Here is a 1,108,515-nt window from a genome sequence, read left to right on the forward strand (position 1 = left end):
CACCCGCCTCCCAGGACGGCCGCGAAGGTGGGCGGCGGGCGGCTGCCGTCGGGGGGGCGCCCTCGGTTTCTCAGGAAAACGTCAAACGTCACGGGGAGAAGGGCCCAAGCGCCCCGCGCCGCGGGGACGGCTCCTGCCGGCCGTGTCGTTCCCCCCGCCCCGCCACACACACTGGGGTATTTCCCACCAAACTGCAGACGCGAAGAAAGCGATTTTACGCTTTCAAAATGGAACGATATAATCCTCCGTTATCTTCGTTCTGACCTGTGGCTTGTGGCGCGGGGGAGGGCGGCCTTCAGTCACCCCGGGGAGGGCGAGGCAGGGGCCCGGCGCGGCCCAGCAAGCTCGTGGGTCCCGAACCGGCCTCCCCGGACCCCTCCCCACCCCAGGGCCTACCCCGTTCTCAGTCGTCTTTGAAGCAGCTTGAGATATGACACCTCAAAAATCAAATAGTCGTGGTCTCTTCCCAACTCTGAGAAAAAGCCACGTCAATGGACGGAATTCTCGGCTCCGAGTTCTCGCACGTATTTCCTCGCACCCGCGGTCTCTGCGCCCACTCGTCTGCAGCTGGGTGCTGGCAGGCCACGGAGTGAAGGCATAAATGGCAAAGACAGATGAGCGCACCCCAGCCCTCCGGCGCCACCCCCAGCACCCGCGTCCCCGACGGCTGCTCTGGCTGCAGACGCGGCCGGGGCGACACCCGGCCCGCGCAGAGCAGGAAGAATCCGCGGGACTCCCCGGCCCGGCGCCCGGCAGGCGACAGGAGGGCCGCGGAGGGGCAGGGAACGCAGGAGGCAGGCTTTCTGCTTCCTTCCTGGGATAGACACGGAAATGAAACCAAGCAGAAAAGTAATTCTCATAAAGGAATCCCCGCAAATAATTCCTGACTGCGCATAAGGCCCGAGACCAGTACCCACGGGGGCGTGACCACCATTTCGCAGCGCGGGGTCTCGCCTCCCTGTCCTCTTGGCGCTGCCCCGTCCGCGGGCCGGCACGGCCGCACACCCCGCTCGAGCCTGGTCCCGGGTCCGAGCACAGCCCTCTCAGGGCGGGATGTCCGCGACAACTGCCTCTAAGCTCCGGAGACACGAGACCGCCATGGAGAACCTGGCTCCGCCTCGGGGTGTGAAGGAACCGGGCGCTGGGTGGCCGTGAGAGGCGCTGAGGGGGCTGCACCCCGGGGATCCAGGGCGAGGGGAGGGGGCCACGCTCCCGCGACCACCCTCCGGCCGGGGACCAGACGCGGGCCTGGCCCGCTCTCCTCGCACCCGCTGGCCCGGGCGGCCCGGGCTCTCGGTCCCGCCGCTGGGGTTGACCTCGCGGGGCCCACCGGCTGCTCCTGCCTCTCTAGCATTTAAGGACACTCTCGCCCGGATGATCGAGGGTGAGACTCAAAGGACACAGCACATCATTTTTAAATAACTTTATAATTTCCTGATGGATTTAGTTTGTGAATAAAAAAGAAAAAATGAACAAAGTGTTTACAGTAATTGTCAAGGCCAAGTAGAATATAACACAATTTCTTGGTACCGGCACCCTGTCGGTGGCGCGGCTGCGGCGGGGACGCACGCACAGCTGAAGGCAGCGGCGCCTTCGCGTCAGGAACTCAAGCTACGTGCGGGCAGGACCCCGCGCTTCTCTCCCGCAGCCCAGGCACGGGACGTGCGGGGCAGATCCGGGGCCGGGCCGAGCTGCGCCGCGGACGCGCCGTGCTGGTGTGGCCTGGAAAGGAGGTGGGACCCAGAGGGCTGGCTCTGGCCCGCGGGCAGATTCTCTGGCTTCAGCAGGGTTCACATCCCTTCCTGACCGTGGCATCTCTGGGGCCCGGGCCTGGGAGACCTGAGGTGCAAAAAGCTCACCGGGCAACACTCTAGGGCCTGAAGCCAGAAGGAACTGGATGGGAGGACGCGCCGTCCCACCTGGACTGCAGGCTCCAGGCTGGCCGCGCTTGGCCCATCCTGGACGGGCCCCGGGAGGGTATAGCACCAAGTGGGCAGGAGGGAGGCCCCGCGGCCTGCCAGGTGTGGGCTTTGGGTTCAAGCCCAGGTTACCACAGAGTACTAGGCACACTGAGCCGGGACCGATGTGGGTGAGGGTGGTTCTAGGGTCACAAACTGTGAAACCTCCACCGACAGGTCCTGAGGATGGATAGGAAAATCCTGGCACAACTGAGTCTCTGGCCCCCAGATTCGCGTTCCTTTTACTCGGAAGCCGTCTCTCCCCCAGGCAGTCACCTGCCCATAGTGTGGTCGCTGTGTTTCCACCTCCGCCAGCTTGGGAGGAGGGCGAGGAGCCTGGCTGCCCCATAGCTTGAATTCCTTGGCTAACATGACACTGGTTTGCATTTTTAAAACACAGCTCTTTAACTTTTCAGTTCTACAACTACTTTTTAATATTTTAATAATCTCAATAATGGACACAACATAACTGCCCCAGTTCTCTGAATAACACAGACAATATCGACAAGCAGAGAGACAGAAGAGGAGGTGGGATGGGATGAAAACCCGCTCCCCCAAATCAATCCCTAAACCACTTCTCCCCCGAGTCAGGAGGAGAAATAACTACGACAGGGTCACAGCACTCGCCAAACACAATGGGGAAAATCAGGAGACACTTGGTTACAGTTTTGACACTAAAAAGTTTGGAAACAGTTTTTGCTTAAAAAGAGCAGGTAAAGACAGCCATTTTGTTCAGAAGGATTTCCACGTCACGTGTTTCTTGCCTATGTATTCCCTTGGTTCACCTGGGGGGCTCCAGGTTCTCTTTGAAGCTTTGAACAGTTCGAGTCCCTTCCCGAGAACCCGGGGGGTGGGCCCTGCAGGCTCCGCAGTCTGTCTCTGCTTGTCCCTCTCCCACAGCTCTGGACTCCTGCAGGTGGACACGAGGTTGGGGGCAGACAGGACAGTCTCTGGTGCTGCTGAGGCTGGGTCCACTGGCACGCAGGAAATGCCACCGAGGGCTGACTCTCCAGGAGATGTGGTCCTTGTGTGGCTCTTCCTGCAAAGACCTGAGGGTGGCCAGTGGATGGCCTGTGCTTCAGTAAGGTGGCCCGGCGGGGCGGGAGGGCTCCCGGAGGAGCAGGACTCTCTAGCGGCAAAGCCAAATGCAGACAGATGGGGTGCTTAGAAAGTTGTATTTTGCAGTGACATATTCTGGTTTCCTCCACAACCCTGACCATTAACAGGGGAGGGACGACCTCAGCAGCTGACAAGGACTTTGTGATGACTTCTCCTTCCTCTTCTCTCACTCTGGGGAGAGGGTGAGCCATGAGCTCCTCACGGAAAGCCAAACAGACTTTAACTGACCAAAAGTGGCACATGGCACTGCCACCATCGACACTGACGGTGGTCCTGGGCCCAGTCTGCTTGACTAGTATTTCTAAAGCCCGAGGGTGAGGAAGAGAGGAATGACTTAGATCTTGATTGTAGGGTGAAAGGACAATGGTTAGAGCTGAGATGAATTTGGGGATTCCCATTCATATTTCTTAATATGTTAAAGCCCATTTAAAATCTTTTGCATTTCAAAAGGTATCCAAGTCCTTGAAAATTTCAATTCAGATACTTCATCAGGAACTCAATGGGCACCTGGGATAGAGGTATATGAGAGATGAGAAACTTACACTGTACCTCCTCAGTCACGGGCCCCAGGCTGGGTCACACACACTCTTCTCGCTCTGTTTATGATGACCTTGATTTGGGGTGTTTCTTGAGGTGCTAAAGGGCAAGGAGACTTGCCAGTGGAACGGAGGAGTTTGGCAGGGGTTATAGGCACCCAGCAGTGAGTTTTCAAGGCTTCCTACTGTCAGTAGCAGCTAAGTGACCTTGTGAAACCGTGAATACCAGAAGAGGGTCATGGAATGACAAGCCCTAGTGTGATCAGGGTTGTGCTCTATGAACGGTCCAGATTAAATAAGATACTCTGAATGTGAGAAACTGTATTGACTTTGCTCCTGCAACACAAAGGCAGGACATGTTTACCATTAAACTGTAGCCGAATAGTCCCCGAATCATTTCAGATGCCAGATCAGAGCCCAAGAAGGATCAAGGAGGTTCCCTGCTGCTCACAGAGCCCAGAGACGTCTGTCCCAGGAATTTTCCTTCTCAGAAGCACTTGTCACAAAGGGCTTCCATAAGTTTTCTGGAGTGGAAGTAACGGGGAGGGTGAAACGAGAGAAGGAAGGAGGCGCAGTGACGGTCACACGCTGCATGGGTGAGGGCGCAGGTGCTGTGCCTGACAACCAGGGCCAGGTGGGGGGTGGGGAGACCAGTCTGACGTCGTCCCCACCAGACCAGCAGCAGGACAGCCAGCCCGCTCCTTCAGGCACGGCCTCCCCTGCTCTCTGCTCTGCCGATTCCTGGGAAGCTGTCGTCACACCTCAGTTCTTTATATTATGGTGGGCACAGTGAGATCCTAATACCCCGGCCCCGCAGTACTTGGGGCTTCTATCCTACTTATGGGCAGTGCAATAAATGCACAGACTTTAGCTCATTAACCACAAGTGACCACTGCTTACCACTCGCCCCTGCCCCCTCCGGCCAGCCTGGCTATGAGGAAGCATCTCAGTGGGAGGTTTACGAGCACAGTCCATCTGGACCTTTGGTAAGGAGCACCCATAGCCTCTCACGGGGAGAGGGGCTGCTTTACAGCAGGGGACAGGGGGGCAGGAGAGCTGACCACACAGATTAACTGGACCATCTAGGCCTGGTGGCGGGAAGGCCCTGCACCGATGGCTGTGCTGACCTTACAGGCAGCACGAAATTCTCTGAGTAACTGGGGAAGGACAGAGGGGAGACTGTGAGACAGAACATGGAGCCCAGCAACTCCCCTCAGAAGATGTGAGTGTCTGGTGGGCTACTGCTGGCAGAGGTGGTTGAAGGGCTAGATGTGGGTTAGGTGGTCTAGTTCTTGGAACCTGATTATTTGAGATGGCCACTGTCTATGCTTGGGAAAAATGCCCCTCAAAGTGCCAACACCTTCAACTGGATTTGCAACTTCAGGGTCAATGTTCTGATTTGAAACGGGGAGCTGCTGAGCCCTCGAGGCACGTGCAGATGGGCAGAGAGTGGCCACCCACAGCCCCTCAGGGTAACAACAGCGAACAGCAAAAATCCTCAATTGCCAAATGGTACCCCGCAGGCGACAAGGCGACTGGGCCCCTCAAACCTATCAATTCCCTTATCATGAGCGATGAGAAATACTGACTTATGAAAGACTTTTCTATTAAGATGGGGAGGGGAGTAATGTGCTTTTCGCTGCTCTGACGCAACCAGGCACACCTCGTGGAACCCACGACACCGCTCCCTCACTGAAGAGAGACTTTCAACACGGTGACTTGTGCACAGCAGGCATTTCACAAATATCCTCGGGATCAAAGAATGGAGAAATGAATGCATGGGATAAGAAACCTTCACTTGCGCCAGAAGAAGGTTCCAGGCATGCACGAGGCTGGTTCTGAGAGGGCGAGTCAAGAGCAAGCTGAAAGGGCACGACATGGATCTTCAACCTCAGCCCCCACTGCCTGCAGGGGCACAGGCCTGGGTGCCGGCAGGGCAGGCGGCATCCCAGAGACATTTGGGGGAAACCAGCCTGAGCCTGAGGAACCTTCTAGAGGGGCAAAGCTGCAGGCAGGGATGACAGGGCCTCGTGTGTCAAACCTCTCTTCTCTTTCCATTGACATTTTATTTAACAACTAGTTATGGTGAGGTCAAAGGTCTTACACAGAGAGCCTGCGGTCACTGCTCCCGCCATCCTCCTGACAGCTGGCTGAGGGCAGAGTGGAGCCGGGCGGAGGCTCGGACTGGAGGGAGGGGAGTGGGGAGGTCTCTGCCCGGCTCCCCATACAAACGTCACACGTGGGAAGGAAGCAGAGAGACAGCGAGAGGAGTTGGTTTCTCTTTGTCCCTGTTCACTCTTTCCCCACTCTCCCTTTTTCTAATACTCTTTCTGAGATTTTTTTTTTCCCTTTAGGAGAAAGCACCTGTTGTGATATTGGAACACTCAGCTCTCGGTCTGGCGTGAGGCATTCTCTCAACCTGTTCAACTCCGAGGAGATTCCAGGCTTTGTTCTCACAACAAAGGACAGGAGGAGAGAGGGCTCTCTGCCGAAGCCCCTGTAGGGCACAGCCACCAGCTTCCGGTTCCCACTGTCAGTGACCGGATGGCAGTTCTTCAGAGAGACTCAGCTGTTGACCCACCCTGGACATGCGGAAAATTAGTGTAGAGACCACATCCAAAGCAGAAAGGCGGAGGCAGATGACAGATGAGAAACGGTGCTGGAATCACACTTCCTCAAGTGAGCAATACAGGACGTGGTGCATAGTGGTTGGTGCCAAGAAGGCTCTGGGGGCCTGTTCCTCGCAGTTCTCCCTTCCTGGCTCCTTGGCTGCCCACCTCGGGCTTCTCCGTGCAGCAGGGTCAGGAGGACTCTTCCAGCGCGTTGACCACCTGCTCCAGGATGTCGGGGCAGTGGTCTGCTATCTGCTGGAGAATGGCGTTGGCAAACTCCTGCAGTTCTGCATTGTCCCGCTCACCTTTTTCTAGCTCATTCTGAAGCTGAAAGGGAAAGGAGAGATGGATTTCAGGTAAAACAAAGCAATTCTATTTGTACTGAGTTAAGAATTATTGTTCATCAGTAAAGAAATGACACAGAGAAGTACTATCTATGTGAAATCTTGCATCAAAATTAACCACAAGAAAAATGTACAGGAAATATCAAATGTTTCTTCATGAAAATGGGGCCCAAAGAAGTTAGTGGCTAGTCCAAGGCCCAAAGCCAATCATTCGCAGAGTGGGGACCTCGGCCCCAGCCCCTTACTCTAGTGGAAAGTTCCGTCCACCGGACGCCAGGCTCACAGCACGCTGGGAGAGGGCGTGGTGATCCCAGGTAGACTCTGAACCCGCAGAGGGTGCTGGCGCTGGGAACCCGGGTTTAAAGGGCTTCTCCTACGCGCCACTTTCATTCAGTACATTAGACCACCCCTATCTTAGGCCTGCTAAGTTAGCTAAAGAGATTACTTTGAGAAACATAAAACAGTCCCTTTTTTAGGAGTAAGTATGTTTCTAATTTCATGTTGTTTTTAACACCCTCTTTAACATTCCTTCAGGCATTTTAACCAACATTTATTGAGTGCTACCATGTGTGAGGTGCTGAAAGATGAATGGGTTTGGTCCTTGTCCTGAAGGCGCATTTAGGTTAACTGAGGCAACATATGGAAACAGATAAATGACACCCAGCATAGCTACGGGGGAGACATAAGAATGACTGTTTCATCGCGGACGAGTCCGAGAAGAGGTTACTGGAGGTGCTCTGGGTCTTGACAGCTGAACAGGAGTCTGTCTGAGACACACACAGAGAAGAGGTTTTGAGCAGAAGAGACCAGCGCAGGTGCGTGGGGCCGGGACAGGCCTGGCACGGACCTCAGGAAGAAGGGAGCGCTCAGGACAGCTGTAGCAGGGAGGGGACTGGGTGGAGAATGACAAGAAACGGAGCTGAAAAATCGCAATAGGACCAGACTGTGTATTTAAAGCCTGGGATCTCAGATTTAATCTGGTTCAAAAACCAAAACCTAAAATAAAACAACAACAAAAAAAGAAGTCCAGGAGTTTTTAAACAGTACGGTGGCTCAATCACCTTCCCTTTCTTAGAAGATACGGAAAACTGGTTAGACTGCGTGGAAGGAAGAATACCTCAAAGGAGGGTACTGTTCCCAGCCCAGGTGGGAGTCAGGGAGGGCGAAGACCAAGGAAGGGCCAAGGGAGGGTGGGGACAACACATGCGTCTGAGACTTCTCAAAAGCAAGAGTGACAAGAGGTGGAGTTAAGTGAGGGATAATTTTTGACAATTCTAGCTGGAGAAATTGGACAAATAAGACTGAAAATACAGGAACCAGAGCAGGTTTTAAGGAATAAAGGAGGAAAATTAAAAACTGAGTGCAGTATTTTTAAAAATTAAAAATATTTAAGAACATAGGCTGTGGAGTTAGGCAGCTTGGGTTTCAATGTCAGCTCTGCCAATTATTAGTTTATGTGACCTTGACCTCCTGGGCCTTGGTTTCCTCGTCTGTAAAATGGGGCAATAACAACACTTATAGAGTTGTTTCAGGGATTTAATGAGATAGTCATATAGAGTATGGTGCCATGCCTGACACATGGAAAAACCTTGATAAATGTTAGATGTTATAATTTTTGTTACTCATGTTATTAAATGGATAAGATCACCCAGAGAGAGCATACGATTGAAAAGCAAAGAGAATCAAGTTTTGATTCCACTGCTGTTAGCATCTAGATGCTCTGAGCCAAGAATTAGCATGGTGTTTCTTTGAATATATTGAAGAGTTAGAAATAGGCCTAGCAATCTCCCTTCTGCTAAATGTTGACTAAAAGATCAGGACATTCAGGGGCTAGATTTAGGCCATGCTGAGTCCTGGTGCATCTCAAGGTCTGGCTGTGTCACTCGAATAAGAATCTCTTCAGCGGGGAAAGCCGGGAGGCCAGGTGCCTCATAAACCTGCTGCACAGAAAACCCAGGATGCTGCTAAGTCAAAAGGCTCCAAACCCTCAAGTCTCTGTAGTGGAACCGCAGTCAACCATGCAAAGACGGAAGGCTGTGGGCTGGGTTGCTTCAACGTCCCATCTCAGTCTTCCCCAGGAATATTCTAGATAACTGGGTTTATACTCTGAGCCAGGTCTCTGCACTTCACTCTCTACAAGTCACATATTATTTCCCACAAAATATTTTTTATTCTCATTTGTCTTCTGTTATATTAAGGAGATGATCATGAGGTTACTAACGGATACACATGTTAGTTTAATAACATTTTGTCAGGATTTGTCCCTGATTTAAAAAGTGCTATAAAAATAATGTAAAAAATTGGAAAAGAAAGAAAAGCACCAAGAAAAAAAAATCGCCTATAATATTGCCATCGTCTAGAGATAAGCACTGCTATATATTTTGCCATATATTCTTTGGGACTTTGTTTTTATATATACACATACATTCTAGAAACAAAATGGCCATGATATTATATAGATTATTTGTAAACCAATTTTTTTTCACCTAAAAGTCTACTGTAAATACATTTCCAAACCAAATCCCAAAGGCTGTTTTAGAATTTGATAATTGATTCCAGAATTTGTCCTGAAGTATAAATATATAAGACGAGCCAGAAAAATACCTTAAAAGAAGAAGAATCATGTGAGACTTGCTCTACCAGATAGTAAAACATACTATAAAAGTATACCAATTAGAAGAGGATTGTATTGATAACACTAATCAGTGGGATTTAGAATATCCTCAGGAAGCGTTGAACTGTATTAGGTCAACTGGGCCCATCTATGGTTGGATTCCTGCTCATAACATACATGAACATAAATTTTAAACTGGTTAAAGATTTAAATTAAAAAACTATACTTTGAAAGTATTAGAAGTAAGTTTCAGAGCATATTTTTATAATCTTGGGCTAGGGAACAGGTAAGTGCTTTTTATTTTTGGGAGAGGGAGAGGATAAATGCTTTTAAATTCAGAAGTCATTAAAAAAAAGGCAAACCTACACAGAAATTTAAAACATCTGCGTGGAGACAGAGAACTAGAAATTAAATTAAGGCTGGGCATGGTGGCTCACACCTGTAATCCTAGCACTCTGGGAGGCCAATGGGGGAGGATCGCTTGAGGTCAGGAGTTTGAGGTTGCAGTGAGCTGTGATGACACCACTGCACTCTAGTTGGGGCGACAGAGTGAGATAAGGAAGGAAGGAAAAAAAGGAAGACAGAAAAATTAAATTAAAATACAAGTGATGGCTTGGAAAACAAGAGAAGAAACAAAAAGACAAACGACAGACATCAGAATAGTACGAAGTGGTGCTCTGAGCCTAAATACCTAACAGAAAAACAGACAGAAGACATGAACAAAAAACTCACAGAGGAAATACAAATGGCTAAGCACATAAAAGATACTCAACCTCATTAATAATTAAGAAAATACAAATTAAACAAGATAGGTTTATTTTTTCCCCCATCCCATTGGCAAAACTTTCAAAGACTGTGGACAACCATTGTTGGGAAGGGATTAAGGAAGTGGGTGCTCTTCAACAGCACTGGTGGGAATATAGGTTGGTGAACAATTTGGTCTCATCAACCAAATTTAATTGAATATATCCTTTGACCATGTTTACTAAGGCAATTTGTAAGAGCAAAAATTTATTAACGACCTCAGTGTCCAACAAGAGGCCAAGAGAGAGCTATATATTCGGACCTAAAAAGATTTTAAAATACATACACACACATACACACACACAAATAAATATAATGTATGGAAGGAGAAACAAAACTATTAAGAGTGGTTAATTTGAGTGGACAGAAGGGGTTTCACTTTTACTCCATATGCTTCCGTACTGTTTGATTTAACACCACAAGCAACATTGGTTTTGCAGTAAAAAATATAAATACAAATATGTAATGCAAATATCCTTCAAAGCTGCGTGCATTTTTAAAGGCATAATTCTGATATTCTAAAACCTTGAGAAGGGCCAAATAGAAGTACATAGAATATCCACTCAAAAAGTATTAACTGACTGGCCAGTAAAAAGGAATGCGGCTCTGGTGCATGTACATCACGTAACGTGAAACGTTGTGCTAAGTGAAAGACGCCAGTCCCTAAAGACCACATGCCGTGTGGTTCTGTCCTTATGAAATCTCAGACTGGGCAAATGCAGAGTCGGAAAGTAGTTAGCAGTGGGCTGGGGCTGGGGTGGGCTGGGGTGACTGGCAGTGACTGCTGATGGGTAGGAGTTTCTTTTTGGGGTGATAAAAATGTTGGAAAATTGATTATGGTGATGGTTGCACAACTCTGAGAACACTCTACTGAACTGTACACTTTAGATGAGTAAATTCTATGGTGTGTGCACCGCATCTCTATACAACTGTGAAAAGAACTGGCTGAGCACTCCATGCAGAGCCCGCCCAGAGACGCCCACGCAGAAGGGGACGCAGACGCCGCTGCCCTCTGTTCGGGCGGGGGGGGGGCGCTTCTGGAAGAACGTGGCGGCTGACAGTAGAGGACAGAAAAAGGGTCATTTCACACGGAAAAGCAGTAAAAGCTGAGGAACGGGGTGGGAGTGCGCCGGGCCGTTCTCCACGGCTCAGGAACCCGGGAGCCGCCGGATCGGGGCGACAGGCGGCCGGGCCGGGCGTGGGCGACCCTCGGAGGCCCCACTGCATCACCCCGTCTCGGCCACGCCGAGGGCACCGCGCTCCGGTTCAGACACCTCCTTACCAGGAAAACGGAGACAAACCGGAGTGAGTGCAAAGGGCAACGGCGGGCGCGACGGAGACGCGAGGCAGGGCCGGAGCACTAAGCACGTGGGGCGGCGCTAGGTGCGCGCCGGGGCGGGACGCGGCTGTCGCCTGCCAGCGTCAGGCGGCGCAGACCACAGGGGAGACAGTCGGCGCCCGCGGAGGACAGAGCGGCGCTGGAAGCCGTGGAGCAAGACGAGGGGGCAGAGCAGGACTACAAGGCACGCTTTCCCAAGGGGCAGGGGCTGGGCCGGCGGGGAAAAGGTGTCTAGGAATAGAGGGGTCGGGAAATCAACACGTTTGGCGAAGGGAGCGTCCCCTCCTCCGCGGGAGCCGCCCTCCCAGTAGGGCTGTTCTCCAGGCGCATGCGCGCTCGCCTTACACGTGGGCGGGGCTGAGCAGGGAGAGATGGCACTGGCACTTACTCGATCCATTATAGGCCAAAATTTCTTGAAAAAAATCTCAAAGATCAACCTCTCTTGTGAAACTGCAATTACTTTTAAAACAAGGATTTCTATTTTGCTGACTTTGATTGCAAAGGTCTATTCAAAAGAGTACAAGAATTTGTTGTTAAAACTTTTCGATCACTTAGGGGCAATGTGAAGTGACCAAACGAAAAATTTAGACATACGTGTTATACAGCAACGGTGTGAAAACAAATCTCGAAATGGATTAGTACCTCATTATTTTAAAATAAAGTAGTCCCCTCTTATCTGCAGTTTTGCTTTCCATGGTTTCAGTTACCCGCAGTCAACCATAGTCTGAAAATATTAAATAGAAAATTCCAGAAATAAACAATTCATAAATATTAAATTGCATGCCATTCTGAGTATTATTACAATTGTTCTATTTTATTATTAGTTATTGTTAATTTCTTACTGTGCCCGATTTATAAATTAAACTTTACCATAGGTTATGTATGCATAGGGAAAAACTTAGTATATACAGAGTTCGGTACCAGCTGTGGTTTTGGGCATTCACCCCACAATAAGGGGGGCTGCTGTGTGTCTTCAGCACAAGCAGCACACGTAAGACAGGAAGTTTTTGTGCGGCTCTGCAATGCTGAGGGTTCTGTGGGGAAGTTGGGAAAGGTGTGTTCCAGCTTCTGAAACTCAGCAGATTTCACTCCAGGTGGTCTTGCTCCCTCCTAACCCTGCCCAATGCCCGCCCACCCCTTAACCCCTTCTTCCTCTCACCTTCTCTTCAGGAAAGGCCCCTTTAGGCTTAAAACCAGAAAAGAATTTCCCAAAGAGTATAAACAGGTAATATTTGGGATTTAATGAAAATACTTATCACATCCTAGTTACAATGAATTAATTCCTTCTCTCTCCCTCTTTCCTTTCCTTAAGGCTACAAATCCAAATTTAGTGGATGTAAGACGGAGTAATCCAAGAAGATTTTCCATTTCCTATTCTCCTTTCTAATATTAGCAGGCTAATTCCACCACTGCAAGTACAACAGTGGAAAATACTGTTGCCTTGTTTACTTTGTTAGAAACACCATAATTGTAGGCAGCGCATAAGTTTACATGATCACCTCTCTAGATATAAAGATGCAATTTTCTGTGTATGTCTTGAAAGCTTTGCATCTAAAGACAAACAACAAAACACCTAAAACACTTCCACAGTAAAACAATTTTCACTAAACTGGGAAACAACTTTGTTCCCATAAATCCTGCTAGCCCTTTCTAGAGCTTAAGCGTGAATCACACATCTCAGCTCCTAGTTTCCTCCATATAGAAAATATCTACCACAAAACATTCCTGGAGCCTCTTGTGCACCTCAAGATTTTGTGAAAAGGTCCCTTTCCACCAAAGCTTAATGTAACTAAGATACTCCGGAGGAAGGGACTGTTGGAACGACAAACATGCAGGCACGTACCTCCAGGAGAGGTAATGTATTACAGAGTCACGTGCTCTGCTAAAGGAAGAGGCACTTGGACACGTGGATTGGGACGGCCACGAGTCTTGCTGCTTCAGACACCCTGCACGTGGGGTCCGCTGCTCTCGCTGGCAAAGGGCACCACGTCACAGCGGTTCAGCTCTGTTTAACGTGGGGGCAACCAGGGAGTCTGAGGAAACTCACTGAGGTGACACCATCCAGGAAACATCCTGTCTCCAAAGGACCCCACGATGCTCCCAGCTCCTTCCTCTCCTCCAGGCTAGCACAGCTCCCTGCCCAGACGCTGCAGCCACCTCGCCACGTCCCTGTCCCTTCAGCGAACTCAGTTTCCAACCACTCCCCTCCCCTGGCCTTTCACAAAGGCTTCTGAGGACACTCGAACACTGCCCCTCCTGAAAAGGCTTTTTGAATCTGCATCTCCCTCAAGCTAGTAGCAATTTTTCTCTTCCTTTCACCAAACTTCTCAAAAGAAATAGTCTACATTTGCTACCTGTTTCTCGTTTCCCTCCTCAGTACCTAAGAACTTAGTTTTTGCTATCTTACTGAAATTGCTCTCTCAGAAGATCACTAAGGAAAGACCTCTACATTGAAAAGTATAAAATATGAGAGAAATTAACGATAACTTAAATGGAGGGATATAACATGAATCAAGGATTGGAAGACTCAATATTGTAAATGTGTTAATTCTGCCCACACTAATCTACAGAGTCCATGCAATCCAAAGCCAAGACTTGGCAGCTGTACGTGGAAACTGACAAGCTGACCCCAAAGTGTAAGTGGCAATGGAAAGAGCCAAGAAGAGCCAAACTGATCTTGAAGAATGAAGTTATAAGACTGTTGCTGTCTGGAAGAAGACTATTACTGTAAAGCGATGGTCATTAACACACATGCTACTGGTATGAGAGCAGACATGCAGACCAATGAACCAGAAAAGGGAATCCAGAAAAAACTACACATGTGGCCGCTTGATTTATGGCAAAGAGGGTACAACTGTGCAGTGGGGAAAGGATGGTCTCTCTGATAAATGGTGGGGCCATATGCAAAAAACATTGATCTCTACCTCACACCATACACAAAAATGAATTCGTAAGGAATAACAGATAGAAATGTGAATAGTAAAAGTATTTAAAAGGAAACAGAGAATCTTTAGGAAATGCAAAGATTTCTTAAACAGAACACAAAAAGCACTAACCACAAGGGGGAAAAATTGATAAATTGGACCTATATTAAAATTAAGGATGTTTTTCTCTTAAAAGATACCATGAAGAGAGTGAAAGGCAGCTCACGGATGAGAGAAGATACTTGCAATGCATATATCTGATGAAGGACTCATATCCAGAATGTATGAAAAACTCCTATAAATCAGTAACAACCATAAAAATTAACAATAAAAATGGGCAAGAGACTTAAATAGATACTTGCAGAAAAGTATGTTGAAATGGCTAACAAACACATAAAAAGGTGTACAACCTCATTAGCCACACCCAGCAGAATGGCTAAAATTTAAAAAGACAGACAACACCAAGTGCTGGCAAGGAAGTGGAACCACTTAACCTCTCCTACATTCCTAGTGGGAATATAAATTGGCATAAGCACTTTGGAAAAATATTTAGCAGTATCTACTGAAGTTGAACATATGTATACCCTATGACTGAAATTTTAGGTGTCTGTAAATTCACCAGAAGACACAGACAAGAGTATCTATGGCAGCACTATTTGAACAACCCAAACGTCCATCAGTAACTGAATGATAAACTGTGGCATGTTCATGCAATGGAATATCATGCAGCATGAGAATGATGAACTATACGCATAACAAAACAGATGCAGTTCATCAACATGATGTGGAGTGACAGGAGCCACACACAAAGGAGCCCATGTGGGATGACTCCAGGTACGTAAAGTCCACAATCAGGCAGAACTAATCAGAGGGGTTTGAAGTCAGGTGACCCTGGAGGACGGGGAGTGACTGGAAGGAGGATGGAAGGAGCTTCTAAGGTGCTGGTGGTGTCCTGCTTCTCCTTCCAGGTATTTGCTACATGAGTGTGTAAAGATTCACTGAGCTGTAGTTATGATTTGTGTCCTTTTCTGTATGCAGGGTGAATTTTGAAACTTAAAAAAAAAACCACCCCAAAACACCAATCCCCCCAATATCACATAACTACATGATCTAAGGGTCCTTACTTGTGTCTGGCCCTGACAACACCTCCTTCTAAACTCTCTCCCCCTCTGAGGCTACACCACCCACATTCTGTGGGCTCTTCTCCGCCTGTCCCAACACTGCTTCCCTGTGCTGGGGTCACTCCTCCTCCGGCTCCCTCCCACACACGCAGCTCCACAGAGGCTGCCCACTCTTCTTCCTCTCAGATCCTCAGCCTGGGTAACCTTGTCTACCTCTAGCTATAAAGGGAGGTAATAATAATAGCAGCTAACTTATTGGTTAGTTTCTTTCTAATTTATTTCTTTTGAGGTAGGTATTTGTTCTTTGAAAAAAAAACTTTATCACAGAAAATCTCAAACATACATCAAAGAAAATAGTACAATAACCTTTCCATGCCCATCATCTAAATGGAACCATTTTGAAGCCAGGTCACACAGTTATTAACTGTAGCTCCCTCTCTCTGCTGAGTTTCAGACTCCCATTTTTCAAGAGCCTGATAAACATCTCTTTGTGAATGCCTGATTACACATCAAATCATACTGTTCATACTATGTAATAAACTGTTCTTTCACCTAATAATTACTAGTTGCAATTTTTCATGTGATTAAATATTCTTCTAAAGCAATTTTAATGGGCTGCATTATAATCCATTTTATTTATATATCATTTATTTAACGAATGCCATTAGAAATTTAGTTTTTCAAGTTTTCATTACTGTAAATATTAACACTGAATTTTCTTGTATATAAATTTTTGCACGTCTATGATTGTTTTCTTAAAATTACTGGGCCAAAGGGTATGACATGTGACCAAACCATTCTAGAATAGTTGTACTAATTTTCAGCCTGTAAGCAACACAGAAGGGTGCCTACTTCCCCACTCTCTCAATATACTGAAGACACAAACAAACAAACCTCAACCTTCCAAAAATGACAGGGCTGTTTTCATTTGCAGTTCTTTGTAGTTCTTTTCATTTGTAGTGAAGCCACAAATCAAAGCAAAACATTTAAAAACATATTGATTGGCCACTTCTTCTGGGAATTTCCTATTAATGCTCTTCCCAGATTACATTTCTTCTGATTTACTTTCTCATTTCTGATCTCCTGGTCACAACCCTAATAAAAGCTATCACATCCTAGCATCTTTTCCTTATTGCAATAGTCTCAGACCACTTCAACCTGGTCTGAGAGTGATCTTTCTAAAACATGCTAGGGTGGATTCCCACCTCCTTTTCCAATGTCTTCAGTGATTTCCTACCTACAGAATAGAGTCTGTACTTTTTGACAAGGCAGCCACTGTTCCAATCTCATCTCCTGGCATATACTTGTCATTCCCTGTCTTTGCTTTTCCTTTGATGTGGTTCCCTCAACCCAGAATGTGGGCAAGCTCACCTCCCACACCTTTCTTCTCCATCTTTCTCGTCCTTCACGGCTGATTCAATCGCCCCTTTTCTCTGTGAGGCCACCCCTGGTCAGAGGTGAACATTGCTACAGTATTCATTTTGTCTCCTGTTTTAAGAGTTGGTCATATGTTTAATTCCCCAAATGTCCTGCAAACTCCTTGATGAATTCTTTTTTATATACCAATGCCACCTAATAAATGAAATGCACATAGCAGACTTTCTGAAAGTGACTGGTGAGTGAAGTAAAGGAAAGATACTAATCTTGGGGGAAAGCCTTGATCACTTTCCAATGAGCTTGTTAAGATCAAATTTGAAGCATCTTTAAATCAAAACAGCCTGAAGATACAGGCCTTGGGCAGACAGCAGGCACGTAAACCACGCAGTGTAGCACCCCCTCTGCTTACAGTTTTCAAAAGATGGAATATGGGGCAAGTATAAGATACAAAGGTGGCCTCTGGCAGAAATTTTCTGGCTTTTGTCAGCTGAATGTTATACTGTATTCTAGCCGTTCCAGCCCTCCTTGAACTCAGAGTAGTACTACGACTTCTAGAGGGACTGTAGCCAAGAATCACAAACTCGACAGCAAGTCAACCAGAATGGAAGTGCGCGCAGCAGAGGGAAGGAGAGAATGGCGCAGCCTCCGCCACTGCCCCGGGAGAAACAGACAGAAGAGGCGCACAGAGAAAACTGAGGCATTTCAGTGAGGAGGCTCCACAACCTCACACCAAATGAAAGCACTGTTATGAAGGGCTGGCTCTAGGGGAAACCACCTGAGCCCGCTTCCTGCTTTGGATGTTAGGATAACTGTCAGAAAACAGAGCTGATAGCATAAAGAATAAGGAGGCCAGATGTGGCGGCTCATGCCTTTGGGAGCCCAAGGTAGGAAGACTGCTTGAGGCCAGGAGTTTGAGACCACCCTGGGCAATATTGTGAGACCCCCATCTCTACAAAAAATAGAAAAATTTGGTGCGTGTGGTGGCATGTGCCTGTAGCCCCAGCTGCTAGGAGGCTTGAGGCAGAAGGATCATCCGAGAACAGGAGTTGGAGGCTGCAGTGACTTACAATCGTGCAAGTGCACTCCAGCCTCGGCAGCAGAGTGAGACCCTTTTGTAACAACAAAAAAGTATAAGGAATTAACTGGGTTGAATGGAAGAATATTGGTACAGCTGAGGGATGGGCTGGTTGATGCAGGCAAATTGCCCCAGAAAATTTACTGCTCAGCACAAGTCATGATTTTAGAATAGGTACTGTATCTCCTTTCCACAGCCAAGTAAAGACAGTAGGGAGAGCGCCTAGAAATCCATGAAATAAGAAATTCTTAAAACAGAGAACAGCTTAGAATTCTGTAGACTTGGCTAGACTTCAAGGTAAACAACTCTGTATTCACAGTCACAAAGGATGAGGTGAAGGAGAAGATGTACTGGTGGGCACAGGGGGGATGCTTACAGCGGAGGTCACTGCACCAATCCCGTTGTGGCTGGCAGTGACTCAGATTAATTCCTCTCTGCAGATGGTCTGGTGGTGGGCAGGGGATGATACAAAAATTCCTAGTTTGGTTTAAGCAGACAAGAATCTGGACTTGAGGTTTTAATAGCTAGGTCCCAGGCTACACAGGCCAGGAGGTCTGAGCAGTAAGCTGGCCTGACCATCGGAGCCTTCTGGAGGGGACGGACCAAGCGGAAACGGTGCCCTGTCCTGGTGACCTGAATCAGCAGGCTGCTGGGGAGATATGGAGACATAAAATAACTCCCCAGTTAGGGGTTTCAAACAACTGGAAAAACCGGAAGTGTATTTTGCCATAATATCTGTTGAACTAAACATAAAGCTTTATCTGGTTAGAGGAATCTGAAAGCATGATGGATATTCTTTGCCCAGGTAGTTCTTTTTCTACAGTCATTTGGTCACTTTTTTACTTTGTGGAATCTCTCTAGGACTCAGCACCAGGACAAGCTAAAGTTGCTCTCAAAGGATTTGTCCTAAGACTATTTCCCACAGATTAAAACTAACTCCAAAGTCCTCCCTTCCTTGATATTTCAAGTCCGCACTTGCAGCTTGAATCCTTCAGCCTTCCTTCTGGAGTCCCCACTGCCCCCCGCTGCCGTGGGGCAGAGCCTGATGCAAGTGCCCCACAGAGCTGTTGTGGGCCTTCCCCTTCTCCCCTCTCTGCTCTGTGTTTGACTCCTTTGCCAGACAACGTCTGAATTTGTTTTTATAGGAAGGAAAGGCTGTTGCTTAGGCCAAAAGTAAATAAAATGTTACTGCTCTCCCATGACTAACCTTGAACAAAATGTCATCATAAAAACAAGAGTTTAGCTCTGCTGGAGTCTGTACACCCAAAGTCAAAGTTCCACTGCCAAACAGTATGATGTTCCACAGGGATCTCCTCGAGACCCACGTGATACTAAGGAACTTCCTCCTTTCCTTCCCTTATGATAGAAGCATCAAAGTAGGAGGAAAGCCCAAGCACTTTAAGCCTTGAAGCATGAAAATAATGTCATTACTTCAACAGTATCAACAACACTTTATCTCTAACACATAGCAGGTACTCATTAAATATTTATTGAGTGAATATTATTAGCCATATGCCTTAGGGCAGTTAGATTTTTCAATGTTAAATCATCATATATTTTTACCATTAGTTTTCAAAGGTTAAATACAAATCAAGAGCTTCTCTGTTCCCAGCTATGGCACTGAAAACGATGCAGCTGACACTGGTGGTCCCCAGCCCATAAAGAAACAAAACAGTTAAGATTCCTAGTGAATCTGTACAAATACAGAGCTCACCGTTTACTTTTCCACACTGGTCCCCCACTCGGCCTAGGCAACATCCAACAGTGGAATACCGGCCTGCAAGTGCGGGATCCAAAGCAGGCCAGTTCCGGAATTCAGACTCACCAGCCTGGAAGGGAGCTACGAGAACTAGCAGTTCATTCTCTAACCTTACGAGTAAGACAGCCGAGGCCTAAAGAGGTATGAGTCTGGGCACATGGGTTAGACTGGCAAGACGCGTTTGCTTCAGGAAGACCTACTATGTAGTGTTCATCAACCAATGGTGAGGACCAAACTCTACTGTCTGCAGATGCACAAACTCTCCACAGAGAAAAGAGGAAGTCTCCTCTTCCTAGAGGAAAGTTTTACAAGGAATCTGATCTTGTTAGCTATCAGACCTCGTAGAGTTGTCACATTACTCACTGTCACTTATCGTTCTTTTGGAGGTTAGAGTAAGTCGTTATTTCATGAAAGTCAACAACTGAGAGGCAAAGTGCCCAAAACACACGATGCTGACACCTTACTTCCCAGTGTTCTCGTCACGTACAGCAGGAGCTGGGACCAAGCAGTACAACAGACGAAAGGATTCAGTTTTAAACAGTTATCTGGGGATAAACCACCACACTTTTGCTTTCTGATGATTCTATTTTGTATTTGCAGATGTCACTAACAAACTGATATCTTAATTTCTAACCTGCTTATATCTAGATGCTTCTAAGATGCTGGCTGTGGCTGGGCGTGGTGGGTCTGTCTGAAAGCATTCTTTCCTAGCTGAGATAACTTGGCTTTTTTCCTATGTGATATTCTGTGCCTATAACAACTTCCCAGGTTATTATTCTCTTTCCTGAAGGATTATATCTTTTTTTAAAATAATTTTTTTAATTTTTTTTTAATTTTTAGAGATGGTGTCTTGCTATGTTGCCCAGGCTGGCACTCTTGGGCTCAAGTGATCCTTCTGCCTCAGTCTCCAAAGTAGCTAGGACTACAGCCACATGCCACCATGCCCAGCAGGTTCTATTGTGATCTATGTGTCATGCCCTCTCCGGTGGAGTGAAGAAAGGGGTGGATAGAGGAGGAGTGTGACAGGAAAACAGAACACATAAAAATAAAAGTGGGAACAGGGAAGAAAGCTACAAAACTCAATAGGACGTTTACATGGGTTTCATTGGCCACTGTATGCTAAATTTCAAGAGCCAGGAGATGTCCCTGGAACATCACAGGAACTGAGAGTTGGTATCCTACTCCAGGAACAAGCCAGCCACCCCTTGGGCTGGAATGCTTAGATAAAGCCAGTCCTGAGGCAAGAGGTCCGTGAGACGGTCTCTAGGAGGCTTCAGCAGTCCAAAGATTGCTGGTGCAGGCTGGACAAAGTGTGGAGTGTTCTAAACAACGAACCAGATTTCCCAGCTAGACAGAATTTTAATACGGTTGTCTAAGCTGATTTGATAATATCTCACATTATCTTTTGCAAATCTGTTAACTGAAGTGAACAGAGACATTCAAATTAAGAGCTCGTCATCATCAAAAGGGAGAAAACTGTCCCTGCTTGCCAAGGAGACCCCTCAGAACAGCAGCGGGTTCTGGGAACTGCAGACGCGGCCAGGTCAGCCGGCCAGCCAGTGTGTTTGGCTTGGCTCTCAGAAATGAAAAGTGTCAAAAGAGAGAGGATGAAAAAAAAGAAAAAAACAACAAAAAACCCCAAACCCAAACAACTAATAGGAAAGCTAACGCCGCAACTGTCGGGGCGGTAAGAACAAGGCTGTGTCGCAGCTGGGGTTTAAGCACTAACCCAGCGCAAAGGCCGATCCACGTGCAGCCGACCTCTGGCGAGGCGGGCAAAGAGCAGGAAGTCGCCCGGCCACAGCGGCACGTGCTCAGTGCCCCCATGTGCAGCTCTGCTGTGCCCACACGGCACCTGACACCGGGCCCGTGGGACGCGGAGACCGGAGAGGCTCCCACAGAGACCTGTGGGTTTTGGCGGACTTCCTTTTTCTAGCACAAACCTGATACATGCTCCGGGTGTCGTCTCCTGACTCCCGGGTGAGTTGACAAAATGACCCTTTAATGTGATGCAAACTTCCAGCCAGTAACTTGGAAGCGCCATGGAAGGGGTTCCACTGCTGCCCAAGGCTCTGGGGTCACGTGGGCCTGAGCGACCCCTGGGTCCTGGCGGCCAGCTCACGGCATGGGTCGGTGACACAGCAAGTTGTGTCTGTTTGGCGACGGGGAGGAGGGTGGGGGTGGGCCGGGCCTGGAGTTGCGCGTTACTCGTCTTGGAATCCTGAAGGCAAGAAAGCGGGTGACGTGATTTGAAAGCTCTCGGGGAGGAGTGGGGTTGAAAGAACAATAGCCCCGCAGCCCCCTGAAGCTTCGAGAACGCCGTGAGTGCTCGGGTCGGTGAAGAAGGCGAGAACGAGACTCCGGGCCGTTTCCGGCCCAGCCCGGCTCCGCTTCCACGCGGGGCCCGCCCGGCGCCAGACGGCCCTCGGAGTTCGAGAAGCTTCGCCGGGTCTTCCGCGTCTCCCTGTCTCGGAAGCAGCTGGCGAGGGGGGCGGGCCGGGAGGCGAGTCCCCGCACCGCCCTGGCTGCTCTCGGACCTGGCTCCGTCCCCTCGTCCGCCCGGGAGGGACAGCGGACGCGAGAGCAGGCTGCGCGGCCGGGGCGGAGGCGCTGGACAGAGCCGGGAGCCCTGCGGGAGCTGCGGCCGCAGCAGGTTAAAGAAACTTTGGGACAGATATTCTTTTTTTTTTTTTTTTTTTTTGAGACAGAGTGTGGCTCTGTTGCCTGGGCTAGAGTGAGTGCCGTGGCGTCAGCCTCGCTCACAGCAACCTCAAACTCCTGGGCTTCAGTGATCCTCCTGCCTCAGCCTCCCGAGTAGCTGGGACTACAGGCATGCGCTGCCATGCCCGGCTAATTTTTTCTATATATATTTTTAGTTGGCCAGATAATTTCTTTCTATTTTTAGTAGAGACGGGGTCTCGCTCTTGCTCAGGCTGGTCTCCAACTCCTGACCTCGAGCGATCCACCCGCCTCGGCCTCCCAGAGTGCTAGGATTACAGGCGTGAGCCACCACACCCGGCCTGGGACAGATATTCTTAATTAGCTACTACTCACTTTCCCCCCCAGAGGCACCCGCCGAACTCGGTCACGTGCCATGCCCGGTGCAGACGCACGTCTGTCTGCCGGAGTCCGTGACAGAAACGTTCTGCGGGAGGGGCAGGCGACAGGGCCAGCGCCCTTGCGGGGCCTGCGGGACAGTTACCATCCGTGAAGGAGGCCGGCGGGACCCTCCTCCCAGGGCTGCACGTGAAGGAGTGGGCAAAGGTCTGAAACGGAAAGGGAAGGTCCAGTACTAATTCCACCACTTATTTTTATCACCTTGGGTGAAGTCACTTCACCTCTCTGGTCATAGCTTCCTTAAGTGTAGAATGAAAAGGGGAGATTCGATGATCTCTAAATTCTTTCCAGATTTAGTAATCTAGGACTAAATACAGCTCATCCCCTGGTTTGCCTTGCAAAATAGCAGTAGAGCAGCGATGCCCACTGGGAGCCCACGGCTGTTTGTAGTTGGAGGAGCTTTTTGCTGCGATGAAGGCTCCCCACGTTCTCCTGTTTCATCACCTGGTGCCGGAGGAAATGCATTAGTCCCTACCTTCCTGTTAGCTGTATTCTGACATTCATCTGTGGTACACAGACTTTTAGGAGTAAGTATCTACTGACTCGAATTAGGCTAATGCCTTGCAAAAGGTTGATGTGATTTCCCACATACTCTAGACGTGTCAAGTAGCCTAAAGTCAGAGAATCCTAAAAGCGATGATGCTTGGTCACCAGGCCTGAGCCACAGTGAAGAGGTTAATCAGGCTGTTGTGTCCTTTTCCGAACTCTTCTTTCCCAGTCATTGCCCGCGTCATGCTAGTCTCCCTGGGCATGTTAAGGTGACCCCAACAGCGTGCTACCCTTTCTAGAAGACCTGCACTTCAAAGGCAGCGCCTTGGAGAGATGCTGAATTCGAAGGGATAAATTGAACCAGTGAAATTTCAGGCATGCAGGCAGGAAAGAAGAAGTCAGGCACGAGTCTTGCTGACTATCCCATCACCCTAGTTTTAAGCTATTATCATATCATGCTTTTCTGTTAAATTGGCAATTAGATGTTAGGGTTTGAAGTTTGGCTTAGGGTTTACATTCGAAAAGAATAAGATTTATTACCACTTATTACCATTTATTAAATACTACTATTACCTTTAACAAGAACCCCATGAAAAACCCCATGAATCACAACCTGATTTTTAGGGCTATTAAGCATCAAGGCAATTTACAGCAAGATTCGTTATCTTCAGTATTCAAATTAAAGGCTCCCTTTCACCAAGATAGCATCTACTAGGTAGGGGCATTTTCTTTTGTGCCTAGGTGGTCTTTTGTATATAAAGAGGCAAACAAAGCAGTAAGACAGCATTTATACAGTGTAGAAGAATACTCCAGTCTTATCTCCAGAAAATTCCCGATTTCACTGATTCGCTGAACAAGCATGTGCTTCACGTTTATGACTTTGTGTCTGTTACACAGCTCTTTCAGAAGGGTCCAGTTGCTAAGTATTTTCATACAGCATTCTGGAGTCAGTCACCTGCAGGCTCTGCGTCCCCCCAAAGGGAGTATTCTGTCATCAGTGGAGGGGACATGGCAGATTCTGTAGGACCCCTACCTTTCTGACAGGCAGGGCCCCAAGGTTTATTTGGAAGGCAATTTCCAGAGTTTGTCTGGAAATCAGTTGTTTGAAATCCTTAACAATTACCTCAGTAGTTATACGCTGAAATAGTCCCCACGAATCTATTTCACCCATAATGTTTGTTATGGACTGAGCTGTGCCCCCTAAAATTCATAGGTTGAAGCCTTAATCCCCAGAACTTTAGAATGTGACCATATTTGGAGAGAAGGTCTTTAGAGAGGTGATTAAGTTAAAATGAGGCCTTTAGGGTGGGCACTAATCCAATATGACTAGTGTCCTTACAAGAAGAGGAAGTTCAGATGCATACAAAGACACCAGGATGCACAGGAATGGAGAAGGGGCATGTGAGGGCACACGGGGAAGGCAAGTCTGCAGGCCAGGAAGGGCTCAGAAGCAGTCCATCCTGCCCACACCCTTCCTCTTGGACTCCTAGCCACTAGCGCCAGGAGAAAATAAATTTCTGTCGTTTAAGCCACCCAGCCTGTGGTATTTTGTTACGAACCCTCTAGCAAACTAATGCGATGTTGCTGGTGTACAGTGCCACAGGACCTGCCACCATTTCATACCAGTTTACATACTGAAAGATGCCTTCTGAGTGTTAACTCCAGACATCTGACTGCGTTCTGGTCTCATCTTCCCTACTTAGCACTGGACGGGGGTCAGGGACAAAAACGCCATTTCGGCGGCAGTGGCCCCAGCAGCAGCGCGTTCTCCTAAGGGGCGCAGGAAGCAGCAGCTGCCGGAATGCTCACCAGTGCCGGCGTGGAGCGCCGGGGGAACTCAGGTGGGTGGGCCTCTTGGGACCACGGAATGCTGTGGGAAGGGAGCGTGTGGCAGTACTGCCCCCGAGCCTCTGGTGGCAGCAGGGCTGTGAGTTACGGGCACAGAGGAGTCCCGTGGAGAATGGCAGCACGGTCTGTCTGTGCGTCGACGGGGAACTGTTACATTCCCGGGATTTTACACCTGGAAGTCACGCCCGGCCGGGAAATGGGTGTGGTCCTACACCTTTTTCTTTGTTTAAATTTACATCGGTTTTCTAGAGCATTACCGTGGCACACAGCCACCGTCACCACAGGAGCAGAAACGTGGCGGAGTCCCCAGCACACATCCTCGTAGGTACCAACTATACAAAATTTGTGTTATTTTACTTGCAGACTGCCCTGGTAAGATTGGTACCACCAAACCTTTTTGTGAAGAATAATTAAAATGTGTGGAATAACACATTTATTTCAAATGCTGTGACTGGACTGAAAAACAGTCATTTCCGAAGTTTCCAAGTCCCACGGGCTTTCAGGCTGCCGTGCCTTCTCTGGCACTCACAAGGGTCCCCCTCCCCTCTGCCTGCCCGGGGTGGGGGCCGTTATCTCTGGAGGATGACACTGGAGATGACAGACCCATGTTTAATGTCCTGGATTGTAGTAATTATTGAGACTCATTAAAATTCCAAGATGGTAAATAATTGCTCCTGTAGGAGCTCCCCAGACTCAGGAGGGATAACCTTCTTCTCCCACGGTAATACTTTAAACACAAACGGAAAAAAGCAACTAGGGCAGCTAAAAAACGTTAAGAGCTCTAAAAATGCAGAGCTTTGTAATGTTTAAAATATTCCATATTCATATTTTAGAACTCTTAAGAGTCCAGTGCAAGGCCAAGCTAATAAAAAGTAGAATAAAAAAAGGCTCTTGCATTCTTTGCTGCAAAGCTGAATGCACACGGGACCTGAATTCACAATAGGTGTTTTTATGTTCAGTTTAGTTTAGACCCGGTGAGTTTGGGGTGAGAACCAGTAATGAGGATCAGGAACTGCCCCAGTCAAGACATGGACGGAAAGGCCTGGTAGACACAGCGAGGAAAACAGGATCTTTTGTATCAGAAAAGTTTTGGTCCGTATAGGTCTCCTAAGTATTTTTTTTTCTCTCTCTGTCTCCACAAACAAACACAAAGCTTGTAGTTTTGCGCCTAAGTATCTCCTTGCATGTATACACCGGAACACCAAGAGGCTGTTCTCACACAGGAGTTGCAAATAACACTTAATATCTGTGTAATTTCAACTATGTAAAAGAGTTCCTTATCTCCTCTACATGCAAATCTCATTTCGTCTTCCTTTTCCGAATGTAGTTGGCGGGGGGATATTTTATCAGAAGTAAGGCAGCAGTTTTGGGTCCTAGGGTCTAACTTAGCTCCCAGCCAGCCTGACTGTCTCTTGCTGTGGGTCTGCCCAGCCCTTCCCCACGTTCCCCTTCTCCTTTTTTTTTTTCCCCCTTTAAACAAGGTTTTCTTTGCCAGAGATTTCAACATCCAATTGGCAAGATGCCCTAGTCTTTGCATTAAAAGGTTAATGGCAGCTGTCAGAGGAAGAAGAAAGTGCCAGACTGTGTGAGAGCAGAGAGGAGAGAAAAAGTGAGTCTATTCCACAGCGTTTCTTGTAAATTTGTCGAGACACACACACACACACCCTGTTCTCAAGCCCAGTCCTGATACGGATGCACATTCATCTTCACGGCTCCGCAATTCTTTCTGCTGGTTTGCTGGTCTTGCCTCCCACAGCCTCGCACACAGTGCTGCTTTTAGTTTTTTGGAAAAGAGCTCGGCATCTGAGCTGAGGAAACAAGTTCAAACATCACAAAAAGAAGAAAACCAGATAGGAAACATTCAGGCTGGGAACCAGAACAAAAAGTCTGTTGCCCTACAAAGAATCATTCTTTCTTCCTTTCTTCTTTTCTCTCCCTGCCTCCCCTCTGTGCTGCCCCCCAACAGCTCGGACACCCACTGGTTGCTGGTGCAGTACAGCAATCTGTGCAGTCGCATTCGAGAGAGAAGAATGAACTGTCATGTCTGTGACGGTGACTGATGCACTCCCTGAGTGAGGGAGGCGACTTCTAGGTTCTGCACCCGCCTAAACACCCCCTAATCCACCACCTTGAAAAGAGAGGGTGCATGCCAAAGAGCAAGTGGTCAACACTGAGGAAACAAATGGAAAAAGGAATCCAAGGAGAAGACAGGTCTGAGCCAAGCTTTGGAACAATACTTCCTGAAAATTAAAAATGGGACTAAGTGCTGGGAAAGGGATGTGGAATCCAAAGCTCAACGACCCACAGAGTGGGCTGGCTGATACAAGTTCATTCCAGTGCGGTCCAGCCCGATGGGAGGCTGGCATTTACAGTGGAAAAAAAAAATAATCAGTACTCCAGGGAAAAATTCCATTTTTAGCTTTTTAGCAGAATCTGCCTATTAGTTGAATTGCTCTAAACAGTTTAAAAGAAGATTGGAGGTGGGGTATGATCTTTTGGATTGTTTTAAATTACATTAACACTGACATATAGCAAAATGCACAGATCCTCAAGTGTATAGTTTGATGAATTTTAATAAACATACCTACTTACATGACCATCTCCCCAGTTAAAATATAGACTATTTCCACCAACCCAGAAGGTTTCCTTGGACCCGCTTCCAGTCAGTTCCTACAGCTAATCACTGTCCTAATTTTTACCATCATAGATTAATTTATCCTGTTCTTGAATGTCATATAAATGAAATCACGCATTATGTTTTTTTGTATGTGGCTTCTTTTGCTCAACACAGTGTTTTTGAGATTCATTCATAAAGTTGCTTGTATTAGTAGCTTATTTTTTTTATTCTTGAGTAGTATCGATTATATATTATATTTTTTAAAACTCTATTCTCCTATTTGTGGACATTCAGGTTGTTTCCAGCTTTGGGCTTATATAATACAAATAAAGCTGCTATGAACAATCTTGTACAAGTCTTTTTGTACACATGTTTTCAATTCTTCTTAAGTAAATAACTAAGAATGGACTTCTTGGGTATAGGATACATATATATCTAATTTAATAAGAAACTGCCTAGTACTAAGTTTTCCAAAATATGATACCATTTTACACTATTGTCAGCAAGGTATCAGAGTTCCAGTTGCTCCATGCCCTCACCAATGTTTGGCATTGTCAGTCCTGTTAATTTTAGCCATTTTAGTGAGATTGCAGCACTACCTCTTTGTGGCTTTCACGTGCTCACTTTGTATATTTTCTTTTGTAAAGAGTCTGTGCAAATCTTCTGTCCAGGCCTCTCGATACAACAGGGAATCATCTGTGGTGAATGTATCTTGTTCTTGCTTTGTAAACCTACTTGCCCTTACTCAATAAACCTTGATTTCATGCTTAAAAAAAATATCTTCTGCCCATTTAAAAAATTATGTTGTTTTGTCTTTTGTTACTGATTTTTAAAATATGTTCTTGATACAAGTCGTTTAACAAATACACACACACACACACACACACACACACACACACACACACACATATATAGAGTGAATATTTTCTCACAGTGCTTTGATGAATAGAAATTTAAAGTTTGATGACGTCTTTTTTTTTTTTTTGAGACAGAGGTCACCTGGGTTAGAGTGCAGTGGTGTCTTCATAGCTCACAGCAACTTCAAACTCCTGGGCTCAAGTGATCCTCCTGCTTCAGCCTCCTGAATAGCTGGGACTACAAGCACATGCTACCACACTTGACTAATTTTTCTACTTTTTATAGAGACTGGGTCTTTCTATGTTGCTCAGGCTGGTCTCAACCTCAAGGGATCCTCCCATCTTGGCCTCCCAGAATGTTCAGATTACAGGCATGAGCCACCATGCCCAGCCATTTTGTTCTCTTAAGTTTAGTGTTTTATGCCTACTGAATCAGGATAGTTTTAGCAATATGTGTGCCTATTGGCTAATATCTGGAATCAAAACACATTTCTTTATTAAGGCTTTTTAAAACAAGATTACTCATTGTAATCTTTGCTTACAAAGGCTCAGTTTTAGAATCAAAAGCATTGGCTTTACCTAAAATTCCCGGGTTACTAAGGTTTTAAAAATGAAAGCTATAGAGGGGATGGGTGGGGAAAAAAAAGAAAATAAAAATGAAAGCTGCACTTTCAAAAATATTCAGTCATTCAAAATACAGACCACGTGTTCTGCATTCATATATATCCACGGGATTGATTAGATGATCTATACCAAATGGGCACAATATTGACAAGTATGGTGGGGTCAGGGCACTAAGTGTTTGAGACACCACCTCAGTTTTAAAAACTCTACAGAAGGAAATTCTACAATATTCTTTTGAAATTTGCTCCATGTTTCATAACTCTAAAGTCAGATAGTTCTTCTCTACATTTAACTGAAATATTTCTTTTTGTAATTTAATATACTCTCTCATTCTATCCTCAGTAGAAACAGAAAAATGGAGGAAAAAGGGCCTCCTCACCATTTAGGTAAAAGCCTTTATCCTATGTAAACTTCCCTTTCTAAATAATTGTTTGTTTTTCATTACTCCTATCTCTCCCTTTTTAAGTCTTTTACCTAATTTTTTTTTAATGGAGTTTGAGGTAGAATATCACATTCAAATACAGTCCTAAAAAGTTTTTTGTGGACTATTTTACATTTCCTTTACACTGTAATAATAGACAACCAGGGTTGGAAAAATCTGACTCCAATCATCTTGTAGGCCAGGTGTGGTGGCTCACACCTGTAATCCTAGCACTGTGGGAGGCTGAGGCGGGACTGAGCTCAGGAGTTTGAGAACAGCCTGAGCAAGAGTGAGACCCCATCTCTACAAAAATAGAAAAATTAGCTGGGCATGGTGGTGGGCACCTATAGTCCCAGCTAATTGGGAGGCTGAGGCAGGAGGATCGCTTGAGCCCAGGAGTTTGAGGTTGCTGTGAGCTATGATGACGCCACTGTACTCTAGGCCTGGGTGACAGAGTGAGACCTTGTCTCAAAAACAAAAAAAGGATCTTGTAATCCTGAATCCTCTCTATAACCCAACTGAGTAGCTTGTCCTCCAGTGAAAAAGAATATTTCATATATGGCTGCCTATTCTTTTTAGGGACAGTTCTAGGAAGTTTTTCTTTCTGTTAAACTAAAACTTGCCTTCTTACAACATCTATCCATTGGTCTTGGGGCAACACTGAAGCAGTGTATACACACAAAGGTCATTTCTTCACCTGTAACTGTCCTATTTTTCTGCTGCCTGCAGAGACTAGCTTGGGGTCTTCTATTTAGGCTAATACAGTGTTAGTATTCTCAATACTCTTAGACACCTAGATTTTCTAAAGAGGATGAAAATCTTAACTCCAGTTTACTGACTTAAATTTTTACAAACTTTTGATTTTGGAAAATTTCAAAGATAGAAGAGTTGCAAGAGTTTTACAAAGAACATCGTATACTGGAATGTAAGGAAGTTTTCCAAGAGGCATGGGGAAAATGTATTGGAGAATTTGAGCATCAAATAATAAGAACAGATTACAACCCAGTGAATAAAATAGATATCTATGAGTCTACAGTGGCAAAGACTTCACTGGATTCCTTAAATTGCCAACATTTCACTCCATTTGCCTTATTGTTCATTCATTTACTCGTTCTCTCTCTCGACGGATATACCTATGTGTACAATCTGTATGTATCTGTATGCATATCTGTGTCTATATCACTCTATACATGTTTCCTAATCATTAAACTCGGGTTATATATTGTTTGGCAGGAACACCCACCTGTGTTTTTCTCAGTGCATATTATCAGGAAGCACATAATGTTGGTTTGTCCCATTACTGGTGATGCTAACTGTAATCACTTGGTTTAGATGGTGTCTGTCAGGTTTTTCCAATGTAAATTAATTAAAAGTATTTTGGGCTAATTAATTGAAATACATTTTTTTGTGAGGAGATAGTTTCAGTATATGCAAATATCCTGTTCCTTAACAAAACTTTACCTAGTAGTTTTCATATTCTTTGATGTTACTGGCTCAAATAATTTATTAGTGTGATGGGTACCAAAATAGTGATTCCCTAATTCCACCATTCTATCTACATTTAGCTGGCATTCTACTACAGGACAGAGTTATTCTTTCTCCCCTATTTATTTGTTTATGCATTCATTTATTTCTTTATGCCAGTATAGAATCATAGATTTCTATTTTATTTGATGGGTTATAATCTATTATCACATTTATTTTGATGCTCAAATTCTCCAAAGTTTTCCACATGACGTTCCAATATATCCCCAATTACTCTTGGGAAACTTCCTCACTTTCTGGTATAAGATGTCCTGGAATCACCCATTTCTCCAAAGAGCCCTTGTTCCTTTTGGTGGAAAGGGCACCTAGAAACCAACTTTTGTGTGCTAAGTGAGCTCCCTGTTATTGGGTGTCACTGCTTCCAGGCCTTCTCAGCAGACAAGATCAGAAAGTGTGTGTGTGTGTGTGTGTGTGTGTGTGTGTGTGTGTGTGTGTGTGTGTGTGTAGAAAGAGATAAACACACACAGAGAAATCTAAATCCATTTGTCTGTTAAAAACTATGAGTTCATATCATACCTCCAACAACAATTCAACACCACAGGGTTTATCTTTACTCTTTCTATATTTGTTACTCTCTTCTCCTATAACGACAAACACGTTATCCCTGATATATTATCTCTAATATATTTTACTCATCTGCTCAATCTCCCAGTATGTAACCCATCTCCCAACCATGCGGGCCACCTTCCTGGCCCTGGCTTACTATTTCCTGGCTTAGCTGAATCCTCAGTCCTGGCCTGCCAAAAACACTGGTCACATGGGTTGAATTCTTGGTCCTAGCCTGACAAACACACCAGCTGTGCTGGCAGAATCTCTGGTCCTGCCAGATGCAGAGGCCCCAGTCCTTAGATACCCCAACTCTGCAGTCATACCGTTCCAATCCTTTGCCTCTGTCCTGCAGGTCATTTTGGCTGTACCAGCCGTGTCCTTCCCCAGCCCCACTCACCATGCCAGCAGATTCCTCAGCCACGACAAAGGGCAAGGGGCAGATTGACTTTAAACTGTATGTCTCTGCATTTAAAAGGAGCACTGAATATCTATGTTCTGATATCTGTCAAAAACTAGATCCTTAAACTTATTGCTGCTTAATAGATTTAAAAAATTGGTTGAAACTACTAACATTTAGAGAGTCTTTCCAAAGATTTGAAAATTTATTTCTTACATTAAATAATACATTAGATATCTGAGTACATGGGCAGTAATATTTAGGGTCTCCTAGAGAATGGTTGTTATTGAAATGAACTCTGGTGTTACAATATTGCTGAGATGTTGCTTATATTTGGTTCTTTATGAGGACCCATGGGCGAGAAATTTCTTTCAGATCTCAGAACTAATGTTTTCGCTAAACTACTGGTTTGTTTGTTATCTTTTGGGATACTATACCTGCATAACTATAGTCACGTGCCACTTAACGACAGTGCTGCATTCTGAGAAATGTGTCGTCAGGCGATTTCATCCTTGTGCAAACACCACGGGGCGGACCCGGGCGGTGTGGCCTCCCACGTCCCTAGGCTTAACGGCACGGCCTAGGGCTGCGAACCTGCACAGTGTGCTACTGTGCTGAACACTGGCAACTGGAACACAATGGTACGTATTCGTGTATCCAAACACATCTAACCATAGGAGAGGCACAGTGAAACTATGGGATCATAATCCTAGCGGAGCACCGCTGCACGTAGGGCCGTTGTTACGCGGTGTCATCAAATTTTTCTCTTGACAGCGCCTGAGAGTTCACTCCTGGCTTCACCTTATTTTTTCTGACTCTCATTTTCTCTTCACTTATTAGAGTCACGGGGATGGGAATGCAGCAGAAGCAAGAAATTTCTTCAGCGATTCTGACGGGCTGCCCTCTCCAAGAAGCACTGCTCCAGGACCGCTGGCCCAGTCCGGACTACTGGAAGGTGCAGAACCGGGTTACTTACCTCTCATTCTAACACATGCCCCCTTAACCTTAAAGCTGGACTAATATTATATTGTGAATGTAACTTCTAACGTTATAGGGTTGGAAGGAATTTAAAAAATGTGAAGGAGACAAAAAAATTATCCCAAAGAGATAAAATAATGGCTGTTCTTTCATATATACAAGATATTTAGAAACAATATTTTCTTAGCCATAAGTGTCTAAAATTTGACCTGGTACAAGCATACTTAGCTGCTGGAACTTGACAAGATTGCAGCTCGAGGTAAAGTGGCCCTGAATTCATTATCTGAACAATATATATTTGGTAGCGTCTGGAGACAGAAAGCCAAAGACCTAGGAACCAAATGCTTAAGTCTTCAAAAAATACCTGCAATGCAAAATACTTACAGTGCATACAACCAACTACACACAGGTAGCCAAGATCAAACCCACCGAGTCAGACTAACTCTGGCCAGCATGTGTAAAATCATAATACATAAAATTTCTTCAAACTAGGACACTTTTACCCAAGATCAATATTATGCCCTAAATTATCTGTTACCACATTCACTTTATAACTACATGAGCCACTGCACTGGTGACAAGCTGAAAGGCTGAAGTTTATTGTTGCAGGGAAATGGTGTTTCACAGCACAGTGGTGTACGAGTGTGACAGCCGTAGGAGACTCATAAATGTTTCCTCACCTCGTTGCAAAGCTGAACACAGTCCCTTGCGGCTATGAGAAAGATCACACACACGAATGTGGTCTTTCCATACCTGCACCTGTGGCTACCTGGCGTTGTCCACCCTGGTACATCTTTCTGAAACTGAGGAATTGATGTGTAGCATATGTTCAGTACAACCTTTAAAAAATATATACAATGTTTATGTTAAACCTACCGTACCCCTCCCAAACACATCAGGACCCAAATCCTTGGGCTTTATGAAAAAGTTTGACATTTTAAAACTCAGAACTGTTTGCATTTATATTCAAGGGAAAAGCTATTTGTCAAAAAGGTTTTAGTTGAAAATTTTCCACAATTTTCATGGAGTGTTGTAATACTCAATCTAAGAACCACTAACTCTACTCCTTGAGTAGATGTTAGTTCTTTGTTAGCTAGTGTCAATGCTGGATTCATGGATACATGAACAAAGTTTCCGACCCAACAGATGTCAGTAGGGCTTGGTGAAGAAATGAAGGCATCTCATATATGAGGAGTAGTTCTCAGTGCAGTGTGGAGAACCTGGCCCTGGAATTTCAATTATGAGCTGTAATTCTGAAAGCTGACAGTGGTCAAATATGGGAGTGTCCTAAAATAAATGTAATCCACTCCATGAACCATATATATGTTTTATATATATATATATATATATATAATCCTCTCTCTTAACTACTTGACCCTCTGAGTTGTTTCCCAGAAATGATGGACTCGAACTCCTGGCCTCAGCCTCCCAAAGTGCTGGGATTACAGGTGTGAGACACCTGGTCTGAAATGATGGATTTTCTACAAGACAAAGGAGAGGCCCTTCCAGATGCCACGATTCACCACCCCCCACAACCTGTCCCCACAGCACACAGCCCCTGGGCACTGCACCACAACCTGCCCCAAGGCACGTGGCCCCTCCTTTAAAAGCCCACGATCTCCTTTAGTTGAGAGACAGATCTGAGGCAGCTTCTCCTGTTCTCCTGGAAAGATGTCTGTCCATTAAAAAATTCCTTTCTTTCCTGGCAATTCTCGTTGTCTTAATAATTGGATCCTTGTGCCATGAGCAATTGGACCTAGACTGAAACCCCCTTGTGGTTTCGACAACAGAATGATTACAGGGCCTATGTTTAATAAGTATGAAGAACAGAAAGACAGCCTAAGTATGATACCATATATTTTGAATTTATATCACACTAAACAAGACTGCATATTATTTATGGAAACATATGTATGTATTAAAAAGGTAAAAATGTGGATTGTAAAAATGCACACCAATTTTGGACAGTGGTTGCCACTGCAGAGCAAAATAGAAAAATACAGTTGAGAAGGGGCACAAAGAAGACGGTAGCTATGCTCAGGGAAAACCGAAGTGTTCTTCCTCCTCTCACACGTTCAACACAGTACTTCTGACACCAGACCCCCCAGCAGAAACAAGTGGGTATCCTGTAATTTAATTCAATTCTGATACTATCTACTTGGAGACAATGTCAGATCCTATAGGCGAGGGGCTCAATCCACAAGATTTCCTGTCCACCCCCAACTTCAGAGGCCAGTCACAAGCTCCAGACTGTGAACTGGGCGTCTGATGGATGGGCTACAAAGTAAGGTTCCCACACTCCCCTCACGTTAGGTTAGTTTGGTACAATGGCTTACAGAACTCAGGGAAATACTTTACAGATGTTCACCCATTTATTACAAAGGATATTTTAAAGGATACCAATGAATAGCCAGAAGAGATACACAGGGCAAGGGATGTGGGAAAGGGGTGCGGAGCTCCATGCCCTCTCCAAGCATGCCACCCTCCAGGCACTCCCGCACGTTCAGATATCTGGAACCCCATCTGGACACTGTCCTTTTGGGTTTTTATGGAGGCTTTGATAAGTGAGCATGCTTGATTACATCATTGGCCAGGGGTGAGCAACTCAACCCTCAGCCCCCTTCCCCTCCCCAGAGGTTAGGATGTAGGACTGAAGCCCCAACCCTCTAATCACTAGGTTGGTTCCCCTGGCAACCAGCCTCCATCCTAAAGCCATCCAGGAGCCCCCAGCCCCCAGCCACCTCATTAGCATACAAAAGACACTCTTATCACTCCAGAGAGTCCAAGCATTTTAAGGCTCTGTGTAAGAAACCAGGGCTGGAGACCAAATAGATATTTTCAATCTATCACAATATCACACTATATTTAGCATTAAAAAAAAGACCTGAAGCAGATATGACAAAGTAATATTTGTTAATTCTAGGTACAAAGGTAATGTTATATTAATCTCTACACTTTTCTGAATGCTTGAAGTATTTCCTTAAAATTAATTTGATACAACCACACACAAAAGAGAAAAGAGCCTGGGGGCAAAAGTTGGAATTTTAAATATATGTGTGTGTGTGTGTATACAAAATGGAAAAAATGGCAAGCTTTTCACAGAGGAAACCTTATTCTAGAATCCTCTGCAAATAATTTTTGTGACTCCTAAAAATATATATATATATTTAAGACTGCTCTGTTGGATCACAAATGGACATACAAGGACAGTCAGCTTAAAGTTAAGAAAGCCCAGATATGGCTAGATGTAAGGTCAGAATTTTCCATGCTCAAGATTCTAGAAGACGGACAATTTCAAGGTTAATGAGGGGCTCATCAGGCCGCTTTTTAGGAAAATATTTACTGAAAATAATGATGAGGATAAAAGCAATAACCACCACCATCTATAAGCACTTATAATTCTCACAAGAACATCATGTCCATTGCAAGGTGAAGGAACAGTGTAAGAGCAAAGGTAACTCCATGACAGGCTAGGCTTCCTGGAATAGGCCTAAGTTTCAGTTTCCCAGGCGCCAGCCCTCCCCTTCCCCGAAATGACACCGAACACCACTGGAGGATCCCGAGACTTGGAGCTGACCAATCAGGAGTTAACGCGACCATGGAACTGACCAATCAGGAGCTGACACGGTCAGCCAGTCTTGAAGGAACAAATGAACTGGAGAGGGAGGGGGATGGTGTGCCCAGCGTATGTAACCTACTGAAAAGTATAAAAGCTTAGTTTTACCCCAGGACGGGGTCCTGGTTCCTGGAGAGGCCATTGTGTTGGTGCTCTGGGACTTGGACCCTAGCTCGAGCTAGCCAGTAAACTCCTTTGCCTTTTGTAGCCTCGGTGACTCTGCCTCTCTCTTCCTAGGGCCAGGGGAAACCGGTTCTAATATTTTGGGGGCTCGTCTGGGATCCCGAAACCCAGAATGGAATCCAGACCCGAGGAGGAGTTGGAACTCTGAAAATCCATACGGTGCAGGTAACTAGGCCCTGGGAAGTGACCGGCAGAAGGCCTAGGTAGACGCGCTGGAGGGTCGCTGGTCGGGAGCAGAGGGAGACGTCCCTCGCCCCCTCGGTAGGTTTCCGGCGTGGGCCCGATAGGGTCTGTTTGGGAGGGAAACCAAGTTGGCCACAGGGCCAAGAATCAAGGATTTGTGAAACGTCTTGTCGTCATTGTTGACCCGTATTATTGTCTTGTTGCCATCGTCGTTCATATTTGAGTTTTTGGTGTCAGTCTGTCGCTCGCCTCGTCGCCCATGTTTTATGTTTCTTCTTCATTCATAGGACTGCGAACGAACTTGATTTGATGTGCAGAGAGACGATTCCCAGTCCCGAAAATTCCTTGGTTGACAAAGGAGTTAGCTGTCCCTATTGTCGTAGAGGGAGCAAAGAAGGGTGGACTAAGTCCCCTTGCCCAGTAACTTTTTCTTTTCCTCCGCAGCCTACTACGTCGCCCAATCCTCAGCCTGCGACTTCACCAGGCCCCGGAACCCTGTCCCCTAAGGCCACTTCCTCGCCCTTCTGATATTTCTATCTCCTTTTATACTTGCAGACTTGCAGGAATGGGACAGACTCAGACGATGCCTCTGTCTATCCTCGTAGACCATTTTAAAGAAGTCGGGGACCGGGCTCATGATCTCTCTTTAGAAATCAGGAAAGGCAAATTTATTAAGTTTTGTGAGACCGAGTGGCCAACCTTCAAGGTTGGGTGGCCCCGGGATGGAACATTTGATCTTGGTATTATTTGTGAGGTGAAAGAGATTGTTTTCAATAAAGGGTCCCATGGCTGCCCTGACCAGATCCCATACATCATTGTCTGGCAGGACTTAGTCCAGGACCCCCCACCCTGGTTGAGGAAGATCCTGCCCCCAATAGGACACAGCAAGATCATGGTAGTGAAGGGGACCAGGAAAGAGGGAGAGTCCAAATCAGGACCCACAAATGGTGCTCCTTCGGACTCGCCCCCTGTTCTTCCGGATTCCACTCCATATCCTGACCTAATAGACCAGGAGTGGAATCCGCGCCCTCCTTATAACCCCGCTGTGGCCCCAGCCCCAGCTGCTGCAGCTCCTCTGGTGGATGGCCCGGCGTACGGGACCCGGCAGCGGCCCGCTAGGACGCCAGACCCAGAACCAGTGATGGCTCTGCCCCTGCGTGCAATAGGCCCCCGGGAGCAGATGGGGAGCAGGCTTACCAATATTGGCCATCCTCGACTAGTGATCTCTATAACTAGAAGTCTCAAAATGCCAACTTCTCGGAGAACCCTAAAGATCTGATTAACCTCTTAGATTCTGTTCTGTTCACTCACCAGCCCACCTGGGACAATTGTCAGCAACTACTAAAAGTTCTCTTCACCACTGAAGAGAGGGAAAGAATACAGGGGAAGCACGGAAACTGGTTCCAGGAGATGACGGCAGACCCACCGCTAACCCAGGGATCACAGACCGAGCGTTTCCACTCGAACGACCCCCCAGGACTACAACGAGGCTGAAGGTGGGGAGCGTCTCCGGGTCTACTGCCAGACTCTAATGGCCGGTTTCCAAGCGGCGGCACGAAAGCCAAGCCGACGAATTTGGCTAAGGTAGGAGATGTTCACCAGGGGCCAGAGGAGAGCCCGGCGGCCTATATAGAAAGGCTAATGGAAGCTTTTAGGCAGTATATGGCTATGGATCCCACTGCGGATGAGAGCAAGGCAGCAGTAATGATGCCTTTGTAAACCAGGCAGCCCCTGATATAAGGAGGAAAGCACAGAAGATAGAGAGGTTATGTGAGAAGACACTGCAGGATCTATTAGAGGTGGCTGAGAAGGTCTACAATAATAGGGAGACCCCGGAAGAAAAGCTAGAAAGAATCAGACAAGAGGATAGAAAATTCCAAGCTGGGGAAACTAGAAAAGCCAGCAAACAGATGGCCAAAATTCTTCTGGCGGCTACAGGGAGCACGTTAGGGAGAAAAGAGTTCAGCGAGGAAGGAAATGGCTGCCCCCGTAGGGGAAGGCTAGAGAAGGATCAGTGTGCATATTGCAAGGAAAGGGGGCAATGGGCTAGAGAATGCCCCAAGAAAAAGGGGGGCCCAGGGAGGAGAGCATCGCCTAAGAGAGTCTTACTAGCAGGGCAAGGGGAAGACGGGGTTTGGATCCCCTCCCCGAGCTCAGGGTAACCTTAGATGCGGAGGGGAGCCCAGTCAGTTTCCTGGTAGACACAGGGGCAGAACATTCGGTAATTACTGAAACCACTGGAAAATTGTCCAACAAGACTAGTTGGGTGCAGGGGGCAACTAGAACCAGACTCTACTGGTGGAAAGTTAGACCTGAGCTCAGGGCAAGTGAGCCATGCCTTTATGGTCATTCTGGAATGCCCCACCCCCTTGGTAGGAAGAGACCTACTCACAAAGCTAAGAGCCCGTATCTATTTTGAAGAGGAAGGAATAATAGTAACCGATGGTAAGGGGAACCTTATCAGCAGCCCTCAGGTTACTCAAGTCCTGACCCTGGCCCAGGCGGATGAATACCGGCTGTATCAGCCAGTGGGGATCCATCAGGAAGGAGAGCTGGGCCACTGGCTTCGAGAGTTTCCTAGAGCCTGGGCTGAGACAGGGGGAGCAGGATGGGCGAAACGTCGGCCTCCTCTCTACACTGAGCTGAAACCAGGAGCTGAACCAGCCCGAGTCAGGCAGTACCCCATGCCCCAAGAAGCTAGAGTGGGAATAACGCCCCACATTCGAAGGCTCCTAGATGCCGGGATTCTCCGGAGGTGCCAGTCAGCCTGGAATACTCCCTTGCTGCCAGTGAGGAAACCAGGTGGAAAGGATTATCGGCCCATGCAGGACCTCAGGGAGGTCAACGCACGTGTCCTAGACATCCACCCTACGGTTCCCAACCCCTACACCCTGCTAAGCTCCCTTCCTCCGACACAAACCTGGTATACTGTCCTGGATTTATTACGGTTCCCACCCCCTACACCCTGCTAAGCTCCCTTCCTCTGACACAAACCTGGTATACTGTCCTGGATTTATTACGGTTCCCAACCCCTACACCCTGCTAAGCTCCCTTCCTCTGACACAAACCTGGTATATGGACCTGGATTTAAAGGATGCTTTTTTCAGCTTGGCAGTGGCCCCGCGCAGCCAGGAGATATTTGCCTTTGAGTGGCAGGATGAGGAGAGCAGAATCCAGGGGCAGTTGACATGGACAAGGCTACCCCAGGGGTTTAAGAACTCACCCACCTTGTTCAACGAGGCCCTCCACGACTTGGGTGAGTACCGTGCCAGCCATCGGGAGGTGACCCTGTTACAGTATGTAGATGACCTGCTACTAGCTGCTCCAACCCCACAGACCTGCTTAGAGAGCACCAGGGACCTACTCGGGGTGCTGGGCGAGGTGGGGTACCGAGCTAGTGCTAAAAAGGCCCATATCTGCAAGGAAGAAGTCACTTATCTAGGATATAAAATAAAAGGAGGTCAAAGATGGCTAACTGAGGCAATGAAACAGACTGTGTTAGGGATACCTACTCTGACCTCATGTCGAGAAGTACGGGAGTTCCTGGGATCAGTGGGGTACTGCCGCCTCTGGATCCCGGGGTTTGCAGAGAAGGCTCGACCCTTGTACGAAGGATGCAAGGCAGGGCAGGCTTGGGAATGGACTATGCAAATGGACAGCGCCTTCCGAGCCCTGAGAACAGGCATGTTAGAGGCCCCAGCCCTAGCGCTCCCTGACCCCACAAAGGAGTTCCACCTGTTTATAGATGAGAAAAAGGGACTAGCCAAGGGGGTGCTCACACAGACGCTGGGACCTTGGAGGCGGCCGGTGACGTACCTGTCCAAGAAGCTAGACCCGGTGGCAGCAGGGTGGCCTGCGTGCCTGTGGATCATCGCAGCTCCGCTTTGCTGGTCAAAGACGCCGACAAGCTCACCCTGGGCCAGTGTCTGCACATCACCACCCCTCACGCCATAGAGGGGATCTTGAAGCAGCCGCCGGGACGATGGATCACAAACGCGAGGCTGACTCACTACCAGGGACTTCTGTTAGACGCCCCTCGCATCGAGTTCCGGACTCCTGCCATCCTGAACCCGGCCACGCTCCTGCCAGATCCTGAGCCGGCAACGCCCAAACATAGCTGCCTTGAGATCCTGGCCGAGACCCAGACGGCCCGGAGTGACCTGCGAGACCGCCCCCTTGCGAACAGCGACCTGACCTGGTTCACGGAGGGGAGCAGCTTCGCCCGGGACGGACACAGGTATGCAGGGGCAGCCATAGTAGATGAGCAAGGCAGGCTTATCTGGGCCACGCGCCTTCCCCAGGGGACCTCGGCCCAGAAGGCTGAGCTGGTCGCATTGACAGAAGCCCTTCGCCGGGCCCAGGGGAAGAGGCTGACAGTGTATACAGACAGCCGCTATGCCTTCGGGACAGTGCATATACACGGAGCCCTCTATAAGGAAAGGGGCTTCATCATGGCAGAGGGCAAAGAAATCAAGCATAAGCCTGAAATACTTCATTTGCTAGAAGCCATCCTGTTACCGAAGGCAGTGGCTGTAGTCCACACGCCGGGACACCAGAAGGGGGACTCCCTAGAAGCTTGAGGCAACCGGGCCACAGATGCCGAGGCCAAGAGGGTGACAGAAGGACCTACACTGACAGATGTCCTGCACTTGAGCCTGCCGCCCCGGGGATGGGAGAGATACCCCCTCAACCGGACTATTCCAGTGCGGACATGAACTGGGCCAGAGAAGAACTGCGGGCGACGCAGGGGAAGGATGGCTGGTTCCAGGATGGAGAGCACTGCCTAGTAGTTCCCGAAGCCTTGGGGAGCCACCTGCTGGGACACTTGCACCAGACAACGCAGCTCAGCAAGAAGATGTTACAGCTGCTGGACCCTGCACAACTCTGGTTCCAATCACAAGGAAAGACAGCAGAAAGCATCGCCAAGAACTGCCGTGTCTGCCAGGTCATGCTGCCGGGGAAGATCAGAGGGACCCATGCAGGTACCAGGGAGCAGGGGAAGCGGCCAAGATTATTTTGGGAAATAGATTTTATGGAGGTAAGGCCAGGGAAGTATGGGTACAAGTACTTGCTGGTCATGGTAGATACCTTCTCAGGGTGGGTAGAGGCTTTTCCTACTAAAGGAGAAACTGCTTCAATAGTGGCAAAGAAAATGTTAGAAGAAATAGTTCCCAGGTATGGGCTGCCAGAGAGCATAGGGTCTGACAACGGGCCAGCCTTCACAAGTCAGGTTAGTCAAGGGCTAGCCCGGGCTCTGGGGGCAGATTGGAAATTACATTGTGCATATAATCCCCAGAGCTCAGGGTAGGTTGAAAGAATGAACAGAACCCTGAAGGAGACTTTGACTAAATTGGTTCTGGAGACTGGCGGGGACTGGGTGACCCTCCTTCCCTTCGCCCTGTTCTGACCCCGGAACACCCCCTACCATTTAGGCCTAACCCCCTTTGAGATAGTATACGGCGCTCCTCCACCTGTAATACCAAAAATGAAATCTGGAGCTCTTCCTGAAAACCCTAAAGGAGTGCTGCAGGCTGTACAGGCCCTGCAACGAGTTCAGAGCCAGGTCTGGCCTGCCCCCCGAGCCTTTTATCAGGCCACCCGACAGGAGGGAGAAAAGGTTAATGGACATCCCCACCAGCTGGGAGATTGGGTATGGGTAAAACGGCATAATAGCAAAACCCTGGAGCCCAGGTGGAAGGGGCCTTTTCAGATTATTCTTGTGACCCCCACTGCCCTAAAGGTTGATGGAGTGGTGACCTGGGTACACCACTCCCATGTAAGACCTGCCAACAAGGACGAGCAGGAGCAGCAGCCAGCTCAGCCTCGGCAGATCCAGAGAATCCACTGAAGACCACACTGACTCGCGTGACAACCTAACCACCACAGGACCAGTGATGAAGACACACAGGATAAAAATGCATGTGGTGACTGTTATATTCATAACACTTATGGGGAAATCAATGACTGACCCAAATCCCCACATGCCCCATAACCCCACCTGGGAAATCTCTAACTTAGAAACCCATGAAGTTTATAACAGAACCTTTGGAACTGCCCCTCTTAACACCTGGTGGCCAGACCTGTACTTCAATTTAGAACAAATAGCCCCGATTCCCCAAGACCATGAATTCATGGGACCGGGGCGGGACGGGTGGAATAATAACCCATATGGGGGAGGTGGCAGTAGCATGAGGGAACGGAGAGTATCCATGAGTAGAAATGGGTTTTATGCATGTCCTGGGTTTAGGACAGGGGAAATGAGATGCACATGCGGGGGAATTGAGTTGTTTTACTGTGCAGCCTGGGGGTGTGTGACCACCAATGACGGGGAATGGAGATGGCAGATATCGCCGCTTTTTATCGAAATGTCTTGTCTGGCCATGCTCACAAACCAGGTATGCCTCTGACTGTAATCTGATACGTGTAAGGTTCACAGATGAAGGAAAATGGGACAGACGGTGGGTCTCAGGACTATGTTGGGGCGTTTTACTCTATCAGCGCCCATATTTTGGCACTGTGATACAGCCTGAACTAAGGGTCACTCCCATCTCAAGCATTGTGGGACCCAATCTGGTGCTGGGGTAGACGCTAGGGGGACAACAAAACGGCCCCCGCCGGACTGTTGCCCCACTTTCACTTTCAACAACCCCCGATGACAGAGGCGGGAGCTCAAGTAGCCCCCAGAGCAGATGAGTCAGGAGATCCTCCATGGAAAATGCTGACAGCAGCTTATGAGGCATCAAATCAATCCGACCCCAGTGCTACGGAAGCCTGTTGGTTATGCTACGATATCAGATCCCCTTTCTATGAAGCAGTAGGAGTGGATGCCCCTGTCCACTGTTCGGGAGAAGAGGTCCCTGGGTCCTGCGTGTGGGATAGCGAAGGCACGGGGCTGACACTAAAGGCGGTCACAGGGAAGGGAACCTGCGTAGGAAAGGTGCCCCCTAGCCATGCACAGTTTTGTGCCAGAGTCCACCGTCTGTAGACTGGACTGGAGGAACAAAATGGGTGGTTTTGGCGCTCAGTGGATGGTGGATTTGTTCTAAAACAGGTCTGATTCCATGGCTCAGCCTGTTGGTCCTTGAGGAGTTAGAGGAATTCTGCATCATGGTGCTAGTATTCCCTAAGGTTATCTACCACCAAGAAAATATAATATATGATGCATGGACGAAGGGCACAGAGAGGTATCTCATCCTTAGCGGGGCAGCATAGGGGGCTTGACAGTCTCACGGCCGCTGTAGATGAAGCTATAGCCAGAATCGAGGAGTCCATCTCCCATTTAGAAAAGTCGCTAACCTCACTATCTGAAGTGGTGCTGCAGAACCGGAGGGGACTAGACCTAGTATTCCTCCAACAGGGGGGTCTACGTGCAGCCCTAGGGGAAGAGTGCTGCTTCTACGCTGACCACCATACCGGGGTAGTAAGAGAATCCATGGCTAAAGTTAGGGAAGGACTGGCAAAGCGAAAAAGAGAACGTGAACAAACAGAAGGATGGTTTGAGTCATGGTTCAATAGCTCCCCTTGGCTGACCACTTTGCTTTCCACTTTATTAGGACCCCTAATTGTGCTTCTGCTCATCCTCACTTTCGGACCGTGTATTCTGAATAGATTAGTGACCTTTGTAAAAGAGCGAGTCAATACCGTGCAATTGATGGTACTGCGGCAACAGTACCAACAGCTGAGTCGTGACTCCTGCCTAGAAATGGGGGAAATACGGGACCCCATGTACGAGCAAGAATGCTCGTAAGAACAAGAAAAAGGGGGGAATGTAAGAGCAAAGGTGACTCCATGACAGGCTAGGCTTCCTGGAATAGGCCTAAGTTTCGGTTTCCCGGAGCGGGCCCTCCCCTTGCCTGATGACCACCGGAGGATCCTGAGACTTGGAGCCGACCAATCAGGAGTTAACGCGACCATGGAACTGACCAATCAGGAGCTGACACGGTCAGCCAGTCTTGAAGGAGCAAATGAACTGAGGGAGGGAGGGGGATGGTGTGCCCAGCGTATGTAACCTACTGAAAAGTATAAAAGCTTAATTTTTACCCCAGGGCGGGGTCCTGGTTTGTGGAGAGGCCACTGCGTTGGTGCTCTGGGACTTGGACCCTGGCTCGAGCTAGCCAGTAAACTCCTTTGCCTTTTGCAGCCTCGGTGACTCTGCCTCTCTGTTCCTGCGGCCGAGGGAAACCGGTTCTAACAACAGGTGTAGAGATGCTAAGAAAACTAAAACCACATAGACAGGAAGGGAAGGGGAACCATATGAATCCGAGTCTGCCTGACTCTGAAGTCTGTGCCAGTAACTTCCGCAGTACACTGAGGCTGCCACCAGTAGCATGTGGCACTAATGTACGTGTATGTCTGCCTGTCCTCCGTGTACCCATGTGCCCAACTGTCCAATTCAATCCAAACGAATATATCATACCCAAAGGAAACTCCATAGAGTATAAAATTGGGGGGCAGACTTATAAAACTCAAAAACGAAAAGTCACTGCTATGAATAGATTCAAGGCAGAGCCCAGAAAGGAATTCATCACATTCTACCATCCAGCTATCCTATAATTATCATTAAACCACTACAGGAAGTCTGGTAGGTTGAAAAAAAATTAATAGTTCTATAGGTCTAAATAATCTTCTAATTTTTGAAATGGAACGTTTTACTTGGAGTAAATCAATGCCAGCTCGATTTTATAGCAACAGGAAACAATACCATCAATCATCATCATTCCTGAATAGCCCATTATGGAATCTGACACAGTGGCAGGACTTCATTTCCAAATTCCTTCCCAAGCTCTGCCTTCCATTTATTCATAGCCGTGATTTTTAATTTTTCAGTTTGTAACTCTGCCCAAAAATTTTATATTCTCATCTCTGGATTTTTTTTAAAAGATAAGACTTATTCATCTTTCCAATCTATCTGAAATTTTTATGATGTAATACTATGGGTTGTACAAGTACCAAACGTGCAACTTTCTTAAAAAGAAAAAAGAAAGCTTATGGAGTTGCGAAAGCTTAGCTAGCCTGTCCAGAGGACCTCTGACAAAGCCATTCACGACTGAACGTAGGGCCTGGCATTCACCACAGAGGGTTTCTCGTGGCTATGCAGGTAACGTTACCCCATCAACTCTACAGCAGTCCTGAGGGGCAAGTACTCTCACCCCTATTCTACTGTTGAAGAAACTGGGGCTCAGAAAGGTTAAGAGCTGCTTTATGTCCCAAGGCTGGAAAGTGACAGAGCCAGACTTGGGACCCAGATCTGACTCCAGTGTCATTATTTTTCCTACTCTGCCACTCTGTGTATATGCGTGTGTATGTGTGTGTATGTGAGTATATGTGTGTGTGTTAAGATTTGGGGGCCATTCCCTTAAATATATTCCTTGGGTTTTATTTCTACTTGGTCAAAAGAGATTTTCCAAATTGGGTTAGCAGAAGGAACATCTTGTGTCGCTTCTGATTTTCAAGCTCTCATTCTTTAAGGATACAGGAAGTTACCTTGTTCTCCCTCTGGCTCTTCAAATAGTCCATATCCCCTACCCAGGTAAGCACAAATTAAAGTACCAGTTACCTATCAGCACTCAAAAAGCTTAAGAAGGCATATGCAATGAGCTGTTTTCATCATCTCTCATTACATGTATTCTGTACAGAAAGGTACAGTAAAAACATTGGTGCATAAGCTTAACAGACCACAGCTGCCCAAGTAAGCAGCTTGAGCTTTGTGTAAACGTGTAAACTCTGTGTAAGGACTAGGAGATACCAGAAGCCTTAAAAGTAATATCCTTTGTGCATTTTCTTCTTTTATCTTGCAAACTGACAATGATGCAAGTTTGTAAGGAGTTCCACTTCTGCTTAGCATGCAGAAAACCCTAAGAGAATATTGCTCCCACATAACAACAAGAAAAGGCTGGACAATCTATAAAATCATAATTTTTTTAAGGCCTATCAAAAGTGGAGGTCCCAAGGTAAATAGGTGAACTGAATTCAAGGATGACAAGCCCATCTGAGGGCAGACGGGACACATTTCTGGCAGAGCACAGGAGGAAGTGGCAGCCACCAAAATGGGTAGGGAGAAAGCAACTATTAAAACAATTTAAACAAATCCTCAAACTCAGATGTGGAGCCAAAGACACAAGGAGTCCACACCCACTCTCCACTCGTCCACTGGCCTCCACTGAGTGTTTTGTTGGAAAGATCGGGCCCAGAGCAGGAAATCCGAGAGGCGCTCAATAGCACAGGTATGTGGGGCCTGCCAACAGTGAGCGTAGAGCAGGAGGACCCGAGAAATCTCCCCATGCTCTAGGCCTGTGTGAGCACAGGTGGTGATGGCTGCCGGGACGGGACAGGCACACAGGCCCACCTGCACCCTGGACTGTTCTCTGATATGAAGCAAAAACCATGTGCCTCAGAAGAGCAAGAAACCCCTCAGTGCCTGGAGCCTGGCCCGGCTTTGACAGGAAAAGCCGTGTGCTGCTGGGGCAGCAGGCAGCCCGCATGGCCCCTGTTCACAGGCAAAGATTGGCTGCCACCAAAGAAGGAGCAGAAAGTCTACTCTACGGGCTCTTGTACTGACTCTAGGCAAAAGCAAACTGTCACCAGGAAAGAGACAGAAAGTCCACTAGGCCCTCAGATTATGAACTGATTCAAGGCAGAAGCCTGCTGCTAGAGGGGAAGGGGCAAGAAATCAGCCTACAGTCCAGACCCTGCCCTGAGGGGTAGGGAGATGCTGCCTGTCACTATGGGTGGGGCAGGAACACTGAGACAGGGGCTGGCGCAGGAGAATGAAGAAACCACTGCTGTCCCCCCATGCAGCTTGCACTGAGTAACGAGAGAAGCCTACCGCTCGAAGAAGAGCCCTCTGTGGTGCAGCACACAGGGCCTGCTGAAAGCGGAGAGCGAAGCAGGAAACAGAAACATCAGCGCTCCAGACCGCATGTCCACACTGCATACGGCAGTGGCAATGGACCACTGGGAAATTTAAAACTTCTGGTGCCCTGAAGGTAACTATAGCAAAAACAAACCCAAACCCAACTCAATTAGTGACTTAGTCCCTAATGCTAATGGTTTGACATAAGAAGAGGAATGCCTATTTCCAAAATAAATGCTATTTACTTCAGTTTCTACTATTCTTTTTACTTAGAATATTTGACATTTAATAAAAAATTATGAGACACACAAAAAAGAAAGTGGGCTTCAAGATAGATCAATAGGAATTATCTAAAATAAAAGGAATCTCCAAACATAATGAGAAAAAAAATAGAAAGCAAAATAAAATAAAACAGAAGACATCCAAGAGATGTAGAATAATAACAAATGACCTAACAAATATTTAATTGTAGTTACAGAAGAAGAAGAGATAAAGGGGCAGAAGACATATTTGAAGAGATAATGGCCAAGAATTTTCCAAAATTAATGAAAGACAAGAAAACAGATCTATGGGGCTCAGAGAATCCAAAACAGGATAAATATAAAGAAAAACACAATTAGGCACATTATCATCAAATGCTTGAAAACCAAAGATAAAGAGAATATCTTCACAGCAGCCAGAGAAAAAAGAAACACAGCATACAAAAAAAACCCAGAAAATAAACCAAAAAAAAACCACCCCAAACCAAAACTGTATGAATATAGCAGACTTCAAAAGAAACCATGTAAACTAAAAGAAAATGGAACAGCATCCTTAAAGTATTAAAAAAAAAAAAAAAAAAAAAAGGGAAAAAACCCTTCTTGTCAACCAAGAAATCTATACCCAGAGAAAGAACATCTTTCAAAACAAAGGTATATTAGTTTGCTAGGGCTGCCATAACAAAACACCACGGTCAGGCCAGGTGCCCACGCCTGTAATCCTAGCACTTTGAAAGGCAGAGGCAGGAAGATCGCTTGAGGCCAGGAGTTCCAGCCTGGGTGATGAAGTGAGATCCTGTCTCTTTAAAAGCAAAACAAAACAAAAAAACAAAAACAAGAACAAAAAAACAAAAAGAAAGCCCACGGCCTGGGTGGCTTAAACAACAGAAATTTATTTTCCCTCAGTTCTGGAAGCTAGAAGTCCAAGATCAAAGTATTACCATTAGCAGGTTTCATTTCTTCCGAGGCCTCTCTCCTTGGCGTACAGATGGCAGCCTTCTTGCTGCACCTACATGGTATTTGCTCTTTGTGTACACCCTGGGGTATCTCTTACAAGACCACCAGTCACACTGGGTTACGGCCCAGCCTAATGGCCTCATTTTAACTTAATTATCTCTTTAAAGGCTTTATCTCCAAATACAGTCACATTCTGAGGTACTGAAGTACACCTAAAAATGGTTAAGAGGCTAAATTTTATTTTATGTATATTTTAACACAATAAAAAAATTGAAAAAAAAGATAACTGAAGCAAAAACAGTAACAATATAGTATGGGCTTAATAACATGGAGGAGTAAAATGTATGACAACAATAGCATCAAGTTTGGGGGACAGGAAATAGAAGCACACTATCGAAAGATTCCCATGCTGTACTTGAAGTCATACACTATTTCTTCTTTAACTGTGGTAAGTTACAGCTGTGCACCGTAAACCAGAGCAACCACTTATAAAAAGGACAGGCGGTTTGAGCTTATAAACCACTAGTGGAAATAAAATAATAAAAAATAACTCAAAAGAAAGCAGGGAAAGAGGACAAAAGGGAAAAATAAGAAATGAAACAGAGAATAGAAAGATGATAGATTAAATTCAACTATTAATATATCAATAATTACATCAAATGCAAATATTCTAAACACTTCAATTAGAAGACAATGACTGAATGTATGCTCTCTACAAGAAACCTATTTAAACATAAAGAAAGATAGCTTACAAGCAAATATAAGGAAAAGGTTTGCCATGCACGTACACTAATCTAAAGATACCTGGAACACTTACATTAATATCAAACAGAGCTTTGATATCAGACAAAGCAATTTCAGAGCTTTGAATATGGACATTACATAATGATAAGAGTCAGTTCATGAAGAAGATGTAACAATCCTTAACATGTATGTACTGGGTAACAGAGCTTCAAGAGACACAGAGCAAAACTGAGAAGGTAAGGAAAATAAACAAATCCCCAGGTTTAGTTGGTGTGGTAGCCCGCCTCTAAGAGGGCAAAGAAAACAAAACAATTCTGGGAAATCTTCAGACGTGAGGTTTTATTTTTAGGCTCCTCTAGGCCAGGCAGTTGCAGATTATGCAGCCAAGACTCAGGGTGAAGTCTGACTGGTTTCTCACATCAGCAGTCAGACTATCCAAAGCTGTTAAGTGGCACTGAGGAAACCTTTTTGGGGTGCCAAACAAATAATCAGCTACAGATATACTAAGCATTTTTCACATGCATTGTACTGTGCTAGACGTTGCAGAAATATAAGACATGCATGGTCCTGGCAGTGAAGAAACTTACAATCTAGTTGCAGAAATAAGAATCACAAATATGAAATACAAAATAATAAACTATGCAGAACTCACTAGAATTCACTCATTTAAGTTAATGAGCACATACCATGCACCCTGAGGTGGTGCTAATTTTAAGATGAAAATGATATAGTTCCTGCTTTCGGCAGGCAGACAGGCCAGGATGGGAAGGCGGGTATGAAATAATTGTTAGAGGTACTACAGAGGCCCTGAGCAGAAAGGGACACATTCTGCCTGGGGTTTCAGGAAAGAATACACAGAAGAAACGACGTCTGAGCTGAGTTTGTAAACAGTCCTATTTTGGTATTCCCTAGGGAGGGCATACCTGGCAGAAGGATGAGAATGAGCAAAAGGACTCATGAAACAGTGCCACTCTTTTAAAAAACTCTAAGAAGTTTGGTATGCTTCAAGGATAGGTAACAAGTATACATTTAGTAGTTAGGCCACAGGAAAGAAAGCCTTGTATGATATGAAAGGAGTGTAGACTTGACCTTCTGCTTGTCCCCCACCCCCACCCCCTTACTCATTCAACAACCACTAAGGAGCTATGAAATCCTAGTCATTGTTCTTGGTACAGAGGATACAGCACTGGAAAAGACAGACAAAGCTCTTATCCTGTCCTCATGGGGGTGGTGCTGGGGGAGAACGGCGGCAGCAAAGCGCACAGCAGATACAGGGGTGACGGGCACAGAGTCAGGAGCATGGGCTCCCCATCACAGAAACAAAACTGTAATAATAAACAGCACACACAAAAGAAACCAATATGTATATTTGGCAGTGACTCCTATCTTTTGTTTCTTGGCCTTCAAAACTCTAGTGGAACCTTGATCACAATGCTTTCACAGGCAAGTCAGTTTGTCTGCATTATTTTCTTAAATTCTTACTTGGGGTAAGAAGGCAGAAAATTGGCTGGTTTCTCCACAAATCTTTAGTGGCTATGGAGAAGCTTACAGAAGGAGATGTTAGTTGTTGTATTCCTTTATAGATGACCTGAGTCTCCTGTTTCCCAGGGAATACTGCAGAAGATACAATCTCACACACCTCAAACACTAACGTCAGTAACTGAAGCACATTCTCAGTCAAGGGCAAACATGGCAACATTAAGAGGATTCATGTGTGTGAGCAAAATTGTTTTGATGACTGCAGGAACGTGCAATGGTAAGTTTATTAATGAATTTCTGGTTTCATTCACTGGAAACTTTCTGATAAATTCTTAGTTTGAAATTTTCTATCTCGGTCTCACCCTGAAGATATCTTTTTCCCTTGGAAAGCTTGAGTTAAGTCCATCCAGGCATATTTGAAGTACAGGACTGAGTGAAAACACTTTTTCCATTTCAAAGACAAGCTGTTTTACAAAGCTATAATTTAATGCCAGTTAAAGTTTGATACATCACTATGTTAGCATTTTAAGAAGCATTGTTTTTCTACAAAATTTTGAAACAAAAATCTTTAAAATACACTAGCCATGTGCCCTGTTTCCAGTTGCATTTTTACTACATGGTTATTAATATCAAAAAGAGCTATGAAGAATTTAATTTAATACTGTCCTTTAATTTTTTTTTCTTCTTTCAAGAAATAAAGTAATTAAAATTCCTATGGCAACCTGCTAAATTTGAGAAGCAGGCCTTACCCTTTTCGCATCAAACAAGAGAGGCATCCTGGATGACTAGTTAGGTTGTTAAACATGTCTATGCATTATCAGGCACCATCCACAATAAGGGGAAGTAGGTGCAGCCCTAAGGCTCTCCAGTTTGCATTTCTTTTTCCTTTTTTTATGGAAAAAAAGATTTATTTTTTTCTAATTACAAAAGTAATACATTCATAATGCAGGAACCTCAGAAAATACAGAAAAGTACAAAGAAAAAGAAACTCACAGATAATCCCACCATCCACAGATGACCATTTTATCATTTCACCACTTTGGTGTACATGGATCCAACTTCATTTACTGATAGAATTTAATATATTTCATATATACACACACACAATTTTTTTTAACAAAAATGATGGTATTCTCTGAACACTGCTATGAAACCTGTTATTTTTCACTTAGCAATAGATCATAAACATTTTTCACTGTCAAGAAATGCATTTCTACTGCAGCATGATTTTTTTTTGTTGTTTTTTTTGAGACAGAGTCTCACTTTGTTGCCCGGGCTAGAGTGAGTGCTGTGGTGTCAGCCTAGTTCACAGCAACCTCAAACTCCTGGGCTCAAGCGATCCTCCTGCCTCAGCCTCCCGAGTAGCTGGGACTACAGACATGCGCCATCATGCCCGGCTAATTTTTTCTATATATATTTTTAGTTGGCCAGATAATTTCTTTCTATTTTTAGTAGAGACGGGGTCTCGCTCTCGCTGAGGCTGCTCTCGAACTCCTGACCTTGAGCGATCCGCCCACCTCGGCCTCCCAGAGTGCTAGGATTACAGGCGTGAGCCACCGCGCCAGGCCTGCAGCATGATTTTTAATAGCCACATAGTATTCCATCCACAGACCTGTTCTTTAGTATCTCTATGAAAGGCTCTGGCTTGAGGAAAGAAGCTTGCCGCACAGAGACACATCCTCACTGGTCCTCCTGGCTGTGCCTAGCTCCAGTGAGCGCCAAGTACAAGATGCTCAACTCCATATCCTGCATTTTACTTTCTACTAAATCAGAGCATGAGACTCGGGCACTGTTTTTACTAGGCTTTAGAATGGCTTTACTGACATAGCCACAAGCTCACTGATTAATTTTCAATTAATAATAAAAATGCCCAGTGGTATTAAAAAAGTTAATAATTACTGACAATCTTCCACTAATGATATGTAGCCAAAATAGCTTGTACTTATTTTCATACATATCTACTACCTAATGCTAGATTAACTGGCACACATCTTAATATCCTCGTTATTGGAAATTCTAAGCATCCCTGACAGCACACATGTGGTAGAAACACCAGCTAAGGAAGTATGAGACCTGGGTTTTAGTCACAGACTTGCTTCTCACTAGGAATGTGATCTCCGACATATTTCTAGGCCTCTATGAGCATCCATTCAAATGGGGGCTAGACTAGACAATTCATAAGGCCCCTTCTGGCTCTAACACACTTTAGTCTAATAAAAATACGACTAGTGGCAGCATCATGAGTGAGCATTGCATATTTAACATACACCCCCAACTCAAGACTAAAAAGTGAACTTTAGAACATTGAAGAACACTGAAAGGGTAGCGTCAGTTCTCCTGATTTTCTGTGGGGCCTCAAGAATGTTGTAGAGCCTCACTGATCCTCCACTGTCATCTTCCACACTGTGAAATGTTACAACTTCAGGTTAACAGCCCGGTCTGTAGAAATCGCCCTGATTCCCACTTTCTGCACACACGTGCTCATCCCAGTACGTGATGGGTGCCAGAAACAGGGAGATACAACCCTGGCGATTTCGCACTTGTCATAAGAGGACTCACTGCGATGAGCAGGCTGTTTCATCTGCCTTCACCTTCCCAGTGCCTCACTGCCTGCGCAGTGCGAGTACGGGAGGCTCACCCTCCCAGGTGCCCTGCCTGCGAGATGTCATATCCCAGGAATACAAATGTTCCCGGGACTACATGCTATGCTGTCATATGGTCTTTTCATCATCTGCTGGTTTTATAACTGGAAAGTGAAAATGAAAAGCAATGCAATTTATTTAAGAAGCTTTATTATAAACTTGCTAAATACACGTGTTTCCTCCAAGACTGGATGTTGCAAATCCATTATTTCCACACAGTCGTTCCTCCCCATGACTGGCATCGATCACATGATCATACGGGATGGCATAAGCCTCTTTGCCTCTGGAAGGGCAGAATCACAGCTGGTGGCCTTTTCTCTGTCTTTGTCCATTTCTTCAGGTTTCTTTAAAACTAATTGGGAGAGCCAATAAACACGCCGCCAATGCCCTTAAGGCACTGGGGGGCAGCTCACCGTGCCCTTCAGACCTGCTCTTGCTCTGTTTCGCCAGGTACTCCCTTACCTGCCTTGGTCAACTGGCCTTCGCGACACGTTCATCACAACTTCTCCAAGTGTCAAATTTTCCTCTTTTCATTGCCTTTAGCTTGTGGTTTTCCTTCCTTCACTCCACTTCGGAGAGAAATATCTGGGTCTGGAGATTGTAAAGTCACCTCTGCTGGTGCTGGAATGGCTCTGTCTGCACACCGGGGTGCACAGCGAGCTGTCACGGCAGATTCCTGCTGCAGTGGGGTCTCCCTGGAGGGGCAGCCCAGTCGGCCACTGCTGCCCTGCTGGCTGGCAGCGGGGTCGGGGGCTGCCGGAGCTGACTCGTGTTTTTTCCCAATATAGATGGCTCGAGTTTCTTGACTTGTGGGTTGTCACTGCCATCACTAACCTCACACCACAGTAGGTTTTATATTCAACCCAATTTTCCTTCACATACTATGAGTAAACAAACAATGTTTAACAAATAGGAAGTACTTAGCTGGAACAGTGCATACCTACCAAATCCTGATGAAGAGTTTTAGTAAATTTACAACATCTGTGCATTTCTTTAGTCTTTTGGTTGGTATGCCTATAACCTGTAAGGGGGTAAGGGATATCACCCACTTCTATCTGTAAACTAGGAGCAAAAGGAGCTCTGAGTTAATATTTTAAGCCCTGCTCTTTTTCTCTTTCTCTTTCTCAGAGTTCATCCAATTTTTCTTTCCTTCACTTTCCGTGTCTACTTGCTATCCCTATCCTCATCCTGTTCGCTCTTTTTTATTCACAATTTTTGTCTCCAAGCTAGCCGTATCATGTCATTATTGAACAAAAAATCATAACATGTAAAAAAAAAAAGAAATTACTGGATTTTTACAGGCGACAGTAAACAGAAAATGTAACATAGACCTCCTATGCTACATTTGTTTGTGCCCCACCCCAATTCCTAAATTGAAATCCTAACCCCTAACGTGACGGCATTAGGAGGCAGGGCCTTCAGGAAGCCATCAGGCCATGAGATCGGCAGTCTGCAACCCGGAAGGGAGCCCTCACCAGAAACCAACCATGCTGGCACCCTGATTTGGGACTTCCGGCCTCCAGAACTGTGAGAAATAGATGTCTACTTTTTGTAAGCCATGCACTCCCTGGTATTTTGTTATAGCAGCCCGAATGGACTGAGACTTTGGGTTAAACCTACACTAATTCATCTAATGGTTTTTTTACTTAAAAACTCAAGGCTATATTGTAACCTACAGTTCCCTAGAAACAACTTAAGATACAACTAAACACACATGCTATTGACTTGTCAAAAATCCCTATCCTGCCGGGTGCAATGGCTCATGCCTGTAATCCTTGTACTTTGGGAGGCTGAGGTGGGAGGATTGCTTGAGGCCAGGAGTTCAAGACAACCCTGGCAACATAGCAACACTTTATCTCTAAAAAAATGAAAAAAGAATTAGTGGGGGAGGTGGCTTGCTACTTGGGAGGCTGAGGCAGGAGGATTGCTTGAGTCTAGGAGTTCGAGGCTGCAGTGAGCTGTGATTGTACTACTGCACTCCAGCCTGGACAACAGAGTGAGACTGTCTCTTAAAAGAAAAATGTCTTATGCAAACATCCTTAACTCAGACTTCCCTTCAGTGGTCACCACATCTATGTAATAACCTATGGCATGTGAACAGATTATCCTTAACACTCTTCCTTAAAAATCAGCCCTTTCTGATAACTGAGTAAGTCATACTGATGCAAGAATCAAGTGGCACTTTCTTCAAAAGGTAATCCTAAATATCTGCTGAAGACTATTCATTACCAATAATCTTGAATCTAAGAAGAGAATGGTGGTTACCAGTAGTGGCGGTGGAGGAGATGTTGGTCAAAGGGTACAAAGTTTCAGTAAGATCGGGGAATAAGTTCAAGAAATCTATGTATTGTACAAAATGCTGACTATAGTCAATAACAATGTATTTTATTCTTGAAAATTGCGAAGAGAGATTTTGTGTTCTCACCATAAAAAAATTAGGTAATGCATATTTAATTAGCTTGATTTAGTCATTCCACAATGTACACGTATTTCAAAACAGTATGTTGTGCATGATAAACACACGTTTTTAAATTTCTCAAGTAGAAAAATAAACTAAAAAAATAAAATAGAAATCAGTACAAAAATCTGGAACCCCCCCACCAGAAAATCTTGGATCCAAATACTGAATTCCCCAAGGTAGTTCTCACTGCATTAACCTAAACAGCAGCTGAACTTGAACAGGCTCTTGCCGAAGCCCCGGCGGGAGGCTTACCTGCTCCTGGGTCATCTTCTGCAGCTCGTTCTCCCAAGCTGCCTGGTCATCGTCCAGGTTATAGGAAGCTGGTGGAGTGAGTCCACGAAGGATCAGGGGGTCTCGGTCATGGCAGAGGGCTGTCAGGTGTCCAATATACAACTTTAGTTTGCTTCTATTTTGGTCAAGTTCTAAGAGGGGCTGGATGATCTGAGGTGAAAAAAATAAGGGAAGTCAGGGTCAATCTGAAATGAAAAGTTCAAATATTCCTTATGCCTCCCAAATCAAAGACAACTGACCAAAGACTAAAGCTCTTCTGGTCGTTACTGAAATCTTCAGGATTATGAAAAGAAGTGCCTCCACATGCAGCTGCACGTTTACACCGTCACACCCAGCCACCATGCTGGCCCAGTGTGGCCACACCAGAGGAGAGCTCTGTACGCAGCCAGGGGGTTAAGCACAGGACAACTTGTTTTTACAGAGATGATATTCCTGACGCAGAAAAACTCAAGTTACCTCACAATTTCTCTTTTCACTTATTTACGAATAGGTTAGGAAAAACAGCTAGTGAAAACTGCTCATCTGAAAGCCTGGACTGTATATACTTCAAGTGTTCCTCCATCTCTTGGAATGGAAGAAAAATTCTGTCTCTGGAGAAGGTGCATGTTCTTCTTGGCCGAGAGATGTGATGAGAGAACTCACTGCTAAATCTGCCTCATCCTGGCTTAAGCTCCCACTTTCATTTCAGAGGCTATCCAATATTCTTTTCAAACAGTGACTGATAAGTCCTTACATAATACCAACACTGCACTCATAGCCAGGGACTCTCTAAAATTCTTACTTGTAACACTGGTTCTGTGTTTTTCTTAAATAACAGACCTGCTCTAACCTTTTCTTTTCTATTCCCTGTACCCTGGATGAACAACTATTCCTTTGACCGCCCCCCAACCCCTGCAGCTGGAAGCTCATTAACTGACTGATGACTCCCGTGCCAGGACTTCGTTTGACAGCCCCTGCGACCATACTCTGGGCAGGTGTTTGGTAGTGGGAGCTCAGGAAGAGAGTCGGGCTAGATCTCCTGTCACAGAACACCAACCCTTAGTGCAGCACCTGCCTGATACCCCGCAGCTGTGGGAGCTGCAAAGCACTGCGAATGCTGGCAACTCTCAGCCTGTTCCCAGGCCCACACAGCAGAGCTCTGTACCTGTCACATGTCACCAGGCTGGCAATTTTCATCAGCAGGGCACCTCTGACCGAACTAAAGAATAAGGAGCTCAATAATCCTCAAGTCAACAGAAGTAGGGCCTGGTATTAATTTGACAGCAACACTGATTCCTCCTTGGCCCCCTCGGAGGGCTGCTCCAGCTACTTTCCTTTATTTCTTTTTAAGAGTTTTTAAAAATGAATAAAGTTTTATGTTTTTTTATTATGAAAACAATATACATTTTACTCTGAAAAATCTGGAAAAAAAAGAACAGTATAAAGAAAACAATAAAATTGCATATACTTGTATAGGTATTCCATCAAGAAGTAATCATTTGCAATATTTTGGTGATTTTCTGCCAAGTCTTTTTATAAACTTATATAAATCAATTTTAACAGTTTCATACCTCACATTTTGCTTCATACACTGTTTATCTATTTGACATTAGATTATGCATACTATTCACGACATTATGTATTACTGGAAAATATTTTTTAATTGTTACATAAAAATATAGCTCATTTCCTTTATTTCTAATACTATTTCCAGTAAATAATTATAAGAAAGTGAAGAGCCAGGGCTTAGTGGCTAAAACAATCTTTAGCTTACTAAAAATACCAGAGTTCTGAGTTTAGACTACACAGTATACTATGACACAGAAGCTGGAGCCTGGCTGGACAGACCAGAGAAAGTGAATCAATTTAGAATCACTTTAATTTTTTTAAACACCCAATTCTATAAGGACAAAGGTTAAACACTAAAGTGCTGTGTGGAAGGCTCCTGGGCTCTGCCTGCGATCCCTCATCAGCAGGCTCTGGTCCCAGCTCTGAGCTGGGATTTCCCGCCCCCGACTGGCACATGAACCCCGCCAGACACAGAAGGAAAACAGTGTTTCAATCAAGCCCTGCGGAAGAGTGGGGAAGTTGGATAGTTTTTACAAACAACACCAACCTCTCAAAAAGAATTGTATTTTATTTCTAACCACAAATGCATGCTCACTGTAGAAAGTTCAAAAAGAATTCCCAAGTGTAGTCTCTGAAGGTAATTAAAAGGCAGTATTACTTCAAAGGCGTGCACACGTTGAGTGTCAATGACGAAACTCTTTAGTCATGTTTCTATCATCACGTTCCCCATAACTCCAAGCAATGCATCCCTGTTTCATTTCCCATTTTTTAAAGCTTAGGTTTCTGTATCTCCTTTCACAGATACACTGGTAAAAAAAAAAAAAATCCCTTTTTGGACTTTCACTGGGTTTGTGAAATTTATTCCCACTCCCTGTGTGTGTGTAGAGGCGTCATCACAAAAAAAGCCACATCAAGCCTGCAAGGCTGACAGAGCTGATATCTGAAGTGAATGCCATTTTGCATTGCCAAGTTGGCATAAAAAAGTATGACCACTGAAAAATGGGAGGATGAGATAAATGGTCATAACGGAACATTGTTTGGAAGAGGCAAAGGTGTTTATAGTAGAATGGGATTTAGAAGGATACTATCTCACTACCATGGCTACGACTGGGGATGCTGACTTTTAGGGTTCTTGTTCTCCATCAAAAATGAATCTCAAACTCATTTAAGTGCATTTCAAACTTAAGTGCTAATTGATTAAATATACAACATGATAGTATTTTTGCACACTGAAATTTTTCAAAGTCCAACTGAAATCTTATAAAATAATGGCATTTGAAATTTTTTCCAGGATAAAAATTCATTCTACAAAGAAAAGATAAATGTTTGAAGTGATAGATATCTCAATTACTTAGATTTGGTCATTACACATTGTATAAAGGTATCAAAATATCACATGTACTCCCAAAATATGTAAACTATGGTATATCAATTAAAAAAACCAAAAACCACCCCTCCAAAAAAATTTTTAAAAACCCCACCTAATTCTATCTAATGACCAGAGTGTCTATCCTTTCTTGTGATCAAAGGAAATGCCTGTTTTGTTTTTTTTGAACTATCGAGCTTACTATGTGAAAGTATACAAAACAGCCTAGCATAGTCCTCCAGCATAGTCCCCAAATCCATCCATTAAAAAATTTCTTTGGCCTCTCTGATCATATGAGCCATGTCAGTCATGTGAGAATTGACTTTATCTCTTTCTTCTTCTCCTATCTAATTTGAGCAGGCCACTGAGAAAAGAAAATGGGTTTCCCAGAAGGTAGAACTGCCACTGCCTGATCTCAAGAGGGGTGAGGGACACTTGCCAAGTAGAAAGAGAATGTCTTCTAGGATCTGTAAGTTGTGTCTCTTGTCCACATACGACCTCGGTCCATTGGCAAACAGTCCTACTAAAAATCACCAGAAATGTGGTCAGGCCAAATTGGTTGTATGCAGAGCTATAGTTATGTATCTTTTTTTGCACTGGGAAAAAATAAGCTGAAAAATGAACTTGTCAAGATAACCTTTGCGCATACCAAATATACCACCCAAACGTCAATATTCCCCCAATCCTACATTTAACAAATTGTTAAGGAAAATAATTTAAATTATAAAAAAGGATGAGGAAATTTTGGTTGAAGTACTGACAGCTTTGTTTCTTCTAAGGATTTATTTATGTATCAGATTCTTCATTAGGGTTCTGAGGCCAGCATTTGACAGCACAGGGTGACAGGGGGCTGGTGGTCTTCTGGAGGTGTATATTTCAACCGCATTTCCACTTAAGTGAGGTTAGATGACTAACAGCCACTTGGAGGACAGATGAGTTGTTCCTGTATAGTTCAATATAAATAGTAACCGAAGATTCTACAGTATTCCACTTCTGCAATTCATTTATCTATGAGATCTGAACACATTTTCCTAGACCATTTGGCTTCAATACCAGGATGGAATGTGCACAGCAGAAGGCCTGCCCAACGAGCTAACGAGAGTGCCTGCTTTTCTCTTTCCACTGTAATGTTTCTGTGCCACATATTTACTCTAACTATAGATTAGTTCTAGGAACTCATTTCAAGAAGTATGGTAGATTCTTTTCACAAAGACTGGATGATAAGTACTGAATATTATTTGGGACTTGAGGTGTTTGCCTTTAGGGTACTAACATTTTGTTGTTTGGAAGATGCAGTTCTTTTTCTTCTTTTTTTTTGAGACAGGGTCTTACTCTGTTGCCCAGGCTAGAGTGCAGTGGTGTGATCATATCTCACTGCAGCCTCTAACTCCTAGGCTCAAGTGATCCTCCTGCCTCAGCCTCCCAAGTAGCTGAGACTACAGATGCATGCCACTATTCCTGGCTGTTTTTTTAAAAAATTTTTGTAGAGATGGGGTCTCACTATGTTGCTTAGGCTGGTCTTGAACTCCTGGCCTCAAGTGATGCTCCCACCTTGGCCTCCCGATATGCTAGGATTACAGGAGTGAGCTACCGCACCCAGCCAGATGCCATTCTTTAAGGCTAACATTATTGATCACTTACTGTCTTCCCGGCAAACTACTTTTATATTTAACATGATTATTATGTGGCTAACTCACAGCCCTGAAGTGGCTGTAGAATATTTTTGTTCTTTTTACCTACTGAAGTCGTCAGAAGCAGGTTCAACTGTCCATATGTTAACTGCATACATGTTAGTGGTAGTTTTGATCTCCTGTTGGACTACCATTACACTGCTGCCTCTCAGTGTAGCGTACATTAAGAAAGCCCAGAATAACTAACCAATTAACTTCCCAGAAACAGGACTGTCTTTGAATGGCATTCCTGTCCAGAGGCCCCAGCAGAGGGCTAAACTCTGCAAGTAAAAAAAGGAGGCAAGCAAATAAAATCCATTAATCCTTTTCAGAGTCTCTTCCCTCAATAACTAAGCTATCTTCTTGGTCAATAATGTACTTCAGGGTCAGGGAGAGGAAGGAGAGTGTGTCAAGCCTCTTTGCAAAGGTTTGGAGCTATGTGTTATGTTCTTACTTAAATGCAGTGAATTTGTGAACGAACAGAATTAAAAAAATCATAATTCAGTTAACAAGCATTTACTGAATGTCTCTGTACCATGCCATATCTAGTTTTAGCTAATGGGAATATTAACAATAAGATGAAGTCCTACTCTACGTTTAAAAAAAAATCACAAATTAGTATAATTAATGTATTGGGTACGTGTAAGAATTAAAATGTGTAAATTCATGATTTACCTTTGTTTTAACTTTAATTTTGACATTTACTTCAGGGAAACCCTTAAATTGCTAAATAAATCCCTTTGCCTTGATTTGAAGCTTAGGTGACTTAGTCTTCAAATATATAGTTGTGAAATTCAACACTTTTTAAATTTTTAATGGCCTCTGAGATCCTACCTCTTAATCAATTAGCCTTCCCAGCTGAAGCACAAACAGAAGAATAATGAATGGATTCCCTAAATGTTTTTGGTGTTATGGTCCTTACTCAGCTTTGATTCTAACAAACAAACAAAATATACATTCTAGAATAGCCCTTACTATACTTTTCCTGCAGGAAATACACTGGACAAAAACATACCGAGCAGGTCTGTACCTAGGATAGTTTATAAGATACACGTATATAATCCCCATCAAAAAACAAACCTTATTGTTAGCACTGGAATCTGGAAAGTTTCAGCAGTTTTATACTAAGTTTGTGCTTACCTGGAGGGTACAGTCATGGAGAAAAAAGGAGTCTGTTATAACACAGCTGCCTTTCTTTTAGTTGTTAGTTAAGAAAACTCTAAAATTTTAGGAAGAATTAAAAGACAGGCTTCTTAAAGTTAAAGGCAAGAAACTCCAGAGCTCCAAATCCTAACTCCACCTCACAACCATTTTTCATGTATGTCTATTTGACTCCCTCACACAGATTTTATAGACTGTGACTGTCTTACATTCATCTTCTAAAACAAAAACAAAAAATCATGACAAAACAAGCAAAAACTTCAGAATAATATTATCCAAAATATAAATATTTTCTAAATACTTAGAGTATTAGCTCTACACTAAGCAGATCCCTTTCCTCAGCATCCCTTATAAATGATTACTATTATTACTTGTTTAAATGGACCAAGGAATCACTTATGCTCAATAACTTTCTCATTCCCCTAATCTATACAGTGGGTTCAGGAGAGGACTAGTAAATACTCAGTTGCTACCAGCAGTTCAGGTCCAGGGACCACCAGGTCACTGAGATGAACAAATGTTTGTCAGGAATCTTACTACTAATAGAAATCTAGTTCTAGAAGTAAAAACTCTCTCCAAAGACTTCAGATTTAAAAGGGCTTTATGGTTTGTTAAAGTATAAGTATGCCTATGAAAACTGCAAAAGATGACAGGTTTTGAAATGTGAAGAGACATGAGGATAATTTTTGAAAATAATAAGTAATCATTTCCTCTTAGTTTTATGGCCCAGAAATCTGTTGCCAATTTTTAATGATGCATTACCCCACTCCAGCAAAGCAAAACAAAACATCTCCTATTTCTAGACTCAGATACAGAGGAAAAACATTCTGTCCTCAAAGCTATAAGGAGAATCGGGCACGATGGCTCACGCCTGTAATCCTAGTACTCTGGGAGGCCGAGGCGGGAGGATCACTTGAGCTCAGGAATTCAAGACCAGCTTGAGCAAGAGCAAGACCCCATCTCTATTAAAAATATAAAAATTAGCTGGGCATCATGGTGCACGCCTGTAGACCCAGCTACTCCGGAGGCTGAGGCAGGAGGACCCCTTGAGCCCAGGAGTTTGAGGTTGCAGTGAGCTATGATGATGCCACTGCACTCTAGCCCAGGTGACAGAGTGAGACTATGTCTCAAAAAAAAAAAAAAAGCTGTAAAGAGATACAAAACAGGATTTATAATGCTACTCAAATGAAATCTAAGTGATGTATATAGAGGGCAAATGGTTAGCGGCTTGTCCCCAGTGAGGGAAGGGAATCTGCTGAGCGCATAGATATCTATTTATGTCCTTAAAAAGGATGTCAAAGCTGTAGGTATCTCAAGCGCTTGCTTTAATCCTCGGAAACTTGTAACATACATGAATCTAAGGCCACGTATGTTACAGATGAAAACAGTGCGTACAAATGGGGCACTAAATGAAGAGAATGCTCCCGTGAGGCACAGAAGTTATCACAAGTTACCCATCAAGGGGGCACACAGTCTGCACCCTGAAGGGGTGGTCTAAGGAGAGAGAGTAAGATAACGAGAAGCAAGAAATCAAGAAAGCCTCCCACTCTGCTGTAGTCAGAAACACCAGGAATAGAGATGTGGTCCAAAATTCTTCTTTCTTACTGTTAAGAGCTAATAAAGATGAGAAAACATTTTCAATTTAGTTCTTGGCTTGCAGCTTGCTTCTCCACAATAAATCATTTATTGTGTTTTAGCAAAAAAATGGAGGAATTAAATACTAGTGCAGATATATATCTATACATATGCATCTTTCTCTCTATATATTATCTGTATCTGAATGACTTCTCTACTGTAAAGTTCCAGAGCTACATATTTATGAATGAGAAATCAGGGGTAAACTCTAGGCCTGGGGGAAAAATAAAGCAGAAAAGGGAGAAGAAAGGCCATACTTTTTAAGCAGGCCAAATGAGGGCTAATGATGGATTTAAAAGGAAAAATTAGGCAGGCAGTTGGCCACAGGCAAAAAGGGTGGCCTTCAACTCTATGCACCTCTATGCACACCTGTACAAGCACGCTGGGACTGAAATCTGTAACTGCCAGTCCATTCTCGACCTTGGAGGCCTGGTGCCTAATGTACCCCTGCCATAACTGTTTGCTGAAGTCAAGCACAACAACACTTCTTGGCATTATAACATGTCTGCTAGACATATGGGTCTGAAAAACAGCAACATGCTTGCTGCCTGCTGGGTAAAACACAATCATCTTGTCACCACATTCCATTTTCTTCTTTCTCTAACATATCAATTGCATTGGGAGTGGAGTTGCCCAGTGTAAACAAAAGGAACCTCCTGACCTTGACAGTATCTCAATAAACAAGGAATAACTTAACAAAGGAGGTGAATGTAGATTATAAGGAACACATCCACTGGCCCCTTCTCAGTCTATCCAGACTACAGTGCCACAAAGAAGAAAAGAGCCAAGTTCGATTACCCAGGAACTAAGAGATTCGATAGCTTATCCGGTCGAGGGCTCCCCAGCAGAGCCCAGCCTCTGGAGGAGACTCTCTTGTGAGTGGCAGTTATTTCAAGGTCAGTTTAAGAGGGGGTGTGTGTGTGTGTGTGTTTGTGCTGGAGTTGGAGGAGCTGGAACAGTAGGCAGAGACAATTTGCCGTTAGGCACGCTATTATTTCAACTCCTGCGTCAAATCAAACACAACAGACTATCCAGGTATTTAGACATCTACTGCTGAATGCTAATGGACAGGCTGTGACACTGAGGGTCTCACTGTATCTGAAGCCTTTGGCAGACACAGCTCCTCATTAAACAGTGCTTAATAAGAACTTGGCCTAAGAGGGTGCAGGTAAGAGGGAAGAAGAGCTGAGCTATGACCTGGAATCCAAGGGAAAACACAGATGCATCCATAGCTGCGTGTAAGTATCAGAAACGGGTATCTTTCCATTTGGAGAAAGACAAGACATATACAGGAATTTGATCTCTTAATGCTACAGTAAAAAACAGCCAGGAAACAAACTGTGATTTGGTGTGTAAGAATGCATATGTATATGCCTGTGCTGACAAGAGTGCCCGAGGACGGGCACAAGGACAAGATGGGAGGAAAAAGCTGAGCAAAAGGCCCTCAGCCAATACCTTCAGCTTTAGTGTAGCTTAGTTGTCTCTGAAAATAGGCCACAAGAACTTTGTGCAACCAAGAGGATAAGGGAATGTTTCTGAATATGTGAATGAGCACTTCAAGAACAGAAACCAGTACCAGGGCAGGAGGCACATGGGAGTCTCCCCAATTTCTTCCTCTCATATAAACAGAAATAAAGCCAGGTTCTCAGGGAGACAGCAGCTAATTCCCAGAAAGCCCTGCCTATGCCCCACCCCGCCCTGGCAGCTTTGCTGTGTTGGCACATACTGTTATTCTCTTCCTTTCCCTCTACCTCTTTCCTCTCCTGCCCCCCCACGGGAACAGTCTTTATTTCTACTCCACACCCCCTGCCCCCAAATCCCATACGTCTGAGCCGATAAGAGGGATCCTGGCTGCTCCAACAGAGTTGTCCTTCCTGGATTTATGTCTGCTATAGTCAATCAGGAAATCATATTTAAAAGGCAAATTCTTTCTGAAAATTTTATACACCATGAGCAAATCCCATGGATTAACGATTTCCAGACATCACCCCTTTCACCTTGGGAGTAATCCAGGCCTCGGATGGAAAAAAAGATTTGAGAAAAACAAACACGAGCAAGACTGTTTTCTCTACCAATTTCCTTTATCTGAGAATAAAATCTCCCATGTATTCATTGAACTGATAGCTCTCTCTCTTGCGCACGCACGCGCAAAGCATTTAAATTGCTTAGCATAACATAAACTCTGATGGACATCACCGCTTCAACATTACTAGTTACTGACACTTAAACAAAGCTTTATTATTTGAAGATATAAAACTGACTATGACAACAGAGGCTCAGCACCGTAAATACCAGAAATCCTACGAGTGGTGGCTGCTGTTACAGGTTATGAGTGAACAGCCAGGGGAACTGAAGATTGAGTCACCTGGGGCACGACCCGCCTTCTGACCTCCAGTCAGAGGAGCCTTTGTGTGCGTACAGCCCCACCTTTGGGAGACAGACCCACGTACCCTGGTCTCCTCTGCTCCAAACACAGGACCGTCAAGTGACGAGTGAGGATTGATTCTGAAGTGCGGTGGCAGAGTGCAACAGCTCCACTGGACCATGAGGCACACAGGCAGGAAGGGCAAACCCTAGCATTTGACAGAGCTAACAGATGCTCAGAGCAAAACAGCAGAGTACCAGCAGGTGAAACAATGGGTGCAGGCAGGCCACAGCCTGAGGAATGGGGGCACATCTGGATGGGAGGACACACACACGTGCGTGCGTGTGTGCGTGTGTGTGTGTGTGTGTGTGTTTTAGAGACAGGATCTTGCTCTGTTGCCCAGGCTGGAGTGCAGTGGCATGATCACAGCTCACAGCAGCCTTGAACTCCTGGGCTTAAGTGATCCTCCTGCCTCAGCCTCCCGAGTAGCTGGGACTACAGGTGTGCACCACCATGCCCGGCTGAGATGTTTTTTTATATAATCAAGGTACCCAATATATGATGGGTATTTGGAAAATAGGAAACAGAATGAAATAGTGAAATAAACTTCAACTCTAGAGATCAAACAAAGAAGAAAAGGGACAATAGAATGCAGAATACACTTTTTCTTTATTATGTTAATCTGTTCTTGTTATTAGTTGCTTTTCCTTGGTTCTCTTACCAGGGAGTAGCAACTAAACAGGAAGAATCGCTCTCTACATGGTTTAAGCAATCTGCCCAAGTGTAAGAACCACATAATTTCGAGGGATTCTTCATACACAGCTGCCTTGTGCACATCAGCAGCTATGGGATCCTACTGCTAGCAGGAAATAGAAAGCCTTTCTTGGATCATCCACAGGGAGCAAAGCCTCTGCCACCTTGTTCATTCAAGCAATATGAACTCATGCCACTTGGTCTGATACACTTCTGTCATTCCTCTAGCTAATAAATCATCACACATAATTTCCCAGATGTAGCATTTCAAAGAAGACTGCAGCGCCATTCAGAGGCTGCCTTGTGTGTCTCCAACTACCTCATGAGTTCGGGGCTGTGCATTCCATGTACCTGAAGGTTTCAGCTTCCCCCGGTTTTGTCAGCATGCTCTATCTTAATCATCTTATATTTCTGTGCGTGAGACTAAAGCATCTGGGTCATGTATTACTTAAAACAACACAGGCACGGGCACGTGAAATGTGGAGAGGCTAGAGCCAGGCCTCTCTGAACTCGGACTCCTGCACGCGGGCATCTCCTGGAGCAATTACAACTTGCACCTTCCAGGAAAGCACAGCTGCTTGCCTGGCTGCTTGCCCTTGTCTGCTCTCATGTCAGCTACTCCCCTCATGAAATCTGTTTTATTAGTTAGCCTGGAATTAAATTAACTTAGGTGGTCCTCTGTGTCTTATGATCTTAACTAAGAATTGCATCCATTGGAACATTTCTCTGGCAAAAGCTTCTGTGGCTTCTCTGCCCCGCACAGCACATCTGACGCAGACGCAGCGGCCTCCACTCTCCAGCGCCAGGGAGGGCAACGCGGCTGCTGTAGCTGCAGCCAGAAATAGGACCTGTTCAAACACCGCAGCCAGAAGAATGCAGGCCCTTGGCTGGTGACATCATGTTAATCACTGGGTATCTAGTTTCAGAGACTGTGGTGAAAACAGTTGTTATTATTATTTTTTTTAACCCAGAGGCTGCCCTCACCAGAGACAGATTTGTATCACTTATGCCATGTGCCATGATGTCTTGGCACTGTGTTGACCGCCCTGTGAAGCTGTACAGGACTAGGGCACGCTGGTGCGGGCCGAGAGCATGGGCTCCAGCGACAGACCGCCTGGCTTCACTCCAGGGTCTGCTACATTCCAGCTAGAATACGTTGCTCTGGCAACAGTGTATCTCATGGGTTTGTGATAATCCACGGGCCTGCCACATAGTAAGCTTCTTCAATAGTTACTGACTACTAATATTTCTAAGGATCTGTTTCATCATCTGTACAATGGGGATAACAATGCCCAACCTTGTGAAGATTTTAGTACATGTAAAATACAAGCTATTATTGATGATTCTACCTGACATTCTGACCCTGATGGCATCTGAATGTCACTATTTGTGCTTGGCCTCACCAAGGACTGTAGACGGATAGGTAAGGTGCGTAAAGTGATGAGCAGCTCAGAGATGAGGAGAGACGCAACCCAAGACCAGGAGGTGGCCAATTACAGTCCACTGACCAAATCCAGCACGCCGCCTGCCTTTGTACAGCCCATCGTCCAGCGAATGGTTTTTATATGAAAGTCAAATTTCACTGCTCATAAATAAAATTTTGTTAGTTAATAGCCACATTCATTTCTTTACATATTATCTATGGCTGCTTTCACATTATAACAGCAGAGTTGGATAGTTTTGACAGAAAGTGTATAGTTTGTAAAGCATAAAACATTTACTATCTGTACCTTTAAAAAGAGTTTGCCAATCCCTGCAACAGTCCAATCCCAGATAATAGGGTAACATTAATATTAAAGAGGAAATTCTTATCAGTTTCTCACAGACTAGTTAAGAAATAAATAATAATTGCTGTTTCTAAAAAAATCCATCAATAATGAATATTACTGGTATCAACAGTAATATCAACACAAAATAAAACATTGCCTAAATGGAAAATTGAATTTAGCAATAGGCATAAAAGGAAAACTGACAGTTGCAGAAAGTTATAATTAGTAAAATCTGATATGTACAAAAACTCTGACTGATAAATAAAATCATTGTACAATTTAAATATGGAAAAGAACTGATACTAATTAAAATGATTCCATAAAGTTAGAGAATTTAAAACACTGGACATTTTCAATTACATGTATAGAGAATTAACCAAGAAATTAAATTGGATTAACTTAGCTTTAGCGCCAGAAAATGCTCAGTGAAAATTCCTTGATGTTGGTATAACCTGCATTAAATATTTGTGAACAGGTTAAACATTTCTATTGAGTCAAACATTCTCAAGGATAGACAAGCTTAAAACACTAACTGAATCAGAACAGCACCTGTACTCATTCGGAGTACGGAGCATAAAGGATGGAAGGAATTTTAGAGGTCACTGAGGTCACACAGGCCCCCTTGCCTAACTTTCTATGTGGAAAGTTCAAGACGAAGGAGGCAGCTGCCCTGCAAGGACGGCCAGGGGCCGAGGTGCCCAGGTGGCATCCGTGCATCGCAGCTGGAGGCCCTCCCCATGCCGATCACACCACGCGCAGGCTTTTATCTCCAGAGTTCCTGTGGGCAAGTTCACTTTCTGAACTGTAACCCCGCTTTCAGGTTGTATTCTCTAGTTTCTAAGCCAAGAAGACGGAAACAATCTGGGACATTTCTTGGAAGAACCAAAGCTTCTTGAGAATGAACACATTCTCACTTCTCAAACTCCCATCACTCCCCAGGGCGGGGCAGGGGGCTCCTCACTGGCCTTCCTGTTCCCGGTGTTTCCTGCCCTCTGTCCATCCTTGACAGGCTGCGGTGGCAGCGAAGGTCTTCACAGTCCCCCTGCTGCTGACTGTGCCGCCTCATGGCCTGCCCCTCTTTGACGCCCTCTAGTGATTTAAAAATAAGCCCACAAATTCTTTGGCATTCCTCCCTTCAAAAGTCGTGCCTAACCCCCCCTGCACCACTAACTGTGGGATGGTCTTAGTGACTCGCTAAGGAATAGAAGGTGGTAGAAGTGATGGTGTGTAACTTCTGGTTCTAGGTTATAAAAGGCATGGTGGCTTCCTTCTTGCTCTCATCTCTTAGGTCATTCATTTTGGGGGAAGCCAGCCACCCTGTCATAGTGACACTCCCTCAGCCCTATGGAAAGTTCCATATAGCGAGGAACTGAAGGTTCTTGCCAGTAGTCAACAGGAACTGTGGGCGAGCCATCTTGTAATTGGACGCACCGTCTCCAGTCAAGGTTTTGGATAACTGCAGTCCCAAATGACATTTTAACTGCAATCTCATGAGAGACCCCAGGTAAGAATTACCCAGCTAAGCTGCTCCTAATTCTTGACCCATAGGAACAATTGAGATAACAAATATTTATGCTGCCAAGTTCTGGGGATAATTAATATACCCCAAGCACTATCTACAGTGAACTACTAAGAGTACATTAAATTTGTCATGCTGTTTTTGCTTCTATACCTTTGCAAATGTTATGTCCTTGTCCAAAATTATATCTGCCTGGCAAATGCCTATTACTACCTTAAGAGTCTGCTCAAGTGTCACTGTCTCTGTAAATCCTTGAGTCTCTTGTGGATACCTGAGTCTTCCTATTGCATCTTGTATAATTTTTTTCTGTTAAAGAAAATCTGTTGTTTAGTATTTGTTTCAAGGTCTTGAAACATGTAATTTTTTTTCCATGTACCTAGTGCAGTGTAGACACATGGTAGATGCCTAAAAAATATTTTTGAATTAATCTTATTCTCATTTCTGTCAGTTTTAAATCAAAATAATAAAAGCTTCAAACCACATTTATGGAATTATCTATGTGAACTGGAGGACCCAGATGTAAATGATAAGGGAGTGTGGAGAATGTGCTTTTCAGTCTGTTAAAACAGGAAGTCAGGGGTAAACATCCTGGTTCAATCCTGGAAGATGGAACAACATGAATACTAGATTTTTAAATAGTGACCCACCAATAAATGACTATGTGACCAAATTTTTCATTTGCTATCCAGAATGCCAAAAGCAAAATTTTAATTACTTATTTCATATTCACATGAAAAGGAACCCAGACAGTCTAAGACCTTTCTAGGATTGCCAAATCTCTCCTCATGTAAAAAACTGGTGATTCTAGTCCTGAAATTCAAGAAGAAACAGTGTCAGTGGTGACTATCTTTCAAAGAAGAGAAATGGAGTCTTGCTAACAAGTGTTTTGCCTTAAAACCTGAATTTTTACCAAAAAGAACAAGCCATCTGTTTTGAATATTTTGTAGACTAAGCCTCTGTTTGTGCTCTGCTTTGATCTCCTAGCACAATAGGAAGCCAGAGATGCAGTCCAGCCACACCTCAATCAAGTGTGCTCACTTAATCTATCCCAGAAATGCCGATGCCAGATCCAGCTGGAAACCTTAGGCTTGTCGTCCTAGGATCAGGAAGAAGAAGGAAGACACATCAAGGGAGAATAGCTCTTTTGTTTTGGTTGATAATGCAGTTTTGTGTCCAAGAAAATATTCCTCTAACCCAAAACAAACAGTAATCCTAAGACAGAATGTATAGAAAATAACAAATGAGTGGGGAGTGGAGGACATGGAAATGAAAGCAGAACTGCAGAATCCTATTATAACAAGTCTGCGGTTCAGTATTTCAGATAAAAGGTAAGTCAACTCATATCCTCCACAACATTACTCTGTAAAATAAAAATGTGATATAATAGGCAAGTGTTAGGCCTGTCTCCCAAAACTGGTATTAAAAAGCGGTCCCATCACAGGTTAACTGAGGCAGATGGGTAATGAACTTAATGATATAATATTCTAGAAGGTACGATAGGTATTAACTGGAGCTAAGCTCAGCCTGGGTCACTGATACACATAAATGGTGTCAGATTATAGGGAGACTTGTTAGAGTGAGGGAGAAACGAAGATTAAAAATAGCTTCTACTAATGCATAAAACTATAAATAAAATATATGCAACTTTTCTTTAGAGTAAAAACTCGTCAATTTTTTTTCATTCAATAAATATTGATTGAGCTCTGAGGGTCCCTGAATTTTCAGATGACTATGTGAAAAACAAGTAAGATATGAAGAATTTTATTTTGCCAAAAGTGAAAGATATTTTGTTGTCCAGGAAGAATGTCTAAATCACAAATAATACCACAAACAGGAGGAAGATAGCTCCTCCTCATTTAGTCAAATGCTCATAATCACTAAAATATGAACCCATGGACCTCAGAGCACATGTTCCTTAAAACACTTTTGTAATTTTCAGTCTAAGAAATAAATCAAGTAGTCACAGGACAATGTCACCTTAAATCACTCAGCAGAAAACCACAAAAATGCAGGATGTACCTGTGGAACACTATAAATGATGTCTTAAATATACATTAAAAGTTCTCTAACCCAAATTACTTACAATGCACTCATGTGGTCTAAAGAGGTCTCTGCCTCAGTGTCTTTCTCATTGTCATCTACTGTGCACACCCTCTGCCGGGCAAAGGGCCACGTGCACACACTGAATGCATTCTTACGCTGAATCCTCACAATAACCTTTGGCACAGGTTTTATTACTGCCATTTACCAAATCAGGAACCCGCTGCTTAGAGAAGAGGTTAAGTGATCTGTGGGAAGTTATATAGCTACCACACTGGGTTCAAACTAGATCTAAAGGCAAAGCATAGTCTTTACCACTAAGCTAAAAGGCCATAAAAATAATATAACTGTCCTATAAGGAAAGCAAAAGAAAATATATTTTGTCAGTTTTATTGGTGGGATGTAATACTACATTAAAAAAATAGAAACCTACAGGCGCACTGTTGTGCCTGTATTGCAATTCTGACACCACCATACGAGAAACACAGCGACACTGGACTGCGCTGCGTCAAAGTATTAGCTGAGACTGCAGCGGGTGGTAGCAGCGCGGGCGAGTCTTTGTCTCTTCTCTTTTCCAAGTTAAGTGGTCAGTGACTGTTAGTGTTGACTACACACCCTTCTCCTCTCCACCTGACTTCCCCATGTGCACGTTCCGATATGCACCTAGGCCTCACACAAGGAAGCCCCCATGTAGTCATTTCCACAGTCCGTATGGTTTCTGCAGGCAGAGAGGAGACACGGCAAGGCCTACTCCACTGCTGTCTGCTACTGGAATGGAAAATGGGACTGGGTATGCTTCTGTCTTGATGGTCATCCAGTTCTGGAGGGATCTCTCTGGGACTTAAGAAAAAAAAGAATAGGTGAAAGAAGGTTTGAGATATTTCTAGGTGGGTGGCCAGTTATCAGAGAAATCCTAATTGGGAATAGAATAGGTAAATTTGCCTGGAGTGCCCCTGTGTTGCAGCTTCTGGGGCCTATATGACTGTTCCCTCCACTAGGAGGAGGGAACAGGCACCCATTTTGAAGGAATTCCAACAGTTACAACACTTGCATAGCATAAAAATGCTTTATAAGAAGAAAGTAGAAGACAGAATCTGGCCCAGTCACAAACCATTTTAAATCATGAAGAGAAAAAGAATGATAATTAAATTTTGAAGTACAAAGGTAGACAGAACATAGTGAGAAAAATTGGGGCAAGATGTTTTAGACATGATTATAATTAGGAAATAAAAGTATTCCATGTCTATGATAATTGAGAGAGCTTTCAAATCTGAACTAGTATTCATTACTATATCTTATTATAAACTATTTATTGTAGTCTACAAAGCATATAATATAGTTGTAGTCTAAATTTGGCAAAAGCTGTAGCCTAAAGCCAAGATCCTAGAATTCTGCAAGTTATCCAGAAGCATCTGGGTTCTAGTGAACGTCGATGTTTAGGAAGAGAGACTAACCTTAAATACACAGAAATATACAGACAATCCTAAATGTACAGACACCAATGCTGGTGTCTTCCACCCACGTTGGCAAATGACCACACTCTGCTCCCATCCACATGCCTCTGACTTACTTGTAAAGAATGTTCTAAAGACTAAGACTCCCGGTGTTAAACTTCAGAAACCACGCAAAAATCACGTAGAAGTGAATGTTGGTTACATGTAGGTTAGCAAATAACATCTTTTATTTGTATAGCAAACTATGGATTTACAAACTATTTTCACATTTGGTGTATCAGTGCCTCAAGAAAAGTAGGATAGTTATCAGCACACCCATTTTAGAGATAAATTAGCTAAGGTTCCAAGAGGTTAATGAATTACTTAAAGTCTTTGACTTTTATGCAATGCTTTTTACACTGTTACATTAAAGAGGTATCTACATTTTTTTTGATAATTCATGTTAAACAGAAAAATAGACATATCTGAACCTTGAGGAATTTCATAGCTCAGTGCATCAGGGCCAGAAAAATGAGAGCTGATTCTAATACTAAGTCTATCAGAAAAAAACCAACTTTGGCAGTTGAAATGTTGTGCTAAAATTCTGCCGAAGTCATGTAAACTGATCAACATGGTCCCACAGTCATTCTGTAAAGCCAAAAACACATGAAGGAGGAATGATATGCATGAGACCTGTGTTCACAGAAGAATGATTATTTTTGTAATCACTTCCTTTTCTGTCCCATCCCTCACTACGAGGTAAAGCAGGACAGGTAAATGACCGGCATGTCTTCTCAGCGGAGTCAGAGACTCAGGAATTTGGGCTGGTGAGAATGCTGGTATAGAAAGTTTATTTCTCTGCTCTGTTTATCAAGACCTTCTATAAGTTTGGGGGCAAAGAGAGGAAAGCAGACAGTAGAAGAGGATGCCACTGCAGGAAAATACTACTGTCCCCACAGGAAAGGTGGCTACATCGTCATACTAAAAAGTGCTCTCACTCCCAACTATTAAACACAATCCAGCACACGTGCCTTACTAAAATTATGCACGTAGTCTACATTCCATGGAGTAGATAATTTTCTTCAGACAACAGAAACATACATTTAAAAGGAATTCTAGTCGTGTTCTGGTCTGAGCAATAGCATGCTATTGCAAAGCACCCCAGCCCACACCAAAGCCACGGCCCCAACTGAACAGTAAAAGAAAAAAAAAGTCTCTTAGGTTTTAAAGATTTAAAGAACAACTTCTCGAGGCCCCAAGCGACTCTGACATGTGCCTGGCTACGAGTCAGTGAGTTACTGACGGCCCGTGGAATATATATTTATTTCCAGCTCTCCTCAAGACACCCTATTTCAACAGACGGCTGGGTAAGGAGAATCACAGGGGATTACCTCAGTGTTTACTTTATTTCTCTTTAAAATGACCAGTTTTAGTTTGTTTACTTCTAGGGATAAAGAAATAAGCAAGCAAAATGGGAAGATTACAGTGAGCTTCCTTTAGGCTGCGTGGGTCTCTCCAATTTTTCTGCCTAAGACACCCCAGACAGATGGTCTCTCACTGCCTTGAGGGTCTTTATTTAGAATGAGGAGCAATGACTCTTTTGAAACCCTGATAAGAATAAACCATTTTGTTTAAACAAATAAAGAAGAACATAACAGAATTATTATTATTATTTTTTTTTTGAGACAGAGTCTCACTCTGTTGCCGGGGCTAGAGTGCCGTGGCATCAGCCTAGCTCACAGCAACCTCAAACTCCTGGGCTCAAGCAATCCTCCTGCCTCAGCCTCCCGAGTAGCTGGGACCACAGGCATGTGCCACCATGCCCGGCTAATTTTTTTCTATATATATTTTTAGTTGTCCAGATAATTTATTTCTATTTTTAGTAGAGACGGGGTCTCGCTCAGGCTGGTCTTGAACTCCTGACCTCAAGCGATCCACCCGCCTCGGCCTCCCAGAGTGCTAGGATTACAGGCGTGAGCCACCGCGCCCGGCCCATAACAGAATTATTGTACTTGATGCTCTAAAAGGGTATTGGTATATAGAGAATGAGCTTTGGTTTAAATAAATATCAGGAAAGTAGTAAAAATGTAGCTGAGAGTTGTTAAAGTCATGTATTCATGAAGCTGTCCTTCACGACCTACTCCAATTCTTCTATTACCTCTCTAACGAAAACACCTTACCTGGTAGGTGCCATGATTATTTTTTTCTCTCAAGATTTAACCTAATTGCTTCTCAGCCTTTGGCTAAGAGCGAGTGAAGATTTAACCTACAGTGCCAATTCACTCACTCGTTATGTCATTGTGAGGTTCTTCTTCTTTCAATATTAAATATTAGAAGGCTAAGACCAATCCTCAATTTGGGAGGTAACCAACTTCTTGAAGTAAATACTGTTTTGTTTTATCCATAGTAGCTCAGCCACTCTGAGATTTTGAAAATAAGATCATTAAAAAGGAACACACACACACACACACACACACACACAGAGGAAATCATATCATCTGGCAATTAATTTGCCACCCGGAAAACACCAAAAGTCAAATACTGAGTTGGGTTTTGGTTTGTTTATACAGGGACTCAGGAAACTGGAGCCACCTCAGCCTAATGGCCTCTCAATTTTTTTTTCCCTCAGAGACAGGGTCTCACTCTGTCATCTAGGCTGGAATGCAGTGGCATGATCACAGCTCACTGCAGTCTCCAATTCCTGAGCTGAAGCAATCCTCCTACCTCCGCCTCACGAGTAGTTAGGACTACAGGTATGCACCAACAGACCCAACTAATTTTTCTTATTTGTGTAAAGATGCGGGTCTCACTATATTGCCCAGGCAGATCTCAAAGTCCTAGCCTCCCAAAGTGCTGGGATTACAGGCATGAGGTACCACGCCAGGCCCTAATTTGTTTTTCTAACACTAGAAATCAATAACAGTAAGATATTTAGGAAAAAATTCAAATTTTGAAACTAGACATTTTTTGAGCAAACTTTGCCCATCAAGAGGAAAGAATTAATATTTGATGAATAAATGAATGTTCATAGCAGCTAAACACTCTCATCCTACCATCAAAACACGGGGATTCCAAGAGGATATGAAAAAATGCTCAGTATCACTAATAATCAGGGAAATGCAAATCAAAACCACAATGAGGTATCATCTCATCCCAGTTAGAATGGCTGTTATCAAAAAGACAAAAAAATAACAAATGCTGGTGAGGATGCGGAGGAAGGGGAACTCTTATATACTACTGGGGCTCAGAAAACAATACCCCAAAAGGAAGGCCTCAGAAGCAACCTCAGAAGTAGAAGTTTTTCTCTGACCTTCCCATCCTCCTGTCTCTCAGTCCCATTCTCTCACAAAGCTAGGCATAGAAACAAAATCCCTCTTCTCCAAGGCAGGTCAGAGAAACCAGAACCCCTTTCCCCCAAAACCAGCCACAAAACCTAAAAATATCACTCTAACTTTCCCTCTGCCTTTCTGTGTAAAAACTGGCCATAAAGAAATTATCTGATCTACTTTGTAGGTCATAAGACCCCCATCCCAGAGAGGGTCCTGCCCCACACCCAGAAGGAAAGACGCCTGCTCAGAGAGGTAGGAAGAATCTAGACAGACGGCCTTGCTGGGTTTCCCCATTTAGTCTATTACCATTAGATCATACCCTTTTTGTCCAATCCTATTTCTACATGGCTGTCCATACTCTGTTGACCCTAAGTATGAAAATGGACAATTTCCCGTGTATCTTCATCCTCAAGGCTCCCATGTATGTATGTTGAATACATTTGCATGCCTTTTCTCCAATTAATTAATCTGCCTTTTGTGAAGTGATTTTTCAGTGAAACTTCAGAAGGCAAAGAAGGAGAACTTTCCCCTTGACCCCTACAGTGGGAATATAAATTAGTACAGCCACTATGTAAAGCAGTGTGGAGATTTTTCAAAAAACTAAATATAGAACTGTCATGTGATACAGCAATTCCTCCACAGGGCAGATGTCCAAAGGAAAGGAAATCAGCATGCTGAAGAGCTGTCTGCACTCCCATGTCACTGCAGCACTGTTCACAACAGCCGGGCTACGGAATCAGCCTAAGTGTTCCTTAGCAGACGAATGGATGAAGAGACTGTGGTACATATACACAATGGAATACTACCTAGCAATAAAAGAGAATGAAATTCTGTCATTTGCAGCAACATGAATGAGCTTGGAGGACATTATGTTAAGTGAAATAAGCCAGGCAGAGGAAGATAAATACTGCATGATCTCACTCATATGTGGACGCTAAAAAATTTGATCTCATAAAAGTAGAGAGTAGAACAGTGGTTACTAGAGGCTGGGAAGGGTAGGGAGAAGAGGAGAAAGTCAGAGGTTAGTTAACAAAAGTACGGCTAGATAGGAGAAATAAGTTCACTACAAGGTGACTATGGTTAACAACAATTTATCGTATGTTTTCAAATAGCTAGAAGAGTGGATTTTAAATGTTCCCAAAGAGATGATAAATTTTGAGGTGATGGATATGTGATGAATGTTACACAGTATATACATGTATCAAAATATCACAGTGCACACCATAAATATGTGTAATTATTAGGTGTCAATTAAAAATAATAAAAAGACAGAGATTTTTAATCCAGTAACAAAAAAATGCTCTACAATTAAAAAGTCCCCTCTAAAAACTCCAAAATGCAAACAAACAAAAAAACACTAGGCCTGAGGAAAGTGAACCAATAATGCACATCCTTGCACTCTAGGCACTGTCTTCCCACCAGCAGGACTTACACCTGTTTTGCAAAGCAGTCCAGATGTAACACAGAGAACAGCCTGAAAAAGGGTACCCAACTCTTTCTGGGAATTAAGCTGCATCCCTGCCTGGGGCCGTGATCGCAGGGCAGGGGAGTGTTCTCTGCACCACGAGAGGTGGCTCAGCAGAACTGTCCAGGTGTCCAGGCAGAGGTCACAAGATTGTGTTCCCCCAGACGTGCTGTGGTTAAACAGCAACAGCCTGAAGCTGAAAACTCCTTTTAAAATCTCTGTATTTCTCCTTAAAGGGAGGAAAGTGGTACTTTAAAATGAGAGATTTGTTTCTTGGCAAATTAATACATTTCTCTTTCCTTCTCCTCAAACCACTTGTCCTCATTCTTTGTTCAGTGGTGGAGACAAGTACTGAACTTTCGGGAACACAGATAACTCTTTCCCTAAGAGTTTTCCTTAAAACTAATCTCAAAAACAAAGCAGAACAAAAAATGTTAAAAGATCTACAGGGTGTGGTGGCACATGCCTGTAGTTCCAGCTACTTGGGAGGCTAAGGCAAAATGATCTCTTAAGCCCAGGAGTTTGAGTCCACCCTTGGCAACATAGCAGGAACTTGTCTCAAATAAGTAAATAAATAAATAAAAGAGAAAAGATCCCATTGTACTGAAGCTAGAAAATTATTTAAAAGTTAGTCCCGTGTTCATAGTATTTGTCTGGATCCTATTTCTAAAAGGTAGTCCCCAAACTTATATTCCTATTGCAAAGTGTTTCAATTCATTTAGGTTATGTAAATATATAAGCCTTTGCAACAAGTATAGGCATGTACCTTTTTTTAAAGGAAACCTTGAATGTGAACATATTTAAAAACAATAAATTATACAAATGCTTCTTTTAAAGACTCCTAAGCAGTTCAAATTAAGAAAGCCCAAAAGGCATAAATCCTCTAATATGCTAATAGAGTAACCAGTTAAATAAAGAAATAGCCCAGTTCCCAAGCAGAGAATAATAGGCTAAACAAAAGCCTCAATAGTAATTTTTTTCCATTTCAAAACCTTGGAATATTAACCTAGGATGGAGGAAGGTGCCTCTTTTTCCTAAGAAAAATATTTCAAATAATATTCAGCGTATCTTTGAATACATTTTTTAGTCAGAAAACCTTTACTTTTTAAAATTAAAATAATTTTAAATTGTAGTAAAATACACATAACAAAATTTACTGGGTTTTTTTTTGTTTTTTTTTTTTTGAGACAAAGTCTCACTCTGTTGCCTGGGCTAGAGTGAGTGCCGTGGCGTCAGCCTAGCTCACAGCAATCTCACACTCCTGGGCTCAAGCGATCCTCCTGCCTCAGCCTCCGGAGTAGCTGGGACTACAGGTGTGCGCCACCATGCCCAGCTAATTTTTTCTATATATATATTTTTAGCTGTCCATATAAATTCTTTCTATTTTTAGTAGAGACGGGGTCTCGCTCTTGCTCAGGCTGGTCTTGAACTCCTGAGCTCAAACAATCCACCCGCCTTGGCCTCCCAGAGTGCTAGGATTAAAGGCGTAAGCCACCGCGCCTGGCCCAAAATTTACTGTTTTAACCATTTCTAAGTATACAGTTCAATAGCGCTAAGTACATTCACACTGTTGTGCAACCGCTCTTCAGAACTTTTTTCCTCTTGCAAAACTAAAATTCTATATTCTTCAAACCTACTATTTCTGTTTTTTTTTTTTTTTTTTTACAAGGTTTTATGCCTTTCATGAAATGATTAAAAACAAGGCTTCTGGCCGGGCGCGGTGGTTCACGCCTGTAATCCTAGCCCTCTGGGAGGCCGAGGCGGGTGGATCGCTCGAGGTCAGGAGTTCGAGACCAGCCTGAGCGAGACCCCGTCTCTACTAAAAATAGAAATAAAAATTATCTGGACAACTAAAAATATATATAGAAAAAATTAGCTGGGCATGGTGGCGCATGCCTGTAGTCCCAGCTACTCGGGAGGCTGAGGCAGGAGGATCGCTTGAGCCCAGGAGTCTGAGGTTGCTGTGAGCTAGGCTGACGCCACGGCACTCACTCTAGCCCGGGCAACAAAGTGAGACTCTGTCTCAAAAAAAACCAAAAAAAAAACCCAAAAAAAAACAAGGCTTCTATTTTGGTATAAAAAATTAAGGAGAAAAATGAATTTTAATGTAGAAATTTATCTTTTAGTCAACTTTTTTTTCCTTCTCAGGAACAGAATTTGAAACAAGACTTACTAAACGGAATAAAGGACTTCCAAAGACCATGGTATTGGAGTCTTCTTATACTGCTTGTTATGGATATTTGAAGCAAGAAAAGTATGTCATATTGTAAACTAAAATAAAATCCCACCCCCCCCAACAGTCTAAAAAGACCCCCTCTTGCCAAGTGGACCCCAGAAAAACCTATAAACTGAGTTCCTGGCCATGAAAGGAAGAGAGGTCAGACAGGCCTCCCTTTTGGAGTTTAGACACAACAATTGACCAGTCTTAATCTTAAAACAGAGATCACGAGACTGATGAAACAGACTCTTTGTGATAATAAGATACTAAATTACTAACAAGACCTAAGGACATGTAGAGCAAAAGTTAAATCACCCTGCAGGCCATCAATTTGCTTCAGAGATCACTTGAGTAGGTATATTATAGCTTGTCTCTGATTAACAGGTCTCCTTATTTTAAAACATTCCAAGCCTCTAGACAAGGATTTATATCTTTAACCAGTTACAAATAAAAGAATCTTTGAACCCACCTATAACCTGCAACCCCCCTTTCGACCTGCTTTGAGATGTCCCACTTACCAGGCCAAATCAATATACACCTTCCATGTATTGATTTACGATTTTACTGCAGTTCCTACCTTCCTAAAATGCTTAGAACCAAACTGTAACCCAACAGCCCTGGGACCACTTGCTCATGACCTCTTAGGCGTGGCTTCTCAGGCATGGTCACACACACTGACTCAGAATAAACCTCTTTAAATTATTTTATAGAGTTTGGTTTTTGTTTGTTTGTTTGTTTTTCATTAGAAGTAGCCTCATAAAGAAATGTATCCAGGACTTGTGATCCTGGAGGAAAAGTGCATCTGTAGTTTACTAGCCCTAAAATGCATTATCAGAAAGATTAAGTAAGGCAAACACTTAGGAGAATAGTTACAAATTAGTCCAACATACATACATTGCCACCATAGGGTCCCTTTCTATTTAGCTAGGTTTTAAGAGGAGTTTCTTACGGATATTCTTCACTATTTTTTAAATTGGATATTCTTACAGGAATATTCTTAGGGGAGAAAAGATTTCTTTTCTCATCAATTGGTAGGTTCATGGCTGAGACTCCTATAACAAACGAGATTAACAAGAGAAAAGAATACCAATTAATTTACTGTGCGTTTTATGTGACAAGTGAGCCTTCAGCAATGAAGATCCTCCCAAACAGGCAAATCTATATATTTTTATGCTATGTTTGGTGAAGAGTGGAGAGTTGTGGAGAAATATGATTTGAGGACAAAAGGGTGTGACCTAATGGTAATAAACTGGGGGGAATTTAGCAAAACCTGTCTGTTTTTCTGTGTTCCTCTGTCTTCAGAGATAAGGACATTCTTTTCCTCCAGATATAAGGTGGCCACTTCTGGAATGATGGTTTTATGATCTATTTTACAGGAAGGTCAGATAATTCTTTTATGGTCTGCTTCAGAGGAGAAGGGCAAAGGGAAGGTCAGAGAGACCTTCCTGCTTCTGCTGTTTTTTCAAATGCTGAAGTGCCATATTTTGGGGTAGCCTGTCCTGAACCTCATTACTTACTCTCCTCTCTCTTGTTATCAGAATGAGCCTAAGGGCATAATAATCTCTTTTAAAAACGTTTCTAACGGCTGGGTGCAGTTGTTCACATCTGTCTGTAATCCTAGCACTTTGGGAGGCTGAGACAGGAGGATTGCTTGAGGCCAGGAGTTCGAGACCAGCCCGGGCAACATAGTGAGATCTCATCTCTACAAAAAAAAATAATAATAAAAAAAATTAGTCAGGTATGGTGGCATGAACCTATAGTCCCAGCTACTTGAGAGGCTGAGGCAGGAGGATCGCTTGAGGGGGAGTGTGAAGTTGCAGTGAGCTATGATGATGCCACTGCACTCTACCCTGGAGGACAAAGTGAGGCCCTGCCTCTTAAAAAAAATACTTCTAGCTATGTTTCCTTATTGGAAGTGAGTCAAGCTGTGGCTTACTTATACATATCTGGGTTCAAATCTAGCTTCTACTACTACCTACTGACTATCTGAACAAGGATAAGTTAGCTAACTTCTCTGTGGTTCAGTTTCCTCAGATGTAAAATAATGAGAACAGTGTGTATCTCCTAGGATTGTTGCATTGGCTTGAATGACAACATGCTTACAATGTGCGTATAGACTTACAACTCAGTGTTTGGCACTTAGTAGGTATTCTTTAAATGGTAACTATTATTACCCATTATTTAGTCTCTATTCCCCAATGTCCTGTCAAAAATAACTCTCTTTCCCAAAATCATTTTTGATTTGACATAAATTCAAGCTGCTTGGGACTAGGGGAAAAAAATGAAGCTGCATCTAAACTACTTACGGGTTACAGTACATGATAATGATAAGAGATGATGGCTTGGAGAGGGGGCCCTACAGAGGGGCTTGAATATGGTATGCAGAGTGGGCTGGAGGAAAGCTGGGCCTGGTAACAGCAGAAGGCAGAGTTTTGAGACAGCTAGCAAGGATCTAGGACAAAAGGATTAGGAGTAAAGGGAGTAGAACACTCTAGAAAATCACGAAAAATAGGAATGAATATTTTACACTTATTTTTGGGGGAGGTGGGGGAAGGAGAAGGAGAAACCTGAAAAGTAGAAAGTGGGTTGTGTGCCGAGAACAAAGAAGAAACTAGTTAAAGACATTTCTGAGAGTATACAGGAAATGCTATTTAACTGGAGTTCAGGTGGTACAAGGATAGTTTGAATGGAGAGCTGAAGATTAAGGAACTCTTACCCAATCCTCCTGCTGTTTAAAGAGAGCCAAGAGGAAGATACGGAGAAAGTAAGGGAGGGAGAGAGAAAAGGGGGACAGGTACCTATTAATACTATAAATGTCAGCTTGTGTCTTCAGGTTAAAGGCATTTAATAGCTAACATTAATTGAGCAACCATGATATGCAAATGCACCATTCTAAGGGCTTTATATTACCTCATTCAGTCATGGAACAGCCCTATGAGGTAGGTATGTTATCATCCTGATTTTACAGATGCAGAAAGTGAAGTCCACAGAGGTTTGGAACCTGGTAACGTGGCTCAAAGCCCACATTCTGACTAGGACCCCAAAGCATCAGAACTAGATAAGGGAGTAACGAACTTAGAAGACGGATTCATACGACATCCAAGGGAAGCTGATTATTATTTTAATCCTCTGTAAAGCTCAATATGTAACAGTTCTTGTGGACCTCTGACATCTGTAGTTTGTCTATTTGAATCATGGGTGCCCTACAGTAAAACAGAAGCGTGGGTAGGACATAGCCATGGCATAATGAAAGGACAGGCAGCTTTTGTTTCAGTCAGGCTCGTTTCCCTTACTGGAAACCACATCCTCGTTCTTAGGTTGGATCCTCTTTTAAACTGCTTCCTATCTAAAATACTTTTCTTTTCTTGTTCCACCCACTCAAACTTTACCAGATCTTTAAGGCCCACTTCTCCTATGGTTCCTCACTAGATTTTTGGGTAGCTGCATTTATGAAAAGTATCAGTGAAGTCAGAAACCGCTTAGGCTTTTTAGTAACGGGCTATCTTGGGTTACCTTCAGAAATTCCTTACTGGTAAAGGCAATTTTGTTATTTCCCCAAATAGGAATATAATTCAATTCAGCATGCTTGAACTCAGTGTTTCCTGTGCCCAAGGAACTAGACTGAGAAGTGGAAGATTCCTTCTCTTTTCAATATGCTGGAGTGGTAAGAGCATGGTGTCTGGAGACTGTTCTGGGTTTAAATATCTGCCATTCTTTAGCTGCATAATTTTGGAAAATATTTAACTTCTAGGAGCTCTGTTTCTTCTTTTAAAGAAGTGGGGAAAACAACATGTTCTTCTTAGGGTGGCTATGAAAATTAAATATGAGATAAGACATATGAAAGTGTCTGGCCCATAGTATGTACTTAATAAGTGTTCCGTTTATCCCTCCCATTTCTCTACGGCTAAGATCCTCCTCCCTCCTGAATTCTACTAGCTTTTCCAAGCTTTTCAGGAGAGAAGCTTCTTGCTAAAACCTCTGATCTATTTCTGAAAATACAGGTTCAAATACTTCCTTCTTTTTTATGTAAAAATCAGTCCTAGTATTGGTCACAATTGGTTTTTGGACCACCTGTTTTCTCTATACTTACAAAATATTCCAATTCATTGCACCGTTCAATTCTGCAAGAGGATTTAAAGCCTCATTTATACAGACATATTCTCTACAGATTTAAGAGAATCTATTTAAATCTACTTAAGTGCTACTTCCATTGTAGCACTATTACAATGAGAATAATTTTAGGGTGTTTAAACTGGTAAGGACATTGACAATTCAAATACGACAAAAAAAAAAAAGCCAAAAGAGAAAGGGTCATTTACGTTGAAATACCTGTCTTAAATGCTTATTTACATCATCTCTAACTAAAAAAGAAAAGTCAGAGTACAGGCAAGATGGTGGACGAGAAAAACCACCAGCCAGAGTGTCTCTGCAAAAAAGATAGACTGTAGATAAAAGTGAAAAAAACAAACAGGAAGACCAACACAGATCGGATAAGGGTCAGAAGCAAGGGTGCCTGAAACTACAGGAGACTCCACGGGAAGAGGTTGCGGAGCAGAACCGGAAGGAGAAAGCCATTAGCAGGGTCTAAACTCTGAGAGGCTTGGAGACCAGTGACAAGGGCCTGTTAAATTTCCCCGCCCTTGCATCTCAGACTGCTGGTGGGCTCCTGAGCTGCTGGAGAGACCTGCGCACACCAGCCCAGAGACGGCTGCCACCAGTCAGCTGTGAGCCTCTTGCGGACAGGAAGGCTCCCAGTGCGATCGGGCACCTCCCGGACTGCAGACCCGAGCCACTGGCAGGCGCCATATCGCCTCATTCCCTCCCCCATGCCCACACCCCTGCCCACGGCTGCCGAGAGAGACAGTTTAGCCACTACCCGGAGGCACCCACGGGGAACGGGACCTTCCCTTTTGGGGCCCTGCAACAGTGAGGGGTACTAGGACTGTGAGCCCCTCAACTGCCGGCCCTCCCAGGTGCTGCTTGCCCAGTGACTCCAGCACAGCGGAGCAAATCTCCAGGCGGAGAGACATTGATCAAGCTTGGGCACCCTGTGGGTGATTTGACACCAGCACTCTTCTCCCTGGCAGGGTCAGGGATTGACCTCTGGGTCCTGGAAACAGGCCTGCAGGCCAGATCCCACACACCCAGGTCTCCATCGCACTGTCCAGGGGCACAGAAGGGATATTTGTGAACTAGTCTACTGAGGTGCGTGTACCTTCAGGGGCAGATAAGTGTGATTCAGGGGCAACCCTCCTCCTTCTGGAGAGCCACGTTCCCAGCTCAGGCTGCAATCCTGGGCAGGGAACCTCCCAGCTCCCATCACAGTCCGGGGAGATCCAATGGCTTGAGGTCCTACCTGCAGGCAGAGGCCGGAGAGAAACTGCGGAATAGGGGAGGGTGGAAAGGGGCGAGGCCTGCTCCAGACTGCACGTCTGAGACAGCCCCAACTGAGTGGGGCCATTTCAGCTCCTCCCTGGCTGCTTTGCCCAGAAGCAAAGAACAGACCTTTGACCCCTGCTAACAGCATTTGTGGAGCTTCAGGGCAGGCTCACCCAATGCCGCCTGACCCAGCCCCACTCCCCCACCTGCCTGTGCTGATGAGGAGAATAAAGACTCACCTGAAGTCCCAGGGCAGGATCCACCACCTGGGGCATTAGAGTGCCTCTCCAGAGGAAGGAGAGATGGTTACAGGACCCAAAAACAACACTGCAGCTTGTACCTCCCAGCAAGCACCATCTACTGACAGGGAGGTGAATGTGCACACCCTTTTACTGCATTTACTAACTCATCATACAAAGTGTGTTTGAATCACACCCACAAACACCACCTACTGGCTCAGGGACTAAACTGGGTGTGTCATTATTCAAATAGAAATCTACAGGTAAGAAATAACAGCTGATCCAGATGGGAAGGAATCCACAAAAGAACTCTGAAATTCGGAAAGTATGAAGGATCAAACTGAAAGCACACCCGCCCAAAGGGGAACACCAGCTCTCTAGCAATGGACATCAATGAAATGCAGAACACTAAAATGACAGAAGAAGAATTTTGAACATGGATTGTAAGAAAACTCAATGCTATGCAAGAGAAAATGGATACCCACAAAACAAACAAACAAACAAACAAATAAACAAAAACTCCAGGACTTGGAAGAAACATTCAATAAAGAAATTGAAATATTAAAGAAAAATCAAACAGAACTTCTGGAATGAAGAATTTATTCAAGGAACTACAAAACACAGTGGAAAGCCTCAAGAACAGGGCAGATCAAAGAGAAGAAAGAATCTCAGGGATTGAAGATAATACCTTTCAATTAAATAAGTCAGTTGCAGAGATAGAGCAGAGAAATAAGAGAAAAGAGCAAAGTCTGCAAGAAATGTGGGATTATGTGAAGAGGCCTAAGCCTAACACGACAATTATAGGCATCCCTGAAGGTGACGAAGAAAATACACAAGGGTTAGATAAACTATTGGATGATATAATGGAGGAAAATTTCCGTGGCCTTGCTAAAAATCTAGATATCCAGGTACTAGAAGATCAAAGGATTCCTGGGAGATCCATTGCAAACAGGAACACACCACAACACATAATCATCAGACTGGCCAAAATAAACATGAAAGAGGCCCTCCTGTGAACTGTAAGGTGAAAGAAGCAGGTAACGTACAAAGGAAAACGCATCAGACTAACTGCAGACTTCTCAACTGAGACCTCACAAGCCAGAAGAGACTGGGGTCCCATTCTCACTCTTCTCAAACAGAATAATGCCCAGCCTAGACTATTGTACCCTACAAAACTAAATTTCTTATATGAAGGAGAAATAAAGGCCTTCTCAGACAAGCGAAGACTGAGGGAATTCATCAAGACAAGACCTAGCCTCCAGGAAGTACTTAAAATAGTGTTACACACGAATCAGCAGAATAAACACTCACCAGGGTAAAATCATCCAAAAGCTAAAGGCCAAAGGCCAGATACCACAATGGCTCAGGAGAGAAACAAAGTTCAACTCAACAGGATGAACAGAAAGCTACCCCACTCATTAGTTCTTTCAATAAATGTGAATGCCTTGAACTGCCCATTAAAGAGACACAGGCTGACCAAACGGATAATAAACAAAATCCAAGTATCTTCTTTTTTCAGGAAACACATCTAACCTACAAAGATGCATTCAGACTCAAGGTGAAGGGATGGAAAACACTATCCCATGCAAACGGAAGCCAAAAACAGGTGGCATAGCAGTTCTGATTTCAAATAACTTAGTCTTCAAATCAACAAAGGTAACGAAAGACAGAGATGGTCACTATATAACGGTGAAGGGTACAATTCAATAAGAAAACATAACAATTCTAAATATTTATGCATCTTACTCAGGTGCACCAAGATGCATAAAGCAAATCCTACTTGATCTAAACAAATGATGAACAGCAACAGCACAGTAGCCAGGGACTTCAACACCCCTCTGACAGACCAGGACAGATCCTCCAAACAGAAAATAAACAAAGAAACAATGTATTTAAACAGAACTCTAGAACAAATGGGCCTGACATTTACAGAACATTCGACCCCAAATCCACTGAATATATGTTCTTCTCATCAGCTGATGGGACATTCTCTAAGATTGACCATATCCTAGGCCACAGAGCATGTCTCAGTGAATTTTAAAAAATAATAGAAATTACACCATGCATCTTGTCAGACCACAGAGGAATAAAATGAAAAATCAATTCCAACAGAAACTTTCATTTCTACATTAAGTCACAGAAATTAAACAACCTTCTGCTGAATGACTATTGTGTTAAGGAGGAAATAAAGATGGAAATCAAAAGATTCTTTGAACTAAATGATAAAGGAGACACAAGTTACCAAAATCTGTGGGACAAAGCTAAAGCAGTCCTGAGAGGAAAATTTACATTCATAAATGCCTACGGGCAAAAGACAGAAAGGTCACAAATCAACAATCTAATAAATCATCTCAAAGAACTGGAAAGAGAGGAGCAAACCGACCCCAAACCCAGCACAAGAAAGGAAATAACAAAGATCAGAGCTGAACTAAATGAAATTGATAATAAAAAAACTATATAGAAGAGTAATAAAACAAAAAATTGGTTCTTTGAAAAAATAAACAAAATTGACACACTTCTTGCTAGATTAATGAGGGGCAGAAAAGAAAGGACTCTAAAAGCTCAATCAGGAATGAAAAAGAAGAAATTACCAATGATACCAAGGAAATACAAAATATCACCTATGAATACTATAAAAGCCTCTGTGCACATAGGTTGAAAATGTGGAGGAAACAGACAAATTTTTGGAGACACACAGCCTCCCTAGGCTCAATCAGGAAGAAACAGAATTTCTCAACAGACCAGTATCAACTACTGAAATTGTAGCAGCAATTTAAAAAAAAAAAAAAAAAAAAAAAACCTTCATAAAAAGAAAGTTCCAAACCAGATGGTTTCACACCCCAATTTTACCAGACTTACAAAGATCTGGTGCCCATCCTGCAGAAATTATTTCACAACATCAAGAAGGAAGGAATCCTCCCGAACACGTTTTATGAAGCCAACATCACCCTGATACCAAAAACAGGAAAGGATGCAACAAAAAAAGAAAACTACAGACCAATATCCCTTATGAATATAGATGAAAAAATTCTCAACAAAATTCTAGCAAACCAAATTCAGTTGCTCATTGAAAAAATAATCCAGCCGGGCGTGGTGGCTCATGCCTGTAATCCTAGCACTCTGGGAGGCCGAGGTGGGTGGATCGCTCGAGGTCAGGAGTTCGAGACCAGCCTGAGCAAGAGTGAGACCCCGTCTCTACTAAAAATAGAAAGAAATTATCTGGCCAACTAAAAATATATATAGAAAAAAATTAGCCGGGCATGGTGGCACATACCTGTAGTCCCAGCTACTCGGGAGGCTGAGGCAGTAGGATCGCTTAAGCCCAGGAGTTTGAGGTTGCTGTGAGCTAGGCTGACGCCACGGCACTCACTCCAACCCGGGCAACAGAGCAAGACTCTGTCTCAAAAAAAAAAAAAAGAAAAAAGAAAAAATAATCCATCACGACCAAGTGGGCTTTATCCCAGAGATGCAGGTATATTCAGCATATGCAAATCTATAAATGTGATTTACCACATAAATAGAAGCAGAAACAAAGACCATATGATCCTCTCAATAGACGCAGAAAAAGCATTCGACAAAATTTAGCACCCTTTTATCATAAGAAAGCTTAAAAAAATGGGCATGGACAGGACTTACCTAAAAATGATAAAAGCCATATATGACAAACCATAGCCAACATCATACTTAATGGGGTAAAAACTGAAAACATTCCTGCTTAGAACTGGAACCAGACAAGTTTGCTCTCTATCACTGCTCCTATTCAACATAGTGCTGGAAGTTCAAGCCAGAGTAATCAGACAAGAGAAGGAAATCAAGGGCATCCAAATGGGGGCAGAAGAGGTCAAACTATCACTGTTTGCTAAGGATATGATCTTATATCTAGAAAACCCCAAAGATTTTGCCATGAGACTACTGGAATTGATAAACAAATTCATCAATGTCTCAGATTACAAAATCAATGTACAGAAATCAGTAGCATTCCTGTACGCCAACAACAGTCAAACTGAGAACCAAATCAAAGACTCTATACCCTTCACAATAGCAACAAAGAAAACAAAATACCTAGGAATATATTTAACTAAGGAGGTAAAGGACCTCTACAGGGAGAACTATGAACCAGTGAGGAAGGAAATAGCAGAGGACGTAAACAGGTGGCAAACCATACCATGCTCAAGGGTCAGCAGAATCAACATTGTTAAAATGTCCATACTACCCAAAGTGATCTACAGATTCAATGCATTCCCTATGAAAATACCAACATCATTTTTTATAGATCCAGAAAAATATAATTCTATGCTTCCTATGGAATCAGAGAAGACCCCGTACAGCAAAAGCAATGTTAAGGAAAAAGAACAAATTGGAAGGCATCAATTTACCAGACTTCAAGCTATACTACAAGGCTATCGTAGCTAAAACAGCATGGTACTGGCACAAGAACAGAGACATAGACCAATGGAACAGAACTGAGAACCCAGATATAAAACCATCCTCATGTAGCCATCCAATCTTTGACAAAACAGACAAAAACATACGCTGGAGAAAAGAATAAATGGTGCCAGGAAAACTGGATAGCCACATGTAGAAGACTGAAACAGGATGCGCACCCCACACCTTTCACAAAAGTCAACTCACGGTGGATAACAGACTTAAACCTAAGGCATGAAACTAAGAATTCTAGAAGAAAATGTTGGAAAAACTCTTAGAGACATTGGCCTAGGGAAAAAATTTATGAATAAGACTCCCAAGGCAATGACAGCAACAACAAAAATAAATAAATGGGACCTATCAAATTAAAAGGCTTCTGCACAGCCATGGAAACTATCATGAAAGCAAACAGACAACCTACAGAATGGGAGGAAATATTTGCATGCTACACATTCAATAAAAGGCTGATAACTAGAATCTATATAGAACTCAGGACAATTAGCAAGAAAAAAATAAAACAACCCCATCAAAAAGTTAGCAAAGGACATGAACAGAAACTTTTCAAAAGAATATAGACTAATGATCAACAAACATATGAAAAAACGTTCAACATCTCTAATCCTCAGGGAAATGCAAATCAAAACCATAATGAGATATCACCAATCTCCAGCAAGAATGGCCTTCATCAAACGTCCCAAAACAAAAAATGTTGGCATGGATGCGGAGAGATAGGAACACTCATACACCGCTGGTGGGACTGCAAACTAGTACAACCTCTGTGGAAGGTAATATAGAGATACCTCAAAGAGCTACAAGTAAGAACTACCATTTGATCCAGCAATCCCATTACTGGGCATCTACCCCAAAGAAAAAAAGACATTCTATTAAAAAGACATTTGCACTAGAATGTTCATAGCAGCACAATTCACCATTGCAAAGATGTGGAAAGAACCCAAGTGCCCATCAATACATGAGTGGATTAATAAAATGTGGTATATGTACACCATGGAGTTCTACTCAAGCACAAAAAACAATGGTGCTCTAGCACCTCTTGTATTATCCTGGATAGAGCTGGAGCCGGTTCTGCTAAGTGAAGTATCCCAAGAATGGAAAAACAAGCACCACATGTACTCACCATCAAATCAGTATTAACTGATCAACACTTAAGCGCACATACAGTAGTAACATTCATCAGCTGTTGGGCAGGTAGGAGGGGGGAGGAGGGGAAGGTATATTCACACCTTATGTGTGTGGTGCCCACTGTGTGTGGGGGGATGGATACGCTTGAAGCTCTGATTTGGGTGGTGAAAAGGCAATATATGTAACCTAAATATTTGTACCCTCGTAACATGCTGGAGGCGGGGGGGGGAAGAAAAGTCCTATAACATTCTGGTCCGAATTCTGTTTTGGGATGCTACAGTGCTGATCTAATAGGCATGCCACCCATTTCCAGACTTTAGTCAGTGGAATGTTCTTATACCAAGACCATTTCTAAGCCCCGCGGGGTAAGCAATCCTTTACCCGACAGGAATGGCACCAGTTCCCACACATTGCTTTCCCAGCATGAAGTCCAGAAAGAACACAGGGCTGCTCGTCTTGATGGCTATGAACCACAGGTTACTAGAAGAAAGGTTTCTAACCAAGGGATGCTCAGTTAGCAAATAGAAAACATTTCTGAATTATACTCTCAACTCCGTTTTACTTAGCAGGAAGTTCTAGGAGGTAGACTTTAGGACTTCATTATGATTTTCCTTTCAATTTTCAAAGTCTGTCTAAAGTTCTTTTGTTTCTATATACTTTTCCTATCTCCATTTTCTTTTTTTTTTTTTGAGACAGAGTCTCACTTTGTTGCCCGGGCTAGAGTGAGTGCCGTGGCGTCAGCCTTGCTCACAGCAACCTCCAACTCCTGGACTTAAGTGATCCTCCTGCCTCAGCCTCCCGAGTAGCTGGGACTACAGGCATGCGCCACCACGCCCAGCTAATTTTTTTTTTCTATATAGATTTTTAGCTGTCCAAATCATTTCTTTCTATTTTTGGTAGAGACGGGGTCTCACTCTTGCTCAGGCTGGTCTCGAACTCCTAACCTCGAGCAATCCACCCGTCTCAGCCTCCCAGAGTGCTAGGATTACAGGCATGAGCCACCGCGCCCGGCCTCCTATCTCCATTTTCTAAACTTCCATTTCTTGTACTAGAAATGCAGATATTAAAACTAAACAGCCAATTCTATGGTTTCAATGTAAATTTTTTCTTCGTTTCAATGTAAACTTTTTCTTCCCAGGATTTCATGAATGTAGAAGTTAATAAAAATTAAAAAATATAAATATATATTTTTACTAAGGACCTACTCTATACTAGGCATTGTTCTAGATGGCAGGAATACAAAAGTAAACATATTAAAGTCTTTGTCCTCATGGGGCCTACATTCTAGTGTAAGGGAAGAAGAAGAAAAAGAAGAAAGAAGAAAAATTAAAGTAAGATAGAGAGTGGCATGCATAAGTTAACAAGGGCAGGCAATCTGTCCTCTGGAGCTCCCTGTTGGTTTGGCTGAGACTTTGTCAGACTTGCATGACTGTCTGAGGTACTATGAACCAGCAGCAATGCCACTGCTATGGACTGAATGTTTGTGTCCCTCCTCCCCCAGATTCATATGTTGAAACCCCTATTCTCCAGTGGGAGGGTCTTTGGAGATGAGGCCTTTGGGGAGGTTACTAGGTCATGGGAGTGGAGCCCGCATGATGGAATTAGTGCCTTTACAAGAGGAGACATGACAGAGCTTGCTTCCTCTCTCTGCCATGTGAAGACACAGCGAGAAGACAGCTGCCTGGGCACCAGTAGGAGGGCCCTCACCAAGAACCTGACCATGCTGGCACCCTGTCAGACGTTCAGCCTCTAGAACTGTGAGAAACACATGCCTGTTGTTTAAGCCACCCAGTCTATGGTATTTACTGTATAATGGTAGCCTAAGACAGCCATTTAATAAGACTTGATAGCAATGCAATTTAAACATATTATAATATAGAAATTTATTCAAGTGATTTACTAACTAGTCATATAACCATTATCAAATCATGCTCAAATTCTATTTAGTTATTGGACTGAAAACATCTAACACAAATGTCTGAAAAGAGCAAAAGGAAACGTGAGAGAGAAAACAGATTTACATTTCAAATGGATTTTCTGTATAGGCAGAGAGGAGAGGGAAGAGACATTGTCATTTTTTCCAAGTGGAGGTAGCCCTTGTTCCAGTCTGTGTGTGTTAGGAGGGCTGCTTGGCAGCTAATTTTTTCAAAGAAAATCTCACTGACTAAATGTCTTTTTTTAGGGAATTTCTGCAAAAATTCAATTCACCTTGAATTTTATGAAAAGAAAAATTCCTCAAGATGCAGCAGATAGCACTTGGGGTAAAGAGGGAGTTGTCACCATCAATACGTCTTGACTATCTCTTGTCAGCTACGGGTCCCTCTTTCCAGACCACAGAAATGCCTGGAGAACGTAAGTCATAACTTTCAAATGTTTGTTTGCATCCTTACCTATAAAATGAGGGCATTGGATATCATATTAATTATAGTAGTAACTAACATTTATTGAAAATTTAACTGTTTCCTGGTGATGGATCTAAGTGAAGGATCACAACAGGAAAAACAAAAACTGTAACAGCACGCACAGTATTTGCTGGTGTAAGGAGCTGTTCAAAGCAGTTTATGTATATTAACTTATTAATCTACCTAACAACCCTAGGAAATAGGCACTATTAGTAAACTTACTTTTACAGATAAAGAAACTGGGGTCCAGAGAATGTGAGCTACTTTCCCAAGGTCAGAGCGGAGGTGGGAGAGTCTATGTAGTCTGGCTAGAGTGCGTGTGGCTCCCACTCATGTAATCCTCACAACACCTCCATCTTAAAGACGAAGAAATCAGGTACAGAGAGATGACATACCTTGTCCAAAGTCACAGGGTAAGAAGGGTGGCGCTAGCATTTGGACAGAGGCATTCTGCTCTAAAGCCGACGCGCTCAGCCGCGGGGTCTGCCACCTCTCCTGGCAAGGCTGACCCAAGCCCTGTTGGCTGGCACTGCTGAGAGTCTCGCCACCCCCCGTGCTACCCATGTGTACGAAGGCTCATACTTTGCCAGTCTATACTGGCGTCCTATATGTTTCAGATGCAAAACATTATGTTCTTAAGTTTGGTAAGGTAAATCATCAATTCCAAAAGTCTGAAATTTTGTTAAGAAGATCTGTTCTCTGTAGAATTAGCAAGGAAACAAGTCAGTCAGTCAAAAGTTTTGCAGTGTTTTAGGGGTCACTCATGCATTGCTTCAGGTAAAATCCTTTATATAATGATGTTTGTAGCACATTTTAGAAAGTTTGAAACACCATATCATAGGAATTCCAGTTATGTTCCAAAACTTCTGAAGGCGCCACAAAAGAAAATAAAAAAATAACAGAAAAAAAGAAACTTCAGTATGGCCAGCTAATTGCATCTGTATGGTGTTAAACCGATGGCAGTTAATATTTTAGTGCCGTGAGCACAATAGTACAATAATTGGAAAAACCAAAATCAACAGCATTTGAACTCTTGCTAGCAGTTATTATGGTAGAAGAGAATAGAAAATGGAGACTTCAGGAATAAGTCTATGGGATGGTTTGTTCATTTTTCAGTTTCCTGGTGCAGTTCACTACAGGCCTATTTCCCAGAACACTAACATGTTTCTTCAGATTGGCTAGAAAAAGCGTTTGCAACCGAAATACAACCCTGCTCCTGTATTCGGGGGAGGAGCCCCTGCTGCGGCCAGCCGGGAGGCTCCTAGGTTCTGCCAAAGCAGATAAGGCAGAACCCACGACCGTGTGACCCCCACGTGCCTTCTGGTGACACGTGTCTGCCCTGTGCAGTACAGACAGAATTAGCACACTGCTTTTCTCAGCTTTAGCTCTCTCTGACATACAGCGTTTCAACCCAAAGGGCTTTGCTGTGCATTTCACTTTCCTTCTCACCCTCAGGCTAACGCCGTCTGGAAGGCGTCCACTGTGCACTACGTATGGCCCCTTTCCATAACTTACCTCTCCATCCTTCCTGGCTGCGCTCAACAGTACGAGGTCTACACATGTCCTCCTCATTTTAAGCAGTTTAACACCAAGACAGAGACATTTCAGGGAGAAGTGACTCCAAAAGAGTGAGATCACCAATAAGCATGGGCGGTGAATCCAAGGAGTGCAAGGCCACCAATATGTGTGAACTTATTAATCATAATTATTGCTTTTTCTAAGAAAGGGATTTCCTTAGTCAAACCTCAAGGGCATCAGATCAAAGAGGCATAGTGACACAGCTGGATTATATTTTCCAGCCAATTGGCCTCCAAAGGAGAATCTAGACAGTGTCCTGGCAACTGCTTAACACAGCAACAATCCATGAAAAGAGAAGGAAAAGAATTCTTAGACCGAATTCTGAAATAAAGTCTTGCTTTACTTCTTTGTTCCTCCCATTTTGGGAGGGATAGTTTGAGAGGACCGTCAAGGCCCTAAGCATGTCCTTGGTACTGACCCTGAGAATTCTGGACATTCTATAGATAGAAATAAAAGGAGGTTTTAGTTCAGAGTGTAAGTTTTTTTTAAAAACCATGTATTTACAATGAATTATCATAAAAAAAATATCTCAAACCTAGACAAATGGCAGAGTATTTGATCAATTTTCTACTGCCAGTTTGATGTAAGTCACTATAAGCCTGCCCAGGACACTGTAAAATCACCCTCCATAGGGTAGTAAAATCATAACTGGAGAAATTTAGTTATATGCCCTGGAAGTTCTCCCAAAATATATGTAAAAAGAAATTATAAGAGTGACTATTAACACACAACAAAAAAGCCACAAAATCCAAATTGCACTAAGCCAGAAAAACAGCAACACACACAAGAATCATGTGAAAATGAAAAATACAGAAGCACACCAAGGATTTCACAAATTATAGAGAAATGAGATGTGAGAGTGATTGTGTGAAAAGAAAAATGAAAACAAAGACCACGTCTACAGTTAAGGAAAGGTGTTTCTCACCGTTCTGAACAAAATGGCTGAACTAAGAGCCTCTGACTGGCTATGCCCATATACCCTCCTCCTCGTCCTAGGGGAGAGAGGTGACAGAGGGGCCACACCCAGAGCAGCATGGGAACGAAAAAGAGTTGGTTAGTATTTAAAACAGACACATAAGCACAATGTAGTAGAAGAGAATTTCTTTACTCTTTTTATGTTAGTCTCTAATTTTCTAGATTATCAAAATTAGTAATTATAGTTGACCCTCCACATCCATGGGTTCCACATCTGCAGATTCAAACAACCAAGGATTGAAAATATTTGGGGAAAACGAACAAACAAAAATTACGAAGCATTTATACTGTATTAGGTATTATAAGTAATCCAGAAATGATTTAAGGTACAGCGGATGATGCATGTAGGTTATATGAAAATGCTACACCATCTTATATAAAGGACTTGAGCATCCTTGGATTTTGGTATCTGCATGGGACAGAAGTGTCCTAGAACCAGTCCCCCCTAGATACGGAGGAACAACCGTAGTTTGTCATTACACTTCTATTCCTCCTGCCTTTCCAAGATGCCATCACTATCTCAGAGCTGAATCTAGACAAAATTATCAAGTTGGAAGCTTTTATGTTTTACCTTTTTCTCCACCTCTGTTTGCTTCCTCCTACCCCAAGCATCCAATTCCCTCTATCTATTATCAAATCCTATTTCCAGGAATGGATCTAACATGTAGCTAACAGACACGCATAAGTTTAAATGCAGGTATCAGGAAGCAGGTGGAGAAAGCAAAGTGACTTCTTGGTAGGGAAGGACTGCTGACACCAGGCCTACGTTGGAGACTGATACTTTTTCCCTCTAAAATATAAGGCTCGCCTCAACTGGCTTAGTAAATGTCATCATACTAGGACTATACCTTCTCAATCTCAGAAATAACAGCAATCTAAATATTATTGCTGCTTTTATCTGTCCTATTTCTGCTACTGCTCCTTAGACAATGCCATAGCTGTTATTTAGTGGAGATGTTTAGTGGGGGAAGTTTTCCTTGACTCTTTAGTCATATGGATATAATTACCTATTATTTTTTTCCCTTAGCTATATATTTTAAGACTGGGTGTGATGGAGATATTGAAATCTGATTTTTGGCAATGGGATATGAGGTAATCTGTTCACCACTCTCCCCATCCATCACTTTCAAAATCTTGGGAGAGTTCCCCTCTTCCAAAAAACTAGAATTGAATATGTCTCTTTTGCATTGATGAGAAGTTGAAAGCAACACTTTTCCTTGAGAATGACATGCTGGAGGGCTCTACAAGAAAAGGGAGTGAAGAAAACTAAGTTTAAATCTTCCCTTTTAAGAGGTGATGAGCACAGGTTTCATAATTTGCAATTAAACAGAAGTAACCTGTACAGTGAGTTGTGCCTCACTCAGCTGGCAAGAAAGGTGTTTTTTTTCTTCTAATAAAGTACTGTTTCTTTAAAAAAGAAAGGCCACATAGTTACAAATTAGCATGTATCTCTGAGAAGCTTAAATTTTTTTCTCAACCTAATTCAAGGATTCTTTACCATTCTCAAATATTTCAAGTATTTGCTCTTAAAATATTCAGAATCATCAACTTCCTGTCTGTCCTCAGAAACTGAGTCTGTATTCAAAAAAAAAAAAAGAATGAAGGCGTTTTCAGAAACTGACTTATTAATAGCTATTTTGTATTCTTCTAACTTATATCCCAGAATTTGCAATATGCGTGTAAAAAATACATCAAAATATAAGTGCACCTTTTTTTTTTTAAATAAAACATTTAAGAACAATCTTACCTGGTCTGGGGAGGGCTTATGATTTGTTTGATTGGAATGGGAAGATTTGAAGTGGTCATCCTCATAGTTGTCAGCCATTAGCTTCATTCGGTTTTGTGTCTAAGAAAAAGTTATTCATAAGGTTAAATTCAGATAACATTTCTATGACACACTGTAAAGTACTTTAACAATTTCTTAGGAAAGGATAAAACTAATCCTGTCTGCAAAAAAATAAATTAAACAGGATTTCTGAGGATATTGGCAAGAGTTTAAACACTGCTATAGACTGAATTGTGTACCCTCCAAAATTCATATGTAGAAGCCCTAACCCCCAATGTCACTGTATCTGGAGACAGGGTATTCAGGAGGTAATTAAGGTTAAATGAGATCCTAAGGGTGGGACCCTAATCTGGTAGGACTGTGGCTTTGTAAGACAAGGAAGAAAGAGTGAGCTCTACTTCTCTGTCGTATGATAAGCCAGCAAGAAGGCGGCCTCTGCAAGGCAGGCAGAGAGCCCTCAGCAGGAACTGAACTGGCCAGCACCTTGATCTTGGACTTCCCGGCCTCACAGCTCCCAGACTATGAGAAAGGTTAAGCTACTCAGTCTGTGGCATTTGGTTATGCCTATTCCAGCTAAGACAGCCACGTAAACTGATACAGGAATTTTGGGGGGACAGGCAATATGCCGCAACCAAGCACTTCATGCTGTGTTTATTTTTATATTTTTAAATAAAGATTGGATTATACTACACATGGGACTCTGTGACTTTATTCTTTCACTTTATGATATATAAGGCCCATCTTCCTATGTTACTATTATACGAGTTTACTGATCCTTTTAAACAACTGTTCCATTATTTTGGATGTTATACAACATACAGACAATAAATATTAGAAGAAAAAGTTATCATTATTTGGAAATAGAATGATTATAGATCTAGCAAATTCAAGAGAATCAACTGAAAAAACATAATTTATTACAGAGTTCAGTAAAATGATTAGACAGAAGCCACAGATATAATATTCAATAGCTTATCTTTATCCTATTAACAAACAATTTAGATTGTGAAAATAAGCAAAAGGTAAGATATACAACTATATGTACTCATAATAATTAAAAAATAAAATAAGAAAAGAAAAGAAGTACAAGGTTCTGAAATCCTTGTCCTCAACCCTAAGCCAGAAGAGGATTATTATCCCATTGTCTTTTCTCTGTCTTTACCAAAAATGAGCACTGGATTGGTGATTCTGTGTGGTTGGTTAATTTAAGCCCTGAATAAATGAATAATATATTGAACATTTTTTGAGAATTCACTCCGGAGAGTAAGCAATTCATAAAATTAAGGGTACAGTAGGTATAAAATCAAACAGCAATATATATTACACTAATAAAATATTATTAAAATCTGAAGTTTTAAAGCATTAAAAATAAACTTGCTCAAATTGTATGATTTTAAAATGTTCACTGTAGATAATCTGAAGAACAAAGTATGAAAAAAAAAAAGAAAAATCATCTGTAATCCCTGTTTTAGTGACAATCACTCTTAATATTTAGGTGTATCCATTCAGTCCCCTCCCTGGGAACACAAAAAGTGGCATGCTCTCCTGATTTATTCTATTTCTTCTCTATTTCAGTCACACTGTGGTATTTTAAAAATTACTATATCTTACAGTATATTTTCATATCCATCCAGTAGGACATGCTGTCTTTTCTCTCTACCAATTTGTCAAAATTTGATTGGTATCTTTAGCACATTTTCTTTTCTAGATGAATTAAAAATATTTTGTATAATTCCATAAAAAATTTACAAATGGGAGGCAGAGGTGGGAGGATCGCTTGAGGTCAGAAGTTCAAGACCACCCTGAGCAAGAGCGAGACCCTGTCTCTAGAAAAAATAAAAAAAAATTAGCTGGGCGTGTTGCCGTGCGCCTGTAGTCCCAGCTACTTGGGAGGCTGAGGCAGGAGGATTGCTTGAACCCAAGGAGTTCAAGGTTGCAGTGAGCTATGATGACACCACTGCACTCCAGCCCGGGGTGACAGAGCAAGACTGTATGGGGGCCAGGGGCAGGGAGAAAAAAAATTTACAGAGATATGCAATGAGGCCTAAGCAAGGGCTTTAGAGCCAAATGGCCTGGGCCTGAATTCTGGCCCTGCCTCTCACTTGCTATCTAACTTCGGGCAAGCTACTTAAATGTTCTGAGCCTCAGTTTCCTCACCTTTAAAATGGGGAAAACAACAGTTTCTACCCCATCAGGCTGCTGTGGGATTAACCAGGTCACACAAGGAAGGCACTTAGACTAGTACCTGGCATAGAATCAACATCCAATACATTTTAGCTTTTTAACTATTATCATCATCATCATCACAATGACCTTTTTTTTCATGTCATTTAATAGTATTTTAAAATCTTATTTTTATTTATCTATTTATTTATTTAGACAGAGTCTTACTCTGTTGCCTGGGCTAGAGTGCTATGGTATCAGCCTAGCTCACAGCAACCTCCAACTCCTGGGCTTAAATGATGGTCCTACCTCAGGCCCCCGAGTAGCTGGGACTACAGGCATGCACCATCAGGCCCAGCTAGTTTTTTCTATTTTTAGTTGTGTGGCTAATTTCTTTCTTTTCTTTTTTTTTTTCAGTAGAGACAGGGTCTTGGTCTTGCTCAGGCTGGTCTCAAACTCCTGACCTCAAGTGATCCACCTGCCTCAGCCTCCCAGAGTGCTAGGATTACAGGCGTGAGCCACTGTGCCCAGCCTAAAATCTAATTTGAATTGGCTGCATAGAGCTCAATTGAACAGATATTTATTTACTGAGTCCCATATTGTTGACCATTTATCTTCTTTATATTTTCACTAATATACACACATTTTTGAGCCAGTTCTTCCCTTCATTGTATAATGATAGCAAAGAAAACACTTAATAAATTACGCATAGTTCTAATTTCTCTTTTCTGGGATGAACCCCAGTGACCTTTGCTATATTCTGCGTTTTTTTTTTTTTTCTTTTTTCTACCCTATTCCCCTGTTCTGAGTGTTTGTATCCCACCAAAACTCACATGTTGAAACCTAACTCCCAGTGTGGTGGTACTATGAGGTGGGGCCTTTAGTAGACGATTAGGTCATGAGGGGCTCTCAAGAATGGTATTAATACCCTTCTACAAGAGGCCTGAGGGAGTGTCTGCCCTTCTGCCATGTAAGGACACAAGAAGGTGCCACCTATGCTGAGCACAAGTCCTCACCAGACACTGAATCTGCTGCGGCCTTGATCTTGGACTTACCAGTTTCCAGAAGTGTGAGCAATAAATTTCTATCGTTTATAAATTACCCAGTCTAAGATGTTGCGTTACAGCAGCCCCAACGGACTAAGACAATCTTGAAAACATGTAAGGTAATTTCTCCTATGTCCTGTGGTATCGCATGACAAATAGAAAGGCTTCGGCAATGCAGCTCTCAGGAGAGCGGGAAGCACAGAGGAAGAGACAGAGGCCTATGCAGAAAGTGAGGAGAACGTCTGTATCATGCCATTCACTTGGTTAAGAAACCTTTCCATGGTGACTTTAACAGGAATGTGGGCAAAAGTATACTTGACCTATTTTCTTAGAACATAAGACACTTAATTCAAATCTTTAATATCTGATACCTAGCGTAAGTTAAAAACTTAAAAAGTAATCCTAATAAAATACACACAAATCCATTTTCAAGACAGAATATGTTTCACGTACTTCTTAGGAACGAGTGTGTGTGCCTGCCTAAAGGAATTGATCACACTGAACAGGTAAGACCAAAGGTTACTTACTGAATCCACATTAGTGAATGAAAAAATTATTCTAAGAACTTACTTCTCTATTTCTAAAAGACATGAAGATAATCAAAGTTTAGTGCCTCTAGGTCTAGTATTTGGAAACTTGGTGTGAAGTCTGTTCCCCGCATAGTCATGATGTTGAGCACTAAATGCCTGACAGCTCACAGAGCATGAGATGTTACACAGATCATATAAATGACGCTCTGCTCTTAAGGAGCTCTCATACTATGCTCTGCTCAAGATAAGACCAAAAAGCAAAAGGAGTAAGTCCTTCACGTTTTACTGACATGAAAGGTACTTCATATCCAAATGTTTTCCCTCTTGAACCATGCCAGGTGCATGTGCAGATAGCTGAAAGCCCCTGGTCCCGATGACATAAACAATAAGATGACTTGAAGGAAGGAAGGAAAAAGAAAGGAAAGGAAGGAAAGAGGAAGAAACTTGCTGAAATAAACTTTGTTAGCTATCAATGCATATTTGTGAATTCAGGTATACACACCCTCCTAGAGGAAAGAAAGTTAACTGTTTATTCTGCTAATCTTTTCTTCTAAAATGAAAATGTCCCATGCCCAAATAAGGTGTTACAGAAACTATATTTCATAGAAAAATACTTAAGCTAAGAAGCAGGATAGGTTAGTTATCTAAATCCAGGTATTAAAATAAAAGATCTGAATTCTAATCAAATTTATATTCTCATTACTGATAAAACATCTGACAGTTACAGCTGTAGGGTCTGTTTGCCAGACTGAAAAAGGTAATTAATTCTTTAGTACAGGCATGAAGGGACTCTTACAATGATTTTAAATCACCATTAAAATTATTATACTTGTGGCAAATAGGAATATGACACAAATAGTTTGTGAGTCTCCCTATGAATGAGAAGTGGGTCTTCTAAACTGTTTTACTTTTTTCTTTACCTCGTTGCTTCTCATGAGAGTCACAACTCTGTAATGAAGAGATGCACAGAGGATGGAATTAAGTCAAATAGCTTAAAACATATTTCTGTGCAAAAAATTGTCCACAAATGTTCATAGCAGCATAGTTAAAGAAGAGAAACAACCAAAATATCTAACAACTTATGAATGGATTAGTAAAATGTGGCATATCCACAAAATTAAATATTATTCAGCCATAAAAAGGAATAAAGTACTGTTACGTGCTACAAATATGGATGAATCTTGAAAACATTACGCTAAGTGAAAGAAGTCATACAAAGGCAACATATTACATGATTTCACTTATATGAAACCTCCAGAATAGGCAAGTCCACAGAGACAGAAAGTAGCTTAGTGGTCGCCAGGCCTGGGGGAAAGGGACAACAGCTAAATACGAACAATTTGAGCAACAAGATCAATAATGCGTTTCATTTATTAAAACTTAATATACAAAAAGCTATGACACTGAATGATACTAAAAAAAAAGATACTTAAAATATAGGAGACTGTGGTGATGGTTGCATATCCCTGTAATATACTAAAAAACATGAGATTGTACACTTTAAATGGGTAAATTGTATGGGATGTGAATTATATCTCAATAAAAGTATTTAAAATAAATAACCAAAAAAAAAAAAAACCCAATGTGCAGTCGTGTGAGTAAATAACGTTTGTTTTTGTTCTTAAAAAATAGTAAGAGAAAAGAAAATAATTTGTCATCACTAAAGCTTGCTAGGGAATCAGCGAATTAAATAAACAAATGAATGATGCCAGCGCTCCTGCCCTCCGGAGGGTGCAGCAACAAGGTACCCCCTCGGGAGCAGAAAGCAGCCCTCAACAGGAAGCCGAATGTGCTGGTGCCTGGAACTTGGACTTGTTAGCCTCCAACTGTGAGAAAATAAACTTCTGTTCTGTATAAATTGCTTAGTCTAAGGTCTTTTGTTACAGCAGCATAAACAGACTAAGACAGTGGGAAACCGCAATCCGGGTGCTGGGTGCTTACTACTATTGAGTTATCACAGCTTCTAGGCTGCAGTAAGACATAGGAAATACTTTTATTTTTTTTTAGATAGGGGAAAAATTATGAGCTAACAGTATTATTTTAAATTCAGATTTAACATTACAGATCTTAATCTTTTTTTTTTTTTTTTTTTTGAGACAGAGTCTCTGTTGCCTGGGCTAGAGTGAGTGCCGTGGCATCAGCCTAGCTCACAGCAACCTCAAACTCCTGGGCTTAAGCGATCCTACTGCCTCAGCCTCCTGAGTAGCTGGGACTACAGGCATGCGCCACCATGCCCAGCTAATTTTTTCTATATATATTTTAGTTGGCCAGATAATTTCTTTCTATTTTTAGTAGAGATGGGGTCTCGCTCTTGCTCAGGCTGGTCTCGAACTCCTGACCTCGAACGATCCACCCGCCTCGGCCTCCCAGAGTGCTAGGATTACAGGCGTGAGCGACCGCGCCCGGCCTACAGATCTTAATCTTGAAGACTAGGTTTTTACTTAACTTCTTTGAGTCTATACTTTTTATCTTTTTACCCTTATGCTGAAAAACCTTGGTTCCTAACAATAACATAATTACTTGTTATTTGTCTTATCTGTCAATACAATGCTTTTAAAATACTAAAACCAATACAATTACTATCAGTATGCCTTCAGGATGAACTTTAAAATTTCTTTGTATTCTTTTCCTTCTAGGTGGACTTTACCTCCCTAGCGATGTACAGAGAAAAATCTGTATTATAAGGTTAGCTGAAATAATTCTTTGCTCTGTGTGATATGTCAACAATTTAACATATGGATTCATTTATTTCAGTTTGTTTTCAAATTGCAAAGATTGCTTCTCCTCCTATTGTGATCTAATTTTATTTTGGATTATGTGATACATTCATTTGATTCTAGAGTCAAAACCACATAACTAGGTACATTCAGAGAAGACTTGCTGCCATCCCTGTCTCCTCTAGCTGTTTCTTCCTTTTATAGGTAATTTTTTTATTTATCCTTCAATCGTTTCTTCTTGCAATTACAGGCAAACACACAATTATGCAGGTTATCCCCTTTTCTTACATAAACAGTGTATTAAATATACTACTCTATGTCTTGCTTAATTTAACAGTATATTCTGGAAATCATTCCTATCCATGGAGAGCTTTCTCACGTCTTTCCACAGCTGCATGGTACTCCACTCTGTTGGATATACTCTAATTGACAACAAATATCCCAATCTATTGCTATTACAAATATTATAGCAATGAACTATCTTGTATATATGTTATTTTGTATTTTTAAAGATGTATCTTTGGGATGAATTCCTACAAGTGATGCTTCTTGGTCAAAAAGTCAATGCACAGACAAGTAATTTTACTAGATACTGCCAAATTCCCTCTATAGGAGGTTGACATTCTGCATTTCCACCTGTAGAGTACTGGAGTCCCCAGTGTTGCACCTTTGTCAACCAAGTATGTTATTAAACTCTTGATTTTGGCCAAATAGCATCTTAGTTTGCTTTATCTTATTATGAAGGAGGCTAAGCATCTTTTCACATATTTAAGGACCATCTACATTTCTTTTCCTGTGATCCTCTCAGGTAGGAACTTCCCACACCAAGTAGTAATATAAATCTGTAATCTAAACCTGAAGAAGGTACAGGCTTCAGAATTTTGGTTTCTTAGAGCAGACTGTGGGTTCCTTCCCAGAGACACAACAGAGAAAAGCTTCTTTCTCATCTCCTAGTGGTAGAAGGTTGACTGAATTAGTCTTGCTTTCTTTCCTCTATATTGCAACCCTCAACTGTCCTATCTTTAGCAAGGTTCAGTTCCAACTGCCCATCCATGTGAGCCTGACACCTCACCTCCTTTCTGGGTATAGGCAGTAAAAGCCAACCTCCTGCTCATACTGGGTCTCACAGCTCACATAGCTCACCTCTGTCTTTCAACCCCCTCCGAAGGCTCTCCTTTCTCTCACAAGAGCTCAACCACACAGGACAGATTTTGAGAGGTGGTTAAAGCCTATCCAGCATCTTGAGGTTTGGAACAAAAGAGTTTTCAGTTCCCAGGGCAACCTCTCTGGCAGGTTCTAGTAACTTGTTTTACATCTTTTCTTCCAACAGATTGTGGGTTTAGGAGGGCTGGGACAGTCTATTTCACCTTTCTATCAACTTCAGTACCTAGCAAGATTGCCAGCACAGATAACATCCTTATTGTTTGTTGAATTCAAGAATCAATTTTCCATGGTTGGTACAAAATGATGATAGGTTCATAGTTCCCATCTTTCCTACCATTAAGGAATATATTTTATTATTTTTCCAGCAACGAGCTTCATATTTTGAAAGCTTTTTGCATCAAACTTCCTTTATTAAATAATTCACTTTTATATTTATATTAATTAAAAATAGCTGTACTATTTTTAGAGAATGTGTTAATCTTAATGGTCAATCCCAATTACCATGTATATTTATTAGCACTTTCCCATATGCCTTGCAGACTTTAACTTTGAACTCTGGAGGAAAGCAGCCTACATTTACTTTCTTCAAATACTTATTAACAAGAGGATAAAGACATTCAGCATTTTTAAATTGAAAAAAAAATTCACAACAATTTCTATGCCACTCCTAATTTTTGAGAGCTGTCTGTCCTATTTTCCGGCAAGGCTGTGGTCCATAAGTGCAGTACACCCCGGTGAAGAAGTCAGAGTCAGATCCACAAAGCCATTCCTAACATTAGGTCATGAACTTAAGTTCCAGGACTGAAATATCTCGTAGGCCAATTTGCCTATACTGACTCAATGCAGTATCTGAAATAAGAATGTTCAAAACCAAAGTGTGATTGAAAATATATTGCTGATCACTCCCACACCTTTAAGTAGTACATACTTCCCCATCTCCTTGTAATAAACTTCAAGTAATCCAATTCTACTTTCAATGTCATAAATATCATTTCTCCCAGCTGTATCTGTTCTCAAAGGAACCAGAATATTTAAGGGGAATATTAGCTGGATCCAATGAGACACACCACTCTATCTAAAGAAAATAAGAAAATGTAGCCAAGTGTTTTCTGTTATTCTAGAAATCAGCAAACAAGGGCCAGAATCTGAGAGCATCTGTAACAGTTTGTGGCTCGGACTCTATGAGTGACTGAGTATACAGTAAAACTTTACAGATACAGAGGTCATGAAAAAAAGGAGTAACACTAAATTTCTTCACACCTAACAGAAAAGACAGACAAATATTTTTGTGATCTTAAATGGTGTTAGATGCAAGTTAAAAAATTATTTTCTTAAGGACAGTGGCACAAATTGCACCCCAATCCAACTATTTAGTATCGCAAGGTAGAAGAGTTTACTATTTGCCCTTCAAATAAAAGTATGACTGTTTGCTTAGTAAACATTCAGAAATTAAATTCTTTAATGCTTTTCATTGAAAAAAAAGTTCTCCTGCTTGAGGAAAAGCTAAGCAGGCAGAAGGGTGATCTTCAAGAATTCTAAGCACTTTAACCACACTTCTCCCCAAATATATACATGTGCTCTCTATAAAGGAAAAAAAACCACTTTAGATCATAAAGATAAAAGTTCTTAAAAGAAAAGTTCTGAGGGAATTATACCTTTTCTTTTTACAAAATCATGGTTCACGTGTGGGAAAGAATAGAATAGAATTGACTAAAAATATAACCTGATTATAAACTGTACATTCACACGCATATACACTGAAGTAGGTTGAAATAAACCCAGGGGATATGAAAGCATTCAGATTCTTACTGTAAACCATTCAAACTGAAAGCAATTGACAAAAGGCCAAAAGACTCTGTAATACCAGCTTTTCCTTCTGTTCGACAATTCATTATGAAAGGATTTCTCTGCATATACGTGTTTGCACAAACTTATATATGTGGTAACTGTTAAAATTTTCACACAATGACCAGTGCATTCTTTTTGTAGAACTGAGCAAAATGGTTTTTAGTCTTTTGTGTAGAAGTAAAAAAAAAACCTCTGCCATTTATTAAAATCAGGCCTTTTTTTAAAAAAGCTTAAATTATAGAAAAGTGCCCTAAATGATCTCATCTATTCATGGTTGCTGAAATAATTCCACTCATCATTTGATAAATCCAAGTATTTGAAAAACTTTGATTTCTAGAAATATATATGTATCAGGTATACAGGTACTTCTGACTTTCCTTCCAGTTTTTGGTTTCAGAAAAAGTCCTTCTTTGTCCTACGTATATCTCCTTTCTATTTAGATAAAAGATTATAAATGTTAATTTTATTAATATTAACTCAGTAATTAATTTTTACTTTTATCAATTTGAAAAATTAAACTAATTTTTAGATTTACTGATTTATTATTCAATATTAATAGACAGTTGTTATTTACTGTATCATCGATTTAAAAACAAAATTCTTAATTTATGTCACTGTGGATTACACTGTCCTAGAAATATACAGCACTGGCTAATGATATCAAGAGACAGGTTTATTATTAAACAGGCTGACTTATCTCTGTTGAGATGTTTGTTGTAAGCTAATTACTAATCATAACATACCAATATTTACTACTATTATTAGAAGGAAATAATTTACCAAAGAAAACAAAGTTTTAAACCAAATGTCTACTGGTATTTTGAAGTATAATTTACCACCCAAATATATAAAGATCTATTCATGAAATAAATGTGGCGCTTAAAATGGAGAGGTTAACCTACCCAAGAGTTTTTAAAAATTTCTTTAAAGGCACTACGTATTTTTACTAAGAATGCAGAAAGGATAGAAAATTTAAGATGCTTTTAAGGAAAACAGACAAAATAACTTTAAATTGATAGGATTTAGACAGAATTCTTTTCTTTAATGAATGTTTCCTGGGCTTACATTTATTTTACCTCTTCAGAGTATTAGTGTAGCATTTATACTTCCCATCATTCTTGTTTCCAGGAACAGAGCTTTATTAGTGTATATGCCAAAACAGTAAAATGGCTATGCGGTACATAACATCACAATCACCTGTGATATATTGTGCCATAAATGCTTAAAGCATTTTCAACACACGTAAGATGTGGAAAAAAGGTTTTAAAAGCCCAGAACCTCATAAAAGCTTCTAGCAAATCATATCCAGTAGAGCCAATTCTGAAATCAGTTAATAAACAGGCTGTACAGAGGGCATATACTCGTTGAGTTATATTCTATAAGGATGAAAAGAATGGTGCATGTTAATATTTTAATATAATTGTCAAAAAGCAGTAAAAAGTAAATATAACTTGACCATACTCTCTCGGGTAAGCTATTCATTTTCACGGTTTTAACCACCACTTCTGTTCTGATGACTCCAAAATGAACATTTCTAGTTTTCACCTTTATCTGGTGTATCGTAATTCTCCAGCAACTGCCTTGACGTTATCTACCTGGGTATATACCACAGATACCTCAAATTCATCTCTACTAAAAAGGAATATGCTATCTATTCTCTTCCACATATAGTCTTCTTTCTGGATTACTCATTTTAATGAGTGAGACCACTTCCACTTCCTCACTCAAACCAGACATCTGATTCTGGCCAGTGGCCCGTGGGTAGCGTGACCTCAGGGCCCAGGCATGGAAGAAACAGCACTACACCCTCTGGCTATTTCCTTCTGTGCCAGGTGGCCAACAAGGCCTGGGACTGAAAGAGGTCGACCAGGTCTTAGGCAGAGCTGGTCGCTGATGCTGCGTGGAGGGCGGCCGCCTCCGGGAGTCGCAAGAGCGCGGGGGTGTCGCAGCGCGGGACGCGGCGTTGGCAGAGCTGAGCGTCAGGCTCGTCGCCCCTGCACTGCTCGGTGCGCCTGTCCTCGTCACTTCGTATTTGGATAAGCCTCCTTGTTTGTAATCTTAACACCCTCCTTTCAGTCCAGGGCCCTCAAACTTTCCTCCATTAACGGCTGAGGGATTTATCTATAAAAGAAAACTCTGAAACACCCGTGGGACTAACAGCCTCTCCGTGGCTCGGCACTGCGCCCAGGACGGCCCAGGACGGCCCAGGATGGAAGCCGGGCGAGGCCCAGCCCCGCGGTGCCGGCTCCCCCGAGCCGCACGCCCGCCCCGCTCCCGGTCGGCCCCCTGGCCTAAACAGGCTGCTTTTCTAGCTTTTCCATGAGGCTAACTCTCAGCAGTCTTTTAGTCGTCCCCTTTCTCAGAAAATATTATTTGACCTCTTCTGCCCCCAGGCAGTCTTAACGCCTTCTTTGCATACATCTGTCAACAAATGCTCATCATTACACAGAAATAATTTATCCACCTTTCTCCTTCAAATAAAGGGGAAACCTCATACACTCAAGGGCACCAAGTCTGTCATATTCATCTTTGTATTTCTACATCTAGAAAAATGCTTGGCACAAAATAAAATGTTAGTTAAACTGAATTCCTGCCCCATTCGCAGAAGAAACCAGAGGCAAAATAAAATTCAGAGTATAGGTATTAACAATAATATGCTTTTTAACCTGTTCTAATTACATATTACTGAACCCTAAATATACAGGAGAGTGAAGTGGTTAATGAGGACTGAAGAAGCTGTACCAGCTACCCCGTATGTTAGTTTCCTATAGCTAGCTGCCTTCACAAATTATCACAAACTTGGTGGCTTAAACAACAAACACAACATAAATTTCTTATCACAGTTCTGGAGGCCCAAAGTCCAAAAGTGAGGTGTTGGCAAGGCCACCTTCCCCATGGAAACCCTAGCGGAGGAGCCTTCCTGCCTCCTTCTGCTCTGGGGGCTGTGGACATCCCAGCTCATTCCGCACACTCCCCTCTCTGCCTCTGCTTCACACCGCCTTGCCCTGTCTCCTCCTCTCTGTCTCTCGTAGGGACTTGTCACTGGGTTTAGGGCCCACCTAGATAATCCAGAAGGATCTCCTCTTGAGATCCTTAATTTAATTCCATCTGCAGACCCCCTTTTCCCAAATAAGGTCATATTCACAGGTTCTAGGGATTTGGAAGTGGACATATGTTTTCAGGGGCCACCATTCAACCCACTACAGTCTGCCTTCTAGTCCCCTCAAGTTCCTGTCTGTCCTATATGCAAAATATATTCACTTCATCCCAATATCCCCAAAGTTTTAATCCATTACAGCATCAACTCTAAGTCTAAAATCTTATCTAAATGTCATCAGCTCAAAAGTCCCAAATTTCATCATCTAATTCATCTGAATCAGGTATGAGGGAGAATAGGTACGATCCCCCTGGGGCAAAATTCCTCCCCATCTGTAGATATTGAAACTGGAAAACAAGTTATCAGCTTCTAAAATACAATGATGGGACAGGTATATGATATACATTCCCATTCCAAAAGGGAGAAATTGGAAGGAATAAAGGGGCCATCAGTGCCAAACAAGTCTAAAATCCAGCAGAGTAAATTCCACTGGGTGCCAAGGCCTGAGAATGATCCTCTGCCACTCAAGGCTCTGCCCTCTGCCTGTGGTGGCTCCCCTGGCCTCTGCCTTGTGGCCTCAATGGCTGTTTGCATATAACCTTAAATGTAAAGTCTTCATTTTAAGATAAAACTAACCCCTACTCTTAGAATCCAGGGCAGTAGTTACTCTTGCAGGAATAAACAGGGGTGAAGAGGGAGCATGAAGCATTGGCGATAATCTGCTTCTTGGATGCGGATGCTGGTGACGAGGTATGTTCCCTTGCGAATTTCACTGACACATATACTTACGGTATGTATACTTTTCTATGTGTACGTTATATTTCAATAAAAAATTTTTTTAAAAGGCTGTATCACAAGAAGCTTTAAGCAATAGAGGAAATGATCTCTGAACAAAGATAGTCATTTCCTCCAATTATGGCTCCTGTTTTTTTCTTTTCCTATAGTTATAATATTATGGTGATGAAAAGGAGGCTGTTTACATTATGGCTGATCTTACCAGTTGACAGAAAAGTGAGAGACCCAGACTTAGTCTCATATTAAAAGATGTGTTAGAAGAAATAGGCATTTCAGTACACAGCCATAAGAACAGCTGTGAGTCCTTTGCTGGTAATTTCATCTGCCATTCAGGACGACAATCCAGGGTTAGGAAATACTGCTGTGACCACTGTCTTGATGGCTAAATACAAACAGAGTTCTAGATGACAATCAGCTAACCTAGAACCAGCCTTAAAAACTGGTTTTCTACAGCATCTAGTTCTTCCCGGCTACTGTTTCTGAATAATAAGGAAGATAGGGAGGCAATTGTGAGGAAAACTATTGCAAAAGATACGTTGGATTTAAGAATCTTCCATTTAGCAGAGATTGTTGGACTCTATAGACTAGAGAGATGATGCAACTGTGTCCTTTCACTGGATTCAGGCCAGTGACTGAGAACCAATGACGAGTCAGCTAGGCTTCTCAGTGTATTTGACAGCGTGGGTCTTACTAGACAGTTGGTATTGGGTTTGGGCCTGCAATTTGGGCATGCTTGTAAAGTGCACATGTATATTTAAAAATAGAACTATCCACTTAATCTCTTGTGTATGTCTGATAAATCAGCTAGTTAAAAGCAAAGTAGTCCCAGAATGTACATGTTCAAAGTTATTTTCAGAGAACCCACAATTCTAGATTTGACCATTAGGCTGCAATTTTATACAAGTCCAAGAAAAATATCACATCCAATTTAGAATGCTCTATACAGGAACAAGGTTGGCAATATCATAAACTTTATTTTAAGCATTCTCTACCTTGAAAACCAACTACCACAAATACTGTTTTAGTATTAAAGTGCAATGATTTATTGATCTATTTAAATTCTTAACTTTTGAGACACAAGGGGAAAAAATCTTGAGCCTCAAGGCATGACAGATGTTCCTTGACAGTCAATATTTTCTAGAAACTTTTCAACAGCTTTCCAATCTTTCATTTCAATGAACTTTTCTTAAGAATGCAAATTAATTGATTCTTTAAAAAAAATGCTGGTAGCCAAAGCTATTTTAATAAATGCTGTGTAATATTTTGGGACCAGATTTATATATATCTGTCTCTATATGTCAGTAATAGTATTTTAGTAACAGAATTATTTCTGATGGTAATTTAGGGTTACTAGCACGTGGATTTTCAAACTTAGCTGCTTAAAAATCAGCTCATCATTTTACCCTCTACTCTGACACAGAGCTGTTCATTAATCTAGTCAATAATTTCTAAGATAATTGTTGAAATAAGACATCTTTTGATAAAAGATTTGGAAGAGATTTTTACCTGTCAATATTCTGAATTAATTTAAAAAAACTGGGGGCAGTCCTTTATAGCAATGTATATATTTTCACTATATTTAAAATAAGGGTAGATTAAATTTATTACAACAGAGTATTATAGGGTCATTATAATATGGGTGAAGGCTACTAAAATCTCTTACCAAAAGCACGTACCATAATGATGGTAGTAACACAGTTTGGTATAGTGATTAGGAGTGTCAGCTCTGGAGTGGTATGATTTGTTCTGAATCCTAGCTAAGGTCATTTACTAGCAATGTGACTTAGCGCAAATCACTTAATCTCTCTACCTCAGCATCTCCTCTGTAAAATGAGGATGACTACTTCACAGGGTTGTAGTGAGGATTAAATGAGTTAATTCACATAAAGCACTCAAAACGGGTTGGCTGAACAGGGGTTAAATATTATTATCTTTGAAATGACTAATGGCATGAATGCTGTTTTCTAGAAAGCCATGTGCTAGTACAGATGATTCGATTTGGTGATGTGTAATAAATTACAGCATTTGTAAAGGGCATGTGTTAATAGCTAATATTCTAGTTTATTTAACATCACTCTTGTCCTTGAATGCAGACATCATTTAATTCCAAATTCACTTTAAATAAGTATCTGCATTAGTTCAAAAGAGACTGAAAGAGGCAGTAGGAATTGATTTTTGGAATATATTGGTCTGACTGATTCCCACCAAGAGAAGTTTAGTGGGGGAGGGAACCACCCTCAAGCTAATATTTCCAGTTTTACTCAGGCTTAACGAGATCCTCAGACCAAGGTCAATGGCACAGGAAAGGCAGCTATAAATCACGCACCTGACAGACACAGAAGAAACAGGGATAGGAGGGCACTAGCATGCTGGCAGGAAACCTAGGTTGATTTATTTGCACTGAGACAATTCAAGAGGGAGCAGGAAACGCAGAAGATTCATAAATTAATTCCCTGTGGTATCATAAAAGGCAGCAGTTTGACAATAGGAAGGGAGAGTTAGATTTGACACTAGAAAGGAAGGAAAGAAAGAGTCTTATCAAGTTGTTGTGAAGAATTTTCCTACATCTGGAACTGATGACAAAAAATGCCACAGATGGATGAAAGCAGACTGGGAGGAAGCCAGATCCCGCCCTCGCCCCTCTGGACTTAACTGCAATCAAGCAGAATCCATCAAAATATGATCTATTTCTTCGTAGGATTAAAAAAACAACCCAGGATTTTTTCAACTTCAAAATGTATTACTTTTTAATGAAAGTAATATTTTCATAAAATAAGCAAATTTCCATAGACAGAGTCAAACAATCCTTACATATGTTCTTATGCATATGACTGCTTCTTTGTAAATGATTTCTCATGTCAGCCACCAGCAGATGATACAGACACAGGTAAATATGTTGATTCGTCAAAATATAGAAAATAAACAATGTTAGACTTCAAAATTCGTTTAATCTATCCTTCCAATTGTAGATGAGGATGATAAAAAGCCCAGAGAGGCAAGTTACGCAGCTTGTGGCCTTATCTATATAAAAACAAATAATACTAAATCAGGTTTGTGGCCTGATTTATGTAAAAACAAAAAATAAATTAATTGCCAACACTTAGACATCAAGAGATTTATCTAAAACTCTGAATTCTCTGGGAAAAAATGGATGCTTGGATAACACAGGGCCCACATCTTGCATGGTCAGAAGCTGGAATTAAAAGTGGCTGCCTCTTTAGACAAAGCATGTGGCTCCCAGTTTATCACAGTTCTACCTCTCCTATTGCCTTACATCACTTCACTCTCTTCTTTCACTTTTATCTGCCTGGCCCACATAGCGTCGGGTTAGGTGCTGTTGGGTATCTGACTCGTACTTGGCAAACTGTAAAGTGCTGTATATTAGTTGATGGTGTTATTACTGCTCAAGATCATACACTTAGTTATCAACAGAGCCAGAGCTCGGGCTCAGGTCTCCTGGCACTCAGTTTAGTGCTATTTCTACCACACCGTGCTGCTTCATACGCACAAGGAAACAAGACAGCAATAGTTACAGCATGGGAATTCTTAACATTTGAAAAAATAACCATGACAATGAAAATAACTTGGCTTAGCATAAAGAATAAATACAATTAATGACTGTAGTACAAGTGAATAGTTTTTCTTTTTCTTTCTCCCTGCTCCCTCCTTTTCTCCCCTCCTCTCATTTGTTTAAACTTAAGCCCAAGGGAGGATGAATATGTGAATGAAAAAAGGCATAGAATGGCTTTGCTAAAGATTAGGAGAAATACAGACTTTGTGGCTAGGGAATTCCAAACTACAAAGACCAGTCCTGAAGCACAGATTCAAATGGAGATTAAGGCTGGTCTGAAGGCAGTGAGGTACCTCACTCCATTGTTCACAGTCAGTTACAGACTGAGCTCCTTGTTCTACTACTTTCCCCCTCCTCACTACTGCACTTGACTAGTTTAAAAAAAAACAAACTGGATATTAAGCGGAGGAAGTAGAAGGCAATTCCAGAAGTGAGGACAGTGGATGGAAATGCTTTGCATCTAATTCCTTTCACATAAACAAGGACGCCGTCGGCAGGAATAATCTAGTTGGTCTTAATGTCCGTAGTGGTTTAGAAGAAGAAGTATATATATATATATTGAACGCTTAATATACAAAAATCTAGAATCGAAAGGATATAGAATAATTTTTAAAAGATTAACATTTTTGTCTGACCAAGTCAATAAGGACTATTGAATCATTAAATACAGATTGAATTGTAATCTTCTATCAGCTTCTGAATACCACATACTCTGAATCCTGTCCATTTTCCTTCCCACAAACAGCTTCTGTAGCACTCCAGTTGCTTGCACACTTGCTATTTAATTTTCCCTTTATTCACTAACAACTCAGGAGCTCTCTATAGCTTTACTCCACCACTGCTTTCCAGAATGTAAAATAGTTTTAATAGTATGATGAGTGGGTTTTTCCAGTTGTTTCAGAATTGGTGACCAAGGTCCAAAGCTGGTGACAAAAAAGAACAAAGCAACACACATTATAGAGACAGCTTACTAAGAAGTAGCTGAGCTGGGTGCGGTGGCTCACGCCTGTAATCTTAGCACTCTGGGAGGCTGAGGCAGGAGGATCGCTTGCAGTCAGGAGTTCGAGACCAGCCTGAGCAACATAGTGACCTGTCAACTGCAACCTCAAACTAGGCTGCACTCTAGTCCAGGTTACAGAGCGAGGCCCTATCTCAAAAAAAAAAAAAAGGTAGCCAAGCAGCCACCACTGTTACCAGTCCAATGCCTCAGCACATGCCTTGGTCTGTCCATGTAAGACTGATGTGAGGATGGTGCTAAGCCTGGCAGAAGGGCCCATCCTAGGAGGAGTATATACTTATTCTTAAGAGGGTCCCAGTAGCCTAAGCTAAGTGAGTGGGGCTGAAAGAGAACCACTCTCAAAGATTGGGTGTGAGTACAAGAAAGGAGATAGGCATCTCATCCCTTTGGAATCTATTTAGGCATCTGACTTGTTGATTTACCTTGTGCTTAGAAGGAGGAAAGAACTAGAGACAGATGACAGATGGACAGAGAAGTATTTTAATACCATGGCAGCCCACATATTGTCACTATTTGGCATGGCAAGGATGTATGAGTTTCCTGTTGGTCAAGTGATGTCACAGAAAGCAGCCAGGTTTGTATCTTTTGGCTGCTGTTCCACCTCAGGGGCTGGCCAGAGAAGCAGGGTCAGAAGACCCTAAAACCAGAGGAGGAAGAGAGAACAGGAATGACAGAGAATGGCACTTGACCCTTTCCCACTGCAAGCCCCTCAAGTGACCCGAGGAGGGGAAGAGAAGATGAAGCAAGTTCTACTTTGTTCCTCTGACCTGCTTTCTTACACCACAGATTAAAATAATCTTTTCTAGGGCTTAATACAAATATGGAATCATATGCTATGGACTCTTCTGTCTCAATTCTTTTGCTCAGTGTGTTTTTGAGATTCATCTGCATTGTTTTGTGTGTTGTAGTTCATTGCGTGAGCATAGCACAATTTGTTTATTCACTCACTTGTGGGAGCCAGACTCAGGCTGGCCTGCAAAGACCCCTGCATCCAGCTATTCACACCACTGTGTTGTCCCCTCCCATACTGTACAAGGGTCACTATGTGTGATCCACAGAATAAGGCAGAAGTGATGGTACGCCACTTCTGAGCACAGGTTGTGAAAGACATTGCAAATTTCACCTTGGTTGCTCTCTTCCTCTCTCTTGGGTCATTTGCTCAGGAGAAAAAGGCAGCTGCCAGGTCCCAGGTAACTCTGTGGAGGAGCCCATATGGTGAAGAGCCAAAAGCCACATGAGTGAATTTGGAAGTGGATTCTTCAGCCTCAGCCAAGTCTTCAGATGAGTGTAGACCCAGCCAAAAGCCTGACTGCAAACTCATAAGGGACCCTGAGTCAGAACCACCTGCTACGCTGCTCCCAGATTCTTGACCTTCAGAAACTGTGTGATAATATATAATTATTGCTTTAAGCCACTAAATTTAGGGTAATTTTTAGGGAATACTGGATAACTAATAGATTTTGGTAACTGGGAATGGAGTAGTGCTGGAACAAAAACTTAAAATGTGGGCCTGGCTTTGGAGCTGGGCAGCGGGCAGAGCCAGGAGACCTGGAAAGATTCTGAGGAGAGCGTTAGTGAAAATCTGAAGTCCCCTTAATCAACTGCTAGCTGAAATATGGGCTTTTAAGGAGGCTGCCAATGGATCTCCAACGGAAACGAGGAATATGTTACTGGGAACCTTGTTAGCAGTAACAGAACGTTAGCAGTGCTGCCACCTGCAGTTAGTGGGCAGCAGACAAGGGGCCTAAGGGCCTGAGTGAGCTAGCTAAGGAGACTTCCAGCCAAAGTGCCGGAGTGTGGCCTGCTTTCTTCCTGCTGCCTAGGGTAAAACGTGAGAGAAATGTACCAGCGTGGTCACCGCCAAACCAGCTTAGCTTGGTCCTTTTCTGTGTTTATGGGAATTTACAAACACAGCCTGAATCTAAAATATGAAGTTTTTAAAAACCTTCCTGTGTATAGTACAACAGCAATATTGAAAATGAAAAATTAGACAAAATACCACACAATATATTCCCTAAATTCGTCAATACTTGGCCTGAAAATAACCATTCTTTGCGATGTACTTCCCTTTGATAGTGTATTTGTCAAAACCATGACAAAAGTCCTCAATGGGAATCACAGGTGCAGAATACACCACTACGCAGTGTGTTTCAGGATGCCATCCGAAGGTCCGGGCGCGACAACACAGCAGTCAACAAGGCGCGTTCTGCCCTTGTATGCCTTTACTTCTGGGAGTCTGAAGCTCCTGCCTCCACAGAAAGTGGGGCAGAGAAAAAGAAGGGAGGACTGCTGCAGGAAGCGGCTCAAGAAACTGACGAGATATGTGTCTTTCTCCAGCTCACGATTAGGACGCAGAATAATGGCAACTCGAGATTGCACATCCTGTGTGTGGCTTTCAAGGCTGATTCTCATTATTCTTATTGGCAACAAACTTCCATCAAGGATTTCATTCATAAGGAACAGGCTTTAAATCAGTAAGTAGCCCACAGAAATGTCTGTTTTCTTAGCTAGTTAGAAGAATTTTTCATACAACAATTTCTTCTTCACAGAGGAAGAGAATGATAAATCCAAAACAGTGACTTTTATGAAACTGGGATCACACTATTTCAGCTTGTTCAGAAACAACCTGCGTATACTACAGAGAGCCAACAATAAGTTTGACAGTTAGAATCCAATTATTGATTGTGCTCCAACATGGTGGCCCTAAATGTTGCTCCAATAGGTGGGGTCCAGGGCTAAGAATTTAAAAACCAAATTTGAGCTTTCTTTTAAAGAACATGTGTGACCCCTACTTTTATTCTTTAGAATAATGTTAAGCCAGTTCTTCCCAAAACTTAGTAAATTAGAACAAATCACATTTTTCATATATAAAAGAATAGATTTGTATTTTTTACTCAAAACTTAGAGATAGGTAAAGGAAGACAAGTAAAATGATTTGAGCTTGGCTATAGAAAAATATTAAAACTACATTTTCTCTCATAGAAGCTATGATCAAAAAACATGTGCACCAATATTGGAGTTGGAACAAATGATGATATTTTGTTGTTGTCATAACCCTAAGTTCCAAGGAGAATTTACTGAACTTCCAGAAAAGTATTCTTTGTACTATAAATAAGCATCAGAAATTTTTGCCCAAACAATGATTTGAAAAGTTCCAAGTGCCTAGAGTGATTACGACAAAAGTGCCTTTTCAACCGTAACTTTGTAATTAGTGCACCACGCTACCGTGATAGACAGCAGCCTCCAATGCTACAAGGAGAAAAAGACAGATGCTATATACGTGTTTATAGGTGAGCCAAGGCCAGCCCTATAACATGTGAGAAAAAAGGCCTAAAGTCAAAATAAGAAAGACATTAACCTATACACACTTCTATTATCTAACAACAAAGGAGTAAAAGAACCCAAATAAAGGAATCGAAAGAGCATTATTAGTCCCCATTATAGGACTGACAAATTGTTTCTGAGTGGTGTATGCAGACAGAGCACTGAAATGTCATGACGGCAACCAGTACTCTAACAGGGATGAGGCATTCTGAAAGCACGTACGATGTGGGTTTGCAGATGAGTTGACGTGTGCTAGACATCTGCTAGATTGTGGAAGTGCTCATCCAAAGAATAGGTGGGTTGCCCCAACCTAATCAGCAATTGTCAGAGCACTGAGCTTGACCCGATGAAGCAATAAGTAAGAGTATGGTATCACACAAGGTATCATTGTGTCACGTGCAGCTCCTCCAGAGACTAAAAATTGTCAGCTTAATAACAGACAACTCTTAAAATATTATTCACTTGATTCAGATATTTTGTCATATCATACCTATTGAAAATACTTGTGGCAACAGTGAAATACTCCCTTTCTAATCAACTTAGCGATTAGAGAAATAAAGTGGTCTTGGGAGGGTTAAATAAGTAAAACAGGCTTGGGATGGTGGCTCACGGCTCACACCTATAATCCCAGCACTTTGGGAGATCGAGGCGGGAGGACTGCTTGAGCCCAAGAGTTTGAGACCAGCCTATTGAGACCCTGTCTCTGCAAAAAATTTAAAAATTCACTGAGTGTGGTGGTGCGTGCCTGCAGTGTCAGCTGCTCAGGAGGCTGAGACAGGAGAATCACTTGAGCCCAGGAGTTGGAGGCTGCAGTGAGCTATGATCGCTCTTCCACACTCTAGCCTGGGCAACAGGGTGAGACCCTATCTCTCAAAAAACTCCACAAAAACCAAAACCAAGTAAAATACACACAACACAATAGAAATCTAAGAAAACATATGGAAATGCTTGGCCGAAGACTGTGGGATCACCGCCAGGGCCAATCGGGATTATAGGCATAACCTCCAGGAAGTAGAACCAGGACAACTGAAAAAAGACGAGTGCACAGAAAGGTGACGCTCAGGCTGGAACAGCGACGAAGACCCGGGAGACCAGGGAGCAGGCTCTGTCAACCGAGCATGACGCGGACAGGAAGTCTTGGTGTTAGTCTCTGTCTGACTATTAGCTAGATTCCCACGGGACTGACAGCTTCCGCACCACACGCACCGGGAGTTCCTAACACAACCCACAGCTTCGCACACATACACGGCTCTTCTCCAGAAGGCCTTGGTTCTCTTTGAAGAAACCATCCAATTCATCTTCAAATTTCCCTCATAGGAATAGGACAGAGATAATGTTCTTTCTATAGTTGAGGTAAACAAAGCATAAACGTACAGTGATTCTCTAAGTTTTTTCCAAACAGTGGGTGTGGACACATTTATGATTCTTCAGGCCTACTTAGACGGCTTACCTATCCTTAATCCATTTATAATTCTTTTAGTGAGCATACTGTAAACCGACAATTTGTTCAGAAAACATGAAATACAGACAAATTAAAATTAGTTCAGCTTTTAAAATGAGACAGACTGAGTAATCTGAGATTGTGTGACAAATTATTAAGTACACCTTTTTGGGTCAGTTTTCTTGTATAATGTGAAGGAAGTATAGCTTCTTTGTCAGACTAAATGACCTGAAAACCTGTGTGACAAAATACCTAGAAATGCTGGATAAAAGAGTCGAGCCTGCAATAAAGGGAAGTCCTCCGGGTCCACGTTTGTTCTGCTCACCCCACTATTACCAGCTGCCAGGAGAGGGCCTGGTATACAGTAAGCGCCAGATAATAACTGGTGAATGCTGCTAAATGAATATAAAAGAGAGTCTGGAAGGATCTGTTAACAGTAAAAGGTACGGGTTACGGAGGAAGAGGTCCCCAGACAGTAGAAGCAGCGCTAAGAAGTCTGAGTCTAGAACTAGCAGCCCCAGAGCCCCAGTCAGCAACACTGACACAGCAGGGTGGGCAATGCGAAGTGCAGATCTACTCTTTTTATAAACCTCTGATACTTACAGCCAGTTTGCGCTTAGTCAATTAGTGCCTTGATTTTACCTTCTGTGAAATGGACCTATAGTAGTCCCCCCTTATTTGCAGGGGATATACTGCAAAACCCCCAGTGCATGCCTGAAACTATGGATAGTACCTAACCCTACATCTGTTATGTTTTCCTATACATACAAACCCATGATAATATTCAATTTATAAATAAATTAGGCACAATAAGAGAATAACAATAATAAAGTAGAACAATTATAACAACATACTGTAATAAAAGTTATATAGATGTGGTCTCTTTCTCTCTCTCAAAAAATACCTTACTGTATTGTATTAACCCTTCTTGTGATGAGGTGTGGTGATAAAATGCCCCCTGAGGAGATGGCGTGAGGTGAATGATACAGCCACTGTGACGTAGCATTAGGCTACTCCTGACCTTCCGACAATCCGTCAGGAGGGTCACCTGCTTTAGGTAACCCTGGACCATCAAGTGGTGATGACATTAATGACTGATGGGCAGGCAGTACAGACAGTGTGAATACACTGGACAAAGGGATGATTCACATCCTGGGGGGGCACGTGTAAGATTTCATCATGACACTCAGAATGGTGTGCATTTAAAACTTATAAGTTATTTCTGGAATTTTCCATTTAATTTTTGTGGACCATGATTGACAGCAGGTAACTGAAACCACAGAAAGTGAAACCAAAGATCAGGGGACTACTGCCTACTATTAATAATCTGTTTTCCTATCAGGAGATCTTATTAGAAAATGATGACAAAATTTTGCAAATAACAAAGAGGGCAAATAAATGCTCAACATCACAGGTAGCCAAGTGTCAGTGCGTAATTAAAAGATGTGAGGCCATCGTGGCTTTATAAAGTTTTTTTAATTTTTTAACTCAACTGAATTCTTAAAGTCAGTATCACCCTAGAGTACAATTCTTGGCAGTTGTCTTGCTACCTCACCTCAATGAGAATAGTTCAGGTCCTGGAGGAGAATTAGAGTACACAGGGTATAAGGAATTAATGCTGATGATAATTTTCATAATAAATTATGAATCTGAGAAATTCATATTTGAGAAGAAAAGGTTACAGCCTAAAACATTTTATGTGATGTTATTTAGAAGGAGCTATTGATTAAAAGAAAAAATTAACCAATCAAATTTTTATTTCTCATTATGAGCAAATTGATCTAACTATCTTTTTTGAACCTAATTTAGCATTATTCTATTAAAGAAAGTAGAGCATATTTGCCTATGGAACTAAAGAGTTCAAAAGTTCACAGTTAAAGCTAAGTTTCTAGAGTAATTATAAATTATGAAAAATTAATATTTTTGAGTCAGTTATTTCAGATTATTTTGAAAAATATAGTGGTGTTCTAGTTGTTTTCTCTAAAAAGCAACTCATCCTGAAAGGTAACCAAATTAATGGAGTCTGAATCTCAAGGGGGTGGTCAGCTAAGCAGCCTTTAAGAACAATAATTTTGAACCTGTAGGACCCTGAAATGACTATTCCGACCGGCTGCCCTCAGAAGGAGACTGGAATGGCCCCTTCTTCAATGGATGTCATGTACATAGGAGACAAAGGTTCAGGGTGCCAGAGTCTGAGGGTATGATTCTTTGATCCCCGGGCAGAGGTCAGACAGACTGGCCACACAGGCTACCTTCTGAACACTTATGGGGTTTGAGTAGTCTTTACTACCCATAGGTCAGGGATCTAGGGGACCAACACTCTTCGCTATAATCACTCTGAATTGGAAAAGCATCCATACACCCCGGGTGGTCAATGAGTTAAAGGACAGCTTTGGGGAGGGCGGCTGGTTTGCAGACTGCTCAAGGCAAGTGAGTGTGAAGCACTCCTGGGACTTACTCTCAGAACCACAGCACACACTCTTTTTCCTGCAGCAGCAGGGGGGCTGATCCTCATTTGTGTGTATGTATCGTGCTCTGTAGACCTGTATCTTGCTCTTGCCCTGTAATCCTATTGTAATCCCATCTTGCTCCCCCTAAATAAATTTCACCTCATGCTTGCCTTAAAAAAAAAAAAAAGAACCACAGCTTGTTTAGTCCTGATCTGGTACTGCCTTCTCTGAAGACACAAAAGAAGCAGAATTATACTTTGCTATTATTTTGTAGCTTCAGGTTTTCCGGTTCACACTGCCTCTCTTAGTAATTTATAAGTCAGGACAAATCATATCATTTCTTTTTTGTTTCAGGTTCTTTATAGACAGAGAGGGGAGGGGTTGGAATATAAATAATATCCTCTTCTATCTCTCAGGGGAATAAATGTGTGTCACAAAAACGTGAAATAGCGTTGTTTGTATCATTCTAATTCTAATGCAGTCTTCCTAATTACCAACTGTCTGAAATTTCTAGATAAGATGGTAAGAGTAAGGCCAGGCTCATGCCTGTAAGCCCAGCACTGTGGGAGGCTGAGGCAGGAGGAAGGCCTGAGCCCAGGAGTCTGAGACCAGCCTGGGCAGTGCAGGGAGACCCTGACTCCACAGGCAAACTAGCTGGGCAGGGCAGAGCCCAGGGGTTTGGGGCTGCTGTGGGCTACAATCAGGCCACTACTGTACTCCAGCTCAGCCGGGACGACAGAGCAAGACTCTGTCTCTAAAAAAACAAACAACAACAAAAAAACAAAACAAAAAAGACGGTAAGAGTAAGAAGAGAATAGTTCTAATTCTGGCTCAATGCTCCATCACCTAGTCTTTGTGGAAATTTAGCCAAGAATTGTAACCTTTTTGGGTCTTAGGTGCTTCATCATATAACAAAGACAATCCCCTCCGGAGCATGGGGAAGGGCAGGTGTACACGATGCAACCGTGCCCCGCACAATACAGTTAGTTGACAAGTGGTAGCCGTTATTATCATTATGCCATTTTCACGTAATTCTGAAAAGTGACGCTGGCCAGGGATGTAAGGAGCAGGCAGGTAACAAGTGGAAAATTACAGAACCAGAAAGTGAGTGAGAGGGAGTGTGTGTCTGGGATTTGTCACTTTCCTAACATGGAGAACTTCAGGCAGACGAGCATTTAAATTATGTTCCTCAGTAATGAAAATGTAAGATTTAAGAAAGACTTGAAAATTATTCTTAAAATTTTTATATTATAATCATATCATTAAAAAGAACAGGTAGAAGAAAGGAAAGATGAAAAGTCCCACTATCTCTGTATCCTAGCTGCTCTGAGAAACGTGTCCTTCCTCTACACCATGTGCTGCCTGCACAATTCTGAACACTGTCATCAGATGGAGCATTAAATAAAGTCATTAGGGATGCCCGAGAATGAGACGTGGTCACTGAACGCCCCTTCCACCAAGACAACATGGGTCACCAATGGTATAGTTCTCACTGTGGAACAGGGGTCTTTGAAAGGCAATGGAAGTGTGGATTCTAAGCACTGTGGGTTTGCTATTTTATTTAATTTCACACCAACTCTGTGGGGTAGGTAATGCTATCCCGATTTTGTAGATGAATAACATCAATCTTAGAGAAGTAATCTGTCCAACTGGTAAACGGAGCAGCCAGAGTTACAACCTAGATCTTATTAGCTCTCCACTAGGCTGTTATTAGGAAGAAAAACATTTGTTTTCCATTAATATAATATTTGGCACATAGTAGATGCTCAATGAATCTGAAATGAATGGGCAAATAAATCATGTAATGTTTGGATGATTGCTAAAGCTGTCAGTACAAAAAGATGGCAAGGCCAGGACTACCTTCTACAGAACGATTCTGCTAAATGTCTAGAACCAGTGTTTTAGGCACTAGACTATAAGGTTCTTTAGGACAAATACTGTGCCTTCATAGCCCTCGTGTCTAGAAAATTCTGGAATAAAAGAATACATAGACGATTAATTTTAATATAAAGGATCAGAAATTATAGTTGTAAATGAGATTATCTAGATTCAAAACACATCAGTTTAAGTTTGTAGCCTTTTCTCTTACACTGATGTAGTTGACTTTTAAAAACCGAACAAAAATCCTAGCCTGTCTTGAGAAGCCCAACCAGCCTATGACTCGTCTGTATACAGCACACAGGGACAAAGCCAGACTTCACACTAGTGGCAAACACAGTCTGGAGACTGTAAAATTCTGGAAGTGAAAAGAAGAAAATAACGCTGAGAGGAAGGCCACCTCGTGACAGCCGCTGCGGCTGAACAGAGCGTGTTAATGCTCTCCAGGGCTCTATCCGCGTTTATGCTAACTCTCGTGCAGGGGCCTGGCCGTCACCGTGGGGGCTTCTTCATGACTTACGATCCGAACACACGGGTTGGCACCCACCACAGCACATCTGGAGTTTGTTAGACGACCTTTAGTTTGTATTTTTTTCATCAGCCCTGGCCCCTTCCTCTGAGGCAGCCTCTCCATGTACTGCTTTGCCATGAGTGAGTCAAGGAGACAAGTTAGCCTGGGGGGTGAGTAAATTGGGACCATATTAGACAGTGCCCCCGAATCTGTGCATCCCTCACTGCTTCACCGCTTTCTGAAGCCAGGAATCCACGTGGATGCCGAGGGCCTACCAGGCAAGCATAGCCCCACCCCCGGCAAAGCCTGGCTTGAGTTGCCTGCTCCCCTGTTAGGAAATGGCCTTTAGATTGAGGCACATTCCAGCAATTCAAGGACTAGAAGCTTTAAATTAAAACAACACTGATGCCATATCCTCTTTCCAAAAGGCCTCTCCCTTGTCCAAAAGTTAGTACACACACTTAGAGGAATTAAAGAACCAAATGTCTCTGGCAAGGCCCCTTCCTTCTTGCTCACAGCATCCCAGACACATCTTGAGAGGTCAGGAGCGTGAACCTTCACATGAAAGGGAGACAGAAGGAGACTGTAGAAAGGATCCTAAGAACTGCAGTATTTTTCTCTTTACATAGGACACATCAGTACAGAATATTCAAAGCATATAGTTAGATATAAAGACACTGAGAATTTTTAGCTACTCCTTTCTGAGGTTATAAGCTCACAAACTAATTAATTTCCTTAATTTTCACCTAACAGAAACCTATAGTCTTGAGAGCCAGGTAACCAAAACCCACTGTGAATGAGATGCAGTATTCTGGTCTGCTAGACATTCTATTCTATGTGGTGTCACAAGGTGAAGGACTATAAGCTACTTAAATCAGGTGCCTATATATTAGACCTATATATTCAGGTATAACTACTTAAGAGAACTGATATTGCTAAATACATATACTTACAAGCCAGGGCACTCTTTTCTTCAGTAATACCCTCCTATTTTACACTATCAGTTTTGATAAGCCAAATTTCAGTTTTCAACTACTGGAGAGATGTCTTTAATAATAAGCACATTCTTCCTATTTTATATAACACACATTCAAATATTAGATGATGTTCTCTTTTTGCTAAAAATTATTTTAGGACATTAGAAAAGTTTCTTCTCACTTGTAAGTGAGCAATGGGTTACTTTTAGCTGATTAATGATCTATCCTGTAGAAAAGGAGCATCTTCTGGCATTTTCTCAGCAAAATCAGCCACATAAATAAATGGAACATCTGTTTCTAAGCAGTTTTAATATTGATCTACAGAGAAAGTATCTAGTGTTTAAATATTGGTTATTGTTAATGTGAACATTAAATATTATATCAAAATACTATCAACTGATGACAGATTCCCCTAAAATAGAAAAAAAAATGCTTCACTTAAAAAGCTCTTTCTCAGTCTCATTACCTGAGGTGAAAGCACCTGGGCAGCCCAAATGCACAGAAAGCGTGAAGAGAAGGCAGGGCATGACAATGACAGGAGCAGTCAGGGACAAGCACTAAAGTTCAAGCAGGGGCCTCAGATTTAAAAATTCAGCTTTCTCCTTATTTTCAAAAAGGAAAATTTTTTCCCATTTTTTTATTGTGGTAAAATATTCATAACACATTTTACCATTTTAATGATTTTAAAGTATTCGGTTCCGCCTATGAAGCACATTCACACTGCTGTGCAACCATGAGAGGGGAAAGTTCACGTTTATATTTTCACAGATAAAAGCCCTTACAGGAATACTAAGCATTAAACTGTCTGAGGGTTTAGGTTGGGGGAAAAGAGGCAAACTTTGTTCTTACCCAACCATGAATAACTGGAAATCTTCTAAGGAAAAATCCTCAGCACCTGCTGTATTAGGACTCTGACTGGATTTAAAAAGAAAGCCTTTTTCATTTCAAATGGGCTGATTTCACTAATTTCTACTATCCATTGTACAAAGTTAAAAACATTCTCATAGAAGACTTGTGACATCTTCTAAAACAGCCCTCTCACCAAGAATACTCTGCATTTCCTAGACAGCCATAGATTTGTGAAGATCGAAGTCTCCAGTCATGGAAATTAGGAACAATTATCAAATGTCTAATATGAAACATGAGACTGTAAAACACAAGCTGGCCAAGACATGTGCAGAGTGGTGTGAGAGCTGGACCCTCCCCCGTGGGACCCTCTCCGGCATTCAACGACACCTGCTGCTTGAGCTGCTGCACCAGACGGTCCTTCTCACGCTTTAGCGCAGCCACTTCTTCTTGGGTCTTTTTCTTAGAAGATGAAAGCTCCAAAAGAGCTATATTGGCATCTTTTTCACTAATGGCAGCCAGAAGAGCTTCCTGCCTGCAAAAGAGAGAAAGTGCCAACAGTTTGATTTACCCCTCTTAACAATTCTTTAAAGTTATTATTATTATTACTCCCATTTTGTGGGTGATAAGACCAAGGCTTTTAGAAAATTTACAAAGCTTGCCCAAGTTCACACTTGGAGTAAATGGTACAGCCAGGAATCCCATGCAGGTTGTTCTGACTCTAAACGTCTTTATCATGTTGTTATATTGCTGTCTTAATAAAGTTCCCCTGTATTATGCTAAGGGAAATAAGCCAGTCATAGAAGGACAAATACTGCATGATGCCACTTACATGGGACATCTAAAATAGTCAAACTCACAGAAGCAGGGAGTAGAAGGGTGGTTGCCAGGCGCTGGGGGAAGGGCAGATGGGCATAAAGTCTCAATTACACAAGATGAATTAGTTCTAGAGTTCTGCTGTGCAACATTGTCCCTATAGTTAACAATACTGTATTACACTTAAAAACTTGGTTAAGGGCGTAGATCTCATGTTAAGTGTTCTTACCACAATCAAATAAAATTTAAAAAATATATTTAACCTTTCAAAAATTATATTAATAACAACTTAGTACTTCATTTTATAGTTTAAAAAAAGAGTTCTTAAACATAGTTGCAGTTAAACTTGAAAAGTAAACAGAGTTAGTGACTTTGTTTTTAGTAAGAATAATCCTGTTACCCACGCACTTCATCCATTTAACTCATTCCTTTGACAAGTATTCTGTAGCTTCTTGGCAAATTGAGGCATTACTAACACTGAAAACATTTCATGTATAGAGTGTACAACAAATTGCCAATTTTAGTAAATTGGATTTGGAAACACAGCCACCCATTCCTGGGGCATTCTGAATATCAATCATTCCTTTTATATCATCAATGCAAATAAGTTTGCAGTTGTGGCTTTACTGGCAATGATCTGCACACTTTGAAACAATAATTTAAACTTTACAGATTCCTGTGGTTTAGCTAATAACTACTTTATGGTTGATGTCCAGAAGGAAAAGAAGGTGCATTTAGTAGGGAGGTGGACATAAGAAATTTACAAAATAATTGGAATGAAGTTGGAAAACAATTAGTCTCATGGTCCAAAATGCATTCCTCAGTAGCTCATCTTTTATGTAAGAAGACAGATTTGATTTACAGCAACTATATAAATGGCCTGAGCTTTTGACCTGAGGAAATGCTGAATTTGAGAATGCATTGCCCCAGTTTAACCTTGCTTCTGTCTTTTGTTAAGATAATTGAGCTTCAAGGGCAGTCACAGGGAAGAGTTTTGGTGTAGCTACAAACTGGAAGACTATATCCGATGAATATTCTGATGGACATTCTTCATTCCAGATGAGTAGGTACACTGAACTCTGAACAAGTAATACTGACAAACGAGGGGTGTAGATTAGTTTACATCATGGAAATGAAGATTTGTTTAACTAGCCGGAAGAAAAGAAGACTCTCACTGACTTCACTATCACTTTCCACTGTCCCCACACTATGAAATTCTAAGAAATGCCAGATGACTTACACCATGAGGCTCCAGTCAACACCAAAGGGACAATGACAGTCTAAATATATCCACTGACCACTTGAAAAAAATATGTTAAGTGGTGAAACGAGCTTAAAGGTGAAGGAGTTCAAGATGGTCTAACTCTGCAGAGTTTCCAACAGGAAGCCTGCTGTCACCCATTCCCCTGTGGGAAGCTTTAAGTCTGACAAAGCTGGAATGAGAATCGCGCTTTCTCAACGAGGGTGCTGCATTTCTGTGCGCCAATAGTCAGAACCACATGGTTAGTAGCAGGCAAACAGCAGCAGATGAATGAAAGATAAATTATTCTATCTAATTAGATGGAAACATTAGCACCTTTGCCGAACGCAATATAGAAAGGTGATGGGATTTGAGTTCTTTTTTTTTTTTTTTTAAATAACAAATTTATTTTCTCATGGTTCTAGAGGATGGAAGTCTAAGATCAAGGTGCTGGCAAGGTTCAATTTCTGGCAAGGTCTCTCCTCCTGGCTTGTAGATGGCCCCTTCTTGCTATACCCTCACATGTTATTTCCCTGTTGCATGCATGTGGAGAGCAGGATTTGAGTTCTATTCTGTGCTTGAGGAAAGCATTATAATATGATATAGTAAAAATTATTCTATAATGTTGAGCCATCTTAACTATATTCCAAATTCTCTCATAAGTGGTACACTTGGCCAGCTAGTGTGGCACAGTTAATCTCTGCAGTAATATGTCAAATTCCCAAATAGCAACATGATATAACAGGCGACAGTTTAGATTTCAAATTTCAAAATTTTAAAGAATGTAGTATTGGAGTCTGAGCCATTGGAATAATGTCTTTTTAATAAGATATATAATTTGAAGTCTTTTTAAAAATGCAATTCAAATAGAAATTTTATTAGTGCTAGCTAGTATTTACTAAGCAATGATAATATGCTATGAACTGCACAGAATCAAACTTGCTCTCCCATACCCCTGGCTCTCATCCCCTAAAAATTCCCTAACAGATTATCATAGCCTTGTCCTTTCCATCTGAAAAGTATATTCTTGATATCGATTTCTACATGTGTATGTACCTAAGAAGGGCAATTCACAGTCAAGAGAATAAAATGTTTTGATTATATATTATACATATAATCAAATAAATTCTGAGTAATGTCAACATTTTTGTACAGGCATATGAGCTTTTCGGCTTTTCTTTAATTTTTGGAAAGGGACAGAGATAGTATTGTTCAATTTTGCTAAATTTGAAATGGATGTTATGTGGAAGAAAAACCTCTTGAAAAAAATTTCGAGGATGGGCAAGAGCATGGAAGCTAGCAAACAGTAACAGCCATGACTTTTTGGGAATAAGAAAAATTGTTGTCCCCCCAATACATCTGATAGGAAAGACCACATAGCACAGTTGAACTCACATAGTTAAGTTTTACATAGTACACTTGAGTGTCTAAACTTAAAATTTTGTTAAAAACACTCTGCTTTTCAGAGGGAATGGACTTCAGAATGGGGGAAAAAAAGCAAATTGCAAAAAGAATCTTATTTTAGTAGCTGCCTACTCAATATAATTGATTTTTAGCAAAAAAGATATTTTCTATAAAAGTAGTATACATTCATTGGAGAAAAACTGAAAGATCCAGAAAACTATAAAGAAGAAAATAAAAATTACCAGAAATAATTCCTTTTTAATAATTTCTTTTAATCTGAGTTGATGCTTTAAGATCTAGAAGTCACCTCTTCTAATACTGATATGGATATTTTAAAGAAATGGAACCTTTTAAGGAGATTACTCCCTGGCTTTGAGAGCTTTACTAACTACAGACTCTGCACGGCAAGGGAGCCCTGCCAGTGCAGCACACTCTGACTCGGTTTCCCGTGGGCCCCTAGGGAGCAATACAAGCACATAAAATGTGAAAGGTAACATATGTGTACCACAAGCCCAGAGCAAAGCTCTTCCTGTCAAATTACTCTCCTTGTTCTAATCGTGTCTTTTCCTCAGTTAAAAAAAAAAAAAAAGGAAAATGTGGACACAAAACCTTTCAAAGTGATGAGTGACCCCCATGGCATGACTAACATGCCTGCTACTAGCGCAGCGAATAGGTGGCAGCAGAAATCCAACTTTAGGTCGGCACCGTGGTCTATTCACTCTACTCCTGCTGCTTGAACTGCCAAGGCCAGCTGAACCTGCCCTTTGACCTGCAGACTCTAATAGAATCAAGATGTCTCCAAAAGTCCTCTGCTGTGGCATCTGAGCTTCAGGAAGAAGTAAGTCCCCTGTCCTCTTCCCCCATCTGGGCAAATTTCAGAAACTGGAGGCAAATATCAAAGGCAAATGGAGCTCAAAATTCTTTTGATAATTCCTGAATCCTACCGAACATACAGCATTAGCCTTCTGTCACCAATAGATAAGAGATTATAATCGGTGCTGGAATGACGGTGGCTGGAAAGTCTGAGTTACTCCTGAGTATCTGTGCACACTTAACAGAAATGCAAGACAGGAAAGGGAGCATGAACGAAGGGATGTTACCAAGGTTTATTATTCCCTCTTCCTCCCAGTATTTCAAATTGAATGAGTGTATAATCCTGTTCCATAAATTCTATAATCCAGAAAACATCACAGAAAATACTGGATGAAAGCGAGAAAAAGATTAGTAGCTTTGGACAATTTGCTGTCATGAGCATGGACGCATAGCTTGATTTACTCCAATTTCAAGAAAAATCTGAAACCTAGATTCTCTTATTGGTAGTTTAAATAAACCTTTGATTCTGCTGCCTTCTTTGTTATACAACCAATTAACTACACAGAGTGAGTAGTAAACTACCATATCTCATCTACTCTTCTATCACATTTCCTAAAGAAATCCTTCTGATTACTATTTTCTCTAAATTCCCTTGCAGAGGTTTTAGAGTATGGTAGATATACTACCTCAATTAAGCTCTGTGAAAACCACAGTCCTTGGCTGAGCCTCTGTGGACAAACCTCACTGAAATGTCTGATCTTTCAAACTTTGATCCCTGTACATCTTATTAGGACCTCTCCAGGCTGGCTTTATTTAGGTACCCAGAAATATCATTAATGTAAAATGTCAAAGGTAAATCAACTTTTCCTTCCACCATAACAAATGTCCTTTTCAATGTTAATAGAGTCACCATATTTCTGGGTCCACAGGCTGACAACATTTAAATAATCTGATTTCTTCTTTGCTCCCAATGGCTCATATTCAACTTTTGCTAATTCCTCTTTTCTAGTAGTTTTTAATAAACCTACTATTTTGAATCTGCATGATCACGATCAACATTACGACCATCCTTTTATTGTGGGCCTCCACTATTCTTAAAGCCTCTTCTCTGATTTCCCCATCATTCTGCACTGTCCTTTTCTACTGTGATCATTCTCATTAGGTCTCTTACCATATCAAATGCTCTGGCCTAATATTCAGAACCATCTATAATTTTTCAACTCATTTCTTCCTCATTGTCTTCCAAGGCCCCTGAGTCATAGATTTTCTACTTGTTTTCACTTAGGTTTATGTTATGCTCTCTACCTGAAATGCCTGTAGCTTTCTCTCCTTCAAAAGTCTGGCTCCTCACCGGAATGCTATTAATAATTTCTCCCTGTTCAACATCTCCTTTCAGCACTTCCACAGTTTGGATTATATTAACAGGCATTTGCTCTGTAAATGTCTTTCAATTCTACATGTGCAGGGTCTGCTTCCTTAACTATAGTATGTTTGTGGTATATCTCTTTAAAATTTTTTAATGTTTCTAGAAGTTTATGGGTCTTTCAACTTATTAGCTCATTAATTTTAAAAATTTTTATCTTTTAGATTTAAAATTTTTTAACTGTGGTAAAACATACATAAAATTTACCATCTTAACCATTTATAAATAAACAGATCAGCAGTATTAAGGACATTCAGCTTGCTGTGCAACCCATCTCCAGAACTCTCTTCATCTTGCAAAACTGAAACTGTACCTATTAAACAATAATCCCCCTTTCTCCCCTCCCCCAGCCCCTGGTATCATCATTTACTTTCTGTCTTTATGAATTTGACTACTCATATAAGTGGAATCATATAGTATTTGTCTTTTTGTGACTAGCTTACTTCACTTAGCATGTGTCAGAATTTCCTTTTTCAAGGTTGTATAAATTGCATTGCATATCTACACCACATTTTGTTTATTTATCCATCATTGACACTTGGGTTGCCTCTACCTTTTAGTTACTGTGAATATTGCTACCTTTAAATTTTTAAAATATTTTCCTTCTAGAGTCTTTGTTCATGGATCTGACAACCAGAAGCTTTCAAATATCATTAATTTTCTGCATTGCATGTGCCTAAACCGCTTATATCTTTTTGTTTTCCTTTATTTAGGGCTGTAGTTACTCTACATACTCTGATATCATTTGCCAGCCAGTCCTCACTGTTTGCCCACAGCCTGTGCTCAGAAACAGCTGAATACAAACTCCAGGAAGGCAGGATCTTTGTCTGTTCTGTTCAGTAATGTGTCCCAAGTGCCAGGAAAAGTTCAATAAAGACATCTTGGACCTACAGTTCCTCCAATTCTGACCTCACTTCTGTCTCTCGTGGTGTCTTCCCCGCTGTTGAGTGTTTTCATTTATTTTAAAGCTGTGTTTCACTGTAGTTTTAAGGCTTCCCGCCCCCCCCAGTCCAATAGCATGTAAGGCAAGTGAGCAGAGAGTTAGTGTAAGGAATATCAAGTTTTAAAACATGAAAGAAACCAAGACTAGAAAGAAACCACAAGCTTTGGCCAACTAACATTTCATTTAACGAAAAAAAGTTACATTTTGCATTTTTCTCTAACTAGATGATGATTGGAACACTAGGTTCAATTCTATATGCCATAATTTAAGAGACAGTGCAGTCGTAGAGGGTATCCAAAGGAAGATGACAGGGTGGAATTATAAAAGAGCATGTTAATCCAAAAAGATTTACTAACATAGCCTGAAAATTGCTATCAAAATTTTTAAGGTGGGTTTTGCAAAAACAGAACATTGAATCTGTGTTTCTCTAGAAGGCACAAATGAAACCAAGGGGGGGGAGTCACAAAGACAAAGATTTCAGTTTATAAAACAAACATCTAATGTATCTACGCTTGTTAACAAGCAGAATTGGAAAGCCCAAAAAATTAAGCAGCTTCCCATGACCGGGTGTTTAAAGAGATTATCAGAGATACTGCATAAGTGACTTTGTTTTGAGTGGTAAATCTGTCCTTTCTACCTCTAAGATTTTGATGTAACTAATGAGGTGATACAATTAATGATAAGTGCCAATAAACTGTATGTGCAGTAAGTGCCGACATAATGCAGACACAGCTATGACAGAGAAATCACCCTGGGCTAAGGACACAGGAATTGAGATGGGCCCTATTTTGACAGAGGAATAAGACAGACAGACTGGCAAGTATAAAAGCACCAACCACATGTGAAGACACATGGTAAAACTGGATGACGGCTTTCTACAGGGAAAGGAGACAGCAAAGAGAGAAGCTGAAAAGGTAGCTCCGCATAAGAGTACAGATGGTTTGGAATGGGGGCCCAAGGAATAAACACAGATTGTGAAATCCTTAAGGGATCTAACCAGAATCTGGCAGACAGAGGGTATACAAAAATGCTGAATGAGTGATTTGATTTTAAGAATAATATAGAAGCATTAAGAGTTCTATAGTAGTAAAGCAAGGTTTTAGAAATACCAAGCTGAAGGCAAAAAGGAGAGGTTAGATGATTCTGGAAAGAGAAAGGCCAAGATGCTACAGCTAGAGACGTATTATGAGTAAAAACGTTATATTACAAAAATTATTTCTAAAGAACGAAGAATAAAATGCTGCTATCTGACTCTCAGATTCAAGAGTCACAGGTAGGACTCATAAAAACTGCTATATACTCTTTGATGAGTATGCAACACAAAGTCAGTATCGTTTATGCTGGACAGGAACTTTCAAAGGTCACCCAATATAGACTAGGGCACTGTTCCCACAGCGCATGCTGGGGTCCTGCGACCTACAACCTCCCTGCAGCATCAGTGGCTCGTCCCTGCAGAGCACAGCTTCTGAATCCTCTCATGTCACTCTACCTCCTGAAACTAGGGACAGGACCTGATCTACGTTAAGAAATATAATGACAAGACAATGGGTAGAGAAATTATGGACTGATTTTCATTTATCAGAAGTCCTTGAAAAGGATCAGAATTAACATAATAAAGGCCGAAACTTCTGGCAATTACAGCTGAACAAAATTTTATGTGGAAAACTTGTATTTCACTTTTTCCTTCACTTTTTCTGAAAAATGAATATGTTAACACATGTAGCCCACTATATATTATGGCAAGTTTGGAAAACTTAGTTTTAAAGTGATATTGGTACTTCTCCTGTTAGGAATCTTCTACCTGCTTCTCAGACTGGCAAAAACTTGACATTTGTATCTTCATTTGTTAACAACACAAAAGTTTATATCTTCTCCATTTGTTTAAAAAATACATAAATTAATTGTAATCTAATCCACAAAGATAGAAGGCAAATCAATTGTCGTCAGGTGTAGGGGTGTGAAATGGAGAATGACTGGAAAGGGACACAGAGAACCTTCTGGAAATGCACTGTAGCTTGATGATGGTGTAGGTGGCTATGGCTGTCAAAACTCATCACACTATGTGCAGAAAATGTATGCACTGTAAGTATATTATACAGCAATCAAGTTATTTTAGAAATCACAAAAATTTTCTGAATGAGGAATGTTTTTACACAGCAAAGGTGACAACTTTAAGCACAATATTTTTATCGTTGTAAAATATATGTAACATAAAATCTACCATTTTAACCACTTTTAAGTGTATACGTAGCTCAGAGGCATCAGTACATTCACGCTGCTGTGTGACCATCACCACCGTTCGCCTCAAGAGCTTCCCCTCAAATCGCAACTCTGTGCCTGCGAAACACTCACTCCCTCTCCCACCCGCCCGCAGCCCTGGCAGTTCCCCTTCTCCGGTCTCTCTGCATGAACCTGACTGCTCTGGGTGCCGCACATCAGTGGAATCATGCAGTATTTGTCCCTTTGTACCTGGTTTATTGCATTCAGCATAATGTCTTCAAGCACCATGTATCTTTATGCTTCCAAACCTAAGTGACCTTGAAGACACAAATCACCCTATGAGTATTTTTTTCCCTCAAGTCTTCTTTTTAAACTCTTTTCTTTACTATATTCTCCAAAAAAAGAAAACAGATTTCTGAAGCTCTGTGGTTCTTACCTAGCCATCACTGGACTAAGAAGGCAGTGGGAAGAGCGCAGAGCAGACAAAGTAGATGAGGACAGGCTTAGGGTAGAAGCACCAACAGGACTCAGTGAGTGAAGGCAGCTTCTTTGGGACCCTGTTTTCCTTCCTTATTAAGTATAGTTCAAAAATATAACATACAACCGCAGCTTCAGTGCCAGTATACTGGAAATAATGCAGAATCTCTCTGAATGGTTTTTTTGGCCACTTAATGTTAAATATCATTTACAGTGATACTGAAAATCTGTTCAAGAAACTTAAGATATTTATAGGAGTTCCAATACATGACTAAAATTCCAGCATACAATTGTCCAGTCTTCTCTAGGGCTGTGGGACAATGACACCTTAAGACGCATTAGCAACAGAATAAAGCAACTTGTAGATAAAAGGTCTTAAAGAAAGAAAGAACTTCATGGAAATACAGAATGCCTTTTTTAAAAAACAGCATTGGAATCCAGATCCTCTTTCATGAATATTTCAAATAAAATTCGGCTCCCTGGCTCTGAAGAAGGTCCCAGTAAGCTCTGGACAGTCTTTCTACTTTCTCCCACCATATTCCACACAGAGTCAGGTGCCAGTTTCATCTCAAACTATAGATTAGTTGACAATACGTACATACCTTTCAAAAACCACATTCTCAGCTTTTTAATGAATAATGATGATCTTATAAATGCTGTACAATGTGGCCAAAAGTTCCAGAGTTTTGCTTTCCCGGAGGTACTTTCATGAAAACCAACTTCATGAGAGATTTTCATTCCATATTCATGACTGTGGAATGTGAATTTAAGCGAGGTTTTTAGAGCTAAGTCTTGCTTTTAGTGCTCACGATTAAGAAGGTAACAGCTAACATTTATGCACAGTTTTAGCTTCCCCTAAGAGAAGGTGAGGGTGGTATCCAAAATTCATTTGACTGAATCACAGATTTCTATGAATTGTTTATTAGTTTAATACAAACAGGCAATTTTTTTCCTTCAGGCCAGAGACTGAAACAACATATCCTCAATTTAATGAGTCTACCTTTGAGTTCCCTCCACTCACCCTCTACACTCACTTTTTAAAGTCTACATTTACCTCCTTAATAAAGCCTTCTCAAGCTACTCTACTTCTGGCATTTCTCACTTGTCTAATCACATATAACTTTACTAACTATACCATATATTGTTTTGGAAGAGACACTGCTTGCAGATTGAGAAATTTTTCTTTAAGAGAAACTATTCATTTACTAAAATCTTGAGTACTCATCTAGGGTCTAAGTTGCTTGAGTATAGGGACCATGTCTTAACTTCACTGTATCTTCCACATGTAAGTTCTTTACATAGCAGGCACTCAGCAAATTTCAGCCAGTTAACTAAAAACTAATCTACTCCAGAACTAAAAATCCTTCTTGGTCTGTTGTCTCTGAACCAAGGTTTGGAAAGCCCATTTATCTGAACAGAAGAGAAGTGAAACAAGTTAAATGATTAATTGTTAGCATTAACCATTCTACATCCAACAAAGTAGACTTTCCAATAATCAAATACAATTTTCTCAATGCTTAAATCATTACTTGATCACAGAAAGCAAATACCTGTCTGCACTATAAGCTCATCTAGAGTCATTGTTATGTTCATTCTTCTTTATGTTGATCTTTTAAAAAGGAACTTTCTTGAGATAGTCCCTGTATCAGTTTTTAAGAATCACATAAGAAATATGCCATTCATATTCAATATTGTCTTAACAAACAGAAAAAAACTTTAAGAAAATGCATACAAAAGGCCAGGTGCAGTGGCTCATCTTAGCACTTTGGGAGGCCATGGTGGAAGGATCACTTGAGGCTGGGAGTTTGAGACCAACCTAAAGCAACATAGCGAGACCCTGTCTCTACAAAAAATTAAAAAATTAGCTGGGTGTGGTGGTATGTGCCTGTAGTCCCAGCTACTTGGGAGGATGAGGCAGGAGAATTGTTTGAGCCCAGGAGTTTGAGGTTGCTGTGAGAAATGATGACGCCACTGCACTTTAGCCTGGGCAACAGAGTGAGACTTTGTCAAAAAAAAAAAAAAAAAAAGCATACAACAAAATGAAAGAACAAGGAAGCAAATGTTTTAGTTACTTCATATATGGTAGTATTGTACTATAGCAGTGGAATCTCACAGAGCAACATGAGAAGCTTTAAAAAATTATATAAGTCACAAAGCCAGCTATTGGGAAAAGTAATTTAATAATTTTGCTAGTTCATTTTTAAGGAATATTTAGTGCTGAGTTGTAGGTCTACAGCATGAACTGCTTTACAAACTCACTAGCCTATGACCTGACACTTACAAGCCTAGCATCACAAACAAAACAAGATACAAGTTACCAATTACCAGTGTTAACTTCACAGAACTTAGTCTATTACAGAAGCTAGACAAAATTATGCCCATAACTAAATAATTTTAAAGATTTTCTCTTTGTTCTTTAATGTTAGATATCACACAACAAACTTTAATAAGTTCTTTTTAGTTTTACTGACAATATCTGTGCCAAAAACATTAGAGAATTCCTTCTGTATTAAATACAAACAAAACAAACCAACAAAAATTTTAGCCAAAGTCTGGGGCACCCACTTTAAATTTCATATGTAGACAATGTAAAGATTGACTTTATTAGTAAGATTACAACAAATGTTGAGGCATTTGCAAAATGCAGTAATCCACATGGGAATAATAAATATGGCATAATCTATATTCCATGATTAAACTTGCTTGTCCCAAAGTAAATGGACTCAATTCTAAGAGGTTCCTTGGGATTACTGAAAGTTTAAACTTACAAATATGCAAAGATCCTTCTTATCCTGCATTTCCTTAGAAGTTATTTTAGCAAAAGGTATCTAGTTGTTTCCTGGTATATACCTGGATTTATTCTTCAAACGAAAGATAAGTTCTTCAGAGAATTAATTTTGGCAAGTTATACAAAATTTATTCTAATGACGCTGCTGAATTTCTCTTGGCTTCAAAGTTTATTGCATTATTTACATATTTGGAATTATGACAAATATCCTTTTTATTAAACTGAATTTTAATTTTGATACCAAGGCTGGTACACAGACAATGATTCAGGGTGATGTGTTTTTTGGACCACAGTGAGGTGTAAGTACATATTTATTCTGGGGGGCACTTTGTAAACTGGCTCTGAAAGCAATTCCCAAGAAAGAGATTACGAGTATATTTTAGCAATGCCAGAACCAATAGAGAAAGTGTAAAATCATCTAGGTGACTATTTTGAGTCCCTGTTGGATCCTAAATTCTAACAATATTATTTATTTATTTTTTTTGAGACAGAGTCTCACTTTGTTGCCTGGGCTAGAGTGAGTGCCGTGGCGTCAGCCTAGCTCACAGCAACCTCAGACTCCTGGGCTTAAGCGATCCTCCTGCCTCAGCCTCCCGAGTAGCTGGGACTACAGGCATGTGCCACCATGCCCGGCTAATTTTTTCTATATATATTTTTAGTTGGCCAGATAATTTCTTTCTATTTTTAGTAGAGATGGGGTCTCGCTCTTGCTCAGGCTGGTCTCGAACTCCTGACCTCGAGTGATCCACCCGCCTCAGCCTCCCAGAGTGCTAGGATTACAGGCGTGAGCCACCGCGCCCGGCCTACAATTTTATTTTTTGATAGAAATATTCTTACTACTTCATACCCAAGCCTCATATTCTTCATGACTAAATTAGGACAAGATAATCTCCCGTATATAATGCTACATTTAGAGAGTCCCTTCTGCTGATTATGATATCCAGATTCTTGTTTTTGATATTCTAAGCTTCTTTACTTTTGAATTATATTTCATAAAAGTAGCTTATTGGTCATGTAGTTAGTGTGCCCTCCTGCCCTCCCCTTCCTGCTGGCAGGGGTGCAATGTGTTAGTGAGCCGTCTTGGGTCACGTGGATAATACCCCAGGGATGGCCAAGCAATGGGACAAGATGACTCTGAACCCCCAACAACTTCACAGAGTCACTATACCAGTTTAGATTCTCACATGAAAGAGACATAAATATATATATAATTTAGTCCCTGTTATTTCTGTCAAAGCAGCTGAACATATATCCTAACTACTTTTAATGAAGTGTTTTAGATCTGCTTAGCACACATGCTTAGCATGCATACATGAGCCGAAGTCTATAAATAGACAATGTAACTGAAATCGAAAAATTAGAAGAGAAATTAAGAGATCAGAATAAGCTCAGTATGCATTCTCAAAAAAAAGGGGGGGGAAGATGCCATTTGGTTATTGACTAGAATAAGATCCACTAAAAATTTATAGGATTTATATTAATTTGTAAAATAATGGCACACAGTACCTTTCTTTAAAAAAGTCTACATCTACAGAATTAGTCAACTATCAAATTGTACATAAAATGTACCTATATATTTGCCATGTTACAAGATTCTAACGATGATGTAACTCTTTTGTGATATACAAATACATAGAGAACAAGAGTCTCTTCAATATAATATGCAGGGAACCACACTCTTGGTGAAACATCGTAACAGAAAGGAAAACACCATCAATTCGTTAGAGTTTGCTATGGTTTGAACATCCCCTTGCAAACTCCTGCTGAAATTTAATTGCCATTCTAACAGTATTAAGAGGTGGGACCTTTAAAATGTGATTAGGCCATGAGGGTTCTGCCCTCATGACTGGATTAATGGCATCCACTATCACGGGAATGGGTCTGTTCTCAAGGGAGTGGGTTTCTCAGAAAAGGGTTGTTTGGCTCCTTTTGCCTGTCCCCCCCCTTTCTCCTGCCCTCTCTTTGCCCTCCACCATGGAAAGACACAGCAAGAAGGTCCTTGCCAGATGCCAGCCCCTTGATCTTGGACTTCCTAGCTTCCACAATCATGAGCCAATAAATTTCTGTTCATTATAAATTACCCAGTATGTGATATTCTGTTACAGCAGCACAAAATGCACTAAGACAGTCTTAGACTTTGTTCTCTATGGTCATAGTTCTAGTGAATTGTCTCTATCTCTGTTGAGTGTAGAAGTGATTCCTGGATTCTACTTAATGTTCACCTATTTCAAGAGAACTCATAAAAATTAAGAAAATGTATTTTATTTGACCTAAAATGATTGACTATTGACACCCTCACTATTACAGATGTTCACCCTAAAAAGGAGAAAGCTTCTATTGACCCTGCTTTTCCCTAAAGCTGCCATGCTTTCTTTTTTCTCCTCTTGGTCAGAATTTTTAGCACTCCAATATAGTACTGCTGACAATTTTGTATCCCTGGTTTCAAGATGGCAGAGCAAAGACCTGTCAGCTCCCTTTGCCTCTAGAAAATCACTCGCAAACACCAAGACAACAAAAAACAGAATCAAACTTTATCTTTGTCAATATAAGAAGATGTATGTTATACCAAACTATAACGTATAAAGAGAAAATGGATAACAAAATTCTACATGACTTAGCCCAGGAAAATCAATCCAGAGTGCCTACAGAGGGAAATATGCATGAAAGGGAAGTAGATTTACCCTGCAGAACCCAAGAAGGGCTTGAGAATAATTAGGTCAATAGCTGTGGAAAGTTGTATAGCTTATTTCATGGTATCAGGTTTGCTTTACAATGGTGGTTCTCAAACATGAAAAAATTATTCAAAATGCAAAACTGTACTTTCCTCCTGCCCTACTGAATTTGAATTTCTAGGATGAACATCTATAGTTGAGACCCAATACTTTATAGAAAGATGAACTAATTTAAAAGACTAACAAACAGGAAGCTATTAGGTAGCCCTGATTCCAACCACATCCTTGCCAAGACTAGATTTTCAGCATTTATATTTATTTTTCCTAATTTAGTAAGTATGTAAAAAAATCTCCCAATTCCACAGTAAAAATGATGAAAGCTATTTTCAACTCAAATTTAAATGATATTGCAGGCACTCATAATACTGACTGTTATTGGACTTAGAAATATTAAGCAGAGATTACGTAAATGGTTTGGTTCTACATAACAGATTATGTAAAAGAAAGTTTAGGAGGGCATCTTTCTTTTTTTCTTTTCTTTTCTTTTCTTTTCTTTTTTTTTTTTTTAAAGAGATGAGGTACGAGGTCTTGCTATGTTGTCCTGGCTGGAGTACAATAGCTATTCACAAGTGTTATCATAGCTCACTGCAGCCTCGAACTCCTGAGCTTAAGTGATCCTCCTGCCTCAACCTTCCAAGTAACTGGGACTACAGGCATGTGCCACGAGAACATCTTACAATGCATTCTTGAGCAAATTTCCCCCTATTTTCGCAGGCGAGGGCTATCATAAGACAGATGAATTTAGGATCTTCTGCTTTTTACATACCTGCCTTTAAAAAGAGCTGGCAAGCCAAGGGAGTTTCTGTTGAAGATTTACTAAAATCCTATCAAAATCTCTAGTGAATTACATCTTAGACCCGCTGGTCTGTGCTGGAGATCTGGGGATGGGGTGGAGGAGGGAAGCTCAGCCTGAGCCTCAGGAGATGAAACTAAGGAGCAGGTTCACAGTAACATCTGGAGATGGTCCGATAAAGAGATTTATACTGGCCTTTTTGTTCACTTTGTTTTAACCATTTTACAATGGTATGTCCTTTCTGCCTCCTGTTTGATAGTGTAAAATGAACAGAAAATTTCAGAATACAATATTCCCACATGAAGATGTAGTCCCTTCAAAATAAGGTATACCTGCTTTATATGCCCACTTCTGGGCTACACCATTATTCTTGTCCTCTTTCCTTAGGAAGTCTCTGTTTCCAAAAGAAAACAAGGTCTTACATTGTTACTCAGAACTCAAACCTAAGAATGCCTCCATTTATTTAGATGTCTGTTTTAAGAATTATTGAACGTTTTCAGCAATTAATCCCTGCACTTTGTCACTGTCCCACTGTTTACTCAACCTTTCCCAGTTTCAGATGGATAACATGTCCGTACCAGCTGTCCACACTGTGCTACTAAGGGGGCTCACTTGCCTTTCTTTAGCCTGCATTGCATTCCAAGTCTGTTTGCCATGACGTTTGCTAGAAGAATGCCAGCGATGTCATGGCACTCAGTTCTCCACCTCGAGCACAATCAAGAGCCAATTGTGTCTTGATCTCACAAACAGCCAACAGTACATAGAACATCTAATCTTTAGGTTTGTAGTATACTGCCTGAAAAAAAAAGTAGGAACTGCTCCAATGCGTAAATATCCAAGACATTCTCCAAGCTGTATCGGAAAGCTCATGAAAGCTGTGGGGGACATACCCAAGTGACTACGGGGGTACTGAGAGAGGACTGAAGGCACTGGGGCTGCTGAGAGCTTGGGAGGTTCCATAAAACCCTTGCTGGCCAAATGGATGAAAACAAACCCTGTAATTTATTATCTTCCTGTATTAATGACTCAATAATTCCGTTATTCACCAGCTATCAATTTGTTGGCAAAAATGGTAAGAACACCTTCTCTCCTACACAGGTTTGGATTGAGACACCTGGTGTGAAAATTCTGTGGGGATGGGCAAGTGACTGTGCCTGCATTAGGTAGAGAGGAGTTGTTACGAACACCGGGATGGTCCCACCTTCTCTGCCTCCTCCTATAGGTGCTAGCTGCTTGCCAAAAGCCAGATGTAGTTTAGACAGACTGCTTACTACATCTATTTTTCCTTTCCATAAATATAAAGTGCACATGGTTAAAGTAGGCATAAAAAATGGAAAATGCAGAATCTTTTGATAAAACTATTCTTAATTTGAAATTTTTCTGCTTAGCAATGGCATTATTTTTATTAGGGGAAAATATGCTCAAAAATAGTAAAGCAATAAACTTTCCTGCCTACTGTGTCATCACATATTTACTTCTCAAAGACACAAAATATTATTTTAAAAGAAGTTTTAGAAATTTACTATATGTAAACTAGACTTCCTTTAAAATTTTTTTTTTTTTTTTTTTTTGAGACAGAGTCTCTCTCTGTTGCCCAGGCTAGACTGAGTGCCGTGGCGTCAGCCTAGCTCACAGCAACCTCAAACTCCTGGGCTGAAGCGATCCTACTGCCTCAGCCTCCCGAGTAGCTGGGACTACAGGCATGCGCCACCATGCCCGGCTAATTTTTTTTTATATATATATTTTAGTTGTCCAGATCATTTCTTTCTATTTTTAGTAGAGACGGGGTCTTGCTCTTGCTCAGGCTGGTCTTGAACTCCTGACCTTGAGCAATCCACCCGCCTCGGCCTCCCAGAGTACTAGGATTACAGGTGTGAGCCACCGCGCCCGGCCTAAAACAGTTTTTAAACTGGCTGGACTTGGTAGTTCACACCTGTAATCCCAGCACTCTGGGCTGAGGTGGGAGGATCGCTTGAGCTCAGGAATTCGAGACCAGCCTCAGCAAGAGTCAGACCATGTCACTACTATAAATAGAAAAGATCAGCCAGGTGTGGTGGTACACACCTGTAGTCCTAGCTACTCGGGAGGCTGAGGCAGGAGAATCGCTTGAGCCCAGGAGTTGGAGGTTACAGTGAGCTACGATGATGCCACTGCAGTCTACCCAGGGTGACAGAGTGAGATTCTGTCTCAAAAAAGAAAAAAAATGTTTTAAACTTTTGCTTATTTTTTAGCCAGGGCAGTAAGATTTAAAAGCAACAGAAATTGATAGCTATTCCTGCTTATATTTTGTATATGGCCTCTGGATCTCTTCTTCCTCCTGACTGAGTATTTTATCTCACTGAGAGCACCTCTATTTTATCTCATAGCCACGTCTGAGGCTGGCTGATGGCACGGACTTCATCGTGTCCATCTTCAATTCAGCCAGTCTTTGACTCAGTCATAGTAGCTCGCTGGTGCCTTCCTCGCAGGGCTCATTCAATCTTCCAACAGGTGATTCTGCCTGCGACCAGTTAGCTCAGCTGATCGGAGCAAGAGTAATGAAGAGAAGATGCTTCCTCGTTACCTCCAGTCTGCTCCACAGCACCAACGTCACCCCTGCACACGCAGCTGTTTTCCAGGTCAGCATTTCTCAAGAGTCACTCCACAGACGTATGGCAAGGGCTAGTGACAAATAACCACGAAATCAGGATTTCCATGGTCAAGTACATGTGAGGACCGCTGGTGCTAATGGTGCTGCTGCAGAACTCAGAAGAGCTTTCTGTGGTGGAGGTTTCACATCTTCGGGCGGAGGCTGTTTCGAAGCGGCAGTCAGCAAGCTGCTTCTCACGGCCAAGTCCGGCCCACACCTTTTTATATACAGCCCATGTGTGAAGAATGATTTTTACATTTTTAAATGGTTGAAAAAAAAGAAAATATGAATACTTTTCTGAAACAAAATAATATGTAATATTTTGTGAAAATTAGGTGAAATTCAAATTTGAGTGTCCATAAATAACATTTTAATGGAACACAAACATGCTGATTTGTTTATATATTTCCTGTGGCTGCTTTCATGCTACAAGAGATTTGAGTGGTGTGACAGAGACTGAATGGCCCACAAAGCCTGATAAATTTACAATCTGGCTCTTTAGTGAAAAAGTTTGCCAACTCTACTATGACGCATTTTCCAAACTTAATTGACCACGGACCCCCTACCTCCTCCTTTTTCTGGGTGGAACACCAATTAACACCTTGAGGGGTACTAGTAATCTAAGACACAGTTTGAAAAGTGGCGATTTAAGGCTAAGTCAATGGTTCCTCAAGAGTACGACTGAACTGGGTTAAAATTCACTATGATTAACGTTGCCAGCATGATTACTATAGAGAGCCAGATACTCTACTAGGCACTTTACATGGATTAAGTAATTTAATCCTCATGACAACCCCACGCATCTCAGAGAGGAGATACGCAGCAGGCAGTTGTGTTGGTGGGCCTGCAGTCAGGGTCTGACTTAAAGATGTGTGAATGATCAACTAGAAGGTAACTGAAATCTCAGGTGTGCACGAGACCACCAAGGAAAGAGGAGGGGCATACAGCACTGGTTGAAGAAAAGTCTATAAAGAACTGAGGGAGAGTAGTCTTAAAGATAAAAGAAAATAAGGAGAAAGTGCCAAAGAAAATTTCAAGAAATATGAAGAAATCAAACACTTCAAGGTGTTTACAAACAGGTTAAAACAAAGAATATAAAATTTCCGTTGGATTTAGCTTTTAGAAAGTTACCAGTTATTTTGTAAAGCAGTTTCAGTGCTGAGCAGAAGCTATACTGAAAAGGGCTGAGGAGTAAGCAGCCATGAAGAAGTGGAAAGAGATCATAAATCAGTCTTTTAAGATCACACAGGACAAAACTAGAATCACAGAATCTTTGGATAAAAAGGGATCTTACAGATCTAATCCATTCACGAAAATCACTGCTTGATTTTGTTCTACTACATTCTTGCCAACGGGCCCTCCAGCCTATGTGCACACACATTTCATGAGAGGGAGCTCCAGCTGCCCCAAAGCAGCCTGTATGAGCTTTGATAAGCTAACTCTTAGCAAATTACTTTCTACAATTGATCCTAAAAGCTTTCTCTTTGTTATCTCCTTAGTTCTATCCCTTCAGGCCACATAAAAGAAATTTAATCACTCTTCTAACTGATAATCCTTAAAATATTTGGAAATGCTCTTCTGTCTCCTTAGTACTAAACAATTATTTGTCAAAAATTTGATCAAGGTACTGTGGCTTAACTTAGCTCTTCCCTAAGCCTAAGTACACTGAATAAAAGTCTTAAAGAGCCAGGTGTCCTGTATGAACTGGCAATTGATGGGCCAATTTGCTGACGAATTTCAAAGATAGGCAAGTATGCCTACATATCTTATTTAAAACAATTATAAGCTGTATCATGTGTATAGTGTATTCTTAAAATCTCCGTTAAACAAAGAGTCAATACATGTTGGACCTCCTGCCTTGATTATTTTGGAGAACAAAGCCTTAAAAAATTAGTACAAAGAGTAACAAACAATAAATATGGATCTTTAAAGGCTCTTTCATGATTAGAATGATTTTTTTTTTTTCCTTTGGAGACAGAGCCTTGCTCGTTGCCCGGGCTAGAGTGCTGTGGTGTTATTGTAGCTCACTGCAACCTCTGACTCCTGGGCTCCAGCAATCCTCCTGCCTCAGCCTCCCGAGTAGCTGGGACCACAGGTGTGCACCACCATCCCTGGCTAATTTTTTGTATTTTTAGTAGAAATGGGGTCTCGCTCTTGCTTAGGCTGGTCTCGAACTCTTAAGCTCAAGCAGTCCTCCTGCCTCAGCCTCCTACAGTGCTAGGATTACAGGTGTGAGCGACCATACCTGGCCAATTAGACTGATTTTAAGAAATCTTACAGAGATTAAACCATCATATCATCTCAATTAATAAAGTTCATTATTTTTCTTGTCTAAACACATTTCTGGGTAAGAAGACTTGATTGCTTCTCATACCCTAGAATTTTATCAAAATGAAAACTAAGAGATCTGATTGAATACACACGCTTAAATCACATTAAGACTACATTTTACATTTTTATTTTTTCAGAGACAGGGTCTCACTCTGTTGGCCAGGCTGGAGTACAGTGGCATGATCAAGGCTCACTGCAGCCTTGAACTCCTGGGCTCAAGTGATACTCACACCTCAGCCTCCTGAGTAGCTGGGACTGCAGGCATGAGCCACGGTGCCTGGCTAAGAGTACATTCTAAAAAGAAAAAAGATACTTCAAACTTAAAGTAGTCCGATTCAAGAGTAAATACACATTGTCTTATACAAGAGATAATGAATATATATTTGTATGTACTTTGAAAGAAATAAAAAGAGAAAAAGCAACAGAAAGAATAGATAAAATTAAAATGTATTACAGTCTCCAAAACCTCCCCCAGATAGTCTCTAGCTAAACATACTGTTTTTATTCCCTCGGGTCTCCGCAGTCACTGTGCGCATGTGCAAGTGTGGTGGCAGACACCTGCATTAAGCGCAGACGGAAGGTATAAGAACAAATTATCCGGGGGTCTACTGACAGATCTCAGCTGGATGTTTTCTGAAATAAAAAGATGAATTCTAAGAACATTCTAGCTATAAAAATTTACATTCTACAGAAAAGATAAGTATATACAAAATACATAAACTACACATGATGACATTCAAGCCACTTGCAGTTTGGCTCCAACCTACATTTTCCAGCCCGATGCTCCAGTCATTTAGAAATTTCTCATGTTCTCCAAATATATGCTGCCTTTTCCTTTCCCAGTACCTTTTTAATCCTTTTCACTTAAAATGGAGTGGGTCAGGCCTGAGGCCTTCTAAAGCTTTGGGGAAAACAGAGAATTTCAGTATGTTGTGTTGGGTCAAGATGGAGGCCTAATGGATCTCTGTGCCCTTCAAAGCAGTATATACTAATTAGAGATTTACTTATCAACTGTTTAACCATTAGTATAAATAATGTAGCATTACTTCATAAATAATATCCATTTAAATATTCAAATATCAAGAGAATGAGAAGATAAGCCACAGAATGGGAGAAAATATCTGCAAAAGATATATTTGACAGAAGACTGTTATACAAATTATGCAAAAGATTCTTAAAATTGAACAATAAGAAAATGAACCTGATTAAAAATGGGCCTCCCTATACACTGTATTTATCAAAATATCACTATATACCATAAATATGTACAATAGTTATATGTCAATTAAAAAATTGAAAATATTACAAAAAAGAAAAATTTTTTAAAAAGGGCCAAAGATCTTAACAGATACCTTACCAAAGAATGTATGCAGATGGCAAATTATATGATATATATGACATCATATGTCACCAGGAAATGCAAATTAAAATAAGATACCACCACACATTGATTAGAATAGCCAAAATCCAGAACACTGACAACACCAAATGATGACAAGAATGTGAATCAATGGGAACTCTCATTAACTGCTGGTGGGAATGCAAAATGGTACAGCCACTTTGGAAGACAGCTTGGCAGTTTTGTACAAAACTAAATATACTTTTACCGTAAGATCCAGCAATTGCATTCCTTGGTATTTTAACCCAAAGGAGTTGAAAACGTAAGTCCACACAAAAACCTGCACATGATATTTACAGAAGATTTATTCAAAATTGCCAAAACTTGGAAGCAAGATGTCTTTTAGTAGGTGAATGGAAAAATACACTGTAGTACATCTAGACAATAGAATGTTATTCTGTGCAAAAAAGAAATGAGTGATCAAGCTATGAGAAGACACAGAGAAACATTTAAATGCAAATTACTAAGTGAAAAGCCAATCACAAAAGGCCACCTACTGTATGATTCTAACTATGTGACATTCTGGAAAAGGCAAAGCTATGAAGACAGTAAAAATATTAGTGGTTTCCAGGGGTTCTGAGGGTGGAGGAAGGGATGAATCAGCAGAGCACAGATTCTTCAGACAGTGAAACCATGATGTGTGACACTATAATGGTCGATACGCACCTTTACATATTTGTCAGAACCCCTAGACTGTAACCCTAATGTAAACCGTAGACTTTGGGTGATTACAACATGTTAACACAGGTTCACTGATTATTACAAACCTACCACTCTGGTGATAGATGTGGATAGTGTGAGGCTGCCTGTGTGTGTGGGGGGGGGATATATGGGAATTCTCTGTATTTTCTGCTCAATTTTTATGTGAATCTAAAACTGAACTAAAATTAAGTTTATTAATCAAAAAATTTTTTAAATGACTGAAGTAACATTTAGTTAAGACTATTGAGGGGATGAAAAGATAAGATACAGACTCAGAGAAAATATTTGCAAACCACACAGATGACAAAGGACTAGCATCTAGAATATATAAAGAATTCTCAAAACTTAATAGTTAAAAAAAATTCAGTTAGAAAATGAGCAAAAGACATGAAAAGATATTTCACTGAAAAGGAAACACAGATAACAAACAAGCACATGAAAAGATGTCTGACATCATTCCTCATTAGGGAAATGCAAACTAACACCACACTGAGATGTCACTATTAGAATGGCTACAACAAAAATAGTGACACCACCAAATGACAGTGAGGATGCGGAAAAACAGGATCACTCTTACATCGCTGATGGCAGTGTAATATGGCATAGCCACTCTATAAGAGAGTCTGGCAGTGTCTTAAAAAATTAAACATGCAACTACAATATGATCCAGCAGTTGCACACCTGGGCATTTCTTCCAAAAAACATGAAAACTTAAGTTCACACAAAGATCTGTATATAAATGTTTATAGCAGTTTTATATATAATAGTCAAAAATGGAAAGCAACCCAGACATCCTTCAACAGGTGAATGATTAAGCCGAGAAACATCTATACCATATAATATCACTCAACAATAAAAACGAACGAACTACTGATAGATATAACGATCTGGGTGGACCTCCGGAGAATTATGCAGTGAAAAAAGCCAGTCTCCAAAGATTACACACTCCATGATTCCATTCACATAACATTCTTGAAAGAGGAAAGTGGGTGTGGCTACAAAGGGGGATCTTTGTGGTGACAGAAATGTTCTGTATCTTGACTATATCAATGTCAGTATCCTGGTTGTGATATATATAATTGTAGATTCACACGTAGTTATAAGAAATAATACAGAGAAGTCCCATGTACCCTTTAGCCAGACTCCCTCGATGGTAACACCTTGCAAAACCAAGATGTGACGTTATATATAATACATAATATACCATTACATAATGTATAACACATATGTCATATAATATCACATCTTGGTTTTGCAAGATGTTGCCATCAGGGACATGTTGGCTAAAGGGTACATGGGATTCTCTGTATTACTTCTTACAACTACATGTGTATCTACAATTATCTCAAAATAAAGTTTAATTAAAACATTATTTTATTCAGGTTAAAATGAAATATTAATTTATTATGTTGTCAGTTTAGGCTCAAAATTTGACTACCTCATATAAATCCTAAGTGCAATTCTAACAGCATCTCTTTATTAGTACTGAGGAATCAAACAAAGTTCAAAGAGACGGGTAGAATTCCTATCTTACTGCAGTACTGGCAATTCTAAGCTTAGACACAAAAGATGATGACTCATCATTAGCTTAGCAGTCCAATGTAGTATTTTCCAAAACATAAAAATTGCTAGAAAAACATGGGCAACACTTTATAGAAATAAATTCAAGAGAAAATATTAGTGGCAATAGTACTACACCACATTTCAGAGCTATTGTTTAGATTTGTAAGCAGTGAAATCAAAGACCGGATTGACTAAAACATAGCACACACAAAGCCCAAGGATACCACTATGGTTTGGATATGGTTTGTCCCCACCAAAACTCGTGATGCAATTTGATCCCAGTGTGACGGTGCTGAGAGGTATCTGGGTTGTGGGGGAGTGGATCTCTCAGGAATGGTATTGAGCTCCTACTCTCTGGATTAGTTCTCACAGGAATGGATTAGTTCCTGCAAGACTGGGTTGTTACAAAGCCAGGACGCCCCTCAGGTTTTCCTCTTCCTTGCAGGTGTTTGCTTCCCCTTTGACCTTCTCTGACACTTTGTGATGCAGCATGAAAGCCCTCACCAGAAGCCAGAGCCATCAGAGCCACGCCCTTGAACTTCTCAGCCTGCCGCACCTAAAGCTAAATAAACCTCTTTACTTTATAAATCACTCAGCCCCAAGTATTCTGGGGCTACACAAAATGGACTAGGACAGATACATTTCAAGAAGGGCTGGACTTAACCATCTCTAGAACTGCAAGTCCCTACAGAACAGGGAGCGTTCTCGTGGACATGACATGGGCTGCTGCGGGCTTCTGTCCTATCTCACTTTATGAATTTACGGTAGTTTCCCAGCTAAAGGCCCATCCCAGAGGCCATGTGTGACTTACATATTTGCCATTCCTACTGTGCTATGGCATAAATAAATCACGGGGCTTGGGTCAGCACAGCCAGCCTGTAAAGTGATTCATGGAGCTGAAGTACCATCCCCTAGGACTGTGTACTTTATTACAGTAAACCTCAGAACAAGATACAATTTCCTGACTTAAGAGGCAGCCTTTAAATCAGGACACCTGGACAGCCTTGGAACCACTTAAAAAATACAATAGGTCTCAACCCACCACTGTTCTCAGTGCTGGCCTGCACTTGGCCCAAGCCTGTTCCTTTTAATACAAAATATGAATTCAAAATGAGTCCTTTCTGCGTGAACTATGTAGAACTATAGAATAAATTTAATGTACCCCATCCTCTTATCTCCACTGTCTTCTGTTTTTCCCTGACTTTATTTACCTACTCGAGAAAATGATATTCCCCATGTCAAATTTCCCTCTCAGTCCTTTTCTTATCCTTTCTATCATTAACCAAGAAGAATCCCTTTTGGTGCCAAAATGAGAAAGCAAGGGACTGTCAACCTGGTTTCCCTCTAGGTCACTCGACAAGGAGCACTAGTTAGAGTGGTCGTGGGGACAAAGTTGCCAGGGCATTCTCTGGGCTTAGGGACTTGCACTGCACTCAGTGCTATTTATGTAGATTGTACATACTTTAAACCAATATTGGCAATAGCACCATACTCTTGTTTAGGAAAACTGGAAATATAATCAGCCGTAAAGGTTATGTGTTTGTTGAATTTCTAAAAGCTTTTTACTTTAAGCTCTAAGCGTGATCACTAAGCTATCTTTTATGTTCTCAACTCTTTGAATAAAATGCTTAAAGCAGCTAGAACAAATAAAACCACATTCCTAGGTATCAAAAAGAACTCCTTTTAAGCCAAGATCCCAAAGAGTTTTTAGCTAGACAAAAAGCTATTAATCCTAATCAATCTCACTTTATGGATTTACTGAAGCCTCTACACCAAAGGCCAGTCACATACCAACACTGTTTTATGCTTCTTCTTGTGGAAGCCCTGGAGAAAAAAAAAGTGTTGGGACTCTATTATAATAAACCCTGAAACTGACTTCCAGGGTACAACTAAGACAAGTTTATGTTTACTCAGTAAGGACCTATTTGATGCATATGTTTTGGAGACACACAGCCAACAATAGATACAAAAAAAGCCACAGTGTGTAACTATGTTCCTCTACAGTAAGAAAATAGAACCAGAAAAAATATGCAGTCTAGTTCGCTGGCCTCTTTATCCCTTGCCAAGTCACGGAAATGACGGGGCTGTGTGCATGCACGAGGTGTGGGAAAATCTGAGCATGACAGTGGGATGTCAAGGTAAATTGTAATAATCAAATCATAGACATTTTAAAGCCCAAAGTTTTCCTGTGAATCATAAAGGAGAGGAAAGAAATGAAAGAATTCTCAGCAATTACCAAAAACCTACATTTTGATGACAATGTAATCTCCTTTGATGACAATGTATGTATCTTAAAGGACACAGGTCTTTGTAAGTCCTAAGCAGGAAATCTTGTTGTATTATATTGTGAGACATCATATATATTTTTTACCTTAAGCTTTACTCTTCATCACTGATCATGGAGTCCAATAAGTTTCCTAAAAAGAATTCAGTAACTAAAGTCCTTTAATGAATAAATATTAAAACTTCTGGAAACAGGAGTGGCAGACATGTTCCTTCTTCACGACCTCTGGCTCACTTCTTGTATCTGTATCTTGCTAAACTAGACATCCAAACCAGGAGGCAGCCCTGGCAGATCATTTACATCGGCCACAGAGTTGCACCTCACTAGGAAATACCACCAATCTTTGTAGCCTGCCAGACAGTGTAAATAAACACTACAGATAACACACTGTAAAACAAATCACACTCCAGAGAATCAACTAAGTAGAGAGAAATGTGAGAAACCTGTGTTCATTTCTCTAAGTCTTGAATTCTTAACCTCCGAACAAAAAGGATAGTTTATGTGGCTAAAGTGAAAACGGATACCAATCACAAAATTTATATAGTATTCTGTAGAAAATATATCTTAAGAACCATCAAAATAGACATGCTTGAGTTTTATAGAATTTCTCTATATGGAAAGGACTACAACTTGAAAATTGCTGAGAGTAGATTTTAAGTGCTATCACTATGAAAAATAAGTACGTGAGGTAATGCATATACTAATTAGCTTGATTTAACAATTTCACAATGTGTACATTTTCCGAAACATTATGTTATACACAATACATACAATTTTTGTCAATTAACAAATGCATTTAAAAAAGAAAGAAATTGCTGTACTACATTATTTCAACTTCCCTTTTCAAAGCAGTTAATTTTGATTTGGGTACATTTTAAATTTACTAATAAGTTAAGCACACTTTGAAAAAATAAAAAAAGCAGCTGGCACTAAAATATGTACTAGTATTTCAATGACACATTTCAAGAAGGTACATTTGAAGACTGCCAACAGTGAGTCTCGACAAAGATACATAGCTGAGTTTGTTTCAATTCTACTACTCTTTAAAGACCTCTCACCTTCTCTGGACTATAAAATATCATCATCAAATGATTCCATACCTTCCCCCCAAATCAAACAAAACCAAAACCGAAAAACAAACAAACCAAAACCTCCAACCCATCTATCTCTTTTTTTTTTTTTTTTTGAGACAGAGTCTTGCTTTGTTGCCCGGGGTAGAGTGAGTGCCATGGCATCAGCCTAGCTCACAGCAACCTCAAACTCCTGAGCTTAAGCGATCCTCCTGCCTCAGCTTCCCGAGTAGCTGGGACTATAGGCATGCGCCACCATGCCCGGCTAATTTTTTTGAATATTATTTCAGTTGTTTGGCTAATTTCTTTCTATTTTTAAGTAGAGACGGGTCTCGCTCTTGCTCAGGCTGGTCTCGAACTCCTGAGCTCAAACAATCCTCCCGCCTGGGCCTCCCAGAGTGCTAGGATTACAGGCGTGAGCCACCGCGCCCGGCCTATCTCTTAAATGTCACAACACACTCTGCTTCCTTCACACTTGAGGTCCGTCCCCCCACCCCGCCTAGGAACCCGGCTGCACATCACTGCCCGAGCTCTGCCTCCCCTCCCACTCTCACCCCCCGCCCTGCAGAAAAATTGTCTTCCATGAAACGGGAACCGGGCTGAGCAGGAGGTGAGCGGCAGGCGAGTGAGTGAAGCTTTATCCACATTTACAGCCGCTCCCCCATGCTCCCAACACCACCTGAGCTACATTGACCCCCCTGCCCCACCCCCATCCCTGGAAAAATTGTCTTCCATGAAACCAGTCCCTGGTGGCAGAAAGGTTGGGGACTGCTGCTTTACACTATAGTACAATAACTGACTGATAGAATCTACTTACTCTATTAGGGTCCGTCAGTGGTTCTCCCAGAAATGAAAGTAGTCAGTTTTTTGAGTTGGGCCATAGTTGACTACATTTTTAAACTAACACATGAAGATTCTTCATGTCATTAAAGACTATGATCCCTTTTAAAGTTTATCAAAACTTTTTTCCCTTCAGTTTTCTCCTCTGTAAAACAGAAGGACCTGTATCAAATAGACTATGAAGATTAATAAATATTTGTAAACAGCCCTGAAGAAATGCAAAGTAATAAAATGTGAAAAAAGAGCAGGTTTTTGTCTATGGAAAACCCTTTGGATATTCTTCCCAGCATTAGTGATTTCAATAGTTCTATCTACTGCTAGAAAGGAAAACAAACTTACCATAGCCAACTTCTTACCCAGGCCGCTCACTGTTACAGGTTTTGCCACCAAGATAAACTGGCATTATATAAAATTTAAGGCTTTTAGATATATATGCAAAGAGAGAACGTAAAAAGTTTTATGTATAACTTGAGCATTGGCTTATTAGAAATGATATTTTTCAAAATTACATGAAGGAAAAGATTAAAATCATTTAAGGCTTAATGACAAAAATATGTATTTTTCCTAATTTAGAGTTTTATGTAAAATCAATATTTTCTTTCTAATCTTGTGATCTTTAGACATCATAGAGTAATTGTTCCTCTTGATTTGCATTAAACATTCATTAAATATTAAACAAACAAACCCACTATGAAAATAATCATACAAGTAAAAAAGGAAGATTCAAATTCTTAATTTTGTTTGGCTATACGGAACTTCTCTGTATTTTCAATAAAATAGCTGTAAGTATTGGACACTACAGATACAAGTTGCAAAGGATACAATCTTTGCACTCAGGAGGGTGTATTTATAAGTCCCAGTGTGGAAAACTACAGCCCATAGGCAATAGTCACTCTACTGCCTTTCTGTGACTTTTTTTGTGTTAAAGTTTCTTTTGTTTTAAAACATTATTTATTATATAGTTTAAAATTGTCATTAAATATGCAGAACATAAAGGAATTAACAGGTATTAACAATATTACCTTGGAAAAATTATTCATATATTTTGCTTTCTCACTGGGGTTCGCGTCACCATGCTAATTCACTATATTAAGGCATTTAAGTTTAGCTTTCTAAACTATATTCAGAACTTCACTGAGCGTTACATTTTACAATTATAGGTTAATGACAGTTCCTCCCTCAGCTTCTTTGAAATCACACTTTCTTATCTATTCCCTTTTGTTTGAGCTCCAAACCTACAGACAGGCCCATTGTCTACTGGCTAGTTTCTAAATGCTCTGCATCTTAGTGGAACACATCCACCTAACTTCTCAACACAGTCAATCTAACAGTCATCCTTAAATGCTCTACTTCCTACCCTATCTCATGAAATCAATGACCAATAAATTATGTCTTTTCTGTCTCTTAAAAGTTTCTCAAAAATCTCTTCAACACCTCATTAGCACTGCTTTAGTTCAGGATCTCAGCAACTCTAGGCTACTGCAGTGTTTCCCTGACTGCAATCTTCCACTCCATACCTCATTCTCCACGCTGTCTCCAGAGCCACATATTTGGAATGCAAAGATCTATATCATTTATACACTCAAAACATTTAACACTCTTATCATTTGTGGATGGGGAAGCCAACCTCCAAGATGACCCCAATGGTCCCCACAGTCTGGTATTTACACTATTTTGTACACCCTTCCTCCATTATATCAGTGTTGTGTGTGTGACAATGGAATACGGCAGATCTCTCTTCCAAGATCAGGTTATCAAGACACCGTGGCTTCTGTCTTAGTGCCCTCGCACTCCTGGATCACATGCTCTGTGCGAAGCCCCACAGAGAGGCTCCTGCAGCAGGAAATGGGGCTTCCCACAAACAGCCAGTGAGGAAGTGAGGATGCTTCCGACAGCCATGTGAGCGAGCAACACTGGACAAGGCTACTAAAGCCACTGTCAAGCTTCAGACTTCTCCAGCGTGAGCTGACATCTTAGCAGTAGCCTCATGAGAGGTCCTGGGCCAGAAGCACACAGTTACACGGTTTTTGAATTCCTGACCCTCAGAAACTGTCAGATAACATAGGTTATGAAGTTATTAAGTATGAAATATCTGATTTCCTTAAGCACTAAGTTTGACAGTTGATATCTCTGACATTTCACTTTGACACTTCTTATTTTATTTTTATTGTCAAGGTGCATCCTCAGTCTTTCAAACGCACGTTTTGGCTTGTGATTGTCTTTCAAATTTTTTTTAACCGCAATTTTTGTGAAACCATGGATAAGTCAAAAATTTATGTTACTTTCAAATATGAGTTCCATCGTAGAACCAATGCAGTGCAGACAACTCGAAATATCAACCAAGTGTTTGGGAAAGATGTGGCTAATGAACGCACAGTATGTAGACGGTTTGAGAAGTTCAGTTCTGGTGATTTTTTTTTTTTTTTGAGACAGAGTCTCACTTTGTTGCCCGGGCTAGAGTGAGTGCCATGACGTCAGCCTAGCTCACAGCAACCTCAAACTCCTGGGCTTAAGCGATCCTCCTGCCTCAGCCTCCCGAGTAGCTGGGACTACAGGCATGCGCCCCCATGCCCGGCTAATTTTTTCTGTGTATATTTTTAGCTGTCCAGATAATTTTTATTTCTATTTTTAGTAGAGATGAGGTCTCGCTCAGGCTGGTCTCGAACTCCTGACCTCGAGCGATCCACCTGCCTTGGTCTCCCAGAGGGCTAGGAGTTCTGGTGATTTTAATCTTGAAAATGAGCCATGTGGGTGACCTGAGATAATCATGAGCTGAAAGCTGTAGTGGAAGCGAAGCCATCTCAACCTACAGTTAGCAGCAAGGTTTGATGTTACTATTACAGCAATATTGGACCATTTGAAACAAACTAGCAAAGAAGCTGGATAGATGGGTTCTGCATAAATTAAATGAGCCTCAGAAGAGAAATCATCTGGAAGCTTGACTTTCTTTGCTGTCACAACATAAAGGCAAACCATTTCTACACCGTATTGTTACATGTGATGAAAAATGTATTCTCTTTGACAATCTGAAGTGTCAACACAATGGTTGGATAAAGATGAAGTGCTGAAACACAGTCCAAAACCAAATATTCATTTAAAAAAAGCTAATGGTGTCTGTTTAGTGGTCCAGTGCTGGTATCATCCACTGTAGCTTCATGAAACCTGGTCAATCCATTACAGTTGATGTCTTCTGCAATCAGCTGGACGAAATGATGAGGCTGCTTGTGATTAAGCAGCCAGGATTGGTCAATAGAGACAGGCCACTCCTCTTGCAAGACACCACTCGACCACATGTCACACAAACAACGCTGCTCAAACTTTGGCAGCTGGACTTGAAAACTCTCTGTCATTCACCATATTCACCAGACCTTGCACCAACTGACTACCACTTCTTCCAGGCTTTGGACCACTTCTCACAAGGAAAAATATTCAATTCTCAACAAGCTGTGGAAAATGCCTTTTGCAATTTCATTGCCACTCGATCTGCAGGCTTCTCTGCTGCTGGTATAAACAAGCTACCGTTAAGATGGCAAAACTGTGTTGATAGTTTAGGCACATACTTTGATTAATTGTACTGCTTCTTGGCCGGGTGCGGTGGCTCATGCCTGTAATCCTGGCCCTCTGGGAGGCCAAGGTGGGTGGATCGCTCGAGGTCAGGAGTTCAAGACCAGCCTGAGTGAGACCCCGTCTCTACTAAAAAAATAGAAAGAAATTATCTGGACAACTAAAAATATATATAGAAAAAAAATTAGCTGGAGGCTGAGGCAGGAGGATCGCTTAAGCCCAGGAGTTTGAGGTTGCCGTGAGCTAGGCTGACACCACGGCACTCACTCTAGCCCGGGCAACAAAGTAAGACTCTGTCTCAAAAAAAAAAAAAAAAAAAATTGTACTGCTTCTTGTTTGAGATATAATGAGCTACACTTTTGATTTGAAATTGGGCATTCTTATTTAATGACCTTAATTGTTTTTTTAAGCTACTAAGTTCGGGGTAATTTGTTACATAGCAATAGATAATTAATAATAGGATAAAGGCTAAGTTCCTTAGCAGGGCACATTAAGGCCCTTCATAAGGTATGATTATTCCTCTCTAGTCTTAAATTCTGCCATTATCAATTCTAATTTATGCTCCAATATTACTGAATGACTTGTGACTCTGTGTCTTATCAACTGCTATTCAGCTTTAAAAATACTTTTCTGGTATTATACCCTCCTAGAAGGTGACCTTTATGTCTTTTGTCATCCATTCCTACCTTATTTAAAGTCTCAAATAATTTGACCGTTGCCAGAATTCTGTGTCGCCTCTACACACAGCACTGGCAGAGCTCGCTGCACATCACAACGCGAGTCCACAGGCGAATAGTACAGTGTGGTCAGACGTAGGAGCTCTACGGATTTGCTCCCATGTTTGAACTTCATCATGCTTTAATATATTTGTTTATATGTCCCTTCTTAGCACCTAAAATAGGTATTCAGTAAACACTTGTACTAAATCTTCAATATAATCATGTTACACAAACACTTAAAATATACAACTTTAAGAAACAAGAATTGTGCAGAACCAGCAATTATAATTCTCAACTCCTATTTTTAATTATTCTAACTCCAGACACAAACTTTTCTCCCCTAAAAAAGGAATAGGTACATAAATGTAGAGAATGTATACTGGGCAATCCATGACCAAAATAAATTTTATTAAAACAACAAACCTCTGGATTTTATGTCCTGGAATTTAGATTAATGTTTCTGAACACTTTTCACATCACAGAACACATAAAAAATGATAATATCTGTATGGCAAATTGAGATAAAAAGATAAGCCTGCTTTTGGCCCACATCTGAAACCTATTTGTGACATAGCAGTAGGCTATAGCACCCTGCATCACAAATATAGCATAAACTTTTAGATTGCCTTTAAAATTAAATACGGCAATTTTACCTAAAGGTGGCGGATTTCAGAATTTCCTCCCCAATACATAGAAGAAATAATTAAAACAGTGCAAAAGCCTGCAAAATATTCATCTACAGCAACCAAACCAGAAAAAGGACACAATCTCAACTTCAGTTACAGATAAGAAAATGAAACAAAAATTTTGGTGAAGAATGGTGAAGCTCTGCAGCCTATTCTAAGCCCCAAAATAACACCATGATCAGAGTGAGATGATGAAATTGTGAGAATTCCCAGTAATACCCCCAAATTTGGAGAAAAACAGACTGAAGGGTGAATTAATGGTTTAAGAAATGAAAGTCAGGAGAAAATGCTTCTTTATAGCAACCCCAGTACAGGCAAGAAAAATTACCAGAATATGTTGTTTTCTAGCAATCACCAAAGAATTTTGCAAATGATCTGAACCCTACTCACCCTGAGTAGGATGAATACATGACATTTATCAAAATTTCAGGAAAAAAAAAACGAGTCCAGTCTCTCTCACAAAGACTGCGCATGGCCCTAGCTGAGCAATGTCCCTGGCTCCCCACATGCCCAGGCTACAGAAAAGCAGACTGTGGTCAATGCTCAGAAGGGGACAGAAGGTCCCAGATAAGGCAGGGGTCGGCAGAGGAATATTTATCCATTCTGCATTAGAAGAAGCACACCAGCTTATTCTTCAAGTTCAATGGCAAATAAACATGCAAAAACAAAAAATGAAAAGCAGAATTCAGCATCAGTTTTTCCTGAAAAAGTCAGTTAAAAATAAAATTCAATAAACAAAAAGACAAATCAAAGCAAAAAATCCAGAGACAGAGAAAATGTGGCAAAAGGTGATAAGCACTGAATTTTAAATATAGAACCTAGACTAAGTAAATTTGGGAATTATAAAATAAGATGTAAATGTTATAAACCTTAGTAAGCAGAAATAAAGATTATATCTTTAAAAACTGGTAAGGAGGTCGGGCACAGTAGCTCATGCCTGTAATCCCAGCAGTTTGGGAGGCCAAGGCAGGAGAATCGCTTAAGGTCACGAGTTTGAGAACAGGCTAGGCAATACATCGAGACCCTGTCTCCACGAAAAAAAAAAAAAAAAAAATTAGCCAGGTATGGTGGTGCATGCCTACTGTCCCAGCTACTTGGGAGGCTGAAGCAAGAGGATGGCTTGAGCACAGGAGTTTGAGATTGCAGTGAGCTATGATCATGCCACTGCACTCCAGCCCTGGCAACAGAGTGAGAATCTCTCCTTAAAGAAAGAAAAACAAACTAGTGAGTAGAAGAGCTAATTTCTTTATCTTTTAGAGCATGGGGTGAATTAATACTGGTTAAAATAAAAGATGCTGTTATAGAGCATGACCCCAAGCTCTTAAAATTAATATCTTTTTAACCTTGGAAGGATGGCTTAGGAATTCCTCTCCTTTACAGTAGAGAAATATTGTACTAAAATTCCCTTTGTTTAATCTGCTAAAGTAAAATTAAATTCAATTTTTATTTTCAAAGGCATGTTGTTATGATCCTGTTAATTTCCCCCCTATTTTTCCTTCTTTATATGTACATAGGAATAGGACAGTAATTCTGCTTACCTACTACAATTAACGATTTTCCTAGGCAGGAATTTTCCTAGGCTTTTTATTTTATTTTATTTTATTTATTTATTTTTGCTTGTTTCTTCTTTCTGTCTTTTGCTACTGCTTAAATTTATAAAAGATTAATTAATAAATAAGTAAATGAAAACTGACTTGAGGAGCACTGTGAGACAAAAAAAAAAGCATGTGCTTTAGACTTCAATGTTGCCATTTCCTGTAATAGCTGTGGGATCCTAGACAAGCAGCTTTCTGAACTTCATTGCTCTCATCTATAAAATGGTAATACAAATGTGTACACTCATCAGAGTCATTACTAAGATTGTGATAGTTTAAAATAATACATCTCTACTTCAGATATGAATCTGGCACATGGGAAGCACTTAACAAATGTTAGTTTTCCTAAAGAGCTCAGGTTCTAACAACTGAAAGAGAAAGAAGAAACTGAATTATACTCTGAGTTTTAGATTTCTCTCCAATTGTAGCTCTTAAGCTTTAGTCAAGAGTCAAATGGATACAAGTTTTAGTTCCCAAGATCAGTGCGGCTAAGGACAGTAGCTTTATTAAAGCATGATGACCAAAGTGTACTGGTAAGGGGTTTTACGGCATAAACTTTCACAGGGTTCCAAAGTCCTTCCTTTCCTCCTCAGAGAGATCAACATCTTCCTGAAGAGAATATTATATTCAAATTGTATTAAACCCCTTTTGCCCCCACTGAGATGCTGCCTGACTCTACTGCACAAAGTAAAGGTCATGATTAGCAAAGAAAAATAACCATCATAGAACTGGATCAGGTACCCTCTAAGAATAAATAAATAAATGCGTGACCCCCCCAACAGACCGTCCCCCCACTTCTTTGAGTTCCATAAAAGTATTTAAGCATAATCAGATGCCTTATTTATAAACAAAGATGAAAATGTTTTTATGTATGAAATCCATAATTTAAAAAATAAGCCTCAGAATATACTTTGTTTCAGCATATTGGGATGTAATTTAGAAGCATCAAAGGAAAGCCCTGAAGTAACTGGAATTGTACAATGTGTTAATCTTTCCTAATAATGTAAAGAATGAAATAAAAGCATCTGAGACTTGGGTGAGAAAGGAGGAGGTAAAGCAAATGCACCACACAGATATTCAGAAAGGGTAGTTAAGTGAATCAGTGATGACAGCACTGAGCTAATAAAAGCCACAAAACTCCCTAAAAAATAACTCAATATCAATACGAAGATAACTAATCTCTCAAGTTACAAGATAACCTTCTTCAAGGAAGAACAGGCATGTAGTTTTTGTGTTAGATACAGCATTCCTGGTGTAGCTCATAGGAACTTTTAAATTAAAAGCAGCGTGATGACTGAATGGGATGTTTTCACGCCAAAGTAACGAGCAGCAGAGCTCTGAAGCTGCGAAGCATAAAGGATAACACCAAAGCAGCTGTAACCTGAATGTTCTGTGAAGTATCTTAGCATCAGTGATACGGGGAAAAGGGAAATACTAGCTGCGACAAATGGCACTCTCTTTTGAGGGATGGCGTCTATAATGGAAAAAAACGGTCACTTGCTTAGGAAGCTTGTTGGCATAGGGCTGATCTCATGGCGCCCGCCCCAGAGACCCCCAGAAGAGCTGTGAAGGCTGCTTTCAGTCCAGGTGCTCTAGCGCCTGTCTGTCAAAACAGGGCTATTTTCTTAACAAACATTTCAAAGCTGCCTCATGCCAGGACTAATTAGTTTAGGGGCTAGAAGGAGTTGTGGGGACAGCATTAGTGACAGGCAAAGAAGACAGATAACACAGCTATTGGTATTTATCTCATTAATGTTCTATGGAGCATGCTTAATTCATAAATTTCTACAGAGTCCCTGTCTGCATTCATGCAATGGATTCCTTACCTCTGCTCTAGTCCCTCCTACTCCAATCTATCCTTAAGAGGGCCAACACTATCTTCCTGCAACATGGATTGGATTGTGTCACTTCCCTGCTCCCTATGCCTATGGAATAAAAATTTAAATTAGTGGCAAGGCATGCAAAGCCCTTCTAGCTTTATCCCTCATAATTTTCTTCAAATGGTCTTTGCTCCAGCAGTACCAAATTTCTTATAGCTCCTCAAATACACCTTGATACTTCATACCTCTGTGACTTTTCAGATGCTGTTTTCTCAATTTCTCAATTAAGAACACTTGCAATGCTCTCTTCCCAGGCTTCTCTTCCAAGAGCTCGCTAAGGACTATGAAGGCTGCCTTTACATCCCTGCCCTCTCCACGGCCTCTCACCGAAACTGTTCATGCATCCTTCATAGCTATTGCCACAGTATATCATGAGTTCTCCACAGCAGACCAGGAAAGGTAAAAACCAGGCCCTTTCATCTATGAATTCCCAAACAGAGCAGTGACAGGCACAGATTGTTTACCATTCAGTGAAATATAAGAAGACATTCTTCACAAAGTGATTCAGAACAAAACGATCAACAGAATTTACCTGAAGTGTGCCAGGCTGAATTTAAAGCTGCAAACTCCTTGCCTATTAAAAACCATAAATCCTGTCTCATGCCACGACATGGATGAGCCTTGAAGACATTATGCTAAGTGAAATAAGTGAGTCACAAAAAAGACAAATACTGTATGATTCCACTTATATGAGGTATCTATAGTAGTCAAATTCATCTAGACAGAAAGTAGAAGGGTAGTTACCAGGAGCTGGGGGAGGGAGGAAAGAAGAGTTGTTTAAGGTACAGAGGTTCAGTTTTGCAAGATGAAAAGGTTCTGGAGATCTGTTTCACAACAATGAAAACGTACAAACCACTACTGACCGTATATTTAAAAATGGTCAGGATGGTATATTTTATGTTTTTTCTAACATAAAAATTTGAATTAAAAAAGATAATTGTAGGCCGTGCGCAGTGGCTCACCCTGGTAATCCTAGCATTCTGGGAGGCCAAGGCGGGAGGATGGCTCGAGGTCAGGAGTTCGAGATCAGCCTGAGCAAGACTGAGACCCCGTCTCTACTAAAAATAGAAAGAAGTTATATGGACATCTAAAAATATATAGAGAAAAAAATTAGCCAGGCATGGTGGCACATGCCTGTAGTCCCAGCTACTTGGGAGGCTGAGGCAGGAGGACTGCTTGAGCCCAGGGGTTTGAGGTTGCTGTGAGCTAGGCTGACGCCAAGGCACTCTAGCCCGGGCAACAGAGCAAGACTCTGTCTCAAAAAAAAAAAGATAATTGTAAGTTTCATATATATATATATATATATATATATATATATATATATATATGTAAATGCTTATGAAAGTCTATCCTAGAGCAATGCCTGACACATAGTGGAAACGTAATAGTTTTAATAAGTGAATATGTTGAATGTCTGAATTTCTCTAGTAGGTAATTTGTAATTCTGGGACACATTTTATATCTCAGGGAATTTTCTCCAAATCCTGCCACATATTTCCTACAGTACAGAATGAATGGACATTGAGGGAAAATAGAAATGTTAATATTCTTATGTTTTAAACTGATACATATTTGTCCCTGTGGAAGAATAACAGTGAAGACAGTGGTAGAAAAAAGTGGCAATACACCACTTCAGAGTTAAAATATGGCTCATGCCTGTAATCCTAGCACTTTGGGAGGCCGAGGTGGGAGGACTGCTTGAGCTCAGGAGTTCAAGACCAGTGTGAGCAAGAGTGAGATCCTGTCTCTACAAAAAATATAAAAATTAGCAGGGCGGAGTGGAGGTGACCTCCTGGATTTGTGCTCCCGGAGAGGAAGGCGTGGATCTCCACCTGCCACAACACTGGAGGATTGCTCCTCCACAGGAAGGGTGAGGTGAACCCACGGAGAATCACCGTGGGACACGGGGAACAGGAAAAAACAGAGGCGAGTGGGAAATCAGACCGAGATAATTTGGAGAGTGCGGGACGGAAAACAGACAGCGGAGTGCGGGACGGCCGTACCTGCCTCACCGGACAGTGGGGCGGGTTCAGCCCCACAGCAAAGCGGCTTGATCTCCCCACTGACCCCCACATCCACTCTGTCAAGGATCTGACTGAAATCGGTGCAGAATCACCACGGGAGACCTGGAGCTCCGAGGACAGGTGACATAGGCGGGCGAGAGCTTGGACTCTGGCGGCTCTCCGGCGCCCTATCTCTTAAAGGGACAGACGCGGGCCTGCGCCGAGGCCAGGGGCCGCGAGCGTGAAATATTAAAGCGGGACTTTTTTTGCTTTTTTCTGCCCCCACGGCAGCTCTCCGGCTGGGGAGCTACTGTGGGCCCTGGCGCCTGCCGAGCTCTGAACGCTCTCCCCGGGCGCCTGCAACCGGCGCATGCGCGGTCGCCATCTTGGTTCCCACAGCTAAGCCTCTGGCGGCGCTCCGGCGCCCTATCTCTTAAAGGGACAGACGCGGGCCTGCGCCGAGGCGAGGGGCCGCGAGTGTGAAATATTAAAGCGAGATTTTTTCTTTCTTTTTTATTTTATTTTATTTTATTTTATTTTATTTTATTTTATTTTATTTTATTTTATTTTATTTCTCTCTTTCTTTCTTTCTTTCTCTTTTCTTTCTTGTTTTCTCTTTATTCTCCTTGTTATTCATATTGTTTCTCTCTCTCTCTTTTTTTTTTTTTCTTTTTCTTTTTTTTCTTTTTTCCTTTCCGATGGCCCTCCAGCCCAAGAGCTACTGTATACTCCTGAGTGCTCCAGACCCCCAGGTCTGATTCCTATTGGTCCCTGAATATTGCCCCCCAGTACCAGTGAACTGCGGGTGGGCAGCAGCAATTGTGAGGGCCAAGGTCTAACTGCTGCAGAGCCATAGGGTGCCAGGCGGCTCCCCAGGAGGCTCCATCCCCTGATCCATAGACCCTCTCCAGGTCCCCTTCCCAGGTGTGAACACTGAGTGCTTCCCCAGACGCAAGAGTGTGGAGCCTGGACCTTGGGAACACTGGGACAGTGTAGACCCTTGCCCGTGGGAGCTGCAGCAGCTGGGGCACTGAGGGAGTGAGGGCACTGCCTCCTCTGCCTAGCCAGTGTCTTTCCTGCAGAAAGAGACAGAAACCACACATCCAGAGGAAGAACCAAAAGTCAGGGGGGGAAGAAGAAGGAAGAGGAAGAGAGAGGAAGGGAAGAAAGAGGAAAGAGGGAGAGGAAAAAAAAGAAAAAGAAGAAGGAAGGGAAAGAAAAAGAGAGGGAGAAGAGGCTTTCTGCTTGCAAATAGTGTGAATCCTGCCTACTAACTGAAAGTCCACAACACAGTGATTTAACTTGCCAAACTGGTCTTAGGTCAAGCCAACCCTCTGGGGGTGGACCCATCAGAAGCAGTCCCCCAACTGAGATAGAAAAAAGAAACTCTAAACAGCACACAACAGTCTCCCCCTATAGATAAAGGAAGCAACATTCCTAGACTGTTCCACAGCCTAAGAACAGAGTACAAGATGTGCTGTTAACTAGACTAAAGCTGTGAGAAAAGATCTAACGATAGAGCCAGATGGGAAGGGCTCAGCGGAAAAATATGGGGAGCACAAAAAACCAAACGGAAACCTCGCCCCCAAAGAGAAATACCAACTCTCCTCCAATTGGCACAAGCCAGTTTCAGAATACCAACATGTTACCAGAAGAATTTCAGTCTTGGGTTATAAATAAGCTGAATGATATACAAGAAAAAATTGATATCCACCGCAAAGAAACCGCAAAAAAATTCCAGGATTTGGAAGAAAAATTCACTAAAGAAATAGACGTATTGAAAAAAAACCAAACTGAACTCCTAGAAATGAGGGATTTATTCAGGGAGCTACAAAACACAGTGGAAAGTCTCAAGAACAGGGTAGATCAAATAGAAGACAGAATCTCAGAAATCGAAGATAACTCTTTCCAATTAAATAAGACAGTCACAGAGATAGAGCAAAGAAATAAGAAAAAAGATCAGAGTCTTCAAGAAATGTGGGATTATGTGAAGAAACCTAACGTGAGAGTTATAGGCATCCCTGAAGGTGAAGAAGATAATAAGCAAGGGCTGGATAAACTATTTGAAGACATAATAGAAGAAAATTTCCCAGGCCTTGCTAAAACTTTAGATATACAGGTTCAAGAAGCTCAAAGAACCCCTGGTAGATTCATAGCAAATAGGAAAACACCACGCCACGTAGTCGTCAGACTGACCAAAATATCCACTAAAGAGACCCTTCTTCGAGCTGTAAGGAGAAAGAAACAAGTAACATACAAAGGGAGACCCATTAGAATTACGCCAGATTTCTCAAATGAAACTTTACAAGCAAGAAGAAGTTGGGGCCCCATTCTCACTCTTCTGAAACAGAATAATGCCCAGCCTAGAATCTTGTACCCAGCTAAGCTAAGCTTTCTATATGAAGGAGAAATTAAGACATTCTCAGATAAACAAGGACTGAGGGAATTCACCAAGACAAGACCACCCCTCCAAGAAGTACTCAAAAGAGAGTTACACACGGATCATCACAACAAAGGCCCACGAATGTAAAACCACCCAAGAACTAAAGATCAAATTCTAGCCACCACAATGGCTCAAGAGAGAAAACATAGAAAAGAAGTTCTACCCAATAAGATAAACAGAAATCTGTCCCAATTATCAGTTCTCTCACTAAATGTCAATGGCCTGAATTCCCCACTCAAGAGACATAGACTGGGCCAATGGATAAAAAAACACAAACCAAGTATCTGCTGCCTTCAGGAAACACACTTAACCGGCAAAGATGCATTTAGACTGAAAATAAAAGGATGGAACTTGATATTTCAAGCAAATGGTAGCCAAAAGAAAGCTGGTGTGGCAGTTTTAATTTCCAATAACTTAGTCTTTAAACCAACAAAAGTAATAAAAGACAAAGACGGTTACTACATACTGGTGAAAGGCACAATTCAACAAGAAGACATAACCATACTTAATATATATACACCCAATCTAGGTGCACCCAGATTCATAAAGCAAATCCTACTCGATCTAAACCAAATGATAGACAACAACACTTTAATAGTTGGAGACTTTAACACCCCACTGACAGCACAGGACAGATCCTCCAAGCAGAAAATAAGCAAAGACATAGTAGACTTAAACAGAAGGCTAGAACAAATGGGCCTGACTGACATCTACAGGACATTCTACCCTAAATCCACTGAATATACATTCTTCTCATCGGCTCACGGAACATTCTCTAAGATTGACCATATCCTAGGCCATAAAGCAAGTCTTAAAAAAATTAAAAAAACAGAAATCATACCCTGCATCTTCTCAGATCACAATGGAATAAAAGTAATAATGAACCCTAACAGGAACTCTCATTCCTACTCAAGGTCATGGAAGCTAAACAACCTTCTTCTGAATAACAATTTTGTAAAGGAAGAAATTAAGTCAGAAATCAAAACATTCTTTGAATTAAACGACAAAGGTGACACAACTTATCAAAATCTATGGGATGCAGCTAAAGCAGTCCTGAGAGGAAAATTCATTTCCATAAATGCCTATTTCAAAAAGACAGACAACTTACAAACAGACAACTTAATGAATAGACTCAAAGAGCTGGAGAAAGAAGAACAGACTGACCCCAAACCCAGCAGAAGGCGAGAAATTGTTAAGATCAAATCAGAATTAAATGAAAAAGACAACAAAAATACTATAAGGGAAATTAATAAAACAAAAAGTTGGTTCTTTGAAAAGATAAATAAAATAGACACACCACTGGCTAGACTAACCAAGAGCAGAAAAGAAAAATCTTTAATAACTTCCATCAGGAACATGAAAGGAGAAATCACAACCGAAGCCACAGAGATACATGACATTATCTATGAATATTACAAAAATCTTTATGCACACAAATTGGAAAATGAGGAGGAAATGGACAAATTTTTAGAAACACACAGCCTTCCCAAGCTCAATCAGGAAGAAATAGAATTCCTGAATAGACCAATATCAAGAACTGAAATTGAAACAGCAATAAAAAACCTTCCCAAAAAGAAAAGCCCTGGTCCAGATGGGTTCACACCTGAATTTTACCATACATACAAAGATGAACTGGTGCCCATCCTACATAAACTATTCTTCAATATTGAGAAGGATGGAATTCTCCCCAACACATTCTACCAAGCCAATATAACATTGATACCAAAACCAGGAAAGGATGCAACAAAAAAAGAAAACTACAGACCAATTTCTCTCATGAACGTAGATGCAAAAATTCTCAATAAAATCCTAGCAAATCGTATCCAAGTGCTGATTAAAAAAATAATTCATCACGACCAAGTAGGCTTCATCCCAGAGATGCAGGGGTGGTTCAACATACGAAAATCTATAAATGTAATTAACCACATAAATAGAAGCAAAAATAAAGACCATATGATCCTCTCAATAGATGCAGAAAAAGCATTTGACAAAATTCAACACCCTTTTATGATAAAAACACTTAACAACATAGGCATAAATGGGACCTACCTAAAAATAATACAAGCCATATATGACAAACCCACAGCCAACATCATACTGAATGGGGAAAAATTGAAAGCATTCCCACTCAGAACTGGAACCAGACAAGGCTGCCCACTGTCCCCATTACTTTTCAACATTGTATTGGAAGTCCTTGCAAGAGCTATCAGACAAGAGAGCAGAATCAAAGGTGTCCAAATAGGGACAGAAGAGATCAAACTCTCACTCTTCGCTGATGATATGATGTTGTATCTGGAAAACCCCAAGGACTCAACCAAGAGACTCCTGGAATTAATTAACGAATTCAGTAATGTCTCAGGTTACAAAGTCAATACACACAAATCAGAGGCATTCATATATGCCAATACCATTCAATTGGAGAACCAAATTAAGGACTCAATACCTTTCAAAATAGCAACAAAGAAAATAAAATATCTAGGAATATATTTAACTAAAGAGGTAAAGGACCTCTATAAAGAGAACTATGAAACGCTAAGGAAGGAAATTGCAGAACACGTAAATAAGTGGAAATCCATACCATGCTCATGGATTGGAAGAATTAACATCGTTAAAATGTCTATACTACCCAAAGTAATCTATAGATTCAATGCAATTCCTATTAAATTACCAACATCATTTTTCACAGATTTAGAAAAAATAATTATACACTTTGTATGGAAACAGAGAAGACCCCGTATAGCAAAAGCAATCTTAAGCAATAAAAACAAAATGGGAGGTATTGATTTGCCAGACTTCAAACTATACTACAAAGCTGTGGTGCTTAAAACTGCTTGGTATTGGCACAAGGGCAGGGACACAGACCAGTGGAACAGAACAGAAAACCCAAATATAAAACCATCCTCATATAACCATCTAATCTTTGACAAAATAGACAAAAACATACTCTGGGGACAAGAGTCCCTATTCAATAAATGGTGCTGGGAAAACTGGATAGCCACATGTAGAAGACTGAAACAGGACCCACAGATTTCACCTCTCACAAAAATCAAATCACGGTGGATAACAGATTTAAACCTTAAATGGGAAACGATTAGAATTCTAGAAGAAAATGTAGGAAAGACTCTTACAGACGTTGGTCTAGGCAAAGAATTTATGAAGAAAACCCCTAAGGCAATTGCAGCAACAACAAAAATAAACGAATGGGACCTGATTAAATTAAAAAGCTTCTGCACAGCCAAAGAAACAGTCACGAAAATAAACAGACAGCCTACAGAATGGGAAAAAATTTTCGCATACTACACATCAGATAAAAGACTGATAACAAGAATCTATTTAGAACTCAGGAAAATCAGCAAGAAAAAATCAAACAATCCTATCAAAAAATGGGCAAAGGACATGAATAGAAATTTTTCAAAAGAAGACATAAGAATGGCCAAAAAACGTATCAAAAAATGCTCAACATCCCTAATCATCAGGGAAATGCAAATCAAAACCACAATGAGATACCACTTAACTCCGGTGAGAATGGCCTTTATTAAAAAATCCCAAAACAACACGTGTTGGCGTGGATGCGGAGAGACAGGAACACTCATACACTGCTGGTGGGAATGCAAACTAGTGCAACCCCTATGGAAAGCAATATGGAGATACCTTAAACAGATTCAAGTAGACCTACCATTTGATCCAGCAATTCCATTATTGGGCATATACCCAGAAGAACAAAAGTCATTCTTTAACAAAGACACCTGTACCCGAATGTTTATAGCAGCACAATTCACAATCGCAAAGATGTGGAAACAACCCAAGTGCCCATCAATCCACGAATGGATTAGTAAACTGTGGTATATGTATACCATGGAGTACTACTCAGCTATAAGAAATAACGATGATACGACATCTCTTTGGTTCTCCTGGAGAGAGCTGGAACCCATTATACTAAGTGAAGTATCCAAAGAATGGAAAAACAAGCATCACATGTACTCACCAGAAAACTGGTTTCCCTGATCATCACCTAAATGTACATCAGGGAAGGATACCAATTGGATATCAGACTGGGATGGGGGGGTGGGGGGAGGGGATGGGTGTATGCCTACATGACGAGTGCATTGCGCACCCTCTGGGGAATGGTCATGCTTGAGGGTGCAGACCCGGGGAGGTGGGGGGGGAGGGGATCGAGGTATGAATACATGGCAAGTGCCAGGCGCACTGTCTGGAGAGTGGGAGCGGACGCGCTTGGGACTCTGACTCGGGGGGATGGGCGGGGCAGGGACAATGTATATGACCTGAACTTATGTACCCCCATGATGAGCTGAAATAAAAAAAAAAAAAAATTAGCAGGGCATGGTGGCACGTGCCTGTAGCCCCAGCTACCTGGGAGGCTGGGGCAGGAGGATCACTCGAGCCCAGGAGTTGGAGGTTGCAGTGAGCTATGATGATGCACTGCACTCCAGCGTGGGAGACAGAGTGAGACTCTGTTTAAAAAAAAAACAAAACAACAAGTTAAAATAACAAAAACTGGAAAAATATCAGATCTTTAACAAAAGAGGACAGATTAATAATACAGTAGTCCCCCCTTATCCAAGGGTGATATGTTCCAAAACCCCAGTGGATGCCTGAAACTGTGGATAGTACCAAACCCTATATATACTATGTTTTTTCCTATACATACATACGATGAAGTTTAATTTATAAATTAGGCACAGTAACAGATTAACCACAATAACTAACAAGACAGAACAGTTATAACAATATACCAGCATCACTGCTCCTGAGCTTTGGGACCATTGTTAAGTAAAATAAGGCTTCCTTAAACACAAACACTGATTCTGAAACCGAAGATCTGATAACCAACACGGCCACGACGTGACTAAGGCACAAGTCAGTGTCTACAGTGTGGATACTCCAGACACAGGGATGACTCACATCCTGGGTGGGATGAAGCAGGATGGTGCTAGATTTCATCATGATACTCAGAACAGCAGGAATTTAAAAACTTACAAATTGTTTATTTCTGGAATTTTCCATTTAATATTTTCAGGCTGGGGTTGGCTGCAGGTAATGGAAACTGTGAAAAGCTAAACTGTGGATAAGGGGGGACCACTGTGTATCACTCACTGGACTATTATGGTAGCATTAAAATAATGATATAGACTGGCATTAGCTGATTTAGAAAGATTTTCATATTTATTGCTAAGTAGGAAAAAAACTTTATATAAATATAAAAACAAAATAAAGTCTGTACAGTCATACACCAAATAAGATACTCAATTAGCTTTAGGTAGGATTACAAGTGATTTTCATTTACCTCTTTAAATACTTATGAAATGTCTGAATTTAAAAAGTAAGCAGTATTTTTATAACAAGGAAAAAATCAGTAAGTCTTTCCATTTTAAAAAATAAATGTCTCTTCCCCAGCCAGAGGAGAACTATAGAAAAGATTAGTGAGATACCAGAAATTGCTTCCTGAGGGCTGAATTTCACTCATGCAAGTGCCCCATTTGTCTGCATGGCATTTTGTTTTGTTTTTAAATGAACTTGAATGCCTTTAGACCTCAATAATTTATATTATCTGCTTGGCCCTTGAATATATCTGTATTTGCTATTCCTGGCTTACAGGATTGAAAACTAGACCAAGCAACCATGGCAGAATCTGCTCATTTATGCGGACTGAAGAGTGCACTCCTTACATTCAGGTAGCTGCTTAAAAATTGAGAGTTATCTCATAAATTCAAAAGCATCAGCAGTTGGTGAGAGAGGACTGGTTCCAGCACAGCATACTGACAAGCCTGGAAGTCCTTCTGATTTTATCCATCCTGGCTATGGGGAACAAATGTGTGAGCATTTGAGTGTAAACTAGGAATCCTGGAACCTAAGCAGGCTCACCACTGTGGCTCACACAGCAACCTGGGCCAGCAAGGGCACATCACCACGGCAGAGCGAAGCATCCGGGGCACTACGCAGGAGCAACTATTCGAGTCAAAACAAACACGCCCTCCCTGATGCCTCCATTTCTTTCACCCCTACATCTGATCCATCAGAATGCCAAAGGCTCAGCCTACCAAATATGTTCTATTAATAGATCTTTAAAAACGTCAATATGATCATGTCACTACCCTTGTGAAAATTCTCTAACGGCATCCCATTATACTTAGAGCAAAATTCATTCTCCTTTAAGTCCTCATGCAACCTGTGGTCTTGCCTGCTTTTTTTGACTCATTTCCTACAAATCCCCTCATTTACTTTTACTCACTGGTCTTGCTTCTGTTTTTCAAACAGGCCAAGCTCAATCCTGCTTCAGGCTCTTTCTATTTGTACCATCTTCTGCTTGGAACGCTCTTCCTCCAGATAGTCACGTAGACACCCTTTTCTCATCATAAAGGAGGTAACGCTTGAGCAAGATCTAAAACAAGCATTCTTGGACCTCCTTGTCTAGAATTTTTCCCACCACTCCATCAAAATCCCCTAGCACTCACTTTCTATCGCAGAACTCTCATATTTTCTTCATGTCACTTTAATCACTATCTAAAAGCATCCTATTTGTTTACTTATTTTATGTTCATTTCCCCCCACTAAAATGTAAACCCCATAAAGGCAGGAACTTTATATGTCTTTGTCACCATTTATCTCTAAAAATTAGATTACTTTGCAGCACATAAGAGATATTTAAGAAATATTTGCTGAATGAATTAATTAATCAGTTTTCAATAACTGGACCATTTGGCAGCAGTGATCTGAACTTCCCAATTATTCCTTTTGGCTTGGTGCCTAGAAGCTCTTCCAGTTCACTGGGAATCCCATTACAATGATACTAAAGGAATACAAATTGGAAATATACCCATAACAGTGATGTCAATGGGAACAGCGTCAATAGCAGATGAGAGAATTCAACAAATTTCTAGAAGGAAAAAAATATAAAAATAAGTATGCTGACAGATGAACAGATCAAAGCAAACTGTAATACAGGACACATGCAGAATGGGCTAATGCAGAGAAGCGAGATGTTACCCTGGAAAAAACTCCAAAGGGATTCAGGACTCAAAACCAGCATGTGTGGAGGGTAGGAATAAGAAACCAGAAACAAGGGGTTTAACTGAAAGTCTACCTTTTGAATAGCTGTAAGAGTTGCCCCTCCTCACTTCTTCATCCTCTTATATAGGACAAATAGCTGATTATTTTCCCTGTCTATGACTGACAAGCAAGCAAGGAACAGAGAAACCTGAAGGGATCTTCTCTATGACATTTTACAAACTACTTGGGGGAGACCTAGAGCTGGAAGGTGAGGATGGTCAAAATGAAGGAAAGAAAATGGCCAAAGAAGGAAAGAAGGAAGGAAGGAAGGAAAAAAGAAGTCACAGATAATACTCCCAAATCCAGGAGTCTTCAGATTCAAAGAAATATTTCTGGTCAAGACAGTTCAGTAGATTCATGCTTTGAGGTCTAAAATACGTAGCAATGACTGATAAAGAGAGATCTAGAAAGCCACAGCTGTGCTCAATACAACTTAGACTTATGTGTGGACCACACATGAACAGAGCTGAAAAGCAATACACAGGGCTGAAGCCACGACCCAAGAGAATCTGGATCTGAGAGCAGGCTGGGGGGCTAGGAATTTGATTCCTTCTGGATGATGAGGACTAAGTGTACATTATAGAAGATACAGGCTCATTGCTCAAAACCAAAAGCTATAATTCCATACTCATCCCCTGTCCCAATTGCTAATTATTCTTTAGGACTGGGGAATAGAGAATCGAGAAGACAGCCTCAAGAACAGAAACAGAATCAAGACATCTACTGGCTCTGTGACTGTGTCTCTGTGACAGCCTCACTATCACCCTGGGTCAAGAACCACTACTGTACTGGAAATGTTCATGGTGCCACTATTTGTAAGAGCCCCAAAACAAATAATCCATTTCTCCAGCAACAGTGAGTAAATAAATAGATAACTGCCAGATTAAATACTATATATTCACACAACGTAATACCATATAGAATGAGACTGGAAAAACTATTGGCTACATGCAATAACATGAATAAAATTCACAATGTAGAGTGAAAGAACACAAACAAAAAAGAGCACTTATTTCATAATTCCATTTATATATAATACAAAAACAAGCAAAATTAAAACATGCATTCAGAAGTCAGGAGAGTGGTTTCAGCCTTTTAACTAAGATCAAGTGTAAAGTTTCAAGTGAAGAAATCTCAAAAAGAATAATTCACTCTAGGAAGTGGGACTGGGGGCAGAAAAGGTAGGGGTATTGTTGCTTTTCCTTATAGGTCTTTCTTTACTATTTGATCTTTCACCATTGTCATGCATTATGTTGCTTATATATTTCACAAAAGAAAATAATATAAATATAATAAGAAAATCATATAAAATGTTGGTCCTATAAAAGGTGAAGTTGCTATTCCTAGTTACATAACAGACGATATTGGTTCTTATGAAACAAAGGATACTGCTTAAAACTTCAGGGTTGAATCCACTACTGCTGGCTCTGGGGTTTAAATGTCCCCATCACAGCTTTTATAATTTACTTCCATTGGGAATTGTTAAACTATTCTCCAGAATCTCTTTAAAGGTAAAACCAAGCATACTACAGAACTGAGGTCAAAAGTCCTGGGAGCTTTTAGCTTAAATCATCTTTAACTCCTCCCTTTCCTTCAAATTCCACATATCCCTTTGTCATTAAATCTTCTGTTCATTCTACCTCCTCAGTATTTCTTCATCCTCTACCTCTGACATGACCCTAACTCATTATTTCTTGCCTGAATTACTTTAACATCCACTTTTAAAATATCTTATTCACATTTTCCCCTTCCACAACTAGGTAAGATCTAAAGAGCAGCATTACATGGCAAAAGGAAGCCAAAGTCATTGATCTGTTCCTTTCCATTTATTGGGATAATTGGGATAATTACTCAAGTTATTACAGCCTCCGTTTCCTCAACTATAAAACAAGGATAATGAAAGCATCTTTCTCACAGGCTGCTGTGAGGCTTCCATAAATGAACACAATATATACTTGGAAAATGTAAAACAACATAAAAATTTATTATTATTATTATATTTACTGCATCGTTTTGCATTCCAAATAGGATTTCATTTATAGAAGACCATCACTAATATACGTGTGGTTGATTTTTTCAGGCTACTGTAAAATTATTTTTGATATTAGACGAATCTATATTGAAAAATTGAGAAAAAATACAACCTTTTTAAGATTTAAAAAAACTAAGTTTCAAATAGACATTTATTCATTTGTCAAATAAGTTCTAAGGAGTTACAAGAATGAAAAAGACAAGAACTCTCCCTTCCTCTTTGAGAGGAGAAGCTCTGTCTTCTTCCTAGACTGCCAGGAGGCAGAACAGTGCCTAACACTGAAATAGGTACTCCTGATTCAACAGTTAAAGAAAACAAGTACACAGATAGTTTTAATTCGTGGCTAAAAAAAAAAAAAAAAGAAGTGAAAGAGAGATTCAGACTCTCTTTTGCAAGCTCAGCAAAAAGAATGACTTTCTGCTGTACCGTCCTTCTTCAGGGAAGCAGCAGCATCTCAACTGACAAGGGAAGCGAAGAGAAGGGGGAGAGAGGGTGAAGGACTAAGGGGAAGCGGGGAGAAGGGAGAAAGAGAAGGAGGAAGAAGTGAGGAAGGACAGTGAAAGGATCAAAGTGGGGAGCTGAGGACTGGGGAATGTTGAACAATGGGGAGGAGGTCCCAGATTAAAAGAATCTCCAAGGCCATGCTGAGGAGACTGAAAGGAACAAGTAGCCTTTGGAAAATTTTAAGGGGAAATAATATGACCATATATGTGTTTTTAAAAGTATTAACCTGGAAGAAGCAGAAGAAAAGAACTGGCAAAGGACAAAACTAGTTTGAGAGAAATTAATTAACATGCTGTTATAAAAAAACAAAAGTGACAAAAATATTAGAAAAATTCCTAAGGGAGAGAAACAAAATGATGTGGAGATCTACGGGAGATCTGTTTCAAATGTTGAATCAACAGAATACACGACTGGAAAAATTGAGGGAGACAAGAGAAAAAAAGTTGGTAGGAACAATCTAATTATTAATAGTTTCTGACTTGAACAACTGAGTGAATGGATTACATTTATTGATACTATAAATACTGAGGAGCATGTTTGTAAAAGAAAATGATGAGCATAATTTTAGATATGTTGAGATTGTTTCTGGAACATTCCAGAGTCAGGTATAGAGGCCCAGAGCTTGGAAGAGAGATGTGGGCTGGAGTAAACTATGCAGGTATGTGTTTATTTGTACTTGGAAATCCTCAACACTTACAGACCGTAGTTGATGCAGGTGAATAGATAAAATTTCTTGGGGAGAAAATACAGGGGGAGAAAGTACACAAGGAGCAGAGAAGAGAAGGGAACTGAAAATGGACTCACGGGGACATTAATCTTAAGGGAGAGAAAAGGAGACTTTAAAGGAATGGCTAATGACACAGAAGGAAAACCAAGATGAGTACTTAAAGGAACCAGAGATCAACTGTCATGGTCAAGCAATGTGAAGAACTTCCCAGAGAAGAATTTGTTTAGGGGCTGGATATCATTCCATGCCATATAATCATGGGGTAAAAGACTTCTAAATGCTACTCTAAGTAACTCTAAAATACTGGTGTAAGTATATATTTATTCTGCTAAAAGCCAGTTTATAAGAACTTTATTGTTAGAACATAAAGATATAAAAAATGACTCTTGGTCCACAGATACATACGAAAGTCATTCTTGTTACTTTAATAGAAATGTCTTATATTTTTCTTCTCCAAAGTAACTGGTCCTCAAATCATAAAGATTTTATAAATTTGAATTATTGTAGCAATTAGTAACTCAGGACACAGATTCAGAACGAAAACCAGGCCATTAAGACAGGAGATGAAATAACTTTAAATTGTGTCGATCTTCAGTATTAGATATAAAAACAGTTAAATTAAAAAAAAAAACAACCAGCAATTATGGACCAATGACTATTAACGAGGTAACATGGTAGGACATACACTTATCACCAACTGAAATATTTTAGTTCTAGTAGGATGTAGGTCAACTTATTATACATTATCCACAGACTTTTGACATTATTTAAGAAAAAAACATAGTATTTGTCTAAAATTGAGCCTGGAATAATGTCATACTCTGTATTTCAGAGAAAGACATGAAAGGGACAAGTTCTGCTTTCTGCTTGCGATATATGACCTTTCCAAGAGGGAGAGATAATGAATTTAAAATGGCTGACATTACCCTATAAACTATTCATAAGCAGAGAAACTTAAAAAACACTGTTTTCAACCTAAAACATTTGTCCTTATAAACGGTTCCTATCAAAACTCAAGGGAGACTGGGTGCAGTGGCTCATGCCAGTAAACTGAACACTCTGGGAGGCTGAGGCAGGAGGACCACCTAGGAACTGGAGGTTACTATGAGCTATGATCACACCACTGCACTCCAGCCTGGGCAAGAGAGCGACACCCTGCCTCGAAAACAAAACACAAACACAAAACCCCCAAAAACCTCAAGGGAGACTTCCTTTTCTATGTCTAAAACATTACCTTTCAAATACAAAGAATTACGGTACCTAGTCTGTTTCAAGTTCTTTTTGCATGTACTCTTTCTGGCTTTTATAAAAAATGTTTAACAAAGTATAAATTGGAAATGGTACTATCAGGCAGGATCAAAAGTTAGTTTGCTTCCCTTTTTTGACCACAGGTGAATTGCTTTTTGCTTCAAAGGGTGGGCTTTTGTTATGAATGCCTTCAGTATTACAGATTCAGGATTATCCCAGTCTGACTAGAAGTTATCACATGATAGACAATTTAGATGAAACAATGGGATTTAATGCTGTTAATAATTCAATCTAATTTGAGAGGTCTAAGGACTGTTGGTTAGGCCAGACTCTGACTTACCCCCTTTCAGTTAGTGGGCTTTGAGTGAAATATCTTGATTCCAACCTTGTTCACTTGGCCAGAGGATGCAAATCAACATAGTGAGCATTTTTCTATCTTACTTTCAGAAAATAAGGATTCACAGATGAACAAGATGTTTTGGAATCATGATTATTAAAGTAGAAGATTGGTAGTTTCACATAACACACAGGTCTCTGAAACCAACAAGGTTTATCTGACTTCAATAAGAGTCTGTATATTATTGAACCAAAAGCAAATATGAGACTGAAGTGACCATATACAGTGGTAACAAGTAATGACCATATAAAGAAATGAGACACAACTAAAGAAGCAAGCAGGGTTGGACTCCAGTGCAGAGGAATGGATAGACAAATTGGTACATATCTTGTATTAAGAAAGAGATAAAAGATAAGCTACAGTCATGAAAGAAGAAACGCTGATTCAAAACTATAATCCTTAGGTTATTCTTTAATGTCTATGCACTTTTGTATATTTAGTTTTTTTCTCAAGAAAGAAGAATAAGTGATTGGTATCAAAGTTAAAAAATATGTAATATTCTCTTTACTGAACTGTCTTCTCTAATTTCTGTCCTTCCAATACTGAATTTACAGAGCTTTGTGAAACATGCCCTCATTTATATGTTTACCAATAAAATCAGTTGTCTTGGCTTCTAAGGATGGTTTTCATATGGCAGAGAAAATGCTGGTTAAATAAAGAACAAGGCCAAACTCAATGGTTACTTGGCAGAATTAGCAACTTTAACCAAAGCTCTGGACACAGACTCTTAGCATTGTTCAACCTCTTATCTAGTTAAAAACAGCACAGTACGGGTTCCTTTCAACTTATCAAGGGAAGCTAAACAAGAAATGTTCTGGCAGTTTGACAACACTCATCAACATAGACTCCCAAAACAGTGGTACGTGCTGCTTTTATTCTTAATGCTTTCTTGTTAAAAATGTGGTTTTTCTGCTTTTTCCTTATTAAACATCCTAAACTGCTAGACCACTACTGTAGTTTAAAGACAAAGGGAAACCTGGATGGGAATAATGATAGAATTTTTAAAAACTTCCCAAAGTTCACATTCTGCCTACAATTGAAAAAGGGAAGCTGAAGAGCTTCTTCATGAACACCGAAAGATAAGTCTTTATAAAAGGAACACTGAGCAATAGAGTTTCCATTACAACAACAATATTTACATTTTTACTACATAAAATTGATTATTTTTAAAGTTCACAGACTTTCCAAACCCACCCACATTCCATATTCAGCACACTTCCAGTGATTAATCCAAAAAAATTTTGTACATTCACATTAAGATGCTCCCTGTGTGGGCTACAGAATGTCGTGGCTGAGGGGCCACTACCGACGGGCCTTGTGCCGTGGGGACGGGTGGGCCTGCGAACACTGCCCCACTGAAGGAAAGGAAACTGAGTTTGGAATAACAGGAGACTCACCAACATTGGTAACTAAAAACAAAATTGGAAGAAATGTAGCATTGTTTCCAATTAAGTCTGAGATTGTTAGAAAACATTCTATAAATCAAATAAACAGTGGTAAATAATTCTGGAATGTTTAATTTGGCATACTATATGTATCAGGTAATTATTTTAATGGAAAGAAAGAAATTAAAAAAAAAAAAGAACTTTATATTCGAGCTCTGCTTCCAATGCTTCCTCTCCGCCTGGATTACCCAGATGACGGGGACTGAGACTTTGACTTGCCGTGTTGAGAGTAATACAACACACATCCTTCTTCGGTATCCATGAATGGTTAAGTCACACTTCTGACATGTATCCAGGAAAGTCTACCTCTTAACCCCTCCTTGAAACGAACTGTAGTAAAAAGCAAAAATCTTGGCAGGCCGGTCCAGGGTGAAGCATGCCTCCTGCAGTCTGCGTTCCTTTCCCACCCAGCTCACAGGGCAGATTTTGAGTTCATTATCACCTCATCAGTAGTCTGTGAGCTGCCCATGATGAGAGAGGACTAAGCTGCTCACTAACGCCTGGCCTTTTTGCCTTGTCCAAAGCAAAAAGCAAATCCAGAACAGATGGATACTTTTTAAACCCACTATATTCACTTGCCCATTTTAATGTATCAGATCAATGAACTCAGAAGAGGAAGTGACTGACACTAAATATTCCACTCAACTACCCTACTGTCAGGACGACGAGCAGGAAAGTCAAGATATGTACTGGGGGGAAACGCGAGCACTGACCCACCTCTGACGCCCTGCTAACACCTGCGGTTCAGCCTGACAGGGGGCCTGTGCTCACAGGCGCAGGAAGCCGCACACGGGAAAGCCTGGCAGAGGGGCGGGGCATGCAGCTCACGGCAACAAGCAGTTTCATGTTGCACATTTAAAATAAGGACTAGAAAAGACAAAAGAAAGAGCAATCATTCCTTTTAAGCAAAATATTTTCCCAATGCCTTTTCTATTGTGGAATGTGTATTCGGCTTTTGAATTCTTACGGGGTAAAATGTGGTCACAGTCAATTCTCTGCAACGAATTTGCTACACTTTCTATCTACCCACACCCGAGAGAACACTGAGACCATACACGTAAAAGAATGTATTCTAGGTATGATTATGATTTCCTCATGTGAACATCGCATTTGATTCTCAATATTCACAACACTCACAGAATAATAACCTTCGAGGCCTTTTTCAAATGGGGTAGCAGTAGAAGAATTAGATAGAAAGAACGTTTCTTTACTCTGAAATATAATTTCATTATATATACACGATGCATATAAAAGTGCTTTGAAAAACTGCAATATGTAAATGTAAGGAGTTGTTATTTTCAAAGTTAACTAATATCTTACACTGGCTAACGGGAAAGCTAATATTCCAAACGAAGGCTGAACACATTGCGTGTAATTATAACATGATACCTTTGGCTGCAAGCTTTCTTTTTTCTATTGCCAGCCTCATAATTCAACTCACCAAGTAGGTGTGTTGACATTACAATTAGAATTATTTGGGTTTTAGACACTGCACACGTATATCTAATATTATTTGTTAAAAGCTGAATATTTACCTCGTTCCCCATAAAATATATACTATACACCAAATTGGACCCTCTTTATTAAGACACGAGATTACTTTACAAATGTAATTTTTCCTACTGTGGTGATGAAGCAGCTTGGCAACAAGAGGAAAGATGGAACAGAAAGTAGGTTTCTCAATTCCTGGGCCAGAGTTTTCTTTATATTAACCCAATGTTGGGGCATATAAACTCTTATTCATCTTTAACCGACAAGACTAAGGAAAATCAGACGTGGAAAAGGAAGTCAGAGATAATTGAATGAATCCAGCAAAATCAAGGATATTTTGGCTGTTCTAAAAATGGACAAATTAAGATCAGCAAGCTGGAAAACCCACTTAAAGTGTAAGTCTAAAAAAGATAAGCATGCTCAAAATGGATAAATGACTATTAGGGCAAATTACAGCAGATTTCATTAAGAATAAAGAGCTCAGAATTGGATTTTTTTTTTTTTTAAGACAGAGTCTCACTCTGTCACCCTGGCTACAGTGCAGTGGCATCAGCCTAGCTCACAGCAACCCCTCAAACTCTTGAGCTCAAGCGATTCTCCTGCCTTGCCTCCCAAGTACCTGGGACTACAGGTGTGCACTATAATGCCCTGCCAATCTTTCTATTTTTAGTAAAGATGGGGGTCTCACTCTTGCTCAGGCTGGTCTCAAACTCCTGCTCTCAAGTGATCCTCCAGTCTCCACTTCCCAGAGTGCAGGCATTACAGGTGTGAGCCATCGCACCTGGCCAGAATTGGAAAATTTTTATCAGTTGAGAAGAAGTAAATCTAGAAGAAACTGCTGATAATTGTGGAATTATCATTACTGAAGATGTTTATACTGGAACTCAACACCCACCTCTCTGGAATGGGTGTAGTGTAATAAATACTTAATTCTTAGTAATTTCTATAAGTACTAGACATTACTAAGGCAGAAAAAAGATGAACCAATAGTTTCTGCTCATTTTTTCCTCACTGAAAACTGTAGAAATTGTACAAATATGGATGTTGCTTGGTATAGTAGAAAAGAATCTAGTCGTAATCAAAGTCATGGATCTGGTCCCAGTCCCATCACTAAACTGGCCTTTTGACTGTGTGCAAATTACATAGACATTCTGAATACTAATTTCCTTAAATGTAAAAACTAAGAGATGGCAAGGATGAATGAAAACCACATGCACTGAAAGCCTACCATGTACTATGCACTCTTAGTTATTTTCACGTTATTAAAAATAACATTCATTTTATGCTTAAACATTCTTATGAATTAGTTATTATGATGCTCATTTTTGTAAGTGATAAAATATGTTTCAAAAAGACTAATTTTGGAACAGAACAGAAAATCCAGATATAAAACCATCCTCATATAGCCATCTGATCTTTGACAAAGCAGACAAATACATACACTGGGGAAAAGAATCCTTATTCAATAAATGGTGCTGGGAAAACTGGATAGCCACATGTAGCAGACTGAAACAGGACCCACACCTTTCACCTCTCACAAAAATCAAATCATGGTGGATAACAGACTTAAACCTTAGGTGTGAAACTATTAGAATTCTAAAAGAAAATGTGGGAAAGACTCTTATAGACATTGGCCTAGGCAAAGAATTTATGAAGAAGACCCCAAAGGCAATCACAGCAACAACAAAAATAAATAAATGGAACCTGATTAAATTAAAAAGCTTCTGCACAGCCAAAGAAACAGTCACGAGAGCAAACAAACAATCTACAGAATGGGAAAAACTTTTCACATGCTACACATCCAATAAAGGACTGATAATTAGAATCTATTTAGAACTCAGGAAAATCAGCAAGAAAAAATCAAACCACCCTATAAAAAAGTGGGCAAAGGCCGGGCGCGGTGGCTCACGCCTGTAATCCTAGCACTCTGGGAGGCCGAGGCAGGTGGATCGTTTGAGCTCAGGAGTTCAAGACCAGCCTGAGCAACAGTGAGAACCCGTCTCTACTAAAAATAGAAAGAAATTATATGGACAACAAAAAATATATATAGAAAAAATTAGCCGGGCATGGTGGCACATGCCTGTAGTCCCAGCTACTCAGGAGGCTGAGGCAGGAGGATTGCTTGAGCCCAGGAGTTTGAGGTTGCTGTGAGCTAGGCTGACGTCACGGCATTCTAGCCTGGGCAACAGAGTGAGACTCTGTTTCAAAAAAAAAAAAAAAGTGGGCAAAGGACATGAATAGAAATTTTTCAAAAGAAGATAGAAGAATGGCCAACATATGAAAAAATGCTCAACATCTCTAATCATCAGGGAAATGCAAATCAAAACCACAATGAATATCACTTAACTCCAGTGAGAATGGCCTTTATCAAAAAGTCCCAAAACAATAAATGTTGGTGTGGATGAGGAGAGACAGGAACACTCATACACTGCTGGTGGGACTGCAAACTAGGGTAACCCCTGTGGAAAGCAATGTGGAGATAGCTTAAACAGATACAAGCAGACCTACCATTTGATCCAGAAATCCCATTATTGGGCATCTACCCAAAAGAACAAAAGACATTCTATAAAAAAGACATCTGCACCCGAATGTTTATAGCAGCACAATTCACAATCACAAAGATGTGGAAACAACCCAAGTGCCCAACAATACATGAGTGGATTAGCAAAATGTGGTATATGTATACCATGGAGTACTACTCAGCTATAAGAAATAACGATGATATAGAATGTCTTATATTCCTCTGGAGGGAGTTGGAACCCATTCTACTAAGTGAAGGATCCCAAGAACGGAAAAATAAGTACCACAGGTACTCACCAGCAAATTGGTTTCCCTGATCATCAGCTAAGTGCACATTTGGGAATAACACTTATCGGGTGTCAGGCAGATGTGGGGAGGGGATGGGTGTATACATACACAATGAGTGCGATGTGCCCTGTCTGGGGAATGGACACGCTTGAAGCTCTGACTTGGGGGGGGGGGTATGGGCAATATACATAACCTAAACTTTTGTACCCCCATAATATGCTGAAAAAAAAAACAAAGAAAAACCTTCAGAAGATTAAAAAAAAAAAAAAAGACTAATTTGCCCAAGATCACACCTTTATGTTAGGCAGCTGAACTAGGCTTTGTGTCCAGCTCTATTTAACTCTGAATTCCATAATTTTAATAAAATGTTAATTGCCTCTCTACAGCCCCCAAAGGTGCCAGTGACTTAACTCTCTGTGGTGCTGCTGGTCAGAGCCCTGCCATCCTGGTGCTGCCGGCTTCGCAGGACCCTCTGGCTACTGCACCGGCGCTCTCACCGTGTCTCCCACCCAGTCTCTAGTCTCCCATTTACTTCCCAGATTGCTACCAGGGATACTCCTAAGACATACAAACATGTTACTTTCACATGCTTGTGTTAGGAATCTAAAGATGGAGAAAATGCCCAAGCCTCTGGAAGCACATGTGAACGTCTTCATAGTCTGCTTCCAACTTTCCCTCATACTGTGTCACTCCAGCCACCACCACCTCCTTGCTACTGCCCACCACATCTACACCTTTGGGAAGGCTGATGTCTGGCCTAGAACACACTTTTTCATCCACACAGAAAAAAATGTCCTCAGCCTTTAAGTGTAGTCTGTTTTTTACCAAGTACTGTAACTTTCTCCACGTGGTTACCATGCTGACTAGTACAGACTGATTTCCTCCTCTTCTCTGTTGGCAAAATCTTAATCTTTAAAAGGCAATTCAATTTTCACCTACTGTGTGACTCTTCCCATCAAACTCTCACTGAGTGGATTCTTCCTTTGGGCTTCCATTTAGCACCTCATGCATACCTTTATGAGATACTATACTAATTTTTGAGCCTATCTTCTCTACTGTGACCTCTCAGGGTTTTATTTATCTTTGTGTTATTGTCCCTCTCTTGTCACCCATCAGTGTCTAATAAATAAGAGTTATTTAATTTCGTTTGTTAAATGAATTCATAAATCTGGAAAGCGTAATGTTCCATCATCAGTGAATACCATTACTTCCTCACTGATACTGTGCTGGCTCTATTTCCAGCAAGACATATCAGACTCTAAGAGGTGAAAAATCGTGTTTGGGATGTCTATGTAGATGGTGCAAGAGTAAGGGGAGGGAGAGGGGGAGCTAGAAAGATAGGCTAGAGGACCGAACTGTGCAGGGCCTTACAAGGAGTTGAGACTTTATCCTGTAGGAGATGGAGTGTTACTGAAAGAATCTTTAAGTTGAGAAATGACATTGTGATTATTTACTCTGTGGAAAGATGTTTAGCAGCAAAAAAAAAAATTATGAATTAAAAGGTAAAAATAGTCTGAAGGCAGAGGAATCTGGAGGCAATTTAAACAGCAACGGTGATGAGGGGCCTGCAGCAAGGTTGTCGGGAGAGAGAAGAGATGAACTTCAGGGGCAAAGAGAGGTGGGAAGGAGGGGGAGTCAAGGTGGTTTTTTTGTTTTGTTTTTTTTGAGATGGGGGTCTCACTCTATTGCCCAGGCTGGAGTGCAGTGGCACGATCATAGCTCACTGAAACCTCAAACTCCTGGCCTCAAGTGGTCCTCCTATCTTAGCCTCCCAAAGTGCTGGGATTACAGGTGTGAGCCGCCATACCCAGCCTCCTCCCCTTTCTATTAGTTTCTAGAGCTATTTTCTGGAAATCTTATGTTTATGATCTTTACAACAATGTGTACAGACTCTCATATTATTTTTGGGGGGTGGGGGACAGGGTCTCATTGTGTTGCATGGGGTAGGGTGCAATGGTATGATCATTGCTCACTGCACCCTCAAACTCCTGGGCTTGAGCAATCCTCCTGCCCCAGCTTCCTGAGTAGCTGGGACTACTGAATGTGCCACCCATGCGTAGCTAACTTTGAATTTTTTGTAGAGATGGGTGGGGGGGGGGGTCTCACTATGTTGATCAGGCTGGTCTTGAACTCCTGGCCTCAAGCGATCCTCATGCCTCAGCCTCCCAAAGTGCTGGAATTACAGGTGTGAGCCCCTGGCCAGAATCAAGGTCTTAAACTTTAGGGAAACGGGTGCCATCATTTAAGGAAGGAAATGTAGAAGGCAGGATAGTTGCACAGGTATAAATAATGAGTTAAGCTGTCGCTTAAAATTCCTGTAGGACTGATTTAAAAATGCCAAATGGCCATATGAAAACATAAGTCCAGAAAACTTCCAGATAAAAGGTCTGGAAGTCAAAGATACATAGTTGGCAGGTGAGGCTGAAAAAGAAAAAAATGAGCATTATTACCTGACATTTATTGTTTTCTATACACCAGGCACTGTTATAAAAGCATATGTGTGTCAATTCATTACATCTTTACAATATAGAAAGGAGTTTCTATTACCTCCATTTTAAAAATAAGAGAATTGACACTAAAAGATTGTAAGTACTATCTCACCAAACTTTCACGGTTAGAAACTGGCGGATCTGGGACCTGAACCCAGGCAGTCTGGTTTCCGAGCTCTCCCTCTAACGTAACCTCTTGGTAATATAACAGAGGAAAGATGGCACAGTGACCCTGCACACGGGAGACGAGCGAGCTCAGGCTGGAAGGGCGCACCAACACTGAGAGAGCGGAAATAGTTTACCTCCACAAACATTCACTGAGCATCTACTATATAGCAATCAGTATGTGCTAGGTATTCAGAGATACAAAGATAGATAAGAAAGACTTCACAGTCAAGCAGGGAAAATAATTAACTAAAATATAATGACGGTTCAGGAAAAAGGGGCCTAATGACAGTAAGGGGCCTAAGTTCTGCTGTTTCCTCACCTGCATCAGCTAGGTACATAAGTACATAATCCTATACGAACATAAGGACATTTATTCAACCTACTACCACAAACTTATAAACAGATGACTACTTCTCAAAGCACTCAAACAGGGAGACTGCTTTGATTAGTGGTTCTAAAAGGATTACCACTGCTGAACACGGTAAGGAAAGAAGTGTTTTTCCAGGAACATGCTATTAACTCAGGAGTTAACTGTCTTTTACGTCATTTTATTAGCACAAAAGGAGAGACATGCTGCACACTGCAAAGCTTGGTACAGTGAATTTAATACTTATGGAAGAGAAGTAGGAAATGGTTAAGAAAGCCAAACATTCGTTACATTGAACACCCAGGTATTATGAATATTTATAAAGCTTTCTAACACAACTGCATGCTCTCCTAGTACATCACCCAAAGCCATGGGTAAGATACTCTATTAGAAGCACCTACAGAGAACACTCATTGAGAAAAGAACAAGTTTTAGAGGTCTCAAGTTTCTAGGAGTGAAGCCATTTTGACTTTAAATCATACTCAGAAGTAAAACAGATAATTCAAAACAGAAGCTGCATTTTCTATGCTGAAAACTCAATGTGTAATTGATTAAATGGAAGCATCATTGACAATCAGGCTCCGCAGTGTACGCACACAACAGGCAGCTGCTACTTTTAGAAGAGATACCTGTGCCACATACGACAGCTGGGGATATACAGAGAAAGAGATTTAAGCTGGAGAGAACAGGACTCTGAGAAAATAAGAATAAATCTAACTTGATAATACCAGAGGTAAAAGGCAATCGATGCTTCTTATTCACAATGGTTCAGCTATATAAAGGAGCTGTGAACAGTGAATCAGCAAATACTGAACCACTGACCCGAGGGGAAATACAGGATTAGGGTCCTGGAAACCTCTGGCCACAACATTTTTGTCAACCGATCAATGCATAACCTTGTTTTACGTGTACTTCTCTTTAAAGGCATCTTATTATATACATAGTTCATTCATTAACATTGAACTCACAGCCCCACAGCACTGTAACTCATGCCTGAAAGAGGCTTACCTAATGCAACTATTTTCTCTGTAAAGACAAATCACAGCCATCTTGTGCTTAGGAACAGCAGACTGGGGGCCTTGCTAGGTTGCACTTCAGCACTATGCTTGGGGGCCATTTTAAACACAGAAATCACCAACAAAAAGTACAAAAATGTAAAAAATGTGGTGCTAAACAGACCATGAAAAGGAGATTTGTTTACAGCATAAGAACAGAAACAAGAAGGCAGAGCATCACCTGGTTTGACTTCAAGTGGAAACATGAACGTTGAGTGACTCAAAACTTTCTGCTGCTCTGCCCGTTTCTGCAAACTGGGCTGAATATTGACTTTGAGGTTACAAACAAACCTGAGCAAGAAGGCGAATTCACAAATACAGAATCCACAGATAATGAGGATTGACTGCACTTGTTTCTAAAATGTATTCAATGAAAACAAACTTTAATTTTATTTTCCATCCCATTAATCAACACTGCCTTCTATTAGAGTGACTGACTCCATAGGGCCACTGTCTCTTTTTGCTTATGTTTTTGTGTCTAGTTTAGAAAGAAGCAATGCAGCTGCATATGAAGAAACTAAATTTAAATTAAGCCCAGGACAAAATATCTGAGGAATCTACTATGCTTCAATCACATTATAAATTCTTGAGTAAGAACATGTAAAGGAAATTGTGGATGAGTAAAGTCTGAGTTTATAAACAGATCTGAACAAGAAATTAGAATTCATAAATCTTTATTCCCTCAGGCTACAGTTTGCATGATAATGATTGTCCTTTGCCAACTCTAAGCTAAATTTCACTCCTAGTGGATAGTTGAGGTAGAAAGCTTTAGAAAGATAAAGGTCTGATTCCAGTTATCAGTATTCTTCCAGCAACTATAATAGTTTAATTTTATATGTGAAAACTCTACCATTGATTTCACGTAACCAACTTTGTTTCTAAGTTAGAAATAAACACATGCGCAACGGTCATAAGGATGGGAAAATTTAGTTGAGATATGGAAAAGCTGCTGTTTAACAAATACCTACTGTTCACTACATTGATACAAGGAGTTCACTTTTCCATTACAAAGGCCTATGAACGAGCACAACTGAAGTCAGGAGCCTGAGAAACACAGGACAGGCTTTTTAAATTAGCATTCTAAGAATGCAGTGGGTGCTGTCTAGTCTGTGTTGTAACACTAGATAACGTTTCTCCTCTTTCCCTCTCTTCTTTCAAAAACACTTTTATGCCATGTAATGCACTAGAAATCAAAGTTACAAAGATAAAAAGAATATGCCTTCAATAAACTCAGAATATGCTGGAAGATACTATAAGAGGCAAACAAATATAAGGTGATCTATTTGCAATACTGGAAACAATTCGAATTTCTACTTATGGTTGAATGAATAAATTGTGGTGTAGTCGCAGAATGGAATACTATACAGCAATGAGGACAAATGAACTGTTATTACACACAGGGGTGGCAGAAAGCAGGGGACAGCTCATAAAGAGCTACAGATACTAGACTAAGAAAAATATGTATTTTGTTTGGTGAGAGATATGAGGGGAAGGGTTGGGGACATTGAAGAATTTTAAATGAAGGATTCAGTACATCTGAATTTTATACCAATCTTTCAGGCAGGTAACATGAAGAATGTATTACAATGGGACAAGATGACCAGTTAGAAAGCAATCAAGGAAATTCAAGCTAGAATCATCATGAAGGTATGAATTATGGTAGTGACAGCAGGAATAAGAAGAGGACAGCAGAAATCAAGTAGACAGAATCAATAGGACTTGGTGCCACAATGACTGTGAGCAGAGAGAGGAGTCGCAGAGGAGCCACAGAATTATTCTGGAAGGAGTGGGAGGCATTTTCTTCTTCATAATATTTTTTGTAATTTTTTTTTTAAGAGACGGGGTCTCACTCTGTTGTCCCAGGCTGGAGTGCAGAGGTGTGATCCCAGCTCACTGCAACCTCCAACTCTTGTACTCCCCCTGCCCCAGCCTCCCGAGCAGCTGGGACCATAGGCACACACCACGCCCAGATAATTTTTTAAAAAAATTTTTTGTAGAGACAGCATCAAGCAACGCTTTTACCTCAGCCTCCCAAAGCACTGGGATTACAGGTATGAGCCACCACACCCAGCCTATGTTTTTATAATATTAAAAGACTCTTTAAGGGTTAGCTTAGCTTTGCAGCCACAGAAAAAATTCTAAAATAGAAATTATAAAGTTACCAAAAAAGTATTTTTGAATGTTCTATAAATTGGATAGTTCTTCTATATCATACAGAACAGACATAGGCAGAATGGGATGTAAAAAGAAACTGCATGTTTGCTGCACAATTATGTATGCTGCAGCCCACATGCAGAAACTATAATATTTACAGGTAAACCAACTCATATACAGTCTGACCTTACAGGGAAAATACTTGAAAACTACTGAAGAGTTACATCTTTTAAGAGTTACTAAGATTAGAAACGCTGGTGACCAGAATTTGTGATAAACAAAGTAAAGAACATGGTAGTATCCATTAATTCAGTGCTATTCTAACTATATTAAAACAAGTGAAACAATATCAAATAGCTGAATGCTCTGCATGTAGAAAGAAGTATTATTTTTATAAAACATTTTCCAGTAATATAGAATGTAGGGTGCATATGTACTATTACATGTTTAGATGTTTTACTGAATTTGAATAAAGGCCATCCAAAAATTTATAGGAAAAGTAGATACCATATTAACTTTAGAATAAGTTACAGTGTTTGTATTGTTTCTGAATATGAATTCTTGTCATTTCAAAGGAAGATCTACAGAACAATCAGATTAATAATCCATCAAGTCAATTTAATTATGGCACTTAAAATCACCTTACCTCTGTTCTTTTAGACAATAAATATTAAAAAAGGGACTTTCAGAACTACACACTTATTTGCATCAGTAAATAATTTATCTCTTACAAATGCTAACCATCTGAAGTGACAAAAAGTTATCAGGTAAGAGGAGACCGGATAATCTGAAGCACAGCCAAGCAAACTGATGCAGAGAAAAAAAATAAAAATTAGTATAAACAATGCAAAATTTTAGCAAGCACATAAATGCAAAAAGAAAGAGAAGAATTGCACTTAGGATCTCTTCAATTTTTTAGAGTTGATGATTATGCTCAAGGGCAGCTTGGATGTCAATAAAAGACTAGGAATAAACTTTCCACCAGTCTTTTCTAATTTGACATCCTTGCCAAGAAAAGTTTTATCAAGTCTTTAAGATTCAAATGATTTGTAAGGGAAAACTGAAGGAGTGACCTTGGAAGGAACACCAGATTTTTTTTTTTTTTTTTTTTTTGGAGACAGAGTCTCACTCTGTTGCCTGGGCCAGAGTGCTGTGGCGTCAGCCTAGCTCACAGCAACGTGAAACACCGGGGCTCAAGCGATCCTCCTGCCTCAGCCTCCTGAGTAGCAGGGACTACAGGTACATGCCACCGTGCCCGGCTAATTTTTTCTATTTTTAGTAGAGATGGGGTCTTGCTCTCGCTCAAGCTAGCCTCGAACTCCTGAGATCAAGGGATCCTCCTGCCTCGGCCTCGCAGAGTGCTAGGATTATAGGCGTGCACCACCACGCCTGGCCAAATACCAGACATTTTAAAACACTGTGATAATATGTACTTGTTATTTTAAAAAGTTGAGGCTGGGCATGGTGGCTCATGCCTGTAATCCTAGCTCGCTGGGGGCTAAGGCAGAAGGATCGATTGTCGAGTTCGAGACCAGCCTGAGCAACATAGTGAAATGCCCATCTCTATAAGAAATAGAAAAAATTAGCCAGGCATGGTGGCACATGTCTGTAATCCCAGCTACTCGGGAGGCTGAGGCAGAAGGATCGCTTGAACCCAGGAGTTGGAGGTTGCAGTGAGCTGTGATGACACCAATGCACTCTGGCAGGGGAGACAGAGTGAGACACTGTCCGGAAAAAAAAAAAAAAGTTGATACTCCCGTACGATAGAAATGTATTTCTATAGCAATTACCCAGAAGCTATCACTACCTAAGCTGTCCTGGCTTATGAGCAGATCCACTTCACACACACACACACACACACACACACACACACACACACACACACACTTACACACATTTGTGCTACAATGCAAGAGTGTACACACACACCTGATAACATACATGGCTTAAGGATTGCTTATGGCAGTCCCAGCTTCCGAACAAGCGTTTTCCTCGCTGGAGCACTACGCTATAGGGCTCTGCTCTACACTCACTGTTAGACATATCAGTTTCCCGCTAATGCTCATTTTCCCACTGTCTGGTATACAATCATTTTTATGACTTCTTTTAAAGTCACTGTCAAAATCAAGCCAGGGGTAATGGCCTCCTTTCTAACAAAACAAATGGTTCACTTCTGCCTCCGTATTCACATCTAAAGAGAGAGGAATAGATAACAGACATTCTGTGGCTAAATTTTCTCTCTCTAAATATAACCTCTTGGCATTTCATATTACAGAAATAACTTTGGCAGAATAAAAGGACTTACTATTTACTACATGCATCGTGTGCTGGCCATTGTGGTACATAATTCCACATGCAACTTCTCATTTAATTCTCACAACTCTACAGACAGGCATTTACTAGTGTAATTTACATATATGTGGAAACTGAGGCTCAGAGTAAATTAAGTGTGTATGTCCTGCTGTGACCTAAGTCACAGAGTGGACACTTAAATTTAGCTCCAACTTGAAATCTCATGCTTTTACAACTACATTAAATAAATATTTAACATATTATATAGGTAATATATTCCCATGAAGAATAAAAAAGTAAAAAAGATACACATACACACACACAAAGTGAAGAATGTCGCTCTCACCCTTGTCCTTCATGTCCCCCCACGCATCATGGTAATAACATATAAGTACGTGTTTGTCTGCTGTCTGCACATGCACATTCTTATTCTTCCCCATTTAAACAAATGGTAGTGTATTATGCACACTGTTTTCTGTCTTGCTTATTTAAATTTAACATTAGAATTACAAAAGCATATGCCCTCTGACCCTGCAGTTCTACTTCTTGGACTTTGTCCTATAGACATGCTTGCATACATATGAAATTACTTTTGTATAAGGTTATTCTTATATTTATGAAAATTTTATATTACTACAAATTTGTTATTCTTTTGTAGCATTATTGTTATAGCAAAGTGTTAGAAGTAACTTAAATGTGCATTAATGGAAGAAAAATTAAATAGAACAGATCTTTATGTTGACATTAAAAAATAAGCACAAATATTCTTCTGTTAAAATATAAATTGCAGAACAATATATCTAACATTTCATTTATATAAAATCAGAGAAACAAGAAAAACGTAAAATAAAGTTAAATAAGAACCCCCTCACACATAAACACACACAAAAGTATTCTATATGCTTTCTCATTTCTGCTGTAGCTTTAGCTACTTTGAAAATTAAACCTAATTAAAGGTAAATAAAAAAATACAGGATTTAAGTATGCCAAGTACATTTCTCTGATGGCTTAAATTATGAAAACAATTATCAAAATTCTGAGGCCTTTATTTTCTAATGATGAACTCTACTCATAAATTTGTCTCAGTAACAATACCAAACGTAATATATAAGAACTTAAACGGAAAGACAAAATCTGAAATAATACATCATTGCCATGAAATGGTGCTTATAGAAAGACCCATGTGGTATATTTAGTAACGTTAAGTTTATGGGACTGAACGGCTTTGCCTAGACATTAGTTATTAAGTTACTTGAAGAAAGGAACATACATCCGACATAGGACCTAATGGTGTTTTGCATACACAGAGGGCTTAGTCCAGAAACAGTAAAAAGCAATGTAAGAAACAGAAATTCTGTAATACAGAAACTTGAAATGAGTCATGTGGTGACAGGCAATCGCCTGCTTTGAAGCTTTCAAATCAGTTACTAAATTAGAGATGGGATGAGTGAGAATTTCTAGTATATGAGGCAAAGCAGAATGCTAACAAATAGAGGCAAATACTACCCTTAAAGTACACATTAAAAAACATACATATAACATAAACCATGGGGGGATGAATTAAACATCAAAATTGATTCGTGAAGTTATAATCTTAGCATAACTGGATAGTATCACTGTCAACTTTTAAAAATAGGCAATAAAACTGACATTGACTCGAGACTAATGGATGCAAAATAAAGTAAATGATCACTGTGGAATATAAAATCACAGAAATAATAAGACAGCTATCATAAAGCAAGCATCAGTAAGTTCAGAAGTCAGGAACACGAAAGAAATATGGAATGAAATTTTTGTTCTTTGCGAACCTCCCCCTGCCCTTGCTGGGGATGACATTTTCCAATGCTCAATTATTCCCACAGAGGAAATGCTTTCCTATAACTACTCCTTCAAAATCACAGAGCTGAGAATTACACAGTAAATTTTTGGCAGTTAACTTGCAAAGACTGTTGCTTGGAGCTACTACACCCAAACACTGAGCTTCTTAGCAAACAGGGCCTGCTGCAGCCCATAAAGTAATCTCTGGGGAGGGCCCCACTGAGAGCCCCACATGTTCTCTAGCTCAGTGCCAACACCCCTTTCAATACTCCAAAGGTTCACTTGCAACTCTGCATAAATTGCTAGTTTCTCTTGGCTCTAGAGACAGCTTCACCTGCAGGGTTTCATTTTTCTGTTTGACACCTTACTGTTATTTTCCTACATACCACAAAAGAGTCCTCTCCAGTGCTTCTCACACAATTACACAATCGCTCTATTGTAACTCAGAAGAGGATTAATGATTGGGTTTTATTTGATTGTAGTTTTGATTAATCCTGACTTTGTTTAATTTGTGACCTTTGCTGGAATCCCAAGGGCTGGGAATTAGAAAATGCACACCATACTACTGTACTCTGAGCAGTTTGCGCTTGCCAATTTATTTCATGCCTCATTAGCCACAAAAGCTATAAAATTTTAGTCCAAAAACAGCTCCACATTTTTTCAGGGTATGGGTACAAAATTTTATATGAGGTTTTCATTTTGATTTAAATATAGTAAGCCAATAATTAAGTCTATCCTGGTTATGCTCATAGGGTTCTAATTCCAGTTGGCAGGTATCTCAGTAAAAGTCATATCACAATGCAGCTGCCCTGATTTCCCTGGGTTCAGAATTAGTTTTTGTGACAGGTAAAAAAAAAAAAAAAATCTGAGTTTTAGAAATCCCCCCAAATTACAATATCCTTTGGTGAATTTTTCTTTGGAATCAAAACCAAATCCATACCAATTCATTTAATTTAGTTTGTGTCAAATCTTAAAGGTATCACACCATGAAAAAGGTGCGTTAATTTTTAGTTACTTACTACTTGAGAATTAGGTCTTTACAACATTTTTATAATTTACAATATATGCATGCTATAAAAAGCTTTATCTTTTAGAGTTCTTGGAATCAACAAATTATTTACGAGACACTATAGAAGAAGTCCTGTTATGTGATACTCAAGTTTGCTAGCTGAGTAACTACAAAGTCCCTTAAAGAATCAAAACTTTATACATATAAATGTATACCGCTTTGCTGATTTTTTAAGTAGGTAAGGTCCAAAGCTCACTGTATGATCCGATAACTTGTGTTCTGCACTGTATCTTTCATATCCTTTCCAGTTCTGGTTTTGTGAAAGTGGGGCCAGCTAGTACTTAAAGATATATATAAGCAATTCCAGTTTAAAACACTTTTAGATTTAAAAAATTCCCTCAATTCCAGTTTAAAACACTTTTAGATTTAAAAAATTCCCTCAATATTCAACAACTATCTTACTTTTACCTAATTCAACAATAGCATTTTTTAATGACTTACCTGTGTCCTTTTCCCAAGACATTCAGCTTATTAAAGTTTCACAGAAATATTTTGTTCATGTCATTGGTGTCATATAACAGTAAAAATACGTAATTAAAATATCAAGAATAACTGGGATAAACAAGTTTAAGAACAAACATAACTAGCTTTTAGCAATAATACAACTCAACAGGTTATCTAAGCCATGCATGGCATATTGGAGAGTAATGCAAGAGCTGTTCCGGCAGGCTCTGGGCATCAATTGGCATAGTTAACAGAGAGAAAAGAAAGTCTCAATTAATCTGGCAAAAAGGTTATGGGGAGGTTTGTCAAAAAAGCTTCTTATATATTTAATAGTGGTCAGTGCTCAGTTAGCCCAAATGTTCCCCATTAGCTTTAAAAAGATATTTATCATTTCAAAATGTGGTTTCATGCTTCTAGAGATGATATGATTGTTGTCAGTTTTAAAAAGTGATTAGAGTTGGGACTCATGATTCACTTTACCGTCTTTCTGTAAATTCAATTACACCATCTGTCTCATCTCTTCTCTCTTCTCCCCCTCATCTTCCCCTCCCCACAACGTACCAAGTCCAAGTCTAGAATGTAAATGAATAGAATATTTTATGGGTAGAACAGCACTAGGAAAGAAATAAGTCCGAGGATAAACTGGGGAAGGAGCCAGCTTCAATGGTTTAAAATATTGCAGAAAACTTCTGAGTATGGTGTTTACTGACTAAAATCCAATGACAAGATAAAAGATAAAAGCAAAAGTCCTCATGGCCCTAGACCATTAGACAAGCTTCATTTGGAAATATTGTACTGAAGTTTCACTGTAGCTAAAATAGACAAGACCAAAATGGACAGATTCAAGCAAAAATAAAGATATGAACAAAGAAACTCACAATTTTACTTTAAAAAGCTACATATTTGTATCTATTTAAAAAATATTGTATTGTATCAAATACAATGTGAAAAAAATATACTAAATGTTCATGGCTTAGATTTTCTTTAAATAAAAAAGGTTTGATAGTAAATTATAAATTTATTTCTTAAAAAGCACCATGCAATTTAATTATTATAGGAAAGGAAAAAACTGGAGTTTAAAATACCTTATGTCCATTTACCAGGTCAATCATTATGCACTTATCTAAAATTTCAGTAGGAAAAGTTCCTTGAAGTAGGATTGCAGGGTCAAAAATCTGTTCATATTTAAAGCTTTTGATAAATACACCCAATTGCCCTGGTATTTGTGAATGAGAGTACTTGTTTCCTTATATTCTTACTGGCACTGGGTATTATATCTCTGCTACTATGTTAGATTTTAGAAAAGTATGTTTTACTTAAATTTAATTTTCTTTTGTCATAGTGAGGCTTAATATTTTCTTATAGTTTTATTGGTTATCTGCATGTACATTTTTATGAATTGCTTATTTATGTTGTTTGCCCACTTTTCTATTAGGGTCAACGTTCTCATTTTATAGATAAAAAAACACAGGGCTAGAGAGGTTAAATAACTTCCTTCTGGCTCTGCAGTGAATGAACATCCTCCTTCATGGAGTTCAAGTTTAGGCATCCTTCTCATCTTTCTAGCAGGTTGTGGAGGAAGCACTGCTGAAGGAGAGAGGGAGTGGGTAGCATGTCAGCAAGGCAGACTCACTAAACCCCCCAGCTCACCACCACCACCACAAAAAATGAGGAAGAAAAGATTTTAGGAAGCATATTTGATATTTTTGGAAAGATACTGAAACACTCATGGGAAAAATCAGAATGTTTCTGGTCTTTACCTATACTTTGTTCAATTTTTTATAAAGTTCGACTTACACATGAGAGGTGATTAGCCTCTTTTCAATGGTTAGTGCCTCCAAAGGTCTGATTCTGGTCTTGCAATTCTATATAGGCTGAAGAGCCTAATATGTTAGGCAGTATGAAGTCATAACATGTTTTCAAACAGGGAAGTTGCAGCAGACACTGCTAGTTGCCTGTTCAATAGACATTCCACCATCCTTTACTATTGGAATCTTGATTTTGCATTGCATAGTCACTGCCCAACTAAAATGTGATTTTCCAGGCTCCCTTGTAGCTGGTGTGTGTCTTGGGGTTGGGAGAATGCTGCACAGTTCTGGCCAATAAGGAGAGGAAATCTAGAGGCTGAATCTTTGATATGACTACTGTTGTTTTGATAAAAGAGTTAGACTCAGTTGGCACATACATTTTCCCCCTTCTCTTTCTTCATAGTCTGAACCTACATGCACAGCCATATTGCAAGTGGGAGGAGGAAAGCCATAGATCAAGGACAGTGGAAAAGAAAGAGCCCAGACCCCTTAGGGATCTTGGGGCCACTGTAGCAGCCCCAGATTGCCTAAATCTATGCTTCCTGTTAGGAGAGAAAAATAAACCCTTATTCTATTGATATTTTCTTTACTGTTATTGCAATAGAAACATCTTCTGAATTTCATTAAAAACGAGCAAATACTGAGGTAACCTATCAAAAGTTATGATTGAGACAAATCATTTTAGCATTTATATGTCAACAGCTCAGAGTTGAGAGAAGAGTTAGGAAGACTGGTTGCAGTTATCCAGGGATAACATGATAAGTGTTAAAAGTGGCCGCAGTAGAAGCAGATAGGGACTTTGAAAGTAAGATGTTTAAAAACAAACTCAACTTGTGAAAGAATCAACCAACTCATAAATGTGGTGGATAATGAAGCCTAAACATAAATGTAATTTAACACACAGAATTATTTTAGAAGTGAGGAAAGAATCAACCTAAGTCAATATATTATTATAAATATTTATAAATCAAATAACTGCTCTACTTCTTTGAGAAACAAATACATTGTCACCATCAGTGGGTTAGGAGGACATAAGCAAACATAACACCTTCTTTTGCCTCTGGCAACTTTCTCTTTAGCATGCTCAGGTGGGGAACCTGCACCTTGGGGTCTTCTGGATCCTTGAGTGCCACCTTTTGACTGAATCCAGGACAAATCATTTTAATAAAGAGATTTGTTCTGTGAAGTTTGGATTTGGTCGACGGGCTACACTTGGGGATCTGGAGGGACACATGTGGCCTTGAGGCCTCAGGTTCCCCACCAAAAGAGAAAATGATGTTGTTGGGAGTATAGTTTTCAACTGAGTACCGAATTGTTAGGCCATTAATATTTAAACTGTACAGATCTAAGTACTGTTAAGAACCATTAGGTATTTATTTTGGCATAAGGGTCATGAAAAATTTACTGACTGTGCTGGAACCAAGAAAGGTTGGGAACCTCTGCCCTACTATAAAGAAATGGATTTCCTCTAGGAAAGTTAGAACATGAAGTCTACCATTTAAGTTTGAAGAAATTTCAAGTACTCTTTCATTTTGTGTATGTGGAAAAACATAAATTGCTTTTGTTTTTTATTAATTTTTTTTTTTTGTAAGACAGGGACTTGTTCTGTCACCCAGGCTGGAGTACGATGGCGCAACCACAGCTCACTGCTGCCTCAAACTCCTGGTCTCCAGTGAACCTCCTGCCTCAGCCTCCCGAGTAGCTGGGACCACAGGCACGTGCCACCATACCTGGCTACTTGTTTTTTGTTTTGTTTTGTTTTGTTTTCATTTTTTTGTAGAGACAAAAGTCCTTCGTCTTTTGTAGAGACAGACGAATCCTCTTGCTTCAGCCCCTAAAGTGCTGGGATTACAGGCATGAGCCACCGCACCTGGCCAAAATTTTCTTATTTTAATATAGTTGAATATAGTTCTTTTTTTCATTATCTCAGGTCTTTATTTAATACTAATCAGCTGCAATACTCTGAGACTCAAGGGAAATTTGCCTATGGAGTAATTGTTACCATTCATGCAAAAAACTTTAAGAAGAAACAGAACCTCAACTACAAAAATATTACAATTCAGCAGCCACCGACTCTCATCTTACCTCTATCCCTGTCAGAGGCTAGGACAATGCCCTACCTTAAGAGCAATATTGCTATTTTTTAAAATAATGAAATAATGTCTTATACATGCACAATGACCACTGACACAAATGTGACCTTTGGGATTTATCTCCTGATATTTTGAACCATGTTGTCAGTGTTCAGATGGGATTTACAATGAATCAAAGCTACCACTGTTCACACTACATTACTTCTACAATGGAGTGCAACGAGATACCATAATATTTTCATTTGGTACTTTTTATTAGCCTACAGTTCAGTTCAGTTCAGTTCTAGTCAATGAAACACACAGTACTTTCTAAGTTGAAAGCCTTTATTTATAATATGCTTTAAAAGGCTGAGATGGAGGAGGAATACCACAAAGGACATGGGTCTTCTGACCTAAAAATCAAGTTAAAAATGCTCAATTTTAAATAAGAAATCTTGAGCAGCATAAAGGAATCATCAACTTACCTAACTAATTACTGGTGACTAACTAAAGGGAAGCTCTGATATTAATTTAAAATAAAAACCAAACACAGCTCTGGAACCTCCTTATGCTTTAAAGGTGAAAACAGAGATACAATTATTAGCAGTATGCCACAGGAATGCAACCAAAGCAGCTACAGCAAAGGAACTCTTTGAAACTGATGACACACCAGCGTTAACTGTACCAAGAAGTCACTCATTCAAAATTCAATGCACAACTTCTACTCAATCCCAATTACTAAAAAACAACAAACACCTTATCTAACATAATTACAGGGCCTGTGGACCCATTAAAGTATTCTATACAACACCACAAAGCAGGGAGCAGAGAATTCAAAAGAAGATACATGCTGACTCAACCCAGGGTCAAACTGCAAAGCACTTATTTTATGCAACTCTTATCAAACTCAACTGTTCTTTTATTTATTAGTCCAAAATTAAGTGACCTGATTAGTTATCTACAGAAAAATACACAATTGATTTATGTTTCTCTTTGAGACAATCGATCCACAGAACCTGACAACAGCTGAGATTTGCTAAAATAGCTATCTTCTTAGTGATCAAAGAGAGGGGACACTGAGGAGCACCGGATGTCACGGGTGGTCTCTAGGGCTGCTCTTCCTCTGGAGACCATCGGCACTGCCCAGAATGGTGCCTGCTCACAATGTCCCCATGTGAAACCTCCCAACTACAACCACACCAAAATATTTCTATTGTGACATATACATAAAAGTTTATGCATGTTTTGCAATTCTTTGGGTACTTCCTAACAGAATTAACAATAAAAGGAGTAACTAACATACTCTTAATTCGCAGAGACCCGTTGGAACAAGAAAGTTTCTGGTCAAGAAACTTTCTGATTTTCCTTTTCCACATCTACAAATTATTGACAGCTTTATGCCACATTATTTCATCACAATAGAGCTTCATCCCTAGCAAGAAGAGCTGTAGGACCTACTTAATAATATAACAATTTAATCCATCTCCTGGTGTCTTAGAATTGAAGCACTGAGGGGGTTAGCTACATTAAGCCTACCAATAAAATAAAAATAAAACAAACAAAAAATCAGACCTAGAAGTAAAAAGAAACGTCCTCTGGTACAATTTTACGTGGACAGAAGGAAATACACAAGCATAGTGTGGCTGTCTTAATCACTCCAGGAAATTAGCAGCCAAACAAGGTTTAACCCTCCAGTTTCTACTTCAATATTAGTGGGTTGAGCATTACCGCATGGAACAAGCCCTTTTAATGCCACCTGGTCTACTTCCCAGCAGTAAGTTCTACTCCCAGGCCTGTCACGGCCCATTTAAATAGTATAGTGCGCTCCCTCTATAAACCTGCTCCTAGGGCTCAGAGAGTTAAGATATAATGAGATACGAAGGTGTTTATCATAAGGCAGGAGGGAACTCTGAGTCAAAACTACAGGAGCTGGATATCATGACAGGCTGGGAACAGAAAGGTTTTTTTTTTCTTTAAAGTATACTGGAAAAATAAACAATACCGTAAAATGATACCATAATAAAAGATACCATAAATGATACGTAAAGTCTGGGTAAAGGCAAAAGTTTTAAGCAAAAGTAACTCTTACGGAAACTTAGAGAACAAAACAAGATTTCAGAAACAGAGATGAGGAGTGGGAAGTACATCTTTCATCGCTGCCTTTTGCTGCCTCCTTTCCATGTACAATTGTGGTTTAACAGAGTTGTAATTTACCCCATCCCATAAGCAGTGGCAAAAATTTTGCAACAGAAACTCGTCTAAAAAGCAGCAATTAAAATCCATGTGATGGATTTTGAAGACTTCTGGAAGGAAAAGTATGTATATAAAAGTAACAGCGGACAAAAATTAAGAGAGGAGAGAAGGAGACAAAAGACTAACAGACTGAAAATAAATTTAGTTTAAATTGGAATTTATACTTCTGATAAATATTGAACTGACCTAACACAAAAGGACACCCCCCCCATTGCTCCAAACTCATAAAAACAGTACATAAAAAGAAAATAACAATTAGGTCTCAAGCATTAGGTAAACCAGGAGAAGTGCCAACAATGAAGAAAACTCAGAGCACTGACTTTAAGTGGAAAAGGCTTGGGGCAGGCGGGTCGTAGTGGTAAAAACTAGGTTATAAGCCTTAATAGGTACAGACTGCGGAGGAGATTCCAGGATTCAGGCTCAGGGGGAGGTGAAACTAACCTCTCCATATAAAGAAAATTAAAGGAAGTCACAAAGGTTGGCTCCGTCTGTATAAATGAAGACCTTTAGAAACTCTGCCTACCAGCCCAATGAAGCAGTGGAGGGTTATGGGTGGGAAAAGAATCACTCGTGAGAAATCACTGGTCCATGAGAGACACACAGAATCCCAAGCACAGAAATTAATATAAAAACTGGTCCAGAAACAGTGAATGTGTAGGGTTCCCACAGAGACAAACTCGAAGCTGATCTAAAGAAACAGGACTCCCAAGGAAAGTAGCTCCACAGAAGAAGAGTTCGCAACCAGAGATCACTAACCATATGGAAAAACAAATCCATGAAGGAAAGTTAAGGGTTACAACAAACAGGAGATTTCACCTTGCAAAAACTAGAAAAAATAGAGCTGTGTGAAAAGGCCTTTAAATAAGTATAACAGAAGTTCTCCTAACAGAAGGCCAAGTATCAAATTCTCCAGATTAACCAATGTCTTTTCTCTCTTCTGATAAACTTGCTGAGCATACTGAAAGCATCCTGAAAGATCGCAGCTAGCAGGCAACTGAGGAAGACTCCACTGGCTGCTCAACCAACATCCATACTCCCACTTCCTATCTTTTTCCTTCTAGCTTTTTTTCATGTATCCACCTCTCCACAGCGTGACACAAAGATAAAGACTCTATCTTTAGACCTCAGAGGTAGATACTGATTAGTCTAAGTCAAAAAAGGTAATCCCACTTTTCGTTCCCAATGATGTGGCATGTGACTCAGTCTGGCCAAGCACATGTTGGGTAGAAGGAAGCCACTGACAAAAGAAGGTGGAGACAAGCGCTCTAGGCAAGACTTTCTTATGCTTGAGAAAGAGACCTAGGAGCACCTGGAAATTATGGCATGATCCTGGTAATAGCCTGAGGATAAAATCAACACAGATTAACGCTAGAACACCTGGTCAGTGGATGATTTAAAAAATCTTCACTGTAGTTGTATTCATGCCTTCTGTGCTTTCCTTTTATACATTATGTTTCCTCACCACAAGGCAATAATACTGTGAAATCAACAATGAGTACCTCTCTACTGCCCCCCCAGTTTTATGAAATGAAACCACCACACCCCAGATAACACATAAGTTAAAAAGAAAAGCCCAGAAACCAAAACACTTTTATCATACATAAGAAAAAAATCCATACATATATATATATATATATATATATATATATATATATATATATATATATCAAACTTGGACATAGCTAATGTAATTCTTAGAAAAATTTTTAGCTATTATAACTGAAAACATTCAACTCAAGTAACTTGAAAACAAAAGCATGGTAAATGTAAAGAAAATAAGAAAATAATAATAGAACAATCCAAAGGAGTTAAAAATAAATACAAAACAGAGAATCAACAAATTAAAATCTGGCTCCTTAAAAAAATATATAAAGTAGACAAACCTCCAGCAACACTGAACAATAAGATAAAAAGCACAAAGTATAGGAATGAAAAAATGGCATAAATATAGTACAGATTTAAAAAAGCACTCACCAATTAGAAATAATAGCATTGGACTGTTATGTTAGTGGGAAATAAAATTCTACTATAATAAGCCACTGAAAATTTGGGATGGGTTTTTTATAGCAGCTTGTGCTACTCTAACTAATAAAGGTGTAATAGAGTATACAATAGCAAATTTTTAAAAATAGCCTTTTTAAATGCCAGCAACAAAAAATTAGAAAATTTAACAGAAAAAATATCATTTGTAATAGGAGCAAATGAGGTATCTAGGAATAAATCTAACATAGATATGTAAGAACTTTATTGACAAAATGCACAAGACATTAGTGGAAGTCATAAAGGAGAACTTAAGTGAACAGAGAAATAGGTCACATTAATGGATGGAAAAAATGTTATAAAAATAACAAATTTTGCCTGAACTAGTGTATAAAATCAATGCAAATTCCTATCAAAGTCCCAAAAGGATTTCTTTAAAAGAACTAGTCAATGTCCTTATAAAATTTCATATAAAAGAGTAAAGGTTACAGATGTTTCTGACAAAGAACATTGAGGAGAGATTTGTTCTACTATATACCAGAATTATAAAAAGAACAGTAAATAAAACAGTAATGAACTAGCACAGCAATAAGAAAAAGGTGTATGGAAAACCGTACAGAACCTAGAAACAGACTCAAGTACCTACGGGGCCTTGTTATATTACATAGGTCGTGCTACAACTGGCCTTCCACAGGCAAAAACCAAAATAAAAAGCTCTGCTCATGCCAAACATTGCAGATACGTTAAAAACCTATATGTGAAAATAAAACTTCAGCATTTACAGAAACAACTCTAGTAAATGTGTTATCTCCTTCAGGATGTTTTATCGCAAGACGCAGCCCACTTGTACTGGCTGTTCACGCTTCTATTCATCCACAGAACCTTATGCTTTGCTCTATAAGCATTTGTCAGAAAACGTGTGTAAGTCTGTGAGATCCGTGACAGTAGAAAACATACCATCTCGATGAGTATTTTGTCCACATTCCCTAGCATAGTTTTGGAGCATGTAGCAAGTCCAAGAAACAAAGCATCAATAGTTTAAAATACTCTAAAAACTAAAATGAAACAAAACAAAACACAGAGCTGAGTGACAAGGGACTAGTGTTGACTGAAAGGTCTGGGGAGATTCCGTCACAGGCAGTGTCATTTGGTGGGGGCCGTGACAAAAGGGTGGAACTGTAAAACGCAAAGCTATGAAAAAAGTATTTATGACAGAACAGTTTTAGCAGAAGCATGAAGGAGGGAAGATATAAGGTAAGTATGAATAGTTAGAACTTTCTGGAGAATGGAGGTAGTAAGTACGCAGGGAGATAAAGCCAGAAATGCAACTGGCAACAGGAACAAAATTATGGAGGGTGGAACGAAACATGAAGCATCTGAGGGTTTCTAAATGTAAGAGTAACATACTTAGATTTATGTTCCTAATGAAAGTAGGAAACATTTCCACTGAGCAACTTGTTAGGGAACAAAACGTTCTGAATACACACCTACGTGTTAGAAAGGTCATCGCTGTCCACATTCCAGTTCACATTCAATTTAGTGATGGGGATTCCACTGCTCTCCCCAGACATGAGAAAAGAGAATGAAAATAATGAAAACAGTAACATAAGACTTTATCATATTTCATGCTATAGGAGAGGAAACCATAGTATGAAATGAATGTATCTAATATCTGCCTTTTACCAAAAGAAAAATAGAGATCTTTGTTCTTTTTTTTAAAAAGTTAATAAATAGTATCCATACACATATCTGAACAATTGTACTTTTCTGAGCCAGGCGCGGTGGCTCACACCTGTTATCCTAGTACTTTGGGAGGCCGAGGTGGGAGGATCTGAGGCCAGAAGTTTGAGACCAGCCTGGACAACATAGTAAGGCCTGGTCTCTACAAAAAATAGAAAAATTAGGTGGGCGTGGTGAGGCACACGCCTGTAGTCCCAGCTACTCGGGAGGCTGAGGCAGGAGGATCACTTGAGCCCAGGAGTTTGAGGTTGCTGTGAGAGCTATGATGACTGCACTCTAGCCCAGGCAAAAGAACGAGACCCTGTCTCAATAAATAAATAAAATTTATATATATATAATATATATATATATATATATATATAAACACTTTTACTGAGAAAAGAGAACTATCCTATTTTTGCTGTTTCTCATTTCTTTTACAATTTTAACTCCCAACTCCAGCTTTTGACCATTGGATAAAAGCAATTTGGCAATCTTGAGGATTACAAACATTTTATAAATGAGCTAAGAAACACAAACATAAAGAAAATATAAATAGGAAAGACAGTAAGGTAAAAACAAGACATAAGGAAAGAAAAGGAAGGTATACAATGCAGATATAGCCAAAGACAAAGCAAGACCAAGGGGGCTAATACCCTGTGGACACTCTGAGCTAGAAAGAGAACACCAAACACAATGCCAGGGCCCCAAACAGGCAGATGCACTCTTGTAGGTACTCTCCAAATGTGCGCACAGCCACCTGTGAAACTCAAGCTTAATTTCAAGATCAAGAGTATTTGCTATCCCTGCTAACTAGTAATTACCTTAGTCTAAAAAGTAACAGTAAAACGCAAAGCTATGAAAAAAGTATTTAAGACAGAACAGTTTTAGCAGAAGCATGAAGGAGGGAAGATATAAGGTAAGTATGAATAGTTAGAACTTCTGGAGAATGGAGGTAGTAAGTACGCAGGGAGATAAAGCCAGAAATGCAACTGGCAACAGGAACAAAATTATGGAGGGTGGAACGAAACATGAAGCATCTGAGGGTTTCTAAATGTAAGAGTAAGCAATCCTACTGCCTCAGCCTCCCGAGTAGCTGGGACTACAGGCATGCGCCACCACGCCCGGCTAATTTTTTTCTATGTAGATATTTTAGTTGTTCTTTAGTTTCTCAGTAATGTTTTGTAGTTTTCAGTGTGGAGATCTTATACAAATTTCGTTTATTCTTAAGTAGTTCATGCATTCTGATACTATTGAAAATGATATTTTCTAAAGTTTTGGTCTCTGTTTGTTGCTAGTATATGAAATACACGGAGGTTTTACATCCAGGCAGACCTCATTTTATCGTGCTTCGCTTTATTGTGCTTCACAGATACTGCACTTTTTACAAATTGAAGGTTGCGGCAACCGTGGGTGAGCATGGCTATTGGCATTAATTTTTCAATAGCATGTGCTCAGTTGGTGTCTCTGTGTCACATTGTGGTAATTCTCACAGTATTTCAAGCTTTACATCACCACAAATTACACTCGTATAAGATGGCAAACTTAATCAGTGAACGTATGTGTTCTGACTACTCTGTCCCTCTCCCTCTCCTCAGGCCTCTCTGAGACACAACAATATTGAAGTTAGGCCAATTAATAACCCTATAGTGGCCTCTAAATGTTCAAATGAAAGGAAGAGTCACACATCTCTTACCTTACATCTAAAGCTAGAAATGATTAAGTTTACTGAGGAAGGCATGTCAAAAGCCAAGATAGGCTGAAAGCTACTAGGTCTCTTGTGTCAAACTGTTAGCCAAGTGGTAAATACAAAGGAAAAGTTCTTGAAGGAAATTAAAAGTGCTACTCCAGTGAATGCATGAATGATAAGAAAACAAAACAGCCTTACTGCTGATATGCAGAAAGTTTTAGTGGTCTGGAGAGATCAAACCAGGCATGGCACTTCCTTGAGCCAAAGCCTAATCCAGGGCAAGGCCCTAACTATGTTCAATTCTGTGAAGGCTGAAAAAAGGTGAGGAAGCTGCAGAAGAAATGTTGGAAGCTAGAAGAGTTTGGTTCATGAAGTTTAAGGAAAGAAGCTGTCTCCATAACTCAGAAGTGCAAGGTGAAGCAGCAAAGATCCAGAAGATCTAGCTAAGATCCTCGATAAAGGTGGTTACACTAAACAACACATTTTCAACAGAAACAGCCTTTTATTGGAAGAAGATGCCATGTAGGACTTTCATAGCTAGAGAGAAGTCACTGCCTGGCTTCAGTGATTCACAGGACAGGCTGATTCTCTCGTTAGGGGCCAGTGCAGTTGGTGATTTTATGCTGAAGTGAATGCTCATTTATCATTCTGAAAATCTAAAGGTCCTTAAGAATTATGCTGAATCTACTCCGCTCGTGCTCTGTAAGTGGAACAGCAAAACCTAGACGACAGCACATCAGTTTACAGCATGGATTACAGAGTATTTTAAGCCCACTGTGGAGACCTGATTTTCAGGAAAAAAGATTCCTTTCAAAATATTACTGCTCATTGATAATGCACCTGGTCATACAAGAGCTCCGATGGAGATGTATAAAGAGATGAATGTTGTTTTCATGCCTGCTATAACATTATCCATTCTCCAGCCCATGGATCAAGGAGTCCTTTCAACTCTCAAGTCATATTATTTATGAAATACATTTTGTAAGGCTATTAATAGCCATAGATGGTGAGTACTCTGACGGATCTGGGCAAAATAAATTGAAAACCTTCTGGAAAGGATTCACCATTCTAGATGCCATTAAGAATATTCATGATTCACGGGAGAAGGTCAAAATATTAATATCAGCATTAACGGGAGTTTGGAAGAAGGTAACTCCAGCCTCATGGATGACTTTGAGGGGCTCAAGACTTCAGTGGAGGAAGGAGCCACAGATGTGGTGGAAACTTCGAGAGAAGTAGAATTAGAAATGGAGCCTGGAGACGTGACTGAACTGTTGCAACCTTAGGATGAAACTTGAATGGATGAGGAGCTGCTTCTTCTGGATGAGCAAAGAAAGTGCTTTCCTGAGATAGAATCTACTCCTGGTGAAAATGCTGTGAACACTGTTGAAATGATAACACGCAAACTTAGCTGATAAAGCAGCAGCAGGGGTTGTGAGGACTGACTCCGAAAGAAGTTTTAGTATGGGTAACATGCTATCAAATGGCATCGCATGCTACAGAGAAATCTTTTTTGAAAGGAAGAGTCAATTGATGCAGCAAACTTTGTTATCTTATTTTAAGAAATTGCCACAGCCACCCTAAACTTCAGCAACCATCACCCTGATTAATCAGCAGCAGTTAACATTGAGGCAAGACCCTCCACCAGCCAAAAGATTACAATTTGCTGAAGGCACAGGTGATTGTTAGCATGTTTTAGCAATAAAGTATTTTTAAATTAAAGTGTGCACATTGATTTTTAGACACAACGCTGCTGCACTCTTACTAGTATAAACAAACTTTTATATGCACTAGGAAACCCCCAAACTCATGTGACTCACTTTACTGCAATATTCACTTTATTGCGGTGGTCTGGAAGCAAACCCTCCATATCTCCAAGATATTGCCCTACTTAGACAACCATGTTGTCCATGATTAATGATAGTTCTAGTACTTCCTTTTGAATTTTATCCTCCTTCCCTCCTTGCATGATTAAGATCTCCAATATAATATTGAATAAGAGGAGAAGAAGTGGACATCTTTGTAATCTCAGGGGAAGAACGTTCAGCTTTCAACATTAGGCATAGTGTTAGTTATAAAATTTTCATAGATGCTGTTTATGGAGCTGAAGAAATTTGCCTTCAATTTCTAGTTGGCTAAGAGTTTTTATCGTGAATGGGTGTCACTTTTTCTGAATGTGATTATGTGATTTTTTTTCTTTATTCTGTTAATGTAATGAATTTAATTAACTCATTTTTGAATACTGAACAAGTATTGAATTCCGGAAATAAGCCCAACTTGGCTTCCCCAACATTATCTCCATCCTTCCTCCATTTTCTTAATGACTTTGGGACCTGATTCACTTTTTTCCCCAACTCTATCTCCCACCATGTTCTGGGAATGGTGTCCAGACCTCTTCAATCTAATGATTTTACTCTCTATCACCAAAGAATCACCTCTACTACTCCACCTCAAAATAGCAAGCTTTAAATTTTGCCTTCACTGACAAAAAAGCCTATCTTATACCTCTTTCACTAACTTGCTCCTAACAAGCATATGTGCAAGCTTTTTTGTCACGGTGATACTCGCAACTCTAACGTCTCTCTTCTCCCAGTATATCAACCTATTTGTGCCTTCACTTACTCATTCCTTCCAAGAGCTTAGCATCCGTAACATTTTTCTAAAAGGTTAGAATCTCTTAACGTTCCATTGTGTTCTCACAACCCACAACTACAGGTGACACCCCAGCATTTGCTTCCTCAACTCTCACGCTGCTGTCACAGTATCACAATAATCAAGTCCCATGAAAACTCATGCTAAGGTATCACGGCAAGATCCTCTGCTACTCTATTATTCAGGTATTCAAAATTTTTTGAAGTAGCAGAAGAGGTGATGTCAGCTTAAAGTGCTAGTTCGGTTGAAAAAATTTGTTTATTTTAGGCCAAAGGAAGACCGCGTATTTTGCAGAGAAGAAGGAACTAATAAAAAGTGAGAAAGGATTATGAGAGAGAAAATTACTGACAGAGGAAGACTACAGGAGGGGATCACTGCTTAAAATCTGTGATAGGGGTAAGAAGCCGGCCTTATGAAGGAGAAACTATCTTCTCTGAGACAAAAGTGAAGACAACAAGCGTATAGATAACTGCTGACACAATAAAGGTAACTGAGGAATCTCAGGATAGACTTGGTTTCAGCAAAATAAGAATAGGGCCTTTAGGTAAGGGAAAGGGTTAGGAATGGTCAATGAGAGAGTACTATTGAATTTTCAAAAGAGACGTACTTGTTCTAAACAGCAGGTCACAGAGAAGAAAAAGAAGCATGTACTATGTACTATGCATACATGCTTCACAAAAGATTATAGTCTCAGGAATCCTCAAGATATGGGACAAACAGGAAAATGTCATACAGCAAACTTTTGCTAAAAATTTTGTAAAAATTGGCTTCCAATGTGGCAAAATGTTAATTGTTGAATCTGGGGGATAGGCACATGGGAGTTTATTATACTCTTCTCTCTACCTTGCGTACCTTTGGAAATGTTTGGAATAAAAAATGTTTTAAAAAATTGCCTAGTCATCATACGACCTCAGAAGCAACTGTCCTCTTCCCCAGTAAGCTCACCAATTTGTCTGAACTTTCCAGAAGAGTTTAGGAATTTCAAAGAGGCAATTAGACACAGATAAATACATTCCAGAGGACTTTAAAATTTACTAAAGAGGAGGTAAAAATAATTCTATTTGACGAGAATTTGTTCCACATTTGACCAAATTTATTCTAGAGAGTGGGAAATACAAATCAGCATTAAAAAAAAAAGGACATGAACAGAAACTTTTCAAAAGAAGATAGACTAATGGCCAACAAACATATGAAAAAATGTTCAACATCTCTAATCATCAGAGAAATGCAAACCAAAACCACAATGAGATATCACTTATCTCCACTGAGAATGGCCTTTATCAAAAAGTCCCAAAACAATAAATGCTGGCATGGATGTGGAGAGATAGGAATACTCGTACACTGCTGGTGGGACTGCAAACTAGTGCAACCTCTGTGGAAAGCAATATGGAGAAACCTCAGAGAGCTACAAGTAGAACTACCATTTGATCCAGCAATCCCATTACTGGGCATCTACCCAGAGGAAAAAAAGACATCTATAAAAAAGACATCTGCACTAGAATGTTTGTAGCAGCACAATTCACAATTCCAAAGAAGTGGAAAGATCCAAGTGACCATCAATACGTGAGTGGATTAATAAAATGTGGTATATGTATACCATGGAGTTCTACTCAGCCACAAAAAACAAAGGTGATCTAGCACCTCTTGTATTATCCTGGATAGAGCTGGAGCCCGTTCTACTAAGTGAAGTATCCCAAGAATGGAAAAACAAGCACCACGTGTACTCACCATCAAATCAGTATTAACTAATCAACACCTAAGTGCACATACAGTAGTAACATTCATCGGGTGTCGGGCAGGTGGGAGGGGGAGGAGGAGATGGGTATATTCACACCTAATGGGTGTGGTGTGCACCATCTGGGAAATGGACACGCTTGAAGCTCTGACTTGGGTGGGGCAAAGGCCATATACGTAACCTAAACATTTGTACCCCCGTAACATGCTGAAATAAAGAAAATTATAAAAAAAAAATTGGGCTAAGCATGTTAGAGGTAATGAACCGAGCCTTAAGATGAAAACCATGACGAAAAGTACTTCTACTGAGCATGAGGAATAAGATTACTAACACCTACTTCATCTCCAGAACTTCCTCTAGGTGTTTCCTCCTCTCTGCCCGAAGATTGGTCAAATGCGTTTCCTTTTCTGCCAGAGACTGCTGGGTGGAGGACAACTTCGCTTTCATGGATTCGAGTTCCTGCTTTACCTTCTCCATAGCCATCAGTAACTCCTCCACCTATGATAAATGTGAAAAGGACAAAAACAGAACATAGTGGTCAATTATCGTCAGAGGAGCTGGGCAACAGACAACTCCTGGATCCACAATATGGAAGATACACAAGAACACATAAAAAACTTTGTATTCTTTCTGGATCATACATACATATTAAGAAGATACAGCAGAAAAGAATACCCCTACACTGTAATTCTTTTCAGTTTAGGTCAGAAAGAACTTAATTTTTTTTTTGATACATGCAAGGGCACATATAAATCATCAGTTTAAGAAGTCACATGTTGCCATAGACAATTTCTTTTAAGGACATTTTCTGGAAATTGTTCACAAATTTCTATGGAAATAATATAACACAAGTAAAAATATAAAGAGCAAAATCATATATAGAAGAATTTTAGAAAATAAGATATAAACTTGACTAATAACAGATTCAGCATTTACATAGATGAGTAATTTTTACTCATCTAAACTAATTTTCCTGTTTAGCCATTAAAAAGTTTCTTTTTAATGAAACAGCTAGAATTTAATCAGATAATTTTTTGCTCTAAAGGCACGTAGGTAGGGTTTTATTTTTAAGGAAGGCAGGAAAAAAAGTGTATATATGTGTATGTATGTGTACGAGTATGTGTAAAACACAGATAAAAAGGAGACAGACTGCTTTAAAAAGACCTTAAAAAAACGCCTTGCTAGAAACAGACCTGTGAACAAATAAACAAATAAAAAACTTCCCAAGAGCAGACAGACTACTAAAAGACAATGAAAAGAAACCAAGAGAGCAAAGCATGTACTTTATCAGTCATTTCTGCTTACTCTGGGTGGTTATCAAATCAGAATTATTTAAATAAACAGGTTCATTTTAATTCGGAAGCAAACTATATGCTGACAAACACATATGCTATTACCAAAAGTAACCTCATTCAGGTAAGCAAACAGCCAGCTACAACAGTAATGAGAGTTTATGTCAGGTTGCTGCTTGCCAAGAAATAATCTTGGTGACAACAACTCTTTTCAGAGAGAGAGAGCGGCAGGCAGGAGGGGTGGGTAGTAGAGGCACCTGCCATTCAATGACTACTACGTTCTCCCAATTTATGTGATGCTAAAACTGAGAGAATTCTGAAGACAAAACTGCAGAATGACAAACCAGAGTTGTTCACAGACGCCTGATATCTAAACAAAGTCTCTATGTCGACTAGGAACAGCTGCTAAACACTGATAGTAAGCAGATGCATTTAGTTTTTTGGCATTATTTAATCTTTTAGGAAGTGATCAAGGTAATGTCCTCAGCCAATAGCATCTCCACAGTCTCAGTTGCCATGGAAAGATATGGTTATACAGATCTCCTGGGATATGTATTCAGATATCTGCAAGCTTTACATGAACATATATATCACTGATTACATTTTATCAGTTTAATTTACGTAAAATCTTACCTAAAATTGGGCACAAATGATACACCAACCTATGTTCTTATGATAACACAAAATCAGTAATGGATAAGCATAGGAGCTCTAAAGCATAAAGCACAGGATGTATCTATCTTTTATGAACTTACTTTAAACATCTCAACAAGTCGCCCTCCCATCCTGTCTTTTGACACCCTAGATAACCAATGGTATCAGTTTCTTACATAACTTGGAGATATTTTACACATGTACAGGTAAGCATGTATAAACAATCTATTCTTCCTTTTTCTACACTATATACTACTGTTATGTATTTAAACTTTTTAGTAAACTTTTTATTAAAATACAATGTAAATACAGAAAAATACACAAATAAATGTACAGCTTGAACAATTTTCTCCAAGTGACCACATCTATGTAATTAACACACAGATCAATAAATAAAACGTTACCAGCACCCAGAAATTACCTTCATATCTCCTTTCCAGATAAAGAGTAACCAGTATTCTGTGTTTTAACACTCTAGGTTAGTTTTGCCTACTTGTTTTAACTTTATACAAATGGAATTATATAGTATATAATTTTACAAATTTTTAAATTCAGTGCTGTTATCTGTGAGATTCATCTATGTTGCTGGGCATAATCGTAATTCTGTAATTTTCATAACTGTATGAAAATGCCAAAATTTATTTACAGCACTTTTGATAATGAAAAGTTTTTAATTTTAATGACATTTAATCAATTTTTTCTTTTATATTTCTTCTATGTTGACAGCTTTTTGTATGGTGAATAAGTCATGAGGATACTCTCAAAGTCATGAGGATACTCTTCTGTCCCTTCTCGTAAATTCTGTATCGTTTCATGTTTAGATCTACCATATAAGTGTAACTGATATTTGTATATGTTGTAATGGTCAAAATTCATTTTTTTATCAATAGGAATATCCAATTGACTCAGCACTATAAACAGCAGAAGGACTTCAACAGTCCTGGTTAGAAAGAATTTTCCATCTATTTTGCAGAAAAAAAATTACTTAAAGACTACTTATAAATTATAAGAAAAAATGATTTAACAATGCTTTACATTGCACACAACCACCTTTAAATTTTGTAAATGAACAATGTGAAATGCATGCAAGAAAAAAGGGACCACCATATGCATATCTTCAGAATCAAGAGGAATGCACACATCTATATACTTACCACCCAGGAGCTTTGTAAGTGCAGTTATCCAACCATATCCCCCTAAATTCCCTATGAAAGGTAATCAGCATTCTTAATTTGTGTTACTTATTCCCTTACATTTTTTTTAACCTCTAATGCATATATTCCAAAATAAATTACTGTTTGTTTTTATCAGTTCATGAACTTTGTATAAATGGAATCCTCTGACTTTATTTCACCCAACGTTATGCTTTATGATGCATATTTTTTTAAAAAAGGCTCACCATATGTGTATATTCTAGAACCAAGAGCAAAACACACACCTATGTACTCACAACCCAGGAGCTAGCTGGAAGCAACGACAGCTCAGTAGCATTAACTATGATGGCAGCACACGGATTATGGTTTCCCACTAAACTGGATAGGCTCCTTGGAACGATGCCTGATTCTAGATTTGGGGCAATAAATGTATAAGACAAACTTTGTACATCTTTTGCTAGAAAGTAAGAGAAATAATAATCATGGCAAAAGAACACAGAAACTCTGATATCAAAACCAGCTAAAGATATTGGAAGAAAGGAAGAAAAAGAAAGAACTACAGAGGAATATCCCCTGTGAATACAGATGCAAAAATCCTCAACAAAATACTAGAAAACCAAACCCAGCAACACATAAAAATTGTGATTTGTCCCAGGACTACAAGGTTGGTTTAACATATAAAAATCAATCAATGTAGTTGCTGTGGTTTGGACATTTGTCCCCTCCAAACCTCATGTTGAAATAAGATCCTCAATGTTGGCAGTGGGGCCTAGTGGGAGGTGCTTGGGTCATGGGGCAGATCTCTCATGAATAAATTAATGCCCTCCCTTGGGGGTGAGTTTCCATTCTATTAGTTACCTGAGAGGAAAAGCTGTTTGTTAAAAGAACCTGGCACTCTCCGCCCCTGACTCCTCTCTCCCCACATGATCTCCATACACGCCGGCTCTCCTTTGCCCTCTGCCCTGGCGGAAGCAGCCTGAAGCCCTCACCAGACGCAGATGCTCAATCTTGAACTTTCCAGCCACCCAGAATCAGGAACCAAATAAATATTTTTTCTTTATAAATTACCCAGCCTCAGGTATTTCTTTATAGCAACACTGAGCAGATTAAGACAGTAATACACCATATTACTAGGATACAGGACAAAAACCATATGATCACCTCAATAGATACAGAAAAAGCATTTGACAATTTCTAGTACTGTTTCATGATAAAAGTACTCAAAAAACTAAAAATTGAACTTCCTCAACTGATAAAGGGCATCTATGAAACACCTACAGCTAACATTACCCTTAATGATGAAAGATGAATGCTTTACCTCTAAGACTAGGACCAAGAACAAGACCAGAATGTCTGCTGTTCTCATCACTTCTATTTAACACTGTACTGGATGCGGTAGCCAGAAAAATTAGGCCACACAAAAAATTAAAAGGTGTCCTCCTCAGACAGGAAGACATAGACTATATAGTTAAAGATGGCATGCTTTTGTACAGAGAATAATCCTAAGAAAACCACTAAAAATCAATGACAATAAATGAGTATATGAAGGTTGCCAGACACAAGATCAATATAGAAAACTCAGCAGTATATCCATACACAGCAATGAAAATGAAATTAAGAAAATAATTCTATTTAAAATAGCATCAAAAATGAAATACCTAGGTATAGATTTAACAAGAAAAATATAAGACATATATACTGAAAATGATAAAGCATTATTGAAAAAATTAAAGAAAATGTAAACAAATGGAAAGACATCCGTGTTCATGGATTGAAAGATTTAATATTGTTAGGATGGCAGTATTCTCCAAATTGATCTACTGGTTCAACATAATCCCTATGAAAACCCAGCTGTCTTTTTTTGCGGAAATTGACCAGCTGATCCTCAAATTCATATGGAAATAAAAGGTAGCCAGAATAGCCAAAATCGTCTTGAAAAGGATAAGAAATATTGGAGTACTACTTGTACTTTTAAACTACAAAACTTACTACAAAGTTTCAGGGCTGGTACTGGTTTAACGGGGGACAAACAGATCAATGGAGAACCGACAATCTATATATACCCTAATGTTCTGAGTCAAGGGTTTGACAAGGGGACCAACACAATTCAATGGGAACAAATGACTCTTGGACAAATGCCCCAGTCCTTCACATTTTTAATTTCTCAATGCCATTAACTGCTTGATGAAACTGGGTCATTGTGCTGTAGAACAGACCATATTCTGAATTCAGTTGACTATTTCTTTATAGTGCCATTTAATCTGTTCCTCTTGTCCTCATGTATCTTGTAAACTAAAAGATCTAAAGGCTTCATTAGATTTGGGTTTGGTTTTTTTGTCTTTTAGACAATAATCCTTCATAAGTAAGGCTGTGCAGTTCATATTGTATCACATCAGGAGACAAAGAATGGTTGTGTGTTTCACTTTTAGCAGTAACACTGATTAGTGGTTCAGATGGCAACGGTCTAATTTCATTATAAATTTTTCAATTAATCTTTTATCAAATTCATTTATCATCCTAATAATAATCAGTGAGGTTAAACATGCTTTATTTGTTTAGGGAACATGCTTTATTTTCTCTTTCCTTGAAATTACCAGTCATATCTATGCCCCATACCACAATTCACTGTTTTTCTTATTCTTGTTGATTTAAAGGAGTTACAAACACGTTAACGAACATATTTTCTAGATACCAACTTTTTATCAATTACATATGTAGCAAATCTCTTACCCTAGTTTATGGCTTATCCTTTTCTTTCATTATAGTATCTTTTAATAATCAGAAATATAGTCATGTGCTGCATAACATTTCAGTCAACAATGGACCACATATACAATGGTGTCCAGTAAGACTATAAAGGAGCTGAAAAATTCCTATAGCCAAGTGATGTCGTAGCCATCATGACAGCACAGCACCAGGCATTACTCACATGTCTGGGCTGATGCTGGTGTAAAGAAACTTACGATGCTGTCAGTTGTATAAAAGTACAGCACATATAATTATGTACACTATATAATACTTGATAATGATAATAAACTACTATGTTACTGGTTTATGTATTTTATTGTTATTTTTAGTCTACTCCTTCTATTTATTAAAAACAAAAGTTAACTGTACAATAGCCTCAGGAGGGCCCTTCAGGAGATATCCAGAAGAAGGCATTGTTACAAGAGACGACAGCTCCATGTGTGTTCCTGTCCCTGAAGACCTTCCAGTGGGACAAGATGTGGAGGAGGGATGATCCTGACCTGTGTAGGCCTAGGCTAAAGTGTGTGTGTCTTAGTTTTTATCAAAAAAGTTTAAAAAGTAAAAAAAAAAAAAAAAAAAAAAATCTTATTTTTAAAATATAAAATGTAAAGAAAGAAAATATTTTTGTATAGCAGTACAACGTTTGTGTTTTAAGATAAGTGTTATTACAAAAAAGTCAAAAAGTTAAAAATTAGGTGGTTTATAAAGTTAAAAAGTTATAGCAAGCTAATGTTAATTCATTATTCAAGAAAGAAAAATATTTTTATAAATTTAGTATAGCCTGAGGGTCCAGTGTTTATAAAGTCTACAGTACTGCACAGGGATGCCCTGGGCCTTCACACTCACTCACCGCTCACTGACTCACCCACAGCAACTTCCAGTTCTGCAAGCTCCATTCATGGTCAGTGCCCTCTACAAGTGTACCGTTTTTCATCTTTATTACCACATTTTTGTTGTACCTTTTCTATGTTTAGATATGTTTTGATATACAAATACTTACCATTGTATTACAACTGTCTACAGTACTCAGTACAGTAACATGCCGTAATAAGGTTCACAGCCTAGGAGCAACAGGCTATGGGTATGTAGTAGACTGTGCCATTTAGGTTTGTGTAAGTTACACTCTGATACTCATACAGTTACAAAATTACCTAAGAACACATTTCTCACACATAATTCAAGTACCTGTTAAGTGAAGCATGACTGTATCTTATATTACTATAATTGAATTTATCAAGCATTTATCTTAGGATTTGTGGCTTTTACATTCTGGTTAACAAACTTTCCCTTATACCCAAAGTCACATTTCCTACTTTTATTTTTTATTTTTTTCTTAATTTTTTGAAAAAATAGAGATGAGGTCTCGCTCTTGCTCAGGCTGGTCTCAAACTCCTGAGCTCAAGCGATCCTCCCGCCTTGGCCCCCCAGAGTGCTAGGATTACAGCCGTGAGCCACCTCGCACAGCCATTTCCTACTTTTATAGTGGCTTCATTGGTAGTTTGAATTGGTGGCCCCGATTATTCATTCCTCTATAGTAACAGCAAGCATCCACACCCTTGCTGTGGCCTCATGGTGGGCAGAGTACCTTGATTTTGGCTAGGCTATATGACTTGCTTTGGTCAATGGGATGTTAGCACATCTGACACAAGCTGAGGCTTATAATCTATGTGGTTGGGTTGTGACAATCTCTGCCACTGTCAAGAGAACAACATACTAAGTAGCTGCTGTCCCTCAGCTGGGTCCTATAAAGAGCCACACAGAGCAGAGCCACCCCAGTCAAGACCTAATACAGAGCCACCATGCTCAGCCCCCCAGTCTATGTGAGTGAGAAATAAATGCTTGTTATTATATGCATATTAGTCAGGTTTCTCCAGAGAAACAGAACCAATAGGACATGTGTCAAATACAGTATATAGATATAGATATTTGTGTGTGTGTGCATAAAGACTTATCATAAAGAATTGGCTCATAAGATGGAAGAGGTAGAACTCCAATCTCATTTTCCCCCATCTGAATATTCAATGTCTCAGTACCATTTATTGAAAAATCCCCTTTCCTCACTTTTGATACGTATCTTCAAAAACATCGATATCTTTCTGTGTTTCCTACTATGATCCAATACTTGGCCTATTATTGCACCAATACCACATTATATTAATTATTATAAGCTTGATATCTAATAAAACAAGTCTTGTCATCTTGCTCTTTTTCGAGAGCATCTTAGCTATTCCTGAACTTCTGTAAAAAATATTTATTGTTTATCATGTCAAGTACTGTTCTAGAATAGATAATAAAAGAGATATATATTTAGAACTTTAGTATCTTTCAAAAAGTTTTATAATTTTTCCCATAAAGATCTTGAACATGCTAATGACATTTATTCCTAGGTATTTCATATGTTTCTTAATGTTATAGCAAATAGTATTTTTTTATAAAATGTAATTTTCTATTCAGTATTATAGAAGTACAATTGATTTTTACATATTGATTCTTTGATCTAGCAGTCTTCTTAAATGCTTTTATCTATTGATTTTCAAATTTACTAGTAGATCAAACATATCAGAGTGACAGTTTTCTTTCTTTCCTCCCAATCCTTATAATATTCATTTCTTTCATTTGCCTTGTTACACCATCTAGAATGTCTACTACAATGTATTACAGATGTGATGACAGCATGCACTCTATCTTTAAAAGGAATGCTTTATAAGTTTTATTTGTAAGTAAGTAGTATAATTTTTAATAGATATCCTTTATTAAGTTAAGGAAATTCCCTTCTATTGCTAGGTAGTTAAGAATTTTTTAAAACTATAAATTAATATATACTTTTTGCATTTCTTATCTCATACTTCATTTTGTCATCTTTTATTGTAGTGGATTATAATAATTAGTTTTCTAATGTTAAGCCCCAACCTTGAACTCCTGTAATAAAACTAACTTTTTCATGCATATTTTTCTTTCTTATGTAAAATAATTGCTGTATTAACTTTGTCAAGTTTTGACATGAAATCCTGCTAACCTTATTAAATATGCTATTGATTGACTGCTCCTTCTTTTTCATTTTTCAGAACTATTTCTGTAAGATTGAAATTATTTGTTCTTTGTACGTTTGCTAAAAGTCACTAATATAAATCTCTGGGGTACAAATTTACAGGAAAAATTTTTATTACTGACTCATTTTTTCAGATTTTCTTTTCATATTTAGCTGTCTTTACTAAGTTCCATTTTTCTTGGCATTTGGTCATTTAGTCTAAATTTTCAAAAGTACTGGCAAAGATATCCTTGAATCTTTTTAACACCTGCAGGACTAGCAGTTATGAACCTTTTGTCATTCTAAACATTGTTCATGTGCTGTCTTTCTTTTTCTCTTTTAGTCTTACCAAATCCCAATTTTCTTAATGTTTTCAAAGAACCAATTCTGGGATTTGTGGCTCCTTTTCACAAAAGGAGGAGAGGGATTGGGCTGCCTGTTGACTCTCCTCCTTGGGCTGCCCTGGGCCTTTTCTGCTATCCTCCCAGAACACAAAACCCAGTGCATCTCTTCAACAGCTCACCAAGTACCTGTCTTTGAACCCCTGCCTATTCACTCCCTGAGAATTTCTTACTGTTTTGCTGACTTATGAATGCATATTTTATCAATCATCTTCAATTTTTTCTATGAAAGTTATTTCCCCAGCATCCAGTCTGCCGTGTTTAGAGATATGCTTTACCTTTCATTCAAAACTTTTTACTTCCAAAAAAAACCCAATCTGATTAAAAATGGGCAAAACATCTGAACAGACATTTCTCAAAAGAAGATATACAAATGGCCAACAGGTACATGAAAAAATGCTCAACATCACTAATCATCAGAGAAATGCAAATCAAAACCACAATAAGATCTCATCTCACCCCAGTTAAAATGGCTATTATCAAAAAGACAGAAAATAACAAATGATGGTAAGGAAGCAAAGAAAGGGGGATGCTTGTATACTGTTGCAGGAATGTAAATTAGTACAGTTTAGAGGTTTCTCAAAAAACTAGACATGGAACAAAATACTAGACATGATTTCCAAAGAAAGGAAATCAGTGTATCAGAAAGGTATCTGTACTTTCATGTTCATTGTAGCACTATTCCCAATAGCCAAGATATGGAATCAACCTAAGTGCCCATCAATGGATAAATGGATAAAGAAAATGTCATATATACATATAATAGAATATTATTCCACCAGAAAAAAGAATGAAATCGTGTCATTTGCAGGAACATGGGTGGAACTGAAGGACATTATGCTAAGTGAAAGAAGCCAGGAACAGAAAGACAAACATTGCATGTGCTTACTCATATGTAAGAGCTAAAAGAAATTTGATCTCATAGAGGTAGGAAGTAAACTGATGGTTACAAGAGGCTGGGAAGGGCAGGGAGGAGGAGAGGGGGAAAAGAGGTTAACTAATGAGTACAAACACATACTTAGAAGGAACAAGATCTAGTTTTTGGTAGCACAGTGGGGCGACTACAGTTAACAAGAATTTACAGTATATTTCAAAGTAGCTAGAAGAGAAGATTTGGAATGTTTCCAACACAAAGAAATGATAAATGCTCGAGGTGATCGAAATCCCAATTAGCCAAATGTGATCATTACACATTGTATACATGTATCAAAACATCACATGTACATCATAAATTTGTACAATTAGGTATCAATAAAAAATTTTAAAAATTTAAAACCCTTTTACTTCCAGAATTTTGTGCTAATAAAATATAGTTTTTTAAAAGTTTGCCTAATTTTCCCACACATGTGAGTGCTAGAGCCTCAAGGTGTTTCTGCCTCGGATCACACACATCCAAGTAAGTTTTAAATTATTGTTGTATTCAAGGCAAGAACGGTACCATAAACCAGGATTTCAACCAATCATCTCATTTGTTCTCTGGCTCCAAGCCAGGAAAACAGTTTCAAAGTCAAATTGAATTACTTCATTTTCTGTTACTTCTCCACAATCCAAGAGAACACATTCAGCTAGAACCACTTGGACGTCTGCTCCATAACACGCCTGCCACACAGCGGTTGTGTGACATTGGGTATAGTCATTGAGAAATGAAGGTCACAAAAGCTAAGTAAAAGAAAAGAAGAGATAAATCCCACACTAAACAATGAAGAAACTCTCCACAATTTTAAAATATGCTCCAGGTCACAGAACAATTTCAAAAGCAGTTTTAAGACACAAAAAACGCCCAGGCCAGAGCTGGGATTCAAATATGTAACTTAACTGCCTCCAGTAACATATTAAGGAGAAAACACAGGGCTTGACAGTGTGCGGTGCCAACAGGACCAGATGGTTTGTTTAAATCACAAGCTAATAAACTTTTGCTCCAGTAAGAAGGGAACAAATCATGACTTTCCCACAGGCCTATTCTACTTAGGAAAGCAAAGCAGTGGGGCGCTGCAGAGGCCGGCAAAGCCTGCAGCTTCGAGTCACCCACCTTCTTCTGTTCCACAACTGAGAGGAAAATACTTTTTGTAGTCTCCAAGATACTTACGGAAAATCTTATTATAGCTTCTTGGGAGAGTAAAAGGCATACAAATCCAAAGAAAGAAAACAATTAGAAGAAAAAGGGAGTGGTATGAAAAGAAGATTATCTAGAGGTTAAGCAGTCATCATGTAAGCCAGATTGTCCCTTGAGAATCCTACTAGATTTTTTTTTTTTTTTTTGAGACAGAGTCTCGCTCTGTTGCCCTGGCTAGAGTGCCGTGGCATCAGCCTAGCTCACAGCAACCTCAGACTCCTGGGCTTCAGCGATCCTACTGCCTCAGCCTCCCGAGTAGCTGGGACTACAGACATGCACCACCATGCCCGGCTAATTTTTTCTATATATATTTTCAACTGTCCAAATCATTTCTTTCTATTTTTTTTAGTAGAGACGGCGTCTCGCTCTTGCTCAGGCTGGCCTCAAACTCCTGACCTCGAACGATCCACCCGCCTCGGCCTCCCAGAGTGCTAGGATTACAGGCATAAGCCACCGCGCCTGGCCTAGATTTCTTAACTTGAACAAAATTCTAGATTAAGTCCTACTCTGTTTTACAATTATGAAAAAAAAGTTACCAAGCTGTTGGGTTGAGAAGTCTTTTTGAAGTATTAGTGAGAACATATATATATATATATATATATATACATATATATATACCTACATACATAAATTCTATCAACCTCTCTTAAACCCTTTAGGTTTCTCACAATCACTGCTAATGAGAACTTCAAATACATTTCCTAACAGAGGTTTAGGTTTAACATTTATAATAGAATCTCTTTTTTCCAATGCATTCATTTTGCCAATGCATGGTAATTCTTTGATAAGATAAACACCAATAGTACAGTATTTTATGGATATGGAAGTTATTATTATTGCAGTAATAACAGATTATTTGACTACTCTGTTCAGGTGCTTTACATGTATCGTCTCATTAAAACCTCATCATGGTCCTATAAGGTAGGCGTTAGGTATTAATATCCTTATTTCTAGGGAAGAGGAAACAGTTTAGAGCAGTGGTCCCCAACCTTTTTAGCACCAGGGACTGGGGTGAGGCAGATGGTTTCAGGATGATTCAAGTGCATTACATTTACTGTGCAGTCAAACCTCTCTGCTAACGATAATAAGTATTTGCAGCCACTCCCCAGTGCTAGCATCACTGCCTCAGTTCCACTGAAGATCATCAGACATTAGATTCTCATAAGGAGCACAACCTAGATCCCTTGCATGTGCAACTTACAGGAGGGGTCATGTTCCTATGAGAATCTAATGCCATGGCTGATCTGACAGGAGGTGGAGCTTATGGGGAGCGAGCGATGGGGAGCAGCTGTAAATACAGATGAAGCTTCGCTTGTTTACCGCTCACCTCCTGCTGTGCAACCTGGTTCCAAGCAGGCCACGAACCGGTACCTGTCCATGGCCCACGGGTTGGGGATTTCCGTTTTAGAGAGTTTATGCCTTGCCCAAGGCCACACAATCAGAGGAAGAAAAGCTAAGATTTCAACCTAGGCAGTCTGACTCCTTATTAATCACAGTTAATGCTGCTTTGCTACAATGTATCAGTGTTCACCAAAAACATCCTAAAGCAGCTTTCTACAATTGTACTAATGAGTTACTGTAGGGAGTATTCCCATGCTCACTCTTGCATCTTTCCATCCTTCCTTTCTCTTCCACTCCTCAAAATACAGAATGTCTACCATATGCTAAGTACTATGTGCTACATGTTGAGGGCATAATGGAAAACAAAACAGACATGTTTCTCTAGCCTTCTTAAGAATCCACACAGTCTCCTTGCTTAGATATAGTAATTCATTAATAAAATCTATAAATATATAATTATAAATATGTTATGTAAAAAGTACAGGGTACCAGGAAGAGTACTTAATGTGAGGACTTGATCTATGTCCTGGGGGGGCCTAGAAAAAGTTTCCTCAAGACAGTCTAGGAGCAGCTGGGGAAGAAAAGGGCGTTTCCGCCTAGGGGCCCACATGTACAGCAGCCCTGAAGTGGGCACACTTACCTACAAAATAAGATCAAAAGATCAAAATATCATAAGCCCTAAGAACAAAAGGCCTAAGAGTACAAATGTGGCAGGAGAGGGATAAAAGGGATGAAGAAGGATCTCGTAGGCCATTAGGAAAGTTGGCTTTTATCCCAAAAGCAATAGGAATGTACCAAAAGAGATCTGATTAAACAGAGGAGCAAGAAGATTTAGAATGGTAAAATTAGAATTGCTAACCTAATAGAAAGGGGAATCTAAGCAGAATAGGGAGAGAAGCAAAGACAGGGCTGATGGATTAGAATAAAGCAAAAGGAGACACTGGGCTAGAGGTTCAATGATGTGGAAAGATAGTTATAGTGTGAATATTTGAACAAGAAAGCTAAAATGACTAGAGAGGAAGTTGCTTTAATGAGCAAATTTAGAGGCAGACTAGATTACAGCAAGGTCTAGGATGCCTGAGATGGAATGAAGAATGTCTCAGGAAACAAAGGCCATTGGCCAAGAAACTGAGTGGACAAACTAGCAAACAGTCATCCATGTAGACACTTCTCACTCATGGAATCAGTGAGATCACAAGTCTTCAGTGAAAAGCTTCAATGCTACAACTCAATGGCATGAGCCTTGAAGAAGCAGGGGTTCTTATAAGAACGTGGGTAATGGTCTGAAGATATAAGGGAAAATACAAAGTATAAGTCCCATATTTAACTCCTAATAAACTCTTTTTCATCACCAGAAAGGGTTGGTGGGAGTAGTCAGTAGATAGATAAGATTACATTGCAGGCAAAGAAGGTGAAAGGAGGTTCAAGAAAAAGATTAGCAATGTTATATGCCAGAGCCTGGCACAGAATACATACTCAATAAATACCTGCTGAACGAGTGAATGAATGAAAACAGATGAACTTGTGAATTTTGGTGATTTAGTGGGGAGCAGTACGAGGAATCAGAGAAGGCGGGGGTTGGGTTAAGGCAAGAAAGTACAGAAAAATACAGGGATGACAGTGCAGTGGGTGTGTATATACGGTTTGGACAACGCCTAATGAAACCCAGGAGGAGAGGCCCAGTGAAATTAGGTCCACTAGTTTCTCTGAAGAGAATGGGCACTGGTCCCAATGGACCGTAACTTCAAAATAAATCAGATGCCACTTGAAATTTTTATTTTTTTCCTTTGGTCCCCAATTAAATGCATATGATTTATATAAATGGTGTTGATGACATTTTCTATTCATTCACTGAAAACAAGAAATTCTAAGTGAATCTTGATATAACTTAATGGTAACAGATACCACTGAATTCAGTATTTTATTAAATTTAGGATTGTCAGACACTATTGCCATCTTTGACTACTGACTGTAGGAAGGACCCAAGTGTAAGCAAGAGTAGCAGATCCAACTCTGAAGAATAAACCACATTTCCACAATTCAACTCTGGGTTTTACCAGATTTCTTGACTTCTTATATATCATTCCATTTTTCCATTAAATCGACACTGCTAAAGGTTTGTGAGAATGAAAACCAATCAGCACATGTTTTATCAGCTCTCACAACGCGGCTCCCATTCCTGCAGGACACGTAGCAGCGCAGCCTTCCCTGCAAAAGCACACGGGCTGCAAGTGTGCACGCGGGGAAGACCGCAGGGCAGGGAGGTCGGTTCACACCGCCTCGCGTGCTCTTCACTGACAGCTGCTTTTAACTTTCCAGGAATATTGCGTGTGGTAACAAATTTTCTGCAACTGAAGATAAATTTAAAACAATAATGGAAACATGTCAGTGTGAAAGAAATGCTTCTTTTAAAAGCCATCTTAATTTTCCTCTTCTTTTTAAAAAATCAACTAAAAGGGCTTAGGTAGATAAATTCTATAATAAGCACTCCTCACTCCTAAGTGGAGCTTGAAAAATTAGACATCAATAAAACATGAGTGCACATTTTTAAAGCAAATGTCACCATGCTGCTATGACTCTCACAGTCTTATGTCACTGGGGTTGGAAAGAGGCTTTAAGAATGGCCAATGTTTCATCACTACCTATTCTATTTAGGTGACTTTTTGGCAACACAGTATCAAAACTAAAAAGTAAAAAATCTACATGAATGCACTCAAACAAACCATTTTTTATCATAATGTTATTTGATTATCTCTCATCATTTGCTTATTTCCACAATAAAAAGGTTGTGCCAGAATTAGGTAAAACAAAATATTAATAATTTCCTGGGTCCACATGAGCTCCATGGCTTTTCTGTACTCCTGGAAGAAAGACAGAAACAGTCTAAATAACAGATCACATTTTCTTCTCCAGCGGCAGTAACAAAGGTGTGACAACCATTATTTTACACTTTCTTCTGCATCTGAGTCTATTTATATTTCGTTAGGGTTTGTGACAAATGAGTAATTCAGGAAAAGAAATACAAATAGAGGTATAAGATAGGGCCTTCCCTTGAACTTCAAGCTCTGATAAGTTCTCTTCTGGAAAAAACAAAAATTTTTTTTATCCCATTTGCTAGGAAGTTAAGACAATGGGATGAAGTAAGTATTGAATGGCTTTACAAATTGTCTAGGTTTTGGAAAGAAATTTCCTTCTCAGTTAAAGTGATTTGGTCATTTCAAATGGAGAAAATATTAATTGCATTTTACTAAGGAAAACAGCAATCCCCTCACTAGCATAAAGTCACCAACACAGAACATAGAACATTTAGGGCGTGAGCCCTTCTTCTAAGATTAAGTGAAATAATTTGAGTAAAACCGCTTCATTCCATTTCCTTAAGTTTTCAACAATAAGAATTTATTGGCGTTGTAATATGAAATTTTAATCCTTATTTGAAATACTGAAAAGAATCAAACTACCACCTAGAAATAAACAAAATTGACATTAATTAGAGACATATTTTGTAGAGAAAATGCATTATTTCAATGTAACTCTGGACAGTTGTTAGAAACAGAATGTTGGCAAATTAAATAGAAGTTATTTGACCTTATCAAATGTTTACTATTAGCCAAAGGAGAAAAGTACAAGGATGAGATTTAATGTCTGTCAACCCAAGGATACCAAGAGGGAACCCCCAAAGCAACATGTGTGTATATGACGCATGTGTATATCATTCTGGCCATAATAATAAGGCTCACCATTTGGACGCTGCCTTTATAGGCTACTAACACATGTGCAAATACTTATTGCAATGTGAGGCAGTGAGTGGATGCTTGTGGGGGTAATAATTTCTTCCATCTAGATGAGCCAACAGATACTTGGAGAGATTATGGGACTTACCCTCAATCACAGCTAGTAAATAGAACAAGGAATAGAATCCACATCACTCAACTTCTAATCCAATGTACTTTACACTAACCTTTATTACATCTTTATACATTTATCAAAAAGGGTGGAGATAAGAGGAAGGGACAACTGAATGCCAAAACAGAGTTTGGGACATGCCACACACAAAAACTATCTGTTGAGTAGGATAAATCCCACTGCACACATTTCTCTAGAAAAAATATCTTTCATTGAAACATCCAGGAAGATGCAGCCAAGGAGAACATAAACTGCATGTTAAAATCAGTGGGAAGCCATCTAGCTCCTACGGCTTCAACTCCAGCCGTTACCTTGGAGGACTGCTTCTATGGTCAATAACTTGGTTTATCAAACTTCTCAGTAGGAGATAACAGAATAAGGGCCAAACAATCTGAGAACTAATTACAAGAAAACTACCATTTGTTATGGATCGGCCACATAGTTTCCAAAAGTGCTTCGTAGTTGCAGCTGTTACACAGTTTAGACAGAAGTATAAAAACACGTCTACTTTGAAAGCCATTATCTGCAGACTTTGGGCAATCAGCTCTAGGGTTCATTTTTGGCATGTGCCAAAGTTTTGTTTCCACGACAGTTAATCTTTTCGTTTGGTTATAACTTTTGAAAACATAGATGTGGCCCTTTTACTGAATAAAACCCAAGCCTAAATTTAAAGGCATGGATATTTCGTGAACTATAGGACAATATAATCATGCACTTCTTTATCAAAAATTTTTCAAGAGGAAGAAACTATAAAAAAAACACAAATCCAAATGCATTATTTTAAGAACTACTGTTATGAATCACTCATGTTGCTAGAGATTTTTTTTTTTTGGTCATATCATGTCATGTGGTTATTTCCTGGGGGCTGTAGTTTTCTGTTTCAGCATTTCTTTAGTAGTTGTCTACTGACCCCATCTGGCAAAATTATAAAGGAACTTATAGAGGCTAAAGCTTCTGCCAATTCATTTTTTAAAAATTTTACATAAAGAGAAATTTTAAGAGAAATAAAAAATTGGAAAATCAGGGCAAAAAAATCTCAGGATTCTTAGCTTTATCCTATAATACACAAGATAAGAGAGAGAACACGTAAGTAAGAAAAGATCACACCAGTGACTTATAAGGATTTCAGATTCCAACTAATCCATACTCCCACTTCACACCACATACAGTATGTCCGTACTTTACTGCCATAGAATTTATAAAGTTTTCTATTTTCTTTTTCAAGTATACTAGACATGATTCCATCAGAGGGATATCTTTTAGGAATATCAGTATTCTAAAAAAAGAATTCATGTTGCTGCCCTTTGATAGTCTCAAAGATGCTTGTTAGTATTTTGATGTTTTATTAAAAAATGAGTTTTTAAACTCTGAGATATTTTTCTCTTGTTTGATATAAAGATGAGGTAATTATTTCAAAATTGCATCCAGCATAACAGGATGAATATGATTTTAAATACAGTGCAGGGTAGTTTCACATAGTTACTAAAAGTGGAGAAATGCCAGTTTAAACTAGGCAAATTTGCTTTGAGATTAACAATTTGTGTTGTCTGCCATTCTATCAACATTCAGGATCTGGTTCTACTAAAGGGGATAAAAATTAGATGGAGAATTAGAAGGGAAGTTTTAAAAATATATTGAGAGTCTCATTTTATTTTCCATCTTACTTATTCTCCATTTTTAAAGGTAACTACAATAGTACTATGGAGTTTCAACTCTTCTTCTGAATGTTCTCTGACATACTGAATTTTTAGACTTGCTCCTATTAGAAGCTATCTGGGTAATTTCCATTAATAAATGGATTGAAATGCAGAATCATATTGGGTTGCCATTACTGCAGACTACATCATCCCTCTAAGTTAAGGCCATTTCATACATCTTTCTAAGACCATACGAAGGAGAAGTCTGAACACGGAGATTTCTGCTATGGCAGGATACAGCCGTTTAACAACTGCTTTCAACAAGCCAGAGATGGCAGAATTCTCTTTGAAGTGGCAGCCCCATTGGCCTTTGAAGTCCCTTGTCAATTGTAGAATGGCTCTGGTGGGGTTTGTTTTGTAGCCAGCTGTCACCATGAAGGCAGACATGACGTATTTCCACCAGTCTCACTTCAGGGTCTGTCAAGTGACTGATTTCATAACCAGTCGCCATAACAAAGGAGATTCAAACTCCTTGACATTAGAGCAAGAGTCTACAATAAAACTTACTAGGTTCCTCTAGACAAAGCTTGATTTAAATACTGAACTGATTACACAATGGGAAAGAGAAAATGATCGTGAACGTAATTGTCACATCTCTTCAGATCCCTGGAACATTAAAAATATACTTTCTGTATGTTTATCAATAATGTTTCATAATAACATCTTATGTTTTTAAAATAAAATCTCTTTGAACAACAATATCTACATCTACACATTGACCAAAAATGATGACTTCTCCAGAAACCAGTAAACTGCTTTACAAGCACAGTTTATGTTGCTAATTTAACATTGTGTTTTCTTGTAAGACTGAATGATCCTACACAGTTCTGAGAAACATGTTTGTATCTGTAATACTTTAAACTGCTCAGCCACCCGCCTCAAGCATCTCCACCATTACTGTCGCAGAGAGCAGTTTAAGACTTACAAGTGTAAGTAAAGAAAAGGAATCTATGCTAAGAAACTTCTATAAACTATTAAATGTAGTCCATCATAGCACTATATAAAAGGAGCCGGTCTTAATAATATTATAAACCTATTTTCAAGGCAGGGAAAGATGAGACAAATCTTGAAAAACCTAATGTCAAATTTACCAATGATGATCAGAAGTATCAGTCCCACTAAAAGGAAATAAAGGATCAAAAAGATTTTCAAACTAATTTGAAAACTTTTTACCTACTCTGTCCAATATTTAATTATTACATGTTTTCATGAACGTGGCTACCTGCTATTTCAGAGTTGAAGACTACCTGCTACATCAGACTTTCAGCTAGCTCCTACCAGCCAAAAGATCAACAGCAGCAGGGCTAGAATTTTGCACACTCACTCTCTGAGAGATACAAGTCCTCTGTTTTCCCACTGAAGGACAGGTCAGGGGTAGTAACGATGTCTAAATTTTATTATTCCATTCTGGCTACAATGCTTTAAAATCAAGCACTAAAAAATTTAAGTTACTTTCAAATAAATAACATCTATTCTAATTCTTTAAATCTACAATTTTGAAATCTTTTGAATTTTTCTGTTCAGATGACAAAGTAATTTAACCAAATCCAGTGGAAAAGCAGTTACAACAAAGGATAAAAACATTTCAAAATGTTGTTTGAGTAACTACCATAAAAAATTATAAAATTACCATTAAACCCTAAATTGTTTAGTAAATACAGTGATGCTGCTGTTCTTAGGGGTACAAATATTCAGGAAGTCAGAATAAAATTTCATTCATTCACTCATTAATTCACTCAATAAATATTCACTGAAGGCCATTATGTACCAGGCACAATGGCAGGCATCAAGGACACAGCAGCAAACAAGACAGGGCTCCTGCCCTCGAGGAGCCTTCGTTCTATCAGACTAAGTGGAGACAGTCTCCTAGTAGTGACAACACAGGGTTTTATCCCCCTCCAAACCTCACCTTGAAATCTGATGCCCGTTGTTGGAGGTGGGGCCTGGTGGGAGGCATCTGGGTTGTAGGGGCAGGTCCTCATGAATACATTAAGGCGTCATTGTGGAAGGGAAGTAAGTTCTCACTGTTAGTTCCCCTGAGAACTAGTTGTTAAAAAGAGCCTGGTCCCTTCCTCCCACCCCCCGTTTCCTCTCTCTCACCGTGTGGTCTCTGTGCAGTAGTGGCTCCCTTTGCCTTCCACCACGAGTGGAAGGAGCCTGAGGCCCTCTCCAGAAGCAGATGCTGCTGCCATGTTTCTTGCACAGTCTGCAGGACCATTAGTCAAATAAACCTCTCTCTCTCTTTTTTTTTTTTAAATAAATTGCCCAGCCTCAGCTTTACTTTATAGCAACAATAAATGGATTCAGACAACCATCCACTTAGATCCTCATGCGAGAAAGCGTGGGGATCCACCTTGCTGCCTCCCTCTCCCTCAGCTTCCGCATGCAACTCATCAGCAATCTTGTTGAATCTACGTCCAAAGAGACCTCTACCTCTCCATTGCCATCACCCCATCATGCCCCTGGATTCCCATCTTCCTAACAGGTCCTCAGCCCTTTCTATCCTTGCTCTCCTATTTATTCTTCATATAATTGCCAGAATAATCTTTTAAAAACAGGAAATGGATCTTACCATTCTTTGGCTTAAAATGACTTAGAGGCTAACTAACCATTGCAGTTAAGATAAAACCTGAAATCATTAACATGACCACCTACATAACTTGGTTTCTGCCTACTTCTCCAGTTTCATGCCAAGCCATCTGTTCTTTCACTCATTTATTCACTCACTCAGTCACCTACCTGCCCATAAGAAATACTGACTCACTTCGACTTAGCATTCTCCATGAACTCGGGTTTTCTTTTGGTTCCCTGACTACACCAAGCTGTTTGCATTAAGGTCCCCAAGCATTCTGTTCCCACTGAAGTAAATTACTTGCCATTCTTAATCTAATTCCTACTTACTTTTCAAGTCTCAACTTAAATATCCATGTCTTAGAGATGCCCTCCCTGACCATTCACTCTAAATAAGGTCCCCTTGTTATACTCTTTTATAAAATACTATACTTTTATTTATTTGCATGTGTCAAATTTTAAAGTATGTTTATTTATGCATTCACTGGATTTATCTCCCCCAATAACATAAGCTCCATGAGGAAAAAGACCATGTTCATCTGCTTCACTGATGTATTCCCAGTTTCTAGCACAAATAAACATTAACTGAACGAATAATGAAATAAATGTAGTCATTAAACCTGTAACAATGCTGGGGTGGCACATTTCTCACTATGGACATCTAATGTCGAAGACCCTAATTTTTGTAACTATTCTCCTTTTTCCTGCACTGATTCTATCACTCCTGTTAGAAATTTAAGTGTTTAGTAGTACATGAATATGGAGTAAAATGTACACACACAATTATCATCATCTCTTGAAAGTAAGCTAGCTCTTTACTAACCTAGTCTTTCACCATTATTTCTTAAAGGAAAAATTACTTTTGACAAACCTGTTTTTAGACCACCAATGTTTTTCCTAAAACAAAAATTAAAAAAATGACCACCTATATCAGAAAGGGTTTCTATTTGCATATTCCAGTACTACAACTCTGTTAGGCTCAAGAGGAGAAACTAATTAGTACCTGCCAAGTGTGTATGTGTATATGTCGGGATCCATTCATCCATCCACCCAACACACTACAGAGCTAAGCTCCAATACATTAGCCACTGGCCAGATGTGGCCATTTAAATTTATTTAAAATTAAAGTAAAAACTCAGTTTTTAAAGTATTCTAGCCACATTTTAAATGTTCAATAGAAACATGTGGCTAGAGGCTACCATCTTGGTACAAACATTTTCTTTGTCTTAGAAAGTTCTATTCCACAGTGCTGCTATAAAGACTACAAAAGCTTCAGAAACCAATAAGCACTTGTGAAGAAAAATGCATATTTAAAGTATTCACTTTATGCCAAAGGGGGAAAAAAAAACCTTCTGTTTGGAATTCAAGTCCTTGTAACAGGCAATAGTATTTAGAGACCACATTTGAGCACTAGGAGGGAGCACTGCTATTGAGAGGACCATTGTCTTCTATGTATTTTCAGTACATGGGAAATGTATGTGTTTCTATCTGTGTGTGTGTGTTTAAGAGAAAAAGTCATAAATTCAAATAGATATTTCCAATTCCAACTTAAGATCACAAAAATCAAACCCTTAAAAAAATCTTCACAACCTTAAATTTCCTCTATCTTCTTACTTCTAGGAATAAGACCTAAGGACAATGTTCTGAAACCAATATTTTGTTTTAAATAGTGCTAAGAAAATATTTCCCCCCTCCCTCTCTTCTTTCAGCAAACTATAGAATACATGGCTTAGTAAACTGGAAAGCATTTGGATTAGATTTCACAGCATATATTTCTAGCCATTTACTAAACTACCCAAGCTATTTTTTATGAGGAAAACCTAAAAGTAAAAAGGGAAATAATGTACAGATTAAGATACTGCATTGACCCAAGAGAGACACTCAGAGACCAAATAATCCAGTGATAGGAACAACGCCCATGGGATGTGTTATTCTCACTTGATATAAATACTACAAATTCTAGGATATAGGGCTGGGCAGAGGAAGGAGAATTAAAACTTGATACGTGAAAATCAGAAATTTTAACAATAAGTATTTCACCACTGGTGCTGACTCAACCAGGTAGATTCTATAGACACTACGTTTCTCCTGGGCCTTAGATTGGCTGGTCAGAGCAACCCCTCCCGTTGGAACTATGGAGGGCAGTGGCAGTGACAACAGAAGTACCAACAGTGGTGAATGTTACTGAGGGCTTACCATGTGCCAGAATAAATGCTTCATGTACACATATATCTCATCACCGTAATGTGGCAGATACACTTATCTATTTTCTTACAGTTCAGGATACAGACACAGAAGTAATCTGCCTGAGACTACAATTTATAAGTGGTGGAACCATGATTCCAACCAAGGCTTCTAACTCCAGAGGCACTTGCTCAGTCATTATGGAATACAGCTTCCCTAAGGTTCTGGAATGACCTTCTGAACAGGAGAACCGTAGTATAAAAATCTCTGTACCTAACCTAACACTCACTATGTCTAATTTCGGTTTTGTAGAACTAGACGGATGAGATGAAAAAGCCTGAGGGAAAACTGGTTTGAAGGTAGGAATCAAGAATTCAGATTTGGACAGTTTCTCACAAGATGTCAGTCAAATACTGGAGCAGATTTCTGTCTACTTCATTAGTTTGGATCTCAGAAGAAAAAACTGGGCTAAAAATATCTCACACGCCTGTAGTCCCAGCGACTCAAAGCTGAGGCGGGAGGATCGCTTGAGGCCAAGAGTTCAAGGCTACAGTGCACGATGATCATGCCTGTGAATGGCCACTCCACTCCAGCCTGGGCAACCAGCTGGACCCATCTCTAAAAAATAAGTAAATAAAAATACAAATCTGATGTGGTAACAATTCTGCTATTACTGATAATGTAACTAACATTTTTTTTTTAGCACAATGTCTTGATTCTTATCCTCAAACAAATTTTTCCTTTTTGTGAATACATGCAATTCACCAAACCTTTTTAGCTCTATTTGCAAAAGACGTTTAAAATCTACCCACTTCTCTCCATCTCCGCTGCCACGCGGAATCTCATCAGCACTGCCTAAGCTGTCCAGCCTACGGCCTACAGCAGGAGTCTGGCATTTTTGCTTGTGTACCTCCTACAACAGTTTACACAACTGTGATTTTAATGTACTATTCAAACTTTTTTACATCATAGGTTTATGGAGTTGTAAAGAATGTAATTTCTTGGGTATTAAAATTTGCTTTTTTAAAAAATAAAGTATTACTCTTTTTTAAAAAAGAAAAGTATCCAGTGAAATATAGATACCATAGTGACTTGATATCCATCACCTATTTAAAAACTGTAAGGACAACTTGTTCTTTATGTTCTCCTTTTTCTCTTTGATCTTGTGTTTCCATTCCATTCTCTCTACAATTTTATACTAATGTAATTTACTTTAAGTTAGAGTGATTGCCTGGATCCCCTCTCATATTTTTCTCAACAAAAATATGTATATAAATTTAAATTTGATATTTTAAAAATTCCCTATGTTCATAACTCTCAAAAATTCTTGTGGACTGTGTTACTATTACAATCACTAATAATATACAATCAATCAAAAACAATATAAATATCCTAAGAATAATTATTAAACACAGAAGAAATTTTTATTAAAATGTATCTTATCATTAAACATATTTATCTTAATGGGATTAATGGAACTTTTATGCTTTTATTAGTTTAGATATCCCTTGATTAATATTACTTATTATTAGAAAGATAAGAGTTTAGCATCATTCTACTGGTGGGTCTCATTTTTATAGGTATACGCCCTAAGGACCTTCTTCATAGAAATGACTAGATAGGAATGGAAGGAGTTTTGTTACAGCAGTATAACTCAATTCTTTGCACTCCTTCAGAATTCCATGTCTCAAATCACATAGTAACCTGTCATCAAAAATTATTTCTCATAATCTATCAGCTGGCAACCTGATTAAGTTCTTTCAATTCTGTTGAAATCAAAGAATTGGAAACAACCTGACAGACTCATCCATTTTCTGAACACCAATACGGTGACCCGTCCCTTTGTCATTGTTCCAGAGTGTCCCCTCCCGGCGGGAGGCAGGGCAGCGGACTTGGGGGGGGCCCGCTGGGAACGGAGACGAGGAGGAGACTGCAGGCCTCGGGCGCCTCTGGAGCCACGCCAGGGAGGAGCATTTGGAGGCTGAGCGGCTGGTGCGACCTCAGCCGGGGCAGCGACCTCAGCCGCCCGCCTGGCCCTGGCCGCTCCGAGGAGCGTCCGAGCGTCCTCCCCGCGGACTCCGCTCCGTTCGTGCGGCCACACGAATGCCGCCCTCCCCTCTCACAGCAGGGACCTCTCGCCGTGGCCTGCAGTTGGCCCTGCGCCCTTGCGTTGCTCCTCCCGTCAGTCCTAACAGTCTTCCTCAAACTTTCCCGCTCTTTCCTACCTTTTTACCATCACGATTGCTGATTCCTCCCTACTTTTGGCAGGGCAAACTTCTTCCTGTCCTGCAGGGCTCAGGTTAAATGTTACTTTCTCAGAGGGCCTTCTCTACCTAAAATAGTTTCTAACCCTCTCAGCTTCCACCAAACACTGTCTATTGCTGAAAACCTACTCTTTTTCTTTACAGTACTTTGTAATAAGTTGTAATCAAATGTTATCTGTTAGGTTAGTATCTGTGTCCTCTCCAAACTACAAGGTCTCTTAGGGGAAAAGCCACCACCACTTTGTTCCTCACTCTGTATGCTCCAGGACTACCACGGCACCCACCGACTGACAGGAACGAGCTGCTGCATGAGTGAACGAGCAAGTAAACTAATAACAAATACCGTTCTGTGCTTAAAATGCTCCAATAGTTCTCTACTGCTTGCCTTGAATTATAAAAGTTCCTGAATATAACAGAGGACTGAACATGCTTGTGTAAATGACCTCTCTCTCTCTCTCATATCTTTTGCTCTTCCTCACATAGTTCTTGCTATTCATATCTACCCTGAACTGTGGCTACTAATCACCAATTAGTTGCCTAGATGCTTCTAGATTTTACCTATATTCTTCTCCCTAATGGAATATGTTGAACATCCTTCATTTCTTTGTCTAATTCCTTCTTTCTAAGACTCAACTCCCACACAGCCACCTTGTCCAGGAAGCCTTCTATGGACTTCGACACTATGGAGTACACACTTGCACCTCCACCTCTATTCTTACAGCACTCTGTTAAGACTTCTACCATGATACTTATCAAACTAAACCATAATTATAAGTTTATTCTTCAGTCTTTCCCAATAAACTATGAGATTCTTGAAGGCAGAGGCAATATCTATTACCTTTTCATTTTTGTAGCATCTGGAAAAATATAAGATATTAAAGAAAAAGTCTGTAGAAGAGGCAGAAGTATCATTTTATTTTCAGAGCATTACTGCCATATAAAAAACAAAGAGGGAAATACAACTTATAAGGATTCAGACCAGTAAAGGATTAAGTTTATAAAACCAAAGACTAAACGGTACATTCGTGGGATACGTGGCAGTGACAGGCAGTAAGAAGAACTGGGGAGTACAGTTACGGTTCCGTGGGCACACATCGCCTTCGGCAGGCTGCCCGCCCAGTGCTGCCTCCACAGCCACAGCTGTTCCATCTGAAGGTGCACTTGGGTATTATGGCGGTAACTGTTGCATAAATGACTGAGTAGATCTGCAGCCAATGAAGAACTTAATAAATCTTAAAAAAAAGGATATAATTCTTAAAAACGCTCTTAACCTATAATTATCTAGCAAACCATAGATAAAATCTTATTATCTTGAAGGTCAAAAATTTGTACTAAACATACAACCCAAATGTCAAAATGGCAATTTGAAAAAATGAGTTATCACTATTAAAAAATGGGCTTTTAAAATAAATATAAGAACTCATATGTGCAAATGTTAGTATTTTTAGAGAATATGCCTTTGTCATTGCACAAAATATTAAAATTAAAAAATATTCTTTAGGAGCATATATAAATCCAACTCAATGAGCCACACACACAAAAAGTCTTATTACTATATAGGCATTTTTAAAAATCTTTAGTAAGCAGACTGGGTTGCAAATGACTCCTTCTAAAAATAAATAATTTACCCTGAAAGAATACCAGTGAAGATATTTAAAACATTCTTTTCAAGTGTTAAAGAGAAAAAGCATTTCAAAAATTTTAAGTTCATAATAGCATGGCTGAACTAAGCATATTGCTCCTTAGCCCCTGGCAATTCTGAGCCTTGTTTAGAACTTGTTTATGCTCATTTTAAGAAAACAGACTTTCACATTCAAGAAAACAAAAAACCTGCCAAAAGTTGAGCAGGGAGAGGTTTCAGAAAAAGAATCCCCCTGTGGAAAGGGACGACAGGAAAGTGCAGGTGTCCTTGGATTTGCCCTTTTGGGGAGCATTCGCTTCCATCTCTCTGTTAGCCAGCACAGGTTAGAGGGCACCTTCGTTCATCAGGTCATTACACAAGGTCTCTCCATTTCTAGTATGGGCTCAATGCAGAACAGCATTATTAGGGATAAATAAAGAAACTGTGACCAGATCCGGTAAGAATATAGGAAAGGCATCAAGGAATGTTTTCCTTTGGGAGTTTTTTCCCAGCTCACACTTTAGAAAGTTCTCTGTCTTATTTTAATAAGAACTATGGTTCCCACATAGTTTTTCTTTGCTCTTGGAGGAATCAAGAGATGCAGATATCCTCCCTCTATCGGAGGGAGTCTTTTCTTCTCAGAGGCTAAATTTTAGCAAGAAATAGATAACTTTTGGACCTGAGTAAGAAAATAAGAATAATGTCCTTAGACAAAAAAAGCTTCATCCACTTAAGGCATTTCAAAAGAATACCTGTAGATTACCTCCATGCATACAAATAATACACATAAGTAAAATTAACAGTGGAGTTAAAAGACAGAAAAAGATAAAAAATAAGAACAAAAATGGGGGAGAAGAGGACAGTGGATGAGGATTGTAAGGCTTCAGAAGTATAAAAGCAGTTTCTTCGTACCTTGAACCACTTAAAGCCCAAATGACTGGTCTCATGCAATATTTCACTCAACAGCTTCAGATAGGCAGTAAGTAGCAGAACGGTGGAAAACAAGACAAGCAGGAAAGAGAGAAGGAAAAAAGCATGCAATTAAAAGCAAAATTTATACAGCCACTTTGGAAGACAGTTTGGCAGTTTCTTACAAAGCTAAATATTGTCTTACCATATGATCTTACCATGCGATCCAGCAATCACACTCCTAGGTATTCACCTAAATGAGCTGAAAATTTATGTCTACTCAAAAACCTGCACATGAATGTTTATGGCAGCTTTATTCATAATTGCCAAAAGTTGGAAAGAACCAAGATGTCTTTCAACAGGTGGAGGAATGAACAAACAGTGGCATATCCAGACAATGGAATATAAATCACAGATAAAGAGAAACGAGCTATCAAGCTACAAAAAGACATGAAAGAACCATAAATGCAAAGGCTAAGTGAAAGAAGCCAGTCTGAAAAGGCTACATACTGTCTTATTCCAACTATCAGTAAATGAAAAGGCAAAACTATAGACAAAGTAAAAAGAAAAATCAGGGTTTGGGGAGGTGGGAGAAGAATCAATAGGTAGAGCACCGATTTTTCAGGGCAGTGAAACTACTCTGTATGACACTGTAAATGGTGGATACACGTCATCATACATCTGGCAAAACCCATGGAACGACACATAGCAAAGAATGAACCACAGACTGACTATGCAGCTAGCAATAATTTATCATCATCAGTTCATCAATTTTAACAAGTATACCACACAATGCAAGATTTTAGTAACAGGGGACAATGAGGTAGAGAAAGCAGTAAATAGAAACTCCTTGTACCTTCTGCTCGATTTTTCTATAAACTTAAAAACCGCTCTAAAATAGTTTATTAATTATAAACAAATAAAACATATGAAAAAAGTTCATTATATTCAGTTCACAAAATAGCTTAAAAAATATATAAAACAGAAGTCTAAATACCATAATGACATGATCTATTATTAATTGCCAAAATTTTTGCATGATCTCTGATGTTTAATACTTGTCAATAAATAATTATGCCAAAGCATTACAGAAAAACAATCTTTATGAGGGGCATTTGAAAAATAAAGGAGAGAATGTAAAAAGGGTGAAATTAAGATAAAAGAAAATCCCTTCCCACCCTGGAACAACGGCTGTTGCCATCCCCTCTCTGAAGCTCTCCACTATGGCAGCTCTATTTGACTGAGCGTTAGAAAGATATTCAAAGAGAACATGGACAAGGCATTCATCTAGGAACAAGGTACTAAAAAATGCTCATTCTGTGAAAAGTTCAATTTCCCCTCAGCTTTGCTAAGAAAGGTCTTTCTTTCTATACCTGATACAAAAGAAACCATATTCTTATATTTAACATGGCCATGAAGGGACTCCTTGAGGTTCGTACTACAATATGTCTGCCTTGAAAATATACCCTCTTCTTAACTGTTCAACTACCTTAATGCACAGTAACACAGTGGTCTGATCAAGAGGGTCCCCAAAAGATTCATGTCATCCTCTCACTGAACTTGTTTTTTTTTTTTTAACCTGTTTAGCATTTACATTTCTCCCACAAAGAAATGGAAAAGATACAATTACTGCAAAATTAAATGTCATAAACCTCTGTGTGAGGTAGATTCAAAACCATCATTCTCACAATGGGAACTGAGATTATAGACTTCACTTGTTAAAACTATTTCTTCCATCCAAACTTCCCATCTTTAGTTATTCTTCCTAATAAAAAGTCAAAAGCAAGAAGATTTAAAAAGATGTGGAAAATATATAAACAAACATCACAAACAACAACAGTAGAAATCTTCACAAGTCACCTTGTGGCTGAGACATGCTAATCTGGGACTCAAGTGCCATGATATCTAAGTCCCTCATACTCGCTATTAATCTTAACTTGTCATAACCTTAACTGCTCTTTCAAACAAGGCAGGGTATAAAATAAACAAACTCTTTGCTATTTGAAATTAACAGCTTTGAGTCAGAAATGTTTGTGTTTTCTCATTCAATTTAAAAGCCAGGGTTGTGCCCAGTCTTGCAGCAAACAGACGAGTTCCATTTCATCTCATCTGATATATTAGCATATACTACATAAATATATGTGAAATCAGTCCTAAGTTATTAATGTAAAGTCCTCTGCATTAACATGAGCCAATTCTTATACAACTATATTTCAATTTTTATTTAAGTCTAAATACTTATGCTTGATGTAGTGTTTTTGAAACCCTATGAACATCTAATATTTATAGTTTACCTAAACTATACCAATTGGGTTTTACCTTTTGTTTAACCAGCAGCATTGCTAATAACCGTATAAAGTCTCAGACCTGTTTTTCAGCACTGGTCCTGGCTGATTCCTCTTGTGCTAGCACCATTTCTCGCTCTGCAGTTATCTGTACACTTTCTCTTAGTGCTTCCTCCAGCTCTTCAATCCTGTCATCCTTCTTACGGAGACTGTCCTGGAAAACGATGGAAGACTAGGTGAAGTAGATTAATTAGTTAATCTAAGGAGAGCCTATTTATCAAGAAAGGGCTATTGGCTTATTAAATGTTCTTCACTTCAGAAGCAAATCCCGGCCAAAAAGATATTTTCATAGAGGAAATAATAAAACAAGGGAAGAAACGAAGTAAAGGAAGTTGCAGAAGTATATTATTCAGAGCACAGTATCAAGTTAGTTAAGCAAGACAAAGATGATGAATTTGCTCTCTGCAACAGAGAGAATAAAACTATGTTAGCATAAGTAGCAAGGGCTTGGTTATTTAAAATCACAAAGCTGTTTTTGAAGTATTCTCTAAATGGAGCTTAAAGCCAGCTTTGATGAAGTCTAAGTAATTAGACTGAATACCAAAATATTCTTTTCCCCTGCAAAGTTAAACCTATAAGAAAAAGTAAACAGAATGATCTTTCAGATTATGTTCTTCATATAGATAATTATTGGCAAAATTTTTAAAAAGAAATAAAAAGAAGGCAATACTTCCTAACATTTCAAGAACGCGCAGTTTTCTCTCAATCTTATAAGAGAAAACCAAAAGTGACAACTGGATACAAGGAACTGCTCTGGCTAAGAATGGGTAATTTAGTCAGCCAAGTCACTGCTACCAGCCCTGACAGCCTAGAGAAATTTAAAACATAACTTTTAGAGAGGTGAATATAGATCTATCAGAAAGACAAACAAAATCCGATAGGACTTTAAGTTCATGTAAGATAGGAGGGATCTTGACATAAGAAGGATAAATGAACAAGAATTCAAGTAGGATGGAGAACTGGATTCATCAGGTTATTATAAACATTTTCTCTTTAAATTCTTATAGAACCAGAAGATTATGAAGAAAAGTGCTGCCTTTTATTAGTATTATAGCAAAAGAACAAGATTTGCTACTCCAACTTTGAGTACTCACATGAGGAAAAGATATGAAAGAATTTTGTCTTTAAGCAATTCTCATTTAATTATACTGAAGTTCACTTTTATAAGTAAAAGTTACAAAAAAGTACTTTTTGGCAACTTTGCCTTCAGAAATTCAGAACTTGAAATCTGTCAAAGATAAGTCAGATTTTTCTCCCCACTTTGGAAGAACAGCATCTTATTATTTAACATTCTTTCTAATAAAAAGGTGATAAATATTTTGTTCTCTCTCATTTTTCTAAATTTAAAAAAATGAGATTTGGAAAAAAGAATATTCATATTTTGGTGATGTATGTCATATGTCATGTTCATTTTAAGAAAAAGTTTTCATTCTTCTCAAAGATGTTATAAAATACTGTGATCTATTCCCATTAATAAGGTTCTGTTTTACATAAGGCAGGTTAGCTATACCAAAAAATGCTTTGTCAAAATCTTAACATTTCCCATTGGCCTGCCAGGAACAGCAGAGCACAGTGAGGGTTTCTAAAATGGAGCCACACAGAGGAGACAAGGACTGGTGCCAGCCAGAAGGAAGGCCAAGATGGTCTCTTCAGAATCAAAGACAATTAAACGTAAGAGAAGGATCATGAGGTAAGGAATGGCTGCAATGATTAGTTCCGTCTTCTCAAATCTTCTAATGAATAAGAATAATTATATGTGTAGTAACATGGGATTATGAAATAAAGATAGTTGTAAGTAGAAATACACACTAATGCTTCCCCTTATCAATTTGTTGTGCAAAACCAGTCTTATGTTTTTGTCCAGTCTACCCTATCCTGCTCTTAAACTATTTTTTGGAGGTCTCCTGAGAAGCTTCTGTTATCCTCACCTAAATGGAGGTTGAAACAGTTATTCCAAGTAACTTCCCAGGAATCAACTTCAAGCAAACAGCTTTACTTGTACACCTGCATTGCATAAGAAATAGCTTTGAGGCTGTATCAGTAAAAATTTTTAAGAGGGAAGATGATTAATAATTTGTCATAATGCAGAGGATCGGTGAAGGTTTCATAATGTAAGTTTCCTCAAATTCAGTGGTGAAACCAGAGTCTACCAGATGATCTCAGAGTGCAAGGCCATTTATTTAAGAAAAGTCTTCTGGACTTATTGGCAAAGGCTGTTTCAAAATCATTCTCAATAGTAAGGATGAAGAACAAAAGCCAAGTGAAACTACAAATAAAGCAGAGGACTGTTAAATAATATTTATGGGATATTATTAATATAAGTCATGTAACAGCTAAGTATGGAATCATTTGCTCTAAGGAAACTGTATTAAACCAGGGCAGCAGCAAGAGAATGAAGATAGTAAATATCTACCTCATCTTCATTAACGAAATCCATAACTACTTAATCTATCTAGTGAGTAAAATCTGGCTTCAGTTTTACTTTTGGAATCATAACAGGTATCTGCTAAGGCAAACCAAGGACGTTTCCTTTGTGTTGAACCACATCTTGAATCTATTTAATTTAATGAAATAATGAGCCAATGCAAGCAATGAACAGGAAAACCTTTTAGTCCTACAAATACTGGAGTATCAACCACACTGCTAAATCTTATTAGTATTTATTAATATTAATATTCTTATTTGTCCTCACTCTATTAAGAAGACTAAATATTGGCCTAGGCAAAGAATTTATGAAGAAGACCCCAAAAGCAATCATAGCAACAACAAAAATAAACGGGACCTGTTCAAATAAAAAAGCTTCTGCCCAGCCAAGGGCACAATCAAAACAGCAAATAGACAACTTATAGAATGGGAGAAAATATTCGCATGCTACACATCTGATAAAAGGCTGATAACTAGACTCTACAAAATACTCAAACATATCAGCAAGAAAAAAATCAAACAACCCCTCGCCGGGTACAGTGGCTCACACCTGTAATCCTAGCACTCTGGAAGGCCGAGGCAGGTGGATTGTTTGAGCTCAGGAGTTCGAGACCAGCCTGAGCAAGAGCGAGACTCCCGTCTCTACTAAAAAAAAAAAAAAAATAGAAAGAAATTATCTGGACAACTAAAAATATATATATATATTGAAAAAATTAGCCGGGCATGGTGGCGCATGCCTATAGTCCCAGCTACTCAAGAGGCTGAGGAAGGAGGATTGCTTGAGCCCAGGAGTTTGAGGTCGCTGTGAGCTAGGCTGACGCCACAGCACTCTAGCCTGGGCAACAGAGTGAGACTCTGTCTCAAAAAAAAAAAAAAAAAAAAAAAAAAATCAAACAACCCCATTACAGAGTGGGCAAAAGATATGAACAGAAACTTTTCAAATGAAGATAGACTAATGGCTAAAAAACACATGAAAAAATGCTCAACATCTCTAATCATCAGGGAAATGCAAATCAAAACCACAATGAGATATCACTTAACTCCAGTAAGAATGGCCTTTATCAAAAAGTTCCAAAACAACAGATGCTGGTATGGATGTGGAGAGAAAGGTACACTTATACACTGTTGGTGGGACTGCAAACTAGCACAACCTCTATGGAAAGTAGTATGGAGATACCTCAAAGAACTGAAAGTAGACCTACCATTTGATCCAGCAATCCCACTACTAGATACTTACCCAAAGGCAAAAAAGACATTTTATAAAAAAGACACTTGCACTCAAATGTTTACAGCAGCACGGTTCACAATTGCAAAGATGTGAAAACAACCCAAGTGCCCACCAATACATGAGTGGATTAATAAAATGTGGTGATGTATATACCATGGAGTACTACTCAGCCATAACAAAAAATGGTGATCTAGTATCTTTTGTAACAACCTGGATGGCACTGAAGACTATTCTTCTAAGTGAAGTATTACAAGCATGGGGAAAAAAAAACACCACATGAACTCAATACTAAGTTGGAACTAATCAATCAAAACTATGTACACATATGGAAGTAAAACTCAACGGAAATAAAGCCGGTGGGAGGGGCAAAGAAGGGATAGGCAAATTCACAACTAATGGGTACAATGCACACTATCTGGGTGAAGGGCACACCTATAACTCTGATTCAAACTGTATAAAAGCAAACTATGTAACCAAAACATGTGTACCCCTATGATATTCTGAAATTAAAAAAAAATCTGCTTCTATCATGTCATAGGAAACAATTGCATAACCATATCTCCATGTCAAAAACAATGATTTTAAAAGACTAAATTACTGCATTGCAATTCTTTTATATAAGTAGAACATGATTAATTTTAAAAGACCTATTGTCAGGTATGTATAAACTCACTTTTAATAATATATGTGAACAACTTGTAATTAGTACATTCACTACTTTCATGTAATGATAATTTTGAATAAAAGGATATAATTTTCCAAAGAAAAAAAAGATTAAATTCATTTTTCTGTACTTAGATTAATTATAACATGGCTACTCTTTTTTATAAAAGTTTAGAATACTAGAGAAAATAAAAGATCTTAAAAACTTTTAAGGCCAGGCGTGGTGGCTCACGCCTGTAATCCTAGCCCTCTGGGAGGCCAAGGTGGGTGGATCACTCGAGGTCAGGAGTTCGAGACCAGCCTGAGCGAGACCCCCGTCTCTACTAAAAAAAAAATAGAAAGAAATTATCTGGACAACTAAAAATATATAGAGAAAAAATTAGCCGGGCATGGTGGCACATGCCTGTAGTCCCAGCTACTCAGGAGGCTGAGGCAGTAGGATCGCTTGAGCCCAGGAGTTTGAGATTGCTGTGAGCTAGGCTGACGCCACGGCACTCACTCTAGCCCGGGCAACACAGCGAGACTCTGTCTCAAAAACAAAACAAAACAAAAAAAAACAACCTTTTAAAAGGGCCAAAAATGATCACCTATAAAGGATCAAAAAATCAGAACGTGTGTCCCCGTAACATGCTGAAATAAAAAAAATTTTTTTTAAAAAGAGTCTGTAAAGACAGGACAAATATAATTTATAAAAGATTTAAAAAAATCAGAAGACATTGGACTTGTTAATAACAACACAGGAACCTAGAAGACAACTAAGTAATGCCTTCAAAACTCTAAGGGAAAAAATGATTTCCAATCTAGAATTCTGTACCCAAATTTCAAATATGAGGGTAGAAAGCAAAGTCTCAAAAAATGTACCTCAATCACAGACTTTCTCAGGAAGCTACTAGGGTGTGCTCTATTCAAATTGAAGAGGTAAATCTGGAAAGAGGAAGACGTGGAATCCAGAGAAAGGGGGATCTAGCACAGGTGAGTGGCGAAGGGGCCTCCAAGATGACAGGGAGCCTAAGGAGCAAGTGCAGACTAGAGCAGAGGGAGAAACCTGACGTTTCCTAGAAAAACAGCCAATGTATGGATTACCTGAGAATAATTGATAAGGGATGATATACTTTACAGTCCTTACAATACTGGGGGGAATTTTATAGTTCTAGCAAGAAATTTGGGAATAAATAGGTGATATATACACAAATAACTAATCAAACAAATAAAACATCCAAGACTAGAAAAACTAAAGTACACCAGGAAAAACTAAAATGCAAATCATAACATATTATGTGCTTCAGATACAATAATGTAAACCTTGATATAACTATATTGGAAGGATGGAAAATGGAAGTATGTGTGGTGGTTTGTATAAAAATGCTAATTCCTCACCATGCAGAGATAAGGCCCAAATAATAATGGAAGAACGATGTAAGAATGTCATTTGGAAACGTGAAAATAAACAGGAGAAGAAACAACCAAAAGAGGTAAAAGCGGATGTCTCAGAGGAACAGGGATCAGGTTTAGACAAGAATGAGATAGCTGACTATTATTATAAGCCATGTAGTGTTATTTCACTTTATAAATAATATACATATTAGTCTGATAAAAAATCAAAAGCAAATTGAAAGATATGTTAAAAAGATAACATGCACTTCAAATAAATTAAGGATATAAAGAACTTCTGGAAATAGTTACAAGTGTGGCTGTTTATATAATCATACTCTAAATACACAGGTTAACTACTGTGAAAGAGAAAAGTATACTGGACAAATATAACTCCAGACAGTGCTACTGAGCAAAAGAAAGTTAAAGAGGACAAACACACATGAATTAAAGTCATTGTGCTCTTACAGCTATTTATTCAAAAGTCCTATGAATTTCTTCATGGTAGTAATTTGCACAAGTGGGTCAAAATTATGGTGAGAAATTCCTCTGAAGTCTTTTAGTAACTGTGGGATGTTCCAAGTAAGAACAATTTTTAAAGGGACACTAATATTGCAATAACTTCTGCTGTTATACTGAAGATTCTGAAGATATCTAAAACTTTGTTATCTTATAGCAGATGTCTAAGACACAGCAGAGAACCAAGAGGTAGTTTCCCCATCCAATTTTCTGTGGAAATAGCTTCCCTTTTATTTGTACCTACAAAAATAGTAGTGAGTAGATTTTTGTGATAGAGTTTGACACAGAATTTTAGTGACAAACTGCTCATCTACACTATACTTAATGGTGGATGCTGGTTTGAAGGAAAAGAAAAGCCTCTCACTGTTCAATGCCTGAACTTTGAGTAGAAGATCACCAGCTTCCTCTGGATCCTTGAGTGTGGACTTTTGGCTGAATCCAAATTTTTAACTGCATTGGACAGTACGAGTAGTATATAAGCTGAAGAAGTTGAGAAGACTTTTCTAAGCCTGCTGCAAATTAAGAATGCATGTAAACAACAGGAATGATTTTCTCAAACTTAAATGTGGTGTGTCCTACCTTAACTTTAATCTCTAGCTACATTTCCTTTATTAAAAAGGATTTGTTCTGTGAAGTTTGGATTTGGTCAAGGGGTCACACTTGGGGATCTGGAGGACCACATGTGGCCTTGAGGCCACAGGCCAGAGGTTCCCTGCCGCTAAGATGTCAGTTGGTAAAGATGTCCTCCTGGACTTTAGAAAGTCTAAGATGCAACAAACTCCACGTACTTCTGCTCTGAGGCCCACATTCAAGGAAGTAAGGGAACATGCTGGAACCCCCAAGAAGTGCTTACTGGTGGCTCAAATAGTGAGAGTGATTATACCAGGTACAGGCTATGTGCTTTACATTCTCTACATCTTCTCTTTCAAAAAGTCCACATGATAAACTATAAGGCAGTCAGGCCCTTCTGAGTCTGTAATGTTGAAGAAATCTACATATAACCTCTGATACCCTTAATTCCTTCTGTCCCTAGGATGTTCCTCAGGTTTGAAGGATCTAAAGCATCTGGAAATTAGGAGGTTGACTTACTAGAACTAAATGTAGCTAGAGATTAAAGTTAAGGTAGGACACACCACATTTAAGTTTGAGAAAATCATTCCTGTTGTTTACATGCGTTCTTAATTTGCAGCAGGCTTAGAAAAGTCTTCCCAACTTCTTCAGCTAAATATACTACTCGTACTGTCCAGTGCAGTAGCCACTAGCAAGAAATGTCTACCAAGCACTTAAAATGTGATAGTCCAAGTTAAGATTTGCTATAAATACTAAATTTCAAAGACTTAATATTAAAAAATACTGCCACTGGTCACACAGACCAATCCTGACACAGTGTGGAAGAGGACTATACAAGGGCATGAATACCAGAAGATAAAGAGGATTTGGAATCATTTTAGAGGATGGTTATCACAGCATATCGTAACTCCAATACAACAAAACTGGATTATGAATGAAGTCAAAATTTCTTCTAAGAGAAAAATGCCTGTTAGGCTAACAGAACTTTTACTACAAAGACATAGCCTTTAGTATGAGACTATATTCAAATGGAACCTAAACATACCTAAAATATAAAAGGCAGACATTAAGGAGACTACAAAATTGGGATATGGATCAGCATATCACTGGATGTGATATCAGCAATATATGCATTACGGCAGGAATTATTCAGAATAAAATCTGCAACCAGATTAAATTCTAATGAGAGATGTTTCCTTGTGATGACGATAAAAGTAGAGTAACTCAATTTATTAATCGTTCAGTACTAAGAATACTCAATGATATGCCAATCATCAAAGTTCAACTGAAAAATATTATTAGGCAAATGTTTAAAGAGATATACAGTGGAGGTTTCTTAATAAGTTTAGTCATCACATTGACTCCTCATAGTTGATTGTTTTGGGAATCAGCCCATTTTTTGAGAATGAAATGCTCAGCGTCTTCAGTGAGCAAAGACCCTTTTTAAACTCCTGTTCCCTCATGAACTTTTCTGATAACTGATTCTACTCTGAAAGCAGACAAGAGGAAAAGTAAAAAAATAAAAATAAAAAAAATTTTAAAAAGCCAAAACCAGAGTCTAATTCAAAATTACATATTGTGTATTTCAAAATTGCTTTTTAAAAAAAGTAGATTTTAAATGTTCTCACACCACAAGGAAATAATAAGTATGTGAGGTAATGGATATGTTCATTAGCCTGATTTGATCATTCCATAACCTATACATGCATTGAGACATCACACTGTACCCCATAAATATATATAATTATTTGTCAATTAAAAATACAATAAAAAGTTTTAAACACTACAATTAGAGGACATGTGTGTACTGTTTGCAGTTAATCAGTTTTACAGTATTCACTATTTAGGAAAAAAAAGTATTTAATTGGCAGCCTTCGGAAACAAGTAGAGAGAGAGAGAGAGAGAGAGAGAGAGAGAGAGTTTTATTTCATTTAGTGGCCCTAACTTGGATATTTGACTCTGTTTAAACAATTCAGGCAACACTCGAAATTTAGAAATGTACTATGTGCCCCAGATATCTCACTACACAGCTATCTAGAAATAGTAAAGGAGGCCGGGCGCGGTGGCTCACGCCTGTAATCCTAGCACTCTGGGAGGCCAAGGCAGATGGATTGTTTGAGTTCAGGACTTCGAGACCAGCCTGAGCAAGAGTGAGACCCCGTCTCTACTAAAAAAATAGAAAGAAATTATCTATCCAACTAAAATATATATAGAAAAAATTAGCCGGGCATGGTGGCGCATGTCTGTAGTCCCAGCTACTCAGGAGGCTGAGGCAGAAGGATCGCTTGAGCCCAGGAGTTTGAGGTTACTGTGAGCTAGGCTGACACCATGGCCCTCTAGCCCGGGCAACAGAGTGAGACTCTGTCTCAAAAAAAAAAAAAAAAAAAAGAGATAGTACAGGAACATGCTTTTCCATTTTAAATAGTTCATATTGCCTAAAATGAAAGCAATTATCTTTAGAGTTTTACCTCAACTGCTATTAATCACACTTGGACTCACCAAAACAAACACAGACCATTTTTCCTATGACTGGATTAAGTAACTGAAGCCTACCTCTGCCAACCACACTTACTAGCTGAGGTCGAATGAGAACACTTCACTCACAGGTTCAAGGCAGGAGGTTTACGTGACTGCTTTTGGGAGTCTGGAAGAGGGAGAGGAAGGGGAAAACTACCAAAGAACTCCTCACTCCTTAAATAAGCAGACTCCTGCAGTCAGATGAGACTGGGGCAGAAGCTGGGACAGCCACAACTATGACTTCACTCCGGCAAATCAAGGAGGCTGCACCCTTTAGCGACTCCTGTGATACCACCCCCAATACATCCCTCAGAACTTTGCTTCTTGATGTCAGCTCTGTCAACATCAAGCCACATATCACTGTGGCTGTAAGACTCTGGCCTCCAATGGCTTTCTTTCAAATAGATACCAACGCTAACCGCTGTCCACCAGCCCTAACGTGAAGAGACAGTGATTCTTTACTGCCCGCAGCCCCTGCTGACCCTGCCGCTCTCTCCCCATGCCCCAAACATACGATTTCATCACAATCATTCAACATGTCAGAATTCATTTACCAACTTCTCAGATACTTTGTGGGGGGAAAAAAAAAGTGAAGCCAGAAGTCAGATGAAGTCAATTTTTAAGAAAAGAAAGCTAGCCTAACACAGAGATAGAATTTGGTTACACTACACACCAACTACTTTTTATTTTAAGGTAATGCTTTAAATAAATTTATTAAATACAATAAATTAAATAAAAATATTCACTTTCCTCCTCTCTTAAAAATCCCTCAAATATCTCCCCTCAGAGTAGAGCTCTGATAGAACCTCAATTGTTAAAAACCAAACTCAAAACAAAAGCAGATGTATTTCATTAAAGAAATAGAAAAATGAACATACAAGATGCTGCTTTATATAAATAACTTTTATGGAGCATCTAGTACAAATATCCCGTATAGATTGGGCAGGTAATCTCATCTTAAAAATTCTGGTAGTTGGGTATGAGAAACTTGGGCAAGGACATGGGGTTTACCTAATCTTAGGACATTACCAAAAAATCCCAAAGATAACCTTTTACTTAAAATAACAAACAACTGATATGGTCCATAAGAGGTTGACCCTTGCCTTTGAGGTCTTGGAAAATGGACCACATGCGTGTCTGCTTCTGTTCCCTTAAAAATAAAAGGAATCTTATTGGAGACCACCTTCCAAATGCAAACCAAGAAAAGCCCCCCCAGTAACACAAAGGAAAGGAGCCAACCATTCATTTCACTCAAGTGAAAACACAGCCATCCACTTATAAGAATTTTAGTACCAAATATAACTTTACTCATCCTTCTATGGAAAGCATTCTTTTAATAAGCTCAAAGGATGTGCTAAATGTCCCCACCAAACAGGACTAAATTTAACTGAAGGGAAGGGTCCCATAGGCTGTAGTCTCATCAGTAAACATTTTCAGTAAGTTTCATTAGTTATCAAATGGAACTGAATTCTGGCCAGAGGGAAGATTTACTACAGAGTCAATTTCAAACACTGTAGAGTTTTTGAAAATAATTTTAAGGCTTTGTTTTTGTTTTTTCTCTAAATGGGAAAAAGTGGCACAGTTTGAGATGGGAGCTTTAAAGCGTTGTATATATAACCAGCAATTTGAGTACGCGCTTCACCTGCAGGAAAAAAGAATTTTCATGTGTAATTTCAGCAGCTATCCATGAGGTTGTAAAAACAGATGCCAATTTGTACATACACTTTCCCAGTACAATCCCTTACTCCATTTAATATTGGTTAAGAACACCACAGAAACTCACCTATGACCATTCCATATAGAAAAAACTCCCTACTTTGCTAAGAAAAAAATTGAATTAAAAAGGATGATATAGGATTAAACATTTAAACAGGTGAAGGAGAAGTTCTGGAAAGAAAAAAAGAAAATTTATTTTTATTAAAAACAAGAAGAATGTTAATATATTAGACATATCCAGCATGTGACACAACACCACACAGTATTTCTAGAAAGAGTATTTCTAGAAAGATGTCAGACAATCTTAATTTTTTAAAAGGTTTTGTTAAATAATTCTCCCCATGGCCAATCTGAAAATGAAGGATAAGTGGTCTTCACTTCAGAAAAAAAAATTCCCCTATCAAAATGGAAGAAACTTTTTGTGGAGGTAGAGCAAATCAAATCAAATTTCAGATAAAAACACAAATGTTTCACCAACCATGTATCTCAGAAGAGAACATGCTTAAATGCATGTAAAGCTGATTCTCCCCATATCCATTTCTATTGCTTTCACTTTCTTTGAACTTTATTCTTAACATCCACAGGTCTCAGGAGAGCAGACGCACAAGAGCCACAGCTTTCTTTCGGCAGCCCCATCAGTCTCTCTGACAGCACCTCTCTCAAGGTTAATTCAGACACTTATCTTTGTTACAAATAAAAACAAAGCTCCAAAGCACGGCTGATACGAGCCTCCCTTTCAGTCCACTCTACTCTGCATTATTAGAATGTGGCTAAAACTTTCTTAAAACTAAAAGCTTTGTCAAAAGATGTACTTGAATGTTACTGCTCAAAGAATAAAAATATATAAGGTAAATGTTCTCAACTAAGGGAAGATGGCATTTCTTCTGTTAAAATATGCAAGGCCCTTAAAGGGTAACCTATGGAAATTTAGAAAATATTTATTAGAGTGCTGAACCGAATATCATTCAAGGTTTCAAAACAATTTTATAACTAAATTTTTGGATTTTATTTTTATTATTTATAACTCAATAATTATAGCTATAATTATTGAACCTATGTAAAACATTGTTTCAGAAAGGCTAAAATTTTAAAAGTAACCCTTCACATATAGCAGATATAACCTAGTTGAAAAGGAAAAAGAAAATTAGTTAAATCATACAAGGGCAATTATAAAACAATGTGTTGAAAGGTATAAAAACAATAAAGCATAATTAAACACACAGGGTAAGAAACAACAGATAAGACAATAACATGAACAGTGTAGAGTTCATCAACAAAGGATAATTTTAAGGCAGAAACTTCCTGTGCTAAGAAGGAAATCCACAGGAAAAAAATTCTGCATAAAGAGAAGAGCACAGATTAGGAAATCAAAAAATTAACACCAGCATTATCAGCTTGTCCACAACACAGTAGCCACGCTCATGACCATCTTACCTAAAGATGAGGTTAAAAACATTTAGAGGGTTCGGTTAACAGGAGACTCCAAATGCCAAGTGCTATGGTCTGAATGTCTGTGTCCCCCCCCCAAATTCATATGTTGAAATCTAGTCTCCAATGTGACAGTATTAGGAGGTGGGGCCTTTGGGAGGCCACTAGGTCATGAGAGCACAGCCCTCAAGAAAGGGATTAACGAATGCCCCTATAAAAGAAGCCCCCAAAAGCTACTCTGGTCCCTTCCATCATGTGAGGACACAGCAAGAAGACACCATCCACAAACCAGAAAGCGGGCCTCACAGACACCAAATCTGCTGGTTTCTTGATCATGGACTTCTTAAGCTCCAGAACTGTGAGAAATAAATTTCTGTTTTTTATAAGCTAGCCAGTTTATGGTATTTTGTTATAGCAGCCCAAAGAAACTAAGACTCCAGGCTAAAATGCATGTGACTGCAAGTTCTTGACATCTATAGATACAATTAAAATCAATAAACATTTATGGAGTACTAACTATATGCAAAGTACCAAGACATGGTTCCCAAACTGAATTATTAATATATGGGAGAACCAAATAAATATCCAGAAATTTGAAAAACAAAAAAATTCAGGTAAGAATTTTTAAAATAAGAAAGCCCAATTAATTGCTATTCCTCTATTCTCTGAGACACCAAAAATATAGCTAAAGTCATTCAGTTACAACTGTGTGACAAATAAGGCCACATGTATTATAGTTTTCCAAAGTTAATCATGAAAACTTCATCCATAGTTATACCCTGAATAAAGAACTGGTGTTCAAGGTGTTTCTAAATCAGAGTTTTTAAACCTCAGCACTATTCACAGTTTCGGCTGAATAAATCTTTGCTGTGGTGGCTGTCCTGCACATTACAGGACATTTAACAGCATCCTTGCCCTCTACCCACTAGATCCCAGTAGCATCTCTCAAGTGGTGATAACTAAAAATATCTCCAGAAATTGCCAAATATCTCTTCAGGCCAAAATAGGCCCTGATTGAGAACTACTGCTTTAAATACAGCAACATGAGACAAATTTATCCCATAATTCTATCAGGAAAAAAAATGTTTTCTCCTAACGAAATGGGTGCCTCCTTTCATAAGATAATTATACAATCTCTCATGTTTCCCTCGCTACATCACCACAGTAGTCCCTCAGTATCTGCTGGGGACTGGTTCCAGGACCCCCTATGGATTCTAAAATCCACGGGTGCTCAAGTCCCTTATGTAAAATGGTGTAGCATTTGCATATAACCTATGCACATCTTCCCATATACTTCAAATCATCTCTAGATTACTTATAATACTTAATACAGTGTAAACATTATACAAGTAGCTGTATTGCATTGCTTTCTATTTTTTTGGTAGTTTTCTTATTGTTTATTGTCTTTTTCCTAAATATTTTCGATCTGCGGTGGGCTGAATCTGAGGAGGCAGAACCGCAAATGCAGAGTGCTGCCTCTACCTGGTACATTACTACTGCATAGTCCAACCCTGTTAACATCTGCTGTGATAGATGCTTTTACACATACCATTTCATCAATCCTTACCACCTGCTGAGACAGGAGCTCTATAAGGAATTTGTCTCAGTTTTCATACAGAGAAATATTACCGTCATTTTACAGGTGAATATACTACAGTATATTTGCTAATTTTTTCATACTTTTTATGGTTTGAAATTTCATTTAATTTTCTCTTCTCTGCGATCTACCAAATATCTGTAGTAATTTAATTGTAATGTGGATATGCGATTTCTTTACAAATATTTTATTCCGGGCAGTCAATTCTTCTTTAATATGATAAATAATAAATGTAGATATGAATAAAAAGAGAAATAAATTTAGCTCCTGACTGGAGATGACTGAATAAACTACAAGTGATAATAATCTTTAAATTACTAGTATAATTCAACAAAGTAAAGAGTCTCAAGGGATATATTTCAAAAGTTCTTAAAAAAACTTAAAAATTTACCTAGGGAAAAAAGTTTTCAGATATCATTATGAGGTTGAAGATGACCTACCAACTATGTAAATATATCTCCAAACACTGTATGCACAAAATTGGATTAAAGCCAAAACAATGAATCTAGAACCTAAAACTAAATGGAAACTTGCATAATATTTAGCATATGATTAGCCAGACAGAAAAAAAAAATTTAAAGAGTATCTATTTACTAAATGCTACTAGGAGAACTAGGTATCAGAGTAAAGAAAAAACACTTTAAATCTATGTTTCATAAGGTACATCAAAATAAATTCCACGTGGATTAAAGAGATGAACACTTACAAATAAACACACACACATATCTATGCATAGCTAAATAACTAAAAGGAAGTAATATATTTAACCCTATTATAAATGGGAGATAAATGAAAAAATAGCCTTGGACGGACAAGGTAGGCAAATTATAAGTTTTTTTTTAAAAAGAGTTTAAACAACAAAATATAATAAATCAGTTTCAAGATAAAAATGACAGGGAAAAAATATTGACAAGCATCATTCCTCAACTTAATAGATAACATATCAATTTAAAGTAAGTATCATACCCTGATTAATGATCGGAAGCAGATGTAATTAAAATTTGACACAGAAATTTCAGATAATAAATTGTTGTATGGGAAAAAGGTACAATTTCATTAAAAAAAAGAAACATGAAACAAATAAGGATATCATCATCTGTCTATAAAATGAGCAAAACATTAAATAGAACCAAGGTGGCTATGGGAAAAACAGAATGCCTACAAACTGCCAAGGGTATTATAAATTAGCTCAACCTTTGTGGATAGAAATTTGGGAAAAGCCACAACACCTCATATACTTTGAGCAAGTTAAGTTTGCTCTGAGAAATGCCTAAAGAAAACCACCCAATTGGGTAAAACTTATCTATACAAATTTGTTCAGTGAAAACTGAAATTAAAAAAATGTCCAGCAAAAGAGGAATTTGTATAAAGCTACTGAACGTTGGATTCAACTGAAAATAAGTATAAAGTATAAGCATCATTATGAAGACACAATTCATGGAAATGTATAAATGACATAGCATAACTTTTTAAAAAGTAAGATACATAATAGTATGTGCATATAATTATTATTACAAATGAGTAAAATTAGAGTTTAGAAGAAAATTTGGAAGGATGTAAGCAAACTTAAATATTATTGACTAATTTTTCTAGTATGTTAATTAAAACTGTAATTTTTTTTTCTTTTTGCGACAGAGTCTTGCTCTGTTGCCTGGGCTAGAGTGAGTGCCGTGGCGTCAGCCTAGCTCACAGCAACCTCAAACTCCTGGGATCAAGCGATCCTTCTGCCTCAGCCTCCCAAGTAGCTGGGACTACAGGCATGTGCCACCATGCCCGGCTAATTTTTTCTATATATATTTTTAGTTGTCCAGATAATTTCTTTCTATTTTTGGTAGAGACGGGGTCTCACTCTTGCTCAGGCTGGTCTCAAAGTCCTGAGCTCAAACAATCCATCTGCCTTGGCCTCCCAGAGTGCTAGGATTACAGGCATAAGCCACCACACCTGGCCTAAAACTGTAATTTTAAACAATAAAAACAAATGTATATGACCTGAGTTTAAAAATTGAATAAACCAACTTTCAGAAAAGCAAAAATATGAAATAAAATGTTACTTGGAAAATATAAAAAGTATTTTTCAAGGAAAGGAGGGAAACACAAATAAGGAGTGTGGCCAAGAAACCAAGCCAGAGTCCAGGACTCTGTTCCGGGCTGTGTAAACATGTTTTAATGGGCTCGCTTAGAACTGAAAGACACACTGAAGTCCTAACAGGAAAGTCAAGTCCTGACTGTCTTAGGACTCATTTTAGAGATATGAAAACAGTTTCAGGAGGTTAAGTGATACCTGTGTTTTTTGGCATCTTATTAGGGAAATTTTCAAACATACACAAAAGTATAGAGAGAATTCTATAATGAACCCCACGTCACCATCATTCAGCTTCAATAATTATCCAGAAAATGGCCAGTGTTTCCCCTACTACCATTGGAATGGAAAAAATAAATAAATAAACCCCAGCGCTAGTGCTGTGGTGTCCTAGGAATCTCCAAATTATTTTCATAGTCTCATCATGAAACTTTTGGATTTAAAAATACTTGATTTGTATTAAGCCACTGTAGTCATTAGTCCTTTTTATGCTCACACAGTCCATCTGAAGCCAATAGCCCCTTCATTCTTGTTCCTCTGTCCTCCTTAAATGACCCCAATAGTCTTTGACAGCTTCTTAATTTCTGATATGAAATGATGCTATAGTGCAGCGCTTTTCAAAGTGTGGTCCCTGAACCAGGAATGTCATCAACACTTGGGAACTATTAGAAATGCACATCCTTGGGGCTTACCCCAAACTTACTGAATCAGAAACTCTAGGGACAGGGGCGAGCAATCAATTTTTTGAAAAGTCCTCCCGGTGACTCTAGTACATACTGAAGTTTGAGAACCACTAATCTAGGTTTACCTTGTTTACTTCCTTCTCTAATCCTGGAATCAGCCATTTCTTCAAGAAATCCCAAGCTTCTTTCAGTGGTGACCACACAAAGATCACAGTCTCGGTGCTAGGGACACTCACTACCACTAGGCTGTTGTTTGCAGTAACGTGATTCAGAAACATGCTTCATTACTAATAACAGAGTAGTCAGTGGAAGAACCGAGATCAGATCCTAAGTGTCCTAATTTGCAGTCCAGTGTTCTCTTCACTATATTTGAATGAATTACATCCATGGGTAACTTGCACACGGCCATTCGCTATCATTTTTTATAATTTTGATATCTATCATTTACTGAGGCACCTTGGAAAAATCAGTTACCCACTCTATATGTAAAATATAAATAAATAATGTCTCTTATCTTATATATAAACAGGAAATAAGAGATTACATATGAAAGAACTTTTGGTTTTATTAGAACAACTGACAGACGATTAGAAGAGTATCTTTTGTTCACAAAGATAGCCTGGTAACAGAAAACATTAAATGTGGCGGATGGGGGATAGAGAAGATAAAAGAAACAGGTAAGGGGCCAATAAACAACAGGCTTGCTGTACCATAAAATAATTATTTTCTACAATTAAAAAACAATATGATCATCATTAAAGAAGGGAGGTTAAATTGAAACCCTAAAAACAGTCAAATTATTAACAAATTTCATAAAATATAAAGATGCCACTTCAAACTTCTGGAAGATGAAATAACTGACTATAAACACTCTAGTGAAATTGTTAGCTATAAGGAAGAAATATCGTCACCACACAAAATACCCTAAAATAAATTAAAAGGTAAAGGTGAAAAATAAAAGCACAGAACTTAAAAATACTTACAGGTAAATATACAGTCTCAAAATGGGAATAAACTAAGCAAAAAATCCATGGGAGGAAGCTAACATGGAAGGGACAGAGATCTCAATTACATTAAGAAACAAATGAAAATTCAAGACCTGAAAAAACACGCAATGTCAATGATCATCAGAGACATATAAATTAAAACAAAAATGAAATATTTTCTACCCATCAGACTTGCACTTTCTTTAAAAAGGAAGAACAGCATGAAAAAGAGAAAACTGCCAATATTAACTGTTGTTGGCAAGGGTGAGGGAAAATTGGTATATGCTGCTTTTTCCAAAAGTTGGTGCATTTGAGGAAATTTATACTTTTTCTATAAGGAGTATAATCAGTAAAAGTTATATAAAAGAGGAATAAAAAAAGTAAAAAGCAGAGTCCTCATGTCTTAAATGAATTTTTTGCAAAGCCTAAAAATGGCTTCTAGATAACTCTTCCAAATCTCTCCAGTAAAGACTATAATTATGCAACTGTGGCATACACACTCTATCATATCCAAATAGAAAATGCAACTAGAGAAAAACAATCTGGTAGTGCCTTAGTAGTCTTAACTATAAACTTTCAGCAAGTTTATGATATTCTTCTCTAAAATCTAAACCTTAATTCTGAAGCATTGTGGTCAAGACAAATAGGGCTGGGCACAGTGGCTCATGCCTGTAATCCCAGCACTTTGGGAGACCGAGGAGGGAGGATCACTTGAAGCCAGGAGTTCAAGACTAGTCTGAGCAAGAGCAAGGCCCCATCTCTAGAAAAAATAGAAAAATTAGCTAGGTGCAGCGGTGTGCACCTGTAGTCCCACCCAGCTACTTGGGAGGCTGAGGCAGGAGAATCCCTTGAGCCCAGGAGTTTGAGGTTGCAGTGAGCTATGATGCGCCACTGCACTCTAGCCCAGGTGACAGACTAAGAGTCTGCCTCAATCAATCAATCAATCAATAAGTAAATAAATAGAGACAAACAAGACAGGCTACAGATCAAGAAAGTCCCAGTTAAAAGCATGGCTGAGGCCGGGCGTGGTGGCTCACGCCTGTAATCCTAGCACTCTGGGAGGCCGAGGTGGGCGGATCGTTTGAGCTGAGGAGTTCGAGACCAGCCTGAGCAAGAGCGAGACCTCATCTCTACCAAAAATAGAAAGAAATTATATGGACAACTAAAAATATATATAGAAAAAATTAGCCAGGCATGGTGGCACATGCCTGTAGTCCCAGCTACTTGGGAGGCTGAGGCAAGAGGATCACTTAAGCCCAGGAGTCTGAGGTTGCTGTGAGCTAGGCTGACGCCATGGCACTCTAGCCTAGGTAACAGAGTAAGACTGTCTCAAAAAAAAAAAAAAAAAAAAAAAAGCATGGCTGAACCACTTATAAAGCTTAGTAATGCAATGTCTCTGAGATTATTTCCTCATCTGCAAAATGTGCGCCTGCGCCACTGGATTACTGAGAAGGTTAGAAAAAAATGAATGACCAGCGCCTAGATTTAAATACTGGGAAGCTAATTGGCACTTATAATATGGTAGTTGCTGCTACAATTATTTAGCCTGGTTTAATTAATCTGTGAATAATTAGGTTTATACTTCAATTATCACTCCATTGAAGTAAAAAAATATAGTTTATATGTCCTGTATGATGATATTCTCTCTAAATTGAATTTTTAAAAGAGGAAAGGAAGGAAAGATTAAGGAAAGAAAAGGAAAGAAAGGTAGAAAGGAAAGAGAAAGAAGAATGGAAAAAAGGAAGAAAGATACAAATCAAGATTAGCAATGCATTTTAATGAATAGAATTAGCAGTTATAATGACAGCCCTGAAGCTTAATATAACTCACTCATTAAACTGTCGTTGAACTTACCAATTAAGGGTGATCAACTTGAAGCAAGATGAACTTTCTCCTATGCTGAGGTGTCCTCACAAAGCTGTGGAATAAAACTTGCATTTTCTATTTAAAGCCATTCCTTTATTGCTAACAGTTGCTCTGAGAGGAAGGCAGCAAGCAGGGTTAGAAAGAGAAAAAAGAGGAGGATAAAGATGAAGAGAAAAACAACATGCGATTATGCCTCAATCTCTTCACCCGATCCTTTCAGATTCTCTTGTGTTCTAACCTGCAGTTGCTGGGAGCTGTCATTGAGATTGTCCTCCCTTCGTCGCGCCTCCTCTAGCATCTGTGCGCTCTTCTTTTTTTCCACCTGTTCCTTGTGCTTCAGATTTGCTACCTTCTTATTCTGGTCTTTCACTTGCCTAATGACAGGGGGAGAAAAATCAAGTCTTGCATACGTATGCATAGAAAAGAATATGTTTACTTACAGACTTACACCAGTGGCATCAAGGTATAGCTGAAAACCAATAAAGAATTCTTGCTGCAAAATTTTTTCTACAATTCCAAACTCTTTTGTACCAATGGTAGCAAATTGTTTACAAAAATTTTCTGTAAAGAACATGTATTTCAGCATGTAGCTTACAAAGCACAATGAAATCATAAAACAAAAGAAAGGCATGGGATAATTTTAAATGACAAAAAAAGAAACCAAGTCAGAGATTTAGATTGGAAAAATAGAAGCAGTCTCCTGAAAACAATGCACTGAAATATTAGGATGGCTATAAGAAATATTCTGTAGTATCACTCTAACTTTACCATTTTTAAATATTTCAAACACTCAGAAGGCTATACATTATGTATATGTATGTGAAAACAGTGATATGAAGATGTAGGAACCCAGCTTAAGAAAGAGAACAGTATACCTACTTCTGAAGCTCCCCACGGGCCTCTCCTTATACCATTCCACTGCCTATTAGTCTATCCTCCACTGATAAGAGTAACCTATACCTGAAAATTCGTGTTTAAACCCCCCCAGCTTTTTATTATGGTTTTGCTACATTTACATATAGACCCTTCATTTATAGTCTGCATGTTTTTGAACTTTATAAAGTTTACTAATAAGCTATTTTTCCTTTCAATATATAATATGTTTTGAGACTCAGACTAATCAGAGTGTAATGTAGCTTTTTATCTGCTCTATTTTCACTGCAGTATGAAATGATATATGGTAATATTTTAACTTGGTCTCAAATGGATGGGCAATTGTGTTGCTTCCATTTTTTCCTATTATAAACAATGCTGCTAGGTACCTTCTGTCATACCTGTGCAAGAGTTTCTCCAAGGCAGTATAGGCCTAGAAACTGAATTGCTAGGCCATATAAAAGGTATACCTTATTTTATTTTCCAAGAAGTTATATTTATACTCTCAAAAGTAGTACATAACAATGCCCATTACACTTCACCACATCTACTAACACTTGGTACTATCTGACTTTCTAAATTTTGCCAATCTGGTAGATATAAAATAGTATCTCATTATCGTTGTAAGATGCATGTTTCTGACTACTTACACTGAATATCTTTTCATATGGTATTTAGGCATTCCTCTTTCCATTTCCTTGAAACAGCTATTCATGTCTCTGCCCATTTTTAAACTACAATATCTTTTTCTTATTGACTTAGAGGTATTCTTTATATGTTATAGATAATAATACTTTATTTGCTATATGTTATTTAATATTTTCTTCAAATCTACGAATTCTTTGATTACTTTATGGTATCTTTTCATTTATAGAATTTAAAAATTTAAATTGTTTCAAATTTACCCAGTCCTCTCCTTGATGGTCTGCAATTTGGTGATGTTTTTCAACAAAATTTTGTCCATCCCAAGTTCATAAAGATACTCCCCTAAAAATGTTATAACTTTTGTCTTTCACACTGAAATCATTAATCCACCAGAAACTGATGTTGTGTATGATATGAGGTAAAGGCATAATTTCATTTTGGGGGGATGGTATGAGATAAGAATAAAATTTCATTTTTTACATGTACTAATAACTAATTGTCCCAGCAATACTTACATGCATTGCCAATTCTAGCATATACAAAGTTACTACATACATGTGTGTCTGTTTTGTGGCTCTCTAGTTCGGTATGTTATGATATTTCAGTGCCAGATCTACACAACTTTAATTACTGTACCTTTACAAGAAGCCTCAGCAACTGGTAAGGCAAGCCTCCCTACCTTTATGCTTTTTGTACAAATTTCAGAACTAGCCTGTCAAGGTCCACCAAACCAACCAAGCAACTACAGCAACAAAAACTACACAGTAGCCTTTGGTATTCTCACTCAGGTTGCAAGAAATGACACCTTCATGATCTTGAATCTTTTAATTACTTAACATAGCGTAGATGCTTCTCAACTTACAATGGGGTTACATCCCAATAAATCCATTTATAAGCTGAAAATATTGTAAGTCCAAAATGCACTTAATACACTCAACCTGTAAAGTATCAGTTGTTTACCCTTGTGACTGCACGGCTGACTGGGATCTGTGGCTCACTGCTGCTGCCCAGCATCACAACAGAGTATCGTACCACATATGGCTGGCCCAGGAAAAGATCAAAATTCAAAATTTGAAGTACGATTTCCACTGAATGCATATTACTTTCATACCATTGTGAAGTCAAAAAATTGCAAGTGGAACCATCATAAGTAGGGGACTATTTGCATATCTCTCCATTTATTTAGGTCTCCTTAAAAGGCTTCTAAAAAAACATTATACTTTCCTCCATAAAAGAAATTGCATCCATTTTATTCCTATGAACATCGTGGTTTTCTGTCATGTTAAATTCCATACGTAATTCCATTACACCCCTACACATGCTTCCTTATGCATCTCCAAAAAGGGGCATTTTTCAATAATGTAAATATTAACAAAATTAATAATTCCTTGGTATCATATAATATATACTCCATATTCAAATTTCCCCAGTCATCTCAAAAAGTTATTATTTTTAAAACTGATTTGTTTGAATCAGAATGAAAAAAAAAACCCATATTGTGCTTGTTTGTTAGATCCTTCAAGTCTCCATTAAACTAGAGAAAAGTCTCTTATGTGCTTCTCTGTCCCTTTTTTTAATGCCAGTGACTTTTCAAAAGAAACAGTCAGTTGTTCCATAAAATGACTCACATTCTGGATTGTATATTTGCTGCTTCATGGTGAAATTTAACTTGTTTCTCTATTTCCTGTTTTTTTGTTTGTTTATTTGTTTTTCTTGGTACTGAATGTTAGCCATAAAGACATGAATACATTCAGTGTCAATGTTTTAGGTAAGTGTTCTATACTTGATACTACCTTACATCTGAAAGTATATAATGTCTGGTTTTCTGACCCTGAATAAAGCCAAGATTCATCAGTGACTTAAGGCAGTTACAGGTGATCTCTTCTATGTATGAAGTTTGCCATTTATCAACATTCCATCTAATGGGTCCATGCAGTAATGAACTGCTCCTGAATAAATTATTTTAGTGTCTTCTTTCAAATTACATTTTCTAATGGCTTTTTGCAGGCATATAAACACGCACATGATTTCTATACATGGGTTTTATATCTGGCAAACTTGGTAAATGCTCCTGCTAATTCTAATTATGTTTCTGTAGATTCTTTTGGGTTTTCCATGTAGATAATTACATAATACACCACCAAAGAAAACCAATAAAGCTCCTATAGCTGATCCAAAAGAAATAGAGATCTATGAACTGACTAAGAAGTCAAAATAATCATCTTAAAGAAGCTCAATGAGCTTCAAGAAAACATAGACAAGTAAACAAAAATCAGGAAAACAATGCATGAACAAAATGAGTAGTTTAATAAAGAAATGTAAATCATAAAGAAGAACCAAACAGAAATCCTGAAGCTGAAGAATACAGTGACAGAACTGAAAAATTCAACAGAGAGCCTCAACAGGAAATTCAATCACGCAGAAGAAAAAAGTCAGTGAACTAAAAGGCCATTTGAAATAAGCCCGAAGAGAAACAAAAAGAAAAAAGAATAAAAAAAGAGACAAAATCACATGGGATCTCAAATAAGTGAATATGTGCATTATGGGAGTTCCAAAAGAAGAACAGAGAAAGATACAGTCAGAAAGCTTATTTAAATAAATGGTGCCTGAAAATGTCCAAAATTTGAGAGGGATTTGGAAATCTAAAGGTCAAAGGCTCAACTCAATAAAGATTACAATGAAAAACATTATAATCAAATTGTGAAAAGTCAAAGGCAAAGAGGGAAGTTTGAAAGTAGCAACAGAAAAGCAACTTGTCAAATACAAGGGACCCCCTTCTCATCCTCACCCCATCCCACCATCACCATCACCATCACCATCACCAATAAGGCTATCAGCAGATTTCTCAGCAGGAACCTTGCAGATCAGCAGGGAATGGGATGATATATGGAAAGCACTAAAAGATTAAACAAAACAACAACAAAAAAACTGTAAGCCAAGAATACTATACCTGGCAAAACTGTCTTTCAGAAATGAAGATGAGATAAAGATATTTCCAGACAAACAAAAGCTGAAGGAGTTCATCACACTAGACCTGCCTTATAAGAAAGGCTAAAGGAAGTTCTTCAAGTTAAAAATAAAGGACACTAAGTATAAACATGAAAACATATTAAAGTATAAAACTCACTGGTAAAGGTAAATATATAGTCAAATTCAGAATACTGTAACACTGTAATCATGGTACAAATCACTTTTAACTCTAGTATAAAAGTTAACAGAAAAAAAGTATTAAAATAACTACAGCTACAATAATTTGTTAATGGTGCACAATATAAAAAGATGTAAAGTGTGACATCAATAGCATAAACTGTGGAGCAAAGTGAAACAGAAGTGTAGAGGTTTTGTATCTGATTGAAGTTTAGTTAGTATAACCTTAAAATAGACTGTTATAACTATAACATATTTTATGTAACCTTCATGGTGACCAAAGAAAAGCAGCCTTAGTAATACATAAAAAATAGAAGGGAATCAACATACACTACCACAGAAAACCATCAAATCAGAAAATAAGACAGAAAGAGAGGAAGAAAAGAAACAAAGGATCTCCAAAATAGCAAGAAAACAACAAAACGGCCTTACCTATCAATAATTACTTTAAATGTAAATGGATTAAATTCTCCAATCAAAAGATATAGAGTGGCTAAATGATTTTTTTTTTTTTAAAGATCCAACAATATGTTGCCTACAAGAAACTCACAGTAGCTGTAAGGATACACATAAGCTGAAAGTAAAAATGTAAAAGGATGAAAAAAGATATTCCAGGCAAATTGTAATCAGAAAGGAATAGAAGTGGCCTTACCTATATGAGACGCAATAGACTTTAAGTCAAGATCTGTCACAAGAGACAAAAAAGGTTACCATACAAGGATAAATTAGTCAATTCATCAAGAGAATATAATAAGCTTATATGTATAAGGTTAACCTTAAATATATATGCACCTAACATTGGAGCACCTAAATATACAAAGCAAATACTAATAGAACTGAAGCTCCCAGCAATACAGTAGTAATAGAGGACTTCACTAACCCACTTTTAACAATGGACAGATCATCCAAATAGAATATCAATATGGAAATATCAGACATGAATAACACCATAGACCAAATGAACCTAACAGACTATACAGAACATTCCATCAACAGCAGAATACATATCAAATGCACACAGAACATTCCCCAGGAGAGATCATATGTTAGGCTACAAAACAATTCTAAAAACTAGGAAAGTAAAATCATATCAACAGGAATGAAGGCTTTAGTCACTCTACCAGGTAAAGGACCAAGAACTGAAGTGCCTGCTGAAGGCAAAGGGAATACAAAATAGGTAATAGAAGACAGTAGTTATCAATACCAACTAAGAGCACATGACCAGTTACAGAAACAAGGACTACAATTGTCATGAGTATTTCTACCTTATATTTTTATAAATAAAAGTAAAAAAAAAAAAATCATGTCAAGTATCTTTTCTGACCAAAATGGTATGAAACTAGAAATCAATAACAGCAAGAAAATTGAAAAATTCAAAAATCTATAAACAGGAGGAAAAAATTGAAAAGTTCACAAAATAAACAACAGACTCCCAAAAAAACAATGGGTCAAAGAAGAAATTAAAACAAAAACAACAAACCAAAACCTAGAGGATATACTAAAAGCAGTTCTAAGAGGAGAGTTTATGGCAATAAACATCTACATTAAGAAAAAAAAAATCTCAAATAAACAACCTAATTTTACACTGCAAAGAAATAGTAAAAAGAATGAATTAAGCTCAAAGTTAGCAGAAGGAAGAAATAATAAAAAACAGAAATAAATGAAATAGAGACTAGAAAGACAACTGAAAAGATCAACAAAACTAAGTTGTTTTTTTCAAAAGATAAACAAACTGACAAACCTTTAACTAGACTAACCAAGAAAAAAAAATAAAGATAATTCAAATAAAATCAGAGTTGAAAAGAGACATTACAACTGATACCACAGAAATAGGGACTATGATGAAAAATTATATACCAATAAATGGGATAACTTAGAAAAATGGATAAATTCCTAGAAACACACAACTTACTGAGTCATGAAGAAGTAATAAAGAAATAGCAATAGCTGAACAGACCAATAAGAAATAAGGAGGCTAAAGCAGTAATCAGATGGCTTTATGAGTGAATTCTACCAAACATTTAAAGAAGAACTAATACCAATCATTGTCAAACTTCCAAAAACCTGAAGAGGGAACACTTCCAAACTCATTTTAAGAGGCCAGCATTGCTCTCATACTGAAGCAAAATAAGGATACTACAAAAAAAGAAAATTAAGGCCAATATCCTTGATGAAACTAGATGCGAAAATCCTCAACAAAATACTAGGAAACTGAATTCAACAGTATTTAAGAAGGATCATTCAACATGATCAAGTGGGATTTACCCCTGGAATGCAAGGATGCAAATTAATAAATCTGATACCCCACATTAACAGAATGAAAGGATAAAAATTATATGATCATCTGAATAGAGGCAGAAAAAAAATTGACAAAATTAAATATCCTTTCATGATAAAAATTCTCAATGAATTAGGTATAGAAGAAATGTACCTCAGTATAATAAAGGCCACATATGACAAGCCCACAATTGACATCATACCCAATGGTGAAAAGCTAAAAATTCTTCCCCTAAGATTAGTAAGTAACAAGACAAGGGTGCCCATTCTTACCACTTCTATTCAACACAATATTCAACACAATACTGGATGTTGTAGCCAATTAGGCAAAAAAAAAAAAAAAAAGATATAAAAAGCATACAAATCAGAAAGGAAGAGGAAGAAGTTAAACTGTCTCTGTTTATAATGATGACATGTTTATAATTACATGATTTCATATATAAAAAATCCTAACAACTGCACCAAAAAAAACCCTCTTAAAACTAATAAACAAACTCAGTAAAATTGCTGAACACAAAATCAATAAGCAAAAGTTAGTTGTATTTCTATATACTAACAATGAACTAACCAAAAGGGAAATTTAAACAAAAAAACTCATTTACAATAGCATGAAAAGTAATACTTAGGAATAAATTTGACCAAAGAGGTGAAAGGTCTGTACACTGAAAACTGTAAGACAAAAAAACTGAAAAAGATACAAACAAATGGAAAGATAACCTATGTTCATGGATTGCTACAATTAATACTGTTAAAATATCCATAATAACCAAAGTATTCTAAAGATTCAATGCAATCTCTATCAAAACATCAATGGTATTTTTCATAGAAATAGAAAAAATAATCCTAAAGTTCCTATGGAACCATAAAGGACCTGGAACATCCACTCTTATGCAAGAAAAACAAGCAGGAGGCATCACACTTCTTCATTTCAAACTATATTACAGACCTACAGTAATTAACATATTATGATACTAGCATAAAAACACACACTTACACCAATGAAACAGAATAGAAAGCCCAGAAATAAATCCATACATTTACATCAGTTGATCTTTGACAAAGGTGTCGAGAACACATAATGGGGATAGGATAATCTCTTCAGCAAATGGTGTTAGAGAAAGTGGATATCCACATGCAGAAGAATGAAACTGAACCCTTATTTCACACCATATACAAAAATCAGCACAAAATGGATTTATCTTAAACATAAGACCTGAAAATATAAATCTACTCTTTAATAGAAGAAAACTGGGGGAAAAAGCTTTTTAACACTGGTCTAGATAATGATTTTTGGATAGGACCCCAAGTCCAGTTAAGAGCACAACAAAAGCAAAAGTAGACAAATGGGACTGCATCAAACTAAAAAGCTCCTGCACAGAAGAGCAAACACTCGGGCCAGGCGCGGTGGCTCACGCCTATAATCCTAGCACTTGGGAGGCCAAGGCGGGTGGATTGTTTGAGCTCAGGAGTTCAAAACCAGCCTGAGCAGGAGCAAGACCCCGTCTCTACTAAAAAAAATAGAAAGAAATTACCTGGACAACTAAAAATATATAGAAAAAATTAGCCAGGCATGGTGGCACATGCCTGTAGTCCCAGCTACTTGGGAGGCTGAGGCAGTAGGATCGCTTCAGCCCAGGAGTTTGAGGTTGCTGTGAGCTAGGCTGACGCCACGGCACTCTAGCCCGGGCGACAGAGCGAGACTCTGTCTCAAAAAAAAAAAAAAAAAAAAAAAGAAAGAAAGAAAAAGAAAAGCAAACACTCAGCAGAGAAAGGGAAGAGATAACCTACAGAATGGGAGAAAAATATCTGCAAAATATACACCCAATATGGAGCTAATATCCAAAATATAAAAGGAACTCAACTCAATAGCAAGAAAACAAATAATCTGATTAAAAAATGGGCAAAGAACCTGAACAGACATTTCTTAAAAGAAGACATATAAATGGCCAATACAAAAAAAAAGGCTCAGCAGACTAAAGGATATCTTTTTATTTTCCATGCCTTTTTTTTTTTTTTTTTTTGAGACAGAGTCTTACTCTGTTGCCCTGAGTAGAGTGCGGTGGCATCAGCCCAGCTCAGAGCAACCTCAAACTCCTGGGCTCAAACAAACCTCCAGATTAAAGGATAACTAAATATGAAAATATGCTCAACATCATGGGGAAATGCAAATCAATCAATACCACAATGAGCTATCACTTCACACCTGTTCGAATGGCTATTATCAAAAATGTATTCCATACCTACAGTTCTCAAAACAAACAAAAAGATAAGTGTTGGTGAGGATGTGGTAAAAAGAGAATCCTGGTACACTGTGGGTGGGAACGTAATGGTATAGCCATTAGGGAAAAGAGAGCATGAAGGTACCTCAGAAAATCAAAAACAGAACTACCATATGACCCAATGATCCCACTTCTGGTATATATCCAAAAGAACTGAAATCAGGATCCCAAAAAGATATCTGTACTCACCTGTTCACTGCAGTATTATTCACTACTGCCAAGGTACGAAAACAACCTAGGTGTCTGTAGGATGAATGGATAAAGGAAATGTGCACACATACACAATAAAATACTTGTCAGCCACAAAACAACAAGGAAGTCCTACCATTTGAGACAACATGGATGAACCTAAAAATGTTGAATTCAGAACTCACAGAGAGGACAAGTTGTCAACGGCTGGAGGGAGGGGAGCAGGGGAGATGTAAGTCACAGGGCACAAACATTCAGTACAAGATGAATAAGTTCTAGGGCTTTAACACACAGCATGGTGACTATAATTAATAATACTGTATTGTATACTTGAAATTTGCTAGGAGAGATTTTAAGTGTTCTAACCATACAGAACAAAATGGTAACTAGGTAAGGTGATGGATGTGTTAAATAGCTTGACTGTGGTAATCCTTCACTATACATGTATTTCAAATCATTGCGTTGTACACTTTAAATATACACAATTTTTATTCATCGATTATACCTCAGTAAAATGAGAAAAATTATTCAAGATGAAATGGTGAATTAATGATACAGATGGTACAACGAAAAATTCTCCAGTGGAAACGCACACTAGCAAGCTCTTCAAAAGTCACACTTCAGATCTCCACATTTTGCCATAATTGAGTATCCACAGAAGGAGTCAACCACAGACAATAAAACCAGTTACCTTTAGAAGAAATAAAAAGAGAAGTAGTGTTTATATTTGATTCTCCTCATTCCATAATTTTCTATGCTAATATTTCTCATTTTAATAATCTGACATTAATCGTATCAACTAATGGGAAAAAGAGATTGGAATCTGCTGAAAAGACAAAGAAATGGAGCAAAATTCTGTTTTCATAAATCAAACTGCTCTTTCTCAAAATTAAGTTCCTTATAACATCCATTTATTAGATGTAAAAATTTTGCTCTCTGTTTCAAGGAGGAAAGAAAATTTAATGGTACGTAAATTCCTTTCACCTTGCATCTGTGAGTTATCCCAGACGGTCCTGGCAACTACTAACGCCTGTAGTAGTGGCCTGGTTATTTGGGGCATTTTGACACATGGAGTAAAGAACCTAATTAAAACCACTAGACTATTTGGTTCTACTGGTTAGAAGACAGATATCATAGGCTAAAACTTTTGATCCAATCAAAGCCAGTGTCATTCCTCAGCATTTTTTATCATAATTATATCTAAGAGTAAGTGATTTTTTTATCCTAACTTTGCCCCCAAACCATAGAACTAGGTCATGGTGATTTTACCTATGTTTCAGAAAAAAAGAATTCAAGAAATTCATTGCCCCTATCTCACTTTACCCAGCACCCCCGTTTGTGTTTGTGTGTGTTTAAAAGTTTATTTTGATCTTCAAACAGTAGTCCCCCCTTTATCTATGGGGGATATGTTTCAAGACCCCCAGTGGATGCCTGAAACCAAGGATAGCACCAAATCTTGTATGTATTATGTTTTTTCCTATATATATTAATACATACCTATGATAAAGTTTAATTTATAAATTAAGCACAGTAAGAGAATAACTAATAATAAAATAGAACAATTATGACAATAGGCTATCACCACTCCCTTGTGCTGTGGAGCCATTATTAAATAAAATAAGGTTACCTGAACACAAGCACTGTGATAACACAACTTCGAGCTGATAACCATGACAGCCACTAAGTGACTAATGGTAACATCTATGGGATATGCTGGACAAAGGGATGATTCATATCCCAGGTAGGATGGAGTGGGAGTGGTGAGATTTCATCATAATACTCAGAATGGCACACAATTTAAAACTTATGACTTGTTTATTTCTGCAATTTTCCATTTAATATTTTTGGGCCATGGTTGACCACAAGAAACTGAACTGTGGATAAGGGTGGACTACTATACTGCGCATACAATTTTAATGACTATCCCCACCAGCTCCAAAAAGACATGATAAAATGCCAAGTAAATATAGAGCATGACCCTAAATATATGTGTACACACGTATAATAAAGAAAAAAATATTAAGAAGGAAAAATTTTCACTATTTTAATTTTTTTCTTTATGGTTTTCTATAGCTTCTAAATTCTCTACAATAGACATAAAATATTTTAAAATTTTCTTTAAAAAGCTATGTTTTTATAAATGAGATATGGTTGCATCTCAAAATAGGGTCTTCACCCGTACCAGACTACCTAGAAAGCAGTGCAGTATGGCACATTAGGGCTTCCCTTATTTTTTTTGGTCTTTGATTTTCCTAATCCATTTTCTATTCATATTTTAAATCTCCCTTCTTTACCTTAGTTTTACAGCTATTATTTCTACATTTTTACTCTACATACTAAAGGATAACTAAATATCAACACAAAATGATTTTATCTATGTCAGGCTGCCAAGAAAATTACAGAATGAGAGGACTAAATTGATTCCTCTCCTGTTACTTCTTTCCTGTCCCATCTTCTTCACATGTGCATGCGTGTGTGTGCGTGTATACACACATGAGCATGAATGCATAGTTCTGAATTCACAAATTAACTAAAATGGATGAAAATACACAACAACTCTGTTGCCTCACTAATATCTTTTTCAATACCATTTTTCTGGGAAGGGATGCAAAAGGGAACCATCTAAATATATGTTAAAAGCAAAAGGAAAGGCATTTCTCGAATGCATATTAGGAACAAATAACTCTGAGACATAACAGAATCTGTGAAATGAAGAATTTCCCTCTCTCAAAGCAATATATAATTTGATTTAAATCTGAATTCACAAGAAAAGCCAAATGTTAGTAAATTCATACCAAAAGGTGCTACTGGAAAGAAAAGGATTTAACGGCTTAGAAAACTCTCATACTGCTGTTTCATCTGAACTAATTTGAATTAAATGCAAAGTGGACTTGCATCTTTTATCCTTCTTCAAGCAGGAAGAGTTATTAGAGCGATTCATAAATGAATTAATGCTTTAAAATCAGATTTATGATTGACAAGTTCCCAACTATTATAACCATGAAAAGATGAATAACAGATTTAACTCTCTCTACTATCACACAGATGTAAGCAGATGCAAGTGTAAGAAGAGAGAAAAACAAAGATGGAAAAGGAAATAGTAGTTGAACCTCTACTGGTCTCTTCCACCAGAAATTTTATAAGATGTGGTCCACCATCTTGCTATTTAGAGTGTGATCCAGGAACATACATCATCAGCATCATCTTAGAGCTTGGTAGAAATGCAGACTCTCAGGTTCACTCCAAACCTATTAAATCAGAATCTGCATTCAACAAGATTCCCAGGGGATATGAATGCACAGCTAAAGTTTAAGAAGCACTGGTTTGCACAGGCTCTGCCCCTATTTATTTTATTATTACTGCCCTAAGCTTCTGTCTCTTAAAATCCAAACACAAATTTAGGTAAATCTATTAGATCATAACTACTACCGACCCTCCTAACTCCCACACCATTTTAAATGAATATATTTTAATTTAATTCAGTTAATTTGTTCTCCGTATTAGGGTGGTCTATGTACACGTCTTATTATACCTATGAAAATGCTTTTCTAGAGTTTAAGGTCCACATCTATTTTCATTTTCAAAATTCCTAGCGGTTCCTTGTGGTGTACAGGTAGGTGCTCATTAAACATTTGTAGAACAAATGCATAAAAAGGAAACTAAGCACATCTTCTCTATTGACAAAGCCCAAAACAAAAGTCTGAGGGGAAATATAGTTTGTTTAAAGTTCCAAACAATGTAAGCACCGAAAATTAAACACCTTCCTTAAATCTAGCAAAATTAATTGGGAAAGGAATTATTATTGCTTTATTTCTTCAAAACTTACTCCTATTAAGAAACTATGAACATTAGTCAGAAACTACACTTCTACTGGACGTTTTGCTTTACCGAAAAGAGAGATACATAAGGCTAATGCAATATGTTACCGTATCATAAAAATCTCCCACATGAATTGAAGAAAAACCAGATTGCTTCCACTGTCACGTTAAAAAAATATACTAACAATCAAATTCCACTCAGATATTTGTCCTTTCACTGGAGAACAGAAGCTTAAGCTAGATAAAGGGCTTAAAAATACCCTACAGGTAAAATGACATTGCTAAAGTATTATATATATTATATACAAATATCTACATCATATATAAAATGTTACTTATAGAGAATATATAGTCACGTGCCACATACATGGTTCAGTTAACGACGGACCACAAAGATGGAATATAACATTCATATACAAGGTGGCCCCCTAAGATGAAAATACCATAATTTCACTGCACCTTTTTTATGTTTACATATGTTCAGATACTTACTTACCATGGTGTTACAGTTGCCTACAGTATTCAGGACTGTAACATGCTGTACAGGTTTGCAGCCTAGGAGCGAAAGGCTGTACCAGACAGCCCAGGTGTGTGGCAGGCCACACCGTCTAGGTTTGTGCACGTGCACTCTGTGATGTGCACACCATGAAGAACTCACCTAACAACGCATTTCTCAGAATGTACCCCCACGGTTAAGCGAAACATCACTACTGTGTATTAATATACTGCATTCGCATGTATGTGTACACACAGTCTTTCTCCCCTCTCATTTTACCTTCCCAAAAATAGCTCTACTCACATCCAGTTAATAAAAAGTTATTATATAAAATTATAAAACTTAATAACATTACCTAAGTACCTAACCTTTGCCTAAAAATAAGAATTTCATATTATACCTGCCCAAAAAGTATCCAAGAAGCTAAAATTATTAATAAATAAGTTTTACTTGTTCTTTCTCTAATTAAGATGTTTTTGATTATTTCAAAGCCATTTTAAATAAGGATTTTATTTTTCTGGAACTGTACCCCTAACCATCTGAAGAAAATAAGCCGTAATGAAAAGGAAAACATACGGACACCGAATGTAAAATCATTAATAACTTGGGATTTTAGATGAACACTTTTCACTTCTATAAGAACATTTTAAATGACCAATTCAACATTTTTCAATCTGCAAGGAACCTGCATAATTAGTCTCATCTCACATTTAATCTCATTCATTTCCATGTTTGTTCTTACTGCCACGCTGATCTCTTTGAGGGTAAGGACCTATTTATACCTCTCATGGATCTCAGCTGAGGCCTGTCTTACAGCAGTCAATGTTTACTGAGATGTTCTGACAGAAGTTCTTTTCTAACATTAGTTCTTGGAATGACTCTATTACCATTAATTCAACAAATATTTAATGGCCAGGTACTATCTTTGGGAATAGGGCAGTGAAAGATAAAAGACAAGTCTCAGCCCTCACTGAGTTTATTGTCTACTAAAAAGACAGAGAACACAAGTAAAATAAACAGTGTGTCAGATGGTGATAAATCCAACAGAAACAAATAAAAGAGGAAAGGAGATACGGCATGTAGGAATGGGTGGTAGGACTGGAATTTAAAGAAAGTGCTCAGGAAAGGTCACTCCATGAGGGTAACATTTCAGCAAAGAGGTGAGGGCAGTGTGGGAGTGAGCCACGGCCACGCGTGTGTCGAGGAAAGAGCGTCCCACACCGCAGACACAGCAAATCGAAGATCCTGAGGTCAGAGTGGGGCAAGCAGGAGCCACGATGGCCTGAGCAGGGCCCTGGTGGATGAGGTCAGGCAGGTGCTGAGGGCCACATACTCCAGCAAAGGCCAGCAAACTGTTTTCGTAAAGGGCCAGATAGGAAACACGCTACATTTTGTGATCCATATACAATCTGCCTCCCAAATTTTTCTTTTTTTTCCAACTCTTTAAAAATGCAAAACGCATTCTTAGCTTGCAGGCTATACAAAAACAGGTCATGGCGTTGGAGTGGGGGTTGTAGTTTGCCAATCCTGTTGAAGAGCTTTGTAGGTCACTGAAAAGTCTTTTGTGTCAGGAAGCAATTTCTTGGTATCATGAAGTACAAAGGAATAGCTTTTAAAAACTAATAAAAATAAGAGTAACCTAATAAACATTCAAGTTTCTCTCAACTGAGAGGCCACACATTTGTCTATGATTTAAAGCCAGGATGTACTCTCAACTCAATTGTCAACTTTTTTAGAAAAGAGATGGTCTTCACTTATCCATTCAGCAAATATTCACTGATTGCCTACCAAGAGTTACATACATCCAAGGAAGAGAACGGGATACAGTGTCCACGCCCTCACTAAACTTATTTTCAAAAGGAAGAGGTAAACAACATAAACAAGCATCTCATAGCACAGGGACATGTGCTAGGAAAAAATAAAAACAGGCAATGTCATAGGGACACTGAATGTGACACAACAATATATATTTCAGCTACAATGGTCAGAAAAGAGCCAAGTAAAGAAAGACCTGGAAGAGAGGTAGGGGGAATCATAAATACAAAGGCTTGGAGGATAGAAAGAGTTTAGTTTGTTTAACAAAAACAAAGCCGATACAGTGGAGCACATGGCAGGGGACACAGTGGTGGAGCCACAGAGGTGGCAGGAGCCTTCTAAGCTATGGTGAGGAGTCTGGCTTTTCTTCTGAGTGTGAGGGGAGAACATAGCAAGGGTTGAAGCAGGGCGTGAGAACTTCTACTTTACGTGTTCAGAGCTCAGTCCAGCAGCTCTGGAGATGGGACTGGAGGAGGAGCAAGGTGCAGAAGCAAAGACCTCAGTCAGAAAACGACTGCAGTGTTCTGGGAGAGAGCCGGAGGCTCAGAGAAGGCTGGAGTGGACTGACGGACACACAGGTGCAGTTTTGAGGTGTGAAAGGACTTCCTGACAGATTTAATGTGGGGCATGGGAGGAGACAAGAATCAAAGATTACCTGGTGATTTACTGCCTGCTCACCAAGTGAATGGAGATCTCATTTATTGAGGTCGGGGGAAAACTTCGGAATAAGAGGTTCTGAAAAGGGTGGGCAAGATCAAGAGATCTCTTCTGGGTAAAACTAAATCTGATATTTAATTAAAGACATTGTGTAGGTAATTATTATATTCACTGTATATATTAATTTGAGAACTATCAATATGTCATTGAAACTGCAAGTCATAAGGCTTGAAGACATCTTCTGAGCAGGTATATATAAAAGAGAGAACTGGGCTGAGAACAGAGCCCTTGGGGTCTAGGGGAATGCAGTGGAACCAGAAATGGTAGTAGAAAAGGAAGTGAAGGAGGGAGAAATAAGGAGAATCTAGTGTCAGAGACACCAAAGGAAAATTGCATTTCAAGAAAGGCAGTGTACAGAATGATGCTGGAAGGTTAAGCAAGATGGGGACAGGGGAGGGATTCCGGGATCAGGCAATGTGGGTATTACTGATAACCCTGCCAAGGGCAGTTTCGCAGGAATGATAAAAATAGAAACCTGATCAGATGAACTTGAAGAAAGGTAAGGAAATGCAGATAGCAATTACAGTCAATTTTTTTTAACAGGATCTGCTGAGAAGGAAAAGAGGGAAGAAATGGGGTGGCAACTAGACGGGGATGTCACATCAAGCGAAGGAGTTTTAAAGATGGAAGGGGGATCCCTTAAGGCAGGTCAGTACGCTTGTGATAACAAACCAGGAGAGAGCACAACCTTGACAATAAAAGGGAAGGGCAACTGGGGGAGCAGCATCTTGAGGTTGAGGGACTGGGACAGGATCAAGAGGGACAGCAATAAGAGAAAAAGTGGCAGAGTCAAATTTAAGAACAATGGCAATTTTGTAAAAGAACAGGCAAAAGACACAGGTACAGATGCAAGCAGGCCGGTAGATTTAATGATGGGAGGACACACGGATAGCATCTGACTATTTTAATTTTCTCAATGTAATATAAAGTCAGCAACTATAAGTGGGGAGGGGAGGGATTTTGCAAATTTGACAAGAGAAGAGTGAGTATGATACAGTCATTTCTGAGAATGAGAAATCAAATTTACTAGTCATTTTTATGAGGATTGCCTGAAGAATTAGGAGTACATTTAGATCTGTGACCATAAACTCAACATATGACAAGTCAGCACAGTTGTGTGATTTTTCTCCCCCAGTAATATGCAGCTGCTCAATGAAGAGGCAATATAGGTAGGTACTTGTTTTATTAGATAAATCAGGATAGAGGTTTTGCAAGCAAAGCAAGAATGACAAAAGCAAGTAAGTCCAGGGTGTTTAGAAGGGAGTGACTGTCACGCTGGAGTATGAAATTTGAGCCAGATAAGGAAAGAAACGTAAGGACATAAGAGGCTAAAAACAAAAAAGTAGCAGGTTGCTGTATAAAAGTGCCAACTAGGTGGAAGAATTGCTGGGGTGGACAGTAGAATGAGTGAACTGGGAGGAGAGCAGGTGGTGGCCAGAGCTGCACTGTATTTTTCAGCATCATGAATTCAAGGTGGAGAATTTTGACAGGTAACAATCTATTCCACTTACTTAAATACACAGGAAAGAAAAGAGCAGGTTTACTCCAGCCAGAACAGCTACACAATCCCCTAAATTAGAGAAATGGCAATGCCTAGGAATGGCAGCAGACCAAAGGAGAAGAAAAGCAGAGAGCCTACTCACATACCACAGTATAATTTGTAGAGGTGTTTTTCTAAAACAGTCATTGTCCATTTCTCAAATTGTGTGATGATAAGGATCTAGCACTGCTGGTATAGTCAAAGTCAATTTATAAAGTCTGAAAAAACAGACTAAGGATATGACACAATGCTATGACTATATGTGCCAAGAAATCCAAAGATGTGGTAGAGAAACAGAGAAGCCAAGAAACCCCTACCTTAAAGCACTGATTTGGCTTTTTGGACCCATGACAGAATAAATATATTGTCAACTTTTTCTCCTTTTTAAAAAAGGGGGGTCGGGGGTGGGATGCTGCTCTATGTTCACTTCTGGATTTCTGACTTAATGATAATGGCAGAAGGAAGTATCAAGCATTTTTATGGAAGAGAGCATCCATTTATTTTAAGCATTATCTTAATTTCTATCACTGTGTAAAACAGGACATGCAACCTGAGACTTTTGAGTAAAATGTTCACAGTAAGAGAAATAAACATATATAACCTCTTCCCCCACCTCTATTATTTTTTCCCTTAATTTTATTACTTTTTTTTTTTTCTGTTTGTATGCCCCAGGGCTCACAGAATCAACCTGGGCCTCAAACTGTCTTGGCAGAAGTCAGACCGAGGGAGGTTGCTGGCCCCATGACCTAGGAAAAGTAAGGTACTAGGATGAACAGACAATAAGGCTTTTTATTTCCTGCTATCTTGTTTCGCCTTTCCCACCTGCAAAGTGCTTTGTAGATATCACTCCTGTTACTTTTCCCTTCAAGGCTGTATCAATAATGACAGCTAGCTGTGAATGCTCTGGTTTAGTCTCACTGCACAGTAGCATATGAAAACGCATATGCATTATAGCATGCCATCCGTATTTTTTTACCTGGCGATTTCACAAGGCTCAGTGTAAAAATGAATTTAAGCTGAACATTTCACTGTAATGTGTATACTGTAGAGTTAATAGCTGGAGGCTAAATGTGGGAATCCAGGCATTAATAAAATCATTAATAAAAGCAGATGCGTTAAGTAGATATGGGTAACAGCTTCTTTTCTGGTACAAATAAATGCTAGTGACCAGAAAATCTTGTAAGTGGCTTTCTTCATAAATGTTGGTTAAAATACAATGAAAATCATTAAATCAATTAGGCAGAAGACTATTAATCACTAAAGTATCCCATCAAGATGGAAAGGGAGAATAAAGTTATAAGTTTCAGATTTTGTTAATAAAGGATGGGCCTAGAGGAAGGCAAGAAGGAAAGGAGGGACCGAAGGAAGAAGGGAGAGACGGAGGCAAAAAATTATAATTTACAAATCTGAAATTTATAGGCAACTTTCATTACAGAAAAAGTTACATTCCACTTTCAAAGGGTCCTTAACCAATAGGGTTCTGATTTTATGTAAAACATGATTTAATTTACAAAAATTCAGTATGCACACAATCAAATTATAAAAGTTCAGTTTACAGTCCCTGTTTTTTGTTTTTGTTGGTGTCATACTGACTACATAATAAAATTCAAATTCCCTTAATTAGCACAAAAGATCCTTAACAACCATCTGTATTTCTACTATTCCCTCATGCAGTGTTTTCTGTTTTTCGTTTTTTGCCTTTTCAGATATCTTAATGTCCTTACTTTTGCCTTTGCCCTATCTTTACCGAGCATAAGGGCGTTCCTATGAATCATAAGAAGATCCAGAAATTTTCTTTGTCGAATTGCTAAAAAAAAGTTAGTTTGCTTCAACAGAATGAATGACAAAAACCATATGATCATTTCAATAGATGCCAAAAAAGCATTCAAGAAAATTCAACGTCATTTCATGATAAAAACTCTAAACTAGGTATAGAAAAAACATACCTCAACACAGTAAAAGCCATATACAACAAACCAACACCTAGAATTATACTGAATGGGGAAAAACTGAAAGACTTTCTTCTAAGATATGGAACAAGACAAGGATGCTCACTTTCAACACTTTTATTCAAAATAGTACTAGGAGTCCTAGACAGAGTAATTGGAAAAGAGAAAGAAATGAGGGCATCCAAGATGCAAAGGAAGAGGTCAAATATTTATAAAAACCTAAAGATTCCACCAAAAAACTATTAGAACTGATAAACAAATTCAGTAAAGTTGACGGATACAAAAATCGACATATAAAAATCAGTAGCATTTCTATATGCTGACAGCAAACAATCTGAAAAAGAAACCAAGAAAGTAATCCCATTTACAACAGCTACAAATAAAATAAAATGTCTAGGAATAAACTTAACCAAAGTGAAAAATCTCTAAAATGAAAACTATAAAACACTGATGAAATAAATGGAACACTGATGAAAACTATAAAACATTGAAAGAATTGAAGAAAGAATTGAAGAAACTGAAGAAAAATGGAAAGATAGTCTATGCTCATGGATTGGAAGAATCAATACTGTTAAAATGTCCATACTACCTAAAGCAATCTACAGATTCAATGCAAATCCTATCAAGATAACCAAAGGCATTCTTCATAGAAATAGAAAAATAATCCTAAAATGTATATGGAACCAAAAAAGACTCAGAATAGCCAAAACAATCCTGAGCAAAAGAACAAAGCTGGAGGAATCACATTACCTGACTTCAAATTATACTATAAAGCTACTGTAACCAAAGCAGTATGGTACTGGCATATAAAATAGACACATAGACCAATAGAACAGAATAGAGAACCCAGAAATAAATCCACAAATTTATTATAGTCAACTCATTTTCGAAAAAGGTGCCAAGAATATACATTAGGGAATGAACAGTCTTTCAAGAAATGATGCTGGAAAAACTGGATATCCACATGCACAAAAATGAAACTAGACCCCTATCTCTAACCATATACAAAAATCAAATTAAAATGGATTAAAGACTTAAGTCTAAGACTTGAAATTGAAACTACTAGAAGAAAACATTGGGGAAACCCTATAGGACACTGGTCTAGGCACAGATTTCTTAAGACCTCAAAAGCACAAGCAACTAAAGCAAAAAATAGACACATGGAATCACATCAAGCTAAAAAGCTTCTGCACAGGAAGGGAAACAATCAACAAAGTAAAAAGACAACCCACAGAATGGGAGAAAATATTTGCAAACTATTTAGCTAACAAGGGACTAATAACCAGAATATATTATTTAAGGAGCTCAAACAACTCAATAGGAAAAAATAAATAATCCAATTTCAAAATGGGCAAAGGGTCTGAATAGACATTTCTCAAAAGATGACACACAAATGAAAAAAGTGCTCAACATCACTAATCATGAGGGAAGTGCAAATCAAAACCACAATGAAATATCATCTCATCACAGTTAAGATGGTTATTATCAATAAGACAGAAAAGAACAAATCATGGTGAGAATGCAGAGAAAGGAGAACCCTCATACACGGTTGGTAGGAATGTAAATTAGTACAGCCACTATGGAAAACGGTACGGAGATTCCTCAAAAAACCAGAAATGGAACTACCATATTATCCAGCAGTTGCACTACTGGGTACATATCCAAAAGAAAGGAAATCAATATTTCTCATGTTTACTATAGCATTATTCACAATAGCCAAGATATGGAATCAACCTAAGTACCCATCAATGGATGAATGGATAAAGACAAAGAGGTATATATACATGATAGAATATTATTCAGCCAGAAAAAAAGAATGAAAAAAAATCCTATCATTTGCAACAACATGGATGGAACTAGAGGACATTATGTTAAATGAAATAAGCCAGGCACAGAAAGACAAATATTGCATGTTCTTACTCATTATTTGGAAGCTAAAAAAAACTTAGCTCATAGAGAGCAGAATGATGGTTACCAGTGGCTGAGATGGGGGGATTAAGAGGAAATGACTAATGCATACAAAAATACAGATAGAATGAATAAGATCCAGTATTCGGTAGCACAATAGAGTGACTATAGTTAATAATAATTTATTGTATATTTTTAAACAACCAGAATAGTGGAATGGGAATGTTCCTGATACAAGGAATTGATAAATGTTCGAGATGATGGATATTCCAATTACACTGATTTGATCATTACACATGTATGACTGTATCAAAACATCTCATGTACCCCACAGATACGTACCACTATTATGTATCCAAAATGAAAAATTTTTTAAAGTTTGCTTCATACAGTGTATTATAATATCACTCGAATTTTGCTTGGTATGAAAGCAGCATTATGTATTAGGGCCACCACTCCTCTTTCTTTATTGGCCCATGACAATTACAGTAACACTTAAAGACAATGAGATCATAACCATAAATATGGATGAAGCTACATATGGCATTTAGTTTTAAGATATTCATCCAGATGATCCAGAATATGTACATAAAATTTTGTGACTGTCATTGAAATGAAAATACAAAATCAGAAAATTTTCACGGTAAACTTGTAAATCTCAGAATATGTCCAAGGTTCTCCAGGGATGTGAGGACACCTGATAGGAAGACAATGCTAGAGAGGCTAAAAGCAAAGGCTGTAAGGGTTGGATGGGGAGCTCTGGATTAAATATTGGCTTACTATTCATTAGCTACATGCTCTTTAGCCTCTCTGAGCTTCAGAATTATTTTTTTTAAGTCTATGATATGGGAATAATGTCCATTTCTTATAGAGTTATGAGGAGTAGATTAAAAAATGCATGGAAAATGCTTAGTATAAGATTTGACACATTGAAAGTGGTTAGTAACATATCCTTTCTCTCTTCCCCCCAAACACACACATATATACACATATTTATTTTTTATATTTTAATATACAAATTTAAATATCTAATTCTCCCATGCATTAAGATCCAAAGAATTGTGGAATATGCTGCTTCTGCACTTTTTTTTTTTTTAAAGACAGAATCTCACTTTGTTGCCTGGGCTAGAGTGCAGTGGCATCATAGAGCTCACTATGAACTCAAACTCCTGGGCTGAAGCAATCATCCCTCTTTTGGCTCCTGAGTACTGGGACTATAGGCATGCGCTATCATAACTGGATACTTTTTTAATTTTTTGTAGAGATGGGGTCTCACCATATTGCTTAGGCTGGTCTTAAACTCCCAGGCTCAAGCTATCCTCCTGCCCTGGCCTCCCAGAGCGCTGGGATGACAGGAGTAAGCAACCACGCCCAGCCCTTCTTCACTTTTCCAGTAGCGGGGAAGGATGCTATTGAATGTGTTACATGTTTATATCTAAATCTAGCACTATGTTAAAAATAATGTTATAATAACCCTTATAAGTACTCTTCATATACCTAGCACCTTAATGTTTATCATACCATATCATCAATTCATGTCATTTATCATCTTGTTCAAAATATTCTTATAGGCTTCATTAACTTCACTTTATAGACCAAAAGACCAAACCTTCAACAAAATTTAGTAATTAGCCCAAAATTACGGTTTTAGATATCACAGAACTGGTACTCAAACCCAGGTCGGTCTGTACCATACTCTTAACCTCTCTACTACAGTAATTATGAGCAAAATCTGTTGACTTGGGAAGATCTTTGACATCAAATATTGAATGAAGATGGTTTACACAGTACCTAAAATAAATTAGAAGGTAGAAACCCATTGCTTTATAGAGTTGTTATCTTACCAGGATTTCATTAACATGGTTAATTGCATATCTTCCTTCATTATTAAAAAAATTTCATCTTTCAGTGTTTTTTTTTTTTTTTTCTTTCCAAAAGGGCAACACATCCAATGATGTAAGTCTCCTGGCATTCTCATAATTCATTTCATTGTTTTCAACTGAACCCTACTGAAAATGAGCTTCAACTCCAAAGTTAGTAGCACTTCCATGCTACTTTGCCTTTTAAAAGCTACCACATTCTCTCCACTTGAAATGATGAGTATAACAGAATAAGCCCTTAGTTTTCCATAGAATTTATTTCTTCATTTACATTAGATGGTGAATGTGAAAGTACATTGTAAGCTATTAAATGCTAAATGAAGGTAAGACAATTTTTTTTTTTCACTTTCTGTAGATAGCCGAAAAAAAAGCCTAAGGTTTTAGGCAGGAGGAGTCAGAAAATAATTTTACATCTAGAAGAAATTACCTCAAAGTCAGAAACCAGACAAAATGCTAGGTTACAGGCAAAGAGGGCTAATCCCACCAACGGGCAGAATCAGGATTATCAACCAACTAGAAAATATGCCTAAGGCGCTCCTGGGAGAAAATGGACTCTGGGGTGTAAGAGGATCTACAATTGTTTAAGCTTTGACAGACTGCTAAATTTTTTACATATTCATTATTCATTAAATAGACAAATATTTGGTTAAGGACTACTATTATGTATCAAACACTGGGGATATAATTCCATGAATAAAATAGTTCCTGCTCTCAAATACCTCCCAGGCATCCAAGCAAATACAGGATATAATAAGTGCCATAAGAATGGACAGGAAATGGCCCTAACCTAGTCTGGAGGGGCTGGGAGTAGGGGGGCAGTAATGATCAGGAAAGGGTTCCTGGAAAAGTGACATCTAAACTCTCCTAAGGGTTGCCGGGTGCGGTGGCTCACGCCTGTAATCCTAGCACTCTGGGAGGCCGAGGCGGGTGGATCGCTCAAAGCCAGGAGTTCGAGGCCAGCCTGAGCAAGAGTGAGACCCCGTCTCTACTAAAAATAGAAAGAAATTATCTGGCCAACTAAAAATATATATACAAAAAAATTAGCCGGGCATGGTGGTGCATGCCTGTAGTCCCAGCTACTCGGGAGGCTGAGGCAGAAGGATTGCTTGAGCCCAGGAGTTTGAGGTTGCTGTGAGCTAGGCTGACGCCACGGCACTCTAGCCCAGGCAACAGAGCGAGACTCTGTCTCCAAAAAAAAAAAAATAAACTCTCCTAAGGGCTAAGTCCAAGTTACAGGCAGGCGATATAGTACTAGGCAGAGAGAACACTATAAACAATGACTTGAAGAAAAGGAGACACTGTCATTTTGGGGAAAACCTCACAGTTCAGAATGACTACAATTTAACGCTGGAGGAGCACAGGAGAGAAAAAGGAAGCCAAAGGTAAGCAAAACCAAGTAATTATATGCTAAGCAAGAAATCTATAGTTTATCCAAAGTATGTAAGATGTATATCTTACATAGGGAAGTGATATAATCAGATTTCCCAAACTTTGGAAACCAAAGTGAATCATAATTGGTGCAGGGGTTGGGGGTGGAATAGCTGTTGCATTAATACAGGAACGAATCAATTTATTCCACAGTTGCATTAGTAAACTTACAGTTACTTCCCCAAACCAATTATTCCATCCTTCTAGTTCTCTTGGAAAATCATCTACAAAGAACTTTCCTTTTAACAACTCCATTTTAAAAATCACATTTGAAGGGAATCATTTTTCACTACCACTTTCAAAATAGTTAAGTTTAACACGCATAAGTGATTTTTGAATTTGGAAACGCATAATAACTAACACTGAAATTTGTAATAGCTAAACAGCTAGCTACATAATTTTTAAAATGTCTTTTGTAACAGAGGTCAAGTTCCTGAATCCCATGACACTTGTGTCTTAAATGAAATCTGTTTGCAAAAAGAAATAAACTACTTTAGTGACCTTTGCTATCATACTGAAAAATGTGACAAGCTTGATAAGAGGTGGATGGTTAAAACATTAATAAAAGAATATAACTTTATCAACAAAGGCAATGCGAACAGTAGATAAATACTCTAGCTTAAAAAAAACAAAACCCTTTTTAAAAAAAGATCAATACCAATGTGTATGCAAATAAACTAATGCTCTTATAGATATGCTAGCTGCCAGTTAAAATCACTGATTTCCTCATCTGTTTTTCCCAATGTACAATCTCAAATTCTGAGACCTCACATCCATTACATGACAAGAGAAACTGGAGGCTGGAAGGAAGGTTTCTGTCAACATATAACCCATACCTGAGCAGCCAACTGAATTGTTCTGAAGTTTGTGACTCTCTCCTCTCCCCTTGCCTCATCCTCAATTTCTTGTCACTTTGTTTTACTGCTCAACATGTTTTCATACATTTAAGTAACAAGGCAACAGGTGCCAATGAAAACAGTGCTTTTGCTCTAACATCCTGAAATTTTAACTTGCTTCTTGTGCCCGTGCCAATAGGAAACCTCAGAGGACCTTTAACAGAGGCAAAGGGTCACCTTGGTATCCTGAAACCAAGGAAAAGTAGATTTTTATAACGAGTTCAAATATGAGCTAGTATATGAAAATCAACAGGGATATTGTTAAATGTGTGTGAATTTTGAAAAGACAAAGGAGTAAAATCTATTCCAAAAATGTCACTTCGCTAGCCGCCTTGCAAGTCAAAACATGCTAACAGATCCGCAGTATCAGTATCAACTGGGAGCTCTTAGAAATGCAGAAACTCAGGCCCCAAGCAAACCCATCAAATAAGAACTGCACTTCTACAGCCTCCCATTCTCATTGTATGACATTAAAGTTTGAGAAGCACTGTTCTAAACCATCTTACCAAATAATCACATTACCCAATACATAAAATACAAGTTGTGTTGCAAAGCAAGGCTGAAAATGTTGATAAATAAACAGGACAACACATACAAATGATCTAGTCAGTACTAAAGGAACATCTCATACAACAGGCTATAAATGGTGAAAGACTAGCAATTCTCACCTAAGAATTAGGGCAAAAAGAAAAACATGCTACAAAAAATTTCTCAAACTTTGCTACATGAAACTACAATTTTTTTAAAGTGTGTAAATTCCACATATATTGATAATCATATGGAGCAATGCATATCAATAGCCCCCTTGAAAATAAACCCATCGTGAGACTGCTTTAAAGCAGTTTCTAACTGCTGATTACAGTATCATGATTTTATTTAGTATTAATCAATTTACTGCACAAAATAGTCCCAGTACATAATTATCAAAAGAAGGTACAATTAGAACACCAGTTATCAATGGTTGTCAAGTAAGAGGTAAAGCTGCACATGGTTTCCACTCCAAGACCATACACTCTGCTTCTTTGGATTCTATACAAACCAAATAACATGATTAATCCGATCGTCCACCCCCATACTCCACGGATCTAAAAAATACATGTTTATTAATAAAAAGGTATAGCCTACATATTGTTTCTGGACTTCACAAAGCCATAACAGAACAAGAAATAAAGGAAAATAAAGTATGTAGTAAACCTGAAATCAGAGACACTGGAATTGTACCCTAGAGTATGCCACTTAGTGGCTATGACCCCAAGTATATCCTCCAATCTTTCTGAACCCCAATTTTCTGATCTGTGAAATGGGAAAATCATCTACTTCATACAGCTGATGTGTGATCAGGAATGTGATAGCGAGCTCTCCTGCCCTGCTGTGGCGGTATGAGCCAGGCTTGGCTCACCGCGTGCCGAGTTGGCCGAGCGATCTGACAAGGAGGTGAAGTACTACACCCTGGAAGAGATTCAGAAGCACAACCACAGCAAAAGCATCCGGCTGATCCTGCACCACAAGGTATACGATTTGACCAAGTTTTTGGAAGAACGTCCTGGTGGGGAAGAAGTCTTAAGGGAACAAGCTGGAGGTGACGCTACTGAAAACTTTGAGGATGTCGGGCACTCTACGGTTGCTCAGGAATTGCCCAAAACATACATCATCGGGGAGCTTCATCCAGATGACAGACTAAAGTTAAGCAAGCCTTTGGAAACTCTTATTACTACTGTTGATTCTAATTCCAGCTGGTGGACCATCTGGGTGATCCGAGCCATCTCAGCACTGGCCGCGGCCCTGATGCATCACTTGTACATGGTGGAAGACTGAATACCTTCTGAGACGCCAAAACAAGAAAGGATTGCTTTGTTCAAGAAGAAAAGCCAATGTTAACTACTTCAACTGACAGAAACCTTCACCTGAAAAAATAATTTTAATATGTCTGTTAACCTTTCCTCCTGCACTAAAAACAAAAAGAACTGTCCTATTCTTTCCACTTGAACTTCTCAAGTGTGCCTTTTTATTCATCAACTTTATTTTGATGTTTCCCCACTATGTAATTTACTTATAAGCATGACCTTTGAAAAATATATCTGGATTCTAAAATAGAAAAAAAAAAAGAATGTGATAGCATTTTTAACAGCGTAAAGCTCTAGTTAGAAATCAGACATGTGTTTCAGTGGTTTTATTGAGATGGGGGGACAGAAACTGGCCTGTCAAATAAAATATACAACACCCAGAAAAAATTTATATTTCAGATAAACCCCAAATAATATTTTAGTATAAGTATGTATGTCCCAATATTTACAAGATATATTTATACCAAAAGATTATCCATTGTTTATCTGAAATTCAAATTAAACTGGGAATCCCTCCTCCTCATCTTTTTTTGCTGAATCTGGCAACTTTACTAGGTGGTCATCTACAAATGCTACCTAGAAAAACAATGTTTATCACTCTCAATGCATAAAACAGCATGGCACTTTTCAGTACAAGAGTTAGGTATTATAGATCAGCACAAGTCTGTATTCACACATTTTTTTCCTACCAATGAATCATTCTAAACTAGACACTATTATTTCAGGAGATGTTAGTTAACAGAAGATATGCTACACTTGCTTGTGTGGGCTATTACAAAAACACTAGGCAATATTATTATTTAAAAGGAAAATAAATAAGAAAACATGCTCTTTAACAATAAAGTTGCTTAAGAAAGCCAAAGGAATAAAAAGTGGAAGCTAAAAATGAAAGCAATAACAAACCATTCTCCTAGCTCATTATACTCTTGCCCATAAGTCAAACTCCTCATAAACAGATTTTACAGGCACAAAAATGCTCTAGGAACTATAAAGTCATGAATATTTTAGCTAAACAATAAGAAAATAACTCAGCCCTTCAAAATACAATTAAACCTTTTTTTGTGAATGACATCTCATGAGGTTTTAGTGACTACTGCCTTTTCTTCGTGAAATCAGTCAGAAATATAAAAAAAGATTTCTAAAATGTACAGAGAAGCCGGGCAAGGTGGCTCACGCCTGTAATCCTAGCACTCTGGGAGGCAGAGGCGGGTGGATCGCTCGAGGTCAGGAGTTCGAGACCAGCCTGAGCAAGAGTGAGACCTCGTCTCTACTAAAAAAATAGACAGAAATTATCTGGCCAACTAAAAATATTTATAGAAAAAATTAGCCGGGCATGGTGGCGCATGCCTGTAGTCCCAGCTACTGGGGAGGCTGAGGCAGTAGGATCGCTTAAGCCCAGGAGTTTGAGGTTGCTGTGAGCTAGGCTGACGCCACGGCACTCACTCTAGCCCGGGCAACAGAGTGAGACTCTGTCTCAAAAAAATAAAATAAAATAAAAAATAAAATGTACAGAGAAATGACTATTTGACCAAGTTAGATTTTAGAAATCAACATGGAACTCTTTATCAAATTATATAAAAGAGACAGTAATAATGGAAATGGGGAATGTTTTTGAGCAAGATATATAAAGTTTTTAACTTTTACTACATAACGAGACTCTGGTCTTAATGAAGTTGGTAGGAACTAGCACACAGATTCTAAACATTTGTTTTGAAAGTAAGTATGCAACAGTCACCACTAATTAAAACACAGGTAATAATAATATTGAGCTCAATATTTTTAGACCTAAGTGTTAAAAAGTGTTAAGAGATGACATTTATAGCCCTCACCTCTGAATATTCTTTAGCCAAAGGATGAATTCTGAACCAAATTGTATATTTCATCTATATATGGAATTATTTCTTTACATTCATTCACTGGTGCTAATGTCATTGATTAGAAATAAAAAGATGCCTATGCCTGAAGAAAGAAAGTGTGAATCTTCAGTCACCACCACTCTAAATAAAATCCCTCTGCTCTGTACCCAATGGAAAGGGGGACAAAGGAGGGAAGGGGAGGAGAAGGAAGGAGCAAAGGAACAAAAATAAATCTACCAAAAATGCAAATGCTTAGTGGAGACACTAAAACACAAATGCTACAGAGTTCAGCAACACTATTAACACAGAACAAGTGCTGAAAAGAAATGGGGGGGGGGGGTTAAGTATCTTGCCCAAGGTCATATAATGAAGTCACACAATCCTATCTCAAAGCATCAGTAAATTATTCTCTCTTAATGACCTACTCAATTGGACTTGACAAAACCAATAACTAAAATGGTAAAATGTTTCTATATAGAAAAAAATACTGCACTAAATTCTAATCCGGAATGAAGAGAGACTTTAAACTTTTACATACTACAGCTAAGATGATCTTTGCCACTGGAAAAACAAAACCTATTTTATTTTGTATTCCTGTTAAAACAAACTTATTTAGAAATAAGTATAATTTAATGGCATTTGCTGTTGGGTAAAAGTTACAGTAAACCAGCTAACAATATTATAATTCACGTAACTTATAACAGAGAATGATGTCTACACCAATGGCTTCAAGGACAGATTCTTCTGGAGCTTTTCACGGCGTTTCATTTAGAGACACTGAGACCAAAACCAGCCATGCAAACAACAAAATATAGGACAAATGATGAAACTTACCACTAAAATATAAGTCGGCTTGAAACTTAAGTTAGAGATGAAAGTTCTCCAAACACAAGCAAAAGACCTAATGATATTTTTCTACTTTAGAAAAAGCTCAACTGCTTTCAGATTTCACCATAATTGGAATTACTCAAGTGGTACCCATACTGCTTTACTATAACATATGGAGAAAATGTTCAAAGTAGACAACAGGAAAATCATTTTAAAAATCAGTATTTGTGCTTTCTATTTTTATTGCAAATATTGTAAGATTTCTTCTGTAATTAATGCAGTTTATTCAAAATGGGGGTTCCACAAAAATTTATACAAAACAAAATAAATCTAAGAACTCCTTGGTGGTAACAAGGCAGAGTAGGTGAAAAAAGGAACTTAAAAAAAAACAACACTAGAAACACTAAGAGTTGAGAACCATCTAAAAGAAGAAAAGCAAAATACAGTCAAGGATGTAGTAAGAGAGTGAGCAGAAAACACTGTCATATAAAGCACAAAAGAAGAGTTCTAGAAGGCAGGGGGACAGTCAATGATATCAAACAGCCCAGAAAGGCCAAGGAGATCCAAGACAAGGTCACTGTATTAGGCAACTACTAAGTACACCACTGAAGAAGAATCCTGATTAGACTGGTTTGGAAATAAACGGGAAGAGTGAACGTGGAGGCAGCAAGCATCAACAATCCTTTCAAGAACTGTGCAAGTGGAAGAAAAAAATGAAAGCAAGTAAAAGGTAAAAGTAAGATACTGGTGGATTAAAGCCGAAGAAATGGCTCCAGGAAGGACTATTTAAATATTTTTAAGGCTGGGGGAAACCAGTACATGATTTAACTTTGCAGGAGTCAGTGGAAAGGGAGACAATGGAAATAAGAGAATTAGGGAGACAGGTTTTGAGAGCGAGCAAGAGAGGAGGCCTGAAAAGGACAGGAAGACTTAGCCTTGGGAAAGAACTGGGAGGCCACTTTCTCTGAAACAAAAGTAAGGTAAAGATGAGTACAGCTGCAAATGCTGAGACTGGTAACACCTTTAAGGCTCCATTTACTTGGTAAAGTAGGCGAGTCTGTTGGCTAAGGGAGAAGGAAGAGGGCAGTGTAAATCAGGCTGAAGAACCCTCTTTAGGAATTAGATTAGCATAAGCAATTCATAAAAGAAGGGTTTTTATTTATTTATTGTTTTTTAATTTTTTAATTATTATTTATTTATTGTTTGTATTTTTAACATACTTACACCCCAAATTGCTTATTTTTAAAAGGTAAGGAAACCCTTTCAGAAGTAACATTTAAGTCCTCAACTTAAACACTAAGAAGAAATTTCAGGAGTAGAAATGGGGAAGAGAATCTCTTTCCCACAAAGCCTCAACTTCATCTTTCCACCTATAATACAAATTTTTGTACCCCAAAAGGGAAGTGGAGTCCTAAAATATCATTGCAGACGAAATATGTCTTCTTTTGTCATTTTCTACACATATACAACTTTGCATTGGGAATCTAATTTGCACTTTGTATTAATACTGGTATGAATCAATAAGAATAATACCGTGTTTTAAAGAACCCAAAATGGATGAATGACATCATGCCATCATAAAATGTGTCAAATAGCACTCCATTAAAAAGGCAAAAGGAGTAATCATAATAGCTGCATTTATTGATTGCTTACCCTGTGCCTTACACTATTTCAAGTGCTATTCTGTATTAGCTCTCTCAAACTTCACTTCACTTTAGATAATTATCCCAGTTTTACAGATTAGAAAACTATAAATGAGAAATCTAAGAAAATCCAAACAATCTGGGGCTCCACAGCTCATCCTGTACTTCCTAGGCTAGACTGCGTATAACATAGAGACCCCTGAGGTTAACATGAGCAGATCTGGCTTCAAATCTAAGTGTCATTATTTGGTTGGCTGACCCTGAGGAAATCATGTTTCCTAATCTTAGCCCTCATCAGAATAATAATCTGCCCTGTGTAAACTATATGCTAGCTGTGATTATCAAAGATGTTTTTATAAACAGCAAATATGTATGATGTCATTAATATTAGAAGATAGCGTTAGGTAAAACACTCATGGTCTTAACAAGCTTCTTTTCTGAACCCTATCAGAAATCCTAACACTTTAATTTACATTGCTATGGCTCATATGCAAAACAAATAGCTTTAAAAATACAGGTTTCTGATTATTTTGTGCAGCTTCTCTTACTATTTACTAACAATGAAGATGAGCTAGTTACTTAACGGACTCTGAACTTGTGTTTTCCACCTAAAAAATGGAAATAATAAATCTCTCTTCATAACTGCTGAGGTCAATTAAAATAAAATATGTAAATCTTCTGACAGAGCACCTCTGGCACATGTAAACAGTAGCAGTGGTTACTGGTTTTGTTAACACTAGTTCTACCACTCAGTAGAATCACAAAATGAATCCCAAATTTAAAGGGTATGTGTGTGTAAAGATTTGTATAGGTGAAATAATTCAAAGGCTCTTATATAATTCTATAGACTGTGGCACGTTTCCCTCCAGCATTCTTACTGCCCTTTACCCTGCTGAGGAGCCAGAATGTCTCTGATGAAATAGTAATTAAATTAAAACAACTTCTCACCTCCATTGTCTCTCAGTCAAAACCTGGTCAATCTGGTTCTTGCTCTCTGAGACTCCCACTATCTTTCAAAGCACAAATATCTGAATCAGCTCTTCTGGTACACCTAATATCCCTGACATTTTTTGCATTCTTAACTAGATTTCTAGACATCTCTCTCTTGGAACATGTTTTATCATTTCAGTTCCCTATTGGAATCCAAGATAATGTTAGTATATACAATGCTCAATTACATTATCTTTGTTTTAATGCAAGCATACTGACCTTGAGGTGAGACTGAAGGAAACAGCAAATCCAGGAAGAAAACGTGAAAGAGAAAGTTAGAAAGAATTAGTAAGGACAATATTCAGAAATAATATTATTCATGGATATAGACAAAACATGAAGTGCAAGAACAGGGAAGAAGACAGGGTAACACAGTTTCTGCACAGGCACTAAAAATTAGTAATTTCAGATTTTCAACTTTCAACAGGTATATTTTCTTATTAGATTACACCATTATACTTTAATGAAAGTTTCCAAAGAAAAAATTTTGTCCAAAATTTACCATTTCCTGGCACAGGAAAAAAACCAATTTCTTAAACACCAAGCAAAAGAACAGAAGGTTAGTCACACACACACCCCTTCCACCCCCTTCTCATTTAAGTAGCTAGAACTGGCACTAAATGATTTCACACCTTTAGTCAGCTTAGCTTCATATACGCCCACCTTATAATTGACTACACCTTTATCCACCCTACTCCATTAAGAGGATCCAGATTATCCAGAACCAAAAGCAGAAAAACACTGACAGCTTCAGTTATTCTGCAGAATACAGAATTGTAATATTCTTATAATAACTTGAAATAACAAATGTTAAAACATAATAATTTTTCTAATCACAATCAATTATTTCTGAATCCAAATCTACCAAAATCCTCAAATGGTGCAATCTAAAAGCAATAATGAACAAGAATACACAGCTCTGTAAACATCAATGCATTCCCAATGTCGCTTGGCAATCAGAGATGTAAAGCAGCCATGCTTCATATTCCTACATAGCATGAAGCCCCTATGGTTCATTATTGCCTTTTATAATAAGAGGCAGTTTTCTCTTTTTAAAACTTAGTCAATTTCACTGAAATCAGTATTCTCCTACCAATAGTTAAGACTTCTAATGGCTAATGCCATCTGGACTGTCTTCATGGTCTAAGTTTTACTTTAAGAATCTATAACAAAAGATGTACTTCTTGAATGCAGGCACTATTTCAATTTGTACTTTAATGTTTTCTAAACTTAGTGATGTGTTGCAAAAGTCTAATTCAGTACTTAAAGCCAAAGTTTTCAAAAGTCATTGTGAGAATAAAAAAAGGTAAAGCAGGTAAGATTTATTATCTCCATTATATAAGATAAAGAGATTAAGAAACAGAGAAACAAAATAACTTGCTCACAGTTGCACAGTGGGTAAGTGGCACATGCAGAATAATAAGGCAGGTCTGCTGACATCTCACCTGGGCACACTTTGTTCTATGACGCTTCTTTAGGAATCTATAAAAATCCATGGACCTTTACCATATATAAAAAAATTTAAAATGTAGACAACGTTCTAAGGAAAAAAGAGGCCAATCTCTAAATGATTGTTCCCCATGATCTTTTTTATTTTTGTTGGTTATGACATACGAAGTCAGAATAATTTAAAATCAACAATGACATGAACTGAAATCTACAGGCGCAAAGCTTTATATAAGACATGGGTAAATCTATGAAAAAAAACTGAGCTTATTCCTGCCAACAGAAAGCAACTTTAATTATCTTTTTATTATTTTATTGTTCATGCATCATATATCACTTTAGCATCAAATTATAGCATTTGGGGAACAAATTTAGGAGGAGAAAATCTGTACATACAATTGTGATTTACACTTTTAAATAAAACATTAAGGCAGCCACTCAGCACAAACTCTTAAAAAAGCATAGTCACAAATTATGAGGTGCTATGCCACAAGAAAATTTGGAAAGATGGCCTAATAGAATTGACTATGTAAAGCTATGTAATTTATTCTCCTTTTAAGTGAAATCAGTGAAATTGACAAAGGAGGAAGAAGAAAGAAACAGGCAGGTCCCCCAGAGAGCAAGCTGAAGCAAGCAGAATCAGATAAAGAACCAGTCAACTTCAGTTCTAATACTTCGGTAATCTGTCTTTCCTTTTTTGTCATTTCGTTTTTTGTATCAACCAAGCTTCAGGCAATATTGTTCCAATTTTTTTTTAATTTCAGCTTATTATGGGGTTATAAAAGTTCAGGTTATATATATTGCCCATGTCCCCCCATCCCCCTGAGTCTGAACTTCAAACGTGTCCATTCCCCAGACAGTGCCATTTTTTAAACACAGACCATTCTCCCTCAAGCAAGAACACACATTCTATAATTCCTCACAGCCACCAGCAGCCCCAGTCATCTCCCTTCCACTCCAGCCACACGAAGAGATGCTGTACTTCTTGGACCGAAGATGCAAACCCAGACACTTAGAACTAAGGAACTCCTTCTCTCAGCAACCATTCTCCTCCTGAATTATATAGCAGCTTATGTCAAAGCTACATACAGCTTAATTTCTATATGGCAGAGCTCTGAAGACATTAAGCTGAGTATCAATTCAGGATTTCTTTAAGAAAAATATTTACAAATGTGAGGACTAAATATCAAGTGGCATAGTGTAACATTTTTAGGTTACACTATGCCATAGGTATCTCAATATGTGACAGTAACATAAAAGAAAGCCATTTTCCCAATGAAAAGATGAAAAAAAAACCTTTTTAGGTCAACCTAAATAAACTCAGGATGTAGGTAAAACAGTCAAATAACTATAAATAGTAATAGATTCATTTGGTTACATACACATTTAAAATGGAGTATATGAAAAATAATGCTAAATTAGAGATACTACTTTCTTCTACTACCACACTCAAGAAAATGATTTTATTCATTCTCTTTGAATGCATCCTCAACATCAATTCACCAAGGCTAGATGATGCACCATTACTTTACATATCACTAACAAAGAAAATTATACCATGCCACTACTTGTACATGTATCCAAATTTCAGAGATGTTATAATGTAAAAATAAAGTTAGAATTGGCATTTCATGTAACGAATAGAGGAAAGAGAAAGTTACCTATACTTTTGTTTAATCTACAGATCTAAAAGTAATTCTACTGAATTACAGTAAATTGTATAAGAATACTTTATGCATATTTCATGCACGTGAATTTACTTATACTTTTACATAAGGAAAAGAATGTATAAACATATTATGTACATATATACATGTATAAAATTATGAACATATAAAAGAAATGAATATAAAAATATTTTCGATATAACTACCAAGTTATAAGAAACTACTGAATCTCCATCTCTTTAATTTCTGAAGGGTCTTCAGAAATAGGTCATGAGAAGATAAGGAGATATGGGATGATTAGATAGTGGAATGAGAAAAAAGCACTATCTTTTTTTTTCACACACACACATACTTATACATATATAGGTCCTTCAATAATGTATAGTTACAGGACAGAATATGACAGGTACTATAGGAAAAGCACAAATAAAGGGATGAGAGGTTACTACCAAAAAGTCAAGTTGTTTTTTTTTTTTCCAAAAAGGTAACATTTAAAAGGGGTCAGATTCACACAAATAAATGTAAAGAAAATTTTAGTTAAAAAGAAAAGAACAAAAGGCCGATAAGGAAAAAGCATTGCTCTCCTAATTTTGACTTCTCTTTTCAAAGAAAACAGTTAATTCTTCTAACACCATCAAACCAAAAATTGGAAATACCATTCCATAAACTAGTTAAAGTTTGCCAAAACATTTTAGGAGAAATGTGAAAATAAAAATATCTCCATTTTCATTACATAAAATTTTAGGCACTAGCAAAGTCTTTAAAAGAAAACAGGCCAGGTACACTGGCTCATGCCTGTAATCCTAGCACTTTGGGAGGCAGAGGTAGGACGACTGCTCGAGGCCAGGAGTTCAAAACCAGCCTGAGCAACACAGTGAGACCCCATCCCTACAAAAAATAGAAAAATTAGCTGGGTGTGGTGGTGAGCACCTGTAGTCCTAGCTACTCGGGAGGCTAAGGCAGGAGGATCGCTTAAACCCAGGCATTCAAAATTGTAGTGAGTGATGACGACGCCACTCTAGCCCAGGCAAAAAAAAAAAAAAAGAAAGAAAAAAAAAAAAGAAAAAGAAAATAAGGGACTCAAAAGGCCATAACTGGCCGGGCACAGTGGCTCACGCCTGTAATCCTAGCACTCTGGGAGGCTGAGGTGGGCGGATCATTTGAGCTCAGGAGTTTGAGACCAGCCTGAGCAAAAGTGAGACTTCATCTCTACTAAAAAAAAAAAATAGAAAGAAATTAGCTGGACAACTAAAAAAAACAAAACAAACAAACAAAAAATATATATATATAAAAATTAGCCAGGCATGGTGGCGCATGCCTGTCGTCCCAGCTACCCAGGAGGCTGAGGCAGGAAGATTGCTTGAGTCCAGGAGTTTGAGGTTGCTGTGAGCTAGGCTGATGCCACGGCACTCTAGCCCAGGCAACATAGTGAGACTCTGTCTCAAAAAAAAAAAAAAAAAAAAAAAGGCCATAATCTTAAGGTTATGTTAAGTTGAAGCCACACAACTAACTTCCCTAATTTTGCAAAATGCCACCAGAAAAGTTCTCGTTCTCTTACACATACACACATGCAAATAACACTCCCAGATTAAAAATCACTATTTAGCATGATAGGAAATGACTCCATTCTTTGTGTCCAAGCTAAGTTCAGTATGTTGGTCAGTATGTTGATCTTCAGAAGTATGGATATCTCTCACAAAGGTAAAGTTAAAAGTTACTGCTTTAGCAGTTCAGACAGTTAATTCAGGGGCTAACTACCTTGGGTCTAAGTTCTGAGCAAATTGGGAACATCTTTGCTTTAAAAAAATCACCTAAAATAGCCCAAATCTTATGAATAGATCATATCCATTTTTTAAACAAAGCCAACTGTTTATAAGTCAGAATGTAGTTCCTTTAAAAACATTATAAATACAGGTTAGGTTTTCTTGCTAATCTATAAAATTCAAGTTTAATTGGGATATAAAAGCCTAGAACTAATAGTTCTAGATGAGGTCTGGAAAAGATGGTTAAAAAGTAGATAAAATTAATACCACAAAGTAGTAAAACAAAGTTTCCTCCATTATAACTACTCAAAGGTTGGTCCAAGAATTTTATATATGTAAGAATGACAAAACTGATCTCTAGTTCTCCTGTCTTCCTCAGAACAGTCATGGCAGTCAAACATCCTGGCTATCCTTCTCCATTCTGTATCTCTACCTACCCTAGATTTCAAGGACCTGAAATTAGCAGTCTAAAATCCAAAATCACTTCTACCCAAACAATCTCCCATGCTACTATCATTTAATATTGGCTTCAGAAATTAAAAGACTAAAGACTTAAGAGTCCAAAGGTCAACAAGTCCCTTCTCTATGATACTCCCGTATCCTGTGGCGCATATTAATTGGGATGGCCAGCCCCTGTGGTACGTTAAGTGTTACCTTCCAGGAGAGCTCAGCCAGACCTTATGGAGTTGAAACCCCATCACTGAAATTTCCAGCTATTGGACAAGTTGTGGAAGAATGCCAGTGCTAGCATCATCTATAAAAGAAACTACAATAGCTGCTGTATTGCTGGAGTCTTAGTCTCCTGGGGCCAGAAGCATCCCTTTAATTGAGTTCAGACTGACAGAAGTACTAAGAGTCACACATGGAAAAACTGGCACCTGGCTGCAAAGCAACCCACACGCCAGTTACAAAGTACCCGTCCTATAAGAGGACATTCCAGCATGTAGGAAAACTTTAGCCTCAGCCAGACTCCCACGTGAACTGCCGCTCAATCATCTAGCTGTCTATATCCTCCCCTTCTAGGAGGTGGGGTCATTAATGAAAAATGAACACAGAAGGTTCGTAAGGAGAAATGGAAGAAGAGACAGAATTGTTAGGCACAACTCTGTTACCATCTACTTATATGATACAGGACGAGTCATTTAACCTCTCTGGGCCTAAGCCTCCTAATGTGTATAACAAAAATCTATAAAAGAACCCTTTCCAAAAATAAACAACAAAAAAAGTATGATGTAAGAAATGGTAGCTAAAATTAACAAATATAACTATTAAACAAATCACATTAAAATTTTTGGATATCTTTCTCATAAAGACAATTATCTACCTGATTCAAAATATATCCCCCTTTAAACTCGTTGCCTGTTTGGGGGCAGAAATCTGCTCTTTGTGCCTATTCCGAAAGATGAAGGGGTAAGATTTATTCCAGGCATTTGGGTAAAGGTTGGGCTAAGGGCAGAGACGAAGACGAAGAGGATGAAAACAAAGGAAACACAGAACTGAAACCTGTGTGGACATATCTGAAAATAATGGCATAGTAGAATCATCTATGACTGGTTTAACTGGTACACTCAAATTACTGCCTTATTTGCAAAGAACAAAAATGGGCATAAGTGAGGAAATCATTCCTGGTTTGGGGAAGTAATTAAAACAGCAGGGAAATTATTTTTTGATTTGGAAAGTATTAGGTAGACAAAGGGACCTCAACTTTGGTCAGGGTCCCTATGTTGCTTCTGCTTTTAGTAGCTTTGATCCTTCTCTGACTTATCAAAAACATTTAACTCTTTTCAAAATGATTGCTTCTACTATAGGAAAAAAAGAGGAAGAAATATGTAATGAGCCCTATCCATTTCAATGCATTTGGCTCAAAATAAAAGAAAATCCTGATTCAAACTGGTTTAAACGGTAAGAAATCATACTACCTCACATAACAAGAAGTCTAGAGGTAGTTTCAGGAATAGCCTATTTGGGTTCTAGTTCTGATTTTCTAGGGTTTTCTTGACTCTGTCACCCTCTGGATGCTGGCTTCATCTTAGTCTGGCAGAAAGTGGCTGCAATAATTCTGGGCATCATATCAGACATGAAAATGTCCAGGAGAAAGGGGTCACCTATCTTCTCACAAGTCTTTCTCTTAAGAAAATCATTTCCAGAAGCCTCCCTGTGGTCTTTCCCTCAAACCACTCACACATTATATGCTCAATGCATAACTAGTCACTGGAAAAGAGAATGCTATTATCCTGACTGGCTTAAATGAACCAGAATCTTCTGGAGCTGGGGATGTAGGGAATTACACACACTCAGGGTTGTGCTAGAATACAAGGGAAAATGGCCGTTTGGCTAGCACAATCTATTCTATTCTGAACTTCAAACAAAAAAGGAAAGCAGAAAACTAAATGCTAAGGCAAAAGGAGGGAGCTGAAGCACAATGTACAAAATTAATTTAAAAAGTGGTTCTCAGATCTGTGCTGCCTGGGGCTAGGGATGGGAAGAGATTCGCTGCAAAGGAACCAGAGGGATCTTTTGTGGGTGAAGGAAATGATCTATATCTTGATTGTGGTGATGGTTACACAGGTGTATGCATTTATTAAATCTCAAACAATAAGCTTAAAATGGGTGTATCTTATTTTATGCAAATTATACCTTAATAAAGCTGTTGGGTTTCAGGTGCTTTAAGGACTTCTGCGGATTCCTTACAGAGAACCTCCTTCCAAGTGTCTGCTCAAACATCACTGTATGAAAGGGGTCTGAAAGGGGTCTTTTCTGACTACCCCATAAATTATCCCTCTGCTAAATTTCAAAATACACCTCAAAATAAACTCTGTATCCATTAAAATCTCAGTTCTTATATTCCCCCAAATCAGGAAATGTAGTAAATTCACATTTTCTATTAATTCTTTAGCTTACACAATAATAGACTCTATTATTCTTTAGATCATTAACAATTCCTAACTTTGATAAACCAAAGGCAATCCTTGATATCTAACTCATATGAAAATTAGAAGACGGTTGCCATTCTCTAAATATAAAAATTTCTGAATAGCATGCTGAATCTAATCAAAATAAATCTCATATTAGAGTAAAACTGAGAATTTCTGCTGCAAACACTAAACTCTGAATTCATTCCTCATTTTGGTATTAGAAAAAAGGTAATAAAGCAAATAAAAAACAACAAAATTATAAGGCATAATATAATATGCGGCAGGGAGGACAATGCTCCCAGTGTCGTGCCACAGCATGGGTGTTTAGCCGAGAGGCACAGCGTGAGGGAAAGAGCAGCCAATAAACAATTCTTTCTGGAGTCTGAAAAAATACTATTAGGATTCTATCAGTCTCCAGTATTCTTCTCTTTAAATATTTTAAACACTATGCCAAAGAAAAGCCTAATCATTATTAATCTAAACAGAAACTCTAATATGCTCACGTTAGGAGAGAGATTCTCAATTACCTTCAGGGCTCCTGAGGCTAATCTATCTACTTATATAAAGACATTTCCAGTCTGGTTTGGTTGTTTGTCTTATCTAGACTCTCCAGAACTGCCAGATGACGCCTTTCTTGAAGTATTAACTTGGCTAGGTATTCAGTCAAACTCTAATCTAGATGTTGCTGTGAAGGTATTTTGCTGATATAATTAAAGCCTCTAATCAGTCTGAGTAAGGGAGTTTACCCTAGATAATCGGAGTAGGCATAACTGAATCTTTTGGAAGTTCTTTAAAAAGGGCTAAGAAAGGAAATTCTCCCTGTGGCTCACAGCTTTGGCTGGTGCCCGAAGCAGTTCCCTTCTGCTCAGGCCCCTTCCTGACAGCCTGCCATGAGGATCTCAGGCTGGCCAAGCCGGCCCACAGTCACGCGAGACATTCCTTGTAAAAAGTCTCTTAATGTATATACATACATTTGTCTCTGTGTGTATAATATATCTCCTTCTAGTTCTGCTTCTCTCACTGAATTCTAACTGACATGCACCACAGTATGGAATATGAATTTAGAAGTAGCAGTTCTTAGATTTAGTTAGGAAAACATTTTATATTTGCAGATGTATAGGTTGGCTTACCTAATCCTCCTTTTAAAATTGCCGTAGGTTAAGAGAGTAGTGTAACACTAAATCATCTTTTGACAGGAACTACTATTTTCTGTAAGAGCCAACATGGGAAGGGACTATTTGTTTATTTCTCTAGACCACAAAGAGTAGGTCTGGGAACCCTTCATGTTACAACCTAAACCTTTTAAAATTGAAGATCCTCACATAAGAAATACTATGAAACGCAAAGAATACTGTGCATTTTCTTGAGTTCAATTATTTTAACCATCTGCTTTTATTTTTGCACTTAGAAGGTTACTGAACACCCGTAAGAAATGAATTCTATGTGCTGAATTACAGTATGGCACCACAGTTACATCAGTTAAGGGGCTGCTTGAAGGGCATTCTAGCCTAAGAACCAGCACATAAAAGACGGACTAAAGCAAAGACTAAAACAATGACAACTAGCAATATCAGAACTTCACCAGAGTGAACACAGAGTGATTTTATCCGAAAGCCTGGTACCCAAGAGGGACAGTTCCACTTGACATATAACTGGCTGTACTTTAATTCTGATCAAGCAAAATTCCCAGCAAGCCCCAGCAGCAGCAGAACAGCAATAGCAATTCACTCCAGCACAAGACTGTAGCCTTACATAACACTCACTTTCCCAGGAAGTCCCAAACAAACCCCCCTGATGGTACAGGGACAGAAACCTGGCATGGAGGGTGCAATCTTTGAGAGACTGGCTTTCTGAGAAACAGCATGGCCAAGGGGCACAGGGAATACACATGTATGAACACACAGACACCAAAAATGCCAATGGAACAGGACCATGATAAGACAAAAAGCAAGGTGACAAAACTCAAATAATAAATTAGACAGAGACAGACACCCACACATAGGAAATAGGGGAATGGCAACAGAAGAAGCAAATGGTTAGTAAGAAACACAGCAGTCACATGCATGCAAATCAGTACTAAATCTGGGGGGAAAAGGTATAATATAACCCCTACGATCTTTGACATAGAATATACTGATTATCTCCTAGAATAAGCAGAGCAGAATAAAGCAGAGCTTTCAAGAGCATAAGTAAAACTAAAATCTATCTTAGTTTCTAAGTAAGCCATAATACTAAAGATAGCCACTTCTGCTTAAGACACTGGGTCAATATAGGACAAAAAAATAAATTACATTGGAGTAGGAAACATTCAAATAACAGTTGCCAGTAAATCTAAAAAGAACATAACTAGCCTTGGCGGAACAGAAAGAAAACAGTTGGAATTTAAAAACCCAATGCTCTTAGCCTCGGCTCAGCCACTGTGTAACTTCAAGAATAACTCCTCCAGCTCTTGGTTTCCTCTCCCATAAAATGCCACAGTCAATCTCTTTCACAAATTCTATGATGCTGCCGTTTATTCAGTATCTTAAACTATGTTGCTGAGTAACAAATTACAAAGCTGGTAGCAAAAACTGAGTTACGAAAGCTGTTTCTTTAATTTCAGTAGCCAAGAAACTGTGTCAAATCCCTGCAGGACCAGAGGACAGAACCCATAGTGCTTTCTCCAGCTTGTAAGAGTTACATTCTGTGGAAAGAGTAGATCATTTACAACTCTTTGTCAAAACGTGAGAAATACAGTGGTTAATAAAAGCTGCTATTTGGTGCACTTTGGATATCAAATATAGACTTTGTCCTATTTCTTACTCCCCTTCAATTCACATCCATTTCCCAAAATCAGTATGGGAGCCAAAAATAAATCAAAAACATTTTTCAAGCAAGCTGCCTGGAATAGCAAGCAATAATTTCACATGCAGATTTCTAATACAAGAAATCAAACCATAGGCTGCTCTCTGTGCCGCCTTTGGCAGGGAAGAGGGCAGTCGCTGGCCAGCTAATAAAGACTAAATTAAAAGAAAAAGAAAAGAAATCAAACCATAAACTGAACTTTCTCAAGGAATTTCTTTTCTGAAATATACTTAGTGGGAAGTCATTAATCAAAAGTATTGTATTTTAACATCTATGCGGTATTGCTGCTGATTTCAGCTGCTGGTTTCAGGCCCGAACAAAAGCAAAGAGAGGTGCGTGTATTCGTGTATGGAAGGGGTGCATATGTGTGCGTGCGTGCGTGCGTGTGTGTGTGTGTGTGTGTTGAAGGGAAGTGTGTGGTGTAAAGAAAAAGACATACAAAAACACACATAAGCTAATCTTGAGGCCTGGTAATTTTTAAATTCTCATTTAAAGAATTATATTCATTTGTCTTGTCCAGAATTAAAGAAACTAAATAGAGTTAATATCAAAACAAGAGCAAACAAGTGAGCAGGTAATGAGCCCATGTTATTTACACTTTCAATACAGCAAAAGAAAACTGTGAGGGACGGACTTTGTTGTTTTGGTTTCTTGAAAATTAAAATTCTATGGGTATAGAATAGGAGAAAATAATAACTTCAGAGGAAAATATCAAGTCTACCAATAGCCCAAAAAATGTAACTTAGTAACAATTTACAGAAGTAATCTAATTCTCAGCCTGTAAGAGCATGAAAGTAAATTATTCCTAAGGATCAGTCCCAAAGGGGCCACATGGATTAGTGACTTCATGGTGTCAGTGTCACTCTTTCTGGCTGTTCAGAAGAATATGGGTAATTAACGAAGTTGTACTGGAAGAGCTGTTTCTATACACTTGTGAATTTATGTTAAATATATGGTATAAAAGATGAAGTCAAGAAACATATGCTTGATGCTTAGAATAAAATATTCTAATGAGAAAAAAAAAAAACCAAAGTTCTAAGAGTTTTCTGGTTGGATCTGCTAAAACACAGCATATTTTGAAGAATTCAAAGTCAGAGCTCCATAAAAATCACATCCAAGTCTCCTAAATTATTCTCAATGTCCCTCCTTCTTCTGATTTTGATCTACGCATTGATGTAATAGCTTGCTTTTCAACAATATAAACTATGAAAAGTCTAAAAATTCATAGCCCAAAGGAGCATCAGCTCAAGAAAAAAGGTCTAAACCAATGATAAAAGACTAACTCCTTACACTTGAGGATCACTTCCTCATTGTTAGAGAAAAAATAATAAAAAGCAAATATCTATTTGTACTCTCTTGATTAGCCAGTAAAAAACTTCAATTTCTTAATGAATACTTCCTTTTTTTTTTTTTTTTGAGACAGAGTCTCGGTCTGTTGCCCGGGCTAGAGTGAGTGCCGTGGCATCAGCCTAGCTCACAGCAACCTCAAACTCCTGGGCTTAAGTGATCCTACTGCCTCAGCCTCCCAGGTAGCTGGGACTACAGGCATGCGCCACCATGCCCGGCTAATTTTTTCTATATATATTTTTAGTTGGCCAGATAATTTCTTTCTATTTTTAGTAGAGACGGGGTCTCGCTCTTGCTCAGGCTGGTCTCGAACTCCTGACCTCAAGCGATCATCCCGCCTCGGCCTCCCAGAGTGCTAGGATTACAGGAGTGAGCCACCACGCCCGGCCAGTACTTCCTTTTTTGCCAATCAATGATGTTGAAGTCCATAGCTTCCCAATTTATTCCTATTCCATGTTGCCTTTTATTAATAGATACTGCAACAAAGAATTTACACTGACTTAGAACAAAAAGTAGATAATAAAGAAATATCAAGCACTCAGGAACCTAAATCCAGAGGCAGCTATATCGAAAAAGTATACCCCCCCAAAGTACACAGTTTTACTTTTTTAACCTTGCAAGTCCCATTCAGCTTTCCTCTCCTTACCTTTCCAACTCAGCTATCTTCTTGTCTTTGTCATTCTTCTCATTTTCCACCTCCTTCAAGATTTCCAAGAGGCGGTCAACTTCTGCCTGGGCCTTGCCAGATTCATCTTTGTAGCTGGCGATCTCTCTCTCCAATTGCTGTATTCGGTCACTCATTTCTGGACTGGCTCTGGCTTCCAATGTTGCCTCATGTGCCTACAAAGAAAAATGTTCCAATTCCATCAGATATACATAGAGCAGCAATGGGCAAACAACGTCCCAAAGAACTATTTATATTCCAATTTAAATAGAGTATTATCAAATATCTAACAGCCAGTCTTCAATTTATAAGGTTTTATCTGCTTAAGTACTACGTAAATAAAAGATTAGTAATAAATGGAGAATTATATTAGAGTCCAAATGGATTCGTTTTTTAAACCAAAATATCTCTAGATATTTATCATTAGGCCAAAAATCATTGCTTCTCAGCCTTTTGGCTAAGATCAAGAGTATGACAAAAACCATTATAACCCAAGAGATGCTCCAGAGTTTACTGAGACATACTAACAAGCCACTGGACTGCGACTGATCTCTCCAAGATAATATCAAAGGCACCTCCCGGGACTCACTGCTGATCTCCTACAGCCAGCACGGGTGCCGAGACCCAGTTCCACTAGACCCCGACTTCCATTTCCGTCTCCTGTACTGCTGCTTTGCCAAACGTGTGACGCCTGCAGCCCTGAGTATCTAGAGTCCCACAGACACTGCAATGGGATGCCATAAGCTAGCTTAAGAAAATGGCTACCACCACTTATAAGGCAATATGAGACAGACAAATGAAGTCAGAAATCAGGAACCACACTTAGAACTGAGAAAAGAATTTTTTTATTCAGGATCTTGTTATAAAAGTGAACTAATATCATCAATGCATTTTGGAATACAAAGCAGTTCTTTCAATAATTAAAAACCAATTTTCAAGTCCTTCATTTTCCTCCTGAATCTCTAAAGCCATTCATGTATTGCTGAGCCTAAGAATACTGAGTTATAGAAATGCCCCCTGTATTTTTGGAGACAAGATTTGATTTCAGAAGTCAAATAAGGCTTTGCCTTAAAGAAAAAATAAATGTGTTAGTTCAAAAGCTGCCTCGCCTCAGGAAGGCGTCTCATTGGTCAGTAACAGCTGCACTTCAAAGAGACAGCTGTAAACTGGGTCTATGGTTCTCACCTGTTTTGAAAGACAAGACAGGCTTAACCTAGGGCCATAGGTTGCCAGAGCTGACCAAGAAAGACCCCCGGAGATGAGAGCTGATCAAATAGATATGCTAATGCCCAAGCCGAGCCCAGACGGAACCATGCGGTTAAACTAATTAACACAAAGCACAGCTCATGTTGACTTCTGAGATCCTCTCTGTCTCCAAGAACACAATCACCGGAGCTAAGATGTCTCTGTTTTTTGCTAAAGTAATAGCCTTATCATAAAACTTAGAAGTTTTCCCTAAGAAGATTTTGTAACTCATTGTTCACCTAGATAGAGTTAGTTGAAGGATCTGCAGTAGCCTTTTAGAAGACTGTGACCCTAAACCAAACTGCCTGTTAGTATGTGAACGTGAGCCTGTCATCTACCCTATAAAATACCTGTGTGGAGTTTCAGTCTTTGATATATTTCCACGGGAAGAAATATATCCAACCGGACACCCTCCTTTTATCTATTTTCATAAACCTTTACTTTATAAACTATATCTTTGGCTCTGCGTATTATTATTATTATTCTTTTATTTCTGTTTCCTACTATTTTTTCATCCTTTGCGATGACCCCGCCTGAGAGACCTGATCGGAAGAGAAAACCTCTTTGCTGGGAGCGTAGCTGACTCCCCGCCATGTATAATATATTTAATGAGAAGGCAAAGGCCAAGATGTTTTTTCTTATTCAACAGATAAGAGAAAATATTTAGTCCCTGAAAATGGTTTGAAAAAATATTAAAGGGGCAAACACATATTCTCAGGAAACATTAACACTTTGGAAAGCTCTGAAGCAAAGTACCTCAAGTAAATAAATGGGAAATGTTTATGTAAACTGAGCTAAAGGCTTTGTGAAAGTGACAGCTATACTTTTAAGATAAGTCCTTTACCAAGTTCATTTGTGTTGAAATTTTCACATGTGGTGAAAATTATTTTATCTGTCTTAGCTACTGGCTTCCTCAACCTTTAACTTTGACATACTTGTGAAGTGTATTTTCAGAAACAAAAACTATACAAGTTTGGAAGGTAAAAAGAGATCACTGTTCTTCATTAAGTGTTGTCCAATGTCTAAAATCAGTTGTTTCACATTGTTTTGTCACTTTCTGACTTAGTAAGGGTAGGACGGAAATTCCTGTAGCAGTTAATTCTTCAAAGGCAGGAAAATGGGATACTTTTTTTCTTTTTTTAGAGACAGGGTCTCACTCTGTCACCCAGGCTGGAACGCAGTGGTGTGATCACAGCTCACTGCAGCCTTGAACTCCTGGGCTCAAGTAATCTTCCTGCCAGAGTGTCCCAAATAGCTGGGGCTACAGGCACATGCCACTGTACCCAGCTATAAATGCTTTTAAAATAAAATATATCTAACAGGGAGAGAGGAAAGAGGAGAGTATGAGAAGTTTCAAGATCAGGAGATATTTTATAGAAAGCTGACCACATTTATACACAAAGAGGGAGGAAAACAGCAAAGAAGAAGAGACTGAAGATGCAATCACAAGCAGGAGTAACTGAGAAACTTCCCAGTATCCACAAAGAAAGGAGGTGATGAAATAGGCAACAGCAGTGGACTTGGACTGGGCACACAGAAGATGACTGTGTAAACAAACTTGAAGGCCAGCTGATATTCAGTGTTCTTGAGATAACTCTGATTTCTAATAATTTATTATAAATATATTACTTATAATGCCATAAATACAACTACTGCATGTTAGTGTTCTGGGTCTCACACATGCTGGTGAGTCCTTACTTTGAGGTCTCAGCTCTTCATGACTCTGACTGAGATTAGTTTTCTTTGACTTGAGCGTCCGTCACACTCTGTGATTGGCTATAATTACCTGCTTGAGCCTCTATGTTCCCTAACAAACACTATAAATTCTATGAGGCCAAGGGACAGGTCTGTCTTGTCCACCACTATATCCTCAGTACCCAGAACGGTAACTGACATAAAGTAGAAACTCAATTATTTGTTGAAAAAATGAGTATGCACAAAGCACAGGGCTAGTTTCTGTTTGATTTTAAATAGCCCATAGGCCATAGTAGGAAAAGAAGAATGACTGGGAAGAAGAGAAAATAATCAGTAATTAAATATAAGCCCAAGGTTAAATGTAGCCCACAGGATGATCAAGAATATTGAATGATGCAGGTGCAGTGGCTCAGACCTGTAATCCTAGCACTTTGGGAGACTTAGGTGGGAGGATCGCTTGAGGCCATGAGTTCAAGACCAGTAAGACATAGTGAGACCTTGTCTCTACAAAAAAACGAAAAAATTAGCTGGACATGGTGGCATGCACCTGTAGTCCCAGCTACTCAGAAGGCTGAGGCAGGGGGATCGCTTGAGTCCAGGAGTTTGAGGTTGCAGTGAGCTATGATCACACCACTGCACCCCAGCCTGGGTGACAGAGTGAGACCCTGTCTCTTAAAAAAACTCAATAAATAAAATAACAATCTTTTAAGATAAGATAAATCTAACTCCTAAGTTAGGAGGAAAAAAAAAATCAAAGATATCATGTGTCTTCCCTTACTACATATAACAAATTCTGTATCAGAGTAGTTTAAATCTAAACTCTTGCTAAGTTAATTTGGGATTTAAAATGAAATTCTAAGAATACTAAACCACTTTAAAGACCTTTGCAACTTCATAAAAACTAATATAAACTCTAAAAGAAAAGTTACTTTTCAAATCAGTGTTATAACCATTTCTTTAAAATAGATTTCTAAGTTGTGGAATATCACATTTAATTCAAGATGTAAACATGTCTTGTGTCCATAGAATTACCTGTCACAGTATCAGTATGACAGATATTTTCAGGATTAAGGTGTTAAATTTCATGGCTTCATTCTCCTCTCCTCTTTTCTACTCCTTAAATTCTAATTGTCCATCAACCTGTATTTTAAAAATGTAGATATTTTATACACTTTGCTTTTAGAATATAAGGAGGTCAAGACCATTCACAAGCAAAAGCTACAAACTTTAGTGAAATAACAAAATTTGTATAAAATGTCACCTTTGGCCAAGAAAAGTTGACTTAACAATGAACAACCTCCTTAAAGTATTTTAGCCAAAGGTTAAGCTCTTCATCCTCAGGCACTATTCTACTAGAAATGGCCTTTTACATTATTAAAATCTCAGTGTGCATACACTGGAGGCAAAGATTCTGTTCTTTTGCATTTTATACATGTCACACTAAAACATGTATGATTACAGAATGATGCACATAACCATATCCTTGTAGAAACCAACATTTTCACAGTATAATCTATTTAATGAGAAGGTAAAGGCCTTATTCAATAAACAATAAAATATATTTAGTTCCTTAAAATGGTTTGAACAAAATATTAAACGGGGAGTCAGGTGTGCTGGCTCATGCCTACAACCCTAGAACTTGGGGAAGCCAAGGCAGGAGGATCACTTGAAGCCAGGAGTTTTGAACCAGCCTGCAAAAACATAGTGAGACTCCCATCTCCACAAATAATATAAAAATTAGCCAGGTATGGTGGCGTGCACTGTAGTCCCAGCTACTTGGGAGGCTGAGGGAGGAGGATTGCTTGAGCCCAGGAGTTTGAGGTTGCTGTGAGCTAGGCTGACGCTATGACACTCTAGCCCGGGCAACAGAGCAAGACTCTGTCTCCAAAAAAAAAGTCACAACATGGGCCAGGCACGGTGGCTGACATCTGTAATCCTAGCACTCTGGGAGGCCGACGCAGGTGGATCATTTGAGCTCAGAAGCAGAAATCAGACTGAGCAAGAGTGAGACACTGTCTCTACTAAAAATAGAAATAACTTAGCTGGACAACTAAAAATATATGTAGAAAAAATTAGCCGGGCATGGTGGCACATGCCTATAATCCTAGCATTCTGGGAGGCAGAGGTGGGAGGATCACTTGAGGTCAGGAGTTCGAGACCAGCCTGAGCAAAAATGAGACCCTTGTCTCTACTAAAAAAATAGAAAGAAATTATATGGACAACTAAAAACATATAGAGAAAAATTAGCCGGGCATGGTGGCGCATGCCTGTAGTCCCAGCTACTGGGGAGGCTGAGGCAGGAGGATCGCTTAAGCCCAGGAGTTTGAGGTTGCTGTGAGCTAGGCTGACACCATGGCACTCTAGCCCGGGCAACAGAGTGAGACTCTGTCTCAAAAAAAAAGAAAAAGTCACAACATGGTAGAAACAAAGGGAAAGAGCAGCAACCCTGAAGGAATTAACCCACTAAGAATAACACAAAGCAAAAACAACAGAAATGCAAACCTCTCCCAAAGTTTGGGGGAGAATTTTGTCATACAAAAACCTTTCTACTTTGCATTCACCCCAATATACATCAGAAAGGAATCACCTAAAAATGAAAAGCTGGAGGTCCTATTTGAGGAAGGGAAACATGAGAAGGTTAAGTGTTTCACTCTTCCACAGGGTAGTGAAAAGTCATTCATGCAAAATACGGAAAAAACTATTAGCCAGGACTTCGGAGCAACACCATGTCAGGCCAGTCAGAGGCGTGGGGGAGTGGCTCGACACTATTTCAGGATGCCAAAGGGAGAGAGAAGGGGAAGGGAGAAAGCAAGAAAGAAAAGTAGATGAAACAGTTTACGAGTAGGATAATCGCAAGAAAAAGAAAAGTTAACAATTTAAAGATATGGTTTAAAAAAAGCTTCAATTAAAAAAATCAGAATCTAGAAATAAATATTTTATTTCAAACAAAAAAGAATTTAGCATTTAAAATAATTCTGATAACTCAGAAGTTGAGTTTCAACTCTATCTGATGCTGAAGACATAGAATACCAAAATTCAGTATAGAATATAAATTCTTAAGTTATAAATAGATAAAAAATGACATAAATTATCATTACCTCAAGACCAGTCATTTCCCACTCTAAACAAAACAGAGAAGAAATTTACTTTGAAAATTTGAATGAAAACCACAGCCTTTTGAATAAATATAAATTAGAACACTAATATTACACCAGTCATGGTGTTCAGTGTTAGGTTTGCTCAGGGTGGAAACCTGGAAAGTATGTACAGGATAGAAGGCGGTTAATGGAAAACTTAGACAGTGATCATAAGGCCCATGAAACATCAGCCGCAGGAATCAGGAGAGTCCAGAGGTTGTAACTCTAACTGACCACAGACAGTTGTATCGACACAGGGGTCCCAAGAAACCGGTTGTTTGAAAAGGATTTATTACAGCGGCTGTTCTGGCCCAGTTGCTTACTGCCCCTGGCAAAACCCTCTGTAAAACCCAAGGCTCTCGCCTTCCTCAGGGTGGATGCTCTTTTTGGCCTCCACGCATTTGCACCCAGATGCTCAAATAAATAGCATTTTGCTACACCTGAGGCTTCGTGTGTCTCCCTCTTGGCTCCAGACCTACCTAACATTCAGGAAGAAGAAAATATGCCAAATAGTACTTCATGTAAATCTACAAACAAGGTACAAAGCACTAAAAGACTGCTAATACAAAAGGTGAAGATAATAAAATTCTAGGCATAATAAGTTGCTAAGAAGAATTAAAAAGTAAATTAGCATGGCACAGTGGCTCACACCTGTAATCCCAGCACTTTGGGAGGCCAAGGTGGGAGAATCACTGAGGTCATGAGTTTGAGACCAGCCTGCACACCACAGCAAGACCTAGAATTCCCTAGAATGACACAGAATATGAAATAGGATATTTAACAGTTGTTCTGAGTCTCACATTTTATTATCTTTTATATCAACCTTAAATTAGAAAACATGCTCTCATTTATTCTAAGAAAAACCTTTTATAAAGCAAAGTTGTTTCCTTCTTTCCAACAGAGGCAATTTCCAATAAAATTCCAATAGAAATACTGAGTTTAGAAACACTTTTATAACATGGTAAAATATTCAAGTTCATTTGACCTATAGCTGAACTGAGAAAGCTGTACAAGACAGATGTATTGTTAATTCATAGACCTCTAATGATCCATTCTCAAATTCCTAGGGTTAACTTCATTTCATAAATATTTACGTGTTAATTAAGAAAACTAAATCTGATTCGTAAATAAAAACCATTTTTATTTTATTATTACTTTGGATTTTATTCCAAATGGCAAAATTCATGTAAATATCTTTCTAAAATAATAATGAGTAGGTACGACTCATTCAGTTCTAACATGCAGAGATTAGAAGTCATCACTCCTTTCCTTACAACAAGAAAAAGCTAAACAAACTGAAAACCAAGTGTGGGGGAAAAAAGGTGATAAATTCCTGTGAATATCACAGCCAGGGATAGGAGCTTGTAAAAGACTGAGATAATCATAAGATTATAGAACTCTCACCCTCCCCTCCACGTTACCACCACACCAAAAGGCTCCAGCATAGTAACAGTGGATTACAGCTGAAAGAGCTGCAAGACAGACTCTCTGTGAAGAGGGAAGCCCAGAGTCAAAAGGAGAGACAATGACACCAGAAGAATGTGAAGTCTCTGGCACCTACAGCAAACAATAAATACCACCCAACTTCTAGCCAGGTTACCAAAACAAACAAACAAAATCTTACAATATAGTCCTTTTTATCTCAGTTCCTATTCTCTGATATATCATGTTCAGCTTTCAACAAAAAATTACAAGGCATGCTAAGAAGCAAGAAAAAAATATAGCGTGAAGAGATGGAACAAGTCTTAGAACGAGACTCATACTTGCCATAGATGTTGGAACTATTAGCCTGGGAATTTAAAATAACTGTGATTAATATGTTAAGGGCTCTAACGTTAAAAGTATACAGCATCCAAGAATAGTGGGGTAATGAAAGCAGAGAGGTGGAATCTCTAATAAAGAATCAAAAGGAAATGCTATAAATCAAAAACACATAAAAAAATGAAGAATGCATTTGATGAGCCCATCAGTAGATTGGACACAGGTAAAGAATTAGTGAGCTTGAACACAGGTCAATAGAAAATTATCAAACTGAAATGCAAAGGAAAAAAAGAAAGAAAAACACAGCACAGAACATTCAAGAATTGTGAGGTAATTTCAAAAGATGCAACATACACAACTGGGATACCAGAAGGAAAAGAGAGGAGCAGAAGAAATATTTCACATCATAATGGCTGAGAATTTTCCAAAATTGATGGCACACATTGTACCAGGAGACACAGAACATCAAGCAGGATAAATAGCAAAAAAATCTGCACTTAGGCACGTCATATTCAAACTACAAGAAGACAAAAGACATCTTACCTAGAGAGGAACAATGTTAAGAATTACAAGTGACTTCTCATCAGAAACCACATGAGCAAAGAGAGAATAGAGCGAAATATTACAGTGTTGGGGGTCAGTGACATCACCCGGAATTCTAGATCTAGCGTAATTATCCTTCAATACTAAAGGAGAAATAAAGGCTTCTCCAGACAAACAAAAACTGAGTAATTCACTGCCAGGAGACGAACCCAGCAAAAAATGTTAGAAGTTTTTCAAGGAGAAGGGAAATGATACAGGTTAGAAACTCAGAGATATATATATATATAAAGAAAGGAAGAAAATTGGACAAGGAATAAATGAAGCTAAAAGTCCATCTTTCATTTCTCTTAGTCTTAAATAATCTAAAAGATAACCATTCAAGTAACAATAGTAACACTGTATTGGGCAATAATAGCATTTGGGTAAATGAAATGAATGATAACAATGTCATAAAGGAAGAAAAGAAGGAATTGCAAATACTCTGTTGGTACCTGGACCCGATGTGAAGTGGGATGGTGTTATTTGAAGCAGGACTTAGATTAGCTAAAATGTATGTTGCAAACCCTAGGACAACCACTTAAAATTTTTTTAATAAGTACAATTGATTTGCTAAAACAGGAGAGAAAATGGAATCAAACTAAATGCTCAGTTAAAACCAGAGAAGGCAGAAAAGGAGGGAAAAAAACAATAAAGAACAAATGCAACAAAGAGAAAACTATGACAACCTCCTTCTTGGAGTAGGGCACCGTGGAAGCAGTATAATAGGAAAATACCAGTAACGAATTAAAATGAAAAGGAACAACTTTCCAGAATGAAACATAGGAAAATACGAAAGGAAAAACAGCCATGGGTAGAAAAAAGGTACTAATCAAAGGAGAAGAAAGCTGCCTACCTCCTCTCCCCAAAGAGAACTTTTTCTCATAACTCTCTATATAAAGCCTAAAATATTCCAGACCACATAAATGACCAACTACGAAGTATCAAGATAGATCCAAAATAAAAAGAAAATGTGAGATTGTCATAAATGGGAGTTTAGAATATTAAGGACTAACATTGCTCTTGATCAGTACCACTTGGTTTTGTAACTATAAACACATATAACTTCATGTTTAATATTTAGATGTTAAATGAAAAATCACCTCCACCCTTTGAATGAGAAACAAAAGCCAACTATCAAATCTGAATTGGTTAGAACTGGAATCCTTCATCTCAAAAAAAAAAAGTACTTTCCTATTTATTCAAAAGTAACTTTAAGATACTAGATTTTTTTCCTTTCCTTAGCTTCAAAATATGATTTAAATTTTGGCATTTCCTAAATAAAGGTATCATTTGAAATACACCCAACATATGGAAAGAGAACAAAACTGGAAGTTTCAAGATAGGCTATACCCGTCTGTATTCATTAGTAATCATACAACCTGGATCCAGTTAGTGGAACTCAAAAGTTGCAGTTCCAATTCTCACAGCATTGATAGCTCAGAGGTAATAAATATGAAAGCACTCAGGAAACTAGAAACTGCTATATAAATATTACAGAGGTATAAATCAAAGAAACAGACCGCAAATATCTGCTCCATGTCCTAATATTCACCAATGCAGGTGACTAGCACTGTTACATTATCTCTTTCTAGGAAGTCTGATAATGGAAGAAAAACATCAGGTAATTAAGATTTTTACATTGGGGTCTCATATCTCACCACAGGGAGTTGCATATTTTAATCTTCCTCTAAACTGCCACTTTTCTGCAAGTTTAGGGATTCTCATGAATAAAATAAAGTAGGGTGAGAAAGCAAAGAGAATTAATCGAGTATTATACATGGTATTTGAACTATGGGGGATTATGATTCCACAGTAAGTTATTCCCTATAAACATCCTAGAGTTAGCTACTATGTTCTTATTGAAGGCAAAGCAAGAATATGTGAAAATTTTTCTTTAACCTTTTTCAACTGTGATTCCATTTTCAGACACTCTTCCTTCTTCTGCTCCAAAGCAATTTCTAGTGTCTTAAGCCGTGAGTCCTTTTTCAGTCCTGAGGAAGCCAGGGAAGAAGCATGCTCTTTCAGGTCCAAGAGTGAGGCCTAAAAGAAGCAACACGCACCTAGAATAAATACGAACTATCAACAAAATGGAGCTTTACATTTTTTAATTGATTATCATGGTGGCTTGCAATTTCTTTCCATTACCAAATACTGACATATTTCCATTTCGGTAGTATTCATGAAATATAACACAATATTAGTTCCTAACTAAATAGGATGAATGCCTAAGAAATACCAACTGAACAGAGATTTAAAGAATGCTATCAAAACATACTCATTTTCACAAAATAAATGAAAGCAGATTAAGCTCTGTGACTGTAAGTAGTTAACCTTAGTAGCTATATTAACTTAACTATAAAACATTTTTCCCTTTTAGAAGAGAAACTCTATTAGGAACTTAAATGTCCATAAAAATTCCTGAAGATAACAGAAATCCAGAGAAAGACCCTGAAGCTCACACTTTATCATCTGACCACAGGGCATTAGGCATTTTTGCTGTTTAGGTCCCATTAACAGGACTCCCCAAAAGCAAGATTAAAGTATATTAAAGTCACCTAATTTAATAGCCGTTATGTACTTCAATTGTTGTTATAAGTAAATTTACCTCCTTTTGCATACTCCTTTTGGCTATCACTTTTCTTACCTTTAACATAGTATTTATCCAAATGTAACTGGGCTTCTTAGGACATGAATGACTTAATCTACTATGTCTCTGCAAAGCTTTCTGAAATATCCCTTAAGGTATTTACAAAAATCCTGCTATAAGAATATTTAGAAAATCTTCCAGCAAATGCTTTTTTACATGTGTTATGTAAATACCAACAACATGTACACACAATACAATAATTAAGCAAACAAAATAATTCCACTTTGGTGATATAACCTCTTTCTCTGAGAGGTCGCCTTGTAACAGGCTGACTTTTTCTTTCAAGTCTTTAAGATCTTTTTTGTAGTTATCAATTTCTTCTTGCTTCTCTCGCTCATCTCTGTCCCGCTGCTCCTTTAAGCGCTCAATTGTCCGCTCCTGAAAAGAGAGCACATCAACACATGAGGAAATTCCTTTTCATACTTACATCATAGGACTGTAATTCTGCTTTCAGTTGATAAAATCTCATACTTCTATCCTCTGTTCAAAAGACAATGATAGTTTTTAAAGAATTCATCCTTCCTACCCATCTTCCTGTAACAAGGACCTGGGTTTGTTCTTTGGAACCCCAAGGGTTCTTTTGCCGTAATCTCAACTAGTATTAGATATTGCCAAAATATTCTTTTAGAATATTTCCATTTATTCAATTCCTAAGTAACTAAAAACTTACATAAGTTAACAACTTAACTTTAAAAACTTAAATAACAAATATTTCTTCTTTCTATATAATTTACATGTTGCTTATAAGGCAATGCAAACAGCTCACAACTCATATACCAACAAAAAGGAGAGGGAGGAGATTTGGGTAATGCCTAAAGGAGGGTAAAGAAAAGAGAACATTAAAACTTCTTTCTGTCAACAGATACTCAAAGAGTTTGAAAATTGAGGCAAGTTAAGTATATTTCTGGTACTATTTCTAAATACATTCTGGGATCAAGCCTTGATCCTGACAGGCAGCCTGAAGGATTCTGTGGCTAAGAGACTTACAGAACCGTGACCCTATCACTTTTTTAAAAATCCAATTAAAATGTCCCAAGGAGATTCCCTAAAGCTTCTCTGAAGACAGTAACACTCATCAGGGGTTGGGCCACTTCTTTAGTCAACCACTCCTCAAAAACTAAGTTTGATCATAAAGGCAAAATGAAGCATCAAGGCCAAGACTAGAAAAGTAGAAAGCACATTATATGAATAACTAAAATGCATGGGTGCACCAGGTACCAAAGCAGGACAGTAAAGAAAGACATTATGCATTGCTTCCTGATGGCCGTGCCTGGTATTCCCACATCCCCAAATTCTAGCTGACCATATAAATAAAAAGGAATTTTCTTTTTCTTCAGATGATAGTAAATGTGGAACATATGGCTAATTCTTTAGGAAATTCAGCCACTGCCCTGTAGCATGAAATCCACCTTGCCTAGCAGCAAATGCTTAAATTGGCAACAACCAAATGGATTTTCTTTCTCCTTTACACTATGTATGTCAGCAACAGCACAGAAGGGCTCTTTTCCCTTCTGCCCACAGGGATTTCTTCTGCACGGTACACCCAGCTTCAGATTAAGGAGAAAGCAGGACTGTGCCTGCGACGCATCTGGCCGGTCACGCACCTTCTCTGCAAGGGCCTCCTCCAGAGTCGTCAAGGCAGTGTCAGTGTTGGTCGTGTCGGCCTGCAAGGATTTGACTCGTTCTTTCAAGCTGCTCATCTGCTTTTCCTTATCTCTAAGTTGTTCTTGAAGATTTTCAATCTAAGTGTGCAAAAACATTGAAGAAAAAAAGACATGAAGAAAAATACAATAAGCAAAATTAAAAATCATTTTAAGTTGGAAACAGATAGGTCATGGTTGTCTGTATGTTCTGTAGAAGTAATTTAATCCTAAGAGTTTCAGGACTACATGCAAAACCTTAAACCCAGAATTGACAGCCAGAACAGAGAAAAGGCACACACGGGTACGGAAACACATATACACAAATCTCTAACACAATAAGGAAAGTATTAAGAGTTAGGAGAAAAGACCCAATACCAAGAAGGGAGTGGAGAGCGGGATATAGAACGGAAAGCCACGAGAAGTAGGCTTCCTTCTTAAATGACACTGCAAATGCCAAGGGGATTCCTTTATGAAGAATCGATGGAGGACAAGGGATAGAATGATTAGACAGTGAGAAAGACAATCAGCTGTCTAAAGAAAAAAAACCTGTTCTTAAATGCTAGTGTTAAGTTAGATTTTTATATCATCTTTTACTTAACAGCAAACATTTTCAATGAAATCTCTTATTGTACCCATTCCTTCATACACACTTACATGCAGTCATTTACTCAGAAAAATTTGCTCAGTTTTGTAGTATGTGCCAGGCATTAGTGATACAAAGAAAAATGAATAGGCCCATTTTTATTATATTATGAGATAGTAAGAGACAACCCATTACACAGCTGAAGCCAAGCTGCAGGTGGGCTTCTGTGCCATCCTAAGCAGCACAGACTTTATTCTAGAAAGACGGAAACCATCAGAGATTTATAAGCACAGAAATGGTCTAGCCAGTTCTGTATTTTACATATATAATTCTAATGGCTATAAAACAGAAGTTTAAGGGGACTTGCATACAGACATGGAAAATAATTAGGAGGCTGTATCAGTTCATGTAAGAGATTATGGGGACTAAACAAAGAGGCTAGGCTCAGTGGCTCATGCCGCTAATCCTAGCACTCTGGGAGGCTGAGGCAGGAAGATCGCTTGAGGTCAGGAGTTCGAGACCAGCCTCAGCAAGAGTGAGACCTCCATTCTCTACTTAAAAAAAAAAAAAGAAAAGAAAAGAAATAGAAATTAGCCAGACAAGTAAAAATAGAAAAAATTAGCTGGGCATGGTGGCACACACCTGTAGTCCCAGCTACTCAGGAGGCTGAGGCAGTAGGATCGCTTGAGCCCAGGAGTTTGAGGTTGCTGTGAGCTAGGCTGACGCCACAGCACTCTAGCCCGGGCAACAGAGAGAGACTGTCTCAATAAAAAACAGGAGGGGAGGGGAGGGGAAGGGTAGGAGAAGGGGAGAGGGAGAGGGATGGACAAACTAAGGGATATAGAAAATAGGAGATATATTTGAGAAACATTGTGGAAATAGCATGTTATCACTAGGGAGATTTAAGTACACATAATAAAAAATATTAAGTAAAACTATGAGGAAATTCTAAGGAGATATTCTTAATAAGCTAAAGGAAAATTATGAAAAAGCCAACTATTCTAGAATTCACAAAGTTCATTCCTTCACTATATATAATCCATATTTGAGTTCAAGTTCCTGCTATTATTACGCACTTTCCCAGGTGTCCAGGATACAGAGTAATCAAAACAGACCAAAATCCCTGCCTTCACAGAGCTTATATTCTAGTATGGCAGACAAAGGAAGGAAGGAAGGAACAAACGAACAAGTGAGTGAATGAATACAGTACGCAAGACAGTGATAAATTCTATGGAGAAAAACGAAACAGGAAGATGCAATCATAGCCTCTTCTTGAAGTACCTGGTTTATTTTACGTGGGTTTCAAAATGCAACATAAATGTTATCTCTTTTGTGAAGACTTTCTTGTTCTTTCCCTCATGAGAGTAATGTGATCATTGTCTGTACTCCATCAATACATACACACGTATATATTATTAATATATACAAGTACACACACCTCCACTCTTCCACCTAGCTAAACATGTATCACACTTATCTCCACTCTTTCATCCAGTAATACATTATAGCACTAATCTCCAACCATATGTAATTATTTGTTCTATATATGTCTCTACAGTAGACAGGGATCCTGCCCCTCCACCCAGGTTTGTACCTTCATATCTGGCACATATCAGGTCTTAAGTAAAGATTAATCAATAAATGAATAAAATAAAACTTTGAACTTTATTATAAACTGTATTTAGGCATACACATAAACTCCTGCTAAGAAGGGAAGTACAAAAGAAGCCTGGATCCAATCTCCAGGTAGTTTCTTACATTAACAAGTTTAGTACAAACTCTTTAAGGGCTCCCTTCATTCTATAGGGAAAGGAAAAAAAAGTCCCCTTCTGGGTCAATAAAAGAACTCCACAGGCACAACAAACAAGCTGAGCAAAGAGAGTTGGTAAATTTAGAATAGGGTACCAAGAATATGCTATGGCTTGAATTTTCATTCTTTAACAAAGAAATAATCATACAGGTGGAACCACTAAAGTGTCTGAAATGGGCTCCAGTCACTTCAGTGTGACTAAGAGGCCAAAGCCTACTGTGAAAGAAGAGTTCACCACACATAAAAAGCATTAGTCTTCCTGTGATTTAATCAGACACTACTATTGAAATCTCGTATACACTGACATTTAGGTATACTCACAACCTCTGCAGTATTTCTGTTATTATTATATCTGTCGTGGTGATCTGTGATCAGTTATTTTTGATGTTACTATGGTAACTGATTGGGGGCACTATGAACCTCACCCATATGAGACAGTGAACTTAATCAATACATGTTGTGAGTATTCTGACTGCTCCACTGACTGGCTTTTCCCCTTTTCTCTCCCTCTGCTAGGGCTTCCCTATTCCCTGAGAGACAAGAATATTGAAATTAGACCAATTAATAACCCTACAATGGCCTCTAAATATCCAAATGAATGGAAGAGTCATACATCTCTCATTTTAAATCAAAAGCTAAACATGATTAAGTTTAATGAGAAAGGCAAGTCAAAAGCCTCTTGCACCAAACAGTAACCCAAGTGGTGATGCAAAGGAAAAAATCTTGAAGGAAATTAGAAGTCCTTCTCCAGTGAACACTCAAATACCAAGAAAGTGAAACAGCCATATTATTCATACGGAGAAAGTAAGAGTGGTCCAGAGAGAAGATCAAACCAGCCACAACAAGCTAGAGCAAGGCCCTAATTCTCTTCAGTTCTCTTAGGTCATTAAATATGAAAGGACCAATTTCCAATCAAATTATATCTCAAACAAGAAACAACACAATTTAAAAAAGTATGCACCTTAATTATCAACACAGTTTTGAGGTAGCTTGTTTACGCCAGCAGTGAAGAAGCTTGGAGAGTGAGTGGCAATGAAATCTTGAAAGGCGTTTTCCACAGCGTGTTAGAGAACTGAATATTTTTCCTTGCAAGAAGAAGTGGTCCAAAGCCTGGAAGAAGTGGTAGTCAGTCAGTGCAAGGGCTGGTGAATACAGAAGAAAACAGAGAGTTTGCAAGGCCAGCAGCCATAGTTTGAGCAGTGTTGTTTGTGCAACATGTGGTTGAATGTTGTCTTGCAAGAGGATTGGCCTGTCTCTAGTAATCGATCTCGGCTGCTTACTCGCAAGCATCCTCATCATTTCATCCAATTGGCTGCAGTGGACATCCGCTGTAATCGACTGACCAGGTTTCAGGAAGCTGTAGCGGATAATACCAGTGCTGGACCATCAAACAGATATCATCACCTTTTCTTGATGAATATTCAGTTTTAGACTGTGTTTTGGCACTTCATCTTTATCCTACCATTGTGCTGAATGCTTGTGATCATCAAAAAGAATCCATTTTTCATCACACATAATAATGTAGTGTAGAAATGGCTCGCCTTTATGTCCTGACAGCAAAGAAAGGCAAGCTTTGAGAGGGTTTCTCTGCTGACGCTCATTTAATTCATGCAGAACACCCATCTATCCAGCTTCTTTACCCTGCCAGTGTGCTTCAAATGGTACAATATTGTTCGAATGGTAACATCAAGCCTTGCTGCTAATTCGCATGTAGGTTGAGACGATTTGCTTCTACGGCAGCTTTTAGCGCATCATTATCCACCTTGGTCTCAGGTCATCCACGTGGCTCATTTTCAAGATTAAAATCACCAGAACAGAACTTCTCAAACCATCAATGTACTACTGTGCGTTCATTAGCCACATCCTTCCCAAACACTTTGATGATATTTTGAGCTGTCTGTGCTGCATTGGTTCCACAATGGAACTCACATTTGAAAATAACATGAATTTTTTTACTTATCCATGGTTTTACAAAAATTGCTTTAAAACAAAATTTGAAAGCTAATCACAAGCCAAACTGTGCATTTGAAAGACTGAGTATGTACCTTCACAATAATAATAAAACAAGAAGTGTCAAAGTGAAATGTCAGAGATAACAAGTGTCAAAATTAGTACTTAAGGAAATCAGACATTCATACTTAATAACCTAATACAAAGGTTGAGGAGAGGTGAAGAAGCTGCAGAAGAAAAGCTGGAAGCCAGCAGAGGTATGGTTTAAGGGAAGAAGCCATCTCCACAACAGAAGTGCAAAGAGAAGCAGCAAGCGCTGACGGAGAAGCTGCAGCAAGTCCATCCAGAGATCTAGCTAAGATCATTGATGAAGGTGACGACACTGAACAATAGATTTTCAATGTAAACGAAACAGCCTTCTACTGGGAAAAGATACCATGTGGGACTTTCATAGCTAGAGAGAAGTCACTGCCTGGCTTGAATGCTTCAACATTTTATTAGGCATTAATGCAGCTGGTGACTTTAAGGTGAAGTCAAGGTTCATTTGCCATTCTGAAACTCCTAGGACCCTTAAAAATGATGCTAAATCTATTCTGCCTGTGCTCTGTAAAAAGAACAAAGCCTGGAAGACAGCACATCTGTTTACAGCATGGTTTATTGAATCTTTTAAGCCCACTGTGGAGACCTACTCCTCAGAAAATAAAATTTCTTTCAAAAGTACTGCTCATTGACAATGTACCTGGTCATTCAAGAACCCTGATGAAAAGTAAACTGAAAACCTTCTGGAAAGGATTCACCATTCTAGATGCCATTAAGAACATTCATGACCCATGGGAGGAGGTCAAAATAACAACATTAACAGGAACCAGGAAGAAGTTGATTCCAACCCTCATGGATGACTTTTAGGGATTCAAGACTTCAGTAGAGGAAGGAACTGCATATATGGTGAAAACTGCAAGAGAACTAGAATTAGAAATGGAGCCTAAAGATGGGACTGAACTGCTGCAATCTCATGATAAAACTATACGGACGAGGAGCTGATTTTTATGGATGAGCAAAGAAAGTGGTTCCCTGAGACAGGTTCTACTCCTGGTGAAGATGCTGTGAATACTGTTGAAATAACAACAAAGGATTTAGAATATGACATGAACTTATTCAATAAAGTAGTGCCAGGGGTTGAGAGGACTGATTCCAATTTCAAAAGAAGTTCTACTGTGGGTAAAATGCTGTGTAACAGCATCACATGCTACAGAGAAATCTTTCATGAAAGGATGAGTCAATTGAAGTGGCAGACTTCACTGACTCATTTTAAGAAACTGCCACAGCCACTCCAACATTTAGCAATCACCAATCTGATCATAGTCAGCAGCCACTAACATCAAGGCACAAAGATCATCAGCAAAAAGATTATGACTCACTGAAGGCTCAGAAGATCGTTAGCATATTTTAGCAGTACAGTATTTTAAAATTAAGGTATGTACATTTTTTAGACAATGCTATGCACACTTAATAGATGACAGTATGATGTGTAAACATAACTTTTATATGCACTAGGAAACTAAAACATTTGTATGACTCACTTTATTGTGATATTTACTTTATTGCAGTGGTCTGTAACTGAATCTGCAGTATATATACAGAACACAATGCCCTGTGGTTTACAAGTTTAACCAGCTGTGCACGTCATTCCACTTACTAATGTACAGACCTTATACAAGAAAACATATGGTCATGCTGCTGATTAGATCTTCTTGTCAAAAAACGGCAGTACAAAAACCATTATTTAAAATGAAATTTCAGGCTGGGTGCAGTGGCTCAACAACTGTAAGTAATCCCAGCACTTTCATAGGCCAAGGCAGGAGGACTGCTTGAACCCAGGAGTTTGAGACCAGCCTGGGCAATAGCAAGACCCTGTCTCTATAAAAAAAATTTAAAAATTAGCTGGGCATGGTGGTGCACACCTGTAGTCCCAGCTACTCTGGAGGCTGAGGCAGGAGGATCACATAAGCCCAGGAGTTGGAGGCTGCAGTGAGCTATGATGATACCACTGCACTCCAGCCTGGGCAACAGAGCAAGACTCTGTCTCCCACCCCCCGCCCCACAAAAGAAAAGCATAATAGGATAATACCCTTCTTTCTCTTCCATCATCCTCATCTAGGAAGAAATTAAGAAATTAAAATGTTAACAGTTGTACTTTTATAATCCATATGTAGTTAAACTATTAAAGGAATCCATTATTCTCTGCTGGTAAAAACTTCTGCTGATAGTTTAGCAGAAGCTGCTAAACAAGGTAAAAACCCCATAAGCAAGTTCTGCCTAAGCTACTTTCTTTTTCAATTACCCAGGTGTCTAGACAGACTGACTGCTGAGTTGGAGGGGAGAAAAAGGATGACTATTTTAGACTCTTATTTACTTCTAAAGAGGAAAAACAAACATTCCATAGTGAAAGGATCTCACAAAACACAAAAAGAACAGTGGACCCTAAGATGGCCTCCTTTGGGCAAGTTGCTGTCAGTGAGGGACGCCTGAAATAGACACAGATGTGTGCAAACCAGCTGTGTAAGCACTCAACCAACCCAAAAGATGCTATGTGTGGGGCGGGGGGGTGTGAGATGGGATGTGTGCCTACAAAAATAGTTCTCTTCTCATTTAACCAGCATCATGACGGGTAACAATTGAGCCCCAGTGAAGGTACATTTTGGTTGTCATTCAAAATTGTGCTTTTTTGATCAAGAACCTCTCTCTGGATTTATATGTGTCACTAACCAGCTGGTATATGAATATTACCACATTATTATTCTTGTAATTTTTCTCTTTTTCACTACCTAATGTTGAGCTTATAAAAACTGTTTACCCTGATAGTCCCATATCATATTATTTTAGTATTTACTATGATATTTCCATAAAATATGTGGCAGAGATCCTATTCTATACTAAGTTCAATTATCCACAGGATCTGAAGTATCTGATTTACAAAAAGCTTTGAATATAAGAACCAAGAGAAAAACTCAATCCATTATGCACATATTTGAATATAAAGATAAAAATGACTGTTTAGAATTGTGGTTAGTGGAAAAATACTCCTTTTAAATATGCTTAGAATTTAAAAAAAAAAACTCTCCATTGTATAGAAGCGGAAACCACGGACTTACTAAAATAATATCAACAATATAACAATAACAACAACAATAATGGTGGTCGTAGTGATGACAACAGCAGCTAGGACTTAAAAACAGCACATTATGTACCTGCCAGACATACACATGTGCTGTTTATATTTAAATATATTTAAAGCATCACTACAAGACAACAAGCTCTAGCTCCAGAATCCTACTCTTAATCACTATGCTATAAATAATACATTCTGTGGTGAAAAAAAAGAAAAAAATAATCACGAAAAAACCATCTAAGTGATTCCTTATTACTACAGTGTTTGTTAATAAATATATTATTACTATGATCATGTATTAAAAATGTATTCCCTACTGAAGCTATGAATGAAGGATTCCCCCAAAGAATAAGGTACCAGATCACTACACCTGCACAAGCACTCCTTTCATGGGAAGAACGTGTATACCCAGCCACAACATACTAAGGCTGGTGGGCAGAGCCAAAATTACTTGATATAAGATTTCAGGGCATGACATTATTAGAATCTAGTTTATTTACAGACGTGAACAAAGGAGCACTTGACAATGAAATACCTAAAGTTTTTCTTTTCTTACTTATTTTAATATTAAAAATTAATAAAATGATTGTTGCAGAAAATCATTCATTTTATAATCCCATGGGCTTTTTTCTACATTATACATACTCTCTCTGATATGGAAAGAAATCATTAAGTATCTATTAGCATGTATTCAATTTCTGTATGAGTAAAATTTTGTAGAGATCAAAGGAAATGGTGTTTATTCTATATATCTGTGTCCTCAATGATAAATAGGAAAGGGAGGTGATATCAATAAGGTTTATACATACAGTTTATTATCATAGAGAAGATCTAACAGTGGCGAATTCAAGAAAAATATTTTTAAATTAACTATTTGGAGAAAGAAGACACAAGGAATAACATAACTTCTCTCATCATTGTATAGTTCTATTTAATGGGTTGGAATGAAAATAGAAATAAAATAGTTACTATATCACATAGAGGCTTTCTTTTCTTCATACAATTTTTAGTTTATGAAGAGAGAGAAAAACTGATGAAAACAAAAGAATTCTAATGCACAATGTAATGCTACATAGTGAATTCATCAAATCTGCACACCAATTTCACATTGGCACAGATTTATTGACATCTTTTGTTTTGGTTTTTATCAGCATTGCCCAGTTGTCAGGAGCTATCGTGTTTCAATGTGGGTGATTTATTTCTAGTCAAATGGAACTGATTATTCTGCCTTTGAGGCCCTAATCACGGAGTTAAGGTAGAAGAGACTTCCTCTAGGAAACAATTCTAAGGACAAGAAATCGCAAAACACTTCTTGCAATCACCTGGCTCACGTTAAACATCATTTAAAAGAAAGGAACTTTTTTGATGATGCCTCCACAGTTGTTCTATGTAGCCAGTTATTCAGAAAGGCTTTGACCTTTAACTTCCTGGTTACCAATACCTTTCAGTATCAGCGGTAGAAATACAGTCTGGATGAACTGGCCCATAATCACCTGACAAAGAGGGCTACTGTAATTATATAGTAATTAATAATGAATTTTCTCTTTTTAGAGTCTAAGTCCCCTGATTTCTAGTCAGCTGTTTGTCCACCATCCCACACTCTGACAAAATGTACTATTAATAATAAGGCATAACTATAATCTATCAAAAAAAGGTTTTGCCCAGACTATTTATACTGGTGTCTAAATTTTGCTTAACCAATCGTGTGTTGCCATGATTAGAAGACATAACTGTAACAAAATCATGAGAAACTCTAAGCAATGTTTTAAACCCAATCTGAGTTTTTAAAAGCCTCTGTATCAGTATTCTCAATTACGGTTTATGGTCCTTAATAACCACAGCAAAGATTTTGGTCAACAACTAATTATTTCTTTGGTTGGGTTTTCCTCTCAATTGTGCTGTTCTCTCATAGAATAGGTTATGGAGTAGATTACTTTAATAAATGAATAGTAGCTATGTGACACTGAGTAATTTGCTTAATCTTTCTAATCACTTTAACTGCAAAACAAGAGAAAAGGCCATTAGTATCTCTTTCAACTCTAAATATAACTATATTCATATGATGGGGAGGATGAGAACATTTAAAAAGTAATAAACTACAGGCTGGGCATGGTGGCTCACACCTGTACTCCTAGCACTTTGGGAGGCCACGGCTCAAGGATTGCTTGAGGCCAAGAGTGCAAGACCAGCCCGAGCAAGAGTGAGACCCCATCTCTACAAAAAAATAGAAACATTAGCTGGGTGTGGTGGCACAAGCCTATACTCTCAGCTTCTTGGGGGACTGAAGCAGGAGAATTGCTTGAGCCCAGGAGCTGGAGGTTGCAGTGAGCCATGATCTAGCCCAGGCAACAAAGCAAGACCCTGTCTCAGAAAAAACAAAAAACAAAAAAAGTAATGAACTTCATCAGAATACTACTTATATTTTATCTTAAAAACTATTCAAAGTTAGTTGCACAAGAAGTATATAGGTATTGCCCTTAGGAAAACACACTCAGAATCTATCTATGGCTCCAGACAGATTTTAATAATTACTAAGAGGGATGTAAGTTCCTTAACATACTTTCTCATGGTACCAATAATGGAACTAAGGGCTTGTTGTACTAAAACAACTGGATAAAATGACGCAAAAACTGGTGAGACCAAGGTATGCCTGGTAGACAATTCTGGAAATAGCTCAAATCCTTCTTTTTATGTCTGGTAGGCATATATAAAAAATGGAGACCTTCTTGTGCTAAAATTACTCAAAAGACAAAGAGGACACACAAATCCATAATGGCAATCCCTCTGAGGCAGCAGCAATGGTGAAACTGCACTTAGGACCTGAATTCACATCATTTCTGTGAATGGCATCCCTTGAAGGTGCACAAATACAATGGCTACCTAGATGGAACAGGCTCAGATCTAATAGTGCACAACGTTTTCAGTGATGAGAGAACCCAGTATGGTTTAAAACACTAAAGCAGACTTAATTTAATTAGATTTAATTGGGCTTAATTTCAAAAAGTATTCACTGTATTACTTGTAACAATAACAAAGTTTGGAAAAATTAAACATAATAATAGGAGGCTGGCTAAATTAAATGTGGTCTCTCCATGGGGTAGAAGGAATATTATACAACCACTGCAATTCGTATTCTTGAGGATTAAGAACGTGGAAACCTGTTTATTATACACTATTACATTAAAAACAAAGGTCATCAAAGAGTGCATACAATATTATCCCAATTTGAAGGAAAAGTTTATTTGTACATAGATTCTTCCTCTTTACAGCTTTTCCATACTTTACAAATATTTAGAATGGACATCTACAAAAATTTTAATGATAATGACAAAAGCAAACGTTTCCCGAATGCTATCCATGGAATCTTAGGAAAGAAAGATTTTCTTATCATATGTACTTATCAATATGGAAAATCTCTAGGGGTTTCCGTGGGGCATGTAAGCAACTCTTCAATTAACATGTACTTTCCATAGGTTTGTACTGTGTGACCAAACAAATCAAGCTTTCAAGGTATTGGGGAGTTTTCTGCAATGCGGAAGAAAGACTGGGAGACAGAAATGAATTCAAGTTCATCTCACTAAATTTTTATTTCATCCAGGTCTACTTTTATGGTTGAAAGATGCTAACTTGTCTGGGCACAGTGGCTCACGCCTGTAATCATAGCTCTCTGGGAAGCTGAGGTGGGAGGATCACTTGAGGTCAGGAGTTCAAAACTAGCCTGAGCAAGAGCGAGACACCATCTCTACTAAAAATAGAAAAAAAATTAGCTGGACGTGGTGGCTGGGACACACCTGCAGTCCCAGTTACTTGGGAGGCTGAGGCAGGAAAATAACTTGAGCCCAGGAATTTGAGGTTGCCGTGAGGTAGGCTGACTCCACGGCACTGTAACCTGGACAACAGAGCAAGACTCTGTCTCACAAAGAAAGGAAAGAAGAAGGAAAGGGAAAGGAGAAGGGGAAGGGGAGGGGGGAAGGAAGGGGGGAAGGAGAAGGGCAATGGGGAAATGGAAAAGGAAAAGGAAAAGGAAAGGAAGATGCTAACTTAGGTACTAATATTTTATCCTAGATTCTACCCAAGGCTGACTTTCCCAGCAAGCAGATTCTGAGACAGATATTACTGTGCAGCATATTTATTAGAGGGTGCTCCTGGGATCAACATCAGTAGAAAGGAAGAAAAGAAATCAGGATTGTACAGAGGGAGAATTCAGCTGCCATGAAGTCCCAAAGGATTCAGACAACCTCATGACGAGCTCTGAAGCTGCTGTTCCAAGTGGGGGTAAGGGGTTTAGCCCTTGTATCTGATAAGGATCAGTCATCACTGGATGTCCATGGGAATGGGCATGCCTCGGGCAAGGTGGCTCTTCAGCCAAGATAATCTCCACAGGGACTGACAACTGAGGGCTTTCTGTCAGCAGGACTTGGAGAAAAGTGCTCTAGCACCTGGAGAAAAAGGCCATCAACCTTCATGAGGGATCTGGGTCACCAGTCACAGCATCTATCATACCCAGCAGCTATACTCTTTCTGGTTAAATCATAGTTAACATGCAATTGTAGTTGCTCTCAATTTCTGTTGTATTTGAACCATATACATATTTTATGGTTTTATAAAATCTAGAGACCCTTGTATCCCAACTTGATTGTTCCATAAGTGGTAGGTGTTTTTAATCAGAAGTTTATGGATGACTTTAAAGTGTGTATGACATCCCAGTTCACATAAGTGAGCTATGTGCACTTTTACATGGAGAAAGCCCAGCTTCCAACAGATTATCAAAAGGGTAAGAGAAGTTCAAAATCACTGACCAGTGGCCATCTTTTCAAGTATCCAGAATGTTTCCAATGGCCAGCCAAGTCCCTTAAAGTTGCTTGCTTAGCTGCTTTATAAAAACACCAAATTTGCTGTACATACAAGCAGAGTTTGGCCCAGGTAGGACGCAGAGAGAACACGTCCAAACGCCAGTTCCTTACCTACATACAATGGATGTAAGAAGCTCAAAGACCTTATAGAATTTAGTAAATTTTCCTCTGTAAAAATGGGTGATTTTTCTAATCTGAAAAACTCTTCTCGGAAAAGAATGCTTGGAGGAGAAAGTGAGGAAGTCTGGCAGTTATAGGAAGATAAAACAGATAAAGAGAACAAAATACATGTCTGATGTTTCAAGCTACTTTCTGGCTAAGATATACATACTGGTGTGGCAGAAAGAAGGAAGAACACAAAAAGCTGCTTCATCAGAGTTTGATTTAATAACTTCTTGAGGTGGTTAATTACTTCAACTTCTCAACTAGAGTTGACAGGTACCTGGGCATCTATTCAAACAACCATTCCCACAGATAAGAATACAATGCAAGATAATTCATGTCAAGTTATAAGCAGTTTTTAAGCAGAAGAAAATATTGACTGTGCTTCAAAACTTTGATCAAGCACTTTTTCCCAAATCCTTTGTTCCTTTCTAGATACTTATCTATGTTTTTATTAATATTACTCTGACAAGCTCCTGCTACAGGGTCTCCTGAGACCTAAGAACCACCTTTGTCACAAGAGGGATCTGACCCTTTCATATTGACTTGGTTTTTTTGTTGTTGTTGTTATTTTTTTTTTTTTTTTTGAGACAGAGTCTCACTGTGTTGCCTGGGCTAGAGTGCCGTGGCGTCAGCCTAGCTCACAGCAACCTCAAACTCCTGGGCTCAAGCAATCCTCCTGCCTCAGCCTCCCGAGTAGCTGAGACTACAGGCATGCACCACTATGCCCGGCTAATTTTTTTTTTCTATATATATTTTTTTAGTTGTCCAGATAATTTCTTTCTATTTTTTAGTAGAAACGGGGTCTCGCTCTTGCTCAGGCTCGTCTCGAACTCCTGACCTCAAGCGATCCTCCAGTGTCAGCCTCCCAGAGTGTCAGGATTACAGGCGTGAGCCACCGCACCCAGCCCATATTGACTTGTTAATTACAGTTTTTCAAGTTTAAAATGTGAACTCAGTCAAAACATAGGTCAGGGCACTCTGAACTAGAACTTGCAAGACTCTGATAATATTAATATAGCATACTATCAATAGATAGAAAAAGGAGGACACAGATATGCATAAATCCTCAAATTATTCACTAAGTTACTTAAAAGTCCAAAGAAATTATGTTTTGATAAGGGTCAAAATTATTTCCATGTAGTAAAAAGTATTACAACATAAGCCTTTGAACAGTTCTCATTTATATTACACCTTAGCACTTGAAAATTAAGCATTGACCCAAAGGCTATATTCTCTCAGGTCTATTCCTATTGCCTCCACAATGTTGGTAGAACAATTTTCTACATTCCCCGAGCTGAAAAACACAAATATTTTTAAAAACACACATATCTTTATCCCAGGAATCCAAGGTTAGTTTCAACATACAAAAATCAATCAATATAACACACCACATTAACAGAAAGAAGGATAAAAACCACATGCTCATCTCAAAAGATAGAGAAAAAGCATTTTATAAAATCCAACATCCTTTTATGATACAAACACTCAACAAATTGGGAATAGAAGGAAACAACTCCCTTGACAAAGGGCATCTATGAAAAACCTCCAGTTAACATCATACTTAATAGCGAAGACTGAAAGCCTTCCCTCTAAGAAACAGACAAGGATATCTGCTCTCACCACTTCTATTCATCATTGAACTAGAGATCCTAACCAGGGCAATTAGGAAAGAAAAAGAAATAAGAGATAGCTATGTAAGAAAAGGAATAAATATAACCATCTCTATTTGCAGTTGGCATAATCTTATATATATGGAAAATAATAAAGAATCCACTAAAATACTATTAGAACTAATAAACAAGTTCAGCAAAGTTGTAGAACACATCAATACACAAGAATCAGCTGTATATCTGTACACAAACAATGAATAATCTGAAAATGAAACAATTCCATTAGCATTAAAAAGAACAAAATATTTAGCAATAAATTTTGCCAAAGAAGTGCAAGACTTACAAACTTAAAACTACAAAACATCAGTGAAATGAATTAAAGACAACCTACATAAATTGAAACACATCCCACATTCATCAACTGGAGGATTTGATGTTAGGATGGAAATAGTCCCCAAAATGATGTACAGATGCAAATCAAAATTCCATCTGCCTATTTTACAAAAATGGAAATGACAATCTCAAAATTAATATGGAATTACAAAGGACCCCAAAAAGCCAAAACAACCTTGAAAACAAACAGAAGTAAAGGATACATAGCTCCCAAGATCAAAATTCACTACAAAAGCTATAGTAATCAAGACACTGTGGTATGGCATTTGGATAGACACAGATTAATGGAATAGAATTAAGAGTCCAATGTGGGCTGGGCTCGGTGGCTCATGCCTATAATCCTAGCACTCTGGGAGGCCAAAGAGGGTGGACTGTTTGAGCTCAGGAGTTCAAGACCAGCCTGAGCAAGAGCGAGAACCCATCTCTACTGAAAAAATAGAAAGAAATTAGCTGGACAACTAAAAATATATAGAAAAAAATTAGCCAGGCATGGTGGCGCATGACTGTAGTCCCAGCTACTTGGGAGGCTGAGGCAGGAGGATCGCTTGAGCCCAGGAGTTTGAGGTTGCTGTGAGCTAGGCTGATGCCACGGCACTCTAGCCTGGGCAACAGAGCAAGACTCTGTCTCAAAAAATAAAAAATAAAAAAGAGTCCAATATGTCTATATGTCTGTGGCCAGTTGATTTTCAGCAAGTGGGCCAACATGGATGAAGAATAGTCTCGTCAACAAATGGTGCTTGGACAGCTGGATATTGTTGTACAAAATAATGAAGCTGGATCCTTACCTCACACCATATATAAAAATTAACTTAGAATGAATCAGACCTAAATGTGAAAGCTAAAACTATAAAACTCATAGAAGAAAACATAGGAGGAAATTTTTGTGACCTTCAATTAGGCAATAGTTTCTTAGATGACACCAAAAGCATAAGCAACCAAAGAAAAAAATACAGAAATTGGACTTCATCAAAATTAAAAACATTTGTGCATCAAAGGACACAAGAAAGTGAAGAGACAACCCACAGAGTAAGAGAAATATTTGCAAATTATGTATCTGATATGGGTCAAATCCCCAGAATATATAAAGACTTTTTAGAGCTCAACAATACAAAGAAACCCAATTTTAAAATGGGCAAAGGACTTGAATAGACATTTTTTCAAAAAAGATATTCAAGTGGCCAAGAATCGCATAAAAAGATGCTCAACATCATTAGTCATTATGGAATTGCAAATCAAAACCATGAACTACTACTGTGCACACATTGGAATGGCTATTTTTTTAAAAAGGGAAAGAGCAAGTGTTGGTGAAGATGTGTAGAAACCGGAATCTTTGTACCTTACTGGTGGAATGGTAAAATGGCGCAGCCACTTGGGAAACAGTTTGGCAGTTCCTCAGAAAGTTAAACATGGAGTTAACATATAACCTAGCAATCCCATTACTAGAAGAGAAATGAAAACATTTTCATACAAATACCTATACATTCATTTTACTGCCAAAAGTAGAAATAACCCAAATGTCCATCACCTGATGAATGGATAAATGAAATGTAGTACATACATTTCAACAGAATATTATTTAGCCATAAAACGTAATGAAGTACTGATACCTGCTATAACATGGATAGACCTTGAAAACCTGCTAAATGAAAGAAGCCAGGCACAAAGGCTGCATATTGTATGATTATACTTATACAAAATTTCCAGTATAGGCAAATCAGAACAGACAACAAGGAGGATAGCAGTTGCCAGAGGATGAGGGGTTGTGACTGCTGTCATATGGGTTCCTTTCTGCAGTGATGAAAATGTTCTGAAACTGCACAGTGGTGATGGCTGCACAACAACGTAAATATACTAAAAACCACTGAATCATACAGTTTAAAATGGTAAATTTTATGACATGTGAATTCTATCTCAGTTGAAATATTAATAATAATCCCTCCAATTAACCCCTTAGTGCTAGTTTAAAGCAATATCCATCAGTGAAGTGTGAAACCACTGTAAGCCTAAGATGTATCCTGCTTTATTTCCCAAATAACACAATTTAGCCAAGTTTATCTGTTCTTAATGGACTTAAAAATTCTTCTCCATTCTGTGTATCATCTACATACATATTCAGTATGATTATCTTCTAAAAGGCAATCTTGTAGAAGGCAGACTCAATCTTCTTTGTTAGATAGCAAATATATAAGAGTTTTTAATCTAGACAGTTGTGCTTCTCACCTAGAATCTCCCAAATAAACAAATAGCATTAATTCACCTTCTCCTATTAGTCCTCTTCCTTTCCACACACTTTACTCCTCTGTACTTTTTTCCTATCAATTATTTTTATATCCTGCGGTAATTCCTGAATTGGGTAAAACAACTTTAAATTGTTTAGAATTCTTTCTGGTTTGGAGTGGCTTCTTTTGGAAACAATGGATGATGGTAGAAACCCTAAAATTAATAGATTAAAACACTGAATAGGCCAGGCGCGGTGGCTCACGCCTGTAATCCTAGCACTCTGGGAGGCCAAGGCGGGTGGATCGCTCAAGGTCAGGAGTTCGAGACCAGCCTGAGCAAGAGCGAGACCCCTTCTCTACTAAAAATAGAAACAAATTAGCTGGCCAACTAAAAATATATATATGGAAAAATTAGCCGGGCATAGTGGTGCATGCCTGTAGTCCCAGCTACTCAGGAGGCTGAGGTAAGAGGATCGCTTAAGCCCAGGAGTTTGAGGTTGCTGTGAGCTCGGCTGACGCCATGGCACTCACTCTAGCCCGGGCAACAGAGCAAGACTCTGTCTCAAAGAAAAAAACACTGAGTAGTTTTCAGTCTACATAATTCCGAAAAAAAAAAAAAAAAAAAAAAAAACACTGTGTAAAACATGGAAACAAGAAAAAAATCCTCTTCCCTTCTGCCCAGTAAGGCTGTAATATCATAAGATTACAGAAAAGGGAATAAGAACTTTATCACCATATCACATAAAAAATCTCACCTCTTTATTTTTAATCACTTATCCAAAATTTTCTTTCAACAATAAATATTTTCCAAAAATGGTCACAACAATCTCCCATTTCACATGCTCTTCTGCAGTATGACTTTTCCCTCTCCCACGAAGAGGTGGAGTCCATTCGTGACCTCTTCCCCCAAATCATGGCAGGTCCTGTGACTGCCATTATCAACAGCACACAGCAGAAGTGACCCTCTGCTACTTCCAAGCCACTTCTAAGAGCCTTAACTGGTCAAGCAGCTTCTGCTTCTAACATCTCTGACTCTGGAAGCCGGCTTCCACATTAGAAGTGTGGCTATTCTCCCATGCTGTGAGGAGCCCAGGGCATTTGCTGAAGCTGGGGCAAAGGACACTACATAGACAGAGGCCAACAAACACCAAGGTAGAATATCTCCAGGTGAATAAGCCATCTTGGTAGCAGATCATCCAATCTCAGGCATCTCCAGGTAACATCATGCAAATTAGGAACAAACTACTAAAGTGAGACCTTCCTGGATTCCTGACTCAAAAGAGAGCAAAATAAAATGGTTGTTTATGCCACTAAGTTTTAGGAATAGTTATTATGCAGCAACAGAGTTTGATCTACTTATCATAAAACAATGCTATTTTTATTGCTGTTGTAATCACTTATATCCAAAGCTTACTGTTTCTAGATTACTAGGATGCAGGGACAAGGGGTGTTTTGTTTTATTTTTCTATTTTTGGAGATGAGTGTACTGGAAGTAGAAAGGATGGTGCTAAGAAACATAATTAAAAGATTTACAACAAGGTAAAATAATATCCTCCCTTTTTTAGGGAATAATTCTTCAATCGTTATAAAGTGTCATTTATATAAGATCAGCATCATTTAAAACCAGTAACCCAATGACATATTGGAAGTTAAGTCAGACTTTGCAAGTTAAACTTTTTCCCTCCTTAAGGTTCACTTTTTTGAAAAGGGAGGGGGCGTTGTAAGAAGCAAAGTAAATTCACATTCTCTTTGGCTACCAGTAAAAAGATCATCATCAATCAGACTTTATTTACTATGCATTTTTTAGTAAAATGGTATTGCAATAATTTGACTATACATAATCTTCATCCTCAAAAAACTTTAAAGTGAGTTCTATTAAACAATTATAAGTATTAATGAAAGAGACAGAAAAAATTCTAACAGCTAAGTAAACTATGTTTCAGACTAAAAATTCAAGTAGGGCCTGACATGGTGTTCTTTTAACTTAGCTTGGTCAATAGCTGGGTTAAGACTTAAAAATAACAACATTTAGAAAATATAGGAATTAACACTTTACTAAAAATAAAATGGCACAACTTTAAAAATAAGATATTTTCTCAGAATATATTAGTAAATATTGTCTTCAAGGAAAAAAAACCTATTCTTTCCATTTTATGATATGGAAAAAAAGCAAAGTAACTAGCAACTAACCGCCTTACCCAAGACTCCACAGGAAACAAAGAGAATATACAAAGAACCTATTCTTTCTGACTTCCTACCCGAAACAAAATAACAAAAGAGACTTAACAAACCAACCTAGGATAAAATACCCTTTCTAATTCTATATATCAATCAGCTTTCGGCTGCTGTTAAATCTAAAACTCTAAACCTCAAAACCCATGAAACTGGAGATGCAAAGCACGGTAAAATAAACAGAAGTTACAGAAGCATGGAAGGGGATGTTGATAGCATCTGTGTAAGCAAATTAAACTCCAAGCTACATTATCATTTATAATCAATCAAGCAAGAAGTTGTACAATTTTAACACAGATTTTGAATGCAGCTCAGATTCAAATGCCCAATTACATTTTCCAGGTCAGTGATTTATTATAAAGGTAAGAAATTTACTGTGACACAAAACTACTTTAAACCATAGGGGAGAACTCTGGGAAGGAGGATCCCAGTACTAATCCCATTGTACAGCACGGTCGGCCATCTGCTATTGTCTCATTTCATTCTCTGGGCACAGGGTTACCCCAGTGTATACAAATACATACACTACCTAGAAAGTTAGAAGGCTATGGGTGGGCAGTGGTGGCGCAGATGGAGCCAAAGACAGTCCAGAGTATGTGACTCACAACCCAGCCCATACCATAGCTGCCACTGTGCTCAGAAAAAAATAATTTTAAGAAAGCATACCTAGATGGATGCCAGAGTAACATATTGCTTCTCAGTATTCTTCCCTAAATAATAGTTAAATATTACTTAAATATATAAGTATTTATGAAAGAAATAGTTAGCAAATGCAGATACCAAAGAACAAGGAAAGGATGAAAACAGTTATTGTATCTTTCTTTCCTAAGGACTAAGCATCTGAATCAAGAAGCAAAATAGATCTGAGCAAGAGCAAGACCCCATCTTTGCCAAAAATAGAAACGCATAGCAGGGCACAGTGGTGTGCACCTGTAGTCCCAGTTACTCAGAAGGCTGAGGCAGGAGGATTGCTTGAGCCCAGGGGTTTGAGGTTGCTGTGAGCTATGATGACACCACTGCACTCTACCCAGGGCGACAAAGCAAGACCCTGTCTCCAAAAAACAAAAAGCAGGAGCAGCAGCAAAGTAGGTTAACTGTTGTACAGAATTAAGGCATCTCTCCAGGAATACCTACCCTGAAAATCTTCAGGGACAGAGGGAAAAAAATTGTATTTGTTTCTTAAATAAACTAGGACAATAAAGATGACAATACATAAGAATTGGGTAAAACTTTCCCAGAGATCAGGTAATTTCAGAGTTCCTCATAAGAAAGAAAAGGCATTCTCGGGCAGAGTTCTACTAGCAATTTTTAAGAGTGTACATTACAAAATGATTGAAAAACAGAAGTGAAATTCCAGGGCAAGACACACTGGAAAAGAACATGCTCCTCATTTTTATTCACACTGCTCTCAGCTTAGATGCCTCCTTCCTCATCTGCCTAGCAAACTTTAATTCATCGTTCGAGACTCAGCTTCTAAGACTTCCTTAGACTCCTTTCACACAAGGCCAAATCTAAAACTCCTTCCTTTTCCCCACTGTACACCACTGATACCATAACTTCTTTAACTTCCACAATTCTGGGACTCTTGAAAGCAGAAACTATAGCCATTTGTCTTTGCACTTAGCAAAGTGCCCAACATATGGTGGAAGGTACTATGCTGAATAACGACAATTTAGAAAGACTGGGGAGACTGGGAAACCCACAAGAACATAATTTTGACTATGCAACTATAAAGGAACTTAGTTGGGGGAAAAAAGGAGAAAAGGCAAAGGCTATCCCAGTGCATACAAACATATACATCGCTTAGAAAGCTAGAAAAATATGTGTGGTGGTCCTGAAAAAGCCAAAAACAGTTGAGCATATCACATAGTTCAATATCCTGGCATCATTATTAGAAGGAACTTTACAAGGTGGTCTTAGATTTTTAAGACAGATTTATAAGGGTTTCATTGAGGAACAGAGATGAAAGACAGATAGAAACATGGATTTATAAAAATGTTAGACCTGCAAACAAAGTGAGTTTATAAAAAGAAATTCTACGGACAACAAAAAAAGCTTTTAGTATTGTTTTAATAAATATATCAACCCAACCATCTCTCTTACAATTAGATCCAAAATTCTAACTGGAAAAGCAAAATATGGAAGAAAAATGAGTTTAGACACATAGCAGCCATCAGAAAAAATAACCAGGGCAAATAACAACGAGAGGAATAAAAATATTTTCACCTAAGAAAATAAGATTTGGAGGCTGCCAAATAGTAAGCTCCAAATATCTAAAAAGCTATTATGCAGAAGAAAGATTAGACTTCTTCAACATGGCTCCAAAATAATCTTAATCAGCAAACTCTAAGGAGTCAGATTCTGGTTTATGAAAAGAGGATCAAAACTGTCCAAAACTGATACAGGAGACTGGGAGAAAATTAATTCATTCAGCATAATTGGACATATTTGACCATTAGCTGAGTCAATCTAGTTGCCAAAAACTTTATTTTAAAAAATTAAGGAAATGGATGACTGGTCTTTATAAAATGAGACTACATCTGTACTAGGCACTGCTTCAAAACGTACAAATGAAGGTCTAGGGAAAGGTGGTTCTACTTTTAGGATTATACTGTAGAAAAATTATTTTTCAATGAACATAGACAGATATGTAGAGTAGTTTTTTCTAACCATTTTTATTATGAATATCCAAACAAAAGGAAAAATATAAAGTATACAATAAATACCCATGTCCCAACCACACAAATTTAACAAAAGTTAAATCTGCCTTGATTTTTAAGTACATTATGTAATATTTGATCCATACATACTAAAATCTGTACGTTATAACAATTAAATATGCAATCCTATGACCCAGCTTAGGAATGAGAACATTACCTAAACTACTTAAGGTACCTGTATATACCTCTTTACCCCATCTTTCTGACTTCCCTACCTCCAGAGGAAATGACTTTCCTGAATTCTTATCCTATTTCCTTGTCTTAAAAAAGAAATGTTCCATTTTATAAATCTAACACAATTTATTTTTATTTTTATTTTTTTTTTTGAGACAGAATCTCGCTGTGTTGCCCGGGCTAGAGTGAGTGCCGTGGCATCAGCCTAGCTCACAGCAACCTCAAACTCCTGGGCTCAAGCAATCCTCCTCCCTCAGCCTCCCAAGTAGCTGGGACTACAGGCATGCGCCACCATACCCGGCTAATTTTTTCTGTATATATATTTTAGTTGGCCAGATAATTTCTTTCTATTTTTAGTAGAGACGGGGTCTCGCTCTTGCTGAGGCTGGTCTCCAACTCCTGACTTCGAGCAATCCACCCGCCTCGGCCTCCCAGAGTGCTAGGATTACAGGCGTGAGCCACCGCGCCCGGCCTAACACAATTTACTTATCCATTCTTCTGTCAGTGAACATTTGCACAGTGTTTCCACAGTTTGGGGGGTTTTTGTTTACTTGTTTGTTTTGTTTTTTAATACAAACAAGGTTACTATGAGCTAGACATCTCCTAAAGTTTTTCTAATATATACATCTATCTATCTATACATGCATAGATCTGTCTCTACATTTCTCTATGTCGGAGTGAAAATGATACATCAGAGGGTATACTTTAATAAGATAAGTGCTTTCCAAAGAGTTGTACCAATGTGAATACAAACAGCACTGTGTGAGAAATTCAGTTGCCATATTTACTAGCACTTGGTATTATCAGACTTTTAAATTTTTGTCAATATAGTATAATATAGTAGTAACATGATATCTTAATATGGCTTTATTTTACATTCCCCTGGTCACAGTGAGGATAAACATAGTGGGCAAAGTTTACAGTACATAAATTTCTCATATTTATTTGCCATGTGTATTTCCTCTTATTTTATGTGTTTTATGAAAACATACATATGTTGTATTAAGTATGAAAATATGCATCCTGACTTAAGGTAGGATATGCATAAACACCAAAATCAAGTATTTCTCTCTGGAATAGAACAGAAGGGAATACTATCAAGGAAAGATATGCAAGGAACTTCAACTATATTTGAAATTTATACTTAAGTTGAGTAATTACACTTATGTTACTCTCTATGCTTTTTTGTATCTGAGATAACTAAGTTTTAAAATATAAAAAGATAATACAAACACATGGTCAACAAACAAAGACTTGGGAAATATAGTACCCATGACCCTTCTTAAAAAACTATTCCAAGAAATTTTTGGACAATCACAAATTAAATAAAAGTTTAAACCTTGGGAATAGTTAAGCTGTGATTCTAAATGACTAGTGATGAGCATTAAGTCCCCTGAAATGCAGAAATAAAGGCTAAGTAATATGAATCATAATTACAGAAAAGAATCTTTTTCCCCTTTAAAAACCAACACAATGTAAAACCGAAAAGTACTATAGATTCAACAAAGCTTACCAACAAAAGTCAAGAAGGAGAAGGGGCAACATAAATGAACTATTTTTCATAGAAAGTAGTCAGTAAGTATGGCTTCATTTTTAAATTTGTTAAATCAAGACAAAAAAATTAAATATACTATTTAAAGTAATAGAGAGATAATCACAGGAGAACTAGGTATAAATTACGAACTTTCCCACTCCATGTAACTATCATAACCAAGGTTACTAATGATCTTTACTTTATTAAATCTGATGATCAATTCTCATTTTACTTAACTCATCAACAATATTTGACAAAGCTGATTTATTCCCTCTTCTTTGAAACACTTTCTTCACTTGACTTCTGAAATATCACACCCTATCAAAATAGTAACAAAATTATTTTTTGGAAGAGGGGAATTTGACAATATGATACTAAAGTTCACTTGAAAATATAAACAAGTGGACAGTCAGAAATTCTTCCAAAAAGAAAATTATTAGAACAGAAAATCCTACTAATTATTAAATATAGTAATAATAATTGAAACAGTTTGGTACTGACAAAGAAATATAGGCAGATAAATGGAATAGAATCTAGAAACAGGTCCAAGTTTATATGATAATTCATTGTGGCATTTCAAGTCAGAAGAGAAAGATAGATTATTTATTAAATATTACAGCTGAATCATTACAGCAATATGCAAATTTTATAAACCAATTTTTAGGTGTAAAGAAAAAAGAAACTTTAAAAGTACCAGAAGAAAGCAAGTGTTAATTATTTAATAATCTTGGCATGTACAAGGACTTTCTAAGCATGACCTAAAATTGACAAGATTTCAAGAAAAGGACTATTAAATGTGGCACCTAAATCCCAAAACAAATACCATAAATGAAGTAAAAAAAATGACAAATAAGAAAATATATTTATAAATCATGAGAGGAAAGAGACCAATTTATCTAATAGAGAAAGAATTCCTATAAATACACACACACAAAAACACTTAATAGAAAAATGTGGAAATGAAACGAATATGTGGCTCTCAAAACAAAAACCTACGAAAAGTTTATTTAAACTCAACTTTAAATAAAAACTAAGCAAGAAAATGAAATTTTTTTTTTTTTTTTTTTTGAGACAGAGTGTCGCTTTGTTGCCCAGGCTAGAGTGAGTGCCGTGGCGTCAGCCTAGCTCACAGCAACCTCAAACTCCTGGGCTTAAGCGATCCTACTGCCTCAGCCTCCCGAGTAGCTGGGACTACGGGCATGAGCCACCATGCCCGGCTAATTTTTTCTATATATATTTTAGTTGGATAGATAATTTCTTTCTATTTTTAGTAGAGATGGGGTCTCGCTCTTGCTCAGGCTGGTCTCGAACTTCTGACCTCGAGCGATCCACCCGCCTCAGCCTCCCAGAGTGCTAGGATTAGAGGTGTGAGCCACCACGCCCGGCCGAAAATGAATATTTTACCCTTATGAACATAGATGTAAAAATCCTCAACAAAATACTAGCAAACTGAATTCAACAACACATCAAAAGGGTAATTCACTCAGGGACGCAAGGATGGTTTAACATATGCCAATCAATAAACATAATTCACCACATTTATGAAGCAAAAACAAAAACCACATGATCATCTCAATAGATGTAGAAAAAGCATTCGATAAAATCCAGCATCTTTTCTTGATAAAAACCATCAACAAACTAGGCATAGAAGGAACATACCTCATAATTATTAATATAAAAGCCACACATGACAAACCCACAGCCAACATCACAGTTGAATGGGGAAAAGTTGAAGGCATCCCCTTAAGAATTGGAAGGAGACAAAGGTACCCACCGCCAGCACTTCTATTCAGCACAGCTCTGGAAGTCCAAGCCAGAGCAATTAGGCAAGAGAAAGAGACAGAGAGTATCCAAATCAGGAAAGAGGAGGTAAAACTATCCCTGTTCACTGACCATATGCTCCTGTATCTAGAAAACCCTGAAGACTCCACCACAAGACTCCCAGAACTGATGAATAAATTCAGCAAAGTCTCAGGTTACAAAATCACTGTACACAAATCAGTAGCCAACATGCTATTATGCCTAGTAAGAAGTAAATACATGAGAAGCAAAATAGGAGAAAAAGACAGAATAATCAAGTGTATCAGAAATTAAAAAATAGTTTGGAATTATGAAGTCTATTATTTATATGTCATCATATTAAAAAAATCACACATACACACACACACAAAACTCAACCCACTTTCATGGCTGCCAAAAAGATATGTGTGATAAAATTTAACATCCATAACAGTATCCATCTTTGATTAAAACTCATTTTATTGGCTGGGCACAGTGGCTCACGCCTGTAATCCCAGCACTCTGGGAGGCCAAGGCGGGTGGATCGTTTGAGCTCAGGAGTTTGAGACCAGCCTGAGCAAGAGTGAGACTTCGTCTCTACTAAAAATAGAAAAAAATTATATGGACCACTAAAAATATATACAGAAAAAATTAGCCGGGCATGGTGGCACATGCCTGTAGTCCCAGCTACTTGGGAGGCTGAAGCGGGGGATTGTTTGAGTCCAGGAGTCTGAGGTTGCTGTGAGCTAGGCTGACACCACGGCACTCTAGCCCGGGCAAAAAAGCGAAACTCTGTCTCAAAAAAAAAAAAAAAAAACAAACTCATTTTATTTAGATGGATATTTTCTTAACATATCTATCAGTTCTAACCCAAAAGCAAGCATCATACTTTGGTGGGAGAAAACTGAAAGCATTCTCCTTCAGATCAGGTATGAGACAAAGATGTCTATTATCACCCATATCATTTAGTATGGTTTCAGATGCACTGGTAGAAAAGAGAAAAAAATGAGGTACATACATTAAAATTGAAGACTTTAAAATAATTATTGCTTGAAAATATCACTGCATATTTATTTGGAAAAGCCAAAGAAATCAACTAAAAAATCAACCCAAACATTAAGAGAATTCAGTATGGTGAGTAAACACAAAACTAATATACAGAAATCACAAGTTTTCATATACATAAAAAACAAGCAGTCAGAAGATATAATAAAAAATATAACACTGTTTATAACAGAAAACCTAGGAATAAACGTAATAAATGTACAATATCTATATGAAGAAAATATTAAAACACTTCAGAGGAGCACAAAACTTGAATTCACAGACACCCATACCACATTTTTGTCGATGCTCCCTGAATTAATAAGTTCTACTAATTTTATGCAATTCCAATAAAAAACACAACAGAAAGAATTAAAGGCAGAGGATGACAAAAGCTGAGTCTGAATTTCAAATGCAAAAACAGGCAAGAAAAAATAGCTAGAATATTCTGAAAAAGAAAAGTACCATGTAAAGAATTAGCTATTAACATATATCACAAAACCACAAAAATTAAAATAGTGGAACTGAATACAAAGACAGATCAATAGAAGAGAAGAGACATTCTAAAAGAGAACTTTTGAAGTATGTCACAAAATCCAGTAGCCTTAAAACATTCACTTTATAAATATAAAAAAAGGTCTGATTACCAGACACAGACCACACACACAAAGACACAGAGTGAAGGGCCAAACAGAGCTGGGCATGGTGGCACGTGCCTGTAGTCCCAGCTACTCTAGAGGCAAAGGCAGGAGGATCCCTTGAGCCCAGGAATTTGAGGCCAGCCAGAGCAACATAGTGAGACCCTCCCTACCCAAAAAAAAAAGCCAAACAGGAAAAAATATTTGAAACTCACATCAGACTAAAAGAGTTCATTTTTCAATTGGGAAAGAACTACAAATCAATTTTTTTAAAAGGAAAGAACTCAAAATAAAAATGGGTAAAGCATATGAACAGATAACTTACAGAAAAGAAAACACACGGGACTTTAAACATATAAGAATATGTTCAGCCTTACTTATAAAAGAACAGCAACTACACTGACAGATCGTTTTCTCACCTATCAGACTGGCAAAAAGTCAGAAAGTTTATTATCAAACACACTCATAGACAAGTACGTGGGAGGAACAGCACTTTCATCCACTGATAGTGGAAACAAAAGTTGGTTACAACCTCTCTAAGGCTACTTGGCTACCCAAATTATAAATGCATATCCTTTCACCCAGAAATTCTACTTCTAGGAAATTATCCTAGAAATATACTTACATATGTATAAACTAAATATGTACAACATTTTTACTACAGCATTATTTTATGTAAAAGTAGAAATTTTGAGCAAACTAAATGTCCATCAGTAGAGACTTTGCTAAATAAATTATTATCCATCTATACAATGCCATTAGTAATAACAATGTGTAAGCCCTTGAAAATAGTTCCAAAATATATTAACTGAAGGGAAAGAAGTAGTAAAGAATGCTAAGATTTGTGTTGAAACACATGCACACACACACATTTTTGCTTGTATATGTATTCTGCATGTGTCTGGAAGAATACAAGAAAAGAGGTAAACATAAAAAAGAGAATACGTATTTCCTTGTATATATCATATGTAGACTATTTCTGGAAGAATATATAAGAAACAGGCAAACAAAAGTGAGCAGTAGAGGGAAGAATGAGGATATACATATTTTTAAAAATTTAAAACACCCACCAACAAGATACAGGCAACCAACTTTTAGAGTGATGAAATTTTTATGATTACTTACTGAAAGCAAATAAAAGCCAAACTAACATAAACTACAAATATAGGACATGATACTCTGTATATAACAGTAATAATAAAAACCTGCTAAATTTGAAGTATAACAGAGATTTTTTATTTGTTTTTATTTCAGCCTATTATGGGGGTACAAATGTTTAGGTTACATATATTGCCTTTACCCCACCTGAGTCAGAGTTTCAAGCGTGCCCATCCCCCAGATGGTGCACACCACACCCATCAGGTGTGTCTATACCCATCGCCTCCTCCCCCTCCCACCTGCCCAACACCCGATGAATGTTATTACTATATGTGCATTTAAGAGTTGATCGGTTAATACCATTTTGATGATGAGTACATATGGTGCTTGTTTTTCCATTCTTGTGATACTTCACTTAGTAGAATGGGCTCCAGCTCTACCCAGGATAATATAAGAGGTGCTAGATCACCATTGTTTTTTGTGGCTAAGTAGAACCTCATGACAGAGATTTTTATTCCTTGGCTATTATTAGATGTTAAAAATAAAATGGGACCATGTCAATTATTTCTACCCTATTATTTCAAAAGAGATGAACAATAAATACAGCATCTCTTATAACTGTTATCTCAAGGCCATTCCTTACTTTCACTAAAAAAAGGGGGGGCAATTATCAGTACTTTTTTTATTTATTCCAGAGTTAGCCTCTTTCCAATGTTTAAGGTACAAGAGAAAAATAAATTTTCCTTTCCTTGACACATGTACATTATACGTTCATTATAGTAGCATATTTCTCAATTCAAAATTATCACCTTATTTATCACATAAATGGAACTGCACCATCCCAAGTCCACATAGTATACTCATTCATTACAATTCCAATAAAAGACAGCAGAGGCAAAAGAATACCAGTTCAAACACATTGGCAATTTATGAGGCACTTTTCAGAGACAGCATGAAAAAGCACTACTGAAAGATACTAACAGTGTTTACTCAAAATTTTAAAAACTAAATATGCAGAACAGTTTTAACAATCTACCTACTGGCAACAATAACTAAATGCAAAAATACAAACTGAGGAATGAGAAACTTTGACAGCATCTGGGCATAGCTTACTGGTAGGAATGAGGACATATGTGAGAAGAGGCCTCAGAACGCAGAACACCTGCACCTTACCTTCTTCTGAAGAACATTAACCTTCCGCTCCTTCACATCCAGCATGTCCTTGAGGTCATGTATCTCTCCCGCTTGTGTCCCCTTCTCCTCAGCCATATCTTGAATTTGTTTTGTCTTTTTATTCAGCATGGTTTCCTTCTCTTCCAAACGCAAACGGAGAGCATCCACCTAAGAACATAAGATTTTAAAAGTGATTAATTACGTTCCTTACAAATAGATGTGTATTGAAGAGGTTATAAAGAGTTTTGTTATTTCTACTAAAGTAGTATAATCTACAACTATTTTTCTCAAAATTTATGTGCATCAGGATCACTGGGAGGGTTAAAGGAGATTGCCAGGCCCCATCACCAGTTTCTGATTCAGCAGGGTTGGGGAATCAAAATTAGTATTTCTAACAAGTTCTCAAATGAAGTTACATTGCTTTAGAAAATCTAAAATTAGGAGGACGAAAAAACAAAACCAAAAGCATCACCAAGCACAACATAACATTTGTTGTATCAGATAATACAATCTACCCATAGGCTGTGATGCTCTTAAGACAAACAACCCATAATGCACTTAGATATTCACACAAGGCAAAAGCAAAGGGCTACTGTTAGCCACCAAGACTAGCCAGCTAAAATCTGGTATCCAGTTACTTTTATCCCTGAAGTTGAGGAGCTTTTGTTAGATATAACTTTAAAAAAAAAAAAAACAAAAACAAGAAATTTAAGGATATTTATTTTAAAATCCATTCACCATAAATTTCATTAAGCTCTTGGCACCCCACAGATATTCACACAACATTTTTTGTTTTTTGCTTTTCTACCAAGGACTAATAATTCATCAAATCATTAAACATATAATTAAATAATAGCAAAACAGGAAGGTAGATTTCTTTCACCTAAGACAGTGCTCTTCAACAAGAATATAAGTCATATTTGCAAGCCACATATGGAACTTTTAATTACCACATTAAAAAGTAAAAAAGAAACAGATAAAGTTAATTTAAATAACATTTTTTCAAACAATAGAGATGGGGATCTCACAAAGTCACCCAAGCTAGAGTACAATGGTGAAGTCACAGCTCACTGCAACCTTGAACTCCAGGGCTCGAGCAATCCTCCTGCCTCAACCTCCCAAGTAGCTGGGACTACAGGTGTACACCACTATTCCTGGCTATTTTTTCTCATTTTTTATAAAGATGGGGGTCTCACTATGTTGTCCAGGCTAGTCTCGAACTCCTGGCTTCAAGCAATCCTCCCACCTTGACTTCCCAATGTGCTGGAATTATAGGTGTAAGCCACTGCGCCCAGCCTTAAATAACATTTTAATCTAATGTATCTGCAATATTGTCATTTCAAGCATATAATACATATTAAAAAATATTAATGAGCTATGTTACATTCACATTTTTCATACTCAGTCTTCAAAGTCCAATGTATATTTCACACCTCAATTTGGGCTAGCCACATTTCAAGGGCTTAATAGTCACATATGACTGGTGGCTGCCACACTGGACAGTGTAAATCTAAGAAATAAACTGTGTTTTTCTATAAAACATCTCTCATCTTTAACTTATCCTATATTATTTTTCCTATATGACTGTGGATTAATCCACACAGAAAAAAAGATAATATGAGTAATGTTTCATATTTAGAGTACATCAAAGCCCTCAGGAAGATCTAATACAGGTTGAGCATCCCAAAGCCAAAAATCTGAAACCCAAAATGCTCCAAAATCCAAAACTTTTTGAACATTGACAAGATGCTCAAATGAAATGCTTATTGGAACATTCTGGATTTTTGGATTACAGATGCTCAACCAGTAAGTATAACACAAATATTCCAAAATCCGAAAAAATCTGAAATCTAAAACACTTCTGGGTCCCAAGCATTTTAGGTAAGGAATACTCAATCTGTATTGTAACCTAATTTAGATACAAGGTATCTGAGAATCAACACTGTGTGCGAATGGTGGTACTTATTGCTCAGTAATTGTTATGGAAGATTTCTTAGGAGACTAGCCTCATTTGAGATTCCTATAGTTGTTATTAAGTGCTTACAAATTATGTTGGAGTATGCTAGAAAGGAAAAACATGTATTAATATTAATAGATAAACTGTATTTCACTGTGCTACACTCCATTTCTACTAACCAGTTCCATGCCACTGGTCTCACCAAGTCAGAAACTGGGGAAGCAATCTTTTTAGGTCCCCTTTATAATTCTTCACCACAAGTTCTACCATGACCACTCAATAAACACTTTCATTTCTAATTTACCTCTATTCTACTTGAAAAAAGGATACATAGTTAACTTTTATTATAGTCTGGAAAGATCCAACTAAGAACTTTCAAACTCTGAAAATCTTTTTTCTGAATCACAAACACTATTTATTCTTTTCTTTCTCCTATACCTACTAAATCTATTCTTTGTCCATAGCTCAACCTCTATCCCCCTATCTTTTTCATCATTCACCTCTGTTCTGATTTTATTTGTTTTTTCCCCCAGCCTAAGTAATCATTTTCAACACATCATCTCATTTTATTAACCATATCTATTTTACTTTACTTCTTCTGTATTAAAGTTTCCTTCATTCTACCCCCAGACTTCTGAATCTATGTGAGGATACATACGTTCTGTGTGAGGATACATACATACATTTATCTGTGATAAAGTTTAATTTATAAATTAGGCACAGTAAGAGGTTAACCACAACAATTAACAATAAAATAGAATTATAACAATATGCCAGTATCACTACTCTTGTGCTTTGGGGACATTATTAAGCAGAATAAGGGTTACTGGAGCACAAGCACTATAATACCAAGACAGCTGTTCTGGTGGCTACTAAGCAACTAATGGGGCAGGTAGCATATACAACATGGATACACTGGACAAAGGGAGGATTCACGTCCTAGGTGGGATGAAGAGGAATGGTGTGAGATTTCACACTACACAGAACAGTGCACAATTTAAAACTTATGAATTATTTCTGGAATTTTCCATTTAATATTTTTGGACCGCAATAGATTACAGATAACAAGAAACTGCAGAAAGTGAAACCACAGATAAAGGCGGACTACTGTATGCAACACATTAAAAAATCCTCAAGGTTCTAGCCTCAGGTGTCATATTTTCTTCGCTTGCATTCTCCCTCTGGAAAATTTCACACTCTCCCATGGCTATGTGGGAAACTGGGACTAAGAGTAGGTGGCAGACCCAAGACTTCACAGCTACAAATAAGTGATAGAGCAGGGATTTAGCTACAAATAAGTGATAGAGCAGGGATTTAAGATTAACTGCTCTGTCTCCAGATCCTACACTCTTACTACTAATTCTGTGATACACCCCTCCCCCCAGATTCCACAGCACAGAATTCAGAGCCCTCCAGGATCTGACAGTCCCAATCTACCACCACTGCCTCATCTTCGCCATACACCTCCCCACCCCACTTCCAGAGGCTCCCCATTCTAGCACCACAGCCATTCTCAGAAAAGTACTATGCTTTCTGTCTTCCTTATCATTGTTCACATATTGTCCTATACTTATAATATCCTTAACCACTACCATTTAAAAAAAAAATTCTGCCTATTGAACACATCTCTCAAGGGGCTCTTCCTATGCTACCATTTTAATAAATATTTTCCAAATCCTCAACAGACAACTATTAAATACAATCTCCTTGCTCTGTTCCCATAGTACTTTATTATAGAACTTACCATTTCTTTCCAATCATATATCTCTATTACCATATAGAACTCACCCTATTTCTGTACTTCTTAAGGAAAGAACCGTATTTTGCTGACATTTTTATACTAAGTAATCCTATCTCACTTAAAACACATAACACTGCAAAGTAGCTAATATTATCCATATTTTAAAGATAATAAAACTGGGACTTAGAGGTGTTAATTTATACCATATTACAGAACTAGCAAGTAAAAGAACTGAAATGCTAAAACTAGATATGACCCAAAAGATTATAATCTTTTATCATATATGAAAGGATACCAGCATAAAAGGAACAGAGGTGATACAGAGGATGGGATAGCTCTCCGCTGACCAACACGTCAAAGGAGTCAGGAAAGGTGTCTAAAAGAAATAATGTCTGAACTGGGTTCTGAATGATGACGAGGACATCACTAGATATAAAAGGGACAGCAGAGAGAAAGGCACAGATGTTCTAGGGAGAGGAAATGGAATGTTTAAAAATATAGAAACATGAAAGAACATGATATGCTTGTAAATTCAGTTAGTATTGCTTAACATAAAGTAAAAGAAGAAAGACAAGAGATGGTCTGAAAAGATAGTAGATCATAAAGACCTTGACTGCCAAAATAAAGTGCTTGAATTTTATACTGCTTACAAATGGAAGTCACCAAAGACTTAAGCAGGGGACAGTCACGGTCACATTTGTACTCCACGAAGATCATACTGGGTTGGTCATTGGAGATGCAAAGATAATTAAGACACTCCCTGTCTTCTGTAGAAGTTACGATCTGATAGAGAAGATAGATGCATACATAAATCACATAAATACATTAATATTACAGGAACTGCTGCACTGCACTAGAGGTAGAGAGAGGGTTTAAGTACAGAAAAGAAGCATTAACTTAACTCAGCTGCTGGTCTGCAACGGATGCTGGAGAAGCCGGGACAAAGTAGGGCAACATGAGCAGATGGTGGGTGGCTGGTAAGAAAGATAATGGGAGGACTCTTTGAGCAGAGATATCACAAATAACAAAGTCTAGAAAGGGGGCTCCCTTCGCAGACAGCTGCCAGCAGAGAAGCGCTAGAGCACAGCGCAGGTGGCGCAGTGTGTGCAGCACAGCTGAAGGCAGGGCGCCAGTCACGGAAAGCCGTCAGCGTCTCAGTGGCTGGGCAGAAGGGACAAAAGGGAGAAAGCATCAACAATGGCTTCCCAGGTTTCTGATGGAGATGACCAGATAGGTTTTAGCTTTTGATAGAGAATAAGAACCTCATTTTGGGTGTGTGATTTCTGACATGAAATGTATCTTAAAAGCCTCCCTGATGATACCTAAAACAACTGATAATGACCTGAAAAATACCTGATAATGACCAGAAAACGGGTCAGCAATCCTGAAAAATCCAACTGTTTTAGTTTCTTAGGCCTGCCATAACAAAGTACCACAAACCAGGTAGCTTAAAACAACAGAAATGTTTTTTCCTCACGATTCTGGAGGTTAGAGGTCTGAAAGCAAGGTGTCGGCAGGGCCGTGCTCCCTCTGCGGGCTCTCAGGAAGAATCCTTCCTGCCTCTTCCTATCTGCTAGCCTCTCCTGGCAGCCCTTGGCTTGCAGATGCACCACTCCAATCTCTGCTTCCCTCACTTTCCCTCTTCTCCGTGTCTCTGTGTGTCCTCTCCTCTTCCACAATGACACCAGTCATTGGATTTAGGGCCCACCCCATCCAGTATGATCTCATCTCAATCCTTAAATAATTGTATCTGCAAAGACCCCCTTTCCAAATATGGTCATATTCTGAGGTTTGGGTAGACATGAACTTATGGAGGACACTAATCAACCCACCACACCTACTGCTACGAAATACCCAAACACGCTAAAGTACAACAAACTTCTCTTTAAGTTCACAAATGAGTGTGCATATGCACATGTACAAATGAGTGCACACACAAAAAGACACAAATCACTAAATGTCAAAAACAAAGACCAGAAACCCAAACTGGTAGTTTACAGCAGAGGTGATACCTGTCCACTTGCTTTTTCTTTTACTTATTTCTGTGACCTAGAGGACTGGGCTTGGAAGAAGCCTCAGGAGACAGCAAACAAGATCTCAGGGCAATACAAAGTGAGGTGGGAATAGAAAAATTCCAAGTCCACTATGGGCAACTGTTTTGCATTTGGAGAAGTCTCAGGCATCTGAATGTTCTAGATGTTCCCTTACAGCACCCATTCTCAAACTTTTTGGTCTCAAGACTCCTCAACACTCTAAAAAATCACTGAAGACTCCAAATTATTGAGCTTTTGTTTACATTAAGTTATATCTACCAGTATTTACCATACTCAAAATTAGAACTAAATAGTTTTAAATATTTATTTAAAATAATAAGTCCATTATGTTAATTAAAATAACATATTTCTATGAAAAAAAACCTATATTTTCTTCTCCCAAAATAGTAAGAAGAATATGACTGTTTTAAATTTTTGTAAACCTCTTAAATACTTGGCCTACAAGGGAGGGGGTATGCGGGTTAACCAGAGACTAAATGCAGTTTTGGTACCATCTAACAGAGCTTAAAAGAGAGACCCAAAAGAATAAAACTGCTTCCAAGTAATTTATACACATTACAAAACAAAGTTAAATAATATTTACAGGAATACAAAAATGTCCAGCATCGAACAAGGTAAAATTCACAATGCCTGGTATCTATTCCAAACTTACTAGACATGCAAAGAAGCAGGAAAATACAACCTATAACAAGGAAAAAAATCATTCACTGAAAGCTGAAACCAAAAATAACACAAGTGACAGTATTATCTCATTTACATGTAGAATCTAAAAAAGTTGAACTCACAGAAACAGAGAGTAGAATGGTGGTTACCAAGGGCTGGGTATGTGGGCAGGGAGAGGAACGAGGTATCAGTCAAAAGGTCTAAACTTTCACTTATAAGATAAATAAGTTTTAGGGATCTAATGGTGACTATAATTAAGAATGCTATATTATATACGTGAAGATTGCTAAGAGAGTAGATTGGAAATGTTCTCACAAAAAAGGTAACTACGTGAGGTGACAGACGTGTTAACTATCTTGGTTGTAGTAATCATTTCACTGTATATACACATATATATGCACACATAGATCAAAGTACCATGTATGACTTTAAAATAGAAATTTTTTTTTTGCCAATTATACCTCAATAAAGCTAGAGGAAATGAAGAAGCTAGAGTAAGGACTGAACATACAAAGCTTAAAAATATTTAAAAGACCCAAATTGAATTACAAAATGGAAACCACACGTCTGAGGTAAAAAATACACTAAATGAGATTAACGACAGATAAGACATTCTAGTAGAAACCTTAATGAACTTGAAAACACAGCAATGGAAATTATCCACAATAAAACGCAAAGAGAAAAGGAACAAAACAGACTAACCCTACAAAATAGCAAGACATTATAAAACTATTAAAAAATAAGAGAACAGTATTGGTATAGTAATAAACCAATAGATCACTGCAGCAGAGCCCAGAAACTAACCCACACCTGTAGGAAAATTTGAAACCCTAACATATTCAGTAACACTTATTTTCTAATATACCATATATGTTAATGAAAAGCCATAGATGGGTGGAAAATATTTACAAATCATATATTTGGATTAGGGAGGGGAGGGGTAAAAAAAAAACAAAAAAAGAAAAAAAATTTTTTTAAAAATCATATATATGATAAAGGACTTGTATCTGTAATAGATAAAGAACTTTCAAAATTCATTTTTTTAAATGGACAAAAGATATAAACAGGCATTTCACTATAGAAGAAACAGAGATGGCAAGTGAGCACACGAAAAGAGAACATGAAATAACACTACACATTAAAATGGCTAAAATTTAAAAGACTGACCATAGCAACTATCAACATGTGGAAAATCAAACTTTCAAACGCTGGCAGTAAGGATCCAAAATAGAACAATCACTTTGAAATACAGTTTAGCAGTTCCTTAAAAGTTAAATACAAACACACCTACTATATGATCCAACCATTTCACGACTAGAGAGTGAAGAAAAGCATATATCCATACAAAGATTTATACACAATGTTCACCACAGCTTCATTTCTAGTAGTCAAAAATTGGGAACAACCCAAATGTCCATCAATAGGTGAATGCTTAAACAAACTGTTATATATTCATAAAATGGAACACAATTTAGCAATAAAAAGAAATGACCTATTGATGCACACTATAACATGGATAAATCTCCAAATGAAGTACTGATACATGCTACAACATGGATTACTCATAAAATAATAATCATGCTGAGTGAAAGAAGCTAAATGAAAGAGTATATACCACATGATTTCATACACGTAAAATTCTGGAAAATGCAAGTTAATTATAGTAATTGAAAGCAGATCAGTGGTTGCCTGGGAATGAGAGGGAAATGGGAAGTAAATGGAGAACATTAGGGTGACACAGTAGGAAAGCATTACAAAAAGGTAAAACAAAACTTTTGAGAGTAATGGAAAATGTTCATTATCTTGACTGTGCTGCTGATTTCACAGGTGTTTATGTCAAAATTTACCAAATTGTACATTTTAAATACATAAGTTTATAAAGCTTTTTTAAAAAAAGCAAAATTAGAAAACATGGTATTGGTGTAGGAATAAACCAACACTTTTGTAACAAAAACGGGAGCCCACTAAGAGACCCACGCATACAGGTACTGCTAACTGTTTGAATGTGTCCCCTTCAAAATTCAGGTGCTGCCAGGTATGACTGTACTAAGAGGCAGGGGCTTCAGAGGTGATTAAGCCATGAGGGCTCCTCCCTCTGAATGGGATTAAGGCCCTTATAAAAGAGGCTTCACCCAGCATTCGGTATTTGGTTTGCGTCCCTTTCCGCCTTCCGCCTTCCTCCGTGTGAGGACACAGCGCCCCCTCTCTCCAGAGGATGCAGCACCGAGATACCATCTTGGAAAGAGAGCAGCTCTCACCAGACACCTAAACAGCACCTTGATCCTGAACTTTCCGGACCCCAGAACGGTGAGAAAATAAATTTCTGCTCTTTAGAAATTACCCAGACTATGGTATTTTGTTACAGCAGCACACATAGATTAAGACATGTATCAATCAATAAATATATAAAACAGAGGTGACATTGTAATTAGTGAGAAAAGAAGAAAATATTCAATAAATCATTTTCAGACAACTAGTTACTCATATTGGGGAAGGGGAGAAGATCTCTAACTCAGAGTATACACAAAAATGAATTCTGAGTGAATTAAAGATTTATATAGGACAAGCAAATCTTTAAAACTTTTAGAAGGAAATATAGAAAAATAGTTTAAGGCATTGCGGCATGAAAGGATTTTTTTAAAGATACACAAAGGATATAGCATAAACAAAAAATACTGGTAAACCCAACTATGTTAAAATTTAAAACTTTTGCACATCATGATGTCATTTGAAAGTGTTTTATTATCTTATCTATATTCTTATATACCTAAAATATTTCTTATTAAGAATAAGCTGGGCATAGTGGCATGAGCCTGTAGTCTCAGCTACTTGGGAAGCTGAGGCAGGAGGATTACTTGAGCTCACGAGTTTGAAGCTACAGTGAGCTGTGATCACACCTGTGAACAGCCACTGTACTCTAGCCTGGGGAACACAACGAGACCCCTGTCTCAAAAAAAAAAGAAAAAGAAAAATGAAGAATACTACTAAGGTAAATAGAGGCATACTTCTATTTGCTTTAAAAATATGAATATTTTGTGAACTGGCCAAAATTAAATGACTCATTATTGAACTTGCATTTTCAAAATTTATGATCATTTACAACCACTCCAAAAAAATTAAATACTTAAGTACAAATCTAACAAAACATGTACAGGATCTGTATGCTGAAAATTACAAAATGATAGCGAAAGAAATCAAATAAGATCTAAATGAGTACCTTCCTTGAATTCTACATGAAATGTAAACTGAGAGTTAATATGTGTCAAGATGATCAGCCTACTCAATATTTTCTTCAGGGACAAGGAAAAATAAAAGCTTCTTTAGCCATGATCTAAAAATATGTTTTACTGACAAACATCAAAACTACAATAAGTCAAGCCTTGTGAGTCTAAGAGATGCTACAATAAAATTTCCCAGTTTGGGGCTGGGCGCGGTGGCTCATGCCTGTAATCCTAGCACTCTGGGAGGCCGAGGCGGGTGGAGTGCTCGAGGTCAGGAGTTCGAGACCAACCTGAGCAAGAGCGAGACCTCGTCTCTACTAAAAATAGCAAGAAAATTATATGGACAACTAAAAATATATACAGAAAAAATTAGCTGGGCATGGTGGCACATGCCTGTAGTCCCAGCTACTGTGGAGGCTGAGGCAGGAGGATCGCTTGAGCCCAGGAGTTTGAGGTTGCTGTGAGCTAGGCTGACACCATGGCACTCACTCTAGCCCGGGCAACAGAGCGAGACTCTGTCTCAAAAGAAAAAAAAAATTCCCCATTTGGGTGCCCGGATCCAGCACTGAAGACCTGAGGGCAAGCATTAAAATACAATGCAAAACAAAGATGAATTACATGATCACCACTCAGTTCTCTAACGGTACATTCTAAGGTACAAGACAGCAAAAGTCTTTAAGTTTCCCTTTGTCTTTCCTCATCTATTAAAAATCAGATCTTACAGTATAATGTTTAGAGGAAAAAAAAATAAAAAAATCAGAAACACTCTACTACACAAAAAGGTCAAAAAAAATATCAGACGGAATATTGATTCAGTCGAGAAGGAAGGACTGCCACCACAGAGCAAAGACCTTTGTGGAGTATGACATTCAACAACCAGATGCTCAAGATGCCACAAGAACCCACTGACCCTGTCCATGTGGCATTCAGGCACAGCTCGAGCCAGCCTGTGTCACTACTGATCCTATCTGACAGTATCAAATTTGGTTCCTAATAGCAGAGTCCATTGAAGGACATCAGCCACAGTGAGCAAAGAGGGTACTCATTGAATCTGTTGACCCTTCTGCACAGTTAAGGAGGCCAAAGCCTTAGAAAAGTAAACATGTCAGAAATTTTAAAAATAAGTAAATCACATACTCATTTGTACCTCATTTCTACAGTCTAGTCTGTTCTATATATAATATGAATATTCCTCTTCTAACATGTCTAACCAATAACCACAAGCAAAAAACAAAGCAACTCATCTAAAAAATATGTCCTAAATACACTATTACATTCTTACCATAGAGGCAAAAAGCCCCAACATTTAACCCTGTAGAGAAGTCTGAATTGCCTAATTTGCTTGTCTCCCAGTTCTAATAAGCATTAATTTCAGAGAAACACAGGCTTTCCATCTGCAGGTCAGGGATCACAATACAACGGGAAAACATCCCTCATCACTCCTAAATGTTTCTCATTCTGATGGTTCAGTATCTCATGGGACCCCCACATTGCTGCTCCTTTACCAAAGGTACCTGGATGCCCCGGCTGTACTTTTACATTAGATCTGTGACTCAGTTAAGCCACCTGGAAATGTGCCAGTGCTGACCAGTCATAAATACCTGCAAGCCATTTTGAGAGAATGTCAAGTATGAGATCCACAGGAATGGGTGAGTGAAAAGGGTAAAGAATAAGAACCCTTGTTATAAGCATACAACCTTTGGTGTAAGTGTGGCTAATGTAGGCTTTGATATCAAAAATATTGCATTTTCTAAATGTTAGGCACAGAAATTGCCCAAGTCCATAGCCCTAATGATTAAATGACCTTTTCTTTACTAAGTATCCAATTCAAATCACCTGTGTACACTTTTCTAGTACGCTTTTTTGTGCAATGCAGAATTTAAATATGCTGGTCTGGAGATTCAAGATAAAAACCACCACGAAAACCACTTTGCTACTACTAGATTAATTGCTCTGAATTCTAAACTGATCTTTTGGTTTGGATTGAACTAAATTTGTAGTATAATTTTGCGTGAGGTCCATATTTTTCAAACCACAAAAAACATATTTAGGAAAACCCTTCAAAGACTAGCAGGACACATAGTCATCACCCTAACACCACTCCTGGCAGGAGGAATAAGACCTTGTTTATTCACCTTAACTGAGCCGGAGGAACAGCATTCACCTAGCTTGCCAAGCATTAAGGTCTGTGGCAAACAGTTTATGCCAACTTCAATAAAAACAGAAGCGTTTTCCCTACAAGTTTTTCTCTGCCAATGAAACTGAACAAAAAAATGGCTACCCTGCTGTTTTGTTTGGCCTCTTAATTTTATTAAAAAACTATTAATTATCTTAACCTTCCTTTGTTTTACATCAGTAAATAGATCTATCTAAATGTACATTAGTAGTTGACAATAAATTGCATGGGAAAAAATGGCTTGTTTCCTATCATTTTTCCCTCAGCTTTGCCAACATGACATTCTCCCTTTCTAACTCTGACCACGTGTTCAGTTCTCTCCACTCCTTGTCATTTCCCCTTCCCACCTCACTGTACATAACTTCCTCTGGAGACAACAATCTAATCCCTTTATTCCTAGCCCCAACTAGTTCTAAAAATCTCACATTCTAACAATATTTTTCATTTAAACCACATCTTCCATTGACTAGTATAGATTTCTTTTTTTTTTTTAAGGACTTTTTCTTTTAAAGGACCTTTAATGATCACCTAATGTGGTCAACGTATGTATGTTAAATCTAGGACCAGGTGTGGTGGCTCACGCCTATAATCCCAGCACTCTGGAAGGCCAAGGCAGGAGGATCGCTTGAGGCCAGGAGTTTGAGATCAGCCTGGGCAACATAGCAAGACCTTGTCTCTACAAAAAATTTAAAAAATTAGCCAGGCATGGTGGCACACACCTGTAGTCCCAGTTACTTGGGACTCAGAGGCTGAGGCAAGAGAATTGCTTGAGCCCAGGAGTTTGAGGTTACAGTGAGCTATATTCATGCCACAGCACTCCGGCCTGGGCAGTGGAGCAAGACCTTTTCTCTTAAAAAAAAAAAAAAAAAAAAAACAAATATATACGCTAAATCTAACTGATATTTTCTGCATTTTTCTGTAGTATTTCATAAATTTTTTTAAAGTTAAATCATCTAATTTAAACTGCTAATCTTAAAGCTGAGAAAAATCAAGGCACAAACTAATTAAGTGACCTGGACAAGATCACTAAACATAATTTCCTCTTACCACATTTCCCATTGCTCCCATCTAGAAGGGAGGCTGAGCGATGGGCACCAGGCCAGGGAATGCCCGCATACAGTCTACACACAAGTAAACCTTTAAAAAGGCTATTTCAACAAACTGCATGGAGCCCTGTTGGAGGCCTCCTACCTGACAAAAGATGAAGCGCTGAGAGGAACATCAAAATAGCCGGGGTAGAGACAAGCCACTCCATAGTACTTAGTTTATCTGTACTTTGTTTACCAAAAAGGAAAGGAGTGGGAGAGGAGGGAATAAGTTTTGCAAATTTACAATCTAAAAAATTAATGTTGAAATCCTCTCCACTCACTTTCCCTTGAAAATTAATAGCAAAGCAGACACAGTAATGGCTACACAAAGTATACTGCAGCAAGTGATATTCAGCTATGCAGCTCCAATAGAAATGTTCCTACTGTTGGTTTCTGCAAACCTGATAAAGTAAGGCAGTTAGCCAACCTACCTTGACCCCGCTAAGTAAACACATACGTAATACTTCTTCATTCTGGTGTCAGAACTAAGATCCACTACGTCTTACAACTCTACATGAAAACTCTTAGCATCACAGGAAGGGAGAATTCCAGCACTGAAAGGACCCTTAACAGTCACCCAGTTCAATCTCTCATCCAAAGCTTGGATCTCCTAATGCAATATGCCTTTTACACCGACATCTCTAGTATGTGAACACCTCCAGTAATAACCAGGAACACAATTCCTCTCCAGAGGCTGCCTACACTCTGCTTTTGATAGGTATAGTAAAAAGGTATCTCTTATCCTGAAGTTAAAAAATAAATATTTTAAAATGTTTTTCTCTGGTTTTACACAATCAGCCTAGTTCTACCCTTAGGCCACACTCTCTTTTACATTAACAGCCATTCAAATAACATGCAGGCTATCATGTTCTGCCAAGAGCATTTCTTTTCCAAGCTACACTTCAGTTGTTCCTTAATAGGCTGTGGTTTCAGACTCTGCACTTAAACATGCTTAAACGTGTGGTCTGATCACCTCCTTCTTATTCTAGACACTTCTAAAATAACCTAAGATTGCATAAGGTTTATGGGGCGGTGGGAGGGAGGTAATTCGTTGGCAGCTGCTCTACAGACATCGAGCGGTTACTTAAGCAGACTGTTTTGCTTTTTGGGGTGCTTGTGTGGGGATAGGTAGGTGGGTGTGTTTGCAAGGGAAGAATGACAAATAAATATTTTTACACTCATCCTGTTAAATTTTATCCTGCTGGATTTAGCCCTATTTTGGAATGCTGAATTTCTTATTCATGGACATTATCCACCCATGCTCATATTTTTTTTCCCATCCAGTTCATTAATGAAGGAAGAGTCAAGTTTAGAGAGGTACAGAATTCTACCAAAAATTTATATGTAGTTTAACATACATCATTAAATACCACCTTTAGGGAAAAGTCATGTTACAGTCATGAAGACACCTAACTATAATCTTACCCAGCTTACATTCCTCCACTTTAATTACATTGTTTTGAGAGTGCCTTATGTAAGTATAGATCTACTGTATCTCCCATATATTGCTGATCTTCCGGTCTAGAAATGCTACCAAAAAAGAATATAAAATTAGTCTGAGATGACCCAGTTTTAATGTTGGCTCTTAGTAATCACTGCCTCTACTTCAAAGTCCTCACAAAACTTTCCTCCAATATTCCAGTCTAAAATTGCGCATAGGAAAAAGATTAGGTTGTACACAAATGTGACAATCCTCTTTCTTCCCTGTTTGAAGAGCAAAATGACATTTTGCTCAGAAAGCCAATCTCAGAAACCTCGCTTATTTTTACGACTTCTCAGTAATGATCAACAGCAGATCAGTAATTTCATTTGTACCTGGAATTTAAAATGTCTTAGCCAAAAGACAATTTATAGCACTTCTCAAACTGTGAAACCTGCTAAAATGCAGACTCTGATTTAGTAGGCCTGAAGTGGGCTCAAGATTCTTTGTTTCTAAAAAGCTCTTAGGTGAGTCAACAATGATGGTCTTTGGACCACACTTTGAGTAGCAAGGTTATAGATCTCTTTATGTTTTCTTATAATTTTCCTTTTCACACACCTTGGGCTTTCTTTTCATGTTACCACTGTTGCCACTGTTGAAACATATAATCCACCCTTTTCAGTCCTAAGACCTTCTTCACAGGAAGACAGAAACAATCTAAATGCAGAATTTCATGTTCTCTATCATCTACCAACATTATACCAACAAGCAGAAGCAACAGATAAGCTCTTCTTTTTACGATCTTTCTCTGAAATTCTTCATCTTTATTGAGTAAAACTCCATTGATTTGGAATTTTGGCTTTAATGACACTATTACTGTAAGGTCTGTGCCAAACTCTCATATTGATATTTGATTATTTTTTCCTATTTGTTGCATTAATGTCTTTTCATCTATTATTCCTAGTTCTATTACTCCTATCTCACTCCTTCCTTCTGGATATAATTTCCTTTTTTCTAATGTACATCTTTTAGCAGTTCTTTCCATAGAGATTCATGCGTAGTAAGTTTGTGTTAGTCTGAAAAAATTGTCTTTATTCTAACTTTCACTGAAGAATGGTGATAGTTTAGCTGGGTACAGAATTCTGAGTTGCCAAGGGTTTTCACTAAACTTTGAAGATTTTATTCTACCATATTCCAATTACTGTTGCTGATATTGAAAAGACTGATGTTGGCCTAATTGTTAATCCTTTGTAGGTAGTCTATCTTTTCTCTCTGGCAGCTTTTAAGATCAGTTTATCTATGGTTTCATTATGATGTATGTAAATGTGTGTATTTTTTTGCTCAAGAATAATTTGCTCCAAAATTGAAGGATCCATTCCTATCATCAAATCAGAAAAAAACTCTCAGCAATTATCTTTTAAAATTGCCCCCCCATTATCTCTATCCTCTCCTTCTGAAACTCTCGTAAATAGAAATTAGACTCTATTTCCGTAGCACTCTTTTTAATAATTTCTATCTTTTTATCTTTCCCATAGCCTTGTCAGTAATCTATGTTCCAATTCACTAATTGTCCCTGCAGCTCTCTCCTAATCTATAGTTAAACTAACATACTGAATTTTTCATTTTAGTGACTATATACGTCATGTCTAAAATCCTACTTTGGTCTTTTAAAAACTGTGGTATTATTTATAGCATCTTGCTTTTTGTCCATGTTTTAAATCCTTCTTTCATGCATTTAATAGTTAATATTTACTAAATGTTACTATACAGAGATATTAACTCATTTAATTCTTACAGTACTCTATGAAGTAATGCCAATATTTTTGAGGTACAAAAATTATACACTTACATAGCACTAAGTGGCAATGCCAAGATTCAAAGACACTATACTAAACAGCTAGTGCTACCTTTGCTACACTGCATCATCGGCTTTTATCATCGGTAGTCCTGAAACAAGGTCCCACCAAATTTCATCTGATCATCAATTCTGGAGAGTGCTCCCATGCTTACTAGTTCATCCTTTATATTAATTATTTAGTTTATAGTCTCATTCTATTATCCAGTGTTCTTTTTTTTGAGACAGTGTGTCACTTTGTTGCCCTGGCTAGAGTGAGTGCCGTGGCGTCAGCCTAGCTCTCAGCAACCTCAAACTCCTGGGCTTAAGCAATCCTCCTGCCTCAGCCTCCCGAGTAGCTGGGACTACAGGCATGTGCCACCATGCCCAGCTAATTTTTTCTATATATATTTTAGTTGGCCAGATAATTTCTTTCTATTTTTAGTAGAGACGGGGTCTCGCTGTTGCTCAGGCTGGTCTCGAACTCCTGACCTCGAGCGATCCACCTGCCTCGGCCTCCCAGAGTGCTGGGATTACAGGCGTGAGCCACCGCGCTCGGCCCTTATCCAGTGTTCTTAAGAGACTCTAATCACTCTATTTGCTCTTACTCCTGATACTGGCTCACAGTAGATTATAATCCACAAGCGATTAAGTAATTTGGATTTATGAATTCATTATAAGCAGGGTTTTTATCTGTGGGAATCTGTGCATACTAGGTTGAAAGTATGGCCCTTGAGAGCAGTTACGTCTATTCGAACTCAAATCTGCATGAGAGAGACCTTTTTCCCCACAGGTCAAAGGCCAGGTGAACAAGTCAGTCTCTCATACTGTCAATACTAGTAGGAGGAATTTTTTCTAGTCCAGCCTTTTTCAGGAAAGTCCTGGATTTATGCCAGGGTCTCGGCTTCAAATCTCTGCCTCACTTAGGACCAAGATTTACCTGCTGTCCACATGTCACCATTAAAATCTAAGCTTCTTGGTTACCAAAACTAACACCCCTCAGAACATCCCCAGTGCAGGGTCCTTGTTAACAGGTACTCATTCTTGGAAGGGAGGAGAAAAAACAGCGTCATGACAGAGCAATGATCTGCCTAGAATAGTGAGAAAGAGAAACATTCACCGAAAAAGATTCCAAACCCTATCTCTGTTAGTGGTACCCAGTTCTCTTTTATTCCGAGCAGCTATTTACAGAGATACAGATAAATACAGATATAGATCAGCAGCAGCCTTAGTTTTATTCACCACTGTGTCCCCAGTGCTTAGAAAAGTCCTCAGCAGGTATCCACAAATAAGTGTTGAATGAATGAAGAAAGCAATCGATAAATCTTTCTCTTCTTTCTTACTCTCATGTCATGAAAGATGCCTATCTCTTTCTGAAGCTATATAATTCTTTCATCCTAAACTCTTTTCTCATCTCTACTACCATGAATTGCTTCCTCTTCTCCCCATGTTTCTTTGTGGCTAGTCCCCAACCTATCAATCAAGCTAGAGTCATGGTCTCTATGGCATATCATAATTAGCAGAGTCAGAAAAGATGAAATCTAATTCCAAAAGTAACACCAAAGTAGTTGTGTAGGCCCTCAGCATGTGACTTACCCTCTGTGCAGAGAGAGGATTTGTAGCATTATGACTAAGAACATAAGTTTTGGAGTTTTAATTGATCAATTTCTGAATCCCAGGTAGTAAGGCAATAAGTTATGTAAACCTCAATCTCTCTGAGCTTCAGCATGCCCATATGTAAAATGTTACAACAATTCTTATTTCCTAGAAAGTTACTGTAAAGATGAACTGAGAATATGAATGAAAGTACACACATCTTGCACTGTACACAGAAAGTACTCAATGTTAGATATTATCATACACATTTTTTAAATTATGGAAAGACTAGATGATCTCCAAAAATGCCCTCTAGTTCTAAGAATGTTTTACTAAGTCTAAGTATGCTGAGGAAGTCAGAACTCTAACCCAAAGAGGCCCCGCACTGGGGCACTGGGGGGACTGCAAGCAAAAGTGCATGTCAAGAGCATCCTAGCTGCAGGACCCAGCAGCCAGCTAGGGCAGTTCTTTACACCGTGCTGGATGCTGGATTTTGTCACCTCTGACAAAAGAACCACTTCCTCTTACTGCTATAAGATATGGATGACACTGCTCACCTTTATAAACAATTCTAAAACACGATTTTCAGCAGAAGTAAGAAAAAAAAAGTACTACTTTGAGGCACTAAGGTCTACATTATTTTAGTTTATTGATAAAATCAGCTCCACTCTGTACACTGAGAACTCATCCAGAAAATAAATTCAATAGGAGGTCCCTGGTATAGCATCAAGACTCAAGAATATGAAAGGAGACATCAAATAGAAAAGTTCCTGAGACTACTGTAACTGGTATCAAAAGTTCCAGGGTTACTAGTGAGACCAGCCCCAAAGTAGTATGCTAATAAGCACTTCCTAACATTCTCAATACAAAAGACAATACTTATGCTGCCTAACCTACACCATTACTATGCAGAGCAAGTAAAACCATAAATATCAAATCAAATCAAAGTGCTACAGACTATAAGGTGTTTCAAAAATTTTTTAACCCACTGAGTTTATTCAGATGAAAACTACATAATTAAACACCTATTATAGCCTATAAGATCCTTAGGAAGTTGGTATTATTAATATCATTATCGTCATTGTATAGATGAGGAAATGGAGGCCTAAGACAGGAAAAGTAACTCCTCAACGGTCACACAAGGAGTAAACATAAAGGGTTGGTTTTCAAGCCTACATCTCACTCAAAGGCCCATGCCTGTAACCACTGTACTACTACATCCAGACCATCTCTGTGAGGCTCAGCAGATTAAAAGAGATGTCCATGTGACAGGAACAATTCCACGTACATTGTATACTGCACAACACCAGAGGGCCACATTCCATGTACCCCGAACAGGAAAAACATCAGATCATTTCCCACATCACTCCTTTCCTTGAAGAATTAAAAAATTTTTTTAAATTCCATGATCCATGTTTTTTTTCACACATACTTAACTTAGTGATTTGAGTGTTAGATTGAAGTCTAGGATAGCTGCAAAGAACTCGATGAAGAGCAAATTATGGAAATACAGAGAGCTGGCACAAACTGCCTTTCATTGAGCTCTAACACGGGAAAGTCACTTTGGAAAAAGTGACCCTTGTCAAGTGTCACCAGAGTAATTTTTTTAAAAAGTAAATGCTAATACATGGGCATATTACATTCTTAAAATCATCCCAAATTCAAAAGGAAGTTAACTTTCATACACCTTTTAGGATGGATGGTTATATTTGAGTGGTTATTTGAAAAACATATAGGAGTAATCACTGAGACTCAGCTACTCCCACAGTGGCTAAAAACAAATATAAAAACCATTCAAGAATGACAACAAATACAGTCTTTATTCTCTATAGTACAAGAAACCAGTCGCAACCATCTGTGTGAGACCTAGCTAATAGGAACATTATTTGAGAGGGGTACAAAGAGAAGGATGGATTGCCAAGGGGGAAAAGTCATTTATTAAACTGTGACAAGCTTTTATATGTTTGCATTACCACTGACCAACTGCTTAGTTCTCTGGTGTGCACACCTGCCACCTCCATCCAAAGCTGTTACAGCAGCTGACCTGGTTTAGGGCCCACCTCTAACACACCAGCACCCTCTTCTGACCCTTCTGCAGTACTGCATGCACTCAAGTTACTGAAGTGAAAAATGCTTACTAATAAAGCCATAAATTAATAACTCTGCAGGTAACATTTTCCTGATAATTTTATATTTGTAATTCCCTGAATAAACTTAAATTAAGCTTAATAAAAATAGGAAAGATCAGATCTTCTAAATGAAACTTATGCCAATGAAAGAAAACGAACTATGTTCTCTTAATATCTTAAAGCTTTATATACATTAGCTGATTTCATTACAAGAATTATAATAATGAAGACAATGACTAATGTAAAAAATCCTTACTATGTGCCAGGCACTAGGCATGAATAAACTAGTTTAATTTTAACAACACAAACTTATGAGTCAAGCACTAGTATTCTCTTCATCTCACAGACGTGACAAGTGAGGCATAATGAGGTTAAACATGTGCCCTGAGTCACACACCTGGCAATTAATGGTGAAGCTGGTGTCCGAACACAGTAAACATGCCTCTACAGCCAGAGCCTGAACCACTAACTGCATCTCGTGAGTTTAGACCCAAAAAGTCTCTGTGAGGTGGAATGGGGCCGATATGATAAAATGAAACATAATTAAAATACAAAAACTGTAAGTTATAAGAAAAATGACAAATACGTCACTTGAATCTCTCATTTTCAACAAAGCCCCAAAATTGTACAGATAAAAATAATACATAAAACAGTTTTGGTCCTTTCCCCATTCCTCCTCACTTGAAGATTCTGGTCTTTTAGGAATATGATGTTTTTATTCTTTTTTTTTTTTCTCTTCATTCCTTTCTTCCATAAAATTATGCTTTTATCTACTATCTGGTTCTTTAAAACAAAAAAGAACTAATCTACATCATATGCATTATTTTTCTTCTATAAAGCAGAACTACTTACCCATTCCTACCTAAATTACCTACTTCACTAACATCTTTAAAAAATGTTTATATTAAGACAGCAAATCCAAATACTATCATCAATTCCTTCTCTTTGATCATTGAAAATAAGATGGATAAGAATCTATCAGTGATTATTTAGTGTATTTCTACTTGAAGTCACAGCCACAGACAGGATAACCTTCTTAGATTTCTAAAAATACTAATTTTGTTTTCAAGCAGGATGTGAACACATTGTCTAATGATCTGTGGTTCAAAATGAGATCTAGAACTTTTATAGATTCCAGAAGTTTGCATAAGTTAATAATATCAAAAAATTAAGAATACTGGCCGGGCGCGGTGGCTCACGCCTGTAATCCTAGCACTCTGGGAGGCTGAGGCGGGTGGATCGCTCGAGGTCAGGAGTTCGAGACCAGCCTGAGCAAAAGCGAGACCCCGTCTCTACTAAAAATAGAAAGAAATTATCTGGACAACTAAAATATATATAGAAAAAATTAGCCGGGAATGGTGGCGCATGCCTGTAGTCCCAGCTACTGGGGAGGGTGAGGCAGTAGGATCGCTTAAGCCCAGGAGTTGGAGGTTGATGTGAGCTAGGTTGACGCCACGGCACTCACTCTAGCCAGGGCAACAAAGTGACACTCTGTCTCAAAAAAAAAAAAAAAAAATTAAGAATACTTAAATGTAATCCAAATACAGAATAACCAAGCTCATTGTCATTCATGACCAGAAAATTTACCATGGGTGAGAATTAAAGCTTCTAAATCAATGATTTCTTTTTTACAATTATCCTTTCATTTTAAATAGTGTTAGCTTAGAGTACACTTTGAAGTACAGACTTGGTGAAAGTTTAAAATATTAAAAACATACATAAACTGTACCGGTTTTAATTTGTTAGACCTAAGAACAATTAAAACAAGATGCTTATATTTTAGTACAAATAACTGATCACATTGCTAAAGAATTAATCACAACATTATTCATATTTTCCAACTCTAAACCTAACAAAAACAGCACAGGAAAAGGTGCCAAGGAATCAGCTCCCCACAAAACCCAGAATTCTTTTTACCTCGGTCTGTAGGATAGCAGCCCTCTGTTCCTTAGCAGTCAAGGACTCCTTCAGCACTTCGATGTGCTGCTTACTGTCTGAGAACTGGTTTGTGAGTGTTTCTAGCTTTGTCTGCAGGGCTAGCAGTTCTGTGTCTTTCCTGGACAGCTCCTGTTTCACCTGGCCAATCTAGAAAAGAAAGTAAAACACAGTTTAAAAAAAAAAATGAAACAACCACCTTCCATCTGGATCTCTGATAGATCTGAGTCATAAGATATGAAACTAAATGCAGCATTAATTGTGTGATAGGACACACTCATCTTTTCGCATTGTCCAATCTTTGATACCACCCCCCATCCCCCACTCCCCAAAAAACTAAGCTTATTCAACAAATAGTTTTCATTTATCGTGTCTTCTAAATAGTCTCTGAAACCCTTTAGAAAGGGAATGGAGGGGAAGGAAATTCCAATTCAATTAGATGACTATGAGATAGCAGTAAGCAACTGAGCACCACTGTGCTGATGAAACAGCTTTCATTCTTTTAAGTCAAACCTCTTCAGAACATGAATGGAATGCAGGATTAATGTAGATATAGCACAGAAGGAGAAAAAGAAACCTCCTAGTACTATGTAAAGTAAATTGAAAAGCTGCTGCTATTGTGTTTATTTTTTCATTAAGTTATATTTTTCATTCTCAAAGAAAAGCCTGCATAAAATCCTTATCTTAAAAAGCTACTTTTAGTGCTTTTGAAAACTCCTGTAATTTTGATACGTGTACTAACTTAAAAAAAAAGATTCTACCCTCAAAGTTCTATCTCCTACAACATTCATACCAACTAAATGGATAAAAGTATGTAACCTAAAGAAAGAGTGCATAAAACTTCATTCTGTAAGAATCTACATGTGTAATTTCAAATTCATTACTCTGAAAGGGTAATCTACAAATCAAATGGGTGCCATTCATCCTCCCAAAATTTCTCTCTTAACACAGAAACTTTTCTTCCAAACATCTCCTTTACATTCCTACTGTTTCTAATAATTTTAAAAACAGTCTTTTACTCTAAATGTAAGCCAAAGAAACAGAAATCAGACCTGCTTTTACATTATGTCTACCACCTAGCAAGAAACTAAAAAATAGATTATTTTAAATATAAATTTGACAAGGAGTCAGTAATTTCAGTACCACTGATGAAACAAAGAATGCTTTTTTAGTGTTTAAAAACTAAACGTATGTGAAGTATTTTAATTATAATAATCTTAGATATAAGGGATAGAGCTTTGGGAACAATTTCCCATGAAGAAATAAATTTTACTTTAATTAAAATTAGATTTTTAAGGAGCACCAAAAATAAATTTCCAATTTAGTCTTCTGTTTCAACAAAAAGATAAGCATTTGTCTCATATGAATGAAATCTCTTATTCATAGATATAGTTATTCATTCATTCAACAAATATTTCTGTATGTTTATTGTATGTAAAGTACTTTGAGGATACTAAGAACATCAGGGGAAGATAATTTTAAGTGGCAGCTATTTTCATCCTGTGAAATAGCCATGTGCCCAGGAGTGCCCACATACTGTAATGTCTTTCCTGATATCCCTTTACCAATAAAACATGCACATCAGTATTACTCTATCCCTAACACACAGACTGGACTAAAAACACATCTGCGGTATGAATGAATGTTCAGGAAAAATGTTCAAAGTGTTGCCACTGTCTCTGCTAAAGAAATATGGCTTAATGATTATTCAAACTTCCAGCTACCTCCAATCATATAATCAAAAATAAATATATCTGTTTCCTCAACATCTACATCATTAAATAAGCTTCAAATAATGTTATATTGACCTTAAAGACTGAGAAAGCGAAGAAAATATTTTAAATGTAAAGTAGATTTAGAAGCACAAATTTTCCTTAAAGACTGAGAAGGGGAGAAAATATTATAAATGGGAAGCAGCTTAGGAGCCACAGTGTAGCAGTCAATCGCGTATTAGGCTGAGCTAGCTATGTGTCTCTGAGCAATCACTTTACCTCGCTAAACCTTGGTTTCGAGATCAGTAATATGGAGAAATTATACCAATGGGGGATTCAAAAAATAAAATATGAAACGTGCTTAGCCTGTTGTCTAACACAACACAGAAATAAATAAGGATAGCTATGAGAAAAAGGAAGTTGTAGATCAACTTCTCTAGACAATACATGGTTCACACAAACCAAATTAGACCCTTTCCACCAAGATATTTCACTTTTTTTCTATACTATAAAGTGGACCATAAATTGAAAACACACCAAGTTAGCATAAGTTTGGGGGTTTTTTAAATACTGCATTCCAGTCTTAGCCCACAATTATTTTGAGAAGCAGTTTTTCCTGACACTTTGACAAATGTGTACACAGCCTAATATAGGGCAGTGTAGTGAAGAGCTTATGAGCACACTTTCTGGAATGAGAATGTCTGTGTAAAATCAAACCCTGCCTCTCACTAGCTGTGTTTTCCTGGGTACCATTCTGTTACCTCAGTTTCCTTACCTATAGTTTGGGGTTGATAATATACCTAACTCAGCAGGTTATAAAATGCTAATAGTAAGTATACAAGTGTTAGCTATTTTATTATTACAGTAGTTCCTCGGTATCCATGTGGGATTGGCTCCAGGACCCTCCTTGGATACCAAAATTCATGGATGCTCAAGTCCCCAATATAAAATGGTATAGTAATTACATATAACCTATTCACATCATCCCGTACACTTTAAATCATCTCTAGACTACTTATAATACCTAATATAATGCAAGTACTAAAAAGTCTGTACATGTTCAGTACAGACACAACCATCCATTTTTTTTTTTTTTTTGCCCCTTCAAATAAAAAACATTTGGTTGAATCCATGGATGTGCAACCCACAGACATGCAAGGCTAACTATATTTATTATCTTATTATTAGATTTTGAAATGGAATTTTAAGTTCATCACAAGATTTAGATACTTGAAATAAGTCTCTTACTATTTTTAATTTACTAGGTAACTCTAAATACTTTCTATACATCTGTCCCAAAGAAAGTAACATTTGTGGGAAAATCACCCACTGGGGGACTTAACGTCTATATAAGAAGGTAAAGCACTACACTCAAAAACTTCAAATTAAAATAAACTGTAGGCAATGGGGCTAGAACATCTGCATATTTCTGTACCTAAGAAGAAAAAAAAGACCACCATTCACATAAATCAACAATCTAACAATAAGGGGTTGGAAAAAAACAAGCTTTGAAATACCATCCATAGAGTGACAAAAGGAACAATAAAGAACCAGGCATAGGGCTTCTAGAACACGTGAAGGCTCACTGCACACAAAGTGACATATGCGTCAAACTGGTGAACAGGAGTCGGTTAAACAGCAGAGCAGGCTGGTTAGTGCTAGTAATGGGCAGAGCTGCCAACCACAGAGAATGAAAGTGTAAGCCACCCAGAAGCCAGAGCTGGCAGGGTCCCACTGTGGGATCACTGCACACAAAGAGGTAAATCTTACGGCAAAGACCTCGGCCTGAAGACCAGCCGCTCTCTTTTTCAGCTCCTCCCCTTGAGCCTCTTTCGAACTTAGTTCCTCCTTCAGTTGCTCTACCTGTCACGACATTGTTATTCTTTTTCACTTAAATGTCAGCTTAGGTCTTCTTATTATCTGCTTTTGAGCCAGAGCGGTAACTGGAAATAACAATAACTTATGTAACACAATCAAATCTGTTCCCCTAATGCCCTCTTCAAAGAGCCATAAATGATCATTCTTTTTTTCCAAAAAAAAAAAAAAAGAGCCAGAGATGGTTTCTATATTTTCACAGTGTTTTTTATAAAATGGACTGGAATGTGCTAATAAACAAATGGGAAGCATAAACATAGATTTTATGTTGCCGTATATTTTGTTCTCAAATTAGGATGAAAAATCCAAACTATAGAAAGTTGGGTATATGAATCTTTAACTTCCAAAATTAACAGGAAATTAGTAGAAATCATTGATAACAGATTCTTAACGTAGTAGAGGAATATTCTATGGACTTATATGCCAGGTCTGGGTACCACAGCAAGAAGGCAGACACTGGAGAGGGAGTTCAGATTCTCATTCCTTTATACTATCAGGAATGTTTCAGTTTTCAGTTCTAAGAAACTGGAGAATATGATTGGGAAATAATGGGGGAAACACTTATTTTCTGGCTAAAATTTTATAATTGCAATCACGATTTTTAACTAAACTACAACAAAACTGATAAACTGGTAACTGTAATAAACTAAATCCTCCAATTTGCCTTTATAGAATCAAATTAAATGACTCTGGATCCAAGGGAGGAACGTGTGACTGACTCCGCACACACAGACTGCTAGGTCTCGGTGGTGTCTTACCACGTACGTGCCTGAAGGGCACATGGGCAGCAGTAAGCCTGGGAGCACATGGACGTCCCCAGGGGACAATGCAAAGGGCTCTCCTTCATGGAACTGTATCTGAAAGGGAACCATGATTTTATTCAGCCCATTTTGGAAAATGGGGGGGGGGGCGGGGAAGGGGCTGGATTCAGCCTCCTAGAAAACCCTAGGACTTTTAAAATCCTTATAAGAGGTAAAGAACCTGATGTCCCATGTAGTGAGAGAAACTCATCTGGCTATAATTCTATTAAATGACCTCAGAAGTAGAGAGATATGAAAAGCTAAACTGTGACAATATATATGTAGCTTCATACAGGCAATTCTCCTTCAGTAAAAATTTATAACAACTATCTGATGTCAGTAATTCTGACTAATTTTGAGAACGTTCCATTTGAAAGAACTGTGCTGGAAGTATTCTTCCCTGAAGTCTGACAAAACACTGTAAGTAGATCTTTATTATCACTAAGGATGTAAAAAGTATGCATCACTTTTTTCACACCCCTTTTAAGAATTAAAGAACCGCACACCATTACCTTATTTTTCATAAATTTAGAATGGCTCCGATACACCTCCATTTGCTTCATTTCTTCCTCCCGTTCTTCAGTACTCAATGCCCCATTTGATTTTAGCATCTGAATTTCCTCTTCCAGGTCTCGGAGCCCACGCTCCATAGAGGAAATTTTTGAATCCTGAGGACAATGGAAGATTTAGTGATTAAAGTAGTCATAAAAACCCAGAGAAGTAAAATAACTTAATCTTTAAAGATGTTAAATTTAACAAAGATAAACAAATATACAGAAAAATTGCTGCCTTGCTTCTAAAACACGTTTTACAGCCATGTGGGTGGGAGGAGGACTCATACCTACAATTTGGTTTTCCCTCTCCCTCTGCCTCCAGTTATTCATCTTTCAATTAAAGCTGAAATAATCAACTAAAGAAGTAGAAGTAATAGAAAACCGATTGTAGTTTTCTTTGCACCAGAAACTACAAACTTCTAGTGAAAAAAGGCTTTTCTAGTTCTAATATTTTATCATATTGCTTGGTAACCCCTAAAGGGCATATTTCTGCCCCCCAAGAGGGGGAAAGAGCAAGAGGGTTTCAAATATTTGTATACAATGTACGCAGCTATATTTACAATAAAAATTATATAATATCCCATTACATAAAAACAAAGAAATGAATAATTATATTAATAGTTACTTTTTATCATATTAGAAATCTTATTCTCCATACTTCTCCATGCATTTAAAATAATAATTTTTTTAAATCACTGTTCTTATAAGTCATTATTACCACAAATACCACCTTCTAGTAGAACATTCTTCCATATTCAATTTCTTGATTTTGTTTGTCACAGTATCTAGTGTATCCCCAGACTGTTTTAGATGTCATTATTCCTATATGGAATGAATAGTTTTATATATCTGCAGTTGCATATGTTTATTCACCTAAGAAACAGAGACCTTAAAGAGCATAAATTCAATATGGCTTTATTTTACTTGGAGTTTTAGAGAAACCATTCCTTTGGGAGGCAATGTTGACATTGACTTCCTTTTCTACCTTCCCTCAAGGATTTCTTGATTGACTTTCCTTGCTATCATAATGAAGCATGAAGATGAAAGAATTTAAGGATTCATCACGAGAAAACTTCACCCAGCCATTTTCAGGACCAGGGGAGGGGAGAAGGAGGGGATGTCCTCTGTCTTGCTCATCACGTTATCTTTAAAAATATCACAACAAAAATTTCCCTTTACAAACCTATTCAAATTAAACTTACATTTTGTTCAAAATCAAATATACTGAAATAATACCACCAGAGACATTCTAAAACTTAATCAGGATTTTGATTTACTCATTTAAAATTAGTATGCCTCATGCCATCTACTGACCCATAAAGAGTACTACTTCAATTGCATTACCTGAAAATCTTAAAATATTGCTATAAATTTATCTGGAAATATCCCTTAAAAATGACTAAAATACCAAGCATATGCACGTGACTAACCTGCACATGGAAGAACACAAAATGCAGGTTTTCCTCTGATAACCGCCTAGGTGGTAATGAACGGGACCAGATGAATGGATGAAGCAGGGGCTCCCCGCAAGGCAATATAGCCCTCAGTTATGAACTCCAGCTCTGCACGTCATGTGGCAGCCTCTACCTATACAGAGCCTCTATAAACCCTCCTCGAGGGCCTTGCCAAAAAAGTATTATCCATCTTCTCTCCACCCTCAACACAGATAAAGGCAGCACTTGACTAATCAGCACCCTCACTACCAAATCATGCACCATAAAAGCTTCTCCCCAAAAAGGTATCATGACTGAAGCTCTGAACACCAGGAAGCAGGCTCTGACTGCCCAGAAAAAGAACCAACCAAGCTACTCTCTGAAATCAGACCAGAAAAATGAATGCTTCATACTCTCAACTAATTCTAGCATCAGCCCAACTGGCACCAAGGGCTGAATTTAAGAACAGTCGTTCCAACCAGGTCTCTTACTCCCAGAATGTGTAATAATGAAATAAATCAATTCCTTTTCACCTTACGACTGTGTACTTCTCCACCCCTAGCTCTCCCATCATTGATCAACCAATCCTACTGGGCTTACTGAAATTCTCTGCTCCCTGTTAAATCCCCCAAATCCTCAACCTTTTTTGAAAGATCATCTGCTGCCCGGAGTAAACCTGGCTTTCCTATACGTGAATTCTCCCCAGCGAAGGCCAGTAATCCCCCAGCACCACAAAGGAGCAGGGAAAGGGGAGGAGTTCTCCTGCTTCCTCAATGCTGCGCCCCTTATGGAAAGCTCACACTCCCTTGCACTCCACCCTCCTCACATCTGCCATCTAGGGACTTCTCAATCACTCCTGCCCACTTTTTTAAGTCTTTGGCACCTGGCTCACAATTGCCAGTCTTGCCATCATCCTCGGATTTCAATGTCAGAATTCCTTGATGTCCTTAATCCCAGTGACCTCATCCTCCAGTCCTTTTCAGCTATCCTGTTTACAGGACTGTACTATGGATCCCATCATCACTCAGGAATCTCTTCCAGGCCTGTCACACCCTCAATCTGATTATCGCCTGTTCTTCAACCTCACTTCCCTGACATTTACATTTTCTCCCAACCTGTCAGTCCATCTGAATTTTCTTTCTTCCATACCCAGGTACATTGCAATACTGAATGTCCAAACTACTCTGCCATCACCCTCAATTCATTTGCATCCCAATCATTCTATCTACCCAGCAAAATGCTAGTCCTACAGCAGTACAGTCATTCTTCCCTGCTCCTCAACTGCTAAAGGAAAAACAAAAATAAGCAGAGAAGGAGGAGGAGAAGAAAGAGGGAAAGAGTGGCAGAGAGAGAAAGGATGGAGGAGGGGAAGGTGGTAGGAGAAAGGACAAGGAGGAGGAAGAGGAGAGAGAAAAGAAAACTGTATAACCGTGAAGATTACGAGGCTCTTTCATTGTCTATCAATCATCCTCTTCCCATTTCCCCAAAGACTATTCTTAACCTTCACATGTCTCTCAAGCTCATGCCACATTCTCAGCACCTCAGCTATTTCAGTTGTGTCGTCAGCATAACATCCACCTGAGTCTACTGGGCCACCAGAATCTCTTGTTTCTTTGCAGAAAAGCTTAAGGTTAACACCACTTAAAATAGATCCACTGTCGGCCGGGCGCGGTGGCTCACACCTGTAATCCTAGCACTCTGGGAGGCCGAGGCGGGTGGATCGCTCGAGGTCAGGAGTTCAAGACCAGCCTGAGCAAGAGCGAGACCCCGTCTCTACTAAAAATAGAAAGAAATTATCTGGACAACTAAAAAACATATATAGAAAAAATTAGCCGGGCATGGTGGCGCATGCCTGTAGTCCCAGCTACTGGGGAGGCTGAGGCAGTAGGATCGCTTAAGCCCAGGAGTTTGAGGTTGCTGTGAGCTAGGCTGACGCCACGGCACTCACTCTAGCCTGGGCAACAGAGTGAGACTCTGTCTCAAAAAAAAAAATAGATCCACTGCCAATTAATGCCATTACACTCCCCCATTCTGTTAAAAACTGAATGCAGAAATAATTTTGTGAACATGGGTACATCATTCATATGTTTTATTCTTCAGTATCAACAGGGATCAGGAAATAACACATACAAATAAACTTGTGGTGAGCGTGAATAAAGTAAAACTATGCAATTAAACCATTCTAAAGGCCCTTTCCAAGATTATATTCATGATTACTAATTAACCACAAAGAACCGAGAATCCACTAATTTGGAATTTGTATATCCCCAAGGATATACAATATAAACAAAGCTTTAAGAGGAAACCATCCAAATTAAGAGAACAGTTTTCATAACTATTTGAGAAGCACCTATTTATATTATTTATATATCAATAACTAACTAAATATTCTTGTCATATCAGCAAATATTAAATGAAAGCCCACAATGCAAAACACAGTGCCAAGCTTTTTAAGGCTATACAGAAGTTGTGGGGGACCCTATTTATAAGAGCTTTTATAAGAAAGAAAATGTTAATTAAAATAATAATAATAGCAACAGCTAATATGGATTGAATGTTTACTATGCACCAGGTCCTGTTCAAAGTGCTTTACATGTTTTAAGTAATTTAAACCTCAAAACAACCCACTGGGTGGGTATTATTATCACCATTTATCAATAAAGAAATTGAGGCATAAGGCGGTTAGGTAACTTGCTCAATGACACACAAAAGTGAAGCCAGATTTTGAAGCCAGGGAGTTTAACTTAGAAAACAAGCTCTTTAATCACCATATTGTACATCGTAAAGATTCCTAACCATTCATTAACTTAACACAGAGGAGTTCATGGAACCCTGGGGGTCCCCTAGACCCTTTCACAAAGTCTGCATGGTCAAAATTATTTTCATAATAACACCAGGATATCATTTGACTTTTCTACTGCTTCAACAGTTGCACTAAAAGCAAGGGTGGACAAAACTGCCAGTACCTTAACACAAACCAAGGCAATGGCAAAGAACTATACTAGCAGTCATACTCTTCAGTGTCAGCCCTTAGAGTGAAAAAAATGAAAAATAAATATTTAATAAGAAAAGTCTTTTTCAAAGACTGCTTCACTTAAGAATTCCTTGAGGAAGTAGTAAAAATTTATTATTTTTAATAAATCTCAACCCTCAAGTACACATCTTTTTAATATTTTGTGTGACGAAATGGGAAGGAGGTAGGCATGAAGCACATCTGCTGCATACTGAAGTATGATGGTTGTCCCTGGGAACAGCATTTGCATGTTGCTTTGGGTTGCAAGCTGAATCTGATACTATTTCATGGAACACTATTTTTACTTGGGAGAATAACTATCGTTACTCAGATTTGGTATTTGGCAGACATTTATTTTCTTAAAAATGAAGGAAGTGAGCATGTTACTTTAAGAGAGTAAAGGGGTCCTGAGATTAAGAAGTTTGAGAACAGCCGATTTAAAGAAATTCTGGACAACCCTTTTTGGTCCAATTTGAATTATGGTCATTAAAAGGAAATTAAATTGAAATTATTTTAAGATGTCATTTTCATTAAGTCTTACTCTTACCCTCAGTCTCCAAACTGAGTGAAATATTATTACATACCATTTTCTAAAACTCGCACATGAAAGTGTTTAATCACTTAAAAGTGTAAAGTGATTCATAAGATTCTTTATAGATTCTCACTTACCTTCATCTCAATAACAGTTTGCAGAGCTTTTGTTTTGGCAGAATCAGGGGCATTCTCAAATCTCCGATGCATTTCCTACAGAAGAAAAGCAGAAAGAGAGTAAGTGCCCTCCTCACCCTCATTTTTTTAAAAGGGGAGGGGAGGGGAGGGGCAGTAGTCATATGCAAAAGGTAATTACTCCAGCTTTGTGAGATATTCTGACCCCTTTCTGTGTGACCAACCTTTCCCCGTCGATCAGGGAATCCACGGACTGCATTTGGGCTAATTCAACCATGTACTCGTAGGAGGGTCCCTGCCTCTGAACACCTACTTATTTAAAATCAGTCACACGGATGCCCAGCTACTACAACAGCTGGAACTACAGCCCATCCCCAGGTTGGTGTGTCAACCTTTCACACGACTCCAAGACATATCAGAACTCCAAATGGTCTAAAAAGGGGATCAGAAATGCTTCCTTTTTAAAAGGAGAAATAAAAGCCATCACAATCAGTCTGCGCTGCACAAAGCTATTGAAAGCATGTGTACTGACAACATCCTTTCCACAGCATTCACCCCCATAGGAACAACCAACCACCTGGTTACCTAGGATAAAAATCTCTCTCCAGTGGAGCCACAGGTAGAAAAAGATGAGACTGTTGAACAAGTTTTCTAAGTACTTTAGGTTTAGACAATGTCAGAAAAACAAAGCTCTTTTTTTTTTTTTTAAACCCAAAATCTAGTGAGTTCAGGATAGGAAAGGAAGGAGATGTTATCCTGAAGTTACCAGACCACCTCAAGCAATGCTTTTGTTTTGTTTTGTTTTTTTCCAGAATATTACAGAGGTACATACGTTTTTGGTTATATAATTTGCTTTTGTATAGTTTGAATCAAAGTTGTAAGTGTGCCCTTCACCCAGATAGTGGGCATTGTACCTGTTCGGTATGAATTTACCCATCCCCACCTCCCTTCCCCACCTACTTGATTTCCATTGAGTTTTACTTCCATATATGCACATAAGTGTTATGGATTAGTTCTGCAAATGTCTCTGAGTAAATCAGTCAGCACTTCTGAAGTGCCCTGGGGACAGGTTCTAGTGACCCAAGGGAATGCAAAGATAAATACTTTCCATCTGAACAATGCTTTAGCATAATAAAAGGAATATATAACACAATACTTTAGTTATACTATTCCTTTCACCGTATTTATTTGTTCTTGCCTGACCAAGAAGCATGGTTTGAGAGAAATAGAATACGTAACTACAAACTTAATGAGTTGTCTTTTCTTCAAAGAGCAGTCCTAATGAACTGTCAGAGTTCTAAATTACAAACAGTGAACAGTTGAAATATCAGTAATTTCAGAACATCCACACTCCCTATCTGGCTGCTAATACCACAGCACAAACCATTAATACACACTTCTCTTTCTGCTACCTCTCTCCCTACCTCTAGCCTTAACTATCCAACTAGGTATCCCACTTATACATCCAACAAACACTGCAAACTCTACATGGGCATGAAAAGGCCACTCCCAAAGATCAGAGCAGTCATATACCCCAGCAGGGGGGGCCAGAGTCTACCACAGGGACAACTGATTACCTCAATAACCAGCTCTGCCACACAAACTACAATCAACAACAGAGTATAACCCCACAGCTAAACATACTGCCCTCCATCTGAAGCTATTGGGGAGCAGTGGATTCATACCCACAAGCACAATCCACCAGCTTGGAGCTTAAACTGGGGGACCAAACTCACTAATCTCCATCGGCAAAAGGCAAAGACATCAGGTCAACTTGCTAAAACACCCCTAAGGCAATACAGGACCAGCGCTCCTCTCCCCAGCACTGTCAAGGAACGAGCCTTGGGGACTTGGAGATAGAGCCATAAACCACGCCTAGCACCGCTGCCAGTTCTCCACCAAGAAGCCGGATTGAGAAAGAATCAGTGAAAGAATTCAGAAAACATGAAGAATCAGAGTGAACAGTCACCCCCAAAAGAAATAATTAACTCCTCAGCAACGGATACCAACTTAAATGAAATGGTTCAAATGACAGAGAAAGAACTGTGAATATGGATTGTAAGAAAGCTCAATGGTATTGAAGAGAAAATAGAAACCCAATAGATGCCACAAGAACAATACAGGAAATGAATGAAAAATTCTCTAAAGAAATTGAAGTATTACAAAAGAACCAAACAGAAACACTGGAAATGAAAGAGACATTCAAAGAACTTCAATACACAGTGGAAAGCCTTAAGAATAGGCTGGATCACCTAAGGAAAGAATCTCAGAGCTTGAAGATAACACCTATGTGCTAAACAAATCAGATGAAGAGAAAGAACGCAGAAGCAAGAGACATGAACAAAACATACAAGAAATGTGGGATTATGTAAAGAGACCAAACATAAGAATTACAGACATCCCTGAGAGCAAAGAAGAAAATACACAAGGGCTGGAAAATCTATTTCTTAGAATGGAGGAAAACTTACCTGGCCTAGCCAGAAATCTAAATATCCAGGTACAAGGAGCACACAGAACTCCTGTGAGACTGAATGTGAAAAGGCAATCACCACATCACATAGTTATTAGGCTGGCCAAAGTAAACACCAAAGAGGCAGTCCTTCAAGCAGTAATGCGAAAACAGCAGGTAACTTACAAAGAAAAACCTATCAGACTAACTGCAATTTTCTCAACTGAAACCTTATATGCCAGAAGGAACTGAGGACCCACCCTCAGTCTTCTAAAACAGAATCATGGCCAACCTAGAATTCTTTATCCTACAAAAACTAAGCTGCTTATATCAGGGAGAAATAAAGACTTTCCCAGACAAGCAATCACTGATGGAATTTGCAAAGACCAGACCTGGCCTGCAGGAAGTACTCAGACCTGCATTACACACTGAACAGCACAAGAGACACTCACCAGTGTAAAATCACCCAAAGTTAAAGTCCAGAACCCTGATTCCACAATGGCTCAAAAGATACAACAAAATAATAAGAATCTATCCAACAGTATAAAAAGAAATCTACCCCAAATATCAATTCTCTCAATAAATTTGAACAGCCGAATTGTCTACTGAAGAAACATAGGCTGGCTGAGTGGATTAAAAAAACACAAGCCAAGTATCTGCTGTCTCCAGGATATGCATCTTACCCATAAGGACACATTAAAACTCAAGGTAAAGGTATAGAAAACAAATTTCCAGGCAAACGGAAACAAAAAGAAAGCTAGGGTAGCCATTCTTATAGCAGGTAACATAAACTTTAAAGCAACAAAAATAAAGAAAGACAAAGATGGTCACTACATAGTGGTGGAGGGAAAAATCCAACAAGAAGACTTAACAATTCTAAATATTTATGCACCTAACAGATACATAAAGCAAACCCTGACCGATCTAAATAACATGATAAACAGTAATGCCATAGTAGCTGGGGATATCCACACTCCATTGAAAGAACTGTACAAATCCTCTAAGCAGAAAATAAGCAAAGAAACAATGGACTTAAACAGATCTCTAGAACAAATGGGTCTAACAAACATCTACAGAACATTCCACCCAAACAACACTGAATATACATACACTCTTCTCATCAGCTCATGGAACCTTCTCTAAAATTGACCACATCCTAGGCCACAAACAGATCACAACAAATTTAAAAAAATAGAAATTATACCATGCATCTTCTCAGACCACAGTGGAATAAAATTAGACATCAATTCCAACAGAAACACTCACCTTTTCATAAAGTCATGGAAATTAAACAATCTACTCCTGAATTACGGTTGGGTCAAGGAGGAGATCCAGATGGAAATCAAAAGATTCTTTGAACTAAATTACAGGGACACAAGTTATTAAAATCTGTGGGATACAGCAAAAGCATTTCTGAGAGGAAAACTAATAGCATTAAATGCTCACATCCAAAAGACAGAAAGATCACAAATCAACAAACTAATGAACCATCTCAAGGAACTGGAGAAGGAAGAGCAAACCAATCCCAAACCCAGCAGAAGAAATAACTAAGATCAGAGCAGAACTAAATGAAATTGAGAATAAAAGAACTACACAGGAGATTAATAAAACAAAAAGTTGGTTCTTTCAAAAGACAAACAAAATTGACAGCCTTCTTGCTAGATTGACAAGAAGTAGAAAGGAAATGACTCCAATAAGCCCAATTAGAAATGGAAAAGGAGAGGTCACAAAAGACATCATGGAAATACAAAACATCATCTTTGAATACTAGAAAAATCTCTATGCCCCAAAACTTCAAAACATGGAGGAAATGGAAAAATTCTTAGAAACATACAGCCTCATCTATGCTCAATCAGGAAGAAACATAATTCCTGAACAGACCCATATAAATCACAGAAATTGAAGTAGCAATAAAAAAATCTTCCAATAAAAAAAAAGTCCCAGACCAGACGGGTTCACATCTGAATTTTACCAAACCTACAAACAAGAACTGATACCTATACTGCAGAAATCATTCCACAACATTGAGAAGAATGGAATCCTCCCCAACTCATTCTACGAAGCCAATATCACCTTGATACCAAAGCCAGAAAAGGATACAACAAAAAAAGAAAACTACAGACCAATATCCCTCATGAATACAGATGCAAGAATTCTCAAGAAAATCTTAGCAAACCAAATTCAACAGCACATCGAAAAAATAAATCATCACAACCAAGTGGGCTTTATCCCAGAGATGCAAGGATGATTCAACATATGCAAATCTATAAATGTAATACAGCATATAAGTAAAAGCAACAACAAAGACCATATGAACCTATCAATAGATGCACAAAAAGCATTTGACAAAATTCAGCACACATTTATGATAAAAACTCTTAATAAAATAGGCATAGATGGGTCACACCTCAAAATCATTAAAGCCATATACGATAAACCCACAGCCAACATCATACTGAACGGGGGAAAATTGAAAGCATTCCTGCTTAGAACTGGAACCAGATGAGGTTGCCCACTATCTCCATTTCTATTCAACATAGTGATGGAAGTCTTTGCCAGAGCAATCAAATAAGAACGAGGAATCAAGGGTGTCCAAATGGAGGCATAAGTCAAACTCTCACTCTTTGCTGATGATATGATATTATATCTAGAAAGCCCCAAGGATTCAACCAAGAGACTCCTGGAATTGATAAATGAATTCGGTAAAGTCTCAGAATACAAAATCAACACATGCAAATCAGTGCTTTCATATATACCAGTAACAGTCAACCTAAAAATCAAATCAAAGACACAATACCTTTCACAATAGCATCAAAGAAAATTAAATATTTAGGAATATATTTAGCTAAGGAGATGAGATACCTATATAGAGAGAACTACAAAACACTGAGAAAAGAAGTTGTAAAGGATGTAAACAGATGGAAAACCCTACCATGGACTGGCAGAATCAATATTGTTAAAACGTCCATACTACCTAAAGTGATCTACAGAATCAATGCAATCCCTATCAAAATACCATCATCATTTTTCACAGATCTAGAAAAAATAATTCTATGCTTCGTATGGAACCAGAAAAGACCTTGTATAGCCACACCAATCTTAAGCAAAAAGAACAAATTGGGAGGCATCAGCCTACCAGACTTCAAGCTATACTATAAGACTATAGTAACCAAAACAGCATGGTACTGGCACAAGAACAGAGATATAAACCTTCGGAACAGGACTGAGAACCCACATATAAAACCATCCTCATAGTGTCATCTAATCTTTGACAAAGCAGACAAAAATATACACTGGGGAAAAGAATCCCTATTCAATAAATGGTGCTGGGAAAATTGGATAGCGACATGTAGAAGATTGAAACTGGATACGCACCTCTTACCTCTCACAAAAATCAACTCACGATGGATAACAGACTTAAACCTAAGGCATGAAACCTTAAGAATTCTAGAAGAAAATGTTGGAAAAACTCTTATACACATCAGCCTAGGCAAAGAATTTATGAGGAAGATCCCCAAAAGCAAGCACAACAAAAATAAACAAATGGGACCTGATCAAACTAAAAAGCTTCTGCACAGCCAAGAAAACTATCATTAGAGTGAACAGACAATCTACAGAATGGGAGAATATATTTGCATGCTACACATCTGATAAAAGGCTGATAACAAGAATCTGCACTGAACTTAAGAAAATTAACAACAAAAATCAAACAATCCCATTAAAAAGTGGGCAAAGGACATGAACAGAAACTTTCCAAAAGAAGACAGAATGGCCAGCAACACATTAAAAAGTGCTCAACATCTCTAATCATCAGGGAAATGCAAATCAAAACCACAATGAGATACCACTTAACTCCTTTATCAGAAAGTCCGAAAACAACAAATGCTGGCAAGCATGTGGAAAGACAGGAACACTGTTACACTTCTGGTGGGACTGAAAATTAGTACAATCCCTGTGGAGAGTAATTTGAAGATATCCCAAAGACCTAAAAATAGAACTGCCATTTGATCCAGCAATCCCACTACTAGGCATCTACACAGAGGAAAAAAGGCATTCTATAATAAAGACATCTGCACTCAAATGTTTATGGCAGCACAATGTATAATTGCAAAGATGTGGAAACAACCCAAGTGCCCATCAATATATGAGTAGATTAATAAAATGTGATATATGTATACCACAGAATACTACTCAACCATAAAAAACAATGGTGAACTAGCACCTCTTATATTATCCTGCGTATTATCCTAGAGCACATTCTTTAAAGTGAAGTATCACAAGAATGGAAAAACAAGCACCACATGTACTTGCCATCAAATTGGTACTAACTGATCAACACTTAGGTGCTCACACGAAGAATGCTGGGTAGGTGGGAAGGGGGTGGGGGGAATGGAAAACTCATAATTAATGGGTACAGAGCAAACTGTCTGGGGGATGCGCACGCTTACAGCTCTGGCTTGGGTGATGCAAAGGCAATATATGTGACCAAAATGTTTGTATCCCCATAATATCCTAAAATTAAAAAAAAGAAAATTAATTAATTAAAAAAAAAAGACTCTACAGCTCAGACAATGAGCTACTAGGAAAGAACAACTATCAGAGGGCTATGAGTTAAGCAACTACCTGAACTCTCATGGGGCTGGGAAAAATTCAAGGTCCAAACAGCCAAAATGGAGAGAACAGCAGAGGCATTTAGTGGAGACACCAGAAAAGCCAACCCTTCGGAGTAGAGCCAATTTAGCCCTAGAGGGAGGGCAATTCTAAACCAGCCCTAACAGAGTTTAAAAGGTAGTTTTGAAAGGATCAAGTTAATCCACAAGTAAATCAACTCTTGCAAGATAAAACAACACTTCATTAAGGAAGATATCAAAATCCAGACACTCAATAACCTCGTATCCATCATGTCCATCATACAGTAACAAATTACCATACAAAGCAGGAAAATATGAGCCATAACCCAGAGACAAGTCGAACTGAAATGAAAACAGAAATTACAAACATGATGGAATTATCATTCCAGCTAATAAACTAAGAAATGGTTGAACTGCAAGAAGAAAAAAGGAAAAATTAATGGGAAATCTATAATTAAGAGATTTAAAGCACATTTTTAAAAAATAGACAAAACAAAGCCACAATATTTAGGGCTGATACTTAGGAGTGATATTAATATATAATATAACAAGCATTATATATCCCTAATATAATATTGGAGATATAGATATGATACATACAACAAAAAGCAAAAGCATGACTACCATAAAAGCCAGGATAGTGGTTACTTTTAGAGGGAAGGGAGAGAGTTCTGACTGGGATCCTACACCTGGAGGATTTCTGGGTGGCTGTTAGAGCTCTATATCTAGACCTAGGTGGTATTCTCCATGCTGTAAACAAGGTGCTCATTGGGTACACACGAGATATTTAATAATATTTGTTCAGTAAGTGACTATAAAACTTTACAATGTATAAATAAAAATAAAATGAAGCCTACTAATTATAAACAATCTTTATTAATAAAATCTTATAACATATTTCACAAAATTTCTTATTTGGTATTTCTATATCTACTTGAAAATGTTAACACTGCATATTTTTAAAATACCTTACAATTCAGATTTTCAACTAATTTTATCTGATTTCTCCTTTTCCTCATTACCTATTTCTAAATGCTTTACTTTAAGGTGAAACTATAATAATTTCACTTTTAAACCCTAGCAAGCATACAAGCAAAATATAAAGAAAACAGAAATTCATTTGAATAAGAAATCCTTCTCTGCATACAATAAAGAACTAAGATGTGTTTTAAACCATTCGTGAACAGAAAGCTTTCCTATTAAGACATTTTAAAACCCATCACTCATAACAAATTTCCACCCAGAAGTCTGCACATTAAAGTTCATTATGAACACATCTTGCAGTCAGCGAGCTGATAAACTCCCATTCCCACTGCATACATCAAGCCTCTGACTCATGCATCGTTAATAAAGAGAGGAAACTCTGGAAATAGAAATGAATATACTATTCAAACAAGTATAAGAATATGCTATTTGCTCACTTTATTTCATTCCTTTTGACTTGAAAAAATTTCATTCAAAAAAAATTGAAGTAGAGGAAGAATTATCTGGATCTTGTGATACTGTCAACTGTGGCAGACAGTTAGGAAATGTGTTCACTTTCTCTCACTCATTTACTAAAGAATAGTATCTAATCTAGAGTTAGAAAACAAACAAGTTAGCAATAAAATTTCATGATTCTCCTCTTCTTTGGCTGTTTCGCTTTAAAAGTAAGTCAGCTGGGCCGGCGCGGTGGCTCACGCCTGTAATCCTAGCACTCTGGGAGGCCGAGGCGGGTGGAGTGCTCGAGGTCAGGAGTTCGAGATCAGCCTGAGCAAGAGCGAGACCCCGTCTCTACTAAAAATAGAAAGAAATTATATGGACAGCTAAAAATATATACAGAAAAATTAGCCGGGCATGGTGGCACATGCCTGTAGTCCCAGCTATTTGGGAGGCTGCGGCAGAAGGATTGCTTGAGCCCAGGAGTTTGAGGTTGCTGTGAGCTAGGCTGACGCCACAGCACTCTAGCCCGGGCAACAGAGTGAGACTCTGTCTCAAAAAAAAAAAAAAAAAAAAAAGATAAAGTAAGTCAACTGGGCCAGGCGCGGTGGCTCACACCTGCAATCCTAGCACTCCGGGAGGCCGAGGCAGGTGGATCGTTTGAGTTCAGGAGTTCGAGACCAGCCTGAGCAAGAGCGAGACCCGTCTCTACTAAAAATAGAAAGAAATTATACAGACAACTAAAAATATATACAGAAAAAATTAGTCGGGCATGGTGGTGCATGCCTGTAGTCCCAGCTACTCGGGAGGCTGAGACAGGAGGATCACTTGAACCCAGGAGTTTGAGGTTGCTGTGAGCTAGGCTGACGCTATGACACTCTAGCCGGGGCAACAGAGCGAGACTCTGTCAATCAATCAATCAATCAATAAATAAATAAATAAAGTCAACTTTTACTTACAAACCTAACAAAAAGGACCATTTGTGACTAAAAAGTCTGCATGTCTGAAATTTCTTCCCTCCCTCCAAGTTTCAGATTGTAGCCTTTAGTGCCCTTGGATCAAGGATAAAAGCTCCAAATTGTTCATCAAGTCCCTCACAGATTCAATCTTCCACACAAGTTCTGGGTTTACTGTACTCGCAACATAGAGGAGACGGAATTAAGGAAGGAGAGGGAAAGTGAAAAGAACCTCACTCCTTTTTCAGTATATTCACCAATGGCCTGCAGCATTGCACTTTAACCCTTACCATCTCTGGTACTGGTATTATGCTGAGAAAAAGTTATGCTGTCAAAATGGAAATGAAGGACAAATGACACAACAAAAAGGAGAGGAGGAATAACCTAAATAAATAAGGTATGAAGTAAAACAGCAATTCAAAGTACTGTTAAAAAAAATTTTTCTAAATAAGCTATGACACTAGTCTCATTTTCCAAAAATCACTACAGAAGATCAAACTGAGAACCTCTTTAATTCCTCCTATTGTCTATTTTTTCTCTATGTATCTGTTTCCTTTTTCCTCAATCTTCCCTGCTTAAACTTTTCATCTGCCAACAACACTGATAGGCATTCATCAGATGTGCTAGTTAGATAACAGAATTCCTAGCCTAGAACCTAGTAAAATATTAGCACTTTTAACCTCAAACATTTCTGCAAACCCTAACATGATAACAGTTATACTAAAAGGGTTTGTTGACATGACAAAAAAAACTGTCAGACTGCAATAATGTTTTCAAACAAAGTTATATTTTATTCATCACAAGAGCATCTACCTACATTAAAAAAAATAGGAGCATACATTGAAATATATTATTTAGTTGGCCAATAGACAATGCTTGGTATGCACATGCATTAAGATCCCAAAATTCCATGACCAACTTAGGTATTCTCTGCCAAGAAACTGAGAACCAAAGTTTGGGCATGAAATTTTCATGTGTTAATATAACAGGATCACCTGTAAAGCTGGTTGAAACTCCATATGCCCAAGCCCCAAGTACAAACCAAGTCTGGCCTGTAATTCAGCACTTGTCCAATAGATGTCCTCACTCTTCTATCAATCAAAGGAAAGGGACTACAGCAAAACACAAAATCTAACACACAACAATGTAATTTCAATACAAACAGAAAATAACAATGCTTAATAGAAATTTTACTTTTTCCTCTTTGTCTTTTTTTAGGGGCAATTATTTACCTGTTATCTACAGAATCATGTTCATACATAAAATAAAAAACTAATCATAAATGTCACTGGATACAAATGCTATTTTAATGTTACCCTATTTCAACAAATCTAAGATGCCAGTGATTGGAAGACACACCACCGTTCGATGTGCTGGAAAGAAATGATGGGAAATACCTCCAAATAAATCATAACACGAAAGTTTATCATTTAAAATTCTATTTAATATTGATTGCAAGAGTTCTTTTTCTTTTTACTTATTAAAACAGTTTAATCACATTAATCATTTATCATTATAAACTGTTTTCACTACTTTCTCCATACTCAGTAACTTCATTTTAATGCTGATTCACAGAATATTTCTGACGACATACCAAACAATAATTAAAGTTAACATGAGAAATACTAACAATGCTTATACCTCAACTGAAGTGCTGACAAAATGAACAGCCTTGATTGTATTTGTGAATACACAGGCAAACAAATAGATCAAGGCTGCTGCTTTGCTGACAGATTGTAAGATGGCATTAAGTATAAGATTTCACTCAATTTCATGTTGTTAAAATGGAGAAAATTGTGAGTCTCAGAATTAATGAAATACCGATTTTTAAAAAGATGGACAAAAATCCAATAAATAATAAAATCTATGATATCCAAGTATTGCCAATCCAAAATTCTTTTTGCCTTCCTTGATACACTAGTAATATTATGTACACCTCCAACAGTTATTTCAAGTCACCCTTCACCTAACCTAGATTAGCAGTTAAATTCCTTATTAGACCCCTTATTCACTCTCGTCTCTCTGCCAATTTATTCTCAACACAACCAGAGTAAATTTTAAAAGCTAAATCAGATCGAGTCACCCCCTTGATTAAACAGCGGAATGGTTTTCTCTAGCACTTTGAATAAAATTGTTGGAAGGCAGGTACTTTGTCTCCTAGGGGACATGGATTTTGTTTTATTCATTGCTATATCTTTAGGGCTTTGCACATGGTTGGTGTCCAGTAAATAGCTGATGGGTAGAATGAGTGAATCTTACTCTTGCTACCTCTCCAACTTCTCATCTCATAAAGACTTCCCTTCACACCGTACACCTTGCCTTCTAGCCTCCTTCCTGTTCCCTCAAATCTCCTTCCTATCAGGCCTTTGGAACTGTCCTTCATGAAATGACTTCACCCAAATGCTCAGCAAGGCTGGCTGTTTCTCTTTTTTCAGATCTCCATTACAGGAGCCTCCTCAAAGACACTTAACTGGTTTATAAAAATTGCCTTTCCCAACATAATTAACACTCCACTCAATTCATTTATTTCATCTCATAAGTTTACCATCTCCCACTAGATTTTTAAGTTCTAGGAGGACACAGACCACATGCTCTGATATGAAAATGAATACCCAGTGCCTATCCCAGGATCAAATACATATTAAAGGCTCAATAAAAATAATTGTTGAATACATGAGAAACGAAAGGCTGTACCAAGTGCCTCTAGCATCTTACTGCTTTAGAAACAATCTTTATGTATTAGCCTAGACACATATGTTACAAAACTTTACCTCAAATTATCATTTTAACTTTTTTACTTATATTTTCTAACATATGAGGGCCAAGGAAGAACTAGATTTCTTCCTACGTACAAATATGTGAGACTTGATATTTGTAGAGCTTCTTCTTATTTGAAAATCAGTTTTACATTCATGGATTTTTCCCATTACTTTTCCAAATTCACCATATTTCTGATTGCTCACTGCCAGAATTAACACTGTGCCTTTCTGCAAGTCTTAGTTATTCAGTATTTATTAACTGTAAAACTTAAAGAATTGGCATAGATTGAAATATCCGGAACAACCGAAGCAGCACAAGTTCTGACAGAGAAAGATACTTAAGATAAATTATTAAGTAAGACATAGCTGCTCTAACACAGTAGCCACTAACTACATGTATATACCTAAATTTAATTTAATTTTAAATTAGTTATATTTAAAGAAATTTAAAAATCAGGCCAGGCCCAGTGGCTCACGCCTGTAATCCTAGCACTCTGTGAGGCCGAGGCGGGAGGATCACTCGAGGTCAGGAGTTCAAAACCAGCCTGAGCAAGAACGAGACCCCATCTCCACTAAAAAATAGAAAGAAATTAGCTGGACAACTAAAAATATATAGGAAAAAAAAAATTAGCCGGGCATGGTGGTGCATGCCTGTAGTCCCAGCTACTCCGGAGGCTGAGGCAGGAGGATCGCTTGAGCCCAGGAGTTTGAGGTTGCTGTGAGCTGGGCTAATGCCACAGCACTCTAGCCTGGGTGACAGAGCTGGACTCTGCCTCAAAAAAAAAAAAAAAAAAATCAGTTCCTAGTCACGATAAACACATTTCAATTGCTCGGCAGCCACATGTGGCTAGTGGTTATTATATTTGACAGAGCAGATACAGAACATTTCCCACATCACAGAAAGTTATATTGAACATGGTGATGTATAGTATTCTACCTTTGTTGAAAAAGAAACAGAAATAATGAAAAAAAAGTATAAATAATAAGAATGACTAGAAGCATATATATGACAAAAGTTAACAATTATCACTAGGTAATAATATCTTGGGTTTTAAGTTTTTGCTAATCTATTTCTAATTTTTCTAATCAAGTACAATGGATTTCTTGCGAAATAAAATCATGTTTTTAAAAAACAATTACATTCTCCTTCAAAAACAAAAATGTCCTCACTCTAAATAAACATTTCACATTTTTTACAAAAGGAGAAATTATGGAACAAACTACAAATTTAAAAGTATTTTTTAAAATTACGATTTTGCTGCTTTGGGACTATGCCAGTTTTTTAACCTCTTTCCTCACATTTCATCTAAAAAGGAATTATTCAGACTCCTACTAATACAGTTTGGGGATTTTTTTTGCCTTATCCAAATGTAAAGATTAAGTCTGGCCATAAATAGAAAAGCTATTATAGCTGTTAATTTTTTTAATTCAATGTAAGATGAACTCTTCCTTTATGCCTTCTTTAAATGAAGCATTACCTAGCAAAGTAAAACATCGTCAATATTCACTGAGGTCAGCTAAAGCTTAAATTTCCTCTCTAAAAAATAAATAACAGTATGTCTCTATATCAATCTTCTAGCTATGCCTCCATGGCAGCAAATGATTTTTATCCCGTATCTTTTATAGCAAGGCAACAGTTTCCATGGAAACCACAGGGCAAACATCCATTACTGTTGCCAAGAACTTTATAGGCACACATAAACTGAGATAACCACTTACTTTCTCTTATTAATATTTTAAAATTGAATAATAGGTAGCTACTCAGCTTCTGGTTTTGTTGTGTTATCTCTATGAACAAATCTAAAGATGAGTAAGAAACCAAAAAAATTCTGTGCCCCTCTAGCAACAAATGAGCCTCTGGAAATCAGGGGGTGGGGGAAGAAAAGACCCAGAAAGTTATCAAGCCAGTATACATACCAGAAGATGAAGTCAACCCATACAAGAGAGCAAATCACAACAGCAATCAGTGACACACTTACATACAAAACACAATTTCCTTCCACTAGCCCAGCAGAGCACACAAATTTATCTAGGTCACCATGCTGACTAATAAGGAAAAAGAAGATGATAAATGTTAACAACTAAAAAAGTGGTCACTCACCTCCCTCAACATATTGTTCTCTTTTTCCTTCTGCTCCAAAAGGCTTTCTAGGTGGTGGACGTGCATCTCTGCCTCTGCCAGCCGTCTTGTTCTCTCATGGTCTTCCTCAGTAGCCTTAGCAGAAAGGCCTTTACTCTGCAACATCTCCAGAAGCTTCTTGATGGATTCATCCCTAGCATTTAAGGTCTGCTTCTGAGTCTCAATACGCAGCTCCATTTCCTCCAGGGTCTTTCGAAGAAGGAACAGCTCTTTGGCCTGCCGCTCATGCTCAGCATGTAACCTCTGAAAGTTCTCCTCCGTTAGCTCTGCCACACAAGGTTCGCCAGGCCTACTGCTACTGTCTTGCTGAAACAGCTGATTTAGGTCTCTCTGGATCCGCAATTCATCCTGAAGAGCCTGGATCGTCATCTGCATGTGCTAGAACCAAGACAAAAAAGAAAACCCCAAATCAGCTTTCCTCCTCAAGTAGCAAAAACAGAGCAGATTGTGGTGAGTCAAAAATAGCTACAAGGGCTCTCAGAAATCTGAATCCAGCAAATTAGGATTCACCTTGTTCTATTTCACGGTTTCCTAAAAAATGATGTAGATGCAACCTGCAAAATGTCAGTAATTTAACAAGAAGCATGAAAAGTATGGCAGCTCCTCACTTTGCATAAGACATGATAAAAAAAGACATTGGTCAAAACTAATAGAAGGCATTACATAGGAACTAAAGTTGAAGGAGGGAAGAAACGAGAAATCTATATGGGAAATAAATATGAACACATTCATTCAAAAAATCTCACCAAAAAATACAAAGGATATCAAAACACAAAATGACTTTTAAATATTACAAACATTAAATAATAAATACTAACATTTAATGAGTGGTTTATATATACCAGATTGTGCCAAGCACTTCTTATATGTTAATTCAGTTCATCTTCATTATGACACATGTACTATTTATTTTATTGTGATAAAAACACTTACCATGAGATCTACCCTCCTAACAAATTTTAAGTATACATTATTGTTGACTATAGGCACAATGTTGTACAGCAGATCTCTAGACCTCATTCATCTTGCTTAACTGAAAATTTATGCCCATAAATTAGTAACTCTCCGTTCCTTTCCCTCCCCGCAGCCCCTGGCAACCACCATTACACTGGTGATGTGATCCTGTGAATCTGACTATTTTAGATACCCAACCCATGTACTATTATTTCAATTGTATTGATGAGGGCACCAGGCTTAGAGAGGTTTAAGTAACTTGTCCAAGATTACACAGAAAGGGATAGAGCTGGCACTCAAACCAAAGCAATCCTTGCATCCCACTAAAGTCAGTCAGTACTACCCAAAGGTAACAATATAACAAAGTTTTTTAAAAACTGAGATTATGTGAGCTTTTCACAGAGGAAGATAACTATATGGGTGAGTAATTAAATGAAGATGCTAGTGTAGATCAACAACTAAACGGTTTGAGAGGGTATATCTTTAGCTTATATCCCTAATGAAGGTATATGAACCTTTAATCTGAATGGATAAGTAAATTCCAGCATATTATACAATGAATTCCAACAGGCTGTTACACTAAGAATCTTATTTTTAGGAATTTAGAAGCAACAAGAAAAGATCATTCCCTGTGTTCGAGGCTTGGCAGTGTGCCAGGGAGGGAAGAGCACGAAACCATGATGAGAAGACATGAGTCTTAGTTCCAGCTCTTATACTGACTAGCTATGAAATTTGGACACATCACCATCTTTCTGGGTTTCAGAGTTCTCACATTTTAAATGAGGGTATAAATACCTGTATTATCCATTCAGAAAATAATTTTTTTAAAAGATGCTTACCAATGATTTTTGGCCTTAAAAAGGAAAGAAATTCTGACACATGCTACAGCAGGATGAACCTTAAGGATATAGTACTAAGGGAAATAAGCCAATCACAAAAAGACAAATACCATATGATTCTACTTATATGAAGTTATCTAGAGTAGTCGAATTTATAAAGACAGAAAGTAGAACCATGTTTGCCCGGGACTAGGAGGAGGAGAGAATGAGGAGTTACTGTCTAATGCATATGGAGTTTCAATTTTGCGAGATGAAGGGTTTTGGAGACAAACAGTAGTGATGATTTCACAACATGAATGTACTTAATGCCACTAAACTATACACTCGAAAATGATTATGATGGTAAATTTTACATTGTATGTATTTTTTTTCTCTGAAACGGCTTTTTATTAAACAGCAAAGCAGAACTGCAACACAGTTTAAATGTATGTAAATTAGGTCACAAAAGGGATGCAAAATGTTTGCAGTGTGACTATTGTATATTCATACAGCTAAAGTCATTCAACTCTTACACCAATATATAAGATTATTCTATGATTAAAAGTAGCCCAAGTCTAATAACCATAAGCTATATTAGTGGATCTCTTTTCCTATTATAATATTTTAGCATTACTTCTGATAATGATTCCCTTACCAAATGGAATCTACAAACTAAACTTTTAAAAATTGTTACAGGATGACTATTTTAACACAATAAAAAAATTCGGTGGAGGCCTGACACAGTGACTCATGTCTGTAATCCTAACACGTTGGGAAGCCAAGGTGGGAGGATCGCTTGAGCCCAGGAGTTCAAGACCAGCCTGGGCAACACAGTAGGATCCCAGCTCTCCAAAAAATTTAAAAATTAGCTGGGCATGGTGGTGCATGCCTATAGTCCCAGCTACTTGAGAGGCTGGGGCAGGAGGATCACTTGAGCCAAGGAATTTGAGGCTGCAGTGATCGTGCCACTGCACTCCAGTCTGGGCAACAGAGTGAGACCCTGTGTCAAAAATAAATGGATAAATAACCCTTTGTAAGAAATAAAAAAAGAATTTAAAAAAAAAAACAAAAAATAAATAAAAAATAAATAAATAAATTGGGTGGAGGGAAGACATCTGCCATAGAATTTCACTTATGGATATTAAATAATTTATTTGTAACTACTGATAAATATTAGATTGGCTCTCATTTTCCATTAGTATAAGAGGCACTTTCATATATATATCTATAAACATGAATCCAAATTTTTCTTGGGAATAAATGCTCAAAGATGGAATTGATGGACCATAAAGAATACACAGTTACAATTTTGATACATATTACATATGTATAGTCTCACATACACTATCACCTACATGACTAAATCTAGCATGGCAATTACTATTCAGTGAAGAAATAAAATGCACCTACCAATGCGTTTATATCTTCAGCTCTGCTCACACCAACTTTACTATGGTATAGAACTAAAGCAATGCTCTGACTGGGAGCCTAGAAATCTACACAGCAATTTTCTCCACTGAAATATAAATCAATATTCCCTCTTTAAACTACAACCAGGCAGGCTTTACTTTATAAAAATTCCTGCCAACTCCCCTAGAAGAAGAAAAAAAAAGCAGGCCACAAGCCAGACTACTCTTCCTCTAGCATATTCACACAGAAGATAAAATGAGCACATGCACACATCTCACGGACATTTATAATGATGAACCAGAAACAGACACGTTGAGTTTAACAGAAAGATCTCAGTTGTAAGATATTACTGGAATTTCTATTTGGGAATTCTGCTGCTGACACTCTGCAAAATGATCTCACACTGCAAATTTTATTAGCAACACCCACTAGTCTGCTTTTCACTCGAACACTCAGCTTGATCAGGAAAGGCTGAAAAAGTAGTTACCTAAAATTTACTCTAATGGTTGTACTATTATTACACTGTAGAACAGGACTGAAACAATATTTTAGTTAATTCTGTGATGGCTTGCTTAACTTATAGCTAACAGCCAAAGTCTGCTTTTGTATACAAGGCTTGCTTGCTTAACTTATAGCTAACAGCCAAAGTCCACTTTTGTATACAAGGCTTGCTTGCTTAACGCTTGGTTGCGATAGAGAGCTAAAAAAAAATGCTCCAATGTAGTTAGAGAAAAACAACCACGAATAGCTTACTGATAAGGGGGCCAAGGCCTGATCAATACGTAAATAAGCTTATGAGGGGCGTATGTCCCCTTGTCAGAGGTAACTGGCTGTAACAAATTCCAGCAAAAAAAATATATAAAAGACCTGTACTCCCGCTGCGCGGGGTTCCTGCCCATGGAAAGAGACCACTGCGTTGGTGCTTGGGGCTTGGACCCTAGTTCGAACTAGTCAATAAACTCCTTTGCCTTTTATAGCCTCAGTGACTCTGTCATTCTGTTCCCGGGGCCAAGGGAATCCGGTTCTAACACCACCAAGCCATAACTCAATGAAGTGGGAGGAAACTGTGAACAATAGTAATAAAAATTCATAAACATCTGACAGGGACTGACTTTTACTAGAAAAATAATACGTCTAAAAAAACAACAAAAGATCACAACAACACTTCATACTTTTTAGATAAATACCAGAAACTCTTCTGAGGCAGAACTTCCAACAAATAAACTATCATTAGTTTCTTGGAACAAGAGAACACTTTGATCCAGTTTATCCCAATTCCTAAAATAACAGAATTATGTAGCCTACAGATATTTTTAGTTAGAGAAAAAGAGTATTATAGACACATGCAAATGGTCACCATTACAAACAATGTTATCACAGAGAAATCAAGGCACCATTTATTAAGATGAACAAAGTCAGAGAAAATACCAGTTGACACCCTATTATAAATGTTAAATTAAGATCAATTTTTTCTGAAATATGTAAATATATAAATTAAACTTTATTAATGCAAGATGCAAAAGAGTTTAAAATAATTCTTACTTAAGTCATCAAGCCAAGCTTTCATCTTCCCTGGGCTATTTGATGTTCTTATCTGTGCTGCTCAGCACTGTATGCATACCCCTAGAATAGCAATTACCAGACTGATCTGCAATTTATTTCTTTGTATTTGTCTTCAGTAAATTTTCTAGGCCTTAGGAGTGCCATCTTTTTACCCTAAACACAGCACAGTACTTGGCATAAGTGCTCAATAAATTTCTGATGAAAAATTGACAAAAACAAATTTGAGAAATTAATTTGAAAGCAAATGGCTACTGTATAGCAGATGCAATTCAAATATCTAGAAAGTTATATCTTTTTCTTAATAATACAGTGAATTACTCTTATTCTGTAAAAAATTAGTTTTACACCAACCAATACAAATAATTCTATCTTAAATCCAAACTGGCCAAAATACGAAACACAATCCTAATAAAAATGTTAATTATATACTCTAGGTTTATTCAATGTTTGACCTGAAAGAAAAAGAAGCATTTTCAGATAAATAACAGTCAATAAGAATCTTTCATCGTTTTAGTACTATACAAAGTACACAAAAAGTACAGGTCAGAGTTCTTGTCCAAAAATAAAGGTCACAGGTTGGTAAAACACAACAGTTATACACACACACTCACCAGCACTATACCCGATTGCAAATTTTCAATTAACAATATACAAGAAAGAGAAAGGGGACACATATGAAGCATTTATTTTACATGCAATATATTCAAATGAATTTAGAACCTATAAGATCACTATGAATGGACTCATAAATCTTTACAATATCTCTATGAAAGAAAGTATTCTAATTTCTTTCATTTTAGAAGAGGAAACTAAGTAACTACTTTAATGAGTCTGAACCTCAGAAAGTGAGACAGAGGAAGAGCTTCTAAGGTAATTCATTGCTCCTGGTCATTAGCCCAGTGTTCTTTCAGTTGATGACAGGCATTTATTTTCTGTACAGCAGAGCACACTGCAAGCTCTCAAATATTAAACCAAAACAAAGTTCTCAGAATGATCTAAATGCCAGCAAGAGACACACTAAAATGAAGAAAAAGCCATACCAGAACTCAAAAGGCTGGATTAAACTGTTTAGCATTCTTACCCTTTGCTTTGAGCTTACTGAGGAAAGTTATTCTCCCATAGAAAAGATGTCAGGGTCAAGAAAATGAACAAGTAATCATACTAGAATTCTAACAACTACTCTCCACAACTGAATCAAGGAAAAATAAGAGCATCTATGTTCATGCTCTGAGAACCCTGCACATAAATCTCTTGTAAGTGGCAAGATAACCCTGGGGAACATCCAAATTTGGACACCAGGTTTATATCAGCAAGAGATATAATCCTTCCCTACTCTAGCACATCCCAGAAAGCTAAAAAATAAATGAAAATGGTATTGAAATGGGGAAGTCCTAATGTCATAAATACATTTTATATACTGTCATGTACCATGTAACAATGTTTCAGCCAACAGACCACATATACAATGGTGGTCCCATAAGATTACAATGAAGCTAAAAAATTATCACCTAGTGACATCATAGCTGTGGTGACATCATAGCTGTGGTAACATCATAGCACAACACATTACTCACATGTTTGTGGTGATGCCCGTGCAAACAAACCTACTGTGCTGCCAGTCATATAAAAGTACAGCATATACAATTATGTACAGTACATAACAGTTAATAATGATAAATGGCCATGTTATTGGTTTATGTATTTATCATACTTTTTACTGGGTTTTTTTTTAATTTATTTTTTTGAGACAGGGTTTCACTTTGTCACCCAAGCTAGAATGAGTGGCATGATCATAGGTCACTGAAGCCTTGAATTCCTGGGCTCAAGTGATTCTCCCGCCTCAGCCTCTCGAGCAGCTAAGACTACAAGCATGCGCCACCACACCCAACTAATTTTTTTATTTTTTTGTAGAAATGGGGTCTCGCTATGTTGCCTAGGCTGTTCTCAAACTCTTGGCCTCAAGCAATCCTCTCACTGTGGCCTCCCGAAATGCCAGGAAAGTGGCAGAAATACATTTTGTGGTGGGATATGGTGGCTGATGCCTGTAATCCCAGCACTTTGAGAGGCCAAAGTGGAAGGATCACTTGAGGCCAGGAGGAGTTCAAGGCTGCAGTGAACTGTGCTCATGCCACTGCACTCCAGCCTGGTGACAGAGTGAGACCTCATCTCTAAAATAAAGAAATAAGAAAGGAAGGAAGGGAGGAAGGGAGGGAGGGAAGGAAGAGAAGGAAAGGAAGGAAGGAAAAGAAAGGAAAGACATTTAAACATCATATAGTCCTGTTAGTATAGGGATAAATGAGAAAGAAAGGCAGAAATAGGAAGAAATTGATGGAGGAAGGAAAGTACAGAAACAAGAAAAGATAATATTACCAAACACAAATCACAATAGTAAAAATACCATATTAAGCAATGTCAGGATTAAAGAGATTCATTTCATTAAAAATAACATCAAAATTACTTTTTAAAAAAATCTAAAAAGTGAACTTGACCAGCAGAAGGACCCTGTAACAACCAGTTCTTTAGTAATTAGCTTGAGAACGCTTGGCAGTAACAAGCAATGGCAGAACCTACAAGGGACTCCAAAGACACTGTTCGTTCCATCAACATTTTATTGCTTCACTCTCTATAACCTAAAAGTTTCAAGCAGCTGCAACAGAGGTAGATGAGATGTACAAGATTTCCAAATGAGGTCACTGAAAAATAATAGTATATGAATCAACAAGAAAGGATGAAGAAGAGTCAGGTGATAAGAATCAGCTATGAAAGCGTTAACAGCTAATCTTGGCAGCGCTGTAACTGGGAATGGATTCTGCTGAATGAACACGCAGTGGAGGGAGAAGCTTGGCTCTCTGAGAGGAGGCCTTGCTGACATTCTACTGCAGCACACATTGTAAAGCCGACAGGGGCCGATGTCTATGTGGAGCGGGGCTGCATCAACACTGAACTCACATGTTTTCAAAGCTTATCAGAAGCTATGGAATTTTTTTTCTTTTTTTCCTCCAGAGAAAAGGAAGAGGTGAGGAAGAGTGAGGAAAGGTACAAAGAGACCATGGACCTCGCAGTCTTATAGAAAAGAACTCACGCACATGCTATTATTTAAGGTGCTTTCACATAAACTATCACAAAAAAAAATTTAAAGTACGATGAAGCCAAACAAAATTATTTATATAAATAATTTTCTCTGGGAAAGAATCTATTATAGCATAAAGGATATACAGAGAACACCAGTAAAGCAAAATAAGCTGACCAAAATTATTTACAACTTTTTTTCAAGAGTTAACATTTTTAACAATGTGCTTTCCTATAAAAATCAAATGTAGCTATTAAGCAAATCAGAATGAATGTGACCACACTAGATAACTGACAAAGTGCAACAGGTAACCCACTACAGAAGGTTAACTGATTCCAGATCAGCACGACATATTTCACAGGTGTGGTTTCAATGTATTGCACTGCATGAGTCTCTATGACATCAGTAAAATATAGGCAGCCTAATAAGCACACAAAATAAAATTCCAGCTAGTTCTTCTAATGTTGTAAGTCTAGTGTGAATAATAGGAGGTTTATCAGTATACATGAAAAGTTTTACAAAATTTTTCCAAAGTACACTTTCATTAAAAGTACTGTATACAGCCAGGCACGGTGGCTCACACCTGTAATCCCAGCCACTCAGGAGGCTGAGGCTGGAGGATGGCCTGAACCGGGGAGTTTGAGGTTGTAGTGAGCTGTGATCATGGCACTGCACTCCAGCCTGGGCAACAGAGCTAGACTCTATCTCTTTATTTAAAAAAAAAAAAAGGTGTTTTTTTATAAACCAATAAAACAACCTCATTCAACAACCACAGAGATGGCATCCATGTGCCCTACTCCTCAGGAAGTCATCCTACTCCAACCAAAGTTCTCTACTTTTAAACTGAATTTCTCACCGTTAAAAACCATGCTTAACAGAGCAGATCCCGCTGATAACACTACTGAACTCACAGCACTTTCTACTGCTCCAACCATTCACTGTTAAACCCATCTTTAAGTGCTTTCTTATCCTATTTTACCTTGTTACCTCCCTGTTAGTAATAAAGATATTTTCAGATGTAGGATGTTATAGGAGTAATATTCTTTTCACACCTCCACAGCATCTACCTACATCCTTTAATATGTAGCCTGTCCTTTACCTTGCATCAACAAGGCTTTAGGTTGGTTAGGTCTCCCCCACTGAATTGGTTTCCAGGAATTTTATTACACTGAACTCATTCATTCATAGTTCTCTTACTTCATAAGAAACTACATGCATTTGCATGTCTGGACATAAAGTTAAAGGTACAACTTCTGTGTAAAACCGGTACATATAAGTGATGATGAAACCCAAGATGCTGCCTTCATTTAAACCAAGGTCTACTCAACTATAATCAAATCATGCCTCCTGGTATAGATGACTAATGATGAGCTACCTTAAGAAAATCACTTGGCCTCCCAGGACTGGCTGTTTATCTATAAAAAGAAGAGGCTAGATCCAGTGTTCGTCAAACTATGCTCAGAACTTAGTAGATATCCACCAACCTCCACCCTTTGCTCCAAGCAGAGCAGAACCCCTTTTATTGGTTTTATAGATTTCACTCAAACTAGTGATTCTCAACCCTAGTTACATTATTAGAATAATCTGGAAATGTGAGACATTCCAAAACCCAGACACCATTTGCCAGAGACTCTAATTTCATTGGTCTTGGGTTGACTTAGTAAAGGATTTGTTTTTTATTTAAAACAAAGAGTTCATATTTTAAAACTCAGAAAAATACTAGACTATAATTCTTAATGCTGCTCTAATGTTCTATGAATCTGTAACCACCTTAGCCTAGATTCTAAAACAGGTCCAAATTCTCAAAACCAAAAAGGTCTAAAAGCTTCAAGTTTTTTGTAAACATTGGAAAACCTAAACTCACTAGAAAAGCAAGAGACTATTTTTAGTTATTTATCCTAGTGAGAATATTTATATATGTCATTGCAGAAAACATACAAAAGAGAACAAACCATAGGATTCCATTTATTATATAAAGTTCCAAATAATGCAAACTTTATGGTGTTAAATATCAGGATGGTGGTAGAGGTAGTGACTAGAAGAGATGACAATGTCACAAGGGAGTGCTTTTGGGATCTGGCAATAAGATATTTTTTGATCTGAGTGTTAAATACCAGAGTATATTCACTTTGTGAGAATTCATCACACTCTATGCAGGCATACCTCACAGATACTGTGGGATCAGTTCCAGACCACTGCAGTAAAGTAAATATTGAAATAAAGCAAGTCACATGAATTTTTTGGTTTCCCAGTACATATAAAAGTTGTTTACACTATACTGTGGTCTATGAAGTATACAACAGCAACATGTCTTAAAAAACATTGTACATATCTTAATTGTTAAATACTTTATTGCTAAAAAATGCTACCAATCATCTGAGCCTTCAGTAAGTCTTAATCTTTTTGCTGGTGGAGGGTTTTGCCTCAATGTTGATGACTGCTCACTTGTGAGGACAGTGGTTGTTGAAGGCTGGGGTGGCTGTCACAATTTTTTAAAAACAACACAATAATAAAGTTTGCCACATTGATCGGCTCTTCTTTTCATGAAAGATTTCTCTGTAGCATGTCATGCTGTTTGACAGCATTCTACCCAGAGTAGAACTTCTTTCAAAATCAGAGTCAGAGTCAGGCACAATGGTACACACCTGCAGTCCCAGCTACTTGGGAGGCTGAAGTGGGAGGATCACCTGAGGACAGGAGCTCAAGGCTGCAGTACAATATATCACACCTGTGAACCACTGCATTCCAGTATAAGCAACATTATGTCTCATGTCTCCCTGTGTCTCATTTAAAAAAAAAAAAAGGACCAATCTTCTCAAACCTGCTACTGCTTTATCAATTAAGTTTATGTAATATTCTAAACTCATGGTTGTCATTTCAACAATGTTCACAGCATCTTCACCAGGAGTAGATTCCATATCAAGAAACGACTTTTAGGCCGGGCGGGCGCGGTGGCTCACGCCTGTAATCCTAGCACTCTGGGAGGCCGAGGCGGGTGGATCGCTCAAGGTCAGGAGTTCGAGACCCCGTTTCTACTAAAAAAATAAAAAGAAATTAGCTGGACAACTAAAATATATATAGAAAAAATTAGCCAGGCATGGTGGCACATGCCTGTAGTCCCAGCTACTCGGGAGGCTGAGGCAGGAGGATCGCTTAAGCCCAGGAGTCTGAGGTTGCTGTGAGCTAGGCTGATGCCACAGCACTCACTCTAGCCCGGGCAACAAAGCGAGACTCTGTCTCAAAAAAAAAAAAAAAAAGAAAGAAACCACTTTTTTTGCTCATCTATAAAAAGCAACTTGTCATCCGTTCAAGTTTTACATGGAGATTTCAGCAATTCAGTAACTCTTCAGGCTCCACTCCTAATTCTAGTTTTCTTGATATTTACCTCACATCTGCAGTTCCTTCCTCCACTGAAGTCTTGAACCCATCAAAGTCACCCATGGGGGTTGGAATCAACTTCTTCCAAACGTCTATTAATGTTGACACTTTTACCTCTTCCCATGAACCATGAATGTTCTTAATGGCATCTAGAACGGAGAATCCTTTCCAGAGGGTTTAAATTTCCTTTGCTCAGATCCATCAGAGAAATCACTATCTATGGTATCTACAGCCTTACAAAATGTCTTTCCTTTCTTTTCCTTCCTTCCTTTCCTTCTCTTCCTTCCCTCCCTCCCTTCCTCCCTTCCTTCCTTTCTTCCTTTCTTTCTTATTTCTTTATTTTAGAGATGAGGTCTCACTCTGTCACCAGGCTGGAGTGCAGTGGCATGAGTACAGTTCACTGCAGCCTTGAACTCCTCCTGGCCTCAAGTGATCCTTCCACTTTGGCCTCTCAAAGTGCTGGGATTACAGGCATCAGCCACCATATCCCACCACAAAATGTATTTCTTAAATAATAAGACCTGAAGGTCGAAATGACTCCTTGATCCATGAGTTCCAGAATGGAGGCTGTGTTAGCAGGCATGAAAACAACATTCATCTCCTTATACATCTCCATTAGAGCTCTTCGGCGACCAAATGCATTGTCAATGAGCAATAATATTTTGAAAAGAATCCTTTTATTCTGAGCAGTAGGTCTCCACGGTAGGCTTAAAGGATTCAGTAAACCATATTGTAAACAGATGTTCTGACATCTAGGCCTTGTTGCGTCATTTATAGAGCACAAGTAAATTTAGCACAATCCTTAAGGGTCTTATACTTTTGGGAATAGTATATGAGCACAGACTTCACTTAAAATCATCAGCTGCATTAGCCCCTAATAAGAAAGTCAGCCTATCCTCTGGAGCCAGGCACTGACTTCCCTCCAGCCACACGAGTCCTAGATGGCGTCTTTTTCCAATAGCATTCCAATAGAATTTCATCTACATTGAAAATCTGTTTAGTATAATCACCTTCATCAATTATCTTCTGGATAACTTGCTGAAATTTCTGTATCAGCACTTGCTGCTTCACCTTGCATTTTTAAATTATAGAGATGGCTTCTTTCCTTAAACCTCATGAACCAACCTCTGCTAGTTTTCAGCTTTTCTTCTGCAACTTCCTCACCTCTCTCAGCCTTTATAGAACTGAAGTTAGAGCCTTGCTCTGGATTAGACTTTGGCTCAAGGGAATGTTGTAGCTGGTTTGAGCCTCTATCCAGACCAGTAAATTTTCTCCATATCAGCAACAAGGTTGTTTCACTTCTGTATCATTCATGTGTTCACTGGAGTAGTACTTTAAATTTCCTTTGAGAACTTTTCTTTTGCATTCACAACTTGGCTAACTAGCACACAAGAGGCCTAGCTTTTGACCTACCTCAGCTTTCAACATGCCCTCCTCACTAAGCCTAATCATGTCTAGCTTTTGACTTAAATTGAAGGCTGGGAGCAGTGGTTCATGTCTGTAATCCCACAACTTTGGGAGGCCGAAGCAGGAGGATTGTTTGAGGCCAGGCGTTCAAGACTAGACCGAGCAATATAGCGAGACTACGTCTCTATAAAAAAACTTAAAAATTAGCCAGGAGTGGTTTTGAGGGCCTGTAGTCCCAACTACTCCAGAGGCTGAAGGGAAGGATCACTTGAGTCCAGGAGTTTGAGGTTGTAGTGAGCTGTGATTATGTCACTGTACTCTAGCCCAGGCAAAAGAGTGAGACCCTTTCTCAATCAATCAATCAAATGATTTAAACTGAGAGATGTAGGACTCTTCCTTTCACTTGAACACTTAGAGGCCATTGTAGGGTTATTCATTGGCCTACGTTCAATATTGTTATGTCTGAGGGAACAGAGAAGCCCAAGGAGAGAGAGAGAAGTGCAGGAACGGCTGGCCAGCGGAGGAGTCAGAATATACACATTTATAGATTAAGTTCATCATCCCACATGGGAGTAGTTCATGACTTCCCAAAACAATTATCATAGTAACATCAAAGATCACTGATAGGCCACCACAGTTGCTCACACCTACAATGCCAGCACTTTGGGGGGGCCAAGGCAGGAGGATAGCTTGAGACCAGGAGTTCAAGACCAGCCTGGGCAACATAATGAGCCAGAACTGGTAGCATGCGCATACAGTCCTAGCTCCTTGGGAGGCTGAGGTGGAAGGATCACTTGAGCCCAGAATTTCAAGGTTACAGTAAGGTATGATCCTATCATTGCACCCCAGCCTGGATGATGGTGCCGCCTGCCTCCAGAAAACAAAAAAAAATCAGTGATCACAGATCACTGTAACAGATAAAATAACAATGGAAAAGTCTGAAATATTGAGAGAATTACCAAAATGGGACACAGAGGCACAAGCTGAGCACATGGTGTTGGAAAATTGGTGCTGATAGACTTGTTTGATGCAAAGTTGCCAAAAACCTTCGATTTGTTAAAACACAATAAAGCTAAGTGCAATAAAACACGGTATCCCTGTACATTTAAATATGTGTGCTTTTGATATTTGTTATGTTATATTTTAAGATAAATTTTACTTTAAAAATTATGGCTAGGCACGGTGGCTCACACCTATAATCCCAGCACTTTGGGAGGCCAAGGTGCAAGGATCACTTGAGACAAGGAGTTCAAGACCAGCCTGGGCAACATAGCAAAACCTTGTCTATATCCAAAAAAAAAAAAAATTGTATGATAGCACATTTGTAAAAATAAATTGCTTCTTTGATTTGAAATTCAGCTTCAGTTATTGGCATATATGAATGCCTCTGGTTTGTGTGTATTGATTTTGTATCCTGAGACTTTACTGAATTCATTTATCAAGTCTAGGAGTCTCTTGGTTGAGTCTTTGGGGTTTTCTAGATATAATATCATATCATCGGCAAACAGCAAGAGTTTGATCTCATCTGGCCCCATCTGGATGCCCTTAATACCCCTCTATCTTGTCTAATTGCTCTAGCATGGACTTCCAACACTATGTTGACTAGAAGAGGAGATAGTGGGCAACCTTGTCTGGTTCCGGTTCTAAGTGGGAATGGTTTCAATTTTTCCCCATTCAATATGATATTGGCCGTAGGTTTGTCAAAAATGGATTTGATAATTTTAAGGTATGACCCGTCTATGCCTATTTTGTTAAGAGTTTTTATCATAAACATGTGGTAGACTTTGTCAAATGCTTTTTCTGCATCTATTGAGAGAATCATATGGTCTTCGTTCTTGCTTTTATTTATGAGGCAAATTGCATTGATAGATTTGTGTATGTTGAACCAGTCTTGCATCCCTGGAATAAAGCCCACCTGGTTATGGTGAATTATTTTTTTTGATGTGCTGCTGAATTCGATTTGCTAAAATGTTGCTGAGGATTTTTGCATCTATATTCATAAGGGATATTGGTCTGTAGTTTTCTTTTTTTGTTGTGTCCTTTCCTGGCTTTGGTATCAAGGTGATATTGGCTTCGTAGAATGAGTTAGGAAGGATACCATCTTTCTCAATGTTGTGGAATGATTTCTGTAGTATAGGTATGAGTTCTTTGTATGTTTAGTAAAGTGTAGCCATCTGGTCCGAGACTTTTTCGTTTTGGGAGGTTTTTAATTGCTGCCCCAATTTCCGAACTTGAGATTGGTCTATTCAGAAATTCTGAAACCTCCTGGGTGAACTTAGGCAGGTTGTATGTTTCCAGGAATTTGTCCACTTCCTCCTCATTATGTAGTTTTTGGGCATATAGGTTTTTATAGTAATCAAAAATAATGTTTTACATTTCTGTGGTATCTGTTGTGACCTCTCCTTTTTCATTTCTAATTGAGTTTATTAAAGTCCTTTCCCTTTGAATTCTTGTCAATCTGGCAAAAGGGCTGTCAATTTTCTTTATCTTTTCGAAAAACCAGCTTTTGGTTTTGTTGCTCTTTCGTATAACTCTCTTATTCTCAATTTCATTTAGTTCTGCTTTGATTTTAGTTATTTCTTTTCTTCTACCAGGTATGGAATTGGTTTGCTCTTCCTTTTCCAATTCCTTGAGACTGGTTGTTAGATTGTCAATTTTTGAGCTTTCTGTTTTTTGGATATGAGCATTTATTGCTATTAGTTTTCCTCTCAGGTATGCTTTTGCTGTATCCCACAGGTTTTGATAACTTGTGTCTCCATTATCATTTAGTTTGAAGAAACTCTTGATTTCCTTCTGTATTTCCTCTTTGACTCAAAAGTTATTCAACAATAGATTATTTAATTTCCATGACTTTGTGATCAAAAACATAATACCTTTTACAATAGCCTCAAAGAAAATTAAATATCTAGGAATATATTTAATGAAAGATGTGAGAGACATATACAGGGAGAACTACGAAACACTAAGAAAAGAAATTATAGAAGATGTAAACAGATGGAAAAATCTACCTTGCTCATGGATTGGTAGAATCAATATCGTTAAAATGTCCATACTACCTAAAGTGATCTACAGAATTAATGCAATCCCTATCAAAGTACCATCTAGATTGTTTACAGATCTAGAAAAAATAATTCTACACTTGGTATGGAACCAGAGAAGACTTCGTATAGCCAAAGCAATCTTAAGTAAAAAGAACAAACTAGGAGGTATCAGTCTACCAGACTTCAAGCTGTCCTACAAGGCTATAGTAACTAAACAGCATGGTACTGGCACAAGAATAGAGACATAGACCTTTGGAACAGGACTGAGAATCCAGAGATGAAACCATCCACATATGGTAATCTAATCTTTGACAAAGCAGACAAAAATATACACTGGAGAAAAGAATCTCTTTTCAATAAATGGTGCTGGGAAAACTGTATAGCTACATGCAGAAGATTGAAACTGGATCCCCATCTCTCACCCCTCACAAAAATCAATTCAAAATGGATAACAGACTTAAACCTAAGGCATGAAACCTTAAGAATTCTAGAAGAAGTTGGGAAGACCCTTTCAGACATCGGCCTAGGCAAAGAATTTTTGAAGAAGACCTCCAAAGCTATTACAGCAGCAACAAAAATAAATAAATGGGATTTGATCACATTAAAAAGCTTTTGCACAGCCAAGGAAATTATCATTACAGTGAATAGACAGCCTACAGAATGAGAGAAAATATTTGCTCTCTACACATCCAATAAAGGGCTGATAACAAGAATCTATACAGAACTTTAAAAAATCAACAAGAAAAAAATCAAACAACCCCATCAATAAATGGGCAAAGGAAATGAACAGAAACTTCTCAAAAGAAGACAGAATAATGGCCAGCAAACAAATAAAAAAATGCTCAACATCTCTAATCATTAGAGAAATGCAAATCAAAGCCACAATGAGATATCACCTAACCCCAGTAAGACTGGCCTCTATCAAAAAAATCCCAAAACAACAAATGCTGGGGAGGACATGGAGAAACGAGAACACTCTGACACTGCTGGTCGGACTGCAAATTGGTACAACCTCTGTGGAAAAGAATCTGGAGATACTTTAAAGAGCTAAAAATAGAAATACCGTTCGATCCAGCAATAGCACTATTAGGCACCTACCCAAAAGAGCAAAAGACATTCTATAATAAAGACATCTGCACTCAAATGTTTATGGCAGCACAATTCACTATTGCAAGAATGTGGATACAACCCAAGTGCCCATCAATGCATGAGTGGATTACCAAAATTTGGTATATGTATATAATGGAATATTACTCAATTATAAGAAATGACAGTGATCTAGCACCTCTTATATTTTCCTGGATTGAGCTTGAGCCCATTATCCGCAGTGAGGTATCAGAAGATCGGAGGAATGGCCTGCACATGTACTCGTCATCAAATTGGTACTAACTGATCAACACTATAGTGCTCACACGGTAGTGATATTCTCCAGGGATTAGGGGGTTTGGGGGAGTAAACTCACAACTAATGGTTACAGACACTGTGAGCATTGTAGAGGGGAAGGGCATGCCTCTAAACCTCACTTGGGTGAGGCAAAGGTATAAAATGTAACCAGAAGATATTTGCACTTCAATGTTTATTGAAGCATTATTCACAATGGCTAAAATGTGGAATCAGCTTAAGTGTTTATCAAGGGACGAATGGATAAAAAAGATGTGGTGTAGGTACACAATGGAATATTATTTAGCCCTGAAAAAGAAGGAAATTTTGTCATTTGCAGAAACATGGATGGATCTGGAGGACATTATTTTAAGTGAAATAAACCAGGCACAGAAAGACAAATATTGCATTTTCACACTCATAGATGGGACCTAAAAAAAATTGATCTCAAGGAGGTAGTGAATAGAATGGTGGCTACTAGAGATTGGTAAGGATGGTGGGAAGGGGTAATGAAGAGGTGTTGGTGAAGGGGCAATTCTGTTTAATAGAAGGACAAGTTCTAGTGTTCAATAATGTAATAGGGCAACCATAGTTAACAATAATTTATATTTCAGAATAGCTAGAAGTTTTCAAATGTTCTCAACATAAAGCAATGACAAATGTTTCAGGTGAATCATGTCCCAATTACCCTGATTTCATCATTATATGTTATATGCATGTACCAAAATATAACATGTACTCCATGAATATGGACAATTATTATGTATCAATAAAAATTTTTTTTAAAAAGGCAAAAATAAATAAATAAATTACTTCTTTGTCTGTCTCTATTTTTTTCTGTAACCTCAATCTATCCCTATGTATCTCTGACTCTAGCTATGTCCATCCTCATCTACTTTTCTCTACCACCTCTTTCTAATTGGTACATATATTAAATAGATTAAAAAAAAGATCTGAATGATATAAGCCAAAATGTTATAGCAATTATCCATAGTTAATGAGAAACTGGGTGCTTTTTATCTTATTCTTTGTACTTTTCTGTGATGTTTGAATTTTCATAATGAGCTTACCACTAGTTTCATAAGAAAGAATAAAGCAAATCAACTTTTGAAACTGTTTTAAGAAATACTATCACTAATTTATGGCAATTAATTTGAAAACTTAAAGAAATGGATAAATTCCTAGAAAAATCTAATTTACCAAAAGTAACTAAAGAAAACATAGCAAATATACACTCCCTGAAAATTGAATTAGGAGTTAAAGTCTTTCCAAGTAGAGAACACCAGGACCAGGCAACTTTTCTGGCAAGTGCTACCATACATTCAAGCAATATGTAATTCCAAATTAATATAAACACTTCAAGTGCATAGGAGGGAACATCCCCACCAGATTTTATGAGGCGATGTTAACTCTGATACCAAAACAGAAAGGTAAAGTAGGAGAGAACCAGGTACATACCAATGTCACTCATGAACATATGCAAATGAGGAACAAAATACTAACAAAATCCAACAATGGTTTAAAAAAATGCATCCTGACATTAGACTTCTTCCTAAGGTACAAAGCTTACTTTATCATGTTTGCAAAATTAAAAGAGGAAAACTACATGGCTATCTCAACACAGGAAAATGGAGGGAAAAAATTCAACACTCATTTATGATTTAAAATAAAAAAAACTCTCCAAATAGGACAATAAGGGAAGTTCACTAACCTAATAAAGAGTATCTCCCAAGAACTTGCATTAGTGTTGAAATATCAGAAAAATACCTTTTATAATCAGGTACAAGCCAAGGGTATCTGCTACCACCATTAAGCTGAACATTTTCCTACAGGTACTAACCAGTGTAGTATGACAAGAAAAGAAATAAAAGGTATAAGAATTAGAAAGGAAGAAATACACAACCATTATACAGAGATAACAGGATGAAAACTCAGGCAAAATTATGGACAAAATACCCACATCATTAAGAATTCAGAAAGACTAGTGAATGTAAGATCAACATGTAAAATTCAACTGCATTTCTCTACACAGGAACAAATCCTTTAAAAGTATAATTCAAAAGAGAGAGAAAGAGAACCTTGATAAGAACAGAAATAACCTGGGAATAAAAACAATTAACAAAAAAGTCAAAGGTTGAAAAGAGAAAATTATAAATTTTTCTTAAAAAGAATTATGAACATAATATAAACATAAATATTTGTATATAACCTCTTAATATTTTCCATGGCAACCATCAAATAAGATGTGTCTGAGACTCTTTTGCACATATTTTTGTAAAACACGAAGATAAAAACATAAATAAAAGAGCTCTTCAAAAAAATTAACGAAGGCTGGGTGCAGTGGCTCACATCTGTGATCCTAGCCCTCTGGGAGGCCAAGGCAGAAGGATCACTTGAGCTCAGGAGTTTGAGACCAGCCTGAGCAAGAGCAAGACTCCGTATCTACTAAAAATAGAAAAACAGCCAGGTGTGGTGGGTGCATCCAAGACCCATCTACTCAGTAGCCTGAGGCAGGAGGATCACTTGAGCCCAGGAATTTGAGGTTGCAGTGAGCTATGATGACACCACTGCATTCTAGCCCAGGCAACAGAGCAACACTCTGTCTCAAAAAAAAAAATGTTTTCTTAATTAATGAAGAAAATTTTTGAAAAATTAATGAAGAAACAGAAGCAAATCAATTTAGATAGTAAATGGTACAAAATATTGCTTTATGTTTTACCAGTATTGTTGAGTATAGATAAAAATACCATATGAAATCTTCATGGGGTATTTAAAATAAAAATTAATTTGCTTTCCTGACTCTCTGCCATTTCTATCACATAAACCCCAATAAACACATTTGCTACCATTATTTTTAAATAGACATTAACTTCTGCATCCATATTGCAGAGATTTGATTTACCACATTATATTTGCAGTTTGAATGTTTAGGTCTATGATCACAAAACCTTTCATCATCACTTCAGCTAATTGCATACTTTGAAGGAAAAGATATTTGGATAGATATATTAGAAAGCACTGATGATAAAATTTTAAATTTACAAATTAGACTTCATCAAAATTTTAAATTTCTGCTTATCAAAAGATACCATAATATCACATGGAAAGAGAGATGGGAAAAAATTGGAAAAAAAACAGAAAAGAAAACATAGAAAGAGACCACTATAAAAACAAACTGGCAGGCCACAAACTGGAAGAAATAATTGTCAAGGAACTTGTAAGCAGAATATATAAACTACTTCTATAATACAGCTCAATAATAAAAACAAATAACCCTGCATTCTTAAGGTAAAAGAGAAAGTTTAAAAGCAGAAGCTTGGATTTAACTCATTCAAACATACAACGAAGTAAGGAAATTACCACCAACAATTTGCTCCTTGTTTGCTTCAGATGGATCTCTCTCTCCCTGTCTCTCACTATTGCCTATTTAAAATTCACATAAATGGTGTCATTTGCACAAGATTATCTTTGTAACTTACTTTTGTTACTCAATATAATGAGATTTATCCACATTGATACATGTAGCTCTATTTCATTCATTTCAGGAACTGTATAATACAGGTTCACAATTCTTGAACCAAAAATCTAAAATCCAAAAAGCTCTAAAATTTTTCCGTAACTTCTTTAATTGAAAACTTAACTAACCAACTGCTATGAGGCTATTTACCATCTACTTATCCCATGTAATACGAATATTCGTAAGTTTTGCTACAGAAAAATTAATGCTTGATTACTAGGTATCGCCCAGATCCCAATGGGAGTGTTACACAATAAGCAGCGTATATACTGGATTATCTTTCAAAGACTGAAAAATTCTAAAGTCCAAAATACATCTGCCTAAGTATTCTGGAGGATGGGACTGTGTACTTGTGTTCCAGTATAGGAATATATATCAATTCATCCATTCACCTACTGAGGAGTAGTTAGGCATTTTTCCACTTATTCACTATATCTAGCTACCTCCTTGAGCACATGTGTAAATGTTTCTCTCAAGAAGAAATGAAACTGCTATACCAGAATGTGTCTTCAACTTTAACCATCATTTAAACTTGCTTTTTAAAATGTGAAATACAACTAGGTACATAATATGAATAATAAAAAGGATTAGATATCCAGACTGGAACTTTTATATCTAAAGAACCATTAATCACACAGCACTAACTTTTAGTAGAAATGGATCAAGTTACTACTTCATTAAAAAAAAAAAAAAAGCCAAATGATCACACATTCAATCCCATCAATAAAGAATAATGCCAGGCCAGGCACAGTGGCTTACTCATGTAATCCTAGCACTCTGGGAGGCAGAGGCCAGAGGATAGCTTGAGCTCACAAGTTCGAGACCAGTCTGAGAAACAAGAAGACCCTGTCTCTACTAAAAAAAAAAAATAGAAAAAATTAGCTGGGCAACTAAAAATAGAAAAAATTAGCCAGGCAACTAAAAATAGAAAAAATTAGCTGGGCATGGTGGTACGCACTGTAGTCCAGCTACTTGGGAGGCTAAGACAGGAGGATCACTTGAGCCCGTGAGTTTGAGGTTGCTGTGAGCTAGGCTGACGCCACGGCACTCTAGCCCGGGCAACAGAGTGAGACGCTATCTCAAAAAAATTTTTTTTAATTTTAAAAAAAAGAAATAATGGCAAAGTATTTTCAAAGAAAGCTGTGAATTATGCAGCTGCTTTAGCAGAGCCCTAGCTTCATTCTGAGGTGTGAGAAATATTTAAAAGAAAAAACTTCTACCCATAGAATTTTAAATCTACCTTTCAATATAAAACTTTATGTTTCTCCATTTACTTTTTATTTTTTTAATTTTTTACAGACAAGGTCTCATTTTGTCATTCAAGCTGGAGTGTAGTGGTACAAACACAACTCACTGCAGGCTTGAACTTCTGGGCTCAAGAAATCTTCCTACCTCAACTGAGTAGCTGGGATTAAAGACACAAGCCACTAGTCCCTGCTAATTTTTATTTACTTGTAATTACTTAATTACAACAATGGTTACGAATCAATTAGTTCTGTTTTATCCACTGAAAAATGGAACTATTCTTCCAAAAGTAGAAGAAAAATTTAGAAGCCATGGACAAAAAATATGGTCCATATCATCTATAAATGTTTAAAATACACATGCATGTACACATCCATATGCATAATGGAATTGTGTGATATTTGACAGCACAGAAAACTGAAAGTAACCCATTATTACCACAAGTTTTCTTCAACAAATAAATGTCCTTATCAACATGGCATTTCTTTATTTGCCAGCATTGTACAAGCAAACCACTCAACCTTTCAGAAGGCATTTCCTTTTGACGCCAAATCTTCCAAATCCAGGTCTCCCCTTCCTCATTCTTAGTTGAGCTGTTAAAATGAACACAACTATTGATCCACCAACAGCTCTTATTTAATTGCTCAAAACCTCCTTCATACAACTCTTGGGATTCACAACAACACACAACTGTTGGGATTCTTATGAATCCCAAGAGCCATTCAAAAGAATGCCATTTAAAACCATATAAGGAAAATACAAAACCCTCATTATTTATAGGGGTGAGTAAAAAAAACAAAAAAAAGGTACCGGCCAGGCATGGTAGCTCATGCCTATAATCCTAGCAGTCTGGGAGCCCAAGGCAGGAGGTTTGCTTGAGGTCAGGAGTTTGAGACCAGCCTCAGCAAGAGCGAGACCCTGTCTCTACTAAAAACAGAAAAAAATTAGCCAGGCAACTAAAAATCAAAAAAATTAGCCAGGCATGGTGGCACAGTCCTATATTCCCAGCTACTTGGGAGGTTGAGGTAGAGGATTGCTTGAGCCCAGGAGTTTGAGTTGGAGGTTGCTGTGAGCTAGGCTGACGCCACAGCACTCTAGCCCAGACAACAGAGCAAGACTCTATCTTAAAAAAAAAAAAGAAAGGAAAAGAAAGGTACAATTAAAGTCTTTTAAAAATTTAATGTGTCTTATTTTTTGCTGATTGCTCTGCCATGGAAAATTCTTATTACTAACAAATACTAGCATTTAAGAGAAGTTACTTATTACTACTTAAGAGCGTAAATTCCAAAGTTGTAGTTTAAAAGGATTGTATAAAGTATACATCTGATTATGTCCTAAAAGGAAAAGATAGCCAGTGTCTGAAACACGAAATGTGCAAGGCTTCGTAAACCCTTTGTCCCACTTTAAGAACTACTACTAGAGCACCTGCACCGTATAACTGCAAGGTGAGCGTTCCTGAGAATTTTCAGCTACACTAGAGGTTCTACTACTGCTCGTCAGACTAAATTTAAGACTATCTGGGATAAGTATCACAAAGAAGACCAGACACAGCGATGACAAGAAAAGTAATTAACTATAAACAAAGAATCAATAGCATAAAAAAGAATATTAAAAGAAACCCTTTAGAGGTATTAACTTCAATGAGAAAAAACTGATTTTTTATTTTTGATGCTCTGTATACTGACTGCTTTCCTTCACATAGGCATATGAAAAAGAAAACTATAGACCGGGCGCGGTGGCTCACGCCTGTAATCCTAGCACTTTGGGAGGCCGAGGCAGGTGGATCTCAAGGTCAGGAGTTCGAGACCAGCCTAAGCAAGAGTGAGACCCTGTCTCTACTAAAAATAGAAAGAAATTATCTGGCCAACTAAAAAATATATATATATATAGAAAAAATTAGCCAGGCATGGTGGTGCATGCCTGTAGTCCCAGCTACTCGGGAGGCTGAGGCAGTAGGATCGCTTAAGCCCAGGAGTTTGAGGTCACTGTGAGCTAGGCTGACGCCACGGCACTCACTCTAGCCCGGGCAACAAAGTGAGACTCTGTCTCAAAAAAAAAAAAAAGAAAGAAAACTACAAGTAATTCAAGCATATTAACCAACTTAACTTTATACTTCATGAAAAAGAAAAGTCCTATGTGATTTTAATGCAACTTAACTATTTCCTTCATTGTTTACACAGTTGCAATTTTAAGCAAACAAAAAAGCACTGATTACGAGGCTATGGTGCTTCAATGGCAGTGAGGACACTGACCACAGTGCAATTAACCCTTTATCCTCAGAGACTAAATAAGATAAGAAATATCATTAAACACCAAAGTGCAGGTGGAATAGCAATTCACCTTAAATATTTGAGTAAATAAATTTATTTGAGTTAGGCACAAAGCCAGCAGTTACAATGAAACATGTAGGAGGGAGAAAAGTCTGAAAAGAAGACAAGTTAATGATATGCTCTGGATTGAGTTAAAAAAAAACCTAGAACAGTATCCCCTTTCCTCACTCAAGCAATTTTAAATACTCAAGTTCTTTCATTATAGCTGCCCTGTTAGAAAAAAGGAAAAAGCATATAGACAGATATGTAAGGTGACTTGTGCACTCAGAGGAAAATAATAATCTCAGCTTTATAATATTTAAAATCATTGTGATAGCAATTTTAAACTCAGATATTTTTGATAAGTATTTAAAAACTTTTACTGGTCAGGCACAGTGGCTCACATCTGTAATCCTAGCACTCTGGGAGGTCAAGGTGGGAGGACTGCTTGAGCCCAGGAGTTCCAGACCAGCTTGGGCAACAAAGCAAGAACATGTCTATATAAAATTTTTTTAAAAATTAGCCAGGCATGATGGTGTGCACCTATAGTCCTAGCTTCTCAGAAGGCTGAGGCAGGAGGATTGCTTGAGCCCACAAAGCTACGGTGAGCTATGATCATGCCACTACATTCCAGCCTGGTGACAGAATGAGACTCTCTTTAAAAAAAAAAAAAAATTTGTGGTATAAGATTCAGACAGTGAAGAGAGGGCAACAGTGATGAAAGACTGTCACAGACAGGCAGATTGATGTATGTGAAATCTGCCTACTTTGAAAATCCATTCCTCACCTAGTATCATAAGATTCTAATCAAGCCAGGCGTGTTGTAATCTTAGCATTCTGGGAGGCAGAGGCCGGAGGATAGCTTGAGCTCAGGAGTTCGAGACCAGCCTGAGCAAGAGCGAGACCCCATCTCTACTAAAAAAACAGAAAGAAATTAGCTGGACAACTAAAAATACATAGGAAAAATTAGCCAGGCATGATGGCACATGCCTGTAGTCCCAGCTACTCGGGAGGCTGAGGCAGAAGGATCGCTTAAGCCCAGGAGTTTAATGTTGCTGTGAACTAGGCTGACACCACGGCACTCTAGCCCGGGCAACAGAGCAAGACTCTGTCTCAAAAAAAAAAGATTCTAATAAAGTTTATAATTCACATAAGTATAAAACTTAGGCAGCAAATAATCTAAAATCAATATATAAAAGCATGATTAGGCAGTATAAATGTAATCTCTAGACTCAAGAGAAACTCTCATTTAAGTACAACATGCGCAGCTTAGGACACAATAAGAAGAAATCATAAAATCATCTTATACTTTAACAAATAAAGCACCAGTGAGTTTATGCCTACCATTAAGGAACTCTGATGTCAGTGTTTGTTTGACATTTGGAGCAAGACTATAATAGGATCTTTGAAATCAAAATGTCAAACTAACACAACCAGCTATGGCAATTACTCTAAAAAACAGTGGCTAAAATGAAATACAATGACAGTATAATAGCAAACTCCAAAAGACATGCATACAGTCTGTTTTGATCTAAAATATGTTTTTATAATAAGAATTAGCTCATATATGATCACAGTAAATAGAGGACTATCATTATTATCAAAGCTATGTTGGCTTATAAGCAATTTTTCCCAGGCAAAGGAACTACAAAAAGCAATAGTAAAATTATAGCCCTCAGTAAGAAAGGAAAATGCCCTCAGCTTGGCTGCTGCATAAACAGGAATCCTTTCAGCTCTAATTTAAGAAAATTAAAAATGAGCACCTACATCCAGGGCTCAGTTCCTGCAGGGACATACCCCTAAGCACTCATGGTTCTCTGTTCAAGTCATGCAGCTCTTCCCCTGCACTCAGAGATCCGCTTCCATCAGCATTGTCTCAGCACTGCAGGCCAGCATTTCCATGAGCTTCCAATTTAAGCTGGAGCAGCCTCCTGCCACAATGACCTGCCATCCTAGGGCTATCCAAGTAATCTCCTGAGGTACCATTTATTATTTCTGTTACTATTCTGATTACAAAGTTACATAATATTTACAGTAGTCTTCCCCAAACCCTAACTCTCCAATAGTGAGATTTTATAGAACTTTACAGTCTTCATGGGATAGCTGAAACATCTGCATTTTACACTAGCAATTTTTCAAACTGACTTTAACAAAATGAGTTGTAAAATCAAATTAGTGGTTGAATGCCAACTTTTTTTCAGTGAAGAGAATATCTCCCATAGAGAGAACAAGTGTTATATCACGAAGCTTAACATTCTGATTAAGTGTCACGACATTCAAAATATTGCATATTGCTAAATGGCTTTAAAAGAAATGCTAATGTTAACTACTAAATGCTATTACAAGTTTTCATAAAAATGACCCCAGTTTTTAAATTCAAAGTGCTACTGAAGGAGGTTTTATTTATTTATTTTTTTTTTTTGAGACAGAGTCTCGCTGTGTTGCCCGGGCCAGAGTGAGTGCCGTGGCGTCAGCCTAGCTCACAGCAACCTCAAACTCCTGGGCTTAAGCGATCCTACTGCCTCAGCCTCCCGAGTAGCTGGGACTACAGGCATGCGCCACCATGCCTGGCTAATTTTTTTTATATATATATTTTAGTTGGCCAGATAATTTCTTTCTATTTTTTTAGTAGAGACGGGGTCTCACTCTTGCTGTGGCTAGTCTCGAACTCCTGACCTCAAGCAGTCCACCCGCCTCGGCCTCCCAGAGTGCTAGGATTACAGGCGTGAGCCACCGCGCCCGGCCTGAAGGAGATTTTATTAATATCGTGTTCTCAGTGGACCAGTCGTGCTTAAAACACCAATATCTGACAAACCCAAAAAGGGTATTTTTAACCAGGATTTAGAACTAAACCAGAAAAAAAAGGGGAGTAGGGAGGGGATAGAATACCAAAAAGGAAATTCCTTGCCAAGTAAAAAAAAATATGGATTTACTAATTCTTTTAACAAGTCTCCTATTTAAATTATTTCATACAACACAGATATTTTTGCTAGATTTGAGTGTAATTTTCATAATTTCTTTTAAATTAAGAATATCAAACTTTAGTACATGGTTGCAAACATACAGAACTTTTCTATGCCAAAAAAGATCTTTTCCAACTACAAAACTGAAAACTGGAAGATAAAATATAGAATCCAAAAAGTATAAGTTCATAATCAGATTCTTCTAGTTAGTAATTTTCACAATATCAAATTCATACAGCAAATCTAAATTTATGACTTATTAAACAGTATGCTCTAAACATTACCAGAGCAAGGTAGGTAACCAAGAGTGCCCCCTACTGTACAGTTCCTGATTAAATTTCAAGAGCTTCTTCTAGATAAACTATTATATAACAGATTTAAAGTGGTTTAAAGCCAATTATTTTAAACTATGAATATAGTTCTTAGTTTTTGTTCTTCCTATACCTCTTTAGCAATGATGAGATTAAGAATTCCACAGTAGGCCGGGCTCGGTGGCTCATGCCTGTAATTCTAGCACTCTGGGAGGCCGAGGCAGGAGGATTGCTTGAAGTCAGAAGTTCGAGACCAGCCTGAGCAAAAGTGAGACCCCATCTCTACTAAAAATAGAAAGAAATTAGCTGGACAACTAAAAATATATCGGAAAAGTTAGCCGGGCATGGTGGCGCATGCCTGTAGTCCCAGCTACTCGGGAGACTGAGCCAGGAGGATCGCTTGAGCCCAGGAGTTTGAGGTTGCTGTGAGCTAGGCTGACACCACGGCACTCTAGCTCAGCAACAGAGCAAGACTCTGCCTCCAAAAAAAAAAAATAATAATGAATTCCACAGTAAATATTCAACAAAGAGCAGTTATAAAGTTATAATCACAGTGAGCATTTATTTTTATAAATGGTTATTCATAAAACTTTTTAAAATTTTGAGGTGTAATGCACATAAAACTAATCATTTTAAAGTGAAGAATTCAGTGGCATTTAGTACACTCACAATGTTGTGCAATGACCACCTCTGTCCAGTTCCAAATATTTCCATCACTTCAAAGTAAAACTCCTCTCACCCACTAACCAGATTCTCCCCCTTGCCCCTACCCCCACCCCAGCCCTCGCAACCACCAATTGGCATTCTATACCTGTAGATTCATCTACCATAGATATTATATATAAATGGAATCATACAATATGTGACCTTTTGTATTTGGCTTCTATCAGTCACCATAAAGTTTTGGAGGTACATCCACATTGCATCATGTATCAGAACTTCATCCCTTTTCATGGCTGAATAACATTCCATCGTATGGCCAAAGCAGCCTACCCCATCGACACTTTAGATAGACTTAAAGGAAAAAGTCTTTCCCTATGAAAGCTATTCTATAAAATTGGAAGTGATTGTTACACTAGATGCCCAGATGTAAACGTGGGGGCATGAGAAACATGAAAAATGAAACATGACATCTCCAAAGAAAAACAATAATTCTCCAAGTAGCAAATCCCAAAGAAAACGAAATCTCTGAAATGCCTAAAAAGAAATTCAACATAATGATCTTAAGGAAACTCAGCAAAATACAAAAGAACACAGATAGACAATACAAAGAAATCAGGAAAACAATTCATGATCTGAATAAGAAATTCAACAAAGAGCATAAAAAAGAACCAAAGAGAAACTGTGGAACTGAAGAATTCAATAAATGAAATAAAAATACAATCTAAAGCTTCAACAATATACTATATCAAGCAGAAAAATTTCTAAACTTGAAGATAAGTCTTTTGAAATAACCCAGTCAGATAAAAAAAAAAGTATTTAAAAAAAATGAAGAAAGCCTACATGACATATGTGACACCATTAAGCAAACAAATACATTTGGGGAATTTCAAAAGAAAAGATGGGAAAAGGCATAAACAACCTATTTCATGAAATAATAGCTGAAAATTTCCCATGTCTTGGGAGAGATACAGGCAACCAGACACAGGGAACCAAAGATCCCCAAATATATTCAACCCAAAAAAGATCCTCTCCAAGGCACATTATAGTCAAACTCTCAAAAGTCACAGGTAAGGCCATGGGAGATGGCTCACGCCTGTAATCCCAGCACTTTGGGAGGCCACGGCAGAAGGATCACTTGAAGGCAGGAGTTCAAAACCAGCCTGGGCAACATAATAAGACCCCATCCCTTTAAAATATTATATATACAGTTAGTTAGCTGGGTGTGGTCCCAGCTAGCCAGGAGGCTGAGGTAGGAGGATTGTATGAGCTCAGGAGTTTGAGGTTGCCATGAGCTGTGATCATGCCACTACACTCAAGTATGGGTGACAGAGCAAAGACCCTGTCTCTAAAAACAAAAAAGTTAAAAAGTCAAAGATAAAGAGAGTATTCTAAAACAGCAAGAGAATACTCAGGAAGCTAAGGTGGGATCGCTTGAGGCCAGGAGTTCAAGGCTGTAGTGTGCCTGTGAACAGCCACTACACACAAGCCAGGCAACATACCGAGAAGAATCTCTTTAAAAAAAAAAAAGGGCAAGAGAAAAGCATCAAGTCTCATATAATGGAATCCCATCAGACTGATGGCAGATTTCTCAGCAGAAACCTTACAGGCCAGGAAAGAATGAAATGATATATTCAAAGTGCTAAAAGGAAAAAAACAAAACAAAACAAAACCTGTCAGCCAAGAATACTATAGCCAGCAAAGCTATCCTTCAGAAATGAGTGGGGGAGGAGAGGGGCAAAACCTACCTAACGGATACAATGAACACCATTATAGTGATGGGCACACTAACAACTTTGACTCAAGCATTATAAAAGCTATCCATGTAATAAAAACATTTGTACCCCCTTAATATTTTCAAACAAAATAATAATAATAATAATCCTATCACCAAGGGTAACAGCTTTTTAAAAAGTTAAATCTATTTCTTTTCTTTTCTCTATACATATGCATTCATACTTTTAGAAAGTTCAATAAAATATAAACACTGTTAAAAAAAAATAAGAAAGAAATGAAGGAGAAATAAAGTCTGTCCCAGATAAGCAAAAACAGGAAATCATCATCACTAGACCAGCCGTACAAGAAATGCTTCAGAGAGTCCTACATTGGGAAGGGGAAGGATAATGTCTACCATCATGAAAACATATGAAACTATAAAAATAACTGCCAAAGCAGACGCACAAGTGAGAAAGAGAAAGGAGTCAATGTTATCACTACAGAATACCACCAAATGACAAAGATAAACAATGAGAGGAAGAAAGGAACAAGAGATATACAAAACAATCAGAAAACAATTAACAAAATGACAGGAGTAAATCCTCATCTATCAATAACAATCTTGAATGTAAATGGTTTAAATTCCCCAATTAAAAGATATAGACTGACTATATGGATTTTTAAAAAACCAAGACCCAACTATATACTGACTACAGAAACTCTTCACCTGTAAACACACACATAGAAAGTGAAGAATGGGAAAAAGGTATTATAAGCATATAGAAACCAAAAGCATATAGGAATATCAGAAAAAATAGGCTTTAAGTAAAAAAAAAAAAGACATAAAACGTCATTATATAATGATAAAGCAATCAATTTAGCAAGAGAAATTAGCAACTGTAAATATATATGTACTCAACACCAGAGCACCCAGATAATATTACAACAGAGCTAAAGAGAGAGACAGACCTTAATACAATAACAGTAGGAGACTTCCACACCTTACTTTCAGTACTCAGCAGATCATCCAGACAGAAAATCAGCAAAGAAATATCGGACTTAAACAGCACTATAGACCAAAGAGATCTAACAGAACATTTCATCGAACAGCTGCAGAATACACATTCTTCTCATCAGCACATGGAACATTCTGCAGGACAGACAATATGTTGACATTACATGATCTGTGAGGGATACTGTGAAGGAGGACGAAAGAAATTTAAACATGACAGTCTTTAAGACTTTTTCCCTCTGTACTTCTCACCATGCTTCCTAAATTGTGAACAGCTTAAAAATAAAAATCACACCTTCTTTGTAGTTCTTTCAGTATCAAATAGTTAATAAATTCCAGATTTTGTCATGTGATTCCTATAAATATTCACACTAAATCTGATTCTTCTTTTTTTGTTTTACTTTATTATACTACAAATGTATATTCATTATGGGGAAAAGGGAATTATAGATAAAGAAAAAAATATCAATAATTCTATGCATCAGAGGAAAATCACTAAAAACTATTTGGTGGGTATCCTTCAAAACATTTTTTTCTATGCTGATAGCCACCTTTAAAAAAAAAAGACTATTATAAAAATAAAAGTAATAGCTAACATCTAATTAGTGCTTACCACATGCCAGTCTCAATTCTAAATGCCCTACGTATTTTAACTCATTTAATTCTCACGTCTCTCCCATTATGCACTATTAGTATCTTTATTTTACAGAAAACGAAACAGAGAAGAAAAGTGGCCTGTCTGTTCTGGGTCACGTAGATAGTAAGTGGCAGAACCACCCAGCAGTCTGACTCCACAGCTTGTGCTTTTAACACAATGTTATGATGACTTGATAATGCTTCCAAAACTTGATCATTGTATATATACCATACATACTTTCCCTAAAATATTATGAGCATCTTCCTATTCTAAGAACTTTTTAAAATGATGAAATTGTGGGAAATCCATTGCATATTTTAAGATATACTAATTTTATAAATCTATATATAAAATACCAGCTTCTAGGAAATCCTTACATTAAAAATCTCACTTACATGAACAAGCTGTACCTCAGTGAGGAAACAGCTTACTCTTAAGAATAATTCAATTCTGGAAGCTAGTCTGGGCCAAAATACTCTAGAATTCTGCCCCTCCAAAAATTTATATTTATGAAACCACACAATGTATAAATTCTATGTTAACATGATTTTTTTTTTTTTTTTTTTGAGACAGAGTCTCGCTCTGTTGCCCGGGCTAGAGTCAGTGCGGTGGCATCGGCCTAGCTCACAGCAACCTCAAACTCCTGGGCTTAAGTGATCCTACTGCCTCAGCCTCCCGAGTAGCTGGGACTACAGGCATGTGCCACCATGCCTGGCTAATTTTTTCTATATATATATATATATATATATATATATATTTTTTTTTTTTTTTAGTTGGCCAGATAATTTATTTCTATTTTTTTAGTAGAGACGGGGTCTCACTCTTGCTCAGGCTGGTCTCGAACTCCTGACCTCAAGCAATCCACCCGCCTCGGCCTCCCAGAGTGCTATTAACATGATTTTTAAACTCCTCAAATGCATGGCTCTCTCTTTCTCTCCTGCTCCCTTTTTAAAAAATCTCCCAAAGCACCAAGCATACTACTGGGCATTCACAATAGGCACTCAATAAATATTTACTGATAGACTGATTAGACAATGCCATGCTGAAGTAGAGAATATGTAGAAACAAAGGTCATCCTGTGAGAGTGAATGCATCCAGACTGCCCTTCTCTCACTGGGAAACCACAGAGATACTCACCAAGTGTGTCCCAATGCACAGGGACGTGCTACGAGAAAAATAGCCAGCACTGCCACCCATTTTGCCCAAATGCTAAACTTTGACTATACTGTATAAGGTCAGTTAAACATACCTACTGGCCAAACCAGGCAAGCTATAAAGTAAATTTTTTTAAAAAGCCAATAATCTTATCGAAACACAAATGACAAGTAAAAACAAAGATCCTAAAGGGCTTGCAATAAGCACTTCCTAACCAACTGCAATTGCTCTGTGATATTCATCATACTACATGATGTGACCAGGCCCTGGGAAAGCATTTGGCCTTAAGAGCAGCCCTCTACAAAGAAGGAAGTCAGTTACAGATTGGACTTTACTCTAAATGTTTGGCAAATCCTCAAGAATTGAGAATTGTGACAGTTCAAACTTTGAATAAATGATTTTTATAGCATATAACATTCAAAATAATTTTCTTTGTGAATTTTTGAATTCTTATCTATACATATAGGGAATCCAGTTGTAAAAATAATTACAACTTATGTTTTTTTTCAGAATCTGGGAGACCAGGACAATAAAGATAACAAGAAGTGTGCTTTGACACTCTGGTCCTATTTGACACTCTGGTCCTAATTACTGCAAACACTTGAAATAAACAAATACTACCCAAAAAGTCAAGGCTAGATAAAGATCACACTCTCATCTGTAAAACAAAACAGGTGGTTTCCAGAGAAAAGAGATTAAATTCCCAGACTATATGAAAACAAGCAAATATATCAGTAATTTGCAAAAGACCGTCTTCCACTACTTGCATATATTATATGAGCTGTAAAGACAAGCTGGCCTCACTGTTAAAGGAAAAATGGAAAGGATTATTTTCCTAAGGTCTAGTTAATGAATGGAGTTCTAGCAAGAGGGAACAAATAATCCAAGAAGGAAAGCAAATAGGAAGACTTTGGAAAAACAAAGCATTATAGAAACTAGTGTGTCAAGAGGATAATTACATGTGATATGAAAAATGAATAGACAGGAGGGAGGAAAAAACATGGACAATTTGAAGCTATACAAGGAATTTTTTTAATTTTCCAACACAAATTTCATGGTAGCATGACACTGACTTTTTCAGTTCATTATACAAGATTTTCATAAGACAATAAGCCTATACTTTCCAAAGACATGTAGAAATTCTCACTTCAAAGAATGGTGAGGAAAATTTATAGAAGCTAACAAGTTCAGGGAATCCTGATATTAGCTCCAGGATGAAAAGATAATAAAGGTGATAAATAGTGCTCTCCTGAAGACTATAAAAAAGCATTATTAACTATCTGACATAACTAACTTGGCTAGCATGATCTCTTTCTGAAGGAAGCATCATTTAAAGCACGACAAAAAAAGAGGCAAGACTAATCAAAACTACCTTAACTTTTCCAAAATCAAGCTAACGACACTGTATATGAATTCACCATTTGTTGAATGAATAATACCCATTAATACTTTTTTTCCCCTCTTGACCCATATATTGGTGTAGAATGTCAGTTATATTTAAGGGAAACAAGTTGTTTTAGAATTGAACCAGTGTTTTAGAACTGAAAACAATGTTTTCACAACAGCATTCAATTTTTTATACCACCATACATAGCAGTTTACACCCCCTCCCCCGTTATAGATGCATGAATAAATTCAGCCTATCAAATTAATCCTGTTAACTATTCAAATAGAGGCACATGATAAAAGGATTATATCTGACAGTTTCATTTTCAAATACATATACTTTTTAATATTTTTCTCAAATTGAGCATATAGTCTAGCTTAATTTTTTTCTTTCCTTATTTCCCTTTATTACCTAAGAGACTGATCAGGCAAGTTAACGGAGCACAATTCCCTCCTCAATATTACAGTGATTTAAAATAAAGAGCACTGATCTCAAGCCCAGAAAAGTTGCCATATTTTTCATTCCTTATACTCAAAAGTATGAAATATTATCACCAAAAAGGGAGTATTTACTCATAATTAATACTTATCCACATGATTAACATTTGCTAATCCTAGGTGATGGATACATAGGTTTGCGTTTGTTTTATTATTTTTTAAAGCTTTCTGGATATATATAAAATATATATTTAGAAAATAAATCTAAGCCAAATGTTCTAAGTTTCCAGCTTGGTTGATTAGATTAGTTAGTTTCTTCAAGTACGATTCTCTGACAAGCAGAATAAGCATCACCTGGGAAATTGTTAGAAATACAAACTCTTGGCCACAGTGGCTCACACCTACAATCCCAACACTTTGGAAGGCTGAGGTGGGAGGACTGCTTGAGGCCAGGAGTTTGAGGTTGCAGCTATGATACTGCCACTGTACTCAAGCCTGGGTGACAGAGCAAGACCCTGTTTCTATAAAAATAAATTAATTAAGACTCCGTTTTTTTAAAGTGAGTCTGTAAGGGAAAATGCATTTGTGTAGGTGACAGGTTTCTTAGGCCAAACTAAGATGATTGCCCCAGTGGTTTTTCCAGCCCTGCCCCTAGGCTGCCAGCCTTCCAGGGAGGCATGAGTCAGCATATTTATGGAACCAAGGTGTTATCTCCTACGTGAACCCATGTGATCAAGCTTTCCCACGGCATGTTGCCACTATTGTTCAGAGTCACAGATAAGCACCCGCCATGTTCTCAGCCATGCTTTTCACCACCACTGTGTTCCCCCTCAACCCCGCCAATAAAGAGCATGTCTCACCTGCCCACTGCTGCTTGCCTTTTCTTCCAATTTCTGAAAACCGCACAGGAGCCTGCATTAGCCACAGAGCTCCCTCCTCAGAGTCAACTTAAAAATTATTAAATAAGTAATAGTACAAGCACAGAGGAAACATTTAAAAGATAGGAAGCAAACAAAAAATGTTTCGTTAACCTCGACAAATACAGATTCTTTTGGGCCCTGCCCCAGCAGTCCTAAACCAGAAACTTTTAGAGTGGGGTACAGAAATTTTAATTTTTAACAAGTACTCCCAGTTAAGTCTTATATACTAAAGCTCAAGAAATGCCGTAATGAAGAATTTGAGCCTTTTGCCACTAAGCAAAGAACAAGTTTGGGTGTAAAAGGGAACTTTCTCTTTCCATGCAGTCTGCTACCACCACTTCCTGGTCTCACAGAAAGATAAGCGCCAGCTACACCTCCTGGTTGGGGAAGAAGTACAGTTTCTGCTTCAAGACTTGAGCCCAACCTGACTCTCCATTCCATCCTTTTATTGCAAGTTTAAAAAGCCAAGGCTCATTCTAATTTTGCTCTTTTCTTTTCACCCCTCTGATTCTCCTTAACAACACCCCCCATACCGTGGGTATCCCCACCCCAATGAGGCAACCTCTTGTCCCACACTCATCTGCCTTTCCAGCTACCCTTGGAAACTACTTCTCTTAAAATGTCACAAAACATTTGCATAATCTAGTCACTCCAAGCTACATTTGTGCTCTCAAATTCCCATGATAAATATCCTCTATCTAGTCAAATTGCAAATTGTTCATGTATTATGGCATGGTTATGAACCACCTCACTAGACTGAGGATGGCAAAATGGTTTCAGTTCACGCAACAACTCTTATCCATTAGTGTTATCGTAGCTATTAATACATTAGAATCACCTGAAGCTTTTTTAACATTCCCCACATGGAGGCCACACCCAAACCCAACTAAATCGGATTCTCTGGGGGGTAGGAGATGAGACTCAGGCATCAGTTTTTTAAAAAACTTTCTCAGTGATACCAACATGCAGCCAAAGTTAAGAACCACTGATTTAAGTTCAGGCAGGGATACTGCCAAAACAGAGTTAGAGACTGCCAGCCATGGGTGAGCAACATTTTTGCCATTCTTGCACTATATTCCGTCAGCTAAATAACAGGAGACTGACAGAACAGTGATTTCTAAGGACAGAAATTCCAAATTCCAATATCAATAAGGGTAATATGAAGTATTTATTTACATTTATCTTAAGGTATTTCTTGAAAAAACACATGAAGAAATATTAAGAATATTTGTTTACTCTAACCTGGCCAGTTGTTTTTTATTTTTTTTTTTTTTTTTTTTTTTTTTTTTTTTTGAGACAGAGTCTCACTCTGTTGCCCAGGCTAGAGTGAGTGCCGTGGCATCAGCCTAGCTCACAGCAACCTCAGACTCCTGGGCTTAAGCGATCCTCCTGCCTCAGCCTCCCGAGTAGCTGGGACTACAGGCATGCGCCACCATGCCCGGCTAATTTTTTTGTATATATATTTTTAGTTGGCCAGATGATTTCTTTCTAGTTTTAGTAGAGACGGGGTCTCACTCTTGCTCAGGCTGGTCTCGAACTCCTGACCTCGAGCGATCCACCCGCCTCGGCCTCCCAGAGCTAGGATTACAGGCGTGAGCCACCGCGCCCGGCCGCCAGTTGTTTTTTAAAACCAAACACCATACCTCCAAATATGCACAATAATTTTACAGAATTAAACTGGCTCAGATATAGACTTACAATTTTCTTCAAGGCCTAAGATGATGTCATTTATATCCATCAATGGGCAGGGGAGATCCTGAGCAGGAAAGTAAAAATGGATAAATACTACTGCCTATAAGGACTGTACATTCAAATGTAAGCCTGAAGTCTAATACCACGCCTCACAAACAATTTCAACTGTTTCTAGAGTCTCTGTGATACAAAATCCCTTTCATAATTATATTCATTATACTCAGGGCAATCAGATCTACTTATTCAATATCTTACACAGCCTGCAGTCTGACATACTATAAATCTTTGAGTATGTGAAATTCAGACCTAAAAACCTATTTTGTAATAAATATGCCACCAACAATTATTTACAATACAATATCAAGTGAAAAACATATTCTAAAAAAGTAATAAAATTCAGCTTTACTCTTGGGGTGACAGAGAAATAACATTTAATTTTAGGAAGCTACAATTTTTCTAATAAATGAACACTTGGCACAGAGTCACAGTTGTATCCACTTCCTGCCATAAATGCCAGCAGCAAGCACATCCAATTTCAAGTTCCACTGAAGCCAATGAGTGGGCAGAACACAGCCAGAGCCAAAATGGGGAACACATGGTATTCATGCTTTGAAAAAAATCAGCAGTGGATTACAACCAGGAGGGGAAGCCATCTGTCACAAGAAAAAGAGGTGGCAGTAGCTGTCAAGGACTGTTAACATGCCACCTCAACCTGGACAGAGTCAAGTTTTAGATTTTAATTCCAGCTAACTCTTGCAATGAGCAACAGTTTTCAAAATTATTAGTGTCCAAAATTGCACTTGTACCCCATGAATATATAAAAATAAAAATAAAAATAAAGGGGAAAAAATTAGTGTCAAATTATGAATGGAATGGGTAAGAGGAAGAAAAACCACCAACACTATAAATTCTACCAACACCGTAACCCTAATTCACCATTGGGAAGTGAAAGCAGCAAATAGAAACCACACAAATGCAACAAATCAGAAAGAAGTCAACATTTTGAGAAATTGAATTCCCTCTAGTATGGAAAGCACTGGCAGTTTTTATCTGCATGATATTTCTAGCCTATGAACATTTGTACAAAATTTCAAAATGAACAAAAGAAGGCAACTTCCCAAATATGAGGTAAAAGGGAGCCACAAGTCAAAAATCAACCTTTACCACCATCTCAATCCCCCCTACCCTCCATTCACCCTAATTCACCCTCCAACCCTCTGGGATTTCACTTTTAATAAGGCAAAAATCACTGGGCAATTAAATAGATTTGAAAAAAAGAATCTTACTGAACTGTCATTCCTATCTTCTCTATGGTCTTTAACCCATTAAAACCAGTTTCACATATATATAGCATGTTTCTAACTTTCAGAGGAGCACAAAACTAACTAAACATTAGTTACTGTCATTTTTAAATCTCAAAATACCATGTTTAATTCAGAAAAAATGTAGCCACTAGACTTCTATTTATTTAAATCAGCATTTTATACTGATATTAGAATGCAGGAAAGCTGTTTGTAAACACATTATTTGTGCAAACAGAACTGTAAATAAACTAATTCTAGTTTATTTGCTTATTTGTCAATATTCTTTCATTCAACCAGTTTTTGAAACCTTACCTCCTCCCCTCAAAGCCGCCTTCTCTAAAAAGAAAATAGTGATTCCTCTTAACTAGATTCATCTAAATACCCAACTACTGGTAACTGAATTCTTCTTTCAGACTTTGGCATACAAAGCCATACCTATTCTACCAAAAAAGAAAAAAAGACTAGTTGTTTACATATTTTTAAATTAAAATATTTCTGTATGTACATTAAATGTCAATAAATGTTTTATTTTTAAATTAAATCAATGACGTGGGAGGTATGCCTTATGCTCCTTAAGAATAACAAAATAAATATTTAATTATGATAATGGTGAAGAACAGGACAAAGGCCTCCACCAAGTTAATAATGTAATTTATTATTCTAATTATATCAAATATAAAGTCAATAGTTGAGAAGTGACAGATTTCTCAAAAGAAAACGGTCAATAAGTAGGACATCAATAAGTAGGACATATCAATTAACAAACCTCTGGGAAAAATCCACTGGGTCAAATAAAAGTAAACTATTAATAAATGTCCATACATCATGAAGTAATTAATGAATTCTTCATTCTTCATTCAACTACTCAATGATAACATTTTGGGCAACTACAGAATAAGCTACTTTCTTCTCTTCCTAAAACAAGGTAAATATGAAGAACGTGTTCAGCATCCTAAAATCTCACTATTTCCTTTTTCTGCCGGCCAAGTGCAGCTGGAAAGAGCTCAGACTGTGGAGGTACACTATCTGACTGGAGGCCTGCCTCTGCCACTTGACAGCTGTGTGACCTGGGGCAAATTACTCTCTAAGCCTCAGTTTCCCCTTCAATAAAATAAGATTAACAGTATCTACCTCATAAAATTGTTATAATGATTAATAACACAGGCAGAGCACATAAAACAGGGCCTGTTTCTCAGCAAACGCTACACAAGTGTTAGTTATTACCACTTACTCTGTTGTTTAAACCAAATGCCACATATTAAATACTGTATTTCAGGTTTAGCAGGTCATGAACTCTATCGTAACTACTAAACCATACCACTGTGCTATGAAAGCAGCCATAGACAATACATAAATAAGCATGGCTGTGGTACAATAAAACTTATGTACATTGAATTTGGAATTTCATATAATTTTCACATCTCACAAAATATTACTTTTTAAAAAAAACACTTAAAATGTAACAACCATTCTTAGCTTGTGGGATGTACTAATCCTTTGGGAAGGATTTGGCCCACAGGCTATAATATAATGACCCTATCATAAACCAACACTCTCAAAGCCAATCATGAGCAAGTTTCCATCAATTCTTTTTTTTTTTTGAGATAGAGTGTCGCTTTGTTGCCCGGGCTAGAGTGAGTGCCGTGGCGTCAGCCTAGCTCACAGCAACCTCAAACTCCCGGGCTTAAGCGATCCTACTGCCTCAGCCTCCCGAGTAGCTGGGACTACAGGCATGCACCACCATGCCTGGCTAATTTTTTTCTATATATATTTTAGTTGGCCAGATAATTTCTTTCTATTTTTAGTAGAGACGGGGTCTCACTGTTGCTCAGGCTGGTCTCGAACTCCTGACCTTGAGCGATCCACCCGCCTCGGCCTCCCAGAGTGCTAGGATTACAGGCATGAGCCACCGCGCTCGGCCTCCATCAATTCTTAATAAAACTGTCACTATAAAGTTAGAAGCTATATTCTTGGAAAGAACTGTCCTTTATTGAGAAATTATGCAATTCTAATTATTTTGTTGCTACAATATGGCCTTCCACTTATAAAATAACAGTAATAGTATGTGGTCATTTATCTTTTTTAAAATTGTTTTTGACAATCCCATGCCAGTCTCCTCACCTTTTTTTTTTTTTTTTTTTTTTAATTTCACCGGTGTGTAAAATACAAGTCTGGGAATCAGTAATCTAACATTTCATGCTTGCTCAAAACAAGAAAAGTAGCCTGGGCAACATAGCAAGATCCTGTCTCTACAAAAGAATAAAAAACAATTAACCAGGCATGTGACCTGAGCCTGTAGTCCTGGCTACTTGGGAGGCTGAGGCAGGAGGACCACTAGAGCCCAGGAGTTCAAGGTTGCAGCAAGCTGTGATCACATCACTGCACTCCAGCCTGGGTGACACAGAAAGACTCTGTCTCAAAAAAAAAAAAAAAAAAAAAGGTACATATGTGTGTCATTTACACCTGCTGATATAGACTAATTATTTAATCTAATCAAATTACATTTTTACCATCTTCTCAATTGGTCACCTTATTACCTCTCTTCTCTGCCCTTTCTCTTAATGTTAACCCCTTCTCAGAACCCTGTGGATCCTATGATATTCCTATTCTTGTGTTTCCTCCTCCAATGAAAATACAGAGGAATTTTAACGCAGTTAATGCATTTAATAAGTGACTGAATAAACATTAATTTTTCAATAAATATTTGAAACAAGTATCTACATTTCACTCAGTTGTCCTTAGTCAAAAACTCCACAATGACATTTTAGTTGGCTTTGTAACCAAACAGACCAATATCTGCCACTTGCTAGATATGAGACCTGAACAAGTTCAAGTTCCTGTCTTAATTTTCAGTTTTCTCACCTATAAATGAGGACAGTATCACTTACCTACAGGACTGTTATGAGGACTAGAAGTAACACATATGAAAGCATCTAGGGTGATATCTGTAAATACTCTGTAATAATTATTACTAACATCTATATCAATAATAGTTATTCTAGATATATTAGCATCTATAATAGTATTAGCACCTTCACTAGTTCTCTATAATTGGTATTCAAGGATGTATTTGACAATGGTGTCACTGTAAGACATCATTTTCACTGACAAAACTACTACGGTATTTTTAAAAGGATACAACAGCAGATGTTATAAAATCCTAAGGGAACCTCAGACGTAATACTACATTTTTAATGTCACTGGAGTAAATAATAGCAATAATGTGAGCAAAGTACACATCTTTTAGTGACATATACTTATTATGTACAATTTCAGCTGTATTTTAAAAGCACAGTACAGAAATTAAAAGTTTAAAATAAGCAAAGTAAGTAAATATAAGCATTCAATGTTGCCCATTCACAAGAAATCTCCACTGCCCTGTGATGGCTAAGTCTTCTTCATCCAAAAGCACATAGTTAAAATTTATTTGCAGAGAGTTTTGGAACCAACTAACCAGCCAGAATCCCCTTACCACAGAAAGAAAATAGAGCAGTAAAAAAATTATTTCCAGTAATATTATATTCCTTTTAGGAAAGTACTCTATAATTCATGAATGAGTCACTGTGGAAATAAAAATGTTAAATAATTGAACATGACTGTAACTGAAAATCCTGAGAGCTAATTACCCTACTCCAAGTCCCTGGTAACTCTTTCAGGAATATTAAGGCTGCACCGGTAGTGATTATTATCCACTGTGACCCACTTTTTAAAAAGTTTTATAAGTCCGATGCTACTGTTTGCCTTCTGGTAGCAAATCATAAGGTACATTTTATACTTCAAAAAATGTTATAAAATGTATTTGTATTTATGAAATATTTGACTAACAACTAACATTTATTGTACTGCATACCTATTATGTCAGGTAGTCTTGCTCATAATTTTATACATATTATCTCCTTTAATCTCATTTAAATGTTGTAGCAATAAAAGCATTATTATCTCGATTTGACAATGGATGGAACTAACATGAAGACTTTTTGCTCTTCATACATAGCACTAATTTTATGCTACCTACCTTGAAAAGAACGTTAACAGTAATGTATTTCTCATTTTCAGAAGCACCTAAGCTTGGATATATGAATCAATCTTGAATTTGGGCATTATAATCAATGTGAACAAGTTCTTAGAGAATTCCACTAGGACAATGGACAAAAACAAAGTCAGGTCATTTTAAAAGTAAGAAAGAATCTCTAGAGACCACCTCGTCCAACTCTCTGGGTTTTACAGATGAGGAAACTGAGGTCCAGAAATATTAAACACTGTGCCATGGCTACACACCTGGCAGAGGCAGAATCAAAACCAGAATGCAGGTCTCCTGATTTATAATTCAGTGTTGTAGCCACTACACCAGAGATTCTCAAGCTTATCAGACATAACACCCTCACCACCTCCCCACTGTTTTTTAACAAATATTTTATAAGTGTGCCCTTTACTATCCTGAAATGCATAGATAATAAACCCACTCTCACATGTAATTTCAAAAAACTACTACGAAGGAAAAATGAAAGGAAAGACTTTTATAACATAATAATATGTACGTTAATATGCAAATGCTAGGGCATAGCTACACCAAAAGGTATACGCACTAGCAAACAGAGGTGAAACAGGTGGTTGCATTGGCAACAATGCAATGCTGCTATTGAAGTGACTTTCCAAAATGATTAAAAACTCTAGGTAAAATTCCAAATGAAACAAAGTACAATCTTATATCAACTTACATGTCAGTCAAAACATGCTAATATGCACATCTATGTAGTTTGGACCTAGGCTCAGATGACTATAAACAGATTTTTCACATCCACAAATTTCTAGCAAAACATTTGAAAATCATATGGAATGAAAGAGAACTTTTCAATGTATAGACCTATCCTAAGCAGTGCAGAAGATACAGTAACTCTAAGCCCTCTCCACCTTAAATCCCAGACACATCTTCTGCCCCCAATTATTCTAGTAGTCAATGTTCCCATAACTTTCCAACAATTGAGACCCAATACACCAACCTTGAAAATAACTATCATCAGACATACCAAGAAAATTTCAAAAATTTATCTCCTATCATGTGAGTACATTATTTTTCACCTGCTCCATCTCTTAAAAATACTCTGTACCACAGTTAAGATGTTTTCATAGAAATAAGAAAATATACCCCCATAAAATTGGAGGATTGGAAAGACTGGAAACACTCATTAAAGTATGCTTCTCGGCCGGGCGTGGTGGCTTACACCTGTAATCCTAGCACTCTGGGAGGCCTAGGCGGGTGGATCGCTCAAGGTCAGGAGTTCGACACCAGCCTGAGCAAGAGGGAGACCTCATCTCTACTAAAAAAAAATAGAAAGAAATTAGCTGGACAACTAAAAATATATATAAAAAAATTAGCCGGGCATGGTGGCACATGCCTGTAGTCCCAGCTACTCGGGAGGCTGCGTCAGAAGGATCGCTTGAACCCAGGAGTCTGAGGTTGCTGTGAGCTAGGCTGATGCCATGGCACTCTAGCCCGGGCAGCAGAGCAAGAGAGTGAGACTCTGTCTCAAAAAAAAAAGTATGCTTCTCTCCTAAGAATTTGGACACCTATTTTAAGTTCCTATGCCCATGAAGAAAAGCCATGTGGCAAGAATAAATTACTAACTTATTCAGATTATCAAATCTAGGAAAGATAATCAAAAGCAAGAATATCTTGTGACTATATTCTCCTGATTTCTCAACAGATTTTAAATCCTACCCAGTTGTTTTCACTTAGGTCCCAAAAGAGTTTCTTTGAAATAAAGTGAATGTGGAATACAGTTTATAATGTTAATACAATGCAATTGTGTAAAGAAAAAAAAACTTTAAAAATTGTGCTTCAACAAACATTTAATACCTAATCATGGCAGTTTTGCTTTTGTTTTAATACCATTATCTCAAACCAACAACAGGAATGATAATGGTACACTAAGAAAAAAAAATATATAAATATCTATCCAAAACTCTTTACCTTGAACAGGTAAAGTATAATATCCTATTACTTATATTTTTTGATGATGAAAGGATAAATTACAGAAACATATCTCTTCCTAGATTTCACAGAACATAAAAGAAAAGCTCAATATAAATGATGAAGAAACGACCTGAAAAACTATTTTCTCCAGTTACGCTTTTAAGAGAGTATGAAGGCGAGATGTAGTGGCTCACACCTGTAATCCCAGCACTCTGGGAGGCCAACGCAGGAGGATCACTTGAGCCCAGGAGTTCAAGGATACAGTGAGCTATGATTGTGCCACTGCACTCTAGCCTAGGCAACAGAGCAAGACTCTGTCTCAAAAAAAAAAAAAAGAAAAGAAAAGAAAATCTTACAGCACTAAGGAAAAGTTAGACCTTAATTTGTCCAAATTCCCTGCTTCAGGGCAAAAATATATTGTGTAACAAAATGATGATAACCTTGCATCATATCCTATGCTAGGAGTATCAGAAAATAAAAATATGTAACATATTTCTTTTTTGCCATGCAGAGAAGGCTTAAAATCAAAATGAAACATACAACAGTGCTAAGCAGACATTGCAAATTTAGAAGAAGGCAGCACATAATCATGGGCTCAATGCTCAAAAATAGACCCTTTTAAGCTCAAAGAGATGGGGAAAGAAGATACTGCATTCCTCAAGAACAAACTGGGTAATAAAAAGTAACAAAGTTTTCTATAAGAGTGGCTTAATATGCACTGCCTGCCAATATTCAGAGTCTTTAAAACTGAGCTCTCTCACTTTCAGAATTTTACAATGCTTTCTAATAGTGAAGCAACAGTAATAGATTCCTCTTGTCAAATTCTTGAAGATTCTCCCTCTTCTTTTTCAGGGCAAAAAAATATAATGCTCAAGTACTGCTCACAAGATTGATTGTTTGATTATTTATCTATCTATTTATTTATTTTAGAGACAAGGTCTCACTCTGTTACCCAGGCTAAAGTGCAGTGGTGCAATCACTGCTCATTGCAGCCTCCAACTTCCAGACTCAAGCAATCCTCCTGCCTCAGCCTCCTGAGCAACTAGGATTACAGGCGTGTGCCACAACTCTCAACTAATTTTTTTATATTTTCGTAGAGACAGAGTCTCACTATGTTGGCCAGCTGGTGTCAAACTGCTGGCCTTAAGTAATCCTCCCACTTCGGCCTCTCAAAGTGCTGGGACTACAGGCATGAGCCACTCTGCCTGGCCCTAATTTTTAAAATATGCAATAATTTTTGAAGAATTCAGGTGCTCCTTCATTTAGGGCTATGGATATGGTTGTACTAAATGGATCCCAAAGAGTGGGAGAACAAAATTAAGTTTGGACACAATTACAACCAAAAATTGATCAATATATCCTGATCCTTTTTTAATTCCTTCACAATAAAAACTGGGTAATTGATAAGACAAAGAGAAATCCTTACCACAAAACCTCAATAAACAGAATACTGGTCAGCCAACTCCAAGGCACTCCTTAACATGGCCCACCCAAGGAATCTAAGAGTGGAGAAATACATGCTATCAACAACAATAAACGTTTGCCATTACTCACTATTACTCACAGTATTTTCCCATTGCTCACTATTACTAAAGAAATAGTTTAATTTCCTAAACCAGGAAAACCAGCAAGATCCTTGTTGATGTCACGAATCATAATATTTTATTACAACACTGAACAGATGAGAGAAGAGAGACTTTAGCTAAAGAGTGACCTAGTCAGGACCCTAATGGCAGCCTCTTACTGGAGTCAGAAGACCCCTGTAAGGCTCTTAGACATGTAGACCCCTTTCCTTAAAAAAAAATTGCAAAACTATTTTTCATTTAAAAATGTTATTTATGTTAACATTTAATGGACTTGTTACTTTTAAATGTGTAAATATTTTTAAATTTCTACTTTAGTATCTAATATGACAAATATTGATAGATATAGCCTATATAAACAAAAGCTGCTTGAGCTCCTTAATAATTTTTACAAATATACAGGGGTCCTAGGGCCAAAAAGTTTGAGAACAGCTGCTACAGTGGATTATTCAAGTACCTGAAGTGCATCCAAGATCAGAGCGGTTACCCCAGGACGACTTCAAAGCCAGACAGCATATCACATACTCTGGAAGTCCAAAAGCCACCAGCCACTATTAAGGAATGGTGTAGTGTGCACATCAAGGCTCAACTATTTCTCACCTTCTCAGCCTACAGGGTCTCTACTTATGAAATTAAATTGGACAGGTGTCATTTCAATCTAGTGTTCTCCACAAATTGTCAAAATGTAACAGAACTTGCCATGAGCATATTGGGTAGGAAAGACTGGCAGAACAAAGAGAAAGGAGAGGGTTTCAATACGCATCATTGCAAATAATAGGGAAAAACAAAAGGAATACATCTATGTTAGAAAAATAAAAGGAATAGAGCTATGTGAAAGACTAACTTTCCAACTCCAGAAAGAAAACAAATATTTTTAGAGATGCATATGGCAGCACAAAAACAGTTCATAAAAGTATTTCTAGTCTTATCGATATGGGAAAAACAGAACATTTTCAAGACAAAATTAATCATTTCCTCACTGAAAGCACAGCACATTTTCTTCAATATTTCTCTCTTTCACAAATTCACTCCTAATTCATCATGCAAAGCTGTATGATCTCCAATGAACTTATTGTTAGCCAAAGCAAAGCAAAGGACTCTATTAGCAGAAGTTTGTTCGTCACGAAAACATAAACCATTATTACCTTTTTTAATGAATAGTGACTTTCAGGAATTGAGAGAATCACTCAAGTTATCTGCCTTCAAAGAAAAATACCACAACAAAAATAGAAGACTAAAACACAAATACAGCTGGGTGAGAAAATTCATACAAAACATGTACCATCTAAGGGCTCCTCCCTTCCTCTCTATTCCCTACTCCCACAAGCACAGACATGGAGCTTGTCATACTGAAATTAACTAGAAAAGTAAATTCCCCAACATTAAAAAGCACACATATAACATCCTTGTGCATGTACCTAGGGTCACAGTCATTAGTCTCTTATTTCCAAATGCTTATGAAAAACTTCTATTCAAATTATTAAAACCAGCTAGGCACAGTGGCTCATGCCTGTAATTCCAGCACTTTGGCCATTGTTGCTGCCTCTGGCAAATCTTGGCCAAAAAGGGGGAAATGTAAATTAAAATAAAATCCTAAGCCCCCCTTCCCACTGCAAGGACCCCCTTCTTGGTCAAGGGGACCCCAGAAAAACTGTAAAACTGAGTTCCTGGCCATGGCAAGAGGATCTCTTGAGGCCAGGAATTTGGGATCAGCCTGAGCAACATAGTAAGACCCAATCTCTACAAAAAATGAAAAATAAAAAATTAGCCAGGTGTGGTGGTGCACACCTGTAGTCCCAGCTACTCTGGAGGCTAAGACAGGAGGACCATTTGAGCCCAGGAGTTCAAGGCTGCAGTAAGCTATGATCGCTCCACTGCACTCCAGCCTGGGCAACAGAGAGAGACCTGTCTCTAAATACATAAACACATAAATGCATAAATAAATAAAACCAAATTCGCCATTTCTTACTTTAAATCTAGTTCCACTTTCTAATCCCTCTCCATTGTTCATGAATGGCAAAGACATTTCCCCAATCTCAATACATGGTTCACTATGGTCTTCCCTCTTGCCATCATAGCCTATATCCAAATATTTGAGTGTCTCACATATGTGTACTTTCCTCTCCATTCCCATCACCCAAGTTAATACAGGCCTTCTACAACAAATTCATTTGCTTTCCCTGTCTTCCTTCAATCCACTCTGCTGATAGCAATAAAAGCTGCTCCTAAATAGCATTTTTATGTCATTTATTCCCTTGTTCAAGAATTCCCTAGGGCAACTTACTAGCACTTTCTTCAAATTCTTCTTCAAATAAGTCAGGTTAAGACAGAAAAAACTGTACACTTTAAAGGGTAAGTTCAATTACATCTCAATACAGCTGTCATGAAGGAAGGAAAGGGGGCAGGAAGAAAGGAAAGAGGGGACAAAAGGGGATGGGAGGATAGAGGCAAACTCCCTAAATGGTTCTCCACAAAGTACCACTTTATTCTATACCACTTCAGACATTCTGAAGGTTAAATGACTTAGAGCACCCACAAAGCTGTCAGAAAGTAATCTGACCTCCAAATGACCAATTTTGGTGACAGTGAAGCATTACTTTGTGAAACTGACCGTTCCATCAAATGGATACAACTTTTTTAAAAAACACATTCCTCCATGGAGCCAAAATCTAAAACTAAAATCTAATATTTGTACTCATATTTCCAGTGTTGGCTCCCCAAAAACAATACCAAGAAAGAAAAAAGGAAAAACCTCTTTCCCCATGGCTGTCCATCAAATAAATACAGAGTATAACTAAAATGTCACAAGTCTTCTCTTCTTTCATTCCTTCAACCACTTCCCATAAAGCATGGTTTCTAGACACCCCTACACTCTTCTGGGCACACAGAGCACCCATAACAGGATGTCAAGTTCCAGTAGGGTGGTATGATTTTAAAAAGTAAAGTAGAACTATGATCTCCCTTGATCAAGTTAATTAACTAAAAACTAAATTCATTTTCTGGTTTCCTTTGCACAGGAGAATAAAAAGTAGGTCTCCCAAATCATATTTAAGCTACTATCTGCAAATTTACTGTAAATTAGCAAATCCCTAAAAACAATTCTATTTCATTGAGATGAAATCACATACTGCATGGTGAAATCCAAGAAGAGAGGGAAAAAAGAGAGAGAGAGAAACTGCAATTCTCTGGCAAATTCTGTCCTTATTTCCTCACAAATAAGCCCTGTCAGATATTTGTGCAATCTTTTTTATTAGTCATTACATTATTTTTCATAATATTCCACTACATTCCAGGTAAGCAAACTTACCAACTCTAAAAGAAGAAAATTTTACCATACATTTATGTACCTTCATACATGACCAAGATCTTGATGGATGGGTAGTTTAATTTCTATAAGCCACATATGCACAAATTTTGCTTCTCAAAATGATTGCTAACTCCCCAAAAGGAACATTACCTATTTTACATTTGATTTCATTTCATTTTCTCAGGGCACTCTGACACATTCCACTTCTGAAACAAGAAAGATTACATCTATCTGGCAAATAGAATACCGATTTATCCCCATTATTCTCAATAATCATTCATAATTCATCTCTATATTAAAACATAATTGTCAAAAAGAAAATTTAAACAAATAGTCAAAAAAATAGATCCCAAATTTTAAGATCAGATATTAAATAACAGTGATACAATTAGCAACCTCATGAAAAAGCTTATTTAAATACAAATAATAATGGCTTTACCATGCTGCAAATCAAGATACAACTTAAAATTATATAAATGTTAATAGTCAACAGTCTCCAAATAACGAGAACAAAACAAAGGTTTGCACAGGATGAAGCTTATCTTTTGCATTTCTAGACCTGAAATTCTCTTGATCCCTGAACAAATAAAATGAGAATCATAAAAATCATAATCCAAAAAGAAAAAAAACACACAAGGCAAAAAACATTAAAGACACTTGCCACCCTGTAATATTAAACACAATATACACTGACCACATAAAATTTCAATGAAAGTACTCTAAAATAATTATTTTTAAAATAAGCTTCCAATTAAATTCAACACATAGAACTATTACAAGGCATGATCAAGAAAGACATATGACAATATCTGGTTAGAAGCTGGTTAGAATAAAATAAAAAATATAAATCATCCAAAGTCTTATCAGCTCTCCAATTCCACCACGCTTACAGCTGGATTTTTATTCTTAATCAAAAAATATACAATAAAAGCCTTCCTTATTGCCAAACTAAAAAAAGAAAATGAAAAAGTCTTCTCTGTTAAATTACATATTATTCTACCTCTCCAACCACCAATACTTGAAAGCTCAGTAACAAAAAAGTGTGAGACATAAAAACAGCTGGGTATTTATTTTAGAAACAATCTACAAGGACTCTGTAATAATGAAACATACACATCAAGCAATTCTAAGCAAATGTGTTTTTACATTTGATAGGATTCTAGACTGAGATCTCTATGGTCCAATCAGATCAAATATTTAGAATGGACCTAAATCCCCAGCCTCAAACTGAAATGGGGAAATTGTTTAATTACTGTAAATCCTATTAAACCAATCTTCTTTATAAAGTGGAAGATGTCTGACCTCTGAGGGCTACAGAGAGTACAATGAACGCAGAGTTTAATTAGGCTCCACTGCTGACTGACTATAATCTATTCATTAGCATTCTCAGTCTCTGTATCTCATTGCAGTGTTTCACTTACTTTAAAATTGCACCCTTCGTTTTTTGGACCAAAGTTATGCAATTTTAGGATTGTGTAGTAATTATGGTGGGTGTAGGAAGAATATATTCCTGCCAGCATTGGTCTTTAATTAGGGCAAGGGGCGGAATCTAGATAAGGCAATGCTCACCCTTCTTCAGCACATATGGTTTTTTTGGCATGAAAATCCTGTGGACTGTTTCACTTGCATTGAACTGAAATACCCACTATTGTCTTTTCAGAAGATTCAAATATTTTGCCATTGAATGTAGCCTGATAATTAGAAAGGATATTGCATTGGGTTTTTATCCCCTACACAGCTTCTAAAGTATAGGCATAAACAATTGCCTCAATCATTTCAAAATAAACAAGTACACCAATAATTTTAGTCTCATTAAAATGAACATTTCCAAGTCATTTGATAATAAAAACCATCTCAGTGATGGGCATATTTTCAGCATCATCAGCAAGGCATATTGTGGCTAGATAATTCAGTGATAAATCCAGAAACCTCAAATCCACTTTAAGTCTTATATATAATTTTACATATTACATATACACTCGCGCGCACACACACACACACACACACACACACACACACACACACATACACAGTCAATCTATTCTTGAAAGGTAGGGCCTTTAAAGGGAAGTGTTTATTCATGGGCAATTTTTCTATAATATTTCTTATAAGAAGAAGTTATGTCTCAGCCACTTCTCAGTTAAATGAAAGTAAATTGTGATTTTTATTAATAATACATTTAGATAATATTCAAATATGATACACTATGATGTTTGTCTAAATAAATATACGTTAAAGCTCATATTTGGGCACTGATATGCCACCAGCACATTCTCTCTATCTCTAAATGTACCAATCTCATTTTTACCAAAAAAAAAAACAAAAAGAAAACAATACTCGCCCCTCCCTCCCAGGAATATACAGTTTCTAAGACCTAGGCTACATTGATACTTTATCACAAGACTGAAGAAAGCAAACTTGTTTTTCCTCCCACAATTCAACACCAAACCATAAAAACTGAAAATATACTATTATTTTATATTTAGGAATGATGTATTTTTGGTGATGTCCTACACTCCCAAAAACTTAATTTTCAACTGAAGAAGTACTTACCTGTTCTGCTGTCTTATCATTTGAACATTTATCTTGTGCATCAATAATCCACAAGGTGAGGAGACATCAAAATCACCTGGGGGTGATTTAACTGAACATGTCTAAGATTTTAAACATCCTTCTTCCCATATACACCCCATCACTGAGGGCCCCTGTCACAGTGAATGATCATTATGAATAGGAGTGTCACGTCCCTAAGCTGTAACATGGCAGAAAAAAGGACGAGAAACACTGAGCAAACCGTCCCTTGTTTCCTTTCTCTTCTACTAGAAAAGTGCCACCACAGAACTGTCACAAAGTCTCTACGGCAGGTTGACAACAGACAAGTTTAAGAACTAGATGTAGCAATTCTAAAGATCCCAAGAATGGTTTGTCATCAGAACACTAGAGAAGCTTGCTCAAAATATAAGTTCCTGGACCCCATCTCCAGAGATTTTTACTTAGTTGGTATGAAGCCCTAGGAATCTATGTTTTAAACAATTACAACTGTTGATATTGATGTATCTGAGCCAGCATTTAGGAAGGAACCCTGGTCTTACTTTTAGGATCTATCACTGGGGTCTATTTCAGTTCTTTTCTTTCTTTACACATTTTTAAAGTCTTAATGACTCAAACTCAAAGAACTTCCTAAGGCACATTTTTTTAAAGGACATTTTCTCTTCTTTAGAAACGTTGGGTCTCTAAGAGAGTTAGAGATTTAAGTATATTAAAACATTCAACCCTTGAGTAGTGATAAATGACTGGTTAAAAGTACGAATAAAAACAAAGTAGAGGCCGGGCGCGGTGGCTCACGCCTGTAATCCTAGCTCTGGGAGGCCGAGGCGGGTGGATTGCTCGAGGTCAGGAGTTCGAGACCAGCCTGAGCAAGAGTGAGACCCTGTCTCTACTAAAAATAGAAAGAAATTATCTGGCCAACTAAAAATATATATACAAAAAATTAGCCGGGCATGGTGGCTCATGCCTGTAGTCCCAGCTACTCGGGAGGCTGAGGCAGTAGGATCGCTTAAGCCCAGGAGTCTGAGGTTGCTGTGAGCCAGGCTGATGCCACGGCACTCACTCTAGCCCGGGCAACAGAGCGAGACTCTGTGTCAAAAAAAAAAAAAAAAAAAACAAAGTAGTTTGAGGTTACAATGTACCTGAGAAAAATATAATTATAATTTCTAACTACTTTGAAATCTCTGATTCAAATGAATGTAACATTCAGTTTTAAATTAGTATTGCATTACCAAGTAAATTTGAAGATTTAACTCTGATATTAGTTAACTAGTATAGACACAACAGAATAGTATGTAGGCATTAAAAATAATGATTTAGATATATAAGGCTTAAATACACAGTAGAAATGTTGGCTTAAAAAAGGTCACTGCATAACACCTATAATATTTCATCCAGGTAAAATTTGTTATTTGTATATGCATAGAGATACTTCATTAAGGCAAAACATCAAATATTAACAGTGGAATGGCAAAGTTATCAGTAGATGGGAGGATCTGGGATAAATTTTGCTTTCCTAACTATGGTTTTCAGGATTATATTTATGATCAGAAAAAATAAGCTATATATATTGCTGAAAAAGTAGGTCTGAAATGCAATGTAACTAGCGATCTTTGAGTAGCCAAAACAGTAGATCTGAATACCTGAACTGAGTATTAGTAATTGAATGGCACGACAATCAACAGTAATCTTAGATTTATAGTCATGTTTTGGTTAGTGACAGAGATATGCTCTGAGAAATGTGTCCTTAGGCAATTTCATCATTGTGGCAACATCATAGTGTACTTACACAAACTTAGATGGTATCTGCACACCCTAGGCTATATGGCATGGCCTATTGCTCCTAGGCTACAAAGCTGTCAGCATGTTATTGTACAAAATACTATAGGCAACTGTAACACAATGGTAAATATTTGTGTACCTAAACATATATAAAGAAAAGGTACAGTGAAAATACAGTATTATAATCTTATGGTTATGGGACAACTGTCATTGACTGAAATGTCATTGTGTGGCACGTGACTGTACTTCATCAGAGACATAGATCATTTTTAATTCCCTTCTTTACTTCTTAGCATAATTCAAGAACACTGCCTCAGTTTAGATAAGTTTATTACTTTCTTTATAATTCTTATTAACCTAACCCAAAAAGAAAGTATAATACTAGCAACAAGGTGGCTACTTTAAAATTCTCCTTTATGAGTATAAGAGAGCTTTTATGTGGAGGCAAATAACTCCAGATCACAAGTTCAAGAAAAGTTCTAAAAATCTTTTAAACAAAAACTGTGTATAAGATTTTTAACTGCTAAGTCAGGCACAGTGGCTCTCACCTATAATCCCAGTACTCTGGGAGGCAGAGGCTAGAGGATCACTTGAGGTCAGGAGTTTGAGACCAGCCTAAGCAATACAGAGAGACCTCATCTCTACAAAAAATAGAAACATTAGCCAGGTATGATGGTGCACACCTGTGGTCCCAACTACTTGGGAGGCTGAGGCCAGAGGATTTCTTGAACCCAGGCATTTGAGGTTGCAGTGAGCCATGATGATGCCACTGCACTCTAGCCCAGGCGACAGAGCAAGACTCTGACTCAAAAAACAACAACAACAACAAAGAAAGATTTTAATTGCTGCAGCCTTAATATGATTTGTTCACATTTTTGGAGTCATAAGTTGTGTCACTGTGACATGGCTATCACCAATCATCAGCTGTAACCTGGGAAAGTGCAGAAGAATAGTAAACAAATGTTTCATGTAGTTAATAAGATAGCATTTGGCTCTTAAACTGTAAAGCCTGTAATTATTATGCCTAATCATCTCATTTATTTTCCACAAGCAACCAATCACACCAAGTTGTCTTTTCTCTACCTTAAATTTAAAGAATTACAAAACAACCAAAAAAGCTACATAAGCATCCTGAAGTTAAACTTGCATGAATGTCAACAAAAAGAACAGTTACTCACTGTATTAATAAATATTTACATACAGTATTTATTAATACATAATATTAATAAATATTTACATCAACATTGACTTTTTTAAAGTAATTTCTGTTCTGTGTTGACAACACTGATTTACCTTGTGATAGCTGGGGTTTTTTTTAAGATTGACTTTTTTGATGTTAGTATAACAAATCTTAATGGTATACCTTACACTTAAGTTACATAGTTTAAATAATTTTGGTAATGGATGTTAAGAGTATGTGGCAAAATAATATTCTCACAGGAGAATTGAAAAGAAGATAATACATGCTGAAAGAAAACAGGAAAAGAAAGAGAACCCAGGGAAACGAAACAAGCAAGAAAGGGGAGCAAGCAGACATGACAAATAGAAAAAAATACGGTACAGGACCCCTGAAAAAGGCTGAGAAATGGAGGACAGAAAATACTAGAATAAATAGGAAAAAGGAAGATAAATGAAGAAGGGAAAAATCTAAGGGGGGGGGGGGGAAAGGAATGGCTCATTTCATTTATGTCATGAATTCGGCCAATAAAGGTAAACACACATATAAAACTAACCTGGTTTTCCTCCTGCACAACTCTATACTGTTCCTTCCAAATGGTGATTTTGGAAGCTTCATCCTTCCTCAGGGCTCGTTCTTTCTTCAGCTCTGGGCTCCAGAAGGTCTTGATGCTATTCATTGAAGAACTCAGTTTGCTCTCCTTTACTTCCACATCCTTCCGCAGGAGATCATTCTCCCTTAAGACTTCCTTCAGCTGTGTTTGCAGATCCATGATTGTGTTATCTCTTGCCTGACGAAGTGAGTGAGGTACAGTGGATGCCATACTCACGGGAGGGAGGTGATGCTCTCCAAATGCTATGGTGTCACTAGCAACCCCACTGCTAGCTATATTGGGGCTACTGCCCATAGCAGTCATCCTAACACCGTAAGGCAGACGTCCCCCAGAACGGCCAAGTGTCATGGTGCTTTTAGGTGTTTCTGAACCCACATTTTCATGGTCACTTAGGTACATAGGGCCAGATGTGGCATAGGCAGCATTTAGGGATTGTATATTCTCCATTGAAAGGGTTTTCCCACTGCCACCTCCAGCACTGCTTCCAGAACTCCCTCCTGTACTATTGGTTCGACGATGGCCCAAGCGAGGGGAACGTGGAAGCCTCGGTGAACGCCCAGGGCTCTGGTTGCTTGGTTCTACCTTCCCAACAGAGCGAGCACTTCCATACATGGTTGCAAGCTGAACTTAGGTACCAAAACAGATGTAAAGCAGAAAACAAAAGATGGAACTTTGGGAGGTTTCTCTATGGCTATAAGTCAGCTTCAGGTCAATCAGAAATAATAGGTCGCTGTTGCGCAATCTTGAAGAAATATCTTACACCGTATCTGTAATGAAAAGACCACATGTTAAATCCTCCAGTAATAAATATTTTCCTTCTCAGAAACTTTCCATTACCTCTCACTTGAGGAATATTTGCCCCTTCTATCATCTATTTACTCATTCATTCAAAATGTGACTACAGCATAATGTATTTCACAGTAAACACCATTTTAAAGATATTTTACGTAACTCCAAACTGAATGCTGAAAATATACCGTGAACTGGAAAAGAAAGAAAAAAGAAGTATAAAGACTAACAAGGAAGAGATAAAATTCAATGTTTGAATAATGTGATTTTCTAACTGAAAACTCAAGATATTCAACTGACAAGTTATTAGAACTAATAATAGAACTAACAAACTGGTCAGACACAAGACCAATATATAAATATCAATACTTTCATGTGCTGTACATTGGTAATAACAATTAGAAACTGCAGTTTTTAATTTTAAAAAAATTAAATCCCATTTGCCATGAACAACAAAACCATTGAAGCACTCTGATATAAATCTAACAAAAAAGTGCAAGCATTTTTAGGAAAAAAACTATAAAACTTTACTAAAAGACATGAAAGAATGCCTGAACAAAAGAAAAGTTATCCATGCTCACTTTAAAAAGTGTCAGTTCTTCCCCAACTACTTAGCACAATCCCAGTGAAAATCTCTACAGGATTTTTCACATAACTCAACAAGCTGACTCTAAAATTCAAATGGAAGAGTAAGGGTATAAGAATAACCAACAATTTCAACAGATGAACAAAGAAGGAAGACATCCCCAAATTGCAAGATAAATTACAGATCCATAATCCCCTATTTGTACAGAAAAATCCAAAAAGCTCTGAAAATAAGTTTTTTCTTTTTAACTCATCAAGCAGCAAAACCTGACCTGATCTGATACGAAGTTACTTATTGTTTACATGTATCCCACTTAATGTGACTATTCACATATTTCATCAAGAAAATGCTGTGTGTGATTACAGGATACTGCATAATGCCCACTGGGTATTACTGGAAAAACCTCTGGACAACAAAGCCACATCTGACCCATAAAGAACTGAGGCCTTATAAAGCTATGGTAATTAAAACTGTATAGTACTAGTCCAAGAATAGACTCTAAATTATATATGGGAATTTAATATATACTAAAAGTAACATTTCGAAACAGTGAGAAAATGACAAACTACTCAATAAATGGGGGTTTGAATAACTGGTGTTCTTAGAAAAAATAAATTGTACCTCTACTTCACACTGAAATAAATTCCATGTACATTAAAGATACTAATTTTTAAATTGTTAAAAGTATTAGAAGAAAATTTAGAACACTCTTGTGAACATGAGTTAGGGTAAGTCTTCTTAAATAAGAAACAGGCCTGGCACGGTGGCTCACGCCTGTGATCCTAGCACTCTGGGAGGACGAGGCGGGAGGATACATCGAGGTCAGGAGTTCGAGACCAGCCTGAGCAAGAGCGAGACCCCGTCTCTACTAAAAAATAGAAAGAAATTATATGGACAACTAAAAATATATTGAAAAAATTAGCCGGGCATGGTGGCGCATGCCTGTAGTCCCAGCTACTTGGGAGGCTGAGGCAGGAGGGTCGCTTGAGCCCAGGAGTTTGAGGTTACTGTGAGCTAGGCTAACGCCACGGAACTCTAGCCCCAGCAACAGAGTGAGACTCTGTCTCAAAAAAAAAGAAACAGAAAGCAAAAATCATAAAGAAAAACAACTAATACACTGAATTACATCAAAATGACACAGTATTATACCAAAAAATGTTATAAACAAAATTAAAAGATAAACCAAAAACTAGGTGAAAAATAAATTCAACATATGTAGAAAGATCTATAAACAAGACATATAAAGAATTTCTGGCCGGGCACAGTGGCTCACGCCTGTAATCCTAGCACTCTGGGAGGCCGAGGCAGGAGGATCACTCAAGGTCAGGAGTTCAAGACCAGCCTGAGCAAGAGCGAGACCTCGTCTCTATTAAAAATAGAAAGAAATTGGCTGGGCGCAGTGGCTCATGCCTGTAATCCTAGCACTCTGGGAGGCAGAGGCGGGAGGATCACTCAAGGTCAGGAGTTCAAGACCAGCCTGAGCAAGAGCGAGACCCCGTCTCTACTAAAAATAGAAAGAAATTATCTGGCCAACTAAAAATATATATAGAAAAAAATTAGCCAGGCATGGTGGCACATGCCTGTAGTCCCAGCTACTCGGGAGGCTGAGGCAGTAGGATCACTTAAGCCCAGGAGTTTGAGGTTGCTGTGAGCTAGGCTGACGCCACGGCACTCACTCTAGCCTGGGCAACAAAGCAACACTCTGTCTGAAAAAAAAAGAAAAAGAAAACATATTCACACTCTACAAGTATAATTAAAACAAATTTTAAAAACACAAGCAGTCAGTCCCTCAGTACCCACAGAAGACTGGTTCTAGGACCCCTATATAGGGATACCAAAATCCTTCAATGCCCAAGCCCCTTACAGAAAATGGCATAGTATTCACATGTAACCTACATACATCCTTCAGTATACTTCAAATCATCTCTAGATTACTTCTACCACCAAATACAATGTAAATGCTATATAAATAGTTGTTATACTGTTATACTTGTTTTTTAGTTTCTATTATTTTTTGTTGTATTGCTATTTTTAATTGGTTTTTTCCCTTGAATATTCTCAATCCACAGTTGGTTGGATCTGCGGATGCAGAACCCACAGATTTGGAGGGCTGACTGTACTATGCCTATCTACGTTTCACGCTTCTCTCAAACATCAATCAATATAGGTCTAAACTAGATCTCTGTGACTTCCTGACAATCTTTCAAAGAATTGGCTCAGGTCAAGTAACAATAGACTTCAACATATTAAATAATATTTTCCCAAAATCCTGTTACATAGAATTGATTCTTGTGTTTCTTCATTGAAAATGGTATCCAAGTAAATCATATGGTCAAAAATAAGATTTTAAAGATACTATATGTTCTGGTCAAATGCAAACAAGTTAAAAATCCTCAAAAACGTGAACACAGGCAGTCTGTTCTCTACATTAGTGAGCCAGTAAAGACAGCCCTAGACTGACCACAAACAGGACAGGAAATACACAGAACCTAAACATTTAAGGAAAGACTCCAATTCTCCCTCCATCTCAGAAATAGAAATGGTACACCAAGCTCAGAAATTACAATATTTTGCTAGCAATGTTAGGACATTTCTTTCCAAGATTAACCTAGTTCATGAAGGAAAAATTCCTTTTCATGATTAATCTAGATTGTAAGGTAGGTGAGAAGTGGTAATCTACAAATTACTATTTAAGATGAATTCTATTTCAAGATCAAAAAAGGATGCAAAGTGTTTTTGTTTTTTAAGTAATCTGAATATTGCTTAAAATAAGTGATCCATTCATTATCTGGAATTCTTTGAATGATAACAAAAGCTAACATTTAATGAGTGTGTATTTACCATATGCCAGGCATTACACGGTAAGTTTTATGAGATTTAACATTCACTTATAGTTTAATATTTCATGTTAATAAGCAGCACAGTGACTGTCATTATTATCTCCATTTTACAGAGGAAGAAAGTTGAAGCTTATAGGGGTTGAGGGACTTATCTAAGTGATAGGGTCAAGATTTGAATAAAAGCTGCCTAATTCCAGATCCTGGAGGCTCTTCATTAACATGCTGAGCCACCATCATCTGCCAGTGTTAACACCTCGAATGTCTGTAAGATATTAAAGGTTTTCACAATTTTCAGGCAGTGTCCTACTAGTCTATCACTCTAAACCTAAACTTTAGGTTACATCTTGGGTTTTCCTGGGTGTAAAACTTAAATAATCACATTTACCTTTCTATTAAGTAGGAGAAGGCCTTTTATAAAGGATGGTAAGCAAAAGAACAAAATAAGAAGTAATAATTCAGAAATTCAGAGTCTCAGGAATCATGCCATCAGAACTTTAACCTACCACTTCAAAAGAAAAAATTCCCAACTCTGCTTTTCTGCAGAACTCTATTTTCACGTAGTGAAGTAAATCACACTGAATAGGCTAAGATCCAATAAGAAGAATTCACATCAAGTTTTCAACATCAGCAAGTACACTGTCAAGTCACTTTCAAATCCAAAACAGCATTTGCAACTGGAGACTTTTGTTATTTTCAAACCCATATTCACTTACATGACAAGGAAAGGAATTCACTAGCTCTGTCTAAAGCCCTCATGTTAGCTTTTTATTCTTATGAGTTTCAGGGAAGATAGTGTTTTAAATTTCTTTTTAAAAATACGGCAGCCACAGAAAAATAAGTCTTGTACTTTTAAACTATGTGACAAAAAGAATTTTTGACCAAAAATAAGTCATACTCCATTTATATAAAATTCCAAAACTAAGGTATTATGACAGAAAGCAAATAAGTATGTGCCTAGGGACATGGTGAAGGGAGGCATGGACCATAAAGAGGCAAGTGGAAACTTTTGGGGGTGATGAAAATGTTCTTTATCTTGTTTGGGGTAATGTTTTCACCAGCACATACATATATCAGAATTTATCAAACTATATACTTTATAGTACAATTTGCTGCATAAATTATACCATAAAAGTTTTTTTGCTTTGTTTTGCTTTTAGGGTTTTTTTGGTTTGTTTTTTTCAAAATCAAAAATAGTGTTATTAATTCTGGTGTCTCTGAAGCACAAAAAGAAAAAAAAGTGACCAAAAAGACCATCCTTCCCACACTTCAGGCTACAGTTCCAGGACCCAGGGGCCAACCCTGTAGGCAGTGCAGGCCCCAGGGCTAAGCTGGTCCAGCCCATGGTTCGGCGGTGAGGGCCCGGCTGGGAGGCTGACTGCCTCAGTTTGGGGAGCCCAAAGCCCTGCACTAGGGATACTATAAAAGTTTGATAAAATAATTTCACAGATTCCAAACTCCCTTGCCCTTGATTAATCCAAAAGAAACACTTTTACTGATTATATTCCTGGAATCCTGATTGCTACTGCAGAAAACCACACAGTTGTTCAGTTTGATTTCCAACCTCCGCTGAGCCCATGATGTTCCCCGCCAGAGTCCTACAAGTCCTTTAGTTAGCTTCCTATTCAATATTTGTTATGGTAGTTATTTCAAACCTTTGCCTTCTGCCTGTCACTTCGAGCTAACAACTTCATGTTACGTCTGAAATGTGTCCTTCTCCAAAATGCATAAGTTGAAGTCCTAACCCCCAAACCTCAGAATGTGACTGTTTGTAGACAGGAACTTTAAAGAGGTAATTAAGGTTAAAGGAGGTCACTGAGGTGAGCCCTAATCCAATACGATTGGTGTCCTTATAAAAAGACATTAGCACACAGGCAAGCACAGAGGAAAGGCTGTGTTAAGACACGAGAGGAAGACGGCCATCCACAAGCCAGAGAGGCCTCCAGAAGAAACCAACAAGCAGGCACCTTGGTCTCAGAATTCCAGCTTCCAGAATGATGAGAAAATAAATTGTTTTGTTTAAGCCACCCAGTCTGTGATGCTTTCTTATCACAGCCCTACCAATCTAACATACCTTACCTCCTATATCACAGAGAAACAAATCAAATAGGAACTACCTCAACTTCTCTCGCCACACTTTCATTTACATCAACACCCTCCTTGTTTTCCTCCACCCTGATGCAGTGAGCTAAAGCTAATCCTTCCATGAGTACTTTACTTCCCATTCCCTCTGGCTTCCCTCAGAGAAACCTTATTTAATGATCACCTTTCCTCCCTACTGCCTTTGTAACTTCTGTCTATAAATGCAGTCTTCCATCTTAAGCACTCCCAATTTCTTGACACTTTCCTCTCTTGGCTTCTTTATATCAGACCCTCCTTTCTCCTGGTCCTCTGCCTTCTTTGGTCATTCCTCCCTGAAATGCTTCTGATCTCCAGAGTTGTATCTTTATTCCTGTATTATTCTCACACTACAATATCATCCTTGGGAAATCATTTCTCCAGCCCCACCAACTTAAAATCTAATCTGTAAAATAAAGACTTCAGATTTACATCTCCAGTACTAATCTTCTCTTTGACAATCAGAAGCAAATATCCCACTATCTGGACATCTTCACTTGTATTTTTCACACACACCTCAAACTCATCATGCCCCCAAACTGAATTCCACATCTGTCTCCCTACTCCATAACTAAATCTGCTCCTGCATCAGAAAAAAAGATCATGGTGGGTGGACAACTTCTATTCAAATGAAAGACTCCAGTTGCTCAAACCAGAAGCCTGAGAGTCCTTCCTAAATCTCCTTCACATCCTATATATCATCAAAGAGTACAATTCCTATCCTTTGACTTCCATATATTTCTTAAATTGATCCTCTTCCTCCACTCTCACAATTATTACCTAGGTTTATGCCATCATACCCTGAATTACAACAACTTTCTAACCTGACTCCCTGATCAGTGTTTTCCAACATAAGGTTATGACCCAATAATAGGTTGCAAAATCAGTTTGGTAGATTGCAACCAAGCTTGTTTTGTTTTTGGTTTTTTTTTGAGTTTTTTTTTTTTTTTTTTTTGGTTTTAATAAAATAAGTGAGAATAGAGCAGAGCATAGAATATATAGCTTATTTTCAAAGTGCATCACACTAAAGTTAAGCATTCTCAACAACTGTGAAGAAAGGTCTGGGATTTTATTCAACCCTACCCTATGATTGTTTCACAGATACTAGCAGAACACATCCATCTCCTGGGTCAGACACAGAGAACTTTAGTACTCACACTCATGAGTACGAGTGTGTTTGCATTGACACCCTGTTACCAAGTCCCAGAAGGTGACATGGAGGGTCTCAAATGGATGCTACACGTGCAGTGGGTTTGCATCACAGCTGAGGAACACTGAGCTTAGCGAACCCACCACTTTTATAGTAAGTTATAAGTAAGCTTGCTCTTTGTCCCAACGAGAGACATTACCTCCTCTCTCAAGGCAGCTCACTACAAACACAGTCCTGAAAAATGAGCTGGGCTGAGAGCAGTTAAGGCCTTGCATTCTTGGCATATGCCACAAGGTATGCAGGAAACAAGAGATTCATGGAAGACTCACTCTCCTGATAATTATCTGTGGTAGTTTTAAATTATTTCCATGAATTCTTTGATACTCCTTACTGCAAGAAGGGGAGCAAAATTCCTCTCTCCTTGAGTGTGGACTGGACTTAGTGACTTGCTTCCATTGATACATTACTTTCATGACTAAGTCATAAAAGACATGGGGCTTCTGTCTTGATTATTCTCACAGATCACTTGCTCTAGGGGGAGCTAGCTGCAATGTTGTGAGAATATTTAAACTACCCTACGGAGAGTCACACTGCCAGGAACTGAGGTCTCCTGCCAATAGCATGTGAGAGAGCTTGGAAGAGGATCTCCAACCCCACTCAAGCCTTGAGATGCCTGTAGACTTGGCTGACACCTCGACTGCAACTTCATGTGATACCCTGAGCCAGAATCACCCACCTGCGTTCTTCATAAAATCTGAGATGTTTGTTTTTTCAATCCAGTAAGTTTTGAAGTAATTTGTTATGATACAAGCAATAAGTAATACAACACTGTTTCCCAAATCTTTGCTTCAGGTGTGCATACACATGCACATGTACATACTGGAACACAATTTAAAATGTGCTTTTTTGTAGGTTCTAAACAATTCTCAATACCATTGCCAGAATGATCTTCCAATATGACGATTCTCCAAATGGGTTACGGACCCTCAGGGGAGTCCAAGACCCTCTCAGGAATTCCATGAGGGCAAAACTATTTTTCTAATAGTATAAAGTCATTGGCCCTTTTCACTGTCATTCTCTCACAAGTGTATAGTAGTGTTTTCCAGAGGCTACACGACATGTGATATTATCCCACTGATAGCTAATGGAATGTGTGCTTGTATATTCTGATGTTTTAAAAATCTCTCAGATTTCTAATATGGCAAAAAGTGATAGATATATCCTACATAAACAAAAGCTATCTGGGGTCCTCATTAATTTTCAGGAGTGTAAAGGGGGGCAGGCACAGGCTCTTGGCTGTAATCCTAGTAATTTGGGAGGCCAAGGTAGGAGGACTGCTTGAGGCCAGGATTTCAAGACCAGCCCGGGCAACATAGCGAGACCCCATGTCTACCAAAAAATTTTAAAAATAGCCAGGTGTGGTGGCACATGCTTGTAGTCCTAGCTACTCCAGAGGCTGAACCAGGTGGATCACTTGAGCCCAGGATTTCAAGGTTACAGTGAGCTGTGATCACACCACTGCAGTCTAGCCTGGGCAACAGGACAAGGACGTGAACAGAAACTTTTCAAAGGAAGACAGAATAATGGCCAGCAAACATATAAAAAAATGCTCAACATCTCTAATCATTACGGAAATGCAAATCAAAACCACAGTGAGATATCACCTAACCCCAGTGAGATTGGCCTTTATCAAAAAATTCCAAAGCAACAAATGCTGGCGTGGATGCGGAGAGACGGGAACACTCTGACACTGCTGGTGGGACTGCAAATTAGTGCAACTTCTGTGGAAAAGAATCTGGAGATACCTCAAAGAGCTAAAAATAGAAATACCATTTGATCTAGCAATAGCTCTATTAGGCACCTACCCAAAGAAACAAAAGTCATTCTATAATAAGGACATCTGCACTCGAATGTTTATGGCAACACAATTCACTATTGCAAGGATGTGGAAACAACCCAAGTGCCCATCAATCAATCCATGAGTGGATTAATAAAATATGGTATATGTGTACAATGGAATACTACTCAATCATAAAAAAGGACAGTGATCTAGCACCTCTTATATTTTCCTGGATAGACCTTGAGCCCATCCTCCAAAGTGAGGTATCACAAGAATGGAAGAATAGGCACCACATGTACTCACTGTCAAATTGGCACTGACTGATCAACACTAAGGTGCTCACACAGTAGTAATATTCTTTGGGGATTGGAGGGTTCGGGTGAGTAAACTCACAATTAATGGACGCGGTGAGCATTGTAGGGGGGAAAGGGCACACCTCAAATCATGGTTTGGGTGTGGCAAAGTCGTAACATGTAACCATATGTGTATCCCCATAATATCCTGAAATTAAAAAAAAAGTGGTAAAGGGATGCTGAAACGAAAAGTTTAAGAACCATTGCTCTAAAACTTGAATATGGCATAATCACACACACCTACATACTTCCTTTGACAGCTTCTCAAAATAAAGATCTAAATTCCTTGGTAGTATAATGTAAAATTTTTCATATTTGGGCCCTGCCTATCTCTCTAAAGTCACTTCTTAAGCACTCTCCTTCTCCATGTGACAATCACGATCAGGTACATGCAATTTCCTGAAATACCACATTTTCTCTTGTTTCTATGATCTTTCTCTTCCCCATCAACTGACTAGCTACTGCTCAGTCTTCCAAACTAAATTTAACAGTCACAATCCTCCACAAACCCACAAACCCCTCAGTCTAACTTTAAGGTAACCAAGGGCTTTTAAAATAACATACTTAACTGTGTTTTAGTTAATCACTTCCTTAAAGGCAAAGGAAAGTCTTATCTCCATCTGCAAAACCTAACTCAGTGTCTAATACAAATCAAGCAGGCAACAAATATTTTCTGAAGCCACAATTAACCTAAATCCAAGTGAAATTCCTTAGATAGTTCTTATATATTTAAAAAGTGGCAGTATCTTGAAATTAGTTTATGGAACTTTCAACTAAATGTGATATAAAACCAATATAATGAAATCCTTTTTAACATTTTCCTCCTGTTGAGAAACTTTTCTCTATGTTTAAATTGTATCCAAATGCCATAAATGGACAACCTTTCTACATGTCCTGCTATTTATTTTTGTCCTCTATCCCCTGAAAATAATAAACTTACTGAACAGGCAAGATTTCAATTTTTTTTGAGTCTCGCTCTGTTGCCCAGGTTGGAGTGAGTGCCGTGGCACCAGCCTAGCTCACAGCAACCTCAAACTCCTGGGCTTAAGCGATCCTACTACCTCAGCCTCCCAAGTAACTGGGCCTACAGGCATTTGCCACCATGCCCAGCTAATTTTTTATATATATATATTTTTAGTTGGCCAGATCATTTCTTTCTATTTTTAGTAGAGCCGGGGGTCTCACTCTTGCTCAGGCTGGTCTCGAACTCAGGACCTCGAGCGATCCACCCGCCTCGGCCTCCCAGAGTGCTAGGATTACAGGCGTGAGCTACCGCGCCCGCCCTTAGAACAGCATTTAAATCTCTGCAAGCCTGCCAGGATTCATGTTTAGAGAAGTTTCCTAAACTCTAACAAGAACATTACCAGAAATCTGGTTTATCTTAAATTAGGTGTTTATTAACAACATAGTTTCACCATCAATTCACTATTATTCACACCACAAAGCTTGTTAGCGAGGTCATGAAAAATACAAATACACAAAAATTCCAAAATCATTCTTCCCTACAAGAAAAGCACTGATCTCAATAATTATATGCGTACTGAGAGAGAAAACGCCCCCAGGCTGGTCCTACCCCACAGACACCCATACACACCCACTCAGAATCTTGGAATATACTCAGAGGTCTAAATATAAAAATACTTCTACTCACGATAATTGTATGTTAGCTTTTAATTCTCACTCTTCCCACAAATAGCTACAAGCATAACACGCAATTGCAGACAGTAGTCTCTCACTCTTTCCTCATAGATTAGAAGGTTAATAATATCTTTCTACAACCTGAGTCTCCAAAGGAACACCAAATATTCCTAAGACAAACGAAAGCAGAAAATCCTTTAATAGAAATATAGTAACCTACTTCAAATTAATTATAACTGATAGGCTGACATAGATGTGTTCTGAGATATTTCTAAGATGAACCAGAAAATATAATACACCACTCATTAGCTATTTAAAGCATTATAGGTGAAATTCTGACATAAATCTCAAAATTACTGGTCCAGCCTGCTGTAATGGGTTATGCTCATCAGTAATTAACATTTATTATCAGAAAATGAGTTGAATATTTTAAACACTGTATTTCAACATTTTTAAAGATTCCGTTCATTTTCTCCAAGGATTATACATATTACTAAGGGCAAGAAATATGCTGCTATCTTAAGCTCTGTGAAAAGATTAGCAATAGATCAAAATTTTAAAATCCCATTGAAGTACAACTTGGCACAATCTATTAAAATTAAAGATGTGCCACACTGTTTGAGCTGGAAGTTTCACTTTTTAAAAATTCTCTGTAAGATATATTTTCACAGGTTCAGGGATATATGTACAAGGATGTTCATTATTGTATTGTTTGTAATAGCAGGATGAGAACTTAAATTTCTAACAAGGGTTGGTTAAATAATGTTTAATCTCCAAACCATAAAATACAATGCTGCTACTAAAAAAAAATTAAGTAAATATTTATATCTGACATGCAAAGACATCTGATATATTGTGAAGTGAAAAAGAAAGCAAGTCACACAAGAATGCACCTAATACCAATCTCATTTGTATACAAAAAGATACACATGTGTATGTTTGTACATACACAGGAATGATTTGGATGGTAGGTAGCAAGCTATTTCTGAAAGGCCAGATGGAGTTACCTCTTCCCCTGCTATATTTTTCTTGGGGTTTTTTTGTTTGTTTCTTTTCATTTTCTTCTAATAGTGAACATGTATTACCTTTACACTTAAAAAACAAGTCTCACTATAAAGTAAGGGTTTAAAGATCTCCACAACCATTCAACACTAACTTACACAGTAATTAATGGACTAGGCCCAAATGCTGATTGCTAATATCTCTGTGAGTAGTAAGAGAGTTTACAAAAAAAATTCTACGAGTTACAGGCGGCACAGATGTCTCCGCTTCCACCTTCTGCATGTAACTGAAATGTATTAAGTTTATCAACACCATGTATCTGGTTGTATGACCTTCATCTTATTCTCCAAAACTGACTAGAGACTAAAAACTACAGTACAGAGTGGCTGCAGCAGCACTGTTTCAGAGCCCACCTAAAAGAGCACCTCTGCTAGGAGCAGCAATGCCACTTACCATCAACTGTAAAGGAGCAATGTTAACACTTGTCACAGTTATTGTTTCCCCCTTTTTTATGGAAGGGTAATTCAGCTATATTCAAGTTAATTGTAGTTTTTAATAATCCTTATCAATAAGTTAATCAAGTTAATTGTAAGTTCTGTCAAAATTCTCACCATGACAAATACCTTGTCAAGTAGATACTTAGAAGTAAACACAAGGTTGTTGTCTACTTGTATCGGCAATCTGTGCCATTTAGTTCTAGGCTGTGTATCCTTCCCCAGGGACTCCAGTTCTTACTGATATCTTGATTTCTCAAATATTAAATTGTTCAGACTTACATTATCTTGCATTTTATACCACATCTCATACTACATTATGATCAGATCAACACAAAGTTCAACAAATTCTACCAGAGTGATTAAGCTGAACATAACAAAGAGATGTACTTGTTCACAACCCCTTATCTACAGATCCAAATTCCAAAAATCTCTGAAAATTCAAAAATTCTTTTAACTAATATGGTGGCAAAACCAGACCTGAACTGATGCAGAAATATCATGTGTTTGATAAAGGAATTAGGGATCATCTCACAAAACTTGCTTTAAAAGTTAGGTAATACATAGTATATGTATCATATCACCTTGTTTTTTCTGTTTTTTTTGTTTTTTTGAGACAGGGTCTCGCTCTGTTGCCCCGGCTAGAGTGCCGTGGCATCAGCCTAGCTCACAGCAACCTCAAACTCCTGGGCTTAAGTAATCCTACTGCCTCAGCCTCCCGAGTAGCTGGGACTACAGGCATGCACTACCATGCCCGGCAATTTTTTCTATATATATTTTTAGTTGGCCAGATAATTTCTTTCTATTTTTAGTAGAGATGGGGTCTCGCTCTTGCTCAGGCTGGTCTCCAACTCCTGACCTCAAGCGATCCTCCCACCTCAGCCTCCCAGAGTGCTAGGATTACAGGCGTGAGCCACCACGCCCGGCCATCATATCACCTTTTTAAAATCTGAAAAATTCTGAATTCTGTCTCAAAAGATCTTGGATACAGACCTGTAGTATTGGTTAAGACTGAATATTCATGTCATTATTGGTAAATAAAGACATATTCAGGGAGAGCTACATGAGGAGTTTTAACATTATAATATTTTACTTCTTAAGCCAGGTGGTAGGTACACAGATATTAATTATATAATTCTCTATAACTATTTATATGTTTAAACATTTCATAATTTTAAAAAGGTTTAAGTGAAAAATTGTAGGTACTGGTAAGTACTTGTTTTCTTCCCTAAAATAACAGAAGTATTTGGGAAGTAGCAACTTTGAAAATGGTTACATTACAGGTCTTAAAAAAAGTATCTTTTGATCCAGTAATTCCATGAACAGGAAAAACCAATCTACTCAAATGATCCATCCAGAATGCAGAGAAAAGTTTATGAATTAAGATATACAATTAAGACATACCAACTTGCATATTCATTTAGTATTAAGCATTCATCTCATTGAGAAATATTTAAGTGTAATCTTTATTACTTAACATGCAGCTTACAAAAAACATATTTACAAGCAAGGTCTGTCAAGAAAAAATGTTTATAACACAGTAATGAAAAAGGATATACATTTTAACATATAGTATACTCTCAATTTTGCAAATATACATATAAGCACAACAAAAAGAATGAGAAGAAATCTGTATACTTTCTTCTTAATAATTGTCAAAATTTTCCAAGTGAGTATACACTGCTTTTTTAAAAAGGTAAAATGTTAAGAATATTTAAAACAGAAACAAAAGGAAAAAGCCACTGTGATTCCAAGGTGAGCATTTGTTCCTTTTGTAACTGGTCTCAAAATTATTCCCAACATAGCACTTCCAGCTGCCACCACCAAATGTAGTTGGCATATAGTATCAAACTTATCTGTCAGCCCTAAAAGCATCATAAAAAATGTTCATTATTTCCAATAATACAGATGCAAAATGTCTAATGTTATTTCAGACCTGACTGGTTATACTGGAAATACTGCAAAGCCGGCAGCGTAATTTCCTAGCACACAATATGTATACAAAGCACGGGGTAAGCATTATAAAAAATGTTTGTCTTCTGCAAGACACTGGTGGAATGGCACATTGACAGTAACAATGGCCGAGATGAGACTTGAGGAAAAGACCTAGGATAAAGGATTTGCAGAGCCATTAAGAATCCTAATTCCTTTCTCTTTGACCTGGAGGAGTCCATTTTCCTCCTCTCTGTTAACATGCTTCTCTGAATAAACTCTACCAAGGCGTTTTTTAAAAATCCTAATTCTCTACATGTATACACACAAATGTAGAATTACACTCAAATTCTGCAGAGTTAGCCCAGAGTACTATGAAATCGTAAATTTAAGAGCATCCAAAGAGATTCAAGCAGAATTCAGTGGTTCCTGAATTAACTAAGAAAAAGAATTATACCATCATGTTTCAAAGTTTCCAGAAATAAAAGAAATTTTTTTTTTTTTTTAAGACTAGTCAAGTGCAGTAGTGAGGAGGGGGGAAAGTAGTAGTACAAGGAGTTCAATCTGTAACTGACTATGAACAATCAAGTGAGATAACTCACTACCTTCGGACCAGCCAAAATAGATTTTCCATTACAAAGTCTACTTAAGTGAAACTTACAATAGAAATATCACGTTATATTGCACATTTAAAAAAAAGCCTTTTACATCATCATAAGGCATTTAACATAGTATCTCATTCATAATGAGCACTCAACAGTACCAACAATATGTCCTCTAGTTTGACTGGGTGCAGTGGCTCACACCTGTAATCCTAGCACTCTGGGAGGCTGAGGCAAGAGGATCACTTGAGCTCACGATTTTGAGACCAGCCTGAGCAAGAGTGAGACCCCATCTCTACTAAAAACAGAAAAATTAGCCAGGTGTGGTGGTGCACGCCTATAGTCCCAGCTACTTAGGAGGCTGAGACAGGAGGATCACTTGAGCCCAGGAGTTTGAGGTTGCATCGAGCTGTGTTGACACCACTGCACTCGAGGCCTGGGTGACAGAGCGAGATTGTCTCAAAAAAAAAAAAAGTCCTCTATTTTAAGATATATATTTTTTCATATTTTAAAGTTTCTGAATTGGGATTCCACTTACAATTAACATGTATAATTAAAGTAGATTTCTTTTTTTCCTAAAAAGAATAAATCATTAAATTGACGGTACACCTCACAAAAAAGAAATGGCAAATTAGAAGCGAAGAAACATGGCATTATATGCAGTACATACTTGTGAAAATACTTCATCTAACCCTTTTGGCAAACCTTTCAAGTAGAAAGATTTTATTATTCCATTTATAGATGAGGAGACTAAGGGTTAGAAAGGCCCTGTAAGTTGCCCAGGATCACATATCTATCTCACAACAAGGTCAGACTCTTCACCACTACAACATACTGCATATTCATCTACAATTTCACTCTCACCAAGATGTATTTATAGACCTTTTTTTTTAAATGGAGCACAGAGATGTTAAAATAAAATCAGTTCATCCAAAATCACAAATGTTTTTTTAACCTCCATGTTCCTCACAGTTCTTCCAATCTGGCTGTCTGTTTCTCTACCTCTTTCCTGAGCTCCAGACCTGAATTTCCAACCATGCAGCAAATACACTTAGTTATTCCAGAGCTACGCTGTCCAATGTGGTAACCACTAGCCATACTTAGCTGCTGAACACTTGAAATGTGGCTAGTGAGACTGAGGAACTGAATTCTTAATTTTATTTAATTGTAATAGAAGTTAAATATAAAAACTGATACTTAGTAATGTACGGTGACTCATGCCTGTAATCCCAGCAGTCTGGGAGGCTGAGGCAGATCACTTGAGGCCCAGGATCACTTGAGGCCCACGATCATGTGAGGCCCAGGAGTTCAAAACCAGCCCTGGGAAGCCCCATATAGTAAGACCCCATATCTAAAAAAAATTTTAAATAGCCTGACATGGTGGTGTGCACCTGTAATCCCATCTACCCAGGAGGCTCAAGCAGGAGGATAGCCTGAGCCCAGGAGTTCAAGGCTGCAGTGAGCTGTGATTACACCACTGCACTCCAGCCTGGGTAAGAGACCTTGTCTCATAAAACAAACAAAAAACTGATACTCAGTTCAGTTACTAAGAAAGTTTAAAGCATGTTTGGAACAACTCAGGTGTGTGAATCTACTTTTTCAACTGTAAATTTAATCTGATTTACAGATCTAAATACCAACAAAATATTTCTGATAAAAACTTAACATTTGAATTGATATGCTGTAAAAGTATACGATTGATTTCAAAGATCTAGTGTTAAAAAATAACATAAATAGCTCACTAGTAATTTTTAAAATGTAATGCTTAAATATGCTGAAAACCATACTTGGGATACATTGTGTAAATAACACAGATTATATAATTATAAAATCTAATTGTTTCTTTTATTCTTTTTACTCTTTAATGTATCTACTAAAAATGTGTAAATTACATATGTGGCTCATATTATATTTCTAATGGAAGGCTCCTGCTGCCCCACACAGTGACTGGCCTCAGCATCTCTCGCTCAGCATTCTCCTGAAGAACCCTCTCTGATTACGGAAATGTCCTATATCTGATGATGCGGTCATGGTGGTTGTTGGCAACGGTAGTGATGTTGTCTAGCAGAATCTCTAGCAATATCCCACAACAGGATATTGTGGAGCCAAAGTTCTTAGGAGACTAGAGAATACCATCTGTTACTCTTGACTTTCCTCTGGAGAAAAAGAAGGTAGAAAACAAAAGCTGGAGACAAGTGCTGTCCAGTGGAACTTTCTGTGACAACAGAAATGTTCTATATCTCCACTGTCCAATATAGAAGCCACTAGTCCCATCTTGCTGCTAAGCACATATACCCAGATATTATTCTCTGCTTGAATCTCTGTAGATACGCTCAAATTTATGATTTCATAGTACTCTGGGTTAAATGTACACAATTTAATAAGAGTCTTTAGTTCTACATTTGCGTGGCTAGTGTAACTGAAGAACTGAATTTTAAATCTTATTTCATTTAAATTAGTTTAGACTTAGATTTAAATACCCATATGTGACTAGTGGCTACTATACTGGACAGGACTCTTCCTGGCCTAGGTGCTCCACAAGAAAGTTTGGAGTCACCTTAGTCTCCTCCCTCCCCATCAACTGTCCTTTCCCCATAGAAGTACACACACACACACACACATACATACACACACACACACACACACACACACACACACACACACACAGACAATAAATTATCCAGTCCTGTGTTCTTTAAAGCTTTCAACTCTGTACGCTCTTCTATCGCCACTGTCACTACTTCAGTTTTTCAGCTGTAATGGGTTGGCCTCCTCACATACCTTCCTCCTATCCACTCTTCATAAAATGCAATATAAATTTGTTATTTCCTTTAACGAAGAGTCTCCAAAGTCTTGCCACTGCCCCCAAGGAAAAAGTCAGATGCTAACAGGGTGTACAAAGCCCTTCATGATCAAAACCAAATCTCCAGCCTCATCTTTCACCACTCCCTTCCACCTTCCAGTTCTAGCCTATATCACCAACACTTATCACAAACTATTGTAATTGCATGTTGACCTGTCTCCCTCCCCAGTCCCCAGGATCCTGAGGGTAGAGACTGAGGGTCGCAGCTACTCCAAGGGCAAGGCAGGAGGATCACTTGAGCCCAGAAGCTTGAGGCTGCAGTGAGCTATGACCACGCCACTGCACTCCAGCCTGGGTGACAGACGGATACCCTATTTCTAAAAAATAAATAAAATATACATGTATATACTTGCTATATAAAAATATAACACCATTATATTTATACTTTACCTGCATTTGTGAGTTTAAACTTAACAATTTATTCCCATTTTCAATAACTTATTTTTAATAATCACCAGGAAACCAGATAAACACTGCTGCTCTATCAAAATTAAGAATTATCAGCCCCTAAGCATAAGAATAAACAAATTATTTCAGAATGGATTTAGAAATTGGGCAATACTATAAAATTGGCTACCAGCTAACCAGTAGAAAAACCACATGAAATAGGCAATAATTCTATCTACCTTCAATAACTGTTTCTACTTAATAACTTTCTATTTAAATGCAGAAAAGAATAGCATCAAGCAAAGGTTCAGCCTAAATTTAACATAAAAATTTATAAAAGGAATGAAAAATAATCTGATATATACAAAAATTACCTGTCATTAATGAAAGTAAATATTGCCATGAACCTAGAAAAGTTACCTATGGCATCTGAAGGGATGTACCCTAAAAGACCTGAAGGGATGTACTCAAAAGATGTAAAACATAACTTATTTCAGAAGAAACCCTGGGAATCTCTTAGATCTTCAATAATTTCTTACTGAGTAATCAGAAGTTCCATATAGGCCAGGCATGGTGGCTCACACCTGTAATCCTAGCACTTTGGGAGGCGGAGGCGGAAGGATCTCTTGAGGTTAGGAGTTCAAGACCAGCCTGAGCAAGAGCGAGCGACTATCTTCAAAAAAAAAAAATAGAAAAATTACCTGGACGTGGTCACGTACACCTGTAGTCCCAGCTACTCAGGAGGCTGAGGCAGGAGGATCGTTTTGAACCCAAGAGTTTGAGGCTGCAATGAGCTGTGATTATGTCACTGCTCTCTCTAGCCTGGGCAACAGAATAAGACTGTGTCTCCAAAAAAAAAAAAAGTAGTTCAATATAGTCTTTCTTCCTTGAAAAGTTCAGCAACCATGAATTCTATATGTACAAAGAGAAAAAATTATATATTAATAATAAAGATGTGTTTGAGCCTAGTTACAATGATTTAAAATTCACAATCCAAAACTGTAATTACTTTTGGACCAACCTAATATATATAAAGCAGAAACAGGCAGACAGAGAGAAAAAAGTCATCATCAATAATTTTTTTTAAGTGAAGTTTTTTAAGGGAAAAAAACATAAAGAAATTTGTCAGAAATGAATTTTAAAATCCATGTAATTAGCCACAGTAACCAGGTTAAAGGGAAAAAAAAGTATTTGATCTCAATAGATATAAAAAGTATCAGAAAGATTTTAACATTAGTGATTAAAATCTTAACAAATTAAGAATAGAAGTTATGAAAACTTTCTTAATCTAAAAAAGGATATGTGCAAAAGTAACTATAACAAGTATCTGTAGGGAAATGGTTCTGTCATGGTGCTCTGGCGACCTGCAGCTTTTCTGAGTCTTGGCAGAAAGCCTGTGATCTTCCCAGAACAGGAGATGACTGGAGGACTCTAAGGAGCCACAACCAGGACATCCCTTCCCACTTCCCTGTCTCCCTGGGAAGTTGTCATCACACAGTTTCTCATCACCTCCTGGGTTCTTATGAGACGTGGAACTTTCAGCCCTGCCCATCTCAGAACAGAGCTGTAGAATATAAAACCACTTAGCAGCAATCTAGAGTAGGCTTCCTGTTAATAGAATACCCCACAGCTCACAGTAAGCACCAGCCCCTTTTATTTCAGTGTTATCTTTTTTGGTATGTGGAACAAAGATCACAGGGAGCTGGCACCTTTGGCTTATTCTTCTTTCCACTGACTATACAAGTGATAAACTGCCTGAGTCTAAAGGAGCTCACTGTACCGTTACCAGTCAAATCAGTGAGGCCGAGGCCTTGGCCTTGCCCTTGCCTTGCGCACATGTATGTGTTAACAATGAAAAACTGAATGATTTCCCTTTGAGATGGGAAAAGACAATGACATCTCCTATCTCTATTCAACCATATACCAGAAATTCTACCCAGTGAAGTAAGGAAAGACAAAGGAGGAAGAATCACAAAGAAAACATCAAACACTAATTGTTCACAAATGACATAGTTTTACAAGTTGGAAATCTAAGAGAATCTACATATAAAATTATTATAAGACTTTTACAAAATTTAGCAAATAAAGAGACAATACTCAAAATTCAATCTTATTTCCATATACCAACAACAAATAGAAAATAAAATTTATTTTAGAATTCCATTTACAATACCATTAGATAGTTAGGACTATATCTAACAGCAGATGTGTAAGAATATTACCCAGAAAACTATAAAACTTTACTGAGAGATGTGAAAAGCAGCATAAATAAATGGATATAACATATTCAATGATTCAAAGACTCCATATTATAAAAAAGTCATTCTATCTAAGTTAATCTACAAATCCAATTAAATTTCAATCAGGAAATCAACATATTTCTTTTTAATTTGACAAGCTGATTCTGACATTTATATGAAAATACAACAGGCCAAGAATAGCCAAAACTTTGGGTTTTTTTAAGTCATAACTTACATACAAGTCACCCATTTTAAGTGTACAGTTTGATGAGTTTTAGTAAATTTATACAGTTGTACAACCATCACCACAATCGAAGTTTAGAAAACTTCAATCACCTCAAAGAGTTTCTTATGCATGTTTTTAGTTAATCCTCACTTCCACTCCTATCCCCAGCCCCAGCAACCACTGATCTGCCTTTTCTAGAAATTGCACATAAATAAAATTATAAAGTGGTAGTGTTTTCATTTAGCATAATGTTTTTGAGGTTCACTTACTTACACTGTTAAATTTATCAGTAGTTTATTCCCTTTTATTGCTGATATTTCATATAATGAATTTTATCAAGTCACCAGCTGACAGACATTTGTATTGCTTCTAGTTTTGCTATTATGAATAATGCTGCTATGAACATCTGCCTACAAGTCTTTGTGTGGACGTATGTTTTCATTTCTCCTGGGTGGATACCTAAGAGTTGCATGGCTCAGGACATACAGTAAATATATGCTTAACTTAACTATCAAACTATTTTCCAAAATGGCTGTAACATTTAACATTCCCACCAGCATGTACAAGAACTCCAGTTTCTCCACATCCTCACCAACACTTAGTATTTCAATCTTTTGATTTTAGCCATTCTAGTGGGTACACAGTAGTATCTCATTGTAGTATCTCATATCTAATGACTAAGGATGGTGGGCATCTTTTTCAAGTGCTTATTACCATCCATTTATCTTTGCTGGTTCAGAGTCTATTCAAATCTTTTGCCCATTTTTTCTTTGGGTTGTTTGTTTTATTATTCAGTTTTAAGAATTCTTTATACATTCTGGACACAAATCCTTTACAGATACATGAATTGCAAATATTTTTCTCCCATTCTGGAGCCTGTCTTTTTTATTTTCTTAATGATGTCTTCTGAAGAGCCAAAGCTTTTAATTTTGATAAAGTCCAAATTGTCTTTTCTTTTTTGAGTCACACTTTTTGTGTCATATCATAATACCTAAGAAATCATTTCCTAACCCAAGAACTCAAAGATTTTCTCCTATACACTAATGTTTCAGGTTCATTTTTGTGGCATATGGATATCCAATTGCTGTACTACTTTTGTTGAAAATATTATCCTTTCCTTCATTGAATTACAGTCATGGTGTCACATAATGATGATTCAGTCAACAAGGGACCACATATACAATGGTGATCCTATAAGATTATAATGGACCTGAAAATTTCCCATTACCTAGTGACATCATAGTGTCACACATTACTCACATGTCTGTGGTGATGCTGATGTAAACAAACCTACTCTGCTCCCACATATAAAAGTATAACACATTCAATTACATATAGTACATAATACTTGATAACGATAAATAATTGGTTACTGGTCGATGTATTTATTATACTAAACTTTTATATTATTTTAGAGTGTACTCCTTCTACTTACTAAAAAAAGTTAAGTGTAAAACAGCCTCAGGCAGGTCCTTCGGGAGGTGTCCAGAAGGCACTGCTAACACAGGAGGTGACGGCTCCATGTGTTCCTGCCCCTGAAGACCTTCCCGTGGCACAAGATGTGGAGGTGGAAGACAGTGACGCTTATGAGCCTGACCGGCGTAGGCCTAGGCAACTGTTTGTGTTTATGTCTTTTTAACAAAAAAGTTAACAAAGTAAAAGAAAAAAAACTTAAAAATAGAAAAAAAGTTTATAGAATTAAAGAAAAAAATTTTGAACAGCTGTACAATGTGTTTGTTTTTTAAGTGTTATTTTACAAAAGTATAAAAAATTAAAATATACTTATAAACTTTATCAATTTAGTGTAGCCTAAGTTCACAGTGTTTATAAAGTCTACAGCAGTGTACAGTAATGTCCTAGGCCTTCACATTCACTCACCACTCACTCACCAAACTTACCCACAGCAACTTCCAATCCTGCAAGCTCCACTCTAGTTAAGTGCCCTACACAGATGTACCATTTTTCATTTTTTATACCCTATTTTTACTGTATCTTTTCTATGTTTGGTTATGTTTAGATACAACACTTGCCACTGCATTACAACTATCTACAGTATTCAGTACAGTAACATGCTGTACAGGTTTATAGCCTTGGAGCTATAGGCTACCCCATACAGGTGTGTAGTAGACTATACCATCTAGGTTTGAGTAAGTACACTCTATGACAGTCACACAATAACAAAATTGCCTTTCTCAGAATGTATCCCCATCATCAAGCAACTCATGACTGTACCTTGGCACCTTTGTTGAAAATCAATTACCCATAAGTGTGTGGGTTTACTTCTTGACTCTTTAATCTGTTTCCTCTGATCTGTGTATTTATCCCTATACCGATTCCACCCTGTCTTGATTACTGACCATGGAAGTCATTCACAGACATTGAATGTCAAGAAAATATTCTTGAAAAACAAGGTGGGAGTGCTTACTCTACAGGTATTAAAGCTGTCTATAAAGCTACAGTAACTAAGACAGTGTGACACTAGACCAAGATAGAGAAACCAATGGAACAAAATAGAGAACCTTAATGTATTACAAAGCAGTGGAAAAAGGAAGGAATTGTCAATAAATGGTACTAACAAAATCAGTAAATCATCTGGGGAAAAAATTAACCTAAACTTCTACCACATGGTAAACACAAAAAATCAATTATAGGCAGATCACAGAAAGGCATAGCAATGATTCTTTTAGAAAATAAAAAAAGAGAATAACTTCATGACCTTAGGGTAGAGAAAAATTTCCTAAGCCAGACATAAAAAGCACTAACTGTAAAAGTAAATATTAATTGGACTACACAAAAAATTAACTTCTGCCCTTCAAAAGATATTACGACGTCTTAAACAGCAAGCCACAGAGTAGGGTAGAAATACTTACAACACCAAAGAAGTGCTCATATCCAAGATATACAAGGAAGTCTTATAAATTAACTAGAAAAAGAAAAACAATCAAACAGAAAATTTAGCAAGACATTTGAACAAGCATTTCACAAAAGAGGTTTTCCAAATAACCAAGAGACATAAAAGTATTCAACCTCATTAGTATTGTACATGAGCTGCCGAAGTGAGCATACAATCTCATTAGTAATCAGTGAGACGCAAACTAAAACTACAAGATACCACCATAAATCCACGAGAATGACTAAAATTAATAACACTGACAATACCAAGTGTTAGCAAGGATATGGAACAAAAGGAACAGTGCTTTGGGGAATGTAAGTTTGTACAACCAGAGGAATACTGTTCGGCAATTATCTACTAAAATTGCATATGTGCATATTCTACAACCCAGGACTTTCATTCCTGGCTATATACACATCAGAAATATATACACATATGCACAAAAGACCTGTACAAGAATGGTCATAGCAGCATAATTCCTAATAGCCCAAAGTCAGAAACAACCTAAACGTCCATCAATAATATAATAAATTGTGGTATATTTATACAATGTAATCCTATTCAGCAATAAAAATGAACAAACTATAGCCACACATAACAAATCTAAATCTCAAAAGAAGTCAAGGCCAGGCACGGTGGCTCACACCTGTAATCCTAGCTCTCTGGGAGGCTAAGGTGGGAGGATCGCTTGAGGTCAGGAGTTCGAGACCAGCCTGAGCAAGAGCAAGACCCTGTCTCTACTAAAAATTAGAAAGAAATTATCTGGACAGCTAAAAATATATATACAAAAAAAAATTAGCCGGGCATGGTGGCGCATGCCTGTAGTCCCAGCTACTCGGGAGGCTGAGGCAGTAGGATTGCTTGAGCCCAGGAGTTTGAGGTTGCTGTGAGCTAGGCTGACGCCACAGCACTCTAGCCTGGGCAACAGAGTGAGACTCTGTCTCAAAAAAAAAAAAAGAAGTCAAATGTGAATGCATACAACACAATTCCATGTAAATAAAGGTGTAAACAGGCAAAACTAAACCAAAACTATAAAGGTCTACATAAAGAAAAGCAAGAAGGCGATTCCTCTACAAGCTAGGACAGTGAACACCTTTATGGGGGAAGGAGTCAGCTGTGATTGGGAAAGGACTAGGAAAGCTTAAATGCCACAATGACCTAGTGCCGGACCTGATGGTTAGGCAAGAGCTTGATTCAAAAGTTTTAGGCCATACATTTTTTATATACTTTTATATGTATATGTTGCATTCAAGAAGGGCTTCAAGAAGGAATTCCCTCAATAGATAAGTTATATTCCTGTAATAAAATTATGTTTAAGGCCTGAACTTTATTTATTTATTTTTTTTTAAAGACAGGGTCTTACTGTCTCCCAGGCTGGAGTTCAGTGGCCCAATTATAGCTCACTGCAACCTCAAAAGCCTGGGCTCAAACGATCCTCTTGCCTCAGCCTTCCAAGTAGCCAGGACTACAAGCGCACACCACCATGCCCAGTTAATTTTTTAATTTTTTGTAGAGACAGGGTCTCACGATGTTGCACAGGCTGGTCTCAAACTCCTGGCCTCAAGAGATCCTCCCACCTTGCTCAGCCTCCAAAAGCATTGGGATTACAGGTGTAAGCCAGCCACTACGCTCAGCCAACGTCTGAACTTTTACTTCTTGAAAAGTTTACAGTTACAGAGATGTTTAACTTAAGTTCAGAAAAAAATTTTCCCCCACTGGTTATGTTATTTCCATACAAAGGGATTTCAAACAAAAAAGAATGGCAATAAAATAAGGAAAAAATGAAAACAACATATATAAAGGAGTTGTCAGATGAAAATTATTATTTATTCATCACATAACACATCCTAATAAAGAAAGTTAAAAGGAATACAAGGGTTTAGTTTCATTCTTTGGTGAACAACTAAAAATGACAGTTCAAGAGTTGCTACCTGAGGCACAGCCCAGATTCCGTGTCTCCTAATCAAAAATCTTCAATAGCTATGAACACAATATCTCAAGATCGGAAGGAACCTTAAAAATCACCTAGAGGCTCTGACTCAGGGGGATGGGCGGGACACGGACAATGTATATAACCTGAGCTTTTGTACCCCCATGAAGAGCTGAAATAAAGAAAAATAAATAAATAAATAAATAAAAATAAAAAATAAAAAAATCACCTAGCAAAAGCTCATTCAATGCTTGGAACACAGCAGAGAATTCACTACCTCATAAAAACATTCACACCATCAGTGAACAGCAATGACTTTTACAAAATCAACAGGGAACAGTAGAGTGGAAGGTGGAGGAGAAGGAGAAATCAAGAACACCATATGTATGTCTGGTTTGAGCAACTGGTGCTGTCATCATTTAATGAATTAAGAAACACCAGAGGGCCTGTAATCCTAGCTCTCTGGGAGGCCACGGAAGGAGGATCGTTTGAGGTCAGGAGTTCGAGACCAGCCTGAGCAAGAGCAAGACCCCATCTCTACTAAAAAATAGAAAAATTAGCTGGGTGTGGTGGCATGTGTCTATAGTCCCAGCTACTGAGGAGGCTGAGGCAGGAGGATCGCTTGAACCTAGGAGTTAGGAGTTGCAGTGAGCTTGTCTCAAAAAAACAAAAAAGAAAGAAAGAAAGAAACATCAGAGGAAGAGCAGGAATTATCCACTCAGTTTTGGACATACTGAGTTTAAGGTGCATCCAAAAGGAAATACTAATTAGCAAATTAGATATACTCATCCTTAGACTCAGGAGAGAGGTATAAGAGGAAGACAAAAAAGTGAAGGAAAAATGAAACAGGAGGTGACGAGACGGCCCAGAGAAATTCAAATGTTTAATAAATGACTAATGAAAGATTCAAACGGTGACTCAGAAAAAGAGCCCAGAGAACCAGCAAGAAAAACAGGAGAGTGCTCTGAAGACCCCAAGAGAAGAGAGAGCTTTCAAAGGAGTGAGAGATCGACTGTGTGAAATGCCGCTGCGGTAAGCAGTCCTGAAAATGGCTCTGAATGGTCTCTGCCTCCGACCAGTATTCATGCCATTGTGAAATCCCACCTTGATTGTGCTGGACCTAGTGGCTGGCTTCTAACAAACAGAATACAGCAAAAGTGACAGCACATCACTTCCAAGATAAGGTTACAAGAACACTCTGGCTAATACCGCCCCTCTTGCCCCACAGAGCTCTCGATATAGGAAAAGCAAGGTGCCACATTCTAAGTAATCCTATACAGAGACCCAAATGGCAAGAGACTGATTTCTCCAGCAGACGGCCAACACGGACCTGAGGCTGCCAATGGGTGAGTGAGCTTGGAAGCAGAGCCGCCCCGAGTAGAGCTCTGAGATGACTGCAGAATCCGAGACATCAACTACACCCAGATTCTGGACATACAAAAACTGGGAAACAAATGTTTACTGTTTTAGGTAAGTTGGGGGTGATTTGTTACGTAGAAATAGATAGCTAGTACAACTGCTAAGAGGTTAAATAAGAGGAGCACAGAAAAATAATCATTAGCAATTTTCATATTTTCATTGGCTATTTCCAATTTCAGTGAAAGGGTGGAGACAGAAACAAGACAGAAATAGGTAGAGAAGAAAGTTACAGATGAAGAAATGGAGATGTACAGCAAATGCATACATTTGGCTATAAAGCGGAGAACAACTTACAGCAATAAAGTACAAAGGTGGGTGAGTTTTTTGTTAAAGAGTTTTTTTAAGTTTAAATGATAAGACACCAACAGAGTAGAAAAGTACACTCTTATGGAACTTCATTCTACTACCAAGAAACTCCTCTAAAAGTCCTCAACTTCCTTGGGTAATGTTCTCACCATCTCCCTGCCTTAACTGAAAACTGGCTTTCCAGTCAGGACACCTCTTCTCAGGTAGTCCTTTTCAAGTGGAAGCTATTCAGTAATCTCCACACCCAATACTGGGAAATGAGGCTAGTACCCTCCTTCCTCCCAATGTCACTTTCAAACCATTCCTGAACCTCTGTGTAAAAGCCTTACTGAAATTCTCATGCTATTCAGCAGCACAGTCTCCTACCTCTCCCCCTTTGCCATCAGCTCAGGACCACCTGGACATCCCCCACCCTCAGTGAGAACATGCTGGCAACTAGTTTATAGCTGCCACTATCTTCTCTGCCACCACCCCTGCTACCATCCCGGGTTACTTCAATAAACACATGGGTGTATCGTCTAATGCCAGTTCCCCACACTCATCATCCCTGCTTAACTGTGCTAGCTCGGGTTCATTCATTCATCAGGTATTTAGTAAGTACCTATCATATGACAGTCCCTGTCCTCATGAAATATAGGATACATTTTTTTTCATATTTTCCACAAAGATAGCATGAAAAGATCTAAGTGAAGTCTAGATACCTTATAACTACTGCACTTCCTTTATTTCTCAGTCAAGTAACCATACCAATTCTAGGAAACTAACATTACTGTCTGATGTGACTCAGTGAATCCACGCTGAATCCTAGCGATCACTATTTGCCTTGACTAGGCTTCTAGAACTATGTGTTAAATAATCTATTCTAAAATATTGGCAGAGTTCAATATCAGAGTGGAAGATAAATTATTTCTTATATTTATGCAATTTTAGAATAGCTAAACGCCATATATCGCACAGAATTTCACTGGTTTAAAAAAAAACACACTGGAAACAGTGATTGCCTTCAGAAAGCACTAGATGGGGCAGGAGAGATTGACTTTTCCCTGTATACTTTCTTATACCTTCCGATTTGGTACATGTATTACTTATTTTTTTAAATATAAGAGTAATAAGATTAACAAAAACAATAAAAAGTCATATACCTCTCCTTAGCACAAGTACACACTCCTACGCTGCCTCTTTTGTTCCAAAAAGAATGAATTTTATATATTTTTATATATATACATATAGGGGTCTCGCTATGTTGCCCAAGCTGCAGTGTAATGGCCATTCACAGGTGTGATCATAGCACACTACAGCCTCAAACTCCTGAGCTCAAGCGATCCTCCCACCTCAGTCTCCTGAGTAGCTAAGACTATAGGTGCACACTACTGTGACTAACTGAAATATTCTTTAAAAATTAATTCAGGGAAGTAAAAAATTGAAAGATTCTTACATTTGCCTCATCTTTCTCATATAAAAAGTATTTAGACATTTCTGTTATGAGACATTATAATCAAGCAAAATTCTCTATTACTCAACCCTCTGACATATCTTTAAACAATGACACAGTGGATCATTCTCTCCTCCTTGAAAACTTCCTCACCTTCACTTCTAGTACACCACAATGCCCTGGTTTTCCTCCTAACCCAATGAGCTCTTATCAATCTCCTTTGCTGGGTTCCTCTTCACTTTCCACAGTGTATCTAGAAGACACATTCCACGAAGGTGGAGATTTAGTTACCTTTGTTGACTGCTGTATCCCCAAAACAAACAACTCTTAGATGAATAAATGAATAAATCGGTGTCCCAAGGCTCAGATGTTTGGATCTCTTCTCTACCTAAATTCACTCCCCTGATGATGTCACTCATCTCATAATTTTAAATATCACCTATAAGCTCAAAATAACCAAATTTCTCACTCTTCCTAGACATTTCCCCTGAACAATTGATTTCTCCCCAAATGTGCCCTACCAACCGACGGTCTCCATTTCAGTCATCGGCAACTTCATTCTTCTAGTTGCTCAGGCCAAAAACCTTATTCTTCTGTTTTGCACACATTCCACATCCAATCACCAGCAAACACAGGTCTACCCTCAAAATACATCCAAAATCCAATCACTTCTCACCATTTCATCCTCCTATCACCTTGGTCAGAGCTACTCTCACCCAGAAGAGCTCAGCACAACCTCCTGACTAGTGTCCGTGCTTCTATCTTACATCCCTGCTCAAAGTCCTCACAAAGTAGCCAGAGCAATTCATTTAAAACCTAAGTCAGATTACATCATTCCTCTACTAAAAACTCCACAGTGGCTCCCCTCGTAAAACTTGGAGGCCTTACAATGGTTTATAAGCTCCTGTACCCCCAACCCCCACATTCCCTCTCCTTCTCCTTTGCTTTCTCTTATCAATGTCTAATATATTGTGAAATTTATTCATTTAATTATTTTATCAGTTGTCTCATCAACTAGGATAAAAGCTGCATGACCACACAGGTTTTTGTCTACTTTCTTCACTCCTATAATGCCAGCATCTAGAATACTTGGTATGATAGCTGGGCACGGTGGCTCATGCCTGTAATCCCAGTACTTTGGGAGGTTGACGCAGGTGGATCACTTAAACCCAGGAATTTGAGACTAGCCTGGGCAACATAGCAAGACACGGTCTCTACCAAAAACAAATAAAATTTTAAAAATAGAATATTTTATACATAATATGTGCTTAATATATACCTATTAAGTAAATGTATGAATGGTGTTCAAAGTAAAACTTCAACAGATGTTAGTGAACCAGCTAATTATGTGCCAGAATCATTCTAAATACATTAATTAACTCATTTAACCATCCTAAGGGGTTAGGTACTACTGTTATTATTCCCAGTTTGCAGATGAAGAAATTAAGGCATAGGTTAAGGTTGAGAAATTAAGGGTAAGCAATTTGCCTTAGTCATACAACAGCAAAGCCAAGATTGGAACTCAGGCACTCTGACCCCAAAGCCTACACTCTTAAGACACTGAAAGACCCGAAGAGACAGAGAATTAAATTATATTCCACATAACCTGTATGTTAAGTTTATTTTATTACATTATATGTCTCTGAAAATTGATTACATACTGCTTATTACTTGATTAACCAAAATACTTCATTCCATGATCTTTCTCCATCCATGTTTCTTTTTCTTTTTCTTTTTTTTTTTTTTTTTGAGACAGAGTCTCACTCTGTTGCCTGGGCTACAGTGCAATGGCAACAGCCTAGCTCACAGCAACCTCAAACTCCTGTGCTCAAGCAATCGTCCTGCCTCAGCATCCCAAGTAGCTGGGACTACAGGCATGTGCCACCATGCCCAGCTAATTTTTTCTATGTATTTTTACTTGTCCAGCTAATTTCTTTCTATTTTTTTTTTAGTAGAGACGGGGGTCTCACTCTTGCTCAGACTGGTCTCAAACTCCTGAGCTCAAATGATCTGCTCGCCTCAGCCTCCCAAAGTGCTAGGATTACAGGCGTGAGCCACCGCGCCTAGCCTGCCATCAATGTTTCTGATCTAATATGTGCAAAAGGCATGCTTAACAGCTTTCATACCACTTCTAAAAGCATAAATACACTATAAAACAGAGCAACTGTGGCTCTGGGAACCTGCACTTTTAAGTTTCCAGTATTAATGTTGAATTTTTAGACCAGTATACTTATCTACGACTTTAGTAATGAAGAAAAAAAAAGAACACCTATGTAGACTCAACAAGCATATCAGAAGTAATAACTAACAAGCAATATTTCTTGAAAAATAAAATGTAGGGATTTTTTTCAGGCACAAGAAATTCTAAACAGAAATAGCTTACTTCTACCTTAGACTTCCCCCAAATTACACGATTTCATTCCTACAAGAAGAATCACATCTCACTATCAGCCATGCAAATGTCATTTTAGGAGTACATACCCAAAAAGTTTCACCCAGTATCTTAGTTCACATTGTCCCAATTAATTAAATCAAAGTATAATTTAAAAGCCAAAACTAGGTATGTGTCGATTTTAAGTTTTCCTTCCAATCAATCCAAAATCAAAAATTTTATTGTACCAACCTTTAATTCAATCTGAATACAGTTAACTATTTTATTTATAATTATAAATTGGACCACACAGTTTCTCACTTAATAGCTATTATATCTTCTGTTTCCTGTTTATCTACAAGTAGAAGTATTTGCTAGACAATAATCTGCTCATTAAGTAGGCATGTAAAAAAAAGGCAATGATCTGCAACTTCTGAAACTCACATCTGTGTATCTGTCTTTTGGTTACAGGGAAGCACTTCTCTGGCTATTTTCCCAAATAAACTGGTAAGCCTTGGGATAGTCACTGCTTGAATTCCACTTCATGGCAGTTTCTCTTCCTCCATAAATTGAGAATCATGCCTACTTCCACTCATTACATAATACATGTCCATCACAGGACTTGTTTTCTGAACAAGAAATAGCTTAAGCGACACTGATAGGTAAGGTCAGTGAATATTGTAATCTAATAGGGAGCAGGAATCTAGAAAAGAAGATTCTGATTTACTGTGCTAAGTTATGAAACACTGATGTGAAGAACACTGCACACACACTGTTTACTCTTAGTAACATTTCCCTACAAGTGAGACAAGTGCTCCCAAAATGTTTTAAAAGCACTTGACTCCAAAAACAATTCTCAGAAGTTGAGGGGCCTACCTAAAAATAAAAATAAATTCCATTTCATTTTTAAAACACATAATAAAGACTGCAATAAATACATCTGCAATTAAGAAAAATAATCTCCGATAATTCAGTGTTGAACACAAAATGTCTAAATGTCAAGGTCTACCGAATAAGGAGCCGCAAAAGACAGGTGTGCTTTAAAACATTTAAGCACTTCTCATATAATTAGCTCCAACATAACTGTTCAAATTGTTCATCCACTCAAAGCAGTCAACCACAACCACCTGCAACTATTACTTAGAAATGCGTCTTCCAAAGGAACCACCTGAGTCTCAGGCCTTCTCTCAAGGGGCAGGACAAAGCCTGTAAAAAAGGTGGTATAAAGAGATCTTTTAAGCACAGGAAAAAAACTGGAAGACACCACCTTTATGGAGCAATGTAACGTGACCTATACCCCAATGGTTGCTGCCAGAATGAAGTTCTCTAAACCCAAGATTTCCCTCTTCTTGGGTGTAAAACTTCAGATCCATCCACGCTCACTATTTACCTGAGCTAAAGCAAAGGGATTCTCTTCCCTCTCAGATCCGCCACCCACCCCGCTGAGAAGAAAAAGAAAAAGAATCAAAACCCTAATGCAGAAATGTGAGATCCAGGGCTATAGGTTCTCCAACTGCCTCAAAGGCAACATCTACAGCTCATCTTCCTTTCGAAATACAACCCTTCATCTTCTATCTCACCATTTCACCAAAAGAAAAAGAAAAAAAAAAGAATCTTCAACATTTTGCATCACTCACCTAAACCCACAGATCCGCCCCAACCGCACCCCAACCTCGTGGCTCCCCAGTTTTTTCGTCTTCCCACTACCTCGCCCCGACATCACGCCTCCTAAACCTGCCACCTTCCGTCCTCCGCGTGCCCAGAGCCCCTGTCTCCCACCTCCCACCTCCAGCCCCGGCCCCCGACGTCCCCGCGCCAGCTCCCGCCCAATCCCAGGGCTCAGCCGGGTGGAGGCCGCGGGGGGCGGGGGGTAGGGTGGGGCCCGGGTCGGCCGAGGGGGGAGGGGGTCCCCAAGCCTCACCTACAGCTCCGCCCTCCCCGGGGGCGTTCTGCCCTGCCCAGCCGGGGCCGTGAGCTGGAAGCCGGGCAAGAGGCGAAAGCCCCAGCGCCAGCGACGGGCGGGAAGCTCCAAGTGCCGCCCGACCTCCGCGCTGCCGCCGCCGAGGCCGTCGCACCTTCCTCAGACCTGCCGCTGTCGTCCCCGCCGCGGCTACCGCTGCCGCCGCCGCCGCCACAGCCACGGCCCGGCCCGGGCGCCCGCGACGTCACCGCGCCCCGCCCCTGCGCGAGACACCTAGCCCCGCCCCGCCCGCCGCCTCGCCGTCCCTGGCCCTCCTGGGGGCGCGGCCGCGAGGCCCGCCCGGCGCTCGCGGGCTGGGGGCCGGAAAGCTGGGGCGACTCGGCGCCGCGACGCGAGGTCGGCGCCAGGAAGAGCCACGGGCGCGGAGCGTACCCCCGTACCCACACACACCCACGCCCCTGCGGCCTCGCGGGGGAGAGCCGCGGCCGGCTGTGCGAGAGCGGTAGGTGCGAGCGAGGGGAGGCGGCGTTTGTCTCCTCCTGCTTGCCGTAGGAAGTGGGCCGCTGGAAGCCGAGTGGAGTCGTGTCTTTCCCAAACCGTAGAGTCGCCCCGCCCCCTCCTCGCGGGCCCGTTACCCGGCCCGGGCGGCCACAGCCGTGGGGGGCCGCTCTGGGCTTCCCCCCGCACCGGCTGCGCTGGGCACCCTCGGCCAAGGGGGCTGGATTTCCCCCGTGCCCCGTTAGCTTTGGCGGAATGCGGCCGCGGACGGTGGTGCTGTGGTCGGAGGCCCTGGGCACGTCCGCGCGGGCGTCCCGGAGACCCACTACAGTGCACGTCGTTTGCCTGCGGTGATTTTGCCAAGAGAGGAGAGCGTGGCGGAAATTAATGTCCCCGGTCCGTCCCTGCGCTGTGCCAAATGCTGTGCGACGGTGGCTGTTTTATTTAGCCCTCACGACAGCTAGGAGAGGCTTTTCCAAAGTAGTGCCAGATTTCAGGCAGCCCAGTTTTCCTGCACTGAATCACAACCGGTTTTCTTGTCGGAGCCATGCGCAGAGGGTAACTACAGCCATTAATTTAAGGATGTAGACATGCTATCTCTAAACCAAGAAAATAACAACGGTGTGAATCATGTTTATTCCCAGCCTTCCAGTGGTTATTAAAATAATTTAACATGTCTTTGAGAGGAGTGAAGAGTCATCATTTTACCTCCGATCACGGTGATTAACCAGTTTATACTCCCTCGTAATACCCAGGAACATTTTCCCTCCCCTGCTCAGTAGACGCATCCATTACTCACCAACTTCTGTTTCATCCTGCCCAGGCCCTCTGATTGTCCCCTCCCAGGATCGCCGTATGCTGGGATCATTCCGTTTCTGGGCCTGCTGCAGTCCCCCCTTCAGTACTTCCAACATACGACCGCCGACTGTTAGACGGTGTGCTGCCAGACAACCATTGCAAAATATCTCATTTCTTGAACATCGGGCTATTTACCCAGAAAAAGCCGTCCCGTCGCTATTTTTCAAGACCTTTCTCATCTGACTCCTGACCTGATAACTCCCCAGGAGTGCGGTAAGGTAAAAGAAACATAAACTGGGAGTCAGTATATCTTTCTAGTCTCCATTCTGCCACTGTCTACTTGTGTAACCTCAGGCAAATCACTTTACTTCTGGGTCCTACATAACTGTAAAATGGATTTGAGCTAAGTGTCTGAGATCCATCACATCCCTAAAATATGTGGATCTGGAGGGTTAAGAGGCTAAGCACTAAGTTATACACAGGAATATTGTGGTGACACAGATTCAGATTTTTTTTTTTTTTTTTTTTTTTTTTGCCACTGCACTGGTTGTTTTTTCTTGTTTCACCAAAGCTGGCTGAGTACGTGCATTTATTGCCTATTCTTCCTGAGACCTCATAAGATGATGATTAAGGAATAAAAATCATTTTTTTAAAACCCTATACGAAATAGAAAATGAGAAACGGACAATTGGAAGACAAATTTTTTTTAATTTGACATGCATCAAAGTAAGTGTGGTCTGATCAGACCTAATGGAGGAAACCGTATGTAGAATGGGTGCAGAGGATGCTGCAGAAAGGAAGGGGGCCTGTCTACTGAGAAGTGCTTTAGAGAGACTAAGGTTTGGAGACACACACAAGACTGAGGGCAAGAGTGAGAAGCAGGGCTGAAAACGGGGAGACTAAATAAAGGTCTGTATATGGAATGAAACAGCAGAATCCTCTCTGTATCTCAGCTACAATAACTAGGCATTTATTTCAGGCTAAAAATCAAGTGTTCTGATAATCTCTGGGGAGAATTTGGGCAGCTGTTATGAGTGTTGAATGCCTAAGAATAAAGCATTCTTTATGCTAGCACAATAGCTGGTTTCCTACCCACTCACAAAGTAAAGTTAAGCAAGTTGGCAAGACCCTCCTGCTGGGTTTGGATATGGTTGGTTCGTCCCCACCCAATCTCATGTCGAAATTTGAGCACCAGTAGTAGAAAGGGGTTGGGAGGTGGAGACTGGTGGGAGGTGTTTAGGGCATGGGGGAGGATCCTTCATGAATTCCTCTGTGCTGTTGTTACAGTAATAAGTGAATTTGTGCTCTCACAAGACTGGATTGGTTCTCAGGGGAATAAATTAGTTCCCTCAAGAGTGGTTTGTTACAAAGCCAGGATGCCCCTTGGGTTTAGTCTCTCTTCACATGTGCATGCCGCCCTTGCCCTTCACCATGGTTTGGTGCAGCACAAAGGACCTCACCAGCAGCTGAGCAGATGCTGATGCTGTGTTTCTTGTACAGCCTGCTGGACCGTGAGCCCTTTGCTTTATAAATTACCCAGCATCAGGTATTCCTTTCTAGCTATGTGAAATGGACTGCGATACCTCCCAAGTTCATAAGACTCCTCATCAGCATTCCAACTGCCTCATCTTAAATATGAACAGACAACTAAGGATTATTAGATATTTAAGGGAAGTCTCTGACATGGGGGGAAAGATAACCAGAAAATGTGACCATAAAAGAAACAGACACTTCAGAGAATTCAGAAAACCAAAAAAGCCCTAATTATTAATAATATACTAACATATTCAGATGAAGTAATAATCCAAGATTTAAAAGTAGGTGTTGAGCCAGGCACAGTGTCACCTGTAGTCCCAGCTACTCAGGAGGCTGAGGCGGAAGGATTGCTTGAGCCCAGAAGTTCTGGGCTGTAGTGCCCTATGCTGATCGGGTGTCCGCACTAAATTTGGGATCAATATAGTGACCTTCCTAGAGTGGGGGACCAGCCCATATCAGAAACACAGGAGGTTAAAACTCCCGTGCTGATCAGTAGTGGGACCACACCTGTGAATAGCCACTGTACTTCAGCCTGGGCAATATAGCAAGACTCTGTCTCTTAAATAAATTAATTCTTTAAAGTAGGTCTTGAAATTAAAAATAAGAAATTGTCAAAATTATAAATTCAGTTGAAGTGTTGAAAGACAAAGTCAACAAACTTTTAAAGAAAATAGAAGAAATATACCAAGAGATAGAAATTATGAGACAAAATATGAGAACGAATCCAACAATACTAACATTACACAAGAATGAGAAAACGAAGTAAATGAAGGACAGAAAATTACCCCAAAAATAATAGAAGAAAATTTCCCAGAGCTGAAAGCATCCACTAGTAGAGAACAAAAACAAAGAAAAAAAATTAAACCTTGTGAAATATTAGAACTCTAAAGACAAAGAGAAGATTCTAAATTTCCAAAGAGGAAAAAAAAAAGTGGCCCTTAAAAGAACAAGAATCAAACTGGCATTAGAATTTTTACTGTGGCTGGAGGTGGTGGCTGACATCTGTAAGCCCAGCACTTTGGGAGGCTGAGGGGAAAGGATCAATTGAGGACAGGAGTTCAAAACTGGCCTGGGCAGCGTAGAGAGACCTTGTCTCTACAAAAAATTTTAAAAATTGAAAAATAGAATTCTTACCAGAAACACTAGATATATGAAGAAAACAGACGAAAGCCTACAAATTTATGAGGGAAAATATTTTGATTTTCAAGTTATAAAAAAATTTTTTTCATGAAAAGCTCCATTCCTAGCTGAGTTATCATTAAGTTAAAAAGCAGAATGAAAACACTTTCAAATATGCAGGGACTTAGGAAGGTAACCTCCAACATACCCTTTTTTTAAAGAGCTATTTAAAGATATGCTCAAGCAAAATGAGGGAGAAAACAGGGTATCTGACTACATCATGTCCAATAATCAGTAGATCCAATTCAGGAGACAGTCAAGGGAAGTCCCAAGAGCTACGCTACACTGGAATGGAAAGATAGAAGTTCTGAGAGATAAATCTCCTGGAAAAGAGAGAATTCAAAGGGGATAATTAATTACTACAATAGAAAGCTTAGGAAATGCTGCTTTGGAGGGTTTCAACTTTAGACCCAACCTGTTAATAAACTATAATCTTGATATAGTTAAAACAGTTTGTAAATTATACTAATGGTGACAGTATAATGGTAAAGGTACAGCTGACAGTTTAGGATATGGAAAATAAAGAAGAAAGAAAAGGTAAAGGTAAATGCATTCAAGAGATAATGTGTATAGTTGATGGAAACAGAAATGGTTGTTAAAATATACTGCTAGAAGTTGGAAATGTGACAAGTAGAGGAGCAAGGAATTATACAGGCTGTACTGAGAGGACCAGAGGACACAAGATATAGGGTTTATCATTAAGCTAAATCATAATCTAAGTAGCTCATCAAGAAATAGGAACAAAAGACTTAATATTGTTAGATGGCAATACTCACCAATTAGTTTTACAGATTCAGTGCAACCACTAGCAAAATCACAAGCGCCTTTTTTAAATTTTTTGCAGAAATCGACAAGTTGATCCTAAAATTCATATGAAAATGCAGAAGATCCAAAATAGCCAAAACAATCTTGAAAAAGAGCAAACTTGGAACATTCATATCATCCCTATTTCAAAACAGAATACAAAACTATGGTAATCGAGATAGTGGGGTTCTATAATAAGAAAAGACATACAGATTGGTGGAATAGAACTGAGAGTTCAGAAATAAACCCATACATTTATTGGCAATTGATTTTCAACAAGGATACCAAGCGAATTCAATGAAGAAAAGAATTGTCTTTTCAACAAGTGGTGCTTGAACAATTGTATATCCACATACAAAAGAATAAAGTTGGACAACTACCTCACATATATAAAAATTAGTTCAAAATGAATCAAAGACCTAAATGTAAAGCTAAAGCTAAAATACTTAAAATACTCATAGAAGAACACATAGGTGTAAATATTCATGACCTCAGGTTAGGCAATAGTTTCTTAGCTATGAAACCAAAGGCACAAGTAAAAGAAACAAATTAATTGGACTTCATCATAATTTGATTTTTTAAATTTTTTTTTATTATTCAGCCTTAAAAAGGAAGGAATTTCTGTCATGCTAAAGCATGGATGAACCTTGAAGACATTATGCCAAGCAAAATAAGCCAGTCACAAAAGGATAGATATTATATGATTACATTTATATCAGGTACCTAGAGTAGTCAGATTCATAGAGACAGAAAATTTAATGGCAGTAGGCAGGGGCTTGGGTGAGTGGGGAAGAGGAAGTTAGTGTTTAATGGGTATGGAGTTTCAGTTTGCAAAGAAGAAAAATTTCTGAAGATGATAGTAGCGATGGTTACAAATCATTGTGAATGGATTTAATGCCACAGAACTGTACACTTAAAAATGGTTAAAATGGTAATTGTTTTGGGGGGGCAGGTTTTGTTTTTTTTTTTTTTTGAGACAGAGTCTGGCTCTGTTGCCCAGGCTAGAGTGCTGTGGCGTCAGCCTAGCTCACAGCAACCTCAAACTCCCGGGCTCAAGCAATCCTCCTGCCTCAGCCTCCCGAGTAGCTGGGACTACACGCATGCACCACCATGCCCAGCTAATTTTTTCTATATGTATCTTTAGTTGTCCAGCTAATTTCTTTCTAATTTTTAGTAGAGACGGGGTCTCGCTCTTGCTCAGGCTGGTGCTGAACGCCTGACCTCGAGCGATCCTCCTGCCTCGGCCTCCCAGAGTGCTAGGATTACAGATGTGAGCCACTACGCCGGGCCTAAAATGGTAATTTTTATGTTATGTATATTTTACCATAATAAATAAATTTTTTAACAATTTTGTGCTTCGAGGACACTGTTATGGACTGAATTTTATTCTTCCAAAAGTCATATGTTGAAGCTCTAACTCTTAATGTGACTATATTTAGAGACAGAGCCTTAAAGCTGTAATTAAAGTTAAATAAGGTCGTAAGAGTGGGGCCCTACTCCAATAGAACTGGTGTCCTTATAAGAAGAGAAGAGATTGTAGGGGCATGCACAGAAAGAAAAGACTGAGAGTGCAAGAAGACGACCATCTGCTAGCCAAGGGGAAGGCCTCAGGAGAAACCAATTTGCTGACACTTTGTTCTTGGATTTCTAGCCTCCAGAACTATGACAGATAAATTTCTGTTGTTTAAGCTACCCACAATGTGGTATTTTATTATGGCAGCCCTAGCAGACTAATGCAGATTTTGATACCAAGAAGTGGAGTGCTACTGTAATAAATACCATAAAAATGTTCAAGTGGCTTTCGAACTGGGTAATGGGTAGAGGGAAGAAGGGTTTTGAGGTGCGTTTAGAAAAAGCCTAGATTGCCTTGAAGAGACTGTTGGTAGGAATATGAGCAGAAAGGTGATTTTGTTGAGGTCTCAGAAATGAACATGTTACTGGAAACTAAAAGAAAGATGATCCTTGTTATAAGATGGCAAAGAACTTGGCCAAATTGTGTTCTAGTGCTTGTGGAAAGAAGTTAAAAGTGATAAACTTGGGTATTTAGCTGAGGAGATTTCTAAGCAAAGTGTTGAAGGTGTGGCCTTGTTTCTTCTAATTGCTTTAGTAAAATGTGGAAAAGAGAGAAATCGAAGGAATTGATGAACGGAAAAGAACTAGAACTTGAAGATATAAAAAATTCTCAGCCTATCCGTGTTGCTAAGAGCAAAAAAACATGTGCACTCTGGAGTATGGCTGGAAAATAATTTCATAGAGATCATAGGTGCAATTTACAGGTTTATTCACCTATCACAGCAGAAGCCAGGAGTAGAGATAGGATTATACCAGCAGACACACTGCCAGCTTGGACCGAAAGTGACAAAGATGGGGCAGAACGAAGGAAGATTGTTAGCCATCTGGGAGTCTAAAGGATAGGGCAATAGAGCTATCTGCCTATAAATACACATTATCCCTCAAGAAAAGGGAAGAATGACCTCAAGGCGACTCAGATATTGACAGGGCTGCTATTCCCAGCACAGGCCCAGAGGATACAGGTCTGGGGAGCTAGGATATCTCCTCCTCAGTTCCAGAGGTCCAAGCTGCTGCCCAGGACTGAGGGGATGGGGCTGCCACCCAGGACCAAGGGGGTGATGCTGCCTCCACTGTGGGCCTGGAAGGCAGGCCTGCCAATCCAGTGGGCCAGGAGGGCAGAGCATCAGCCAAAGAGGATTATTCTTGAGCCTTAAAGTCTAATGGAATTTGCCAAGCTAGGTTTTGAACTTGCTTAGACCCATTCCCCTTTCTTTTTTTTTTTTTTTTTGAGACAGAGTCTCGCTTTGTTGCCCAGGCTAGTGTGAGTGCCATGGCGTCAGCCTAGCTCGCAGCAACCTCAAACTCCTGGGCTTAAGCAATCTTTCTGCCTCAGCCTCCCGAGTAGCTGGGACTACAGGCATGCGCTACCATGCCCGGCTAATTTTTTCTATATATTTTTAGTTGGCCAGATAATTTCTTTCTATTTTTAGTAGAGGCAGGGGTCTCGCTCTTGCTCAGGCTGGTCTTGAACTCCTGACCTCGAGCGATCCACCCGCCTCGGCCTCCCAGAGTGCTAGGACTACAGGCGTGAGCCACCGTGCCCGGCCCCCATCCCCCTTTCTTTCCAATTTTTCCCTTTAGGAATAGGAATGTTGGTCCTATGCTCATCTCACAAGTTACTAGCACATAACTTGTCTGGTCTCATTGGTTCACAGCTGCAGAGGAATTTTGCCTCAGGATGACTCGTATCTCAAGTCTTACCCATACCTGATTTAGATAATAGTTTGTTTGTTTGAGATGTGGGTCTCACTATGTTGTCCAGGCTGGTCCCAAACTCCTGGCCTCAAGTGATCCTCCCACCTCAGCCCTCCTGAGTCACTAGGATTACAGGTGTGAGCCACTGAGCCTGGCCCTAGATAATATTTAGATAAGACTTTGGACTTAGGATTCATGCTGAAATGAGTTAAGACTTTTGTGGCTGTTGGAGTGGGGGTGAATGTATTTTTCATATGAGAAGGGTATTAATTTGGGGGGTCCAGAGGGCAGAATGTTATAAATTGAATTGTGCCCCCCCCACTCATATGTTGAAGCCCTAATCCCCAATGAAGTTATACCCAGTCTAGGGTATTTTGGTATGGCAGCCCTAGCAGACTAATATAGATACTGTCAAGAAACTGAAGAGACAGCACGGAATGGGGGAAAATTTTGCAAATCACATATCTGATACTGTATCTAGGATGTATAAATAATTCTTAAAACTGAACAATAAAAAGACAATCCCATTTAAAAATGGGTGAAGTCTATGAAGAGATACTTCTCTAAAAATATACAAATAGCCAATAAACACATAAAAAGATGCTCAACATCATTAGTCATCACGGAAATGCAAATCATTGAGATGCCACATCACACCCACTATGGTGGCTCTAATCAAAAAGATAACAATACCAAGTGTTATTGAGGATGTGGAGAACTTAAACTCTCATACATTGGTGGGGAGAATATAAAATGATATCTCCACTTTGTAAAGCAATCTGCAGCCCCTTAAAAATTTAAACATAGAGTTACCATATGACCCAGCAATTCCACTCCTGTGCACACCAAAGGGAATGGAAAACATATGCCCACACAAAAACTTGTACATAAATGTTATAGCAGCATTATTTGCAATAGCTAGAGAGTAGAAACTAAATCATGAATAAATTACTAAAAAAAACACCTAACTTTTTAATTAATGACTGACTTGCAAGAAAATAAGGGAATTGTCCTCAAAGGCTTAGTGGCCTATAAACAACAAATAGTTTCTTCTGACTGAGTTGGAAATTGGCAGCTGGAGAGTGGCTGCTGTGGCTAGGCTCTAGGCGCAATTCAAATTCAAGTCAGTCCCACCTGTCTCCCATTCTAGGACTCAGAGTAAGGGAGCAGCAGTCACCGGGTTCTGTTTTCCCTCAGGGCGGATGGCAGGCACACAAAAGACAGAGCCACAGAGACTCATTCAAAGCCTCTGCTCAAATGTGTCCCGATGTTTTCTGCACTCACATTTCACCAGAGCCAGTCACGTGGCCAGACCCAACATGTGTGGGAGCACATACTCTTCTCATGAAGTAGAAGGAAGAAAAAAGGGAAGGAAAAATACAGAAAACTTCCTAAAAATTGTGCATACCATTTCTGCATGTATCTCATGGTAAAAACTTAGTACATGGCCATTCCTACCCAAGGGCAGATTGGAAATATAGCCTTTGTTCTGGATAGTCATGTGCTCAGTTAAAATTAAGAAGTTCTATTACTGAAATAAGGAGAAAATGACTATTGAGAAATGGCTATCAATCTCTGGGGCAAGCATCTAAAAATTTACTTAAATTTAAAAACTATTGGCTGGGCGCAGTGGCTCACGCCTGTAATCCTAGCCCTCTGGGAGGCCGAGGCGGGTGGATCGCCCGAGGTCAGGAGTTCGAGACCAGCCTGAGCGAGACTCCGTCTCTACTAAAAATAGAAATAAATTATCTGGACAACTAAAAATATATATAGAAAAAAAAAATTAGCCGGGCATGGTGGCGCATGCCTGTAGTCCCAGCTACTGGGGAGGCTGAGGCAGTAGGATCGCTTAAGCCCAGGAGTTTGAGGTTGCTGTGAGCTAGGCTGACGTCAAGGCACTCACTCTAGCCCGGGCAGCAAAGTGAGACTCTATCTCAAAAAAAAAAAAAGAAAAATATTTAAAAACTATTAAATAGACACATTAGATGCATATGAAGAACAAGTGAAGGAGAAGATCCAACTGAAGAAGTCTCTAGAATGCAGACAATAAGATAAAAATATGACAGGTTAAATTAAAGACATGGAGGATAGAAAAAGCAGTTTCCTAATTTAAATCAATTTAGAATCTCAGAAGGAGAATCAAGAGCATGGAGGTGAGATTATTTCCAAAGAGATCACAAGTACTGTCCAGACTGATACAAGACATGAATCTACAGACCAAGAATCATGAAGAATATTAAAAAGCATAAGTAAAAAGAAATTCAATCTAGATACATTATAGTAAAGCTGAAAACATAAAAGACAACACATCTTAAAATCGGTTGCATTATAAGTTTCTGAGGGCCACTGTAACAAAGTGTCACAAATTAGGTGGCTTAAAACAGAAATTTATTGTCTGGAGGCTAGAAGTCTAAAATCAAGGAGTTGGCAGGGCTATGCTCCCTCTGAAACCTGTAAGGATCTTCCTTGCCCTTTCCTAAGTCTGGTGATTTGCTGGAAATTCTTGGCGTTCCTGGGCTTGCAGTTGCAGCATTTCAATCTTTGCTTCCATCCTCACGTGACATTCTCCCCTTGTGTGTCTGTGTCTCTTCTATTCTTCCTATAAGAACACTAGTCAAATTGGATTAAGGACCCACCCTTCTCCAGTATGACATCATCTTAACTAACTATGGCTACAATGACACTTTCAAAATAAGAGTACATTCACAGCTACTGTGGATTACAACTTCAACATAACTTTTTGAGGGATACAATTCAACCTGTAACATCAGTAAAATAAAAGTTCAGTTGACTTACAAAGGAACAATAATTAGACTGACAGCAGACTTATAAACAGACAAGGGAAGGTATAAAACAGTAGAATAATATCTTCACATGCTGAGAGAAAATTATTATCTTTGAATTATGTACCCAATGAAACTGTCTTATAAGAGCAAGGGCAAGGTAAAGATATTTTCTTTCTTTTTTTTTGTTTTTTGTTTTTGAGACAGAGTCTCACTCTTTTGCCCAGGCTAGAGTGCCGTGGCGTCAGCCCAGCTCACAGCAACCTCAAACTCCTGGACTCAAGCAATCCTCCTGCCTCAGCCTCCTGAGTAGCTGGGACTACAGGCATGCGCCACCATGCCCAGCTAATTTTTTCTATATGTATTTTTAGTTGTCCAGCTAATTTCTTTCTATTTTTAATAGAGACGGGGTCTCGCTCTTGCTCAGGCTGGTCTCGAACTCCTGACCTCAGGCGATCCTCCCACCTCGGCCTCCCAGAGTGCTAGGATTACAGGCATGAGCCACCGCGCCCGGCCCGATATTTTCAAATAAACAAAAGCACAGGGTTTATTAGCAGTTAATATTCATTAAAGGAAATCTAATTGTCTAAATGATACTTCAGAAGAAGAAAAATGATGCTAGAAATATAAGAAAAATAACGCTGAAAGACAAGAAAATGGTGATCAAAGAAATTAGTGAACATGCGGGTAAATCTAAATATACATTGTTTCTACCTTCCCAAAATTGATTCAAGAAGTAGTAGTAGTTTCTTTCTTTCTATCACAAAGAAATTTAATTTATAGTAAAAGATCTTCCTTTAAAAAAAAAAAACGAGGGTCTAGATGGTTTTATAGATTAGTTCTACAAAATATTCAAGGAACAACTCATTTTAAACTTATTCCAACTCTTCTGGAAAATTCCTAAAAAGAGAGAGTGAGAAAGAGAGAATGTTCCCACTCCAACTCATTCAGTGAAGTTAATAAAACACTGATACCAGACAAGGACAGCATAAACACATTAAATTGTAGAGCAGTCAGGTGTGGTAGCTCCTGCCTATAATCCCAGCACTTTGGCAGGAGGATCACTTGAGGCCAGGAGTTCAAGACCAGCCTGGGCAATAGCAAGACTGTCTCTACAAAAAATTTAAAAATTATGGTAGCATGGCAGAATAAAAATAAGTAAATAAAAATAAGCCAGGCAAGGTGACATACACCTGTAGTCCCAGCTACTCAGGAGGCTTTGGTAGGAAGATTGCTTGAGCCCAGGAATTTGAGGTTGCAATACCACTACACTCTACCCTGAGTGACAGAGTGAGAACTTGTCTCAAAAAACATTTTTTTTTAAACTGTAGAGCAATTAAGAAAGAAACAAAAATATAAAGTTAGTAGCAAACCCAGCATTATAGTGTATTTAAAAGATAGAATATTATAACCAAGTTGGGTTTACCCAGATGTACAAATGTGATTTAATATTAGGAAACCAATCAATGTAATTCACCACATTAACATATTAAAAATCCAATCATATCAATAGATGCAGCAAAAATATTTGATAAAATTTAATGTTCATTTGTGATGAAAACACTTAGCAAAAAAATTATAGAGAACTTCCTTAATCTGAAAAAAAGCTACTTACAAAATGCCTATAGCAAACACTATTCTTTTTTTTTTGCAAACACTATTCTTAACAGAAAAACTTTAAATGCATTGTTTTAAAAATCAGGAATAAGATAAAGCCACTATTTTCTTTTCCATTCAACATTCTATCATTGTCATAACTAGCATACTAACAGGAAAAGAAATTTATAAGGATCACAAAGTAAGAAATTGCTATTATTCGCAAATGATATGATCCTCACTTTTCAGGTTTTTTCTACAGACTAAACATTAGATTTAATAAAGAATTTAGTAAAGTATCTAGATACAAGATAAACGTACAAGAATCAAGCATAGGCACATCCTGGTTAGAAAATGTAATTTAAAAAAAGATACACAGAGAAAAAGATATATAAATGACCCATAAAAAGCTAGGCAAGGTGGCATGCACCTGTAGTCTCTGCTACTAGGGAGGCTGAGGCTGAAGGATCACTTGAGCCCAGGAGTTTGAGGTCTGGCTGAGCAACATAGTGAGATCCTGCCTCAAAAAAATTTTTTTAGATGACCCATAAACATATGACAAGATGCTCAACATAACATGCTAAATGAAATGCAAATTGAAAGTACACTGAAATATCATCTCTCAATACCAGACTGGGAAAAATTCTAAAGTTTGAGAAGACACTGTTGAGGGGACAGTGAAGACACAGGCACTCCCACACGTTGCTGGTGAGAACAGTGCAACTCCTCTGAAGAGTTACTAGCATACTGAATAACAGTGAAATGCAGTTGTAAAAAAGAAGGACAATCTCTAGAAACAGATACAGAGTGATTTATAGGGTATATTGTTATGTACAAAAGAGTATTTACTATGCTACTTTAGTGTAAAAAAAAAAGGAAATATTTGCTTATGTTTCCAAAAAAGAAACAAAGGAAGGATAAACTGTGTGCTAATTACTGGTTGCTGTATTTTCCCCCTAGTTCTGTCTACTGGAAAGTCTAGAAGCAAAGAAATTGCAGTAGCAATGAGCACATCTATCATGTACATCTTGGTTTCTAAACACTATTCCCCTCTAAAACAAACAAACAGAAAAAAAACAGAGCTCCTTGAAGAAATAACTAATGACAGACTCCAGGTCTGGGGGAGATAATATGTAATCTGCAGGGTGATGTTTGAGATTATATGAATGAACTAAATAAAAAAATTTCAAAAGGAAAAAAATACGTTTATAGTAGAGAAATCTGGCAAATGCCATCTAACCAGGTGATTAAATTTAACATCACTATTCATGGAACAAACTGACATTATACACTTTCACATGGGATGTAATGGGAGGTACATAACATTACCCATTTAGAATTATATTTTTTTTCCTCTCTGTTATTTTTCACACTGTGGGTGGAGAACCATTTAGAATTCTTGACCAAAAAATTATTTTATCTAAATCTGATCATGACAAAACAATCAGTCAAAGCCATTGTCAAGAACTATGAAGGGTCCAAGATTTTACCAAGCTTGCAAGGTAACAGATTAGCCTACAGCAGTTTTGTGGATGCTGGGGGAAGCTACAAGAATCCTGGATTAGAAACAAAGTACAGTTTATCTCTTACAGCAATAGCAGTAGTCAAAGTACCATCATATTCTTGTGCCAATTTCCCAAGCCCAATTCCACAGGGTGATACAATGAGAGCCAGGTGATGCCTATACATGCTTTCATTGAGTTATAGGAGAGAATCCCAAACTTAGGGAATCTGTCTTCTATAACAGGCTGCAAACAAACCTGCCTGACTCTTGCCTTACAGAGAGACATTGCTTTTGTTATGCTGAATAATAAACCTGTCTTTAAGAGAGACATTATCTCTAGCTTCCAAGGCTGTTCACTATCCAAATATCTTTGAAAAGATGGTCCAGAACAAAAGGACAGTTAGTGCCTCTGCTCACAAGGGCATGAAGAAACATGAGACCCTGGAAAACACTCTCTCAGCAGCCAGTTTGTGGTACAAGTGGGATATTCTAGAAGACAACTGGCCTGAAATCATTAAAAATACCAATGTCAATATCACTGTCATAAAAGTTGTCAGTGTCCTGCCCATATTCACTCAACTTTATCACTTCAATGTTCCACTCACAGGTTTTACATTTCTTTGGCTGATGTCCCATGGCAGATTTTGCATTTCTTTGCCCAAGGGCTGTTTTCCTAAATCCATGCCTAATGCAGAGAATTGACACCCCAGGAGCAGCCCTCAACCAGTGACTGTTGCAAGTTACTGTGTAAATAGTCCAGCTTCCTCACCCTCTGAGTAGGGTAACTCTGAAATACGTAGTTTACACTAATTCCCTGAGTTCCCCAACAGTATAGTGTTCAGTGGTAACTGGCTTGATGACACACCCTTTATTGTCTGCTTTCTGTCCCCGTCTTGCTTCCACGACTCTACTGGTGTTTCCTGCACATGGGGTGCAATGGGAAGTACATCGCATCACCCCCTCAGCTACTTGTACATCACCCAAATAAGCTACTTGTACTTGAATCCTTGTCTCAGAGTCAGCTTCTGGAAGAACCCCAAATAAGATGATCTCCAAGTGGAAATGTCAGACACACAATTAAATAGGAGTCTGGAATTCAGAGGAGAGGTTCATGCAATTTGTGAGTCATCAGCAAAAAGATGGTATTTGTTCTGGTCATTTACTGCAGCAAGACAGATTACCCTAAACTTTGGTAGCTGAAAGCAAGTATTTTATTGTAGCTTACAATTTTGTGGATTGAGAATTTAAGTCTATCTCATCTGGGCAATTCTTCTGTTCCACCTGACATCATCTGAGGTCACTCCATGGTATTCAGCCACCAGATGAGCTCATCTGGAGTATCCAAAGTGTCTTCTCTCTCATATCTGGCACCTTGGCAGGGATGGCTGGAAAGCTGGGCTTGTCTGGAACCATTGACGACAATGCCTACTTGTGGCTTCTTGTAGCATGGCTTCTTAAGTGGATGCTTAGGGCTTCCAGAAAGAATCCCAAGAGATGGGAATTGGAAACTGCTAGTTTTTTAAAACCCAGAAACTGGTAATTTCATCTCTGCAATTGGTCAAAGTAGTCACAGAGCCTGCCCAGCAGGAACACAAACTCCTGCTTCTCAATGGAAAGCATGTCAGAGAGTGTGAAGCTGTCTTGAATCCATCACAGCATGCAAAGCTGTGAGCCAGGACAAAGACACCAAAGGCATAAATGTGGATAAAAAAGTCCAAGCACTGAAACTTCCAATGTCTAGAAACCAGTGAGATAAAGGAAAACTGGCAACAGAGACTAAGGACTACATCATATGCTGCTGAGAAGCCAATAAACTGAGAACTGAGAATCAACATTGAAATTAGTGACATAGACATTAGGGACCTAGACAAGAACAGTTTGTTAGAGTGGCTGAGTTGAAAGTTTGATTGTTTCAAGAGAGAAGGGATGGATGGAATATAGGTTGTGAATGCTAACAATTATTTAGAGAATTTCTGCTATAAATTGGAGCAGGAGAGTGTACCAGGAGGTGATGGGGAAATGAGGTCAACATCATGTTCCCAAGTACCTTTCTCCTGTGCTCAAATTCCATCTGACATCATCCACTTCTGGTTACTTCTGGTTTGGGACTTGTAGGTGAAGGAATAGCTTTGGATCCTCCTTTATTACCTATTTTATTTGCATAATAGGATAATAACTAAACTTAACATATATATGTATATATATGTTCTGTTTCAACAAGGGGTGTGTCTGGCTTCAGGCACATGACCATTTGTAGTCACCTCCTCCCAAATGCCCACTCCCAACTGCCTTTCTAAATCAATCTTTCACAGTCCTAATTTCTTACTGTTCTTTCCAGTTGTCACTTTAACCAAAGAGCTAATTGTCTTTGTCAACCACCATTCCTAATAGGCTGAATTTTCAAACTGAAAGAATCTTAGGGAGTCTTTTGACAGAAAGAAATGTTCCCTCAGTTTTGGTTATAAATATATTGTTTTTTAATTTTGAACTATGGATAGCTTCTTGACTGCCTGAGATGGTGCTAAATAAAAATCCAGTAACTGCCCTGATCAGCAAAATGGGATAGTAAAACAACCCTGAAAGGAATGTGAGTATGGAAACAAAGACTAAATTACAATCATATCACTGGAAGTGGAGGTGGGATACGTGACGAAGACTTTTCTCAGTTCACACTGATGTGAAGTTTAAGTCAATAGAATGGAAGCAACAGTTCCTGAATTAAGTCATCACCAATATATATAGATACAGTGCCTAGTAAACCTCTTTACATAGTTTCATTTTACTCTTCCCAGATTTTGTACTTCACACTTAATATTGTACTCATATACTAAAATTCTTGTAATGAGAACAACTATGGACAAAAGTAATAAATTATAGATATATATATTTAACAGAAATACAATTTTTAATATTTTATGTAACAAATATGACATATATAATACAATTAGTACAAACCCACCAAATTCTCATCTAAACAAAGTTATTGACTATGGTACTTTTGGTATGAATCAATTCTCATTGTGAGAATGTTAAATAATTCTTTTGTTGGTGTTCCTGGGATCCAGATGTATATACAGTCATCCCTCCATATCTGTGGGGGGAGTGCTTCCAGGATCCCCCTCCAATACCAAAATCTGAGATGTAGTACCTGATATAAAAAGGCATAGTATTTGTATATAACCTACATATGTCCTCTGGTATACTTTAAATCATCTCTAGATTACTTATAATATCTAAGTCAATGTAAATGCTATGTAAATAGTTGTTATACTGTATCGTTTAGGGAATAATAAGAAGGAAAAAAGTCTGTACATACTGAGCACAGAAAAACCATCCATTTTTTGACCCCTGGTTGGTTGACTCCATGGATGCAGAACCCAGGGATATGGATGGCTGACTCTGTGTGTGTGTGTGTGTGTGTGTGTGTGTGTGCGCACGCATGCGCATGTATAACGCATGTTCTATAACACTCACTAATTCTTCCTTGATTCAACAGATATTTATTGAATTTCTACTCTGTGTCGAGTATAGTTCATGATACTGGGGATACAGTGGACAGGCTCCCTGTCCTTACTGAGCTTACATTCCTATAGGGAAGGCAGGTGCAGGCCTTCCCAGGTCTCTCCTGAGCATGCCACAGCCCTGTACTCTGCTTTCTAGAGTCTCAGAATGTGTTCTCTAGCTTTTCCTTTTGAGCTTTAGGTTAACCTTTTGTTTGCTCTGATATTACCTACTACTCAGGCAGGAATGAAGTTAAACAACTGCCTCTAAATATTTTCAATAAATGCCCCTGGGAAAAAGGTTTTTTAACCTTGGATAATATCCTAGCTGGGTCACATAAAGACAGCCTTGCAAGTGGAGTCTTCCAGGGCAACACCAGACAGATCAAATAATGACAATTCTATCAGAATGAAGCTCTGAAGGAGCTCTAACCTAGTTCTGCCCTGACTAGTGGTTGCCATGCTCCTGGGTTTTACCAGGATTGTGAACTGTTGGTTTTTAAAGCTAAGAGGGAGCCTGAGAGAAGGGGATGTTAAAACATCATAAAGCTCTTGATCTCATTGAGATTCAGTCATTTTTCTTGAATAAATGCTTCCTAGATTGCCACAATCCTTTGCTTAATTCCCAGAGTTCTGATAAAGTCAATTCTGACAATTTTTGCCAGTTTTTAGTTGTTTTCATGGAGGAAGAACTTGTGGGAGTCTCTTACTCCACCATTCACTGGCATCACTCATATGGACGAATCTTACAAACTTAATGTCACATAAAAAAGAAGAAAAGGCACAAAATAATACACAGAACATGAATATAAATAGGTAAAACCAAACTACATGTGCAGTGATGCCCACGTAGGTGGCAAAACACAGAAGGACATGATTACCTTAGGATCCGGCTGCCGCACCACGAGCGGGAAGTGGATGCTGGGCTTCTGGGCACCAGTCAAGTTCCACTTCTTGACCTATGTGATGGTTACATGGGCACTAATTTCACAACTGTTTGTTAAATTGTACTTATATGTTTTGTGGACAGTTTGTATTATATTTTACAACATAAATGTTTTGAAATAGATATTTTATTTATAATTTGCACCAAGCAGAAGGTAAACACGTCTCACCCACACAGAATTCAGTTGCATGCCATCATGCTTAATTACAGCACAGGGAAAAATAAGGAAATAGAGCCAAAATAGATGCCACAATGTCATGCATTCAAAGGAGAGCTTCTCGGCCCTATTTAAAGGCTACTTGTTAATGTCTAACAAACTTGTTCATCTGTTTCCTCACTATGCAGTAAGCTCCTCAATTTTATGTAAGCTCCTAGGACACATCCTTGTCTGTCTTGCTTACAACAGCATCTCTAGCACTTAGCAGATAGTAAGTACTCTATAATCATTAAACAAATAATGAACAGCAGCAAATGAATAAAAGGAAGAAGGTGATGTGAGCAAGTGCACTGATAGCAAGTCAGGAATGACAAAAAAAAAAAAAAAGCTAACAGAAGGCAAAAAATCTCCCATGAGAATTGGATGGGATGGGGTTGGATGCATGTAACAGAAAACTCCAAAATAACAATAGCTTACACAGATTAATTACTTTTTCTCTCACACTGAAAGAAGAATGGAGGTAGGCAGTGCAGACGTAGTGGGGCAGCTTTTTGTGTCATCAGAAGCCCAGGCTTCCATCATCCATCAATTCATGGTTTCCAGTCTCAAGGTCACCGCAGGGTCCAGGATGGCTGTGGTACTCCTAGCATCATATCCAGGAATAAGGGAGTAGAAGAAAAGAAGAGTACACCCCTCCATATTAAGGCAATTTCCAGAAGCTCCATACAACACCTCCATTTCCATCTTATTGGCCAGAACTTGTCACCTATTCAAATCTAGATATAAAGATAGTAGGGAAATACAGTCTCTTATCTGGGTGGATAAAACTTGCGATTCTGTTCATGGGGGAGGAGCAGAGAATAGATTTGGTAGGCAACAGCAGTCTCTGGCACAGGGAGAACTTAATCAGGAAGCACACAGACTAACCTGTGTACATCAGGAAGTCTTGAGTACTGCATAACCAAACTGCATAACAATAACAAGCAGAGCCTGAGACATCAAGAAAATGTCAAATTGTGTGTACCAATCTTCTGTAAAGAAAGAATAGATATGTATAACACAGTTTCTGAAGATGTCTAACCAAAATATTGAATATTAAAATTTGGTAATTGGGTCTCATGTAGCTAAGATTTTGCTATAATGTACTAATCTCTTTAAAGGAGATTGATCTCCAATTTTCCTTCTGAATTTGCTCAAATTCAAATTTTCAAAGCAGCCATTTATTCCTTTCAGGAATCATTCATAAGAAAAAATGGGAAAATCTGCTTTTGCCCCTACAAAGTCAACTTAGCACAATAATGGCAATGTGAAAATTAATTTAATAAATGCAATGAGTAAATTTAATTTAACAACTTTTCTTAGACTGATTTGGATATTTCTCTCAACTGGTAATAATAAGTTCATTTTGTAGAACAGACAGTATATTCATGTGCTTATTAATGAAAAAAATCCTTTGTCTATATAAACAGTAAATACAAACATTGTTTCAGGAGCCCAGGCATAGAAAATCAAGTGACTTGGACTGCACTAACATATAGATAGATAGATTGATTGATGATTTAACTAAGTTGCTTTAATTCTAATAGCTGTTGGAATTTTATATATCATATATATTAATAGCTATATGATAGATAGCAGATAAGTAGGTAATCTTAATCAAGGTCACTGACCTTGATTTGAATGACTCACACAACAGTTAAAGGTAACATTTATGATTGAAACAAAAATCACCTTGGAAATTTTATAAAGTTAAAGAAAATCCTGACTTCTCTTTTCCTCCCAGTCCATATCCAATTCATGAGCAATTCTTTGGGATATACCTTCAAAAGTTATCCAGAATGCAATCACTTCTCCCCAACTGTCCCATTTCTAGCCCAAGTCACTATTGTCTCTCATCCAGATTATTGCAATAGGCTTCTAACTAGTCTTTTTTGTTTCATATCTTTGGCCCCTAGCAAGCCAGCAAGATCCTCCTAAGACTTATATAGGTAAATTGTCACTGTTCTGCTCAAAACCTTTCAGTGGCTTTGCTTCCCCCTCAGAGTGAAGCGGAAAAGTCCCACCCATAGCCTGCCAAGCTTGGTCTGCAGCCCATCCGAGCCTTCCTGATCTCACCTGCACCTGACTCAAACCACTCTCCAGAAGTGCTTTTTGCTGCCCCTCTGCCTAGAACGCTCTTCCTCCACTTCACAGGGCCCTTCTCGCTCATCTCATTGAGTTCTTCACAATGTCACCTGATCAGAGAGGCTGTCTCTAACTCACTACTCCATCTGAAATAGTACCACTTCCCTCATCACTCTCTGATTCTGCTGCATTTTTCTTCAAAGTATTTACTTTTACCAGCCATACTCTATATTTGTTTACTTGTTTATTGTGTCTCGGAGTTTGCTTTGTCTCAGTACCCAGATCAGTGCCTTCCACATAGGAGTAGATTAATAAATATTTATTTAGTGAATGATGAATAGGCCGGGTGCGGTGGCTCACGCCTGTAATCCTAGCACTCTGGGAGGCTGAGGTGGGTGGATTGCTGGAGGTCAGGAGTTCAAGACCAGCCTGAGCAAGAGCAAGAACCTCGTCTCTACTAAAAAATAGAAACAAATTATCTGGCCAACTAAAAATACATATAGAAAAAAAAAATTAGCCGGACATGGTGGCACATGCCTGTAGTCCCAGCTACTCGAGAGGCTGAGGCAGAAGGATTGCTTGTGCCCAGGAGTTTGAGGTTGCTGTGAGCTAGGCTGACGCCACGGCACTCACGGTAGCCTGGGCAACAGAGCAAGACTCTGTCTCAAAAAAAAAAGAAAGAAAGAAAGATGAATAAATGAATGAATGAGAAATATTAACACTGTTTACTCTTGCTATGGGAACCCTTAAGAACCTACACATTTCACATGGAAGTATAAGAAAATTTTAACTAAAGAAATGAAAATTTTTCTTTAAAAAATTTGCTCTTCAGGCCGGGTGCGGTGGCTCACGCCTGTAATCCTAGCACTCTGGGAGGCCAAGGTGGGTGGATCGTTTGAGCTCAGGAGTTCGAGACCAGCCTGAGCAAGAGCGAGACCCTGTCTCTACTAAAAATAGAAACAAATTATATGGACAGCTAAAAATATATATAGAAAACTTAGCCAGGCATGGTGGCACATGCCTGTAGTCCCAGCGACTTGGGAGGCTGAGGCAGGAGAATCACTTGAGCCCAGGAGTTTGAGGTTGCTGTGAGCGAGGCTGACGCCACGGCACTCTAGCCTGGGTGACAGAGTGATACTGTGTCTCAAAAAAAAAAAATTTTGCTCTTCTACTTTTGTTCCAGTCCTTTAATCTAGTAAGAATAAGGCATAGAAACATGCTCAAATATCTGTCTTTAAAAATGTCTTCCTTGACCCCACGTTTCCCTCCAGCCACCACCTAATTAATTCCCTTATCACTTTCATGACACTTCTTGAAAGTGTGGCTTAGAGGGGCCATCTCTACTTCCTCACTGCCCATCTCTCAGTTCTACTCTGCTCTTATCAGAGTTATCAAGATAAACTTGTTTCCTTACTGGTGATCACTTCTTCATCCTTATATTACCCTACCTCTTGTCAATGTCCTACACAGTTAACCATTTGCTCCTACTTGAAGCATTTTCTTGTCTTTGCGTCTGGAATAAAATAGTATGTTAGTTTGCTAGGGCTGCCATAACAAAATGCTACAGACTGGGTGGCTTAAAAGACAAAAATTTGTGTTCTAGAAGCTAGAAGTCCAAGAGCAAGGTGTTAGCAGGTTTGGTTTCTCCTAAGGTCTCTGTGCTTGGCGTGCAGACAGCCATCTTCTCACCGTGTCCTCTCAGGGCCTCTCTGCTGGCACGTGCCTGGCATCTCTTCCTGTTCTTACAAGGACAGGACACCAGTCAGATTGGCTTAGGGCCCACACTAACAACCTCGTTTTTAACTTAATCACTACTTTAAAGGTTCTACCTCCAAATACAGTCATATTCTGAGTTACTAGGGGTTAGGGATTCAGCATGTGAATTTGGAAGGGACACAATTCAGCCCCGTAACTAATAACTTCTTTACTTCATCGGGCATTCTTTTTCAATTTCCTTTGTTTATTCTTTCTCTCTGTTGTGCCTTTACATGTTAGAGTGCTCAGCACTCAGTCTTGACGTTCTTTCTCTTTATCTACTTTATTCATACTCTTCTCAGCTACTCCCATGGCTTCAAATATTATCCATGTGCCAATGACTCCTACATGTGTATTTCCAGCTCTGCTCTCTGCCCTGACTCCCGATTCACATACTAAATTGACATTTCCATCTGGATGTCTAACAGGTAACATATTAACATCTGCAAAACAGAACTCATCTCCTCCAAACCTGCTTCCACCTCTGTCATTTCAGTAAATAGCACAAACATCTACTCAGCAGACTGAAGCCCAACTCAATGTAAAGGGTACAATGAAACAGCCTTAACCAATCAGCCACCAACCAACCTCTCACTAGAGACTTTGTTGTTGAGAAACTTTCAACTCACCTCTCACTAGGGACTTTATAATTTAACCAATCAGATACATTTTCTTTGTCTTGCTTCCAAGAACACCTTAAAAAAGTTTTCCTCTGGAACCCACCCTGGTGTAGCACTGAACTGCTTGCAATGATGATGCCTGATTCATGAATTGCTATCAGCTGAAATAAACTTCAAAATGTTAATTCTGTGCTTAACTTTATTTCTTAACACCAGCCATATTGCTCTTTCCCCAAACTTAGCCATGGTTGGCTTTTTCTTGTCGGGTGTTGACATACAGTCATCAAACATAACCCTCATGTAATGTCATCATAACACGTGACCTGATATTTCATTATCATTCTTTACCCACTAGAAGTAAGTTCCAGGACGGTATAGACTTCATGTGCTTTGTTCACACTGTATTGTTAGTGCTTAGAGCAATGCTAACTCGTGATAGGGGCTAACAAATATGTGTGAAAGGAATAAAATGATACATTTAAATACAATCAGGCGCCACGGCAGAGGGCAGAGGCGCCGGGTCAGACCCGGGCTCGCCTGCCCGTCGCTCCCCTCTGAAGGACGCCCTCCCTGCCGTGGGCGAGGGGACGTGCCTGGTTTCTAGAGCAGTTTCGAGAATTAAATGAGATCATGCATATTAAGCACCTAACACACTATTGTGTAAACTCTTGATTGCTGTTAGCATTATTTTCATTTTCTCAGAATTCCTCTGAGGAAGTATGGAGTCGCACACCTACACGCGCCTTCCCGGGGAGGGCAGCACGGCGGCCGCACTCGGCCGACAAGCCCGGAAACGGAGCGCGTACTCCGTTCCCCGGGGCGGGGAGTCAGGAAACACCGTGTCCCGACTGGAGTTGGCCGCCGGCCAGGTTGCTGAGCTGCCTCAGCGCCGCCTGAGGAAAACGCCGGCGCTCCCGGGGCGGCCGCCACGCTGTGGCCGAGCCCCGTCCTCGCGCCACACGGCCGGGCAGCGCCAGCCGGTTCCGCGCCGGAGCTCGCCCGCCGCCCCGCGTCCCGGCGCAGGCCGTGAGGATGCCGCGGCCCCCGGTACTTTCCGGAAATGGCTGTAACTGCAGCTCCCACTCCACATTGCGTCTTACACTGTGGCTGTGACGCTCTGCCATGGAGAGGTGGGGCTGTTTTCCTGCAAGTCGTGAAAGGCGAGACAGCTTGCTGCCATTCTGTCACCGCCCGCGAGCAATCGCCAGCAGCCCGCGGGCCGCGGGAGGAGCGAGGGCCCAGCCCGGACCCCGAGCGCGCCGCCCGAAACGCAGGCCTGGGCCGCCCCCACCCCGGCCGCCGCTCAGCCTCGCGCAGGCCTGGGGCTGCCTTGCCGGGAACTGCCCGAAACGAGACTCGCGAGCGAAATAAATGTTTCTCTCCCCAAACACTCTTTATAACAAGGGAGAAAATGTATATGCATGAAGCCCATTATTGCTAATGTCTAGACCAAAGTGGTAATTCTTAATAAGTGAAAATTTTATTTCCTTCTTCAGATTTGTTTGTTTGTGTTTTGTTTTTGAGACAGGGTTTCACTCTGTCACCCAGGCTGGAGTGCGATAACACCATCACAGCTCACTGCAGCCTCCAACTCCTGGGCTCAAGCGATCCTCCTGCCTCAGCCTCCCAAGCAGCTGGGACTACAGGCATGGCCACCACGCCCAGATTTTTTGTTTTAATTTTTTGTTGAAATGGGGTCTCATTATTGCCCAGCCTAGATGCTTTTAATTCTTCTATTTTAAGCAATGTCATCTGCTCCTTAACCTTAAAAAAAAATTTTTTTTAACTGAGATCTGCCGAAGCAAGAGGATTGCTTGAGGTCGGGAGTTTGAGACCAGCCTGAGCAAGAGCAAGACCCCATCTCTACAAAACCTAGAAAAATTAGCCAGATGTGGTGGCACACGCCTGTAGTCCCAGCTACACAGGAGGCTGAGGCAGGAGGATCACTTGAGCCTGGAGTTGGAAGCTTCAGTGAGCTATGATTGCACCACTGAACTCTAGCCCAGGCAATACAGTGAGACCCTGTCAGGAAAGAAAGAAAGAGAGACAGAGAAAGGAGAAAGGAAGGAAGGAAGGAAGGAACACTGATTAGCCCCTAAAAAAGAGTATGTTGCTGTCTCAAATCATTAGGGTTCTGTGAACAAAGATGAAGGATTGGGGGTAACAGCCATTGAGTAAACAATCACAGTATCTTCTACAAATACCTTTTCAGAGAGTCAGCTCACGCTGGTCCAGCCAAATTGGATTATACCCTGAAAATACGTCTAATTTCTTGCCCTTGTGTGTTTACTTATGCTTTTTTCCTCGATTCAGAAGTCACCACACACGTAATTTTGTATGTTTATAGATCTTGCCCATACTTCAGCCTGTTGAAAATGTCATTTCTGTCATGAAGATTTGTCTGATTCCCCCAGTAGGGTGTAATTGTTCTCACCTCTAAATCTTCAAGCATTTTTAACTTGAAATTCTAATTATTGAATATATTTATCTTATCACTCCTATAATAAATATTGTTTTGTTTGCCTAGCACGTGGTAAGGCGTCATGCTAATCAGGCCATAACAATGGGCATACAACCTAAGCCAGTGAGTCAGAGTCTTTCTCTATAATTTTTCAAAGCAGATCTAGGAAGAAAAATCCCCTCTCCTCACTGGTCACCAAATTAAGAAGTTGCAAACTTGGAATGCTTTAGTCACATCCCTCATGGATCCCTAAGCAATGCCACATTTCAAGGGAAATTCTAAATTAAAGACCTAAACAAGAAAGATTATTTTATCAAGGTTTAATTTAGAATTTTAATAGAAAATATAAGACATTTTTGTGACCTACAGCCTGGGAGAGATTTTTAAATACAATTTTTTTTTTTTTTTTGGAGACAGAGTCTCACTCTGTTGCCCGGGCTAGAGTGCCGTGGTGTCAGCCTAGCTCACAGCAACCTCAAACTCCTGGGCTCAAGCAATCCTCCTGCCTCAGCCTCCCGAGTAGCTGGGACTACAAGCACACGCTACCATGCCCGGCTAATTTTTTCTATATATTTTTAGTTGTCCAGATAATTTCTTTCAATTTTTTTGGTAGAGACGGGGTCTCGCTCTTGTTCAGGCTGGTCTCAAACTCCTGAGCTCAAACGATCTGCCCGCCTCGGCCTCCCAGAGAGTTAGGGTTACAGGCGTGAGGCACCACGCCTGGCCTAAATACAATTTTAAAAGCACAAACCAATAAGGAAAAATATATATGAATGTTATTATTAACATATAAAATGTAAGGATTTCTGCTTAAGAAATGACACTGCAGACTGTAAGGTTTTTTTGGATGGTCGGTGCCAGAGAAAGAAAGACGAGTAGAGCTGAAAGGGTTAAGTAACGAGGCTTTACTGGAGCACTCCTGGGTGAGGGTAACGGGTCCCAAGAGAGGGGCCCAGGCTAGGTTCTCGGGTCCCGGGAGAGAGGGAGAGACCCGAGAAGTCGCACGGCCCAGAAGTTTTGTGTGGGCTTATATAAGTTTTAGAGATGGGGGATGGAGGTTTCTTTGGCGGGAAGATTTCAGCACGAAGAGTGAGGAATTTCTTTGTTGCAGTTTTAGGGCGGGTGTTGAGAAATAGGAGGGGCTGGTCGTATGTGTGGACTCCAGGAACCGAGACCCTTATCAGGGTAACCATCCAGGTGTGGCTATTCTTTAACTTAGCCGGGCCTTGCAGGCATTGTTCTCGGCAGGTCTCATGGGCCTCTTCTTTTTCCGTTAGGGAGGGGAGGGGGTGCCCGCCACCAGCCTTACACAGACAAAGTTAACAGGCAGCTAACAAAATAAGAGAAGATATTTGCAAAGTCAAAATCTGACAAGAGGCTGGGTGCAGTGGCTCATGCCAGTAATGCTAGCTGAGGCCAAGGCTGGAGGATCACTTGAGCTCGGGAGTTTGAGACTACTAGCCTGTGCAAGAGGGAGACCCTGTCTCTTCTAAAAATAGAAAAATTTCCGGGTTTGGTGGTGCCTTCCTCTAGTCCCAGCTACCCCAGAGGCTCAGGCAGGAGGATCGTGGAGCCCAGGAATTGGAAGCTGCAGTGAGCTATGATGATGCCACCGCACCCTACCCAGGGCAACAGAGTGAGACTCTGTTTCCAGAAACAAAACAAAATAAACAAACAAAAAACCCAGAATGAGATATCATATTCAATAACATAACATTTAATTGAATAACTTGAAAATACATGTACCCAAAAAATTATATATTAAAATTTGTAGGATTTAGCTAAAACAGTTCTTAGAAGGAAATGTATAGCTTCAAATGTTTATTTAAAAGAAAGATTTAAAATTGAAGGACTTGCTTCCACCAGATGCTAAACCTAAAGTAAGCAGAAGAAATAAAATAATAAAGATACAGTTGAAATTAATTAAATAAAAAATGGAAAGACAATTGCAGTAATTAATAAAACAGTAATTAATAAAACCATGAGTTGTTTTCTTTTTTGTTTGTTTGTTTTACAGACAGAGTCTGGTACTGTTGCCCAGGCTGGAGTGCAGTGGCCCAATCACAGCTCACTGCAGCCTCAAACTCCTGGGCTGGGCTCAAGTGATCCAAGTAGCTGGGACTACAGGGGTGCACATCCATGCCTAGCTATTAATAATTTTTTTTTACTTTTTCTAGAGACAAGGGCTCACTATGTTGCCTAGGTTGGTCTCGAACTCCTGGCCTCCAGCAGGCCTCATGCTCCCACCTCGGCCTCCAAAAGCGCTGGGATTACAGGTGTGAGCCACTGTGCCCAGCCTGGACTCGCCATTTTAACATGTGGCTTTCATCTTCATGCTTTTTGCCCTGATCATAATATGGCTGCTCCACTTCTAGCCTCACTTTCCAGACAGTAAAAAGACAAAGAACATGCTAACCGAGCCGGACAATTTTAAGAAGCTTTTGTAGAAAACCCACCAAGCATTACACCTAAATCTCAGTGACCAAAACAGGGTCACATGGACACCCCTGCCATGGATGACAAGTACAGTATTTTCATCCAAGTGTATTACCATTCTGAACAAAGTGAGGACTCTTGGTAAGAGAGAAGACCAGAACTGATTTGGGGTTAGGCATCTAAAAGTGCCTGCTAAAATTACTTAGGATGTCTATGTAGGAATTTTCTTTTTTTTTTCCCCCTTTTAACCACAGGTATATTAGGTCATTAAATATGAAATGCTTGATTTCTAATCAAAACTGTAGTTTATTATATCTCAAACAAGAAGCAGTACAATTATGTATGTGCTAAACTATCAACACAGTTTTGCCATCTATCACCCCAAAATTTACCCGTGCTCTTTGCAGACATCCCTCCCAAAAGTTCCCTTAACACTCTGTGGATGGAAAAATCCAAACTCTGAAATATTTGAAAGAGGTTTATTCTGAGCCAAATTTGAGGACCATGGCCCGGTGCCACTCCCAAGAAGCTTTGAGCAAGTGGACTCACTGTGGCTGGGTTACAGTTTGGTTTTATACATTTCAGAGAGACAGGAGTTACAGGTAAAGTCATAAATCAATATATGGGAGGCAGACATTGGTTTGGCCCAAAAAGATGGGCCATCTTGAAGGGGGGTCCTTACAGGTTATAGGTGAGTTTAAAGATTCTTTGGCTGACAATTGGCTGAGAGAGTTAGGCTTTATCTCAAAGACCAGAAAGGAAATGCTTAATATAAGATAAAGGTGTGAGCACTCTGAGAGGTCCAGACAGGAGAATCTTTCAAGTTAAGTTAAGGATCTGCTGGACTGCTTGAGTTAAGATGGGGGCTTTCTACCTTTCAGGTGATGCTATGGCAGAATCAGGCTGGGAAGTAAACCACACTGTATTTGGTTAACAAAACCTGCCCGGTGGGATTTTACCATTTGTGAGCGTGACTGTTCTGGCCCCCTTAGGAAGGAATTTTGAGCAAAAGAAAAGATCAGAGTTCAGTCCTCAACTTCCTCCACCACTTGGCCCCTGATAAGTACTGACCTGCTTTTATCATCACTATAGTTTTACTCTCTCTAGAATTTCATATAAATGGAATCATATAGTCTTTTGTGCCTGGATCCCTTCACTTACCATAATGTTTTTTAAATACAATCATGTTGTTGCATGTATTAGTAGTTTGTTCCTGCATATTGTTATTATATGGAATACAATGGTATCTCATATACCATTGTATTCCATTGTATGGATGTACCACAATTTCTTTTTTAGCCATTTGCCAGTTGACTTTCTTTTGAGACAGAGTCTTGCTCTGTCACCCAGGCTAGAGTGCAGTGGCATCATCATAGCTCACAGCAACCTCAAACTCCTGGGCTCAAGCATCCTCCTGCCTCTCAGCTTCCCGAGTAGCTGGGACTACAGGTGTGTGCCAGCATGCCCTGCTAATTTTTCTATTTGTTGTAGAGATGGGGTTTGGCTCTTGCTCAGGCTGGTTTGGAACTCCTGACCTCAAGCAATTCTCCTGCCTTGGCCTCCCAGAGTGCTAGGGTTACAGGTGTGAGCCACCGCCCCTGACCTCACCAGTTTACTTTTATAAATAGAACTGCCATGAACATTTCAGAAGTCTTCTTGTAGACTTGTTTTTTACCTATCTTGGATAAGTACCTAGGAATGGAATGGCTATGTTACAGAGTAACTGTATAAGAAACTGTCAAACTATTTTTCCAGAGTAGCTGTACCATTACACATTCCTACCAACAAGGCATGAAAGTTACTCTTGTTCCACATCCTTGTAAACACTCGGTATTATCAGCCTTTTAAAGTTTAGCCATTCTGGTAGGTGTGTAGTTGGTTGCCTCATATTGTGATTTTAATTTGTTTTTCCCTAATGATTAATGATGGTGCCCATCTTTTCATGCGCTTATTTGCTTATGTATTCTGTGGTGAAACATATGTTAAATTATTTGTCCTTTTTTTTTTTCTTTTAGGAGATGGAGTCTTGGAATATTGCCCAGGCTTGACTTCACAAACTCCTGGGCTCAAGCGATCCTCCCGCCTCAGCCTCCCAAGTGGCTGGGACATGCCACTGCACCCAGCTCTATTTGTCCATTAAAAAAAATCAGATTGTCTTCTATTACTGAGTTTTGAGAGTTCTTTGTGTATTCTGGATACATATATCTGCTTTGTAAATACATTCTCCCACAGTGTGGTTTGCCTTTTATTTTTTAACAATGTCTTTTGGGAGATCTTGTAGTTCACACCTGTAATCCCAGCTACCCAAGGGGCTGAGGCAGGAGGATCACGTGAGCCCAGGAGTTTGAGGCTGCAGTGAGCTATAATGGTGCCACTGCACTCCAGCCTGGGTGACAGAGTGAGATCCTGTAAAAAAAAAAAAGTCTTTTGAAGAGTAATCATTTGTAATTTTAAATCCAACTTACCAATTTTTTCTTTTATGGTTTGTGCTTTTTATGTCTGTTTTAAAAATCTTTGGCTAACTCAGTGTCACAAAGATCCTCCTATGTTTTCTTGAGGAACTCTTAGTGTTCTCTCTTACATTTGGGTCTATGTTCCCTTTCAAGTTAGTTTTTGTATTAATTATTAGTGTGAGGTAAATGCCAACTTTTTTTTACATATGGATATTCAATTGTTATAGCACCATTTATTGAGTAGGTTATCATTTCTATTAGGTTGCCTTGGCATTATTGTTTTAAAAAAAAGACCAGATATATGACAGTGTGTGTCTAGACTTTGTATTCTGCTCTGTTGATCTATATGTCTATGTTTACACTGATACCACACTGTCTTGATTACTGTAGCTTTGCAGTGAGTCCTGAAATGGTTAGCTTAAGTTTCCAACTTTGTTCTTTTTCAAATTGTTTTGACTAAGCTAAGTTCTTTGAATTTCCACATACATTTTAGGATAAGCTTGTCAATTTCTACAGAAAATCTTCCTGGAACTTCTCTTTGGATTATATTGAATCTGTAGATCAATTTCAGGGATAATTGACATCTTAACAATACTGAGTCTTCTGGTCCCTTAACGTGGGGTAACTCTCCGTTATTTAGGTCTTAATTTCCTTCAGCAATATTTGCAGTTTGTGTCCTAGCTACTCAGGAGGCTGAGGCAGGAGGATCACTTGAGCCCAGGAGTTTAAGACCAGCCTGAACAACATAGTGAGAACCTGTCTCTGATAAATAAATACATACATACATACATACTTTTAAAAATTTGCAGTTTGTTAAATTTATCTCTAGACATTTCATATTTTTGATGCTATTGTAAATGGCGTTTTTTTTATTTTAGCTAACAATTGTCACTAGTATGTATATGTATAATTTATTTTTGTCCGCTGAACTTATTAAACTTAATAGCTTTTTTGTAGTTTTCTTAAGATTTTATGCATAGACAGTTATGTCACCTGTAGGTAAAGACTGTTTCATGTCTTCTTTTTCAATCAGTATGCCTTTTTGTCTCTTTGTTTTTGTCCTTGTTGCACTGGCTAGGATCTCCATTAGATTGTTAAAGAGATGTGATGAGAACAGGCAGCCTTAAATTTTTCCCAATCTTAGAGGGAAAACATTCAGTCTTTTACAATTAAACATAGAAAAAGTAGCTATAGCTTTTTGCATTTTTCATAGATGTGCTTTATCAGGTTGAGGACATTCCCTTGTATTCCTACTTTGTTGAGAGTTTTAATAATGAATTGGGGCCGGGTGTGGTGGCTCACGCCTGTAATCCTAGCACTCTGGGAGGCCGAGGCGGGTGGATCGTTTGAGCTCAGGAGTTCGAGACCAGCCTGAGCAAGAGTGAGACCCTGTCTCTACCAAAAATAGAAAGAAATGATTTGGACAGCTAAAAATCTATATATAGAAAAAATTAGCCGGGCATGGTGGTGCATGCCTGTAGTCCCAGCTACTCGGGAGGCTGAGGCAGTAGGATCGCTTAAGCCCAGGAGTTTGAGGTTGCTGTGAGCTAGGCTGATGCCACGGCACTCACTCTAGCCTGGGCAACAAAGCGAGACTCTGTCTCCAAAAAAAAAAAAAGAATTGGTGTCGAATTTTGTCAAATGGTTTTTCTGCAGGTATTATGATTTTTCTTTTTTGGTCCGTTAATATGGTGAGTTACACTGACTGATTTTCCAATGCTAAATCTATCTTGTAATGTTAAATTACTTGGTAATGATTGATTTTATATTACTAGATTTGATTTGATAATATTTGTTAGGGACTTTTGCATATATATTCATGAGAGATATTGGTCTGTAGCTTTCTTGAATTTGTCTGGTCTTGGTAACAGGTTAAATTTTGCTTCATAAAATTGGCTAGACAGTATTCTCTCCTCTTTGATTTTCTGAAAAGGCTTATATAGAGTTGAAATTATTTTATTATTAAATGTTTCGTAGAATTTAACAATGAAGTCATCATCTAAAATTTTCTTTGTGGGAAGGTTTTTCACTACAAATTCAATTTCTTTTAGAGACATAGGACTATATATTCTTGAATGAGCTTTGGTAGGTTTACCTTACAAGGAATTTTTTCATTTTATCTAAGTTGTTGAATTTATTGGCATAAAGTTGTTCGTAATATTCTCTAATCATCCTGTTCATCTCTATGGGATCTGTAGTGATAGCTCCTTCAATTTCTTTTTTTTAATTAACAAATAATAATTCCATATAATTTTTTTCTGAGACACAATATTACTCTGTCACCTAGGCTAGAGTACAGCTTATTTTTAGCCCAGGTAATTTTTCTGTTTTTGGTAGAGACAGGGTCTCACTCTTGCTCAGGCTGCTCTTGAACTCCTGACCTCAAGCAATCCACCCACCTCAGCTTCCCAGAGTGCTGGGATTACAGGCATGAGCCACCGTGCCTGGCTGTTATTTTGATATAGGTATACAATGTGGGAGGATTAAATCAAGCTAATTAACGTATCCATCACCTCACTCACTTATCATTTTTTGAGGTGAGAGATTTGGAATTTACTCTCTTAGCAATTTTGAAATATACAATACATTATTATTAACTATAGTCACCATGCTGTGCAAAAATCTCAAAAACTTATTCCTCTTCTCCCTTCTCCCATCCTCACCCCCACCCCTATCTGCAGCCTCTGATAACCATCATTCTATTCACTACTTCTATGAGTTTGGCTTTTTTAGTTTCCACCTATCAGTGAGATCATGCAGTATTTGATTCTCTGTGTCTGGCATATTTCACTTAGCATAATGTCCTCCAGGTTCTTTTTTTTTGAGACAGAGTTTCCCTCTGTCACCTGGGCTAGACTGCCATGGCGTCGGCCTGGCTCACAGCAACCCCAAACTCCTGGGCTCAAGAGATTCTCCTGCCTCAGCCTCTCGAGTAGCTGGGATTACAGGTGCACACCAGCACACCCAGCTAATTTTTCTGTTTGTAGTAGAGACAGGGTCTCACTCTTGCTCAGGCTGGTCTCAAACTCCTGAGGGTCTCAAACTCCTGAGCTCAAGTGATCCTCCCAACTCGGCCTCCCATAGTGCTAGGATTACAGGCGTGAGCCATCACACCTAGCCTCTCCAGGTTCATTTGTATTGTTGCAAATGATAAAAATTCCTTCTTTCTTAAGGTTGAATAGTATTCCAATTGTGTACATTTACCACATTTTTTTAATCCATTTCTCCATTGATGGACACTTAAGTGGATTCCATATCTTGGCTATTGTGAATAATGCACAATGAACACAAGAATGCAGATATCTCTTTGACATACTGTATTGATTTCAATTCCTTTGGATATGTACGAAAAGTGGTATAGTTGGATCATATGGTAGTTCTATTTTTATTTTTTTGAGAAACCGCCATACTGTTTTCTATAATGGCTGTACTAATTTACATTTTCACCAACAGTGTACAATTGTTCTGTTTTTTTCTGCATCCTCACCAAAACTTATTATCTTTCATTTTTTTGTTTATGGCCATGCTAACAGATATGAAATGATATTTCATTGTGGTTTTAATTTGCATTTCCCAAATGATTAGCTATGTTTACCATTTTTTATGGACCGGTTGGCCATTTGTATGTCTTCTTTTTGAGAAATGTCTGTTCAGGTCCTTTGCCCATTTTTTAATTGTGTCATTCATTTTCTTGCTCTGAGTTGTTTGAGTTCCTGATATATTTTGGATATTAACCCCTTATCAGATGTCTGGTTTGCAAATATTTTCTCTCACTCTGTAAATTGTTCCCTTTGCTGTGTCCTTTCACTTCTGATTTTGGTAATGTGTGTCTTCTCTTTTTTTTCTCTAGTCTGCCTAGAGGTTTATAAATTTTATTGATCTTTTCAAAGAACTGGCTCATGGCCCACCTAGTTCACTGGCTTAGTGCTGAGCACCATACTAGGAATTCACAGTCGTAAGGATACAAACAAGTAAACAGATTGATTACAATACTGTGAAAGCCTTACATAGATAAGAATTTGTCAACAAGAAAGAATCAAATGATACCAAGCAAAGAGCCTAGGTTCTTCTAGAAGATTTCTTTCAGAACTTAAATATGGTGCCTAAGTTTTCTTTCTGCCACTGATGTGCAAATTCTTTTCTCTGCTTCCTTTTGCTGACTAAAGAACAACTGCCTACAATCGAATCCTGATTTTACTTGGCATCAAAGGGAATTGATATTTCATGGACAATTAAAATCCACAGATAACTTCCCAGATCACACTGAATGCAATAATGTCAACCTAATATTTTACCAGAACTGCTAGAGTAAACTAGGTTGTAATTTTTTGCCTAGTTGCTGGTAGAGTTGTTAAGGAATTGTGAAATGGCCAAATGTACATTCAAAGAAAAAGGGAAGCAGCCTGGATAATCCAACACTACATATGTATAAGTGCCAGAATAAATAAATAAGGGACACTTTTTTGTCTATGCAATAGATTAGCACAACTATAGGTTCACCCATAAGAAAGTGCTGATATTTGACCATTTTGACCTGTAAAAAAATGCCACTTCTTATGGTTCAGATTAATATGTCAGGCAAAGAGGGAACACATCAGAAAGAGAGATAAAAAAGGATGAGTAGATCAAATCTGCAGAAATCCTGCACTCCACCTTCTAGGGTTCATTTATTCAATAATACTGTGTGCCAACCTACCATAGTCACTCAGCTTATGGCATCAAAGAAGACATATCAATGTTCAGCTATGGAATGAGACAGGGACAAGAAGCATGAGCCCTCCCACCCATGGCTTTTCTGAATTGCTTTCCTTAAATCATGAAATCCAAGTGTTGGAAAGGGTCTTGGAGGCCATTTAGCCTCAGGCAGTAAATATAAAACAAGAGACAAATGTTCAGGATATAGGTTTCTATAATAAATGAAGCAATAAAATTACCATTGATCATTGACCCTCCTAATGCAATGAAACTAAGAGGCAAACCTTCTCTCAAAGGAGAAATAACCAAGTTAATGGATACAGAACTAGACTTATTCTCTGTAGAAGCTACACAAATGGAGTAAAAGCAATTATTTTACATTTGTTAGAGACCTAGAGCCTATAAAGCCATTTTCAGTAGTAATAATTACATTTTACATTTGTAGGGAAACTTACAGTTTACAAAGTTCTTTCACTCACAAGATTTTATTTGATCTTCCAATAAAATTCTGTGAAGTAAGTAAGACAGAAGTTATCTTCACCTAAGAGCATTTGAGGCCAGGCACGGTGGCTCATACCTGTAATCCTAGCACTTGGGAGGCCAAGACGGGCGGGTCATTTGAGCTCAGGAGTTCGAGACCAGCCTGAACAAGAGCGAAACCCCATCTCTATTTAAAAAAAAAAAAGAGCATTTGATCTGAACATAATTTCTGTCTTAAAGAAAAGTTGCAATAGTACAAAGAATTCCCATATACCCTACACTCAGTTCCTCCAACTGTTAACATTTTGCTACATTTGCTTTTTCTCATTGAAATGTCTTTTTCTGAACTGTTTGAAAATTGCAGCCCTTTCCCCCTAAATATGCTAATGTGTATTTTCTAATAACAAGTATATTCTTTTACATAACCACCATATAATTTTCAAAATCAGGAAATTAACATTGGTATAATACCATTAGCTGATTTACATACATTATTCAAATTTTGATAATTGTTCCAGTACTATCCCTTACAGAAAAAGAAAATTCCAAACCCAGATTGCATTCAGTTGTCATGTCTCTTTAGTCTTCAATCTGGAACAATTCCTCAGGTTTTACTTCTTTTTCATGATGCTAGCATTTTTGATGAGTACAGGCCAATTATTTTGGAAAATGTCCCTCACTGCAAGTTTTTCTGATGTTTTATTTTCATCACCTTAAATGAGGAAAATAAGATTTTAAAAAGTTTAAAAAGGGGGCAATCAATGGCAAAACTAAGCAAATTTAGGTCTTTTGACTTCAATATAACTGACCTATACATCCATAATAATAATTTAATTCACTTATGTATGTATAACTTACTTCTGCATATATTATAATCTCTATCAACACAGATGTTCAAACATGGGCTGGTTGACAGTTTACCAGGTAAATGTAAACTTTGAATTGGGAGTGGGTAGTGGTTTTCAGATTGTTCTGTAGAGGTACCTCAAGGCTAAGAGAGTACAGCCATCAGTTCCCACGCCAATTTCAGTGAGGACAAAACAACTGTGGTTTTTCTGTAGGAATACATCTACAATTTCATTAAAAACAAAAAAAGATTCTGCTTCTAAGAGTTTGAAAAACTTTAGATGAGATGATCTTTAAGCTCACTTCAAGCAGTGCTGAGTGGAAGACCAGAGAAGAGAAGCAGAGGTAGAGATTTCTACATTGCTAAGCAGGAGAAAGAAAAAGAACCAAATGACTAAAATTATTCCAGAAAAACTCAATTCTAAAAAATTGAATAAACTGCAGAATAACATTCCTGGGTATTATTAGGTATAATATCTATTATTCTACAGCCTGATATTAGTCCGCACATATAGATATCAAATTCCAGTTTGCCTGCGGTTTCCTCCGTGAAGTCTTCCTGCTGCCTCCTTAGAGGTAACATCTTCATTCATCTAAATTTGATTATCTGGACTTCTCATCATTTACTACATTTAGATGGTGTTGTAGTTATCTCTGATATATATAACTGATTTCCCTACCATATCGTAAGTTCCTTAAAGTATGTCCTGTGTTTCATTCTTTGTATTTCCTATAGTTCCCTGCACAGTGTTTTGCATATAGTAAATGCTCAATAAATACTTCTTGAATGAATGAAATCCAACTGCTTCCCACATTATTTGGGAAAATAAAACCAAAACACTGTCATATTAAAGAAGCATTCAACTTGCTCTGTGTGGTCCCAAAGGACAAAGAAGTGCAAAATTTTCATACATTTTCTTCCAATTAGAGTTGTCCAAAAATAGATTTGCTGAATTGTAAAGGGGGACTTTCTGTGTTGGGAGATTTCTACCAGAGGAAATGATTACTGAAGATGCATAGATTATTATCATGTTCAGCTCTGGAAGTCTCTTAGTGGCAAAAGCACAGTAAGGTCTTTGCAGAACCAGTCTCTAAACCCTTCTCAATGAAGCAGAACGTAAATGAAAATATTCTGAAATAGAGACATTAGAGTCTGGTGGCAGCACTGGACTTTCCTCTCTTACTCTCAACAGTTTCTGTTCTGCCATCACTGCCTGCCAGGAGTTCTACCATTGTGAAGACAAATCACTTGGAAAAGACTCACTTCATTCTAAACATTGGCTGATTCTGCAGGAACAGAAAGAGAACCGGTGCTTCTCCGAACTTCTTGGCCTGCCACTGTCTCAAATCCAGCTAAAAGAACTTTTCCCACAGACCGGATTAGTTGGGAAAACATGATTTTCCTTGAAGTAGGGTAATTTTGATCCCAGCTGGCTCCATCTCAGAACCAGTGGCATGGATATTGTGCCCAGGGTGGGCTTTGTGGAATGATAAATAATGAAGAATGGAAGGTGGAGATTTCCACTTGACCACTGCTACTTTGAGTTCTCAAAGCCTCTTGTTTCCTCATTAAGAAACACATAGTAGAAAATAAGAAATTAAGGGCTAACTGGGTACATTGCTTGGGCTGAGCCCCACACCTATGTATGTAGTGTCTCCTAGTATGTCAGCTACTGCTTTTCAAAAAACAGTAGTTTGGCCAGGACAGTGGCTCATGGCTATGATCACAGCACTCTGGGAGATCGCTTGAGGCCAAACCACCTGAGTTCAATGTCTGGATAAGCCAATAGCTGTGTGGTTTTTGGCAAAGCACTAAATCTCTCACTACTGCAATTTCCATACTGAAAAATGGGGATGATTGCTTTAATTCTTTTTCTTCTTCATTTGAGACAGAGTCTCGCTCTGTTGCTCCAGCTAGACTGCCATGGTGTCAGCCTAGCTCACAGCAACCTCAAACTCCTGGGCTCAAGCAATCCTCCTGCCTCAGCCTCCCGGGTAGCGGGGACTACACGCACTCGCCACCATGCCCGACTAATTTTTTCTATATATTTTTAGTTGTTTGGCTAATTTCTTTCTATTTTTAGTAGAGATGGGGTCTCGCTCTTGCTCAGGCTGGTCTTGAACTCCTGACCTCAAGCGATCCACCTGCCTCAGCCTCCCAGAGTGCTAAGATTATAGGCGTGAGCAACCGCACCTGGCCGAGCTTTAATTCTCATATACAATTATTTTAACACTTTGACATTTCTGAAATTGGAATGCTTCTTACAATTACTGTCAGCCAGGTGGCAGTTGTGACATGATTGTCAGTTCATAATGTTCATACTCGAAGTGAGTTCTATGCTGATTAAAATGTCTTTTAATGGCAAGGTGCAGTGGCTCATGCCTGTAATCCTAACACTCTGGGAGGCCAAGGCAGGAGGATCGCTTGAGGTCAGGAGTTTGAGACCAGCCTGAGCAAGAGCAAGACCCCATCTCTACTAAAAATAGAAGAAAAAATAATTATCCAGTCAACTAAAAATAGAAACAAAAAATTAGTCGGGCATGGTGGCGCATGCCTGTAGTCCCAGCTACTCAGGAGGCTGTGGCAGGAGGATCGCTTGAGCTCAGGATTTTGAGGTTTCTATGAGCCAGGATGGTGCCACGGCACTCTAGCTGGGGCAACAGAGTGAGACTCTGTCTCAAAAAAAAAAAAAAATAGCAAAAAGGCAAGGGGACTATTCTAGATTAAAGGAAAGTAGGCGGGATGTGGTGGCTCATGCCTAGCACTCTGGGAGGCCAGGGCAGGAGGACTGCTTCAGCTCAGGAGTTGGAGATCAGCCTGAGCAAGAATGAGACCCAGTTTCTACAAAAAACAAAAAATTACCCAGGTGTGGTGGTATGGGCCTGTAGTCCCAGCTACTCGGGAGGCTGAGGCAGGAGGATCACTTGAGCCCAGGAGTTTGAGGTTGCTGTCAGCTAGGCTGACTCCACGGCACTCACCCTAGCCCAGGCAACAAAGCGAGACTCTGTCTCAAAAAAAATAAATAAATAGGCCGGGCGCGGTGGCTCACACCTGTAATCCTAGCACTCTGGGAGGCTGAGGCACGTGGATCGCTCGAGGTCAGGAGTTCGAGACCAGCCTGAGCAAGAGCGAGACCCCGTCTCTACTAAAAATAGAAACAAATTAGCTGGCCAACTAAAATATATATAGAAAAAATTAGCTGGGCATGGTGGCTCATGCCTGTAGTCCCAGCTACTCGGGAGGCTGAGGCAGGAGGATCGCTTGAGCCCAGGAGTTTGAGGTTGCTGTGAGCTGGGCTGACGCCACAGCACTCACCCTAGCCCGGGCAACAAAGTGAGACTCTGTCTCAATAAATAAATAAATAAATAAAATAAACATAAATAAATAAAATGTGTTTCAGAAGATTATAGTGTAAGTCAGCATTGAAACTCAAAGCGTTTGTGTATCAAGAAAGACATGGAAAAAGTAGTGGAGTGTAAATTTCAGATTAGTGAAAAAATATTTATTGGTGATTGGAAACTTTTTCCCCTTTCTTGATGGTAAATAAAATAATGGTAAGTGTTAAAATTAAGAACATCTTGTAGTCAATGAATATGACATCTCATCGGTTACCTCAGGAGGTTATTGTAAAGATTATAAGGATAAAATGAATTCATATATGTAAACTGTGTAGAACAGAGCCTGGGGCAAAGTTAGCACCATGCAAGTACTATTGTTATTAATTAAATTTTTATAAAATGAATCACCATTAATTTCAACAGTTGTACCCTCTGATCTGGCTTCTAATAGGGTATCATAGCAGTAAGGTTACAGGGACTGCAAAGGACAACCAGGGGTTTCTCCAAGGTGAAAATATGGCCTTGGAATTTAAGACTTGATGTCATTAAAGTAGAGGAAGCCCTATGAGAACACAGTAAGGTCTTTGCAGAACCAGTCTCTAAACCCTTCTCAATGAAGCAGAACGTAAATGAAAATATTCTGAAATAGAGACATTAGAGTCTGGTGGCAGCACTGGACTTTCCTCTCTTACTCTCAACAGTTTCTGTTCTGCCGTCACTGCCTGCCAGGAGTTCTACCATTGTGAAGACAAATCACTTGGAAAAGACTCACTTCATTCTAAACATTGGCTGATTCTGCAGGAACAGAAAGAGAACCGGTGCTTCTCCGAACTTCTTGGCCTGCCACTGTCTCAAATCCAGCTAAAAGAACTTTTCCCACAGACCGGATTAGTTGGGAAAACATGATTTTCCTTGAAGTAGGGTAATTTTGATCCCAGCTGGCTCCATCTCAGAACCAGTGGCATGGATATTGTGCCCAGGGTGGGCTTTGTGGAATGATAAATAATGAAGAATGGAAGGTGGAGATTTCCACTTGACCACTGCTACTTTGAGTTCTCAAAGCCTCTTGTTTCCTCATTAAGAAACACATAGTAGAAAATAAGAAATTAAGGGCTAACTGGGTACATTGCTTGGGCTGAGCCCCACACCTATGTATGTAGTGTCTCCTAGTATGTCAGCTACTGCTTTTCAAAAAACAGTAGTTTGGCCAGGACAGTGGCTCATGGCTATGATCACAGCACTCTGGGAGATCACTTGAGGCCAGGAGTTTGAGATCAGCCTAAGCAACATAGGGAGACCTTGTCTCTACAAAAAACAGAAAAATCAGCCGGGCGTGGTGGCTAGTGCCTGTAGTCCCAGCTACTTGGGAGGCTGAGGCAGGAAGATCGCTCCAGCTCAGGAATTTGAGGCTACAGTGAACTATGATGATACCACTGCACTCCAGCCCAGGAGACCTAGTGAGACCCTGTCTCAAAAAGAAAAAAAAAAAACCCCATAGTAATTAATCAATCATCTATTAAAATTTTACTGTTTTAAGCCAGGTGTGGTGGCATGCACTTGTAGTCCCAGCTACTTGGGAGGATTAGGGGAGAGGATTGCTTGAGCCAAGGAGTTTGAGTCCATCCTGGGCAACAGAGCAAGATCCGTCTCTTTAATGGAAAAACATTCACACACACAAACTACCCCCCCTCAAAAAAACAAACTTTACTAGTCTTAAGACAGAGGGAAAGAGCTAGAGGCATCAGAGTCCCTGACTTCAAAATATATTACAAAGCTACAGTAATTAAAACAGTATGGCTCCATAAATATAGACTATTATCATGTACTTATAATAATTAAGAACAAAAAATTTTAAAAAAGCAATATGATACTGGCATAAAAACAGACATATAGACCAATGGAACAGAATAGAGAGCCTAGAAATAAACCCATGAAGATATGGCCAACTGATCTTTGACAAGGCTGAAGAATACACAATAAGGAAAAGACAGTCTCTTCAATAAATGATGATGAAAAAACTGGATATTCACAAGCAAAAGAATGAAATTGGACTCTGTTTTTATACCATAATCAAAAATCAACTCGAACTAGATTAAAGCCTTAAGTCAAAAACAAATCTATAAAACTTCTAGAAGAAAACATAGTGGAAAACCTTCATGACATTGCTCTTGGCAATGACTTCTTTGCTATGACACCCACAGCACAAACAATAAAAGCAAAAATAGACAAATGAGACTATATCAAACTGAAAATCTTCCACACAGCAAAGGAAACAATCAACAGAGTGAAAAGAGAACCTACAGAATGGAGAAAATATTTCCAAACCACATATCTGATAGGGAGTTAATATCCAAAGTACATAAGGAACTCCTAAAGCTCAATAGCAAAAAACTAACAACCCTGTTTTAAAAAGTGCAAATGACCTGGATAGACTTTTCTTCAGAGAAGATGTGCAAATGGGCAACAGGTCTATGAAAAAATGCTTAATATAGTAATCATCAGGGAAATGCAAATCAAAACTACAGTGAGCTATCACTTCACACCTGTTAGTATGGTTATTACAAACAACAGCAACAGAAGAAAACAACTGTTGGTGTGGATGTGGAGAAATCTGAATTCTTGTGCACCATTGGTGGAAATGTAAAATGGTACAGATGTTAAGGAAATCAGTATGGTGGTTCCTCAAAAATTAAAAAATAGAATTGTCACATGATCCAGCAATTGTACTTCTGGTATATATCCAAAAAAAAATTGACATCAGGATCTCAAGGAGATATCCATATTCCCATGTTCATTGTAGTATTATTCACAATAGCCAGGATATGGAAGCACTTAAATGTCCACTGGCAGATGAATAGATAGAGAAAATGTGACATACAAATACAATGGACTATTATTCAGCCTTAAAAAAGAAAGAAATCCTGCCACATGCTACCACACAGATGAACCTGGAGGACATTATGTTAAGTGAAATAAGCCTATCGCAGAAGGACAAATACTCACGACTCCACTTATATGAGGAACCTAAAACAGTCAAACTCATAGAAACAGAAAGTAAAATGGTAGTTGCCAAGGGCTAGAGGGAGGAAAAAATAGGGAGTTACTGTTCAAAGGGTATATGTAGTGTCAGTTACGCAAGGTAAGTTCCAGAAATCTGCTCTACAACATTGTGCTTATAGTTAATAACACCATATTGTGCACTTAAAAATTTGTTGAGGGTAGATCTCATATTAAGTGTTCTTACCACAACAAAAAAAATTTTTTCCCTTTGCTCTTATATCAAGCATTAAGCTTGCTCCTGCTTAACATTAGCAGGAGCAAGCGGTGGGGAGGGCAGGAGCTGAGAGGATGGGGAGACGGTCTGGATGCTCTTGTGCTACAGGACACTAACAGGCTGCACCGATGAAGGAGCAGGAAGCTCTGAAACAGCTTAGGTGGCTGCCCTGTCTTCAAGATAGCTCTCCTTCCTGGGTTAAAAAACATTAAGATCCAGTGCCTTGTAGTCCCAGCTACTTGGGAGGCTGAGCAGGAGGATTGCTTAAGGCCAGGAGTTCAAGACCAGCCTGGTCAACACAGGGAGACCCTGTCAATTAAAAAAAATTAAAAAGAAAAAAAGCATAAAGGTTCATTCTTCATTACACTGGGTTGACATTTCAAGTAGAAAAGGTGAATTTTCTTTCCTTTTCTTTCTATTTTTTAGAGATAGGGTCTCACTCTGTCACCCAGGCTGGAGTGCAGTGGGCTCATCACAGCTCACTGCAGCCTCGAACTCCTGGGCTCAAGCGATCCTCCTGCCTCAGCCTCCTGAGTAGCTGGACTACAGGTGCGCACCACCACACCCAGCTAATTTTTAAATTTCTTATAGGTAGGGAGTCTTACTGTATCGCCCAGGTTGGTCTTGTACTTCTGGGCTCAAGCAATCCTCCTGCCTCAGCCTCCCAAAAGGCAGGCATTACAGGCTTGAGGCCCCAGGCCCAGCCCAAAAGATCTTCAATATGATTGGTTTTAGGGTGTGCTTGAAGGCAGATTCACAAACAACCAGAAGTATTGGAAGAGGGTAGAATTTGCACAACTCACAGGAGTATGCTTTAAGATTATGGAATAATACCTCTGTTATGAGGTGTGACTCAATCTGCCCATCCCTACCTCAAAGAATTATGCTCAGGATAAATTATAATTTTAAAGCCTGGAGCATCTTAGAAGAAAGTTATTTAATAAACATAAGGTATTTCAATAAGGCTAATTCTATTATTGTGAGACAACTTGAGGAAGTGTCAGGATGGTGGTATTGAAGGCATATACCCAGAGAAACAAATGATACCTCAGCTGCCATTCAAAGAATATTTTTTTTCACAATTGTTAGAATCGATATATATTAGTTGTATATATTTTGGGGGTACATGTGATATTTTTGATACCTGTATACAATATGTAATGATCAAATCAGGATAATTGGCATATCCATCAACTCATTTACCTTTTCTTTGTGCTGGGAACATTAGAGTTCTTCTCTTCTAGCTATTTTGAAATATACAATAAATTATTATTATTATTATTTTATTTTTATTTTTTTTGAGACAGAGTCTCACTTTGTTGCCTGGGCTAGAGTGAGTGCCGTGGTGTCAGCCTAGCTCACAGCAACCTCAAACTCCTGGGCTTAAGCAATCCTCCTGCCTCAGCCTCTGGAGTAGCTGGAACTACAGGCATGCGCCACCATGCCCGGCTAATTTTTTTTTTCTATATATAGGTTTTTAGTTGTCCAGATAATTTTTATTTCTATTTTTAGTAGAGATGGGGTCTCGCTCAGGCTGGTCTCGAACTCCTGACCTCGAGCGATCCACCTGCCTCGGCCTCCCAGAGTGCTAGGATTACAGGCATGAGCCACCGCGCCCGGCCCAATAAATTATTGTTAACTACAATTTTCCTACTGTACTATCAAGCACTAGAACTTATGCCTTCTATTTAATTGTACTTTCTCTTTATTCATTTTTTTTTTTAGACCTCTGTTGCCCTGGCTAGAGTGCCGGGGCGTCAGCCTAGTTCACAGTAACCTCAAACTCCTGGGCTCAAGCAATCCTCCTGCCTCAGCCTCCCGAGTAGCTGGGACTACAGGCATGCGCCACCATGCCCGGCTAATTTTTTCTATATATCTTTAGTTGTCCAGATAATTTCTTTCTATTTTTTTAGTAGAGACAGGGTCTCACTCTTGCTCAGGCTGGTCTCGAACTCCTGACCTCAAGTGATCCTCCTGCCTCAGCCTCCCAGAGTGCTAGGATTACGGGCGTGAGCCACCGCACCCGGCCTTATTTATACTTTTGTACCCTTTAACCAATTTCTCTGCATGCCCCTCTCCCACCTTCCCTTCTCAAGCTCTAGAAACCACCATTCTACTCTCTACTGCCACAAGATCAAGAGTTTTAGCTCTTGTGTATGAGTGAGAGCATTCAATATTTCTCTCTGTGACTAGCTTATTTCACTTGACATAATGACCTCCACTTCCATCCATGTTGCTGCAAATGACAGGATTTTATTGTTTTCATGGGTGAATAATATTCCAATATGTATATGTAAATTTTCTTTATCCATTCATCTGCTAATGGACACTTGGATTGATTTCATATCTTGACTATTGTGGCTAGTGCTGTAAAAAACATGGCAGTGCACATATCTCTTTGTTATACTGATTTCCTTTCTTTTGGATATATTACCAGCAGTGGGATTACTGGATCATATGGTAGTTCTATTTTTAGTTTTTTGAGAAACCTCCATATGTTTTCCATAATGGCTGTGCTAATTTACATTCCCACCAATGGTGTACAAGGGTTCTCTTTTCTCCACATCTTTGCCAACATTGATTATCTTTTATCTTTTTGTTAGTAGCCATTCTGACTGGTGTGAGGAGATATCTCATTCCAGTTTTATTTATTTATTTATTTATTTATTTATTTATTTATTTATTTATTTATTTTGAGACAGAGTCTCAGTCTGTTGCCCCGGCTAGAGTGCCATGGTGTCAGCCTAGCTCACAGCAACCTCAAACTCCTGGGCTCAAGCAATCTTCCTGCCTCAGCCTCCCAAGTCGCTGGGACTACAGGCATGTGCCTCCATGCCCGGCTAATTTTTCTGTATATATTTTTAGCTGTCCATATAATTTGTTTCTATTTTTAGTAGAGACGGGGTTTTGCTCTTGCTCAGGCTGGTCTCCAACTCCTGAGCTCAAACGATCCGCCCACCTCGGCCTCCCAGAGTGCTCGGATTACAGGCGTGAGCCACCGCACCCGGCCCTCGTTCCAGTTTTAATTTTTATTTCCCTAGTGATTAATGATGTTGAGCATTTTTTATAAACCTGTTGGCCATTGATATGTCTTCTTTTGAGAAATGGCTGTTCAGGTCCATTGCTCATTTTTAATTGGGTTATTTGTTTTCTTGCTATTGAGTTGTTTGAGTTCTTTATATATTCTGGTTATTAATGCCTTGTTGGAAAGATAGTTTGCAAATATTTTCTCCCATTCTGTAAGTTGTATCTTCACTTTGTTGATGGTTTCCCTTGCTGTGCAGAAGCTTTATAGCTTGATGTAATTCCATTTGTTTATTTTTCTTTTTTATTGCAAGTGCTTTTGAGGTCTTACCCAAGAAATCTTTGCCCAGACCAATGTCCTGTAGCATTTCCCCAATGTTTTCTTTTAGTAGTTTCATAGTTTCAGGTCTTAAATTTAAGTCTTTAATATATTTTGAACTGATTTGTGTACATGGTGAAAATTAGGATCTAGTTTCATTCTTCTGCATATGGATATCCAATTTTCCCAGCACCATTTATTAGAGAATATTCTTTACTTAATGTATATTCTTGGACCTTTGTCAAAAATCAGATGGCTGTAAGTATGTGGATTTATTTTTGGATTCTCTAACCTGTTCCACTTGTCTAATGTGTCTGTTTTTGTGACAGTACCATGCTACTTTGGTTACTATAGCTTTGTAGTATAATTTGAAATCTAGTAGTGTGATGTGTCCAGTTTTATTCTTTCTGCTCAGGATTGCTTTAGCTATTTAGGGTCTTTTGTGGTTCCACACAAATTTTAGAATTGTTTTTTCTACTTCTTTGAAGTATGTCATTGGTATTTTGATAGGGATTGTATTGAATCTATAGACAACTTTGGGTACTATGGACATTTTGACAATATTACTTCTTTCTATCCATGGATCTTTTCACTTGTTTCCGGCCTTTTCAATTTCTTTCATTAGTTTTTGGAGTTTTCTTTGTAGATATCTTTCAGTTTAAATTTATTCCTAGGTATTTTTGTAGCTATTATAAATGAGATTGCTTTCTTAATTTCTTTTTCAGATTGATCACTGTTAGTGTTTATAAACATTACTGATTTTTGTATATTGATTTTGTGTCCTGAAACTGTACTGAATTTGTTTGTCTGTTCTAAGAGTGTTTTTGGTGGAGTCTTAGGTTTTCCTAAATATAAGTTCATGTCATCTGCAAACAAAAATAATTTGACTTCCTCTTTTCCAATTTGGATGTCCTTTATTTCTTTCTCTTGCTTAATTGCTCTGGCTGGGACTTCCAATACTATGTTGAATAAGAGTGGAGAACATCCAGATCTTAGTGGAAAGGCTTTCGATTTTCCCCTGGTCAGTCTAATAGTAGCTGTGGGTTTGTCATATATGGCCTTCATCATGTTGAAGTATGTTTCTTCTATAACCAAATTGTTGAAAGTTATTTACCATGAAGAGATGTTGAATTTTATGGAATGCTTTTTCAGCATCTACTGAAATGTTACAAGCTAATGATGTACCTCAAAGAGCTAGGAAAGCAACAGCAAGCCAAACCCAAAATTAGTAGAAGGAAAAAAAAATAAAGATCAGAGCAGAAGTAAGTGAAATTGAGACTAAAAGAACAATACAAAAGATGAATAAAACAAAAGTTGTTTTTTAAAAAAATAAATAAACAGGCTAGGCAGGGTGACTCTTGCCTATAATCCTAACGATTTAGGAGGCTGCGGTGGGAGGATTGCTTGAGGCCAGGAGTTCAGACCAACATGGTGAGACCTTGTCTCTACAATTTTTTTTTTAAATTATCCAGGCATGGTGGCACATGCTTGTAGTTCTTAGCTACTCTGAAGGCTGAGACAGGAAGATCACTTGAGGCCAGGAGTTCAAGGCTGCTGCAGTGAGCTATGATCGTGCCACTGCATTCCAGCCTGGGTGACAGAGGGAGACTCTGTCTTAAAAAAAAAAAAAGAAAGAAAGAAAATTCATCATTTGAAACATAGTAGAAGCTGCAGGTGTCAGGGACATTTTTGAAGGGAGTGTTTTTGACACCTATGTGCTTCTCAACCTGTCTTTGAAGCTACATTACTGCGTGAATTGTGACATTCACACCAGGTAGTCAGGAATCATTCTTGGGAAGTCTGCAAGGACCAAACACGCCCACCCAGATTTAGACCAGCAGCTGCTGCTCCACGACCTCCTCCAAAGCCCATGTAAGGAGCTGAGTGCTTAAGGACTGAAGAAAAACTATCTTCTGGAAAACAATAAGATGGAAATTATACTTTAAAAAATCAGGGACAAAAAAGGAAACATTACAACTGATACCACAGAAATACAAAGGATCATTAGAGACTACTATAAACAAATATAAGCCAAAAAATTGGAAAACCTATAAGAAATGGATAAATTCCTGGACACATACAACCTACCAAGACTTAACCATGAAGAAACAGAAAATCTGAACAGACCAATAACAAATAATAAGAAAAAAAGAAGTAATAAAAATTTTCCCATCAAAGAAAAGCCCAGGTCCTAATGGATTCACTGCTGAATTCTACCAAAAATTTAAAGAAGAACTAATACCAATTCTAGTCAAACTATTCCAAAAAATTGAAGAAGATAGAGTACTTCCAAACTCATTCTAGAAGGCCAGCATTATCCTGATACCAAAACCAGACAAGGATACAGCACAAAAAAAAACTACAGGCCAATATCTCTGATGAACATAGATGCAAAAATCCTCAACAAAATATTATAGCAAACTGAATTCCACAACACATTATAAAGATCATTCACCATGATCAAGGAGAATTTATCCCAGGGATGAAAGGGTGGTTCGATGTATATAAATCAATAAACGTGGCAGTGACATTTTTGAAGAATGCTATGTTTCTCACCCCTGCCCCTAACATATATATTTTTTTCCTTTTATTTGAATATTCTTCATTTATATTTGTCTGGTGTTTCCTTGTGATTAGATTGAGGTTATGCATTCTATGCATCCCACATAGTTGATATTGTACCCTCAGGGTATCACATCTGGAGGTAAACAATGTCTACTGTTGGTTTCCTTCCTCCCTCCCTCCCTCCCTTCCTTCCTTCTTTTCTTTCTTCGAGACAGGGTCTGGGTCCATCCCCCAGGTTAGAGTGCAGTGGGGTCATCATAGCTCACTGCAACCTCAAACTCCCGGGCTCAAGGGATCCCCCTGCCTCAGCTTCCTGAGTAACTGGGACTACAGGCGAGTGCCATGACACCCGGCTAATTATTCTATTTTTTGTAGAGATGGTGTCTCACTCTGTTGCTCAGGCTGGTCTTGAACACCTGGCCTCAAGCAATCCTCCTGCTTCAGCCTCCCAAAGTGGTAGGATTACAGGTATCAGACACTGCATCTGGCCAATAGTGTTAATTTTGATCATCTAGTCAAGGTTTGCCCAGTTCCTCAACTGTGTAATTATTGTTTTCTCCCCTTTGCAACTTCTAAGTCCATGTGGAGACACTTTAGAATCATGCAAATATTCTGCTTCTCATCAAAAATTTTTCTTAGATTTAGCATCCATGGTAATGCTTGCTTCATTCAATCTTTACCATGATGGTTGCCAAATGATACTTTCCGGAGTCTAGCATTTCCTTGTCATTTGCCAGTTGGCCCCGTCATTCTACTGTAACAAGAGATCTCCCTTCTCCATTTATTTATCTATTTTTCTTGGGAAGGGCTCCTTAATTCTTCAATACAATTTTTCCACATATCCAAAAAGTCAGATAATCTATTAGCACCACTTAATCTCCCGTCGTAGACATTCCATCTGGAGCTCTTCATCCTCCTCACCACTCTGAACTGATGATCCTCTGTCCTGCTGCATAGCTGCCTTCCTGAGATTTTCAATTTTTATCATCTCCTGAATTTTATTCACCATTCTTCTGTGTTGGGTCCTGTTTCCTGAATCCTGTGCCTTCCTCCTTCTCAGTTTCCTTTTACATTTTGATGGAGACATTCTTCTGTAATTTTCTGAGAATGGGTGGGCAACAAGTTAATTTTTTTTTTTAGAATATGTATGTCTAAAAAAATCTTTACTTTTTCTCTCATTTTATTAATAGTTTGGATATCGAATTCTAGACTGAAGTTTTTTTCCCCTTAGAGAGCATTGCTTTAATGTGTTTTAGCTTCTGTTGCTGCACCAGGGACATCCAATGCCATTCCAATTCCTGATACTTTTATGTGTCCTGATTATTTGTATGTAAAAAGAATGTAATTATACTTTTTTGGTTTTCATTCTGGATATTTTCATTTAACGTATTTTGTCTGCTCTTCTGATCTACAATTTCTTGGTGTAGCTACTTTTCAATTTATCATACTGAGGGGTGTGTGTGTGTGTGTGTGTGTGTGTGTGTGTGTGTGTGTGTGTAAAGAAAAAAAAAAAAAGAACCAGTTTATCACAGTGAGCCCTGGGTGGGAACTTTCAATATGAAGACTCATGTCTTTCAGTTCTGAAAATTTGTTTTGGTGTTTTCTCTTTGTTAATTTCTTCCTGGTGTTTTCTTTTTTTAATTAATTTAATTTTTAACTGACACATAATAATTGCACATATTTATGAGGTACATAGTGATTTTTCTATACACATAATGTATAGTGACCAAATCAGAGGAATTAGCATAGCCATCATCTCAAACATTTATCATTTCTTTGTGTTGGGAACATTCAATATACTCCTTCTAGCTATCTGAAATTATCTATTATTGTTAACTATAATCATCCCACAGTGCTATAGAATGCTAGAACTTATTCCTCCTATCTAGCTGTAATTTTGTATCCTTTAACAAATTTCTCCCTATTCTTCCTTTTCCCTACCCCTCCCAGCCACTAGTGTCCTTTGTGCTACCTTTTACTTCTATGAGATCAACTTTTTTTTGCTTCTACATATGCGTAAAAATACACAGTGCTTAACTTTCTGTCTCACTTATTTTGCTTAACATTATGTGTTCCAGTTCCAGTTCCATCCATGTTGCCATGAATGACAGGATTTCATTCTTTTTTATGGCTGAATAGTATTCAATTGTGTATATATACCACATTTTCTTCATTCATCTGTCGTAGTATACCTAGATTGATTCCATATCTTGGTTATTGTGAATAGTGCTAAAATAAACATGGGAGAATTAATGTCTGTTCGATATAGTAGTTTCTTTTCCTGTGGGTAAATGCCCAGTAGAGGGCTTGTTGGATCATATGGTATGGTGGCTCTGTTTGTAGTCTTTTTTGAGACACCTCCATACTATTCTTCATAGTGGCAGTACTACTTTAAATTCCCATTTCCTGGTGTTTGCTTATTCTCTCTTTCTGGAATACCTGTTTGTCAGATGTTGGGCTTCCTTGATTGATGTTTTAATTTTTCTTATTGAGTTGTTTGAACTTTTTTATATATGAACTCTTATATCATGTATGATAATGATATTTATCTTTTTGTTTACTTTTACAGTTTTGGGATTTTTTTTTTACTTACAAAAGTTTAAGAAGTTTTATGTAGGTAGCTCATTTATCTTTTACTTTATAACTTATTTCTCAACGTTTGTACTTAGAAGGTCATTTTCCATTCTGAGATTGAATATTCATCTCTATATTTTTTGCTTTCTATGTGTATCAGTGTATGTTTAACATTTCACCTTTGAATTTTACTGTAACTTATTTTGGAGTATATTTTAATAAGGAATCTTTTCCCCAAAATAATTAGTTGTCTCAGCACTTTTTTTTTTTTTTTTTTTTTGAGACAGAGTCTTGCTTTGTTGCCCAGGCTAGAGTTGAGTGCCATGGCGTCAGCCTAGCTCACAGCAACCTCAAACTCCTGGGCTTAAGCCATCCTACTGCCTCAGCCTCCCCAGTAGCTGGGACTACAGGCATGCGCCACCATGCCCGGCTAATTTTTTCTATATATATTTTAGTTGGATAGATAATTTCTTTCTATTTTTAGTAGAGATGGAGTCTCGCTCTTGCTCAGGCTGGTCTCGAACTCCTGACCTCGAGCAATCCACCCGCCTCGGCCTCCCAGAGTGCTAAGATTACAGGCGTGAGCCACCGCACCCGGCCCCGGCCCCCTTTTAAAAATAAGCATTCCTTTCTTGGTTGATTTGAAATATCACCTCTACCAAATAATACATTTATTTATACACTGGGTCTAATTGGAGAACTTTTACTCAGGTTTCCATGGTGTTACTGGGAGCAGTGAGTAGTCATGCAGGAAATGAGGGGCCCTGGAGTCATTTACTGTCTAGATAATGAACCCCTCTGGTTAAAAGGGGCTTATTGGCCGGGCGCGGTGGCTCACGCCTGTAATCCTAGCACTCTGGGAGGCCGAGGCGGGAGGATTGCTCGAGGTCAGGAGTTCGAGACCAGCCTGAGCAAGAGCGAGACCCCATCTCTACTAAAAAAATAGAAATAAATTATCTGGACAACTAAAAGTATATATAGAAAAAAATTAGCCGGGCATGGTGGTGCATGCCTGTAGTCCCAGCTACTCGGGAGGCTGAGGCAGTAGGATCGCTTAAGCCCAGGAGTTTGAGGTTGCTGTGAGCTAGGCTGACGCCACGGCACTCACTCTAGCCCGGGGAACAAAGTGAGACTTTGTCTCAAAAAAAAAAAAAAAAGGGAGGGGGGCTTATTGAAACAAACAATTTGAAAACATAATGGTTTTGTTGGTGTTCTTAGTATTTAATTTGGGGTTGTGATGATTTAAACTTTTAAATCCATTTTTTTAATTTCAGCATATTACAGGGGTACAAATGTTTAGGTTACATATACTGCCATTGCCACCCCCCACTTCCAGTCAGAGCTTCAAGCGTGTCCATGGCTAGACTGTGAGCATTGCACTCATTATGTATGTATATACCCATCTCCTCCTCCCCCTCCCATCTGCCCTACGCCGGATGAATGTCATTCGCATACGTGCACTTAGGTGTTGATCAGTGAAACCAATTTGATGATGAGTACACGTGGTGCTTATTTTTCCATTCTTGGGATACTTCACTTAGTAGAATGGGTTCCAGCTCTATCCAGAAAAATACAAGAGGTGTATCACCATTGTTTCTTATAGCTGGATAGTACTCCATGGTGTACATATACCACATTTTATTAATCCACTCATGTATTGATGGGCACTTGGGTTGTTTCTGCATCTTTGCAATTGTGAATTGTGCTGCTATAAACATTCGAGTGCAGATGTCTTTTTTATAGAATGTCTTTTGTTCTTTTGGGTAGATGCCCAGGAGTGGGATTGCTGGATCAAATGGTAGTTCTACTTGTAGCTCTTTGAGGTATTTCCATATTACTTTCCACTGAGGTTGCACTAGTTTGCAGTCCCACCAGCAGTGTATGAGTGTTCCTGTCTCTCCGCATCCACGCCAACATTTATTGTTTTGGGACTTTTTGATAAAGGCCATTCTCACTGGAGATAAGTGATATGTTATTGTGGTTTTGATTTGCATTTCCCTGATGTTAAATCCATTTTTTGAGCATTGCTAATAGAATGTGTAATTGCCACCCAGTCCAAGGGACAGTTAGTTAGTTCCACGGGACATTCTAAAGACCTGCCCGCCCCCAAGGTGCCACTTACTCATTTCCCTCCGGTCCTCGCTAAGGTAAGACGCCAACAGGTGATGAGTGGATGTGTGAGAGGAAGGGGGCTTTCTGAACATGTGTCCACACTGCCTCGGTGCAACCTATGAAGGGCTCTCCTAACCGTTCTTATTAAGACTTAAAAGCACTATCCCCGGCTCCCAGCACTATCCCAAGAGTTCGTGGACGGCTATTGGGCGGATCCTGCCCGGTCGTAACTGGGCACTGGGCATGCGTGGGACGGCGGGAGAGCACTGGGCCCCAGAGGCCTCAGTTGAAGCCGTCGCCCGAGGAGAGCCAGCCGGGCCCGCCAGTGGGCAGAGAAGTTCCGGGCGGCCACAGACCGACACGCAGCGGTAGCGAAGTTGGATGCAGAAGGGGCGTAAGGAAGGCGCGGAGACAGCGGCTCAGAACTTGGAAGTCCGGTTGGCACGTCCAGCTTGCTTTACGGCTTCCGATTGACTGCTTTGCGGCTCCACCCCCTGCCCTCCCCAACACCTTCAAGTTCCCCCCGTGGGTTAGGCCTTCTTCCCAGGGCCCCTTGCGCTTCCTTCCCAGTCTCCTCTGCGCGGTCTCTAGCTAAGCTTCCTTGCACTTGTTCAAAGCTCAGACCGAGCTCGCTCCCTGCGTGCACCGCGCGCTGCCCGAGGCGCGTAAGTGGCAGGGAGGACGGGTCCCCGTTGGGGTGGTTCCGGCCGGGGGTTACGGAGCGCGGGGCCGCTCAGATTTGGATCGAGTACCTGGGGCGGCGGCTGCTTTTCCTGCCGGTCTCGGCGTGGAGCTGTTGAGCCGGAGGCCCGTGCAGCGCGGGTTCGGGAGCTTCCGAGAGTCGGGTTGGGAGGGTGAGGCGCGGCCTGCCCGCCGCCGTCCGCGCGGCTCGTGGGCAGCAGGGAAAGCCTGAAGCTCCTCTCAGTGGCTCAGTGGGTTGGAAGGAGTGGGTGTGGTTGGGGAGGAGTGATTAATTTAAACGGAATTTAACGGCCACTTTAGCCACGTATTTAGCCTTTCTAGACCCTTTAAAAAAAATTGGGATGCAATACATAATTAAATTCACTCTTTTAAAGTGTCTAACTAGTGGTTTTCAATGTATTCATGAGGTTGCGCAACCACCACCGTTAGCTAATTACAGGACATTTTCATCGATATTTCGTCACCCTCACACCCTGAGACCCATTAGCAGACACCCGTTGTTTCCACCTACTCCCAGCACCACTAGTCTACTTCTCTCTTGTCTGAGACGTCCCGTTCTCGGTACTGTATTTCATATAAGTAGAGTCGTACAATATCTGTCCTTTTGTGTCTGGCTTATTTCACTTAGTGTAATGTTTTCAAGGTTCGTCCATCCATGTTGTAGCATGTAACAAAACTTCATTTTTTTAAATGACTGAATTGTATGGTTATACCACATTTTATTTCTCCGTTAGTTGATGGATATTGATGGCTTTCTAGACCTTATTCCTCCACAGAACTCGCAATATGAGGCACAAACATTTGAAAACCAAGTTCTCAGAAACCAGCGTTTGACTCAGGGATTAGCTCAGGTATTTTAGTGGCCTCAGGTCTGGTATCTTTTAAGGGAGTATGTCTTTTTTAAAGTCTTTCATTCTCAGTTCAGCACCTATCAAACCATTAATTGTGGTAACAACCAGAGAAATGTTTGTGTGCAGGTCTCAGGGAGGCAGAAACTGTGAGATAACTGCTGTTGTGTAATGTATGCCAAGACCTGTTATAATAAAAACTGAGTGTAGTTGAGGATGAGTGTATGAAAAGTGTAATTTACCTAACTTTTAGAGAGATTTTTCCCTAAAAAACAAAAAAACTACAGTGGGTCCTCATTATTCATGGATTCTGTACTTGCAAATTTGCCTACTTGCTGAAATTTATTTGTAATCCCCAAATCCTGGCTCCTTGAGTTTCCCAAGCATGAGTTCCCAGCTGACCATGCTCTGCCACCTTGTCTCAGCTCTCAAAGTGTTCATAAGCCTCCTTTTGGCTGTTTTTCATATTTTTGTGCTCTTTGTTAGTGATTTTGGTGTTTAAAATGGCCTCCAAGCATAGTGCTGAAGTGGTGTGTAGCATTCCTAAGTGTGAGAAGGCCTCACAAAGATAAGCTGCTTTTAGATAAGCTTTGTTCAGGCGAGCTGTCAGCTGTGAGTTAAGTGTTAATGAGTCAACAATATATATTAAGTAAGATATCTTTAAACAGAGCACACATAAAACAGGTTAGGTATTGACCTGTTGTACAACCCTGTATTTCCCCTAAGAGCAGTGGTTCAGTACGTGCTAATTCAGTGTTCATCATGGTGACTTTACAGAACATACCTACCATTAATAATGAGAATTGACTGTATAAGCGATTTTCAAGGGCAGAAAAGCTAGTGTGGATATTTTTCAATCTCTGCAGCTTTTAACATTTTTTTCACTCAAGGCATTCATTTTTAGTATTGTATTGGCAATTCTGAAGTAGAGAGAAGCTATTAATAAAATAAGGCTAAAATTCACTTCGTGCTATATGCTGGGTGGGGACTATGTTAAGCGTTGGGAATTCAGTGATTCGTGTATGGCCTCTCTGTTCTCAAATGGCTGAGTGTGGTAGTGCAGCTGAGGAGTGATCATAGTGTGATACGTGCTTTGAAGTATGTCTAAAATGTTATGGGAGCATAGGATTAATTCTATTTAGAATGTGGTGAGATGCATAAGGTTTCATAGAGGAAATGACAGTTTGAGATTTCTTTCAACTTAAAAATATTTTTTTTCCTATTCTGTTGCTAAATTTTTTAAAAAATATCACAGACATTACAGCAATATGTACAGAAATGAAAATAAAAGAAACTTTGTTGTTTAATCCTGCTCACCCAGCTGTTCTTGATCTTCACAATCAGAATAGTGTCCATCACTGGGTCTTGTCAAATCTGCCACCTGTAATACATATCCAGAGTCTTTTCTTTCTCTACATTTCCATTGTCTTACTTAAGCATTTATCATTTCCCATCTGGACTGTTGTAATGTAGACTCCTAAATGATCGCTTCCTCAGTTATTCAGTGTCAACAAAGAGCTTTCTGAGGCAGAAATATAATCTTATTCTCAGCTTAAAATTTTACAATACTTTCTCATAGCTTACAAAATAAAGTTTCAAGCTTTTTAGGGTGGCTCACAAAAACCTTCGTGATCATGCCCTGTTCTGTCTTTAATAAAGATAAGAGGGTCAGGCGTGGTGCTTCACACCTGTAATCCCAGCACTTAAAGGCCAAGGTGGGAGGATCGCTTGAGGCCAGAAGTTTGAGACTAGCCTGAGCAATGTAGAGAGATCCCATATCTTAAAAAAAAAAAAAAAATTAGGCGTGGTGGCACATACCCTGTAGTCCCAGCTACTTGTGAGGCTGAGGTAGGAGGATCCACTTGAGCCCAGGAGTTCAAGGTTATAGTGAGCTATGATCATGCCACTGCACTCCATTCCAGCCTGGGTGACACAGTAAGTCACTATCTCTTTAAAAAAAAGATGAGAAAAGGTAATATAAAAAAGGAAAATTTACCTTATTTAACAGGCCTCTTTTCCTCTAACGCCTTTCTTCCTCCCTCCACGTATAATTAGAAATGTTTTTAGGTGATAAGGAAATGGAGGAAAATGAAAGCATCTTCACCAGTCTTGTTTACCTTGTTAATATCTCAGATTCATCTATTTGTTGCTCACAGCCACTGTCCTAGTCCAGGCTCTTTCCTTCCTACCCTCTACAAGTCTTTTTTGGTCGTGTTTTTATTTCTCCTGGGAAAATGTCTCTCAGAAGAATTCTGGGTTCATATGACAGATGTATGTTTATTTTCTAAAGAAATCATCACACTTATTTCCCAAAATTAGAAAACTATAAAGCTTCTAGAGGAAAACATAGAAAAAATATCTTTATGACCTGGAGGTACACAAAGGTTTCTTGAACAGAATTCAGAAAACAATAACCACTAAAAAAAAAAAAAAAAAGGGATAAATTTGATTACATCAAAATTTTAAACTTCTTATCGTAGACAACTCTAAGAAAGTGAAGAGGCAGGCACAGGCACCTATCTGATGAAGGACCAATATTGGAGATTTATAAAGAACCAGTAAGGTTCAAGGCCTGGGATTCATCCTCTGCTGCTCCACCTTCTGGGCCTGTGGTTCAATCTTTGGAGTCCTTCCTTTTTCATGAACGGCAGCATGTGTTAGCAGCTAAGTGGTTTTATCAGCCTGTTTCCTGCCAACAGTGTATGAGAGTTCCAGTTGCCTTGCCAACTCTTGGTGTTGTCAGTCTTTTTATTTTTAGTCATTCTGGGGGTATACAGTGATATGTCATTATGGTTTTAATTTAGCCTCTGATTGCTAATGATGTTGAGCACTTTTTCCTGTACTTACTGGCATATCTTCCTTGGTGAAGTACCTCCTCAAATCTTTTGTCCACTTTAAATTGGACAATTTATTTTTCTTATTGAATTGTAGTTCTTTCTATATCCTTTTTATATCCTGGATATCAGTCCTTTGTAGTTGCCTATTCATTTTCTTAAAGTTGTTTGATGAATAGACAATTTTGATGTAGTCAATTTATCATATTTTTCTTTTATAGTGATTGCTTTATGACTTGTAAGAAATCTTGGTCACCTCTGAGTTATGTAGATAATCTTTTATATTTTCTTCTAAAAGTTTTATAGTTTTATGTTTAGGCCTATGATCTAGCTCTAGTTTTTGTGAATGATGTGGGGTATAACTCAATATTAAATCTTTTTTTCCATATAGATATCCAGTTGTTCCAGCATCATTTGTTGAAAATGCCACTGTATTGCATTTTTGAAATTAAGATGACTGTGTAAAATGGTAATTAATTTCTGGGCTCTCTTTTCTGTCCCATTGATCAATCCCTACGTCAGTACCGCGTTATTTTAATTCCTGTGGTTTTATGGTAAGTCCTGAAGTCATGTAGTGTAAGTCCCCCAATCTTGTTGTTTTTCAAGATTGATTTGGATATTCTAGATCCTCTGCATTTCCATATAAATATTAGAATCATCTTACCAGTTTCTACGGAAAAGTTTGGTGGGATTATGATTAGGATTGCATTGAAACTGTACATCAATTTGGAAAGAAATGATAACAGTATTGTACCTTCAAATATGTGAACATGGCACATCTCCCTTTTTATTTAGGTCTTCTTTTCTTTTTGTTTGGTTTTATAGTTTTTCAGTGCGGAACTCTTATACGTCTTTTGTTAAATTTATTCCTAGGTATGCTTTTTACCCTTCTTATAAAATGGAGCCATCATTTGTATCATTCATTACTCTATATATAATGTGTCATTTTTCTCTAGCTGCTTTCAAAATTTTTCTCCTTATCTTTGGTTTTCAGCAGTTTGCCTCTGGTATGTCTAGGTGTAATTACCTTTTTATTTATCCAGCTTGAGGTTTGTGGGACTTCTTAAATCTGTAAATTTATCTCAACCAATTTGGGAAATTTGGAGCCATTATTTTTAAAAATATTCTGTCCTAGGGCATGCACAGTGGCTCACACCTGTAATCCTAGCACTCTGGGAGGCTGAGGCGAGAGGATCACTTGAGGCCAGATGTTTGAGACCAGCCTGAGCAAGAGCAAGACCCCGTCTCTACTAAAAATAGAAAAATTAGCCGGGCATGGTGGTGCGAGCCTGTAGTCCTAGCTACTCAGGAGATTGAGCCAGGAGGATCGCTTGAGCCCAGGAGTTTGAGGTTGCAGTGAGCTGTGATGAGCCCACACTGCACTTTAGCCCCTGCAACAGAGTGAGACCCTGTCTCAAAAAAAAAAAAAAAAAAGATTCTGTCCCATTTTCTTTCACTTCTTCTGGGACTTCAATAACATGTATGTTAGGCATTTTGAAATTATCTCACAGGGTTCTGAGCCTCTTTCATTATTTTCAATCTTTTTATCTCTAATTGTGCATTTTGCGAACAGGATTGTCAGTTTGGGTTGATTTATGAGATTCCTTAAGAGAGGTCCTGTTTTCTCTAAGAGTAATAAAGTATGGTTTCTAATTTTACTAGAAAGTTTTTTTGGGAGATGGTTGTATGTCTTTTGACTTTTAAGTTATCTTTTGTCATGCAGGAACCTAAATTGCCTCTTCTTTTGCCCTTCACAGCACAGTTTTTGGAGGGTACCTTTCTGTTCCTTTTTGTTCTCTTCTCCCCAGAAACTTTCCAAGACCGCCTCATCAAGCTCTGCGTGTGCTTAAATGTACCCCCGTCCCTGACCTGTCAGAGCTTTGTCAGGGTTTTCATATTTAGTGTGGGGTTTCTTTTTCAGGGAGTGACTTAGTTCCGTCTGAGTCCCTTCATCCTCTTCTTTCTTCCTGCGCTTCCCTTCCCACCTGGATCCCACCTTGCTCTCTTTAAAGAGTTGGGAGGAGAGTTTGAGAAATATCTCCACCAGAAATTGATGTTTGTTTTTGTACTTACAGGTAATTTGAAGCTTGTAGTAGTTTTAGTCTTCTAATTATGTTGAAGACATGGAATATTTGTGGTTTTCTTTGTTCCTTTTTTTGGTTTGCATAGTTTTCAGAGGATGTGTCAGGATGTTTGAATTTATGTAGCTGCCAAAACCTTGGCTATCTAGGAAGTCTTTCCTAACATTTTATTTTGAAAGATTTGAAGCCTTTAGAAAAATTGTACCATGAATGCCTGCATATTCTTTTCCTAGATTCATGTTTGTTACTTTTGTTTTATCTGTTTCTCTTCTTCTCTTTATGCACACGTGTGCGCACACACACACACTCTTGATTAGTTGAATGGAGAGTAAGCTGCAGAAAACATGGTACTTCACTCCAGTACTTCGTCATAGATCTAGAATTGAGGTCATTCTCATAACCATGATACAATTACCGCACTCAGTAAGTTTAACAATGATACAATACTCTCATCTCATATCCAGGCCTTCATCAGATTTCTCTCATATCTTAATAATGTCCTTTCTAGCAGCAGTCCCCAACCTTTTTGGCAGCAGGGACTGGTTTCATGGAAGACAATTTTTCCACGGTTGGGGGTGGGCAGGGCTCAGGCTGTGGTGCAGGGCTGGGCCATGGCTAGGTGGGTTGGGGACCGCAGCTGGATAGCTCCCCCCCAACCCCGATCTGAAATTGCATCAGGGACCACACAGTGTATTTAGTTGTCATATCTCTTTAGTCTCCTTTAATATAGAAGAATTCACAAGCCCTTCTGTTTATTTTTTGAGATGTTGACATTTTTGAAGAGTCCAGGCCAATTGCCTGGCAGATTTGAACTTATTTATTTCCTCAGGATTAGATTGGTGGGAATACGCCCTGAGTGATGCTGTGACCTTCTCAGAGCATCATCCATCAGGAAGCACATGATGTGGCTATCATTGGTGACATTAAGTTCGATTACTTGATTAAGGTGGTATCTGCCAGATTTCTCCATTGTAAAGGTATCTTTTGCCCCTCCCCACCTTTTACTCCCAAGTGCAAGTAGTTTATTTGGAGGTGACCCCAGGACAACTGGTAGAGGAGAGGGAAAGCGCGACAGGAAAGGACAGGCAGTCAACAAAGTGCGACTTACCCAGCCAGTTACCATGGTTAGGCAGCCAAACCTAATTCCCCTGGGGAACTTTGGAGCCAGTGTGGAGCTCATGGCTTGGTGATACCCCAGAGAAAGGGTAAGAAATCTGGAGTGTTTAAATGTCAGCTCCTGTCAGTCCGTTTGTGAAGGCTGCTCCTAGGGGACATTAGTTCTCTGGCACTTCTGGCTTGCCATGAACAGGTGCAAAATAGGCTCTGAATAGCAAAGAAGGCTCTCAGGGAGAGAGATCAGATGCTGGCACTTGGAAGTCAGGCCAGGGTGCGCTATTGTGGTGACAGCTGATGGGGTAACTGGCAGGGCAGCTGTAGTGTCTGCTGTACCTGGTACCCCAGAACCTAGAGCTTGAGGCAAAATGTGCTATTATTTTTTCAGGAAGTGCAATTTCGGAAGCAGAGGTGAGGGAATGGGAGTGAGGGGAGAAGGAAGGTTAAGTCTTAAGGTTAAGAAGGAAGTTCAAGGGTGTACTTCCAAGTTGGCCACCCCTGGTGTAAGTATAGTTGATCGCTTGATCTCCTAAAGCTGTCTCCCGGGAGGACGTGTGAAGTACTGCGTTCCAGGACAGCCCATCCAAGGGAAGGAAGGAGCAGGACTCACCCCTCAGCTTCTGCATCTCACTGGAAAAAGGTTTGCCTCACGCTTCGTTAACTCCTCCAAGCTTCTAGGTTGCGCGTGTGTGGGCATCAGGTGGGTCGCACCTCAGAGGCAAGAGCCAAGCCCCCGGTGGGAGGTAGAGGCAGACAGTGTGAGCAGGAAGTGAGGGCGGTGCAGTTGGTGAGAACCAGGTACTTTGTCAGCCCAGTGACACCTGGGGTAGAAAGGTGGCCAAGGGCCTCAGGGACAGGCGAAGCCAAGAAGATATGAGGTGCTGCGTAAGATATGCCTGTTGCATTTGGATTCCACCTTTGTTTAGCAAATATGCACAGACATGCACACATATACAAACACAATCACATATATAAAAAGACAACAGCGGCCAGGCGCAGTGGCTCACGCCTGTAATCCTAGCACTCTGGGAGGCCGAGGCGGGTGGATCGCTCAAGGTCAGGAGTTGGAGACCAACCTGAGCAAGAGCAAGACCCCGTCTCTACTAAAAATAGAAAGAAATTAGCTGGCCAACTAAAATATATATAGAAAAAATTAGCTGGGCATGGTGGTGCATGCCTGTAATCCCAGCTATCGGGAGGCTGAGGCAGTAGGATCGCTTAAGCCCAGGAGTTTGAGGTTGCCGTGAGCTAGGCTGACGCTATGGCACTCACTCTAGCCAGGGCAACAAAGTGACACTCTGTCTCAAAAAAAAAAAAAAAAGACAACAGCTGTATCTTGGTGGTGGGACCCAGCTGATTTTACATCCTCCCATACTCTCTGATACGTGTTTAAAGCTTTCTACAATAAAGATATTTTTATTTTATAATGGGAAAATGGTTGTGGACAGGTTAAGAAAGGCAGAACAATATTCATCTTTTTTAAAGTAGAAGAAGAGAAAAAAAAAAAAGCAAGGCCGGGCGCGGTGGCTCACCCCTGTAATCCTAGCACTCTAGGAGGCCAAGGTGGGAGGATCACTCGAGGTCAGGAGTTCGAGACCAGCCTGAGCAAGAGCGAGACCCCGTCTCTACTAAAAAATAGAAAGAAATTATCAGGACAACTAAAAATATATAGAAAAAATTAGCCAGGCATGGTGGCACATGCCTATAGTCCCAGCTACTCGGGAGACTGAGGCAGGAGCATCGCTTGAGCCCAGGAGTTTGAGGTTGCTGTGAGCTAGGCTGACGCCACGGCACTCTAGCCCTGGGCAACAGAGCGAGACAGAAAAAAAAAGAAAAAAAAAAAAGATTTCATGTTTACCTTATGGGCGGAGACAAGATTGTCCTTTTCTTCAGTGAATGTTAGATCTTTAAAATATTGTTTAGAAAGGCAGAACAGGTTGCTTTTTAAATGAGAGATGTAACTCTTGCCTTGTAATAAAATTAGTTTCTAAAGATTTTAAATGCATACTTTGTATGTCGTACATTTCATATTCCTTTCATTCATTTATTCAATTAGTTCACAGCTGTTACTCACAAAACACTTGCTGACCCTTCTAAGAGCCAGGGACTGTGCTAGTCACCAGTGATGCCAAGAAGCATAGAAAGAATCTCCCACCTTCCTGGGGCTCATGTTGGAGTGGGGGAAACGTATCATGGCAGTGTTCACCAAATATTCAAACACTTTGTTTGTTTTCCAGTGCCCTTTCTGATTAAGTTGGAGCTATGTACATAACAAGTTCTCTTCAGTGTACGATGACCAGAAGTGATTATGTGTCACTTTCAGGTTAAGGCAGCTGTGAACTGGTGGGACTCTTCCAACTCCACCCCTGCAGCGATGACCTTGGAGGCCACATGTGCTACGTGACACAGCTACAAGGTCGACCTGGCCACCAGCCCACATCAGACCTTGCATGAATGAGATACAAACTTTTATCATGCTAAGCTGTCCTCCTTCCTTGTTTTTTCTTGTGATAAAATATACATAACATAAAACTTAACCATTTTAACCATTTTTAAGTGTACCATTCAGTGGCGTTAAGTCCATTCACAAAGTATGCCCTGTTGTTTTTAACCAATAACCCGACTGGTGCTCATTTGAGATTTTGTGCATATCCTGTTCCCCAACAACCTTTTAGTACCCGTTGATGATTTTTGCTGGAAGCTGTCAGTATCATGTCATTTTATCATAACAAACATAAGAAGATCCCTTTTGTAGATGAAGAGGCTGGGGCACAGACAGGTTAAGAAATTGCTCAATCTAAGTAACTTGCCTGGTGGAGTTGGATGTTGGACCACATCTGACTAGAGTTTGCAGTGTGCTTTATGGTGGGGGCTGGCACACGATGGCCTGTGGGCCTAATCTGCCACCTGTTTTGTAAATAAAGCTTGATTGAGACACAACCACTGTTCACTTAGGCATTGTCTGTGGCTGCGTACACACTAAAATGCCAGAGTTGAGTCGTTGCAACAGAAACCTCAGAGCCCCAAAACCAAAATATTTACTGTGTCGCCCTTGACAGAAAGTTTGCTGACCTCTGCTTCATAGAATACATATTTAACTTTGAATTCTTATTTTTATTAAAATAATACATGCAAATATTTGAACAATGAAATACTGTGATACTAGAAGTTTTATTTTGAAAAAGAAGAGATCTCTGCTGCACTCACTGTTCCCCGACAGCCACGCACCGCAGGACAGGTGCACTTCGTTCTCCTGATTGCCCTTCCTGGCACTTACGTTTACATTCTGAATACTATCTTTCTTTCACTAATTCATTGATTTAACAATTTTAGACACTGATTGACTCACCTAGTTTAGGCCACTATCCTTTTTAGTACTAGATTATAAATTAATTTAGCATTCTTGGCTGAACTGTAATGTTTTATGATCATTTAAATGATTTTCTGCATTTTCATCATAATCTATGTAAGAAAATTAACATGACATAAGCAATAACTAACGTTTAGTTAGTACTTAGTGTGCGCTGGGCACTACTCTAATGCTCTTTCAGAAAGTATCACATTTCATCTTTACAGCAGCCCTAGGAAGTGCAGGCACTACTGTCGCCTCCATTTTCTAGATGCAGAAATGTCATTTAGAGAAATTGTGTGAACTCCCCTTGGTCAAGTGTCTAGTGGGTGACAGCCAGAATTCAACATCTAGAACTTGACGTTACATTACCCAGTAGGATCCTTGGTGGGATATGTTCTGAGACCCTCAGTGGATGCCTCACTCTGTGTACAGTATGTTTTCCATCTAGTAACCAAGAGGGCTGCTAAGTAACTAATGGGCAGTGGCATCTACAGCATGGAGATGCTGGACAAAGGGGTGCATGACCCAGGCATGGTACGAGATTTCATCATGCTACTCAGAATGGCACACAATTTAAAACTTAATGAATTGTTTATTTCTGGAATTTTCCAATAAAGATTTTCAGACCATGGTTGCCTAGGGGTAATTGAAGCTGTGGAAAGCGAGGAAATGAAACCAGGGATGGGGGGACTCCTGTGATGCCATGGGGGTACCGTACCACTTGATGGTCACAAATTTGTACTTCTGTTAGCAAATAATCCGAAGATTTGCAACATGTAAATTTGCTGAGGCACAGCTTTGAGGCTGTTCGTTTACAGGTGCAGGGTATTCGGGTAGTGGGCAGGCGTTTGTGGATGACTTTCTGAGGGTAATTATATTTTCTAATGGATTATGAGCTTGCGTAGTCTCAGTCTGATGCAGTGGCTCTCAGATCCTCCGGCGGCTTCTGAAAGCACAGGTCATGGGCCCCGCCCCAGAGGGTCTGGCTCAGGGGTCAAGGCTGGGGCCTGACAATTTGCATTTCTGACCAGTTCGGGGTGAGGCTGATGCTGCTGGCTCAGGAGCCAGACCGGTTTGGTGTGTCACCTGTCCTTCCTGAATGTTTGAGCTCTTCCCGTCCCTGTCAGTCTTCTCCCTCCGCTAGTGTGTTAGTGCCTCGAGAGCAGCTCAGTTTTGGGGATTTCTATTTCTTTTTTGCCCCTAGAGTGAGCAGGGCCATGTTGTCTGTACAGTAAGTGGTAACAAGTTGGGTTTTTTAAGCTTTAAAACAGACTCACTTGATTTTTCTTTTTCCCTCTCAGCTATACTGAGGTATGATCGACAAATAAAAATTATATATATTTAAGGTGTATAATGTGATGATTTGATATACATATATGTTGTGAAATGATGACCACAATCAGGCTAATTAACATACCCATCACCTCACACAATTACCTTTTAACTAGTACAGGTTGAGTGGCCTTTATCTGAAATGCTTGGGACTTGAAGTATTTTGGACTTCAGATTTTTTCAGATTTGGGAATGTTTGCACATACATAATGAGATATCTTGGGGATGAGACCTCAGTCTAAACACGAAACTCATTTATGTTTCACATGCCCCTTACACACAGAGCCTGACGGTAATTTCGTTTTCCCTCGGGAGGCTGCGCAGACTCTGGGGTGCGCCTGCGTTTTCACCGCTGCCCGCCACACGATATCAGGTATGGAATCTTCCACCTGTGGCATCGTGCCAGTGCTCAAAACATTTCCGATTCTGGAGCATTTTGGACTTTGGATTTTTGGATTGGGGATGCCCAACCTGTAGTAAGTAGATTGTTTGCTTTCCCATAAAGAGCACTTTTGTAATCTTGATTTTTCAATTATGACCGTAATGTATTCTTATTGTAAAAATCCCCTTTAATAGCCCCACCACAATAGCAAAAACATTAACAGAAAGGTAGAAGCAAACCGTCAAGGGTTTTCGGCAGCCTGGTAGGCCACGGCTGACCACTGAGCAACTTCGTGCTTGATTGGAGCAGTGTTTAGAATTACATGAATTAAGTAACTGATAGGATATTACATAAGGGTGTTTTATCTGATTTTTTAGTGGAGGCTTTTGTCTTTTACCTTTAGCATTCTTTCAGATCTTTTTTTAACCTTGTATTTGTACAGAGGTCAAGCAGAACCGACATGTCTGGGGCTGAGCAAGCGAGCTTCGCAGGCGGCGACCGCCATCCTGTCGGCGGCAACCCTGTGTTATGCTTTGGACAGGTAACGTGTGTTTCCTTCATGGGAGAGGACGAAGTTAGGTGCGAAAAGTTACAAGAAGATAAGCTGTAGAGCATCATCATGTATGTGTAAGCTATTTGTCATTAATTGGTTTTTCTTTAGATGCATTATTTTGGTGGTCTTTGGTGAACTCTGACAGCATTTTAGAACTTTAGCATCAAAAGACCGATGGTACTGGGGATTACATTTGGATTTAAATTTATTTTCTGGACAGATAGCATAGTCATATGCTATTGAATTCAAAATGAGGGAAAGACTGTATGTGACAAGTCTCCCTGTCCCCTTTGAGTGCCTGTGTCCATGCCGGCCAGGCCTCTTTCCTGGGGAATCCCAAGTTACCAGAGCCCTGTTTTGTTGAGACATTCCGTGTGTAGAAAAGGTTTTCTTGCTCTATCTTTGTCTTTACCAGAGATTTGTTTGTGAGTATTCACCTCACTTAAATGGGGCAAGGGCACAAAACCAAAGTCAGCAAGTAGTATTATAGTTATATATATGTGGGATGGGAAATTATTGAATTGGAAAAGAAGGTATAAAACTTTAGAGAGGACAAGTAGAATCAAGACTTCCTATCCTGTTTTCTCTTTCTTTCTTTCTTTTTTATTTTTTTGTAGAGACAGGGTCTCGCTCTGTCACCCAGGCTGGGGTACAGTGTCATCATCGTGGTTCACTGCAGCCTGGAACTCTGGTGTCAGGTGATCCTCCTGCCTCAGCCAGGACTACAGGCGCGTGCCACCATGCCTGGCTAATTTTTAATATTTTTTTATAGAGAAGGGATCTCACTATGTTGCCCAGGCTTATCTCAAACTACTGGCTTCAAGTGATCACCCCTCATCAGCCTCCCAAAATGCTGGGATTATAGGCGTTAGCCACAATGTCTGGCCTGGCTTGAGAAAATTATAAAATTTTATAAGGATGTAGTAATAGCTAAGGCAGTGGTCCTCAAAATGTGGCTCTGACACCCATGGAGGATCATAAGACCCTTCAGCATCTGTGAGGTCAAAGTCCTTTTCTTTTCTTTTTCTTTTTTTGGAGACAGAGTCTCACTCTGTTGGCCTGGCTAGAGAGCCGTGGCGTCAGCCTCACTCACAGCAACCTCAAACTCCTGGGCTCAAGCGATCCTCCTGCCTCAGCCTCCCGAGTAGCTGGGACTACAGGCATGTGCCACTATGCCCGGCTAATTTTTTCTATATATTTTTAGTTGTCCCGATAATTTCTTTCTATTTTTAGTAGAGATGGGGTCTCACTCTTGCTCAGGCTGGTCTCGAACTCCTGACCTCGAGCGATCCACCCACCTCGGCCTCCCAGAGTGCTAGGATTACAGGCATGAGGCACCGCGCCGGGCCCAAAGTTATTTTGATAATAGTGCTAAGATACTGTTTGCCTTTTTCACTCTCAGCCTCTCACGTGTGAATGGTAGAGTTTCCCAGACACTGCACAATGTGATGATAACATCGCTCTGATGCCTAATACGATGTGTGTCTTAAAAGTTTCTCAGTTTTAATTCCTAATATGATGGGTATAACCAAGATAAACAAAAGCTCCCAGGGGTCCTCAGTAAGAGTGTGAAGGGCCGGGCGTGGTGGCCGTGCCTGCAGTCCCAGCACTCTGGGAGGCTGAGGCAGGAGGATCGCTTGAGCCCAGGAGTTGGAGGTTGCTGTGAGCTACAATGATGCCACTGCACTCTAGTCTGGTGACAGAGGGAGACTCTGTCTCCAAAAGGGTACTGAGACCAAAAAGTTGGAGACTGGGTGAGGGAAGGCGCGGCGGAAGCGTCCAGCTGGTTTTCCCTTTCTGGCCGCAGCGCCAGTACACGGCGGAGGAGTACCGCGCCATTCAGAGCGCGCTGCGGCGGCGGCTGGGCCCCGAGTTCGTCAGCAGCCGCGTGGCCGCGGGCGGCCAGCAGGTAGGTCTCGCCGGGCGCGGAGCGGAGCGGGCTGCGAGGGCCGTCGCCAGCTGCCCCTCTGGGCCCCAGGGGTGCGCGAGGCTCTTGCTCGCTCAAGGGGAGGTCTGCTGCTGCCCCCGGGTGCGGCTGGGTCCGGCCTCCGTTCGCATCTGAAGGGGCCCGAGCGTCATCTTGAGACTTGGATGACTGCCATCGTACTGTACTGTTTAAAAAAATGTCCCTTTTGCCATTTGCTTCTTTTTATTTTTGAATTAGTTTTTAAAAATTTATAATTAACACATAATAATTGTGCATCATTTGCTTATTTTTGAATTAAATAATTTAAAAAAATTTATAATTAACACATAATAATTGTGCATCATTTGCTTATAATTTTAACTTCTGTGCATGTTTTTGGTCTTCCATAAAATATGTCAACCTTGAGATTTATACTTTTTTGGCATCTGTGAGTTTTGGAAACTGTTAGCTGAGTGGTTCTTCCCGCCCTGAGTCTAGTTCCTCCCCTGGACAGACCGTCAGCCCGTCGGTTCTCACGGGCTCCTCCTAGAACCGCGGCCCCGGCGCCCGGTGCACGCGGGGGCTGGGCCGCAGCTCTGCCGTCCGTAGAACACGCACCTGCCGTGAAACCGGCCCCTGCTGCCAAAGAGGTTGGGGACCGCTGCCCTGGAAGATCTTTGAAATAAATTCATTGAGAATTCCCCCGGAAGGCTTAAGGACAGTTTTGCCAAACAAGCAGATAAGGAATAAATTATTTTGACTCACATTTAAGTATGACAAGGAATTTTAACACAGCTTTTTCTTTAAAAACTATTTTTTTCTAGGTGTGTTACATTGAGGGTCACAGGGTAATTAGTCTGGCGAACGAGATGTTTGGTTACAATGGCTGGGCACACTCGGTCACACAGCAGAACGTGGGTGAGTCTGCTTCCTGGCAGTGCGGCCGCTCTGTCCCCCTCCTTTGGCATCGTCTGACGGTGCGACAGTGCTTGGTGGCGAGGGTGTGAGGCTGGCGCGTTTGGTTGGCAGCCGGAGGGACGTGGGTGAGGCCAGTTGCCCCCTCGTCAGCTGGTCTCTGTCCCTCGCCCAGATTTCGTCGACCTCAACAACGGCAGGTTCTACGTGGGAGTGTGCGCGTTCGTGCGGGTGCAGCTGAAGGTGAGGGCGCGGCCGGGTGCGGGCGCAGCCGAGGGTGTGGGTGCGGCTGAGGGTGAGGGCGCGGCCGGGTGCGGGCGCAGCCGAGGGTGTGGGCGCGGCCGAGGGTGTGGGTGCGGCCGAGGGTGCGGGTGCGGCCGAGGGTGCGGGTGCGGCTGAGGGTGAGGGCGCGGCCGGGTGCGGGCGCAGCCGAGGGTGCGGGTGCGGCTGAGGGTGAGGGCGCGGCCGGGTGCGGGCGCAGCCGAGGGTGCGGGTGCGGCTGAGGGTGAGGGCACGGCCGGGTGCGGCCGAGGGTGAGGGCGGGGCTGAAGGTGCGGGTGCGGCCGAGGGGGAGGGTGCAGCTGAAGGTGAGGGCGCGGCCGGGTGCGGGTGCGGCTGAGGGTGCGGGTGCGGCTGAAGGTGCGGGTGCGGCCGGGTGCGGGTGTCGCCGAGGGTGAGGGCGGGGCTGAAGGTGCGGGTGCGGCCGGGTGCGGGTGCCGCCGAGGGTGCGGGTGCGGCTGAAGGTACGGGCACGGCCAGGTGCGGGTGCGGCAAGGTGCGGGTGCGGGTGCGCCTGAAGGTACGGGCGCGGCCAGGTGCGGGCTCCGGGAGGGCGCGCCGGGAGCGGTGGCGGAGGCGGAGCAGGCGGGGAGTCTCCGGCCCACGCCCGCCGTGCTCAGGACGGTGGTTTGCTCGTGTGCCCCCTAAAAGAATTCTGAAAAACTGTCTTCTTGAACATTTTTAAGTTGACACTTTAAAAAGTTTTCACTATATATGAAATTGTTTGGAAAAGGCATATTTTTGGCATATTGTAAAATTTGATACTTTACAATACAGTAAATCCTCACTTAATATAGTTGATAGGTTTTTGGAAACTACGATGTTAGGCAAAACATAGCAGGTCCTCAATGTCATTTGTTATAAGGTTGATTAAAAGAAATTGGTTTTGTTACACAACATTTCACTTAAAGTCAGTTTCCAAGAACCTGTGGAAAATGTTGAGGACTACTGTAAATCTGTTACATCTTTTTTAAATGTGCCAGTGAAATCCAAATACTATAGGGATTAAATACTGTCATTTATTTGAAAAAATACACGAGCAAGCTATTCTTTAATCATCAGAAATGTTACATTTTTCCTTCTTTATCTGAACTCATATATATCTATTCTATTTCCCTACTGATTTTTATCCTAATATATATTTATGATTGAAGGTTTCATTGGTAACCTTATTATGCTTTTCTCCCTGTCTGTGTGCATATGTGTGTATAAAAATACATATTTTGGTAAATTTTCAGTGACCTTAATGCTCTAAATATTAAAAGATTTCTTCTGGATTGAGTTATTATCACAGTTATTAACATACAATTGATCGGACAATTGTGTTTATGTTGTAGAGAACACAAATATATCAAAATTTTGATGCTTAAAAAGAAAAATTAAAATTTATGGAAAATGCATATCTTAATGAGATAGATGGTGTTATTTTTCTTTTTAGTTAGTTTATATATACATAATTGAATATTACTTATTTCTTGAACATTGAGCATTAATTCTATCCTTGACTTGTGATTTTTATAAATAGTACGGAAAAACCCTGTACACGTTGGTAAGTAGCTGAGAATGGAAAGCATTTTGTTACAGTGTCACTCATTTCTTTGAGAGCTGAGTTATTTTTTAGAAATCACGGCGTGCTTTTATTTGATTCTCTGTCAGCTGACGATTTCATCAGGTCTACCTTGGCTTTTGGCGAAAGCTGAGATGGATACCGCCTGACTTATGAAAGGACTTGCTACCCGGTCACTGTTAGATACAGTATTTCAAATGATCCCTTTGCCTGGTACCCCAGAGGTTTTCATACCTTTGGGGAGTGCACCTTAGTGAGATTGGGGGGCTTAGAGACAGGCCTTGCATGTGAAAGCGCATAGGAAGGGACAATGGTCTTGACACCTAGACCACAGGCACATGTGTAGGCAGGTTGGCTCTGGGAAGTCATCCTGGAAATTGATGCTCTCACAACTGTCTGTGCCTCGGGGTGACAGATGCCCAGTTTGAACACTGCTACTTGAGAGAAAGGGGACATGCCTGCAGCTTTTCACCTTCGAGTTTGAACTCCTTTTCTGCCCCCAGGATGGTTCATATCATGAAGACGTGGGTTATGGCGTCAGTGAGGGCCTCAAGTCCAAGGCCCTGTCTTTGGAGAAGGCGAGGAAGGAGGCGGTGACCGACGGGCTGAAGCGGGCCCTCAGGCGAGCACGGGGGGGCTGGAGTCTCACCTGCTTCCTTTTAGCTCTTGTTTCAGAGCAGTTCTGTGTTTTGTGTTTTTTTTTAAAGTTAATATTTTCACATGGGTCAAAAGTCTAAATGACATGGAAAGGTAAATCTCACTCCTGCCCATGTCTTATCTACCCTGTTTTCCTTTGTTATGTATTTTTGTAGAGTTTATGCTTAGGTCTTCCCTTTCTGGGAGTCCGTGGTAGGATTCAGGGCTCGCTCCCCCTGGGCGGTGGTGCAGGGGCCTTTCCAGGGGAGTGCAGGGGGCGTCCTGTCTCCCGGCTGCTGAGCAGTCTCCGTGCAGACGGGACAGAGTTAACGGAGTTACATGGTTACACTGACATCTTTGAGACCTGAGGTGAATTGGATTACCAGAAAAATACCTGAGTGCACTAAAGCTTGGCCTTGCCGTATTCTGGAGCTCCACAGATCCCAAGTGAAGAACTTTGGTCGTGGAGGGCTGTGCCCTTCGTGTAGCCTGCTCTTATTTGGAAATTGGAGCAGTTCTTGGAAAAATAAATCTCCGCTCTGGAAGTTTTGTGCTCCACATCAGGAGGTAGCTAATGGGTTTTGCAAATGGTTCCTTAGTTTTTTCATACTCGTCTCCCCTTGAGGGCAGGGATTTGCATTTGCTATTCTCAGAACCTGAAGGAACCTGGCCAGTGCTCAGGAGACGTTGATGGAATGCACACTAGGGTCCATTTCCCCTGCTGCACTGAGAAGCAACTTGTACTAACATCGTAGCTCCGTTCTCTGGGATTCCCGTGCAACAATTCTCAACCCTGTCCCACTTTTTTTCCCTCCTACCCTCAGGAGTTTTGGGAATGCACTTGGAAATTGTATCCTGGACAAAGACTATCTGAGGTCACTGAATAAGCTTCCACGCCAGGTATGTAGCGAGGGAGGAATGGGGTGGATTACAGGGAAGACAACACAGCAGATTCTCTTGTGTCAGGTTGAGTGTTTGGAGGATGGAGGGAGAAGTGAGGACTCAGCTATTTAGAGGGTCTGGAATGTTTATTTCAGATTTTGAATGTTAGAGCTAGCAGGAGCTGATCATTTTATGGATGAAGAAATCGAGTGCTGGAGAATTTGTGCCATTTGTCTGCTATATAGGCAGCTGTAGCTGGGAGTGGCCTGTGACACCTCAGAACGTGCACACGGCCTTCCGCAGCACTGCTGTCATTTCTTTTCCTTAGCTCCAGTGTCCTTAAGGTTTAGATGTCCATCATTTCTGTCAATACCTGTCACGTGATCTGAGCATTTGCCTTTGGAGAATGGGGTCTGTGGTCAAGCGGCCCTGGGGTCATACCTGACCTGCGATGGGTCAGCTTCCGGAGTGTCCTCCTGCCTGGCAGAGAGCATCTGCCTTCCCTGAGGCGCCACCCAGGGCAGAATTCCCATCCTGCACCAAAGAGATTCTTTTTCTTGTGGAGCCACTAATAGAGGTGTGTGTCTGGCATTTGCCAAAACTCTTCTCTTTAAAAAAATTTTTTTCTTAGTCTGCAGTTTTCTTTTTTTATTGTAAAAAACACATAAAATTTACCATCTGAACTATCTTTAGTGTATAGTTGAGTAGTATTAAGATATTCACATTGTTGTGAAACTGATATCCAGAACATTTTCATCTTGCAGAACTGAGACTCTGTGCCCGTAAGACAGGGACTCTCCTCTCCCTCTCTCCACCCTGGCAACCGCCACCCTACTTTCTGTTTCTGTGAATTTGACTACTCTGGGTACCTCCGATAAGTGAATCATATCGTTTTTGTCTTTTTGTGACTGGCTTATTTCACCTAGCATTAATGCCTTCAGGATTCACCCATGTGGTAATGTGTGTCAGAATTCCTTCCTTTTTAAGGCTGAATAATATTCCCTGCATGTATATATCACATTTTGTTTATCCATCTATTGCTGGACATTTGGGTTATTTCTTCCTCTTGGCTTATGTAAATAATGCTGCCATGAACATGGGTGTATAACTATATCTTGGAGACACTGCTTTCAATTTTTTGGAATTCAATCCCAGAAGTGGGATTGCCTGGATCATATGGTAGTTCTATTTTTAATTTTTTTTTTTTTTTTTTTTGAGACAGAGTGTCGCTTTGTTGCCTGGGCTACAGTGAGTGCCGTGGCGTCAGCCTAGCTCACAGCAACCTCAAACTCTTGGGCTCAAGCAATCCTCCTGCCTCAGCCTCCCGAGTAGCTGGGACTACAGGCATGCGCCACCATGCCCAGCTAATTTTTTCTATATATATTTTTAGTTGGCCAGATAATTTCTTTCTATTTTTAGTAGAGACGGGGTCTCGCTCTTGCTCAGGCTGGTCTCGAACTCCTGACCTTGAGCAATCCACCCGCCTCGGCCTCCCAGAGTGCTAGGATTACAGGCGTGAGCCACCGCGCCCGGCCTTAATTTTTTGAGGAGTCGCTATACTGATTTCCATAGCAGTCACACCATTTTATAATCCCACCAACAATGCACAAGAATTCAGATTTCTCCACATCCTTGTTAACATTTGCTATTTTCTGTTTTTTAAAAAAAATTTTTGGTAGTAGACATCCTAATCATCCTGTTGGCGGTGAAGTGATATTTTATTGTTTTTTTTGTTTTTTTGTTTTTTTTGAGACAGAGTCTCGCTCTGTTGCCCGGGCTAGAGTGAGTGCCGTGGCATCAGCCTAGCTCACAGCAACCTCAAACTCCTGGTCTCATGTAATCCTCCTGCCTCAGCCTCCCCGAGTAGCTGGGACTACAGGCATGCGCCACCATGCCCGGCTAATTTTTCTATATATATTTTTAGCTGTCCAAATCATTTCTTTCTATTTTTAGTAGAGACAGGCTCTCGCTCTTGCTCAGGCTGGTCTCGAACTCCTGAGCTCAAACGATCCACCCGCCTCGGCCTCCCAGAGTGCTAGGATTACAGGCGTGAGCCACCGTGCCCGGCCTTTATTGTGGTTTTGATTTGCATATCACTAATGATTAGTGATGAGCCTCTTTTCATATTCTCGTATTTCGTCTTTGGAGAAATGTCTACTCAAGTCCTTTTCCATTTTTTAATTGGGTTGTTTGATATTTTGTTGTTGAGTTGTAGTGTTTCTTTAAATATTCTAGATATTAACCCCTGATCAGATATATGATTTATATATATTTTCTCCCATTCCATGGGTTGCCTCTTAAGTTTTTAAGTTTGCTGCAGTCGCATTTGTCTATCTTTACTTTTATTGCCTGTGCTTTTGGTGTCATATCCAAAAAAATCAGTGCTGAATCTAACATCAGGAAATGTTTCTTCTGTGATGTCGTCTGTGGAACTAAGATAATTTTATTTCTTTCTGTCTAGTTTGAACGCATTTTGTTTCTTTCTTTTGCCTAATTGCTCTGGTTAGGAATTCCAGTAGTATGTTGAATAGAAATGGTTAGAGTGGGTGTCTTTGCCTTGTCTCTGATCTTAGAGGAAAAGCTTTCAGTCTTTCACCCTTGAGTGTATTAGCTGTGGCCTTTGCACATGTGACCTGTATTACGTTGATGTGGTTTCCTCCTGGTCCTAGTTTTCCTAGTTTGTTGAGTGTTTTTGTCACGAAAGAGTGTTGAATCTTGTCAAATGCTTTTTCTGCATCAGTTGAGAAGAGCATGCAGTTTTTGTTCTTCATTCTGTTAATGTGCTGTATTATAGTGATTTTCATATGTTGAACTATCCTTGTATTCTAGGAATAAATCTCATTTGGCCACGTTGTATAATCCTTTTAACGTGCTGTTGAATTTGGTTTACTAATATTTTGTTGGGGATTTTAAAATCAGTATTCGACTTGAGTCTTTGTTCCTTTTTTCTTAATCTAGTTAAGGGTTTGTTAATTTTGATTTTTTTCAAAAAAACAGCTATTTTTGCTGATTTTTTTTCTTCTATTGTTTTTGTACTCTCTATTTCATTTATCTCTGCTCTAATCTTTTTTTTATTTACTTCCTTCTGCTAGCTTGTTTGTTCCTTGAGGTACAAAGTCAAGTAGCTGATTTCAGATCTTCCTTTTTTTTTTAGTTTTTTAAATAATGTGTTTAACTTCCCTCTTAGGATTGCTTTCACTGCATCCCAGAAGTTTTCGTATGTTGAATTTTAGTTTTCATTTATCTCAAGGTATTTTATCCTCTTTCTTTCCTTATTAGTTGCCTCTGGAAGTGGATTTAACTAAAGCAAAGAGACAAGATTTTGAACCTTTTGTGGAACAGGCAAGATACAACAGCTGCCGACCAAATATGGCGCTGGGACACCCCAAACCACAGGAAGTGACCTCCCCTTGCAAACCTCGCCTCCCAGATGATGCCCACATTGTCATACAGGAAGAAAAGGATTGTGGTCCCCGGTATGGGGTCTGAGTTCCCTTCCTTTCCTCTTCTGCTGCTTCTCATGCGGTTTAGTTTGCCTTCATTTCTACCTTCAGAGCCAGCAAGCTGCTTTGTGTGCTCCCTGAGGAACCATAGCTGTTACTCAGGAACTCTCTCCCATCTTGTTGCTGTTCTGATGCAGACACCTGACCTCGGCCACTGTGGAGAATGATGCCACTTACCAGCGGAAACTCCGGCAGAAGCAGATGCAGCAACAGTTCCGGGAGCAAATGGAGAGGCAGCAGCAAGTTGAACTATCTCCCCCATCAGTTGAAAAGAAGAGTGAGGGTGCGTGGGAAGATGGCAGCAGAGGCCCTAGGAAGTGTATCTGAAAGAAGAAGTCTAGTGGACAGGATAACCTGATTCTCTGCCAGTAACCCTGTGGCCAGCTCCAAACCAGATGTCACCAGGACTTCTCTCAAGCTACACATGGGAGAAATGAGTCGAGGAAATTAAGGATAGTGAAGCCTGGGTTGGGCGTAGTGGCTCACAGCTATAATCCCAGCACTCTGGGAGGCTAAGGCAGGATTGCTTGAAGCCGGGAGTTTGAGACTAGCCTGGGCAATATAATGAGACCCCTGTCTTTACAAAAAAAAAAAAAAAAAAAAGCCAGGCGTGATGGTGGGCACCTGTAGTTCCAGCTACTCAGGAGGCTGAGGTGGGAGGATCGCTTGAGCCCAAGAGTTCAAGGGTACAGCAAGCTATGATGATGCCAATGCACTCCAGCCTGGGCAACCTCATCTCAAAAAAATCTTAAAAAAAGATAGTGAAATCTGCCATGCACTTTCCCATTTCTAAAGATAATTTTTTTTTTTTTTAGGGAAGTAAATGGGCCTTGACATAATCTTCTGGAATTAGAAATTTCAGGGTAAAAAGCTTTTTTTTGCTTCAGATACTTTGTCCATCTTTGTATTAGAAAGCCTTTTGTTTCTGTCATGTCTTTGAATAGAAGAAAAAATTGGGTTTGAAGATAATGGGAGCTTTTGGTAGATTATTTATTTGATGACTTTAGTTTATTTCAGAGTCCAGATTCAGTGGGAATAATAGGCTTTTTTTTTTTTTTTGGTAGAGCGGTGGTCCTTGCCCAGAGAGTAGAAACAAAGAAAGGGCTTATTCCAGACCACTTGAACTTTTGCCCAGTTTTTCTCTACAGATTATGAAGATTCACAGAGGACTTTCTCCGTGTTTGGTTCATTAATATTCCCCTCAGCACTGACAGGCTGAAATTTGAAAAAAACAAACCTCTTACTGTCCCAGGATATCCTTAATAATGAGTTGTTCCAGATGTTTAGCTTCTAAACCATTGCAGAAGCTCCCAGGGTGGAGTGTGGAGTAGGCTGTCCTCTAGGACGTCCCCTGCCTCTTACCAGACAACCAGAGCCATTGTTCTTTTCATCTATTTTACATATTGGATTTCTGCTTAAGATTTTGTTTAAGCAAAGCTTATGACTTTAAAAAGCCAGCCAGCCACTGGAGTACATGGCTTCTAATAACCCCTCTACTTTTGCTGTTAAAGGAGAAATAAACTTTTGTTTTTCCCATTTTAGTGAGAAGGAATAGTTAAACAACATAGAAGGAGTCTCTCTGAACCTATTCTGGTTTGGGGACTGATTCATGCATCATCCTTTGCCCAATTAAACTCTGTTAAATTAAAAAAAAATCCACAAAAACAAAACCACAGGTAGATCTGTAGGTAGGACTGGGACTCACTAATCTTGAGTTCCTTTACAGTCTGAACCGACATAGCCCCAGGCAGCTTTGCACTTCTTAGACTGCTCCCTCTAACAAGAAGGGAATAGACTTAATCTCTTAAATTCCATTTAGTTATGTGAGTTCTTTTTTTTTTTTTTTTTTTTAGACAGTCTTGCTCTGTTGCTGGGGGCTAGAGTGAGTGCCGTAGCGTCAGCCTAGCTCACAGCAACCTCAAACTCCTGGGCTCAAGTGATCCTTCTGCCTCAGCCTCCCGAGTAGCTGGGACTACAGGCATGCGCCACCCAGCTAATTTTTTCTATATATATTTTTAGTTGTCCAGCTAATTTCTTTATATATATATATATATATATATTGTTTTTAGTAGAGATGGGGGGGGTCTCCTCACTCTTGCTCAGGTCTCGAACTCCTGATCTCGAGCAGTCCTCCCGCCCTGGCCTCCCAGAGTGCTAGGATTACAGATGTGAGCCACCGCACCTGGCCTAGTTATGTGATTTCTGACTTGTCCTTTCTCCTGTGTAAACTGTAGCTGTCCTTCCGGCCCCTCCTTTGACGCACAGCATTGCCGTACCTGCTGTTTCAGAACCAGTCACTGAGAAAGACTGTCTTGCAGGTGTGACTCAAGAATTAATTAGTAAATACCCATGAAATGCTTATAAGCTACTGTGCTTTATGCTTTTAGTAGTCACAGAATGCATTTTAAGAGGCTTGAGGGGGCCATGTGTGGGTGGCTCATGCTTGTAATCCTAGCACTCTGGGAGGCCAAGGTGGGTGGATCGTTTGAGCTCAGGAGTTCGAGACCAACCTGAGCAAGAGCGAGACCCCGTCTCTACTAAAAATAGAAAGAAATTAGCCAAACAACTAAAAATAGAAAAAATTAGCCCGGCATGGTGGCACGTGTCTGTAGTCCCAGCTACCCGGGAGGCTGAGGCAGGAGGATCACTTGAGCCCAGGAGTTTGAGGTTGCTGTGAGCTAGGCTGGCGCCACGGCACTCTAGCCCGGGCAACAGAGCGAGACTCTGTCTCCAAAAAAAAACAAAAAACAAACAAAAAAAAGGCGTTAGGAATCCTCATTTTTATTGGCAAGGGGTTCTGACTGATAGCAAGTACCCAGCCCTGCTTTTATACTAATCAAAGGGAAGCTTCAGTGCACTTCCAGGGGCAGAGGAGAGAGAGATTCCAAAAACTATCATAGGGCACTCAAGACATGCGATTTCTTTTGGCCAGTGTTTCCAGGGCTTTCTGTGAGAATACTTCATTATTTGCTGATGCTACACTTTTCTGTGATCTCTGTAGAGAATCTTGAAGATAATCTTGAAATGTGGGATCTGACTCCAGATGGATTGGACAGTGCTATCAAGCCCTCGTGTGGACCAGAACCACCCCAGACATCTGAGACACTAGCACTGAACAACCAGACGGTGACCTGGAACAGGACCCCACACCACCTTTGCCACCAGAAACCACAAGCAAAATCTGGACCCTGGCAACCCCAAACTTACAGCACTAACCAGCATGTAACAGGTAGGACGAGAGAAGTGTTTAGGAACAAAAGTTAACTCTGTGACTTTTAAAGGAAGGATGACATTAAGTCGGATACAATCATTCCAAGGGAATGAGCAGTGTAAGTAAGTAGAAGATAACTGATGTAAGAGCCAGAGTGTTTCCTGTGGGCTCCTGGTTTCAGGTGCAGCCTTTGACAGTAGCAGGAAGCGTCAGGATGAGCACACTGAGCTTTTCCTACTAAAGGTGGGGGTGGGTCCCTCATGAGTATGATGCCATTTGGTATAGGGTTAGCGGAGGGCTCTGCTTTCCTCCTAACAGTAATTTTCATTCATGGGCTCTTAGTCTAATTAGGATCATTAATACAATCCAGAAATTATTAACTGCTAGTTTATGCCTTATTTTAAAATCATGGCAGTTACTTTTAAGCCATTTTATCGTCCACAGGTAACTGGGAATCTCTTAAGAAGAGCCAGGACATGAAGAAAAGGAAATTGGATCCATCTTAATTGAGGCTCAGCCTACATCATCGGACTCTTGTCACAAAGGGACTTTGGAAAACTACTTTTTGGTCATGATATTGGTCATCATTCCTGGGGAATGAACTTAATTTCTAAGGATTTACTTTGCTTCATTCTGAACCTTATCAGAGGATTTGACTATGAGTGAGTCTACTGTAGCTAGAGCTGAGCACCTTCAAGAAGCTTGTCACACTGCAGGGGGAGGTGCTGGACAGATGAAATACCTTTTCTTTGGCTCTTGTGGCTTTCCACGATTTATTTCTAAGCTATTATGTTAATAAAGATAGACATTTTGGGAATCACCACTGGCTGCCTGCCATCAAGCAGGAGAGGCCAGACTTGATACTAAGCACGAGCTTTAACAATTGCCTACATTAAATTGTTTTGAGTAATCTGTTTTCTTTCCTTTCAGGTCTCCACGCTTTTAATGTGGTCCACATAAGTACTGTCCATCATGACAGGAACAAGGTTGCAGTAGTGCTTTTTAGTACTTGTATCCATTGAGGCTACAGTCTTCATCTAATATTTAATATAATCTCTAATTCATGGGTTTACGACATCATAATCCTACATTATTTCAAGACCAACATTTTTTCCTAAACAAGGACATAATGATCTAAGACCAAGGAAAAGGCATTTTGAGAAAGCAAATCCTCTACTTTTTAACAAAATGGAAATTACTGTACAGGCGGAGTATCCCTTATCTGAAATGCATGAGACCAGAGGTGTTTTGGAATATTTGCCTATACATAATCAGCTATGTGGGGGATGGGACCCAAGTCTAAATATGAAATTCATTTATGTTTCTATATATCTTATACACATAGCCTGAAGGTGAGATTTTATACAGTAATTTAAATAATTTTGTGCACAAAACAAAGTTTGTGCACAAGATACATTGCAGCTGGGGCTGCATTTTTACCCTTGGGGCTGAATAAACTGTTTTGTGTGCCTACTTTGTCTACAACCTGTCACGTGGGGTAAGGGGTGGAACCTCCCACTTGTGGCATCATGTGGTACTCAAAAAGTTTTGGATTTGGGAGTATTTGGATTTTGGATTAGGGATGCTCAAAAACTGTAGCTGCTTTTATTTCCCCATTTCAGATGTGAGATGTAATCCACCTTAACAGAAATTGGTTTCTCGCAGTGTTTAGATGTTTCAGAATTCTTTCCCCCAAATAATGAGTTTGCCATCTTTTTTAGCATGCATTTTTGGGCTGTGTGGTGCCTAATTTTGAAGCAGTAACTTCTTATTTTGGAACACAGACCCATTTGTGGGAAGCTGTGACTGAGCTAAGGAACTCTTAAAGCAGCAGTTGACCATTTCTATTCCTTTGGAAGATGAAGAGGTAGCAGCTTACCCTGACTTCCCTATCCTCTAAAGGCTTTCACTTTACCCACTGTTGCAGAGATTTGGTCATATCTTCAGCTTTTGACTTTGATATCCTTACCATTTTCCTCAGGAAAAAACATCACCTTTGTATGCAGCATAATCTTAGTTCAGGGCAATACTGTTGCTAAAAAAAAAAAAAAACTCCTGGGAATTAGGGATCCAGTTTTAAATTGTACATAACTCAAAATAATGCCAATGAGAACGTGAAAAGGGAATTTGCTGGAAATGAAACCTCACAGCTCAACAAAAGCAAGTTTGGTTTATTTGAATGGTTTCATTAAATAAGTCTACAAAGGTAACAAACTGAAGCACAGGCGCAATCTTACAAGAAGCGCAACACCCAGAGTTAGTGCAAAATGTACAATTAATGGCTGCTGAGAAACCCCCAAAGTTTGAATTCAGTTTATTTGTTTTTTAAACAGTGTACATTGTTAAATAATGTAAGGAAAACATTTATAATTCAGAAAGATTTTTTTTTAATGTGGAAAAAGATGCTCAGTGTACTATTAACACAAAAATAATTTAAACAGTTCAGTAGCACTAGGTTCATTCCTCTAGGCTTCAGTTATTTAATCCACAGGAGGGGAAAAAATCAACAGTAAATAAAACCAGTTCTTAGTTTTTGTGTATGAGTGAAAAGATCTCAAAATTATTAAACCAAAATAACAAAACAATAATGTGCTGCATTTGGCTCCCTCATTTCTCTGGGATAAAGTTTTGTTCCATTTGTCTTAGGTGGTCCCCTTCTCGTTTACTCGGAAGTCTCTCTGTGCTGTCGTTACTCTCACCCTCTCCCCAAGAACTACAAGCAGAGACTAAGTAGACAGTTTTAAGGCAGGGCTTGAAACTGCTGGCCTTTCTCATTTGCGTCTCTGGGGCCTGGGGCCGAGGCCACACAGGAAAGAAAACAGGCCTATAAGGAATGAATAGGACTCGGCTCTTCTTCCTATGGTGTGATTCCTGGGATGTGCCAATGGGGGCTGGGGGGCGGTGAAAGGTTGGGAATATGTCAGTTTCCCAACTTAGAGTCGAGAGAAGCAGCACCCCCCAAATTAAGAGTCCTAGCTTCTGTATCCATATTCAGAGATAACAGAGTTCCCAAACATAGCCAATTAGGACAGTATTTCTGGAAAGCTCTGAAAACAGTAGAACTGCTCGTTACAATTAGGCATAGCACTAAATAATACTGGTTGGTTGCAGTTATTATTTAAAGGAAATATTTATATGAAAATAGAATATTAGTCATAATTTTAGAAATAAAGGTGGCACAATAGAGTATAATCCTGCAACCATTTGGACATCATAGAGGAAATGGGTAGGAATAAGCATTCTTTTTGACAATGCTTATTCAGATGTAGAAAGATTCATTTTCCACAAAATAGAGTACCCCAGGCTGAGAAATGCATGGTACATGTGCAAGAGGAAAGCAATCCAGACAGTTCTTAGAGCAACTTTCTTTATCTGTGGCTTTTCACTATCACATTTTCCAACGTAAAAACTAGCCGCCAACCCCTTTTCTTTATGTTTAGTTTCTTCTAGATCTTGTCTGTTAGGCCCAGCTCAAATAAGTAAGGTTTATGACAGTCACTGGCTGGGCATCAAGTATTTTCTAAACAAGTTTGTTCCCCCATTCTTTAGTCTTTCTTTTTCTTTCACTGAGCACACACCACTCTCAATCTTTTAAATTGCTCAATTTTGTTATAATGCCCCTCCCTCAACTATTCCCGAAACAGAACCTTCTGCTTTCATCCACTGATGCCAACTTAACTTCTCACCTGACTCATCTTACACCTGCTCTAGACAAAATTGTTGAATGACGTAAAAAAAATACTCTTTGAACTTCCCTTTGGCATATCCACTGCTAGAGTCACATGGACCTACACTCTCCTTCCACATGCCCTTTGCTGACCTGGGGTCTGAGAAGCTGATGATAATGGCGAAGCAGTAGGAGTCCAAGGCACTAAAATGTCCAGCAAGCAACACTGGGAGAACAGAAGTATTCAAGTACAGTAATTTGTACAATTTTACATTCACATTTATTTATCTAATACAATGGAAATACAAAGGAAAAAAGTTAAAGTGTCTCAATAAGTAAAGGACAGAGCTAGCTTTTTTTGGAACTTTTTAAACGTTTCATATTTTACCTTTAAAACTACTGTTGCCCAACAACATTTATATAATATCACAGTGTTTCCACATCAAAACTGATGGCAAAGTTACATGTCCGCAGGGAACTTAATTTTTTTCCCTAATTGCTAATGCTGCAGTCAAAGCTGCTAATGTCTTTTGCTTAAAGCACTAATGACCTATCATAAGGTTACACCCCCAGTCCCCTGGTATTTTCCACTGGGTTCTAAAAAGCAAAGAAAAACAAAAAGAAGGGGCAGGGGGGAGAAGAGGGATAGGAGCAAGATAGGAGATGGCCCAATAGCTTTTTTTGTGTGTGTCTTCTGGTTTGGACTGCTGAGGGAGAGCAAGGGATTTGAAGCATGTACCAAAATTAGGAGTTCCACCCACTTGAAAATAGAGATGGGGTTTGATTTTACATTGAGCTCTCTAGTAGTTTCCTCACGAACAAGAACAAGATTCCCTTTCCTCGCCTAAGCCCTCACTGTTGGGTATGGAAGAACAGGAAAGCATGGTCTGAAGCTGCTCCACTCCAATAAAGAGAGGGGGAGAGAGACTCTCCATTCTGTGGGCTCAAAGCGGTATTAGAACATTCCCTTCTGGCAAGAAACAACCAGTTAAATGCAGCACTAGTAGTTAGTAAGAGGCTACTTTCCCACCCCCTCCCCCCATCAGCGTTCCATCTCCTGCCCCCAGATCTACTCAGTTAACGGCTTTTAGGTCTGACTAAGTGGTCCGCAGGTTGGAACCTGGGGGATTGCTGATGGATTTCTGCAAATTGCTGATGTTGAAATTCTGCAAGGAGGCAGTTCCCACAGGTTGGAACTGGCCAAGCGGCTGTGGTGCTGGGCCACCCGTCCCACTCCACTGAGCGCCAAATGGGGCAGCTGGAAAACCGTACTGCTGTGGGGGGCACAGAGACTTGGTGAAGTGACCTAGAGAGGTAGCTGATGCTGCAGAGATGGGGGCAGAGCCACCCAGGTTTGAGGTCATGGAGATGCACAGCTGCCCAGGTGCAGAGAACTTCCTTGCCATTCCAGGGCCCTGGAAACAAAACCACCACATGTAAAGTCTGGTGTGGGTTTAACACCCATGGCTATAAAATGGGCAGGCAGCACTAAAACACATCTATTTTGTAGGGTATGGCAAAATGAAACAAAGCCTTCCACAGTATTTATTGGCTCTTTATATTTACCAAGTAAGAGTGAGAATAATTCTTCTGATTAGAAGGGAGGGGCGTCGTGTGTATGTGCGTGTCTGCACATGTAGTTCAGGATGTTGAAGGAAAAGGGAAGAAAAAACTGAGCTGACCCATAAGAGGCTGGCAATTCAGGGAAGGAAGAATAAAAGGGTACCTGAGTGATTTTTGCCTTGTTTTTCTAAAAAGTATTAGAATTCATGAGCTACTAAAGAATGTCATGGCACAAAATGTTAAGTAGCCCAGGTAGTTTATATCACCTTGGATTTAGCTGTGATGCTCGGATGGATTAGGTCTAATGGCAAAAAGAGAAGGCTTACCTCATAATTCATATGTCCTTTGCTTCCTCTCCTGCCTGAAAGATTCATGGCATCTCGGGCCCAGTTGTCTACCAATTTGTGCAGGTCATCTGTGAATGTGCCTTTCCTGCTTGATGTCATGGCAGGAGGCTGAGCCTGGGCAGCTTGGCTGTTCACGGTCCCCCCCACGGTGTTTGTGCTGCTGGTCCCTAGAGTTATAAGAAGGAAAAGAATATAAGCATTAACAGGAGCCTGGGTTATAATTTCAGAAAGAGGGACACTTCAGAGGATAATGAATGGCAAACCACAGAATGGTGAGAGGATGAATTGGGAAGCCATGCAAGAAAGGAAGATTTTTCTAAGGTTTTATTTATCCATTTGTTTTGGTATAAAAGGGTAATAAAAATAGTTTCTCTTCAGTAGCTACAGATAAGGCTGAAAAATTCAGGATGATGGGAGGTGCAAAGGGCAGGAAGCTCTTTCAGCCCCTTCACAAGGCATCTTAGAGTACTGGAACTGCCCATACTCTATCCCAGCATCGTGCTGATGAGGGAGATGTGAAATGGTCAGCAAGGCTAGCTGATCTGGAATTTGGCAGAATGAAGGGCCAAACGAAGAGGATTTCTTGTGCATTTGGCTGGGTTAAAGCAGGAATAGGAATGCGAAGATAGGTGCTTGGCCAAGGAGAAGATGGGGTTCCCAAACCATGTGGACACTGCCACATTCTTTAGCCATTCTTTACAATAGAAAGAGGTAATAAATAGCATGCTCTGTTCAAAAAACTTTTTCACCTGGACCCATAAACGTGAATTTGCAAACATAAACCTGGTTAAGAGTTAAGTCTTCAACCTTTCCCAATTTCCAATGAGTTAAAGACCAAGATTACTCACAAGGAAGGGACTGCATGGTGTGCCTGCATCTTTCAACTCCAGGAAGACATGGTTTTCCTGAAGATGACCTCAGTTTCAATTGGTTCAAGGATTCTCACCCCTTCTCCCCACTCTTCCCAGAACACCATGTAGAAGCAACAGGAAAATGCAGCTGAAGCAGGGTGCAGAGGGAAGGAGGAAGCTTTGAGGTTGTGATGAAGGAATTCTATTGCTATGGTTTGATGAGAAAAGAAGAAGGAGTCTGTGTCCTGCCTGATTTCGGTTCTGCTGGAGGGCACACTGAAGATTATTCGAAGAGGCACGTATTAGGGAAGAGGGAAAGAAGAGTCATGGTCTTGTTTTTTTTTTCCTCTCACCCCCCACTTATCAGATCTCACATTTGCTACAGAATAAATAAAAACTACTGAAGTTAAGTTGAGAGCCACTAGGCCTTAAGATACCCGAGTAATGCTGGGGGCTAAATAAGTGCATGCGTTTTCCTGCTTTCAAGGTCAAAGCAGCACCAGAGCACAGCAGCACACCTAATGCAACCCTGCCATTTAAAAACCCATTATTAACCGTTGCTGGTCTCAAGTCAAGTTTATATCCTACCACCCAGGGAATGGCACACACAAGCATGTCTGTGCTGGACTAACAGCTAACTCTGAGGTGAAGTGCAGAGTAAGGAAGGTCACATGCTTCTTATCACCATGGCAAGATATGGAACTAAGGCAGTGTGAACGTCAGCTCACTTCTTGGTGCCCGCTGGAGCCACAAGGGGACTGCTATCACACATACAGTGCAGAGGGAAGAGTGACTTCCCCTATAGTACCGGAACCCAAGTGGAAAAGTGTCAAAGCACAGGAAACAGCCTTCTGCACATAGCGAATGTGAGACGGAGGTGAAGCGGGAAGCACAGGCAATGAGGGTGGGCGGCCGTGACAGTGACTAAAATCTGGAGAGCAAGCATTTCACATGCACGAGGACTGACATCCCATGTGAATGATTATTGCTCAGTGAGCTTGATGTGAGAGATAATCAAAACAAAAGCCGGAAATAATCATGGGGGATCAGGGCTGTCAGAAGCTAAATACAAAGAGCTCAGGAGAGGCGGGCACTGCTTGTTCACAGAGCTCATGCTGGGAGTCACACCTCTCCAGTGTGGTGTTAGTCCCCCTTGGTACTGCGAGGCCCCTTTAGAACCAAATTTCATCTTTCGTTGTAGCCTGTTGTAGTCACCTAATACTGGACTCCGAAGGTGGGGTTTATCCCAAGAGGAAGAGTTAACCATACAGTTAAACCTTATTCTGGCTTCTGTGAACAGGCTTCCCGTTACAGAAGGAAACAAACACATTGCTTTCTGACTAGAAAGTAACTCCTGGGCAAAGCAGACTTGACCATAAAAGCTATTATAGTAGAGAGGACTTCCAGAGAACGTGCTAGTCAGCCTCCAAACCTCTAAACCTTTTTTAATTCTTCTGAAAAGCTCTGAAAAGTAGTATTTACTTACTCCCGAAAACTCTTATTTTGATTTTCTCCTGTCATGGTAATACATTTCCCCTATCCTCACGCTGTCAGATCCTGGTAACAATAATCTATTATGAAGCACAACACATTGCTCAGTACCCAAATATGGAGTTTTCCTGTTGACCCTCCCTAGATCCTTGTAGGTAGCCTGCTGGGTTGCTGAGTTACCTGTACTTTGATGAGAAGCCATCAGTCTAAGAAGCCAAACTCTACGAAGTAGGATTTCTGTCCTCACCAATCTAGCAGACATCTCCCACTACATAGACTTCCACATGCTTTCATCCTGTTGAGTGTCCAGTGGGGTTTAACAGTGGCTGCCACTTATCTGCTGGCCAAAGGGCCCTCTTGGGAGCTAGGTCAGGAGCTAGGTATCTCTGACCTCCCTATACACTATACACATCCATGGGCATCACCGACCCATGACTGTCACACACCTAGGCTCACACGGGGGTCATCACTGACAGCACTGACTAGGAGGTGATTTCTCAATCTGGAAGAATAGCTCGTAGTTAGCAATTAAGTGTGTTAAAAAACATATTAGAAAAGGGTGCAGAGATAGACGGAAGTTAGGAATCAGGGAGCTGTGAGGCTTCAGAGTTCAAAGAACGTATAGGTAACAGGTATTGCAATCAAGAACCAAAAGTAACAGAAAGAAAAGATAATTACTACAGAGCTGGTTGCAAGGACAGACTTTTTTCACCATCTTCCCTGAAGCACAAAGAAAGAAGCCATGTGTTAAAGATAAAGAAACATCAGTGTAAAACATTTAGAATCTTAAACAGCACACAAAGGCCCAGCAAGAGAAAGCAGGAGGGGAGACAGATGGGTAGTCCTTGCCATAGATGTAGTTTTTTTTGTCTTTTTTTTCCCCTCCTCTACTCTGAAGGAACACAGACACAATTCTATGGGATGCATCTAACTGGCTGTTAGCCTGACACGATTATCTGATGGGCTGTGTTACCTGGCTAACAAATGTTGAGTTTCCACACCCAATCTTTGTATCTACAAGAGTAATGCCCTGCATTATGGCTCTGGAATGGGGGAGGAATGTCAATCTCTTAGGTCTCACTGCTTGAATTTCAAATACCCAAGCAGTGTTTCCACTGACCCTGTCCCACTTCCTGTTTCTCCAGCTGGGTTGTTAAAAAGCACTTAATCAAATGCATTAGCAATCTTACCACAGTATGCTGACAGATGGACATTACCACTATTACAGTTTTAAATTTCTTTAAATTGGTTATTACAGTTCCACATCCTAGACATACATACCAACCCCTTCCCTTCCAGAAAAAGCTTTAAAAGTATGTGGAAAACAAGCAACCTCTGAACATAAATAGAGCAGTAAGCCAAGCCGTGCTTCCAAACCATTATCTACTTTGAGAGCATAGAATAATATATCCCAAACTAGTAAGATCCCCACCCTTTTAAAGTACTTGTTTTCTTTGCATATTTCTTCATTATCTTTTATTTTCTATTTTTTGTGGATATAGGGTCTTGCTATGTTGCCCAGGCTGGTCTCAAACTCCTGGCCTCTAGCGATCCTCCTGCCTTGGCCTCCCAAATTGCTGGGATTGCATGAGCCACTGTAGCTTGCCTCCATATTTCTTTAAGTCTGCCTCTTGGGATGTGTTCACCAGGCTTACAGGATGTATCCTGATGTGCCTTCAACAGATGTAGGGCCTCTCATTTTAGACCCAAAGGGAAGTGATAAGATTTAATATTTCTAACGATTTTCATTTGAACAACAGGGGAAATACCACCTACCTTTAAGTGTGGGATAAGAATTTACAGAATTAATTAAAATGGTACTTGTCACATTATACTTCACAAAAGGTGGCCTTGGTTCTCTTTCTTCCCTCTCAGACATTTCAGGCTGTGTATCATAGGCCTGATAGCTCACATTCTACTCCAAAACCCTTGCCTCCTACTATTAATGTACTTTCCATCTTCCTAGCTGGACATGCAAATTAAATGTTTAAGTGTCAAGTGGCAGGCATAGTCCAGGTTAGTCTAATCAGAAAAATTATTGATCTGGGTGTTCAAATATCACAAATGCTTCGAAAACTACCAAATTGGGTAATGCCTTCTATTCCTTTCTTTGTTAAATAGCCCTGGACTACTGATTGTGAGGAAAGGCAGTAAGAGACTGCCTCAAGTACAGCCAATCCATTACTAGTTCAGATAAAGAAAACAGCGGTGCTGGAAGGGTTATAAGTGTGTGAGTAAGGGAAATGGAAGTTAATGTGTTGTACTTCCCTTTAAATCTGGTCACTACAGAGAACAAAGGGAAGTGTAAATCCTTTCCACCATGAAGAGGCCCAAAGGCCACTGGACCATACTCAGAAACAGTGATGGCCTTAGCACATGCAATTACAAAGCACTTCAATAACCACGTCAGAAGTTTGAGGCCTTAGTAGAGAAGATCTTTCACCAAATTCTAAAAAGGTTTTTCTACTTGAACTATGTTTCCATTTGTTTGTTTTTTAAACTATTATTTCAATAAACATTTGTTGACTACCTACTTATGTGCCAGGGAGGCACTGGCTAACCCGAGGCAAACCATGCGTGCTTCCCAAATGCTACTTGTTTCTTTGTAACTGGTCTTACTTGACTTGTACAACAATCCTACCACATAGGTCACGTCTTCATTTCACATATGGGGAAGAAGAGTGACTTGCTATTGTGCCTTGTTTTTAAGCAAAAAACTGGGAAATCCCAGCAATTATGTTAAAAAGACAATTTTCACTTGTAGGTGCTGGGCTTTGGTCTTTAATAGAAAAAATGCTTTATCAGAATAACCACTTTTTGAACTACTGATTTTTATGGGGTTCGAGGGCAGTGGTGATCTAATGAAGAGATTCTAGCATCTTTCCAGCTGGTAGATGCTTAGGCTTAATTGAGTGGGAAAAAAAAAAGATTTCAACCTACTCTGAAAAAGAATGGAAAAAATAGGGTATAACTTTTACCTGCTGCCAAGATCTAAGTGCATCAGTGGTCAAGATGCTTTCTGTCACTTCTAGTGGCAGGGCAACGAGACGAATATGACCACAGAGTGTAGTCTTCATTATTCTAAATGACCCAGCAGTCTACAGCCTTGATACCCTCTGTCACAGCTTTATGAAGAAGCAATTCTACCAAAAAGTTACAGTGAAGTTTGCAGAAACCTATTATTCTTTTTAAATCTTTTATGATAATTGATATGCAGACCCAAACTTCTGAGGGTAACAGTAATTCAGCCAAGCCACTGAGTAGATGATATATAGAAAGAGACAAATGAAAATGGACTGTGTGAAACATCAGATCCAAGCAGCAGAAAAACAAGGACGAGGAAGGAGTAAAGGTGTTACACACAAAGAGCCAAGCAGGGCGTACTCAGAAATCGGGTCCTCCTGCCACCAGGTTTGAATGTCACCTGTTCAGATGCACAGTTAAACTTCGCACAGCCTGTGAGAGGGGAAAAACAAGGAAGAACAGAGAGAGGAGAAAAGACAGAACACAGCTACAAGATGTTAGAAACTTGAGGCTGGAGTGGTGAAATGCACTAAGATGGTCACAAAAGAACGAGCTTCTGGAGGAAAGTCACATATGTAAGACTGGAAATATTAGGTCTCAATTCTTCTCACGCAAAATACTGATGCTTTTCTCAGTTGGAATAATGCTAGCTAGTTTGTGCTTCCTACCAACCAAGTACATTCATCTTGTGAAGAGACAATCTAATCTCTCATTTCTGTGAAACTGGCAAAGGCACTTAAGCTACTTACCTATACTTTTTTCATTCTCTTCCACCCAGATACCCAATTCCTTTCAATTCTTGTTCTAATGTTACTAGAAGCTCTTTCCTTTGCAGAAATGTTTTCATCAATTATTAATAAACAAAACTCTATTTGCAAAGTAGATAACTGTAGGGCTATTCATTTTGGTATGCCACTCCCATACTGAGAAGTTAGAAAATTCTACACTGGCTAAGAAAATGCATTAGCTTTCAGAAACTGCTAAACTCCCTAGAATTTCATTCAGGAAATAGCTTAGTATTAAAACATAAGCTCCAAATCCCAAATGAGTTATTCATATAGGTTGCAGATGTAACTTTTCACTGTAATCCCATGAAAAAAAGCCATTTCACCTGATGGGAGCAATGAGCCCACCAATTCTCAACATTACTCAACTTCCCTTTTCAGCCCAAAGATTAAGTGTACAACACATAGGCTGTGTTCTAGTCAGCTGGTCTTTCATCCCACCTTAATAATGGGTTATTCATCAGGCTTTTGTCCCAGGGATGGCAATATCTCCACATTCATGTTTTTGGAAGATGATGGTTGCTTTGATTTCTTACCTTGACCTGGAGCAGAAAGGCTTGGTACTGAAATGGCACCATCACTGGTGAAGGCTGAATAGAGGTTGTCACTGGAGGGAGATGGCTTAAGGGGCTGTAACAGCTGATTCTGCCCAGACTCTGGGATGTTGCCAGGAGGGTGGAGGGTCTGCTGGGGGTGCAAGACTGAAGCTGCACCCTGACCAGACAGGTTACCTGCCGAAAGATAAAGTGGCATGAGGAAACACATCCAGCTTTCCCAATGCACTCAGTAGGCATTGTTCTTATTCCTTCAATTTGTCCCACTGAGTGATTAACGACAGGCAAAAGCTATACATTGATGAAAGATCAAAGTTCTCACTAACAGAAAGGGAAATGAGGAATGACACTAAGAATCAACAGGCAATAGGGCTATATGAATTATCCCAGAAGCTTTTTAGCTTTAGAAAGCCTAGATGGTCCACAGGCCTGAGCAGAGTAAGAAGACTGCAGTGGATATAAGGATTCCATTTGGCAATTACACAATGGCTTTTTTTTTTTATCCTACTAGAAAAGATATTGAATCATAATATAAATGGGTTTATTAGGTAGTCTCTGCTTAGACTTTCTTGTAAATATGCATCAGATCAGATCCAAAAGAGATGTCAAAATATGTGATTACCGAGTAATGAACCTTTAAAATTATTCTTGGTAGGTGGCTTTCAATCACTAGGTCAATTGTCCTAAAATTGATTAACTTCTCTGTTCCCTAGTTACTATTTATAGTTAAATAGAAGTTCACTCAAAAAAGTATGTCAAAATTGGGGTCAGGCTGGGCACGGTGGCTCACGCCTGTAATCCCAGCACTCTGGGAGGCCGAGGCAGGTGGATCGTTTGAGCTCAGGAGTTTGAGACCAGCCTGAGCAAGAGAGAGAACCCGTCTCTACTAAAAATAGAAAGAAATTAGCCAAACTAAAAATAGAAAAAATTAGCTGGGCATGGTGGTGCATCCTGTAGTCCCAGCTACCCAGGAGGCTGAGGCACTAGGATTGCTTGAGCCCAGGAGTTTGAGGTTGCTGTGAGCGAGGCTTGACATCACGGCACTCTAGCACGGGCAACAGAGCGAGACTCTGTCTCAAAAAAACAAAAAACAAAAAACAAACAAACAAACAAAAATTGGGGTCAGAATCTGACTGGGATCAGATCAGAGATCAGCTGAACTCTCTTACAATCACATCTCTAATTAACTGGTTTCATGAATTGGTTCATGTGCTAGAGAAAAGATTTGGGCATCTATGAAAGCTTTCATACAATGGAGCTGCTAAGAAGTTTGCAACTGCTAACATACTTTAGCCCTCTTTTGCTTTTGAACTAATTATCTGTTAACACTACCATAATTTCACGAAGGATAAAAGCTCTTTATCTTCTATTTAAATAGACAAATTATATATAGTTCCTTACAAGAGATTATGACTTAACTATTTCTTTGATTATAATCACTAGAAAGTTCTTTATCCCACTACAGATAAATGAAATAAAAACTCTAAATAGGAAGTTACCACTTAGACACACTCAAGTATCTATATGACATTTACATTCATCTCAGTTGCAATTATGACGAACTCATTCATTAAAAAGAAGAATCTACCTAAACTTTACTAAATAGAGAATAATGCATTTTCCTCCAATTGCTCTAGAGTTTGGTTAAATGCTATGAGTTAATGGGAAAAGCTAAATGTTTATCCTTACGAACAACTATAAATGAAGATTACCAGCATATAGCAATATGGATTACAATGGGATAAACCACTGTACTCATCCAGTTTACTCCCATAGACTCAAAAAGAGGCATAATAAATATGGGGAGAGGGGAAGTCAAGGAAGCAAAGATACTAGGAAAACCTTTGAAATTTACCAAAAATAACAAATGTTTAACAGGTTAATATATGTAGTTGGAGACAGAAACAAAAGATGGGACAGCCATGGCTGACCTGGCCTAGGGCTTTTTACCTGAAAGCTGGGGGCTTTTATTCCCCAAGGAACTGCTGCGACTAGACTTGCTGCCTTTGCTTTTCGTGGGTCGCCTTCTTCTCCCTGAAAGGGGAGCAGCTGGGGGAATAATGACAGCAGGGGGAACCTTGCCCAGTTTGGTATATAAAGATTCAATTTCATGCTTCTGGCGACTCTGCAGGTCCTGAATCTCTTTAAGATGTCTATGAAAGATAAATCAAACAAATATAACCCTCTTTATTCAAGCAAGAATTAACAGCATAGTCTTAAACCTGTATTCAAGTACTTACTAGTTACTAATGAACCTTTCCCCCAGATGTACTACACCACGAGACTTTGGCTTGTCAACTCACTTTGCTGGCCTCCATTACCCAAGCCATACCCCAGCAAGCTCCTAGCCAACAACATAAGACTGATAATATGTTAGGGGAAAAAGAATTCCTGACTTTTGAGGCCATGTGCAGGACAGCTGAATTTGCTACTCTGATCCAATCTGCCAAATATAATTAACAAAACTTGACAACATAATCATACATCCTAGTGCCATTACTGGATTCATTTGGTAGGCTAATAAATAGCCAAGAGTGGTTAATGGTGATAAAAAGTGCTATTAACAAAATAATATTGTAGCAGCAATACAAAGGTGCTGGAGAAGTTCTTTCTTTTTTTTGAGACAGAGTCTCGCTCTGTTGCCCAGGCTAGAGTACCGTGGCGTCAGCCTAGTTCACAGCAACCTCAAACTGCTGGGCTTAATCAATCCTTCTGCCTCAGCCTCCCAAGTAGCTGAGATTACAGGCATGTGCCACCATGCCAAACTAATTTTTTTCCTATATGTATTTTCAGCTGTCCAGATAATTTCTTTCTATTTTTTAGTAGAGATGGGGTCTCGCTCTTGCTCAGGCTGGTCTCGAACTCCTGACCTTGAGTGATCCTCCCGCCTCGGCCTCCCAGAGTGCTAGGATTATAGGCGTGAGCCACTGCGCCCGGCCTGCAGAAGTTCTTTAAATAGAAATGCTACGGGTCCTTCTTAGTGTAAGAGAACCTAATGAACTACAGTCAGCGAACTTTAGCTTTTGCATATCTCCTTCTCTTTAAAAGAGAAGGCATATTGTAGTGAAAAGAATACTAATCCTAGCACTAAGATCTAGGTCTTAAAACATTATCTGCCATTATTCTTTCACAGAAGAAAATATACTTACTTTTCTCGTAGTCTTCGCAGCTCCAACTTTAAGTCTTCGTCTTCAATGTCTGACTCGTTGTCACTACTCATGTAAGAGGAGTTGAATGAATTACTAAGGCTTTGACTTAGATTCTGGATAGGAAGGCTCTTTGAGCTCAGCTGATGCGGGGAGTGTGGACTACCTGAACCATCATCCACATCCCTGCTTAGAAAGGCAGCCTCCAGGTCAGAAGACGGCCCGTTTAGATGTGAAGGCTCTGACAGTTCAAGCTTTTCTTTCTTTGGTATCACAGCAGGAAGAACAGCTTGTTCCAAATCCATATAAGGAGGAGATGTCACTGGTTCCTCTTTCTTTTCCTCAGCAATCTTGTCCTCAGTTCTCGATACAGAGAAACGACCCACTTTGTTTGCTGTGGTTGTCACCTGAAAACGCCCAACCTTGGTAGGCTGCCCAGTTTCTGACTTTGCCTCTGTGGCTGGAGTTTTGGGCGCACTATCTGGCACATGTGAAGAGATACCATGAGCGGTTACCCCATTAGGCTCTGGCTTCACCATGGTACTCTCTGGACTACTACTAGACAGCACTGAGGACTCTGAAGTGCTGGATTCAAAATGAACAGATTTTGCATCTTCTGGCTTATTTTTACCCTCTTTCTGGGCATCATCCATTGCAACTGAAACCTGACAGAAAAAGAAAACAGAATGAGATTAAAAACTGAACTTCTGGGCCAGGTGTGGTTGCTCACGCCTATAAAATCCCAGCACTTTGGGAAGCCAAGGCAGGATGATTGCTTTAAGCCCAGGCGTTTAAGGTTGCAGTGAGCTACGATCATACCACTGCATTCTGGGCTGGGTGAGAGAGTGAGACCTGTTTCTAAAAATAAACAAAACCAAACAAAATAACACCACCACCAAACTGAAGTTCTCAATATTCACTATCATGGACCATTAAAAAAAAAAAAAGGAATCACTATATTTCCCAGTCAATGAGCAGTCCATCTTTGTGAAAATAAACTGAAGACCATCATAGAGAACATATCTGTACTGAGATCCAGATTGCGTGGCTGGCTAAATTTATTAAGTAAATGACTTACTTCCACATTTCATGTCATAAACAGGATTCAGATTTATGTCTTAGTCAAAATTTAAATAACCAGAGGTCATAGAATCTTGAAGGTTGCTTGGTGAATAAGAAAAAGTATACAAGTTAAATCCAATAACTGTTAAATGCCAGCTAAGCCTGAAGAATCAACATAACTGACAGGTAATTAAAAGGAGGATCCTGATCCTTGTCCTGGTTTGTCCATGTATTACCAATCCAAACTCAGCCCAACTACAAACTCTCAGAAGCTCAGTTTTACAAATGAGAAAAACATCATCTACTATCCCCAACTCCAAGGGCTATCAGGAGAATAATCTGAAAGTAGCTGTGAAAGCATCAAAAAGAAAAAAAAAAGGATTTGCAAAGCCTACTTCACACAATGTATTAAGAGCCAGAAAATGCTCACGTTGGACCAGCTGGGTAAATAAAGTGATGAAGTGTCACTTGATGCTGACTCATTATTTAAACTTATGGAATGAATCCTATGTAAATTATCCTAATCATAGAAAATGTTTTTATACACAAAGATGTTTACTGTTACTTTACTTATTATGTTGGAATAATTAAAAATGACCTAAATGACTGACAATAACAGAATGTTTAGGTAAACTAATGGATGGGAAAAAAAGCTACAAAATATTCAGAGCAAGAGAAACATTGGTCAATTTTAGATACATACTTGTGCAGAAAACAAGGAGTGGAAGGAAATACACCCAAAAAAGCAATATTGGGAGGTGGGTGGGTAGATAGCATAACTATCTGTTTCTCCACTGTTCTGAGTATTCTATATTTTAAAATTATATGTTACTTTTAAGAGGGAAAAAATGATAAAAGAACCATAAAGTACTATGTAAAAGAAGTATTAATATATCATTGGCTTGGCAGTTATGTCCCAAATAGGTAGGTAATAATGTTATTATATAAACAACTCCACCAAAAGAGGGAATCAAGGCAAAGAAAAGTGATTATCTTACCTGAAATCGCCCCATCTTAAAAACACCAGCTCCTGAAGTAGTTGCTAGGACAGGACCTTCTGTGCCTTGAGAAACTGAAATACATGGGGAATGGAAACATAAACATCTCTTTTAGTTAGTTTCTTTTCCTTTTGGCCAGAAATACAGCAACATGAAACTATATATGAGGAAAGTTGTTAGAGGCAAAAAAACTTCCCCCCCTCCTTTATTTCCTAGGCTTTGTCCAACAAGGGGAAATAGTTATTTTTTTACTTTTATCTTTATTTTTTTGAGACAGAGTCTTGCTCTGTTGCCTGGGCTAGAGTGCCGTGGCATCAGCCTAGCTCACAGCCAACCCCAAACTCTTGGGCTCAAGCAATCCTTCTGCCTCAGCCTCCTGAGTAGCTGAGACTACAGGCATGCACCACCATGCCTGGCTAAGTTTTTCTATATATTTTTAGCTGTCCAGATCATTTCTTTCTATTTTTAGTAGAGATGGGGTCTCGCTCTTGCTCAGGCTGGTCTCGAACTCCTGACCTCGAGCAATCCTTCCACCTCGGCCTCCCAGAGTGCTAGGATTACAGGCGTGAGCCACCTTGCCCGGCAGGGAAATAGTTATTGTTTGCTCTACTACCAGATACCTTCACTAGGAAAGACACTACTGTTTGTTAAAAATTGTCAAGGTCTGAAAATTTACCATTAACCCTCTATCTTTCCTTGTACACACACATACAGATGATACAGCATTGTTCAAAGGGATAAAAGTTAAGTATAAGCAAACCAGCTTCACACCTTAACTATGATATTAAGAAATACTATAAAAAGGGTTAACAGGCATTAAGAACTCAGTTACTCTTCACCTCAGTGATAAGAGTAAGTAAAGGGAAGGATGAGATTTTACCTAGTAAAGATTCATTTTTAAATGAAAACCAGGTAATTTTACCTTCTCAAATGTACCACTCAGGCAAATCCTCTAACAGGATAGTACAGTTCTCAGAATCACTGGTAAGTAGTTTTGAGCAACTAGTTTAAAGCCACCTAGGTCCTCCTCCCCAGGGACAACTGAGTTTCTTTCTAGAGATACGGTAATAGGCATATATTCTCTTTATTTTATACAGCTAGTAGAACATTGACTGATTTAGATGTTTTCATGTAATAACATTATCTTAGAGATCATTCCATAGCAAGGTCTCATTCTTTTTAATGGCTACATAATATTGTACTGTTTGTATGTGCCATATGTGCATCTTTCAATGTACCAGATTTTAATCAAGCTTCTACTGATGGGCATTTAAATTATTCAGAATTTCTTGCTATTTAAAAACTGTTCAAATAAATATTCTCTCATAGATGGATCTATGGAAAAAAAGACCTAAGAATGGAAGTGCTGAATCATTTCTACTTAAAACTTCAACAGACATTAATAAACTGAAACCCACAGAGGCTGTACCTAGTCACTGGTGGCTATTAAACCAGTAATTTACCAATGAGAGGTGAGAAATGCTATCACCTGTAGTTTTACTTTACATTTCTGTTATTATTAGTGAAGTTAAGTACTTTTGATTATCGTTTGGTCCACGTTGAATAACATAAAGGAACTCTTTATATTAGGCAAAACCAGTCCTATTGTGATAGGAATACACATATACCTCTCTCCCCCCAAATATATATATTTTCCCCAGTTTTTCATTTATCTTTGCACTCAATGGCACTTTTGTGAATTTTGTTCCATGCAGAAAATTTTACATCTACTACTGTTTGCTCTGGGTTGGATATTAAACTTAGTAACACCTTCCCCTATATATCAGGAAAGAGCAAACTATGATCTGTGGACCAAATTCAGCCTACTGCCTATTTTTGTAAATAAATTTCACTGGAACACAGCCAAATTCATTCATGTATATATTGTTCATTTCAGGCTTTTGGGCTATAACACCAGATTTGAGTAAGTTGCAACAGAGACTGTATGGCCTGCAAAGCCTGCAATTCTTACTGTCTGGCCTTTTATAGAAAACAAATTGTTAACCCTGCTCTGAACATTTGGAAAAAAAATCACTTTTATGTTTTCTTATAGTACTATTTTATGACGTAGTTTTTCATCTTTGATCTATTTGGAATTTAGTTAGGTCTAGTCTAGGAATCCACCTTTGCTTTTTGTCAGATGGCTATCCAGTTGTTCCAAACCATTTTTTGAAATATCCTATCTTTTTCTCATAGATTTGAATAGCCACCTTTTTAATATTCTACATTCTTTTTTTATTGGTAGTGAACTTTTAATTTATTTACTTATTCATTTTCACTGGATATGTTTAAGGTGATAACATGGTATCCTGATAATTTACATACCCCTTTAATTTGTCCATTTCTGGACTTTCTAGTCTGTTCCACTGATTTGCAAGTGACTTCTTTAAAAACAAGAGAGCCAATTCAGAATGTAATTGCTTTGAAAATAATGTTTACTGATTTTAATTGAAATCTTGTATTTATATTTCCACACAAATGTATGTCCAGGATATAGAAGCTTATCTCTATCCCTATATATCCAGTGTCACAAAAGCCAAAAGATTATCAGTAAATTAACTTATAAATACAGTATGCTTGAATTTCTTAATCTCTCATAGCAAGACCCAGCTAATGACAAAGGGTCTGATGCTAAGAATCTATCATTACCCGCTGTATAACTCCCCCAGTAACAATACAATAGATTAATTAAATTTGCTAATATTTCATACTTTAGATGTTACTATCAATGCTCCTTAGTCATGAAATACACAAAAATGTTCCTTATAATAGTTTCACACAGACTGATGTTCTCAAGAATGTGTCTTTCAAAACAGTAAACCTCCGTAATCAATTATAGGTAGGATTAGAATTAGTAATATAAAAGAAGGATGCTTCTCACCATCCTTCTGAGGCTGTGCTCCTGCTTCTGTAACTGCTGTTGGAGCCACCATGGACACAGGCTGCAAAACACATACACATAAATACCACAAAATCTTTAGCTTCAGTCATGCTTAAACTTTTGCCTTGCTGCCTTTCCTCTGTTCTTTGTAAAAGGGCAGAAAGATAGTATATGTGAAGAAACTTATGTCTGAGGGATTTTGTTTTGTTCTTTTTTCTTTTTACACCCTAAAAATAAAACTGATGTAAAGAAAGGCATCTTTTTTTTGAAATTTAGAGTCTTATCCCTCTTCACTGCTTTCTTACTTTTTTTCATAGGATACTTAAGAGTATAACTGGGATATTTATAGAAATGTAGTTTTAAGTAAAACATCATTGCCTCATAAAGTTTAGCCTCCTCCAAAGTATAAACACAAAACCCATAGAATTGAGCTGCAATATAATCTAATTAGATGTTAAGACTAGAAAAGTGTTTTTCAAATCAAATCTTTCCCACTACTGGGTCAGTGCTAATCTTTCATTAATCTGTCTCGTTTCTGTTGGCTAGAACAAGCAGGGACTCTGAATACGTGTTAAAGGTATTAAAAACGGTGTAGGTTACAGTTTGTGTTCAAGGAATATAATACATTAAGGTTAGGAGGGGATTTAATCAAAATTTTCAAAACTTACACCAACTGTGGATGTCACTGTAACAGTCTCTGGACTAAGTGTTCTTCTCAATTGAGCATCAAGATCTTCTAGAGGTTGCTGGGACTGAACAAAAACAAACACAGTATAAATATAGTTCGTTGGCAATTTCAGAGCCACTGTATAGGCAATTTGTACAGGAAATACTGTTTTATGCTTTAGATTGGCACAATATAACATCTGTCTTTATATATATATTATTATAAAACTCACTACGCTAAAATTTAGTACATTGCTTTAAGGATTTTATCAGTTTCTCAAAATTGTATGTCAGTCTCTCAAGCCTTGGAGTAATTCATGTTTTTGCTATTTCAAAGTCTTTTTTTTTTTTTTTACCTTTTGTGTTCAGTGTTACTCAGAGTGATAAAAAAAAAGCTGTTTATTTTTCTCTCTCTTTAAGACAGGGTCTTACTCTGTTGTTTAGCCTAGAGTGCAGCAGTGTCATCACAGGTCACTACAACCTCCAACGCCTGGACTCAAGTGATCCTCCTGCCTTAGTTTCCTGAGTACCTGGGACTACAGGTGTGTGCCACCAAATCTGGCTAATTTTTAAATTTTTTGTAGAAACAAGGTCTTGTCATGTTGCACATGCTAGAATCAAACTCCTGGGCTCAAGCAATCCTCCCACCTTGGCCTTCTAAAGTGCTGGGATTACAGGCATGAGCCACTGTACCTGGCCTGTCCTCTTTAAAAATGTATCTCTGAAAAATGTATAAAGATCTATTGGGGTTGGGAGCGGTGGCTCACGCCTGTAATCCTAGCACTCTGGGAGGCCAAGGCGGGAGGATCGCTCGAGGTCAGGAGTTCGAGACCAGCCTGAGCAAGAGTGAGAGAGACCCTGTCTCTACTAAAAATAGAAAGAAATTATCTGGACAACTAAAAATATATATAGAAAAAATTAGCCGGGCATGGTGGCGCATGCCTGTAGTCCCAGCTACTCGGGAGGCTGAGGCAGTAGGATCGCTTAAGCCCAGGAGTTTGAGGTTGCTGTGAGCTAGGCTGATGCCATGGCACTCTAGCCCGGGCAACAGAGTGAGACTCTGTCTTAAAAAAAAAAAAAAAAAAAAAATCTATTGGAAGAGTAACTGTATCCAATATTCCCTATTTTATTTTCTTCCAGACAGGGTCTTGTTCTGTCACCTAGGGCTGGAGTGCAGTGGTGTCATCATAGTTCACTGCAACCTCAAACTCCTACGCTCAAGTGATTCTCCTGCCTCAGCCTCCCAAGAAGCTGGGACTACAGATGCATGCCACCACACTTGGCTAATTTTTCTATTTTTTGTAGAGATGGGGGTCTCATTCTTGCTCAGGATAGTCTTGAACTCCTGGCCTCAAGTGATCCTCCTGCCTCGGCCTCCCAAAGTACTGGATTACAGGCATGGGCCACCACGCCAGGTTTTCTTTCTCAGTTGTATATACCTTTTTACTGTCTCTATGAATAAAAGATGGCATTAATATATTCACTATCAGGGGATAATATTATTCTCTTCTACTGGTTTTACAATACTTCTACCCTATAGAAGGCAGCCAAGGAGGTTCGGGCATTCCATCCTGTTAATCAGGCCTCACTGCCATCCAGTCCAAGGCCATAGTTTCTGCCCTTGCCGCAGTCTCTAATCCTGTATGTACCTGTCTTGGCTTCCACCAACCTACTCTTTTTTTTTTTGGGAGACAGAGTCTTGCTCTGTTGCCTGGGCTAGAGTGCCGTGGTGTCAACCTTGCTCACAGCAATCTCAAACTCTTAAGGGCCTTCACTTGTGCCTCTCTCTCTATATTCGGGCACTATCCAGTTACTCTTACCCGCTCCTGTGTCTCATGTGCTATTTCTTACTACATTTCAAACTCCCTTACTTATCTGAAGACATATGTTTAATGAGAAAACAGTTTTAAAACTAAACTCCCAATTTATAGACTTTCACCATGCACTTTTATCAAAATTTGGTGGCTGACAGAGTAGGTTCTCTGTTGGAGTTATTACTTTATTGTGGTTAAATTCCTTAAATAATGTTTTACTGTATTGGGATAAAAGAACTGGGTTAAATTCAGATTAGGCTTTTCAAGTAAGCAATGTACCATGTTTTTCTTATATATGATTCCAAAATAAATTCCTAATTTAGTTTCAAAATTTACTAGTTTGCCCTATGTCAGAAGTTTTTTCATGATCATGATGGATTTACAGTGAGTACTTTCCTTAAGGAAATTCAACTAAATGTGTTGGTGGTGGGGTAGGGTGGGAAAGGGTAATAATAATTGTAATGTTACAGGTAATTCTGACCGCCATAGCATTCAGTGAGCAGAACTGGGTATGAGCTGGGAATCTCAAGTTCAAGTTGCTGGTCTCAGTTCCTCTGTGATTAATCTTACAATGTTAGCATCTTGCTGAGCTGGATGATTTTTACATTAAAAGATAAAGTACATATTTTTCATTAAACATTACCCTTATACCTACCTATACGTAAGCTAATTATTTCATTAGGTGGTCAATGAAAGAAATGATAAACACTTAAGAAAAAACTAGTTGCACTGGACTCACGGAAAAAAGTTTTTCAGTTATCAATGTGCTTCTCTCTTCTAAGCAACTTTCAAAGTTAGTTTTGATTATATATGATTTTTTTACTTCCATAATGGCTTAGAACTTAACCTCACATTTAAGATGCAATTTCACTATTCTAAAAAGTGTGAATGATAAAAGATGTCATCATATGGATCTGGCAAAATGTCAATTTTGGTATTTCCTTTCTAAGATATGAGAAATATTAATATTAAATGTTTTCTAAATGATCTAAAGCAACATTACAAACAAAACAGCTGTGAAGCTTTTTACTTTAAGTAGGGCCTATTTCATTAGCTACAGTGTTTTCAAAGGAAGGTGTTACTAGGTCAAAGCCAAATAGGAGCCAGAAGCCAAGATCATGCAATGGAGACTTTAAACAAGATTTGTGAAAGAAAGTAGGAACACAGAAAGAAATCTGCCGAGTCTTGGGGCACCTGAGTTAGTGAAGGTCCTGGAAAAGGTGGCAGCTGCTCACTGGATAAAGTACCTGGTGGAAGTTCAGTACCCACAGGCAACACCTACAGACAATGAAGGGAAATTCAAGCCCATGAGGCACTGTAGTAAAGACTGCATACTAAAGAACGAATGTAAAAACATAAGAATAAAATGTTATCTAGTTAAGCTTATTGCCTAAGTTACACTCTGCATCTGTCTTAAAGAATGTGACAACCAATGATATTATTATACGGGTTACTGTGACATACTCATAAAATGAACAACAAAATATAGTAAAAGGTTGTTCCCCGGGGAAAATACAGAGAACACACACATGCACATAAGAGGCACAGTCCAGCTAATCTTGAGCTGCTTATTTGGTATAGTATTATCAAGTTTTTGCTAAGAAAAATAAGATTTTTCTGAGAAAACAGTAGCTGTTCAGGAGTAACCAAGGGGCAGGCCTGATAACAAAAGACATCAGAAATCTAATATCAAGCAATTTCTATTTTTTCTGAGAGATTTTGTATTATTACTCTACTGTAAAAAGAATCTCACATCAAAGGCAATGCGGAAAAATGGCTGAAGCATACAATACAGTAGACATAATACAGCTTTGTTATTTGGAGAAGATTAGAGAGGTTGAAGATGGCAGAGTAAAGGAAATCCACCACAGCACAATTAGAAAATACATTCTAGTTATTCTGGTCCTAGGAGTAGATTATTTCTTCCTCCTCTGTATCAATTTCATCACTAATGTCCGATTTTTTTTTTTTTTTTGAGACAGAGTCTCACTTTTTTGTCCGGGCTAGAGTGAGTGCTGTGGCATCAGCCTAGCTCACAGCAACCTCAAACTCCTGGGCTCAAGTGATCCTACTGCCTCAGCCTCCCGAGTAGCTGGGACTACAGGCATGCGCCACCATGCCCGGCTAATTTTTTCTATATATATTTTTAGTTGTCCAGATAATTTATTTCTATTTTTAGTAGAGACGGGGTCTCGCTCAGGCTGGTCTTGAACTCCTGACCTTGAGCAATCCACCCGCCTCGGCCTCCCAGAAGGCTTGGATTACAGGTGTGAGCCACTGCGCCCGGCCTCCGATTTTTTATAAACCCCAAATTGTACATCTGTGGAATCTACAATAAAGCAGGAGATTTGCTTTACTCTCATTGAAACAAAGATTGTGAACAGCTACTAGTACATATATTTTGCTGACAGATGCATGTAGTTCCCTTTTGTGATAGAGATTTCGTCAGTTTGTACCAATTCAGAATAAATGCCTGTATTTTACCTGATAATTATACATTTTTAGGAAATGGTGCAGTATAATTAACCTGCAAGTCCCATCACATTAAAAAAAAAAAGCTTCTGTTCAATATACATATCTCAAAATTGCCATCAATTTGTTTAATAAATACTATAAGCCAGGTACCTTTATAACTATGTTTCTAATTTATAAGAGTGAGTTGAAAAATGTACTTATTAGGGAGAAAAAAGAGTGATCACATTTATCTAATTATTTTATAACAAGAATCTTACCGGAGCCTTAACTAAAGGAGGCTTTGAGGGAGCGGTTCCAGGTTTTACTCCTGATGTAGTGGTGGCTGGGGTAGATACTTGCCCAGGTGAGACCACTGGTATACCTGACAAAGCACCTGTTCCTAATGGCAAGTTCGTTGGTGGTAAGCAAATACTAGTGGTGGAAGTCGTGAGTTTGCTTGGTGCAACAGCAGTGGTTGGGATGCCTGGTGTGACAGTGGTCTCTACGACTAATGATGTCTCCAGTGAGACAGAGGCATGCTGAGCTCCAGATGAGCTGTGTTCACTAAAGAGAGACCGCAGCTTTTCCTCCAGAGTTTTTATGTCATCAATTCCAGGAGCTTTGGGTTGTGTATCAGCATCTATCTCAGGACAGTGAGTATGGGGCTGGTTGGGAAGCAAAGCTGGTTGAGGCTGACTATGAATTAGTGTCTGCTGTACAGCAGGCACATTGGTAACAGGTTGGACTAAGGGTGGGATACTAGGTACTTGGGGTAATAAAGGTGTAGGTCCTGCTGCTTGGGGAAGAACAGGAGTAGAAGCTACAGCTGATGGGAAGACCAAAGGATGCACCCCACCAGGCTGAGAAATAGAACTAGATACTCCTGTTCCTTGGGAGGAACAGGAAGATGGTGCAGAGAGGGACAAAGCCAATCCAGCTGTACTGCTATGAGATGCCTTATCTAGTGAGTGTGCACTAACCACCACTGTTTCAGCTAGAGTAGGAGCAGAGGTGCTGCTGCTAAGCTGAAGGGATGGCTGTGAAGCTGTACTAGGGAACGAAGTCGTGGTAGAAACTGATGTCAATGTGGCTACCACAGTAGTACTGCCAGCTGCCTGCTGAGATAGTACAGCTGGAGACTTAGCACAGGGGGCAGCAGCACTGCCCACTGCAGAGGCTGAAGTTGTTGAAACTGTTACTGAAGGAAAAGTGCCTGTATTAGAAATAATGCTCCCAGATATAGGGACTTGAACTGACTGGGATGTTGTAGTTACTGAGACAACTGCAGGTATTGTGATACTTGAAACTACAGTGGAAAGTGCTGGTGATTCAGATACTGGTGGTACAGGGAGACCTGTGCTGGTGGCAGCTCCAGCAATCCCTTTCTCAGTGGGCACTGTAATCTCTGACTCAGTCACCGATGTGGATATGTCATTTACAGGGCTACCTGTTGTAGGGACTGATACTGAAGATGAGGCTGCTGCTATAGTTGGGACACCAGCAGTGCTACTTAAGAAAGGAGATACTACTGGAAATGTTGGTCCTGTATGACTAAAATTTGGAGGTGCTGTATTGGGTCCTTCTGTCATCTGGGCATGTCTAAGTTCAGAAAAGGCCTGTTGTAGACTAAGGGATGAAGCAGAGTGAGACAAGTTCATTCCAGGGCCCTGAGATGTAGAGGCAGCAACTGCAAAGGATAAAAATATAAGAATCAGCCCATTTTAAAAGGGTGGATTCAAAAGACTGTCCTAACAACCTGTTTGTGGATTACCAACAATGCCAAGTACCACTAAAGTTTACAATCTATCCCAAGGAAATGATAGGCTCTAAGGTCTAAAACAGTAAACTAAAACAGTAGTTTGATCAAATTAAGTCAGCCTGTATGAATATCTATTTCTGAAATCAAACAAAAACCCTCCAAAACATGGAGTACCCTCTTAAAGCATATACAACAGTAGTAAATGCAGAAACAGACATATACTATATATAGTATCTATTACATAGGTTCCACTGAGTATGGCTGTCCCTGACAGCTCTTTTTCCTTGATCCTCTCTATTCATCATTATTCAGCTTTTCATTCTTTTTTTTTTTTTTTTTTTGAGACACAGTCTCACTCTGTTGCCCGGGCTAGAGTGCCGTGGCATCAGCCTAGCTCACAGCAACCTCAAACTCCTGGGCTCATGCAATCCTCCTGCCTCAGCCTCCCGAGCAGCTGGGACTACAGGTATGTACCACCATGCCCGGCTAATTTTCTCTCTCTCTCTCTCTCTCTATATATATATGTTTTTAGCTGTCCATATAATTTCTTTTCTATTTTTAGTAGAGACGGGGTCTCGCTCTTGCTCAGGCTGGTCTCGAACTCCTGAGCTCAAACAATCCACCTGCCTAGGCCTCCTGGAGTGCTAGGATTATAGGCGTGAGCCACCGCGCCCTGCCCATTCTTTTTTATTATCTGTGTTATCATGAAATACTGTTTGATGATCAAGCTTTCAACATAGCAGAGATGCTGTAGGATTTACATAAGAACGTGGTAGAATCAATTCTTTACCTGTATCTGATATTTCACTGGTGAAAAGTTTTGATTCTCGTAATCGACTTTCTGGCACAGGACTTACTATAAACCGTCTTCCAGCAGAATGAACAACTTGAGTTAAAGAACTGGTAGGAATGCCTAGTCAAAAGGAAACAACCCACTTAACTGCATAATTATTATTTATATTGTTACCAACAAAAGCTTCAAGAGTTCATTATTGGCACATACAACTTAAGTCAAAGGTAAAAACAAAGAAGAAAAGGAAAGAAATTCACCTATTTGCTGTGGCATAGAAGATGCAGGAATTGGTTGTTTGAACTCTCCTTCCAATTTCTACAATAAACAAGTGATAATTCATTCTCAAATGCAATCACAATGATCAGGAAAAGCAAATCGCCCCATGTGAAAAGAACATAAATGTTTGTTCTCAGTCATAGGTGTAATGTGATATCATAGCAAACTTAGCACTGTGGAAATATTTTAATAAAACAAAGTTTCACTATAGGAATGGTGGACCTACTTGAGAACCTGAAAAGCCATAGTCATCCTTTCCCTGTAGACTCTCCAATCCCTGGTCACCCTCTGGTTCTACATTGACATCCTCACTGAGCATTTCATCAGCTTTTTCAATAATTTCCCGCACTTGATCCACAAATGACTCTCTCTCTATTGCTAGAATAAAGTCATTGTTCACCTGTAAAAGAAATATGACGTCAGTCTGATTAGTGTGACATTTCTCAAGTTGTAAGTCATTCAACTATCACTTTCATGATTTCTGCCCTATCTGCATACTGCCTGTATTATTATTTAGTTGGTTTTCAAATTAGCTCTTCCCTTTTTAAGAACTTCAATACCAACTTAGACATATCCTAGACAAAAACATCTCTAAATCACAGGTTGGGTGTGCTAGTTATATTCACACTGAAATAAATGCGTAACTGTTAAAATAAACATAGATTACAAAATATTGCATATTTGCATAGGGCAATGGATATTAAGATCAAGTACTATGGAAAAATTGGGAACTCTAAACGCAGACATACCATAATTGTTGCTATCTCCTCAGGGTTGTCACCATCTAGGTCAAATTTGAATGTTACCATTTTCCGATTATGAGTCTCTAACTGACATTCTACTACTCGGTCCCCTTTATTTGAAACCTAAAAAGAAAAAAGAAAAGTTACTTCATCTCAGATCATATTCAGCTTTATTACCAAATTTGAAACAGACATGTAGATTGCCACTCGAATTTAAGTCTGAGGAAGCATAGTGTTTATTATTGTTCCTTGGAGCTCTAGTACTTTATCTCTTAAACTAGTAGTAACAAAATCTTTGAGAAGATAGCAGTCTTTGAGCTACTTACTAAAACTCTGTATTCTTCTTCTAATAAGTAAACAGTGCCTTACCATAGAGATATGGAATTTAAGAATAAATATCATTTGGGTAATTAGAAGATCCTAAATGTTCACCAATTCACCTGAGCCTTCAGAATTATTTAAATAACTAACTGCTGGCCCTACTGTAGCTTTATGAGCTATATTTTCAGTTTTTTTCTATCTAAAAAATGTGATATTCAATTCAAAGGGATTGTGAGAATGAAATGAGAAGAGTACTATATAAATTATGTATTGCACAAAGATAAGGTTATCCTTGTTTTATGAAGAGAGTGGTTTGGATTCGATAACCTCTAAAATACCAAATTCCTTTAACAATATGGAGCCCACAAATTAGCAACACTTACATTCAAAATTCTTAATTTTGGGCGTGAAGTCTTTTCATGTCGAGAGCGACTTCTTACAGATTTTCGATAATGACGTTTTGTAGTTCTTCCTTCATGCCTTCCACCGGAAGATGGGACATTCTCATTGCCATCACTCATACCTGAAGCAACATCTGAATGTGCACTATGGGGAAAAAAAATTCAGTTTACAACATGAGATTTAAAGGTCTGATATCTTGAAGTTTCATACTATCCTACCTATCAGTCAAGGAAGAATTTTCGTTTTACATACCTGTCTATAGAGGAAACCAAAGTGGTAGGCTGGGTGGGGTGTGGCTGTGCTGCTGGAATTGGCTCAGGAGAAGCAACCTGAGAGACTCGCTGAGTACTCTGCGGATGGAAAGCGTTGTTCAAATCTTGGCAATAACATTTTATTTATCATTCAGCATCTCTAATACGCTACTTTTTTCCCCTTATCCCTCCCCTAAGCCCTACAAGCACTATATTTACTAGTAGTTCAGCATCTAAAGACAGTGGTCTTAAAATTCCAAAGAAAATTTCTAAAGCTAGTCTCTGGTATAGACTGCATGGTGTGAGGTCAGCCAACATATCTGCTAAGGCAGTGTGAAACTACAATTTGCCATATAGCCAGCATTTTACCAGAAGTGTGCAACAGGGCAGGCAGAGCAAAGTGCAAAGATGAATTAAGATCTTTCTCCTAGCAGGGCAAAAATGATTGCTGTGAGCACAGCAGGATAAGATACTCTTTTGATTGCCAATGGCAAGGTTTGTGAAAGGACAAGAATAATGGCTAAAGTACTAGCTAGAGAAGTGAAGTGCTAATAGGGTTAACCTTCTCCAAGGCACACTCACTTCCCAACAGAACAGCCAGTGGCAACAAGGCCCCCACATTGGCATTTCATTCTGCTGTAAAAAAAAAGTCATTCAGAAGTCAGTTTGACATAGTCTCCAAATGAGCTCTAAACCAGGGGAGCCTATGTTTCTTCTTTGTCATTTCTATCCCATTATATATATATGTATATGTTTTACATATAAACATGCAGTAATTCCATTTACCTCCAGAACTGCTTGCTGGGAGGATGTAGTGGGGGCTTGTTGTGCTAAACTCATTGCTGGCTGGGACACTTGAACCTGTCCTCCTATACCACCCACAGGAACCAAAAGATTTGATTCCACATAAGGCTGCACCACTGCAGGAAAGTAAGCAGGTGCAGCCAATGCTTCTGTCGGCATGGGAGGGGACAGAACTGTAGAATGGATGCAAACAGAAGCCACGCTGGAAGAGGGAGCAATATTTGAGTCTCCTGGGTATTGTGGTGGCAGTCGAGGTGGGAAGCCCTGTGACAGAAATGAGGAAGGTGAGTTAGTGCAGGTTGGGTCATCAAATTAGCAACACAGCAAGACACACAAAACAAAACAAAAAAACCCACAAAAAACAAACAAAAAAGCACACAGCAAAGAAGAATAGTAGCCAATCTCTTTCTAATAATCTAAAGGACATTTAAAGACCATTCTTGAATTTTGAAATGAAATAGTAGACTAATTCCAATTTAGGGGACAGGATTCTGCAATCATACTTTAGATTGTTGGTTTTTCTCCTCCTGGAGATTGTTTAAATATGAGGAAAAGACTTAATTCCTTTCTAGCTAATGTTAAATGGAAAAATACAAAAACTTTCATGTATCAGTTATTGCAGTCATATCATGGAATGCTAATCTCCTAAGTCTAAACCCCGAAGCTTTTTGATTCTGTCTTGGCTATTCTATTTACTCTACCTATACATAAAAAAAAAAAAAAAAAAAAAAAAAAAAAAAAAAGGGAGCTTAAGCTGGGCACAGTGGCTCATGCCTATAATTCTAGCACTTTGGGAGGCCAAGGCTGGAGGACAGCTTGAAGCCAGAAATTCAAGACCACCCTGGCAATAATGAGACCCCATCTCTACCCAAATAAATAAATAAATAATTTTTTAGCTGGGTATGGTGGCTTGCACCTGCAGTCCCAGCTACTTGGGAGGCTGAGGCAGGAGGATTGCTTGAGCCCAGGAGTTGGAGGCCACAGTATGCTATGATGATGCCAATGTACTCAAACCTGAACGACAGGGAAACCCTGTCTCAAACAAAACAAAACCCAACATAGCACAATGTACTCTATTAACCACATCTTGCATTCGATCAGTTTACACTGAATATTGAGAAGGAATTTTTTCTTGAAAGAGGTGTGCTGGGAAAACTGGATAAAGAATGTCATCAGACATCATCATCCTATCCTTTTCCGCAAATTTACTATTTTAGCTTGTCTAGTTGAGATCAGCAACTTTTGTTATTGCTAGTTATTCTGATACTCAACTATTAGATTTTCAAGTTCTTGATGGTCTACTAGAATCAAACCCTCTGGTGCCCTCCTTTTTTGCTAGCTAACACAATACCTGGTATAGAACATCTCCAGAGGGAAGTGGAACCTCAACAGCTTGTCCAAGGTTAGCTGGTATTCCCATGGACTGAACTGCTGGTTGTAGAAGCTGTGGGTGAACCTGACTTGGCATCTGAGTCCCAGGCTGCAGAAGGGTTGGAAGCTGACTAGGAACCACAGTTGATCCCCCTGGGATCGCAGCTGCTGTAGCAGATGAAGCCATGGTGAGCAGAGGCTGATTAATGCCAGCTGCCATTGTGATGGGAATTGATGAGAAACCTGTCTGAGCTGTAGACACATGAGGAGTCGATATGGGAATTTGAGAGACAGGGTACTGAGGGAGTAAAGAAGTAGGGAGTGGCTGTCCCACTGGGAGAAAATGAGCACCAGAGTGGACTGGAACAACTGAGGGCTGTGTCGCAACTGGGATCTGAGGTTCGCCTTGGATAGGTGGCACTGGCTGGGAAACTGGAAGCTGGGAAGGTAAAGAAAAACAAAACAGACAGGCTTTAAAAAAAAAAAAAAAAAAGCAAGATTGCCAAAAGCAAGACTTACGTATTAGCTGAAAAGATGGGGGTGGGGGAAAACCCCAACAAAACCCTGCATACATTAGTGAAAGTTAATATGCTACATAAAACTATGAAAAGGGTAGCAGGAGACAAAGAGGCTAAATAGACTGCTACTGTTCCAAACCTTCTGCTGTACAAAACTTTGCTAATTCTTCAGCATTTAGCAATAAACCCTTCCATAGGCTAGGTTTTTTTAAAAAAACAATTTTATTGGGATATATTTCATGTACCAAAATGCTGTGACTAAATTTGTGACTGCTATTACAGTAGTTACTGAAATTCAAAGTAATTCCTTCCTAGTGGATTAGATTTCATATCACTTTTACAGTTAAGTCTAACACAGCTCTATATAAAAGTAGGTATAATTAATATATTTCCCTGATTCTAAGATGCAATCACCCCTATTCTCCACTACCTGATCATTTTAACATTTGAGAAACCAGGATCTTACAATTGATGATGTGTCAGTACTTAGTGCTACATAAATTAATGGTACATTTTACAGTTGCTAGCACCTCTGATGTGATGAAATATTACAGTATCACAAATATTACAGCAATATTGTACAAACGCATGCACAACAATGCCCACAGATAAAGCTGAAGAAAGGTCATTCAGAAGAGCAGACTTTCCACAGGTATGCCTCTACTGTACTACTTCTTTTTTGTTGTTGTTTATTTGTGAACCTGTATCTAGAGACAGCGTACTTTTCACGTGATTAGAAGGAGGACTACTTAAAAAAGAAACCACCATTACATATAAGGTGTTTTCATGATTTACTGTCAACAGGTAATGAGGAAGGAAATGGTGCAGAAATCTACATGAAAATAAAGCATAGTTGCAAACCTAGAATATCAGACATGGCCAACACAATTCTAAAGAATGTCATAGGTTCAGTTACCAAAGCACCTTTTTATTTAACCCATTAGTTGTAGTATTTGTCAAATCTATTTTAGACTAATACTAAAAGTGAAATATTTCTGGGTTGTCATTGCTGTCAGTAATGTATCCATTTACACTGAACAATACGTATGTGCAAACAGAGTGGTTTTCACTGCATTTTTCCAGTAAAAAGCAACCAACTTCAACTACTGAAGACAAGGTAGAAGACAAGAAACACGGAGATCCCTTTTAGCATCCTTTCAGAAATTAAGAGTTTACCTGTTTTCCAGCTGAAACTTGAGGCAAGACCTGTGGAGCTTGAGGCTGACTCACTGGCTGTGCAGTAGTGGCCTCACTGGGGGTTGATGTCTGTGGAAGTGAATACTGTACTGTCTGTTGAGGAGGGGCTGTCTGCGGTATTCCTTGCTGCTAAGAATAAAATATAATAATCCAGCTTTATTTCAAATCATTCATAGCATGTTTCTAAGTAAGTATGTTTACTTAGAGCCTTTAGTGCCTGTAAATGATGCTTTTAGTAATAAAGACATGCACAAACTCAAATTCATCAATTCCTCTCACACATATCTGTTTTTCCTCTGATGTTCTTTACTTGTGATGACACCAACAACAATTAACCAATGTTTCAAAACTGAGTCACCACTGGTTCTTAATCCAATAACTTCCTTACTCCAAACCCAAGGTGAGGTCCTTACAAAGTCAGTAGATAACAGAGCCAGACAGTTCATTACCTCTCACCCCTCTTTCCCTACTTCTTGGCACCAGATCTCACTTTGGTGCCTATTAATAGAGTAGACAAATCTGGTCTCTTCCTTTTATCTCTTTCCCTTACCCTAATTTATCAACTGTATAATTAATGTGCTTGAAGAACAGCTCTAATCATAGCTACAAAATATTGAGAAAAGCATTGGATTTGGAATCAGGAGGTAGTTTCAAATTTTAGCTTTACCATTTACTAGCTGTAATATCTCTGATTGATCATTTTATTACAAAAAGGAAGTTTCCCCCTTTTGAAAACAAGGACACTGTCTTTTGACTCAAAGTGGGGCAAAGCATGGCACATAATTATATCCAAATACTAAATTTTGTAATAAGTCAAGCAAACAAAACATGAGTGTCACCCCTAAATTAATGTCCCCTTCTGCTCAACAAAATCTGAACTTTATAGCTAACTTTCAAAACTCTCTAATACCTGTAACTAATTTAAATTTTTTTACTACAAAAACACCTGTTTGTAATAAAAATTTTAACCAATATATAAGATTACAAATTTAAATGAGAATACTCCTTATCAATCCCATTCTCCAGAGGCAACCACTATTAGTGGTTTGGTGTATCACCTTCATGGACTTTTTCTATGTATAAGTGGTCGTTTACATATAGGTATATTTTCCCTTTTTTCCCCATCCTATAAATAGTGTTCTACAGCATGCAAATTTCATTTCATCTATCAATGGAATCAACCTCCTAATGATAAACATTTTGGTTGTTTACTTTGCTATTTAGCATAATGTTGCAACCAATATCTTCTTAGATATGTCCTGGCATAGCCACACAACTAATTGGTTACCGCTAGTATAAAGCTATTTTACTGGTATATCTATTATATACCCGGCCACCTTAATGAACATCTTAGATTTTGTTAGGTGATAATCTGCAAATAATATTTTTGCTCTTCTTATATTTATTCCTTACTTCTTTCTTAATGTGCTCATATTTTAACTTTAAAAAAAGTAGGAACGAATGGCTATTGAATTACATAAAATTTATTTTCAGCAACTAAGATATATCACATGTAGACAACTAGAAGGCAACTCTGAATGTAAGACAATTTCTTCATTTTCCCACTGAGAAAGAGGAAATAAAAAAAACAGAAAACATTTTGACCAAGTTGAATATATTTTAATATTTAAACTTTAAGAAATATGAATGAAGTATCCACAGTTACCTAACTTGTTAAACACCTAAATAAGAGTGCATATTACATAAATAAATTCAGAAATATTGCTCCTTGTTCCCAAACTCTTCACGTGTTAGACAACGTCTTTAATTTCATTGTAGCTATATTGTAAATGCTCTTGCAGGTTTCTGGCATAACATAACACTTTCCCTCTAAGTTGTGTCTTGAGGTAAAAATTACACTGACAAACACTTGTTTGAATACTATTAGGATAGCTGGGTTTTTTTTTTCCATTTGTCTTACAGGTTTACATTCACGTAACCTTTGTATTAACTTCTTTTTTTTTTGAGACAGAGTCTCACTCTGTTGCCCGGGCTAGAGTGAGTGCCATGGCGACAGCCTAGCTCACAGCAACCTCAAACTCCTGGGCTTAAGCGATCCTACTGCCTCAGCCTCCCAAATAGCTGGGACTACAGACATGCGCCACCATGCCCGGCTAATTTTTGGTATATATATTTTTAGTTGGCCATATAATTTATTTTTATTTTTAGTAGAGACGGGGTCTCACTCTTGCTCAGGCTAGTCTCGAACTCCTGACCTCGAGCGATCCACCCACCTCAGCCTCCCAGAGTGCTAGGATTACAGGCGTGAGCCACCGCGCCCGGCCTGTATTAACTTCTTAAAGTGATCTTTAAACAAATTGTGTACAATGACATACAGTACTTGAAATAGTAAAGTCATATTCCCAAGTGTAAGGACCAAATCTATGTTTAATTTCTTGGCTTAAAAAAAAAAAATCCTGTCAGATTTCTAACCACACTATTTAAGGTCCTCGCGGGCACATTCGTTCTCACCTGTCATACCTGATTTCATTAACATTTTGTTGGTTTTTCAAAATAAAAGACAATGAGAGCCCTGTATTATGAGAGTATGTCAAAGCTGTGGTCCCCAACCCCTGGGCCTCAACCCACTACCGTTCCGTAACCTGTTAGGAAATGGGCCACGCATCACCACCTGAGCTCCGCCCCTGACTCCCACCCCTCCATCGTGGGAAAATTGTCTTCCATGAAACCGGTCCCTGGTGCCAAAAAAGTTGGGGACTGCTGTTAAAGGTTTGAATACATAGTGATTCTTCTCTTTTCTAAAGGGTAAATTTGAGGAAAAATCTCCACTTTAGTTTTGGGCATATGGTAATCATATGCCCCCTGTCCCCACCTCAGCCTCATTAATTTGGAACCATGCTGACATCAAAATTTAGACTCTATCGACTATTTCCTGAAGTTATACCCTCACATATTTATGTTCTAGCTGAACTGAACTAAAGGTATCTTTGTTTTTATCCCATATTTTTCTACTTTTGTGCCTTTTGACTTGCTCACAGAACCCTTTTTTCCTTCTTTTGGCCTTAAATATTCTTTCTTTCTTTCTTTTTTTTTTTTTTTGAGATAGCCTCACTCTGTTGCCTGGGCTAGAGTGCTGTGGCGTCAGCCTACCTTACAGCAACCTCAAACTCCTGGCCTCAAACGATCCTCCTGCCTCAGCCTCCCAAGTAGCTGGGACTATAGGCATGTGCCACCATGCCCGGCTAATTTTTTCTATGTATATTTTTAGCTATTCAGCTAATTTCTTTCTATTTTTTTAAGTAGAGACGGGGTCTCACTCTTGCTCAGGCTGGTCTCAAACTCCTGAGCTTAAACAATCTGCCCACCTTGGCCTCCCAGAGTGCTGAAATATTCTTTATTTCTATATCTGAGTCTAACTTATAATCAGAATCCAGTTAAAGTGCCATCTCTTTCATAGTATTCCTGATATCCCTCTTTCTGCTTGGGAGAGATGTTCATTTTTCTCTCTATTTTTTTTTTTTTTTGAGTCAATTGGGTAGTAGGTAAATGGTGAGCTGTGGAGTCACCATATTTGGATTTAAATTCTATTCCTACCTCTTATAAGCTCTAAGCTTCAGTAAATTACTCAGCTTCTCCACGTCTCAGCTTTCCCATTAGTAAAACGGAAATGCTAGCTCCTATACTTAAAAGAGGTCTTACAAGGATTAAATGGAAACATAAAGTGCTTTGCACATTATACATAATGTTAGCTATTACCCTTATTTATTCTGTAGGAATTTGTAAGTGTTTACGATTTTATTTAAATTCCTTAATGTAGTCATATCTTGACCGTTTTGGTATACCTTCAATATCTGAACTCAATTAGGGAAAAAAACTGAGCAGTTTTATGGATATATTCCCTCACTTTTTGTTTAAGATAATTGAGAGGCACCTATGCCAGTTGTACCTTAGAGCATTTAGGGGGAAGTGGCACTTCTGGGTATGCCAAAAGTACATGGTGATCTACTGTGCACAACCTCACTAACTAATGATCAGCCAAGTAGGGATGGTTTATCATAACAGTTTGGTATCATGCTTTGCCTTAATGTGCCTCATGAAACCAGTTCAAATAGCCTTTACTGACTGTGTAGTATGTGGTGGACGTGGGTGCTTGATAAAAAATGTTCATGAGGCTCAACTGAACAGAAAACTAAGAATACTGTCTGTACCTCAAGACTCTATAGGTACTTTTACGGAAGAAATTAGTAAGTTAGTAGGGTAGTTCACAACATTATGGCCACAAAGTTTTCCTGTAGGAGAAATTATTTTTGGTACCCCATTAAAATACAGCAGATTACTATAAACAACTCTTGATAAAAACATGAAAAAAGTAATCTCTCATTTACTATGTTCCAGAATCCCATAAATAAAGTAAATTTCAGCTAAAGTACATTTCCTTTTTTTTTAAATTTCAGAATATTATGAGGGCACAAAGGCTTTGGTCACATAAACTGCCTTTGTACTGCCCAACTCAAAGCTATAAGCCTGCCCATCCCCCAGACAGTGCATGTCACACCCATTAGGTGTGAATTTACCCATCCCCTCTGCCCCTATCCCACCTGCCCAATCTCCAGTGAATATTACTTCCATATATGCACTTAAGTGTTGTTTAATTAGTACCAATTTAATGGTGAGTACATGTGGTGTTTGTTTTTCCATTCTTGTGATACTTCACTTAGAAGAATGGGCTCCAGCTCTATCCACAATAATATAAGAAGAGGTGTTAGTTTGCCACTGTTTTTTATGGCTGAGCAGTACTCCATGGTATATATATACCACATTTTATTAGTCCACTCATGGATTGATGGGCAATTGGGTTGTTTCCACATCTCTGCAATTGTGAATTGTGTTGCCATAAACATTCGAGTGCAGATGTCTTTTTTATAGAATGTCTTTTTTTCCTTTGGGTAAATCCCCAGTAGTGGGATTGCTGGATCTAAAGTACATTTCTTTCCTCACTGTGAAATAAAACTAGAAATATGGTTCCCTAAGGTGGGTTTGGGACCTGACTGTGTGTAAGAAAAAAATCATGTATAATAATTGACTCTACCCATACAGTACAGAAAGTTTCAAACCCTTCTTTCTTTTTAGTGTGGAATTTCAATAACTAAAACAAACAAATGTAGCTTCTGGGGTACCTTTTCAGAATTCTAAGTCCCTGTAGAACTTTATTCTGGGAATCTTGAATTTTGGTTATGTAGCTCCCTTATTGTCCAGGTGACCTTGGAAAAGTTAAATATTCTAGACTGCATACACTTCTTACATAAATTGAGGGTTCAGTTTTATGATTCTACTCAACATATGCTATAAAAATATGTAAAATGGAAACATCACTGACACAGAAATTAATTTCTGTTTATGCTGTAGATGGACTATTTAACTATACTTTTTCCCAGAAGAGTTAACTAATTCTTTTAATCTGACATTTATGGTACTGCTCTCCTGAACCCTCATATACTATTCATATACTACTGAACTCAATGGCTAATTTCACTACTTCTTCATTTGGTAGTAAGTATACATACATATGTCCAATTATAAGATACTTAACAAATTCCTTTGGAAAAGGAAAAACAGAGCACACACTTAAATTTGCTCAGCTTATTGTTGTTAGTCTATGTCCAAAGATAAGCAAATTACAGGACTGGTGATAACTAGAATCTATTTAGAACTCAGAAAAATCAGCAACAAAAAATCAAACAACCCTATCAAAAAGTGGGCACACGACATGAATAGAAATTTTTCAAAAGAAGACAGAATAAATGGCCAACAAACATATGAAAAAATGCTCAACATCTCTAATCATCAGGGAAATGCAAATCGAAACTACAATGAGGTATCACTTATCTCCGGTGAGAATGGTCTTTATCAAAAAGTCCCAAAACAATAAATGTTGGCATGGATGTGGAGAGATAGGAACACTCATATACTGCTGGTGGGACTGCAAACTACTGCAACCTCTGTGGAAAGCAATATGGAGATACCTTAAACAGACACAAGGAGACCTACCATTTGATCCAGCAATCCCATTACTGGGCATCTACTCAAAAGAACAAAAGACGTTCCATAAAAAAGACATCTGCACTCGAATGTTTATAGCAGCACAATTCACAATTGCAAAGATGTGCAAACAACCCAAGTGCCCATCAATACATGAGTGGATTAATAAAATGTGGTATATGTATACCATGGAGTACTACTCAGCTATAAGAAATAATGGTGATATAGCACCTCTTGTATTTTCCTGGATAGAGCTGGAACCCATTCTACTAAGTGAAGTATCCCAAGAATGGAAAAATAAGCACCACATGTACTTACCATCAAATTGGTTTCACTGATCATCACCTAAGAGCACATTTAAGAATAACATCAATCGGGTGTCGGGCAGATGTGGGGGGGAGATGGGTATATACATACATAATGAGTGCAAAGCGCACCATCTAGGGGATGGACACGCTTGAAGCTCTGATGGGGGTGGCGGGTGGGGGGGCAGGGCAAGGGCAATATATGTAACCTCAACTTTTGTACCCTCAAAATACGCTGGGGAAAAAAAAAAAAGACTGCTACCCATGACAGGACTTCTGTCTTCAACCAATTTTATGTGACCTGTAATTTGTATTCTAATCAGGAACTGTTAATAGAATAAAATAGAATTTGTTAAGGTTGGCAAAAATGTGACTACCTGAATTTAACCATAATTATACATAAATTCAAACATTTGTTTGGAAGAAAGGGCAGGAGCAAGACAATGTATATAATAATTTCCAGCCCTTAAGTTCTACAAAATAGAAATGTTGATCACCATGTGAATGTATATATAACCGAACTAATCAATTCTGTCTGTACAAAATGCTTTAAAGTGATTTTTATCTTGTACAAGGAACATCTCATCTTAAACCACCATCAAATGACTACATGATCACATGCTGGACTAGAAGACAGCCATCTGTAATTAAGAATTAAAAGCTTTGTTTCACAATTAATATAAACAGAAGCCAACTTATAATTTGGTGGTTGAAAAATATACCTGAGGAACTATCGATGAAATAGTTCATTAGGAATTTTGTATTACACATATACTGGCTATAAATTTTAATTAGAACAGCTAACAAATATTCACTTATGCCAAAAAACCATTATTCCCATGCAAATAATTACTATAAACTAATACCAGCAATTTTAGAATTACCAGTTTCATTGTTGAATACACTGGAATTGTACTAGCGTCTTAAGTTCCTTGAACCTTCTGGAACAAACTTCTCAAATCAGAAGTTAATAAAATTTGTAAAATATGTTGCTGAAGGAATCCTCATTTTCAGGGGGTTCCTGTATATACATGTTAAATAAATCTGATAGCTTTTCTTTTATTAAAAAAGAGTCCCTGAGGCTGGGCGCAGTAGCTTATGCCTGTAATCCTAGCACTTTGGGAGGCTGAGGTGGGAGGACTGCTTTGAGCTCAGGAGTTCCAGACCAGCCTGAGCAAGAGTGAGATCTCATCTCTACAAAAAATACAAAAAATTAGTCAAGCGTGGTCATGTGTGTCTGTAGTCCCAGCTACTCGGGAGGCTGAGGGAGAAGGATTGCTTGAGCCCCGGAGTTTGAAGTTGCAGTGAGCTATGATGACACCACTGCCTCTAGCCTGGGTGACCAGAGCAAGACTCTGTTTCAAAAAAAGTTGCTGAAATTGTTGTGCTTAGGCTTTCATTCAATGCCTATTAGCATAAAATCTGATACCCTACCCCACAGATTAGAATTTAAAAAGACTACAGGATTATTACAGACAAGCACAATGAAGGTAAAGACAAAATGCTCGTATGTGGACAAATCATAAACAAGTGGGAACAAACTGATGTTCCTTGTACTGTTAAATTATGTGTAAAATCATGTGTTTAAGAAGGTGGTAGATTATAACATATCAGTAACAATGATTCTTTTAAATTTTAATGTCTACTAAATTGTTCAAAAATATATTAAACAGGCCGGGCGCGGTGGCTCACGCCTGTAATCCCAGCCCTCTGGGAGGCCGAGGCGGGTGGATCACTCAAGGTCAGGAGTTCGAGACCAGCCTGAGCGAGACCCTGTCTCTACTAAAAATAGAAATAAAAATTATCTGGACAACTAAAAATATATATAGAAAAAATTAGCCGGGCATGGTGGCGTATGCCTGTAGTCTCAGCTATTTGGGAGGCTGAGGCAGGAGGATCGCTTAAGCCCAGGAGTTTGAGGTTGCTATGAGCTAGGCTGATGCCACGGCACTCACTCTAGCCCGGGCAACAAAGTGAGACTCTGTCTCAAAAAAAAAAAAAAACCAAACAAACAAACAAACAAACAAAAAAATATTAAACAAAAAATTTTCTAAATTTCTAAACTGTGTGCCCGTGCAGTATAAGATCTTCTAAAATGTTACTGAACACAAGAAATGTTACGCTTTTTAATTTTCCTATAAAAAACCCAGCAAGCCATTTACATCAGGAATCTAATTCACAAAAGATGTACAACAGTGTTTTGGCTATTGCTAAACAATGTAGCAACACATTGCTCTCACCTGTTGAGGATGCTGTATGGATTGTGAAGATGAAACCCCTGTTAAGCTACTGGAGGATGGCTGACCCTGGCTCTGCCCCTGTGCCTGAAGGAAAGAAGTGAACACAACAAATTAGAGAAGGCCTAAAGTAAGTGTATAGAGGTCAGGCTTTTGCAATAAATATTTAAGCTTCTCAGAGTTTGCTTGATCAAAATGAAACATTAGCTTGATTATATACAGGATATGCCTCTGGGGCATCTTCTCTAAGAAAAATTTATAGCAGGATCCTATCATAGAACATCTTCTGATCCCATCCCATGTAAAAACCCTTGATAGTTAAAACCTAACCTACCATTGCTGCTCAGGCTATAATTTTAGCTGGCTAGAACAGTCAGATTCATAATAAATTGTTATTGGAAATATAATAATCAGGAAAAAAGTGGTAAGACTATCAATGTGAAAATTTTATTTGAACAATTAAAAGATATTTGATAATGCAAATTTGGCTATATTTGCTATTTTATAATGCCAGGGTTTATAAAAAATATAAAAAATCTGTTATCATCAACTGCTATGTACCTAGAGCAATGCCAGTCATCCAAGGGTAATTTTGCCAGCCCCAGGGGGCATTTGGCAATATGTAGAGACATTTCTGGTTGTCACAACTCAGGGAGATGGCTGCTACTAGCATCTAGGAGGTATAGACCAAGGATGTTGCTAACTATTCTACAATGCACAGAACAGCTCTCAACAACAAAGAATTATCCAACACCAAATGTCAACAGTGTTGAGTTTGAGAAACCCTGACTAGCATGTTACAGTTATCAAGAAGTCTAAATGAAAATAAATGAGAAAGTGAGAAATACATTCAGGACTATATGTAGGTTAAGGAAATGAAAAGGCTACCACCTTTGTAGTTCCATTTCAGTTTAGAAGGGGTTCATTGAAGCTTGCAGGGACACATCACATTCCACTGCAGCTCAACCACTGTAAGTATTCATTCTCTCTACAGCATGTCTGTAAATTAACTACCTAGTATTTGAAATCTTACTCTGGAAAGTTTAAAAAAGAATAGCTGGTAATATATTATTTATTTATGGTAGGGGCTGCAACTTGAATATTGATGTGAGTATACTACATGCCCACCAAGTGTCTTTTCAAGTTTCTTGATCTTTTTGCTTCTTCATACTACTTTAAATAACTGATACTTTATGTACATTTCAGGATTATTCCCCTGATGGGGGAAGTACATAGGAAGAAAGCAGAAAGAAGAACACATAGTAAGCTATAAAAGAGTGGAATATTTAGAATATCCAACTGAGGCCTTGAATATATAATTGTATAGTCTCTTATATAGATTTTATAAGATGTATGCATTTGATAAAATGTATTAAAAGATTATATGAAATAGTCAACAATGACCTTACTTCTTGAATTCTATTATATACATTACTTTATTTGCATGAGGGTGGGTGTATGTGTTCATACACAAAAATAACTAAATTTAAATTTGTTGTGGAAAAAAAACAAGGCCTGAGATGTCTAATGTCCCTTAGCTTGCAATATATATTATAAATTCTTAAAAAACTAAGCCTACCACCCATTGTTAATTGCTAAAAATTAGAATCAGTCCTTAATTTTATTAACGTTTTATTTGCAAATGTAATACATATAATTTTGACTTGTTTGATTGATGCCACTTAAAGGCAAATTCCTAAGATGTTTCCTTTTTGTCTTTTTAGACCTTTCCACATTAATAAAAATTCTGTGAATTCTTAATACTACTCCAAAAAAGTATTCTCTATTTTCCATTCTTTTCATTTTATGGAAAAAAAAAAGTTATCCCTTACATATTTTTTTAAACTTGCTTAAAGGCAGAAAGTAATACTTGACATTAGTATTCCTAAATACTCAATGCTGAGTCAACCTTACATTATAGACATTCACATTTTCAGCACTGGTTGAAAATATTATAATATACATAGGGATCGAAGTCATTTAAAAAATTTTTATTTTTTGGTACAGACGAGGTCTCGCTGTGTAGCCCAGGCTTGGTCTTGAACTCCTGGCCTCAAGCGATCCTCCCGCCTCTGCCTCCCAAACTGCTGGGATTACAGGTGTGAGCCACCACACCCGGCCAGAAGTCACTGGTTTTGATGAGTGACTAATATTCTAGTTTTTGTGTTCTCTTTTCCAAGGGTTTACACATAGAATAGGTAAAATCAGGTAGAACTTCTCGTGTTTTGTTTTTAAATACAAGTAGTTTATAATTCCCCCAAAGATGGGGAAATTGTACTGATAAGATTAAACAATATTCCTCATAAATCCATGACTCAGAGAAATGAGGGAGAGAAAATTTAAATGTAACAGTTCATAGAAGGGTAGTTTAAAAGAATTGTTGAAGTTTTCCTATAACCTGTGGTTGGAGTGCAGATCCTCCTGAAGAAAATGAGGCAGTTAAGACCTGCTGAGATGTGGTTCCTTGGGGAAAACAGAAGAAAAGTGGGGATTCTTGTAACACTGTCTGAGGCAGACGGATAAAGGGTAATGAGACGTCAGAGCCAAGAGATGCAGCTGCTCCCCCTGTAGGGGGAGGTGACTGAAAATCACTGGGGTCTGAAGAAGTGATTTGTGAGGAATCACTGGAATATTCTGGGCTTCCTATTGGCCAGTTCTGTCCGAAAGGCTCTACCACAGAAACGGTCAATTCTGGGGCATGGTAATTATGCTGTTCTTCAGTCACAGGCTGCAGGTGGCCATGTAATCCAACTGATTGAGGCGGCGGTTCTTCCAGATTCAAGTCCACTGCAACCTGTCGATTTCGGTAAGCACGTTGAGGTAAAATTCCACCTCCTTCTCCTGAAGAGGAGCTTGGTGTGTGAACATGAAATTCAAATACAGAACTGCTTCTGCTCTCATTGCTATGAGTTAACACAGCGGGTGCAGAATGAGGAACAAAGACAGGGTGAAATTTCAAACGTGTAGCATCTATACTGATAGGTGCAGAAATACTAGAGAGGGGAGATCCTGGACTCAATCCAGAATCTAATCTTAAATTCTGAATGTGTCCTACCAGAAAAGCCTGTCCAGATGGCAATTCAAAGACAGAACTTGAGGCAGGGCCTCCTTGTACTGGCTTCTGTTCAGGTATCTGTTTCATAGGACTTGACAGTACTTGTGAGTTGTATGGAATGCCCTCATACTGGTCTGCCACCTGGGCCTGGTAATGTACCCCAGCTAGATACACTGCTTCCTGAGGAATAAAATAGTGAGCTTCTTCTGGAAGTATTAGTCCAGGTCTACAGTCACTGTAAACTTGAGTTGTTTCAAACATAGGATGGACCTGAATCTCACATGGTTCTGTAGTTACTCTACTGGCTGTAGTACCCAACATAACTACAGCCTCTGGTGTCCAGTTTGTTGGGCTGCCACCAGGTGGAAGAAGATTTTGGCCAACAGTCCTCAGCAGGGGCTGGAAGTGGTGAGTTTGGGCTTCCAGGAAGGAGGTGCTCTTACGCCGCTGGGAAATGGCTACTTTCGGTGGACAGGTGGGAGGTGGTGAAAAAGAAACTGGACGTTCATGAATAGTTGGGAAAAATATCTGTGATTCTGGGTATGTTGGCGTCCCCCCAAACGGATGCGCCATGGACTGAGGCTGTATTAACATGAATAAGACAAGTAATTCATACATTCATATGTGAAATTACATCAGACATGCACAACTGGGTAGCTCTGTGTAACCCTATGAAATGGTTACACCAAATTTATAATATATAAAGAAATAATGCTTTTGGAAATTATGTGCATAGTAAAAATCCATTAAATACATCCAGGGCCAATAAAAACAACCTGTGGGACTCTTTGCATTGGATAAGAGCTGCTTTCCCACAACATTCCTCTCTCAAAGGAAATGGAAGAATTAAACTTTCTAAGTGATTATTTTGTTTTCACCCATAATTAATATGTTCACTTTTAAGAAGTAATGTAAATTACATCAATGGAAAAAGAATTAAAGGAAGAGTAAGAGTTAAAAGATGGCAATAAAAAGCCCAACTATTTCTGTAATGTAAGTATATTTTAATTTAAGCTATTGTACTAAATCTTCCTATATTCTATATTCTTATTATCCTGTGCTATGTTAGAGACTCCAGTGTTACTTTCTTATCAAATAATAGGATGCCTTCTGACTAGAAATCAGAAGAGTTTTTTCGTGGACAGTAAAAGGCACACAACTTGACTAGCAACAGTAATGTCTTCCCCCTGTTTATCCCAAACCAGATACAATTAATAGTTTTACTATGTGAAACATGTTACAGATGACAAATCACCAAATGCCCACTTTTCTGATTCTAGATAAGTGTTGAATAACCATGAATTCTCTGATCCTGATATCTGGTGTTCAAACCAGGTGAAAGGGACAACAGAAATGATAGCCAACTTGATTTAACAGCATTTTTTGTTAACAAAAGCAGTTCTAGTTTTAAGACTCTAAATTTAGAAACCTAGCTCGCCAAATGTGAACAATACACAATATTATACTTCACTATCATGTACTTCCTTTTAAAAGAAATCAGCTTCATTCTTTCAATAAGGATGACCCCTATCAAGTTAGCAATGTGGCTCAACTCTTCATAGTAACTAAAAGAGAATTTCTATTTTGAATCAGAATGCTCATTTTACTGTTGTTTACTAATGGTGTGTCCCAAAGCCATAAAACACTGTACAGTTAATCATTCTCCTAAGTAAAAATCTGAAAATTCTGGGTTTGCTAGTTCAGAAACTTAACTATATTCTGCTTAACTGGAAAAGCAGCAGCAAGGTCCCACAGTGCTTGAAACAATTTTAAAATACAGATCTTTTATGGACATCAATGGAGCCAAACAAAGTCATACATACTATGTATGCATCTAATGCACTCATTAGAGCCAAGGCTCCACCCTATTCAACCTAAGAAAAAAATACTTCCACGAAGTATTTTTAACTAGCCTTGTGGTATGCTGACACACCACTCCACACAAATGATTAAATTAAAACCAACTGTTACTCCTCGATTGTTCTTTGCTGACTATGGTAAGAAATGGGCTCATTCAGCTTCATTTAGTGTCCCCTTAGAATAAAGTGGGGAGAAAACATTATTTGGGTAATGTTTGATAGAAATTTGCTTTTTTTTCTTCCTCTTCTTTTTTAACAGGAGTATCAGACAGAAAAATTTGCTTTTAGTTAGGGCAACAATGAGATTAAAATTAAATACACATTTTTTAACTAGGATGTGAAAATGCAAGGATTTTATGTCAGTGGGGGATAGGAAGATATAATAAAAGCTAAATTTTACTGGGCACATGATATGTGCGAAGGACATCATAAGCATTCTCTCTCATTACTTACTTCCTTGCTTTTTATTCCCCTTTAAAGCCTTATTAAAAAGTTTCCTGTTGGAATAAAGGTATGCTAAAAGCAAGTTCAGTCCTGTTCTTTATTCAATTTTTACTAAAATTCTTTATGCCTGGATGTATTCATTGGTAATAATTTTTCATTTGTCAGAAAGTTTATAGTTACATACAGTACTGACAAAGAGGGAAGGCAGGCTGGAGCGTCGGTGCTTGCGTTGAGAGGCAGAGTGCATAGGCAGGACACTCTCCAATGCTTTAGAAAGCTTTTCGGCAAAACTTTCCTCAGGGGCAGTCCGAAAGAGGGAAGGAGAAAGAGGTGCATACAGTACTGGTGGTGGGGTGGAAGGAGCACTGGGTGAGATGCGGGACAGAGAGGGAACGGCAGAAAGATGGGGAACACAAACCGACATGCTACGGCCACGATGAGGCTAAACAAAAAACAAACACACACATGAAAAACACAGTACTTTGAAAACAAAACAACCAAATGTACAGTGACAACAGGGCACAGTTGCATAAAGAAATGTTCCATTCTCCCCCATTCCACAGTTAATATTTTTTTAAGGAGAGATATAACTCCCCAAAGGACACCTGGCAGATCAAAACTACTCTCTTTATTCTGTTGGTCAAGTGCAGGTTTTTTATAATAATAATCAATTATCATCCCAAATATTCAGAAATAATGCCAACTGTTATATGTGTATGTGTAAGAATGACAAACTGACTGAAGGGAGCAGACAGGGAAAACAATGAATATTGCCTTGTAGTTTTGGAAAACATAAAGATTAAACAAGAATGAATTCTATTAGTTTAAAGCACATTATAAGATGTAAAAGATTTTACTATTGAATTATTTTGCAGGCGCTCTGGAAACCTCAGAAAATGGTTCTCATTTCTATTTTAGAAGGCATCAGACTAAAGAAGTTGTTGGCTCATAGTATTTTATTTCTTATACTTGCTGATCTTCATTTACACAAAGATAAAAAGTCATTATTTACTAGGAAAAAGTTTAATTTTCTAGAAGAAATTCACAACTGGATATAGGAAATATTTTGTCCTTATAGAGTCAATGGAAAAATATCTTCAGTTTGATTCTCTAAAGAGTAACTTCAAAAATTTTTCAGACATATCAGAGATTCTACTTAGGTTTACAAAGTTTGAAGAACCTTAACAGAAAGAGTTTAATACAGCTAATAAAGCAGTACGTCTGAAACTGTAAGGTTGTCTGGGCCAAGTTTATTCTTATTTAGATATTGTGAACTATGTAACTAATTACATTTTATTTTCCAAAACTGGCTGCCTAGAATGCTTTGAGCCAAATGTGTGGCCTACCAAGTAGCAAGTATATAGGTATCATTACATAGTTATTTAGTTTCATCCCTCATTCCATTTTTCTCCAGCCTTGTTTTTCTTTTATTCTAATTTTTAAAATTTCACTTATAATTTGTATATTATTATAAGCCACAGTAAGGTCTGGAATGAAACAGGAACAGAATTATAAAATTTTTAAAAATCCTCAATATTTAATAATTTTTCAGACCTCCATAGAATATTGTCATTAAAAGGCAAGAAATAGTCTGCTTTTAGTACATCAATAAATAGCTATGTTAATGGCTCAAATATTTAATATTTTCATAATAATCACTCCATTTCCTTTTCTAAAACAGATACCCAACATTCATAACCCTGGGATGAATGATGCCAAGAAACTAAAAATAGTTTTTAAAAAATCTAGTTATGACAATCAAGGAAAAAATCAATTAAAACAAAGGTAGTAACTTATAAGAAATGCTAATAAGTAATATTTGTCAGAAGATAGAATTATATCTTCTATGCTGTCCTTATAAAGTTCTTCTACCGTAATTATTTTAACGGTTAGAAAGTAGGTTGTTAAAAAATGAGTACATTAGAAGTTTTTCTTGTGTTACTGTGGACGTTCATCTTGAGACCTAGCCCAAGCAAAACTGATCAAGGGGTTCTGGAACAAATGAACATCTTTTATTCCCAGCTGTAGGATAAAGGATCAGAGCAAGCAGACGCATTTTCTAAATAGGGAAAGATTTTCACTAAATGAAGAGCAAGAATTCCACAAAGTTCAGACTAAAAGATTTCTGAGAAGGAGGGGAAAATCTGTCTGCTTAAGATCTCACTAAATATAAGTGCTACACAGTGACCAGTTACTCTCTAATTCCTTTCTAAGGCAGATGATGTATTTTATTTTCCTATCAAAACTTCAAAGAGCCAACAAAAGAAATTGGGGTATTATGTGATGATCTACTTTAACATTCTCTATATAAGAAGAGTGGCTCATGTAAAACATAGGATAATGCTATATTACGTGTGTGTGTGTGCATGTGTGTGTCTGTGTGTGTACATATACACAAGCATAAAATATTTCAGGAAAAAATCTCCGTAAGTTGATTCTGAAAATAAATCAGTAATAAAACAGATACCAAATAAAGGGAAAAAGCAAATGAACATATACTGGGGAAGGAACTTGTGTCCAACGCAGACTTTAAAGGCAGAAACACATAGAGCAACTGATGATTGAACACAAGCGCTAAATTAAACAGTCATACAAATAAAGGATTCCTTCACTCTAGAGTACTCACATGCAGCATTCTATAATGGTTTGAAGGTCTTACCTGTGTTTTATACAATAACAAATCTTACAGAAAATACTTAGTAATTATTTTAATAATTAAGCTTTTGAAGAACTCTCCTTGCCCCACCCCCAAATTATTTGTATGTCCAGTTTATGCTGATTTCAACAGCTTCAACTCTTAAGTGCTAAAGAGAACATTACCTTTAGTCAAATACAGACTAGTCTAAATCTCGTATATAGGTGTTTCATGTAGGCAGTTAATTCTCACACATTAATGTGTATACCCTACTATGCCCGAACTACTCCAATTATATTCTATAATAAACCTATTTCCTTTAGAAATATACCATTTATATTTTCTACTTGGATAGTAAAAGAATCTGAATTTAGCAGGTTATCTTTTGGCTCTCATTATAGTATTACATTCTCTTACACATTTACTTACCACACTTGAGGATGGATATACCCCATGGGGCTGAGATTGTGCTTGAACAACAGAAGCTGTATGCCCTGGGATTGTGCCAGTAGAATGTGCCTGTTCATGTTGGGAACCATATGAAACTGTCTGTTGGCTGCTCACTCGAGATTCTGTGAAGACAGATGATCCCTGACCACTGTCAACCGTCCCATCAGCTGAAGGAGAAATTAATCACACAAAAAAAAACAAAAACAGAAAAGACAAATCACAAAAAGGAAGTTCATATTTTCCCATCACATTTTAGACTCATTACATTGGGGTAAATCAGTTATTTCTTTGCACACACCTGAACTAAATAAAAAATGAACTGTAGTCATATTAAGTAGATTTCTGTATTTAAATGAGAAATCCATATGGAAAAAAGTTTTAATATCTTTTCAAAAATTCTCTATCACAGAATCTTATCACCTGAAGAGTAATGGAAATAAAATGGAATATTGTTAAGTAAGCCTTAAGCACAGTTTTCAGTCTTTTTTTTTTTTTTTTTGAGACAGAGTCTCACTCTGTTGCCCAGGCTAGAGTGCCATGGTGTCAGCCCAGCTCACAGCAACCTCAAACTCCTAGGCTCAAGTGATCCTCCTGCCTTAGCATCCCGAGTAGCTGGGACTACAGGCATGCGCCACCATGCCCGGCTAATTTTTTCTGTATATATTTTTAGTTGTCCAGATAATTTCTTTCTATTTTTAGTAGAGACCGGGCCTCGCTCTTGCTCAGGCTGGTCTTGAACTCCTGAGCTCAAACGATCCACCCGCCTCAGCCTCCCAGAGTGCTAGGATTACAGGCGTGAGCCACCGCGCCCGGCCTCAAAGTCTGAACTATGGAGATAAGGGGGTTCTCATATTAAGCACATAATAGAATCAATAACTAGTGTTCTCATTAGTTTTTGGTCTGTACGCTATTCGGCTTTGCTGAAAGAGCTTGACCAGATTAATGGGTTCAATTTTAAGTAGCTAACTTGTTCATTTTTCATTATAATTCTATTTTAAGGAACTGTGCAAAGTAGAAACCTATAAATTAGAACTTCCAAGATGTTGGAGTCAACCTATAAAATTATTTTGTATCCTAATCACATTTCCTCACTGCCCCACTGTTCTGTGCTATTACTCTTGGATGTAGGATTAAAGAGAAGCTAGACGACAACTATTTCAAGTTTTTCATTATACATTTGATTCGTAATTCAAAACCAAAAGGCCAGTGCAAAATGATAAACAAGATAAGAAGTCAATTAGAAGCATCATTAGCATATTTTTCCACCTCCCAAAATACTTACATAACACAGATAGAGTAGGTTGCGGGTACTGCAATTGTTGATGTTGATCTGCCTCAGGTTCTTCAGGTTCTACTTGTGTAGAAACTGAAGCTGAAGTGGTGGAAGCAGTAGGTACACCAGTACTAGCAGAAGGGAGCTGCTTGACTCCTGTCTGGGATGCACTGGACTGTTGTTCTACTTGCTGTTTGAGATTGCTCTCTTCCTGCTTTCTTTTTTCTTGCTCCTCTCGTACCAACTGCCGCTGCTCTCGTTTCCTCTTAATTAATGATACCCTGTCTTTGATGGCTTTAGCCATGGTCTTGTGATCACCTTCACAGACATACCCAGACTCTACCTACAGGATAAAAGGGTATATTAGGAAGCTATAGTATATTGAAAGAAAACAACCCCAAAATACAAAAAGGCAATGTAAAAAAGCAGAGAAGAGGAGGAAGAAAGAACTCTCTCAGGACTGGTTTTAACCAAACTGTAAACTTACTGGTCTGCATTATGCATTTTCTCACCATCTTTTAGAAACTGGGAGGGTGGGTATACCGTTATTCCTTACAACAAACAAAACAGTGGAGCACCTAAAACCACAATTCCTAAACCAAGTAAGGTATTCTATTTTATTCTGTTCTATTCACTCTATTTCCCTCTCACACGCAACCATCATCATTGACTTGTGCTGCTTTTACTTCCTTTCACTAGGCAAAGGTTTAAACAACCTCCCCCACCCCATTAAAAAAAAAAAAACAAAAACCAAATCCCTGAAACAATAGAAAAAACTAAATTAAAAATAAGTTAACTCTTTCGTACCTGACTTCTTCTCAGAAGCAACTACTACTTTTGAATGGTTCTTAGAAATCCTGGTAGAAACATTCTATGAACATCTCTGCATAATAATTAGCTATTTTAGGCACTGTGGCAAGTCTAAAATTGGTGAAGAGTTTCCTTCTGGAAAAGTGATCTTTCAGACATACTTTAAATAATGATACATCAAAGCCTAACTACTAATAATTGACCTTGAAAACTCTCTTCAAAGTGAAAATAATTTATGATCCTATGTCTATTTATAGGGTTTATCCAGATAATTGATCAAAGGCTAATAAATCACTATTTAGAAACATAAGTTGTCAAACTACCTGAAGAAGCTTATACAAATTGGGAGTCCTTACAGACCTTCAAAATGACTTCAGAATGTAGTCTAGTTCTACCTATCCTCATCCATCCATTCCTGTATCTATGTATCTTTTCTCAAGTAAAAATAACTTTAAAAATGACTACAAAATCCAACACCCATTATAAAAACAACATAAAAAAGTACAAAGAAAGGAGTTAAATAAAAATCACAAGAAAATCCTACTATTCAAAGGGTAGTTGGGGCCAACACAATTCTATGCCAATGGAATATGCCACACATACCACTTCATATTTTTGCTCAATAGTATTAACGAATATAAATCTACATAAATTTTAAAATGGCTGATTAGTGTCAATTTACCATTTCTTGAGCAACATCTTCTGGGACATCTCTCTCCAAGTCAAAGGAAAACTCAATGGCTTCATTGTCTTTATATTTTCCCTTTAATTTCTTAATATCTTCAATACGTAGCCATAATTTAATGGCTATCTTTTCTCCATCATCTTCTTCTGCTAATTCTACCCGTACCCCTGTTTCCTCCTGGAAGAAGGCATGGTTCAAAAGGTCTTTGATGGAATATCTTCCAAAGAGAAAGAAAAGAAAAGGAACAAAATTAACACACTATTAGTTTGAAAAGATAATTTTCAAATGTGGCTAATTATTGTTATTCCTAAGAAGAAAAAATAAATGTGAAAAGAAAAACAAGGGAAAGTTTCTAACTCATTTTTTCATTTTTAATTTATGATTATTATTATTATTATTATTTTAGACCCTGTTTTTTTTCTTAGAAACAGGGTCTCACTCTTGCTCAGGATGGTCTTAAACTCCTGAGCTCAAGCAATCCACCCACCTCAGCCTCCCAGAGTGCTAGGATTATAGGCGTGAGCCACCGCGGCTGGCCTCTAACTCATTATTGCTCCATTTAAGTGGTAATTATACAGTTTTACTCCATGTTATAGAACATAATCTCAGTTATGAATAAGAACTGATAGTAATAATTTTTAAATTCAATGATCTAATCTTGTTGACAAATAGTGTACTAGTAATGGCAAGTAATGCATAGAATATCACAGCTTCAAATTACCATGTAATCATTCACATACAATTTTATAAGTAACAAAAATATCCTCAGATTTTTATAAGATCTTGTTTGATCCTTGACCAACATCCAATGAAATACCATTTCCTGATTATTAGGAAATGGAAGCTCAGAGAGGTTGAGAATCTTGCTAATAGTTAAAAGTTGTAAATGGTGCAATCAAAACTGGAAGATATATCTTTTGATTTCTAGTTAGGTGCCTTCTACCATAGCAACCTTTATTTATTCCCAATAAATTCTCTCAGTTCCTTGTTCAACAATTTGTGTACTAGGCAAGCAGAAGGCTAACTGCAAAACAATCTTTTGTAGATAAAATGGTTTCAAAATACCAGTAATCTAGTAATTGTTCCATCCAGAAAAGAAACAGTGTAATGTGTTCTAAGACTCAAAACAAATATTCCTTTGTTTATAGGGGAAAAAAGTTCTTCAAATAGAAACTCAAGCTAAATTTCTACTAAAAAGCCTTAAAGATCATGACGTTAAGCTCTTCCAAATAACAAAGCCATGAAAAGAATGAGATTGGAGAAGTGGAGATATGGAATTCTTTAATTTGGTTGATATACCTGATTGCTCTCATCTTTAGGCTGTAGATTATGCTCAATTTGCAATTTATATTTGTACCAGCTGGTCTTTTTCTTTTTTTGGAGGGTATGGTGTGTGTGTGGGGGGGGGCAGTAAAGTTAGATTATTTTTCAAAAACAGACACTGGACCCTTGCCATGCCTAAAGGGTAATGAATCAGTTATATGGCAGATCAGATACTTGCCACTCTTGAGCAAAGTCCTCTGTTAGTACAAATGACTCAGCCAAATCTCCTCCTAAGCCTTAGGTGAAGTCTTCTCTTTTTACTCAAAGGAATTTTGATGTTTTGCTCTTCCTGAATTCTGACATAATGATAACAAATCAAGACCTGCACAGCTGATTTTCAAAAGCAAAGATTTTATTTCACCTTTCAGAATTCAGTGGGTAAAGGACTGAGGAACAGATTTGCTGTGCTAGAGACCAAACTCTTTTGAGTTTTATAAATCATGCTGATGTAAGTAGTTCTCATGGAATGTGGTAGCTATCCTTTAAGGTGGTTCTGGTTTACTTAAAACTCTATAAAACCCCATTTTTATAGTGTTCTAGTATATCTGATCTGAATAACCTCAATGGACAGAACCTTGCTGTTAAAAATGTTACATGGCAGAAACAGAGAAGAAATTAACCATAAATATTAAATACACCTTCGATTGAGTGTTGTACTCAGAGCACATTATGCTGTAGATTTTTGTTCAAGCATCATAAGGGTCAAAAGAGGCAACTTACCTTTCATCTTTGTTTTGCCGTATGCATCCTTCAATAATTTCCTTCACTTCAGGAATTGCTACTTTGTCAAAACTCGCTGGCTTCACCCCCTGAAAACCATAAAAAAACCAGAAACACATTAATGAAAGCAGGGCCATTGAACTTTGTTTTTTAAATTTCCACTTAAGGTCCTTATAGGTTGCCTTCTTACTATCCTGGCTTTTTTTTTTTATTTGCCTGCAGGAGCTGATCCATGCAGGATCAGAGTTGGACAGTGGCAATGTAACTCCTCTTGAGGAAAAAAGGAACAATTTGACAGTGCAGTCACTTACTTCCACATGTGGCAACAGAAAAATTTAGGCTGGTGTTAATATCTTCTGTTCTGTTTCAGGTAAAGGAAATTATTGGCTAAAAATAAGGCCAAATGTTCTAATTTATTTAGAAGATCTTTTGCTCAACCTTGTTCCCTAACATATTAATCAGTACAGTATTTCACTATTTTGAATACTGAACCTATGTGTGGGCATGAATTCACATGCTTAGTTTGGCAGGCATTACATTATCATAGTACTCTTTAACAAACTCAACTAGTACAGAAAGAGTTGAGGATTTGAATTATTTTGGCAGGATAACTAATGGGCAAATTGCTTGCACAAATTAAACATAAAATGAAAAGCAATATATCAGACCAAAATGAAAGATAAGCTTTGTAATTAATTTTGGAAGAAAACTCATTACCATCAGTGTTATATGTAATACTGTATAGCAGCACCACAGTGATAGTTTTGAAGCTTCATAAAGTATAAATTCTTTAAAAATGAAATTTCCAGGAATGTGTAGAAAATATACACAAGATATAAGAACGAAAAACACCGTTATCTATTTCCACCCAATCTAAGTGGCCACATGGGTTAAGAGTTGAAGTAGCTACACTGAGATGTCACCCAAGTGGCACTATAAGTCTGTAAACAGATAAAACAGAGGGAGTGAGGAGAAGCAAATGTTCAGAAAAAAAATTACTGAATATATACAAATGATAATCATCCTTAGTCTCAGTGACAGATATAAGTAAAACAAAATTAGTAATAATCTACTAACAATAGCTATGCATGTAATCTCTCACAGATCTAAATGAAATACATCAAATGATTAGCTCTGAAGTTTTTAAATACCATAGTTTTATCCAAAGTTGGATAATTCTCATCAATTACTTGCTATATTATTCCAAAGTCCTGATTTGGGGAATTCTACCCCTAAGGGCTAACTTCAGAGCCAAAAAAACTGTGTAGCAGGGCTGAACCTAAAAGTTAAACCCATATATTTAAAAGGTTTCTGGGACAACTACAAAGATCACTATTTGTATTTTCCTCTATCTTATTTTTCCAAATCCAACTAAGTTTTCCCCTTTTGTTTGTGTCTTCACATAGTTCTAATGAAAACAAGAAAATAATGCTGCTGAAGCAAAAGACTGCTTTAATTGAGCAAGCCGGCATTTCAAACAGACTTCAAAGAAATAAGAACTGCTTTAAGAAAAAAATGAATGCTATATACTAAAAGTTCTCTGGTAGTACCAAGTACAGTCGGCCCTTTGCATCCATGGGTTCCATACCCATGAATTCAACCAATGGTAGATAGAAAATATTCGGGAAAAAAACTGCAACTGCACAGAACATGTACAGATTTTTATTATTATCCCTTAAACAATACTATTTATACAGCATTTATATGCCTTTACACTGCATTAGGTATTATAAGTAATCTTGAGATAATTTAAAATATACGGGGGATGTGCATAGCTTAATATGCAGATACCATGGGTCATTTTATATCAGGGACTTGAGAGCACCCTTGCATTTTGGTTATCTATGGGGTATCTATGGGAGGTCAAGGTCCTGGAACCAATCCCCCCCAGATGCTGAGGGACAACTGTATTTTGTTTTATATTTGGTTTTAGTTTTCTACAATAAACATGTAAAATTACATAAACTTTAAAAATGTTATTTATAAAAATAATGGAACAATCTCAAATGGAGTACATTAAGTTTATAGAATATTCACTACTAACAAAAAAATTATCTGAATGACTGCTCTTTGGTAGAATTGGGCACTGATACATAGTTGGCCTTTGCATGTAAAGCCAGTTATGAATGTTACAGAAAAGTAGCTAAAGAGAATATAGAATTTTTGATGAGGAAAAATGTTCCTTCTTCCATAAGCACATACATTTCAGAGCAGTGTATCTGGACTACTGGCAGTTAAACTCCTACATATTAAGTTAATAAAGCAAACATAATCCTATCCATGCAAACATATATGCATTCATGACTTTACAAATAGGAATTCTTATTTATATATAGAAATGATAGTTGAACAAAATAGACATGATACGGCAAAATCAGTAACTGTGCACAGTATAATAACCTCAAGGCTATACTGCTTTTCTCAACCTATAGCCATGGTTTCAGTATAGAAAATTCCATACCGATGCTATACAACATATTCAGATACCACCGCTGCCTTAAAAAAATGTATTATAGGTGCCAAGGTAGCCAGTAAAACTGAAATACACCTTACCAGTCCAGCTGCTGGTATTAAAAGATTAAGACTGCTTACTGCTACCCACTTAGATACTGAAAAACGGAACAAGGAATTTCAACAGCAACCATCAGGAAGCCAGGATTATCAAAAATACCTAGCAGAGGAATCCTGAATCATTTAAGAAGAATATACAGGTATTGTATATTAAAGATGACCAAGTGAAAGTTGTGTGGAATGAGTATGAAACCTCAGACCCTAAAAGTAACCCACAAAAAAGAAGGCTGCTTAAAATAAACAATTACATAATATTTTGATATACTCATAATTATACTCTAGGTTTCTTGTTCTTAAAGACATGAGAACTTAATGTATTTTTTTTTAAAGTTGGTCTAGATTATTCTAAAACATAAATTTAAGCACTGGACAGAACAAAGTAATGATAAAATGTTTTTATGATGAACGACTTCATCTTATTTTCTTTTAGTTCATATACTTCAACAAACATGGTCAACTTAAAGCCCAACAATCCTCCAAATATCACCCCCTTTCCTTATTCCCTGATTTAGCCCCACTGAGTCCTATTCTGAACAGTAAAAGCAAAGTATTGCTCACCTATTCTGAACGAGGTTCAAAACCACAAACATAAAAGAGTACTAAGGTAGATAAATTGGGCTAATATCTTAAACAGAACAAAACCAAAGTTTGTTAAGGACACTTAATCCTTTTACTCTACTCCTCCAGAGCCAGCAATTCACTGGCTCTACAAATATTCTTCCCTTATTTTTCTAATTTACGGAAGTTCTTTTCAGGCAGTAATATCATATTAAGTTTTCTGACATGGGATAGTAGCTTATTTCTCTTCATTAAACGTAGTACTTCTTGAGTATCTAGTGTACATCCATTACAAGAAACAAAGCCTGTTTCTGCATAATCTTAAGTGGGGTAAAAAAAAAACAACTGTGACTCTACAAAGGCAAATCAAGAGTTTGATAAAAGATAAATGTTTATCAAGTATGTTGTTTTATTTGAATAAAATAATAAAAACACATACACACATTTTATACTTTTACTTTGAATTCTATATGCTATGTTTTCTAACTAGAAAAATAAAAGTGAGTCACAACACAGTAGTCTGATTCCAGATATTAAAAATTGTCAGCACTTGCTTTTTAAAAGCTTAAGTTTCAAAGGTTAGCATAACATTCAACTATCTCTTCATAAAGATAAAATTTTTTCTAATCATTTGGAATTAAGAAAAGCCTATCTCTTCCTCACATAGAAGATGGTGCAAATTAATTCAATTACAGAATTTTAAATATTTTTAAAAGCATTCTGCAGTTAACAATTTCAATACTTTAACTAAAACTTTCTACAAATATCACCAAAAAGGCTACAATAAACCCTTTATACAATTGGAAATTCTTACCCACCTCATTTACACAATCCTTTTGAGGGCAACAGCAACAATGAGAATTTATGATGACAAACACCGAACAAAAATCTTTCTTTGAAAAATCCATGAGAAAAGGCAAAATAGACTTGTTTTCATTAGAGGAAAATGAGGGGAAAATGAATATGATGTAAATTAGTAGAGTAAATTTAGCCCACAGCATAAGGAAGGCAGACATCAAAGTCAGACAGAAGCACCGTTTCTTGTTTAATACTAGCCATGCTTCCCCAACTCTCAGACATAAGTTTGCTCTGCTCAGCCAACAATCTATTTATTCTAGATTGACCTTTCAGACAAAACTACATGCTCAACAGCAGGGAAACTATTCAGTTACTGTTCCTTCTGCTTCTCTGTCAACAGTAATAGATCCCTAAACAAGCAAGATGAAGTTTTTATTTGCTCAATGCTCCACCTACCATGGAGCACAGGTTCTGCCTCCTTGACCTATCAAAACCTATCTTGGAGGCTTACCTGTATGTATACTAGAAATCCATTTATTAAAACACTCCCTTCCCTCTAACCATGCTGAAACTGAGCTTTAAAATAAAAAGAGACTGAATTAAATGAACAAAGGGTTAACTCAGAATATATAGCCAAAAGAACACTGGACAAGGAATCACAACAGTGGGGCTGGGTTCTCGGCTGAACCTAACATATACTAAATTGGTGTGACCTGGACCATATCCCTTAAACTTACTGGAAAAGTGGGGATAATAGCTCCTCTGTTTATCCAATTTAAAAAGTGGTGACGTTAAGGTAAACTGCCTTATCACTTTGTCGTAGTATATTAAAAAAAAGTAGTGTTCAGAAGTGGCTAAGAATTTTTACTTCTTCCTCTCCTTTATATTAAAAGCCTCAATATGCATAAAGACATTGATTTTCCCAAATAAAAACTACTTTGATTTTTAGTGATTCAGGAAAGATTTTTCTTTATGGCATTAACAAAGATGGTAGAAAAAGTATTGCTCATTGCATTGTTATAATGGGTAACAGATTAAAGTCCTATCCCTTGTAATTTTCTAAGCTTCGATCTGAATTAATTAAGACAGCGTATGCTACGGCTTCAAGTACAAACAGTAAGATAAGCTAAGGGCTTGCAAGCTATTTGGTACGAATACTTCTCTAAAGGTTAGAAACGCTACTAATTCTAACAGGCTATCTTAAAGCAACTGCCAATGATCTCCAGCTCCACAAAATTCATTACTACTAAGTTAGGTAGTCTAGGATGTCAGGTATTGTCCAGAAACACAACGTGTACTGCAAAAATGCAGCATTACCTTGAGCTTAAGTGTATGAGCAAGCCTACTTAGGACTATGCTTAACTAAATCAAAGACCTAGAAAATAGGTGCCTTGCTCCCTGCTTCATAAAGTCCATCAGATATAAATACGTGGGTAGGTTTTTAACCCTACTGGGCAACAAATAAACAAAACCAAAGTGATGTATTTTGGGGGGGGACAAAAGTGTGATACAGGCATAAATAGCTAAATTCTATAAAAAGCAATCTTGTCTATAAATCAAAGGTTTTCAATATATACAATGAAAATACCATTCACATGTAGATAACAGCTGACATGTCTAAACTAATTCCTCTTTCTCTCAAAGTCAGTGCCTTTCTCTGGATTTCCCCATTTCTTTCAATGGTATGACCAGTATCTTCATGATTCAGAATAGAAATCTTGGTCCTTTTTGGATGCTTCTTCTCCCACAATATTTAATTACTATTATAATATTATCCTATATGAGCTCATGAAACACAGATTAATGTTAAAAAGAAAAACCCAAACAGCTGGTAAATGTTTCTGTTACTAGTACTCTTTTTTTTTTTTTCAGACAAGAGTCTCACTCTGTTGCCCGGGCTAGAGTGCCGTGGCATCAGCCTAGCTCACAGCAACCTCAAACTCTTGGGTTCAAGCAATCCTTCTGCCTCAGCCTCCTGAGTAGCTGGGACTACAGGCACACGCCACCATGCCCAGCTAATTTTTTCTATTTTTAGTTGTTTGGCTAATTTCTTTCTATTTTTAGTAGTGATGGGGGTCTCGCTCTCGCTCAGGCTGGTCTCGAACTCCTGAGCTCAAGCAATCCTCTCGCCTCGGCCTCCAGAGTGCTAGGATTACAGGCGTGAGCCACTGTGCCCAGCCTGTTACTAGTACTCTTATTGCTCCTGTAACAGCCAAAGACCTCTGACAAGGCAAAATGCAATTTTTAGTGACTTCTTCATTATCTCTCAAAATAGTTTTTTTTTTTGCATTACAATTGTGACCACCAAAGTCCTGACTACTAACACCTCATATCTCTTTAGCTTAGACCAATTTAAGATGAGTCTCATTGTTTCCATCCTCTCCATCTCCATTTCGTATTTTATTGTGGCCAGCTTATTCCATTTAACCATCTGATACTTAAACATTTCCACTTTTCTGACATCATATAACTCAAAGATTAAAATGCTCAAAAACAGTTAATAGTTCTCCACATCTATAAGACGATAACCATAGGATCACAGATCTAGGAAAAAACCTAAGTAAGAGTCCCTCTTTGTCCAAATGAGAGAAATGTGCCCCAGAAAGATAAATGCTATGTCTAAGTTAGAATTAATACATTGATCCAACCAGTGACAATGGAGTGTCTAGTCTAATAGGTGTCAGGCATCTACTAGATACATTGCATTACATTCAGCACCTAGAATAAGATAAATATAACCTATATTCCATTGGGTAAGGGCCTCATCATGGTAAAGCAAAAACTACAATCCAGATTTTCCAGTGTCTACTTCAATATCATTTCTAATTTATGTCACTGTGCTTTAATTTCTTTAATGTGCTGTGTAAATTCCTCACAATCTAACTTCTACCTACATCTTTACCCTATTGTCCCAAAATAAGTCCAGTCAAACTGGTTACTTGTTCACTGAACACTTAATGAACACTTCTACCAATAGGAATACTCTTTCTATTCTCCTTTTTTTTAGTCAAGCGAGTCCTATGCTTCTTTCAAGATACATCTCAAATCATATATAGTCCATTACGAGAAAGCAGCAATTACAAAGTATCCATATGAATCTTTTGCATTTAGCATGTAAGCTATTTACAAGATACCAGACAACTCAGTACTGTTAAAAATGTATTTAATATGGAAACCATCTCTCTATATCCTATCAGTTTTTATTCTGTAGTGTATTCTTGTGAATTATAGCCTAGTATTCAGGGTAGTTAAGTAAAATCAGCTTTTCTGAGGAATTCTGAAATAAGGATTTTACAATTATTCTTTGGCACCAAAATTGGGAATGCTATCACCTTTAATCAAATCACAATAGAGTAATGGAATGCCTCTGAAAATCATGTAAAATGTTCCCAGGATACAGCATATAATATGTGAAGTTTTCTTTTATATTTATAACCCAAATTTACTGGATGTATAGAAACAAAATTTATTAAGAGACCGCTTCACCTAATTTCAGTGAATATTCTCTGGGATAGCAAAAAAAAAAAAAAAAAACAAAAAAACTTCTAGCTGCTAAAGGAATAAATAAAAAGTTTTCCTCAACTTTTCAAAGCCTATCTAATCAGGAATCAGTCTCACTTGTTTCTGTAAAAAAGTAAGGTGAATTGCAATGTGTTATATAAAAACTAAAAGGAATTTTACCTTCACAGCTTTAATTCTGTTTTTCCCAGACAGAATGTTCAAACCCTGCAATCCAAAAGCTAATGGAATCGGTGGCAAAGTCAAATTACACAAACAAAGTAATTAAAAATCCCCATTATTTTTAACTTGGTTGTTAGGAGGCTGGATTCAGCCAGATTCTTACTGGTATGAACCATTAGTTCACAGGAATTTCAACATACCTTATGATCCCACTGGAAAACAAGCCTCTTCAAACTCCCTACCAAATCGAACTAGCTCTATCAAAGGAAATTAGCTTACCTCATGATTCCCCAAGGCTCATTACTCTCTGAATACATGAAAGCTTATGTACTGCTCTAACCTCAAATGCACTATCCTTCATATAAAAAGTTGATGTTATTGCTTGCTGTGGGTTTTATGTTTGTTTGTTTGTTTGTTTTTTGAGACAGAGTCTCACCTTTGTTGCCCGGGCTCACAGCAACTTCAGACTCCTGGGCTTAAGCGATCCTACTGCCTCAGCCTCCCGAGTAGCTGGGACTACAGGCATGCGCCACCATGCCTGGCTAATTTTTTCTATATATATATTTTAGCTGGCCAGATAATTTATTTCTATTTTTAGTAGAGACAGGGTCTCACTCAGGCTGGTCTCGAACTCCTGACCTCGAGCGATCCACCCGCCTCAGCCTCCCAGAGGGCTAGGATTACAGGCATGAGCCACCACACCCGGCTGGCTTGTTGTAGTTTTTATTCTTTTAATAGGAGACAAAAATTGTGCTAAGTATATTACTACTATTATTTGGATCTTATTACCAGTGGCATAGATTTTCAAGATAATTGGGTCGAAATCACAAGTATAGCATGCAACTAAGAAGTTTCTCTCTCTTAAACAAGGATCATGAAGTTTATATAGGGCTCAAAAGTGTAATGCCAGCCTCATACATATGCTACCCATAGCCCATAAACTTTTTACCCTCAGATTTCTTCCTTGGGGTTTAGAAAAAAGGTTTAAAAAAAAAACAGGTAAAGGAAAAAAATGTTATTAACATTCATATCAATGTCATATTAAGAGATCCTTGATTTCTTACTACTATTATTTCTCCTGCATATCCTTAAGCAAAATGCATAACCTCAGCTTATCTCTTACCTATGAAATGAAGATACTACCTTCTTACCATGATACAAAAGATTAAAATAAGTTATTATATATAAAGCACTCTGCAAGGTGATTGACAAGATTACAAATAAATATGAGTTCATTCTCCCGTTTAAAGCTTGACTCCACGTGAAGTTCATTAAACATTTAAATTAATACAATTTGCTGATTGTCACTGGTACAAATAATACAACAAGAGACATTTCACTACTAAACATGTCATAATGATGTTAATGATAATAATGTAAATACCTAACAAGTACTGATTGATTATTTCATGACAGGCACTTTGTCTTTCTCATTTAATCCTCACAAATACTTTAAGCTCAGCGAAGTTGAATAACCTGCCCAAAGTCTCACAGCTAGAAAACACATTGCTGGGATTTGAATTCAAGCAGATCCAATTTCAAAGCCTATTTCCTCCATAGGCAACATGAAATTTTGTTTCACTCCCTACAGCTCACTTCACAAATACTGGCTGAGCACTTATAACTTGCCAGTCCTTCAGCACTGGGAATTCAGCAAAGAACAAAAATTAACAACCCCCAACCCACAGAATTTGTATTCTCATGGGGCATTAGATAATATGTAGTTTGTGATAACGTGACAGAAGTATGTGCACACTTAAAAACATTGTTTTAGGTACAGTGCGCAGCAAAGGCCTCTCTGAGCCGAAACACTTAAAGCAGAGACCTAAAATGAATGTACAGAACAATGGCATACAACAATTTATCGTCAGTGCACTATAGAATACAACTGTTCAACTATAGTCTACATTTACTGTCTTCACACTGGCACTTACACAGGTGAAAATGCTCTAAGCTCACAGATTGACAATGCACTACACATTTATGGATTCAGTATATCATTTTGATATGAGCAAAGGATCTGGGATTAGAACTCTATTATTTTCTGGATGGTAATTTTGTGCTAGCCTTCCTGGGTTTCAGACTATTTGTTTATAAAGTGTAGATAACAGTATTTACACTTCCCCTAAGGCTGTTGGAAGAATTAAACTACACAATACACGGAGAGTGTTTTATGCAATATCTGACACATAGTATGCATATTTATTCATATTTATGTTGATATCATCCACTATTTGCATGACAGTGTACCACTGCAGGGTCAAATATGTGGTAGTGAATTGATCTGCAGAGGGAAAAAAAAAACCAACTTGAGAGGCTCAGTTTTAGTGGGGGAAAATAGTTAATATCAATATACTAATTATTAAAATAGAGGTAGAATATGATGGAAATATTGAAGAGGGAGTGATAATGGCATGACTTTCTCCCATGAATCCTAGGGATATTTCTGGTGAAGAATGCAGGACTGAGGTTATTGGTTCATTCCTTCATAAAGATTTTCTTTTGAGCATCCCTGAGGACTTTATTGGTAAGCCAACAAAGCCCTCAGCTTATACATACTTTCTTTCTCAGGGATACTGAGAATCTCACGTAGATTAAAACTCCCTACTTCATTATGTCTACAGTATTCCTTTGGTTTAATGTAATTACTACTGCAATATGCCTAACTTCCCTATTAGCTGTAAAAGCTTTAGGAGAGTACTGAAGTTTATATCTTGTTCACTGCTATATCCTTAACCTGATGCACAGAGCAGTTACGTAGTAGCTGTTAAATAAGATAATAATTGTTAAAACAAAAGAAACTGAGAACTAGGGCTTGTGGTTCAAGTGCCTAGCATTCTCTGATCTTTAGACCTAAAAAGATAATCCTCAGCTGTTAAATACAGACATTTCTTTGTGTCCTTTTTCTAAGTTAGTGCCAAACCTATAGAAGGTCCTTTGTGTGTGGGGGTCAAGGGTGGTGGTCTACTGGTTACTAATAGCCAGCGTATACATAGTAGACCTGGGATGAAAACCAGAAATCTAGAGAGGCTGGGATATGTGTGTAGGTGTGTGTTTGTATTAAGGAGCCCTAGGATCTCTTCCAGTGGACCAAGCATGCTTTCTTAATAAACATGCAACCGTTAAGTACACTGACATTAATATACTTTAAAAAATTAGTTAAATTTATATCCAAAGTACACTTAAAAGAAAGTATATACATCAAGACTTATTTCAACAAAGTCATCATTACTGCTTATATAATTATATAAGTCATTGTATTGTCTAGGCACTTATTGAAAACCCCCACATTTACCTCAGTACCCAAAACATGAGAAAATCTTTACGAAAATAACAAAGAAGACAGCCCTTTTTATTCTTTACTAGAAACCAAAAGATGGAAATTGAAGTTGGTAAAAATCAAGATAGTATTTCATAGACAAGCCGTATAGTAAATGATGGTACAGAATAAAGGACTATAGAGCATGCAGAACTAAATTTTCATAGCTTAGAGGGAAAATAAAGCACAAGTGAATGCTACCTACAGTAGCCATAGATACTATGGATTCTAACACAGTTCCAACTGACATTCTCTTTAAGCTTTTTATTCTACCTTTCCTACAGGTTGACTTACTATTTTGCTTTTCTAAAAAGCAATAAGCAAAAAGGCAGAAAAAAAAGGGCAATTATACATAAATGCTATTATAATACATTTTTAAGTCAATTTGCTAATTTATAATGCCAGTTAAAAGGTCCCTTGGCTGAATAATAATTTATTCAAGTAACATTTTGGTATTACATTACATAGCCTACTTTTTATATAATTAACCAAAAATAAGGTACACAGAACTGGAAGGGACCTTATAGAATCACTGACCTAGCTCATACTTCTCAAACTTCAATGTACATATAAATCACTCTTGGGCTCTGTAAAATGCAGATTGTGACTTAAGCATTGGTCTGGGATGGGGTCAAATTTTACATTAAATAAAAGTGCTCTAAGATTCTCATTCTGCAGCTCTGGGGACTGTACTTTACATAAAAGACCTAAAATGATGGTTTTCGAAAGCATGATATGAAAACCCTTGAGAGTCCTCAAGATCCTTTCTAGTGGACTGCAAGCTACTTTCTTTTGTACTACCTATTTGTATAACGCCAGATTTTCTTCATATACTTCAATCCAAACAGCACATTATAAGACTATCTGCAGAAGCAGATATAAGAATCTGGTTATTTAGATATTAAAGAGATTTGTGAAAATGCAAAAATGCTGCTCTTCTCAATAAATTTTTGAAATTAGTTTTGGAAAGTATTTTTTTCATAAAAATGTTATTGATGTCAACATATATTTGGCTTCTGTTATTTTTCAATCAGTAAACATTTTAAAATTCTAATGTGGTAAGTAGATATAACAGAAGTAAAAAAAAAAGTTCTTTGGGGTCCTCAATAATTTTTAAGAGTCTGAAGGATTCATGATATCAAAGAATCTGGGAGCTACTAAGCTAAATCACTCAAGTCTGTTGATCTTCTGTATAGTTCTTTTATTCTCAATTTCATTTAGTTCTGCTTTGACCTTACTTATTTCCTTTCTTCTGCTAGGTTTGGATTTGATTTGCTCTTCCTTTTCCAATTCCTTGAGACTGCTTATTAGATTGTTGATTTTTGAGCTGTTTGTCTTTTGGATGTGAGCATTTAATGCTATTAGTTTTCCTCTCAGGAATGCTTTTGCTGTATCCCACAGATTTTTGATAACTTGTGTCCCTGGTACCATTTAGTTCGAAGAATCTTTTGATTTCTCTCTGTTTTTCCTCCTTGATCCAATAGTCATTCAACAATGACTTTGTGAAGTGGTTAAGTATTTCTGTTGGAATTGAACTCTAATTTTATACCGCTATGATCTGAGAAGATACATGGTATAATTTCTATTTTTTTAAATTTGTTGAGGTCTGATTTGTGGCCTAGTATGTGATCAATTTTGGAAAAAGTTCCATGAGCTGATGAGAAGAATGTATATTCAGCTTTATTTGGGTGGAATGCTCTGTAGAGGTCTGTCAGATCCTTTTGTTCTAGAACTCTGTTTAAGTCCATTATTTCTTTGCTTATTTTCTGTTTGGAAGATTTGTCCAGTTCATTCAGTGGGGTGAAGTCCCTGGCTACTATGGCGTTGTTGTTTATCATGCTATTAGATCAGACAGGGTTTGCTTTATGTATCTGGGTGCTCCTGGGTTGGGTGCATAAATATTAAGAATTATAAATTCTTGTTGGATCTTCCCTTCCATCATTATATAGTGGCCATCTTTGTGCTTTCTTACTTTTGCCATTTTAAAGCTTATCTTATCTGAAATAAGTATAGCTACCCCTGCTTTCTTTTGACTTTCGTTTGCCTGGAGGATTGCTTTCCATCCCTTGACCTTGAGCATGAAAGCATCTTTGTGGGTTAGATGCGTTTCCTGTAGACAGCAGATACTAGGCTTATGGATTTTTATCCACCCTGCTAGTCTATGTCTCTTCAGATGACAACTTAAGCCATTCACATTTATTGAGAGGATTGATATTTGAGGTAGATTTCCGTTCACATTGTCGGGTGAATTCCCATTTTGTTTTACTCCTTGAGCCTTCATGGAGACCAGTTTCTAGACTTTAACTCTTGAGTGACTCTACTTTAGAGAATGTCTAATGCATTGTTCAGTGTGTAATGCAGGTCTGAGTACTTCCTATAGGGCTGGTCTGGTCTGTTCTTTGCAAATTCCATCAGTGATTGCTTGTCTGGGAAGGTCTTTATTTCTCCCTCATACATGAAGCTTAATTTTGCCGGGTAGAGAATTCTAGGTTGGCCATTATTCTGTTTTAGAAGATTAAGAATAGGCACCCAATCCATTCTGGCCTGTAAAGTTTTAGTTGAGAAGTCTGCAGTTAGTCTCATAGGTTTTTCTTTGTAGGTTATCTGCTGTTTTTGCCTTGCTGCTGAAAGGATTGCTTCTTTCGTGTTTACTTTGGTTAGCCTAATAATTACATGGTGTGGTGACTGCCTTTTCACATTGAGTCTCCCAGGAGTTCTGTGTGCTTCATGTATCTGGCTATCTAGACTTCTGGCCAGGCCAGGCATATTTTCCTCTGGTATTCCATGAAATAAGTTTCTCAGCCCTTGTGTATTTTCTTCTTCTTTCTCTCTGGGATGCCAATGATTCTTATATTTGGCTTCTTTACATAATCCCACATTTCTTGTATGTTTTGGTCTTGTCTCTTATTTCTGTGTTCTTTTTCTTCATCTGATCTGTTTAGCACATAGGCATTATCTTCAAGCTCTGAGATTCTTTCCTCTGCATGATTCATTTTCTTGAGGCTTTCCACTGTGTTTTTGAAGTTCCTTGAAAGCCTCCTTCATTTCCAAGATTTCTGTTTGGTTTTTCCATAGTATTTCAATTTCTTTAGGGAATTTTTCATTCATTTCCTGTATTATTAAAGTCTGGCAGCTGTCTTGATCCCTTCTCCAAAAATCTCAGTAGACAAAAATCTCAAACATTTACCAATAGGCCTTTGCAATGTTTTATAATCTTACCAGATTATGTTCAATCATAATTTTTCTTTCTCCTTAATTTCATTTCCTCAAGGGCAAGAAAGCAATTTGCTGGGCTAAGTGCAGTCACTCACACCTGTAATTCTAGTACTTTGGGAGGCTAAGACAGGAGGATCACTTGAGCTCAGGAGTTCAAGACCAGCCTGAGGAAGAGCAAGACCTTGTCACTACCAAAAATAGAAAAAAAAATAGCTGGGCACAGTGGCATGTGCCTGTAGTCCCAGCTACTTGGGAGGCTGAGGCAGGAGGATCACTTGAGCCCAGGAGTTCGAGGTTGCCGTGAGATATGATGATGCCACCGCACACTACCCAGGGCGACAGAGCAAGACTCTGTCCCCATTGCCCCCTCCACAAACAAACAAACAAACAAACAAAAATTGCTGAGCATCTCTCTCTTCCAATAATGCATATAAACCCCTTGCCTCAAGAAATTAAAGGAATAGTTTGAAAAATTGAGAATGACGCATCTTGACAAAAAAGGACTCATGACATTAGAAAAACAGTCTTGAAATATTTGAGGAACTATCAAGTGAAATTATGATTTGGTTTGCCCTATAAAATCTCAGAGAACAAAGGACAAAGTGAGAGTAATTACAGGGTAAAAAATACGGGAAATATTTCAACAAAATAAAACACAGACATAGCCCCATAATAGAAAAGAGTTATTTAAACTATTTATCCAGAGATTACAACTATGAGATTTAAGAAATTTCTATATAAGAGCATGTGAATAAATGACTTCTTCAAATGCCTTTCTAGTCCTGGGATGATGACTCTTTCTACCTTTTAAAGTTATTGTTTTCTGTTTATTTGTACCAGTTTCTCCTTTGCTATCTAATGTATTGCTTTTATATGTACATCAGTTTCCACTTGCCACTATTCAAATTCTTCTCAGTACGGTAATTTTGTTAGTATTTTGAAGGTCACCTTAAATTTCATTTCTCTTTCACAGAGTAAATACAACTCTCCTAAATTTACATAGTGTCTAATTTTGACAATATTTGAGATTCCTCTAATTGAATCATTTATTCTTTAAATTATTATTATTATTATTTTTGAGACAGAATCTTGCTCTGTCGCCTGGGCTAGAGTGCTATGGCATCAGCCTAGCTCACAACAACCTCGAACTCCTGGGATCAAGTGATCCTCCTGCCTCAGCCTCCCCAGTAGCTAGGACTACAGGCATGCACCACCACACCAGCTAATTTTTTCTATTTTTAGTTGTCCAGATAATTTCTTTCTATTTTTAGTAGAGACGGGTCTTCTCTCTTGCTGAGGCTGGTCTTGAATTCCTGACTTCAAGTGATCCTCCTGCCTCAGCCTCCCTCCCAGAGTGCTAGGATTACTGGCTTGAGCCACGACTCCCAGCCTCTTCAAAGATTTAACAAGCTCTGGGACAATACCTTTTAAGACACTATGTATTTCTTCCTTCATGTTTACTAAGGTCTGAATGTTTGTGTCCCCCTAAAATTATTATGTTGAAACCTAAAGTCCTATGAGATGGTATTAAGAGGTGGGCTTTTGGATAGGCGATTAGGCCAGGAGGTCATTACTGCCGTAGGGAGCTTGTTGAACTCTTCTGCTATTTTTGTTATAGTAGCCCAAATGAACAGACATTGTTCCCAATATCTCTCCAGATTAAGAGGTAGCTATAGATTCAAACAGTTTAACAATGAGAAAAGGAGGAAGCAACTACAGAACTAAAGGGAAATAAACCTGTTGAATACAACAAAATGTGGCACATCCATACAACGGAATATTATTCAATCATAAGAATGAAGTACTGATACATGCTAAAACATGGATGAACCTTGAAAACATTACACTAAGTGAAGGGAGCCAGACACAAAAGGCCACATATTGTATAATTCTGTTTATGTGAAATACTCAGAATAGGCAAACCAAATCCATGGAGACAGAAAGTAGATTAGTGGTTGCCAGAGACTGGGCTGGGCGGGGGGAGGAGATGGGGAATGACTGCTAATGGGTATGGAGTTTCCTTTTTGGGATGATGGAAAAGTTCTGGAATTAATGGTGATAGTTGCATACAAATGTGAATATACTAAAAACCAGTGAACTGTATACTTTAAAATGGTTAATTTTATAACATGAATTTTATCTCAATTTAATTAAAAAACTACTGACCAACTGAAAACAGGTTAAAAAAAAACAGTTAATATTTTGAATATGAAAAAATATGAAAATAGTGCTACTAGTCTTTCTAGGTTCTAGGAAACTTAATACCAAAGACTTCTTTCATTAAAGAAGGGGATCTGGGTTTACATTTGAAAAACAGACATTATAGATCTCCTCTTAATAGAGAACAGATGATCTACAAATTTTCAGAGCTAGTAATTTAAGTAGCTACTTTTTAAAAAATTCTTATTTCAGCATATTGTGGGGGTACAAAAGTTTAGTAAGTAGCTACTTGCTTGCAACAAAATTCTCACATCTACTTTAAGCACAGAGGCTAACGCATTCTTATAGAAGAATATCACCATCACTTCTGTAGCTTAGTAATGACTTACAGAAGTCTTTAGGGGAACTTTTTTTTTTTTTAACGAAGTTCTGGTGACATGTAGTGAGAGCAGGAGTCAGTAACTTTTTCTGTTAAAAGTCTGATAGTAGACGGGGCATGGTGGCTCACACCTATAATCCTAGCACTCCAGGAGGCCAAGGCGGGAGGATTGCTTCAGCTCAGGAGTTCGAGACCAGCCTGAGCAAGAGCAGGACCCCATTTCTAGTAAAAAGAGAAAAAAATTAGCCAAACAACTAAAAAATAGGAAAAATTAGCTAAAAAATAGGAAAAATTAGCTGAGCATGGTGGAGCGTGTCTGTAGTCCCAGCTACCCAGGAGGCTGAGGCAGTAGGATTGCTTAAGCCCAGGAGTTTGAGGTTGCTGTGAGCTAGGCTGACGCCACGGCACTCTAGCCCAGGAAAAAGACTGAGACTCTGTGTCAAGGAAAAAAAAAAAAAGTCTGATAGCAAATATTTTAGGCCTTGTGGATCATAGTTTGTTGCCATTACTCACTTCTGCCATTACAGTGTGAAAACAGCCATAAGTAATATGAAAACAAATTAGTGTGGTTGTGTGCCAATAAAATTTTATTTATAGACAACAAATTTTGAATTTCATAAAATTTTCATGTCATAAAATATTCTCCTCCTTTTTTTCCCCAAACATTTAAAAACATAAAAGCCATTCTTACATCATGGGCTATACAAAAATGGGCACCTGGCTGTATTTGCTATGGTTTGCTACTCTGTTTAGAGCATGACAAAGCAAAGAAAAGCAATAGTTGTCAATTTAGTAAATAAAATACACAAACCATTCCATATATAAATAGTAAATTTTATAGTCCTCAAATATAAAGTTGTGTACTTAACCTCATAATTAGGTTTGAGTTCTGTCTGATCTTACCAAATATATGTATTTTCAATAGACATTTTTCATAAATCTTAAGTGGAAAAAAAAACAACTTAGCTTAACTCAATTCTAATTCCAGAGAAAATAAAACTCTCTAATCCATCCACTTTGGTCTTCTTTCCTATAACTCCTCAGACCATCAGTTATTCCCCCAGTTTGCTTTTATTGTCTTTTAACTGCATTTGCAGCTTTTAGACTTTCCTTATCAATCCATTCTCCACTCTACAGCCACAATCATCTTTCTAAAGTTTAAGTCTGTAACTGCTGGCACACATCACCATCTACTCACCTTGAAAGTGCTGCAATGTTTCCCACAAGGCTCTAGTAGTAAGTCTAAGTTTTCCTTTCCTCCCTTGTCCCTTGGCTCTTCCTTTTCCTACTTTCAAACTCAGCAGACATACAAACTTAGAGATTTCCCATACAACACTGACTCCTTCCCTACTTCTTTAACACCATTTTCCTGACCTAACCTATCCAAACTTTATCAGTCTCCATTCCTATGTGCTTCTGTTAGGTACCTATCCCTAGAATAATTGTTTTTATACTGTATGGTAATTGTCTGCTTTGTCTGTTGCTCTTCCCCTAGTAAGCTCTTTAGTGACAGTGTTTAACTTAACAATGACATTTAATACCAAGGATCTAGAAAAAAGTCTGGAACAAGGAAGAGACTTGAGTATTTTTTTGATGAACCAATAAATTGTTACAGGGTTGAATTATGTCCCCCAAAAAGATATGTTGTGATTCTAACCCATAGTATCTTACACTGTGTGACCTTATTTGGAAACAGAATCACTGTAGAAGTAATCAGATAAAATAATGGCATGCAGAGTAGGGTGGGCCCTTAATCCAGTGACTGGTGCTCCTGTAAGAATAGAAGACAACAGACACAGACACATGAGGGGGAAAGTCCATGTGATGACAGAGACAGAGATTGGACTGCTACAGCTGCAAGGCAAGGATGACTGGCAAACCACCAGAAGCTAGGAAGAAGAAAGGAAGGATTCTCCCCTACACGTTTTGGAGGGAACATGATCTTGCTGAAACCTTGATTTTGGACTTCTGGCCTCCAGAACCGTAAGATAATAAATTTGTTATTTTAAGCCACCCAATTTGTGGCACTTCATGGTACTAGCCCTAGGAAACAAATACAATAGCTATACATACTGGGTGAAGCAATTTAAATTCTAAGAGTATATATTTGCCTGTGTCCCTCCACACCACCCACTCCCAACCCTTCCCTGAAAGTTAGGTAAAAAAAAATCAACCAATGTGTGTGAAATTGGTAAGGTAAGCTTGGTGTATCACAATATGTGATAAAGGATTAAATTCACATATTTGGTCTCAAACAAGGATTTGTACAAGCTCTATTAAAAACAATTGGATGGTTCAGACTTTTTCAATTCAATGTTTTAATTCTGAACCATTTGGTCATTTCTAGCAAAATCAGAATAGCTAATAAAAGGAAATAAAATCCCAACCAGCTAATGAAAAAAGGTAAATCACTCTAGCAAAAGTAATTACACAAAAGTAATTTACTTATGAAATTTTATCTATTATTCCTATAATTAATTTCTAAAAACAAGAAAACTTTTATTGGTTATTTTACTGAATCAGGTGAGAACTGTGTATTCATTTTCTCTCGCATACACTGTTTAATTACAATGGGAGTAGAATCTGATGGTTTCTTTCTTCTCATTAGAAAATTCTTCCAGAAGCCAGCCTCTTTAGTCTCAGTTTTGTTTCTTCAACGTTATCCCCAAACCTCTGCCGACGGAGCTAAGAGTCAGCCATTTTTCTCAATTATCTTCTCATCAGACCTTGCCAAACCTTATTTTTTTAAGATTTCAAAATTCAGTAGGAATTACATATAAAGTACTTAAAACTCTCAACAAGCTAAGAACAGAAGGGATTTTCCTCAACATGACAAAAGTCATCTATAAAACATCCCCCAAAGACTGGATGCCTTCCCCCTGAGATCAAGAACAAGATAAAGATGTCTCCTTTCACCATGTCTATCTAATATTGTACTGGAAATTCTAGCCAAGGCAATAAGGTGCAAAAAAAAAAAGTAAAAGGCATCCAGACTGGAAATGGGGAAAAAAACTAACTCTATTGACAGATGATATCTTGTACATAGAAAAGAGTCCTAAAGAATCGACTACCAAACTACTAGAATAAGTTAGCTCAGCAAGGTTGTAGAATTCAAGATGAGTACACAAAAATCAATAATATTAGGTCATTAAATTAATTGATTTGTTACAATTAATCAAAGTATGCACCTAAACTATCGACACAGTTTTGCCTTCTTAATGGTAGCTTTTTTATGCCACCAGCAAAGAAGCCTAGAGAGCAAGTCGTGAGGAAATCAAGAAAGGCTGTTTTCCATAGGTTATTGGGAACTGAATATTTTTCCTTGCAAGAAGTGGCTCAAAGGCTGGAAAAAGTGGTAGTCAGCTGATGCAAGGTCTGGTGAATATAGCGGATTGCAGAGAGTTTCCAAGTCCAGCCCCTGTAGTTTGAGCAGCAGTGTTTGTGCGACATGTGGTCGAGCATTGTCTTGCAAGAGGATTGGCCCGTCTCTACCGACCAATCTCAGCTGATTAATCACAAGCATCCTCATCATTTTGTCCAACTGGTTGCAGTAGACATCTGTTGTAATCGACTGACCAGGTTTCATGAAGCTGTAGTGGATAATACCAGTGCTGGACCACCAAACAGACACCATTAGCTTTTTTTGATGAATATTTGGTTTTGGACTGTGTTTCAGCACTTCATCTTTATCCAACCATTGTGCTGAATACTTGCGATTGTCAGGAAAAATCCACTTTTCATCACATGTAACAATGCGGTTTAGAAATGGTTTGTCTTTATGTTGTGACAGCAAAGAAAGGCAAGCTTTGAGACGATTTCTCTTCTGATGCTCATTTAATTCACATGGAACCCATTTATCCAGCTTCTTTACCTTGCCAATTTGTTTCAAATTGTTCAATAATGTTGGAATAATAACAAACTTTGCTGCTAATTCACACATAGGTTGACATGGATTTGCTTCCACTACAGCTCTCAGGTCATCATTATCCACCGTGGTCTCAGGTCACCCACATGGCTCACTTTCAAGACTAAATCAACAGAATGGAATTTCTCAAACCATGGAAATACTGTGTATTCATTAGCCACACCCTTCCCAAACACTTCGCTGATATTTTAGCCGCCTGTGCTACACTGGTTCCATGACAGAATTCATATTTGAAAATAACACAAATTTTTTACTTATCTATGGTTTCACAAAAAAATTGCTCTAAAGAAAATTTGAAAGATAATCACAAACCCAAAACGTGCATTTGAAAGACTGAGGATGCACCTTCACAATAAAACTAAAACAAGAAGTGTCAAAGTGAAATGTCAGAGATATCAACTGTCAAACTTAGTACTTATGGAAATCACACATTTCATACTTAATAACTTAATATTTTTTAATGATCAATCAAAAATTGAAATTAAGAAAACAATTCCATTTACAATACACACACGAAAATACATTACTTAGAAATAAATTTAACAAAAGAAGTACAAAAATTTACACTTTCAAAACTAAAACATGATTGAAATAAATTAAAAACTTTTGTGGCCAGGAGTGGTGGCTCACACCTGTAATCCTAGCACCTTGGGAGGCAAAGGTGAGAGGATCACTTGAGGCTCAGAGTTCAAGACCAGCCTGGACAACAAAATGAGACCCTATCTTTACAAAAAATAAGAAAAATTAGCCAGGCATGGTAGCGTGTGTCTACTGTCCCAAGCTACTTGGGAGGCTGAGGTAGGAGGTTTGAGGGCAGCCTGGGTAACAGAGTGAGACTTCCACCACTATTTTCTTAATTAAAAAATTAAAAATTAGCTGGGTGTGGTGGCATGTACCTGTAGTCCCAGCTAACTGGGAGGCTGAGGTGGGAGGATTTCTTGAACCCAAGAGCTTGAGGCTGCAAAGAGCTATTATTATGCCACTGACATTCAGCCTGGGCAACAGAGCCATAACAAAAACAAAAATGAAAACAAAAGGGGAGGAGAGGGGAGGGAAGGGAAGGTGAGGGGAGGGAAGGGAAGGGAAGAAGAGGGGAGGCGGAGGGGAAGGGAGAGGAGGGGGAAGGGGAGGGGAGGGGAGGGGAGAGCAGAAGAGGGGAGGGGAGGGGAGGGGGAGGAGAAGGGAGAGGAGAGCAGGAGAGGGGAGAAAACAAGAAAATCTGGAGAGATTAGAACTCTCTCACACTGATGGTGGGAATGTAAAATGGTGCAGGCACTTGGAATACAGGGTGGCAGTTCCTCAAATGGTTAAACAGAGAGTTAGCATATAAACTCAGCAATTCTACTCCCAGGTATACATCTGAAAGAAGTGAAAACAAAAACCTGTACGTGAATATTTATTGCAGCTCTAATCGCAACAGCCAAAAGGTAGAAACAGTCCAAATGTTCACCAACAAATAAATGGCTAAACAAATTGTGGTGTGTACAAACAACGCAATATTACTACTCTGCCTTAAAAGGAATGAAGCACAAATACTGGCTACAACCTGGATGAATCTTGAAAATAATATACTATAGTCATAAAAGGCCACATATTACATGATTCCATTTATATGAGATGTCCAGCATAGGGAAGTCTACAGAGATAGAAACAGATTAGTAGTTGCTTAGGGCTGGGGGGAATGTAGGTATAGAGGAGTGATTGTTAATGGGTACAGGATTTCTTTCTCAGGTAGAAAAAATTATTTTAAAGTTGACTGTGGTGGTGGTTGTATATAACTGTGAAGATACTAAAACCAATGAATTATACATTTTAAATGGGTGAATTATATGGTATATAAAATATCTCAATAGAACTGTTTAAAAAGCCCTAAATATATATTTTTAATATGCACATACAGTAAAAAAGAAAATTATTCCTAATCAATACTCTGATCTGGCACATTATGCCATACAGAGAAACAATCAGTCAAATCCCCAAAGGTCCTGAATATTTATTAAAGCAAACAAATATAAAATATTAGATTAACAAACTTATAAAATGAAATTCACTACAGACTTTAAGGACAACTGAAAGCCTATTAGTTGATTATGTAATCAGATTCATAATTATAAGTTTCAATATCAAGATAGTCATCTGTATACAGAATAATTTGTCATGTATTTATTTACTATTTTACTGAAAAGCTGTGAGAATTAAAAAAAAAAGGTAAATTCTTCACATATATCCCAATAACAGATTTTGGAATTTATGTTCAAACGATGTATTTGGGCTTAATTAAATTTAAAAAAGCTAGTTATTGATATTATCCTCCCAATCTTGTGGCAAAAACCCTTAAGTCAAACCATTCTGAAACATCAGGAATCTGCTAAGATAGAAGACATTTCAGAGATTACCTAGATAAATACATCATATAGTATGTCAATCTCTAAATCTACTTTGATCCATAGCAACTTCTGTTCATTTTTCCTAATTTTTGAATCTATTAGCTTATATTTCCTCCCTCGTTACTTAGTTACTCATTTTAATTTAAAAAATCAGATTGCATTGGTATCTAGTCACACATTTCAGGCAAAAAGAATGAATGAGGCCAGGCACGGTGACTCACGCCTGTAATCCTAGCACTCTGGGAGGCCAAGGCAGGAGGATCACTTGAGGTCAGGAGTTCGAGACCAGCCTGAGCAAGAGTGAGACTCTGTCTCTACTAAAAATAGAAAGAAATTATCTGGCCAACTAAAAAATATATACATAAAAAGAATTAGCCGGGCGTGGTGGCACATGCCTGTAGTCCCAGCTACTCGGGAGGCTGAGGCAGGAGGATTGCTCGAGCCCAGGAGTTTGAGGTTGCTGTGAGCTAGGCCGACGCCACGGCACTCTATCCTGGGCAACAAAGCGAGACTCTGTCTCAAAAAAAAAAAACAAAAAAAAAAAAACCCAAATGAATGATTGAATTCACTGCGTCATAGCAATAAACCCAGTTCATTTTCTACTTTTACCTCCCATTTATTCTAGACATGAACTTTGTTATCATTCTTATAGAGTTAGCAACTTTTCTCAAACAAGTGAATGTTAAGTTCCATGTGAGGCACAACATTAGCCTTGGTATGTCCTCAGTATATAGTATAGTGCTTGGTCACAGTTTATAATTAGTAAATATTCATGAATAAATAGATCAAACTTGTCAAGTGGAAAGGATACTAAATAAAATTAATGTTTCTCCTATGAAGCCTACCTCAATAACTTACCATACTTGATTCTTCAAACCCTGGTACACAGAATATGGAATACAGACAATTGAGAATAAAGCAACCTGAGCTATTATAGTTTGTCACAAGAAATAAAGTCAGAGAAAAATGTGCTCTTTTCTACTTACAGACACACAGACTCAAGCACAAACAATGGATGTATTGTTTACATAACTGTGTTTATCAATGCTAAAAAGAAATTCTGGAGGCTTGGTGCTACGTTACAATTAGTATTATTTTCTAATCAGTTCAAAATTCCATAGATGTTACTTCAAGCCTTTATCACCCTTAAAGGTCACCTTTCATTCTACACCCTTGAGAAGATGACTTAACTCATATTTCACAGAAAATAATCAGGGTCTACTACCAGCACCAGTTCCAGGCATTGAGCCAAACAATCTGTAAGGGGTAAGGGTATCTCTTTTACATAAACAAAGCACAAAGAAATTAAGTGACTTGCTCAAGATGATATAACAATAAGCAGAGCAGGGATGTGAACCCAAGACTTTGCCTCCAAAACCCATCATAATAATCTCCCTCTGTGGTCCCTAACCCCTGAGTCCGTGGCCTGTTATGCACCGGGCTGTGCATCACCACCTGAGCTCCGCCTCCCCCCAGCTACACTGCCATCCCGGGAAAAATTGTCTTCCATGAAACTTAAGAACTGGGTTGCACAGTAAGAAGTGAGCAGCCCCTGGTACGAAAAAGGTCAGGGACTCCTGCTTACCTCATCTCAGGAAAAAGCCTTCCCTATTAAGGCTTACCATTCATTATACCATATTCGTGATTCCACTGAATTCTGGATACTACTCTATCCATTATCCACCTGCCCACCGCCCACCTTCCCCTATCCCTATAATTTCAACCTAACTCTCTTCCTCTTACTCTTTCCAAAAGCCTATAAACAAAAAAATTCCCTTTCACCTTTAAAAGAAAACATATTAATATAACAGCAGCAAAAAACCTAATCAAATCTTCGCCCTGTAATGAGAGACAGGATTTGGAGTGATTGATTTGTCCCTCCGTTCCAAACACAAGACAACAAATTCACTTTCTTCAATTGTACTATGGTGTTTGGCACTTTAGCATTTATGTACATCTTATTCTCACTTTTTAGAATGGGCTCATACTCTTATTGCCTTCTTCCTTTTTTGACAGTTCATACTTTTTGTGAAACCTTCCCTAATCCACAGTAGAGTTAACTACTGTTCCTCCACTGTTCCTAGTGCTTGTCTTCATTAAAATATTCACCATGTTATAATTACAATTGTTTGCTTACACATTTATCTTCTATATCAGAGCTAGTTTTCTGAAGACAGGGAATATATGTCATTCACTTTTACCTAGTGTAAAGCTCTGGGCATGGTACATAGCAGGGATTTAGAATATATCACATTTATTAGCATTGAGACATTTTTTACTTGGAACAGTAACACAGATAAAGGTGAAGTTATCTAGAAACACTTCATAGAGATAAGATTAATATATTTTAAAGAAGTAAAGAATTTAAAGCAATAAGAATAAAAAGCAAGTGCTTTCTAAATTAATTCAAATTATGATCTTATAGAGAGGGTACAGTATACAGCATGTACAAATGTGTAGGAATAAAAGAAAGAATAAAGTGTTTGGATGAAGAACAATAGCAAAATATAATAAAATATTAAGAATTTGTACTTGCTTTGATATAAGCAAACTAGTATCACGTAAGTTCCTTATACCAGGAAGAGATACCAAGAAATTTCAACCAGTTTCAGTGAAATGAAAAAACAAATTCATAATGTAAACTACTATAGATAGAATAATGATTAGGGTACTTATTAGAATTATTGGAGACATAAGAAACTACACTTCTCCTGTTCTCATTCAGCCCAAATTGAGAACCAGTGCTTCATGGATTAGAATCCTATAATGTATTAGAAACTGGGGTGAGATGGGATGGGTAGGTATCGAAAAAATGTTGATAAATGTAACAGTAAGGCCTCAGGACAGAGGCTTGTGGAGACATACACACAGTAACAATAAGAGATAAAATACCAACCAATTACAAAGCCAGGAGTAACTTGAGAGTAATGCTGCCTTTTATGTGAACATAGTTATTATTTTTATTGGGTATGATGATCCTATAGGTTCTTACCATTCATGTTGAATTAAATAAATTAACTGTCCAAAGTAGCTCTATGCTCGTCACACAACAGAATCACATACAAATGTATAAAAAAGACATTAAAGGAATACTCATAGTAATTATAATCAATGATTACAATTAATCCTTGACTACAAAGATTTCTTCCAAGCCTCTGTGAAGATGTAAAACTAATTCGGTCTAGTTGAAGCAAAATGTTTCCTATCAGTGTTTATTTCCAGGCCGGGCGCGGTGGCTCATGCTTGTAATCCTAGCCCTCTGGGAGGCCGAGGCGGGTGGATCGCCCGAGGTCAGGAGTTCGAGACTAGCCTGAGTGAGACCCTGTCTCTACTAAAAATAGAAATAAAGTATCTGGACAACTAAAAATATATATATAAAAAAAAAAAATTAGCCGGGCATGGTGGCACATGCCTGTAGTCCCAGCTACTCGGGAGGCTGAGGCAGTAGGATCGCTTAAGCCCAGGAGCCTGAGGTTGCTGTGAGCTAGGCTGACGCCACGGCACTCACTCTAGCCCGGGCAACAAAGTGAGACTGTCTCCAAAAAAAAAAAAGAAAAGAAAAAAAAAAATATATATATATATATATAATAAATCCATTATGTTAATGATATATATATAACATTTTAAACAAATTCAGTATTTTCCAAAACAAGAAAAACTCAGTGAAGAGACTAGTATGATTTTACATTTAATAGAAGATGAATGGATTCTTATATCTGCTTCTGCATTCACTTTGCTGCAACATGCAGTTCATACATCACATAGCCTCTGGAAAACTACATTACATACTCTTAGGTGAATGTGAGTAAAAAAGACAAAATTATTTTTATACTGTTGACATACCCCAACTTACTTTAAGGTAAACTTCCCTTTACAAAACTATGGAAGAATAACAAATTAAATGACACTACAAGGAGGCAAATAGGTAAATTAAAGAATGTGGAACATTCCTCAAAATAATTAATGTAATTTCTTCAATAAATCTATGGCATGCAGAAAAAGAGTAGAAGCAACAGTTCTAGATTAAGAGCACCAACAACAAAATATCTTCTGTGGACCCTGATGGGACCTACTTTGAACACTGACTGTCAATGAACATCTTTGAAACAATGGAGGAAGATCTGAATAGGTACGGGGTATCAGATGATCCAGAAATTACTATTAATTTCATCAGGTATAATATGGTTAAATAAGATCTATGAAGTATATAGCAGTAAAATGAAATAATGAATCATAACAACTAGCTTTCAGGTTTCCATTGGAAAGCTGCCAACAATATCTCTGTTAGTAGACATGAACTACCATGGGTAATTTAAACTATAGTAAGATATTAATTTATGTCTTAAATATTATGGGTACTCATATGTATGACTTAATAAATTAATAAATCAACACAAGCCATTCAGAGAAAACTCTGAATAATTTAATTTGACAAAGCATCTAGAGTTAAAAGAATTACTTTTAACTTGGAAACTCAGCTAATGTGGTGGGAAAGAATGAGAGCTTAAATGAATTAATGGGGGGTTGAAAAGTAGGTGATGAGAGTATGTTTTTAAACATAATGTATCTCATAATAAAGATGTAAATGAATACAAAGAGGGTCTGAGATAAACAGTGGTTCTTCGATCTTGATCTCGTCTCTTACTATTGAGCAATAGCACTGCAGATACCTCAAACCTCTTCCACCCCAATACTTCACTCAGCATGGTTTTTACTCTTATTCCCTTTTGCATGGTTTCATGTTATCCATCTTGAGATTGGTTGTTAGGTGTGACCCAAGCTCACCAACCAGTTAGGGGAACACTTACACTGGTCACTCGACGGTAGATCTGCGCAGCATTCTGGCACTCCGAGTACGGATATTCAGATGTAGCCATCTCAAGCATGCACATCCCAAAAGCATAAACGTCAACGGATTCATCATATTTCTCCTCATACATCTCAGGGGCCATGAACTCTGGGGTACCTTAAATTGAAAGAATGATTCAGACTCATTGTGAGCAGAAGCTTTAGACGTTACTCACCAGAGCAAGAAGCAGAGGAGTTGATCTGTTGAGAGAGAAGAAATTGGAATGGGAAGGCGAGGAGAGAAAACAAACGGGGGAAAAAAAGGAAGGAAATCTTCTCAGTCTGCTCCATCAAATATTTATAAAAGATCTTCCACTGCAAGGCCTTCATAAGACACTGGAATAGGGTCAAGTGTCTATCTATTTACTGTTTAATCTGAATTCCTGTTATATGGCATGTCAAAATAGAGGCTTGGCTAAGAGATAAATGTAACTAGAAAAGGTAAGAGACTAGCAAGAAACAAAGACATAATGACAGCTACATGTAAGATAATATGATAGATCTAAAAAGATCAAAATATTAATACTTGTCTGCCCCCTACTGTATGGTAGCTTTAAAGTTAACATTTACAGTTAGTCTCTTGCCATTAACACTCCATCCAATTAGTTTCACTTTCTAAGGAGGCCTTGCAGTCAAAAACCTGATAGTAAGTTTTTTTTAAATAATAAAATATAATTGTCTACAAAGGCCACTCACCAAAGCCCTTTTCTTCACATACTTACTATCCCACCTGCAGTTATACAAATAACCCTACTGCAGATACAAGAAATAAAGTGAGGGAAAAACCTCAGGCAAAACCCAAATACATACACACACCAAAACAGAACTCAAAGACGGTTTTATGAGCACAGATCCCACAAGATTAGGTTTTCCAACGCTTCCAAAAAATTAGATCTGTATTAACTCAAATTATAGGGCATGTCCAAGAACAGGCTTGTATTGTACACTATCGGTTAATAAACAAACAAAGAATAAAAACTCTCTTGAACAGAGACTTTAAGATGCCAAAGACAAAGAAATGCTTCCTGTGAGGAAGCCAAAAAAGAAATTCAGTTTTAAATAATTCTTTTCTCACTCTTCTTGTTAATGTATTATATGGAAATATAAAAACAGCATTCCAAATCCTAGGTACATAATATTCGACAGAGAATACTGTAAATGATGTACAAATAACTGGTATTCTATGCTTTTCCTATTAATACTTGAGTCTAGTCCACGTAAAAATTAATGAGTTTCTTTTGTTGTTGTCACCTTTTGGGGGGAGTGGAGTAGAATGTTTGTGAAGATTAAGTTTTTAAATTGTGATACCCTCTGCAGAGAATGAAAGCTTATTAAAATAGGCATTAAATTATTTTTCCAGCTACAACTATATATAGTTAAAAATCTGAAAGGGACAGCCTTGTCCTTTCTATCAGTGATTCTCAACAGGGTGCAATTTTGTCCTCCAAGGGACATATATAGTAATGTCTGGAGGTATTTTTGGTTTTAACAACTAGGGGCAAGTAGACAGATGGTGCATTACTGGCATCTAGTGGGTAGAGACTAGAGGTCCTGCTAAAGAATCTTACAATGCAACAAAGACTTGTCCAGCCTAAAATCTAAGTGGTACTAAGGTTGAGAAACCCTGTTCTAGATAGTTCACAACTTCTGAAGAGTGGGAATAAGTTGATAAAACCAATTTCTAAGTAAGAATGAACTGTCATATTTATTTTCACATTTTAAAATAAAGTTTTAACAGGCAGGTAAATATATAATATTTCTCTCTCTCTCTCTCAATAAACATTTTATTTTAGAGACTAGGTCTTGCTCTATGGCCTAGGCTGGATGCAGTAGCATTGACCATAGCTCATAGCAACCTCAAACTCCTGGGCTCAAGCAACCCTCTTGTCTCAGCCTCCTGTGTTGCTAGGACTATAAGCGTGCACCACCATACCCAGCTAATTTTTTCTATTTTGTGTAGAGATGGGATCTCGCTATATTGCCCAGACTGGTCTTGAACTCCTGGGCTCAAGTGATCCTCCCACCTCAGCCTCCCAAAGTGCAGGGATTACAGACATGAGTCACCATACCGGGTCTCAATGAACATTTTAGAAACTAAACTACATATAAATTCTATTTCTTTATGAAGTGACATGCTGTATCTATTATATAAGTAGTATATAATATATATATATAGTACATAATAATAAATAGTATCAACAGTATGATTCAAGAATACTGTTACATGGGGTTTCGGCAACAAAGTTCACCTTATTTCTCTCAATGTAATTTTGTAAAACACCAATAGTCTTTAAGATGATTCTAGAAGAATAAATATAGAGAACTCTACATCTCATAAGTAAAACTGATCACCTCTTAGGTTTAAGCTATGAATTTTTAAAGTTTATTTCGCTTACTAAAAGCTCTGAGAGGGCCAGGTTTCTAAATAAAAGGAATGCCAGAAGGCCAAGTATTCTAAGGTACACTTGAAACATACCTATCACGCTCTTGGCAAAAGAAGCCCGCTTCAGGGTTGCCAGACCAAGATCTCCAATCTTGACTGAGCCTGTAGGGCCAGTGATAAAGATGTTGTCACATTTAAGATCCCGGTGAATAATAGGTGGAGTTCGAGTATGAAGAAACTGAAGTCCCTTAAGGATCTGACGGCACCAGCTTCTTAGAACTTTGATCTTCATTACTTTAAACCTTTTCAGGTACCTGGAAAAGGCAAGGTACACCAAACAAGTTATCGATGATATGAGTTTGTTGCTTTGAAGAATTCCATTAAATTCTAACATACCCAAAATAGGAATATCAAATTTAGAATATTAAGATTCAGTAACTTTAAAGGTTAGTGACACTTTTTAGTAAGGTTAAAGGAGCTAGGATAGTTTAAAATGAAAACTCTATTATAGGACACAGAAAAATAAGTCCTCCAAATACTTTTTCATCTGAACAATTACAGTATTAGGTAACTACTTTTTTTCTTAAAGGGAATGGGATACCAGTTGGCAGTATCGGCATTAGCAGTACCTAAATATTTCAGAGCCAAAAATATTTAAATATTTAATTTGTGACTGGTAAGAGAATTCTGACAACAAAGCACAAAAATGAATTCCTTAAAATGAGTTCACTGTTAACATGATTATGAAGCAGAGTTCTGTTTCTGGTAAATGGGTAGAGTAGCTCTTATCAGATACAGATGTATTTACAAACTCAGCCAACATACAAAACTATCTGAAGGCTCTCGAGAGCAGTCAAAATCAGTCATAAATCGGATGGGATGAAGGGAAAGCACTGCTTGAGCTTCCTTCTTTCTATATCTTTTCACCTAAGAAGGGTCTGCTAACCCCAGACGGAAATGAGGACAGAGTCTGTGATGACCACAGCATCCAAAACAGTGCTGTCCAACAGAACTTTCTACAATGATGGTACGTCCACTAAAGTAACCACTAGCTAAATATGACCACGTATATATAAATGTAGATTAATTAAAATAAAAAGAATTTCCTCTTTTCAGTTGCCCTAGCCACATTTCAAGTGCTCAACAGCCATATGTGTATGTGTGGCAAATGGCTGTGGATTTGGACAGTGCACATTATAGAACATTTCGGTTCTATTGAACAGTGGAGATCGAGAACGGAAAGGGGAAATCTCAGAAAGGAGGCACAGAAGGAGAGCCTTAACTTCTGCATATTTACTCTGACCAAATCTCTAGATGACCTCTGAAGTATGTATTACGTGGAACAGATCCCAATTAGCTCAACTAACGCTAAATGAACTGACCAGAGATTTCTGATGGTACTCACTGCAGGGAAGATATTTTGGGATTGAGTTGCAATATATTTGTTACCTGGAAATGTTCAGGAAAAAAATGAAAAGCACTAAAAAATTTTAACGATAAAACATTACATTCTTCTCCTAGTCTCTTCAAAATACAAATGACTAGTTTAAAGGGAGCTCTGTAACACTGTGATATATATGACTCACTCACTTACATATTCTATCACATAGTTAGTATGTTTTTCAACTCCTGAATTTGTTTGGTTCCTTTTTTGTAACTTCTCTTTATTGATATTTTCTATTTGTGAAGCTTTACTTTCCTTTACTCTAACATTTGTCCACCATTGTTCTCAGTATTTAGTCTTCCAATTTCGTGAAACAGATACTTACTTCCATTTAACTATGAATTGCTATGATTTTTTATGTAACTGTATCATATATGAAAATTATACCATAAAGAACAAGTGTTAGAGGGGATAAACAAACCTATTTGTGCAAGGGTCTTATATTTTACATGAAATTGCATAGTATTAATCCTGTATCTTACGTGAAATTGTACAGTACTAATCCTAAATAAATTGTGCAAAGTTAAGGATATAAACGCAATCTCTAGAGCAAGCACTTAAAAAAAATGCCACCTGGGCATGGGGGTATGTGCCTGTAGTCCCAGCTACTTAGGAGGCAGAGGTGGGAGGATCATTTGAGTCCAGATGTTTAAATCTATCTGGGGCAACATAATGAGATCCCGTAAGCTGATTGAACACCTTGAGAAAGAAATATGACAACCAGGTACCATCGGTGCAGAACAGGCCATAAAAAAAGCTCTCTCTAATATAGCAAGCACCTTATTGTAGTCCTTCATTATGACTGATCCCTGTGCAATCACACTGAAAAAGCCTAGTAGTTGAAAAGTCCCACCCTCATAAACAGAGCTCCTAATCAGCTTCCTCAGTACTGAAATTTACTTATAAACTGGCAATCAACTCATGGTTAAATGAGAGTAATTATAGTACCTATTCTACAAAACTGGAAGACTAAATGCTGAGAACAATGGCTACCAAATATTAGAGTATAGAGGACATTCAATTCAAATACAGAATTATCAATAAGGAGGTAAAAGTTATTAAAAGGAACCAACAGAAATTCAGGAGCTGAAAACACAATAACTAAAGCCTCTAGGGGGTTTCAACAGCATATTTGAGCACAAAGAAGAAAAAAAGCAGAAAACTTGATGAAAGGTCAACTGAAATTCTTCAGCCTGAGGAGAAAGAAAAAAGAATGAAGAAAAATATAACAGAGCTAAAGAGACCTGTGGGACAGCATCAAGATTACCAATATATGTATAATGGGAGTCCCAGAAGAAGAGTTTAAGAGCAGAAAGGATATTTGAGAAAGTAATGATCACAACTTTCCCAAATTTGATAAAAGACATGAATCTATACATCCAAAAAGCTCACCAAACTCCAAAAAGGACAAATGCAAATAGATCTACAATGAGACATATTATATTCAAACTGTTGAAAGACAAAGACAAAGAGAGAATCTTGGAAGTAGCAAGAAAAAACTCATCATAACCAAGGGATCAGTAAGATTATGAGCCAATTTCTCAGCAAAAACCATGAAGGGGCTAGAAAGCAGTGGGATTAACATATTTAAAGTGCTGAAAGAAAAACAAACAAACAAACAACTCTCCCCCCCAAACTGCCAACCAAGAATTCGACATCAACAAAATTATACTGCAGAAATGAAGGAGAATTAAGACATTCCCAGATAAACAAAAGCTGGGGGAGTTTGCTAGTAGTACACCTGCACTACAAGAAATGCTAAAGAGAGTCCTTAGACTGAAATGAAAGGACACTAGATAGTAACTTGAACCCAAAAGAATAAATAAAATCTCTGGCAAAGGTCACAACATACTTAAACATTCAAACCAATATTAATGTATTTTTTGGGTTTAAAACTCCTTTTATTTCCTACATGATTTAAAAGACAAATGCATAAAACAACAGTGATAAATCTATAGTAATGGGAACACAATGTATAAAGACAAAATATGAGACAACCAAAACATAAAATGGGAAGAGGGTGAAGGTGTTCAGGAGCAGAGATTTTATATGCTATTAAAGATAGTTTGGTTATCAATTCAGACTAGATTGTTAGAAATTTATGATGTTAATTGTGATCCTTAAGGTAATCACTGAGAAAATATCTAAAAAATATATACAAAAAAAAAAGGAAATGAAAAGGGAATCAATTGGTACAAAAAGATCAACTAAATGTAAAAAAGCAGTAATGGAGGAGATAAAAAACAAAGGTACAAAACATACAGAACACAAATAGGAAAATGGCAGAAGTCATCCATTATCATTAATTACTTTAAATGTGAATAGATTAAACTCTGTCAAGACAGAGATAGGCAGAATGGATTAAAAAAACAGAACAACTATGATGTCTATAAGAGACTCATTTTAAATCCAAAGACATAAATAGTTTGAAAATGAAAGGGTGAAAAAGATATTCCATGCAAATAGTAACCAAAGGAGGGTGAGGTGGCTGAATACCAGAAAATAGACTAAATAAAAAATTGACACAAGAGATAAAGAAGAGCATCATATATTGATAAAAGAGCCAATCCACCAAAAAAATTTAACAATTATAAACATATTCACATCAAACAATAGAGACCCCAGACACATAAAACAAACACTGACAACTGAAGAGAGGAATTAGTTCTACAGTAATAGTTGGAGACTTCAATACCTCACTTTCACTAATGGATAGAACATCTAGAAAGATCAGTAAGGAAATAGAGGACTTGAACAACACTATAAACCACCTAAAGGTAACAGACATTTGAGCACAAAGAAGAAAAAGGCAGAAAAATTGCCTAGAATACACTACCCAAGACAGCTGCATATACATTCTTCTAAGGACACATGGAACATTCCTTCAAGAAATCTCTCAACAAAGAAAAGTCTAGGACCAGATGGCTTCACTGGTGAGTTCTGCCAAACATTTAAAGAAAAATTAACACAAATACTTCTCAAACTCTTCCAAAAGTACAAGACGAAAAAGCATTTCCCAAATCATTCTAAGAGACCAGTATCACCCTGATACTAAAGATACCAAAAGAAAACTACAGACCAATATCCCTTATAAAGGATGCAAAAATCTTCAAACAAAATATTAGCAACTGAACCCAACTGCATAGTAAAAGGAGTACACACCATGACCAAATGGGATTTACTCATGAAATGAAAGGGCATTTAAAAACATAAGAAAATCAATCTGCATAACACAATACAGGGAGGAAACCACATAATTATTTCACTTGATACATAAAAGCATTTAACAAAATACTCTTTCATAATAAAAATACTCACCAGACTAGGAATAGAACTTCCTCAACATGATAAAGACCATTTATGAAAAACCCACAGCTAACATCATACTCAATGGTCAAAGACCACTGGTTTCCCCTTAAGGTCAGAAATAAGATAAGGATAACCATTGCTATTAAACACTGTACTGGAAGTTCTAGCCAGAACAATTAGACTAGAAAAAGAAGTAAAGTTATCCAAATTGAAAGGCTGAAGTACAACTATCTCTATTTGCAGATGACATGATGCTATATATTAAAACACCAAAGAAAACACACACACACAAGCTAATAAAATAATCAAACAGTTACAAAAGTACAAGATTAACATGCAAAAATCAGTTGTATTTATATAAACCAGCAATTAACAACCTGAAAAGGAAATTAAGAAAACAATTCCATCTGCTATAGCACCCAAAAGAATAAAGTATATAGGAGTAAATTTAACAAGGATGTAAAAGACTTGCACACTAAACAGTACAAAACACCGCCAAAAGAAATTAAAGAAGACATAAATGGAAAGAGATACACTCTGTTCACGAATTGGAAGACTTAATAATATATAGATATGTATACCAAGGAAATAGAATTTTGAGTCCAGAAATAAACCCTCTACCTATGGTTAAATGATTTTTGACAAGGTTGCCAAGGGAGAATAGTCTCTTTAACAAATAGTGTTGGGACAAGTGGACATCAGCATGCAAAAGAATGAAATCAGACTCTACTTCACAGCATATATAAAAGTTAACCAAAAAATGCAACGACAACCAAAACAGAAGAGTTAAACCAATAAAGCTCTTATAAGAAAACTTATAAGTAAATCTGCATGACCTTGGTTTTAGCAATGGAGTCTTAGATATGACAGCAAAAGCATGAGCAAAAGACAAAACAGATCATTTGGATTTTATCAAAATTAAAAGCTTGGCACAGGTTGAGCATCCCAAATCTGAGATTTGATATGATTCAAAATCTCAAACTTTTTGAGCTCTGACCTGACATTGAAGGAAAATGCTCATTTGAATATTTTGGATTTTCGGATTTAGGATGCTCAATTGGTGAGCAAAGTACAAATATTCCAAAATCCAAAAATATTTGTCCAAAACATTTCTGGTCCCAAGCATTTCGGAGAATACAGGTTGAAAATATCACAGGATATTATCAAGGACATGAAAAGACAACCTATAGGAGAAAATACTGGCAAATCATTTATCTGATATAGGCCTAGTTTCCAGAATATATAAAGAACTCTTATAAATCAACAACAAAAGGATTAAACAATCCAACTTAAAAACGGGCAAGGGACTTAATTCTCAACATCATTAATCATTAGATTAATGCAATTCAAATCCATAATGAGACACCATGTCATGTCCAGTAGCATGGCTATTAAAAATACAGCTTCATGGTTCCTCAGAAAGTTGAACATAAGTCAATGTGTATACCATGTGACTCAGCAATTCCACTCCTAGGTATATAGCCAAAAGAAAACCAGGGGCTCAAAAAAAAATACCTGTGCACAAATATTCATAGCAACATTATTTACAATAGCCAAAGGTAGAAACAGCAGAAATGTTTACCAATGTATGAACAGATAAACAAACTGTGGTATTTCTATGTGTTAGGTAGGAATAAGGAGGAAGGGGAACAGATGCTTTGTCTAGGGGGTTTCCATTGAGAAACAGATGGCACTAGGAGATGTTCTGTCTACAATAGGAGGAACAAACTGACCAGAGGGAGGTTCTAAGAAAGAACAGATGACATGTCAAGGGGGCTTCCATGGACTGAACAGATACTGGTCTACAACAGGGGCTCTCCAAGGCTGACCAAGCAGAAAGAGGTAGAAAGGCCACAAAGTAGAGATATGACCAAGGGCACAAAAGAGCGTCTTTGGAGCATGCTTACAAGTAAGGTGACCTCAAGTGACCTACCCTCATTAACATAGTAAAAATCACACCCACCTGAGCCACGACAGTTTACAAATACAATGGCAATCCCTGGAAAGTGCCATACAAGGATAGAAAAGGGGAGGATTTGCCATTCTGGGAATTCTCCACCTTTTTCCAAGGAAAATCATGAATATTCTGCCCCCCACTTAGCACAAAATTTGGGAATCAGCATAAAGGGGAGAAATCTTGTTAAACTCAAGGTCTCCTCCACTTCCAGGGGTAGATCCATTCCATCTTCAGAATATTCTATGCTTTAATAAACTCTGGCACTTTGCTTGCTTGCATCTGCTTGGTCTGCTCATTTGCTCCAGTACCAATAGCCATTCTTCAGTACTGGGAACCAAGAACCAGGGAACATGACCTAACATTTGGTCCCCACACCAGACACATGTAATAGAATATTATTTAGTCTTAAAAGGGAATGAAGTACATTCAGATAAATGCTACAACATGATGATCCTCAATAATTTATGCTAAGTGAAAGATGCCAAACACAAGGGTCACATCATATAATTCATGACTCCATTTATATGAAATGTCCTGATTAGATAAATCTATAGAGACAGTAAACAATTGGTGGTTCCAGGGGCTGGGGGTAGGAGGAAATGGAGAGTTGTTCCATGGCTATAGACTTTTAGTTTTATGAGATGAAAGTTTTGGATACTGCACAGAAATGCATACGTATTAATACTACTGAACCGGATGCTTAAAATGGTAAAGATGGGCTGGGCATGGTGGCTCACGCCTGTAATCCTAGCACTCTGGGAGGCCGCAGTGGGAGGACTGCTTGAGGCCAGGAGTTTGAGACCAGCCTGAGCAAGACCAAGATCCCATCTCTACAAAAAAACAGAAAAATTAGCTGGGCGTGGTGGTGTGCACCTGTATTCCTAGCTACTCAGGAGATTGAGGCAGAAGGATCACTTGAACCAGACGTTTGAGGTTGCAGTGAGCTATCATGACACCACTGCACTCTAGCCACAGTGACAGAGTGAGACCCTATCTCAAAAATCCCACCCACAACTACTAGCAGTCAGCTAGTCCAACCCCTTGTTTTTCAGATGGGGAACTGAGGCCCAGGTAAGGGTAGCAACTTGTCCATAATCGGTCAGAGGTAGAGGTGGGAGTAGAAACCACAGCTCCAAATCTAGCACAATTTTTATTACATTCTCCTATTGCCATAGACTCTGAGGCTCAAAAACTAAAATAGATAATGATGGGAACAGAGAACTTTAAATGTAAAAAGAAAAATGCCTAAGAATTTAGACAATGTGCAATTAAGGACTAACTATGCTGGATAGGCTGGATGAAAATGTTTAGGAACTTGACAGATGTGGTGCTTACACAACATTGTGAATGTATGAAATGCCACTGAATTGTACACTTTAGAATGGTTAATTTCATATGTGAATTTATGTAATTCATATGTAATTCATATGAAAATTTAAAAACTAAGTATAAATTTATTTCCATTTCCTGACCCAAATTTTTTAACCCACACATTCCTGTCTTATTTTTCAGGTATGGGTGCTATATTTGTTTCAATTTAAATATTTATATATGTGGAACAAAGGTAGAAACTCAAAAGCTCCAAAAAGCATATATTTTGGCACTAATTCCCATTCTGTCCCAATTTGCCTCTCCTAATGCTGTCAGTGGTCCTTGTTATTCTCTGTTCTTCCAGTTATAAAAACAAAATCTGCATACATGTATCTTGCTTAGGAATCTGTATACATCCTCAATACCAGCCATCACTTTTTAAAAAATTTTTTTATTTTTAATTATTATGGGAACATAATAGTTGTTGATACTTTGATACAGGCTTACAAAATGTATTAATCAAATCACGGTAATGGGGGTATCCATCACCTCAAGCATTTATCATTTCTTTGTGTTAGGAAAATTCCAATTCCACTCTTTTTTAGTTAAAGTATACTGTAAATTTTTGTTGACTATAGTCACTTTGTTGTGCTATCAAATATTGGTCCTTCTATCTATCTAACTATATTTTTGTACCCATTAATCATACCTGCTTTATCACTCCTTCCCCACTATCCTTCCCAGACTCTGGTAACCATCATTCTACTCTCTGTCTCCATGAGATCAACTATTTTAATGCTTAGCTGCCACATATGAATCAGAACATGCAAGATTTGTCTTTCTATGCTTGGCTATTGGCTATTTCACTTAATATTAATAAAATGCTCTCCAGTTCCATCCATGTTGTTGCAAATTACAGGATTTCATTCTGTTTTATGGCTGATTATTTTTCCATTGTGTACATGTATCACATTTTTTTTTATCCATTCATCCATCGATGGACACTTAGGTTCACTCCAAATATTAGCTATTGTGAAAAGGGCTGTAAACCTAGCAGTGGGACTGCCGGGTCATATGGTAGTTCTCTTTTTTTAGTTTTCTAAGGAACCTTCATCCTGTCTCCATAGTGGTTGCACTAATTCACGTTTCCACCAAGCGTATATGAGGGTTCTCCTTTCCCTACATCTTCAAAAGTATTCGTTATTGCCTGTCTTTTTGATAAAACTCATTTTAACTGGGGTGAGATGGTATCTCACTGTAGTTTTGATTTGTATTTCTCTGATGACTAATGATGTTTGGCATTTTTTTCATAAACCTGTTGGCCATTGGTGTGTCTTCTTTTTAGAAGATTAAGATCTTTTGCCCATTTTTAAATCAGATTATTTGATTTTTTCCTATTGAGTTGTTTGAGCTTCCAATATTTTAATTATTAATCCCTTGTCAGATGGGCAGTGTGCAAATATTTTCTCCCATTCTGCAAGCGGTCTCTTCACCTTGTTGACTGTTTCCTTTGCTGTGCAGAAACTTTTTAGCTTGATGTGATCCCATTTATCTAATTCTGCGTTGGTTACCTGTGCTTTGGGGGTATTACTAAAGAAATCATTGCCAGATAAATGTCCTGGAATGTTTCCCAAATGTTTTCTTTCAACAGTTTCAGGTCTTACATTTAAGTCTTTAATCCATTTTGGTTTGATTTTTGTATATGGTGAGCAGTAAGAGTCTAGTTTCATTCTTCTACATATGGATATTCAGTTTCCCCAGCACCATTACTGAAAAGACTGTCCTTTCCCCAATGTATGTTCTTGGCACTTTTGTTGAAGATAAGTTCAATATAGATGTGTGGCTTTATTTCTGGGTGCTCTATTCTGTTCCACTGGTCTTTGTTTCTGTTTTTATACCAGTTATCATGCTGTTTTGGTTCTTATAGCTCTGTAGTATAATTTGAAGTCAGATGTTGTGACTCCTCCAGTTTTGTTCTTTTTGCTCAGGATGGCGTTGGCTATTCTGGGTCTTTTGTGGTTCTGTATAAATTTCAGGATTATTTTTTTCTATTTCCGTGAAGAATGTCATTGGTATTTTGATGGGGACTGCACTGAATCTATAGATTGCTGTGGGTAGTATCGACATTTTAGCAATATTGATTCTTTTAATCCATGAGCATGGAGTATCTTTCCATTTTTTTTGGTGTCCTCCTCAATTTCTTTCATCAATATTTTGGAGTTTTCATTGTAGAGATCTTTCACTTCTTTGGTTAAGTTTATTCCTGGGTATTTTATTTGTAGCTATTATAAATGGGATTACTTTCTTGGTTTCCTTTTCAGATTGTTTGCTAGTGGCATATAGAAATGCTACTGATTTTTGTATCCTGTAATTTTACTGAATTTGCCTATTAGTTCTAATCGTTTGTTTTTGTGGAGTCCTTAGGGTTCTCTAGATTGTATTGTTTGCAAACAAGCATAATTTGACTTCTTCCTTTACAATTTGGATGTCCTTTATTTCTTTCTCTTATCTGATTGCTCTGGCTAGAACATCTAGTACTACATTGATTAACAGTGGTGAAAGTGGGCATCCTTGTCTCGTTCCAGACCATAGAGAGAAGGCTTTCAGTTTTTCCCTATTCAGTATGATACCAGCCTCTGGGCCTGTCATATATGGCTTTTACTGTGCTGTGGTATGTTTTTTCTACTCGTTTGAAAGGTTTTTTTTTTTTTTATCATGAAGGGATATTGAATTTTATCAAATGCTTTTTCAGTATCAATTGAAATGATCATGTGGTTTTTGTTCTACATTCTGGTGATGTGATGCGACGTATTGGTTGGTATGCACGTTGAACCATCCTTGCATCCCTGGGATGAACCCACTTGATCATGCATAATCTTTTTTTTTTTTTTTTTGAGACAGAGTCTTGCTCTGTTGCCCGGGCTAGAATGCCATGGCGTCAGTTCTAGCTCACAGAAACCTCAAACTCTTGGACTCAAGTGATCTTCCTGCCTCAGCCTCCTGAGTAGCTGGGACTATAGGCATGCGCCACCGTGCCTGGCTAATTTTTTTCTGTATATATTTTTAGTTGCCCATATAATTTCTTTCTATTTTTAGTAGAGATGGGGTCTCACTCTTGCTCAGGCTGGTCTCAAACTCCTGAGCTCAAATGATCTGCCCACCTCGGCCTCCCAGAGTGCTAGGATTACAGGCGTGAGCCACCGTGCCAGGCCAGATCATGAATAATCTTTCTGATGTGTTGTTAAATCCGGTTTGCTAGTATTTTGTTGAGGATTCTTGTGTCCGTGTTCAGAAATATTGGCCTATAGTTTTCTTTTTTTGTTGTGTCTTTGCCTGGTTTGGCATCAGGGTGATACAGACCTTGTAGAATGAGTTTTGGAGTATTCCCTCCTCCTCCATTTTTTGGAATAGTTTAAGTAGCATTGGTATTAGTTCTTCCTTGAATGTCTGGTACTATTGAGCATTGAAGCCATCAGTTCCTGGGCTTTTCTCTAATGGGAGACTTTTTACTACTGCTTCTATCTCGTTACTTCCTATTGGTTTATTCACGTTTTGAATTTCTTCCTGGTTCAATCTTGGAAAGGCTGTATGTGTCTAGGAATTTATCCATCTCTTTTAGGTTTTCCAATTTATTGGCACATAGTTGCAGCACATAGTCTCTAATGATCCTCTGAATTTCTACAGTATCTGTTGTACTAATGTCTCCTGTATCACCTCACATGTTACTTATTTGGGTCTGTTCTTAGTCTGGCTAAAGGTTTGTAAATTTTATCTTTTCAAAAAACCAACTTTTCATTTCATTGATCTTTTATAAATTTTTGTTTCTTTCAATTTCATTTTATTTTTGCTCAGATCTTCTATTATTTCTTGCCATCTACTAATTTTGGGTTTGGTTTGCTCTAGCTTTTCTAGTTCTTTATGACGCATTATTAGGTAGTTTATTTGAAGCCTTTCACTTTTTTGATGTAGGCACTTACCACTATAAACTTTTCCCTTAGTACTGTTTTTGTTGTATCCCAAAGGTCTTGGTATGTTTTCTTTTCACTTTCATCTATTTTAAGAAATTTTTAAATTTGCTTCTTAATCTCTTCACTGACTCACTGCTCATTCAGGAGCATATTGTTTAATTTCTATGTGTTTGTATAGTTTCCAATATTCCCCTTGTTATTGATTTCTAGTTTTATTCCACTGTGGTCAGAGAAAATACTTGATATGATTTCAGTTTTGTTTTTTTTTTAATTTTTTAAGCCTTGTTTTGTGACCTAATATATGGTCTATCCTTGAGAATGATCCATGAGCAGAGCAGAAGAACATGTATTCTGCAGCTGCTGGAATAAATGTTCTGTCAATACCTATTAGGTCCATTTGGTCTATAGTGCAGATTAAGTCCAATGTTGATTTTCTGTCTCAATTATGTGTCCAATGTTTCAAGTGGGGTATTGAGGTCTCCAACTATTATTTTATTGGGTTCTATGTTTCTTTTTAGCATTGATAATACTTGCTTTCTGTATCTGGGTGCTCACGTGTTGGGTACATATATATTTAGAAAATATCATATTCTCTTGCTGAATTGACCCCTTTGCCATTATATAATGTATCTTCTTTGTCTCTTTTTATAGTTTTTGTCTTGAAATTTTTTTATCTGATAGCAATATAGCTACTCCTGCTCTTTTTGGTTTCTGTTTCTATGAAGTGTCTTTTTCCATCCTTTTAAGTCTGTGTGTGTCTTTATAGGTGATGCAGGTTTCTTGTAAACAATATATAGTTGGATCTTATTTACTGTATCCATTCAGCCACTCTACGTCTTTTGATTGGAGTGTTTAGTCCACTTACATTCAATGTTATTACCGGTAGGTAAGAACTTACTACTGCCATGTTGTTATTTTATTTCTGGTTGGTTTTGGTCCTCCCTTCCTTCTGTTTTCTGTTGTGTAAACATGATTTTCTCTGGCAGTGTATTTTAATTTCTTTTCGTCTTTCTGTGCATGTTGTAGGTTTTTTGATTTGAGATTACTATATAAGACTTGCAAAAAAATTATAACCAAATATTTTAAACAGCTGACAACTTAATTCTGCTTACAACAAACAATCAAGCAAACAAAGAGCAATCTAAAAGAAACTCTACACTTTACCTCCATCTTCCCCTCCCTGCTTTTTGACCTTTTTTTTGGTTTCCATTTATATCTTTTTATACTATCTCTTAAAAAGTTGTTATTTTTGATAGGATATTAAGGTCTATCAAGGAACATTCTCTGTTATTTCTTTGAATAAACTTTCTACCCCACTCTATCTTTACCTCCTCTTTAAGGCCAATAACTCTTAGATTTGCCCTTTTGAGGTTATTTTCTAGATCTTGCAGACATACTTCATTCTTTTTTGTTCATTTTTCTTTTCTCATTTCTGTGTACTTTCAAATACTGTCTTCAAGCTCACTAATTCTTCTTAATGAATTCTGCTTAATCAATTCTGCTGCTGAAAGACTCTGATACATTTTTGTTTGCCAATTAGCTCCAGAATTTCTTCTTGATTTTTATTATCTTCAACTCTTTGTTAAATGTCTCTGATAGGCTTCTGAACTCCTTCTCTGTGTTGTCTTGAAGCTCACTGAGCTTCTTCCGAATAGCTATTTTGAATTCTTTGTCTGAAAGGTCACATATCTCCATCACTCCATGATTGGTCACTGGTACCTTGTTTAGTGTGTTGAGTGAGGTCATGTTTTCCTGGATGTTCTTGATGCTTGTGGATGTTCACTGATGTCTGGGCACTGAAAAGTTAATTATTTATTCTAATCTTCATAGTCTAGACTTGTTTGAATCTGTCCTTCTTGAGTAGGCTTTCCAGGTATTCAGAGGGAACTGAGTGTTATAACCTAAGTCTTTGGTCACTACAGTCGTATCAACATTGGTGTGCCCCAACCCTAGTAGCACAGTGACTTTTGCAGAGTCCTGGTGGTACTGTCTTGGTGGACTTGGGTAAGATATAGAAGAATTCCCTGGATTACCAGACAAAGCCTCTCACTCTCTTATCTCACTCTCCATGCTGGTCTACTGGAGTTGGGGGAGGAGTGCCATGGGTACTCCCTTACGGCCACCACAGCTAGGACTAAGCCAGGTTACACCTGAAGCCAGCTCACACCTGAAGCCAGCTCAGTCTCACCCAAAGTCCATGGTGACTGCCCTCTGGCTACCTCAGATATTTATTCAAAGCCCCAGGGCTTTTAGTCAGCATGTGGTGAACCTTGCCAAGGCTGGGTCCTTCCTTTCAGGGAAGCAGGTTCCCTTCTGGCCCAGCGTGGGTCTAGCAATGGTGTCCAGAAACTAACGCCTTCAATCAAGGGCTTCAGGCGTCTGCTTGGTACTTTGTTGTGGCTGAGCTACTACCCAAGTTGCAAGACAAAGTCCTTTGTACTCTTCTCTCCCCAAGCAGAGGACGACTCACCTCAAGCTGCACTGCCTGGAGTTGAAGGAGTGACAAACGCACTCAGCCACAACCACTGGTATCTCACTGGGTCACGTGCACCCCACATCAACTGGCTCTAAGCCAGCACAGCTGCAGGACTTACCCAGGAACTGCAGTCTTTGTGGCTTGATTGCCTTATAAATTTATTCCGGGCCCCAGGCCACTTTCTTTAGCTGGTGGTGGCGCTAGCTGGAACCTGGGTTTCTATCACTGGGACAGAGAATTCCACTCTTGTCCAGCTGATCTAAATGCTCCCTCTGTGGGTGCTGGCGGAATTCTGCCCTGTGTAGTGTTCCTTTGTGACAGCGTAGCCCTGAATTCCAATACAAAGTCCCACAATCACTTCACTCTCCCTTCCCCCAGGCACACAGATTCTTTCTCCACCCAGCCTGCACAGGCACAGCACTTGAGTGGGGGTGGGGGGTGGCATAGGCAATGCAAGACAATCTTTCCTACCCTCTTCAGTGCCTCTCTCACTGATAAAATGTTAAAACCAGGTACTGTGATCACTCAATTTTTGGTTGTTCTAAAGGCGCTTTCTGGTGTGGACGGTCGCTGAATTTGGTGTTCACGGGGAAGAATGTTCACTGGAGGGTTTTATTCAGCCATCTTGCTCCACCCACTTCCTGATTCATGTTAAATGCTGTTTTTCCTCATCCTATTCTTTCCTTTTAGATAATTAAATTTAATTAGGTCTTCTCACTCCTTATTTTATCCTCTTTTAATATTTTCTCTCTTTTTCTGCCTTCTGTTGTTTTCTGATTTCTTCATATTTATTCTTGTCAATTCAATTTAGTCTGTTGTTTAAGCATTGAAGTTTTTTTTTTTTTTTTTGAGACAGAGTCTCGCTGTGTTGCCCGGGCTAGAGTGAGTGCTGTGGCGTCAGTCTAGCTCACAGCAACCTCAAACTCCTGGGTTTAAGCGATCCTACTGCCTCAGCCTCCCCAGTAGCTGGGACTATAGGCATGCACCATCATGCCCGGCTAATTTTTTCTGTATATATATTTTAGTTGACCAGATAATTTCTTTCTATTTTTAGTAGAGACGGGGTCTCGCTCTTGCTCAGGCTGGTCTTGAACTCCTGACCTCGAGCAATCCACCTGCCTCGGCTTCCCAGAGTGCTAGGATTACAGGCGTGAGCCACCGCACCCGGCCTGAAGTTTTAATTTTAATGATTTGTTCTTATTTCTAGAAGTTCTTCAGATCCTTTTCTTTTCATTCTTTTTTTTTTTTTTTTTTTTGAGACAGAGTCTCACTCTGTTGCCCGGGCTAGAGTGTCGTGGCGTCAGCCTCGCTCACAGCAATTTCAAACTCCTGGGCTCAAGCAATCCTACTGCCTCAGCTTCCCGAGTAGCTAGGACTACAGGTATGCGCCACCATGCCCGGCTAATGTTTCTATATATATTTTTAGCTGTCCATATAATTTCTTTCTATTTTTAGTAGAGACAGGGTCTCGCTCCTGCTCAGGCTGGTCTCGAACTCCTGAGCTCAAACAATCCACCCACCTCGGCCTCCCAGAGTGCGAGGATCACAGGCGTGAGCCACTCACTGCACCCGGCCTCAGATCCTTTTCAATTATGCCTGTCCTTTTTTTGATAATGCCCTATTCCTTCATTACAGCTTTATTCCTCCTTCTTTTCTCTTTATATATACTTACATATATCTTTACTGACATCTTTGTATAAAATTATTTTGTAATAGCTCTCAGGCTTGTCCATAGTATCATTAATTGCTGTAGTGCTATTTTCTGATTGTGTTTGTTCACCTTTACCAGTGTGCTTTGTGACTTGTGAGGTCATCTTCTTTGGAAACTGTTTTGCCCCTGGATACTGTGACTCAATGAACTATAAAAATGTCCCTGGGAGTTTTCTTTCAGTTATGGATCAATTATCATGTGCACCCCTTGCCTTGGAATTCCTGCACCAAGCAGGTAGTATAAATTCATATTATAAAGCCAACTACACATGAGATGGAAGAATACAGAATAAACATGAACACTCTTTGGAGAGGCAAAGAGATGGGAATTTCTATTTTTCATAGGGACTTACTTCCCTTTTATCTACAGTCTTGTGCAGAGGTGCAAAATTGCTTGTAGCTTTCACTGTCTGGGGCACCAGGTTCTCCCTTTTCAGGGATAATTCAGTGTTTTGACACAGGCTAAGTTGCAGCTCCCATTTCTACCTAGTTCTAAGGCCTTTTGTCCTTTCATGGACATTAAAACTCTAGTATCCACTCCTTAAGCCTTATATCCGATGTGAAATCCTGATAGACTGCCAAGGCATACATGTCTCTTTTAGCTTTGAGTTACCTCTTCTTTGCTTACTAACTAGAGGTTACCCTTTCTTTCTTTGAAGCTTGGATATATACTGAAAACCTTTTATTATGTTCCACATTTTACTTTGTTGGTGGGGGATGGTCATTCCACGGGGGCTTGGCCTACTATGTTACCCAAACATATATGAATAACAAGAAGCCTGGATGACTAGGAATAGGGTGTTGCCATAAACAGAGTTGGAGAAATTGGGATTGTGGGAGTGAAATTATCTGTTGACATTTCAATAGGCTAATCTTAAGCATTTAAGAGTACATGCAAGTGACTATATCCAGGAGCTACAAGAATAAGTTTCAAAGATCTGAGAGAAATCAGCTCAGTAGTATTAATTTTAAAAAGTAATAAAGAATAAATATATAACACAGTGACAATTTTTAAAAATCTAATTCCTCCACAATTAAAAAATGTATAACACGTAATTAACAACAGGTTCCTCTCTGCGGACAAATAGATATTCTAAGAGATCTGGGATTCCAAAGGCATACTCCCAACACTTATCTAAAGCTCTTTATAATAGGTAACAGGGGATTTGTGTATTTACCTGTTTGTTTGCAAGTGATGATAGGTCTAGCTCTTTTGGGATCAATTTTAGATGTTTTAAGAAATAAAACTACGTGAATTTTTTAGTGATAATTTTCATACTGCAATGTTATCTGATATAAAAGTTGCATAGATATAGCAAAAAATAATACAAGTGATAAAATAAATGGGTAACGTTTCTCAATAAACTTTAATCTCATTTTAACCACTAGAGGGCTACCTTGACGTTTGATTTCTGATCCATCAGCCGCTCAATTTTAAAACAACTATCAGTGTGACTTAAAATAACCAAATATTCTGCAATAACTTCTCATTTCAGTACTTACTAATAAATAATTATCAAATCACTTTACACAGCAGAGGACTCTGTGGGCAAGGAAATATGCTAATAACAGTTGGAAGAATTGTTCCATCCTTAGTAGGCTGGGCAACAGAACTGGTAGGCCTGAAATTACAAAAATCAAATTCTCTCATACTTCTTAGTCAGATTTTGTAATACTGATGGACTTACGTTTTAAGTGTTCCAGAGGTCATAAGTTCAGTCACCAAAACAATGCACTTCTTTCCTTTTACTGTGGATTCCCAGGAATCATAGAATCGAACGATATTGGGATGCTGAAGACCCTTTAACATTTCAGCTTCTTCTTTAAATCTTTGCCTCTCAGACTTTGTTAACTTCCGATCCTGAAATCAAAAACCAAAATAGAATGTGATTTAAAATGATAAAACACCAAGTCATGCAGTTAAACCTAGATGATAAACATGTGCTAAAATATAATCAAAGGGGTTAAAATAAAAGATTACCACTAAAGTTACTAGTGACAGTTTGTCAGCCTATCTTAATTAAGAATGAGAACAGGGTAAAACATGTTTAAGAAAATTTTGAATTATAAAGTCATGCTTGGGATTATTTTAGTATCTTTATTGTTAATGTGTACCTCAGATATAGTCTCATTTTGTAAGAGACTTGCCACTTCCAAAATAATTCATTAATTGCTAGAGATGCAATTTAATGTCATGGAATGAACATGGATTTTGGAGGCAGAAAGATTAGAATATAAATTCCAGTTTGCATTCTATCTTTGCATTGATTAAAATTTCCTTTATGAATATATTACCATCACTTCACAGGATTGTTGTGAGAATTAAGTAATCTAATAGGTATCTTTAATCACATGTTTAAAATGCCGGGCACTTCACAGGTTAATTCACTTCTTGGGGGCAGCACTCAATCTGTTATTCTTCCCTCCACAATGTCCCATATATACAAACCCTGAATTGTTATGCAAATTACAATTGAAACTATGTTATATTAATATTCTGTCCAAGCATGTAAAACCTATTTTCCAGGCATACAATAAGTAATATATCTATCATACTGTTAACTAATTAAACATTACACATATAGTTTAAACACTTCTGTGTTGCCTTCCTCCCTTACCCTTGAATCAAAACCACCAATCCTGAATTTGGACACATCATTCCCATATGAGCCTTTATTCTTTGTATGAAATGTTAAAATTTCATAAAATGATGTTAAAGAGTATTCTTTAGAAGCTTGCTTTTTAAACTAAACCTTGTTTGAGATCACTCAGGATAGTATACAAAGAGACAGTAAGATATCTTACATACAATAAAATATCCACTGCATTATTGTAACCTAGCTTCACTTGTTTTCACTGCTACGTGGTTTTCCACTGTTTGACTATATCATAATATATATAATCTATTACTGAGGAATTTTTAGGCTGTTTTCCATTTTTGCCACTACAATACTACAATAGTATTGTGATGTTAATCTCCTTCGGCATATGTGTAAGACACTGGTTCTCAACTTGGGGTCTTTAAACTCCTTTAAGGCAGGTTTATGAACTTGTGTGAAAACAAATCTTCATTTTTCATTAACTTCAAATTGAAATTTAACATTCCCTTCAATTATGACTATAGACATCTAATGGCATTCAGCAGTATCTGTGACTTTTATTTTTTATATCACATAACAAGTGGTTGCAGTACCTCAGAATATCATTTATACTAATCATTTCTTTGAAACTATGGTAGCTATTAAACCTTCCACTAGATCTTATTAGTTAGTATACATGAGTAATGCACGCTATATCACAAATTTTAAAGTTTTTTGTAACTATTTCAATATAATTAGTTTCCATTATAATTCTGTGTATTTTTGCCATGGTCTGAATGTTTGAGTCCTCTGCCTCCAAATTTACATTGAAATCCTAATTCCCAAGATGATGGTATTAGGAGGTGGGGTCTTTGGGGAAGTGATTAGGGGCATGAAGGCAGCAGTCTTCGTGTATGAGATTAGACTACAAGAGACCCAAGGGAGATTTTTGCCAACCTCCTACAGATGCAGATAAAGCTAGAGGGTGTCATCTATAACCCAGAGTGCAAGTCCTCACTAGACACTGCATCTGTTGGTGCCTTGAACTTAGACTTCCCAGCCTCCAGAACTGTGAGAAATAAATTTCTGTTGTTTATAAACTACTTGGCTGATGGTATTTTGTTACAGTAGTCCAAAGAGATTAAGACACCCTCCTACTAACATTGTATGAAATTTACCATTGCTCCACATGCTCAGCAGCACTTGGCAGTATCAGAGATTAACTTTTTTTTTTGCCAATTTCATGACCATAAAATCATATCCTGATGCTTAATTTACTTTTTTAGAGTCAATAATAAGTTTGGGAAACCTTTTCTTCTCTGTTTTCTTTGCAGACTACTTGAAATTCCCCCTCTGTGAGCTGCCCGATCATTTCTTTCTTTAGCTGATTTGTAGGTGTTCATCATTTATTCTGGATACCAAACCTTAATTGGTTTTCTGAGTTACAGATATCTTTTCTCAATTTGTGATTTGTATTTTTGCCTTACTTATGATGTCTTTTGATTTACAGATTTATTTCACTATAGTTCAATCTACCTATCTTTTATTCTATGGTAGGTGGGTTTTATGTCTTCAGTAATCCTTCTAAACACAAAGGCCATAATTTTGCTTTCTTCTTTTCCTTTTTAAAATATAAATTTATTTTGTTTGCCACATTTGGGTAATTTATTTGGTGAAGAATTTACTTGGTTAAATAAGAGAGGAGATTAGCTGCTACGTTTTTTTCTGTATCATCAACCGATATTCCCAATACTGTACCATGAACAATCTATCCTTTCCTCACCTCCGTCGTATATCAATTTTCCATATAAGTGTAATACTATTTCTGGATTCTACGTTCTATTCAAATGGTCTGTCTTTTCCTGCTATTCCTGCATTAACACCACACTTTCTTCATTACTATAGCTTTAAAATAATTCATCCCTGGTGGAACAACTTCCTGCAACATCCTCTCCAACTTAATCTTTGAAATCACCTTGGCTATGTGTTTTTCCAATGAGAAGAGTTTATTTTTGTAATGAAGAAATTACAGCATAAAACAATTAACACTGTCAGAATATTATCAAGGGTTTTAATTAATGGCATATTACTTGAAACAGTATTGAGACAGTACATTCTGTTCTCTAACCACTTTTTTCCCCTCCACAGCATATAATAATTTTAAACAACTTTACTGAGGTATAATTTGCATAACATAAAAATCACTATTCCAATCACCCCTCCCATTTTATGCTTTCTTTCCTCTAATATTTTAGTAGTTTCATCTTATTACTCCTTAGGTAGTAACTTTTACGATTATTAAATAGTATATGCTTGCTTACACAGTTGTATGTCACCTGATGACAGGGATACATTCTGAAAAATGCATTTTTACGCCATTTTGTCACTGTGTGACCATCACTGAGTGTACTTACAACAAACCTAGATGGTATAGCCTACTATACACCTAGGCTATAATGGTATAGCCTATTGCTTCTAAGTTACAATCTTAGCATGTTACTACACTGAATAATGTAAAGAAATAGTAACACAATGGTAATTATTTGTGTACCTAAACATATCTAAACACAGAAAAGGTACAGTAAAAATATGGTATTACAATCTTATGGGATCACTGTCACACATGTGGTCCAGCTTTGAACAAAATATGGGGGCACATAACTGTATCTTTTTGTTCACCATTCCATTTTGCTCCTTACTCCCTTCTCTGGATTTAACTTTCTTCTTTTTTGAAATATATTTTTCAAAAGTCTACCACTGAACTTCCATTTTATTGGTAGAATCCTAGGTTTTCTGAAATGTTTATTTCATCCTAGCTCTTGAATGATAGTTTAGATGGATGTAGAATTCTAGGCTGGTTTGTTTTTCTTTCAGCACTGTCAAGACATTACTGTTTCATGCTGTTCTGGCTTTTATTGTAGCTGTCAGTGTAAATGCCCTCCCTCTGTAGGCTATGTGCTTTCTCTCTGGTTGATCTGAAGACTCCTTGTTTCTATTGTGCTCTGCAACTTCCCTACTGTGCATTTAGTTTTATTTACACATAATGGAACTAATTGTTCTTTTTAGCCATAAGCTTCAAGTATTCATCTTCAAATCAGGAAAATTCTCAACTGTTGTCTCTCTGAATACTGCTGCCTCCCATCTTACACTTTTTTATTTTTTTTAAGGTTTTAAAATTTCTTTTCCATTTCTTTCTCTTTGCTACCTCCTGGGGAATGTTCTCAGATTTACCTTCTTGTTCACTAATTCTCTCTGCAGTTACTATATCTAACCTGCTTATTGCCTCTCCTTCTTCGTATTATTATTATTACTTGAACTTTACGGTTTAAAGGATGCAAAGGACATGTGGCAAGGTCTCAGCTCCTGCTCCAGATAAGGGTGAGATGAACACAATCCACACACTTCCAACTGACTACACAAGTCTAGGGGACTGGGGTATAAGTGAGAGGGGGCATACAGTAATATTTGGACATCCATTAAAAAAAAAAAATACAGGGTCAAGCAGTCAGTCTCAGTCCATCACCAAAAGTACCCAATGAGGAGTTTGATAAACGGAACTTAACTAACCACTCCTGTCCTTATGCTCCCTACTAGCATCAAAAACTAAGGAGGGGGGGGACCCACATACTAAAGGCTTCAGTGGGGGAGGAATGCTTCAGCCATGTCACCAGGCCCAAAGCCTGGGGAACGGATTTGTCCCTCTCCATTCAGCAGTAACCCTACACTTGAGATTTTGCATGATAATCAACAGCTCAATTTGCAATAATCCCCTCCAACATCCACCCAATTCCAGGTTCATGAACAAACAAGTTTTCCCAGCATCCTCCTTGGAATCGCCTCCCTCTTAGGGTCTTGCTCCATCTCAAAATTATCACTGCAAGATAGGCCTCTCCCAAAGTACAGCAAATGCCCCCTTTCACTCCACTTTATCACTTTTATTCTAACCCCTCAACCAGAGGCTGCACCCTCTGCCCACAAAGTCCCATACCCTGTCCACTCAGACTCAGATTTATGGTATCAGACCTACTTCATCCTGGATTATCCTCCTAAAATGTGCCTTTCCCAGAGAATAGACAGCCAAAGGACAAGTCAAAGTACCTGGGGCCAAATGCTGGAGGAAGGTAACACTTCTCATTTAGTTTTTTTCATTTCCTGAAGTTCTATTTGGGTCTTTATCAAAATCAGCACCTCTCCCCCTCAGCACCTTAGTGGTTTTGTTCTTTTAGTTTTTAGTCCTTTTACTTTTTTTTTACCTTTTTTTCGTCTTTTTCCACTTTGTCCATATTACAGTCAGAATATTTTTAACACCTATGTAAACAATTCTAAAATATGCCTATTTAATTAATTCTTAGAAATACCACCTTCCACATTTTTAACATCTTTGAAATCATACTGTGCCATACAAATGGAGTCTCAGTGTTACAACTCTTTAAAAAATCTCTCAATAACTTTCTATAGCCTTTAAGATAAAGCTGAGAATCATTGTACCCTATGAGGTCCCACATAATGTGGTCCTTGTCCCAACTCTTTGCGCCTAATTTCTTGCTTTACTAATCTTTTCCATTCTCAAACATGTCAAGCTCCTTCTCACCTCAGGTTCCTCATACATGCTATTCCCTCTAAGAAGGCCTTTCTATAAACCTTTTCTGCTCAGCCATCCTTCAAAGATCAAGTCATTTCTACAGGGAAATCGTGACTGCCTCTCATTCTAGATTAAATCATCCCCCCCAGCCCATTTATTTATGTTTTTATGAACTATTCACATGGCTCTTTCATAGCACTTAATTATATTGAGTCTTATGCCCCATAAAATAAGACTTCAGAGGCTTTATTTTGTGACAAAAAGGCAGTGACAAAATGCCTTTTCAGTGTTCTAGCTTTAGTACCTGACATTCTAGCATAGTGATTTATTCAATAGTATTGGTTGGTAGGGGCGCAGTGTCTCATGCCTGTAATCCTAGCACTCTGGAAGGCTGAGGCAGGATTGCTTGAACTCAGGAGTTCAAAACCAGCCTGAGCAAGAGTGAGATGCCGTCTCTACTAAAAATAAAAAAATTACCTGGGAGTCATGGCATGTGCCTGTAGTCCCAGCTACTCAGGAAGCTGAGGCAGGAAGATCCCTTGAGCCCAGGAATTTGAGGTTGCAGTGAGCTACAATGATGCCACTGCACTCTACCCAGGGTGACAGAGTGAGACTCTGTCTCAAAAAACAAAAGGAAATGGAAACCCCTTCCTCACTCCCTCCTTCAAACAAACAAAAAAAAAAACAGATATTGCCTAAATGAATCCATGTATTTGACTCCCCCTGCCAGCCTCCCACAAAAAAGTGTGTGCACGTGTATATATACCCTTCATAAGCAGCTAACATTTCCCCAGAGATAAAAGGAATTTCTGAGACTTAAAAGACGGTGAGAAATGGAATTGGGCCTGAGTCTCAGTTAAGTCTAACACAACCTAAACAGAATGACCAATTTGCAAAAGGCATTAGAGATTACTATTTTGATTTTTAAAAAATAATTTGTAACAGTTTTTTGTATAAAAAAAAAAAAGCTGCCGACTACTTATTTATAGCAAAGTACAGATAAAGAAGAAAAAACCAGGGGGAATTCTTTCTCCTTCAAAATCTACAACTAATTTTCCTTGAAATAATACACTGAATGGCAATATAAAAATTCCATGGGAATATTAAGATTACATTATCTTTAATTTTGCCTGGAAGTCATTTACACTGTGAACAGAGGCTATTTTTACGAATCTACTGTAGTTTTACTGTTTTTGAAAATTATTTAAGGGATCTGAGAAGTTTGCTTAAATGTTTAAAATTAGAAATATAGTTTCATGAGAATAGATTATCATCAACTAAATGGAAAAACCCCAAACACAGTTTGGGGCTTCTTTCAATAATCTGTCGAACTGTTCCATCTATAGCTGAATCTTCTATTTTTTTTTATCTACAAGAATTTCATAAAAATATCTCAGAGAAGTACATTATTTTAGCACTCAAGACTATAATAACAGTGAAGCAGATGTAAACATTAGCACACAAACCAAAAGGATCAGCTGGGGTTTTTAAAATAATATTTGCCAAGTGAGTGCTGTTTACTAGTGAGCTGCTTTACTTCATTTATTTCGCAGAAAAATCCAGTGAGATACTAAGTAATATTAATTTATTTTACAGACGAATAGCCTAAGAAAATTTAGTATCTCCCTCAAATTCACAAGAAAAGTAGAACCAAGAATTAAATGACTTGGTTTAAACCTCATGTTCTGTTCACTGTATACTACACAAACATATACTAAAAATTTTGTAATGGTTCTGAAATAGTTTTCTTCTTAGAAGATCCACGTTGATATTTGTTATTAAGTAAGAATTATTGAAAAGGACTAGGTACTTTACTAAATTATAGCTGAAGGCAAAATAAAAGGAACCATATATTATTTAAATATTATCAACTGTCAATCAAATTATCATGAAGACAATGATAAAAATTTAAAACACAGCATCAAAATTAGCAATAAAGCATCAAATGAGATTTAGAATAGATTAGACACTGTTGCTTTTTAGAACCTTCTCTCCAGTATTATCGATGCTGGATATTCCTGGGGCCTTGACATACTAATTCAATTGCAGCATTTATTACCTTTAGTATAGGCTAGAGCTGATACAGCTAATCCACTCTATTCATTTCATTCATTTCTTTCCACCTACATTAAGTTGTTTTGAAAGGCTAAATGAACAAAACCAAGGATCAGTATCACATGACCTCCCATACATTGCAGTTTCAGACTGCAGGGGGTGTGGCCAGGCAACAATTGAAATATTTGTTCATCTCAATACCATCCAAATAACAGTCGTCAGCAGATTATTTGCTCATGTAGTTTCTTCTTAAGTGAGGAACACAATGCTAACATGTTTGGTACAGTGGCCTTATAACAATTTGTACATCTTCAGTCACTTGCTTTTAAGAATATATTAATACTTCATTTTAAATCTCCTCTGATGGACATCTTCTCTTTAACCTCATACTTCAATATTTTCTAAATTAGCAATCCTATCCCCTCCTATTGCTTATTTTTTTTCTACAGGGTATCCCAAACATTGGCATACATAGGGAAAATGGGAAATTGTAGCTAAATGTACATTTACAAAATATTCATTACAAAATTTTTCCTTTGTATGGAAATTTTGGGGACACCCTGTATTGCTTATTTTATTTGCCCAGAAGCAAATCTCCCAAACCAATTATGTGACTAAAGCAGTAAGACTGGTTTTCATTAATTAAACTTGAAATTTTTACTTTGTAAGCTAACAACTGTACCCCCAAAGATCTAGTCCTCAAGTCTTATTAACATTTAAACTTCTGTAAAATTTTGTTTTTAGCAATATTTAAGATTTTACTGCTAAATTAAGAATACTTATCAAAATATGGGTGGAGAAAAGTGTTTAGAATTCTTGATTAAAATATTTTAGGTCAATATTGGAGTACTCCCTCCTTATCACTGTCTGCACCACAGTGACTTAGCAAAGACCTTGGCATCAAATTCATCCTTCAACATGATACTAATTGTTGGATGTTAGGATATAGAAATAAAAATTTTTCTTCAGGAGGAGAGTACAGCAGTTTGAAACACTGCTTTTCTAATGCAGCATGGGGTTGACTTACCATTTACAAAAAAAAGATTTTTTAAAAAATTATCTTGTATGTCAGAAGAAATAAATCACATAAATAATTATCTAAGTCTGGTGCCTCTCTCACACAGGCATACATGGTATAATAGCAATTCAAAGAGGAAAGATGTATTAACTATAGGTAACTTACTCTTCTTGAAAACTTCAAAATAATTATAGATTGAAGGCCTAGGCATGGTTGGGAAAATAACTACTAGAAGCAAAACAATGATTCTCATGCAAAACCTCTTAACAGTTAAAAACAACAAAGACTAATATGAAAAAAAAAAAAAAAGACTAACATGGCTTGGAAGGTGTTTCGAAATACAATACGAAAATTATACCTACATTTTATATGGCCAAATCTACACATTAAACTCCTAATGCAGATTTCTTTATGACCTTCCAATCTGATACTCTTAGAGATGAAACCAGGTCTATCCCATAGAGAAGAGAGTCTACATTAGCTGACTTTTCCTCAATAGGTGAAAAGATATGACAATTATTGGGGGGGGGGTTTAAATACAGCATCGTGTCCCTTGCTTCTCCATGGAGTCTTCTAAGAATTATTTCAAAGTAGTACTAGTTTCAGAAAGGGAAAAAAAAAAAGTTCTCAAAAAAATAGTAAATAGAGGCTGGTTGTACCTGGTTGTTATATCTAACTCCTCCTTTACTCCCTTTTTTCCCAGCATGGCTCACCTTTATTTGCATTTCATTTTTTACAAGTTTCTGCTTCAAAGAAGCAAGAAAAATCTCAGAGTTGGGAGAGCTTTCTCAAACCAGATGTGTACTAAATTTATAGGTTCTATTCATTAAGCACCCTCCACTTAATCCCCAAATCCAGGCCACAGATATGTAAAATTTGGGGCCCTAAGAGACTGTCTTCATCCCTCTCTTTTGGGGGGGGGGACACACAGAAATAATCCACACAGAATTCCAAAATATATAGAATCTGGCATACATAGGAAGCTTTAGGTTAATGCTAAAAATGTAGCAAATACTTATAAGAGCCGAACCACAAAAAGAAAGTAAACACATTTATTTCTACTAGAACTATCTTCAACAAATGACTTAAAAAATCTATTGCATAACAAAATGCAGAACAATACCTAGCCATTCACATAAATTTGAAGTTTTTTACTGAAACAGATTAAACAAATTTGAATGTGAAGGCAGCTAACTGACAGGGCTAAACTTCAACTGTAGAGTAGGGTCTTATACTAGAACTTCCTAAAGAAAGGAAGAAGGCTGAGAAGGGGACAACAAGGGAAGATGAATGTGGATGGGGATTTAAGATGGAAAAATTTTCTCTAAGAGGCCGAGGCGGGAGGATCGATAGAGGTCAGGAGTTCAAGACCAGCCTGAGCAAGAGGGAGACCCCGTCTCTACTAAAAATAGAAAAAGGTTAGTCGGGCAACTAAAAACAGAAACAAAAAATAAGCCAGGTGTGGTGGTGCATGCCTGTAGTCCCAGCTACTCAGGAGGCTGAGGCAGGAGGATTGCTTGAGCCCAGGAGTTTGAGGTTGCTGTGAGCTAGGCTGATGCCACAGCACTCTAGCCCAAGCAACAGAGCGAGACTCTGTCTAAAAAAATAATCTTTTCTTTTTAAAAAAAGATGGAAAAATTTTGCTCACTATAGGAAGAAAATTTGACACTTCAGAGACAAATGTTGCTTCACAACACATGAGAAAAAAGTTCCCAATGTTTCTTGAACAGGATTGTCAAAGGGGAGACCAACAAAACAGAACTGAAAAACTCAAATGGAGTTATTAGCACTGAAACATAGTGGACTATCTATCCTGTAAGAATTTGCCACCACAGAAAAGCAAATGTGGTGGTACACATCACAAAGACAACAAGCATCTCTAAGAATTTACTGAGCCCAATATCCAAAATTTGTTTCATTTTGTTTAGTAAAGAAATCAAGGCATTCACTGAAGAAGAGAGAAGACTCTTCCCCCTCAAAAGAGGGAAGACTTTAAGTATAACACCCATTCATATTAACTTTAAATACTTGCGCATTACCTTTTTTTCTAGGATCCTCTCCTTATTAGCTCAATCTTTCTTTCCCTCTTTCCCACACTTACTTGTAAAATAAGGAATAAATATTTCAAATGTATAAGGAGATCCAGCCTAGAAGCCCTGGAAATGGTAAGAATTGAAGACAAAACGCCCAATTTCCACAATAAATGCAAACTGCCTTAACAGAGTTTTATATTGAGGATTAACACTTGATATCATCATGCCTGGCAAGGTCTGACATTAGTTTTACTAATTCTGGAATTCAAACTAACATTTCCAAAATGTCTACTGGACATTTTATGACCAAACACTCAATGTATCTCCAACCCTATTGTTTCTTCCACTAATCAGCTTATGCACTTCAATTTCCCTATTTCTCTCTGCCATTATTCCCTGTATCTCATTGCCAATGTTGTAAACTGGTAACAGTCACAACTACCTCACATCAAAATAATTATTGTCTGATGACTGTCTTCACACTTCAACATATTATTTAGATGCAGATATTCCCAAGACACCAAGCCTCTGCTCAAAAATAGTGAATGCAGAATTAACCAATTTTGTTTAAGGGTAATAATCTTTGCGGGCATTTGTTAAACAAGGATTCTAGGACATTACCCCAGCCCCAGCCAATCAATCTTCAGGGGAGGGGTTTCTTACAACCAGCAAAAGTTAGGAAAATACATTAGCACATCAAATCCAAATGCCAAAGCCACTAGGATCCACCTTCTTACTCAACACTTTCCAAAACAGGCTGGGCATGGTGGCTCATGCTTGTAATCCTAGCACTTTGGTAGTCCAAAGTAGGAGGATCCCTTGAAGAAGCCTGAAGTTCGAGATCAGCCTGGGCAACACAGCAAGACCTCATCTCTACAAAAAATTTAAAAATTAGCTTGGCGCGGTAGTGCACATCAGTAGTCCCAGCTACTCAGGAGGCTAAAGGCAGGAAGATCGCCTGCCTTAGGAGTTTGGGGTTGCAGTGAGCTATGATGATGCCACTGCACTCTAGCCTGGGCTAAGCAAAGCAAGACTCTGTCTTAAAAACAAAACAAAAAACAACAAAACAAAACAAACTTTCTAGGACAACCCACCACAGACAGGGACTCAACGTGCCATGCTCATTTCTTCTTTTGCACTCCTATTTCTAAACTAACTGCCATGAGTCTTAGTTTCCTTGCCTGTAAAATGGAAACACCATGTTTTTCTAATAGCTAAGAATTATTCTGAGGATTTGACATATTGCATATAAGTATGCCTTGAAAACTATGAAAATAATTACACAAATTAACAACATTATTTTTACGGTAGCTACTACCATTCATAGTAATTTACTCTCCCATACATATTCCTAAATATACTTTTGTACTTGGTCATTTTTACACTGCAGTAAAACATACTGTTGAAGAAATAAGTCATCAAGAGAGGTTAGCATTTTCTTAATTTGGGACCACAGACATTATCAGCAGTGGCTAAAAGAATTTTGGGTTCTAACTTAGACTATTAAAAATTAATATATGCATATTCTGGTTTATCTAGTTGACTGTAAGATTTTACTAGGCATTTGCTTTTTGAATTACATTAGCAACCAAATGCTAACCTATGTGGAAATTTATAAATTCAATGTATTAATGTTTTGTTTTGTTTTGTTTCTGAGACAGAGTCTTGCTCTGTTGCCCGGGCTAAAGTGCCGTGGCATCAAGCTCACAGCAACCTCAAACTCCTGGGCTCAAGCAATCCTTCTGCCTCAGCTTCCCGAGTAGTAGGGACTACAAGCATGTGCCACCATGCCTGGCTAATTTTTCTATATACATTTTTAGCTGTCCATATAATTTCTTTCTATTTTTAGTAGAGATAGGGTCTCACTCTTGCTCAGGCTGCGTATTAATGTGAATAAATTAATTTTGGCTGTAGGTAGACTGGCATGTCCTAATGTCAGCAAATTTCCCTAGTCAACTATTTATTCTGAATTCCTTACCAGTTTCAAGATAAAATTTCTACAGTTATTAATCTGTAATGAAATTAGATATTCTTATAAGATTGTTATTTATAAAGGGAGGCTACCACAATTTTCTTTAGACTGTCAAAAACATTGATTTTAGTAGGTTTTGAAATTTGTTTTGATTATATAGCTATGTAAGATCCATAAAGCACAAGAGGTATATATTTTGCTTTCTATTTACATGTGTAATATTTGAATAATTTAAGTCACATTAAGGAACCATCTTTTCCCCTTTAAAACAATGCCTAGCATCAGATACCACTTCACACCAACTAGAATGGCTGTTATGCTCCCCCTATCCAAAAAAAGAGAGTAAGAAAGTGTTGGCAAAGATGTAGACAAATTGGAATCCGTGTGCATTTCTAGGATTATAAAATGGTACAGCAAATGTAGAAAAGAGTGTGATGGTTCACCCAAAAGTTAAATATAGAATTACCAGATGGGCTGGACATAGTAGCTCATGCCTGTAATTCTAGCATTTTGGGAGTCCAAGGCAGAAGGACTGCTTGAGGCCAGGACACCAGCGTCTCTACAAAATACAGAAAAATTAGCCAGGCATGGTGGCCGGTGCACTGGTAGTCCCAGCTGTTCTGGAGGCTGAGGTGGGAGGATAGTTTGAGCCCAGGAGTTCAAGGTTGCAGTGAGCTGTGATGACACCACTGCACGCTAACTCTAGTAAGAGAAAGATTGTCTCAAAAAAAAAAAAAAAAAACAAACCATTTGATCCAACAATTTTACTTCTAAGTGTACACTTGGAAGAACTAAAAGCAAGGACTCAGATACTTGTATACCTATGTTCACAGCAGCATTATTCACAACAGCCTAATGATAGAAATGACCCATGTCCATCAACAGTTGAACAGAAAACAAAATATATACATATAATGGAATATTATTTTATCTTAAAAGGAATGAAATTTTGACATATGCTACAACTTACATAAACCTTGAGTATATTATGCTAAGTTAAATAAGCCAGACATAAAGGGATAAATATTGTATGATTCTACTTATATGAGAATAGGCAATTTCATAAAGACAGAAAATAGAAAAGAGGTTACTAGGGGGGAAAGGGATGATGGGGAGTTAGCATTTAATGAGTAGAGAGTTTTGGTTAGGGATGATGAAAAGGTTCTGGATATGGATGGCAGTACTTATGAAATACTGTGAATGTGCTTAATGCCAGTGAACTGTACCCTTAAAAATGGTTAAAATGGTAACTTTGTTATATATATTTTACCACCCATAAAGTTCTACGACTTATACTAGTTAAGTACTTGATGTACATGAGAAAAACAATGGCTATTGGTCACCTTATATCAACACCCTAAATAAAAATTTCACGTTTTCTTATTTGCTAAGCAAGTACATAACTCTGCCTTAATACTACCTCTTGATAAATATAAGCAGACACTAGAGTCATCTGCATTAATATTACTATTACAACTTAATCCAACTGTCATTTCACCCAATGGATTTGCTTTATCATACCTCTTTAAAAATCACTGTTAGATGAAGAGTGAGAATTACATATTTTTAAAATTTACATAAACTTTTTCAAAAACACAGAAATGTAAAATACATAAATATCTATGTATGTACCTCCTATATTTGTCACTTCTTAATGTTTTGCCATATTTGCTTTGGATTATTTTCTATAAATAGTAAGATCACCACCATTCCTCTCTCCCCCTCCCCAGAACTAGCCACTGTCTGGAATATGGCATTTATCATGCTATTTTATATTTTATGTTAATAGTTTTACAACATATGTACTTGTTCATGAATAACATACTATACTCTTGTTTATTTTGATTTTTATAAAAATGCTATCTCTATACTTACCTTTCTAAATCTAGCTTTTTGCTTGTGATCTTTTAAAATGAACCAATTTCCTAGCCCAACAGAGAAGACTATCCTCAGAGTATGACTAAATAAAACACATTTATTTGTAAAATCATGGGTATTAGCTGTGAATTTTCAAAGTAATCATTATTTATCTAACTATAGTTTGCAATACATAAAACTAACCTTTGAATTAGTGTCCTTTTAAGAGTTGCTTATCAATCCAGGGATAAAAGAATGCACACATGTTCTTTTGGCTAAATCTTATTCATCATGTTCAGCATATGGATACTATGGAGAAAGGCTCTCATTTATTGAACACATCCATCTAATCTTACAAAACTAGTTTTGACTGCATTTATTTGTGGCCCCAGGCTGGCTGTTAAGTATGACAAAAAGAAAATCAATTACAGCTTCAAAAGTATCTTGTTTACTGCCTATCTTGACACTATAGTTCCGGTTTTTCATAGAATCCTACTATTTTCATTTAGAAACAATTGTAATTCCACTGTCTTAACCTTTAAACTCTGTCAGTTCCAATCCCCCTACATCTCCAAACTTATATTCAAAGAAGAAAGTGAAAATTAAGTGCTTTTTTTAATTGCCTTCTTTTACTTCTATAGGGAAAAAAGACTAAAACAAAACCACAGATTTGTTTAGCATCAGGGCTTCAGCAACAAGCCGAAGTCATTTCCATATTGGTCATAATGGAATTCTGTATTGAACAAGGATAGGTCTTCTAAACTTAAATGTTTTTGACCCCATTGTCTGCCACAAGTGGAACTCAAATTCTCATGTTTGCAACTGTAATATGCATAAATAGCAGTATTTTTGCCAGTTTCTACAAGCTTTTATTTAGCAGAAATTTTTCTTGGCCGGGCACGGTGGCTCACGCCTGTAATCCTAGCACTCTGGAAGGCCGAGGCGGGTGGATTGCTTGAGGTCAGGGGTTCGAGACCATGGACTCAGCAAGAGCAAGACCCCGTCTCTACTAAAAAAAATAGAAAGAAATTATCTGGCCAACTAAAATATATATATAGAAAAAATTAGCCAGGCATGGTGGCACATGCCTGTAGTCCCAGCTACTAGGGAGGCTGAGGCAGTAGGATCGCATAAGCCCAGGAGTTTGAGGTTGCCGTGAGCTAGACTGACGCCACGGCACTCACTCTAGCCCGGGCAACACAGCGAGACTCTGTCTCAAAAAAAAAAAAAAAGAAAGAAATTTTTCTCAAACTTCCATCATTTGCCTATTATTTTCACAATTTTTTGCCAAAACTAATAACCAGCTATAATGTTTACTTGATATTTTTATTTACAACACATCATTGTACTTATTACCTATTGTAGCATATTCTTGAATTAGTACTGCTTGCTGTTGGTTACCAAAAGAAATTTACTATTATTAAAATGTTCTTTTATATACTACCTAAAAATATCTTATATCTCTTGAAGTTTATGTACCGTATTTTGGGTAACGATGCCCAAGTACATCACATGTAAATTGTCAGTTCCCATTTCCTCAGCCCTTTCCCCCATAACTTCATATTACTGACTGATACATGTAGAAAATCGGGAAGGGGAAGTTGATGGCTGCTCAGTTTTCTGGGTAGCATGGACTCCAGGTCTCACTTTCGAATAAACAATGTGGATAGACAAAGATTTTTCCCGCTGGTGGTCTCCATTTCAAAAAGTAAAGTCAATATATTCTACAAACTGAAATCTACACAGTGTTTCTTATCTGATTCTATCTGCCTCATCGTTAGTAACACTTACTCCCAGTTCTTTCTCTGTGTTTGTCAAATTTCATTTGTAGTAACGTTGGGAGCTTTCATTCATTCCTGATTTCATGATTTTAGTGAGAAAAATAAGAAAAGCTGCATTTGGAAATGCTAGTGGGACACCATCCTGAATGAAATACATGTATATACCTCCACCCCCCTCAATTTTCAGCTCTGCTAAGCAAGCAACCAAAGAGCTATAGAAGTGACACCAAGGAACAAGCTAGTCCCTCCATATTGAAAAGTGATTCAACATCACTAACATCATTCAAGAAGCTTGCAGGGGCTTCCAATTCACAACAGCAGTATAAACATCTTATTTTATTACTACCTACTTTCCATCCAGACCTGATTATCATGATAACTCGAGGAAGTTACAGAAATAAACAAATAAATACTAAATGCAAAATATAAAAGAGGATTAGAGAAGAGCCATCAACGACAAAAATGGTGAAATTCTGGCCCAAGAAGTAATAGCCTAAAATATAGCTGGAGGATATCTAAGAAGGGAGCCAATACTTTCCTCAAAAACACTGAGGCCCAGTAATTCAGAAATAAGACATGACATTAAAGAAAAGAAGAATCTCTATCAATTTGGATTCTGAAAACCTAACCAGCTTCAATATTTGGTATAGAAACACATTCCCCTAATATTAGAGGCCATTTTCAACAGAACTAAGAGATACTATTTGGCAACATTTTCCTAGAACAGGCACATTTGGTATCATTTAATTCTTAAATTTTCTAGCATTATCCTTTGCCAAACTGCTCAAAAGGAGCTTCTTTACCTCTTAATAAATTTACTTTTATTAAAAAAAAAAAGAAGAAGAGTCTATAGGACAGACTAATCTATGTCCTTTCCCTTCCTTGCACACAGCAAAATGCTCAGCCACAAGTTTACCCTTGGGTAGAAAGAGAAATTATGGTTCTACTCTAAAGATACCAAAACAACTACCCAGGCAATCATAGTAGAAGTTAGCATCCCAGAACAAAACCTCTTACCATTCTATTATTTTGGGGCTTCCCTGACCTGAGAATGAAGTCTGACCATTAGCAAGATCATCCACATTCCGAGTTCACAGTAAGCCTCCTTCTTAAATATTAGCAGTCAATCAGAGATTATCACTCTTGAGAAACCTGCAAGGATAAAACACTCATCCTACAAAAAAAGAAGTGGGGAAGGGGAGATACCACAGAGAAACAAAAAATTCAGGAAATAGAATACAGTTTTTAAAATGGTAAATTTTATGTTATATTTTTTACCACAATAAAATATAATTATGGTTCAGAAGAAAGATGGCAATACTCATCAAAACTCATATGGACAGATTCAATGCAATTGTGACCACAACACACTCCCTTCCCCAAATAAGCCTATTTTGACTAGCTGATCACATGTAAATGCAAGGAATCCAGAAGTCAAAAACAATCTTGAAATAGAAGAACAAGGTTGGAGAACTCACACCTCATGATCTCAAAACTTACTATACAAAGTACTACTACAAAACAGTGTAGTGCTGGCATAAGGAGAGACCTTTAGATGAACAGGAAGGAAGGGAGAGCCCAGAAATAAGCCCTAACATTTACAATAAATTACGTTTCAACAAGGGCGCCAAGACAATTCAAAAGGAGAAAAAAATAGCCTTTTAAACAAATGGTGCTGGGACAACTGAGTATCTACTTATAAAAGAACAAAATTGGACCTTTTGCTCATACCACATAGAACTATAAACAAAAAGGATTAGAGACCTAAATATAAGAGCTAAAACTATGAAACACTTAGAAAACACAGGAGTAAATCTTTGGGACCTTGGGTTAGGCATGGTTTCATACATGTGCAACCAAAAGCACAAGTAACAAAAGAAAAAATCAATTTGACTCCATCAAAATTAAAAACTTGGCCTGGCATGGTGGCTCACACTTGAGGCTAGGAGTTCGAGACCAGCTTGGGCAACATAGGGAGAGCCTGTCTCTACAAAATATTAAAAAATTAGCCAGGCCGGGCGCGGTGGCTCACGCCTGTAATCCTAGCACTCTGGGAGGCCGAGGCGGGTGGAACGCTTGAGGTCAGGAGTTCGAGACCAGCCTGAGCGAGACCCCCGTCTCTACTAAAAATAGAAATAAATTATCTGGACAACTAAAAACATATATATAGAAAAAAAATTAGCCGGGCATGGTGGTACATGCCTGTAGTCCCAGCTACTCGGGAGGCTGAGGCAGTAGGATTGCTTAAGCCCAGGAGTTTGAGGTTGCTGTGAGCTAGGCTGACGCCATGGCACTTACTCTAGCCCGGGCAACAAAGTGAGACTCTGTCTCAAAAAATAAAAATAAATAAAAAATAAAAAATTAGCCAGGTGTGGTGGGGCACACCTGTTGTCCCAGCTGTTGGGGAGGCTAAGCTGGGAGGATCGCTCAAGCTCTGAAGTTCTAGGTTACACTGATCTATGATCCTGCCACTGCACTCCAGCCTGGACAATGACAAAGCAAAACTCCATCTCTACAAAAAATAATAAAATAAAATAAAATCTTGTGTGTTTCAAGTTAAAACTTGAGTGTTTCAAGAAAGTGAAAAGACAACCAGAAGAACTGGAGAAAATGTTTGCAAACCATACCTCTATCCAGTTTATACAGAGAATTCCTACAACTCTACAACAAAAAGACAAATAACTCAATTTAAAAATGGGCAAAGGATCTGAAGAGATATACAAATGACCATAACACGATGCTCAACATCATTAAACACTAGAGAAATGCAAATCAAAACCACAGTAAGATACCATTTTATACCCATTTGATGGCTAAAATAAAAAATAGAGAAAAACAAGTGTTGATGTGGATGTGGAGAAATTGGAATCTTCTATCATTGCTTATAGCAATGTAAAATGGTGCAGCCACCTTGAAAAACAGGTTGGCAGTTCCTTCAAAGGTTCGATAGAGTTCATATGACCCAGCAATTCTACTCTGCAGTATCTGCCCAAGAGAAATGAAAGTATATATTAATACCAAGACTTGTAAATGAATGTTCATAGAAGTATTATTCATAATAAACAAAAAGTGCAAACGACACAAATGTCAACCAACTGATGGATAAACACAATGCAGTATGTCCATACAATGAAATATTACTCAAACATAAAAAAGAATGATGTTCTGAGCCACGCTACAACATGGGTGAACTCGGAAACCAGTGAAAGAAGCCAGTTACAAAAGGCCATATATTAATATTATATTATTCCATTTATATAAAATGTCCAGAATAGGCAAATCTAGACACAGAAATTCGGTTAGTGGTTATCCACAGCTGGAGGAGTTGAGGGGAAACAGGGTTGTGGGGGGCATAGGTGATGAAAATCTTCTAAAGTTACTGTGATGGTTGCACACACCACCACGCCCAGCTAATTTTCTGTTTTTTGTAGAGATAGGGTCTCTCTCTTGCTCAAGCTGATCTTGAACTTCTGACTTCAAGCAATCCTCCTGCCTTAGCCTCCCAGAGTGCTAGGATTACAGGTGTGAGCATCCACACCCAGCCAGTCAAATTCTTTTAGAAAGGATTGGCGATATAGTCCTAAAACCATACTTACTACTATCATCCAATATAAATCTTGATTACTTCAATCTTTAAAAAAAAGTGTTAACAAAATTATTTCTAATGGTTACCACCCATTGAATAAAGAAATGCTACCCTTACTTTCGACTTAAATTTACTACTTAGCTTTTGTAGGTAGTCTCCCTGTTTTAATATACTACAATTAGGAAGACCAACATATTTCTGCCTTTATAATTTTATAGACTTTTCAGGTCATCCAACTCTGGTAACTCTGCTTTATAAAGTTCTTCCATAAACGGCTCAAAATTTGGCATCTCAATTCTACAAACCACAGAGGTCTGACTCATTCTTTATAAAAAGTCCTTTAATTATTAGGTAATGGTCAGTATTGCTAAGCCCTAAAACGAGTTTGTTTTCTAGATTTAGAGGGCTGGCTAACTGTGCTCCATTGCTACAAGTTTATTTCTTAGGTACAAGAGGATGATACAGAAGTACCATTACCTTGTTTATTAATAATAGTTTACCAAGCTAAGGAGTTCAAACATAGTCTCATTTAATCCTTGTAATAACCTTAAAAGACAGATGCTGTCACTATCCTTATTTTACAAATGAAGAAAACAGAGGCTTAATGGTATTTGAATCTAAATTGTGTCTCCTGTCTTCAGTGTTCTCTGGAGCTGATGAGAACTCTAAGAGTTAAAGGGAAAAAAGTGAGTTTCAGAATAATGTTTACATATTTTTAAAAATGTAATCACGTATTTGTGTAAATGCACGAAGAACTGGCAACACATACAAATATATGGTTGCTGCTGGGCAAGGAAGTAAAAGCAGGAGTGCAGGAGCAAGAAGATCTTTCAGATCCTGGAGTAAATATTTATATATGGCGTTAATCTTAAACAATGTAAATGTATTCCTCTTTGTACGTTTTTTTTCTTACAAGAGTAACAATATCACAAAAATGGAAATGTTTATTAATCAGAACTAATATAGTTAATTCCTTCCTCCAGAAAACTTTTCCTTGACTCAAGCTCTCTCACTTTTGGGGTGCTGGGCTATAGAGGAGCAGCAGTGTTTAGGTATAACCAAGATAATCAAGAAAGTTGGTATACTTAGGTCTAAGTGGGGACGAAAGGCAGTCTGACTGACAGTTTGGTGTACTGGGAAATTCATTCCTCTGGGCACTCTGGCTATAAGTCCCGAGTAGAATGAAACTGCTATTCCCAATTGGAACATGGAGGTGAAAGTAGGGGTGTTATCAAGTGTTTTAAACCTGGACAAACTAATAAATGACTCATATCACTATATGTATAAAAATAAAGAGGCTCAAAAACCAGCAAGCATCTTCTGCCAATTTAAGATTAGAAATGAAGAGAAAATTATCAAAAAGGGACATATCAATCATATTATCATATTAATAGTTAATGTTAGATATTTTAAGTACAATGTCTTGTGCTGAGTAAGCTCTAAACACAGATAATTCTTTTTTTGAAGAGATAAGGTCTCTGTTGCCCACGCTGGAGCACAGTGGCATGATCATAAGCTTAGTGCAATCTAAACCTCCCCCTGGGCTCAAACAATCCTCTGGCCTGGCCTTAGTCTTCCCAGTAGCTGGGACTTCCAGGTGTACGTAAGCCACAATGTCCAACAACACGATTTTATCTACTCTCTTCAATATCTTTCACAAAGTAAATCATCAATAAATATCTGATGAATTAAAATGGCTTTCCATCTTAGGATGGCAGGTTAGATATGAAATGTCATCTTTCTTGAAAAAAGAAGTTCTCTCAAACAAAGAACCTCTTAGGTCGAGTATTAGCTTCAACCAAGAAGAGAATATTATAGAAAAGCACAGATCTATGTTTTACATAAATTAAAAACCATGTTGTACAAATTTTTTTCACATAAGTGTATAAAGAAGCATTATTTACAAGAGCATTCTGTTATCACTGAAATTTTGGCATACACATGGAAACTTCCAGGTGGGCCTTACTATTCGTGTAGTAATTATCTCTTTTTCTCTTAGTTACAAGACTTTTATTATATATACACAATTTTAAAAACATACATAGAATAAAATTGTTACTGACATTTTTAGATTTTCATTCTAAGTATGTTACTTAATTATTATAATACTGTGGTACTGTGTCATCCACAATATTTACAACAATCTACCAATTCTAAAACAAAAAAAGTTTTGTGTGCCCTTTCAAAAAAAAATCAGGCTGTCTTGGGATTTAAAATATCTGGAATCTAAAATCTAAACATAGCATGTTTCCCTTATTTTTTTCACTATTATAAGCTGCAATTCATTTCCCTAGGAGAACTGGCTAAACCTAGCTCTCTACTAGTCAAATATCTCAAGCAAATCATTTCATCTTTTTGGACTTCTACATATTCATCTTGAAAACGAAGAGGATGAGATCAGGCAGAAAGAACCAGAAGATATACTTAAGTTCCATTTCCAAAGAAGAGAAAGGAAGAAAGGGAAAGAGGGCAGGAAAAAAGAAAGGCAAGAGAGAAAGAATAAACATTAAACAAAATAAAATTTAGGTTATAAAATCATATCTCTTATACTTTAAAAAAAGTTAACACTATGGCGGGGCACAGCGGCTCACGGCTATAATCCTAGCACTCTGGGAGGCTGAGGTGGGAGGATCACTTGAGGTCAGGAGTTTGAGACCAGCCTGAGCAAGAGCAAGACCCTCTCTTTTAAAAAAACAGAAAAATTAGCCGGACATGGTGGTGGGCACCTGTAATCCCAGCTACTTGGGAGGCTGAAGGCAGGGGGATAGCTAGAGCCCAGGAGCTTGAGGTTGCTGTGAGCTCTGATGTCCCCAGTGTACTCTAGTGGGGTCAACAGACCAAGACCCTGTCTCTTTAAAAAAAAAAAAAAAGTAAGTGCGCACGTGTGTGTGTGTGTGTGTGTGTGTGTGTGTGTGTGTGTGTGTGTGTGTGTGTGTGTGTGATTTTAACAGCAAGGAATTTTACTTTATTCTTTAATGTTACCTACCTATACACAGTATACTATTATGCCTCTCATTAAAGAACTAGAATGGAAAGTCATTGGAGTTTTTGTGCTTGAGACTAGCTTTTAATCAGATACATGATTCTTTATCAAAAATCAGCATCCTTGTTTGGTGCCATCAACAAAAAACTATCTTTTTTCAAAATTGCAGGCTACCTAAGAATCTTACCTCTCCACCTTCCAATCTATTTCTGTTCTAATTTCCCTATCCTTTCCTTTACTCCTGATGTCACAAACATATAGTGTAAATTCAGTATGTTCTTTCATTATTATGCCTTAATTGAAGAAAGCATGTGGTGTCAGTGGTCTTCATATCTGAGATTCAACTAATATTTTCCCACAAAAAGTATTATATCAGCTTAGCTCACAGCAACCTCAAACTCCTGGGCTCAAGCGATCCACCCACCTCGGCCTCCCAGAGTGCTAGGATTACAGGCATGAGCCACTGCGCCCAGCAGGAACAATCATTTTAATACTGACATAATATGCCTTTTTCACTTAGAAGTCAACAAGCAACTTACAAACTTTTAGAATATAATCCATTCGTGCATAAATTGATCCCAGCAAGGTATAACTATAAATTACATATTACTAAAAATCTTGACAATGTTTAATTTCCATATAGTATTATAAACAGTAACTTTTTTTAATATCAAGAGGCTGATAGGAAGGACAATCTATCATGAAACAATATACCCACCTATGATGGTTAGTTTTATGTGTCAATATTGCTGTAGTATTCAGTTAATCTAATAATATAAAACACTAATTTAGGTGTCGCAGTAAAGACATCTTTGTAGATGTAGTTAATATCTACAACGTAATCAGGGTCTTATCCAATCAGTTAAAAAGCAGTAAGAGCAAAACTGAAGTTTTCTGAGGAATTCTACCTCAGGACTGCAGCAGCATCACCTACTGCCCCAGAGTTTCCAACCTGAAGGTCAGCTCTATGGGCCTCAGACTTGCCAGCTCCAACAACCAAATAAGCTAATTCCTTGAAATGAAATATCTATCTAAAGTATGTATAAAATCTCCTAATGATTTTGTTTCCCTGGAGAAACCTGACTGGTACCATTTCTCACATTAAAATTATACACATATACACATGTAATTAAAGCATCCAGATACCCATGACAACATCCAAGTTTTTAACTTTTGGTTGAACCTGCCATAAAGGTAGGGGTGGAGATAGAAGAAGTGGGAATACAGAGGTCAAAATAAAGAGGCCGGGCGCAGTGGCTCACACCTGTAATCCTAGCACTCTGGGAGGCCGAGGCGGGTGGATCGCTCAAGGTCAGGAGTTCGAGACCAGCCTGAGCAAGAGCGAGACCCCGTCTCTACTAAAAATAGAAAGAAATTGTGGGAAGCGCGGACGCCATTGCAAGATGGCGCCGATTTCCGGTGGCCTGGCTGAGGTAAACAAGTGCGGCACATGCGTAGTACATCTGTAGGGTTGTTGCATAAGTATGCATATGAGGTTTTCTGGCTTGGCCTATTGGTGACCGCTTGTGATTGATTGTGGCCTATCACTGTTACTTCCTGTTTCCCTGAGGGTATATTACTGTGTGAGAGCTTGTGCTCAGGGTCTTCCGCATCTTGAAGCTTAGAGGGATCCCCAATAAAGCACTGTAGAAGAACTCCTGTTGCCGCGTCTTCCTTGCTGGCGAGGCGGGCGTGACAGAAATTATCTGGCCAACTAAAAATATATATAGAAAAAATTAGCCGGGCATGGTGGCGCATGCCTGTAGTCCCAGCTACTCGGGAGGCTGAGGCAGTACGATTGCTTAAGCCCAGGAGTTTGAGGTTGCTGTGAGCTAGGCTGACGCCATGGCACTCACTCTAGCCCGGGCAACAGAGCAAGACTCCGTCTCAAAAAAAAAAAAAAAATTAAAAAAATAAAAGAAAAGAAAAGAAATACAAGTAGAGAACTCAGCTGAGCAGAAGACAGACTGAGTCTTTACAATAGAACAGGCTACATACATTACAACGTAAGAATAATGAAAACAGACTTGCAAAAGAATAAAGATGTTTTTTAAACATATTGAAAGCTATTATAATATAGGTTAAGAACCAGGCAAGCAAACACTGGAACCCACAAGAACTATGCTAATAATGTAGTTTCAAGATTTTGTTCATAACTGACACCTAATAATAATAGCTAACATTTATTGAGTTCTAGACCTTGTTCTAGTGCTTTACATATATTAACACGTTTAAACCCAACAACACCTCTGTGCAGTAAGTCCATTCTTATCTTCTCTTTAAGGATGGAGAAATGGAGGCACAAGAGGATCACAATCAAAAGGCAGCCAAGTGGCAAACCACGGTGCAAACCCAAGCTGCCTTGCTCTGGGCTCGCTCTTTGTCATTACCACCTAAGAAAGTACAGGAATGATGTTATTTTTTAAAAGTAGCAATCTAGTACTAAACTGTTAGGTTTCAACACAAATTTTAGAGTAGTAACTTAAATAATGAAAATTATATAATATCCAGACTATTAGGTAAAAACTACAAAGAAAATAAATCTATCTAGGCTGGGCACGGTGGCTCACACCTGTAATCCTAGCACTCTGGGAGGCCGAGGCACGTGGATTGCTTGAGCTTAGGAGTTCGAGACCAGCCTGAGCTGATCTCTACTAAAAATAGAAAAAAATGAGATGGGCAACTAAAAATAGAAACAAAAAAATTAGCCAGGTGTGATGGCTCGCGCCTGTAGTCCCAGCTACTCGGGAGGCTAAGGCAGGAGGATGGCTTGAGCCCAGGAATTTGAGGATGCTATGAGCTAGGCTGACGCCACAGCCCTCTAGCCTGGGCGACAGAATGAGACTCTGTCTCAAAAAAAAAAAAAAGGAAAATAAGTCCACCTAAAGAAAGGAAAGGCAGAGAAATAAAACACATAGAAGACAGGAAGACCAACTCCAAACATATCAATGATCCCTATAAATGTGAATAGGTTAAAGTTCTCTATTAAAAGAAACCTCTAGAACAGGCTTTTTTTTAAAAGTCTAGCTTAGCATTATTTATAAGAAACACATAAAATTAAAATGAAATAAAAGATACATGAAAAATAAATGAGATAAATGCTAACAAAAGAATGAGAATATAATTATAAAAGGGGTATTTGTTAAGCAAAGAAAATTATCTAAGACAATGTATATTTTATATTGATAAAAGGTACAATTATTCAAGTATATAACATTCATGGATTTAACCTAGCCTAAATATGAAGCAATGACTATATTATGTAACACAAAAACTGTTAGAAATATAAAGAGAAATTAACAAATCCAATTATTTCCTAGAGCTGACACATTTCTCAAATATCAACTAGTCAAGTAGTCTTAAGGCAACTATGAGATTTAAGTAATACAAGTAACAAATATAGAATATTTTTCCCTAAAAAATAGAACACATTCTTTCAAATGGCCACAGAACTTTAATTTTTAGGGCCGGACACAGTGGCTCACACCTGTAACTCTAGCACTTCAGGAGGCCGAGGTGAGAGGATCACTGGAGGTTAGGAGTTCAAGACCAGCCTGAGTAAGAGCAAGACCCCATCTCTAATATAAACAGAAAAATTAGACAGGTGCTGTGCGCCTGTAGTTCCAGTTATGTGGGAGGCTGAGGCAGGAGGATCACTTGGGCCTGGGAGTTTGAGGTTGCAGTGAGCTATGAAGACGCCACTGCACTATAGCCTGGGCGACACAGTGAGACTCTGCCTCAAAAAACAAAAACAAAAAGAACTTTAATTTTTAAAACACCCATAGATTAGATTATAAATAAAGTTTTTATAAAATCCTTAAAGTAGAAATCACAGAAACTATAAGCTATACTTTGGCCACAGACAATAAAATTAGGGATCTGGCTAGCCTAAATGAAAAGATCTAAAGATTTAAACAGCCTAGATCATAGTAAAGCACACCATCAACAAACCCCAACCGCTGTACTTTCTGTCAGTTTTTCAATGCCCAGCTCAACTAAAAGCAGACAACCAAGGCTCATCAGATTATGTGAAGAAAGCATTTAAAATTAAAGAGCAACTAAAATCAATAACAAACAAAAAAGTAACCTGGAAAAAGCAGAAGCTTTGAAACAAATCGAAAACTTCAAGGGAAAAAAAAAAACCTCTAAATAGAGACAATCTTGTATACAATGAAACAAGAGGCAATTTAAAAAAAAAAGATCTCTTGGAAGTTAAAAATGATGATGGCAAAAATAAAACTTAACAGCATGGTCACACCAAGATTTTCCATGAGGAAATCTCACAGAAACCAAAAGATAAAAATATAAAAGGAATAAAGCTAAGGAAATTAGATCACTGGTCTAGGAGAACCAACATACATGTAACAGGAGTTCCAGAAGGGACAACAGAAAAATATAGAGGGCAAGAAATAAATAAGTAGAAGGAAAATTCTCAAAATTAATGGCCAGTTTCCAGACACAAAAAGCTACAATGGAAAAAGCAGACCCACACCAAGGCACATCCCTGAAATTTCAAAACAATGACAAGAGAAACCTAAAAACTTCCAGAGAGAGAAAGAAAAGTAGGTTACAAGGGATAGAGAATTCTGCTAGCATCAGACTATAACAGTAATACTAGAAGCTGTAAGAAAATAAAGCAAATGCCTTTAAAATTCTTTAGTAAATAATTTCCAATCTAGAATTTGGTATCTAAACTACCAATTAAAGAGAAAAAGGAAAGGAAGAGGAAGGATGATATTTTCAGATATATGAAGTCTCAAAAATATATTTATGTTCCAAATGTCCTTTTCCAAAAAGCTACAAAGGTATACTTTTACAAATGAGGGATGAGATCAAGAACGAGAAAGAAATGGGATTCTGGAAACAGGATCCAACATCTGCTAGAGATAAGAGGAATCCCCAAAATAAGAGCAAAGGAAGATCCCCAGCCTGAGCATCCAGAAAGCACTTAGAAAGCAACCAGTATAAGCCGGAAGTCTCTAAGAGAGGGTCTCCAAAATGGAAGAATATCTGAAGTTTGAATGTAGTGACAGGAGATTTATACAACTGTGGCAAGAGTTCAGGAGAACAGTAATAAGTACCTTATCTTGATTGTGGTGTTGGTCTTGGTCTTATGGATGTACCTATACACCAAAACTTATTAAACTGTAAACTTTAAATATGTGCAGTTTATTGTGTCAATTATACTTCAACAAAGCTATTTTTAAAAATAAAAATGAGAAATATCACAATAAAAATATTCATATTAAATGCTAAATTACACATTATAAAACAAGATGCTCACAATCACATGAAGGCAAAAACAAAAAAACAAATCCACAAGAAAAACTTAGGCATAGACAATATACCAGATGAAAATTCACTAAAATGTTGCCAGTATTTTTGTTGGATAGTGAAAAACAGGTAGTTTTTCCATGTCTCGATCTTCCAAACTGTGTATAATGAACAAGTATTAATACTCTCATAATGTAAACCTTTATATGAGTACATTTTCTGCAACTTGAAACCAAGGAAAAGAACTCAGCAAATCAGACTGCATCTATGCCTGCAACTACAGTCTCACTACTGATGACTTTTATCACCAACTTCTTGAGAAAAATAGGAAAAGGTTGCTCAGGAACAGTTTAACAAAAGGTACTTAGCATTCGCAAGTAAAAAATTGAGAACCTCAGAGTTTAGTTGTCCAGTAATAGTAGCCATTAGCCAAATATGGTTATTCAGTACTTCTCTAATATGTTGCCAGTATAAACTGAGATATGTATATGGATTTGAAGATTTAATAGAAAAATATAATTTTTATATTCATTATATGTTGAAATGATATTTAGACATACTGGGTTATACAAAATATATTATTTAATTAATTTCACCTTTTTAAAAAAATGTGGCTACTAGAAAATTTAAACCACATATGTGGTACACACTGCTTTTCTATTGGACAATGCTGAATTAGGACTTTTATTTTTTTATCCATTTAATCTATCTGAGATAGATACACTTAAGATGAAGTCTCTCACTCCAATTTTATTTCCATCACTTTCTCCTTGGATTTCAATTAGATTTCTAAATTCTAATTAATTTTATAAACTTAGGAACCCTGAGAGTAATATATTCAATGATATTCACCTAAACCTTCTAAGACTGGATCCTTGATTTTAGAAACATTATTCTATCAAATAGTTCCCTTGTTTTTCTCATGTATAAAGTAGGGATGACAACATACTATGCGCAGGGTTACTGAGAGAATTAAATGAGATGACGTACTACAGAACAACTATGCGCCACTGTTATAGACTTGCTAGACTAAATAGTCAGCTATGTAAAACTACTTCTATAGTATTTTCTCTCAAAATTCAAGATTCACATTTAAGCCTCAATAAAATGATACTTAGGTCATAAACTTTCAGGCTCAATTTAGGCCAAAAATCTCAGAAGTTAATTTCCAAAGTCAGTCTATGACAATGACTTAAAATTACATAAAACTTCACACTGTATTGTGTACCACATTTTTTGCCATTTCTTTGTTATTTAAAATAAGCCAGTTAAGTACACAAAATTATCATTTTCAGATGAAGAAAATGGCTCAGAAGTTCAGTGAATGGCATATCCAGGTTTGCACAAACATTAAGTAGTATCACCAGAAAAATTTATTTTAATCCTTAGATTAAAAGACTAAGCCACAAGTCCCATAAGAGCTCCATCACTGGGAAGGGGGAATAGAGAAATCTGACAGAATTCAAGATTGGGAATTTTAAGTTCTCAAAAAAGAAAAAGTTATCTTGATGGTTAGAACAAAAAAAGCAAAAAGCCCATTTATTTAAAATAACAGCATATTTATACTTAAAATTAAATTTGTAGTCTCCACGAAATACCTTTCAAAAATTCAAATCCAAAAAGGTGAAAATTTTTAGGGCCACTGGTTTGTTATATTGAATGTCAGTATTGTGCCTATTAATAGGAGACTAAATGAAAAGCAAAAACAAAACAGATTATTTAATTATCTACATTGAAGAGCAGCAACTGTAGAACTTTAAATGTACCTAACTTCAGCTATTATGCAAAATCATAATCATTTGTTCCTTTCTGAGGATGAACACTGTGTTCAGAGCTGGTGTTATGATTAACAAACAACAACAGAAGCTAAAATTCAAATAGCCACTGTACTTTCATTTTGTGGCAAACACGTATCAACAACTTATTGTTTGACTTAGTTAGTTAAGTAATTAAAAGGATCTAGCTTCAATTTTAATGAAATGTTTTTTAAAGAGTGAGCCATAAACAGGTTTTTTTTTAAAAATGAAATAGAATAGAAAATATATAGCCTGTCAATAGGAAGAAGTATTTTGTGAAACTTGTCTTTTTATGTATATATATACTGGATCACAATGTAAAACGTATTTTTTTTTTTTTTTTGGAGACAGGGTCTCATTCTGTCACTCAGGCTAGAGTGCAATGGCAGTCATCATAGCTCACTGCAGCCTCAAACTCTTGGGCTTAAAGCCATCCATCCTCCTGCCTGAATCTCCAAAGCTGCTGGCACTACAGGCATGCACCACCACGCCCAGCTAATTTTTCTACTTTTTTTTTTTCTTTGGTGGAGACAGGTCTGGCTCTTTCTCAGGCTGGTCTCAAACTCCTGGCCTCAAGCAATCCTCTCACCTCAGCCTCCCAAAGTGCTAGGATTACAGGCATGAGCCACAGCGCATGGCCTCTTTTTTTTTTTTTTTTTTTTTTTGAGACAGAGTCTCGTTTTGTTGCCCGGGCTAGAGTGAGTGTCATGGCGTCAGCCTAGCTCACAGCAACCTCAAACTCCTGGGCTTAAACGATCCTACTGCCTCAGCCTCCCGAGTAGCTGGGACTACAGGCATGCACCACCATGCCTGGCTAATTTTTTCTATATATATTTTTTAGTTGGCCAGATAATTTTCTTTCTATTTTTAGCAGAGACGGGGTCTCGCTCTTGCTCAGGCTGGTCTTGAACTCCTGACCTTGAGCGATCCACCCACCTCGGCCTCCCAGAGGGCTAGGATTACAGGTGTGAGCCACCGTGCCCGGCCATGGCCTCTTTTTTTTAAATAAGCATTTTACATTCTTAAAAAAAGTATTCTTAGAAAAAAAGGTTTGAAACCCACTGCAAAGTAGTCTATCCCAAACTACTATACACTCAGTAATTGGGGGAGGAGAAGTTTGCAGGAATCAGAGTAAATCAAAGTAAAAATCTTCCTTTTTGATTGTGAGAGGAAAAGAAGCATATATTTAAGGCATGGGCCTAAAGTTGACTGTATCTTCCAACTCTACCACTCACTTTACTAAGATAGACAATGGATTTACCTAAGGTCATTCTTCTATAGTTTGCATTAGAACCAAGTATCCCATTCTATTTCTCTTTGCTTTATATTAGGCTGCAGAAAGCCACTTTAGCGTAAGTACTCATTCTGAATTTCCTATTCTGGTTTCTAATAACCAGAAGAAATAACACATGCAACTAATTCCTCAAGTACTATTCTACCAGATTAATGACCATGCCAGCTCTCCCATTAAAAGCTTTTTCTAGCTAGTTACTTGGTACTTAGCTTTTTATAGCACTTTTCTTTTCCCATTATGCTCAGTAGTGCATGTAACACACTACATTTAGGAATGCAACACACTTCCTTTGGGAATGCATAGCTGTGGTCATAATATAAATGAAATTCTCCTAAACTTCTATATTCCGTCCAAATTTAGAAGGAAAGCACCACAAAATCTAATTAAATCAAACCATACTTTTATAATCTGTGCACCTCACTAGTAAAACATCATAAATATTTTAACAGGTGTCAGTCAAAACAGTAAAATGTGAAATATGTCCAAAATACTCCATTCTCATTTTCTGATAGATAAATAGAACTGAATCAGTAAGAAAAGAAACATGTAAGGACTGAAGTTAAACTGAATTAGACAAACGTGACCTCTCTACAAAAGTCTAAAAAGATGGAACATTATAAACAGGACAGATTATCACAGCTTCATACTATAAGCAGATCTATTTCTATACCCTCTTTCCTAATATTCATAATAAATTCACAATGTTACTTGCAAACAACTCCAAAAAGGTATCTCAAATTACTTCTATAAAAGAATATTAACTGTTCTTCTCTTAAACAATTCTGTTAATAATTATCAACAAAATTACAAATTTAAAAAAACTGCTAAACATCACGCATAGCAGAGATGCTGAGCCTTATTATGACTACTCAAACCAGTGAAGTGCATATATTAAATAAATTTCAAACAAACACATGCAAGAGAAAACGGAAGCCACCTTAGGTACAGTGTCCATGTTCAAAGACAAAATGTCTTAGTTAATTCTTTATCTTTCAAACCTGCATCATGGTGGTAGAGACATAAAAAGACCCACTATTTTAATTCCACAGTTACACGGTTGTGTGTGAATTTTTGTTTAGAAGATTAAGGGAAAGGGAATTTATAAAGAGTATGGGTGGTTTTTTATATTATATTCATAGCAACACAACCTAAATTACTTTCCCAACAGAGAATTCTAAATCTGAAAGCAAATACCACTCATATGTCAAATAAAAGAGCTTCCAAAAGTTTACTTAATTCATTTTTCTAAAATACAATGAAAATGAGTACATTATTCAACTCTCTGGAGGGAAGAGGAGACCACATGATTTAGGAGGAACACATCAGTGGCAATTATAACAGAAGAGAATGTTGTCCCACTGATCTTAGAAACCCAGACTTCATCCATTTTCCATTTAAGTGTAGAAAAAGTCCTGCAAATTTCTTATTTCCCAAAAATATTTCCCATTATTGTTTGAGCCTCCCATGTTTATTTCTCCCTTAATTACAAGATTCCCAGGTATATATTTTGAATTTCCTGGTAATATTCCACCCTGTGTTGGAGTTCATCATATCAGGGATAAGTCATACCTGTGTTGCTATACTATTACCAGTATTAGTAAGAAGAATTAAAAATTTTTGTTCTAGAGTTTACAAAAATATACCTAGTGGGTTTTTTAATCTTTCATGTCTCCATACCTTCCTTATCTTAATCTCCTTTAAAAATGTACATGACCTGTCCATATTACATTTTAATAAATCATAATCACTCATAATCTCAATTTCTACAAGTCACTTTTTTAAAAAGACTTTATTTTATACAAATTTCGAGATTTTAAAATGCTTTTTAAAACTCCAATATCAAATCATAATCACAGATATGAAAATTCTAAATATTCAATACTACAAGACAGTAGTACACCGGGTGAGGTGGTTCACGCCTGTAATCCTAGCACTCTGAGAGGCCGAGGCCAGAGGATTGCTTGAGATCAGGAGTTCAAGACCAGCCTGAGCAAGAGCGAGACCCCCATCTCTACTAAAAATAGAAAAAATTAGCCGGGCACAGTAGCGCGCACCGTAGTCCCAGGTACTAGAGAGGAAGGCAGGAGGATTGCTTGAGCCCAGGAGTTTAAGGTTGCTGTGAGCTAGGCTGATGCCACAGCACTCACTCACTCTAGCCCTGGCAACAGAGCGTGAGACTCTGTCTCAAAAAAAAAACAAAAAAACGAATAAACGGGAAAAAAAAAAGAGTAGCCCTCCTCTGGTTTCCCATGAGTCAAGTAAACAGTATAAGCAAAATTTAATCCTAATTATAAACAAAGATGTAAAATTGCTCAAGTTGATAGATAACTCCTCTTCCATAAAATTATCATTTAAATCATTAAGTAAATAGGAATCAGGTACTTATATTAATAGATTAGATAGCTAGGGCACTAAATAAAAAGTGAAGCTTCAAGTCCTTTTAAAGCAATTAATGAGGTATCCCCTGCCAAAGTTTTGGATAACATTTTAAAGTCATATTTACCCGTGGCCACAATTCAAAAGTAGATGGCACTTGAGGCTTAAGTTTAATAGTGCAAATCTGCCATAGGATACAAAGACAGATGACAAATACTGTAAAGTGTTGGAAGTCAAAACATTCTAAAGTTTCCTAAGGCTAAGGCAAATTGTTTTTTAAAATAGCTACTACATGGTATTAATATTTGTTTCATTAAGCAACTACAGGGAACTTTAATAGATACTAAATATTTACCGCCTGTCATTTCATAAAAATTTCATGTCTGTGATTGATTTGATATTTGAGTTTTAAAAAGCATTTTAAAATCTTGAAATTTGTATAGAATAGAGTCTTATTTTAAAAGTGACTTGTAGAACTTGGAAGGAAACACCCATTGTGCTAACACTCATTTTCCCAGTTCATAACATCCTAATACTTAAGAAATTACACAGCTGAGTACTAGGTTCCATGGTAGACCGTATCTAGTTCTATCTCAAAATTGTAGCAGACTATGTTTGGTTCAAAGTAACATAAGCACCTAACTCTTGACAAAATCTTATCTTTCATGCAAAAACAAATCTAATTCTTTAGCTATTGAAAAACCCCAAATGAAAACCACAGATGCTAATTTTATCCAATGAGAACAGTAACCAAAAGGTAAGGCTGCATACCATGTAATGAGTTTAACATATGCACATAATTCTATAGTAATAATACAGGGACCAAGGAGGTCATTTGGTCCAGTCTTTTATCTTCAGCTCTTCCAAAAGAGTACCTACTCTGTGTGACTAGGTCTTTGTAAACATTCTAGTCAACTATTATGACTCAAACACAGCATTATGGTTAATTCTTTATAGTTCAGATGTTTACTTATAAATCATTTTCTTTTAGTGACCCTCAGAAGTCCTTGAAAACCCATACTATGCAATTCCTCTCCCAAAGCACCAGCCCACTTATAAATGCCATACAAAGTAAGAACACACTGAAACCTAATTTTATCCTCACATCTTTAAGATGTTAACACCAAACACCAGAAACTGAAAAATTATCAATTTGTTCTTTGGGTTACAAACAGACGACTTGAGCTATTAGTTTTAATGTACACTACGAGATGAAGTGTGAAGAGAAGCATGTTCTGCTTTTAAAACAAGAATTAAAAAAAAGAAACAAGAATGATCCAGACTCAACTCCTCAGTGTACCATTTGCTTGATGTGATCTTGGCAAATTACTTCAATTCAGTCTCTTCACCAGCAAAATGGGATTGATCTCTTATGTGGCACAAAAATTAAATGAGAATACATGTAAAACATAGTGTCTGATCCATGAATAGTATCAAATCCACACCCTTCTCTATTTCAATACAAGTCCTTTAATCTCTCTCTCTCACACATACACACACACACACACACTTCAAACTTTTGATCAAACTTCATATTAGACTCTAGAAGGAATTGCCATTGAAAACGCAACACCTCATCACAAGACAGAAATTTAAAAATAACTTAAGAACTATTTTGTCACAAGAAACTGTATTACTTGATAGGCCATTTACCTCATATATTAAGTAATGTCTTAATTTACTTTCTAAACACAATTAAAGAGCATAGACATGAGGGAATAACCATTAATGCAACTGCAAAATTAAAATCTTAAACATTGATAAGAAGTTAGTATGAGCATTTTAAAAAATCTAGTTTTGTGTATACTAAGTTAAAATTTGGATTTTAATACTATAACATAAAGATATCCACAAAGACAAATCAATTTTAAACACGAATATCAGGAAGATAAGAAATTAGAAATTCACCTATCAACTTTGGAGAGAAGATTCAGTATACTTAAAAGTAATGAAAATAACAATTAAGATGACTAATCCATTTGATGGCATAAAGAGCGCTGTACTACTGACATCAAATTCCTAACACTGAAAAATATTTGTAGAAAATATAAAAGGATTTTAATTCTGATATAAGGAAATTTATGAAAACTGACTAAGGAAAAGGACCTGAAAGTAGGCAAAAATAAAACAAGAAACAAGAGGAAATACAATTAATTATCAAGCATATGAAGTAAAGTTCTGAAGAAATAAACTATAAAGCAATGACAAATATTTAGAGGCCAGGCAAGGTGGCTCACGCCTGTAATCCTAGCACTCTGGGAGGCCGAGGCAGGAGGATCACTTGAGGTCAGGAGTTCGAGACCAGCCTGAGCAAGACCAATACCCCCGTCTCTACTAAAAATAGAAAAAATTAGGTGGGCATGGTGGTACACGCCTGCAGTCCCAGCTATTCAGGAGGCTGAGACAAGAGGCTGGCTTGAGCCCAGGAATTTGAGGCTGCCATGAGATAGGCTGATGTCACGGCACTCTAGCCCAGGCCACGGAACAAAAAAGAAAAAGAAATATTTAATATAATAGCATTGATAAATGAGCAGTGAAATGAGAACTCTCACTTGGGTCACTGAAAATACACATAAATATACCTCTTTTGGAAAATAATTGGACGATCCATAGAAGTGTTTAAATGTTCATGCCTTTAGAACAAGCAATTTCATTTCTGAAATTTAATCTTAAGAAAGTAGTTCTAAACAGCTGACAGGTGAGGTATTGATTTATTTGTTCACAAGGCAATAGGTAAATTCCCTTCTCCTATTCCAAGCCCTAGCCTGGAGGTCTTTTGTTACTTTATAACCCGCAATTAGAAGACTATCCTCTCAGCTGGCTTCTCTTGGAGACCTCCCAGGGCCAGAGAAAGGAGTTCCACCTGACTACACCAGAGAGGGAGGGGATGGAAACAATGAAGGCAGTTCAAGAGGTGGAACCTGAGGAAAGGAGGAGATTAGAGGATTCAACCATACCAAGATCAATACCACCATCCTCCTCTTTAGGAGCGGTAGGGAGAGGGGAGGATAATGGAGAGACAATAATGGCAGTAACTTTGCTTTGGAGAAATTCTGCAAAAGATCCAATTACTCAAGATTCTCTGTAACATGACCTTCAAAAAACCTGCCAGACTTACATAAATGGGCGTGTCAATGACAAGCAGTGTAGATGGAAGACTAGAAAGTCCTATCCTGGCAAAATTCTGGAATGTATGAAACTCTGCAAGATTGGGGATAGGGGGAGTTGTGGAGTAGAATAAGGACCAACTAAACTGGGTGAGGACACAACACAGATTAAATTTGACGTTAGTAAAACAGGAATATGATATGTCATGGGTACAGCCTGTGGAGTTAAGACTCATAATAGAAAAAAAAGACAATTCTCTAATATCAAGGAGGAAATGAGGTAAATTATGGTATATCCACATAAGGAACTATCATGCAGCTGTTAAAAATATTTATACTCAAAACATGATGTAGGCTGGTTTTATATATATATGTGTGTGTGTGTGTATATATATATATATATATACACTAATGCTTATGTTACAATGAATTATAAAATTAACAGCTATAAAATTACACACACGCACATACACACACACACACACACACACACACACACACACACACACAGATCTATGATCCTAGCAGAACATAAATTCCATGAGGGCAGAGATTTTTCTCTATTTGCCACCTAAGACAGCACCAGGCACGTAGGTGCTGTCAAATAAATGTAAAATCCATTTGTCAAATAAATGTAAAATCCATCATGAGGGGGAGGGAGAGACAGTCATCCAAAATGATACATGAACATTGTCTTTTAGTGATGAAACTTTAGTGGGGCTGTTTTGGTCTTTATTTTCCCATTTTCTAAGATATCTCTGAGAATATATTACTTCTATAATGGAAAATACTGATTAGGAAGTAGTTCCCTTTAAACGCCTTAAGAATTTGCTACATTTTCAAAACATCCTTGGTATGCTCTAGAGTAGACTTTACCAAAAGTACAAATAAAGGAAGCAGAGTTAGGTTGTCTTGAGTGGGTAGGAAGTAGAAAAAGCACACTAAGGCTTTTTCCTCTGTAGCTTAGTAAATATACAAAAAATAAACTTCCTCAAAGAACTTTCAATGTACTGTTATTAACACCCCTAACACTTGGCTTTTACAAACCTCTGAACCACACAGTAACAATGTTCTGAAACCAAACTACTGATGTAAAGTACTCTGATAATGCCCCAAATCATATGAGAAGCAGTGGTGAACTGTCTTGCAAATCTCTGGACAAAGGCTGCAGGTGGGGTAAAAAAATTTTTAGCTTTGCCATATATCAGCCATAACTTTCAAACTTCTGTTCAGAATGATCAAAAGCATCAATGGTCAATTTCCTAGATTTAGTTCTAACTAAATGTTTGCATTTGTGCATCAAACATTCTAATTAATTTTCTCTTACTGAGAATAAAAAAAAGTACACACTTAGGTAGGAATTCAAGTGTGGTACAGTCCAACCTCAAGATCATTTCACAACTGCATGTGCAGTACTACAAAGTATTAAAAACAATTCTGATAACATGTACAAGCAGTTTTTATCAAAAATTATAAATTCTTAAATAAACAGACTAAAATTTCTGATTTTTAACAAGGGAAATGGTCTTTTTATGAGGTAAATAAGGCAAATTATGCCCCCATACAGCATCACAACTATGTACACACACCCCGACATTATGATTACAGTGTACAAATATTTTGTTGTTTTTCAATCTAAAAATCTCAAATTTTTAAATAGGAAAATGCTCTCAATATGTGGTAAAACAGGAAAACTGTTCCACCATACAGTATGATTACAATCATAAAAACAAAAATCAAACACACAAACTAGAATGTTATAAATGGTAATAATGCTCATCATTGGATGAAGGGATCGACTGTAGGTGATTTTTATTTCCTTCTCCCCCCATCCAATATCCTATTTTTTATATTGAGAATATATTCTACAAATTTTTAAAAATCTTTTGTGTGTGTGATTTAAGGATGGTTACAAAAACTAAGGTGGATGCACTAGAATGTTTATAGCAGCACAATTCACAATTGCAAAGATGTGCAAACAACCTAAGTGCCCATCAATACATGAGTGGATTAATAAAATCTGTATACCATGGAGTTCTACTCAGCCACAAAAAACAATGGTGATACAGCACCTCTTGTATTATCCTGGATAGAGCTGGAGCCCATTCTACTAAGTGAAGTAAAACAAGAATGGAAAAATAAGCACCATATGTACCCACCATCAAATTGGTTTTAACTGATCAACACTTAAGTGGCACATACAGTTAATAACATTCATCAGGTGTTGGGCAGATGGTGGGGGAGGAGAGGATGGAAATATACACATACAATGAGTGCGATGCGCACCATCTGGGGGATGGACACACTTGAAGCTCTGACTTGGGTGGGGCAAAGGAAATATACGTAACCTAAATATTTGTACCCCCATAATATGCCGAGATTAAAAAATATATGTAAAAAGAAGTGTTAAAGAAAAAAAAAACTAAAGTGGAAATAAATGAGGTTTATAACTCAGATATTTTAGTCACACAATCAAATTAGCATGTAGCTATAAACAATGGCTATCAATGACCCTTAGACAAAAGGAAAAGTACGCTTTTGGAGTCATTAAATTACCATTAAGAGTTTAAAAAGCACTGTCTTGGCATCTCAAATATATTACAACTGTATTAGAATAAAGCAGTTTATATTCTCACTAATATCTTTTCACCCTTATTTACTGTAGTGGCACAACTAGTCAAAGAATTTAACTATTTTGGAAAAACTCAATGAAAATAAGTAGTTTTTCTTTCATAAGCAAGAGACACCAAAAATAAATTTAACCTATTTCTCTGTATCATTAAGACATGAATAGAGGCACTAAATTAGTTAACAAATTTAAGGGTCCACAATGGCCAGAAATTACTAAAGAATATAAAGCAGCAAGTTTATGCACACTCAATATAGACCCAAACATACACCAGCAGTTTATCTGAAATAAACCAAAGTATTTACCAATATTTCAAGATATTTACAGTAAACACTGACTTCAAATATTCTCTTGGCAACAACTAAGGTACTCAAAGATCAAGACCATAAAAAGTATCATGTCTGAAACAGACATGCTGGTAAATAACAGAAGACAAAATTTTTAAGGACAGGGATTACAATTTTCAAAATAATCATGTATTAAAAGCACCACAAACAAAAGCAGCAAGACTTTAAAACCCCAAAATTCTGTGCTCAGCAACAGCAAAAGTATAGTTTGTAATGGATGCTAATGAAAGAAACCACAAAAAAGGAAGGTGCTTAACATATTTTTTAAAAGGAAGTAGTAAACTTGCTGCAGCATCACCTTTAACATTTTATTTTAATAGAACAGTCTAAGTCAGCAACAGTCAACAGAAATGTGAGCTAAATGTATTTTAAATTTTCTAGTAACCACATCAAAAATATATCTAAACATTATCATTTCTTTTTTTGTACTAAATTTTCAAAATCCAGTGTGTATTTTACATACAACACATATCAATTTGGATGTTAATTTTTCATCAGAAATACTGGATCTCTTGGCTGGGCATGGTGGCTCACGCCTGTAATTCTAGCACTCTGGGAGGCTGAGGCAGGAGGATTGCTTGAGGTCAGGAGCTTGAGACCAGCCTGAGCAAGAGCGAGACCCCGTCTCTACTAAAAATAGAAAGAAATTAGCTGGACAACTAAAAAAATACATATATATAAAAAAATTAGCTGGGCATGGTGGCACATGCCTGTAGTTCCAGCTACTCTGGAGGCTGAGGCAGGAGGATTGCTTAAGCCCAGGAGTTTCAGGTTGCTGTGAGCTAGGCTGATGCCATGGCACTCTAGCCCGAACAACAGAGTGAGACTCTGTCTCCAAAAAAAAAAAAAAGAAAAAGAAAGAAATACTCAATCTCTATTTAGATTCCACTTGGCTATGTGATAAAATAGACTCACATAGCCAAGTTGTTCAGGGCATACTTACAAGTTTTCAAAAAACTAAATCAGGTGTCATTTTAAGATTTTAATTAAAATTAAATAATATTTCAAATTCAGTTCCTTAGTCAGCTTTAGCCACATTTCAAGTGCTCAATAACCATGTGGCTAGTGGCTACCATAAGGAATAGCACAGGTCTAAGTGCTACACACTATAAACTGACAAACTAATCAAAGACAATTCCTAGAACAGTTTGGTGTTCAAACAGAATAGAAGTTTCTGCTAAAGCTGTTACTCAGTGTAAACGTGGTATAATTTATACAATGGGAAAAATAGATAAAAAACTCAGAAAACAAACACTGAATTTGATACTTAGATTCACAGCATTTGTCTGTATTTGTAAGGGAATGATTTCGGATGTGGGTAAGGAAAATACCCTCCCCTACATTATTGCAATCTTCGCCCACAACTATAATATAAGCAATTGAAGGCAGTTTACATCACTTGTTTTCCTCTAAGGCTAAAAAGCTGCATCATATCCTCAGATGCAGCAACAGAGAGAATGTATAAGCACAGAGAGTAAATTAATTTTTAAAAAGTACTACCGCTGTAAAGGAAAATATTAGAGAAAGAAGGTACGACCTTCCCTGTTGCAGCAGGGACCTGCATGAGAGGAGTATCTGAGGGAACATTAACCTAGGAGTTAAGAGATTGGCTATATACATACAGGAGAATTATGCAAATTAGTACACATATTTAGAATGATAGGAACCAGGTTTCTTACCCTTGCAGAAAGATATAAATATAGAAAAGGGGAAAGCCAGAATGAGTTCTACACTGAATTAGAATTGGAGGTAAGAATATGAACTCATGGCTTTCGATATATATAGACAGATATAGATGTATACAAACACAAATGCATACTTATAAATATTTCCTAATTGCTATGGTCTGTATGTTTCCCCCAAAATTCACGTGTCAGAAACTTAATCCCCAATGTAATAGTGTTGAAAGGTGGGGCTCTGTCTTCATGAATGGATTAATGCCACTATAACCAAGGCTTGCAGAAGTAGATTCACTCTTTACTATGTGAGGAGGCACCAAGAAAGCCCTCATCAGATGTTGCTGGCACCTTGGTCTAGGACTTCCCAGTCTCTAGAATTGTGTGGAAATAAATTTCTGTTCTTGTAACAGAAGTGGACTAAGACACTAATTCTTCACTGAAAAGCCTGAGAACAGCCCAACTAGCTATGAGCATACCTGGCACCACATCTTGTTTTCTGAACAGCATTCTACACTAAAAAGAACCAGGGCTCTAGAAGAAGTGGCTGGTGCATGACTACGGTGGGGAAATAATAAAACGAACCTAGAATATCTTGTGCAGAAAGTGAGGATGTCATCAAAAAAATGACAGGGACATGTTAATAACAAGGACACAGAAGGCAGCTTCTAGCCAAATCTGGGACAACTGTTATGTTTGAAAGTATTTCACTGTAAAGAGTTTTCTAAAAAGTATTACTATATCTATCATATGAATATATAAGGGGGAAAAATTACATTGCGTAACATTTAGCTAAGTACTGGTTGTTGAAGAAGTTAATTTTACTCACGAAGAGGATAAGACTGACAGATGTTTAAAACATTGAAAAAATGAGGTATTCACACCAAGTACATACTTGATAAAGATTTGTGAAAGCCTATAATGGCAATAGTTATGGGTAGTATGGCAGTTTCACTTCTGCCCTTACAAGAGTGATAGAAAATGGCCGAGATTGTCATCATAGAAATCAAACTATTCTTTAGCCATAGGATGCTCACACCAGCAAAATATCACTATGCTCCCCAACTTATGTCCAAGAAAAAAAATCTGTGGAGACATAGAGAAACTGGTACAATGCAACACAAACAGTCTGTCCACCAAAAGTAAAATGTAAACTAGTACCTCTGTAGTAGGGTGCCTGGTTAGGCAGAACAAGTATTTAAGTTGAAAGTCTACCATTTAAAAATCGCTGGTGGTTTGTTTTTTTTTTTTTTTTTGGTCTGGGTATAAAACAGCAATGCACCTAGGAGCCATCTTCTTTGTTCTGTAAAGAACCACTTGAGTGGCCCTTCTGAATTATGTAATTGAAGCAAATAAATTCTGGAAAAAGGATGTAACAGGCTCTATTTTTTTGACTTTGTAAAAGCTGTTCATACCAATAATATTAAATAGTACTAAGAGAAGGTGTGTAGAAGTATGCATAAAAGGCCAAAAATCTTCCGGTAAGCCACTGAGACTCCAAGGCCTTCCACCTTAAGTTTAATGTTATTAGAAATCCTCTGATAGACCTTAAACAGCTCTGAATGAGGTCCACTAACAGAAAAGTTTCCCATATCCTGAACATACACAGTAAGCAAACTCACCTTGAAAGAACAGAATTCTTTCAAGATTTGGCAATTAAAAGAGGAGAGGTGATTTTGCCTATGTAGTTGAAGCTGAAAACCCCTACCAACCCAGCTACTCTACCACAACAGTAATATTTTGAGAAATCTGCCATATTTTGAGGTGAGGTCTGATGTGCCCAAGTGTGGATTATCCCCAGTGTAAGAGGGTATGAGACTGTCTGACCTCAATGAACCACTTTAGTCTAAAGAACATCCAGGAATCCATGTCTATGCGATGATACATTCGTTAGTCTGTGCTGGTTGGGCATACAAGCAAATAATAGCAACTGATACCAAACTGGTGAAGGATCATCCAGGTCATATCTACATGATCTCTAAAACTGAAATCCCAAATCCCAGAAATACATATAAAACTAGTGATAAACATGCATTACCTTTAAGAGAATATAGGGGCAAGGAACTTGCAGCCTCAAGGCCACATGTGGCCCTCCAGATCCCCAAGTGCAGCCCCTCGATCTAATCCAAACTTCACAGAAGAAATCCCTTTATTAAAAGGATTTATTCTGTGAAATTTGGATTCAGTCAGAAGGCCACACTCAAGGATCCAGAAAGCCACATGTGGCCCCAAAGCCGCAGGTTCCCCACCCCAACCAGAGCTGGCCATCAACAAATAATTAAGAGTAGCCACCTCTATCAGCTTTAATATACTTTCATTTATATCAAATGCTCTAAGCCAAAAAGAACCGCACCAACAAAATAGGTCCCCAAAATCTCAGAATACCATATTAACACCTTACTTATTCAGATATCAGTTACTAGAAATACAACCAAAAGCCAGAAAGTAAGACCTGAGCAGCACAAATACAACACCCTAAAGTTAATGAATTTTACTCATACTTATTCCTCTTTAAATCATTAACACCAATTCTAACAAAATTGGCAATTTAGTCGTCCAGTGCAGGCAAAATCAGAAGCAACTGTTAATAAGGAGGCTGATGCAAATGAGCCAAAAGCAGCAAGCAGTGATGACTGACATACCAGAAGGTTGGGGGTGGGGGAAGTTGGGACTTTTTTTTTTCAAAAACTTAGTACAGGAGTATAAAGGCAAGATGCCCATTACCCAAGCAGCCCTTAGGTGTATTATTATCTAAATGTAATAACTGGTGATTTTCATTCTCTGAAAAGATTTAAATTGTCTATTTAAAGGAGCAAGAAAACGATACTTTAATAAGAGTTTTTACAAGACTGTTAATACAAAGTCTTGCTACTTTGAAAACAGAACTTCAGTTATATGGAAATCTTACTAGGGGTGGGGAACATCTTATTCCCACAATACTGAATAAATTAAGAATTCCAAAGGATTTCAAAACACTTACATTATTTTTTTTACCAGTGGAAAAGCCCATGGTCTTTTTTTTTTTTTTGGAGACAGAGTCTTGCTCTTTTGCCCTGGTTAGAGTGCCGTGGCATCAGCCTAGCTCACAGCAACCTCAAACTCCTGGGCTTAAGTAATCTTTCTGCCTCAGCCTCCCGAGTCACTGGGACTACAGGCATGCACCACCATCCACCATGCCCAGCTACTTTTTTCTATATATTTTAAGTTGTCCAGATAATTTCTTTCTATTTTTTGTAGAGAAGGGGTCTCGCTCTTGCTCAGGCTGGTGTCGAACTCATGACCTCGAGCGATCCTCCCACACTTACATAATTTAAATGAGTTTTCTATTTGGAACTCACACAAACAAGAGAGCCAAATCCTCAATAACACATGTAATATGTCACAGCGTACAGTGAAGAGAAAAAAAAAAGAGGTAATGATAAAAAAATTAAGGGAAAAGAGTCAATTCACATAGCACCTGCATCACAAACTAAGCTAAAAAACCATAACTTCAGTCTCCAAAGTAGATAAAACCAAGTCACAAGAAAATAAGCAATCTTTATATACAAAAGTCATCTAGATATCATTAGCAAAAATTCTAACACTGTAGCTACTCAATTTGTTTCTATTAGATGGAAATCACATCACATATCAACTGCTAGAAATAATATTCTCTCTCTTTAAATACTTAAGTCTAAACAGAAGTAAAATTCTTTGCGATAACTAATGTAACTAGCATCTTAAAAACTCTGAACACACCGAGAAGTTAATAAAACAAAGCTGCCTTCCTCCTCCTTATAGAATCTGCTAATACATATATATGAACACTGCCTAAAAGGCCATTTACATGGGGATTTGTTTTGTGAAAAATTATAAAAGGTATAAGATACTCAATGATAAATTATAATTGTTAAATGGAGCAAAAGGAGTTAGAATTCCACTAGAACTCAAACTCTTTTCCTCCTGGTTTAACTAGAGAGTACTCTATAGTAGAAAGAACAAGGACTCAGATACGCCATGTGATCTTAAACAAGTCATTAATCCTGAATTAATTTCCTGAAATATAAAATTTTTAAAAATCTGTCTCATATTATTAGAATTACAAACAATATGAGCATTGTGCCTATCACAGAAAAGGCGCCCTTATTAGGTAGGTAACTGTTAATAATTATTATCTTTCCAGATTAATTACCAAAGACTTTGAAAACACTTAATAGTCATTTTGCAGAGAGACGCTCCACTTACGAAGTATATATCACCATATGCAAATATAGCATGAATGCCAGAGATCACAGGGGAGAAACAAACCGTTTAACACATTAACTGAGGCCGGGTGTGGTGGCTCATGCCTGTAATCCTAGCACTCTGGGAGGCCGAGGTGGGAGAATCCTTTGAGTTCAGGAGTTTGAGACCAGCCTGAGCAAGACCGAGACTCTGTCTCTACTAAAAATAGAAAGAAATTAGCAAGGCAACTAAAAATAGAAAAAATCAACCGGCCATGGGTGGCGCATGCCTGTAGTTCCAGCTACTCCGGAGGCTGAGGCAGGAGGATTGCTTAAGTTCAGGAGTTTGAGGTTGCTGTGAGCTAGGCTGATGCCACGGCACTCTAGCCCGGGCAACAGAGTGAGACTCTGTCTCAAAAAAAAAAAAAAAAAAAGAACACATTAACTGCCATGTGAGTTGTGTTCAATATATTTAACTCATGCTAGTTCTGAGCCCAGGGATTTGTGAAGCATATGTAATTCAGATGTCTCTGCAGCTTGGGAGCCATAACAACTACTTTTCAAGTTGCATATAACTCACGCACAGAAAATAAAATTAACAAATTTTTCATTAAATTAGAAAGGATCATTTTGTTTTCAATCTATTTTTGTAATAAAACACCGTGGCCCCAAGGAAAAATTTTTTCTTTCAAGTGTTGCAGTCAATGTATTAAGAATCAGCACATTACTGCAAGTGAGGATTCTGGAACCTAGTAGGTAAATGACATGAAGTATGAAAACTTATTTGGATTGAATTTAACTGCCCACAAGGAATAACCAAAGCTAAAACAGTAATTGGCTTAGAACAGACTCATGACAGATACTAAGGTAGAGAGATCAGACAAAATATTATAGTTCAATGCTTCAACTTTTATAAAGATTTTTCCTGGTTCATCTAACCATCTCACCCTGGATGACACCTTCTACTCACCCAGTCTTTCTTGATCCTATTCATTAAAACTTAGCAAAAGAAATGGCCTACACCTATTATCTCTACTTCCCGACCTTCCTCAGTCACTGTAAATTTTCCACTCTTCTGAAATTGTAAGAGCACCAAATACCTGGAGTAAATATGACATAATGTAAATTGATAATTCTGCATGTATGTATGTGTTGGTGATAACATCCTTTGTATATCTTTTCCTAAAAAAGAATGACTATTATTGAGGATACATTTTAAAAATGTATAACTGAAGTTATAAAAACACCACTTTACACTTCAGAAGGGTAAACTTCACAGTATGTAAATTATATCTCAATAAAGTTATTTAAAAAAAAAAAAGCACAACTCAAGCCACGATCTAGATACACCACATTCCAATAGAACCTTCTGCAGTGATGAAAATGTTCTATATCTGTGCCAAACAATATTGTGGCCACATGTGGCTACTGAGTATTTGAAATGTGGCCAGTGCAACTGAGAAAACGAATTACCTTATTTCATTTTAATTCACTTAAATTTAAATAGCCACATGAGGCTGGTAGATACTGTATTAAATAGTAAACAGTGCAGAAATCTAGGGCATTACCAGTGACTTACATATACTTAAGTACTTCTCCCTTATTCAACCCCCAATCTCCTTAGGCAATCTTGAATTTGATTGTTAATGACTTCTCAATAGCCAAATGCAATAAACAATTTCAGCAGCCTAAATAATCTCTACACGTCTTTGCTACTTCTTCTTAAATCCATTCTCCACAATTACTATTATGCCAATCTGCTATATTATTTTCTTGAAATTTTATTCCCTTGGTACTACCACTCTCCTAGTTTTCTATTTAGTCTAATCCCTGGGCTCTTTTTCCTTTGCCCACCCATTAACTATTCCTACTTTGCCCTACGGCTATTATTCTCCCCTCTAGCTCTCTCTAATTTATCTGTGTCTTTACATCCTCTCCCTAGATGATCTCATTTACTTCCATTATTTCAGCCATGACTAATAACAGACTATCTGGGAATCATCACCTTTGATCTCTACCCTCAGACCTATTCTTTGAGCTTCCTACTGAACTTCTTCCTGGAGGTTTCACAAGTATCTCAAACTCAACATGTCAAATTGAATAAATCTCTGTACCTCTTCTCAACCTCAAAAAAACCCTCTATTCTTTCTTATTCTCTCCCTCAGTTGACAGCACCAGTATCCCCCATCCTCTTATCCATGCTTCATTTTTTCCTACAAACACTAAACCTGCATATTTTATATCCTAAATATTTAAATATTCTATTCCCTATTACCTCCCTAGTTCAGGCCCTAAAAATCTCATATTCATACCCAAACTACAGTAGTCCCCACATATCTACGGTTTCACTTTCCATAATCTGAAAATAGTAAATGGAAAATTCCAGAAATAAATAATTCATAAGTTTTAAATTGTGTGCCTTTCTGAATATCATGATGAAACCTCAAGTGGGACATGAATCATCCCTTTGTCCTTTGTGTTCATGCTGTATACACTACTCATCCATCCCACCCACTAGTCACTTAATAATTGGGTTGTCAGATCAAAAAAACATAGTATATATAGGGTTCAGTACTACTGTTTTTTCAGGCATCCATGGGGGGTCTTGGAAACCTCATAGAAAACAGAAAAGATAAAAATATGAAAAAGCAGGAGGAAAAAGATAACCATCATTAACCCCTGAGGATAATGAACGACTACAGTAATCTGTATACTACTTCCCTCGGACTCCTTAAATTCATTCTCCACAATTACTACTATGCAAATCTAACCAATTAACCTCTCTGCTTAAAACTCCGTAGTTAGTCACCACTGCCTATACATAAGTACGGTCACCCTCCCTACCCATGGGTTCTGCATCTGTGGATTCAACCAAACACAACACTGGGGGGAAAAACAATAAAAAAATAATAATACAACAATCAAGAATACAAATTTTAAAAAATACAGTATAACAACTATTTACACAGCATTTTACATTGTATTAAGGTACTATAAGTAATCTAAAAATGATATAAAATATACAGGAGGCTACACAGTAGGTTATGGAAATACTATAAGGGACTTGAACATTCATGGATTTTGGTATCCTGGGGGGTGGGAGGGGTGTCTTAGAGCCAATGCCCTCTGGATATTTAGGGATGATATATCGGGGGAGGGGTGTGGAGAGTCCCAAGAACACTGTAATATGATCATGATGTCTAGGAAGGAACTCTTCAGCATGTTAAAGAGATAATCTGTTGCATTTCCCAATTTACCTTAAATCCACAATGATTTATCAGTCCAAGTAAAGAGATTATCTATACAGATCCACACACAGATGAATACATCAGGTTATTTGGCTCAAAACTATTAGCCATGAAAAGAATCTTGTTATCCCAAGCAATCTGTTAATCTTTATTTACAGGGAATGTGCACATCAATAATGATTTGATTCACTAATTAGTTTTATCTTCCATTGTTTGGTTTATACATTAGTCTGTGTTTGATTAACACAAGAGTATCTACCATGCACATGATCATCTGTCTCTGAGAAGCTGAACCTTGGCTGCTCAAAAGGTGTCACAGAAATAACATTAATAGTAAGGTTTTCTTAACTAACCTGAGTATGATGGTTGTAACAAGCAACTTTCCAACCACTCTTTCTTAAATTATTATTAAACTGTTAAATTTCTTAAGAATACTTAAGTTCCTGGGAAAACTAACAGCCTATATGAAGACTTTTTCCTAAAACTCATTAAGCACATTCATTTAGCATAGCACATTTAATATGGCAATTTTGCAAGGTTAAGATTCAAGTAACAACATTAAAGAGTAAATTCTTTATGAAAGCCCACGTGAAAAAAATCTAGATTAAGATAAATTACGGTGGACAAATTATATGACTAATTAAGTCAACCACAAAACCAAGGAGATTATTGACATTTTTCCTGTCATGTAAAAAGTATCAATAACCAATCTTTTTTAAACCACATAGGGCCGGGCACAGTGGCTAATGCCTGTAATCCCAACACTTTGGGAGGCCAAGGCAGGAGGATCACTTGAGGCCAGCAGTTCAAAACCAGCCTGGGCAACATAGCAAGAGTCCATCTCTACAATTTTTTTTTTTTTTTAAATAGCCTAGTGTGGTAGCATGTGCCTATAGTCCCAGCTACTTGAGAGGGTGAGGCAGGAGAATCGCTTGAGCCCAGGAATTCAAGACTGTAGTGAGCTATGATCATGCCACTGCACTCTAGCCTGGGTGACAGAGCAAGTTACTATCTCAAAAAAACAAAAACAAAAAACACATACAAAATTAAGTCTGCCATCTGTCAAAGGCATAATCCTCTTTCAAATAAAAACATTCTTAAGAACTTCTGACAATTTCTCCTCAGACTAAAATTCTTCTAAGCTGACAAAAGAAAACTCCTAAAAATCCAACTTTAAGAAATTTAAATATTCAATTTGTAACAAGTGACAATGTATATGGCCTTCAAAATAAATATTTAAAGTAGCTTTTGTCATATTTTATATAACACTTTACATTTTTCAAAGTACCTTGACAGGGTATTTCAGTTGATCCTCAACAACCCTAAATTAGTAGACATGTTGCTAACAAATCAGCATTACAGATTAAGTTCCCTACTCAAAGTCAAAGAATTGGGTAACTTAGAACTCAATGTTCTGCCTTGGTGCTTTTTCATTAGATGGTATTCTATTACACCACAGTGAACTTTCCAAAGACTAGTGGATTACACAAAGTATACAAATAATTTCAATTTAATATGATAAATACCATAAGAATCACATATAAGATCCACCACAACGAAAATTACTTTCCAGGTACACGCAAAGGAGATGAGACAAAGATCTTAGCAGATTCTGGAAATAAGCAGTTAAGAAAGGCTGACATTTGGGAAAGGTCATGAAATTAAAATGTTAGGCAGTGGCCAGGTAAAGCTAAGGCACTTGAAAGCACCAATGACATGTTCAACTCCTGTGTTCCTTCTCTAAAAATAATAGCAACAGTAAGAATTTTGCTACATGATTTTTCAAGCATAAATATAAACAAATCATGAGCTTGGTGTAGTGGCACACCCTTGTAGTCTCAGCTACTGGAGGAGGCTGATGCAAGAGGATGGCCTGAATCCAGGAGTTTAAGACTAACCTGGGCAACATAGTGACATCCCACCCCTAAATACATACACACATATCATACATACATACACACACACACACACACACACACACACATCAAACAAAATCTTGAGTCCCCCAAAAGGACAACCTAAAAAAAAGATGCTGCATCATCATTAACATTTATGTGCCAGACCCTGTCCTACATGTCTTACATATGTTAATTCATTTAATCACCACAACTCTATAAAGTAGGCACTCCTTTACACCCATTTTATAGATAGGAAATTGTAGCACAGCCCAAGATGACACAATCCAGTAGCTGAGCCTTGATTTGAAACCAGGCAATCTAGTGCTTAACTATTATGTCACAGTGCAGGAAAGTGGCCTCTTCAAACCTAAATTGAGGTCATGCTAAGTCTCACTTATTCATGCAGACCAGATTCATCTATGTTAAACAAAAAAAAACCTCAAATAAAATGGACGTTACTAAAAATGTATCAACATAATTTAAAGAACTGGTATAGCAAAGACTTACTAGTTATAATTATGAATTATTTCATGGTATACTAACATTTTCAGAAATAATTTGAGTAAACCTACTCCTGCTGCTTTTATAGCTTTATGTAAGAAACGTTAAAGCTACCAGAAAACCCAAATAACAGGTTTAGCATGATAATCTGAAATGAGAAGCCAGTTTTAGTTGAATGTTTCCAATAGAGATTAACTAAGATGTATTTCAAAATGACCAGGATGGATCTTGCACTAAAATTTGAATGTCAAGAAATGAACTGTCAGCCAGGCGCAGTGGCTCACACTTGCAGTTCTGGCACTTAGAGAGGTCAGGGCAGGATGACTGTTTGAGCCCAGGAGTTGGAGACCAGCCTGAGCAACATAGCGAGACCCGATCTGTAAAAAAAAAAAAAAAAAAAAAAAAAAAAAAGCCAGGTGTGCTGGCACAGGCCTGAAGTCCCAGCTATAGTGGAGGCTAAGGAAGGACTGCTTGAACCCAGGCATTGGAGGCTGCAGTGAGCTATGATGACACCATTGTACCCTAAGCCCAGTCAACAGAGTGGGATTCCTGCCTTAAACTAAAAAAAAAAAAAAAAAAAGAAAACCTTTTTCCAAGTTTTTAGACTATGGGTCAGAAAAAAGGTAAATAAGAGAAAATGAAAACATTTAAGGCCCCAAGACTAAGTAAGAAGTAACTATATCACTTTAAAAAAACAAAAAACCTAAATGTAATTCTCTATTCCTTTACCACGAAGTTAATTCCTACAGCAAAAAACTACATATACTTTGAATTAAATCTTACCTAACCAAAAATCATCCTGTCTCTAATTCTAGCCTGGTAAAAGGGGACAAAGGAAAAAGTCACCAAGCATTCTTTAATTCGCAAGCAGCTACCCTTACCTAAAGGCAAAGATGTGGTCTGAACTTTGCACATACTCCCAATCAATGACTTTGAGTATTAAAAAAACAAAAAAACTCCAGACTATCCCCCGAAATTTAGAGTTCCCAGGACTGAAAGTTACTGCAGATTTTCATCCTAAGGAATATGGCACAAAGTTAAAAGAGGGGAAAAAACTGTCAATATTCAATTGGGGAGATTCAGTTCAATCAGTTATCTGAAGAACTATTATCAAAGAAATAAGCTATAATGGTTTTTTAATCATAGAACCACATTTCTGCAGCACAGCTAAACTTTTCACAAAAAGTTTATATTCATGAGACACAAGTCTTAAATTACTAAAAGCCAAAGCAAAGTAAGCACTAAGTATATTGGAGCTTAAAAAAAAAATTTATGATTTGACCTCCCCTTTCAGGTAGATCTGAAATCAACCTCATCAATATATATCAAGTGAACTTTTGCAAGGCAATTTGGGGGAAAAACATTTAAATCTGTGTGCAAATTTTTTTAAAGCACTCTTGATTTTATCTCTTGGTTAAAAAATAAATAATTAATTAATTAAAAAAATAAAGCAAATTATGCCGTCTTTCTTAAAAAACAAGGTCCCTTAGAAAAGCAATGTAAACTCTGCAGGCAGAGCCCAGCAGTAACATTTTCTGACCAAGGCAACTAGGTATTAAAATTAAGGCACACCATTTGACTAATAAAGCTGGGTAAAGAAAGCTGCATCTGGCCGGGCATGGTGGCTTATGTCTGTAATCCTAACACTCTGGGAGGCCGAGGTGGGCAGATTGTTTGAGCTCAGGAGTTTGAGACCAGCCTGAGAAACAGCAAGACCTCGTCTCTACTAAAAATAGAAAGAAATTATACAGACAGCTAAAAACATATAGAGAAAAATTAGCCGGGCATGGTGGCACATGCCTGTAGTCCCAGCTACTCAGGAGGCTGAGGCAGGAGGATCGCTCGAGCCCAGGAGTCTGAGGTTGCTGTGAGCGAGGCTGATGCCATGGCACTCTAGCCTGGGCAACAGAGTGAGACTCTATCTCAAAAAAAAAAAAAAAAAAGAAAAGAAAAGAAATCTGTATCTTACTCAAAACATCTCAATTATTACTTAAAATCCTGTGGTATTAAAGTATTACCTAGGTATTATTTCCTAAGAATTGATGCTTGTTTTACTAGATAGCTATGTGTATTGTGAGTCTAAAGATAAACTTGATAAAAAGTAGTTTGATTTGTATACCATATTCACCCATTCCCCAAAGCCTATTTATATCTCCATTTGAAGCGATAAAATCACAGCCCAAAATTTGCCATGGTTAACAGGACTGGATTTCTCCAGAAATCTGACAACCACTTCCACACCAAAACAGTATTGCTTCATTTGAAATTATTAATTAGCCCTCTACTAAATGCTTTAACATCTCCCAAATGATTAGATTCTAACCAGTTTAATTTTTATTCTTCACCAACGTAAGAAAATTATTCACCTGCTCTATGATTTCCGTTTCCTTATTTTTAACAAATAAGCAGGTAGGCAGTATAATAATGTAAGATTTCTTTCAGTTTTAATAGAATGAAGACTTTTAACAACTGAACACAATATTTCTCCTGTCTTGCTACAGAAAAATATGTATACCAGAAGTATACATTTAGTGAAAAAGCTTTTCCTTCTTCCCAATGCTTTGGAAATCCCTTGGCCTGTCCTTTAATTTGGATCCAAAGACAAAAATTAAAACAATGACCTACTGAATACTGTATTAGGCAAGTACTGCAAGTGTCCTGGTCAAAAGAACAAAGACTGCCCAACTGCTGCTATAAAGGATCCTCGGGCCAGGATAATCATTTTTAAAACCAAAATAAAAAATTGTAGAGGCACGGGCAAATGACATGGAAGTTTCTAAACCAGGCTACCACTCAGTGAGCTAGGATCCACTTGGTTCTGCAGCCAAATAGTCAACTGTCCTTACAATAATATGCGATACAAGATTTTCCTTAGTTTGGTCATGCCCATGCCTAGATAGAAAAGTAAAATCCAAAAACTCATGAGTTCTAAGAAAAACTGGGAAGCTTAGACAAAGTTCTTATTGTGACATTAGAGAAACTGAGTTTTTCACACTGTGTAATAATCAGCAAATTCCCGGTGATAAACGAAAACCATACACATTACATTCTGATGTATTGAAAGTGAAATAATTAAAGCTAACAAAATTAATCTATTAAGTGCTCAGCACTTAATTGGGTCCAGTCTTAAGAAAGTTAAGATAACTGGTTAAGAAAAAAATTGTTAAAAAGAATCTATTCGAATAAACAACTACAACAGAAGAATAAAATTTCAGGATCAGCAGCAACAGGCATTAGTAACATAAGAAAGAAATAGATGCCTGCCTGGTAAATTTTTTGCCTGTAAACCAAAAGGAATCAGACCTAAGTTTTTGAGTATGATTGTCCAACAGGAATAAAGTTACAAGTACAGGTTGACAAGTTTCCTTTAAAAAAAAAAAGGGGGTCTGTTACCTTTCCAACTCTATTATAAAATTAATTAGTTAGCACTTTTAATTTCCCACTGCCTTAGAAGTTCCACATCATTAATGGTAAAACCTAAGAAATCATTATGTTTCTAAAGAAACTGTCTTTTTAAGTTTACTTCCACATGCTGTGTTAATTTCCATTCACATTTGATCTGGGCTAGGTCATCTGGAAGCTGACATTCAAAGGGTTAAGTGTTAACATATTAGTTCATGGATAAAATAAGTTCCAAGATCATTCAGTTACTTTCACATCCTATTTCAGCTTGGTCCATGTTCTTGGTAAGAAGAGTATTGATGGCATTTTTCATGTATGTATAACCTAGCTGACTGAAAGTGTAACTCTGCTTCTACCAGTTCACCTATGCCTGGTGAGGGCAACATTCAAGCAAGCTGCTACAGTAGGTCAAGCAACAAGTAGCCCAAACTCAGCTACTTAAACCTAGAATACTGGCCAACCAGAATGACACACCATTATTTACATCATGAAAGGTTGTAAAAGGAAGCATTGTGACTCCCTTGGACTCTAGGGAAAACTCAGCTTTAAAACATGTTTTATAACAGGATTAAAACAATGATGGTAACATTACAACTATCAAAGTGCTTATACAATTTTGCATGTGCTCCTGTGCTATTCACTGTATCGTGAATGGGCTGAAGACATTGTTTAATGAACAACCTCAGAGCACTGCTGACACTATAAACCACAAGCATCATCAAGCGGAATAATACCAAACATTTACTTGTACCTTACTAGTGCCGAGGCATTTAACCAAAAGGGGCAGAGAAGAAAGTTTTCTTTACAATTCTTTTATACCAAATGCCTGTGCAACCATCAAATAGGATATATCCAAAGGAACGAGGTCGTTCTTATTTAAAAAGAACAGCCTGATCTCAAGGATATAAGCACTCTTCCACACACACGGGCAGTTTCTCACTGCAGAGCCTCTGATGAGACTGAAAGGCATATATCAAGAAGCCACTGTACTTTCCTAACTCAAAAACTTCCCCACTAATTCCAACTTTCCTGCCAGACACTAATGCGGAGACAATTCATTTGTACTGAAATGACCTTCACCACCCCCTACCTAGTCGCAAATCCCTTCGGCTACCAATAATTCTCATGCTATCCCAACACCTAGGCACATGGTCCACATTCTCCTAATTTCAACCGCTTTTCAAAAGTTGGCCTCCCCCTCCTACTCAGAGTCAAACAGAATGACATGTAAAGGGTGAACTCGATAAACTGGCTCAACCGAGCCAAATCTGGGATCCAAACGACTGTAAAATAAAGTAGGTGGGGTTTTTACCTGCAGTTCACACCAGGCGACCTCCACAGTGGTTTCGGTGTCTAGACCTTTGTAGACAGTCTTAAAGGAGCCTCTGCCGATTTCAATGTCAAACTTGAGAAAGCGGCCATCGTTGGACATTCCCACGGCCTTGGTCTCCAGCTCTTCGATGTCATCCTGTTGCTGACTTCGTTCCTCCTGTGGCTCCTTCGCGCTGCCGCTGCCGCCGCCGCTGCCACTTCTCGCCGGCGGCGGCTCCTCTTTGCTCCCCGCTAAGCTGGGCTGGGAAACTGGGCGGTCTTTGCCGGTACTGCTGGGGGCAGTCGAGGCGGCAGGGCCCGCTACGGCTTGGTCCCCAGGAGCAGCAGCGGCTGGAGGCTGCTGGGCCACCTGGGAAGCGGCGGTGGCGGTCAAGGTCTCCTCCCGGTGGGGCTCTGGTGGAGCACTCTGCGGAACCACCGCGGGGACGCTGGGCTGGGGGAGAGAGGGAGGGAGGCCCGGCAGCTCCAACGCAGTGGCATTGGAGTCGCAGATGACGCTCCGGCGGAAGAAGCGGTGTTCAGTGGTGGTGGTGGTCGCGGCCGCCCCACGACTGTCCTTGTCCATAGTGTGGCGGCGGCGCCGGTACTCTTCGGTCCTGCCAGCGCCAGCGTCGCTCGCCGCGGCCCCCAGTTTCTCCCCCACGGAGGAATCGGAGCTGGAGCCATTCTTGGGGGCGGGCGCCGGCGGCGAGAGGAACAGGGAACTGGGAGTGCTACTCTGCTTCTCCGCGGCGCCGCCAGACATGGCTGGTCCGCCGGAGTGAGGCGAGCGGGCTCGGATTTGTGAATGAAGCGAGGGTGAAGGTCCGCAGGGCACCGCTCCCACGGCGGGTTCCGGCCAGCGGGCGACGCCTCGCTCAGCACTGACGAGCCGCCCCGAAGGAGAGGCGGGACACGGGGCCCAGTTGCGGCGGCTGCTGGCACCGAGGCTGCTGCGGCTCACGAGGCAGGCTCGTCGGCGGGCGATCCAGGAGCAGAGCCACGGGGGTTAGCGCCGCACGGTCCGCATCCATCCTGCGGCGAGCGGCGGCCGGGCAGGCGGTGGCAGCAGACGCGCCGCAGTCATGAGGGGCAGGGCCGGGCGCAGAGTCGAAGCGGATGCGGCGGATGCGGAGACAGATCAGCTCGCGCCGCCGCCGCTCGCCGCGCCGGGCGGGCTAGGCCCAGAGGGCGGCGGCGCCGCGAGGAAGCGACGAGCGCCGACGCCAGGCGGTGGCAGCCCCGGGGCAGAGGAGTGGGAGGGGCCGGCGGGCGAGGGCGGGCACGGCCCGGGGCTCCCGGTCTCTCCGGCGCTCGCCTCCTCCCACACGCGTCCCCAGAAAGGGGACCAGCCTCACAGGGCGCCCATTGCCCGGACGGGAAGGGCCGAAGCCGCGAAGCCTCGGTGCCTGAGGAGCGGGCCCCCCCTTCCCCAAGGCCTCCCCGCCCGCCCCGGGCCTGGCAAAGCCCCGCCTCCTCCCGGGCCGGTGCCGGGGGCTGAGGGAGGAACGGTGGGGAGGGGAGGGCCGCTCACCGCGGGGCCCGAGCTCCGCTGCTTCTCTGAGGCGAGAGTAGAGGAGACCGAGAGGACTGGGTGGAGGGAGACAGGGAGACAAAAGAGCAGTCACCCCCACCAGGCGCCTTCTGTCACCGAAGAAGGGGGTACGGCGTAACCGAGAGAAAAGAGCCGCGTCCGCCCGGGAAACTCTCCACGCTAAATGGCGCCGGGAGTCTGAAGCCTCCACACAGCCCGCTTGGACCCCGCCCCCCGCCGCCCGGGGCAGCCCCACCCCCACCTAGCTCCGGGGCTCTCGCGCAAGGCGTGCCGGTACCGAGGCCCCCTGGGACTTGTAGTTCACGGATTGGAGGAACGAAAGGGACCGAGGAGAAAGGAGCCTACGACTTCCATGATGCCCTGCGGTTGCCTCAGCCTGCTGCCTCATGGGAGTTGTAGTTTTTTTTTTGAAATCGCCCCTTTGGAAAGGAGGATGAGAGCGTCATCGTGGGTCGCTCAACCCCATCCATAAGTCAGCTCTGGCTAGGAAAATCATTATTTAGGGCTTAATTGTGGAAGAAGGAAAGGAAGGAATAAAAAAAAGAAGAAGAGGGAGGGAGAAGGAGGGAAAGACTCCCGTCATGCTCTGCTGGGGCGAGAGCTCTCTGCTTGCCATGCGATGGGAGTGATCTGTTGTTCGTTAATGGAGAGCCGCAGTCGCGCTGAGTGCCTGCGCGGGTGGCGGCGGACGGGAAGGCCAAGCCCGTAACCAGGGCCTGAGCTCAGGAGTAGGGGAGGAGGGTTAAAGAAACTTTGTGAAGACTGTGCATGAGACTAATGTTGGTTAAATGGATTGGGGAAGGAGACAAGGAGAATTATCCTCCATCCTCCTCCCCTCCATAACAATTAAGGCCACATGCGCAGCTCCAGCCGCGGTCCCCAGACAGATACACTGGCTCACAAAGACCCTGGAGTGAACTCTATCTTTGCTTTGCCAGGAAAGAGCGAACGGGGGAGGGGACAGCTGGATTCGAGAAAAGATATGGTCTACATATCTGTGAGTCTTTCGCTACAAACTTGAGAGGGCTGAGTTGACTTCTGCCTTGGCAGCTGCGTGAAACACTTTGCGTCTTTCTTTTGCTTAGTTGCTTGGTGAAACAACGTCCTCTCTTTCGCCAGAGCTGCATGCATGTACACGTATTTTATATCTGCTCTGGACTCGGGAAATCTGGCTCCACGCCGTTCATGCTAATGGAATGCCTTTCTTGAAACCATCCTCGTGCGCCTTGGACCCCTCTGCTCTCGCAGCCGTTCCAGAATGCGCAGGTGGCTAGCACCAGGGGGCCGAGGCAGAGCAGGAAGCCGTACTGCGGGCCGGACGGCAGTTAAAAGCCTTAGCCCAGCCGGTTAAGAGCTGGAAGCGCTGAAACGTGCGCAACCGCACCGGAGCGTCGACGCGCGGCGGCCTCTCGCCAGCGCCCGCTGCAGAGCGAGCTCCAAGCGAACATCCTCGCTGAGAGCGAGGCTGCTTCTTAGAACTTGCTCAATTTTTGCTTTACTAGGAAAAATAGTCTGCTTTTAAACATAAGGCAACTAATTATAAATGGTTAAAAGGAGATCAGTAAGCCACAGTGTTCTTTGGGTCCATAAAAAATTAGGATATTTCTGTGCGAGTGGTTATTAAAGGATTTTATTATTACCTATTCCTGTTTACTGAGCCCCGAAACTTTGGCCACACTGCATTGGACACAAGTACCTTGACAATCACCATGCCCTATCAACATGTCTTTTCAACCAGCAACAACTACATTCATTGTAAATAATTTAATTAACTGTCGTCTCAAAACCACACTTGCCCATGAGAGCTTTTTCTACTTGTGTAAGGTTAGCTTTACTATGAAAACAGATACAATTTTGAGTATAACCATATTGTGTACAAAGGTTAGATTTAAAGGTTTCGTTTAAGTGTGAATATTCTACTACAAACACTTGCTCAGTTCTCTTTTCAATGCTTACCCACCTCCAACATGATATTTTCTGGTACTTGCTGCTGTAATCCCTGTTAGTACTTTTCCTTTCTCTGTCATTGCCAGTATCAAGTAAACAATCAACCCTTCCATAATCCATATAAAATATCCAGTTACTCTAAGTAGAGGTAGCAGAAAGAACTCAGGATGAAATGAATGCACTAAACTCCGATCTTTGACATCCATAAGAAGAATACAAGTTCTTTATTTTCTCTAGTTCTTGTTCATTTTCGATGAAATGAATGCACTAAACTCAGATCTTTGACATCCATAAGAAGAATACAAGTTCTTTATTTTCTCTAGTTCTTGTTCATTTTCAAATGTTGATTCATGTTTCTTTCTATTTCCCATCCATTCACATTTTATGTTTATGTGGTCTGCCGTTGGTAACTGGCTAGCTATGAAAGTCAGAGACAGCTTTGATTTAGAAAGCATCTGAAATATCCTAGATGTACATAATGTAATTTATTTTCAATGTGGCATAATTCATTCCCTTTAAGGACAGGGGGAAAACTATCATCTTGAGAGCATTTCTCTTTTTTTGTCTCCTTTTCCTCATTTCCCATGCTCCTTTGTCTTGCCTATGGATAATTTTTATTTTACCTGCCTGCCATCTGGAAGTAGAAGTGAGAATCAGGCAGGTAAATAATGAAGAATAGACTTTTTTTAGCTTTTTTTTTATTATAAATGAAATAAAGGGGGATGGGATTTGCCGTGTATCAAAGCATAAAACCATAAAGTTAAATTTGTATGTTATTGAGATAACCACAGACAATGGAACAGAAGAGATAATATAGAAATAGTCTCATGTATGTATGGGAATTTTGTATGTGAGGAAGACAACATTTCAAGTCAGTGGGGCAAGATAACAAACAATGTTTGGACAATTAATTATTCATTTGAAAAACAAATTAGGTCAGTGTCTATCTCACTCCATTCACAAAATCAATTTCCACATGGATTAAAGGACTAAACTTTTTTGAAGAGCTCAAAGGATTTTTTTAAATATAGGAGAATATGGGATAGGAAAGGGCTTCAAAGAACAACCCAAGAACTACAAAGAAAAATATTCAACAATATCATAATTGATAATCTAATCAATAAAACACAAGTGACAGGCTGGCAGAAAAAGTTTGAAACCTGTATAACAAAAAACTAATTTCCAAAATATATTTTTAAGAAACTAAGAAATCACTTATGAAAAAGACAAACCACTGTAGAGAAAAAGGAGGATATGAAAAAACAATTCAGAAAGGAGGAAGTGCAAATGACAAAGATAAGCATGAAAAAAGTGCTGAAACTCAGTAACTAGGGAAGTGCAGATTAAAATAAGGTAATAATTTTCCCTCATAAAATTGGCAAAATTTTTAAGGATTTATCATATTAAGTGTTAGCAGGGATGTAGGGAAACTTGCCCTGTTAATGACAGCATAAATTAGTAGAACCTTTTATAGGGCAATTTGTTAGCAATTATTAAAATATACAATGTGCATAGCCTTTTTTCTCTCTTTTTGGTACCTACCTTAGAGAAATACTCGCACATGTTTAGTAAGAAATATCTATAAGAATATTAACTATGACTTTGTAACAAAAAATTCAAACAATCTGCATGTCCATCAATAAGAAAATGTTAAATACACTGTGGTATTAATATATCCAACTTTGGGAATACCATGCAACAGTAGAAAAAGAGGTAAATATATATGTGGTGCTATGACTGTTAAAGAGAAAAACTCAAGTTTCAGGATAATATGCACTAGATCATATCTTGTATTTTTAAAAAAACTGACTATGTTTCTATGTGTATGTAAATGCATAGGGAAAAAGTCTAGGCAGTACAGACCAAAATGAAAGGTGGGGGTTACTTCTGGGGAATAGTCATATCTGTATTGTGTGAATTTCTTAATACATTCTCACTTATTGCAGACAATTTGAATACTACAGAATAAAATATGAAAGCATGTGAAAATTATCAGCAAAGCTGCCAGCAAGAGATATCAGCCTTTAATATTTAGGTGTATTTCTTTCCAGGCAGATAAAAATGTCATTAATTATGTTGTAAGCATTTCCAATGTCCTTTTTTTTTTATTTTTATTTTTTTGAGACACAGTCTCGCTCTGTCACCTGGGCTAGAGTGCCGTAGCATCAGCCTAGCTCACAGCAGCCTCAAACTCCTGGGGTCAAGTGATCCTGCTGCCTCAGCCTCCAGAGTAGCTGGGACTACAGGTGCCACTCGCCATACTACCAATGTCCTTAACTCTTTGGAAACATAACTTTTAATAGCTGCATAGTATTTGATCATATGACAAGTGTAAGGTTATTACATCATTTAGAAAAACATCAGGGAAAATATTTTAAGATGGGAATCCCAGCGAGCACAGTGGCTGAGGCCTGTTCCCAGCAGTTTGGAAGGCCAAAAGTGGAAGGATCCCTTGAGCCCAGGAATTCAAGACCAGCCTGGAAAACAAAGCAAAGACTCCTATCTCTATAAAAAAGAAAAAGAAAAAGAAAAGCCTATAATCCCAGCTACTCAGGAGGCCGAGGCAGAAGGATGGCTTGAGCCCAGGAGTTTGAGGTTGCTGTGAGCTATGTTTACACTACTATGCTCCAGCCTGGGCCACAAAGCAAGACCTCGTCTCTAAAAATTAATTAATTAATTTAATTAAAATAAAAATGAGGATCAGTAGCATGTCTCAGGCTTTAAGTTACCCTCACAGGAAGAGATTTATCAGAATCACCTAGGCAGCTTTTGCAAAACACACCTGTTGGAATATTTCACCACTACCTCCACCCAATCTAGGCGTATTTTTGGTGAGAGAATTCATTGCAAGCAGACCTGCATTACAAGAAATGGGTTTTTTAACAAAAAGGAAAATATTAGTATATTAGTAGATGGATTAGTAAATTAGGGTTTAAACAAGGAATGAAAATACCAGAAAAAAATATATATGTTGGGAAATACAAAAGGCAGTTTTTAGTCATGTTAAAAGGTAAACGACAGTTTCAAGAACCTAATAACAATGTATGATATGGATATGCATATATAGTGTATGTGGAAGCAAATACATATTAGTTATAGGACCAGGGATAGGAGAGGGGAATGGAAGAATACTGTTATAAGGGTCTTACACTGTATATGAAATGGCATAACATTATTTGAAGTTAAACTGCAATAAGCTAAAGATGCATATTGTTAACACTGAAGCAATTACTAAAATTATCTACTAAAGAGGTACAGTTAACAAGCCAATAGTACATATAAAATTGAATCAAAAAATACTTAAATAATTCAAAAGAAGGCAAAAAAAGAAGCAAAAGTGAACAAATGAAACAACAGAAAACAAAGAACAACAGGAGGATTTCAGTTCGACCTTACTGATGATTACATTAAAAGTAAATGGTTTAAACTCTTCATGCTGCCTTTTAAAAAAAAAATCTTTTGCATCCCAGGCGAAGCCATAGAAAAAATAAAAATAAAAAAATCTTAAATATTAAAACATAGGTTAAAAGTAAAAGGATGAAAAAATACATACCATGAAAACACCAATCAAAAGAAAATAAGAGTGGCTATATTAATGCAAAATAAGGACAATTAACAGGAAAACAGAGGGATAATTCATAAAGATATAGGGGTCAATTCCTCAAGAAGACATTTCAATCCTAAATATGAGTTAAAACTATAACACTTCTCCAGTGGCTCACGCCTGTAATCCTAGCACTCTGGGAGGCCGAGGCGGGTGGATCGCTCAAGGTCAGGAGTTCGAGACCAGCCTGAGCAAGACCCCATCTCTACTAAAAATAGAAATAAATTATCTGGACAACTAAAAATATATATAGAAAAAATTAGCTGGGCATGGTGGCACATGCCTGTAGTCCCAGCTACTCGGGAGGCTGAGGCAGTAGGATGGCTTAAGCCCAGGAGTTTGAGGTTGCTGTGAGCTAGGCTGACGCCACAGCACTCACTCTAGCCCAGGCAACAAAGTGAGGCTCTGTCTCGGAAAAAAAAAAAAAAAAAAAACCTATAACACTTCTAGAAGAAAACATGGGAGAAAATCTTTGTGACCCTGGATTAAGCGAAGAATTTTTAGGACCTCAAAAGCACAAACCATAAAATAAAAAACTTATTAAACTGAACTTCATCAAAATTAAAAATTTTTGCTCTTTAAAAGACAATTTTACAAAAATGAAAGGGCCACAGACTGGGAGTAACTATATTGCCAAACAAATATCTGAAAAATTATCTGTAAACAGAATATATAGAGAACTCTTAAAATTCAAAATTAAGATAACAGTACAATAAAGAAGTGTGCAACATGGGCATAGAGAGATGTAAAGGTCATCGGAAATCAAGAAGTGGGGAGGGACAGGGAGGAGGGGGGGAAACCTATCAGGTACAATGAACACCATTCAGATGATAGGTACACTGATAGCCCTGACTTAAGCATTATAAAAGCTATCCATGTAACAAAAACATTTGTACCCCTTTAATATTTTGAAATTTAAAAAAAAAGCATGCAAAAGATTTGAACAAACACTTCACCAAACAAGATAAATGAATGGCAAATAAGCACATGAAAAGACATACAACGTCATTAGTCATTAAGCAAGTGAAAATTAAAATGACCGTGAAATATCACCACATACCCACTAGAATGACTAAAATTAAAAAGACAGAGAATATCAAGTGTTGGCAAGGATGTAGAGAAACTCATTCTCTCATACATTGCTGGTGGGAGTACAGTGGTTCAGCAGTTTGGAAATTGAACATACACTTACCATATGATCCAGCAATTCCACTGCTAGATATTTACCCAAGAGAAATAGAAATGTATGTCTGCAACAAAAACTTGTATGGAAAATTTCATAACTATTTTATTCATGATAGCCAAAAAACCTAGAAACAAACCAAATATCTATCAATTAGTGAATGGGTAAGTAAATTGTGATATTACCATATGATGGACTGCTTACTCAGCAATAAAAAGAAACAAACTGATATGTATAACATGGGTAAATCTCAAACGCATTATGCTAAGTGAAAGAAGCCAAATACAGAAGACTACAAGACTACCAATTTCACTTACATGTCAACCTAGAAAACACAAAACTATGGTGACAGAAAGATCAGTTCTAGGGTCAGAGAGGAGGGAACTGACAGCCACAGAGCATGAAAGAACTTTTTGAGTGATGAAAATGTTTTCTGTCTTGATTTTAGTGGTGGTTACGGATAGAATTCACTCAAAACTCATTAAGTGGGGGAATTACATCTTAAGTGGGCAATTTTTTATTGTATATAAGTTATTCTTCAGTAAAACAGATTTTTAAAATAGCACCTAGTTCTGCCAAAATTATGGAAACATGCTCTACAAAGAGCATTCCTATTCTGCTTACAACTTCTTGTCTCAATACCCAAGAGATATAAAACATAATACCTGAAAAGTCTACATAAACTTTAAGAGTCAAAATGAAAAAGTGAAATTATTAGTTCAGTTTGATAACCCCCTGAGCAATGGTCATTTTCATCCATTTCAATGGTTTGGAGGGTAGGGATAACTATGAAGACAAACACTGAAAAGAATTATGAACATAACCAATGCTCACCTTCTGAGCACCTTCTTACCAATAAATGGAAAGATGAGCTTTCCAACACCTTATGATCTCTCTTAAGAGTTTGCTTACATTATTTGGTCATTTATGATCAAGGTAAATTCTATATGATACTTATAGATCATAAGGTAAATTCTATAGATACTTATAGTTCGTAGTTTAATATTTAGTGATAATTTTCTGAATCTTAAGGTGATTTTACTGAACATATTTTACTTAACACACGCAGGTTCACTCTGTAACAAGAAAGAGTACTTAGCAAATTCAATAACAGTAATAATATTACCATCTTCCAAATGTCTGCATGTGTTTGGACCAATTGAATATATGGTAAATTTACTCTCTTAGAATGACTGAGAGTCAGGAAAAGAGCTCCAAGTTCTATAGTGGGTAATACTCCTCAGATAGATAGAAGTAAACAATCCTTTAAGGCCACAATAATAGTACTTAAATAGTACTATCATATTCTCCAACTTTATCACAACGCTCATAAAATTATACAAGGAAACAATAAAGGAAGAAGATGAAGAAAACAGAACCTGGGCCACTGAGGCCAGTAGTGGGTGAGACCTTGGCAAGTTGGCCTTCACAGAGCTGGACCCTTAGTTGAACTGAATTAATAATAAGTTGGTATTCTATTTTCAGAGTGATAAGTTACCTCAAATTACTCCCTTTGGAATTCACTTCCTGTGAAGTTTCTTTATACTTTCCCTAAGAAAATCCTAAAATAATTATTTCTTTCCCCCTTCCCTGTTTTCCCTCCTTTACCCTTCCTAAGATACGTCTAAATTTCTTTTGTGTGTGTATCTAGATTAGGTTCCCATTAATCTAGAGAGCAGTGTGTTGAATTTCACATTTTGTATGCTCTGCAATTTTAACTCTTCAATAAGGGTATTAAGCATTGCTAACAGTCATGATGACAATGGGGCCAGGTTATGGATATGTGTGTGGTGCAAGGAAACTATCATAGATGGGAATGTTGGGGGGGGGGTCCCTGAAGAAAGACAAGATAACGTTGCCCATAGCTCAGCACATGTTGGGAACAGCTTCTCAAATTAGACCCTATCAACTGCCAGGCTGACTTCAGCTGTCTATCTGTGCATCTCTACAGCTTTTATCAAGGAGCTTTGACAGAGGTATTAAGTTATGTCAGAATAGGATTGGGGAATTTTATCACTTGTCTCTGCCTGTAACAAGCCAAGACAGGTTGAAGTGTGGGATTAGCTACCAAAAAGAATCAGGATACAAGTGCTAGGCCTTGATTAGAAAAATAAAGTCTGTCAGACTGTCTTTGCTCACAGGTAGTCTTTAGAAAGAGCCCCAAAGGACGGAACTCTGGCCCAAGGAGAAATGTAAAGCCCCTGGAAAGACTTAGCCCTTATCTTACTGCCACATCAATTCCGATTCAATTTTTTTAAATGGAAAAAAAATGTCTTACCTCCTGAGACACCTCTGATACACAGCTATCACCTAAGGACAGATAACATTCCAAAACAGGTTTACTAAGATGTTTTGAAGTGTACAGATCCTCTTGAGAAGCCTCTTGTGGTCATCAAGTGACAGGCACGAAGCACAATGTAACGGCTTGTTGAAAAACTCACCAGCTGACCAGGAGGATCACCGCGACGTCCCCCACATTTCCGCGTTGGGTGTGACCTGCTGAGACTAAGGTCTACGACTGCAGGAAATTACGTCCTCTGCAGTATCTCTGAGAAGGCCTTGGACACAGTAGGCCTTTGACTTACGTTAAATTTGACTTTGTGTATTCAGGTCCACCCTCACACACTTTTATACACACACACACAACAACATTAGATTTTTAATAAATTCTGTTCATCATAAAAGACATGCTTTTAAAAATTACATTCTCTCTTCAAAGGCCAGAAAATCATGTTATTTCACTTTTTATTGATTGTATTATTTTAAAAAGTAACTTTCATTGTTTTCTCATTCTAGCAGTAATACATGTTCTTTTTAGAAAATTTAGAAAATAAAGATAAGCCAAAAAAAAGTAAAAGCCACTCATAATTCTGCCACAGAGAGCCTCATTAACATTGGATATACTTCCTCCCGATAGTTTTTCTATGCTTTTATGTGTGGGTATATGTTTCTTCTTTTCTTTTTTTACTGTACATTGTCCTTTACCATTTTTTTAGCAAATAATATAATATTTTCATATCATTAAGTTCTTGTTCATACTATTGTAAACGACAGCATAATCTCCCATCATATGGCTGCACCAAACTTATTTAAACACTTTCCCACTTTGGGACTCTTAAGTTGTTGCTAATATTTCACTATTATAATTATGATACATCTGGAAGCTCTGTCTTCAGCCCCAGGTCTGTAAGTGGAAGTTACGTGCAGTGTGGAGTAGAGATAGGGGAGAAATGGGAACTGACTCCACCATGCACAGGCCTCCTTCCCCTGGCCTCAGGTCCAGCACAGCACCGTGAGAAAGTGTTCTATTATTGCTGTTTCAACACTAAACATAGGATACAGAGCTTCACGTTCCTTACCTCTCCCTCCCAGCTTGACTAACCCAGTCATCCAATGTCCCTCAGTGCAATCTTACATTCATTTCTCTTAAAAATTAGTTTTTCTCTTCATACTACTATTAATGACAACTAGCTTTATAAAAAGACCATTTCAAAGCGTATGCAATCTGATAATCTTGTTACATTCTGAATACGTGTAGAACATACATAATTGGACTGGGTACAAGCACTACAGCATTGTCTTGAGGCGTGGGGAGAAGACCCAGATGAACTTCCTAAGGAGGCTGCCTCTCGGGACGGGACGGGACCGGCTCTGTGCGAGACGCTTGAGCTCCCACCGTCGGGGCCCTGGACCGAGCCCGGGCAGGAAGTGTCCAGCAAGCAGGAGAGGTGACCTGCCAGTCTGTGTTGTTTTTGGTCACATTAAGGCCCTCGAAGTAATATTTTCTTTCCATGACCACTGAGAATAACAAGAGTTGACAATGGGGAAAAGGTGGGGAAGGAAACGAGTAGGAAATTATGACAAATGGATATGAGAGCCAAGCTCCATTTTAAAGGTCAACAGATCGATTTAGATACTGTGCTACCTTGTTAGCTTCTAACATACTATAAGCTTTTAGTATTTATATAATATTAACTGGGATTTTAAAAGGCCTTCCCAGTGTTTATATTTTTTTCAGGTAAAAATAAAAGCACTAGGACAGTCAATGTGTCAGATAAAGTCTGACCTGCCTGGTCCTGACAAGAGTCCGCATCACAGTTATTATAAAATCCCTCATTAACAATAGTCTCTGAGTTTACAGCTGGCAAATTATGTAACTCTTAATTTAAATAAGGCTGGCAGTCCAAATCCCCACATTAAATTTAGGATTAGTTTTCTAGTTGGGCTTACATGTCTGTGTTTTTTTTTTTTTTTTGAGACAGAGTCTCACTCTGTTGCCCGGGCTAGAGTGAGTGCCATGGCGTCAGCCTAGCTCAAAGCAACCTCAAACTCCTGGGCTTAAGCGATCCTCCTGCCTCAGCCTCCCCAGTAGCTGGGACTACAGGCATGCACCACCATGCCTGGCTAATTTTTTTTTTCTCTATATATTTTTAGTTGGCCAGATAATTTCTTTCTATTTTTAGTAAAGACGGGGTCTCACTCTTGCTCAGGCTGGTCTCGAACTCCTGACCTCGAGCGATCCACCCGCCTCAGCCTCCCAGAGGGCTAAGATTACAGGCGTGAGCCACCGCGCCCGGCCCATGTCTGTGTTTTTAAAAGGTAATGCAGTGGTTCACTCACGTTGGTTATTTTACTTTTAGTTTTAATTGTTTTCTTTTCTTTTCTTTTTTTATCTCCTTTTCTTGAGAAAAAACTTTCATGTATATTTTTAATTTATATATATATATTTATTTATTTTAGAAACACAGTCTTGCTCTGTCACCAAGGCTAGGGTGCAGTAGCACAATCATAGCTCACAGCAGCCTCAAACTCCTGGGCTCAAGTGACCCTCCTGCCTCAGCCTCCAGAGTAGCTGGGATTACAGATGTATACCACCATGCCTTATTTTAGTTTTAATTCTTAAAGAATGTTTATTGATATTTAATGGCTTGTTGTTCAGTAGAGATAAATTATAATAGCACCTTGTGTTTTCCTAGCGTCTTTCTCTCTAGTGCAAAGCTCTCGCTCTAGTCGCCGCACTCTCATTCTCATTCCCCACGGTCCCTCTGAGGAAGGGAGGAGACGGGACTCAAACAGATGGGGGAACAGAGACAGAAAAGGGAAGAGTTTGGCCCTAGAGTCACCTAGCCAGGGACTAAACTTAATTAGTAAATTCTCTTACGTCCAAATATAACCTCCATCTAGACCCAAGGCACTGGATCTTGGTGAATCTTAGGATATTTTTTCCCTCATATTTACTGGTTAGAAAGAAACTTGCCCATCTTAAAACATACATTGTTGGGTAAATAGCAAATGCTAAGGGTGTTCTGTCCACTCTCTTTGACTGGTATAGAGTGTGAAGCCAGTCACTCTATGTAGACACCCTGACGGAGGAAACTAAATTTGCAGATGATTATCACAGGTTCAGTGCTGCTCACACTGAATCTGAGATTTTTACAATATAAGGCTATACATACACATGAATTCTCTACACAGACTATGTGGGTTCAAACCCTGGCTCTGTCACTTAATAGCTATTTAATTCACCCAAGCTCTGTAACCTCCCTCAGCCTTTTCTCTAATCTAGAAAATGGGCATAATAATAGGACCCACTTCATCAGGTTGTTAGGTTAAATGAGTAAGTGGATATAAACTATTTAGGGTAGTTCTTCACTATTAGTAAGCACTATGTAAGTATTAGTTATTATACATATATTATTTGTACAAATCTTAAGAGCACAACTGTTGCATAAAACAACAAATACGTATCAATCCTAAAATTAACTCCTTGTAGTAACCCTCATTTCCTCCCCTGATAAGACTACTAACCTGCTGAATCAAGGAAATGATAGAAGACATAGTGTCCTCTTATTTTTATCAAGGCTCTTTACAAAGTCTGCTAGAATATTATTGTGGTCAAGAGGGAGAAATGTGAGCTGGAAGATATCAAAAGCATATAGCTGTTGGATCGGAGGACGGTCCTCAGGCACATGCCACACAACTTTATCCTTGGTCTGTGCTATTCGACATTTTAATCCACAACTTCCATGAATACTAAGAGATGCACCAACTAAATTTTCAGATGACATAGGCTCAGAAGGATTATGGATTAATACCATGAGAATCAAACCAAGGTTTTGCAAGAACTCAACAGACTTGAACAATGAGCTAAAATGAACAAAATAAAATTTTAGAGAGATAAATGTAAAACCTCTAAACTTACGTTTTAATAATCACCTGCACACATAAGCTTTGGAGATATATTAACAAGACAGAAAAAGAAAGAAAGAAAAAGTCCATCATTTGTCAAACTAACAAGCTAAATAATCAAATGCATAAACCTAGCATAAAAGAAATCTTAGACTTTATCAAATATTAAATTAATGAAGGTAATAGACCCAATATACTTTGTCAATATCATTTAATTCTCTATCGATACTGTTCGGGTCTAACTCCCCCAACAACCTAAGCAAATGAAGAATTTTGTATCTGTGTTCTTTCAGGGGAAGGGTGCACAGTTTGCACTGGACTCCCAAAGGTATGTTTGACCCCTGCTCCACCAAAAAAAAAAAAAAAAAAAAGCTTAAGAATAATTAATCTATAGTATGATGTTCAGTTCCAACCACTATTTTTAAAGATGAAATTGACAAAATAAGTGCCAACTATTGGGATTCAGGACAGCAAAAGGCTTGGAAATCATGTCCTGTGAAGAAACCTGGGAAACACTGCATGGATAAGAGAATTTGAGTTGGAGACATTAAAACATTCTTCTGAAGGACTTGCATGTGTAAAATGGATTAGATTTATTCTGTGTGGTTCCAAAGGACAAAAGGGTGGAAGTTACAAGGAGATGGATTTTAGTTTTAATATAAGTAAGAATTTGTTAGTGATTAAAGCTGCTCTAAATTGGGATTGACTGTTCCATGAGCCAGTGGACTCCTTGTCGCAGGAAATGTTCAAGCAGAAGCTGATGGCTGCTCACCCGTCAGTCACGTCAGGGCAATTTCCACATGGACGGTAGGTTGGAATGAATGACCACTGAGGACACTTTCAACTCTAAGAGTCTGTCATTTCCTGGTCCTTGTCACCATTAGAAAGATTCCTTAGCACTCCTCCCTACCAGCCCCAAATAAGAAAAAACCTGGGATAAAAGAAATCTTAGACTTTATCAAATGTTTTTGTCTACCTTGCGGTTTTTATGGCTACATTTAATGGAGCATATCAAATGGTACATTCCCAGAGAATAAAATGACTTAAATAGAATCATAAAATAGGGTCTTAGAACAGGCTTAAAGAGCCTCTAGAGATAATTTAGTCCTATTCCAGATCCCACCCCCCTTTTTAAAAATAGACAAGGAAACTGTGGCCTAAAGAAACAAAATTATTTGTCCAAGATCCTGAAATTCTTCTACTAGCCAGGCTTGTTAAAACTATAATATTACTTTTTAAACTGTCAAATGTTTGTTGAGTGAAAAAGAATCCCCAATACCCAGTAGGGAATGGATTTTCTGGGTGACAAAGATTTGCTACAAGATCACGGAGTTTTGTGTCAGCCCCTTTTCATTACTCAGGTTCAAGTTAATTGTGTGTGGATTACTCAGACCTTTCTCCTCTGCTCTCAGCCTGCCTGTCTCTTAAGCCTAAGGCTATTTGTATTTGATATTTGGATAAAGGGAGATAAAAAGATAAAGAAGATTAAGGAAAAAATTGGGGGAGAGGGATGCTGGGATAAAAATTATTGGCTTTTTCCATATTATCCCTTCTCCTATTATTAATTAATCCACATCAAAATGTCACATATTTATTGAGAGCTTACTATGTGCAAAGCATTGTGATCATCCAAATAGCCATTAAAGGGATTATATTAATAAAAACTATGCTATGCCTCTACCAAATTTGCATTAAGCTTAATATACCCTTGAAGAAGGTTAATGTTATGGTCAAAATATATTTTTTCTTTGTTAATGCCACCATGAAATGGAAACAAACTTGTAGCTGGGATCAGGTGTCTGTACATCACATTCAGAGGACAAAACCACCTCTGGTCATTCTAAATACTCAGTGGGTGATTGAAAGACTAGTAAATTTCAAAACTGTGTGTAAAATATTGGTGAACAACAAGGATGACATTGGCTAAATGCTAAATTTTAAAAAATAAATGAAGTGCAAATCTGCATAATGTCATACTTAATGGTAAGAGACCAAATGCTTTCCCCTAAGACCTGGAACAAGGTGAAAATGTCTACTTTCACCAGTTCTAGTCAACATTGTACTGGAGGTTCAACCCAGGGCAATGAAATAGAAAGGTTTGAAAAAGAAGTAAAGCTATCATTACTTGAAGATGGCATGATGTTGTATATAGAAAATTCTAAGAAATCCACTAAAAACTGTTCAAACTAATATTGAGCTCAGCAATTTTACAAGATACAAGATCAATATACAAAAATCAATTGTATTTTTATACAATAGCAATGAACAAACCAATAATGAAATTCAGAAAACAATTCCAGGCCGGGTGTGGTGGCTCACGCCTGTAATCCTAGCACTCTGGGAGGCCAAGGCAGGTGGATCGTTTGAGCTCTGGAGTTCGAGACCAGCCTGAGCAAGAGCGAGACCTCATCTCTACTAAAAAACAGAAAGAAATTATATGAACATCTAAAAATATATCTATAAAAAAATTAGCCAGGTGTGGTGGTGCATACCTGTAGTCCCAGCTACTTCAGAGGCTGAGGCAGGAGGACCACTTGAGCCCAGGAGTTTGAGGTTGCTGTGAGCTAGGCTGATGCCACAGCACTCTGGCCTAGGCGACAGAGTGAGACTCTGTCTCAAAAAAAAAAAAAAAAAGAAAGAAAGAAAACAATTCCAAAACCAGGTGTGGTGGCTTATGCTGGTAATCCTAATACTTTGGGAGGCCAAGGCAAGAGGATCACTTGAGCCCATGAATTTGAAGTTACAGTGAGCTATGATTGTACCATTGCACTCCAGCCTGGGCACCAGAGTGAGATTCTGTCTCTAAAAAAAACAGAAGAAGAAGAAGAAAAAGAAAACAATTCCATTACAATAGCATCAAAAAGAATAAAATGTTTAGGAATAAGTTTAACAAAAGAAATATAAAACTTACACTTTAAAAATTGCAAAACATGAAAAGAAATTAAAGAAGACCTAAATAAATAGAAAGATATCCCATGTTCATTGATTAGAATACTTAATATTGTTAAGATAGCAATATTTCCAAATTAAACTACAGGTTCACTGTGATCCCAATTAAAATCCCAGCTGATTGCAAAACTGACAAGCTGATACTAAAATTTGTGTGAAATTTCAAGGGAATCACCAATACAATCTTGAAAAAGAAGAACAAAGTTAAAGTACTCAAACTCCCTGATTTCAAAACTACAAACCTATAGTAATCAAGACAGTGTGGTATTGGCATAGGCTAAACATAGAAATCAATGGAATAAATTGAGAATTCAAAAATAATTCCTCACATTTGTAATCAGTTAATTTTCAACAAGGGTAACGAGACTATTCAATGGGAGAAAGAATAGTCTTTCAACAAATGGTGCTGGCACAATTATTAAATAGCCACAGGCAAAAGAATAAAACTAAACCCCTACCTCTCACCATAAACAAAAATTAACTCGAAATGAATCATAGACCTAAATTTAAGATCTAAAACTATAAAACACTTAGAAGAAAAATGTAGTAGTAAATCTTTGTAACTTTTAGTTAGTTAGGCAATTCTTTTTAGATATGACACCAAAAATAAAAGCTACAACAAAAAATAGATACATGGTACTTCAACAAAATTAAAAAACTTTTGTGCTTTAAAGCAGCAGTCCCCGACCTTTTTGGCACCAGGGACGGGTTTCATGGAAGACAATTTTTCTACAGACCAGGTGGGAGGGGATGGTTTTGGGATGATTCAAGTGCATTACATGTATTGTGCAGTCAAACCTCTGTGCTAATGATAATCTCTATTTGCAGCCGCTCCCCAGCACTGGCATCACCACCTCAGCTCCACCTCAGACCATCAGGCATTAGATTCTCATAAGGAGCCACAACCTAGATCCCTCGCATGTGAGTTTACAGTAGGGTTCATGCTCCTGTGAGAATCTAATACAGCAGCTGATCTGACAGGCGGCAGAGCTTATGCAGTGACGCAAATGATGGGGAGCGGCTGTAAATACAGGTGCAGCTTCGCTTGTCCCACTGCTCACTTCCTGCTGTGCGGCCTAGTTCCTAATAGGCCACAGACTGGTACCAGTCCACAGCCCAGGGGTTGGGGACTGCAGCTTTAAAGGACACTATCGGAAAAGTGTAAAGAAAACCCATTGAATGGGAGAAAATATTTGCAAACTATACATCTGAAAAGGAAATTGTATCTAGAATATGTAAAGAACTGTTGCTACTCAACAATAAAAAAAAAAGACAAATACTTCAATTTTAAAATAGGCTAAGGATTTGAATAGACATTCCTAAAAAAAAAGACATATAAATGTCCAATTAGCACATAAAAAGGTGTAATGGACAAATGGAAGTCACAACCGCAATGAGGTATCATTCACATCCACTAATGGTTATAATCAAAGAGAAGGATAATAACAAGTATTGATGAGGATGTGGAGAAATTGGAACCCTCATTCACTATTAGTGGGAATGTAAAGTGATACACATTCCACTGATTTGGAAAACAGCCTGGTACTTCCTCAAAAGTTTCAACACAATGTTACCATGCAATTCCAACAATTCTAGCTGAATCCAGTAATTCTACTCCAAGGTATGTACCCAAGGGAAATAAAAACATATATACACACAAAAACTTGTACATGAATGTTTATAGCAGTATAATTCATAATGGCCAAAAAGTAGAAACAACTCAAATGTCCATCAGCTAATGAATGGATAAGTAAAATGTGGTATATCCATACAATTCAATATTATTCAGGCATAAAAAAGAATGAATGAAGTACTGGGATGGGTGTGGTGGCTCATACCTATAATGGCAGTACTTTGGGAGGCTGAAGTGGGAGGATCACTTGAGGCCAGGAGTTCAAGACCAGCCTGGGCAACATAGCGAGATCCTGACTCTACAGAAAATAGAAAAATTAGCCAGGCATGGTGGCACACAACTATAGTCCCAGCTACTGAGGAGGCTGAGGCAGGAGAATTGCTTGAGTCCAGGAGTTTGAGGCTACAGTGATCTATGATCACTACACTCTAGCCCAGGCAACAGAGTGAGGCCCTGTCTCAAAAAAAAGAAAGAAAGGAAGGAAGGAAGGAAGGAAGGAAGGAAGGAAGGAAGGAAGGAAGGAAGGAAGGAAGGAAGGAAGGAAGGAAGGAAGGAAGGAAAAGAAAGGAAGGGAATGAAGTACTGATATATGGTAAAACATGGATAAACTTTGAAAACATTATGGATAATTGGTCATTAATCCTATCTAGTATAGTTGTTATCGCAGACATTTTAGTTTTCATTTCTAAAAGTTAAATTTGGGTCTTTTTTATATCTTCCGTGTCTCTACTTAACATATTTAGTCTTTCTTCCAGCTTTTTGAACATATAGAGTTATAGTAACTCTCTTAATGTTCTTGCCTGCTAATTCTAATATCTGTATCAGTTCCAGGTCAGTTTGATTGATTAATTACATTCCTTATTAGGGGTCATATTTTCCTGCTTCTTTGAATGCTCAGTAATTTTTTATTTAATGCCATTCATTGTAAATTCACCTTGTTAGGGGCTGGATATTTTTGTAGTCCCATAAATATTCTTAAGTTTGTTCTGGGACACAGTTATTGGAAAACAGTTTGATCTTTTAAGGTCTTGCTTTTAAGATTTGTTAAGCAGGACCAGAGCAGTATTTAGTCTAGGGCCAATTCTGGCCCACAACGGAGATCCTTCTGAGTATTTTACCTGATGTCCTGTGAATGATAAGATTTCCACTCTGCCGTGTTTTGCACTACTTCTAGCTCCATGGAAGTTCTAGGTGCTGTTCCCACAATACATGCAGCTGGTTCTGTCCCTAGCCTGGAGCAGTGTCCTTATACTCGTGCTGTTGAGTACTCTGCTGAATACTCCAGGGGCCCCTCTGAGGATCTCTAGATTTTTTGTTGTTGTTGTTGTTGTTAGTCATTTCTCTCTGTCTCTGAGCAGCTCTCTCCTATCTGGTATTCTGCCCTGCAAACTCAAGCTGTCTCGGTCTCCCTGGACTCTCAGCTCCATCTCCTCACCTCAGGGAATCTGCTAGGCTCTACCTGGGTTTCACCTTTCTGTGCCACCACCTGGAACTCTCTCAAGGCAGTAAGCTGGGCAATCGTAGGGCTTACCTCATTTGTCTTCCATCTCTCAGGAATCATATCATTGTTCTTTGCGGCCTGATGTCCATTATGTTGAAAACAGTTATTTTAAAAAATATATTTGTCCAGGTTTTTAGTTGTTTCAGGTGGGAGGATAAATTTGCTCACTGTTATTCCATCTTGGCCAGAAGTAGAAGTCCACATTCATGCCATGTTTAGAAAAAAAGGCAGAATTAACTGGTTCACATCATCTACCCATAGAAGGGAATAAAGTACACTGTCTTTAGGGTTACCTGGATCTATCAGTTCAAATCGTGCTTTCTCTTTCTTTCTCCCTCTATCCCTCCATCTCATCTCTGCTTCTAGTGGAGGACATGGCCACTGTCAGCTCCAGAATCTCCCCTTTACAGCCAGAATGCCAAGGCCAAAGAGAGAACTCTTTTTCCACCACTGACCTGGATAACTCTGTGGAAGGAGTGGTCTGATGCCAATGCATCCCACGTCCATGTTTTGTACCAACCACTGAAGTCAGGAGGGTATATCACAATGATCGACCCAACAGACAAACAAAAAAGACATATCATCTACACTGCCACTGTACACGTGGGTTTGGGCATTTGTAAGTATTTTCTTAGAATAACTACCTAGAAATGAAATTGCCATCAGAGGTATTAGACAAAGTTTTTTTCCATGTTGTGCACTTGCCCACCAAAATGTTCATGCCACTTTACTCTCTCATCAACAGTGTGTAATGTAGGCCGGACGCGGCGGCTCACGCCTGTAATCCTAGCACTCTGGGAGACCGAGGCAGGAGGATTGCTTGAGCTCAGGAGTTCCAGATCAGCCTGAGCAAGACCGAGACCCCGTCTCTACTAAAAATAGAAAGAAATTATCTGGACAACTGAAAATATATATAGAAAAAATTAGCCGGGCATCATGGCGCATGCCTGTAGTCCCAGCTACTCGGGAGGCTGAGGCAGAGGATTGCTTAAGCCCAGGAGTTTGAAGTTGCTGTAAGCTAGGCTGACGCCACGGCACTCCAGTCAGGGTGACAGAGCAGGACTCTGCCTTAAAAAAAAACAAAACTGTGTAATGTGGCACATTTCCCCTCACCATTACCAACACTGAGTATTATTGTTTTCCATTATTGCCAAGCTGACAGGTGAAAATGCTATTTCACTGTTATTTTAATTTGTAGTTCTTTGATTAGTCCTGAAGTCAAACATTCTTTCATAGAAATGTATTCACACAGGGGCTATTTACTGAGTGCCAACTATGTCACATATGTAGCAATATTTTCAAATTTAAGTCATCTACCCTTATTTTGCTTTTTATAACTTTTTTTTTTAGAGATGGGGTCTTGCTATATTGCCCAGGCTGGACTCAAATTCCTGGCCTACTTTTTATGACTCTTTGATGTACAACTTTTTAATATCTGTGCCAAGTCTATCAATAATTTCCTTTATGATTTCTGCCTTTGATGTTGATAAAGACTTAAAACATTTTTAGCTGGTCACATTTGGCCTATGAGCCAGGTTCTGTTAAAGGTTCACCAAATCATATCTAAAAATCAGCTTTTGGTACATATCTCTTCTAGATCTTAATCTACTCCTGCTTCTTATAAGACACCCAGGGCTGTAGGCAGCAATTCAAAACATGGTTTCTCCCAAAAGGCTAATTAAGAGAGGCAGTACTTCTGCTGTGTTTACCAAGTTCATCAATGACTCGGGTTATAAGCAGATATTCTAGCTGATGATGCTCTCTGATTATTAATTTAAGAAAATCTATGAAGAATGATACTAATAAGCCAAATAACACACTCATTTTTCATTTAGATCCTTTTAAAATTTCATTTGCTTTGGTCTGATAGCTAAGCTATTTCTTGGTAGTCCCAGAAGGAAAGCAGAACAACTGTCTCCACGAACGCAGACGCGCAAGAGCGCCTTCTCTCACAGCTACTCATTTATCCGGAACAAAGGTGCCTTCTACCTTTTCATTAAATACTCTGCACACTCAGTGAGAGTAACAGACTGCAATAGGAAGACTCTGGCATCTTGGCTATGTCAGAAGGGGCCTTCTAGGGTTTCCTGGCAGTTTCCCAGCCCCAAATATAGTTTTTTTATAACCTGTAAAACACACAAAACTTTCCTTCTATCTTTTGCCTGGCAAAAGTGGTGGCCAGTGGAAATGTCTTTTAGCCGTGCTGTTTAAGATGGTAACTATCAACCACATGTGGCCATGGAACACTTGAAATGCAACTAGTAAAACTGAGGCGCTAAATTTTAAATTTTTAATTAAATTTTAATTAATTTAAATTTAGGTGGATGCCTTTTTGGGCCTCCACCCATCTGCACCCAGATGCTCAAAATAAACAGCATTTTCCTACAAAAAATAAATAAAAATAAAAAAATAAAAAATGAAAAATTTAGATAGTTGTGTAGGGTTACCAGATTTAACAAATCAAATACAGGATGCCCAGTTAATGATCAATTTTAAGTAAGCAACATGTAATTCTGTAGTTTAAGTATACTACAAATATTGCCTGGAACATACTTATACTACAAAGTTATTCTTTTTTTAATCCGAAATTCAAATTTAACTGGGCACCCCGTATTTTATCTGTCGACCTTATACATGTGGCTCGGGGCTACCATGCTGGACGAGGCAGGTATGGTACGTCCTGTTGTTTGCAAAGTTCTTCAGAGTCATGCACAGACGCCTACAGAATCTAAATCAAGGAGGAAAAAATGATTATGATCATATTTTGACAAGAAACAGTCACCTGAATTCTGAAAGAAGTTCATCAGATGCCACAGCCAGCAGTACTAAGCCAGTGAAATTCAATTCGACCATTGTGTATTGGGTGTTTTCCGGGTGCAGAGCGAATACCCTCCGTGTGCGCCAGTGTGGCCACGTGTCCACTGGACTGGCTGCTGCCTGTGCTGTGCTAGTGTCAACCACTTTGAATATCGTCTCTCACCATGAGGGAAATAGGGACGGGTAAGTCTGGAGATCCTCCTTCCCAGAAATCGACAACCTGGTAGAGAAGTCAGACACCAGCTTTAAAAACAAAGAAACAAAATCAAAAGTTTTTGAATATAAGACAGATCCTAAGTGATCTATAACAGGAAAATGCTATGCGAATACAAGGGCTCAGCCACACGGGGAACAGCTGAGTGGGTGCTGTTTGCTTGGGATTTTTCGTTTGCCAAGGTCTAGTAAACTCTCATCTTCTCACCTTTTCTTCCAAGGGCTTGACAAACTTTACAGATAAGACTTTTAGACCCCTGTAGGATTAAATCAAGGTGGGCATATTTGTGCTTATATACCACGAGAAAAATCTCCCTGTGTCTGCAAAGAGAGCCAGTGGATCCCTCAGTGGGGATCCCCAGCCCACAGTGCGATTCAGCTGAAAAAGACATTTACTGAGTGCCTGCTCTGTGCACTCTCTGTGATTCCACTCTCCTGGGTTAAGTTTCCAGGGGCAGCAGTTTGTTTATTCTACTTCCCTAACGTCTACAGTCAAGAAATGCAGCCAGGCACAGTGCCTTGCGCCCGTAATCCTAGCTACCCAGGAGGCTGAGGTGGACAGATCACTTGAACTCAGGATTTTGAGCCTGCAGTGAGCTACAGCCCTCCAGCCTCGGAGACAGAGCAAGATCCAGTCTCTAAGTACAAGTGCACAGATTTCTCCATCAACAACAGACAGCTGGACTGTGCCCATCTCTGGTGCAGACAGTTGCCAATTACAATATGTCCCTTTCCCCTTCTCTTGCCAAATCTGTGCTTTTAGATAAGGTTCTCTCACTTTCCCCCCACTAACCCCCCACCTCCTGGAATCGATCAACCAAAATTTCTCCTAGGTTTGGAACTTTATGTATGCCTCACTGTGGCACAGCAGGTACGGCAGATACTCTGATTCTTGCAGCTGCAGTGCTAGCTGTTGGTTCCTCTTAGCTGAATCCCTCTCCTGGAAGGGCCCTCAGCAAGGGAGCTGCCTTATACAGGTCACACCCCTTCCCTGGGGTCCAGCCAGCATCAGATGACTCATCAATAAGGGACACAAAGGCCCCGTGAGCTCAGCTGAGGCCTCCATTGCAACGGCCTCCTTGCAGTTCGTCTCTCTTCGCCCAGTGTGGCTGCCCTCACTCCCGGTGCTGTTACTCTGTACCCCCCCAAAACAAACCAGCCCACCAGCCGCATATGCACATCTGTCTGGAGTCTGTTTCTGGGGAGACTTAGCCAAGACATACGTTGTTGAAATATCTTTTAAGTAACTTTCCAGATTCTTAGGACGAACTTCTAGCTTTGCCGAGACTGGCTTTTTCTACTGCTTGGGAAAAACAAGGCCGGAGCTGCCTTTTTCTGGATAGATGTGCAATCTTCACAGAGCCAGGAGACTGAGCAGTTTCTGGAATGAGAGAGGAATTTTCCAGGGTTGGTTACATTAAGTGGGATGACCAGACTGGCAGGTGCCTGCAATTGATCTCCCTATTCCTCAGCGAAATGCAGCGACTCAGTGAGATCTACAGACCTTCCAATCCCTTAAGTGAATCCACTTCTGGCCAAAAAATCGTTACGCGTCACAGTGAGCAAATCCCAAGAACCAATTTCACCTTCTGCTACGAATAACTACTTTCTCCTTCTCCCATTAGGCCTATCACTGATCCCTCTCCTGACTAACTTTTCCTGCAAGATTAAAAGCTTCTCTTTGGAATCTTGGGAGTGGACCTTGACACCTCTGATTCACAATCATTGAACCCTGTGGAATCTGACTAACATCGCCTGTGTTGCCAGCTGTCACCCATCCATCTTCCTCTTGGCATTTTGCCTTCTCTCAGCTTAGCTGCAAAGTGGGATGAGGGTGCAGGGAGGGCAGTGCTAATGTGTGTGGTGTGCCTTCCAGGTACCAAGCCCTGTCCTGGGTACTTCACATGGTCTCATTAAATTTCACAGTACCCCTACAAGGTAGATACATCACCCTCTCCGCCAACACACACAACACCACGGTTCAACAGTTTACAAATTTAGTTCTTTGAGATGCGTAGCCTCTCCTCCTTAGCAAGTTATCAGAGTCAGCTTGGTCTGCATGGGATTCTGAAGCACTGTCTTAGGTTATTCTAATGTTACTAATGTTAGTCTTGGTAGAACTTGGTTTGATAGTGGTCTGGATGCTCAAAGGTCTGACCCAGACTTTATTCCTAGATCCTTTAGTCTTAGCTAATGGTGTGGGTCAGAAGAGGTATCTGGGATGGACTATGAACAGCTGCCCAACTTTCTTGTATTAGCTGAGTAATGAATTCATTCCACAGGGATCCACTGCACCTTTGCTACCTTCAGTGTGCAGAAAGTATTATCAAGGGATGCTATGGACCAGGAGCTAAGAGCATAGACTCAAAAGTCAGCTTACACGAGTTTGAATCCAGGCTCCATCCCTTAGTATTCTGTAACTTTATACTAGATATTAATCTTTTTGGTCTTCAGGTCTCTCATTTGTAAAATGGAGGTAAAAACACCTACTTCATGGGAAGTAGTTGAGAGATTTAAACAGGATTGTCCCTATAAAGGGCTTGGCACACAAGGAACTACATGATCCATGGTGACTGCTACCTTATTATAGGACAAAGTAACAGAAGAATGGATCTGGATCCCAGGAAACACACATTCCATGAAGGAAGATAAGACATGTGCATAAATAATTATAATACAAATTTGGAAGGTGATGGATGATATGGAGATTAAAATAGCATGTAATAAAATTTAGAGGAAGAAAAGATTACTTCTAGGTAAGGAAATCAGAGAAGGCTTCTTCTATAACATTCAAGCCGATAGGTGATGTTCACACTACTCAGTATTAAACCTGTGAGTGGTAACCCTATTGTAAACCAGTAAACACTAACTGAAGTTTAAAATGATGCCAAATAGCAGACCCCTGGTGCAGAGTTCTGGATACCCAGTTTTCTCAGCACCATTATTGATGAGACTGTCCTTTCTCCACTGTATCTTCTTAGCAGTTTTGTCAAAGATAAGTTCACTATAGAGGTGTAGATTTATTTCTGGGTTCTTTTGTCTGTTCCATTGGTCTATGTGTCTGTTTTTATGCCAGTACCAAGCTGTTTTAGTTACTACAACTCTGTAGTATAATTTGAAGTCAGGTAATGTGATTCCTCCAGTTTTGTTCTTTTTGCTCAGGATGGCTTTGGCTATTCTGGGTCTTCTGTGGTTCCATATAAATTTCAGAATGTCATTGGTATTTTGATGGAGATTGTATTGAATCTGTAGACCTCTTTGGGTAGTATGGACATTTTAGCAATATTGATCCTTCTAATCCATGAGCATGGAATATCTGTCCTCTTTTTTGTGTCCTCTTCAACCTCCTTCATCAATGTTTTGTAGTTTTCACCATAGAGATCTTTCACTTCTCTGGTTAAGTTTATTCCTAGGTATTTTAGTTTATTTGTAACGGTTGTAAATGGGATTACTTTCTTGTTTTCTTTTTTAGATTCTTTACTATTGGCACATAGAAATGCTACTGATTTTTGTATGTTGATTTTTGTATCCTGCAACTTTACTGAATTTGTTTATCAGTACTAACCATTTTTTTGTGGAGTCTTAAGGTCTGGTGCAGAGTCCCGGAATGCGGCGCTATGAGTCTGGTGCCCGTTGGGCATGATGCTGGGCTCTGAGATCAATGCGGGGCAGAGCCTGCCCAGCCCGTAGGCATGCCTTCCAGTCAGCGCCACAGTCATCCTCACCCAGGCAAGACTTCTGCCTGATGATCTTAGTCAGGACTAGCTCTGGAGAAGGCTCCAAATCAATGGCTGCCAGCAAGGGTTGATTAAGTGCCTACCATGATCCTTAAACTGTAGGTATGGGAAAGGATACCACAAAAAGAAAAAAAAAGTGACCCCCTGTTGGGTCCCTCGCTCAGGAATTTTCTACAGTCTAGTTAGGAAGATAATATTAACATACTAAATGATTTTTATAGCATTTATTATTCTTTTTCCTATTCATAAAAGCAATATAAGTTTACTGTAGATAATTTAGAAAATACAGAAAAATGCATAGAATAAAACCAAAATCATCCCAAATCCCACCACTCAAGACTAACCCCTGTCCCCTAGACAGGCATATCACTCCTATCCTTACCTCACAATTACTCATCGGAGGAGATTCTTGTACCAGTGGATCATACATCTTCCTGTTTCCTCTTTTCCTCCTGGATATATCTGCCTGGGAGTGTGATTTGGCTTGCGGTACAGAGACGGGACTTATTTCCCAGCTATTTCCGGTTCTCAGTGTGGCCATCCATTAGTGGACAGCTCCGTCTCGGCTCCTGTTTCTGTGCAGGTAGGCTCTGGGCCGAGTGTTACTATATAAGGTGAGGAGAAAAGGAAGTGACTGGCACAGCTCTGTGCAAAAAAATTAAAGCACTATTCCCATTTGGGCAGGGAAGTTGTCATTAAACATTATGTTGCATATGGGGAAATGTTTTTCTTCCATAATGTAGTTCCAGACTGTACTGTATGTGAGAGTGTGAGAGTTAATATTAATTGGGCATGCCTGTGTGTGTTTGTGAGCGAGAGAGAGCTTCCGGATGACTAAGAAGAAACCCTCATTCTGCATCTCTTGAAGACAGTGAGATCTTAAAAAGGATTCACAGCAGGTTTGGACTGATCTGCTGAGTGGGAGGCCCCTGTGGGGTTAGTCTAGACCAGGATCCTACACCAGGGGCCCCACATAATGTTGGCTTGTGCAGTGTTGAAAATTTAAATCAGTTTTCAACATGAAACTATCAGGACATATCATGTAAAATTTGGAATTCCAGCTTCTATTGAAAGGAAGAAGAGGGAGAGAGAGAATATGAATCTGGCAATCCTGGGCTTTTTTTTTTTTTTTTTTAAAGGAAATTAGCTCTTTGGGTGTCATCATTTTTTACCAAATTATTATTATTTGTCTTTTGAATTTGGGAAGGGGCTTTTTATTGTTGTTACAGTTTGTTTGTTTTTATTTTTATGCAAAATTTTTCGGTTTTTACGTAGTAGAATTTATCATCTTTTCTTTTATGGCTTCTGAATTCTGTGTCTTGCTTAGACACAGTTTAGTCACCATATCATTCTGCTAGGGCTTCTGCCCAAAGTACCACAGAATGAGTGGCTGACACAGCAGAGATTTATTTCCTCACAGTCTGGAGATTAGAAATCCAAGATCAAGGTGTCCGCGGGGTTGGTTCTTCTGACACCTCTGTCTGTGATTTGTAGATGGCTGCCTTCTCCCTGTGTCTTCACAGGGCCTTGACTCTCTGTCTGTGTCCTAATCTCTCCTTATAAGGACGCCAGTCATACTGGATTAGGACCCACCATGATGAACTCATTTTAATTTAATCGCCTCTTTAGAGACCCTATGTCCAAACACAATCACATTCTGAGGAACTGGAGATTAGGACTTCAACAAATTAATTTTAGAGGAACACAATTCGGTTGATAACATCACCCAAGATTATTTTTAAAAATTCTCCCACGTTTTCTTTCAGTAAGTACTTTTGTGGTTTTATTTTTAAAATTTAAAATATGTGATTCATTTGGAATTTGTTTTGGTATAAGAAATGAGATAAGGATCCAATTTCATGTTTTCTAGATAGTAAGCTAAATGTTGCAACCCTTTTTATTAATAATCTTGCCCCCCAAATCTTGAAATTCTACTTTGTCCCATGCTCAATTTCCATGTACATTTGGATCTATTTCTATATACTATTTTATACCACGAATCTGTCTATTCTTGTGCCACTACCAAACTTTTAATTATACTTTTATAATTTAATCTTCTAGGGCAAATTTTCCCCTGTTATATTTCCTTTTCAGAATTTTCATCACTATTTTTGTACATTTACTTTAGCATTGCCTTGTCCACTTCTGAAAAAATTCTGATAGCACTTTTATTATGATAGGGTTAAAGATATAGATGAATTTGGAGAGACTTTACATGTTTATATTATTGGACAACTTAGCATTGTATACCCTTTTGTATTGCTGGAATTTTTAACCATGTGCATGTATTATTTTTTATGACCAGAAATAATTTATTTTCATTCTAAAAAAATTACAAAGAAAAGAATACAGTGGAAGTAAACAATGATTAGCAGAGATAAATTTATCTAAAGGAGTCATTTTGGAGCTCCTTAAATTCTAAACCCACAATTATAACTCCTCCTCTGTTTATGGCTAAGTCTTGCTTTCTCACGGTGAGAACAAAATAGATTCAGCAACACACTCTGACGCAGTCTGCATGTTACACTAACGAGAAATGTCAGTTCTGCCCTGCGCTCCGGCTCGTTTCTGCCCATTCAAGAGACACACTCTTCTCTCAAAGGTTGTCTGGGCTGAGAGGCAGACTGACCATCCCCAGCCAAGGCTGTCATTGTCTGGCTAAACTGAAAAGGGTCGGGTTTCTATTGACAAAGGAACTGCTTCAGGTCCTGCTTGGTCTCGCCAGCACCCAGCTGCATTTCCCGAGCCCCAGCACCCGGCTGCGCTCCCGCAGGGCCCCGGCCCCCGGCTGCATGTCCCGCAGGGTCCCCGCACCCGGCTGCTCTCCCGCAGGGCCCCGGCCTGAGAAGGGGGCGCCGGGCGAGCCACGCACGCACCTCCAGCGGCCTTCGTGTCTTCAGCGCCCACTGGGAGCCAGTTCTAATGTTGCTTCTTGGTTCTCAAGTTAAGTAAGGTCCTGCTATTGCTCCTGATTTCCTTCTGGTCCCATTACCGCAGCCTGCCGTGGTCTGTCCCCGTGTCCTCATCTCTGCTTCTCTCCCTGTCGTCCTCTGCTCCAGCCACACTGGCCTCCTGCTGCTCCCCCAGGACCTGGAAGGCTCTCAGCTCAGACGGCCACAGCCCTTGCTGCAGACGTCCCGCCGGGCGGGCAGGAAGGCAGCACACACGGAAAGAGAGGAGGGCCCCAGGACCGAGCCCCTGTGATGTAGCTAATCCGTGTCTCATACTATTGGTGTTTGGGTGGAAGACAAGGGACCTGCAAAAGAGAGCAAAAGGAACACTCAGAGACCTAAGAGGACAATGAGGAGGTTGTGGTGTCACTGGTGTCACTGAAACTGAGAGAGAGGAGCTTGAAGAAAGAGAGTTCCCTGCTGTGACAAGTGCTGCTGAGAGGTCCAACAGCGCAGATGAGCACAGACCCACCAGCCAAGGAAGGAGCAAGCCATACATTGTGGATAAACACGACAAAAGCCATTTTTCAGCAGCGGTGTGGGATGGAAAGCAAGGTGGTCGCAGGAGGAAGGGTGAAGGGAAGGGAAAAATAGTGTGTGAGGACTGAACTCTTCCAAGAAGGCTGGCTCTGAGCACAGCAGAGATGAGGAAGGTGCCCGGAGAGAGACAAGGTGTCAGAGAGGACAGAGCAGAGGAATGGTGACAGACGGGGTGAGATTAAGACACAGGCACGGGAAGGGATAACCGAGTGAACCGAGTCCTAGAGACAATGAGAGGAGAGGGGCAGGGACACAGGTGCAGGAAGAGGACGGTTTATTGTGAAGCTAATGAAGCCGAAGCCCCGCCTCCTCACTCACACTGCCCCTTTCAACACCTAATTTTTACTTGTAATTTTATATTCTTTTTTGTAAAGAGAGCCCCCAAATTATACGGCTTTCAGGCACCCACAAAATGTGGTTCTGCCCCTGTATGGAGGGACTGACTTTTGATAGGAAGAGAGACACCCCAGTGTTTCTCAAACTTGAGAGACGATAGCAAAGTAAAACAACCAAAAAGTCTCCCAGATACAAAAATGCATCGGAGGAACCACAGGTATTGTTGTACCCGGTGTGAAGACCACGGATCTGCCTGAGACATTCACAGACCCCACTGGGAACCAGGAGACCTGAGGTCTGTGCCTGGCTTTACCTGTAACCACGTAAAGGTCTGGCTTCATGGGCAAGTGATCTGTATTGTACCACAGGGTCCCGTGCTTGGTTTAATGCTCTACTGTCACCATCTTGGAATTCCTCATAATTTGTGAACAAGGGGTCTCACATTTTCATTTTGTGCTGCGCCCTGCACATTCGGTAACTGGTTCTGGTGACGTGTTATGATCTTGTAGCCATTTATTATGGGTCATATTTTTGCCTCTATTTCCTCATCTGCAAGTAACCACAATCCATCTCACCTCCCAGGTGGGTGGCGTGACAGTGACTGCAAAGCTGTGAGCTCCTCCAGTGAGGTGATTTCCAGCAGGTGAGCTCTCACACGAGGTGCATACCCCTGCTTCTCATGCCTGGGCTTCTCGCAGCTGCTGCTGAGAATTTCCTCTATTAATTCACACTGACGTACTCTTTTTCTTCCTTTTCACACCCAACAAGCTTTTCCACATAGGACCTAAATCCGTCAATCACATCGTACCCTTTCCCAAGCTGTCTGCTTGCTTGGGCTTGCAGCTATCAGTGATCCACCTACACAAAAGGTACAGCTGACACAAGTCCAAGACTGTGCAAAGCAAGTGCTTTGGGTCCCCTTCTGTTTACGAGGGTGCCCAACACCATAGCTGAGCAGAGTTAGTAAGAAAGGGGAAAAAGAGAGACAGGTTTGCCTCCAGTGTTTGCAGGGCCCAAGGCACGATATACAGAGGAGGAAACAAACTGTAGACCTCATATTTAAAATTTCTAAATTAAGCTAACAAATTGTTAAAGTCTTACATCTTTCAGGCGGGTGTGGTGGCTCACGCCTGTAATCCTAGCCCTCTGGGAGGCTGAGGCAGGAGGATCACTCGAGGTCAGGAGTTCGAGACCAGCCTAAGCAAGAGTGAGACCCCGTCTCTACTAAAAATAGAAAGAAATTACCTGGCCAACTAAAAATAGAAAAAAATTAGCCAGGCATGGTGGTACATGCCTGTAGGCCCAGCTACTCGGGAGGCTGAGGCAGAAGGATCTCTTGAACCCAAGAGTTTGAGGTTGCTGTGAGCTAGGCTGATGCCACGGCACTCTAGCCCGGGGAACAGACTGAGACCCTGTCTAAAAAAAAAAAAAAAATCTTACATCTTTCTACGGGCAAATATGTTTTCATAATGTTGACCAGGTTTAAATTTAGAACTTGGGGGCTCCTTAGAGTTCTTGCTGGAACATGATGGTGTGAGGTCCTCTCCACTTCTCTTCACTAACTCAAAAAGTTTTGGGGATGACAGAAGTAGCTGCAGCGGGACAGAAGGCAGAGCGGATAAAGAAAGTCTAAATCTCACTCTGGAGCTGAGCTGAGCTTGTGAAGGTGCCCAGTTTTTATTATCAGTGTAGAGATTCATTTTTTAGCGTTGGAAAAGACCAAGTGTTTTGTTACTACTATGAGCCCAGAAGGAATGCTGGGGTCAGCTGAAGAAAGAGCTCGGGTTGTGTGCTCCGGACCACGCCCTGCGCACCACTGGGCTCAGCCTCACCTGCCACTCAAGTCCTGTCCCAGGCATGGCTGCCCAGCAGCACCAGGCCTCTCTCAGGACAAAAAGGCAGGTCCAAAAGCAAAGGTGCAGTGATTACTCTCTAATCACTCTACGGGTGGCATCAGCCTGTATTGCCTGCAAGGACAGACAGGATTCCATGCTTGCTGTCTGGACATGAGGTGCGTGTCGGTGAGCCCAGACTTCCCAAGGACCCTGCCCCGATGGACGACTCCGAGGGTATCTCCAGACTTTCCACCCTAATGAGAATCAGCTTCAGCCTGACGTTACGCTACCACCGTCACCAGCAGGTTGGTAAGTAGAACTTAGTCAACTCCTGATACATTCATGTTTATTTTTGATATATTTATATGGAAGAGATAATGAGAGATGGGGGAGCTGCCACGGGGCTTCTTACTGCCAAGTGGAAAGAGCCTTTCCGAGAGCGAGGCCAGAGGCAGCAGAGCCAGGGGACGCGGCAGGCTGCGAGCACCCAGCACAGCTGATGAGCCGGCCCCAGCCCCACCGCAGCTTAGGGGCTCTGACGCTCACAGCCAACACACTCCTCCCCAGCTTTTTCTTTTCTTTTTTCTTTTTCTTGGCTGGAGTTAGTTTAAGTTGGCATTCTGGCACTTAAAACTGAAAGAGTCCTGACTAACTTCTGGAGTAAGCTTCTATAAGCACGAACGGAGGATTGGACAGAACAGGCAGGGACTCCCAAATCACTACGTCTGTGAAGATGGTCTAAGTTGGATATATCACTTTGAATAAGAACTGACCCTTCTTCTTACCTGGGAATCTGTGTAAGCACTCGACCAGAAGGATTGGGTAAGCCATTCTTCCTAATCCCACTGTCCCTTATGCCACCAGCCACCACCCACCGTCACCTACTCTGTCCTTTCCCCACAACGTACGCACACCAACGGTTGCCTGAATTTCTCCAGTCTGTTAAGTAAGGAAAGCAAAGAAAGCTATAGCTAAAGCTACATGTCCACCAACCAGCTGACAGTAAGACTGTTTTTTTGTTACTCCCAAGATAAAGGACATACTGTCTTGATTACATGTGTACACATAAATACTCACTGAGTTCCTACAAGGTGTAAGGCATTAAAGTAGATACTGCAGTAGATGCAGGAAAGGAGAAAACTATTTCTTCCTTCAAGGAGTTTATGAAGTTAATTAGGAGGTAAAACCTAAATGGTGCATATAGAAAGTTATATATGTGTGTGTGTATATATATATATATATATATATATATATATATATATATATATATATATATATATATAAGCTCTTTGGAAAATAATTTTGCAGTTTGGCAGTTCCTCGAAAAGTAATATAGAGTAACTATTAGATCCAGCAATTCCATTCCTAGGTATTTACTTAAGAGTAATGGAAACCCAAGTTCACACAAAAACTTGTATGTTCACAGCAGTGCTATTCACAGTAGCCACAGGGCGGAAAAAACCCAAAGGGGTCGTATCCAACCAAGGAATAGATAAACAATATGTGGTATATCCATACAACAGAATATTATTCATAAAGATATTATTCATTCTAAGGAATGAAGTACTGTGGTATAAGAAATAATTCCATAGTATATTAATAGTAGGGAAATTGTAGTTAACAATAACTTACTGTATATTTCAAAATAGCTAGATTTGTAATGTTCTCAACACAAAGAAAAGATAAATATTTGAGGTGACAGACATCCCAATTACTCTGATTTGATCATTACACATTGTATACAGGTATCAAAATATCACATGTACTCCAAAAATATGTATAATTAATATATATCCCCCAAAACTCCCCAAAACAAGAAAAAGATGGGAGAAATAAAAATTTCCACTGAAAGAAAGAAATTAATCCTTGGTCTTTGTCCCTGGCTCCTGGTACAGAGTTCCTAAAACCCTTGGAATTTAGTAAGTGACAGGGGTGACAGGAGTGTCTCTTGTTGTTCATGATGAGCTCTTTCAGCCACAGCTGAGTTTGTAATTATGAGGTGACTCTTGCAGGGTGGAGGGACATTGATAGCTTCAGGATGGGAGCTGGTCACCAAGCCACGATTACAGGGCTGGCACTTTCAGCCCCACCTCCAGGGAGGGGAAGAGGGCTGGACATTGAGTTCAGTCACCAATGGCCAATGATGTAATCGACCATGCCTGTATAATGAAACCTCCATAACCGCCCCCCCAACAGCAGCGTTCAGAGAGCTTCCAGGTGGGTGGGCACGGTAAAGTGCTGGGAGGGCAGTGCCCTGGAGAGGGCGCGGAAGCTCCGCCCACGCCACCCCTCCATGCCTTGCCCTGTGCATCTCTTCCCCCAGTTGTATCCGTTACAGTAAACTGGTAATGGTAAGTAAAGTGCTTTCCTGAGTTGTGAATCATTCCAGTGGATTATTGAACCTGAGGGCAGTGTCATAGGAGCCCCTGTATTTGTGGTTGCAGGGCAGAAACGCAGGTAGCTGGGGTGTGCCATTTGCAGCCGGCATCTGAGTGGGGCAGTCTTGTGGGACTGAGCCTTGATCCTGTGGGGTCCAATGCTAACTCCAAGAGTTAGTGTCAGAATTGAATTGAATTGGAAGACCCCCAGCTGGTGTCAAAGAATTGGTGTCAGGAGGAAAGAACCTCAAAAGTGTGGATGCGTGCTACACCACGGATGAGCCCTGAAAGCAGTGTGCTGAGGGCAAGAATTCAGATACAAAAGGCACATATGATATGATTTCATTAACACTGAATGTCCAGAGTAGGCCAACTTAGAGAGACAGGAAGTAAATTAGTGGCTGCCAGGGACTGAAGGGGCGGTATGGGGAGTGACTGCTAATGAATATGGGTTTCTGTTTGGGGTGATAAAAATGTTCAGGAATTAGATAGTGGTGGTGATTGCACAACTTTGCGCTTATACTAAACACCACTGAACTATACACTTCAAAAATAAATAAGTTTTTTACAAAAAGGCAAAGGGGAGGAGAAGTTATCACGCAGCTCTCCACATGGGGTGACGACAGGAGGAGAAATGATGGCTTCCAGTCAGCTGACAGCGGCTTCCAACAGCTGATCTCATGAGCGGGGCTATTTCAGGCCGCTGCCTTTGCTTAGCCCAACACAGAAATCATGTATTTGTATCTCAATCACAGCTAAATCCTTGCTGACTCTCAACAGTTTCTTTTCTCTTAGTCTTACAAAACTGGTTGCCGAAATCATTTGTTATTTGAGACTTCAAACTATATATACAGGAGATGTCAAAAGACTAAATTTACTCTATTAGCCTGTATTCTTCCTGGAAAGCAAGAGCTGAGCCCAGTGTTTGAGTAAAGGTATTGGGGTGGGGAGCGAGGAGTAATCCCACAGGGGGTGTGAGATAGGAAAGGAGGAAAAACCGACACAAACATATATTCTCAAATTGGTCACTGTGGGAAACTGGCAACCTGTCCCTTTGGGACCTTCTGAGAAGCCATGTAGAGTGGCCTCAGAATTACTCATCTGAGGTAGGGGAGGATTGGTTCCTGTCCCCACTGGTCAAGCTTTGCCCCGTGGAGCGCTGACTCCGCTGGGCTGCCAGGATGTGTATGCACGAGTGAGGAGGGGTTTTGCAGGTGTTCCCCCACCTCTTCAGTCTTCAGGTTCTGGGGCAGAGCTCAAGAAGTATGCCCTTTCTGGTTCAAGCAGCAGAGAAGGAAGGAAAGAGAAAGAAAGAAAGAAAGGAAGGAAGGAAGGAAGAAAAAAACAAAGAAAGAAAAGAATTATGTTCCAAAAAGCGAGTTGCCTCAGCAGTGGCTGCAGTAAAAGGTGGGACAATTAATAATGTTAAAAATATTATAAACAATGAATGCTAAGAGATGAATGAAAGAAGGGAACCGCTCTAGGGTGAGGAAGTAGGACATTGTGAATGCAATATTAACCTAGCTGTATACAATAGTTACCTGGTTTCATTACCATATTTACTTAAATATATGTTACTTGTGTACTGCTTACAATTTAAGTAATTCCTGCTTTTCTTACTGTAGCAGGGAGATGAAAAACATGTAAACATGAAAGAAAATAATGCTGGCGAAGGACAGTCCTTTCAACAAATGGCACCAGGGAATGCCCACATTGAAAAGGATAAAGCTGAACCCTTACCTTACACCAATTACAAAAATTAGCTCAAAATGGCTCAAAGACCTAAAACTATAAAACTCTTAGAAAAAAACATAGGGAAACATCTTCATGACATTGGATTTGGCAATGATTTCTTGCATATGACAGCAAATCACAGGCAACAAAAGAAAAAACAGATAAATTGGACATCATCAAAATTAAAAACTTTTGTGCATCAAAGAATACTATGAAGAGAGTGAAAAGGCAACCCACAGAATGGGAGAAAATATTTGCAAATTGTATATCTGGGAAATCAATATCCAGAATATATAAAGAACTCCTACAACTTAACAGCAAAAAACACAACAACAAAAAACCAGATTCAAAAGTGGGCAAAGGACTTGAATAGATATTCCTTCATGAAATCTCTATTCAGCCAGGCACAGTGGTGCATACCTATAGTCCCAGCTACTCGGAGGCTGAGGCTGGAAGATCCTTCAGACCAGGAGTTCAAATCTAGCCTGGGTAACATAGTGAGGAAAGAAAAGAAGAAAGAAAGGAAGAAAGGAAGGAAGGAAAGAAAAGGAAGAAAGGAAGAAAGAAAGCAAAGAAAGAAAGAAAAAGAAAGGAAGGAAAGAAGAAAGGAAGAAAGAAAGAAGAAAGAAAAGAAAAAAATATTTATTCATAAAAAGATACGCAGATGGCCAATCACTAGTCATTAGGGAAGTGCAAATTAAACGACAATGAGATACCACTTTATACACATTAGGATGTATTTTATCAAAAAACCCCAAAATAACAAATATTGGTTAAAATGTAAAGAAACTGGAACCCTTGTTTATTGCTGGCAAGAATGTTAAATGGTGCAGCTCCTATGGAAACCAGTTTGGAAGTTCCTCAAAAGTTAAACATAAAATTATCATTTGATCCAGCAATTTCACTCCTAGGTATACACCGCAAAGAGTTGGAAGCAGGGAATCAGACAGACACCTACACACCAGTGTTCATAGCAGCATGACAGTCACAGCAGCCAAAGACTGAAAACAACGCAAGTGCCCATCAACAGAGGGATGGATAAACAAAACATGGTTACCTATACAATGGCATATTATTTGCCTTAAAAAGGAATGAAGTTCTGATACATGCTATTGTCTAGATGAACTTTGAAAACTCTATATTAAATGAAACAAGCCAGATGTAAAAGGACAAATATTGTATGATTCTACTTATTTGAGGTAGAATAGGCAAATTCACAGAGACAGAAAGGACATTAGAGGTTATCAGAGGCTGGGGTGTTACTGTCTAATGGTATAGAGTTTCTATTTGGGGTTACCATAAAGTTTTGGAAATAGATAGTGGTGATGGTTGCACAACATTGTGAATATACTTAATGCCACTAAACTACACACTTAAAAAGGGAGGAAGGGAGGGAGGGAGGGGGGAGGAAGAAAGAAAGAAAGAGAGAGGGAGGGAGGGAGGAAGAAAGAAGGAAGACAAGAAAGGAAGGGAAGGAAGGGAGGGAGGAAGGAAGACAACACTGAAAATACTTCCAAGGAACCCCTTCAGCAACATCCAGGGCAACCTGTACATCTTAAATTTATAAGGCGAATTCTAAGGGCCTCTGGAAAAGAAGGTGAATTTATGAGCCAGACAGGTAGTTCTCACCTGTGCATCCAAGGGGCATCTATGTGACAGCACCTGGTAGTGACATGACACTGCTTTGAGAAAATGTTAGCAGGTGGTTGGGGTCACTCTGAAACCAAACCCTACAAGGGGAGCTTCCTTCTGACCCGCTCGCTTGGCTCCTCGTCACCGTTACCAGCGGAGGCCGAGGCCGGATCACCGCCAGGCACCCGAGGGTGCAGAGACTCTGATCCACTATCGCAGCGTCTCTGCAGCCCGCGCAGGCCGACGCTGCCGTTGTTCCTGCTGTGTCATCTCTGCTTTCCCAACTTCAGTCTCCAGCCCTTCTAGGCACTTTTCTCTAGAGTTGCTGAATGGGGCTTCGAGAATTGTTTTTCTGGTTCTTCCTGTTTGGCACTTGTTATTGTAGGTGCCCTCGAAATTCACAACAAATGGTTTTTTCTTCTAGTTTCCTTTGGCTGTGGCCTACAATCAGCTGCAGCTAGTTTGCAGCACTCTGTGCCTGGCCACATGTTCCTCATTCTTCCTCTTCAGATTACCTTTGCAGGACACAAGACACGCCTGTCCCTACAGCCACCACCCATCCGTGCTTGTGGCTTGTGGTGGGCACTCCTGCACTTGGCACACTTGCACTTGGCACACTGTTTCCCCTGAGAACTTCCTGCTTGTTCTTTTCCGTGGTTCTTCAAGGCTTTGTCTTTCTCTGGTCGCACACTTCGCGGGAAGGTTACCTCTCTCCTTCTGAGGCTTGCACTGGGGAGGATCTCAGATCTATTACCATTTTCAAAGAACTATATACACAGGAACAAATTTGAGAAAGGTTCTTGTAAATGCTCCCTTGCCAAAAATTTAATTTTGACGTCTTTCCACTTCAAAATTGTGGTTAAAAAAACACATAAAATTTATCATCTTAACCATTTTTACTTCAGTAGTTTTAATTATCTTTACACTGTTGTGCAACCAATCTCCAGAACGCTTTTCATCTGTAAAACCGAAACCCTCTGCCCATTAAACAGCAACTCCCCGTTTCTCCCTCCCCCAGCCCCTGGCAACCACCCTTCTACTTTCTATCTCTATGAACTTGACCACTCTAAGTACCTCATGTAAGTGGAATCATACAGTGTTTGTCTTTTTGTGATTGGCTTATTTTGCTTAGTATGATGTCTTCAAGTTTCACCAAGTTGAGGCGTGTGTCAGAATTTCCTTATCTTTTAAGGCTGAATAACGGTCCATTGTGTATGTACAGACCACACTGTGCTCGCCCATTTGTTCGTCAGTGGACACCTGTGTTCCTTCCACCTTTTGGCTATTGTGAGTAACGCTGCTACAAGCACGAGTGTACAAATGTCTGTCTGAGACCCTGCCTTCAGTTCTTTTGGGTATATACCCTGCAGTGGACTTGCTGGATCATATGGTAATTCTATTTTTAATTTTTTAAGGAGCTGCTATACTGTTACATAAAGGTTTTAGAGAAAAATAAAATCACCCAGAAGTGATCAATGGAAGAAATGAAATTAAAGCGATGCAAAATGATAAATCTGGCATCTTTAAAATTTATTGTGGACCAGCCTGAGCAAGAGCAAGACCCCGTCTCTGCTAAATATAGAAAGAAATTATATGGACAGCTAAAAATATATACAGAAAAAATTAGCCAGGCATGGTGGTGCATGTCTGTAGTCCCAGCTACTCGGGAGGCTGAGGCAGGAGGATCGCTGGAGCCCAGGAGTTTGAGGTTGCTGTGAGCTAGGCTCATGCCACGGCACTCTAGCCTGGGCAACAGAGCGAGACTCTGTCGCAAAAAAAAAAAAAAAATTATTGTGAATATTTTCCTTGTTTTTGGCTCATCCATACACCTGTCTTTCATTTCATGTTAGCCTGTAGAGTGAGGACTGTACTCTTCAAGCCCCCTAGGCCAGATACCGTAGTATCTGAAGTTGGGTTCTCCAAGATACAGGCTAGAGAGTGCCCCTGGCACCAGGAGGTTGCATATAGTATGTTTGTTAGGGAGTGCCCCTGGCACCAGCATGGGGAGAAAGCAGGAGGGAGGGGGATTGAGTACCAGAAGCTGAGCCTCAGTGCAGGCTTGATGACAGCCTCATCCAGCCCCATGGGGACCTCTGGAACTAACAGGGCTCAAGTTATTCCATGTTTGGCTAAAACAGCAGAGTCTTTATATCTCCTGCCGTTATTGGCTGTTGGACACGGGCCGCCTTGAGAAGGACATGACCTTGGGCTGGGTGCTGTCTGCAGCTGAGACAGTCCCCTGAAGCATGCAGCTACCAGCCAGGTCCCAGCCGCTGGGCCACAGGTCCTCCTTGAAGGGAGGTCTGGGTGGGGTTCCGCTGTGTCCTCCACAGCAGTTTGGTGAAAGCCCGCTAAGGGAAGCTTCAGAAGCACAGGGAGAACGTGGCAGGGCCATGGTAAGGTAGGTCATCCGCGGTGGGTGAGACGCCTGTGTGTGTGGTTAAGAGCGCAGGCTTCAAGGCAGACTGCTGGATTTGAACCTCGGTTCTGCTACTTCCCAGCTGTGTGAGCTTCGGGGTACCTGACCTCCCTGTGCCTCCTCCTGAACACAGAGGTCATGCTAGAGTCTGCTCACAGGAGTGCCGCGAAAAGACACAGAGAAAATAAAAATGACTGGGAAAAAGTGTCCAATGAACATTAAAATCAAAGGGAAATCAAGGAAACAATTTGAGAACAGGGCTGGGGAGCTGGTTCTCTGAATATTCTGAGCACTCAAGGGATCTTACTTGCAGCCAAATTGCTTCGCCTTCCAACTCTCTCTTGTGCTTTCCTGCCACTCCACTGCATTTCGCCTCCCCCTGCTCACTTCTCAAGCCCCGGCCCCTGCTGACCAGTTGCTGGGATCCATCCTTACAGCACGTTCCAGATGCCAATATCATGCGCCCTATTAATAGAACACGAGTGTTGCCACGAAGCAGGGCTGGCGAAAGAAGAAACGAGACAATCGATACACCAGACTGTGCACAGTACGTCCTTCCCCAGGTCGGGGCTAGAGCCACACAGCACGTGCTGCTGGAGAAAGCTGCGGAGTCTAGACCTGCACACAGTGTGTTGAGAACATAGGCCATCCCGTGCCCTCTCTCATGGTGCCATGCAGTGTCCCAGAGGAAGGAAACTAACTGGCAGGAGGGTAGTAGAACTGTCACAGCACACAGAATCAGTCCTGGGTTTGCAACAGACTGAAGACTGTGGCAATGTATATGAAAATCACAGTTTCCAGGATAGAACATAAAAACAAAGAAAAATGAGAGTATCTCCATATACTTAAGTGACAATGACTTTTAGTTGTTCTGACCAAATGAGAGTCCTGCCACTATCCCACCCATGTGAGCTGGACCTCTCCTCCCGAGACATGTCAGTCCTCCCATGCTGAGGACTGGGGGATTCCGTGGACTCACCCACCCACACCTGTGAGGATGGAGTTCTCCTGGTTCAGTAGGTGTGGCCTGAGCTCTGGGCCATTTATTTGCATCGTTAGTGTGCGTGGTTCTGCGTTGATTGGATGCTAGACTCCTCCCCTGGCTTCCCCACAACTGCACATCTTTGGAAAGTGGCTATGCTTCTGAGAAAACCGGGAACCAAAGGAGAGGAGCAGGAACTGATCCGCAAGCTCCAGGCCCCGTCTTTAGCTGCTATGCCAACAATGGAAGCATTATTCCCGTCCCTGCCTTAGCGGGAGCCATTGTTCTCTGGTTACAGCCGGAGTGAGATAAACAGCAGCTGCAGCCCTGCCCTTCCCCGCCCAGGCCTGCGCGGCACGGGAGAAGCCGGGCGCTACTGGCACAGACGTTCTGACAGTTCTCCAAGGACAGAGTTGATGAAGATGGGGGCACGAAATTCCCTTTGTAAAACAAAATATCTGCAAGGATAGTAGGACAACAAGGCTGAGATGTTGCAATAACTATTATCACTAATAATTTCCTGTATTCTGGCATATGAAATAACTAGAGAAACAACATGGTTTTGCATATAGTTTACACATATGTATTTGTGTTTGCTAAGTCTTTGAGTTAGTTTTTAAGTTTTTTGTCCTTTTTTTTTCTTGTCTTGATTTTTGCAGTTTTTTCCTGCACATTAACCCCTGAGGTTCCCTGCAATACACAGTTGATTCTCACTTTCTGTCAAACAATCAATTACGTGTGTTTCTGTTTAAAGATATCTTATTTATTATGCATTGTTGATTCACTAATATTAAATCTATGGCCAACAGCACTATAACTCACAGGAAGTGAATGAAGCACATTTAACACACGGATCTTCTCTGTCAGTCATGCCAGACAGCGCTGCAGCACGAGGCTGGGGACCCTTTCAAACAGCAAGGCCACCAACACAACGCACACAAATATGACAAACGTGGCACCGACCATCCTGCGAAGCGAAAGGACACTGATGTACGGTGTGAGTGCTGAAGCAAGAAGGCAGAGCCAGGCTCTGTTTGACCTTAGCTGGGCATGGCATCACCAGGTTTTGGCTCAAAATTTTCACTTCCTTGTTCATGTCCTGAATGACTGAGAAAACCCTTCGAGGATTGATTTTGGGGTTACAGATACATTTTAGAGAGTAGACAAATTTGCAAAAACAGAATCCAGGAATAATGAGGATCGACTGTAACTATACACGTTCAAGAATTTTAATTATGGGTGAAATCTTGCAGTGGAACCAGAAATCAGACAAACATGGTTCTATCAGCTCTCAGAACATGGAGAAGTCTATTCTTTTTTCCTTTTTTCCTCCTGGACAATGGGATGCGACAGAATTCTCTACTAGGGGCACTTTTGGATGTGTTAACCTTCACATACAAAAGTGACGCTGCCATGTTCCCTAACTCCACTGCCATTAGGACATGCATTGGTGCTTTTCTGTTTGTGCAGATGGATTAACTCTTAGCTGGCTGCTGTCAAGGTATGGCTCTGGGTGGACTGACAGCATCAGCATCACCTTGTTAGAAATGAAAAGTCTCTGGTTCCACTCCAGGCCTAGCAAATCAGAAACTGTGAAGGTGGGCTCCAGACACCTGTGTTTAAAAAGCCCTCTAGGAGATTCTGTCGTGTGCTCAAGCTTGAGGACACCAGTCTAATCCTTCCAACTCTTCTGGTCCCTCTTGTGACCGATGGCCTGTGGGAGGCCTGACTTACTGTCCTTTGGTGGATGGAAAGAGCCAGAGCTTGACAGAAGAACACCACTGCTGCCTTCTACAGTGGGGAGTCCTGAACTAATTAGTCTCACCCTCCAATTTCCTCATCTGTAAAAATGTGGAGATTAAAGGAAATCGTGGATGAGAGAGTGCCTAGTGCACAAAAAGCCCTCAGTAAATGTTAGCGTTCTTTATTTCCCTCCCTTTCATTATTCATTCCTCAATAAGACATAAAGTGTGCAGGAAAAAATCCTAGAGGGACAGTTTTCTTTCCAAAGAATAGAGCTTGGGTTTTATCTCCGGGGAAACATTATTATCATTTACCGTTTTCATCACTCTCTCCCGCTTCCCCAACTCTGTGCAAGGGTGCAAGGAAAGCTGGTGCTCTGGTCTCAGCATGGCTACGTGGGAAGAACCAAAGTCCTTCAAAAAGGAAAAATGTATAAAGATCTATTGGAAGATTAACTGTATCCAATGTTCCCTATTTTCTTTCTTTCTTTCTTTTTTTGGAGACAGGGTCTCACTCTGTCTCCCAGGCTGGAGTGCAGAGGCGTGATCACAGCTCACTGCAGCCTGGAGCTCCTGGGCTCCAGCATCCTCCTGTCTCAGCCTCCCAAGTAACCGAGACTACAGGCGTTCACTGTTGTCAAAACTACAAGGGGGCCTCAGTCTGGGTCCAGTTGCTTGTTGCACAAAGATCCAGTCTGGCAATCCAGACAATGAGGATTGCCAAGGAAGAAAAGAATTTTTAATACAACAGACGTCTTGTCAGGAGAAGCCGCCTGAAATCCTTGTCAGCTAAGGGAAATCAGGAGCTTTTAAAGGAGGGGCCGTGTGCCTTGGGGCAGGTCATGGTGTAGCTCCCAAGGGGCCACGTGCCTTGGGGCAGGTCATAGGGGATAACGAATCTTGTCAGGACAGCTGCCCAGGGGCCTTCAGAATCTCAGCTCCTTTGTCTTGCAGGAAATCCATGGTTTCTGGGAAACAACTCAAAAGGTGAAGTTAGTTAGTTAAGGGAGAGGATAAATAGGGGTAATTGAAATTTGTTCAATGCGGGGCTGGTTACACTGTCTATATGCCTGGCTAATTTTTAAAAAATTTTTTATGGAGACTGGGTCTCACTATGTTGCCCAAGCTGGTTTCAAACTCCTGGCTTGAAGCAACTCTCCCGCCTTGGCCTCCCAGAGTGCTGGGATTACAGACAAGAGCCACCACACCCAGCCTCCTTCGCTTTAACATACAATTAAAAAGCAAGTCCTCTGAACTCATTACATTCTGACTATTTTCCTTCCACCTTCTGCTTCCACATGGCAACTACTGCACTTCTTTTAGCCTAAGGGGCAAAGAATTCCTTTCAGTTGGCTTGCTAGGAGTCTGAAAGACTTTATTTGAAAAATGGGAGCATTAAAAATTACTATCAGCCAGGCACGGTGGCTCACACCTATAATCCTAGCACTCTGGGAGGCCGAGGCAGGAGGATCACTTGAGGTCAGGAGTTCGAGACCAGCCTCAGCAAGAGTAGGACCCTGTCTCTACTAAAAATAGAAAGAAATTAGCAAGGCAACTAAAAATAGAAAAAAATCAGCCGGGCATGGTGGCGCATGCCTGTAGTCCCAGCTCCTCGGGAGGCTGAGGCAGGAGGATCGCTTGAGCCCAGGAGTTTGAGGTTGCTGTGAGCTAGGCTGACGCCACGGCACTCACTCTAGCCCAGGCAACAGAGTGAGACTCTGTCTCAAAAAAAAAAAAAAAAAAGAAAAGAAAAAGACTACTACCAACCACCTCTTCCAACTCCGTGTCGCTGAAGGAGAATTCAGGTCTTAACTTGCCAGCCCTTTATCCTAAGCCACGCAGTTACTAAAATCAAAACAAAGGCCAGGGAGCTGTGTTCAGAGGTGGTAGTTCTTCATATAGGAAGGATCTTTTCTTTGAAATTGCCTGTTTGGGTTCCTCTGTAGGTTTGTCGTTCATCTTCTCCGGCTGCTGCAGCAGCACGGTCTTCCTGCATGTCGGCTCTGCCGGAGCCTTCTTGCAGACCCGCGTAGCCAACGTGTGAAATTGCTCTAATCTCGACTCCTTTCGCCTGGGCACTGGCTATGCCCAGTAGGTTACCTGGCATTTACAAAGAGGAAGAGAAAGTTGCAATTTTGGAATTTTAATGGTAAAAACCAACTGCCCTGTTCTAAACCAGGGAAAGTCCTTAACGCAGGTTTCAAGATAACTCACCGACTCTCCCCAGCCTTCCACTCCCTCCAACCTACCCTAACTTTTTTAAACTTCAATTTAGACTCTGCTTCAGCGAAGGAAACCTGATTGCCATTCTCTTTCCTGTGCAATTTCCTTCTCTAGAAGTAGAGCTGTAGGGAGCTGAGACCCAGAAAAGAGAAACAATTTATCCAGGTCACACTTTGGTCCAGGTCTCTTTCTCCAGCGTCTCACTTCTATTCCTATTGAGAAAAGAAAAATAGCTTGGAGCAATCTGAGCTAAGTGAGGAATGCAAAATTTATCTGGCCCAGAGACCCCAGAGTTTGGGACTTCGGCCACCCCTTACCACCTGCATCCCCTCTCATCCTGCACCCCTGTGGGGGTTGGGGGGGATTGTTTAAAGTCATCTTGTTCTTTCTTTACTTCCGGGCAGGCCCCCCCCCCCAACCAGCTGCCTCACCCATTATCTTCATGTTCCGGCAATTGGTGACACAAAGGACAATACAGCCAATCACCAGCTTAGGTTATTTTAATGTAAATTCTTGGTAAATAATTTAGGAACTGCTGCTTCTTTTCTTCCTTTAAAAACCCACTGTAACTGCTGCTAATCTGAGTTTGTATTCTGGGTAGCTTGAATCTAAGCGCCTGGGTCACAGTCCTCTAACTTGCCCAAATAAACTCTCCACTGATACTGATTTTGGCTCCATTTTTTTCCTTTAGGTTGACATACTCCCAAGCCATTTTCTTAGGCCCACCCTTCTACCCCAAACCTTGCCTTTCGCTTCCCATGAAAGCCCATCCTCAAACCTTGAAGATTCGTCTCTTCTGAGAAGCCAGACCGTGCTGACCCCCCTCGGGCTCCAGTCGCCCCATTTATTCCAAGATTCCCTTTACCTTCCAGGCACAGAGTTAGACTGTGGGAGCACAGAAATTTCTGTCCTAAAAGATCTAGATTTTAATAGATAAGGACCCTAACTAGCTAAGGGTTTAGTCTGAGATCAGGAAGCTAGTTAAGGGACAAAGCCAAGTCTAGAACCCAAGTTCTAAGCCAAGTCTTTCCATTCTTAGCTCAAGATTGTTTTTACTACATGGAAATATCCATTATTTGTGCTTTTCTCTATATTATTATGTTTTTTTCTTTCTTTTTTTGGAGGGGGGGGACAGAGTCTCACTCTGTCACCCCAGGTAGAGTGCAGTGGTGTCACTGTAGCTCACAGCAACCTCAAACTCCTGGGCTAAAGCGATCCTTGTGTCTTAGCCTCCTGAGTAGCTGGGACTACAGGCATATGCTACTACACCTGGCTAATTTTTCTATTTGTGTAGAAACAGGGTCTCACTCTTGCTCAGGCTGGTCTCAAACTCCTGAGCTCAAGAGATCCTTCCTCCTGCCTCGGCCTCCCAGAGTGCTAGAGTTACAAGCGTGAGCCACCATATATTCTTACATTTTTTCCTGAGTCCCATCCCTGTAATGTATTTTATTGCTATTACCGTCTTCATCACAATCAACATCATCCCTTCACCTGTTCCTGAGAGCGCCCCATGCAGTGCCAGTGGGTACTCTATAACCACTGCTGATTACCCCAGATGATTACATTTTTATCCCTCTGTGAGTGTCCATCATCTCTAAGCCTCTAGGAGACCAGAGAGGGTACAATGAAAGAAACAATGTTACTGATGCAGGAAATCCAATGCTTTACCTGAAATGTCAAATATCAAAATATGACCTGCTGAACTGAAAGAGCAGGACAGCTGGGAACCACAGGGACCACAATATCAGGGAAATTCACACAACTCTTGCCTGTTAGAATTCATAGGAACCACTGAGTGAAGGATGCTGGATTTCAGGAAGACCCATTAATTGCTTATACTGTGACCTACCCTGGCTGTGGTGCACTGTACAACAATGAACTCCTGACTCTAGCTGGGCCAATCTGACTCTCTTACGGCAATTTAGAACTGAGGCCCAGACATGCGTGTACTTGTCTTGCAGGGGCTAGAACTGTGAAGTGATTAACGCTGGGGCCCACATGGTCATGCCTGATGAAGCTGAGAAAGAGAGAATGAAGTAGAACCTTGGAGACACAGAGATGACAGACCCAGACAGCAGTCTTGGAGCCTGACTCCCACTCGGGGCTCCAGCTCTGTGGTCTATACAACACCCCGTAAATCCACCAAAGCCCTTCTTTTCCCTTTTCCCCTTTACTTGAACCAGTCGAATGGGTTTCTTTTGCAACCAGGTCTTGACCAAGACGCTGCCCCATCTCACAGAGCTGAAAGATGAGCCAGGCAATGAAGGCAGTGGAAGGTCACGAGGGCAGTGGAAGGTCACGAGGGCAGAGGGTTGCCAAGGATTTAAAGGCAGCTTATTTCCTTCTCTGTGGGAGATGGTGTCTGTCTGTGACTGTCCGTGAATCAGACCTCACAATCATAGTTATTTCTCTCTGTACCACCCCCGCCCCCTCACCCTGATAAACACAGCAACTGGTTACCAACTTCAGCCTTTGCTGAATTTCATTTCCTTTCTTGCACTTCCTTCTGAAGAACCCAGAGGAGACTCATTTGGTTGGGGACAGAAACAAGTTGCAAAGCCTTGTTACAGTGAATCTAACTGGCCTTTGGCTTTTTGCCTTCACTCTTCACTCTCTCTGCCGGGAGGTAGAAGGATGTATTGCAGCAGTTCCCCAACTTCAGTCCCCACCGCATCACCTACAGAACTTTTTTTTTTTTTTGTAGACAGAGCCTCACTCTGTTGCCCGGGCTAGAGTGCCATGGCGTCAGCCTAGCTCACAGCAACCTCCAACTGCTGAGCTTAAGCAATCCTTCTGCCTCAGCCTCCTGAGTAGCTGGGACTACAAGCATGCACCACCATGCCTGGCTAATTTTTTCTATATATACGTTTAGTTGGCCAGATAATTTCTTTCTGTTCTTTTAGTAGAGACGGGGTCTCACTCTTGCTCAGGCTGGTCTCGAACTCCTGAGCTCAAGCAATCCTCCTGCCTCAGCCTCCCAGAGAGCTAGGATTACAGGCGTGAGCCACCGCACCTGGCCCCTACAGGACTTTTGATATTTCCACATACCAATTGCACTATTATTTTCTTAAGTACAAGTTTTTTCTTTTTGCTTATTCTCACCTATGATATTCATAAATGAAACCATGGGTTTCTGATGCATGTTATATTTTTCTAAGATGTATTAAAATGCAAAGCTATTAGAATAAAAACATATTTTTACCACTTAAGAGCATCTCATGTGTACCACCTTAGGAAACAGTGTACTGTGGGCTTTGGAGTCAGACAGTTCTGGTTCATATCTTAACTCTGCCTCTTAATCCCTGTATGTCCTTGGACGAGCCATTTACTCTCTCTAAACTCCAATTTTGTCACAGTAAGTATGTCTTCCTTAGGATTTTGGTGAGGCTAGATGGGACAGATTTAAACCCAGTGTGTCTCAACTGCTTAGCACATACCTCATATATAGTGGCTACTCAGTAGATGTTCACTTTCCTTGTGGTTCCTGTACCCTCTACTCTTCACTTCGTTTATTCCTCGCGTTTCCGTTCTTGCCTTCTCAGTCTGCATGGAAGGCACCGGCAGGAAATGGGTTTGCTTGCGGAAGTATATGGAACTTATAGAAATCTGTTCGGGGACCAGGGTAGAAAACTCATGTGCAGCATCTGCCAGGCCCATGTCTGCAGCACCTGATGATGTGACTTACTACCCACCATGCTTATGTGGCCGACAGAATGACATTGTTCCTATAGGACCTGGTTTCCAAGGTGTTCAAAGCCCTCATGGACATTATCTAATTCATCTCCATGAAGCCTGGACAAGTGTCATTGTCCTCATTTTTAGGTAGGCGAATCAAGACCCTAACAGAGGCCTGCCCTGGTGACTCCGCAGCGCTGTGGCACAACCACACGTGAGCGTCCACGGCCGGACGCACAGGCCACGGTGCTGCCTGGGCAGTGCTCCGCGTGTTGACGTGGAAGGTGTTAACAGAAGTGAGCAAAAAGGAGTTCCATGTGCAAATAAATTTGTAAACTCTGGATTAAATAAAGTTAAAACATGTTTCATTTCTGTAGGACTTGTCAATCTTTAATAACAAAATATGCGTTATGATTCTCCAGCAGAAAGAGCTTACACCATTTCCCAAATCTGACCACTGAGCATACCCATCTAGGAATTCTTAAGATAGTTTTCCTCAGAGCACTAGTTTGGGAAACAGGCCTTTAGTTGATCATATTAGCATGAATGCTGCTCTTCTAATTCCTTTCTCTTATAAAGCAAGCTGCTCTTGGAATTCTGAAAACAAAACAAAACAAAACCCGGGTCTGAAATAATTCTACTCCTGTATCCCCCTAGGCCCACCTTGGAGACTAAGATTTCATTCCTGTCTGAGTTGCTGCTGGTGCCTGGGGAACTGATTTCCTCCACATGCTTGCCAATGTGTAGTATTTCAACTCTTTTTTTGGTTAAATTCTTGTTTTAATTTGTAATTTTTCTTTTTTTTTAAAATTTTGAGAACGTAATACAAGAAAATAATCATTTCTAATTTTAAAAAGTAAAGTATTGCTAGAGAGTTAGAGTTAGAAGAAATGTCATATTACGCAGAAAGGAAGCCAAATCCTACATGGGTCACATAGGTCAGGTCACACGGAGGCCAACAGCACACCTAGAGACAGAATGGAAGCGTCCTGTCTCTCGGCACAGGCTGTTTTTCAGTACTGACATGATTGCTTTGCTTTAATCAGGTGAACTCTGAATTATCTTGACTCTGTGTTTCTCATTTAGATGTTTAATATAAAACACTGCGTGGGAAGGAAAGGAAGTCATGGAAGCATCTGCTTTAGAAATATGAAGTAGACCCAAAAATACATGTCCATAGAGAGAACGCCTTCATTACACCAACGCGGGAGATCAGGAGCCAGGTTCCAGGCTCCGCTTGGCCACAGCAGGTTTTTACTTAGCACGGTGGCCGTGTTTAGGGTTGATGAGCCGGTCTGTCCTGCAGATGAGGTCCCCTTGCCACAGGATAAATGAAGCACAGCCTATGGGAGAATCGGAAAAGGAGGTGGTGTGATGGAGAGTTCACGCCTTTGCACTTTGGTTTTCTGAGGTGTGAGGTAGCTTAAAACGTATGGAGTGCACATCGTAAAGTTAGTATCAGAATTGTTTAAAGTAAGAGGAAACAAATGAGGAAGGCTGCCATATAGACTGAGTATATATTTGTCACTGAGTTTCCTGGCAACCATAACAAAAAGGGAAATAAGTTATAAAGAAAGGTGGATGCCTACCAGTTACCTATAATTAAAAAAGATTTTCCCAGAACTAAATTCTTTAAAACCATTTTTTTTTCCTCACATAGGACCTTATTTTGGGGGCTATTGTGCAATATAATGGACAGTGTCCTGGACAATAGCTTTACAAAAATTCAGAAAATATTCACAGGACTGTTCCCTGTACCAAGGCTGGATTAGAGTCAAGACTGGCTATAGCATTAATAGCACTATAGCACTTTAATGAAGAGCAAGATACTTAATATTTCCAGGCCTTAGTTTCCTTTTTTGTAAAATGAAAGAATTGGCTTTTAGATCAAGGAGGTAGGGAAGCCCATCAAATTCGCCTGGGGAGTTTTTCCCAAACACACATGCCTTCTACATTGTCCCTACACCCTGCATATCAAATGTCTATTGTGAAAAATCACTCCAGAAGACTTTTTTTTTAATTTTCAAAAGAAAACCCCAAATAATGAGGGTGGTATAACACTCATACACTCTCCATTCAAAATGAACAACTGTTAACACTTAGTTATATGTTCGCTAGACCTTAAAAATAAAAAGAAGGAATAAAACATTACAAATGACGTTGAAGTCCCTGCATAGATTAGGATGGGCCAGGCTGTCCTGTAGTAACAAACACACACCCGCACGATTTTAGCAGTTTAAGGCAACAAAGGCTCTTTCTCCATCACGCCTCATGTTCGCTGTGGGTCATTTGGGAACTCCCTTGACATTGTCCTCACTCCAGGACCCAGCTGATGATATGGACTGAAACACTGAAATCTGAAACACTAATAATCACTACAGCAAAAGGAAAAAGAACACAGTAAATTGTGCATTTGGTTCTTAAATCTAGTCCCTGGAAGTAGCATTTCTATTCACATTGTTTTGGCCACAGTAAGTCACATGGTCATGCCTAACTTCAAAGAAAGTGAGGAAGTACAGTGCTACCACGTGCATGTGCCGGGGAGGAAAGCCAGACCCAGAGACTGTCCCAGCCCCCCAGTCCCAGGACTGTCTCCCTCCCCACTCAGAGGCAGCGCTATCATAAATAGGATGCATATCTAGGCCCTATTTTTTTATTTTTCCTACAAATACACTACTGATTATCTATATAGTATTAATTTGTGTATTTTATAAAATATTTGTTAATGAATATTAACAATTTTATAATTTTATAAGTTCCCACAATGTTTAATCAACATTTTATTTTCAGAATTGATCTATGTAGAATCATATAGATTAGGTTCATTTATTTAAACTCCTACATAGAATTCCACACTGTGAATACACTGTGAGGCCAACGTGGTGGCTCATGCCTGTAATCCCAGTATTTTGGGAGGCTGAGGCAGGAGGATCACTTGAGCCCAGGAGTTGGAGGCTGCAGTGAGCTATGGTCATGCTACGGCACTACAGCCTGGGTGACAGAATGAGACCCTGTCTCAAAAGTAAATAAATAAATAAATAATATACTGTGATTTATTTTTCCCTTTCTCCTACAAATGACAAACTGTATCCAATTTTTATTATTACTAGTAGTGTGGTATTATAAATACATTTGGGAGATTCCCTGATAACCTTTCTCAATTGGTTTCCACAAGACAAACCCTAATGACATAGTGCAACCTCTACATAATAAATTAACTTCTCTCCTATGCATCTAGAACGATACTAGCTTATATACTATCCTCGGGAGAGTTGAGAAAACAGTCATTCAAATAATTTTCTGTCTTCTGTGGTTCAGAAGAATCTCTGTTATCTCCACCGAGAAAGGGTGCTTGCAGTATGACTTAAAAGTGGATTGCAAGGTCTTATACTAAGGACATTTTCAACTTTTGTAGACATTGTTTCTTTTGCCTTGTACATAAAAAAAAAGAAAAGAAAAGAAAAAAGAGAAAAAATAGACATTGTCAAATTGTTCTCCAAAATGGGCCTAGTAATTTACATTTCTGCCAGATGTCCACGAGAGTTTTTATTTTCCTACATTGTTACCAACACTTGCTGTTGTCAGGCATTTTACTTTTGGCCAGTCCCACGGGTGTGAAATAATATTTTATTGTTGTTTTAAGTTGCAAGTCCTGTTAATGAGTGGACCATTTTTTCATATTTGGCCATGGAGGTTTTTTCCTGTGGATAATCTATTTAAACTCTTTGCCTATTTCTCTGCCAGATTGTTTATGTGTTTTCCTATTGACTTATAGTTGCTCTTTATACTTTTGAAACATTTTTAATTTTTTTTCTTTATAACTTTTGAATCTAATGCTTTGTCTGTTACATATGGGCATCTCTAGGTGATGCTGCTATACCTTCCACCTATACATCACCCACTGAAGTCACTTCTATGTTTTAATATTTTATGAATCTATGTCATGACTTTGCACACATGTGCATCTAAACTCAGGAAATTTTAAACCAAGGTACAAAGAGTTTTACTAATATACAGATGCATTTTATATATTCCTTGTATCCTAAGTAATCCCTTCCATGAACAGAGTACATATTCTGAACTTGCCTAAATTGCAGGGAACCTTTGAATGGCCAGAGTCAGGCAAGGTTTTGTTTGGTTAAGCACTGTTACTGTTGTCCAAAGACCAGCCAGTCCAAATGCCCTCCTCACAGAGGGCTTCTTTGACCCAGTGGGCAAGAGAACTGTTCAAAATAAGCTGACCTTTAAATGAGACTGAATTTGTGGTCACTCTCAAACAGACCCTAACCCTAAGCAGTCAGTGGTGCCCTGTGCTTACGAATTGGCAGTAGCGTCTTAAAAAGGGTCCATTAGCTTGAAAGACATTCTCAGTGCAAAAATAGTGTGGTAATTATAGAAGTAAGTGGAGAGTCAATCTTTTACTTAAAACATCACCATTATTAAAATAGACTAAGTGCAAGGGTGTTGGGATCATGAAGTTATTTATGGTATTTTCTCGTTTCTCTGTTCTCCAAATATTCTGTAATAGACTTAAACTGTATTAATAATTCAAAAATCCTAATGAGAACCCAAACCAAACCGTAACCCATTGTGATTAGGAGGATTCTCATTTTCTCAAGTAGGTGTTCGCCTCACACTGGGGGCAGAAATCAAAGGCAGAGAAGTATAAGGGTCTTTCCCACGTGCAGGCTTCTGAAAGTGAAGCTGAAAGCGCGAGAGAAGTGCAGGCTTGCCCGGCCGGGAGGAAGTGACGGACGCTGAGACTGAGACTGCAGAGGAAAAGCAAGTGTGGGGAAGCAAGGCCGAGGCACGGACGAAAGCTGCCGGGTGTGCTGTGCAGGCTCAGCGTGAGCCTGGCCCTGCTGCTCACGCGGGCTGCCCACTGCCAGCCGCCCGTCTGCTCTGTGCAGTGAAGGTGGCGCACGGGCTGCCCTGAGCCCCAGGCGCAATGCAGCACGTGAAAGCGTTTTAAACAGGAGGTTCTGTCCTCAGGGTCGTTATTCTTAATGAGCAAAGGGCACCAGAGAACGGCTAACAAAGAGCAGAGGGAGAGAAAGAGAAAAAGCTCAGGCCAGAGCAGCGTGGGGAGAGCGAGCCCGGAGAACAGTGCCAGCCAGAGCCACCCTGCACAGGGCCCAGTCGTCTGTTCCTCCCTCATTGAGAGTGACCTGGGGTTAAGTTCACGGCACGCCCCTCAGGACACAGGGATTTGGGAGAGACACTTGGTACACACATCGTCTATGTCTAAAGTCTAATCATGTCATTTCTTATTAAATCTCTTTGTACAGCACTGGGTTAAGAGCACTTGCCAGCAGAGCTCGGTGCAGCGGCTTGCGCTACAGTCAAAGCTACTTTCCGGGCTGAGGTGGGGGCATCCCTTCAGGCCTGGAGTTCACGACTAGCCTGGGCAACGTAGTGAGACCCTGTCTCTGAAAAAGAAAAAAAAAAGAACTTGCTCGTAAAGGGCATCTAGAAAGATGCGTTTTCTAGATCCACCTCAGCCTCCCGAAGTGCCGACATCACAGGCAGGAGCCACCAAGCCCAGCAGAAAGATACAGTTTGATAGGTAGAAACTTAATAGCAAATGATGAGAGAGTTGTTTTTCCTCCTCTCACCTTCTGTGTCCTGAGGCTTGTGTCCCTAACTCAGCTGCTTAAGCTTCCCAAGACTCAGCTGGCTTCAGGGACAAAGCACCCACCTGAATGTTCTCTCCCTCTCACATCCCTAAGGCTGCGGGTTGCACTTTGTGGTTTTTCTTTCCCCCAAAAGGTAGCTGCACACTGCCTTCCTGTTAACCACAGTTCCCCAGAAAATAAGAACTGTGATGCATGGGGGGACGTGTGTATAGTGACAGGCCTTCCTCCTCTTCCGCCCCAGTTCCTGAGCCCACGACCCCCAGGACCATAAACACGCTGCAGTTTTCACTGAGGAAAAGCCCACTGAGAAGATCTACTTGGCAGTAGCCTAAGTTTGGCTCTTGGCTTAGAAACACCAGCTTTGAGAAAGGCCGACCTGGCAGGTCCTCTCCTCATTCCACTGTGGAAGCAGCTCTTGTGGGCTCTACTTTACGCTTGCAGCTGCTGAGACTTACAGAGATTGAGAGAATGTCCCCAAGTCTGCGGTGGTATATAGTAAGGTTGTCAGTATTAGCTTCAGAACTGGCTCTTTTTTACACAGCTCTGTGATTGCCAAGGGAGGTGCGTGTGCACACCCCCAAGGGGTATTTGAGCATGTGTGTGTGTGTGTGTGTGTGTGTGTGTAAGTGTGTAATAAGGAGAGTGGAAATTATATTCAATATAATAGTGTTATTTATGCCTGGAGAAAGAACCCATTGCTTTCATTTTACAGTGAAAGCTTTACTTTTGTGAAAAACAAAACTTGGCAAAAGTCTTCTTGGCTATCGGGGATATGCCAAGACATTCTCTTTAACGTGAAGCCTGTTCAGAGCGTGAGTGAGATGTTTGTGTTCTACCCGTCAGGTGGGGATTTGGGCTAATGTGCCAGCTCAGCCTCTGCGGAGTCTGCACTGGGCACATGCCTGTGCTGCAGCTCATCCATGCTCTGTGTCGAATCGTGCAATGCAGTTACTCTCAGTGCCTTGTCCTCTGTGACTTCACTCTTCCTAACAAACAGCCAGTATTCTTCTCCTATATTTAATGACATGGGAAGAAAAGACATGGTATAAAATGGAAAAGAATGCAATATAAGATTTTATATACAGTATATCTCAATTTTACTTTAAAAATGTTACTAATTTATAAAAGTTAGCATGACAGGGAATGCATTGCAGTGACAAGAGCATGGACGGGCCATCAGAAAGAGTGAGGTGTGAATATTGTCCCTGCTGCTTACAAGCCATGTGAACTCGGGCAAGATACTTAAACTCCCTGAACCCGTTTTTTTATCTGCAAAAATGGAGGGGGTGGGGGAAGAATTACACTTATTTGAGGCAAGCTGAATTAAATTAGAACTCATTAAATTAAATGCTTGACACACAGCAAGCACTCGATAGATGATCTTATTCTTTTGAGCAGGGAACACAAACAGCCAGCTTCATGGGCACGTGACCGCACGGTCACACGGCTCCACACGGGCTTAATGTTCTGCTGCTGCCTTCCTGACATTCCTAATAACTTTTTCATTTTACACTGGGCCCTGTGAATTATGCACACATGGGTGTGTGTGCACACACAGCACACACATAGAGGGAAAAGATTAAAAAGCAATAAAGCAAAATGTAAACAGTGTTTATCCCTAGGTGGTTTTAAGGGGTACTTGTATTTTCTCCCTTATTCTTCTGTATATTTTATATTTTCTGTAATAATCACATATTACACTTCTAATCAGGAAAAAAAGTCAATACATGCATGTTCTTTCACAAAATTGTTTTCCCTGTTTTGCAGATGAGAGAAACTAAGGTAACAGGTGGAAAATGACTCACCTAAGATCAAATGGCAATGGATGTCACACTATGACAACGCTCAGAAAATTGCACTTCCATTTCTGCACCCCCTCTCTTGGGTCTGAGTTACCCACAGGTTTTCTAACAAGAATCTTTTAGGGCATCTGGCTTGGCTTGGGGACCTTGTACTCCACTCTGCAGAAGGGGCCCCTCAGAAGCTCGGGGTCGCTTGCCCTTTGCTCATCTGTAGGGCTTTCTGCGATGGGAGTTTCAGAAGTAGAAGCCACGAACCCTGTTCTCAAAGGGCTCAGGGACACGCTCTTACAGCCATATATGAAACAGTGATGTCAGTTCTGTTGTGCAGACTCGAAATGTGACAACAGTGGGAAGAGGAACTGGTTGTCAGAGGAGCAACTAAGAAATTCTTTCCCCAGGGCTGTTCACAAATTAAAAATGCTGGAAGCTTCACTCCTTTTAATTCCCCCATCTACCCCCCCCTGCTGTGAAGCTCTCCAGAGGTAAACAGTGTGAAGAGAAGGGAATAGAAATGTGCATGTTCCATAGTTCACTGCATTGAAAGTCTTCGCTGACAACCCCCACGGAAAGGTGTCTTTATTTCACCTCCACAGTAGCTGAAGCAGCAGCTCGCCCCCACACTTTGATTTTTCCTTTCCGCACTTTCTAGGCCCCTTCTGTCTCTTGGCGAGTGGTGCAGGCTGAAAGTCCTGTGCTGGGGCCCCCCTTGAGGGTGCTGTGGGCCTCACAGCCCTTAGCCCCACTTCCCTACCTTCTCCTCCGCGGAGCCGCACAGCGGGTCTTCCCGACCAGTGTCTCGAAGGAACCTCGAGTGATCAGGTGCAGGCCAGGTGGCCAGGTGTTCTGGGCTGAGCCAAAGGAGAACAGCGGAAGGCTCAGGAGCGTCAGGCAGCCGGGCACGGACTGGTGACACTCACATGAATGTTAATATCTGCTCCGTTAGTGGGTTCTTCTTACTCTGTGCCAGGCAGGTCGTTTGCTTTACACGCACAATCTGATTTAATTTAATCCTCCCAATGATCTTTATAAATTAGGTACTATAATCCCCATTTTTTTCAGGGGGAAAGGAAGCAAAGTGACTTGCTCAAACACGCAGATGGTGGAACCCACAGAATGTATGACACCACAGCGAACCCGAATGGAGACTGCGGACTTTGGGTGGCATAATGTGTCAGCACAGGTTCATTGAGTCCAACGAACGCCCCACAGCGGGGAAGCTGCGTGTGTGGGGCAGGGGTACGTGGGAGCACTATGTACTTTCTGCTCAATTTTGCTGAGAACCTAAAACTGCTGTAAAAAAATAAAGTCTATTAAAACACACACACACACACACACACACACACACACACACACACACACAGCTAGTACATAGCAGGACTAGGAGTCCAAACTAGGTCTCTCTTCTCCGGTGACAGGAAGGTACTGCTATCAACAACTTGTTAAGGCCCACACACAGGTAGCAATAATGACGGGTGTGTGTGTTTGCACGTACGCTCTGGGGGCTAGGGGTGCGTGGTGAGTAGTAGCATGCGGACAAAAAAGAAAGAATTGGAAGAAAGAAGCCTTGAATTGAGTCCTGGCTTCATCACCAGCTGTGTGAGCTTGGACAGGACGCTCTCGTTTTAGTTTCCTCATCTGTAAATTGTGACGGGGTCATTGTGAGGGTCAAATGAAACCAAATATGAACAAAGTGCCCTGACACTGCAAGCAACGAGCCCAGATCAGCTGTCACACACGCGCACTCGCACACGCCCGTGTGATCAGAGGGTCCCACCTTTGCCATTAAGCTGCGTCTGAAAGATAAAGTGACTGGGCTGGTAGCTCCGTCTGGAGGGTTTTTTTTTGAGTCTCTAAACTCTGGTTTGCAGCTTCTAGATCTCCACTCCCGCATCCCGCCCATGCCCCAGTCTGAAAGACGCCTGTGTTTTTCTCTCCATCCTTATCTCTCAGACACACTCCCCAGGGCCACCTTTGGCCCGCATCCTCGCCATACCTGACCTGAGTCCCCTGTGCTCTTTGGGAAACGATGCAACGGTGACACCACACTCCTCTGCTTGAGCAACACTTTCTTTTCTCGTTAAAAAAAAACTTTTAATTATGAAAATTTTCAAACATACATTAAAGCAGAAAGAATAATATAATGAACCTCATCACCCAAAACCCATTTTTAACAATTGTCAACGCATGAACAATCTAGTTTCTTCTGCATTCCCACTCACCACCGGCCACTGGGTTGTTTTGAAGCAAATCCTAGACACTCCCCAACTGTCTGATCGTGGTTTCTTTACTCAGTTGGTTTGTTTGCAACAGGATCTGAGTGAGATCTGTACACTGTGTTTGGGCGATACGTCTCTAAAGTCTTAATCTTCGCTTTCTTTCTCCTTCTCTTTTTCCCTCTAACTTACTTGTTGAAGAAACCAGGTCAGGTTGTTTGCACTGTAGAACTGCCCAGATTTTAATCCATCCGTGAGTGTCTTCAGTATGTTCCTGTCTTCTCTGTTTCCTGTGAACTGGAAATTAGATCTAGAACATACTCAGGCTCGATGTTTTGGGCAAGAATGCTTCATAGGTGGGGTGTCTGAGGAACACTTTGCCAGTGAAAAACGCCCGTGGGCCAGCGGCCCATCTGCTGCTGGGAGAAGGGGCCAGAACTCTGTGCTTTTTGAACCTTCCTTTTCCTATTCTTTGTTTTTTTGATATGTCACTTCAAGACTAGAAAAACTCCACACAATTTTGTGTGACTGGCGATTGCTCAGCCCTCGCACAGCCACGGGCCCTCAGAGGCTTATCAGCCGGGCCACCTGTCAGAGTCCCGGTGGCTCCCAAGGGGTGCGTGAAGAGATACCTTAGGAAACGGAGGTGGGCTGACAGGGCAAGGATGGTGGGACCCTAGGGTTCCAGCAGCTTCACTTTAACCTGCTCTATGTTAAACGTCCACATGAGATTACATTTAAGAAAAGGGTTTCCCAGCCTTAAAAAGTTCACAAACCACTGACCTCTCACTAAGAAGAGATCGCTATCATTCTCCCTTAAGCCACCATAAGAGGGCCAGGTGACTTTTAACTTCATCACGGAGGGACAGGGGAGAAGTGCTCCGTATTAGCACAAGGGAGGCTCTGCCATTAATCATTTGTTGAACAGTGAGTCACAGTTAAAATCCCCCTACTCTGTATGCGAAAGAACAAAGGGGAATTTTACTTACCACAACTGACAGCATCCTCAGGCCTCAGGGGGCATTCCCACGAGAGCTCTGTGCCCTGAGTTCCTATTTGTGTCAAATCAGGCTTTTGCCTTACGAATATCTGTCAAGGTGTGAGCAGCCAGGATAAATGTTTTTTTTTTTAATAAAAAAAAAAATTTTTTTTTGAAACAGAGTTTCACTCTGTCACCCTGGGCTAGAGTGCGGTGGTATCATTGTGGCTCACGGCAACCTCAAACTCCTGGGCCCAAGTGATCCTCCTGCCTCAGCCTCCCAAGTAGCTGGGACTACAGGCATGTGCCACAATTCCCAGTAAGTTATCTATTTTTAGTAGAGATGGGGTCTCACTCTTGCTCAGGCTGGTCTCAAACTCCTGAGCTTGAAAGCGATCCTCCCGCCTCAGCCTCCCACAGTGCTAGGATTACAGGTTGTGAGCCACCGTGCCTCGCCTGCAATGGAAAAATTTGAAATGTAGAATTTTAGTCTTTAGCTCCATTGGCCACTATGGTAGCTACTAGCTATTGAAATGTAACTATTTAAAAGTGAATTTAAGGGCCAGGTGCGGTGGCTCACGCCTGTATCCTAGCACTCTGGGAGGCCAAGGTGGGTGGATCGCTCGAGGTCAGGAGTTCAAGACCAGCCTGAGCAAGAAGAGCGAGACCCTATCTCTACTAAAAATAGAAAGAAATTATCTGGACAACTAAAAATATATATAGAAAAAATTAGCCGGGCATGGTGGCACATGCCTGTAGTCCCAGCTACTTGGGAGCCTGAGGCAGTAGGATCGCTTAAGCCCAGGAGTTTGAGGTTGCTGTGAGCTAGGCTGACACCACGGCACTCACTCTAGCCTGGGCAACCGAGTGAGACTCTGTCTCAAAAAAAATAAAATAAAATAAAAGTGAATTTATTAAAATTAAATAAAATTTAAAATTCAGATTCTCAGTCATACCAATCACATTTCATGTGCTCAATGCCTGCATGTGGCTAATGGTTACTATTCTGGACAGTGAAGGTGGAAATGTCCTCTAACACTTCCATCATTGTAGAAAGTTCTGTTGGATAGTGCTAGAGTTACCCAATCTAATTCGTAATCATCCATTTGGCCAACCTGGGTCTCTCGTCAGTCTTTGCACCACCAGCTCCCTCCTCAGCCCCCCACAAAGTGCCCCTTTGCCGTCCATCCTGGCCCTAGGACTCCCAGAGCAGTGAGTCAGTGGTCAGCGAGCACAAGAGAGTCTGTGAGCATGCTGCGCAGTTTGCGTTTATTCTCACTCTGTGTCTGGTTTGGTGTGGTCTGCCCTGCCTCGTCTCTGTTAGCAGAGGGAATAGGTAGGGGTCATTTCCCCCCCGAATTTTCTAAGTAAACAAATATTCCGTTAGGGAGGGTTTTATTGGTAAAATTAAATTAATTAATTAATTCCTGCTCTATTTCTTTTTTTAAATTTTTTATTTTTAATTATTATAGGCACATAATAGTTATATATTTATAGGGTACATGTGAGGTTTTGATACAGGCGTACAATGTGAATTAATCAATCAGGGCAATTAGGGTATCTATCATCTCAGACATTTAGCACTTCTCTGTGTTACGAACATTCCAATTCCACTCTTTTAGTTATTTTAAAGTATACCCTAGCTTATTGTTATAGTCACTTTGTTGTGCTGTCAAATATTGTTCATTCTATCTGACTATCTAACTATACTCTTGCACCTATTAACCATCCCCACTTTATCCCCACTCCCCTCCCAAGCCTCTGGCAACCATCATTCTACTCCATGAGATCAATTGTTTTTAATATTTAGCTCCCACATATGAGTGAGAACATGTGGGATTTGTCTTTCTGTGTTTCGCTTAACAATATTCTCCAGTTCCATCCGTGTTATTTCATCTTTTTTTTTTTTTTTTGAGACAGAGTCTCGCTCTGTTGCCTGGGCTAGAGTGCAGTTGCATCAGCCTAGCTCATGGCAACCTCAAACTCCTGGAATCAAGCAATCCTCCTGCCTCAGCCTCCTAAGTAGCTGGGACTACAGACTGGTGCCACTATGCCTGGCTAATTTTTTAAAACATTTTTAGTAGAGACAGGATCTTGCTCTTGCTCACGTTGGTCCCCCACTCCTGACCTCAAGTGATCCTCCCGCCTCTGCCTCCCAGAGTGCTAGGATTACAGGCATGAGCCACCATGCCTTGCCATCCATGTTGTTTCAAATGGCAGGATTTCACTCTATTTTATGGCTATATAATATTCCATTGTGTATATGTACCACAATTTCTTTGTCCATTCATCCATTAGGACACTTAGGTTGCTTCCAGCTCTTGGCTATTGTGAATAGTGCTGCAGTAAACATGGAGGTGCAGATATCTTTGTGATATACTGAATTCCTTTCTTTTGGATATATATATACCTAGCAGTGGAATTGCTGGGTCATAGGGTAGTTCTATTTTTAGATTTTTGAGGAACCTCCGTGCTGTTCTCCATGGTGCTTACACTAATTTGCATTCCCACCAACAGTGCAAGAGGGTTCCCCTTTCTCTACATTCTTGCCAGCATTCGTTATTGCCTGTCTTTTTGATAAAAGCCATTTTAACTGTAATGAGATAATATCTTATTGTAGTTTTGATCTGCATGTCTCTGATGACTCATGATGGTAAGCATTTTTTCGGATACTTGTTGGCCATTTATATATTTTCTTTTGAGAACTGTTTATTGAGATCCTTTGCCCTAATAGGATTATTTGTCTGTTTGCTTGACTGGTACCATCTTTTCTTTCTTGCTTCTTCAACATCTCATCCTGTGGGTTGTCACCTCAGAGTAACCTTTTTTTTTCCCCCTCAAAATTTTTACATGGGTACCAATTCGGGTTATATCTATTGCATTTGCACTGCCCGAGTCAGAGCTATCAGCGTGCCCTCCAGAATTCTAGGAACAGACCTGGCATCTGCAGACTCTTGAGAGGAAGGCCATGCCTGCCACAGTCAGGGAGGAAGTTGCTTCACTCCTAGCAGAGATGGTGGCTTGTTTCCCAGGGGAGGGCCAGCTTACCTCAAGGAGCAGTGAAAAGTGTCATTTATTTTAGGCCCGCTGGGTACCCAGTGGAAAGAAGCCTCACAGGAAAGGGTACAGTTGGCCTAAGGCATTAATAAATCATTAGGTTTCTTCTGGGAAAAAAAAGGATTATTGAATTTTTGCTACTGAGTTGTTGGAGTTCCTTATATATTCTGGTTATTAATCCCTTGTCAGATGGGTAGTGTGCAAAAATTTTCTCCCATTTCGTGGGTTGTCTCTTCACTTTGTTGATTGTTTCCTTTGCTGGGCAGAAGCTTTTTAGCTTGATGTGATCCCATTTGTCCAATTTTGCTTTGGTTGTCTGCGCTTTGGGGGTATTACTCAAGAAGTCCTGGCCCAGACCAATGTCCTGAAGTGTTTCCCCAATGTTTTCTTTCAATAGTTTCATCATGTCAGCTCTTATATTTAAGTCTTTAATTTCTTTTGACTTGATTTTTATATATGGTAAGAGGTAAGGATCTAGCTTCATTCTTCTGCATATGGATATCCAGTTTTCCCAGCACCATTTATTGAAGAGACTGTCCTTTCCCCACTGTATGTTCTTGGCAACTTTGACAAAGATAAGTTCCCTACAGATGTGTGGATTTATCTCTGGGTTCTCAATTCTGTTCCATTGGTCTATGTGTGTGCTTGTATGCCAGTACCAAGCTGTTTTGGTTACTACAGCTCTGTAGTATAATTTTAAGATAGGTAATGTGATTCCTCCAGTTTTGTTCTTTTTGCTCAGGATGGTTTTGGCTATTCTGGGTCTTTCATGGTTCCATGTAAATTTCAGGATTACTTTTTCTATTTCTGTGAAGAATGTCATTGCATTTTGATGGGAATTGCATTGCATCTGTAGATTTCTATGGGTAGTATGGACATTTAAATAATATTGATTCTTCCAAGGCCAGGTACAGTGGCTCACGCTTGTAATCCTAATACTCTGGGAGGCCAAGGCAGGAGGATCGCTTGAGGTAAGGAGTTCAAGACCAGCCTGAGAAAGAGTGAGATCCCATCTCTACTAAAGATATTTTTAAAAATTAGCCAGGTATGGTGGCACGTGCGGATAGTCCCAGCTACTGGGGAGGCTGAGGCAGGAGTACTGCTTGAGCCCAGGAGTTTGAGGTTGCTGTGAGCTAGGCTGATGACATGGACTCTAGCCTGGGCAACAGAGCAAGACTTTGTCAAAAAAAAAAAAAAAAAGGAAAGAAAGAAAGAAAAAGAAAAAGAAAACCAATATTGATTCTTCCAATCCATGAGCATGGAATATCTTTCCATTTTTTGGCGTCCTCTTCAATTTCTTTCATCAATGTTTTATAGTTTTCATTATAGAGATCTTCCACTTCTTTGGTTAAGTTTATTCATGGGTATTTTATCTTATTTGCAGCTATTATAAATGGGATTACTTTCTTGGTTTCTTTTTCAAATTGATTACTATTGGCATATAGAAATGCTACTGATTTTCGTATGTTGATTTTGTATTCTGCTTCTTGCTCCATTTCAATTAAAAGAAAAATCTCCAAATTTCTAGCCTTTAACTTTTACACACTAAAATTCAAACCTGCATCTGAGTTACACAGGAAGTATTTAAAATAAACACACATTAGACACAGAGTTTAAGAGCTAGAAGGGTATTTGGAATCAACTCTTTCGACAGCTTCACTTTTCACAAAGGAGAATAGATGACCCAGAGAAGTTAAGTGACTTGCCTAAGTACACACAGTGACTTAGCACACAAATTGCAGCCCAGGCCACCTACCTTTCACAGTAGGCTTTTCCCACTATTCAAAATTAAGGTATCTTCATATTACTGGCTTCTTCAGTACCCTACAGCAACCCTTTGCTGCTACAGAGCACGATCCCTAGGGTCTCACTGTAGGCCCCCCTTTCCATGAAACTAGTCTTAGACTAGTCTGAGTCACTGAGTGTTTAGTTGTCCACAAGTTCAAGTGTATTTTAAAATATACTTCCCAAGAGACATTTTCCCTAAAAATGTCCCTGGGCTTTACACCCCAAAATCACCCTAGCAAGTAAAGAGAAATAGAAACCATTCCCGCCAAGATTGAATAACCTGCATGAGGGTGCAGTTGCAGTACCGCAGCCAAATATCAGAAGCACTCGGGGCCGGCGGGGCGCTGTGGCTCGCACCTGTAATCCTAGCACTCTGGGAGGCCGAGGCAGGAGGATCGCTTGAGCTCAGGAGTTCAAGACCAGCCTGAGTAGGAGCGAGACCCCGTCTCTACTAAAGAATAGAAAAATTAGTTGGGTGCCTTGGTGTGGACCTGTAGTCCCAGCTACTTGGGAGGCTAGGCCCTAGAAGTTTGAGGTTGCAGTGAGCTATGATGATGCCACTGCACTCTAGCTGGCGTGACAGAGTGAGACTCAGTCTCAAAAATAGAAGAAGAAAAAAAAGCAGCACTCACTCTTCGTTGTGGCTTCCTTTGCCATGTATGTGCCTCGTGCCTCACCAGGCATGCATTGGGTGCCTTTGTATCCTGGTAGTGTTTAACACAATATCCATGCAGTAGGGGCTCAACAGTTATCTCTCAAGTGGGAATTAGACTTGACTCTTTCTGCTTAAATTCTATAACAGGGTCAGCAGACTACAACCTGTGGGGCCAAATCTGGTCTGTTGTTTTTATAAATAAAGTTTTATCGGAACACTGCCACACTCATTCATTTACATGTTGTTTATAGCTGCTGTCAGGCTATGATAGCAGAATTGAGTAATTGTGACAGAAACCATGTGATCCACAAAGGCTAAAAATATTTACTTTCTGGCCCCTTACAGAAAAAATTTGTTGACCCCTGGGCCAGAGTCACAGTGTTACATGGTAGATAAACTATTTTCCAAACGCTTCATTCTGTTAACTTGAAAATGATGCTTATGAGATGGGGAGAGGTCCAAATCCAGACAGATCTTGCCAAACCAAAGCCATTATTATAACCAATTACAGCTGTTTCCTCTAAAACTTACGTGATTATTTTTTTTCACAGTATTTGTTAATGGTTTATTTACCAAGAGAAACTATTCCTCAGCCCACATATTCATAGCTCAGGAACACAGGTTGTGACAAACTTCTGTGTAATTCTTTTATGTTCCAAAATCACCTTGCACTCTGAAAGACGCCAGCCTTCCTCATCTCCTCAAAATCTTTCATAGAATCATAATTTCTGTAGAAATCTGCATATGCCTTCTTTCTTGCTTCAGCCACACCAAACTTACACAAAGCTGCAGCCCCCAGGGATACAATGAATGCTCCAACAATATGAAAGCGCAGACGCTTGGCCAGGAGGCCACGCATCCGAGGTTTCGCCAAAGCGCTGGAAGCCATGGTAGTTACTGTCCTTGATGGGTATGCCAACCTCAGCACGTCCTTCCTCCTTACGTGATTATTAATAGGAAGTTTTTTGAAATATATTCAGGTGCTTTTCTCTTTCCCAGTTTCCCTCCATTCAGCCAGACACATCAATATTATCTAAAGAATAATCAGGATTTTCACAACAGGAATGCAAAGAGAAATAGTTAATATTTTGCTTCTCGTGTCCAAAATAAGGTTTTCCAGCAAGACAATATTTTTGATAGCCAGGTTTTATTGATAAAGAGGATTTTCTAAATTATTCTCCCTTTGAATTATTACTATAGAATTCCACATAGGATGCACCCCATCCAAGCAGGAATAAAAAAAGAAGACAAACTCTACCTTTCTTTTTTTTAATTTTTATTTTTTACTTTTTTCGTCTTTAAAAACTTATTTTATAGCAAAATGCTGTTTATTTTGAGCATCTGGGTGCAGATGGGTGGAGGCCAAAAAAGGCATCCACCAAAGCCCACCTGTTCTGATCCTAGAATATGGTTATTGCGGGAAGAAGCAAAGCAGGGGAAGAGGAAGCAGATAGTTAGACCTGTGGTTCAATCTTTCCTCTCTGAGCCAGAATCACAGATAAGAATGTAGACTCTGAATCCAGACTGCCTGGGTTCAAATCTCGGTTCAACCTTGGGTAACTACTTCACCTCTTTGTGCTTTGTTTTCTCACCTGTAAAACAGTAGTAATAATATTCCCTACTTCCAAGATTGTTATGAAAACTAAATAAGGTGTGTGTTAAAATGCTTAGAATACAGCTTTTCACATAATAGTATGATAGTGTGCGATGTGGGTGACGGATGCATTACTGGTAGGTTTTGAAGGGCTGCTGAGTAGAGAGTGGGCTCTGTGTCTCACTCGAGTTTGGGAGTCGGGAAGGAGAGTCCCTCAGAGGCTTCCTGCACCAACCTGGAGCCGCCACATCGGAGCAAACTCCTTGCCGGAAGCTGAGCCTGCCTTTCTCCAGTTCTTCCTCAGCAGCCCTTGGTTCCCAAGGGGCATGGGGCACTGACCGAGCATCTGGTGGGAGGATTCCAGGGGATTATCTCACAGGGGCGGACCACTGAACTGTGCCACTGGGACAGGAGCACAGGATGGTCCACATCACCCTGAGAGTCAAGACAGGGCAGTGAACAAGGGAGACCCCTGGGTCCTCAAAAGCAGAAAGAGAACGGGCCGTGAGTGATTCTGGCCACAGACATCAGCCACGAAGGCCAGCAGGAGGCCCAGGAGCAGGCCCAGCTCTCCTTAGCAGTCAGCAGCTCAGGGGGAGCCCTGCCTGCCCGGCACCCCCATAGCAGAAACTAGCAGAGATGGAGAGGCCACAGGACAGGTGCAGAACCATCACCCTCCACCCTTCTCCCATGCACGTGGATGCCGTCTTCCGGGGAGGGGGCGGAAATCCAAAAGACTGAGTATTCCGGCTAAACTGGACTGTTTACCATCTAAATTCTTGGGTCCAACTATGCTTATTGTGTTAGAGTAAAATATAATCCTCATCGCTTCTCGGCCTTTTGGCTAAGATCAAGGGTAGTATCTGTTCTTATCAGCTTAATATCTTAGTAAAATAAAAAAAATTAAAAAATAATAAAATACAATCCTCATCCTGTTGTCCAGCCCTACCCCACACCACTGTCCAGCAGGGTGGGAATTTACAAAGACATTTCACAGAAATGAAGATATTGCCTTTGGGGTTTTGCTTTGTTTTGTTTTGTTGCACATTTGAGTGTGGTGGGAGTAAATTTGTGCGGCTGGCTCTCTTCCTGCCGCCCCCACCTCTTTAAACTCTGAATGGGATCCTCCCCGCGAACACCGCCCCCGCCCCCACAGACACAGCTTGTGTCTAAAACCAGCTTCAGGGACAAGCCAGGAGCGTTTTAGGCTCTAAGGTAAACAGGAGAAAAAAAAGTTTCCAAAAAAAGAAAGCTTTACTTTTAAAATAGGGAAAATGCAACTACTTGCAGAAACAAGATTCAAAGGTACAACTGTTCCCTGCTCGCTCTCTGTCTGGCGGGTCAAGGGAGAAGCTGAGGCTACCAACAGTGTGTCAATAAAAACTTACTCTTCACTCACCTTGTAGTGTAAGGCTTATGCTGTGGAGACTATTAGGTAAACTACACACTTTTCTTTTTTTAACTTTTAGGGATAGAAGGAACAAAGCAAAGAACAGACTTCTCAGAACCTTGGTCTTGAGACTGCTGGAGGCCACCAGCCTTGGTGAATGGGGACCCCACAGAGCAGTGAAGTCAGACAATGTCCTTGGCTGTTTTCAGTTTCCTTGATAAATATGCAGGGCCCTTTGCCAGTAGTAAAGCCACAGCTCAAAGCAGGCAGATGGCTCTGCTGGAACTGGAGGGGCACTGAAGCCCCTAGTGAAAATGATGCTGTCCCGACCAGCTTAAAAGGCCACCTACCATTGCCACATGCCACCCCCGGGAGAGCACACGCACGCACACTTGCACGTGTGTGCACCGCCCCCAGGGCTGAGGCCGAGCCGGGCGTCCCACAGTGGACGGATGAATAGCAGGGCTGTCCGGCCAGCTGCGGGTTCGCTCCCACCCAAGGACAGCAGCGAGACTCAGACAGCGGAGCCCGGAGGAGCCCACGCACTCTGTCCCCGGCCCCACTGCGTGTGAAGGGACTCGAGGGCAGCAAGATGGACGCAGAAAGAGAAATCGCCGACCTGCAGGTAAGTGCTCTGTGGGAGAGAGCAGAGGGGACGTTGGGAACAGGGGCGACACTGGAAAAACCAGAACTGATGCTTCAGTCACTCGATGCTCTCCCCGCCTTCTCCACACGCTCGCGGGTTTGTCCCTGTGTCCCCCTTTCTCTCCATGTCGCTGTCTGGCTCTTTGCTTGTTTCGTGCTGCGTGAGAAGCACATTGTTTAAATCCCTCGTGGCCTCTGCTTCCTCTGGTCAGTCAGAGAGCTAATTAGACCCGCGTTACCAGAAAATGACTTCCCATTCTGCGCCGTGCTTTCCCCCAGGGCCCGGGACAGGAGAGCTCACCTGGGGCTGCCCGGCCGTCCCGGAGACAGGACGGGCGCGAGGCTGGAGGCTAGCGAGGGGGGCAGCAGGCCAACTTTGCGTTTCACAGGTTGGAAAAACTAGAGCCAGTCCTTGGTTATCTTCCCAGAGCTCTCCTGTGTAGGACAGAAAGTGTGTTACTCAGCCAGTGTGAGGCAAGGAAGCCGGTGTCGTCTGCCAGAACGAGGCAGCGACGCATGTCCCTCCCCCCTGGAGCCAGCCTGGAAGGCATAGCGGCTGCAGTGCGCCAGCACGGCGGGGGAGGGGGGGGGAAGGGGGTGGCCTGCGGAGGGTCCCAGGTGGCTGGGTCTGTGCTCCCGGACTCCCCATCAATGAACAGAGCAGAATCCGCCCTTCTGCAGCCACCACAGAGGCTGTGACCGACAACTTTTCAGACAATTGAACAACTGAAGTGTGGAAAAGGACCTTTGAGATCAAGAAGTTTTGAGCCCTGAACCTGGTCTTCAACAAAACCTTAGGCGGAAACCCAGTATATACTTCAGATTGAAGAAGAGGCCGGGCACAGTGGCTCATACCTGTAATCCCAGCACTTGGGAGGCCGAGGCAGGAAGATCACTTAAGGCCAAGAGTTCAAAACCAGCCTAGATCTGCACAGGAGCACAACGGGGTAAACAAACAAACAGAAAACCAAAAAACCCAGCCTAGGCAACATGGCGAGGCACTTATCACTACAAAGAAAAAAAAAAAAGAGCTTCTTTTGTTGAACCAGTGTGCGTGTGTGTGCAGGTGTGTGTGTGTGTGTGCTGGGTAGGGTGGCACAAGCCTGGCAGAGCCTCTGCCCTTGGCCCCTCCACCCTGACACACCACCAGGGAACTTGCAGCATTACTTGGGGTACTGTGTCAAAACCACTGTCCTATACCACCGCATGTCCTGTGCCATTTCCCCTGATTGGCAGCCAGCCCCAAACATGGTCCCATCGCAAGGCTTGCAGGTCCCTCTGTCTGGAATAATCTTTCCCTGGCTTATGCCTTGGCTGGCTCCTTCTAGTACATTCATGTGTCAGCTCAAATGTTACTGCCCCAGGGAGACCTTCCCTGGGAACCCCCTTCCCAATTTGTCTTTATCGTTTGTTTCATCTGTTTCATTTCTTCATAGCACTGCTCACCATGTGGCCGTACGCCGCTTATTTACTTATTACCCACTGCCTGTCACTGTCACTAGGGTGTGAAATCCCTCCCAACCGCCTCTGTTTTATTCCCTGCAGCCCTAGTGCGCTGAACAATGCTTAGTACACAGTAAGCACTTGGGAAATATTTGCTGAACAAATGAGTTAAGGAAACCATGAGTTAGAGGGGATCCGTAACAGGCATCAGGTGAAGGTCACTCAACCAGTCCGCAGAGGCAGGACTCCAGTCCACATCTTCTGACCCTGGAGTGTTTTTCCTTTTGACTTCACCTAGTTCTTGCTCCGTTAGATCCTTAGCGGCTAAGGAAACAGTATCGTTCATTTTCAGTCTCCGAAGAATGAGTTTCTTATGTGTTGATGGGTCACAACTGAGTTACAGGCAAAGGACTCTGCATTTGAACAAAAGGTTCAGAAGGAAAGAAGTAGGTGGGAGGAAGGAGATGGGAGTTCCTGGCCAGGTTTGATAAATGTCCCTCTCTCTAGCAGGTAACTAAAGTGTTAGCATACCTTTCTCTTCTTTCGTGTCATTCTCTCTCTCCTAATATACTGCTTCATGCTAGTAACTTGTTCACACTTTCCTCTGGTCAGAAGATCATCCATTACTTTCTACAACTTCCTGTCCAGCTGTCTAGATTAAATTAGGTCTTGAATCCTCTTTAGAAACTGAGTAACTGTGGTCTTCTGAGAAGGCAAACTGTGGTTAAAGACAGGTGGAAGTGTCTGTCCCCTACAGGCAGGATTTTATTCTCTCTCCAGAGGAAAGATATATATAAAGGCTCTAGAATATTACACACTGAATAAATATTAGTTTTCCTCCATTTTTCTTTGATGGTTTCCCAGGGATGGTAAACATATGTTGACTGTAGCTTAACCATTTCATCCATTCATTCAACTAACACTTACTGGTCAATGACTATGTATTTCACCCCAAGATTGCTACGGGTATAATTTTGCTCTGTTTTGTAGCCAACGACTAATTCTTAAACATATGTATTATTCATCCAGGAAAGAGAGGTAGAAAGTATGTGGACAATTTACTGTTTTTTATCCTGTTATTAGAAAAACATCTTAAAGCCCAAGTCCAAATAATAATGGCATGGTATTGAAAAGGGGGCAACTTCCTTTAACACATATAAATATTGCTCTCCCCTTCATAACATGATCTTGGAGACTTCATTTATGTGAGCACGTAGATTAATTCCTAGTAATCACTACCCCATCACCAAAACAAAACAGACTGAAGAAAGAACAAATATATTTTGAGCTTCAACACGGTACTAAGCACTGAATAAAATATGGTCCCTGACCTTAGAAAGCTTATAATTAGGTGGAAGAAATATAAACAATTAACTATTAATATAATTTTTAAAAAAACTAGTTAAAAGTGTTTCCCCAAAAACATAGTACAATTATCCCCAGTGGGCAGTAAGGATACTACCAATGGCTAACAATGTTTTATTATAATGGTTATCTTTATAGTCTTAATGTATATTAGGAAAAGCATAACTAATCTATCAAACCTGTGATTTCAAAATTGGTATTGCTTCGGATGAGGCTACAGTGAGTGGCGCAGTATGTCTGGACAGCTTTATGCAGTGCTTGTGCTTGCCGTGGGCACGCCCTGCACGTTTCCGTGCCTGTGTCTGTCTTGTCTGTTCAGAGTGGCTGCTTTGCGTGCTGTGGTTCACGGCTCACGGGGCTGAGCCTGCTGCTCCCCTGCGGTACTGACATCTTCAGTGTGGCACAACTGAAGTTTGGGAAACTCCAGTCTAAAAAACATTAATTTGAGCCTCTGTAATCAATGTTTCAGATGTGTCCCCAGGGCAAAAGTCAGTAGTGGCACAGCTGGGCATAAAGAGGGGAGTGCAGTGCTCAGGGCAGGCAGCCTCCGCCACTGAATGCCCAGAACTGCTCCTCTCCTACAGGCTGAGACCGAGGCCTCCAGGCTTCTGCCCTCCCCACCTCTGGTGGAAGCCTTATAAGGATGTCAGCCTGCTCATCTCCCAGGCTCGAGGCTTGACTAGTTTTCCATCTTTCCCTACCACCCAGAGTCTGCATGTAGGAAGGGCTGAGAAAAATCCCTTTCTTCTCCTTCAAACCAGTGTTGCAATCTTACCTCCAAGTGGGGAATTCAAGCTACCAGCCTGGGTCTTTCTCAAAATGGAGCTCCTCTTCTGCTTGCAGATTCCCCCAAAGAGATTCAGCCTTTGACTCCCTTTTTTCCACCTGTGCTGGATGCTGAGCGAGATGTGAAGATGGTCTCCTAAAGGGGAACTAAGTCTTGTCCATACTGAATGCAAATGCAGTGTAGATCAAGTTACGTACAGCAAGATTCAGATACAATGAGATGGGAGTGGAGGTAAAATTACTTATGAATAGAGGAAGGCCTATAGATATAATATTCTGGGAGTATTTTTTGTTTTTAAAGACTACACACACACACACACACACACACACACACACACACACACATTAGAACAGTTTTAGGTTCATTGCAAAATTGAGAAGAAAGTGCAGAGACCTCCCATATACCCCCTCGCTCTACACATGCCTAGACTCCTCCATTATCAACTTCCCCCACGAGAGTGGTACAATTTTTACAGCCTACAGTGAACATACAGTGACCTACAGTGAACATACAGTGAACATACAGTTCAACCTACAGTGACATATCATTATCACCAGAAGTCTGTGGTTTCCAGTAGGATTCACTCTTGGTGCTGTACATTCTATGGATTTGGACAAACGCACAATGACATGTTTCCACCATTATAGTACAGTGTCATACAGAACAGTTTCACTGCCCTACAAGTCCTCTGTGCTCTCCCTGTTTATCCCTCCTCCCTCTCTTGATCCCTGGCAACCACTGATCTTTTTACTGTGTCCATAGTTTTGCCTTTTCCAGAATGTCATATAGTTGGAATCATACAGTGTGTAGCCTGGTCAGATTGTCTTCTTTCACTTAGTCATGTGCATTTGAGGTCCCTCTATCTCTTTTCATGGTTTGATAGCACTTTTTAGCACTGAATAATATTCCATTGTCTGGATGGACCATAGTTTATCCATTGACTCACTGAAGGACATCTTGGTTGCTTTCAAATTTTGGCTTTACGTATAGAGCTGCTATAAACATCTGTGTGCAGGTTTTTGTGCAGACATAAATTTTCAGTTCATTTGGGAAGATACCAAGGACTGCAACTGCTGGGCTATACGGGTGATCTTTCCCTTCTGCTGTGAGTCTCAACAGACTGTGGCTTTCAAGGGACTGGCCCATTTCATCTAGGTTATCAAATTTGGGGGTATAGATGTTCACAATATTCCTTTATTATCCTTTTAATGTCTGTGGAGTCTATAGTGGCATTTCCTCTCTCACTTCTGACATTAGTAATTTGTTCACTCTCTTTTTCTTATTTAGCTTGAGTAGAGGCTTCTTGATTTTATTGATCTTTTCAAATAAACAGTTTTTGGTTCTGTTGATTTTTAAATTGATTTCTTGCTTTCAATTTCATTGATTTCTGCTCCAATTTTTTATTATTTCTTTTCTTCTGCTTGCTTTGGATTTTAGCTACTCTTCTTTTTCTACTTTCCTAAGTTGAAAATTTAGATTATTGACTTCATATTTTTCTTTTTTTCTGGTGTATTCAACCAATGAGAAGCACTGCTTTTGCTGCATTCCACATTATTGATAAATTGTGTTTTGATTTTCGTTTGGTTCAAAATATTTTTAAATTTCTCTTAAGATTTCTTCTTTGACCCACGTGTTTTGTTTTTGTTATTGTTTTTTTGTTTTTTTTTGAGTAGGGTCTCACTTTGTCGCCCTGGGTAGACTGCAGTGGCATCATCATAGCTCACTGCAACCTATAAATCCTGGGCTCCAGTGATCCTCCTGCCTCAGCCTTCCAAGTAGCTGGGGCTACAGGTGCACGCCACTACACCTGGCTAATTTTTTCTATTTTTGGTAGAGACGGAGTCTCATTCTTGCTCAGGCTGGTCTTGAATGCCTGATCTCAAGCGATCCTCCCACCTTGGCCTGCCAGAGTGCTAGGATTACAGGCGTGAGCCACCGCGCCTGGCCCCACATGTTGTTTAGAAGTATGTTGTTTTCTGACTCTAGTTTAGGACTGTTAAAAAAGAAAAAAAAAGTGCATTTTTTAATCTCCACATATTTGAGAATTTTCCAGTTACCGATTTTGTGTTATTGACTTGTCGTTTGATTGATTTCTAGTTTAATTCCTTTTTGGGCTATGAACAGACATTGTATGATTTCTAGTCTTCTAAATTTGTTAAAAGTATGTTTTATGGCCCAGAATATAGGCTATCTTGGTGAATGTTACATATGAACTTGAAAAGAATGTATATTCTGCTGTTGTTTTACGAAATCATCTACAGGTGTCAATTACATCCAGTTGATTGATGGTTTTCTTGAGTTCACCTATGTCTTGACTGATTTTTCTGCCTGTTGAATATGTCCATTTCTGAAAAAGGGGTGTTGAAGTCTTCAGGTCTAACAATGGATTCATCTATTTCTCCTTGAAGTTCTATCAGGTCTTGTCTCACATAGTTTGAAGCTCTGTTGGTAGGTGCATACATGTTAAGGATTACTATGTCTTCTTCTTCTTTTCTCTTTTTTTTTTTTTTTTGAGACAGCATCTCACTCTGTCACCCCAGCTAGAGTGCAGTGGCATCATCATAGCTCACTGCAGCCTCAAACTCCTGGGCTCAACTGATCCTCCTGCCTCAGTCTCCTGAGTAGCTGGGACTACAGGCGTGCACCACCATGCCCAACTAATTTTTTCTATTTTTAGTTGTTTGGCTAATTTCTTTCTATTTTTAGTAGAGACAGGGTCTCACTCTTGCTCAGGTGGCCTCGAACTCCGGACCTCAAGCGATCCTCCCTCCTCAGCCTTCCAGAGTGCTAGGATTACAGGTATGAGCCATCGCGCCTGGCCCCTTCAGGTATTTCTATTACACACCTATTATAGTTGTCCCACAGTTCTTGAATATTCCGTCTATTTTTCTCAGTTTTTGTTCTCTCTGCATTTCAGTTTGGGAGATTGCTATTGATCTATGCTCAAGCTCAGAGGTTCTTTCCTCAGCCATGTCCAGTCTACTTATAAGCCCATGAAAGGCATTCTTCATTTCTGCCACAGTGTTTTGATTCTACCATTCCTTTTTGGTTCTTTCTTAGTACTTCCATCTGTCCACTTACCCCGCACATGTGTTTGGCATGCTGCCCGCTGTATTCCCCAGTGCCCCGAGCGTGTGCATCACAGCAGCTTTACATTCTCAGTCGAGTAAGTCCCGCAGCCCTGCCACGTCTGGTTCTGATGCTTGATGCTTGATCCCTCTTCCAATTGTGCTTCTGCCTTTCAGCACACCTTGTGATTGTTTTCTGATAGCTGGATGTGATGTACCAGGCAATAGGAACTGCTGTAAATAGGCCTTTCACATGTGGTGGTGAGCTGTCGGGGAGGGGACGCAGTCTATAGTCCTTTGATTAGGTCTCAGTCTGTTAGTGAGCCTGGGCCTCTGCATTCCACTTCACAAGTGCGTCTCTGGGCCCCATTTTAGGTGGGTCAGAATGGCTACAGGAGGCTGAAGTTGGGTATTTTCCTTCCCCCAGGTCAGTTAAACTCTGATAAAACCCCAACAGGTTAGGCTCCGCTTAAATAGTTTCCCCTGAGGTCAGACCTGATTAAGAACAGAGTGGCTAGGCCGGGCATGGTGACTTACACCTATAATCCTAGCACTCTGGGAGGCTGAGGAGGGAGGATCACTTGAGGCCAGGAGTTCGAGACCAGCCTGAGCAAAAGTGAGACCCCATTTCTGCAAGAAATAGAAAAATTAACTGGGTGTGGTGGCACATACCTGTAGTCCCAGCTACTGGGGAGGCTGAGGCAGAAGGATCCCTTGAGCTCAGGAGTTTGAGGTTTCTGTGAGCTATGATGACACCACTGCACTCTAGCTGGGGTGACAGAGTGAGACTCTGTCAAAAAAAAAAAAAGGAAAAAGAAGAAGAGAGTGCTCTGGCCTAATTCAAAGTGGTTCCTCCTCCTCTCCCCGCCCCAGGCACATGGGGAGCTTTTCTCCATTACTTACTGTGAGCACCTGGTGGAGCTCCTAGAGGTAAAACTCACAAAGGCATTTCCCCCATGCCCACTCCAGGACTGGGTCCCCCCCAAGTTTTTAACCCTTGGACTTGTCCACCCTGAGCCTCCAGCAATTCATCAGTTACAGTTCAAGTTTCTTACCTGTCGCCGTTTCCTGTGGAGAACTGCATTTGTGAGTCTGCTCCAGTGAGCCAGGACTCCCTGTCCCCACCTGCCTCTTCAGTCCTGGGGGCAGTGGCTTGTCCTGTGTTCTCGCTTCTCCTCGGGGTCCAAGAAGAGCTTTGGATTTTTCAGTTTCTTCAGATTTTTACTTGTTAGGGTAGAGTGGCTACTTCCAATCTCCCGACATACAGAAGCAGAAACCAGAAGTCTCCTCTGGAAGTATTTTCAAGTGGAAGTTCCAGAAAACAATTTGTTACTACATATCAAGAGATTTAAAAAGACCCAATAATCCTACTTGTAGAATCAATCCAAGAAAATAACAGAGATGTGCTCAGATATGTAAGGATGTTCATCAAAATATTATTTATAACAAGAATGTCCAATAATGAATGGATGGTTAAATAAAGTTTGATGCACCTATAAATGATGTCTTTTTATATTTTGGAAGGATATTTAAAGGAATATCAAAGTGCTAATCACCTAAGACAAAAAGCAGGATACAGAAGTGTATAAACACTTCATTTCAATTTCCTTTAAAAATCATATAGAATTAATATATGTAGGAAAACTATTAGCAGAAAATATGCCAAAATGTTAATACTAGTTATTTCTGGGTTATGGGTTTATAAATGACTTGTTTTCTTCTTTTACTTTTCATTTTTTATTTCCTTTGCACATTTTCTACCAACCCATATATTATATTTAGAATAGAAAAAATCCTGTAGTTTAAAAAGGAAAATTAGAGAAGCAGGTGTGCCTATATGCAAATGAGTAGATTTCTGAATATGGGCCATAGCATATATTCTGTCTCTGATTGCCATAGAAAATGAACAGTTTATACACTAATCTTGTATGTAAGTAAGCATCTCCTTTTAAGTGGCTGTTTCACTTTTTAAAAGTTTTACATGGTGCAACTCTTATTTTTAATATCTGAATACACTCCCAGGACAGACTTTAGAAGTGAGACATCTGGGGGAAAACCTGCAGATCACTGAGCTTCTCCATGGCCCTGACAGAGGAACACCATCAAACATGGTCTGGAGAGGGCGCGGTGCTTGCCTCCCTGATTTCAGTTAGATCTTACACCTGACAACTTCAGTAACATGTCCTACTACCACCTCAAGAAAAAGATAAAAATCACTTGCATTAGGTTGATTGATCAACCGACAGAAGGATTTGGGATGACTTCTTGGAACAGATAGTCATTGAATAAGCTTTAAAGGATGAACAGGACTTTGACTAGTGCGAGGGTATTCTAGTGGCAAGAGCAGTGTGAACAAACGCTGGAGGCAGGAAAACATAGGGCATATCTGGGTAAGGATGTGTAGTCCAGTCTGTCTAGACTGTAAGGTAAATGGAGGAGAAACAGTGAGAAATACTATTGTAAAGGTAGGTTGGAACTAGATCCTGATGGACCGTGAAGGCCAAGTTTGGCCTGCTAGACTAAGAGCCCCTGCAGGCCCTGGGTAGAAGTCCAGCTCTGAGATGGGGTGGTTGAATGGGGGGGGCAGCCAAATTTTTGGTTCCTTGCCCATTCCTTTCCAGGTGTCTCTGCAGGGAACGAGCATCGACCACCAGAGTCGTTGGTCAGGTATCCCTAGGGAATTGGTCTAGTGGAGCAAAGCTCATGTTTTGTAGAGGAGAAAACTGAGGTCCAGAGATGTGCGATGTTTAACTGGGCCTTAGAATCCTCACATATGACCTGCCCAAAGTCGGCCACGGCATTGGGCAGAGTATCTGATGAACCGCAGACAAACTACTCAATAAATAATGTATTTGTTCACTAATTTACATATCCAATTTGCCATGCACAGTGGAAAGGCCTTTCAAATATCTGATGCAATCTAATCCTCTAACTGCCCAGTGGTCTTTATTGCACCTTTAATGGATGCGGAACTGAAGCTCAGAGTCCAAGATCACCGAGTGTGAGAGTGGCAGGGCTAGGGCTCAAACCTAGATTTTCTCTTTGCTATATTCTAACTCAGTGGTTTTCAAATGTGGTCCCTGGAACAGCAGCATTCCATCATTTGGGAGCTTGCTGGAAATGCACATCCTCAGTTTCCGCTCCAGATCTACCAAATCAGAAAGCCCTGGGGATGAGGCCCAGCAATCTGCATGTTGACAAGCCACCTGGTGATGCAGGTTCAGAACCCGTTTGCATACACGGCTGTCTGGTGTATGGAAGAAATGGAGGCTTCGGGAGCGGCCCCTTCTCCGGGTAGTCCTATAGCACTTGCACTAGGCCTGAGGTAGGGCGGTGGCCCAGGGACAGGCAGAGATGTTGGCAAACCATGGGGCCCAGGTTGCAGCAGATGACAGGGAGGAGGAGCTGCCAGTCACTTTCTGCAAGGACAAAGGATCTAAGCCTCACAAGTCCAGACTCCTTGTTTCCACGTGGGCCCCACCACACTGTCACTGCTCCTGCTCCTTTGTCACATTCCTGTGGGGACTGACGCTCACTTTCATGAGAGGTGGTTTGGGATCACTCCAACCTGGAAAAGAGGTGTGTTTGAAAGGCCTGCCCCACTAGGGGGATTAGCACAATGACGGGCACAGGTGAAGACAGATGCCTCTCTCCTGCCATCCAGCCCAACCCTCGCAGGAGAAAGGAGAGCTACTGAAGGCAAGAGTGGGGCGAGAGTGGGGCTGTCCCACAGGGCACCTGGGCACAGACACCCAGGTAGAGGAAAAAGAGCAGAGGGGCCTAGTATCCCTGAATAGTCTGCCAGGGCCTTGGGGACAGGGGTAGAGAGGGCAGGGAACAGTGCAAAAGCCAAGTGGGCACCCCAAAGTAGGGGCGTCACCTCCAAACCTCTGCAAAAGAGCTGCTGGTGTCCTGGAACAGTGAGCCTCTGAGCTAGTTCACCGGGCTCCATGCCAGGAGAATGGAAAACCCCTCGGCCTCTCCAAAAGTGGACTCCCTGTTTCCACAACCCCCATCCAGGGAGGCAGGTTTGTTTGCCCCAGGGTTCAAGGGGTCAGGCTTTGCTCTTTTTGTTTTTGTGTGCTTGCTTTGTGCCCTGGGCACAACTGTCTGCCCAGATACATACTTTCAGTCCTAATTTGAACACAGCCTCACTCACACAGCCAGGACCTTTCCCCTTCAGCTGCAGTTTCCTAGAAATGTGACCGCCCAGTGTCATGATTCAGACAGCTCAGTCCCAGGGGATGGTGGGGCAGGGTGGGGCCGGCAGTGCTGGATCTCTAGGGCCGCACCCTGCCTCTGTCCCTGTCTCTGTTTCTCTCTGGTTTTCGCAGTGATCTGTGTAACTTCATGCTCATCCACACCCCTTGTTGTCTTTTCTTCAAGAGGGTTGGGACGGGGGACAGCCACGTGTCCTGGTTGCCGCAACAGCCCCTCTGTAGGTGGGATCCCTGGCTGCGCCAGGCACCTGCCCTCGAGGAACAGTCGACAGGGTGGAAACTCCTGTCAAAGCCGAGATTTCTCTTTACCATATAGGAGAAAAACCCATCCTGGGGTTTATGGGGTAGCCTGAAGAGGGGCAGGCTGGGACAGAGGTGAGCACGGGTAGACAAGCTCTCTGCTCAGTACCGTTTCCACCGGCGTCCCCAAGCCCCAAGAGTTTTGCCTGGGCTGTCTCCAAAATGCTAGTCATGGTAATGGTGGCCGGCAGGGGCTGTCTCTGTGAGGTTGGGAGACAGAGACTGAGCAAAGAGAGAAACCCTGTTATTTTGTTTTCCAGTCTCCATGTGATCTGCAGTATTTTTCCTCCTCCCAGAAGACCTCAGCTTCCTCCTCCACCATCCTGATGTGACCTACTTATCTGCTCCCTTTAAAGGGAGGTACCCTGGAAGGCATCCCAGTCTAGGGCAGCTCTGTCTGAGTCTCAAAGAGACCAACTCTTTAACAAGGGAAACCCGGAAGCTGTAAAACTGGGGGTGCGAGGGAGTAGCGAGGGTGGGAAAGGTTGGGGAAGAAGGGACATGGAGGCCTGGTGTGCTGTGGCCCCTCGTGGCTGACTGGGGCCATGACAAAGGGGAACAGGTGTGGAGCCATGCCGCTGCTCTTGCACTGCTGGGGAGAGAGTGAAAGCAAAGCACCTTCTGCCCCCAGTTCGCTGAACTGTTATCTAATCTCTGAGCCCTTTTCCTTATCTGCACAATGGGGATAATACTTTTAACCTCAGAAGATTGATGAAAAGACTAAATTATTCACCCTACCCTCTCTTCCCTCCTAGAGAAAATTCAACTGGGTCTCAAAACAATGGCACATACTTGACAATAGCTACCATTTATTTACAAGTACCTACTCTGTGGGAGGCCCTGTATATATAGTTTATCTCACTTAATTCTCTTATTTTGTTTTATTTTGTTTTGTGTAGAGACAGGGTCTCACTCTGTTGCCCAGGCTGGAGTGCAGTGGCATCATCATAGCTCATTGCAGCCTCAAACTCCTGAGCTCCAGCAATACCCCTAACTCAGCCTTCCAAATAGATGGGACTACAGGCATGCACCACCACGCCCGGCTAACTTTTTAAATATTTTTGTAGTGATGGAGTCTCGCTATATTGCTCAGACTGGTCTTGAACTCCTGGCCTCAAGCGATCCTCTAATCTGTCTCCCAAAGTGCTGAAATTACGGGCATGAGCCACTTCACCTGGCCTACCTCACTTAATTCTGTGAGGACTATATCATGCCCATGTTTACCGATAAGGAATCCAAGGTTCAGAGAAGTTTGATCACTTTTGCTAAGTCACAAGCTTGCAGGCAGCAGAGTGGAGGTTTGCACTCATGTCTGCCCGGCTCAAGGCATGTGCTCCTAAATATCTCCCCTAGACCGACTGTCACATCACTGGCCTTCATGAGAAAGGATTTGGCAAAACCCTTGTCCCCAAATCTTAAGTAAACTTAGAATGCTGAGTCAGATTGGGGCCAGAGAGATCAAAGAATAATTGGGTTATATAATGCTATCATTTTATGCTAATCTTGGCATTGAGGAGAGACTGTCTCACAGTCTGGAAGACGGTAGCTGCCTATCTGGTCTCCAGCCACTGGGCCAGTCTGGCCTCCCTCCAATCTATTCTCACTGTAGCCACAGAGAACATTTTCCCGCTTCTATCAGTGGTTCCCAGCAGCCCTCAGGATCACATGCAAACCCAGTGCGGCCAAGGCTTGGCCTCTGCTTAGTAGGCTCTGGCTTTGAGACCCTACCCCATTTTTTACCAAATGTATTAAAACATACCCGTATCACTCACTAAATGTGAATCTTTTCATGTAAAAATTTTGAAGTGAGTTTTAATAATTTCACTTTTGGAATTATTAATTTAAATGTTCAGTTTTCCCATGTAGGTGCCAATAAATTTTTTTTTAGGTCTTCAATACTGGAGACCTTTGGAAAACTCACAGCCCCAAGCACTGTGCACATAGTACCTAGCGGGTGAAACAGCCCTGTGTGGGGCTCCTGTCCACTCCCCTGCATGCCAGGCTTTTTGTAAATACCGTACTCTGCCCAGAACTTTGTTTCTCCTTCTCTAACTGTTCACTGCCCACAGTATTCTCTCTTCCTCCATTGCCCTGTAGTCTGTTTATTTTGATGTGAGTTCACATATGCTTAACCTCTTAGTTTCCTCATCTGTAAAATGGGAATAGCAGTGGTACTTACTTAATAGAGCTGTTACGAGGATAAAATAAGTTAACACACCAAAGCCTTGCTACACAAAGCATGATCCATGAATTAGCACCTGGAAGCTTGTTGGAAATGAATCTCGGGCCCCACCCCAACGTCCTGAATCTGAACCTGCATTTGAACAAGATCTCTGGGCTGCTCGGATGCATGTCTGAGGAACCCTGCACTCACACACCTACAACAATAAATGGTAGCCATTAAACATGACTATTGTCATGATTATTAAAGGTCAGGTTTTTACAGTTGTTCCTAGTTTCCCTTACTGCCTTACTTTAACTTGCAACTCTAGCTCAGAGGGTTTTCAAATGGTGTTCCTGGGGAACACTGGCACCTTGGGAGCTGGGCCATGGCTAAATACAGAGGTGACAATCAAGACATGGTTCCTGCCCTCAGGTAGCTTCCCCATCTGCAGAGGGAGACAGATAAGGAAATAAGCAATTGCAAGGGGTGGTGTGATAAGGACTATTAAAAAAGGAAGTAGGGGTGCTGTAGGAAGCTTGTGGGGTCTGGGAAAGTGTTATCTAAGAGCTGAAAGATGAGTTGGTAACTCAAGATTGGCCCCCCAAAGTGGCAAAATAGGCTCAAACAGTGGACTGATTGATCCCTCCACGTGGGAAGGGAGAGGGTTCCAGAAGAGATGTGCGGGGAGGAGGGTGACCCCTTTTGGCTGAGGGCAAAGAGTAGCTGTGGAAAGGGGTGGTTCAAACTACTGTCGCCAATGGAGGGCTTTCTGAGCAGAGGAGAAATATCCAAAGACCACCCACCTCCCCCACCCACTCTCTCGGAAGGCCTTTCACTTTGCTCTAAGCAAACAAGGGTGCCCACGGGGACTGAGTCCGGGCACCGCTTGGTGTGCTGGTATGGCCCCATCAGTAAGAAAAAATCTGGCCTTGGCTTCATCGCAAACATCCTCGCAGGAGCTGCGCAGTTCTGGGGCTCCCGGAGCCGGGGTTTCCCCGTTTTCAGGCCTAAAGTGACAGCCCTGCAGCTGCGGTCCCCAACTCCGGGGCGGTACCGGTCCGCGGCCTGTTGGGAACCGGCGCATCGCGGCCTGGGCTCCGCCACTCCCGCCCCCACCCCGTCCGTGGGAAAGTGTCTTCCACGCAAGGGTCCCTGGCGCCAGCAAGGCTGCGCCGCCGCCCCCCAGGGCTCCGGGGAAGATTCCGAGTCTGAACCTCCGGCAAGTGCCCGCTCCCCCGCCCGCCCGCGAGCTGCGCCGGCGCAGAGGCCCGGCCGGCGCCGACACCGCGCCCGTGCGCGCGGGGGGAGGGGCCGGCACGCCCGGGGCCGCGCATGCGCAGGGGCCGCGCAGACCCGCCCGCCCGCTCCTGCCGCCGACGCCCGCGCAGCGCCGCGCCCGGGGCCCAGTCGGGCCGTTTGGGTTCCGTTTTTCTGAGAAGAGTCCTCGGCGTCCGGCAGACTTTCCCCCAGGCTTCCCGGGTTGTTAACAGTGGCGGTGCCGCTTGCCGGGCACTGCGTGTGACAAGCAGGCGTCTTCCATGGCGCTGACCCTTCTTTACAGATGAGAAAACCTCACCCCGGCGGGGCCCGTGCTGCTCGGCCAGGCCGGCCCGACGGCCACTGTCCCCTCGCAGGTGTCTCTGGGTCAGGCTAGGAGCTGAGCTGGCCCCGGGGCGGCATCAGCAAAGAGTGCCTGCGCGAGGGGCTGACCGAGCCGCCGGGCCGGGGTCTTTCCGGACGGTCGGAGAAGCGCCCGACTCGGCGCGCTCCTCCTCCCGCTTCCCCTGTGCAGACGCTCCGCGTCGGAACCCGCCCGCGGTCAGTGTAGACGGCGAGGCCAGGCGGGAAGGGAGGCCAGGGGGGAAGGGAGGCCGCAGGAGCAGCCCGGCGGCCACTCTCCAGCTCAGAGTGCCCGAGATGGACAGCAGCCCCGCCCTACCCTTCCTGTCCCCACAGAACAGAAGCACCCCAAGTCCCCAGAACAGCCCCTGCCAGTGAAGAAGGTGGGTCTGTTTGAGAAGGTATGGGCGGTGTTTTTTATTTATTTTTATTTATGTATTTATTTTTTGATAAGAGTCTCGCTCTGTTGCCCGGGCTAGAGTGAGTGCTGTGGTGTCAGCCTAGCTCACAGCAACCTCAAACTCCTGGGCTCAAGCGATCCTCCTGCCTCAGCCTCCCGAGTAGCTGGGACTGCAGGCGCTCACCACCACGCCCGGCTAACTTTTCTATTTCTAGTAGAGACGGGCTGGTCCTGAACGCCTGAGCTCAAGTGATCCTCCCGCCTCGGCCTCCCAGAGTGCTGGGATTACAGGTAGGCAGTGGTTTTGAAGGCCAGAGAGCATTATACTCAGGGAGGGCAGGAGTTTTGTTTCGATGAGACTTAGGTAGGGCAGTGGCTGGTTTTTATTATTTGAAAGTAGTACAAGCAAATTGTCAAACAATTTCACCTCATAAATATGGTTACATAAGTAAGAGAATAGCCTGGGAAAAAACTGGGAATGATTGTATGTGAAAAAGAAAAAAGAGAGAAAACCTTGAAAACGACCCGGAGGACCCACACCTTCAGATCTCTGGACACCGGTATGCAAATGATTTATAAAGATCACTTCTAACTGTCCCCACCTGCAGCCCTCCATTGTTCTGGTACTGAAGTTGGGAGCAGTCTGTGGCATTGGAGCCACTGCGGGTGGTGTGGGGTCGGGGTATGATTGTCCCTTTACATCTGAGGAAACACAATACAAGCAGGACAATTAAAAACAAAAAAGGACTGTTGAGAGGAGGAAGAGAAGTCAGCAGGCACATGGGATGAATTAATGACGGTAGCTGAGCCTGAAGGCCATGGAGTCATTGAAGGAAGGTCTGGTAGCCCACGTGCTGTTGCTCCAGGGTGAAATTTATCGGAAGAACTAACTTGAACTTTTTTCAGGCCACAAGCCCTGAGACCTACCTTTTTTTAAAAGCTTCAGTTTTCATATTTGTAAAACAAGGACTTCAGATATGATGGTCCTGAAGCTGCCCCAAGTTTGGAAACTCCTGATTTTGCAATGCCCAGATATTTTCATTAAGCACAAATGCTCAACTCCTCCATCTCAGTAAAGCGTTAATCATGGGACTGACTGCTCAGCTTTCCTGCTTTATGACGTCATCACTGCCAGTCCTAAGTGCATTTGGCTGCCAGGGAGCAAACATTCCATGAACCGCAGGTACACATCGCTGCAACAATAGGCCCAGCAGATCTGAGGGCTGCTGATTTAATCTGGAAGAGCACTAAGCACGGTGTTACCCCAATACACTATTCGGGGACCTGGGCCTGGGCAAAGCCTCCTAATTTCCTTTCGGGTAGCATCACTTTTAATGCCTGAGGGCTTTGAGGAGTCAAGAATCAGAGTCCCGGAAACCTTACCAGGTCTAGCCTCCCCATCGTCAGTCAGCAGGCTCATGGCACCCGGGCCACTGTCATCCTTGGGTGTTAAGCTGAGGTTCTATGGGTATGATCTGGGTTGGCTGAAACCTGTCCTCAGGAGGCACTTGCTGGGGAGATCTATGTATATCACTTGATTAAATACAGTCACAGCAAATGGTCATGTTCTCTCAGTGACAGTCCATGCCGTTTACAGGAGGCATCAGTAGCCCCTTAGAGGTACCTCAAACCTTCAAATTTGTAGGTGGAGCCATAGGTTAAGGTGGGGATGGCGATACTTTTTCCTTTTCCGTTAATCCTCACACAGTGTCCTGAGTGCTATTGTTGAGACATGCACAAAATGTACAAACAAAGAAATACATCTTCGGCATAGAGGCTAAGGACACAGGCTCTGGAGCTACACTGCTTGGGTTCAAATCCTGGGTCTGCCACTTCGGTGCTGTGCTGTCTGACCTACGACAACTTACTTAACCTCTCTGTGCCTCAGTTTCTTATGAGACTATTGTGGGGGTTAAATGAGTTAATTCATCTAAAGCCCCAAGAGCAATGCCTGCCATATATAAGTACTGTGTAAGTGTGACTATTACTGTGGCAAGTCCTATGTCAACTGACACAGATAATATTGTTTACTTAACATTAACTACAACTGCTTTTGAAGGGGAAATTACAGGAAATTGCTGAGTTCTGCTACTCTAAATTGTAACAAATGTCTGTGACTAGGGTTATGTAGGAGGAAGGAAATAGATGGATGGACTATGCCTTTGTTCCTTCTACTAGTGACTTCTGCATAAAGGGTTTCATAGCGTGCCTGGTTGCTTTTATTTTCTTGACACAATAATATGAATGGAAATCTCCCCATGTCAGAATATGTAGATCCACCTTATTATTTTTAACAGCTGCAGAGTGTTACAATCTATGGCTATGCACTGGGCTATTTAGATATTCCCACTTACTGTGGACCTGGTGTCTACTGTGGACCGGGTGAGGGAGGGAACACGAGTGGTGCAGCGTCACAAAGCATGGAAGTTTGTAATTTTGTGGGAGAATTCAAGACTTACATGAAATAATCAGAGACCAATATAAGAAGCTGTACAAAAATATTAAATTGAATTTAAAACCAAGTGTCAATGCTAGTATAATACACAGTGGTTGGTAAAAAGTTCTAATTTAATAGGAAATAGCAACACATTGGCATGTATCTACTATTGGAGCTGAGGGCCTGCCTCCTGGAAGCCCTGGCTCCAGTAGAGAGGAAATTGGCCCTCTAGTTCTTCCAGCCTCCTTAAAAAATTGCTCAAGACAAGGAGGACAAGTCCACACTCCCTTAACAAGCTGCAACACAGCAGCACACGGGTGTCTTAGCTGGAGGCGGGATGCTTCGTGCCTAGGAGCTCTCCTGCAACTTGCTCAGCGTGTGGCAGCACCTTCCTCCTAAGGCAGTGCGGGGTTCTCACTCCCACCTCCTGAGAGAGGCTGGTGGTGTTCTCCTTAAATCACAAATGGTGCCAGTCCTTTAAGGCACAATGACTCTGTTCAAGGAGCCTGAATGAGACCTCCCTTTATTTATTTATTTATTTATTTTTTGAGGTCCTTAATCCTTTGGCCCTGAGTCCTTGGGAAGAACTCACAGGGTTGTGAGAGCAGTTGCCCCACACGGCCAAGCCGGGGACATTCTGTGCTTGGGTATTCATAAGCTTTCGCCAAGGCTGCATTTCTCTGACCCCACCCCTGAACACTAAGCACTACCTAAGCCAGTAGCACCTGGTTGCCAGAGAATTAGGTTGTGTCAAAGCCCACACCTGATATTCCTTCTGCATGGCCCTGCCCAACAGCAGCATTTTAATACCTTAGTTGGGTAAACCTTTTAACCCCAACCTTGCCCACTTACAGTTCCATGCCTGCGTTTCTCTCCCTACTGATGGATAGTTATAATCAATGAATAGGAAAATATTTTCTAGGCAGGTACTATGTACTTAGCTCTGCACAAAGCATGGGGTTTGGGAAAAGGGTTGTGAGAAAAGTGAGACACGGCCCTGCCCTTGGCAGGGTGAGGAGTCATGGGGAACAGATAGAGCATCTGTTCTCACCCCCCACTCCACCCCAAATGGTCCACATCAGCCCCTTCTGGCACCCCTGAAGAGTAAGTTCAATGAAATAAAATGACCCAGTGTGGCAAATGAATCAATATTTTGCCTACAGATTCATGGAAAGTCAGTGTTTCCCTGGTCATTAGGGAACCAAACTGACTAACCCATTTCATCCTCTTTTTATTTTCCTGTACAGAAAAGAGGAAAGACTAGTACTGTGGATACCATAAGCGCTTCACCTCCATTCATCAGTTTTGCCATATTTACTTTATTTCTTTTAGAGATACACATTTCTTTTCCATTTGAAAGTTGCAGCCATCATCTCTAAAATCTTCAGGAAGTATCTCCTAAAAAGGGTGTTCTCCTACACGTCCCCAGGATCTGTCCCTACCACTTGGACAGCATTTGACATGGATGTGTGGTTCATCTTCCCTTTCCCAATTGTCCACACAACCATACCCATTACAGCTTTTTTCTTTTTTTAATTAAAATATAATCAAGAATTAGTCGTGTATTTGCTTGTCCTGTCTCGTAAGTCACCTTTAATCTGTAACAACACCCTGGTCCCCTTTTTTTGTCCCTTTGTCATCTTGATATTTTTGAAGGGTGTAGGTCAGTCATTCTGGAGAATGACCCACAATTTTGGATTTGTCTGATTTTGTCCTCATGATTGGATTGGATTCAGGTTCTGTTCTTTTTTTTTTTTTCTTTATTATTGTGGTAAAATATAGTAACGTGAAAATTACCATTTTAACCAATTTTAAGTGTATGAATCAGTGACATCAAGTACATTAACAATGTTGTGCAACCATCAGCAATGTCTACATCCAGAACTTTTTTATCATCCCACACATTGTTAATGTATCCGTTAGACGATAACTTCCTGTGCCCCTCTTCCCAGCCCCTGGAACCTCTATTCTACTTTCTGTCTCTGTGAATTTGCCTATTCTAGGTACCTTATATAAGTAGAATCATACAATATTTGTCCTTTTGTGTCTGGGTTATTCACTTGGCATGATGTTTTCAGGGTTCATCCATGTTGTAGCATGTATCAGAATTTCATTTCTTTCTAAGGCTGAATAATATTCCATTGGATATACACACCACAGTTCGTTTATCCACTCATCTGTCATTGGGTATTTGGGTCGTTTCTACCTTGTGGCTATTGTGACTAATGCTGCTGTAAACATTGGTATGTAGGTATCTGTTTGAGTTCTTTTGGGCATACCCCTAAGGGTGAATTTGCTGAATCATATGGTAATTCTATATATAATTTTTCAATAAATGAGGAACTGCCAAACTGTTTTCCACCATGGCTGCATCATTTACATTCCCACCAGCAAGGCAGGAGGATTCCAATTTCTCCACATCCTTGCCAAATCTTGTTTTTTCCTTTTTCTTTTTTATAATAATCATTCTAATGGGTGAGAAGTGGTATCTCATTGTGGATTTGATTTGCATTTTCCTAATGACTAATAATGTTGAGCATTTTTTCAGGTGCTTGGGCCATTTGTGTATCTTCTTTGGAGAAATGCCTACTCAAGTCCTTTGCCCATTTTTGTAATAAATTGGGTGGTTTGGGGGGCTGTTGTTAAGTTGTAGGAGTTCTTTTTATATTCTGGATATTAATCCCTTAACAGATACATGATTTGCAAATATTTTCTGCCATTCTTTGGATTGTCTCTTCACTCTCTTGATGGCCCCAGGGGAGGCTGGTGTCCTTTGATGCACAAAAGTTTTTAATTTTGATGAAGTCTAATTTATCTGTTTTTTCTTTCGTTGCCTGTGCTTTTGGTGTCATATATAAGAAATCATTGCTTAATCCAATGTCATGAAAAATTTTCCCTATATTTTCTAAGTGTTTTATAGCTTTAGCTCTTAAGTTTAGGTCTTTGATCCATTTTGAGTTAATTTTTGCGTATGGCATAAGGTAAGGGTCCAATTTCATTCTTTTCTATGTGGGAATATCCAGTTTTTCCAGCACCATTTATTGAAAAAATTGTCTTTTTGGCATTTAATGGTCTTGGCACCCTTGCTGAAAATCAATTTACCATATACTTGAGGGTTTATTTCTGGGCTTTCTGTTCTATTTCACTGGTCTTTATGTCTGCTCTATTCCATTTTAGGAAGTATATATTTTTTTTCAACATCTTTTTCATAGTCCTACCCATTCCCTCAAAGAGAAGGAGAATAAGGAGGAAGAGTCTTAAACACAAAGCATTTTATGTTATAGTGCCCTGAATTTGAATGCTGGGAAGAGTGCAACATTCTGGTAGTGCCCAATTTTCAGATAGGCACTTAAGATGCCAGGGTTGGGCAAGCATTTTATTCTATTTTGGAGTCACCCCCTTACTATCTCAGGCACAACTATTCTCTGCAGTTTCTCCCTGTGCTACTAAGCTTAGAGGACCCACGTCAGGATTGGAAGGAGGTTGATTTTCTGTGTTGTGTTTAGCCTTTAACTTGTAGAGGAAGAAGAACTGCAACTAACCAATAGTTATTTATCAAACACAATTTATGTGAGACACTATCATGTATAGTTCATGGTGGCTTATAGAACAGTCTAGTCAGGGAGGCACATATATCAAGAAGTGACTTGATAATTACTTGGAGATGGAGAGATGAAAATTGAAATAGTTGGCAAAACTCCAAAGGTGGGGTCTTTGGGGACTGTTAAATAAGAAAGAACACATTCAGATGCTGGCGTGAAGACGAAGAAAACTGGGGACTGAACAGACGGGAGTGAGCAGTGGCCTGGGACAGCGGGAGGGACAGCACTGGTGAATGGGGGCTGGGGCTAAATTGTGGAGCATTTCTTTTAACCAGGCAAAGGAATGTGTCCTTGATGTAGTAGACAGTAGTAAACCCTTACAGGTTATTAAATGACATGATTAATTCTTTTTAATAGCAGAGTGGGGCACAGTTTCAGGTAGGTTGGTCCAGGAGGGGATGCAGGATGGATCAGAGGACAGGAACTGACTCATTTCGCACAGGGCCTGCCCGGAAAGTAGAGGAGTAGATCTTTGTCCCAAGCCCAATGCCAGACTGAGGTGTATTTCACAACCCTTCTGACTGAAATCTATGCAAAGAAAACACACTGGATCTAAGATCCCATGAGATCCTGCCCAAGTTCAACCCGGCCCACTAACCTTTTGTGCTAATGGCATGAAATCTCTACGCTCGGTTCTGGTTTGGGTTGGCACTCTCCCCAGCTTGCCTCACTGTGGTGCCGTGTTTCCAAAGCTTCCCAGCTCTAGGTAGGGCTAAAATCTCAGTTTTCTCCTTTTTACAAAAGGTCAAGTTTTCAAAGCTACTAATGGATCAATTGGAGTTTGTCTCTGTTGATAAAGGTGCATGAAAACTGGGGGACACTGCAGTTGACCTTTAGAGCCTTCCTCCCACTTCCCCCGCCCCCATCTCCATGCCCTGAGAGCCAAGCCTCATCAAGACCTAGTATTTTCTCTCCATTTAGCACTTTCCCACAACAGCTGAAAATTACCTGTGACTCACACAAGCTGGTTCAAGCTGCTCCGGCCCAGACAGGAATGTTGAGCTTTGCCAGTTGACATTTGGGGGTCACAGGAAAGAGAGGGCAAGCAGGAAGTGTCCTAGGGCTAGAGTCAGGAGAGGTGACAGACACCCGTGGACATTCCAGAGTGCAGGGCTGGAGGACATGTGTGCGGCGCCACCAGGCAGACGTCCCTGGTGAGGGCTGGTTGCATTGTCACCTTCCCTTTCCTGCCCAAACACTCCTGACATTGGAATTTCATCAAATGGCTACCGTGTTTGGTTTTCAACCAGGACAAACAAAGAAAAGAGATTTGTTTTCTTGTCTGCTTTTGCTGAATGGAATCTCTGATTCTACTTACCACTCATGCCTTAGACACCATGGGCTGGTTAGGTTTAAACCTGGAGCACACGAGACTCCCAGCGTTACTGAATCCCTTTCCCTATCCTGAGCCTAAGTTCAAACTTCATCTTCCTCTGTCCCATGACGTCCCTTCAATCTGTGATTGATTCTGCAGCCAACTCCCTGCTAATGGTTTACTCACAGATTGCTATTTCAGCTGAACTTCCCCGAAACTTGAATATCCTTAGCAAGTATGTTGGGCTTCCTCACAATCTGGTTATCTTCTCAACTACATGCCTTTCTGGAATAATTTTGAAGTGGTAAAAAAATCTCTAATTTTCTTTTTTTTAATCTCTAATTTTCAAGGGCTCAGTAAGCCTGGCCCCCTATGGAGCACGGCAGAAATCTGGAGTGCTACCCTGTTCTTCCTAATTCCAGCCCTCCAGGAGTTTCAGATAAAGTTTCCTGGAAACCTTTGTGCTGTGCTCTAGTTTTGTTTTTCATCTTCTTCTTTCTCCCCTGACTGAAAATGGGGTGAGGAGCAAGAAAGGGGATTGTGGATCCGAGTGATTAAAACAACACACACACAGGATGGTCTTTGCGTTTCCCATTTTTGATCCTGGATCAGGAGGTGGAGGCGACGCAGGTAAGTTCACAGAGGCCCACGCGTGTCCGGAACATTCCCCGAGGGTCATTAGAGACTGCCCAGCAGAGGTGTGGGCGACGGACTTCCATTCTGGTTTTCTTTCAGAATTTTTGTCGGGAGAGCATCCTGTTGTGTTACACACACACCCGGCGCTGTCTCCAAATTGCTGGGTTGAGCACAGCCCTCCAGAGCCACGGCCGGCCGGGCTGCTGCCAGCTGCCTCTGCTTCCCCGTCCGGATCCCTCCACAGTGAAGGCGGCTTCAGTGTTTTCAAATGTGCCCACATCTTTCCTTCCACCTGTTAAAGCAGCTCCTCCCGCGGGCGCGGAGCTGGCCCCTTTCTGCTCCCGCACACCGGGCCGTGGAAGGGCCTGGGGGGAAGGCCAGGCTGCGCTGGCCGCAGGGGGGAGATGTCCCCCCGGCCCGGGAGGCAGTGGCAGGGGACGGCAGGAGGCCCGGCTCCGTGGGGGTCTGCGTTCCGCAGGCTGTCTAGAAGCAGCTTTCCTGCTTACAGAAGGCGCGGCCCACCCTGGCTAGAAGTATGACTGAAGAGTCACTTTCTTTCAAACTCCGTTCTCACGTGTTTACCACTTTCTTTAAAAAGGAAAAAAAAAGGTGCCCGAAAGCAGGCAGGCTGGTGGGTTCTCAGCCTCCTGTTAGCAAAATTCCACCCTGCCACCTCCGTGTTCCCTGAGGACAGGAACTCAGGCGGGGCTTTAGGGACCTCAGGGACGGAGATGCTGATTGTCATCGGCTGGTCTGTGCAGTCCAGCAGGCTGATGTGGGGAGAGGCCTGGAAGGCAGGCCCGCGGGGCCGTGTCCTGCTCCCCCACCAGCCCTGTGCGCCCTCCGTCTGGCCCTGGAGCGCGGGGCCCAGCGCGGCCCCGGCCCAGCCCCACGTCCCGGGTTGCTCGGGCGGGACTGGCTCACTGCTTGTGTGAACTTGGGCAAGTTCCACAACCTTTAGGCCTCAGTTTTCTCGTGTGAAATGGGAGTAATGACAGTACCTACCTCGTAGGATTGTTGTGAGGATTAACTAAGTTAATGCGTGAAAAGCGTGTAGAATAGGGACTGGCACACGTTATATGAGCATGACTGTGATTATGATTTCTGCTTTCCTTGTCTGTAAGGTAAGGAAATGCTACTAACTGTCACGTTGGTCATTCTGCACTAGAGACAGGAAGGGTGTCCGCTGTGAGGAGACGCAGGAAAGGAAGGCTCTGACCTGCCCTCTGGGAGGGCGAGAGAGACCCCCACAGAGATTCCAAGTGTGCAGAAGGGGAATCTGTACACCGTCTTCCCTCATGGAGAGGTGTCATGGCACAGAGGCCTGTCAGAGCCTCAGGGACACGTGGCCATGTGGCCACCTCTCCACCCAGAGCAGTGTCTCCTGTCCACCTGGGGATGGAGTTGAGCTGTGGAGGGACGAGGACTCTGACACACTCAGCCTTGACCTTTGGCCTCCAGCTCCCTGGCTCAACAATGACTGGCTCTCTGGGGCCAGTCCTCCCCTAACCCCCGCCCTCTTGTCTGGCACAGGGTGTGACAGAGGAGCTGGGGGGACAGGCATGACTGGGCCCTGCTGCTTGCCATTTTGGCAGGGGTCTCTTGAGCAGCTGATGGGCTCCTGTCCTTGGGCCCAGAGTCTGTCCCAGGGCATCTAGCCCCACCCGTGGCCCGTCTTCCTGGCCCACACTCAGAGCCCAGGCTTTGGGCACGCTGGTGCCATCCTTAGTGTGTGTGTGTGTGTGTGCGCGCGCGCGCGTGCGTGCTGTGGCCATGCCCCCCAAATTTGCCCCTGCCTCTCTTGAACCCCCAACCTAGTCCAGGCTTTTATAATCAGAATCCTCCTTGCTTTGCTTTGTCTATCCCAGTCCTACCCAAATCTGTCCAGCTCTACCTCAATCCCGCCTCCTCTATGAAGCCTTCCCTGACTGCTCAGCTCACACCAGTCTCACTGTCCTAAGTTTCCTAGTTATCTGTTCCATTAATTTAGAAATTAGGACTTACTTAATTATAGTGTCAAATAGTATTTCAATGCCTGTTTGTTTGCAAGGCACTGAGGGTGGGTGTTGGGGAATCTATAAAAGGACAGGATCTTCTTCTATCAAAAAGCTTAAAATCTAAAGGGATGCAAAAAATTCTAAAGGGATGACCTGGAAAATTCCCTATTGCCATATGTTGCTTTTCAGGTTGGATGTTATTATTTAACTCGCTAATGATAAATAGTTAACAGTTATTGGGCACTTACTATGGGCCAGTACCATATTGAGCATTTTACACAAATGATTGTATTTAACCCTCAATAGCACCACATGTGGTAACTGCTATTATCATTCCTCCTTCAGAGATAAGGGCACTGGGGGCAGGGCGGTTAACTGCCCCGTGTCGGCCGGGGAGAAAGCCAGTGTTCCAGCCAGGCGCCGTGACTTCGCTGCCATTCTCCTGCCTACAGTGCCGTATTTCTCCTGCTTCACCTTTTATGTCCGACTAGAGTGAAGCTCTTGGAAGGTGCACACGTTGTCCCATCCCTCCTGGAGGCCCTGCAGTACTTGGCGCCTTGTTGCCTGTGTGGGAGCCCTGGGGGTGGGAGGTACTCAATATGCAGGGATGTCTGGCCTCGCAGGCTCTGCAGCAGAGAGAAGGCGTTGTCCAGGGTTTCTTAGCTGTGGGCAGTAGAAGTGGGGAAAGACCCCAGCAGCCCAGGGCCCAAATGGTGCCCTGCACTAGCTCCTAGCTCGTGCTGCCTCCTTGCTAACCCAGCTCTTTCTCTAGGCCTAGGCCAAGGTCACCACAAAAGCAGCCAGCTAGACTTTAGGAAGGCTTTGTACGAATACCTCTTCACATGGTGGGCATGGGCCTGTTAGAAACGGCCCAGAGTCTAGGGACTTCAGATAAATGCTTCCCAGGACGACTGAGTCCAAAACACTGCCTGGACCTGGGACTTGACGTCCTCTCTTAAGGACAGACTCATCCCATCCCTCAGTACTTTCCATCATATCTGCCAAATTAGAGTGACTGTACTTCTGAGAACAGGCAGCACTTCAAGCAAGAAAATATCAGTCCTCATTCACAGGGACATATTCTCCTAAATTTAATGAAAATCTTACAGCCTAATCACCCAACTATCTTGTTATCTATTTTTTTCATATTCATTGCTTGCCTGCTGGGTACAAGAAACTGAAGTTTCCTGCCCTCCAGCAGTTTATAGTCTAATAAAGGTGATTCTAGTTCTATACACACACATCTACACATGAGTCATAGGATAATGGTTATCATAGCAACTCTTTATTAATTGCTTACCTGTTGCCTTGTATGCTAATGAGTGTTTTTTATTTTTTTGAAACAAAGTCTCACTCTGTTGCCCGGGCTAGAGTGCCATGGTGTCAGCCTAGCTCACAGCAATCTCAAATTCCTGGGCTCAAGCGATCCTCCTGCTTCAGCCTCCCGAATAGCTGGGACTACAGGCATGTGCCACCATGCCCGGCTAATGTTTTCTATATATTTTTAGTTGTCCAGATAATTTCTTTCTGTTTTTTATAGAGACAGGGTCTCGCTCTTGCTCAGGCTGGTCTCAAACTCCTGACCTCAAGTGATCCTCCCACCTCAGCCTCCCAGAGTGCTAGGATTACAGGCGTGAGCCACTGCGCCCGGCCTCTAATGAGTGTTTTAATAGGCTCTGTCTCATTCAATCTTTATAACAAATCTGAATATAACTATCCCATTGTAGCAGAGCTATATTTCAAGACGAGCTTTGTTTGACCTCAAAGTCTGCTCCTAACAAGTATACTGTCCTGTTCCCAGTGACAGGTCCAGTGAGGACCTTTGAGAAGAGAGGTCAAGGTCACTCTTGGCTTAGTTGACCAGAAGTAGCTTGCTGGAAAAGGCCCCTGTAATAATTCCCTCCTCTAATGCCCCCTTGCCCCTGCTACCACCTAATCCTTTTTTTTTTTTAAATTTTTCTCCAATTTAGCACCCACAGAACTACCAAGTTAATCTTTCTAAGATACAGCTGTGGTCATCATGAACTCCTTTGCTCAAAAACCTTCAGTGATTCCCCTAAAAATCCCAAACTAATCTTAAACCTGACAGTCAAGGTCTTCCAGGGGCCAACTGCACCGTGGCCTTCCCACCTGCTGTCTCTCTACTGCCCTTGCCTACGTTCCTGCCAAATGCGGTTCATGTTTGCTATCCTACACACAGGTCTACCCTGCTGCTCCCGAGGCTCTGTGCCTGCTGTTCCTTCTGGCTGGAATGCTTTCTCCTCGTTTGTGCCTCCAATTCGCACCATCCTTCAGTGTCCAGCTTAAATGTCACTTGCTATATGACAGACAGTGACTAAGCTAGGACAAATATATATACATACTTCTTTTTATCATATATTGTGGTTTACTTACATGTCTTATTTCCTCTACTTGAAAGTGCATTCAAATCTCATTCATTCATATATTTTCCCATATCCTGGTATCCTAGTACATCTTTGCATTTCTCCATATCCTGGTATCCTCACCCCATTATCGTGCCGTAAATATTTATTGGATAAATTAATTTTTAAAATCAAAGAATAAAATACTTAAGCAGAGGGATTCGAATGTGCAGGCCCCTTCCTGGCCAATCTTCCTTTGAAGTGCTCAGACCTTTACACAACATGTAAAAGTATCTGGACAACCACAGGTTTAGCATCCTAGATAGAACTGAACCCAGCAGGGTAAGATTATTGAGAACAATGAGTCATTTACATAGTACACTGCAGAGAAGGATGGGACACAGAGTTCAGGGTGGGGGTAGAGGAAAGGCTGTAATAGCAACGGATTTCATTCTTTGAAACGTTGCCCAACATCCTGGTATTTGGGGAATTTAGCTCCCTTGCCTGGTGCAAACTGTGGCGCCCCCGACAAGCCTCGCAGCCTGACGGTCGCTGGGGACTCTGCTGGCCCTCCAGGCCAGTCACCCTCTCACTCATCCCAGGGCACGTGCTGCATGAGAACTAAGTCCAAGGGCAGATGCTCTTGGGCCAACTGAGCGTGGGCTCAAGTTAGCAAATAAGCACTGGGCTTTTAGAGTCAGAGTTTGGACGACAGGAAGAGTGAAGTGGGTGGATGGGGAGAAACCGTCCCTGATTCGGCTGCTGCATTCAGAGACACACAGCACTGCCGGGCTGAGCCAGCCGCATCAGCAGGTGGGTGAGCAAAGGTGTCTTCACGCAGGGTTGGAGGTGAAAGGCCAGCTGCAGCAGGGCGGGAGCCGGGGACCCTTCCTGGAGATCGGAGCAGCTTTCCACTTCCCGTCCGCAGACCCACAGCTCCCGGGACAAACTCTTACAAAACGGCACTGTTGGGAGGGATTCCAGACTCCCAGATGGACTCTGGTCCTGAGCCCTTGGTTCTGTTGGTCTTACGCCAGCTACCCGGAGAATGGAGCTCGAGGTGACGTCGGCCTTTGCGATGCTGCTCCTAAGAGAGGCAGCCTTTCGCTGGTCCAGCCTTCCACGATCTAAGACACCCACGATGGCAGTTTGGGAACTGGGACACTTAGAAGGTCCATTACAAGCCCCATGGGGCTTAGAGCTTAGATCTATGGGAAACTAAGAGGAGGTAAATTTAAACTTATTGGAAGCAACCCACACAAGGTTAGGATTTCCTAACACAGGGTCCACAAAGCCCCAGGGAGGTCCATGTGAATTCAGGGGGGATGAACCTGCCGAAACCGTGTGGGAAACCATCCGTGTGTGCGTGCGTGTGTGTGTGTGTGTGTGCGTGTGTGTGTGGGGGGGGGGGCTGCATTTGGGGTGGGCGTGGGGGTCTGTAACCTTTATCAGATTCTGGAAAGGTCTGTGACCTCCTGAAAAGTTAAAACAGAACACATTTTTCTAGAGGATGGAGGTGAACTGGGTGTCAGGGGAGTTTGGAGGACATTCCAACTCCTCCCACTTCCCATGTGCTCCAGACGTGTACAGTGGGAAACAATGACAAATACAGGGAAGTGACGGGCTGCTTTTTTAAAAAGACCGTTAAACTGATGGAATTCTGAGGATTTACCAGATTTTCCTACACAAGCTGTCTTTGTCTCTCTAAGTAACACTGCCCTTCCTCACCTGTCCCTCCTCCTTCCATTCCATCCCACTGCCACCGGGGAACCTACTCTAGCAGGTGCCACTTGCTCAGGAAGGCTGGGGGGAGGAGGGGAGCGTTTGTGTGTGCGGCTGGGATCACAGCCATCTCAGGGAAGCGTGAGCGTGTCCTTCCTCTGATCCAGTGGGAGCCAAACTCTTCAGGCCTGAGTACCTCTTTAAAACCACTGTGGGATTTTTCTAAGTAATTGTACTTTTAGTATCTATAAATGAAAAACTATATGCTGATAAAAAAGCTACAGTGCATTCAATAATCCTAACATGGATCTTGCAGTCTTGGCAGCACCTGTGTGTCTACCGCACGGCGCAGAGGCCACGAGAGAGTGCACGGTCTGTCTGGGCCGCAGCCGGGCTTGCTGGGTGGTGGACTCAGGGACCCACCCTGCAGCCGAGGGCTCCTCCCTTCCCGCACAGCGAGCATCACTGGTCTAGTTTAAGCTCTGCATTTCATAGATGAGGAACTGGTCTAGATAAATACAGTTCCAGAACCCGCTTCTCGAGGATGCCCCGGGCCCTCTGCAGGGCACCCATGCCGCTGGTGAGCACACGTCCAGCTAGTCCCCCACACCGGCAGAGAGGTGTCCAAAGGGCACCAAGGCAAGGAGACTCCTAGGGCTTGACTTACCTGGGGAACAATCGGACAAGAGAGTCACCCCGACGACACCAGGCCTTGGCAACACGCTGGGACGCAAAGCCGCCACGGGCTGAGGACGCCAAGTGAGGGTTAAGCTCTACCTTGTTTGGTCCTTACTGGAGTCCTGTGAGTTAAGGATTTCGTTATCTGCCCTCTACAGATGAGGCAGCTGAAGCTTAGAGAGGTTAATGACAGTGTGACAGTCACTAAAGGCTTCAGAGACAGGATTCAAAGCCAAGTGGAAACTGGACCATGGGATGGCAGCCGCTGTGCGATACTTCATGCAGGGCCGACTGGGCTCCGGATCTCGGGGCTTCTCTAGGATGAAGTCACTTTGCTACCCCTCACCCAAGGACTCATTCTTGCCAGTGTGTGGGAGCCCCTCTCTGCCAGGGACTGTCTGCAGCACAGAGCACTTTGCCACACCTCCCGGGGCCCGGGAGGACGCCGCAGGCAGTACCCACGCCCTGGAGGATTCCAGCTCACGGCCTGTGCACAAAGGAGGCCGGAAGGGGTGCGTTCCTGTGCTCACTCCCCCTCTGCTCAGGCTGTTCTCCGTCCTAAAATGCTCCTGTCCGGCGCGCCCACCAGCTGAGGAGCATAGGCCCGGATAAAGATTTCCCGACCCCACAAAGCCCTTCAGAACTAGGCGCGTCCATGCTGAGTTGTCTCACTCCTGCCAAAGCATTTTCTCTTTGGCCTTTAACATAGCTTCTGCCTTTTCCCTTTCTTGGTTCATTGATTAGAGTCCTATATCCCCAGCCAGCTCCTTGAAAGCAGGGGCCGAGGCTGAAACATATCCGGTATCCCCTACCCCAGGTGGCCATCTTGGGGCTGGACACCCCAATCCAATGATCCTGACGACGAATTTCCTACCCGCCCCCCACCATTCATTCTGGCAACTGCTCCTTTCAAAAGAAATCGCTGGCCCCCAACTCCCTACCTGATTCTCCGTGAGGCTCATGCCCTTTAAAAGTGCTGGAATTTGCGTCTACTGCCCTGCCAGCAGAAGCAGCCTGGCCTGTCTGAGAACCCTTTCCTGTGGGGCCCCGTGGGGCTCTGCATGGGCGATGGGCGACCTGTTTCTGTGCCCGAGCAGGGCTCTCAGAGAGCTCTGAGATGACGTTCGACAGTTGAGGCTTTGGCGGCTCAGCCCTTTAAAGCCATCCAAGTCCAGGCAGCGGGCTCAAGGCAAGGGACAGAGGAGGTGTCTGCAGGGCTCTTTCCCACTCCTGTCACTTTCTCAAGGGCTCCTGTTAACCAGATGTGTTTGCCTTTTGGGACCCTGGGAGGCTGGGAGCCTCCTCTTCTCTGCAGACGGAGACAGGACGTCTGGAGTGAGAGGCAGTTCAGCTCCTGCTCCAACACTGCAGTCTCCCGGGAGGCCAGAGCTTTGCCACGCGACTGAGCAGCCCCTCGGGCTACGATGCTGTCCACTGACTGTCACCGAGGGGTCAGCCCAGATTGCTGACTGGAGCCTGCTGAGAATCTTGAGGAAGCTATGCACCTCTCTGAACCTCAGTTTCTTCCTCTGGAAAATGGAAGGGTCGGGCACAATTGACCACTAAATCCCTTCCTGCTCTAACAGTCCATAGTCCTAAAACCCCTCTGGGCTTCCAAAACAGCACACTGCCTTCTCAAAATGGCCCCATACCCCAACCTCGCTACCAACTTCCCACAGGACTTTTCTTTAGAGACAGGGCCTTGCTCTGTTGCCCAGGCTGGAGTGCAGTGGCCCAATCACAGCTCACTGAAGCCTTGAACTCCTGGGCTCAAACGATCTTCCTGCCTTAGCCTCCCCAGTAGCAGGGACTACAGGCGTGGACCACCACACCTGGCTAATTTTTAAAAATCTTTCTGTAGAAATGGGATCTTGCTATGTTGTCCAGGCTGGTCTCAAACTCCTGGATTCAAGCAATCCTCCTACTCCAGCCTCCCAAAGTGTTGGGATTTTAAGTATGAACCACCACGCCCAGCCTCACAAAACTTTTTAACCACACCCTGCAGTCAGGACTCGGCCTTGGCATTGTCCACCCAGGAGTTCCTGCAGGTCCAGCTGGTCCTATTGACAAGACAGCGTTGCTGCCTCCAGCACCCTAGAAAGCTGCAGAAGGTGGTAGTGGGGCCTTTCATGCAGTTTGGCATTAAATCAATATATCAGATCCCCCCTGTCACCTTTGGAAAATGCTTTAGCCCTTTCAGACTACCAGAGCATGTTATCCACTGAATAATGTTAAAACCAATAATAATATCTAAACATTTTGCCTGTCCTTTATAGTTTATGAAATGATTTCACATCTATTGTCTCATTTTAAACTCCTCATGACAACCCTATATTGTTTCTATTTTATAGACCAGATAAACTGAATGACTTGCCTAGGTTACCCAGCCAGAACTATAAAGCTGAGAGCAATTGCACTGTGTTCTAGGTAGACACCATAGGCTCCCGGGAGCCAGGACCAAATGCATATCTTTCAAGGAGGCTCACCTTGCTGTGAGAAGACTCACTGTGAGCATCTGAAGGAATGGTCTCTGTAATGTACAAATTATATGTAAATATTATGCACACTTGGCTCTGGAGTTTTTGAACCAAGAACTTGGGAGCATTTTGCAAAGCGAGGCTGCAGCACCCATTCTATTCCCTCCCACAAGCAAGAGCCAGAGAAAGCAGAGGAGAGTGCCAGGAAAGAGGACAGGGCCATTCCAACCTGCTTGGTTCTTTCTTCTGATACGGAGAAAGCGGGAGTGGGGAGGGAGGTGGGCTCTTTGGCCAGTGACGGCCCTGAAGAAGAGGAAAGTGCTCTCTGTGCCTGGCACCCCTGCCTCCCTCTTCTCAGGGAGGATAAGGGAGCCCTCCCGGGAACTGGGACTGAGTCTCCTTCCTGCAGCCCCGCCTCCCAGCGGGAGTGGCAGGACGCAAGTACAGGGAGGGCTGGAAGGGGCTCGGTCTCTCTGCATTTCCCCTGCTAGAAAGTGGCAGCGTGTGATGCTTCACTCTAGAAAGGACAGTACTTTGAAAATGGCAGCCAAGGTAAACCATATACCCTAAACTGACGGGAGGCCAACAGAGTGACCCTTAAGAAGGTGAGGCAGGCTCTGCATACCCACGACATGGTCCTGTCTGGAAAGGTCAGTCGGGGGAACTCCGGGCCCCTCTTCTGTGACTTTATATACTGTCCCCAGACCCAGTCAGCAAGTGCAGCTGCCCTGAGGCAGGCAAGGCCCTGGATGGGCCTGGAGAGCTATCGGCTTTGGCTTCCCAAGGAAGACCTGGATCCAGGGTCCAGAGTGGGCAACGTTTCTCAGAAAATAGAACCACTCTGCTCGCACTTACCAAATGCCAGGCACTCGAAACACATTGTCACACTTAATCCTCACAGCTCCGTGAGACAGGAACTATTCGGAACTTCATTTTACAGGAGGCTCCAGGTCAAGGTCACATAGCAGGTGGTAGGTCTGGGAGGGTGACCCAGAGCCTCACGCCTGACCAGTGACATCACGACTGCCACATGGGAGCTGGGTATGGGCAGGGCAATGCCCAGAGGAAGAGGAACCCGAGGGTCTCGGCCAGGACCAGGTTGTGGGTGAGCAAGTGACTTCAGATTGACTCGAGTAGGACAAGCCTGTCCCTAGGAGGCAGGGCCCCGACCTCGCTGCCCAGCAATAGTTGCTCCACCTCTGTGGCTAAACAAAGAGGGCCGAGGTGAGGAAATCAGAACATCCTGGAGTGAGCGCAGAGAACAGAAAACATGCCGACAGCCAGGGGGCCGGGCCGGGCGTGCTAGGCTGAGTGAGCCTCCACTGCCGTCACCACCATGGGAGCTCAGGGACCCATGACAGCAAGCACAGGGCCAGGCTGGCCCTTTCACCCCCGGAGCTTGAGAGCTTCAGACATCCCCTGATCACAAGCCCAGCACGTCGGGGAGGTGGACCGCTGTGCTGCGAGGGGACGCTGCTCATGGCCGGCGAGGGGCCAGGGCTGGAGGCAGAAGGAGTGCTGGGCGTGGAGATGGGGAAGCAGGGTTAGCAACAGGGCTTCTCCGCGTGGGGCCAGGGCCTTCCCGGGCAGGGGAGGAGCCTGGGAAGGCCTGTCGGGATAACTGCCCCACTGTGGCGGCCCCGCCCCCAGCGTCTTTCTTCTGGTGTCCTCTTAGCTCACACCAGGCTTCACTACGGCAAACTTGCGTGGGTCAGGGGCCCGGGACAAGAACGGGGTGACCACACCCTTTGAATGAAAAGGAGGCGATTTTAGCTTTGCCAGTGCTGAGGCACCCAGGTGAGCACCCAGGGACTTTTAACCCTTCATTGGTTTAACTAGGAATTCTTGTCTCCAGAATTAGGTCATGTGAGAGGCTACTGTACCAAAGAGTGTTCCCTTTTGGGCGCATCTTAAAGATGCGGAAAGAAGCGCACCTACCCGGTTTCCTTCCAGCACTCAGAAGTCTCGCTGCTAGCTTATGGGTTGGGAGCCAGGCCCATTTCATAGTCAAGAAGTCCCTGTTCTTGCTGTCTCGGTCTCTTTCCTATTTGGAAAGGGGTGAGGGAGAGTTTCCTGGTGATGTTGTGCAACCTGTGACGCTGTCTCTGTCATTGTCCCTGGGACCAGGGCCACCACATTTTTCACCGTAACCAAGAGCATCCACACAGATGATCATCTGGCATTCCATCCCTGAACATGTCACACCGCCACCTCCCAAGGATCATTGTGTCCTCCCAGCCCAAGCCTCTGGACCTATACACACTCCCACTCTCTCACGCAGCCCCGAACAATCAGCAGAATGCAAGAAATCACGAGGTGTGGCCCACAGAGGGTTAGGAATCTACAGTACACGGCCCGATGCAGCTAATGCCAGCACTCGGGTCATCCTCGAGGCCTCTCCTTCCTTCTTTGCTCCTCCAGCCTCTGCTCCTGGAGAAGTCCCAAGTCTCCTCCTAGAGTTTTCCTGACTGTAGGACTCAGTCTCAAAATCTAGTCCAGGCAAACATTTGGAACGGCAGCACACTCCCAGTTTCTCATAGGCAGAAATTTCCTTGCCCAGGCCTGTCCTTCTTGAGAACTTCCTCTACCCCAACAAATGCTCATCAGCTTTTTCTGACCAGTTTACCTCTGGCCCATTAAAAGTACTCCCTTCTGTAGCCCTTCCCTGAGATAAATCCCGGACCAGTGCCGGTCTGTGGCCTGTTACTAACCAGGTTGCACGGCAGGAGGCGAGCGAAGCTTCATCTGTATTTACAGCCGCTCCCCATGGCTGGGGCATCACCGCCCGAGCTCCGCCTCCCGTCAGATCAGCAGCAGCATTAGATTGTCACAGGAGCTCGAACCCTACTGCAAACTGATGGTCTGAGGTGGAGCCGGGGCCGTGACGCTAGTGCTGGGCAGTGGCTGCAAATACAGATTATCATTAGCAGAGAGGTTTGACCGCACAGAGACCATAATAAATCAATTGCTTGCAGACTCATATCAAAGCCCTACCAGTGGGTGGCAGGTGACAATGTAATAATAATAGAAATAAGGTGCACAATAAATGTAATTCGCTTGAATCATCCCGAAACCATCCCCCCCACACCTAGTCTGTGGAAAAATTGCCTTCCATGAAACCAGTCCCTGGTGCCAAGAAGGTTGGGGACTGCTGCTGTAACATATATCGTGGCTCTCGGGGAGTCTTCCCCACTTCTCCCTTCAGCGCTTTCCTCCCGGGCATGCTTCCTGCATCAGCGCCACCTCTCCGCCCATCACGGGATCTTCCCCTCCCTGAGACCACCCTGAAAGGGGAGTGTGAAGTCATGGGAAGCACATTTCCTGTGCACGGGGGAGGGGGGGGGGACATGCAGCCCGTGGGTGACAATTCACGCGTAGCCCTCTGCAATGCCCATGGGACAGGCTGTAGGAGCAGCATGAACCTAATGCTTTGGGAGAACTGAGAAAGAGGCCTGAATTTAGCCCCTGGGGCCAGAGGAAGGCTTCCCAAGGGCTCTGACAGATGTGCCGGGCTTTGAAGGGTAAATAGGATTTCTCAAGTAGAGAAAGGAATGGGAAGTAGGTATGGCCATTGCAAGGGCTCAGTCAGTCCTTTTAAAAAATCATGCTCCTTTTGATAAACACAAAATGTTCCCATTTAGCACCCTGGCCTCTGAGACTCGGATATGCCTTCCTAATGGGGCTTGCCTCTCTCCTTTGAGAATCACTCATTTATCAGAAGTGAGAGATAACTATAGATTATTATTTCTATAATCCACAATGAAATCAGAGAGGGTCCCCCCTCTACCGCACACACACGCCTTTACACATTCACACAAACCACGCATCCGAGTCTTCAGGGAGACCATGGCAGTGCCGAGCCTCCTGCCGTCCCTGCATGGGGCGACCCTGCGTAGGCCGTCTGTCCCTGCATAGGGCGTCTGTCCCTGCATAGGGCGTCCCTGCATAGGGCGTCTGTCCCTGCATGGGGCGTCCCTGCATAGGGCGTCTGTCCCTGCATGGGGCGTCCCTGCATAGGGCGTCTGTCCCTGCATAGGCGTCCCTGCATAGGGGACCCTGCGTGGGGCAACCCTGCGTAGCCTCCAGGGGTGGCATCCGGGACATGGGCTTGTGTGCTGCAAGAAGAGGTCCAGGCCTCAAGTCTGCATCTTTTTTTTTTTTTTTTTTTTTTGAGACAGGGTCTCACTCTGTTGCCCGGGCTAGAGTGAGTGCCGTGGCGTCAGCCTAGCTCACAGCAACCTCAAACTCCTGGGCTTAAGCAATCCTCAGCCTCCCGAGTAGCTGGGACTACAGGCATGCGCCACCATGCCCGGCTAATTTTTTCTATATATATTTTAGTTGTCCAGATAATTTCTTTCTATTTTTAGTAGAGACGGGGTCTCACTGTTGCTCAGGCTGGTCTCGAACTCCTGAGCTCAAACAATCCGCCTGCCTCGGCCTCTCAGAGTGCTAGGATTATAGGCGTGTGCCACCATGCCCAGCTAATTTTTTCTATATATATTTTAGTTGTCCAGATAATTTCTTTCTATTTTTAGTAGAGACGAGGTCTCACTGTTGCTCAGGCTGGTCTCGAACTCCTGACCTTGAGTGATCCTCCTGCCTCGGCCTCCCGGAGTGCTAGGATTACAGGCGTGAACCACCGCTCCGGCCTTATTCTGCATCTTTTTAGCCTGGGACCACAGCCCCCTGGAGCCAGGCAGCTTCCTTGTCTTCCCATGACAACTGTTTGTTTTTCATAGAGCGCTGACAATGCATGCCACCAGGCGTGTGAAGACACGTCCGCCCTTAGGCCTCTGGGGACCTGAGCTAGACAGACACTTAGCTCTGGGTGCAAACACAGCTCAAGAAGCAGGCAAGCTGCACGCTGGGGTGTCAGGCCTTTGTTCCCTTCTCTGGGAAAAGAAGTGAGCTAGCCAGATGTCTTCTCCTGACAAGGTAGCACCTGGGAGGAAGAACCAAGATGCCTTTGTTCCTCCTTTGTGGGGGGTAAGAGGGAGGCAGGGGTCATGGGAAGGCACAAGCTCCAAAGACAGCCTGGCGATGAAGGAGGGTGATGGGGGAGGAAGGGGGAGGAAGGGCAGAGGAGGCACTGAGGCAGGACCGTGAGGGAAGAGTGCCATCTGCTGACCCTCCCTGGGCGCCCCAGGTAACCCCTCCCCTGCTTGTCCCCGGCCTCAGGGCCCAGCGCTGGGGGAGCCACATCAAGCCTGCTGAGCAGGTGCCACTGAGCAGGCAGGAAATACAGGCAGACGCCATGGGCGAGGACGGACCTGCCGTAGGAGGCAGCGTGGTGTCAGGTGGGCGACGCCGGGTCTCCGGCCAGACCAGCGGGGCCTTCCCTGGTCCCATCCCTGCCGGCTGTGTGTCTTGGGCAAGCTGCTTAGCCTTTCTCAACCCCACTCTGCTCTCCTGGAAAGTGGGTTCTGGTGAGGTTTATATGAAATAGCAGCTGGAAGGTGCCAGCACAGTGCCTGGCACATGGCAGAGTACAGTCGTTACTCCTTCCAGAGAGGAAAAGCCAATTATTCTTTAAAACACGCAGTGAAAGCCGGGCATGGTGGCGCATGCCTGTAGTCCCAGCTACTCGGGAGGCTGAGGCAGGAGGATGGCTGGAGCCCAGGAGTTGGAGGCTGCAGTGAGCTGTGATTATGCTGCTGCACTCCAGCCTGGGTGACGGAGTGAGACCCGGTCTCTAAAATAATAATAATACACAGTAAAATTTAGAATTGGAGCAAAAGATGCAGAAAAAGGAAAAATGGATAAGTTTGCATTTTTCCTCAGAGGCACAAACATGCTAGATTTGACACAGCTGTCATAGGGAGTTTGCTGTTCCTGGTGTGTCAGAGCACCCCGGAACCAGGCCAGCTACAGAGGGCGGGGGAGGAAGAGTGTGTTCTGCCACTGAGCTGCGTGGCTTTGGGCACATCACTAAACCTCTCTGGTCACCCTTGATTCTGTGATTCCAGCAGGCCTGCACCCCCTGGAAAGTCCATGGCTGAATCTACTCACCAATCAGGCAATTTAATCTATCAGTCTGTCTGGTTCACTTCAGATCCTCCTATCGTTGCCCTGGTGGCAACAACTGGTGTGCCAAGGGTGTGCTGCAGAGACATAGGTCACCTGGCTTGCGAGGACACACAGATCTTTACAAGAATCAGAAGAGAGTTGGCCGGGTGCGGTGGCTCATCCCTGCAGCCCTAGCACTCTGGGAGGCCGAGGCAGGAGGATCGCTGGAGCTCAGGAGTTCGAGACCAGCCTGAGCAAGAGCGAGACCCCGTCTCTGTTTTAAAAAATAATAATAATAAAAAAAAAAAAGAATCAGAAGAGACTTAGGCACTTTGGGTTACAGGTAACAGAAATGAACCTAAAGCATCTAAGGCCGAAAGGGAGTTTATTATAAGGCGTCAGGGTCTCCGCCAAGAGCCCCAGGGCAGGGAGCTCAGGGGCCGCACAGGGGCCAGGAGCGGAGCCTGAGAAGCGCGTGGCGGACCAGGCAGCCTCCGCCCTCGGCCTCTCTGGGGCTGCCGGCCTCTCGCTGTGCGTCTCGGCGTGTCAGTGAAGCGGGACAGCAGCAGCGGCTCTCCTTTCCAGGTTGGGGAGAGGGAGAGTCGGAGCGGCCCGCTTGGACGGGACTCCACCCCCGGGTCTACCAGCCACAGCCAGATGAGCCAGGCACCCACGGACCAAACTCAGTGTCACCGGGCTGCCTCCCAGGGCAGTGTAGTTGGGGGTGTCTCAGAGAAGGGGAGGTTGCCCCGACGCCCCAAAGTGTGCGCTAGGATACAGGTCTGACTGCTGCAGCGGCAGTGGCGGCCTCGGCGAGACGGAAGTTGCCTTCTGTCCTGTGTGCTGCAGCCTGGTGCCGACCGTGCAAGGACAGGACGGTGGCCGTGCGGTGTGGCCCGGCTCCTTCCAGCTTGCCGCTCTGCTCTTAGGGCACTTCCCTTCTGCACGCGGCTGGAGATGGCTCACCGCGGGGCCCGTGGTCCGGCCAGGGAGAGAAGGAAGGAGAAGACAGAGAAGGTGTGTGCCTTCGTTTCCGGGGCACAATTGTTCTAAGTTCTCATTAGCCAGACCTTGCTCATATGGCCACGCCGCAATACAGATTTGGAAATGTTGCCATTAGCTAGGGGGTCATGAGTCCAGTCAAAAACTGCACTAGCCTGCAAGAACATCAAACAAATACTGGGGACGACGGCCTGCAATGAGTCCTCGGTTCCTGCAAAGTCGCTGAAGTGTTCGCCTCTTCTGCCGTAGCCTTGGGCGCAGGTTATTGCCAAGGGCGAGACGTGAGGGGCACAGAGGAGGCCCGCAGGAGCAATTCCGAAGGGGCGGGACCAAAGGATGTCTGACATCCTTTTGCACCCCACTTCAAGAAAGGCCGGGGGACCACATTGCCTCTTCCTCTATTCTAACTTAGGGTACAGAAAAGGAAGTTCTTGGGACAGATAGCAGAAGTGAATTTGATAACACAGGGTTCTTTAAAGAATAGCCTTCCAGGGCCGTGGTTCTCCTTGTCAGAGCCCAGTTCTGCTAAACAAGGGGGAGTTGAAGTCATTTCCTTTGGACTCTAGACCCACATATTATGTCCCTGCCTAGCAACACCATCCTGCTGCTGTGCCGCCCCGGCAGAGCCACGTTGAGCACCCGCTGTGCCAGGGCACTGGGCCGGCCGCCCTGCGGAAGCCCGCGCAGGTGGGAGGTATGTCCACAGTGAGCTCTGCTCGCCGACCCTTCCCCTCAGGCCCGGCCGACCTCATCCTCAGCCGAGGGCGTCCTGCTCACCAGTAGCTGGGGGGGCAAGAGGCCTCGGTCAGCGAAGGGGGCGGCGAGGCAGCACGCACCTGCGGAGGGCCTTTGCCCCCAGCACCTTCACTGCCCCAGCGCTGGGCTTCGGGCTTCCAGAGGGGCTGATTGCCATCACTCAGCAGCAGCGACTGTGCGTCTCTGGGGTGCCCAGCGTGGTGTGTGTGTGTCTGTGCTGGCCAGGATGGGGACGGCAGAAGAGTGGTACAAAATAACTGTGGGAGGTTGGGGACCCAAAGTAGACTTTGTAGCTTTTAGTCACAGTGATGTCAAAGATGAGGTAGGACACTTGGGTGCAGGAAGAGTCTGGGCTAGGGGTCAACTTAGGGTCACACCCTAGCTACAGCCAAACTGTGTGACCTTCCATGTTCAAACATCATTTCCCCCATTTTTAAATCAGGGGGATAATAACGCCTTGCTCAGCTCGCAGGGGTGACCAAAAGGAGACGAGGCTTGGACTTGAGCCTCGCAGGGCACAAGTCTGCCTTTCACATCTCTGTGGCCCCTCGGCGCCTGCCGTAGCACCTGTGCATGCAGTAACTCCTCAGTGAGCACGCCCTAGATTTCACTTTAAAAATCCTGAGATCACCTGTTCTACTGTACATATAAGGAAACAAGGACACAGAGGCCCAGTGAGGGACAGCGACTTGCCTAAGGTCACATGGCTGCCTGGAAGATTAAACACATGCCTGCATCCCATCTGCATTAATGTCCTTCCTTTCTAGGTGGCAGTGCCAGAAGTAGAATCCAGATCATTCACCTCTGGTACCTGTTTTTGCACCTCTCCATATAGCCTTGGAGTGGTTTAGCTAAAGCCAGGTAGCTTGTTAAGGTGGAAATGGGATTAGTTAGCAGCAGAGCTGTTGCTGACACCCTGCCCACCAAGCTGGACCTGGGCCATTGTTTAAGTACAACAGTTGGTCCGGCATAGTGGCTCACGCCTGTAATCCCAGCACTTTGGGAGGCTGAGGCAGGAGGATCGCTTGAGGGCAGGAGTTTGAGACCAGCCTGGGCAACATAGCAAGACCCTGTCTCTACAAAATATTACCAATTAGCCGGCTATGGTGGCGTGTGCCTGCAAGTGGGAGGAGCCCAGGTGTTGGAGGCTGCAGTGAGCTATGATGACACTACTGCACTCCAGCCTGGGCAACAGAGTGAGACCCTGTCTCAGATAAATGAATGAGTGAACAACAGTTACAGAGTAGGAGCTCTGGAGCCAGACTACTGGGTTTGAATCCCAGTTCTACCTCATTTAATCTCTCTGTGACTCATCTTTCTCTTCTGTAAAATGGGGACTGAAATTGTATTAAACCTCAGGAAGTTGTTGTGAGAATTAAATGAGTTAAAATAGTACTTAGAAAAGTGCCTGGCAGGTAGTAAGCATGCCATCGAGTGTTTGCTGCTATGTGAGGTTAACGCTTGGCTTTTATTGCCGTGGTGGCTACAGAGTTGGCAGCCACGGTCGGCCTGCCCAGGGCAGCCATTTGATGATGGTAGAGTCTGTCATTACTGAATAGGATAAGATTCCTCTGGCTTTTCTAAAGGACTGGGGACTCCAACGTGTAAAGTCTTGGAGGGCTGGTTTGCTTGTCTCTTTGATCGGGACTCTTAAGGACTGAGCACATCCTCCACCCACAGCACACTGAGGACCGAGACGGGACATCAGCTTTCTACAAGCACATTGCCCTGTTCCTTTGAAATCCCAGCTTCCGCACACGTGTGCTCACATTGGAAAGTCGATGGAAGCCCCAGCACAGAGGAGGTGGCTCAATGCCACAGGACCGGAGCCAGGAAAACTACGTGAGAGGCAGCCTCACTCCCGCCAAGAGTGAGGATGTGATTTCCTATCTCACCCCCGCGGCGGCCCCCAGCCTCCCTTGTTCCCTTTCCCCTTCCACCCCCAGTACTGTCCGCACCAGTTTCTGCCTGAAAAAGCAATTAGGAGCTGCCCACAGAGGATATTTCCTCCTGACCTACTTCCTGAGCGCTGGGACAGAACACTTGCTCTGCTGAGAAAGGCGACATTGGCTCAGCATTCCCACAGCCAAGTGTCATCCCAACCTGAGTGTCTGTCACTCACGCCCAGCCAACTGCCACACCTGAGAGGGGTTTTTCTCAATGGCCTCCTGTATAGACACCTGGGACTAACCTGACAGGTTCTTCAAGTAGGGCTGAACCTGTTTCCTGGTATAAATGTGCTTTCTGCCTTTTCCATTGTGTGCTTGTTCCTGTGATTTGATGTGGGGACACCATTTGCCATGGTCCTAGGAACTCTTCCTGAGACTGTAATTCCAAAGTATTTCTAGTCCAACCATAATCATTATTGTCATTATCACCATGCCATCACCCCTCGCCAGGTATTCTACGTTGTCCCTGTTGTGCCCAGTACCCTACCTTGCCAGTGCTTTTAGACATTAATGCACATATAAATCACCTTGGAATCCTGTTAGAATGCAGATTCTGGGGAAGCAGGGCTGGGGAGGCCTGAGACCCTGCATTGTAACGAGCTCCCAGGTGATATTGAGGCCGCTGGTTCTAATTCCTTGAGTAGCAGAGATATGAGGAGGAATCTTTTGGTAGCAAATGACTGAAATCCACTGTGAACTAGTTAAGCAAGAAGAGGAATTTATTACAAGGATATCAGGTGTCTCCCAAAACCAAAGCACAGGACTGCAGCTGGAGGAGTGGGAGCCTGGGATCCGGCGCCAGGGGGTCCTCTCTGTCTCTCAGCTCTGCGTTCTCTGCGAACGGGATTCAAGGGTCTCCTCCTTCCCTCTCTCTCTGCCTCTTTCTGCCTTTCCCCTCTGTTCTTAGCGCCAAAGCAACTCCACCCACAGTCCTGTGGGGTCCAAGTCTTTTCCTTCCTTGGTTTTGGTGGTGTGCACACTCCCTGAGAAAGTGAACAAAGAGGTACAATTTTGTGTACTAGCGTCACTGAAAACCTGGGTCCACCGGCTGGCGGTGCGGTGGAGTACTGCGTCCCAGCGGCCAGCGGGGCTGTTGGGATACCCGATGCCAGTGCAGTCCCCTATCCTTTGTACCCCACGGCTGACAGTTTCCAGATTCTTCTCTCTGCAAGTTCACAGTGATGTGCCTTGGGGTGAGTTGTTCCTCATTCTTTATACTTGGTGAATCCTTTTGACATAAAAACTTACGTCCCCTGCTCTAGAAAAAGGAAGATTCTGAATTATGTATTTAATTTTTTCTTCCTTTCTCTTCTCTGTGTCCAATCCATCTTGTACTCCTGCTATTAGAATATGAAATCTCCTGACCCAATCCTTTAATTTTCTAATCTTTTATATCTAATTTTTTATCTCTTTGTTTTGCTTTCTGTGAGATTTTATAAACTTCTTTCTCTAACTTTTCAAGTTGAATTTTTAATCTTTATATATTTTACTTCATATTTTTAATTTCCAACAGTTCTCTCTTTTTTGTTCTCTGAATATTCTTTTTTTAAAATGGGCTACTGTTCTTATTTCATTGATGTGCCAGCGTCTTTTCTCTCCAGGGGTATTCTTCTTCTTCTCCTCATTTGAACTTTCCTTCTGCTCCCTACCCTCTCTCTCCTCTCTTCTTCCCGTATTTCGGCCTCTGTCTTCCGTGTGGGCCGTCTACGTATATTAAAGAGTGAGGTGTTAAAAGGCTTCCTGGAAGGGGAACTGAGTCATGAAGAGCACAGGTGGACCTCTTCCTTGTACCTTTCCAATCTTTTGAGTTCTGAACCATATCAATACAAACCTTACTCAAAACACAAACCAACCAACCCGTTTCCAAGCTTATGCTAAGCGTCGTGTGCGAGGGCGGGCTTGTCCGTTGGGGACCCTCGCTGTGGAGGTGTAGAAGGGAGGGGCGTCAGCTGTTTCGCTGAGGGGACTCCAGATGTCAGAGTTTAAACCTCTTGTCTCTGGGGCACTGTAGTCTTTTCTGATGGGAATCTTCTAGATTCCTGTCTGGGGCTCGGTGTTGGGGGAGGCATAAGCCCAGCTACCATTCCTGGGGCTGGGGGGGAGGAGCGGGCTGGGTATCCCAGTGTCCCCAGTGAGGTGTTCAGCCAGGTGCCCCACCTGTCCCTGCCCCACGTGGCCGAGCCTTCTGAGCAGCACTTCTCAGACTGTCCGAGGGGAAGGGCCAGGTTTCCTGTCTCCAGTCTGTCAGGGACCCATGCGTGTGACTAGTCCACGTGGCACACTGCCCGTGACTCGCCTGGGAGTTCAGACGTCCAAACTGGCCCTTATCCTGTTTCGCAGGAAGAACCCACAGATGACACACTTTCGGGGTCAGACTCCTGTAGAAAGTCTAATCACGTGTTCTTACCTCCTGCACTTACCTTGCTGGGGCCAGTAACCCAGTGCATGGGCCACACTGCAAGGTCACCACGCTAGGAAACAACAGACCTCTGGTCTCTTGCCTAGTGGAGGAGCTGTCGCAGGCCTTGAGGGGTGGTGAAGGGACCTGGAGGGGAGGCTTGAGCTGCTCTGCAAGTGGACTTTCGGCCCATCCTCCACCTCAGCTCTGTGCCTCGCTCCTGCTTTCCTTGGCAGCCTGTGTCCACACCCAGCGGCTTCCGGAGTCGCCCGTGTCCTGCTGGTTCCTTTCTGCGGGCGTCGGGCTGCAGCTGCCAGTGCTCAGCCAAGCCATTTACTCCTTCTTCTTCTATTTTTCCTTTCCCAATCTCTTTGTCCTTGCAACTTATACTTTTAAAAGTCCCTTTACTGTTCTTAAGATGATGATACTCCCCAGTTTGATCTACAGATTTGATGCAATCTGTTTCAAAATCCCAGCTGACTTTTTTGAAGGGTTGGTCCTAAAATTTGTACAGAATTTCAAGGGACCCAGAATAGCCAAAGTGATCTTGAAAAAGGAGGTTGGAGGACTCACATGTCCCAGCTGCAAAACTTACTGCAAAGTTACAGTGATCAAGACAGTGCGATACTGGCATAAGGACAGACATAGATCGATGGAATAGAACTGAGTCTAGAAATAAACCCTCATATTTATTATAAATTGATTTTTGACAAGGGTGCCAAGACAATTCAGTGGGGGAAAGAATAGTCTTTTCAACAAGCTGGAACAACTGGATATCCACAGGTCAAAGAATGAAGTTGGACTCCTGCCTCATAAAAATGAACTCAAATTAACATACACAAAAATTAACTCAAAATGGATCATAGACCTAAATGTAAAAGCTAAAATTAAAAATATCTTAGAAAAAATATGAGTAAATCTTCATGAGGCAAAGCCTTCTTAGACATGACACCAAAAGGATAAGTAACAAAAATAAATAAATCAGGCTTCATGAATGTTAAAAAATTTTGTGTTTCAAATGCCACCATCAAGAAAGTGAAAAGAGAACCCAAACAATGAGAGAAAATATTTATAAATCATATGTCTGATAATGGACTTGTATCCAGAATATATAAAGCCCTTTTACAACTCTATAATAGAAAGATAAATAACTCAATTTTAAAATGGCCAAAGGAGCTAAATAGACATTTTCCCAAGGAATATACCAATGGCCAATAAGCACATGGAAAGATGTTCAGCATCATTGGCCTACAGGGAAATACATATTCAAAACCACAATGAGATACTACGTCACACTCATTAGGAAGCTGTTGTAAAAAAACAGAACCACATAATAACAAGTGTTGGTAAGGAAGTGGAAAAATTGGAACCTCATGTATTACTGGTTGAAATGTAAAATGGTGCAGTCACTTTGGAAAACAGTCTGGCAGTTCCTTGAAAAGTTAAACATAGCGCTACTGTCTGCCCCTGCAGCCCCACTCCTGAGTGTGCACCTTCAACAGCGAATGAATGTTCATAGCAGCATTATTCGTAATGGTCAAACAGTGGAAACAAGCCCAATTTCCATTGACTAAAGAATGTACAAACAAGCCGGGCACAGTGGCTCACGCCTGTAATCCTAGCACTCCGGGAGGCCGAGGTGGGTGGATCGCTTGAGGTCAGGAGCTTGAGACCAGCCTGAGCAAGAGCGAGACCCTGTTTTTACTAAAAATAGAAAGAAATGATTTGGACAGCTAAAAATATATATAGAAAAAAATTAGCTGGGCATGGTGGCACATGCCTGTAGTCCCAGCTACTTGGGAGGCTGAGGCAGGAGGATCGCTTGAGCTCAGGAGTTTGAGGTTGCTGTGAGCTAGGCTGACACTGTGGCACTCTAGCCCGGACAACAGAGCGAGACTCTGTCTCTGTCTCAAAAAAAAAAAAGAATGTACAAACAAAATGTGCTATATACATTCAATGGAATATTTATTCAATGATAAGAAGAAATGAAGTACTGATACGTGCTACAACATGAATGAACTTTGAAAACATTATGCTAAACGAAAGTCACAAAGGACCACATGTCGTATGATCCCCATGGAGATGAACTGTCCAGAATAGGGAAATCCATACAGACAGAAAATAGATTAGTGGTTGCCTAGCACAGGGCTGGGGCAGGGAAGGGATGGGTACCAGGTTTCTTTTGGAGGTGGTGAAAATGGTCTAAAATTGACCGTGGTGATGATCGTACAACTCTGTGAATATACTGAAAGCCACTGAACTGCACACTTCAGACGAGCAAATTGCATGGTGTGTAAATCGTGTCTCACTGAAGCTGTTCTACTGGGTTTCTGGAGTCAATCCACCATGCCTACCTGCAGGTGTCCAGTGTGTCCCTGTCAAATGTGGAAGCCTCCAGCATGTCTTTTTTTTTTTTTTTGAGACAGAGTCTGGCTCTGTTGCCCGGGCTAGAGTAAGTGCCGTGGCGTCAGCCTAGCTCACAGCAACCTCAGACTCCTGGGCTTAAGCGATCCTACTGCCTCAGCCTCCCAAGTAGCTGGGACTATAGGCATGTGCCACCATGTCCAGCTAATTTTTTCTGTATATATTTTTAGTTGTCCAGATAATTTCTTTCTATTTTTAGTGGAGACGGGGTCTCACTCTTGCTCAGGCTGGTCTCAAACTCCTGACCTCGAGCGATCCTCCCGCCTCAGCCTCCCAGAGTGCTAGGATCACAGGCATGAGCCACCGCGCCTGGCCCCAGCATGTCTTAAGCACAGTGCTCCTCAGTCATCACCACAGTGGGACATTGTGTCTGAAGTGACGCATCTATTCTTACTTGAACGGTTGTTTATTTAAGGGATGGCTACTGGCTTTGTTAGGGGATGTCAGTACCTCAAATGGTGCTTATCTAGCCATACAGATAAATAAGCTGGGTCTGACTTTACTCTCTTATTCTCATAGAAATGATTTATTTAATTTTCAAAAGTCGATTTTTAAAAAGATATCCTTTTATTGACAGTAAATAACACAAAAAGCACCGACACACTTGCAAGCCTGGGAATGCGTTCTAAATGAGGACGCAGACCCAGTCCGTTAATTTAGTCAACAAATACCTGTCGGGCATTCAGGACGTGCCGGCCGCCCTGCCAGCTTCCGCGGAGACAGTGGCGAGCAGAGGGCGGCCAGGAGAGCGCTGAAGAGTAAGCCTTTCCATCAGCGCGGACACGTCTTTCAAAAGACAGAGATCTCTCAGAGCAATTGGGCTGTTTTAACTACTGAGAGGTTCAGAGAAATTTCTACATATCTTTTTTTCACCCTGGGAGAACTCAAGACTGATTTTACTTATTTATTTTAGAGACAGGGTCTTGCTCTGTCTCCCAGGCTGGAGTGCAGTGGCAGTACTTATCATAGCTCACTGCTGCCTCGAACTCCTGAGCTCAGATGATCCTCCTGCCTCAGCCTCCCGAGTAGCTGGGACTGCAGGCTCAGGCCACCATGGCGGGCTAATTTTTTAAATCTTTTGTGGAGATGGGGTCTTGCTGTGTTGCCCAGGCTGGTCTCAAACTCCTGGCCTCAAGCAATCCTCCCACCTCAGCTTCCCAAAGTGCTGGGATTACAGGTGTGAGCCACTGTGACTGGGCCTCAAGATTGATTTTTTTTAAATTACATAAATATTAGAACAATCCTAACAAATGAAAAAGGGAAAAGAAAATTAACAGTAGTTCTTCCACCTGCCATGCCTGACTTCAGACCATTTCTGCACTCCACCCATGTTTTCCAAAGCCTCTAGCTCCCCTTCCCCCATGGCCCTGACCACCTTTGTCCCTCACAGCCTGACGCTGCATGTCTCTCCGGAGGGCCCAGCTCAGACGACCTCCCAAGACTCCCTCTGAGAAACCCAGACCTGAGGCGTGGAAGCTGGGTGGCAGCCAAGACCCCCCAGTGGCTCAGGAGTTTGGAGGGAGGAGAGCAGTGACCGTGAATCTCGGTGCCAGTTTGCTTCTGGGCACATTCCGCAAGACTCAGAAACCAGGCAGGGAGAGCTGAACACGGTGCTGCCAGCCGGGCAGGAGGTGCCTGGTGCCCGAGCTGCGCCAACCTGGGCGTGGAGGCGTCCTGAGTGTGCGGCTGCTCCTGTGCCGGAGGTGGGCGATGCCAACAGTGATGCCAGTGCATCAGTGGGGACATCTCGGGGAGGAAGGTGAGCCCCCCTCGGGCGTGCTGGCTGCAGGTCTGACCTGGCCGAGGGAGAGAGGCCCCAGTGGGGGTATGGGAGGTCTCCACATCTCCAGACCATGGGGGCACTGAGTGGTCCTACGCCCCCAGCTCTGCTGAGGCAAGTCAGGGTTCAGATCCCAACGAAACCAAGACCATGCTGTGGGATCCTGAAAGTCCCTTAGCCTCTCTTTTACTCACCTGGACATGGGGCCGCTGTGGGAGCCAGAGCATGTTGGGAAGTCCACACGGCCTCTGCTGCTCTTGCTTCCTCTTTCCTTGGGCTGTCATCGCCCCCAAACTTCTAGGCTTTAGTGTGGAATATTTTTAAAATCTTAATTACTTTACTTGTTCATTTTACTTAATTACATGTATTACTACAAATTAATACATGTAATAGAATCTTTGAAAATTTTAGAAAAACAACACAAAAATCAAAATAATCTATAATCTCAGAAATAACCACAGTTAACATTTTCATGTTTCTTCTCTCAATCTTTTGTTCTGTGTACGTAGTATCATAAAGCACACATATTTGGTGTCCTACTTTGTATTCTAATAAAATTACCTGAACATTACCCATGTCATCATAAATGTTATATAATATCATTTAAAGTAACTAGACAATATCCCGTAGTATGATTATGCCATGATTTATTTAACCAATCCCCTATGGTTAGTTCTGCTCAGTTTTCACTATTATAAAAGTATGGAATGAAATTCTTACAGCTAAATCTTCACACATATTTCTGATTATTTTCCTAAGACAAATTTCTAAAATGGAGCTACTGTCTCAAATGGTAAGCATATTTTTAAGTCTTTTGCTCTCCACTGACAAATTATCTGGGGATGGGAGAGTACTTTTAATTTTTTAATTTTAATTTTAATTTTGGAGACAGAATCCCACTCTGTCACCCAGGCTGGAGTGCAGTGGCATCATCATACCTCACAGCAACCTCAAACTCCTGGGCTCAAGGGATCTTCCTGTCTCAGCCTCCCAAGTAGCTCGGACTATAGGTATGTGCCACCACACCTGGCTAGTTTTTAAATTTTTTTGTAGAGACAGGGTCCCACTATGTTGCCCAGGCTGGTCCTGAACTTCTGGCCTCAAGCAATCCTCTCACCTGGGCCTCCTAAAGTGCTGGGATTACAGGTGTGAGCCACTGCGCCCAGTGGGAAGTACTTTTTAAATTTGTGTTTTATCTATTTATTTCAATATTTCTCTCTTTTTCTGCTCATAAAGGTATGTGGTCTTGTCAAAAAAAATTCAAACATCGTAGAAATATGTATTAAAAAGAGTTTAAAATCTCCCTTAATTCTATCACCGAGAGAGGATTGTGATTGACAGCTTGGTGTCCGTTAGGAGTACCCAATGACTCTAATGAGAGGCGCAGCTGCGATGGCTCCTTCCTCTTTGCCCCTCTGCCCCGCGCCCGGGCCGAGTCACACCTGCGGCACCGCCCGGGCCGACTCGGGCGCTCAGGCAGCGCCTCCTGCGCTCCCGCGCCCGCCGCCGGCTCTGCCCCGCAGAGGCGCGGCACGAAGGGCTGGGCGCAGAAGGGAGCTGTGGACAGGCTACCTGCTCACCTAGGTTCTGGCATTTAGCCCTGGATGCCCAGGGGAAGCGAGTGAAAACACCTGAGACGGAGCCGAGGACAGACACATGCTTGGGCAGACTAGAGGCAGGTCTCTGGCAAGGCGCTCTCTGCACCTGTCCCCACGCGCACGGACTGCGGCCGTGGGCTCCCACGCAGCGCCAGTGCGTGGAGTCTGTGCCCGTGGCTCTTCCTCTCCCCAGCCACTGACAAGCCCATTCCTTTACTGGAAACTCTTCTGCAGATGTTATGAAATGTGTGTTACATGAGAGACTAACCTGTCTCTGAACCGGGCCTTCCACCTACACCACGGGGCCCGGGTTACCAGGGACACCCGCCCCGGCGGACCCCGGCGTCCTTCAGACCCGCAGCGCTCCGCGTCGTACCGGCAACAGCCAGCGTCCCCCAGACTAGCAGCACCCCCGCCCGCCACACCGCCAGTCCCGAGTTAGCTCTACTTTCAGAAACAGGGGCTCCTGCAACACTTCTAAACGTTAATTGTTGGTGGTAACTCCGACTAATAAATCCTCCTCTTCTTCAACTTCTGAAATCTCATCTCCATGAAATCTTCGTGGCCAGTGGCAAGAGAAGTAGGAATTTCACTTGGCCCTACTTTGTCTCAAGGTACAATTTCTTTGAGACTTCTTCAGTTCATCATGTATTAATACTTGTAATATCTCTTTGGCTTTGTGTAGTATAAATAATATATGCTGCCTGTATTCTCTGATTTGCCTGGCCTATTTTCACTTGCCTGTTCCTTACAACTTTGAAGTCTATGGATGTCAGAGAGTGTTCTCCTGCATCGCCACGTTCTCAGTACAACCCTTCATGTCCTGGGTGCACATGGTGGAAACTCCAAAAGCCCGTCTGTAAGGAAACACATGATAACAACAGCAATGCGAGGGTGTATGGAGAGCCGAGGGTGCCGGCACAGTGGGAGCACTGTGCATGCATTATCTCATTTGGTCCTCACGGCAGCCCTGCCAGGAAGGCACCATTATTATTTCCATGCCACATGTGAGGAAACAGAGGCACAGAAAGGCTAACTGGCTGGGCATGGTGGCACTCACCTGTAGTCCCAGCTACGCAGGAGGCTGAGGCAGGAGGATTGCTTGAGCCCAGGAGTTTGAGGCCTCAGTGAGCTATGATGACCCCACTGCACTCTACCTGGGTGACAGAGCAACACTCTGTCTCTTAAAAAAAAAATTAATGAAGTGAGTACAAAATGCAAAAATACCCTTGAAATACATAGACAAGCACAGAGAAAAAGCCCCAACCTCTTAAAAGGTCACTGCCCACAGCAATCACTCAGTGTGGATTTGTGATTGAGGCCTTCCTTTCCTCTTGTCTGTAGGCCTGTCCCACACACCACACACCACACACACATACAGTAGACCCATGTGGAATTATACAAATAAACTTGCACACACAAAAAAAGGTTAACAGACTTGCCCAAGGTCACACAGATTGTGGAAGCAGATATCACCCATCTGCCCATAACCTACGACTGCTAACATTTTAGTGTTTAATCTTCCATTTTTGTCTGGTGTATATAAAGGCATTTTGTTTTATTTGAGAAAATTGGGACCATAAATATAATCAGTAGGTGTTAAGTATGTTGCTTTGTTCAGTATGTGAATTTGTAATATTCATGGCATGCTTTTAATTTTAAGAAGTTTTTAATGTAGTGTTGAGCCTAAGAAATATTGATTTATAGAAATGCCCCCTATATTTTTAGAGACAGAAATGATTTCAGGAGTCTTGCAAGACTTTGCCCTAAAGGAAAATGTAAACGTGTTAGTTCGCATATCAAAAGCTGCCTCGCCTCAGGAGGCGTCTCAGTGGTCAGTAGCAGCTGCTTTCCAAGACAACACTGTGGTCCAAACCTGTGGCTCTCACCTGCTTTGAAAGACAAAGCAGGTCTTGCATGGAGCCACGGGATGGGGAGCTGAACAACAAAGACAGGCCCCGGGAGATGAGAGCTGATCAAATGGATATGCTGCTGCTTGAGCGGGGCCCAGATAGAACCATGTGGTTAAAGTAAATAGCATAAGGGACAGCTCATGCTTGACTTCTGAAATCTCTGTTCTAATACACTGTAACCAGAGCCACGATGTCTCTGTTTTTGCTAAAGTAATAGTCTTATCATAAAGCTTAGAAGTTTGCCCTAAGAAGATTTTATAACCCATTGTTCACCTAGAGAGAGTTAGTTAAAGGATCTGTAGTAGCCTTTTAGAAGACTTTGACCCTAAACCAAACTACCTATTATTATGTAAATCCTGTTACCCCTGGCAACCGAAACCTTGTACATTATAAATATCTGTGTAAAACTTCAGTCTTGGTTGCATGTCCGGCGGGAGTGCATGTGACCATATGGGCACCCTCCTTTACCTATCTTCATAAATCTTTACTTTATAAACTATATTTTTGCCTCTATGTATTATTTTTATTTCTGTTTCCTACTATTTTTCCCTCCTTTGCATCGACCCCTGTCTGAGGGACCCAAACTTTTGCTGGGAGCATAGCTAACTTCCTGCAATGTAGCAGAAGTTTAACATGTTTATTAATTTTTTCCATTGTGAATTCTACCACTTTTTTGTATTTGAAAAATTCTTTCCCATTACAGAGTCACTATCTTGTCTTCTGCTTTTATTCTTTCTTTTTTTAAAAACTCTTTTTTTTATTTGTTTGTTTTTCTTTTAATGGAATCCTTTTTGCAACCTTATTTTTTAAGAATAGTTTTAGGTTCACAGCAAAATTGGGAGGAAGGTACAGAGATTCCCCATATGCCCCTTGCCCCACACATGCACAGCTTCCTCCATTATCAACATCCCTCGGCAGAGCGGGACATTTGTAATAATTGATGAGCCCACATTGATACCTCATTATCATGCAAAGTCTTCAGTTCATATTGGTGTTCACTCCTGCTACTGTGCATTGTACAATTTTAGACAGATGCATAATGACATGCTTCCACCATCATAATATCATACGGAGTATTTTTGTTTCGGTTGCTTCCAAGTTTTGGCAATCATGTATAAAGCTTCTATAAACATCCATGTGCAGGTTTTTGTGTAGACATAAGTTTTCAGTTCATTGTGGAAAATACCAACGAGCATGATTGCTGGACCATATGGTAAGAGTATGTTTAGTTTTGTAAGAAACTACCAAGCTGTCTTCCAAAGTAGCCACACCATTTTGCATTTCTACCAGCAACGAATGGGAGTTCCTGTTGCTCAACACCCTTGCCAGCATTTGATGCTGTCAGTGTTCTGGATTTTGGCCATTCTAAGCAAACTGTTATTTCCACTTGCATTTTACTGATGACATATCATGTGGAGCATCTTGTCATATAGTTATTTGTTGCCTGTATATCTTCTTTGGTGAGGTGTCTGTGAAGGTTTTTGGCCCATTTTAAAAATCATGTTGTTTTCTGATTGTTGAATTTTAAGACTTACTTGTATATTTTGGATAAATGTCCTTTATCAGAAGTTTTCTGTTGTTGTTTTGAGATAGAGTCTTGCTCTGTCACCCTGGGTAGACTGCACTGGCATCATGATAGCTCACAGCAACCTCAAACTCCTGGGCTCCAGCAATCTTCCTGCCTCAGCTTCCTAAGTAGCTGGGACTACAGGTGCATGCCACCACGCCGGGTCTCGCTCTTGCTCAGGCTAGTCTTGAACTCCTGAGCTCAAGCATCCTCCTGCCTTGGCCTTCCAGAGTTCTGGGATCACAGGCATGAACCACCATGCCTGGCCTAATTTTGTGTTTTACATGTAGGTCTATGACCCATTTTGAATTTATTTTTGTGAAGGGTGTAAGGCTTGGTCTAGATTTTTTTTTTTTGCATGTGGATGCCCAGTTGTTTCAGCACAATTTGTTGAAAAGACTGTCTTTGGTACATTGTATTGTCTTTGCTCCTTTGTCAAAGATCAGTTGGCTTTATTTATGTGGGTCTATTCCTAGACACTCTATTCTGTTCCATTGATCTCTTGTCCTTTCTTTTGCCAATATCACACTGGATATTACCATAGCTTCATATTTAATATTAAGTAAGTCTCAAAGTCAGGTAGTGTCAGTCCTCTAACTTTGTTCTTTAATACTCAGTTGGCTGTTCTATGTCTTTTGCCTTTCCATATAAACTTTAGAATCAGTTTGTTGATATCCACAAAATAACTTGTTGAAGTTCTGACAATATTGAGTTTTTCTATTCATGAACATAGAATAGCTCTCCATTTATTTATTTGTCTATTTTTTTGAGACAGAATCTCACTCTGTTGCCCGGGCTAGAGTGCTGTGGTGTCTCTCCATTTATTTTTCTCTTTGATTTCTTTCAACAGTTATGCAGTTTTCCTCACATAAATGTTATACATATTTTGTTATATTTATACTTAAGTAGTTCATTTTTATTGGTACATAATATTTGTACATATTTATGGGTACATGAATATTTCAATTTTTTGAATGTTAATATAAGTGGTATTATGTTTTTAATTTCAGATTCCACTTATTCATTGATGATATATAGGAAAATGATTGACTTTTGTATATTAATCTTATATCCTGCAACCTTGCTATAATTGATTATTAGTTCTAGGAAGTGTTTTGTTTTGTTGTCAATGATTTCAGATTTTGTACATAGACAATTATGACATCTGTGAACAAAGACAGTTTTATTCCTTCTTCCCAACCTGTATACCTTTTTATTTTCTTGTCTTATTGCATTAGCTAGGACTTTCAGTACAATGTTGAAGAGGAATGGTGAGAGGGGACATCTTGTCTTGTTCCTAGTCTTACTGGGGACATCTTGCTTTGTTCCTGGTCTTAGTGGGAAAGCTTCTAGTTTCTTACCATTAATAATGATGTTATACTTTCCAAACCACCTTTATGAAAAATTAAAAAAAAATTTTTTTAAAAGCTGTAGGTTTTTTGTAGATATTTTTTTATCAAGTTAAGGAAGTCTCCCTCTATTTTTTCTTTTGTACCTTTAATGATTTAAATTATTTGAAATTTATTTGGTGAATAATTTATCCCCTTCCCTGATAAGTTTGTAGTGCTTCTTTAACACTCATTAGGTTCTTATTTAAATTAAGATCTGTTTCAAAGTTGACTGATCTGCTTATTTAATTGACATTACTATATTGTAGGGCAATTGTTCCCTTCTAATTTTTTTCTAAGAGTTCCTAGTAATTGTGCCTTAATTTTTACCAAATGAACAACAGAATTATTATATTAAGTCAGTATTGCAATAAGCCTAATAAATTTGAGAATAGTTCCTACATTTAAGATATTCAGATTTCTAATATTTCCATTTAAAAAAATCTCCTCTCTCCTACTATATTTATAACATCTTTGTCAGCTCTCCTTTTGTCTATTTATATTTTCTTTGTTTTTTTTTCTTGATTACATTTATAGAGAAAGGGTTCATTTTACTTTTCTTTCAAAAAAATCCATTTCGGAATCTTATTTACTAAATCTACTGACGCTCTTGTAACTAACAAATTTCAGTAATCATCTTAATTTTGCTCTTTCTTTCTGTTTTCCTTAGCTATGTTTTATCATTCTTTTCATAACTTTTCTGAGATGAATTTCAGCTCATTTATTTTCATTTTTTTTATAGTAACATCATTTACTGCTGACAACAGTTTTGATGACATTCCACACTATGTTCTGATTCTCACAATTAACTAAAGAATCTGTAATTGATTTTCAAAAAACAGATTTGGGGGATATGATTTACATACCATCAAGGTCACTTGTTTAAAGTATATGATTCAATGGCTTTTACTATATTTAGAGAGTTGTGTAATCATCACAATAATCTAATTTGAGAACATTTTTCTTACCCCAAAAGAAATCCTGTCCTCATTAGCGGTCACTATTTCCCCCACTCCCACTCCTGACAACTATGAATCTACTTTCTATCTTTATGAATTTGCCTATTTGGGACATTTCATGTAATTAGAATCATATAATATGTGGTATTTTGTGTCTGGCTGCTTTCACTTAGTATAGTGTTTTCAAGGTTTGTTAGGTTATAACATATAACATGATGAACCATGGAGGAATGGAGTACTGAGTTTCAGTTTGTTTATTTTTGTTATTTTTCATAATGACAGCATTTACCCCTGAACACAGCTTTAACTACATTTCATAGTATGTTCTGATTCTCATAATTAACTAAAAAAAATCTGTAATTACTCCAGATACTCCATTCCTTTATGCGACCAAATAACTTGCCATTTTATGGCTCGTCTACATTGTATTTATGTGTTCCCTGGCTGAGGGCTATCTGGCCATTTCTCCTGTGGCTGTTATGAATATAAGGCTGCTACGAACGTTCATATACAAGTCTTTCGCATGGAAATGTATTTCATTTCTCTTGGGTAGAAATCCAGGAATGGAATTCCTGGGTCATATGGTAACTCTGTGTTTGACCTTCTGAGAAACAGCCGAGCTGTTTTCCAAAGTGGCTGCACCATTTACATTCGCACCAGCAATGAGAATCCCAGTTGCTCTACATCCTTCCTGACAGTTGGTGTTGCCATCAATTTTATCATAACCTTTCTAACAAGTGTGAAGTGGTATCTCACTGTGGCTTTGGTTTGTGAAACCAGTGATGACTAATGACATTGAACATCTTTTCCTGTGCTTATTGCCTGTTGATATAGTTTCTTTAGAAAATGGCCATTTTAAAATTGGGTTATTTTTCTTCTTATTTATTGATTTGTAAGAGTTCATTACATATTCTGGATGCAAGTCCTTTATCAGAGATATGATTTGCAAATATTTTCTTTCATTCTGTGTTTTTTACTTTCTTGATTGTATCATTTAAAACACAAATGTGTAGGCCGGGTACGGTGGCTCACGCCTGTAATCCTAGCACTCTGGGAGGCCGAGGCGGACGGATCGTTTGAGCTCAGGAGTTCGAGACCAGCCTGAGCAAGAGCGAGACCCCATCTCTACTAAACATAGAAAGAAATTATACGGACAGCTAAAAATACATATAGAAAAATTAGCCGGGCATGGTGGCGCATGCCTGTAGTCCCAGCTACTTGGGAGGCTGAGGCAGGAGGATTGCTTGAGCCCAGGAGTCTGAGGTTGCTGTGAGCTAGGCTGACGCCACAGCACTCACTCTAGCCCGGGCAACAGAGTGAGACTCTGTCTCAAAAAATAAAATAAAATAAAATAACAATAAAATAAAATAAAACACAAATGTGTTTAATTTTTATGAAGTCCAATTTATCTATTTTTTCTTTTATCACTTACATTTTTGGTGTGGTATCTAAAAAAAAATTGCCTAATCCAAGATCACAAAGATTTACTCCTATATTTTCTTCTAGGTATTACATAATTTTATTCTTTCACTTAGGTCTATGATCCATTTTGAGCTAATTTTTGTGTATGATGTGAGGCCAGAGTCCAACTTCACCATTTTACACATAAATATCCAGTTGTCCCTGCATCATTTGTTGGAAAGATTATTCTTTCCCCATTGTATTGTCTTGGCACCCTTGGTGAGAATTAATTGATTATTTCTGGAGTGTCAATTCTTTTCCACTGAACAATATGTCTACCTTAATGCTAATACCATAATGTCTTGATTATTGTGTAACTGAATTTTTAATTCATTGTTTGAAATATATAAGTGTATTAAAAGTGTATTTTTTTGAATCTTGGCAGATGTGAAATAAAAAAATACAAAATTTTTAAAAGCATATTTTTAAACTTTCAAGACTTTAACAACTTCAGTTTCATATCTATTTTTATTGCATGTGGTCACATAAGCTTTAATTTGTAGTTTTATTATACTGTGGTTAAAAAAAGGTAGAATTTCATAAGGTACAGAATCCAATATATACTGATTTAGGCTTATTATTATTTAGAACTGCACTGTCCAGTACAGTAACCGCTAGCCACGTGTGACTACTCAAGAACTTGAAATGTGGCTAGTGTGACTGAGGAACCGAATTTCAAACTTTTATTTAGCATTTTTCTTTGCTCTCTACAAAATCCCTTGGGCTCATTTGCCAGCAATCTCTATTCCTATTCCCACCCTTGGCAACAACTAATCCTTCTGTGTCAATAGATTTTCCTATTATGAACATTTTCTTAAAATAGAATCATAGAATTTATAGTCTTTTGTAGCTTCTTTCACTTAACGTAGTGTTTTTGAGGTTCATCCATATTGTAGCATGCATCAGTGCGTCATTCCTCTTCATAGCTGAATAGTGTTTCATTGTATGAGTATATCACATTTCAGTTGTCCATTCACCGTTGATGGGCATTTGAGTTGTTTCAATTTAATTTAATTTAATTTTTTTTTACCACAATTGTGTTACTGGGAACAATTTTATTTAATTTTAATTAATTCACATTTATATGCTGATGCAGGTAAAATATTTTTCCTTTAAGTAAAACTTTATTGCATTGGTAGGACTTTCTCTTTAATCTCTGAAAATTTAGCATATGAATTGAGATGTGCTGTGAGTATAAAATACACAGGAAATTCTAAAGATTTTGAATTATTAATAGACTTAAACAAAGTAGAAGATTGAAAGGATGAATACAGACCAGAAACTATCAAATAAACTTGAAAGATTAACCAAATAACAAAATTAGAACTTCTAGAAATGATTTTTAAAAAGCATTAAAAACTCAACACCTATTTCAAATAGTAGATTAAACAAAGCAGAAGGGAAAAGTAGAGAAATGGCAGACGGCACAGAGGAGGGCCATTGAGAATGCAGCGCAGAAAGAAGCACATTGGGAAATGTGGAAAAGGTGAAGAGACAGGGAGAACCGAGATGGTGCAACCGACGTCTGCTCAGAGCCCCAGACGACAACAGAGACTGGTGGAGAAGCAGTGTTTGGAAAGTCAGTATTGAGAATTTTCAGAACTGATGAAAAATGTCAATCTTCAAATCCAGAAGCCCAACACATCCCAAGCAGGAATAAAGGAGAAAAAAGAGGAAGAGAAGGAAGAGAAGGAGGAATAAATCTATACCTAGACACCCTGTGGCAAAGCTGAGAACATCAAAGACAAAAAGATTTTAAAAGCAGCCAGAGGAAAAAAGGCTGACTTCTCAATAGCGAGTTTAGTAAGCCAGTGACAATAGAGTAATGTTTTCATTATGATGACAGAAATATTTGTAACTTAGAATCATATATTCAATGTAACTATCTTTAAGAGGTGTTCAAAATAAAGACATTCAGACAATCAAAAACTGAGAGACAACCAGATACTACGGGCCTCCCGGTGATCACCAACTATGAAATATTCTTCCCAAAAAATTAAACCTGAATCTGAATACACCTCTAGCGCTAACTACCAGTTCACAGGAAATCCAGGGCACAGAGAAATAATGAACAAAATCTAGACTGTGTATATTAATTATCTATTGCAGTATAACAAGGGGTAGTGGCTTGAAGCAACAATAAACATTGTTATCATCATAGTTTCTGTGGGTTAGAAGTTCTAGGGTGCATTAGCTGTGCTATTATGCCTTGAAGGCGCCCACAAGGCTGTATTCAGGATGTCAGCCAGGTCTGCATTGTCTAAAGGCTCGACTGGAGCTGGAAGATCCACTTTCGGGATGGCTCACTCACATGGCTAACCAGCTAATGGTTCTCGTTCACACCTTGGTTCTTCCCATGTGGACCTTTCACAGGCTACTTCAGTGTACTCATGACATGGTGGCTGACTTCCTCCAGAGCAGTCATTCAAAAGAGAGCAAGGCCAGCCAGTGGTGTGCGCCTGTAGTCCCAGCTACTCAGGAGACTGAGGCAAGAGGCTCACTCAAGCCCAGGAGCTGGAAGCCAGCCTGGGCAACATAGCAAGACCCTATTTCTAAAAAAAAAAAACAAAAAACCATGATGTCTTTCATGACCTAGCCTTGGAAATCACACATGGCCATTTCTACAATATTCTAGTGGTTATTCAGGTCAACCTTATTCTGTGTGGGAGGGTACAGCACAGCGAGTGAATACCAGGAGGCCAGGACCCTGGGAGCCACTTGGAGGCTGACTGCCACAGTATGAGTGACTCCACAGGACAAACGACTTGGTTTGTTCAACAAATAAATTGCAAGGAAAGAATAAAAGACGGGGGAAGAACCTATAGATTAAGTAAACTGAGACATGTCAATAATTGCAATGTGGACAAATGAGAAGTTTGAACACTGACGAGATACTTGATGACATTAAGCAACACTGTGAACACCTTTAGGTGTGGCAATAGTGTTGGATAACGTGTTTTTAAAAGGTCTGTGCTCCCTCCCCTTTGAGTGTGGGCTGGTCTTAGTGACTTGCTGTAAAGAATAGAGTGTGGAGAGGAGGGAGAAGTAACTTTACAGCAGAGAAGCTTGGCAAACACTACCTCGGCCAGGCGATCAAGGTCGACATCCTCAGTGACGGTCATGTCAACAGCAGGAATCCCGACGTGAAGTGACAGGAAGGGCACTGCGGCTGCCGGGTCTTCCACCCCAGCCCACGACAACCAGCCAGTCGAATCCTGAGAAAAACATCAGACAAGTCCACACTGAGGAACATTCTATGAAATACTGTACCCGTACTCTACAACATTTTTAAGGTCATGAGAGGCAAAGACTAAAACACTGTAACAGACCAGAGAAGACTAAGGAGACATGACAACGAAACATAATGTGACTGGATTCCAGAATGGGAAAAAGGGCACTAGCAAAAAATCTAGTAAAATTCAAATAAAGCCTGGAGTTTAGTTTAGTTAATAGTTTTTTTAAAAAGTATGTCAATAACATTGATTATTTAGAGCTTAAAAAGCAAGGCCCAGATCATGGGGACCCTACCAAGTGCCTCCCTGTGCGTCTGAGCCTGAGGCCCTGGTCACCCCATTTCTCCATGATCCTTGTCTAGTATCTTTGTCTTTCTGTTCAACGCCCTTTTGTTAGACATTCAGAAGACTGTGTCATGACGGTCATGCTGAATGCCTCCCTCCAGCAGTGACGGTGACCCCCTGTGTCCTCCAACAGGCACCATGCCATTTCACATATAGATCTCCTTTTGTCATCACAGCAACCCAGTGAGGTAAAAACTACACTATCATTTGTTCCCACTTTGCACTTGAGGAAACTAAGGCTCAGACAATTTATGTACCTATCCAAGGTCACTTAGCTAGCAAGTAGTAAAGCCAAATTTGACCCCATTCTGACTTCAAAGTCCACATTTTTCAACCCTAATGGAAAGTTTACCAGGAATGCAAATGTGACATGTATTTGGCTACAACCTGGTGACCGGGTCCCTAGGCCCTTAGGTTTAAGGAGGGAGGAGTGGTGCGGGAGTGCCAAGGGCATGACCTGGTGAAAATGTGGGAGCTCTCTTTGCTGTAAATTGACCAGGGAGCTGCCGCGGGCCAGTCCCCTCTTTCTGAGGGCTTTCCTGTTCCAATGAGGCCCAGACCCTGACAAATCCCTCAGAAGAAACACCCTTGGCCCTTGGAGGCAGCTCCCACAAAGCCTGGCAGCACCCCAGCCCAGCTGCGTGGTAAGATAAGACGTGCCCAAGGGGCCTGGGGAAAGCAGCCAGCCTGGTGACACAGCACTGCTCCCTTCGTCAAGTCTGTCCACAGCAGACACTGCCCGTCCCCGGGCTCGGGGCTCAGCCAGAAGGCCTCTGGTTTCCAGACCAGCTCTAGGAACTCCGATAGCACTGCCTTTCCAGAGCCTTCTGCAATCAGGGTTGCCCCCAACCCCCTGACCAAGGTGGCAGACAAGTCATCATTTGGTCCTGGGTCTCAGCAGTGATGACTGCGAGACAGAAAGGACCTTGTGTCGGGACAGTTGGCAGCCCCAGGTTGTTGACGTGTGAGCAACTGGGCGTATGATCAGGACGGGGCTATTTTTGCCCCAGCAGAGCTGTCAGCAGGCGGGAGGTGGCGGAGATGCCGCGGCGAGTTCCAACCCCTGGCACAGCGCCGCTCCTAAGGGCTGGGCCCCCGCACCTGTCGGCCCACAACTGCTCTCCTGGTTGGTTTACAAGAACCATGCGAAGGCCAGGAGCCCTAACCACCCTGAATCTAGAGACCAGCCAGAGCGCCCAGGGACCTTCACGCATTGTGAAGAGGCATCCCTCGGGGCACCTTCCTTCCTCCCCATCTCCCTGTCGTCTTGCTGGTACCCGGTGTGGTCCGGGGTTATGCTCAGACTACTGGCCCTGCCAGCCTTGCACATGCCCCGGGCGGGGCTGGCAGGCACGTGTGCCCACGCACATCACCCAAGGCGCCCTTGCTTCACGCAAGAGCCGAGTTCCTGGAAAGCCGGTCATCGTTCTAACCCTGCGGCTGATTCCGGACTGTGCGCGCACGGGGCTTGCCACGCGGTCAGGGCCGCCGGGGGGCGTCCCCGCCCGCCTCCCCCACACCGTCGCACCCGGTCCTGCCGGTTCCGTCCCCGCCGCCCTGGGACCCCTCCGCGCCCACAGCCCTGCGGCCCTGTGACAGCGACCTTCCCGCCCCGCCGCCCTCGGGGTACAGGCTGGCACTTAGGCCCTCCCCGCCCCGCAGCGCCTTCCACCCCCCCCCCCCCCCCCCCCCCCCCCCCGCCTCGGGCACTCGCCATCTGTCCCCTCTGGAGACGCTCCGCAGGGAGCGCGGGGCCCGCACTCGGGACGATGCGCAGCACCGAATCAACGCGGAAGGGTGGGTTTATTATTCATTTGTTTATCAGATAATTAATTTTAGTTTTATCATATTTTTCCCTAACTATAAAAGGATGATGTATTAGTTGTCAAAAATATATAACTTAGGAAGGGAAGTCTGTAGTGTGATATAAATTCCCCCATAGTTGCCTTTAGAATAGATATTCTAAATATATTAATTTGTTTCGTTTTTACCAATATAGGATCTTATCATATTCTTAATGACTTTTCCCCCACTAAATACATTTTAGATATCTTCCCATATCTATGCATAAGGATGTACCCTGTCCTTTTTTAAGACATATGTAGTATTTCATTGTGTGCGTGTGGCCCAATTTATTTAACCAACACACCACTGATTACAATTTGGGTCATTTCCAATTTTTTGCCTTCCCAACAATGAGCAGTAAATATTTTGTATTTTTGCACTTTGGGGAGCATTTCCTATGGGAGAAATTCCTAGAAGTGGACTTACGAGGTAAACGGATAAGGATATTTTATTTTTTTAATTTAAAAAAAAAATTTAAAGATAAGGTCTTGCTCTGTCACCCAGGCTGGAGTGCAGTGGCACGATCATAGCTCACTGAAGCCTCTAATTCCTGGGTCAGATGATCCTCTCATCTCAGCCTCCTGAGTTGCTGGGACTACAGGCACACAGCACCACACTCGGCTAATTTTTAAAAAATATTTGTAGAGACAAGATCTTACTATGTTGGCCAAGCTAGTCTTGAACTCCTGGCCTTGAGCAATTCTCCTGCCTCAGCCTCCCAGAGTGCTGGGATTACAGATATGAGCCACCATGCCTGGCTAGAATATTTTAAATTTTAATAGATAATTGCCAAATTGTCCTCAAAAGAAAATTGTAGCACTTTTGGTCCATTGGTCGTCATTTACATTCCTCCCAAGTATGTGAAAGTGCTTGTTTCGCCACATCTTCACCGACACTGAGTGGGTCTCTTAAATCCTTGCCAATGTAGTAGGATACACATGTGTAAATACACTTGTGATGCTTCCTCGGGGGCTTGTTTTTTCATATTCCCCTTTTCTATTGGGCACACTTTTAAGTCCTCTACACATAACCGGGAAATCAGTCCTTTGTCCTATTGCTGCCATGTTTCGCACGTGCGTCGTTTTCGCCACCGTCTGCGGCAGCCTGGGCAACGGCTCGGGTGCGGGCTGAAGGCAGGCTGCCTGGTAACCCGGCTGGCGTGCTAACTCGCCACCTGAATGACCACAGCTTAGTCACGCCACCTCACGGTCCCTATCTACAAAGTGAGGAACAAGAAACGGCACTTATCTCAGGGGATTGTTGTGAGAAGGAAGTGAGTTAACACACAGAAAGGCTTCAGCACAGCGTGTGGCATGAAATGAGCACCGTAGGGTATATGCGACTATCATTATTGGTATGTTGCACTCAAATAGTTTTATTTTTTATGCAGTCCAACTTATTGATCCTTCTGGATTTTGTGTCATGCTTATAGAGGTTTTCCTCAGTCCCACACTAGAAAAATACTCACAAAGGGTGCTGTTTAAAGGAGGCTCTGGGGAATCCATTTGCAATGTGGCTCCTCCTCCCTTCCTCTCCTTCCCCCACTTTGCTGTCTTATGAATTAATTCAGCTTTCCACGTACTCGGATGTGTTTTCAAGGAGAGGCCTACCTATGTCCACATCAGGCGCAAGGACTGGCAAGGCTGCCCGTGCGGCATGCTGGTCTGGGGACCGCAGTGGCTGTAGTTTCACGTCTGAAGAGTGGGCCTGGGAAGGTCATCCCTTCAGAGATGAAGCACCTACTGCGTGTCAGTAAGTGCCAGCGTCATGCCAAGGGTCCTACCCTGAAGGAGTTCGTAGGGTGCCAAGAGAACAGACTAGTCACCAGATGGAGGGTGTCATCCGTGGCCCCATGGTGGAAATAGCGTTCTCAATCGAAGGAGGGGCTCACTGGGTGGATGGCAGGGAGGGTCACGAGGGCCTTCCAACCTGTGGGGACAGGATGTTCAACTACAACTCTACAAGTGTGCCCTACACGCTACCGCGTGCCAGATCCCTCGCCCACCTGCCTGGAGAGGCGCAGCACTGGGCAGTGAGACAGGGAGCGGTCAGAGGCCAGATCACCGAGCCTCGGACCCAGACTGGGAAAACATCCCAGTTCCGGATTAACTATTCAGAAAGTTGTCATCCTTAAAGGGCGGCCTCAGCTTCGTCAGGCAGCTGCGCCAGGTCTGAGATGGCGCATGTGCAAACAGTCTGTGCTGTGCAAGGAACGTCTGACACCGTTGGAGCACTTTCTGCTGCTAATTGAACAGGAATTATTTCTGCCTAGGGGGCTTCACTGTGGGCTCAGCACATCTGTGTTCCCCGTGGAGCGGGAGCCCACTTGCTGCAGGGGGCAGCTTCGCCCTGGATCCAGACCTCCGCGTTTGCCACCCAGTCCTGGCAACCTGACTCTGGACTCCGGACTGTCCCTAGTCTCTGCGTTGCCCCAGATTAGGACTCCACTCTAATCCCACTGAACCCGGACAGAGGTGCTCCACAGGAAGGGCTGAGGAGCAGCCTGAGGTTGAGAAACTGCCCCCAGACACCTACTCTTTCCCTTTGGCTTTGTTTGTCCCAGACATTGGTATGGGTGTCTCTTATCCAAGCAGTTCTACCACCTGCGCACAGCTAAAGGCTTGCAGCTGGGGCAGGTGAGCATCTTTCATCCAAACTTCAACTCCTCTACACACCACTAGAGCCCCATGAATGGCGTCCTGCAGGGGGCAGCAGTGGTTCTGGAGGTGAAGATCACTGCAGAGAAGAGACAGCCCCACACCTTGGTCCCTACGGTCCAGTCAGAGGGCACAGAAGGGCCCCTGGCTGTGAGGGAAGGGGCCCTCGAATGAGTTATGGACACTTGTGTTCTGGTTTCAGCACTGCCTAGTTGTGTGACCTTGGACAGGTCCGTTACCCCCTCTGGTTCTCAATTTCCCCATTTGTAAAATGAGAAGGTTTGACACAGGGCTGAAAGGACGCCTTGCTGGCAGATGAGAGTGCCTGCAGTTTGAAGCTGAACGCCTTGAAGTGAGCCGGCACTTCCCAGGGAGAAGCAACGCTCACCGCTTCTACCACGGGCAGTGTTGGAGTCGTGTTCCTTGCTGCTATCCGATCCCAGCTCTTGAGAGAAGAGGCAAAAGCCTCCGGCCTTGTTGGCACCGTTATCTGAGAGAGGCAGAACCCTGCACCGGCCACCAAAGGGAGGAGCTAAGTACCGAACCAGAGCTGGCTAGGTGATGTCGCTTTCTGGAGGCCAACCTTGACCCAGGACTCAAACAGTGAAGCAGTCATGGCCGGCCCAGGGCCTGCAGTCCTCCTGGCAATGAGAAATCCCTAATCCTCATCTCTGCTCTTCCGAGTATGCTGGGCTGGCTTCACAGGGCCCGCCCAGCACTGAGAAGGGCCCTGAACTCAGTCTAACATTCTGCTGTTGCCATCCTAAAGTTCTTAATTAATTTGAACAAGGGACCCCATATGGTCATTTTGTACTGGTCCCTGTAGATTTGGGGGGTCATGTTCATATCCATTTGGAAACCTTTTACCAGCATGTGTACCAGTTTCCCCCATTAAGGTATTGGTTCCCAAGGCAAGGATTCTGTAATCATCAGAGGAAGAACACTCTGAAGCCTGCTTCTTGTCCTTCAAGATCCAGCTGAGATGGCAGTGAGAGCACAGAGCCTCTTCTGAGCTCCCGAGATGGAGGTGCTCCTGCTTCCGACCTTGTTGCTGTCTCTCACCTGGCATCGTTTCCTATAATTAATCACAAATGCCCCATCTGAATTATTCATCTCTGTGCCATGCCCTCTGTACTCTGACTTGCCCAAAGTAGACAGATGTTCAATAAATATTTGTTGATTGGCTGGAAAGCAAACAGAGCTATCTTCTCTGAACAGAGTACAAGGCCCTGCACACAGTAGGTGCTCAGTCAGTGCTGCTGATTCATCCCCAGAGCAGGCCAGGGCGCGATATTATCGGATGGCTGTGCCCTTGCTCTGTCAAGGCTTCACACCCCCCACCATTGCTTCCGCTGTCTGGTGAGGACGGAACTGGCGCTGGAGTCCAGGGTGTGCTGTGCAATTACAGGGTTCCTGGTGTGGGGGTCGGAAGGAAACCATTCCCCACCCATTCCTGTGGTTCCAGAATGCTCGTGGGGAAAATTATAGTAAGAACACTTTACATTTGCAAAGAACTTTGCAGTTTGCAGGTCACTTTGATAAATATTCTCAAATGGTCCTGTGAGTCAAGACAAAGACTTAAATACCAATTATGAATATATGGGCTGGGCGACATGGCTTATGCCTGTAATCCCAGAACTTTGAGGGACCGAGGTGGAAGGATCACTTGAGGCCAGGATTTTGAGGCCAGCCTAGGCAATATCAAGGCACCGTCTCTACAAAAAAATTAAAAAAATTAGCCAGGTGTGGTGGTGCACACCTGTAGTCCCAGCTAACCGGGAGGCTGAGGCAGGAGGCTTGCTTGAGGCCAGGAGTTTGAGGCTGCTGTGAGCTGTGAGGGCACCACGGTACTCTAGCCCGGGTGATGAGCAAGACCGTATCTCAAAAAAAGAAAACAAAAAAAACTAATTATATGGTGGTTAAGTAACTTTTTTTTATTGCTTATGTAAAGTAAAAAAATTTTTCATCAAGGAAAAATTAAAAAAACAGAAAAAGCAAAAAAGAAAAGAATACTTCATTTCCTGTTGCTTAGAGATGACACTGTTAATATTTTAGCTCATATCCTGTCAGATTTATCTATGCATAAAAATATATACCTTTGTGCTCGCTTAGGCAGCACATGTACTAAGTATATATCTTTAAAAATACGACAATACCATCTCTGTTTTATGATCATACGACCCCCGTTTTTAAGTTGCTGACTAACAGTGGTCCCAGCCATGCAGCCAGCAGGGGGTGGTGCCAGGTCCGACTCCAGCATCCTGAGCCTGAGTGTCTCATCCCCAAACCAGGCTCACACTCCTGCCACGGCTGTGGAAATGGAGTCCCAGCGAAAAAGAAGGGTTTGCTTTGATTGGGCTTCAGGGTGAAGACCCCCAAACTGTCCTGGTAACCGCAGCTCAGCATGGGCGAGGCTGGGCTGGGCTGGGCCTGGCTGCGCAGGAGTCCCCACCCCTGCAGAACTGGACTTTGCCTGGCAGTAAACAGTCACAGGGATGATGGGTCAGCTGTTAGGCAGGAGACTCCGAGGGAGCAGGTGCCAGGTGGCAGGATCGGGCAATAAGGGACTGACCCCAGAGAGCAACTGGATATATGTTTGGTGGCCTTGGAGGGCTCATGCTTGTTTGTATTTTTAGAAAGAGGGTGAGAGTGCAGCAGTGACAACTGCCTCATTGCCCTGAGGCATTGCCTGGGCTGTCGAAAGTGTCCTTCCAGTCAGGATCCAGGCCAGCCACTAAGGCAGGACTAGCATGCATGCCTACATCATTCATTCATTCATTCATTCCTGAGCACTGGCCAGACGCTTTATTGGGCACTAGAGGAAGGACTGCCCCATGGCTCTGGCCCCAGGATGGCTGCAAGAGAAGAGCAGCTAAAGAGCCACCGGCAGAGTAACTCAGGAGTCTGGGCACTGGCCTCAGACAGAGCTGGGTTCCAACCTTGACCCTCACCTCCTAACTCTGCAACCCTGGGCAAGTTACCTAATCTCTGTGAGCCTATGTTTGCCCTCACTGGGCTTCCGTGAGAAGTCATGAGACAACGTGTAGGAAACATCTGGAAGAGTGCCTGAAATGTGGTAAGTGCTGGGTAAACGCAGGTATTAAAAGAGAGGCGGCCAGGCGCGGTGGCTCACGCCTGTAATCCTAGCACTCTGGAAGGCCGAGGCGGACGGATCGTTTGAGCTCAGGAGTTCGAGACCAGCCTGAGCAAGAGCGAGACACTGTCTCTACTAAAAAAATAGAAAGAAATTAGCTGGACAACTAAAAATATACAGAAAAATTCAGCCAGGCATAGTGGCGCATGCCTGTAGTCCCAGCTACTCAGGAGGCTGAGGCAGGAGGATTGCTTGAGCCCAGGAGTTTGAGGTTGCTGTGAGCTAGGCTGACACCACGGCAGTCACTCTAGCCTGGGCAACAGAGCGAGACTCTGTCTCAAAAAAAAAAAAAAGAGAGGTGGTAGATTTGGGAGGATTCTGGAGCCAGGCCTCCATAGTGAATCTAGTCCTGAGAACGTCTTGGGGTCTGGCTCTGATGTGGCTCAGGATTTACGCAGACATTTTGCTGAGGGTTTTGCTGAGTTGGGCAGTGGCTAGTCCCTTTTTCATTTGTATAGAGGAGGCCAGATACTAGTTTCTCACCAAGAGACGAAGAAGTGGAGGGGAGGAAGGGAGGTATACCCTCGTTTGCCCTTGAGCAAGCTGAGAAGCCATGAAGTTGCATGACCTTCCAGAGGTCCCCAAGGGAGGAGATGGCAAGTGGGCCCAATTGGGCCCGACTCCGGGCACTTGCCAGCCACCCACTTGTTCATTCAGCCTTCGTTTCCACAGACCTGGCCCGCTGCATCAGAGCTGCTGCTCAGGTGCAGAGGTTGGGGCTTGGAGACGGTGTTTTTGCACCTCACTGGCCACATGCGTGTCTCGAGGAAGGAAAGGGGAGCCACAGTGTGTGGACCCAGGCGGGACCGGCATGCCAGGGCCGGAGAGGGAAGGCAGGCGTCCTGGGGCTGCAGCTGGTGGGGGCAGCTGACTCAGGGCTGGCCAAGCAATCGGGAGGCACCCTTTGAGGGCTGTTTCCACCCGGGCTTTGATCCCTGGGACTCAGTGCTCCAGGGGCTTCTCTTTCTTGATCTCATCTGTCCCTGGAGCTGCAGCTGGGCTTCTTCCAGTGAAAGGAACAGCATCTCGGCCTTGGCCAGGACGCAGAGTTCTGCTGACCACAGGGACAGTAGACACATGCATGTGCGTGCGCGTGCGCACATACACACACACGTGTGCGCATACATATGCTGAAGGTGCTGGGGAGTCAGGAATGCAGGTGTCCATGTAAGACACTCACCGGCACCCCAGAGGGCTCTTTATAAGAGGTTCATGGAGCTCAGCTTGCCATGGCCCTGCCTTTTAAGCCCCTTCTGAATGAGTGACAAATGCATCATTCGTTCACTCCTTCATTCATTCAGCATGGCAGGCTAAGTGCCAGGCTGTGGGACAGAGCCGAGGACAAGACAAAGCCCTTTCTTCCCATGAAGCTTATCCACTCTGGTGGGATCGCAAAAGGCTTTTTATCTCCTGGCTTCCCCCTTTATACCCTTTATTCTCTGCTAAGCCTTTCTGTTTCGGGGGATTAGGAGAACAGGGCTGTAAGGAGGGCAGGGATCTTTGTTGTATCCTAGATGCCTCGCGCACGAGAGGAGCTGGAAACATTTTGTTGAACTGCACTCAATAGGAATCTTGGCAGGCTCTCTGCAGGGCTGGGTGGGGCGGGATCAGCACCTTCCCTTTTTCCCATCTCATTGTGAGACATGATCTACCCCGTGAGGTCATCTCTCCTGGATTGTAGCCAGAGACTACAGCGCAACTCTTTTTTTTTTTTTTCCTTCGAGACAGAGTCTCGCTCTGTTGCCTGGGCTAGAGTGAGTGCCGTGGCGTCAGCCTAGCTCACAGCAACCTCAGACTCCTGGGCTTAAGCGATCCTCCTGCCTCAGCCTCCCGAGTAGCTGGGACTACAGGCATGTGCCACCATGCCTGGTACAGCTCAACTCTTATTCTTCTTATTCTAATTGTCTTAAATGCCAAGGAAGGATTTCTTGCCTTTTGAAAACATATAATCTAATGGGGACATGCAAAACTCATATACACCATCATGTGGAATGTTGGTATTTTGCTTTATGATGAGTTGTTCTGAAAGTCCTTTTTACTTACCTGAGTTTAGGTTTCCCATAGGGATTCAGGTTCTGCCACAAAATCTAAGGTTCAACAAAAATTAAGAGAGGCTCCGTAGTGTTTCTGAGGGAAGACAGGAAAGGGGTCTAGGACTGACAGTATCAGACCCCCGTAAACAGCCTCCTGAGGAGCAGACAGGGGCACCGGAGCCCAGGGCTGCTGGTGTGAAAGATGGATCTGGTTTATTCACTATTCCCTGGAACAATCTAGATACATGACCTAGAAGTACTTTAGCCTGCTCCCCACCTGCGAGGGGTTACACAGCCTGTGCTTCCTGGGCTGTTACAGCGTAGCGGTTAAGGACTCAGGCTCCAGAGCCTGTCTAGGTTCAAATCCCAGCTCTAGTACTTAAAACCTGGGTGATCACGGGCAAAATTACTGAATTGTTCTGAGCCTTGATTTTTCTCATCTGTAAAATAAGTGTTGTTAAGAGAATTCAATGACAAAATCAACATGACAGTGTCTAGCATAGAGCTAGAAGAAGGTACACATAGACAACTACTGCAGTTAGGCAGCATGGGATAGGCCAGTTGTCCTCAAACTTGATCTTTTTTTTATTTATTTATTTTTTTTTTTTGAGACAGAGTCTCACTTTGTTTCCCAGGCTAGAGTGAGTGCCATGGCGTCAGCCTAGCTCACAGCAACCTCACACTCCTGGGCTTAAGCAATCCTACTGCCTCAGCCTCCTGAGTAGCTGGGACTACAGGCATGTACCACCATGCCCGGTTAATTTTTTTTTTTTGCTATATATATTTTTAGTTGGCCAGACAATTTCTTTCTATTTTTAGTAGAGACGGGGTCTCACTCAGTCTGGTCTCGAACTCCTGACCTCGAGCGATCCACCCGCCTCGGCCTCCCAGAGTGCTAGGATTACAGGCGTGAGCCACCGCGCCCGGCCTCAAACTTGATCTTTATCAGAATTGCCTGAAAGGCTTGTTAAAACATAGAGTTGCTGGGCTCCACTCCCAGTTCCTAATCCAGTAGGTCTGGAGCAGAACCTGAGAATTTGCATTTCTAGTAAGGTCTCAGGTGCTGCTGCTGCAGCTTCAAGGACCACATTTTGAGAATCACTGGCATAGGATTTTGACACAGGGCCCATCCCTTAGTATCTGGTGACTTGGGGTGCATTAAGCTTCAATTTCTTCATTCGTAAAATAGGACTACAGATGCTTCCTGACTTACGATGGGGCTACATCCTGATAAGCCCATCATAAGTTGAAAATATCAGCATAAGTCAAAAATGTGTTTACTACACCTACCCTAATGAACATCAGAGCTTAGCCTCGCCTACCCTCAACATGCTCAGACACTTACATTAGCTGACAGCTGGGCAAAGCCTATTTTACAATAAACTGCTGACTATCTCATATAATTTATTGAATACTGTAACTTAAAGTGAAAAAGAGAATGGTTGGCTGGGTACTGGAAATACAGTTTCTATCCATGTGTGGTGCTTGCAATAGTGTGAAAGTCAAGGACCATCTGTACTAATGCCCATGTCGTGGAGTTGTGCCTGGCATGTAGCATTATCATTATTTGATTATGATTGTTTAAATTTTAGCACATTTTGTTGGCACTGGAAGGATAAGTAGAATCACAGCCAGCAGAGGTGAGCTGGGAGGGCTTGGGGATGCGTCCGACAGCCCCAAAGTGGGGCTAGAGCAAGTGCCGGATGGGCCCGGGACCCCAGAGCTGGGCGCCGGTTCAGGACGCGCGCGTTAGAGTGGATGCTGAGCGAACGCGCGTCAATGCCCCGGAAGTTTCTGTGTGCTGACTCCACGGTTAACTTCGGACCTCCCCGCGACGGCGATCTTTCCTGAAAGCCACTGACAAAGTGCCCTCTTGCAGGGGAGGCAGAACCCGCTCCCTGAGAAAGGGCAGCAGGCCCCACGCGGCTGCCCTTGCTGCTCCCTCGCCTTCCCGCGCCCGGCCCCGCGCCCGCCACGCCACGCCGCCCCGCGCCCGCCACGCCGCCCGCCCCGCGCCCCCCCTGCGCCCGCCACGCCGCCCCGCCACGCCGCCCCGCGCCCGCCACGCCACGCCGTCCCGCCACGCCGCCCGCCCCGCCGCCCCGCGCCCGCCACGCCGCCCCGCGCCCCCCCTGCGCCCGCCCCGCCGCCCCGCGCCCCCCCTGCGCCCGCCCCGCCGCCCCGCGCCCGGCCCCGCGCCCGCCACGCCGCCCGCCCCGCCACGCCACGCCGCCCCGCGCCCGCCACGCCGCCCGCCCCGCCGTCCCGCGCACCCCCCCGCGCCCGCCCCGCCACGCCGCCCCGCGCTGGGTCCCGGCCGGCCGCCCTCCGCCTGGCGCCCCTGGTGGACGGCGGAGGCCCTGCAGGGCTCCCGGGGCCACCCGTGTCCTCCGCCCCAGCTGTAGGGCAGACGGAGTCCCAAGCCCAGGGCACGGGCTGGAGCCTTTCAGCGAGACTGCGCCCGGGGCTCAGAGGCGATGTCGCGGCCAGTTGGGTATTCTTACTGAAACAGCACGCAAAAGTCACCCCACCCCGAAGTGGATTAGAGACTGCTGGTTTTTACGGGGAAGATTACTGCCCTTGGCACGGGGACAGCTGCAGTGAGAGGGCCTGCACGTGGCCTGCCCCAGACAGGAGGCCGCAGGGGTCTGGGCTTCTGCAGGTTTTGGCCTGAAGACCAGTGTCAGCTTCCGGCCTAGTCCTTCATTCCCTGAGGCTCCCTGCAGGACTGCCACCACCCACAGGCTGCAGGGGCGGGATCCAGGGAAGGAGGGGCTCTCCCTGGGCAGGAGGGTTTGTTTTAAAGGCAAAGATTCATTGCCAAAACACCACTCTCCCCACCCAGAAGCCTGTGCCTAAAACCCCGCCTTGAAAGATTCTTTTTTTGCCTTTAAAAACAAACAAACAAGTCATTGGAATAACTCTTTCAAATAAAAAATGTAATGCTATCATTCTTCATTGTGCACCTAAGGTGGGACATGGACGATGGGGTCCATGAGCTGAAGCAGGCAGTAGAATGAGCCATCTAGGAGGTCTCAACAGCGCTCCAGGCCAGCACAGGCGAGGCAGCAGGCAGCCTTCTTTCAAACAGGGCCTGGGTGGGGTGCGCGTGGGGACAGGGTCCAGAGAGAGGGGAGGCTTCCCTCCGGAGAGCATGGGGCAGAAAGAAAGGCCTTTATTCCTGGAGCAGAACAAGCAGGCTGAGAAAGCTGGGGTGTGTTCAGAGAGCAGGGAGTAGCCAGGCACATGCAGCGCCTTAACAAGCGTCAGCTCTCTGTCCCCTCCCGGGGGGTGGGAGGAGGAGCTGTATCTCCACCAGGTTAGAGAGGTGGGTGGGGACCACACGGGAGACCCGGAGACCCACTGTAGGCTGGCTTGTGTGTGCATCTCCCTCCCTGAGCGTCTGGTGCAGCTTGAAGGTGAGTGCCGGGAGCAAGGACAGAGGTGCGACCTGGGAGTTGCTAGGAAGATAAACGGTGCCTACTTCAAAGTCGGGGCTGGGACAGGCCCTGAGTCGGAACACATTATCTGAAATGCCTCTGGGCCCGCAGGTGGGCATATGATCCTGACGGGAGACATTTGCCTCTCGCCTCCTATCTGTTTTATACTTTACAGCTTTCAAAGCACACTCACCTACATTACCTTATTGATCTTTCTAACAGCGCTTTGCGCTAAACAGATATTATTCCTGCTTCACAGAAGGAAAAGCTAAGGTCTGGATGAGATGAAGTTATAAATTCAGCTTTATTTTAACCACTGGCCTTTTGAGGGTCTGTCTCAGGCCATTCTGTGTTGCTGTGACAGAAGACCTGAGACTGGGTGATTTGTGAACAGAAGTTGATTTGGCACATAGTTCTGGAGGCTGTGAAGCCCAAGAGCGTGGCACTGGCATCTGGCAAGCACCTTTGTGCTGCGTCACCCCATGGCGGAGGATGGAGGGCAAGCAAGCAGGCACAGACGACAGAGGGGAAGGGGCTGGACTCGTCCCTTTTATCAGGAACCCACTCCCTCAGTAACAAACCCACTCCCATGATGATGGCATTAACCCGTCGAGGAGGGCAGAGCCCACCTCCCAGCACTGTTGCAGGGGTTGCACTTCAACCCATTAACTTTAGAGGACACATTCAAACCATAGCAGGGTGCACATTTGTTTTTGTTTGGAATTTATTTTTTTAAGATAGTTCAAACATTCATATGGTTCAAAACTCAAAAGGTACAGTTAAAAGTCCCTATTAACCCTATTCTCCCAGCCACCTTGGTCCCCTCTTAGCAGTTTGCAAAGCCTTTGCCTCTGGGCCTAGTGCCCCTTCTGCCACAGCAGGGCAGGGGCTCGGAGACAGCCCCGCTGCAGTCAGGAAGGCCTTGGGCAAATTTCACTTGAGGTAGGGTTATACCTCCTCTTAGCAAGTGCATATATGTCCCTCTGTGGGACTATTTAATTGTCTTCTTAATCTTAGGCCATATATGTTTATCTTTAGATCCTAAACTCCTTGGAGTACGGAGCATGTCTTCAACTTCTGGTGGCGCGTAGTAGAGTAGGGGTTAAAATTACAGGCTCTGGCACACAGAGTTGGGATAAAAACTGTGCTTTGTGGTCTTGGGCAAGTTCCTTCGTCTCGCTGAGCCTCCACTTTCTCAAGTATGGTAACGATGCCCTCACCTACTTCACAGGGCTGCTGTGAGGATGAGACACGATGACTTGTGTCCTGTGCTTAAGGATGTGTCAGGCACACGGCATGTGCTCTGGAAGTAGGAACTGCCATCGTTTCAGTGTTCTGAGAGCCTACTACATGTGCTCACAGTAGGACAGACCCAGACACCCTTCCCAACTGAATTCTGACAAAACATTAGGGATCTTAGACGCCTAATTAAAAGCTGATTGGCGTAATAGGTCACCCAAATCCATTCATTTGAACAAATCGCTCTTCCTGGGCTGGGATCTGCCCTTTCCCACTGTGGGAAATCAGCTTGCCAAAAGGCTGTCCCCCCACCCTCTCCCTTCCAGGTGGCTTTCCTGGGTCATCAGTCATTTTGGGACCAACTGAAGGGCCATAGGCCACTGTTCCTCTGAGCCTCTTTTGTTTGCAGCCCTAAGTTTGAGCTGGTACACAGGAAGACTGCCATATGGCTTTTCTCAGGGCTGACAGGAATGACTCACTGCAGGGTCACCAATGCCCTGGAGCGGCCTGGGGCAAAGTGACTCACTGGCTCTGTCCCTGGGCCTGGCCACACAGCTGCCAACCTCTGCCTCTCTCAGGGACCTTCCTCAACCTCTGAGACTCTCCACTCAGAGGAGAGGGCTTCCCCGTTCCTAGATCACTCTGTGCTGGGAAAGGCCCAAGACACTGTTTGTTCCCACTCCCTCAATGGCACAGATAGGAAAAGGAGCCCAGGGAAGGGCACTCATCTAGCTTGTAGGACAGCCAGAACTTGACCCTGGGTCTGGGTGCCCCCACCTCTCCTTCCCCATGGCACTCACCGCCTGCCGCAGGCTCCAGGTCCAGTTACTAACCCAGCCTCCGTGACCCCCTGGGAGAACATCCCTGCAGTCTTGCTTCCAAGAAAGGGCAGAATAATCTGTTGGAGCTCGTGGTCCCCACTGACCATAATGTCAATAAACAGTGAAAAAATATGTTTACTTTTCTGTTAGAGGAGGCATTCCTTTCCTACCCAACTTATGTTTTATAAAGAAACAAAAATATAGTCCAACAAAAATTAAGGGATAAATAATTGTCTGGCAGAACAATGGAGCAGTCCCTAACTTCAAGGGATGGAACGTACACCAGCCTTGGAGCTGGGACTGGCAAGAGGCCTGGGGACTGGGAAGTCTGAGCTGGAAGCAGAGGGGCAGGCCCGGGACTGGGGCAAACTGGGAAAGGATGCAATGGGTCTATGATGTCCCCACACTCTTGCATCACCCTCCATCGCCAAGCCCATGCCCTGTGCTGCCCAGAGCCACCCAGGGTGTTCCAGAACAAATTCTGGACCCACACCCACCTCCCCGAACCCCCCTGCGGCTTCACAGCACCCACATTCTCATCTGTCCAGGTGTGGTTGGTTGGCAGGACTTTGCTGGGCTGCCTTTCCCGGGGGTGTGCACGCTGAGCAGGGCTCCCGGAGCCCAAGGAAGTGCCTCAGGGTCAGTCTCCTGCTGTCCTTGGGTGGGAGTGGAGGAGCAAGTGGGATGGGGTAGAACAAGCCCTCAGACTAGGGTCGTTGGGCCCCGATCTCAGACTGGGGGGACAATGGGAACAGTTTGGAGTTCTGTCCTTCCGTCTACAGAGGAACAAAGTGTCATTCAGTCTCCCCATAGCCACCACTCCTCCAGAGCTGTATAGATGTGGAAACTGAGCGCCAAGTGCAGAGCTGGGCCCAGAGCCCAGGAGCGCCAGCCGGCCTGGCCCGGCCGCTGCAGAGGAGCTGCAGCTGGAGAGGGGCCGGGGCTGCGCAGGCGGAGGGCGGCGAGGGGGAGTGCTTGGTGACACCAGAGTGACTCACGGGGTGGCCCTGCTCCCGTCCAGCCCACGGCCTTCTTGGGTCGTGCCTTAAAGGGCCAGCTCCTCCGAGGCTGCAGGCGCCGCCACCTGCGACGTCATCCTGGCCCCCGGGGAGCTGCCCCCAGTCTATGGGCATGGCAGAAAAGGATGGCATCCTGCAGGATTTGGGGGCCTGCCTGATGCAACCCTCAAACCATAAGGGAGAGCCTCAGGTCATTTCACTCATCCCTCTGCCTCGGAGCAGGGCTGCCCCCAGCTGGCCCAGAGGGTTAAGGAAACGCTTCCTCCGCTTTTACAGCCGCTGCGGAGGGAGCCCCCGGCCCTCTGCTGTCCCCTCGCCGCGCTTGACACCGTGTTTGGTGGCCTGGCTCGGCCTGTGCAGGCTCGCGAAGCAGGCTCCCGTCCCGGGCCCCGCGGAGTCCGGGTCTCACGCCAGCCCCGGCCCGTGCGTGGCCCGGGAAGAAGCCACCGCAGCCTCCGAGCCTCGGAGCCCGGAGAAGCCTCCAGCCGGCCGCCGCCGTGCGCACCCCTGGGGAAGGCCCGCGGGGACTGGGGGCGCCTGCGGGCCCCAGGAGCACCCGGCGGAAGGCAGTCCGCACGCGTCAAGGTGCAGGCAGGCCCTGCGTCCGACAGGAAAGGACGAGGCCTGCGGACCCCCTGAAACGATGACCCCTAGGCCCACCGAACAAGAGCCACCAGCCCCGTTAAAACCCACAGATACGCTTTCCCTAGAGGACCGGGAAGGTCTCTGCGTTCTCCCAGTACCATACTCACCCCTTCCGTCCACACCTACGCCGCCCCCACGATTAGGTTAATGCTCAAAACACACCCCTAGTGGTTTGAGTTTAAGGTTTTGTTCACTATTAATATGCAAATTTCCAGAGAAGGAGTCTCCCTGGAAGCTGGAGCCGTTTGTCCGACATTGAGCTGAGAGCAGGGTTTGGAAGGAGAGTGTGCAAAGAGTGTAGCTACTGGACAGGCTGGAGGGTGGGGTGGGGACAGGAGGAGTGGGCACAGCCTAAGGAATGCTCCTAGTGACCTAGCACAAACCGTCACCAAATGGACTAGGACCACAGGTTATAGCCGTCGTGTGGTGTTGGCCCTGGGGGCCCTGGCCCTAACCTACCTGGACAGCGGGACCCCCACAAGCCAGCCTTGCTTCGACCACGTCTCCCAAGGCTCTGAACACCGTGTGTGGCCTCGCAGGTCTGCACAGGTCCTCAGCCAGACTCCTGCCCCAACCCCTGCAGCCTCGCAGGCCACCGGAGCACAGGCGGAAACCCAGTCCTGGGAGGCGGAGCATGAAGGCACACAGGCAGAGACAGGGCATTCCGTTCCTTTGATGCCTACAGACCGGTTTCCTTCTTCTCTAGGCTCTGGGCCCCAGTCTGATTTTGGTGGCTGTGAAAAATAACTTGTGGCCAGGGCCTGACTCGAGTGGCCAGCAGCCCAAGTTGTCAGTGTTCCCCAGGGACCTGCGGGAGGGGTAGTGACTATGCCTTATTCAGCCGTGGGGCCTGGCACTGTCTGGTGTGTGTACCCAATCTGTGTTGCACGACTGGCACCTCTGATCTCCATTCTCACCTCCCGGGGGCAAGTGTATAAATTGCTCCGCTGGCCAAAGTGCACACTCCTTAATTGCCCTCTGTGAGTCCCACCCTGCCGAATCTGCACACACACAGAATTTGGATAATGGGCAACCCGGGCACAGGGAAATGCCCTGTGTAGAAAGCTGATAGCCTGGAGAAAAGTGTGCCTTGGAGTGAAAGAGCCACTTCTTTGTGCTTGGAGCCTTCAGTAATGGTCCACAGAGACGCAGGGGCCCAAGGGACACACACTACTGGAGCTGGTTCTGTCTTTCAGGGCCTGCGTTCTTTGGTAGCACGCAAGACCCAGCACCTGCCTGCCTGTAGATGCACGTGTGTATCCCCCTGGCAAAGGGAGCAAGGGGCCAGGAGTGTGGAATGAAGGTGACAAGAGGAGGGTGGAGACTTTGGGCTGGGCTTTGAAGGCAGATGTTAGAGAAGGCCTGGGGGACAGAGGCCAGTTCTGTTGGCCTAGGTGAGGTTTGGCCCAGTCTGCAGCAGGCATGTGAGTTAGACTTGGGGTCTCCAAATAAGCATACTCAAAACCATTTTGGGGGGATATAAGAAAATTATAATAAACCTCTGTTTATATTCATGTTTAGGTAATCCTTTCAATTTTTTTTACTTTTGATGTTTTATAATATATATATATATATTAGTCCAACAAAATATGTATATAATTTATAATGGAAGAATGTACATATATTAGGGATGCATGGTCAAAAACAGTTTTTCTTGTTTTTATTTTATGTTTTTGTTTGAGACAGAGTCTTACTCTGTCACCCCTGGTAGAGTGCAGTGGCATCATCATAACTCACTGCAACCTCACACTCCTGGGCTCAAGCAATCCTCCTGCCTCAGCCTCCTGAGTAGCTGGGACTCCAGGTGTGCGCCATCATGCCCAGCTAATTTTTCTATTTTTAGTAGAGACGGGGTCTCGATCTTGCTCAGGCTGGTCTCAAACTCCTGACCTTAAGTGATCCTTCTGCCTCAGCCTCTCAGAGTGGTAGGATTACAGATGTGAACCACCACACTCGGCCCAAAACAGTTTTTAATATTGGGATTACACTATCAAGATAGTTTGGAAACCACTGCTTTACAGGACATATTAAGGGCACTTGGAGTCTACAGGTTCTGATAAGATGGGTTTCTCTCCCCTCTCAACAGGCCTCTGTACCTGTACAGAGAAGTACAGTGACTTGCTGTGCTCACACTAGTACAAGGAACATTTCAGACCTGCCCCATCCACCCATTCACCCATCCACCTGCCTATCCATCCATCCATCCATCCGTCCATCCACCCATCCACCTGCCTATCCATCCATCCATCCATCCATCCGTCCATCCACCCATCCACCCGCCTATCCATCCATCCATCTGTCCATCCACCCATCTGCCCATCCACCTGTCCACCTGCTTATTCATCCATCTATCCATCCATCCATTCACCCATCCATCAATCCACTCATCCACCTGCCTATCCATCCATCCATCCATCCACCTATCCACCTGCTTATCCATCCATCCATCCATCCATCCATCCATCCACCTGCTTATCCATCCATCCACCTGCTTATCCATCCATCCACCCATCCATCCATCCACCCATCCATCCATCCACCCACCCACCCATCCATCCATCCATCCATCCATCCATCCACCCATCCACCTGCTTATCCATCCATCCACCCATCCATCCATCCACCCACCCACCCATCCATCCATCCATCCATCCACCCACTGACCCATCCACCCAGCCACCAATCCATCCATCTATCCTTCTATCCATCTGTCTCCTGACATCTGTCCTGTTGTGCAGATCTGCTGGGTCAGCTTCCCCAGCATCTTTCAGAGTCCTCCCTTCCTTTCCTTTCTCACCACCACTCCACTTCAGTTCCCTGTCACCCTAACCCTAAATCAAGACCATAACTTTTAAGTGAGTCTCCCTGCTTCTGGTGCCTCCTGGCCCAGACGATTCCAAGCACTGCTGCTAAATTCACCTCCCAAGTGCTCTTGAGTGACAGCAGATTGCCTGAAGCACCCAGTTTGAATTTCTTGCCCAACCCAGAGGCCTATACCATATGCCCTGTATTGTCATTCCATCTTTTGGAGTTAGTGGCTTCTCGAGAATAAGAGATTTATTTTATACCCCAAAATCAAATGTAAATTATGCTTCAATAAATCCTAGCCAAAAAATAATTAAAACAATTAAATTGAGAGTGTTTAACTAGTATGCATCACTGTGTGTACACACGCATGCACATGTGCATACCTAGATACGTGTATCCCGACAGCCCGTGTCTGGCGGCGCATGTACCTGAGCAGGGCTGTGCGCCCGCCTCGGGCTGCGTTGCTCAAAAAGAAGAGGTGTCTTTTGCTACTTCGCCCGAGCCCCAAACCTCCTTCTATTGTCTTCTTGGGGGCTTTCCTCTCAGAGGAAAAGAAAGCCCGTAGCCAAGGCCTGTCCCAGGTAAAACAGTGACTAAAACGAGAACCTCCCCGCGTTCCTCAGTGGGATGCGAAGGTGTGAGGGAGGGGCCCTCGGTGAAACGTCAGTCACAGCGCACGTCGCTCGGAGCTCCGAGGTCCTTCCTGCGTTTCTAGTCCAGCCCTGTGCTTTTTCAGGCCATGCAATGAGAAGGGCGTCATTTGTCCTTAGCTTCCCAGCTGGTTTGGGAAGAGTGTTAAAACCTCTCTCCTCTTTTCCCGTCTCTCACCTGCTTCCCTTCCGGAGCCTCCCAGGTCAGCCTGTGCTCTCTCCCATACAGCCCGGGATCGCCAGCCCCAGGGGGAACCAGCCCATCAACCTGAACCATTACGCCACCAAGAAGAGTGTGGCTGAGAGCATGCTGGACGTGGCTCTCTTCATGTCCAATGCCATGCGGCTGAAGGTGGTGCTGGAGCAGGGGCCGTCCTCTCACTACTACGCCACCCTCGTCACCCTCATCAGCATCTCTCTGCTCCTGCAGGTGGTCATCGGCGTCCTCCTGGTGGTCATCGGTGAGGAGCCCGGCCCAGAGACAGGCTTTAGGCCCCGGCAAAGCCCCGAGTGCCTCCCTGTGCCAAAGCATCTGCACGGGCCGCGCACTGACGCCATTAGCCCTCCGCACCCACAAAGGCCCCAGACAGCGAGGGCAGACACTCCGTCCTGTCTTCCTGAGCCCATAGTCCCGCCGAATGACTGTCCCCACTAACTCGTGGCAGAGTCCCTTACAGCCTTTCCTGGGAGCACTCATCCCCGCTCTCCTTAGACCCAGTCCGAGAGCCCCAATCCCCACTGGACGAAGCACCCTGTGGGGGCAGAGGCATTTCAGCCCAGTGACAACCCTTGACACCTGCCGCGTGGGTCTCTGAAGGGCCAGACTCTCTGCAAACTCTGGCAGGTGTCACGAGGGGAGCCCCAGGCCGTGGCCCCCACCCTGACCCTCTCCTCCCACGCCCCCTTCCCCACAGCGCGGGTGAACCTGAATGAGGTAGAAAAACAGTGGCGACTTAACCAGCTCAACAATGCTGCCACCACCTTGGTCTTCCTCACGGTGGTCATCAACGTTTTCATTACGGCCTTCGGGGCACATAAGTCAGGGTTCCTGGCTGTCAGGGCCTCGAGGAATCTACTTTGAAACCAGCCTGGGACCCAGGTGAGGAGGGAAGTGGGAGGCCCCTGGGGGTTTGGGGTCAGAGACAGGTCCCTTGAAGGCCTATGGCGCCACCAAGGACGGGGGTCTTAGAGCTTGCCCTGGAAATGGCACTCTGCTTCGGTTCTTAGGCAGATTCCACAGCCTGGGGTGGGCTGGGATGCCATGTGGTTAGTGGTGGCTCTGCCCCTGGCGATGGGGACAATGGAGGTGTGGGATGTCTCCTTGGCACTGTCTAGCAGTCCTTGCTATTCAGATCACGGTCCACGGTCCAGCGGCATCTACAGAACGACCTGGACGCCTGCAAGATGCGGAATCCCCGCTCCACTCCAGACCTGCTGAGCCGGCGCAGGCATTTCCCTGAGACGCCAGGAGAATCGCGTGCACGTTGCAGTCTGGGGAGCCCTGGTGTGGCCTGCCCTCCTCACGGCCTCTTTGCCTTCCCTACAGGTGCTGGGTCTGGAACTGCTTCTGCCACCTTCCTCCCTGATCTGCCAGGCTCGTGGGCACTTCCCACAGCCCGAAAGCTCCTAAGAGGGCAACATAGATGTCCTTGCTCCCAACCCACAGCCCCTGAATTGAGATGTGATTTTGTTACTGCTCTAGGTGAATTCCATCTTGGCCCGGAGTCCTGAGCTCAGACTCAGCTATCACTGACCTCTCCTCCCTGATACCATCTCCTGAACCTAGAACGTGTCTGCCCAAGGCCAAGCCTGCCCTGCTTAGGGACTCTGGTTCTGATTCCACCCCCTCCTTCCCTCTGCTCCAGGCCTCAGTTTTCCCTGCCTGTATAATCGGCTGACTTCTGTCTATAAAGGTTTCTGCACATCCACTCAGAGTCAATCTTTCTGTCTTCAGTGCCGAAGGCTCAAACATCCAAGCTGGTCCCTGGATGCCCTTCCCACCTGTGTCCTGGAGAGGGCCGCAAGGAGCAAACCCCAGGCCTGGAGGGTGAGAAGGCTTTTAAAGCACCCCCTCTCCTGTGAGTCCTGCTGAGTCAACTCCCTGGGCTGCAGAGGCCTCGGCTCATTAGCACCTGCTCCCCTCATTGTAGATGAGTCACTGCTGGGTGGATGTGTACATGCGCAACCAGCCCAACCCTCTCCCACCATGAATGGGCAACAGGAAAACGCAGGAACCTTTTTTTTTCCTAAGAAGATGCCATATTTAATACCCCCCCATCACACTCCCTCCCCTGGCCCAAAGCATTTCCCTGCAGAGTAGGGGCCGCGCCAGGCCCTTCCCCTTAAGGCAGATGGTGAAGAGGTAACAAACATCAAACACAAGGCACTGGCCAGGGACAGAGGGGGTGCTGGGCAGGGTGGGAAGGCCGGGCCTGCTCCTAGTCGTCAGAAGTGAAGCAGGAAGGCTGTGCAGGCGGTCCCAGCCCTCCACGGCCCCAGCAAGAAGCCTGGCAGCCCGGCTAGCCAACTGCAGCCCCAGCCTGCTCCCCACGGGCCCTTGCCAGGGGGCAGGAGGCCTGAGGGGGGACCAGAAAAAGCTATAGCCAGGAGCAGATACAGCGTTCGTGAGCCATGACCTATTAACTGCAAAGTCTTCGTCCTTCCTGATTCTGTAGAGGGAGACGGATTCTCCCGGATCCCCAGAAGGTTCTCCATGGGCTCCATCTTCTCGTCTGCCAAGCTTATGCTCTGGGTGAGTGCAGAGCCCACGGGGTAGACCCTGTGGCTCCAAATGCTGGGATTCGGACTGTCGCAGTCTGGAGTGTGGGCTCAGCTGACCAGTCCCCTGGTCCCCGGCACAACTTCCACGAGCCCTTCCCCACAGCAGGAGCCCTGTGTCATGCCCGGAACAGAATCTGGATGTTCAATGTCCAAGACCCAGATGTCCAACGCACCACTGAATTCACAGCAGCAGCGGAGGCAGCAGCAGCAGTAGAAATGTCCCCGGCCATGAAAGCACCGGGGGTTGTTAGTGCAAGAGAAGTACGTGAGCACCAGGTGACAGGAAGGGTGGCTGGAGGCTAAGAAGGCCGAGGGCTGTTTTCCCTGAAACTGTTTCGCCTCTCAGTCCCTCCTGCCCCTGCTCCCTGCCACCTGTGGATGCCATCCCGGGGTGATGTCCTCACCTCCCCAAACTGCCCCCTGCCCCTGGCCCCCAGTCCAGGGTTCACGGACACCCTCCTCCTCTTCCGCTCCAGGCAGGGTGCCCAGGGCTCTCCTTGCACAGGGGTGAGTCTGCAGGGGAGCTGGACTGGGGGGACACACGTCTTCCACCTCCCTTTCCACCCCTCTCTGCTCAGGCCCCTGCCCTGCTCCTCAGCTGAGGGAAGCTGACACGTGTGTCCGTCCTCTCTCCCCTCCTTTCCGTCCTCTCCAAGGCCCGCCCCACAGGCGAGCTGGCTGGAAAAGGGCACGGCCTCCGTGCCCAACGCTGGGAATGGCGAGCCAACCCCCGCCAGCTCCCCGTCTCCCGACCTTCCTCTCGCACCAGGGACACGGTGCCAGTCCTGTCTCTGGGCTGAAGGGAGCACTGTCTGCGGGGGGAGGGTAATGCCCTATCGGTGGCCAGCCGTTGGGTGGCGACCAGGAGAGATGTGCATGTCTCTGGAAGGCATGAGCCTGCTCCACGTGGCACCGGCCCTCAGGAGGGGACGTGGCCCGAGGGATGCAGCTCTGCACGGGAGGGGCCTGAGGCCTGCCAGTGGAGACAGGTCCTCAGTGCACAACCTCACCCCTCGCAGCTAATGCTGCGTCTGCACAGCAGTTTTCGTTTTCAGTTAAAAAAAAAAAAAAACCCTCCCAATAAAATATGTCCGATGGAAGAGTGTCCAGTTCACGATCAGCACTCCTCGAGAGCCGGGGGACGCTGGCACGCAGCCCCGTGGCACTGCTGGAGCGGGCCTCTCCTCGGGAGCTGCTCCACGTGTCGGCTGAGCCCCGTGCCTTCTCCCCCAAGGCCCTCCCTTCCAGAGGCCCAGGGGGGGACAGGAGCCCGCCCAGGGCACGGGGTGTTGGCCCTGAGGCCCCAGAGGGCCCGGCCGTCGCCCTGCTCCCCTCCCTCCCCAGCAGCAAGCAGGGGCACTGCCACCAGGGGGCAGGAGGTGGGCGGTCCACGGGCCACCCTAGGGGTTACAGCATCTTCATTTGGCGGCGGTTCCACATGCCTCGCTTGGAATGGAAGTGATGGAAGAAATTCCTGAGGGAGAGGCGCTCCACTTCCAGGCCTGCTTGGAGGACCCTGCAGGAGGGAGGAAGGGCTGTGAGCAGGCCCGGCCCACCCCCCCCAGCAGACCGCTCCCTGCTGCGCCCTCGCCACCAACGGGGTGTGTGTCCGGGCCCCATGGCCAGGCCGGTCCCCTCTTCCTTCAGAGCCTGCCTGGCGTCTCTAGGAGGAGGATGGCAGTTTACACACACGTGTGTCTATGTGTATAAAATCAGAGGATTGTGTACGACACACAATCGTGTGTATTAGCAGAGCACATACATTGCACACACACGAGGTGTGTGTGGAGACTAGGCTGACGGATGCCAAGCGCCCACACAGTGCGTGCCCAGTCACTGGCGCTCAGCCCACGGGGCCGTCACTGTCCCCAGGGAGGCAGAGGGCCGCAGTAGCAGACACGCCCCGGGCCTCGAGGAGGCAGGAGGGTCAGGAGCTTGCTGGAGACCGTGCCGAAGTGCAAAGCCCAGCGCCAAGACCACGGGGACTGCTGGACCGGGCTTCCCAGAGCACGGCTCCGTCCCCTCCGGGAGCTCCACCTCGCCCGGTGAGACCGAGGTCCCTGTGCAGGTCCCCTCACTCCCCCTTCCCCTTAAGTCCTCTTAGTCTTGTCCTCTTCCTTTTCCTTTTTCCCTCAAAGGGGAAAAACATGCACAGATCTAGTTTTTAAGCCTCTGACACTTTAGTGAGTGAGATTTGAGGCAAGTTACTAACTTCTCTTCAAGACTCAGTTTTCTCATGTGGAAAATGGAGATAGCTAGACCTGCCTTACTGAGGTTTGGGGAGGAATTAACAAGGTCACATTTGTGAGTCACCTGCCAGGCACCCAGAGCACCTACCCTCGCCTCATGACTTCTCGTCAAGGCCCCTCCCCCAGCGCCCCTCCCCTTGCCCTGCCCCCTCCCTGGACACTGTTCCGGCAATTTCACCCTTTCTTGCCCCCCTGCCGCCTTTGCTCCCTCCCCCTAAGCTCAAACCTCAAGGTCTCACCCTCTTCCTTCCTCTTGCTGTGGCAGCAAACTTCATGACAGAGGCCTCCCAGACACGGCCTCCACTCCCTCGCCAGCCCCCACTGGCACTCCCTGCCCTGTGCCCTGTCACTGGCCACCTGCTGAGCCCACAGCTCCTTCTCTGAGGCCTGCAGAGCACTGCCCACTTCCCTCCTCCCCAAGTCTCCCTGTCGCCTGGCTTCCGGGGACCCACAACCTCCTGGATGTCCTGCTGCCCTTTACTGGTCCACACTGTCTGTTTTGCTGGCCCCAGCGTTTTTCCTGACCCTCTGCCTGTGTCTCCACTGTGCCGCCCGCAGTGTCCTGCTTCAGGCAGCTGTTCTGGGGCAGCTGTCACAGCCAGGGAGAACGCGCTCAGCTCCTGCGGCACCTTGCCTGGTGCTGAGAACATTATCGTTGACATATGCACAGCGCAGCGATTTTTGCTTTTCCTCTGATAGTTTACCAAGGACTCGAGCCCTGTGACACAGACAGAGGGAATATCATCCCCTCTAACAGACAGAGAAACTGAGTCTTGCGGGGTAAGCAATTAGAGAGCTTCCCACTCCTGTGTCGGGAATCCGCAGCCAAGGAGCACAGCCAGGTGGCTCCAGCCCTGGTCCCTCCCCGGGGCACCTGGGGGAGGAATTCCAGCAGGTGTCCCTGGTGCCCTCCTCATCCCAGTCACCTGTCCAGCAGCTCCCAGTCTTCCCCGCCCCAGCGGTCTCGGAACTCCTTGGTGTTCATGCCCCCGATCTTGTCCAGGTCTGACTTGTAGATGCCGAGCAGCCCAAACCCATTCACCTCCCAGTAGCCTGCAGACAGACGAGAAGCTCCAGGGAGAAGAGCCAGCGGCCAGGGGAGGAATGAAGATGGCTTCTGGGCTGGGGTCCCAGAGCCTCTTCTGAAAGCCGGGGCCTGGGGTGACGGAGGCTGAAGGCTGTCTTAGCTGTCGAGGGCTGATGACAGCCCCACAAACAGGATCGGACAACAGCAGCCTTGAAGGCGCAGCTGAGGTCCGTTTACCCGTGCACCTCCCTGCCCATGGGCAAGGACCCTATCCTTCCACCTTCGCGTCCTCTCTGGGGCAGGGCAGCTGGCACGCAGGAAAGGCTCCAGGGGCGTCTGACCAAGGGATGAAGGGAAGGTGTGGCAGGAAGGTTTGGTGCTGCACCCGCTGCTGGGGCCCTCTCTGGTCAACCGCCCAGGGGAGCAGAGGCCACAGGAAGGGGGTGGCGCTGACACAAATAGACATGACTGTTTCCAGCTCTGGTCTGGGGCAGGGCTCACCCTCAGGCCACTGGGGGGTGGCCCCACAATGCAGCCGCATCACCATGGGGGCGAAGGCCATTTTGCCCTCCACACAGTGCTTCCGGATGGCGTCAACGACTCCCGCTGGGAAGTGGATGTGGAGGTCACAGAGAAAGATGATACTGTGCGGGTCCTGCGGACAGACGTGGGCAGGGTCAGCAGCTCCTGTCCACCAGGGCCAGGCAGCAGGAGAATCGCCAGGGCCTTCCCTGTTGGAACGACTCTCACACTCCCACGAACTAACCCCCGTGCTGAGTATCAGAGCAGTCGGCACCAGCAGAGAGTGGATTCTGACCGCCCCCCCTTCGTGGGCTCCAAGGACTCTGAAAATCAGTCAAATGCTCCACTGGCATCTGCAGCCCAGCAGAGGACCCTCTGTGTCCTCACTCCCTTCCCCCCTTCCTCCGTGAGGGGCTGACCACCTTACACATCCCAAATGTCTTTCCACCTCTTAACCAGTCTTGAATCACATCTCCCAAGCCCCTGCCGGGCCCTTACCTTCACCAGGTCTATGCCAGCCTGAAGTCCAGCCGAGCGTTCAAAGTTTCCGTTTAGCTTCGTGTACTGGTAGCTGCAGGAAGGGACAGGGGCTGGCATTAGGACTTGGCTGTGGTCGTCCCCTGCGGGCAGTTGCCCCTGCAGGCAGGCATGGAATAGAGGTGACATGTGCTCCTAGGATGGCATGACGGGCAGGGGGTTCTCTAGAAAAATCTGGAGACTGCGAATCAGGACAGCTGGGCAGCACTTCTGGCTCTACCTTGGACCCCAGAGTCCTAGGACTTTAGGGAGGAGGAGCCCACGCCGCACCGTAGCCAGGGGTCCTCCTCACCTCCTCAGCCTGGACCTCTTCAGTGCCATCTCCACATCCATGTCCTCACTGCTGTAGTCAATGACAATGATGTTGAAGTGCGGGTCGCCGGTGACCTGGAACAGGTTTTCCATGTCTCTGATGAGCTGCTGCACCCAGCGCGCCTGGTTCTTCACTACCCCAGTGGCCCGGCAGGGAGAGAGAGACAGAGGTAAGGCAAAGATGGGCATCGCCACTCCCAGTTCCAACACAAGTCGGGAGTTCCTACTGGGCCTCCACTTGGGGGTTAAAGAAACGATAGGAAACTGTCAGCAACGCAGCACTGAGACACAAAGGCTGGCGGTGGGGGGGGGGAGGCTCATCAGTAAACGGGGCCTCTGCACCCCACTCCCCGTGTGCCCTCCCAGACAGAGTGCCATGAGAAGGCCTTGGGCTGGGGCTCAGTAACCTTGCCATTATCTAATAATCAAACCTTCCTATCTGTCCATCTTACCATCATCCTTCATTTCCTGCCCTGCCCTTGTTATATACCTGCCTGTTGTGTGTTCCCTTCTCATTATAAAAACCAGCCCATCACTCTATTAAGTGCCCTCCCTGTCTTATTTTCCCAGACCAGTTGTAACCCCCAGTACAACAACCTCAGCTGATCATCACATCCCGCCCCGAAACCTAGTGTGGAAGAAAGAGCACTGGCCTATGAGTCAGTGTCTATTATTAGTGCCAACATTTACTGGCCACATAACCTTAAACTAGCTACTTTTCTTTTGTGAGTATCAGTTTCCTCAACCGTAAAGTGGTCTTTCTCAGAAGTTCTTTTTGTTTTTTTTGAGACAGAGTCTTGCTCTGTTGCCCGGGCTAGAGTGCCGTGGCATAAGCCTAGCTCACAGCAACCTCAAACTCCTGGGCTCAAGTGATCCTCCTGCCCCAGCCTCCTGAGTGCTGGGATTGCAGGTGTGAACCACCATGCCCGGCCTCTCAGAAGTTCTTGTGAGATCTGGCCGGGTGCAATGGTTCACGCCGGTTAATCCTAGCACTCTGGGAGGCTGAGGCAGTAGGATTGCTTGAGGTCAGGAGTTTGAGGTTGCTGTGAGCTAGGCTGATGCCACGGCACTCTAGCCTGGGCTACAGAGCAAGACTCTGTCTTAAAAAATACATAAATAAATAAATAAGTTCTTGTGAGATCAAATCAGTGGGAACAGACTTGGGTGCTCATGATGATTATTACTGGGATCCCTACCCTGTTGACAATGTCCAGGCACGGATTGAGGCTTACCAGGCACAATGAAGTGTACTACGGCTCGGTGATTCCATGAGAAACCCTGGGGCCAGCACAGCTTGGGCTCTGAGGTCTGGACATTCAGGATACGTCTCCGACGGCTGTGTGGGCCCCAGACCAGGCCTTGCAGGTTCCGGGCCTCAGCCTCCTCCCTGCCAGCTGGATTGATGCCCTGCCAGTCTCGTGTGGACACATACTCAGAGAGCCGTACCAGGCGCTGGCCTTGTTCTAGCAGTTCAAGCTCCAACAGGTAGCGACCCCCACGTAGCTGGTCCTGACGCTTCTCCACATTCACAATGCGCTGTAGTTGGTACCTCCTGTAGCAAAAAAGGATGGGCAGTTGAGTAATTCCTTCCTACGCTGTGAGGGTGCTATGGTGTGGTAGAAGCCTGCAAGGCCATGTTTCAGGAGACCCTGGTTTTTGTCCTAGCTTTGCCATTGGCGAACTGCAGGGTCTCAGGCAAGATGAACAACCTCTCTAGAGTTCACTGCCTCCATCTTTAAAGATGAACCTATTGAGTTGTGATAACCTCTAAGCTCTTTTCAGCTCTAAGATGCTAAGTACATAAGATCAATAGAGGGGTCACAATGAAGACGTTCCTTGAGAAATTGACCCTTATTAATAAACAGTGCTCTGTTCAAATCAACAGTCCATAAAGAATGAGTTATTATTAATAGATAAATGTTGATTGGTTGGCTCAAGATTACTAGTTACTAGAGAAATGCAAATCAAAACTACCATATGATACCATTTCACATTCATTAGGATAGCTATTTAAAACAAAACAAAACATAATAGAAAATAACAAGTGTTGATAAGGATGTAAAGAAACCAGAACTCTCATACACTGCTGATGGGAATGTAAAATGATGCAGCTGATTTGCAAACATACCAGAAGTTCCTCAAAATATTAAATATAGAGTTTCCATGTGACCCAGCAATTCTACTTTGGGTATATATCCAAGAAAATTGAAAATATAATATATCCACACAAAAACTAGTACATGAATGTTCATTGCAGCATTGTATTTGTTTTTTTTTTCAGCATTGTATTTGTAATAGCCAAAAAGTAGAAATAACCCAAATGTCCATCAAATGAGGAATAGATACACAAAATACGGTATATCCATATTATAGAATATTATTCAGCAACACAAAAGAATGAAGTACTTGACACATTCTACAACATGGATGAATCTTGAAAACATTTTGCTACGTGAAAGAAAGGCCACATATTATATAACTCCATTTCCATGAAATGTCCAGAATAGGCATGGCTACAGAGATAGAAAGTAAAGCAGTGCCTGCCAAGGACTAGAAGAAGGGAAAATGGGAAGTAACCACTAACAAGTATGGAGTTTCTTTGAAAGGTGATGAAATGTTCTGGAATTAGACAGTGGTGATGGTTGCACAACATTGTGAATAGACTTTTAAAACCACTTAAATGTATACTCTAAAATGGTGAATTTAATGGCATATTAATTTTGTCTCAAAAAAATGTTGATTAAATGATTGAAAAAACAAAGAACTCTAGTCATGCCTCACGCCCTAGCCCTCCAGCCCACATGTGGGGTCTTAATTTGTATTTTTGAGTCTCTGTTTTGCCTATTTGTCCCTTTATTAGGTCCTTCCCTGAGCGAGGGGGCCAGATCTACCAAGCCCTCCCAGTTCTCAATATATGTCCGGGGCCAGAACCTGCCTAATAGTGGGACAAAGATCTGGCCGGCCCAAATCCTCCCCAGGGGCAGGGCCCCAGGCACAGTCCAAGGAGCCTGCTCTGGGGGGTAATTCCAGCTGTTCCTGCAGCGAACCAGCTCCCAGCCCCCAGGGCCCTGCCCTCCAGGCCAGCTGGCCACCATGTGCCCAGGCCCTGGCCCCAGAGAGCCCTTTACCTTACCCCCGGCTCCGCTGGTTGAGCTTCTTCAAGAAGACCCTCGTGACCTCCAGGGCCTCCTGCTCTGGAAGCAGCAGGTTGCCTGATGTGTTACAGTTCAGGTCAATCCAGTCAGTCCTCAGGGATTGGAAGTCGAGATTCCAGGCGCTGAAGGTCTGGTCCCAGTTTACCACTGGGTCAAACACAGGTACGTACTCGAATACCTCACTCATGTCCTCTTCTTCTTCCTCTTCTTCCCCCTCTTCCTCTCCCTCCTCTTGTCCTTCCTGGCCTGCAGCTGCCACCACTTCCTCCTCCCCCTGCCACCCCTTCCAGGGGGCCTGAGGCTCCATCCTGTCACCCCTTCTCTGCTCCGCAATGTATGACTCCACTTGGTTCAGCCACTGCGACTGCTCGAGAGTCTCCTCGTGGCCCTCGCTGGCGGGCCTGGGCCTCTTCATTTGAGGCGGGTTCCCTGCCGGGCGCCTAGGAGGCCACTTGTCAGAATGAGGCGAATCTTGGCTGGGCTCAGGGCTGGCTTTCCTCTCCCTCTTCTCCGGATGCCGGACTGGGACATCGCTGGTCCCCACTGGGGCGAGAGCCGTGGAGTTCCGCTTGGAAAAGGGTGCCGGCAGGCCCCCCGGGGGCTGGGCCAGCAGTTTCCGCAGGCTCCGGAGGTGGTAGTCAGTGACGTCCTGCCCGGGGGCAGAGGTGGGCATTTGTTTTCCCTCCAGCACCCTGGCATTCTGGCCGTTGGAGGCGGGGGTCTCCTCTGCCACTTCTCCATACTGGGACTCTTCTAGAAGGCCCTCCTCAAAACCTGTTGTTAATAACAACCATTCCTCATGTCAGGAGTTTTCAACCTTTTCCCAATAAGACATACAAGGCAGCTGATGACCATCGGTGTGACGCACCAAGGGCTAGCCGGGACCGAATGCAGGCTCTGCCACTTGCTGTGTGGCCTTGGGTGAGGCACTCGATCTCACGTAACCCCAGGCCTGCATCTGCATAAAGGGAGTCACAACCCGCCTCCCACAGGGCTGTTGTGAAGACTGAGTGGTATGAAGCACACAAAGTGCCCGGCAGGTGCCCAGCACCTGTAGGGACCCAGCAAATGGCCCCAGCTACGCCTAATCCCTCGAGAAGAAAGGCCCAGGGAGACAGTACTTCTCCACAGAACTCCCCAGCGGTGTGCAGGGCCAGCGAGCCCGGGCAGGCCCGGTCATCTCCTCCCACATTCCCACGCCCTCTGGCTGGCCCCAGCACACTGATAAAAATGGTGTCATTTTCTACACGTAGACACGGAAGAGGTAGGAGAACTGCTCTCACTGGGGTGTCGGGTACTGCCGATCCTTGGATATGGGGGAACGGCCGCGTGACCTGGATTCCAAGCTCTTCAGGGGCAAGGCTGGTATACACGTGTGCGTGTGCGTGTGCATGTGCGTGTGCGTGTGTGTGTGTGTTGCCCCCCTCTGTCTGGCCCGGAAGCCTCAGCTGTCACTCTGTACCTGGCTGCTCTGGCCCCTGCTGCTCAGGCTGGTCAATCTTGATGAACTCCCGGAAGCTGAACCTGCAGGGGGAAGGCAGGTGTGGGCTATGCAGGCTCAGCCCTGGCTCTGCCCAGCACGAGTCTGAAGTTTTGCCCCAGGGTGGAGGCGGGTGAGCCTCAATGTCTGCCAGCGCGTGAAGTGCCAAGGAAGAGCAAAGCCTCTTTGGGCTGGGAGGGTGCTTGTGGCCACGCCAGTGCAGGCAGCTCTCCTGCAAGGCCATCACCTTGGCCCACTCAGTGCCACTCACCTGTCCTGGTAGTAGGCATTTTCCTGGTAGAAGCATTTATTGTGGGTCTCCATGTGGCTCAGGCGGGTATAGTCATTGGGGTAGACAAAGGACAGGTGAACCTGGAAGCAGAGAAAGCAGCAGCAGGAGTGAGAGGGTGGGACCCTTGTAGGAAACAAGTCAGCCGGGTTTAAGCCTGCCCCTGGCTAGAATCATACAGGGCTCCCAGCGACCTGCCCTTGCTGGGCAGAGGAGCTGCGGTGAGCGCCGAATGGAGCATTTGGCTCGAGACCGGCATTCCATTCCACTGGCTACGCCTGTGGGCTCTCTGACCAAACCCAACCCAAGTCAAGCCCCCTGGTCCACACAACTTCCTCTCCTGTCTTTCCTCCCAGCTCTCAGTTGTAGCCAAGGCCACGCCCTGCTCCCTCTGCCACCTGCTCCTCCTGCAACCTCTGAACCTTCACCTGCCACGTCCCACAGCCCTGGGACAAGCCCCTCTTATTTACCTCACTGCGTCCCTTGCACCCCTTAAACACAGCCCGAGGTCACCACCACCAAAGAGGTTCTCAAGTGTACCCACCCACTCTCTCCCTGCCTCCAGCTCTTGTAATCGTCTCTAGCGGGGGGTACGCAGCACGGCGCTCGCTCGCTCGCTGGAGTCCACGTGGGCTCCGGGCTCCCTGTGACTACCTGCCCGCCACACTTCGTTTTTCCCCAGGGCCGTGTCCACGGCTCTAATAAGCACCGCTGGCCACTGGCTGGTGCGAGCGGGGCGGAGTGGACACGCCTCGGCCAGGCCGCCTGAGGTCATCACTGGGGCAGAGCTGGCATGTGTGCACACACACGTGTGCGTGTGGGGCGTCCTAAGGCACACCCGTGTGCCGTCCGTCGGGGCGGTCCCTCTGGGAATGCAGGGTCTCCCACCCAGGGCCCTGAGAGGCCGTCCCATCTGCTGGGGGGTGTGGACGAGAGGCGGGTCAGCCCCGTCACCTCCCAGCCTAGTCTAGGCACAGTCCCACGCCTGGTCCCGCCCCTGCCCAGGCCCGAGACTTACAAACCGGAGTCCCTGGTAGCGCTGCAGAGGGAGCCCCTCCACCAGGTAGCTGGGTTTGTAGGGACAGTCAGGCAGGACGTGGCGGAGACGAGACTTGGGGATCAGAGGCACTGAGGACGGCAAGGAAAGAGGAATGGGGGCAGTGTGGAAACCGGGCTGAAGCCCCTTGCCCTGAGGAGGCACTAGTGGCAGCTGTAGCCAGAGTCGATGTCCATTGGCTGAGGCTGCCAAACAGGCTGTCCCCACTCTTCTGGGGCAGGGCCATCCAAGGAGCACCCTGGTGGCAGAGGACTCGGGACATAGTCCCTGCCACAAGGCACAGTCATGACGGTAGAGTCACTGCACAGGGGTAGCCTCAGTGAGGACTAGAAACACCGAAGGCCACAAAGGCTCCACCGTGCGCTGCGCCCGTAACCGGGTCCCCCCCCACGGCCTGGACGTCCCCGTCGCAGCCAGGTGCCATTTCTGGGGGGTGAGGGAGGAGGGGGAAGCTTTATCATCTTTTAAAATGTAAACACTCCCAAGCAGAACAACACATTGAGACTTAGTGTGTCAACATATTTCTCTGACTGGATGACAAGAGCTGGAATCCAATAAGAGACTATGACATGTGTGACTGCAGAGGGACACACGGGGGACTCCGGGGTTCTGCTTCTGTTTGTTGTCCTGGGCGGTGGTGACACAAATGTTTGCTCTGAAATGATTTGTAGAATTGTAAAATTGTACACCAACACTTTTACACTCTTCTGTATGCATATTCTATTTTACAAGGAACATAAAAGACCCTGTGGCTTTTTGGGTACTGAGATAGAATCGACACCTGAGTCTTCGTCCCCAGCACAACAGGCCTGGCCACGCCCTGTCCCCAGACCGAGGCCAGCACGGGCCAAGGCCTTACCTCGATAGAGAGTGTCCCGCGGGTCTGGCCGAAGCATGTCGGCGGGCGGCTGCCCGTCCCTGGCGGGAGACTCCGGAGAGCCCACGTGGCTGGCCGCCGTCTGGGGGATGTGGCCCACCTCGTCCATGCTCAGGCCGCTCTCATCTAGGCCCGGAGGACAGAAGCAGCTGTGAGTCCTGCAGCCGCCCAGCCCTCGTCTTTGAGGGCCGGGGAAGAGACGCAGACGGCTCGTGTCCCAGTGGGCACGGCGCAGGACGTGTGTGGCCCCTCTCGCTGCCGGCCTGCACCCACTGTGTTGTCACCTACTGTCCCCGTCCGGCCCTCCGCCGGCCCATGGCTGCCCACATCATGATTTTGTGTGAACTGAAAAAGGTAACTCCTCTTCTTCAAAATGTCTTAATGCCATCTGATAGAAATTTGTCATTATGTTTAATTTATTTAACAAACAATAATAAGCCAGGCACTACAGCTCTTGCAAATATTAACTCATTTAATCTCCAAAACCACCGCGTGACTTATGTACTCTATTACTCCTATTTTACAGACGAGGAACACTGCACAGAGGATCTACGTCCTTTGCCCGGCAGCACACCACGGGCGCAGCAAAGCCGCGTTTGAGCCCGGGTGACCTAGTTCTAGCGTCCAGGCAGCGCCACCTTCCAAGTGAGCCATCAGCAGTGACTGCGGGAGCAGGCGCCCCAGCATGGCCCCTGCTACCTTCCTCTTGTCTGCTCGCACCTGCTTCCCCCTCTTCTAGCCAGGCCACCGTGGGGTGGGATGCTCGCCTTCGTGTTCCTCAGCCCCCAGCAGAGCTCTTCCTTCTTTTGGCTTTTTTTAGAGATGGGGGGTCTCACTCTGTCACCCAGGCTCCAACTCCTGGGCTCAAGTGATCCTCCTGCCTCAGCCTCCCGAGTACCCTCCTGTGTAGCTGGGACTACGGGCCCACCACCCTGCTCAGCTAATTTTTAAAAATTTTTTTTAGAGATGGGGTCTTGCTATGTTGCCCAGGCTGGTCTCAAACGCCTGGGCTCAAGCTATCCTCCTGCTCCAGCCTCCCACAGTGCTGGGACTACAGGCCTGAGCCACTGCACCCAGCCTCCAGTTTACTCATTTCTTACCTGAACTTTGCTATTGGCCCCTTTCCCGGTCATGCTCAATCTAAGGATTCCAACTCCCCTTCTCCCACTGCACCACACTGGCGCTCACCACCTGCACCTTCTGCCCTGACCTGCGGGCTCATGCTTTAGTCACCAGCAACTCCCTCTCTCAACCTTGCGCTCCACACTGCCACCCCGCCCTCCTAACACACACTCTCCCCGCCCCTCCAGCCCCTCCTGCCCTCCCCTCCTCCCCAACCCGTCCAGCCAGCGGACGGGACAGCGTGTGTTCAGTGGGTCTCGCGATAGGAGTCTCGCTGAGGAAGTGACAGACAATGGAAATGCAGCATTTAGAGTGCATTTACTGCAAGTTCAGGCAGGTAAAAGAGTCTCCTCTCCCCTGGCCATGGCTTTGTAAAAACCATGGTTGCCTCATCCGTAAATGGGGGATTGGACTTGGGACTCACACAGATTTTTAATCTGGAGTGAGCCTCATGGTCTTGGATCCCCTTGAAATTGTATCCAAAATGTTGTGTGTGGGTGGACAAGGGCATTTTTCTGAGGCAAGGGATCAGAGAACTTCTAGCAGGTTCTCAAAGGGGTCACTGAGCCTGGAGAGTCTAGGGCCCTGACCCCAAGGTCCCAGTAGGTCCTGCTCCTTGTTCTGGACGCCCTCACACCCAGGCCCCCAGCACCTGCGATTTGGCCTTCACCCTCCCACCTCGCCCTTGACCACAGCCCCAGGTGGGCTGGGCCCCGGGTGCCGGCCTGGCCTCCCCCGCCAGGAGAGGGGCAGAGCCTACTCACTGGTGAAGAGGGACAGTGAGGAGGAGTCAATGATGTTGAACTTGGCTCCAGGGTCACTCCGTCGCCACTAGAAGAGGAGAGGGTGGATGTGGAAGGTCGGAGGTAGCTGGATTTGAACAGGGAGCAGGGAACAAGGGAGGGGAGTGCTAGGACCCGAGCCAGCGGGCAGGAGCAGCGGCGCACTCACCGCGACCTCCACGTGGTCCGTGCCCTCCTCGTCCTGCTTGTGCAGCACCTCAAAGTAGTACCTGCGGGAGGCTGACAGGCTGGCAGGGGAGAGGACAGGGCAGTAAGGGCTGTCTCCTCGGGTCCTGGGGCCAGCCCTCTGCCCCCTTTCTCCTCTCCCACCACCAGAACCTCCCCTCCTCCCTGTCTCCTTGCTCTGAGAATCCCTGGAGGTAACTGCCCAGTTAGAGCCCCTGCTCTACCTCTTACCAACCGTGGCCTTGGTTTCCTCTTCTGTCAGATGGGCGTAACCAAAGCCCTTACTTCACAGGACAATGGGAAGAACCCAATGACAGAACAGCAATAGCCCTGCTAGAGCAGCTACTGTCTGCCAGGCACTAACTCAGTAAATCCTCCTGTACAGGGAACACTGAGGCACAGAAGCCTCGGGCAAAAAGCGGTGGGGCTGGGACGGGGACCCAGGCCATCTTGCCTCAGAGTCCACGCCGTCGGCCGCTGAGCTGAGCTACCTACCACATGCTCACCATGGCGCTGGCCCCCCGCCAGCACTCTGCAAGAAAGACTTTTTAAAAAGTCTTCTTTTTAAAAAATTTTGTTACCATTTCTTTAACCTTTTGTTGATACACGATATTTGTACATATTTATGGGGTACATGTGATATCTTGTTACTTCTTCTTTTTTTTTTTTTTTTTAGAGATGGGGTCTCACTCTGCCACCCAGGCTGGAGTGCAGTGGTGCAATCACAGCTCACTGCAGCCTTGAACTCCTGGGCTCAAGCGATCCTCCTGCCTCAGCCCACTGGGACTGCAGGTGTGCACCACCATGCCCAGCTAATTTTCAAATTATTTGTAGAGATGGGGCTCTCCATATGTTGCCCAGGCTGGTCTCGAACTCCTGGGCTCAAACAATCTTCCGGCCTCCTAAAGTGCGGGGATTACAGGGGGAAGCCACTGCTGTGCCCAGCCCACTTCCAGCTGTTTTGAAGTATACAATACGCTGTTAATGGCAGTCACCCTACTCTGCTATGGAGCATTAGAACTTCTTCCTTCCATCTAACAATACGTTTGCACCCAGCTAAGCCACCTCGCTTCCTCCCCCCGCCCCACACACCTCCACAGACCCTTCCCAGCCTCTGGTGTCACCGGCAGGGAGCGGTGCGGTGCCTGCCTGTGTGTGTGGCCACCAGGTGGCGCTCGGGGGTGGGGCTGAGTTCCCTTCTCCAGCGCGTTCCGGGGATTCCAGCCACTCCAGGCTGGAAAGGCCTCCCTGTCCCCCAGCCTCCCAAGGGGTCCCTACAAGGTCATTTACAGCCTGGGAGCTCCCGGCAGCCCGGGCAGAGCAGCCGGTGGCCAGGCTGTCACAGGTGTGGAGAAGATGGAAAGGGCAAGGGGCGGGAGAAAGAGACCTGTTTTCCAGCCCCGAGTGTCACACAGCTGTGTGACCTCAGTAAGTCACACTCCCTGGGCCTGTGGCTCCATCTGAGAAATGAGGAAGGTCGGTCAGGTGGCTTCTCAGCCAGGGACCCTGCTGTCCAGGACGTGTCGGTGCCCAGGCACGCCGAGCCTCAGGGCTCGGAAGGTGGGTGCGGAGCCCCCTCGCCACCGGCCGCAGCCCCCGCTCGGCCCTGACCCTCTCCCTCACCTCACCGGCCTGGAAATCTGACTCCGAAATTTGCCAAACTCTCCAGGGGCCGTCCACTCCTTTCCAGTCTAGAGTGTGGGCAGGGAGAAGAGCAGAGAAGGAAGGAGGACAAGGGAAAATGGGAGGAGGGACGGCAGGTGGAGAGTGGGGAGGCAGGAATGAGAAGGGCAGAGAAGCGCGTGGGAAGGAGGGAGGAGGAGAGGAGGAGGGTGAGAGCAGCAGGAGAGAAAACAACAGAGTTAGGGAGTGGCTGGCTGACCCCTGCAGAGCCACCCACCCTCCTAGCGGGCCTGAGCCACCACGCAGCCCCCCAACACCCTGCTGCGACGGCAGGACACAGAAGATGCCGTGGCTGGGTCCCCGCCCAGAGATGACTCTCTGGCGTCGGTTCCTGGCCTACCAGACTCTGACTCCCTACGCCTCAGTCATCCCCTGTAGCATGGGGTAGGGATGGGGGAGGATGCTTTGTTGTCACGCCTGGAGAGTGCCTTCCCTGGGTGTCACACCAGAGATGCTGACAGTAAGGAGTGTCCTGATGGACTTGGGGGTCTCCCAGTGGCCAGGTTCCTGGAAGGGAGGGGAGTGCTCCGGCTGAGCTGCCCCTACCTTGCCCACGCTGGCCAGCAGCTGGAGGCCGGAGACCTGGTCATCGCGGCTCAGCCAGAACTCGGCATTGTCATCTGCAGCGATGGCAAACTGGATCGTCCCTGCAGGGGGCAGAGTTCCCAGGTGAGAGCTCGCACTGGATCGTCCCTGCAGGGGGCAGAGTTCCCAGGTGAGAGCTCCCACTGGATCGTCCCTGCAGGGGGCAGAGTTCCCAGGTGAGAGCTCCCACTGGATCGTCCCTGCAGGGGGCAGAGTTCCCAGGTGAGAGCTCCCACTGGATCGTCCCTGCAGGGGGCAGAGTTCCCAGGTGAGAGCTCGCACTGGATCGTCCCTGCAGGGGGCAGAGTTCCCAGGTGAGAGCTCCCACTGGATCGTGCCTGCAGGGGGCAGAGTTCCCAGGTGAGAGCTCGCATTGGATCGTCCCTGCAGGTGGCAGAGTTCCCAGGTGAGAGCTCCCACTGGATCGTCCCTGCAGGGGGCAGATTTCCCAGGTTAGAGCTCCCACTGGATCATGCCTGCAGGGGGCAGAGTTCCCAGGTGAGAGCTCGCACTGGATCGTCCCTGCAGGTGGCAGAGTTCCCAGGTGAGAGCTCCCACTGGATCGTGCCTGCAGGGGGCAGAGTTCCCAGGTGAGAGCTCCCACTGGATCGTGCCTACAGGGGGCAGAGTTCCCAGGTGAGAGCTCGCACTGGATCGTGCCTGCAGGTGGCAGAGTTCCCAGGTGAGAGCTCGCACTGGATCGTCCCTGCAGGGGGCAGAGTTCCCAGGTGAGAGCTCGCACTGGATCGTCCCTGCAGGGGGCAGAGTTCCCAGGTGAGAGCTCGCACTGGATCGTGCCTGCAGGTGGCAGAGTTCCCAGGTGAGAGCTCGCACTGGATCGTCCCTGCAGGGGGCAGAGTTCCCAGGTGAGAGCTCGCAGGGCATCTGCAAGGAGGAAGCCTCGGGTCATGGCCCGGTGCTGTGGCCGCCTGCTCTGCAAAGTGGGGGTCTCTGCCTCCGGGAGGCAGTGTGAGGATGGAGATCTGCACAGAGACGAGCCAGTCCCAGACGGCAAGTCAGGGGCGCAGCGGCAGCCCGGGGAAACCGATGAGACGGCACCGGGACTCAGCTCCCCCTCCTTGAGGGGAGAACTAACAGGGTCCGGTGCAGGCTCATCCCTCAGCTAAGGGCTCATGCTGTCTGGGTCCCCTGCAGAACTGTGGGGCAGGAAGAAGGATAGGGCTTTGGGGCTGGCCTCACCATCGGTGAAAGGGTGCAGATAACCAAAGATGCGGAGGCCATAGTTGGTCCATTTGGGGGACACGGCCAGCTTCCTCAGGGTAGTGCGGACCTATGCCAAGAAAAGGGAAGGAGACTGTTCCCCAGAAGAGGGACGAGGAAATTGGTCCACTCAGGACTGATGGGAAGACCAGGAGGGGACAGAGACAGGAGAGACCAGGGCTGTGGCTTGGAGAGTGGAGTACAGGTTCAATTTCAGCTCCCACTTGCCTCTTTGTCCTGGTGACCTTGTACAGTGCACGACCAGCACAGCTGTACATGGTGGCCCTGGGTAAACTATTAATATATTGTGTACCATGATGATGAGAGCCTAGAACTGAAATGATGCGGAGGATGAAACTGAAAGAATCCCTGGGAAGGGAACGAGGGAGGTTTGGGCAGAGGAAAACATCGCAGGAGATAAAAGAAACAATATGGACCAGAAAAGAAGTAAGGGAAGATGAGGAAGACAGAAGGCAAGGGGAGAGGAGAGAGGGAAGTAGGGCAGAGGAAGGCGGGCGCGGTGGGCCGCAGGCACTCACGTGGGGGTACAGTGGGAAGTGCAGGTTCCTCCTGAGCTGCTGGATGGAGCTGCCACACCAGTCTTCGAACACGTGCAGGTTGGCCCGGCCGCGGAACTGCGGGCAGAGGAGCTCGGTGAGTGTGAGCTCCCCACACTGCCCTGCGGCCTCTCAGCTCGGGCGGGCAGGGAGAGGGCACAGTGCTCCTCTCGCGGTGCAGGGCACGCTCGGTGCTTCCCGGAACGAGCACTGGTGCTCACCCCTGTGGCCGGGGTGCTCCGCCCATGCAGGAGGGGGCCGCTTTGCACCCCCCAGGCAGTGGGGTCATGGCAAGAATGGCCGGATGACAGGGAACTGGGAAGAGACTGACTGCCCGCTGCCCCCTAATAAGAGGAAAGGCTAGGGCCGTCCCTGGAGGCTTATCCACCCCGGGGGCCCAGCTTCTGGCTCCCCTGTGGGGAGCAGCTGGGAAATGCCTCCGCAGGTGCCTGGGCCCCCACGGCCTCCTGCACCTCTCAGAGCCTCCCTCGGGCAGGGCCTCTGCTGGGAGCGCTGGGCAGCGGGAGGTACGGGCGGGGGACGCACCCTCTTCCTCAGGACTGCGCTGGGCTGCGCGAGGCCCCTTCCCAAGACAGCGCCAGGCACGAGCCTGTCCTCTGCGTGGGCGGGAGGGCTAACGTTTGAGGACAAGGGCGGGCAGGGGAAGGGACACTGGATTTCAGCTTGCCCCCCCCACTCTCCAGGCTGTGGGAGGAGAAGCCCTGCCTGCCCTTCCCCCGCAGCCCATCAGACAACATCTGAGCTGCCCTCAGGAAAGCTGGGCAGAGGTGGGCACCCAGACTGGACGTCCGGATGGAAGACAGTGGCACAAGGCCTTCTGCCGGAGATCTGCAGAGAGTGGCGCTAAGTCCTCGACAGGAACGCCAAAACTGGCAGGGTGGGCACAGCCTCGGGGAAGCACTGCCCCACAGCTGGACCCAGCAAAGACCTGGGCCTGTCACTCCCTGCCCTTCAGCAACTGGGCCCTTCCTGGGGACACTGGCCCGGTCAATGTGATGAATGTGGGGCCTTGGGAAGCAGCCCCCACTCACAGGAATAGGAGTGGGCGGCCGGGTGGGTGGGCGGTGGGTTAAGGCTTTAAGGAAGGAAACGACAGGGACATTGTGCTACTTCTGGGGAGATCCCAAGTCCAGTTCACAAGACCCAGCTGTCTCCTCCTCTCTGCCGTGTCTGGGAGGCTCCGGGCAGTGTGCTCAGACCCGCACACGGGAGGGCGGCCCCCAGAGAAGTCTGCTGCCCTCAGCCCAGAGGCCACAGGGGTTTGGGCAGCGGCAGGAGGGACGGGGGCGGAGGTGCTGTGCTGCCCACGCCCCAGGGCCTCTCCAGCCTCAGCAACGGCAGCCTGCGATGCTGGGGGGCCCTGGCGGGTGCAGGAAGAAGACTGCACCTCCTCTGGGGTCCAGGCCCTTCCCCAGCATGAGGCCAGCGCACCATGCTTCCCCCACCCTCACGCTGCAGGTGCCAGCGGGCACCCTCTTCCTCCCCCCCAGGCAGCCCCACCAGGATTTGTGTCCCTCCAAGTTTTGGAGACTTTGTATCTGGCAGGGATGTGGACCCCAGTACATCGGCACTGCCCTCTGCCCACTCCCTTCATTGTCCAGCAGGGACAAAGGCCCAGGGAGGGGCATTGGTCACTCCCAACAGCAGAGTACATCTATGGCTGATGACGGTTTTGAAACTTGCAGTTAGAAACAGTGGAGACATTATCTATTGGAACCCTCTCATTTTAGAGGTGAGGTTATTAAGGCTCAGAGAGGTAAACTACTCCCCAAGGACACACAGCAGTTAACCTGTGGCAGTGGGGAGGGCGTGTGTGAATACGGATCGGGAGGGTGAGGCCGGTCTGGTGGTCCTCACGCAGGAACATCCTCTGTCTCCCACCCCCACGCCCAGCCTCTCGGCCTCCCAGGGGCACCAGCTTCTCCCCCTGCGTCCCCACAGCCTCCAGAACCGCTGTAGTCACCCTGATGCCTACAACCTCAGAGCCTTCAGAGCACAGCGTCACCGTGGCACAAAGAGACTTTTAAGACTTTTGAGACTGGCCCCCCGCCCCGTCGCACACCCACCTGCACTCCACCCGCTCCAAACTCCCTGTCTTGGCCAAAAACGCCACACTCTTCCACTGCCCCGCGCGCTTACAAATGCTATTTCCTGGCTGGAAGGCCTTTTTGTTTCTTCCCCACGTGCCAAACTTCTGCTCGAGGATCCTTCAAGACTCTTCCCAGTATTTCTCACCGAGGCCTCTCCGCGCCCCGCGCACCGTGCAGGCATCTGGACGGACAAACGCCTGGAGAAGCGGAGCCCAGAACAGCGTGTTCCTTCCTTTATTCCAAGAGCACCAGGTGTGTGCTCCGCACCCCTCACAGATGAAAGAAATGTGGGCTTCCGAGGAGACGGACATGCAAACAAATGGTGCCACCGTGCCAGGGGCTGTGGCCGAGGGGTGAGGCAGAGGCGGGGAGGTCACAAGCCCCCGGGACGTGGGCACTGGCGGGCCCTGCGCTGCGCTGCGCCGGCCACGCGTGGTCAGGTTCGTGCTCACGAGCCCAGCATGCCCGGCTGGTGGCTGCCTTTTAGCTTCTGGGGCAGTGAGGCCACACCCCGGAGAAGGCTGACAGGTCACCGGTTCCCCACACCAGCCCTGTCTGGAGCTTCGAGGTGCGCAATCTCCTCTGGCTTCCCTGGTCACACCTGTCCCTCGAGGGAGCTTCTCCAGGGAGCCAAGGGGCTGCCGGCGCATGGAGATAAGGGGTCGTCCTGATGCTGGGGGAGAGCCCAGAGGTCCCCGTGGCGCCACCACTCCCCCTCGAACAGACGGCTGTGAAGGAGCGGAGGTGCCGCGGGTATCTCACCAAAGCCACCGCGGTGGACAGACCAGAGGACAGACCACGAGGGTGGTGATCAGGGCTCTGCAAACAGCTAAGCCGGAAACAGACAAAAACTGGAACACAAATGTTCACAGCAGCGCTACTCAGATGGCCCCAAGTAGAAGCAACACAAATGCCACTCACAGAGGAATGGACACACACGACGCGGTAAGTCCATGCAATGGCACATCACGCAGCACGGCAAGGAACAAAGCACTGACACGCTACAACACGATGAACCTTGGGAACGTGATGCCAAGTCAAAGAAGCCAGACACAGAGGAGCACATGTTTGAAACGTCCAGAACAGGCAAATCTCCAGGGACGGAAGGAGGGTGACCGTTTGCCGGGGCCTGGGGGAGCGGGAGGAGAGCAGCGAGCGGTGCTGGCTGGGGAGTCCTTTTTTAGGACATGAAAATGTTCTGAACTTGACTGTAATGGAGGCACAATTCTGTGACTATTACTAAAAGCAATGGAAGTGTACACTTTAAAAGGCTGAATTATATGGTATGTGAATTACAGCTCAATGAAACTGCTGAATGACAACTGGAGCCTGAGAAGAGCAGTTTGTGTCGCAGCCCTGTCCACAAGAGACACTGCACAGCAAAGCCTGCACGAAGCACCCACGGAAACCGTGTCTGATCTGACTTTGGAATCACCACATTCTTTCTTGTCACCACTTGGGGCTTGGGGGCAGTGGCCTGGTTAGCAGACATCGCGCTTTGGTCAAAGGAGCGGCATATTGACCAATAAATGAAAAGACTGGCACTGGGGCTTGTCCGTTAGTGTCATGACGTGGGTTGACAGTCACTCCAAGCAGCCCAGCCCCCAGCCGTCCAGCTGGCCAGTCTGTCTCTGACACAACAAGCAGAATGTCTAAGGCCGCTGTGCCGCCGAGAGTGGCTCCTGGCGTCAGACCCTGGGCGACGGTGCAAGAAGAGATCTTGATCCTTCTGCCCCGTCCTCGCTCCCCAGAGCAGGACGTGCGCTGCCTGCAGCCTCGACTGCGGGACCCGGGAGCGGGGAGCCCGGCACGACCTGGCGGCCCCGGCAGCTCGCGGACGCCGGTAAACGGCTCTACGGCTCTATGGTTCCGCCGGGGCTTCCTGCTGACAGCGCACCCGACAGGCAGGGCTGTCAGGAGGTGGTGGCACAGGACGGGGCCGGGCTGTGGGACGGCTGTTACCGACCCGCCCAGGGCCTGCCTTCCTCTCCTTGTTGGGAAAATAACACAACTGGATCGGTGATTCCCTGAAGACAGTAATGAGGATTTTGCAAGCTAATTTTAATATTAAAACCATGAAATCAATGGAAATCAGTCATTTACCACCAAAAGACCATACATACTTACTAAAATAAAATGTTTCTTTAAAAAGTTAATCCTATTTTAATCTCTATTTGCTACCTGGTCCCTGTTTTTGTTTCATTACATATTTACACATATATCCTTGATTGGCAAAACAGTGGGGAAATTGGTTATTAATAAATGTAGAATGTAATGTAGCTATAATCTTTCAAAATAGTTGGTTGTTTTGTTTTGTTTTGAGACCGAGTCTCACTCTGTCGCCCAGGCCAGAGTGCAGTGGTGTCACCACAGCTCACTGCAGCCTCAGATTCCTGGGCTCAAGTGATCCTCCTGCCTCAGCCTCCCGAGTAGCTGGGACTGCAGGTGTGCACCACCACAGCTGGATAATTTTTCTATTTTTAGTAGAGACGGGGGTCTCACTTTTGCTCAGGCTGGTCTCGAACTCCTGAGCTCAAGCACTCCTCCTGCCTTGTAAAATAGTTGGTTTATTAAGGAAAAGGATCCAAGCTATCCTTAAAGGAGAGAAAGCTGGATCACCAGATCTTTAAAGCAACTTCTTTTCAAAATACTATCTCCAGGTAGGGCAGGCTTAAATACCTGATGATGTTACCCAGTGCAGGTATGCCAGCATTGTAATCTACCCTCTCTCAAGGCTTTAAAGAGCAGCAGCTTCACAGTACAGATAACCTAACAACGCCTTCAGTATGATACTGCCTGCTCCACCTCTGCCCCAGAGCACCCGGGTGGACTGGAGATGAAGCCAGCAGGCTGCAGAGCCCCGTCTGTGCAGGTGTGGGCGAAGACGGTGGGCCGGCCTACTCCACCCAGCCGAGGAAAGCAAGCTATGTCCACAGGTCTGAAAGACACTAAAACATTCTGGGTTCTAAACAAGTTGTAAAATACCAAACCCAAATTTAAAAATTTCATCCCCAAAGCACCATGCTACTCTGAAATCCTGGCACAAGCACCTCCCTAAGGTAATCTTGCGGATGTCCCTTGTGCAACTTCCCTGAGCCTCAGTTTCTTCACCAGAAGAACCTGTCAAAACCTGTATAAAGAAAAGGTATCATGATGGTTCTGACAACTTGTATGCACGTGTTTAACTGCCTCCTATAAAAATTTTCTAAAGCAGTTTCCTAATGCATGTTCCTTAGAACACTAGTTTCACAGAATATTAATCGGTGTTTCACAGAAAAAAAGCAATTCAGGAGGCAAATAAGTTTGAGACATGCTGAGCTAAATCCAGTTAGATTACTGTGGAACTTCTCAGAACCTTTCATATGCTAACATGCATTTCTGAGAAGGGGATGTAGCATATAGTTTTTAAAACTTATTTAAAAATGCACCCCTTCCTCCTGGAATGTCTTATGCGGCTTAGTGGTCCAAGAAAGATGGTTTAGGAAACTGTCTTCCAGTTGGGGATTGGCATGCCATGGAAGTCATGTAACTTTCCTGAGCCTTGTTTTTCTCACCTGGGAAATGAGGATAATGACACTGTCTCACAGGGTCATAATACGCAAAGCCCAGCACACAGCAGGCTGTCAGCTAATGTTAGTGTTCCTTCTCTAAAGGAAGAAAATCAAACGAGCCTAGGAGGGTAAAAATTTCAATAGTAACAACTAGAAGAAAATTTCTGGAATTATCTATAAAAATTATTTTTTCAACCTTCTCAAAGAACAGGGACAGTAAGCATCCCTTACCTCCGAGAGCCAGGGTACAGGCTTGTTCCGCTTCAAGTAGCTGCTGTTACTGCTTCCACCTTGGCCGACTGCTTGGTCCTAGCGGGAGAACGAAGAATCAACTTGGGAACATCAGGATGAGAAACAGGGGCAGGACAGGACTCAGGGCCCCTTGTAAGGTCCCCTGGGGAAGCAGAGTCTCCCAGGAAGCTCATCCACCTGAGGGGCACTGCCCTGCACCCTCCACGGGACACCCCTCGGGGCTGTTCGCACGGCTCACCAGGCGGACACCAGAGGTTCTTTTGCTTTCCTGAATTTCCTCCGTCTTCCCCATAAGGGGAATAAAAAAAGTTTTTTTTTCCGAATCAGATCAAGGCCTCTTAAAGGCAGGGCCCTTGACTCCCTCTTCCTCCACACGTCCCAAGGCTCTGCCCAGATTTGTCACTTGTTCCAGCATGTGGGAGTCCCTCAGGGACACCCCAGCCGGGTCCACAGGTTCTGTTTGGGTCTGGTCCGGCTTCTAGTCTGTTCTAGGCTCAACCCTGGGGCTCCAGAATGAATTAGTCCCCAATGTCCCTAGTCTGCCTCCCTGGGACCGTTGGCCCGAGAAACACCTCAGGGAAATGCTCCCTCACAAATCGATAGCCCCACTGCTGGCAGGGAGGGTGTCTGTCCACCTGATCATCTCTGACTCCCAGCAGGAGCACCTGGTATCGCCACCAAGGTGCAGCCCAGCCTTGCACCAGCGCGAGGCAGCACATGCCTGGTGCTACCAAACAGGGCACCGTAGACTGGGTGACACAGGCGGAAACAGGGAAGTCAGGCCCATCTCTGCTCGCTCAGCTGGGAGACCCCAGACGCCAGGCTAGGACTCCAGGGGTGGCCTCCTCTGCCTCTCCCCCGAGCCGAGCGGCGCTTCCTGTAATGAAGGCCACGGGGCAGGGCAAGTGGGGCCCGCGCCGACACAGCAGCAGGGCAATGGGCTGGCCCGGTCACATACCTCAAGGCTCAGCCTCTGGGGATGGTAGAACTGGAGGTTCGGATCCACAGCTGGAATATTCCTGCTGGCCAGAGCCTGGGCCAGCTCTCTCCAGCTGCCGTACCCTGCAGGAGGGGAGGAAGAAAGGAGCGAGGTGTGGTTTGGAGACCTCGCACGAGTGCAAGGCTAGGGGGGAAAACAGAGCGGTGGTCTTCCCTCCTGCTCCACAGCCCCTTCATACGGCTGGGGCTGTGTGCTGGGGGAAGACATTACAAACTTGGCCACGGTCAGAGAGGGCAGAGGGGGGACAAGGTGACACCCGTGAGCAGTTGCTGCTTCCACAGGCCAGGGGGCAGCCAGGCCGGTGAGACGGCCCCTGTGCTCCCACTGCCGGCCCTACCGGAGCCCTCTGGAGGCCCAGTCCCCCGGGCCGCGGTGAGAAACGGCCACACAGGCAGAGCGCTCGCCCTCCCGGCTCGGTCCCGTCCTCTGTGCCCAGGGGACAGCGGGAAGGGTGGGCCTGGACTTGGTGCTCGCTGGACGCATTTAAGGAGTGCTGGAGGTAAGACTGACGGGCGCTCCGGGCTGGTCTGGAGGCCGTGCCGACCGCCGACACCGGCACCCTGGAGCTCTGAACTGTCTGGCTGACGCACGTCTGGACGGGCAAAAAGCCAAACCACGGCGAGGGTGAGGGGGCACAGGGGAGTGTGGGGCGCGCGCCAACGGTGGGGGCGGCGAGGCCGGTGGTCAGCCACCGCGCCCCCCGCGCTCAGAGCTCCCTGCCCGGAAGGAGGCCGCCCGGGCAAGCCGCTTGGCTTGGGTAAGTTGGCCCTAAACTGGAATCACAGGCTGTCAAGGGCTTTCAAAGTCACCTAGTCCTCATTTCAGATGAGAGAAAGGGACCCAGGCTGGTCAAATGACTAATCCAGGCTCACTCCGAAGCAGTGAGAGGCTAAGAGGAGAACCACGTTTCTGTGATTTCCGCGGGGCTGCGGCTTTCTCTCCAGCAGTTCTCTCCAAGATGCCTCAGGACACCGTGGCGGCCCGTGCGAAAGGAGTCAGAGTGACGCTCTCCAGCCACTGGGAGCCAACGGTTGGCAGCGGGCATTAGTGTCACAGAAACCCCCACGTGAGCACCAGCACAGACACGCTCGGCCAACCAGACAGCGGAGACAGAGCACAGCCTGCAAATCTGGGCCCCACAGAATGTTTATGTCACAGACTCTGGGAGGGGTGGGGACAGGGCCGCACACTGGGGTGCAGGGGTGGGGTGGGGGTGCTTTTCTTTCCTGGCCCTTTAGCGTGTACTATGTATCTCACAGGCACGATGTCCCCGAGCCGCCGGGGGTCTTGGCTGATCATCCCACTTTACAGATCGGGAAAGAAACTCAGAGCTTAAAGTCACAGAGCTGGGTGTTCTGGGGCCAGGATGAGGACAGAGAGCCTCTCCGTCCGCGAGGCAGCGTTTTCTTACTCCGGGCAGAGGAACAGCTGAAGAACTGCGCCCAGGGCTTTCTGCACAGACATGAAACCTCCACTCCTGCTACGGGAATGGGACTTCCACAGGCTTATCCCTCTGCCATCAAGGTCCCTGAAGTTTCCAGGAACAGGTCAGACCAGTTCAGTGCCCTCCAGAGTGTTCCGGGGAAGCAGGATGCTGGAGCCAGTGGGGTGAGGTGAAAATATGGGGAATGAGGGAGGAAGAGGAAAATGCTCTCAGCCGACACACTCCATTTCAGGATGAGCTCGGGGAAAAGCTGCTTGTTCACCTAATCCCAACGCAAACCCGTGATCTGAAGAAAGAACCCAGCCCCTCCCAGCCCCAGGGGCTGCTGGCTAGCGGCTGGGGGCTCTGGTGCCCGCGACCAGTGAGTCATTCTGTGTGTGTGTGTGGGGCGGACAGGCCCTGCCTGGCTCTGGGTCACCTCGCCCGACCTTGCTCTTATGACTAAAACCCACTTACTTTCAAAGAAATGCTATCTGCCTATCACTGCGAGTCTCAAACGAACGTTCTAGAGACTGGTTTTCAGCTCCAGCCAAACTCTTTGACTGCGGGAAGTCACACCAAAGCAGTGACGACTTACCCAACAATGAACTGTCCTTGTGGGCCTTCTGCTCCCTTTGGCCTGGCACCTGCTGAAAAGCGACCAAGACTCCCTCCTTGACCAAACCTTGGACAGGCTCCTCTGAGCCCTCTCTTCCATGAGGCCTCGCTCCCGGGCCCTGCCCTGGGCCTGCCCGTCTCAGGCTTCAGCAAGAATCCTGCTGAGTCAGTTCAGAGAATCCCCTACCCCGACACCTCACCAGGCGCCTGCCTCCCACCCTTGCTGCCAGCGAGACCCTGTTAGGCTGGCCAAGCAAGAGCCCCCATCTGGATGTCTCGTCTTGGTGACTTTCCATCCACTGACCCCTCACTCTGCTGTGGCCCCAAATCTCCAGTTGTCTTGGCTGTATTCAGAGTCGAGCTCAGTCCTACCCTGAAGTCTCTTGCCCCTACGGCAGTAATGCGAACAAACTCTGTCCTCACCACCTGTGACAGAGTGCGGTTCTGTTCTCTCTAATGGAAGGCAGGGGTGGCTCTATCAGTGACCAAGGACAGTTCACTGAGGGGCAGGCTGTGAGGGGAGGGGATTCGGTGAAGTTAAATCAGGCAGGCCCTGCTGGGCCGCAGGTGGGTCTCGGTGGCTCTGAGGTGCCAGACACGCAGGATCCTCACCATCCCAGCCTCCAGCCGTTTACGGAGTGGCAAAGTCCCTCCGCAGACCTCACCGCGTGGCGGACAGACAAGCCGGCTGTGGGGCAGACGGATCTAACCGCACACCCACCACTCACAGGCTGGGGCTGCTCGAGCAGGTAATTCAACCTCTTTGGTCTCCGTTTCTTCGTCCAGGTGGTGGGGATAGAGGGCCTGGCCCACAGGACTGCCGTGAGGACTGGCCTAGCGCGGTGTCTGACACGCTACGTGCTCAAATAAGCATTCCTTCTGCCCAAAAATGTCTGAGCTTGGGGCTTTGGATCTGGGAGTGGAAGACCTGGGTTCCAATCCCTTTTGAAATAGCCAGTAGCTCTCTGACTCTCTTCTCTGCTGACTGAGCAAAGCGAGCGGCACATGGGGCAGTGGTGGCTCAGAGGCACGACAGGTAGCGCCTCCTCTCTGTTTCGAGGGCTCTGTGGCCCCTGTAAGTAGTCACCGCGTGCGTCTTCCACGCCAGGCCCTGTGCTGGGCCTCTGGACACTCCCTCTTCCCGTCTTGGCCTCCGCACTAGGCCTGCCAGGGGGGCCCGGGCATTGCTCAGCCCTCCTGGGGGGACTTGGAGAACGTGCCGGTTTCACTATTGACATTTGTCACTCGCCCTCTGCTGAGTGAACCCTCCTGCTCCTGGCCAGACCTCTCCTCCCAGAGCGCCAGCTGCCAGAGTCTGTCTCTCCTGCCACCGGTGTCACACTTGTGCCAGGAGACAGACACCCGATCTCAGGTGGCAGAGAAAGCAGCGCCGCAGGCCTCGTCTTCTGCCCTCACGGAGCTGAGCTACCAGAATTCACATCGGCCGGGGCTTGGCCGCTTCCCTCCCCGTGCAGTACAGACTCTGCAAAGGCCTGAAGGTCATCGTTTCGGCTCACGGGTGAAAACACGGCTACACACATACATGTGGGATACACCTACATCCCTCTGTGAGTTTTTTCAAAGACTTGCACATACATTATTTCATCGCCTCCCCTCACTTCCCTGTTAGGTGTTGTCATCTCCATTTTAGAGACGAAGAAACAGAAAGGTAAAGTCATCAGCCCAAGGACACACAGAGAATAAGATAATCCATGCAAAGGACTTAGGGCCTGGAGCATAATAAGCACTTAGCACACTGCAGCTTATTACTTTTATTATCAGTCACGATGCTGCAGATCTAGAGCTTGCGTTTATTTCTCCCGGTCCTTGGTCTGAATCGTACCCAAGAGAAAGGAAGTCCCTTGCTGCTCAGGCTGGGGGTGGTGTTGCAGATTCTGGGGTGGGACTGCAGGCTGGGCCTCCTAACCCCACTCCCGGGGGCTGAAACACTTCAAAGCACTTTCAACTTACCAGGCAGAAAGTTCAGACTAAATTCGCACATAGATATAAAGTCCTAAAGCCTGTTAAAAAAGACCCTGGACTAACGAGCTGACCCACAACACGCTAGAGCCACGCCCACGACAGGAAAACCTCCCCAAACCAGCCTAACACGTAAGCATGTACTCAAAGCTCTACCCATGTCCAACAGGGCCCTTTACACGGCACATGGTCAGATGCGTTGCTTTCGCTCCTAAGCAACTGTAATATGGCAATACGAACAGCAGCTAACCTTTACTGAGCACTCACTGTATGTAAGGCAGCATGCTAAGAGTTTCATTTCACTGTGGAAAAGGCCGGTAACACATGCGTGCACACACTTCACTCCATGGTGAGCCCACTATGTGGCCCCAGAATCTCTTCAAATCCTTTGCTGGTCTACACTGGGAGTAATACCATCAGCCCCAAATGAGTTAGGTTCACCTCACCTCACACTCCCACATCTTACTTCTTGCTCCTGTGGACACGGACTACCCACCTACAGACGCACTGGGGTGCAGGCAGCCCGACCCAGCAGCTGGTCACGCCCACCCAGAAGTGAAGGGGTGAACAGCGGAGCAAAAGGGTTACCTCTCCACCCCCAAAGGCCAGTTCCTCCATCAGCAGGGAGCCTGGGAACAGTTCAGGAGTGCCAGCAGGGGGCGGGGGCTGAGTGCCAGGCCTGAAAGAGAAGCCCCACGGTGGAGTGGGGGTGGGGTGACATCCCGGGCAGAGGTGTCCCCAGCCTCAGGGGCGGGGCTCCACTAGAAAGGGTCCTAGGAAGGTGCGGGGCACAGCGAGGGCTGGCTCCAGGCGCCTCACCAGCTGCAGAGGTCCCACGGACACAGGGCGAGCGGAGATGGTTTGCTAAGAGGCCCTAGGGTCTGCACAAAGAACTGCTCACCAGAGACTAAAGCTGGCATGAGAAAAGGTGATGAAATCCAGGAGCCGAACAGAGTCAGAGCCCCAGAGGATAGGAGGTCGTCTAGGGAACGAATGAGAGGCCGTAACGTCCGCAGCACGGTCCATGAGCACCAGGAACCAGCGCTGAGTCCTGGGACGAAAAAGCAGGCACTGCGGCTCTGTCCTTGAAGAGCACTGAAGGGCCAGTCACGCTGCTGTGGCTAGAAGCCAGTAGGGTCTAGACCCCGCCAGAAACCTGAAGTGGCACAGTCAGGGATGAAACCAGGGACGTGTCACCAGGGAGGGAGTCTCTCAGGCACACCCTAAGCTCCAATGGCAGAGACAGGATGTGTGGCTGAAGCTTTCCAGCGCATGACGCCCCAGGGACCTTGATGCAACGAAAGTCATTATTAACGTCACTACAGAGTAAGTTAGCATTTACGTGTAAGGCACACACACACACATATGTCTACTTATACATATGCCCATTATATTTATATTAAAAGAAACAAAGATTATTTTATTTACTATAATAAACCAGCCAGGCCTGGTGGCACGAGCCTGCAGTCCCAGCTCCTCGGGAGGCCGAGGCAGGAGGACTGCCTGAGCCCAGGAGCTGGAGGCTGCAGTGAGCCGTGACTGCCTGTGAACAGGCACCGCACTCCAGCCTGGACGGTGTAGACAGACCTCGTCTCTAAAAAGAATTTAAAAATTAAAAATTAATATATTAAACCTACAGAAAAACATAGCTTAGAGATTAAAATTTTTGCCAAAATTCACAAAGGCAGTAAAGTGACCAAGCCAGTACTTGAACCCAGGACAAATGCCTGTGTACTTAATCCCATTACTCTACACTGCATGTGCCTCTGCCATTGCCAGCATGCTCACCTGGTGTCAGGCGCCCACCGAGCCACCAGCCAGCATGCCCACCTGGTGTCAGGCGCCCACCGAGTCACCAGCCAGCATGCCCACCTGGTGTCAGGCGCCCACCGAGCCACCAGCCAGCATGCCCACCTGGTGTCAGGCGCCCACCGAGCCACCAGCCAGCATGCCCACCTGGTGTCAGGCGCCCACCGAGCCACCAGCCAGCATGCCCACCTGGTGTCAGGCGCCCACCGAGCCACCAGCCCACCCTGCTCTCCCACCCCCGCCCCCTTCCCTCCTGCGCACCCACCGCACTGCACACACACACTCCAGACCATCTCCTCACTCTCTAACTTGGCCACTAGCATCCCTCCATAAAAGCCAAAGAAATGCACGGGGAAGTGTGGAGACCCAAGCACACTGTCCCACGGTGCCAAAGAGCCGGAGAGCTGGACGGGACAGCACCTGAGCGTGGGCCTCCCGCCCTCTGCCTCGTTTCTGAGCTCTTCCTTCTCACCCAGCCACGTGTCTGTGAGCAGGCCTGGCCCAGGCCCATCGACGGCTGCTCAGCTCCCTTCCCCTCTCCCTGTCGCTGGCAGCACCGCAGCGAGGGCGGGACCCCAGGGACCCGAATCGCCTGCGGCCACCCACTCCTGCCCAGCTGGCAGCTGAGCTGCTGTGATGTCATTCATGGCTGGGGCAGGCTGAGGCTCGCCAGCTAGAGACGCGGGACTGGGCTGCACCCACTGCCCTGTGGGGCACCACCCAGAGGAGGGCAGCCGAGCCCACGCCATGTGCCTGAGTATCTCAGCCCTGCTGCCAGTGACTCCTGCTCACCCCAGCATCCCTGCTTGGCCCCAACATCCAGATAAAAGTGTAAAACAAGGAGGCAGATAGGAGAGGAGACAGAGAGCAAAGGCCGTTCCCATTTCGCTGCTGCTGCCCGGGGAACGTGAGGTCTGTCTATACACAGCCCAGCTCAGGAAATTTCCATTCCCCAAGCCATGGATTTGATCGAGAGGCCCCAGAAGGTTTGGCCAGGCTATAGGTCACCTCCAGGATGTCATCATTATCACCATTATCAAAAATAAAACAAACAGCCCACAACATTTAAGGGCCCATTTACGAGTCAGTGTTGTGATAATGCAGTCAGAAATACAGTCCTGTGCGGGGAGAACTGGGAATGCAGACCCTCAGGAGATGGGATGGTTTCGGGAGAGTCCAGAGGTGGAGCAGAGTCCGGGACTTCTAAGACGGCCCCGGGCCCACTGAAGAGGTGCTCTAAGCTGGTGGACCTGGGCAAGGACCACTCGGGTGTTTTCAGGATCCCTCAGATCAGGACTGACTTCCCTGAAGGCACTAGGTCTGTTCCTATGTTCTTTCTGGACTGGAACAAGACCAGCTTCTGCACATGGACAATCCTTTACCTTCCACAGTCTTAGTGGTGGTCAGAAGTAACAACTAGCAGGCTGGGGAGGGATGAGTAAACCAATCAATGAACTAACCAAACACCAGGCATTTACTGAGCACCTTTTGTATACTGTAGTACTTAGCACTCTGCTAACTGCCGATAGGTACAGCCTGCAACACGCAGCTCCACCCATTCCAGGGGCGGTGAGGGTGGGTGTCCGTGGCAAACACAAGGACCACGTGTCTGCGGACCTCTGTGGGCACTGGCACTCGCGCTGGCTCCCACGTGCCGGGCACGCACGCTGGCTCTGCTGTGCAAACAAGCAGGTGCACACCAGACACCTGGGCTAACGGGACGCCAACCATGTGACGCTGCTTAACGATTTCCCATTTTCCAGACTTGCAAGAACCTTAGGCAAAATGTTCTGCAAACATTTTCTGGGGTTAGGGAACTGGTCTTCAGTGTCCTGAAGAATTCAGGAGAAGCAACACAGATACAGGAAAACCCTGATTCTGGAAGATGGCAATGGAGTAGTTTCAGCAAAAACATCACCGGAAGTCACCTCAAGGTCTGACATTGCCATGGGAGCCTGCAGGGTTGGAGCCACAGTGGGCCGGCAGCCTGGTAGATGGTCAACAGCCTGCGCTCGGTCCCCGTTTCTGTTCAGGTGGAAGGAGGGAGGAGGAACTCTGTTCCCTGGCCGGGCAGAGGTGACCCCACCCTGACTTACGGAGGAGGTGGCTCCGCAGTTGGAAGGCCTGCGGAACAGAAGGCATTAGAGAAAGAAGAGCAGGAACCAGAATGAAAAAACGGGAGGTCAGGAAAAGAGTGGGAGGGAGAGGAACAGAGTGGGAAGGTGGCTTTGAAAAGGAGAACAGCATTGCCTCCCAGCTAAGGACAGGAGGGGAGAAGTGAGAAATGCTTGGTAATAACTATGTTAATTATGAAGAGCTAGACTTGGTGATGACTGCAGTGAGATGCCAAAAGGAACCTGGAGGGAAACATCACTCTTTACAAAGCCCTCCTCCATACATTACCTGTTTGACCCACTAACAGGTTTATGCCCTGTGCATTTAAAAGATAACCAACAGCTAACAAATGTGCATTTGCCCAGGCCAGTGTAAGCGCTTGACTTACATTGTCTCATTTCATCTTCATAACAAGCCTTTAGGTAAGTATTAATATTATTCCCATTTTACAGATGAGAAAACTGAAGCCCTGAATGGTAAGGAGGTGACATATCTACCCAAGACCTCAGAACCTCTAGAAAATAAAGCTGAGATTTAACTCCTGCTGTTTTCTTTTTTCTCTCTTAACAAGTATCTTATACAGTGCCTTTTGTTTGTTGAATGAAAAATGAAAAAGCAAAGAAATCTAAGGGAAGCAGGGAGAGGCAGGGTCCCTGAGGCCTAGAAAGTTTTCTAGGGCCACACAGAGCCTGGGCTTGGGACCAGCAGCCAGGAACCACAGCCTGCCAGCCCTCTTCGCGGATGTCTCCTTTGGGAACAACAGGCTCTTTCAAGCATCTTGTTGAGCTCCTTCTCTTTTCTGCACCACACTTGAAAACAAATAAGGTGCATTATCTGATCTGGAGAGCTGCCAGCTGCTAGGTCTGCAGGGTCTGATGACGGTGGCTTGCCGAAGCCACGCTGAGGTTGTTGTAACCTGCTCTGGGGAAGGCAAGGTGATGGCTGGGACAGGGAAGGCGTGACAGTGACTGCTCTCCCAGAGAGGCACTTGGGGATCTGCCCTGCCCCTCCCCACAGAACACCCCGGAGTCAACCACCCTACAATCAATCATCGCATGTTTTTGCATCAGAGCCCTTTCATATTCTCAGGCTCGTTTTCATCCCGATGCCATGAGTCATTTCCATTTGCTGATGGGGGCACAGAGGCCTGCAGATAAGGCAACTGCTCTGTGTAATGCCAAAGGGAGCGTGGAGGCCCAGGCTGGAGCCGAGCCTTTTGATTCCTGGCCCCGGCTCGGGGCACCACAGCACAGCGCTCAGCCACGTGGCTGCGGCCGAGTGAGCCACAGGCAGAGTGTTCTGGAGACCTGACTGAGCCGAGTCGGGGGAGGGACTGAAAATTAGCACCATGTGGGCAGAAACAAGGTCTTGTTCGTCACTATATTCCCACCCTATAAATGAGTTGAAATTAGCAGTTTCAACACATCTGAGCTTCAGAGAGGGGTTAAATTTCTTGGGTCTGATTTTATAGTCCCACTGTATACATCAGTTATTTGATGCACGTGGAGTGAAAGAACTGATGGAAGGATGACAAGGAGGGTTTAGCAGAGGCCTGGCACGTTCATCACCATGGAACAGATCAGGCATCTGCTGCCCACAGTTCTGGGCGAGGCACTGAATGAACGACCGAGACTGGCCCTGACATTCCGAGAAGTTAACGACCAGCTGAAGGCTGTCCCAACACCTGTGGACACTCACTATGGCACAGATGTCACAGTCACAACCCAAAGGTGCCTCTACACGAGTGCTTTCTTTAGGGTCCTCTTTCTCTCTTTTTTAAATTTAATTTTTAGATCGTACGCTCTCTCTCTCTCTGTCTCTCTGTGTATGATAAAATATACATTACCATTTTACCTTTTTTTTTGAGACAGGATTTCACTCTATTGCCCAGGCTAAAGTGCAGTGGCATGATCACACCTCACTGCAGTCTCAAACTTCTGGGCTCAAGTGATCCTCCTGCCTCAGCCTCCTAAGTAGCTGGGACTACAGATGCACACCTGGCTAATTTTTTTTTTTGTAGAGATGGGGTCTTGCTATGTTGGCCAGGCTGGTCCCCAACTCCTGGCTTCAAGCAATCCTCCCTCCTTGGCCTCCCAAAGTGCTGGGATTCCAGGCATGAGCTACCACGCCTGGCCTTGTCAGAGCCTTTGAAAGTGATAAACTTCCTCAATTCATTTTAACCTTGGTTTAAAAAAAAAAGAAAATTTAAGAATTGTTGCCATCTACGGGAGCTTAGAAATCACTACTGCAAGCCCCAATATCCTATCTACTAGAAAACTGAAGGCTTGAAGACTGGGGTCGTAACACAACTTAGATGGAGAACCAGAACTAGAAACAGAGCTCCGCCTTCTGGCCCAGGAGTCTTCAGTCCAGACCACACAGCCAGTCTGCCAGCGTGGCGCTGCAGCCCGACGAGGATCGTGCAGCAGTGTCAGCAGCAGTGATGAAGCACTTGCAGTCTGGAATCCGAAACTGCACACAGCCCTCGCTGTGGAAACAGAGTCCAGCGTAAAGAGGCATCCTGGAGAAAAGTTCCTCTAAGAATTTGAGAGCTACTAGTTTGGGTCCAGCCCAGTTCTAACTCTAGAATCTTTATCACGTAAAGGAAGCTTTGGAGCTCTTCAGAAGCACAGGCTGTGTCACACTCACCTTTGACCCTTCCCCTCCAGCCTCAGCCTTAAACCTTTTCCTTTGCATTCACAGCTTGGCTAATTTTGGTGCAAGAAGCCCAGCTTTCAGCTTATCTCAGCTTTCAATACGCCCTCCTCACTCGGCTTAATCATTTCTAGCTTTTGATTTAAAGTGAGAGACATGGGCTGGGTATGATGGCTGACACCTGTAATCCCAGCAATTTGTAAGGCCAAGGTGGGAGGATCGTTTGAGGCCAGGAGTTTGAAACCAGCCTGGGCAACATAGCAAGACCCCATCTCTAAAATAATAATAATAATAATAATAATAATAATAACAACAAAAAGGTTTGAAATATTGTGTGAATTACCAAGATGTGACACGGAGACACGAAGTGAACACACGCTATTGGGAAATGGCACTGATGGACCTGCTCAACACAGGATGGCCACAAACCTTCAATGTGGAAAAAATGCAGTATCTGCAAGTGTAATAAAACAAGGTCTGCCTGCACTGCTCTGCCATGCTCTCTCTTAACATTCTACACGAAGGGAAAAAACAACCTTTTCTCTGGATTAATGACCACTTTTTAAAATATATGAACAAATACAAGTATGCTCGAGAAGAGAGGGGAATTTGGACTCAGTAGGAAAGAAGCCAGGTAGAGTACCAACGGTCAGCTCCGTCAGCATTATTTACATTTGTTTTCCCCTTCACAAATGAGAACCTGTTCACTGGACTGCAGTGTAATTGTTGAAACATTCACTCTCGTGGTCACAGTTCCTTCCATAAGATAATCTCTACTGTTCTACTCTTACCTTCACCAATGCAATGAAACATTGACTCTTAGCACAGCTGATTAAACAAGTGAGGAATTGTTTTTATATCCCATATGGTCAAAGCACCAGCTCTATGTCCATAGGGCAAAGTGTAATAATAGAAAAGTGGGGCTCTTACTAAGTCAACTGGTTATTTGATGTGTTAGTGACCATATTTTCTGAACTCAAAAAAAAATCAGGGTAAGTGGTCTGACCATGGCAAGACAATCTCTGAAATGGTTCATCTTTCCTGGAAACCCAGGCCACACCCTCACATTGTTTGACATGAAATTATCAGTTTCAAAGATCTCTATTGTTCTTAGCCTCATAAATTTGCTGGTCAAACGCCCAGGCAGCACTATCTATACAACTATATCTAACCCATTTACAGCTGGGTCAACAGGAATGTTGGTTAAAGACGCATAAATAGCTCAAGAGGATAAATGTTCATTCCCAAGACCCTCTATCTCATGTCCTACCCCTGCCCTCGCCCACCCCTGATTTCTTCCACCACTCCTTTCCTGAGCCAGCAGCCAATCCAGTCTCGTTGCATGCTGGGAGGGAAGTGACAGCTGGCCCAAACCAACACAAAAGCTAGGACATAGAACCAATGCTGGCCTGAATATAGTTTGAAATTCCCCCACATAGAGGACATAAAGAGGGAAGCCGAGAATATGAAAGTGGCTAACTGGAAAATCAGAGAATACTTTTACTGTCAACGCCCCTCGGTAACTGCAAGCTCTGTGCAGCGCCGAGCCCAGCTCTCTCCGGTTTGCTAACGAGACCGGGCTGAGAAGCAGCAGCCACTCAGCCTGAATCTGTGTGCCTGATTTGGCTTCAAGAACCTTGGTTCTTAAGAACTGAAAAGAACCAAAGAAGAAATCAAGGATATCTAAGAAGAGGAACTGATAAAAACTGCTTGGGAATTGGGTAGCCAACTTGGATCCTCACCAAAAAAGGAGGAGAAAGTAAGAGAGTGCTTGGGAGAAGCAGCCAGTGCTACGAGAAAGCTCCAAGATGAAAAGCGAGAGGGAGACTTATTACCCCCGATCTGTGCAACTCTCATTTTACCTGCACGATACTTAAATGGTTTCTGGAGCTTTCCCCTAGTTGGCGTACTTGTGAAAACAAATGAGGTTCAGAGAACTTGGATATTTTGGGGGGGCGGGGGGCGGTTCTTGAACATAAACTTTTTATTTTTTCAATCCAAGGTCATGGTCTAGGATTGAGCATAAACTTTGATATTTAATGACCCGTGATAGCTGTCAGTATCCTAGTGATACACAGAACCCTTGGGAAGCTATTAACTGTTTAGCCTTCCCAGTCTTAGGGGAATATGTTTTCCATCTTTCAAAGCGCCTGTTGTAGGCAATTTGTAGAGTTAGATGCAAATACTCCCTTGAGTCGGGCTGACGCACTGAGCTAGGTTTCCCCAGAGTTCACCACTGTACAAACACAGATACAGCCTTCTCACAAAGACTGCACAGTCTGACATTTATTTTGAATTGGTTTCTTGGACAGTTTCTTAGAGTTCTGATGGCTGCATGAAATGGCTCATAGTGAGAAGGAAGCTTAAAAAAAGAGATCTTAAAGAGGAAAGCACAAGGCCGGGCGCGGTGGCTCACGCCTGTAATCCTAGCTCTGGGAGGCCGAGGCGGGTGGATCGCTCGAGGTCAGGAGTTCGAGACCAGCCTGAGCAAGAGTGAGACCCCGTCTCTACCAAAAAAAATAGAAAGAAATTATCTGGCCAACTAAAAATATATATACAAAAAAATTAGCCGGGCATGGTGGTGCATGCCTGTAGTCCCAGCTACTTGGGAGGCTGAGGCAGTAGGATCGCTTAAGCCCAGGAGTCTGAGGTTGCTGTGAGCTAGGCTGATGCCACGGCACTCACTCTAGCCCGGGCAACAAAGTGAGACTCTGTCTCAAAAAAAAAAAAAAGAGGAAAGCACAGTCCACAAGCTGCATTTACTGAGCATCTAGTATGTATACAGTCGGCCCTCTGTATCCATGGGCTCCACATCTGTGGATTCAATCAACCACTGATTGAAGGGAGAAAAAATACCAAATAACAATACAACAAATAAAAAATAACACAAATAAAAACTATACACTGTATTACTATTTCCCTAGCATTCATATTATACTATCACGAGTCATGTAGGGCTGACTGCAGCTGTGCAGGTCACGTGTGCGGGTCACGTGTGCAGACTGCTCCATTTCACACAGGGGACCCGAGCACTCACGGATGTTTTCACGTGTGCGTAGGGGCTCCCATAACTAATTCCCTTTTGATACCAGGGACTACTGTACGATTATATGTACAGCTGCTTTGCCTGGCTCTGGCTGGATGACCAAGTAAGGTCTTAAGAGCCAGTTTCAGAGACAGAAAGATCTGGAATTGAATCCCTGCCCTGCCACTTTCTAGCAGTGTGACCTTTGGCAAGTTCCTTAATGTCTCAAAGCCTCAGTTGTTTCTTCTCCCCATCCCCCATAGTTCAGCTGGAAAGATGAATTAAGCACATGAATGAACTAAACTAACATTTGTTCAATGCAGACAGGCAACAGGCAGCTCCTTCAGTATTTGTGATTGTTTACTCTTTTCCAGGCATTTTACATTCATTAATTTCCAATGCACAACAACCCTGTTAGGTATTATTCTCCCTATTCTCCTAATGGTAAAACCGAAGTTTAAGGAGTTTACATGATTTGCTCCAGATCTTGTAGGTGGCTGAAACGGGATTCAAACTCGTTCCGTTTGGTTTTAAAGTCCACAGTCTTCCCACGCTGCCCAATGAGTCCTCACCGCAACCCTTCCGAGCCGCTGCGGTGCGCAGACTGGCCGAGCAAGGAGGCCAGGCCCGGCCAGAAGTCACTGCCAGGTGCTCACGCCCGGGGCCACCTCCCTCCTGCGCCTTCTCGTGATAACAGGACAAGGTGCACAACTGACCACTAAGTCAAGGCTCCGGGGATTCAGAGCGGAGGACGCTGGCGGTCAGGGCCGCCGACACAGCGAAGCAGGCCTTGCTCAGGCGCTCTCGGTGGCTAGAGCTGCTGGGCCTGGGGACAGAAGTGAATCGCTGCTCCGGGAGACCTAGATTTTACAAGGCAACCACTAAGTCCCACCCAGTCACCTGTCTTGGGTCCCAGGAGCTTTTTTCCTAAAATAAAAGTCACATATGAATACTACCCTCCCCTAAGTCACAGAGTACAGCGCGTGTCAAGCAGAAATCACACCCCCCTGGAGCCCCGCCCCCGCCGCCTTCCCTCCCGGGCTACTCCTCAGTCCTTATGCTAAATGCTCCTCATTTTCCTAGGCTGGGCCCCCCGAACACCCAACTGTGCTTCTACGTTACTTTATCTTTCCCCCGCTTGGGCACCAGGGGCATCTCAAACTTAACCACGCTCTTATCTGAAACCAAACTCTTCATTCTTCCTCCCAAACCTGCCCCTCTCCATCCTGTGAACAGCAACTCCAGCCTTCCAAGCCCCAGGTCAGAAATCTCCCAGCCACTCGCTTCCTCTGCCCACATCACCCCTCAGGAAGTCCCAGCAGCGAAGCCTGCAAAACCTACCCCAAATCTGACTCCTCCCTCCTCCACCTCCACCACTCCGGCCCTAGCCACCGCCTGGCACCTGGACTGTCTGCTTCCACCCCTGCACCCTGCGGTCTAGCCCCAGAGTGACCCCACTGAAATGCAAGTCAGCCCCGTCAACCCCCGGCTCAGACCCTCCAACGTCTTTAACTCACTCGGAATACCAATCAAAGTCCTTCTGATGGCCCATGGATAAGATGTGCCGGGGACAGACCCAAGTCACACTGGTTGCCCTGGCAGAGCTATTAATAGCACCCACTTTCACTCTCAAAAGTATTTCAATTTAGACGATAAATTATATGGTCATTCAACTAATGAGGCCCTACAGATGGAATTCTGCCTGTCCTCTGATCTCATCTCCCACCCCCTTATCACCACGCCTCTCCAGCTACGCTGACGCCCTGCTGTGCTCCCAACCTGCCAGGCATGCTGCACCTCAGGGCCTTTGCACGCACCTCCCTGGAACACATTCCTCCAGAGGGCTGCCTGGCTCACTTGCTCTCTTTACTCAGGTCTCTGCTCAAATATCTAATACCAGAGGCCTTTCCTGATCATCTCATCCAGAACAGCACTCTACCCCCAGCCCACCGCTCTCCACAGCACCTGCTATCACTTGACACATCATGTGTGCGTGTGTGTAAAATCTACCTTCTCCCCACACATGTACACTTGAATGTATGTTCCGTGAAAGCAGAATTTTGTCTACTTTTTAAATTATACCTAGCACATAGTAGGCACCTGTTCAATAAATGATGACACTGTTAATAGTATCCACCTAGTTTCACATAGTGGTTACGAGGAAGAACTCTCGAGTTAGATGCTACGGTATCCAGCTTAATCTCTAAGCCTTAGTTTTCTTCTCTGTAAACTAGTGATAGTAGTAGTGTTTACCTTAGGGAGTTATGATGATGATCAAATGAGACAGTGCATATAGCAAGTGCTCAAAAAATACTGGAGATGACAAAAATAGTAAGAGTTAATACATTTAGCATTTCCAGTATGGCAGGCAGTATGCTAAACATTTTACAAATATTCTCTCATTTAATTCTCATGAAATCCTTTGAGTTAAGTACTATTATTATCTCCATTTTATATACGACGAAACTGAACTACAGAGAGGTTAAGTAACTTGCCCAAAGCTACATAGCTGGTTAGCTGTGGAGCCAGGAATTGAACCCAGGGGCTTTGGTTCCAGAGTGTGTGTTCTTATGCACTATTCTACTTCAACTCCAAACTCTCCCTACACACGGACACTTTTGTTTCCTAAAAACTCCTAGCATTTACTACACCAGTGAATAACAGATATAAAAAATTTTTAAAGTATCTCCTCTCCTTCTATCTCTCCCCATAACTAATATTAACAGTTAAGCAACCTTCCATACTTTCCTCCTTGCTCTCATACTAACGGAATTTATTAGTCTTTTATTTAAAAAAAATAGGTTCATATTACATATATATTACTCTGGTGCTTGCTTTTCTCACATCACAGACATTTCTCCAAGTCAAAAGATTTTTTAAAAATAGCTGCAATAATATTTCATGGTATGGCTACATCACAATTTAGCAAACTATTTCCCAATTGATGGACATTCAACTGTTTCCAAACAGTGCTCTAAAAACATGTATAGCTGTTATGATTTCTATAGATCAAGTTCCAAAGTGAGATTGATCGCTAGGTCAAAGGCTATATTTTTTAAATTTTAGTATATATTGACATATTATTTTCCAAAAAGGTTTGTAAACAATTCACACTGGCACTGACACTGTTTAGAGGTGTCTGTTTCCAGGCAACGTCATCAGTGCCACCCACTAATCTTGGAAATGTTCGCCAATCTGATGGGAATATACATTTTAAAAATACATTCGGGCTTGTACTATCCACGTTATCCTGCAACTTGCTTTTTTCCCCGCAACAATAACACCATGAATGTCCTTTCAACAGTTTTAAAGTTTTGCTGTTTGTGTCCCACAATTCACCCCTGTGATCCGGTGCAGGTTTCTTTCCTACCTGGGATAGGTGATCTGTCACTGACATGGGGGTGACAATGTTGACCTACCTTAACTGGCAAGAGAAGAAGAAATTATTTTTACAACAAGTACAGAACCATTTCACACCCACTGGGACAGCTGCCATCACAAAAGCACACAAGAGTAAGTGTTGGCAAGGATGTGGGGGAACTGGAGCCCTCATACACTGCTGGTGGGAACGTCAAGTAGAGTAGCCAACTTGGAAAAATTTGGCAGTTCTTCAAAAGTTACACATAGAGTTACCATATGACCTAGAATTCCATTCCTAGGTTTACACCTAAGAGAAATGAAAACATCATGGGAGCATCATTCCTAATAGCCAAGAAGTGGAAACAGCCCAAATGTCCATCAGTGATGAATGGATGAGCAAAACATGGTATATCCACACAATGGAATATCACTCAGCAATTAAAACATTAAGTACTGGCACATGCTACAACATGGATGAATCTTAAAACCATGACACTACGTAAAAGTCAGACACAAAAGGCTACATGTTGTATGATTCATTTACATGCAATGCTCACGCAGGCAAATCCACAGACGCGGAGAGGAGGCCCAAGGATGCCAGGGCTGCAGGAGGGAGAATGGCAGTGACCGCCAGTGGGTACGGGGTTTCTTTTGGGGATGATGAAAATGTTCTGGAATTAGATATTGGTGATGGCTGCACAATATAATACACTAAATATACTAAAAGCAGTGAATTGAATACTTTGATGAAGGAATAATTCTTCTTTTAAGATGGGCATTGAGAACCTTCAGCTCAGCCACCTGTGGCCTCTGCTTCTCTTTCCATCTTGGCACCTGGGCCTCTCTGTTCTCCCTCCTTCCCGAAGCCTCTCCACCCCGTTTAATCACCATCCCTAGAGAGCTGGCTCTGCGGCTTGTGAGAGCTCCTCCCTCCCTCTCCTACCCACCCCTCCACTTTGTACCCAGATCGTTTACTTATTAAACCAATTAGATTAAATGACTCACATTGCACCCTTGGGCTCACAAAAGAGCCCGACTGGCACTTGAAGGGCCTGTTTCTCCCTCAGCCCAGCCCAACTCTCCCCACCAGCACCACCCCCCCCCCCCCCCGCCCCCGCCGAGTGTCGGGTCACAGCGGGAGGAAACCTGAGACGGGAGTAGCTGGCCCTACCCACGGTGCCTTCTCACCGCAAGGAAGACCAGGCTGCCCCTCAAGGGTCGACACAATAGCCCTCTTATGTCCATGGCTCACACAGCCAGCCAGCAGCCGGCTCAGCTTCTGGGCAAACGAGTGTCGAGTTGCCAGTTCTTCAAAGCCTTATCCTGTGCAAAATTATCTGCAGGCCCCTCACCTGCCCTTTGTGGCCACACGCTGGCCCCACACGGCGGTACCCAGCGCCGTTTCTCTGGGTGCCCGTCCCCGCGACGCCTGCTTTGAGCGGGCTCCCTGCAGACGACACGACACGCAGCTAACTAACTACCTCAGGCCGCCTGGGCCCGCCACTCATCTTGCCTGGAAAATAAAGGGAAGCGTCTAAATTACTTCTCCAGGCTCTAAGAGATTTTCATTTCAACAAACACAGACTGAAGTCACTGGCCCCTGGAAGGGAGCAAAGGTGCATGAATGAGGACCGGGGAAGACAGTGTGACGCAGCCAGGCACGAGGCAGCAGTGTGGGAAGGTGTCCTGGTCCCACCCCCCCAGCACACTTCTCTACCCAGCCGCCCAGGGCACTGGGCAGGGACACACATGGAGGATGGCAGGTCTCCTCTAGGCCACACTCGGAACCACCCAGCTCTGCTCTCGGCACCTCCGTCCAAACAGCCCTCTGCAGGCAGCCCCGACAGCCCGGGATCCTGGAGGGAAGAGTGATCTGAGTCAGATCCTGTCCTGGATGGAACCACATCCTCCTGCCAGCCCCGACTCGGGTATTTCCGCCGTTGTATATTTATAAACGACTCTCTTAAAATAGGTCCCAGCAAATAGGAGCAGAGACCTGATTTAGGTCAATGAAACCTGCACTGGGGAGAGTAAAGACTATATTTTCTCCTACTCTGTATCCGGTTTTCAGTATCATTTAAATCCCCTGGGGAAGCTTCCCCCCTCCTCATTCACAGTTGCTTCCAAGTTTCTCCCGTCCTCTCCACGCGGACCAGTTTCCTAAACACAGTGGCCCAGGCTGCCTTCCAGAGCTCACTGACTATCGAGCAATTGCATTTTGCAAAGCGCTTCTCGGCTGTCTGCCCTTCTGCTCAAGGAGCCCACCCAGCCCCACCTAAATAGGGTCTGAGCTCTAGAAGGGAGAGAGCCAAGGCGCAGCTGAAGGTCAGGAGGTGTTGGCTGCCCCATCAACTTCAGGACAAGTGTCACCTTCAAAATGCTGGAAGACAGGCAGCAATAGGGACAGCAGTGCCACTGGAGTCTGTCTCAGACACCTGCTGGGACCTGGCAGAGCTTCTGTGGGTGAGAAAAGCCAGCTGAGTGTGTCCCCTCCTTTTAGTGGGGCGCCACCCTAGCAAGGCTCTTGGAGCCTGGCACCTCTGCCCAGGTCTGGGTCACACACTGCCCTGCCAACCTCGCAAGGCTGCATGGAAGGAAAGGACCCTGGCTCCTTGCTGAGAAATGGCTTCTTCCATTTTGCAGCACGGGAAGTCTGGGGGGGCCTCTGTGCAGTGACACGAGGAGGGTTGTCCGGTTCTCCTTGGCTTTGGCTTAAGTCCCAAGCTTGAGAGTGTTAGTCCTAAAAGCAGCACATTAGAATCTCTAGCGGGGGAAGAACAGCCCTGGAGCTCTGCCGTAGTGGCCTGTGGGGACGGGGGACGAGGGATGAGGTCGGGGCTGAGGTGGCGGACGTGGGGCTTGGGGCGGTGGTAAGTGTTCAGCGGGGAGGCTCAGGGCAGGTCAGAGCCTGTGCCAATTCCGAGGGACATTTGCAGAGAACCAAAACTGAGGCGAAATTTAAACATAAAAAAGTTGTTTCAAAATATGTACTAGCCCTTCTGAGGTAACAGAGAAAATGTGAAGGATCTGGAAGCTTCCTCTTCATTGACTAATATGAGCTGGATGCCCCCAGGTACGGGCCTGGGCCGCAGGGCCAGAAGAAGAGGCAGTAAGACAGACATCCCCCCCCTGCGGCTGTGGGAGCTTGGCCAAGTCACTTTTCAGATCACTTCCAGTGACAATGCACGATCACCAGAGATTTCTCTCACAGGCTAAGACCGACTCTCCAGACAGGCGGCCACCACGCCGCTGCTAGCAATATCCAGGGAATGTTCCTGCTGCCCAGGAAGCTGGCCCTGCCGTTGGGTGGGTCACAGCGCTACCAAGTTCTTCAGTGGGGCCTCCAGTGAGCCAGGGCTTTTACGGGAAAGTGCTTCCCCCACAGAGGTAGGCTCGCACACAGAGCCACACGCGTGTGATGTGCGGGCCGTGGGTGAGGGGTGGCAGCAATAGTGGCTCCACAGGCCACTGGGATCCTCTCCTCCGAGCTGTCAGTTCATTTGCAACAGTGTCAAAATCCCAAGACACCAGGAACTGTCCGTCTGACTCACTAGACAGCACCTGGACCCAGCGACACTCCGGACAGGGGCTCTCTGCCCAGGGCAGGGCCCGAGCCCTCCAGCGAACCCCGTGGCAGCCCTGAAAGGTGTTCAAAACACACAGTGATGTGGAGAAAAGTCGTCATGTATATTACAAAAGTGAAGCCATCAAAAAAATCTTTAAAGCTGTCACAGACAAGAGGAACCGAAGGAGACATGGTGACTAAATGTAATGTGGTGACATGGATGAGATCTTGGGACAGACAAACGGTCTCTAAAAGGAAATCAGAAAAAAGTATGAACTTTCGTTAGTAATAACGTACCGACATCGGTTCATTAATGGTGCCAAGTGTACCACGCTAATGTCCGGTGCCAATGACAGAGGAAACTGGGTATGAGGTAAATAGGAACGCTTTGTAGTATCTCTGCAATCTTTGTAAAGGTACAATTCTTCTCAAATAAAAAGTTTATTTTAAAATGCTCTTACTAGCTGGGCACGGTGGTGTGGGCCTGGAGTCCCAGCCACTCCAGAGGCCGAGGTGGGTTCACACCACTGAACTCCGGCCTGGGTGACAGAGCAAGACCTGTCTCTAAAGAAAAATAAAATTGTTAAAAATAAAATGCTCTTATGTCTATTAAACATGGGGACTTACATATGTGTGTGTCCGTATCATACAGGTATAGAAAGCACTTGCTTGGAAGGCATACTAAACTTTATATGGTGGTTACTTTTTTACATCATGTTTTTGAATTAAAAAAAAATGTTTTTAAGCAGAAGAAAAGAGATGGGAAAGGAAACCTAGGAGAATCAGAATTGGAAAATTCTGCCACGTTTCACTGTTTCGTGATTGAAAGGGCACTGGGCCAGGAACCACGAGACCAGGATGTGGTCCTTGTTCTCCCACTCGGCTCTGTGATCCTGGTGACCTCTCTGCCTCTTTATTTTCTTATCTGTAAAATGGTGACATTTAGGGACCACTGCAAACGTTACCTTCTATGATTTGTTAATAAACACATAAATGAAAACTTCATGTTATTAGCAGATCCATCATGAGTTCTTTAAATAATAAAGCACCCCCTAGTGCATTTAATATTTCAAGCCCTAAAAAAAAAGTCTAAACTGCACAGAATTATTCAGAGACCTATCTATAGGTATACTGTACCTGTGCCATTTTAGAGGCTAAAAGAAATGAGAGACAAATGGGGTCACAGTCTGATTTATGAGAAGAGTACTGGCATGATTGCTTAACTGGCTCAAATCTATGCAAATGAAAGAAGACAAAAAAGATGGATGGAGTTGCAATGGCATCTCTCCCACTCGTCCCTGATCTAGCTCTTCATGGGTGAGGGTGGAAAATCCTTGGCGGGCTCCACAGAGCTTTGTTCCCAGCTCCCCCTTCTCCCCCCCAACTCCCACCCCATCCAGAGGTGGGACAATTTGAGAGGCAGACCCATTCAGACTCCTATCTCTCTGCAGATAGCAATCCTGGGCTGGGTAACGTGAAACAAGGGTCTTCAGGGCGCTCTCCCTGCGACAGTGGAGGGCGGTGGGGAGATAACATCTCAGCCCGTGGAACACTCTGGCAGCGGGAAAGCGTGAGAAAGGCCGGCAATTGCAAAAGCCAAACTCAAGGATGGGGCAAATTTCTCCCCCAGGCAAATATCAGCAAGAGCCAATTCTTTATTTGGGATTTTTCCCAAGCATCTCTCCAATTCAAGGACTGGGCGGGCGGCTGAGCAGACATGCCTGCCCTTCCCTCGGGGCTCTCGGCAGTACGTGGTGGAGGGTGCGGTGGGAATGAACAGAGGAAAGGGGGCTGCTGTAAGACCCACCGATGCCGCTGTCTGGGTGAGGTCAGTCTGGTGGCCACCCGTCCCTCTACTCTAGGAAGACAGTCAAGCTCCAAGCTGTCTCACAGCAGACTACCAATAACTCATTAACTCATTCATTACACAGTGAAGAATATCTGTTAAGACTCTGGTCCCCAAACCCTACTGTACACGGCACATACAAGGAGCTAGGTTGCGCACTGCTTATGAGAATCTAATGCCTGATGGTCTGAGCTGGAGACCAGGTGGTGACGCTAGCACTGGGGAGCAGCTGCAAATACAGATTATCATTAGCAGAGAGGTTTATATAATTATTTCATTATATATTGCAATGTAATAATAGAAATAAATTGTACAATAAACGCATGTGCTTGAATCATCCCAAAACCGTCCCCCCGACCCTGGTCCATGGAAAAACTGTCTTCCATGAAACTGATCCCTGGTGCCAGAAAGGTTAGAGACTCTGTGGTGAATTCTTTATAAGGTCGCATATGCATCTTATGCATGAGAGGTTTTTTGGGGCAAAGATGCTGGAATTGAGGGCAGAAGGGTTAAGAGAGAATTTGACAACGTGGTAACTATATTTAATAACAACATGTGGTATTCTTGAGAAATGCAAAGACGGTGGATGTTTAGTGCTCTCACCACAAAAATGATAACTATGTGAGGTAACGCATATGTTAATTAGCTAGATTTAGTCATTCCAAATGTACATATACTTCAAAACATCTTCTTGTACACGGTAGATACATAAAATTTATCTGTCATTAAAAAAAAGAAATATGAGGTCAGGAGTTCGAGACCAGCCTGAGCAAGAGCAAGACTCCGTCTCTACTAAAAATAGAAAGAAATTGTATGGACAGCTAAAAATATATATAGAAAAAAATTAGCCGGGCATGGTGGCACATGCCTGTAGTCCCAGCTACCCGGGAGGCTGAGGCAGGAGGATCGCTTGAGCCCAGGAGTTTGAGGTTGCTGTGAGCTAGGCTGACACCACTGCACTCTAGCCAGGGCAGCAGAGCAAGACTCTTGGCTCCCTAACTTCAAGGAGTTTATCCTAGAATTTGAGAACGAATACGAAGGGAGAGTTCAGTCTTTGGTGTCGGCACTAACAGACGTGAGCTAACGCCGCACAGACGGGTCGGCCGCAGTGCACGGGGACAGCAGCACGGTCGGAACGAGGCGCCCACCCGCAAGGCTGCTGGAAGCGGCAGGTTTTCACGGGGGCCAGTAGGCGCCCTAGGGACGTGCTGGCCCGGCAGCCATGGCAGATGGAACTGTGGGTCTGGAAGTGAGACCCAGATCTGTCCCCCGCCTCTGCCGCTCGGCCGTGCTGCACCTGCGGTCAGTGGCGAGCCACGTTCCGTTTCAGCCTCACGTCACAGAAGCACAACCTGTCGTGCCCTTTCCAGGATGCTACGGAAACCAATGGGCTAAAACGGCTAGTCCGACGACAGTGGGTCATCAAAACTCATTAACGTCAGTGTCACTAAGTTGGTACACAGCCCCCACTGCTAAATTTGACTGGTATTAAAAAATAAATAAATACATACACAAGATAAAACAAAACAATACACATTTTTATATATAACTTGTACTTTGAGGTTCATGGGGGGGAAAGTACTAAGGTCACTTTAAACCAGTTCTGCTTGTGAGTTTCCAATATGAATTTAAAAGATTTCAGAAAGCCACCCAACCTAACAGGGGTCTTTGTTATGGAGTCTGCGCTTCCTTCCAGCCTGTGCAAATGTCAGCATGTGCAGTCATTCTGTCAATGACTCACTCGCTGCTTGGCACACGGAGTGGAAGGACCAGCTGGGCAGGACTTCAATTCTGCCCCGTCTCAGCTTCCCCGATTCTGACAGGCATCCCAGTGTGAGGCTCCCAGATCCCTCCTGTCCCTTCCCACTGCCCATGATCTCTAACTGCAACTGGACAACCCTTCAATGGGCTCCTGCTCGCCATAAAACCCGCAATCACTGCCAGGGCCTCCCAACAGCCCTAACCCTAACCCTCCCTACAGCCCTAACCCTAACCCTAACCCTCCCTACAGCCCTAACCCTAACCCTCCCTACAGCCCTAACCCTAACCCTAACCCTCCCTACAGCCCTAATCCTAACCCTAACCCTAACCCTCCCAACAGCCGGCTGGGCACAGACACCAGAGCCCATGACGGCGGGAAGAGTCCTCTCTGGAAATTCTCTTCGTCTGCACTCCCTCCCGGTTTTCCCAGCTTCTTTCTTTCTCCAACTCATCTCTTCTCTAACTGCCTTCCTCCACCTTTCCTTCCTCCCTTTTATTGACACTTTTTTCCCTAAATTTCTATTTGCTCCATCCTTCATAAAATCAAGACTTCCAGTCTACGAGGTGGGAAGATCCATCTACAAGGGGGTGGCAGTAGCACAGGAGACTGTCCCCTAACATCTCGTGAAGGGGCCCAGGGGAGGGAGCGAAGGAGGCATGGGAACTGTCCTCACACCTGTTCCTCTCAGTGGGCAGTGACGTTGTTTTATCTTATCTTTAATCTTACTGAACTTTTTCCTCTATAACCAACTCTGTCCGTGGGGGCAGGGGGAGGGAGGCATTAAAATCTCATCGTGTAAGGACTGCCTGCTCAGCCTGGGGCTACGTGCCCCTTCATAACACAAGGCAGTCTGTCACCTTGGCCAGATATCCTGGGGTACCAAGAAATAGGCCACATTTAGTGATCCTTGATTAGTGGCCCAATGAGGGGCTGACAGAAGGTCCAGGCGAAGTGCCAGAGAAAGGGCACGACTCAGTGACGGGCTTCGGAGCCACACGGACGCGTGTCTGCCTCTCGGCTTTGCCACTGATGCGCAGCACACTGGGGCCAGGCGCTACTCTCGCTGACCTTCGGTTTTCTCAGCTGAAACCTGGGCTGACGAGACACGGCAGTGACCCTCAAAGACAACTTCAAGTGGAACTGCTGAGCCAGACATATTTTTCAAATTAAGGATCACAGCCCATCTGCGATCCATGAAATCAATTTAGTGGGTCAAAACCAGTGTCTTTAAAAAAAGAAAGAAAAATATCAGAGTCATCCCACATAGTTGGGGTAAGTATTGTTTTGTTAAGCTCCTGTTCCATTTATATCTGTAATGTGTGTGTGTGTGTGCATTTGTGCCACGTTTGTACTGGCAATGTAAAGTGTTTTGTTTTGCTTTTTATGGGTCGTGGAAAAAAATTTAAGTCTTTGACATGGGAGGATCCGCTGAGATCTGGGGAGGAGGTCGCAGGTGACACCATGTCTCCCACGAGGACTGTCCTGTCTGAGTCCATTCCTGTCTTTACAGATTCCCCCCAGGCTCCCTTCCTGTGTCTTCCTCCTTGTCCCCGCCCCGAACGCTGGGCCTTCGGCTCCGTCTCTGTGCTGCAGCTCCCCTGAGCAGGGCCTGGCTACACCCCTGGCAAACCATGAGCTCCCTGCGGGCAGGCTGGCGACTCCTCATCGTCCTCTCGGCACAGGCTCCTGCACAGCTTCAGCAGCAGCCCCAGGCGTGGAGAGTGAGGGGCAGCTGAGGTCCCTTCATAGCCCGATGCACTGGCTCAGCGGGGCGCACTCCGTGCCGGTCGCTGTGTGGTGCCATTGCCCACATGATATTACCGACATCAGAAGAACCCCGCAGGGTGGCACGGAGGTCAGGAACGAGTACCTCAATTTTAAGGGTGAAGAAACTGAGACTCCTTTAGAGAAAGGTTGATTCTCCTAAGGTCACCCAACAAGTCAGCCCAGAGCGGAGATCTGAACGCTGGTCCAGGTTTCTCACTGACTCCTTCACTCACTCAGCCCTTCCCCTTTCTGTCCTTCGACAGACACTTGATGAACGCCTACTCCGTGTCATGCGCTGTGCCCGACAGTGAAGACACGAGACAAACGGTCCTTGACCTCAAATAAGAGGTAACAGACACTTGAACGAGTGAATCTCGTCAATGCTTAGAGAAGGGGCCGGCGCGAGGCGGCTGGACTTGAGACTCACTTCATGACGGTATGGGGAGGTGAGAGGACTAGGGGTCTTTATAATTTACTTAAATTTAAGTCTATAGTGTTGGATTTTCTTTTCTTCTTTTTAGACAATAAACATGTATTACTTTTATACCTTTTTTTTTTAATAGTGGTGGCGTCTTGCTTTGTTGCCCAGGCCTCAAGCGATCCTCAGGCTTCAGCCTCCCAAGTGGTGGCATTACAGGGGGGAGGACAGGAAGCCACCATGCCCACTTCACACTGTTAAACAGAAGGCAATAGGTGGCCAGCGTGTCAAACACTGCAGAGGTGAGTGGGCTGAGAGATCAGTGATCGGGGAACTGAGGTCCACCCAGGTTCACAGACCCTAAACAGCCTGCCTTGGTATTGGAGGGCTTGCCTGTATGGCCAACAGGAAGGACGGGAAGAGCAGGATTTGAGTGTCAGGTGAGCAGGTGCGGGAGGAAGAGCAGAAGATGACTTTGGCATCCTTCATCTGCCAAGCAACAGGTTCCCTAAAGACGCTAATTCACAGCCCCACACAGCGGGGAGGAGTCAGCAGTGAGCCCGAGGTTCATTTTACAGGTCAGAAATCTGAGACACAGACAGGAACAATGCTTTGTGCTACAGCCCATGGAGGATTTGACAGCTGATCACAGAGAAGTCGCAGCTCCCAGGAAACGCTGCGGGCTGTGAGGCGGGAGGCGGCAGTGGGAGCGAGGGAGAGGGTGTGTGAGTGGCAGTCACGGCTGGGTGGTGCAGGAGGCCGACCTGAGTGAGGACAGTCGGACCGTGAGGTGTGGTCACTCCGTGGGTGGCGGACGGGTGTGAGCTGAGAAAGCAGGTTCGCACGCTGGGAGCGTGAGCCCGGGAGGCCCTGCGCCGTGTGAGTCATTGCGCACACGCCCGCACCCAGCACCCCAGGCTGCCTACCTGGCTGCCTCTGCTGCGTCACCGCGTCCAGTCTGGCGTGGGAAAGGTGCTCCTGGACGGCACCTCTCTCAAATCATGGCAAGGATCGCCACCTCCACATCTGTGCTGCACACACCGCTCACCTCTTCTCTGCCTTCCACGTTTTACCTCCTCTTGCTTCACGTCTTTCTTGGCCTCTCCCTTTCTCAGTTGTTCTCTGTCGCTCCCTCTCCCCTCCCCTCCTTGTTCTCCTTTCCTTTTCTAACCCCTCTGCACTGTCTCTTCACATCTGTCTTTCAGCCCTATACCCCCACCCCATGATCCACGTCCTTACCATGTGGAACCAACGAACGCCGGGAGCAGACCCCCGAGGCTGTACTATGATGCTTCCCTCCAAGGGAGGCCCCAGAGGGTCTAACGAGGAGGCACCGAGCGCAGCTGCCGGAAGAGGCACTGAGCAGCGACAGCTGCTGCACGTCCCAGGACCTGATGCGGCCCAGAGCGCAGGAGGGTGCTGGGGGCCAGCCCGGGACACAGGAAACCCTGTCAACAGGTGGCCCACACAAGGTCGGCCAACTGGGTCCACGCCCCGGGGGGATGTGATAGAGAAAATACTCATCAACAAGCCAGTCTGCCCAGGGCGGGTCCCCCTCCCGGGAAGGACACCCAGTCCTCGCCCCGTGCACTGGTTTGTCCCGAAGCCCAGCACGACGCTCAGGCCTGCTCTCCCCTGTCCTTCGCTCTCGGCCTTCGGGGAGGCCTGGCGCCCCCCTAGGGGATGGGGCGAGGCCTGGGACAGAGGCAGGAACAAGGTGGGGGCCCACCCCAGCCGGCCTGGGAGCACTCACCGGTTCCCGCTGGCCTCCACCAGTGCTATGGACTGAGCACCTGTGTGGAGCACCCAGCTCTGTGTGAAGGGGCAGAGGCAGGAGATGGCGCTGTCTCCGACCTCGACAAGGGGACAGGGTGGTCCCCAGACTGGCTGTTAATCAGGATCACAGAAGCGCACCTGGTAACAGTAACGATTCCTGGACCCACCTAACTGCTGAATTAGAATTTCTAATTCTAATTCTAACCCTAAATATAGAGGGATCCATAAGCAGTGACCTCCCTCGGTGATTCATTAGCAGCCAACTGGGCACAACCAGCTCTGGGGACTCAGTGGTCACGGCACTGTGCAATCCACAGCCCCTGGTTCTCTGACCCAAGCCTCTGTATAGAGACAAACAAGAAAGGATGCTGCTTCCCCGCGCAGAGTGTGGAGAACAGCAATAGTAGCCTTATGTCAGTCACTTTTCACAACAGCCCTGCAGAGAGTGGCAGCAGCAGCATGCCTACTTCACAGGTCAGAAGGCAAGGCTGAGACCGGGCGATTGGTCAAGGAACACGCGGCCAAGCACGGATGGAGCCAGGATGCAAACTCAGGGTTACCCAGCAGTGAGTGAAGACACTCACCCAGCATCGCAACACTGACCACTGCGCACGGGTGCCCCGGGTGGCCAGGCCCTGCCCCTCCGCTTGCTGGATGCGTGAAGGCCTGGAGGGCCCAGGGTTGGGGCACCCAGCGGATTCAGGCAGGAGCTAGTTACCTCCCAATCCAGAAGTGTTTCAGCATCTCAGCACCCGTGGAAAGACCGGATCGGTGTGGACAAGGTGACTGTCCACACTCCAGAGCCCGTGTTCCTTCCAGCACACCGTTCTCTCTGCCCCGCTCAGGCCCCTGGTCCCACCGTCTGCCGCGGGAGCGTTGGTACAAGCAGAACTCAATTCGCTGGGAAAGCCATGGCAGGAACCAAGCCCCCCGCACAAGTCAAGTCGCCATAGTCTTAGCCTGGCTTCCTCCCAGGGGCCTCACGTAACCTGGCTCTCAGAGCCTTTATCCAGCTTGACAAGTGAAGGACATTTTAAAGAGTTGCTTCTTCTAAAACCTTGTGCATACGCTAGAGATCAAAGTTAGGAGTTGCAAAGTCCTTATAGCTGCCATTGCTTTAGATAAATTTGAGGCAACATTTAAAACTTGGGAAATTTTACATAAAACTCCCAGTTCTAGTTTCTCTTGAAAAGTAGGGCAAACTGGCAAAACAAGGCCTATAACCAAATGGAAACAGGGGCTGGAGCCAAGCAGAGGCCACTCCTTTATCCATTCATTTAACAGATTTTTTTTTAATATCTATCATGGGCCGGTGCTGTTCTAGACATTGAAAACATGGGCTCTCCCAGCGTTCCATTGTCCTCATAATGCACACAAAGTGTGCGTGTGCACTTACACATGGCCTGTTTCATTTACTGAACTCGCCTGCATGGATCTCATGTTTTTGATCCCCTTGAACTAAATGTGCAGAGGTCAGAACGGCCACAGCCAGGCAGGCAACTTGCACGACTCCCCCCTCAGCAGCTCGAACTCCTGGAGGGAGAGCATCGCGCCCTGAAAGCCCCTCCACCCCTAGGAAAGTCCTGTCTACACTGTGAGGGTCTCTGGGGTCGGCTCCAGAATACCCTTACCCGATTTTGTGTCTTCTCTCTACACCAAAGCTCACTGTCCCGCCCCTAGATTCACCAACTTGCCACTTATCGTTGGATTTCCCAATTCTGCCATCCAGGGGACCCCACTGAGATTCTTTTCAGGGCAGGGCACTAAGCCCCCGCTGTCCAGCATGCTGGGAGGAGCCTATTTAAAGACAGACTTGGGAACATCCAAGAAGACAAAGTTATAAATGCTGCCTTATCAATATAAATTCTTCAGCTTAGGTCTTCTGGATCTTCTACTAGCTGGCTTAGCCCCAGCTTGTCATTCCGATCCAGAACCTTTTTCCTTCTGCGAGTGCCATCCCGGCACACCTGCCCCTCCCTCCTGCCCCAAGCCACTTATCTGACACACGCAGGGATCCTTGCCTCCTGCAGCTGATCGAAAACCAACCTGGGTATGGACAAGCACACAAGGAGTATATCAAAAACAAAATAAAACCAGGAAGTCAACTTTAAATGGGGCCACAGATGTAGTTATTTAAATTTGCCATCATCATTTGAGTGCACGGTAGAGGGCATTGGTTTGCAGCGCCCAAAGCCAGCATAGTGTGGCCTCAGAGTGACCTGCAGCCTCGGTGACAAATGGACTTGGGTGGACATGGTGGTGAGGCAGTCGGAGAAGGACAGATCTCATGCCAAACCGCCTCTCGGCAGAAGGGAGGGCCAGCGAGAGGTTGGCTTTGTGACGCCCAGGCCAAAGCGGCATCAGACGGGAAGACAGAAAAACAATCTCTTCAGGGGCAACCGCGGGGCACCGCCAAGGCACGACAAGCCCAGGCGACGGTGCAGAGAACAGGCAGGGGACAGGGCAGGGGTGGTGGCAGGGAGCAGAGGCAGCAGAGGCAGGTCTGTTTGCTGTGTAGCCACCGCACGGGAGGCCTGGGGTGGGCGTGGCGGTGGAGGGAAGGGACTAAGAACCCCAGCACACGTGCTACCCAGGGACACTTAGGGACCACGGTGACTGGAAACAGGCTGGGAAGCGCTTAGGTTAAGGCATCGAAGCACTTTAGAGGACGGCTGTGCTGCTGCACAGGGGAGCGGCGGGCGATGGGGGCCGCCTTGCCAGGAGCAGCCCAGGGAGAGGCAGGGCCTGGGAACGGTGCCGAGAAGGACAAGCGCCCACCCCCTGACTCGGGGCTGCAGTGCGCTGCAAGAGCGAGGGGGGCTCAAGCACGACAGAGGAAAAGCCGCCCCCTGGCTCGGTGCACAGCAAGAACGAGAGGGGGTGGTGCGCAGCACCCAGCATTCCACCCTAGGGATACACCCAAAAGAAAGGGAAACAGGCATTCAAACAAACATTTGTGCACCAAAGTTCAGAGCAGCACCACTCACAATTGCCAAAGGTGGAAGCAACCCAATGCCCAGCGACAGGTGAGTGGACAAACAACATGCGGTACGTCCATACCAGGGAATATCGCTCGGCCTTGGAAACAGATGATGTCCTAACATGCTACAACATGGATGAATTCTGAAAACAGGCTACGCAAAAAAAGCCAGACACAAGACTAGGAAAATCCACAGCGAGAGAAAACAGACTAGAGGTTGTCGGGGTAGGGGAAAGGGGACAGGCAGTGACTGCACAGTGGGCAGTCTGCTTCTGGAGTGACGAACACGCTCTGGAACTGGAGGTGACGGTCGCCACACAGTGAACGGGCTGAATGGCACTACACTGTGCACTTTAAGAGGTTAATGTTACACGAATTTCAGCTCAATTTTTAAAAAGGGTGAATGAAGACAGTGAGGAAATCTGGGGACAGGGCTGTGGGATACAGAAGAGACAAGAACTACAGATGGGCAGGGGACTAGTTACCACTACTTGTCCTCTAATTTCATGGCGCTCAGGGTTTTTTTCCTGCCATGACCCTGGACAGATGACAGGGCATGACACATCTATGGGCATACTTAAGGTTCTTTTCTTTTTTGTTTTCTTTTTTTGAGACAGAGTCTCGCTCTGTCACCCAGGCTAGAGTGCAGTGGCATCATCATACCTCACAGCAACCTCAAATGCCTGGGCTTGAGCAATCCTCCTGCCTCAGCCTCCTAAGTAGCTGGGACTACAGGTGCACGCTATCATGCACAGTTAATTTTTCTATTTCTAGTAGACACAGGGTCTCACCCTTGTTTAGGCTGGTCTCGAACTCCTGGCCTCAAACAATCTTCCCACCTTGGCCTCCCAAAATGCTAGGATTACAGGTGTGAGCCACTGAGCATGGCCCATAGTTAGGGTTCTTTACAACTCTTAAGGAGCTAACAAATTCCAATATTTTATCTACCTATATATTGGAATATAAGATAGAAGGACATGAACATTTATAGATATACATCTATAACCTCAAAATATATACTATCAGTAAAGTACAATAAATGTATACTTTTAAAATGTAAAGCATTCATGAACAATGGTATTCTTGTAATTCTTAGTAACCAAGCAGTTGCCACACTCCTCACATGTACTGCAACACAGCGGAGCTGCAGACCGACCCCTGCTCCATTATTTCATGGCAGCATTCTTCTAAGTAAAGATAAGAAAGCCACCCCAGGGCAAGACTTAACCCTGAACTGCTCCAGCACAGTCAGGGCTACCACTAGCCCATCCTGTGCCTCTGTGGCCTTCCTCAAGCATGCAGCTTGGCAAGTGGAGCTCATGCTGGATTTGGGTGCCTACTTTCCCCTACACAGGAACATCTTTGCAGTGAACAACCTGCACAGCTGTACACAACAGCCCTGAGCACAGGCCTGGAAATACAGTGTGTGCTCCCAAGTGCTAAAAATAGGAAGCAAGCTTAGAAGTAATCATACCTATTGCATGCTTGAGGTCTAGATGACATTTTAATTTCTTATTTCAGCTGGTATACTTGTGGAAGAGTACATTGATCAGCTGAATCAGGGTTTACAAAGAAAGTCAGGGGAAAGAGAAGGTCCCAAGAATTCAGGAGGAAATGAGGAACCTCAAAGAGGGCAACCGAGTCAGGCACGGTGGCTCAGCCTGTAATCCCAGCGACACAGGAGGATCGACATTGTGTTTTGCGGAAGTTTTTTATTTTAAAGAAGTCACCTTAGCAGCTGTTTCTTTCATGGATCCTGACTTTAGTGTTGTATCTAAAGTCATTGGCTACCCAAGATTATCCAGGTTTTCTCCTATGTTATTTTCTAGGAGTTTTATAATTTTGAATTTTACAGATAGGTCTATGATCCATTTGAGTTGACTTTTGTGAAGGATGTAAGACTATGTCTAGACTCATTTCTTCTGCATGTGGATGCCCATTTGCTTCAGCACCGTTTGTTGACAAGACCTTCTTTACCACACTTCATTGTCTTTGCTCCTTTGTCAAAGATCAATTGACTATATTTATGTGGGTCTATTTCTGGACTCTCTATTTTTATTCCTTGATCTGTTTGTCTATTCTTTTGCCAATACCACATTTTCTTGATTACTGTAGCTTCTTTATACAAAGTCTTGAAGTCAGATAGTGTCAGTCCTCTCACTTTGTTCTTTTCCTTCAATACTGACTTGGCTATTCCAGTCTTTTGCCTCTCCATATAAACTGTAGAATCAGTTTGTCGATTTGCACAAAATAACGTGCTGGCATTTTGACTGAGATTGCACTGAATCTGTATCAAGTTGGGAAGAACTGACATCTTGACAATATTGAGTCTTCCTATCCATGAACATGGAATATCTCTCCACTTATTTAGTTATTTGATTTCTTTCATCAGGGTTTTATAGTTTTCCTCATCACATAGATTTTGTACATATTGTTAGATTGATACCTAAATATTCCATTTTTCAGAGCTGCTAATGTAAATGGCAATGTGTTTTTAATTTCAAATTCCACTTGCTCATTGCTGGTATATAGTAAAGCAGTTGACTTCTGTAACCTGCAATCTTGCTATACTCACTTATTTGTTCTAGTTTTCTTGTCAGTTCTTTCAGATTTTCTTTATAGATTATCGTGTCATCTGTGAACAGTTTTATTTCTTCTTTCCCAACTTGGAGACATTTTACTTCCTTTTCTTGTCTTATTGCATTAGCTAGGACTTCCAGTACAATGTTGAAAAGGAATGATCAGTCGGGGCTTCCTGGCCTTCTTCCTGATCTTAGTGGGAAAGCTTCAAGTTTGTCACTATTAAGTATGGTGTTACCTATAGGGTTTTGTAGATATTCTTTATCAAGTTGAGTAAGTTCCCCTCTATGCCTAGTTAACTGAGAATTTTTATCATGAATAGGTGCTAAATATTGTCAAATGCTTCTTCTACACCTATTGATAAGATCATGTAATTTTTCTTTAGCCTATGCATGTGATGGATTACATTAATTGATTTTCAAATGTTGAACTGGCCTTGTATACCTGGAAAAATGGACATAATGTATAATTTTCTTTTACAAATTGTTGGACTCAGTTTGCTAATATTTTGTTGAGGATTTTTGCATCTGTGTTCATGAGAGATATTGGTCTGTAGTTTTCTTGCAATGTCTTTGTCTGGTTTGGTATTAGGGTTTTGAAAGGCTATTGATTTGATTTCTTTAATAGATATAAGACTTCAGATTGTCAATCTCTTCTTGTGTGAGTTTTGGCAGATTGTGTCATTCAAAGAATTGTTCTATTTCATCTAGGTTATCACATTTTGGGGTATAGAGTTATTCATAATATTCCCTTATTATCCTTTTAATGTCCATGAAATCTGTAGTATCTCCTCTTTTACTTGAGATATTAGTGTTTTCTTTTTTTTTTTTTTTTTTAGTTAGCATGGCTTAGAGGCTTATCAATTTTATTAATCTTTCCAGCTTTTGATTTTGTTGATTTTTATATTAACTTCCTATTTTTAATTTCATTGATTTCTGTTCTAATTTTCATTTTTTCTTTTCTTCTGCTCTTGAAATTTAATTTGCTAATCTTTTTCTAGTTTCCTAAGGAGGAAGCTTAGGTTACTAATGTTAGAGCTTTCTTCTTTTCTAATATGTGCATTCAGTGCTATAAATTTCCTTCTAAGAACTGCTATCATTGTATCCTATATATTTTGATAGTTACATTTTCATTTAGTTCAAAATGTTTACTTTCTCTTGAGATTTCTTTCTTGCCCCATGTGTTATTTGAAAATGTGTTGTTTAATTTCCTCTTATTTGAAGACTTTCTAGTTATCTTTCTGCTACTGATTTCTAGTTTAATTCCACTGTGGTCTGAGAGTAGACATTGTATGATTGCATTCTTTTAAATTTGTTAAGGTGTATTATGGCCCAGAATGTGGTCTATCTTGGGGAATATTCCATGTGAGCTTGAGAAGAATGTGTACTCTGCTGTAGTTGAAGTCGTCTATAGATGTCAATTATATCCAGTTGATTGATGGTGCTTTGAGTTCAATTATGTCTTTACTAATTTTCTACCCACTAGAAATGTCCATTTCTAAAAAAGGGGTGTTTAAGTCTTAAACTCTAACGGTGGATTTCTCTATTTATTTCTCCTTGCAGTTCTATCAGGTTTTGCCTCACAGTTTGACTCTCCATTGATTGGTGCAAACATGTTAAGGATTGTTATTTCTTCTTGGAGATTTGACCCCTTTATTACTACGTAATGCCCTAATTTATCCCTGATAACTTTTCTTGCCTTGTAGTCTTGTCTATCTGAAATTAATATAGCTACTTCTGCTTTCTTTTTATTAGTGTTAGCATGGTATATTTTTCTCCATCCCTTTACATTTAATCTATATGTGTCTTTATATTTAAATTGAATTTCTTGCACACAATATATAGTTAGGTTTTGGTTTTGGACCTACTCTGATAATCTGTCTTTTAATTGGTTTATTTAGAATATTTACATTTAAAGTGATTAGTTGGATTAATGTCTACCATATCTGTTGCTGTTTTCCATGCGTTTGTCATTGTTCTTTGTTCCTATTTTTGTCTTTCACTCTTTTTCTGCCTTTTGTGGTTTTAACTGAGAATTTTAATGATTCCATTCTCTCTCCTTCATTAGTATATCAGGTATACTTTTTTTACTTTTAGCAGCACCCTAGAGTTCGCAACATACAACTAATCCACTTCCACTTTCCAACAACAGTATATACCATTCCACAAGTACCTTTCAATATTCCTAATCCCTCCCTCCTATTTCCTGCATCATTGCTGTCATTCATTTCACTTATACATAAGCACTAAGCACACATAATTGAATACATTGTTATTTTTATTTTATTTTTTAGAGACAGGGTCTCACTCTGTCAGCCAGGCTGGAATGCAGTGGCATCATCATAACTCACTGCAACCTCAAACTCCTGGGCTCAAGCCATCCTCCTGAGTAGCTAGGACTACAGGCGCCCACCACCACACCTGGCTAATTTTTCTATTTTTTTATAGAGATGGGGTCTTACTATGTTGCCTAGGCTCATCTCAACTCCTGGCCTCAAGCGATCCTCCTAACTTAGCCTCTGACAGTGCTGGGATTACAGGTGTGAGCCACCACACCTGGCCTATTATTATTTTGAACTGTTTTTTGTTAGATCAATTAAGAAGAAGAAAAATAAAAGTTTTTATTTCACCGTCATTTATTCATTCTCCAATGCTCTTCCTTTCTTTATGCAAATCCAAGTTTCTGACCTAACACTTTCCTTCTCTCTAAAGAACTAGTTTTAACATTTCTTGCAAAGTGGGTCTACCGGCAACAAATTCTCTCAATTTTTTTCTCTCCACGGCTTAAATATTTCACTTCACTCTCTTCTTGCTTGCATGGTTTCCAAGTTTCTGAGAAGTTGAATGTTATTCTTTTTTATTTTTTATGAAGACAGGGTCTTGCTCTGTTGCCCAGACTGGAGTGCAGTGGTACAATCATAGCTCACTGTAGCACCAAACTCCTGAGCTCAAGGGATCCTCTCACCTTAGCCTCCTGAGTAGCTAGGACTACAGGCATGCAGCACCATGCCCAGCTACTTTTTAATTTTTTTGTAGACATAGGGTCTGGCTATGTTGCTCAGGCTGGTCTGGAATTCCTAGCCTCAAGCAATCCTCTCTCCTCCCAAAGTGCTGGAATTTCAGGCATGTCCTGCTGTATGTAATTCTTACCTTTGCTCTATAGGTAAGGTGCTTTTTCCCCCCTCTGGCTTCTTTCAAACTTTTCTTTATCTCTGATTTTCTTTAGTTTGAATATGAAATGCCTAGGTGGTGTTTTGTGTTTTGCGTTATTTTCTTTTTGGTATTTGTCCTGCTTGATGTTTTCTGAGCTTCCTGGATCTATGGCTTGTTGTTTGACATTAATTTGGGGAAAATTCTCTATCATGTTATTTCAAATATTGCTTCTGTTCCTTTCTCTCTTTCTTTTCCTTCTGGTATTCCATTATGCATATTTATATCTTTTGTACTCGTCCCAAGGTTCTTGGATATTTGTACTGCTTTTTTAATCTTTTTTCTCTTTGCTTTTCAGTTTTTTTTTTTTTTGAGACAGAGTCTCGCTCTGTTGCCCAGGCTAGAGTGAGTGCCGTGGCGTCAGGCTAGCTCACAGCAACCTCAAACTCCTGGGCTTAAGCGATCCTCCTGCCTCAGCCTCCTGAGTAGCTGGGACTACAGGCATGCGCCACCATGCCCAGCTAATTTTTTCTACATATATTTTAGTTGGCCAGATCATTTCTTTCTATTTTTAGTAGAGACAGGGTCTCACTCTTGCTCAGGCTGGTCTTGAACTCCTGACCTCGAGCGATCCACTCACCTCGGCCTCCCAGAGTGCTAGGATTACAGGTGTGAGCCACCACGCCCAGCCTGCTTTTCAGTTTTGAAAGTTTCTATTGTCATATCCTCAAGCTCAGAGATTCTCTCCTTAGCTATGTCCCACCCACTAGAGTCCATCAAAGACTTTTTTCATTTCTGTTACAGGTTTTTTGATCTCCAGTGTTTCTTTCTGATTCTTTCGTAGAATTCCCATCTCTCTGCTTACATTATCTGTTCTTGCATATTGTCTAGTTTTTCCATTAAAATGCTTTCCTGGACTGATAATTCTAACATCCCTTTCATATCTGACTCTGGTTCTGATATTTGTTTGGTTTTTTCAGACTGTGTTTTTTCCCTTTTAATATGCCTTGTGATTTTTTTGTTGAAAGGTAGACATGATGTACTGGGTAAAAGGAATCGTGAGGTAGGTCTTCAGTGATGCGAATGCATCCTATATCCTACGGTTAGATGCCAATCTTTCAGGGAGCCTCTGTCTCCTCACTGTGAACGCTACCAGATTCCTCAGTCCTCCCCACTTTAGGTGGGACAGGACGACTTGAGGGGGCTGGGATTGGGTACCTCCCTTCCCTCAGGCAGGCCAGCCCAGCAGGTCAGGCTCTCGTACAACAGTGTCTTCTGAGGGCAGGCCTTGCTAAGCACAGAATGCTCTGGTGCCTTCACGATGCTTCCTTTTCCCCTCCCCCTGCTGGAAGCACAAGGGGATTTTTCTCCGCTATTTACTGTGAGGACCTGGTGGAGCTCCCAAAGGTAAACCTCACGAAAGTGGGGGCCGGGGGAGCAATGACTGGCTCCCCCTGGAGATTCTAACCCTGAGACTTGTCCACACTGAGCCTCCAGCAATTTGTCAGTTACAGTTTAGGTTTTCCTACCCAGACACTGCAGAGGTTTCCGCTGGTGGATTTCCGCTCAGGTAAGTTGTGATTCTCTATCTGCCCGTCTGTTTCTCCAGCTTGGGGGACAATTTTCCCTGCGACTTCCCTTCTCTGAGGGATCTAAGAAGAGTTGCTGGTTTCCCAGTTTGTTCGCCTTTTTACTTGTTGTTAAGACAGAGTGACAGAGCTTCTCAGCTCTTTGGATGCTAAATCAGAAGCTGACTTGTTTGTTTTAAAATCAACTTTTTTTTTGCAACAGGGTCTCACTCTGTTGCCCAGGCTGGAGTGCAGTGGCATCATCACAGCTCACTGCAGCCTTGAACTCCTGGGCTCAAGTGATTCTCCCGCCTCAGCCTCCCAAACTGCGGGGATTACGGGCATAAGTCACTGAGCCTAGCCCTAAAATCAATTTTTTAAACTATAATTTATGGGCTGGGTGTGGTGGCTCACGCCTGTAATCCTAGCACCCTCGGAAGCTGAGGCGAGAGGATCACTTCAGCTCAGGAGTTCGAGACCAGCCTCAGCACAAGAAAGACCTTGTCTCTACTAAAAATAGAAAGAAATTAGCTGGATAACTAAAAATAGAAAAAATTCCCCGGGCGTGGTGGAGCACACCTATAGTCCCAGCTACTCGGGAGCCTGAGGCAGGAGCATCACTTGAGCCCAGGAGTTTGAGGTTGCTGTGAGCTAGGCTGATGCCACGGCACTCTAGCCCAGGCAAGACAGCAAGACTCTGTCTCAAAACAAAAAAGGTATAATTTATGTACCCACTTCACATGAACAGTTCTGAGTGTTGATAAATGCATATGCTTGTATTGTCTCAATTACTGTTTAAACTTCCTGGGTGATCCTGTTTGCAGCCGGGGCTGAGAACCGCGAACCACCATTCCATCTTTCTTAGCTGCCAGCTGAGGCCTGGGCCCTACCAATTCTGAGGTCATTCACTTATTTCTGGGTCTTGGTTTCTCCAACCTCCTGTTCCTACTGGAGCATCTATAAACGCCGCACCGCAGGGCTCCCAGTTTGCCGGGTCCTGAAGTCACGGAATCAGGCTCCAAGTGAAGACAATCAGTGCACGGGTGGTTCATCCACCGTTCGCACATCTGTCGGGCTGGTACCGTTTCCCACAGCCGGTTTCTCCCCCCTTCTCCCAACTCTTGGTGCCCTTGGGCTGTGAGCACACCCTTCCTCCCAGGGCCCACCCTCGCTGGGAAACACGGCAGCCTCCCCTCACATCTTCCCTGCTCCCTGTCTTCATCCTCCCTCATCTCCACCTGAGTCCCCTTCCTCCTGTATGCCAGACTTCACTTCTTGTGAGGGGGTGTGGGTGCTGGGGAGAACATGTCAAGGGGTGCACTCTGTTTGAGGTGTGCCTCTCGCCCGTGCATGAACACCACAGCTCCTGGAATGCCGCCCGAAGAGGGCTCACACTTTGTCTCTCCTGCACCCATGAACACTTCATGATTACATGCTTATTGGCTGGACCGGAGCTCACAGAACATGTATCGTGGGAAAGGTCCGAGCCATTACTGGGGGCAATTTCGCATCCTCCAACCCTAAACAGTTTTTTCCTTTTCCCTCTTTCCTTTCTACCTCACTGTCTCCTTTCTTCTCTGTTCCTTTTCCCATTTCCTCACTTCCCTGGACTAATCCCTGCACCAGCTGGGGCCCGAGGGGCATTCTGGTCATTGCTGAGTGCAGTACTCCCTCATCTCCTTGTGCCTCTTTATTCCTTGCTCACGGTGTCTGGAGAGAATGCACACCTGGTTCTCCCCCGTGGCTCCCTGCCAGAATCACCCGGAGGCCGATGCTGAGCTTCCCCACCTCTCAAAGCTAATTGATCAACTTGAGGTGAGGTCTTGGCATGAACAGGCCTTAAAGCTGGAGTCCTTAAAGATCCTCAGGTATTCAAATGTGCAGCCAGGCTGAAAACCACTGGGAAATAACAAGGATTTCAAAACCTCGGCCTTCTCAGCTGAGGGTGGTGGCCCCGGCGACAGCCCTGGAACCTGGATGCACTAGGGGTGGGGAAGGACAGGCACTTCACATCGCCAACACTGGGCCCCAGGGTGACCGTCCCTGACAGGCCAAAGCCAGCATCCGGGCGACGGCAGGGAGGAGGGAGATTTGTTACTAGCAGATGCTAAGAGCAGGGGGGCAGAGCGTCTGGTGAAATAGGGACCACGTGCTCCTGACGAGGCTGAAGGACAATGAGAGGGTCAGACGGGAAAAGCGGCTGGTACAGGATCAGTTCTCAGTCAGTGTCAGCCTTTATGCAGATATGGTGCTTGTATGTTCAAAATATTTGCACAGAAGAAAAAGCAGGTAAAATAAGCTCCATTTTATAGATTTGGAAACAGAAGTTTAGAGAGATGAAGTAACTTTCATGCCTCTCCACCCCCCACCCCAGCCCCACAGGCCAGCCCACCGTGTAAGTCAACTCACCCTCCACCATGGTTTTTTTTTTTTTTTTTGAGATGGAGTCTTGCTCTGTCACCTGGGCTAGAGTGCCGTGGCGTCAGGCTAGCTCACAGCAACCTCAAACTCCTGGGCTTAAGCGATCCTCCTGCCTCAGCCTCCTGAGTAGCTGGGACTACAGGTGTGCACCACGATGCCCGGCTAATTTTTTCTATTTTTAGTAGAGATGGGGTCTTGGTCTTGCTCAGGCTGGTCTCGAACTCCTGAGCTCAAGCGATTCTCCAGCCTTGGCCCCCAGAGTGCTAGGATTACAGGCATGAGCCACCGCGCCCGGCCCCCACCCTCCACTGTGGCAGTGCAATGGCTAAGACGTGAGTGCCCAAATCTGACTGTAAAGATGACTCACCAAGAAACCTCAAGCAAAAAGTCACCTCTCTGAACTTCAGCTTTCTCACCTGTAAAATGGAAACTATAGTGTTTTCCTTGTGAGGATCGAGTGAGATCGCGTGTGTCAGGCACACACAGCTGGGCTGTTGTCACTGTAGCTCTGCCACAGCCCTCATCACCCTGCCGTGCAATAACCGAGCAGCGTGTCTTCCTCCTCCTCATCTAATCCCACAGGCCGCTTTCCCCTGGTTTGTAAACTCAATATACATCTAAAGGAACATACAGGATGGTTTAAAGAATAATACCTATGTCCACTTGAGAGCTCAGCACCATCAATTCTCCTGAAGCCCTGTGTGCCTCTCTGCAGTCACATCCTCATCTTTCTCCCCAGAAATAACCACCTTCCTGAACTTGGTTTCCTTGATTTTCTTTGTACCAAATATAGAGAAATCCCAGCAACTACTTTTCAATATTGACCTTTATAGGAACTCAATAAACACTGGATAAGTGAAGGAATGACTGTCCTAATAGAACTAGAACCAAAACTGGGATTTTGATTTCTTAGCTTTTTGATCTTGAGCAGGATTCTTTGGGCCTCAGTTTCCTCATCTGTAGAAGAGTGCACAGATTCGATGCTCTGTGGGTTCTTTTCCAGCATAGCCTACGATCAACTAGGAGATGTTTTCTGGGTCTGGGACTGGGCCTTCATCAAGACTGCAGCAGCTGCTGAAGACGACTCCAGGGCCACCCAGCTGGTCTGCCACGGCCCACTGGGGGCTTCAAATATGTAATAGACATAGCAAAGCAGCGACCCTCGAGCCCTTGGGGCAGCTGAAGGGAATGCGGGCTGCATCCAGCCACAAATACCCTTTTACCCCCCGTGTGATACAAATACTGTCTCTCCCTGTCATTTTCTCTGTGTATCACCAGGGAAGAGCTTGAGAAGCATTAAATTAGATATTTGCTGGGTGTGGAGCGGGAAGTCCAGGCTCAGCTGTAAGTCCAGAGCAGGGTGGAGATGTTCTCTTCTCCCTGGTGCCCACTGGCCACCACATGGGGTACCACATCAGTAGTTCTGGGCCACAAAGCCACCTGGAGAGAGGAGATGGAAGACAGAATCATCGCCACGCAAGAAGGAGGAAGGAAGCCTTGGAGAAAGTGGAGGCTTCAAGGCCCCACCCTCTGTGCAGCTGAGGCAGAGGCGGGAACGCGCCCCCACGGTGGCCCTGCGGGGCTGGGTCCAGGGCTCCTGCACGGAGACTGAGGGCTCCCCGCAGCCCTCCCGGCCCAGCCGCAGCTGCTGGCAGGGAGCCTCAGGTCTAAAATTAGCCTCCAGCTCTCTCCCAGGCAGCCCCACCGCTCGTGCTGGCAGACGGGCCCTGCGGTGAGGTAATAACTGGGTTCTGTCTGCCCTGCCTGGGGACAACCGGGCAGGCGAAGGCAGCGCTGGGCAGAGTCCCGCGCGCACGCCGGGCGCTGCGGAAACCGGGAGAGACCAGCGTGCCCGGGTGTGCCCCGCCTCCCCCCACGTCCGAGCCCAGGTGGTGCGCCCTGTCCCGTCCCGGCTCGAGGCACACCAAGGAGGGGAACGCAGACTTTCACTGAGGGCTCGAGATGAGCCAGGTTTTCAGCTGGCCACAGCCTGGGGAGGCCGGGCCACGGACGGCAGGGCGTGCGCACATCAGTGGCCCAGCCAGGAACCCTGTGGAAGGACCGGGAAGGACCACCCCTTCTTCAGGAGGGGAGGTCTGCGGCCCGGAGGGTCGTGACTCACCGGCTCCCGCCTCTCCTTGCCTCAGCCTCGGACGGTCTGCTCGGGAGGCTGTGGCAGGAGCTGCCAAAACAAGCGGCCAGTTCCACGGCCAGTCCCCGGGCAGAAGTCCCGCCAGCCGGCCAGCACACAGCCGTGTTTGTGCGACCGCCGGGAGGGGCGGGGGAGGCTGGGCTGGGCTGGCCCGGCCTGGCTCCACGTGCAGACGAGGGGGCTGAGAAGGGTGGCCGCGGTCACCAGAGTCGCGCGAGTGTCCCAGTCCCCGGGCCTCTCCAGCCAGAGGCTCCCCAGAGACGGGCTCTCTCTGGGCCCTCACCTGTGGGGCCTGCCCGTTCACTCCCAGGTGAGCGGGAGGGAGGGTGGGGAAGGGGCCCGGGGACAGCCCCGTCTCAGGGAGAGGAGCTGGCCGGCTGAGGGCAGGCGGCACAGCTGAGGCAGACCCCGGCTTCCTCTCCGGGGCTCATTTCACCCTGGGCTTTCTCTAGCCACTTCTAGCTCAGGAGTCTCAGTGCTGCGGCAAATACCATTTTCTCTGGGAACAACGTCCGAGCCGGAGGGGACCTCGAGAACCACACAGTCAGGCCCTGCCTTTACAGCACAGAGGGCTGAGCCCAGAGGGCAGAACCGACTGGCTGGAAGTCCCAGAGCCCGTCCACGTCGGAACCGAGACTGGAGCCCGCGGCCCCTGACTCACAGCCCAGGGTTCTTACCCTAACCATGCGCTTCGAAAAGACTTATGCTTTTGTTTTGTTACCGGTCAGTTCTAAATATGAGTCCCCATCCTGGTTGCGGCTTGTAACAAACTCTGGGATCCACTGCACTTACATGTGGTAAAAACTTGGTGACTGCAGACGCATCACCCACCACTAAGGGCTCAGTTTGAACATGATGGTGACCCCATATTCTCCTCCGGCCCAAACACTCTGGGATTCTGTAACGTGGCTTCTACCCGCCTCCTCCTGCCACGGCAGATCTCAACTGATCACACAAGTCACCAGTGACTCTCCCAGCTCCTTGGCCAACTATGCCGGCTGCTTCTCAGGTCTTATCCTCTGGACCTCCCATCTGTACCTGCCAGGGTTGTTCCCCTTCCCCCTATCAAGACCCCTTAGAAGTAGATCCGTTCCCCTCCCCTCCCCTCCCCTTCCCTTTCCTTCCCAGCTGTTCATTTTGTCTTCCTGCTGAGCTAGTTGTTGGCAGCCGAGGTCCCTGCCTCGCCCCCGGGGGGCTCCTCTTTTACCACTGACGACCAACCAGATTCAAAGTCCCGCTGCTGCCCTACCCGGCCTGGCAGTGCAAGGAACATCAGATTACTGGTTTATGGCAGGGCTCTGGGCAGGGTGGGACAGTGACACCATCAAAGCCACAGCCATGAAACAAAATACCCTCAGCAAGAGCTAAGTAACTCCAGAGAGTCCAGAATATACCCTGTGGCCTGCTGAGCTTCTAAGCCACCTTATAGCCCGTGCCACTGCTAAGAATCAGACCACTTCTGTAAGCAACACGCTGGCCAGACTGCATAGGCTTGTCCACGCCAGCCTCCCTCTTGCCTTAGTTTCTCCTCTGCATGGAGGCTGTACCTCTGCCTTCCCAGTGAACTCTGGGAGTCACCATGCTAGATGGGTGTCATTTCCCCCCCCCATCACGCGCTGCAAGTCCTCAAGCTGTGGCAGATGAGACCTTCCCAGATGGGTGGGAAAGGACCAAACTTCCTTCAGGAAGAAGAGAGGTAGCAACCTCCGACCCTGAGTGTGACTGCGGCTCTGCTTTCCCAGGAGGAGGTTCTGCGGGAAACAAGGTATTACTGCTCCCCTCAGCTTGCACTCCTCCCCTCAGAGGACTGGTTCACGAAAGCTCTGCCAGCTGGAGAAAGTGTTCATGACCCTGGAACTTTCCAAACCTTCTTAGAGATGTAAAGAATCAAGGTCGGGCGCAGTGGCTCACGCCTGTAATCCTAGCACTCTGGGAGGCCGAGGCAGGTGGATCGCTTGAGATCAGGAGTTCGAGACCAGCCTGAGCAAGAGTGAGACTCCGTCTCTACTAAAAACAGAAAAATTAGCTGGGCGTGGTGGCACGTGCCTGTAGTCCCAGCTCCTAGGGAGGCTGAGGCAGGAGGATCGCCTGAGCCCAGGAGTTTGAGGCTGCTGTGAGCTTGGCTGATGCTACTGCACTCTAGCCGGGCACAGAGCAAGACTCTGTCTCAAAAAAAAAAAAAAAAAAGAAAGAGAGATATAAAGAATCAGAAAATAAAGAAAAAGTTGATAGGAGAAACAACTTCAGTGGGTTTTTTCTTCTACCGCTTAGGTCTTCCACTTTCAAAATATACCAAGTGTAATCATTTTGAGCAAACCAAGTTATGTACAATATTTTTATCTTGCTAAACTAACCAAAACAATTACTTTAGATTTGTAAAGGGTGCTAAAAATATTTCATAATTGTTTCCCTAAAAATATCACAATATATTTCCATTTCCCAGAAACTGAACCTCCTTATTCTTTTTCGTATCAACAAGTACCTTGGGCAATTTATGCCCATTTCTTTTTCCCAAAGTGGTATATATCAACTTCCAGCATAATAGCTCTTACTTCAATAAATGGTTCCCCATAACGGACACATGGCATGTCCTAAGTAGCATAATTAAAGCTTCACTATTGTAGAATGTTCCTTATACAAATATTTTTCCAATTTTCATGCATCAGAGCAAAGCTGAATTCTTATTCAACATGCTAAATCAAGTTCAAGTATTATTTTTTCACCTTTTTCTGTAATATTCCAAACATGTTCTGAACCAACTTGTTGCTACCTCTCTGCATTTTTTCTTTGATTTTTGGCCCATTACATCTTTTACCCCCACATAGAATTGCTAGTGATGAACTAACTTCCATTTGCTAACTAGGACTAGAATTAGGAAAACAGCAGCCCTCGTCAACTTGTATCTTTCTGCACAGAGGAAAGAATAAAGGAAAGAGAGCAATGTTTTAAACACGCTGTGCATCTTCCTACCAAGGGTCCATGACTCATCTGTTCTAGATTCTTCTGATTTAAAGTCAACTCATCTATTCACTATTTCCCATCCGACCTCAACTCAGGGAGGTGAAATAGGAAATCATGACTCCATTTGCCTTTTTTTTTTTTTAAGAAGCTCTACACCGGAACGGGCTCTGTTCTCAGGATGGAACGTGGAACAAAGGGGCCTACCGAATGAGAAATTCCAAGTCTTGGCCCGCCCCGTGCAATGTAAGAATTCAACAATAACAAGAATTTCTTTGCAGGTTACTCCCAACCACCAATGTCAATGGGAAAACTTCAGAAAATCCACAGATCATCCCAACAGCAGCTAAGGTGGGAACATAATCCACCCCCAACTAAGTGGCAGCAACTTCAGCTAGTTCACTGGTAAGAAAAATAGATAAATAGACCTGAAATTGGGTTATATGCATACATACTATACTTTCGGATTGCTTGGACAGGCAGGAAAAAGAGGGGTTTCCCTGACCTCATGAAACTCAGATGTTGAAAGGAAGCATCCTCAGCAAACACGAAGGGACTGAGCAAAGCAGAGGGTGAGTGGCCTGGACTGGCGTGACAGCAGTCTTAGCACCAGGAGTCCAGAGCCCAGCACTGCTACCTGGGCAGGTTGATTAAAGCTTTCTAGGCCTTAAATTCTTCTTTGGTAAAATCAGGAGGTTGCGCAAAAAGATTACATTTTAAGGGGCAACTCAAATCAATTTGTAGTGACTGCCTGGCGAGCTGTGTTGAGAGGTCCTGAGACTGCCCCCGGCTCGGCGAAGGAATTTCACGTTCTACTGGAGACGACTGCCATGGGCCTAGAACAAGAAGTGCATCCGAGGTATTGTTCATTTCAGAATGAAAAATCTCGGAGATCCATTTCTATCCTGAGACTCTTTACGATATGTGAGAGAGAGCACCCTAAAAACAATCAAGATAGGGATGGGGGCTTTAAAAGCTGATTAAATGATAATGAACAATAGTTAAACAGTATGTATCAGGAACTGTTCTAAGCACTTTATATGTATTATTTCACTTAATTGTCACAACAAAAACCCAATGAGGCAGGAACTATTAACACTGCCATTTCACAGACAAGGAACTGGGGCACAATGAGGCTGCGTGCATAGTTCCCTGAGGCACAGCCTACTACACACCGGAGCTGGGAGTCAAACTTGGGTGGTCTGACTGCAGAGCCTGCTCTTGACCATGAGGAATGAAGGAAACGAGGGGTAAAGACCCCAGCAGATGGCCTGGAGGGCACAAGACCGAGGCCAGAAGTCAAGGCAGCAAGGACGGCCATGTGTGCACAGACGGGACGCGGCCGACCCACGTCCCGCCAGCGCTGCGGGACGGCGAAGCCCCTGCCCCAACTGGACACTTGGAAACTCTGTCTGGCCTCTCTGACAACCCAGTCGGAACACACACGACCAGCCCAGATGAACTAGAAAGAAAAGAAAGTATCTACTCAACTGCTAAGTTTCAGGCAACTTAAGTGCAACAAAAGTTCCAAAAAGGAGGAGATCAGTGGGTTCTGAAACTGCTGAGAAAGGCTCCAGGGAAGAGACGGGAGAGAAGGACGGGCAGAGCTTGCCTGAGGCTGGTGACAGCAGGAGCAAAGGCAGAGGCCACACCCAGGAGCCCAAGAGAAGACCAAACCCAGGGGAGGAGACCCCACCTCCAGCTCTCCCAGGACAAGATGTGACAGTGAAGCTACTGCTCTCCGGATGGCCGCTTCAGAGGATGGTTCGTACACTCTCTGCCTCTCCCAGCAGCCAGGCTGCTTCCTGGCTCTCTTTCTCCCACCTAAGATCTGTCCCTGCAACTAGAGCAAAGAGATTCAATTGGGAGAAGTTCCCAAGTCATCAAACTGAGAACTTACCACGCACGTCCCAGGCAATGGGTAAAGCGCTCAGGCAGAGTTCTCAACTAGGGGTCCGTGGATATGGGTCAGGGGTCTGGGTACCCCTGCCAAAATCGTGTGCAAGTTGCAAGGGAGGCAAGCAAACTTCTGGGGAGAGGGTCCTCCACTTCTTCATCAGATTCTTACAGGGGTATGCGATCCACAAAAGGTTAAAAATCTCTGCACTAGGGAGACAGTGGGGGTAAAATGCCCAGGCCCAGCACTCCAGAAATTCACAATCTCATGGGGGAGGGCAAACACAGACACAAATAACTCTGATGCAAGGCAGACTTTGATAAGTGCATTAATGGAGGTACAAAAAAATTGCTATGAGGAGAGTGGGCAGCCGTTAGTTCCAGTGGGCTCTCGACAGGACAGCCCTGTCCCCGTGCTGGGTCTGGGGTCCAGGTTTGTCCTGAGCAAAACGCAGCCAGTCTCAGCTTCTCCCCAGACCCAGACGGAGTCTTTGGCCAGCACCTCTTTCTCAAGCACTGCCCGTAGAAAACTCCAAGTCTGAGGCCTCCTCTATTCCTGACAGGGAGGTGACGGGGGACATTGTTTTCAGGACAACTGGAGGATGAGGAAGGAGATGCTTATTCTGAAAACCAGCAATGACCCGGTTCTGTATGTTCTCTCCTTCTCTACCCAGCTCCCACTCTCGGAATTCCTGAGGTCGCTGTCTCGCTGACACTCGTTGCTGTTCAACCATGTCCTCTACCCCGAAGGGATCGATTTTGGGAAGGTCACTCCTCAGAGCGCCCCCCCCAATCTTTTCCCTCCCGTCCCATCAGTCCCTTTGTGCCATTACCATGTTTCTTTTTCTTCCCAGATCACATCACCATCTGAAATTCCCACCTGTTTGTGATTACCACCTGCCTCTTCCTCACCACAAACCGGGGCTCCACAACAGCTCGCTGCTGTGCCCCAGCACCCAGAGCACTGCCTGGCGTGCGTATAACAGCGCTCAGTCCATATCTGCGGAGGGGTGAGTGTCGCTCTCCCGTCCTTTTGATGACTTCTCCAGAACCAGCATGGTGTCCAGGCCCCAGCGAGGAAAGTGCAAGGACAGATGGAGGCACTTTCTCCTCATGGGCACGTTTTTGAGCCGCTGGGTGGGGAGGCAGCCCTTGCTGAAATGATGATGCAGGGTGTAGCCAGAGAACCAGAACTTTGGTATTCTACCGCCTTCTACATCAACTCTACCGCCAAGCTTTGTCACTTCCTGCCTTGGCAGGTCTCAGCTTTCGTCTGTCATCCCTTCCAGCTGGGTCACTGCAGTGACCATCTGAGTGGCCTCTCTGTGTCCCAGCCACCCTGCCAACTTCCAACATCTTAATCCACCTACAGTCACAGTTCCTGGGACCAAGAAGGGATTATAAAGTACAAACCAGTGGATGAAAAGAAGAAAGCACTGCCTTTGTTATATCAAACTCCTGCTTAAAAAAAATTATGCTGGCCGGGTGTGGTAGCTCACGCCTGTAATCCTGGCACTTTGGGAGGCCAAGGCGGGAGGATCACTTAAGGCCAGGAGTTTGAGACCAGCCTGAGGAAGAGCAAGACCCCGTCTCTACAAAATAAATAAATAAATAGAAATTAGCCGGGCATGGTGACACATGCCTGTAGTCTCAGCTACTCGGGAGGCTGAGGCAGGAGAATCACTTGAGCCCAGGAGTTTGAGGTTGCTGTGAGCCATGATGACACCACTGCACTGTAGCCCGGGTTACAGAGTGAGACTCTTGTCTTAAGGAGAAAAAAGAAAGTTATGTTGCTCCCCACCAAGTCCAAACTCAGCAGCCTGGCACTTAAGAGACTACGCAACTGGCTTGCCACCACCTTTTCAGCCTCATCGCCATACCCCATGAGCCTGTGCACTGAGGACTGTGTCTTCCCTAAACTTTTACTTAGTTTATGCTATATTCCTCAAATGGAAATATTTACCTTTGCTTAGATACACACTCCCCAGTAGTCACAGCCTGTTGGAGCTGGAGGAAGACTTAGAAATTTAAGCCAAAGGACTTCCTTTTGGAAAATACCCACAACAAAATACTAAAAAATGCTGAATGAAAAATGACAAACTTCTTTTTATTTACACAGTTAAGCCCTCCATAAAGTAAGGAAAATCTCCAGGGGCCAAAAATGAAGACGTGAAAATCACAGCGGCAAGCAGATGCTAACACATTGGCAACCCCTTAGTTTGGGATAATTTTAGATAAAATACGTTTGTCGTAAATTATTTACTTATCCTTTTTTGGGGGGGCCCTTCCTTTTGCTTTCCCTTTGCTGTGACAATGGGTCCGGCCGCCAGCTGTGGCGTCTGTATCTTGCTCTGTAAACCTGTATCTTGCTCTTGCCCTATAATCCTACCTTTCTCTCCTCAGTAAACCTCATTTTCGTGCTTGCCTGACTTTGGTGTGTCTGGTCATTCTTCGGCCATGAGTGCGTCAAGAACCATTTTCACACGGAAATCTGACAAAACCAAACCTGGAGACAACTTGATCTTGAACTTCTAGCTCTTAAAACTGTGAAAAAGTAAATTTCTGTTAAGCCCCTCAAAATAAATAAATAAATAAAAATAAATAAATAAATTATTTACTTACTTATTTTAGAGACAGGGTCTCGCTCTATCACCCAGACTGGAGTGCAGTCGCTTGATCGTAGCTCACTGCAGCCTTGAACTCCTTGGCTCAAGTGATCCTCCTGCCTCAGCCTCCCGAGTAGCTGGGACTGCAGGTGCCACCACACCCACTAATTGTTCTATTTTTTTGTTGTTGAGAAATGGTTTCAAGCTCCTGGCCTCAAGCAATCCTCCCACCTCAGCCTCCCCAAGTGATGGGATTACAGGCATGAGCCACCTTGCCTGATCTGTTTTAAATTATTAAAAAACAAAGCTGGGTGCAGTAGCACACACCTGTAGTCCCAGACAGAGGGAGGTTGAGGCAGGAGGATTGCTTGAGCCAAGGAGTTCAAGACCAGCCTGGGCAACATAGAAAGACCCTGTCTCTTAAAAAGAAAACTATTAAATCCAGAAGAATATAGTATTTCTAAGGGGACCCAACAAATGTGAAATGGAATAAGATAAACATAGATATGAAAAATATAGTCACTAGAATGAAAAAGTGGGGTAGAAATCTCTCCCTCATTTATCTCCCCATTTTGTGCCTATGTGATTTTCCCTCCCTTCTCCCCCTAGCAGCCATTCCCCAGGGGTGTGTTCCCGACGCCCATCTGCCTTTTCCCGGGGCCTCCACTCGCTGAAATGAGGAGAGAGGAGAACCAAGGACTGACAGTGTGTGTTGCACTGTATGCCCGGTCTGGGAGGAAACCCTCACCACCCTCGCTCCTCTGCCAAGCTCTGAGGTGGTGGTGAGCAGTCAGGGGAAGCACATGAGCACACGCATCTGTTTGAACCCGGGTTGGCGGGCAGCGCGGAAACAAGTGGATCAGAGGATTTGTAAGAAGATCCCAGCAGGGAGGACTTCAATCTTGAGGCAACTGCTTGTATGGAGACCATGTTGTCAAAGATGCCCTACAAGGCCAAAGTGCTCAGGGCACTGGGAGGGCTGCCACCTCTTGGTTCAAGCAACTGAGTCTTGAAGGACCCGTGCCAGATGATCACAGACTGACTGTCCCCTTGGCCCCTCAGTGACGTGGGAAAGTTCCAAACCTACCCCTGCAAGAGGCATCCCATTCCAAAGATTATGAAACTGAAGCTCTTGAAAGAACAGAACCCACAAGCCAGTTCAGCAGCTGGGATTTAAACTGAGAGAACTGCCCAGTGCTCCTGCCTTCCAGTCCCAGCAGTCCCCAGCGTGTGCTCAGGGGCATGCAACACAGTGACAGGATACTGTTTCCCAACTGCTGTGCTTCTGTGCCCTGATACAGCCCCAGACATCTCTCATTCTCAGCAAAATCCTTGACTCCTACCATACGCCACACCCCCAGTGCAAATCTTTGCGAGGTTTCGGGATGGAAACAGGTGAGGCTGCACTTCATGGAGGAAGAAAGAATGATTGAACAATGTGTATCTGGTGGCAGGCGCTGGACATGGATGGCCGCGTGGCTGCCCCGGGACTGGATACAGCTGTATCGTGGGCTGAGAAGTTAGGGCAGCAGGCAACAGGGCCAGTTGAGGAACGTATCCACTCACCCCTGCTTGCCTGGCCATTCGCCAATTCCTACCGGCCTGTAAATTCTGAGGGGGGTGAGATGGGATCCAACATTCACTGAGCTGCTAATATGTGCTAGGCTTCTATGACACTGGGTAGGCCAGGCACGGTGGCTCACACTTGGAATCCTAGCACTCTGCTAGGCTAAGGCGGGACAATCACTTGAGGTGTGGATTCGAGACAGCCTGAGCAAGAGTGAGACCCCACCTCTACCAAAAAGAAAAAAATTAGCCGGGTGTTGCAGCGCATGCCTGTAGTCCCAGCTACTCTGGAGGCTGAGGCAGGAGGATCGCTTGAGCCCAGGAGTTTGAGGTTGCTGTGAGCTAGGCTGACACCAGGGCACTCTAGCCAAGTTGACAGAGTGAGATTCTGTCTCCAAAAAAAATCAAATTGGGCATCTAATATGTTCTAGGCTCACTAAATTTTATTTAGTTATAAGAAAAGCTCTACAGAGAAAGCATTATAATCCCATTACGCAGATAATCACTGCGGGCTTAGAAAGGAGTAAGTATCTTATATGAAGTCCCACAGCTGGTGAGTAATAGAGCTCGAATTTGAACCCTGACCTTTCTTCAACTTCCACAATTTCTTCCAGGGACCATCAACACTTTTAATTCCACTCAGTCCCCCACAAAAAAGTAAATACTCCATGAACATTTTTCTTTAGGTTTAAAATGAATCACTTCCACAGCCATTCAAGATTTACAAAATAAATTAAAAAATTGAAAAATATACAACATTCAATTTCCTGAGTGCTTGTATGCAAAATCCTTGGTCAGCCTATAACCTCCTTTCTCTACTTCCACCCCCACCTCTCTTTCTTCTCCCATCCTTGGGCCGTATTCCTGGGTCCTGATGCCACAAAGCACAGTTTTACCTGTAAGGAATGGAACCCAAGCATAGCCCTGCCAGGCTCCACAAGAACACAGTTTCAAAGAAGAAATGGGCAAAAGAGGCATATACAGTTTCTTTCCTGGGGAGGTTTTCACAGCTGTTTATTAACAGCTAATGTTTGTGACTTCATGCATCCAAAAGCCAAGGGCTGGGTAGTGGCTGCAGATCTTCACATTTATGGTCTACCTATTGGCCCTAGCCCTAGGTAGACCTCAGGCCCTAGCATCTGTCCATTAATTCCAAGCTTTTAATAATCTTCTAACAAGAAAGAGGTGAGAATTTATTTCTGAAGGCGATTCCTTTTTTTTTTTTTTTTTAAAGAGATAGGGTAGCTCTGTAGCCCAGACTGGAGTGCAGTGTCACGATCATAGCTCACTGCAGCCTTGAACTCCCAGGCTCAAGTGATCCTCCTGTCTCAGCCTCCGGAGTCACTGGGATTACAAGCATGAGCCACTGTGCCCAGGCCTGATTCAACTTTTCAATATCTTTTAAATAAACTAAATTATTTTAAAAAAAGGTCAGGAAAATAAACTTTCAGCTTTTTTGGTTTTAAAACCTAGAATTTTTGTTTAAGGTATTCCAGAATCCAGCATCTAGTTATCACTGCTTATTATACTTTATTTTTTCTTTTCAACAATCTCTAAGTCAGAGTATTGGCATTACAGGTAATTGTCAATTTCTTCTTCATACTTTTTGTATACCATAGCACTTTTAGTGATTTCTTTCATGCTTTGATTTGGTCCAGGAAAAATTAAAGAGGCTTATAAGGACCATAAATATAAGATGACATAAACTGGAAGTAGCTATGGGGGGAAAAGGAAACATAAAGGTGCAGGCACAAAATTGATACAATGATACAGATCATAAAATTGTTTATACTTTTCTCCAGGTGAAGAATAAATTGAATTCTATAACTTTCTAGTAACTGGCACAAAGGGTTATACAATTGACATGACCAATAAAAATTAAAACAAACTGCTTAAGAGAAGCACAGCTATTTCCATGATTAAGACCAGAAGAAACACTTTTGGAGGATTCTCATACACAAGATCAGCAACAGCTCTAAATTCCATCCTTGCGGCTACTCTAATGGAGAATTTTGTAGGGCTCCACCTTATAGCATTTAGGCCCACGGTCTTCCTTGGCCTTAAGTTACGTTATAGCTTAACCGGGGAGCCTAAGGCACAAAAAAGTAACTTCACAGGGGTTAATGTGGTCCAGATACATAGCCGTTGTCTAGTATAATGAACATGCATTAATTTTATGATCATAAAGAATATTATTTTATAAATAAATCATATACTGGGCTGGTTATGGTGGCTCACACCTGTAATCCTAGCACTCTGGGAGGCTGAGGCAGGAGGATCACTTGAGCTCAGGAGTTCAAGACCAGCCTGAGCAAGAGCAAGACCCATCTCTACTAAAAATAGAAAAATTAGCCGGGTGAAGTGGGGCATGCCTGTAGTCCCATACTTAGGAGACTGAGGCAGGAGGATCACTTGAGCCCAAGAGTTTGAGGTTGCTGTGAGCTAGGTTGATGCCATGGCATTCTGGACCAGGCAACAGATCGAGGCTCTGTCTCAAAATATAAATAAATAAAATTAAATTAAAAAAATAAAAATAATTCATATACTGTATGGTTCAATTTATATAATGTATAAAATACACTAAATTAATCTATGCTGATGGTAGTGACTGAAAGAGAGCCCGGAGGGGCTTCTGGGGTGCTGGTAATGTTCTCTTTCTTTACCGTGGCGCTGCTCCTAACACAGGTACCCTCAGCTCGTGAAAACTGTTCATCAAGCTATGCACTTAGATTTGCACAAGTTTGAAAAAACAGGGCACACAAGGACAATCTGCATGCTTATTTTCTAAAAAAGCTGGTCAGTATTGACTTTTGTTCTCAATAAAAAACATACTTAGCATAAAAAATAAATTACATACTAAAATATCACAAGAATAAAAAGAATAGTCATTTTGCTTATCTAGTGGATACTTCTAACATTATAAGAAGCATTTGTTAGAACGTAACAGTCCACCTGTCATGCTTTGCTCAGAATACATAACAGACCCAGCCCGATGCCCTCTGTACACTCTCTCTGGACTCCTCTCACCTCTTCCAGGAGTGCCTTTTATACTGGCCAACACACAAAGTATTAATCATGTGGATCACAAGGAAAAGGAGGATTGGCTGTAAACTCAAAATGTATGGTTAGCCTAGTTTAGACCTAATAATCTTTAGATATAAGGAAAAGTGCTTGTGGAAAATGGTGGTTTTTGAGATGATGGAACTCTGCAGCGGAGAACTAGACGGTGAGCCGCCGACTCCAAGAACAGCCCTAGGCCCCCTTCCAAAGCAAACTCTGCTATGGCAGCTTCTCCACTCCATAAAGCTCGGCACTAGAGGGCAAGACCAGGCTCCGTGGCCTGGAAAATTACTGCAGCATGCCGACCAGCCTCTCCTGAAACCAGCACAGAAGTGGTTGTTTCAGACCTTGTGCTGCAAAGCAGACATCACCGTGCACGGTGTCTGAGCTCCCAGGACAGGGAGTGGCAGGCAGCCCGAGCGCGCGGCGCAGGGGAATGGGGCCTCGACACGGACTGAGAGCCGGGTGCCCAGCGGGACACGGGTGGCAGACGTGGTGCTAAGATTCTGCCGGCCACGTCAGAACAGGGACGGAAGAGACCAGGAAAAGGAGAGACCCCAAACACGGGTTAAGCTCTCCTGCTGTCAAACACTGTGTTTCTGGTACAGGCAGAGTTAGGCCAAAAGAAAACACATTTATAATAAAAATGCACGGATGGCTTAACTCTTATCTTTTGCAATTTGTATTCAAAGGCTATTGTTGTATGTATGTATTATGGTACCAGGACCGAGAATTCCTGGTTCTATTCTTGGATCAGACACTGATAAACAGAGCATCTGACAGTGGAAAGGATCAGGTGCTGGAAATTCAGAGCTGACCATTCATAACCAGAAAGTACTTATTTAGTGCTTAGCATGTGCTCAGAACTGAGTACTGGTTTCAAGACACACACAGCAGCCAGGTGACCAGAACGTCAGCGGAAAGAGAGGTAAGCAGGACATAAACAGGAGAGGTAACTAGGAACAGGAGCCAGAGGTTCCACCGGAAAGAGCGAGCCCAGCCGGGGTGGCATGAGACCAGGTCCCTGTCCACAGGAGCACACAAAGCAACTGTGCCCGCCTCTGCTCCGAATTTCACCTCTATGCCACCCTACCCCTGCTCTGCCCACATATCTGTCTCCTGCTTCTCCCTCTCTCCCTGCCTGAGTGTCAGATTACTGCTCTGCCCTGTGCTATCCGTATCCTTTCCCAGTCACACCGCTGTGGTGACCCCAGGAGCAACGTGCCTGCCTGACATCTGTGGGTGCGGCTCCCTCAGCCCACTCACGGCGGCCAGGAAGCACCAAGGGCCAACCAAAGGCATGCGGCACAGACACACGTGAGGCGGCGAAAGCCGATGACTCCGAGCTTCAGAACACGCTGGCATCCAGCAGGTAAACCTGGCACTTAATCAGGGACGTGCCACACCCTGCCTCAGGACATCTAAAGAGAGGCCATCGCCCACTATGCCCACTATCCTTCTGTCCTGGCTTTGCACCTAAATGTCATCTCTTGGCTTGGGCACCACTCTGCTCCCAGCAGTAGGTCAATTATGGAGCAAAGAACCTAGAAACCATTTTAGTCCAGACCTCTGCCTTCAGGCAAAACCTTCGCTAATCCAATCTGAACAAATGGGTATAACTTATTAAAACCTTCCAGAATGGAGAAGCTTTAACTTCCAATAATAGTTTGTTACCAGGGCTGCTGTCCAGCCAGCACATACCAGCACAGCTGTACCAGTTATTAAAATGCCAAAATACTTATGTGTTGGTAATGGTGACTGCCCCAGGCTCTCTGAGTGCCCCCGCTCCTACCCTGACCTTCCCCAGGACAGCTTTATGACCCAGAACCTAAAGGGTTAATGTTGGGCCAGCAAGGGACCTCCAGGACCCCGTTCCAGAACCACCATTCCATACCAAAAGTACTGTTAAATAGCTTGACTGTTACCCTTTCCTGTACCATTCTGCAAGGCTACCCTAGTCTAAAACTTTCAACTGCCGTCTGTACTGAATAAGTGCCACTTTTTAAGGTTAATTCAAAGCCTTTCATAATGTAGCACCATCCTGTATTCTCCTATTCACCCTCTGCTTCACCAAACCCAGCTGCTCAATATTCCCAAACACTAACTTTCCCCTGACTCTTAGTCTTTGCTGACACTGCTCCTTCTGTCTGCAATAACCTCTTTCTGCATCCATTAAAATCTTACCAACTCCCTCAAAATCTCCTGACTGAAATGTCACTACCTCCATGAAATATTGGTTGAAAGAGCTGTGCCCCATTTCCAGAAGTGTCACAGTAACGCCCAGGTTCTACATTTGTAAAACTAAATGACTGTTTAATTATTACTTTTATTTATTTATTTTTTTAGAGATGAGGTCTCACTATGTTGTCCAGGCTTGAGCGCAGTGGCTATTCACAGATGTGATCATAGTGCACTGCAGCCTTGAACTCCTGGGTTCAAGGGATCCTCCTGCCTCAGCCTTCCAAGTAGCTGGGATTGTAGTGCATGCCACTATACCTGGCTTGTAATTATTTTTATATAGGCACCTTAGCTCTCCCCCTTGAGGGAAAGTAGTGGAGGGCAGCAACCATATCCGGATCATCATGTGTAAACGACGCAGCACAACACCTTGCTCCAGGTATGCGCTAAGTCAGTATTTGTGTGAATGAGTGAGTGAACAGCCCTCATTCTTTTGTCCAGGAGTCCCAGCTTCTATCTTCTAATGATTCTGGTTGCGTTTCTCTGAAGCTACTCTAATTGTGGCTGTATCTCTTTCTACACATGGAGCCCAAACTGCACATCACCCGTATCTTAAACTACTGGGTTATTTCATGAAGATGAAGTAGAAGTATGCTCCCCTGTCATTACTTTGCTGCCCTGGAGTTTGTCACTGCCATGTCTCCACAGTCTTCTTCCAGCACCAAATCAACGTACCAGTCACACAGGGACAGGCAAACGAAACGTTCTTGGTAACGGGGCTGGCCTTACAGATGGCAGGGAGCGGGTGGGTGGTGGAGTGAGTTGGCAGCCATTGCTAGAGGGGAGGCAGCGTGGCTTGTGGAGAGGCAGCGCCAAGTCAGGGTGCTGGCTGCTGTGGTCAAGGCCTGGTGCGGTCCTGGGTGGGGCGGTTTTACTACCCTGGTTGCTGCTGGTGGGGGGGGGGGTGAGGGAGGGACTGCCAGCAACCCCTTTCCACTGCTCCTGTCCCGATGCCTCCTCCCCCGCTCTCCTGCCAGAGCTGGGAGTGAGACTCACAAGCTGTCTAGGCTTAATAACAAAAAAGGATGGGAGACAAGGAGCCACAAACCACTGCCACTGTCTCAATCTCATTCCATAAGGAAATCACGAAAGGAGTGGAAGAGAGACAGCCCGGTGTGAAAAGCTACCATGCAGAACAGATGGATTTCAGGGTTCTAAGAGGAAGAGAAGAAGAAACAAGGGATGTGTCAGTGCCCAGGCTCAGCCTCTTGTTAAAAATCACGGGTAGGGAAACAGAAAGCCAATTCTGGAACAGGAAGCTGGGAAGCTTTTTCTAGAGAAGGGATGATTTGGAAAAGGAAACAAAGAATAAGGAAACGAAGTCAGAGAGTTAAGATTCCTCTGGGAGGAGAACCCAACAGACCCAAGAACCAACGGTTCAGAATGAGACAGCCAACAGGGGACAGAGGTCTCGAGCCAGAGTGTGCACTATTATCGTGGCAAACTTAGTTGTTGAGGAGAAAACACACTGGAGATTAAAGAAAAGTGGGGAGGAGAAAGGGAGGTTGCTAATTTCAGGGTCACAAAGCAACTGCTTTCTTCTCTGTTTTTAGTTTGGCTACCACATTAACAAAGTGATGGCCACGTTGGGAAACGGGGGTCCCAAGGGGGAGAGGGAGAACCCTCCCAGGCCTCCTGCCTGCACATACTCCAAATGAGCTCATGCGTTGGAACTGCCCGAGTGGCCACGGTGTGGAAGGCAATTCACTCTGTCTTCCAGAAGGAAGAGCCAGGCCCAGGGCAGGGAAGACCAGCCACGGGAAGGCGGACTTTGGTCATGCCCGGCAGAGCTGTGCAACTGAGGTTTCGCCCTCCTCACCTTGCTGAGACCTTAGGCCCTGGAAATGCTCAAGTGCAAGAGATCATTCAATCTTAGCATCCTGCCTGAAAGGGACCTTGGAGATGACATAAACCACATTCCAGAGCCAGTCTCCCAACTCACAGCCAGAATTATTTCCACGGCCACGGAGAGAGGTTGTCATAAATACACATGTCTAACCTGAACCAGCTTGGCGGCTATCCCTAGCAATTCGCTCTCTCTGGCCGCAGGACGAGGCAGAGCACCACAGCCAGCTCTGGGTAGAGGAGCTGACACCAGCACAGGTAGGTCTTCTCACCAGCAATTTCATGAGCCACTCCGTTCCCCCACCAAAACACTCCAAGTTTCCCGAAAGGTGATGATGTACTAGAACTTTGACCCTCTGGCCTCTCAGGCTTGGGTCGGGCACCTGGTAGTAACGGGAATTTCTCCATTCCTTTTCCTGGCTATTACATTGACCTTTTACAGTCCTTGATACTGGCCAGGCACCGTGTCCTGCCTGCTCTGGGACGCCAAGACAGAGGATTGCCTGAGCTCAGGAGCTCAAGGTCACCCTAAGCAAGAGTGAGACCTGTTTGTACTAAAAACAGAAGAATGAGCCCATGTGGTGGCGCGTGCCTGTAGTCCCAGCCACTAGGGAGACTGAGGTAGGAGATGGCTTTAGCCCAGGAGTCTGAGGTTGCTGTGAGCTAGGCTGACACCACGGCACTCTAGCCCCGGCAACAGAGCGATACTCTGTCTCAAAAATAAAAATAAAAAATAAAAAGGAAATTGAACCCCCCTTCTTCCTCCCCCCTCTTAAAAAAATACAGTCCCTGACACTGTCACTGTCAGAGCTTTTCTTTGTTAGGCCCAACAACAACACGTTGAAAATTACCTGGCATAACCATGCCTATTGACTTAAAAGGCAAAAACAGACCGTTCCCTCCCATCCTCCTAGGAGGAAACTGAGGCACAGAAATAGTAAGTGGCTTTGGCTAAGTTAAAAACAGAAGTAGCAATCTACCCACTGCCCAGTCACTGTGTTGTCCGCCGCCTCGTTGGTCTGGGGAGTTCAGTAGACTCCGCTTCGGAAAAGCAGCAGAAAGGGTGCCCGGGACCAGGCGGGGGACTGCGCAGCGAGGACGGGCAGACTGGCAGGAGGAGGACAGGGCTGGGAGCGCGGTGGCGGGCGGGAAGAGGGGACCTCCGAGGTACCGTTAAAAACAGTAGCCCCAGAAGACGCGGCAGGAGAGGAAACGGAGTGAGCCAAAGCCAAGGCGGTGGGCAAAGTTTGGGCCGGAGACCGCGAGGGCAGCCCCGACTCGAGCCCGGCCCGCGCGCGGACCCCGCGCGGCGCCTCCCGGCAGCCGCCAGCCCGGAGCGGCGGGAGGCGCGTCCAGGCTTCCGCGGCGCGGCGCGGGCGGGGGCCGGAGGTTGCCCGGCCGCAGGGCCCGCAGCTCCCCCGCGCGCCCGCTCCCCGAGGGGCGCGGCGCCGGCACCTGGACAGCAAAGCCAGCCGGAACCGGCTCCGAGGACGGGACGGAGGCGGGTCCCCCCGGCGCGGAGCCACCGCGGCCGCCCCCTGCGCCCTGGCTACTTACTGCGGTTCAGGGGGTTCCCGCCGCCCTGGGCCGACGCCACCAGTTCCAGATACAGCGTCCAGAGCCCCAGGGACACCAGGGCGAGCGCCAGCAGCAGCCGGAAGCGCCTCCGCAGCAGCTTGGCGGGGCGCAGGAGCGGCAGGAGCCGCGCGGCCCGGGGGCTCCCCATGGCGCGGGCCGCTGCCCGCCCGGGCGCCCCGAGCCCCAGCCCGCGTCTCAGCGCCGCGCCGAGGCCGCCTCCGCCGGCCGCTCTCCGGGGGGCGCGGGCTCCTGCCCCGAGCGCCGGGTCCCTGGAGCCGAGCGGCCTCCGCGCCCCTCGCCGGCCCTTCCGCGCGGCCTCCCTCGGTGCCGCCTCCGGCCCGGCCCCGGCCCCGGCCCCGGCCCCGGCGCGGGGCGCTGCCTCCCGCCCCACCTGTCCCGCCCCCGCCGGCCCCGCCCCGGCGCAGGTGGGTCCCGCCCCCGCGCCGCCCAGGCCAGGGAGGCGCCCGCGGGCCGCGCCGCGCGGAGGGAGACGGGGCCTCGCAGACTGGCCGCGGGCGGGCCGGCGGGGGCGCGACTGACGATCCGGACTCCGTGTGGCCGGGGGAAACCGAGTCACCGCCTTGGCACGCGATGCGTCGCCCCGAAGCAGAAGCGACGCAGAGGCCGGTTGGTGTCTGGGTGTCGCCCACGGCTTTAGCTGCAGAGCCTTTCGCCGCCCGCGACGACGACCCTGCTCCCGACGGGGGGACACAGGAGTGCGCGTGGCAGCAGCTGGGAGGCGCCGGACACTCAGCTCGGCCGTGCGTCCGTCTTCGGGTGAGATTTGAAGACCTTCCTTCCCAGCCTCAGCCCCACCTGAGAGAGGCACCGGGGGACCTCCAGCCCCCAGGGGGAACCCCAACAGGTGGTTCTTCCCAGACTGGGCTGCAGTAGCTGTTTGGAGAGAGTAGATGTGACAGCGTTCCGAGGAAAACTTAAAAACCAAAAAGAGAAAGAAACTCACTCTCCCAGTTGAAAAGATCACCAAGATATTCTGTATTCCAGTCCCCTGCCTCCAGGCAGTCAAGCTTTACCATCTGATTTAAATGAGATAATTAAGGTCTGCAGGGGCAGAGTGAACTGCCCAAGGTCATTCAGCAGGAAGTAGTCGAATTTTCTTTTCCATTCTCCTGGGGGAAAAGGCAGGAGACTATGGAAAAAGTGGAGGGCCACAAGGGTTCCTGGACACTTTTAAATCAAATGAATGTCATGCAAATACTGTCCCGAGACAGAGGCTATCACAGAATTCAGAGCTTTGTTTCCCTTCTCTCTGCTACCGCCTCAGTTGGATGTTCCACAGTCCAATGGTCTCTCCTGGACTATTGTAACTTTTCCTGTTTAGCGGCCGTAACCCCAAGCTCCCCATCCTAACCCAGCCATTCTCCCCACTACCACCAGCTGGTCTTCATAAAATTCTCTTATTCATCCACACACCTACTCAAAAATATTTAATGGCTTCCCAGCGCTTACTGATTAAAATGCAAACTGTAAATCCAAATTCAAAGCCTTCCAAAACGTTTTTCAACTTTATGTGACAATATGAAACCTGCTCTAGGTAAAATGTGTTTATTCACTGCCCTCCAACACATTTTCTTTTCTAGTTGGTCAAGTTCGACCCTTTCTCCAAGGTCCATTTCAGAGTCTATAAAGCTTTCTTGGAGCAGCCCAGTCCTGAGCAACCTCTTTCTCCTGGAGCTTTATTGAATTTGCCATCTGTCTCACCACCGTCTGATGTGTAGAGATTGATTTTGATTGTGAGTCTTGTTTCCCCAACTTCACCGTAAGGCTCAGAAATGGGCACTGCGTTTCCAGCGTGTGCACAGTGTTCCGTGTAGCACTCAGCAGCATCTGAGGATGAGGGTAGCACTTTGAGGAAAACGTCTCTCAGAACTTTCACTGTAGTTCTTTAACACCAGGTGAATCTGAAGGACGATTCTCTAATAGTAGCCCCTGGGAAATGTCTCTGTGGAGTTCCAAAGCCACAGATCCACGCATTTCTCATGTTCTTCTCAAAAGTCCGATACAGGAGTGGCTGGCATGTGCAGACTTGGCCGGGTCCAGTGGGAAGTGACCAGGGCTCCTGTGAATGGGGTCTCTCACGCATTGGTGACAACTTTACTGGACGTTAGGCTGAGTCACTTTCAGCACTTTGTCATGGAAACAGGTGGCAGCCCCACGACAATTCTCTCCTCAAGACTGAGAGAAGCCAGGCATGGTGGCGTGTGCCTGTAGTCCCAGCTACTTAGGAGACTGAGGTGGGAGGACCGCTTGAGCCCAGGAGTTCAAGACCAACCTGGGCAAAACAGTGAGACCACCTCTTTAAAGATAAAAAAGAAGAAGAAGGGAAGGGTGTCCATGACCTGTAGGTATGAGAGCAGAACTGCTGCACCCAGAGCAGTTCTTTTTCTAGTCTATAGGGATGTCAGAATATACCAAGTAACTCCTGTGACCCCTGTGCTACCCCTCCCATTCCTAAAACCTGATATCTACATCATAAAGTAGCACTTTTGAGCTAACAAAGCATTTTTACATCTGTATTACATGTGTCTTACTTCTCAAGACCACATGGGAACAGCAGGGGAGGTCATCCCCTCTACTGACAAACTTTGCAAGCCTCGGTTTCTTCAAGGTGACCTGCACCAAGCTCATATGGCCAGTAAGTGATTAAATCAGAACCAGCACCCCATCTTTAGCCTGCTGGTCGTCTTTGCATTGTACTCAGAGACCTCGTCCTCCTCCCACCTGACCTTCCATGTCTATATGTGTACCTGTATCCTCTATGTACCAGTATGTGTGTGTGTGTGTGTGCGCACGTGTATCCACACACATAGTACATGCACATACACCTCCTCCCTCTCCCTCTTCTTTTACTTCAGGAGCTTCTCTGCTATTCAAATGCATTTCGTGGAGATATCTTGGTAGTGGAAATTCTGATGGTAAATCAATGAAGATCTTGGTCTGAGGCATGGCGTGGACTAAGTTCCTTTACTTTGAGACAATTCCTAGAGAGAAAAGAGCAGTGCTGAAGCTACCCGTAAGACATGCTCCCCAAGTCCCATGGTCATCTTGGCAGGCATTGATTTGTTTTATCTTTTTCAACTCATGCAAATCATTTATACTGGGAGCAATTGGTTTCACTGATTCCATTTTACAGATAAGGAAATGGGCTCAGAGATGTTAAATAACTTTGTCAAGTTCATGTAGGTGACCTGCATCTTAGATGGGACTCAAATTCAGGTTTCTATGTCAGATCCAGCGTCCCCTATTTTCCCCTTTGCAGATTTTGCTCCCCTGGAAGTTCCTGTGCAGAAATATGTTTACTCTGGAAGCTCTGAGCTCACTTTCAGCACATCTGTAACTTACTCAGCCACATGATAATTCGCATCTTCCAGTCCCACCCTGACCAAGGCTGTCTGCTCTGCTCTTCACTGAAGAGATCTTTCTTCTAGCCCTCCCTCCAGGAGTCCATCTTTTACAAATCTTTCTGCAGAGTTTGCTGCTATGGAGGGCAATTCTACAAGAGGGTGGAAACCCTCGCTGGAATCTCCTTGGTGGCGACTTCTCTTGCTTTCCAATACAGCGGGGTCCTTCTGTCTGGATGATGGGAAGAATGGTCTGAGCTCTGGCAAAGCCCCAAGCCTCAGTTTCTCCACCTGTGGTCCTAAATAAATTTGCATACTAGACTGGGAAACTTAGCATCCCTAGAAAAAAATATGTGCAAGATTGCATCGTAAAGGGTCAAAGGAATCAGATGAAGGGAGTCAGAGGACAGACGAAGGCAGGGGTCAAAATAAAGCTCGCTGGCTAGAAAGATCCCAGGCAATTCACATACAGCGAGCTTATGACCTCATCTGGCTCCCAAACAAGTCGGTTGTTGATATAGTCCTCACCGAACGATGAGGGGTGACCCAAACCAGAGCTATGTGCTTTGAAGTTCTAAATTTGTCATCTGTTGCTGGGTCTGGCTCCCTTTCCAGTCTGCAGTGTGAATGCCTCCAAATTATTATCACCTCTCTTCCTGCCTTCCTCCCTTGGGGAGAAGGATTCCCCAGCAAGTCAAGAGATAATTATCCAAGTCAAAAAATTAACTTCAACTTGTTCAAGACTTTCAACTGAGTAGTACCAATTATTTCTTTCTACTCAGGTTTGCTTTGTTGCCGGAAACCCACAGGAGACAGGTGAACGGCATTCTGGGTTGCTCATTAGTTGGTGCTGAAACGGGCTCTATGTGGAACCTTCCTTAAGCTTCACCTCCTGTGTCTGTGACCACTGAACCCCACTGGAAAGACATTCTCCCCTGTCTGCACCCTGCAGTCCACTGCTACAGAGAATAGTGAGGGCATGTGCAGCTGAGGCCAAGGCACAATGACCCACAGCTCCGAGTAGCTTCTTTCACATTCCCAAGTCACGGTGCATGTTTTGTTTGTTTGTTTGTTTGTTTTTTTGAGACAGAGTCTCACTCTGTTGCCCGGGCCACAGTGCCATGGCATCAGCCCAGCTCACAGCAACCTCAACTCCTGGGCTCAAGCGATCCTCCTGCCTCAGCTTCCCGAGTAGCTGGGACTACAGGCGTGCACCACCATGCCCGGCTAATTTTTTCTATGTATATTTTCAGTTGGCCAGATAATTTGTTTCTATTTTTAGTAGAGATGGGGTCTCGCTCTTGCTCAGGCTGGTCTCGAACTCCTGACCTTGAGCGATCCACCCGCCTCGGCCTCCCAGAGTGCTAGGATTACAGGCGTGAGCCACCGCGCCCGGCCACGGTGCGCGTTTACTGTGTAGAAGCTACGTGGCTCGCCGTGGTTCCAGGGTAGGGCCACACCTCTGAGTGAAGTCCTGTTAGCCTCCTTCTCTTCTCCCAGGGACACATCCCACGGGCGAGGTCCCTGGGAGTTTGGACGCACACAGGTGTCCACGCCCCCTTGGAGGCTGCGCGGTGGCGGCTCCGGGCTCCAGGCCTGGCTCTCTGGCGCCACCTTCTGCAGCTCTGAGGGTGTTCTCGGTATTTCGAGGACAGGCTGCAGTTCTCTAGGCCTCTGAGCAAAGCTGAATTTCCTACCTCTATTCTTTCGTCCGAGAGAGAGAAACTCTCCCATATGCATCTCCCACGCCTGTCTTCATGGTTTCTCCAACCCCTAACAGGGCTTGTCAAGGACCACACCTTTTCTTCATTCTGTCACCTGTGCTCCTTCTGTAGCACCTAGCCAGGAGTCATTCAGTAAACACTCTGTAATAATGGGAAATGCTCTTACTCCCACTCATGTGAGGCTCCGTCTCCCCTAAAGCCCAGCCACCCAAGGATGCCGTCCCCGGATGGAACAGAAATGGGGTACGAAGGCTCCTGGCCTGCTGGCTGCGCGGCAGGCAGTGCGCGGCGGCAATGACCTGCCTCCTGGCTTTGCTGGGGAAGGACAATGGTGGAAAGCCCCGTACATGTGCAGAGTGCTGCGAAACAGCTCGAGTGAGCGGCCCCAGGCAGCTTTCTGAAACCCATCTTTGTCTAAGTTCAGAGGTCCAGGCTATAAACTCCGCCGAGAGCACCCCAGCCCTGGCACTGGACACTCAATCACTGTGGCGTCTCAGCCGCGTGGCTCAGTTTCCAGACAGCGATGCTGGTCACTGGTGAGAGGCAGAGCGGCTGGTTTCGGGTTTCTCAGCATGTGATCTAAGGACCGGCTGCCTGGGATTTGATCGGGGCTGCTTTGAGAGAGAGGCAGACGCCGTCTTTTCCCCAGAACAGTCTACTCTTTGAGCCCTGCCGCCACCTGACTGGGGATGGAAGGAAAAAAGAAAACAAAAATCCCCACTGTATGTGGTTCTCTGGAATTTAACTTGGCCCTGGAGAGGGAAAATTAAAGAGCAACATTGCTCTTCTACCTCCACGCCCTTTGCAGGCTTCAAATGCCATTGAAGCTGAGCCTTGTCAAGATTGAGAGGGGGTTAGGGTGAGGACAAAAACAGGTTCCCACCCTCTCAGTGGTGGGGGCTCCCATCCCATTCCTAAGTAAACACTGGGGTGGTGAGCGCAGGAGTTTGCAAGAACTGATTGAAACAGAACATTCTCATCTGGCCAAGCTATGAAGAAAGATGAACCCAGTTCAGTGATTTGGGATAAGGACAGTCAGGGAAATGACAGTCATGTGCTGAGGTTTTCTGTTTTGTATTCCTGTCCCCTCATAGACGTGCCACATAGGTGGGGCATGTGTGGTGGTGGTACAGCGGAAGGTGGTTGGGACAAGTGTCTGGCATGAGGAAAAGTCTCTGGAAAGAAGTGGGGTGCAGGGTTCTCCCTAAGCTTTTGTGTGGCCCTGGCGCTTTGAGGAGGGGTCTGCTGTTCACAGCATCTGACGCTGCCAAAAGCACCGTCGGGGGGCGGGGGGGGGGGACGCGCCCCGGAGCCCTGCGTTCCAGCGTCCCGGCTCCTGCCAGGAGACGGTTCACACGTTGAGTTTCCTTCAGAGCCTGTTTGCATCAGTCTCTGGGTTATTTTCTCATCTAGGCCAGCTGCCCCTTTGCTCTGCACCTCAGATCCCAGTGTCATCCTGGCTTTGTAGACTAAACATTTTACTTTCAGGTAGGTTTTCCCGTAAATTCCATACCATTCTCAAGGGAGATTTCTCCTGCTTTTAAAGACCTCTAGGAAAAGCAACCCCACAGCATCCTCGTCATGGGAGAGAGTCGGAGGTGGAGCCATGGGAAGGAGTGAGAACATCGAGGGAGAGGATGCTGGTGCTTTGCGAAGAGAGCCCAAGTCAGAATTCCTGGGAACAGCAACACTGACGGGACGAGCAGAGGAGTCAGTGACCAGGAAGTGGCAAGTGCAGCAGACACAGAAGTCAGGTAGAAAAGCCAGCTAAGAAGCAGGGCGAGCCAGAGGCCACGTCAGTGCACGCAGGGACAGGTGGCAGGCTCGAGATGTCAGTGCTCAGGAGACGAGGATGGGAGACCAGGTGGGGTGACCTGGAGAGGGGGCAGAGAGGAGTTTGAAAGAGGGTCTTGGTCAGACTGACCTGAGGTGAGATACAGAATCCCAAAGATGAGGACAAAGTAGTTAGGTGTCAGGAAATGAGCAGAGAACATATAGAGAAAGACGAGTTTCATAAGGTTGTTTTTTGGGGGAAGGAGTTCATTGCTTTGACATAAAACAAGAAAGAGAACACGACCGTTGCACACGGGAAACACAGCTATTTCCTGCAGAAGTTACCGGGCGCTGCCCCAGCCTGGGCAGTGACACAGAGAGGTGGGGCCAGAGTGGGCAGCCACTCTAATTTCAGTAAAAGAACCCCAGACACACCAATTCAATCTGGACTGATTATTGAGCTTGGAGCCAATGATAAAATTTGCATGGCAATACTACATTAGGCTTATTCAGATTCTGGTCCCTTCATGTAATATTTTAATTATCCTTCCCAAATGTCAAGGCAAGGTTGCCAATTAAGAGGCCCTGGAACAGTCAACACAGCAATATTGACGTTGTACTAATTTAAAATTAGCACTGCTACTGTTAAATGGAGGTGATTGGCGGATATGACAGTTGGGAGCCATGAGGGGAAGATGTCACAAAGCCAACTCAAGGCCAAGCAGGAACGCTGTAGTCCAGTCTGGAGTTACTGGGACACACTAAGCACGTCGAGACAAATGGGCTGCCTCGTGGGCCTGGGCAGAATGCACAGCGGTCAGCGTCCTACTTTGTACAACTGCGTGTGAGTCTCTGATTATCTAAAAAAAATAGATGTATAGATAGAGGAGCTGAATTATCAAGCATAATAAAAATAAATATTTGTCCAGACGAAGAAAAAAATATATTTAGCACAACTCGAAATGCCTGTTATCATAGCCTCATATCTAATATTAATTGGGTCTGTGCTGCTCATGTGTCAACACAATTATGATTTTTAGATGGAGTGGCCGGCTGAACTTGGACAAAGAGGCCCTGCAGCTCAAGAGGTGCCAAGACCTGCAAACAAAGCAACAACGGGGACACTTGAAGGTCACCCTCCTGGAAGGCTGGCATGGCGAGTGCAGCGGGTTCTCAGTGACAACCCTACTCCACAGGCACTCACACGCCCTTAAGGTGTGACTAGTACCATGCCGTAGTCCCCTGACAGCACCTCCATGGTGAGAGCTGTTCTATGCACGATAATGTGGGTGAGCTGTGATGTCACCCTGGATTCAAGGTGATTCAGTAATTGCTCCAGAAGTCTAGGTTGTGTTCACAGTTGCTCTTTGTAGGGCTACTTTGAAACTAAGCTCTCAGCCAGTCCAGGAGTGGAATGCTTCACTGCTTAAGCCCACAAGGCTTTCCTGTAGAGACTTAACCGCTTTCCAAATGTTGTCTTTGCAGGGCCTCCCTTCACTTGGCAGCCCAACCCTCCCGCCAGCTCTGTCTCATCACCGGCCCTGTCCTGCCCGTCTGCCTCCGGGGTGCGTCCGGCTCTGGGCCCTAGCGGCCCAGGAAGTTGGCAGGGCGGGTGAAGCAGACTGTGACCTGGACATTTCATCTCCGGCAGTCAGCTCAGCTCAGTAAATCCTTCATCAAGACCTGCTCCTAACGATTCCTTCACTGCCATCTGCCCCTCGCCGCTCCCTCGCATCTTTCTAGACATTCGCCCTCCTGAAACTCCCCATCACGGCAATGCCCTGTCTCACTCCAGCCAGTGGCCTTGACTGTGATCCCTCTACGGCCAGGAGGCACTCGCCCCTTTAGAGCTACACACTCGCCCGTTCCTGCCGCGTCCCTTGGCTCTGGGGCCCACGCTCCTGGCACTGTGCATCACCCCTCTCAGTCCCACCGGTTCCTTCCTCGGGTGTTTTCCTCTCAGGCCACACAGGTGATTGTGTCTTCCCCGGCCTAATGCTATCAACATGGCTTTCCCTGGTTTTATCACCTCTAGAGCTACGTCCCATCGTCCTCCTTGGCCTCATCCCTCAGTCTAATATAGGTCAACTTCCATCTCTACTTCACCAAAATTGTAAATTCACCTGCTACTGAATTCCCAAATCTCAACTAATTTTCCTTATTCTTCTGAAGCATTTGACAACACTGCCAAGCTCTTACTTCTTGACGTTCTCATTCCCTAGATTTCCAGAACACTCTTTCCTTCTTGTTCAGACCACTCCTTTATTACTGGCTGCCCCCCTGAGCGTCACGGGCTCCCCTCTTGGTCCTCTTCTCTTCTTGTTCCCTGTGCTCTCCATCTCCGACCCTCGTCCTCACCCATGGTTTGGATCCAGGCTTCAATTACCTTCTACATGTCAATAATTCCAAATCTCTATCTTTGATCCTAACTTCTCTCCTGACTTCCACATCCCTATTCCCAAATTTATTGGAAACCTGCTGGTTCTCATAGATGCTGAGACTCAGTTAATGGTGTCACTATACATAGGAGTCCCCCAAGCTGGAAACTTTGCAGTTAGAGAACAGCCCTTAACTCTTCCCTGAGCTTCACATCTCGTCCATCAGAGAGAGATGCCCCTTCTGCTCCTGAATGTGTCTCAGACCCGCCCCTTCCTCTCTATCCTCAAAGTCTCCCTTTAGCTTAGGCTCTGAATTTCTCTTCTGGGTGAGGACAGTAGCGTCCCCTTCCTTCTGCTCCTATATGCAGAGTGGTGACAGTACAATCTGCTGTGTCGCAAACATTGCAGTAAATCTTGGTAGCCCAGCTAGTGTGGTGTGGGTGGAGAGGCAGTGAGAATCATAAGACTGGACCAAAAATAACATAGGCGTAGGCTATTTTATGTTGTGAAAAATCACATAAATTTCATGGATGAAAAGGTGACTTATTACTAAGCTACTTATATGTATAGGCTAAAAGAGAAATTTTAAAATGCAAAGCAAATGATACTGATGGCTGCTTTCAAAGATCTTTTGCAACATCCTTTATTTTGGTCCTGCAGATACTGCAATAAATCCTAGTATCAAGTGACTGTGCCTTACCCTGATTTTCAGTACAAAGATGTCCCAGAAAATAAACATTTCCTGTATTTAGTATTGCACGATACTTCCTACCCCTAATTTTCAAGAAAGGGAATTTGCATTCCCAATTCTGTTTCTCATGCATGCACTGATATCACAAAACAGTTCAGGTTTTGGTTTTTTTCCCCCCATTTTTAAGTAAACCCAAATGTTTTCAATTGTTTCGAAAGGTCTTGAAATATTTAACAGATCTGCTAATTGTATTAAATGAAATTTCTTGCCATTTCTTATGTGTTATATTATATAACTTTGCCTCCTGTTCTTCCACGCCGTCACACACGTCCCTCTGCCAGGCCAGCCTCTTGTCTGACTCCAGACTCACTGCTGAGACGCAGTTTGACACACGCCTGTGAGTCATCCCATCCTCTGCTGCTTTCCATGTGCCCACAGCACTGCACTGCACTGCCACAGGGAGTGATTTCTGTGTTTATCTTTCCCATCAACCTTTGGAGCACAAGGAGTGTTGTAGTGTTCTCTATAAACTTAAGATCTAGCACAATTTCTAGTATATAAAAGGCACTTAATAAATTGCTAAAGGAATGAATGGTATTAAATATATCATGGAATCTGATTGCCAATGGTGAACAATTGGTAAGAAGTCAATTGGAGCCAAAATATAGATAGTAATTGTAATTGAATGCCTGACTATGCCATTCATGGAATTTTTAATCTTCAAAAATTCACATATTATAAAATTCACCCTTTTTAAAGGTCAGTCATTTTTTAGTATATTCAGAGTTTTGTAACCATATCACTAATTCTGTAATACTTTTATCACCCCAAATAGAAACCCTGACATTAGCAGTCACTCCTTATTCCCCCTCCTCTCAGCCCCTGGCAACCACTAATCTGTCTTTTTCTGTGGATTTGCCTAGTCTGGACATTTCATGTATATGGGATCATATAATATGTGGCCTTTTGTTTCTGGCTTCTTAGCAGAATATTTTCAAGGTTCACCCATGCTGCAGTATGTATCAAAACTTCATTCCTTTCTGTGGCTGAAAATGCTACCGTATGGATATACCACTTTTTTTTTTTTTTTTGAGACAGGGTCTCTCTCTCTCTCACTGGGTAGAGTGCAGGGGCATCATCATAACTCACAGCAACCTCAAACTCCTGGGCTCAGGCAATCCTCCTGCCTCAACGTCCTGAGCAGCTAGGACTACAGGCATGCGCTATCATGCCCAGCTAATTTTTTCTATTTTTAGTAGAGATGGGGTCTCATTCTTGCTTGGGCTGCTCTTGAACTCCTGAGCTCAAGCGATCCGTCCGCCTCGGCCTTCCAGAGTGCTAGGATTACAGGCGTGAGCCAACACGCCCAGCCTTAAATTGTGCAGTCTTTTTATTGTTGAGTTGTAAGAGCTCTTTGTATCTTCTGGATACTGGATTTTCATTTTCTTAATCCTCACAATCAGCCTGCTGAAACGTGGGGATTTCTCTTTTATAGCCTTAAGAGACTAGAGCCTGGAGAGTTTTAGTTAGAGGTGTGATTGAATCTATCATGTATCTGTGATTCTCCAAAGCCTCTGATCTTTGTTATTCTGCTTCAGAGAATTTTTAACTGATGATATGGTTTAGAGTGGCCATGCCTGCGGTGGTTAATATGAAAATGAATGTCATTGGAATTGAGGCCACTATGTTAAAACATTATCAACTGGCTGCTAAAGTCAGTGGTGGTAGACCTCAGTCATATATAAAATAAGTAAGTTGGATTTTATGATATTTAAGGTTCCTTCTTACTCCAAAATTCTCTGATTTAATAAGCCTTTTTGTTTTGCCAGCAACAAAAAAGGGAACAGGCCAGGCGTGGTGGCTCACACCTGTAATCCTAGCACTCTGGGAGGCCGAGGCGGGTGGATCGTTTGAGCTCAGGAGTTCAAGACCAGCCTGAACAAGAGTGAGACCTCGTCTCTACTAAAAACAGAAATTATATGGACAACTAAAAATATATATAGAAAAAATTAGCCGGGCATGGTGGCGCATGCCTGTAGTCCCAGCTACTCGGGAGGCTGAGGCAGAAAGGTTGCTTGAGCCCAGGAGTCTGAGGTTGCTGTGAGCTAGGCTGACGCCACGGCACTCTAGCCCGGGCAACAGAGTAAGACTCTGTCTCAAAAAAAAAAAAAAGGAACAGTCATGAAAAGCCAATTCCCTAAGTATTAGGATAAAAAGAAGAACCATCCACTTATGTAAATCTCTCTAAGGCCTGGGACTGGGGCCCTCAGATACCGGAGGTATCTGTCCCAACTTATCCATGAAAAAAAATGGATCTGCTATCACAGGTAACATCTCCTGCTGGCAGTATAATCACTACTTTCCTCAAAAAAAAAAAAAAAAAATGAAAACCTGAGTTCTTTCCTATGCCCTGGATAAATCAGAATGATGCTACGCTAAGCTAAGACCAACTTACTTTCCAGAGGCTATCCAGCTAAACAATTATTTTGTTGCAAATGCATAGCAATCTGCCCCAAAATGGATAAAGTTTTAGTGCCATCACCTTTGTATTACACTACCCTTGCTATCTCCAACAGCAGATGATTTCAAAGGAATCATTTAGAAGAACTTATATACTGCAGTGTCCACGGAACAAGGAAGTAAATGGAGATGAACAGGCCAATAACAAAATATAAACATGGTTTTAGTAAGAAATTATAGAAAACTTGAACAGAACATTTCCAATTACATATTTTATTGAAAATAGTTAGACTATATACATTGTTTTAAAAAATGCCACGTTAGTGATAAAATGTTAAACTTTTCATACAAGTATCATTTCGATTTCACTCACTCTTGCCAAGTGGCGCCTTTGCTTTTCTAGGTGAACAATTTGTTGAAGGATCTCTGGCGCCCTCTGGTGAAACTGTATGAGACTGTCCAGCCAGGTAACTCAGGACACGCTCCTGACTGAAGAAGGGTAAATTGCATAATTCCTGCCCGTGCAAATTTTACAAGTTGAGAAGTGCTGCCTTTGCCCTCTGCTTAGGAGAAAGACAACCTCAGTGAGTGCCCGTGTTTCTCTACGGAGAGTGTCCTTTCCACTGACTGACACTCAGCCAAGAGCCTAGCAAAATACTTTCTTCCTAAGTTTTCATCATCATTGTCTTCTTAAAAAAACCAAAAACCTGTTACCATAAACAGGAGAAATAATGAAAGCCTCTAAGCCATTCAGGTCCAGGCCCCCACCCCAGCGAGCTAACTGGTCAGCAGAAAGTGCAAATAAAGCTTAGCGCGCAAGGAAAGCTTCTTAGTGGTCCTTGATTCTTCACTCTGTCTTTATGATAATGGATCCCACGACCCTAGCCAAGTCTAGGTCTAAACTTTCTGGGAGATGTCACTGTTTGCAGATTTCAGGAAGCAGGCCTCTTCCAAATTGGGGCCGTTTCCAAAAGGAGACGTCAACAGAGTCTAAGTTCATTCTCCAGATCAAACACTTTGGACTTAAGGTTCTTCAGTTCTCCTTGTATCTTATGTGCCCGTCTGTTGCTGTCACGGACCTCAGAAAGAATGGCAAGATCCTGGTTTGCCCGGGCGTTAACCGTTGCCTTGGGATTTGAGAAAAGAAGAAGAAACGATTACTGCATACATCGGGGGAATCAGTTATAAAGACCAGGCTACGCTGGCTCCTGTTTATGGCCTTTCGAGCACATAGAATAAATGCAATCCTTAGTTTGTTCAGTGACTGACAGAAGGAAAATGTAGAATTAAAGCAGAAAAGGCACGACACTCTTTCTTCCCCATACAATAGGAAAGGAGGCTTGACATAGAGAGCAAAAAACAACTAAGACTGGGTAAAAAGAAGAGACCAATATAAACATTATATGGGGTAACACGTATCTCCGCTTTTCATAATTAACCTGTTTGGAGCACAGCAATCAAGATATGTGACTAACTGGTTAAACCTCTTTAAGAAGGCTCTTGAAGCAACCTAATTTCTAGAAAGCTGTGTCTGAATGGGAAAAACTACTTATTACTGCTTTCCCCAGTTGTAAAACAGACATAATTGTTTTAGTCTACTTCTTGAACTGGGAGAGATGACAATTTCTGTTAAGTTTAGCTTCGATGGAAATAGTAATGATGCAGCCATTCAATTATTTCAGTCTATTTCTGTTTTGCTTCTAGTGTGTGTTTGTTGAACTGATTTTCAGGGAGGCTTAAAGGATGGTGATCATTAGCCTCCACCAGCAGGGAAACGGCACATCCTCCTTCGGAGGGGCCCTTCTGACCCTGTTTCCTCACCTCCACCTCTTTTCTCCCTTGTGATAATTCAGGACCAGCAATTACCTTGTAGAGCATTTGCTCCAAGTCTTTCAGTTTCTGTCGGAGAACCTTAATATCTGTCTTAAAGCCTTCTACTTCCAAGATACGTCGATGCTCCAGGGCCTCATAGCGTTTTGTCATTATCTGTAAACGCTTCCCCATCTTGTTAGTGCGGTCCTAAAACGTGGAGAAAGGGAAGGCATTTATGAAGAGGAGGAAGCATTCCCCTGAGCCATCTGCATGTCCTGTTCTGTCCTAAGTGGCAGAGAATTTTGTACCTTAAAGATCTCTCTCCTCATTCCCTCTTCCTCACGAATTCGGGCAAGTTCTTCCTCTAGGGAAATGCACTGCTCTTGATACATGTTGGACAGCTTTTTCTCTTGTATTAACTTATCCTTTAGGGACTTCAGGTCAAAGGGACAAAAAATATTAATACTCAGTTATACAACTTAGGTAATTCATATAACACTTAGAAAGAAAAGAAGAAAAGAAAAGAAAGGATTTCCAGAATTACAAAATGAGTTAAGGAACAAGATGACAAGGAATTCTGAAAAACATCTGAAAATCTACTTTTAGACTATTCTCTTAAGCCCTTTTTCTAAAGTGTACATAGTAGAAATTCTTTAAAATAAAACAAACATTTTTGGATCTGGGAAGAGTCCAATAACGAAGCTTAGAATCTGTCCCAAGTAAGATGTTACAATGTGTTTTGGGCTACATTTCTGAAGTTCTTTAAAAAGGGAGAAATATTAACAACAATGACTATTATACATGCTCCAGTGAGCAGCCAAAATGATCTTTTAAAAACCTAAATGAGATCATGTCACTTCCCTGCACACAATCCCTCACAGACACGATGATGTCTAGAGCTGAGTTCACGCGCCCCACCATGACCTCCAGGCCCTCCACGATGGCTGCTGCCGCCCCTCCGACCTTCTTACACGCCACTTCCTCCTTGCTTATTCCTCTGCAACCACAAAGACATCCTTCCTGTTCCTTGAACGTACCACAGGGCCTTTGAACCTGCTCGTCCTCTAGGTCTGTATGGCAAGCCTAATCTGTTTCCAGGTCTCAGCACAAACACCAGACGTGAGAGAGTATCCCACGCTCCCCTTCTAAAGTAGGCACCCAGCAATTACATATAATCTGCATATAATGCCCTTATTGCCTAAAGCCAATTTTTTATAATCTATGATCTTTTTAGTTAGGTATTTGTTGTTTCTGTTTTTTCTCACCCATTAACATATAAACACCACAGGGCAGACCTTGTCGAGATCGTTTACTGCTGTAGCTCCAGAGCCTATCTCATAGTAGGAGTGTAATAAATATTTGTTGAATGAATGAATGAATCAACAGTCTAGTATGTTAAATCCCCAAATACTGTGAGGATCAGCTACTCTTTGAAACCTATTTCTTGAGGTGCTGCTATAACAGCTTCGACTGAATGGATCTTATATGACAATTCATAGGTTCTTTGGAATTCTTTCAACTCTTCCAGAAAAATAAACGATATCTGTAGGTAGATATAAGGACATTACCTTAATATATTCATTTTGGGTATGATGACCCTCGTGCATAACTGGCAGAACTTTTCCAACTTTATCTTCTTTCCTCTTATTCTGTACCCTATATTGCTTAATCTTTGACATCAAATGATCCTTTTCAAGCATCCATGACTTCTCTTTATTTTGGTTTTCAAATTTGAGTTGCAAAAAATCTTTGGTGCTCTCATAGAGCAGTTCTTGGGTGTAATGGAGACTGTGAAAGAAAGCACAGGGTGGACATGAGGATGCTTACACAGCATGTCTGAAATAAAGGGAAGATACAGGTTCTTTAAAATTGTACAATATATGAATTTTGTAAAATATTATTAGGAGTTTTAAAAATGAGCTTAGTCTGACAATCTTACATGTTTTAGACTTCTTAGACTTACATGTTTAGACAATCTTAGACTGGCAATCTTACATGTTTTACTGGGCAAGGTGTAATGTAACCACTCATGCTCACGGATTCATAGACTGGCCTTTGTAAATATTTTGCTGAGTACTAATTTCAGGTTATATGATTAGAAAGGCTACAGAAATACTTACACATAGCCTGCATAAGTACAGACTATTCCTAGGAATAATACCAAAAAGAACCAAATCATGGTGTTCTGAGTGAGGGTTAGTTCTAAAATATCAAAAACAGCTTTGCTTTTATTTATGCTGTGCGCCAAGTGTAACTGCCCTGTATCACAGTCTTGTTCTTTTTTTCCATGATCAACTTCCTCTATAAAGTCATCTCAATAATTTTAGCCCATTTTAATATTTCCATTCCCTGAAATTCCACATCAGTTTTATTTTTTTTTTTTTATTTCAGCTCATCATGGGGGTACATAAGTTCAGGTCATATACATTGTCCATGTCCCGCCCATCCCCCCGAGTCAGAGTCCCAGGCGCGTCCGTTCTCATTCTCCAGACAGTGCGCCTGGCACTCATCATGTAGTCATACCTCCATCCCCTCCCCCCCCCACCTCCCCGGGTCTGCACCTTCAAGCATGACCATTCCCCAGAGGGTGTGCAACACACTCATCATGTAGGCATACACCCATCCCCTCCCCCCACCCCCCATCCCAGTCTGATATCCAGTTGGTATCCTTCCCCGATGTGCATTTAGGTGATGATCAGGGAAACCAGTTTTCTGGTGAGTACATGTGATGCTTGTTTTTCCATTCTTTGGATACTTCACTTAGTATAATGGGTTCCAGCTCTCTCCGGGAGAGCCAAAGAGATGTCGTATCATTGTTATTTCTTATAGCTGAGTAGTACTCCATGGTATACATATACCACAGTTTACTAATCCATTCGTGGATTGATGGGCACTTGGGCTGTTTCCACATCTTTGCGATTGTGAATTGTGCTGCTATAAACATTTGGGTACAGTCCACATCAGTTTTAATATATATCGGTCTCATAATCTAAAACTTGGTTATATACTATGTCATATTTTAACTGTCAACATGTATTTTTTTCCCAGCCTGAGTGAAAGCATATACCTTATTTATCATTTATTTTTGCCCCACTGCTACCAGATTGTCAAGGACAATACCAACTACTGGATATACACAAGGCGCTAAATAGATTCCCGATGACTATTTCTTGAGACTTAGGAATAGATAAATGATGTTTCCATCAACACCTAGAAAAATACTGTATCGAATGCTCTGCTTGCAAGAGTATTAAATACCATTAAGCAATCACTATAGTTTTCCACTGAACAAATAATGTCAGATCCACTTAGTTTTCTTTACAAGTAACAGGGTACATAGATGAAGGGAAAACAATAGCATAGTGCCAGGCACAAAGTAGAGTAAATGTCACCAGAGGAATATATCTATATCTAGTCAGGGGCGCGTGTGTGTGCGCGTGTGTGTGTGTGTGTGTGCGTGTGTGTGTGTGTGTGTGTGTGTGTGTGTGTGTGTGTGTAGAGACTGATTCAGTTACCACAAGGATATCTAGTCAGGGGCGCGTGTGTGTGCGCGTGTGTGTGCGCGCGTGTGTGTGTGTGCGTGTGTGTGTGTGTGTGTGTGTGTGTGTAGAGACTGATTCAGTTACCACAAGGATATCTAGTCAGGGGTGCGTGTGTGTGCGCGTGTGTGTGTGCGCGTGTGTGTGTGTGTGTGCGCGTGTGTGTGTGTGTGTGTGTGTGTGTGTGTAGAGACTGATTCAGTTACCACAAGGATCTCTCCTGCTTTCAATGAGTTCTTTTATTCTGTCTTACATTATGTTCTCAGTTACAAACTGGGAGAGTATGGTCCTGTTAAAATACAAATGGTTTGAAAGTGACCACCAAAGGGCAGCCACTACTGGCCTTGGATTTCATGCCATGCAGCACCCTCAGGATGATCTATCCAAGGGAAGGACCTAATCATGTACTCAGATATGCAGAGAATGACAAACGAGTAAGGTTATTACTATTCTGGGATATAGATATAAAATTACAAATTACTGTGACAATTTAAAAATATCAGTCCCTTAGAAACAAAACCCAGTGAAAAGTCAAGATGCTATTTTTAATTACAAAAATACCAAAAATAAAAATGAAGATGGAGAAGTACTGGCCAAATGCAAAGACATTACACTATGTTAAAAGAAACAGCCTGTATGGGCCAGGACATATTTTCTGTCCTGCACTGATCAGAGATTCTAATTTGAGTGTTATATCCAATTTTAATCACCATACTTTAAAATGGAGGAAGAAACGCTAGAAAAGTTTGAAAAAATAAAAAAAATGATAAAAGAATAATAAAGAATATAACATGAAAAAATATTTTAAAATTTAGGATTTTTAATGCAGAAAAGAGACAGTGGGGTGCAACTTGATAAGGACCATTAAGTGTTAAACGAACATTTATTGTGTGCCTGTTGTGCACAGAGGTCAGGGCAGAAACTATATAGCAAGACCCTGTGACCAACGACATAATTACAATATGTGGTGACAAGCCTCATCGTGGAGGCACACTAATCATTATGGGAATTAGAGGAGGAAGAACTTAATTCAGCCTGGGGAAGTCTTCAGAGAAGGGGGTGACTTTGCTTAGCAAGGTGCTGCCACATGACAAATGTCCCATGAAAAGCAGTTATCACTAGTCTGGCTGAGGCACAAGGTGAACCACAGCGACAGGGGAGGGGCCGAGGCTGAGAGGCTGACGTGGTGTCAGATGGCAATGTGCCTAACGAGCCATGCTAAGGTACCAGGACTTTATAAGGTAAGTGGAGAGCTACCAAATGTTTTTAAGTGGTTGATAACTCCTAATGGAAGAACTAATTCCTAGCGAGTGGTGAGGAAGACAGTAGAATACAAAGGGACCAGTGACAGCAAGAACAGTTAGGTTATTGCAACAACTTAAAGAAATAGAGCTTGAATCAATGTGGGAAGAATGAGAGGGCAAAGAGTGGATTTGGGAGGCTTCTCAGGTTTACAATCCAAAGGATTTGGAATTAAGGAATAAGAGAGTTAGGAGTTGAGGATAATCCTAAAGTTTGAAGCTTGGGAAAGTGAATGGATGTGACATGATACCGTAAAACTAAATGGGGAAAGAATGAAGTAGTAGGTTTGAGATGGGGGAAGGGAGTATTTGTTGGGAGGAACAGTTTGGTTTCAGCAGTGGTAAATTTGAGGTGGACATATTCAATTGAGGACGTCTTTATGGCACAGGTCTGGCCACTGGGAACAGACAAAGGGCTGAGGGTGGTTAGACAGGTGCTGCAGAAATCAAGGGAGATGAATTTCAAGGAGGGAGTGATTGGTGACACCAAATATGAAGAGAGATATTAATGACAATAAGGACCGAAAAGAGAGAACAAGTCTTAGAAATTAAGAAGGCGGCTGGGTGCGGTGGCTCACACCTGTAATCCTAGCACTCTGGGAGGCCCAAGAGGGTGGATGGTTTGAGCTCAAGAGTTTGAAACCAGCCTGAGCAAGAGCGAGACTCCGTCTCTACTAAAAAATTAAAAAAAAAAAAAAAAAAGAAATTAGCTGGACAACTAAAAATATATAGAAAAAATTAGCTGGGCATGGTGGCACATGCCTGTAGTCCCAGCTACTCGGGAGGCTGAGGCAGGAGGATCGCTTGAGCCCAGGAGTCTGAGGTTGCTGTGAGCGAGGCTGACGCCACGGCACTCTAGCCAGGGTGACAGAGCGGGACTCTGCCTCAAAAAAAAAAAAAAAAAAAAAGAAAGAAATTAAGAAGGCAGTGATGACCTCAGACCTTAGAAAGGGGATGTTTAGTAACATGGTGGGGATGAAATCAGACTGCAGAAAGGTGAGGAAAGGCAAGCAGGTAAGGAACAAAAACCATGAGTATAGAGAGTTTGCAGATTTTTTTTTTTTTACAGGTATGTAAAGTCATGTTTTCCATATTAAAGGGCCAAACAAAACAAAAGGGCCCTATTACATTGAGTCAGATGGATAAAAGAATGTTTCTTAACCACTAGAAACAAGCTAAAACACTAAAACGGTTAAAAGGAGTGTGTAGAATACTCACCGGCTCTTCAAGAAGAGACTTGACTGCATACCTGGAAAAGCCTGGACACTCACCTACCTAGAGGCAGGGGTGTCTGACGAAGACACAGGTTTTTCAAGGTTCCTTTCAGTTCTATGATCTGATGCTGCTAATGTACAGAACTGTTAACTTTTCAGCCATTCAGAAACATAAAACACCTTCAGGTACAGCTCTCTGGCCACTCACCTTTTGGTTAGCTCTTTGATTTTGTCCTGATTTCTCTGGTGCTGAACTTGTATCTCCTCAAAGTGGATCTGTCTGTCCTCCATGAGCCCTTCGACTTGTTCCCTGGAGAGCCTGGTCTGCTCTGCCAGCTGAGCCTGCAGCGCTTCCACCTAGACACCCCGACAAAGGGTCAGGCAGCCACGCCTGCTTCCACGCCCTTCATTCTGCTCAAAGTGAGCCTTTCTCCAGAAAAATTATAAAACAAACAAACAAAAACTCCAACCACACAATAGCAAATAGTAGAAAAATTTCAATCCTGATCTTCTTAATGTCTCACAAATGGGGTCAGGCTATACAAGAGTAGATTCTTTGTTCACACCAAGCTCCGGATCCACATCACACAAGGAAAGCTACCATGATTGGTTTCTTCTATCCTATGACTTTGCATTTTCACTGTCTCCCTTTTTGACTTTTAGGACTTTCTCCCTTTTAAGACACCCTGGTTGCATAGCAACAGAATGACTCTTTTCTTAGTTTTTGGTTTCAAAATGTAGAGCAAAATGAATATAATGTAAATTTTTTCTGAGTCTGGCTGTCTGTGACTCTACATGGACATATTGGCCAAAGGTAGAAACTGTCATTTAAATCAATGGAGCCCCACCCCAATAAGGACAGGAACTTATGGAACTAGATAAAAAGTCATGGTTCCAAATGACATACAGTTACTAGGTGGTTAGAGAATAATTCATTACTTTGGTAGCCTTTAGAACCCATGCACCAAGTAAATGCATATACCCCCAAATGTCAATCATCAGCATGGATAAGTTTCTTCCCTCTGTAAGGCTCTGTGTATCCCCCAGGCCAATCACAAAGTGAATCCTTACTTTATTATATGATGCTCTGTTGGGTAGAGCTTAGCATATTGAATAGAAGGTTCAGAGTAGCACTTCTAGAATGTTCAAATAAAGAATGACGGTTTTAAAATATAAGCTCTTGGAAATTAGGAGCAAACTTAATTTTCTTAACCTGTGTGCAAGGAGATACTTATTATATGATACTGAAGGTATGTTACATAACTTCAAACTTGTGGATAGAAACCATCTTGGTCTGCCAAAAGTAATTTTTTACCTGTAGGATGAGTGTCTGTATATCTTTTTGGTAATGCTCAGAACTTTCTTCCCTCTCTCTCATTGCTGGTCTTCTTTTGCTTACTTTAGGATCTAAAATAAAAAACAAAAATTCATCAAGAAGACTTTGCTCAGCTTTTCTTTCTGCTGTTCAGGTATCAGCATTACCTGTGCAGAGGAGTTCAGACTCATTTACTTATAAGAGAAAAAAAGAAAGAAACAGGAAAACATAATAACTAGAGTGCTTAACTTTTCTTTTTTCTTTTTTTTTAAATTATGGAACACTTCATGAATTTGCGTGTCATCCTTGCGCAAGGGCCATGCTAATCTTCTCTGTATCGTTCCAATGTTAGTATATGTGCTGCGAAGCGAGCCCTGCTTAACTTTTCAAACAGGAATCTCTATAACGGAACTCTGCAGGATGTCACCTAGATAATCATACTCATCTTTCGGCAGAATTGACTACAAATTTTCCTTTAGAGTTATGTCTATTTTCTTAGCAAAATCCTATTTAATCAGAATGGGTAAGGAAAAGGAAAAACTAGACATTTTGGTTATGACATATCACACAATTTTCAAAAGACAAGGTTTTTTTTTTAATAATGAAAAAAGTTTAATACAAATAAAATTGAAAAAAAATTTCCTACAGACTGATTAATTGGTATTACCGTACTCAGAAATTACCTTTCAAACCCAAAGAACCTATCTAAGACAAGGTTATTTTAAAAATAAGCAATACTAGGCCAGGTGTGGTGGCTCACGCCTGTAATCCTAGCACTATGGGAGGCCGAGGCGGGAGGATCACTTGAGCTCAGGAGTTCGAGACCAGCCTGAGGAAGAGTGAGACCCCTCTCTACTAAAAATAGAAAAATTAGCCGGGCATGGTGGCATGGGCCTGTAGTTCCAGCTCTTCAGGAGGCTGAGGCAGGAGGATTGCTTGAGCCCAGGAGTTTGAGGTTGTAGTGAGCTACAATGACACCGTTGCACTCTACCTGGGGTGACAGAGTGAGACTCTGACTCAAAAAAAAAAAAAAAACACTAAAAATTGCACTGAACAAAATTTAATTTCTTGGATGATTCAAAGAGTTCATTAGGATCTTAGACCACCAGAGGCATCATTATGAACATCAATTATTACTGTGTAGGAGGAAAACATTTCTAATTATTCTCACTGTGATTTTCAATTCTATGTCAGTGAGAATTCCTAATATGTAATGTGGTTGTTACCTGTTTTGAAAGCTGAAGATTCATTCTGTTCACATACATCTACAGCCTGGATAGTCTTTTGGAGAATGCTGACCTGAGGAGGCACAAAACAGCATAGAAGTAGCCTTCCTATAAATGTAATAGTTTACTTTTTAGCCTTAGCTCTACAGATCAAACACTATTATAAGTTAAATTTGTCAGAATTGCATACTTTTGACAAATTTAAGGATGTCATGCATAGGAGAGATCACACCGGCAAAGTAACAAACTGGATAAAACCCAGTGTTGATGATATAAATGAAAAATATAAAATAAAATTGCAGGGCTATTGAGTAATACATGCTTAGAAAAAATCAGCTCTTTGCCAAGGACCTTTAAGAAAGTTGTTGAAGTATACCTATGTAGATATGCATAAAAATGCTCATGAGAAACTGTTCATAAAAGTGAAAAAATGAAAATAGTATACATGTTCATAAATATCTCTATATGAATGGGAAAAGAGCTGAAGTATACATACCAAACTATTAATAATGGTTTATCCCTAGGATATAGGATTATAAGAAACTGCCAGTTTTATATGATAGATTTCTGTACTGTGTGTTTGTTTTAATAAAGACCATGTATAATGTTCATAATCAGTATAAACAAAGATTAAAAAAGAAACTTAAGTACCAAAAATTTCTCCCACACAAAGTCTGCTCCTGCTTTCCTCTCTAATCTCAGCTAAAACATCTACCTCTCTGTGCTTTAGATTTCTAAATGATGAAATGGGGTAAACAATGCTACTTCCCAACGTTTTTGAATAAAAATGCTTTGAAAACTCAGGTAGACATGGGACTATGGTGGCTAATTCTCTAGCAAATACTACAGTTGTTCTGATTATGGACTCCAGCCTGTGTTTTCTAAAAGCCACATTCACGTTGCTATACCAAAGATTACCTACTTTATGCGGAGGCTCCTTATAAAAATAGGTCACTTCTCCAGCATCTGTTCCCACAAGAGCCAAGAGATTCTGAATCTTTTTCTTGTCTTCTAGCTCCCTGAAATTTTCACAGAAAGTAAGTACACATCATGCATTCTAAGTAACCTTTTCTATTTAAAGGCTTTCCCTTCTGATTTGTTTTTAAAACAATAGTAACCTGAAATTAAGATTGAATAGGATTCATCTAGACCTTTAAAACAGCAGGGATTTCCATTCAGAGTGATAGGGCCAAGAAATAACTTCTCAGCTGATTCTGGAAGGGACTGTACTGGATGCTGAGGTGCACAGCACTGGCCTTCCTCTTTGGGACTGATGGGCTTATCCCCCAACCGCCAGGAATGTGGCCTGCCGATTCCTCATAGTTGCATTTCTCTCCAGAACAGCTCTCAGCCAAAGGGAACTGCCTCACAGAAGTTCATTCCTCAGGGACAGCCCGTATCTAGTGCCTGGTCAGTGAGGGGTACAAAAATCCAATCCCCTTACCCCAATTCTGGATCTCTGAAGGGCCATCCCCACCTCAGAGCCCCTGTGGTGTTGGCTGAGGCCTGCTGAGCCAGTTTAAGCTCTCCCTCTGCCCAGTTAGGCTTTATTTCCTCATAGGTGATTATCCTCAGAGCACTTCCCCATAAACTTCCTGCAAGCAAATCTCCATTGCACAGTCTGTTTCCCAGAGAAGCCAACCTAAGACAGCTGCTGTCAGGCCTGGACCAAGAAAGCAACTGTAAAAAGGGATTTCAGAACCAGTGATATGGAGACAGTTTATAGCACTCAGTGTCCTTAGGAGCAAGATAGATGGGTAGTCAACAGGGTACAGCTTACATCAGGGGTGGGAACCTTTTCATATTGCAAGGCTGCATTAATTTAGCTGTAATCAAATAAGGCTGCATTCATGAAACTTCAATTAGATATACTTAAAAATGTACATTATTTTGTAAAAATCTAACTACTATGTATCTAGTAATTTCAAAAAACAAAAACTATTTGTTAATTTTAAAGTTAACTAACCTTTTAATGACTTTGTTTTGTCTGCTTTTTGCTGGAAAGCATTTGAATATTTGGTTGCAGCATGGAGGTCAACAGTTTCAGTTGATCCTCTAGATGGGTTTCAGTCATTTGTGATCTTAAGGGCATTCTGATTTGGGTCAGGTAGGAGAATGTAGATTCTCAGCAATAAGTGGTTGAAAAGCAAGAAAGCATATTTTGGGCATGTTGCCGAAAGGCATGGGTGTTCTACTGCATTTTTCCGTATTTCAATTGGATCTTTCTTAGCATCACACAATGACTTTAAAATGTCATCTACTGAGAGCTCAATCCATTCTATCTGTAGTTCTTTAGGTGCCTTGGTGATATCAACTAGGTGAGGCTGAAATGCTAATTTGAGTGTGATGTCATGATTCTCAAAGTCAGTGAATCTTTCATTGTGTTCTCCAATTAATAGGTCTGTAACAGCTGTGTATTCTTCAAATGATTCTAACTGGGGAAAACGTTCATCTAAAATTTCCTTTTGAAGAAGAAGTGTTCTGAAAAAAGATAGCTTTTTTGAAATGCTTGGATTTTTTGCCACATATCATTTATAGACTAAGTTTTACCTTGCAAAGAAATATTCAAGTTGTTTTGATTTGATATGATACAGAAATACTGCATTGCTATAGAAGTCTTAATCTTCTTTCAGTAATTCACACAGCTGATTCCGTTCTTCATAAAATTTAACTATCTGTTCTCACAGAGATAAAATTTTGGCCAACACCTGTCCCTGCGATAGCCAACACACTTTGGGATGATACTGCAAATCCACACTGAATACCTCATGTTACAAAACTGATGATGCCATGTTCATTTGCACGAATATAGTTAACAATACTTATAACTTGTTGCAAAGTGTCACTTAAAATAGTAGCTTTAGCACAGAGATTTTGCTGATGTGAGATACAATGAAAAGAAATGAGAGCATCTGGATATGTTAATACTTTATCTGTGCAATAAAGCCTTCATGTTTTACTGTCATGGAAGGTGCACTGTCTGTACATACACTCACTAAATTTTCAAATTCAGTCCAACTTCATGACATTTATCTTGAAAGTCACTGAAGATATCTATTCACCGTGTTGTGTACACAAGAGTGCCCAAAGCGAGTAACTCTTTGTAGCAAAGAAAATCTTCCGTTATGAAGTATAAAACCTGCACCAAGTCAGTAGTATCAGCTGATTCATCCAAAGCGATTGAATAATATATATTTTCCTTTTGAAGTATTGCATGAAGTTGTTCTGTTAACTTGAAGGCTAATTCATGGTGTTGATCAGTTATGGTTCTTCTTGAAAGAGACACTTGTTTGTGCTTTGAAATGTTATTGGGGTCTAAGCATCCTACAACTTTGACAATGCATTCTTTCATAATTTGTACATCACTGAATGGCTTTCCTTTTTTCTTGAGTATATAAGCTATTTTATAAGTTGCTTCAGAGGCATTATTTCCAGGTCTTATTGCTACATGAAAGAATTATCTTTGCTTTTGCTTTTCATCTTTTAATTTCTGTAATAAATGTCACACCTCTCCCTCTAATTTAAAATATCTGTAGTCCTTGTGTTACAATGCTGATGAGCATAGAATTTCTTTAATGTTGATACTGCAGTATCACAAAGCAAGCAATTCTTATCTTTAGCAGAAAACGAGATAATCCTGCAATTCCCAGTCCTCATTAAAAAATCTGTTTTCTTCCTTAAGCATTCTCTTGGTCTTCTTTGACATGATGGGCTAGTAAGCAGACAGAATTAAAAAATACTGTCGAGCCATGCAACTATTCACAAATTCCACTGCAAACAAAAACACAGTGCACCACTGTCAAAAGCTGACAGATGAATGGCACACTCGACCCCCACGAACTCTCACCAACCAGCCTGGTGCGGTAGTGGCCCCAGTCAGGCGGGGGAGTTAGAACTAAAGCATGAGCATAGCAGCCGTCAATTTAGCCCTATGGCTTTACTAATGTTCTAGTTGTGCCGGTCAATCTGGGAGGATTATTTTGTTGAAACTTATTTTATTTTTTGGTATTTTAAATATGTTCATTTTAAAAATAAAATAAATATATAAAAGATGAGAAAAATGTATTAATAAAAATAAAAGGATTTGTACTGTGAAATTTGGATTCAGTCAAAAGGCCACCCTTAAGGACCTAGAGGGCCACATGTGGCCTTAAGGCCGCAGGTTCCCCACCCCTGGCTTAAACAATCAAAATAAATCAAAGACAGAAAAGAGGCCGAGGACTGCACCCCATACAAAATCACAATCCCTGACTCATTTTCCAGATCCAAGCCAGTTTTAAGTCCCAGACACTGCTACCTAAAAGAAGAGGCTGGATCTTCCTAGAGGTAAGGCCCTGTGACACCACAGGGTACCTGTATGTGGTAGTGACTTCCCGACTCCTCCCCCATTTATGCAAGTGAATGCTTGGGGGGGGGGCAGGGCTACCAGGCGTTTTAAGCGCTGGATACAGCGTCTGGGCCAACATTGGTACCTGATAACCTGAAGCATTATCATGGCACTGGGGCGTATGGGGACCATGTGATAAATGGAATTCTGGCCCAGGTTCAGCTCACACGGGTCTACTGGCTCCACCAATCAGTGGTCGTTTGCCAAGTTCCCAAATGTATAACTAAAATGCACATACTTGGTAGGTGGCAGAACCTCCAAATTAGTTTCTTGGCTTTGGGAGCAAGTGAAGCGAAAGCCTTTGAAACCTCCCTACCAAGATAGTAAATAAAGACCTTAAGAATGCAGTGGTGGAGTCCTTATCAAATCCTCATTTCATTTGTCAGGATGACCCTCACCAAACCAGATGGATTCTGGAGGACAACAGCAGACGACTACAAAGTAGGTCCCCATCTCAGTCACTGCGCCAGATGTAGTATCTTTGCTAATGCAGATTAATCTTGGTCTCAGGTGCTTGGTATGTGTGGCCACTGATTAGGCAAACGTATTCTTTTCCATCCCACACAGGACCAGGACCAGAAGTGGCTCACATTCATGTGAGGTGGACAACAGTGTACTTACATAGTCTTTCCCTGGGGCCATGTCAACTATTTTACTCTCTGTCAACACAGTATAAAAGGACCTAGATCTGGCTATTTCACAGATCACATTAGTTCACTATTGATGATATCGTGTTAAATCAGACTGCACAGACAACTGCACCTTTGGTAGATACATGTGCTTCGGAGGGCTGGAGATAAACCCTACGAAGCAAGCACATCAGTGGAGTTTTTAAGGGTCCGACCTCGGCCTGCCAGGACATTCCCTCCAAAGAAAACAGTAAGTTATTGCATCTTGCAGCTACTACTGCCAAGAAAGAAGCATGAGGCCTAGAAGGAGTCTTCAGGTTCTGGACACAACACATCCTGTACTTTGGAATGCCGCTCTCACCCATGTATCAGCGACGTGGCAGGTGAACTTTCCCTGTGGCCCGGAGTTGAAAGGAGGCTCCACAGGAGCTCACCACAAACAGCTCTGCTGCTTGAGACACATGACCTGGCAGACCCTGTGGTGTCTGTGGCGGGACAAGGTGCCAAGTGGAGTTCATGGCACATCCCATTATGAGAATCCTAACACAGCCCCTCTGAGACTCTGGAGCAGACCATGCTGTCTACAGCTGAGAATGATACAACATTTGAAAAACAGCTTCTGGTATGCACCTGACCATGGGACATCGAGAAACCAGGTGGCTAAGTCTTTTCAGCAAATCGTGTTGGGAAAACTGGATATCGACATGCAAAAGAATGAAGTTGGACCTTTACCTAATACCATATGTAAAAATTAACTCAAAATGGATCAAAGACTTAAACATAAGAGCTAAAATTATAAAACTTATAGAAGAAAATATAGGAGAAAAAATTTTTGACATTGAGTTTGGCAGTGATTTCTTGGCTGTGATACCATAAGCACAGGTAACAAAAGAGTACATCAAAATTAAAAACTTGTGTGCACCATTTTAAGAAAGTGAAAAGGCAATCTACAGAATGAGGGAAAATATTTGCAAATCATATATCTAACAAGGATTTAATATCCAGAATATATAGAGAACTCCTAAAACTCAACAATGACCAAAAAAAAAAAAAAAAAAAAGCACCCACAATTCAAAAACAGGCAAAGGACTTGAGTAGACATTTCTCCAAAGAATGTGTACAAATGGCTAATAAGCACATGAAAAAATGCTCAACATTATTAATCATCAAAAAAACGTGGCCAGGCATGGTGGCTCATGCCTGTACTCCCAGCACTTTGGGAGGCCAAAATGGAAGGATCACTTGAGGCCTGGAATTCCAGACCAGCCTGGGCAACACAGCCAGACCTCGTATCTACAGACAATTTAAAAATTAGCCAGGCGGAGGACTGCTTGAGCTCAGGAGTTCAGTGTTGCAGCAGCTGTGATCACGCTGTTGCACGCCAGCCCGGGCGATAGTATGATACACTGTTCCCCCTGCCCCCCCAAAAAAGAAAGAAAATGCCAGTCACAACGAGACCCCCCCCATGCCCATTAAGATGGTTACTATCAAATAAACAGAAAATAACAAGTGTTGGCAAGGATGTGGAAAAATTGAAACCCTCATGTACTCTTGGTGGGAATGTAAAATGGTGTAGCCACTATGGAGAATAGTACGGCAGTTCCTCAAAAAAATAAAAACAGAATTACCATGTGATCCAATTCCACTTCTGGGTATATACCCAAAATAATTAAAAGCAAAATCTTGAAGAGTTATTTGCACACCCATGTTCATAGTAGCATTATTTACAATAGCCAAAAGGTGGAAGCAACCCAAATGTCCATTGATGGACGAATGGAGAAACAAAATGTGGTCTATACATACCATGGAATATTGTTCAGCCTTTAAAATGAAGGAAATTCTGCTACAACATGGATGAACCTTGAAGACAATGCACTAAGTGAAATAAACCAGATAGAAAAGGGCAAATATGATATGATTCCACTTACTTGAGGTCCCTAGAGCAGTCAAACTTACAGAGACAGAAAGTAGAAGGGTGGTTTCCAGGGGCTGGGGCAAGGGGGACACGGGGAGTGATTGTTTAATGGGTACACAGTTTCACTTTAGGAATATGAAAAAGTTCTGGAGTTGGATGGTGGTGATGGTTGCACAATAATGTGAATGCACTTAATGCCACTGAACTGTACACTCAAAAATGGTTAAAGTGGTAAATTTTATGTTCTGTGCATTCACACACACACACACACACACACACACACACGCACGCACATGAACGCACACGCACGCGCACACACACGTACACTGCAGTGGGCACTGCAGTGTACTGCTCAGACGCCCCCTTCAGGACCAAGATACCCATTTCCCAGGAGCGGAGTCCTCTAAGAATTGGCTGACGGGGGCTTCCTCTGCCAAGCTTACACCCCTCCCTGGGGACAGCCCGCGCCCTTTCACTGGTCAATGTGGGGATATAAAAGTCTGAGTCCTTTGGGCTCTGAAAGGCCACCCTAGACGCAGAGCTCCCCGTAGCGCTGGCTATGCCCTCTGTTCCCACTATGATCACAGTTCACATTCTCCTGCCCAGGTCTGCTCGTGGGTATTACTCCCGGGAGCCTCCCCAGGAACTGTCGTGCAGGCAAATCTCTGCTCAGAGTCTGTTTCCTGGGGAATACAACCTAAAAGAATGACTGTAGAGAAATTTATCTTTTTAAAGGTAATTTAGAGTTATAACTCCATTTCCCTTCTCCTGCTTGGTACCTGATTCTCAGTCGGTCATTTTCTGAATAGAGGCGTAAAACATGTTCCCGTTCTTGGAAGAGGCAGACTTGCATATCACTTAGAGCTTTCTGCAATTCCGCAATCTCTTCCTCCCGCTGCTGCAAATCCCATTCAAGTTTATGCTGCCAAAACCAAAAAGATAATTGAAAAGATACTGAGTTTCAAAAGAGTATTTGTTATTAGATGTGGAGGAGTCAGTTCATGAAGAAATATTCCAAAAGTGAATGGTTTCACCAATACTGAATTCAAATACAGCAACAGGCTGTATATAGACTTGAGTTTAAAAGCTACAGGATGAGTGTGAAGTTTGCATATAATGTCAAAGCTCTCATATCTTCTTTTTACAGACTATAGGACCCAAAATGCCGTATGATTCACCTGTTCCATCCACACTTTTTTGGTAATGCTTTTTATAAGCATTATTGTGACATCCAGGAAAATAAAGATTAAAATATGATTCCTGTCTACAGAACTGAGGAATTTCATGGGGAAGGACACGTGCAAACAACTGAAATAAAATAATTATTTAATGGAAGAGCATGCAGGGTGAAATGGTGTGGGGGAAAGTGTGACAGGAATGAGTCGCTGGGACGTCAGAGACTGCCACCAGACAGCTGGCACTTGCAAGACTGCAAGAGAGACGAGCAGAGTGAGAACTCTCAGAAAAGGGAGCAGCAAATACTGCACCATGAAAGAGCCTAATATGTTTGTTAAAAAGGAAGGAAATCCTGTCTCATGCTGCAACACTGATGAACCTTGAGGACATTATGAAATAGTGTGAAATAAGCCGGTCACCAAAAGAAAAATACGGTATGATTCCACTCTGTTCTAGATAGATTCCACTCTATTTCACGAAGAACAAAAAGAGTATAGGAAGAGAGGGGAAGGTTGATGTGTGCCTGTATCACTTCACTTCAATCCTTGGGATAATGATGTTATCATGGGTAATAGGGATTAAAGTGATTATGGTTTTATTGGAATAAAAATCTAACTTTATTGAACATAGGGACAGATGGATTTGCAAATTAGTTATTTTTGCTTTTCTAAACAATGATGATCTATGGCAAAACTTACCAAGTGGTACTATATAAAGATATTTGTCTATTCTTTGTCAATTTTAGATTTTGTTTCAATTCTATATTCATAATATATTTAAATCTATAGAGAAATACTTGTGATTGGACTATTGATGAAGGGTAATGCATGGTACATGCACTGCTTAAGCTGCTAATAGAAAATGCATCAACCTCTCTACAGCAAACTTCAAGGTACACATTTGTATTTTATGTAAAAATTCAGGTTTTACTTATTCTTACATTGGTGGGAGTTGCTGTCAGTAACTTAAAGGCAAGCAAATACTTTTGTTTACTACCTCTTAGTGCAATAAAAACACACATAATGTGGCATTTTCATTAGGCAAGACTTGCTTTTTACATTTCACATAAGAATTCAATATAGGCCAGGCGTGGTGCCTCACACCAGTAATCCTAGCACCCTGGGAGGTCAAGGGGGGCGAGGATCACTTGAGGTCAGGAGTTCAAGACCAGCCTAAGCAAGAGCGAGACCCCATCTCTACTAAAAATAGAAAAATTAGCTGGGCATAGTGGCGCATGCCTGTAGTCCCAGCTCCTTGGGAGGCTGAGGCAGGAGGATCACTTGAGCCCAGGAGTCTGAGGTTGCTGTGAGCTATGATGATGCCACGGCACTCCAGCCGGGGCAATGGACCGAGACTATCTCAAAAAAAAAGGAAGAATTCAATATAACCCTTTCTTGAACAAAATGACCAGAGTAATAACAAAACTATCTTTGGAAGAAGTGTTTAATAAGCATATTTTATTTAAATAAATCCTCCAGAAGGAAATGGAGAATTGCCTTTACTTAGAAGGTGGCTGTATAAATAGTTCTCTCTCAAACTTATCTGTATAGTGTAGCAACATTTCCTTATTGGAAACGTCTGTATTTCTATATCACAGTACCCCAAAGGACTTTAAAGTCTCAAAATTCTGTGTGTCCCTTTGGCTTGCTTCCCTCTTGACTCCACCGGGCTCGTCAATGGGTCATCACATCATGATCTCCGTCTTCATAAACTCTCGCTGGGACAGCCCTCAGTCCCTCACTGGGGTCTGCTTCGGTGTTGCAGGAGGGTGTGCCTTTCCCTGTCTCTGCATTCTTTCTCAGACTGCGTCAGGCGGTCCCACCGTGCTTTCCGCTTGCTTTCGACACACAGCTCTACCAGTCTCGCCTCTTTTTGAACTGCCTTCCGCAGAGATGGGTGTGAAGACATTGTTCATCGTCATGGAGTAACCCTTCGCATTTAGATTTAGGGTCCTCGCCAAACAATCAAATGGCCTTTCTGTGAAATGCACCTGCACCTTCTTGGTGGGGGCTTGACGACTCCAGCCACGTAACATGGACTTTCACAAGCGTGTCTGACTGCCCCATGCACAACGGACGGGTTGTCACTGTACACCCTGTTATGATAGGAACAACCAGAACAGCTGGCTTTTTAGTGGAAGGACATTCTGCTTTCTTTTGTGACTTCTGCTGCATTGTGTTTTTTCTTTAGTAATTGAGATTTTATTGGTTGCGTGGAGAATCAGTACACAGACATTTCAATTTGTACACAGTTCTTAACATACATACCAAAAATCTGAAAAGCCATGTATTGTCATTCCCTTTTAAACAGTTATTCCAGTGACTTTCCAGCTTGAAATTTGGAACCAAATTTTTCTTAAAAAGATATCAAATACCAGTATCTTCAAATGTTGATAAGCTGTTACATAAGTCCTACCAAGTCAGAATTTAATATCATACACACTACACACTCAAATTTTCAATCTTTCACAGCACATTAACAAAGTTACTAGGAAAACAAGACTACTGACAACCAAAGATGTTACAGAATGCACACAATTCTGACAGGGAGAGCCACAGGCAAGGAATGGTTTTCTTTGTTTTCTTTTTCCTGAGACAGGGTCTCCCTTTCTTGCCCATGCTGGAGTGCAATGGTATCATCATAGCTCACTGTAGCCTCAAACTCCTGGGCTAAAGTGATTCTCCTGCCTCAGCCTTCCAAGTAGCTTAGGCTACAGACACTCGACACCACACCTGGCTAATTTTTTAATTTTTTGTACAGATGGTGTCTCTGCTATGTTGCTCAGGCTGGTCTCAAACTAACTGGCCTCAAGAGATCCTCCCACCTCAGACTCCCAGAGTGCTGAGATTACAGAGGTGAGCCACTGTGCCCAGACATGGTGTGTGGCATTAATCAGACATGGCTTCTTTCTCTCCTGCTTCATCAGAAGCTGGACTCTCAGTTTAGTTTCACTATTTTCTGCAGGTAAATCTTCTTTAGTTTCTTGCTTAGCCACTTTGGCCTGTTTTCCCTTTGCTCCCCTTTTACTTTTGTTTGTACTTTTGTGTCTAAAGATTGATCGTTCACTGCTGCCTTGTTTGGCTTCATTTCCACTTTTGCAGTTGCAAGTTTAGCTGACAACCTCACCTATCTTCTCTGCGGCCCTTCCTTCACAGCCGCTTTGGCTGAGCTGACCTTCCACTCGGGAACATGGCAGCGGGGAGGGTGCCTGCTGGGTTTCTGAGAGCCCGGCACTGCCCGCCCCCCCAGCTGCGGAGCTGCTGAGTGCATGGTGCTCTTGCTTTCTGTTTCAATCTTGGATTTTTCAGCTGTAAGGACATCCAGTGCTCTTTTTCTAGTGGTCTTTCCCAGCAACACTGTCATCTCTTCTAGAGTTTTCTGTAGCTCTTCCAAAACTGAAGCCATGGTTAAGCTGGGTCAGGCCAAAGGCCCTAGCTATAGCCTCGCAGGGGAGTGAACAGGAAGTGGCACACCCAGCGTGCTGACGATCCCCTCCTCGGCACACATCCAACCCCGTGCCACATTGTGGCCCATCGCTGGCACTTGGCACCTCAATTCTATGATTAGTTAAAAAAAAAATCCAGGCTGGGTGCAGTGCCTCACACCTGTAACCCCAGCACTCTGGGAGGTAGGACGATTGCCTGAGCTCAGGAGTTCGAGACCAGCCTGAGCAACAGCAAGACCCCATCTCTTAAAAAAAAAAATGCAGAAATAAATATATATATATATATATGTATATATATATACACACACACACACATACGTAATGTGATAAAAATGACATATAAATGTCTCCCCCCAGAAAGCCTAATACGTTTGGACAACTGCAAGTATTTCAGTGTTGCCAAAGTGAAAAGTATGAGGCACACTGGGAGGTAAGAGACCGGAGGCTGGGACACTCGTGAGCAGGATACTGTGACAGCTGCGTGAGACACGAGGGTCTGAAGTGGCATCACAGCAGTAGTGACAGAGGTGTGGGAATGGATTAAGCACTATGTAGGAAGCAGAATCAGTAGGACTTGCCTTATGATGAAATGCAGGGGGCTGGGCAGAACTGTAGGCAATGATACTAGTAACCGATACAGAGACTAACAGAAGTGTTGAGGGGTAAGGAATGGAGGGAGGGAAATGGTAGCAGTAACGTATGTGTGGCAGGAGAGGAAGGTAGAAAAAGATCAGCTCAGATATGGAGCTCAGGAGGAAAGTGAGTCAGGGTTAGTTATTGGAATTCGCCATCACATAGTAGTAGTATAATGCACGGACACAATGAGATTACTCACAGGAGAATCTGGAGGAACTTTGACATTTTAAGACTAAGGAAGGGAAGCTGTTAATGGAGACTGCAAAAAACTGATCAGAGAGGCTAGATAGAAACTAGCAAAGAAAAATGACGCAGAAATCAAGAAAGGAAGAGAATTTTAGGAAAGGAGAGGTCGAGAGTGACAAACACCACAAAGGCCAAAAAAAGAAGGGTAAGTTTGGCAAATAGGTGCTTGGAGAGACCACAGGGGGCACAGTTTCAGTGGAATGGTGAGAACAGAGATAAAACTGCAGTCAAGGAATTTCCCATGCAGTGAATGGGAAAGTCAAACTATTCTAGAAGTGTGGTTGGTGAGAAAAGAAAGAGCCATCTATCTAACTATAGAAAAAGAATAGCAGGGCTGGGCATGGTGGCACACACCTGAGTCCCAGCTACTCAGGAGGCTGAGGCAGGAGGATTGCTTGAGCCCAGGAGTTTTTGAGACTGCAATGAGCTAGGATCACACCACTGCACTTCAGCCTGGGTGACAGAGTGAAACCATGTCTCAAAAAAGCAAAAGCAAAAGCAAAAACCCGTCTTTAGTTGTGCTTCCCCCTTTAGGTACTATTTTTTTTTAGAGTGCAATCATACCTCACTGCAGCCTTGAACTTGAACTCCTGTGCTCAAGCAATCCTCCTACCTCAGCCTCCCCAGTAGCTAGGACTAGAGGTGTTAGCCACCAGTCCAGGCTTACTTTTCCTGTAGATTGGGAAAGAAGGTTGAATATGTTTGTATACTAATGCGAAAAAAGTAACGTCAAGAAAAAGATTAAAAATACGACAGAAAGAGGAGAGAAATGATTGAGCCCAGTTTCTAAGGAGGAAAAAGGGATGAAGGCCAGAGTAAGTGTTGGATCAATCCAGCCTGAATAGGCAAAAACGACGCCTTGTTCCAGAAGCAACAAGAAAGAAAGAGATGGATATAGATGTAGGTGACTATGTGTGGATGGGCAGGAAGGGAGTTCCCGTATGACAGTGGGAGCTAGGACGCAAGATGACCTGTTAAGAGAGGAAGGCTAAGAAGAGGCTGCAGGCTGGAGGGAAGGCATGGCACAGATGTGGAGGGAGACGGAACTGAGTGTGGATAGGTAAGAAAATTGCTGTGTAGTGGCTGAGGGTACAGCTCGATTGTTTACCATCAGTTCGTTCTGTAATGATCTGTGATCTTTGCAGAACAGTGGTTGTCAATCAGGAGTTTTGTACACACACCCCGACTACCTCCACACACCGGTACAGAAACATCTGGCAATGTCTGGAGATCCATCCTTCCTCCCTCCCTCCCTCCCTTCCTTCTCTCTCTCTCTTTTCCTTTCCTTTCCCTTCCCCCTTTTTCCCTGCCTTTATCCTGTCTTTGCCTTTCCTTCCTTCCCTTTATTTCTTTTCTTTGAGACAGAGTCTTGCTTTATTGCCCCAGCCAGAGTGCCATGGAATCGTCATAGTTCACTGCACCCTCAAACTCCTGGACTCAAGTGATCCCCCTGCCTCAGCCTCCCAACTAGCTGGGGCTACAGGTGCAGGCCATCACACCTGGGTTTTGCTCTTGCACAGGCTGTCTCAAATCCTGACCTCAAGTGATTCTCTCGCCTTGGCCTCCCAGAGTGCTAGGACTCCAGGTGTGAGCCACCATGCCCGACCTGGAGACATTTCTTGATTGTCGAAACAGGGGGTGTTGTGCTGATATTTAGTGGGTAGGGGCCAAGGATGAAGCCAAACATGCACAGGAGAGCCCTCACAACGAAGAATCATCCGGGCCAAAATGTCAGTAATGCTGAGGTTGAGGAATCCTGCTCCAGGAGGATGAGTGTGGCAGAGAACTGGATTAAGCTGCAGTTGGGTTTTTGCTATGCAGGTGGAGCAAAAGAATAATTGAGCAAGAGGTTGTTTGTAGACAGTTTAGTTACTACTGAAGTGCAGCATCATGAAGTTTAGGTTAGAAGAGAAGGGCATGATGTCAGAAGCCGATATGCAGCACTCAGAAAACTGACAAGTCAAGAAGCTATGGATATAACAACGAAGTTAAGGAGTAGTCAGTATAAGGGGATGAAAGAACTAGTAATGTAAGAGAGGTGGAGATGTCAGAATTTAAGATTTTAGAGGTAGGGCAGTTTGGGGGCATATGGTCCAAGGAGGGTCTTAAAAGGCAAGTGGCTTGGCTACGGAATCAAAAGAGAATATATTTTAAAAAATTTTTATCATAATTTTTTTTTGCAGAGACAGACCTTGCTATGTTGCCCAGCTGGTCTCGAGCCTGACCTCAAGCGACCTGCCTGCCTTGGCCTCCCACAGTGCTGGGATTATAGGCGTGAGCTACCACGCCAGGCAAGAAAGAATATTTTTATAAAATACCTGGTTGTGATACAAGCTAGCACTTCTAGAGCTTCTCTACTTAATGACTACACTTACGAGAGTCCTAAAAGGGCATCCATCATCTCTTTTTTACCTGTCCTTCACAAGTTTCTTTGTAGAGTTCCAGTTTCATCAACAGCCCCTCATTTTCTGCCTCACACTCAGCCATCTTCTTTTGATAATATTCCAGAAGCTCCTGAGAAGGGCAGAGGACGGCCAGACGGTCTTCAAGAGAAGGCAAGGGAGGGGACTCCACTGACGCCGCCATTCCGGGACCACTGATGCCGGCGGCAGCGCTGTGCTTGGAGACACCTGTTACCCTATGCAAAATTAGAAAGGATGCATTCATTAAACTGGGAACATTTATGACACATTATAATTTTTTAAATAAAAAAGGGGCTTATGTTTTAAAGTGTTTATAATTAAGGTGCTCATAAATCTTGAAAGCTTGATAGTATAGGTTAATGAATAATTTTATGAATTATCTTCCAAGTATCAATGGTTTAAAGCTAGATTCAAAATACATGTTAGAGCCAGGCGCAATAGTGCACCCCTATAGTCCCAGCTACTCAGGAGGCTGAGGCAGGAGAACAGCTTGAGCCCAGGAGTTCAAGTCCAGCCTGGGCAAAATAGCAAGACCCCATCTCTAAAAGAATAAAAAATAAAAATACACGTTAGAGACTAAAAAGATTGCTTAAAAATATAAACTAAATAAGACCATACAGTAACAATTAGAAAATTCAGTACTGTGAGACATACAGTAATGAGGCCAGGTGCAATGGCTCACGCCTGTGACTCCAGCACTGCTGGAAGGCCGAGGCGGGAGGGTCACTTGAGGCCAGGGCAGTATAGCGAGATCTTGTCTCTATAAAAAAATAACAACTAAAAAATTAGCCAGGCATGGTGGCGCGCACCCATTGTCTTAGCTACTCAGGAGGTTGAAGCAGTAGGACCCTTGAGGCCAGGAGTTCAAGGTTGCAGTGAGCTATGATCACACCACTGCACTCCAGCCTAGCAACAGAGTGAAACCCTGTTTCTAAAGAAAAAAATAAAAAAGACATATAGCAATGGGAACAACCACATCAGATGTTAATCTCTAGATATCTGAACTGCACAGACTGGAACTAGATGTTAAAAATGGCAAGACTCGGATCAAAGGCTGGACAAGAAGTTTTTGTTTGTTTGTTTGTTTGCTTTTAGCAAACAAGAGACAAGCTAAAACAACAAAAGTAGAAAACAAATGGTACAAATGGCACATGTGAAAACCAATCCTGTTTGGCTGTCTGCAATTTACAACACAACAAAATAGACAGTCAAGTGGAGAAACTGTATACCAGAAGCCCTGAGCTATAGTTAGTGAATGTAGTCACTACATGTGCTCATTCTATTATAATAAGCATATAGAGATATTAAAATTTATTCTCAACTAGCATGAAGTAAAAATCTAACATTTTCTCCACATTAAAAGCTTGTGACAGAAATACTATTCTACTTAATGTTTCATAGTCTACAAAGGAGTTATCCTGTAACAACTCTGGCGAACAGGTTAACAGAGGACTGAGCGGCCTGCTGAGGTGGGAGCTGCGGCGCTGACAGATGAGGACGACGTGTCATGCAGCAAGTTGGTGGCAGAACCAGAATGGAAAGTCCCACGTTTGTACGCTGGTTGTTTCCTCTGTAATCCAGGATCCACAGGCACCGTGCCAGGCCCTCACACTGAATGAATCCGGCTATACCATGTAATATACACTGTTTATCTAAATTCTGCATAGAACGGAAGAATAGAGAAACGAGATCTAATACAGTTCAAATTAAGATTTAGGAAGTATGCTTCCAAGACCCTTCCAGCTCCTATGCTAATTTGGACTAAGACTATAGAAGTTTTGATTCCTTATTTAACAACTCAAAAATAAGCAAATGTCTTACTTTCTGCAGACAGGGGTATGTGTCGGGGTAAAGTTCATGCTGTCTTTTTCACACCTATCAAATACACAAAAATTCATAATGAGGGGCCAGGAACAGAAAAGAAACATATAGGATGTATAGACTGGTTCCCTCTCCATCATCTTGTTTGCCTCCTGGAAAGAATATGATGTTTTAAAATGTAGTATTCTTTAAAGTAGTTCCAAATGCTGAAATTTTATGGTTTTTGAATTTTCATATGGTACTCTACTTCATTATTTTCAAATAAAAATTGGAATGACATTGAATATTTGAATAAATAAGCACACATAGGAAGAAAAGTCTCCTTAGTATTAATATAAATGTTATCTGCAACAACCAAAACCAAATCTACAATCTGCCAGGCATGGTGGCTCAGGCCTGTAGTACCAGCTACTTAGGAGGTTGAGGCAGGAAGGTCACTTTTGCCCAGAAGTTCTAGGCCAGCCTAGGCAACATAGTGAGACCTTTTCCTTTTTTTTTTTGAGACAGAGTCTCACTCTCTTGCCTGGGCTAGAGTGCCGTGGCATCAGCCTAGCTCACAGCAACCTCAAACTCCTGGGCTCAAGCAATCCTCCTGCCTCAGCCTCCTGAGTAGCTGGGACTACAGGCATGCACCACCGTGCCCGGCTAATTTTTTTCTATTTTTAGTTGTTTGGTTAATTTCTTTCTATTTTTAGTAGAGACAGGGTCTCGCTCTTGCTCAGGCTGGTCTCGAACTCCTGAGCTCAAGCAATCCTCCCGCCTCGGCCTCCCAGAGTGCTAGGATTACAGGCGTGAGCCACCGCGCCAGTCTGGCCTAAAGCATTAAACCAAACTCCTTAGCCTAGAACTAGAATTCATGGCTTTCTATATAAGGGCCACACCTATCTTTTCTGCCTCATTTCCCTCTACTCCCCTAAATGTGTTCTCTGTTTCCAGATATAATAACTTTCTAGCTCCATGCCTTTCTTCATGTGCTCCCCTCCAACTAGAACATAGCTCCCTCCACAATCCTCATAATTTCACTTAATGAAATCTAATCTGTCCATGAAAATTCATCCACTACCTCCTTCAGCTCTTCCCTGAGTCTCTCCACCCAAAATGATCTAACTGCAATAGAACTGCGTTTGTAATTCTCTAAAAGACAGTTAACATATTAAGAGTTCTTTGCTGCTGTCATTTCTCCAATGATAGTGTGTGTTCCCTGCAGAGAGAAACCGTGTCTCATTCCACCATTGCATCTCCCAAAAGAACAATGTCCTTGTTTATATATAAATTAATGGGTTTCAGCTAGCTTCTATCCACCCACCTGATATCCTTGCTTAGATATATTCTCTATGGCTTGTCTACTACCAATTAACATTTGTTTAGCACTTTGACATTTATTATTTTATTTAGCTCTGTTAGGTAGTATTAACTATCCTTTATTGTACAAATGAGGAAATTGAGGCTCAGACTAGAGTGGGGTCAGGGTATTCCGGAACCCTTCTCCAGGACGTCCAAACCCTGCACTCCTATTTCCGCTTCAGCCAGTTCTCGACTCCTTCACTGCTACAGTTCTCCAATCCTCCGGCACCCCCGAGGGTCCAACTTTCCTCTTCCGGTCCCCAACCCCTCTGGAGACCCCCCGATGCCACGCTACGTCCCACTCTTCCGCATTGCTTCCGCAGTTATTTCTCCCTCGCCAAATTTCCTTCCCAAGCCCTCTTCCCCAACCCCTACACCCTAAACCCGAAACTCTGTACTCACAATACTCCAAGACTCAGGGTCAGGGAAACCAACCGAAAACAAATGTCAAATCAGGTAGCGACTCGGCGCCACTACAAACCCGTCCAATCGCCCACAACTTTACAGGGACCTTTGGCTTGCGCACCAATGGGAAGGGAACTCACAGAGGCACGCCCCGCCCCGCTCCGCCTCGCCCCGCCCCGCCGCGAGGCTCGCTCCGCCTGTCCGGGAGACTCGCCGCGCAGAGACCACCGGGAAGTGTAGTTTTTCTTGTGCACGCGGCTCTGCGCGGATGACGTAGCGGGGCTACAACCCAGCTAGTCCGGGCGCTGGCTGGGATGTCTGAGGTCAGGACGCACGAGTTCCGGGCACCTCCAGTTTAAACTTGCTCAACTACTTTGTTTTCATGAAAAATGATGCAGAAATGCTATGCCTAATCATGTAATGGTTCACGGGAATAGTTCAGCGTGTTATGGTCCATAGCGTCATATGTTGTAATTTAAAAGCTTGTCTCAAAAAGGTAAAGATTCTAAGAAAAGTTTCTCATTCAATGACCTGGAGGCTTAGAGCCAGGATAGGACCTGAGGTTCAATTTCTAAGGTCAGAGGATTATGTATTTAAACACTACTGTTTGTCAGGTCGCAGACACTGCTTTCTTTTCTTGAAAGGTGTAAGAAATGAGCTGTAATCATAAAAGCAAGTTGAAAATCCCGTTGTGGGCTCATCTTTCCAAAGAGCAAGGTGTAGGGATAGGGGAAAAGGCATTTTAGTCTCAGAGTTGCAGCTACCACTATGGAAAAGCTGGGATTCTTCACTGGTATAAACTTTATTATTTTTTTAATATTATATAGATAAAGACGGGGTCTCACTCTTGCTTAGGCTGGTCTTGAACTCCTGAGCTCAGGTGATCCTCCCACCTCGGCCTCCCAAAGTGCTAGGATTATAGGCGTGAGCCACCGGGCTGGGCCCACTGGTGTATGTTCTAAGGATGTACAGATCGAACTTGCCATTTTCCATAGGCACACCTTGTTTCATTGCTCATTGCTTTACTGCACTTCACAGATATTGTGTTTTTTACAAATTGAAAGTTTGTGGCAACTCTGAGCAATATTTAAAACTTTTTCATTATTAATATATTAATTATGGTGATCTATGATCAGTGATTTTTTTTTTTATTTCAGCTCATCATGGGGGTACATAAGTTCAGGTCATATACATTGTCCATGTCCCGCCCATCCCCCCAAGTCAGAGTCCCAAGCGCGTCCATTCTCATTCTCCAGACAGTGCACCTGGCACTCATCATGTAGTCATACTTCCATCCCCCCCCCACCTCCCCGAGTCTGCACCTTCAAGCATGACCATTCCCCAGAGGGTGTGCAACACACTCATCATGTAGGCATACACCCATCCCCTCCCCCCACCCCCCATCCCAGTCTGATATCCAATTGGTATCCTTCCCCGATGTGCATTTAGGTGATGATCAGGGAAACCAGTTTTCTGGTGAGTATATGTGATGCTTGTTTTTCCATTCTTTGGATACTTCACTTAGTATAATGGGTTCCAGCTCTCTCCAGGAGAGCCAAAAAGATGTCGTATCATTGTTATTTCTTATAGCTGAGTAGTACTCCATGGTATACATATACCACAGTTTACTAATCCATTCGTGGATTGATGGCCACTTGGGTTGTTTCCACATCTTTGCGATTGTGAATTGTGCTGCTATAAACATTCGGGTACAGGTGTCTTTGTTAAAGAATGACTTTTGTTCTTCTGGGTATATGCCCAGTAATGGGATTGCTGGATCTAATGGTAGGTCTACTTGAATCTGTTTAAAGTGTCTCCATATTGCTTTCCATAGGGGTTGCACTAGTTTGCATTCCCACCAGCAGTGTACGAGTGTTCCTGTCTCTCCGCATCCACGCCAACATGTGTTGTTTTGGGATTTTTTTGATAAAGGCCATTCTCACCGGAGTTAAGTGGTATCTCATTGTGGTTTTGATTTGCATTTCCCTGATGATTAGGGATGTTGAGCATTTTTTCATACTTTTTTTAGCCATTCTTATGTCTTCTTTTGAAAAATTTCTATTCATGTCATTTGCCCATTTTTTGATAGGATTGTTTGATTTTTTCTTGCTGATTTTCCTGAGTTCTAAATAGATTCTTGTTATCAGTCTTTTATCTGATGTGTAGTATGCGAAAATTTTTTCCTATTCTGTAGGCTGTCTGTTTATTTTCGTGACTGTTTCTTTGGCTGTGCAGAAGCTTTTTAATTTAATCAGGTCCCATTCATTTATTTTTGTTGTTGCTGCGATTGCCTTAGGGGTCTTCTTCATAAATTCTTTGCCTAGACCAATGTCTGTAAGAGTCTTTCCTACATTTTCTTCTAGAATTCTAATCGTTTCCCATTTAAGGTTTAAATCTGTTATCCACCGTGATTTGATTTTTGTGAGAGGTGAAATCTGTGGGTCCTGTTTCAGTCTTCTACATGTGGCTATCCAGTTTTCCCAGCACCATTTATTGAATAGGGACTCTTGTCCCCAGAGTATGTTTTTGTCTATTTTGTCGAAGATTAGATGGTTATGTGAGGATGGTTTTATATTTGGGTTTTCTGTTCTGTTCCACTGGTCTGTGTCCCTGCCCTTGTGCCAATACCAGGCAGTTTTAAGAACCACAGCTTTGTAGTATAGTTTGAAGTCTGGCAAATCAATACCTCCCATTTTGTTTTTATTGCTTAAGATTGCTTTTGCTATATGGGGTCTTCTCTGATTCCATACAAAGTGTATAATTATTTTTTTTTTTAAGAGACAGGGTCAGCTGGGCGTGGTGGCTCACGACTGTAATCCTAGCACTCTGGGAGGCCGAGGCGGGAGGATCGCTCGAGGTCAGGAGTTGGAGACCAGCCTGAGCAAGAGCGAGACCCTCATCTCTACTAAAAATAGAAAGAAATGATTTGGACAGCTAAAAAAAAAAAAATATATATATATATATATACATATATATAGAGATAGATAGATAGATAGAAAAAATTAGCCGGGCATGGTGGCATATTCCTGTAGTCCCAGCTACTCGGGAGGCTGAGGCAGTAGGATCGCTTGAGCCCAGGAGTTTGAGGTTGCTGTGAGCTAGGCTGAGGCCACAGCACTCTAGCCCGGGCAACAGAGTGAGACTCTGTCTCAAAAAAAAAAAAAAAAAAAAAAAGAGACAGGGCCCCACTCTGTCATCCAGGCTGGAGTGCAGTGGCATGATCATTGCTCACTGTAACCACTCACTCACATAACCTCAAACACCAGGGCTCAAGAGATCCTCCTGCCTTGCCTCAGCTGCCCAAGAAGCCACCATGTCCGGCTAAATTTTTAATATTTTGTAGAGATAAGGCTCGCTTTGTTGCCCAGGCTAGTCTTGAATTCCTGGCCAGCAAGGGATCCCATCTCGGCCCCCTAAAGTGCTGGGATTACGTGCATGAGCTACACTGCACCCAACATTATATTATTATCACAATTGTTTGAGGTGCCACAAGCCATGCCCATATAACATGGTGAACTTAATCCATAACTGTTGTGGATGTTCCTACTGACCAGCTGTTTCCCTGTTTTCTCTCTCCCTCTCCTCGGGCCTCTTTATTCCCTGACACAACAGTATTGAAATTAGGCCAATGAATAACCTTAAAATGGCCTCTAAGTGTTCAAATGAAAGAGTTAGATGTCTCTCACTTTAAATCAAAAGCTAGAAATAATTAAGCTTCATGAGTAAGGCACATGGAAAGCCTTTCATATAGGCTGAAAACTAGGTCTCTTGCTCAAATGATTCTCCTGCCTCAGCCAAGTAGTAGAGTCAGGGCAGGTCGTTTCAGCAATTACTAGGAAAAGCTAGTTTTAGGGTTACGGCAGCTGGGTTTGTGGAAAGTTTAACTTCTGGAGCTGGCGTGATGCACCCTGAGTGCCTTTTCCGCTTGGCTTCCCCACTCTGATTTAGTTGGGTGTGACAAGATAAAATTTGTGTAATTAACTTTCACAATGGGAAATGGTATCACCATAAATTTATGGTCTCCAACTTAAAATTTAAGCCCTCAGAAGTGAAGAACAACCCTTCTCAAGAAATGCTGGCTCCTTCTCCTAATTTCCACATTTGTCTTCTATGAAGCTATCTGTGATATAGAAAATTATTGATTATGTCTTTAAAATAAATTTGGGCTAATTTTTTTTATTTAGAAGCTCTTGGTACATTACTTGACAAATTACACAATTATTTCGGCATGTTTTGCCTGGCTAAATTATTATTATTTTTTACAGTACACTTTGCAGGTTCAACTAGTTATTTTAGGGAATAAATGCAATTTGTCATTTATCCGTCTTTGGAATATAGGATATAAAATTAAAACTCAGAACTAAATAATAATCCAGGAAAGATAGCAAAGATCCTTGATAAATTGAAAAATACACAATATTTCGATAGAAGAAATATTAATAATAAGATATTCTTTGATAATATCTATGGTCTTGTCACTGAACAGGAAAATTCACAATCTGTGAATTTAGTGTATCTAAATTCATTGGTAACTTAGTGCCTTTCCTTACAATAACTCTTAGTAGAAAAGAACAGGTGATTAGGAATTCATTAAAAAATCATATAAATGTAAATCACATTCAAGTAAATGGTATTAATATCTTTTTTTTTTTTTGAGACAGAGTGTTGCTCTGTTGCCTGGGCTAGAGTGCCATGGCCTCAGCCTAGCTCACAGCAACCTCAAACTCCTGGGCTCAAGCGATCCTCCTGCCTCAGCCTCCCAAGTAGCTGGGACTACAGGCGTGTGCCACCATGCCTGGCTAGTTTTTCTATATATTTTTAGCTGTCCAGATCATTTCTTTCTATTTTTAGTAGAGACGGGGTCTGGCTCTTGCTCAGGCTGGTCTCGAATTCCTGACCTTGAGCAATCCTCCCGCCTTGGCCTCCCAGAGTGCTAGGATTACAAGCATGAGCCACCACGCCCAGCCAAGTATTAATATCTTGGGTAAAACAAGCTGTAGGCACTTTGAGGGAAGGTAGACATAGACTAAATATTAGTGCTTAAATAATGTGATTGGAAAGTAGTAATCAACACTTTGATTAATGGAGGACAATGGAGGGGGATAATTAAGTAGCCCTCCTTCAGGAACAAATATTTTCACCAATGATCTTGAAGAAGAGATAAAAATAAAACTATCAATTACATAACTGGGCATGGGCATGCACCCGTAGTCCCAGCTACTAGGGAGGCTGAAGTGGGAGTGAGACCCTGCTTCAAACAAACAAACAAAACCAAAACAACTATCAAAGTTACATATGAAGAATATGTCAACATTTAAAATTTTAAAGAAATTGGTGGATCCCAAAGACTATACTTTCAGGGATCATTTCTGTAGTTTGTTACTAGAAAAGTTTCTCTGAACATGTAGAGCTCTGAAAGAAAAAAAAAGAAACAAAGATAAAAAAAAAAGGAAAAAATTAATGGAACCATAAGGCAATAATGAAGCCAATAATAAAGTTCAATCATTGTGGGGTAGTATTTCAGGAGAAGAAAAAAATGCACTTATAGAAGAGGTTTGGTTAAGAGATTACATTTATATTAGAATTTTGAACATAATGACTAGCAGGTCTCTTATCTAAACATCAGGAAGATATACAAAAGGAAGTTATAAAGGAAGGGATTAATTCAATAATGCATGGTAACATTTCATAAGAATATGGAGATAATTTATAGGTCTCAGGACCTATAAATGGATCAAGTTTAATGGCTCTGGTAGGTAAAGTGATCTAAAGATTTTTAAATGTGATATTGCAAATGACAATGGTTTCCTTATTCACATGATGATAATGGAAGAAGGAAAAATTTAAATTGTAGTTTTTCAACCTTTATAGTTCATAAAAATTGAATTTCTCCCTTCTATTCTGATTTGTCCTCCATGAAGTACTTGGAGTCTGTCTTCCCAAACACCTTTCAAAAATGCATCTCAAGTGTGTCATATATGATATCCCTATTAATTGAGTCTGTTGACTTTTACTTTCTCTAGTTTGTAGTACAAATGACATTTTTTTTTCTGTTTTCTAAATGGGTTTTCAAACCATGCATGCTTCCACCAAACCCCATTCTGACATACATTAAGCATCATTGGTTTAAAGTGATGTCCAAACATAGCACTGGGTGGGAGCATAATGCAAATATTTACTGAACTGAATTTGTTTTTGTTTTTGTTGTTTGTTGTTTTAGAGACAGAGTCTCACGCTGTCACCCAGGCTGGAGTGCAGTGGTGCGATCACAAGCTCACTGCAGCCTTGCACTCCTGGGCTCAAGTGATCTTCCCACCTTAGCCTCCTGAGTATCTGGGACCACAGGTGCATGCCACCACACTGGCTAATTTTTTTAGTGTTTGTAGAGATGGGGTTTTGCTATGTTGCCCAGGCTGGTCTCAAACTCCTGGCCTCAAGGAATCCTCCTGCCTCAGCCTCCCAAAGTGCTGGGATTACAGGTGTCAGCCACCAAGTGTATACTGAACTGAATTGTTGAACTGAATTGAATTTGATCACAGATCACCAGATACAGAAAAAACTATCCTTATTCTGACCTAAATGAAATTGAGGGTTTGTTAACTACACCTGATTTTGTGCAATGTTAAAGTATATGAGAGAACCAACCTATTTTATAGCATTTTAAGGGAACATACTAACATATACACAGTGTTAAAATTTAAATGCTTAAATATTTAATAAGCAAAGACCTGTTGTTGAGACTGTTGCTTGATAGATTATTTACTTTTTTCCCCTCTCTTTAAATCAGGTCTCTTCCAGCCCTCCCATCCTTTATTATGTTAATTAAAATTCTAGTATAACACAATAATTCTTTGTCAATTAAGAACAAATAAAATGAATAAAAATTTCAAAAAATTATAGTACAAATCAGCAGTTCTCTCTTTTTTTAATTTTATAATTTTGTCCATATAATTTCTTTCTATTTTTAGTAGAGACGGGGTCTCACTCTTGCTCAGGCTGGTCTCGAACTCCTGAGCTCAAACAATCCACCCACCTTGGCCTCCCAGAGTGCTAGGATTACAGGCGTGAGCCACCGCGCCCAGCCCAAATCAGCAGTTCTTAAAGTGTGGTCCACAGATTCCTGTTCATTTCCAGACTGCTGTTTGTCCCCAAGATGCTCTCTGAAGGTTTTGAGGTCAAAATGCTTTTAACAATAATACTAAGATGTTATTTGCCTTTTTCACTGTTGACATGGACACTGACAGTACAAAAGCAGCAGTGGGTAAAATGCTGGTTCCTTAGCATGAATCATGGCAGCGATACCAAACTATACTTATAGTCATTGTCTTCATTACACAGGCTTACGGGGGGAAAACCAGTTTCATTTCAGAATGCTCGGGGTAAAGCAGTAAAAATTATTAATTTTAACAAATCTTAAATATGTGTCTTTTTTAATAGTCTGTGTGATGAAGTAGGAAGTACACATACAGCACTCTGTTGCATACAGAAGTAAGAGGGTTTTCCTGAAGAAATAATACAGCTGAACTAGTCACTTTGTTCATAGAACACCAGAAGACCTCACAGACTAACTATGGTTATTCAGACTTAGGTATTTGGCAGATATTTTCTTGAAAATGAACAGAGTGAGCCCATCTTTTTGGTGGAATAAATTGATGGTATTTGTTGGCAATGATAAAATTTGAGCGTTCAAGTGAATCTTATAATTTGGTAAACTTGTTTCTGTCATCCCGAATTTGACAACTTCCCAATTGTCTCATGAGATTGATGGTGATATTTTTGTAATTTTTGGATATTATATAATAATATGTGTCAACATCTGGAAGATCCATATAATTCAGTGAACCAATATTTTTCAAATGACCAACGCATGATGTTATAAAATCCCATTCCAGGACAAGACTGACTACCGTTTTAATGTAAGAGTACAAAAAGTTAATAAAGTTTTAGATTATAAATTGCTAGCCTTCAAGAAATTACAATTATCTCAAAAAATTATTAAAATGCTTCTCCCTTTTCCAACCACATATCTGTGTGGTGCTAGATTTTCTTCACATATTCCAACCAGAACATACTGCAATCAGTTGAAGCAGAAACAGATCCTCGTAAGGAAAATGTTAAAAAATTTTACAGAAAGTATAAACCAATGCCAGTCTTTTCACTAAATGTTTCATTTTGGAAAATATAGTTATTTTTCTTAAAATGCATTTATATTGACCAGGTGCAGTCGCTCACATCTATAATTCTAGCACTTTGGGAGGCTGAGGCTAGAGGATCAATTGAGGCCAGGATTTTGAGACCAACCTGGGCAACATAGTGAGACCCTTTATCTAAAAAAAAAATTAAAATTAGCCAAGTGTAGTGGCGCATGTCTGTAGTCCCAACTACTTGGGAGGCTGAGGCAGAAGGATCTCTTGAGCCCAGGAGTTTAAGGTTGCAGTGAGCTATGATCATGCCACTGCATTCCAGCCTTGGTGACAGAGTGAGACCCTGTTTCTCAAAAAAAAAAAAAGCCCAGCATTTATATTAACATGTAATAAGTTTATTACTTTTATTTTAAAATGAATAAATAAACATTTTACACATTTATTAGTTTTAATTTCTAATATGGTAAATATCAATATATATATAATCCATATAAACAAGAATTTTTCAGGTTCTTTGTAGTTTTTAAGAACGTAAAGGAGTCTTGAAACTAAAAAGTTTGAGAACCACTAGTAATAACTATTCTTGGAATAAAATGGCATTTCTTTAAAAATTCAGTAATTTTGACTTTTCACTCTCTAAAACTAACCCTCCCTTAATTGATGTGATTTTGTGAGGTTTTATTACATTTTTTAAAAATTCAGGGACCACAGCCTAGCCAAATGATTATCAGACTTAGGTATTCATTTTATTCTAATACTCAGGATAGCAAAGTTCAAATAATTACACAATACTCATACTATTTATTTAATTTTTTTCTCTGAAAAGTTATTTTCAAAGATTGTTTAAATAATGTAAACAATACTTTTAAATTACCATTACATTCAATTGTTCCATCTGGAGACCCAAATACTATTGACAGTCAATTTAACATCGCATGTGCAGAATGCCCTCATAGAAGCTGATAAAACACAAGGTTTTGATTTTTACAACAGTGATTCTATTCTCAAAGGGGTGAGCATGAGGGGTGGGGGTGAAGTTCGCCTACTTTCCCTGAGCAGAGCGTCAGAATCTGAGGTGGATGACAATGGAGAAGTTTCTTCCAACCCCACCAGAAACATTCACTGCCCTTTCTCTTACATACTTACTGCTAGCGTAAGCAACTGCTACAGATTTCTCAGAAGTATTGTGGCAAATAAAAATAATTGAGAATCATTACTCTATGATTTTATATTCTACTAGAGAGACAGTTTAAAATTAAATAATAGGTAAGTATAACTTGAAAGACTAGGAAATAAGTAGGATCAATCAAAGCTTTTAGGGATTTGTGCTTATACTAGGGGTCTATCATAGTCTCATTCTTCTATTGATTCTAAAGCAAACCATTATATTTTAATTGAATGTTTAATAAAATGAATTATTTCAGTGATTTGTTTTACTTAGAATTCCATTATTTCTTCCTTTTTCTGAATAGTTTTTCAGATTTAAGTAGTAAAAAATCTAATACTTTGTTGTAAGTCATTATAATTGTACACACTGAATCACACCTTCTTGTGTCCACACCCCTTTGTAATGTGATATTGTTACTCTTCTAATCAAGAACTGGCGTCTTTTTCACACCTCCTGAATCTAGGCTGGCCTTATACTTGCTCTGATCAATAGAATATGACAGAGTCATCTTGCGCGTTTTGGAGTCTAGGCCTTAGGCCTTTGCTTCCACTTTCATCCTCTTGGAATGCTAAGACCACTATGCTGTGAAAAAGCCCAGTCTACCACAGTGCGTTGGGAAGCCATGTGGAGAATGAGGCTTCCCAGCTAACAACCCGCACCAACTGCCCCACATGAGCGCGAGGCCATCTTGAACCTTGCAGCCCCAGTTACATTAGTCAGGGTTCTCCAGAGAAACAGAACCCATAGGATGTGTGTATACATATAGAAAGAGATTTATTTAAAGGAATTGGCTCGCTTGATTATAGACAATAGTAAATCCAAAATCTGCAGGGTGGGTTGGTGGGCCGGAGACCAGGCAAAAGCTGATGCTTCAGTTCAAGTCTGAAGGCTATCTTCTGGCAAAATCCTTCTTGCTTAGGGAAGGTCTTTCGTTCTGTTCAGGCCTTCAGTTGATTGGGTGAGGCCCTCTCACATTATGGAGGGCAATCTGCTTTACTTAAAGTCCAGTTTTAAATGTTAGTCTCATCCCCAAATACCCTAACAGAAATAGCAGAATAATGTTTGACCATATATCTGGGCACTGGGGCCCAGCCAAATTGACACACAAAATTAACCATCATGCCAATCTTTCAGAAGATGCAATTATATGCGTGACCCCAGGTGAGGACAACCTACAGAATTGTATAATAATAGTAAATTGTTTCTATTTTCTGCCACTAAATTTTGAGGTGATTTGTTATACAATAAAGGGTAACTGAAACAGAACTGTCTTCCGAAAGTGTTTATATATAGGGTTTGGCTGGTGGTTATGAGTAACTGGGCATTAACCTTTGCGGATGCTATAGTCACATCCTGGTACAGTCTTAAATAAAATTTGGTATAGATAAATGTAGGATGAGTAATGACACACAAAATGAATTGGTCAATCCAGTTTATTTATTTATTGGGTGAATCTATTTCTTCATTCATTTGATGGATATTTATTGCACACTTCCTATATACCAAGCACCATTCTAGGAGCTGGGGAAACAAGAGACACTGTCATTGCCTTTGTGTAACTTCCACTCTGAAGAAGAAAGGCGATTAAGCGAGCAATTTCAAAAAGTTTGACAAGGAAGTACAAGTTGCCGCTGACTACCCCAATTTTGCGGGTAGAAAGTGGCTGACTGTGGTTTTTCGCAAGATACTCGCAGTCAAAGGACTAAAACACAGCCTGAGAGGAACGCCGGAAAGGTTACTTGTTAGCAAGCAGACGCGTAGGCTACAGCAAGCCGCGCGGCACCCGCGCCCCGGCAGGCGGCCGAGGTTGGGCCCGCCCGTTCCCGTGCTCATTTATACACAAAGAGGAACTGGCTCCTCCCCACCGGAAGCAGACCCTCTGCCCTCTGGGCCATTACACATTCCTCCGCGCCGGAAGAAAGCGCCTCACTTCGGCCCGACCGCTTCCCTCCGCCCCCATCTCTCCTAAAGGAGAGACCGTGGCACTCGGAAGGGTGAGCGGCGAGGAGTCGTTGGACTGCGCAGAACTTGGGCGGCCGCGGAAGGAAAGAGCGACTCTGGGCTGCCCGGACAGGGAGGAGGAAGGAAGGGCTGGACAGCCGGCCGCCGCGTCGTGGCGGAAGGACTCTGTTTGCCGCCGTAGCGGAGGGATTTGACAGTACGTTAACTTCCGGAAAAGTCCTGGCCGTGAGAGGAAAAGCCCTGAGAGAAACAATAACAAACGAGAGGAGGAAGCGGCTGTGGGGTTTCTGTGCTGAGCGGGTCTTGTGCGGGAAGATGCGCTTCGGCCCCCGGCAGGGGACGTGAAGGGGCTCGGCGGGCTTCAGCCGGCCTTTGTCCGCCTGGTCCTTCCCGGGGCTCCGAGCTATTGCCATGGCGGGCGTGGGGCCGGGGGGCTACGCGGCGGAGTTCGTGCCGCCCCCGGAGTGCCCCGTCTTTGAGCCCAGCTGGGAGGAGTTCACAGACCCGCTCAGCTTCATCGGCCGCATCCGGCCCTTGGCGGAGAAGACCGGCATCTGCAAAATTCGGCCTCCCAAGGTACCGGAGTCTGTGAAGGGAGAGGGGAGAAGGGGGAGCGGGCCGTCGGTATGTTTGGTTTAGCGTTACTTTTCTGGTCCTTGTGTTCTTTCGTATGTACTCTCCCTCATTTCTCAAGAACTAGAACCAAAGTTTCTGGATGTTTTTGCCTTGGTTTCTTTTGTGGTCTTCTGTAGGCGTCTGAACGCGAGAAAATGTGTTCCTGGGGGGCTTTTTCCGCCTGGAACTTTGGAACTCATACTTTTGTATGGATTGTGGGCAAGGGTAACAAAAAGCTTAGGCCTTTCGTTGGCCAATAAAGTGTTTGAAGTGCAGTATCATAACATGACGTTCCCTACCTTCGTGTACACTCCTCAGTATGGTTCAGTGTGGAAACTGCTTCTCGGTCGTGTTTCTTTATGCAAGCAAGCCCTGCTAATGCTTAGTTCATCATGTATTTGCAGGCCTCATCTCAAGGGTAGGGTTTCTTAAAAGGTAATATGAGCTGTAGTTATCCCCCAGAATGGTATCACCAGACGAGAATTCCAGACTAATTACTGCTGCAGTGAAAAAGTCTTCCTGGGGGCAGAGAAAGAGCGGCATTTTTGAAATACAGAGGTTTAGGAAAAATTGATCAATAAAGGAGGCGGAAGAAGAGGTGGAAATCTCTTAATATAGGGAACTAAGGGTGGAAGATTTTAAAATAACAATTGTTGCAAATAACTAGATTTGCTGAAAGGTTAATTATAGTCCTCAATCTTTAAGGTAAGGAAAGGAGATACTAACCCTTGTATGGAAGGACTTAAGGCTCCGGGAGCTGGAGTGATATGCTCAAGGTCAAAAGGTGTTTTCTTTTACCCGTTAGACCAGCGCTTCTGAAATGCTGCTGCTGTACCATCTGCACCAGGGTCATCTGGATGCTTGTTAAAATGCAGAACCCTAGGCCTTATTAAGAGTAGAATCAATTTCTGGATGTGGAAGTTCTGGAATGTGCTTCTCTAGCAAGTACTCTCAGATGATTCTTGGAGGGAGGAGAAGCTAGCTTAGCACCTAGAAATTGTTTCATTTAATCTGTGGAGCCCTACTGGGTAAATAAAGTCTTCATTTTACAGATGAGGCAAGTCGTGATGTTACTTTTTTTTTGAGACGATTCTTGCTCTGTTTCCCTGGCTAGAGTGCCGTGGCGTCAGCTTGGCTCACAGCAACCTCAAACTCCTGGGCTCAAGTGATCCTCCTGCCTCAGCCTCTCAAGTAGCTGGGACTACAGGCTGGTGCTACCAGGCCCAGCTAATTTTTTCTATTTTTAATAGAGACGGGGTCCAATCTTGGTCAGGCTGGTCTCAAACTCCTGAACTCAAGCCAACCTCCCGCCTTGGGAGATGTGTGATCTTGGTCAAGTGGCAAAGTAGGTTTTGAACCTAGATCAATTTTTCTGATTCTGAAACAGACATGTTATTTCCAGTATGCTGAATGAATTTAATTAAGGTTATAGACTGTCATTGCAAGCAAAGGATTAACAAATAATTGCTATGATGATATGAATTGCTATTCTCCAAAAGCTTCCACTTAGCTCTTTTTCTATCAAAATTACTAATGTTGACAAAACTTTAAGCATTGAAATTTTTCCCAAACCATATTTTCATCTACTATATTGCATTTATTCATTAGAAATTCTATTCAGGGTTATTTTTTGTTTTTTAAAAAGTTATTTTTTCCATTAAAAATGCTGTAATAATATGCTATTGCTTATGTCACATTATTGAAAACAAATCTTGTTTGCAAACAGAATTTAATTTTAATGTTGGCAGATTTTTTTAGTTTCCAAGGTAAGATACCTTTTTTTTTTTTTTTTTTTACTTTCTCTAGTCTTCAAGTGGGTTTACTTTTATTGAGGCCAAATCAAACTGTGTTCTTTTCAATACCACTTGAAGTATGCTGCCTCATTTTAGTTGTACCACAATCTGGAAATTGTCTTTGTTCTTTGGATTTGCTTTTTTTTTTTTTAAATATTTAGTTGTCCAAAATTTGTTTTTTTTTAACATTAAAAAAATTTTTTTATTGATACATAATAATTGTACATATTCATGGAGTACATGTTATATTTTGATACAAGCATATAACATAATGATCAAATTAGGGTAATTGGGACATGATTCAGCTGAAACATTTATCATTGCTTTATGTTGGGAACATTTGAAAACTTCTAGCTATTCTGAAATATAATAAATTATTGTTAACTATGATTGCCCTATTGCACTATTGAACACTACAACTTTTTCCTTCTATTTAATAGAAAACTTTCTTTTTAATTTGGTGGACTTGTATGTTTACTAGATACAGTTTTCTTTGTTTTTGTTGTTTTGTGTGTATTTTTCTTTTTCTTTTTTTTTGTTTGAGACAGTCTCACTCTGTTGCCTGTACTAGAGTGCCGTGGTGTCAGCCTAGCTCACAGCAACCTCAAACTGCTGGGCTCAAGCAATCCTCCTGCCTCAGCCTCCAGAGTAGCTGGGACTACAGGCATGCGCTACCATGCCCGGCTAATTTTTCTATACATATTTTTAGCTGTCCATATAATTTCTATTTTTAGTAGAGGGGGGGTCTCGCTCTTGCTCAGGCTGGTTTCGAACTCTTGAGCTCAAGCGCTCTTCCTACCTTGGCCTCCCAGAGTGCTAGGATTACAGGCGTGAGCCACCTTGCCCGGCCTGTGTCCTTTTTTTGAGACAGGGTCTTGCTCTGTTGCGGGGCTAGAGTGCAGTAGCATCGTCATAGCTCACTGAAACCTCATTAAACTCCTGGCCTCAAATGATCCTCCTGCCTCACCCCCTGCCTCAGCTGGGACCACAGGCATGTACCACCACTCCCGACTAAGTTTTTGTTTTTTTGGTAGCGATGGGGTCTCCCTATTGCCCAAGTTGGTCTTGAGCTCCTGGGCTCAAGTGGCCCACCTCAACCTTCCAAAGTGCTAGGATTAAAGGCATGAACCACCATGCCCGGCCTAGACACTGTTTTGTGGTGCATGAGCTCATTTCATTCCACTTGAGTTACTTGGGGAAGTATAATTGTGGGTTGTAAGTAGTGGCCCTGGTTTGAGGAGGATTGCTTCTGTAATACAGGTTTATTATCCCTACTCCTAAAATCCAGAATCTGAAATGCTACAAAATCTGAAACCACATTACCCTGAACATATTTTTTCGTTGTGTTAATAGTATGTTATATTTTTAACTGTTAAGCGCTGATGTGTGTGTAAGTGTAAGAAAATGATTAATTGCTCATCAGTAGCATATAAATTCGGAGTCAGCAATGATGGTGATGCCAAACAACTGCAGATCGTCCACATAGGGTGGGTGAGTTAGTGACACATTTGCCCTCTGATGGTTCAGTGTACACAAACTCTGTTTCATGCCTAAAACTATTAAAATATTGCATAAAATTACTTTTAGGCTATGTTTATAAGGTGTATATGAAGCAAATGAATTTTGTGTTTAAACTTTGGTCTCGGCTGGTCCGATGGTAGTGGATTATCAGAATTTAATAACACTAGTGTCACTAAAGTTGTTACACGACCCCCGACTGCTAAATTTGACTAGCTTTTAAAAAAAAGCAAACAAAAAAACTTTGGTCCCATACCCAAGATACCTCATTATGCATATGCAAATATTCTTTTTGTTTTTTGGGTTTTTTTTGTTTTGAGACAGGATCCTGCCCCGTCATCCAGGCTGAAGTGCAGTGGCATGGTCATTGCTCACTGCAGCCTTGAATTTCTGGGCTGAGGCAATCCTCCTGCGTCAGCTTCCCGAGTAGTTGGGACTATAGGTGCGTGCTACCACACCTGGCTAATTTTTTAAAAAAATTTTTGCAGAGACAGAGGCTCTCTATGTTGCCCAGGCTGATCTCGAACTCCTGGCCTTAAGCAGTCTTTCTGTCTAAGCTTCCCAAAGTGATGGGATTAAAAGTGTGAGCCATTACGCCTGTCCTATATATGCAGATGTTCTAAAATCTGAAAAAATCTGAAACACTTGGTCCCAAGCATTTTGGATAAGGGATACTCAACCTGTATTAAAATTATTTTATCTAAAATATATTACTCTGTCTCTATAATAAAGAGGACACTATGTGGTCAACGTAATATTTGTCAAATTACCCCTGTGTTTTCTTTCTTTTGTTTTCTTTTTCTTTTTTTTTTTAAAAAAAAAAACACCTTCTGTTTAGGATTGGCAACCTCCATTTGCGTGTGAAGTGAAAAGTTTTCGTTTCACTCCTAGAGTCCAGCGCCTGAATGAACTTGAGGTGAGTGTTATGACAGTTTCTGCCTCCTGAGTTGTTTTTTATGTTAGGCAGAGAACTTTGAGAAGCTCCTGTACCAGGGCCTTGTATTTGCATTAATTGGTACTGAATGGAATAGTTACTTGATGTTTGGATAAGTGTCTCATTTTTGAAGAATTGTTTAAAGTAGTTATTGTGGTTTTCCCACTAAACTGAAATTATGGGAAACTATCTCTAGCCATGTTTTCATAGTAGAAATGTCCAGTGCTTAGTTTTAGAGACCTAGAATTCTTAAATCCCATTTTCTTCAGTGTTATTCTACTAAAATTTTTTTGTTAATCTCAGTAGATTTCTGTCTTCCCTCGTTCTTGGAAAATAGGTTGTAAAATTCTATTTCTGGCTGAATATGATAGGAAGAGAAAAAATTCTATTAAAAAACCCAGTTTTCAAACATTTTTCTCTTGGTTTTAACAGAACTTTTATAGGATTGTTAATCTGATTTATTAAGCTCTCCCTTTACATATTAGTAATTTCTCCTAAATTTTCTAAGGTGAAATCTGTTTAAATATTTTTTTTCTGTCTGCCAGATTTTCAGAAGTTTCTTCAGTGTGGTATGAAATCTATTTTAGAGTACAAAGGAAAATCTTTGACAGCTAAGGTTTATTATGTCATGCTGACTTTTTCCCCCAGATGCTCCTAAAACATTTATTTTCTGAGATTTTGGCACATATTTTTTCCTTCAGTTTCTTGTAATTAGATACTTGATGAAGCATGTTAGTATTATTGAGGTGTAGAGAGTTGATGCACCTAAATGACAATTAGAATGTTTAGAGACTAAGAATAATATGAATTACTGAAATTTCTGGTTAGTATAAAGTTAAATCAGTTTTTAAAAAAAATTGTTTTGGTTGCTAATTTGTTTTTATAAATTATTATTTTTTTTTAAGAGACAAGGTCTCATTCTGTCACTCAGGCTGAAGTGCCGTGGGTGATCATAGTTCACTACAACCTCAAACTCCTGGGCTCAAGCTATCTTCCCATCATAGCCTCCTGAATAGCTGGGGCCACAGACACACGCTGCTGCACCCGGCTAATTTTTTCATTTTGTTTAGAGACTGAGTCTTGCTGTATTTCCCAAGCTAATCTGAAACTCCTAGCCTCAAGTGATCCTCCCACCTCATCCTCCTGAATAGCTAGGATTATAGGTGGGAGCCACTGTGCCTGGCTTCTTGGTTGCTAATATGAGAATTTTTTACATAAATTGGAGTAACTTTTTGGCATCAATGAATAATGTTTATTAGAAGTATTTTGCCTCTTTATTATTGGGTAATTTTATGGGGTGGACTAAGCAATAATTAAAAGTCTTTGAATTTTTATAGAGAAATGAATATATTATGTAAGACTCATCGTTGCGACTATAACTTAGTTCCTATTTCTGATTTCTATATTTTAATAATCTTAGGCAATGACCAGAGTTAGACTGGATTTCTTGGATCAACTAGCAAAATTTTGGGAACTTCAAGGATCTACTTTGAAGATCCCTGTGGTGGAGAGAAAAATCCTGGATCTGTATGCTTTGAGCAAGGTGAGGCTTGTATTTGGTTTAGAAGCTGGAGCAGAGGCTTGTGAATTTATGAAATTAAGAATTTCAAATAAACTTGGTGGGAAACATTGCTTGTGATGGAAGATTTTTTTTTTATTTTTTTTTTTGGGACATAGTCTTGCTCTGTTGCCCTGGCTAGAGTGCAGTGGTGTCATCACAGCTCACTGCAACCTTCAACTCCTGGGCTCAAGCGATCCTCCTGCCTCAGCCTCCCAAGTAGTTGGGATTACAGGTGCGCCCGACAGCGCCCGGCTAATTTTCTGTTTTTAGTAGAGACAGGGGTCTCACTGTTGCTCAGGCTGGTCTCAAACTCCTGGCCTCAAGCAGTCCTCTCACCTTTGCCTCCCAAAGTGCTAGGATTATAGGTGTGAGCCACGGCACTCAGCCTTTTGTGATATATTTTAAAATTAGTGTCAGGTCAGAATTCTCTTACTAAAAATTCTGGGAACTATGGTCTTATGCTAAAACACAGCTGGAGGCTTTTTTTTACTCAGGTAATAATGTCAATAATTAAGCAGCTGTGCCAAGAATTATCTAGTACAGTTGTATGAAAACCCATAATACCAAAGAAAAATTATGCTAAATTTTAGGGGTGGGTGTGTGTCTTTGTAGGGAATCATTAGGATTAAAATTTATTTTATCGTTAATGACAGTATTGTAATTTTCAGCTAAAGCTTATTTCACATTTTTTCTCATTTATTTTTTTAATTATTTCAGAATATTATGGGGTTATCTGTTTTATTTTTATAAATACCCTATCAGATTTGCTCAAATAGGTATTTAATATAAGCAGCTAATCTATTTAATTGAAACTTTCCATATCAGTGATTTTTCCATTTAAAAGGGGTAAATTTTAGGTTTAATCTGATGATACGTTAAATTGCATTTCTGATTTTCTAAAGTCAGAATTTCAGAATTAGAAAGGGGCTTTTAGGTCAGCTAACCTGAATACTTACTTGTTCACAATTCTTATAATATTTGTTATCTAGACTCCATCTTGGGAAACCCAATTCCTTTTTGTTAAAAGTGTCATACTACTAATAAAGTATACCTTGTTTAAGTAGTTAGAGAACTTACTGAAAATATGTTGTAACTAAAGGTTGTCTGTTTGTCTGAGGATTTAATGGAGTCTTTTGTGTGTTTTTGCAAGTGCCCATGGGCATCCCTTCCCCTAACATGAGAGAATGCTTGTAAAACTGAGATTTAAAGTTAAAAGGCAGGCAAACTTTGATTTGTAGTTATTTTGTGTGTATTTTATAATACCTTTGTTCCCTAAATGTCATTGTGAGATTGCTGCTTCTCATCACATTAACTTTTTCTTCCTTTACATTGAGGTGTCACTTATAGTACAATGTACACATTTTAAGTGTAAAGTTAAATAAATCTTCATACATTTATATACCTGTGTAACCACCACCCCAAATCAAGATATATAACAGTGTTTTTTTTAGCACCTTCGTGGACTCCTTTATCTCCCTCACAGTTGGTACTTCTCCCCAAAGGTAATTTATTTTGACCTCTATCATTGGGTAACTGTGTTGTTAGCATGACATTTTACTTTTTAGTGAGAGACTCAGGCTGAATACTGCAGAAAATGCTGACCATTCTCATGTTTTAAGGTGGTTAGGTATGCCCTTTCCTTTTTTTAGAAAAATATGATTTTTGGCTGACAGCTCATTGGCGTCTGTTGAGTTTGTTTTGTTGTAGACATGATTTTGAAACACTCTGTTTCCCATTGCTTTTTAATGGGAAGTAGATTTTCAGTCTTTTGAGTCATTAAGTTGTCGGTGCAGTGGTTTCCTGATTTGATTAAATCACTTTGTCTTTCTTCCTAATTATTGTTATTATTAATTAATTTTTTTGAGACAGGGTCTTGCTTTGTTGCCCAAGCTAGAGTGCAGTGGTGTGATCATAGCTTACTGTAACTTCCAGCTTCTGGTCTCAAGCAATCCTCCTGGCTCAGCCTCCTGAGTACATGGGACTATAGGCCCGCACCACCACACCTGGCTGATTTTTTTTTTTATTTTTCGTAGAGATAGAATCTTGCTATGTTGCTCAGGCTGGTCTGGAACTCCTGGCCTCAAGTAGCCTCCCAAAGTGCTAGGATTAGAAGTGTGAGCCACCACATCTGGCTTGGTGTTTTGTTTTTGAGACAGTGCTGGGATAACATTTTTTTTTTTTTTTTTAATCGGAGTCTTACTCTTTTGCCTGGGCTAGAGTGCAGTGGCATCATCATAGCTCACTGCAACCTCATAGTCCTTGAATATATAACACTTTTTATTATCAAAAATAGGCAAGGCATGGTGGCCAACACCTGTAATCCTAGCACTTTGGGAGGCTGAGGCGGGAGGATTGCTTGAGGCCAGGAGTTCCAGACCAGCCTGAGCAGTAGAGCAAGACCCCGTCTGTACAAAAAAAAAAAAGATCAGGGCATGGTGGTGTGTACCTGTACTTCCAACTACTTGGGAAGCTGAGGCAGGAGGATTGCTTGAGCTCAGGAGTTTGATGTTGCAGTGAACTATGATGACACCACTGCACTTCAACCCAGGCCACGGAGCAAGAACTTGACTCAAAAAAAAAAAAAAAGATACTTGGGATGTCTACAGTTCAGTGGAATTTTACATAATCAATTACTGTTTATAACCAGTTCAACAAGAAGCATTCAGTCTAGCCCTTCTTTTTTAAAAAAATTAATTTTTGTCAAAATAATATACTTCTAAAAATAAGGCTTAAAATGAAAACCAGTATTCTTTTTGTCTGTCCTCATCCCTACTTCTCAGAGCTAATCACTCTCAGTTCTTTTAACTGTTTCTGATTTTTTTTTTTTTTTTTTTTTTGAGACAGAGTCTCACTCTGTTGCCCGGGCTAGAGTGAGTGCCATGGCGTCAGCCTAGCTCACAGCAACCTCAAACTCCTGGGCATCAGTGATCCTACTGCCTCAGCCTCCCCAGTAGCTGGGACTACAGGCATGCACCACCATGCCCGGCTAATTTTTTTCTACATATATATGTTTTAGTTGGCCAAATAATTTCTTTCTATTTTTAGTAGAGATGGGGTCTCGCTCTTGCTGAGGCTGGTCTCGAACTCCTGACCTCGAGCAATCCACCGCCTCGACCTCCCAGTATGCTAGGATTACAGGCGTGAGCCACTGTGCCCGGCCATGCTGTTTCTGATTTTGATCTTCATATTTCCAATAATATGGTCATTATGCTATTTCTTTATTTTTTAGTTAAAAAAATTTTTTTTAAGAAACAGGGTCTTAGCCAGGCATGGTGGGTCATACCTGTAATCCTAGCACTTTGGGAGGCTGAGGTGCGAGGATTGCTTGAGGTCAAGAGTTTGAGGCCAGCCTGAGCAAGTGTGAGACCCTGTGTCGACCAAAAATAGAAAAAATTATCCAGGTGTGGTGGCTTGTGCCTGTGTCCCAGCTATGTGGGAGGCTGAGAATCCCTTGAGCCCAGGAGTTGGAGATTGCAGTGAGCTGTGAGCCACTGCATTCTAGCTTGGGTGATAGAGTGAGACACTATCTTAGGGGAAAAAAAAAGACAGGGTCTTTGCTATGTTGCCCAGGCTGGATTCAAACTCCTGGGCTCAAGCGATCCTCCTGCCTCAGCCTTCTGAGCAGCTGGGATTGCAAGCATGTGCCACCATGTCCAGCCATATCTTTTATTAATCCAAAATTATTACTGTGACTATTATTTGTACCTGAGCCTTTTAATGTGCTGTGATTGTTTCCTTGTACCAATTTTTATTTTCTTTCTAGTTTATACTGTCTCCTTTTTTTCATTTTGTAAGTTTTCTTTGTAACCATCAAAAACTTATTTTCAAATTTTCCAGCAGAAGTACAAATCTCTGAGTATTCTTATACCCATCAGGTAATCTATCAGTTTTATTTTCTTCTTGGAGCTGTTCCTCCTGGAGTCTTTTTCCTGCTCTAGTGCTGACTGGTTGTTTTTTAAGGTCAGCTGTCAGTCTGGGACTTCTTTTTATTAATACCACTGTCATTTTGGGAATTCCCTTTGCCTTTCTCCAGATGGTAATTGGGATATATATTTTTGGGGACCATAATTATTTAAAAATATTCTATCATTACTCTTTATTGGTAGTTTGGTGAGGTTTAGAAGTCTAAATTGTAAATCATTTTACCTCAGTGTTTTGAAAGCTTGATTCCATTGTGTTGCTGGTAAGAAGAATGACGTTATATTAATTCTTGTTCCTTTGTGACTTTTTTCTTTTTGAAGACTTAGGATCTAATCTTTATTTCCAGTGCTTTTAAATTTCACAGTGATACACGTTGGTATGTGTTTATTTTAATTCAGTATTTTTGTGGCTCTCAATAACCTTTCCAATCTGATAGTGCATATCTTTCAGTTCTGACTTCTCCTATATTCTTTGATAATTTTGTCTGAATTTTGTTTTCTTTTTCTGTATTTTTTGTTAGTTGGATGTTAGACATCTTAGGCTGACCCTCATTTACTTACCTATTTCTTTCTTAGTTCATAATCTCTTCTATTCAGACTCTCCTTAGGGTAAATCGCCACTCTTCCACTGGGGTTGGAGAGGGATGGTTGCCTTGCTGTGCTGACCACAGGAAGTCTAACCACTTTTATGCAGGTTTTCTGCATTCTTTTCTCTGCTGCATTGTCACTCCAGACTTTAGAGGTACTGCTGCTTCCAACTCTTAAGCCTTTCCAGGTTCTGTGCTGCACAAGTTTCTACTTGGCTTTCCTCTATTGCAGGCACTTAGTTTTAAATTTGTTGGGTTTGTTTGTTTTGTTTTTGTGTTTTGTTTTGGCTTGTTAGGTTAGTTATCGCTTGTATCTCTGCTTTCTAGCTTTAAAATATTGTTTACATTTGCTTTTATTTGGTTTTGTTCTTGGTCTATTTGACCTCTTGGGAGTATGCCTTTTTGTTTCTTTCCTGTCTTTTTAGTGAATTTTGAGAGGGGGCTTTTCTTTTCTTTTCTCTTTTTTTTTTTTTTGAGACCCAGTCTTGCTCTGTTGCTGGGCTAGAGTGCAGTGGTGTCATTATAGCTCACTGCAACCTCAAACTCCTGGGCTCAAACAATCCTCCTGCCTCAGCCTCCTGAGTAGCTGGGACTACAGGCACTTGCCTGGCTAATTTTTCTATTTTTTTGTAGAGACAGGGTCTCACTCTTGCTCAGGCTGTTCTCAAAGTCCTGACCTCAAGGAGTCCTCCTGCCTCGGCCTCCCAGAATGCCAGGATTGAAAGATGTCAGCCACAGCGCCCAGCCTGAGAGGGAGCTTTTAAGTAGAAGACTATTCTTTATGTCTGTTAAAGTTGTCTCGGTTGCTAGCCATTTTGGCCTTGATTGATCCTACTTTTTGGTCAAGTTTTGATAAAGGGCTTATCTTTGTTGTGTTCAAGTACATGCCATGTGTCTTTTTATAGGTCATGGTTCATAGTGATATTTCTAGTGACAGTGGTGTAACATAGTACATGGCTAATGTTCGGAGTAAATGGTTTATATTTTAAAATTATGCATGATAATCCTTGAATCTGTCAGCTGAAGAAAAACAAGTGTAAGGGTTTTTATGTTTTGGTTAGATTGTATGAGTACTGTGTACATGAAGCCAAAGTCATTTTCTTTGTGAGATAAGTTTTTCCTATGTCATGGCCATACCCTGGCTGCCACTAATCGCCAGAACTGGGTGGGAAATCATGACTGGCTATCCATGCAGATACAGCTAATGGAAATTTAACTTGAAGTGCTTTGAATACAAAGCAGATATTCTTTATAGTGATAGTTATATGGAATAGTAAAGATTATTGAGAGGGCTTCTGTTGTCTTCCTGACTTCCTTTGCTACTTCTCCCTACTTGTTCACTTTGCTTTATCCACGCTGGCTTCCTTATGTTCCTCAAACCGTGTAGGTGTACTTGTTACTTAAAGCCTTTGCTGTCTGTTCCCTGTATATCTGCTTGATTAACTGCTTCACTTCAAGTCTTTGCTCAGATTTCACCTTTATGATGAGGCTTTCTATAACTGTTTACTATTTCAGTTTACTTTCACTCTTCTACTTGTGAGGTCCTTGACTGCTTTTTAAATTTCTTTCACAATATCTATCACTTTAAAATTTATATATTATGTTCATTATTTGTCTGTCTTCTTCCCCTAGAATGTAAGCTTCATGAGGGTAAATATCTTTGTTTTAATCACAGATGTATCTTGAGTACCTAGAATAGTAGCTGGCACTATAGAAGCACTGGAAAGACATATGTTGAACGAAAGGCAATGAAAGGCACTCTAATCCATCCAGTTCCTTCCAGACAGCCCTCTATCTAAACCACCCTCATGTGTCTTTCTCTATCCTATAAAATTTGAAAATAATTTTTATCCTCTGTATAATTCTCTGGTTAGCTTTTATCAACAGAGAGGGCTTCTATGAGGGTGTGATAAAAGAAGCTGAAGAATGGAAGAGATGTGTTCAGCTGTTGTACACATACATTTATGTGTTTCTACCAAGCTTTCAGATACTTCATTAGAGCAAAATTGTGCTTTGACCATAGGTCCATCTTTGTCTATAATAGCATCCCAAAACACAAGAGTCGAAATTATTTCCTTCACTTAAAAAAAAATTTTTTTTAATTTTAGCATATTATGGGGGTACAAATGTTTAGGTTACGTATATTGCCCTTGCGCCCCCCCCCAGTCAGAACTTCAAGTGTGTCCATGCCCCAGACGGTGTGCACTGCACCCATCATATGTGTCTATACCCATCGCCTCCTCCCCGCTCCCACCTGCCCGACACCCGATGAATGTTATTACTGTATGTGCACTTGAGTGTTGATCAGTTAATACCAAATTTGATGGTGAATACATGTGGTGCTTTCCTTCACTTATTTTTAGTATGTGTACCCTCTCCCCCACTTGCCCATGTACACAGACATTTATAATATAGGGAACATTGATGTAGTGTTTACTTTGTCCTGCTACTTTTCATGTTTTATTTCATTTGTCCTAACAGTAGCCTCATAATGAGGTAGGTACTGTTGTTGTTACTATTTTAATGATGGTGAGGAAACTGAATGACAAATCACATAACTTACCAAGATTATGTAACTATTAAGTGACAGAGCTGGGATTTGAACACTAGCAGTCTGGCTTCAGAGTCTTTGCTTTGTCTTTTTTTTTTTTTGGAAACAGTCTCACTCTGTTGCCCTGGCTAGACTGCAGGGGCATCAGCCTAGCTCACAGCAACCTCAAACTCCTGAGCTGAATTGATCCTCTTGCCTCAGCCTCCCAAGTAGCTGGGACTACAGGCATGTGCCACCATGCCTAGCTCATTTTTTCTATATATTTTATTTTTAGTTGTCCAGATAATTTCTTTCTTTTTTGTAGAGGCGGGCTCTCGCTCTTGCTCAGGCTGGTCTTGAACTCCTAAACTTGAGTGATCCTCCCTCCTCGTCCTCCCAGAGTGCAGGATTACAGGCATGAGACACTGGGCCCGGCCTCTTTGCTTGGTCATTGTAAAAAAAAAATCGTGGTAAGGCTGGGCTCAGTGCCTCACAGAGTGCTAGGATTACAGGCATGAGGCGCTGGGCCCAGCCTCTTTGCTTGGTCGTTGTAAAACAAAAATCGTGGTAAGGTTGGGCTCAGTGGCTCACAGAGTGCTAGGATTATAGGCATGAGGCAACGGGCCCGGCCTCTTTGCTTGGTCGTTGTAAAAAAAAAAAAAATTGTGGTAAGGCTGGGCCCGCTGCCTCATGTCTGTAATCCTAGCACTCTGGGAGGACGAGGAGGGAGGATCACTCGAGCTTAGGAGTTTGAGACCAGCCTGAGCAAGAGCAAGAGCCCGCCTCTACTAAAAAATAGAAAGAAATTGTCTGGACAACTAAAAATAAAATATATAGAAAAAATGAGCTGGGCATGGTGGCACATGCCTGTAGTCCCAGCTACTTGGGAGACTGAGGCAAGAGGATCAATTCAGCTCAGGAGTTTGAGGTTGCTGTGAGCTAGGCTGATGCCCCTGCAGTGTAGCCAGGGCAACAGAGTGAGACTCTTATCTCAAAAAAAAAAAAAAAATTGTGGTAAAAAATATATAACATAAACATTTTAAAATGTACAATTCAGTGGCATTAAGTACATTTACAGTGTTGTACAATCATTATCACTATTTCCAGAACTGCTCCTCCCCTTCCACATGGTAACCTCTATTATACTTTCTGTCTCTATGAATTTGCTTGTCCTAGGTACCTTATATAAGTAGAATTATACAATATTCATTTTGTGTCTGGCTTATGTCACCTAGCATAGTGTTTTCAAGGCTCATTCATGTTGTAGCATGTATCAGAATTTCTTTTCTTTTTAAGGCTAAATAATATTCCATTGTTTTTATATATCACATTTTGTTTATTCATTTATCTGTTGATGGACATTTGGGTTATTTCCATCTTTTGAGTCTCATGAATAATGAATGCTACTGTGAACATTGATGTGCAAATACCTGTTTGAGTCCTTGCTTTCAGTTCTTTGGGTATATATGCCTGGAAGTGAAATTGCAGGATCACATGGTAATTCTATGTTTTCCATGTAGTAAAATACAGTAGTATATACTTACAGAGGAGAAATTGTTAAGAGAGTTCAAATACTATGTCACAGTCTTCTTTATTGTGTTCTTAGTGAGACTGAAAACTGCCTGTACGGTCGTGCGTCACTTAACAACAGGGATACATTCTGAGAAATGTGTTGTCAGGCCATTTTGTCATTGTGTGAACATCATAGAGTGTACTTATGGAAACCTAGATGATACAGCCTACTGCACATCTGTACTGTATGGCATAGGCTATTGTTCCTAGGCTACAAACCTGTATAGCATGTTACTGTATGTAATACTAGGCCATTGTAACACAATGGAATTGTGTATCTAAACATATCTTAATGTAAAAAAGGTACAGTAAAAATACGGTATTATGGTCTTATGGGACCACCATCATATATGTGGTCTGTCATTTACCAAAACATTGTTATGTGGTGCATGACCGTATTTTAGAGTGTGAGAGATGTACAATATCAGCTTCTGGAAGGTAGGGAGCCTTGATATGTATATATTCTGTATAGTACCTGGCTTGATGTGAGCATTCAGCCAAGTTAGCTAATTTATGTCATCACTTCCTACGTTAATATATTCTGTATCTGTGTACCAGTAAATCTACTGCAGTACGGTCTTTCTCTAGCATCCTTCATAATCTTCCATATAAAACTTTTTTCCTTTTGAACATTTATGACCCCGTTTTCAAAACTGTCTCTAAGTTCATGGTTTGCTTGACATTTTTGTTAAGTTCTATAAGTTACTTGGTACAAGGATATATGTTCATATTTTATATTATATAACTTATTCTCATGTCTTTTTTTTCCTGCTTTTTATTTCATTTTGAGCTCCTTTAGGATATAGAAAATGTATGTGCTTAGTTTTCTCACAGTGCATAATGTACAAAGTATAGATCCATTAAACATTTTTCAATGCTTGATTTGAAGGTAGGCATAATAACATTAATTAAGTTTTAAAGTTTAAAACCTCTGAAAATCATTGTCTCTATCCCTTACTCTAAATATTGACAAGTATCAGTACTTTAAATGGTGAGTGTCAGTTTGGTTAGATATTTGTTGAAGGGAAAATTGAAATCTAAGCCCAGAGTAATTTTTGTATTTGTAGACAAGATACAGAATTAGGATGCTTGAATATACCTTTTTTCCTAAATAACTTTTACTTTCTTTTCAGATTGTTGCCAGCAAAGGTGGTTTTGAAGTGGTCACCAAAGAGAAGAAATGGTCTAAAGTGGGTAGTCGCTTGGGATATCTGCCAGGAAAAGGAACTGGGTCTCTTTTGAAGTCGCACTATGAAAGAATTCTCTACCCATATGAGCTTTTCCAGTCTGGTGTCAGCCTTATGGTGAGATGCATCATTTTCCTTAGGAGTGGATAAATCCAGTTTGCCAAGTATAGATTTCTCGAGGCACAAAAATTTGGGGGAGCAAGATGTATATCATAGTTTAAAAGTCATAGCTATTTTTGGTGGTTTACAAGATAAAGGATAATGGGAATGAAGGGTGTTTTCTTATTTAAAATAAATCTTCATGACTTAAGCTTTTTGAAAAAGTCCTCCTATTTGTTTCATATATTTTTAAACAACTTTATTGAAGTATAATTTATATACCATAGAACTCACCCATTGTAGGTGCATAGTCAGTAAGCTTTAAAAATTTATGCTTTTATGCAGCAGTCATCACAATCCAGTTTTAGAATACTTGTGTTCATTTGTAGCCAGTTCCTATTCCTACCTCCAAACCTAGGCAACTCCTGATCTTCTTTCTGGCTCTATAGTTTTGCCTTTTCTAGAAATTTCACATATTTGGAATTATACAATATGATTTTTGTGTCTAGCTTCTTTAACTTAGCTTAATGTTTTCAAGGTTCACCCATGTAATAGCATGTGTCAGTACTTCTTTTTTTGGCTGAATAATATTTCATTGTACAGATATACTACATTTTGTTTATTTACTGGTTGATAGTTGGATTATTTCCAGTTTATGTCTGTTGTTAATAATGCTATGAATATTCATGTACAAGTCTTTGCCTGGACATATGCTTTCATTTCTCTTGGGTAGATATCCACTCCTAGTGGAATTGCTGAATTATATGGTAAGTTTATGTGTGAAGTTTTAAGAAATTGCCAAATTGTTTTCCAAAGTTGCCGAACCATTTTACCACTAGTAATGTAGAGGCTTCCAGTTTTTCCACGTCCTTGCCAACTACTTGGTATTGTCAGTTTTTTTGATTATAGCCATTCTAATAGGTGTGTAATGGTATCTCGTTGGGGTTTTAATTTGCATTTTACTAATGACTAGGGCTGTTCTGCATCTTTTCATGTTTATATTTTCTTGATGAAGTGTCTGTTCGGGTTTTTTGTTTGTTTTGTTTAAAAAAAAAAAAGAGAGACAGGCTCTTGCTTGATTGCCCAGGCTCTTATAGAGTGGCCCAGTCATAGCTCACTGTAACTTTGAACTCCTGGACTCAAGTGATCCTCCTGCTTCAGCCTCCCATGTATGTAGGGAGGTTGTTTTTGGGTATACATTGATGATTCTGTTTCAGGACCTAAAACACTGCAGGTGTGTGCTAATTTTTTTGGTTATTTTGTGGAGATGGGGTTTTGCTATGTTGCCCAAGCTGGTCAGACCTTTTTTTTTTTTTAAATTGGATTGTCTTACACTTGTAAGAATTCATTATATACTCTGGATATAAGTCCTTTATCAGATACATGATTTGTAAATATTTTCTCCTAGTCTGGTTTATCTTTTCCTTTTCGTAATGGTGTCCATTTGAAGAATAACTTACTGATTTTTTTTTCCTTGTATGGATTGTGCTTTTGGTGTCATATTTAAGAATTCTTTTCTAAGGTGTAAAGATTGTTTTACCTAGAAGTTATATAGTTTTAACTTTATATTTCAGTCTGTGATGCATTTTGAATAATTTTTTTCTGTATATGGTGTGAGGTAAAGGTGTAGGTTCAGTTTTTGGTGGAGAGGATGTTATAAATATTCATTTGTACCAGCACCATTTGTTTAAAAGACTGTCTTTTTCCCATTGCACCTTTGTTGCAAGTCAGTTGACCAAATGTGTGGGTTTATTTTTGGACTCTATTTTGTCCCATTGATATGTATGTCTACCCTAATACCAGTACCACACTGTCTTGAGTATTGTGGGTTTATAGTAAATTTTGATACCCAGTAGTGTAAATCCTCTTTGTTGTTTTTCAAAATTTCCAATTTTCATTTCCACATAAAGTTCAGGATTAGCTTTCCATTTCTACCAAAAAGCCTGTCAGAATTTTGAGAGGGATTGCTTTGAGTCCGTAGATAATTCAAGAGAGAATTGCCAACAACAACAGAGGGAATTGCCATCTGGTTTCATGTAGTTTCAGGGATTTATTGGCAATTTATTATTTCTCCACTGATTCTCAATTGATCCTGATTTCTTATCACTGAATCTACTCTTTCTGTGCTCTGATATTTTAGGGTGTACAGATGCCTAATTTAGAACTTAAGGAAAAAGTGGAGCCTCAGGTTCTCAGCACTGATATCCAAACATCCCCAGAGCCAGGCACAAGAATGAACATTCTGCCGAAGAGAACAAGACGTGTCAAATCTCAGGTATCAATTTCCATGGGCCACTTTTTTTTTTTTTTTTTTTTTAAGAGATGGGGTTTTGCTGTGTTGCTCAGGCTGATCTCAAACTCTCGGGCTCAAGCCATCCTCCCGGGTGATTGGTACTCAGGTGAGCACCGTTGCACCTGGCTTACCAGCTATTTTTAATAGGAATTTTAGGTACATTGACTGTGCAGAACAGTCGTTTGGTCATGGGAGGACATTCATATACTGTTGTTCTTTAAAACTTGAAGAGGTATCTTTCATTTACCTTTGAGGTGAATGGAGAAGAAATTGTGAAATTCATTATAATTTGATTTAGAAAGTTTTTTGTTAATTTTGACCAATTTTTGACAGGGACAACAAACCAGAGGGTGACTTTGGAGTGCCAGTTTCATAGACATGCTGATAATTCTAGTACATTTTATTTTCATGGTTAGCAGAAGTGAGAGGAGCAGGAAATAGTAGTTTTATTTTTTACCTACCATTCCTTTAAAAACCAGAGTGTAAGTTTCTTAGTGTCTGAGCCGTTCTAGTATAACTTCTATAGTGTTCATGTAACCTAAAATAATTTCAAAGCCTAGTGCATCAGAAGAAAAATGCCATAATTTCTTTTTTATCTGCCACCCCCTCCACCCCCCCGCCACTATCCCCTATTTCTTTTTTGTGTGTTCTTTTAAGGTTTTTAGTAAAGACAAGTCTGTAGGCTGAGACAATGAGGTGCCCTTAGAACTGTTAAGATTTGATCCATTTAAATTAACATATAGTCAGGAAGAGCAGCTTCTCTGAATTCTATTAATTGATTTTATTTATTTTTTTCTTTTTCTTTTTTTTCCCCACCCTGCGTCAGCTGTAAATTCATTGATTTTAACATTAAAGAAAAATAGTATGTTGTAAAAATGGGAATGGGTTGCATTGAAAGTGGGTATCAGAGAAGCAAGATAAGTCTACTGTTAACAAGAGACACTGGATCTGGGATTGTGTGAAGTTCAGTCACTGGACAGGCAGGCTAATAATACTTCATCTTGCTTCTCTAGAATGTAGGGGATATCTCTCCATTACACCATTTCTGCCTTTTTTTGTTCTGAGTTTATGCTTACTGTATAATAACTCAGCTTCTTAGGTATTCTTTGAAAGTAGAAAGGTAGGTGTCCTTGATAAGAATGAGAATTTAATGGAAATTTATTAGAAAATGATAGTCCTGTTATAAATTAATAAACTCTGGTTTAGTCATTAAGTGATTTTTATTAGTGGGATTGATCTCAGAAGTTCTGATCATTTGTGGGTATGTGGTGATGATTCTGTTTCAGGCCCTGAAACACTGAGGACTAGTTTCTTTGACATGGTGACTCAGCTTTGAAGAGTCACCCCACACATCCCTGCCCATCTAACCATTTGCCAGCTTGTGATAAAATTCCTTTTATATTCCCCTGAAACCATGAAAAAGTCTTGCCTATTTCTAATTGCTTTTCTTTATGTATTATAAAAATAGGGACCGTATAGAATGCTTTTACCCATTTTAATAATTGTCACTGTAGTCAGATTGGCTGGTATCTCGTAGAAACTAGGGCTATTTCAGAATTTGAAATTAAGAATTTTTTCGACTCACAATTTGTACTTAATTACTATATTGTAAGTCTGCCACTCCTTCCTAGTCTTCTAATTCAGAAAGAAAGGCTTTCTGGTTAAACTCCTTCAACTTCTTGTCCCATTCACAGAGCTACTGGTATTCATCCTTGGTCTCTATCTCTGCAAGCACTGTGTACCTTTCTCTCCAAGGGTGACCCCTCTGCTTCCATCCCTTCTGGGTTCTTTTAGTGATTTCAGTATATCCATTGGGAAATTGTAATCTCCCATCTCTTTTGTCTGCTAAATTCCACTTCCCCTGCCCCCAGATATGTCTTCAAGTCTCCATCATCTTAAGAATAAAAGCTCTCTTCCTATATAATGCCTCATTTCTTGCCTCTTTTCACAGAGAAGTTTCTTGAAAGAGTCTGTATTGTCTCAATGTCTGTTTAGTTTTTATATTCTGTAATCTGACTTTGAGCTAAATAATTTCATTGAAACTGCGCTATCCATGTTACCACTGAGTTTTTAATTGTCAAATTATGAGGTCCCCTTTTCATTTCTGTCCTTACTTGCTCTCTGATCATGTGTACATTTAACATGGTTGTTGACTTTTGTCCTTGAAATTTGATTAACTTGATTTTCTTAGACTTCTGTAATGCCTCTTCCTTCTGATCTACCTCTTTATCCTCTGACAACCCCTTGGTCATTTTTGTTATATCTTCTCTCTACCCTTTTTTATTTTGTATCTTTGGTATTTTTCTGTCTTCACTTTCCTTAGCTGTCTCATCTACACTGATTTCAATTACTGCCTACACCCAGGACTCTCAGATCATTTTTGACATCCTTTGTTTTCTTTCTGTTCACCAGAGGTGTGTGTGTACATGCATGTGAGCATATGGATGTATACTCCTTGTTGGCCACAGCACAGCTATGTCAGATGTCTCAAACATAATTCATTATCACCTTTTCTAAGTCTTTTTCCCTTGAATATTTTCTAGTTTGGTGACAACAACAAGCACAGCTATCCAATAGTCTCTCAAACAAGAAACAGAAGTTATGGAAGTTACCCTACTTCCCTTTCTTATCTCTGTCACGTCACATGGTACGCTCTGCTGAAACTGTTTTTTCATCTGTGTGACCTCACTAGATTGTGAGTTCCTTGACAGCTGGGGTTGTATTTTGTCTGTATAAAAGAATACCAAACCCTTAATACCTTTATACATGAGAATGAAGCCCGTAATGCCAATATGTATCTCGTTATTGGTGACACTAAGATTGAACCAGACTTCTCCATCATAAAGTACTTATTCTCTTTCTAATAGAAGTAATCAGAGTAAACTCTGAGACAGTGTGAATAACCTGTTGTCCTGTTACGTTTTCCCAGTGGCTTTTAGATTCATTGATGATCCTTGCCTGAATTAGTTCTTAAGTTGGTGTTGCAAACTACATAATTTTCTACTTCTGTCGTTTCTTCTGCATTTATTAGTTGGCATTTTTCTCTACTGAAGAGCTTTTCTTTTCCTACGCTTTTTATTGAGATATATTTTTCATATAGTAAAATGTATATAAAGTGTACAGTTTGATGAATGTGATGAATGTATAATATACCTGTGAAACCATGACTGCTTTTTTTTAGTATCACTATAGATCATGAATTTTTAAATGCGATGTCTTATTACCACCATCTTTTATTCTTTTGAAAATCTCATTGTTTCAAATTTGGCTAGTGGGAGCCCCTTCAAGCTGGTTCCTGTGTTCTGTTAACATACCTTTATCAATGTTTGAGCATTTATTTTCTGATGTAAAAAGGCTCTTCACCTTCTTGCGTGGCTTTAGACCTGGAATTGGTCGTTTCTCCAAGGGATCCTGGTTCATTTTAGTGGGAAATGGAATTTAGAAACCATTATCTGAGCACAAAGCGTGCTTGTTTCCGCTGGCATGTCATTGCTTCTAGGCCCTTTTAATGGTCAGTGTGAGGAAATTGTTAAGAAATTATGACTTCATATTTTAAGTTCATCCTGATAATTGTAATTGTAATCCAGCACCACAGAGTTCTTTTGGTTTATATTATAGTTTTTTTCCTAGCCTTTTGAGTTGGGAATTTAAATTTAATTCATTTATTTTTATTCTTGATTTTCTTGATACATGTAAGACTAAAATTTCCTGTGGTCACTGCTTTAATTTGTTCTAGAGATCTCACAGATAGTCTTTTTATTGTTGTTAATTTTTTGATAGAGAGTTAACAATTTTCAGGTGAAAGCATCTTTTTCATTTTGTTATTTCTAGTTTTATTCCATTAAGATTAGAGAATGTTATTTTATTATTCCTACTTTTTGGAACTTTACTGCCTGTATGAAAAGGTTGTTGTAAGTATTAATTGATTAAAATACTTAGATGTGGCACGTACTATCTATTCTTTATGTTAGGTTTTATTGTTAAGTACTTTGCTTTAAATAGTAGTAAAGAATGTATAGTGTTATATTTATCATTGAATTAATTGTAGAAGTTGGTTAGTATAACCAAATTAGTCTACAAAAGTTTAAAGATAAATTTTGAAATGCCATTTTGGTTGGTTTTGTTCTTATATGATCTTTTATTAATCTGGATTGCATGTATCATTTGTTATGTAACTGTAGACTTATAAAGTAGTCTGTATTTTATTCTGGTTTATTTTTATACCTATTGTTTATTTATACATTTAAAATAAATTTTGGTTATTTACTTATTCTACATTCAGGGATTGTGGTTCATCTAAATTCGAGATTTTTTTTTTTTGAGACAAAGTCTCACTCTCTTGCCTGGGCTAGAGTGCCGTGAGCCTAGCTCACAGCAACCTCAAACTCCTGGGCTTAAGCGATCCTCCTGCCTCAGCCTCCTGGGTAGCTGGGACTACAGGCATGTGCCACCATGCCCGGCTAATTTTTTTCTATTTTTAGTTGTTTGGCTAATTTCTTTCTATTTTTAGTAGAGACGGGGTCTCACTCTTGCTCAGGCTGGTCTCGAACTCCTGAGCTCAAGCGCTCCTCCCGCCTCGGCCTCCCAGAGTGCTAGGATTACAGGCGTGAGCCACTGCACCTGGCCATAAATTCAAGATTTAACACCAGTTTTTGTCAGGATGCTCTTAGCTTCAAGTAATAGAATGCCGGATGACAGTAGCTTAAACATTACAAAATTAAGAACACATTTTTCATGTAAGATTTTCAGAGATAGATAGTTCTAGGATTGGTATAGCATCTTCACATTGTCATCAAGGACCCAGGCTATTTCCGTCTTTCTACCTTGCTTTCTTTAGTATGTGGGTGATAAATCCTTTCCCTTTTGTGCAGCTGCTGCAGGGTCTGGCACCATGTTTTCATCAGACTGAGTCTCCTAACATGAAGAGAGGGAGTTGGGGCAAAAGGACTTATTCTTTGAGAAGCTTTCCCTTTTATTAGAACATAAAAATCTTTTCCAGAGGCTTCCAATAAGCTTTTTTTTTTAATATCTTACAGGCTGGAACTGGATCACATTCCCACCCTAGCTAGGCCATCACCAACAAAGAGAAATAGGGTTGACATGATTGGCTTAGGACAATCATGATTCATCCTCTGAGATAGGCGGACTGCCCTCTAATCAAAGAGAGATATCCATTAGCAAGTTAGAGGTGGAAATTCATATTGTATAATAAACAGTAGTAGACACTACTGTAGTCTTTAGACAGTTTGACAACTGTACTTATATGAGATACAGACAAATTTTTTTAGTGGAAAGAAATATGGGTGTTGCATGGTGCTTTGGTGACTGTTTTCAGCTGTTGTAAGAGTCGGGGAGGATTTACAGCAAGAAATCAAACAATTTTTTTCTTTCATTTTGAAGAGGATCCTGAAACTTTTCTTGGGCAAGAAAATAAATGCATGCCAGGCATGGTGGTGCACGCCTGTAGTCCTAGCTGCTCGGAAGGTTGAGGCAGGAGGATTGCTCTAGCCCAGGAGTTTTAGGTTGCAGTGAGCACCCCTGCATTCCAGCCTTGGCAACAGAGTGAGGCTCTGTCTCTTAAAAAAAATTTAAAACAAAAGAGAAAAGAAATGCGTAAATCAGTATAATTATGTTAATGTGAATTTTGTTTATTACTTTGTAGTTAGAATCTGGAGAAGTGAATAGAAGCACGGAACTGAAGAAACTTCAGATTTTTGGGGCTGGGCCCAAGGTTGTGGGCTTGGCAATAGGAGCAAAAGATAAAGAAGGTAAAATCTGTTATTCGTCATGAAAAGAAATAAGGTGCAACAATATGGTTATAAAAAGATTCAAATGGTACTTGAATCATAGTCTGTGCTAGGAATTTTTTAGGACTTGTAAAATTGCAACATGGTTCCTAGGTTTCTATGTCAAATATTTTAAATTTAAGGTGTGAAAAGCAATATTATGTTGAATTTTTATGATTTTGAAAGAGAGAATTTTCCTTCTCCATGGCTACTATATGACACAGAAATTTATTGTAGTTTCTAAAGGCTAGTTTATGAGAGAATGGTGAAATAAATGGTTTTTACCTAGTGGTCTACAGCCTATAACTTTTAAATTCAAAGGGAAACAGGATTCTCTGACGTTTAGTATCAACATTTACTGGGAGAACTTAGAACTTTTAAATTGTAACCATAATTTTGAGTTTTTAAAAATTGCCCTTGATAAATTATGATACTTCATTTAAATAAACTGTGTTTTCTTCAGAAAGCCTAGTACTCTCAGCTTTCCATGTTTGAAACTTTTTTGTGAGTAGAATTGCTAATGCAAAGATCAAGTTCCACAGTTTTCCCTATGTAACATGTCAATTTTAAAACTCAATTTAACAAAGATTAGATTGGATATGTTTTGATTTTATAAGAACTTAATGAAATGCTACAGTTATAAATCATGTTAATTATTACCATGCTCTGTGATATGGGTAGTTAAAGTCATATAATTCAGATAGTGGACTGAACTGTAGAGGATCAGATAATATCGTTCCATGTCTCTCAAAACATTCCATGTTTTAAAGAATTAGTATTTCACTTTTGTTGTTACTGTATTGGCTGGCAGTGATCTTAAGAATTAGTCCATGACTAATTTGAGAGTACCTGCAAGTAACACATACATGTAGTATGTAGTAAGTACCGCATACAAATGTAGCATTACTGGTTAAGGTCCCTTGAGCTCCATTGTCGAGATTAGAATCCCAATCTGCTGCTGACTGGCTGTGTGATTTTTGAGCAAGGTATTAACTTCTTTATACCTCAGGTTCTTTATCTTTAATGAGAGATAATATTATATCTACCTCATACTGTTGTGAGATTTTAAGTAATTTAAATAATTTTAAATACTATCTGGTCCATAGTAGGCTTTCAACATTAGTTTTTACTATTACTATGTAACTTTCTATTTCAAGATGAGGTCACCAGAAGACGAAAAGTTACCAACAGGTCAGACACATTTAACATGCAAATGAGACAGCGGAAAGGAACGCTCTCTGTTAACTTTGTAAGTGTTTTGGGATGTGTCAGGAGGGAAAGGATTTATTTTTATTTTAGTTTTGTACTTTTTATCTTGGTATATCTTGGTATGTGGTTTCGTTAGCTCATTTGGTTAGAAGACTTGATGGTAAATCTATAAAGTTGCAGCTTTGGTGCATGTAGTGTTAACCTTGCTTTGTCCCTTACACATAGACTGTTTCCCCTAAGTTGTACACCTTATGGTTAACTGAGAGAATTAATATGAATCTGTATAAATTTTTGAGTTGTATTACAGAAAGTGTTCAGTATTCATTCTCTACCAAGGAGTTTTTTTTTGTTTGTTTGTTTTGGGTTGTTTTGTTTTTTTGAGACAGAGTCTTGCTCTGTTGCCTTGGGTAGAGTGCAGTGGCATCATCGTAGCTCACTACAACCTCAAACTCCTGGGCTCAAGTGATCCTCCTGTCTCAGCCTCCCGAGTAGCTGGGACTACAGGTGCACACCACGACACCTGTCTAATTTTTCTATTACTGGAGACAGGGTCTTGCCCTTGCTCAGGCAAGTCTCAAACTCCTGAGCTCAAGCAATCCTCCTGCCTTGGCCTCTGCAGAGTGCTAGGATTACAGTCATGAGCCACCTTGCCTGGCCAGGAGTATTTGTATATCGAGGAACAACATGGTATTTTTATTTTTTTAAATACAAGTTGCTTTTCAAATACCCTAGATTTGTAGTCTTTCTTTATTCTAACAACTTGATATGCTTTTGTTAACTGTAGAAGCTCTGGAAGGAAATTTAGGGAAAGCTGTTTAAATACAATTATTTGACATAGATATTCAGGATTTAAGTTATGTTTACTTTGTTGACATTATTTTGTTTTAATTAAGGAGTTTCAGGTAGAAATTTAATTTAATTATAGAAATAAACTTTTTATTTTTTTTAACAGGTTGATCTGTATGTTTGTATGTTTTGTGGTCGGGGAAATAATGAAGATAAATTGCTTTTGTGTGATGGATGTGATGACAGTTATCATACTTTTTGTCTAATTCCTCCACTACCTGATGTGCCCAAAGGAGACTGGAGGTGTCCTAAATGTGTTGCTGAGGTACAAGCCTAATCTTTATGGATCCTCTTATAACTGAAAACAATAATGCATGCATAGACATACATGTAAACACGTTCGCAAAAGCTTTTTCCACACTCTTTGTTCTTCAGTGTTTAAAATTTCCAGGATTTTAAAATGAGCTATATTGAAGAGAAATGCCTTTCAAAGGTTCTTTTTCTGACTGTTGGTTAGAGAATTCTGTTTACTGCTGCAGATGAATGAGACTTCTGCTCAGAATATTCATATTGCTGGACAACAATAAAAATGGAGAAAAGCTATAGGTGTTTTTTTCTTTTTTAATTTTTTTAAAGGAAGTACAACCAGACATGAAGCTGTAGAGCTTGGGATTTATGCATCCAGCTTTCATGCTAGTAAATAAACTGATGGTGTCTTTTAGCTTGTCCTAATTTGACATGATTGTACTAAATTTTTTTTATTGAAAGATTATAATGATGTCATTGTCATGAAATGCCTAGTCTGTTTACTTATTTTAACAAAATGTTATGATAGAGTTGGCTGGGTGTATCTAGATGCATTCAGTGGTCTTTGGATTATTATTTATTTACTATTTACAAAGGTTAAAAGATTCAGAAGGCAATTCTCCTCTAAGTATATATTTGTGTTAAGACAGTGGTCATGGTGGTTGATAGTGTGAACAAACTATTCTCTTAAGTAACCTAGCAATCCAGTGGATATCCCTTTATCTACCTTTCCTTCCTTCATGAACACACTGGTATGCTAAAAATGATAGGCATTGACTGGTCTGAGTGCAGTGATGTTTAGTGTTTATAAGTAATCTCAAGCAGTTAGAGATTCCTTTTCCACTCTCACTGCTTCACTTGACTGGCCTTAAAAAAAAAAAAGGCAACCCTGGGTTTGATTCTAGGTCAGTAGTCCTGTAGGTGCTTGTCATGCTGCCAGAGCTTAATGCCAACTCCAGAGTCTAAAGCTGTCTCATTACCACCTTCTTGTTGGAAGGCTGTGAAAATACACTTGAGGTTCTAGAACATAATTTCCTGATACTCTGTTGCAAGTAGCTAATACTTGTTTTGTTCTCTAGGGTTGATTGGATTTGCTTTACCTAGGGAGATGATCAAAGAAGTTAGTACCGAAGAGCTTCAATTCACTTTCAGTGAGTTAATCTTAGATATTTTTTTTTCTTTCCAGGAATGTAACAAACCTCGAGAAGCCTTTGGATTTGAACAAGCTGTACGAGAGTATACACTTCAGAGCTTTGGAGAGATGGCAGATAATTTTAAGTCTGATTATTTCAATATGCCAGTCCATGTGAGTAACTATCTTTTTTAGGTTAGTTTTGAGAGGTACAAAGATTTATCTGAGTCCAAAGCTTTTGATTTCCTTTTTTACTTTTATTATTTTGTAGAAAACAGCATGAAAAAGATACAGAACGCTAAATCTTAAAATTAGGGGCCTGACATCTATTTCTTTTTGTTTCACTCTCCAGTGTGGCAGTTTGCACTCATCTGTTGTAAAATCTGTTTTGATGCTTGAATTATTTTATTAGTCCTTTGTGAGTAATCCTTTACAGAAAAGCATGAAGTATTTGGCGGGTGTTGCTTTTGTTTAGTTGTTTGTAAATAGGGTTTGCTTTTCCCAATGGGATCTCAAGCTTCTTTAGTCTCTATCAAAAAAATTTGCCAAAATTGGCCAGAAATTCAGCCTTGCTATTTACATTTCCTTGTTCATCCTTGATATGCTCGTTCATCTTTGTTTTTCCTAGTTGGGAAGCAGTTTTTTTTTAGAAAAAGGCAGTATAAGTCCATTGTGTTTTTCTGAACATCCAGGTTGTCTTTAGCTTTTCTCCAGCTCAGTAGAAAAAGCTAGGTCCCCAGTCTTTTCTGCCCTAGGAAATGAGAAGATGTAAAAAATTTCATCATGGGTTTGTGTTTAGTTGACCTGTGTTTTATGTTATAGTGTGTTATGGTTATAGTGGATTAATAATCTATTATTTTTGTTTTCCCTGCGTAGATGGTTCCCACAGAACTGGTAGAAAAGGAATTCTGGCGGCTGGTGAGCAGCATTGAAGAAGATGTTATTGTGGAGTATGGAGCAGACATCTCCTCAAAAGACTTTGGAAGTGGATTTCCTGTGAAGGATGGTCGGAGAAAGATGCTGCCAGAAGAAGAGGTGCAGATAGTATTAGTCATACTTTTACTTACCCCGAGCTGATTTAGCCTTTGCGTGGAAAACTACCTTTCTCTATCTTAAGGGACCACATTAACTTAAAATATTAAATATGTAGGATTTGTACACTATAAATTATCTTCAGTTTTAAAAACAATTCAGAAATACCTTTAAAAATTATTTAACTATGCATTTTAAAGGTAATTTAATTAGTTTTAAACTTTAACACTATTTTAAAAATTTTGCCTAGTTATTTCTGTTTTAAAACCTAGAAAGTGATTTAGGTTTTTTAAAAGATTACATTTTATTGAAACGTCCAGAAATAAGTTTCCTTCAATACCTGGGCAGGTAGGTTTTCAAGTATGCATTTAAACTGTAACATATACACGAAGTCCTGTCATGTAGGCACATAGGAGGTGACCTCTGTGTAAAGCTGAATTGAGGTGATCATTCATTTCTTTTCTCTTTACTTTGTTCCTTGATGCTTTTTCTTTCCCTTGACACTTTTTCTTTCCTTCTATAATTGGCAACAATTTAAGAGTTTTATCTCTGTTTTTTTTTTTTTTTTTGAGACAAAGTCTCGCTCTGTTGCCCAGGCTAGAGTGCCGTGGCATCAGCCTAGCTCACAGCAACCTCAGACTCCTGGGCTCAAACAATCCTACTGCCTCAGCCTCCCGAGTAGCTGGGACTACGGGCATGCGCCTCCATGCCTGGCTAATTTTTGCTATATGTTTTTAGTTGTCCAGATAATCTCTTTCTATTTTTTTTAGTAGAGATGGGGTCTCGCTCTTGCTCAGGCTGGTCTCGAACTCCTGACCTTGAGCGATCCTCCTGCCTCGGCCTCCCAGAGTGCTAGGATTACAGGTGTGAGCCACTGCGCCCGGCCAAGTTTTATCTCTTATTAAAAGAGTTACACATGGAAAAAAAGGTACGTAGTGTAGAAGAATATTAATTAAAAGTATAGCTACTCTAGCTCTCTTTATGGTTGCCATTTACATGGTATATCTTCTTCCATTCTTTTCTTTTGAAGCTGTTTGTGTCTTGGAATCTGAAGTGTGTCTTTTGTAACATAGCATATAATTGGATCTTGTCTTTTTAGCTAGTCTGACTGTTGCCTTTTGGTTGGAGTGTTCAGGGCATTTACATTTAATGTAATTATTGGTATAGTTGATTAGAGAATAGACTTAAGTTTTTCCAACAGAGAGAGAGAATGGTTACAATGGGAGAGAGAACATAGATTATATTGGGATGGTTTTTACAAGAACAGTTGAGTGTTGGCATGTATACAAACATGTTCAGTATCAGTGAACTTTAAGCCTGGTTTATGTAGGTATCTGTGAAGAAATGCATCAACCTGAGTTTCTTCATACCCTCCCATTGGCAGATGGAAGGCAGTGATCTCATTATCAGAGAGAGACTTCATTTTAGAGCTCTTTCGTTTTTCTGAATTTTGTTTCTGTTCTGAATTTTTAAATTGTTCTTGAGCAGATATTTACATTTTCTAACCTTCTTTTAGAGATAAGGTCACACAGGTTTAAAATATTATTTAGTGACTCTAAGTAAGTAATATTACAAATATAAATATTAATCGTGCTCTGTATTTGAATTTTGTGTGGATTCTAAAAAAATTATTTATTTTTTTCTGCTTTTACCCCATTCAACTTTATGTAACAATGTGGAGAAATGCAGGATTATGACTGCATCTGTTAGACATGAAGATAGGAGTGGCTTTTTGTCCTTGACAGTAATTATTGGGTGGATGATCTATTCAAGTTTTATTCCTGACCATCTAATTGGTTTTCTGTTGTCAAGTAACACATTACTTCTAACCTGAGGGGCTTAAATAACAAACATTGATTATTTCATAGTTTCTGTGGGTCAGGAATTTGTGAGTGGTTTAATGATAGTTCTAGCTTAAAATCTCTCATGAAGTTGCTGTCAAGATATCATTTGGAAGCTGGGTGTGGTAGTTTATACCTATAATTAATCCCAGCTATTTGGGAGGCTGAGGTGGGAGGATTGTTTGAGGCCAAGAATTTACAACTAGCTTGGGCAACATAGCGAGACTCTGTTTCTAAAAAACTATGAAAAAAGCCAGTTGTGGTGGCACATGCCTGTTTGTCCTAGCTACTTGGGAGGCTAAGGAGGGAGGATTGCTTGAGCCAGAGGAGGTCAAAGCTACAGTGAACTATGATCATGCTCCACTGCACTCTAGCTTGGGTGACAGAGCATGACACAGCCTCTTTAAAAAAAGAAAAATAACGTTTGGGGCTGCAGTCCTCAAGGCTTTCAAGGCTTGACTGGGGCTAGTGGATCTGCTTTTTTTATTTTTTTTTGAGACAGAGTCTCGCTGTGTTGCCCGGGCTAGAATGAGTGCCGTGGCGTCAGCCTAGCTCCTAGCAACCTCAAACTCCTGGGCTTAAGCGATCCTCCTGCCTCAGCCTCCCGAGTAGCTGGGACTACAGGCATGCGCCACCATGCCCGGCTAATTTTTTCTATATATATATTTTAGTTGGTCAGATAATTTCTTTCTATTTTTAGTAGAGACAGGGTCTTACTCTTGCTCAGGCTGGTCTCAAACTCCTGACCTCGAGCGATCCACCCGCCTCGGCCTCCCAGAGTGCTAGGATTACAGGCGTGAGCCACCGCGCCTGGCCAGATCTGCTTTTAAAATGGCTCACTCATATGGATGTTGGCTGGAGGCCTCAGATTCTAGCCATGTGGGCCTCCCCATTGGTCTGCTTGAGACCTAGATAGAGTCACAATATCTTATATAATCTAACTTCAAAAATCAGATTTCTTAATATCTGCAGTGTATTACTGGTTACGTAGGTCAGCCCTGTTCAGTATGGGAAGGGACTAGACAAGGTCCTGAATTTCAGAAGGTGAGGATCGGGTGATGGAGTGTGGTAGGAGCATGTTGGAGACAGCCTGTCTTTATTATTTTTCCTATAGCAGAGAGAGGGTCAAAAAGCTGGCCTACTGTGGCTTTTATTCTTCCAACTGTAATTCTTTGAGTTAAGTAATTAGTTTTGGATTAACTGGTTAGAAATATTTTGCTAACTGTCCTAAGTTAAAAACTTTTCTCTTTGTAATTTTAAATAGATTGAAATATTGATTTTTGAGCTTTAATGATGTCAACTGTAATATTAAGAGACAGGCGATAAAGCCTTTTTTTTTAGACTGGGTCACAGATTTGCTATTTTTTTCTAAGCAGTAATGTTTTACTTAGGATTCTGTTTTTGTTGTAAGATAGTATCAGAGAACCTATTTATCACAAAAGGATTTTGGGTACTAATTAGACAATGTACCTAAAACCTTCAGACTTTTTATATTTTATATAAATTTGTTAGTCTGTTCTAAAAATTACTGTATTAAAATAGCAGGTAACTACCAGGTTTTCACCAGGAATTGCACATTTCTGTTGAGCTTCTGTAGTATGAGTTAGCCTCTTGATATCTGATAGCATGCCTCTCTGGTATCACAGTTAAATGGAAAAGTACTTACAAAGTTGTGTCTTAATGAATATAGTGTGCTCTACAAACAGGGTTTCTGGGGAATGAATATAAGTATAGGAGTTGAAACATTTTTTCTTCTCATCCTCCTTACTCCATCTTAAGCATTGACTAAATCCTGTTAGTTCATTTTTCATTGCTTTCTATTTTCTGTAGGATTGGCCCTTTTCCATTCCCACTACCACCATCCTTGTCTAGGTCCTTATCATGCGTTGGGATCATTATTGTGATCTTACATAATGACTCTTTGTATTGGGAGTCTCCAAGGTTTAAGACCATCCCCACATTCAGTGATTTGCTAGGAGGTCTCATGGCTATGACTTATTACAGTGAGATGATACAGACCAAGATCAGCACAGGGCAAAATGCATGGGCAAAGTCCATAGGAAACCAGGCACAGGCTTCTAAGAGTCTTCTCTCAGGGAGGGTCTCACAGGATGTACTTAATTACTCCAGTATCAAATTATGGCAGCATGTGTGAAATGTTGCCTGCCAGGGAAGCTCAGTGCCCAAGGTTTTTATTGGAAGCTGGTGACAGGAGCACCCTTTGCCAGACACGTACCAAAATTCAGACTTGGAGAAGGAAAGCAAGTGTTTAACATAAACCACATTGTACAGCCTGGGCGTTTAAAAATATTTAAAGAGTCTGTTCATCATACTGTTTCATTTTTCAGAGGCTTTTATTTCTTTTTTGACTATAGGATAAAATCTAAGCTTCTTAGTCTAAAACTTAAGATTGTAGATCCGAACTTCTTTTCTAGTCTTACTTCCTATATTTCTGAGTATTATTGTTCTACTCTTGTCCCTACACCAGCCAGACTAGTATATTGTCTCTTTGTAATTTGCCTTTTACATTCCTGTAGCTCTCCCTCCTGGAATGTGTATTACAATCTTACCTCTTCTGTAAAGCTCAACACAGGTTCTTCCTTTTCCATGAAGTTTTCTTAATAATTCAAACCCATGATGATTACTGTTACAAATTTATTCTTTTTTTTTTTTTTGTATTTGGAATTGCCTTTGGTTGTAACTTGCTTTGTGTGTAAACCTTGTCTCTTCAATTAGATCCATTATTTTTTCAGCCAACCAGCTGACCAACCAGCCAAAAAACATATTGTGTGATACCTGTTTTTTGGGTTTTATAATTGTATTTGATGTATCTGACACTCAGCAGTTAGTTCTCATCCACATTGTAGATTTTTGAAAGTGGTAACAGGTACATATGTAACCAAAGTATAGAGCTTATTTGGTGAATCTTCATCCTCATTACGTTTTCTGGACAACGGCACACAGATTATGGTATGGGACATTCCTTATTCCTTTGGCCCAGATAGCTTTGTTAAGCCTGGTGTCAGTGCGCACATCTGGAGTTCCCATTTCCTTCATGGCAAATTTCTGTATCTCTTTGAGTTCCTGAGGGGTACGCTTCTTGAAGCCCACTCCGTGGATGCTCTTGTGAACGTTGTATTCTTGGGTGACCACCTCGTTGATGGCAGAACAGCCCTTCTTCTCGCCACCCTTCTTTGGGGGAGCCATTCTGCCAGGCCCAGGTTGGAAAGGAGGAGCACGAGGGATTGTGGGAGAAGGAAAGCAGCTGAGTAATATCTGTTTGTTGGTTTGTTTGTTTGTTTATTTTTAAATTTTTTTTTACTTTAGCATATTACGGGGATACAAATGTTTTTTTTTTTTTTTTTTTTTTTTTGAGACAGAGTCTCACTCTGTTGTCTGGGCTAGGGTACTGTGGCGTCAGCCTAGCTCACAGCAACCTCAGACTCCTGGGTTCAAGCGATCCTCCTGCCTCAGCCTCCCAAGTAGCTGGGACTACAGGCATGTGCCACCATGCCCAGCTAATTTTTCTCTATATATTTTTAGCCGTCCATATAATTTCTTTCTGTTTTTAGTAGAGACAGGGTCTCGCTCTTGCTCAGGCTGGTCTCGAACTCCTGAGTGCAAACGATCCTCCTGCCTCAGCCTCCCAGAGTGCTAGGATTGCAGGCGTGAGCCACCGCGCCCGGCCCTTATTTTTTCTATATCTGTGAAAAATGATGTTGGTATTTTAATAGGGATTGCATTGAATCTGTAGGTCACTTTAGGTAGCATAGATGTAATATCTATTTAAATCCTTTTCTTTTTTTAGCCTATGGGTGTAGGAATAGTATGTCTTTGTTATTTCTTATTGGAATTCCTAGTTAGCCCTATGCTGGACTTTATTCTATTCTCCATGACTCTTAATTATACTGTTATATTTTCTCTGTTCCCGTGGTACATTGTGGATAATTTCTTCACATCTCTCTTCTGGTTCGCAAATTCTCTCTTCAGCTTTATAACTGGCTGTTTAACCCTCTCACTTTGAGAGTTTTTTTTTTTAAACCTTTTATTATAGAAACTTCTAAACATTTAAAAGTAACACAGTAATGAACCTCCCCCTCTGCCTCAGTACCTGCCATCCAGGTTCAGTTATCAACCTTCTAATAGAAGATAGTTGGATTCTCATTTCTGCTTCTGCATTCAGTCTGTTATGATATCACATGGCATGTTTCTTCTGGAAAACTCACTACAGTCTTGCAAGAATATTAGTGAAAGAGGCAAATAACGTCTTATAATTATGAAAATAGTTCGACATCATGGATCCTCTGGACTCCACTTTTAGAACTGCTCTCCATAAAGATGAGAAGCACTTCAAGTCACTGTCTTATGTGGCTTCAGGGATGGTGTTTGAAACTTAGATTCCAGTGTCTATATCCAGTTACAAACCCCTGTGATAACTCTGACAGCAGTTTCCTTTTTCATTCTGGTTTTGCCTCCTCTCTGTTTCTGGAAACTGGAAATTCCTTTTTCTTTTGAGTTGAGCTATGAAGGTTTTTTGTTATTGTTATAATTTATGCAGTATTTCTAGATATGTTTGTAGGTAGGAGTGGTGGTAGTGACTTTCTGTTCATCAGTCTACATTGTTGTCACAAATTCAGGATTATGTATCTTATTATGTTTTGTCTTCACAGTGTTTAGCACCATGCTATAAATAAAGTAATAAACATTTTTGGAAATTATGCTTCTGAGGATAGAGTAGAAATAAAATAGTCACCTGTTAAAATGGATGTCACTGTTTTACTGGTAGGCTGGGCAGTAATAAGCAGCTTTGTTCATGTGCTCTGGAGTAAACCAGAGGCGTCTGAAATAAAGGGAAATCTATATAGACACTACACAGGAGATAGGATTAAATATTTAGTTATGTGAGTTACATGTATTGGAGAACAAAGAGCACAGATTATATGGACTAGCTTATTGTAAATATTATAAAATTTTTACCTTTTTTGGAAGATTCCCTTGACATTGCTGTTGAGCACCTGTCATTTCTGATCTTTCATTTACAGTTTCTTTTTTTCTTTTATAGGAATATGCACTTTCTGGTTGGAATTTGAATAACATGCCTGTCCTGGAGCAGTCTGTCCTTGCACATATTAATGTGGACATCTCTGGTATGAAGGTACCATGGCTCTATGTGGGAATGTGCTTCTCTTCTTTTTGTTGGCACATTGAAGATCACTGGAGTTATTCCATCAACTACTTGCACTGGTATGCGCAGTCTTCAATACAGCACACATACTTAGTGACCTTTTTAAAGATGTGATAATATTAGGTGGTATGTTAGGGAGAACTGACTTTCTGAAAGCATTTCCTACTCAAAAGTAGAATAATATATTGGGAAGAGAAGAGGGGAGGCTTCTTAGGACACTTTCTCTTTTAAAATAGGTACAAGTAGCAGAGCTTAGAGTTTTGGGTCAAATGATGCTTGTGTAGTATACATGAAAGTTATTTTGGTATGGTTGTCCGCCCTTATCCACAGAGAATAAATTTCAGGATCCCCAGTGGATGCCTAAAACTGTAGATGATACTGAACCATGGCTGGGCATGGTGGCTCATGCTTTTAATCCTAGCACTCTGGGAGGCCAAGGAGGGAGAATCGTTTGAGGTCAGGAGTTCAGGACCAGCCTGAGCAAAGGCGAGACCCCGTCTCTACTAAAAATAGAAAAAATTAGCTGGGCATGGTGATATGCGCCTATAGTGCCAACTACTCGGGAGGCTGAGGCAGCAGGATCCTTTGAGCCCAGGAGCTTGAGGTTGCTGTGAGCTAGGCTGATGCCATGGCACTCTAGCCCAGAAAACAGAGTGAGACCCTGTTTCAAAAAAACAACAACAACAACAAAAAAACCGAACCATATATGTGTGTGTGTGTGTATATACACACACACACATATATAAAATAATTTTTCCTGCACATATATACCTATGATGAAGTTTAATTTATGAATTAGGCAGAGTAAAATATTAACAATAATAACTAATAATAAAATAGAACAGTTATCACAATGTATTTTAATCAAAGTTATTTAAATGCATTCTCTCAGAATATCTTCCTATACTGTACTCACCTATTTTTAGACTACGGTTGACTGTGGGTAACTGAAATTGTTGATATTGAAACATTGGTTAAGGGGAGAACTACTGAATATCTTTTGATATGAAAGAATGTTTAAAGTGTATATAATTTAGATCTGGCTAACTTTCAGTATTTGAAATTTTCAAATGATTTTAACTTTTCAATAAGATCTTCCCTAAAAATGCCTAAAAGTTACATGTGTAGTCATTAAATTCTTTTGCTGAATTTTTTTGTATCTCACCCACAGCTTTTATTTAACTAGTTCCTTACCCAGTATTATGATATCTTAACTAGGTAAGATTTTTCTCTGCAGTTACAAGATACTACTGAGATCACAGTACGCAGTAGAAAACTCTAGTGGTTTTCTTGCTCTGCTTCATTGCTATGCTGTGTGATGTGGTAGCTGCTAGTCACCTGTGGCTATTTAAATTCAAAGTAGTTAAGAGTAAGTAAAATTAAATATGTACTTCCTCAGTTGCACTAGACATATTTCAAGTGCTCTGTAGTCATATGTGATTAGGAGTCACTGTATTGGCCAGCACAGATACAGAACTTTTTTTTTTTTTTTTTGAGACAGAGTCTCACTTAGTTGCCCGAGCTAGAGGGCCATGGTGTCAGCCTAGCTCACGGCAACCTCAAACTCCTGGGCTCAGGGGATCCTCCTGCCTCAGCCTCCTGAGTAGCTGGGACTACAGGTGCATACCACCACACCCAGCTAATGTTTTCTATTTTTAGTTGCCCAGCTAATTTTTTTTCTATTTTTAGTAGAGATGGGGGTCTCAAACTCCTGAGCTCAAGCCTTGGCCTCCCAGAGTGCTAGGATTACAGGCGTGAGCCACCGCACCCGGCCAATACAGCGCATTTTTAATCATTGCAGTTAAGTTCTGTTGGGGACAGCACTGCTCTGTAGTCTTGGGAACTGCATGAGGATTAAGAAATACAACTGCTTGTAAATAGCTTGACTAATTAAATCCAATTCATTGTAGTACAACTTAATTTTCTAAATGAACTCTAGTTTTCTAAAGACTAGTAGATTAATGATGCCAAGTTTTTGATCCTTAAGGTTTATAGATAGAACTATATTTGAAGCTTCAATAATTTCTAGCCTTGGCATATTTCCTTGGATAGTAAGATTGAACTCAATGAAGTTATTTAGAGGTATGCTAGAGAGCCTTGACTGACTTTGATCATTGTGGGGATAATTGGAGTATCCACTGGACCTGTGAATCAAAGTAGTGTGTCAGTACCCTTTGGAACAGTGCTTACTTTTCATATAGTGTCTTTCCTGTTTGAAGATACTATTACCAATCCACCTTAAAGAGTTCGTGTGTTCTGAGTTGCTTTTCTGATAGTAGTGATAAGTATGTATCTATCCTTCCATATATTCTTGCCTTACCTCCTATTACGAACAAGAGCACAGGTTTATGAGATGGTTGCCAGGATTCAGGACATATAATCTGTGGCCATAGGATAAGACAAAGTTAATTATAGTTTAGCGGGTTTGAATCAGAGATCCTGGCCTCATTGGTACCGTGTGTTATCTAGTTAAACAGTTATTTCTTTTGCTAGGGGAGAGCCAAAGACATGGTATGGTGTGCCATCTCATGCTGCAGAACAACTGGAGGAGGTGATGAGGGAGCTGGCCCCTGAGTTATTTGAATCCCAGCCTGATCTTCTACATCAGTTAGTCACCATCATGAACCCCAATGTGCTAATGGAGCATGGTGTGCCTGTGAGTCTTTTTATGTCTCCCTCTAGTAATTTTAATTTAAAGTTATTTTAGCTTTTGATTAGATAGTATGATAACAAATGCTTTGTTGTAATTGGAAGTGAAGGTTCTTGTTATCTAGCCAAATTACAATTCATACACTAAAGGGAACAACTTTTATCTGATTAAGTAGTAGTGTTTTAAGGTATGAATCATACTTTATTTATAGCTACCTATTCAAATAACCTTCTGTTTTCAGTAAACATTATATCCTGGTTTGAACAAAAATCTCATATTCTTTATTATCCCTATTTAACCAAAGTATGGGTATTTTAAGTGGTAGCTCTGGTAACTCATGTTTGTCCTATTTTTTCATGTAAAGATTTCAGCTTTTAATACATGAGATAATGAAGTAAAAATATACCGCAAATACCTTTTCTACTTTTCAATTTAGTTTTTAAAATGATTCTCAAATTTAAGCTACTACACTTGATAAAGTATAAATTTAATGTTTGCCACATATAATCAAATATTTATCATAACCTTAATGAGAAAGTAGATTAGCATTCATGGTGTTACTTTGTCTTTAAAGAGTGAATTTATACTGAAGTCTGAGACTTTTCAGTAGAAACAGTGTCATCATAAAACAAAGTGATTCAGGAAAACTGATTTTGGGGACATCTCGTGTTATGTGTGAGCTAATAAGTTTAGCTGGTTTCCAGAAAATTATCCAAAGGTAGTAGAAAGTTCTTATTCTTTACCACTGTTTACAACCCAGGAATAAAAAAAATTCTCTTAGTTGAAAAAATATTATCAAGTTAGTAAACTAATAGCTCAGTGAGAGTAATATTTTGTCTTTGAGAATTTCTTTTGGCTGCTAATTCTTGTCATGTATTATAATTTATTATCAGTGACTATTTTAAGAAGGTAGGATTCGATTCTAGCTACCTCTTAAACCCTGGTATTATCTTCTGATATGTGTAAGTTAATGTTTTATTGTTTTTAAGTTAGAAAACGTTTCTGAAACTGATAAAATCTGTCTCCCTGTTTTTATTGTTTTTATTTTGTTTTTTTTTTTTTTTTTTGTATCCCTGTTCCCAATTTGCATTTAGGTGTACAGGACCAATCAGTGTGCTGGCGAGTTTGTTGTGACGTTTCCTCGTGCCTATCATTCTGGATTTAACCAGGGCTACAACTTTGCTGAAGCTGTGAACTTCTGTACTGCTGACTGGGTCTGTTCTATAGCAAGTAGCTGTAGTATGTCTACCAACACTCCTATAAAATGCAGCTTAGTTGCCATATTTACTTAGCTGGGCTGAGGGTAGGGTTCATGAATATTTCTGTGGAGACTGCAGTGGGTGTTGTAGTTTAGAAAGTTAAGTGGAGTTTCCATTGCATTTTTTATTTGGAAGATTTTATAGTTCTTTACTTCTCATCCCATCTATTTATTATTTTCCTTACTCTGAACTTCACATATCAGTTGATACTTTCTGAATCCTCCTTTTCTGAGGGAATAATGGTTCCTCTAATCTTTGCTTTCTGTGAGCATTTTGGGATCTCATAAAGATGATTGGGTTTATAGAGATAATTTGAAATATTCTGCCATATCTTCAAATATCTAGCTCTGTGATTTTTTTTAAAAAATTATAATTTTTCTGATATAAACAATTAGATGAGTTTATTCTTCCTTCTGCTTTATGTTTTCTATATTCCTTTTCAAAAAAGTTTTTAAAAAGAGTATAATATTGATATTTGTGTGGTGCTATACTTTTGTTTAAGTGATAATGCCGAGTGATTGCTATTTTGCTTTTGTTTAAGGTAGATACGAAAAAGTAATTAGTTATGGTTATGTTGGTTGGGAAAAGACTGTACACTATATTTATAATACACACTATTTTTCTTTTGGTGATGCTGTTTTTGTTGCCTGTCAACATTTTGGGGGAAATCCTTTAGTAATATTGGATCTTAAGTTTTACTGTGGGCATCTTAATTTATTAAATTCTGTGGTTAAACATATAAAGATTATTTTTGTTTCCTGGATAATAAATAAAATGATAGAATGAATAGTCTTATTTTATCCAATAATTTTAAACTGCTTCCTTCTTTGGAAGCAGTGTAATTTAGCGAGAAGAAGATTAAGCTTAGGGTTTTGCCTTGGCTTTAAACTCTGTTTTTAAAATTTCAAGTAACATTTATTGAGTTCATGATTTTCATGGTAATTGGCTAGGTGTAGGATAGGAAACAGGATGATTCAGATATAAATTACAGACGATTTCTACCTTTAGCATGCTTACTATTGTATGAGCATGTATAGCTTTTTAAATTTCACTGGGCCTAAGTTTTTTACCTGGCATTTGAAAATGCTAATAAATACACTTAATAACCACACACAAATTAGATGATATGTGTGAAAGCCCTTTTCATTCTTTAGAAGAAGAGTGTTATATGAATTCAAAATTATAGCTGCTTTATTTCTAGAATAAAGTAATGGGACTAATTTTTATATGCCACAATAGATAATCGTAAGTTTTATGTGATAAGATAGATAATAGATAGATAATAGATAAGTTTTATGTGACTTCCTTACATATTGTAATAATGCAAATCTCACAGTTTGATTTTTTTCTACTTTCTATTGGAGGCTATGTGAGAAATGTTTAAAGAATACATATTTAAGAATTAATATATGAAAGAGTTTTTTTTTTTTTTTTTTTTGAGACAGGGTCTCGCTTTGTTGCCTGGGCTACAGTGAGTGCCGTGGTGTCAGCCTAACTCACAGCAACCTCAAACTCCTGGGCTTAAGCAATCAGCCTCCCGAGTAGCTGGGACTACAGGCATGCGCCACCATGCCCAGCTAATTTTTTCTATATATATATTTTGGTTGGCCAGATAATTTCTTTCTATTTTTAGTAGAGACGGGGGTCTCGCTCTTGCTCAGGCTGGTCTCGAACTCCTGACCTCGAGTGATCCACCCGCCTCGGCCTCCCAGAGTGCTAGGATTACAGGCGTGAGCCACCGCGCCTGGCCTGAAAGAGTTGTTAATAGACAGTTATTGCTAATAAATTCAATATATATATTTCTGTGGGAAAATTTGTTTCTTTGAAGAATATGGAAACACTGCTTCATTCAGAGATAGCCTCATTTTCTCCGCGAGTCCTTTAATTCCTTTCTGCCTTTCTCAAAATGTAGGTGAATTCTAAAAGGTTCTTAAAGGTCTATTTAAAATTTTTTTCTCTTTTATATTACAGTTTTCTTATTGAAACAAAACTCCTTTTAGTCACCCAAGTTTTTCTGCCTGATCACAGGAAAGAAGTTGAAGTTGGAGTGTGTGTGTTGCAAGTGTGTGTAATAAGTTGGCTTACAGCTTGATGGTTATAGAAATATTCAGAATTTATCTTAAAGACAGTATCTGTTGCTTTATGAAAAATGATCATTTAGTTATTTACTTATTTCATTGTTAGAGAAAATAAAGTATATAATTTCAGGATTTCACTTCTTTGAGTTCTTTTTCTGCCAGGCTCGTTGTTTTTTTTTTTTTTTTGAGACAGAGTCTCACTCTGTTGCCCGGGCTAGAGTGAGTGCCGTGGCGTCAGCCTAGCTCACAGCAACCTCAAACTCCTGGGCTTAAGCGATCCTACTGCCTCAGCCTCCCGAGTAGCTGGGACTACAGACATGCGCTACCATGCCCGGCTAATTTTTTGTATATATATTTTTAGTTGTCCAGATAATTTATTTCTATTTTTAGTAGAGACGGGGGTCTCACTCTTGCTGAGGCTGGTCGCGAACTCCTGACCTCGAGCGATCCACCCGCCTCGGCCTCCCAGAGTGCTAGGATTACAGGCGTGAGCCACCACGCCTGGCCCAGGCCCAGACTCGTTGTTTTGAAAAGAATTTCCAGATGCTAAAATCTGAGTTATCTTGTGCTTTGGTTCCTGTAAAAAAATAAAAAGTCAGGCAAAGTGGCTTGCTTAAGTAGTATTTTTTCCTTGTTTTTCTTTTCTTTCTTGTTTTTCTTCAGATAACACCTGCTCTTTTTGTTTTATGGAAATTTGAATGTCGAATACTTCTACTTAATCCTTTATGGCCTGAAGTTTAAAAATTTTTTTTATTTTTATAATTTTCTTTTTCTTATAAGGGCAGCCTCACGTTAAACTGATCCAAGGCTGGGTGCTGTGGCTTATTCCTGTAATCTCAGCACTCTGGGAGCCTGAGGTGGGAGGGTGGCTTGAGGCCAGGAGTTGGAAACCAGCCTGGGCAACATAGTGAGATAAAAAATAAAAAAAAATTAGCTCCCAGCACTTTGGGAGGAGAGAGGATCGCTTTAGGCTGGGAGTTTGAGACCAGCCTAAGCAACATAGTGAGACCCTGTCTCTTTAAAAAAAAAAAAAATTAGCTAGGCATGGTGTGCCAGTAGTCCCAGCTACCCAGGATGCTGAGGCAGGAGGATCACCTGAGCCTAGAAGTTCAAGGCTGCAAGTGAGCTGTGTTCATGCAACTGCCCTCCAGCCTGGGTGACAGAGCGAGACCCTGTCTATATAAAAAACAACAACAAAAAACCCACTGATCTAAAGGAGTTTGCTGCCTTATTTATGTGCCAAGGAACTCCTGCTTCTTCATGTAATATATAAAAAATCAGCAGTTTAGGCCAGAAGCTTAACCTTTCAAATTAGGGAAATTTTCTGTGGGAAGAAATTTATAATTCTGATTGGGTCATAAAGGGTTAATATTCATAGTTGCCTCTTACATTCAAATGGGATTTATTATTCTGTCTTCTTTATGATAAGAGGCAGGATCTGGAGGGTAAATAATGGTTCTGTTCTGAAATGTTACAAGCAAGTAATTTAATTTGGAAATCTCTTGTTTTCAGTTGCCCATTGGACGTCAGTGTGTAAATCATTACCGACGGCTGAGGCGCCATTGTGTCTTTTCACATGAGGAACTCATTTTCAAGATGGCAGCAGATCCAGAATGCTTGGATGTGGGGCTGGCTGCCATGGTTTGCAAAGAATTGACTCTCATGACTGAAGAAGAAACACGATTAAGGGAATCTGTTGTACAAATGGTGAGTTTGCTGAGCATATTTCCTATATTTGATACTACATATGAGATATACTAAAATATAGAGAAAGAATCCATTTTCATGTTTGGTCCCTTTAGGAGTTGAACACAAAAATCTCTACTTTAGAGAAGGTTTTATACTTTTAAAATTGCCATTTTTGTTTCTTCAGATTGAAAAAGTTTTAGGAGTCTTAATGTTATCTCTAGGTTTTTAAAACTGGAATCCTGTCAGGTAGAATTTCTTAGGTATATATCCTTTAAATCTACATGTAGTATTATTTGTGTAAACAAGAAAATTTAAATCCTTTTTTCTCTGAGCTTTGTCTTGAATAAAAGTTATGTTTCTGATGATTACAGACTGTCAGTTTGAATTAACCTTTTTTTCTGCCTTTTAAATAATTTATTGGATAGGAAGGAAAGGATTACAAAGGATTGGGGTTTTCAATGCTTAGAATAAGCTAAACATCTATCATGTTGAACTGGGAAATACATGAGAAAATCTGTGTCTTTTGCCTTATCTTGGCCCATTCCCCTTATCTTCCTTACATAGCCTCAGTAGGTTTGCATAATGCTCCCTTCCTGTTTTTGTACATGTCCCTCCTTTCTCTGCCTGATATTCTGTCTCTGTTTTTAAAACAGCTTTGTTGAGGTATAATTGACATAAAATAAACTACATGTGTTTAAAGTGTACAATTTAATACGTTTTGACTATGTATATGGTTATGAAACCATTCTTGCCCTTTATCACCTCCTCCTGTGCCTCTGCCCCCCCAATTCCCAGGAAACCACTAATCTTTAAAAAAATTTTTTAAGGTAGAATTTTATTCAAATTGCATCATATAATTTATACCTTTTGTCTAGCTTCTTTCAGCATAATTATTTTGAGTTCCATCCATGTTGTTGCATGTATTATTAGTTTATTTTTATTGCTGAGTAGTTTTCTATATACCACAATTAGTTTATCCATTCACTTGTGGAAGGACTTTGGATTGTTTCCATTTTTTGGCTGTTGGGAATTAAACTACTGTGGACATTTGTGTACAACTTTTTGTATGGACATATGCATTCATTTCTCTTGGATAAATACTAGGAGTAGAATGGTTGCATCATATACTACATATATATTTATTTTTTTCTAAAACATTGCCAAACTGTATTTCAAAGTACTTGTACCATTTTACATTTCCACCAGCAGTATATATGAAAGTTCCAGCTGCCCTACATACTCACTAATGCTTGATGTGGTTAGTCTTCTCAATTTTACACATTGTAATAAGTTGGGAGTGGTATTTCATTGTGGTTAGTTTGCATTTTCCTAATGATTAATGATGCTGAGCATCTTCTGGTGTACTTGTTATCTGCATATATTTAGTTAAGTGTCTGTTCAAATCTTTTGCTCCATTTTAAAAAATTTGGTTGTCTTATTGAATTTTGAGAGTTCTTTATATATTCTGGATACAAATTCTTTAAAAAAATTCTTTTAGTTTTTAGGTTCTTTTTTGTGTGTGTGTGTGGGGGGGGGGGGTGTCTTCCAGTGAGAACCGGAAAACGGGCTAGGCAAATTTTAAAAGAGCTGTGTAACACTTGGATACAAATTCTTTATCAGATACATGATTTGAAAATATATTCTCTCAATGTGTGGCTTGTCCTTTCCTTTTCTTAACAGTGTTTTTTTGAAGAACAGACATTTTTATTTTTTGTCAATTTCAATTTATCAGTTTTTCTTTTATGGTTTGTACTTTTTGGTCATATCTGAGAAATCTTTGCCTAACCCAAGGTCACAAAAATTTTCTTCTATGTTTTCTTATTTTATAGTTTTAGCTCTTATATTTAGGTATGTAACCTATTTCGAGTTAATTTTTATATATAGAATGAGGTATGAATCAAAATTTTATTTTCTTGCATATGGCACATTCTTAAGCTCACTTAGAAGGAAACTAGTTTGAGATCCCCTGCTTTAGGAGAATACAGGTTTAACTTAGTAGCCAAGAACAATTAGTAGGTTGGAATGACACCTTATTGTTGACATGACTCAAATGGTAGAATGCAATAGAAACCTGTTTCTCTCTGACTAAAATCATAGTTTTCTTGAAAATAACATTTTCAGGTAGGAAAGTTTGTATAATCAGAAAATTAAGGAGTTTGCCTTATGTTTTTTTATGTGTATTTGTAAGTATTTCAAATGATGGACTTTATATATTATTAGATTTGAAGTATCCTAAGAGAATGAGTACAGATTTAGGCTAAAGAAAAATATTATAGTTGTGATTTGGATCTGAGCAGTAAAACTGATCTAGTTTCACTACTCTTTATATAGGTGTAAATGGGGGAAAAAACCTATTACCCAAAATGCAAAGGTATATAAGCTAGAAATGTTATTAATATTATTATTACAAAATATTTAAAGATGGTTACTTTTAAGACTTTAGGTTAGCTTAAAAATAAGAATTTTTTTTTTTTTTTTTTTTTTGAGACAGAGTGTCGCTTTGTTGCCCTGGCTAGAGTGAGTGTCCCGTGGCATCAGCCTAGCTCACAGCAACCTCAAACTCCTGGGCTTAAGCGATCCTACTGCCTCAGCCTCCCGAGTAGCTGGGACTATAGGCATGCACCACCATGCCCGGCTAATTTTTTCTATGTGTATTTTAGTTGGCCAGATAATTTCTTTCTATTTTTTTTTAGTAGAGACGGGGTCTCGCTCTTGCTCAGGCTGGTCTTGAACTCCTGACCTTGAGCGATCCACCTGCCTCGGCCTCCCAGAGTGCTAGGATTACAGGCATGAGCCACCGCGCCCGGCTAAAAATAAGAATTTTGACTAAATGGTCAGATTTCCATTTCTAGTTGTTTCTGTGATAGAAACAAGGAAAAATAAGATTCAGGTGAATCTTTTTTTTAATTTTAATTTATTTTACTTTTTGAAGATATGAATATATGTCCTGATAGTTTATGTTCCCACTTTATACCTGTGGTCTTAAAAGTCTTCTTTTGATTATATTTGTTTAAGATGGAATTCGTTTTCTTATTGCCTAGTCTTTTGAATTTTTGAAATTTAAGTACATCAAGGAGTGGGGAACCTATGGCCTTGGAGCCACATGTGGCCACCTAGATCCTTGAGTTTGTCCTTTTGACTGAATCCAAATTTTACAGAACAAATCCTTTTAATAAAGGGACTTGTTCTGTGAAGTTTGGATTCTGTCAAGGACCGTACTTGAGGATCTGTAGGGCCACTTGTGGCCTTGAGGCTGCAGGTTCCCCACCCCTGTTGGGGGCATTATTTTTCCTTTTTCTATGATAATTTGAGTAGCACATCTCTTGAGACTCTGTCATGCTTTTTTTTTTAAATAATAGTTTGATCAAATTTTTCTGTAGACTCTTCTTTTAACTTACTTTCTACCTGTGCCATTGTTTCCAGGTACTTATCTCTGCCCTTTCTTTGCGTTAACCACTTGTCTTTCCTAAGAACAGCTTTCATTTTATCTCTTCCAAAAATCTTTTAAGTGGTTTTTCCTGGGATCAGTGCTCCTATTTCCTCTTTATCCCTTCATTGTCACTGTCATTTTCTTACCATCATACTTTTGAAACTCTCAAAGTTTATTAATGACAACTTTATTGCCAAGTTCAGTGATTCTTTTTTTGTCTTCCATCGCCTTGGCCTCTTTATTGCACTGTGTATTGCTTCTTTGGTTTCTTTCCCTGACATTTGCTCTACTGTTCCTCAGCCTCTTTGATCACATTTACCCATTTCTAGTTATCTTTTTCCTCATCTCCTCAGCTGCTGGTGTGTGCAGGGTTCAGCCTTTGACCTTTTATTATTATCTTTTTGTGCTCCTTTTCAAAGAATTCTCATCCATTCTTAGAATTTTAACTCTTTCAGCTATTATTTTGTGGTTTCAGTTCTTACCTCTTAATATTTCCTCTTATTATATGCAAACACAGGAATTATTGTCATTTTGAAAGAGGCTATGTCCAGTTATCCATCTGTAGTCTGTGTTTCTACATGCTTATTGCATTTTTTCTTTTTTGTTTTTTTGTTTACGGCAATGTTTTGAAGAAAAATTATTTATTTTACTGTTTATATTTTGCTCCTATTTTTATGTTCATGCTTGTCATTTTGTGGGCCAACACGTGTGTGTGTGTATTGTGTGTGTGTGTGTGTATTACATTATTTGCCCGCTGGAAGCTGTATTTATGATTCACACTCCTTTTTTGTGTGTGTGCCATTTTTGATTCCAAGAACAGGGGAAATCATGAGTTATATAATTTAATTTGACACACTCAATTTGCTTTATATTGAGACAGGGTCTCACTCTGTTGCCCAGGCCAGAGTGCAGTGGCATGATCAAAGCTCACTGCAACCTCAAACTCCTGGGTTCAAGTGATCCTCCTGCCTCAGCCACCTAAGTAGCTGGGACTACAGCATGTGTCACCATGCCCAGCTAATTTTTTAAATTTTTTGTAGAGATGAAGTCTTGCCATGTTGTCAAGGCTCGTCTGGAACTCCTGGGCTCAAGTGATCCTCCCGCCTTTCCCTCCCAAATTGCTGGGATTACAGGCATGAGCCACTGTGCCTGGCCTGCACATTTCTGTTTAGATTTTTGTCATCTCAGTTTCAGCATCTGGAATAAAGTATCATCTCCTCCCCCTCTACTCTTTCACAAAGCACTTTCCTTTCCTAATTGCCCATCTTAGTAAGTGCCAGGATTATTATGTAAAAACTTAGTGTGACCTTGACTCATCTATTTCCTTCATAGTGATCTGTCATCCAGTTTTAAGTTTGTCTTTGTTTATTTTGGCAAAGTCTTTCATCACTCTCCCACGGCCCCTTTTCCTTACTGCTACATCATCCTGTTCCATTCCATAATCTTACCTGGATTATTTCAAATAGCCTTTTAATTTGTATCTCTGGTTTTTCTCTTTTCTCCATTCCCTTCTGATAATTTATGACTTTCTGAAGTATATTCTTTCCAAAGTATAAGCTTTATGATATGTTAGAAGACATTACAAGGAAAAATTGTTTTGTGGTTAGAAAAGTTTGGGAATTGGTGGGTTAAAAGATAAATGCAGTTCCTTACTGCAAAACTTCTTTGATCCTTTAATATGCTGGTGTTCACTTTTAATCTTTAAAGTGGGAAGGATAGAATCTTCAGGATTTTCCAAACACCTGCAGTGCATTTTGGGACTATTTTTGCATAAAACTAATTTATAAAGAAAATGCTAAATGCTAATGTGGGAAAATGGAAAGATAGGAGAATATGACCAACAGACATCTGATTAACCTGATATCAAGAACAAAATGTATAATGAAAGAAGTGTGTCTGCCAGTGAATAAATTGTCAGGTTCCCACCTTGTTAAAGTGAAGAAAGTTTGCTCTTATAGCAGAATTGGGTTTACAAGTACCTTGCTCAAGTAAGCAGAAATTGTAAAGGGAACCCATGTGTCATAAATTGAGGTCTTGGTAAAATGCACTTCATATGCTCTTACTTTCTAAAACTGGCATACTGAATTTGACTTGACTTTCTTTCTGATGTGCTGAAGATTCTATTCTGATTTGCATTAATTTATTTATACTACTTTGTCATTGCATATGTTTGTACATATCAATGTGATTTTTAGATCAAAGGATACTCATTTAATTTATCTGGTTCAAGGGTATATTATCCCTGGGGATAGTAATTTTTTTAAATTCCTCTTTTTATTGTTTTAAAGAGAGAACAAAGAAAACCATTTAAAATAAACATATAGTAGCTTCATGAATTATGGTGGTAAACCTTCTTGTCATCACCATTTAGGTCAAGGAATAGAACTGTGTCAGCCACCCCAAAAGCACCTCCCGATTATAATTTTCCTCTCTCCCCTCAGAAGACTATCCTGACTTTATAGTAATCACTTCCTTGCATTTCTTTATATTAATAGTTTAATCACTCAAATTCGCATCTTTAGACACCAAAGTTTGGTGTAGCACATTTAAAAAAATTTAGTAATGATTAATTTTCGAAAGCATTTTGTTGTGCTATTTGTACCTCCCATGTTTATGCCTTAAATCAGAGATATACCCATAGAAAAGAATATGATAACTTAAGTTCTTTGACGCTTTAAAGACTAGAAAGACTTTATCTAGTGACATAAATTGTATTTCAGGGTGTCCTGATGTCAGAAGAAGAAGTGTTTGAACTTGTTCCTGATGATGAGCGACAGTGTTCAGCATGCAGAACCACCTGTTTTCTCTCTGCTCTCACATGCTCCTGTAATCCTGAGCGGCTTGTGTGTCTCTACCATCCAACTGATCTGTGCCCCTGCCCCATGCAGAAGAAATGTCTTAGGTATCCAAAAGTATCTTGTAAAACTTCCATTACCTTTTTTAAAAACCAAGTTGTTCTTAGTTGTTCCCTTCCCTGTCTCTGGACTGCTGATTCTCTTTGTCCACTTCCCTGCTCAAGAACCAGTTCTTTAAAGTTGGCCCTAACTTGGCAGCTAAAATCAGTTTCTTTATCAGGTGATTTCATGTGTTTCTTGTCTCCCTGTACTAAAAGTGTAGGCTGCTTTGATTTTCTCTTTATGTAAACTGAGATCCCATTCCCCTGGCCATTGTGCTTTTTCTTAAGTTGATTATACTTAAAACTTATTTTCAAGTTGTTGGTTTTTTGAGGTTTTTATTTCCAGTGCTTTTTGTTTTTACTGTTTTTTTTGTAGATACCGCTATCCATTAGAAGACCTCCCGTCTCTGCTATGTGGTGTAAAAGTCAGGGCACAGTCCTATGACACTTGGGTCAGTCGTGTTACAGAAGCATTATCTGCTAACTTCAACCACAAGAAAGGTTAAATTTCTTCCTTTTGTATGCATATACTGAAATTTTTGTCACTTTAAAAGAAGCCTCGTTTAGTTTTATGTTTTTTTCCCTCTATTAAGGAAAAATCTAGGGCTCATGAAACTAATGGGTTGGTTGAATATAAACTTGATTTTTACTTTGAGAATCTTCTTTTAAATGAAAAAGCTGACATAAAATGGGACAGATCTAACTTTCAGTAGATATATTGTATATTTTGGGGAGCCATTGTTACCAGTGGACTGTCACTGGAGGCTTTTCTTGGAAAGAGAAATTTTCTTACCTGAGAAAAATTGTCTCTAGGGATTAGGAATGTTGTGCCTGGTCATGAGGTTTTATTGTATTGGAGAGATTTTCACATCTACAGTATGCTTCTACTAATAGAAATGCCCACTTGAGTTAGGTTGGTGAAGATTTCAGAATGGCTTTTTGTGTCTGTAGTCATAGTATATGGCTTTTTATTTATTTTTACAGATTTGATTGAATTGCGAGTAATGCTGGAGGATGCTGAGGATAGGAAATACCCAGAGAATGATCTCTTTCGAAAACTCAGGGATGCTGTAAAAGAAGCTGAGACCTGTGCTTCTGTGGCTCAGCTGCTTCTGAGCAAAAAGCAGAAACACAGGTAAACCTAAGAAGAGCCTATTTCTCCAGTGGTTTCCTGTTTCAGAGTAAAAGCCAAAATTTAAGTAGCCTGTGAGGCCCTACATTATCTTTAAAGTCTTGTGGCCATGCCTCCCCTTCCCTTATCTCCAACTGCTCTCCCTTCTTTCTTGCTCTACCCTGCAGTGCTCTTCCTCCTGCTGCTGTTCATACACAGCAGGCATATTCCTGCTTGGGACCTTTAGACCTGCTCTTCACTCTGCCTGGAGTTCTCTTCCCACCATATCCAGGTGGTTTGTTCTCTTGTTTCTTTCCAGTCCTTTTTTTTAAACATTACTTTCTTGGAGATGCCTTTTCTGACAACGCTTTATACAACTGCACCTTTCTTATCCTTCTTTCCTGCTTTTTCTCCTAGCTTTATCACCTTCTGTTATATGAATTTACTTATTTATTGTCTGTATCCTCCCTTCTTCCCTACTCCCACTTGAATGTGCACTGGACTAGAAGGTCAGAGATGTTTGTCTTTTTGTTCATTGCCATATTTCTTGTGCTTAGAACAACACCTGGCGCACAGTAGGTGTACAGCAAATATTTGTAAATAAATGATACTACAGGCTGAAGGCAGGTGGCAGCAGAGTACCCTCGATGGATGCAGAGGTGGTTGTTATGGAGCATAGAAGTGTGAACCCTTGATTTAATGTAATCCATGTGTATTAAATTTTCTGTGATATTATTTCATAGTCATTCTAGTATGTTCCTTTTATATGAATGGCCTTTTCTATAGCATTTCACATTGGGTTTTAAATTAATTTGTAAATTTTTTTTAACCATTTCTTTGGAGAACCTTTCTTAGAGGTATTGATCAGTGGATCTTAATTTTTCATTGACAACAACCCCCTCACCCCAAGAACTTAGTAAAAGCGTAGGGACCCTCTTGGGAAAAATGCATGTATACATAAAGTACTGAACTAGTTTCAGAGGGTTCATTGTCTCCTAGGGCAGGGTAATGGCCCTTGTTTTACATTTTAAGCTTCTTGAAATACAGGATTTAGTTTTATCAATAAACTTAATATTCCACTATGAGAAATTTATTTAATGTTTAAAATATTTAATACTTGTAGATTGGAGGGACTGCAACTTGGAGAGTTAAATCTTTGAGTCATTCATTAACTGAAGAACTTAAAAACTATTTTGAAGCGATCGCCATTACAGTGGAATCCCTCAAACACTAGGATTTTAGGATTGCTTAGGTTCGAATTATGAAGAGACTAGGAGTCCCTTTGATATCAGAATGACTGTGAATTTTTCTTACTTACATCTCAATATTATTTCATATCAGGCAGAGTCCAGATAGTGGAAGGACTCGGACCAAACTGACAGTGGAAGAATTGAAGGCCTTTGTCCAACAGCTTTTTAGCCTTTCATGCATCATCAGCCAAGCTCGTCAAGTAAAGGTGGAGTATGATGTTGTTTTCTTGGGTGATATCCTTTGTCGTGTGGGCTCCTGTTTCGGGTTAACAGAATGGTATGTCTGGACTGTTTTTTTTGTTCTGTTGTTTTCTTTTCTCACATATATGCTGCTATTTAAAGTCCTTTAGTAGACAGTCTCTTGGTTTTGTTCTTAGCTTTTATTTCCCTTTTATAATTTTAAACTAAGGCTAGTTTAATCAAGCCCAGGAATTTGAGATTACAGTGAGCTATGATTGGGCCACTGCACTCTAGCCTGTGTGACAGAGTTGAGATCCTGTCTCTATAAAAGAAGTTACTAAAAATTATTTTTTTCTGTATTAACTTTAGGCCAGAACCCCCATTTAACACAGATGTAATTGAAATGCAAAAGATTAGTTAAAAGAATCTGCATATATCAGTGAGTTATTAGTACATGAGCTTTTAAAAATGCAGAGCTCTGAAATTACCAGGGCCCTGATGGTTTAATGAATATGTAAAATCTCAAAAGTATATATTAAGTATATAATATATTCTACATAGTAATCTTTTGATAGTTTGGGCCCGCAGGGGTGGGAAATCTGTGGTCTCAAGGCCACGTGTGACCCTCCAGATCCCCAAGTGCAGCCCCTTGACCAAATCCAAACTTTAAATAAAGGGATTTGTTCTGTAAAATTTGGATTGAGTAAAAAGGTTGCACTCAAGGATCCAGAAGGCCACATGTGGCTCCAAGGCCACAGGTTCTCCACCCCTGGTAGGAGTGTGTTTTTCTGTTTTGGGAGTGGGTAGGGTGTATAATGTAGTTTTTATCAAGGTTATCAACTTGTAAAATCTGTTGTCAATTGTATTCTTGTTTTAATCCATTTCATAAGAACATTTTGGTAGTTAATTACTCTTTCTTTTTTGAATGATGTTCTTCTCTAAACATCTGTGACACTGTAACTTTCCAGTTTTCTTCTTAGCTCATTGGCAATTCCTTCTCTTAAGTCATCATTGTTTTTTTTTTTGTTTGTTTGTTTTTTAGCCTCAGGTTCTTTGGGGAAGAATTAAGTCTTCTTTACTATTTGTTTTCTCCTTGTCTTGACTTCTGAGTGTTGGAGTAATGAGGAGTCTCAGCCCTTTCTTTACACTAGGTGTCCAGTGACATTAAATATCACCTATGTCCTGTTGATTCCAAAATCTCTAGGACTGACTACTTTTCTTCTTTTCTGCAGACTTTTATATCCAGCTGCATACTGTACATTTCCATTTGGTAGACTAAAAGGCATCTTAAAAGCCTTACAGTGAATCAAAATCCTTGATTCTGTTATATCCTTTATACCCTATGTCCAGTCTTGCAACAAGTGCTGGCTGCTGTTGACTCAAAGATACATCCCAAAGCGAACCATTTCATCATCATCTCCATTGCTTCAACTATGTTCTGTGCTACTAGAATCTGCCCGTTGGATTACCATAACAGCCTTTCAGCTGCTTTCGCTTCTTCTGCTCTTGTCCACAACATTTTACTTTTTGTTTGGTAGTCAGAGTGATCATCTAAAATATAAATGAAATCATATCACTCCCCTGTGGTTAAAATTCTCCAGTGATTTCCCAACGCCATTAGGATGAAATCCAGACTCATTATAATCTACAAGAGACTATGTAATCTGACCTCTGCTTATTCTTTAACTACATTTCTCCTTTACCCTCTTGTAGCAATACACCAAGCTCATTCTTCTTTAAAAGCTTTTGCAATTATTATTTGCCCTGCCTGAACTGTTCTTCCTCTAGATAGTCATGTTTTCACCCCTACTTCCTCCTAATTTTAGTTTCAGTTCTTCTGTCTTCTGTGACCAACATTGCTATGTAATATGCCTCTTGGCCCCTCTGGTCACTCTCTGTTATATTGCTCTTTTATTTTAGAGCACTTAACACTAACTGAAACATTTTATTCATATATTCACTGTCTGGCCACCTGTATTAGGAATATATGTTCCTTGAAGACAAGGACTTTTTATGTCTTATTCAACGTTGTGCTTCTAGAACAGTGTCTGCATCTAAGTCAGCAGTCACTAAATACTTATTGAGTGAATTGATCATATTTTAAAAGTAGGACTATAGATAGAAGTAATTAGAGAGAAGCATATTTATTAATTTAACTGTCGTACCTGAATACTTGGTGCTATGATGGTGAGATTATAAGAAGGTCTAGAATCAGTAGTTTGCCTGAACTGTATCTATTCCATACTCATTTATATCTTTTAATTTGCTGTTTGTTTTTATTTTTTTGACCTGTTCAGAATCTGCTGGATGATGTGGAAGAGTTTCATGAACGTGCTCAGGGGGCCATGATGGATGAAACCCCAGATTCTTCCAAACTCCAGATGTTGATAGACATGGGCTCTAGTCTCTATGTGGAGCTGCCTGAATTACCCCGACTGAAGCAAGAGCTACAGCAGGCTCGGTGGTTGGATGAAGTAAGACTGACCCTATCAGATCCACAGCAAGTCACTTTGGATGTCATGAAGAAACTGATAGACTCTGGGGTCGGGTTGGCTCCCCACCATGCTGTGGAGAAAGCAATGGCTGAACTACAGGAGCTCCTTACAGTCTCTGAACGATGGGAAGAAAAGGCTAAGGTCTGCCTACAGGCAAGGTGAACACATCTTTTGGTGACTATTGCCTCTTTCATAACTAAGTCAGAGGGTAGAGTGAGAAGGAGGAGAACCTATTTCATTAAAAGGTTTTCTTTTTCCTCCTTTAGGATTTTAATGTATCTGAAGAGTTCCCTTCTTGGTAAACAGCATTAGTAGTCGAGTTGAGTGGGTGGGAAGGGCATTTCCCAGTGATCCAGGGCTTGGAGGAATGAGAGATTCTCCTTCCTCCCTGCTTTGGCAAGCAGCTTCTGGAAAGGTCCCTGCGGGTGGCAATGAGTACAGACAAGCTAGAGGGTTTCTTGCTGGATAGGAATGCCCATGGGCCACACCTTCCTCAGCCCTTAGAGCACCACATTGTGTCTGGTAGCAGTGCCAAGGCATGGGTTCTCTTGTGTCTGGCTCCAACTGGTTTATTGTGATGGCATTAAATGTTTAATTGAATGTTTTGTGCCTTCCCGGACCAATCACTAAGTTATCAAATGGGGCTGCATGGAGACAGTTTCAAATATGTACAAACTATTGTGCAGAGTACTTTGTTATACAAAGTAGTGTTTTGTTTAGAGCCTATGATTAATGATATTATAGTTAGGAAAAGTAAGTGCTTAGGTAGAACCTTGAAGAATGAATAGAATTGAAGTGGAAAGGGGGAGGTGAGAGAAACATAAACTAAATTTAAGGAATATGTAGGGTGTGTGCAGATGACAGAAAATAAATGGGCTTTACTGGAATGGAGGATTTATGCAGGAAAGTATTGGGAGATAAGAATCAGGAATGAGAATGTTGAACAGCTGCATTAGAATTGGCACCCCATTGTACTTAATGAGATTTCAGTAAAGTATTCATCATATTTGAGTGTATATCAGCTAATTTGGCTCACTTAACTGTGATGTACCTTGTGAAAGCATTTCTCCAGCAGCTAAGATTAATATTCATATAATTTCTATTGTGAGGATGAGGAAACTGGGGTGCTTAGAGAGATCACTTAGTTATTAAGCAATACAGGTGGAATTTAAAGCCTCTTACACCTCATTCCAAAGTCTATGCATATAACTGCTTTGCCAGCCACTTACTTTGTGTGCATTTAATAGGAAAAGCTTTAGGTAGAAGTCTCCATGTATACTGGATATTTTGCTACCTAGATGCCATGCAGAATACATATCAAAATTTATTCATAGCTTTTCTTATCTGAAGTATTTACTCTGTGTCTTCAGATTCATGGCAGTTCCAGGAGGTGGGAGCATATTAAATGGGCAAAGCTAAATGACTTTGGAATGTAAAACTATGATTTGGTATGCCTGATGAAACTGATAGTCTTTCAAATATTTATTTTTGTCAGTAGTAATATTTGAGAACTTCCTTTTTCTAATCTCCTACTTTTTTTTTTTTTTTTTTGAGATAGGGTCTTGCTGTCTCCCGGGCTAGAGTGCAGTGGTGTCATCATAGCTCACTGCAGCCCTCAAACTCCTGGGCTCAAACAATCCTCCTGCCTCAGCCTCCCTAGTAGCTGGGACTACAAGTATGCACCAACCCCCCCCGGCTAATTTTTTTCTATTTTTTGTAGAAATGGGGTTTTGCTCTTGTTCAGGCTGGTCTCAAACTCCCAGCCTCAAGCGATCCTCCCATCTTGGCCTCCCAAAGTGCTAGGAATATAGGTGTGAGCTACCCTGCCTGGCCCCATCTCCTACATTTAATCAGTCACCAAATTCTGATGATTTTGTCTCCAAAATGTCATTGTGACTGACCAAGTTATAGTCCTTTTATCTTTTCCCTTGATGTTTGCAATTTGATATTAAAGTATTTATGGAGTACCTACTGCATGCCAGGCACTATTTCTAAGTGCTATGGAGATAGTAGTGAACAAGCTCTCATAGAGCTACTATTCTAGTCGGGAGAGAGGTGAATGAACGAATGAATGAATTTAAAATACTTAGTGTAATGAAGAAAATAAAATTGGTGAAGAAATAGAGAGTGATGTGGTTGGTGAGAATAGTGGGAATTAGAATCTTCCCTTTTCTAACTCCTCTCAGAATTATCTTTCTGAAACATATCCTTAGTATTCTTGATCTCTTAGTATTGGTTATTAACTACTTACCCTTCTTTTCTTTTTTTTTTTTTTTTTGGAGACAGAGTCTCACTCTGTTGCCCAGGCTAGAGTGCCATGGTGTCAGCCTCGCTCACAGCAACCTCAGACTCCTGGGCTCAAGCGATCCTCCTGCCTCAGCCTCCCGAGTAGCTGGGACTACAGGCATGTGCCACCATGCCCAGCTAATTTTTTCTATATATATATTTTAAGTTGTCTAGATAATTTCTTTCCATTTTTAGTAGAGACGGGGTCTCGCTCTTGCTCAGGCTGGTCTCGAACTGCTGACCTCGGTCGATCCTCCACACCTCGGCCTCCCAGAGTGCTAGGATTACAGGCGTGAGCCACCGCACCTGGCCCTACCCTTCTTTTCTTGATGTCCTCCTTCCTTGCCTTTGCCTTCTCTCTCTCTGCCTCAGTTAACTAATCGCTTTCCTCAAGATTCTGGCCTAGACCCCTTTCTCCTCTCACTCTGTACAGGAAATTCCATCTGATTTATTGCCTCTATTTACCTTACCATCTTTTACTGAATAACTCCTAAATTCTCATCCATAATATACGTTTCTGTAATAGGTATGTCCCACAGTTACTTCAAATTCCCTATATCCAAAATCAGACTCATTAACTCCTTCCTATGCTCCCGCCCTTTTTTTCTTTATTCTTTGAATTATGCCATCTTTCATTCACTTGAACAAGCAGGTACTTTGGTAGTTAACTTTGACCCCTCCCTCAGTTTCCTTAACCTCAACCTCAGTCATGCTGATTATATTTCCTCAATGTTTCTCACTTTTGTTCCTTTTTAAAAAATTTGTCTGCAAATGGATTTATTTTACCCCTATTTTTGAAGGACTTTTTTTGTTGGGTATAAAATTCTAGGTTGACAATTACTTTGTTTTAGTACTTTGAATATGCCATTCTGTCTGCTGTTTTGAAAAGAATCTTTGCTTGGGCTGCTTGTAGGATTATTCATTCTTTCCCTTTCATTCTCCTCAAGTTGCTCTCATAGCTAGCCTAGATCATAGCAGTAGGTTCTGTCTGTGGGCTCATGCTTCTCCCATCCATTCTCCACACTACCACTAGTATTTTCTTAAACTGCTGGTGTGACTGTTTCACTCCCTTGCTTAAAGGCCTTCTCAAGTTTCCCATTGCCCTTAGTATGAAGTCCAAACTCCCCAACTTGATTTATAAGGCCACCTGTCACTTAGCCTCTTGTTTAATTATCTATCTGGTCTGTCTTCTTGCCATTCTTTCTCGTGTATTCTATGTTCCAACATTGTGATTCCCCTCCACCCGAGATTTCCTCAAACGTTCTTGTTCTTTCTTTCTCTAGACCTTTGTGCGTGTTTATTTAGTTCTGTGGAGCACTCTTCCCTCTGCCTGTGGTGCATCTCCACCACCCCTAGCCTGGCCCTGGCCCCAGCTTTCCTATTCATAACTCCTATTCAGGAAGGATGAGAAAGCTTAGATGTCACTTTTGCGAAGTCTTCTTCACCTGCCAAGTCAATTAGGTTCTCTTACTATGCATTCTTACAGCACCTTGACTTTCCTTTGTCATTGCACTTATCACAGTGCATCCTGACTCCTTATTAATGATCCCTTCCCACAAGGTTAAAAAGTTTCACGAGACAAGGACTGTTTACTCTTGCTCATTAACAGTCTCTAGGGCCTAGAACAGGTAAGAGGATTCATGGATGATGAAACAACTTTCACCTTAGTAGTTTCCCACATAGTGAAAGTCATGGCTCTCTGGGCTCTTAATCTGTTTGTATCTATCTTCCCTGCCACATTTTCTTATTTCCTTCTTTGCTCTTATTCCTCCCACCCACATCCTCTACCTACCCCCACAACACCCCCACATCTCAAACTATCTACCAACTTCTTTTTAAATATTTCTCCATGCCTTTGTTCATCAGGTTAAAGGTTTCTTTTCTTTAACCTTTCATTTGACAAAGTCGTATTTCTTTAAGGCCTAACTCAAAGCCCTTCTTAATTCTAGGCAGAATTAATCAATACCTCTCATAGTAGTGAGTCCATAGTAATTTGTTCTTAGTTCCCAGTATAGGTGTAATTCATAATCTTGTATTATGATTAGTTGAGGATAAGGTCTGTGCTTTATTCATCTTTGTGTAACTGGTATGAATGAATGTAGTTGAATTAAATGTACATTGGCAACATTAATGGATTTCTAGTCTGTTGCTTTCTACATTGCTATCAAATGTGCATCTCTGACAGTTTCAGATATTGTAGAGAACTAAAGTAGAGGCAACCTAATAGTGAAAGAGGCAGGGATCTGAGACTTATTCTGAATCAGTATTTCAGGTGTGCACACATTTATTACATTAAGTGACTTTGGGGGAAAATTATTTTCTTATCTGTAAAATGGAAAGAAAGATGCTAGCTGCTTTGCTTCCCTTATAGGATTGTGGTAAGAATTAAATGAAATCATGTATGTGAAAGTTCTCTACACGTTCCAAAATGTTACTTAAATGTTGGTAGCAATTGGACTTTTTCTCTTGCATCTCACCCTGGGTTAACTGTTCTTTTAGACCGAGGCACAGCATGGCAAGTTTAGAGAGCATTGTGAATGAAGCCAAGAACATTCCAGCCTTTCTACCCAATGTGTTGTCCCTGAAAGAAGCCTTACAAAAGGCTCGAGAATGGACAGCTAAAGTGGAAGCTATTCAGGTAAGGAGACTTTTGGATTATATTGCCCATCAGGTAATGCCTGTCTCACAGATGAATCCTTTAAATCTTTGTTTCTTCAGAATAGAATAATCATAATACAGATGGCTCCCGAGTTATAATTTTTTGACTTTACAGTGGTGTGAAAGTGAGACGCATTCAGTAGATACTGTGCTTTGAATTTTGATGTTTTCCGGGCAGTGGCAGTGACCTGCAGCTCTCGATCAGCCAAGCTAGTGGAAGTGTTCTGAACATGTTTAAGGTAGGCTAGGTGTATTAAATGCATTTTCGACTTAAAGATATTTTCAACTTACTGGGTTTACAGGGACATAATCCCATGGTGAGTCAGAGCTTCTGTAAAATAATTATGGTATTTAAAACTCAGCTTTAAAATTCTTTCATTTGATTTTATAATTCAAAATAGATATTACCTGCTTAAATATTACTTGTTTTTATTGAGTCCCTGCTATGAAAGATGATAGAATTAGCTTATTTATGTAACTCTTAGCAGTAGGGATTTTATTGCCAGCTGTATTCTTTGAATCTTTTTCCATGTGCATGAATTACTTTTGAGAGGCAGAAAAGAAAATGAAATTAACACTTAATGAGCACCACAGTACTCTTGGTACTCTTCTAGGTATTTGGGAGCAGAAGTATAGGGGAAGGGTGTAAACAGAAAGTTAAATCTCACATGTTGTTACTCATATATGGAAGCTAAATATTAAAAACAATTGACAGAGAGTAGAATGATGGTTACCAGAGGTTGAGAAGGGTAGTGGGGGATAAAGTGGGCATGGTTAATGGGTACAGAAATATAGTTATATAGTTAGATAAGACGAGCTATATTTGATAGCATAGGGTGTACTTTAAAATAACTAAAAGAGTGAAATTGGAGTGTTCCTAACGCAAAGAAATGTTAAATGCCTGAGGTAATGGATACCACAATTACCTGATTTGATTGCACATTGTATGCCTGTATCAAAACATCACATGGACCTTCTAAAGATATACAACTATTAATGTACCCATAATAATTAAAAAAAGGAACAATGTAAAGATAGGACTCTGCCCTTCAAAATAGCATATTTTCTAGTTGAAGAAGTGTATGTTATACATCTGTAATTTAAAACAAGACTGAAATAAGTGCTATATAGAGATGAAAAATGCTTGAACTATAAAAACCATTAAGTGCATTAAATGTGTTGAGTATATACTCTTAATTGTAGAGCTATACTCAAAAAGAAAATCAACTTTCTTTCACTAAACTGCTGCCCCAAGAAAGAACATATTTCAGGTATCAAATTCTAAGAACTTTTCTTTTACCTTCTTTTTGGTTGACTTTTTCTGGGACATGCTTAGCTGCCACTGTTTCTTTTTTGTTTTCTTGAATTATCTCTGTTTTGATCAGGACAGCTCTTCTGTTTTATCTTTGGCCTGTTGCAAGCAGGAGTTGGTTGTCTTCAAATGTTTGATAATCCTTAATTGGTTGTTTATGATTGAAGGACTAAGTTGCTGTCATGTATTTCCTCTGTAATTTTGAAGCACTGTTTTCCTACCAGGTCCTTCCCTTCAGTGGGAGTACTGACTTGGAGGCTTCAAGTAAGTGGGCAGGTTCTGTTGGTAGGCGGACTTTTGTTTAGGATACATAGCTTGGGAGCAGGCTATGTCTAGGCTTAGCCAGCAGGCATTCTGTAGTCAAATGGCTGTAGTTGGGCACAAGAGGGAATAATAATAAATATGGTATTTCTTGGTCTGAGCTTTTTTTGCTATTCCATAAATCTAGCTGTTCTTATCTTGGTACCATGATGATTTGATTATGTCATTTTAATATCTTACTAGAACCACTTCATTATTCCTCTTAAAAATTCATAGGTTTCTTGTTTATTTTTCCACATGATTTAATAAATCTTTCAAAATGAGTTTATAGGCAAGTGTGTCAGTTAATACCTGGGAAATAACCTTTTACTGGAATGTAGTATAGAAGTTCTGTAAACAATAATGACTTTATTACGTGGAAATATTGAAACATTGTGAATTTAGAAGGAAAATATTCATATTTCTGTTTATATAATATAAAATGGAGGTGGTTACTAGAACTAAGATCCTGCTTTTAGTTGTTGGGAAAATTGTGAAAGACTTTGAATGGGCAAAAGATTACTAGGTGTCCTTTCTGTAGTGTTGTCTCATGAACCCTCCAGGATTATCTGATTCTAGGGGGTGGATGCCTTAGATTTTCTTTGGCCAGTTTATTTAATAACTCTGTCAGTTGTTTAAAAAAAAAAAAGTAATGCAAATAAGTTATGTCCATAGACAGGCAATTAAATTTGTCTGTAATAGTATAGTTGGTTTCCATAGTGTGGAAAAGATGATTCCTTTGTCCTATGTGGTATTAAACACTTATTAACAAATTCATTTCCTCATTCCTAATTGCATTTTTACATGTGGCTATTCTTCATATTGTCCTTTGAACTGGTTTTTATATCTACTGGTTCTCTGTAATAAAATATATAAAATCTTCAATAACATGTTCATTAAGAAATCAATTTACACAAGCTTTTAAAAGTAAGACATTGGAAGTTATATTAATTCAAGATACAGTTAGGTTTAAAGAAATAATATTTAATAGAAGAGCTAACACTAAACTTTGTAAGGTCTTTCAACAATGTATTGCCAGACTCCATAAGAGAACTCAAATCGTGTGAGAATGTACTTTTGTCTTTTAGAGTGGCAGCAACTATGCTTACTTGGAGCAGCTTGAGAGTTTATCTGCTAAGGGACGCCCTATCCCTGTGCGTCTTGATGCACTGCCCCAGGTGGAATCACAGGTAGCAGCAGCACGAGCATGGAGGGAACGGACTGGGCGGACCTTTCTTAAGAAGAACTCTAGTCATACTTTGTTACAGGTAAAGAGCACTTTATTTTCACAAACTTCAACACTCCCATTAGCAGTTGATAATTTAACACCTATAGGTAGCAGTGGTAGTAGTATTGGTGAGGGTTGTCTTCAGTTTATCTGGTCAGCTTTACTCAAGTGATTCCTATTAGGTAATTCCAGATGTTGTCCTAAAATCTGGAGCCTTAGGTAGACTTATTTCCAGTTAGTCTTGTGCTGTGCTGTGTCTAGAATAAGCAGTCAGTTTGGATTTTATTGTTACTGGACTCTGCCACTGAAAGATCTTATTTCTGAGAAGCACAAATTTATATACTCATCTTCATTTTCATCTTAAGCAGTTGCACATAGTAGTTAAGAACAGAAGCTTTGGAATAGGATATTTCAGGTTTGAGGACTGGCTTCTTAATTGCTAACCCTGTGTGCTTGGGCAAGTTGTTTCCTTTCTGAGGCTCAGTTTCCCGTGTTTGAATAATGTGCATAATAATACCTACCACATAGGGTTGTTGTGAGGATTGAAATAGATAATATGTGTGAAGTCCTTAAGAAAGTACCTGGGATTTGGTGAGTGTTCAATACACATTCCTTTATTTTCAGTTTTAAGATTTTTTTTTTGTTGTTGTTGTTGTTGTTTGTTTTTGAGACAGAGTCTCACTCTGTTGCCTGGGCTACAGTGAGTGCCGTGGTATCAGCCTAGCTCACAGCAACCTCAAACTCCTGGGCTTAAGCGATCCTCCTGCCTCAGCCTCCCGAGTAGCTGGGACTACAGGCATGCGCCACCATGCCCGGCTAATTTTTTATATATATATTTTTAGTTGTCCAGATAATTTATTTCTATTTTTAGTAGAGACGGTGTCTCGGTCTTGCTCAGGCTGCAGTTCTAAGATTTTTTAAGAACCAGAGTTCATATTTTGGTTTTATTTTTGTAGGTGCTAAGTCCCCGGACTGACATTGGTATATATGGCAGTGGCAAAAGCAGAAGGAAAAAAGTAAAAGAACTAATAGAAAAAGAAAAAGAAAAGGATCTGGACGTTGAGCCTTTGAGTGATCTAGAGGAAGGATTGGAAGAAACCAGAGACACAGCCATGGTGGTAAGAAATTATGTAATGTGTTTTAAGTTTGCTTGGTGAATACAGAATTCTGTGAAGATATAGCAGGTTCACTTTTTATTTTGTTAACTATTTTTATTTTCTTAAACTTAATCTGTGGCTTTATGACTGTACATATTTCCCATTTTTAAATACATTTGTAATCAAAGTATAGAAGAAGTTTACTATAATGCTCTTTTCCCAACATTGTTTTTCTTTTCCATATCTCTGTTCTTTATTGTTGTTTTAACAGTTGTCTAATATTCCATCTGGTTGTCCATAGTTTGCTGAGTACAGTAAATCTTCACTTACATTGCTAATAGGTTCATTATATGTCACTTCAAGTGAAATGACATATAATGAAACGTGTTTTAAAGACTGAGAAACAAGAGTTTTGATTAAATGAGTTAAGTTCTTGTGGCATGTTTCTGGTCACAGAAATATCACCAAACTTCTAAATAAAGGCCCAAAACACTTCTAATATTAAACATTGAAAGAAATGTGAAGTGTACATACAGTAATAAAAAAAGTAACATATTTACTCAGTTTTTGGTAAATCGGTGAGTGACAGGGACCCTGGTCAGTAATCAGTTTTTTTCCTCATCAGCGTTGTAACAAAACTATGTTGAACAAAACAACGCTATTTGAGGACCTGCTATAGTTTTCTAATGTTGAACATTCTGCCTGTTATTGAGTTCCCTGTCATAAGTAACAAAAAGTGAACTAACTTTGTATAGTCTTTTCCCTTTTAAATTATTTTCCTAGACTTGACTTTTAGGAGAATTATTGGGTTAGAATTTAATAGCATTTTGTGACTCTTAATACTATTGGGATTTTTTAGCTGGGTACGGTGGCTCACGCCTATAATCGTAGCACTGTGGGAGGCCAAAGTGGAGGGATTGCTTGAGGTCAGGAGTTTAAGACCAGCCTGAGGCAAGAGCGAGACTCGATCTCTACTAAAAATAGGAAAATTAGCTACGTGTCCTATCCTGAGCCTTGTAGTCCTAACTACTGAGGCGGCTGAGGTAGAAGGATTGTCTGAGCTTAGGAACTGGAGGTTGCAGTGAGCAATGATGATGCCACTGCACTCCAGCCAGGGCAACAGAGTGAGACTCTGTGTAAAAAAAAAAAAAAAAAAAAAAAAAACCACTATTGTGCTTTTCAAAGGAATTGTACTGGCTTACTGTTACCAGCTGCTTTTCAAAAATATTTCCCTTCTTTTAGTAGCATTCAGCAGTATAGTGAGTGCTCAGTAAAATATTTGTAGTTGATGAAAATTATACATGTTTGGTGAGTAGGAAGAATGTGTTAAGATTACTAGGAGCCTGAGGAAGTAGAGAGAAAATAAAAATGAGTTTGGGCTATACATAATAGTAGGAAATTGCATACACTAAGTGACTTGGTATGGCTCTTTTTGCCTACAAATGATCCTGTTTGGAGGCCAATGAAAATGATCTCTCAAGAGAGCCTGCGTAACAAAGTCAATCTAGCCAGAAAAGTAGGACTGGAAATTATTTCAAAATTGTTTCAAAGCTGCCATTAGTTTAAAAAGAAAATGCACTGGCAATATTTACAATAATTAAATTTTGTTTGCTTTTACTTACTTTGTTGAAATGAGTTTCATAAAATGCATTTGTTAAAATTGATCATCAGGCTTTTTATTGTACTTCCACAGGAATTGGAGAGGCCTTCTAGAGAGAGATAAAAATTTATTTGCATAGAACTCACCCCCAAAGAATGAATTACAAGGGAATGGGAAACTAATACTCACCTTGTTTACCTTGTGCCAGGCACCAGGTTAGGCACTTTCATATGTTAGCTTATTTAATCCTTAAAACAACAAAACAAGGTTGGTGGTATCCTCATTTTTCAGAAAAACAAGGTTCAGAAAACTTGTGCCTCATATTAATAGTCTGTGTATAAGAGCCAGGCTGTGTACTCAAGTTGCTTGATTTCAAAGGATATTATCTTTCTACTGCCCCCTACAGAAGAATTCAAAGTACTCTACTGATATGAATGATCAAATGTAGGTAGCACTTTGCCCATTTCACAGATAAGGAATCTTTGCATGAAAACTACCAGGTGCTCCAAATCTGCAGAAATTGGGCAAAGATCCCACAGCCTTGAGGATTTGGTATTTTGGGGCTGTATTGCATTGACTCCTTTCATGAAATGTTTGTTATATACAGGTGGCAGTTTTCAAAGAACGGGAGCAAAAAGAAATTGAAGCCATGCATTCCCTCAGGGCAGCCAACCTTGCCAAGATGACAATGGTGGACCGCATAGAAGAAGTAAAATTTTGCATTTGCCGCAAGACAGCCAGTGGGTTTATGCTACAGTGTGAGCTCTGCAAAGACTGGTTCCATAACAGTTGTGTTCCCCTTCCTAAATCAAGTTCCCAGAAAAAAGGGTCCAGCTGGCAGGCTAAAGAAGTAAAATTCCTTTGCCCTCTTTGTATGCGGTCTCGAAGGCCCAGGCTAGAGACTATTTTGTCACTCCTGGTATCCCTACAGAAGTTGCCTGTACGGCTGCCTGAAGGAGAGGCCCTGCAGTGTTTGACAGAACGTGCTATGAGCTGGCAAGATAGAGCACGGCAGGCCCTAGCCACAGACGAACTGTCCTCTGCCCTAGCCAAACTGTCTGTGTTGAGCCAGCGCATGGTGGAACAGGCGGCTCGAGAAAAAACTGAAAAGATCATCAGTGCAGAGCTCCAAAAAGCAGCTGCTAATCCAGATTTACAGGCAAGTTTAGGATTTACATCCTTTCTTTCTTTCATGGGATAATATTTGTCAGTATATGAATAGTAAATCAAACCTATCTTACCAGTTGATTACGAAAATAACAGTAACTTGTCAGCAATTGTATCATCCATAACATCTTCCTCCTGCTACACACATAGCATTTTCTTTGGATACATACCTACTGAAATACTACCTGGAAATATTGGGTGAACCTTAGCATCATAATCAAATAATTTGATTTCTACTAACTGTTGGAGAATTCTGTTAGCCACTTAGTGAGTTCATTGCATTTTTGGTGATCTTAAGCACATATTAATTACCCATGTTTGCTTAGTATTTGCTTTCTGTTCATATTGGAATTATTTGTTGTTTAGGGACACTTACCCAGTTTCCAGCAGTCCGCTTTTAACCGGGTGGTGAGTAGTGTATCATCTTCCCCTCGACAAACAATGGACTATGATGATGAAGAAACAGATTCTGATGAAGATATTCGGGAAACATATGGCTACGACATGAAGGTAATTACATGGACAGGCAGTGTAGGTGTATACCTGATCATTGGGGGGTTTCTTAAAAAAGCTATTGAACCGTGATGTTTGAAGCCTGAAAGTGGAAGAGAAAGCTAGTCATCGGTCCTGAGTTTATGATGATAACTTTTTTTCCAAAATTCCAAAAACACAGATCCCTGAAACAACAATTTTTCTAAAAAATTTTTTAAAAATCTGTATTTTCCTCATCTTCTGACTCCTTATGTCTTAGAGGAACTTGAAAAATTATACATTATTTAAAGTGTTCATGGCCAATTTTAGTCTTCTCGATTTTTTTCTTTGAGGTAAAGTCTGTAGAGTTGTTTTTTAAGAGACCCATTCTAGCTGTGTTTTAACTTTTTGCTCTGATCTCTTGTCTGAATGGTGCTAGGTAGAATGTCATGTTCAGAGATGGGAACTACTTGGGTCCAAGGTTAGAATTTCCTGAGTTATAGTTGCAGTTAGAACAAATTATTTGCCATCAGTATGAGTATCTTTGTAATAGCCTTACACTGGTGGTGTAGAGAAGCTTTTGGCAAGTTTGTTTTGTGTTGGATTCAATTGGCCTTTCATTGTCACTTTGTGTCAAGTACAAGTCTTGCTTTTTATCTAGTAATAACATCATGATCTAGGCAGAGAGCCCCATTGATTTCTTTTAGGATTCTCAGTTGCTCTGTTGAGAATCTATGCTTGTAACCTGGGAATTCTTACTCTGACATGAGAGCCTGCCTCCAAAGAGCAAGGGGGTTTCCATCTCTATCACTTGATTATCTTTTCTTTGTATTTTCAGCATGCAGATCAGGTAGGTACTGCTCATCCTTAGAGCATGAATTTGATCAGCATTAAAACTCCTAGGATGTAAAATTTACATCTATCATAGATGCTTGTAAATTCGTCTGTTGGAAAGTATTTTTCTCAAGATAAAAATGGATCTGGGAGATGTTTTAATGAAAGAATTTTCAGTTATATGACTTAAAGACTTGAGAAAAGTTGAAATTTGAATTAGCCAGTTCAAATGAGCTTTTTAAGCACCTTGTTACCCAGAAGTTAATGATTGTCTTTGTTTACAAAGTTGTATAGGATGACCAGGAGTGGCTGAAAGGGAATGCAGCCCATACCAAATATAACCTAGTTAGCTTTTTTACTGCAATACTAGAATCACCTGTTTGTCTTAGCTTAGAGGCCTCCAGTACTTTGGTGGTGTTTGCTTTCTAGCACATAGTCACCCACTGCTCTAGAATTGCTTAACAAGATGGGCTTTGCTTGGAAGTAGATTGGTAACCTGCGAAAACAAAACATCCCAAATATTATTGCATGCTTTTCAGGGCTAGGGATCAAAACTGTAGTTTGATATGGTTGTGTGGAGTAGTCTTTTTTTTTTTTTTGCAGAATTTATATGGGAATCTTAGCTTGCTTACTCTCTTTGATAAGGGGGTATTGGCGGGTAAAAGAATAAAATTATGGATTTTATAGTGTTAACAATGTATTTGACAGCTTAGAAGAATAGAATGGTGGCAAGACTTAATGGTAATTCAGGGTCAGATTTACATTGATATTGGTATTTTTGAATGAAAAAATTAATACTGTTGAGCATTTTCCCATAGGGCAAGCAATTATTATGTAATGAAATTTTATTTGCCAATTTATTTGCATTTGGCTGGGTGATTTTTCCCTTTGTATGATGTCCCCTGTTGTGACTATGAATTCATCCGTGAATTTAATATTTTTGCTTGAGGAAGAGCCCATTACTGGTTTAGGAAGAAGAGTAGGTAAGTATATAGTAAAATAAAATCAGTCATTTTATCTTAATTACTATGACATTTAAATGTTAAAACAAATTATTTATACTCAGCATAGTTTGGCTGCTTCATTTTGCATATAATGTATCTTGTGATCACCACCAAAATACTCTGAGCAGCATTCAGAAAATTATTACTTAGGAAAATACGTACTTAATGAAGCAGTCTGTCATGGGTCATTTGGGATTGTGCCTGGGATAACCTTCTTTTAGATATCCACATGATTATTTCCTTTTAAGGCATGTTGTTTACCTTTATTGAAACTCTCCATCCATATTGCAGTTTATGTTTTGCAAATGCGCATATGTGCAGAATTGCATATCAGAAAGGAGGGTATAGAATAGTAGCCTAGGAAGTTCCTTTATGTATCCCAGTAACTGCTTTTAGAGAAGGGCATGTTAAGCGCTTAAAGTCTTTCACATTTTCTTCTCCACCTTGGTTAATACTTGGGTATTTTGAACTTTGGTGGAATAGAGTAGATTCTTTTCTAAGACTTTAGTCCTGCTTAAAATTAGATAAGGCTGGAGTGACAGACCTGTACATAAAACACATTTCTCAGTGAGGGGCCATTTCACCTTTCCTTGCAGATTTGCCAGTAGTGGGACTGAATGGTAATTTTCCTTCTTAGAGTAATTTTTAAAACATTTTAATTAGCCAGGTACAGTGGCACATGCCTGTAGTCCCAGCTACTTGGGAGGCTGAGGTGGGAGGAGCTCATGAATTAGAGGCCAGCCTGGGCAAGACAGCGAGACTCCATCTCTTAAAATTTTTTTTAAATTAATTTTTAAAATAGACAAGTAAAAATTGTGTCTGTGGTATACAACGTGATGTCACGTGCATACATCGTGCAATTATGAAATCAAGCTACTTAACATATTCATCACCTCACATACTTATTTTTGTAGTGAGAACATTTAAAATCTAGTCTTAGCAGTTTTTAAATATGCAATACATTATTATTAACTGTAGTCACTGTGCTGTACGATAGATCTCCAGCACTTATTCTTCCTGTCTAACTGAAACTTTTTACCATTTGATTAACATCTCTCCATTACTCCCCACCCACATAGCCTCTGGTAACCACCATTCTATTCTCTGCTTCTACGAGTCCGACTTTTTTTAAGATTCTATACAGTATTTGTTCTTAGGGGAATAATTTTTTAAAGCTTGCTGTTTTTCAATTCTTTTGTTTCCAACCTTTATATTTAAAATGTATTTCTGGTAGACAGCATACTTAGTGGGGTCCTCTCTGGCCTGAAATTCTACATATATACATATTTTTAAAGTATAAACTACTATATAATTTGGTCTTTTTACCTTTTTTTTTTTTTTTGAGATAGAGTCTTGCTCTATTACCCTGGTAGAGTGCAGTGGCATCATCATAGCTCTGTGCAACCTCAAACTCCTGGGCTCAAGTAATTGGGTCTTTTTTTTTGTATTTTGTCTCTTAGGTATATTACAATCTCTGTCTTTTAATTGGGGGTGCTTAGTTCTTTTACCTTTAATGTAATTATTGGTATGATTGAGTTTAAGTTGATTTTCAGTATTTTTCGTCAGCCCCTTTTTGTTTCTCTGTTTCCCCCTTGTTCTTTGTTTCCCCTTTCCTGCTTTCTTTTGGGTTATTTGAAATTTTTTTAGTGTTTTGTTTCTTTTACTGGCTTCTTAGCTATACCTATTTTTATTATTTTTTTTTTTTTAGTGATTGCTCTAGTGCTATCAATGCATCTTTAATTTACTAAAGTCAATATTATACCTCTTCACACTTTCCTAGTGTTAAGTCACACTTAAAATGTTGTTTTTTGTTTTTTTTTTTACCTTTCACTGCTTCCATGCCTATTTTCTGGTTGTTGTCCTTTCCGAGTTGAAAACTTAGCAGGAAGTTCCCTGCATGAGTTACAGTAAAATGAGTAGAGTCATGGTCAGAAAAGACAGTTCAAATCAGTGAGAAGCAGCATCTGGGAACTGAAGTAGGGGATTTGTACTCTTCCATCTTTTGCAGTACAGGACTTAAATTCTTGAATAGGGAAGAGGGCTATGAGAACTGTTATTCCTCAATTCTCGGTGAGTGTCCTTTTCTTCCAGAATCTTCTTATGAAACCTTTTTCTCCTAAGTTGTCTTTCCATAGCTAACCATTAATTTGAAACCTCCAGATTCTTGGAAACTATCCTGTTTTAATTAAAGACAGCCTCATGATGACAGTAGATCTTCCTCTCATGCACCCTAGAAAGAGAATGTTGGGTTAGTCATTGTGCTATTGTCTCTCATCTTGCTAACCCGCTCTTTTATACTCTGCTTTGTGATGTTGAACTGGGAATCCATACCAGGGGTTGCCAAACTTTTTCTGTAAAGGACCAGATAGTAAGTATTTTATGGTCTCTATTGCTTATTCTTTTCTTTTTTCTGTATTTATTTATTTTTTTTTGGTTACAACTTTTCAAAAATGTAAAAACTATCCTTAGCTCGCAAGTCATAAAAAAAGCAGGCTGCTGGTTGGGATTGACCCCCAGGCTATAATTTGCCAATCCCTGCCCTACACATTTGTCCTTTGCCAAATGCTTCTTTTCTGCCAGTAGGGGGACATTAGAGAAAATTAAAAGTCCTGAACAGTGAGGATGGACTTGATCTTTCCCCTATTATTCCGTATTCCTGTGATCATCATCATCTGAACTAAATGTTTTTTTTCTTCTTTTAATACCCTGGCAGAGGCAAATGGTTCCAATTTCTAGTTGTTGTTTTTCCCTTACATCCCTGAAACCAACCACATGATGTTCCATCAGAGATAGCAGAACTTACCGGCCAGTGCTTCCTCACAAAGCTCTGGGTCCCAACTCTACGGGGCCCCTTTTTAAGCTTTTAGGTTCTAATAAATCCACCGCTTTCCTTTGTCACCTCAAGCCCTAGGGATAACTCTTTCCTGAAGTTATTATCTTGGTATTACCTTGGTGTTTCCCTTTGGCCTTTCAAGTCCTTTAATACACATTGAACAAGTACTCTATATTATGTTCTCTCTGTTGAAATACCTTGTGTGATTTCTATCTTCCTGATTGTACTCTGGCCTTTAAAGCTATATAGATGAGTTTGTGGAAACTAATTTCGTGGGACTATCATCTGAGACCTAATTAGAGCACACTTAACATTCTAACAACTTTAAACTAAATGTTGTATAACAAAACCAATCTTTTTTTCTCATCAATATTACAATGAAAGGAAGTTGAAGTAAATGATGTTATTGGAGGACCTGCTGCTGCTGTACTTTTGCTTAAAGCCACAGTTTCCAGGAACCTATTAACAATGTTATGTGAAGACTTACTGTAATTTGTATATTGTCAGTCAGGCTCTTTATTGTATTAAGAACAGTTAGTTAAGATTTTAGGTTTGAAAACTTTTAGAGAGGATTAAATGGTTTGCGTCCTTAAGATGTCACATCTAAACCTTTCTTCCTCTCTGAAGTCCTTTTTATTTTCTTTTAAAAGGTCAAGTTTCCTCAGTTTGTTGATATGAGTTTTTATGGGTTGTGGACTATAGAAGGTATATTATTTAATGGTAATTTCTATGTAGGTTTATTATCTCTGTGGATTATTTTTGAACTTTACTCTCTCTTTTGGCTTGAAACTATATGCGTCATGCTTTTTCTCCCCAGTGGACATTTCATATCTTTCTTAGTGTCATATATTTAATTTTAATGTCATATTAAATAGGTTAAGTAACTCTAATTCAGAATAACCCTCTTTGTTTCTTCTTCAGGACACAGCCAGTGTGAAGTCCTCTAGTAGTCTGGAACCTAATCTTTTTTGTGATGAAGAGATTCCCATCAAATCTGAGGAGGTAGTAACTCACATGTGGACAGCGCCTTCATTCTGTGCAGAACATGCTTATTCTTCTGCTTCTAAGAGTTGTTCTCAAGGTATTACCCTTTTTTTAAAATGTGGGGAAGATAAGCCTAAAAATAGTGAGAAAAAATTATATTAAGGGTATTAATCTCTATTGAATTGAACAGAATGACTGGTCGTGAAATGCTAATGGAACCCGAAAATGCTATTTTGGTTAGGAAAAGTCAATCCCTATTAGCATTTTATATCATCAGATGATAATCTAAAAATTTACGTAGAATTATAGAGGCCTAATTAGAAGAATTTTAGAGGCCTGGTGTCTCAGTTCTATAAAATCCCTAATAGGTAGTCCTTTATCCTCTATTTGATCATTGCCAGTTGTGAAGGAACTTGCTGCTTTTTGAGAATGTTCATTCTGGGCCGGGCACGGTGGCTCACGCCTGTAATCCTAGCCCTCTGGGAGGCCGAGGTGGCTGGATCGCTCGAGGTCAGGAGTTCGAGACCAGCCTGAGCGAGACCCTGTCTCTACTAAAAATAGAAATAAAAATTATCTGGACAACTAAAAATCTATATAGAAAAAATTAGCTGGGCATGGTGGCGCATGCCTGTAGTCCCAGCTACTCGGGAGGCTGAGGCAGTAGGATCGCTGAAGCCCAGGAGTTTGAGGTTGCTGTGAGCTAGGCTGACGCCACGGCACTCACTCTAGCCCGGGCTACAAAGTGAGACTCTGTCTCAAAAAAAAAAAGAATGTTCATTCTGGTTTGGGTTAGCTTTGTTAGAGTGTTCTTCCTTTCTTGGGAGTGTGATTTCTGTATGATTACTTTTCTTTTCCCCAGTGAAAATAAATCTCACTGCTATAGGTCACAGCTTTGAAGATGGAAGTTGTTTATTTCTTTGTAATAAAGTTCAAGGTTTTATGGAACAGCGTATTGTTGTCTGTTCATTAGGAAGATAATCATTTATTTATATAGGGCAGCTAAATGCTTGATCTTTTGGCATTGTCTAAAATGGAGTGAACGTGGGTTAAGAGATTCTAGTCCCCCCTTGCCACAAGATAAAGAATCAATAGGGATGAATAATCAGGAAAAGAACCAATTTTAACTCTAAAGCAATTTTTTAGAGTGGGTCTTGGGATCCTAGGTCTTTTTGTTTTGTATTTGTTTTTATTTTCATTTACCTTTTCATACTAATGTAAAGAATCCAGATATCTGAAGTCAGTTTTGGGGGGAGGTCAGACCGTCCTTCTAAATATTTATACTTTTTCTATAGCTTTTGCTTTTTTGTTTTGGTATTTTGGAAAGGTTCCAACACCCCAAGGAAACAACCTCGGAAGAGCCCTTTGGTGCCTCGTAGTTTGGAACCTCCAGTGTTGGAGTTGTCACCTGGAGCCAAGGCCCAATTGGAAGAACTTATGATGGTTGGAGATCTCCTGGAAGTATCTTTGGATGAGACTCAACACATATGGCGGATTTTGCAGGCCACACACCCACCCTCTGAAGACAGATTCCTTCATATCATGGAGGTATGGTTTTAAAGGTTACTTGAACAGTGGTTTTAAAACTATTAGAATATTTAGAATGCCAAGTTCCTTACAAGTACCACAAATGTTGTCAAGGAGATGGCTGAGTGGGCAGTAATCTGGCTGTCCTACTTACTTAAGCCAAAGAAATTCTGCTTTATGGTTTTCTTTATAGAGCTTTTATGTAATATTTAATTAGAAAAAAAAGCACAGGGATGGTTAAATAGAAGTGGATTAGGTGGGAGGGAGAGTCTGCATTCATATATCACACTTGCATAGCAGTTCATACTTCACACTATGTTTTTATTTTTATATCCATGATCTTATTTGATCCTAACCACAATCCTGAAGGCGGGTATGGTAGGGGAGAGACCGGTAAGGCGAACATTTACCCTGTTCTGCATATGAAGAAATTAAGGATCAGAAAATTAAGGTCACACATCTAGTGAAAATAAAAAGACCTGGATTCTAACTCTGGCATCCGACTCCTAGTATTCTTTTCATTAGCTTCCTTGTTTCCATGGAATGGAATGGTACCAGTATCACCAGTAATGGGTGCAGGTACATTTAGCACACTATAGTTTCTTTATGGTTTGGAAGTCAGATCTCTTAAGTAGCCTAATTTAGATAGTGTTTTCCAGTCTACAAAGCATTTTCTTCACAACCATTATCTCATCCAGTTCTCTTTATTACATATAAGGAGGCACAAAGTATAAAGAGGTTAAATATCTTGTTCAAGATGTAATAGAGTTAAGACATTTATAATCCAATGTTCTTTTGAATTCTGCTGATTTTTAGGTTCATGTCAAAGATTCTCAAGTCTCAAATCTGCAAGAAAATGAATTCTCTAATGTTTTTTCTTAAGGAATTATGAAGTTTATGTTACATTTTTCATTATTTCTTTCTCTAATCCCTTTCTCCATTCTTTTCTGTAACACGATATGCTTTTACCGTTAGAATTTTAAATGTTTATTACGTTGGCACATAATAGCAACAATATTAGAAAGTTGAAAAGAAAAATCACGATTTTTTTTTCCTTTGTTACATGAAATATTTTCTAGCCCTTGCCAGAGTTACTGCATACCCTTTGTAATGAGATCATGGATACAGTTTTATATTTTCTTGATGTATTTTTTTTTTTAACCCAAACCCAAGCTTGGATGTCATTTCTTGATATTTTTGATAACTTCTTAACTACTAAGAGTTTTATTCATTGAGTTAATAAAGAATTTTAGTAGTGGTAAATGAAGACCAAAAAAGTTGTTACATAATTTAATACATTTAGTACAGTTAGGTTTCTATGTATGTTTTCCTCTGTAACAGAGATGCTATAGACTGTATTAACATATGCTAATACTGAACCTTTTTTTGCCCTTTTCCCCCTAGTGAGCTAAAAATAAGTCAAACATTTTATTTCAGGCTTGTCATTACCTTTTGTGTTATCTTCATTGAATATTGTATTTGTCTTCTTAAAATATCTTTTAAATATCTTTAGAATAGTATCATTTTGTGGTCTTTTTTTATTGTGACATAATATACATAATAGAAAATTTACCAGTTTAACCCTTTTTAGGTGGGCAATTCAGTTGCATTAAGTACATTCACATATCCTTTTCCAGAACTTTTAGTCAGCCCAAACAGAAACTCTTACCCACTAAATAAGTCTTCATTTCCTCCTCCCCCAGCTTCTGATAACCTCTGTTTTACTTTCTATCTGTGTGAATTTGTCTGTTCTAGGTGCCATATAAGAGAATAATACTGCTTATAAATGTCTTGCTTTAAAATCATTCCTATTTTTATAACTTTGAAGGATGATGGCATGGATGAGAAACCACTAAAAATGAAAGGAAAGGACTCTTCAGAGAAGAAACGGAAACGAAAACTAGAAAAGGTAGAACAACTTTTTGGAGAAGGAAAACAGAAGTCCAAGGAGTTAAAGAAAATGGACAAACCTAAAAAGAAGAAATTAAAATTAAGTACTGACAAATCAAAAGAGCTGAACAAATTGGCCAAGAAACTAGCAAAAGAAGAAGAGAGAAAAAAGAAGAAAGAGAAGGCTGCTGCATCCAAAGTTGAACTTGTGAAAGAGAATACTGAGAAGAAAAGAGAGAAAAAAGTGCTGGACATCCCCTCCAAGTATGACTGGTCAGGAGCAGAGGAATCTGATGATGAGAATGCCGTATGTGCCGCACAAAACTGCCAAAGGCCCTGCAAAGACAAGGTGAGTTCCAGTTATTTATAGTCAAGCGTGAGCGAGGTCAAGGAGCAGTAGTCGTAGAGACATACGTTTGATATGATGATAGTATATTTTTGATTCCAGGATTTGGACTTCCAACATAATATGTTTTCTAGTTTTTATAAACTGTTTTGAATATTCAGGCTTCTAGCTTAGTGTGCTTAGTAGAAGAAATACTTAAAAACCATATAGTTAGTGAACATAATGAAACAAGAGCATAGAGAAACTATGTGACAACCCTTGGCAAATGATGCATTTCATGTGCAGTGGGCATAAGAAGTTTCAAAATAGTCTTGTGCCTTCCCTGTAAAGGGTGGCTCAGAGAATTCAATACCTTGTCAATTAGCCACAGTGGCCTGAAAAAATCATGGGCCTGTATTGTAAGAGCTATGGAAAATTGCTTTAAGATTGTGTTCCAAAGACCTGAAACTTTTGTTCTATATCTTACATTCAGGCCTATGTTCAGTCTCCTAAATGGAATATGACTTTTTTCACATCTTTGTGACAAATAATTCAGAATTATTTGAGAATTATGAGAAAATTAGCTCAGCAGAGGAAAAAGATATTATTTAAAAATTTTGAACCCCCAATTTTAAGTATAGTAATTCTATGATGGGTGTTCTTTAGATAATATTGATGATAACTTCTAAGAAAAATGGGCAGACTTTGTGAAAAATCCCCCTTCTTTACATGATTAGAGGCATCTATTATGGTTCCCATCAGGAATATTGATAAATTTGTAGTCTTAATTTTATTTATTCTCATAATACCATTTGAGATTTTGAATTCTAATAGTTCTTCAACTTAAAAATATGAACAGAATAAATAAAATTGCATCACTAATCCCTATAGGTTATGCCCTTACTTATCTCCTCAATGAAATACTTACGTACATTTTTTAGATCTTGAAGGGACCAAGAGGTCACCTTGTTCAGGCTCCTCATTTTACAGATGATTGAAACTGGGATTCAGTGAAGTTTGTGATGGGACCAAAGTTACGGTAATTAGTGGCAAAACCAAAAACAGAACCCTGGTTTCTGGCTCCCAGCCTCCCAGACCAGGTTCTCTCCACTAACACCCCCACTCCGCCAATACTTGAGATGTAAGTACAAGAACACATTCCAAAACTGAATGATACTTATACTTAAATTAGACTTATTAGGGATATTCCCTACATTTTTGGAAAACAAATACGTATTAAAATATATATCCCATTGTCTGTAATCTTCCAAAATTGACAGCTGTAAATACTTTAGTGTTTCCTTCCCATCCTCCTCCTATTATATATAGTTTGTTTTATATCATTGTTATACTGTTTTTTCACTTTGTATCTTGCTTTATTCATTTCATAAGCATTGTCCTATATTATAAACATTTAAAATGTTTTAGAAGATATATATGTGCATATTATTTTTATCTTTCATTTTGAATTTATTCCCACCTGAATTTATTTGTTAAAGAGGCTGATGGAGGGTTAACTGTTTTTCTTTGAGTACCCAAAATATTAACAGCTCAGTGTTGGCAGAATGTTCTCCCTTTTCTTTCTCCTTTAATTTGATGGCTGTTTCAAGATTAGCGGCAAGATATGGTGCATTTTTTTTTTAACCTTTTCTGTCATCCTTCCTATGTTTATAGCCATCATGAACCTTTTATGTTCTCTGTTTTCTCCTTTTCTCTTTATCACTTAATCTTTCCCCTCTTTTCTGCTCAGCATTTAAATGATAAGTTGTTCTGTTATTACTGTTGTCTTCCTGTGGCGTGTAAACACTACAGGCAGCTTTTTAAAAAATTTCCTCTAAAATTGTTAAATTAACACACACCCTACTTAATCAAGAGGCTATAAGTACGAGGTAAAATGATCTCCGTGAAAGCACTTGTTAACCGAAAATGCTAAATATAAGTGTTAAGATGTGATCATTATTCTTAAATGAACCCTGAGATTTGCTCCTAACCATAATAGGTATTTAAAAAAAACAGAAAGTTATCATCTACATTTTGATGGAACAAAAGGAGATTTGGCTGAGTATTCAGAGAAAATGTCTATTTTAAACTATTAAAATACATACATAAAGGCGAATAATGTGTGCCTTACCGTGTTCGTTAGTTTACATAAAATAAACTTAGTGTTATAATTCTATGTGTTTAATTTCAAGCAGAAATTATTTCAGATTATATTTTGCGTGTCATTGCTCTTTTGCAGTTTTTTTGATTTTCCACATGTTCCTGATATAGTTTTACTAAGTAAAAGGTATATTTCTATAAAAGATTTTCTGAAGAATGTTACAACTTTCTCAATCTTTAGTGTTTCTCCAAGACAACCTGGTTAATGCATGGCACACATCTTTCGAACAAAATGATGATAAGAAAAGAATGCTTTTGGTGGGCACAGTGGCACACTCCTGTAGTCCCAACTACTCAAGAAGCTGAGGCAGGATGATCTCTTGAGCTCAAGAGTTCAAGGCGGCAGTGCACTGTAATCACACCTGTGAATAGCCACTGTACTCCAAGCCTGGGCAGCATAGTGAGACCCTGTGTCAAAAAGAAAAGAGAATACTTTTTAAGGCAGTCTGTTCTTTGAAATACCATGCAGCAAAAAAATAATGTCTAGGATTCATTTCTTTTTAGGTAAATTCTCTAACCAGTAGTTACTAGTATTTCTCTAACCAGTATAATGACTCACTTTTCCCCAAAATTGCAGGGATTGAGAAATATTCTTTTAAAAATTAGATGAATGAATACTTAAATGTACCTGGCCTCAATTTCAAGATGTTTTAGGAAAAGATAATACCAGAATAATGTAGAAGGTTTTTTAAAAAAACTGTCTCTTCCATCAATAATCAAATTTTCAAACTGAAATTAATAATAGTAAAGAAGGCCAGGCGTGGTGGCTGACACCTATAATCCTAGCTCTCTGGGAGGCCGAGGCAGGAGGATTGCTTAAACCCAGGAGTTTGCGTTTGAGGTTGCTGTGAGCTATAATGATGCCACGGCACCCTAGCCAGGTGACAGAACCAGACGGTGTCTCAAAAAATAAATAAATAAATAAATAAAGAGGAGGTATTTTCAAAACATTACTTTTAAAGTTCAGAATCCTTTTCTCTCTGAATTCTGCTCGTTTATTCAATCTTACTGCTACCAAGACTAAAACAAGTTAACTTGAAAGAACAAGTTATTTCAGGCTAATATTTAAATAACGTTTTTTCTGTATTAGAATAAATATTTAATAATTTTACTTATGAAAATAGCTTTTTTCCCCCTCTTTAAAAGGCTTTTTTTTTTTTTAACTCTTCCCATGGGCTTTGTCCTTACCTATTCCATAAGAAGTTTGGCATGGTAGATTAGAGATTAAGCTTATAAATTTATGCCTCTCACTTTTGCTATTTTGTTATCCGGTCTGATTTTTAAAAATTTTCATGGGCATGTTGTGTCTATCAAAGTATTTGCATTTTTGGTGGCTTTACCAGTTCACATCTCGTTTTAGCACAGATAATCAAAGGTTGGATTACCTAAATGTATGTAATGCATACACACAGACACACAATGTTGAGGTTGAGATAGAATAACCAACTGTCCCCACTTTAGCACTGAAATTCCCACATACTGAGAAATGTGTCATTGCTGGGCAGCTGTTGGTTATTTAATGTTCAGAGCACCAAGAAAATACACAGGAGGATTCTGAACATATGTTACCTACTTCACTAAGTGAATTGTTTTCATTTTTCAAATTTGGCTTTTGTAAGGAAAGTAAGTGCAAAAGATGTTAAATGCAAAAATAACAAAAGCTGAGCTGAGCAAGTAAGCTAAAAATATCACTAAATTGCCAGGTTTTTTTTCCCCCAGTAGAGTAATATGCTTTAAGAAATAATATACTCTGCCAAGTATTTTTTCTTAAATGTAAATATGAAACCATAGCAGAACAATAAATGTCAAATTAACATTATTTACCCCATTTAATATATTTCCCTTTAAAGAGACATTTTCCCCAGATTTGAAGTAGTAGTCTATTTTTACTATAATATAAAATTTCTAGGCGGGGGCCAGTGGCTCATGCCTGTAATCCTAGCACTCTGGGAGGCCTTGGTGGGATGATTGCTTCAGCTCAGAAGTTCAGGACCAGCCTGAGCAAGAGTGAGACCCCATCTCTACTAAAAATAGAAAAATTAGTGGGCATTGTGGTTTGTGCTCATAGTCCCAGCTACTCGGGAGGCTGAGGCAGGAGGATCACTTGAGCCCAGGAGTTTGAGGTTGCAGTGAGCTATGATGACACCACTGCACTCTAGACGGGGCAACAGAGTGAGACTCTGTCTCAAAATAAGTAAATAAAATAAATAAATAAATAAGTTCATTCTATCAGTTAATTATTTGAACAGCTTAGAGTTGTGAAATTTTTTAATGATTATTTTTGTGTGTTTTGCTAGAAACAGAAATAATGAAAGAGGAAATGACTATTTGAACTTAATGTGCAATTAGCCAAATTCTGTGTTCTTGAGTTTTCAGGCTAGTCTGTTGCTCCTGTGTCAGAATCTTCTGTGGATTCAGTTGACACCCCAGAGTTTGCTTTATGATCCTATGGACCTTTCAAACGAAAGTGGAACTTTAGTTTGATTGTTAATAGATGAGCATGATAAAAAGATATTGGTCAACTGCCCACTGCTAAATTTGACTGGCTTAAAAAAAAAAAAAAAAGACATTGGTAAGAGGTATTGGTAGGAGACTATTTTTCCTTGCCCTGTTGTCAGGGTAAATTGTTATATAGCCTGTAGGCTGGGATGGAGTCTGTGTACCAATGACCATCTCAAGGAAAGTTATACACTTTTCTGAAATGGTAGGAGATCTAGGCTTAGGAAGAGACCTCTAGTCAAAATCACGAAAAGGAAACATTGTGTTATTTGCAAGAGAGTGATAGATTTAGTTTTGGGAAATTGTAAGCTAGTGAGTGTAGCAAAAATTAGATTTAAAAAGACATGGGACAATTTTCTTGGTCGCAAATCCTGATATCCTGTGGATTAACATGAATGGGGACTGGACTGGAATAACAGGATTGGAAAGTAGGGTATCTGTGGTTTCAGTGGTAGCATTATAAACAGCATAATATCTTAAACCTTGACAGCCCAAGGAACCACAGTTTATCTTTCCAGTTCCCTTTGTCAGCTCCAAAAAGCCAAAACACTTGTCCTGAGTATACCTACTACACAGTTAGTACTTTATAAATCTTCACCTGCTTGCAATACATTTATTTTTACTTTTTACACAGAAGCCATTACTTCCCTTGTCTCTGATTATTTCATCACAACAGGAACATTTTGATCATTGATTTTCTTTACTGCACAGTCTTCAGAAACTAAACATTATACAATTACAGAAGAAAAACATAAGTAACTTTAGGAAGGAATTGTTAAGTTGCTCTGAATTCACAGAGAGTGATATCACAAGGGCCACTGATGATCAAATTTTAAAATATATAAGAATCACTTGGGAGCTGATTGAAAATGTCATCTTCTTGCTTGATACTGTATTATGCTAAAGAAGAGTAATTTTCTGGTTTGTACCCCCAGGTAACTCTGCGTTCACAGTTTGGGATGGGTCCCAGCTACGTGTTTAACAAATACAACAGGTGATTCTGATGCAAGTGGTCTATACTCTCTGAGAAGCAGTGCTGCAGGCAGTTGTATCAGGGTGCAGAATGTTTTGTATAAAGTAGGATAATGAGTAGAACCATTAGACTGTGAATGTAAAAAGTGCCTCCAATTTCCCAGGCAGTGAACTAGGTGTTTTGCCATATATGATTTCATTGGATCCTCTCAATAATCTTGTAATTAATGTTATCTCTATTTTACAGATGAGGAAATTGAGCCTCAGTGAAGTTAAATAACTTGCCTGAAATTATACACACCAGAACACAGAACTTCTGAGTTCAGTAATCTTTATATTAAACAGCATTGCCTCTTAGGATCTAGAACTGTAGAACAGGAACAATAAAAGCAAAAAGATTACTTGGACAAATTATTTTTCCCATCCTTTGTTATAGCCTAAAACCACTGACATGACTGTCATGTCTGTCCCTCCGCTAGCCCCCAAGGTCAGGACTGGGGAATGACTATCATGGATTTGGTAATTTTTATAGGGCATGGAAACTAGTTTTGAAAACTACTACTCACTTTCTCTGAATGAAACTCATTTACCTAGCCGAAACCTTATTTCTCTGTTCTTTCTCATAAGCTATACTGAGTTACTTCTTTGATCCCTTCATACTCCTTACTTGACATCTGGTAAAGCTCATGGTTTTAAGTGGCTTCCTGTGTTGCCAGTGAAATGATCAACCTTTGTATTGGGGTGAGGGAGACTAGCTCTTTTCATCTTAAAGGTTTCCATCTGCCATGACGTTGGCTCTAAAACTACCACAGTCAGCCTCCAGATGTGAAAGCCAAAAGTTACTTTATTTTTAACTCTAGGTCCAAGGCTTAAAATCACCAAACTGCAGTCCCTTCCAGCCTCCTATAATCAGTATTCTCTGAAGGGTCAGAGTTTGCTTGGCACCTGCCACTGATCTGTCAGTTTTCCAGACTTTAATTTTAAACTCCAGAGTGATCTATTGACCTGTGTCTTTGACTGTTATAATTGGTTAATTTGTAAGATTTGACATCTGATATTTGCTAACTTTTTATAGGGAGTTGTATTTGTAACGGAAGAAGAGAAGAATAAAAAATATTAGTTTAAAAAGTGGCCTATGTGACTGCTTTTCTAAAAAGGTATTTAATGCTCTTAGTACTTTGGCTTATCTCTTTGAAGTAAAGCTAATACACAGGATTGCCTTCACATTGTTGTACTCTTCTTTTCTTGATTGATAATTGCATTGTCTTAGAGCCTAGAAATTGTTAATATTAGCTAAAACTACTTGGCTGCTCTATTAGAAGTTCCTTTTTTGTCAAGTTTTTCTCAAACACGTTTCTGCCTCACAAGGAGCCCCAGGTATTCATGAGGTAATGGAGTACCTAAGAGGCCTAATTTTGTGGACACACTATGGTAAAATATAATTTTGGGGTATTAACTTCTCAGCTTCTTTCTTTAAAAAATAACCCCATAAGAAGTCATTGTCTATCTCTGGACATGCCAGTTGTTTGCTATCATTTAAGCCAAGAAAGCTCTTTGGTTTGTTTTTATTCTAGGTTTAATGTTTACATAACCTAAACATTCCCCAATCTTGTCTCCTGCAGGTAGACTGGGTACAATGTGATGGTGGCTGTGATGAATGGTTTCATCAAGTTTGTGTGGGTGTATCTCCAGAAATGGCCGAAAATGAAGATTACATCTGTGTAAACTGTGCAAAGAAGCAGGGGCCAGATAGCCCAGGCCAAGCACCACCTCCTTCCTTCATAATGAGCTACAAACTACCAATGGAGGATCTTAAAGAGACCAGTTAGCAGCTTGGTTAATTTGGGACACGGGGGGAAATGGACCACATTGAGACCTTAGTCATCAAGTAGAATGGTTTAGATCCACTCAGAATCTTGCTTCCAAAGCTGAATGGCCTTCAGAGAAAGTCCTCTTAGTGTTGGCTTCCTCTCTGCGTGGACCTTGTGGGCTACGTTCTCCATCAACAGATCTATGCAGAGGGTATCTTCTTTGGTACAGCAGCCAATGTTTCAACTCGTGTCTCCTTTGAATATGGTTTACCGCAGTAAGGTCAGATACTTGATTGAGCTCTGGGACGGCTGGTTGGCATTAATACTTTGGTGTGCTAACAGGGCACGTAGGATATGGCTTATGTCCAGTTGATATTAGTTAGAGGCTTCCAACCTAGGGGCGGCACTGTCTGAAGGTGCCAATTGCTTGGATTTCCTTAGTTGATTTAGTTGGAGAGGAGTCAGAGAACCACTTTCCTTTCTGTGTCACTTGGCATTTAATACCCTACAGATACAACTAGGAGGATCAAGGCCAACCTTATTTCTCTTAGAAGTCAAGGGATAGTGGGCACAGTCTGTAGATCTCAGCTACTTAGGCTTGTTTGTACCAAGAAGAAAAACTCCAAACAAGAGAACATATCTGTATCTGGGGCAGATCAGGATATCATCTAGTTCAGAGATCCGACTAGATGGGATTCTAGAAAGAAGAGCTTATTTCAAGGCAAGGAGCCTTTTTTTTTTTTTGACAGTTTAGAGAACAGGTACATGTATTCAGGCTTCTGCCAAAAAAACAAAAAACAAACCAGTCAGAATACCTTACTGAGCCACAGTGATGCATGCTTTTCGGGGAAGCCTTCATTCACAAGTATTCCAGATGCCAGGCTTCAGGCATGGCTGTGAGAAAGACCAGCAAATAATAGCTTTTTGCCTTGCAGCCCCTACCCCGATATCTGCTATTTTCAACACTGGCAGTTTCTGAGTATGGCTCACAGCAGATGCTGTTGAATAACACCATGGCTTCATCAAAGGATGTGGGGTTGTAGTACCTCTGGGTGATGAAGTTGTTTTAGTAAATCCATTTTTAAAAAGAAAAAAAAAAAAAGGACTTGTTTTTACTTTTTTCTAAATGTCTCTGACTACTGACTGTTCTATAAATAGATTATTTTTCCTTTTTTTAATATACATATATGAATATATATATATATATATATTTACTGTTACCAGCAGCATATGACAGAGTTTCAGCATCAAAAATCCATTTGGTGGCTTGCTTTTTCTTTTTTGTTTTTTAATAAAGAAGTCCTGTTCCTTCCTTGTAGTACAAGGAGTTAGCACTCCCTTTGCCATCCTGGCCTGACCAGATTTTTCATTTTGCTTTTGTTCATATAGATAATTATATTTACTTTGTGTGTTGGGACTTGTCCGTTGGGAAACTTGGTCTTACTCTAGTCTGTGCTGGCTGTTTTTTCTTTAGTATATGAATGTTTGAAACTATGGTGCTGTGTCCTCTTCCCTCCTGTCGTGTTCTCTGTTCTTGTTAAACAGGTGTTAGGTAAGCTGTATGTAAACTCTTATTAGAAGGGGACTGACTGATTTTTTTTTTTAAGGACAAAAACGTTTTACTAAAAATAGTGTTTTGTCTTCACTATACTGTGTGTCTCTTTATTTTGGGTTAAAAATCTGTGGTTTGACTTTCAGTTTTCCTTTTAAAGGGGGAAATGGGGTGGACCTAGCAACAACTTACAGTCTCCTCTTCCCTTTTTGCCTCAGTCTCTTTTAATTAAAGAAATGTCTTCTAGTAACTAGAAGTGAAATGTACTGTCCAGTTACAGTTTGAGTGGGTATGAGATTTAACTCAAAAGGCATCTTAAAAATAAAAAAAAAACCTTTCTTATAAAATCCAGTTTCTGTAAATGTTCTCTATAGTTCTTACTACCTGCCTTTTTAAGTCATTCTTCCCTTAATGTTAATATTGTAACATTTTGAGTGTTTTCATCTGTTCAGAGTTTTGTTAAGTGTTTCTGTGCATGTGTCTTGAGATCTCAAGTGTGTGTATGATTTAAGATTTCAGTGGATATTGCAAGGTAATTAACCAATTTCATAAGTTTTCATTTTGCCAAACTCTACAAAGACTATCAATCAAGAATTTCATTTGGTTGACGTTATACAAGAAAGCACAATATTTTTTGCCTTTTGGTCTTCTTTGTAAAAGTCTTGGAATATTTGTGGGTTAAAAGTTGAATGTAATTTTAAGTAATGGGTGCCTGAATACATTAAAAATGTTATTTTTTCTTCCCAGTCATCCATTAACTATCCACCATTGGTGGAGAGTCATGAAGATGCTGAGAAAATATGGCTAGCTTCCTGTTATCTTCTGACATTTTGAAACTTAAATATATACTTAAACTGATGCTGTGGCATTTTTTTTTTTTTTTGTATTTATTTGAAAGTCATGGGTGATTTGGTCTGACTCGACTACAGGTTTAGACCAAGACTGGGAAGAACAGAAGAAGGGCCGCACAAACAAAAATATACAAATCTGCAATTTTGGAATTAATAAAATAAGACTCTTTAAAGAAATGTTGGTGTTCTAATATAAAGTATTATTTTCACTTAGAGGAAATTACTTATTTACAACTTCTGTATTGTAACATTTTGTATTAAAACTTGCTTTAAAAATGTTTCTCTACACTTCCTATCTCCTTAAAGTTGTGATTCTTCACCATTAGTATTTTAACTTATGTGTTTAATTCTTACAAAGGTATTTCTCACTGCCTTTATTATAAATTATTTTGGCAAAGGTTATAGAAGGAGAAATGAAAAAAATGGTAGGTCTCTGATATTCGTAAAGGGTAAGTCATTAGAATTATGCAACCCCCCCAGTTTAGAAGTACAAATATAGTGTTAGAAGTTAGCTTTCTCGTTGGGGTGGGGGAGTTGTGGAGGGGACATTTTCCCCCCACAAATGTTTATTTCACTTGCTGATAATTACTGGGACAAAGCCGTGTGAACATGGAGGTGCTGGGCTCCTTCACTAAGCTGCTTCGAACAGCCTTTCCTGCATGATTCACACTGGTGCCTCAGTCAAATTACAAATTACTGCATGGTGCAAACATTAAATCTGCGATTGCCCACAATCAATAATGCTAAACAAAAACAGGGCAGCCTCCACGGACCTGTAAGATGAGCATGATTTTACCTGTGCTTCCCTTCTGTTCTTCTCTTCTTTTGTCTTTAACAGGTGTCTAAGAAATGACAGTTCATTTGTTTTTCTTAATTTTTAGATTCTGGATCAGTTCATTCAGTGCACATAAACTCCCTGCTGGTCAATATTTTGATTTTATAGTACATTGTGTGATTTTCAGCCAGTACTAAAATTAGTAGGAGGATGAAAGGAAAAATTGAGAAAGCCTCTCTTTCAAAGGGTGGGATTATCCTCTTTTTAAAGGAGAAAGTGATGATTCGGAGTGGGATTTAAAAATTTTTAATTGTGGATAAATTGAGCTGTGGAAGTCCCACATATAACCAGGTTCAATAAAGTTTCACATGTGAATTAGTTTCATATGTGTGTAGAAAGTTGTTTTTGCACTAGGGCCTTAACTATTCCTTTTGAAATCCCTCTTTTTTTTTTTTTTTAAAGCATACCGTTATTTTTTTGGCTATGGATGTGTCAAGTAGTATTCACAGTATGAGGGGGAAGGAATGGATGTTAATATATTTTTAGAATTTTGAAGTTGTCTTGGCCTGGGTCATACCAGTCACCACTATGCAGCAAATGGTGTACACTGGGAAGGGATGTGATGGGTTTTTGAAGATGTATCCTGGTTGTTCCGTTGCAGTGGTCTCGATTGTCTACACAGGAGTGTCTTGTAAACTTGAAGACTCTCCCCCCTTGATTTATTCCCTTTCATATTTGTTTAGTTTACCAGGGTTATTGGTGGTGCCTTATGTAACTTGATTTGTGAGCGTGTTTTGTGTTTCTTTTTTTCTGAAAGAATATTAGATGTGGTTAATTGCATTACACCTAAAAAATAAAAATTGTGTATGCTTAGGTTCCCCACCCCTATGCCCTGTCATTTATGTTGGTGACAACTTTCAGTGGTAACCAAGTAAAGTCACATTTTGGTAATGATTATTGATAATCCTTAGGAAAACTAGCCAAGTATATGGGAGCCACTTTTAATCTGTGCCAAAGCAGTTTCCAATATTTCATTTTTCAGCTATAAAATAAAGGACTGAGCTGAAATAATTTGATTGGTGGTGTGACTGGCCCATTATCATTGCTGAGAATAGTGTTTTGAGAAAGTGTGCCTTGGAAGAAGTGATTCCTGAAGGTCTCACCTGCCTTCTGTTTTCAGCAGGAATCTTGTGATGACCGGCACGTCCCCACCTTTGGTTGCTGGGAGGTTTATTCCTTCCCAACAAACCAGGAACAGGGAAAACCAGGAAATGCTTTCCGTTTTCCTTTGGCTTCTTAATGCTCAGAACTAATTCAAACCCCAGGTTACTTCTGAGAAGTAAATGGCACTTTTTCCCACATTGCTAAGAGTACCAAGTTATGCAGGTATGATGGACAGATCATTGCCGAAAATGTTAAGGTTCTGCTTGCAGTGAAATTGGCCACAGTTTCCTGAAGCATGTGACTATGTGTTGGGAGGAAAGTTGGTGGAAAGTGGGAAGAAAAACATATTTCTTGGAAAATAATTGTCTTGCCAACAGAAAGGATACTTGGAGTTTCTTAAGGTGACATCCTTTTTTAAAATTGTGCAGGACTTCCCCATTTAGATCAAGTATTTCTTGGGGCCTTGTCATTGTGGTTGATACCCATAAATGGAAGACCCAGAATTTCTACATGGAGACCTAACCATTAACACAATAGAATCTTTTACACATAATAAAAGTAGAGAACATTACAAAAGAATATAATCAAATACTGTGTTGTATAAATAAGAATGATTTTGGAATTTCTTGACATTTTTCACTTCTTCCCTGTTTGCTGTTCCTTGCCAGGCCAGGCCCTGTTCTGCACTGGTCCCTGGCCCCAGGCATCTGTGTCACTTCCCCAGTCACAACATGGGCCCCTTCCCTCTCCATACCATGCTGCTCTGCTGAAACCAGTCGGCCACCTGGGCACTGGCATTTCTAGTCTCTCTGGCCTTGCTTAACTATCCTCTCTGGGGCGAAGCTTTGTTGAGACAAAAACCCCTTATCACTAATATTTTTTTTGGGAACCTAGAGCAAAAATTCAAGTATATCTAGCCTTAGTCACTGCTCAGTACTTCTTTATTTTGTCGTAGAAACATCTTACTCCAGAGTTCAGTTGGAACATTGAGGCTGGTTTAATTCACTTTGCTTCTCGTCCCTGTAGCGCATGGCTGCCATCTACAATAGCATCCCATCCAGCCGTCAGCCCTCTCTTCCAGTCCAGTACTGTACACTTGCCTTCGTCAGTTCCTCTTACTCAGCCACACTGACCTTAGGGGAGAGTTCATTTTCTCACTGTATTACTAGTAAATGGGTGGGTTACTGGGTCTGTCGCCCTGTGTTCCTGGTTACTACTGCCACAGTTTTGCTCCTCCACTTGGAGGCCCTTGCTGTCCAGCTGTGCCAGCTGTCCTCACTGCTGTCATCGGCACTCACTGGGGAACTTCGACGGTTCGCGGGCACCTCTGTCCCCAGTGCTGCCATCATTCTGGGCAATTTCATGGATCTGAATGGCCTTAATTTCTGGACCTCCATCTCCAATAGACATTTTCACTCCATTTAGCAAACCAGTTTTAAGGTCACACCTTGGAATCCTGTGAAAAACTTGCCTGAAATATTAAACTTTAGGATCTAATTCTCTGATTTTAATGTCTTGTCATTTGATGTCTTCCTCTCAGAATACTCAGTTGTTGACTTCAAGAAAACTCTATAGTTTCTTTCTTTCTTTTTTTTTGTTTTGAGACAGAGTCTTGCTCTGTTGCCCGGGCTAGAGTGAGTGCCGTGGCGTCAGCCTAGCTCACAGCAACCTCAAACTCCCGGGCTTAAGCGATCCTCCTGCCTCAGCCTCCCGAGTAGCTGGGACTACAGGCATGCACCACCATGCCCTTTAGTTGGCCAGATAATTTTTATTTCTATTTTTAGTAGAGACGGGGTCTTGCTCATTGCTCAGGCTGGTCTCGAACTCCTGACCTCGAGCGATCCGCCCGCCTCGGCCTCCCAGAGTGCTAGGATTCCAGGCGTGAGCCACCGCGCCCGGCCTAGTTTCTTAACCATTGTTTCCTTCAGTTCATTCTGGCTTTCCCCCTTCTCCATTAGTGTGGACTGTGGCCAACTACTCTGACTTCAGAACCTGATCCCCGGTCGTCTGCCTTTGCTTTCCTGGGCTGCTGTG

The 1,108,515-nt window shown here is 40.8% G+C and overlaps 8 protein-coding genes, 2 long non-coding RNA genes, 1 other non-coding gene and 4 pseudogenes across 35 annotated transcripts; 6 read left to right on the plus strand and 9 right to left on the minus strand.

Annotated features, from left to right (window-relative positions):
• Nucleotides 1–1,408: 1,408 nt before the first annotated feature.
• On the minus strand, nucleotides 1,409–487,532 carry ERC1 (ELKS/RAB6-interacting/CAST family member 1). 7 transcript variants are annotated; one of them, XM_045554660.1, is made up of 19 exons: nucleotides 487,313–487,500; nucleotides 453,927–454,750; nucleotides 398,676–399,092; nucleotides 384,364–384,438; nucleotides 379,207–379,362; nucleotides 377,790–377,882; nucleotides 374,290–374,457; nucleotides 352,494–352,661; nucleotides 323,311–323,448; nucleotides 321,944–322,084; nucleotides 320,959–321,099; nucleotides 310,622–310,815; nucleotides 265,214–265,349; nucleotides 245,350–245,481; nucleotides 215,440–215,600; nucleotides 128,651–128,795; nucleotides 98,846–98,944; nucleotides 56,651–56,839; nucleotides 1,409–6,552 (listed from the first exon to the last, which is right to left on the minus strand). In XM_045554660.1, the coding sequence occupies exons 2-19, from the start codon at nucleotides 454,593–454,595 to the stop codon at nucleotides 6,415–6,417; spliced, it is 3,360 nt and encodes a 1,119-aa protein (XP_045410616.1). In that variant the 5' UTR covers nucleotides 454,596–454,750; nucleotides 487,313–487,500; the 3' UTR covers nucleotides 1,409–6,414. The 7 variants fall into 7 exon arrangements, with proteins under 7 accessions (XP_045410616.1, XP_045410617.1, XP_045410615.1 ...); XM_045554661.1 differs by lacking the exon at nucleotides 487,313–487,500 and adding an exon at nucleotides 473,276–473,316 and having other exon boundaries at nucleotides 377,799–377,882; XM_045554659.1 differs by lacking the exon at nucleotides 487,313–487,500 and adding an exon at nucleotides 473,276–473,316.
• A 103-nt stretch (nucleotides 487,533–487,635) lies between these two features.
• On the plus strand, nucleotides 487,636–517,399 carry LOC123640198. 2 transcript variants are annotated; one of them, XR_006735899.1, is made up of 3 exons: nucleotides 487,636–487,814; nucleotides 488,634–488,886; nucleotides 517,292–517,399. It is a non-coding gene; the product is annotated as an uncharacterized LOC123640198 (long non-coding RNA). The 2 variants fall into 2 exon arrangements; XR_006735900.1 differs by having other exon boundaries at nucleotides 488,634–488,881.
• Nucleotides 517,400–541,241: 23,842 nt separating this feature from the next.
• RAD52 (RAD52 homolog, DNA repair protein) lies at nucleotides 541,242–569,638 on the plus strand. Of its 9 annotated transcripts, XM_045554675.1 has the most exons (14): nucleotides 547,574–549,175; nucleotides 550,773–550,951; nucleotides 553,503–553,592; nucleotides 554,044–554,142; nucleotides 555,962–556,063; nucleotides 556,885–556,978; nucleotides 557,151–557,218; nucleotides 559,325–559,443; nucleotides 560,282–560,357; nucleotides 563,619–563,815; nucleotides 563,980–564,125; nucleotides 566,077–566,160; nucleotides 566,844–567,071; nucleotides 567,498–569,638. In XM_045554675.1, the coding sequence occupies exons 4-14, from the start codon at nucleotides 554,062–554,064 to the stop codon at nucleotides 567,557–567,559; spliced, it is 1,257 nt and encodes a 418-aa protein (XP_045410631.1). In that variant the 5' UTR covers nucleotides 547,574–549,175; nucleotides 550,773–550,951; nucleotides 553,503–553,592; nucleotides 554,044–554,061; the 3' UTR covers nucleotides 567,560–569,638. The 9 variants fall into 9 exon arrangements, with proteins under 9 accessions (XP_045410635.1, XP_045410633.1, XP_045410634.1 ...); XM_045554679.1 differs by lacking the exons at nucleotides 547,574–549,175; nucleotides 550,773–550,951 and adding an exon at nucleotides 541,242–541,394; XM_045554677.1 differs by lacking the exons at nucleotides 547,574–549,175; nucleotides 550,773–550,951 and adding an exon at nucleotides 541,429–541,622.
• Nucleotides 569,205–728,254, minus strand: WNK1 (WNK lysine deficient protein kinase 1). 8 transcript variants are annotated; one of them, XM_045554667.1, is made up of 28 exons: nucleotides 726,496–728,254; nucleotides 670,676–670,848; nucleotides 652,906–653,126; nucleotides 650,390–650,547; nucleotides 622,588–622,676; nucleotides 620,542–620,761; nucleotides 619,059–619,392; nucleotides 617,756–617,943; nucleotides 609,337–609,420; nucleotides 600,771–600,917; nucleotides 599,057–599,515; nucleotides 597,688–597,969; nucleotides 596,903–597,000; nucleotides 596,632–596,794; nucleotides 595,934–596,050; nucleotides 595,411–595,584; nucleotides 595,166–595,223; nucleotides 594,906–595,028; nucleotides 592,635–594,043; nucleotides 591,097–591,180; nucleotides 588,091–588,174; nucleotides 587,423–587,483; nucleotides 584,542–584,615; nucleotides 582,485–583,146; nucleotides 581,286–581,488; nucleotides 579,318–579,512; nucleotides 572,610–572,797; nucleotides 569,205–572,135 (listed from the first exon to the last, which is right to left on the minus strand). In XM_045554667.1, exons 1-28 carry the CDS (start codon nucleotides 727,258–727,260, stop codon nucleotides 571,818–571,820), a joined length of 7,131 nt encoding a protein of 2,376 aa, XP_045410623.1. In that variant the 5' UTR covers nucleotides 727,261–728,254; the 3' UTR covers nucleotides 569,205–571,817. The 8 variants fall into 8 exon arrangements, with proteins under 8 accessions (XP_045410623.1, XP_045410622.1, XP_045410629.1 ...); XM_045554666.1 differs by having other exon boundaries at nucleotides 600,771–600,920; XM_045554673.1 differs by lacking the exon at nucleotides 599,057–599,515 and adding an exon at nucleotides 611,732–612,970 and having other exon boundaries at nucleotides 600,771–600,920.
• Nucleotides 728,255–745,837: 17,583 nt separating this feature from the next.
• LOC123640203 lies at nucleotides 745,838–750,060 on the minus strand. Its single transcript, XR_006735901.1, has 3 exons — nucleotides 749,838–750,060; nucleotides 747,086–747,234; nucleotides 745,838–745,852 (listed from the first exon to the last, which is right to left on the minus strand). It is a non-coding gene; the product is annotated as an uncharacterized LOC123640203 (long non-coding RNA).
• Nucleotides 750,061–792,998: 42,938 nt separating this feature from the next.
• On the minus strand, nucleotides 792,999–793,321 carry LOC123640204 (cytochrome c oxidase subunit 6C-like). The gene has a single exon (XM_045554684.1). It carries the CDS (start codon nucleotides 793,286–793,288, stop codon nucleotides 793,061–793,063), a length of 228 nt encoding a protein of 75 aa, XP_045410640.1. The 5' UTR covers nucleotides 793,289–793,321; the 3' UTR covers nucleotides 792,999–793,060.
• Nucleotides 793,322–794,817: 1,496 nt separating this feature from the next.
• LOC123640786 lies at nucleotides 794,818–794,922 on the plus strand (annotated as a pseudogene).
• Nucleotides 794,923–874,455: 79,533 nt separating this feature from the next.
• NINJ2 (ninjurin 2) lies at nucleotides 874,456–878,845 on the plus strand. The gene is made up of 3 exons (XM_045554685.1): nucleotides 874,456–874,488; nucleotides 877,942–878,173; nucleotides 878,627–878,845. Exons 1-3 carry the CDS (start codon nucleotides 874,456–874,458, stop codon nucleotides 878,791–878,793), a joined length of 432 nt encoding a protein of 143 aa, XP_045410641.1. The 3' UTR covers nucleotides 878,794–878,845.
• A 1,109-nt stretch (nucleotides 878,846–879,954) lies between these two features.
• On the minus strand, nucleotides 879,955–965,912 carry B4GALNT3 (beta-1,4-N-acetyl-galactosaminyltransferase 3). Its single transcript, XM_045554686.1, has 20 exons — nucleotides 965,744–965,912; nucleotides 905,007–905,110; nucleotides 904,028–904,105; nucleotides 898,117–898,212; nucleotides 897,557–897,647; nucleotides 896,318–896,418; nucleotides 895,712–895,779; nucleotides 894,072–894,150; nucleotides 893,885–893,951; nucleotides 891,981–892,124; nucleotides 891,083–891,192; nucleotides 890,047–890,147; nucleotides 889,758–889,819; nucleotides 888,274–889,069; nucleotides 886,373–886,692; nucleotides 885,121–885,274; nucleotides 884,790–884,862; nucleotides 884,271–884,424; nucleotides 883,669–883,795; nucleotides 879,955–882,009 (listed from the first exon to the last, which is right to left on the minus strand). Exons 1-20 carry the CDS (start codon nucleotides 965,910–965,912, stop codon nucleotides 881,901–881,903), a joined length of 3,003 nt encoding a protein of 1,000 aa, XP_045410642.1. The 3' UTR covers nucleotides 879,955–881,900.
• Nucleotides 965,913–978,416: 12,504 nt separating this feature from the next.
• CCDC77 (coiled-coil domain containing 77) lies at nucleotides 978,417–1,007,093 on the minus strand. Of its 3 annotated transcripts, XM_045554687.1 has the most exons (12): nucleotides 1,006,984–1,007,093; nucleotides 1,005,238–1,005,291; nucleotides 1,003,406–1,003,631; nucleotides 996,270–996,412; nucleotides 989,482–989,578; nucleotides 988,560–988,632; nucleotides 987,334–987,425; nucleotides 986,227–986,375; nucleotides 981,533–981,752; nucleotides 980,273–980,398; nucleotides 980,019–980,171; nucleotides 978,417–979,279 (listed from the first exon to the last, which is right to left on the minus strand). In XM_045554687.1, exons 2-12 carry the CDS (start codon nucleotides 1,005,273–1,005,275, stop codon nucleotides 979,133–979,135), a joined length of 1,464 nt encoding a protein of 487 aa, XP_045410643.1. In that variant the 5' UTR covers nucleotides 1,005,276–1,005,291; nucleotides 1,006,984–1,007,093; the 3' UTR covers nucleotides 978,417–979,132. The 3 variants fall into 3 exon arrangements, with proteins under 3 accessions (XP_045410643.1, XP_045410645.1, XP_045410644.1); XM_045554689.1 differs by lacking the exon at nucleotides 980,273–980,398; XM_045554688.1 differs by lacking the exon at nucleotides 1,005,238–1,005,291 and having other exon boundaries at nucleotides 1,006,984–1,007,092.
• LOC123640831 lies at nucleotides 987,603–987,708 on the minus strand. The gene has a single exon (XR_006736074.1). It is a non-coding gene; the product is annotated as a U6 spliceosomal RNA (small nuclear RNA).
• A 5,237-nt stretch (nucleotides 1,007,094–1,012,330) lies between the features above and the next one.
• Nucleotides 1,012,331–1,012,404, plus strand: LOC123640798 (annotated as a pseudogene).
• Nucleotides 1,012,405–1,018,214: 5,810 nt separating this feature from the next.
• On the plus strand, nucleotides 1,018,215–1,104,830 carry KDM5A (lysine demethylase 5A). Its single transcript, XM_045554690.1, has 28 exons — nucleotides 1,018,215–1,018,836; nucleotides 1,023,025–1,023,102; nucleotides 1,024,541–1,024,663; nucleotides 1,034,424–1,034,594; nucleotides 1,036,717–1,036,851; nucleotides 1,042,532–1,042,637; nucleotides 1,043,813–1,043,904; nucleotides 1,044,817–1,044,975; nucleotides 1,046,143–1,046,262; nucleotides 1,046,965–1,047,123; nucleotides 1,054,024–1,054,205; nucleotides 1,056,640–1,056,802; nucleotides 1,057,891–1,058,010; nucleotides 1,061,646–1,061,840; nucleotides 1,067,973–1,068,154; nucleotides 1,068,525–1,068,649; nucleotides 1,069,133–1,069,283; nucleotides 1,070,601–1,070,715; nucleotides 1,072,987–1,073,342; nucleotides 1,077,970–1,078,108; nucleotides 1,080,829–1,081,008; nucleotides 1,081,925–1,082,086; nucleotides 1,084,273–1,084,824; nucleotides 1,085,199–1,085,342; nucleotides 1,090,896–1,091,055; nucleotides 1,092,283–1,092,503; nucleotides 1,094,311–1,094,721; nucleotides 1,101,951–1,104,830. Exons 1-28 carry the CDS (start codon nucleotides 1,018,672–1,018,674, stop codon nucleotides 1,102,155–1,102,157), a joined length of 5,073 nt encoding a protein of 1,690 aa, XP_045410646.1. The 5' UTR covers nucleotides 1,018,215–1,018,671; the 3' UTR covers nucleotides 1,102,158–1,104,830.
• On the minus strand, nucleotides 1,051,814–1,052,225 carry LOC123640250 (annotated as a pseudogene).
• On the minus strand, nucleotides 1,063,357–1,063,422 carry LOC123640906 (annotated as a pseudogene).
• Nucleotides 1,104,831–1,108,515: the final 3,685 nt, after the last annotated feature.

The sequence above is a fragment of the Lemur catta genome, chromosome 6 (genome assembly GCF_020740605.2).
Source record: "Lemur catta isolate mLemCat1 chromosome 6, mLemCat1.pri, whole genome shotgun sequence".
NCBI classification, from domain to species: domain Eukaryota; kingdom Metazoa; phylum Chordata; class Mammalia; order Primates; family Lemuridae; genus Lemur; species Lemur catta.

Bases quoted from the DNA above. Each gene is read 5' to 3' on its own strand.
- ERC1 (XM_045554660.1), bottom strand. From the start codon at position 454,595: ATGTATGGAAGTGCTCGCTCTGTTGGGAAGGTAGAACCAAGCAACCAG. The intron at 352,662-374,289 runs GTAAAAAGAATT...TTATGTTCTTAG, and splicing joins CTGCTATCCTACAGACCGAG to GTGGATGCTCTCCGTTTGCG. The intron at 310,816-320,958 runs GTTAAAGAAAAA...TTTTCTTTGTAG, and splicing joins TGGAATCACAGTTGAAAAAG to GCACATGAGGCAACATTGGA.
- RAD52 (XM_045554674.1), top strand. From the start codon at position 555,827: ATGATGCCACTGCACTCTAGTCTGGTGACAGAGGGAGACTCTGTCTCC. The intron at 557,219-559,324 runs GTGAGGGCGCGG...TTCTGCCCCCAG, and splicing joins TCGTGCGGGTGCAGCTGAAG to GATGGTTCATATCATGAAGA. The intron at 566,161-566,843 runs GTGTGACTCAAG...TGATCTCTGTAG, and splicing joins TGAGAAAGACTGTCTTGCAG to AGAATCTTGAAGATAATCTT.
- WNK1 (XM_045554673.1), bottom strand. From the start codon at position 727,260: ATGTCTGGCGGCGCCGCGGAGAAGCAGAGTAGCACTCCCAGTTCCCTG. The intron at 620,762-622,587 runs GTAAGTTGCCTC...TCTCTTTGGAAG, and splicing joins CGGCAAAACAAAGATGAAAG to ATATTCCATCAAAGACCTTT. The intron at 600,921-609,336 runs GTGAGAGCAATG...TTTTATTCTTAG, and splicing joins CCATACAGCATCCTCAACAG to CAGCAAGGAATACCGCAGAC.
- LOC123640204 (XM_045554684.1), bottom strand. From the start codon at position 793,288: ATGGCTTCCAGCGCTTTGGCGAAACCTCGGATGCGTGGCCTCCTGGCC.
- NINJ2 (XM_045554685.1), top strand. From the start codon at position 874,456: ATGCAAATTTCCAGAGAAGGAGTCTCCCTGGAA. The intron at 874,489-877,941 runs GCTGGAGCCGTT...TCTCCCATACAG, and splicing joins GAGAAGGAGTCTCCCTGGAA to CCCGGGATCGCCAGCCCCAG. The intron at 878,174-878,626 runs GTGAGGAGCCCG...CCTTCCCCACAG, and splicing joins CGTCCTCCTGGTGGTCATCG to CGCGGGTGAACCTGAATGAG.
- B4GALNT3 (XM_045554686.1), bottom strand. From the start codon at position 965,912: ATGGGGAGCCCCCGGGCCGCGCGGCTCCTGCCGCTCCTGCGCCCCGCC. The intron at 894,151-895,711 runs GTGAGGGAGAGG...CTCCCCTGCCAG, and splicing joins CAGATTTCCAGGCCGGTGAG to CCTGTCAGCCTCCCGCAGGT. The intron at 884,425-884,789 runs GTAAGGGCCCGG...GTCTGTCCGCAG, and splicing joins CTGGCATAGACCTGGTGAAG to GACCCGCACAGTATCATCTT.
- CCDC77 (XM_045554687.1), bottom strand. From the start codon at position 1,005,275: ATGAACTTTACCCCGACACATACCCCTGTCTGCAGAAA. The intron at 996,413-1,003,405 runs GTAAAAAAGAGA...TGGTTTTGGCAG, and splicing joins AAGAAACTTGTGAAGGACAG to CATAAACTTGAATGGGATTT. The intron at 979,280-980,018 runs GTAATTGCTGGT...TCAAATCCCAAG, and splicing joins TGGAGCAAATGCTCTACAAG to GCAACGGTTAACGCCCGGGC.
- KDM5A (XM_045554690.1), top strand. From the start codon at position 1,018,672: ATGGCGGGCGTGGGGCCGGGGGGCTACGCGGCGGAGTTCGTGCCGCCC. The intron at 1,054,206-1,056,639 runs GTATGCGCAGTC...TTCTTTTGCTAG, and splicing joins TCCATCAACTACTTGCACTG to GGGAGAGCCAAAGACATGGT. The intron at 1,069,284-1,070,600 runs GTAAACCTAAGA...ATTTCATATCAG, and splicing joins AGCAAAAAGCAGAAACACAG to GCAGAGTCCAGATAGTGGAA.